A 1,132,429-nucleotide genomic window follows, 5' to 3' on the forward strand; every position below is an offset into this window, starting at 1 on the left:
TGTCTACTGACTTGACCTAAGCCAGAGTATAAAAATATAATGTTTGAGTTCTTTGTAGGTTCTGGATATTAGCCCTTTATCAGATGAGTAGATTGCAAAAATTTTCTCCCATTCTGTAGGTTGCCTGTTCACTCTGATGGTAGTTTCTTTTGCTGTGCAGAAGCTTTTTAGTTTAATTAGATCCCATTTGTCAATTTTGGCTTTTGCTGCCGTTGCTTTTGGTGTTTTAGACATGAAGTCTTTGCCCATGCCTATGTCCTGAATGGTACTACCTAGGTTTTCCTCTAGGGTTTTTATGGTATTAGGTCTAACATTTAAGTCTCTAATCCATCTTGAATTAATTTTCGTATAAGGAGTAAGGAAAGGATCCAGTTTCAGCTTTCTACTTATGGCTAGCCAATTTTCCCAGCACCATTTATTAAATAGGGAATCCTTTCCCCATTTCTTGTTTCTCTCAGGTTTGTCAAAGATCAGATGGCTGTAGATGTGTGGTATTATTTCTGAGGACTCTGTTCTGTTCCATTGGTCTATATCTCTGTTTTGGTACCAGTACCATGCTGTTTTGGTTACTGTAGCCTTGTAGTATAGTTTGAAGTCAGGTAGCGTGATGCCTCCCTGGGTATATACCCAAAGGATTATAAATCATGCTGCTATAAAGACACATGCACATGTATGTTTATTGTGGCACTATTCACAATAGCAAAGACTTGGAATCAACCCAAATGTCCATCAGTGACAGACTGGATTAAGAAAATGTGGCACATATACACTATGGAATACTATGCAGCACAAAAAAAGGATGAGTTTGTGTCCTTTGTAGGGACATGGATGCGGCTGGAGACCATCATTCTTAGCAAATTATCACAAGAACAGAAAACCAAACACTGCATGTTCTCACTCATAGGTGGGAACTGAACAATGAGATCACTTGGACTCGGGAAGGAGGACATCACACACCGGGGCCTATCATGGGGAGGGGGGAGGGGGGAGGGATTGCATTGGGAGTTATACCTGATGTAAATGACGAGTTTATGGGTGCTGATGAGTTGATGGATGCAGCACACCAACATGGCACAAGTATACATATGTAACAAACCTGCACGTTATGCACATGTACCCTAGAACTTAAAGTATAATAATAATAATAAATAAATAAATAAATTTTTAAAAAAAGATAATGTTTGTTCTCAAAATAATCTGTCCTCAATATCCCTCAATGGCCCCAGGACCCAATGAGGGGCCAATGATTAAATCTCCTCACAACCCAAAAAGAGAAGAATAGACTTTGCTTTGGGAAGAAAAACTTAAACAGCAAAGAAATGAAAGGTCTGATTAGTATATGGCAGCAGTAACCAGGGAAACACATGAGGAAATGGTTCTAACTGAAGGTTATAAAGCAGGAATGTAAGGCTGGATAAGTTTGTTATTACACAATGGAGGTATAGTGGAGTATGTTCTTATCCTAGGGTATTCACTGATGTGTCTTTTGGTTCTTCTATGACCATTGATAATTGTGAGTGAAATATTTCAACAGCCACAGCCCAACAAAGGCAAGACAAGGAAGGCCTCAAATACATTAAGAATCAAAGATGTGTCATCTCCTGACCTGCTTAAGGGCTAAGAGGGAGTGAGGGGAATCTAGGGAATTTGAGTGAAGAAGAATGATGAGAAATATCAATTCTGTACCACCTGCAATAGTTTGAACATGGCTTGGTTTCTAGTCTTTTTTATGTTTTTTAGGAAATTGCAACTAATTATCACCGTGAAGAATTTGATTTGCACCTCCTCTTCTAGTCAAGAATTGAATGCAAAGTGTTCTTATGTGAGATCTGAAGATCACTAAAGAGTGAGAGTGAAAATGAGCTTCTGCCTTCTGAATCTACCTGACTTCACCTGACCCTCAGGACTTGGGAGACTGCTTTTCTTCCTGGCCAGAGCGTCATTAGGAATGACTCATGAAATTACTTCAACCATAAAACTTAGGTCATTGCAACTGCTGTAATCACCACCACCATCCAAACGGGCCAAGTATCCCCCAACCAGCATACACACACATTTACACATATACTTGGAGGAGTCCACAGAACCAAACACTGACTGGACTGGACCACTGGAGCCCTCATTTCTTCCAAAACTGCCTAGAGACCCAGGGAATACAACTTGCAGGTATAGGACAGTTAACCAATGAGCTTGTCTTTTACTAGTAGGAAAAATGGACAAAAAAAGAACCAGTAATCACTAGCCTTCCTTCCCTACTTACTTTAGTATCCAATAGATCAATGCAAGCACAGGGACTTTTACAGTTTCTCTGGAAACAACTCATAATTTAAGCTATCAACTGCACTGCCTCTTGAAGCTGTGGCCTGAATGGTAGCAAACCGATTGGCATTTTCTCTCCTTCCATTATAGTCTCTCTGTTATCATTGACTTTTACTTCCAGGGATTGTTTTCTCATCTTCCCCTCTAAACCTTCAGATTAAAAGTTTTTGCCTCAGATGCTGTTTCCTTCTTTCCTTCCCTCCCTCCCTCCCTCCCCTCCCCACTCCCTCTCTCCCCTTTTCCCCTCCCTCTCCTCCTCCCTCCCTCCTTCCCTCCCCCTCCCTCCCTCCTTCCTTTCTTCCTGCTTGCTTTTGACAGCAGTGTCCAAAATTTATTCTACCAGAGATTTATTTATATTTTTGCAAACATGCAAACACTTCGCATTTACAGATCAGTTTCAACAGAAATGTATCTTGACAAAGTATGGAAAAATTAATTTGAGGGTTCAATTTCATATTTTCTATTTAAAATAAAGTTTATGTGAAGAAAGGAGCCACTGACTGAAACATTCTGGTCAAAACCTGTTGATAGACCTCTCTACTTTCTCTTCAGAATAAATAGCATCTATAGTGGATATTATTACTTGTAGAAAGAATAAACATATTTTAGAGTGAAAAAAAGATTCAGCTCACACAAAGAATGGGGAAAATATTGAGTTAAATAAAAAAAATTCTTTTTACAAGTGAAAGGAAAATGTTTTTTCTTCTGCCATCAATAAAACCACTATGGTGTTATATACGTTGTTTTACTGTGTGTTTTATTTGCCTGATGTTATCTTTCTTGTTCATCTGGTATTAACCCCATACTAATTGCCTTCTATAGCAGGGGTCCCCAACCTTTAGGCTGCAGACTGATAATGGTCTGTGGCTTGTTAGAAACCGGGCCACACAGCAGGAGATGAGGGGTGGGCAAGGGAGCATTACTGCCTGAGCTCCACCTCCTGTCAGATCAGCTATGGCATTAGATTCTCACAGAAGCATGAACCCTATTGTGAACTGCACATGCCTGGGATCTCGGTTGTGCACTCCTTATGAGCCAAAAAGTTTGGGAACCATGGACTGCTGCTCTGTATGATAGGAATTACAGCATACTGAAGCATCTCCCTGTAATTACAGAATAAACTGACTTATGTCATTTGCCACATTTATTTTTGTCTTTGATTTCTAATTTTTATTTTGAAACAAAAACATATGACAAAAAGCTCAACATCACTGGTCTGTAGAGAAATGCAAATCCAAACCCCAATGAGGTACCATCTAACACCAGTCAGAATGGCTGTTATATAAAAGTCAAAAAATAACAGATGCTGGAAAAGTTGTGGAGAAAAAAAGACCACTTACTCACTGTTAGTAGGAGTGTAAATTAATTCAGTCATTGTGGAAGACAGTGTCATGATTCCTCGAAGACCTAAAGATAGAAATACCATTTGACCCAGCAATCCTATTACTGGGTATATACCCAAAGGAATGTAAATCATAGTATCATAAAGTCACATGCACATGTACATTTACTGCATCACTATTCATGATAGCAAAGACATGGAATCAAACTAAATGATAGACTGGATAAAGAAAATAAAGACTGGATAAAGAAAATGTCCATACACACCATGGAATAATATGCAGCCATAAAAAAGAGCGAGATCGTGTCCTTCGCAGGCCATTACCCTTAGCAAACTAACAGGAACAGAAAACCAAATACTGCATATTCTCACTTATAAGTGAGAACTAAATCATGAGAACACATGGCCACATAGACGGGAACAACGCATACTGGGTCCTTTCCGAGGGTGGAGGGTGGGAGGAGTGAGAGGATCAGGAAACATAACTAATGGATACTAGGCTTAATACCTGGGTGATGAAATAATTTGTACAACAAAGTCCTATGACACAAATTTACCTATGTAACCCACACTTGTAACCCTGAACTTAAAATAAAATTAAAACAAAAAGAAAACTGGAATTGGAAAGAAAAGCAACAACAACAACAGCAACAACAAAAGCTTAGTGGTTTAAAAACGTGCTGACACAGTTCTTCACAATTCCAAAATAAATGATATTTCTTTAAAAATAGAAGTAATACTCTAGTGCTTTTAAAACGAATCCATTTAAAATCTGCTTAAACCCATTTCTTACTGCATTTTAAGCATTTTTGTGTGTGTGTGAAAAGAAATTAGTGAACACAATTCAGAATAATGACAGCCATATGAGATACAATTCACAATAACAATCAGATGTAGTTTTCTAGGGTCCAGGACAACACATTCACATCTTCCAATCTTGGACTGGCCAATATTCAATCAACGTCAAGCTGTCATTGGAAATATGTGATGCAGTTAGAACAACACAAATTCATTCATAATACCATTTTATTTATTTCTCAGTAGTCATCAGTTCTTGGCTTTAGTTACTGTATTTTAAGTTTTATTATATTAATGTATTTTCATTCTGTTTTCTGATAAGGTATATACCCTGATATAGTTGTCTATATAATTATAGACACAGAGTTGTATCATGCCTATATATTTATTGATATAGGATATATATGTTCTCTTACATGCACATTTTTCTTAATGATTTTTTTCAAAAAGTTTAAATTTTTTTTCTCTCATTAGAGTATAAGCGAGATATTAATCCATGTCAGTTTAATTTCAAGGAGGCTGGTTTTTAAGATAAAGATGAATTGGAGAATTATTAATTTTTTATAAAACTATAGAACTTGCAAAAGGCAAGATATTATTGTTTTCTGTGTATACACAGATGATCAAAGACTAATGAAAGACTTGTGAAATTTCATAGCTGAAAAGGACTTTAGATACCATTCTAATATAGATCATTTTATTTTATAGAAAAGATATTGAGGGTTAGAAATGTGAGTAGGAGTCAGGTTTAGATCCAGGGTTGCCAGTTCATTTTTCCTACTTATTGTTGTGTTCAAGCTCATATCCATACATTTTTATTGTCAAAAATTAAAAATCAGATGGGAAAGAGCAAGAGGCTTATTTCACAGAAATTGGGAAATTTGATTTGTTCTTGGTGGACAGCACGATTAGAGTAAGTTGAAGTAAATGACGTTTCTTTTGTGTCAGCATTTATTAGAAACATTTAAATAAAACGTGAGTTCAAGGGGAAAGATGGAACGGAGGAATTTTTGGAAGTGTGGAGGACTAAACAGTGCTTCTGACTGACACTCAAAATAGGCCTCACATCTATTCGGCACTAATGATTATTTGGTAACTGAGTAAAAACACTTTCAACCATTAGGTAACATCAGTATGTATCCGTTTATCAGGCAAGATTATTGCTCAATGCTAAAGCCAAGAAACTCTAGATTTTCGAAGTGTTTGGACTGTGTAAGGAACTTTTGAACAATACAATTTAAGCTATTTGTTCAAGTACCTTCTCTGATTTTTTTCCACAGCATTAGTTTCCAGAAGTAAGTTAAAGAGCAAGTGATAAGGTCAAAGCTGAGCAAAAAGCTTTGCAAGGTGTTTCATATGATTTTCATGAGCACAACCATGTAATTCCCTTGAGTGGGTGCTTTGCAAATTTCGGACACTTCTCTTAACTTTTTAAAGTTCCTTAATCAAACTGTGGCCATCTCTGTCTGGCATGGGCAAATTCATTTTCTCCTGGCCGTGAAGCTGAGGAAGCTTCTAACATTTTATCCTAATTTAAAACCCGTGCAGTATACACTGTGACTATTGCCCAGTTTGAGAGCTGGCTAAATGCAGAGTGGATAGTGACACACATGCTGAAAAATGTAGGCCAAGGAATAATCTTAACAATTGGCTCCTCACTGATTCCTCAGGGTCCAGAGCATACTCTTCCTGTGAGCTAAGCTATCCAAGCAGAACTTGTTATGAAATCTATCCATCCTACAAAATGGATGAATTGAAGTGATTACTTGAATTTGTTTAGAAAACACATTAAAACCGTTGCTTTGTGCTAGCTGGGTCAACAAAGCCACATAATACTGCCCTGGTTGTTCCTCTCTTTTCACCTGAGACTGTTCTCAATTTCCTCCCCAGCAAGAGAACTCTAATATGGCATCAATCCTTGAAATGACAGTTATTTATTCACTTTTTGGTACTAACCCTTTAGGAGAAAAGACTTTGTCTAGTCAGGCCATTTGCAGCTCTACAAAAATTTTTCTGTTGATGATAAAGTAACATTGTCTTCAATAAATGTCTAATGTCAGTACAATTTCAAACGACAGACTACTGACTCTAGTTTCACATAGAGCATTAGACAGTATCCATTGTTATCTAAGTCGTGGCAAAACTAATTTTGTTCCTCTCATTTATTTAAACGACCATGGTATCAAGCTGACCAAATGCATGCTTGTCTTTCAATTTTCACACAGAGCTACTGTTGTTAGTTACTGCATACTCAATAAACTGGCGCGGAGGGTGACTCTGCTTTTAAAAACCAGACTCACAGGATAGCCTGAAATCAAACATTATATGTTATTTTTTCCCAGAATGCCAGCACCCTGGGTGGGAAAATGTTTAAGTCACTGTATAAATTCAGAAGCTATAATTATTTCCTGATCAAGAGCAGAAAATGGGAACTGGATGTAGTATCTGTGTTCTTTTTGTTAGAGAGTAAATATTCACCAAATTTAAACCCCAAGAACATTTGTCAGCCTAGCAACTATCCTCAATTCCTGGGCACAAAGCCATAGGGAGGTTGATTGATCAAAAATAGGACCCACAATACTGATTGCTGAGAGATCTCGAAATAGAGATATGAAATGATAAAATCCTACTGTGTTCTGAGAAGGCTGATGAAAAATTCGCTGGCCTGAAACCTTATAAACACTGCATATTTTAGCATCACTATCCTTTGAATGCTTCAGAGGGAGCCTCTTTTCTGAACTGAATGCCTTTGAAAGAATTCCTTTAACTGAGAGCAGTTAAACCTACCAGGATTTTTAATGCCCAGAATAGCTACTGAAATGTCTGGCACTGGTAGGGAATTGGGGGATCAAATAACTTACATATTTCTTATAGAAAAGAAAATAAATAACACTTTAAATTTAAGTGGAATTTATTTGAACAGATAATACATTTAGACCTATATGTAAAGCAAAGTCTTAATCATTTCATGCAGAAGCATTAGCAATAAATGTCTTGACGAAAGACCATATCCTTTCCTTAGACCTTATAGTTTGATGTTCTTGCTGTTCGTGGTTTAGTTAGATATAAAAGAGCTAATAATATGGTAATGTGATATCCTGATCCCGCATTCCTAAAAATGAGGAGAATCCAGTATCATTTGAACATTTACATTAGTTTTAATATTTTCGAAAGAGAGGCAGGGATATCTAAATGTGGTTGATATGTAGGTTTGTGAGAAAAAAAAGATGTTCATATTGATTTTTAATAATAATTATCAATACTAAAATAATCATACTGAAGTAAATAATATATCTAATATATAAGTTGCCTCTTATATGCTATATCTAATATATAAGTTGCCTCTTATATGCTATAAGATAGGGATTATTATTTCCATTTTACAAACAAAGTTGAAGAAAGTGAGTCTGTGGCCCAAGGCCACATTGGTAGTTAAGTAGAGGAGGCGGAATTTGAACCAGTACATGTAAAGATTCCAGTACACTGAAAATCCTGCATTGCAAAATAAGCTCACTGATTTATTCTTCATTAGCAAAATGTAACATGAATCAGCCATTCCTGGTGGATACTCATATACACAAGCCCCTAGGTTCAACACCAATACCTCCCTACTGTTCTTTTGCTGAGGAATTGTTTGCATTCTGAGCTTTTTTTGTCTATTAAAGAAGTACATAACCTTGCACTAGTAATGTTCTCCATTTGCAGCCTATTAACTGTGAAAAAAATCTACTAATCACACTCTTTCACTGAAGATTCTTTTCATTTGTCCTCTCTCACATATTTCCTACTGCACAGAAATATTCAATACGTTTGTTTTTTGGCATTAAATTTTAATTTTTTACATTTCTGATTGTGACCTCTTTTCTACACACATCATTGTGTAACCCTTCGGATTCCTATTTTTTGTACCTTTATTTATCAGTTTCTAGTTGGCTGTGGTTCTAGATGGCCAACACATCTCCAAACATGTATTTCCTAGTTTGTCCTGGAGTGGTGTGACTTTGATGTTAGCTTCTGAACTTTTCCAGTCACTGGTATTTTCCAAAAATCTATGATGTTTACATAAATATCCTACCAGCTATCTCAAAAGCCAATTATCTTGAGTTTATTTCCATCCTACTTTCAGGTAAAGGAGGCAGGTTGTTTTATCCTTGTCGGCTTTTATATCTCCAGGTGCTTTGGAGAGATAGGAAGCACTAAAGAAGGTGAGATGCTAAATTCAACAAACTCAAAACCTGTGAATTTATCAAGAGACATGAAGCTTTCAAGATGTGATACAGATACTCTCAGAGAGGTTTCTTGGTAAACCAGTCTTTTATTTTTGTTGTTGTTGTTAGTTAGTATAGATGTTATTCCAAGCACCTTTTTTCTCCTTTCCCTTTTGGCTCTTGAGCTATACTGTGAAACAAACTGGATATCAAAAGATAAAAAATTAAATGTAAAAAAGAAAGAAAATTAACATATATTAGTTGCATGACTTATGGGAAGCATCTTAATTTGTGCCTTAGAAATGTTGCATTATCGGGTGGATCACCTAAGGTCAGGAGTTCGAGACCAGCCTGGCCAAAATGGTGAAACTCTATCTACACAAAAATACAAAAATTAGCTGGGCATGATGGCGGGTGCCTGTAATCCCAGCTACTCGGGAGGCTGAGGCAGGAGAATTGCTTGAACGTGGGAGGCGGAGGTTGCAGTGAGCCGAGATCGTGTCATTGCACTCCAGCCTGAGAGACAGAGAGAGACTCCATCTCAAAATAAATAAATAAATAAATAAATAAAATAAAAATAAATAAAACTACCTTGTTTAATTTAATATATATGACAACTTTGTGTGGTAAGTTTTATTTTTTCTAATTTTGCAAATAGGAAACTGGAGTAAAAAATATTTAAGTAACTTTCTCCATGATCACATGGGCAATAAGTGGCAGAACAAAATTTGAATCCAGGACTGAGTGACTTGAAGGTCTGTACTCTTTCACAGACCACACTTATTTTAAATAGGCGAGTGCATCTTTGTAAATGTCTAATTTAAATTTTTATTCCAGTCAGCCAAAGAAAAGAATGAAATCATGTCTTGTGTAGTAAGACAGATGGAACTGGAGGCCAGTTTCTCAAGTAAAATAACTCAGAAAGTCACATACTTCATGCTGTTACTTACAAATGGGAGTTAATAATGGGTACACATGGACACACAGAGTGGAATAAGAGACATTGGAGACTACAAAAGGTGGGAAGGGGGGATGTAAGGGAGGGTTGAAAAATCACCTGTTGGGTACAAAGTTCACTATTTAGGTGATGAGTACATGAAAAGCCCAGACTTCACTACTACACAATGGATATATGTAACAAATCTGCACTTCTGTTCACTAAATGTATAAAACTAAAAAAGAGGAAATGCTTATCTAAAAAAGTTGGATTCATGTTTCTGAATGTATGTTGCTTAACAATACAGTTCTTAAACTTTTTAACTTCATTTACCTAGTTGCAAAAGATAGCATACAAATAAGAAGTTGGGAAACTTAATCTAAATTGAACACAAACTTAAACTATCCTTAGGGACTCCCATAATAACTTTTAAATTCCTGCAAAATCAGCATTCTACTATGTATCTCTTTATTTTAATATAAAAACTATTTTTAAATTATATTAATAAAAAGCCACAAAACTAAATGTTCTAACTTGTCACTTTGATTAATGAGCATTATATTATTAGGTTGATTCTAAGGATTTTGTAAAACAGGCTGAATACTCACCATATCTATCTATCTATCTATCTATCTATCTATCTATCTATCTATCTATCTAGCAAGCAATCAATCACCTATCTATGCTGTGGTCTACAATGATCTACATAATTCTGACCCCAGGCTATCCCTCAGACCTAATTTTATCTAAATTTATCTGGACTTAGTCCAGCCACATTAACTTTCTTGCTGTTCTTCAAATATTCTAAGCAAAGTCCCACCTCAGCAACTTTGCATTTACCATGTTCTTTGCCAGATAGCTAACTCCCTATCTCCAAGACTAACTCCTTTTTTTCTGTCACATCTCACTTAGTCTTAAATGCTATCTTCTGTGGGAGGTCTGCCCTTGCCTTTTAAAATGGTATCCCCTCATTCACTATCCATCCTCTTTTTGAAAAAATGTCTGGTACTGATCAGTTTAAGAATTCATCAGTTTGCCCTCCTAGAATGCCAGCCAATGAGTTCAGAAACTTTTTTTCACTTTTTATATGATTCAGGGTTGTTAATTGCAGAAATACATAGTTATCACAGAAAGTAATAAATTTATTAAAAGCTGAAACTTTGCTTATGGACTCTCCAAAGGGCAAGATCATTAGACTTGGAGGCTAAGCCACCAGGAGCCTCCCCGTAGGGATGTTCTAATAAAGACCCCACCACTGTTGCCAGGGGAGTTAGATAACCACAGTTCATACACTGACCACTTGCTGCTTCGGGAACTCCAACTTCTCGGCTACTGGCAATGACTTGACAGCTAAAACATTTAGAAAAATGTCCCTTTCAGTGTTTTCTTCCTCTAGTTGTTCCTTCTGGACAGAAGTCTTGAGTGAGTGCCTCTGTTTAGCAAATTGTAAGTGACACACATGAGACCTAGATGAAGAGCATCTAGAAGAGCAAGTTGCAGACTTCTAATCTGAGAAGAGCAGCTCTGACCTAGGAAATCCATCTCCTAAATATAAGGAAGCTCTTCAGCACATGCTGCATAGTCAAAAAATGAAGGCAAATGTCCATGTCACCACTGCATTTTCAGCACCTGAAGCAGTGCCAGACACACTTTAAGCATTCTGTAATAGTTGCTAACTGAATGAATGAATATATCATATTCATGTTTCAGGTAATGTATTTTCTTCACTTTGTTGTCACAATATTTTGAGGGCTGAATTTACACAAATTTCTGGTTTCATACAGCAACAGCATTTTCCAGTATTTTGGAGCTCCAAAGTACCACCAAGAATGGAAAAGCAATATTTTCCAGATTTCTGTTGCTAAATGCTTATTTAGGTGCACTCTTTTGGTGAGTTCAGATGAACTACTTCTTATGATAGCTGAAGTGTTCCTTCATCTGCCAGTTGGATTCTTTCACCAGCTCAGGGAAACCTGAGTCAAAGGTCTTTTCAGTGTAGAAAAATGACTAGATTCCTGCAGTTTATTTTACATCAATATTCTGAGCAGGTCAACAGTTTCTTTTATAAATTCTTTGCTGACACATATGTTTTGATATTCATAATTTTCAGACATTGCAATGTTAATAGAGTACGTATACCATAAATTATATAAATTCTCAGCAGGGTCTAGGGAAGCGCCCTGTACTCAAACCAATAACTATCTCTGTAAGGAAACATATAACAATATATCATACTAAGTTTGATAAAGTAAGATAAAAATTACAAATAGCCACACATCTATTAATATCAGGTCTTGTTTCTAAATAAGTTATAAATCTGTTTTGGTTTTCAGAAGTTTTTGAACTCTGGAATTAATAATGAGATTATAAACCTATAATCTTATCAAACATCAATGAATGAAGACACTTGTTCATTGTTGCTGTGATCAAATTTCCTTATTAAACTTTATATTTATTTTTAAGGCTCTAATTTTGACATGGACATTACACATATTCACTTTGTTTTGCCTTTTGATTGAGAATGTTCAGCCCAGAAAATAAAAAATAAATCAATAAATTTGTATTTATTTTCTATACCGACTTACTTTTTTTTTTTTTTTTTTAAGAGAGTTTTGTTCTGTCCTGGCCTGGAGTGCAGTGGTGTGCACTGCAACCTCCACCTCCTGGGTTCAAGTGATTCTCCTGCCTCAGCCTCCTGAGTAGTTGGAATTACAGGTGTGAGCCACTAAGCCTGGCAAATTTTTGTGTTATTAGTAGAGAAAGCATTTCACCATGTTGGCCAGGCTGGTCTCAAACTCCTGACGTCAAGTGATCCACCCTCCTCGGCCTCCCAGAGTGCTGGGATTACAGGCGTGAGCCACCACACCCAGCCTATACTCACGTTCCTCTTCATAAATGTAAAACTCATGTCTTACTAAAGCTTCTAACTACATTCCACAATTTCCAGAATATTTCTCTTTTGCTTTACTAGCTCCTTATGAATGCCTAATTTACAACATCAGCACTTACACTTCTTCATATCTACTCAGATTCTTACATTGCTATAATCTATTATTTTAAGATATTTGAATTTTTGTTTTTCCAATAGTTACAAAAGTATACAGTTGACACATAATTTAAAGAGATTATTTTAAAAATAGCATTCCCCAAATAAAGTAATTTTTAAAGTGGAAGGATAAGCAGTAAACCATTCTTGTACCTGATCATTGCCCATCCAGCCAGAATCTACTCAAACAACAGTGATAATGTCCTGGACATATATTCACTAGGATAATATTATTTGACAAGAATTTCACATCACACATAGTTATCAATGAAAATTTTCTTTAAAATACATATGAATATCCAATTTTAACAGATAGAGATCGGAAACATCCCTGGACCTCATTACTCAAATCTTACTTTTTATTTACATCAAGTTTTGATAAAATGTGTTGAACAATATTCTCTCCTATTTTCTGATCTCTGTATAGTTCTGTATTCACATGATACCAACTTAATTACAATGGTAGACTTTGCATCTAATATTTTTAAACTATCAATAGTGAAACAGACATTATAATTTTTCCTACACTAAGTCCTAGCTTTCACACTGGGAAAAGCTAATTTAAATTAGGCTCCCAAGATAATGCTGATGGCTAAATGAGATTTCTAGCTTTACTTACACTTTTACTAATATTCATGCTTTATAATTAAAAATTAATAGCTTTTTCATAGATTTCAGAAATTTTGTAAGTGTTATTTTTAGAAGGAGATGGATTCATAGCGTTAAAAAAAGTTTTGCCAAAATTCTCAAATCACTATTCTTCAGGAATAATGCACTATTTGACAATAGTTATTGAAAAGTAGAGGGAAAGACATTAAGGGGAATTTTTCCTCAATTCTACTAACATGCTCTACAATGTTCATGAATTCAGATTATTCCAACTGCCTTAGTCTATTTAGCGTTTCTATAAAGGAATAACTGAGGTTGAGTAATTTATAAAGATAAGGAATTTACTAGGCCTACAGCTTTGCGGGCTGTACAAGAAGCATGGCACCAGCATCTGCTTCTGGTAAAGGCCGCAGGCTGCTTCCACTTGTGGTAGCAGGCAAGAGAGAGCTGGCATGTGCAGAGCTAAGTGATGAGAGAGGATGTAAGGAGCAGGGGGAGGTGGCAGATTCTTTTTCACAATCAACTTTCTTGGGAACTAATAAAAAGATAGCTCATTACTGCAAGGATGGCATCAAGCCATTCATGAGAGAATGGCTGTCCCCGTGACCCAAAACACCTCCCATTAGGTCCCACAAACTCCATGGTATCGCACTTACACAGGCCAAAATATCCTATCTCTAATACCATCCATTGTCCTGAACAAAAATATGTAAAAAGCATAGAAAGATACAAAACACACCAAAGGTTTTTGATGTCTTGATTAAAGGAGGCACCTCAACACTATTAATTCGAATTGTCCCTTTGTACCCGAGAAGTTTTTGCACTTCACTGCTGAGCAACACTGGAAACCTGAAGAGTGCTGAAACGCTCTGGCAGGCTGGACAAATGTGCCTTTCTTTTGTAAAGCGAGAGAAGAGTAATTTTGAAAAGAGAAAGGGGAATAGAAAATAAACAAGAGAGCTAGACTGTAGCTCTATCTTTAAGGAAGGAGTAAAAATGAAAATTAGAATCTGATGACTTATTATCTTAATATTTATGGCTGTGTTGTCCTTTGAAAACTTTTAGTGTAATCCATAGTATGTGTCCCCTATTTTAAGACTATCCTTCTTCTAACTCCATCTCTTCTCCCACCACACCGGAGTCTACTCTTAAGTGCCCTAATTTGAGAACCCTGGATTTATAGTTTTGGTATTCATGAAGTTTATTTTTGGACTATCTAGAAGGGTTTGTTAGATGTATGTCATTCATACACATGGGGTCACATTCTTCTTAAAATTTAAAATAAAATGAAATGAATCAAGACTCCAAATTGTGGGTTTATAAAACCCTGGTTCCTTCTTGGTCTCCCACTCCTATGTAGCTATTCTCTTGCCTGTCTTCAAAGGCAAATCAAATCCTGCAAGACTCCCTCTTCCCTTCTCAGACTGCTGCTGGCAACCTACCATGTTGTTGAAGCTTTTTTTCCCCCATGATACTACCAGGTTGTCCCAAGAAGCTAAAAATTCCCCAACATTAATCATTGTAACTCAACTATCTCTTTATCCTTCATTCTGGCTATGAGGATGGACATCTGTCACATGTGACATTCAAAAAGACCCTCTATAAATTTTCCTAAAGAAAAAGAGTTGTCTTTTGAAATGGAGTTCTTAAATAAACATATTCTCTAAACCTGATGCTCAAAAGTAGTCTTCACATTTTTTTCCTTTATGTCTCGAGTCGTCATGTTTTGTTTTATTAACTGAAATGATGCAGATCCTATTTTCCAGAGCATCTTCCTTTCTTGCTATATTTTAAATAATATAAATATCTTTTTATATGGATTATTTTTATAAATATTCTAAAAATTTAACCATACAAAAGCCCATATCAAAGGGCTTTATTTTTTCTCCTTGATGGATATTTTGATGTTCAGAACATTTAGTTTTATTTTCCATGGAAATTGTACACTGGCTAGTGAGTTTAATTGCATATCCTTTGGTCTCGAAGATTTTTTTCCCCCATTTTAAACAATTAAAAACTAAAATGATAGTTTAGTTACTTTTGTATACATTTAAAGACCCATTACAGGAAGTAAATATTGGAATATAATAATTATTTTAATTAGCTATAGAATGTAGAGGGTCTAAATCCAACTGTAATTAAAGTCTGGACATTTAATATGTTAATTATCATCTAATAGTGTTGCTTATTAACATGTTATTTTAAATACTTTTCTGGTTGCTCTCCTGGGATGCACTTTTCTAAAATAGTGTATTTCAACACTCCCTGCTTATTAGAGCAACTTAGGGGATAATTTTTTGAGCCCAACCCTCAGCGATTCTGAATTAGTTGGTGTTAGATAGGTCCTAGTGTTTGTTTTCTCATTTTTTGTTGTTTTGTTTTGTATCTAACATGCCATACAGTTGAAAAAAACTGTTGCAAAGTGAGATTAATGTTTCCATTTTACTTTCCAATGGGGTAACATCTAAATTCTTTACTTAATACTAGTGTAATAGTCCATTTTCCTGCTGCTGATAAAGATACCCAAGACTGGGCAATTTACAAAAGAGAGATGTTTAATTGAACTACAGATCCACATGGCTGGGGAAGCCTCACAATCGTGGCACGAAGGCAAGGAGAAGCAAGTCACATCTTATGTGGATGGCGGCAGGCAAAGAGAGAGCTTGTGCAAGGAAACTCCCATTTTAAAGCCATCAGATCTCATGAGACTCATTCACTATCAGCAGAACAGTGCGGGAAAGACGTGCCCCCATAATTCAATCACCTCCCACCAGGCCTTCTGACAACACGTGGAAATTGTGGAGATTACAATTCAAGATGAGATTTGAGTGTGGACACAGCCAAATGCTATCAGCTAGTTTCTAGGATAATAACAATCTCATCCTTCCTCATCCCGTCTTTAGTTCATGTTTCAATATGTGCACTTATCTGAATCTTACATAAAAATTGCTAAGTGGAAAATTTCAACTTGCTTCAAGGAAATATTAGATGCAGGCACATACTGATAAATTCCAAACTATGGAATATATAATATATATTGCCTCTGAATAATATCGAAGCATGGCATTTCTGTCTCTTTTAACAAAGAACAAATATTAGAAAGAAGAGAAAAAAAAAAAAATCCAGCGCCACTCTTACCCTAACATGATGTCGCTGAGAAGAAAGTTATATGTATGATTTTAAAAAAAATTGGTTAGTCATCTAAAATAGTGTTTTCTACTCATAAACAGTGAAGTAGAATTATAGCTCTGCCCAAATTTTTCGCAACGCCATGTCTTGTCATTTCATCTCTTACCAAACTCTAAATGTTAAATACCTTCCTTTTATTTCCAGAGGGGATTTTAACTCTAAGGTTTAAATCCATCCTAGTACTGAAAAGACATTGGATTGAACTTTTTGGGAGATAATCCCCTGTGTGAACCCTAACACCAAAAACCATGTGCCTTCTGTCAGCAATTTGTAAAGGAAGACTTCGAACTAAAATGCCATACAAGTTGCTGCAGGCTGTGAGGACATGATGGATGCATAGCCTTATCTCAGCTGGGTTTTCTCTGCCTATTGAAGGCAGATTATTGTTTCTAAAAGTATTGTGCATGGCAAGGACAGTTTGGAGGGGATAACAGTGAAATTATTGCGGAATTGGGCAATAGTATTAAAACTAGTCTATAGCAATATTTTTGTGATATATTTTCTTAAATATGAGCTAGAAATTATTATATCTAAATTTAAATGATGTTCTATCACACACATCTGGGAATTTGCATCTGTTATACAACTCTTTCGAGAATCATAGCTATTCATATAAGTTGTTCTAGTTAATTAATTTTAACTTCTGTAGAATTACTTATTCATTGATACAATGCGCATAAACTGATAGATGTGTATACATGGGAGTTTGTGATAGTATTTTTTTCTACGTTTGTGGATGTCTTATTTTTACATAATAAAGAGCTAAAAATAAAATGCAGTATATGCAATGTCCCAATAGATTATTTAAAAAAAAAGCATATCCTTTTGAAAATTAGAAATAATGAACAATTCCTGAAACCACACTAACCAAAATTGAATCAGGAGAAACAAAAAAACTAAATAGACCTAAAATTATTAAGAAAATTGAAACAGCAATTGATAATTCTTCTGTAGGGGAAAATTTCAGACTGAGATGTTTTTTAGAGTGAGTTCAATATATAGTAACATAATGTAATAAGTATGTCAAAATATACATAAGCTATTCCAGGAAAAAAAACCACAAAAACCCCTTCTAATTTATTTTATGGGATATTTTTATCTTTAACACTAAACCAAAGCCAAATGAGAAAAAGACTAATAAAGATTGTTTTTATGATACATATGTAATATATATGTAAGAATATATACAAAAATTATTTAAAAATTAACAAGCAATATACAAAAGTATACTACAATATTGTGACTTAAGTCTTATTCTAGCATTGTAATGCTGTCTACAGAACATAAAAATGTAATTCACAATAACAGTCAAAATAACACATTAATAAAGTTTTAAAATATTCTTTTAAATAAATAATTCAAATAAAAAATTTTAATCTGAAAAAGAATACCCCCAGAAAACCTCCTACAACAAATATAACTTCAGTGGTGATTTTGTAAATGCTATTTTAAAAATAAGGATAAAGATAAAACTGACTTATGGTTTTCATTCAACAAATTATTAGAGGTTATTCACCATCATTTAAGACAAAAGAATACACGAGAAGAGACAAAGTACATCTACTTTTGAAATAGAAAATAAAACTGTCATTTTTCAGTCTGTATTTTAAAAAGCTAATTTAACCTCTATATAAAAATTTAGGCCCCAGCATTTTGGGAGGCAGAGGCAGGCAGATCATCTGAGTTTGGGAGTTTGAGACCAGCCTGACCAACATGGAGAAACCCTGTCTCTACTAAAAACACAAAATTAGTTGGGCGTGGTGGCGCATGCCTGTAATTCCAGCTAATTGGGAGGCAGGAGAACCATTTGAACCTGGGAGTTGGAGGTTGCTGTCAGCAGAGATTGCACCATTTCACTCCAGCCTGAGCAAAAAGAGTGAAACTCCATCTCAAAAAAAAAAAAAAAAAAAAAAGTAATTAATTAAAAGTTATCATTTACAACAGCAACAAGTACAAAATGAACTTAAGAAACACACTAGCTAGCAAAATGTATGCAAGAATCATATATACAAAATTATAAATATTCTTAAAGGCAATTAAATAAGACCTACACAACTAAAGAGATAAACAATATTTGTAGAAAAGAAGTCTCAATGTAAAAACTTTTCAGTTTCTTCCAAATTGGTATGTTGATTTAACAACCCCCTAAATAGGGTATTTTTTATAGCTGTGAAAGTAAATTTGACCCAGTTCCAAGATACTCTCAGTGAAGACGACCAGGTGAATAGATTGAGATATAAAATATTGACAGATTGTAAAATAATAATTAAGACATTTTATATAGGAATGGCAAAACACATATAGACTATAAATTTAATGAGTTAACATATGTTAGCATTTATTGTATTCTAATTTTGTTTGAAGGTTTAGTGATACAGCAGCAATAGAGCAAATAAAACTGTTCTTATGGAGATGTGGTACAGCTGAGGGAAAATAAATCAATGAAATGAATAATTAAAACATATAATACATCTGTAGTGATAATTGCTACAGAGAAAAATTACCCAAGAAAGGTACATAGAAAGTTTATCTGTGATTGTGTGAAGGGTAGTGTGTAATTATAGGAAAATAAAGTCCTCATTGGGAAGGTGGCAGTGGAGTCAAAAGCTAATAGAAATGATAAATGCAAGAGACTCTGATGTATTAACAATGGGCATCAGTGGGGAAATGACTGAATATTTAATAAATGGTTCTGAGACAATTTGTTAACACTATAAAAGGTGACATTTGATTTTGATTTTATATAACACTTTTAAAAATCCGACTGAATCAAAGACTTAAATATGAATGACAAAACTCCAAAGTGTAAGGAAACAAATACAGAATATATATTTGAATATTAGAATAGAGCAAGATTTAGAAAATTAGAGCTACAAAATATCAGACTCTAAAACAAATCATTCACGATTTTGACTACATTAAAATGATTTGAAAATACTATAAACCACAAACTTGGAGAACATATTTTAAAATGTTTTTTATTGAAGGAGAATTAGTATTCAAAATACATAAAAATAACATACAAATTAATAAGAAATCAACATTAATAAGAAGCAATTTAATAAGAAAAGGACCTTGTTTTTGCCCACTAAAATGTTGTGAACCGAGAAGGGATGCAGACCGAAGCGTGCTTTACAAGAACATGCTGGCTGGTTGCTTTTTTGAGCACTGACTCCAGGAGAGTCAGAATGGCATCAGTTCAATTTCTTGGGAAATGTCTAACACTGGATATGCCAAGCAGAGTTAGGACAACGAAAAATGTCCCATTAGCCTTTGCTTTGAGAACGCCTTTTAAAAGAGACCTATCTTATTGAAAGAGGAAGACCAATCTGTGGGAATCACTTATTTCAGGTGCTATAACCAACAATAATGTCCTTCACTTGTTTCAAAAAGGTCCAGAGACTGCAGGTGAGACCCAGAATAGCAATGGATGTAATTAGGAAATAAACGGCACATATTCTAGAAAAGTATATGTTCAATTGGTTGTTGTGCTATCATATTATGCAAAAACCTTAACAACATAGGGCATGAACCCACAGTGAAGAGGACAGTATGTGTTCAGGACACCCATTTTGTTCCTACTAATGGGCGTACTGTAGGAGATAAAATAGTTACAATCAAGGATAAATGTGGTAATGTGATTCAACAGAGGCTATTTTACTGTGCTTAATGTATGCATTTGTTTCCTGATTTGTATACTAGCAAACCACATCAGAATGGAGTGCAGTAACATTTTCTCTTTAAAAACAAAACCTTTTGAATAAACGTGAAATCAGCATTTAGGTGAGAAACTACACTGTGAGGCTGATATTTTGCCCAGTCACTACTGCTGAATAGTGATGTTATAAGGCTTATTTTAAAAATAGCTCTGAGAAGCTTTCTATACAGCCTAATCTTGACAAATCACTGATGATTATGTTTCCCTGAAATTCCCTGATTGCTGTCTGAGCTTCCTTTCTTCAGCCATAGCCCATGCAACTTCTGCTATAGTTTAAGGCTCTATTCATTTCCATTGTCTTTATGATATTGTGTATTTACGTGAGTATGTGTGTGTGTGTTTGTGTGTGTGAGAGAGAAAGAGAAACTGTCATCTATTATACATGCTTTCTTTGTAAACACACAGTTTCTTTCTATTTAAAACATAATTCTTACTGGTTGAGACTTTATCTTCCTGCTTATTTTTTAAATAATAAGTATCCATATTTCCCCTTATAAGATTAGAATATCTCTCAATTTCTTTTCCATGAAAAGATATGAACTCAATCCCTATATAGTCCAAACAAAGGCAAAGGAAGCAGTGATGATACAAGTCAGGAAGGGAATTTTCTGTGAAGGATGAACTAAAAATGAGAATGAGAACCCTGTCTTACATCATGAAAGTGTTGTATATCTTGTTTTGGGTAGTGACCACATGACTGTATATGATTGTAAAACTCATTGGGATAAACAGTTAATACCTGAACATTCTGATGAAGGTAAATTCTACTTTAATAAACAATAAATGTTAGTTATTTCCCCCGATCATCCGTCTGCCTCTCAATCCCTGTCTATTTAGCTCACATAATCAGTTCTTCAGTGTCTCTGCTATTTTAAACACATCACTGGTCTCTATCTCCTTCAAATACACACTTAATAAGTGGCAGGTACAAAAAATAATAAGTGGAAAATTTAAAAGTTATTATCAGGTGCCATAGTTCTGCTAAAAAATCAAAGGTTAATATTGAATCTTCAAAAAAAATTTCTTAAAATGAATGCCATTGCATATGGAAATAAAAATCAGCAGAGGATAAATCATTTTGTATCAATTGCACGGGAATGTCTGAAGAATCACTTTTCTATCTACAAAAGGCTAAATTAACATTGCCAATCTCCATTAGAAATGCCTAATTTTGTTCGTGGCGAATGAGAGAGGAGGTCCTCAAGAAATTTCCTCAAATTCTATTTGTATCTATAGATCTGTTTTTTTTTTTCTGTGTACATATCTATATAAAAGATTTATAAATAATAATAGACACTTCAGAGTTTAAAAAAATATTAGGAATTAAATGTTATGGTATAAACATAGCAATGAGTGGCTGAGATAGACCAGAAGTCAAGGACCTTGGAGAAGAGGAGGATGAGGAACTGGAAGACCAAGTTGTTGAAAATATTTTCTAAAAATGTGGAAAAGATTTGGAGAAAAGGATACAAGTATCTTTGATGTTGGAGGGTTTGGGTTCTAAAGAGGTGGTTATTCTTTGGATCTCATGACACTTACAATTTTTCCAGATGAATAAATAAAACTATTCATAGCAATGTACGTCTGCTAGGAACAGCTAAATGTAACAAATCATCACATTATAATGAGTGACAGCTAAAGTCACCAAGGAATGAATTGTCAAAGTTTTGTAGGAAATTGTGCCAAAGTGGGTAGTCAGTGTGAGAGTTATAGAATGATGGAGACAAAATGAGATGAAAAGAAACGAGAAGCAAGATAGACATCTATCTTTGGACTCAGTGAGACAGAATATGTGAAAGATAAAACAGCATCCATGTGAAAATTTATTTTTTCTGTGGTTAGTGCCTCAGAAGAAAATCAGGTTACAGTTTTAAAAAGTTACAGTGAAAATCATTCAGAAAAAAAAAAATGTTAGAGAAACATAGCATTATGCCGATTATATCCTCTGAGCACTAAGGGCACAGTAGAAGCATTAGAAATTTCAGGAGAGGTATGGAATAAAAGCAGATAAGGTAATACTGGAGCCTTATTGGGATGATAATCTGGAAGGGAATGATATGGGAATTTGGGACGTTTTGTGGTGCCACGATATTTGTCAAAAAAAATTGTGGCGATAAGACTGAGTTTGGGAGAACGTTTGATACGGACAATGTTCTAAGAGGCAGGATATAAATAGATGATCAAGCGATCACAAAGATCAAATTATCAAATCAGACTCACATGAATAAGGTAAGGTACTAGTCAGAATTCTGATTTGCTACATAATTCAAGGATACATTCTATCAAGACACACAAGCAAAGCAAAGGGAGGTTTGAGACATCAAGGACAGCCTCCCAAATCTTTGTCATATTAGGCCTATACTGTGGGCCAAAATAATATATTTAGTGTCTTTTCAACTATGTGAGCTAACTCATGGAGTACGGAGTGTTTAAGTTAAAAGACATATTCATTTTATACTTAGATAGCTACACAGCTTATATGACATTGTATTAGTCCATTTTCATGCTGCTGACAAAAACGTACCCGAGACTGGCCAATTTACAAAAGAAAGAAGTTTATTGGAGTTATAGTTCCACATGGCTTTAAGGCCTCACAATCATGGTGAAAGGCAAGGAGAGCAAGTCACATCTTACATGGATGGCAGCAGGCAAAGAGACAGCTTGTACAGAGAAACTCCCAATTTAAAAATCAGCAGATCTTGTGAGACTCATTCACTATCACAAGAACAGTATGACAAACACCTGCACTCATGATTCAGTCATCTCCACTGGGTCCCTCCCACAACACATGGGGATTATGGGAGCTACAAGATGAGATTTGGGTGGGGACATAGAGTCAAACGAAATAATTCTGCCCAGCCTCTCCCAAATCTCATATCCTCACATTTCAAAACCAACTGTGTCTTCCCAACAGTCCCCCAAAGTATCAACTCATTTCAGCATTAATTCAAAAGTCCGCAGTCCAAAATCTCATTAGAGATAAGGTAATTCCCTTCCACCTATGAGCCTATAAAATAAAAAGCAAGTTAGTTACTTCCTAGATACAATGAGAGTACAGGCATTGGGTAAATACAGCCAGTCCAAGTGGGAGAAATTGGCCAAAACAAAGGGGCTACAAGCCCTGTGCAAGTCCATAACCCAGTGGGGCCGTCAAATCTTAAAGGTCCAAAATGATCTCCTTTGACGCCAGGTCTCATATCCAGGTCATGCTGATGCAAGAAGTGGGTTCCCATGGTCTTGAGCAGCTCTACCACTGTGACTTTGAAGGGTACAGCCTCCCTCCCAGCTAACTTCATGGGCTGGCATTGAGTGTCTGCAGCTTTTCCAGGCGCATGGTGTAAGCCATCAGTAGATCTACCATTCTGGGATCTGGAGAATGGTGGCCCTCTTCTCACAGCTTCACTAGGCAGTGCCCAATTAAGGACTCTGTGGTAGCTCCCACTTCACATTTCCCTTCTGCACCATGAGGAGCCTGCTTCTACAGCAAACTGCTGCCTAGGCATCCAGGTGTTTCCATACATCCTCTGAAATCTCGGCAGAGGTTCCACAGCCTGGACTTTATTGCCCATTTTGCTATCCACATTTTGGGCAAAACCATTCAACAATCTCTAGGGCGTTCCAATCTGTCCCACATTTTCTTATCTTCTTCTGAGACCTCCAAACTGTTCCAACCTCTGCTTGTTACTCAGTTCCAAAGTCGTTTCTATATTTTCAGGTATCTTATCAAAAGCACTCCACTTCCAGTACCAATGTACTGTATTAGTTCGTTTTCTCAATGCTGATAAAGACAAACCTGAGACTGGCCAATTTACAAAAGAAGGAGGCTTATTGGATTTACAGTTTCACATGGCTTGGGAGGCCTCAAAATTATAACAGAAGGCAAGAGGAGCAAGTTACATCTTACATGGATGGCAGCAGGAAAGACAGAGCTTGTACAGAGAAACTCCTGTTTTTAAAACCATCAGATCTCATGAGACCCATTCATTATCACCAGAACAGCACAGGAAAGATCCGACCCCATGATTCAATCATCTCCCACTGGGTCCCTCCCACAACACATGGGGATTATGGGAGCTACAAGATGAGATTTGGGTGGGGATACAGAGCCAAACTGTATCAGACGTTTTCCATGAAGTCATGCCTCCTGAATCCACAGGCTCTGTATTTGTTTACTATAAGTAATCTTAATCCAGGATTCTCTTAATAAAACCATTCCATAGATAAGGACTCTTCTCTTAGCAAACACAAATAATCTATATGTCAGGAAATCCAATTATCATCAAATTTATAAGGAAATTAGACTGAGTTTTCTACTTTTTTTTCTTTCCCAGAGAAATGAGAAAACAATTAATCATAGGCAGCAGCTTTAATGCTTTCCTCTACTTTCATTTTCTGGACACTTTTTAAAATTTCAACTTTCATGCCTGGTTATTATTTTGCAAACAAAGATCAATTACAAACAAATATGTGAGATTTTGTCTAATAATCACAATATAATTTCCAAATAATATCAACCCAAAATCATCATTTGGCAACTTCTGATTTTGAGATGCAAAGAATATAATATACTACCTGCCTATAATCAAGTTATCAATGAAATGATGATTTGCATTATAGTCTTTAGGAGGATAATCTAATTTTGCATCAACTCAATTTTAAGCTTTTTTATTTTTATTTTTTTTACAACCCCCTCCCACCATGTAGTGCTTTTGATAGTTTATTAAAAATAGCATTTAATGACAAGTGGTCACTGACTTATGAATTATGGAAGTACTAATAAAATTTTGAAGAATGACAGTGTTGTATTTTGTTGAATATACAGAATTGATGGAAGAAAGTTTTTCTACTAAATCAGTACTTTCAATATTTTACAAAATTGTTAAATGTGGTTGAAATATTGGAAAAATATCTAATTTTTGAGAATGCTTTTATATTCTGGTTATGGATTCTCTCTTTGATTGAATATATATGTGTGTGTGTGTGTGTGTGTGTGTATACGTATGCAAGTATGCTAGATTATAGCAAGTCCTATTAAAACTTGTATTTACCTTATCTTAGTTATTGTATTACCATAGGCATAGCTCAATAAGAAAAGACAATAAAACAAAGGTATTCAGTTATTTTAGTGATTTATACATTACAATATGATAAATACACACTTGAGTTGTACTTAATAGCATAAAAACATATCTTTACTCTGAAATATTAATTTTTTACACACGCATGCACTCATCAAAATATTTTCCTTAAAAAATATATTTTTATATATAACATTACCATAATTCTACTTTAAAAACAATGTCTTCATTTAAATTTCTTACATAAAAAGAATATCCACATAACATCAAGATATGACATAAAAATGTAGAACATCAAAGAATGAGTGAAGGGGTATAGAAATATTTTGAAGACTCCAAGTACGAAAAATCTGAGTTTTCATTTTGATTTTGACACTGGACAGTTGTTTTGTGACAATCAATTCCTACATCTTTTTGAGTCTTGGGGTTTTGTTGCTGTTGTTCTGCTTTATTTTGTTTTGCATTTTTATCTCTCGGTTGAGAGACTTGAACAAATTTGATATGATTGCCTCAAACACGAATATTCTATATTTTGTTAACCTGGGAAATACATCAGCTGATGCAAATGCACAAGTGGGGTTAGGAATATTGTAGTTACATAGCTACTGTCCTGTGGGGCCTTCGGACCAGTGCCTGAAATGGCCTTTTGTATTCTTAGTAATTTAGGTTTGTATTCTTTGGGTTAAAATAAAATAAAATGAGTGATTTCTGGATTCTCTTTTTGACTGAATGTGTATATGTGTGTATATATGTTTACAGATGTGCTATGTTATAGCACGTACAACTCAAGTTTGTATTTATCTTATTGTAGTGTACACATCACTAAAATAAATAGCATCATTTGTCTTATTGAACTATTCCTATGGTGATACAGTAGCTAAGATAAGGTAAATACAAGTTTTAAAAGCAACAAAATAAAATTAAGTGCTTTTACAATACAAATGTACCTGAGATTACTATGAGTTGTATGAGTCTCTTAGCTTTCTTCTTTAGAAAGATATTAACAGGAGAAGGGTAAAGAGACCCTAGAGTTTCTGGACACTTAAAGAACACATATGAAAAAGAGATGACTGTTAATCAGAGAGATGGAAAATAACTTTTTTCCCATTGGACACATTTCAGTAGGATTTCAGAGGGTGCTGATATTTAGTAAGACTTATCTATTGTCTGTGGCTGTAGGGCTGCTGCCCTTGACCCTCAATGACCCACAATTCAAACTGAGAAATTCTCTAGTTATTTGTAAGTAGCAATTTCACCTTAGAAGAAATATCTGACCTATGGATATTTAGAATTCCTTCCAACAATTAGGTGATTGTAATTCCTTTTGTTCAAACAAAATCCCATATGTGTCATCTACTCCAAGCCCAGATAATTGCTTATTCTCTCATTATACTCTAAAATGAAAACTACATTCAGCAGATAATACATTAGTGATATGATATCCTATACCCTGAAGAACTCCCTCAATGCGGAAGATTTCTGTTATCTTATGCAGAGCATGCTGCACCAGCGGAAATTTAACTTGCTCAGCCCTACTAATGATAGAATGTTAATGGGAGAAAAATGTTAAGTTTCTCATTGTCTTTGCATTCTGGCTAAAGGGTTGATGTACACTGCAGAGAGCTAATCAAATGAAAATAGAACAATAAAAGCAATATAAATTTTTGCAAAGTCCTATTGAGGTTTTTTGGTATTTACTTAGAATTCATAACAATGTAATTTAGAATAAAGCATATTTTTAAAATTGCTTTTCTGGAAACTTTTAGGAACTCATTTTCAGCCAGTTGAACTCTCTAGGCAAATGTTTCTTTGCAAGATAAGAGATCGTATAGAGGCCTGCAGTGTTCTAAAGATTATATATTTATGACATTGCCCAGAATGTTATATGTACTTCAAAAGTATTTTTGAGATAACCTTGTAAGATAGCTGAATATAGGAAGCCCTCTCATGACATCCTGCTGAAATACTTCCTGGGATGAGGAACTCATTACCTTGCAGCATATCCATTTTGTTTTTAGACGGAATTTAGCATTTTGAATTATAATTAGAATCATGGTTTTGTTTTGTTTTGTTTTGTTTTGTTTTGTTTTGTTTTGTTTTTTTGAAACGGAGTCTTGCTCTGTGCCCCAGGCTGGAGTGCAGTGGCGCGATCTCGGCTTGCTGCACGCTCTGCCCCCCCCCCCATTCCGGGTTCACACCATTCTCCTGCCTCAGCCTCCCGAGTAGCTGCGACTACAGGCGCCCGCCACCACACCCAGCTAATTTTCTTGTATTTTTTAGTAGAGACGGGGTTTCACCGTGTTAGCCAGGATGGTCTCGATCTCCTGACCTTGTGCTTCGCCCGCCTCGGCCTCCCAAAGTGCTGGGATTACAGGCTTGAATCACCGCGTCCGGCCTAGAATCATGTTTTTAACATAAAAACTAAGTTGTTTTTTAATTAATTTATTTTTTCTCATTTAAGTCCCAGTTTTTCCATGGTAATTATGGATTTTTTATACTACTTGACTCCATTGATTTTTTTTTTCCTCTTCTTGGATAAAGATCTCCATTTCTTTAATAAACAGGCTTTTCCGAACTTCACATTTTTTACTTGCCTTCCTCTGGACATAGGTATGTTGGCCAACAACTCTAGAAAACGTAGCCTCTAGAAATATAGGCTCTAGAAAATGTTTCAGAAGTGTTCAGCATTGTGTAGAGTGCAATAAAGTGTATCAAGTCAATTTGTTAGAAGACGTGTATTGATGGTTCTTATAAGATTACTGTGGAATGTTTACCAGGCTATTTCTGCTCCTCATTTCAACCTCTCATGCTTTTCTTTGATTTGCATTCCCGCTCCTCTCCAAGGACCTCTAAGAATGAACAGTCATTGAGATGGTGTATCTGATTTTCATGAGCAAGTGACACTCACTGGAACCCAGTGCTTAACTGCTATACTCCTATTGCAGTTAGTGCTTCAGACCCTACTTTTCTGCAGGAAGAACAAGGTGCTAACCCCAGAGAAAACTACCATAACTAAACTGGATACTTCTTTTCACCTGCTTTTTGAAGCTTCACCCCTGGGCTGTAGTGAAAAGATGTGTAGCCTGGGAATCTGAAACCTAGGGTGTTTGTTTGATGGTAACTGTACCTTCAGAAGCATAATGCTTTTTATACCATTTCAGCTCTTACTGGTTTCAGATAATCTTGTTTCTCCTTGTCACTCAAGCCTAGAGGTATGAAAACTTTTTACTGTTCCTAGTCTTGTACCTTGTCGGTCCTTTAACACCTTCCTGTACCTCTCTTCAGCAACTTACTTGTTTCCAGGCAGATCCTGATAGCCTCTATAAGCCACAGTTTTATCATGTATAAAATGGGATAACAATAATACTTACTTTATAGGATTGCCCCGAGGATTAGTAAAATCATAACATAAACTTTTGGCATAGAACCTGGCAAATGTGTAATAAATGTAAAATATTAGTATTATTATTATGGATCATTTATAGAGGAAATGATGTAATATTTTAGCAATGAAAAACTTTGTTGGATAATCTGCATGGTTCTTTTAGCACAACAATGTGTTTTATACCTCACCTCTGATTCTTGCCCAACAAAATATTTAACTCAACTCTCAATATCAAGGCCAAATACAATACTTAGTGATGAATGTTTGTTAATGCTAAAATTATAAATTTTGAGGAAAAAATATCATTTTATATTTTTAGAAAATTTAATATGAATAATTAGCCAGATTTATACTATTATTTCTTGGAAAAGCAGGTGTGTGAAGTCAGTAGATTTCTAAGCAGAAACCTTTCATGCCAGAAAGAAGTGTGATGGTATATTCAAAACACTAAAAGAGAAAGCCTCCAACCAAGAATATTATACCTGACAAAATTGTTCTTAAAAAATAATATAGGAGATATAAAAAATTTACCATAAAACAAAAGCTAAAGATGTTCATCAATACTAGACTTGTCCTATAAGGAATGTTAAAGGAAGTTATTTTCTGGTAATTTTCACAATATTGATTCTACCCCTCTATATTTGTGGCATCTGTGATTTCTTTCAGCAATGTTTCATAGGTTGCTTGTACAGATTTTTTACCTCCTTGGTTAAGTATGATTCTAAGTTCATTTATTTGTTTTTGCAGCCATTGTAAAACGGATAGATTTCTTGATTTGATACTCAGCTTGGCCATTGTTGGTATAAAGCAGTGCTACTTATGTGTGTATGTTGATTCTGTACCCTGAGACTTTACTGAATTTGTTTATCAGACCTAGGAGCTTTTCGGATAAATCTTTATAGAGTTTTCTAGGTATACAATGATATCACTGGTGAACAGAGACAGTTTCATTTCCTTTTTTCCAATGTGGATGCCCTTTATTTCTCTCTCTTGTCTGAATGCTCTGGCCAGGACTTCCAGTACTATGTTGAATAGAAGTGGTGAAAGTGGGCATCCTTGTCTTATTCCAGTTCTCAGGGGAAATGCTTTCAACTTTTCCCCATTTGGTATTATGTTGACTGTGGGTTTGTCATAGGTGGCTTTTATTACTTTGAAGACTGTCCCTTCTATTCCTACTTTGTTGAGGGTCTTTGTCATAAAAGGATGCTGGACTTTATCAAGTTATTTTTCTGCTTCTATTGAGATGTTTATGATTTTTGTTTATAATTGTTTATAATTTTGTTTATGTGGTATGTCACATAAACACAACTATTGACTTGTATGTGTTAAAACATCCCTGCATTCCTGGTATGAAACCCACTTAATAATGATGTATTATCCTTTTGCTATGCTGTTAGATTCAGTTAGCTAGTATTTTGTTGAGGATTTTTGCATTTATGTTCACCAGGGATATTGACAGCCTGCATAGCTAAAGCAATTCTAAGCAAAAAGAACAAATTTGAAGTCATCAAATTACCTGACTTCATACTACAAGGCTATAGTTACCAAAACAGCATGGTACTCAATAGAAATAGGCATGAAGGCCAATGGAACAGAACAGAGAATCAATAATTAAAAAAAAAATCCAAATACTTACAGCCCACTGATCTTTAACAAAGCCTACAAAAACATAAGTTGGGGAAAGGATATCCTATTCAACAAATGGGGCTGGGGAAACAGGCAAGCCACATATAGAAGAATGAAACTGGATTCTCATCTCTTCCCTTATACAAAAATCAACTAAAGCTGGATCAAAGACTCAAATCCAAGACACAAAGCCATAAATATTCTAAACGATAACATCAGAAAAAAACTCTTCTAGACATTGGCTTAGGCAAAGAATTCATGACCAATAACCCAAAAGCAAATGCAATAAAAACAAAAATAAATAAATGGGAACTAATTAAACTGGAGAGCTTCAGCGCAGCAAAAGAAATAATCAGCAGGGTAAACAGAAAACCTACAGAGTGGGAGAAAATATTCACAAACTGCATCTAACAAAGAACTAATATCCAGAATCCATAGGAAGTCAAACAGATCAGCAAGAAAAAAAACCAAATAATCCCATCAAAGAGTGGGCAAAGGACATGAACAGACAATTCTCTAAAGAGGATATACAATTGCCAAAAAACACATGAAAAAATGCCCAATATCACTAATTATCAGGGAAATGCAAATTAAAACCACAATGAGATACTTTACTCCTGCAAAAATGGCTGTAATTAAAAAGTTAAAAAATAATAGATGTTGGTGTGGATGTGGTGAAAAGGGAACACTTTTACACTGCTGGTGGGAATATAAACCACAACAACCACTATGGAAAACAGTATGGAGGTACCTTCTATAACTAACAGTAGAACTACCATTCAATCCAGCAATCCCACTGCTGGGTATCTTTCCTGTGATAAAAAAAATCATTATATGAAAAAGAAGCATGCACACACACGTTTATAGCAAAACGATTCACAGTCGGAAAAATATGGAACCAACCTAAGTGCCCATCAACTAACGAGTGGAATAAAATGTGAGATATATATATATATATATATATATGTTTATATATGTGTTTGTGTGTATATATATATGTGTGTGTGTATATATATACACACACACCCCATGGAGTACTACTTAACCATAGAAAGGAACAAAATAATGTTTTTTGCAGCAACCTGGATGGAGCCGGAGGACATTATTCTAAATGAAGTAACTGAGGAATGGAAAACCAAATATCATATGTTCTCACTTGTAAGAGGAAGCTAATCTATGAGGATACAAAGCCATAAGAATGATATAATGGACTTTGGTGACTTGGAGGGGAAGGGTGGGAGAGGGGTGAGGAATAAAAGACTATACATTGGGTACAGTGTACAATGCTCAGGTGATAGGTTGCACCAAAATCCCAGAAATTGCCACCAAAGAACTTATCTATGTAACCAAAAACCACCTGTACCCTAAAAACTATGGAAATGAAAAATTAAATTAAATTTAAAGAATTAAGCTTGTCAGTGGTAGGGAAAGTAATCTGAAATCAACAAATTTTCCACATAAACTATGGGAACAGAGGAAAGGAAAATAGATGTAAATCAAAAATTGAAGCAGCATCTCCCTGATGTGGTTTATCTGGCATAAAAATGAATTAAAATGACAGATAATGTTAACATTTAACTGCATTATTACTCTATTGCCCTGAGCTGCTCTATGTTGTTTTTAAGTAACGTGTACTTTTGGGAAGGTATTGTATCACAAAAACTCATTCCATGGACACATTGGCCATGAGGTTGTTGCAAGTATTTTAGGGAACACAGAGCATTTAGAGGAAGCCTGAGCCCTGAAGTATAAAGAATACAACTGGCTGGGCATGGTGGCTCAGGCCTGTAATCCCACGACTTTGGGAGTCTGAGGTGGGTGGATCATCTGACGTCAGGAGTTCGAGACCAGCCTGGCCAACATAGTGAAACCCTGTCTCTACTAAGAATACAAAAATTAGCCAGGTTTGGTGGCAAATGTTTGTAATCCCAGCTATTTGGGAGGCTAAGGCAGGAGACTTTCCTGAACCCCGAAGGCAGAGGTTGCAGTAGGCCAAGATCGCACCACTGCACTCCAGTCTAGGTGACAGAGCAAAACTCCGTCTCAATATACACATACATACATATACATATACACACACACACACACACATATACACATACATATATAATATGTATATATAATGTATAATATAATAAATAGTATTTATTATCATTAAATATATAATATATACATATATAATATATATATTTAATGATAATAAATACATACATATATACATACGTGTGTGTGTATGTGTGTGTGTGTATATATATATAAAAGAAAAAAGAATACAACGATCTTGAGAGTTCAAAGTACTCTGCTGCCAGGTCTATAAAGTGTTTCTACAAGATTCTTAAAAGGGATTGACATTTTGCTTAGCATGTGGTCTCTCTATGGTTCAAACTTTGGGAGAGAACATTTTATATATGAGAAGAATATCAAAATATCCCTTTCTTTGAGATAGTCCAATATATGATAATACTGAACTGTTCAGATACTTTAAGGTATACATACTTCTGTAGAAAGCTAACTTCAGAGTTTATCTCAAAAGCAAACTTCTGTATATCTTCAGGTTAAATTCTATTACTTTTGAGCAAAGGTTATTATGGAACTTATGGAGCAAGAGGGAAGTAAAGTATAATCACTAGAAAAAGTTGCCAAGTAAGAGTCAGTTTCTGAGCATGGACATCTATAACTTTTTAGGTCATACCATTAAAAGTACGAGCAAAGAAAATAACTCTCCCCTCTGTCAAGTAAATGCCAATTTTTAATTTGCAATATGTGATTATGATTTGAGGATAGTCAATGAAAAAAGACACACTAAAATGTTACACTTTTTTTTTTCATGTAAAAGAGATGAATTGTGACAGTGATAATAAATATTAGAATTTCTATGAAAAGAGCATGTGATAGACCCAGAATTTATGGCTAGGAAGCTGTACTCTGGCATACTCTGTCATTCAGTAAATTAATGCCATTATATTATTATAAGAGTGTGTATTGTCTGGAAATTGACAGCAATAAATGATTGTTTGATTTTGAAAAAGGTAAATTTGATCAAGCATCAAATTCTATGCTTATCAAATTTAATTATTTGAAATTACAATGTTTATTTCAGTTCAACAGACATTTACAAGGAGATTAATATATTCCAGGCATTGTGTAGATATTTTAAGCTTAAAATATTTTTGTTACAAAAGTGATATAGTAAATTCATCTTACCACATAGTGAACTCATGCTCAGATCTCCCTCACCTGCATGTAACCTGAAAAAGCACAGATAAACATTAAGCTAAGTGACACACAGGCAAGCTCCTGAAGAAGAAGAGGAATTCACAGTGGACTGAAGCTGTAAGGCATGCCTGACAAGTGATATTGCATGGGTAAGCCAAGTGCTTGCCATAGACAAGGCCATTTCAATAGGCTGCACAGTCCCACAGGGGAACACTGAGTAGTCCAGCCACTGCAGGTCACTCCACTATAGCCACAGAAGAAACAGATGCAGCTTCCATAAGACAGGCCAGATAGAGTTCATAGAAATTGAGAGAAAAAGCATCTGAGAAAGACCAATATGATAGAACCATAACAATAAGGAAATCTTACATAGAAAAGAAGTAGTTACTAATAAAACAGAAAAGCACTTTAAATTGATTATACGAAGCAATGAAAGGAATCAGCAGTGTTAAATAAAAACAAGATGCCATGAAACAAAAACTGAGGACAATAAAATAAAACAAATTAGAGATATAATAAATTAAGAATTTAATTGTTGAATGGAAAACAAAACAACTAGATGAAGAGCAGATTATATAGAATTAAAAAAATAAATTAGAGACCTAAAAGGTCAAACTAAGAAATATTTCCTGAATCAAGGGAAAACAAAATTAGAAATAATTTTTTGAAAGAGAAGAACATTATGGAGAAAAGTATAAGTAGTTATTTGAAAAGAATAACAACTTAGAAAATTTGCAATTTAATCAAAGAGAGAAATAAAAAGACACCAGGAGTGATTAAAAAGAAAAAGGTAATTAAATATTAGTTGAAAAAAGAACAAAAATTATAGAAGTGCAATACCAGTATATTTGTGCCAGTTACATTGAAAACCTAGATAAAGTGGACAAACTTCTAGGGATTTAATGCTAAAAATCATCAAAAACATTTAAAATATCATTCAAAGTTATATATTACTCAACATTCACACACACACACACAAATTATCAAAAGTTCAAATATCTTTGTAAACATTTTCAAGATGAGGGTAACTATTGTCCTATATGAATGTTAGAGCAAAAAATTAGATAGATGACTAACCAATTGATTTTACAGGGTATTTTTTTTTTTAAACCAAAGCCATGAGACCAAAAGAGACAAAAATTGAGCAAAAAAAAGTACGATTTTTTTTCAACTCTAAGAAAATAAACAAATTCAAGAAATAAAGTAATAAAATTCAACAAGATTACTAGATACATGATCAACAATAAAATTCCATTATTCTTCTATAGAAGAGCAACAACCAATTAAAACTTACAGTACAAAATTGTTACATGTCATAATAACAACAGAAACTAATGAGTTTAGGAATATCATGACAAAAAGTGGTACAAGGTTTTTCTGAAGACAATCTACAAAGATTTATAAAAACACAGAAAAACTTTGAACTCTACACCTATGCTATTGTGAGGATGAAAGATTCAGCTCTATATAGATACCGATTTCTTTTACGTCACACTATATGTCCACATTTCCAACATAATTTCTTTTTTTTTTTTTTTTTTTTTTTGGAGACAGAGTCTCCCTCTGTCACCCACGCTGGAGTGCAGTGGCTCGATCTCGGCTCACTGCAACCTCCGCCTCCCATGTTCAAGCAATTCTCCCGTCTCAGCTTCCCAGGTGGCTGGGATCACAAGCCTGTGTCAGTACACCTGGCTAATTTTTTGTATTTTTAGTAGAGGCAGGGTTTCACCATGTTGGCCAACCTAGTCTTGAACTCCTGACCTCAGGTGATCCGCCAGCCTCAGCCTCCGAAAGTGTTGAGATTACAGGCATGAGCCACCACTCCCGGCTATCCTAACATAATTTCTGTGATACTTCACAAGCTAATTGTAAACCTAATTGGAAGAATAATTATGTAAATACAATCAAGGCAATTATTTTAAAGCATGAGTTTGGGTTGACGTAAAATGGCACATCATATAAAAATGAAGTATAAAAATGAAGATATGAAACTTTATAGCCATAGAGTGTTAGAGAATAACTATAAGAATAAACTGCTGCCAAGATTGCTTTTGCTATCAAATATGGAGTGTATATTTCATGAATATTCATAAACAATCACTCATAGGTATATTTGTAATCTATATTCATATTAATATCTATGGCATCTCTATCATATACTCTGACAACTTGCCTTGTTTCACTTATTAAAAAATACTGCCCTCTCTGTTTTTCTGTACCCAGAGTTCTATTTCATTCTTTTTGATGACAGTGTAATATTTAATCTCATTATACAACTTTATAATAAATGATTTCATTACTTATGTTCAATTATGTTATTTCAGTGAAAGACCTTGTTCACAACCTTTCCATTCACATTAGGATATGAACGAGAAAATTCCCTGGAGTGGAACTTCTGGGTCAAAGTATATGCACATTAAAGTTATGACAGAGAGCATTACATTTTCTTTACAGAAGGTTATTTACAATCCTACTAGCAATATTTATAATGGTATCTATTTATCATCTGTCTTTTTTTTTTGTCTTCTGGCTATTCAATTATGATAAGAAAACTCTGTATTTTAATGTTAGGGTCACCTATATGTTTTGTTTAAAATATCTGCAATTTAATTCAAGAAGTGTATTAGGCATATGCCCTTTATTAAGCAGCAAAGTAGTTCCTACAAAAGGTTGTTAAATAGTGTCTACTTTTTCCACTTCTATGAAACTCTATCACACTTATGTGCTAAAGAGTCTTATAATTTTGGGTTATACCATAAACCTGACTTGTTTTCTAGTACCAAACATTTATATTGTCAAGTTTCATTTCATATATTTTAATAACAGATAGGGCTATAATAGCCTCTTTATTCCCACATTCATTACCAGATTTCTTTCAAAATACATTTTACGTGGATGTGTGTGTGTGTGTGTGTGTGTGACTGATTTTTTTTAAATTTTATTATTATTATTTTTTTTTACCTGAATTTTCGCTTTTGTCACCAGGCTGGAGTACAGTGGCAGATCTCAGCTCACTGCAGCCTCTGCCTCCCAGGTTCAAGCGATTCTCCTGTCTTAGCTTCCCAAGTAGCTGGGATTACAGGCGCCTGCCACCAAGCCTGGCTAAATTTTTGGATTTTCAGTAGAGACGGGGTTTCGCCGTGTTGGCCAGACTGGTCTCAACCTCAGGTCATCCACCCGCCTCGGTCTCCCAAAGTGCTGGGATTACAGGCGTGAGCCACCGCGCCCAGCCGTGACTGTTTTATAAATAATTGACATAATCATATTGCTCTTTCTGCGTAAAAAAAGCATGCCTCTCAATTTCCTCAAGATGTCTTTAGTGCACTTCAGTAGAGTTTTAAATTTTTCCTGCTATGGGCATTGAAATTTTTGTTCACTTTATCCTGAGGTATATGTTTAGCAATGCAAATGTCATAACTATGCATAATATTTTCTAAATTATTAAACTTTTCAGAAAGGAAACCTATGGATTTAAACATTAATTGTATAACCAGTTACATAACTGGATTCTCATTTAGTTTCTAATGGCTATTTGATGGTCTTGGATTCAATGTGTATAAAATCATATTTCTGACAAATAAAACTATGTTTAAATCTTATTTTCCAATATTTGTGCCTTTCATTTAATTCTATGTTGAAATTTATTTGGCCAGTACTTCTATAAAAATGTTAAATATTGTAAAGAAAGTAGGTACTTTTTTCTTATTGCTGAATTGATGGAAATATTCCAGTGTTTGACTATTAAAAAATAATGCTGGCTTTAGGAATAAATGTATAAACACAAACATACACACTAGTAAAGGAAGTATACACTGTTTATATTTCATGTGTTTGTTAATGAAGGAGGAGTGTTGAATTTATCCAAAAGAACAAACTGTTTAAAAGTACCAGGCAGAAACTATTGAATTATCTTTCAAAAACAGAAAGAGAGTGAGTTTGGCTGGAAGGCAGGACAAGTACAAGGCTAGTAAAAACTGAAAAAAGGAAGTCATACGCAAAATCTTTTAAAGGTTTATTAACTAGGGTTATGATTTTACCTGTTTTCAAGCATTTGGAGGGTTTCAAATACAAGAGTGATATAACCACTTAATATACAAAAAAAAAAAAAAAAAATTACTCTGCTTGCCATGAGAAAATGATAATGGTGGTGATGGGTTTATGTAAGAACAAAAGCAAGGAGACTGCTGACTGGTGACTCCAATAATGCAGGCAACATATGAATGGATTGGACTAGGTAGTAATAGTGGAGATGGATACATTGAATAGACTGGGTCATATTTTAATGGGAGAGCTTACTGAACTTGATGATGCAATCAATGTAGAAGGTGAGAAAAGTCAGTCAAGAAAACTTGGAATTTTGGCTAACACAATTGAGTGGATTTTGGTGCCTTTTACTGAGATGAGTAAAATGGTCGAAGTAACGGCTTTGAGATTTATGAATTTGAGATTTCTCATTTCCATCTTAATAAGACTAAGATGCCAAATAGACTGTCCCAGAACATGACAAGTAGAAGGTTGATATAGTTGTCTAGGCTATGAGAGGGTGATCAGAATGGGAAATAAGACTTTGGAAGATAATTGTTCATAAACAGAATTTCAAGCCATAAGATTGGGTAAAGCTGCCTAGAAATGCACATAAAAAAGAAAAAGAAATTCAGGGAAGATTCTTGAAACAGTAAAATTGTACAGGTTGATAAGAGGGAATAGGAAAGGAAACTGAAATGTAGCCAGTGATGGTAAGTAGGAGAATTATGACTGAAAAGAAATACATTTTCAAGAAAGAAAATTGAGAACTCGATTTCACTTCAGAACAGATAAACTTGTCCTGAACCATCACTTTTGCTGAGGAAACCGGGAAAGGCATACAAAAACAAAAGCAAACAAGGCATTGGAGAGCTCTTGAGACACTAGATCTAATGAGTTAAAGTTACGGAAAGAAAAAGCTGCAGAGAGGTAAGCTAGCATTCTGTGTGTTACCTTACCCTTCAGGGAATTTGTTGATTTTGGAATGGGTCATGAGTCAGAGGGACAAGGCTAAGAGAGAAAAAAGCCAGCAGAGCATGTGAACATCTCTTGAAACTGGTGAGATGAAAATTGGAGTTTGGAATTCCCAGTTTGCTGGAAGTTTGAGGGTGAATAGATTGGTGAGTAGAGATGAACAACAAATTGAACACTATTCTTGTATATCCCCCATCAGGACATTTAAAACATTCTGAAAATTTGCAGAAGAGGTGACTAACATGCTAAAAGCAGAAAGATATTGAAAAACAGAATACAGATTTTGGCAAGCTCACAGTGTTAAAATTTAAAATAATCTTGTCAATTTTTGCAAAAAAGCAAGCAGAGATATTGATAGGCATTGCATTGAATCTACAGATCAATTTGAGGAGTATTACCATCTTCTATTAAGACTTCTTGGCCGGGCATAGTGGCTCACGCCTGTAATCCAAATACTTTGGGAGGCTGAGGCGGGTGGATCACCTGAGGTCAGGAGTTCGAGAACAGCTTGGCCAACTTAGTGAAACCTTATTTCTACTAAAAATACAAAAATTAGCTGTGCGCGGTCATGGGTACCTGTAATCCCAGCTACTTGGGAGGCTGAGGCAGAACAATTGCATGAACCCAGGAGATGAAGGTTGCAGTGAGCTGCTGAGATCATGCCATTGTACTCTAGCCTGGACAACAAGAGTAAAAATTTGTCTCAAAAAATAAAAATAAAAGAGAAACGTATCTTTCTTATCTATAAGCATGGGATGTTTTTCCTTTTTTGATCTTATTAAGTTTTTTAAATAATGTAAAATTTTGGCATACAATTCTTTCACTTATGTTGATTTTATTTCTAAGTTTTTATTTTAGTTTTATTATAAATGAGGGTGTTTCTTTAATTTTGTTCTCAGATTTTTCACTGCTAGCATGTAGAAATACAATTGATTTTGGTCATCTTGTGTCATATAATCTTACTATCCTCCTTTATTAGGGGTAGTAGTAGTAGTGTGTGTGTGTGTGTGTATGTGTGTGTGTGTGTGATTTCTTAGAAGTTTCTTTATACCAAACGATGCCATCTGTCAATAAAAACAGTGCTATGGTTTGAATGTCCCCTCCAAGATTAATGATGAAATTTCATTGCCATTGAGATATTGACAGGTGGGTCCTTTAAGAAGGGATTAGATCATGAGGGCAGCCTTGATGAATGAATTAATGTCATTACTGTTATCAGGGAGGGGGTTAGTTATTACAAAAGTGAGTTCATAAGAAAAAGGATGAGTTTGGCCCTCTTTCTCTTTCTGTCTCATGCATTCAGTAGCTCTTCCAACTTCTGTCATGGGTATGACACAGCAATACGGCCCTCACTGGATGACAGATGCTGGTTCCGTGCCTCTGGACTTCCCAGCCTCCAAAATTGTGAGTCAGATACATTTCTTTTCTTTATAAATTTCTCAAACTCTCATGTTGTAGCAACACAAAGCAAACTAAGACAGATTGTTTTACTTCTTCTTTTCCAATGTGTATGCTTTTTATTTATTTTCTTGCTTAATATCTCTGGCTACAGTCACTTAGTGCAGTGCTGAATAGAAGCAGCCAGTATGGACATCCTTGTTTTGTTCTTGATTTTACAATAATATATACAATTTTCCCCATTAAGTATAATAATATTTGTGGGTTTTTTTTCATATGCCCTTTATCTGCTTCAGGAAGTTTCTTTCTATTCTTAAGTTGTTGAGTATTATCATCATGAAAGTATATCAGATTTTGTGAATACTTCTCCTATATCTACTATGATGATAATGTAATTTTTTGTCCTTTATTTTATTATCATGGTACATCACTTTCACTGATTTTCAGATATTAAACCAGTCTTATCTCACTTGGTCATGGTGTATAATTTCTTTTTGTATATTTCTGGGGTCAAGTTGTTATATTTTATTGATAATTTTTGCATCTATGTTCATAAGTCGTATTGGGCTATAGTTTTCCTTTCTAGTGGTACTTTTGCCTGACTTGAGAATCAGGTTAACACTAGCCTTATAGAATAAAGAGAAAGTTTTCCCTCTCTCCTGTTTTTTTGGAAGAGTTTGTGAAGTATAGGTATTAATTTTTTAAGTATTTGTAGATTATAGTAAAGCCTGAATTGTTGGGGGGGTGGGTGTATGTGTGTGTGTGAAGTTTTTAAATCCCAAGAGAACTATTGTACAGCAAGAATACTACAATTAATGATAGTACATTATATTCTTGAAAAATCTAAAAAGAATGTTGTGTGCAATTATCATAAAAATGATTACTATGTGAGGTAATATACTTGTTAATTAGCTAGGTTTAACCACTCCACAGTTATATATACTTTAAAAAAAACAGTTGTAAATAATTTAAAAACAATGTTATTTGCCAATTTAAAAATAAATAAATTTTAAAATAAATTACTAATTTACTATAATTACTAGTTATAGGTCTTTTCAGATTTTGTATTTCTTCTTGTATCAGTTTTGGTAGTTTGTGTCCTCCTAGGAATTTAACTATTTTATCTAAGTTATCAAATTTGTTGACTTACAGTATTATCTTATAATCCTTTTTGCTTCTTTAAATTAGGTCATGGTGTTGAAGATGTATAAATTTTGTTGAGACCCTGACAAGGAAGAGGATCCCACATACACTCCAGTTTTCAGTTGGAATTCTTAGTGAGTAAACAAGAGAATACTCAGGCTTACACAAATGCCAACTCACATTCAAGACAATTCAGTATGGTTGGATGTTAAAAATATTTGTCAGCATCCAAAGAGAAGATAGGATAAAGATAAATTTCACTTTATTAAAAATTTCTCTGGAAAGATAAATCATGCAAAGCATCTACACTTTTTAAGAGTTTTAAGAAATTGAAAAAAAATTACTAAGTCTAAGAAATATATCTGAAAGAAAAGCAGACAATAATAACAAACATATAAATAGCCCAGTTTTTGGTACTAATTTGTCTGGGATTTTAAAGTGAATATGATAAGATATTCAAGAAAATATGTGACATTTGAATAGTTTTACCACAGAGATAGAATCTATTTTAAAATTCCAATTCCAATTCTAGAACAGAAAAATCAAACAATGGATATTAAGATATCAACAACTTAATGTAAGTGTTTACCATGGCAAGACAAGAGTGTTAGAATTAATGAACTAGAAGACAGACCAGCAGAAAACATTCAGGCTGTAGCTTAAAGAATAAAACTATGGAAAATACTGATAAGAATAGAAATTCATATATATATATATGTGTGTATATATATATACACACACACACACACACACATATATAAAACATTCCAAAAGAGAAGAAAAGAGCAGAATAAGGAGAAGCAAGATTTTATGTAGTATTGACCAATCATTTTCAAAAATAATTAAAAGACATTGAGGCACATATTCAAGAAGTCTTATGAAATCCAAGCAGAATAAATTCAAAGTAAAAGATCTAGGCACACTACAGGAAAACAGCTAAAGCAGAAAACAGATAAAATCTTAGAAGTATTCAGAAGAAAACACACATACGCACACACACACAACATATCCCCCACTAACCACAAAGGAAAGATCGATAAGTTGGTTTACATTAAAACAAAAGTATTCATTAAAAGACAGCATTAAGGGAATGAAAATGGGAACCACTGAGTAGGAGAAAATAATTACAATTCATTTATTTCATAAAGGATTCACGTGCAGAATATGTAATTCCTGAAGTCTATAAGAAAAATTGAAACAGTCATATGATTAAAAGTGAACAAAAACTTGATAGGGACTTTAAAACAGAGGACGCTTAAGTGAACAGTAACAGTTTTTAAAAAGTACAAAACATAATTTGTCATCAGGAATTGCAAATTTAAACTACAATAAAATGACTGCATCAATCAATCAGTCAGTGACTAAAAACAGCCACTGATGTAGAAGATGTAGATCAAGCAGAACTCTCATACACTACCTGTGAATACTGTAAATTGACATAGCCGGTCTGAAAAACTGTTTGGCAGTATCTAATAAAGATTAACATATGCATATCATGTGACCTGACTTTCTACTCCTAGGCATATACCCAGTAGAAATGCACACATATTTGTACCAAAAGACAAGTACAAAAATGTGCACAGAAGATTCTTCTCACTAGCCACAAACTGTAAAGAGACCAAATAACCATCAACCAAAGAATATGCAAATTGTATTATACTCATATAAGGGAATACTATACAGTTCTATAAAATAATAAACCATTTCTACATGGGGGCCATGGGCAAATCTCATGAACCCAAACTTGAGGGAATTAATTGAAATACAACAGAGTTGTGTTATTTCATTTATATAAAGTTAAACATCATGCAAAATTTCAGCAGGAATTAGTGATTATGAGAGAGAGGTCCAGGATTAGGTTTCTGTGGTTCTGAAAATATTTTATATCTCAATATCTTGATCTATGTGATAATTATGTGGGTATGTTCAATTTGTAAAAATGTACGTTGCTCTGTATATATTTACAACATGGAGTTTTCTGCAGGTTTATATTTTATACTTTATTAAATGTTTTAATAACAGTTACAGAAGTTTCAACTATGTATTGCAAATATTGCTACTAGTCAAGCAACATAGCAACATTTAAATAGTGATTTACATTAGCATCAATTTTTGATATCATTGGGCCATTTGAAAGAAGTAGTGAGAATGGATACACTTTTGGAATAAACTGAGGACAGATGTGATTCTGAAATTAGGTAAAGCAATGTAACTGGATATGAAGGAAGTCAACTATAAATGGAATAGAAGCATCCACAGAGTGCATGGAATTATCAACTAAAGACAGTTAACTAAGGCTCAAGATATGGGGAAGGCATCCTTAAGGAGATGATGTATAACTTTAGCCTTGAAGATTAAGTAAGATTTAGGAAACAGAGGAAGTAAGAAGGTAGGATAGGCAAGGTGGGCATTTTGGGTTGCATGAGTAGAGGCAAGCAATTGTCTCTACTATAAACAGCTGGTATTGATACATTATTAAAAGTGAGAATTAAGTAAGCCACAAGCAATAGAGAATGTTAAAAGTAAGGTTTAGAAGGTTGGTCTTGTTCAGTTGATTGTTAAGAGCTACTAACTATTTATTAGTAGTGGAGAGTCACCATCAGATCTGCCTTTTAAATATACTCTGCAGAATTGAAGGGGAAGTCAGATAAAAATAAGATGTGGGGACCCACTATTACATTTTTTCCTTAAGTTTTACTGCAAGTAATATAGAGAAGTCATAAGAGATAAAAACAGCATCCAACTCTTGAATTAAAAAAAAAAAAGATGATCTTGCTGAGTGACTATGTGACTATTTTTTTTTTTTTTTCTGACATTTGCCAGAGGTTGCAGTTTTCACGGATATATCTAGTTTTCTATTTGTCCAGTGGCATGTATTTGCAAATTGTATGTGACCATCAGCATCTAACACATCAGGTACTGAATAATTATATTGTTGATTTGTTGTGGTTGCTGCACAGAATTGACAGTATGGCATGGATCCATGTAATTGTTATTTTTTTTTTCCTTTCCTCTGTGTGAAATTAATTGGACTATGTGGAAATTCAATTCTCAACTTGGTCTGAGAGAACCCTTTTTATCGTCTCTGCAGGAATCTCATTTTAAGCTTTTTAAACATACTTTCATGACCTTGATGTGATTATCATTATCCTAATCATTATTATTATCCCTTATTAAGTTTTTGGTATACAAGGGCATACCATCTCAAGACACAAAGTTTTTAAATAGCCTTTAGTATTTATTAACTGTAATAATTGCAGTAAATTCTGAATTATGAGGCTCTTCATATTGTCTGGGTTAAAATGCTTAGGTGCTTTGGTTAGTAGTTGTCTTCATTTATACAGAGATGTGCTGATAACCTTAAGCCACCAAAAAGCAACAACGAATAATACTAATAGCTAAGTTGAGAAATATGTATAATCTATCATGCTTAACAGGTCTTAAAGAATACATTTTCTTCAGCTTAAAACAGGTTTATAGTTTAAACAGCTAATATATTGTACAAATAAAAAAATAAAGCAATATCAGCAAGATCATACAGAAATTACATGTATATATAGATATACACACATATTTAAAATATCTTCTTTTTAGTCTTTCTGACCCAGGATCTCTCTTTTCAGTTCCAGACTGCATGTTGCCACAGACAGAATTTCTCTGAGGCCCAATTCTGGACCTGTGTTCTCCCATAACTGAAAAATTTCCAGTAGACCCATTTTGCCCACCAGAAATGCCTTGGCATTACAAGCCCTTTACTTGTATCAGTAAGGTGGTCACACAGTTACTCTCGGCCAAGAACTACTCTAGGGGCTGCAGATCTAGCAGTGAAAAAAAAAGGAGGTGAATGGAAAGAGTGTATATGTTATGGCATAGAAAGACAGCAACCATTAAGAAAAAAATACTGTTAGTCCTATGAAGCCTATAGGATAGGCTAATGTTTTATAATGACATAGGAAGTAATTTAAATAGATAGTCAAGGAAGTATCTCTGAGCAGAGAACATTTGAGTAGTATTTGAAACTGTAAAAAAAATCAGTCATGCAATAATGTAGATAAATATCATTTCAAAAAGAAGAAACAACAAAGACACTGATATGAGATGACTTTACTACATTTAAAAAAAAAAAAAAAGATTGTTCTCACCCATTCTCACCCAAACCTAGCTGTTCAGACATCAAGTCTTCTTTCATAGAATACCCCAACTTCCAACTGAAAGATATTTCTCACCCTTCTCTAAATGTGTGTGTGTGTGTGTGTGTGTGTTTCCTCTAAGGAGTTTGCTCATGAGCATCTTCCATTATGGTACAATAATGCCTGTCTCCCGCACTGGGAAGTTCTCTCTGTTTTTATAATTCAATGGAACCTGATATCAATCAGAAAAAAACATACAGTGCCTCTAGCAAGTGTTTGGACTGAATTCTGTGTCAGGATCCTCAGATTAGTGAGCTTGAATGAAAGTCCCTCCCACTCCAAAAGAAAATAGTGTAGCACTGAAGAAGTAATGAGAATGTGGACTCTTCCATGGTTCTTCCAATGTTAAGATTGTGCCCATGGCTCACTTGAGAGAGTCCACTAAGCAGAACAAGCAGGTGAAGGTTTGTCAAACCTGCATTCTGGAAGTAGGGGATGCAGCAGAGCAGAGCTAATCAGTGAGTATGATCGAAGTAAAAAATCTTCTCATTGCTATGATTTTCCAGAGCCTATGAATGGTAAGGATTGCATTTAAGGAAAGGTGGTATATCAAGATCCTTAATAGTCACATGCTGTTTATAATGTGTTGCTTCTTGTGTCTTTAAGTACATGTAACCTATTTCTGTCACTTTATTTTGGAATAAATAAAATAAGGTAATGTTAGATTGTAATTTTTCCCAGATGTGCTTGGAGGTCTTAACTGAAGAGAGTTCACCCAAAGTGTGACTCATGGCTCCATGGTAAGGGCAGTAAATGATCACAAGAGGTGGAGTGTTTCCTTTTCCTAAGCATGTGCCATTTTCTTACACCATTCATTTTTTTTATCTGATAAATAATGAGGGCTCCCTATGTGCTAAATCCTTTAGTATTTTCCAGAGATACAATGGTGAGCAAAACTGCTGTCTTTGTTTTATATGACAAAGATATTTAAGAATGTGATTTCATGTCTCATTAGAATTCTCTTTATTACCTGTTCATTCATTCATTTGGCAAAAAACAAAACAAAACAAAACAAAAAAACATAAATAGTTTGAGAAGGTCTGAATAATGAAAAAGGAAGAGCCAGAGTGAATGTAAACCTGCATTCAGATGCTGTGAAAAAAATCCTAGGGAGAGTTGCACTCTTGAAGAGTTGCAGATTGCTGGCTAACAGAGAAGCTGAGCTAATCTTTGACAACGCAATAAAATTTTGGGTCAGAAACAAGGACAGCTCTCCTGAACTATATTTTAGCTCAGGAAGGCCACAGAAGAAGAGAAATCTAATCACACATAAATACCCTAGAACCCTAGATTCTTAGGCGCTTTATTGACACTCCTATTGGATGTACATCTTAACACTCAGAGAAAATTTACTTAGGAAAAATGATTTTGTAATCAAAGAATGACACATTTGGGTAATTTGTTTAGTGTGCAGAAAGATAACTTCCAACAATGTTATGGAGCTTTGTGCTTTATTTCTAGGTTTCTGTCTTCATGAGTTAGTGTAATTCCACTGTCATTTTAAGTAGAGAAATATCCAAAAAACAAAACAAAACAAAACAAAAAACTACACAGCACTTGACCTGAAAAGCTAAGTCTCTTTATGACTAATCAGTTTATGATATTACCCTTTGTCAATACAATTGAGATACTTCATATGGCATGTATATTTCAATACTGTTTTCTATTAACTACCTCAGCTTGAGAATGCAGAGTATGTGTTGTTACAAATTATAATTTCTTGATCTTTATGTATAGAGATCTAAGTATAAGAAATCCTCATGGAAAACAATTCATATGGTTAGGGGACGGGTTGAACACTTGCTGAAGGCAAGAAGTAGAGGGAAGTGGGGGATAGTTGTGAGAAGGCTTGACTGCAGTTGCTGCAAGCCTGACCCTGGATGAGGGAAGGATTCGTCTGGGGATCGGTGAGTCTGGGGATGCCACAGGAGCTGTTGCATCTTTTATATGAGGACATTTCCTGTTTTTAGTGGCATCCCTGATTATTTGGGGCTCCTGAATGTTTCAGAGGGGTGTGATTCCTAGGGCTGCCCCCATTGCGATTCTGTCATTTCTCATTACATGTAAAGACAAAACATCAGCTCTTATTTTATGGTCTTCTAAGTCATATCATCCTGCGGTAAGCAGTTGTGGTTTTGATGGCAGAAGTTTCTCTTTCTTTGAAAAATGTTATTGGTATTTTAACTGGAATCAGGTAGTTGAGATATTGGCCTCCAACATTGCCTCATTTTCTGGGAGTACTTACTTCACTTGCACTTCAACATGTAACCCAAATGCTAACATGTGCTCCTGTTCTGCAACTAGTGGAGTTTGCATTTATTTCCAAATTTACTACAAGATTATCCAAATTCTTGCATAATTTATACATAGTTACCTGCTTTGCTGAAGTCTCTGATGGAAAATTTCAGATGCCTTACCACTCATAGACTTGCTATAGATAAGATAGTAATACTGATATCTTATGTTTGAATAGGATTTTATGATCTGCAAAGCTTTTCTGTATTATTTTTCATCAGATACATCAAAATCCAGAGAGAAGAAGATATTAGTGTACTCATTTTGCAGATAAGAAGCTAAAGCTCAGAAATGTTGTGTTCACAGTAACATAAATACTTAAAATTACTCAAAATGACTCTGAATTCTCACTATTTTCATGTGCTATACCTTCATCCTAATGTGGGCAGACCACATCAGATCCCTAATTACAATATAACAAGCTGTATACTTCTCCATTTGGAGATCAAAAGGAGGACATCTATGCCTACACCCCTCAAATACCCAGTTGCAACATGTCATGAGGAGTCCAGGATTTCACGGGTCCCCCTACTCCAACCGTACCCGACCCAGGCAGAAGGCCGAGGTGTGGCCAGCACACTGTTATCAGATTAGTCACAGGTAAATGCTGACACCTGGACCAGGAATTCTGCATTGTTGCCTCCAGCAAGCAGTTTAAATGCAAGTTTGGCAAGTCTTTTAAAATTCATTTTTAAAAATTAAATACTTATGGATCACCTACAAAGTCCCGGGAACTATGCTAGGTGCTACCGAGCTGTAAACAAGAGGATGTGGCCTCCATCCTGGAGGGGCCTACAGTTTAGGAAATGAGGCCAACATGTTAGCTTTGAAAATGGGTGCTAGCTTGGCATTACTCCAGTGAGGACAACAAGACAGTCAGAGGCACAAAGACAGCAAAAGTAAGAGCAAAGATTAATGAGAGTAATAAGCAGTTGAAATTTCATGCCATTGTATCTACAAATTTGCTGCTACAAGTATTGCTGCTGTGGCTAGATGCTGTTGAATTCCCAAAGCCTGTGTACTCTCTCTTCTTAAAGTTTAAAATGTGAGATTTTATTTTCATATTAAGAAATAAAGCTTAAGGAGGCCAATATGGCATACATTTCAGATTCCCAAGAAACCTGATATAACCTAACTTTAATTTCAGAGCTGAGGTTTTTTTTATGATAAAATTAGACTACCTAGAAAACAAATTCAGAATTGACTGAGTTCAAACAGGTAAAGTTCACAGCAACCTCCTCCTGATTGATGTTAAAGAAATGCCAATGGTTCAGGAAGAAGAAATAAAACTGAAAATGGAAATGCATTATTAGGTTTTTTAACAAGAGCCTGGTGGGACTTGCCACATTTAATTTTAAGTGACAAGTACTGAAGGACAGTTTTTCACCTAGAACCTTCTTCCTGACAGGCTCCATAGGGCAAAAGCAAAGATGCACGGGTCTCCTGCAGAGCAGTGCTTCATCAGCCTCATCTCCAGATCTCCACTTGCTCTTGACCCCATACTTCTCAGCATCTTTTTGGGCTTTGGGCCATGAAGGAATTTCAGTGCCTGGGTATTGAGTAGGGGAAGTATTCCCTTAGACACTAGGCAGAAGCATTGCAAGACAATATTTGAGCCAGAAGAGTACATTCCTTTGGAGCTCAGATACTTGCCTGTGGGTATCTTTAACTTAGAAAATTTTCCAAAAAGTCAGACCTATTGATTCTAAGACTCAGCGAGCTTAGAACTTTCCCCTATGAATGAAGAATTCAAAGCAAATTGGTGGAAAACACATCTCAAAATAGAAGTGTCATGATTTCTATTTCTTTGTATTTCAACTTTGTAATGTAGCAGTAATGTGGGAGTCAGGGGCAAAGGCGTCCAGGGTATCAGAGCTACTTCTCTAGGGCATCAAGGACTATAATAGGGCTTTATCATTGTTACTTTTTGGTTCATACAATGCAGTGTTTTTTATCACATTAAATTTTCAAAGTAAGAACCCACATCGATCATCTCTCTCTCTCTCTCTCTCATCATCTATCCATCTATTTGTCTATCTCTATGTTGATATGTCTTACATCAAGTTGGTGTAAGGAATGTATTCATTTCATTATGAAGAATATAATAGAAACTTCTGGCTGAACATGGAATCAGACAAACTTTGTCAAAAGATTCTGATTTTTTTTTTTTTTTTTGAAACGAAGTCTCACTCTGTCACCCAGGCTGGAGTGCAGTGGCACAAATCTTGGCTTACTGCAAACTTCACCTCCTGGGTGCAAGAAATCCTCCTTGCAATTCTTTCTCAGCCTCCTGAGCAGCTGGGATTACAGCATGAGCCACCACACCAGGCTAATTTTTGTATTTTTAGTAGAGATGGGGTTTCGCCATGTTGGCCAGGCTGGTCTTGAAGTCCTGACCTCAGGTGATCCGCCCCCTCATCCTCCCAAAGTGCTAGGATTACAGTCTCACTGTGCCCAGCCTCTCTCTGAAATTGTAAGTGTACTGAAATCTATAGGATTAAACAGGAGGAGCCAGCCTAAGACATACAGAAGAAAATAAGACCTCAGAGGTAAGCTTCACCATAAGGGAGGAAGAGTCTGGACTTGCGCTCAACATTCTATACCAGCCATGTGTTAGGCCAGAGGTAGTTTGGGCTCTACCTTGCAAGTACCCAGTGATGTCATCCTAGACGACATCTTGAGAAAACAGCTCTATGTGTGTGTGTGCGCACATGCATACTTGTGTACACCGGTACGTGTGTGGATGAAAGCTGTGATAGTTGGGGTTCAGGTAATTTTTGCTGTAGGATGTTCCTGCCTGAGTTTGACACTAGAGTTACTCACAGAGTCCTGGAAGAGTCCGCAGAGATGCACATCATCACCGTGGAGGCAGTAAGAGGGCACCGGGATTGCAGTGAAGCTATGCTATGCATGGGGCTTTGTGTTAACCTATAATGGTTTAATCAGTAACCCAGGATTCCAATTTGGTTATGGTGGCCCTGGAAGTAATCAAGAACAACAGACTAGGAGGTCACTGTTGCATCAACTGGCTTTGAAGAATATCTTTGAAATCCCCATCTCTCAGCAGATAGTTTTCAGTACAAAGGAGGAATGAAACTGATCTTTGTAAAGAACCTTGGGGAACCATGGGAGAATTTGCAAAGAGCAACTGCAGAGGGGAAAGAGTGTACCTCCCATTGACCTGGGAAATACTGTCATCTGATCATGTTGTGAATTTGTGCTGTGTTACAGATTGATATCTGAGGCTATGGCAGTTCCTCTATGCTATGGACTGAATGTTTGTGTGCCCCCACCCCCACATTCACATATTGAAGCCCTAATCACACATATGATAGTATTTGGAGAGGGGCCTTTGGGAGATGATTAGGGTTAAATGATGTCATGAGAGTGGGGCCCTCATGTAGCGTCTGTAAAAGAGAGACACCAGATAGTTTGTTCTCTCTCTATCTTTCTGTGGGGGTGTACAAAGAGGTCATTTGAGCAGTGAGATAGCAGTGCCTGCCTACAAGCCAAGAGAAGAGATCTCAGAATAAAACCTACTTTTCTGGAACTTTGATCTTGGAGTTCTCGGCCTCTAGAATGGTAAGAAATAAATTTCTGTTGTTTAAGCTACCTGGTGTATAGTATTTTGTTATAGCAGCGTGAACTGACTAAAACACTCTAGAAAAAAAAAAGGCAAATCTTTACCTTATTTAGGCAAATGGAATTAATAAAACTAACTGCAAAGCACTCTAAACTTAGCTCTGAGTTTCTCTCTTTGTTTCTCTAGACAGTGGCTGACTACCAACTGTCCTTTTCATAAATTATTATAACTTGTTACAAAATTATACCAAATTTGAATGTTTTGAAATGTTCATGAGAAAAGTTTAGTCTATGTATATTTGGAAGCATGGTAAATTGATTATTGTCACTGATTTATAATGTGTAATACCCTTTGCTGTAAATTTGTTTTGAAAATGACTTTATTATCATCACTGATTATCATTTTAAATAATTATTTACACTGTAAACACTAATGAGTAAAAATATAAAACTAAATGGTATTTTTATAGGTTTGGAGAAACTTTGGAATATATAAATGCTGATTTGTTTTTACAATCAGATCACAAGCAGCATCAGTGAATAAAACACAATATTAATGGGACCATTGCTTACACCCTGTTTTAACATTCTGCTCTGCTTTTCTGAGTCTATAATATTTCATGTAATTAGTCAATCATTTATCAGTCTTGGCAAAGATTAATAATAACTGGAGACTCTGCTTACTCTGGGAATTATTATTTATGTTCTGTATCTCTTAATAGCTAATTCTAAACAAAAAAAAAATTAAACGTTGCTGTTTTCTTTGGAATTTATTGTGATACATTCAACAGCGTAAGGGATGATCTGGGTATCATATGAGATAGATTAAAAGGCAGAGGGAGGGAACAAAGGGTAAATGCTAAACTGACACCTCAGTAGAGGGGGTAATGGAATTCTAGCATTGCAGAAAGGAGATAGTGTAGAAGAGACTCAAGCATCAGGTGGTTTCGTCGCCATTAAGTATTCTCTGTCTCTCTTTGAAGGGAGCATAATTGAAAGATGGGCCCAGCTGATGTGCTAGGAAATCCAGGGATATGTTTGATGAGAGGCCATGCCTCCCACCAGGTGCTCATAGCCAATGATTAAATACAACAGGGATTCTAGGCGAGGCCTTATTTTAGGAAATGTAAGATTCCAATAATGAATGGCTTTGGCTCAAGTGCTCCCCATTAGCTTTGCTGAAACAGTCTCAGAGTTGCACAACTTCTCCTACACAACTTTCCTTGCTTTTATCTATCTTTCACGGGAATTATACCTACATCTTTGACAATTCTCCTGATCCCTTCTAACTCCCTCCTGGTGATTTTTCCTGACAGATGTTTTCTCTAAGAAATCGTTTATACATCTAATTACCAATCTGGCATCTGCTTCTCAGGTGACAAGCACAGGTGGAAAGACAGAAATCAAGAAAATAATTTTTAATAATAAGATTTTATGATCCTTGCAGATATTAATAATTTGGATAGTAAGTTGCCCAATTAGAGATTTTCTGCAAAATAATAAAGGCGAAATCTCCAGGATATATCAGGATGCTGTTTTATATATTCATAGCAGTGTGCAGTATGAAGAAGCATGTGTGTTTAGGGCCTGGTTACTCAGGGCAGTTCAGGAAAGTAGGAGTTCTGTTCTTACCTTACGCTAAAGTCCATAGACTAAGCCAAAAGACAGGAAACAAATGAGTGAGTGAGTCTATCTAAGGTGGCAGTGAGGGGCATGGCCTTTTCCTTTTTGAAAAATCCAAACTACAGGTTTTTCCTTCCCATTTTTATTATCTTGGCTTATATTGCTTTTAATTGAAAGAAATGCTTTAAAATATGCTTTTAAATTGGTATGGTGCTTAATCAATCCATTAGCCAATACGACTACACCTCTATGTGTACCAAACACTTTTACAAAATGCTAACTACAACCTCCTAAGGTAGAAACTATGCTTATTACTGTCATTTAGATGAGGAAATGGAAGTTAACAAAGGTCTAGTAGTTTCCCAAGTATCCATAGCTGGTAAAAGATGGAGCTGGAATCTGAAATTAGACAGTATCAGTCTAAAGGTTTTGTTCTTTACTTAATAGGACTGCCTGTTAGGAGGCATACTTTCTAAGATATAAATGTGGAGGTCAAAAAAAATTAGAATTTTCAACTATCACCTCTTAATTTATTTTAGTCATATTGTGTATAAATCATCTGAGACACTCATTATTATTTATAGCTTCCTGTAGCACCTGTAGTCTCGTTGGTCCCTAGAGATACTGAAGGGACACTTTTGTGAGGACAAATGTCTACCTGGCTAGGTCACTCAGTCTTAAAATCAGTAAGGATTTGACCTGAATATATATCTTTTAACTTGAATATCAGCTATTAGCATAGTATGCTAACTTACGTGACCTTCAGCAGGTTTTTATTTTGTCCAAAGTCATTCTTTTAAAAATAATACCCAAATGAACCAGAATGAAGAGAAAGCAAAATTACATGTTTGTGAAAGTACTGGACTAAAAAGCCAGAAACAACATCAAAATAGTCTCTCCACTAATCTAAAACTTGCTTTAGTTCAAACTATTTTTTTTTTTAAAAAAAGAATCTCTATTTTTCTCCTACCTTTATGCCTGGTTGAAAACGAGCCTATATGAAAAACAAAACAAAACGAAATAAAAACCATAATCTGTGTGTGTGTGTTCACAGAATTCTAAATAAAAAAGTAAAATATATGCATAAAAACATGATAGAAACATTTTCGCATTAACTAAAATGTACCCAGACACTTAAAATGTACATACTTTCTTTGGGGGGAAATTTTAATATGAAAGTTCATTGCTTCTATTTCTTAATGGAAGTTAACAAATGTCAAGTAGTTTTCCAAGCATCCAAAAGCTCTAAATAATAATGAGTGTCTTAGATGATTTATACATTTTTGCCTTGATTTTTATTGTATTTTATACGCCTATTAATTTTTGTTTTATTGATCAAACTGTGGGAATGTCTACGTTTCATCAAAACAATGCACCACTTTCCTAGAAATCAGAGATGAAACCTAATTCTTACTGTTTCTCCCTCCTCTCTTGGTCTTCATTTTTACTCCACACTTGTAGTATTGGTTCCCAGGCATAACAGTTCTGAAATGATGATTCAGGGCAACATTCTGACTAGAGTATGCCTTCCCCCAGGATAGGTCACATACTGCAAAGGGTACAGTGTAGTTGTGATATTCTAAGTGATCATTTCAGTGATTTTTTTTTCTTTCCTTATTTCAAGAACAATAAAGTTTCTGTTGACAGGGAATTCAGGTGACGATATATGCTCATTTGTTAGGAACATAAAGCAAAAGAAAGCACTATAACCATAAGCAGTTTATCAATTATAAATATGTAATTTCTTAGGTCAATTGAACATCACCAAGCACCTAAAGGTAAGGACTTTTATAAAGCCTGTGCTTGTCTGTTTTGTAGACTTTTGAAGCAAATCTGCAAGATGAGGAATTATACAATGAAATAGGCTATCTCTCATTGAACTGGCAGGTGCGATATGGAAAATTCAGTAATGAGTGCAGTGTTTAAGAAACTGCTCTGCAACAGGACAGCGCTAGGTATTTATTATTTTACAATTTTCTAAAGTAATATTTTGAAACCAAAAGACAAGAAATGTCAGAAGAAAGAGGTGTGAGGGTCAGATGCTGAATAACTGACCTGCTATAAAATAGAGGCTTGGATCATGCTCTTAGACAGCACAACATTCCCTTAGAAAACCCTGGGATTCTGAAATTACACACTTGCATTTTGTCAGGACCAGCAAACATCATTTCCCCACCCTTTTTTATCACATGATATGGGCCAAGAGAAGGAGAAACAAAAGCAAGTGTTAAGGCTTGGGATAAGAAGCAGAAAAGATAAGAAAAAGGGCAAGCACAATCTTAAACATTTTGTTTTTCATTCACTCAGAAGAAGAAACAAGTATTTAAATTTGCCAGAATCAGAACTACAGTTTTGCTCTCCTTCATAAAATATGAGGCACCCTGTGCATATGACAGAGCATTTATGAATGAATCTAGGCTTGCTCTAGACAGAGCAATGAGAAATGGACATGATGGAACTTTTGCATTTACCCACTTTTCTTTGTGACCTGTGTCGTCAGGTTTCTGCCCACTCCCACCAGTGAAAAACTCTTTCTGTGAACAACAGTCAGTAGGAAAGTGTCTGATGAACTCATTCTTTCCAAGAAATTAATGACTGATAACATTTATCCCTGATATAATTTGCATTGTAATGGGGGGAAAAAGCCCAAAATGTCTATAGTGAATATGTATAATGAAAATTCAATGGTGAAATTTTAGGCATGAGACAGCTGTGAAAAAGAGAGACTTTTAGTTGTGATAGGCAAGTAGGGTATTTCACTGAAGGAAAGGGTGTTAATAAAATAATCAGCATTAAGCTGTTACGGACTACTTCCTGCAAGGACTTGATAGGGCTGCAAAGCATATGAAACATTAAGAACGAAATATTAAACTAGTAGTATTACATTTTCTCCTCTTCTTCCACAGACATGCTGTATTTCCCAGCCTCCTTTGCAGTTAGATGTGTCCATCTGACTGAGATCTAGTCAATGGAATGTGAGCTGAAATTACTTCTAGGCTTAAACCATATTAAATGTTTTATATTTTTTTCCCATTCCTCTCCTGCATGTCCTCTTACTCCCCACTTCCTTCCCCACCTCTGTTCAGTTGAATTAAAGATGACACTCAAGAAAGCAGTGGGAGGCAGAATTTGAAGAGTAAGAACTCCTGTCAGCCCGCTGGCTTCAAGAGCCTTGTGGATTTATTTACTCATTGAGTACTTCTATTACAAACACATTTTCATAAATTTTATTTTAAAATAGTCACTTACTGAGTTTGCACTATTATAATTTCTGGAATCTATTGGCTATGACAGATAGCTGAACATTCAGTACAATGAGTCAGTTAGCTTAGATTATATAGAAATCTAGAAGTAAACTTTCCATTCTTTTGGCAGCAAAAGATCAACCAAAACATTTTTAAGTGATTATACATGTAATAGTTCTTTCTAGAAAATGAGATTTTAGCCTTTGGTTAGAATAAGTGGGAAAGGCTATATATTACATTGCTAGGAGGAACACAGACCTTTTAAGCTTTTTTTTTTTTTTTTTAATATGTCAGAACTACCACTTAATAGATGTTTCCTTAAAACAGACAATTGGGAAAATAGCTATATAGAAACATTTTATAGAATGGTTTTAATGGTTAAATAAAAAGTACTAAGTAAAAAATGACCAATGCTTATTATATGGACATTATATTCATCAGTCATGAGAAAACCTGAACTTTTAATGATAATTATAATATCTAACACTTACACAGTGTTTATTATATATGGTTACTATTCTAAGCATTATTTAATTCTCATAACTCTATGAGATATTGCAATTTTTAACACCAACTACTGAGAGTTGTGATAAGCTTCAAAGGTTAAAGACACAATCCTTCACAAGATTACCTTCACTTCAGACACCAGCTGAAAGTTCAAGGGTCCATAGGCCATCTTCACTTCTGACCAACTGGCAACAAATCTGGGGATTCCTACTACCTCTTCAGGCTCAATTCACAACAAACAACTCACAGAACCCATGAAAGTACTATACAATTGATGATAATGTTAGTACAGCAAAAAGGATACAAATCAGAACCAGCTAAAAGAAGAGGTACATAGAACAACCTCTAAGTGGATTCAAAATGCAAAGCTTCCATTTTTCTCTTCCTGGAGTCATGACACAGAGTGTTAACAACCAAGGAAGCACACCAGAATGTTGTATGCATGGTTTATATCAGGGCTTCATTACATAGGCACAATTGATTAAATCCTTGCCCATGTCACTCAACCTCCATTTCTCCTCTCCCCTCCCTGGAGGTTGGGTTGATATCACCTGGCTCAAAGCCACAGCCTGCTAACCACATGATTTGTCTTTCTGGCATGGCCAGCTTCCATCCTGAGTCATCTCATTACTTTAAACTATCTAGGAGCAGATCATGAGTCACCTCATAAGGATAAACTATCAAGGCTAACCACAAATATCAAAGGTACATGTATCACTCAGGGAAGTCCTAGAATTTAGAGACTACATTCTAGGAACTCAGGATATAGGCCAGCCAAATTTCTTATTCCAAGGGTTTAGAGGCTACATTCCAGTCAAATTCCTTATTACACAGATTGTGCTATCATTATATATATCTTTAAATAAAGAAACTGAGGCTATGAGAGGTTAAGTGGTTTGCCGCAGGTCACACATCTAGAAGATGAAAGAGGCATTGAAACTGAGTAGTTCAGTTCTAAGGTCCATTATCTAAGTTACTACTAACACTCTTTACTTTTGCCATCAACCTAAATCTGGATGGCACAGTATTATAGTGAAGAAGTAAATTTCTTTATTCAATACCAGCTTACATTGGCAAATTCATTTGTATTCCTGGGACACACTTTAGAAAATTCATTATTTTTAAAATGAAAACACAATATTAGATTCAGTCATTCATTCAATATATCAAACAGAGTGTCTACAAGATTGTAGCTGCTGTTCTTGGCCCCAAATGATCTCTAAAGTCTCTCCTAATTGTAAGATTCTATGATTCTCTACTATATGCGAACAGCATTTTTATCATTATTGATATCTTTGAAAGAACTAGTTAGCATTTATTGTTAGTATAATTTTTTCTTTCTAAAGGAAATATGTGTAATACAATGATAAGAGACAAGATCCTACAGGAAGATATTTGATTCCTAGACAGGCAATTAGACATTCAGATGGGGTATAAAGTGTAGGTATGCAAGTTTAGGAATAAAACTGTGAAGTATAATGATTAAGGCTTATTTGTAGTCCATTAAAGAACAAGAGCTACAAACTCCCACACAAACAATCTTATTTTATGGTGATTCCCAAAGATATTGACAGATAATTCAAAAAGTAGAAACTATAACTATTTTTTAAATTTATAAAGGAAAAAAGAACATACGAAAGTCTTTTTTAATCTTCAATTGCTGTTTAATTATGGTATAATTATAGTATAGATAGAATAATAATAGTGATGATGATGAGGATAATAATAATAATAGACAGGAGAGGGAAGAGTTGAATGAATTACAGCACATTACTGTCATGGTTTTTGATATATTTATATTTTTGACCTTGATAAAACTCATTGGAAAGCAATTTGGTAATATCTACAAAACATTAATATGTGTGCTTTGATCTCCATTTCCAAGAACCAACCATATATCAGTAATGATAAGAAGAAAAAAAATACTACATCTGTAAAAATGTTCATTGAAGCATTCTATATATTTGAAAAAAGCTGGGGGAAAGTCTAAACAACAATAACATGGGGAATGGTTATGTAAATTACGGTATATTCACTCTATGCACTTTTCTTCCTAATTCAAAATGCTAATCAAGAAACAATGTAGCAAGAAGGAAAATGTTATAATGGTAAGTTAAAAAAAAAAGTAGGATGCAAAATCACAAGTACACTATTGTTCTAGAGCTTGACAATCCTGGCATAGCCAATTAATGTTTAACAATCTTGTGGTAGTAGATGAGACAAATAGATTGTGACCATTTCTCTTTAATCTGTTAGTAAACTATGATTGCTATGTTTTTCCTGTGATATATCTGTACGTCTTGACTGAGGAAACATGAATAACATTGAAAACTTTTGGATAAGCTCACTCCTCTATGAAAATATTTAAGCTCTTATCTCTCTGGAATCTTCATTAATGACATGCCCCTCAAATTGGCACATGAACTCATTTTCTCTTAATAGAACACTATCATATATCAAGTCTCAAGTTGACAAAGTAACTCTGTGGTCACAAACACTTTCAATTTATAAGAATTTGTCTCCTTGTCACAGCTGGTTACTAAATTCTAGTGCAACTACTACCTATGCAACCTTAGTAGGCAGAATAAAATTCGCACTGGTCAGGGTTCAGGATGCATTTGCTTCTTCATATTTGCCACAATGATTGTGAAAACTCAATTCCAATAGGATTGGCATGTGAGAAAAATTGATGAGGGCAGAATATCTAAGGAGCAGAAGGAGAACAGGTGTGCCCAAGAGGGTCAGTGTAATGCTTCAAGGACATGCCAGAAATCAGCCTGAAGCACTGAAACATCTATATAAGGGGTGACAACCAACCCCATGCTGCCGTCAAGAATAGGACAGCTCAATTTGAAATAAGAAACCAAGGCCAGGCAGTGCTGCAATTCAGAGTCTGGTTTTCCAAGGAGAAACACTGGATATCATCCTCAAAGATACATTTTTCTGTGTAAAAACAATCCAAAAAGCTTCATTTATTAGATAGCCTCATTAACTGCTAATTAATTTATTTATCATTTGAAAGGTAACTAGAAATCAAGAAGTAACATTTCTCATGTAGTTTCCATTTTCATATGGGATGATTTTACAGTTTTCATTCTGCTCCTAGACAGAAAAAAAAAATTGTGCTATTGTTTAAGTCAGTGGGTGGGGGGAGGGGAGAAATAACTAGGATAACAGAAAACAAAAAGCCCAGTAAATAATTATTGATTGTGTGACTGAAGAAAATGGCTTCACATCAAAGAGACATGAAACAGTCACACTTTAATAAATACAGCCACTAGTTAGACAATGGCAGCAAACCCTGGGGAGCCTATCCTCTTGATGAAAAGGAATATCCCTGTAAATTTTGCCAAAAGCTAAAGGTTTTCCTTACACCTAACTGCTTTCCTAAAACAGAGAACTCAGAAGACTACTACACCTGTCATTCTCTTAAATCAAGTTTATTTTTTCCTTTTTTGAACATGCATTAATTACTGATGACTACAATATTTCATTCATATCTTTGTAAATATGCCATCGTCTCTCCTACAAGCCTCAGTTGCATTTTAAATTATTCAACAGCAACACATTTTGAAGCAGTGCAATTACAGAATTCCAGGCTCAAAGTCAAAATAGGCTTAACATGGCCAACATTAGGGTAAATTTTATAAATATTCTCTACAGGCCATTCAAAATAGATGAATTTCTTTAAACTCACCATTCTTCTTTAGTGGAGCAACCAAATAAACATTCATCATTGCCCAGATAGCCATCACTATCTTATACCATTTCATGTAGAAGAATAAGCATAGATTTCATAATAAAACATTTTGGTACACAAAAAAAAAAAAAAAAAAAATATATAGGCTCTTCCATGATGTGTAGACTGCCATTAACTTCTTCAGCACTTACTATTTTTGATCACATATTTTGCTTATTTATTTTGTTCTTTTTCTTCCCCCTCCACTAAAATGGAAGGTAAGAGTAGAACTTTTAGATAGTTTATGTACTGCTATGTTTGTGCCTTGCATGTAGTAGCTACCTAATGTACATTAGTTAAATGGTTAAGGGATTCACTCTCCATAGAAAATCCAACTTGTCCTACCAATTGTAAATAGCAGTGGGAACATTACATATGGAGTAGATACATGTACCCAGACAATATTGATTATACTGCCTCTGACTATCGGGATTGAAGACAATCCCTCAACTGAAAGAGGTTATATGATACGTATTTGTGCTAATCAATGCAATAATTAAAATACATATTAATATTTTATGTATGCATGTACATTTTGCATCTTCAAGGAAATAATACATTATGTCCTAAGGATATTCTAAAAGTTAAAATAACAACTAAACAACACTTCAACAAATATTTTATCAATTTCAACAAGCTTTTTTTTTTTTTTTTTTTTTTACTTCTACTCTTTGGATGAAATTATAGGCTTTGATTCCCAAATTATAATCTGTTTAATAAATTGCATCAAACTTTGCACACTGACACTCGGTAAAAATCATTGCATCAAGTCAACCAATAAGCTGAAAGTCTTCTTCAATTCATTCATTTATTATTTTACTCCACAAATATTTACAGGGTGTCTTCTATGTTTCCAGTATAATTCTAGGAAATTGAAATATAGCATTGAACAAAAGAGGAAAAAAATTCTCCTCTCACAAATTCCCTCCTCACAAAATGTTTATTTCTAAGATGGACTTCAGAAATATATAATGCAAATGCAACTATAAATATTAGTGTGCATAATATAGTATACACTAATAGTAGATTATTAATTTTTTATAAAATAATTCAAGGTTAATTGTATAACCTTCTATATTTAAGTAGGTATCTTCTAGATTCAGTGGTTAAGTATGACCTCCCTGAGGAGTAGATATTTGAAAAACACTTGAGTGAAAGAGAAAAGGAATCATCAGAATACCTAGGAAAGAGCATTCTAATCAGAGAAAATGGCAAATGCAAAGGCTTTGTATGGCAGATGCTTGATTTGTTTGAGAAGCTGCAAAATCGGAGTGAGCAAGAAAGAATGAAGAAGATAAAGTTATAGAGATTGTCAGAAGCCAGATGAAACTGACTCCTAAAGGTTATTGAAAGAACATTGATTTTTGTTCTAAAAATAGCTGGAAACTATTTGAGATTTCTATATTTAGGATAGCACTCTGTCTCCTCTCTATAGATTAGTCTGCAAGTACATGAAATGCAGAAATGCCAGTTAGGAGTTTACTTCTGTATTCAGGTAAGAGAAGGTGACGGAATGTACTATGATGGTAGCAACAGAGATGAGAAGAGGTCTGTTTGGGGATATATTGTGAAGGTAGAACTCATAGAACATGATGGTTAATTGGTGATAAGAAAGGGAGATATGAGAAAGTAATCAAAGAGGATGCTCAATAATTTAGCTTGAGAAACTGGGGGACTGATAGAGCTCTTTATTGAGATACAGAGTACTGGGGAAGATGTGGATTTGTGGAAGCAAACCAAGACTTCCTTTTAGGACATTAACCTTCTGATGACTAACAGACATTCTATGCAAGTTTTGACTAAGCTGTTGAATACAGTGTAGAGTTCAAGGGAAAATCATACCTGAAGATATAAAGTTGAGAATTATCAGTGTGTAAATGGTTCTTAAATGCTTGATGCTGAATAAAATCATATAATGTGTACAACAGAAGTAAGAAAATTTCTAAGAGTAAAATCCTGGGTCACTCCATTTTGAGAGTCTGGTAGCATAAAGAAGCTCTGGAAGAAAAAAGGTCTGCAAAAAAGGAATCAGTCAGACTTGAGCAAAATCAAAGTACACAAAATACTAGCGTCAAATGAATAAATTGCTTCAAATTAGGAAGACTGATAAATTTTCTTGAGAATAAATAGTATATGATGGGGTCTGAAATGAACCTTTCTCATAAAAGTCCTGGTTGATTGCAATGATAAATGTATTCATTTCATGTTCTAAGTACTTTAAATGCAATGTATATGAACCCATTTCCTGAAACTGAACTATGCCAAACGTTCTGTTTAGCATATGAAGGCTTCAGTTCTGCAAACATTATTGACTTTGGATTGGAACAATGGAAGTTGATTGTCACTATGAAATTTGTATAATCCTAAAATTATTTGTATATCTATATTGATATTATAATTAGGCAAACTAAAAGAAATTTTAGCTTTACCTCAATGATATATGCTCCTTGTGCTAAATTGAGAATTGGTAGTCATCGTTATCACATACAGATAAGGACAAATGTCCAGAAGAAAAAATATTCAAGTTAACTAGATTCATCACATTTTCACGGATCATTTAATTTTATCTTTATTTTAGTCAACATTGAAAAATCTTTAATATGGTTTGGTTCTCTGTCCCCACCCAAATCTCATGTCAAATTGTAATACCTAGTGTTGGCTGAGGGACTTGGTAAGAGGTCATTGGATTATGGGGGCAGATTTCCCCCCTTTCTGTTCTCATGATAGTGAGTGGGTTCTCATGAGATCTGGTTGTTTAAAAGTGAGTAGCAGTTCTTTGCACACTGTCTCCCCTGCTACCATGTAAAGATGATCTTGCTTCCCCTTCACCCTTCTGCTACAATTATAAGTTTCCTGAGGCCTCTCGAGCCATGCCTGCTGTACAGCCTGTGGAACTGTGAGTCTATTAAACCTCTTTTATTTATAAATTACCTAGTATCAGGTAGTTTTTTAACAGCATGTGAGAAAGAACTAATACAAAAATTTTGTACCAGAGAAGTGGGGCATTGCTATAAAATACCAAAAATATGGAAGTGACTTTGGAATTGGGTAGTGGGCAGAGGTTGGAACAGTTTGGAGGGCTCAGAAAAAGACAGGAATATGAGGGAAAGTTTGGAATTTTCTAGAGACTTGTTGAGTGGTTTGACCAAAATGCAGATAGTCTGGAATGAGGTCTGGAATAAGGAGGTCTTAGATGGAGATTGTGAACTTATTGAGAACTGGAGTAAAGGTCACTTTGAGAGTAACAATTTAGGGTATCTGGCAGAAGAAATTTCTAAGCAACAAAATGTTCAAGATGTGGCCTGGCTGCTTCTAAAATTCTATGCTTATTTGCATAAGCAGAGAAATGACCTGAAATTGAAACTTACGTTTGAAACAGAAACAGAGCATAAATGTTTGGAAAATTTGCAGCCTGACCATGCAGTAAAAAAGAAAACTCATATACTGGGGAGAAATACTAGGCTGCATAAAATTGCATGAGTGAAGAAGAGCCTAATGTTAATAGTCAAGACAATGGGAAAAATGCCTCCAGGGCATTTCAGAGACCTTTGTGGCAGCCCCTGGAGACTTAGAAGGGAAAAAGTGGTTTCAAGGGGCAGGCCCAGGGCACCATTGCTCTGTGTAGCCTCAGGACATGGAACCTGGCATTCCAACCATTCCAGCTTCAGCTATGGCTAAAAGGGGTCAAGGTGCAGATTGGGCCATTGCTTCAGAGTGTGCAAGTCCCAAGCCTTGGTGACATCCACATGGCATTGGGGCTGCAGGTAGCTAGAAGGCAAATGTTGAGGTTTGGGATCCTCCACCTAGGTTTCAAAAGATGTATGGAAATGCCTGGATGTCCATGCAGAATTTTGCTGCAGGGATCGAGCCCTCATGGAGAACCACTACTAGGGCAGTGTGAAGGGGAAATGTGGGATTGGAGTTCCCACACAGAGTCACCATTAGGGTACTGCCTTATTAAGCTGTGAGAAGAGGGCCACCATCGTCCAGATCCCAGAAACGTAGATCCAACTACAGCTTGCACTGTGTACCTGGAAAAGCTGCAGGCACTCAATGCCAGCCTGTGAAAGCAACCACAGGGGCAGAGCTACCCACAGTCTCAGGAACCCACTCCTCATGTCAGTGTAGCCTGAATGTAAGACAAGGAGTCAAGGAAGATTATTTCAAAGCTTTAAGATTTAATGACTGCCCTGCTGAGTTTTGGATTTGAGTGGGGCCTGTAACCCCTTTGTATTGGCCAATTTCTCCCTTTTGGAATGAGGTTACTTACCCAATGCCTATACTTCCATTGTATAGTGGAAGTAACTAACTTGTTTTTGATTTTTCAGGCTCATAGGTGGGAGGGACTTGCCTTGTCTCTGATGAGACTTTCGACTGACTTTTGAGTTAATGCTGAAATGAGTTAAGACTTTGCAGGACTGTTGGGAAGGCAAGATTGTATTCTAAAATGTGAGAAATGTATGAGATTTGGAAGGGGCCAGGACAGAATGATATGGTTTGGATCTGTGATCTCACCCAAATCTCATGTGAGGTTGTAATTCCCAGTGTTGGGTGAGGGACCTGGTGAAAGGTGATTGAATCATGGGGGATGGATTTCCCCCTTGCTGTTCTCATCATGGTGTGTTATCATGAGTTCTGGTTAATTAAAAGTGTGTAGTACTTCCCATTTTGCTCTCTCTCCTTCCACCATGTGGCAGACATGCTTGCTTCCCCTTCACCCTTCCACCATGATTGTAATTTTCCTGAGGTTTCCCAAGCCATGCTTCCTGTACAGCCTGTGGAACTGTATATATCTGTAAGCATCTTTTCTTTGTAAATGACCTGGTCTCAGGTAGTTCTTTATAGCAGTGTGAAACAGAATAATACAATTTCCCAAAAAAATACTGGGGGAGTTAGGGGTTTAAAGAACAGAGAGTTACATCCCAGTTATTTCGTAATTGTCTATTTTTAGAATATATTTTCTTTACTCTCTTTAAGTCTTGGAAATATGGAAGAAATATTTTTGACCACAAACTATGAATAAAATATAACAAAAGACAAAAGCATCTGTTAAAATGTCCTGATAATGAATGAAGCAATTCCATGAAGAGATATCAGAGTTTGCTTCCTCTTCTGAACATGTCATGCTATATCCCAAATAACTGAAATCCTGTGTCTTTGAAATATCTCTCTGATAAACAATATAAAGAAAATGTTTAACTTGTAAGGTGTTTGACTGATGATTCTTTTTTTTTTTTTTTTTTTTTTTTTTTTGAGACGGAGTCTCGCTCTGTCGCCCAGGCTGGAGTGCAGTGGCGCTATCTCGGCTCACTGCAAGCTCCGCCTCCCGGGTTCACACCATTCTCCTGCCTCAGCCTCCTGAGTAGCTGGGACTACAGGCGCCCGCCACCGCGCCTGGCTAATTTTTTTTGTATTTTTAGTAGAGACGGGGTTTCACCATGGTCTCGATCTCCTGACCTTGTGATCCGCCCACCTCAGCCTCCCAAAGTGCTGGGATTACCGGCGTGAGCCACCGCGCCCGGCCTGACTGATGATTCTTTATAAAGAATAGTATTCTCTTGAGTGTGCCAGTCTGCTGAGTGGTTTTCATTTATTTATTTATTGCTAAGCACCTTCAGAAAGTTCTGCTAGACTTTCTCCCTAGAATTCAAACTATTAATAAATTGACATTTGGGAAATGACTCAAATCTACCAGTAAATGTAGTAAAAGAAAACAACTTCAAGAGTATGTGATGGGTTGGGCACAGTGGCTCACACCTGTAATCCCAGCACTGTTGGATGAAGAGCTCAGAGGGTAATTTAGGCCAGGAGTTTGCAGCCAGCCTGAGCAACACAGTGAGACCCCTGTCTCAACAAAAAATTTTAAAAAATTAGCCAGAGTGTGATGGCATGTGCCTGTAGGCCCAGTTACTCTGCAGAATGAGGCAAGAGGATTGCTTGAGCCCAGGAATTTGAGGCTGCAGTGAACTATGATGGTGCCACTGCACTCCAGCTTAGGTGATAGAGTGAGGTCCTGTCTCTTAAAAAAACAAACAAACAAAAAAGAGTATGTGACAGTCATTTTCTATTGGTACAAAATTTTTTTATGATGGACCAAGAAAATGACACAGAGAGTGAACAAAGGCAGAAGGCTCACACGTTATGAAGAGTAGGCTCTGAGTATAGAGACCATAGATTACCATTTGCTCCTGTGTCTCAGTGTAGTTATTAATACCATCTACTTTCATTTTCAGGAGAAACTTAATTTCCTCCTCAGGGGAATCCAGGAATATAGCTAGTGGGGAGGACATATACAGTATTTGGCTCATATTAGGTACTCAATAAATGGTGACAATTTGATTAAGAAAGGAGAGTTTCTATCATGACTCCACCAACAATGTAGGTAGGCACATGTGTGCATGTAGTTGTGTGTGGATGTGTACATATTGTGTGAAAAGATACTTTTTTATTACAAAGCAGAATTCTGATAAATGATCTAGCATAAAAGTAGGAATCTAGGCTGGAAGTGTAGGGAGGCAGGTAACTGGCATCTGAAACATTTATCTACTGAAAACTCAAATTCTACCACTAGTTTAGGGTGCATTGCAAAGTTCTGCTCCATTAAAATGCACAGGTAGTGACAGCTCATTCAATTAAAACACAAAAGTAAGAAGATTTAGCATTTGGTTAAAGCTTATTTGAAGGGTATAGGGAAGGATAAGGATAGATATAATTCAAGAACAAGAGAGTATCTAGTGCTTATTTCTAACAACGCCTGTTCTGATATTTTGCACAAATATCAGAGTAGCATCCAGCAGATGAGGGTTTATTAAACATGGGGTGCAATGATTAAGAAAGTAAAGATAAGTGTGAGTTGTATGAAATGTCATTTTTCCCACGACATTGGTCATGCTTGATTAAAGAGATTTCCTAGTGAGTTGAGTCCTATTGAGACTAACAGCTTATTGGGGTTTCTTTTAATTGAAGTATCTCTAGAGTTCACATGAAAGTTATAATAAATGTGTAGAATGCTACCATATTATATTGTACTACCAGTTAGAGAACACATTCCTGAGACTATTTATGAAGCTTTGTTAGAACATTGCAAAGCATTAGTTCACATTTTTAAAAGCAAATAAAAAGAAACAGATTTTATAGTATTTATATATATGATAGGTTTCAACCAAGAATACATCTATAGAATTTTTAAAGTTATATTTATTTTCAGTTTGAGGAAACAGCTTAGTTTAATAACACTAAAATTTTAAGAAATAGTCTAAGAAATCCCAGCCTTTAAATATATAATATAAATACATACAGTAATAAATAAAATGATAAATGCATTTTAATTCAGCAGTGTAAAATACAGAATATTTCCACACCATCTTGCATTTGATTTTGTTCTTATATTTTGGTATGCTTTTTGTTAGAAATACATGACTAACACTCCTATATCATTAAGCTTTTTATTGAAAAAAATATTATTGCATTGAACTACAGTCCAAGTAATTTATTGAATAACCTAAAAAAAGCTGCTTTGCATGTACAATAGTGCAATTTACTTAGCCACAGTATAGTTTAAAAAGACAATTTATACAGAAAATGCAACACAAAATTATTGGTTTACGTGTCATATTGCCAGAGGATCACCAAGTTTAATTACAAATTAAGTACTTTAAATAGAATTGAGTAAGATGGGAATTTGTTTTAAACAGCTACACAACTAATTTACATTGTCAACTATTTTATCTCACATATGGAAGGAACTAACAATTTTGCTTGGGGATAAGAAACTTCTTGAAGTTATTGTTTCAATATGTGAATATGTTTTTGAAAACACTATTTTCAACAAAGATCAAGATCTACAATTAAAGACTAAAGAGTATATTTAAAACACACACAGATTCACACTCACATGTGCACTCATACATATTTTAAGTTTTCCAATTTGCCTGATTTTAATGTTTCTCACAAGATATTCTTACTCTTGCTAATTAAGAAAAATGGGGGGTTGCAAAAAGAGGAAGTGACTTTGAGAAAAAATTTAAAAAGTGGATTGGGAGCTCTCCCTCCTATTTATAGCTCCACAGAATGAAAATGACCCTTTGGCTTATCTTTCTAATATTGGCTTATTCTAAACCTAACCCATTCAGCTGCTGCTTCCATTTTAATATAGCTTAATCCAAAAATACAACAATCACCTTCAATGTCTACCTAATAGAAGTGGATAATATTTTTGCTGGAATGAAATGATAACCTTGGAAAATCCTCTAGACCCAGGCTTATTGGCAGGAGAACTTGTATTTTAGTAGGAAATTCTCATCTTAGTGAAGTGGTTTCAGTCTGAAACACAAAGGGCAACTATCTGTTTTCCTGACTATTATTGTGTGGAACTAGTCACTCACATGCTTTTTAATAATGTTTCTATTTGCCAATGAGAGCACATTTTCCTTCAGAATTTCATCTAATTTAAAGAATCAAAACTAAACCTTTCATGAGCTTTGCTGGGCCAGAGATGAGCACTAGGTTCATTTTGCCCCTAACTATCTTATCTGCATACATTGATGTGTAAGATTTGAATCCTTTAAATTGTGTTTTTACAAAACTGGATCTGATATTTACATCTTTTTTTTTCAGAACGTTAATTATGTTTCTGAAAACTCAGAAACTCTGAAAATGTGGAGAACTTTTTAGGGATGATTAAGAAATGTGCTACTGATTTGAGATGAGCAGCAGTATTATTTCACCACTAAGGAGTTAACTATCCACATATCCTGGGGTGGAGGGGGGGATCTGGACGTTTCATTCATACACATGTAGAATACTTGAATACCAAGCGGTATCCTAAAGGGTAGAGCCATCTCCATATCTCCAATTATTGTTTCAAATCATTTGAAGTACATTTCAAATGATTTGAAATGCTTAAAAGTATGGTGGTAAAATTCAGAAAGCTGTGCTGCTGCCAGCATTTGGAGCTATGTAAGTAATAACTTCATGCATTAAGGAGATAGTCAGATTCAGCAATAGAATCCTGAGTAATTGTACTGGTTAAGTGTTTCATTTAACAGAAACATTTTACAGAATTAGTTTCTTTAGGTATATTTCCATTTAGAGATAACAGAGAGATTCCATTAAGTCCTGGCAGAAACTAAAGAAAAGGAGTCACTGTTTAAATCCATTTTTGGGAAGTGAAACAAATTTCAAGGGATTTTGTAAAGTGTCTACCTAAGCAAAAACTTTGGGAATTGGAGACTTTCTAAATCATTCTCTATATTCTAATCACTTCCAATATTTATAACGTCTTAAAGATAAACCTTAAGTTTACCTTTGCATTTTTATAGGCCCATTGTATTTTTTTCTTGCTGAATTTGGCAGGGAATTATTAAGAAGATGAACTTCCCCACATTTTCAGTTCTTCATACAAAGTATTTATTTTGTTTACCTCGAATCCAATGATACTATCTGATGCTAGACTGGTTCCTAATCTGTAAGAAAGACATATAGATAGATAAATGTGTGTTTGTGCATGCATGTCTGTAAAGATTTCACAGTCTTTCTTAAGCATTTAGAGTTTAAGACAGATTTTTTACAAAACTGCCTCCATGAGCCACTTGTGAAACAGTAATCCCATGGAGAGAATTAACCTGTAAATGTCAGGCAATAGTCATAAAATAAATTTAATGCTAAAAGTCACCTGTCAAATAATTATGTAAATGGAGGGAAACACTGCTAAAAATAAAATCCATCACAGTGACAATTTTTTTTATAATTGAACTATTTTAGGGTTCAATATATATTTTCAATTCTGTTTATTTTTTTTTCCCAGAGTGTGTTTATCTTAAGGTAAAATGGAAAATAAAACAGTGTTTCAGCCTATAGTTACTGATTTGGAAGGAAGTAAGCTGCATAATTGCATATTTCCTCATGTGATGCCACAACTTTTCCAATTTCTCACCTTGGAGTACAAATTATCTTTTATTTAAAGGGAGACGGTTGCTTTCCACATAGTCCAAATTAGTTTGTCCAGTGAACACTTCATCACTGTTAATACAAGATGGAATAGTCACTTCCATGCCATCCATTCATATCAATCTGTCTTTGTTAGTCAAAATTAAGTGCTCAGTAGAGGTGCTCAGGTCTAACCTTATGAGAGTTTAAATTGTCACCAAGGCAATTATAAAAATCAAACAGGCGGTCAGTGTCTTTTATAATAGGACTTCTAGTGAGTTCCCATGATTACTCTATCTTGGCTCTGCATCAGCTTTGTAATTTGCTTTAGGAAATAATTATCCACATTACTAAAAAAAAAAAAAAAAAAAAAGCCTGCTAGACCATTTGTCATCCATTTTATAAGAAATATTTCATTTGTCTCACTTCTTTTTGGATTTACTCAATGTTCATCAATGGTCTTTTATAATCATTTTTATGGAATTCCATGCAAGTATAGCTCCTTGCTATTTGATGGTTTCTCTTCATTTCTCCATTCATTTTAAATAAATTAGATTTTGTCACTGTTATATACCAGTCAGAACGCTCTTCTCACAAGTTTCTGGTGGTATCTTGGAAACTGTAGTTTTTCTTTCTGTTAAAACTTCAAATTTACTTTATCTCCTTTTATTATTTTTCTTCCCTCCACCCTTTCTTTCTCTTTCTCTCTCACCTGTCTCTCCTGAATCAATGATGTCCTTTCTTACTGTTTACCAGGTATTTAGTATTTAACCTTTCTACTTCATTTTCCTTATCTGTAATGAGGAATGATAATACTGATTTCAAAATACAGTTGTGAAAATTAAAGAAGATAATGCAAACAAGTGGTTAGGGTACCTCTACCTGAATCACAACAGGCCTTAAGTAAATATAGCTATCTTCCTTTTGAAGCCAAGGCTGAAGAAGGCATCCTCTAATCTTCTAGTGGCAGAGGAGTTTGCATCTTCGTATAGACAGCATTATATAAATGATTACCTCTATTTCTGTTAAGTTTGATTTTCTCTGAAACTCATGCTTAAGAACATAAAATAATAAACCTAACTGTAGGATTATGCACCAATATAGATGTATGAAATACAAATTTTGGGGGCCAAAAACCATTTTGAATGAATGTTTGAAATTATTTGCAAAATTACATGGATGGTGATTTTATTCCGCATCATTCATGTTTCATAAATATCTAGTACAAGTGAAGAAAGCACACCAGATATTTAATAAGATATCCTCCATAAACATGTAAAAACACTGACATTTTCAAACCTTTACCTCTATCCTTATACATGTATTGGTGGAATATAGTAAAATTTTTGAGTAGAAGAATAATAAACATTTTAGTTCCTGTAATATTTGACAGATTGACCAATATATTTAAAAGATTATTCTGAGCACAATTTATTTTTGAGTTTGCATCATCAAATACTAATGATAGCTTGTATATGTTTTTTATACAAAAGTTAAACATTCTTAGTTTTAGATTTTGCTGATTCTTACACTTACAAAATTACCTTGACATGGATTTGTGTGAAATGAAGATAGTTTATTTTTCACAGAAACTCAAAAGTATAATCTATAAAGATTGTTTTTCATTAAAGTGTAATTTTCAACCTAAATTAATCAGAAAATGTCTTGTTCTTATTTCCTATGAAAATACAGTATCAGACTACATTAATTTAAAACTTAGTCAATAGTTAACGATAGAAATTACTTTAAATAATTACTTCATTTCACTGACCTTTTATTATCTAACAAATAAGCCAAATCAACACTCATTCATTCGCGCAACAAATACTTAGAACACAGGGCGCCACATTTCATCTGATTTTTCTTTTTAATTTTAATGCTCTGCTTGAATGTTTTCTGTTGCATTTTATAACATGTGAGAACCCATCCAAAACAAATCTTTAACCCTTTCCCTCTTCCCTCTACACTTTCATAAAATTATTTAAATTTGCCTATTATTTTGGCAAGCTAAAAAATTATTAAAATGCTCTTTGTTTTAATATTAGCAATTCAGTTCATATTTATATATTGGTCACATTTTGAATTGACAGCAATATTTTAAATCTTACAATTGATAGACTTCTTTAAATATATTATTGTATAGGTAGTGACAATTAAAAAAATTATCCACAAGAGGGACTTTAACACTTATTAGTTCAAATGTGTGGACACATTTAAGGCCTCTTTCACTTCATTTAACTGTTGCATCTGGCTAGAGCAAGAATGATGGCAAAAATCTTGACCTTGGAATACTGGTTGGATTAAAGGATTCAAGTGGATGATAGAAGTTGTGGCTGGATTTAAGTGAGGGCCAAACAATGTAGGAATAAATGCTGTAGCAGGCAGGGGCTGAAGTGTTATGTGAGATGGGTGGAAGGGGGTAGCAGCTACTAAATGCAGGGGATGACCTGCTAAGAAAGTGGGGTGTGCAGGTATAATGGTTGGAGTCAGAGTCGAAAATGAAATAGGAGTGAAATGTGCCTGTGAAAGAGGATGTAGATGAGCAATAGGGAGGTGACTGTTATGAGAACTCAAGGAAGCAGAAACAGCAAAATGCTGCAGGAACGTGTGGTGGATGGTAGTGATAGAAGTGTGCTGGTGAACTGGGACTGTCTGTACGGTTGAAGCCGGAGAGAAGGCAGTAGGCCCTGCAGCAGGCAAAACTCGAAGATGCTTTGACAGGAGTTGCTTCTGCATATGCTGCTGGGCTTGTAGCTGCAGGATCTTATATTTATCTATTTCGTCAGGAGAAAATGTTATGGGTTGTTGAATTAAAGGGGGAGAGAGAGATTTATGACACACGTCTAATTCGTCTTTGACTTTGTCAGGCTTCTGCATAGTTCTGTCATAGTAAGAGTTTATATTTCCCTCTACATGATTTATATGCATGCTTGCATCCTGTAAGTCTAGATTTATTTGGTCTTCTTTGGTCTCTGTTGAATCAGTAACACCAGTATATCTATTAGATGGAAAAGCACCAGGGAATTCATTTGGTACTGGGTCACAGCTTTGAATAAAAGGTTGGATTTCACTAATTAAAGGTTTTGATTGTTCTTTTGTTGTTGGATTCATTTTTATGTTTAGTGACTGAGACTCTGTTACTAGGTGAATTATACCTTTAGAAAGATGGTTATCACAATCAGTGTCTGCTAAAATTGTAAAATTATTTGTCTGTGAGCTTTTGCTTTTGTCTTTCTCCGTAGTCCTTGGAATTGCACTGTCTTGATCATTTCTGCTCTCACTTGCATACTGTATTTTTTCAGACAAAGGCAATGCTTGTCTGTTACAGCCTGATGGTACAAGTTGAACGGTGCATGGGACTTGCGAAGGAGCCTCTAATTCATTTTTACAACTGTTTGAAGAGACCTCAACATTACTTGATTGTTCCTGACATTTCTTGGCTTGTACTCTTTCTAAAAGGCTTTTTGCCGTCAGAGGGCTCCTCTCTCCTTCTGTAATGTTCGATTCTGTAGTTTCTGAAGGGCCACTGGAACAGTTCTTTAGAAGGCAGCTGATGTTCCCGGAGTTATACTTCATGGGCCTGACTTTTCCCAGATCACAAATGTGAGGGCTGCCCAAAGACTCTTGATTTCTCTTGCCTTTATTCAAGTAATAAATTTTCTCCCTTGAGTAAGAGTCCAATCTATCGTGCTGAGTTCCCTGGCAATTAGGTGGTTTTTTACTGCTTCCAGTACAGGAAATCTGTGAGTTAGAATCACAACAGATGATTCTTGTAGATTTTAGCCCTGAAAATTGTTGTTGATTTTTGCCCAGTTTTTGTCTTTCTCTACAGTGACAATATCTACGTTTTGAGTACTTTTCATTTTTAAATGATTCCCACAATTTGCAGTTCCTCTCTTTCTGTGGTTCAGACTGCATTTGACTGCTCTTTGCTATTTCATCAGACAAGTAGAGGCAGTTGTGCTTCAGACATTTACGTTTGTGCCTTTCAACTGAGTGGTGTTCTCTTTTATAGAAGCAGAGAAAATTACCTCTGCTATTACCATTGAATCTATGACTTGAACAAGTACTTCTCAAGCTAGACATGCTGCTAGGGGATGTGTCCGAAGAGCAAGAATATCTACTCAGAGATGACTTTGGAGAGCATCTCTTGTATCTTCGGTTTCCACATCCAGAAACCTTGTTGGTCATGCTGATGTGGTTACTCTTTAAAATTACACTGAAGTCTTTCCCATGGTCACTGTTACCCCCTACTGTACAACAACTGGACTTGCAGTTGAATTGTCTTTCATCTTCAAATTCCAAATGAGGATTGCAGGGAATCAATTTATTCTTTTTAGTCCTAGAGATGTAGGAAGGACAAGATAGGTCCTCATCTGTATCATTTAGAACTACCTTTCTGCTGCCTTGCCAATGGGACCTTGAAGCTTCCTTAAGTTCGTTCTCACTATTATTCTTTCCAGCATAATCCTTTAGAGATGTATTGAGGTAAAGAGGCACTTCAGGATTTTTCATTTCCAAATCATTTGCACTAAAAGCATATTCACTCTTATTTGGCTCAGAATCACTGTAGTCCAAATTATATTTCCTCTGGAATTTTTCCCAATCCGGATTAGCTATCATCATCTTTGGTTTCAGATATTGATTATCTTCTTGGATCAATTTTTGTTGGTCTTCAATTACACCTGAGACTTGGCTCTCTCTTTTAGTCTTCACTTCCAAGGACTTCTTACACAATTCTGTTTTTAAGTCCTCTGGATTGTGGTCTTCCTTTGTGTTCCGAGAAAGCTTAAAATCAAAATATAGTGGGTTGCAGCCATAAGAGATACAGGGTTCTGTTTTTGTAAAGAGCAGAAGTTCCGTAGGCCATTGAAGAGTGGTGTGGCCATCCTTGCTTTGAACATGGAGAAAAGGTAGTGGTTTAGACGCCACATTATGGGTACATGCTTCTCTTACAAGTCTTTGAACATTTTTGCTAACTCTTTCTGTTTTATCTAAAGATTTTTCTCTGTTCTCTATTCTGGAATTTGGATTCAGATGCACTGTATTCTTTTGTTCACTTGGCTCTGCTGATGAAAACTCATCCAGGCATTCAAATATCCTGGCATCACTATGGTTGTAAATGTTTGGTCGGCTGAAGGAAGCATTTGCTTGGCATGGGTGATTCACACAGTTTTCTAAAGTGTTCTTCAATGTATTTCTAGTTTCTTTTTCTCTGCTGGAAGGAGTAAAATCTACATCTGAAAGATGAATGTTAGATTTAGAGAATGAAGCATGAATGCCAATTGAATCTTCTAGTGTCTCATCAATAGAGTTATTGTCTTGCAAAAGTTTAGAGTTTATGGAGATGGTATTGTGTAAAACACTTTCCAGATGGCTTGGTGAGATGTTTACCTCTTTTTCCTTGGTAAGGTGTGTATCTTTATTTGCAAACCTGTAGCACTTGCATTTATCTGCAATTTGTTTTGTTTTATAAATGGGTGACTTGTTACAATCGTGAGTTTCTTCTGTGTTCTCACTGAAAACTGATGCTGAAGATTCTAATTTTAGGTGCACTTTTTTGGAAAAAGAAAATGATACTCCTGTTCTGTGATTTGCATTGCTGAGATCTGAAGATGTTTGAGGTACCCGATTTCCAAACAAACAACGCCTGTCTGATTGTAATTGGTGTCGATTTGGCACGGTGGACCGCTGTTTATCGGAAATGATTCTGGGGAGATTTTTTCCTTTAAGGAGAAGAGCACTCTTCATGCATGATACCTTTCTGCCATTCTTAACAGGGAAAATTCCTTGCTGGAGTTGCTTTTCTATGGCTACCTTGGGGGCTTTGTATGCTGGTCCATTTCCAGAAACACTGTAAATACAATAATATTTAAATGATTAAGATACTAACTTTGGAATCATATTTACATATGAACATTTCATAGTGTTTCTAAGATGACTTATTTTACAATTTATGAGCTACATCTTCTAAAATACAACCTTTTGTTGTGCTTACATAGCTTAGCATAAATTTTACAGTGGCTATTTCTAAAATGAATTGTTTACATGTAGTATTTTGCAATTATCAAAAAGCAATAGCAAGTGAATATCTTATGCTAGTGCTTCTAAAGCATTTACATCACAATATATGTCCTACAGAATCTATCAATCTTAGGAATACAGATTTAACATTATTTCACTAATAGTTTTCCGATCAGTGCATTCACATTAAATAAGAAATTAAATAGAATTAAAAGTCACTTTAAAAATATAAAAATATTTTTTAAATTTGCTTTTATGTATTAGTTCTAACATTTTATAATGTTTAGTTCCTCGGTTTTAAAATTCCCTCATATTCACTTACCTTTGAAACACAGTGATAAGTTCTTTCTTTATGACTTGTCAGTAATTTGACTAATTATAATAAATGCATAATAAAATAAGAGATATGTACAATCTATCTAAATGTCTTCAATGATTTTGAAATCTTTTCCTTTGCTTCTTACTCACCAAAATATTTTTTCTACCATTTCTGTATTATATGTTTTATGTTTTGAAGGTCCTAAAAGGTTATTTGTTCTACTAAGCTTCATTAGCAATTCATACAGAAGACTGAAAATATCAACATATATGAGATAAAATTCTTTAGATTAAAATTATATGCCCTTTAACAGTCTATCTATATAACCTCTACTATAAAAAGGCTTCACTGGAAAGAAGACAACACAAATCACATCATTTTTATTATTGTTTGCTTTGAACTGGCATTATTTTCCTTTTTCTTGTTCCATATGCTTGGATGTGTTTGTTTGCTTATTTCTAATTTTGATTTTTATTTTACTTTCATCTAGTCATTTGTTGCTTGAATATAAAATTCTAAGCCAACTGATATCTCTTCCATATGTTGCTCAAATTCTAATGTAGAGTAGTGCTTTCTGAGTCCTTGTCTAACAAATTCCTGTTGGTTTCTTTTACCCATTCTTTGGCAAATCAGCATAGAATTCAAGAGTCACAAAGTACAAATTTCATGTACTTTGCTTCATTGTCTCTAGATGTATAATATTACAGACATACTGAATTAACCTCCCTTTATTTATCTTTGAGATGAATCTGCTTGTGTGCCTGTATGCTTTTCCCTTTGTATAAAGTGTAAAAATATACATACATATAATTTATTAGATTTGTTACATAAAGAGTATATATATTAATATGTATATATATGTATGTATAAAATTTTAACAGAACATAGTTACAGGTTGATTAATTTGGGTGAATTTTTACTAGTAGTTCTTGGGCACTTTGAATTTAACTTTCTTCAGTTCAGATACATTTTTTTTCCTCGATTTATCTGATTATTGCTTCCTTTGGAATTTATGTTTTAAAATCATTGGTTCTCCTGAATATATCCTTTAGGTATTGATATTTATCTCAGTACTTGACTCTGTCTTAAGTCTTTTTCTATAGTTCAGGGAGAATTTCTTTGATTTAATTTCTATTTTACTGACTCAATTTTTTTACAATATTCAATCTGTTTATAAATTATGACCATAAGGATTTTAACTTGCAAACAATAATTTTAGCCACTATTTAGTTTTTAATGATTTTAGAATGTCTCCTTTTCATGAATGTCATTTTAGAATGTCTCCTCTTCATGAATGGTTGTAATTTTAGAATTACAGAGTTCCTTTAAATCTTGTAAAAAACTAAATTTAGAAGTTTTTAAAAGCTGTATTCTCTTCCTTACAGTAACTCTTTCATAATGGAAATTTCTTATTCATCACATTAATCTCCTTTTTTTGAGTCATCTTTTTATGTTCATTAGGCATATTTAATAAAATGAATAGTGAGGAGCATTCTAAGATGGCATATAAGTTACTGAATGTTTCTTTCAAGCACAAAAGTAAATAAGGAGTGTAGAGACTTTATTACATTATTGGTCTTTGAAAGTGCCTCCAGCCTGTAGATAGAAGGAAGTGATCCAGAAACAGCTGCAGCATTCAACTTTGCCTTGGTACCAAAGAGATTATTTCCCATATTTGTAGCCACCATTTGGATTAAGTAGGAACTATACTTCTGGATTAAGTTAACCTTCTCCAGAAGCTTCAATCAATCTGACATTATCACCTGTATGAAACTCATACAGGTTGAAATTATTCCACAAGTCTAGTGTATGGATACTATTGTTTTTCCTTTCCCAATTCCATTATTATGCAGTGATTTTAGTATCTATTATATCATGTTATATGTATTATATATATCCTTTTCTTAATAATAATTTTGCTGATCATCCTGACACTATTTTATTCATTTTCTTGCTTTACGCTAATCTAAATGTTCTTTTCTGTACTGCTATTTTATTTTACCATTTAGCTCTCTAATGTGCAAGCTTCTTCCTTTTACATTACTTTAAATATTTTAAAATTTCTTTGCTCTTATTGTTTTTGTAATATACTGTTCTCTAGCTTCTTGTTCTTCATTCTAGTTCTCATTTTGCAATTTAAATTGCATTTATAATTATAGATTTTTCACAAGTTTTAACATTTTGTCCTTATTGTTAATCTTTGATACTTCTTACTTTTATTCTTTAAACTTTTTATCTTGTTGCTTTATAAACTTTAATTTGCTTTTTCTTAAATCAAAGTTATTCTTATTATTTTGGAAAACCCTGTTTTTATCTTTGTGGGGTTTTAAATTCTACTATTTTAATACAAGTCTATGTATTATAACATTATTATAGCTTTAACTTTTTCTAGGTTTATTCAGATATAACTGGAAAATAAAAATTTTATATATTCAAGGTACACAATGTGATCATTTGATGTAGGCATACAAATTAATTTGTACATCTATCATACACGTAGTTACCATTTTGTGTGAGATAAGGACACCAGATTCACTCTCTTGGCAAATTTCAAGTAAACAATATAGTATTATTAGCGAAGGTAATCATGCTCTACATTAGATCCTCAAAACTTATTCATCTTACATCTGAAAGTTTATAAACTTTGAACAATACCTTCAAATTTCTCCCACCAGCCATCCCCTGGAAACCACATTTGCATTCTCAATGAAGCTTCAATTTTTATAGTTTTCTCCACATTTAATGTTTCCCTCACTTCTTTGGAACTTTCTTTAGTTTTTAAAATATTTTCTTACTTATATTAAAATAATGGTTAATAAAATGTCTGTGGAATTTGGCTTTTAATTCTTATTGATTGATTATCCATTCAAATTGTTCTCCAAAAATTCTAATACTCTGCAGCTTAACGAATGCACAATTTTATTCTCTCCTGTTCAAAAAGCATCCTTTCCAAACAGAAAAACATATCAAAACAACATGATTTTTTAAAATGGTGTCATTTTTTGATGTTCCATTTTCCAGCTCTTATATGAAAAACTTCATAAATATAAGAGCTAGATAATGTGGAACATTAAGAAATGACACCATTTAAAGAATTCACAGTCTCAGAATCAGTGGCCCTAAAATTTTTCAATTTTGGAAAAATTTTAATATTAAGATGTACTTAAACTTATATATATAAGAAGTTCACATACAGAGAGTGACTATCCCCTCATCCCCATATAATAACTGATATTGCTGAGGAAACAGGTTGGCTGGAACTAGTTAAGAGACGGTCAAATTTGATGACCCTTTATAAGATCTATTACTATTTTTCTTGCCATCATTTTACGCACTACCAGTAAATTCACCTCTCTTCTCCCAAAGGGTCACGGAAGAATTTTGTTACCTGGATCATACTATTCAGAAACCCTCATTATGAGGAAAAAGGACAAAGAAAGATTGTCTGGGAGAAGAGTAATGCCAATGATTTTTTCTTTTTCTTTTATTTTTAACTTTCACTTGTCAATTCACCTACCAAAATAAAGTATTTGTTAAGTGACTTTCCTTCAGCCATGAGGCTATTTAAGCAGAGAGAGCAATTGGCTAGGAGGCAGGTGATGGGTAGTAGAAGATAAAAAAATATTTTCCTAGTTTCATGCTCTGTATCTAGAAAGCTGAACACTTGCCTTTTCGCTAGCAATATGAGCACATTGTGACCCAGAGAGCTTGCCTATTTTATCAAATCACCAAAAGGAGTGGTTAGGTTTGTGATTGTTTAGTGAATAAGGCTTACAGAGGGACAGCTGAAACTTAATAGAGTGGACCTTTTTATTTGGAAGAAACTTAATGGGTAGCTCTGGCAAACTTAGAACTTCTAAACAAACCATCATCATCATCACCATCATTATCATCATCACCATCACCATTACCACCGCCATCAGCAAGCCACCTCTGATTTTTTGTTATTTACGCCAGAGGAAAATATAGAATGGGTGAGTAGAAATGTAGAAGTGTGACAACTTTCATAATAACAAACAACCAAAATTATATTTATTAAGACTATTTAGATTTGCTGTTGTGGCCTTAAGGGACCTATCTAAAGATGTCTATTTATGGTCGAAATTGTACCATTTGTTACGATCTGATTTACTGTGTCTCATCATTAATCACTCCAGGAATTGACTCTTTCCCTAGATTGTTTCCTGCATGCTGCCCTAACAACAATAGAACTTTTCCTTCTAAGTCCTATTTTGGCAAGGACTGTCTGAGTTCTCAATGACAATATGTTTGAACAACATACTGTAAGTCCCTCATTGTGTTGACTGTAGAAAGCTCAGTAGCAAATGTATATGTTGCTTCTAGCATTGTATAAGACCCCAGACCATGTATTTTTATATTAACCTTACTTCTGACTACGTGTTGTATCTTTATTTTGTCTTCATACTAAATTTCTCATTTATTTTTAATATGATTTTTATGTATTTTCATAAATTAGATTATTTTAAGAGTTACAAATACATAAATACATGCAAGTTGAATATTAATTGTATTTTTACTCATAATTGGTCCTACAAAAATAAGTGTTTCCTTAAAATTACCTTTTAAGTCTAATATTTTGTGGTAACTAATTGAGCTACTCACTCCTGTTTATTACATATTACTTTCCATTTAAGCAACAGGGGTTTAAATTCTGGCACAGAGGCATAAATTTCACAATTCACTGGGTTGCTGTCAAACACATTAATTAGCTACATTAGTGTTTTACATTATGATTCATAGGCACACAAATCACAATCTGCAAATTTAATTGCATTCCAGGTAACAACTTTGAAACATCCAGTGGTTCCAAGCTTTTGTAAAACTGCTATTTTTCAGCTACAAACATGTATCAGTATAAAGCTTGTTATATTATAATTATCAATTTAAATGGCACTGTGTGGTAAACTTAACTGCATTAATTACATCTTGTTTGTCAGCCAGACAATGATCGTGTTATTTATACTCGACTCAGGTATGTATAGGGAAATGTTCAGAAGACGTATTTTCCACCCCCTAAGATGTATTGTTAATTATGGTTTTTAAAAGTATTATTATAAAATTTAGAACATATATTAAGAAGTGATATTAATCCATTTATTCAACTGGATAGAATAAATGCTAATGTATTTGAATTATTCTGGGATAATTTCATTATAGGGTACATTAAATTAACAATATTAGGAAAGAAAAATATCAAAGGCCAAAAGTAATTAATTTATGTATGTTTAACTATATTTGCCTTTCAGACATATCTGTTAGTTAGTTATTATTTGTTTACATTGTTACAGAAGATTTGCCTTTAAAATTTCCCAATAGATTTTGAAGAGAGTTTTGAACCATTCCAGACACCTTTAATTCTTACCATTCAGATTGCTGCCTTAACTCAGCCAGTTGATGGAGTCGTTTAAGTGCTTTTTCTTGTTTCTTCTCATCTTTCCATGACTTAGAAGCTACATTCCGAGCAAATTCCCTTTGCTTTAATTCTTTCAGTCTCTGTGGAAAAAGAAGAAAAACCAAAAAGGTACTATAAATAAATAATATATTCTTTTCCATCCACAAGGCTCCATATTATTCTTTATCCTAAGTGCGGAGGTGACTTTCTGGACAGAAAGAGTAAAAGTATCTTCTCCATTGTTGCTATTCTCTGCTCCAAGACACATTTAGCAGATAAATGTAGTTGTCAACCAGGTTATTTTTCCAAGCTTGTCACAGTCACTGCAAGAATGTGCTGCAAAGCTGGGCCCCAGGCCTTGCTGGTATCACTCTGGCTATGCAACTATAATAATCTGTGTGCCTATAAAAACACAAATGGGAAAAATATGCAATATATGAATGAGTATGAAGGGAGGCAGGTTATGAGATGCATGTTCCTCCACCCACCTGCCCCTCACTTGTAAAATTGATTCTATTAAATACACTGGGTGGGATGAGCTTGTTTCAGGAAAGAGCATCTGTTACTGTGAAAGATTTAGTTCAAAGCTCTAAATGTGATTTTGAATTCTTTTTTTTTGGATGGAGATATTTATCAAATACATATTTCTATATTGTATCCAGGAAGACAGAAAGAAAATGAGTCAGGGATACTCAGAATAGAGGCATGGCCCTGCTTAACTTAAATTCACCCACCACTTATTTTAATTAATATTTTCTCTAAAACAATTGACTTAGATGCAAGTAAGACCTCTTCTTTAGAATCCGCCAGTAAGCACAGCTAACGATATTGAATGAACTGAGAAACAGCCAAAATCAAATGAACCTCTTGAAGTTTAGGGCTTAATCCTGAATTGGAAGTGTATTTAAAGATTATCCTCTTAACTTATACCAAGTGATTTTAAACAGTCTAAAATATGTATCTGTTGAAATTATTTTCATTTCCCATATTAAGTATAGAGAAAACTACATAGTTATCATGTGAGGTAATAATACTGTAGCTGACTGTTACTCAGAGCAAGTGCCAAAACCTTTCATTAGCTTCATTCTTTAAAGGAAATATGCTCATGGTAGACAGTGGTCAGATAACTACATCTAAGCTAAGGATTTGAAGAAGAAGGCAGATCGGTCTTTCAAAGAGAGTATTCTGAGCACAAAGAACAAGAACCTCACAGAATTAGAAATAGCTACAGGGAGAACAGTGGACTCAACCTGAATTCAATTTTTGACAAATACTTCAAATCCTTCTAAAAATAGAAAATTTCAAGAAATATAATTATGCTCTATATGTTAGCAGAAAAAAGAAAAGGTCAATAGTTCTCTGGAAATTATAAAGAACAGATGATCTGAGCATTAAAGAGTGGATACCGTTGATCAGAAGACAGGAAGAAAGGCTTATGAAATCTTTATTGCTACGTACCCTGCTACTCACTTCCTCAGACCCTATGTACTTGAAAGCCTAGTTCTTAGAGTGAGCCCTTGTCTTACAAGCAAAGACCTTTTGGAAATTGTCCTACATGATTTAAGAACACACATAAACTATAGTTCAACTGTGTCAGAGAGAGAAAATTGCTATTTGGAAAAAAAAGAGAGAGGGTTTTTTAATACTCTGTTAGTACTGAATATAAATACTCCATATTATATTTATTTAATATTAGGTATTACCAGCACACAAAACTTGTATAATGCAGAGGAGGAAATTGATTCATTTACTCACAGCAATTGACACTTGACTCATTTTTGGAATCATGTTTGAAAATTTGGGGTACTTCTGTTTCTTTTATTAGCCTTCTAGATTCCAGAACTATACTTTTATTTTTGAGTTATAGAAATGATTGAGAATTCTGTATTGCTTATCTAACAATAAATATTATTAATTGCTACTATGTTAATCCTTATTCTTACTATGAAATGGAAAAATATACAAATCAACAAATCAATTTTTTCCCTTAAAGGAAGACAGACAAGTGGTTACACTTCTATAAGATAGAGTGGAGTTTCTTAACAAGGGTGCATACAATGTGCTTTGGAAATATACAGGAATAGTAGAAGATTAATTGTGTTTAGGAAGTTTGCAAAGTTAAAATGTTTTTAAGGAACACAGAAAACTGGAAGAAGAGATTTTGTTTAAAGACATCTAGTCACAAATTTGGTTTAGTCAGTTCTGAGTGCTCAAGTTTAAGCAGAGAAAAAAACACCAGATATCTGCCTCAAGTTTTCAGTGTACTGAACAATGCATCTGTGTGAGGAAACTGTTCCAGTTTAGGGGAAAAAAAATCATCTGAAAAAATGTAAGAAAAACAGTGTCTAGCATTCATATAAGGCCAGGAATAGTGGTTGTTTTCACTAACAAAACTGGAAAAAAAATAATAGGATGTTGAATAGATAATTCAGAAAAGTCATGCTTCAGTAGAGAATAATTAGTCATAGATTGAGCACTACTTTGGAGTTGCTTAAAAAAATCATAAAAGCAAGAAATAAAAGTATAAAACTGACTCCAAGTAACTTAACTGAATCATAGTACTAAACACTAGGATATGTATTGCAATACAAAAAAAAATGAGAAAAATTAATATCTTGCATCCAAACAAATATTATCAGGATATAATAGCAGTTGAAACTGGTCTGTAAGTTAAAGAAAAATATACTATAAACTCTACAGCAGCCATTAAAATGATAAAGTGTTTTAGCTAGGAGGACAACAAAGGAGATAAAAGAACATCATTAAATGGACTTAGTGCAAGAAAATGCAAAAAAAAAAAAAAAAAAAAAAAAAAAAAAAGGTAGACCGGACAATTATAAAATAAATAGCAAGATAATAAATCAAATCTAAACATAATAATAATATTAAATGTAAATGGTCTAAATACAATAATACTCTAAATACAGTTAGAGTATTATTTGGATAAAAATGTGAGTTCATCTCTGTTGACCACACAAACAAGCTTTTTTAAAAATGAGGACAAATGAGTTAAAAGAAAAGAATGTAAGAACATATATTATGTCAACACGAGGCAAAAGAAAGCTAGGGGGGCCATATCACTGTAAGACAGATTAAATCTCAGAGCAAAGATATTTTACCAGGAATAAGGAAGGTTTCTTCACAATGATAACAGAGCATTAAAATACACAAAGCAAAAATGGATACCTACCTCATGGAGGAAATAAATGGACAATTATTAAAGAATGTATCAATGCCTTGCTATTAAACATCAACAAAATACTAATTGCAAATCCAATACTTATGGAAAACGTTACACCAAAGTGATTGTATCTCTTATAAAAGACCCTTCCAAAAGTGTATTTGTCTGATGAAAAGAGGACTATCAATCACTGGACAAATGGGGAGGATTTCTAAGAATCCAGAGGCCAAAATTTGCCAGCCTCATGTTTTGGCTTAGCCCAAATTTCTATTTTTCTCCGCTTGTTCTGACAAGAACTCATTTATTTCAGCCATGGCACATACAATGATTGTCAGTAACCTTCCTCCATTTAAAGAGAACGTAATCCATTTGGGAAGAAAAATGTTCTTTGAGGGTGTGTAATTAATCAGCTCTTACTGAGAACAGACAGCACATGGCATACATATTTCAGAAAAAAAATGCTACTTTACACGTTTACAAATAATAATGGGAAAACAAATACGGTATTGTGCAAAGTAGGTGGTAAAGAGTGAATCCGCTTCATTACCGTACAGTCTAGGTAATAAAGAGGTAGCATAGGTAAGATTAGAACAATACCTTGCATTCTTATCCTTTAATGATATAGGTAGATGGCCATAAAGAAAACTAAGCAACACAATTATGATACAAGTGTGTTGTATTATTAAATACATTTTTGCATCTATTTAAAAGGATCACATTATTAATTTCCGTTTATGTAGTGAATAACTTCTATTTGTTTTATTGTGTTAAACTTCACATTCATAGGATGAATATTGCTTGTTTTTTATATTAACATTTTGAAATATTGATGGATTTGAGTTGCTAACTCAAATTCATTATGAACTTTGCATCTATGTTCATGTGTGATATTGGCCTGTATTATCTTTCAAAGTCCTTGTGTCATTCCAGTGTGGTTTTAGTCAATTCAGATTGCTATAACAGAATACCATAGACTGGGTGGCTTAGCTAACAAACATTGAATTCTAACAGTTCTGAAAGCTGGGAAGTTCAAGATCAAGGTGCCTACAGACAGATCCAGTGTCTAGTTATGAAATTCTTCCTGGTTTGTAGATGGCCATCTTCTTGTTATATCCTCACATGGCCTAGGCCAGAGAGAAGAGGCAAGCTCTCTTGTCTTATTTGTAAGGGCACTAATCCCACTCACGAAGGCTGCACCCTCATGTCCAGTCACCTCCCAAAGAGTCTACTTACTTCCTAATGCTATTATATTGGGGGTTGAGGGAACATAAACTTAAGTCTATAAGTACCATGGTAACAATGGCCTCATAAAATGAGTTGGAAAATGTTTTATCCTCTATTTTCTAAAAGACTGTGCATAAAATTAATATTACATATTCCTTAAATACTAGAGTCACCACTGAAGCCACGTTTTCCTGGAGTATTTTTTTCTGGTTGTTGTTGGAACTTGTTAAATCATGAATTCACTTTATGCAAGATATATAAGACAAAACAGAATTTTTATTCTTTTTTGAGTGAGTTTTGGTAATTTGTTTCTTTCAAGATTGTTTTACATTTTATTTAAATTAGCTTTTTTATTGTCAAAACATTGTTCCAAATATTTTCTTTTTATTCTTTTGATATTTGAAACATCTAATGCAATGTTACCTCATTTAAACCTGATATTGGCAATTTGTGTATTCTATATCATTCACCAGTCTTCCTAGTGATTATTGATTTTATTAATATTTTAAAGGAACCAGATATTATTTAGTAGTATGCTTTCAATAACATGTAAATATTCATACATTTTCTAGATATCTTATTGTTACCAATTTCTAATTTAATACTATTTTGGTCAGAGAATATATTCTGCATGATGTCAGGTCTTAGTTACATAAATGTTTTTAAGATAGTTGTAGAAATGTTTATAATGACTCAGCCTATGGTCTATCTTGACAAATATACCATGTGCACTTGAAAGCAGAAAATATTTATTATATTTGCTGTATTTCAAATTCTATAAATATCATTATGTCAAGTGGTGAACCGTTTTATCATGTATTACCTTATGGAAATTTTTGCCTACTTGTTTTATCAATTACTAGTGAAAAATAAAATTCTGCACTTATATCTTGTGATTGGTCCATAGTTCCCTTTGTTTCTGTCAGTCTTTACTATGTGTTTTTGGAAACTTTCTTGTCAGATGCATACATATTCAAGGATTTAGAATTGCTATATCTTGTTATACAGTTAACTTTTTAAAACTATGAAATATCCAACTTGTCATTTCAAAATACTCTTTCCTTTGAAATTCACTTTGTCTAATATTATTACTGTCGTATCTCTTTTCTTAGCATTGACATGGTATATCATTTTTTATTCATTTAATTTAAAATAGATTGTGTCTTTAAAGTGTATTTATTTTAAAAGCCATTTATTTGGATCTTGTGTTTTTATTCATTCAGGACTTTTTTCCTTTTAATTGAGCCATTTACTTTATTTACAGTTAATGTAATAATTTCAATATTTGTATTTGTGTATACCATCTGTATACTTAAAATACCATCTGTATATTTGGTGAATCAGCTCTTTTCTCTCTTTCCTATATGCTTTTGAGTGAATCAAACATTTGTGGAATTATATTTTATCTTTTCTATTGATTAGTTATGTCTACCTATGTTACTTTCATAGTTGCACTAGACATTAAAATATGCATCATAAAATTATTACAGTTTATGTTAAAATTCTATAATATGATCCACTTAAAATGATATTAATGTGTATTTTCAACTAATACTCTTCAATATGTCATGTTTTGGTGTCATATACTTCATTTCAGTATAATGGTAAACTATTTCTTATTATTTTACTTGATGCATTCAAAAATCATATGTTAATAATACTTTTAAAGGAACCTTTATATTTCCTAACATATTTACTCTGTCTTGTTTTATTTATACATTTCTGTATGACTTCTTCATCTTACCTACTTTTAAGGAAACATATTTTTTGGATATGTATTTCTAGTTTCTTTTTTAATTGAAGTACTTTAAAAAGATCATTTAGTTGCATGCTTTTTCTGAAATGTCTGCTATCTTCTTATTATTGTTCTCTTGTATGTAAAGTTTCTTTTTTATCCCCTTGGTTGGATTAAATATTTTCTCTTTATTTTTCATAAGTTGACTATGATGTACCTTGGCATGTTTTTCATTGTATCTGTCCTTTTAGGGATACTCTGAGCTTCTGGAATCTGTAGTTTTGTATCTTTTATTAATTTTAGCAAATCCTCAAATAGTATCTTTTCAGATTTTTTCTACCTCATGCTCTCTTATCCTCCTTGCACTCCAATAGTGTATATGCTAAATGAGTTTATATTGTGCTAAATATCACAAATGCTCCATTACAGTTTTTTTGCCACTGATTTTTTTTTTGTGCGTTTTTATTTAATTAAGTTATAAGCATGGATTCAAGTTCATTGATTATTTCCTCTTCTATATCCAATCAGCAATAAGACTATCAGAAAATTTTTTAATCTTTGATACCATGTTTTTAGTTTCTAGCATTTTTTATTCTTTTTTATTGTACTACTTTAAAACTTTTTCATTTTTAATGTATATCATTACTTTTTCCACTAAATCCTTTAACATATTATTATTTGTTAAAGTTTCTGATAATTCCAACATCTAGGCCATTGGTTTTTATTTATTCATTCATTTATTTATACTTTAAGTTCTGGGGTACATGTGCAGAATGTGTAGTTTTGTTACACAGATATACACATGCTATGGTAGTTTGCTGCACGCATCAACCCATCACCTACATTAGGTATTTCCCTAATGCTGTCCCTCCCCTAGACCCCCACCCCATTTCTGAATCTAGTTGTATTGAATATTATACCTCTTGATGATGAGTAATATTTTCTTGACTTATATGTGCCAAATAATTTTTAATCAAATTCTGAACATTGTTTGTAGATGAACAGTATAGATCACTGCATAAAATATTTATACCCAGAAACAGACATGCTTCTTTTTCTGTGAGCCCTCAAGTACGAGTGTTGGGCAAACCCAATCTCTACTTGAGCTGCATTTGGTCTTTGTTGCTTTATTTAAATTCAGTCTCCACAGCCTTCAAGTACATTATTTGCATATAGACACTATCTTATCATTAGTCCTGTACCCTAATACTTCGGCTGGCCCCGTGTGCCTGCACCACAGAAGGACTTTCTATCAGTATTCTTCTTCTATCTCAGAAGTACATTGCTAATACGTAGTACTTGCTAAAAGGCCTAGAGTGTGTGTTTGTGAGAAGTTTTGTTTCAATGAGCATGTTTTCACGCTTAAACAGGCTCTGTGCACCTGTGACGTGGGCACAGGAGTAGAGCTCTATCTTTCTCAGTGCTCTTGTCTACCAGTGGCAGACAGCTGCCTCTTGCTACTCTGTGAAGTTCCCTGTGTGGGAGGGGTTTTCAGTTTCCCATAGGTTTTTGGATAAGGGATTTTGAGTTTGTGGTTTTATAATGCCAATATTAATCATAAAACATTTATTATTGATAGTGAATAGTGTGACTATAACAGTATTTATGGTAAAGGAGAAGTTGTGTAACCCAAAATTCCCTTAATTTTTTACATTAATTAATTACTTATGTATTTTTGAGATGGAGTCTTGCTCTATCACCCAGGCTGGAATGCAGTGGCACCATCTCAGCTCACTAAAACCTCTGCCTCCGGGTTCAAGCAATTCTCCTGCCTCAGTCTCCCAGGTAGCTGGGATTACAGGTGCTCGCCACCATACCCAGTTAATTTTTGTATTTTCAGTAGACACAGGGTTTCACCATGTTGGCTACGCTGATCTCAAACTCCTGACCTCAGGTGATCTGCTCACCTTGACCTCTCAAAGTGCTGGGATTATAGGTGTGAGCCATCGCGCTTGGTCAAAATTGCCTTTATATTGACAAAACTGCCTTGTTTAACTTGTAATCATAAATACTATTCCATTAAAAAGGTACATCTTTTCTCCTTTTTGTCTTTTTGCTTGTGTGATCACTATTAGAAGTTAAAATGAGATAGCTCTTACATCATCAAAGGAAAAAAGCAAAAGAGAGAAAATCAACATGCCACAGTCCAGACAATTCCACATAGCACTGTTGCCCCAAGATTGTTTGCCTCCTCCTCTTTCCTTCCTATTAGCTCCCGCCACTCAAACTCCAAATTTCTTAGAATGTAGGTTCACCAAATGACAGAGCTTAGTTACAAGAGAAATAATTTATAATCAGTAGAAGTTAAGTTAAAAATACAAAACTGTGGAGAGAGCTGTCCTTCTCTTTTAATCACCATAAATGAGGTTTACTACTATTGAAGAGTGTTCTTTGACGACTGATCCCTGATCTAGGTCTTGGCTTTTTACATTGTTTCTGATTAAGATGTGATATAATTCTGTTGAATCTGCTACATAATACTTTTTGATGCTCTTCTCTTCAAATAGGTTATTTTCTTATTAGGAAAAAAATTTGTTGCATCCCTTGAATTAATGTTGAAGAAGTTTTGCATGCTCTAAAAGTTCATTTTATCTTTCCTTCACAATCTTGCTCTGGCTATACTGGTTGGCCAGAGCAGAGCAGCTGAGAGTTTCATGGGTGTACTGGTGATAATACGGGAGAATTGTGGCATATGGATCAGTACAGACTGGATGATACTTATGTACTTGAACTTTCCTGCCACCTCTTCAGCAGCTTTCTAATTATGTTGAGTGGTGACCTTGCAGAACTCTAAGTTCCTTTCCTCTAGTCTAGCCAGCTGCTCCTTTCAAAATGCGTCTTGTTTCTTTATCACTCCATCTGTCTTTTCCAGCTTCTTAGCCAGGTGCTTTGTCTTAGAATGTTCCTCCTTACTTGATATCCTCTCACATAGAATAGCTCTAGTTAACTGCTCATTGGGAGTAACCCTCATTTAGTCCAGTTCTTTGCTTCACATTTAGTCATATTGGGTGCAGGCTCATATACATTTACACCCCAGAGGAAATCACTCTCAACTTTTGTGCTCTTTTCCCAGAAGCATACACTTCTTCCTAGTCATTGCAGACTTTACACCATGAGCATGTTTTCCACCCCTCCACTTAGTAACAGATGACTTCTGCCTCACGGTCAATGTATAATCCAGATTATAGGCAGGAGATAACATTTGTCTTCTTCTCTGTACAAGTTCTGGAATGTAAATAGAATTCTTGTCCCTCCCATAGTGGCTACTGACCTCCTACCTCACTCTCAGGCAGAATCTAAATCACAAGAAGACTTCTTTTGGCTTTTTTGTTTCAGCCTTAGTCTTAGTCCCTGTGTACCCATGCCCTGGAGTTGGGCTTTCTCAATAGTCCTGACCTCTCTCCATTGTAGGTAAAATTTCTCTGTACTTGCTGCTAGGCTGAAAGTAAAGGGAGTGTTTGCTGGCCCCTCTTTAAGTGACAAAAGATCTTTGCCTTTAAACTCATGCAGAATCCAGAATATGGGAGGGTTTTCCTTGTTTTTCCTTTTTCAAACTTAGGCAAACTTCTCCTGTCAGCAGTACAAAGGGTCTTTTTCATGCCTCTGTGCTTCTCAGAATCTTCATGAGCTCTCTTTTAAGTAAAGACCACATAAAAGAGTGGGCTGTGTGGATGAATGCAGACTTGCTTGTGGAAGGATTTCTTCTCAACTAGTCCATGATGGGCCGTTCATTTCATTAGCTTACATTGCAACCTCAGCTTTCTGATGGTTTTTATAAAATTTAGGTTTTGTGGAACACCTAGTGTGTTCTTGTTGTGATGGGAGGTGATCTTTTGTTGTGATTTTCCATAACCTAAGTGGAAGACTCAGCTTACATATCTTAATTTTCCTTCCTTTTTCTGTGCTTGTGGCTTTTCCCTTCATTTTTGCAATCTCCCAAAAAAGTGTGCACTGGCTTGTGGTCCAAGGGTTGGGGACCCCAGGTATATATTATGATAAAAGGAACCCTTTTACATTGGTCCACAAAATTTATAGGTTGACATTTTCTGATTAGATTCTGTCAACACTATGACTTAAATGCCAGGATGATGAAGGTTAGAGATAGCAGTACATTTAGGGAAATTGAAAAGAGGAAAATTCTACTAGAATTTTATTAGGGTTTAAGTATGCTGCCTCATAATGTTAGGAAGAAGACAGTTTCATTTTTATATTTCCCTTCAACATGTTAATCTTGCTAACCCACATCCAGAACCACCTTTGTTACACAGAGATCCACTGATTAAGAACATCTTAATGGGCATGAAGACCAACAGAATTAATATTAAGTCACATGCTTAGTTTTGTTTGGAAAATATTTTAATATTTTTGGTGATACCTACACACATACACACACACACACACACAAACACACACACCCAATTGTACAGAGGTATTTCTTATTTTTGGTTCCACATAATTCCTACAATGCAGATAATAAATACAAGTTAGCCAGTTCTACTAGGAATTTTAGTGTTTTCACAAGACAAAGAAATTATCATTATATAGCACATATTTTTATCAATGATGATCAGGCCCCAGTTAATTTCCCAAATTGATAAAATTCTGCTATAGCAGGATCAATTGGTAAGTCTTCTGACTTTAGATAACTTGACATGATCATCTGTGTATGTGTGTTTGTGTGTGTGTGTATTTAGAGCCATGTGTCTATTCAGACACTTTTTTAGCAGTGACTCATTTAAAAGAATGATGAGACTGTTTTCACTATCAAGATGACAAAACCCCATCAGAGCTAAATTTTCTGTTAAAATCAATAAAATCAATGTATATAATATAAAAATCAATAATATATAATAAGCACAAAACTAAAACAATGCTATATTTAATTATTATCTTCTCTTCTTGGATGTACCAATATTTTAAAAAGAAAAGCTTACTAACTTCAGATTCCTAAACTGCTTAGCATCTATAATCAAATACAGAGGTATAATTCATACATAATCATTTATAAACTTTTTCAAAAATTACTAGAACAATAATCACTTGCTTACCTTGATATGGTTTGGATCTGTGTCAACCCAAATCTCATGTTGAACTATAATCCCCAGTGGTGGAGCTGGGGCCTGGTGTGAAGTGATTGCATTTTGGGGGCAGTTCCTCATGAATGGCTTAGAACCATCAACTTGGTGCCATCCTCATGATAGTGAGTGAGTTCTCATGAGACATGATTGTATAAAAGTATGTAGCACCTCCACCCATCTCCTTGCTTTCCGCTCTCACCATGTGACATGCCTGCTCCCCATTCACCTTCTACAATGATTGTAAGTTTCCTGAGGCTGCCCCAGAAGCCAAGCTGATGCCAGCATCAGTAGGAACTTGGTGAACAGGTTAGAGCAGTTAAGAGCTTGAAGTTTTCTGGAAGTGGAAGTGAGGAAGACAGAGAGCAGCAACTAACAATAGGGAGAATAAAACAAAGTATTTCCAGAGTTATTTGGACAGGAGACAAGACAGTATAAGTATTAAGAAAACCATCCCAAATCAGGTAGATCCGAGTTTATATTTTGTTTCTGTCACTTACTAACTTTGAGACTCTTGCAAAGTTACTCAATTTTCTCTAGATTTAGTTACATATTTGTAACTTAGCAAACTATCAGTATCTACCTTGTGGAATTATTGGGATTACTATTTAAGTGTGGAAAGGTAAATGGTTTAGCATAGCACCTGATATATAGCAAATGCTCAGTATGTATGAACTATAATCATGTTAAAATATAAGGAATGGTCAGATTTTATGGAACTTTGTGAAGCAGGATGTGCGAAGAATGCTCGATTCAACCAGCAGTGGGTTTCCATTGAGAGTATTTAATTCATGTTCTTATTGAAAGCAGACTGTTTGAGTGGCTTTCATCTGGACAGTATGACTGGTAGGTGTAGTTTTCTTTTGCAAAGGAGAAGTCAAAAAAAGGAAGCATGTTGGGCATACTTCTACCTTGTCACACTTTAGATTTGAGCCTAAGAATTTAAGGTTGTCAATTGTCTATCATCAATTTTATATAAGAAATGGTCTTTCTTGTCTTAAATAATTTATGTTTTTAATCCAAACATCTATAATTTCCATAAATTGAAGATTACATGTCACTATTTTTTTTTTTAATTTATTTATTATTATTAAACTTCAAGTTGTAGGGTACATGTGCACAACGTGCAGGTTTGCTACATATGTATACTTGTGCCATGTTGGTGTGCTGCACCCATCAACTCGTCATTTACATCAGGTATAACTCCCAATGCAATCCCTCCACCCTCCCCCCTCCCCATGATAGGCCCCGGTGTGTGATGTTCCCCTTCCCGAGTCCAAGTGATCTCATTGTTCAGTTCCCACCTACGAGTGAGAACATGCGGTGTTTGGTTTTCTGTTCTTGTGATAGTTTACTAAGAATGATGGTTTCCAGCTGCATCCATGTCCCTACAAAGGACACAAATTCATCCTTTTTTATGGCTGCATAGTATTCCATGGTGTATATGTGCCACATTTTCTTAATCCAATCTGTCACTGATGGACATTTGGGTTGATTCCAAGTCTTTGCTATTGTGAATAGTGCTGCAATAAACATACGTGTGCATGTGTCCTTATAGCAGCATAATTTATAATCCTTTGGGTATATACCCAGTAATGGGATGGCTGGGTCATATGGTACATCTAGTTCTAGATCCTTGAGGAATCGCCATACTGTTTTCCATAATGGTTGAACTAGTTTACAATCCCACCAACAGTGTAAAAGTGTTCCTATTTCTCCACATGTCACTATTGAGTAAAATTATAAACTATGAATTAAAATGTGATTTGTTGTCAGGATTTTCTTTGATAAATTTTATTTGAATTGTGCTGTTGGGTATTAATACCATACAAAATTGATATTAATCAGAGAAGAGGGAAAAACTGGATTTCTTATGTTTCCTAGAGGGAAGTAGGGAAAAACAGGTATGTAAAGTAAAAGACATGTCTAAACATCTAATTCACGTCCCTGGATATTTTAAAGGGACTTAAAGAGAAATGACAAAGCAGATAGGTTTCATAGTTCCAGAGAGTAGTTACCTTCCATAACCTCTACCCAGATGAAAAACAATGCAATAAAGGACAGTTGCAGAGGTCAAGGAAAAGAAAGGGAAGGTGGTCTTCACATAGCCTCTCCACTTTTCACAATGCATTTGATTTTCTCTCAGCAAGAGGTAAACTAAAACTTATAGAAACATATTTGTAAAAATACATTTATGAAGTATTTGCAATTTAATTTTCTTCTTGAGTTCATGTTAAAAGCACAAACTAAACAATCTTTATTTCCCTACCTGCCAGCAAGAATGCTTTGCATGTGTATTGCAAGCAGATTTCAGCTGTGAATATATAAGTGAAGAATCAAATTGATCAGGCCAGTAAGTCTCTATGTGTTAGGAATAGTAATATTCTCAATATCATTGCTTACCAGTCCAAACATGCATGTAAACATCTGCATATCCCAGTAACCACATTCTTTCAACTTCACTGAAGGAGAACGTGCATGTGAAGTGAATTCACTCAAGTGTGTCTACTTTTTTCTCTTTTAAATAGAATAACTCCTTCCATCTCTGCACTTTTCATCTATAGATCCCAGGATAATTTCCATGTGTTAATGTTTTTCTTTACTTCAGAGTAAAACCCCAAGGCAAAAGGTCAAAATTATTAACCTAATTTTAAAGATGAAGAAACAAACACATAGAAGTTTAAGTGACTTGATCCACACCAAATGAGAGACCAGAAAAAGGACTGGGACTTGAAAACAATATCTAATCTTCCTAAGAGTATGGAAAAATAAGCAGAGTTTATGCAGAATCCTGGATATTTATAACAGTGTCATTTTGTGTATTTAAAAGTCTAGCCTGTTCCAAAATACTGCTCATTGTTTGAAAATGTTTTTATCAAATGATTTGGAAGACATTTACAGATCACTGACAATAATCTAGAACAGAGTAAGTTGTAATTTGAATAATCCTACAATCAAAATAAAAGAATTAAATTCTATTAAAAAGTCTACTATTTCCCAGATGAATTTTCATGATTAAAATGGGACTTTCTTTATTTTCTGCTTCTTTTAATATAATCTTTTTTTTTTTTTCCTTTTCTTTTCTTGATAAGGTGTTGCTATGTTACCCAGGATGGCCTCAGGCAATCCTCCTTCTTCAGCCTTCCTAGTAGCTAGGACTACAGGCATGCATCACAGCACTTAGCTACATTCCATTATTTTTTATGTGTTCTGGTTGCAATACAAACACATAGTGAAATGGGCTAAAATATTTTTAAAAGATCTCCCATGTTAGACGTTACAGTTTGGGCTACTAACCGGGAAGAGTTTCCTGACATTGCTGGAATAAATGCATCCAAGCATACTTTCTCTGATGTGACCCTAGCTTTAAGGACCAATTGTGCCAGAAGCAAGCTAAAACAATGAGTGAGAAGAAATTACTCTGGGTGTGAACACCGTAATCCTCTTCCTTGGAAGTGTTGAGTTAAATTGGTTATAATAATTCCTGGAGGATTCTTTTGGCATGTGCTAGAATACGAATTGCTGAATGCTATGTTTAATTGCTGATGGTCAGCCATTTCTGCTTGGACAATCAGGACATAAAGATTTCTTGTCAGAGTTTAACTGGCTGAGCCCAGTGTTCTGGAGAGATACAGCCAGGCCTACAGATACTGCTGTTGGTTTACATGTTAGTTTGAGGATATTTCTAGATTTTAGGACAAGCTGAAAACGTGGTGTGTGAAAGAGAAAAAGTTATTTATAACTCAGGGTGGACTAGGGTCACCTCCCTGGCTGAGGGAGTGGCATATGGTAAAGTGTTGAAGGTATGTGCCCCAGGCAAGCCACACCATTTCTTTTCAAGGCCAAGGATCATCTGAGAAATTCTCAAATGGCGAATGGGTAGCTCTAGTGTCCCACTACATCTGAGACATTACCCGGATCCTCTCATATTTTAGCTATTATGGCCAAGATCCAAGTCAGCTATGGTACAAAGCATGACCTTTTATCTGGTTTTAATTACAAGGTTTATTTAATTTCTACCCATGGCATACCCAAAGTTAAACTTCGTAGTGCCGTTATAACCCATATTATGTCAGACATGAATATAACCAATACTATATCAACATAAATATCTCTATTGATTACTGTTCTAAAATGCATTCCTAAGAAGTGCCTTGGTGATGAGTAAGAGGATAACTGCTTTTCCAACTGAGTTAGTAGTAGTAGTCACAGGACTTTTAATTGCCATGTTTATAGCATGATAAGAACATACATGTGATAGTGCAATAATATTAATTCCCATGAAGTATTTACAGAGAGTATGTTCAGGTTTGGAAATATCCAGCATTTCTGTAATGAACAAATAAGAATTCAGTAATGAAAGATTATGTCTTGAGTAAATATTTGATTAGACTAATATTTACTAATCAGGCTTCAGAAGAAATAATTTGGCATTCCATCACAGTCTATACCATGGAGAATAAATTCAATGTGAGAAAGAAAGGAAAGATTCTAGAACAGAAAAATTCAGACACTTTCTCATGCAACAGCATTTCAAACTTATCACCATTTCTTTGAGATGAAGTGGAGTGTGTTTGAATATTACGTATATTCTCTAGAGTCTAGTATATAATCCACCTTATAAATTCCTGACAGTTAATATTTGAAAAGTATTAGTCATTTTAACAAAGTATTCAAATACATTTCTCAGATCTCTGACTATCAGATATACTTCCAAGCATTAGAATGTAGAGTTAAGAGAATCAGTAAGGATATTTTTCTGTGTGAGATTCATTTGTACCTCTATTGCTTCAAGTCATGTGTGGACAAGACCAAGGTCTTAAGGGAATCTTTATTTATTTATTTGTAAAGATCAGGAGGATTAATCATGCTTCTTGTAGGAAAGAAACGCATTTGTACTAGGCCCCAAAAATTAAAAAAAAAATCTTAAGAGAATCCTTTGGCAAACCTCTGCCCTCCCAGATTGTGTGGTTCCTGACATGAAGCCATCTTTATCTGGCAGGCTGTTATCTGCTCTGCCGCAATCTTTCCCTGCTGTGCAACTCCTTCATGGTCACATCCTCCCTGCTCAGTTCATAAAAAGAACTTGACCTACTGCACTCTGACCTAGCTATCTAGCTGTTTTCTTAAAAGCAATGTCTTGTATTTCAGTACCTTGTACAACCTAACATTATATTGATTTTTAAGAGCTTTTTCAATTTCTACTTCATCCTCCCACTCTTTTATACTCTAGTTTAGGGTCAGCGATGCCTGCTGCTGAGAATATTGCAGACAGAAGTATTTAGTTTGAACATACCTGCAAAGTAAGAGCACCTTTGCACAAGGAAAAGGTTTTTGAAATTTCCTTAATTTCCTACCTAAATGTTCTGAAATAGAACTCTCTTTGAAAAAATTACTATTAAAATAGAAGCAGGAAGAGAAACATGAAATTAGACTCTGCTGTAAAATTGAATTTTGTATCATGTTACTCTTACATAAAATAAAGACAGTATTTTAAATCTAAAGATAGTATTGAGTTGACCTCTACGTATCAGAATCTTGGCTTCAGTAGCTTAATTAAATCAGGTTTCTTTTACTCCTAACCAAGAATCTATATTCAATCACACCATGATACTTACACCTCCTCAAGGGAGTCCACAGCTCAGTCTCCCCCCAGTTATCAGTTTCCTCCAACTTAAACATGTGGCTTTATCCTCAAGGTCACAATATGCCTGAGAAATGTCAAGCATCAGAAGTGCATTCCATGAAGGCAAAAAGAAGGGCTCAGAGCAAAAGCTGACTCTTTTATTTTTTCTGCCTTAAAAACAACAGCTTTTGAAAGTCAACCTGAGTAGACTTCCACTCTTACACCATTTGTTAGAAGAACTTCACATGCTATTGACATTTAAGTAAGAAATGTGATACATCCAGGTTTCTAGCTAGCTACATGGCCATCCCTCAAAATAAATCTGGGTTTTCTCCGTGAGGAGAGAGAGTGGAATGGACATTGATTAAGTGACCAACAGCGTCTGCCCTACTAAAATTATTAAATGTTGCCAAAAGGAAGGGTTACAGTTAGTCAGTTAGTGTTCAACCAAGCGTTCTGCTTCTTTTTTTTTGAGATGGGGTCTCACTCTGTCGCCCAGGCTGGAGTGCAGTGGCACGATCTCGGTTCACTGCAAACTCTCCCTCCAGGGTTCAAGAGATTCTTCTGCCTCAGCCTCCAGAGCAGCTGGGACTACAGGTGTGCGCCACCACACCTGACTAATTTTTGTATTTTTAGTAGAAACGGGGTTTCACCATATTGGCCATGCTGGTCTCCACTCCTGACCTTGTGATCCTCCCAAAGTGCTGGGATTATGGGAATGAGTCACCACGCTCGGCCTCTGCATATTCCCTCTTTCAAATCTAAAACTCCTCTCCACATACTTTAAGTCATTGAGCTGCGAAATAAAATATAGAGAAGTTTCTAGATCATTTTACTCCACATCTTTAATTACAAATTATAGTTCTCACTATGCAACCATAAAAATAAATGAAATCATGTCCTTTGCGGCAACACGGATGCAGCTGGAGGCCCTCATCCTAAGTGAATTAACACAGAAACGAAAGCCAAATGCCACATGTTCTGTTCTCACTTATAAGCAGGAGCTAAACATTGGGTACGCATGGACACAGAGCTGGAACAATAGACACTGGGGATTTCAAAAGGGGGAAGGAAGGGAGAGGGGCAAGGGTTAAATAACTACCTATCAAGTACTATGTTCACTGCTAGGATGATGGGATCATTAGAAGCCCAAACCTCAGCATCAGGTAATATATTCATGTAGCAAACCTGCACATGTACCCCCTGATACTAAAAGTTAAATAAATAATAAAATTACTAATTCTCTCAAAAAAGTTTTGAGATTAGTTTCTTCTTAGGCATGTTGTGTTACAGGTATGAGTCAGCAAACTAAGACCCATGGGCCAAATCTGACCTTCAGCCTGCTTTTGTAAATAAATACAAAAACAGTCACTTCTACTGTTTTACCTAAGGCTGCTTTCAGACTGTATTGGCAGAGTTGATTCCTTGCCACAGGAACTGTATGAGCTGCAAAACCAAAAATATTTACTATCTGAGCCTTTCCAAGATGTTTGCCAACACTGGGTCGAGAAACACCCCTGTTCTTGTTAGTTCAGGATGAGGGAGGTGGTTAGTTCCACATTTGTATACCTCATGGGATAATTTTCCTGAGAGTGATATCCATGTGAATGGAAAAGTAGAAAAGCAGATGGTGGTGAAAGAAAGAGGTAATTATATTTGGAGAAAAATATCAGTATTATTTAACTGACAGTGATATATTTGAGTCTCTAGAATGCAGAAATACCAGTGCATATAGGGAATAACTTAGAATTCCTGTTAGGATGTTGACTTAGCCTTTATATTCCCAACTTCCTTCAGGAGTCTAACTGAATCAAATTTGACTTTGTTATCAAAACAAGCCCTGAATATTCTGACTGAATAGGATCTCACAAAACTATTATATGCACAACTAATTTTCAGAACTCAAAAGAATGAATCATCTCTTATTTCATGCATTTCAGCATTTCACTAGTATTGCTCACAGAAAACAGCATGAGGCAGTTGAGAGATTCATGGTCTTTTCTAATGCCTTGCTTATTTTTGCATGAAGGTACTACAGAGCAAAGAAATAAGGAAAATATAGTTTTGTCAAGAATGTTCAAATACTCCAAGAGTAAGGAGCATTTTATCTGAAAAATACTCAAAAGACTCACTTTTTTTCTTGCAAGTGAAACTGATCAGAAGTCTTTTAAAAATATTTTCATTGTGTTTTTGTTTTTCAAAAGTATAACTCTATTTATTAAGCACATTTGGAAAACTCATGTCATATGTCTCATTACTAATAGCAAGAACCTTGGAATCTAAGGTTTTAGTTGAGTATATACTGGAGGAAAAAATGTGATTAGGCAATGCTCTGCAAGCATCTTTTCCTTTAAATGAACTCTTGAGTTATCTATGTTCCTAAATTAACTGGGTTGTATCTTTAGAGTGTAATTTCTTTTTAAATTTCTCATTTTCTGAACTATAAAAACAAATGTTTCTATAAGTTTATATTAGTTATTTTCTCAATAATTAGTGCCTCATGTAAAGGCAAATAACTTGACTGGAAATGTATTGTTTTTAAAATTAAAATTATTTGAATAAAACTTTATCCACATATATAGCTATTATTGCTCAAAAATAAGATTTTATATACTGTTTCTTTTAGTCAATGCAAAAACCTCTTGAAAAGATACTCTAAATGAATGAATTGCTTAGAATAAAATATATAATTTAAGTGGCAATATATTTCATAAATACATGGAAAGTGCTGCATGGTTCTAATATTGGCCATTCTCAGATTTTCCAGTAAAGTATGACATTTAAACAGAATATAAACATGTGTGCATTTATGCAAATTTTGAATGTTTATACAAAACTTGGATAGTGTTTAATTGACTTAATAATTTCATGAATGCAATTAACCACTTTAAAATATTATTTTAAAAGGATATTTTGGATTATGTCTATACTTTTTCTAATACTCTATGCACGGTTCCTTGTGTGCTTTATATCTTCAAATATTTATTATGTAAAACTTTTAGTTTGAAATGCAGAAGCACTAAGAAAGTTTCCTTAGCTTATTTTGACTTTTAAAAATAAAATAATGTTACTCATAAAGAAATTTAATGTAAACACTAGCGACTTCATGTTTTTCTTTCATTAAACCAAGTCATTATGTTTTTATGCAACCTAGTAGCCTTCAGTGTATGAAGAAACAAGCACATTCATTTACTCCTGGGAGTGTAAATGGATGCATGCAGTCCTTTTAGAGAGTAATTTGGCAACAGCAATTACATTTCTATATGTATCATGATCCTGATTCTTCAATTCCACGTCTAAAATGCATCTCACATATCATTACACGTCTGAACATTGGCTGTTCCTTGTAATAGTGATGGGACGAAGTTTAGTGGGGAAATGTCTGTATAATTCCTAAATCTGTGTTCTAAACTGCTACTGAAGTTGCCTGTGATTGCTTCTTTTGGGGAATGATATATAAGTTATAACCATTTCTATAAACTGTATTTTCTTCATTCATTTTTATGTGTCTCTTCCCTACCCTCGGTCCTAAAATTAGCTTAAATTAAAAAAGAAAGTCAACTACATCACTTTTGCTATTTTTGTTGCCTTCAGACATATTTGATTGTAGAGCAGAAATCATCAAACTCAGTGCTAAAATATCAGTGGCCCCCAAAATTTTCCTTTTCAAGGCCAGACTCACATAATTTCACAGCTTTCAATACTTCCAGAAAAAATAAAATAAAAGACATGATCAGTTGAGATGAAAATGTTTTAAGCAACTAAAATTTAAAATTCAATATTATGTGTCAAAGCAAAAATAATGATTGCAGGTGTTGAGTTTTAATAAGAGCAGAGTGAGATAAAGGCACAGTAATGCGTGGAATCCTTGACTTTGTGAAAACATCATGGGCCTCTTTCTATTTCCTTCTTTATGAAATATTTGACCTACTTTCACATTCAAATCTCAGAAAACTATTATGAAGTCACAACGATAATGGGATAAGATATTTTGTTAATATGATTATGTAATCTGTAATTCAAGTAAAAATCATCTTCTTTGACCTCTGAATTGTTTGCTGATTGGATACAAATTATGCTTGGAGATGAAATTTGTTTGGATAAGTCAGCTATCTGGTGCTACTTAATGGTGCTCTTTATATATACTTATTTTGTTTAGTCTATTTTAAAACAAAATCCCTAAGTTGTATTAACTACACTAATTCAAAATTGGGACAATTATTACATCTATTAAAAATGATAATTTCAGAAAGCCATATACATTTTAATTTTCGTAAACAAAGCAATCTAACCTTTAGTAACTTTACACAATATCAGAATAAAAATGGCTACTGTGGAAAAACTACACATCTTTTTTCCATTCAATATAGATAGATGTAAAACTATGGATGAATAAATGTCATTGGATCTGCAAATTAATATGTGTATCAAAAAATATCCTCTTTCAAAAATTAATACCAGAAGTATAAGAAAAAAAAGAATTTACAAAATAATCTGCTGAAGATTGAGATTTTATCATCACAGGTTTTTATTTCCCTTGTGCATGTATAACATTTATGTTTATCACATTTATCATAATGATAAAAAATTGGAAACCATCCAGAATATTTCAACTATAGGAAATCCGTTATTCAAATTATAATGCAGTCGTTTAATAAAAGACATGCTGCAAACAACAACAACAACAAACTATGTTGAGGAAGAACACCGAATTACCTTGGAAATGGGCATCATGACAGAGATACTACTTACTCAAAATTACACCAGCGCCTTTTCGACTTCGTTAACACAATTTTTCTTTCAAACTATATGATGTAGTAATTTCTTGATCTCAGAAGTGCATGTGACCCTGATCTTGTCATGGTTATAATAAAATCCCACAATTTTGTCAAAAGAAAATCATTAATAGACTCTGTTTCCATGTTTAAATCAAGTTGACTGGTGGTCACTGTGTTCCTCCTTAACGTGTAACAAAATATTTCATAATAATAATGATATAAGAGCAAACATACAAAGCTAGGATGACTTCAAAGCGCCATGTACAAGGCATATTAAAAAGGCAAGTTCTTTATTCATATTAATCCCTTTAATTTTCACAAGAAAACTATGACATAAATGCTGTTATAAGTGGAGACACAGACACTTAGAGGCTAAACAGGCAGCCAGCCCATTCAGAGAGTGGCTCTAACCAGCTACGCTATGCTGTCTCTAATGCAAGTCTATCTTACATACCGAAGGAGAGAAAAATCTTTCTAGGTGAAAATATTTTATTCTTGTTTCAATTTCTAATTTTGTACTTCTTCTCAGAACTTTTTTTTTCTATTTTATAAACAGGAAAATGAGACCCAGGTAAGATTAAGACCATGTCTTTTGTCAAATGCTACTCTACAAATCAGTAGCCAGTGGGGACTTGGACTTAGATGAGAGGTCTGTGCTTTTAAAAGAAATCTATTAGCTGCTAAGTCTCTGGGGCTGACACTACATTGCCATGACATAGCTGAGTGCTTGAATTTGGCAGGTTCTCCTAAAATACAATCATTGTAATCTATTAAGAGATAAGTTTGAAGACAAACACTTTAACGACACTGAACTTCAATTCTGCTTTAGCTTTTTTAGCTAACAAAAATTTTCTTATGTCTAGACAGATAGACACACACACACACAGAGCCACACATCCTTTGCACTTCTATTTTACCATAGATACGATCCTTGTAATGTCAAAGACAAAATTGCACCAGATAAATTAAACAAGCAAGGAAAGCTTCATTCAAGACTATTGCAATAAAGGAGAGAGACTATTGAAATAGGGGAGAGGAATTGAACTCAACCCCATTGAACTCAGGCAAGTAATTTTTAAAGGCAGGAGTGAACTAATGGAAAAATACTGGAGGGTGTTTTGGGAGATGTCCATCAGTGAGATTAGGCCACCTGTGTTTGCCAACTGTCGCTTATTAAAGTTAGGTTCCTATGGTCCTACAGAGACTGGGACACAGTGATCCTATGTCCTTCCATGATTATATTTCAAAGGGGTGACTCCCAGGTCTTTGGGAAAGACATTTATGGATTATAAAATGTTTACATTTCAAAGAGGCAGATAAAGAATTTATAATTAAAAATTTTCATTAAAAAGTGCTCTAAAAAGGGAGGTCAAGTCAAGGTCCTATAGTCAGGAATAAACCTGTCTAAAGTTCACTTAAGCTGAGGGCAAATTAAGTCTGTCTTGGTTAGTAGAGCCTCGGAAAATATATGTGTACCAGCAGAAATAATTGAAAATGTTTCTTATCTCTGTTAGCAAAGATCCCTGTTAAAATATTGGAGTTTTCCCTTTCAATATTTATGCATCATTAATTTATAAATATAATTTTTGTCATAGATGAGGTTTTATAGTCTTTTTCATCTAATTCTTACTGAAGACAGGAAAAAAGTAAAATCAGACGAAAATCTGTCTGTGATGACTACTGTAATGAAATACCACCAATAGCCCACATGAATTGTAAGATTTTTATATGTCAGATATAATGCCAAACCTTTTGCTTAAATAGCTTGATTTATTTTTTCCCAAACTCTGTGAGTACTACTTGCATCTACATTCTGATGTTTAAGATAAGAAAATTGAGGCTAAGAGATGTCGGATAACTTGCTCAGAATTATAGAAGTAGCAATTAGTTTTACAGAATTTATTTGAGGTCCAAGCTGCCTGACTCCTGAGCCCTAGCTGGTAACCTCTGCAATCTATTGTATCTGATTAATTTTGTATGTGCCTTTTAACACATCATTACTCTCCCTTGGAATCATGACATTGTCATCTTTGCAGGACCAAGAACTTTAAATTATATTTCAAAATAGTTATATTTTCTATACTACATAAATTGAAGTTTCAAAAAATACAACTATGAAAGTTTTGAAATATCCATTTGACATTTAGAATGTGAAATTTAGAATGTCTTCATGCTAGCAATATACAAATATCTGCCTTCTCCTTGGTTAATAAGTGAAATGTCTGGAATACAACACAGCTTCAAAGAAGCTATTATTTACTAGAATAATATCTCAATCCAGAAACATCTTTACTTTTTCCAAATGCATGAGACACACTCATAAGTAAAGCCAACTTTGGTACTTACTATACTTTGGTTTACTGTAGTAATTCCCAGCCCAGGATCTCAGAGGAAATCTCAAGGATTTTTATAAAACACTACCAATGTTTTCAAAGAAATTAATTTAAATTAATTTTTAAATCAGCCCGATTTTGTGCCTGAATTGTATTGTGTTAAATCTTAGACTATGAGCAATGGTAAAACCAATTTATTGCTGTCAGGTTGTTACTGCTGCTCTGTGTTAGGCACTGACCTAGATGAATATGAAAAAGATATTCATGCAGCTATAGTGCTTGAAGGGAATGGAGATAGGCACGGGGCCTCACGTGGCCTCTTACAAAGATGGTTTAGTGTTAGTAGCAAATCTACTAAGACTGAAGATAATTTCATGGAAGACTATAGGCTATTTTACCAGAAGACCTAGCAGGAAGTGTAGCTAGATTGCAAAATAGACTGACAACAGGAACAAGGAAGCTATGAATTGAAATTATTTTATCTGTCAATAGAGGACTGCATGGTCTTCCATCTCTCCTTCTCTGTGATCAACTATATCATTCTTCCGTCTCTCTCTCTCTAGCATAACTTCCTCTATTTTAGAATGCATTATATCTGAACACGGCCATTCTCAAGCTCTAGCTTAACATTGCCCAAGAGGTTTCTGGGCTCTGATTTCTAAGTAATGGAGGAAAAGAATGTACCTGGAACAACTAACACCAAAGGTCCATCCATGTCCCCGATAGCTGTGACAGGGTTGGAGAGAGCTGAGGCTTAACTCTGATATAGAGTTCAGCGATATGAGGCTTAACTCTCATACAGGTGTAAGCAATGTGAAAGGAGGGCATAAATCAGTTATCTAAGAATTGGATATGGGCCAAAAAATATATATAGAGACAGCAAATTATTATATATTTGGTACACACACAATCTTATTGCACAGCAGAATGTGGTAAGAATGATGTAACAGATGTAGACAATTGGTTATGCTAATGAACATATAAGACCTTGTGCTTATGTATATATGTCTCATAATATATATAACAACAATGGGAATATATAACATCACATTCAAGTCGATAGTTCAAGCTGATGCCAGGAGTTTTTCATATAAAGTCATAGCATTTAAAGTGAACCTTAATAAAGATATTGATACCTGTCATTTGTTCAGTGCTTAATTTATGTTAAGCAATGTTATAAAATGTGTTGCAAGCAAGGTCTTATTTAATTTTTAGTGCAACATCGTAAAGTAGATACTCTTATCTTCCCCATCTCAGAGAAAGGGAAACGGGTCCTTAGGCTAAGAACTTGGTGGGGTCACACAGCTATTAAGTGACAGAGGCAGAATTCTCACCTATGTTTCTTTAACTGCAAAGCTAATTCTCTTAACTACTATGCATTACTCTCATTCCAAGTCCTGAGGGTGGCAGAATTTTGTTTTAGAGAGGATATTAATATATCCTGTGAAAGACTGCAAGAGTAAAGATAAAATAATGATAAAATTCTAGAGGATTCAAGGAACACTAAATAACTATTTTTAGCTGAAACATTGTGTTCATGAGGAAAAGAAAAGAGAAATCAAGCCTGAAAGACAAATCTAGTCCTGAATGTAGTGGGCTATAAAAACTATATTAAGCAGAAAAGAAAATTAATTGAAATAGTTCTTGAGGAAATTGTGATGGTGGTGCATAGGGTTCGCAGGGGTGAGTTTGGAAGAGAAAGTAATGAGTCACAAGGATCAGCGAGAAAGCTATTGCATTGTCCTGTCAAGATCAACTACTGCAGGCCACTTTATTTAGTTGACATAAATAATAAGCATCTTTCAGCCATCCATGAATAAACTTGTTTATCAAGGAGATCAGCTAAACTCTAAACAACAAGATGAAAAGCTGTCAAAATAAGTGTGTGGTAAGTTTAAGGTATCTATCAGAATTTTTTGTTGATGCATTGTTACTGTTGCAGAAAAAAAAAAAAAAAGAGAGAGAATAACAACAAACAAAACAAAACAAAACAAAAAACACTTGTAGAAAAATTCCAGTCTCTGAAATTCTCTACATAAATGTAAGAGAATTTTTATCAACTCCCTATTCCTCAGCAAGTTCTGTTTAGCTCATCCCCTAAGTTATATATTAGTAGCTTTTATCCCCTTCCAATGCTTATACCTACCCATGCCATCATTATTTTCCTCCTAGATGCCACATACAGTAACTTTCTAGCAGATCTCTCAGCTTCCAGTTTCACCCTCCTCCACTTCTATCCACTGTTTACAATACAAACAGAGCAATCACTTTTTTCAGATTAAACCTTTGGCCTGATTAAAGCTTATTTGTGGCTTAGAAATGATCTTAGACTAAAATCCAAGGTCTTTGGAATAGTCTGTGATATCACACATGATTTAGACACTTGGTATATACTTCTCCAGTTTCATCTTCTGTCATTCTCTCTTCTCTCTCTCTCCATTCCAATGTTCTCCAGCTATGCTGAATTTTTTCTATGACTCAAATAAGCCATAATCTTTCCCAGTTCAGGACTTCCGCCCTTTCTAGACTACTCTCATTTCTCCTTACATGGCTGTTTTCTCATCTTCAGAATCCAATATCATGCTGTCAGAGGCTTTCCTTCATCACTAATTAAAAATAGTTCTAACTTTTTCCTCTAGTCAGTAGTACATCACAGCAAGAGTAGTCATTAAGTGAAGTATAAAAGCTGCTGTAGAGTGTTCCAGGTTAAAATAAAACGGCATATACAAAGATTCACACAGAAGAGAAGGACACTTATAAGGCTAGTAAATAATTATAATTAGAGTATGGGTGCAAAACAGGGGAAGGTAAGAGATGAGACAGAAGAAGTAAGTTGAATTCTGAAAGGCTTTTAAGCCAACATAAAGAGGTTAGGCTTTATTTTGAGCTGTATAGTGGTATGAGAAGGAAGACAATGGGACGTCTCATGCAGCAGAGTAACATGGCCATAATTGTACTTCACAAAGATGAAAGATAGTAGCGTAGATAAAGTGGGCAAGACTGGAGGGAAAGAAATAATGAAGCAGGAGATGGTGATGTGCTGATCTAAAATGAGAGGCAACGTGGAGCTAGCTGGGGAATACTTAGGCAGCAGAATGAATTGTTGCGAAATTATCTATCAATTAGGGATCTATTTGCACTTTTGACACTTCTATTACCAAGACAAACCATTTATTTCAGTAAGATGTTTTCCTTTGGTTAAGGCAATTAGTGGTTTAATTAAACAAGTAGTTCTGTTTTTATAGAATAACAAGGTCCTAATATATGTATGTTAAATACTGTAAATAAACTGATATATTTTAAGAGCTAAATGGGAGAAAGCAGTTAACCCTCAGTCTCTTAGGACAAATAAAACAAAATATTATTTCAAAACTGGGAATTTTACAGCAGTGAGTCAGGACAGAGGTGTTTAATCCACAATGAAAACTAGATATTCCCTAAGTGAGTAAATTGCTGAAAAGCACTCTGAATAAGCCAGCTGAGTTTTTTTGCTGTTGTTTTGGATATTTTTTTTTTTGAACTTGTATTTGAAGATTTGAAACTGTGATACCTCACTTCAGAAATGCCTTTAGTTGGCATATATGAATAAAACTTAAATAGTAATCAGAAATCAGAATCCTAGAGAGGAGAAAAAAGCAAGTATTTTCATTATAAACATCAATAGAGTTTCAACTGTCAAGCAAATAAAAAATAAGAACCTTTATTTTAAATTGCAATCTAGTGACATATGTTTTTATGTGGAAAATAACATGTTACAGATAACTGATATTTGGGCTGTGTGACCCGATAATAGGACATAACGTAGAATTCCTAGAGTAATACATGAATAGTTGGTCAAATAGACCATCTTCCTTAAATATCAATTCTCTTAGTTAAGTTTGTGATTAAAAACTGAAAAGCAGACAATTTGCTCATAAAATCTTGGACAAGATTTAAAATGCTAGCAATCCATATAACTGGTAGTTCTTAAGCTTTGGAAAACAAAGAGGTGAAAAGAAGGACAGAATATTTATTATGAAAGTCAAGAAGTCTGACTGGAAATCTTAATAAGATATAGGTGTGGTATCTAAGAAAATGGGCCCTAAAGTTCTCCATGTCAAGTCCAAAATTCACTTAATTAGTCACTCTGAAATTATCCCAACCCTGAGACAAATCCATTTTCTAATTTTTTTTTCACATCGATTCATTTTGCCTATTCTTTAGAACTAGCAATTCTCACATATAGCTGGTGGGGATGTAATATGGACCAACCACTTTGAAAACAGTTTTGCCAGGTTTTTGTAAAACTGAATATATGTTTACCTTATGATATGGTGACTCCGTTTCTATTTACTCAATATATATATACGAAAATACATATGCACCAAATATAATAAAATTTGTACCAAAAGTTTCAAAGAAGCTTTTCTGTAACAGTCTAAACAGCTGTCAACACAGGAATAAATAATTTTTGCTATATACAGATAATTAAGAATTGCTTTGTAATACAAGGTGTGAACAACAGATACATGCAAAAACATAGATGTATTATTACATAGTCATTAGGCTGAGCTAAAAAAGCCAAACATAAAATAGCATGTACTATGTGATCCCACTTTTGAGGACAGCAGAGATGTCCTGTATATTAATAGTAGTGCTGATTATAGAAATAGAGGGAATATTACACACCAGGGCCTGTCGGGGGGTGGTGGCTAGGGGAGGGATAGCATTAGGAGAAATACCTAACGTAGATGACGGGTTGATGGGTGCGGCAAACCACCATGGCACGTGTATACCTATGTAGTAAACCCACACGTTCTGCACATGTACCCCAGAATTTAAAGTGTGTGTGTGTCTATATGTATCATAAATATATATATATGTATTTATAAATATATATATGTGAGATAGAGGCCTTTGTCAAAACTCTCTAAATATTTGTAGTTCATTGTTATGGAAATTCTACCTGAAAAAAAAAAAAAAACTGCACACATATGGGCATAGGTTAACAGTGTCGTACATTAGAGGAACTAAAAAAACTAAGTAAATATAATGCCTGATCCTATATTAGATCCTAGACCCAGGAAATAATACATCTAAAGAATATTACTGATACAACTTATGAAATTTGAATATGGGGTTTAAAAATAGTGCTATCTAAATGTCCTGACTCTGGAATTGTTCTGTGTTTATGTAAAATAATGTGCTTACTCTTCAAAAGTGCACTTGAAGTATTTAGGTTTAAAGGCGAATGAGGTCTCCAATATCCTCTCAAATGGTTAGAAAAAAAATTACATCCATATCTTCACAGAGAGAGAATAATACAGAATATAGATAAAATATAAATAACTGGTGAATCTAGGGATAGATGAGAGTTCTTTTTACTAGTCCTGTAAATCGGAAACTACATCAAAAGGAAAAGTACCCTATCCCCAAATAAAGTGAAAAATGCTCAGTTGAAAATGTCAAAGTTCTGCAGCATATTTAATTTGGGCCTAAACCCTTTCAGAAAATATATTACAATTTACCTATCATAGATAGAGCAACACTGGCTCCTGTGGACTTCGGGTGATAGAAGGCAGCATAATCTTATATTTTTCTCCAGAACTGATGTATGACTAAAATGAACACTTCATTTTTGGAGAATAGCTTTTAAGGATGATGCTCATTACTTAGCATAGTTAATGGTAAGCAATTCTTATCTATTTAGACAGCAAGACCAGTTGTCTCTGGCAATAACTTTCAGACCCAAAAGAGAAAACATTTCATCGACATACAAAAAAAAAACCCAAAAACACATATTTTTAATTTTGCTACTCTAGGACAGCATGTGTCCAATTAATTGGACTTAGTAGGAAGCCATTAAAAAGGAGCTGAAGAATGAGAATTAAAACATACTTTTAGTATATGCTACTTGAAATTGTGACCTGGTCAGGCAGAACACATCTACCTATACTGATTAAGATAGTTGTATATGATTTAGAATTCATGAAAACATCTATGTTAGGCTTATATTTCTTGACTCTTAGTTCAATTTTGTATACATAATTATTGGTTAATGCAAAGCAATAAAAACTACAAGTAGTCGTATTTGACTCAATTGATTTCTTAACAAAATGAGTATAAAAGAAGTCAATATTAAAATAGTTGAGATGAAAACCGTGCTCTTCTCATTTAAGGAATTGGGCTCAGAGACTCAGGCCAGCAGCTCATTAAGGATAAGGCTATCACAAAGTATTACTGAATTACCTATCAAGTTCTCTGTTTCACAGTTTAGGGAGAGGAAAGGTGGCTCTTTTAAAAAAATTAGTAGGCTACATGCTGAGACTCTTCACTAAAGAACTTACATGAATAGTTAATTGGAGTGTATAATTTGTCAATGACTGGGGTCCACTACACGCAACAATTCAAAAGTTTCTTCTGGTTTAGGACACTGAGATCTCCTATGTATTTTCCTGTTGTAGGAAAATGAGCTCTGAAAGGAATTATTAATGAGCCTTGTAGAAAGACCTGCAATTTATAAGAAAAAGATAGTCATCTTATTGTATAGAGCCAGGGAAAATGTGGCTCTCAAAAATAGAAAGAGTTCGGTCCTCCCAAAGACTGTCTAACGAGACATAACTTAAATAAGGATATCCATCATATATCCTAGTTTTTAGACCTAATAGCCAAGCAGAAAGCTTCATAACACCAAAAATTATATGAAAAGAAGGAGGACAAAAATTTTATTTTAGCATTATATATCTATAAATCTAGATAAATTAAGGATCATCATATCAACAGGTAGAGATTTTTTTCCTGCATAATCGAATTTTGCAATATTAACTGATTTATTTAACAAGGAAGCTTAGTGTTCTAAAAGAGCTCATTTTATTAATTAATTTATTTATTTATTTTTGTTTCAGTAACTTTTAGGTACAAGTGGTTTTGGTTACATGGATGAATTATATAGTGATGAATTCTGACACTTTAGTGTACCCATCACCCAAGTAGTGTACATTTTACCTAATGTGTAGTCTTTTTTATCCCTTCCCTCTCTCACCCTACCCCTTCTGAGTCTCTAGAGTACATTATACCACTCTGTGTCACTTTGAGTAATGAAAGCTTAGCTCCCACTTACAAGTGAGAATGTAGTTTGTGGTTTTCCACTCCTGTGTTACTTCACTTAGAATAATGTCCTCCAGCTCCATCCAAATGGCTGCAAAATACATTGTTTTGTTCCTTTTAATGGCTCAACAGTATTCCAAAGTGTATATATACCACATTTTCTTTATCTACTCATTAGTTAATGAACACTGAGGTTGACTTCACATTAAAAGAGCCTATTTTAATCTAAATAAGTCAAATATATTTTTAGGACCCTGAGATCGATTCAAATTTGCAGACTGTGTACATAATCTGTATTTTTCAATATGTGCCAAATCAAATAAAATGAGAACAAAGTACAATTTATAAAATATAAATTATTGACAACTGTGAAAAACAAACAAAAAAGAGTACCATTAACAGACTGATTATTTTGACTGTTTCAGGAATAAGAGACACTGATGGAAACAAAAAGAGATTTGGAGAAAAACCAGTCAGCATAAAATAGGAGTACAAAGCATTTGCAAGAAAAGATGGTCTTCATGCCGAGAAAAATTCCCAGGGAATATGCAAAGTCAGAGTCAAAAAGAAAGCTTTGAGGCAATCTGAAGAGTGAGTCAATGCAGAATTCCATTTTGAGCAACTGTACTACATAGCATCTTGTATTGAGCAGTGGGCAGCAGTGATGTTTTCTCCTACATCAAATATATGGTGCATGCACTGAGACCAGAGAGATGTAAAAATGGGCCCAGATAATTACTCACTCTCAGAAGAAGCAAGAAGCCCTCAACTTCAAAATAAATAAATAAATAAATAAAAACTATCAGAATCCCCAGATAATAATGCATTCAGGGTGCTCATATAATTACTAGAGGCAGGAAAGGTATATTGAACTACCATCCAAAGAACAGGCGGCAGGAATTCTCAAATACAAAATTTATATACTGGCAAGAACTGGCATGTAGTTGAGGAAAACTAGTATCATGAAAATCCTCACACAAAGAACATGAGGAAACAGAGTAAGTAAACGCATATTGTAATTAATGTCCTTAGATATATAAAAGTGAATCCCCATTAACTGGAAAAAACAAAATAAGCATTGAAAATTGTGTGTAAGGAAAAATTAGATAGAACTGAACGTCAGAATGAATGGAGCTAAAGATCAAAACTAGGAATTCTCCTAGAACTTAAAAAATTAGTATATACATTAATATATATGAAAAATAATATAAAGAATTAAGACATGAAACTAAGGCACTAAAATTTTAATATCAGTGAATTAAGAGTGATAAAAGGAAATAAGAGAGACAGGAAAATAATTATCAAAGAATTAACAGGAGAAAATTGATCAGAACAGAAGGGAAGCATTAAGAAGACCCAGCAAGTGTAGAGAAGTATTTTTCTTAAAATAAAAGTGACAAGAGAGAAAAGCAATTAGACATATTTTAAGTGAGATTTCAGAACATAGGTGAGAACAATTCTAAAATCTCTGAAAAAAAAAACACTGAACAAATAAATCCAACTGATCTCTTATCGAGCAAGAATTAGTGTCATTATACTTCTCACTATCGAAACTGGTTACTGGACTACAATGAAGCAGTATCATTCTGAGGGAAAATCATTTTGAATCTCAAATTTTTTACTTGGTTAAATTAGCATTTACATGTGAGGGTAAAATATAACTATTTACACAGACATTTGGCATTACAAAGTTTAAAATAAACTTATGGTTTCTACTTCAAATGCAGAAATCTGGTAAGGTCATTCTGCCCACCAACCATGAGAAAAGGCTAGAAAATCTACTGAATCGTAACTACTTTACTTGAATCCATCAAAGAGTTGCAGTGTCTAACCAATTAGACCAAAATCTAAGGAAAGAGAAGAGCCTCCCAAGAAGAGAAAGAAGTGAGTCTTAACTCACTTAAGGCAGACTACCAAATGATGACAGAGTTGCCATAGAAATGGGTAGGACAATTTCAGCTAAAAGAATGTTGCTACAAACTTTAAAAAACAAACAAACAAACAAAAACAGAAAACAATTTTAATTAAAATTAACTAATAGTGTGCAAATTTTAAAAAATGGAAATAATACTGTGTGTGATCTCAAAATAAGAAATGGAGATTGGAAAATGCAATTGAGTTTCTCATTTCTGCCTTTTTTTTTTTTTTTTTTTTTTGAAACATTGTCTTGCTCTGTCACCTAGGCTGTAGTTCGGTGGCCCAATCTCAGCTCACTGTAAGCTCCTCCTCCTGGGTTCACGCCATTCTCCTCGCCCGGCTAATTTTTTTTTGTATTTTTAATAGAGACGAGTTTTCACCGTATAGCCAGGATGGTCTCTATCTCCTTACCTGGTGATCCACTTGCCTAGGCCTCCCAAAGTGCTGGGATTACAGTCGTGAGCCACCAGAACCGGCCCATTTCTGCATTCTTACTGATAGAGGATATAAATACCTAGTAATTCCAGACATTGAAAGAAAACAGTTTATTCATTTATTTTAAAATTTACTTTTATTTAATTGGGACAAATAACAATTGTATAATTTTTGGAATATAATGTCATATTTTGATACATGTATATATGGTGGAATTATCAAATCAATCTAATGAACATATCCATCACCTCTAACACTCGTCTTCTTTGTGGTGAGAACATTTGACCATACTTACTAATAGCATATTATACATTTCAAAAAAGCTAAAAGAAAAGGGTATAATTAAACATGTTGGTTAAATACTGTAGGTAACTGTAGAATGAATAGAAAAAATGATACATGACTTTCAAATCATTAAAAAGATACACTTAAAAATTCAAAAAAAAGTTCAGAAGATAAAAAATGACCTCCAGAAAAATGTAGTAAATGTAAAGCATGAAACAATAGAGTAGAAATAACTACAGATTTATATAATCACAGGACTCATATTTTTAATTATAACTATGAAATATCCTTCCATTTATTTAAGTCTCTAAATTTTTCTCACTGTTTTATAGTTTTAAGTGTGGGGTTCTACATACCTTTGGTTAAATTTGCTTCTAAATGTAGGTTTTTTGATGCTATTTCAGATGTTACAAAAAAAAAATTCAGTTGTTTATTACTAATATATAAAAATACAATTAATTTTTAATATATTGACCTTTCATCCAATTATTTCATTACATTAAGATAATTTTAACAATTTGTAGAATGTAAATAACATTTACATTCAATGTTATTATTGGTAAGTAAGGATCTGCTATTGCCATTTTGTTATTTGTTTTCTGGTTGTTTTGTGTTCTCTTCATTCTTTACTTCTTTTTTGGTCTATTTTAAGTGAAGGTGATTTTTTCTCATGGTATGATTTAATATCTTGCTTTCTATTTTTTGTGTATTTGTTATATGTTTTTAGATTTGAAGTTACCATGAGGTTTGCAAATACTATATTATAAAATATTACTTTAAGCTGATAATTTAGCACTGCTTAAACAAACAAATGAACAAGCAAAGAGAAAACTAATAAAAATTCTGCACCTTAACTTTGTCCCCTGCTTTGTAATATTTTTTGTTTCTGTTTATATCTTATTCTACTGTCAATGTCTTGAAAAGTTGTTGTAGCTATTATTTTTGATTGGTTCAACTTTTTGTCTTTCTACTTAAGATGAGAGTAGTTTACACACCACAGTTGCAGTGTTATAATAGTGTTTTTCTGTGTACTTACTATTATCATTGAGTTTTATACCTTCACATGATTTCTTATTGCTCATTAACATCCATTTCTTTCAGATTGAAAAAAATTCCTTTATCATTTCTTGTAGGACAGACAGGTATGGTGTTGATAATATCCCTCAGCTTTTGTTTGTCTGGGAAAGTCCTTATTTCTCTTTCATTTTTGAAGAATTTTTTAACTAGGATTTTTTTACTCTTCTAGGATGAAAGTATTTTGGTTTTTTTCCAGCACTTTAAATATGTTATGCCTGTCTTTCTCGGCATGTAAGCTTTCCCTAACAAGTCTTCTGCCAATCATATTAGAACTCCATTGTATGTTACTTGTTTCTTTTCTCTTGCTGCTTTTGGGATCCTTTCCTTATCCTTGACCTTTGGGAGTTTGATTATTAAATGCCTCAAGATAGTCTTCTTTGGGTAAAACTTGTTTGGTATTGTATAACTTCCTTGTACTTGGATATTAGTATCTTTCTCTAGATTTAGGAAATTCTCTATTATTGCCCATTTGAATAAACTTTCTACCCTAATCCCTCTCTCTCTCTTTCCTCTTTAAGTCCAAGGACTTTTAGACTTGCCCCTCTGAGGCTATTTTCTAGATTTTGTGGGTGTGCTTCATCTTTTTTATTCTTTTTTCTTTTGTGTCCTCTGTGTATTTTTAAATAACCTGTCTTCAAACTCACTCTTTCTTCTGTTTGATCAATTCTGATATTAAAAGACTGATCTATTCTTCAGTATGTTAGTTGCAATTTTCAACTCAAGAATCTCTGCTTAATTATTTTTAATTATTTCAATCTCTTTGTTAAATTATCCTTATAGAATTCTGAATTCCTTCTCTGTGTTATAATGAATGTCTGACTTTCCTAAAAACAACTATTTTTAAATTCTCTGTCTGAAATGTCACATATCTCTGTTTTATTATGATTGGTTTCTGGTATCATATTTAATTTGTTTAGTGAGGTCACATTTTCCTAGATGGTGTTAGCACTTGTAGATATTTGTCAGTGTCTGGGCATTGAAGAGTTGGGTACTTATTGTATTCTTCACAGTCTGGACTTCTTCATACCTGACCTTTTTGGAAAGATTTTCCAGGTATTTGACAGGACTTGGGTGTTGTGACCTAAGCTGTATCTGTATTAGGTGGGATTCCAAGCCCAGTAACATTGTGGTTCTTGCAGACCTATAGAGGTACTGCCACAGTAGTCTTGGATAAAATCTAGAAAAATTCTCTGGATTACCAGTTAGAAACCCCTGATTTCTTCCATTATGTTCTCCCAAACAAATGGAGTCTCTCTGTGGTGAGCCACTTGTAGCTGGGTTGGAGTGACTGTAGTACCCCTGTGGCCCTGGGGCTGTACTAACTAGGTCATACTTGAAGCTAGCGCAGCACTGGGTCTTACCCAAGGCTCACTGTAACTACTACCCAACTATGGCCTATGTTCATTCAAGGCTCTCAGAAGTGATGCCATCCAGGAGCCAGGGACTGGTCAGAAACTTTAGAAAATTACCTGATGTTCTGTTGTACCATGGCTGAGCTGGCACTCAAACCACAAGACACAGTCCTTCCCCCTCTTACCTCTCCTTTCTATAGGCAAAGGAGTCTCTACTACCAAAGGTGTAATGACTACCACCACTACAAACCCACGGGGAGTACTGCCAGGCTACTGATGATGTTCAGTTAAGGCCAAAGGGCTCTTATAGTCAGCTTGTGGTGAATGCTGCCAGCCCTGGGACCCACCTTTCAGTGAAGTGGGCTCTTCTCTGGCTCTCGGAAGGCCCAGAAAATGCCATCAAAGAGTCAAAGCTTGTAATTGGGGACCCCAAGAGCCCACTTCGTGCTATACTTCCTTGTGGCTGGGATGGTACCTAAGGTGCAAGACAGTGTTCCCTTTGCTTTTCCCTCTGCTTTTCTCAAGCAGAAGTTCTCTTTCACTGTAGTCATCAGAGCTTGGAATGTGCTGGGTCTCACCTGAAGCGAGCACATCTCAGAGTCTCAACAAAGGTCTATGATACTAACTGGGTATTGCTGCTGGTTATTCCGTGCCCATGTGCTCTTTAGTTAGAAAGTGATGGATCCTCCTGAAACTGGTTCCTCTCTTTCAAGGCAGCAGATTTCCTTCTGGCCTAGGGGATGTCTAGAAATGTCATCATCTGGGAGTTAGGGACTGGAAGGGGGGCCTCACAATCCTGACTGATGTCCAGTCCTACTGTGGCTGAGTTGGTATCCAAGATACAAGATGAAATTCTCTCTACTCTTCTCTCTCCCTTCCTCAAGTGGAAGGAAGAAATCTTTCTTGGAGCCACAAGCTGTGTTTCCTGGGATTGGGAAAGGGGTTGTGCAAGTAATTTCTTAGCCACCTGTCTGGTATCTTAGTAGGTCACATGTCCCCCAAGTCCACTGGCTCTGAGCTCGGCTCAGCACTAGACCTTGCCTAAAAGTTGTAGTCCTTGTGGCCTAGACTGCCTTTTAAGTTTATTTAGTGACCCAGAGCACTTTAGCCCATGGTGACAAGGCTTGCAGCAACTCAAGTTCCCACCACTGAGACGAGTGATTCCCCTTCGGGTAAAGCTGGTCTAAATACTCCCTCTGTGAATAGGCACCAGCTGAGTTCAGTTGGGTTTTGCCTTCTGCTGTGACAGGGCAGCACTGAGTTTAATGCAATGTCTCTCTCTCTCAAGTACACAGATTCTCTCTGCACCACATGGCTGCTGCTAGGAGTGGGGAAGGGGTGGCATTAGAAATTTAAGACTTTTTCTATCCTCTTCAGTACCTTTTCTATCCTCTTCAGTACCTCTTTTCTATCCTCTTCAGTATCTTTTTCAGGGATATGAATTTAAAACCAGATACTGTGAGTGCTCACCTGATTTTTATTCTTAGGAAAGTTTCTTTGTGTGTGTGTGTGTGTAGACAGTTGTTAAAATTCATGTTCCTATGGGGCAGATGATCAACGGAAACTTCTATTTGGCCCTCTTGCTCCACTTCTCCTGCATTTATGTTTAATGTAATGATAATTGCAGTTGAGTTTATGGCTACTACTTTGCTAATATTTAAAATTTCTACTACCTGTTTTGTTTCTTCATTCTTTGTTTCTTACATTGCTGAAGATTAACCAAATCATTTTATCATTACATTTTACTTCCTCTATTTTCTTTTAATTTGTATCTTATTTCATTATTCTTTTGGTAATCACACTAGAGAGTAAAGTATTTTAACAATTAACTTATTATGGTTTACCATATGTTAGCATTTTTATCACTTCTAAAAGCAATACAAGAAACTTTTAATAACACTTGCTTTTCCATAATGAAACTGTATTTCTTCTCATTGACCTATTATTATCATACTTTACAGATGCAAAAATATATTTTATTGTTCATTCTTCAAAAGTCAATAATCTTTTATATTTACCAACATATTTATCCTTTCCGATGTTCTTTACTTTTTTCTACATGTTGATGAATCTACATGCCATAATTAACCTTTATTGTGAATCATTCCCTTTAGTATTTTTATGCACATGTGGGCTGGTGAAAATCCCTTCACTTTTATTTTTTTGTTTTCTTGAAATGTAAATATTTTTACAATATTTTTGAAGGATTCATCTGAGTGTCAAATTATAGTTGACAATTATTTGTTCTTTCAACATTTTAAAAATGTGTTTCCATTGTTTTATGTTTACTGCTAGAAAGTAAGCCAAAAGCTTTATTGTTGATTATTGCATCTTTAAAAGTAATCTGTCTTATCAAGTTTTCTCTTTTTCTTAGATCTTGTCAGCTCTGTTTGGTGCTTAGTTGTAGTTTTTGTTGTATTTATTGTTTTGATGGTTTACTTAGTTGCTTGAATCCATGAGATAATATATTTCATCAGATTTGAAAAATTATCAGCTACTATTTCTTCAGATTTTAATTCTGTCCCTTTCTCTCTCTTCTTTCCTTCTGGAACTCCAGTTATAGATCTGTTAGATCTTCTGACAGTGTCCTACCCACATTTTCATGTTCTTATCAATTATTTCTATTCTTTTCTCTTTGTGCATCACAATAAACATTTTCTGTTTAAATATAGTATTCTTACCTTCTGCTATGTAAATTACTACACTTTAATACATAGATTTTATTCATATTTCTCTTTGTTCAACTCATTAAACATAATTATTTTGAAGCCCTTACCTATTAACTGTAATATCTGGATCATCTTTGGTTGTGTTCTTTACATATCTAGTAATTTTGATGGTATGCTGAACATTATAATGATATATTGTACAGGCTCTGGATGTTTATCTTTTGCTGCAAAGTGGTATGTGTTTTGTTTTTCTGAAAATCTGTTAAATTATATGAAAGACTTTGATGCTGTTGAGACTTAGTTTTAGGCTTTGTTAGGGACAACTTATTTTAGCATTGTTCTTACTCCTAGATACTTGATCCTATTTCAATATTTTTTTTCTGAGTTTGCCCATAAATGCCTAGTGTTCACTGAGGTTTCTCCCTTTGGCTGGATCCACATGTTAGTGTCTCCTCAGCATTGTGTAACTTTTACTCATTTCTCAGCCTCCTAGTCTGACTGTTTTATCTACTATGGAGTCTCACTACATTTGTGAGCAGCTCAAAAGTTAGCCAAGGCCTGAGGGAAATATCTATCCTATCCAGTCTTCTAGAGTTTTCTTTAGGTACCCCCAACAAATAGTTTATCCTCTAACCATTAGTTTATTTAATAGTCCAGAAATTTACTATTTGTCTCTGACACCTAGCAAGATGGTTGCTGCTAGATTTAGCTTGACTTTTTGGCACCACAACCCTCAAAAAATGACTTCGGGGAGAAAATCTGAGAAAATTTGAGATTCATATTACTTACCTCCTTTCTCACCAAGACAATAGCCTTGAGTTATCTAATGTCTGAAAACACACATACATGTGTATGTGCACATGTGTGTATACATATGTATATATACAGTTGGCCATGGAACAATGCAGGGGTTAGCGGTACCAACTCCATGTGCACTAAAAAATCTGAGTATAACTTTTGATTCCCCAAAAACATAACTATTGATAGCCTACTCTTTACCAGAAGCCTTACAAATAATATAAACATTCATTAACACATATTTTGTTTGTCATATATAGTATGTATCATATTCTTAAAGCTGGAAAAATAAATTGTTATTAAGAAAATTATAAGAAAAATATGATATATTTACTATTCACCAAGCGGAAGTGGATCATCATAAAAATCTTCATACTCATTGTATCCATATTGAATAGACTGAGAAGGAGGAAAAGGAGGGGTTGGCACTGCTGTCTCAGGGTGGCAGAGGCAAAAGAAGTGGAGAAGGTGGAAGGGGAGGCAGAAGAGACCAGAACACCCAGTGTAAATTTATGGAAATACATGCATTTTTGTCTATATTTTGCTTTTTCATTTGCTTTAAGAAATGTTTTTATTTAGTATCAATATTCCCTCCATTTTCTTTAGTTTCAATGCTCATATGATAGAAGGGTCCATGTCACAAAATTGGTCTTAAATAATCAGAACCCTTCAGACAGAGTGTCTAATGTCATTTTTTTTTTCTGGCACTGCTTCTTCTATGTCTTCTTCCTCGTTGTCCAGCATTGGCTTGGAAACATTCATCTTCAGCCAGTTGTCTGTCTTCTGTTAACTCCTCTCGTAGGTATCTGTTAGCTATTGAATTTCCCCAGAATCGATATCTTGAAAACCCTCACCGACCCCCTATTTTGCCATATCCACAGTCTATTTTGTCATTTTCTTGACTGGCTCTGTCGTAAATCCTATGAAGTCATGCACAACATTTGGGCAGTTTTCTCCAGGAGTAATTAATTGTTTCAGGCTTGCTGGCTTTCATGACTTTTGCTATAACAATGATGGCATCTTCAGAGGTATAATTCTTTCAGACTTTCATGTTGTTCTCTCTTTCAGGGTTATGTTTCATACTATTGGCAGTCAGGTTTTCTTCTTCTTCTTCTTTTTCTTTTGAGACAGAGTCGCACTTTGTACTTTCCATAGAGGATTGTGTGTGATGAGCCTTAAAGTCCTAGTGATAAAGTACTAAAGTCCTGAGTTAGAGGCTACATAAGAGACATTGTGCTTGAGGACAAGCAGACCACCTCAAGACCTTAGTTGCTGAATTCATGGGATGCTGGGAAGCCTGGAGCATTTTTCAACATCAAAAGAACTTTAGAAATGTAGTCTCTTACTGGAAACACCTTCCTGACTTCAGGGAGAAAACACTGATTGAACCAATCCAGAAAAAGTGTTTATAAAGTGGAAGTGGATCATCATAAAAGTCTTCATCCTCACTGTGTCCATATTGAGTAGGCTGAGGAGAAGGAGGAAGAGGAGGGGTTGGTATTGCTGTCTCAGGGTAACAGAGGCAAACGAGGTGGAGGCTTTGTCCAGGCTTTCTTGTTGTACAAACAAAAACTGGCAGCTGGTGTCTATCTTTTCTTTCAAGACTTGAGGGTTAAAAGCATTGTAGATAAGTGAAGTCCTGATCACAAACCCAGCTGCATTTGCACAGAAATGTAAACTTATTCCTTCTAATCTTAAATTCCGGTGCTCATTTCTCTTTCTTACTAATAAGTATCATTTGTGGCTTTTCTTTTTCTATAATAGGGCACTTTTGACTGAATTAAAAATCTGTTCAGGCAGATATCCCTTCTCTTCAAAGATTTTATTTTCTTCTTTTATTTTTTGTGACGGGGTCTTGCTCTGTTGCCCAAGCTTGAGTGCAGTCAGTCACATGATCACAGCTCACTGCAGCCTCAACCTCCAGGACTCAAGCTATCCTCCTGCCTCAGCCTTCCAAATAGTTGGGACTACAGGACTGCACCATCATGCCTGGCTATTTTTTTTTAATTTAAATTTTAATTTTTTTATATTGTAGAGACAGAGTCTCACTATGTTACTCAGACTAACCTTGCTCTCCTGGGTTCAAGCAGTCCTCCTGCTTCCACCTCTAAAATTGCTGAGATTACAGGTATGAGCTGCCACCCCCTTCCCTCCAGTGATTTTCATAATGGCCCCCTCAGAACTCATCTGCTGCCACTAGGTTGCCAGAAGCTGTTTGTCTTGATATCTTGACTTTTTTTTTTAACCAAAAATGTTTCTAAAATTATCACACCATCCTTTGTTAGCATTAAATTAGCTAGCTTTAGATCCTTCACGTTAGTTTTGCTTGAAGTTGTCGTATAATAACTTCATTTTTTCTCCCAATCCTGTTAGAGTTTATAGATGTGTCTTTCTTATAGCAATCCTGCCCCCATATAAAAGTTGCACTTTCCAGAGGAGATAAAAATGGTAGTTCACGAAAACTGCAAGGTTTTTCCAGGGATAGCTGCAGTGATGGCTTTGTGAGTTTCCTTTTCTTTCTTTCTGTTTTTACAGCGGTCTTTATGCTGTATTCATTTATCTTGAAATAGTGGGCAACCACGCTGCAGACCTCAATCTACGGTACATGTCAAACAATTCAAATTTTTCCTATAATGTCATGACTTTTCCTTTGCAGAGCACTTCTAGCATCACTAGTGCTACCTCATATGGGTCCCATGGAGTTATTCAAGGTACAACACTGAACACAATAAAAAATATGTGAGAACCGAGAGGTATCATTTTTCACTGCAAGATGCAATTGGAGAGACGAACTTCCCACGTGAAGACGATCGGCATCACAAGGCATTTCTAAGGGGATACTCACAATATTTGTGCTCACTGCAATAGCAACAGGAAGTTGCTATAAAATTATTACAGCAATCTAGCATGTACTACAGTTACTTTTATTCAGTTATGATTTAATACTGCATCTTTGTGTTTGTTTACATTTACCTCAACTATGAATGGGGCTATGTATGCTCTGTGTGTGAACATTTTGATAAATTTTAACATTTTATAATAGATTTGTGTATATTTTATGGCAGTAAATGATAAAATAAACTAGTATCTCCTCGTATTTTATGCATTTATGACATATCTAAGTTTTTCTTAACCTTTTTGATATTTCTAAGTTACATAGTATGTCTGAGACTTAAAGATTTTTAAACTGTCAAAAGTCTCCAAAAAATGTTTTAATATATTTACTGAAAGAAATCTACATCTATGTGGCCCCATGGAATGCTAATTTATGCTATTTAGGGTCAACTGTATATGTATGTGTATATAGGATAATTTGTATAAATTCATAATATTAGGGGATTTTTAGTTAATAAAATTAAAAATATAAAAAAATAAAAACAATTAGAATTTCTGGTCTAGATGATATTATAAGCCGAGCTCATGACATAACACTCTGATTTAAACACATGGTGAAGCCAAGTACAATATGAATACAAATAACAACAAAAAGTGACATAGCAGTGATCAAATCAAATAAATAGCCCTGCAGATTATACAGACAGGTTCTTGCTGTGCCACCCAGGCTGAAGTGCAGTGGCTCAATTATAGTCCATAGGCTATAAATACATCAGAAACACAAAGCAAGGTACAGTGTTAATGGGCTCTAATACACATACACATATAGTTTATAGTTTTTTACTGCAAGCGTATGTGTGTTACCAAGTATTATGTGATAATTGGAACCACTTGATGCTGAACTGCTTTTTACAAAACTTTCATCTCTTTTTTTTCTAATGCTTCTCAATACCACATTTTAATTTATTAATACTTCCTTCGGTAGTGTCAATTTTAGAGATTCTTCTTGGATACTTAAATTTTCTTTTTATATAAAATTATTTAATTTTGTATGACAACATTTTTATTACTTTCAGAACCTTCTGTTGTTCATTTATCACATTTTTAAAGTATCCTGAACATATTTCAAATTTTTATCTTTTCAGAGTATGAATTCATTATGGAGACAATAAATTTTATTTAATTTCATGTTCTGATTGGTTTTGTAACTATATATCTTATTGTACTAATTTCCTATGGCTGATATAACATATCACTACAAACTTGGCAGCTTAAAACAACAGAAATTTATTCTTTCACAATTCTGGCAGCCAGGAGTATAAAATTAGTTTCACTAGGCTGAAATCAAGGTATTGGCAGGATCATGCTTCCTTCAGAGGGTTTAGGGGAGAATCTGAGTTTTGCCTCTTAGAGCTTCTGGTGGCTGCTGGCATTCCCTGGCTTGTGACTGCATCACTCCAGTGTCTGCCTCCATGATCACACCAGAAAAGAGGCTCTTCTGTGTATCATCAAATATCCCTCTGCCTCTTATTATAAGGACATATTTTACTTTATTTACAACCCCCCCGAATCCAGGTTAATGGTGTCATCTCAAGACACATATTTTGATCACACTAGCAAAGACCATTTTTCCAAATAAGAGAGTGTATACAAATTGCAGAGATTAGGACCTCCTGTTTGAGAGGAGAGGTGGTATTATTCAGCCCATCACATTTATTATTTGATTTCTTCCTTGTTTTGGCTTTTTATTTTGAGCTTCACATTGAGTGGAAAGTCTTTATTTTGCTGTTGTTGTTTTGTTATTTTTGTCAACTTTTTAAAAATAAGTTTTTAAATTACTTGTCCTTGGGGTCTCCGTCCAAATCATGTCTTAGGTAGTAATTAGCCTCTCTGTGTTATGATGATATTAGCAATATCACAGGCACATGTGCCATTTCATAGTCATGAATTAGGTAGCCTCCATAAGCAGGGAACTTGTTAAAAGCAGTAACCAGAGTTTGTGCTTTGCCACTGTTTGTTACATTGTTTTAGGCTCTCTTCTTTCCACTGTGGGAAAGCCTACCCCAGGGCCACACGTTAAGCAGAGACGTCTGGACTCTGTCTGAGTGGATTATATTTATTATCCTTTACTTTACAATTCTGGAAGTACTTTTGCTTGCTCTTGGATCCATAGTCCATTAACACTATACCTTACTTTGGGTTTCTTATCTGTTTATAGTGTATAGACTATGATCCAACCGCTACGCTTCAGTCTGGGAAATACAGAAAAACCTTGTCTATAAAGTCTACAGATATTTATTTCATTTTGATCCTCACTATGGCATTTTTTGTTGTTATCTATATTCACATTACACTTGACTTTGCCATATGCTTCAAGCAGAGAGTTTTGTAGTAATCTAGGCTTATAAACATCATTTAGAGCAGAAATTTTAGTTGTTTTTATTATTTTGCATTTTTAATTGTATTATCTAAAAAACTCCTAATATTATACATTTTTACAAATCATCCTAAATTATTCTACTTGAAATAAATTCATATTAATATCAAACATATAATTTCTTAGGTGTTCCACTGTAATATAGCACTAGTTAGGAACCTTTAAATGTTTTCATATCATTTGAGAAAATGCTGATGAAAATGCAGTTCTTCAAAATTTGTAAGACTCTCTCATAAAATAATTAATAGAGAGCTATTGATTTTTCTCCCCTGGGAGCCAAATAAAACATTATTCATTAATATTTTAAACCTTACTTTGATAATAAATTTATAACCATACCAACTTATCATCTATAGCAATCGTAATTATATACAGGTCTTGAAGAAGTATCCCTTAAAGAAACGCATTCTACAATATAAATTCATGAACAATAGGATATATGATACAACTAGCTTTTCAGAATACAATTATGCTGTTAAATTTTCAACATCAGTCATGAAGTGAGAGAATTGTGCAGATGGTCATGATATTTTTGAAATTTACTACAAAACACTGATGGTTGAACAAAGATTAGACATCATGTTACAGACATTAAAATATAAACATCTTAAAAAAAACTTCTTTAGATGTTTTTGATGGTAGATCTTAGCATCAGAAATGACTAATAAGCTAAATATACTCACAAATGTTTGTTTATTGATGCATTACCTGTGCATTTGAGGAATTTATCTTCTGTGTGTATGTAAAATTTTATATCTATATATAACATTTTATATTTATGTGCTTATATATTTTATATTTTTATATATTATATATTCATATATAATGAATATTTATATACATAATAAACTGAAAAAGTCTATTAAATTTGACAACAGACCAAAATTGCTTCAAATCATTCGAGTGTACATTTCTGTGTGCTAATGTTAGCAAATTCCAGATGTACACCTATAGCCCAAAAGACACAAACATATACACTAAAATACAGACATCATATTTTTCAGAAGGAGGGAAAAAACAACTTATGAACACTTCTTGGTGATGTACAGTATACTGCCTACATTGTTTAGTAGATTAAAATGATAAAAAGACTCCAGAATACCCCTAGAGTCATACTAAGTACAAATATATGATTACGTTTAAAATGATAGAGTTGACAAATATTTTAATGCTAGGAAGTTAACTTTAATGTTATTTAAAATATAGTCAAATATCCAGTTAAAGAGGTATTGTGATTATCAAATGTACTTTCAAAGAAAGTAAAACTCAATTATACTTACTGAATTTTTTATGATTTTATTTTGATTGTCACAGACATAGTTAAATGTTCCCTTTGAAACACACATAAAATAGCATTTTAAAATATATTTTCAATTTATCTCAGAAGTCCACTGTATTCCCCCAAATAAACACATATTATATTGTAAATTTGAAATTATTTGTGTTTGCATTTTAGTGAACCCCTTATAAAAACACAATATAGTCTCTGAGACTTTGTAATCTGAACCAGTGTAACACTCAACCTATATATACTACATGTGTGTATATCCAAGGGGTCTTTTAACTATATAACTGTACATGGAGTAATTTTTATTTAATTTTATTTTAAGTTCCAGGGTACATGTACAGGATGTGCAGGTTTGTTCCATAGGCAACCATGTGCCATGGTGGTTTGCTCCACCTATCAATCCATCACCTAAGTATTAAGACCAGCATGCATTACCTATTTTTCCTGATCCTCTCCCTCCCCTCACACCCTTGCCACAGGATACAGCACGTGTTATTCTCTCCCTGTGTTCATGTGTTCTCATTGTTCATCTCCCACTTATGCATGAAAACATATGGGGTTTGGTTTTCGGTTCCTGTGTTAGTTTGCTAAGGATAATGGCTTCCAGATCCATTCGTGTCTCTGCAGATAATATGCTCTCATTCTTTTTCATGGCTGCATTAGTACTCCATGGTGTATATGTACCACATTTTCTTTAGTCTATCACTGATGGGCATTTGGATTGATTCCATGTCTTTGCAAATCCAAGAGGTTTTGCACTTTATAATGCCTAGTAGGTGCAGGTAAAATTTCTAGGTGATGGGGATATATTCACGAATGGGACAAAGAATAAACTTTATCTTCATATAGCTCAGTTTCTTCTAGGGAGAAAATAAAAAGTTCATAAGTAAAATAGCATAACACAATAAAATATATTTAAAATAGTAGGAAATGAGAAACGTGAAATGGCAAAGAGATAGATTGCAAATATAATAGGTACAAAAGACTATATTAAGAAAGATGGAATTGGATCAGAGATCTGAAATAGAGAGGGGAATAAACTGTGTAGATATCTGTGGCCAGAATGTTCAAGCCAAAGAGAACTACAAGTGCAAGAGCCTGGAGGACAGAGTAGCTAGAAGGTTGATGTGTCTAGACAGCACTGGATTCAAAGAAAGCAGCAGGAAACACCACATCATTATCCATTTTGACTTCTACTTTGAGTGAGATGGAAAAGAACTGGAGGGTTTTGACCCAATCATAAGAATAAGTTGACTACTCTTTTGGGAATAGACTAAAAGTGGGACATACAAGGGCAGAAGCAGGTAGATTGGTTATAAAGCTATTATAGTATTTCTGGGTGTTAACCAGTTGACTGGAAATTGCTAAATTTTTAAAGTAGAGAAACATGTTTTCCTGATTTGATGTGTAATGAGAAAGAAAAAGAGAAGCTGGAGTTTTTGGCCAGAGAAGCTGGAAGGCTGAACTTTCCATTTCCTTGGAATGGAAAGACTTGAAGAAAAACAGGTTTTTGAGAATAAAGATCAAGAGTAAGGTATAGGCCGGGCGCGGGTGGCTCAAGCCTGTAATCCCAGCACTTTGGGAGGCCGAGGTGGGCGGATCACGAGGTCAGGATATCGAGACCATCCTGGCTAACACGGTGAAACCCCGTCTCTACTAAAAGTACAAAAAATTAGCCGGGCGTGGTGACGGGCGCCTGTAGTCCCAGCTACTGGGAGGCTGAGGCAGGAGAATGGTGTGAACCCAGGAGGCGGAGCTTGCAGTGAGCCAAGACCGCGCCACTGCACTCCAGCCCGGGTAACACAGCAAGACTCCATCTCAAAAAAAAAAAAAAAAAAAAAAAAAGAGTAAGGTGTAGATAATTTTCAGATGCCTATTAGACATCCAAATGTAGATGTAACTCTGTTCACTTACATAAAAGTCTGGAATCAGGAGACAAATTCATTTCAGAGCTACACATTTGAGAGTTTTCTACTCTCTGTCTCACTGAGACCAGAAGATATTACTAAGGATAAATAATGATAGAAGTGAGAGGACACCATGGCTTGAGCCCAAGAACACTTCCAATATTTGGAGGATGGGAGATGTGAAGGAATCCACAGTGAGATTGAAAAAGAGTGGCTAGCAACAATGGAGGAAAGTCAGGGTACAGTGACGTACTGGAAGGGAAACCTGAATAAGTAAATGAGAAGGGAAGAACTGCAAATGGAAGAGTTGATATAAGACTCTAGATGGATATCCAAACTTTTTCATAATAACTAGAGTGCAGTTAGAAGAGATAAGTACAAAAGTAAGCAGGACAGTTACATAGTGTTAGGAGTCTGAGGAACATCTCTTCTAAGGATCATTATGTATATTTTCTTGCTTAAATAGGAAAAATGTCACCAATTAAGAATGAAGCAGGGAGATAGTGTTGGAGGTTTTGGTAGAGATGAGAGGTTTTGGAATAGTCATCAGTCACAGGGGAAGAGTGCATCAAAAATGGATTTTTAGACCGGGTGTGGTGGCTCACACCTGTAATCCCAGCACTTTGGGAGACCAAGACGGGCAGATCACAAGGTCAGGAGATTGAGACTATCCTGGCTAACACGGTGAAACCCCGTCTCTACTAAAAATACAAAAAATTAGCCAGGCCTGGTAGCAGGTGCCTGTACTTCCAGCTACTCGGGAGGCTGAGGCCAGAGAATGGACTGAACCCAGGAGGCAGAGCTGGCAATAAGCCGAGATCACGGCACTGCACTCCAGCCTGGGTGACAGAGCCAGACTCCCTCTCAAAAAAAAAAAAAAAAAAAAAAAAAAAAGAATGGATTTTTAGTGTGTCTACTTTTCACGGCCAAGACGCAAATTTGAAAGACAGTTATCTGAGACAGAAAAAGCAGAATGTAGCTACTGACTTGAGAAAAAGAAAAAATATCTTATTGAGATTAATGTTTAACATTATTGATGCAGAAAAATAATGTTCCAAACATGTAAAGTCATTTTGAGAGGTGGCAACGTGCCAGCAGCCCTCACTCCATGCCTTCTCGGCCTCAGCCTCGGCGTCCACTCCGGCAGCACTTGAAGAGCCCTTCAGCCCACCATGGCGCTGTGGGAGCCCCTCTCTGGGCTGGCCAAGACCGGAGCCGCCTCCCTCTGCTTGCTGGCGCTCCCCGGGCCAGCGTGAGTTCCGGGGGGCATTGGCGTGGGCACAGGCTCGGCAGGCCCCACACTCAGAGCAGCCAGCCTGCGCTGCCAGCCCAGGGCAGTGAGGGGCTTAGCACCCGGGCCAGCAGCTGCGGAGGTTGCGGGGGTCTCCCGCTGTGCTGGAATTCTCACTGGGCCTCAGCTGCCTCCCCGAGGGCAGGGCTCAGGACCCGCAGTCCACCATGCCCAAGCACCCCCCACTCTGCCATGGGCTCTGATGTGGTCCAAGCCTCCCTGACTGGCACCACCCCCTGCTCTGTGAGGCCTGGTCCTATCCACCGCCCAAGGGCTGAGGGGTACAGGCCACGCTGGGGACTGGTGGGCAGCTCTGCCTGGAGCCCCCTTATGAGATCCACCTAGTGAGGCCAGCTGGGCTCCTGAGTCTGGTGGGGACTTAGGGAACTTTTATGTGGAGCTAGGGGATGGTAAATGCACCAATCAGCACTCTGTGTCTAGCTCAGGGTTTGTAAATACACCAATCAGCACTCTGTGTCTAGCTCAAGGTTTGTAAATACACCAATTGGTATGCTGTATCTAGCTAAACCTAGTGGGAACTTGGAGAACTTTTCTGTCTAGCGCTCTGCGTCTAGCTAAAGGATTGTAAATGCACCAATCAGCACCCTGTCAAAACGGACCAATGAGCTCTCTGTAAAATGGACCAATCAGCAGGATGTGGGTGGGGCCATATAAGTGAATAAAAGCAGGCTGCCCCAGGCAAGCCAGGTCACCTTCCAGACTGTGGAAGTCTTGTTGTTCTGCTCTTTGCAATAAATCTTGCTGCTGCTCACTCTTTGGGTCCACACTGCCTTTATGAGCTGTAACACTCACCATGAAGGTCTGCAGCTTCACTCCTGAAGCCAGCCAGATCACGAACCCACTGGGAGGAAGGAATGAACTCCAGACACAGGTATCTTTAAGAACTGTAACACTCAACACAAGGGTACGTGGCGTCATTCTTGAAGTAAGTGAGACCAAGAACCCACCAATTCCGTACACAATTTTTTTATTATTTAGAGAAATGTCAAAGCCTTGTTTTGGTTATTAGAAATGCTGATGGCCTAGGAAATGAGAATTAAACTGAGGTTTGGGAGCAAATTTAAATCTGCCGCTCAGAACATCTGCCATGCAGTGGCACATCAATAAAACATTAAGTATTTGAGCTCTTAATATGTGCTAGACATCAAGGTGATATTTATAAAACAAGATTCATAAATAGAAAATAGTATTCCAGAAATAATGATTTGAGTCCCGTTTGTTTCTTCAATTATATTATACTTTGCAAATGGAAAATATTAAACCGAGCATGTTGTTTGTGAGCTTCTAGCAGTAAATATTTGTAAGTTGGCGACAACTGAATAAAATTCTAATATTTAATTAGAACTTGACCACTTTAAATAATTTTAACTTGAAAATTAATTGTAACAAAATAAAACATTTAACCAACAACTTCACCTAGCCATTTGGTCTACCTTTCATCTATAACCTTTGAGACGTCATTAGAAATCCTGACAAGACCATTTTTTTTGAAAGAAAGCAAGCTTATTGTCTTCCTTTCATTTAGCTCGGCATGGTTTTCATTTTGATGATCCTATTGTCTAATGTTGCCACTTCGTAGTGAGTAGCATGAGGTCACTGCTTTAGTCTGTCTTTTGAAGTTAATGTTTTCTTTGAGGATCTGGTTTTAGTAAAATATCCTCAAAACTACTTTTGAAGGGTTGTGCATTGTTATGATGACATAGTGCTTAGGTTTGCTATAAAAATCGATTACATGTTTTTATAATTATCTATATGTGAGAAGTAGTCTTTTAATCAGTTAAAGCATTTTTTAAGATTACGAAAAACAACTGTTTATTTTTAAAACTGCAGCTACGTAGCATTTGAAAATCAATGTAATAGTATTTGTTTTTCCCTGCGTTACAAACACTGTCAGAAAACATGAGGGCAGTATAAAGGCAACATTTGTCCCAAAGCTGGGGAACAGGTAAACAGAGCTGGAGTTGGCCTTTCCAGTGTTCTAAGACAGTTAATTAAATGCTTGTTTTGTTTTCTTGATCTGATGGTGGGTGGTGTATACATTGTTTCTTTTAAGAAAACCTTCCACCTATACATCTATAAGAGGGAAAAAGATGAAGATTAAAGCATTTTTTCCCTTCTCCAACTCTCTGATACTTGCTGTGCTACAAATAAAGCTCAAAAGATCGTTTTTAAAAGTGACAGGAACATAAAGGGGTAGCTGCAAAACTTAGTTCTTTTGTGAAATGTACTCAAAGTCATATTTTGGGAATGTATCTGTTGTTTAGAACCCTGCATTTAACTTCAATTACCTTTGTTTTGTTTTGATTTTTCAAGAACAGCCTTCTAATGATTTTCCCACAGTATTTCTGGCTCCTGTTCTGTGTTTTATGGAACAATTTCACCACATCGGGCTAATGAAGACATACATTTTAATTAATCAATTTTCACAAAACCTTCTTGATTTTGCCTGTGAAGTACTCATGGCATAAATTATGTTTCCAGTTTAGAAAATGTAAAGCTAAAATAAATTAAGTGTGATCAAATTTATTCATACATGCAACACATATTTATTGACCATTTGCTATGTGCTAGGTGCTTTCTTGGCCCTATGGCTTAGAAGACTGAGATCAAATTCAATAAAAAAGGGTGCTCCTAGTGGAAAGAACTGTATGAGTGCAGATGCAGAAGCGTTAAGGAAATGATATGTTGGGAGAAAGGCAAATTTCTGAATGTGGTTGAAATATGGAATGTGGATTTGCAAGTCTATTGATAAAAAATGAGAATAATTTAAAATTTGATGCTATGAATTTTGAACCTTATGTTGTAAGCTAAAAAGACACAATGAAAGTTTTTAAAAAATCCTTAACTTCCTAAAAGACAAATTTTTTCGTGTAGAAAAATAAATCAAATAGCATTGTGCCTTGCTTCCTGGAATAGGAAAGAATGAAGACTGCAGACACATTAAAAAGCTGTAGGAATAGTTTAAGGAAGATCTCATCATGACATGTTTGCAATGTTGCTGGAAAGCAGAGTAGACTCTGAAGAAGTCTAACAGAAGTGGGATTTGTTGAGATGCTGAATGTACAGATGAGAAAGAGAAAAGCCAATACTGACTGACTTCCCTAGATACTTTAATTAAGAATTTGATAAAATCATTGAATATAATAAAAACATAGGAAGAGGAGGAATCTGGAAGTGATTATTAAAAATTGGATTTGTGATATATTGTAATTTGTGTGTGTCTTTGATAGGGAGTTGGAAATACCAGCTTGAATAATGCCAAAGACAATGTAATCAAGTACTGTGAAGAAAGAAAAGTAGTCATTACTTTTAGTAAAAATGATGTTTTTAATAAACATAGGAGAAAGATACTCATTCGACTTTTGGTCCAAAAGGTTCATCACAGCAACACGTATAGGAAGAGCAAAGTGAAATGTGGGCAGCCTTTAGGTTACCAAAGAGAGATTATTTCCAGAAAAGATATAATTATATAAAGAATAATATATTGAAGACAGTGAACTTCATTATCCTAAAGTGCAATCTGTATTTCCAGCTACTTATCACCAGGCATACACAAACCCCACAACATGTCATAAATCAGATTTTTAATAATCACTCCAAAATCTCTTCCTCTTTCTATGTTTCTATCCTACCCAATATACTTTCTATTTAGAAGACACCTATTGCTTGCCTATTCAGCATTTCTTCTTATTTAAATGAAAAAGCAAAAACATCCTTCTGTTGGAAAATGACTCCTTCCTTGCTACTGATTTGAGCAGTAGTTCAATAACTTAAGAACCATTAACTGACTGTGGACAACCAGAAGTCCTGTCTTCTGAAATGCCTGGCTTGTAGGATAAGGTCTGAAGATATCTATGGTCAGTCCAGGTCTCATGTATATCTAGACTGTATTTGGTGGAAGTAAGTTTGATCAACACATAGAGGGAATTAGAGTGAAGAGATGAAAGAAAAAAATGTTACCATCTGAGCCCATGGATGCAGTCATATTTAAAACTACCTATTTCTTTGGTCTTTTCAAATTTGTGAACCAATACATTTTCACACTTACAAATTTGATTTGTCACTTGCAACCACCAGAATCCTGATAACATAGGCTGATATCAAATAGCTACTGTAAAAGGTGTAGAATATACAAAACAGAAATTACAATGGATAGAGCAAGTTCACAAAGGAGAGAGGGAATCCAGTCCTAGCAGGTGAGAAATATGGCCTTGGAAAGAAGAAAGAAGCATTTCATATTCTGAGGGAATAGGATAAAAAGGTGAAACATAGAATCAATATCAACAAATGAAAAGGAAGGAATATAAGGACATAAAATGTGGTTTAAATCAAGGTCTGCAGAATGATAAAATAACCAGTTGTCCAAATCACTCCAAGCAGTCAGCTCCTCAACTCTCAGGGAAGTCCTTTTTCTAATAAATAATGTTTCCAATTTAGTAGCACAGAATTATTTAAATTGATTCACAAAATATTGGTACAACTTAGTGTATGCAGTTTTAGTTTAACTTCTTTCCATTGCCAACACACCCAAAGACACACACACACACACACACACACACACACACACACACACACACACACACACAAGTATTACTAAGCTTTTGGAGCCATTTTCTCACTTTTTTGATTTCCTGAAAAGGAGAAATAATTATTTTTATGGTATACCTGATAAAAACTTTACTTCTTACAATGCCAATATTTTTGGAACCAAATAAAGAAACAGAGAGAGAAAGCATATGTGAATAAAATGACCAATGAAGTACGAAGTCTGATTTCACAGAGTGAAATAGAGCATACCTTGATGTTAAATGGAAGATCAATGTTAGGATAACATATGTGAGAAGGTGATTCATGCAAGAGGAACTTTGGAATTACTTGAACTGTACTTGACACTTTGGTTTTTATATGAAAAACTGTATCTTAGAGGAAATCATATTATAGTTTATTAAATGTATATCCTTAAAACTGTAAATAATTATTGATAGGTGAGCCTCCTATTGTTCCTACCTAGATATATTTATTTATCGTCAATGCTGCTACTTGGAAATTTGAGTCCATATTACTTATAATATATATTACTGTCAGGCAGTACAGTCACTCAAAACTTTGAAATATAAATATGACCTTTATCATGAAGAACAGTTCTTTGTTCATAGCTGGCTGATGATGAGAAAAGAGAAAAAATAAGTAAACCTTGGTGCTAGACTGGTAATATCAGAAATAGCAACAGCAGGGGTGTTAGGGCAGCTATTCTGGTGGCTTGTTAAAGTCAAACAGGCAAGCTGCTCAGAAGAAGGATGGAAATGGCCCTGTTCTGGAGGTCAGTGAAAGTCCTGAATGATATCTTAAAAGTCTATTTGCAAACCTCAAATTCTCTGATAAATTATGGGAAGAAAAAAAAATCTAAGCCTAGGCAATAGTAGAATACTTTCATTAATTGTACTCATGGTTGTAGAGAATACTATCACTTCTTCAATTAGCTGAGGATGTCTGCCATGAAGTCGAGTGACCAGAGGTCTCTCCCTAAAAGAACTGCAATATGGAAACTTACTATCAAGCCCTAGTGAAAATTAATGTGGCTGCACCCACTCCAGGAATGATTTCTATCCCTGCCTGGGACTATTGCCAGGGGTCAAGAAACACACAGATGGTGGGTGACACTGCAGGCAGAAGATATATTACTGCTGTTACTACCATTCTTAATTAAAATAGAAAAACTGGATTTTCACAATATGTCTCTATTTTTTTTGAATAATTATTATTGTTTAAAACTGCATCATTTTATTTTCAGATTACCCTGTAAGGGAAGTGTTTAAAAATAAATTTAAATGGAATTTTTAAAATTCCACAATGCCAGAAAGAATGGGATTTTACTATCCTTTTGTATTACCGTAAATAAAAATTATTTAACTTGGCACAAATAGCCTTAACTAATTTGAGTCCAATCTAAATTTCTCTCATTAACTATACACTTCCCTCTTTGCAGATTAAATTATGGAGTTCTCATTAGTATCCCCTCAGTTCCACTTGACTCCTCTCTGACTTTGTTCTTCCTGCCTAAAGCATCCTTTTTGTGCTTATCTGTTTATTTACTAAAATATCCCAAATCAAGTATGCGCATGCGCACGCGCGCACAGACACACACACACACACACACACACACACTCTGACGTAACCTGTGACCTTCATAATCTAAGATTATGATAATACATTCAGAGCTAGATGCTTCACTTTTCTTTACCCTTGCCATTTCATCTATCTATCAACTGTGGAAGTCTTTCCTTTCACTCTAGAGGTGATCACACTATCTTTCTCAACTTTGTATTCTTGGCAGCCCCTACAAATCAATGGCACATGGTGATTGAGATAAAAACTATTTATCATTCTAGATCCAATTTTACATGGCATACAGCAGAATAAAATGATTGCTTAAATCAAGTACAAAAATATAAATGAGAGAACGCAAAAACGACTTCTCGATAATAACAATATTCTGTTTTCAGTTGTTTGAATGAAGAATCTGTTGAGTAAACAAGGTAATACAGAGTAACAAGTGTGAAGTCAGGATGAGAAGATGTCAAAAATAAAGATTAAAGTGTCCTTGGGACATCCTAATGGAGATGTGCAGGTGGCATTTGGATGTTCAATACTGAAGCCCAAAATGAGTTCTAAATTATGAGAATATATTTGAGACTCTCCAGTGTATCAAATAAAGATAAAATCATGAGTATGAATGCGCTCACCTTGAGATCATGCAATGTAGAAAGAAGTGAGGGACAAAGGCAGAACCTTGGATTATACTCCTGACATTTAAAAGACACTGGGGAGAGGAAGAAACCTATGTATGAGATTAGGAAGAAACAACCAATCAGACGATACAGAAGAAGAGGGTAAACAGAGATTGAAGGGTGGTGTGCAATGATGGGAGTCAAATATCAAAGTGAGGGCAGTTGAAATAAGCATAGAAAATATGTGCAGGCTTTGGCAATTTGAAGGACCTTAGGTACTGTTAGCTTTCAGTGGCATGTTAGGCTCAAGAGAAAGACTACATTAGTTTGAGATATGTGATACTGACAGGACGGTATGTGCTGGCTACTCTCCCTCAATGATTGGCTGTAAAATGAAGACAGAATGCAGAGCAGAAGTTGAAGGGTGATTTGTTAAACCTGCAGGAAATTTTTTATTTCAAAGAGGCTTGGCTATGTTTATATGTAAAAGGAAAATGTCTACTAGATTACAAAGAGGTTTGCCGGTAAAGCAGAGGCAGAAGTGGCAGAGGGTTCCTAACACAAACTTAACTTTGAACAGTAAGTGGGATGTGGAAGATAGATATAGATGTGGATAGAAACATGTTTGTAAGTGACAAAGAGGAAATTAAGGAAGTTTTCCTGTACTGTCTTAATATTTTCTGTGAAATGAGAGACAATACTTTCTGCTAAAATTGGGTATTAATAGAAGAAGATACCTTTATCAATTTCCTAGGACTTCATTTAAAAATTACCACAAACTTGGTTAATTGAAACAAGAGAAATTTATTATTTCACAGCCCAGCAACCAGAAGTCCAAAATCGAAATGTCAGCAGGGCTACACATCCTCTAAAAGCTTAAAGTTCAATCCTTCCCTGCCTCTTCTAGCTCCAGTGGTTAATGGAGTTCCTTGGCTTGTGGCCACATAACTCCCATCTCTGCCTCTATCTTTACATGATCTTCTGTTCCTTCTCCCTGTGTGTTTCCCGTAAGGACATTTATCACTAACTTTAGGGTCCACCCAGATAATTGAGGATGACCTGATTTCCAGTTTCTTAACTTAATGACACCTGCATAAGTCACCTTTAAAAAAAAAAAAAAAGGTCACATTTACAGGTTCATGCGGTTAGAACATATCTTTTTGAAGGTCACTATTGAATTCTATTTCAACACAGCAGATTTGAATACATTATGCAATTTTCTCCTCCTGCATCAAATTCATAGACATTATTTTGTCACACATAAAAATAAAAACATAGCTCCACTAAAAACAAAAAGTCACTCTAGATGCACTACAGACTCTGGAGAATCCCGAGAAACAAAAAGCAGGGGGAAAAAAAAAGCCATATGAAAGCACAACTTTAAAATAAAGCATTAACATTAATTGGTCTATGCTAGTAGGGCATGCAACTGGTGAATAAGAGGCTAAGAAGCAATGAGCAGAGTTATTAGTATGGTCTCACAGCTGGAGCAGTCAGGTAAGTTAACCTTGGCAAACAACAATGGAAAAGTCCCCAGGTAGGAATACTAGCTGAAGGAGATCAGGAAGATGGAGGCATAATGTGTCCTGAATGGGTCACAACATTTGGTTGCAATTGCCCATACTCAGAAAAACAGCTTCCAAGGGATGTCACTTTCTCACAGTCACAAACAAATCTAAGCCACATTTCAGCTCATAGCCATCTCCCTGAATGAAGAGAGGAGATAATCATACAGGACAGCTTAGCTACAGATTGCACAAGAAAGCAGCAAATATCAGAACCATGATAGAGACACTTACAGGTGTTGAAAGAGTTAGCAAAAAGTGTGTTTAATAACATGTCCAAAATATGTCCAAATATCTGGAGAGAGATTAGGAAGATATTATACCCATATAAGACTAAGCAATTGTACAATAAGAAATTATTAGAGATTTTTGAAATATAAAAATATAATGATTGAAACTGAAACAAAAATCTAAGCAAACCCTAATTATATAGACTAAAAAAGAAAGGTGGACACAGTTGTTGGGCATACAAATATTCTGGAGCACCAACCCTAGTAGCTCATAATGCAATTCCAAATGTTATACAGATAGAAAGTATGAAAGAGGAATGGAAAAAAAGATAAAAAGATTTACACCTCTATAGAAAAGTAATCATTATAATAAGAGCACACACTTACATAATACTTAAAATATATGGAGCACTATCTAAGGACTTTACATATATTCATTTACTTACTCATCACAGCAAGCCTTTGAGGAAGAGAAAGTAATTAACTTACCCATGGTCACATAGCTAATAATTAGAGAAGCCAGGAATTAGACCTGAACAATCAGGCTCAAGAGGGCATGCTCTTAACCATTAGGCTGAACTGCCAGAGCATGAAAATAATGAGCATGGGCCGGAGGCATAACTGAATAAATGATAGTAGAGAAACTCCCATGACTGAAGAAAGACATGAAACTTCCCTGAGAGAAAAAACTATCAAAAAATAAAACTTTGAGTTCCAGGCCAATCAATGAAGTTGAAAAAGGGGGAAATATGAGTGTTTTGGACTTTCACAAGGCATTTTCATTTCTTTAAAAGATTTTCTGAAACTCTCTCTTTAAAATTAGAGTTCATTAAGGTAGAGTATGTGAGTTCTAGAGTTGTATTTTCCAAAAATATTTCTATTAATCAACATTCAAACATAAATACAAGCATTATAGTAAACCCAGAAAGTGAGAGCAATTCTGATGAAAAGGGTGATTCAAATGACTAAGCTATAGAATAACACACCTCATGGAAAATAAAGTCAGGCACTACATAAGAATGTTTCACACATTCTTGATGCACACTGGATGTTGATGCACACTGGATGGACAACAGTGGTCCCATAATACTGTATTTTACTATACCTTTTCTATGTTTAGATATGTTTAGATAAACAACATTTAGATACATTTAGATACACAAATACTTACCATTGTGTTACAACTGCCTGCAATATTCAGTGCAGTAACATGTTGTATAGGTTTTTAGCCTAGGGATAATAGGCTATACCATATGGATTAGGTGTGTAGTAGGCTATCCCATCACGTTTTTTTACGTGCAGTTTTTGGTGTTCCCACAATGATGAAATTGCCTAACAACGCATTTCTCAGAGCATATGCATATCTTTAAAATGACGCATGACTGTATATGTACCATTGACCCTTGAACAACACGGATTTGGCTACACTTACACACAGCATTTTTTCAATAACTATATAAGAAAAATTTGGGGAGACTTTGGACAATTTAAAAAACTTGAAGACAAAGATATATAAAATATAGGTCAAAATATATCAAAAATAAAGAAAAATATATGTCATATTCCATAATATGTACTAGTTTGCTTTATCATTTACCACTAAAAATATCACAAATCTATTATGAAAAGTTAAAATGTATCAAAACTTATACATACCAATGGATTATTCATGGCTCTATTGCAGTTCAGAGAAATGCAAACAAATGTACAGATACAATATTAAATCATAACTGCATGAAATTAACTATAGTACTCTATTGCTGTAATAATTTTATACTCAACTGCTGCTGCTATTGCCTTTAGCTGAAGTGTTTTATCTGCTTAAAATGCCCTTGTAACAGTAATCATTTCAAGTGAGCAGTTCCTCTCTACAGTAAATTGCATATAGCAGTAAAAGGTAAACTATCATGGTTTTCTCATATTTTTATTGTACTTAGTGCAAATGCCATAAACCTTGAATAACAATATTGGACCCATATGAAGTGCCACTAGTGATGCTGGAAGTGTTCCCAAGAAGCAGAGAAAACTCATGACATTGCAAGAAAAAGTTGAATTGCTTGATACGATACATCTGCAGTTGCCTACTTTTTCAAGATAAATGAATCCAACATAAGAACCATGGTAAAGAAAGAATAAGAAATTCATGAAGTTATCATTGCAGTTATACCAGCAGACACAAAATCTTACTCTTTTTGTGAAATACTTGTTTTACCATTTACTGAAAGTACAGCTTTTATGCAGCTTCAGGATTGGCATACAAAAAGCATGTCTATAAATTCTAATGTGATTTGAGAAAAAATGAAGTCATTATCTGAAAACTTAAAAGGAAGGTGAAGGATATAAAGCAAAGGATGGTTTGATGATTATAGAGATAGCTTTAGTCTTTAAAAACTGTCAGGACAGCAGAGGAAACAACATCTGCAGACCAAGCAGCAGCAAAATTCCCAGACCCTATTAAGAAAATCATTGAGGGGAAAGTATATCTACCTAAATAGGTTTTTAATAAAGAAAAAAGTACTTTATTCAAAAGAAAAAAGTGCCACAAAGGACATTTATTAGTAAGGAAGAGAAGTGAGCATTAGTATTTAAGATAAAAAGGGCTAGGCTAACTTTACTGTTTCCTGCAAATGCACTTGGTTTATTATTAGGACTGCCCTTATCTATAAAGCTGCTAACCCCAGAATCATGAAAGAAAAAAAATAAGCAGCAGCTGCTAGTCTTCGTTGTAGCACAAGAAAGCCTGGACAATGAGAATTCTGGATTGATTTCACTGATACTTTGTCCATGAAGACACAAGTATCTTTCCAGTAAGGGGCTGCCTTTCTTTTTTCCTTCTCCCTTCCCTTCTCCCTTCCCTTCTCCCTTCCCTTCCCCCTTCCCTTCCCCCTTCCCTTCCCCCTTCCCTTCCCCCTTCCCTTCCCCCTTCCCTTCCCTTCGCTTCCCTCTTTTATTTTATTTTGACAGAGTTTCGCTCTGTCGCCCAGGTGAGAGTCCAGTGGTATGATCTCAGCTCACTACAACCTCCACCTCCTGGGATGCATTCAAGCAATTCTCCCGCCTCTGGCTTCCGAGTAGCTGGGATTAGAGGCACCTGCCACCATGCCTGGCTAATGTTTGTATTTTTAGTAGAGACAATGTTTCACCATGTTGACCAGGCTGGTCTTGAACTCCTGACTTCAGGTGATCCGCTTGCCTCGACCTCCCAAAGTGCTGGGATCCAATACAGGACTGCCTTTCTAAAATTCTTTTGATATTGGACACTGACCCTAGCACCCAGAACTTCATGAGCTCAACATTGAAGGCAATGACTTAGTCTGCTTGCTAAATCAGGGGGTCATTAGGACGCTTAAGGCTCATTACACATGGCATTCTATGGAAAGGATTGTCAATGCAATGGAAGAGAACCCTGATAGAGAATACATCATGAAAGTCTGGAAGGATTATACCATTGAAGATGCCATCATTGTTATAGAAAAAACTGTGAAAGTCATCAAGTCTGGAACAGTAAATTACTGCTGGAGAAAACTGTACACAGGTATTGTGAGTGACATCACAGGATTTACAACAGTCAATCAAGGAAATCATGAAAGATATAGTGGATGTGGCAAAAAAACAAAAACAAAACAAAATCAACCACAACAACAAAACAGTTGGGGTGCAAGGTTACAAGATATGGATCTTAGAAAAAGTAGAGCTAATAGACACCACACTAAAGAAATTAACAAAAGATAATGATGGAAATTAACCACAGCTAGATGATGAGGAAGAAAACATAAAATAAGCAGTGCCAGAAAACAAAACTGACATTAGACAATCTGGTAGAAGGGTTCTGATTATTCAAGACTACTTTTGACTTATCTTATGACATGAACCCTTCTATGATACGGGCAAATTGTGGAGAAAGGATTGATAACTGTAGAAACATTCTTTTTTAGAAATGAAAAAGCAAAAAAAAAAAAATCAGACAGAAATTACGATGTATTTTTGTAAACTTACAGTGAGTATGTTTGCCTCTCCTGTCTCCTCTTCCACCTCCTTCACTATTTCCACCTCTGGCACCCTGAGACAGAAAGATGAACCTCTCCTATTTCCTTCTCAGCCTACTCAATGTGAAGATGAGGAAGATGAAAACCTTTATGATGATCCAATTTTACTTAATAGTATATTAAGTAAATATTTATCAGTATATTTTTCTTTCCTATGATTTTAATAACAATATTGTCTCTCTAGCTTTATTATAAGAATACAGTACATAATACATATACAAAATACATGTTAACTGTTTATGTTATTGGTAAGGCTTGTGGTCAACAGCAGACTTTTAATGGCTAAGTTTTTGGGGAGTTAAAAGTTATACACAGATGTCTGACTGGGAGATGGGCTGGTTTCCCTAACCCCCATTTGTTCAAGGGCCAATTGTATATCTATCTATTGCTACCATCTTCACCTGTTTTTGATTCTACAATTACAGAGCATTGCAGCTTATGGAATAACCATTTACTCAACTTATATGGCTTTTCCTAAATTATTTTGTTATAATTCAACTATGTAACCAAAATTAAGCTGCCATACTATTGTTACACATAGTCACACTGACACAGCTAAATTTTCATTATGCATTAGACTAGCAGAGCAGGATTCTGAGCAATTAAGGGGGTGAAAAATATATACAGTTGCTCCTGGTATCTTCAGAGGATTAGTTCCAGGATCCCTGTGGTTACCAAAATCTGCAGATGCTCAATTTCCTTACATAAAATGGTGTAGTATTTTCAGATAGCCTATACACATCCTCTAGTATATTTTAAATCATCTCCAGATATTTATAATACCTAACAAAATGTAAAGTTTATATAAATAGTTATACTATATTTTATTTATATTATTTTTATTGTTGTATTGTTATTTTTATTGTATTTTTTTCCAAATATTTTCAGTCTTCAGTTTGTTGAATCCACAGATGTGGCACCCATGAATATGAAGGGCCAATCATATTTTGATGACATGTTATATAAGGTTGGCAAATTTGGATGGGGTGACTTTATGAGATATCAATATCTGTATAAAGCACCTGAAAACATGTAAAACTTCTCACTGGAAAAAAAAAAAACAGTGATTACAGGAACAGAAAACCAAATGTCACATGTTCTCACATATAAGTGGGAGCTAAACATAGAGTACATAGGAACACAAGAAGGGAATAACAGAAACCAGAGCCAACTTGATGGTGGAGAGTTGGAGGAAGGTGAGAATAAAACAACTACCTATTAGGTACTATGCTCATTACTTGAGTAATGAAATAATCTGCAAACCAAAGCCCCACAACATGCAATTTACCTCTGTAACAAACCTGCACATGTATCCCTTAACCTAAAATAAAAATTTTAAAAATATATACAATTATAAATATATGCCAATTATTCATTTAAAAGAGTGATTAAATACAAAGAGCAGTGACTCCTTTTATATGTAAAGGACATTACTATTAGCATAATTTCATGTGAACATTTATGTAATACAACATGATTTGGGCATTGGATGGACAATGCATGAAATTAGGACTCAGATATTAAAAAAGCATATTTTAAAAAATTCATGGAAGGATAATCTCTAATTTCCTTCAGAAATTGACTCCAGTATTTAGTCACTACAAAACTGAGGGACATTTCTCCTTCTACTGGAGATACTCCATCCTATAGCTCAGTATAATAAGTGTGTTTTTAATTAAACTCAATACAGATGATGAGAAGCAAACATCGCAAAATTTGATCTTTAATGAGCCATTTTACAGGGTAGTAACACACTAGGAGCAGCAGCAACTTGTCAAACTCAATCACCTGACTCACAATGGCATTTTAAGTTTCATATATATGTTCTCTTTTTTAAAAAAGTTTTAATTCTTATATCTATCATAAATGAAACATATTAAACATATGCAGTTTAGAGAATAATTGTAAACACACCTGAATAATCACCACCAGATGTTAGGAAAGTCACCAGCTGCTAGTGCCATAAAGGCCTCTGTTGTAGCCAGCTGCACCGTCCTCCTCCACAGGATATTATAATTCTGAAGAGTATGGAAATCACTCACTTAACTTTCATTATTAATTTTCCACCTTCGAGCAAGCCTACATGTGGTGTTTCACATGTTTTGGATATTTATGCAAATGAAATAATATCCTATGCATCCTTGTGGTGGCTTGTTTGCTGAGTATTATGTTTTTAAGCTTCATCTATTTGGATGTGTTAGTGATAGAATGTTTATTTTAAGTGCTTTATAGTATTTCAATGTATAACTAATCCACTTTTGGTTTTTTTTTGACAAAGTCTTGCTCTGTTGCCCAGGCTGGAGTACAGTGGTCCAAACACAACTCACTGCAGCCTCAATCTTCTGGGCTGAAGCAATCCTTCCATCTCAGCCTCCCATGTAGCTGGGACCACAAGCACATACCAGCATGCCCAACTTGTGTGTGTGTGTGTGTGTGTGTGTGTGTACACACACACACACACACACACACATATATATATATATATATATATATATAGCACCTTGCTGTTTTTCCCAGGCTGGTCTTGAATTCCTGGACTTAAGCAATCTTTTCACCTCAGCCTTCCAAAGTGGTGGGATTATAGGCTTGAGCCACTGTGCCCAGCAGCCAGACCCTTTTAATGACTTATTTGAATTGTTTCCAATTTTTTACTATTATAAACAGTTTTGATAAGAATGTAAATATGTAAACGTCTCTTGGTACAAATGTGAAAAAGTTACTATAGTCTATGTTCACGGTTTATGTATTTGCTTGGTCATAAAGTAGACCCATGCTAAATCATTTTCAGAAAAATAAAGTGTTTTTTTAATCATTAAACTCATCCCAGCATATTAGTATTGAACAAATACTAATGTGGTTTTAATAATTTTTGCAATCAGGTCTTTATGTTTTCGAATTGGGCTGTAGTTTTAATTTGAAGTTTGCTAATTACTATTAAGCTTAAGTATTAAAAAATTATGAGCAATTTATATTACCCCTCTACAAAATGCCTATTTTTATCTTTTACTAATTTTTATGAATCACTTTTTACCGATTTATAGTCTGAATACTAATTCTCTGACAGTGGTAAATACTAGAAACTTTTTTTTTTTTTTTTTACAGATTATTACTTATATTTCCCTTTCTGTAAAATTTTTGTTTTTTTTTTTTGTATCATTGAAATTATCTTTTTTTAGGCTATCTGCTTTTTATGATTTTATTAAAAATTATTTCCTCCACCACAATTATGAAGATATTTTCCTATACCCTTGCAGATAAATCTTTAATCCACATGATATTTATTTGTGTAAAGTATGATGTAGAAGTCCAATTTTATTTTATTGTTCAAATAGTAGATGGTCATGTTTTCCAGTATTATTAATGAAATGGGCTTTTTCCACACTAACCAGCAACACCCACTGGGCTGTAAATCTAGTTTGTATCCATGAATGGAGTAGGTTCGAGGCTTGCTGTTTTGTCCCTTTTTTTCACTTGTCTAGCTCTTTCTCACCACTACTCTGTTTTAATCACTATAATATGGTTTTGCTGTGTGTGCCCACCTAAATCTCACCTCAAATTGTAATCCCTATAATCCCCACGTGTCAAGGGCAGGACCAGGGAAGGTGACTGGATCGTGGGGGCAGTTTCTCCCATGCTATTCTCATGATAGCTAATTAGTCTTATGAAATCTGAGGGTTTTATAAGTGTCTGACATTTCCTCTTCTTGCACTCACTCTGTCCTGCCATCCCTGTGAAGAAGGTGCCTGCTTCTCCTCTTTCTTCCTCCATGATTGTAAGTTTCCTGAGGCCGCCCAACAATGCGTAACTGTGAGTCAATTAAATCTCTCTCCTTTATAAAGTAGCCAGTCTCAGTTATTTCTTCATAGTAGTGTAAGAACAGACTGATACACTGTAACACTTCAAATGAAAATTCCTCTCTTTATTTTTCTTCTTTAACAGTCCCGGTTGTGCATGGTGACTCATTCCTGTAATCCCAGCACTTTGGGAGGCCAAGGCAGGTGGATCACCTGAGGTCAGGAGTTCCAGACCAGCCTGGCCAACATGGTGAAACCCTGTCTCTACTAAAAATACAAAAATTAGTTGGACATGGTGGCATGCAATCCCAGCTATTTGGGAGGCTGAGGCAGAATTGCTTGAACCTGGGAGGCGGGGACTGCAGTGAGCCGAGATTGTACCACCACACTCCAGTCTGGGCAACAGAGTGAAATTCTGACTCAACAAATAAATAAATAAATAAACAAAAATGAAAAAAATAGTGTCTTGGCTGTTTTCAGACCTCCGTATGGAGTACATTTTCCACATTCCACAGGAAATCCTTTTGGGATTTTCATTTGAAGGAGTATTTTAAATTATGGGACTATCTATGCATTTGTATTACTGAAATTTTCTAAGAATATGTTGTGGGATTTTTTAAAATTTAGGTGTTAATATCCTTCAATAAAATTGTGTATAATCTTCTTTCTAAAGGATTTACTCATCTTACAGTAGTTTAATTATTATTAAAATAAAAAATATTTCATATTTTTGATGTTATTGTAATTTTCTTGTAATACAATTATATTCTGTAAGTGATTTTTTTACTGTTATCTAGAAATGCAGTTTTCTTCCGAATATTAATATTTATCCAGTAACATGACTAAATTATTAATTCTAATAATCAGTAAGTTTATGTTTTGTAGATATAGTGACACTATTGTTTCTTCCTTTCTGATTATTAAACATTTTAATCCTATCTCAGTGCATTAGCTAGGACCGTCAATTCAGTGTTAAATAGAAATTGTGATAGCAGAAGCTTTCCACTGACTTGTTCCTTGTTCACAATTTTAAAAGGAGGTTTCAGCATGTGCCATTAATAACATATTCATTCTTTTTTAGTAAAAATAATTTACTATGTAGGGGAGTTCCCTTCTTTTTAGTTTCTTCAGGGTTTTCATTCTCCATGGATATTGAATGTTAATTTTTCCCCTCCATCTAAAGTAGGAATAATGAGGTGAACCACATTCATCCATTTTCTAGTATAAATGGGGTTTGCATTCTTTGGAGAAATCCAGCTTATATTATACCTATATATTTTTATTTTTTTAATTGATGGATTCAGATGCAAGTAATGTATTTACTATTTTTGTATCTGTTAATGACTAGGTGGGCCTGTAATATACATTTTTTTTTATGTTTTATAATCTTTTTTTGTTGTCCTTCTTTTTTAAATGGTCTGGAGAATTTTGTGTAATATTAGAATTACCTGAAAATCTTACCTTGAAACCACCTGGAACTGGTGTTTACATAATGAGAGGATTTTAAAAGAAATTTCAGTTATTTTGATTCTGATTGAACCATTAAGGTTTGCTATTTCTTCTGGAATCAGTTTCAGTGAAATCAATTTTTATGAGAATGTATTCATGTATACATTTACATAAAGTTTTTCCTAATATTCTTTATTAGCTGCATAACATCAATAGCATCTCTACTTATACCTATATTGTCTTTCATATTTATGTACTTTTGGCTGATGCCTTTTTTTATTAATTTAACAAGACATGTTTTTAGTTTATACAAATTGCCTTCTTTTGACTCTGTTGATCCTCTCTGTTTCAATTATTATTAGTTTTTACATTTTACTTTTTTATGCTTAAATTACTGTCGTTTATAAAAATATTCAAATTTGAAGTTGAATACTTAGCTTATAACTTTTAGCATTATTTCTGTTCTAAAACAAGCTCTTAAAACTAGAATACCTATGAGTATTACCTTAGCTATATCCCAGAAGTTTTGAAAAGCAGCATTTTCATATTTATTTAATTATAGAGATTTTTTCTGTTCTTATGTTAAATTTTTATTTTTAATAATTTCAACTTTCATCTTAGATACAGTGGGTATATGTGCAGGTTTGTTACCTGGGAATATCTGACACCTGAGGTTTGAGATTTATAGATCCAGTCACCCAGTAACTGAGCATAGTATCCAGTAGTTTTTGAAACCTTGCCCGCCTCCTTCCCCAGTGTTTCCAGTGTCTGTGGTTGCCACTTTTACCTCCATGTGTAACTAGTATTTAGCTCCCAATTGTAAGTGAGAACACGAGGCTTCTGTGTTAATTCGTTTAGGATAATGGTCTCTAGCTGCATTCATGTTGCTGCAAAGAACAAGATTTCATTCTTTTTTATGGCTGCATAGTATTCTATGGTGTATATGTACCACATTATCTTTCCAATCCACCATTGATGGACACCTAGATTGATTTCATGTCTTCTCTATTGTGAATAGTGCTGTGGATGAACAAATGGGTGCAAGTGCCTATTTGGTAGAATGATTTCTTTTCTTTGGGACATAACACCCGCTAATGGAATTGCTGGGTCAAATAGTAGTCCTGTTTTAGGTTCTAGGGAAATCGCCAAACTTCTGTCCACAGTAGCTGAACTAATTTATGTTCCCTCCAACACTGTATATGCATTCCCTTTTTTCCACAGCCTCTCAAGCATCTATTTGTTTTGTTTTTTGTTTGTTTGTTTTTTACTTTTTAATAACTATTCTGACTGATGTGAGATGGTATCACATTGTGGTTTTGATTTTCATTTCTGTGATAATTTGTGAAGAACATTTTTTCATACGTTTGCTGGCTGCTTATAAATCTTATTTTGGGAATTGTCTGTTCATGTCTTTTGCACACTTTTTAAGGGGATTATTGGTTTATGCTGTTTTAAATATTTAAGTTTCTTATAGATTCTTGATACTAGACCTTTGGTGGATGCACAGTTTGAGAGTACTTTCTCTCATTAGGTATATTGTCTGTGTATTCTATTGATATGTTTTTGCTGTGCAGAAGCTCTTGAGCTAAATAGATCCCATTTGTCAAATGTTGTTTTCGTTGCAATTGATTTTAGGACTTTGTCATAGATTATTTCTGAAGGCCGGCATCCAGAATGCCATTTCTTAGGTTCTCTTTTAGGATTTTTATAATTTGAAGTCTTACATTTAAATCTTTAATACATCTTGACTTAATTTTTGTATGGTAAAAGGTAGGTGTCCAGTTTCATTCCTCTACATTTGCTGGCCACGTATCCCACCACCATTTATTGACTAGAGACTCCTTTCCCCATTGCTTGTTTTTGTTGACTTTGTCAAAGATCAGATGGACATAGCTGTGCAGTTTCATTTCTGGGTTCTCCATTGTGTTCCATTGGTCTGTTTTTGTACCAATACCATACTGTTTTGGCTACTGTAGCCTAATTGTATGGTTTGAAGACTATTTGGGCTTTTTATGGTTCCATATGAATTTTAGAATAGTTTTTTCTATCTCTGTGAAAAATAACATTCGTAGCTTGACAGAAATAGCATTGAATCTTTACATTGCTTTGGGCAGTTATTTTCTATTTGTTTGTATTACCTATTATTTCTTTCAGCAGTATTTTGTAGATGTCTTGTGTCTTTCACTTCCTTGGTTAGATGTATTCCTAGTTGTTTTTTATTTGTTTTTTGTTTTGTGAATATGGCAAATGAAATTGTGTTTTTGATTTGGGTCTCACCTTGAATTTATGTACATTCATTTTGTATCCTAAAACTTTGCTAATGTCATTTATGTGTTTCCAAGAACATTTTTGTAGTCTGTAGAGTTTTGTAAGTATAGAATCACATTATCAGCAAAAAGGGATGGTTTTACTTCTTTACCTCTTTGGATGCCTTTTATTTCTTTCTCTTTAGGACTTCTAGTACTATGTTGAATAAGAGTGGTGACAGTGGACATTCTTGCCTTGTTCCAGTTCTCAAGGGGGAATGCCTCTAGTTTTTGCCCATTCACTATGATGTTGGTGATAGCTCTTATTATTTTGAGGTACACTCTTTCGATGCCTAGTTTCTTGAATGTTTTTAACATGAAGAGATGTTAGATTTTATCAAAACCTTTTTCTCACATCTATTGAGATGAGCATTTTTTTTTTTTTTTTTTGGTTTTTCATTCTGTTTATGTGGTGAATCACATTTATTGATTTGCATACATTGAACCAGTTGTGAATCTTAGGAATGAAGCCTATTTGATCATGCTGAATTAACATTTTGATGTGCTGCCGGATTCACTTTGCTATTATTTTGTTGAAAATTTTTGTGTCTGTGTTCTTCAGGGATATTGGTCTGTAGTTTTCTTATCTTGTTGTGTCTTTGCCAAGTTTTGGTATCAGGGGGATGCTGGTTTTGTAGGATGAGTTGGGGAGGAGTCCCTCCTCCTTGATTTTCTGGAATAGTTTCAGTAAAATTAGTACCAGCTCTTATTTGTATGTCTGGTAGAATTCTGCTGCGAATCCATCTGGTCCAGGGCTTTTTTTAGTTGGTAGATTTTTTATTTTTATTTCTGATTCCATTTCAGAACATGATATTCATGTGTTAAGGGTTTCAATTTCTTCCTAATTCAATCTAGAGAGATTGTATGTCCAGGAATTTATTCATTTTCTCTAGATTTCCTAATTTGTGTGTATGGAGGTGTTCATAACAATATCTGAGGGTCTTTGGTATCTGTGGAATCAGCTGTAACATCACCTTTGTCATTTCTGATTGTGCTTATTTGGATCTTCTTTTTTTTTTTTTTTTTTTTTTTTTTTGAGACAAAATCTTGCTCTGTCGCCCAGGCTGGAGAGCAGTAGCGTGATCTCGGCTCACTACAACCTCCCCTCCTGGGTTCAAGCAGTTCTCTCCCTCAGCTTCCTGAGTAGCTGGGATTACAGGCGCCTGACACCACACCTGGCTAATTTTTTTGTATTTTTAGTAGAGATGGGGTTTAACCATCTTGGACAGGCTGATCTCGAACTCCTCACCTTGTGATTCACAAGCCTCAGCCTCCCAAAGTGCTGGGATTACTGATGTGAACCACCACACCTACCTTTGTTAGTCTAGCTAGCAGTCTATCAATCCTACTTATTCTTCAGAGATCCAACTTTTGGTTTCATAAACTATTTGGGTAGATTTTGGGGCCTCAATTTCATTTACTTCTGGTGTGATTTTAGTTATTTTTTTTTTCTCCAGCTACCTTAGTAGTTTGTTCTTGTTTTTTATTTCCTCTAGGTGTGATGTTTGATTGTTAATTTGAGGTATTTCTAACTCTTTGTGGTAGGCATTTAGCACTGTAAACTTTCCACTTAATGCTGCTTTTGCTGCATCCCAGAGATTTTAGTATACTGTATCTGTGTTTTCATTTATTTCAGATAATGTTTTTATTTCTGCCTTAGTTTTGTTATTTACCCAAAAGTCATTCAGTAGAAAGGTGTTTAATTTCCATGGAATTTTGTAGTTTTGAGAGATCTTCCTGGTATTGATTTCTGTTTTTATTCCCCTTTGGTTCAAGAGTATGTGTGGTATGAATCTGATTTTTTGAAAAATTTGTTGAGCCTGCTATATGGCTGAACATGTGGTCAACCTTGGTGTATGTTCTGTGTGTGGGTGAGAATAATGTATATTCTGTGGTTGATGGGTAGAGGGTTTTTTTGTACATATATATTAGGTCCAACTGGCCAATTGTTAAATTTAAACTAAGAATTTCTTTGTTAGTTCTCTGCCTAATGCTGTCAGTGGAGTGTTCAAGTCCTCCACTATTATTGTGTGGCTGTCTATATCTTTTCATAGGTCTAGAAGTACTTGTTTTATGAATCTGGGTGTTCCAATGTTAGGTGCGTATATATTTAGGATAGTTAACTCTTCTCATTGTATCAAACACTTTATTATTATGCAATGCCCTTCTTTGTGTGTGTGTGTGTTTTTTTTTTTACTGTTATTGGTTTAAAATCTGATTTATTTCATATAAGGATAGCTACCCTGCCTTTTTTTGTGTGTTCTGTTTTTATGATACTTCTTTTTCCAGTCCTTTACTTGGACAGTATAGGTGTTGCTACGGTGAGGTGGGTGTCTTGAAGACAGCAGATACATGGATCTTGTAGTGTGCTTTTTTTTTTTTCTAATTCAGCCTACCACTCTATGACTTTTAAGTGGGGCATTTAGCCTACATTCAAGATTAATATTGATATATGAGGTTTTGATCCTGCCGTGAGTTTTTAGCTGGTTGCTTTGTAGTTTCAATTGTGTGTTTGCTTTATAGGGGCTGTGGGCTATGTACTTAAGTGTATTTTGTGGTAGCAGGTATTATACTTTTGTTTCCCTATTTAGAACTCCCTTATGTATTACTTGTAAGAATAATCTAGTGATTATAAATTGCCTTACTTCTTGATTTTCTGAAAAAAAAATTATTTCTCCTTTGCTTGAGAGTTTAGTTTGGGAGAATATGAAATTCTTGGCTGGAATTTCATTCATTCTTTCTTTCTTTCTTTTTTCTTTTTTCTTTTTTTTTTTTTTTAAGAATGCTGAAAATAGGCCTCCAAACTCTCCTGGTTTGTAAGGTTTCTGCTGAGAACTCCCACTGTTAGCCTGATTGTGTTCCATTTGTACATGATCTGAACTTTTTCTCTAGCTACCTTTAAGATTTTTTCTTTAGCTTTCACCATGAACAGACTGGTGACTATATGCCTTGGTGTTGTTTGTTTTGTATAGTATCTCACGGATGTTCTCGAGAGATTTCTTGTATCTTGCTGTCTACTCTGTAGCAAGATTAGGAAAAATTCTCTTTAAGTATTCCCTTATATATGTTTTCTAGGTCACTTATCTTTTCTCTATCTCTTTCAGAAATGCCAGGAATTCATAGATTTGGTCACTTTACATCATCCCATATTTCTTAAAGACTTTGTTCATTGTTTTTAAAACTTTTTTTAAATTTATTTTTGTTTAACTGGCTTACTCCAAAAGACCAATCTGCAAGCTCTAAAATTCTTACTTTGTCTTGGTTCAGTCTGTTGATAAAGCTTTCTATTGTATTTTGAAATTCCTTTAAGTGAGTTTTTCAATTCCAGAAGATCTGATTAATTTCTCTTTAATAAGCTTATCTCTTCTTTCCTTTCCTGAATTGCATTTGAAATTCCTTTGTGTTACTTTTCAGCCTTGTCTTGGATCTTGTTGAGCTTCCTTGTAATTCACACTTTGAATTCTTTGTGTCATTTCTGAGTTTTCATTTTGGTTAGGGATGTGGCTGAAGATCTATTGTGATCCTTTGGTGTTGCTACATTCTGATATTTCATGGTGCCATAAATTTTGCACTGGTTCTTTGTCATCTGGAGACTAGCACTTCTAATTTTGGTAATTATAGTAGTGTGGGTAGAATATTTTTCTTTATTTCTCTGTAATATTATTTTTTTTTTATTTCCCTTTCCCTTTACCCATCCCTAGTTATGTGATTGTAGAGAATGTTGGGTAGGGTGTTTTGATTTTACTTCTATAGCCTTATGCGCTTCTGTCAGCAGTTGAATATTGAGCTGTGTGGTTGGATCTACCAGCCAATAGATGGTGCTTATAGTTAAGAGCTGGCTGTGACTAACAGCTCGGTATACACCTGATCCTTGTTTAATGGCAGAAGGTCTCTGTTGCCTCAGGCAATGTCCTGATTTGTGGAGTGCACAGTGGCCTGAACACCCTACTCATCCCTGGAGGGGTGGGGGTCCTGATGAGCAAGGCTAGACCGGGCAGGTCCACTTACTGTTCTCCTGATGTCAGGCATAAACACCAGTGTCAAAGGAGAATCCACTGGGCAGTCACCAAATGCCCAGAGGTGTGCCTAGGTGTGTGGAACTTGGAAATCTCCTCAGCCCTGAGTTCTCTGCATAGGTATGAGGGAAGCCTAAACTCCTAATCCAGGAAAGTGGGTACTCCAGATGTCTGGAGATATGTCTGGGCATGTAGTGAAGAGGAGCCCCCTGCACCAAGATGATCTCACAGGAGTGGTGGGGTAACTCAGGCTGCTGAAAAAGGCAATCAGGTGGTCTGAATTCCTGGAGATTTGTCTGGACATGAAGCAGAGATGGCATCCATGCATACAGATCTCTGCACAGGAAGGGAGGGGCAGCTCAGGTTGCCAATCTGGTCAAGTATATGCTTTTAATGTCTGGAGATATGCCTAAGTATGGAGTAGAGAGGGTACTATTTCACCACAATCTATGCCCAGGAAGGATGGGACAGTTCAGGCTGCTTATCCAAGTGAGTGGTTGCTCAGAATGTCTGGAGATCTGCCTGGGTGGGCAGCAGAGAGGACCCTACTGCATCATGATCTATTCCCAGGAAGAATGAAATGGCTCAGGCTGCTGAATCAAGTGAGCAGGGCTCGAATGCCTGGAGATCTCACTGGGCATGAAACACAGAGGAGCTCCCTATACCAGGATCTCTACCTAGGAAAGGTGGGGCAGGTCAGGCTGCTAATCCAGATGAGTAGCTGCTTCAAATACCTGGAAATCTGAGAGGGCCCTGCTGCACCATGATCTCCGGGAAGCGGCTGGGGCACTGAATAATGACAGGTCCAGGTTGACAAATTGCCCGTGGCTGCAAGTCTCATTGTCCAGGAGAAACTGCAGCTGTCATATATCTCCTCTTGTCCCACACTAGGGAGCACAATTCCAGCATCTACTGCTGAGACACTTTCTATTGTTCTGGTTGTGGAGGTTCCTACCCTGGTCCACAGCAGATACTTCTATCTCTGCCCCAAGACTAAAATGCCCATGTGGCCCCATTGCCAAGTCACCACAGAATGGCTAACTGTGTGCACCCAGATTATAATGACATCCTTCTCTCAGTCTCAGGTCTGGGAAAATGTCTGCAGCTTTTCCCACTGTTTTTTCCTCACAACACCTCCAAGCCTCTCCCCAAGTTAGCTCCATGGCTTGAGAGGAACAAAGGTCTCTCCCTCTCCCTGGGTTGCTTGGATCCTCAGTGGAAGGTTGAGTCACAGAAGGAGGCTGTCTGCCTTTCTCGCGTGCTAGGGTTTCACTCACTTTTATCAGCTGGATGCTGTCACAGGGGCTTTTTGCTCATGTTCTCCTTTCCAGGATTTAGGGTGTCCTTCATTATTCTGGTGGATTCCCATTTTCTTTCTTTAATCAATCCTTACAGAGTGAATCTTTATGCACTGTTGCTATTTCAAAGCAGCTGAAGCATGCTGAAAACCTCTAATTCACCATCTTGGAAAAATAAAATATCTTAATTTCCATCATTATTTTTGATATTTTCTTTGATTCATGAAATTTTAGATGTAATTTTTACAATTTTCAACTATGTAAAATTTCCTATGTAAAACTTACTGGTTTCTAATTTAATTTCATTGTGTTCAAATACTGGCCACTTGAAACTCTTCTGCTATTTAAACAGTTATAATTTTTAATTTTATTATTTTCCCTTAGCTATTTAAGAGTGGTATGTCTATTATCCCTTTTTCGTATTTTTCCAACAAAAGTCTCTGTGAGAAATTCTGTGAAATTTCTTCAAGTCTATTTTTTAGGCCACAGCTAATTATTCATTGAGGTTTCTTTCGAATTTTAATTTATATTTTTTAATCCTAGAAGTTTATTTGTATTTTCTAAATATTTCTGAGATTCTATTTACTTGCTTGTATTTTCAAGCTTTTCATTTATTAAAATCTCCTAGTCATAGTTCTGTTTATAATTTGGGGTGTAGTATTTTCAGTATGTTAACATCTTTGTGGGTATGATTTTGATATTTGTATTAATCTCACTTATTCATGGCACCTTATTCTTGCTGCACTTTTTGAATTTTGTCCATGAGATTTTTATTTTTCTCAGAACTTTACCGTATTATGTGATGTCATAGTTTAATTTGCCATTCCTCTAGGAAACATTTGACTCTTGCCAGTGTAAGTTGCCTGACACAGTTTTAAAATAAGTAAATTTAAGATTCTTCATATCATAAAGATTGTGAATTATACTAAAACTCTGCTGAGAACTTAATTCTCAGATTGATTGTTTTTTCACATTCCCTTAGCACCGTGGCTGATGGACAAAGTTCTTTGTAATGTTTTGGTCCACACTTTGTCATACCTTGGTTTTGCACCATCTCCTTCGAAGCTGAGGATGTAAACCTTATGTCCTGGGTTTATCTTCTTAGACTCTACATCTTGTGCATTCCCCAGTATTTATCTTTTGTCTCCAGGTGACATGAAGCTGTTTTTAAAAAGGTGAAGTCTTCTAGGATAATACAAAATTCTTTAAGTGATGACCATCTTCAATCTACTTTTCACTCAGAGTTATAGCTTTGTTCTTATTTTAGATTTTGCACACCTTTTATTTTTGTGCAATTTCAGCAATGGATTTTTATTCAGCATTATCATTAGAGGGTTATCTAGCAAAACATATCTGAAAAGGAAGTGTTTCTACAATTTTTCAAATATACTAATATTTTAAAACATACATAGTGTAATTTTAAAGTATACAATGTTTGCAAAGCATGAGGCAAAGTGCTTCACATGCAGTAAGTTTTGAAGCATTTCATCTGTATATAATCATCATAATTCAGAATGGTTCACATTGAATTCTTTGTCGTAAGCTGTATAGCAAATTCTGAGAGCTAACAAACGTTACTCCGGATTTCCCAACTGTTGAATACCACAATTTTACAATGTTGAAAACAGCATTATAAATGTGCAGACTTGGTGCTACATTTACATTATCTACATAATTAAAACAGTTTCGTTAAATAATATTGTCAGTTCTGATTTTTCTTCTCTAAACCACATTACACGAAAATGAAAACGAAGGAATTTTAAAGGGGTAATAAAAGAGAAGCTGTAATCTTTTTTCCTCTCATGTTATTATATAATGGATGTGTTAAAGCTAGTTAGAATGCAAACACTTTCCAATTTACATCTTACATATTTGGAAGTATAAAAGCTGCTCTGACATTTTATACTGAATAAATTTGCTTTTGAAGCATTGATCCTTGGTTTACATTTATAGTGTTTATTTACCACATGAACTTTTGACTGCTAAGTAAATACATATTCTATGTTCAATAGTGATAAGAAATTGAAGTTAATAAAACAAAGCAAAATATGACTTTCCCCCTTCTTTATCTTAACACAATGGATAAGATTGCTTTCCAAACTTCACTGGAAAATATCTCAGAAATAGTCCTTTGTTTATGTTTCCTTAAATGCCAAATAATCATATTACTAGGTTAATCATTTTTTAAAAAAATGTATACTACATTATTTCCTACTAGGTAGGGTTGCCAGATACAGGAGGCCCAGTCACATATGAATTTCAGATGAATAATGATTATTTTTGAGTATAAGTATATCCCATGCAATATTTTGAACATTCAATATTAAAAGCTCTTTGGTACTTCTCCTCAATTCAAATATAGCTGAGAATGCTGCATTCTGGTTTGCTAAAAATAGCAACCCTACCAATATGCCAACATACTATAATTTTATAATATATACACCTGGAGAGAAGCCCCATTATTTCTTTCGATTTTCTCTAAAGTGCTAGCAAATTATATCCCCGTGCTTTCTTAACTCTTTAGCTTGCCCCAAATGACTAATTTTCTTATTTGTAACTGCCTGATTTCATTTATGTTTTAGTTGCATGTTTATGTTTACCCATAAAGGCCATTTTTTTTGCAATATCAAGAGTAATGGTATGACTTCTTTTTAATTAATTAACAATTTTATAGAAGACCAGGTACTTATATAAGAAGATTAATGTTAAGTAGGGAAAATACTATCAGATTGTATTGTGTAAAATCTTCCAGTGCCAGCAGATAGGATTCTCAGGCATTCTTGTCAGCATCCATTAAAAAGAAAACAAGAATCTACTCCTATGTAACATTGTGATAGCCAAGTCTTCCAGTATATATGAAGATTTTATTTTTGGAATACTATTGTCATAATCTTAATAGCAAATATGTATGTAATTATATATATATATGCATATATATGACAGATTTTACCTATGATCTTTATTATTGCTACATAAGTGCCACAAAGATCAAGGATAATGGAAACTTTCCATATCATCTAAGAAATACAAGGAAGTAGAGCAGAAATACCCTTTACAAACATGGGTAATTTGAATTTCATAATCTTTATCTTTTCTCAACATTCAGTTCATACCTAAATATCAAAATCATATCAAAGCTTGCTTCTCAACATCTTCCAAGCAATTTATTTAAACATAGAAAGGTTTGTGAAGAAAGATAACATATCTTTCAAATTATTTCGTTTGTATAAAAATAGTTTGTCTTTTGGTTTCCACTTTTTGTCTGTTGCTTTCACTTGAGAACAAAATAAGGGTTTTTGTTTTTGTTCTGAGATGGAGCCTGGCTCTGTCACCCAGGCTGGAGTGCAGTGGCATGATCCCGGCTCACTGCAACCACTGCCTTCCGAGTTCAAGCAATTCTCTTCCTCAGCCTCCTGGGCTGCTGAAAAGGTAGTATAACATTTCAGTGGCTGCCTAGAAAGCCTTAGACGTATGTTAGCCAATCATGTGGCATCCCTGAGTGCCTGATTCAAAGCTACAGAATATTCTTGTTTGTTTTTTAAATTTTAATTCAGGGGCACATGTGCAGGGTTGTTATATAGCTGAATTCCTTTCATGACGGTTTGTTGTACAGATTATTTCATCACCCAGTGTAATGGTTGATACTGAGTATCAACTTGATTGGATTGAGGGATACAAAGTATTAATCCTGAGTGTGTCTGTGTGGGTGTTGCCCATAAGAGATCAACATTTGAGTCAGTGGGCTGGGGAAAGCAGATCCACCCTTAATTTGGTGGGCAAAATCTAATCAGCTTCTATCGAATATGAAGCAGGCAGAAAAATGTGAAAAGATGAGACATGCCTAGCCTCCCAGCCTACATCTTTCTCTCATGCTGGATGCTTTCTGCCCTCAAACATCGGACTCCAAACTCTTCAATTTCGGGACTTGGATTGGCTCTCCTTGCACCTCAGCTTGCAGATAGCCTGTTGCGGGACCTTGTGCTCATATAAGTTAACACTTAATAAACTCACTGGATGTATTAGTGTTCTCTTAGAGGGACAGAACTAATATATATACACATATAATATATATGTATAATTATACATTATATTATATATGTATGTGTATATATATTAGTTCTGTCCCTCTAAGAGAAGATATACATATATATATCTCCTATTAGTTCTCATTAGTTCTTCCAAAAATAAAAATTTTCATATATATTAGAAGAGTTGTCTGGCACAGCGTTATATGGGAGAAGATTCTTGTTTTCTTTTTAATGGATGTTGAGAAGACATATATATGTATACATATATATGTATATATACACATATATGTGTGTATATGCAAACATATATATGTGTATATATGTGTATATGTGTGTATGTGTATACATATATATGTGTATATGTGTGTATATGTGTGTATGTGTATATATATATGTGTATATGTGTGTGTGTATACACACACACACACACACACCCCCTATTAGTTCTGTCCCTCTAAGAGAACCATGACTAATACATCCAGGTATTAAGCCTAGTACACATTAGTTATTTTTCCTTATCCTCTCCCTCCTCCCACCCTGCATCCACTGAAAGGTTACAGTGGGTGTTGTTTCCCTCTGTGTCTATTTGTTCTCATTATTTAGCTCCCACTTATAAGTGAGAACATGGTATTTGATTTTCTGTTCCTGTGTTAGTTTGCTAAGAATAATGGCCTCCAGCTTCATCCATGTCCCTGCAAAGGAGATAATCTCATTCTTTTTTATAGCTGCATAGCATTCCATGGTGTATCTGTACAACACTTTCATTATCCAGTGTACTAGTGATGGGCATTTAGGTTAATTCCATTAGCTATCAATTTAAGTTAGTTTTTCTCATCTGGGACTTACAGGGACCAAAACTATCTGCAGTACTGTTAAGTGCATACTGAGTACATGTTGAAAGAAGTATTTATCAAATGAACAGCTGACTGGGTCACGGTTCTCAAACCAGCATAAAAGTAGAGATCAAGACCTGAGAGACAGATTGACATAGTGGATCTCACTGGCATATCAGATATTCTAGCTCCTTCTAGTCTGAAAGATATGATGCTGGCATCTGAATCTTATGGGGCTTTGTCAGTGAGAGCTGTATATGCAAGAACCTGAAAGCCCAAGGAGCAGGGTAAGCCTACTTTTTGTGTCTGAGTGAAAACCTCAGTGCTTAGGATAACTCTGATACCTGAATTAACCCCAATCTTAGTGGTTCACTGTAATGCAAAACAGTATTATAACAACATTTCTTCTAGTACCACTCCCCATCTAATATATACACAGATTTCAGCTATTAATGTTTTTGTTTCTACTCTTTGAGGATAACTAAAACATCAGTACACAAACAAAATGGAACAATATTCTCTGCCAGGCAGGATTATCATTCATTCTGTTTTCACTGTGAATGTCTGATTATGTGTTTCTATAATTTCTTTTATAATGAAATACAAAGGATTATTTTACAATAATCTGACCATCACTAACAACTATAAAATTAACTGTCCCTAGGATTTTTTTTTTCCAATTTAAAGGGGGTTGAATTGCTCATTTACATGTTGATTGTCATTCACTTTAAAAAGTGGCAAATGTAATTTCTCTGAAATCCATTTAATGACAAACTTATTTTATCTAACCATTAAATGTAAAGGGATCATTGCTTTGTTAAGATATTTTTTAGATACTAGTGCCTCAAGTAAACTCATTCTAAACATACTGTTTTACAATACTAAAACTACTAATTTATTCACTTTCCTTGTCATTAATAAGAAAACACTTTCCCTAGTGTGGCAGGTATAACATTTCTTAGTAAAGCCCAAGGGTGTTCGTAAATGTGTGTGTTTAAAATAAAGAACTATGTAAACTGACATTTAAGACTAGAATTTGTTGCCATAAGACAAAAGCAATCACCGGCTTGTGTTCAGTGGCATTTAATAATTTAAGTTTTTCTCCTACAGCACTGCTATACTATATAGTCATTTAATTGGTAAGTAAAACACATTATTCAACCTTTTATCAAACAAATATGCTTTGTATTCCAACATTTAGAAGACCAATACATTATAAATTTGGTGATAAATTATGACAAATATAACAAAATTAAATAAATGTAATTTTATATAATATGTGCTTTGGAAAGAGTATGCATTTTGATATCTAGTTTCTTTCCTTTTCTTAAGCAGAAATTGAGTCAAATCCAAATACTGTATTATTTTAAGTTATCTTTATTTTTTTCAGTGTATAACATGACCTTAAGGCTTCTTTGTATCTAAAGTAGAAAATATTCACAGATCAGCCATTAGCAAGTTAAATGTTGTCCACGCATTGGAAACAGAAGAATATGGTTTAATTACATGATAACATAAAAGTAGGGGTGGTAAATGAGACATAGGCAGTCAGCAGTGTCTATTTGAGGCAGTGGAATAATACTTATTCCATAACTATGTATTAGGTTGGTGAAAAATTACAATTTTTGCAATCAAAAGTAATTTTAAAATATAAGGGAAAAAAGCAAGGTAAAAAAGCAAAATCAATTGAGATGCACCAACTTATTCAATTAAAATTTAGATTCAATTAAAGCCACTTTAAGGCCTAACAATAGCTTCTTTCTTTCCAACAATATTGATAAATGTAATCCATTCATCTAACAGTTGAGTGTCAGTATGTGTAAACATTGTTCCAGGTGTTGAGTTGCAATAATAAGTAACCCAGTCTCACCAATTAAGGATCTTGCTAATGAGATAAGCAAGTTAACAGCTCAGTAGATTGTGCACTTTGATTGAAATAAATGTTAAAACTATGGCAACTTTTAGAGTAAAGGTAACTAAAAAGCTTTGGAGGGTGAGGTCAAGCTTTGTAGAAGACCTGTAAATGAAGTTTTGCAGGATGAGTAGGAAAAGCCTGGAGAAGAGAAGTTGGTGGAAAGTGTGAAAGATCATAGCATATTGTTCCTTTAGGGGAAAAAAAGAAAAAGAGAAAGATAGACTCTTCCAATAACCATTCACTGAACATTACTCTGTAGTGTTTGTAGTGATTAAAATAGGACTGCAAGAAAAAAGACTATTCTCACTGCATGAAAATGTGTGACTAGTGATGGAGTTGCGGGCATAAAAGACAGAAAAATGTGTGAACTCTTCATATGCAACCCTCAGATTTTATCACATTGTTGACCACTGACATGGCTCTGTCCATGTAGTAAAAAAATAGCTCATTCTATTGAGATATAGAGGGAGCAAAATTATATTTGGGAGAAAGTACTCAGAGGTTAAAGATAGCATTTCTTTTAACTATGTGAAATAGTATTAGAGTACCTATTATGAATCAGGTTCTGCACATTTATTTAATTCTGCCAAAACTGAAGTGTTTTCACTACTTTATAAATCAGAGAACTATAACTTCAAGAAAATTAGTGAGACAGACTCTGAAATAAAGATTTGAGGGAAAATAGTGTATTTCAGAGGGCCAGGAAACACTGGCAGAGAGTAGGGATAGTGGTTCAGAGAAGGAAAAAAGCGCCAATGAAGGGTGTGTTATGAAATCAGCTACCTCAGGTGAGTACTTGAAGCTTCATCTCATGGAAAAGTACTGGAAATTGGGATAAAACCTATGCTTCAGAATTCTCCCATTTATAAAGGGCATGGAATGTTTATATTCAGTAGGGTTATTTGTTAGGGATTTAGGGGAGTAAAGTTGTGTTAAGTCCAGCCTCATGTATCTTCTACATAAGAGCAGAATGGCCTTCAGTGATTTTAGGAAGTAAAACAACAGTTAAAAACAAAAATGCCTCAGACACAGAGACAGAGATGTAGGTACTGACAGCTGGGAGAAAGTTAGAGGACACTTGAAAGGCTTGAGTAATATGGACAGGGCAGTGCCAGCATCTGCTACAGACACTGTAGAGTTTGGAATAGCAATTAAAAGCTAAACAAAGAATAAAGCATGGCTAGAAATGGACTAAAGTGGGGTGAGCTTATTCTGTCTTTTAAACAATAAACCAAGCATACTTTGGAATAATGAAGGCCTATCTTCTGAAAACCAGTGGGTAAAGCAATTATAAAATAGAATGAAATAGGAAAATTTTAAGTACTCAGCAAGAAATTATTCTCTGCTCCCCACGGGTTGAGACTATGGTCTAGTATTTATACTCAGTGTAGAGAGCCAAGGAAGATGAATATAAAAATGGAAAAAAATGCAAGGTAAAAAAGAAAAATCAATTGAGATTCACTAAACATAAAATGAAGAATATAAGCAGAAAATATAGGAACGATGTCAATTATAAATCAAACAAGAGGTCAAGTAAGGAGAGAATTCAGTTCTAAATCATAAATAGTAGAGGTTATTTAGGGAGAGGTAAGATACATTGCCAACTATGTAATGATTTTTCACTTAAAATATATAAGAATTATGTTAGCAGCACAAAACACTCATTTTACAAAAAAAGAAGAAAAAAATCTATTAAATTCCATATATATAAAGAAAAATGACATAATATACAAAGTCCACATTGTTAAAATTGAGTAAAATTATAGGCAAAACTTCTATTCTTCATTCAGTGTATTTGTAGATATAAATAAACTAATCTACATATAGGAGCCCTCATAGATAAATGGGTCTATAGATGAGACCAAACACAGAATCAGTCATTCAAAAACAGTTGATTTATCCAAATATTTTTAAGTAGCTTAATTATATATTCAATTGATAAATTCTTTTCATGTTCAGAAGCACAGTAAACTGGCCAGTGATACACATTTAAGGTATTCTAAATAGCTGGATTTAGAAAAGTTGAAGGGCTGTGCTGTTCTGAGGACATATGAAAGGCTGAAAACCCCTGAGAAAAAGCTGAAGAAAAAACAAGAATAAAGATTTAAGAGCGTCATGTTCTTGAACTCTGGAGTACCAGGCCCTCTCTCAAGGCATATTGCCAATTCAAAGAGAGGGAGAAGAGTTCAGAAATGATGTGGTTGCCATCTCATTTCCTGATTTGCAGTTATGCATATGTGTCTGGCCTCTGCTGATCCACACACCTGTCCCATTCAATTTGAGCATCCTCAGATTTGATAGAGTCTGTCCTGTACAAACCAGTCCCCTATCATGCCTACAGCTTCAACTAAATTTTTGTACCCACCCTTATCAGCTTCCAGGCCTCTAAGGCTCCCTGAACTAGCATTACATTTAGACCCAAGTGAACCCAAATGACAATAGCTATTTTTAAAAACATAAAACTGCTCATTGTAGAAAAGTGATTAGATTTATGGTGTGTGGCACCAGAAGACAAAATCATAGATATTAAAAGTAGACATTGCAATAAGGTAGACTTGAAGCTCAATGGAAAAGATATTTTCCAACAACTGAAGCTTTAGTAATTGAAGATCCCCCTCGATAGTCTGGAAAGTCAGGTCTGCCACCTTGACCTAGCCTCAGTAACAACCAGGGCATCTTCAGTTCCCCAACAGCCCTAACTCCACTGGGTCCGATTTCTAACCTTTGATCAACATCACTAGTTCCTTTATGTGTGCTTCTGGCCTTCTGAGAACCACTGGAAAATGGCAGATATTGTATTAACTACTCAACACAAATCTAAACCAGCATGATACGTACAAGCTTTATTTGCCCCTTGGCAATGTTTTTGTTCAGTTTATAGAGATTCTCTAGTTGAGTGGTTTTGGGGATTTTTTAACTGCACCCCACAGAAAATATCCTTTTTATTTCATGACCCAGGATACACATACATATAAATTTAACTGCAACAAAATTTCACAAAATAAACTTGCTCTTACAAAATACAGTGAGATGTAATATTGTTTCTTTCAGTCTATTTTATTTTTGAACATTACTAGTTGCAACTCACTAAAATGATTCAATGACCCCATAATGAGTCATGACCTACTCATAGATCACAACCCTTAGTTTAGAAAACTACTAGTTTCGTGAATTTAGCGATGATGTTCATCAGATGATTCATAAAATCAACATCAGACATCAGTTTTCTCATTTTCCTCTCTCCATTTCGAAATATACATTCATATAAACATTCCCTCATTAAAGCCCTTGTTCTCAGAGTTCTGCCCCCTCCTCCTTTCTATGTCTGCTTTACTTATTCTTTGATCTAATTTCACTTTGCCTACTGAAAACCTCTTGCTCTATTATCCTCCCTCTCCTCACCTGCATTCATTCGTACATCTTGAATCTTTTTTCCCCTACTTGATTCTTCTCATCTGCAGATCTCTAGAACTTGTGAGGGGGCAATTATTTTCTTAACTTGTCATTTGTCAATTAACAGTTTCTTCTTTGTGAAACTTGGTCAATGACTTTTAAACTCTTTATTCTTTAAGTACTTTTGTGTTTATTATCTCTCTGTCTGGATTGTAAGTATCTTGAATAAAGCAATTGTATATGACAGATCTTTGGTGTGTAATTTTCCCATAGCATATAGAGAAGTGCTGGCAGCAATCATCTTGCACCGAATAGTTGGAATAGTTACAAAACTTCATGACAGGCAGTTCCTATGGTCCAGTTTCTCTGGAGCACACCCAGCTGTGAACCTAAGATTCACAGTTCTGACTCAGGTTTGGAAGCCATTGACTACCCCACTACAGCTTCTCTGAATTGTACTTATTCCTGCACCCTCTGCCTAGTGCTAACATACTATACAAATGAATTTGTTTAGAAAATCATGATGAGAAAAATAAAGTTATATTTGTACAGGAACTTATGAAGTACTTTAACATGCCTCATCTGAACTCATCATCATCATCATCATCACATCAACATTTTCAAGTGGATGGGACAGATCTATGAGCCTCAGATCACACCTAAGGAACTGAAGGGATTCAGTAAGGATGAACGATGTAACAGAAACCAGAAAACTAAAAAGTGATTGGACTAGGGCTCAAATATAACTCTTCTAACTGAAAACATGGCCTTTTCACTGTACCAGGCTATTTCCACAGTAATGAATCAATCGTGTTCTAATCAGCTAACTATATATATGTATTTTGAAAATTACAAGGCCTAAATAAACATCAAGCTGTAAATGTTATTGTTATTCATGTTTACATTGTACCTTATATTTTTAGAACTTCTAAGTTTCTTCACAATTTTGTTTCTTCTGGGTGAGATAGGTGTTATTATCATAATTTTCACATGAATATTAAAACTAAGAAACAATGTGACATTCTCAAATTCTAAGTGTTTATTAGTGGTGGAGTCATAACTTTAGACTTTGGGTTGCTATTCTGCCCACTTTTCCATACTACCTTCATGTAATTAGGAATGTATTAATCTTTCCTAATGTTTCACATGTAAAATCTGAAAAATAAATTTAAATTTTAAAATTATATTAATTAGAAAACAATCGTCTAGCCCTAAAAACGAGACTTCCAGATTCCAAAACTACTGGTCAGAATATTTTTATGGAAAAGCAAAAAGAATACAGTGAGACGAGCCATGTTCATTTCCTTATATAAAAGCACCATCTCTGAAATCTAAGAAAATGATTTCATACAACTTAAATTATGTATGCTTATCTACAATTTATTCTCTCAAACAGAAGTTTAAATCTCACTAAAACTTGAATTATGTATGCTAATCTACACTTTGTTCTCTTAAACATAAATATAATTTTAAATCTCACTATAGTTTGGGATTCTGAAATCTTTGTATTTTATCATGAATTTAATATGACTAATGTGAATTTCTAATTATACTAAATGACCAGGTGAATGTCACATGTGCATTAGATAAATTGGAAAGTTCTAATTTTAATTACCTTGAGAATTAATTCTTTTCTCTATACATGTATGAATGGAACTTTGCTGTCCATTAATGATTTGCACGTTGATCTTATTTTCTCTTTTTTTAATCGCCATGGGGAATTTTATAATTCTCATAACAGTTGATTCAATATATTAGATTTACATGTATATTTGTCTTACATGCTCTCCTCATCTCACCTCACCACTCTAGGAATCATTACACATGCTCAAGAGTCTACTGGTTTCCAAATGAAATCTGGATATCTGGTTACTGTGCATATGGAAGCTTCCTGGAGACTAGAGGCATATCTTACTTTGGTTTTCTCCACAAATCACTTTAGGCAGATCTTTGCAAATGGTAGGAGCTAAATAAATGTTGACTAAATTTAATCAAATATGGAGGCCAAGTAAGGATAAAAATTTACCTGCTGAGGTCATTCACAAATATTTTTACACCTACTTAGCATTATAACTTGATGTGTATTTGAGAAGCTACAAAAATTTGGGAATCAACTTTGAAAATAGATATATGGTTCCTCCCACAAAAAATACATAAAGAATATGGTCTTGATGGGTGGTTTTGATGTAAAATTAGTTTAACATTTTCTTTTTATCTTTTTATTTTAATGTTAATAGACTTTATTTTTTGATACACATTTATTTACTACCTATTTCTAAATATTTATTCTGAGTACAAAGGCATTGTGGGAAGCATTTAAATAAGACTATTTTATTTCAGTTTAGTCAATTGTTACATTCCTCAGAAAAAAACAGTTTGGGCCCAAATTAATATGGTCATCAGGTTTTGCCTGCAGAAAGCAAATATATTTCATCCTCAAACTGTTTTTTAAAAAAACTATCCTAAAGAATAAGTGATCATCACTGTTTTTATTATAGCCAATTAAGTTCCTTTTTTCAAATGTATATCTGGATCCAGAATGTTTTTGCAAAGGGCCGCTTTTATACTGCTCAAATTTAACACATATTAGTTGTTCAAAATTGAATCTCAAATGTATTTCAGTTTCCTTAATTATGTTTGAAACATATGGAATTATTTAAAGTGGAGGGTAACTCAGACTTTTGATGTGGATTTAGTCCATGTGTACCACCATTACTTTGTGGGAAAGTCTCTTTTCGTTTACTTCCATTTAGCTTTTGACTTTATGGAGAAGACTTGATAATAATCTAGTGTGTGAAAGTGCAATATACTCCTGCCTCTGTTAATAGCTAAAAGTTTTATAAGGTTCTTTAAGATTCAGATCATTTTATATTTCTCTGGACAAAATAAACAGAAATTTCTAGTTGAGTGAAGAAAGGTTTGATTATATTTTTACTTTTTGTTTTGTCATTTTATGATATTGGATAAAGTGGAAAACGGATGCTGTCATAGAGAATAAAAAGATAAGGATACAATTACATGCAGATTAAAAAATTAAAATTAAAAAATATATTTTTTTCCTATAGAAGTATTCATTGGATTAAGTACTGCATTGAGAGAGTTTATGACAGTATAGTAGTCCAAATTCTCCAGAGAGACAGAACCAATGTGAGAGAGGGTTAGGGAAATGAGCTCACAGAGTCAGGGAAATTTCATGAGAGGCCATATGCAAGGTAGAGAACCAGAGAGGCCAGTGGCATGGATCAGTCCAAGTCTGAAAGCTTTAGAACCAGGAAAGACAACAATGCATCGCCCAGTCTGAGGCTGAACACCCGAGAGACCCTAGGAGGCTGCAAATTCAAGTCACATAGTTCAAGAGCCAAAGAACCTGGAGTCTGATGTCCAAGGAAAGGAGGAGAAAGATGTTTCCTTATGGAATGGGGAGGGAGAGATGGGAGTGGGGAGAGAGGAGGAAACAGAAAGAGAAAGAGACAGAAACCCCTCGCTTTCATCTGCTTGTTTCTATTGGTCCTGCATGACACAACCATTTCCTCTGGAAACGCCCTCACAGACACACCCAAAAACAATGCTTCACCAGCCATCTCAGCATCCCTCTAGCCAGTCATACTGACACTTAATATTAACCATCACAGGTGGTATTTAATTTCATGGAAATCTTATATAGTAGGTATCATTTACTATTCAAAGAGGTTAAGTAGATTACATCTAGAGTTAGAATCTAGTTTGATATTAAGAGTGGGTAAAGACTCTGGGTATGGAGGAGTAGTCAATTTAATACACTTCCTCCCATTTGGCTAACTATTATGAAAGAAAAAGGAGTTGACCACAATAAAAAAAGAAAAGGGAATATCACAGAAGTATAATTCAAAAGAAACAGATCATTTAACAAATATACACTTCAACAATTAAATGCCATATATTTAATATTTCTATTTTTAAAAAAGCTCATTATATTAGCTAGGCTTATCTTGGACTATAAGTCAAAAAATTGAGTTAAAACTCCTAATGATTACTTACATGGCTTTTTGGCTAAGTTGAAGAATTAGCTCCCTTTTGCAAACAGGTATGACATTATGTCTAAAATTAATAGATTCACACTCCATTGAGGAAAATGCTGAGGCTTTTACTCTACGCACTGGAGTAGATACAAAACTACTACTTAAAAAACTGGCTGGGAGTGGTGGCCACACCTGTAATCCCAGCACTTTGGGAGGCAGAGGCAGCCGGGTCACTGGAAGTCAGCCCGGCCAACATGGGGAAACTCTGTCTCTACTAAAAATACAAAATTAGCTGTCATGGTGGCATAATCCCAGCTACTCAGGAGGCTGAGGCAGGAGAATCACTTGAACCCAGGAGGCAGAGGTTTCAGTGAGCCAAGATCGCGCCATTGCACTCCAGCCTGGGCAACAAGAGTGAAACCCCATCTCAAAGAAAAAAAACTTGGCTCTGTTTTTCAGTGTTCCTCTAGCCTACCCCTCAAACTGAAGCCCACCCCCACACTGAGGTAGGCTTATTTGGCCTCCATTTATTTCATAATATGACCAAACCATGTAAGTACACCTTTAAAATGCAAACAAAATGGCTATAATCAATACTTCTCAAGAAAATATCAAATTCATGATTGTAAAATATCAAAAGAGGATGTCATAAAAAATATACTATGTATTTTTCTGTTCAGAGTTACTTTCTGAGTAAGTCAGACAACCACATGTCTGTGTGCTCTGGCACAATTTTATTGGTTCCCGCAGAATTACTTTAAGAAACCCATTATTATATTAACAGTTACTCTAAGGGTTCAGGATTGTTTAAAAGCAAATAAACCTTTAAAAAGAATAAATTATACACAAAATAAAGATAAAGCATATTATACATTTCAGAAGAGAAATCAGAAATCAACTTCAAGTAGATTTTTAAAAAGTAGAAAATAAATGAAAACAAAGGTTTTGTTTGTAAAGATTACTAATGTCCATAAACCTTTAGCTAGATTTACTGAGAAAAATAGAGAAGACACATGTCACCAAAAGCAAATAATGTAGGGGATATTAGATAGTGTATATTAAAAGTATTATGAGAAAATATTGTATATAATTTTATGCCAACAACTTTGACAACATACATTAACTGGACAATACCTACAAGGCAAGAAGAAATAGAAAGGTCTCAATAAATTTTCATTAAGTAAAGAAATGAGTAACTAAAAGTGGCTTCACTGGTGAATTCTATTAAACATTTAAAGAATGAATAAGAACTCTACAGAAATTTAGGAATTGGGAGAGCAAGAAACATTTCCCGCTCATTTCTAATTCTAGTATTCAGATACCAGACCCCCCCCACACACACACATCTCAAGAAAGTGAACTATATTTCTCTCATGAACATAAACACAAATATCCTTAACAAATCGTCATCAATTTTAAATCCTATAAATTATAGAAAGATATTATACACTATGAGTGAGATTTACTCCAGAAATGCAAAGGTGAATTAATATCCAAAAAATCAATTAATATCTTATACCACATTAACACGATGAAGAGCAAGCACCACATATTCATCTCAGTAGATGCAAAAAATTAAAAAAAAAGGCATCTGGCAAAACAAAATCCCATTTATAATTTCAAAATAAATAAAACACCCTCTCAATAAACTAGGAGTAAAAAAATGCTTTCATTCTCATAAAGGATAGCTATTAAAAAACCTGTAACTAACATCGTACTCAATGCTAAAAGAATTATCTCTACCTAAGTTTCAGAACACAAAAATGACCATTTCTGCAACTTTTATTCAACAACACGTTGGAATTCTGTGCAAGAAATAACAACATAAATGCAGGCATATAGCTCAAAAAGAAAGAAGACTGGCTTTATTTGCAGATGACATGTTCTTATATACATAAAATCCTAAAAGTCAAACAAAAAAGATGCTAGAATTTACAACCAAGTTGAACAAAATTACAGGATTAATATAAAATAGTAATATTAATATAAAAACCCTATTGGATATTCACGTATTGGCAACAATCAGAAAGTCAAGTTAAAATTCCCTTTCAAACAGCATAAAAAGTCACTAAAATATGTAGCAATATATTTAACAAGAAAAAATGTGTAAAATAAAAGCTACACAAGATTTCTGCAATAAATTAAAGACAATTTAAGTAAATAGACATATATGTATAAATTGAGAGACTCAATATGATTAAGGATTAAAATTACATCAAATTAATCTAAATTTAGTGCAATTTCTATCAAAATCCAATAGGTTTGCTTTAGAAATTGCAAACAGAATCCAAAAGTTATATCAAAATTCAAATGACTTAGAATCGCTAAGACAATTGTTAAAAACAAGAGCAAATTTGGAGAACCCATACTATCAAATTCCAAAACTTGCTATAAAGTTACAGCAAATAAGATAGAGTGGTACTAGCATAAGCATAAACATATAAGTCAAAGTAATGAAATAGAGAATCTAGAAATAAACTTATACATTTATGAATAATAGTCTTCAAACAGTGCTTCCAAAGTAAATCCATGAGAAACAAATAGCATTTCCCTCAAATTATGTTGGAACAACTGGGTATCTAAATGAAAAAAATTGAACTTGGACTCTTGCCTCACGCCATGCACAAAAATTAATACTCAAAATTAGATCATAGACCTACATTTAGAAAACTAAAATTATACAATATTCAGAGAAATATAAAAACATTTTGCAATCTTGGGAGAAAATATTTATACATCTTGTATCTCATAAACGATTTGCATTCAAAATATATGAAGAACTTTAAAAATTCTTAAACAATAAGGCAAGCAACCATGTTAGAAAAATTAGCACAATTTGTGAATAGAAACTTCACCAAAGAAGATGTGTAAATATCAAATAAGCAAATGAAAATATGTTCCATATTATTAGTTTTTGGAGGAATCAGAATAAATAAATCACAGTGAGATACCACTACATACAAACTATAATGATTGAATAATGTACAATTAGGAAAAGTCCTGTAGCTTCTTCTAGAAAATCAGATGAATGTGGATGTCCAGGTGTTTCAGCACCATTTGTTCAACAGAATATCTTCTCCATTGAATTACCTTTACTTCTTTGTCAAAGAGTAGGAGTTGACTATATTAGTGCACGTCTATTTCTGGGATTTCTACTCTGCTCTGTTGATCTATTTATCTATTCTCTTGACAATACTATACTCTCTTATTTACTGTAGTTTTATAGTACATTTTGAAACTGGATCGTGTTAGCTCACCACCTTTGGTTTTCTCCTTTAATATTCAGATTATCTATTTCTTCTTGTATGAGTTTTGATAGATTGTGTCTTTCAAGAAATTGATATTTCATCAAAGTTATCATATTTGGGGGCATAGAGTCACTTATACTATTTATTATCCTAACTCTCTCTCTCTGTCTCTCTCTCTCTCCATCCCCCATGTCTATCTCTCTCCTTAGTTAACCTGATTAAACATACATCAACTATATCTTTTTAAGAGAGCCAGCTTTTAGTTTCATTGATTTTCTCAGTTCTTATTTTTAGTGTTATTGATTTCTGCTCTAATTTTTAATCTCTTCTGTTTACTTTGAATTTAATTGCTATTCTTTTTGCAGTTTTTTTGGTAAGAGCTTAGATTATCAATTTTTGATATTTCTTCTTTTTTCAATATGACATTCAACACTATAATTTTTTTCTAAACACTCTTTGCCACACTCCACAAATTTTACTAAGATATATTTTCATTTTCATTTGACTTGAAATATTTTTACTTTTTTGATAGTTATTTAATCCATGTGTTTTTAATATCCAAGGATTTTGAGAGTTTCCAACTATTTATTACAGGTGTCTAATTACATTGTGATTTGAGAGCATATTTTGTATGACTTTTTATTTAAACATTTTAAAGTGTATTTTTAAATCATAATTTAGCCTTCTTGGTGAATGGTTTATGTGAGTTGGAGAAGAATGTGTACTCTTATGCTGTTCTATGAAGTATCCTTTAGTATCAGTTAGATCCAATTGATCGATGGGACTGTTCAGTTCAACTATGTTCTTACTGATTTTATGCCTGCTAGATTTGTCAGTTACTGACAAAGAGGTATTGGTATCGCCAAGTAAAACAGTGGATTCATCTGTTTCTCTTTGTATTTCTATCAGGTTTTGCATCACATTATTTTGATGCTCTGTTGTTAGGTGAATACAAACACATGAAAGATTGTTATGTCTTCTTAGAGATATAATTCCTTTATCATTATGTAATGTTCCTCTTTATCTCTGAAAATTTTGCTTCTTCTCAACTCAGCTCTGCCTGAAATTAATGTTGCTCTTTCAGCTAGTATTCATGTTGTATGCTTCTCTATTACTTTTCTTTTAATCTGTCTTTATATTTGAAGTAGATTTCTTGTAGACATCTCAGAGTTGAGTCTTTTTTGTGAACTATGACACTCTTTGTCTTTTAATTGTGTATTCAGATTTTGAAAGGAAACAGATATAGATTGTAGAGGAAGATATTATCAAAGAAATAATATTAAAATACCACTTTTCTAAAACAAATGACATTTTCTCCCTACTGAGACATCTCATGGAATGCCCTGCACAGTAACTGGAAAGCCATCCAAAGGCAAGTCATTCTAGAATGTTAATGTGTTAGGGGTATTTGGAACACTAAATGGCCCTACTTCCCAAACTTGACATTTGGCATCCCCTCTGTGTGGAACACTCTCTCTCAGAGACATGGCTCTATGGGTTGCTCCCTCATGTCCTTTAGGCCCTTGTTCATAATTGCTATTTATAAGGTCTTTACTAAAACCCCTAATTAAAATGCTATTTACCCCACAGCATTCTCTGTACACTTCACTCCTTTATTTTTCTCCATAGCATATAGAACATATGATATATATTTTTCTTATTTTATATGTTCACTTTCTTTTTCACATATTCTCTATGATGTTAGCTCCATGAGGATGGAGATATTGTCTGGTTCACTCCATACTGAATCTCCAGCATTTGGAATGGTGCTGGGCATACAGAAAGCACTAGACCAATTTTTGTTGTGGGAAGAAATGATGAAAAGTTTAAAAGTTTCCTGAAAGAAACAATTAGGATACAAGATGGCATATAGCTTCTCAACAATAAAACTGAAAACTGCAACTCAGTTTGAAAATAAATCAACTGTGAGTGTAGATTAAACACATTTACTTTTACTGAAAGAAACGGATACCCAAATTTTATATCCTATGTATCCTTTGTTAGGAAGCCGTAGAGGATAGGTTCCACCAAAATAAGGAAATAAAGAAAACATAGAAAGCCATGGGATCATAGAAACAAGAAGTATATTCCAGGATAGAAGCAAAAGCATTTACAAAATGATGGTGAAAATAAGTCCTAGAATAATAGCTATGCAACTGACCTGATGGACAAATTGTCAGGATTGGAGCAGAAAGATAGAGGCCTTTACTATATATATGTAAGGGAAGAGGGAGAAAGGACTGATTGATTATCTAACTTACGTGATGATTTTAGTGAAACTTTGTTCTTATATATGGCATATAATTCAGGAAAGAATGAGTAAGAGGCAGTGATGCAATATTGATGAAATACCCCTAACACATTAACATTCTAGAATGACTTGCCTTTGGATGGCTTTCCAGTTAGTAAAGCAATTTCTAACTCCAGGAAAAAATACTTGCACAAGAAAGAAGATAGACTCATAAAGTCATCATAGTATGTTATGAAGCTCAGTTGGAAAAATATTTACAAGTCACAATAATGTAAATTCTGAGTATTTATTTAACACACAATAAAATATAGATCTCTATGGATTTGTGAGATAAAACATTAAGTGAAAATATATGAAGACAGAATACTATGTATAGCATAACCACATTTTATATTGTTACATCAAAGTTTGATTGGATAGTAAACATTTAGAGACTTACCTGAAAAGATGTGAACCAAATTATTACTAAATAATTTTAAATATTTTTCTACACTTCTATATTTCTTGATTTTTAATATAAATAATTATCCAATAACTTTTAATTAAATTTTACATAAAAATAGACCCAAAACATAAGTTTAATTCTAGCACATTACTCCAGTTTAAGTCCACCATAATTTAGTCACTCTCTCTTCATTGTATATTTAGATTGTTTCTAGTATTTTTCTAGTTTAAATACCCTCGTACATAAATATTTGAAATTCATCTGATTATTTTCCTAGGATACTAGCCAAATGGAACTGTAAATAGGAAAAATTGACATATAAGCCTTTTCATAATAATCAAAAGTGGAACGCTGAAGGATTAAGACAATTTACACTCTCATAAGCAATGTTTTCTCACACCTTGTCAACACTGGGTGGTATGATTCTTCTTTTAATGCTTGACAAATTTACCTTTTAAGATCTCCTCAAATTTGTATTAGTTGATTACTAGTTATGCAAAACATGTGTTCACATTTTGTAATCCATTGAAAAATTTAGAATCTATCCCTTTCTCTTCCCTTCATTATCATTGTTATAAAGACTCCTATTGTCTTTCTTGAACTCTTGAATGCCTATCTGATCACAGAGCCAAGCTCTCCTTCTTATGTACCAACATAAACTGCTCTTAGGATTATTTTTCTAAATCACAAATCTAGTCATATCATTTGCTTGCTTAAAAGTCCTTGAAGATTAGCAATTTTCCACAAAGTCAAGTCTGAACATATTAGGGTGGCGCACCTTTGTCAACATTAATATGGGATCAAATATTTTCTTAAATTATAAAAATGTGCTTTCATGACACCTTTTGTTCAATAATCACAAATAACTTGAGATTAGCCACCCCATATGTTTACCACAGTATTTACTCTGTTCACTTAAGTAATGAGTAGTCAATGATAGGTCAATATATTGACATAGGACAGAGTGAAATGGTCTACTCTAAAAACTAAGTTATTCAGCTACTTATTCATTAAAAAAAAATCGATTGAATGTTACTATGTGCCAGAAGTTTCTCTAAGTTCTAGAGACACAGTGGCTAATAGAACCATCCATGCCCTTCCCTTTATGAGGTTAATAGCTGGGAGTGGAGTATGATGACAAAATTAAAAAGTATTTTTTTTCTTTTTAAAGAGTGATAAGCAGTTTCCTGCTGGATTATCAACTCTTTAGAAAAAACAAATAAAACACAGAAAACCCTGACTTGTAGTGTTTGTAGTTATCTCATTGTGGCTGATTTCAATCTACCAGTGGGAACAACCGGCTCACAAAGTTCTCAAATATTGAACAGCTGGCTCTGAAGAGTCATTACAACGTACACCCCCACTGATAGTAGCAACAAGATATTAGAACTGGAAAACTGGTAACTGAATACTTAAGGTAAAAGAAAAGTGTCCTACTGAAGAGGTGACATTTAAGCTGAGACACAAATGAAGAGAATGAGAACATTGAAGGTCAGATAGAAGAATTTTCCAGACAGAAAAGTCAGCTATAGCCAGTGCCCTAAGGTAGAAGGAAATCACTTGATATATTTGGAAGTCAGAAGGAGCCAGAATGCAGAATTTTTAGTTTATTTTCAGTTAGGAGAAACTTGAGATCAAGAAGCCTCTTAGGTAAGATACAGATAGTAATTTGGGAGAGTTAAATATGAGCAGGAAGCTAAGATCACCTTTGGTTCTTTTGTCTCATACTTCTCTGCTAATAAAGGTTGAAACTACTGGGTGATTCCAGGATACACACACACACACGCACACACACACGCACACATGCACACACGCGCACACACACACACTTTACCAGAAATCTTGGTTTACAGAATGCAAAACGGAGCAGGAGATAGTATTATTTTATGCTACTGAAATATTCATTCAAAAAATACTGAAAGTATTCATTCCAGGCACTCCAGTCTTTATTTCTTCAATCTTGCTGACCCCACCAATCATCTACACTTTGACATTTTGTTACCACTTTTAGAGGACTAATAACTTACACATACTATATATCATCTGGGCAGTATTTGGGGAAAATATGAATCAAATTGCAGAAACAGAAAAGGTAATTAGATTAAATTCTTTTATCAATTTTGGGGTCTTTTCCTCTTAAAGTCAAGATGAAAATGGTAGCTCTGTTTTGATATGTTATCCAGAGTAAGTAGAGATGCAGTGAATCCGAAACAGTATTTTAAACAATGAATCCATTGGAGTTCAAATCCAGGGCTTGACGAGTGAACAGCTCCTTCTGTGTAAAAATAAATCCTATTGTGAAGCAAATAGAGATTAGAAGGATTAAGTGTCACATGTGGAGGGTTTCAAAGTGGATTCGTTTTTATTATTAAAGATATTTTTATGGGTTAATTGTACAGGGATCTGGCTCATTTGTTTTTTCAAAATTGAGATGAGTCAGAAAGTCCCTGGGGCTGGAGAGACTGCTGCTGCATGTGAGGATGTGTATTATTCATTCCAGTAATACATTTGCAGCTAACAATCTTGAGAAAGAGATTATGACTTGTAGGTAGTCTCAAAAGGAATTAGTTGTTATTGACATGTTACCTATATTAATAGTTACAATTCTGTCTTTATCTAAGTGATTATAATTTGTATACACATTCGAATTGCATTAGGAATAATACTCAACATTCACACCGAATTTTAAGTTCAAGGCAATAGCTAAGATATTGAGTTGTTTCAAAAAATGTGAGCTATATATAGAATGACTTGTCAAAGCTAGAAATTCGTTATTTTTCCTCATTGAAGAAATTTTAAAAATCAGGTTTGTTATTGATGAGCTGTCTTTCTCTACAAATAATACCTAAGAAAATATCTTAAATTTTTTTTTGAGACAGGTCTCACTCTGGATTGCCCATACTGGAGTGCCATGAGGCAAAAATAAATAAATAAATAAAATAAATAAATAAATAAATAAATAATCTTACTTTTTATTCAAATTATAGAAAAATATTTTTAAAGCTCCAATGGAATTTATTTAAATATATGTATCACATACTCTTTTACTTTATTTCTTGAAGTTGTGTGTTGACTTATTCATCTAGAATTACAATATAACCATGAAAAATATCATCTTTGTGATAAAATAAATACATGATGCTGACAGAAGACAATAACAAATGCTTCAGAAGTTACTTATTAAGTGGTGGGATCCTGAGTAATTATACATGAATGAAGGAAAAGCAGAGAAGAGTATTCAAAAATTATTTCATTATCAGATCTAAGATGTTCTATTGATGAGGAATAGAATGGATTTCATGAGAGTTTGGATTTACTTCTAAGTGTACCAAAAAAAGCATATTTTTGGAAGTTCAACAGAAAAAGCCAGTTAGTTCATCTGTACCTACATGGAAAATAAAATTATGGCAACTGTTCACATTACTCAGGCCAAAAAATAGCCAAATTTCCACCACCACCATTATAATCATCATCACAATCAAGAAGAGCTCTTAAAGAAGAACCAAATGGACAAATTTAGCTTTGAACTTTGAAAAAAAATATATACTTTTGCATGATTTACTTCAGTGCATAATTCCTTTTCCTTTATATAAAATTCAGTTTTATTTAAAAGAAAAATGTTGGCCGGGCGCAGTGGCTCAAGCCTGTAATCCCAGCACTTTGGGAGGCCGAGATGGGCGGATCACGAGGTCAGGAGATCGAGACCATCCTGGCTAACACGGTGAAACCCCGTCTCTATTGGAAAATACAGAAAACTAGCCGGGCGAGGTGGCGGGCGCCTGTAGTCCCAGCTACTTGGGAGGCTGAGGCAGGAGAATGGCGTAAACCCAGGAGGCAGAGCTTGCAGTGAGCTGAGATCCGGCCACTGCACTTCAGCCTGGGCGGCAGATAGAAACTCTGTCTCAAAAAGAAAAAAAAGAAAAAGAAAAAGAAAAGGAAAGAAAAGAAAAATGTTAAACTCAGCTTCATCCAAAATTGTGGTAATTTTCAAAATATTTTGGGCTAAAATAAATTTTTAAATGGAAGTATTTCAACATTATCCAAGAAAGCAATCTAACAAAGTTTATAGCAAATTTAATTATTCCAATGTTTTTTAAAGTGGGAAGCATGTACAAAAATTCTCCATAATATTAATAGATTTCAAGCAAAAGGTATTTTTAAAATGCTGTGTTAAATTAGTTTACCATGAAATCTCAGCGATTTTAGTATCCCATATAAGTTGTCAATCTCTGCATTAAATATGCAGAAGTATGTGCTGAAAAAGAGACACAAGACAAGAGGGCACTTCAGGAAGAGGGAAGATAATGATCCAAGATGAGCATGTGGGAAAGCATAAGACATGTTTAAAGAAACTCTAAGGAAATTCTGGATTTGCAGAAGATAAATCTGGAAATGGAGGCAAGAGCCAGATTGTGGATTCGAATAGCATGATAAGTAGTTCAGACCCTTTCAAAAATCAGTCATCAAGCACTAAATATTTCCTAGGAAAAGAGTGATCATATAAATGGGGTTGTATGAAAAGATTTATCTGGCCATAAGTGGATGGGTTTGTGTGGAGCAGGAAAAATACTGGAGGTGGGGGGTCCAGTTTGAAGACCTCAGCAATGATTTAGAAGTGAGATTAATTATGATGGTAGAAATGAGAATGAAAAATGAGGACAAGATGCACTGCAAAAAGAGAATGAGGTAAATAGGATGCAGTTTCAAAGATTTCTAAAGTGATCCCCAAGAGAGTGATGATGGCCTTAAGCAGCCATAGTGAATCATTTGTTCCTTCATAGATTACACTTTTTAACTGCCCCCATGCCTTGATAATAGGTTTTCTACCATATAGGACCTATTATTCTTGAGTACACAGTTAGCTTCTATTCAGTCTTTAAGAAATCCAGCTCATTTATCTTCTCTTCTTTCCGGAATCAGTTTTTTTGTGCTCTCTTTTAAGTGTCCTAGGTGTAAATTTTTTACAACACTTAAATTAATGTATCACAAGATCTATTGACTTGTCTTCTCTTCAATTAGATTACCAGCTCCCTGAAGGTGGAGACCAAATGTGTCGATTTTTCACAATGAACACAGTAGCACACAGTTCAAACCGAATCATTGTTTGATGAAGGAGAATAACCAGGAAAGTTAGAATGACAGAAAGTCAATAAACAAACAAATGAAACAAGCAAATAGATGAAAGACGGAAATGTGCATGTAGAATAGAATAGAATAGAATAGAATAGAATAGAATAGAATAGAAAGAATAGGATAGAATAGAATGATTGAGGAAGGTTGTTTATCAACATGTTAGATAGCTAATAGAAATAAGATTGAAGAAAGTGATAAAAAACGGAAATTGATTAGGCAGGATTCCAGAGTACAAGAGTTGCTGTGGCTTGCAGACCTGGTATGGGAGATTCACCCCACGTAGTTCAATACTTCCTACAGTTCTCAAAAGATGCCTCATGCTCTTCAATTTTCTTACCTTAGCTTCTTATATTTCCACTGACAAGAATGCCATCTCATCTTGATCGTCTATTTTAACATCTACTTATACATGTGTAAGACACAAATCAAATCCCACTATTGCATGAGACCTTTCCTGGTCTTTTATTTCTCTGAATCCCCGAATAATTTTTTCTTAATATTCAGCCTGAAGACCACCTGCATAAAATCCCACAGGGAGTGGTGCTTATAAGAAGTATCTCTTTACAGACATAATCTATCTAATTCAGTTAGAAGGGGTAAAATAATTTGAATCATCATTTTACAAATACAAATAAAGATATTTGAGCAAATGACCATTACAAAATCATTAATGAGAAAAAAGCCAGTGGAAACTTAATGACAAATGGATCAATAATCTGATAGTACCTCAACTCACTCATCAAACTTAAGGTTATAAAAAGAGAGACAGGCCGGGCGCGGTGGCTCAAGCCTGTAATCCTAGCACTTTGGGAGGCCGAGACGGGCAGATTACGAGGTCAGGAGATCAAGACCATCCTGGCTAACACGGTGAAACCCCGTCTCTACTAAAAAATACAAAAAACTAGCTGGGCGAGGTGGCGGACGCCTATAGTCCCAGCTACCTGGGAGGCTGAGGCAGGAGAATGGTGTAAACCTGGGAGCCAGAGCTTGCAGTGAGCTGAGATCCAGCCACTGCACTCCCGCCTGGGCGACAGAGAGAGACTCTGTCTCTGAAAAAAAAAAGAGAGCCAACCAGACATTATATGCCTCCTTATGGAAGGACACAAAATACCCTCTAATATATTCTTGCCACGAAAAAATATGTCTGAATTTGGTCAAATCCCTATCCATAAAAAACAGTCAAAAGGAAACCAAGGAAAATGTTGAAAGATAACAGTGGGTAGAATTTTGCATAATCCCAAATGTGGGAAAGGAACTGCAAAATGTACAATTTTAAAAGGGACAGAAAAACCTGTAGATTAAAATATATCAAAAGAGACTTCAAGACATGTCAACCAAAAGTGTGGATATTTAGGGATACTAATTTCAATGAATTCAAATTTACAAATCATTTATGAGACCATTAAGGTAACAAGAGCACTAACTGGCATTTAAAAATTTACTGTTGATTTTTAGGTTAGATAATAATCAAAACATCCATTTTAAAGCATCACCATATATCTTGAAATACTTTTAGATAAAATGATATATCATCTGGCACTTGCTTCAAAATAATGTAACAGTGGCGGAGGTATGGTGAGTGGTATAAATCAAGCAAGACTGATTATCATTGAAGTTGGGTGATAGCCATTAGTTCACATTTATATATGTTTTAAGTTTTTCATTTTTAATTCATTTTAAAATATAGATTGCTAGACCCTATCTCAGAATTATTGAACTAGAATATCTGAGGAAGATTCTGGGAATCTGAACAATTAACATATTCTGAAGTCATTGTTACACACACTAGGATTTGGGAATTACAATCCTAAAACAGTTTATCTCATTATCTAGCCCTTGTCAGAGAAATGAAGCCAACTATATACATATATCTTATTTTTAAGGATAAAGGCTGTGTCTTTGCCAGGCTTGCATTTCCCAAGGATATATATACACACACATATATGTGTATATATACACATACACATATATACATACATATATATGTGTATATATGCACATACATATATATTTAGTATACACTCAATAAAATGCTAGTGATGTCTGACAAAATATTTATTTTTGTTTAATCTGAGTAAATATTTAAGATAGAGTATACAAGACTTACCCACACATTCCCACATGCCAGGTACATTTAGCATCAGGAATGTGTACCTTATTACAGCTGTTAGCAATAATCTTTGGCCACATGAAATTTTTTTTCTCAGTTGGTGGTATTTAACATTCCTAAATTGCCAGTATCGCCATACCTCAATCAGCAAGGATAACATCTAACCAGAGGAGAAAAATAGCCTCTTTTTTCACATTTGGAGAGTAGGTAATATAAGCAGCCACATGTAGTATATCAACACTAATAATATAGATGCCCATATGATCTTTCAAGTAAATAAACTGAAATGTTTTCACCTGTGATTACCCCTAGGCTTTTCCCTTTTGGATTTTTTGTTTGCTTGTTTTCAGTGTTCCTTTTATTAAATAACAACTTTGACTTTCTTAAGAGAGTATGCTTAGGAAAATGTAATCTTTTATTGAGAATTGCTTTCCCAAAGACCTAATATTTCCTATAACTTAGAGTCCTTGAAAGATGTAGACTATAATCAATTCTGTAATAGATTCTGTCCTAGCACTAGTCCAGGATTCTAAACCTATCACTAACTAGTTAAGTAACTTTGAATAAGACATTATTACTTTTCCCGGGTCCTGGTTTCCCTATATACAGTTGACCCTTGAACAACATATAGGTTTGAATTGAATGGGTCCACTTATATGTGGATTTTCTTCGACCTCTGCCACCCCTGAGACAGCAAGACCAACTCCTTCTCCTTCTCTTCCTCCCAACCTACTCATAATGAAGACAATGAAGATGAAGACCTTTATGATGATCCACTTCCAGTTAATGAATAGTAACTATATTTTCCCTTCCTTACCTTATTTTCTTAATAACATTTTCTCTTCTCTGGCTTACTTTATTGTAAGAATACAATATATAATATATATAACATATATAAAACATGCATTAATGGATTGTTTATGGTACAGTAAAACTTCTTCTTGGTCAACAGTAGGCTGTTAGTAAAGTTCTGAGAGAATCAAAAGTTATATGCGGATTTTTAACTGCAAAAGTTACATGCGGATTTTTGACTGACATTCCTAACCACTGTGTTATTTAAGGGTTAACTGAATATAATTCTAAAATAAATATGTCAGTCTATTCTTAGATTATCTCTAAGTTTACCTCTAGTAGTATAGTACTTCTAGGAAAAAATGACTTTGGATAACATTTAAACACAAAACACAACCTTTCCAGGGGAAAAAAGGACATAAAATGTTCTCACCTCATAGTCTTATATGACAGTAAATAAGGTCAAATTCATACGGTTCTGTTCTGAAGGTACAAATACAGGAATATGAAGGACTTTTCCCATTTTGGCTTACCTGCTTATGAGCATGATCATAAGAATTAATATGATTGTCAAACTCCTGGTGTTTGTGATACTGCTTGTCACATAATTCACAGTAAAAGTTTGCCTTTACATCTTCCAGGCCCTTTGCTGTGGACTTCTCCTTTTCTGCAAAATCCTTTAAGAAAAAATACAAAAATGTTGGTTAGACTTCTCTCTAATAGCATAACCAGATCTCATATTAATCAAGGTGGTATTTAACTTAAAGAAATATGATGGAGCACATTATTTTCTGTGAATTCATGACACTGTGAAAGTAACTTTTAGTTTCGCATCATCCCTAACTTATCAACTGACATATCATGAGTTCTAAAGTAGCCCTGGCCTGAAGCCTGGTTGTTACTCATCCTTCTTGCCACCCGTTGCTAGGTTGTGATTGTGCCTATTACCAAGCACATCACTGGCCATTCTTCTTTATATCCTTCACTGGCTTCTGTTTTTCTGATATTATCCCTTAAATTTTAGTGTTTTATGCAATTCTATCTTCAGCCAAATGATGTATCCATTTCATATGCTCTTCCACGGGTGTCCCCATTCACACTATAGATAGAGCTTGATGTATCCACAATGTTCAACACTGCCTAAGCCTCCTCCGCAAGCATCAGTTCCTGCTACACATTACCAATGGATTTATGTCCATGTTCTTCAAAATATTCTCCTTAAAATTTTTAGTATGCTTCATTTAAAACAGTTTTGGATACATAATTCTCCTGCTTAAAATCCTCTTTAATTCTGTCTTTGATTATAGAATAATAGTGGCCAATGTTTACTGAGTATAAACTATGCACAAGGTATATGAATTATCTCATCATTCCTCAGAACAATTCTGAGTTAGGTTCTATTTTCATCTGCATTATAGATGCATCAACCAGTGCTTAGAGAGATTACACACTCATGGTCTCCAAGTTAACAAGTGGAGAAGGAATTTGAATTCAAACAACCTATGCCTGGCTCCTTTGTTAGTAAACAGCTGTGATTTGCTATATTCCTTTAATGCCAACCTTTTTAATATACTAGAAAAACTTCTTACCTTGCCTGTATCATATTTTGTCAAACCCTGCTTCTATATTTTCCTCTTTAATTCTATTACCAGATATGTCACACAGCATTAAATTATCTGTTTTCATGTCTATTTTTTCCACCAATTTTTTGAGGGAAGAAGCTATTTTATTCATTTTTGTTATACAATGCTAAACAACATGTTGTCTAGCCCGGAATATGTGCTACTTAATATGCATTATGTAAGTTAATGGATAATAATGGTTTATATATTTGTGCCTCATATCATTCTACAACTTTTGCTCTATTATCCCAATACCAAATAAAAGAGTGACTGGAACTTTGAGAATACCAAGTAAATATGTATATACACAGAACGAACAAACTAAAGAATGGATTTTATCCTTGTTTCTCCAAAACAACTATCCTTGATAGAAAGAAATCAGGTCATAAGTGTACATCATAGGCAAATAGCTGACCAGAAAAGAAAGTAAGCAGAAATAATTGTAGGCATATTTTCAGAGTAGGGTGAAGTAATGGGACAATTAATTTAGACATGTGGGTAACATCATGATTTAAGCCCAAATATAAGAGGGCAAAACACATGGCAAAAAGAAAGAAGGGCATGATACCATTAACTAACAGCACAACTAGACCAAGTATATGGATTGCTTATCTAAGAGAGTTAAAGTAAGAATTCGGTTACATTCTAGAATAATGGCTGATATAAAAAACTAGTGGACAGGCTGTAGCCAGTAATGAGAATGGAGACTCTGATTTCAAGGTCAAAATCCAGTTGCTGAAAGAACTAGGATAATTGCCAGCTGAGACAGTCACTATTGAGAAGTGAGAAAGGAGTACAGCATTGAAGTGGTGCTAAATCCCTTGATTTAGTAGACTTAGAATCAAAGGAAACCATTATTTCTGCACTCTTTCTCACTAAGTTATTTTTCTTTTTTTGAGGTGGAGTTTCACTCTGTCACACAGGCTGGAGTGCAATGGCGTGATCTTGGTTCACCTCAACCTCCTTCTCCTGGAGTTCAAGAGATTCTCCTGTCTCAGCCCCTCCAGCAGCTGGGATTACAGGCGTGTGCCACCGCGCCTAGCTACTTTCTTTGTATTTTTAGTAGAAATGGGGTTTCACCATGCTAGCCAGGCTGGTCTCGAACTCCTTACCTCAGGTGATCCACCTGCTGCAGCCTCCCAAAGTGCTGGGATTACAGGTGTGAGCCACTGTACCCGGCCAGCCGGCCTTCCTTCCTTCCTTCCTTCCTCCGTTCCTCCCTTCCTCTTTCTTTCCTTTCTTTCTTTCCTTTCTTTTTCGTGTCCTTTCTTAGTATAATCACAAGGACTGGATTGACACTAGGGATTAATGTGGTTTAATCATAGTTCTTCTTTTTTTGCTCTGTTGCCCAGGCTGGAGTGCAGTGGCATGATCTCAGCTCACTGCAAGCTCTGCCTCCTGGGTTCATGCTATTCTCCTGCCTCAGCCTCCCAAGTAGCTGGGACTACAGGGGTCCACCACCAGACCCAGCTCATTTTTTGCATTTTTAGTAGAGATGGGGTTTCACCATGTTAGCCAGGATGGTCTCGATCTCCTGACCTCGTGATCCGCCCGCCTATACCTCCCAAAGTGCTGGGATTACAGGCGTGAGCCACTGCTCCCGGCCTGATCATAGTTCTTCTTACTTCTTTATGACAACAGCCTTAGAAGACTGACCATGTTCTATACAATGGTCAACACTGCCTTAGTGCTCAAAAATACCTTAGCCTCATGAACTGGGGTAGGGGAACAACTGAAAATTCAGGAGAGATTTGAGGCTAAAAATGTATTTTTATATTCTTTCAGATTATGTAGAAGATTTTATGACAATAGTTCAATGGTCAAGAGTGAATGTTTACCTTCATCTAAACATTCTATATTTCTAAAATGTTCTTTAAGTATCATATTGATGATTTTTAATTCAAAATTTTATAATTTTAAGACAGCTTCACCAAAATTTAAGTTTTATACCATCTTTTTCTGAACACTTCTATTTTACAAGGTCGTTAGACTAAACTACACATCACATTTCTTGCTTCATTATTCTTGCCAGGAAATTATGCAGATATCCTTATCTTTCTTACCTCTAAGGTGCTAATGACAATCTCTGGGGCATATTCTGGCCTCCTTATTAAGAGAGAAAGAGTAAACCAGTGGAGTATAAATACTACCATAAAACATACAGACATAGACTGAATTATAAGGGTAGAAATCTCTATTATTTTTTAAAGAGGCAACTGATATTTAGTAATTTCATGTTTTGTATAAAGTCCAATGGCTAGGTAATGGTAAAGGGGGGCATGCTTTTCACTGTCTCATGCTGCCTCATCCATCCAACCATCTATCCACACATGTAACCATCCATTCATTCAACTGTTTATTAAGTATTCATACATTCAATGATCTCTTATTTAGCAACTTCTAAATGTCAATTTCTTACTGGGTCTTATACTCATTAATTTACAGTTTAATGGGAAAGAATTACTTTCCCATTAGAGGTAAAAACTGTGAGTTGCGATAGAGTGATAATCACAAGTTGCTATAGAGGGTTACCTAGATCAGACTACTTAAGAATAATTAGAAGTTAATGTCTCTCTCACATAGCATTATATACACATTATTAGCACACATTATTTCTTGGCTCTTTGTTGAATGACAGGATGCTTTTACTGAAAAAAAAAAAAAAAAAGGCCTGAAGTTAAATAAGATGACTTACTCTTTGAATAATTATACAATCTTTAAATATATTTAGAGATGGAGTGTAAGTATGAAAGAGTAAAAAATGATGACCTATTCTCAGTATCAATAAAGTTTTAAAATAAAGAATTATGGATACAAAATTTGATATATAATTCATTCATTCATTTGCCAGTTATTTAAATTTCCCTTCTTACAGTTTGCCTAGAGGAAGAGGTTTTGAAAGCTTATCTGACAGAAAAAAAATGTATAACATAAAAGAAACCTTCTTGTTAATCACTCTCAATGATTCATTAAAGGTTGAAAATAAATTACAAATTGAATATGACAATTATCTTAACAAGAGTCATTTTTAAAACATTCAGTAATGCCAAGGGGAATTTTTTGTTGTTGTTCACTATGAATTCTGTAATAATTACTTTTTATACTTAATGTTTTGGGTGCAAGGAGAGAATATGTACTTTTTCACACCAAAAAGTGTACGTTAATGCATAAAACAGGTATGTTTTTAAAGTGCCAAGTATTCTTACTAGAGTAATGCATTTAGAAGTATGAATGCTTGCTATCAAATTGTTATTATTATTGTAATTATTATGACACATTAACTCCTCATGAACTACACTGTAAACTAGAAATGTGCCACACACTTGACACTTGTTCACTCACTTAATCTTCATAATAACTCTATGAAGTATATTCTATTATTATCTCATTTAAAGATATGGAAAATAAGGCACAAACATGTTTAGAAATGCATTCACTGTATTAAAGCTCAGATCTGCCTGACTTCAGAGGCATGATTCAACATACTCAAGGCTGTTCCAATTACTTAGCATTTATCCAGATGCCACATAAGTCCAGGCTGTCTCTGCTAACTCATTTGTGGGTTCAGGATGATATGGAGCAGTTAACTCCCAGGAAGAGTGAGATAACTAATTGTAATTTTAAAAATGTGTAATGCTCTTGAAGCTGAGAGACGGGTACTAGGAAAATGCAAGGTAGTAGTCTTGTATCATTGGTTGTAAATATGTACTCTGACCATAAAAAAGAAAGGGAAGAAATCAATTGCTGTTCTTCATAGCTCCTTGTGGGTAATACCAGCACAGAGCTGTGAGAATTGAATTTGTAGTCTTTGCATGAAAGCCCACATTTGACCTTTCACTGTTATGCGTAAGAGATTGCTTTAAGAATTCTAATATTCTCTAATTCGTTCTATTAGCCCCAAATGAAATCCTGCTTCAAAGACAGTGAATTTCCCCTCCTCCAATCAAGTGGCTGCTGCTGAGTCAGCACTCTTTTGGCACCCATCATCTTCCTGCATCTCTGTAACAGCTTGGATAACAGAAAACTTGCTTAGAGGTTTCATTCACTTATTTATTCTATTTTTATAATAGGAAAAAAAATCTTAGTCTTTGAAACCTGACTAGCTTGAATGTCAGCCTCTATCTTACAGAAGTTCAAACTCTAAAGGTTTCAGTTATCTCAGAATAAATTAAGGGGGATAATAATAAGCAGCTTACAAGATTATTGTGAAGAAAAAATCTTTTTATGGAAGTACTAAGTACACCACATGGCAAATATAGGTGACGGGGCTCAGAATATGCCACCCCAAAATATGACTGTAGGAAACCTAAGTATGCCACTCTAGTACACCTCCTTAGCATAAGGATAATTTTGAACTAGTTATTTTGAGAAGTTATAGACACAGGAGAAGCTTTGAAAAGTTACCTATCCTTTTCTAAGATAAATTTACACCTATAAAAGAAAGCTTTACTTGTAAAGGTGTCTCCTAAGACACCTAAGACAACCTAAAAGAAGGCTAGCTCTAAATTACTAGAGACTTAATAAATGGAAAAGGCATGGACTTAAATCTGCATAACAAACCTTTTCCTGTTTTGTAGTAGCACTTTTCATGGGTCTTAACCTGACCTTTCACCTCGTACTTCTTTGTTTCAGAGAACGATGATATTCAAGTCTGAAGTCTAAGACAATTCTTTGAAATTTAGTCTAGAAATTTATTTATTTCTCCGGGTTATCTCCCATGTGCACAGGAGGTATACATGTTATCAAACTTCTGTTTCTTATCTTGTTAATTTGTGTTTTGTTACAGGGAGTCACAGCAAAATGCTTGAGAAGAAGAAAATTATTTTTCATCCCCTATATAGGTAATCAATGTTTGGATGTTCTGGGGTCTGTTTCTGTGTGTGTGTGTATCACTGAATGCATGTGACAGTATAAAATTATTTTCAACAAAATACCATTTCCCCCTGAGTCTACAAAGCAAATTCCTGATGGAAATTTGGGCAGGTAAGAGGAATTTTTTATCATCTTTAGCCCACTGTCTCATACAAAAGCTAGCAAATTTACAATGAGAATAAAATACCTAGGAATATAGCTAATGAGGGAAGTGAAGGACCTCTTCAAGGAGGACTACAAACCACTGGTCAGGTAAATCAGAGAGGACACAAACAAATGGAAAAACATTCCATGCTCATGGATAGGAAAAATCAATATCATGAAAATGGCCATACTGCTCAAAGTAATTTACAAATTCAGTGCTGTTCCCATTAAATTACCATTGACATCCTTCACAAAATTAGAAGAAACTATTGTAAACTTCATATAGATTCAAAAAAGAGCTTGCATAGCAATGACAATCCTAAGCTAAAAGAACAAAGTTGGAGTCATCATGCCACTGGACTTCAAAGTATACTACAAGGCTACAGTAACCAAAACAGTATGGTACTGGTACAAAAACAGGCACATAGACCAATGGAACAGATTAATCAGAAATAAGACCACAAATATACAACTATCTGATCTTTGATGAACCTGACAAAAACAAGTAATTGGGAAAGGATTGGGAGAACTGGCCAGTCATATGCAGAAAATTGAGACTGGAACCCTTCCTTTCATTTTATACAAAAATTAACTCAAGATGGATTAAAGATTTAAATATAAACCCCAAAACAACAAAAACCCTAGAAGAAAATCTAGGGAATAGCATTCAAGACACAGGCAGAGACAAAGATTTATTGATGAAATTGCCAAAAACAATTGCAAGAAAAGCAAAAATTGACAAATGGGATCTAATTAAAAAGCTTCTGCACAGGAAAAACAACAACAACAACAACAACAACAACAAAAACACTATTATCAGAGTGAACAGGCAGCCTAAAGAGTGGGAGAAAATTTTTGCAATCTATCCATCTGACAAAAGTCTAATATCCAGAATCTACAAATAACTTAAACAAATTTATAAGAAAAAAGCAAACAACCCTATTAAAAAGTGGGCAAAGGGCATGAACAGACACTTCTGAAAAGAAGACATTCATGCGGCCAATAAACATATAAATGAAAGCTCAACATCACTGATCATTAGAGAAATGCAAGTCAAAACTGCAATGAGATATCATCTCTTACCAGTCAGAATGGAGATGCTTAAAAAGTCAAGAAACAACAGTTGCTGGCAACGTTGCAGAGAAATAGGAATGCTTTTACACTGTTGGTGAGAATGTAAATTAGCAACCATTGTAGAAAACAGTGTAGTAATTTGTCAGAGATCTAGAACTAGAAATACCATTTGACCCAGCAATCCCATTACTGGGTATACACCCAAAGGAATATAAGTCATTCTGTTACGCAAAATACATGCATACATATGTTCATTGCAGCACTGTTCACAATCGCAAAGACATGGAATCAACTCAAATGCCCATCAGTGATAGACTGGATAAAGATATGTATACACCATGGAATACTATGCAGCCATAAAAAGGAATGAGATCATGTCCTCTGTAGGGATGTGGATGGAGCTGGAAGCCATTATCCTCAGCAAACTAATGTAGGAACAGAAAACCAAATGTCACATGTTCTTATAAGTGGGAGCTGAATGATGAGAACACATGGACACAGGGAGGAGAGCAACACAAACTGGGGCTTGTCTGGTGGTGGAGTTGAGAGAAGGAGTGCATTAGGATAAATAGACGATGTATGCTGGGCTTAATACCTAGGTGATGGGTTGATAGGTGCAGCAAACCACCATGGCACACGTTTACCTATGTAACAAACCTGCACATGTACCCAAGAATGTAAAATAAAAATAAAGCTAGAAAATTTAATTTTCTTTGCATAATTAGAGTTTTCAGGAGTTTTTAATCTCTTTTTTTTTACTTTCATGTATTTAAGAATTCCAAACATAGTCAAGAGAACATAATATGTAACCTGGATGCGAGATGGGAGCTCAAAGGATATCATTTTGAAGCTTTAAGATTTGACTGCCCCATTGGATTTTGGACTTGCATGGGGCCTAAACCCCCTTTGTTTTCTCCAATTTCTCCCACTTGGAGCGGATGTGTTTAACCATTGCCTGCACCCCCTTTGTATCTAGGAAGTAACTATGTTGCTTTTGATTTTATAGGATTATACGTGAAAGAGACTTGCCTTTTCTCAGATGAGACTTTGGACTTGAACTTTTGGGTTAATGCTGGAATGAGTTAAGACTTTGAGGGGCAGTAGAAGGCATGATTGGTTTTGAAATGTGAGGACATGAGATTTGGGAGGAACCAGGGGTAGAATGATATAGTTTGGCTATGTGTCCCCACCCAAATCTTACCTTGAATTATAATAATCCCCACATATCATCGGAGGGACCTGGTGGGAGGTGATTGAATCATGGAGGGTGGGTTTTTCCTGTGCTGTTCTCGTGATAGTGAATATGTCTTATGAGATCAGATGGTTTTATAAATGGGAGTTCTCCTGCACATGCCCTCTTGCCTGCTGCCATGTAAGACATGACCTTGCTCCTCATCCCCCTTTCATCATGATTCTGAGGCCTCCCCAGCCGTGTAGACTTGTGAGTCAATTAGGCCTATTTCCTTTATAAACTATTCAGCCTTGGGTATGTCTTTGCTAGCAGTGTAAGAACAGACTAATACACTAACTCACCACATGATACAAAATAATAATAAGAGAAACTATTTAGGATTGAGCAGAGTGTATAGGAACTATGTGTACTTGCTTTTTCTAATTAACAGACTTTATTTTTAGAACAATGTTCTAAAAATAAAAGTATTCAACAAAGTCACATTTTAATTGTCCTACCTTCATTGAACTCAGAAAACAATGCATGGTATAAGAATAATCAAATCCATGCCACATGATGCCTACAGCTGCACTGCAGGCATGCAGAATAACCCAAACATGAGAGTTACTTTGCATGAAGAGATTTTGAGACTCTCAGTTCCCCTCCATCATGTCCTATGAGACCAACCCTTTGCAACCCTCCAAAAAAAGCCTGTTGAGTGATCATGTTTACAATCATTAGGTCCACTGGAAATTCAAGGGTAAAATTTTTATGATTGGAAGAAAGTTTTTGGAATGTGTCTATTGTGTGGGTGTGTGAAACATGATGATAAGAAAATAGGTTTTCTTCCTCCAGACTGACAATGCTGTTCCATTTATAAAGGTAGTAATTACCACCTCATCAATTCAGCCCACAGGTAGGTATAACTGTAATGAATATAGACATATTGCTTTCATCTAAATTGAATACATTTAAACGAATATATCTATTGTGCATTAGACAGGAGGTACTTTCATTTAGCCATTACTCCTGATGTAACTATTTATTGTAAAAATGCAATTAATAGCGTCTGACATTTCATTTTCTAATATAAGAAAAATCAATGAAAAATGTCAGACAACTAAGTTTTCTGGAAAGTTACTAGTGACACCTGCTCAGTTACAAACCATTTTTCTTTTAATTTAAAATTTGTGAGAGCCATCTATGAAAGAAATGACCATTAAGCAATGCTGACCTAGCCATTGCTTCACCTTTCCTTGGGAATTGATTGCAAATATGTTCCCTTCAAATAGATTCAGTGAATTTCAAGTAAGTTTTCCTTCTCTGAACTTCTTATATTGTTCAGGTATTAATCTCTGCTGTGTTTATGTTCTACATGTGCTAAACAGAGGCCTGCAAACTCCTGAGATGATGTATTAAAATAGTATAAAGCCAATGGCTTTGCTTTTAAGAAAAAGCAAGTCAGATGAATTACAAAACACCAAGGACATTCTCTCTATTCTCGTGAACGTCTGCTATCATGTCTAATAATAAGCCTGCTGCTTGGTTTATTTGTTCTGTACCAGAGATGTCTAAAAAGTGATTGTGCTCACAAAGGCACACCATTATATCAAACTGGCTGCTCCAGGCTTCTATCTGTTGAAATTCTAGTGGGTAATTTAATTTCAAACTTAGAGAATACTAGAAATTGTGAAAGAAGTATGTTCACAGAAGCTCTGTGTCTTAAATCTTAAATACTCACTTTAAGCTGAGAAAATGTGTCAAAGTAAGAAAAAAGAAACATTAAAAAATGCTAGTTCACTTTGAGAGAAAGACATTCACAAGGGTCAAAAGAGTTGCTATAAACTACTTATGCTTGTCTATTAAATAATCATCGCATATAACTGTAAAACTTGGATAAGTGACTTGAGAAAACCTCAAAAAGAAGGTCTGTACATCAGCTCATGCACATACACCTGCTTTTATGAGAACTAACTAAAAATGTCTGTGAGCTGGAGTCAGATAGCCTAGTTAGCTGGAAATTGGGGCCAATGTTTATGTGTATCATAATGGCAGTGCTGATGATATAGCCCACCCAGGCTGTGGCAAAGAGCCTACAGTTGTCCAAGAGTGTCACAGCTGCTTCAGCAGTTGGAGAATCCATACTTACTGTTGTATGTCAACTCACTGGTGTCAACTCAGCAAGCCATACTGAGCTGGGCTCCAATCTATTCTGTATGTGCATTTGTGTGAGTATGTACATGTGTGTGTATGTGTGTGTGTGTGCTGTGTAGAAAACTAGTCTAAAAAGAGATGTATGGTAGCTGCAATAGAAGTTGTGGGCCTATTGTAAAAAAGTAAAATAGAAAAGTTAAAATAATCACACAGGTAATTGGAAGCAATCTCAACAATCTTTTAAGAAAATTAATCCAGGAAAAGTTCTTTGGCTTGTCAAAGGTTTATGCAGGATGATAAACAGCGGATCTGGAATGAGAATTCAAGTCCTGACTCCTGTCTTTGAGATCAATGGCAGAGCAATTAATTCAGGAGGCTCTATTTCCTCATATGGAAAATGAGGTTGGTCTAAGGAATAGAATTTTTGTGTCTCTAAAAATCAAGACATATACATGGATCTCTGGAATCTTTAAAATATAGATGTATAAATTTTTCTTTCTCAAACCATGTAATCAAAATCAGCGTCTATTTAACAACATATTTAGAAATAACATTCATATTCTTGGGATGCCATAGAGAAAAGTTTTCTGTTTCAAGCCATCTCCTAGAGAGGAAGACAGAATCATCCCCAGTAAAGACCTCCTCTTTCCTTTATCCCCCTACGCTTTAAAAAATGCATTTAGAGTTTTGCTAGTCCATAGATCACTAGTTGTAGCTAAAATAAATTCAGCACTGAACTTAGCCAGTTCTAAAAACTGGTTTTAGAAAGGAGGAAGCTACTTCTTTCCATGACACAGGAGAGATAACTAACATGAAAGGAAAACATCAAATCAAAAGATAAAGAATTCACACCTAAAATTATTTTTTAAATTGTCTTCACATTTCTATGGTGCTCTTGAAAGAGCTTGGTGTAGGGTAGGGATTTGGTTATGTTATGAATGTTTGGATGAGTTACTGTGCTATTTTACTGTGCATGATAGTAATACACAATCCCTGTTTTCAAGAAACTCACAGACCACCTGCAAGGATAGGATTAATTCATAAGATACAAAGGACAACATAAACGGGTACAAAATCATATGTTAGGTATTTAAAGTACTGTGTATATTTAGAGAAAGGAAATAGACATGCTGCTCTGCAACACAGGTACATACCTAAGCAGAATAAGCCTCATTAAGTTATAATTTTATAATGGGTCTAAATTAATAGGCTTGAATTTGACTCTTAGATATAAAAGAAATGAATGACATTTGATGAGCTTTTCAATTCTGGGGCTTAAGAAGGTGACCAAAGTATTCCTGAGAAATAATAAATCTACATTTGGTCATGAGAATGATACAGATTTTACTCCAGGTATTAATAAAGAGGAAGTCATACAAACTTTAGAGAGTATATTATTACTATCCCCCATTTTCTCTTCTGTTACAGCCGGTCACTATTTCTGACCAGTAGCTTAGGTAGTAATTATGATCCTTTTCATATTATTCCACTATGTGCTCCTTTTGATTATTTTCCTAGCACTTCTTTCTTCGACTTTCTGCTTCTTGTTTCAGAGCCTTTACACAAAGTCTGAACTTACATTGTGTGCTTTTTAAAAAAAAAATTGTATAGATGTAGGGGTACAAGTACAGTGATGTTACTTGGATTTATTGTGTAGTGGTGAAGTCTCGGCTTTTGGTGGACCAATCGCCCAAGTAGGGTACAATATATCCAATAGGTAGTATTTCATCCCTCACTCTCCTCCCAGTGGAGACAGTTTTGGAGTCTCCAGTGTCTGTTATTCCATTTTGTATGTCCTGAGTTCACTTTGAATTTGTCAAAGCACAAGTAAGTGATTTTACAAATTGATTTCTATAGAATGTTTTGCTTCTGTCCATTATGCTATAAGAAATTCTGATTCTGGAATTTGTCAGCTTACATGCTCTGTTACTACTCTAAGTTGGAATCTGTGTCCTCATTAGTGGTTATATTAAAAAGCAAATCTCTATTCTGTGAAACTGCAGTGATGGCAGGGAACATTTACACTCTTTTTAGTAGAATCTCTTCTGTGATATAAAATGAAAAAAAAAACTTTCATTGATAAGAAACAACTATAACTTAAAAATCTAAATAAATACCATGAAGCTTTCCAGAAGAGTGTCAGCAAAAGCTCAGGTAAGAGTCGGCCTCTTCATTAGTGCATGCCTGAATATCACTATGGTTTCACACTGGAATGCCCATATAGGGAGGAATGCCAAGTGACAGAAAAAAGGGGAAGTAAAACATATGTGAGAAGTGTGATGAAAACATGGAGATAGAAAACAGATGGCTCAGGTGGGCAAAAGAATCCAGATTTCCCTTGTGAAAGGGTAGAAAAGAAAATGAATGGAGGAAAGAATCACGGTTGTGGTGCTGTAAAGTAGAATTTAAAAATAATATGTTGGGGGAGACAGAAGAAAGAAACCATAAATGGTTTCCTTAGTCCTAGATAATACTTTAGCCAAAGGCTATTTGTGCGGGAGTAGGGAACATATCTCTTCTAAGATTGTTCATGATTTGAAATTTATTGGTAGAAACTTGAGAGTATAGGAAAGTCAACAATATTTACATCTATGGGAATCAATATTTTGTTGTATCAATCTTGACCTTGACATTCTCCGGGTCTGATCAAAATCATCAGTGCTCCTTGGTAAGAAGCTCGTTGTCATGAAATATTTTTCAGGAGTCTAAGTATTTGTAGTAAATTTAAGAGGAGATTTATGATCTCAGTTGGAGATTTTGCAAACCAGGACAGGAATCCTAAGGTTAGAAATATATTCACCAACTATGTATTAAACTCTTACTGTGTTAGGGGCTACAGGAATTGTATATGATTTGGAAGGTATTGCCCCTATACTAAAAGAATGTATAGTTAGCTCATAGAGATAAAACTTGAGAAAAGAAGGAAGCATGTTACATCTACTTAGGAGTAAAGAGCATTTGGGTTGTACAGAGATTGGGACAAAAATCTTTCAATCCTAACTCAACCACATGCAAACTCAGTGATATATATCAGTGCATCATTTAACCTCTGTAAAATGAGGATAACAATATCACTCTCACAGAATGGCTGTAATGATTAAATAAGTTCAGACATGAAAATCACAAAACACAGTTCTGAGCACCACACGAAGGTGAACAAATACATTTTAAAATATATATACATATATGTCTATTATAGATGTACTTATACCTATGCGTATATATAACATATACACATATTTTATAATATACATATATACCTATATATTATACACGTACAGATATATAATATACTAAATATATAATATATACATGTATTATATATATTCTCACATATACATATACACATATATGAATGTTTATATGTATGTGTATGTGTGTATATGTATATAAAATTCATAAATTCTGCATAAGTGACCAAAATAGAAAGATGCCAGTGAGAATAATGTCTAGGAAGATCTGAGTTTTGAAACTAGTTATTAAAAATGAAAGGGGCAGTACATCCTTGTGGTTAGGAGTATCGTTCTGGAGTCAGCCTGAGTTTAAATCAGATCTTCTGTTTCTCAGGGTGTGGGACACTCAGCAATTTGATCTTTTTTTGTCATCTGTTAATCAAATGTGTAAGTGTAACCTATCAGGCCATATATTGATTATAGAAACAATTCAAATAAATACTATAGTAAAAGCCTTATATTTCTACTGTGCTGTTGTTTATATTTTCTAAGTTTTGTTTTGGGTTATTTTGTCTTTTTCAGATTTCAACAGCAATATAAAAACATGACATTGATTTGGATGTGCTGTACTATGATAGTTAAAAAAAATTGGCAGGTTAGAGTAGAAGAGTCTGGTTTGGGAATGGAGTCTTGCAGGAGTTTTGAGGATTGCCCTGAAGAATGCTGACTCCAGAGGGAAAGGGAAAGCCTGGCCTCCCATAGCTGGCACCCAAACAACATAAGTAAATAAAGAATGGGCCCACAAAGCCTAATAAAAAGGATTTCTTCCCACAGGGAAGACATGTAGTTATCTGTACCCAACTGAGTGATATACTATGTGGATAACAAGTTTTTCTTCCAATGGGACCAGTCTTTGTTTTGCAAACTAAGAGGGGGAAGAAAAAATCCTGTGCAAGCAGAAGCCTTAGCTAGACACTTAATCATGGCCTTCTGGGGACACCAGTGCCCTTTATTGCTGACTTTTTTTTATTTCTAAACTCCCTATGGCTCTATATTCTGGATAAGTTACTTGTTAGAAATAATGTTCTTTCCATTAAACATACATTTTCCTTACTGAAAACGGGCTCTGCTTTCTACTACAGATAGTGAGCTAGCTTCCTGACCTGACCTTTTGCTACTATGTCTTTTGGATTTCTGCCTTTGGCTGGAGTACAGATGGACTAGGTTTTTTGTTTTTGTTTTTGTTTTTTGGGTTTTTTTTTTTGGCTTGTTTGTGTTTTTGATAGAAAGCTTTATATATTTTCTGTTATATTCTTATTACTTTTTTAAAAAGCAGTTATTTAGAATTTTATCAATTTATAACAGAGAAATCTACCCCAAAGATTAATAATAAATAATGTTTAATCACTCTGAAATGACATGTGTTAACTTTTATTGCATTTACAGTGAAAATATTCCTTGCATAATGACAGATAACCTCAAGGTCACATTATTTTTTTATTTCGCATAAAACACACTAGCTTATAGTATTTTTCACTAATTGCAATGTGATCTAATTAATTATGTAACGCTTTCATTAGAAGAAAACATGTAGTCTTAAAAATGCTATTAACATTGTAACGATATAAATACTCAGAGTGAGCACGAACATGCAAGGTGATCAGAAATTACCTTGGGCTTTATGCATTTACTACAAATAGTAAAATTAAAGGTATCAATTTTTAACATTTCTAACTAAAAAGAATGTCTAGATTCACACCAGTTATTTTGTCTATTTAACAATTAAAAGTTTAAAAAATCACATATGTCTCTATATGTGTGTGAGAGTAGCATTTCCATAAACGATCCCCATTTTAACCGACATGCCTTAAATCATCTCATTAGTCGATCAAGCTAGTATTGCAATAAAAATACTTATTTGCAAAGGTTTAGTAATCTGTTTGTTAATCATATTGTTCATTTAGTGAATATTTTCATGAAAACTTGGACATTCTAAGGTCAGTGTTCTACTCATCAATCTTTAATGGCCAGATCTGTATGTGGAAACATACTAATAAGATGTCATTATTTAAATAACTTTTAGTAATGTCTAAGCATCCAATTTTCTAATCAATTGAACAGTAATGTATTCACATAGAAATCAGATATTTCTTCAGTATTCAAAACTCAAGTGTACAAAAATGTCAACTATCTTCAACTAAAGATATTTTTAACTCTATATAATGAAACTAAATCTAAATCCACTAACCTGTGTGTAAACTATTGTAACAAGAAAAGGAAAAAACAAGAATCTAAGGGTGCTGTTAAGACAAAAATATAAATCCTAATGAGTAACCAAGTGACATAGATTGAATCAAGATCTAAGAATCCTGGCTTTCTCATAATTAAAATTTCAGAAACACTTCTCTCTTTATTTTCATGCAGCAGTTACAAAAAAGTAGATAATATGAAAACTCTTATATAAAAAATATTGTCATCAAATAGCCAATGGAAGAAAAGAGGAAGAAAAATGAAAGGATTTTTATGCAGACTACATTATTTAGTGGAAGACAATTTGCAAAAGGAAGCCATCAACAAATGGAGAGCTGGTAGTGTGACTTTTATTTTCACATATTTTGCATCTGCGTTTTGTTTCCTTCCTGTCAGATTTTTGTGGCAACCCGTATTGTCCCTGGAAAAACTTTTAAAACTGCTACAGTCAGGCACTGAGGTCTTTTTGTTCTGTTCTGTTTTGTTTTGTTTTAGGTGTTAGTAGTTGAAAGATATAAAGATAAATTTTTTTTCTTCAGCTTTTATTTGAAGTTCAGGGCTACCTGTGCAGGATGTGCAGGATTGTTACATAGGTAAATATGTGCCACAGTGGTTTGCTGCACAAATCATCCCATCGATGGCCTAGGTATTAAGATTGCTGGGTCAAATAGTATTTCTGCCACTAGGTCTTCGAGGAATCACCACACTGTCTCCCGTAATAGTAGAACTAATTTACACTCCCACCAACAGTGTAAAAGCATTCTTATTTTCCTCAAACTTTCCAGTGTCTATTGTTTTTGACTTTTTACTAGTAGCCATTCTGATTGGCATGAGATGCTCTCTCATTGTGGATTTGATTTGCATTTCTCTAATGATCGGTGATGTTGAGCTTTTTTCATATGTTTGTTGATCATATGTATGTCTTCTTTTGAGAAATACCTGTTCATGTCCTTTGCCCACTTTTTAATAGGGTTTTTTTTTTTTTTTTTCCTGTTATTTTGATTAAGTTCCTTGTAGATGCTGGATATTACCCTTTTTTGGATGGATAGATTGCAAAAATGTTCTCCCATTCTATAGGTTATCTGTTCACTCTGATGATAGTTTCTTTTGCTATACAGAAGCTCTTTAGTTTAATTAGATCCCATTTGTCAATTTTTGATTTTGTTGCAATTGCTTTTGGCATCTCTCTCATGAAATCTTTGCCTGTGCCTATGTCAGATGGTATTGCCTAGATTTTCTCCTAGGGTTTTTATAGTTTTGGGTTTTACATTTAAGTCTTTAATCCATCTTAATTTTTGTATAAGGTGTAAGGAGGGGGTCCAGGTACAATTTTCTGCATATGGCTAGCCAGCTCCCCCAGCACCATTTATCAAATAGCAGTCTTTTCCTTATTGCTTGTCTCTGTCAGGTTTGTCAAAGATCCGATGGTTGTAGGTGTATGGTCTTATTTCCAAATTCTCTATTCTGTTCCATTGGTCTACATGTTGTCAAAAATCAGATGGTTGTAGGTGTGTGGTCTTATTTCTGAATTTTCTATTCAGTTTCATTGGTCTATGGGTCTGTTTTAGTACCAGTATCATGCTCTTTTGGTTACTGTAGTCTTGAAGTATAGTTTGAAGTCAGGTAGTGTGGTGCCTCCAGCTTTGTTCTTTATGCTTAGGATTGTATTGGCTATTCAGGCTCTTTCTTTGGTTCCATATGAATTCTGAGATAGTTTTTTATAATTCAGTGAAGAATGTCCATGACAGTTTAATTGGAATAGCATGAAATCTATAAATTACTTTGGGCAGTATGGCCATTTTCACGATGTTGATTCTTCTTGTCCATGAGCATGGAATATTTTTCCATTTGCTTGTGTCCTCTCTGATTCCTTTGAGCAGTGGTTTATAGTTCTCTTTGAAGAGGTCCTTCACTTCTCTTGTAAACTATTTTTCTAGTTATTTTCTTTTTTAAAGCAATTGTGAATGGAATTCACAATTATTTCATAATTTGGCTCTCTGCTTGCCTACTGTAGGTGTACAGAAATGCTAGAAATTTTTGCATATTGATTTTACATCCTAAGATTTGCTGAAGTTTCTTATCAGCTTAAGAAGCTTTGAGGCTGAGATGATGGGGTTTTCTAGATATAGGATCATGTCATTTGCAAACAAAGATAGTTTGACTTCCTCTCTTCCTGTGTGGATGCCCTTTATTTCTTTCTCTTGCCTGGTTTCCCTGTCCAGGACTTCCAATACTATGCTGAATAGGAGTGGTGAAAGAGGGCATCTCTGTCTTGTGCCAGTTTTCAAGGTGAATGTTCCTAGCTTTTGCCCATTCAGTATTATATTGGCTGTGGGTTCGTCATATATGGCTCTTATTATTTTGAGGCATATTCCTTCAATACCTAGTTTATTGAGTTTTTAACATGAAGGGATGTTGAATTTTTTGAAGACCACTTCTGTGTCTGTTGAGATAATCATGTGGTTAGTTTGTGGTTTTGTTTATGTGATTAATCATGTTTATTGATTTATGAATGTTGAACTAACCTTGTATCCTGGGATAAAGCCTATTTGATCATGGTGGATAGGCTCTTTGATGTGCTGCTGGATTTGGTTTGCTAGTATTTTGTTGAGGATGTTTGCATTGATGTTCATCATGGACACTGGCTTGAAGTTTTCTTTTTTTGTTGTGTCCCTGCTAGGTATGGTGCCAGAATGATCATGGCCTCATAGAATGAATTGGGCAGGAGTCCTTCCTTCCCATTTTTCTGGAATAGTTTCAGTATAAATGGTAATGGTAATGTACATCTGGTAGTTTCAAAAACAATAAGTCCCTGCAGGTTACTTTGCATTTCATAAGACTTTATATAAACAGAATCATAGAATATGTACTATTTTTGTCTGACTTCACTTAGCATTTTTTTTTTTTTTAGTTTAATCCATTTTGTTATATCAGTTCTTCATTTCCATTGTTGGATGGCATTCTATCGTATGGATATACTACCATTTTTTATCCACTCCCCTGTGGATGAGTAATTAGCTTGTTTTCAGTGGTACTCTCAACTCAGGGAGGGGTGGAAGGGAAAGAAGGGGTATGGGGTAAAGCGGGTGAAAAGAGAGAAGAAAGGAATTTTTAAAAGGCATTAGATAACTCTCGAGGATGATACATTAAACTATCTTGATTTTAGTGATGCGCAGATGTATACATATGTCACAACTGGTTAAACTGTGCACTTTAAATATGTGTAGTGTGTTATATCTCCACAAACTGTTAACAGTTAATGATGAGTCTATTTTTCATCCTGCTAATAAGTACACTGAATCTCCCATTTTTAGAAAAGTTCTAGACAGATATTATCTTATACATAACAGGATCAATGTTTTCTTAGAGTTTATAATTATTTCTTATTTCATTCTAAAAATTAAAATTACATGCATAGTTTTTGTAAATTATATCTTTCTGTGAGCAAAGTATAATTTAACATGTAAAATATTCTTACAGGATGAACTGCTAAAACATCCAGTTTAGATTTCTCTCTCTGCCACCTGACTATCACACTTTGACATTTCTGCTTTCTACATAATGTCCTCAGGCAATTAATTTTCTCCTTTTTCATACAGGCTGTTTGTCCTGGTGGTATATTTTATTTTTACTTTATGGGAGTGGTAAAGAATGTTTAATTTCATGATTCAAATACCACTGAATGTCATTCAAATACTTTTTTAAAATATAGATTTCATGATTCATTACATAGATTAAAATATTGCTAAAGTTATAACAACTGCTTCAGTGGATAAAACAGTGAATCGATACCCTCTAGTCATAACCTTAAGAGTTGATGAGTTATTCAGAATTTAGTTGATAGCAAACGCAATAATTTGTGTGCTATTTCTTACACTCTATCAGGGTTTATGAGGCCTTAAAAGCATTCAGATGGCAATTTTGTGTTATTAGAGATAATTTCTTGTACCTTATGGCCACTTGTCAGTGGCTGCTGAGCTAATCAACAATCATATTAAAATTAATCACTTGTTTGCATATTTCATAGATTCATAATACTGGAAATTAAACATATTGACAAATATTTATTTTATAATGTAAAAATTTATGTTTCTTAAATATATGTGATAATTTTGTCTTTTATGTGAATACTTTGCATAGCTAATTTTTAATTTATGTTGTTCTTGAAGACTTGTTTCTATTTAGGTTGGCTACTTTTTTAGATTCCGTGTTTAGCAAACATTTATATTTCATAAATCAAATGGATAACTTTAAAAATTCATCCGTATGAAGAAAATGCAACACAGGCATAACTCGGAGATATCATAGGTTCAGTTGCAGATCACTGGAAATAAAGCAAACACTGCAATGGAGCAAGTTGCATTAATTTGTTGGTTTCCTGTGCATACAAAAGTTATATTTATGGTATCCTATAGTCTATTATGTGTGAAATAGCATTAGGTCCATAAAGCAAGGTACCAGGCATAATTTTAAAATACTTTATTGCTAAAAAATGCTAACAATCATCTGAGCCTTCAGTGAGTAAAAATCTTTTTCCTGAGGGAGGGTCTTCTTGCCTTGATGTTGATTTCTGCTGACTGATCAGGGTGGTGGTTGCCAAAGATTGGGGTATCTGTGGCAGTTTCTTAAAAGTAGATAACAATACAGTTGACCACTTTGATTTACTCTTCCTTTCATGAAAAGCTCCTCTGGAGCATGCAGTGCTGTTTGGTAGCAGTTTGCCTACAGTAGAACTTCTTTCAAATTTGGAGTGAATCCTCTCAAAACCTGCAGCTGCTTTATCAACTAAGTTTATGTAATATTCTAAATTCTTTGTTGTCATTTGAACAATGTTCACAGCATCTTCACCAGAAGTAGATTCATCTCAGGCATCTCAAGAAACCACTTTCTTTGCTCATCCAAAAGAAGCAACTCCTCATCTGTTAAAATTTTATTAAGAAATTATAATAATTCAGTAATGTCTTCAGGTCTCTCTCTCTCTTTTTTTTTTTTTTTTTTTTTTTTTTTTTTAGATGGAGTTTTTGCTCTTATTGCCCAGGCTGGAGTGAAATGGCACAATCTCGGCTCACTGCAGCCTCTGCTTCCTGGGTTCAAGTGATTCTCCTGCCTCAGCCTACTGAGCAGCTGGGAGTACAGGCATGTGCCACTATGCCCAGCTAATTTTTGTATTTTTAGTAGAGACAGGGTTTCATCATATTGACCAGGCTGGTCTGGAACTCCTGACCTCAGGTGATCCTCCCACCTCAGCCTTCCAAAGTGCTGGGATTACAGGCATGAGCCACTGTGCCCGGCTGTTTTCTTGCTATTAAAACCATATCTGCAGTGATTTCCTCCACTGAAGTCTTGAACCCCTCCAAGTTACTTATGAGGGCTAGAAATAACTTATTTAAACTTCTCTGTTAATATTGATATTTCAACCTCTTTCTATGAAACATGAATGTTCTTAATGGTATCTAGAATAATTAATTCTTTGGAGAAGGTGTTCAATTTACCTTTCCCAGATCCATCAAAGAAATCACTATCTATGGCATTATAAATTTATGAAAGGTATTTTATTAAATAACAGGACTTGATAGTTGAAATTACTGCTTGATTCATAGGCTACAGAGTGGATGCTGTGTTAGCAGGCACAAAAACAATAATTTTAAGAAAAAAAATTATCTGAGGAATTCCAACCACTTAATTATCAGTCCCAGAGAGAAATGGGAATGAGGCAGCAGTCAACAATCTGCTTCCCCGCTTGAAGCTGCTTGCAATATGCACTCTAAATTAACCTAAGAATGCCACATGCTGGACACTGTAGCCCATACACTCTAGTTCACAATGTATAGATAATCACTAATCATTGTCATTTCTGTAAACCGATTAGGATTCCTAAAAAATAACTTTGTAGCAGCCCGCTCCTTGTCTTTTTTGCCTCTAAAAACCTGCGTGTAACAAAAGCCAAATGGGGCTCATACCACAAGTTTCCTTGGGTTGAGGCTTCCGAGCAGCTGCCTCATCTTGGTTCAAGTAAATTACCTAAAATTATATTTTGTGCCTTGGCTTCTTCCTTTAGGTCAGTAGTCTCCTTATACATCTTCATCAGAGCTCTTGGGTGAATAGGTGCGTTGTCAATGGGCAGAAACACTTTTACATTAATCTTTTTTATTTCTGAGTAATAGGACTCAACAGTGGGCTTAAAGTATTCAGTAAGGCATGATGTAAAATGTTGTGCTGTCTTCCATGCTTTGTTGTTGCATTTATAGTTCACAGACAGAACAGATTTAGCATAATTATCAACAGTCTAGGATTTTCTGAATGGTGAGTGAATGCTGGCTTCAACTTAAAGTCACCAGCTACATTATTCCCTGTTAGGAATTCTTCTCATTAGCTATGAAAGTTGCACATAGTATCTTCTTCCAGTAGAAGCCTCTTTTATCTGCCACCGAAAACCTTTTACTTATCAATAATCTTAGCTAGATCTTCTGGATCACTTGCTGCAGTTTCTATATCATCACCTTATAACTTTAATGTTACAGAGATGGCTCCCTTCCTTAAACCTCATGAACTACCCGCTCCTAGCTTCAATCTTTTCTTCTACAGCTTCCTCACCTCCCCCAGCCTTCACAGAATTGAAGAGAGTGAAGGCCTTGCTCTGGGTTAGGCTTTCGCTTAAGGGAATGTGACTGGTTTGATCTCTTTAGTCCACTCAAACTTTCTCCATATTAGCAATAAGGCTGTTTTGCTTTCTCATCATTCATGCATTCACAGGAGTAGCACTGTTAATTTTCTTTAAAAACTTTTCCTTTGCATTCAGAACTTTGCTAACTGTTTGACTCAAGTGGGCAAGCTTTCAGCTTATCTCAGCTTTTGACATGCCTTCCTCACTAAACTTAATAGTTTCTAGCTTTTGGTTTAGAGTGAGAGAAGTCTGACTTTCCTATTACTTAAACACTTAGAGGTCATTACAGGATTAACAATTGACCTAATTTCAATATTATTGTGTCTCAGGGAATAGGGAGGGCCAAGGAGAAGGACAGAGATGGGGGAACTGCTGGTCAGTGAAGCAGTCAGAATATATACAACATTTATTGGTTAAGTTCACAGTTCTATATGAACATGGTTCTTGGTGCCTCCAAGCAATTAAAATATAAACATCAAAGATCACTGATCACGGCTCACCATAACAAATAGAATAATAATGAAAGAGTTTGAAATATTGTGAGAATTACCAAAGTGTGACACAGAGACAAGAAGTGAGCACAGGCTGTCGGGAGAATGGCACATGTAGACTTGTTTGATGCAGCATTGCCACAAACCTTCAATTTGAAAAAAAAAAAAAAAGAAAAGAAAAGAGAAAAAGAAATGCAATATTTGAGAAATACAATAAAATGAAACACAATCAAATGACTTTCCCAACCCACACAAGCAAATGCAGTGTAAGTCCTGTTTTCAAGTAGGAGATCAAGGAGACTTCTGGTCTATATCTGGCCTTACTACCAGCTAGAAGTGTATGATTTCCTTCATTCCCAATTTTCTTACCTCTAAAAGAGGGGTTTGGTTAATTGACAAGTTTCTTTTGAACTCTAACAGTGTCATTAATTTTTGTTACTTTGGAACAGGATCCTTACATGTCAAAGTTACAGTTTGAGGAGAAAAAGAACTCAGTTAATATTTTTGACAATAAAATATGAAAGTGACACAAGAATTCGAGGGAAAGGAATCTGAATATTCAGGCTCACTAGTTTCCACAACGATTTACTCAGCAGAAAAATGAATACTCACTTGCTTCTCCAAACTTTTGCCACTGCAGACAAAGCCCAAGGCACAAGAAGAGATTACAGTAAATTTTATGTCTCACATTAAAATCTTCCAAATATCTTCAATCTAATAATTTGTGCCAAAAGACATCTGATTTACAATTATAATTTCAATGTGTGAAAAGCACTTGTTTAGACTGTTTGATTTTATTTTGGTTTTCTGATGGTTTGTTTGTTTGGAGCTCCCTTAGTTTCTACTCATTCAAGGTAAGTGACTAAAATGTAATGATTTTACTGATGTACTTTCCCATTTGCAATCGACTGATGAGAAAGAATATGATCCATCAAAATTTGTACAAAAGAAAATATATTCTCTTTCATTTAAACGAGTTTCTATGTCAGAAACAAACAAACAAAAAAAAGATTTGGCAACTGAAAAAGTCAATTCCAGCCACTACAGGCTAAAGTTAATTCCCTGCCAACTGTTTTGCTTTCAAATGTAGAGCCCCACATAGCAACATTCCAAGTCTAGTGTTAAAGATTAAGCCAATCTCTAAAAAAGAAAAGGACTCTGATATTTGTGCTTTTGCAAATAAAATGCTGAGAGTAACTTTGGAATTACATTCTAAGACAGTCATCAAGGTTAATAGAATATATCAGATATTAATGGAAAGATTTAGATTAGAAAGGCAGGGGCTAGAAAAGTGGTTTGCCTGTGGAGGTCCCTGTGTTGATTGTTTCCTCGGGGAGATTACATTGCAAAGGGCTCTTATTATTTTCAAAGTAAGCAGAAGAAAAATGATTTTCTCAGTTCCCCAAAAATGTATTTATAAGCACAACACAACTACTAAATCATATTACTCCAGGCTCATGTAGGTGAACAAGTATTTTGTTTTCTTTTTCTAAACATCTTTTTTTTAAATCAAGAACAGATTACTATTGCAGAAAGAGTGAAAGTTATTTATTTCAAAACCAGGTGGCTGAAAGAGGGTTTAGCAGCAACTATTCCTCAGACATGAACAAAGTTCTTTGCCCTTTCATATACAAAAGAAGATTGGGAAAAAAAGTAACATTTAAAAGCAATGCAAATACATGGAAAAATAAAATCTGAAAGTATTCAAACTTAAGGGTTTAGTTTTGGTTACATGCATTTGGCCACATGACAGAAATTGCTTTATTTCTTTGTTTTCACCTTTTTTCTGCTAGTATGGGGCTAATTCTTATAAAATAGTATCATATAAATCTTACTATATCAAACAAGCAAAGACTTTCCCTATACAAAATAAAAAAGCTGTTCTATCTTCTTATTCACCCAAAGTCTAACTTTTAGGTAGGACAGAGTAAACATGCTTTTAAAAATGCATCCATTTTATTTTATTTTTTTAGATAGAATAGGAATTAGTCCTTTAGCTATACTGTGTATAACATTTCTAAGATAGTCTCATTTGTGGTAGGGATAATTTGTTTTATAAATACTTTTATTTTTTTATGCATAAATGGTGTTCTTATAATTTCTATTTACAAAATTATTTTATCACTATTTAAATTGGTAATATGTGCATATTCTTTCTGATTGTTAACTTTTCATATTTCTCTTTCCAAGAGTTAACTTTTCACTATATAAGTATCAACTTCAAATGGTCAGTTTTTCCTGCCAATATCTGTGTGCAGCCACAATAGATTTTAATCTAAGACCATATAGTCTACATGACTTCCACAGTTTTGAATGCACTAAGTCTTGTATAAGCACTAACTTTTTTAAATTGTGTCTTTTTTTTTTTTTTTTTTTTCCTTGAGACAGGGTCTCAGTCTGTTGCTGGAGTGGAGTCAGTAGTCTCAGGCTGGAGTGCAGTGGTGTGATCTCGGCTCACTGCAACCTCCGTCTCCAGGATTCAAGCAATTTTCGTGCTTCAGCTTCCCAAGTAGCTGGGATTACAGGCGTGAGCCACCATGTCTGGCTAATTTGTGTAATTTTAATAAGACAGGTTTTCACCATGTTGGCCAGGCTGTTCTCGAACTCCCAACCTCAGGTGATCCACTTGCCTCGAATTCCCAAAGTGCGGGATTACAGGCACAACCCACCATGCCTGACCAGATCCTCTCTTTTCAATATGTCCTTTTAGTAACTTATTTTGAGACTCGAAGAGGAACTTTCTCTCACCTTTACTATTTATTGGACTAACTATTTTATAAATGAGTAACTCTAAGGTACACAGAAAAGGTGCAGAATTACCATGGCACAGGAATGTTCTCTCTGTTCCCACTGTTTTATAGGAACAGTGAAACTGTATGGTCATTCCATGCTTTTCCTGCTTCTCTGGAAGAATGTTTACTTCAACAAATATTTTGTTTCTTCTATGTGTAAGACTTGTGTGTTAGGTACTATATCCAAACTACACTTTTCCTTCAAAGTCCAAATCAAGTTTATAGTTTCAGCCATATGTTTATTGGACTCTGTCCCAAACTCTCTTTCACTTTCTGAAACTGATCTGTTCACATATATAGTAAGCCATAATTACATTTGTGTACCATTTTCTAATTTCTTTCTTTAAATATGCTTTATTTTGCTCATTATTTTGTAAAATTGAGAAGACGCTGCTACTTCTTTTGTATCCCTACCACAAATGAGACTCAGAGTACATAATTCAATAATGGATACTTATCATTGATCAATACTTTTCAGCCTAAGTCGTTAGCTAAGTCACTGTTGACTTAAGACCTGTCTAAGCCCAGTCACTGTTGAATCCACATAAATACATTGAAAGTTTCTCCCAGATTTTCTGGAATAGTCAAATATCCTGTCTAGTTGCCCATAGGAAAATACGCATTTTTGTCAAAATGTACATTTCAATTAGGTTTGGCAAATATGTTAATTATAATATGGACATTAAATTGGTATCTAAGTTCATACATAACTTGTGAGTTGTCCCAAATATGGTTCTCTAGAGTAACTTGAGTCACTTTCGAAACATGATAAAGGGTTGATAGAACAACTTGCATAAAGATAACACAAACTCATAGCAACAACAGAAATCAACGATCAAATCCATTTCTGTAGTAAAGGGAGAGAATTATGAATATTCCTTAAATACCAGAGAAACATATACACTAAATTATTATTACTAAATAGAAAGCATGAAATTACATGAACACCAAACTGATAAAGAACAAGAGAAAGAACTGACATTTAAAGTTAACTTACACTATCATAAATACTATAGACTACATTGTTAACTATTTTTTCTTCTCCAAGAGAAGGCTGAGGGGAAATAAGCTGTGATCCTACACAAGCCATTTATTCTTTTTCTGACTGTTGCATAATCCATAAAATGACTCTAGAACCTGTATTCCATAAGTTGCTGGACTTGGTTTGCAGATTTCTGAATTATTCATCAGATGAAAATCTAGAAATGTATTTAAATTAGATCAGATCAGAGGATATTGCTTTGATTAAAATATGTGTGTGTCAGATTGCAGTCCTACCACTCCATAAGTTTGTCCAAAGAACTCCACATGTCTGCACACTGTCAATGCTCAAGTTGGCCATTTCTAAGGGCTCCTTACATCACAAACTAAATGATTCCATCATTCTATTCTGATTTATTTGGAGCCTGCCTCCATATGTCTAATCTTAGACCAGACCAGCCTTTGCATGTTGGAAAGCCAAGAAGCTGTTAGCCTGTTTATTGGTGTTTGCTTGGTTTCACAGTGACATCAGCTTATAAAAAGGCCAACTCTATAAAAGACTGAAATTAAGGACCCACAAAAAGAATTTCCAGCGCTTGTCATTTCTGCTGGATTCTGAATGACTCATGCCTCCCAACAAGATCCTGAATTTGGAAGCTGTATATTCAAATGCCAGAAGGATTTAGATGTGAATGTGCAGACAGATGCATAAATAAAATGACTGTCACTGACTTCTTATTTTTCTTCATAAAATAAGTGCTGTGATTCTGGCTAATCTTGTCACAGCCATTGTGCCATAAAAGAAGGTATTATTTGAAAATTAAAATCAATCAACTTCTTATACACATCTAAGAATTGCTCTACCTGAACTTGTGGATGTACTTAGGAATGCAGTATTTGAAACTAAGGGGAAAAATGTTTAGGTACATTGGAAAGAAATCTATAGCATTTCTCCCTTAGAGAAAGAAGAAATAATTTTTAAAAGAAAATGATTTTTGCAGACTTTTTAATACCAGTATTTATCCTTATTTTTCTCCTGCAGAGATGAACAGACCAAATTGGATTACTTTTTGGGGGTTTTTAGGATTTTTTTTTTTTTTTTTTTTTTTTTTTACCCTCTAGTTTATTTTATATATAATTACCATAAAACAAATATCATTTAGGTCACTTATGTAATGAACAACATACAAATGTTTAATTTCTCCAGGATCTGGCTTCAGTACACTTTTCAGTCTGTTCCTCAGGGTGCTCCTATATGTAGCTTATGCTACTGTCAAGGTTTATGACTCATTATTACTATTAATACCCATTATTTTTTTTTCTCCTCTGCACCTTGTTCTAACTCTTCTTCCAGGAATGCTATTCTCATATTGCCACATGTTTATATCTTAGTCAACATGAAAGGCTCAACTTGTTAGCCTTCTCTGGTCACTTTTGCCAAAACTAATTTTTACCAGACATGAACCCCCATTGTATTTTATTCTTTACATATAACCTATATCAATTTCTTAATTTCTTCCTTGCATTTATGCCTTGTCTTTAGTATAAATTTATTGAAAACATAGATAATGCATTCATTTCAGTATCTTGCTAGAATTTAACAAATTTTCTGGTGCAGAGTAGACATGCAATTTCAAAAATATTTTTGAAAAAATATCTTCCCCTAAGATATGGGCAAAGTAACTCTAGATGTAGCCAAAGTATGATCCTGTGCAGAAGCAGATGATTGGTGCTCAAATCAGAGTGTGTGAATCAGCAATGAAAATATTCCATTCAATTCTAATAATTTTCAGAGAATAATTTTCCATAACCATTGCACAACTCTATACTATGTACTGTTATAGTAATGGGGAGAAGAAACTCAGCTCTCTTTTTGAGTTCTCTGGAGTAATGGGCAAGTTTATTTTGTACAAAGTCATCAAGAAAAAGTGAACTTAATTTTTTTTCTTTTATGTAATTTCAAAATTGTGCTTCTGATAATTAATTATAAAACACATTCCCTCAAGAGTGATGGTCAACAGCAAGAGGGTAATATTAATAGGGTTTTTATTATTATTGGCTTATCAAGGACAGTAGCTACAACTGTGTTAGTCTTCCCTTACCATGTTTTGATATATATTGAACCAAATTTTTCTACTGTCACATATAATTTTATGAACAGTAAAATATGTGGTATTAGCAGAATTTGGATTGCTGAAAAAGTCAAATTTAAATTAGCTTAGTCTTTGGAATAAGTGCTTTAACATATCTCTAAGTGTCTTTTACATGGTATCTCAATTTTAGATGCATAAATTCTATCCATAATACTATGCTTCTTAAAAACAGAATGAATAAAAGTTAGTGATTTAGTATCTATGATTAGGTAGCACACCTCTTTGTAATAGCGCCTTAAAGAAAGGGTAATTTCCTATTTGATACTGTTTATGTTAAATGACATCTGCTCAATGTTAATTTGTTACAGTTCCCATTTCAATTAATAATCAATTCAGAAAGATTACAGGTTGAAATATTAAAGTATTCTATTGGTCTGGATCATAGAGAATAAACTGGCATATAAAAGATCTCTTAGGATGTTGCTCTTAGCACATACATTTTTTAAAGCGCATATTTTATTAAAACATAAGTTACACACAATAAGGGAACAAATCATAAGGTTAATGAATTTTCATGAAGTAAACACATCCTTATAGCCAGCAACCTGATCAATAAATAGAACTTTAGAGGAGTAGGCATAGGCATAACAAGATAGCTAAATAGAATCCATCAGTGATTTTTAACCCCTACAGGAATAGCAAATTGAGCAACTATCCTCACAAAAAAATAGCTTCATAAGACCCGAAAACCAGGCGAGCAATCACAGTACCTGGTTTAAACATCATATCAAGGAAAGAGCCACTGAAGAAAGACAGTCTTGAATTGTGGAGACCAACCTTTCCCCATCCCGCAGAAGTGTCTGCATAGCATGAAGAGAGAATCTGTGTGCTTGGGGAAGGGAGACTTTAGGGATCCTGGGACATTGCATTGGAACTCAGTGCTGCTCTAGTACAGCAGAAAGCAACACAAGGCATAATTTGGCCTGCACTCATGGTGGGAGAATTTAGACCAGCCGTAGCCAGAGAGGAATTGTCCATCCCAGAAGTCAGAACTTAAGTTATGGATAGCCCCGTCAACATGGGCTAAAGTGCGCTGGGGTCCTATGCAAATTTGAAAGACAGTCTAAGCCACAAGGAATGCAATTCCTAGGCAAGTCCTGGTGCCATGCTCGGCTTGGAGTTAGTGGACTTGGTGTACACACAACCTAGTGAGACACCAGCTTGGGGCAGCCAAGGGAGTGCTTATGTTACCCGTTCCCCAACCCTAGATAATGCAGCTCACAGTTTAGGAAGACACTCTTTCCTTCCACTTGAGGAAAGGATAGGGGAGAATAAGGAGGACATTACCTTTCAACTTGGATACCAGCTCAGCCACAGTAGAGTAGTGTACCAGGCAGAGTTTTAAGGCCCCCGTTTCAGACCAATATCCACAAAGGGAGCATTTAGGCCAGAACTAGCCAGAGTGGAGCTCCCCATCTGAATTGTCAGAACCTAAGTTCCAGTAAGCCTCATCACCACAGGATAAAGCACTCTGGTGTCCTAAATAAACACAAAAGGCATTCGAGACCACAAGGAATGCAATCCTGGGCAAGTCTTGGTGCTGTCCTGGGTTCACAGGGCACATGACCTAGTGAGAACCAGCCAGGGCAGCCAGGAAAGTGCTTGCACCACCCTTCCCCCGACCCCAGGCAGTGCAGCTAACATTTCCAGGAGAGACTATCTTCTTCCACTTGAGCAGAGGAAGGGGGAGAGTAAAGAAGTCTTTGTCATACAACTTGGATAACAGCTTAGCCACAGTAAAATAAAGGACCAAGCAGAGTCCTGAAGCCCCCATTCTAGGCCTTAGCTCTTGGACAACATTTCTAGACACACTTTGAGCCAGAAGGGAGCCCACTGCCTTGAAAGAAAGGACCCAGTTCTTTCTTGGGTCTTGAATATGCATCAGCAGGATTCAGGCATTACCCACCATTGGCCTGGGGTGGGCGTGAACATGGGGCAAGACTTACTTTACTTGATGAAAGGAAAGAGAAGAGTAAAAAGGACTTAGTCTTACAACTTGCGTATAAGCTCAGCCACAGTAAACTAAAGCACTAAGTAGATTCCTAATGTTCCTGACTTAGGCCCTAGCCACCAGACAGTATTTCAAGACCAACCCTGGGCCAGAAAGGAACCTGTTGCCCTGCTGGGAAAGACACAACGCTGGCTGGCTTTACCATCTGCTGACTAAAGAGCCCTCGGACCTTTAATAAATTTCAGTGGTCGCTAAGCAATAGTCAGCACAGGCTTTGGGTGAGACTCAGTACTGTGCTAATGTCAAGTCTGACCCAGCATGGTCTCAGTGTGGTGGACACAGGGATTCCTGTTTTACTCCTCCCCAAACTCCAGGCAGGACAGCATGGAGAAAGAAACTCAGTTAGTTTAGAGGAAAGTAAGGGAAGAGAACAAGAGACTCTGAAAGATAATCTGGGTAATTCTCCAGGATAGTAGCCAAGATGACCAGGGAAGTATCTCTACAAGTCAGTAAGAGTCACAGTGTTACTGGGCTTAGGCACCCTCTAATGCAGATACGGCTGCAGGGACCAAACTTAGATCACAACACTCAATTCCCTTTGAATACTTGGAAAGTCTTCTAAAGAAAGATGTGTACAACAAGCCCAGACTGTGATGACGACAACAAATACCCAAGTCGTCAATGCCCACCCATTGATGAACACCCATAAGCATCAAGATCATCCAGAAAATCACGACCTCACAAAACAAACCAAGTAAGGCACCAGTGACTGATCCTGGAGTGTCAGAAATATGTGACCTTTCAGACAGAGAAGTTAAAATAGCTGTTTTAAGAAAGTTAAACAAAATTCAAGATACCACCGATTAGGAATTAATTATATGAGATAAATTTAACAAAACGATTTAAATATTTTAAAAAATCAACCAAATTCTGAAGCTGAAAAATGTAATTGCTATACCGAAGAATGCATCAGAGTCTCTCAATAGCAGATTTTTTTTTTAACAGAAGAAAGCAGTAGTGATCTTAAAGACTGTCTGAAAATGTATACACAGTCAGAAGAGACAAACAAAGAATATAAAATAATTCAACATGCCTACGAGATGTAGGAAGTAGCCTCAAAAGGGCAAATCTAAGTTATTGACCTTAAAGCGTAAGTAGAGAGATTGGACTAGAAAGTTTATTCAAAGGGATAATAACAGAGAACTTCTCAAACCTAGAGAAAGATATCAGTATCCAAGTACAAGAAGGTTATAAAAATACCATGCAGATTTAACCCAAATAAAACTATCTCAAAACATTTAGTAATTAAGCTCCCAAAGGCAAAGGATAAAGAAAGAATTCTAAAAATGACAAGAGAAAAGAAACAAATACATACAAAGAAACTCCAAAATATCTGGCAGCAAACTTATCAATAGAAACCTTACAGATTTAGGAGAGAATCGCATGACATATTTTAAATGCTGACGGAAAAAATATTCTCTTTTAGAATCCATTGTTCCAGAAAAATATCCTTCAGACATGAAGGAGAGATAAAGACTTTCCCAGACAAACAAAAGGTGAAGGATTTTATAAACAGGAAACCTGTTTTGCAGGAAATGCTAAAGAGAGCTATTCAATATGAAAGAAACAGATGTTAATAAGCAATACGAAATTCTCTAAATGAAAAAGCTCACTGGGAATAGCAAGCACAAAGAAAAATACAAATATCATAACACTGTAATTGTTGTATCTAAACTTCTCATATAATGAGTAGGAAGACTTAAAGATGAAATGATTAAAAATGATAACTGACAACTTTTCAAGATATAAACAGTATAATAAGATGCAGAAAGAAACAAAAGTCAAAAAGTGGAAAGATGAATTTAAAGTGTAGAGTTTTTATTAGTTTTCACTTTGAATGTTTTATTGTTTGTTTTTGCAATCAGTGTTGCCATCAGTTTAAAATCATGGGTTATAAGAAGTAATTTGCAAGCTTCATGGTCCTCTCAAATTTTAAAAACTACAACAGATACACAGAAAATACAAATCAAGAAATTAAAATATAGCACCATAAAAATAACTTTCATAAGAAGGAAGGCAGGGAGGAAGGAAGAAAGGAAGGAAAGAAACCACAAAACCACCAGAAAAAAATTAAAAATGGAAGGAGTAAATCCTTGCTTATCAATAATAACCTCAACTGTAAATGGATGAAGCTATCCAATCAAAAGACATAGAGGATGTAAATGGATGAAATGCAACCCCAACATTCTGCTGCCTACAAGAAATATACTTCTCCTATAAAGACACACAAAGACTAAAAATGAAAGAATAGAAAAAGATATTTCATGCAAATAGAAGCCAAAAAGCAGGAGCAAATATACTTACAGCAAATAAAATAAATTTCAAGACAACAAACAAAAAAGGAGACAAAAACGTCATTAAATGTTGATAAAGAGGTCAATTCATCAAGAGGATATGGTACTTATAAATATAAAGCAAATATTACTAGGGCTAAAGAGAGAGACCTCAACACAATAATAACTGGATAATTCAACACCCCATTTTCATCATAGAACAGATCACCTAGACAGATAATCAACAAAAAACCTAAGACTTATTCTGCAGTATTGACCAAATGCACCTAATAGATGTCTATATAACATGTCGTTCAATGGCTGCAGAATACACATTCTCCTCAACACATGTATCATTCTTAAGGATATAACTTGTTTGGCCACAAAACAAGCATTAAAACATTCACAGAAATTGAAATCGCATCAAGTATCTACTCTAACCACAAGGGAGTAAAACTACAAATCACTAACAAGAGGAACTTCAGAAACTATACAAATGCATGATAAGTAAACAATATGCTTCTAAAAGACCAGTGAGCCAATGAAGAAATTAAGAAGAAATTTTTAAAAATGTCTTAAATGAAAATGAAAACACAACACACCAATACCTATGAGATACAGCTAAAGTAGTACTAAGAGGAAAGTTTATGTTATAGCTATAAGTGCTTATGTCAAAAAAGAAGATAAACTTCAAATAAACAACCTAATGATGCATCTTACAGAACTAAAAAAGCAAAAGCAAACTATTCCCAAAATTAGTAGAGAAAACATAAATCAGAGCAGAAATAAATTTGAGCAAAAAAATACAAAATATCAATGAAGTGAAAAGTTTCTTTTTGAAAAGATAAACAAAATAAGCAAAAGCTTAGCCAGACTAACAAAAAAGAGAGAAGACTCAAGTAAATAAAATCAGAGAGGAAAAAGGAGATATTACAACTAATGCCACAGAAATTCAAAGGATCATTACAAAATACTACGAGCAATTATATGCCAGTTAATTTGAAAACCTAGAAGAAATGGCAAAATTATACATATATACAACCTACCAAGATTGAATCATGAACAAATTCAAAACCTGAGAAGATTAATAACAAATAATGACATCGAGGCTGTAATAAAAAGTCTCCCACCAATAAAACCTTGGGATCAGATAACTTCACAGCTGAATTACACCAATTGTTTAGAGAACTAATACCAATCCTACTCTAACTATTCCAAAAAATAGAGAGAAATTAAATACTTCCAAACTCATTCAATGAGGCCAGTATTATGCTAATACCAAAACCAGGCAAAGAAACATGAAAAGAAAAAAAAGAAAGAAGGAAGGATGGATGGAAGGAAGGAAAGAAGGAAGGAAGGGAGGGAGGGAGGGAGGGAGGGAGGGAAAGAAAGAAAGAAAGAGAAAGAAAGAAAGAGAGAGAAAGAAAAGAAAAGAGAACCACAGGCCAATATTTCTGATAAACACTGATGCAAAAATCCTCAATAAAATGTTTTTAAAAAACAAATGGCGTAAACCCGGGAGGCGGAGCTTGCAGTGAGCTGAGATCCGGCCACTGCAGTCCAGCCCGGGATACAGAGCAAGACTCCGTCTCAAAAAAAAAAAAAAAAAAAACCAAATTCAACAACACATTAAAAAGATCATTCATCATAACCAAGCGAGATTTATCCCAATGATGCAAAGATGGTTTAACATATGCAAGTCAGTCAATGTGCTACATCCAATCAACAAAATGAAAAACACAATCATATGATCATTTCAATTGATACTGACAAGACATTTCATAAAATTCAACCTCCTTTCATGATGAAAAACAAATCCCTCAAAAAACTGGGTATGGAATGAACATACCTCCACACAATAAAAGCTGTATATGACAGACCCACAGCTGGTATCATGAATTGGGAAAAACTGAAAGCCTTTCTTCTAAGATCTGGAGCACAACAAGGAGGCTGACTTTCAGCACTGTTATTCGACATCATACTGGTAGTCCTAGCAGTTAGAATGAGAAAGAAATCAAGAGCCTCCAAACTTGATAGGAAGTCAAATTATCCTTGTTTTCAGATGACATGATCTTTTTTTTTTTTTTTTTGAGGCGGAGTCTCGCTCTGTCGCCCAGGCTGGAGTGCAGTGGCCAGATCTCAGCTCACTGCAAGCTCCGCCTCCTGGGTTCACGCCATTCTCCTGCCTCAAGACTCCCGAGTAGCTGGGACTACAGGCGCCCGCCACCTCGCCCGGCTAGATTTTTGTATTTTTTAGTAGAGACTGGGTTTCACCAGGTTAGCCAGGATGGTCTTGATCTCCTGACCTCGTGATCCACCCGTCTCGGCCTCCCAAAGTGCTGGGATTACAGGCTTGAGCCACCGCGCCCGGCCGACATGATCTTATATTTGTAAAAAATCTAAATACTCCACCAGAACCTATTAGAACTGATCAACAAATTCATTAAAGATGCTGGATACAAAGTCATTACAGAAAAATTGGTAGCATTTAAATGTGAACAATATGAAAAAGAAATCAAGATCCAATTTACAAAAGCTATAAATAAAATAAAATACCTAGGAATACATTTAACCAAATAAGTGAAAGATCGCTACAATAAAAATTACAAAATATTGATGAAAGATATTGAAAAGGACACAGAAAGTGAAAAGATATTCTATGCTCATGGATTGGAAGAGTTAATATTGTTAAAATGTGCATACTACCAAAAGCCATCTACACATTGAATGCATCCCTACCAAAATAACAATAAACCTCTTTGAAGAAATAAAAACAGTAATCCTAAAATGTATATGGAACCACAGAGCTAGAATAGCCAAAAGCTATCCTGAGCAAAAAGAACAAAATTGGAAGAATCACATTACTAGCTTCAAATTATCTTACTGAGATATAGTAACCAAAAGAGCATGGTACTGACATAATAACAGACATACAGACCAATGAAATGGAATGGAGCACCCAGAAAAAAAATATCCGTACATCTACAATGGACTCATTTTCGACAAATTTGTCAAGAACATACATTAGGGAAAGGACAGACTTCAATAAATGGTGCTGAGAAAATTGGATATCCATATGCAGAAGAATAAAACTAGGCCCCTATTGCTCATAATATGCAAAAATCAAAACAAAATGAATTAAAGACTTAAATTAAGACCTTCAACAATAAAAATATGAAAAGAAAACTTTGGGGAAACTCAGAAGGTCATTGGTCTGGGCAAAGATTTATTGAGTCATACCCCACATGCACAGGCAACCAAAGCAAACATGGATAAATAAGATCACATCAACTTAAAAAGCTTCTGCATGGCAAAGGGAAACAATCAACGAAGTGAAGAAACAATGCACAAAATGAGGGAAAATATCTGCAAACTATCCATCTGACAAGCATTTAACAACTAAAATATCTAAGGAGCTCAAACAACTCAAAAAGAAAAATAATAATTCAATTTAAAAATTGACAAACTATCTAAATAGACTTTTCTCAAAAGTAGACATAAACATGGCATACAGCTATATAAAAAGGCACTCAACATCCTTGAACATCATAGAAATGCAAATCAAAACTAAAATGAGTTATAATGTCACCCTAGTTATGTGGTTTTTATACAAAAGACAGGCAATAACAAATGTTGGCAAGGATATGGAAAAGGGAACTTTCATACCCTGTTGGTGGGTATGTAAATTAGTACAACTACTACAGAGAGTACTATGGAGGTTCTTCAAAAAAGCAAAAATACAACTACCATAAGATTCAGCAATGTAACTTTTAAGTGTATACCCAAAAGAAAGTAAATGAGTATACTGAAGAGATATCTACACTCTTCACAGTAGGTAAAATATGGAATTAACTTGTGTGTCCATCAACAGAGGGATAAGGAAAACGTGGTATATGCACAATGGAGTACTATTCAGTCATAAAAAGGAAAGGGATGAGATCCTGTTATTTGCAACAACATAGATGGAACTGTAGAATACATTAAGTGAAATAAATAAGACACATAAAAACAAATTTTGCATGTTCTCACTCATTTGTGGGAGCTAAAAATTAAAACAGTTGAACTCAGGGAGATGGAGAGTAGAAGGATGGTCACCAGAGGGTGAGAAGGGTAGTGGGTGGTGTTATGGGAGGAAGTGGGGATTGTTAGTGGGCAGAAAAGTATATAGTTAGATAGAATAAATAAGACCTAGTACTTGATAGTACAAAAAGTTGTATACAGTCAACATTGATCTCTTATGCATTTTAAAAGAACTAAAACAGTATAATCGGAGTGTCTGAAACACAAAGAAATGACAAATGCTTGAGGTGATGGATCCTCACTTACCCTGATGTAATTACTACACATTGAATGCCTGTAACAAAATATCTCACCTACCCCATAAATATATATACCTACTAAGTACCTGTAAAAATTAAAAATATAAATAAAAATATCATTTGAACATTAAAAAAAGAGAAATAGAACATTATTACAGTTCTGTAATATCCATCACGCTGTGTCACAGTCCCTTTGCATCGTAAGAATCACTACTCTAACTTTTCATCCCACTATAGGCCAATTTTGCTCGCGTGGATTAGATATGTAGCTAGATGATGGATGGATGGATGGATGGATGGATGGATGGATGGATGGATGGATGGATAAATGGATGGATGATAGATAGATAGATAACAGGCGGACTTATCAGCATATGTGTCTAGTTTCTTTTGCTCACATTTGTGGTTTTTCTGAGCCATTCATATTACTGCCTGCGATGATATTTTGTTCATTTCACTCTGATACAGTATTCTATTTCAGAAATATAGCACTATTTGTTTATCTATTTCATTCTTGAAGCACATTCAGGTTAATTCTAGTTTGAAACTAAATTGAACAAAGCTGCAGCAAATATTCTTTGTTTTCTAAAGTGGGATTGCTGAGTCACAAGGTATGCATAGGATCAGCTTTATTAAATATTTGATGTATAGATTTAGCATAGTTTCATACTTATGTGATATTCTAAAATTTAAAATAATGTAACTTATTTTAATTAGTCAAATATTAAAATTCAGGTAAATAAAAAAATGCTACCTCTATAATAATTAATAAATACAGGGAAGAGAGGAAATTACTGTGGAATGATGTGGGGTGGATTATAAAGTAAAATCTCATAATGTTGAATCTAGCTTTATAAGGAGAACCAGACACATGCTTCACACAGTCAGGGATTAACTTTTTGAGTCAAAGAGATATTACCATTAATTTTAGGTCCTTTGTTAAATAATGTGAAACAGAAAGGTTCAAAGGATTCATACCCCAGGAGGGCTCATGCAGCAGCCTCAATTTTTTTTTTTTTTTTTTTTTTTTTTTTTTTTTTTTTTTTTTTTTTTTTTTTTGTAATCACTGCCCTGAATTATCATCTCTTGAAGCCCTGGTTTTCTATGGTACCACTAGACATACTCCTTACCTTCTGTTGAATGCATTTTCACCAAGTACTGTGATAAAATTAGCTCTACTTATTAAAGCTTATTCCTTTTGAGGGCAGCTGAGAATGAAATATACACTACTAGTGCATCAAAATGTTTACTTAAATTTTTATTCTAGTCAAAGACCAATTTCAAAGCTAAGATCATGTTTTGTTACTTCAAAATGAGATGGAGAAAAGGAAGATTCAAATGATTTAAATTTCAAATTATAAGTGAGATACAATTCCCTGAGTTTTGCTTAACCATAATAAATTCTGGTTATTTATAAATACCTATATTTCAATTTTCAAGTTCTACAAGGGTATATTAAGAACATTAAATTTGTTACATTGCTATAAAACATGACACAAAGAAATTTTTAGTTTACTGTATTCAGGAAGGAGAAAAGGTGGCTGTAAAGTTAGTAAAACACTTGACAAGGCAAAAGAAAAGAATTTCATAGGAGGGAAATCAACAAGGAGTATGGTAGGTGACCTCCTATGTATAGATTGACTTCACTGACATAGCCACAATCACTCTCAACATGATTTTTGCTTAATTGAAGTGCATACCTGGGATATCTTGCTAAACATTTTGAAAGGTAGATTATACTAACTGCTATCATTTTCTCACTTCCCATTTACTCTTTTACTACTGCAAACTGGTGCCCTCTTCCATCTTTTGCTGGAACTATTCTCTTGAATGTTGTCAAAAAGTCATATTTTATAAATCAAATGACATATTCTAAATCCTCATCCAGATATTCTAGAATGTTCTCTCTTCAATTGGTCTCTGAGTGTCATAGTTACTAACTCACAACCTGTCATGCTTCCTTTCTTTGTCTGATTTTATTATATAGTGCCAAGAACTCAAAGTGCCCTTTCAGCTATAGGGTTTGATGAGACCATGACATCTTTTGCCAATCACCCCTTACTTTAGGTCAATTATACAACAAATCCATTTCTCTAAGTGTCAGGGACTGTCTTTCAAATAGATCCTTCTGTGATTTCAAAATCCTATTGTTTGGCATCTCAGAGTTCCCCCAAGTCTAAAATAACTCAATGATTAGTTAGAGAAAGCAACCATCTTTCAGGATTAAGATCTCAGATTTCAAAATAAGATGACCCAGGCTCAGATCGCGTTTGCCGACACTAGCTATTGGAATTTGAACAAATTAATCCCCCAAAGCCCTAATCTTTTAATCTATAATAATATGGAGCTGCCCACACATGGGGATCACACCTGTAATCCCAGCACTTTGGGAGGCCAAGGTGCGTGGATCACTTGAGGTCAGGAGTTCGAGACCAGCCTGGCCAACATGATGAAACCCAGTTTCTACTAAAAGTACAAAAGTTAGCCAGGTGTGGTGGCATGAGCCTGTAGTCCCAGCTACTCTGGAGGCTGAGGCAGAAGAAATGCTTGAACCCGGGAGGTGGAGTTTGCAGTGAGCTAAGATAGCGCCACTGCACTCCAGCCTGGGCAACAGAGCAATACTCTGTCTCAAAATAATAATAATAAGAAGAAGGAGCTATTATTTGTGCCTACTTCACTGAGTTACTACAAGGAACAAATAAAGTAATAGATGTAAATGCCCTAATGACTTGCATACTTTGAACCCCAAATAATTTATTACTGCTGTTGTTGCATTTTTAAACAGAAATTCACACCATAACCACATGTTATAAATTGACCAGAAACCACAGTTCAGTTCAGGCTAGAGGCAGACCAACCTTACAGGTCATTCATATAAACACTTTTCTTCCTGGTGCATTTTATTCCATAGTATTAATCCTACCAAGAATAAGCCCAGGATTTGATCATGCCAGATTTTTCTGGGTAAATAATGCAAGACCAGGAGATGTTTGTTTTTGGGCTGAGAGGTGAAAGATGAGGAAAAAAATGGTTGGTTTTTGAATGGGCAAAGTATTGTTGAAGCAGAGGAAACCCATCTGTGAACTGTGAAGGCAGAAGAACAGAGGTAACTTGGGAAAGCGCACTGGCAGAGTGCTGCTGGTGGCACCTGTAGGGGAGAAAGCGTTGAAGCAGAGCTGAGTGTTCTCTTTTCCTTCAAACAGTATAATGGGGATCATGTGACTTTTTCTTTACAAACCTACCACTACAGCAAGGACCTCAGGGAAAACCAAATAAACAAGCACATAAAAAGCAACAAGAAAACAAGAAAAAATTCAGCCTCAGTAAGAGGCTGTGTTACAAAGCTTGATTCTGCTGGAGACTCACGAGTCCTTCTACTGAAGGAGGTAGACTGTCCAACACTTCTCCCTACAATTCCCTCAACTTCAATATTCCCAGCTCACTCCAGATAAAAACTAAAAGAAAGAAACCTCTACTTTTCACATTTCATGGTCTTAATAACAATGATTTACCTATGCTCAGGGAGTTCTAGAAGTAGTTTGTCATCTGTGTTCACTATTGCAAAGGACAAGGCCGTAGTTTCTGCATCTACAGAGGCAATGGATTGACACTTTCATCGGTTCGGTAAATCCATTCGGGCCATGACATAAAACTTAAAGTATCACGGTGGCCTAAATGAGATAAAATGTCCATTTTTCCCTGTTTTGAAATGAAGAGTAAAATTTTGTATTTCTGGTCATACCTATTTCAACTTGAAATGTGTTTTCATACAAAATTTAATAAAGAAAATAAAGTGTTTCGTGACTTCATTTTAAAATCAGTAAATGCATGCCTTCTAAATGCATGCCTTCTAAACTATTCCACAGATCATCTCTCTCTGGGTTCTAAGTGTCCAAACAGAATGTTAAAGTATATTTGAAGTGTATTAAAAGTTGGTTACTTATTTTATCCAAGGCCTTTGGAATTTTTCAGTAAAAACTCTCTTAACTTATCCCTAAAGAACTGACTTGCAGGCTTACCAATAGCTTCTTATTTCTCTGTAAACCACAGTATCTAGAGCTTGGATAAGGTGAAGGGTATACCATCCTTGGGCACTTGAGAACTTGACTTCCCACCATCCAAGCCTGTATGCTTATAAGAATATATATTTCTTCCCCAACCTGTTTGTGGCAGTTATACTTGTTACTTCTAATTATATAATTTAATTGAATATTTCATTTATTGATAAAATATTTTTGAAATGAAAGAGCTATTTCTATGAAAACTAGGTTCAATGCTCTGGAAAGGCTCAGGAATAGATATTATTGAATTATGTATGAGAACAATGACCTTAGAATATTGAGGAAATAGTATAAATCTAGAAAGATTTTACATTCATATTGACAGACAGGACTAGCTGGATTTCCTAGGCCAATAAGAATTCCTAAGCCTAGCTGGGGAAGGTGACCACACCTACCTTTAAACACAGGACTTGTAACTCAGCTCACACCCGACCAATCAGGTAGTAAAAAGGGCTCACTGAAATACAAATTAGGCTAAAAGCAGGAGGTAAAGAAATAGTCAAATCATATATTGCCTAAGAGCACAGGTGGAGGGACAATGATTGGGATATAAATCCCAGGCATTTGAGCTGGGAGTGGCAAACCCTCTTGGGGGAAAAACCTTTTGGGTCCCCTATGAGAGTTCTTTTTTCACTCTATTAAATCTTGCAACTGCACACTCTTCTGGTACGTGTTTGTTCCGGCTCGAGCTGAGCTTTTGCTCACTGTCCACCACTGCTGTTCGCCACCATCACAGACCCGCCATTGACTTTCACCGCTCTGGATCTGGCAGGGTGTCGGCTGCACTCCTGATTTAGCCAGGCTCCCATTGCTGCTCCCAATCAGGCTAAAGGCTCGCCATTGTTCCTGCAAGGCTAAATGCCCGGGTTCATCCTCATTGAGCTGAACACTAGTCACTGGGTTCCACGGTTCTCTTCTGTGACCCGTGGCTTCTAATAGAGCTATAACACTCACTGCATGGCCCAAGGTTCCATTCCTTGGAATCTGTGAGGCCAGGAACCCCAGGTCAGAGAACAAAAGGCTTGCTGCCATCTTGAGAGCAGCCCACCCCCATCTTGGGAATTCTAAGAACAAAGACCCGCCTGTAAAAATATAGCTTCACAAGTATCAATTAAGTTCTCACTGTACTTTGAAGAACCCAAATTAGTAGTTGTTTTTGATGAATAAGGATATGTTTTATGCAAGAAAAGATAATGTGCAGCTCCACTTTGAGCATGAGCAGGCCCGTGCAAAAAAAAAAAAAAAAAAAAAAAAAATTCAGCTCTACTACAAGGGATTTAGGGATAGTCTAAGTTAAAATGACAAGCTCTGTGTGTATCATCTCACAATTTACAGCTTTAAGGGGTTACTTTTTATTAATCAACTGACCACAAGTTCCAATAGCATTTCCTAGAAAGGTTTTCTCTGCCCACGAGGACTTTTGAGGCACAGAGCAAGGAATATAAAATTTGCTCCTAAACACCTAAAATAAATAAAAATTAAGTATATTAATACAACTACAGCTGAATCATTTTACTTTTTCCCTCCTTCAGTTTAGCTCACAGATATGCTAAAATAATGCAGTGGAACAATTTGTATATATATCTATATATCTGCATATATTTATATACACATACACACACACTACACACATATATGCACAAACACACTAAAAGGACTTCATGTAGCTTTAAGTTATTTTAGTACCATTGATTTGTGTTTTCTTAACAGGAGTTACTACTGCAAAAGCTTATGATAATCAGTTTATAAATACTATAAAGGCTACAAAGAGAAAAATAGAAGAAAAATGCCCATTCTGAGAAAGAGTACTGGGATAGTTATTTTCTTTCCTCTGTGGATAAGGCTTTCTTTGCTAACAAGACAGTTAGTGTCCCTAATCATTTCACTGAATAGAAGCAAGCTTAAATAAACATTATTGGTACTCAAAGTCAAGTACAATGTACTATTTCTGTTTAAATAGACATTGTATGATATTGTTAAATCTTCATCTCTATGCTTTAATGATTATTTTGCTTTACTGTTATTGCTACAGAAGATCTTATTTTGTGGTTTCTTTAGTTTGTATTTAAGATACAATAAAAGATGAGGTTACTTATATAATAAGGAACTTTATGACAAGTTATATAACTTAGCAATCACCATTTGAACCTCTCATTGTTCTGTTTGAGATTCTAGCTTAGTTCAATAATAACTACCATAATTTGCAGTTTCACCTGAGCTGGAAAACGCAGAGTTCAAACTCTAAGGCATTTTTACTGCAATATTTTTCTTTTATTCTCCTCATAAAAGTCATTCTTTAATTCTATAAACTCTTTTCCCAATTGTTCACAATCCTTTAAAGGCATTATAGAAAGTACACCCTGCTTATACTCCAACTTCATTTTTGAAGAATTGGTTACTTTGTTCAAAATACAGTTGACTCTTGAACAACACAAGTTTGAACTGAGAGAGTTCCCTTATACATGGATTATTATTTATTTATTTATTTATTTATTTATTTATTTATTTTTAAGACAGTGTCTTGTTATTGTCGACCCAGGGTGGAATGCAATGGCACAATCTCGGCTCACTGCAACCTCCACCTCCTGGGTTCCAGCAATTCTCCTGCCTCAGCCTCCCAAGTAGCTAAGATTACAGGCACCTGCCACCACACCTGGCTAATTTATTTATTTTCTTTAAATTTTTAGTAGAGACGGGGTTTCACCATGTTGGCCAGGCTGGTCTCAAACTCCTGACCTCAGGTGATCCACCAGCCTCGGCCTCCCATACATGAATTATTTTCTAGAAATATACTGGAAAGTTTTTTGGAGATTTGTGGCAATTCAAAAAAACTAGCAGACAAATCACATAGTCTAAGAATATATAAAAAAAGGAAAAAGGTATGTCGTAAATGCATAAAATATATGCAAAAATTAGGCTATTTTATCATTTAAGATATACACAAATCTATTATAAAAAGTTAAAATTCATGAAAACTCATTCACACCAATACTGACCCTACATGGTACCATTCACAGCCCAGAGAAATATAACCAAATGTAAGGATGCAGTATTAAATCATAACTGGACAAAAAAGAACTGTGGTACATATATACTGCTGTAATAATTTCATAGCCCTCTCCCACTACTATTATGGTGGGCTCAAATATTACAAGAATCTGCTAATCATCTCCACTTGGGAAGTTCATCTCTCCAATAAATTGTGTCTAGAAGTAAAAAGTGACCTCTCCAGTTTTCACATACTTTTCGTCATGTTTAACGCAATACCGTAAACCTTAAATAACGCTGTGGGACTTACATAAAGCACCAATAGTGATGCTGGAAGTACTCTAAAAAATCAGAGAAAAGTCATGATATTACAAGAAAAAGTTGAATTGCTTGATATGTACCATGGATTGAAGTCTGCAGCTGTGGTTGCCTACTATTACAGACAGACAATTCATCTTGCAAACGGACGACACAAACTTAAGATGTTGATAAATATACTAGAGTACCATAAATTTATTTTCCTTATAATTTTCTTACTAACATTTTTTCTAGCTCACTTTATTGTAAGAATACAGTATTTGATACACATAACATATAAAATATGTGTTAATTGATTGTTAGTGGTAAAACTTCCTGTCAACAGCAGGTTATTAATAGTTACGTTTTAAAATTATACATGGATTTTCGATGGTGCAGGGATTTGGTGCCTCTAACTCCCACATTGTTCAAAGGTCATGTGTACAATTTGGTGATTAAGTTCTATATTTTCTTGAAGCAGAGGAATTCACTTTATGTTGGAATCCCAATGCACAAAAATGAATATTCAATAAAATAATTGCACACTAAGCAGTCTAACTTGAAGACATTGCATTCGTGGATGCCAGGGGATAGGATACCAATCTAGAAAGTCTTTTTCACAATTGTGGAAACTATGATGACATTCTGAAATCATTTTTTAACAGAAAAGAGCCGCCAGTAATATAAAACTTATATACAAAAAAATGTCATTTTCAAGGTATATATTAAAATGTGTTGTAACAACTTTCCCAAAACACATTCTGATAACAAACACGTGGTATGATATACAATAGGTCAGCAATGAGATACAGTGATTCTGTTTAGAAACTTTCATTTCTTTACTGAAAGTGTCTAACAGCATAACTGTATGCTTAGTTTGTTTTACTTCCTGGTTCCTAAGAAAAGTTGAACCAAGTTGAAATTTCCTTTTAATTCTGGTTCCGGGAGTCTAAACTAGATATAGTACTTCATAATCACATTCTTTAAACCAAATCTTCTGTTTGAAGTGCAAGAGTTCTTTACAGACTGTATATATAAAGACATTTAATTTTATGTACAGTGTGTTTATTAATTTTAGCATGACACGGGTTAGCACATATGTCTTCCCTTAAGTTACATGATAAAACTCCTGTCTTAAGGGATTCTGCCTTCCAAAAAATTAAAATATATACATTTTTTGACAAATGTGCCAAAAAAGCTTTCTCATTTGTTCTTGGTTCCTCCCATTCTGCTTTGCAATTTTCTTATGTTTTTCTTTTTTGTGAAATACAATTTTATCATTTTATTCTTCAATTCAATTTAACCTGCTTGCATGTATCACCTTCTGAAGTCATTCTTTGTGTACCCTCTATCTTTTGTATAAACCCCAGACATTTCACCATCTGTGTAGTCCATGTCTCATTAGCAGAACACTTGAAATTCAGAGATAGCTGAGTGGTAAATGTAATACCCCAATTATGCTTAAAATTTCATACTGTAAGAATGGCAGAAAAGCACTCCAAAGTCAAACTGATCTCTGTTTTTAGACATCTAGTTGTAGCATGAAGCAGCATAATCAGTTTAGAACACCAGTTTTGAATATGATAGACCAAGATTTGAATCCCGAAAGTTCTACCCAACAGCCTTGTGACAATGGGTAAGTTATTAACTCTTAATGCATCACATTTTCCTCATATTTTGAAGTAACACAGAAATACGTGCCTCATATGGCTGTTCTGAGGATTAAATAACACATATGTTATGTGACATATGTAAAATATATGGTATAGAGCAAGACAAATAAAAAACATCGAATACATTTGTGCTATTATTATTCTTAATCTCATTATTTAGCCTAGAGACAATGGTACTGATATCTAATAGTTTATAGATATTATTTTAATGCTTCAGACAGCAATACAATGTTATATTGTGCATCTAATACATCAGAATTATATGATTACAACATGAAAGAGAAGAAATTTTAGAAAATTCTTAATAAAAGTGGTAAAGATAAAGCTAAGTTTGATATACAGTAAACACATGGGAACATATTTTCAGTATTGTTTAAAGACATGGTGGAGAGTGTTACCAGTAAGTAACATCATCATCAAGAGTAACAAAACCACAGATTGTATACCTATTGTGTCTCTATGCCAACCACCAAAATAAGAGCTTCATGTAAACTCCTGAGTTCTTCTCCCTGTAAGCTGACCATTCTGTCTATGGCAACAGACACAGAGGTGTCTAGCATTTTGATTGCTTTACAAAATACCAATCAACCTAAGTTTATTTACCCACTTCCCCCCCAGTTTTCCATGATAGCTTCTTTCAAAGTAAAAAGAAACTGGGCACTTGTGAGAACACATGGGTCCTGATGTATAACTACACTTGGCTCAGTTTAGTGTTTTTCAAATTACTGTCCTGGAAACACAGTGTCACGTGATGGTAATAGTCAAGAAAGGGGTATTTTTAATCAGGTTTTTTTTACTATAGTAATTCTAGGAGTAATTTGCATGCTAATGAGGTTATTGTATAGTAGAATATGTAGTGTTATCAAAGCTCATTTTATAACAAAATGAGTATTTTGGGTGGTACATTTTAAAGCTCTTGAAGAATGCTTAAAAAAGCATTATTTGAGAGAGAGTAATTTAGGTGTAGAATAAAAAAATCCTTTCAAACTAACGAAATGTAAAAATGGTCATTCCCTTGCATAAAAATATCAGCTAATATTTGCCAACCTATCTAGTGGGAAGGAATGGAGGGACAAGAGGAAGAAGAAAGAAACAAAGGAAATATAATATGAATAAGGGAAGGAAATAAGAAGAAAGAAAGAGAAGAAGAAAATATATCTAATTGATTTAAAGGATTATGCCTGCATTTAGAATTATCATCTCTTTTCAATTGAAGATCTATGCAGAAAATGTTTATGAAACAGTTACAGGTTCAACACACTGCTCTACTATCCACTTCAACTTTAGTCACTGAAAATTCATAAATTATTAAAAATATTTTTTTGCTAAAAATGACCAACACTGTTTCCGTTATAACTGCTTTTGACTAGACTTATTACTGATAACCCACAAGTGATAGAAATCAAACAGATAAGCAAAGAAAAAAAGATAACACTAAATGAAATGGAAACATTAGAGTTAACTCTCTTTCCTATTTTTCATAAAACACATAATAAGCCATTGCATTTGGCTGATCCTTTAATAATTTCTCTGTCCTGAAGGCAAAAAATTGATAAATTAAGCCCTTTACTTCTCACCCCTGCCAAAAAGTCAAAAGAAAAAAGGAATAACAGAAACAAGATTTCACAATTCAAAAAGTGACATTCAACAAATGAAGCTTGTAAGTTAAAAAATACTGAGCTCCCATCTGTGACTTTAACTATGAAAGTTCAACCCAACAAATGCTTTTGCTGGTAGCTGTGGTTTCACTTTAGGAACAAAATTAAAGGTAGTAGTAAATGAAAAGTATTAGGATATTTTTCCCAAACAATTGGGAATTTTATTTCAGATCTACCTTACATTGCACTGAATCAACAAATGAACTGTATTTTTCTAGATTCTATTTTTAAGTCAAAAGCTATTTAGGAATTTGACTTTGGTTAGACAGATAAAATGCATTTGGAAAAACTACAGAGTAAGATGGCATCTTCATAGTCATTTTCAATCCCAATATTTGAAGTTTTGCATTTGTTTATGAGATGAAATCATGAGAAATCTTCAGAATTCATTGGGGAATTGGATGTTTTAAAAAAAGTAAAAGAAAGTGGGCTAGGGGATGTGTATCTATACTTGTTACAAAATGGTTACCAGTTGTAGCAAATTATATTCACATTCAATAAGACTTCCTCCCCGCCCCCGAATAGGAATGTTGTCCACATGCTACGGACTGAAATACACAGATACTAATTTGAAACTAGAGAATGAAGAACATTATTAGCTTTTTAAAGATTACATAGCATATGACAAATCCTAAATATGTTCCTCTTATTCATCACATTATCCATTCATTATCCGTGTAGATCATTATCAATATGCTGTTTATGATAAATTATATATAATAAATGTGCATAAAGTTTACTATCTCATATTGCTACAGAAATTACCCTTAAAAATCACTATGATATTGCATTTTCTAGATCAGAAAAAGTATTACAAATAACAAACATATGAGTGAATGTTTTGATAATATCTCTCCAAACTGGAATATATAATGTCAACTTTGAACCAGATATTATGATATTTTACCAATTATCCATAAAAAGCAAAAAATTATTTACAAAAACTTTCCTATTAAGGCCAGGTGTGGTGGTTCATGCCTTGTAATTCCAGAACTTTGGAAGGCTAAAGTGGGAGGATTGCCTGAGCCCAGGTCTTTGAGACCAGTCTGGGCAACATAGTGAAACTCCATATCTGTAAAAGAATATATATAAAATGAAACCAACAGAACATTACCTAGGTGACATGATCTCAATAGTCTACAGTATATATTCCACTTTCACCACTTCCAAGTTAAATGGTAGTAAAATCAGGAATGGTTTATATTATATAAGCCATTGTTTCATGTGGATTAGTTTATTCCAGTGGGGAAGTGGTTTTTGATATAAAACTGTAGACTATTGAGATCATGTCACCTAGGTAATGTTCTGTTGGCTTCATTTTCAAAGCTTAGCACCAACTCTACTATATATAGGTTCAAGAAGAGTGTAAACAGGACTTCTTCTAGATATATCCTCCTGGATTTTAAAGACTGCTTTACTTCAGAAATCATAATATGCTACTAATCAGAGCAAGCTTGCCCGATGTGCTTTCATAGGCTGTGGAGGTTTCTCTGAACAGTTGTAGGAGTCAGCAATCAGTTCTCAGATAGAGGTCTCTAGCCCTTCTTCTCTTGGTGAAGAGAATCCTAACCACAAGGCAATCTCTCTAGGAAAGGTGATTGGAGTCCCACACAAGGATATGGTGTCCTGGGAAAATGTTCAGCTCCAAGGGGCACAAGAGACTGGCAGGATCTGGAAATTGCAGTGTTTGGACACAGCACAAAATATTTGAATCCTAGTTTTAATTCTGCTTATTAGCTATGTGAATTTCAGCTTGTCAATTTCACTTCTTCCGCTTCTATTTAGTCAACTAGTAAATGGGAATAATGATGCAGAATATTGACAAAGACTAGATGATACGATGTTCTTAGCATGAAGAGGGGATTTAGTTCAGAAGCCAGATTAGTAGTTATAGATATAATGACTATTTTAGGAGACATTATATAAAAAAGCTAATAACAACCACAAAAATCCCAAATGATTATTATTTTAAACCTGTGATAAATGTCTTTGTTTTTCCTTATCAGTGTCTTACAGCTTTGGTCTGCTCATTCACATGAGATATGGTATAGCTTTCTTGAAATATTAGGTGTACTCTATTTTATGATCCTGTGTTATTTAGTGATGACTAATCAGTTTAAATGTTAATTTCTTTTAGTGACATTGGTGCTAAAGAACTAAATTAATCTTTTCATGGCTGGAACAATGTATTTAGTTAGGGTTACTTAGACAACTTGGAAGTATACATAAGGTTTTGAAACCACCACAGAACATCATTTTTAAGCATTCCCCAAGGTGTCATCACATACAGTTACTCATCACCACATCCCTGAGCATGTCAAATTTTGTTAGTGTGACACGATGGAATGTGACAGGAAAGACACTATTGAGCCTGATTTACTGCACACAGGCATGCATGTAGAATGTAAACAAAAATATCATGTGAAGCATGGTCTCAAAGTACAGTTGCCAAAATGATAGGTTTTCTTAGCCAAATTAAAATGGAATAATTAATTATCAATTAATAAGTTCCTCTGAAATATGTTTAACAATGGAATATTCTAAATGATATGGCTGATCATGGAATTACTATTGTTCAAATGTATCAAGATTGAGAGAGTGATGAGTAGATATAAATGCTACAACATGATTCCATCATACAAATGTTCTTATATCATCGCTCAGCTACAGATGTCTTTAACCACATATTAGTATGAGTGGACTTTTCTTTCCTTTGGGAGCTCAGAAAGTGTTCCAGCGGCCATGTACAAAGGATAGGTGTTTAAAGACTTTCCCAAATATTTTATATTCCCTAAATTGGTCTTCATTCTTTAACCTTCCCTAGACTAAAGCAGGATTGTAGACCACAGATGCAGAGTTATTCTACCCTTGATGTTTTCCTCTTGAATGATAATTGAGTAAGAGCTGTATATCTTATTTCAAGTTGGTGAGCAAAATTCTGTGCCTATAGTTACAGATTTAATGTGTTAAATATTGGAAGAAAGTGTTTATTGTTGGACTATCATCAGATGTTAACTCACGAAGTTAGTGAAAATGACTAAAGATTTGTTGTAATAGGAACCTCCATATGATACATGCCCACCCCGTTCCATGCTTTACCTTCACCATCTCTTTTAATTTAATTATCCCTACTCTCTTCTCTGTAGCATTTAATGTAATCACCATTTTACATGTGAAGTAACTGGGGCTCAGTCTGATTAGGTAATGTGTCCAAGATCATAGTATTAAAAAAAGTAAAGCCAAGTATGAATCCAGTTCTATTTCTAAAGCCCCTGCTCAATTCACTTTTACAGGGTCTGTCGGACACTACAGAGGTCTGTTAGCCAAGGGATCTCCAAATACCCTTGTCAAGTTTCAGTAGACACTAGCCCAACCTACCTCCAGATTTTGGTTGGAGAGTAGGGAAGAATGAGCTTGTAGATTTGAATGAAAAACTAAATAACTAATGAGTTCATCTTTTATTTTACAACTACTCATTAACATACATTTTTGTAAAAAGAATCATCCAGGAGATTGGGAATAGAGAGATGGCCTAGTAAATTCATACCTCTCAAGGTACTGGCAAACTTCTAGGACCTCATCTTCAGAATAATAACTCATAAATTTATAGCAGAATCTAGGCATGTGAAATTCTATTGTTTAAAATTCCTCAAGTTTTTCTGGGCATTACCAAGTTTGGGGACAATCTCTGTATTATATGATATGAGAAATATTTTCTCAAACTATTGATGAGGTTCACAATAGAGAGAGGTTCAATTTTTGTTAGGATCTTAATAAATGTGTCACAGAGATGGAACATTTTAACTGTCTTAAAATGACTATCAATGTGACAGGTAGAGAAAGGTATAAGTAAAGTCGCGAAAGGGAATTTTTAATAGAAAGATTGTGCAAAGCGTATGTTTATTGCAGCACTATTCACAATAGCAAAGACTTGGAATCAACCCAAATGTCCATCAGTGACAGATTGGATTAAGAAAATGTGGCACATATACACCATGGAATACTATGCAGCCATAAAAAAGGATGAGTTTGTGTCCTTTGTAGGGACATGGATGCAGCTGGAAACCATCATTCTTAGTAAACTATCACAAGAACAGAAAACCAAACACCGCATGTTCTCACTCGTAGGTGGGAACTGAACAATGAGATCACTTGGACTCGGGAAGGGGAACATCACACACCGGGGCCTATCATGGGGAGGGGGGAGGGGGGAGGGATTGCATTGGGAGTTATACCTGATGTAAATGACGAGTTGATGGGTGCAGCACACCAACATGGCACAAGTATACATATGTAGCAAACCTGCACGTTGTGCACATGTACCCTACAACTTGAAGTTTAATAATAATAAATAAATTTAAAAAAAAAAAAAAAAAAAAAGAAAGATTGTGCAAAGACATGGAGGATGAAAAGTTGGGCTGGAAAAGAGAAGCAAGAAGTGCAAGAGATGCCCTTAGGAAAATAGTTTGAGGTCATACACTAACTTACATATGTTAATGAGTGTAAATTATAATTCATCAAGAAAAAGTAGGTATTTAAGCAAGATGAAGATGATTTGTATTATATTCTATTAAGTTGGTGGCAGTTAAAAGAAAAACTAACGTAGGTAAAGGTGAAGCATATACATCAGTTAGAAAACAAGAGCAATAATAAAAGTCAGAGAAGGTAAGAGCAGGGATTGACATAATGGTCCTGAGACTGGAAAAGAGAAAATGATCTGAGAGGTATTTCAGAGATGAAGCTAGCAGGATGTGGTGAGGGAATGGGTGTGGAGGGCTAAGGGAGGAAGAGGACTAAAGAGCATTCTGAGAATTTTAGCAGGGAAGATTATTCGGAGGGCAGTGCCATTAATTTAAAGAGAATGCAGTCTGATGATTTGCATTAAGAAGATAAGAAAGTCAGTGACAAACCTTTTTCATTGAAGAACTTCAGAATATTTAGAAGATGTTTGAACCAGGGTCTGGAGCTGAAGAGAGTCTGAGGCCAGAGCCAAGAAAGTGATTCAAACCAGAATCGTGTTATGAGATTGTTGAGATGCATCCTTTTGTTAAGTCCCAGTTTAAGGTTAGGGTTAAGTTGGTTTCATTGCCATGAGAAAAACAGCACTTATGAGGCTTCTGGAAATTAACATACATATTCCAAAACACTAGAAGAATAGGCTATTAATTTACAATAATTGTATTTTATACTGTGAGTCATTAAATCAAGTATATTTGAGCAAGAAATTATTCGCTCAACTTACACTATTAACTTTCAGTATATTTTCCACTTTAGTTTCAATTACTTATTTTCAGACTTTTTTGAAAGCAATTTTTCAAATCAAAACTGCTTTCCTGACAGTTGTAGTACATTCTAGTACAGGTCACAGTCACACACCTGACCTGTCTTTTACCTTCTCTAAATAAGTGTACACAAACCAAGGAAAAGATGGAAAAACATTTGATCCAGACGCTAGAGAAAGATTTGGATGTGTTTGCCTCCCATGGAGTTAATTTATGAGTTTGTTTTCAAAGTGAGGGATACCTGGGCAGTTGATTGAAGTACATCACAGTTCAGTCTAAAAACCCTTGATGTTCATCTACACATTGTTTATTGCACATCACCTTGTAACTCGTTCATGTTGAAGAGTCAATGTCAATTTAATGGTGGATTTAGGATTAAACTTTTGTGATCCTAATATGATTATAGGGCTATGCTTATTTCACTATACACTGCCTTTCAAATACTGCTTTTGTACTTAAAGATATTTCTCTGTAATAACTCTATAATAAAATTCACTTTTGGACTGGCTTTCCAAAACTCAGAGAAAGATGATTGCTCAAGATAATTAGTCCACTGTGTTTAATGAATCCCTTTAAAATTGCAGTCACTAGACTGGAAACCTGATCACTTTTATAAAATCAAAGAATATGTTCATCAAAAGACTTTATCACTTTGATGAAAAAAATTAATGTGCCGTTATATTGGTAGATGACAATATATTCACCAAAGATGTGTCCTAGTACATGTTTTGCAACTTATAAAAAGAAAAATGACAGCTTACAACAATCAAAAGCTTTCTCTCTAATTGTGGATGAAAAGTGATAGTGGAGGAAGTTGAATCACTAATTAGTTTAGGAGACCTTGACATTTTCTTTTGTTAAATAGGATGTGTTAATTAATTTGTATTTCAGATAACATGATTTTGACTTAAAGTGACTTTACAGAATAAGAGAAATATTGAACCTAACTATGTCTAACCTAAATGTATCCCATATTCACAGGAAGCTACCCTAGGCATTTGTTTTAAGCAAACCGCATTTTACTGGTGTCTTAAATATAAACAGTATCACCAATAGAGAGCCTGTACCAAAAAAGGTTTTCTTACTATTTCTCCTGCATCTGTGCCAGTCTCGGGTAAATGAGGGTGATTTCAAGTGGCAGGTGTGTTGGAAAGGAAGAGATAAGCAAAAAGGGTAGACCCCACAACTCCTTCTTCCTTTTCTCTCCTCTCTTACTGGTTACCAAGTTCCGATAACCAGCAATTCTTAATGCAGCAATTAAATATTCAGTAATTGCCAACTTTGGAAAAGAAATGTAGGAAACACCTTGATAGGTGTTGGTCTTTGTATATCCAGGCACCAGCATTCACAATTCTGTCATTATCTTCCAAACATACAGACACTTCAAAATAAAATTTGTTTTTTAATTTTTATATTAGAGAAATGGTGCAAAAGCAACCATTTAATTAGAGAAACTAATAAAAATAACAAAAATTGCTCCATAGATAGTCAGTTTCTGCAAATATACAGATAGAAAAAATAAAGTTCCTGCTTTTCTGAGCACCTGCTATGTTCCTGGCATTTTCACATACTGATCTCATTTTATACTCCCAGCAATTTTCAGAGTTCTGTGTTATTCCCATTTTGTAGTTGTAAAGTGAATTATTAGGACTGCAATATTGATGCACACAAATGTTACAATGGAAGTAATACTGAAATAAAGCTGAGTAAATTCCTTCTGAGAAGGAAGTGGTTGGCCCGGTGCAGTGGCTCAGGCCTGTAATCCCAGCACTGTGGGAGGCCAAGGCGGGCGGTTCAACTGAGGTTGGGAGTTTGAGATCAGCGGGACCAACATGGAGAAACCCCATCTCTACTAAAAATACAGAAAAAATTGCTGGACATGATGGCTCATGGCTGTAATCCCAGCTACTTGAGAGCCTGAGGCAGGAGAATCACTTGAACCCAGGAGGTGGAGGTTGTGGTGAGCCGAGATTGTGCCATTGCACTCCAGCTTGGGCAACAAGAGTGAAACTCTGTCTCAAAAAGAAAGAGAGAGAGAAAGAAAGAAAGAAAGGGGAGAAAGAGAAGAAAGAAAGAAAGGGAGGGAAGGAGGGACAAAGGAAGAAAGGAAAGGAAAGGAAAGGAAAGGAAGGAAGGAAGGAAGGAAGGAAGGAAGGAAGGAAGGAAGGAAGGAAGGAAGGAAGGAAGGAAGAAAAGAAGGAAAGAAGGAAGGAAGGAAGGAGTGGTCAAGGAATTTTTTAGAAAAGGCAATATTTAAACAAAGTGCTGGGAAGAAAAAAAGCAAATGTTCCTATTGAGAGGAAGGCAGTCTAGAGAAAGATAATAGAATTGGCAATGATGTAAAGACACAACAATACAACAGAGTTTGTTACCTTCTGAAAACTGATAAGAATTCAGGGTGCTTGAAGTTCAAACCGCAAGGCGGGACAGAGTGAAAGGAAGGCACAGAGCCAGACAATGAAGGGCCCCCATTTGCCATGATACATACCTGATTCAGGAGAAAATGGACCAAAACAATGAAAGAGAACAAAATTACCAGTTTTGTATTTTAGAAGCCTTACTGACAGCAGAGTACAGGACAGATCTGAGGATATAAGACTTGAAGCTGGGCAACCAGGTAGGAGTCCATTACAATTATCCAGGTGAGAGATGGTGAGATATTGAGCAAAGAGAACAGCATGGGTTTTTAGGTGAAAGGTGAGATATTATGGATGAGAAATCATATCATTTACAAAATTAGAGGCTGTTCGAAGGTGGAACATTCAGCAAAGGGAAAAAAACTGGGCTAACTCCTTTTTTCTTGTTGGATGATCAAATGGGTCTGTTGGATTTATCCAGTGTGAAGTAACATGCAGCAGCTAGTCAGTGATATCAAACCAAAAACTGAGTAGCTATTGACAGTTATAAACCCCAGGAGAGAAATCTGAAATAATTTATCAACAAATAGGTAGTTTTTGAAAGCATAAGGGTAGAGCAGGTGACTCTAGAAGAAACATACAATAATAGGATATATGGATTTTAAAAATAGAATATTTTTTAATTTTTAATTTTTTTGTGTATATAGTTGGTATATATATTTATGGGGCATATTACATTTTTCATATAGGCATGTAATATGTAATAATCACATCATGGGAAATGGGTATCCATCCTCTCAAGCATTTATCCTTTGTGTTACAAAAAATCCAGTTATAGTATTGTAGTTATTTTTTAAATGTATATTTATTATTGGCTATATTTACTCTGACGTGCTATCAGTAGTAGGTCTTATTTATTCTCTCCTACTATTTGTTTGGTACCCATTAACCATCCCTAATTCCCTCCCAGGCCCTCATTACTCTTCCTAGCCTCTGGTCACCATCCTTTTACTCATCATGTCCATGAGGTCAATTGCTTTGATTTTTAGATCCTACAAATAAGTGAGAATATGTGATGTTTTTCTTTCTGTGGGTGGCTTATTTCACTTAACATAATGATCTCCAGTTCCATCCATGTTGTTGCAAATGACAGGATCTCATTGTTTTTTATGGCTGAATAGTACTCCATTGTGTGTAAGTACCACATTTTCTTTATCCATTCATCTGTTTATAGAGACAGGTTGCCTCCAAATGTTGGCTGTTGTAAACAGTGCTGCAACAAACATGGGAATACAGATATCTCTCTGATATACTGATACCCAGCAGAGGGATTGCTGGATCATATATAGCTCTCATTTTAGTATTTTGAGGAAAATCCAAACTGTCCTCTATAGTGGTTGTACTAATTCAAATTCTCACCAGTGGTGTATAAGTGTTCTCTTTTCTATGCATCTTTACTAGCATTTGTTATTGCCTGTGTTTTGGATATAAGTCATTTTAACTGGTGATAAGATATCTCACTGTAGTTTTAACTTGCATTTTTATTACAATCAATGATGTTAAGCACATTTTCATATGCCTGTTTGCCATTTGTATGTGTTCTTTTGAGAATATCCATTTAAATCTTCTGCCCATTTTTTGACTGGATTATTAGACTTTTTCCTATGGATTTGTTTGTGTGCCTTATATATTCTAAAGAGAATAATTTTTAAAAGGTGATGGGGAAGGCTGCAGCATATAAGCAAAGAAGCATCTGAGTAAATGGTCAAAATGGAAGAAAATGAGAGAAGATGTCTCAGCATCTATGAAGAACCTTTCACAGATAATGGAATAGGCTACTGTCTCAAGTGCTTGGAGAAATGAAATAATTTCAGTCAAAAGCTGAAAGGTGTATATACTTAATTCTTGCATTGATATAATTGAGGACTTTTAGTAGAACGGTCTCAGAAGAGAGATAACAAGTAGAAGCAAGCAAAGAACTAAAAAGCAAAATCTGATGTGAGAAAGTGATTCTACTCTTCTGTGAAACTGGTCCTAGGTCTGAATCTGGTTTTCATCATGACCACTTGTCTTATGATAGCTAGAAATGTTAAACTTTTCTTTGCTAGTATTGCTAGTAGTGAAAAATCTTATTATATCTCTAGAGACCAATAATCCAGCTTCAGAAATTCTTTTTTGATCTTGGGTAAGGTACAAAAGTAAACGTCTATTCAGAAAAAGAAAATAGAGCAAAAATTATCATCACCATCATCATCATCATTAGTAGTAGTAGTGTTAAAATAAAGTACTGGCATCAGAAAAAGAAGCAGATTCACCAGTCTTCGAGGATCTACAACTAGAAATACCATTCAACCCAGCCATCCCATTACTGGGCATATACCCAAAGGATTATAAATCATGCTGCTATAAAGACACATGCACACGTATGTTTATTGCGGCACTATTCACAATAGCAAAGACTTGGAACCAACCCAAATGTCTATCAATGATAGACTGGATTAAGAAAATTTGGCACATATACACCCTGGAATACTATGCAGCCATAAAAAAGGATGAGTTCATGTCCTCTGTAGGGACATGGATGAAGGTGGAAACCTTCATTCTCAGCAAAGAGAGAATTTTTTCTCAAATCGCAAAGACAGAAAACCAAACACCACATGTTCTCATTCATAGGTGGGAATTGAACAATGAGAACACTTGGACACAGGAAGGGGAACATCACACACCGGGGCCTGTCATGGGGTGAGAGGAGGGGAGAGGGATAGCATTAGGAGATATACCTAATGTAAATGACTAGTTAATGGGTGCAGCACACCAACATGGCACATGGATACATATGTAACAAACCTGCATGTTGTGAACATGTACCCTAGAACTTAAAGTATAACAATAATAAAAAAATAAAAAAATAAAAAAGAAAGGAGCAGAGAGAGAGGAAGATCTGAGAGCTAACTCAGAATCAACATCTTGCTATGGTAATTGATAACTTCTCCCTCTTTCCTTTTGGTGACCTCTGTTGGTTTCAAATCTGGAACTCAAGTCATTTTTCCTCATGATTCTTTTTTTACTCCTCCTCAGTGCCTCATTCTGCTAGAACTATGAGCCAGGTCATCTGGTCAGAGTTTTCCTTAGGTTTCAAACAAACAAATGATAAATGAACTCTTAGATCACACATTACTTTCGTGCTGATGGTGAAAAATAAAATATAGTATTTGCTTTTGAGTCTTAGTTTATAATAATAGTAAAGCAATTTATAATCTTTATTTACAAAGATTTATGACATTTTAAGTTTAATTTTTTTTTTCATACGCCTGTAGATGATACCCAAAATGTTTAAAGACTAAGGTGGTAGGGGCAAAGGCCAATCAGAACAGATGGCCATGGATCTCAAGCAGACCGTAGCCTTCAGCCCCTAAGGGTGCTTGTCATTGGAACATCAGCCCAGCATACACACACAAAGATATCAATTTGCAGTGAAAATAATTTAGGTTTAATTGTGGAAACAGAAAATATTGAGGCAAATTGACTCAATATTGATGTTAAAGGCAAGAAAACAGGTAACTATATATTTTTTTATAAAAGAATTACAGCTTTCTTTGCTGATAAAACTATGTATTATTATGACATAAATTTATGCACTAGAAAAGACTAAATAAAATTTTGAATCACCTAAAACTGAAACATAAAGGTCATAAAAATGTGTAAACATTATTTAGACACCTCTTTCTGCATATGTACAGATAGAATGAATAATGAATTGAAAAATGGGATACATTCATACACATTTTTTAATAAAAATATTTTAATTTTAATTGAATTTAATAGAAAAAAAAACTGAAGCTGAAAAATTTTCTAAACTTCAGACAACTGTTTTCTGAAAAAGACCTATTAGTTCCTAAAATATCTCTCCAAAGTAAGAAGAAAATTTTTGCAAAGCAAATTGGTAGTTTCAGGGAAACTAAATCATACTTGTACCCCATAAATGCATACAAATACAAAAAGAAGAAAAAACTATGCCGTAGTCTGAAACATTACTTGACTATTTGCTATGAAATATTTTTTAAAATTAGCTATCTTATCTCACTTAAAATAGATGGAAAAAATTCTAAACAAAATACAGTAAGCCAAATCCATGTAAATAGTACTGCATAACGTCCCAGTTGGGTTAATCCCAGGAACACCGGGGTAGTTTAACATTGATAGTTCTTCTAGTTCCATTCATATGTTGACAGATTAAAAAAAGAGAGAGGCGGGGCAAGGTGGCTCATGCCTGTAATCCCAGGACTTTGGGAGGCCGAGGCGAGCGGATCACAAGGTTGGGAGATCGAGACCATCCTGGCTAAAACAGTGAAACCCCGTCTCTACTAAAAATACAAAAAATTAGCCGGGCGTGGTGGTGGGCGCCTGTAGTCCCAGCTTCTTGGGAGGCTGAGGCAGGAGAATGGCGTGAACCTGGGAGGCGGAGCTTGCAGTGTGTGGAGATAGCGCCACTGCACTCCAGCCTGGGCGACAGACAGAGCGAGATACCGTCTCACAAAAAAAAAAAAAAAAAAAAAAAAAAAGAGAGAGAGAGAGAGAGAGAGAGAAGGCAGGAACAAAAGATAATAAAAATTGATTGATGCCAAAAAAGCCCAACATTCAATAACATTCCACACGCATACAAGACCAGAACAGGGAAACCAACAAACAAGCCCACTTAGGCATCTTATGTGACCCTTAGACAGTAGTTCCTGCCTAGGAGGTAGATCATAGCCTATGAGTGTGAGTGTATCCCCTCTTCCCCCAACCTCATACCATTGCCATGTTAAAGAGCCTAACAAAAGGTTCTTTAAATTTGGCCTATGGGGCTGTGCCACTCACTTTCAGGAAAATTACTTTTTTTCAGGAGATCTGAAGAAGTTTACTTAGATGCTTATTCTTGACCACATTTTGTTTTATATTCCTGAATATGTAGCAGTTTTACATTTCATAGTAAATTCATTTACCATTCTGTAGCAAGAAACACATTATGAATGATGACATTTAATGGCAATCATCATGGACAACAACCATGATCTCTCAATGAAACAAATTATTTTCTGTGAGTTCAATTCTATGTTGATGATTAAGTCGTGAAGTGATTACAGGTGTTTTCGATGTTTACCACTATTATTTCTAGATTGTATAATATGTCTCAAAATCATATGGGGATAGGCGGATGATGATGTTAATGCTATATTAGATTATTTTTAAGTGAATAAATAATAAATGGCATCATGAAGTTTATAATAAAATAAAAGCAATACAACTCCTTTTCAGACTTTACTAATAATGATAAATGTCCAATGGTCATTAAATACCACATTTTGTTTCCCTAAATTGCTAGAAGAGCATCAATTGTAGTATTCCAAATTTCAGATTCAGTGATGGCCAGATATATTTAATTGATTATGCTGCCTTTAAATTAAATTACTTTGAAAAATAGAGCAAAATAATTTTATTTTATAATCTAACCATTTGATTTCCAGATCTCTTACATCTAAACTTTCTTTCCTTTCTAAAGCACCTACTACATCATATGCAATAGCCACTATACTATTAATAGTTCTGATGTACAAAGTCAACTTTATTTTTAATAATATTTCCTTTGCTCTTTAGACTAATTACACGTTAAGCACGGGAGTCCAGTTCTTTTAAGCACAGTTTAAGTGCTTAAAACGTGCACTAATTACTGAAGTAGAAACTCACCAAATGATAATTAAAGGCCTCACAATATTTGTCTACCATGCGAAGAGCCTACCACGCTCTCTGGGAAGGACTGGCCTCTTAAAAAACCTCAGCCAAGCTCTTTGTCCTTCCTTCCCCTCCAGCGCCTCTCACTCTTCATTTTGACTTTTTTCAACATTTCTTATTTTGTCCGCTTATTTTGTCATTTCTCAACTGCATCTCTTCTACTTAGTAATGACCAAAAATGGAAATATAATTTTAAAATGAAAAGGATATTAGAGGGACATATATCCTCTCTATAAATCCTACATCTTTTAAATACACTTAAAACTTTCACACTTTCCAGATAAAATGGAATGCAGAGAGGGTTAAATGATCTACGTAAGTGCAGAAATTTAATTAATGCAAAAATGTGTCTGGAGGCCAGGATGACAAATTCCCAGCCCCATGTTTTTTCTAACAAGACAATGCTTTTCTCTCTAAGTGCACTCATTAGAATCTGAAAGACAAATAGTGTGTGTGCATATACATTTGTAGCTTCCTGGGCCTCAACAGAGCCTCAGGTTTTCTAGTGGAGCAACAATACACATTATAGTAGCTTCCCCTTACCCTAGGGGCATATATTCCAAGATCCCTAGTAAATAGCTAAAATCTCAGATGGTACCAAACTCTATATCTACTAGGTTTTTTCAATCTAGTAACCTAGATGGTTCCAAACTGACTCCGGGGCAGATAGCAAATACAACTGAATAGGCCAGATAACAGAATGATTCATGATTGAATGGGATCGAGTGGGACAGTGCAAGATTTCATCACACTCCTGAAAATGGTGTGGAATTTAAAACATGAACTGTTTATTTCTGATATATTCTGCTTAATATTTTTGGATCAAGGTTGACTGCAAGCAACTGAAACCATGGATAACGGGGGGCAGACTACCGCATTCAAAATTAACAATGATCATGGCACAGATATGGACCAATGAGGGTGGAATCAAGTCTGGTCCTAAAGGAGACCAGTAGTTGAGTTCAACTGTCCACAGTGAATATGTGAAAGAAGTACCTCCTGGGCAAATATCAGTAATGACTTCATGTAATTTTAGGAATGCCTGCACAAGCCTCTTGCTCCTGCCAATCTGGTATGCCAAAATGGGGATCACCACTTGCTTCATTTTGTCAGGAATGTGGGAAATTTTGGAAGGGTGAAATCTCACAGATTAAGTACTTACAATGAAAACAGAATTAAGAATTCTTTTTTACTGTATGTTAAGTAATGAAACTCTTATCTCAAGTTTTAGATAATGACTATTCTAACATTAAGATTTAAAAAGTGACTTGGTATTTTTGCAATAGAACAGTTGATGAAATATAACTGCCTGTGCATATTAATTCACTATATATCAATTAATTACTTTCAAAGAAGTAAAATAACTTTATTAGTATTATTAATTTATAACCAATTTTATATACACTATAAGGCTAGCAAACATAGGGTAACTATAATTAAGGGAATGACAGATTTGTGAGTTTCTTTATATAAGGTTTAAAAAACTGAAATTCTTGACCAAGGCTTTGTACCTTTATGTGGATTGGATTCTACTTACAAAGGCAAGACAAATAAGTTCATGAGTGGCAGCTCAAATTCTGTTATCTTGTGCTTGTTTTCCTAGGAAGCCCTTGAGAAACTGATTTAAAATACTGAATGGGAATTCAGTGAATAGACACTAAAAATTTACAATGGACAAATAAGATGTGACCCATCCCAGAGAACAAAATGAAAGGTTCATGCCATGGGGTCAGTGGAGACGATTTCAATTTCAGCTTGGTGGTAACCTTCTGATACCTTCTTCTATTGAGTGACAAGATAAGGAGCCAAAAGCAAAAAATCAGCCTAAGTCTGCAGGGCAGCAACTCAGAGTTCCCAAAGAAGCTCTGGGAGTAACTCTGAAAGAGACTCATAATTCTCATAGGCAGCTTTTGACCTGATTGTTTATGGCTAGCTTCTTTAAGCCAACAACAGAAAGAAAAGAAATACAAATTGAGACTTTTTTTAGAACAAGGATATTCATCAGAGAATGGAAAAGATTGAATGAATTCACATAAGGGACTATTCAGCAGATGTAGTCAGTAGAACATAATTTATTAGATTTTCTAGGTATTGTCTCTCTGACATGATGGTTTATGGAATGGGATTTTTAAAAATTCTATTCACAAACCTCTTAAGAGACTACATTTCAATAGCAGAAGTTTTCCTGGGTAAATCTGGGATATTTTGTCTTTAGAGATAATATTGATTTAATTTTCAAATTAGTTTTATTTTATTCAACTGACTACTTATATTAATATTTTTAAATACGTAACATTATTTTAGAATAACTTCAAGTAATACAAGCGACATTTTTCTGTGTTTCAAGCAGAGATAGTTTAACGTAAAATGCAAATAGAATGACATTGAATTTTCCAAGAGAATGAATACCTTGCCTATTTCTCTTTCCTTCCCTGCTCAGATACTCTTATTTGCTATCTGTATGCTACAAGTATCTGGAAGCCACAGTTATACCAAATACACTGCAAACACTTTCACTAGTAACTAATATGATTAAATAATAATCACTAATAATAGCTAATAATTTTGGAAGAGTACTATGTGTGAGGTGGTCTACTAAGTATTTTATAAGAAGTAACTTAACCATATATAACAATCCTAAGATATAGATATTATATACCTTGTGCAGATGAGAACATTTAAATTTAGAAAGTTTAATAGATTTGTCCCAGATTACAGGTATAAAAAATAGCAGAGCTGGCATATTGATCTATATCAAAATGACTCCTAAGCATAGCCTGTATGTAGGTGGTCCCTAACCTTTTTGGCACCAGGGATTGGTTTCATGAAAGACAATTTTTCCACAGACAGGGCATGGGATGATTTCGGGATGATTCAAATGCATTAAATGTCTTGTGCACTTTATTTCTACTATATATTTCATTGTAATATATAATGAAATGATTATACAACTCAGCATATTGTAGAATCAGTGGAAGCCCTGAGCTTGTTTTCCTGCAACTAGATGGTCCCATCAGGGGGAGATGGGAGACAGTGACAGATCATCAGACATTAGATTCTCATACGGAAAGCACAACCTAGGTTCCTTGCATGCACAGTTCACAATAGGGTTTGTTCTCCTATAAGAATCTAATGCTGCCGCTGATCTGACAGGTGGCAGAGCTCAGGTGGTAATGTGAGTCATGCAGAGTAGCTGTAAATAATGATGAAGATTTGCTCGCTCATGGCTCACCTCCTGCTGTATGGCCCGGTTCCTAACAGGCCACAGACTGGTAGCAGCCAAGGGCATGGGGAACACTGCTCTATGCTCTACATTTTTTCTTGCTCTGTGTATGTAAAATATGTAATAATTGCTAGTTTCTACATTCAGTAAATTAAAACAATGATATAATTCCACATGAAAACAATTTTGACACTTTGATCTGTAATATGAGATCACTTTTTATATTATGCTAATACTTGCTACTAGGAAAGTAAACACAATTTTAAGATGAGGAAAGAAATCTTTACCATCCTTTTAATTGCCAACAAAGCCAATAGGGACCTGGTCATTGCTCTCCAATATCTGCATTAGACATTCAGGTGAAAATTGTTCAACATTTTGAAACATACTCACAGTGTACTTGTAATATGACAGATACTTTTATGGACGGCTCATAGAATCACTTTGCGGTCATGTACTTTTTAAACATTAAATGTATATTAATGTTAATATATTAAACATTTAAAAAATGTGTGTATATATATATTTTGATAATTCTATTTTTTTGATACACAGCCTCACTCTGGGGTTTTTTGTTTGTTTTTTGAGACAGGGTCTCACTACACCAGACTACAGTACAGTGGCACAATCTTGGCTCCCTGCAACCTCCACTTCCCAGGCTTAAGTGATCATTCCCACCTTGACCTCCTGAGTAGCTGGAATGAACAGGTGCACACAATCACGCCCAGTTAATTTTTAATATTTTTGTGGATGCAGGGTTTTGCCATGTTGCCCAGGCTGGTCTTGAACTTCTGAGCTCAAGCAACCTACCCCGTCCCAGCCTCCCAAAGTACTGGGATTACAGGCATGAATCAACACACTTGGCCACATATCTTATTTATTTTTAATATCTTAATTTAATTTCCATAAAGTTCATTTTATCCTAATTCAACTGAGCCATATAATACAGTTCTATCTCATTTACAGTTATTCTGAATATTTTGATTTCCTTAGTTTTAGGAAAGCTGAAAGAACTTCTGAAATATTTCAAGGTTGATCATTTTGAGAGTTTTCTATTTATCTGAAAGATTTTAGGAAGAAAAATTGACTATTAATATCTGAATGACTTTATCTTATTTCCATAAGTCTATGCGACCTCTAACAGGGAAGCTACCTCCAGCTTGTCGATTATATCCATTGTTGATTTCCAATTTATTTCATTTAGATGGCTTATCATTTCAATGTATTCACTCTTGCAAATTCCTGATTGTCAATTTCTACAGCTATGTTCATTATCCCCACATTTAGATTAACGTCACATCCTAATAGGCTTATAAGTAATTCTGTAGTTTTATGGGTACACTACTACATCCTACAAAATGGGCTTAAGCCATAAGATCTTTTTTATGTCTCATTATTTATAAATGTTCATTGATTTTTTTCATCTTTACAATATATTTAAATCTACAAAAAAGTGGATCCCATCAATCTCTGACCACGTACTGTTGTTTGCAGATGTTTCATAGTAATAATGTTTTTAGGGGATAATGGAATAATGCTTTCCTGTTGGAGGATAATGAGTTTCAACATCATTTGGAAGCTCAATGATCTCTTTATTTGGAGACTGATTCAAAGCATGCTGAAGATCTCAGTTCATTTTGGTATCATGCCAGAAAGTTTTTGAGATTAGCTAATGCAGCATAGAATTGAGAAAATAAATAGAAAACCTCTCCAACTCTTGTGTCTTTAAAAGTTAAGAAACAGTTTTTTTTTTTTTTTTTAATTCCTTATCCTAAGCTTTATATAACTAACCAAAAATGAAAAAAGAGGATTTATCCTCTGGATTAGTACACTGATCCGGAATCAATTATAATGAATGTCTCTGAACTATTTAAGGAGGGAAAAGCATCATCCCTGCTCACTAACATGGAGCATAAGGTCTGGTCCACAGTGGGAAATAAGTATAGTTTGTGGAATTAATCAATGAATGTATTAAATTAATTATAAGTTGTTACTTCATGTAAGGTTACACTTAGTTTAGGTAGTACAAGCCATTTATTAAATAAAAATATGATGGTTGTAAATAACTGAATAATACCTGAATTAGAAAACCAAAGAATTGTTTGAGTCTGCTCTTGCCTAGCACAGTACTGGACACCTGGTAGATATTAAGTAAATTTTAAATGTATGAATGCATTAGGTCATTAAAGCAATCAAAACCTCATGTTTAAAATATCTCTATTTTAAGATAGTGTCTTCATTTGTGGAAAAGCCCCTTACTGTTTATATTATTGTCTTATCAAGAAATAGCTATAGTTCTACTCCTGAATCTTTAAATGTACCCATCTGTTATCTATGAATAACGGCTCCTTCTCTGCCTTTCAGTCGTCAGTTAATTGGCAATATTTTCTGAACTATTAAATACATAAGTATGTGTAATTTGGTTTGTTAAAATTATATTGGCATTTTAGATTTCCGAGTCTTATTTTTTGTAGTTTATATCATTTATTTTAGTTTTTTTAATTAAATGAAATTTTATTTGAGACAGAGTCTCCCTCTGTCACCTAGGCTGGAGTGCAATGACAGAAACATGGCTCACTGCAACCTCCACTTCCCAAGCTGAAGCAATCCTCCCACCTCAACCTCTCAAGTAGCTGGGACTACAGGAATACACCATCACACCTAGATAATTTTTATATTGTCTATAGAGATGGGGTTTCTCCATTTGGCCCAAGCTGGACTATAACTCCTGAGCTCCAACTCCTGGCCTTCTAACATGCTGGGATTACAGGCATGAGCCACTGCACCCAGCCTAAATTTTATTTTTAATTGACAAATAATAATTGTATATATTCATAGGATACAATGTGACATATTTATATATGTTTATAATGTTGGATGATTTAATTAAGCTAATTAACAAATTCATTAACTTATATACTTAATTTTTAGTGAAAACATTTAAAATCTATTATTTTAGCAATTTCGAAATCTACATTATCACTTTTTCTAGTCACCATGCTGCATAATAGATCACTAAATCTTACTTCCCCTGTCTGACTGAAACTTTATACCTTTTGATCAACATCTCCCTTTTCCCTGTCCATCACCCTTCCCCGCTTCTGATAACAATTTTCTAGTCTGCATTCCTATGACTTCTACTTTTTCTAATTCTCTATATAGCTGAGATCACTCAGTATTTGTCTTTCTATGCCTGGCTAATAGTCTTCTTAAAAAATGTTACTTCCAGTTGTGATTTCTTTTTTGAAAGAGCAGAATGAGATCAAATTCCATGCTAGATAATATTGACTTTCACCTACTCATTACTTTAAAATAAAATAATGCATATTAGTCCAGATCTTAAAGCTTACCACTATTTGTATGACTTTTTTCTGAAAAATAGAAATGACATGTATATGTTATAGGATCCACTGAAAATAAAGAAAAATATAAAGAGGGGATTAAGTTTATGTGACATATCTAAATCAAATTGAAATTGTTTTGTTTCTTTAAATGAATTCAAATGTATGTTCTCTGCTTTTGGAGAATTGTGGAGGTTTCATAAATACTGCATTATAAGATTTTACACAAATATCTACATTTTTTCATTCAGTAGTAGTAATTATGACTAGACACTTTTTAGAAAAGGAGATAGGTGTAATAAGATGTAGCTAATATTATTGGATAAAATATAGCTACTTGGTTTGACTTTTATACTAGCATTAATTTAAGCCTATTGCCACCAGCCCCAGTTAGAATAATGGGAAGAGAATGTGATACAAGGGGTCTTCAAAAAGTTCATGGAAAATGCATATTAGAAAAAACTATGCATACTTTAAACATTTTTATACCTAAATAAACTCATACTTACTTGTTATAGTATATCCGAACAGAATATAGTTTGAGACACTAAAAAGAATAAGACATCAACTTGAAGAGAGTTCCTGTCAGAACAAATTGAATTCTGCTAAAATTAAAGCAAGAACAAACATCGAATTTATGGTGAAGACTAGTGGAATAATGTGAAATCATTTATGTCTTTAAAAAGCTTTTGGGGAAAATGTTCTAAAGAAATAAGCACTTTACAAATGGGTAACTCATTTTAGAAAGGATAAGATGATGTTGAAGATGAATCCCACAGTGGCAGATCATCCACAACTATTTCTTTAAAAATATAATTTTGTTAGTGTTAGGTAGTTAGATAGATATTAGAAGCTGGGAGTGGGTAAGGAAAGAGAACAGAAAAGTTATCACCAAGACAGCCCATGGCTCACCTAAGTTCAGCCCCAGAACTTCCCTAACTCTATCCATCCTAAAGGATGGAGATTGTGATAAAATCTGTGGCCAACATATCCTGGAGAAGGAGAAACTAGGGCACAGGTGGAAATCCCCCAACCTAGATCTGTATCCTCAAGTTCGTCCCAAGCTCATTTTACCATCATTATAATAAAATTTACATGTGGCTTTACCATCCCCCACCCTCCAAGTTGGCTTTTCTTAACAAATTATATGTAAAAATATGCACACTTTAATTTTAGCTATATGTCCATAAACTGCCAATCAAATGACTTCATCTTATCACTCACACATAGCCCAAACCTCAACTCCTCCCCACAAAACCTCCATGAAAGTCCTCCAAGTTTTGTAAAGAGGGGCTGATTTCACTTCACAGAAATCAGTCTGCTCTCCCTCTGAGAGTATATTACAGTGCTGCAATAAACTCTGCTTTGAACTTGCATTTTGGTGTTAGTTTGCAATTCTTTGTTCACTATCACAAGAACTGAGATTGCTGGTTCAATGCTCCTGTTCTGTTGATGTTCTCAGTTGAAGAATACATCTCAACTCAGAATTCCTGGTAACATCAGTATTCTAACTGAAGAGGACTAATAATTAATAGCAGAAAAAAATAGCCAACATCATAGACATCTCAACACAATTCTGACTGAAAAATTAAAGGTGAACTAAATTTCCATTGAATGGGTGCCAGAATCATTGTGCCCAGGCAAGCTACAGGCAACAGTAGAGCTTTTAATGGAAATTTTAAACAAATGGGATCAACATCCTGAGAATTTACTCCAAGAATCACAACAGGAGATGAAACATAGTTTTACTGGTACAATCCTGAAGACAAAGCACAATCAAAGCAATGGATACAAAGCACTCCAGTTGAAGCAAAAACACATCTGCCAAGACCAAAGGTCATGGCAATGGTATTTGGAATGTTCAAGGCATTTTGATTGTTGACTTTCTAGATGGTCAAAGAACAATAACATCTGCTTATTGTAAGTGTGCTTTGAGAAATTTAGCCAAATCTTTAGCAAAAACAAACAACAACAAAAGAAAACCAAAAACCAAAAACCAAAAGAAACAATCAACAACAAAAAACAAACAAACAAAAAAGAAACCCTGAGGAAACCTTCATCAGAGAATCCTTACAATGCTCCGTCTCAGTCCTATCATCCAATAAGGGCAATTTTGCAAGAGTTTTGATGGGAAATCATTAGACATACAGTTTACAGTCCTGATTTGGCACCTTCTGGCTACTGCTTTGTTTCTTAATCTTAAAAAAATCTTTAACGAGCACTCGTTTTTCTTCCATCAATAATGTAAAAAAGATATCGTTGATGTGGTTACATTCTCAGGACCCTCAGTTCTTTAGGGATAGAATAAATGTCTGGTATCATTGTTTATAAAAGTATCTTGAATTTGATGAAGCTTATGTTGAGAAATGAAGTTTATTATTATTATTATTATTATTATTATTATTAGTTTTTATCTTTCCATTCCATTATTTCAGGAGCTTTTGGAAGTCCCCTCCTAGATATTGCTGTGGTCAAAATTTCTAGAAAAAAAATACTTGCAAATTTCCCATATATTGTTTTGGCACTTAAAATTCTTTACTTAAAAAGAGAAAAACAGACGATAAGTGTTATGTGGAAAAATTGGAACTCTTGGGCATTGCTGGTAGGAATATAAAGTGGTAAAGCTATGGCAAAAGACAATATGATGATTCCTCAAAAAAATTAAACATAGAATTACCATGTAATCCAGCAATACCACTTCTAGGCATATTCCCCAAATAATTCAAAGTAAGGACTTGAACAGATGCTTGAGCACTAATGTTTATAACAGCATTATATACAATAACCAAAAGGTGAGCATTACCCAAATATCCATTGATGAATAAAACAATAAAAAATGGAGTACACACACACATATATGAACATGCATACCACATTTTATTGTGCTTCACTTTACTATACTTCACAGAAGCTGTCTTTTTTAACAAATGCAAGGTCTGTGGCAATCCTGTGTTAACCAAGAGTATTAGCCCAATTACTCCAAAAGCATATGCTCACTTCTCTCTATGTCACATTTTGGTAACTCTTGTAATATTTAAGTGTTTTAATTATTATTATATTTGTTATGGTGATCTTTAATCAGTGATCTTTGATGTCACTATTGTAATTGTTTTGGGATGACATGAACCATACTCATATAAGATGGCAAACTTAATCCATAAGTCATGTGTGTTCTCACTGCTCCACCGACAGGCTGTTTCCTCATCTCCCCTCCTCTCCTTTGGACCTCCTATTCCTGGGGATATAACAATATTGAAATTAGGCCAATTAATAATCCTACAATGTCCTCTAAGGGTTCAAATGAAAAGCAGAGTTGCACTTCTCTCATTTGTAATCAAAAGCTAGAAATGATTAAGCTTATTGAAGAAGGCATATTGAAAGCTGACATAGGTTGAATGCTGGGTCTCTTTATCAAACACTTAGCCAAGGTGTTAGTGTAAAAAAAAAAAAATTATTGAAGAAAATTAAAAGTTCTCCTACAATGAACACGTGAATGACAAAAAAGCATAAAAAGCCTATTGCTGATAACAAGAAAGTTTTACATTGAAGATCAATCAGCCACAACATTCCCTTAAACAAAAGCCCAATCTAGAGCAAGGCCATGACTCGCTTCTATTCTATGAAGACTGAGAGAGAGAAGGAATCTGCAGAGGAAAAGTCAGCAGCTAGCAGAGGTTGGTTCATTAGAAACCATCTACATAACACAAAATTGCAAGGTGAAGTAGAAAGTGATAATGTAGAAGCACAGCAAGTAATCCAGGAGATCTAGTTAAGATCACTGATAGACTACATTAAACAACACATTTTCAATGTAGCATAAGGAACCTTCTATTGCCTTTTATTGGATAAAGATAAAAAGCCCTAGGACTTTCATAGTTAAGAGAGTAAAAGTCAAAATCTGGCTCTAAAGCTTTCAGTGACAGGCTGCCTCTCTTGTTAGAGGCTGAAGCACTTGGTAACCTTAAGTTGAAGCCAATGCACATTTCCCATTCTGAAAATCCTAGAGCCACGAAGAATTATGGTAAATCTGCTTTGCCTGTGCTCTGTGTATGGAAGAACAAATCCTGGAAGACAGCACAACTTTTTATAGCATGGTTTAATAAATTTTAAGTCCAGGATATTTTTTGTACTCAGAAAAAGAGATTTATTTCATACTATTTCTGCTCATTGGCAGCATATTTGGTTATCCTGGTTCTCTGGTAGATCTCTACAAGATTAATGCCATTTGATGCCCACTAACACAAACATTCATTCTGCAGCTCATGGATCAAAAAGTAATTTGAACTTTCAAGTCTTATTATTGAAGTAATACATTTTATAAGGTTAGAGTTGCTACAGATAGCCATTCTTCTGATGGATTTGAGCAAGGTAAATTGAATACCTGCCAGAAAAGATTCACCATTCTAGATGCTATCAAGAACGTGTGTGATTCATAAGAGAAGACCAAAATATCTACATTAATAGGAGTTTAGAATAAATTGATTCTAACCATCATGGATGACTTTGAGCAGTTCAAGCTTTCAGTAGAGGAAGTAACTGCAGATGTGGTGGACATAGCAAGAAAATTAGAACTAGAAGTGGAGCCTGAAGATATGACTGAATTGCTGCAATCACATGATAAAATTTGAATGGATGAGGAGTGTTTTTTTTATGGATGAGCAAAGAAAGTTGTTTTTTGTTTTTTGTTTTTTTGTTTTTTTTTTTTGTTTTTCTGACATATTATCTATTCCTGGTGAAGATGCTGTGAACATTGATGAAATGACAGCAGAGGATTTGGAATATTACCTCAATTTAGTTAATAAGGCAGTGGCAGGGTTTGAAAGGGTTCATTTCATTTTAAAGGTGTTCTGCTGTGGATGAAATGTTATCAAACAGCACTTCAGTTCCATGTGGCTGGGGAAGCCTCACAATCATGGTGGAAGATAAAGAACAGTAAGTTTTGTCTTACGTGAATGGCAGCAGGCAAAAAAAGAGAGCTTGTGCAGAGAAACTCTGCCTTATAAAGCCATCAGATCTCACGAGACTTATTCACTATCATAAGAACAGCATGGGAAAGACCTCCCCACACCATGATTCAATTACCTCCCAACAGGTACCTCCCACAACATGTGGGAATTCGAGATGAGATTTGGGTGGGGGCACAGCCAAACCATATCATTCCATCTCTAGCCCCTCCCAAATCTCAGGTGCTCACATTTCAAAACAAATCATGCCTTCCCAACAGTCCCCCAAAGATTTAACTCATTTCAGCATTAACTCAAAAGTCTACAGTACAAAATCTCATCTGAGAGACATGGCAAGTCCCTTCTGCTTATGAACCTGTAAATAAAAGGCAAGTAACTTACTTCCTAGATACAACAGCCACATCGTAAAGCTGCAAAAATGATATCCTTTGACTCTGTATCTCACATCCAGGTCATGCTGAGGCAAGAGGTCACATGGTGCAAGCTGTTGGTGAATCTACCATTCTGAGATCTGGAGGACAATAGCCCTCTTCTCACACCTCCACTACGCAGTGCCTCAGTAGAGACTCTGTGTGGGGGCTCTCATCCCACATTTCCCTTCTGCACTGCCCTAGCAGAGATTCTTCATGAAAGCCCTGCCCCTACAGTACACTTCTGCCTGGATGTCCGGGTATTTCCATACATCCTCTGAAATCTAAGCAGAAGTTCCGGAACCTCAAATTTTGACTTCTGTGTACCTGAAGGCTTGACACCACATAGAAGCTGCCAAGGCTGGAGATTGCACCCTCTGAAGCCATGGCCTGAGCTGTACCTTGGCCCCTTTTAGTCATGGCTGGGGTAGCCTGGACACAGGGCACCAAGTCCCTAGAATGAATACAGCATGGGGACTCATGGTCTGACCCATAAAACCATGTTTTTCTACTAGGTCTCCAGGTGTGTGATGAGGGTGGCTGCCCGGTCTGAAGACCTCTGACATGCCCCAGAGACATTTGCCCATTGCCTTGGTGATTAACGTTAGGTTCCTAATTATTTATGCACATTTCTGCAGCCAGTTTAAATTTCTCCCCAGAAAATGGGATTTTCTTTTCTCTCACATTGTCAGGCTCCAAATTTTCCACGCTTTTATGCTCTGTTACTCTTTTAAAACTTTTAAAACTGAATGCCTTTAACAGCACCCAAATCACCTCTTGAATGCTTTGTTCCTTAAAAATTTCTTCCATCAGATACCCTAAATCATCTCTCTAAATTTCAAAGTTCCACAGATCTTTAGGGCAGGGGCAAAATGCTGCCAGTCTCTTTGCTAAAACATAACAAGAGTGACCTTTAACTCCAGTTCTCAACAAGTTCCTCATCTCCATCTGAGACCACCTCAGTCTGGACCTTATTGTTCATATAACTATTAGAATTTTTGCCAAAGCCATTCCACAAGTCTCCAGGAAGTTCCAAAATTTCCCACATTTTTCTATCTTTTTCTGAGCCCTCCAAACTGTTCCAGCCCCCACCTATTACCCAGTTCCATAGTCTCTTCCATATTTTCATGTATCTTTTCAACAACACCCCATTCTACTGGTACCAATTTATTGTATTAGTCTGTTTTCATGCTGCAGATAAAGACATACCTGAGACTGGGTAATTTACAAAAGAAAGAGGTTTAATTGGACTTATAGTTTCATGTGCCTGGGGAAGCCTCATAATCACGGTAGAAGGAAAGGAAGAGCAAGTCACTTCTTACATGCATGGTAGCAGGCAAAAAAAAAAAAAAAGAGAGAGAGCTTTTGCAGGGAAACTCGGCCTTATAAAGCTATCATGTCTCATGAGACTTATTCACTATCAAGAGAACAGCACAGGAAAGCCCTCCCCCAATGATTCAATTACCTCCCACCCAGTGCCTCCTACAGCTTATGGGAATTCAAGATGAGATATTGGTGGGGACACAGCCAAATCATCACATACACACACACACACACACACACACACACACACACACACACAAATATATTATTCAGCCTTAAAAAGAAAAAAATTCTGATAGATCCTACAACAAAAATTCAAAAACCCTTGAAAACATTATTCTAAGTGAAATAAGCCAGATACAAAATGATTGTATGATTTGTAGAATTCCACTGAAGTGAAGCACCTACAATCATCAAATTACACAGAAAAAGTAGAACAGTGCTTATTAAAAGCTGGGGGAAAGGTGGCAGGGGGATTATTGTATTATGAATCCAGAGTTTCAGTTTAGAAAGATGGAAACTTTCTTGAGATAGATAGTAGTGATGAATGCACAAAAATATGAATGAACTTACTGCCATTGAATTGTACATTCAACAATTAAAGTAACAAATGTTATATTATATATATTTTATCACAGTAAATAAATTGAGACCCCCCCAAAACACACACACACACACAAAGAAATAGCATTCTTGTCTGAATATAGTGAATATGGTAAGTATTCTTTTAAATTGAATTAACTAGGCTGCACACAACACAAACAGGCAAGAGCTCTTCAACTAAAAGAGATACTAATGTCTGAGCTTGTTTTCAATAGGAAGCAAAGAAGAATATTTAAAATATTTGAAGTTACACTAAAAATCTTATAAATTCTAATAATCAACATTTTATCTACAGCTATATCATTATTTTTCAGGACATGAAGTTAGTTAGCAAGCTAAAAATAAATTCAAAGTTTATAAATTTAGAAATATTTTTGAAGGTTGAAAAATTCAAAAACACAAATTTTTGCTATTTCTCAGTTTTCTACTTTATCTGATCTATCAATAAAGAATATTAAGCCAAAAGAGAGCTTTATATTCTTTTAATCAGTCTCAAATGTGTTTAGAAATATAACAATATCTTATCTTCTCTCTTATAGAACATTCCTCTAAGCTAGTGAGAGGCCTATTCGTATTTCCTGTTATATAGAAATAGGTGGAATGATGCCAAAAGTAGATAAGAGATATGTAATACATTTTTATAACAAAAATATATTGAAAATCAAGTCTGACCATGAAAGCAAAATGAAAATTAGATAATAAAAAGCTTTCACCTTAATATCATCCTTGTGTATCAGATAGGGCACATGCTTTATGGGAAGAACAAGAAAGATATAAGAGTGTCTACACATCTAATGGCTTGTGTAGTTAAAATAATTTACAACCTAACAAAGACCTTTGTAATATGATACGAAATACCTACATAAGCTAAAACAAATGTTACTCAATTATAATGTTTTAAAGTAAAAAATTTGATAAATCACATGAAACCTTGATACAAACAGAAGAAAATCTGACTATCAGTAGATGTGAAGGAGGAGTCATGGAGCAGACTAAGTGGGTGATCATGCAGAGAAGACCGTTGCACAGATACTTCAAGCAACATTTGGGCTGTATGCAAGATCAGCAAATAATTAAGCAATTTCTTGGCTTCTATTAGGCTTTACGCTGTACAGAAATATGCAAATTAAAGCAGGCATAAGAGAATGCCCAACTTTCTCAGGTTTTACAAATCAGGAAAAGTACCTTGGTGATTAACATCTGTAGATTTCTATTGTAAGTCAGTCATGGAAAAGAAATGGTGATGAATGCTTGAGCTTGGTCTTGATTCACTTTGAAACAGTTCATTAAGTACCAAATACAACCAATATTTTCTAATCACTTTGTAGCTGAAAACTAGTGCCTATGTAGAACGATTTAACAAAACACTAATGCAGAATTTACAGTTCAGATACCTCTTTTTCCACCACTGAAATATTTATTGAAAGAAATAAGGTCAAGGTAATAAAACTGACTAAAAATAACAGGGGCATTACCTATCCTAATTATTAGCCAGAAATCAGCATTCATAAAGTAGTACATAGTAGCTCAAAAACATTTTCTCTTTGAAAGACAGTTAAGAAGAAAACAGGATGTTAGGTTATACATAAATTTGAGAGCAATAAAATATGGGTTATTGCATCTGGGAATAAAGATTAGTTAAGTTGTTCTACATAGAATTTACCCAAAAGGATCAACCAAGAAGACAAGCACTAGAATCCTCCAGAACTATGCTGCAACTTAAGTAATTTCTGAATCTATTCAACTGAGTCAAGGAAGGAAATTGGGGAAGCAGGAATGCTGTGGGAAAGGTGGGCAGAGAAGCAGCATCATCAAACCCTCCAGTTATGCATGAAGAGGTAGGTGCTTTAGGGAGTCACATGCCTAAAAGAGTTAGTAGACTCCATTACAATTTTTAGAAACTCTAAGGAAGTGACCTACCATTCTTCATTCATCGTTTCTGGGTGAAGAGATTATGCTCTGGTGGGGATGTTGACATGTTATTGATTACGGTTGGCCTCACTGAGATAGTGGAAAGCAGAAAAAAGCAGTTCCATTTCCACTGTTTTACACATTTACCTAGAAACCTCAAGTCTCCTAAATTTTTTCTTAAAAATTTCGTCTTACTTACAAACAACTTTCACCTAACAATGTGGTTGGTTACTCAGCAGATAAAGTCAGAAAAATACATTCTGTTCCTGGCTGTATTTATTAAGTTCAAACAAGTCTACGAAATGTTGCCAAAACATGTATTGAAACAGATTAACAGGGTATTTTTTGTTTGCTTATTTGTTTTTGTTGGGGACATTGTTCTTTTTTTTGTTTTTCTTAAATTGAGTGACTAATCTTACCAGACAATCAGCCATTCACTGAAACAATCCTCTCTGTGAAAAAGAATAATCCACTTTCATCCACTGAAAAGCCGTATAAATTCTCTATGACTTAGATCCTTAAACAAAAATTGGAGAAAATGCTTCCTGCATATTTCTCAGAGGTACTCAAAATAGTAATGAGATAGTGTCTTTAGAGCACTTGGAGTTCCCCAAGGAGAGACACAATGAGATACAATATAAACTGAAATTATCACTCCATTATGATTTATCTTTTCTATATATAAACAGTTTACTGTTAGCAGTATTTTCCTTGTAGAAACCTTTTATATTACGGAAGTGCATTAGCCATGACATTTTTTGCCTACTATTTGCTCGTAAAGGGTCTAAGGCTACAAAGCATAGAATTCTCAACTGTATTAGGAGCAATCATTGTCTTCCAGGACAACTTTGCTATTTCTTAAGTGATTTATGTATGGAAGGCAGCTCAGAGAATGTGAACATGAGCTCCCACCGGGCAAGTGAAATACAATACAAGGTAACAGAAAAGCTAATTACCAGTCTCATGAAGGCAATGGTAGATGAACTCAGCCAGCATTGTGAAAAGTATACGGGCTAACACCAGACTCCCTTAGCCCTGGCCTTATGTGAAAGGAACCTAGGTCTCTCTTGCAGTGTTGGTCTTCCAGATGCAACCATATCATTAGTCAGGTGGGCTCCAGAAACAAGAGTCATACTTAACCGAAGTCTCATCTTCAGGACCCAGAATAAAATAGTGTAAATTTTATTTGAAAATTAGTGTGAAAAATAGGGTGAAAAATTTGTGGTGAACAAATCTAGCGTCCTGGTTCTGCCTTTGCAGGTCTCAGCACTGCCAATAGACAAGAAGCTCATTTACCTCCCTTCCTAGAGTATTCCAACAGCCTCCAGCTGCCACCTGGCTTGTTTTCCAGAATATGAACTCTTTTCTGCTTCAATCCCATCCAGTAAATTTCGGTCTGAGATACACACCCCCTGCCTAAATCTCGGGTCCCTGGGAGATTTAGGTTAAGGTATTATAACTCAGCAGATAAAAACACTGGTGCATAGGCCAACAGATCTGAATAACTCTTTGGCTGTATTTTACCAGCAGTGGAATCCTTAAGAAAATTGCTTCTTGAAGTCTCAGCCCCTTCCTCTCTAAAGTGAGAGAAATGATGTTTCCCTCTCCAGACTGCGGTTGGGAATAATGAAGAAAATGTACACAAAGTATTGAGCTTAGGGTCTATTGCTCAGTCTGTAACAAGTGACATTTGCTATTGTTACATAATTTGGCTTCATTCTAGCCATGACAATCACATCTTCTACCATTGCAGAACAATAATGACAATATTGTTGAATGCTTTCTAGGTACTGAGTCCTAGCATAAGTTCATTACATGTATCAACTCATTAATTCTCAAAATGCTCACATAAAAATGGATATGATAGTTTATCTCCACTTTACTGACAATGGAAGTGTGGTACAGAATGATGACATAATACCTAAGGTCACAGCAGTAAGTAGTGGAGCTAGGACTCTCAAGTAAATCTGGCTCATGACTCTGTTTGTAGCCACTGTGCTATGCTGCTTCTCTAGTCCAATTTCTTTGTAATTTTTCTCCATTGGACCTGTGGGCTTTTCTTTCTTTTTTTGAAATTTCCTCACTTCCAATCTCCGGTTTTCTATAACTTACTCACTTTTCAAGGCACACTTCAAGATAGCGTCTTTTTTTGTTGTTGTTGTTGTTGTTGTTTTGGTTTTGTTTTGCTTTTTCAGAAAATTCGTCTGCAGTATTCCAGTTCTCATTATTTTTTCTGAACACCTGTAGACTTGTGTTCCATAATGTAGCACTTATTCATTGCATCAAACTGTGTGTGCATGTGTTCTCATTCCTGTTATTTTCTTTTCCCTAGGGGCCTTTCAGCACATTGAAAGCTAGGACTTCCTTATGCCTCCCATGAAGAGAGCAGTATTGGGTTTATTTCAATAAACTCTCAGTGAATAAGTGGAGATTCTTATATACATGTAATAATCACATATGTAATATCACCTTTCCTTTATGCAGTTTATATATGCTATTTCATTTGAATTTGCATTTAATTATTCATGTACAAAATTATCCAATTCGGTTTTAATGGGGTCTTAGCCTCAGATTCATGTTATCAGACTTGAATGGGAAACAGGTTGAGTACGTCTCCAGAACCCTCAAACTCAGACAAATCCTAAGTCTTCCTCAGGAAAATGAGGAGCTATGACAGGTAAAAACAATTTTTCTAATGTCTGGCCATAATATAGAATATTTAGTTATGTCTGTTTTTATTAAAGACATTTTGAGAACACAATTTCCTAAGGAGACAATTTTCTTAAGAGTCACGCATAAGTAGTTCTTACTATCAAGCAATTTCCTCTGACATTTTCCTTAAAATGTCCCATATTTTCCCCTTCATCAAATGAGTCCATGTTGCAACTTTTGGTATTGTACATTTCCTTCACCTATCTTCTATTTAGCCTTCAAATGTGGCTAGCCAGTTATGGGGTCTACCTGCCTTTCAACCAACATTGGCCCATGTTAGGCATAACTGGGTCTTTTCTTATTTAGTTTTAACAGTGCTGATGAATTGCCTATGAAGGCTGGCAATATTTTATTACTTCTCACTAATATCTTCTAAAATCAAAATAAGTTAATGTTTATATCACTTTGGCAGACTTTCTAGTTTTAAAATAAATTGTGCTAAATATAAATCCATGTTTACTTGGAGACTTCCCACAGTGTTGAAGATATTTTGATTATCTTTTAAATTAGAACAAAGCAGACTTTGATATTGGGCTTTCAAAAAACCTAATTCTCTATAAAAATGCTGCATAAAGTCAATTTGATTTTTATGTTCCCACAAATCAAAGATCTCAGATACATTAACTTCCCTTTATAAGGAGGGCAGACAAGATTCTGAAGAAGGGGAACTTAGGAAATGTGCTCCCCTGCTTCTATACAGAAAATAGAAATGAGTCAGATTAGAAGTAGATGATGTAACTTCTTCAAAAGTATAAGCTATATCCCAGTTTTACACAAAAGCTAATAAAAGAATTTCATCAACTTTGGTTGTTCAGTTCCTAAAATACAGGAAGATTGGGATAAGACTGCTTAGATGATTGTTTCTTTAGTAACAAGACATCCCCTAGATGCTTTGTAGGGATGATCTTCTCTATCTTGGTATAAAAATCACCTCATGTTTCTTAGTTATTCCTGTCATTCTGAAAAAGTATATTGTCATTTTGCTTTCTGGTTAAAATGAAAAGAAGGAATCAAATACATTCTTATTAAAAATGTTCAATGTATTCTTTAAACGTTCCCGTCTCCTCAGCATGGGCCAGTCCCAGTCTCGTAATGCTGTATTTGGAGATGTGTCTTCTCTCATAGTCATTTCACCCCCTTTATTCTTCATGATGCTATTTCTAACCCTCAGAGGTCAGAACAAGGAGAAATAGAAGATTCACAAAGTTGAGCAAAGTTTCATGGAGCTGGCTTGGTTGGCAGTTGCCTTATAGGCAGATGTGACAGATGCCCCATCTCTAGTTCCTTTTTGGGGTTCGTCTGGGGTTTCTAAGGAACATTTCCTCTAGGTCATCTTCCTTATTACCATTCCCTTACTATGGTCAATGTTTCCTTCAGAAAGCTGCTTTCTTCCACGTTGACTTCCTACTCCTTTCCTGGGTAACCTCTGTTTCAGCCATTCTCCAGGAGCAAGTCCCTTTTAGGAGGGCAAGTGGGCCACAGTCAGCTTCCAAACATAACTCTCTCATACAGCCTCTAGGATAAAGCGACCCGCAGCCACCTTTCAATTGGGATGCAGATCCTCCCTCTTCACTCTATGGTCAGGAAAACCACTCCAGTAGTCTTTTGTGTTTCAACTTCTCTTGGTGAAGACTGACACTAATCTCTGTATAACCCCCCAGCTGTTGGGAATATATATTCAGTTTCCAAGAGGTTCACTTTAAACTTCTTCCTTATTTAAGATGAAGGAGAAGTCTACACAGAATTTTACCATGAGAAATTAAAGGGAATATAATTATTCTCTGAATAATGAATTCCTCACTATTAGCCTTAAGAATCTTCTTACTCACCCAAATATATATTTTTGTCTTCATGGGCTAATGCCACCGGCACTAATTTTACAATCTCCCAGGATATAAAGCATGGATTGGTAGCTAAGAGCACATGCTCTGCAGCCCAGTGGCCTGTGTTTAAATCACAGCTTTCCCAGCAAACTGTTTAATGACCATGAGGAAGTTATTGAAACTCTCTGCCTAATATTCTAATCCATAATGGAAATAATAGTATTCTACCTCATCAAATCATTTGAGGGGTTAATACATTTAGAGGTCTTAGCAGAGTGCCTTGCATGTAATGAGCACTGAAAATGTTAGCTATTACTCATATAAGACTCTGACAACTGCTGTATTGTTCTCAATCTTGGAAGCCTTAGTCTAACTAGAAGGAGAGGAGCCCATTTTAATATCCTGTTATGTTAGGTTGTGCACATTTACTTGGGAAGTGCACATTTATTTTCATTTCTTGCTGGCTTCCCAAATGTTTTGTTGTACTTTGTGGTTTAAAGAAATGTAAATCAATGAGATTTCCTAAAACTGAGCATTAATTTTAATTGTGGACTTAATAGAAGCCATGCTGACAAGGGAAATATGATGATATATTATTCTCATCTAACAAAACAATAATATCACTTTATTGAATTACTTAAATGTTTTAATGTATTGAATATATAAGGTGGATCTCTTTCCATAATGATCCATGCATAGAGGAGGGAGCACTGAAGGTAAAAAAAAAAAGTTCTCAAATGATATCCTGAATTTATCTCAAGATTAATACTCAAGAATTATTCAACTTAGGGGTTATCAAACTTTAGCAGGTGTAAGAAATACCTAATTAGGGCAGAGCAAGATGGCCGAATAGGAACGGCTCCAGTCTCCAACTCCCAGCGCCAGAGACACAGAAGACAGGTGATTTCTGCATTTTCAACTGAGTACTGGGTTTATCTCACTAGGGAGTGCCTGACAATCAGTGCTGGTCAGCTGCTGCAGCCAGACCAGCCAGAGCTGAAGCAGGGCAAGGCATGGCCTCACCTGGGAAGCACAAGGGGGAAGGGAATCCCTTTTCCTAGCCAGGGGAACTGAGACACACAACACCTGGAAAATCGGGTAACTCCCACCCCAATACTGCGCTCTGCCAAGGATCTTAGCAAACGGGCACACCAGGAGACTATATCCCACACCTGGCCAGGAGGGTCCTACGCCCACGGAGCCTCCCTCATTGCTAGCACAGCAGTCTGCGATCTCACGGCAAGGCAGCAGCGAGGCTGGGGGAGGGGCACCCGCCATTGCTGAGGCTTAAGTAGATAAACAAAGTGGCTGGGAAGCTCGAACTGGGTGGAGCTCACAGCAGCTCAAGGAGTCCTGCCTGTCTCTGTAGACTCCACCTCTGGGGACAGGGCACAGCTAAACAACAACAACAACAACAAAAAGCAGCTGAAACCTCTGCAGACGCAAACGACTCTGACAGCTTTGAAGTGAGCAGTGGATCTCCCAACATGGAGGTTGAGATTTCAGAATGGACAGACTACCTACTCAAGTGGGTCCCTGACCCCTGAGTAGCCTAACTGGGAGACATCCCCCACTAGGGGCAGTCTGACACCCCACACCACACACGGTGGAGTACACCCCTGAAAGGAAGCTTCCATAGCAAGAATCAGACAGGTACACTCGCTGTTCAGCAATATTCTATCTTTTACAGCCTCTGCTGCTGATACTCAGGCAAACAGGGTCTGGAGTGGACCTCAAGCAATCTCCAACAGACCTACAGCTGAGGGTCCTGATGGTTAGAAGGAAAACTAACAAACAGGAAGGACACCCACACCAAAACTCCATCAGTACATCACCATCATCAAAGACCAGAGGCAGATAAAATCACAAAGATGAGGAAAAAGCAGGGCAGAAAAGCTGGAAATTCAAAAAATAAGAGTGCATCGCCCCCTGCAAAGAAACACAGCTCATCGCCAGCAACGGATCAAAGCTGGATGGAGAATGACTTTGATGAGATGAGAGAAGAAGGCTCCAGTCCATCAAACTTCTCAGAGCTAAAGGAGGAATTACGTACCCAGCACAAAGAAACTAAAAATCTTGAAAAAAAAGTGGAAGAATTGATAACTAGAATAATTAATGCAGAGAAGGCCATAAACGAATGGACAGAGATGAAAACCATGACACGAGAAATACGTGACAAATGCACAAGCTTCAGTAACCGACTCAATCAACTGGAAGAAACAGCATCAGCGATTGATGATCAAGTGAATGAAATGAAGTGAGAAGAGAAACCTAAAGAAAAAAGAAGAAAAAGAAATGAACAAAGCCTGCAAGAAGTATGGGATTATGTAAAAAGACAAAATCTATGTCTGATTGAGGTACTTGAAAGTGAGGGAAAAAATGGAACCAAGTTGGAAAACACTCTTCAGGATATCATCCAGGAGAACTTCCCCAACCTAGTAGTGCAGGCCAACATTCAAATTCAGGAAATACAGAGAACACCACAAAGATACTCCTCGAGAAGAGCAACTCTAAGACACATAATTGCCAGATTCACCAAAGTTGAAATGAAGGAAAAAATCTTAAGGGCAGCCAGAGAGAAAGGTCGGGTTACCCACAAAGGGAAGCCCATCAGACTAACAGCAGATCTCTTGGCAGAAACTCTACAAGCCAGAAGAGAGTGGGGGCCAATATTCAACATTCTTAAAGAAAAGAATTTTCAACCCAGAATTTCATATCCAGCCAAACTAAGTTTCATAAGTGAAGGAGAAATAAAATCCTTTACAGATAAGCATATGCTTAGACATTTTGTCACCACCAGGCCTGCCTTACAAGAGACCCTGAAGGAAGCACTAAACATGGAAAGGAATAACCGGTACCAGCCATTGCAAAAACATGCCAAAATGTAAAGACCATCGAGGCTAGGAAGAAATTGCATCAACTAACGAGCAAAATAACCAGTTAATATCATAATGGCAGGATCAAGTTCACACATAACAATCTTAACCTTAAATGTAAATGGACTAAATACTCCAATTAAAAGACACAGACTGGCAAACTAGATAAAGAGTCAAGACCCATCAGTTTGCTGTATTCAGGAGACCCATCTCACAGGCAGAGACATACATAGACTCAAAATAAAGGGATGGAGGAAGGTCTACCAAGCAAATGGAGAACAAAAAAAGCAGGGGTTGCAATACTAGTCTCTGATAAAACAGACTTTAAACCATCAAAGATCAAAAGAGACAAAGAAGGCCATTACATAATGGTAAAGGGATCAATTCAACAGGAAGAGCTAATTATCCTAAATATATATGCACCCAATACAGGAGCACCCAGATTCATAAAGCAAGTCCTTAAAGACTTACAAAGAGACTTAGACTCCCATACAATAATCATGGCAGACTTCAACACTCCACTGTCAACATTAGACAGATCAACGAGACAGAAAGTTAACAAGGATATCCAGGAATTGAACTCAGCTCTCTAGCAAGCAGACCTAATAGACATCTACAGAACTCTCCACCACAAATCAACAGAATATACATTCTACTCAGCACCACATCACACTTATTCCAAAGTTGACCATGTAATTGGAAGTAAAGCACTCCTCAGCAAATGTACAAGAAAAGAAATTATAACAAACTGTCTCTCAGACCACAGTGCAATCAAACTAGAACTCAGGACTAAGAAACTCAGTCAAAACCGCTCAACTATATGGAAACTGAATAACTGCTCTTAAATGACTACTGGGTACATAATGAAATGAAGGCAGAAATAAAGATGTTCTTTGAAACTAACGAGAACAAAGATACAACATACCAGAATCTCCGGGACACATTTAAAGCAGTGTGTAGAGGGAAATTTATAGCACTAAATGCACACAAGAGAAGGCTAGAAAGATCTAAAATTGACACTCTACTATCACAATTAAAAGAACTAGAGATGCAAGAGCAAACACATTCAAAAGCTAGCAGAAGGCAAGAAATAACTAAGATCAGAGCAGAACTGAAGGAGATAGAGATACAAAAAACTCTACAAAAAATCAATGAATCCAGGAGTTGGTTTTTTGAAAAGATCAACAAAATTGATAGACTGCTAGCAAGAGTAATAAACAAGAAAAGAGAGAAGAATCAAATAGACACAATAAAAAATGATAAAGGGGTTATCACCACTGACCCCACAGAAATACAAACTACCATCAGAGAATACTATAAACACCTCTACGCAAATAAACTAGAAAACCTAGAAGAAATGGATAATTTCCTGGACACTTACACTCTCCCAAGACTAAACCAGGAAGAAGCTGAATTCCTGAATAGACCAATAGCAGGCTCTGAAATTGAGGCAATAATTAATAGCCTACCAACGAAAAAAAGTCCAGGACCAGATGGATTCACAGCTGAATTCTACCAGAGGTACAAGGAGGAGCTGGTACCATTCCTCCTGAAGCTATTCCAATCAATAGAAAAAGAGGGAATCCTCCCTAACTCATTTTATAAGGCCAACATCATCCTAATACCAAAGCCTGGCAGAGACACAACAAAAAAAAGAGAATTTTAGACCAATATCCCTGATGAACATCGATGCAAAAATCCTCAATAAAATACTGGCAAACTGGATCCAGCAGCACATCAAAAAGCTTATCCACCATGATCAAGTAGGCTTCATCCCTGGGATGCAAGGCTGGTTCAACATACGTGAGTCAATAAATGTAATCCAGCATATAAACAGAACGAAAGACAAAAACCACATGATTATCTCAATAGATGCAGAAAAGGCCTTTGACAAAATTCAACAGCCCTTCATGCTAAAAATACTCAATAAATTCGGTATTGATGGAACATATCTCAAAATAATAAGAGCTATTTATGACAAACCAACAGGCAATATCATATTGAATGGGCAAAAACTGGAAAAATTCCCTTTGAAAACTGGCACAAGACAGGGATGCCCTCTCTCTCCACTCCTATTCAACATAGTGTTGGAAGTTCTGGCTAGGGCAATCAGGCAAGAGAAAGAAATCAAGGGGATTCAGTTAGGAAAAGAAAAAGTCAAATTGTTTCTGTTTGCAGATGACATGATTGTATATTTAGAAAACCCCATTGTCTCAGCCCAAAATCTCCTTAAGCTGATAAACAACTTCAGCAAAGTCTCAGGATACAAAATTAATGTGCAAAAATCACAAGCATTCTTATACACCAGTAACAGACAAACAGAGAGCCAAATCATGAATGAACTTCCATTCACAATTGCTTCAAAGAGAATAAAATACCTAGGAATCCAACTTACTAGGGATATAAAGGACGTCTTTAGGGAGAACTACAAACCACTGCTCAGTGAAATAAAAGAGGACACAAACAAATGGAAGAACATACCATGCTCATAGATAGGAAGAATCAATATCATGAAAATGGCCATACTGCCCAAGGTAATTTATAGATTCAATGCCATCCCCATCAAGCTACCAATGAGTTTCTTCACAGAATGGGAAAAAAACTGCTTTAAAGTTCATATGGAACCGAGAAAGAGCCTGCATTGCCAAGACAATCCTAAGTCAAAAGAACAAAGCTGGAGGCATCACGCTATCTGACTACAAACTATACTACAAGGCTACAGTAACCAAAACAGCATGGTACTGGTACCAAAACAGAGATATAGACCAATGGAACAGAACAGAGTCCTCAGAAATAATACCACACATCTACAGCCATCTGATCTTTGACAAACCTGAGAAAAACAAGAAATGGGGAAAGGATTCCCTATTTAATAAATAGTGCTGGGAAAATTGGCTAGCCATAAGTAGAAAGCTGAAACTGGATCCTTTCCTTACTCCGTATATGAAAATTAATTCAAGATGGATTAGAGACTTAAATGTTAGACCTAATACCATAAAAACCCTAGAAGAAAACCTAGGTAACACCATTCAGGACATAGGCATGGGCAAGGACTTCATGTCTAAAACACCAAAAGTAACGGCAACAAAAAATTGACAAATGGGATCTAATTAAACTAAAGAGCTTCTGCACAGCAAAAGAAACTGCCATCAGAGTGAACAGGCAACCTACAGAATGGGAGAAAATTTTTGCAATCTACTCATTTGACAAAGGGCTAATATCCAGAACCTACAAAGAACTCAAACAAATTTACAAGAAAAAAACAACCCCATTGAAAAGTGGGCAAAGGATATAAACAGACATTTCTCAAAAGAAGACATTCATACAGCCAACAGACACATGAAAAAATGCTCATCATCACTGGCCATCAGAGAAATGTAAATCAAAACCACAATGAGATACTATCTCACACCAGTTAGAATGGCAATCATTAAAAAGTCAGGAAACAACAGGTGCTGGAGAGGATGTGGAGAAATAGGAACACTTTTACACTGTTGGTGGGATTGTAAACTAGTTCAACCATTATGGAAAACAGTATGGCGATTCCTCAAGGATCTAGAACTAGATGTACCATATGACCCAGCCATCCCATTACTGGGCATATACCCAAAGGATTATCAATCATGCTGCTATAAAGACACATGCACATGTATGTTTATTGTGGCACTATTCACAATAGCAAAGACTTGGAATCAACCCAAATGTCCACCAGTGACAGACTGGATTAAGGAAATGTGGCACATATACACCATGGAATACTATGCAGCCATAAAAAAGGATGAGTTCATGTCCTTTGCAGGGACATGGATGAAGCTGGAAACCATCATTCTCAGCAAACTATCGCAAGAACAGAAAACCAAACACCGCATGTTCTCACTCATAGGTGGGAACTGAACAATGAGATCACTTGGACTCGGGAAGGGGAACATCACACACCGGGGCCTATCACGGGGAGGGGTGAGGGGGGAGGGATTGCATTGGGAGTTATACCTGATGTAAATGACGAGTTGATGGGTGCTGACGAGTTGATGAGTGCAGCACGCCAAATGACACAGGTATACATATGTAACAAACCTGCACGTTATCCACATATACCCTAGAACTTAAAGTATAATAAAAAAAAAGTAATAATAAAAAAATAAATAAAAAATAAAAAAATAAAAAAAGATAAACTATGAAATTCATAGATCAACCACATGTTTTATTCATATTACTTAGCATACTTCAGATGAAGTTTCAAAATTCTACATTTTTTATGTCTTGTTAAAAAACCATACTATCTTGAATAATAATGAAATAAAATAAATTGAATTAAAAAAAAAAAGAAAGAAATACCTAATTATTAAATACAGGCTCTAGGCCTATCCCTGGAAATAACAGGGATACAGAGGAAATAGGAATCTATTGTGGAGCAGTCACCACAATGAATTCTGCTGTAAGGAGGGCTAAGACCACACTCTCAGAAACACTCAACCAAATGTGAACGCAACTGCTTTCACCCTGGCATGAGGCACTTAGCCACAGACAGGATACAACTAGGGTCTCATTTTACGTGTATCAGGGTCTCTTTTACAGAGCTGGTTCTTACTCCCTTAGGGATTCCTGTCATTTTCAGAATAAAAAGAGTATTTAATTTTTAATCAAATGCAATAGTAGTGATTTAGTTACACAGAGAAGTAAAAAAAGAAACAGAGAAATGAGAAAATATGTTAAACTAGTTATGTGTTAATATCCGTGAGAAAAATATGAGTAAATTAACATGAAAAAGAGAACAAATAGAAATTAACATATTTCACACACAGCAAAAGAATGGCTGATAAACATAAAAAGATGTTCAACCTCATTATTAATAAAATAAATGCAGACTGAGCTAATAAGGTTTCACATTTTATGCATCTGACTGGGAAAGGAAAAAACATGCTTGTTAATACTTTCATGGTGATAAAAGGATGGGCTAAAGGCCATTCTCGTATACTTTTCAACTTCATGTATTTATTTTAAATTGACACATAAAATTGTATATAACTTATTGTGTACAATATTATGTTTTAAAGTATACATTGTGAAATGGTTAAATCTAGCTTTCACTGGCGAGAAATTGCTAGGATTTCTTAATGAAGATCTAGCAATATGTATACAATTTTATATGTGTCCAATTTTAATATTGCTTAACAACTACATGTCTCGGACTTTAACCCAAATAAATAATTGTCTAAAGTACAAAGATGTTAGTTTAACAATGTTCACCAATTAGGTTTTATACTAAAACAAATCAAAACATTCAAATGCCCAACAACAGGAATTTATTAAAAATTTCACTATTAGAATAGACTTGTATATACATAATAAATTCTATGCTGCATAATTATGATGTTCACAAAAATACCTACAAAAGTACTTCAGTGCCAAACAAGTTATAAAATATTATGCATAGTATTATTTGATTTTTCTAAAGTAAAACTGATCAAAAATGGTAGAAAAAAATCCTGAGGTTTTTAAATCAAAATAATAATTATATATACTTGCAGATAAAAATGGATTTTAAATAATGTTTCACTTTTTTATTGTCTGAATTTATCATCAGAAAGTATTAGGTTGGTGCAAAAGTAATTGCTGTTTTGCCATTACTTAATGGCAAACCTAATACCATCATGTTTATTTTGAAAAATATAAAATATATGAATTATATTTAAGACAGATTTATATGTGAATTGTGTGAACCTCAAAATATTTTATTCAGTAACATGACACTATGGCCTTCCTATGGGACTAAAAAGAACTATATGTTATCTGCGCTTACATTTTTCTTTTCTTAACTACTTCCTTAGAGATCCAGCTGTGGTAGAAACATCTAGGAATTTATATAAAAATCAAAATTGAGTGCAAAGACATACTCTGACCTGTACTTTTGAAAGTACTATATAACTTTTGCAAGAAAAAAACATTCTGATCATTGAGGCACTTTCAGTATCTTTTCTTTACTGCTTCAGAGATTTTTCACTTAAGATAACTCTACCTTGAACAACACAATAACGTTAAAAAAAAAAACTGTTTTGGGATTTGTCCTCTTCCAATGTTATAAGAAGAAAAATAGTTGAAAAACAGACCAAAAACAAACAAAAAGTACTCATTTCAATTCTTTTTGTATTCATATATTCTTAAAGAGCTGATTTCTGAATTTTTAGAAATATCTCGAACATCCGTATCAATATTTATTTTTCTCCTCTAGTGTTTTCCCAAAATGAATTATGTTTTAAAGTAAACATATTCTTTGACACAATCTCTATTTGAGCCAGCGGATGTTTTGTCTTTGGCTAATTTATAAGCTGTTCTGTTTTCCAGAAATGATCAAGTACAGTTGGGAGTCATGATCATTATCATTATTAAAGTTCTTTGTCTTTGTAGGCTGCTTTGCAATTTACAAAAGATTTTCACATACACTGCATTATTTTCATTTTTGTTTTCTGACATCTCTGTGAGGTAGACAGAGCAGGTATCATTTCCCTGTGAGAAATCTGAGTTGCAAAAGGTAAATCTATCTGTGTGAGATATATTTATCATGTTACTATCTCAGTACACTAATGATGCTTTTATGGCCTACAAATCTTCATGTGGATCACATAGTGTATGATTTAAAGAAGAAAAATAGCTTAGCTTCAGAAAAGGTTGATAAATAAAGAATCTCCTTACTCTGAATCTGCAGAAAGATGTGAATTAGTGGAGTCTCATGTGTTATGGGGGCCACACACACACACAAAAATACTGTAATGCAAAAATCTGCAGAAAGCAGAAGAAAATTTTCCAATAATGAGATGTAAAATTCTAGTACTTCTTTTTCAATAATTAATGATATTCTCCTGATGGATATTCTAAGTTTTTGACATGAAGAATTTCCAAAGTATATTATTTGTAAGACAGTAGAGATTATTAATAAAGCAGAAACTCAACAATCTCTGTAGGAATTACTTTGTCTATCAACTGGAGACTGATTTTAACCCAAAATATTGTTAGCTTCACTTCCCAGTAGTCTCAAGACTGTGTAATTCAATATTTCTCAAAGTATATCCCATGGCCATGGTTTACTCAGCTATCAAGAAGTTCCCCCTAAAGAGAGATTTGAGAAATACCTTTCTTCAAAAAATATATTGGGAAAAGCCAGTATATGGCACTGTTATCTTTGATATTCATAAGGAAAATTATTGTATTATAGACAAATACGTTAAAAAACCTGAAATGTCAAATTATTCAATTCCCTCCAAGAAATTCATTTTCTTAAAAACAAAATCTATTAACATTTCATGAAACCAGAATACTAATATGTTAGTCAAGTCATTTTTGGCCAGAAACTCAAACCAGTTGAATTGCCATGGACAATCTGAAGATATTGATTTATAATACATCACTGATGCATCTGTGATATATCTGATCATTAGAGGGAATCTTGGCACATGCAGAGTAATGTGCTTGCCATCATAATATAACTTCTTGAGTGCTCCACAGTTTTGAGCATGTAGCTGACATGCATTGAAATATATATCCAGCATAAAATGCATTTTATGTAATCATAAATACTATGTATTATTCATTTTTAATTATTTTAGATTATTGGAGTTTCAACATGGCCCTCTAAAATTTGCAGTTAGTTGCAGTCACTTGAACTAACAAAGCACAGACAGGCCACTGTTGTTGTTTACTCATTCTGTTCTGTACCAAACACACTACGATACTGAAGGAAAAAGTAGCACCCATTACACTGGAAATAATAAAATCTTACTTTTTAAGCATTCAAAGAACAATTTACTCAATTTTTAAATTTTATTTTTTAAGCCAAGAAAATTTAAACTGAAACCCATGGCCTGGTTTCTTCCTTTTTTAATGGAATGCTTATGAATGGACAATAGTAATCAATTATGGCTAAGACTGTTAGAATTTTTTTAATGAAAGCAAAAATTGGTAGAAATTGGTTTCTTTGAGATATAAGATTAAGAAAAATAATAAAAATAAGAAGTTTGAAAGCTAGTCCAGGTATAAATTATTTTGATCATTTTACATATATCTAACACATATAGATATATAGTATATACATATTCATATCAATATCTACATGATAGAGTATATTCGTGAAACCATTTCAGAAAATGGACTACTTCTGTTCACAATAATTCTACTAATATATCCTTAAGTTTCAAAAACTTTTTTATCTATTCTCCTTGGTGCTACTTACAGCTGTGACAGCCATCTCATCATCAAAATCAGGCTGTCAGACACCCCCTTAAGCCTAAGAGATTAAGAAAAAAAGCCAAGAAGTTTCCTGGAATCTGTCATAGTGACACACCAAAATTAAATACAGCTGGATAAAACTTAAAAAAAAAAAAAAAAAAAAAGTCTCCAAAGTCCTTTTCTTCAGGAGAGTGGCAGTCAATCACAATGCTAAACATTGGTATGGGAGCAATAAAAACATAACACTATCCAGCCAGTCCTGATATTTCCTGATGGTCAAAAAGAGAATGGACTCTTGAATGAGAACAAGTCCTTCTGAGCTGAGACTACTCCCAATATTTTCATCAAGGTCTTTAAAGTCATTAAGAACTGAAAAAAAATTCTGTTAGTCACCAACAAGATCCTTTACTGCATTTGGTCATAAATAAAACCACAAGTCTCTTTTGACCTTTACCTACAACCCTTCAATTCTTTCCAAATTTACCTGCAGACAACATTGTAAAAATCATAATCACCTATTTTTGAGACAGGGTGATAGTGCTTCTCTATTTTCTCTTCATCTAAGTTTTGACAAATTGCTTCTTCTGACTAAGCCTCAATGTTCTCAGTTATAAATGAAGGGAAACTGATTTCACAGGGTTGTTATGTGGATAAATATTACATACCTGAAGTGCTCAACACATTTACTGTCTTAGAGTAATTAATGTTATTTCAAGTCCACCCCTTGCCCCAGCAAAGCACTAGGAAAACAGCCTTTGTTTCTGCAGTTGTACATATGCTTTCACTCATGGATCATCAGTATGCTTTTTCCTAAACTTTTCTCCCTTGTATCCCCATCACCATTATTAACTCTTCCGTGTAGGATAGCGTAAATGCAAAGCTAGGCTGGGCATTATTATTTATTATTTCTGGAGCAGCCTAGATGACTGGCTTTGAATCTTTTTCAAGATAAGAACAGTGGGATTTATGATGTGCTGTTTAAAGTCCAGAACTCCCTAGCTATCTGTAGTACAAGTTTGTTTACCGATGCTTTGCATCCAGCATAACCTGTTACACAGTCCAGCCTGACCAGAAGTCAGAGGGAAATGACATATCCTCCTGGTAATTTCCACTCTGAGCTCACCTGGAGCCAAGAGTTACAGCGCAGTTCACGGTGATTCCTTCTGGAGGCAAAGTCTATCCATGTGTGACTAAGGACCTGGGAGGAGTTTGCACTTGGTTGTGTTTCAGACTTCCCATGCTTGCCTGTACACTCCTTCTCTTGCCACATCGTATATTTGGGTTAAAATGAAAGTCTAATATAAATATATTCCATGGAGTCTTATAAATCTTTACAAATATTCCAAATTTCCAGGCTACTTGGATACAATTCCAACTCAACCAATTACTATCTGTATCATCTTTGGCAACTTACTCATCCTCTCTGCCTCAGTTTCCTCACCTATAAAATGGTAATAACATCAATACTTATCTCATACACTGTTAAGTAAATTATATGATAAAATATATGAGAAGCATTTAGTGCTGGAAAATTATGAGTGCTAAATGAACAATAACTATCATTATCATCATAATTATTTTAAATATTTGTGTCTTGTTCCTAACAAATAAATGTTCCTCTTAAGGGCAGGTGAAATGTCTTAGTCATCTTGCTATCCTCAGTGTCTAGCACAATGCTTTGCATAAAGCAAACTCTTTATTATGCTTTTTACATGAAATGAATAGAGCCATGGACAATTTCAAGATATTGATTTAAAGTGCATCATTGATGCATCTGTAATACATCTGAGCATTGGAGGAGGTGCATCTTCACACATGCAGAATAATTTGCTTGCCATCATAGTATATCTTCTTGAGGACTCCATAGTCTTGAGGATAGCAGACATGCATGCTCTTTATTTTAATTGATTGTCCTCTTGCCCCCTACTTGAGATCACAACTAGGTTATTCAAAATAATATCAAAATTCCCTCTACAAATATTTGCTTAGTGATCTCTACATTAAAAAAAAAAAACAAAAAAAAAAAACTGAACTTGGTCCTGGGGCTCAGAATTACTTATGTATTCTAGGAGTTTACATTTTCCTGCCCATAAGAGACGATAAAATCCACCTTTCAAGTATACTGTGACAAGTTTTACAGACACCACGGGATCATGGTGTCAGGGTTCAGTCCACAGGGTTAGGTCAGGGATAAGGTACTGTAGAGACTGGGATGACAATAGCCAGGACAGATTTGGTAGAAGGCAAATTATAAGGGAACTGGGAATGACTGGGAGGCAAACAGAACCATAAAATTCAATTTAAGAGAACTAGGATATGAAATTGGTTCAAAGTTGACTAGAGAGAGAAAACAAAGCCATGGCAAAATAATGTGAATTTGTACGAAGGTAAGATACAGCTTGCTTCAATTCATGGTGAATTGGCAGTAAAGAGAGAAAAGATGGAGAATTATTGATGGCGTGTGTCCTTTGAGGAGGTAGAACAACTTGGCATCAAATCTACACCAATAATGTTCTGCATAAGGTCTGATTAGGTGGCAAGGCACCACTTGTCTACAAGAATGTGAAAGCCATAGAAGCATGGGTCACTGGAACAATGGCAACCTCAGGACAAGGTGGTGGGAATGGACGGCCCTCAATGAAAGGAATAAAGGTTGCATTGTCTGTAGAGAAATGTTATATAATAATACCTACTAAAAGTCAGTTTGATTTTTATCTTCTTCCACTGGTAATTCTCAACAATGTTAGTAATAAAGTATTTCTAATCAAGAAAATCTTTGATGATATAAATTCTAAATCAATGCATCCCAACAAACTTTCTGCAGTAATGGGAATGTTCTATATCTATGAGGTCCTATACAGTAGTTACTAGCCACATGAGCTATGTAGCATGTGAAACATGGCTAATGTGACTGAAGGATTCAAATTTTATTTTCTTTAAGTAAGTTTTAATATTCTCGATTTTCTTTAAGTATTGACAAATTTAAGTTTAATATAAGTAGCTACATGTGGCCAATGGCTGTCATATCAGACAGGACAGTTCTAAAAAACTGCTGTGGTTACTATTGTATTTTAACTATATAAATAAATAGTTTAATATATATATTACTTTACACATACTTTAACATATAACATAATTCATGTTTACATATACATTATAAATATATAGGCTCATACATTTTAAATTAGCATATTTTTATTAATCTTCTAATAAACACTGTATAGTACATGGAAGTTAATTCAAATAACTATTACTTATACAGCTGCTATCCAACACTCACAGACCCAGCTACACAAAAATTGTCTTTAGAGTAAGTTCATAATATTTTGTAACCATCATAGTTTTTGCTGTGCATTTTGTGTCTCTCTGGTACCACCTGGTTCTGCATTTAAATAATAAATTAAAAATAAACACTAATAACACAGCAATTATCAAAATAAAGGAAGGGTTTGATTTACTTTAATTCTATACCTCTGTGTAAATCTTTAGATTCTTTATTAATTAAAAGTATAGAAATTTTCAGAAACTAAAACTAGAAACAGAAATTTCAATATTTTCATCCATTACTATAATACTTAGTTTTTGAAAAAAAAATCTATTGTAAGTCCAATACATTAATGGAATTTAAAAGTATTAACATGTTATTTTCTTTTTTTATACGTTATCATTTATTTTAGGTATTTTTCTGGCAGATTATACATAAAAGTTCAATAATTTTTTAACTGTTTGTATTACTTTTATGGCCATTATCATTATTTTGTTCCATGGCTATTAATGAAAATAATTTTGTATTATAGAGAAAAAATGTTAAAAATGAGCTTTCAAATATGCTAGGCATTTCACCATGTCAGAGACATCTTAATAACTCACAGTCTTTACAGAATATGTTTATTCCCAGGTAAAATTGTAGGAAATACATTAGTCTTATACATAGTTCCAACCCAATAGAAAGTCAAAGAGGGTTTCATGACTCCTAAACAAAGAAGCAAATAGTTGATCTAGGCAGACAGCAATGAGCTCTCTACCAATGTGCCATAAAGCCTTGAGGAGCAGAAAGCCTGCTGGTGTGGGGTGTGATACAGGCAGGGAATCACTTGGTCTACCTCTCAGGCAGTTCCTTCACCTCTCTGGATTTCACTGATCATCCTTACAAAATGGAAATAGGAGCACATTTTATGATGACTAAGTCATTTAATATATGCAAAATGTCTTGGACAGTAGGTGTCACAGAAAAGGTGGCTATATTTTTGTTGGATAAAGCAATGTAGCTTCTCAACTATCTGTCTCAGCATGTTGGTCATTAACATATTTGAACATCTACCTCTACTGAAAAGCCCACTTTTAAATAATAATCATTACTGTTACTATTATTTTCTTTTGCAAACTATTTGAAGTGTAATTAAAAAGGAGTATATTCTGCCACACAAACAAAATGGAAATTAAAAACAATAAAGCTAAAAACCAATTCATTGGATGTAAAGTGCTGATGACTAACAGTAGATTTTTAGATTTTTAATATTTTAAAAATCTTAGGTAAGTGTGTTTTCTGTTTTGTTTATTTGTTTTGTTTTTCTTTGTCTGTGTTTTAGACGGAGTTCTTGCTCTGTTGTCCAGGCTGTAGTGCAGTGGCGCGATCTCAGCTCACTGCAACCTCTGCCTCCTACGTTCAAGCAAGCAATTCTCCTGCCTCGGCCTTCTGAGTAGCTGGGATTACAGGTGAGTGTGTAAACTTCATTTTAAATAGATAAAGGTGCACCTGACAGTATCATATTACAATGGCTGATTTTCTGTTTGTGAGATCTCTTCTGTGCTTTGTAAAGAGCATTAACTGAATTTTTCTAGTAACTTTATGTCTACTCCACTAAAAAAAGTTTAGATAAAAAAAGGTGCTACACAAGTCAAAGGAACTCAACTCACTTGGAAATAAACCTTGCTAGCCATATGAGCATGCTAGATAAACAAACAAACACTATAGAAACTCATTTAAAACATGTATGTTTAAAATTATGTATTTTTAATTGATTTTTATGTCTTAGTAACTTTCCATGCCAGGATTATCAAAGAAGGCTAGTTGGTTCTGCCTGAGTTACTAGCTTGCTTGACTGAAGTAACTGGGCACAGCCAGGTGCTGTTTTATGTTCCTCATTCTAATTTTGAATTCTCTTCATTTGAATTCCCCAGACCAGACACATGCTTTTGACTTATAGAAGGAAACAGTGAATTTAGTACAGAAAAGACATACAAAAGCATATCAGAGTCAGAAGTAAGAGTCCTTTGGGTGAGTAATTTTATAATTATTGATTTACTTTGACTATGAGGAAGAACGGAGCAAAGCAAAGCAAATTAATATTTCAATATCTCACACTTCATAGGGTTATTTTTTGCTGGAAAGGTAGTTTAGTGAAGAAAGTCTTCTTGAATTTTCTAAACTGACCAAATAGAGATAAGAGGGAATAACATTTTTATCTTGAAGCTGATATTTCCCTTCCCTTGGCTTCAAATTTTAATTTAATTTTTAAAAAATAATGACGGCTGTAACTGACCTTTTGAAATGTTCTGTTGTAACTTTTCTGTCATAAAACCTAAGCCAGGCATCAATAATTTTCAGTGTCCCTAGATAAGCCTGCCATGCAGCAAGGGCAGAAAACCACCATTAATGATACTAAAGATGACAGTGGCCATTTGAGATCAGGTAGGTCAAGGGGCTAGCCCAGTGCTTAAAACATAATAAGCACTCAAAATGTTATACCCCTTTAGTCTTTCATTAAACTCAGTCTGATGATGATGAATTAACTGATACAATTGTCTCGTAAGATAAAAAAAGTGTATATGAAAAAAATCTGACTTTGACCTAGAGATGACTGGAAATGCACAATAGAATTCTCTACAGTTGAACTTTCTTCAATGTCAGATTTCTCATCATCATCACCATCATCATCGCCATTATCACTGACCTCATCTTATCTCTGTCGTCCTCTTCCAGGAGGAAACTCTAAAGTAATGAATGGAGAACGTTGGTCAGAAGACTGAAGGGACAAATTTTGCAGTTCTTAATGAGAATTTGAAGTTTTACAACTCTCCCACGAAAAAAGTTAACCTTGCTCACATTTCAGATAACAACTGAAATAATTAAAAAGTAACAAATAGCTTGTTAGTGTGCTTTGGAATGAAATTTTCAAGGTAAGGCCAAAGGAACTTAATTTAATAACATTAAAAGTATGAGAGCCGGGGGCACTTCACATTACGGCCATTTTTTTTTCTTGTGAAAAACTCATTATACCACATTGTAAAACTCAGAACAGAACATTTTGTTTTTATTTAATCTACACTGGGCACCATTTTACTGTCTGTTGAATGACATTTTCCCTGTAGTTTCTGAAAGAAGATGGATTTTGAAAGAGGTGTAGGTATTCAACTTTTAATTTCTTATGTGTAAATAGAGGGTCTCGGAACTGTGGAGATTATCTCACGAATTGATAAAGTGGCTATATTACTTAAGGTAGTGCTGCATGGAGACAGAAAAGACATAGGCAGACCTGGTACCAAATTCTGACTTAGTACTCCAAGGAGGAGATATTTAACTACTCTGAGACTTAGTTACTTTAGGTTTAAAATGGGAATATGAATAATTATGTCATAAAACAATTGTAAGATTATGAGTTTGGCATGAGTTGGTATTCAAAAAGTTTGATCTTCAAAAAAAGTCAGAGTTAGTTTTCAGTTTGCATGTGAAAGAAGGTTCATCCAGTTTCCTTCTGGTCTAAGATTAGTTGTTCCTTGATTGTACTTTGCTGCTTTCAAATGTAGAAACCTTCTTACAGACACAAAATAATTCATACTATTGTATATCAGGTCTATAGAACTTTCAAAAGTCCGCTGACAAATGATACATTTTCCATCATTTTTTAACAGTAGTTGACAAAAAGACAAAGTATTCATGATCAGTCTTAAGAAAAGTTACCAAACTCAAACTGTAGAAACTCTTCTGGAATAGTTCTAAAGATTCAAAGTATGATTTTACATTTCTTTGCCAACTATGAAATAAAACAACACAATTGCAAGCCTTCAAAACTTATTTTTCAATAGTTACATAGGTAATGAGTATGATAATTTGAATAAAATTTTCTCACTGCCAAAAATAGCGTAAGTATAATACAATTACAATTTAGTCAACATAGCATCAACATTATGGCTAAAAAGCCATCACAATTTAAACCCATTCGGATGTCTCCCCATTGAGCAAATTGCTTGAAGTCATCCAACTGGGTATCATACTGGGTAATGGCTGTCTTTTGATTAGTGATTGGATATAGTCTTTCAAAAGAACAACCAGAGAGTTAATCAATTACAGTAAGTAAGCATAATAGCACAGAATGCAGGCTTTTAAAAGAATAATAGAAACTTAGAAGGAAAATTTTCTTATTGGGTAATACTGAATTTGAAAGAGACGTATGAGAATTATATTGGCCTAACTTAACCCAGTTGCTACTATAGTTTTCTCTATAAATGATGCATCGTACCTATATTAGATTCCTATGACTGCTGTAACAGTTTACCAAAACTTGGTGACTTCAAACAACAAAAATTTATTCTGTCATATGTCTGGAGGCCAAAAGTCTAAAACAGTATCACTTGGACAAAATCGAATTATCAACAGGACAATACTCCTTTTGGAAGCTCCAGTGGAGAATTTGTCACTTGCCTCTTCTAGCTTGTGATGGCTGCTAGAATTCCTCGGTTTATCATCTGGCACATCATCCAATTTTCAAAGTTAGTATCTTTAAACCTCTCTCAGTCCCATCTTCTCCTGTTGCCTTCTCTGTGTAGTCAAAACTGCCTCTTCCTCCCTCTTATAAATATACATGTGATTGCATTTAAGGTCACTCAGATAATCAGGATAACAACTCTGTCTCAAAATTCTTAATCATATCTGCAATATCTTTGCCATATAAGGTAACATTTACATGCTCTGGACAAGAGACTCTATATCTCTGGTGCCATTATTCAACTTACTATATAGCACTCTAGTGGAATCTAGGTAATTTAAAATTCTTGTAAAAAAGTATCTCCCGATAATTATGCCAAAATGTAGTTGCTAGAAGAAGGACAGATAAGGAAATATGCTGGTAAATAAAATAGAAATAAAGATTATGGGTGTATATCATTAACCTTTATGAAAATGGAGTATCTACACTACAAACCAGACTAATTGGTGAGAAAGGCTTTATAATTTTATAACTACAGCTTAATATTTGAACCTTTAAAATGGATTTTAGGTCCAATTGATTTCATTATATTTCAAAGCTATGCAAGAAGTAGTTGTAGGTTATTTACTTTCTCACAGGGTTCAGGAAGACTCAAAACATCCTGTCTGAGGTTCTAAGGGACAAATATAGAAATGGAGACCCACTCTTTCAAAGTCTTTTTATTTGGAGCAGGAAATGCAGAATACTATTATAATTGAACAACCTTGTATTTTGTGTTTTTAAGGAGTAATATGTGTTTTAATAGCCATACCTGTCATAAGTCATAAACAATTTGAACCATAGATATCACAAATGCCTTATTCAAGAATCACAGTCTTTACTTTCTGTCTCAATTTAAAATATAAAAACTGTGGCTTGGCACAGTGGCTCATGTCTGTAATCCCAGGACTCAGGGAGGCCTCGGTGGGCGGATTGCCTGAGTCCAGGAGTTCAAGACCAGCTTGGGGAACAGGGTGAAACACTGTTTTTGCTATTAAAAAAAAAAAAAAAAAATTACCCGGGTGTAGTGGCACACACCTGTAGTCCCAGATACTCAGGAGGCTGAGGTGGGAGAATCACCTGAGCCCGGGAGGTCAAAGCTGCAGTAAGCCAAGATCATGCCACTGCTCCAGTCTGGGCAACTAGAGTGAGACTCTTGTCAAAAATAAATAAATAAATAAATAAATAAATAAAAAATCCCCATTGACCTTTAAATACATGATTAATTAATGCTCACTAATAATGTTGACTTGACTTTAATGAGGCAAAATCTTGATTCTCCCTTCAGAAATTGAACATGTTTACAATAGGCTAAACACTACACAGAACTACCATTTCATACTAAAATTCATTGCACAACCTTTTAAGCTTTATTATTATTTAAATATACACAATTTCTTAATCATCTATAAGAGCAGTTTTCAAGGTGAAGTATACATGCAGAATTTCATAAGACTTTCCAAGAGGTACAGGATTGTGATATTTTTATAGAAATCAATGTTTACATCCTCAATTTCCATCCATTATCTTTCCTAAATGTATGTGCCTAAAAATACAGCTGGGCTCAATATGTCTTACTCTTCTCTACTGTATGACCCTGTCTCCTACTGTATACAATACTGGTCTAATCTCATCTATGTGTTATCTTAATAGGATGCATCTCTCTGGGGTGGGAAATCCTTCAGGACACCAAACAATGATCCAGTTCAAAATACAGTCTGTGTGAATCCTCCTGAGTATATGCTTGTTGTAGATGCTTTCCTTATTTTCCTGTTAAGGGTAAAGCTGTCATTAAAAATTAGGTCTTCTGCCTCATGTTTGGAATGTCTTGAATTCAAATATACTGTTGAGTGGATGACAGAGGTAATGGTTATTTTCATTTAAAACCCTCTTTCATTCAGGAATCTTGGCCAAGAATGCTCCTAGTGGAGAGTTCATTTCGCCAGTCATAAAATTGCTTGTCCTTGGTTCCCTCTTCTATCCCTCTATGCTCTATTATGCATTTTAAGGGAGTTAGGGCCCTGTTAACTATATTTTCCACATTCCTTGGCCCACTGACTTGTAGTTAAGTTTCTTCCATTAGAGGCAGTCACAGGAAAAAGGAAAGCAGGAAGATAGAGGAAAAAAAAAATACTTGGTTATGGTCTCTGTAAACATGTAAAGCTAAATGTTTAATAGTTTTTTTTTGTTTGTTTTTTGCAGTTCTAGCAGCTACAACACAGAACACTTATCTTAGCCTAACCACCAGTGCTCAGATCCTCTTGAAGTTCCAACACCTTCATGAATTTATCTTTCCTGGTTTCAGCACTGGCTCAACCCTCCATGATTCTAAGCATTGGTGACCCCATAGCCTACTATTCTTCCCTCAGCCTTAAGAATGACTATGCAGTTAAAATCTTGAATGTTTCTTTTTCCTCTATTCTGGTTTTTTTCAGGCCTTTTCACATCTGTGTAATCAATTACCTGCATTAAATTCTCTATGAGTGAATCCTGACTGACAAAGAGCAATGCAAAAAGAGCATCAAGAAGAAAGATTGAAACTAGCGGCACCAGGTATCATTCAAGGAGCAAATTCATATCTAAACTTAATGTCTTATTCATGCATCTATGTGAGATTTGTACAAAGTATATTGGGAGATTCAAATGTGTTGCAATGTCTGACATCTCTGCATTGTCATTATTCTCAGTAATGACAAAGAGCCGGTGAATTGCGTCATTGAACCATGGCTCAATTTCATTTGCATATTTTGCATGCTTTTAGGGAGAAGGAGTTGAAAATTTCCACACTTTATATCCAATATGTCAAAGCTAAATTTTGAAGTAAAACATATTGGAAGTAAGTTAAATATTTTCTTGAACATTTATTCAAGGTTGAGAGAGATTTTGATTAAAATTTATTAGTTAATCTACTTTTAATTAACTTTTACTAGTGTCCAATAATCAAATGATTAGTATCCAAACGATGACTAGATACTAATAATTTATATTCTTTATTTTTTTGGCTATGGTTTAAACATCAAGCTTGTTCGCTTGTTCTCATTCTTCAACCACTTCTGCTTACTTATTATTAATTGCTTGAGAGAAAAGTGTCTTGTCCAGTTTAAGCTTAATTCTTGCCCCCATCCCTGAAAGGAAATTATTTTTCATTACTTTGGGAAAATGTGTTCCCTGTTTTTTTTTTTTTGTTTTATTTGTTTTTTTTTTTTTTTTTTTTTTTTTTTTTTGGCTGGAGTGCAGTGGCACAATCTCGGCTGACTGCAACCTCCGCCTCCTTGGTTCAAGTAATTCCCGTGCCTCAGCCTCCTAAGTAGCTGGGATTACAGACACGCCACCATGTCCAGCTAATTTTTGTATTTTTAGTAGAGATGAGGTTTCGCTATGTTGGCCAGGATGGTCTCAATCTCCTGACCTCGTGATCCGCCCGCCTCGGCCTCCCAAAGTGCTGGGATTACAGGTGTGAGCCACAGCGCCTGGCTTGCTTTTTACCTTTCAATTTTGAACTAGTTATTTGCCCTCAATATATAAATAAACTCCAATTTGTCCCAGGTAAATAATGAGACTGATGGCAATGATGGTAATGATGAAAATGAGGGTGAGATGATTATAAAAGACCCTCCCTAGTCCTTTTATCATCCTCCTTTAATTATATTGCTTCCTCTCTCAAGTTAAGCATTTGTTTTATAAGAGCTATTCATAGTCATGACTCCATTATTTCATGTCCATGAAATTTGGTTTGCCCTTGCACTTTCACTCTTTATGCTATTTTTTTTCTTCTTTTATGACTTTGATTTTAGGCTCAGGGGTACGTGTGCAGGTTTATTACACGGGTAAATTGCATATCATTGAGGCTCGTTGTATGATGATCCCATCACCCAGATACAGTGAGCCAACTATCTTCATGCTATTTTAATTTGGCATACTGACAAGTTCCTTTTGGAATCATTTTCTCATGTAGCTTCCAAAACAACCTCACCTGCTGTGGATTGTTTTATTTCATTTCACCTCTGACATTTTCACTATAGTTCCTTCCAGGGCAACTTTTTCTATATAAAAATGTTAAATTTTTTTTTTTCCCAACAAATTGTCACATATTCTCTCCTACATCTATTTTCTCCATAGGCAATCAATTATATGTATGTTGAAAATTTTTAAATCTTTATGTCCAGGCCAGGCCCCTGTATTCCATATCTGATTATTCAATTGCACGGTGATTGTATCTATATGATTGCCCTGTGGCAATTCAAATTTTAAATATCTAATATATAATTTATCATCATCACTTCAAAATCTGTACCTCCCTTTATATCCAACTGAGGGTCAAGACCCACCTAGTTGTCCTAATTTGAGATGTAGAAGTAATCACTAATTCCTCTGTCTTCACTCTTCACTTAAAATAAGCACTATGCAGCCTCAATATTATGAAGATGTCAGTTCTTTCCAACTTCATCTATAGATTTAACACAATTCCAATCAAAATCCCAGCAAGTTACTCTGTGTTTATCGACAAACTGATTCTAGAGCTTGTATGAAAAGGTGAAAATCCCAAAATAGCAAACACAAAATTACATAAAAAGAAGAAAGTTGGAAGACTGATAAAACCCACTTTCAAGACTTACTATAAAGGTACAGTAATCAAGACAATGTGGTAATGGCAAAAGAACAGACGGATCAATTGAACAAAATAGAGAGCCCAGAAATAGACTCAAATAAATAGGGTCAACTTATTTTTGACAAAGGAGCAAAGGCTATTCAATGGAGAAAAGACAACCTTTTCAACAAATGGTACAGGAATAATTAGACATCCACATGTAAGAAAATGAACCTAGCCACTGACCTTTATGCCTTTCAGAAAAATTATCTCAAAATAAATCATACACCTAAATGTAATATCTAAGACTATGAAAATTTTATAAGATAGCTTAGGAGAAAATCTATGTGATCTTCAGTTTGGCAAAGAGTTTTTGTGTAGTCTGTGTATTGTAAAATATACATGACATAAAAGTTGCCATTTTAACCTTTTTTTTTTTTTTTTTTTTTGAGATAGAGTCTCACTCTGTCACCTAGACTAGAGCACAGTGGTGTGATCTCAGCTCACTGAAACCTGGGCCTCCCAGGTTCAAGTGATTCTCCTGCCTCAGCCTCCTGAATAGCTGGGACTACGGGCACACCCCACACCACCCTGCCTAATTTCCCAATTTTTGGTAGACATAGAGTTTCACCATGTTGGCCAGACTGGTGTCAAACTCCTGACTTCAAGTGATCTGCCCACCTTGACCTCCCAAAGTGCACCTAGCCCTATCTTAATTATTTTAAGAATACAGTTTGGTAGCATTAAATATATTCACATTTTTGTGTTGGCAATCAGTTTTTAGATGCAACACTAAAAGCACAATCCATGAAAGAAAAAATTAATAGGTTGGTTTTTATTAAAATGAAAAACTTCTACTCTGAGAAAGAAACTTAAAATTATGGAAAGATAAGCTACAGACTGAGAGAAAACATTTGCAAAACACATATGTGATAAGACTTTTATCTAAGCTATACAAACAATTCTTAAAATGCAACAATAAAAATACAACTAAAAAGTATGAAAAACTCTCAACAGACAACTCACTGAAGAAGACATTCATGTGGCAAATAAGCATATGAAAAGATACTCAATGTTATCTGTCATTACAGAGTTACAAATTAAAACAACAAGGCAATACCACACACCTACTAGAATGACTAGAATCCAGAACATTGACACCAAATGCTGGAGAGGTTGTGGAGCTACAAGAACTCTCAGTCGTTGCTGGTGGGAATGCAAATTGGTACCAGTCACTTTGGAAGACAGTTTGACAGTTTCTTACAAAGTGAAATAAAACCCTTAGCAAATGATTCAGCATTCATTCTTTGGTGTTTATCCAGGTGAATTTAAAAATACTTTTATACAAAAACCATTTTTTTGTATAAAAGTATTTTAATACTTTTTTTCCATACAAAAACCTTGACACAAATGTTTATAGCAGCTTTATTCATAATTGTCAAAACTTGGAAGCAACCAAGATACCCTTCAATGGTTGGAGATAAACTGTGGTGTATCCAGCCAATAGAATATTATTTAAAAATGACAAGAAATGAGCTACCAAGCCACAAAAAGACTTGGAGGAAACTTAGAATCATATTACTAAGTGAAAGAAGGCCATCTGTAAAGGCTGTATATTATATTGATTCCCACTATATGACAACCTTGAAAAAGAAAATCTATAGAAACAGTAAAAAGATCAGTGGTTGCCTGAGATTTGGGGTGGTGGTGATGGGAAGAGAGGAGAGATGAATGAAAAAATCGTAGTAGATATTTAGGGCAGGAAAACTATTCTGCACAGTACTGTGACTGTAATGGTGCACATATTATATTGTGTATTTTTCTGACTCTAAATCCCATAAAATTGAATAACACAGAGAGTAAAACATAATGTAAACCATTGACTGTAGTTAATAATGTATCAATTTTGGGTCATTAATTGTAACAAATGTACCACATTAATCCAATATGTTAATAATAGGAGAAACTCGGCCAGCATTTAAGAAAGCATATAGAACCCTCTACACTTTCTGTTCAATTTTTCTGTAAACGTAAAATTACTACGAAATATAAAGTATATTTATTTTTAAAGTCTTTGAGCTGTCACTTATATCTGTCTCCTTAACTCTGTTCATGCTGACATTCTCTTTGTCCAGAACCACATTATTCCTTTCCTACATTGCTGTGATAGCCATCTACCTAGTTAACTTGCCTTTGGTTCATTCAACTCAAACCCACATACCACATTGCTTCCAAAATGATGTTTTTAAATTGCAAATTTTACCATGGTACTTTGTGAGGACCTCCCATCAGCTCACTAGCTAACCTAGCTGGTTTTTCATGAATTTGCATTATTGAACTCCTGTAATTAATCTTCTGAATATACTATATTGCATGGCAGTTTTGTGCTATTTTATTTGCTTGGTACACCCCCTGGTGACTCACCTTTACCTATCACCCCACCTACCATTGAAAATTTTCTGAAACATTATCCTCTCCTGTCTGCACTCTCATTGTTTTCCTAAATTCTATTTTGGAATCACTGGTTTTCTCATGTGCTGCCACACCAAACTGGTGGCCTCTTCAAAGGCAAATGCTGTGTATTTTTGTCTTTTTTTTCCCCTTCAACTGCATATCCACCTTCATATTACTGGGATCGAGAACAGAGTTTGGTCCAAATAGTTATATAATGCACTAATTTCAACATATAAATAAGTTAAAGATGTATCAGGTGAGATGAATTATGCACTGTTAAGACACGTAAATTCACTGTAGGAGTAGAGTGACAAAATAAAATATTTCATCTGTCAGAAAAAAGCAAAACAAAAATTCAACTAAAAGCTAACAAAATAGAAGCTCAGAGGTGCTACTGATTTTTGAAAAAGAGAGCAGAATGATTTAAGCTATGCTTAAAGAAGATTAATTAGGCATTTTATTAAAGATGGAATGAAAGAACAATGTGATGAAGACTAATTTCCAGACTTCAGCAGTAAAGCAAAAATGTGGCAATGAGAGTCTGTGAAAGAGATGTTACCATGAAAATGAAATCAAAATGTGGAAAACTGATGAATTTCAATTATTCCTGGTAACTAGGTGCAAAGGGCTGTGTTATGGCCCAAATCTGCCTAGAAGATCAACAGCCAGCACTGGGACAATTGACAGTTTGCAGAAACCTTTGCAGAGAAAGCCATTCTCATTGGAATGACAGAGTAAATTTAAAATAAATTAACATCATGATACAAAATTTAATGTAAAGTTTGAACATTTTGGCTATTCTCATAACTCTTCAAGAGAACAAGTAGTTCTTTACTATCTCATGGTATTTTCATTATTATCTCAATATGCTGGTATAACAAATAGACAGTAAAATACATTGCAAGTGTTATGTTTCCATTTAAAATAGGTTGGTAAATTAAACATAACCATGTTGTCAAATCATTTGCCATGATCCAAGTATTTTCCTGGTAATCACACCTAATATGTGATTTATTCTAGGTCTATTAGATTTTAAAAATTTTTCTCCTTTATTGATGTTCTCTTACTAATTTTACCCAAACATGCTTTACTTCATGCCTATTAATAGATTATAACTATTAGTTACACTTTTTCCCCTCCAATACTAATGACACAGCTCTGCATGAAAGCCTGCACTTATTAAACACATCCGCAGTTTAAATGTAACAGAAATTCAGGAACTAATTTTCTTTTCTTCCTCTGGTGTTTTCAAGCAATGTATTTCTCCTTTTTAGCCTGAATTTTATATGGGTTAACCTTTCTAACTCTTGCCCTTTCGCTTACCACTTTTTTTGTGGGCACTCTTCTTGATCTTCAGTCATTTCTTCTCTACTTTTCTCACTTATTTCTTCTTTATTCCCTTGCAATTTGTCTTCTGCCAGGCCTTCTACAGAAATGTCTCTCTAAAAGGTCACCATTGACCTAGATCTTGCCACATCCAATAGGATCAATTTCCTTTGCCTTTTGTCGCGTCAGAGAGACATTAAAAGTGTCTGTCGCATTGCTACTGTATTTCCAAATAAGATCACCTTTCCAGAGATGACCTGTAAGACTGCTTAAAGAGAGTGAAATCATTCTAGAATAATCAAACTTTTCTAAAAGTGAGGCCCTTTTGAACTAAGATCTGAAAACTATTCTATAATATTAAAAGTAAGATACTTTTCCTTCCCTCCTCACGTATGTAGATGGCCAGTCATGATCGGTCTTTCATTAGAAGCCAGTGACTCCACAACTTCTTCCTCTCTCTGTAGCTGAGAATACCCAGAAGCAGCCGGCGTCAAGCCTGTGTTCTTCCCTCTGTGTACTTTCTGCCTGAGATAAAAGCCACCTATCATCACTCTCTAGCAGGTGGAAGAAAAGGAAACAAACAAACCAAAAACAGCTAATCATATAACTTCATAACTAATGTCCACAAATAGGTAAAAGGAGGAAGATCATCAAACTGTTCTAATCTTAAGTTGTGTCTGCCTACATTTCCTGTTTTTCATACAGTAAAACTGCACTCTATTACCAATGGGTTCAGGTGTTTCATGATTGCCTTCTCTTCCCTCTGTGGTTCAGCCCCTCTTTGACTTCCTGGCTGTGACAGTCTTAGGAGATTGAGACATTTCCTTCTCTAGCTTCAGGCTTGTGGCCCACAGTACAACTTTTTAATGCTCATCTCTTCATTGCAGTCTGGTGACCTTCTGGGAAGGACCCACTATTTCTCTCATCTCAATTCCCCAGCCCGCATAGAGCCCAAAGGAAATTCAGAGATTACCTCCCATGCCACTTAGTAATAGTGGAGAAGTTTTGGAAATTGTCTCTGGCTCTCTAAGCTTGTCCTTTTTGTACGGATTATGTCTGAGACATAGGATACAACTCCATTGTTCTATAAACACTTTCAAGGAAATTATAATTCTTTTCAAGCCACCCAGATTCATCAGGTAAAGGAACAGAATGCACATACTTAAACTGCTTCTCTCCAGTTCAAGGGTCAAATTTCTTGTTTGACAGGAAGAGAAATGCTGATTTTTCCTGTTCACTTGTATCCCCTAATGAGTTTATAATTTCTGCCTTTTAAACTTAGAATACTAAAAAGATGTGAAGTTATTATTCTCAGCTACGGATAATTCCTAAGGCACTAAGAGTACCTCTATAGATTTGCTAAGAAAGGAGGGGTGGTGGCTGAAATAGAAAAGCTGGAAAATACTCATCAATTTATATTTTACAGTCCACTCCATCATAGATATCTCAAACATATGGAAACTATTACTAATGTATCTAGCAGCAGTGACTACATAAATTCATGTAAAAGGATCACTAGATTTATAATTCATCAGTATATTCTCAAATCACACACATTAAAATAACTATCATCATGCATATCAAAAAGTTATTCTAAATATCAAAAGAATTATAAACTACTCTACTACTATAATCCAAAACTTTATTAATAAATTATAAATAAAAAGTGGTTTACTTATTAACTAATATGTAAAACTACCAGAGTAATTTCCAACTGGGATATGTTCTTGAAGAATTCATTCATTTTCTTCACTTCATTTTCCCTTTAATAACTGTATCTTTAACAACTGTAATTACATCTCCATATATGTTCATTATCTAAGTTCCAGTACTGTATTTACAACTTCTGTTAAATATTTCTGAGTCACATAGCTGTCAAATCCTTACAGCTCCAAAACCAAATTCATCATCTTGCTCCCTACAACAACCTGCTGTCCTCAGTTTATTCAATGATATAATCTATCTCCTTCTTGAAAACATGGGATATTCTCTATTCTCCCACTCCAGTTCTTCCTCCATATTAGTTTGGTCTTGTTTTCATATTCTAAAACATATCACTTACCCATCTCTTTACTCACAGATTTCTCTAACCATCCTCCCAGCCCAGTCTGTTTTAAACCTTAGTCCTACATTGCTACAGGATTTTTCTATGTTATCTTCCTACCTTCTAGTTCCTTTTGGTGGAATTAAGGGGCTTTCTTAAAGAATGGCTTTTTCTAATTGTATTTCTCTTCATTAGATTTTAATCGTATTATCAAATCTTCATTCAGAAGTGTAATAGATCAATACGGATCCATTTTTCTCATCTAACTCTCCAATTTCTCTCTACACAAGCCATCAATTTCGGGCTAGTTTCCAAAAGCATTCATTACTGTATCATCCAGTATAAAACACAGAGGATCTAGCACATAATACTAAAAGTCATTACTAATTCTGTAGTATAAACACTGGTGCCCAATCTTTTAAAGTATAAAAAAACTCCTTTAAATATGTAAAGTTTCACAGACAAGCTCAGGATAATGGCTATGCCTTTAGCACCTGTTGACTGGGAAAACAAAAACATATAACAGTAAGTGATATATCATAAATATTTGAAATTTTCTTTGAATTCATACATCTTACAAGTTTTTCTTGAGTATCCATAGAGGCTGGGCTCCACACTACACACTAGGTATAAAACAGGGAATAGTACTGACACCATTTCTGCCATTTGGAACTTACATTTTATTTGTAAATGCTTTTAAATAAATGTATGGATCTTCCAGAGAGCTGAACACATGGGTGTTCCTAGAGGGTTGTACTCAGGGAAGCATCGAAGCTCCATGACTCTTCTCGCAGACCACGCCCTATGCATCTCTTCATCTGTATCTTTTGTAATATCCTTTATAATGAAACAACAAATATAAGTGTTTCTCTGAGTTCTGTGAACCGCTACATCAAATTAATTGAACCTAATGAAGGGGTCATGGGAACCCCAACATGATGCTGGTTGATTAGAAGTTTCAGAGGCCTGGCTGGGCTTGCTACTGTTATCTGGGAATGTTGGAAGTATCCTTAGGGACCTGTGAGATCAGAAACTATTTCCGGGTTAGATAGTGACAAAACTGAATTGGGGAACACCTAAAACGTGTCTGCTGCTTGCTGTGTGAGACAAAAGCCCTGTACCTTTGGTTACATAAGTCTTCTGTGTTGATGATGGTTGTAGTTGTGTGAGAGTGGAGGAAAACACAGGTTGAGATAGTTTTCCCCTACCCAGTTGGTGTTAGTGAAGTTGGATTTGCTGGACTGACCCAGGCTCAAAGAAACATATGGGCTAGGAAAAGAATGCATATAAGGGTAGGGAATAAAAAACTTCAAACTCCTGGGTGGCCATGTGGTCATCCATGGTATGAAACGGCAACTGTGCTTTAGTTCGGTTACTAAAGGTAAAAGCTACCCAAGGAATTTAGAGATAAATCTGACTCCCAAGGAGTCCATTCATTGGATGCATAAGGAAATGCAAACTAATAAAAAAGTGAAATGTTTAATTCCTTGGTTATTGTTATCTATAACAGTTACAATGAAATTAAAAGAGAGTGCTGGGTCAAGCCTTGAGCGTGGATCATGCTCAGATATGAGTCTTTCCAAGCTAGCCTCAGAGAAACCCCCCCAAGGGCAGAATTAAACAGAGACAACAGAAACTACCTCTGAGACCTGTGGCTACCAAGAAGGCAGTAAATGTAGGGGAAGGGCAAAATCAAGTAACCATTGAAATCAGAAGGTATAGTTTAAGGGAAGTGTTCCATTCTTTAGATTGATATCATCAGCTTCCTGAGAAACCTTTACTAAAATGGATTGTGAGTAACTGATTTGGCAGCAGTGTCTTTGGTTTTTAACGCTGCAGAGTAGAAGAACATGTTTGCGTTGATGCAGGACACACAGCTCACTACTGAACAATCACAGATGGGTATTTGATTCCTGCAGAATCAAATAACAGTTCCAGAAGCATTGTCAAATTTGCGGCCTCAGATTTCCCTCATAGATCTTACAAATATTAAGGCTAATTAAAACAAAAAGATTGAAGGGTAGAGGGGAGAGTCAAAGGACTCATCCCAGGAAGGTGGAAAAAATTTAAAGGTTATTTAAAAATAAGTTAAATAAAGAAAACATTGAGAGAGGTGAAACTAAGAGGGAAAAAAAGGAGAGAGTCATGGGACTTGTCCCAGCAGAAAAATAAGGCAACATGACAACTGACACCAAAGAAATATGAAACATCATATGAACACCTCTATTCACACAAACTAGAAAACTTAGGGGAAATTGATACATTCCCGGAAACATACAAACTCCCAAGATTGAACCAGGTGGAAATATTAATAGAAACCCTGAACAAACCAATAATGAAAAAGAACATTGAATCAGTAGTAAAAAATATCTCCCAACAAAAAAAGTCCAGGACCAGATAGATTCACAGCTGAATTTTACTAGGTGTATGAAGAAGAGCTGGTGCTAATCTTACTCAAACTATTTCTGAGAAATTGAAGAGGAGAGAGATCCCTTCCTAACTCATTCTGTGAATCCAGTATAGCCCTAATAGTAAAATCAGGCAAGGACACAACAATAATAACAATGAAAGGCAACTACAGGCCAATAACCCTGATGAACATAGATGTAAAAATCTTCCACAAAATACTAGCAAACTGAGTCCAACAGTACATCAAAAAAGACAATTCACCATGATAAAGAGGTCTTTATTCTGGGGATTCAAGGATGGTTCAGCATATGCGAATCAATAAACATGGTCCACTATATAAACAATACTGAGAACAAAAACTATATGATTATCTCAATTAGATGCAGAAAAAGCATTCAATAAAACTAAACTTCCCTTCATGATTAAAACTTTCAACAAACTAGGTGTACATAAAACATACCTCAAAATAATAACAGCTATATATTTCAAACCCATAACCAACATCATACTGAATGAGGAGTAGTTGAAAGCATTTCCTCTAAGAATTAGAACAAGACAATTATGTTCACTGTCATTACTCCTATTTAACATAATAATGGGAGTCCTAGCCAGAACAATCAAGCAGGAGAAAGAAATAAAAGGAATCCAAATTGAAAAGAGGAAGTCAAGGTTCTCTATTCACTAATAACATAATCATATACCTAGAAAATCCTAAAGACTTCTTTAGAAGACTTGCAGACCTCAAGATACAAAAAGTCTCAAGATACAAAATCAACATAAAAAAATCAGTAGAACTTCTGTACACCAATAGCATTCAAGGTGAAAACCAAATCAAGAACTTGATCCCCTTTACAATAGACACACACACACACACACACACACACACACACACACACAAATACCTAGAAATACATTTAACCAAGGAAATGGAATATCTCTACAAGAAGAACTACAAATCACGGATGAAATAAATTATGAACGACACAAATAAATGGAAAAATACCCAATGTTCATTGATTGGAAGAATCAATATCATTAAAATAACCACATTACCCAAAGCAACCTCTAGATTCAATATAATTTCTGACAAATTACCAATTTTTTCTCAGAATTTGAAAAAAACAATTTTCAAGCTCATTGCAGAAAAAAAAAAAAGAACCAGGAAAAAAAAAATTAAGCCTGAATAACCAAAGTATTTCTAAGTTAAAAGAACAAATCTGGACACATTGCATTGCCTGATTTCAAATTATACTACAAGGTTATAATAACCAAACACCACAGTATTCGTACAAAATAGACACATAGATCAATGGAAGATAATAGAGAACCCAGAAATAAAGCCACTATCTATAACCAACTGATCTTTGATAATGTCAACAAAAATAAACAACTGGGAAAGGATACCCTATTCAATAAATGGTTCTGTGAAAACTGGCTAGCCATATGCAGAAGAATGAAGCTGCACACCTATCTCTTACCCACCATATACAAAAATTAATTCAAGATGGATTAAATACCTAAATGTAGGACCTGAAACTATAAAAAATTTTAGAAGAAAACCTAGGAAAATATTGTCTAGATATTGGCCTAAGCAAATAATTTATGATAAAGACTCCAAAAGCAAATCCAACTAAACCAAAAATAGACAAATTAAACCTAATTAAACTAAAAAGCTTCTGCACAGCAAATGAAATAACCAGCACAATAAACAGACAACCTACAGAATGGGAGAAGCTGTTTACAAATTATGCCTCTGACAAATGACTAATATGCACAGTCTACAAGGAACCCAAAACAACTAAAGATGCAAACAAACAACCCCATTCAAAACTGAGCAAAGGACATGAACAGACATTTCTCAAAAGAAGAAATACAAGCGACCAACAAACACATGAAAAACTGTTCAACATTACTAATCAGAGAAATCCAACAACTATATTGAGATATCATCTTATACCACCCATAATGGATTTTATTAAAATGTAAAAAAAAAAAACAGAAAAACAAACATTGGCACAGCTGTGAGGAAAAAGGAATGCTCACACACTGTTGGTGGGAATGCAATTTAATTCAACCTCTATGGAAAAAACAGTTTGGAAGTATCTCAAAGAACTGACAATAGAACTATTATTCTATCCAGCCATCCTTCTACTGAGTATCTACCCAAAGGAAAGGAAATCATGTAAAACTGACACCTGCATTCATATGTTTATCACAGCACCATTTACAATAGCAAAGTCATGGAACCAACCTGTGTCCCCAATGGTTGACTGGATTTAAAAAATGTGATGTATATATACCATGGAATACTATGCAGCTATAAAAAAGAAAGAGATCATGTCTTTTGCAGTAACATGAATGGAGCTGGAGGCCATTATCCTAAGTGAACTAACACAGAAGCAGAAAATAAAATATCGCATGTTCTCACGTATAAGTGGGAGCTAAACAAAGGGTACACATGTAGATAAAGAAGGAAGGAATAGACTCTGGAAACTCTAAAAGGAGGGAAAAAGGAAGGGGGATGAGGATTAAAAAATTACCTATTGTGTATAATATCCAACACTTAAAAATGTGTACACTAAAAGCCCAATCCCTACCATTAGCATGTAATATCCATGTATAAACAAGCACTTGTATCCCTGAATCTAAAACAAATAAATGAATACATAAATAAATTTGTAATATCATATATAAATTAAGTGTGAAAAGAAAGGTAGTTTTTACATTACCTTTACATCAGTTACTTATAATCAATTATTTCTGATTTTACATAATACAATTAGTAAAATTTTGTGTGCTTTTTAGGTTGTGAGAAATTGAAGTTTTCACACCTTTTATAAATATGAGTTAGACTTCTTTACAGTCTTAAAAGTGAAAAATAATTAAGATATTTTATTATCATAAGTAGATCCAATTTTATATTTTAAACAGGAGTAGCTGTTTATGTTCATCATTAAAACTACACTGTATATCAGATAATATTACTTTGAGAGTTTTATAAAAATAGCAATATTGTCATAAATGAACATATCTGATAAGTATACAAAATATTCATTTCTGACACTTCTGTTTGAATGCCAACCTTGCCAAATTGGTGATATGCACACCGTGAAAATAGCTCTAACCTAAACATGCCTGCTAGAGGAACTGTTTTATATGATGAATACAGATGATGGAGTTTTGCCATAGTGCCCATGAGTAAATGAAATGCTCTTGAATCAGACTGTGTACACTAAAACTGCTACATTAAGTGATTTCTTTCAAAATTGCATTGCTTTTTGTATTACGTTAATGAATTTCAGTTTGATGAAAATAGAATGTATTATTTCTTTTTTGTGGGTGGTTTGATATGAATCACATTTGGTTTTCCAATGGAACAGAGGTTAAATGTATACATACCTGTGTACGTATACCTACACACAGACACACACACACATAACCTTGAAACTTCCTTTATAATATAGTTTCCTTTAAAATTTTTAACATTTTTGAGTACATAGTAGGTATATGTATTTATGGAGCATGTGAGATATTTTGATACAGACATACAATGGAATGTTCCATTAATGAGTTTAAGTTTGAAGAAAAATGATTAAAATAGAACATATTCATGTCTCTTTATGGGTGACAACACGAACCACATTTATATTGTGAATGTGTTTGCCATTTGTGTGTGTTCTTTTGAAAAATAGTCTGTTTAGGTCTTTTACCCATTTTTAATCAGATTATTATATTTTTTCATATTGAGTTGTTTGAACTCCTTATATATTATTGTAATCAATCTCTTGTCAGAGAGATAGTTTGCAAATATTTTCTCCCATTCTATAGGTTGTGTCTTCACTTTGTTGATTGTTTCCTTTGCTGCACAGAAGACTTTTAACTTGATTTTATCCAATTTGTTCATTTTTGCTTTGGCTGCCTGTGCTTTTGGGGTAGTACTCAAGAAATCTTTGCCCAGATCAATGTCCTGGAGAGGTTCTCCAATGATTTACTGTAGTAGTTTCATAGTTGGATGGCTTCGATTTAAGTCTTCAATACATTTTGATTTTTATAAACAGTAAGTGATACGGGTCTAGTTTCATTCTTCTGCATAAGGATATCCAGTTTTCCCAGCACCATTTACTGAAGAGACTCTTTTCCCCAATGTCTGTTCTTGGCACTTTTGTAGAAAATGAGTTCACTGTATACGTATGAATTTATTTCTGGGTTCTCTATTCTGTTCCATTGGTCTACAAAATATGGTTTCTTGTCATTTTTCCCAAGGGAAAAACTGTCAATAAAATACATGTGTTTGAAACACTCATTTAATTAATCTGAGGTTTCTGAAACACACATTATTAACCTCTACCTAGGTTCTAGCCTTAGAGATTTACCTCTTCTTTCAGAAGAGCTATAGGACCCAATACCTAAAAAATTGAAGCCTCTCAAGATCAAGGAGGGTACCAGTCTGGGTATCAACATGAGGTCACTCTTGCAGTTACTTCAGTCCAGTCCTCCCTGTCACCCAGTATTGTCCTGAGCTGTTTCTGCATTACATCTCTAAGCCTGATCTTTGTCTTTATGACTTGCCTAATACTCCTAAAACTAAAGTTTTAGTTTTGCCTAATACTTCTAAAACTAAAGTTATTCTTACAAGTCTACCTGGATGAGATGATGGCTTACCTCAAAACCCCAACCCAACCCTTACTGAGAAATTTCCCCTATGTAGAGCTCTAAAAACCCCCAAATTATGGACATGACTTTTGAAATTTTGATCACAATGCCTATCAGTTGCAACATTTCCATTATGGTGGTTTGATATCCATGAAGTCCACCATCTACCTGAACGGCGAACTCCTCTTGTTTGTCACATCAGAATATTATATACCTTTCACTGAACTGGGCCTTTTCCCAGTCCCTAGAGGTGCATCTGTTTCTTAGTGGCTGCTGCTTCCCAGTGAGCAGGTGGATTTTAAGCCATGTACCCAAACTGTGAAACATGTGGATTTCTATTTTAACATTTTTGGGAAAATAATTTTTGCTCTACATTATTTTTCTTCCCTTTTTATTATATATTTGTATATAGCTGTCCTTAGATCATCCTTTCAAAGAAAGAGCTGTAGGTTTCAAGTTATGATACAGTAGTGAGTTGGAAGTTCCACAGGTTTTAGCTCTTGTAATCTCACCTTCTGGAGGTGTCCTCAAGGATGAAATCATCACAGCCAAAATTAGCCTAAATTTTTCTTAAACATATCATTCCCATGCCACCTTTAAGGTGTGTGTGTGTGTGTATGTGCGCGCGTGTGTATGTGTATATATATATAAAATATATATTCAAATAGGTACATATATAATATAAATATTCAAATGTGTATAATTGTACTGCACTGTTGAATTACACTTTTCATTCAAGATTTTGTTTCAGTTTGCTTGTTAAAACAACACAAGTTACTTTTCAGTAAGAAATTTTCATCTTACGACCAGGTATAAAATTTAGTGAAGTTTAGGCAGGTACTTGAGCTTATAAACAAATAAATGCATATTAAATTATTTATTTTGGCAGTTTATGGTTCAGAGTCATTAATTCATCTCCTTCATCCCCATTTAAAAAGCAATATGGAATGACAAGTTTTAGATAAGAGGCAAGTGTCATGTAGGAGGAACATGGAGTTTAAAGTTAGAACAAAATTTGAATCCAAAGTTATTTAAGAACTTTATAACCTTAGCATTGTTTTTTGTTTGTTTCTTTGTTTTTAGCTAGTCCTCATCTCAGTTTCTTCATTAATAAAAGTTGTTATGGGCCAGGCGCAATGGCTCACGCCTGTAATCCCGCCACTTTGGGAGGCTGAGGCGGGAGGATCACAAGGTCAGGAGTTCGAGATCAGCCTGACCAACATGGTGAAACCCTGTCTCTACTAAAAATACAAAAATTAACTGGGTGTGGTGGCACGCACCTGCAATTCCAGATACTCGGGAGACTGAGGCAGGAGAATTGCTTGAACCTGGGAGGTAGAGGTTGCAGTGAGCCAAGATCATACCACTGCACTCCAGCCTGGGCAACAGAGCAAGCCTCTGTCTCAAAAAAAAAAAAAAAAAAAAAAAAAAAAAAAAATTCTTATGATGCTTTTTGCCTTGCACTGAATTTGTAAGGATAACATGTAAGGATAATAACATTAAGAACATGGATTCTGAAGCAGAAACTGCCAGGGCTTGAATCCAGGCTCTTTTTCTTATTGTGTAGAGTCTTATACAACTTACTTAACTTCCTAGTCTCTCCACCTATAAAATAAAATTTTAATTGTTCCTACCTTAAATAAATTTTATAAATTATATGTAAAGTGCTTAGGTCTGTATCCAAGCTAGTGCACTATAAAAATTTGCTAAAATTATTATGTTATTATATAGCTTCTGAATATGTATTTTACCTGCTAAGTAAATGATGGCTAAGCCATATGATATAGTAAGCAGAACCTTATCAAAGTAGATAATTGTACTAAGACAAGCAGCTTACAGAAAAAAGTGGGTGATGCATTTGTAGTAAAATGAAATGAATTTCTGGAAAGAAGATTCATTATAAAATAAATCAGAGTTTGCATCTTTGTGGGCTTTCCAACTGAAGAAATGCTGTCACAAATTTAAGCAAATGAGAATATTTCTACAGTAACATAATCAGAGTCCTGTATTATAATTTTTTAATGTTTTGATAGGTATCCTATCACTTTTGATATTATATTTCTATTAATTTCTTGTTAGGTTTTATTTGAGTTGATAGTTTTTGTGATTTTTCCATAATAACTTTCAAACCATATAATGATCGAACTGCTGATTCATTATTCTATTTAACAGATAGTCTCCAGCTTGGTTCTTCACTCTTAAATTATTTAATATTTGCCTTCATTTAAAATGATTTGGTGCCTGTTGGCACTCTTACTCAAAACTTCTCCTTGAATCAGTTTTCATTACCTTCCATTATTTTCTCTGATTTCAATTCCAGCTTAATTCGCAGACTCAAAAATTTTATTTCAATGCCTTCATCCAACACATTTATGTATATTACAAACACGCACACTGCAGAAATTGATCTGTGAGCCACGTACAAGTAAATTCAGGATTCCGGTGAAATGAGCCAGCAAGAAAGAGTCCCAGAAACATAGTTCATTCTGAAGTAATCACAACAGTTCTCAAAGCACTTAAAAGTTAAGTGAGGGACAAGGATTGCAGAAATCGAGAGGAGGTGTGGTCTGTCCAGAGATGCAGCTGCACGTATCCTATTAATTTTAGCTGGGGGTTCAACATGAACCTGAATACAGGATTTAGCCCAAATCAATCTGTGAGGATTTCAGAAAGTTAGCCCTGCAACTGAAAATGACTTTCTGGATAAGCAGAGATTAAAGATCAGAAATAATAGGAATGAAACCTAGGGAGGGAATAATTCAACATTACAGGTGTGAGGATGATCTAAGGACAATGTCTACAGGGAAGGTCTATAGCTCACTGAAGTGCCAGTTTCATTGCATAATTTTAACCTTATTTTATTTTGTATAGACCTAGTTCCCTTAAAAGGGCCTGTCATTTGGCCACTTACAATAAAAATAAATAAACTTAGAAAAAACAACACATAATGAAAATTACTTTGATGAGGAGTGCAATAGAAAGCCTATGTTCAAAAATATCAATGAGCTAGACAATCTAATGATTTTAAAAACAAAGAAAAGATTATGACATCTGTTTTTGAAATTCCATGAATATCACTTTGAACTGGATTACCGTAAAATCAGGAACTGGGAAAAACATCCATCCAACTAATAACGTGGACAGCAATGACGGCAAATATATGGTCTCTCACACTACAATAAACAGATCACTTTTGAGTCAAAAGCAACCACTAACAACAACTAAACAAGGGTCTAAGCAAGGCCAGCAAAGAGGAGCATTTGATAAGAATCGTCAGTCACATCTGTCCCGGATCAACTCTTCCACCTGGTTCCCCTCCAGTCCTTGGGCAACTGTTTCCTTCATGATTATTATCTACCTATTTAACTTTCTCTCAGCTCATTCTTCCCTAGTGAAACTGAATTTCCACACTTACATTCTGATCCTACTTGTATTGTCAGAGCTGCCATGCATCATCGTAGTGTTCAGTTTTGAAAGTTACTTGCCTGGTCAAACCATAGATTGATCCATCTCTAATCTGCGGAGGTACTGATTTTTCTTTTCTTTCCTTTTTTTTTTTTTTTTTTTGAGACGGAGTCTCACTCTGTCGCCCAGTCTGGAGTGCAGTGGTGCAATCTTGGCTCACTGCAAGCTCTGCCTCCCAGGTTCATACCATTCTCCTGCCTCAGTCTCCCGAGCAGCTGGGACTAACAGGCGCCCACTATCATGCCTGTTTTTTTTTTTTTCTTTTTTTTTTTTACCTTTTTTAAATTTTTAGTAGAGACAGGTTTCACAGTGTTAGCCAGGATGGTCTCAATCTCCTGACCTCGTGATCCGCTGGCCTTGGCCTCCCAAAGGACTGGGATTACAGGAGTGAGTTGATTTTCAAACTCAGTTCTGTAGAGATGCACTGTTGATTAGTTCAATAGAGAAGTTCTAGGGGAGTGGCAAAGGTTTGACTAAAAATATTTTTGTATCTATCTTTAAAGAGTTTAAAAACTTAACAGGAAACAAATGTAAATGCAAATGTTTTATATCAAATTTTGACTTGTTGGGATTCTCATGTGTTAATTTTTGCAATTATCTGATAACTCAGTTTTATGCTAAACTAGTAACAGAGTTTTTCCACTGTTCCCATTGCATATATGTACACCTTCACAAATGTATTATTAAAAATACTGATGATTTACATTGACCTGTGTTATATTTTAGACTTATGCATGACTATATAATCACTAATCTAAATGCTGGACAAGGTTCAGATGTCTCTTTTCAACGCATGCTCTCATTTTGTTATAATTGTCCCTTGCACAGTTACACAAAATAGAACATTGTCTTAGTTCGTGTGCTACAACTGATTACCACAGACTGGGTAATTCATAAAAAATAATTTTTTATTTCTCACAGTTCTAGAGGCTGGGAAGTCTAAGGTCAAATCACTGGCAGGTTGTGTGTCTGGCCAGGGCTGTTCTCTGCTTCCAAGATGGCATTTTGTGACTGCCTCCTCCAGGAGGGAGAAATGCTGTGTCCTCACATGGTGGAATGGGCAGAAAGGGCAAGCCTCTTCATCAAACCCCTTTATAAGGGCATTTAATCTCATTAATGAGGGTGGAAGGTTCAGGATTCTCCCACCTCCCAAAAGCCACACTTCCTAGTACTATTTCATTGGGGATGAAGTTTCAACATGAATTTTGGAGGCAACAAAAACATTCAAACCATAGCAAAAACACTGTATCATGAGAACAGCACATTATGAGCGTTTTTATGCTCATATTATTGGGGGTAATATTTATATTTTAACTTTTGTACTTATTGAAAATAAATGAAGGTCATCATAGATATTGCTAGGGACTCAACTTTGAAACAAATATTATTTTCTGCTGTTCCCCTTCAAAGTTTCTCAATCAGTTTTAATTGAATCAATTACTGACATGGTAAGGCAACTATTCTTTTTAGGTCTATTTCCATATGTAATGACTTTTTATTATTATTATTATTACACTTTAAGTTCTAGGGTACATATGCATAACGTGCAGGTTTGTTACATATGTATACTTGTGCCATGTTGCTCTGCTGCACCCATCAACTCATCAGCACCTATCAACTCGTCATTTACATCAGGTATAACTCCCAATGCAGTCCCTCCCCCCTCCCCCCTCCCCATGATAGGCCCCGGTGTGTGATGTTCCCCTTCCCGAGTCCAAGTGATCTCATTGTTCAGTTCCCACCTATGAGTGAGAACATGCGGTGTTTGGTTTTCTGTTCTTGTGATAGTTTGCTAAGAATGATGATTTCCAGCTGCATCCTTGTCCCTACAAAGGACACAAACTCATCCTTTTTTATGGCTGCATAGTATTCCATGGTGTATATGTGCCACATTTTCTTAATCCAGTCTGTCACTGATGGACATTTGGGTTGATTGCAAGTCTTTGCTATTGTGAATAGTGCCGCAATAAACATACGTGTGCATGTGTCTTTATAGTAGCATGATTTATAATCCTTTGGGTATATACCCAGTAATGGGATGGCTGGGTCATATGGTACATCTAGTTCTAGATCCTTGAGGAATCGCCATACTGTTTTCCATAATGGTTGAACTAGTTTACAATCCCACCAACAGTGTAAAAGTGTTCCTATTTCTCCACATCCTCTTCAGCACCTGTTGTTTCCTGACTTTTTAATGATTACCATTCTAACTGGTGTGAGATGGTATCTCATTGTGGTTTTGATTTGCATTTCTCTGATGGCCAGTGATGATGAGCATTTTTTCATGTGTCTGTTGGCTGTATGAATATCTTCTTTTGAGAAATGTCTGTTCATTTCCTTTGCCCACTTTTTGATGGGGTTGTTTGTTTTTTTCTTGTAAATTTGTGGAAGTTCTGGCTAGGGCAATCAGGCAAGAGAAAGAAATCAAGGGGATTCAGTTAGGAAAAGAAGAAGTCAAATTGTCCCTGTTTGCAGATGACATGATTGTATATTTAGAAAACCCCATTGTCTCAGCCCAAAATCTCCTTAAGCTGATAAGCAACTTCAGCAAAGTCTCAGGATACAAAATTAATGTGCAAAAATCACAAGCATTCTTATACACCAGTAACAGACAAACAGAGAGCCAAATCATGAATGAACTTCCATTCACAATCGCTTCAAAGAGAATAAAATACCTAGGAATCCAACTTACAAGGGATGTAAAGGACCTCTTCAAGGAGAACTACAAACCACTGCTCAGTGAAATCAAAGAGGACACAAACAAATGGAAGAACATACCATGCTCATGGATAGGAAGAATCAATATCGTGAAAATGGCCATACTGACCAAGGTAATTGATAGATTCAATGCCATCCCCATCAAGCTACCAATGAGTTTCTTCACAGAATTGGAAAAAAACTGCTTTAAAGTTCATATGGAACCAAAAAAGACCCCGCATCTCCAAGACAATCCTAAGTCAAAAGAACAAAGCTGGAGACATCACGCTACCTGACTTCAAACTATACTACAAGGCTACAGTAACCAAAACAGCATGGTACTGGTACCAAAACAGAGATATAGACCAATGGAACAGAACAGAGTCCTCAGAAATAATACCACACATCTACAGCCATCTGATCTTTGACAAACCTGAGAGAAACAAGAAATGGGGAAAGGATTCCCTATTTAATAAATGGTGCTGGGAAAATTGGCTAGCCATAAGTAGAAAGCTGAAACTGGATCCTTTCCTTACTCCTTATACGAAAATTAATTCAAGATGGATTAGAGACTTAAATGTTAGACCTAATACCGTAAAAATCCTAGAGTAAAACCTAGGTAGTACCATTCAGGACATAGGCATGGGCAAAGACTTCATGTCTAAAACACCAAAAGCAACAGCAGCAAAAGCCAAAATTGACAAATGGGATCTCATTAAACTAAAGAGCTTCTGCACAGCAAAAGAAACTACCATCAGAGTGAACAGGCAACCTACAGAATGGGAGAAAATTTTTGCAATCTACTCATCTGACAAAGGGCTAATATCCAGAACCTACAAAGAACTCAAACAAATGTAATGACTTTTTAATGTGAATAGGTTTATCAATATTTGCATAAGCAAAATAAATAATTTAACTGAAAATTAATCATCATTTTTGTTTTGAAAAAGTCTGCAAACTGAAAAAAAAAATGTGTGAGTTACTCTTTGATTTTCATCAGAAATACATTGTAGCAAACGAGAAAAGTTTCCATCAATCAGGGTAGGAAAACTACTGCATCTCAGTGACTAATGTACTAAAATTCCAGGATTTTTTTTTTAAATAAGTGAATGTACCCATATCTTCTCTAAGATTTGTCTTGTGGACAGCAGTGGAGGCAATTTCATATGACTCGAAGAGGAAACAGCAGAGAATTCAATGTTTAGTAGGCATAAGAAAGGTGGACTTTCTCAGCATTTAGAAAACTTTAAAAAGGCAACTGGAGAGAGTTCCTGATATGGCACATTTTAAAGAAAGTAAATGTATGTGTGTGTGTGTGTGTACACACACACACACATACACAGAGGTTAAATAAACGTTTGAAAAAAAAGTCACAGTACTGATTCAGAAGAAGGGAGTGTGGGAGACAATGATTTATACAGGCATCCTGGCATTGGTTCAACAAAGTAAAATCTTTGTTACTTGAGATTTTTAGAACTTTTAGACTGAACATGTGACCTAAATGGCCTAGAATGATATCTGCAATTCAATAGCTTGCAATACATATTAGCCCTATCTTCATTTTTCTGTCCTCCCAAATGTTTGACAATACTACAAAGTGCTTGTAAGGTCTTTGACTAAAATCTGTTTATTTGTATATGGAATTATTGCCTAAAGATGTTTAACTAGCTAACCGTAGGTCACCTATCCTGGTGGGCTTCTGAGACCTGTGAGCTCAGAGTAAGTTGCCAACCAGTAGTGGAGGAAGCTATCCCACAACAAATTGAGTGGTTTCACAAAGTTCTAACTCACTTTCAAGCAAATTGAGGCCATTGGCTTGAATGCCTGAGCTAAAATATGTTTCAACATCTGAACTAGTAAATAACCGACCTTGGATAATTGGACCTTTCTACACCTGCTGAAGGGGGTCCTCTCCAGGAGACCTGCAAAACAATTTGGCAGTTCCTTCAGACACATGGACTTCAGTGCATAAAAGTTTGCAGATTGAATTCCCTCTCCTATTCCCAAGAAGGAACATTTTCTTGGCCAAAGACAGAGTCAAGTTTACCAATGTTAGTCTTTAAGATAAGTAAGTGGAAGATGATTAGAGCCAGTTTTCTCAGAGTTAGAGTGGCAGGATACAAATAAGTGAAAGGAGGTAGCTGTAACAATCTATGAAGTAATGGATTAGAAGTGGAAATAACAATATGAACTCATTTTTAGTTTCATATAAATACAAACGGTTACATATATAAAGATTTATGAATATATGTATATGTATGATTTAGTATATACATAAATATTCCCTTGCTTTTTCAGGAAAAAGGGCCTAGAAGCAATGATACCTCAGTAACAGTGAGTACAACTAGCACCCAGATCTTGGTTTCTAATACCACCCTCCAATAAAAGGAACCAGGACTCTTTAGAAATATATAAGATGAGCTGTACCATCTTGTGCTGTGAGCAAGTAAAGAACTGTTCAAAAATAATCAAAAATCACAATAATGGGAATATGTCAAAGGAGCTGAGGAGACAATTGCAAAAGCTTCCAAAAGCCAAAGTTGGTACAGTTTGAGCAAAAAAATAAATCAATGCACTTTGAGAGGCTGAGGCGGGTGGATCACAAGGTCAGGATTTCGAGACCATCCTGGCCAATATGGTGAAACCCTGTCTCTACTAAAAATACAAAAATTAGCTGGGCATGGTGGCACGTGCCTGTAGTCCCAGTTGCTCAGGAGGCTGAGGTAGGAGAATCACTTGAACTCGGGAGGCGGAGGTTGCAGTGAGCCGAGATCACGTCACTGCACTCCAGCCTGGGCAACAGAGTGAGATTCAGTCTCAAAAAAAAAAAAAAAAAAAAGGAAAAGAAAAGAAATTAATGTTAGAGTAAAATCCAAAGTATAACATAAGTGTCCATGATGCTATCATCTGAACGTGTGTTCCCCCAAAATTCATATGTTGAAATGTTAAGCCTAAAGTGATGGTATTAGAAGGGAGTGACTTTGGGAGGTGATTAGTAATAAGGTAGAGCCCTCATATGGGATTACTGCCCGTAGAAAGACCCCAGAGAAATCCTTTGTTTATTTCACCATGTGAGGACACAGCTAAAAGGCACCATCTAATAACCAGGAAGAGGGCCCTCATCAGACACCAAATGTTTTGGCCCCTTGATTTTACATTTCTCAGCCTCCAGAACAATGGGAAATAAATGTCTGTTGTTTACATGGCACTCAATCTATGGTGTTTTGTTATAACAACCTACACAAATTAAGACACATGAGATATATTTATTAACAGATGCAAATAAATGATTGAATAAATAAATGTAAAGAATAAACTCCTGTGCCTAATTCCCCTTAACTTATATAGTTATTGCCTTCTCAAGGAGGTAAAACAAGACTCTGAATAGGCACATGTTGATGGAGACAAAGAGAGAAGAAAATTTCTGAAACTCATGGTATCACTCATTCACCGAAACCCCAGGAGGGAAGCCCTCCGTAGGAAGTGCCATAGAAAGGCATTGAATCCTTGTAGGTGGTTGCAGTGAGAGGGAGAATGAGCCACACAAGGGAAAGTGGAAAGATAAAAGTATGTTTTATTTGTGCTCTTTGTGGGATGTATTGTCTATCCTTGAAAAACTTAAAATCCTCAGGAATCAAATGCTTGTTTATTTGCTTTTGATTATGACCAAGACCACCATATCATGCTTTCATTCCCTTTTGCACATACTTTTAGCTTTACTGAGGTTAGTTATCTACTTTCTACTTTTACTGAGAAAACTTGTTTAAATTCCAGTATTCATTCAAAGCTCTGAAAATACTCAACCCAAGAAATTGAGGCAAATGTGATAGAAAAATATTGTAAAATAATAAACTTTTTGCCACCTGTTACTACATATTTGTTTCTGTTGCTGACTTGGCTAGGTCTCACCATGTTTGAAAGGAAATTGCTTTTCTCTCCTTAAAATGATGTGTGATTTACATCTAATTTACATCTAAGTGACTTAATTTGAAAGACTTCACTTTTTTTTTTCCTAACTGGCTTTATTATCCTGAGATAATTAGCATCTCTAAACTCGTGAATTTTTAGATATGCTGTGGTTTGCTAAAGTCAATCTTTCATATTATTCAATGATAAAATCGATCATTAAATTTGATAATAAAAAATGAAGAAGAAAACAGGAAAGATAAATTTAGATGAAGCAATATGTAAGGACAGCTCGTCCACATACTCAATACTTATGTCCAAACTTTCCTCGAAATGTGTTATTTGTTGCCTGATTCTGATCACCTCTTTATTTTTAATTACATGTGCAATTTTCAGCATTTTTGCATTTGATATAGTCTGTATCAGTCTTTCTTAATAGCTTTTTAATATTTTCATTTCCTTTATACTCTCTGTGAGTATATGTATATTTTTACTTGCATACATGTGCCTATAAGCAGCCTACCAAAACAAATTAAAAATCCTTAAAGACCAGAATAGTATTTTTGTATTTTTTGAAGGGAATTGTTTTTTCAATAAAGTAGACAATTACTAATGCTGAATTTCCTACTTTTTCATCTTTATAGTCTAATAATCATCATGAGGCTATTGAATACCTAGAAGTAGTCAACGAACTAAAACTATACCTATACACAATATTTTGGGTTACATTTATTTTATCAAATACATGTTGATTGTTCTCCTTTGTGCCAAACATTATATTATTTATTTAGGAGATAAAGAGGAACTAACTAATCATGTCCTGAAAATACATCCCAAGTCTCTCTTATTCTCCCCTGATACATTTCATTTCTTCTTATATTTTTTTCTAGCATTTAAAAATATTTTCATATTTACTTAGGCCACAAAAAAATCACTGAACATCTACTGCATTCCAGGAACCTTCTATGAGGTAAAGATGTAGCCATAAACAAAACAGACAAAAATGGTATCCCAGTGAAGTTTTTATTCCCTTTGTATTTAAATATTGAGGATGTGATGAGAAATATTCAGTACATACAACATAAATGTTATCTATTATTAATTAATGCTGATGGGAAGAGAAAGCCCAATTGCAATTAGATGTTGGAAACTAAGAATATCCTTTGTGCTTATTTTCCTATTGTGTTTCACAGTTGTAATGGCCAGATCTATTTATTTTACTGTCTCTAAATGTAACAACTACTTTTAAAATTTGAGAAAAAAATCTTAGGCTATTTGTTTCTCTTTAAACAATCCAAATCCATAGCTCTTTGGGTTCTTCACCTTATATTTCAGTTAGCACAGCCTACAATCCATTCTAAGTCAATGCTGTGTAGCTGAGAATTATTGAGTATAATTTTCCATAAGAAACGATATGTTGAAAGTCTTTCAAAAGTAAAGTTAGCAGAAAATACAACACCTGTATTTTAAATATGTACTTGCCACCTGCACATTTTCAGGTAGTATCAAATTAAAATAACTTTGACTTAAAAATAAATTTAATTTCATTTTAATTATATTTGAATATTTCTATTTTAATATATTTAGATGGTTTTTTTGATGTTGTTTCTAGTTTTGTGATTGGTAAGTGTGTTTGGGTATATGTGTACATTTGTATTAGTATGTATGCATGCAAAAAATAAAAAAGGTTTTCCCTGCCTCTTATGAAGCATTTTAAAGTGGTTGAGTTAAATTGCCACTCATCTGCACTTTACAGAGGAGGCTATTAAGAAATTGTTAAGACATTATTTGCTGCCAAAGATATATGTGTGTGTGTGTGTGTGTGTGTGTGTGTGTGTGTGTATAAACATTATATACTTACACTGTGATTCTATAATACCTATTCAGAGAAATGGGAAAAACTTTTTTCCCAAAACATAGCTATCTGTATCTGAGCACAGCACATTTTTAGGTAACAAATACAACATAATGAAATATTATGTCTTGTTACATCAAGAGACTGGTAATTTTAACACTGAAGAATTCCTTGTTCAAGAATTAGCAATGAGCTGAGAAACAGAGTTAACCATATAAAAATCAATAAAAAGTAGTTATTAAGGAAAATTTTTGAAGGCAACCACATGTAATCTTCATAGAAATTAAACTACATTCAAGCTAGTATTCTATACTTTAGCTTTCCTTATACTTGCTAGAAAAAAAAAAAAAAAAAAAAGGAAAAAAGGCTTATATGATAACACTTTACCCAGGAGCACATGGAGAGAAATGAGAGCAAAGGGGAATGTGGCAAGGGAGGTGGAATAGCAAATATAAATAAGGAGAGCCTTGCTGGGCTGGCCATGGCTCTGTAGCAAGATGACTGTTCAGTCTCACCAGACATCTTTAGAGAGGCTTTATGTAGCTACTACAGCTTTGAAAAGTCTAGCTAGGGGAAGAAGAAGGAAGAAAACATCAACCACCTCCCATTTCACATTGTTCAATGTTTGCCTCCACAAGGTGTTAACTCCCAGCATGTCCATATTGTGCAGAGGTGGTCTGAGGCAACGAGGAGGCCCAGAGGTAGGGGACATGGAGCATGACAGGGTGTTTGTTCCCAAACAAGAGCAACATTAGAGGCAGTAGCTGTAACTCTTATGTAGGATGCAGGAGCAGTACAAGTTAGTACCAGGGATATTCCGGCTAGAGAGCAAGGCAAGGCAAGTGCAAGGATCTAGGATGATGAATAAACTGAATCCAGTCCTTATTACATGAGGCCTTTACTCATAGATCTGACTCACAATACATTGCTTTGCTCTTTTTGAAAATTAATTATAAATAATTTTCAAAAGTGAGCAAAAGCATGTCACAAATAAGCAATAGCTTGTGATAGATTTCAAGTGGCTACCACATTCCAGACTTTTTAAGGGTTCGAGATCTCATTCTCAGCTCCTATATCCACCTTGCCTTTGTTTTCTAGGTTTTCATAAATGGGAATTTATTTACCTGTCATTTCGCTTTTGGTGTTTATGAGGGTCTGTTCTTGCTTCTAGATATTTCCACCTTTCAGTTAGGCCTTATTTCTCATGGTTTAACAGTAATAATCATGAAACTATAAACTTAATAGAGAATCAGAACAGAACACTGAGAGGAACAATTATTGAGTCAGCCAGACTGGATTGGATTTGTGGTACTTCCTCTTAGAAACTGCGTGATCCTGGGCAAATTAATTTTCTTGTCTGTAAAATCAAATATGATCTCTTGAAGGGTTATGGTGGAAATGAAATAAATTAATATATATATTTATATACATATATATATACTTATATATATAAGCACATAATCACTACTATGATTTTGTTGAGAGATCTTTATTTCCAGAGATTTTCTAATTGAACATGGATATTTCCTCCATAACCTCTTGTAATTTAGCTTTGGTCAAGAAGAGAGGACTCTGCCCAGTACACAGTACATATATTTCTTATGGTAGGAAAGTAGAAGAAAGCAATGAAATATTTGGGAAAAGAAAGAAAGTAGAAAGTAGAATTACCAGTTTTATGTGTCACATAGAAGACAAACATAAATAAAATACTTGAGAGTCAATGTCTTCTACCAATGGGTTCCATATTTTAACAAAATTTTAGTTTAATGTGTAAAGTTCAACAGACACTAACATATAGAATCAAATATATGATTTTCTGGTGAATCTATGAATGAAAATAATTTAAATAGATATCAAAACTAGTTAAATTTGCAAAGCACTTGCATATTTGAATAACTGTAATATTTACTTAGTATATATTGATGTTGTATTTGTTTATGTGTTATTCATGTTAATATTTATGTATTCCTCTTCTACATAATTACTTAAATGATTTGAGGTCACTTCTGGGACTCTAAAGCATTATAATATCTCATAAGCACATTTAGTACTTAACATTTGGACCCTTTTCTTATAATCAGAAAATATAGGATAATTGAGGTTAGAGTCACACAACCATTTTGGTCAGCTACAATTTAAACAAGGGCAAATCAAGAATTGAAAATGATCACTGTTTGTCTTACTTATTTTCATACTTATGCTTTAAAACTCTTAGTTACATTACCAAAAATGAAATCCATTTAAGCTTCCAAACATACACCAATTTTGACTTGCCACTTCACTGGTACATCTTAAAAACGAATGACTGCACTGAGTCCTCTGAAAATTGTTCTTCCTTTCATTCTTTTTTAAATCTATGCTGTGAATACTAAAAAGAACAATTAGGCAGGGATTCAATTGTATACAATGACAAATTTTTATTTTAACTGTTTTGTCAAATTACTTACATACAAGCTTCTAGGAAGAATTAGCTTGTTATAAAAACCATGTACTAGATCTTGCTTTAGCAAACTTTGAAAAAGCATTCCATAAAATTTTGCATCCTGTAATTCCACCATCTGCTGCATGGTTCAGCATCATATAACCTTTGCCAGATATGATTGCTAAATGACTCAACTGTATTTGAAACCAAGGTAGGACAATTTATCCCAGTTTATTAAACATTAAAAAGGCCAGATATTCTATCTTATCTCTTTCCCACAAATGTTTGCATTTTTTAATTTTCAACAGTTGTTATTACATCAATAAATTATTTCCACTAACCAGACACTTTGACTGCATAATTCAGTTATTACAGTATACCTTATAAAGAGCTGTTTGGTAAATGCACTAGCTATAGAGGAGAGAGATATGATTAGAGATATGCATTTGTATGTAAATCATCATTTTCATATGTAGGGGAACATATGCAAGACCTAAGAATGCTCTATTATAGAATAAATGATGACTTAACATTATATTTCTGCCTCAGAAATGCATAATAAACCATTTTTACAAATTTGCTCTTCTGTTATCCCTAGATCCTAAAAGGTTTACAAATATTTTTGTCAGTACTTGAATCATCTCTTAGAAAACTGCAGTGAAAGCCTATTGCTTGTAAATTAAATAAATAAATAAATAAAATCACAGCAGGTAAGCAGAATAGAAAATGATAACAGACTCTTTCCTAACTACCTCACCAAGTATCTCATATTTAGTCAATAGATTAAGTCATGGAAGATTAAAGCAGAAACTTGCTCAGGGCATGTAGAAAATGCAAAGTACTTGGTTTGCAAAAATGTGAAGTGTAATAAAGAAAAAATGGTTGGAAAAGCAATCATGTTTTAAAAATTCTGGAAGAATCTAAGTATCACTCTATTATATTTTTGAGGGATTGCCATAGTTGGAAGATAGCCCATTAAATCTTATCAGAATAACCAACCAACAGGAGGGCAATCCAAATGATAAAGCCATTCTAATGAAATGCAACAAAGATGAAAAAGAATTAAAAGTGACAAGTAAAATCCATTAGAGAACAGCCTTTAACTACTGTAATCAGAAGACAATTACTTACCTTGTCAATTAACAGCTGTGTGCCTCCTTCGCACATAGACAAAAAATCCTGCAAAGTGTCACAGATACACTTGTAAAGCATCTGGAATGAGGTCATTTGAGTGGCATATAGAGTGTTCATGCATCCAAGTGAAATATCCAAACATCATTGAATTTACCAACCTCACAATTAACCATGGTTCCATGGATTAACACTCACTCTTGCAGAGTGAACATAGCAGATTTGGGGAGCAAGTAAAAGCCAAAAAGTAATTGTACTTCAATTCATCAACTCCAACAGCATTTTTCAACTACTGAAACAGGCTTACTTATGTAGGAAAAAGAGTTCTGCCCCAAACCATTCAGAAACTTTAACCAGGGATCCGAGAGAAACAACAAATTAGATTTCTTATTTGGAGTTCTATAAAACTAGGAAGGCAATCATTTCTTTTGACAATCTGTAATAAACCTTGAAGTGTGCAGATGAAAGGAAAGAAAGTAGAAATTCTCAAACATAGAAAACATGTCAATTTATGAATGTTCACCAACAAAGGCAGCTTCGATTTTTCAAAAGAGCTTTGATTTTGACGAGCATATTCTAAACTTACAGAATGAATGCTGAACAGGGTTACTTGATTTGGAAAGATTAACCTAAAGAAAGTTCAAGGAAAATGAAATTGTGTACAGAAAGAATCTGTCCCCTTGAAATAAAAAGAGCTTCAGGGCAATTTTTCAAAATCCATATTTGTCTTTTTCTTTCAGTAATATTTTTGTATAAATGATTATTTATAGAAATTGTCATGCTGCAGTTTTTCACCGTAGTATTTTTACTTATTATAAATCAGTAATCAATAACATTTTATTGAAGAAGTAAAAATCCAGTCTGAATAGAATAAAAATTTGAAAAATAGAAATCATATAAATAGTAATTATTTTAGAGAAATCATTTGTTTTAAAGAAGATGGTTTTATATCTATGTAGGTAGTTAAATATATGTGTGTGTGTATAACTGTTGTTATCTAAACATTTGAAGACATTAATAGACATTAAGAAATCAGTTTCTACAATGTGTCCTGCGTACCTGACCTTGTTGATACAAAAATCTAAGTCAGATCTGGAAGTATTAATATAATTGTTTAGAGTTCTAATACTAATGGAATAAGTTGATTTGCTGGTGTCATTGAAACTAATTTTCCATGCTTACCACTGTAAACACTTGCCACAGTGGGAAATATTATTAGCAGCCAATACCTGAAAAACCTGGTATAACCTGGTATCCAATGTGCCTGGGGTGAGAGCTATGATCTGTAGACTTCTGCTTAAACCTATAGCACGGTTTATACTGTATCATTTAACCTCTCTTTCAGTATCTTGACTTCACTATGGTTGGTCCTCCTAGGATTCGAGCTTTCTCTTGAAATTCAATCAGCTTGCTGATTCTAAGATTCTAATGATTCTAAGATTCTGCTTCCCACTCCCACTCCCTGAGACTGGCAACAGATTCTCACTGGCTGTGCAAATCTCCTGGAACCATACTCCTCACATAACTCAGGGCATTGCTACAGTTGAGAAAATCCATCTGCTGTGCTCTGCCTATAGATCAGGCTTCTTTGTGTGTCCACCCAGATTTTGATCACAGTGATTTAGATAGCTTAACAGCTCAGCAAGACTTGCCAGACCTACATCCTGTCTAGATATCTTTGTCCTATTCCATCTCTCCCTGGCTTCTGCCATTTCTTCGACTGTTCTGATGAGGGTTTGTAAATGAACCCAATGAAGAAACAATAATGTGGCTAAAATCACAGTGTTATGTTGACTCCAGGCCTCAGGCATCATTAAATGGGTCCTACTCATATCTGAAGTACATTTGGAGCCATTCGGTCATATATTCCAATCCTTTAGGATGCAACACAAAGACAAATAGAAGAAATAAGCTATTTTTCAGGTATAAACTTAATCCATAGGTTATAGCTTTTAATTTCTGAAAACAAAAATATCTTCAAAGTTTAACTGTCTCAAAATGTTTCACTTTTATTATTATACTTAAGTTATAGGAAATTTGGTTTTTATATTGGTTTCAGTTCTTTCCAAAATGTAATAGTTTTGGTACACTTGGAATATTGCTTGAGTATGAGTAAGTATTACTCAGACATATACAGTTAGGTACATCTTCAAATACATGTGTTTCTGAATATATATTAGAAGATTATTAGGAATGTACAATAATAATCAATGCCATTTATTCTTGTCTTAGTCATTTATTTATGTTCCTGCTGAGACACTAACATTATAGACATTCCCCCAAATGATGAGAAACCCAGAACCAAGAGAGTGCATTTGGAGAAAAAAAAAGGCAGTCAAGGAACAGAAATTATTAACAGATATGATTATAAACACGTATTATTTCTTATAGAGCTCATGATGTTTTAGAAAGTTCAAATAATTGCACATAGTCATTCCGAAAATCCTTGTAATATTATACTGTGTGTGTATGTGTGTGTAAAGATAGATTCCATAACAGTAAACTACATTTTCAGTTTCTAGGTTAATTAGCAGAATTTCATATTTTGTGGCAGTCAATCATAGTTTCCTCTTTAAAGTCTTCTTTGCTGTAAAGGGGATCTTTATTTCAAGAGGCACTTACAAAAGGCATTTACAAAATTTCAAAGGGCATTTCCAAAAATCAAATGCCCTTGGAAATCCTTTTCTCAAAATAATATTACATGAACAAAACACAGATTATTAAAATACTTTTTCTGTTAATAGTAAATATCAATCTTCAAAGTGCCTATAATATGTAATTATCTATATATCAAACATTAAAAGAATTTTCAACTACAAGTAATATAGTAGAAAAACAAAAATTATCTTTAGGTCATTCATTTCCTTTGCATCCCAGAAGAATTACCATTTTACACTTATTTAGATCACTATACATGTAGTAATCCCACACTGGGTATTCCCTGGGTACCATGCAATTGAGAGTTACACATGAGTTGGTGATTTATTTTGTGTTTAGCTACTTAGATCAGTCATAAAAGTTAGTTTAATAAGAAGGAGAATAATGGTAAGATTTTGAAATCAGGAATAAGTCCACTTCTACCTCATCTGCAACCTGGTGATAGATGGCATTTCAAAAGAAAAAGAGTTATTAGTTTTATTATTTTTACTATATGTGAGTCATGCAACAAACTGTGTAATATAATTTTCTACTCCTTAGTGTAATTTGTATTAAAGGTATTTTGTTTTGCTTTGAATTTTGCTTTGAATTTTGTTTTGCTTGAATTTTGAATTTTGCTTTGAATTCGAATCCAAAATTCAAATTTGATTGGAAAATAGAGAACATTACTATAATAGGTGCTTGTGGGAAAAAGTAATAATAAAAAACACTAATATATCAGATAAGAAATGCTTATAACCAAGTTTGCCTACTTTATAATTTTGATTTCTAAAAAGCCTAACCAGGAAATATATGTGGATAAAAATTATCTATTTTGCATTTGAACATCTATTTATATTCAAATTTTAATATAATTTAGGGTGACTGTTCAGCTGTCATTTGGCATTTGTTCCCTTTCATTAGTTTAATATTATAAGCTGGTATTTATCAATAATCTATAGGAAGCTTTTATCAATGTTCTTCACACAAAGTTGGGTAATATTTTGGTAGATAAGTGTTGTATAATTCTTAAACTATTGATATAACTTCAGTTGTAAAATTTATAAGCAGAAAAATAAACTGACATTTACTTCATATCCTATCAAAAATAACTATTAGAATGGGTGAATTTCCAGGAAACCTGGATAATTTAGGTAAATTTATGAAATTGAAAGGAAGTGAAGATGTTCCCTTGGATTTGAAGAAAGGAATAGTTTCAGAGAAGAAACTAAAGTATAGAAAGTTGAAACTAAGGTCATTTGCTTTTCATAGGTCATTGACAACATGATCTATAACACCCAAATACAACAAGATGAACAATTTGGTCAATAGACATGGAAAGGATAAAGAATGAGAGTAGTTAGATTTTAAAATAGTGAAGGGGTGTAAGAAAAGTCCAGTTTCCAAAGATGTCTATGTTAGAGATCATGTGAATCCCCAGCTATATCTCAGAATGGTCTTCATTTAATCTGCTTAAATTTTGATGACCTGTTTTTATCTCTTCCTCACTTTCTTCCATAAGTGATTGAGTTATATATACCATGTATTGTGCTTATTCTTAGTTCATAATGGGGATCTAAACCAGCCTTAGGGGAACTTATAGACCTAGAATGGATCGGAAGTAAGCAATATTGATCAAATAACAAAATAAATGTAAAGCTGTTACTCTAAAAAAGGCAAGTGCATCAAGTTATGAGAACACACAGTTGGAGGTGCGGGGTAGTATATCTAATTGGAGGGGTCCAAAGGTATTTCTGAAGAACACCTGACCCTGTTCAGTGCCTGCCCTGCCTAATATCTAATTAGACTCAGTTCTCCCTTCAATTCTAATTATTATTTTCTATATTCCTGGCACTGAATAAGTTTCAAATTTCTAGCCCTGAGCTGACTAGTGTCCCTGAAGAAGGCTGATTTTTTTTTTCTTTTTTTTTTTTTTTTTTTTTTTTTTTTTTTTTTTTTTTTTATCTCAATCATACGGAGCAACCTTGGGTCTATTAGATACAGGATAGTAAAGCCCAATTCATCTCTGTTGTTCCAACATCCCTCGGTTAACTCTTCTTTATCTCTGAAAGCCTAGCTTTGTAATAGTAACTGTAGATTCTCCTTATCAAATTGTATATATCAAGCAAAAATATTCAGAATGCATCAAACTTTTCACATTTCAGTGTGGAGAAAATTATCTATTCATTATCTGTTGATAGATTTCTGTAGATGGATTTTAGCACATATTTAGGATATAGACTTTTTTCCCTAAAAATGTAGGGATGTGTGGGAAATTCGTTATTATGACAAAAAAGCATCAAAATACTCTGCTTTAACTTGCTACAAAATGCACTTAAAATTTTTAGGAATAAGGCAGCTCGTCATGGGAGATGTCACCTCCTGTTCTTTGGGATTTCTAGATTGAGCATGCTGAGACAGAAATGAATAGTTCACTGTGTTCACTAGTGAAAGGGACTCTTCCTCAAGACGTGCAACCAAATGGAAAATGACTGGATGAGACGCCTTCCATCGATAAAAGGCTCAATTATGAAGAGTCACTTGAATCTTTATGGATCATAACCTTTACCAATCAAAATCATATAAATACAGAAGAAGAAATGTTTCTTGAACATAAAGAGCTAATTAGAGGTTCTCCTACACTCAGAAAGGAAGTATTACTTCCTAAAAGGTATGTTATAAAATGGCATGTTCTGTCTTTGGCACAGTCCAAAGATAACTAGTGCAAATAGCCCAAATAATAACTACCATTTATTTAATTTTTATAATATGTTTTCTACACAATCCACAAAGCAAATGAGCAAATGATATACTATTTTGTTTCAGGTGAAGAGACTGAAGCTACATGATTTTTCTCATTCTCTCAAAAACACAATAGTCTTCTTGCAAATCTAATTAACTTCAACAGGATTTGAATGAGATTTCTTCAAAATAGACCCAATGTTTGATTACCTGTCACCACCACCACTGCCCTGGTCCAAGCCACCATCTTTATCCTTGACTATTGCAATGCCTTTTAATCAGATTCCTTACTTTAGGACTATCCTACCTTCACTCTATTTTCATTCTGGTAGGTTGTGTAATTCTAAAAAAATAAAAATAAAAATGTAAGTTATCCTGTCACGCCAATACTCAAAGCCTTCATGGTTTCTCATAACAGCCAAGGCGCTCCATAAGCTAGTTCCCTGATGACTCTCTATTTTCATCTTTTTATCTCCTAATACTCTTCACAGTGTAATGGTCACACAGGCCTCTTGCTGCTCCCTGGATATACCAGTATTGATCTCATCTCAGAGTTGTTGGACATCTATTTCCTTTATTTGGAAAGCTTTTCCCCTGGATATCTGCAAGTCATGTTTACAAAAAACTCACCTCTGAGAAGGACCTTTCTTGCACACACTATCTAAAATATTAGTCCTCCTATATTAGTTCTTGTCTCCTATGTTGTTTTTGTTTTTTGACTTACACTTATTATCTAAATTTCATATATTTTTCACCCTTTTTAATGCCTGTCTGCCCCAACTGGAATGTGAGCCTCATAAAGGCAGATATTTATCAGTTTTATTCACTGAAGTATCTATATCACCCATAAGAGAATTTTGGAGAGAGTAAATGTTTAACATGTGTTCAGTAAATAAGTCAAGTTCCCAGATATTGAAAAATTTACCAAAGTGCTATATGGCTAAGAGTGAAGGACTCTGTATTCAAATCAGGCCTTTATTTAATGGTATTCTACTTATTAATTGGTGACACATGCCAAACTGTCTTATGTTTTACTTTTTACCTGCTAAACATAGAACTGCAAAGGGAATGTCAAAATAGAAAACATTTAGCCTAGAGGCTGTCCCTGGGTAGAAAAAAATATGACCAGGTAATATTTAATGCTTCAACTGCAGTTAGAATATCTAATAGCCATGTTCTAGAACTACTGCAAGAACCTCATTTTATCTTATCTCTCATTCACAAATGGTGATTCTATATTTTGTGGTCTCTATGAAATTTATTTTTTGCTAAATGGATACATATAATTTGACAAATCATTGGGAATTTGATATACTTAAAAGTAAAAGTGGCAGGTACATTTTGAGCCATTCAAAGCTGAAAGAGTTATGGATTTTAAAAATTAGAAGTATAAAAGCATGGGAGAAGAGTGACAAGAACTACAACTACTATATCAGAATTGCCATAATAAACAATTGGCCCCATACTCCATCTCCTTTAACCTCCTGAATGAATAAAGTGGGCCTTGCCATATCTTATAATATCATGGTCTGAATCCAGTGAAATTTTTTGAAAGTTTAAAATATTGTAAGGAGTCAATGGTGGAAGAAAGAAGAAGGGAGTATAGAAAGACCAATGACATTTCTCAGACTCCCTAATTCCTTCTTCTTAATTTGTCATTTTACTCCTTTTCAGAGGAGAAAATAATACTGGACATACTTTTGGAGGGAACTGAAAAATTTTAGTTAGAAAGAAAACATGTAAGAGAGGTAACAAACTGAAAAAAAAATCGTGTTAGACAAATTGCAATATTGTGGGTTTTTTAAAATATATATTGCCCTAACACCTCATTTTATCATTTTATTTATCTGATTGCAAAATATTTAGGTAATATTGCAGGGAAAGGAAAACCCTCCCCCTGGTAAAAGAATGGTAGGAAAACAAATACAACACATTTTCCTAGCCCAAATGAAGAAGAATTTTATTTTCTCAGCAATATATTAATTTCAAAGACTCTTGCATACTGGTCTTTAGAGGCTGCATCAAATTAGAAGCATGACCAACAATTTTCAAAATTGTTAATTGAGCATTTCTAGTAAGCACATGCTACACTAAAGGGAGATCAAGCTTAGGATTTGTTTTTTCTAGCGCAGAATGTACTGATTAAACTTGATTTCCCACAGTGCTCAAGTCATTGATGCAATAATATATTGTAAAGTACTGAGCAAGTCTGAAAAAGTTAGTCTTTACACTGAGATTCACCTTAATAATGCAAAATATTTAGACATGAAGGAATTCCAAATCGAGCTCACTATCCCATTACTAAGTTCATAAACATTTAATGTTAATTGATAAAATTATGTCTTCTTAACTCTCAATAGCCACAGAACATTTTAGAGTAATGCCTTTAGAGTATTGCTCTTATTAACCTTATGTATATATTACAGAAATATTTTAATACAAAGTGGTTCTAAGAAAACTTTCAACTAGTTAACCTGAATAAGAGTGAGTACAATAATTCAATTAGAGGTCATATGATTAAAACCCCTGTGGTTTTTTTGGAAATATTTTTAAGGCGAATAGTACTTTAGGTATTTATATTTATATTGACATATTTAAGTAGTTTTAATTGTTTATTCATCTAATTTCACTTGAATCCCACTGATTAGCTTAAGAAAGAGAGAAACTTGGAGAAGCTAATATAGTATTTTTTATTCAAAAATATAAAGTTAGGAAGAAGTAACATTTTAAATGTAATTGTAAAGACAGAATTTTTTTTAAGTATCTTCAAATCATATTTTCAAATTTAGTACTTTAAAAAAGTTATCTTTTGAACTTGAGCAGAACATAAAGTGTTACAGCACCAGGCACCACAAAGTTTATCTTCCTGTTTCTTTCAATTATTTCAGAAATCTTACTAAAGAATAAACCATCTCATTAAATTATCTTTCTCTAAACAATACCTAATCAAAACACAGGTTGCTCTAATTAAGATTGCAATTAAGGTTGTTAAAAAATGTGTAATTTTTGTAAGTGATTTTATGTCTTATAGCTATCAGAAACGTCTACATTTGAAAAAAGTCAACCTTCTTTCTTCACTTTCCTCATTTATTAACATATCATGACCCATTATTCAGCCAATCACCCTTCTGCCAAAATCTAGAATTCCTTACCTCTATGCTCTTACTCTTTCCCTCCACTTCTGAACTCCAGCTCTAGATGACCCCAAGAACCTGCTTTTCCTGTACCTTCCTTGTAGCAGTTAAGTTTATTGAAGAGCATTACACAACAGGATTGATTACTGACCATGATGACAGGGAAAGCAACATCAAGGGAACATTCCACATTGGCTGTGTAGATAGCTTTTCATCATCACATCACCATTTTAGATATCCTCCATTCTCCCTCAACTTCAGTCTCCACATATATGCTCTGACTCTGCAGATTATGTCACCTAATATTGAAGCCATTAGACAGGGCCATTCCCATTGGCATATGACACCATATACTTGCTATGTAGGTCACCCCTGTGTTCTTCTCCCCATTGCCCTGAGGCTTATTCTTCCAGCAGTGCTTTAATTGTCAATCCCTCCTATTCCCAGGGACCCTCTCAGCATCCTTCTATCTCCTATATGTCCACCCACTAATACTGAATTTTATCCACCGTTTCAGTTTGCATGTATGCTTAATTAAGCCTTTACTATTTTTTAACAATAGTTCTGGTATAACATCACTCTACTAGCTACAATATTTTATTTTATATAAAAATTTATCTTAATCTGTGAATAAAAATTTCTGTAAATGTCACAGTCATATTATCAGAGTTATTTGGATCTAACTGGTTGTATTACTTGACAATATTTTTCTTATGTACATAAGACAGGTTCTTTATAACTGACTGTATTAGTCTGTTTTCATGCTGCTGATAAAGGCATACCTGAGACTGAGAAGAAAAAGAGGTTTAATGGACTTACACTTCCACATGGCTGGGGAGGACTCAGAATCATGGCAGAAGGCAAGGAGGAGCAAGTCATGTCTTACATGGATGGAGTTAGGCAAAGAGAGAGCTTGTGTAGGGAAACTACCCTTTTTAAAAACATCAGATCTCATGAGACTCATTCACTCTCATGAGAACAGCACAGGAAAGATCTGCCTGCATAATTCAATCGCCTCACAGGAGGACTGTGGAAGTTACAATTCAAGATGAGATTTGGGTAGGGACACAGCCAAACCATATAATTCCACCCCTGGCCCCTCCCAAATCCCATGTCTTCACATTTCGAAACCAATCAGGCCTTTGCAACAGTTTCCCAAAGTCTTAACTCATTTCAGCATTAACTCAAAAGTCCACAATCCAACATCTCATCAGAGACAAGGTAAGGCCCCTCCACCTAGGAGCCTGTAAAATCAAAAGCAAGTTAGTTGCTTCCTAGATACAATGGGGATACAGGCACTGAGTAAATACAGGTGTTCCAAATGGAAGAAATTGGCCAAAACAAAAGGGCTACAGGTCCCATGCAAATCTTAAGTCTAGCAGGGCAGTCAATCTTAAAGCTACAAAATGATCTCCTTTGACATCAGGTCATGCTGATCCAAGAGGTGGATTCCCATAGTCTTGGACAGCTTTGCCCCTGTGGCTCTTAAGGGTACAGCCTCCCTCCTGGCTGCGTTCACAGACTGGTGTTGAGTATCTGTGGCTTTTCCAGGTACATGGTGCAAACCGTCAGTGTTATCTACCATTCTGGGGTCTGGAGGATTGTGGCCTTCTTCTCACACTCCACTAGACAGTGCCCCAGTAGGGACTCTGGGTGAGGGCTTTGATTCCACATTTCCCTTCCACACTGCCCTAGCAGAGGTTCTCTATGAGAGCTCCACCCCTGCAGCAAACTTCTGTCTGGTCATCCAGGCATTTCCACACATCCTCTGAAATCTAGGTGGAGGCTCCTGAAGCTCAATTCTTGACTTCTGTGTACCTGCAGGCTGAACACCACATGGAAGCTGCCAAGGCTTGAGGCCTGCACCCTATGAAGCCACAGCCTGAGCTGTACCTGGGCCCCTTTAAGTCATGGCTGGAGTGGCTTGCATGAAGGGCACCAAGTCCCTAGATGGCACACAGCACAGGGACCCAGGGCCTAGACTACAAAACCATTTTTTCCTCCTAGTTCTCTGGGTCTGTGATGGGAGGGGCTGCTGTAAAGACATCTGACATGCCCTGGAGACATTTTCCTCATTGTCTTGGGGATTAACATTTGGCTCCTCATTACTTATGCAAATTTCTGGAATTAGCTTGAATTTGTCCTTAGAAAATGGTATTTTCTTCTCTATTGCATTGTCAGGCTGCAAATTTTCTGAACTTTTAGGCTCTGCTTCCTTTATAAAACTGAATGCCTTTAACAGTACCCAAGTCACCTATTGAATGCTTTGCTGCTTAGAAATATTTTCTGCCAGATATCCTAAATTATCTTTCCCAAGTTCAAAGTTCACAAATATCTAGGGCAATGACAAAATGCTGCCAGTCTCTTTGCAAAAATGTAAGAAGAGTCACCTTTGCTTCAGTTCCCAAAAAGTTCCTCATCTCCATCTGAGACCACCTCAGCCTGGAAGTTATTGTTCATATCACTATCATCATTTTGATCGTTGAATGTCAAAGCCATTCAACAAGTCTCTGGGAAGTTTCAAACTTTTCCACATTTTCCTGTCTTCTTCTGTGCCCTCCAAACTGTCCCAACTTCTGCCTGTTACACAGTCCCAAAGTCACTTCCATATGTTCAGGTATCTTTTCAGCAGCATCCCACTCTACTGGCATCAATTTTACTGTATTAGTCCATTTTTGTGCTGCTGATAAAGACATACCAGAGACTGGGAAGAAAAAGAGGTTTAATGGACTTATAGTTCCACATGGCATGGGAGGCCTCACAATTATGGTGGAAGGCAAGGAGGAGCAATTCACATATTACGTGGATGAAGGCAGGCAAAGAGAGAGTTTGTGCAAGGAAACTCTTCTTTTTAAGAGCATCAGATCTCATGAGACTCATTCACTATCACAAGAACAGCACAGGAAAGACCTGCCCCTTAATTCAATCACCTCCCACTGGGTTCCTCTCATGACACATGGGAATTGTGGGAGCTACAATTCAAGATTAGATTTGGGTGGAGGCACAGCCAAACTATATTACTTATTTTTTCATTTGCCTGAAATATGTATTTATTTTCTCCTAGAAAGAGATGGAAGAATATTTTAATCCAACTCCTTTGACTTTACAAGAAATTCAACTCAAGTTGGCATAAAACAATTAGAATTTATTGGCTCACAGAAATGAACACTCTAGGAGGTAGTTTTTGCTTCAGGAATGGCTGTATCCAGACACTTAACAAATATCATTAATACTCTACCTTCCCCATTTCTCATCTTTACTTCCCTCAATATTCCTCCCACCCCACCCTCTATAAATTGGTACTTCCCTTGTGGTGGGCTTTGGCAGTCCTACAAATTGAAAAATTCTTTTAATACTATGACAAGCTCTGGGCTGATGCTAAATGCCTGCCTTGTATTATGTGATCATCTCAAAATCAGAGGAACTTCTGAGATTGATATCATTTTGAATATTACCTGAACCCCTGTTAACAAAGTTAAAAATTTAGAATAAAAAGAGGATTTTCTAATTACAATTAAATGACCCGAAATTAAACACAGATCAAAAGTATTTGAAGATCTACACAGATTATTTCACAGATGAGTTCTACATAATTTCTAAGAAAAAGTAATTCTGATGCTACAAATATCACATTTGATTATGAATCTAGTGACACCAATACCACAAAATTGAAGGTGGTATAAAACAAAATAATAGATGAATTTTACTTATGAATATAGAAAAAGTTCTTAAAAATAAGAATATATCAACATATCAAATGCAAAATTTCAAGAATGATCTGATATAGGAAATCTAGCAAAATAAATAGGATGATCAGATAATTATATATTCAATATAGATAATTATATATGTCAATATATTCAGAAAACCTGCCAGATAAAAATAAGCAGCCTTTTCTAATAAAAACTTTAAGTAGAATAAAAATAGAATAATTTCTTTCCACTGAAAATCTATCAGAGTGAGCATATTTTGTTCACTCAATGCACTTGAAAACCCTTCCCATGGTAGGACATGACTCACTTTCTAAATTAAATACAAGGTGAAAATTTATTTTCCAGTCTGTATTAATAAAAGGCTATTGTGGAGAATATAAGAAACAATTCCTACCAATTAATTAGAAACTCAATTGAATGGGTTCTTGGGTTGCTTATGCTGACTTCTAGTGCTCAATAAATTTATTTCAGGTAATGATAACTAATCTTTTAAAAATTTCCACGACATATTTTGACAGAAATTATTAGAAATATTTCTGAAATTTATTATTTTATCAGTTGTTAATAATGGGTCAATAGTCTTTATTTCAAACTAGATTCTCCATAATCTCTGATTGAGGGCTGGTAACTATGTCCTAATTGAATAGGCTCTTTGATACCCTGGCTTGAACTCATTTCAGAAACCTAATAGTTTATTGCCCAGGTGCATTTCTGAGCTCTGTTTCCTCTTTATGATATATAGTTTCAGAGAAGATAAAATAAAAAGAGCTCGCATTTGCAATTCCCAAGCAGTAGCCTTATTTCTTCATTGTGTTTCTTTAATTATCTAAATAGAGGTGAAATAAGAAAAGGGCAAAAATAACCTTTATAATTCTTCTTAAACAACATATTATTTTGTGTTGCCTTCCTGGTTATATTTACATAGTCTCATGTCACTCTCCTGAATTTCATCCTTTATTTGGAGGCCCCTTATTTATTTTGTATATAATATTTATTCATACTGTTATTTTTATATAACTTATTCATCTACTCCAAAAGAGAGTACATGATCTGGTCCCTCTGAGGCAGTAGCCCTAAATTTCAGGTAAAGCTCAGATTGGGTGAGATAGTGCAAGTCCATACTATATCAGATATCCAAATGTTTAAGAGTTATTCAAAGAATAGTTGAAATGTAGTTCAGAGTTCATTCTTTAATTTAAAAGGCATTTGTTGAGTAGTTATGCAATCTTATGGCAAGTAGAAACCACAAAAGGAAAATAAGGCATAGTAATTTCAAATAGTCTTGATTCCTAAAGTTTAAAGTGGCAGTGAGTCAAATCATTCTAACTATGAGAAAGAAATGTTACCAAGGCCTCAGAGAAAACTGGAATTGGGACTGTGAAAGACATGTGTTCTCCTTCTCTCATTTGTGTGGGCTTTTCTCCTTTGCCAAGTGATCTCATTCTCCCTATTGCAGATTGAATTATTCCAAAGGTAAGATCATGGAAACCATTTCTCTAAAGCCTCACATCTGTACCCACAGAAAAGAGCTAAAAGTCAGACCCTTTCTTTCAAGGTCAAAACTCTGAAGAATGGCCTCTGTCAGCCTAGCTTAGGTCAGCTTCTCTTTCCCATTTTCATCACCTGCAGCAAGGATTATGGTCTTTGACTCAGCTTGAGATAAGTCACCACTCTGAAAAATTGGCCAGAACAAGAAGGAGTTGTAAGAAAACTCATAGAAGTAACAGTAAGGATCTCACAATGAGGGTAGGAAAAGTAAGTATTTCTTAGTAGGATGCCATGCTACGTTTTTGGAAGACAAATTAAATGTGTGTGGGGGGGGGGGGGGAGCGGGTGTGTGTGTACATGTGTGTGCACAATATCTACTATATACTTGAAAAATCTCTACTTAAAAAAATTTCAAATATTTCTGCTCATAGAGAAGCATATTTCCTTTTGTTAAAATTGGCATTTTAAATTGGGATAATAGCAAAATTGAACTAAATTTGAGAACGAGAACATTGTATTGAATGAGTCAGAAAACAGGCTATAAGTTAGTGATGGAATTGGCCATTTACTGATTATTCCTGGATTTTTTGTTCTGTGGGCATTACTGCTTTCTGATATCACAGTTTCATTTATATTCTTTTATAACTATGCCTTTGAGTGAGTGCCGTTACCTCTCAATCACGTGAACTGACCCTGTAAAGACTTTCTTAATTAATTAAAAACACATTTTCTATACTTGAGTGAAATTTTTTAAAAATAAAAATAAACAAAAGCACGTTTAAGTCAGACACATACATTTTCAAATTAATATTTTTGTCAAAGCATTATTTAGGTACTGAAATTTCCTGATTGAGTTGGTCTTCACAATACAAACAGACAACCCTTGAATTGAATGGGTTCCACATGTATGGGTTGAAGCAACCTCAGATCAAAAACATTCAGAAAAAGGACAGCTGTGTCTATATTGAACATATACATAGTTTTTCTTGTCAATACTCCCTAAACAACACAGTATAACAAATATGTACATAGTATTAGTATGATAAGTAATTTAGGGATGATTTAAATTATACAAGAGGGTGTGCATAGGTTATATGCAAATATTACACCATTTTATATGAGAGACTTGAGCATCTATGAATTTTGGTATTCACAGGGGTCCTGTAACCAATCCCCCACTCCTCTATGGATACTGGGGGATGACTATATTTTGAAATCTTGATAACTAGGAATGGAGAAATAAAATTATAAGATAGTACATAGTTTTTCTCTTTCTCTACAAATGAAGACTTGAATGCCCATCAAGGGGCAGCGAGCTCCTTGAGTTCAAGAAAAAACGTCAATGGTCTACTGACCTTATAAAAGTTGCCACTGAGCCTGAGGTTAAATCTTACTAAATTCTTACTGTAGGCCAGGCACAGTGGTTTGAATTGTGACATGCTGCATCTCATTTTGTCTTTACAACAAACCAAGGACATAGATTCTATTATTACCATCAATTTACAGATGAAGAAACCATACCTCAGAGAACTTAACTTGCTCTCAGCTCACACAGCTAAGAAGTAACTGAGATGGTATCAGCAGACAGCAGCCTGATTCTAACATTCACCTCATCTTGCATAAACCCTCCAGTGTTATTACATCATTATGGGAGCCAGACCTGAAGCTGTTATCATGACCTGGGGGCATCTCAAGGTCTAGCCTGGACCCCCACTGTCACACCGCAGCTCATTCTGAGTGTGCTCCTTCACCTGGATCAATTTTCTGTTTCTCAGACTTGCTAAGCTTATTCTCAAGCTAGCGCTTTTTGCATTTGCTATTCTCTCAAAAACAAGAAATAATAATCTTGATATTTGGGACCATAGTACTTGAAATAATTTCTATTTGCCATCTACTCCTGCAAGTAAGGTTACCTTCTAATGTGCCTTGCCACTTTACTTCATAACACAGAACAGAGTCTAGAAAATCTTGTCTACTGATTTGTTTGCTGTTAATTGTCTGGATGTTTGAAAACACACTTTGGCAGTAGGTAACAAGAAACATATTAAATAAAACCTTTACACCCCTTAGACACAATAATTTTGCTTTTCCCTAGGGAAATAAACTCAATAATAAGGTACCACTTATCAAGCACTAAGTTTGTAGCAGGCATCTTGCTTTCATTCATATCTCATTTAACCTCACTCTAACTCTGCCAGCAGGTATTATTATCTTAATTTCAGATGATGATACTGAAACATTTTAAAAAGAAATAATCTTCCAAGGTCATTCAAATATTAAGTGGCTTAAAATTGAGTTTATTCAATTCTATAATCTAGGCTTTTAAGTACAGTGCTAAATACTGGGGAAAAATTCTACTGAAAAGATATATAGCAGACTATTTCCAAAAGTGTAAATATAGACCATAGTATATACAGTTCCAAACACAACACAATCACAGAATGGAACATTGTACAGTCATTAAGATAATGTTCATAAAATATCATAGAATAACATTCAAAATGCTTATTGTATGTCATACTTTTAAAAGTACAAAAATTTATATGTGATATAATTCCAAAACTGAAATAAACAGATTCTGCATTTAAAAAATTTAAAGAAATGAATCAAATAGTGATTGTATTTGGATGACTGAACTATGCATGATATTTCTTTTTTCTGGTTAAAAATTCCCTAATTATCCTTAATAAGCTCATTTAGTTCTGTAATGATGTGATTTTAATTTCACATACATAGTCTCATTTGAGACATTTAGACTTTAATGGTACATAAGTTTTCCCTCTGTGGGGAGGGACTTGCCCTTTAACACTTTGTGCTCCATCAAACTCCATTTAACTGAAGCTCTCTAGGTAAAGGTGCATAACAGATTTCTCTTGTCATCTTGGCCACAGTAATTATGGCAGGCAGGCCTTACAAGTTTTCTTCTTTCATAAAGCACAGTCACATTACGAATAAGTAAGTCAGTCCTGGAGAATCATCCTCTTTTGTCTCTTACCTATGGGGTACTGGGGTCACAACTGATTTTATTGACATAAAAGAGTACCTGCTCATGCTTTTTGTTGTCCAATCACAAGCCATGCTCAGTGATTCCTAGTCACCATTCCTGAGCACAGTACTGATATTTCAGAGGCACTGGCCCCTTCCCCTGGGGCACAAACTCATCTCAGTTCTAGCCTTGAAGACTGTTTCTAAACAGGCTTAGGGAGACCCATCTGTAGTCTTCTAAGTGTCTCTAGTGTCTGGTCCCTCACAGTCCAAATTTCCTAGTCTAGTCTAACAAAACATTGGCTCTTTTCTCAAGGACATATTCTGATAACTTTTGAATTAATCTATTCATATAGTGCTTAACAGAGTCTCATTCACTATGTAGATTTATAAAGGGCAAATTAAAAATTTTAAAACATTCCAGGTAGCCCTATTACACACCAGTACTATAGCATCTCCCGTTTATAATGTTACCTCTTGCTCTTCCAGTAGTTTGCTCTCTATTCCCAATATAGAATGCAGCCAATGCCTTGCATAAGAGAGCATTTTGAAAAATGTCAGGGTAGCTTTTTTCAACATCATGTGTTTCTTTTTAGTAATACATTAAACATTGTGATCACATTTACTCTCCTTACAGAAAAATCAGTGAATAAAAATATTTATAAATAGGTAATAACTTAATGCAGATGTTTGGTTTTAAGAGATGTTGTTTCTATTTCATAAAACATTCATATAATAAAACATCTTAAGAATATACTAAAAATGTTATCAGGCTTCAGTAATATATAAAATATTCTAGACATATGTACCCTTATTTTGGAAGGTAACAAAATGGGAATATATTGCTACAACTTTAAGAGGAAAAAGCTCACGGTATTTTTCTTATTTATCCAATTCCGTCTTAAAAACTTCTCAACACTAATTATAAAGACCACATGAACTCGCATAAATAAAAGCATCTAGTATGCTCTCTGGTTGAAAATAGTTGATATTTAACTCTTAACTACTAACAGTTGAGTGCACTGTCATCCACACTGGTTTAAGCATTTTTCATGGATTATCTTGTTTAAACTTTTAAAAAATCTTTTAACATAAACACTCTCTAAAAAAAGATAGCATAGTTTGGGTGTGGTGGCGGGCACCTGTAGTCCCAGCTACTCGGGAGACTGGGGCAGGAGAATGGCACGAACCCAGGAGGCGGAGCTTGCCGTGAGCCGAGATTGTGCCATTGCACTCTAATCTGGGTGACAGAGCGAGACTCTGTCTCAAAAAAAAAAATACCATAGTTTGGACATGTGCCTAAAGTCACACAGATAGAATATGATGAGGCCTGACTTTGAATTCAGGTTGTTTGATTTCACAGCCCCTGTGGCTAACTCCTGGTATTGACCTACTTCCCTTTGTAAAATTTTACCAGCTAAAATACACATGCAGCTAATAAGGTAATGAGTATGAATCCCAAGAGAACGGAAGTCTTCCAACTTTCAGTGTTCCAGGAAGAGACAACTTTGGCCAATAACACTAGGAGTGTTGCCACGGGTGTTTGCTGTGTCAGCTGGACTAGGCTAGGCTTATGAAAGGGAAGACAGCAACCATTTGGTAGCATGCATACACCTTCTGCCAGTTACTCAATCAGACACAAATTGAGATGCTGCCAAGAAATTTGTACATACATAATGAAAGTCTCTGTGTATCTGCCACTAAATGAAGGAGATTATCCTGGATGGGCTTAACTTAACCAAGTAAGCCCTACGAAGGCCCGGGCTCCTGCTGATGATAAAGATTCCAATCAACAACTTGGTCTATAATTGCTTCCCCTTTCCTGGATCTTCCCGTCGTAACTACCTGCCCTGTTCATTTCAGACTTGCTTAATCAGCAGCTGCACACAATTACATAAGCCAAGTCCTTATAATACATGTTTATTTATAGGTAGGTAGGTTGGAAGATAGATAGATTGATTGGTAGCTTATCAGCTTCTCTGATTGAACCCTGACTGATACAAGTGTAACCGGTGTTGGATCCCAATTTTGTGAGATGTGAAGCTTATACAGTTTGGTATACAAAAAATAGTTAGATATCTAGGTATTAAATATTTAGGATGATAAAATAACCATAAAATATATATATACACACACACACATAAAATATATATATATATGATATATATATACACCACAAACATCACATAAACTAGAATAAGAATACTCAGGAGGCTGAGGCAGGAGAATTGTTTGAACCCAGGAGGCGGAGGTTGCAGTGAGCTGAGATCATGCCATTGCACTCCAGCCTAGGCAACAAGAGCGAAACTCCATCTCAAAAAATCAAAACAAAACAAAACAAAACAAACAAGCAAAAGAATGTAATGTTCTTAATACGAACTGCCTGACATAGCTTAAAAACAACTTTTTCTCTACAATTTTTGGCTGCATACTCATTAATTGTTACCCCAGATGACAAATATTTGGTAATATCATTTTATATAAAGATAATTTTTTTAAAGAAAGTCCAGTCTGTCTTCTAGCATGTTTGATTAAAACTGGTTTTTAATTAAGGATAATTTTCGCCAGCCATCAATGAAAAACAAATTCTTCACTTACATTTTTAACCTGCTAATGGTTCTCATCATTTTCTACAGACTTGTTTTCAGGCTCCCAGGTATTTTGAGCACTGATTCCCCTCTACTGCCTATATACTTAAGAGTTCCAGGCACCATAGGACATGATTTTATTGCAGTTTGATCGTTGGTCCAGGACCTTTGGGGAACAATGTTGAATGAGTTAGCATAACAGGCAGTAGGACTACTCCTGGGAAGTCATTCCCACACCAGCTAGCCAGGAACACCTTAAAAATACACGCTATAACTGTGATCAGTATGTCCCATGAAACCAAACCAAATGTGTTCTCAAACCAAATTCCCCTTAGAACCCTGAATGCTAGAAACTATCCAACGCTACCAAACCTTAGGTAAAGTGTGACATCAGAAGTTATTAGAGATGGCCATTTTAACTGAGTGTGCATGCAATATTTTCCACAAATTGTACTTAAACATATGATTGTGTTGTGGTGGGCAGAATAATGGCTCCCCAAGATGTCTACTTTCTAATCCTCAAAATTTACCAGTCACTATCTACAACAGAAGACTGTAGATGTGATTAAATTAAGCATTTTGAAATGGAAAGATTATCCTGGGTTATCAGGAGATGGACATAATGAAGGGGTAAGTGTCTTTATAAAAGGAGGCAGGAGATCAGAAGGACAAAAGAGGATCTGAAGATAGAAGCAAAAGGTTGAGATGATGTGAAGAAGGAGCACAACCCAGGGAATGCAGGCAGCCAGCCTCTAGAAGCTGGAAAAAGCAAGGAAGCAAAAACCCCTCCCCAATCCCCCCAGAAGCCTTTAGAAGAAACATAGGCTTTTAACACTTTGGTTTTAGACTTCTGACCTCCAGATCTATAAGGGAATAAATTGGTGTTTTAACCCACTGTGTTTGTAGGAATTTGTTACAGCAGTAAGAAAAGACTAATTAATAAACGTGTATAAATTACTTGGCCCCTTTCAGTGTTTTAAGGGGGTCCCATACTGGTGAGGGGTCCTGAAGCCTAAGCTTTATTGCATCACCAGAACGCAAAAAGAAAAACAAACACATATGATGCATCCCTGTAGAAATCCTATGGGCTGAGAGAAAGAGTGAGGATTACTTTGGCCCAGCTGGTAACATGGGACTCCAATCAATACATTTGCTCCACTATGTGTAAGAAGAAAGCTCAATGCTGGCACCAGCAGGCTGCCTTCAGGGCTGAGAAGAAAGGCAGCCAGTGGCAATGCCACTGAATGATTTACTTCTAGCCCACAGTGCAGGCCTCATTCATCCAAACACATGCTCTGCACTTTACTTGCTTACATGACCTAGAGGGCAGCTGCTCTGGCAAGCTCCTATCAGAGGGTTCTTTCTCTTGACAGGCGGCTCATGGAAGTATTTCTTCTGACCACAAACAGTACCTTCCCTGAGAGAAATTCTAGTCATTTTTTTCCTCCACACTGTTTCCAGTGATATTTTAGTGGCTTTTGTGGCCTGGCACCCCAGGCAATTTTTCTTCTAGCCTTCTCCTTAATTCTGTTCTGGAGACAATCATGAAAATCTGTGCCCAGCCTGATTCTTGCCTTTCTGGATGACTCTTAAGTGAAGCTAGTGTGATGCAGAGAACAGGTAATCAGCATGAGTGTCCACCAGACAACTGAATTCTGCTTCTGGTACTTATGATGTGACCACTTTTCACTGAAGTTAAGAATATTTACCACCAACATTCAGGGAGGATGAGAGATAATTACAAAGGAGCCTCCAGTTTGCTATAGGCACCTGTTGGGTGGAGAACAGGAATTCTGTCAAACGTCTTAATGTGCGCATGACATGCCCCACCAGAAAGGAACCTTAGGGGTTAGAAATCTTAAAAAGGGGGAAAGGATCAGGATTTTTGTTTCATGATTATATGACCGGACTTTTATAAAGGAACAATCAATCCATCAACCAAGAAATAAACAGCAAGATGTGAGCTCTAATCAAAACCACATTTAAACTTTACTTAGTTCTCAACATTTCAGTTATGTGAGCTAATTATTACATAAGCCAATTTGAGTTGTTCTTAGGTTATTGCTCCTGAAACCTTAAGCGACTATGGTAGACATGGGTTATACCAGGCAGCTTCCTTGTCAAGGAAGAACTTGTTGCCCCAGCTTCAGGGAGGGCTGTGAGTGGATAGTCAGCTGTCCGCCCTCAAGGGATTGTTTGCAGGAAAGAGAACACCCTCACTCAAAGTTATATTCTTCTGGAGCAGACAATATCCAGTGGCTGGCTGAGGCACTCTTACAAAAGCCGTCATTTGGACCCAAGGTAGGACAACTCTGGATCACCATTAAAGGTCCAGAGCTCCACTGGGTCTGCCAATGCTGCAGTGCAGCTTGACCTCTCCCTCTGTCCAATACTGCTTCAGCTCCTCTAATAAATATTCTGAACACTAAACTTTGTCTCAGAGTCTGCTTCCTTGAGAACCCAACCTGTTGCACTGACACAACCACCTCTAAACTACCCAATCCATCTTAGTTGATAGTTTATTGAGAGTAACACACAATACTACTAATTTGAAAATATATTTTTTTCTGAGGGCACTTTGTCTGATTTCTCTACTGGCTGTAACCAACACCAAGGACAGTCCTAGGTATTCACCCATTCATTCAACCAATCGCGATTCAGTGTATTCTACTTGCCTGGGTACTTAGTACACATTTATTGAATGAATGAACAAATGAATGCATGATTGAATGAAATATTGGGGTCTTCCTCTACTGATGCAGACAATTTTAGTTAAATAATTTGAAAGTAAACAAAATATTTTCAACATTGTGATGATTTTCCTCTTTCTTCACATGAAGCTATTCTACATTCTCATTTCCTATAGATCATAAAACACAGGGGGTTCTATATTTGCTTCCCCCAGTTTCTCATCTTGATTACTACCAGTTTTTCTCTCTAGTAATTAACTGAATGGCATGAAGCTTCTTCCTATGAGTTCTGCATAGCATGATACCTAACAGGTATCTGTTGATTGGTGATTTGTTCTACTGACACCTCAGTCTGATTTACATTTGACCTAGGTTCCTAGGTTCCTATTTTCTTTTGCTTCCAATATGTATTCTAAAGATGAATATTTTTGAAACCATAGACTATGAGCCAATTGACTAAATAATTTATTCTCATAAATAAATAGCTATATGTTTCCAAGTCTGGCACAGCATCAGACAAGCAGTAGGTCCTCAAAATGCCCCAAATTTAACCACTTTTGTGATGATAAAGAAAAAAAAAAGTAGCTTAGTTTGACCAGTAATTTTGTGTTATTTCTTTCTAGCTGGGAGGTACAGTTCTACTATAGTTGAACAATTAATAACGATTGCTAATACTTACACTGTACTTACTTTCATGTCTGACATTGTACTAAGTACTGTAAATAGATTATCCTACATCTTACAATAATCATGAAATAAAATATTACTATTATGTCAAATTTTCAGGTGTATCTTAGAAGGTTAAAGTACCTATCCTAAGGTCAAAAGCTAGTAAGGGCAAAGTAAAATTTCAGAACAACTCTACCTTTAATCCGCTATTAAGCTTCTATTCATATTTCTTCTGATAATGTAAATTTATTATTTCATAAGTGAATCCTTACAATACCAGAAGGTAGGAAAAAAGCATAAAAATATAACTAAGTATTTAGGAATTACAAGTCACTTTGAGTTGATTAGACTCACTTTGATGAACCTCGAAAATAAAAACTTGAGCTGATTGTGTCCACTCAATAGGAAATAATGGGCAGGAGATGATGTGTTAGTCATCAGCAGTCAATTCCCTGACTTACCTCAGACTACTCCCTTTGCTAATTGAAAAGATATTAACTGAACACCTACTGTGTAGCAGGCTCTATTTTAAGTACCAGGAAACAAAAATAATATGGTATAGTCTTGCCTTCAAAGAGCTAATAGTCAAAATAAGAAAAAATATCAATATATAAACAAAAATAACAAAATAATATGACAAAAGCCATTTTGGAGACTGACTGCCAAGAAAACGCAGAGAGGAGTGCTAACTCCTTTTGAGGTGGAGGCTGGGTAGAAGTCAGGCCAATACTGCTTAGGGCAAGAGTTTTGGGAGTGGTAAAAATGGGGTTTGAGGGGAGGTAACAAGGTCCAGCTGGAGATGGGAGCAAAAGCAAGAGGCTGTGGAAGAAGTAATTACAGGGGTGACTATGAGTGCCTTGTACTCCATGTCTAGAAGTTCATATGTTCTGTAAAGAATGGAGATACACGGAATGATTTCTAAGTATGTGAGTGGCAGGATTGTATATTTCTGTTTACTATTTAAGAAAAACATCCCATTGACAGAGTAAAGGACAGCTGAGAAGGGCCTTCTTTCTGGAAGTAGTGGTCATCAGGAAGATACCATGCTGATGCCTCCTGGATATGGTATTGAGTCTGCCTCAAGCACTAGCAGCTGGGAAGACAAGGGCGATGTTATTGATGAGTATATGAAGAATAACCGGACCCCCTAGGAATTGGGAGTGATGAATGTTTGAAGGAAACCAAGATAACTGACTTGGGAAAGGGTATACATATAGTATACAGAAGAGGAGGAGATTGGGAGAGAGGTAGAGAGTAAGAAGACACATTTGAGAACATACTGAGTTTAATTGTTTGTGAGACATCCTGATGACAGAGATGTGCAATAGACAGTAAAATATGATATTAATAATGATAAATGTGATCATTTATATGGTGCTATTACCAGGCTCTGATATAAGCATTTTATATAGACTCTCTTAATTTTTATACAACTTTATGAAATAAAACTGAGTGAAGCACAAAGAGGTGAGTAACTCACACAAAGTTACACAGCTGGGTTATGACATGGTTAGAACTATGTTACTTCAAAATCCCTGCTCTTATCCACAATAGTGCTGCCTCTAGGAAATATATGTGGGTCCCAGGAGAGGGCATGGACTGTTTTGAATATATACATTTCAGAGTTATAAAGTGCATAGGTGGTAGATGAAATTTTGAACATAAGCTTAAATTCACACTTTCTAATGTGTCCTTTCCCTGATACAAATACACCACAAACACACACACACACACACACACACACACATTTTCATGGGGTTTGGGCCAGAGTCACAAATGATATAATTCCAAACACCATAATTCCAAATGCTAAAATCCCAAAAGATCAAAATTTCATAAATATAATTCTGGAAAAAAAAATTAAATTATTTGAAAGACACATATTTACATTTTTAAAGGGAGATATTTGAGAATCATATGCAAACACAACAGAACACTTTATAGGCTACATTAACCATAAAATAGGCAATAATAACATACATATTTTGCAAGCATAACCACTCTGGTATACTAACAACAGTTACAATGGTATAATAGTTATGAGCAGACAAACCACAGTGATAAAGAAAAAAGTAAAATAGTGAAATGTATAAATACATATCACTATGGTTGGTAATTGTGTGCACCCAGCTTTACAACTGTGGTCATCTGAAATATCAGGACAGACAACCAAAATCTTGATGACATTGACCAAAAACTGCATTGTGTCACCACTCCATATGTAGTTGCCAATAAAGCCAGGATATCGAGAAATGTTGTCTTTCACAAATGACGATGTACAAAAAGGACCTTTTCCTCTATTAAGTTTCAGTGTTTTTTATGTACATGCACAATGCTTACATACGAAGTCAATATTGTGTTAACGCAATTTTGTGGAGTCAATTTTGCAAAAATGTATAAGATAAATTAAAACTCTAAAAACCTTTGCACAATATATAGCTCAGTACTGGAAATGATGCAAAGATGAAATACATAGGACATCAAATTGGCACTATGTGTGGAGGAGTAGAATTAATGTATGATTAAACAATCTGGCAAGGGAGATTTCTTGTATTTTTCACCTGCATTTTGTCCTCTCCTGTTCTCTTTGAACGACTGCATATAGATCGGGAGAGTGGTTGTGATCTACAAATTTTGTAAGTATATGCTGTCCACTTGAAAGTCTGGTTATTGCTCTGCCATTGCAATTAAGTGATTTTCTGCTTTCACAGCACCAATAATAATTCACTTTTAAGCTTTTATCTTTCACCATTAATTAGACTCCTTCACTTATCACAGCCTTTTTGCAAGAGAACAATTTCACAGATCTCTTCCATTACATTGTAAGGAATACAGTAAGAAGAAATGATATTCAGATTTCCCAATACCAAATCTGAATTAGGGCTCTTCAGAGAGACAGAACCAATATGATACATATGTAGATATATGATAGTGGACTTGGTAGCAGAACTGACATTTGCAATTATGGTGGCTGAGAAGTCCCATAACAGGCTATCTGCAAGCTGGAGACCCTGGGATGCTGATAGTATCAGTCCAAGTCCCAAGGCCTCAGAACCAGGGAAGCCAATGGTGTAACTCTCAGTCAGAGGGCGCTGAAAGCCTGAGGACCCAGGTTACCCCTGGTGTAAGTCCTGGAGTCCAAAGGCTGGTGAGTCAGTCCAGAGCTCTAATTTCCAAGGCAGCAGAAGAAAGTCTCAAAGAGAGACCAATTCACCTTCTGTTTTCATTTTCTCCAGGCCCCAGCCAATTAGATGGTGCTCTCCAACATTGGGAGCATGTCCCATCTAGTTCGCTCAGCCTCACACACTAATCTCCTCTGGAAACACCCTCACAGACACACCCAAAATAATGCTTTACCGGGTTTTTAAGTATTCCTTAATCCTCTCAAGTTGACATCCAAAATTAAGTCCCACAAGTTTAGTACTTGTCAACTTGGTACCCATATATATGTCTTTAAACTATATTTTATTTCCAAATAAAAACAATAACAAAGTGATATGGCCTAGATATGTGCCCCTTCTAAATCTCATGTTGAAATGTGATCCTTGGTGAGATGGGGCCTAGTGGGAGGTACTAGATCATGGTGAATCCTCATGAATGGCTTATTGCAGTCTCCTTGGTGATGAAAGAGTTCTTGCTCTGGTTGTTTAAAAGTCTAAGATCTGGTTGTTTAAGAGTCTAAGATCTCCTCCTTTTCTCTTTCTGGCTTCCACTCTTGCCATGTGACACACCTACTATCCTTTTGCCTTCCACCATGATTGTAAGCTTCCTGAGGCCTTCACCAGAAGTGGAAGCCCATGCCACGCTTCCTTTACAGCCTGCACAATGTGAGCCAATTAAATCTCTTTTCTTCATATATCACCCAGCCTCAGGTATTTCTTTATTGCAATGAAACGACAGACTAATGCACAAAGTAATGATTTCACCTAATGTGATAAAACTAACATGAAGCAACTATCCTGCATACAACTGAAAATGCAATAATCCCAGAATAAACCCCAGAATTCGGGTTTCAGAATTGCAATATTTATATTTAGGATTTTGTTTTTTGGGATTATGATAGACATCAGGTTTCATGACTACAGTATCAATACACTAGAATGAGGCAAATTAATTTGACCAAAAGAGAATTATTTAGCCTGAAAGGAACCATTCCAGCTGGGCATGATGGCTCACACCTGTAATCCTAGCACTTTGGGAGGCCAAACTTGGAAGATCACTTGAGCTCAGGAGTTAGAGACCAGCCTGGGCAACATGGCGAAAGCCTGTCTCCACAAAAAATACAAAGATTAGCTGGATGTGGTGGCCCAGGCCTGCAGTCCTAGCTACTCTGGAGGCTGAGGTGGGAGGATCACCTGAGCCTGGGAGGTCAAGGTTGCAATGAGCTGAAATTGTACCACTGCACTCCAGATGGACAAGAGTGAAACCCTATCTAAAAACAAACAAACAAACAAAATCCTTCACTGCCACATTTCTGAGGGGTAAGTTTGACTTCTCCCAGTGGGAAGTGTCATCCTGTCTTTTTCCCTTCATGTACTACCAGAACCCCCATTCCTTATTTTGCATCATCAGGGTAAGCCTGGTAAAAGTTAAAACCTTAAGAAATGCTTGTTTCTAAATAAAAACAGAATGTTTATTTAGTAGGAATGTTATGCTACAGAGTACATAGTACATTATAGTTTAAATAATAATCAAAGGTGTGGAAAATAAAATCCATTGTTAATCTTTTTATAGTGATAATATCAATATAAAATTATGTTATACCATATAATATATTTCTCAAGCTTGTGCTAAATTTTCTGTTTTATGATCTTTAAACAATTAAGAAGCCATAAAGGTAGAAACCTGATGACAGTAATTATAAGGATGTAACTGAAATCATTAACTTTGACCATACCTAAGCAGTTTCAAAATATTCTCATATTTCAACACATTGTTTTATTTGCAGATCTTTAATATAAATGTAGCTTTTCTAATAAATATAGGGAAAACATCTTACTAACAGTCAATAAGGGCAAGTAAGCATCCAGAGGAGTGTAATCAAAGTTGATGAAACAGGCTGCTATGTTAAAGTTGTTTTGTATTATTAAACCACTGGCCTGAGAATTGGCCTCCCCCAAGCGACTCTGGAACATTTCTCTTTTTCTGAGACAGAATATTGATAAATGCCTCAGTTGTTCTCTTCACTTGCACACTTAATCTGTGTCATTTTCTAGATTAGTTTTTGTAATAATGTACTTCTCTGTCCACGCCTGCAATTCATAATGTTTGAAATTAGGATCCCTTGACCAAGCTCCTCAAAGGCAGATAATCAACTTCTTGATCTGGGGAGGAAATCAAGGAGGTTTAGACCAAAAATTTAATAGCACAGAATAAGAAATCACATCACATCACTTGCTTCTACTCTAACCCCACTCCACAGTGGCCTGCTTCCTTCATTGGCCCTTTGTCACTGGACTTCTTTCTGCCTCTACTCAGCCTCACCTCTCTTCATTCCTCACATCCCCTCTGAATACCCTAGTATTACACTGGACATCGATAAAGTCAGAAACAATGTAAATTCCACTTACACTTCTCTGTGCCCAACAGTGCACTTGGGATGTTATAGTTTTAATTAATTAATTAATTAATTTTTAAAAATAAATGAAAAGGGTTTTTCCTTTCTTTCTTAGTCCATCAAGGAACTGCAGCCCTCACTCCAAGCTCCAGTCATTGGATGGTCTGAGCAAACTGTTTTTGGCCTCCCTGACTCTTTAGTCTTGAAACCGTCCCCTCCCTAGGGTTGATAAGAATTGCATGCCACTTTCTGGACAGAAATATAGTTATAATTAAGCATTAATCTGGCTGCACTTTGACCCATTTTCTTGCTGCTGAAAGTCACGTTAGCATTGGTTACTGACCATTTGCATCCCTGTTGTTCCTACACACAGGATTTCTGACACTAGGGTCATAAGACTGTTTAAGAATTGATTTTCATCCCCATTGTTCCTATAGACAGGATCTCTGACTTTACAATCGTAAGGCTTTTGTTTAAGAATCTATCACTTAGGCCGGGCGCAGTGGCTCAAGCCTGTAATCCCAGCACTTTGGGAGGCCGAGACGGGCGGATCACGAGGTCAGGAGATCGAAACCATCCTTGCTAACCCGGTGAAACCCCGTCTCTACTAAAAAATACAAAAAAACTAGCCAGGCGAGGTGGCAGGCGCCTGTAGTCCCAGCTGCTCAGGAGGCTGAGGCAGGAGAATGGCGTGAACCCGGGAGGCGGAGCTTGCAGTGAGCTGAGATCGCGCCACTGCACTCCAGCCTGGGCGACAGAGCGAGACTCCGTCTCAAAAAAAAAAAAAAAAAAAAAAAAAGAATCTATCACTTAAGATGTTTTTCAGACTCCAAATTCCAGCAACAAGTTTGAGGACACCCTCAGGGAAATGGGACCAGCATAAAAATACAGCTTCTTCCTCTCCCTGTGCCATGACTTCTCCCTGCACTCTTTGACCAATCAATGATCTTCATGCTTTGGCCCACTCCAAAACCTTTAAAACCCTAATCCCAAATTCCCCCGGAAGATAGATTTGAGGTTTCTTCCCATCTCTTCATTCAGTGACACTATGACTAAACCTCTTGCTCTGTTGCAACCCACAGTCTTAGTGTATTGACTTGCTGTGTGCATCAGTCAATGAACCTATTCCCATTGCAGTGTTTCCTCCATTCCTATCTGCTTAGAGGTGTGGTGATTTCAGGAATTAGGCAAAACTGGTAAGATCCAACCTTGTTGTGACAGGTTATTAACCTTCAATCCCATTTATTTTCTGGAAAAGTATTATGTTGACTATTTGAAATTTGGTTGGTATTATGCTTTTCCTATGAAGTTTAGTCCTATTTCAGTGTCATATCAAAAATACTGAAAGAATAAGACATCTGGGACTGGAGGCAGGAGGGATTTTCTTTGCTGTATTCAATTTTAACAGGTTTTCCCCTGACCTTACATCTCCTTTCCTTGTTACATCATAAGCTGTAAGAAGATACCTACTGTCTATTTTCCTTAAACCCAGTTTTCAACTTGGTTCATTTTACTTCTAAACATACATAGCACCTCTCTACTTTTCTCCATATTTAATGTTATCAGTAATGATACTTCCCTCAGAGCTGAGCAACCAGGGTATATGCCCCCGGGCTTCCAGCTTTATTGGGCCAGTTTTGCCCACCTCTACATTTATCCTATGCTACAGGACAAGGAATCTTTGAGACCAAGTGTTTACATCCTTGAAAGTTCACAATCCCATTTATCCATCCCTTTTGTTGGAACTCAAAAAGCAATATCCCAAAGACTGGCACTCTGATATGCTGAGAGGCTTTTGAAGATGCCCCAGAATCAATGCTCCTCTAACTTTTGTCTTGTGTCCCCACTTCCAATTACAGGGAGAGAGTCTCTGTGGAATTTCCTTATCTGACCAAGAAAGCTTCTTTCCAAAAGAAATGCAATTGTCTTAAATCCTCACCCTAGTGATCTTATAAAATAACCAGAAAAACTCAACCACCTGAGAAGAGACTTGGAGTTATCACCACACCCAGACAGAGTTTTCATCTATTCTTCTAAGAACAGCACCAATAAATTACTTGAGGGAATGAATCTGCATAATTATACATTTGTTCCCGTGCAGCTCTACCCCTCACCTTTTTCTGATTATTTTTTGCAGCAAACCTCCAGAGCTCTAAGGGGAAGGTTTCCCTGGCCACTTTCCAAATGCAAAGGACCATGGAATTTCCTGCCTAAATGGCTACAATTTTCACTCACATGTGTGAGACTTTTCACTGGACAAAGGAAGGGGGTGGGCAGTCTTTCTCCTACTTTTTATCTGCTTAGAGGTGAAGTTGATAGCAGGAATTAGACAAAACTGGTAAGATCCAACCTTGTTGTGACGTGTTATTAACCTTCCATCCCATTTATTTCCCTCCATTTTTCTTCTTGTAGTAGGCCCACAAATATTACTGATGGACCTAATCACCCCAACCCCAGTGCTCATTCTTTTAACCTGTATCTAACCCTTTCTCCACATAGCATCCAAACTACAAATCAGATCTGAGTGTTATGCTATTATAACAGCCCGTTGGCTTCTCATTGAACTTACAGAGGTCTTCAAGGTTTAGAAGACCTGGACTTTCACTTTCTACCATTCTTGTCTTCACTTTCCAAGTTCCAGTCATATGATCCTCCTCTGTACTCAGTCTTTCCTCAAAAGGATTCTTCCCTCGGCTACAGATTTCCCCATAACTGAACTTTCTTGGTCGAGTCATCCCTCAAAATTTACCTTTTCAAGTAGGTCTTCCATGGCCAGTCAATCTACGTCAACACTTAACATCACCGAAACTCCATCTCTCTTTAATTCGTTACCCTGTTTATAATAGTAATTGTTACTATCTTAAATTTTGGCATTTGAATGTTTGCTTTATTTTAGTTGTCTTTCTTCCTGTGGTAGAAGATAATCACTACATGGTAGCAAAGTTCTTGGCCATTGTATTTACTGATAAGTATCAATGCCTTGAACAGGTCTTCAAGTAGACATTCAAAACATAGTTTTAAAGAAAGGGAGAAGAAAAGGAAGAAAATGAAGATGAGAGGGAGGAAGGAGAAAAAGTATCAGGTCCAGCAGGGTTGGTCTGTATTTACAGGGACTTAGAGATCCACATTTTGGAAATCACCTTACTACCTCCCCTTCCTCCTCTCCAAAAATAAAAGAATAAATGAATATGACTGCTCTAGCTGTAAATATGTCCATTGAAAGATTGGGACATCTGGAAAAAAAGAGTTCCTTTTTCCTAATGCTTTATGCCAGATAACAAACACGAAAAAAATCTTACTCAGTGCTTGACCATCCTTTACTACTTCTTGTTCATCTTTACTGCCTTACTAAGCCACAATCATTTCCTTAGAAGTGGTATGGTCTGAGCATCTCTCTGAAATGCTAATCTTTAAAAGAAAATTTATGGTGCCATCATTAATGTATGAAATAATGCAACAAATATTTATCCAATAGGCTATCCCAGGCACTGTTCTGATGTCTGTTTTTTTTCCTCTCCAGAAAGTGTTTTATTCTTATATAGTAAGAATATATAAGATTTCAAATAATATATAAACATATATTAACAATAATATATATTTATATTATATATAATAAACATAAATGAACATATAAGAATAAATTATTTATTCTTGTATAATAGGCATATATAAGGCAGCAATTAATTTCCTAAAACACAGGGCAAATGCCAGGGAAGAGAAGAACACAGCAGGAGAGAACCAGGCTAACTACTTATTAAAGCCTCTACCTATAAAATGAGTTATATCTCCCAGGAGATCAGGCTTAGAATTCTGCATGAAATTTGGTGAACAATTTTAAGACAAATAACCACATTTTAAGTGGCAGCATAGCTATAGTTGTGAAAATGTAATCGTGCAGGTTAAAAAGACATTAAGGCTATTTAGGAATACTGAAATTGAATACTGAGTGACAACACTTCAACATAGACAGAACCTATTACCTATATTCTCCCCATCTATGACAAGACAGGACCAACATTCAACATCCAATTATATCAGAGCTTCAATTTCTGCCTTCAATTTTCATATTACTCTCTTCAGTACAAAAAGATCAGTTCAGATAAGAAGCTTTAAGATTTGTTCTGAGTGCATAAGAGTGTACAATCAATTATATTCAACCGGAGAGAGAGAGAGAGAAAGAGAGCAAGAAATGCATGGAAGAAAAGTGATTGAAGGAAAAAACGAAGGAAGGAAGAAAAGAGAAGAGGAAGGAAATGAAAAGTGATAATCTGAAACAGTAAAAACTATGACTATAGCCAAAAATAATAAAAAAGTTATGATAGTGAAAAATAAATAGTAACATTTATGCAAAACTCTTCCTTGATCCCTACTGCAAAGTTCAGCTGCAAATTAGTTTACTTTTAATGTTAATATTATTCTCAATATTGACTTGAAGTTCAAAATGAATAGCTCAGGAAAAAATTCACACGAATCTACTTTATTATTCAGTGTAAATTGCCATTATGTATGATTTTCTGGATACCGGAGTCAAATGCAGAAATGAAAGCACCTGAGGTAAAAAGAAAGTGACAAGAAACACCACTGAATACAGCAACAAGACTCAAGTGTCTGTCAAATTAGAAATTATGACTAGGTGCTATAAATACAACAAGGAGGTAAAAGCAATAAAAGTGTAGTTTTGACTAAAATAATGTCACTTATTCATTCATTTGACAGACTAGCCTTCTGACAGCTTGATTATAGAAATCACAACCAGAACGTCTTTCACAAAATTCTGTAAGAAACATTCTATTTAATTTTATAAAAACAATGTACCATAAAACTATTATAATTATACTCAATTAAATTGTATGTATCAAGAGAAGTTTGTAATTCTTTTGGACTATGATTTAATGTTAAATAAGAAATCAATGACTTTGATAAGCGCAGTTGATCTTAATTAAGCTGGAGGAACATAGACAAGTCTTACACTAACAAGGTAACAGAAAAATGTGAAAGCCCAAATAACTCTTTCAAACTTGGATGACCAAAGGGTAATTAGCTTTCATACACTCTTAAACTGCAGTGCGAAGAAGTGAGTGTGGAAAATATCAGTTTTCTTAGAAAATCTGAATATCATTATTCCACATGCATGAAAAAGAATGAACTGGGCTAAATGTGAGTATGTTTTGTCGAGGCAATGCCTGGATAGGAAAGCCATAGTAAGATGGGTTGCTTGTGTATGAGGTTTGAGTTCTGTGCTTCCTGTCATTAACCAAGGACACAAAATCAGAAACTATACACAATTCAGTGTTTTTGTACCCATGAGGTTGCTTGTTTGGTGAAAATGACCCCAAAATAAGTAAAATAATAAATGCTTCTTTGATGTGTATTTTTAAATTGTAATGTTCAATGTAGGAATTTTAACTTAGCTTCAAAATCTATAATAATGAAAATTATTTATTATTTTAATTACTTATTGTTTTACAGTTATTTCAAATATGCAATTTAGCACCAGCAATCACTGAGCATAGTTTTAGTTATCCTGTAATTTACTAGCTATTTAGAAACATAGGAACGATAGAGAAAAATTATAAAACTGAATGTAAACAATTAAAAAAAATTAGCTGGGCATGGTGGCACACAGCTGTAGCCCCAGCTACTCAGGAGGCTGATGTGGCAGGATTGCTTGATCCCAGGAGCTAGAGGCTGCAGTGAGTCATAATCACTCCACTGCATTCCAGACTTGGTGACAGAGCGAGACCTTATCTCGATACAATACAATACAATACAATACAATACAATACAATACAATACAATACAATACAATACAATACAATACAATACAAGTTAATACCTGAAAAATAAAAGAGTTAGGAGAGAGATCTTTAACTGAAAGAAAATGCATAATCCATAAAAAAAAATAGACATATTTAACAACATAAAAAACCTTTAAGTTGGTAAAATGAAAGATATCTCAAAGTCCAAAGACAAACAAAATCACAGGGGGAAAGAACTAATGTATATATATTAATAGCTAACACTTCTTCCTCAAAACAGCCCAGTGAGGGAGGTCTTGGTATTCTTTCCATTTTATAAATGAAGAAACTGAAAACAGGGAAGACAGGATACCTCCCTAAAGACAGACTGGTAAGAGATGTGGAAGACAGGATTTGAAGGCAGGTAGTCTGGCACCAGTCTGTATTTGTAACCATGAATGTTTACTGAAAATTGTTAATATATTTGATAAAGGAAACTCATAAATTTATGAGATGAAATAAAACCCAAAAATTAAAAGATTAAAGGGAAAATGAGCAATTAATTGAAACATAATTAACAAAATAAAATTCAAACTAGAATCTTAGTATATGAAAAGATGTTCAATCTCACTAGTGGGCATGAAGGCCACATTTTTATTCTTATCAGATTGGCATATATTAAAATTGATATTTGCTGGACTCAGAAGCATGAATAGTAAAATAGTAAACTTCAGGCTTCTGAATCCAATAAAAATGAACAGGAACAATAAAATCCAGCACTTGATAGTATGTGGAGAAATTCATCCTCATATCCTTTTAATAATTCTGTATTAATGGTTGAAATTCTACATTTAAATCAGTTGGTAATAGTATCAAATTATTTTGGTCATTGAAAGTAAATAGTTCCTAAAAATTTACTTGTGAGAATATCAACTGATACAATTATTTGAAAAACAATTTGGTAATATCTATTTAAAAATGTATAGTACTAACTCTTCTAGAATTTTTTTTTCACTGAAGTAACTGTATACATGCACACACACCTACACACAGGTAAATATCTTTAGTGCAGCATTTCTTGTAGAAGAGATAAAATACAAAAATAATCTGAGGGTTTATAGATAAATGAATAGTTGAAAACATTGATACATCTATATTATGGAATATTGTCTGGTCGTTAAGAATGAGTAGGATCTGTATCTATTGTCCAGGAGTGATATCCATAATATATTTTATGTTAAAAAAAAGTCATAAAATGAAGTTTATTTTGTGCCTCCACCTTGATAAAACCTCAACAAAATGATAATGAGTTATATCCATTTGTATATGTATTTATGAACTTGGAAAATGACATGAAATAATATATGTATATAAAAAGTTGTTACGACAGAAAGGTAATTATTAAGAGGGACTGAGGTGGGAATTATTAGCTTTTTCTCTGTTCATCTTTATCATTTCACTTGTTATAACGAGCAGGTTTTGATATATGAAAACAAACTGTTTTTAAAACGCAGAAAGAGGAAGAAAATTTCCTAGCTATATCCTTGGAAGGTCTTTTAATAAATAAGACCTGGGTAGATGACGATATTTAATGCACTTTTAGAAGATGAGAATTGTATTCTCTATTAAAATTTAAACCATCTGAAGGAAGAATAAGGTATCACAAATGAGTCCTGATGGACAGGTGAATTAACAAAGTGACTGATCATCAGGGACATGAATCCAAGGATCATGCACTATGATACAAGGAATTAGTTGTAAAACCACTAACCATACAGCAAGCATTGGAATTTTGCCAATTCCCCATTTGAATTATATTTTTGATTGAAAACGGTACAACTTTATTACAGGAGGAATCATTTTAGACCACATGAATATTGATTTATTTTAAGACTCTGATCCCATGCTTTCTTAGGTGGCAATAACCTATAATCCCTTCATCTGAGAGCAGAAAGGAAATTACAGGAAGTTCGTGATGCTGCATTAATGGATAAAATTTTATATTGAAGTCACTTGGTAATAATATTAAAATCTTTTGTCATTGCCTTTAACATTTTTTTAAAACTTTATCTTCCGAAATATGATTTTAAATAGAAAGCATTCGTACTTTGGACCTAGAACAGCCACGTTGTGGTAAACTTCTCATAACTGGAAAAAAATTATTTTTTTTTCCATCTACTATAGACTAGTGGGAAATTTTTTATTTTTGTTTTGAGACAGAGTTTTACTCTGCTGTCCAGTCTGGAGTGCAGTGGCATGATCTCAGTTCACTGCAACCTCCACCTCCTGGGTTCAAGCAATTCTCCTGCCTCAACCTCTTGAGTAGCTGGGACTCCAGGCACATACCACCATGCATGGCTAATTTTTTTATTTTTAGTAGAGATGAAGTTTCGCCATGTTGGCCAGGCTGGTCTCGAACTTCTGACTTCAGATTATACACCCGCCTTGGCCTCCCAAAGTGCTGAGATTACAAGCCTGAGCCACTGTGCCTGGCCAGACTGTAGGAAATTATTAACTGTTCAAAGGAAGTTATACCCAGAGCAGTGTAGTTTCTGCAGTATTTTTTTTTTAATTTCTGTCACTTGAAACTTTATAGTAAAGAACAAATATATTCATCAGGGACTTTTCCAGTACTAGCTGAGTACTAAAGTTGTGGAAGTAAACCAGATGTGCTAATAAATGTTTAACAATAAGATTTTTGGGGAATAGAGAGGCAGAGGCATTTTCCAATTTGTGTGGTATAAGTATTCACACTATGACCAATTTCAAGCTACCAAGTATTCAAAAACCAGTTAGCAAGTTTTCTAAAATTTTAAGAGCCAGCTCTTGCAAACCCATGCAGGCCAACTCCAACACATTAGAGAAGCGAACCATAAGATCATCCCCACATCTCAATTGTGAATCGTGCTAATAAGAAACAAAGTGAAAATCTCCCTTTGGTGGAGCATTGGGCTGAGAAGATTCCATTCTTATCAGTCAGTGTCTCCCACATGGCCTGTCAATGAACTTGTACTAAAAAAGCTGATTCAACATTTTCATTGTACATATAGTAAGTCAAGGAATCTCAGCATGAAAGTAGATAATTATTAAGTGTTTACATAATATGATTGTTAATGATAGACAATAGCGACTTGGTACAATATAAAGCAAATGCGCTTGGGAGAACTGACTACAAATACTCTTGGCTATTTACAAGAAACTAAAATTGTGTTTCTACCTTGTCAGCAAATATTTTATAAGAAGTATGCCCCTGAAACAGAAGCAAAGGGCAAGATAATTTGTCATACAAATTCCATCTTTAAGACCCTACTTTGCCTTCTCTAAAAGCATCCTTTTTCTATCTTAAACTTGACCTTGATTTATTTCATAAAATTCATTTGAAGAGAAAAACCATTAGCCAATCCAAGTAAGGAAATAATTAAGAGCAGTACTTGAGGAATGACAAGACCTGTACTAAAACCAATTAATTGAAATGAGTTTTTTAAATCAAACAGTCTCTATAATCTTTCCATAATTTATTCTGTGTTTCAAGACCATCTTTCAAAATAGTAGCAGGGGTATTTCTAATAAAATTACCTAATTAAGGTAACTGAATTAATGGCTTATTTTTATTATTTTTAATGATAATATATTATCATTCATTGCAACATTCATAATATTGAGAAATAAAAATAAAATTCTAAGCATCCCAAGCAATGGAACAGACCATCTCTTGGCCAACAAAGAGACGATGCGGCTACAAAGAGACCATGAAAGCTGAATTACCTGTCATGACTAGATAGGAGGTTACAGACCCCTCATTATATCCCCTCCCAGGTGACTAACAGCTCTTAGGCTTTCTTCCCTGAAGGTTAAACAGAAATCAGTCCTTTTAAAAAGACTTCATTCCTTAGTTACTTCACTTAGAATAATAATCTCTTATCTTATTCAGGTTGCTGCAAATGCCATTAATTCATTTCTTTTTATGGCTGAGTAGTATTCCATTGTGTGTGTATATATACACACACACACACACATACACACATACACACATACACACAGACACATCATATGTTCTCACTAATAAGTGGGAGCTAAGCTATGAGGAAGCAAAGGCATAAGAATGACACAATGGACTTTGGGAACTCAGGGGGAAAGGATGAGAAGGGGGTAAGGGATGAAAGACTACAAATAGTGTGTGCAGTGTATACTTCTCAGGTGATGGGTGCATCAAAATCACCACTAAAGAACTTACTCATGTAAGCAAACACCACCTGTTCCCAAATAACCTATGGAAATTTAAAAAAAGAAGAGAAAAATAAAACAAGCCAAAAGGCTCTATATCCAAAGGGGGGGGGAAAAAAAAAAGACTTCACCACTGAGATCAACCAATCGCCTGATGCTGCCCCTCCTTTTTTTTGCCTAAGAGACCACTGATGACTGAGGGGTTCTAGACAGTCTAGAGAGAATGCACAGTGAGGGTTTTCATGCCTTCTGCTTCACTTTTCAACATCAGAGAGTGCCCTGAGTTCATGCTGTTGTCACCATTTTTTGAACATGGGTCCTGTGGAGAGGCATGAAGCTCAATTGCGCATATACTGTGCCTGTTTCTCCATTTGTGAACAATTACGACTCCTCCCATAGCTTATTGAATATTTATACTTGGCTACCTCATTCAGCATAAATTACTATCTTATTCTTTCCACCCTTGAAGTATCTGTTTCTGACTTCTGGCTGGAGGCTATGCTTCCCAGCCAGTCAGAATGACAACCCTGAAGGCTGCAATATTTTATGAGTAATAAAGCATTCCTTTCAAATTTCACCTTCAGCTGATAATATGTAACAAATGCCAATCATTATTTTTGGTATTTTAATATATATTATCCCTAATTTATATGGACAATCAACTAGGCAATTGTAAGTTTCCCTATAATCTGGTGAAAGAAATTTGAATTTGGATAAATTAATTAACATTCAAAATCACACAACTAGTAAATATTACTGCACCACTTCCTTAACTTTACAAAGTCCAACGCAGAGAATACTAAAATGAAGTTGTTTGCTGTTAATACAAAATCACCCATAGACGTTAATGCTTGTCTGCAGAAAAGAGTGATATGGTAAAGTGACATAATCTGTAACTTGCAGACAAACATGGGAATTTAATGCAATTTTAAAATGCTCAAAGGATAAATTCAGCTATTTATAAAAATTATCTACCCTAAAGAAGAGCCAAAAAATAGATTATTGCAAGCAAACGTCAAAATTTTAGTTATTTAAGTTATGCAGGTAAAGTTATAGAAAACTATTAAAATAAATGAGGAATGATTACAAGAAATAGATAATAATTGATCATAATAGCTGGACTGCACCAGTGATATAACTGATTATATTCTATTTATGGGTATACTTGCATCAGAATCACTCTCTATGGAGTCTAAAAAAAAAAAAAAGGGTAAGTAATAGGGGTATGTCCAACAATGTTTAGGGGACCAGAAACTATAGAGTAACTATCTCAAACTTTCCAGTTCCTTTTCTGGAATTGGATAAAAAGGAAAATCAAAATCAAAATTTTCCAGATCAGAAACATATCTTCTAAATCACTGACAATAACAATAACATTATGTTTTTAACAAACCTGAATGTTTTAAGGAGGTATAATTAGTTAGATAATTAACCATAATAATGTCCAACTAGCTAGACAGCATCTCAGACAACGAGAGAAGAGAGGCCTTTATTTAGTCCATCAAAACCCTATTGTTCAGACTTTAAGTTACAAACTTTTTGTTTATAATTTCTTTTATTTGTGACATTTTGAAATACAGAAAGAATAAACTTATCAAGAGACACAAATGGTCCCATGTCTTTGATCTTCTATTTCTCTTGTAATAAATATAGCAGCATTCTATTTTACACAGCTTTTTTCAGAGGTGTATTACTCTCTTTTCATGCTGCTATAAAGAACTGCCTGAGACTGGGTAATTTATAAAGGAAAGGGGATTAATTTACCCACAGTTCTGCATGGCTGGGGAGGCCTCAGGAAACTTACAATTATGGTGGAAGAGGAACAAAACATCCTTCTTCACATGATGGCAGGAAGGAGAAGGGCCAAGCAAAGAGGAAAAAGCCCCTTGTAAAATCAAATCTCATGAGAACTCACTCACTTATCATGGGAATAGCATGGGGATAACACTCTCCATGATTCAATTACCTCCTATGGGGTCCTTCCCATGAAATCTGGGGATTATGAGAACTACAATTCAAGATGAGATTTGGGTGGGGACACAGAGCCAAACTATATCATTCCACCCCTGGTTCCTCCAAAATCTCATGTCCTCACCTTTCAGAACATAATTGTGACCTTTCTAACAGTCCCACAATGTCTTAGCTAATTCCAGCATTAACCCAAAAGTCCAAGTCCAAAGTCTCATCTGAGACAAGGCAAGTCCCTTCCACCTAAGAGCCTATAAAATCAAAAGCAAATGAGTTACTTCCTAGATACAATGGGGGTACAGGGATTGGGTAAATACACCAGTTCCAAATGAGACAAATTGGCCAAAACAAAGGTGCTACAGGCTCAACGCAAGTCTGAAATCCAATAGGGCAATCATTAAATCTTAAAGTTCCAAAATGATCTCCTTTGACTCCATGTGTCACATCCAAGTCATGCTGATGCAAGAGGTGGGCTCCCACCACCTTCAGCAGCTCCACCCCTGTGACTTTGCAGGACATGGCCCACTTCCAGGCTGCATTCACAACTGACATTGAGTGTCTGTGGCTTTTCCAGGTACATGGTGCAAGCTGTCGATGGATCTACCATTCTGGGGTCTGGAGAATGGTGGTCCTCTTCTCACAGCTCCATTAAGCAGTGCCCAGTGGGGACCCTGTGTGGGATCTAACCCCACATTTCCCCTCCACACTGCCCTAGTAAAGGTTCTCTATGAGGGTTCCGTCCCTGCAGTAGACTTCTGCCTGGACATCCAGGCATTTCCACACATCCTCTGAAATCTAGGTGGAGGTTCCCAAACATCAATTCTTGTATTCTGTGCACCCACAGGTACCCAACACCTCCTGGAAGCTGCCAAGGCTTTGGGCTTGCACCCTCTGAAGCAATGGCCTGAGATGTACCTTTGTCCTTTTAGCCATGGCTGGAGCTGAATCAGCTAGGACACAGGACACCATGTCCCAAGGCTGCAGAGAGCAGGGGGCCCCTAGGTCCAGCACAGGAAACCATTTTTCCCTCATAGGTCACCCAGCCTGTGATAGACGGGGCTACTGTGAAGGTCTCTGACATGCCCTGGAAATATTTTCCCCATTGTCTTACTGATTAACATTTGGCAACTCGTTACTTATGCAAATTTCTGTAGCCTGCTTGAATTTCTCTCCAGAAAATGGGGTTTTCTTTTCCATCGCATTGTCAGGCTGTAAATTTTCCAAACTTTTATTGTCTGCTGCTGCTTGAACATTTCACCACTTAGAAATTTCTTCTGCCAGATGCCCTAAGTCATCTAACTGAAGTTCAAAGTTCCTCAGATCTCTAGGGAAGGAGCAAAATGCCTCTTTGCGTAGCAAAAGTCATTTTTACTCCAGTTTCCAAAAAGTTTCTCATCTCCATCTGAGACTACCTCAGCCTGGACTTCATTGTCCATATCACTATCAACATTTTGGTCAAAGTGATTCAGCAAGTCTCTAGGAAGTCCCAAACTTTCCCACATTTTCTTATCTTCTTCTGAGCTCCCCCCCCCAAACAGTTCCAACCTCTGCCTGTTACCCAGTTCCAAAGTTGCTTCTACATCTTTGGGTATCTTTACAGCAGCACCCCACTTTCTGTGATACCAATTTACTGTATTAGTCCATTCTCATGCTGCTTTAAGAAGAGTCCAAGACTGGGTAATTTATAAAGGAAAGAGGATTAATTGACTCACTGTTCCACTGGGCTGGGAAGGTCTCAGGAAACTTACAATCATGGCAAAAGGGGAAGCAAACACATCCTTCTTCACATGATGACAGGAAGAAGTGTCCAGCGAAGAGGGAAAAGCCCTTTATAAAACCATCAGATCTCATGAGAACTCACTATGAGGAAAACAGTAGCATGGGGGTAACCACCTCTATGGTTCAACTACCTTCCACTGGGTCCCTCCCAGGACATGTGGGGATTATGGGAACTACAATTCAAGATGTGATTTGGGTAGGGACATAAAGCCAATCCATATCCAGGGAGAAGGATTATAAATATGAATCCGTTTCTCCATTCAGAAATATGTCTGAATTGACTGGTAGAATCAACTTCTTTCATGTTCAAAGGTAAGGCTCAGTTCTTGGATATCATATCATCCATTCCAGCCATAAGAGACTTTCTTAGTAACCAGTTGGCATCACTAGATGATATAATTTGTTGTTCATTAGTGGATATCTAATATGACTATATATGTATATGGATATATATCCTTATATATATATCCATATCCATATAGATATAGGTAGATATATATATATTTAAGTTTTAAGTTCTGGGATACATGTGCAGGTTGTGTAGGTTTGTAACATTGGTAAAATATCCCATAGTGGTTTGCACACCTATTAACTCATCACCTAGGTATTAAGCTCAGCATACATCAGCTATTTATCTTCATGTTCTCCCTTTTCCACTCCCCAATGAACAGGCCCCAGTGTGTGTTCTCCTCTCTGTGTCCATGTGTTCTTATTGTTCAGCTCCCACTTATAAGTAAGAAGGTTCGGTGTCTGGTTTTCTCTTCCTGCATTAGTTTGCTGAGGATAATGGCTTCCATCTCCATCCATGTCCCTGCAAAGAACATGATCTCATTCCTTTTTTAAGGTTTCATAGTATTTCATGGTGTATATGTACTACATTTTATTTATCCATTCTATCACTGATGGGCATTTGGATTGATTCCATGTCTTTGCTATTGTGAATAGTGCTTCAGTGAACATACGCGTGCATGTTTCTTTATAATAGAATGACTTATATTCCTTTGGGTATATAACCAGTAATGGGATTGCTGGGTCAAATGATATTTCTGGCTCTAGGTCTTTGAGGAATTCCTACACTGTCTTCCACAATGGTTGAACTAATTTACATTCTCATCAACAGTGTAAAAAGCATTCCTATTTCTTCACACTCTCACCAGCAGCTATTGTTTCTTGACATTTTAATAATCAGAATCCTGACTGGCATGAGATTGTGTCTCAGTGGTTTTGAATTGTATTAATGGCAATATTGATAAGCAGTGGTCAATTTGCTGATAAAGTTTATATTAAATATTTGCTGTGAAAATTGCTCTTTCGATTTGATAGTCGTAGAGAATACATTTTTTTTTTTCCCGTTGAAAACGGTCTTAAAAATGTAACACAATATGTTGGGAAGAGTTATTATTCAAAAATATTTTTATTTGTTTTGAATTAGTATATTTTTAGTGAATTTTGGATCCAAATATAGTAATTCTTATTTATACTAATTTCTATAAAAAGATAATGTTCTTTATTAAAAACAAATTTAAGGAATTCTGTTAAAGTGACATTAAAGGAAGTTATTCCAAACTAACTAGAAAAACTCTTCTTTTTCACTTTAGACCTCTTTACCCTATTTCTGGTTTGATATCTCTTATTGGATGTTGCAAAGGTAAAATATACCTCCCAACTACACCTTACCCCCAATCTAATTTTCTTTCAAGATTCTCTATCTCAGTGAATAAAACCATCATCCATCTGTTTGTACAGATCACTACTTTCTTCTTGCTCATTCCTTCTTTAGTAAAAGTTCTGCCCATTTTAACTCGTAATTATATCAAATCTATCCACTCCTTCCATACCACCATCTTCTGTTGCTCTTACTACAGTAGCCAACTATCTGGTATTCTAGCAATTACCCTGCACTGTCACTCATACACATGCTTGATTCCATTCTGCTATCTTTTCAAAACATAAATATGATGATGCCATCTCTGTGCTTTTTCATAGTTTCCCATTACTCTTAAGACAATTATAAACTTTTAAAATGGCATCCAACAATCTACATAATACCGCTCCTAAAACCTTCTTCAGTTTCACACCCACCTCTTTTCAATGTATTTTACATGCCATTCTTCTCACTAGACTCTTTTGAGGCAACTGTATTTGTCATTTACCTCCTAGTAAACTTAATGTAATTGATGACACTCTAGAGAAGTCTCCTACATTTTCACTAGAAGCCAAATCCTTCTGTTTTAAAATTTCCTAGTGTCAAATCCTTCACCTTCTGAGCATGAACAGGACTTTAATTTTATATTTACTTACGTGAATATTTGATTTATGTCTGGGTCTCACAATAGACTGGAAGCTCAAGCTGTAAGAGACTTTGTTTTCTCATCATTATTTTCCCAGTACCTTGCAAAGTGCTAGTACAAAGCAGTCTCTCACCAAATATTTGTAGAATTATTTCTTTATTATATCCACAGTTGTATAACATGAATACTAGTAGATGGATATTTGCAAATTATGACTATTTTTCTATTGAAACTTTAATTAAGTAGGCTTTAAGTATATGTATATATCATACATACTTATCTCATAAAGGTTGCTCAGGTAAATTAATTATTTTTCAGAAACCACATAACCATGTCTTTAATTGAGGCAAAATGATGCTTAGACAAAAGTTCTAAGGAGCCAATCTTTAATAAACAAGTCATAGATTTGATAACAATGAGCTGTAACTATAACTTTTGATTTTTAATGAAAAAATGAGAAACAAATTACAACAGTCGAGATCTTTTAAGAGGCAAAGCAAAATTATTTTATAAAATTATTCATATTTTTCAAACCAGCACCAGAATTCCATCTCAGAAAAAAAAATAATGAAAAACCTGTTTACATTTATCACATAGTATAGAATAAATTGCAACATGTTGGCATCCCAATCAGACCTCAATCTTAATCATGCTCAGTCCCTTGAAATGAAAGGAACTGGAATTCAGGATTAAGACTTCTTAGACAAACTGTTTCATATTTACCCCCCTAATGTAAGTCAATACAAAAAAGTGTTTTTATTGCCAAATTTACTCATTTCTCTTTTTTTTTTTTTTGAGATGGAGTCTTGCTCTGTCGCCCAGACTGGAGTATAGTTGCACAAGCTCGGCTCACTGCAACCCTCACCTCCCGGGTACAAGCGATTCTCCTAACTCAGCCTCCCAAGTAGCTGGGATTACAGGTGCGCACCACCATGCCTGGCTAATTTTTGTACTTTTAGTAGAGTCAGGTCTTCACCATGTTAGCCAGGCTGGTCTCAATCTCCTGACCTCATGATCTACCTGACTCAGCTTCCCAAAGTGCTGGGAATACAGGTGTGAGCCATCATGCCTGGCCCAGATTTACTCATTTCTATTTAGAGTGATTTGAAATATTTTATTGATGTGTTTTCTTACAACAGATTTTTTTTTTCAGATCTCACATTCTTTCACATATTTCTCATCACAAATACAGAAACTTTTCTCTCTATACCAATGATTGCCTCAATTTCTTTCTTTCTGTTGCTATAATTATTAATGACCCTTTTTTCTGTTACTTCCATACTGCTCATGACACTTGGCTTCTGTGTCTCATACTTGTGCTGTTTTGTATCTTTTGAGTGACTTCATTTTTACCTGATTTTATTTCCTAAATTTTGAATTAAACATTCAATTACATTTCTAATTTACAAGCAAGCACTGCACTCTACATTGTCTACTCTGAGGGAACATACAAACATTAAGATAAACAAGAAAAGTCACTGTTCTTGAACTGTTCACAGCATAATTTCAGAAATAGATCCACCCATTGATATTAATATTATACGCCAGTCTAAAATACATGTCCTAATAAAGATGTAAATAGAATACTGTAGAAATGAATAGGTGGAAGTTGTGTTTATACCTACAACTCCCAAATTATGTGTTGAGGTGCTCCAAGATGCCACAGTAAACTCTCAGGTTATTCTGTTGTAGTTGAAATATTTGGAATGATACAGTAACATATGTTGGACAGCACATGTGAACTACCACTATTAAGTTGCATGGATCTAACAACTTAAGGTTAACATTGAATTATTTCTATGGCCTAGAGGAGCCGTGGGAAGGTTCCCTAATATCAACACCCAACAATAACATTACCAGAAATTAGAATCTTAAAACAATATCTCTCATGAATATAGATTTTTAAATCCTCAACATGTTAGCAAATCAAATCTGACAATGTATAAAAAGAATCATACACCACAATAAGGTAGGATATATCCCAGGTATGTAATCCTAGTTCAGCATTTGAAAATCAATTAATGGAATCCATCATATCAACAGAATAAATAAAAACCACATGACTATCTATAGATATAGAAAAGTGTTTAACAGAATCCAATACCTATTTATGATAATATCTCTTAGAAAACTACAATGTATTAGTTCATTTTCATGCTGATGATAAAGACATACCTGAAACTGGGAACAAAAAGGTTTAATTGGACTTACAGTTCCACATGGCTAGGGAGGCCTCAGAATCATGGCAGGAGGCAAAAGGCACTTCTTACATGGCGGCAGCAAGAGAAAAATGAAGAAGAGGCAAAAGTGGAAAACCCTGATAAACCCATCAGATCTCATGAGACTTATTCACTATCACAAGAATAGCACAAGAAGGCTGGCCTCCATGATTCAATTACCTCCCTCTGGGTCCCTTCTGCAATTGGGAATTCTGGGGGATACAATTCAAGGTGAGATTTTGAATGGGGCACAGCCAAATTATATCATACAAATAAAGAAAAACTTATTCAACTTGATAAAGAACATCTATAAACATCTACAGCTAATATCATATTTAATGGCAAGAAACATGAAACTTTTCCAGTAAGATCAGGAACAGGTAAGGATGTCCCTTCTTACCACTGCTTTTCAACAGTTTACTGGAAGTCTTAAGTACAAAAGAAAGAAAGGAAAGGAAGGGGAGGGAAGGGAGAAAGAGAAAGAGAAAGAGAGAGAAAGAAAGAAAATAAAGTGGAAGGAGAAAGAGAAAGAGAGAAAGAAAGGAAAAGAAAAGAAAGAAAAAGAAAAGAAAAGGTATACAGATTTGGGATGAATAAAAAGTTTCTTTGTTCAAAGATGACATGATCATCTCGGTAGAAAATCTGAAAGATTGACAAAAATATGCCAAGAACTAATAAGTGATTTTAGTAAGGTTGCATGAGTGAAGGTTAATATACAAAAGTCAGTTGCTTTCCTATATGCCAGCAATAGACAACTGTAATTCGAAATTTAAATGACAGCCATTTACATAAACACACACACAATATGAAATTCTTAGTGTATTAGGCTGTTGTTATATAGCTATTAAGAATATCTGAGAATAGGTAATTTAGAAAGAAAAGATGTTTAATTGGCTCACTGTGCTGTACAGGAAGCACAGCAGCATCTGCTTCTGGAGAGGCATCAGGAGGCTTAATATCATGGCAGAAGGTGAAGCAGGTGCAAATAAGCATCTCACATGGCAGGAGCAGAAGCAACAGAGAGAGCTTGGGGGCAAAGTGCCACACCCTTTTAAACAACCAGATCTTATATGAACTCAGAGCCAGAGCTCACTTATCACTAAGGGGATGGCCCAAGCCTTTCATGAGGGATCTGACCCCATGATACAACCACCTCCCACCAGGCCCCACCTCCAGCACTTAGGATTATATTTCAACAAGATTTGGGTAGGGACAAATACCCAAACTATACCACTTAGGTGTAAATCTAACAAAATACATAAGGTATATATGAGGAAAAATAGAAAAATTTGGTTAAAGATATCAAAGGAGAACCAAATAAATCAAGAGATATTCCATGTTCATGGACAGTAAGACTCAACATTGTGAAGACATCAGTTCTTCCCAACTTAATCTGGAGAGTCAATGTGATCTCAAAATTCCGGTAAGTTATAGTGTAGATATCATCCAATTGATTCTAAACTTTACAGAGAGAGCAAAAGACCCAGAATAGTAAATTCAATATTGAAGAACAAAGTTGGAGGACTGTACTACCTGACTTCAAACTTACTATAAAGCTACAGTAACCAAGGTGGTGGACATTAGTGAAAGAATAGACAAATAGATCAATTGAACAGAATAGAGAGCTCAGAAATAAACCTACATAAATATAGCCAGTTGATTGATTAGGAATGGCAACATAATGGAGCAAAAATAGTCATTTTAACAAATGGTGCTGGAACAACTGGATATCCACATACAAAATCTTAATCTAGTCCACTGACTATACACCTTTCACCAAAATCAACTCAGAATGAATAGACTTAAATATAAAATGGAAATCTAAAGAAAATCCTAGAAGATCCCATTGGAAAACCTTAAATGACTTTTGTATGGTGATGACTTTTAGATATAACACCAAAGTCATGATCTATGAAATAAGTAATTGATAACCCAGACTACACTCAAATTAAAAACTTCTGCTCTACATAATACAATGTCAAGAGAATGAGAAGACAAGCCACACACTGGGAGAAAATATTTGCAAAAGAAACATGTTTTAAGAATTGTTACTCAAAATAAATACAAAGAACTCTTAAAACCTAATAATAAGAAAACTAGCAAACTGATTTTTAAAAGAAGACAGCAGACTTTGACATCTCATTTAAGAAGTTATAAAAATATCAAGTAAGCATATGAAAAGATGTTTAACACCATATATCATTATGGGATTACAAATTAAAACAACGATGAGATACAACTGCACGCCAATTAAAATGGTCAAAATCTAGAACACAGACAAAACCAAATGCCAGTAAGGACGTAGACCAACAGGAACTCTCATTTATTGCCAACTGGAATGCAAAATGGTATAGCCACTTTAGAATACAGTGTGACCATTTCTTACAAAAGCAAACCAACTCTCACCATAGTATCCAGCATTCATACTTCTTGGTATTTACACAAATGAATGAAAATTTATGTCCATATAAAAACCTAAACACAAAAGTTTATAGCAGCTTTATTCATACCAACCAAAAACTTGGAATCCAGCAAGATTTCTTACAGTGAGTAAATACATAAACAAACTGGTACATCCAGACAATGGAATATCATTCAGTGCTAAAAAGAATATTATTAAGTGTTGAAAAGACATGGAGGAATCTTAAATGCATTTTACCAAATGAACGAAGCCAGTCTGAAATGGCGATCTACTGTATGATTCCAACTATATGACGGTCTGAAAAAGGCAAATCTATGAAGATAGGAAGATCAGCAGTTGCCAAGGGTTAGTGAGGAGACTGTGATGAATAGGCAGAACACAGAGGATTTTTAGAGCAGTGAAACTATTCTGTATACTACAGTGGTTGATACCAGCATATATTTGTCTAAATCCACAGAATGTACAAACCATGAGTGAACCCTAATGTAAGCTATAAACTTTCAGTTTTAGCTCAAAGTTTGGTCATCAATGTATGGTCATCAATCGAAACAAATGTACCACTATGGTGGGAGACATTGATACTGGGGGAGGTTGTGTCTGTGGCAGGGAGAGGGGGTATGTATGAACTCTAAATATTTTGCTCAATTTTGCTGTGAACCGAAAATAGCTCTAAAACAGATTTTATTAGTTTATAATAAAGCTACTGACGAGTGTAGGACCTGTGAACCAAAGAACTTTGGGAACCAATAGTTTACGCCATTTATTTCTTCCAGATCTTTATGAGAGATTTTAATTTTATTTAGTCCCTAGCCCCAAAATTTGTTAGTGGTTTTAAATTTTATTTGTAGGTCTTCTTTTTAAAATATATTTGGTTATATTTTCATACAAAATGAAGTAATGATGTTTTGTAAATAGCACCTCAATGACAGTTGGCTTATTATGGGAAGGAAGACTCCTGCTCTGGTGAAATACTTCAGAGCTTGTATCATTTGCTGCTAGACAAATTATCCATATTACTCAAATAGAATTTCCACTTCTGATCTTCATTCTTCTGAGCAGAAATCGATTAATTAAAAATCCATCGAAGTGCATACTGAGACATTGTTCCTAATATTTTGTCTAATGGGTTGATGAAATGTGATGACCGCCGACACAATAACACCCTCCAAAGTGAGCAGAACTAAAATTTCAGAATGTTTTGGAACTTTCACGAACTAACATACTGCTGTATAATCTGTTTTAAAAATATGATCAACCTATTACTATATTTTTAATATGATTCCTTAAGTTTATAACCCAAGTCATAAAATAGTTTTATCAAGACACTCATTTTAAGCTATGAAAAGTATTCTCTTTTCATCATTGATTTTCATATTTAGTAAATAAATATTTATTCATAGCAAACATCTCATTATCATTTGCAGCATACATTGTTCGTATCTGTTCGCAGGCTTTGTGAATCTTTTCAGGCAGAGAAATTTATGTTTTATTATGTATCCACCTGGACACTATCAAATTCACTAAATATTTAACAGGTTCAAAGGTTTTCTTTTTTTTCTAGACTGAGTTTTCACTGACACTTTTTTTGCATACCAAGAAGGTGTACAATACTTTAGAAATACGTAACTTTTTCCTTCCAAATATAATCATTAACTTTCTCTCATGTATTTTTAATGAAATATTAATTCCAATGTTTCCCTATAAATTATGCAGTGTTAAGGTTTTCATAGTAGTCTCTAGATGTTGTAAATCAAAATCACCTGAAAATCTTAAGAACATAGATCCTGGAATCTTGAAACTAACTTATTTGACCCTTATATAGGGGTAGGTTTGAGAAACCTGCATTTGTTGCAAGATTCAGTATAAAAATCCAGGCTTCCTAATTGCCAGTTAACTTCTTAGTCAATTAATGTGTTAAACCAGGTAATATCTAAAGTAGCCTCTGAAATACAATGTTGGATAAGATACTTATTTTGTCAGAATACAGGAATTTCAGAAGCAAATAAGTAAGTGATCATTAATGGGATAATTGATACAACACTGCCATGTAAAAAGAGTTACAAAATACACAAAGTAGAGCTCAAATAACTCTTAATGAAATGTACATGAGAACAGTTTAAAGTAATTTAAATAATCGATATTTCACCAAGCAGCAAAAGAGAGAAGGTCACTCCAGATGTGTAAAGATCTGGAAGCAAGGAGAGTATCATGCTCCAAATTGGAGAAGGGATTGCAGGGAGTCAGAAATAAAGGAAGGAGAACCAGAAAAGACAACAAAACCAGAAAGGACAAGATAAATTCAAGATCTGAATTTGGTTGGATATGTGAGAAGATAAAAATGAGAAAGACCTTCAGGATGTTCTAACTGAACAACTGGTTATAGAATGATACCACTATCTGACGTAGAAAAACGAAAAATAAGACACTATGTATGTGGAGAATTTGGAAGAGGTTGAGACAATGTGATTTTTCTAAATCTGAGGCACCTGTGAGAATATCCTGGCATATACAGGATACATCCTTTTCCTTTCAATAGCTTCACTGAGATAAAATCCACATCTTATACAATTCTTAAAATGAACAAATTGTTCTTAGTATGTTCACAAAGTTATAAAACCATAATCATAATAAATTTTAGAGTATTTCCATCACATAAAAAAGAAGCTCCATAACTATGAGTAGACATTCCCCATGGCTCTCCCCACAAATCTATGCTCTTCCCCTGCAACCACTCTCATGGCACCAACCAATCACTTATCTACTTTCTGTCTCTATATTATTAAATATTCCTCCTATTTAATTGTAATTATATATTCTTCTCCTCATCTCTTTATATCCCACCAATCTTACTCCAGCCCCTGGTAAATATCATTCTACTCTCTCCTTCTATAAGATGAACTATTTTAAATTCCACATATGAGTGAGATCATGCAGTATCTGTCTTTCTGTGTCTCGCTTATTTCGCTTGTGATAATATCATAATCCATGTTGTTACAAATAGTAGGATTTCATTTTCTATGGCTAAATAGTATTCTATTGTGTATATATACCTCACATTCTTCAGAATGTACTCTTCTGATGTTTTCTTTTCTATTAACTTACTTTAGCTCCTGATATCTCTTAACATATATTCACTGACGCTGGTCTTATTAAAGGAGGTCGTGACCCAGTTTGGAGGGAGGCTGATACTCTGAATTTTAACAACAATCTTTACTGTTCTTAAGTGTTTTGTGTTCAGTGAAAACCTTGCCTTTAGTCAGTTCAGTTCAGCAGACAATCATAATTGTTTTTAACTACAAACCACATAGTGCTTTTAAATATAAACTACAGTACATTTGTTAAAATGTGTTCCCATAAAGATTTATGGATTCAAAGTGTGCATTTGCAAAAGTTAATAGAGAAGTCCTTTGAATAGCTTTCAGTGGGCATCTTATCAACCATGACATTTTATGGCTGATGTTATATTATGTTTGGCAATGACATTGTTCCAGGAACTTTCGTAACTAAATTTACTCTATAACCTAGTCAGAAAATATTCCATTTTGTTATAACTCACAAAAATTACATGTTTGTAGTTAAAAGTAGAAATTAGTTTTATTTTGCAAAATTTGAGACAATGAAGGTTAATTATGTGCTGCAATATAAAAAACTATTGTGTTTAATTGTAAAAAATGCACATTGAATTAATTTCTGCTTCAGGTTGCAAATATTTGTGATTAAGTGATGTGACTGGGTCATGAATATCTTCAAACTGATCCTCATCTTAGGGCAAGAAATTCCATTTTTCCTTGTTTATCCTATTAGTATGCCACAAAGGACCCCAGCATTAATCAGTGGAAATGTCAGGCAACCACGAGTTGATTTAGAAGTCATTTTTTTTTAAGGAGCATCTCAAGTTTCTGCTTTCAGCATTGTGACTTTGATTTATTGTACAGCTGTCCTTGATTTCCATATTTGTTTTACACATACAATTCCTGCCCAAAAAAGTCAATAAAAATGCATATTTTATGAAATGGTATGTAGAAATGACTATGAGATTGTATTTTAAAACAGAATAGCTTATTTAAATTGTCCTGAGTACATAATATATGCATTATTTCATTACCTGTAGTCCAGATTTTAAAAACCTGCTCCTATCTCATATCCATAATATAACTACAGGATACTCAGATCTATGAAAAAAATGTTTTGAACTATTTTTGCCTAGGAAACAAGAGAGTATTAAACTCATTCAGAAACTCTAGATTTCAAAGTTGTGACTGATTCACTGGTAGAATCTTGGATAAGATGAAGAATTCAATGGATAAAACACATTCGTATCCAATCCTTCAGAGCAGGGCTAGCTCTGCATTAGTCCCAAATTATGATAGCTGAAATTAGGGCTTATTTTACAGTGAAAGCTTTTTACCCTAAGATCTATTCAGAGAGGTTACAACTTAACTATATAAGAAAAAAAGTTTAGATATCATTAGAAATTCAAACATTTAAATTTGGCTCAGTATCAGTAGTGAAAAAAAAATCTCAGATATGGTAAATATTTTAGGGCAAATCATTTTCAGTGTCTGAACTAATACTAAGTGTGTGTTCTACATATTATTCAAGTGAGATAACTTGAACCACTTTTCATATTCTCTTGGAAAAACCCTCATGAAACACCTCAAACTGGTTTCTTTCATCTCCCAAAGTTAGAAGACTTCAAATAGAAGTTTCAGAAATATTGTAACATTTCTGAATGCATTTTGAAACACTGTTACATTATTATCCCTCATATTGTTATTAGATGAAGTTTATCGACATTGAATAATTTGTTCAAAGTGCACAGCCAAGTAAATATTAAAGCTGAGACTCATGTCCATCTCCTTCTCTGTCTGGTTCCAGAGCTAGAATCTATTCTTTACCAATATGTGCTACTATTTATAGTTAAGCTGAAATACAAAAAGTATAGCACATTTCTCAGCCTTCACTGATCTAACACTTTGGCTCCTCTGGTAGAAATAGTTTATTTTAAAAATGACTTTGAATCCTTACTTTAAGTCATACATGATGATACTGGTGATGTCTGTAAGATGGTAGAATAAGACTTCACAGTGCTGATTCCCTTACAGAAACATTAATTTGAACAACTATATATGGATAAAATTACCTTCACAAAAGCTAAGAAATTTAGCTGAGAAATTATAGCAAGTGGTGGGGCACAGATATAAGAAAATACACATTGCAAAAAGTAGCAAGGACAGTTCACATTACTCATGAAACTCTTCCCACAAGCCTGGACAGTACAGTGTGAAAAGAGTTATCTTCTGCTTGAGGAAAGAAAAGGGAAGTGAATACCTGATGTTACCACAAACTTCAACACCAGCCCCATCCTAGTGAACCCCAGTGCCCCAGTGTTAGGCAAGGCCCCATGGTCCCAGAATCTAGGCTTAGATTGGTGCCAGGCCAGTCCTTAAAGCCAAGGCTCCAGACTCACTCATGTGAGCACAGGTTCCAAGGACACTCCCGTGCCAGGTCAGCCCTCATGGCCCCAGACTCCAGGCTGGCACTTGCAGACTTATCGGGAGAACCCGCTCCCGATATTTAATGTGGGTTCTTTTCTGTTTCCTAGGTGTCTCGGCTGGTTTGAGAAATAAAGGGAAAAAGCACGAGAGAGAAATTTAAAGCTGGGTGTCCGGGGGAGACATCACAGGTCGGCAGGATCTGTGATGTTCTCCAAGCCTAAAACGAGCAAGTTTTTATTAGCGATTTTCAAAAGGGGAGGGAGTGCACGAATAGGGTGTGGGTCACAGAGATCACATACTTCACAAGGTAATAAAATATCACAAAGCAAATGGAGGCAGGGCGAGATCACAGGACTGAGATCACAGGACCACCAGATGGGGCGAAATTAAAATTGCTAATGAAGTTTTGGGCACGCATTGTCATTGATAACATCTTATCAGGAAACAGGGTTTGAGAGCGGGGGCTTATTTCATCTCTTAGGCTTCCACTATAAAAGGTGGCAGGCCTTAAAGGGGCCATCTATAAGCCTACCTTCAGGGCACATTCTCTTTCTCAGGGATGTTCCTTGCTGAGAAAAAGAATTCAGAGATATTTCTCCTATTTGCTTTTGAAAAAGGAGAAATATAGCTCTGTTCCATCTGGCTCACTGGCGGCCAGTTCAAAGTTACCTCTCTTGTTCCCTAAACATCGCTGTTATCCTGTTCTTTTTTAAGATGCCCAGATTTCATATTGTTCAAACACACATGCTCTGCAAACAATTTGTGCAGCTGACACAATCATCACCGGGTCCTGAGGTTACATTCATCCTCCTCAGTTTATAAAGAAGATGACGGGATTAAGAGATTAAAGTCAAGACAGGCATAGGAAATCACAAGGATATTGATGGGGGAAGTGATAAGTGTCCATGAAATCTTCAAAATTTATGTTCAGAGATTGCAGTAAATACAGGCACAAGAAATTATAAAAGTTTTAATTTGGGAAACTAATAAATGTCCATGAAATCTTCACAATTTATGTTCTTCTGCCACGGCTTCAACCGGTCCCTCCGTTTGGGGTCCCTGACTTCCCGCAACACAGACTAAGGCCCCAGGCCAACTCCCACACACTCAAGTTTAAGACCTGTCCCAGCATCAGGCTGGCCACTGTGGATCCAGGAATAGAACTACCCTTGTGGTTCCCTGGCATCAGGCCTGCCCACAAAGATACAGGTAACAGGCCTACCAGGGCAGACCCAGACTCCAGGCCCACTCTAGTAAACTGCAGTATCAGGCTGACTTCTACAGACTCAGGACCAGGTCTGTTTCCTTGGATCCAGTTTCCAAGTACATCACAGAGTCAGGCCAAGCCCTTCCCAATCAGGCTTAAAACCTGAACTAGTGTGAGGTTAGTCCTCATGGACCCATGCTTCAGGCCAGTTCCTATAGACAAAGGTTCCAGGCCAGCCACCAAGGACTAAGGCTCCTCTAGACCCAGGGTTCAGGCCTACCCCAGGAGATCTTCACAAGACTGGCCCCACAGACCCAGAGTCCAGACACACCTTTATGGTCCCAACAACCAGACCTGCCCCAACTGACCTCAGCACAGGATGGTTCCCACAAACTCAGGACATCACCACAGACCCAGATAACAGTTTCACTTTGGCATCAGGCCAGCTTCCATAGACTCAGGCTCTAGGCCCTGTCCCAACACCAGGCTGGTACACACAGACCCCATCAGATAAGCTGCACATAATAACTGGAAAGGCTGACCGATGAAGGACATTCCCTGGTGAAGCCAGTTTATAAAGACTAGAAGAGGTATCTACTTCTTTAAAACCACAGACACCAATGCAAGTCCACAGGATTACAAATAATCAAAGAAACACAATACCATCAAAGGAATAAAAGAAATCACTATTAACTGGCCCTAAAGAAATGAAGATCTACAAACTGTCTGGCAAATAATTCAAAATTGTCTTAAAGAAGCTCAGTGAGGCCGGGCGCGGTGGCTCAAGCCTGTAATCCCGGCACTTTGGGAGGCCGAGACGGGCGGATCACAAGGTCAGGAGATCAAGACCATCCTGGCTATCACGGTGAAATCCCGTCTCTACTGAAAATACAAAAAATTAGCCGGGCGCGGTGGTGGGCGCCTGTAGTCCCAGCTACTCGGGAGGCTGAGGCAGGAGAATGGCGTGAACCCGGGAGGCGGAGCTTGCAGTGAGCTGAGATCCGGCCACTGCACTCCAGCCTGGGCGGCAGAGCGAGACTCCTTCTCAAAAAAAAAAAAAAAAGAAGCTCAGTGAGCTACAAGAGAACATAGACATACTACTAACCAAAAATAAGAAAACAATATATTAATCAAATGAGTTTTAAGAAAGGGATAGAATTCACAGAAAAGAACCAAACAAAAATTCGGGAGCTGAAAAACACAATAATTAAACTGAAAAATCCAACAGATAGCTCAGTCAAGTGGAAGCAAGACTCAATCAAGTACAAGTAAGAACTAGTGATTTCAAAGACAGGTCATTTGAAATTATCCAAAAGAATAAAAATAAATAAAGGATAAAAAGAGTAAATAAACAAAGGATAAAAAAGAGTAAAGAAAGTCTATGGGATTTATGAGATAAAAATAAATAAGAGATTTATGAGATAAAAAAGAAATAAAGGATAAAAAGGAGTAAAGTAAGCCTGTGGGATTTATGAGATATCATTAAATGAATCAATGCATGCATTATAGAACTCCTAGAATGAGCAGAGGAAAAGTATAAAAGTATATTTAAATAAATAATAACAGAAAAATCTCCAAATCCGGAGAGGAAAATGAATTTCCAGATCCATGATGATCAAAAACCCTGAAATGGATTAAACATAAACAGATCATCACCAAGACACATGGTAACAAAATTCTCAAAAGTCAAAGATAAAGAGAATTTTGAAAGCAGCATGAGAAAAGCAACTTATCACATATGAAAGAAACTCTATTAGAACTATCAGTGAATTTCTCAACAGTACCCATGCACTCCAGGGGAGTATGAGATGATAAATTCAGTATGCTACAATAAAAAAACTGGCAACCAAAAAAACTATACCCAGAAAAGCTGGAGGATATAGGATAAGAATGCTCTTTCCTTCTATTGCAATGCTGTACTGAAAATTCTAGATAGATCCTACAACAAAAAAAGACACTTAAATTGAAGAGAAAAAAATAAAATTTTTCTGTTTTTAGATGATTATAGAGAACATCTTAAAATTTCTGCCCAAAAAACCCTGTGAAAATAAATAAATTCAATTTGCAGAAGACAAAATCAACATATATGAATTAGTAGCATCTAATAGTAAACTAAAAAATTATGAAAACAATTTCACTTATAATAGCATAAAACAAAATGCTTAGAAATATATTTAATCAAGGAGGTGAAAGATCTGTACACTAAAAACTAAAACACAATAAGAGAAATTTAAAGAACACAAAATAATGGAAAGATAACCCATGTTAATTGATTAGAAGAATTAATACTGTAAAACGTTTATACTACACAAAGCAATCTACAGATACAATAAAATCCCTATTAAAATGGAAATGGCATTTTTCACAGAACCAGTAAGAAAATTCTTAAAAGTAGTATAAAACCACAAAAGACAGCAAACATCCAAACAAATCTTAAGAAAAAAGAGCACAGCTATAGATGTCATAGTACCTTATTTTAAAATACACTACAAAGGTACTGTAATCAAAATGTCATGATATTGGCAATTAAAAAAAAAATAGAAAATTGCCATACTGGCCAGTGAAACAGAATAAAGAGCTTAAAAATAAGTCATCACTTTTATGGTCAATTGGTCTTCAGTAAAAATGCCATAAATACAAGGTGGAGATTGGACAGTCTCATTAATAAATGGTACTGGGAAAACTGGATATCCACTTGCAGAAGAATTAAATTGTACCTTTGTATCACATTGCATGCAAAAATCAACTGAAAAAGGATTAAAAACTTAACAGGAAGACTTAAAACTTTAAATATTCTAGAAGATAACATAGGGGAAATGCTTCTTGACATTGGTCTGATTATTTGAATATAACCCCAAAGCAAAGACAATAAAAGCAAAACTAGATGAAATGGATTATATCAAACTAAATAACTTCCACACAGCAAAGGCAACAAATCAGTAGAGTGAAGAGACACCCTACAGAATGAGCAAAAATATTTGCAAACCATATATCTGATAAGGAGTTAATAACCAAAATACATATGGAACTCAAACAATCCAATAGCAAGAAAACAAATAACCCAATTAAAAACTGAGCAAAGGACCTGAATAAATGTTTCTCGAAAGAATACATACAGAACTGTAAAAACCCATTCTGCAGGTTTCCTGTTCACCCTGATGGTAGTTTCCTTTGCTGTGCAGAAGCTGTTTAGTTTAATTAGATCCCATTTGTCAATTCTGGCTTTTGTTGCCATTGCTTTAGTGTTTTAGTCATGAAGTCCTTGTCCATGCCTATGGCCTGAATGGTATTGCCTAGGTTTTCTTCTAGGGTTTTTATGGTTTTAGGGCTAACATTTAAGTCTTTAAACCATCTTAACTTAATTTTTGTATAAGGTGTAAGGAAGGGATCCAGTTTCAGCTTTCTACATATGGCTAGCCAGTTTTCCTAGGACCATTTATTAAATAGGGAATCCTTTCCTCCATTTCTTCTTTTTGTCGGGTTTGTCAAAGATTAGATGGTTGAAGATGTGTGGTATTATTTCTGAGGGTTCTATTCTGTTCCACTGGTCTATAGCTCTGTTTTTACAATCTACCCATCTGACAAAGGGCTAATATCCAGAATCTACAAAGAACTTAAACAAATTTTCAAGAAAAAATCAAACAAACCCATCAAAAAGTGGGCAAAGGATATGAACAGACACTTCTCAAAAGAAGATATTTATGCAGCCAACAGACACATGAAAAATTGCTCATCACCACTTGCCATCAGAGAAATGCAAATCAAAACCACAATGAGATACCATCTCACACCAGTTAGAATGGCGATCATTAAAAAGTCAGGAAACAACAGGTGGTGGAGAGGATGTGGAGAAATAGGAATGCTTTTACACTGTTGGTGGGACTGCAAACTAGTTCAACCATTGTGGAAGACAGTGTGGTGATTCCTCAAGGATCTAGAACTAGAAATAACATTTGACCCAGCCATCCCATTGCTGAGCATATACCCAAAGGATTCTAAATCATGCTGCTATAAAGACACATGCACACGTATGTTTATTGTGGCACTATTCACAATAGCAAAGACTTGGAATCAACCCAAATGTCCATCAATGATAGACTTGATTAAGAAAATGTGGCACATATACACCATGGAACACTATGCAGCCATAAAAAAGGATGAGTTCATGTCCTTTGTAGGGACATGGATGCAGCTGGAAACCATCATTCTGAGCAAACTATCACAAGGATAGAAAACCAAACACTACATGTTCTCACTCACAGGTGGGAACTGAACAATGAGAACACTTGGACACAGGGTGGGGAACATCATACACCGGGGCCTGTTGTAGGGTGGGGAAAGGGGAGAGGGATAGCGTTAGGAGATATACCTAATATAAATGATGAGTTAACGGGTGCAGCACACCAACATGGCACATGTATACATATGTAACAAACCTGCACATTGTGCACACGTACCCTAGAATTTAAGGTATAATAGAAAAAATAATTTTAAAAAGGAATACATACAGATGGCCAATAGATATGTAAAAAGATGCTTAACATCACTAATCATTAAGGAAATATGCATTAAAACTACAATGAGATATCACCTCACACAAGTTTTGATGTTTTTTATCAAAAGGACAAAAAATGTTGGCAAGGATGTGGAGAGAAGGGAACTCTCGTACACTGTTGGTAGAAATGTAAATTAGTATACACATTATGGAAAAGAGTATGGAGGTTTCTCACAAATTAAAACAATCCAGCAATCCCACTTCTGAGCATACATCTAAAATAAGCAAGTAAAATCAGTGTATCAAGGGGATACCTGCATCCCAGTGTTTAGTGCACCATTATTGACACTAGACAAGATATGGAATCAATGCAAGTGCATATCAGTGGATGAATGGATAAAGAAAATATGGCATGCGTGTGTGTGTACAGAATTTAATATTATTCAGCTTTGCAAAGGAAATTTCAGCCATTTGAGACAACATGAATGAACCTATAAGACATTATGCTAAGGGAAATAAGCCAGGCACAGTAAGACAATGTTGCATAATCTTATTCATGTGTGGTATCTAAACAAGTTGAACTTATAAAAGTTCATTTGCCATTTAGAATGGCAGATGCCAGGGGCTAGGGTATAGGGGGAGTGGGAAGAGTTGGTCAAAGGGTAGAAAGTTCCAGTTTGGTAGGATGAACAAGTTCTGGCGATCTAATATATAGCATGGTGACTATACTTAATAACGTATTATATACCTGAAATTTACAAAAAGAGTAGAACTTAAGTGTTCTTATCACACTCCAAAAATTGGTAACTATGTGAGGCAATGGATACATTAATTAGCTTCATTGTAGTAATCATTTCAAAATGTATGCATATGTCCATGCATTATGTTGTGCACTATAAACACATCCGATTTTTATTTGTCAATTATAGGTCAATAAGGCTGAGTAAAAATAAGTATATATGTATATAACTAATACTATAGATTAGATGCATCCTCAAATTTTAGGTTATGTTTAAATAATTGGTACATGTGTTAAATTGATTTGGTTTGATTACAACAAATACCACAATCAACAGCTTTTTCTAGTGTGATGATATATACTGGTAAAACACAACTAAAAGCAATAATTATGCTATTTAGTGGACATTCTTAAGCATGTTGGTGATCTGTACATTCTAAATGATTACTATATTTGATTTTCTATTGGTATTTTAAGGAACCAACTCATTCTGGCAGGTCAACCTGAATACATTTCTACTGAAATGCGAGCATTGTTCATAGGACTCACAGGAATTATTTTTTTTCTTTTTGGTTAGAATGATTTACTGGTAACATCTGCCCTTAAATTTTCTTTAGGTTAAAATTGTCTCATTCATGTATTGTGGCAAGTAATTAAAAAGATTTAAAGTTCATTTTGCCGGAAAACGTCAGCTATACCCAGAGGCATTTTGGAGACTCACTGATGTGAAATAGTAGATTAAACATCAGAGCAAGAACCAATTTTGATTTCCACATCTTCACAACAAAACGGCAATTCTGGCTCTTCATTGTCTGACAATTTAAGCATACAGATCTTACCACTGTCACCAAATAATATTGTTCCTTTATTAAAAAGAATTCAGCTTGGAAGGGAGTCCAAACAAACGCTGGCTACTTCAGACTCCTAGTGATTGGAAGGGACAGTATAATGTGTCCAACATCCAAGTTCCCCAAGTTTTACTACTGTATTAAATCAGATTACCAGGAAATGAGGTGTCCACACCATATTGTTTCAGCACTTTGTCATGAAAACTCTTTTCTAAGTTATACATTAAGACTAAGGTCTCAGTTTCTGTATAGAGTTGATAAAAGAAACAGTTTTGTAAAATACATTCACTTGTCTTTTTTAAAAACCACACTTAAATAAAAATCATATTAACCAATTTATCTTCCATTTTATTCTTATCATAAATGCTTTATTTAAATTTAGTTGCTGGGGTAGGAGAAGCAGGAAGAAGGAATCTCCTCATATAAATTACCATACTTTTATTTATCATAATACTAATATTAATAACATTATTAACTGCTAATATTTATTAATATTAAGCATTTTGTCTGTGCACATCAGTGTTCAGGGTCTTATGTGTAATAATACCTGAAATTATTACAATATCCTCATGATTAAGGTAATATTCTTTCCTCTTTTTATGGATAAGGTTTAGCCAAGGATAAAGTCAATAATTTGCAAATAACTAATAAGTGGATAATTCAGAATTTTCCCTCAGGCAGCTTAAGAACTATACATCCCTATACATGACCCATTTTGGTTTTGTTTCAAGGGAATTAAGAGTTAATACTGAATATTCAATTGCAGTGAGCATCGCAGGTAACACATACTGTGTTTTGTTCTATTGCTTTTACTTGGATATATATAAAATATATTAAATATTTATATATTATATATAATATATATTTATATTATATAACATATATTTATGTATATTTTATATATATGTGGAATGACTGCAAATATTCCAGTGTATTATTTTTCCCATACCCTGGAGGTCCAATGTACTAACAAAAATATGACATTTGAATGTTTTCACTGTTCTTAAATCAGTATATTCATAGATTTTGGAATCTGCCAACCCGTTTTTTGGCTCATTACATTTTTGAAATAGGATCATGCCATCTAAGCCATGTCTGAAAATCTAATTGATTGTTAATTGATCAATAAGTTACTCCATGATAAGAAACACTGATCAAAAGTTTGTCACTCTGTCACTTAAAGTCTTCACTGGAACATAAACTTTGCTTCCAGGCTTTAATTCTGAAGATTTATGTCTTACTCATTTTTTTCCATCATGCATGAAACATATACACATACTTTCCTCACTATCATCAGAATAAAAAGCCAACGCAGGTGATTTTTTTTAAGTACACCATTTTCTTATTCTAATAACACAATTGGATCCTGTGACAAAATATCAGAATTACATCCTGGGGAGGCTTTTGAACTATAATAAAATGAAATTAAACTCTTTTCATTGCTGGTGACAGAAGCTACCAAAAGAGGTTTTTAATGAATTGCCTGTGATTTTCCTACATACATAACATCCCCTATGAAGCAATAATTATAACAGTAATCATGTTTGTTCTTTCTTTTCGGCAGGTGGGTCTTTTCCAAATACTGTCTAATAAAAAATGTGATATATAGTTTAGAACACTTATTGAAAACTTTGGGTAAAATCCTGTCTTCTAAAATACTCCTTTCACCATCATATTTCTCCAAAATGCTCATTCACATGTAATTTCTTCCCCCAAAATGTAACTGTCTATGGTGATACGTGAATGTGCAATGTACAGTTGTAGAAATTCATATTGCAGTTTTCTCAATAGAACACTTAGAGTATAACAGACTATTATCTCAATGGTGATCATTAAAAATTCAGGAAACAACAGATGCTGGAGAGGCTGTAGAGAAATAGGAATGCTTTTACACTTTTGGTGGGAGTGTCAATTAGTTCAACCATTGTGGAAGACAGTGTGGCATTTCCTCAAGGATCTACAACCAAAAATACCATTTGACCCAGCGATCCCATTACTGGGTATATACCCAAAGGATTATAAATCATTCCACTATAAAGATAAATGCACACGTATGTTTACTACAGCACTGTTCACAATAGCAAAGACTTGGAACCAACCCAAATGACCATCAATGAAAGATTGGATAAAGAAAATGTGGCATATATACACCATGAAATACTATGCAACCATCAAAATGGATGAGTTCATGTCCTTTGCAGGGATAAGGATGAAGCTGGAAGCCATCATTCTCACCAAACTAACACAGAAACAGAAAACCAAACACCGCATGTTCTCACTCATAAGTCAGAGTTGAACAATGAGAACATATGGACAGAGGGAGGGGAATACCACACACCGGGGCCTGTCGGAGGGGGGAGGGGGCTAGGGGAGGGATAGGAGAAATTGCAAGTTGATAGGTGCAGCAAACCACCATGGCACATGTATACCTATGTAACAAGCCTGCACGTTCTGTACATGTATTCCAGAACTTAAAAGTATAACAAAAATAAATAAATAAATGTAAAACTACAAAAAAAAGTTTTCTGTCTAATTATATGGCAGTAACTTTGTTTCATTAACCTGTAATCTCCACCGTCCAGGACCTTATATATGCAGTAATCAATAAATGCTTATTGAGTGAATTAAACATCAAACAACTTTGAAATTATTCAGTTGGGATTCAATAACAAATAAATACAATAGATACAACTACAGCAAATGAATATGTAGGAAGAGATCAATTAGACCTAAAAAATTAACACATCATTATGTTTTCTTTGTGTTTAAAAAAGAACAATGAAACTTGTATTGTAAATGTTGATGCTACACTAATAATGTTACGAAAAATGATGTAATAAATGATAATTAGTTCTTTAATCAGATAATGATTAATCTTCTAAATAACATAACTGAAAAAAATGAAGATACAAAGCAGAAAGACAGACCTTTCACCTATTTATTAAAAAATTTTCAATATTTTCTTCTTTAAATTCTTAAATTTAACCCTAGTTAGTTTTTGGAACAATATTTCCTTTCATATTTATTTAATTATGACATATTTATTTAATTATGTCATTCATCAGGAAAGGCATTCTTTTCCTTTGTTGAAAATACACTTACACACTTTTTTTTTTTTTTAACAAATTCATGTTTTAAGTTTCACATTAAATGTGAAAGAAAATATATATATTTTTTATTAGCATAGAGGGTTCTGCTTGTACCCAGAGGGAATTTAAGTTAGTACATTCGTTATGGAAAACTGTGTGTAGGTTCCACAAAATACTAAAAATAGAATTACTATATGATCCAGCACTCTCACTTTTGAGTATTTATCCAAAAGATTTTAAACCAGTTTGTCAAGAGATGACTGCACTCCTATGTTTGTTGCAGCACTATTTACAATAACCAAGTTATGAAATCAACCTAAGTGTACATCAACAGATGAATGGCTAACCAATATGAAATATGTACACATTACTGAATACTATTCAGACTTTATAAAGAAATTCCTTCATTTGTGGCAAGGTGAGTTGGAGAACATTATGCTCAGTGAAATAAGTCAGGTACAGAAGGACAAATACCACATGATCTCATTTACATGTGGAACCTAAAACAATAGAACTCAAAGTAGCAGAGGGTAGAATGGTAGTTACCAGAGGTTGGGGAGTAGGAGTGGAAGTGGTTGGGTGGTGATGGAAAGATGATGGTCAAAGGATACAAAGCCTCAGTTAGACAGGAGGGATACGCTTTTTTTTCCCTTTAAGATTTATTGCACAAGAATTGACCATAGTCATAAATAATTTATTGTATATTTAAAAATAACCAGGAGAATAAATTTCAAATGTTTTTATCACAAAATATGATAAATATTTGAGGTAATGAATATGCTAATTAGAATCATTTAATTATTCCACATTATATTCATAAATTGTTAACATCACCTTGTATGCCATAAATATATGCAACCATATTTGTGTATTTATAATTAAAAAAATTTTTAAAATAAAGTAAAAGTTTCTTCATTCCCAGGTAGGTTGTGTTTGGAAACCTAACAATTTCCTATGTGCATACCTCCTACTCCCTGATGTCTCTCTTATTTTCAAACTGACTTTCATCCTCAAGGCTGATCAACTTGTGAAGCATCTGTGCCTTCACCAATGATGTGGGTATTTACATTGCTCTTAAACTCTAGCTTTATTTATATTTTCATGTTTCTCAATGTGACAGACTTTTAAATGTAAACACCCTTATTGAAGTAAAGATAATCTCATAATTTTGAAAATATTCTGAAATGAAGAAAAGAAAGCAGCTAAACCTGTACTATCTCACATAAAATTAAAGACTCATTAATCTTATATCTCATTTATTAGTTTCTGACACGTAACATTTACTTTAAAATGTAGTTGAATCTTTTCCAGAAACATTTAAATATATATTGAGTCTGAATTTTTCCCCCTTAACTCATTCTCTCCCCCACCCCATATCCTATGCCCCCAACACAAGAATGTATTATAAAGAATTTTGGGGGCATACATTTTCCACACCTAAAGCCACAAAAATTTGAAACCATTTCTGGTCTACTTTCAAATGCTCCTATCACTGTGACATAAAACTTGAGGGGAAAAAAACCAACTTTCTGATAATGTTGTAAAAGATTAATTGTATCATATTTAGTATCTTAGGATTTATTTCAACTCAAAATAAAATAGCTGTGTGATCTTGAGCTGATATATCATTTATTCACCAAAAAGGAAAGCTTGCAAATAAATGAGATCACACAGTATTTGCCTCCACGCCACTGAACAGGTTGTATCAAGAAAAAACAAACCTATTGCACAAATATTAAAAGCATTTGCCAATATGAAATAAAATCTAGCTACTCTAAACAATTCCATTTGCTTTATGAATCTCAGCCTCAGAACGGCATTGGTTTTTGAAAAGGTTGCCTATTACCTAAAGATGTAAATTCACCTTCAACAGCCTTTCTTATGGAGTAACTCACTAGTCTCTGGAATTGTACATTTGCATGAAATGATATAAATTAATTTGCAAAATAAGGCCATGCTACTATTTTAAGAGACTGTCTTAGTATAGACAAAGTCATAATACATGTTTGTAAAAAAGGGACTTGGGTATTAGTTATTCAAATCTTTCAATGTAAATTTGGGGAAAAAAAAAAAAACCCAGAAGCCTAAAGAAAATATTTGCCTTTTCCACATCCTGTAAATTTTAATGGCAGAAGAAGGAAAAAAAAATAGGATGTATATTTTTGCTTCGATTTACACTACTCCATTGAAAAAGTTTTTCATTATCTATATTATATCACTTAGAAATTAAGTTCAACACAATTTTATTTGTCTTCTACCCTGTGACAAGCTTTTTGGAGACTGAGAGAAAAATGTTGCCTGTTCTTAAATAGCTCGGGGTTTATTGAAGAAGGCAGTTGTACAAACAAATGATTATAAGAGTGTGCGAAGACTGCCATAATGAAATATTGTGCATGGTGACACACGGGCCATGTACAAAGGCTAACTGAGTCTGTGTGGGTATAGTCAGGGAAAGTTTTACAGGGAGGAAATGTCTGAGCAGGGTTTTTCCCCCCAATTTCTGATATATATATACACACACACACACACATATCAGATATAGATATATACACACACATATATATATACACATATATATATATACACACATACACACACAAATACACACATATATTATTATTATACTTTAAGTTCTAGGGTACATATGCACAACCTGCAGGTTTGTTACATAAGTATACATGTGCCATGTTGGTTTGCTGCACCCATCAACTCATCATTTACATTAGGTATTTCTTCTTATACTATCCCTCCCCCAACCTCCCAGTCCCCAAAAGGCCATAGTGTGTGATGCAGGGTTTTTAAGGGCAAACCAGCATTTGCTAAGTGATGAAGGCCAAAGGAAGGGCATTCCAAGAAAAGATCACAACATTTACAAAGGAACATCAGCGAGAAACTGAATAATACTTTTAGCAGCTACCACTATAGCTGGAGCATAATATTGGAGGGAGAAACCACACTTTAATAAAACTGGAGAGGGAGTCAAGGTCAGATCACAAATGACCCTTTATTATGTGCTAGGTGAACCCATAAGACAAAAGGGAGGAATTGAATAGAAATTATGTGGCTGATTTGGGTTTCAGAATATTTCTCACATATTGTGGAAAATAACTTAGGAAAAAGACAAGGGAAATGGAAAACACTGTTTTCTAAAATTTACTTGAGAGATGAGTCTGGACCAAAAAAAGTTAAGATATTTGACAGATTAGAATCATAAAACTCAAGATCAATGAGTGAGGGAGAAGCAGGTAACACACAGCAACAGAATGGAAAGTCATGAGGCTAACAGAAGTATTGATAAATCTAAATGTTTTCATCTTTTCTTTGTCATGATCAAGCATACATACTATTTAATAAATCAATATACTCTCTGACCTAGCAACATTATTTAGTATGGGAAGAAATTACTCACTATACTCAATCCCCTCTCTTCAACACCAATAGTCATGAATCCAAGGACATTTATTCTCCCCGGTCCTTGAAAACATGCTAAATAAAATTGAATATACAAATTTAAACTGCCTATGTACTGATGAGGTTTCAGATGAAACTAAACTATTTTGTCTGAGCTTCCTATTGGCCAGTGGCTTTTCAGACAGGCTGATCCTGCAATATGGCATCAGTCTGGGAGCCAGGACTTTCTTCAGCTCCTATGCTTTTTTCTGATATGATCACAGTGACTCATCTCATCAGAAGACTGTGTTGACTTCCTTCTGCACCTCCTTCACCCAAAGAATTTAATTAACTCTTTTATAACACAGTCATGACTAATGCTTGCAGCTGGTAACTTAAGCACAACCCTGATATATTTAGTTGTTTTCTTCCCAAAATAAGATTCTTTATATATCAGATTTTTACATCAAAATAGAGTCTTTTCTTTCTGTACTGAATTGCTGTTCTCATTAAGTAGACAAACATCAGAATATTACTAACATAGTACCACCTGAAATTCCTAAGCAGCAGCCCCCATTCCAGCTTCTAACACTCAATTACATTACTGGAAGGATAATCTAATTAAAATGAAAGTTACATTTTAGGAAGCAGAAACTTCACTGTTACTGAGGTGTTTTGTTTCATTATGTTAAGTCTGGTAATCAAAAGGTCAATCTGATGACCATGACAACGACAATAATGACCCCACTGATGAAGTTGGTGATGGTGATGAGAGTAATAACCAAACATCTACATCTTTAGTGTAAAATGTATGCAATCATCATTACTCTATGAGTTGAGTACAATTATACTGATTTTACAGATGAACAAATTGAGGCTTAATGAAATTAACTAGCTTGCTTAAGACTTCTCAACTAGAAACTTAGTGTGATTCCAAAGCCTGTGTGTATGTTTTCCTTTAATCCCATATTACATCTCAGGATATTCTTCTTCTGTTAATATTAGCTTTTCCAGGTCAGGCATGGTAGCTCACACCTGTAATCCCAGCACTTTGGGAGGCTGAGGTGGGTGGATCATTTGAGGTTAGGAGTTCGAAACCAGCCTGGTCAACATGGTGAAACGCTGTTTCTAGTAAAAGCATAAAAATTAGCCAGGTGTGGTGACGCATGTCTGTAATTCCAGCTACTTGAGAGGCTGAAGCAGGAGAATTGCTTGAGCCTGGGAGGCAGAGGTTACAGTGAGCGGAGATCATATCATTGTACTCCATCTTCAGTGACAGAGCAAGACTCTGCCTCAATACAAACAAAACAACAAACAAATATTAGCTTTTCCAAAAAACATTCAGTTATTATTCATTGTAATTCATTTGTTCAATAAGCACTTATGTGTGCTGGTTCTATGCAAAGCTCATACTAAGCTCTTGAAAATAAAAGGACAACTTTGCTAAGTAATTTGCAGGCTAGTAGGAGATCAATTCCTGTAAATAAGTAATGGACATAGAATTAAATATAATAATAACAATTGTTTGATAATAATAATTATCATGATTAATTTTAATTGAGTACTTAAATTGTCCCAGATACTACTTCAGGTTTTTTATATGTGTGAACTCATTTAATCCACAAAACAACCCTACGAAATAGGCATTGTTATTATTCATGTTTGACAAGGAAGCTGAATACAGAACATAAGCAGTTGACTAAAATCACTGTAAAAGGATCAGCACAAACAAAGCATAATTTTAATCATTTCAACAAACATTTATGGCACGCCTACTGTATGGCATGCCCTGCTTGATGATTAGAGAACTCACAGAGAATGAGGTACATGAGTTGATTCTTAACGGATTAAGTTTCTCTACATGAATGAACAGATGAAGTAGAAAATGGCATTCAAAAACCATAAAATGGCACTACAAATGCACAACCAACACAGTATATAATTGTCCACAGTAAGTAAGTGAACTATATCTTCATAGTTTCCAAACTCAACTGGCTTTTGAAGTTGCCCAGCAATCTTGTTTACCTTCCTAGAGCTTTCTCCTCAATGCCATTTTAATGTCTTCTATCATCATGAAAACTCCAAATGCACAACTTTCTTGCTCACTCTTTTCATATGACTGCTTTCTATTTCACAAGCTAATCAAGTTGCTGTTTGTAATTACCTCAAGTTCCCGCCAATATTGGATGAAGATTATTGTATAAAATGCTCACTTCAGGGTATTCCTTACTACTTACATTATGTTATATATTGACATTTAAAAAATATATCACTATCATAGCAAACCATTCTATAATTATGTACCACTCAAATGTTTCAAAGGTAACATGCTAGATAAACATGATGAGGTCAGGAATCATGGGTTGAGTAAATATGTAAAGAAAGCACTTTACTAGACAAGCAAGAACAAACAAATTCCAGGGGTAAAACGTTGAAGGATTCACAAACTGACATTCCAGTACAGACTTCTTTGTCTGCAAAAAAGGCAAACAAGGAGATGACCCAACTGCCTAATTTTACCCACTAGGAAAAGCAGAACACTGAGGGCATAAGCACTTGCACCAAGTAATATAAGGGCTCTCGGGCTGGAGAGTCATCTGACCAGTTCAGGGATGATACCAAAATTTGCATCTTCCCTGAACTGATCTCTAGATTTTAGGGCCTTGCCATTCAAAAAGTATTGTATTGTCTGAGAATAGCTTCTTTCATGACATTCTTCGTTTTCACATTGAAGGCTCACATATAACAGCGCAGACTCACTTTGGAGAGGTCCTCTCTTCCTACAGATAATGAAAGAGAGAGAGAGAGAAAGAGAGAAAGAGAGAGAGAGAGAGAAAATGAATGAGAATATTATTCTCTACTTTGGTCACTGAACTCTCATAAAAGGGTCTATAGATTTACTGAATAGATGTTGAAAGTATAAAATGTAATTAGTCTCATGTATGGTGGAAAGAAGGGCTGAGAAATCTAAGGTTATTGTTTTTCTCTTATAAATGCTAAACTAACAATCTCAACTGTATCTTTATTTTTTATTTGTTTTATTACAATGGAAGAAATCCTTTTATTTTAAGGTTAGTCCATCTACCATTGTGCAGAATCCTTTTCCTATTCAACATCCTCAGACAGCTAGCTTTAAGGACTCTTTTTTTTATTCCCTGTATCTTCCAGAGAAGATTCCCTCTCTCTCTCTCTCTATTTCTCTCTCTCTCTCCCTCTCTCTCTCTCTCTCTCTGACTCTTTTTCTGCAGCATTTAAACATGTTCAACTTTATCATTATCTTGCATGTAAAAAATTATTTGCTTTTTATACAATCAAAAGCATACTTTTCAGTCAGTGTTTTACTTTCTTTGATCTATTATTCTAAACTCTCTCTCTCACAGGTTTTTTAAAATTACTTTCTTCTTGCCTCACCTTTATTTCATTTGTCAACTCTTTTTTTTCTTATTGATGTTCCAAATACTGATATTTCTCAGGAATTTTATTCTAAGGCCAACTTTTCTTCTTACTCTAAATTATCCTTGGATATTGTTATCCACTTTCTTAGAATATCTTTATGTTAAAGATTTCTAAATATAAATCAGTGGTTCAGACTTATTTTACTAAGAGCCAGACCACCATATTCATCTCTTCACCAAAAGCTCCATTTGGATGTCCAACCAAATCTTAAAATCATCGTGTCTAAATCTGAACTTCTATCTTTCATTATAGACTTCTCATTTCTCCTGGGTTTGCTCTACTACTGTGTAATACCATCAGGAAACTCTTGCTAAGCCACAAACCAGGACAATATCCTCTCTATCTCATTCTCCTTTTTTTCCCACGATCATTTCAGTCTTTAGATTCTATCACTTGTGCCTCTGAAATGTTTACCAAATTTATCCTTTTCTCACCACACCCAGGGTTATATCCAGGTCAAGTCACCATTATCTCATAACCAAATTTGTGGAACAGTTTCCATTTTGTCTTCCTGCATCTAATGTGGCCTTTCTTCAATTTATTCTCTACAAGGAAATCAAATAAACCTGATAAAAATACAAATGTAATCATATTATACCACTTCACTGTGCTCTTCCCCCTCTGTGTACCCCTGTGCTTTAGCAAAACAAAGTGTCCCAGCTCCTTGTATATTCCATGCTGTTTCTGATACAAACATAATTACAAATATGTAAGCTATTCTCCCCTACAAGGGCAAACCTGTTCCATTCTCTTGACCTATCTAATTATTGAACATTACTCCTAAGCACATCATATCACTTGTTATGGTATATTACTATTGCCAATTTTGTTATATTCATGCCTAGAACGTTGTAGCTTCCTGAGGACATATTTCACTTATCTGCTGTTACATTACCAATGCTTAGCACAGCACTTGGCACATTACAGGGATTTAATGCATATTTGTTGAATGAATGGATCATGCATAAAGCTGATGTAATTAGAAGTAAACCATGTGATAAGGAGAAGGAAGTTGTGGTTTCACGGCCAAGGGGTAGACAGGGACCAGTTAATTAATAAATTTGCTAAGGAGTTTGAAACATCTCTTGCAGATTATAGGAAACTTTCGCAGTGAATTTATAATTAAGTCAGTGAATAATATAATGAATGAGCTTTGCCTTTTAAAATATCATACTTTCAGTAGAGTAAAAAATAGTTTGGACACTAGTTAATGACTACCATGATCCAAGAGCAAGAGGGCAAGAAACTGAATCAATGTGGAAACAAAAGGATTTAAATAGTGTGATGGATTCAAACAATACATGAGACATAATAACTGAATTTAGGGAACATTTTGATCTGAAGATGGAAGAAGAGAAGTCAAATTATTTATGGACTGTCAGCACTTTGTACTAACAATATGCCAATAGCTAAGAGTAGTATATAGAATGGACAATGTCAGATAACATGTAATACATCTGTTTTTTAAAAACAAGATTTTCTGGGAAGTTTATAATATCAGGAAGTTTGTTTTAAATAACAGTGACGAACATGCATAATTGCTTTTGAAGGATTATAAAATAAGGAAATTTCATTTTTTATAATAATATAATTTTTGGAGACATTGCCTTAATTACTTGGTAGACTCCAATCTCTTAAGATAGATAATAGCTTCATAAAAAATTAATAAGCTAATGACTCAAACTGTAATATGTTTAAGTTTGCATTTAGATTTTAACTAATTACAAACAACAAAACCTATGTCATTCAATAATTACAGTATTCACCCACTTAAATTCCACGTAAGAGCAAAAAGTCTGTCTGTTGCCATAATTGAGTTAATTTAAAACATCTCTGACTCTGAGTTCTGCTAATTCAAACTCAGTTTATGAGTACTTGAGAATCAATAAAATGCTTAAGACTAATCATTATATCACAAATTTAAATGTACAGTAAGCTTTGAAAAGAAAATTGGAAAGACTTTAGAAGAGGAGTGGAGTGGTACAAGTAAGTAAATCACACACTGGTCATGTGGGTTGTATCTACAGGTATGGGTGCATCTATAGGTATGGGTATAACTAGTCACTTAAAGCTTTCATCTGTCCCCATTCACTACTGGACAGAAATGGGGAACATTTTTGTTTGTTTTTTTTCATTTCTTATATTCTGAGATAATTGTGATTGAGGTAGGACAGTAGTATCAGAGATTACTCTCCATAAATTTTAACATGTGAGAATCTTCAATACCATTTTTTATAACCAGAAGAATGGGGAGTTGATGGCTCCATAGATTATGCAGGCCCATGGAATGTGATAACCAGGACTTCTAGACAACCTAAAGGATTGGACACTTAATTTCACATAATTTTTTTTTTTTTTTTTTTTTTTTTTAAGAATGATACTCTTCTCTGAGAGGACTTTGGAAACATTTGTAAAAAAAAAAAAAAAAAAAAAAAAAAAAAAGTAATATATTTCTCAGCAACTCTTAGTAAAGAGGTAGTTACAAAGCCTCCTAATGGATATACCACTAATGAACAGCCAAAAGTATACTAATATAATGATTGTCCAGACTTTGGAGTAGACAGAACGTTAGAAAAAGTCTCATTTTACCCCAGTGCCAATATGCCAAATATTATCATCTCCATGTGTCATGACATATAAAAGGAAGGGAAACACTAAGTTTGTGAGCTAAAATTATCAAGTGAGTAGGGAGAAGCTAAAGCCCCATAATAAGTTGACATGAGTTAAGCAATGAAATACACTTCTCTGTACCCTAAGTATTATTCTGAAAAATTAATAGCTATCCAATATTGCAAAGGAAAGTACAGAGTGGCCTCTATCAGAAGTAGAAGCCATGGATGCTTTTTCTTAATCACAAATAAGTGGTTATTCATAGTCTATGTTATATCTCATCTAGTCAGTGGGATATTATTAGACATGAGAGCTCTGCAAAATCACAGCTGTTTGACAGAGAGGTCCTCACTGTTTTAATGTAAAATATGAAGCATTAAGAAATATAGTCATGGAGTGTAGGATAACATATGTGGTGGTCAAAGTGCAGCTCTAGACACCTTCCACTTGGCAGGGTGCCGCCCACAATTTAGCAAACTAGGAATTCTCTGTCAGCTTGGTTTCATTGTAATTTATTATCAGTTTAAAACTTCCTATTCTGTGGGAAAACTGTGACATGAAAAATGAGGCAAGAGTGATGTTGTGCTGTAGCCAAAAACTCCCAGGCACAGGAGCTCAGGTCTGAAAGCAAGGAGCAGCTAAATAGGAATCAAGAACAGAGATGAAAGATAGTTAATGAAAAAGCATTGTACAGAACATATGCCTCTGCATGGATTTTCTGTGTTTCTCATGCAAATCTATATAAATGCTGAACCTTATGGTTAGGAACAAATGAATTTTTTCCTTATCTAGTGATATGGAGAGACTTTAAGACTTTCACAAGTCTACATACCCGATAAAAATATAAACTCTAGTAAAATGCTCAAATATTCTGGAATGGTTATTAGAGAGGAATTAATCAATTTAAGGACCAAAATACCATCTCCATAGTTTAGACAAACTTCATGTATCATCTTATTTTATTTCTGTACCACCAACAGAGCAAAGTATTTGTGGTATTTTCCACATAAGTAGGAGAATGTTCATCTGTGTCAAGTCATATGGGCCATCATATTCAGTAAATGAATTCATCTGTTGTCTCACCATGTTTTTACACTAGGAACTTAAATACATGTCTTTAGTTTCTTCAGTGGAGTGTTTGAACTAACAGCAAATTGAGTTCACTGGTGAAAAAGTCAGCACTATAGAGGAGAACTCATATGATACAGCTAACTGTTGGAAATTGCATTTATAAAATGAATATCTAAGGTGGCCACCACCCATCTATTCAAATATTAGAAATAGGATGGTAGAAGTAGAATATCACTAATAAATGAAGAAACAAATATTCCTATCAAATTCCTATACTACCTCATTTTGTTATATATGTTGGTATTTATGGATTTTGAAATCAGAAGTATGGGTCAGGCTAACTTTTCTAAATGTATTTAATGACAAAATTCTGTGAGAGTAATTTTTATGTGCATGTATATTTATCCATCTAGTTAATTTTTTATCCTAATGTGTAAGATTTTTCTTACGGATGAATATGGGTTAAGATGGATTACTTAAAATACTCGAGTTCCCATTTAATTTTCCCTTCTAGTTTCATTTCCTATCTAACCATTCCTTTCTTCTACTTATCTTTATGCCTTGCTTCACTCACATGTGATAGCTCATGTTCTCTTTCATCATGAGCAGAAGGTAGATGTCAACACAAGTTAAGTATTTCTGTGATATCTCGCTCTTATTTAAGAATTAGGAAAGTAACACGTAAGCCTCCTTTCATAGAATATCACTCCTGATGAAGAAACCTTCTTTCTAGGGAGTTAAAGAAAACACTCTCCCACAAACCTATGTGCCCTTTAGTAATCCTTCAGAGCAAAAGTACACTGAAATATGTAAATCGCATTTTCATAAACAATTTGAAATTTTAAGAAAAATATATAGTAATTGAAAGCAAAATGAAACAACAACAAAAACTAAGACATATCCAGATAATAAAAAAAAATCAGAATCATCTCCACCTTCATCAAGGTCCAATTGTTTGTTTACAGATTTTGCTAGGATTTCATAAAAACCATATAAAACATACCTATTTAAAAGTTCGTCATGTAAAGTCAGCAAGACGGCTGACTAGAGGCACATGACACTCATCCTCCCCACAAAAAAAGAAACAAAGCAAAGAACAACCAGGATTTAACTGGAGTATTGAAGAGAGAGAACTAGAAGGCGGCAGGGGAGATGAGAGGCCCCTGCTGTGCTCAGAAGTCCAGGAGGGCACTGTAGAGAGATTAATGAATCACCCTGCCTCTGCTATCCTGTCTCCCATGATTAGATCAACCTGAAGTCAAGAGAGACTTGCCCTTGTGGAAAAAAAGTAAGTGGAGAAACTCCACCAACTCCCACTGTCACCACAAACACTTGTAGTCCTTACAACAGGAGAATCCCACAGTCCTTGAAAGTCCGGAGCCCAGTTTAGCGAGCTGCCAGGAATTCACACAGCAGCATTACTACTGATTAGGAGAACAAGGTGTGCACTCCCCATTCCCTACTGACCCTTTGTGTCCCAAGCCACTGCAGCATGGTACAATCTTAAGACTGGAGCTACTTCTAGAGAGCAGTATGCTCTGGGAGCCAATAGCCACTTTACCTCCCCAGCACTGGGGCTCTATCTTCGTCCCAGGAAGCCCACATGGGTGGTGGCTGCATTGTCGTAACTCTGGCTGCTCGAAACCTAAGTCCAAGATTGACTGACTCTTGTCCTACACAGCAGGGAAACCAGTACCCACTGCAACTGCACCCAGGGCCTGAGAAACAACCTGACAGCCTACCTCCAGCAAACATGCCACCAGACTGGCCTAGCAGTGATGTACCTGTGCCCAAAATGTGACAAACAGTCTGGCATGCCCATCATCAGCAGACGCACTATCATGTTGGCTGAGTGGCCTTGTGCCCATATCTAGGGCTTGAGAAACAGCCCAGTAGACACACCCTTGGGACAACCAAGCAACAGTGGCTCTAGCCAGAGTAACCGCCCACAGCCCCAACCATAGTGAATCACACCCTCAATTGGCTGATGCATCAAGCTCATGTTTGTCCCCTTGGCCAGAGACATAGTCCTGTGAGTTCACCTCCAGCAAAGCCACAGCATTGCCACCATGTACTCAGCCCAGTCCACCGAGACATTTGAAAATATCACTAAAGTGGATTACTGCTGAAGAAAACACACAAAGACTGCACTACTGCATCTACCTAGAACCAAAGCCCATGCACTTCATTCCATTGATATTCTAAGGCCGTCTATAGAAATAAGTCTTTCTCTACGAACCCAACTCCATAAAACTGGAAAAGATGACTATTCTACCAAATGTGTAGATATCAACGTAGGAATGCATCAAATATGAAAAAGCAGGGAAACATTACATATCCAAAAGAACACAATAATTTTCTAGTAACAGACAATAATCATCAGGATATAGATGAAATGCCAGAAAAAATATCAAAATAATAATCTTAAGGAAAGTCAGTGTGATATAATATAGATAATTAAATGAAGGCAGGGAAACAATTCATGTTTTGAATGAGAAATTAAGCCAAGAAATAGATATCATAAAAATAACCCAAAACACTTATAGCTAAAGAATTCAATGAGTAAAAATAAAATATGCAACATAAAATAATAAAAAACAAAGAAAGCCTACAGGATTTATGGGACACCATTAACCAAACAAATACTCACATAATGGGAATTCCAAAACAAGAAAAGAAGTGAAAAGGTATAGAAAACTTATTAAATGAAACAATAGCTGAAGAATTCCAAAGTCTTGGGAAAGATGTATATCCATATCCAGAAAGCTCAAGGATTACCAAATAGATTTAACCTAAACAGACCCTCTCTGAGGCAGATTATAGTCTAATTGTCAGAAGTCAAAGATAAAGAAATAATTCTAAAAACAGGAAGATAAAAGCATCAAGTCACATATAAGAAAATCCCCATTATATTAACAGATTTCTCAGCAGAAATCTTACAGGTCAGGAGAGAATGGAATGATACATTCAAAATACTAAAACAAACAGACAAACAAAAAAATTGAAAGTGAAGAATACTACACCCAGGAAAGCTAAACTTTAGAAATGAAGAGTAAATTAATTATTTTCCTGACAAGGAAAAACTAAACGAATTTATCATCACTAGATTGGCCTTACAAGAAATGCTTAAGGGAGTCCTACATCTGGAAGCAAAAAGACAATAAATATCATCATGAAAACACATTAAATTATGAAACTCACTAATATTGCCTATGCACAAAAAAGAAAGAGAAAGGTTCTATCTTTATTACAGCAAGCCCACATGGGTGGCTGCATTGTCACAACTTACAACTACTAAAAACCATCAAACTTCAAAAATAAACAGAGAGAAAATATGAAGTGAAATAATAAGAAAAGAATAAAAAATAGTATGTGTTCACATATCGATAATATCCTTGGATATAAATTGATTATATTTCCACAATTAAAAATAACCACTGGCTGAATAAACATATAAGACACAATTATATGCTGTCTACATGAAACTCAACTCACCTGTATAGAAACCTATAAAGTGAAGTTATGGAAAAATATGTTTCACACAAATAGAAACCAAACAAGCGCAAATGTAGCTATACTAATATCAGATAAAACAGTCTAAGTCAAAAACTGTAAAAAGAAACAAAAAAGACATTGTATAATAAATAAGGAATCAATTCAGTAAGAGGATGTAACAATTATCTGTGTATCTAACATTGGAGGGTCCAGATTTATAAGGCAAATACTATTGGATCTAAAGAGATAGTTGTGCCACGATACAGTAATAGTTAGGAACTTCAACTCACCCACAACTCTCAGAATTGGATAGCTCATCTAGACAGAAAATCCACAAAGAAACATCAAAGTTACAGTGCACCATAGACCAGATGGACTTAATAGATATTTACAAAACATTTCAACTAACAGCTGCAGAAAACATTATTTTTATCAGTGTATGGAACATTATTCACTTTCGACCACAGAAACACAGATTAAAGGAACAGAATAAAGAACCCAGGAATTAATTCACATAGCTACAGCCAACTAACTTTTGACAAAGGTGTCAAGTATATCCACTGAGGAAAATACACCCTGTTAAGTGGTTCTGGGAAAACTTGGTATCTATATGTAGAAGAATGAAAGCAGATCTCCATTTCTTACTGTATTAAAAAGTCAACTCAAAATGGGTTAAAGATTTAAATGTAAGTCCTCATACTGTAAGATTACTAGGGGAAAACATAGAGGAAATGCTTCAAAACGTTGGTCTGGGAAAAGGTTTTATGAATAAGGTTTCAGAAGCACAGGTGATGAAAACAAAAACAAGTGTGATTATATCAAGTAACAAAGCTTCTGCACAGCAAAGGAAACAATTAACAGAGTGGAAAGCCAACCTATGAAATGGGAGAAAATGTTTACAAACTATTCCTCTGATGAACATTAACATCTAGGATATACAAGGATATCAAACATCTCAACAGCAAATAAACAATTTGATTTGAAAATTGGCAAATTATCTGAACATTTTCCAAAGACATACAAATGGTCAAGAAATATATATTTTAAAAGTTCAATCGCTAATCATCAGAGAAACGTAAATCAAAATCACAATGAGATATCATCTGACCACAGTTAGAATGGCTATTATCAAAAAGAAAAAAATAAATGTTTGTGAGGGTGCAGAGAGTAGGAAACTTTTATACACTATCAGTGGGAATGTAAACTATTATAGCCACTCTAAAGAACAGTATAGAGGATCCTAAAAAACTACAAATAGAACTACCATATGAAACAACAATTCCACTACTAAGTATTTATCCAAAGGAAGGCAATGAAAATATCAAAGACATATCTGCACCCCCATATTTATTGCAGCAGTATTCATAAAGCCAAGATACAGAGTCAACTCAAGTGCTTAACTCTTAAAAAGGAATTAAACCTGTCATTCACAGTGACATAAATGACCCTGAGATCATTAAATAAAATAACCTGGTAACAGAAAGTTAAACAGTGTATGTTCTCGTTCATATGTAGAACCTAAACGAGTTGATCGTACAGAAGTAAAGAGTAGAACACAGATTACTAAAGGCTGGGAAGGGTAGGAGAAAGGAGGGGAAAGGGAGAGATTTGTCAAAGGACACAAAATTACAGCTAGATAGGAGAAATACATTCTAATGTTCTAGAATGTAGACTAGAGTTATCAATTATATGTAATTTCAAATAGCTAAAGAGAGACTATTGAATGTTCCCAATACAAAGAAATGATAAATGTTTGAGATGCTATGAATATTAATTGACCGGTTTTAATCACTATAAATTGCATCTATCAAAACATCACTATGTGCCCCATAAATATTCACAATTATTATGTGTTAATTAAAAAAATAAAAATAAAGAATCTCAGATATTCCAACTTAAGTGCAGAAAGGAAGGTATGTTCTACATAAATGGATTCTCATTGTATATAGGATGTTACCTTTCCACCATTATGTCAAAAGTAGAGATCATGCTGGTAGATTCAATATCTCATTTTTAAGTAAAGCATATTCATTAACTAGATTTTTCATGGTATTAGCTTTCTAATTCTCATATGTTTCTTCTCTCTTAATTGCTCTCAGGAACGTGACTTATTTAAAATTACCTTTCTCTGATAAAATCTTACCACTTTCAGTACAAAATATTGAAATAACTTGATATGGTTTGCCTCTGTGTCCCCACCCAAATCTCACCTTGAATTGTAATAATTCCCATGTGTTAAGGGCAGGACCACGTGAAGGTAATTGGATCATGGGGGCGGTTTCCCCCATGCTGTCATCATGATAATGGGTGAGTCTCATGAGATCTGATGGTTTTATAAGTGTCTGGCATTTCCCCTGCTTGCATTCATTCTCTCTCCTGCCACCCTGTGAAGAGGTGCCTTCTGCCATGATTAAGTCTCCTGAGGGCTACCCAGCCATGTGAAACTGTGAGTCAATTAAACCTCTTTTCTTTATAAATTACCCAGTCTTGGCTATTTATTCATAGCAGCATGAGAACAGATTAATACAGAAAGTTGGTACTGGGCGTAGTGGGGCATTGGCTGTAAAAATACCCAAAAATGTGGAAGTGACTTCAGAACTGGGTAACAGGCAGAGGTTTGAACAGTTTAGATGGCTCAGAATAAGACAAGAAAATATGGGAAAGTTTGGAACTTCCTAGAGACTTGTTGAATGGCTTTGACCAAAATGCTGATAGTGATATGGACAATGAAGTCCAGGCTGAGGTGGTCTCGAGAAGAAGATGAGGAACTTCTCGGGAAGTGGAGCAAAGGTCACCCTTGTTACGCTTTAGTAAAAAGATTGATGCCATCTTGCCCCTGTACTAGAGATCTGTGGAACTTTGAACTTGAGTGAGATGGCTTGGAATGCTTAAAGGAAAGCAGAGCAAAAAAGTTCAGAAAATTTGTAGCCTAATGATGCAATAGAAAAGAAAAATCCATTTTCTGAGGAGAAATTCAAGCAGTCTGCAGAAATTTGCATGACTGACAAGGAGCCAAATGTTGATAACCAAGACAATGCGGAAAATGTCTCCATGACATGGCAGAAGTCTTCATGGCAGCCCCTCCCATCACAGACCCTGAGGATTAGGAGGAAAAAATGGTTTTGTGGCCAGGGCCCAGGGCCTTGCAGCTTTATGCAGTCTTAGGACTTGGTGTCCTGTGTCCCAGCCATGGCTGAAAGGGCCAAGGTACAGCTCAGGCCATTGTTTCAGAGAGTGCAAGCCCCAAACTTTGGTGGCTTATACATGGAATTGGAAGTGTGAGTGCACAGCAGTTAAGAATTGAGGTTTGGGAGCCACCGCCTAGCTTTCAGAGGATGTATGGAAATGCTTGGAAATTCAGTCAGAAGTTTGCTACAGGGGTAGAGCCCTCATGAAGAACCTCTTCTAGGGCCGTGCAGGGGAAAATTTGGGATTTGATACCCCCCGGTGTCCTCACTAGAGCACTACTTAGTGGAGCTGTGTGAAGAGGGCCACCACAATCCAGATCCCAAAACAACAGATCCACCAACAGCTTGCACTGTGCACCTGGCAAAGCCACAGACACTCAACGTCAGCTCATAAAAGCTCTGAGGGGCACTGCACTCTCAAAGCCATAGGGACAGGGCTCCCCAAGGCCATGGGACCCCACCTATTGCATCCGTGTGACCTGGATGAGAGACATGAAGTCAAAGGAGAACATTTTGGAACTTTAAGGTTTAATGACTGCCTGATTGGGTTGTAGACTTGCATGAATCCTGTAGCTCCTTTATTTTAGCCAACTTCTCCCATTTGGAACAGGTGTATTTGCCCAATGCCTGTATCTCTGTTGTATCTAGGAAGCAACTAACTTGCTTTTGATTTTACAGGCTCATAGGTGGAAGAGACTTCCCTTGTCTCAGATAAGACATTTAACTTGGACTTTTGGGTTAATGCTGGAATGAGTTAAGACTTTGGGGGACTGTTTGTAGGGCATGATTGTGTTTTGAAATGTGAGGACATGAGATATGGAAGGTGCCAGGGGCAGAATGATATGGTTTGGCTCTGTGTCCCTACCCAAACCGCATCTTGAATTGTAATAATTCCCATGTGTCAAGGGCAGGACCAGGTGGAGGTAATCTAGGTAAAAATATCCAACATGAGAGAAACCTGAACATGTTCAAAAGTAAAAAGGAAAATGTCATTGGAAAAGAAAAATGAAAATTACTTAAGACAGAGGGGCTAAACATGGGCTACATTCAAGGAGATGGGAGTGGATAGAGTGTAAGCATCTACTTGAAAGTGAAAGGAAAGCCTTTCCTCTTTGGTAGGATTCTATGAGCAATGCTATGAGTGAAAGATGGGAATAAAGGCGGGATATCATGCCAGCTGGTCTCAATATTTCTTCTTAAGTAGGGGTAAGGTATTCTCATAAGGGTGAGAATGTGGAGAGTGGGAGATATTGGAAGCTAATGAGAGAGAATCAGGTCTGCCACCAGCTGCATGAACTGTGCTGGAATCAGTGAGTGGTTGAGAGGCAGGTTTGGGGGAATGTTATGAGCATCGGGAAAGACTTGGTAAGAAATGTGTGGCAATAATATGCGTTTGTTAGATAGATATAGCTCTTTGTCTTTCTCAGAACTGATCTGAGACTTAGTAGCATGGGCAGATGTAGTATCTGTGGAGAGAGCAAGGCTCAACTGTGAAATTCTCAGTGAATGGCGAGCATACTGGGGATAGTCTGTTTCTTTTGGGTGCTCATAGATTAACTATATGATTCAGAGTAGGACTTCAAGAACCTGTTTGGTTTTTTGTGTAATTAAAAAATATATAGAAACTGTGATTTATTCTTTTTTTAACTTTAGAGACTCGTTGTCTGATGCAATATATTTGGATGTGTCAAAAAAAATGTCTAAGATTTGGAAATCAGCAAATGAAATTGCTGGGCATCATTTCAACAAGGTGTTAGAAGCTGTCTGATGGAATATCTGGGGATTATCTTATCCAGTAGGTATGAATAACTTTAACTGATTTTCTATTAACTAGGCTGATGTAAAAGAAGTTAACTTGCACAAAACTGATTGTCATGCAAATAATTATTGTTCATAGAAATGCAAATAAATTACATGATAAATTGAGATATAATTGGTTTTCCTTCTCTAGAAAAGTGACATTTTATTACTCTATAGGTTATTAACTAATTTTGCGTATATTACCAAACTTATTTCCACTTACTGGCAGCCTATATTCTTTAAATTTTTCCTTTGAGCTGGTCCTAAGATTTTACTGAATTTCTTATTAATTAATAAGTTAAATAAAAGATTTGACATACATTCATCCTACAGTTTCACGAGTCATGATTTTGCCTTTTGTTCCATGCTGTCAACATAAGACAGTGAATATTTGCTTCTATACAGCTGCTATTCATAAGTACTTCAAAGCTTTTTACCAATATATATGTAAATATATAATCATATATATAATTATAATATATAAATATATAATCATATATAATTATAATATATAAATATATAATCATATATAATTATAATAAATATATAATTATAATATATAAATATATATTATATATATATATTAAAATCATGGATAGCTTTAGATAACATGTTCAAAGTATGACTTCCTTTGAAGTGTTTCCTGAACCTGGAAAACCCAATCCTATACTCACTCTAACTTTTTGAGCTGGATTAAATAGAGACATAAACTAGTGTAACAAGAAGATATACTTTGTAAACATTTTGTAAAATGCCTCTTACATTTTGTAAAATGTAATTAAGAGATGGAGTCTCATTTAGCATAGGTAGTAAGACATGCCTCCTCATTCTTTATAAAATCTAATTTTAAAACATCATTCCTCATCCATTATATGCAACTTCTTTTGGCCAAAGTGCCAAGCTTTCAACTGCAGTGGAGGCTGAGAATGAATTAAAGGAAACTTAGGCATTGAAATCAGAAAGAGGGACCAGGTAAGACAGCTGCTGCATACAGTGCTGAAGGTCATGCCCCAGCCCAGAAGCACGCAGTTGGAGGATGAGAGAGGTAGACACGCACTTCATATGCTGGTCAAGCCACCTGCCCGGTGCAGTATTGACCCTGTCATGAAGAAGGAACACCTTTTGTCAGTCCACAAAGAAGTGCTCAATGTCCTGTGGTGATATTGTTAGCACCCTAAGAAAATAATAATGTGATCAGTTAAGAAAAAAAAAAAATTAATCTGCATTTGCGGAGGAGCTCAGGTGAGTTGAACAGTTTGGAGAAGCCTCTCCTGAAAATATGCCTCCTTGTGAAGTCTCTGTTAACAGTGTTTGCTGGTGAGAGAACTATTTATTAGAACTATGTCTTACCTCTTAAGTGAATATTTACCAACATCGAAAGTAGCTTTAAAAACTTTAATACGGCCATGGCATCTAACCACATCAATTGCGCTATACTTTATTAATATGATACATATAGTAACTATTATTTTAATTTTTGTTATATTTTTCAAAGTTTTACTCCATACAAGATTGAAAATCAGACAAACTTTTAAAACATAATCATTCTTCACAAGGCACGATACAAATGAGGTTTCAAGGCTGGTTTTTATAATGTCGCTGCATATTCTTCTGAATGCGTTTACAATTGTGAACAGATAAAACATGAGGTGTTTTAAAAATGAATTGATAAATTCTCCCATCTATGATAAGAGGCATGATATTGTTATTACCTTCCAAATACAAAGAATTAAGCAGAGGAAAAATATTGGTCTAAAAGATTTTTTTTAATGGAGGAAGAGAATTGAGATCTCTCTGGATTATAATCTGAGAGATTAGAAAAAGATTTTGTAGTGAAAATAAAAGCCATTATTTTACCTAGAAAAAAAAAATGTCCTTGCTTTGAGACCTTTTTAAATGTAAAGGTTTTGTTACCAAACTCCAGCACAGTCAGCTATACTGTTGCATGATATATAGGTTCTTATAAAAATTGTCTGTTTTCAAAAATCTAATCCCAAAAACCATTATTTTTGTGATTGAAAATAATTAACTGGAAATTGTTCATAGACATCCACCTTTTCCATCCAGCAAACAGAGTATCTAGTCCCATTTGCTCCTTTCTTCTGTAAATTAAAAACTAATTATGTCTTGTAGAGGACTGCCAGTTATGTTTACATAATAATCTGAGGTAGAAAAGGAGAAAAATTGCTCAGAGCTGGTGAAAGAATAAGTCTCTGAGGAGTGTGGAAGGTCTGCAATGTAATGAAAGAGGTGAGAAGGAAGGAGAATATTATTAGTATTGGGTTTGGAAACACTTCCACTTCTTGAGATGTGCAAGTAGACTGAGCTATTTGCTATAAATTTTTATTATCAGATTTTGTCATAACTCTGCTATCAGAGTCAATAAGTGGATCTAGGATTTGTAAGAGTAGTTTTCATGTAATGAAGGGAACATTCTACATGTGCAATAACTGAAAAATTTTACCTCAATATGAAATTTCAATAATGAAGAATTTTATTATCTTGAGTAATTTATGTTCCCTGAGAATAAATAATTGGCGCATCAAAATTATCAGCTATAACTTATATGTATTTCCATCTACATACATAGTAGTATTGAAAATGTTCTATAACCTTTGACTTTGACCTTGTGATTCTGCTTGCCAAAGACTTCATAACTATAGAAGGAAGAACAACAACAAAAAATCTGTGATGTTCTCTGTGACATACATTGCTGTGTAGCCTAAAAAGCCTCCAAGGCCTCTGACACTCAGGGCTTTGTACCCCATCAGTGGGAGTCTCTGTAAAGAAAACAATGCTCCCTACAAAATAAATAAAAATTTTTATATTCACTTTGAAATCTACAATCTCTCACAGAAGAAATGTTAAGCTTTGGAAGAATTTTGTGATGAGTTTTTATGAGTTTTATACTACTTTAGAATGCAGTCAAGCCAAAAGGATTAGTAAGAAAAGATGAAGCCAAGGATAGATACTGTTAAGAATGAAATGAAGGCCACTCAGAATGATACTTCAATAATCCAAGTATGAGTGGTGAAGGCCTAAACAATAATAGTGTTTGTGTGAATGAAACAGAAGAGGAACTTTTCAGAAATCTGATACACAAAATACAGCCAGGAATTAATGATTACACAGAGAAGGCTAGAAAAAAATGTCCAGAAATGCAAATATTATAGTCAGAAAAATGAAGATTGTGGGCCCACTGATACACATTTTTGTTTAAATCAGAAATCTCTTTTCATGAACTTCCTTGTTGATAATCCATACCTAAGTATCTAAAAGACGGACCCTGTAAAATTATGCAAAATTTTTTTTAATAGAGATGACTTATAATTTTGGTTCCAAGTTTTAAAAGAGCAAATAATAGAACCACTAAAAATATTCACCACTGCATAAAGAAGCAAAAATGGACGGAACAATAGTAGTAGTCATGGTTACCTGCATGCCATCACTACACTATGATTATACAATTCATTCCTATGAATAACACAATTATAGCCTAACATAATACAACATAATCTTTCAACCAGGATACAAAAAACCCCTAGAAACTATTTAAATCAACAATACCCACAGCTTCATAAAATAAAGTCACATTCCCTGTGTAAGTAATTCAACTGTTCTATATGCATCCTCTTAATTTTATGATCATACTTTATATGAATAATAACTAAATTATTCATGAGATTCCAAAGTTTATAAAGTATTTTCTGAAAAGATATAGCCAAAGTCAGATGGGAAACAAAAGAAACCACCCCTTCTTAAATAGGTCTGTCTTATAATAGTAGCTGTTTTAATTACGATGGCTAAGTATTATTTATAGATTGTTTAATTTTCATTAATTTGCTTTTTTCAATACATTTAAAAATCTCTAACCAGATATTACCAATGCCAAGTCCACCAATCCTTGCCCACCATAAAAATAAAATCTGACCTTTTTTTTTTTTTTTTTGCTTATTCAGTATCACATTTTCACATTATACTGCAAAACTTCTCTCTTCTTGTTACATACTTTTTAAAATTTAAATAAAAAATTATGCATGACAGTTTGTTTTAAGAATGCCTACACAAAACTACTCTTCCTGAAACTATGGCACTCACAAATAGGGTTAGATTTTACCACTTTTAAACATAATTGACATAAAGTAAGTAGTACCACAAAGGCATGGGTTTTCACCTGTATGATTGATGTTGTGGCTATGAAAAGAGAACACTATTTATAAGTCGAATAATTGAATTTAATCTGTGGGTCAGAGGTAGTCTAATGTAAGAGGCAGTATGAGGCACTCAGAAGAGCACTTGGCTTTGAATCTGAACATTTTGATTTCATTCTGATTCTGGCATCCATTTAGTAATAATTTCCAGCAAGTCACTTAACTTCTTTGAGCTTTAGTTTCTTCATCAATAAATTGAAAGAATTGATGCTAAATGACTCATTCTCATACTAAAATATTATGATTGAAAGTAATTCTATATTCTGGTTACATAGCTCTTCAGTTTCTAGGAACTGCAAGTAAAGGTTTGCCAATATCTCCTCTCTGTTGATGTGCCTCAGCATTTACAAACATTGGGCAAGTTCCAGATCATACATTACCCCACTGTGCATTCTGAACTTAGCAAAATAAAGGATACTCTTCCACAATATTTACACAACGTCCAGCAAAACAACTAAAGGTATTATTCTGACTTTTCACAGTCAAGGGTCTAGGCTAAAACTGCAGTGCCTTAGTCCCACATTGCACTATGGCACTTTCTCCTCTGGAGAACTATGTTACGTTGCTGCCTCCTAAAGAAGCTGATGAGCCTCTGAATAAATCACACAAAACCACACATGTACTATTATAGTCTCAGAAAACGTTCCCAGATATGAAATAATTACTATCACTCTGAAAATGAAACTGAAAGGGATCTAGTGGTACATTAGCTTACTGTAACCCTTGTCTCTGAAAATTGGTAAGGATTTTGAAAAAAAAAAAAAAGTATATAGCAGTGTGAAAACAAATGTAATTGGTAATCTTGTGCAATAACTGTGCCTTTAATCACCATTGAAGGCTCCTTCAGAATTATACTGAATTCACATTCAAGAATTGAGTTTACTTCTGTATCAGAATAGAATCAAACTGTACTGACATAGAAAGTAATTTGAACAGTTGATTCGTAACAGTTGTTGAATTCATTAATCCTCTAACTTTTTGTAATATTTTTCCCATTAACATATTTGGTTCACTTTCTTTCTTCTCATCCATTCATTTATTATTTAAACAGCCAGCTTGAAGATACTATTTAACGTGAAATAAGAAGGCTATAGATGATTTAAGTCCCTAAACACCATATGAGGGCTTTTAAATCTGTGAAATTTGTCAATTAGAGGTAAATAATATGATACTAGATAAAATGATTACATTTCACCCCCTTCTCTAGTAGTTATAAAAAAGGATGCTACCTTTCATAACATAACTTTTGTCATTTAGAGTGTATTTCCACGAAAATTGCTATCTATTTAATTGGCTTGTTATAAATAAATGAGACAATACACACTACATGTAAAGGGCTTAAAACAGGACCTAAACATAGTCAACATTCAATAATAAGAAAAGCAAGAAAAATGCAAACATGTTATTGTGGGAAAATATTTGAGGTTTAAAGGATTAGGTTTTGTATGTGAATTTCTCAAAAATTTTTAACTATTTTTCAATGTGATATCAATAAATCTACATTTTTTTTCTAGCTTAACTAAATTAAGCACTAAACGCAAACATTAGAGCCCTATCTATAAATTGTACTCACAAATCTTTCATCCAATAGTTACTTAAAAGTTATTTAGGTAGGGGGACACCAAGATGGCCGAACAGGAACAGCTCCAGCCTCCAGCTACCAGCATGAGTGACACAGAAGATGGCTGATTTCTGCATTTCCAACCGAGGTACCGGGTTCATCTCACTGGGTCGTGTCAGACACTCGGTGCAGGACAGTGGCTGCAGTCCATCGAGCAAGAGCCAGAGCAGGGCAAGGCATTGCCTCACCCAGAAGTGCAAGGGGGAAGGGAATTCCTTTTCCTAGCCAAGGGAAAACATGACACACAACACCTGGAAAATTGGGTCACTTCTACCCTAATACTGCCAAGGGTCTTAGCAAATGGCACACTAGGAGATTATATCTCGCACCTGGCTCAGAGGGTCCCAAGCCCACGAAGCCTCCCTCATTACTAGCACAGCAGTCTGAGATCAAACTGCAAGGCTGCAGTGAGGCTAGGGGAGGGCCGCCCAACACTGCTGAGGCTTAAGTAGGTAAACAAAGCAGTCAGGAAGTTGAACTGGGTGGAGCCCACCACAGCTCAAGGAGGCCTGCCCGCCTCTGTAGACTCCACCTCTGGGGACAGGGCATAGCTAAACAAAAAGCAGCAGAAACCTCTGCAGATGTAAATGTCCCTGTCTGACAGCTTTGAAGAGAGTAGTGATTCTCCCAGCACGGAGGTTGAGATCTGAGAATAGACAGACTGCCTGCTCAAGTGGGTCCCTGACCCCCGAGTAGCCTAACTGGGAGAGCCTAACTGGGAGTAGCCTAACTGGAGTGAACCTCAAGCAAACTCCAACAGACCTGCAGCTAAGGGTCCTGACTGTTAGAAGGAAAACTAACAAACAGAAAGGAATCTACACCAAAACATCACCTGTATGTTACCATCGTCAAAGACTAAAGGTAGATAAAACCAAAAATATGGGGAAAAAGCAGTGCAGAGAAGCTCAAAATTAAAAAAATCAGAGTGCCTCTCCCCCTCCAAAGGAATGCAGCTCCTCGTCAGCAACGGGAAAAAGCTGGACAGAGAATGACTTTGATGAGTTGAGAGAAGAAGGCTTCAGTCAAACTTCTCAGAGCTAAAGGAGGAACTACAAACCCAGTGCAAAGAAACTAAAAACCTTGAAAAAAGATTTGACAAATGCATAACTAGAATAACCAATGCAGAGAAGTCCATAAACAACCTAATAGAGATGAAAACCATGACACGAGAACTATGTGACAAATGCACAAGCATCAGTAACTGACTCAATCAACTGGAAGAAAAGGTATCAGAGATTGCAGATAAAATGAATGAAATGAAGCAAGAAGAGAAGTTTAGAGAAAAAAAGAGTAAAAAGAAATGAACACAGCCTCCAAGAAATATGGGATTATGTGAAAAGACCAAATCTACATCTGATTGGTGTACCTGAAAGTGATGGGGAGAAAGGAATCAAGTTGGTAAACACTCTGCAGGATATTATCCAGGAGAACTTCCCCAACCTAGCAAGACAGGCCAACATTCAAATTCAGGAAATACAGAGAATGCCACAGAGATACTCCTTGAGAAGAGCAACTCCAAGACACATAATTGTCAGATTCACCAAAGGTGAAATGAAGGAAAAAATGTTAAGGGCAGCCAGAAAGAAAGGTCGGGTTACACACAAAGGGAAGCCCATCAGACTAACAGCAGATCTCTCAGATGAAACTCTATAAGCCAGAAGAGAGTGGGGGCCAATATTCAACATTCTTAAAGAAAAGAATTTTTAACCCAGAATTTCATATCCAGCCAAACTAAGTTTCATAAGTGAAGGATAAATAAAATCCTTTACAGACAGGCAAATGCCGAGAGATCCTGTCACCACCAGGCCTGCCTTACAAGAGCTCCTGAAGGAAGTACTAAATATGGAAAGGAACAACCAGTACCAGCCATTGCAAAAGCATGCCAAAATGTAAAGACCATCAATGCTAGGAAGAAACTGCATCAACTAACGAGCAAAATAACCAGCTAACATCATAATGATGGGATCAAGTTCACACATAACAATATTAACCTTAAATGTAAATGGGTTAAATGCTCCAACTAAAAGACACAGACTGGCAAATTGGATAGAGTCAAGACCCATCACTTTGCTGTATTCAGGAGACCCATCTCACATGCAGAGACAAACATAGGATCAAAATAAAGGGATGGAGGAAGATCTACCAAGCAAATGGAAAGCAAAACAAGGCAGGGGTTGCAATCCTAGTCTCTGACAAAACAGACTTTAAACCAACAAAGATCAAAAGAGACAAAGAAGACCATTACATAATGGTAAAGGGATCTTTCAACAAGAAGAGCTAACTATCCTAAATATATATGCGCCCAAAACAGGAGCACCCAGATTCACAAAGCAAGTCCTTAGAGACTTACAAAGAGACTTAGACTCCCACACAATAATAATGGGAGACTTTAATACCCCAGTGTCAACATTGGACAGATCAACGAGACAGAAAGTTAACAAGGATATCCAGGAATTGAACTCAGCTCTGCAGCAAGCAGACCTAATAGACATCTGCAGAACTCTCCACCACAAATCAACAGAATATACATTCCTCTCAGCACCACATCACACTTATTCCAAAATTGACTACATAGTTAGAAGTAAAGCACTCCTCACCAAATGTAAAAAGAACAGAAATTATAACAAACTGTCTCTCAGACCACAGTGCAATGAAACTAGAACACAGGACTAAGAAACTCAATCAAAACCGCTCAACTACATGGAATCTGAACAACCTGCTCATGAATGACTACTGGGTACATTATGAAATGAAGGCAGAAATAAAGATGTTCTTTGAAACCAATGAGAACAAAGATACAACATACCAGAATCTCTGGGACACATTTAAAGCAGTGTGTAGAGGGAAATTTATAGCACTAAATGTCCACAAGAGAAAGCAGAAAAGATCTAAAATTGACACCCTAACATTGCAATTAAAAGAACTAGAGAAGCAAGAGAAAACACATTCAAGAGCTAGCAGAAGGCAAGAAATAACTAAGATCAGAGCAGAACTGAAGGAGATAGAGATACAAAAAACCCTCCCAAAAGTCATTGAATCCAGGAGCTGGTTTTTTGAAAAGATCAACAAAATTGATAGACCACTAGTAAGACTAATAAAGAAGAAAAGAGAGAAGAATCAAATAGATGCAATAAAAAATAATAAAGGGGATATCACCACCGACCCCACAGAAATACAAACTACCATCAGAGATTACTGTAAACACCTCTATGCAAATAAACTAGAAAACCTAGAAGAAATGGATACATTCCTGGACACATACACTTTCCCAAGACTAAACCAGAAAGAAGTTGAATCCCTGAATAGACCAATAGCAGGCTCTGAAATTGAGGCAATAATGAATAGCCTACCAATCAAAAAAGTCCAGGACCAGATGGATTCACAGCTGAATTCTACCAGAGGTACAAGGAGGAGATGGTACCATTCCTTCTGAAGTTATTCCAATCAATAGAAAAAGAGGGAATCCTCCCTAACTTATTTTATGAGGCCAACATCATCCTGATACCAAAGCCTGGCAGAGACACAACAACCAAAAAAAAGAATTTTAGACCAATATCCCTGATGAACATCAATGCAAAAATCCTCAATAAAATATTGACAAACTGAATCCAGCAGCACATCAAAAAGCTTACCCACCATGATCAAGTGGGCTTCATCCCTGGGATGCAAGGCTGGTTCAACCTATGCATATCAATAAACATAATACAGCATATAAACAGAAACAAAGACAAAAACCACATGATTATCTCAATAGATGCAGTAAAGGCCTTTGACAAAATTCAACAACCCTTCATGCTAAAAACTCTCAATAAATTCGGTATTGATGGAACGTACCTCAAAATAATAAGAGCTATTTATGACAAACCCACAGCCAATATCATACTGAATGGGCAAAAACTGGAAGCATTCCCTTTAAAAACTGGCACAAGACAGGGATGCCCTCTCTCACCACTCCTATTCAACATAATGTTGGAAGTTCTGGTCAGGGCAATCAAGCAATAGAAAGAAAGAAAGGGTATTCAGTTAGGAAATGAAGAAGTCAAATTGTCCCTGTTTGTAGATGACATGATTGTATATTTAGAAAACCCCATCATCTCAGCCCAAAACCTCCTCAAGCTGATAAGCAACTTCAGCAAAGTCTCAGGATACAAAGTCAATGTGCAAAAATCACAAGCATCCTTATACACCAGTAACAGACAAACAGAGAGCCAAATCATGAAGGAACTCCCATTCCCAATTGCTTCAAAGAGAATAAAATACCTAGGAATCCAACTTACAAGGGATGTGAAGGACATCTTCAAGGAGAACTACAAACCACTTCTCAATGAAATAAAAGAGGACACAAACAAAAGGAAGAACATTCCATGCTCATGGATAGGAAGAATCAATACTGTGAAAATGGTCATACTGCCCAAGGTAATTTATAGATTCAATGCCATCTCCATTAAGCTAGCAATGACTTTCTTCACAGAATTGGAAAAAATAACTTTAAAGTTCATATGGAACCAAAAAAGGGCCCACAACGTCAAGACAATCCTAAGTCAAAAGAACAAAGCTGGAGGCATCATGCTACCTGACTTCATACTATATTACAAGGCTACAATAAGCAAAACAGCATAATACTGGTACTAAAACAGAGATATAGACCAATGGAACAGAACAGAGCCCTCAGAAATAATACTATCATCACATCTACAACCATCTGATCTTTGACAAACCTGACAAAAACAAGAAACAGGGAAAGGATTTCCTATTTAATAAATGGTGCTGGGAAAATTGGCTAGCCATAAGTAGAAAGCTGAAACTGGATCCTCTCCTCACTCCTTATACAAAAATTAATTCAAGATGGATTAGAGACTTAAATGTTAGACCTAATACCATAAAAACCCCAGAAGAAAACCTAGGTAATACCATTCAGGACATAGGCATGGGCAAGGACTTCATGTCTAAAACACCAAAATCAATGGCAACAAAAGCCAAAATTGACAAATGGGATCTAATTAAACTAAAGAGCTTTGCACAGCAAAAGAAACTACCATCAGAGTGAACAGGCAATCTACAGAATGGGAGAAAAATTTTTCAATCTACTCATCTGACAAAGGGCTAATTTCCAGAACCTACAAAGAACTCAAACAAATTTACAAGAAAAAAATCCGCCGGGTGCAGTGGCTCACGCCTGTAATCCCAGCACTTTGGGAGGCCGAGGTGGGCGGATCACAAGGTCAGGAGATCGAGACCACGGTGAAACCCCGTCTCTACTAAAAATACAAAAAATTAGCCGGGCGCGGTAGTGGGCGCCTGTAGTCCCAGCTACTCAGGAGGCTGAGGCAGGAGAATGGGGTGAACCCGGGAGGCGAAGCTTGCAGTGAGCCAAGGTCGCGCCACTGCACTCCAGCCTGGGGGACACAGCGAGACTCCATCTCCAAAAAAAAAAAAAAAAATCAACCCCATCAAAAAGTGGGCAAAGGATATGAACAGACACTTCTCAAAGGAAGACATTTATGCAGCCAACAGACACATGAAAAAATGCTTATCATCACTAGCCATCAGAGAAATGCAAATCAAAACCACAATGTGACACCATCTCACACCAGTTAGAATGGCAGTCATTACAAAGTCAGGAAACAACAGGTGCTGGAGAGGATGTGGAGAAATAGGAATACTTTTACACTGTTGGTGGGACTGTAAACTACTTCAACCATTGTGGAAGACAGTGTGACAATTCCTCAAGGATCTAGAACTGGAAATACCATTTGACCCAGCCATTCCATTACTGGACATATACCCAAAGGATTATAGATCATGCTGTTATAAAGACACATGCACACGTATGTTTATTGTGGCACTATTCACAATAGCAAAGACTTGGAACCAACCCAAGTGTCCATCAATGACAGACTGGATTGAGAAAATGTGGCACATATACACCATGGAATACTATGCAGCCATAAAAAAGGATGAGTTCATGTCCTTTCTAGGGACATGGATGCAGCTGGAAACCATCATTCTCAGCAAACTATCACCAAGAACAGAAAACCAAACACCACATGTTCTCACTCATAGGTGGGAATTGTACAATGAGATCACTTGGAGACAGGAGGGGGAACATCACCCACCAGGGCCTGTTGTGGGGTCGGGGTAGTGGGGAGGGATAGCATTAGGAGATATACCTAATGTAAATGATGAGTTAATGGGTGCACCATACCAACATGGCACATGTATACATATGTAACAAACCTGCACGTTGTGCACATGTATCCTAGAACACAAAGTATAAAAATAAGTTCTTTAAATGTAAATATATTATTGTATTTGTACTTTTTTTTATTAGTTTAACAGTGTTTTAGTTTTTAATCTCAAAGTTAAAAGTATGTTATAATATTACTCACACATTTTATATATCTAAATATTATAATACATTACAAAAAAGTGGTTTTGATTAAATGAGTTGGGCATTTATGGTTCATTGTTTCAACATCTAAGGGTCATTTGCTTTTTATGTTTTAAAATATTTATTTTTTAATTAAAAAATTTTTAATTGACAAAATTGTTTGTATTCTGTATAACATGATGCTTTTAATGATATATTCATTGTGATAAGAAAAGGACAATAATAATACAAAATGTACTTTCAAAATGCCCAAAAAACCCTACAAATTTATTACATTACAAATATCTTCATCATGTACATGACAGGCATTCAATTCTCAATACTATAAGATTATCTGACATAACAGTGTATGAATATTTTTATTTAAATGAAAGTAACTATTTAGCCTAATCATCATGCAGTTTTCTAATGGTGAGTCTTGCTTTGAATTATCAAAACCTCATCTTCATGTTTTCTAACATAACTTGGTTGCAGAAGACCTCTGTGTCAATTTAGCCTTGGGCTTAGATCTTGTATTTTTATTGGTTGTTTTCAAAAGACTGCTGCTGGCTACCAAGCTATGTGACACAGGCTGACAGATATCTACACCTTGAACTCTCTGCCAATGCAAAATTTAATAGTATGATTGTGAAACTTGCTAATGTTCATACTAGAGAAGTTTTTTATTGTGTGTTTCTGTATTTTTTCCCAAGACTAATAAAATGTTTCGTTTCGCTCTAAAAAAAAAAAAAAAAAGAAAAAAGAAAAGAAAAAAAGAGTATCTTTTTTTTTTGAAAAAAGATGAAATGACTAAATATACTAACGTATGTGTTACTTCACAGTTATTTTTTCAGTAAGAATAAATATAGCTAATTAGCATGTGCATTATCTCCCATGGTTCCTTTCGTGGTGAGAACACTTTACATCCACTTTCTCGGCATTTTCTAGAATATAATATATTGTTAACTATAGTCACCATGTTGTACAATAGAGTTCTTAAACTTACTCCTGCTATCTGAAATTGTGTATCCTTTGACCAACATCACTCCAACCCCATCCCCACACCTGAATAATATATATATGTTATGTATTATGTTATATATAACTATATATTGTATATTATATTATATGATTATATAAAACTTGGACCTATATTTTGGATCACTATATATATTATATTATGTTATATATTATATTATATATGAATATATACTATGGCATATAATATATATCATATATGATATCATATATATATAAATATCATATATATGATGCCATTAAAAAGAATGAAATCCTGCCATTTGCAACAACATGAGTGAAATGTGAAGGCACTGTCCTAAGTGAAATAAGTCATACAAATAAAGACAAATACTGCATGATCTCAGTTAAATGTGGAATCTAAACACGTTATACTGATTGAAACAGACAGTAGAATGGTAGCTATCAGAGGCAGAGGGTAGGATAAAAAGGGAGATGGTCAAAGAGTATAAACTTTCAGTTGGAAGATAAATATGTTCAAGGGATCTAATATACAGCACAGTGAGGCAAAACATGTAAACTAATTTGATTAATTCACAAAATATATGTAGATCAAATCATCACTTTGTATGCCTTATAATTATTTGGTTTTATTTGACAACTACACCAAAATTTGGAAAACAGTTAAAATGAATAAATAGGTAAATACTTGCCCTACTGAAATAACCAAATTACTAGCACATTTCCTTTCACAATTCATTGCTTAATGATTTATTATTGCTGCAGATTATATGTGAATCAGTCATAATTATAAATTATTATCTTGCTTAAAGATAAATGGTACATCTTTCCTCAAATGAGACACCAATGGTACATGTTTCCTCAAATGAGACACCCTGATTTTTGTATTACATTCAGAAAAAATTATCTACTTTGTTTGTTTGTGCCATGCAGTATATTAAAATATTTTGTAGGATAGAACCATATCCCTATGCTTCTTTGATTCCTTATGAGACAACTGGATTGTATCACATAGTGTATGTCATGCCAAGAGTCAGCTAGAACTTTTTATCCTTTCTTGGTAAATAACATATTTATAATTTTTACTCAAGGAAATGATGAGAATATTGAATAAACAAAGGATCTCTCACTTATGCATTGAGTAAAAATTATCTTTTACTGTTACACATCACTAGGACATGAAATAAAGAATCTAGTTGTTAACAATTTTCAAAGGGACTGGGCTAGGTTGAATATTAATACGTGGCTAAAGAAAATATCTGGAAATAAATGTTTTATTTAGTAAGTGACTTGTAAAATACACACAGCCAAACTTTACTTCTGCTTATCCCTTTGTATTTTTTTGAATTGAATATTGAAAATTAAATAAACTTCTTTTAAAATGAAAAAATATTTTTACATACTGGCTCATTAATACTCTGTTCTCCATAAAATGTTATTTTAAATTTCAAATTGTTATTTATTTTTTATTTAAGAAAAAATTTAACTATATGAGGCATTAGGCAACAAAAATGCTGATTACAATTAATTTTTGTGTTCTGAACAAAAGATAGAATTCCTCATTGGCGGAAAAATAACAGAGTAGACTACAAAGTGTTTCATGAAAAGTTCCCTTTAAATATGAATTTGCCCTTGTACATACTTCTCTCTTTCAATAGTCCAGTGTATAAGTCCAGTTGAAAGAAATCAATTTAAATCTGTAAGAATTATATTATTCCTCTCAAGTTTTAACATCCTCACTAACTATACTAGTCTAGACTAAAACCAAAACAGCAATTTTATATAGTATTGACATGACATTTTAATACCAATATTATAAAATGTACTTTTTTTAGAACTTTGAGTTAAATTCTGCTGTATATATAAATATTTTCAGTAAGAAGTAGTCTAGTATGAGTCTCTGAAAATAATTTGACAGTCTCTAAAACATTACCTTTCAGCTCTGTTGCAAAACTGATCAGAATCTCGTGATTTCCTCATTTTACTCTAATAATGTTTTCAGCTCTTCCGCAGTAGGTTGAAGAAACTAAGAACATAAGAGCTAGTGAAGTAAATTTATGACTAAAATGCTAATAGGAAATGATTGTTTCAGAAGAAGAAAATATCTCACAAATTTTCACATTTTTCCCTTAATGGCCAAACACACTTAACAAAATCTTAGCAATCTTATTGTGAAAACTTTTTGCCCTATTTTACTGAGAAATATTTGCAGCTGGCAGTTAATGCAGGCTCATTTAGGAGGCCAAAGTACTTTGTGCATTAAGACTCTGCTCTGCACCCCTGCTTTTGGCCCAATTATCCCAGTGATCAGGTAAATTTGGAGATAGTATCATCTCCTCTGTTCTTGAACATCACTTAAGGATGATTTCTCACTTCCCTGCTCTCCCAATCCATAGAATCTTCTTTCATTTGCACATTTCCATCCACTGTCTTTCTGCTTTCTTCCAATGTCATTTATGCACATTCAGGACTGTCACCTGCATGCATGCTTTCGTTCTGTTTGACAAACCCCACTTCCCCACTTTATTCTAAACCCTCTCAGTTTAAGATATCTTCCCTTAAAGTGATGAGGGTTGTGGATAGGAAGTGAGTAGAGGCTAGCCAGGATTATATGGATGGGGAACATAATAAAAATAATACATGCTCAAAGAAGGAGGACCAGAGGAAAATGTAGTTCTAAAGAAAGACAGGCGACAGCAGGAAAGTGAGAAAGAAGAACATGAGTATACAAAGCAGGATAGAAACATAAGGTAACAGGCAGTGACTTCACACGGAGGGCATAGTGTTCTGTGCCAGATGAGGCCAAGGATGACAAAGGGGCAGACAGCCCTTTCTGGACGTGGTAGGCTAATAGGAGTGCTAAGATCTGTACGGGAACAACTGTCATACAAGGCAAAACATAAGAGAATCTCAAAACAGTAAAAAAGTTACTAGCATTCTGAAAAGGGATAGATCATAAGTATTTGAGAGGATTTCAATCAACTTAATGGCAAAATGGCATTTCAACTGGGTTCTGAAAGATGGGCCAAATTTTGAATGGCGCAATAGGAGAGGAAGGTGCCTTAGCAAAGAAAACTTCTGAATGAATAAATGACTGGATAAGCCAATCTGCGAACAATAGAAACAACTCAAAGCAAAAATTAATACCACAGATTAGTACCACAGATATACCCTATCACTTTTTCTGGGTAGATGATTCCTTCAGGTTTCCAGGTGGATGCCCCTGCCACAAAAATGACACTCCTGATGGCAATACAGATGTTGATGGCATACAAACGTTTTACTCAAGGAATCTAGAAATATATGCCACATGTAAACACTTCAATGTATCATTACAATTAGAAACAGAGCTTTAGTTAATATCCAATAGTGATTAAAATTTTTCAACTTCTGTAATAAGAATTCTGTTGTTCTATGGTAAAACAAAAAAGACAGTAGTTTAAATTAAACTCCATGTCTTCAGAAGAAATAGTTACAAATTTATATGAAGCCCTAAGTGAGGATAAGCTAAAAAAAATAAGACTTGTTAAGTTAGAATACTTTTGAAATTCAACCACATCCCTTATTGTCTAGATGTAATGATAACTACAAAATGAGGTGACCACTTTAAATAAATAAGTGACAACAAACTCTAAAAAAAAGATGTTAACTTAATGACTGATTAGATAATTCTCAAGGTGTCTCCCAAATCTGGAACTAGTGCTGGGTGAAACCACCACTTTATTAATAGTTTGGAACATTGGCCCTAATTCACACTTTTACCATTCCAAGTATGTATCAGTTAAACATATTGCCTTAAAAGCATTATGCAAATATTTCTAAGAAGTAATTCAATTTTTGCATGCTACAGCATGTCCAATTTACACACACATACACATACTCTCATACACACCATGCACACATACCTTTTACCATGTCCATCTGATGGAAGGAAATTCCAGATATGGACATCTTCCAACCAGAATGTCCTGTTACATAGGGCTTCACTCCTGGCTCAATTTCAACCATCTTTGTACTTTATACCTCACTAGGTCAAGTTTGTTCAGATTCCTTCTGAGGCTACTTTGCTGCTTTTAGTCAAGTACTTCTGATTCAGTGTTTTCTAAGTTATTCTCTTTTACAAATGTTTTAATTCATGTATAAGACAAAGCTCTATATAGCTTTAAAGTAAATAGCATGTGATAATCATTCTTTAGTACAGAGTTTAAACACTTGCCAATTTAAATTGTTCTGTTTAAACTGTATTATTTCAGAACCTTGCATTCAGAGTTATCATCCAAAACCACAAAGATTCAAGATTTAAGTACACATAGTAAAGACAAAGTTAACAGCTGAAAACCTCCTGAGAAAGATAGACAACCATAAATCTGTTCAATAAGATGTGTCAGAGGGATACTCCAACAGCACTGAATATAAGGAAGAATTGCAATCAAGAGCCAGCAAACAAGAACATAAGAGAAGAACAATGGAGTAGACTTGTAGAAATTAATGCAACGTTCTTCCAAAAGGATGAAACATTTAACTTTGTATGGTACAAGTTATTTTAGGCAGAAATATATAACATAGGGTGACTATTTCTATGCAGAAAATAGAGAAAGGAAGTGCAAGGTATTGTCTTTTAAAATGTCTACAATCTACAGTTAGAGAAATTTTCCTTTATCTCCTATTTTTAATATTATATTAGTATGGGACATTCATAACAAAATTAATGAATCAATATTGATATAGAAATTATCTACTAAAGTTCATACTTCGATCAGCTTTCCTTAGATTTAATTTAATTTCTGTTTTTGTTCCAGGATCCCATCTACAATGCCACACTATGTTTAGCTGTCATGGTTTCTTAGATCCTCTAAGGTCTGACAATTTCTCAGACTTTGCTTGTTCTTGATGAGTTTCACAGCTTTGAATATTGGTCAGGTATTTTGCAGAATGTCCTTCAATTCAGAATTGTCTCATGTTTTTCTCATGATTAAGCTAGGGTTATAAAGTTTGGGGAGGAGGACAACAAAGATAAAAATTCTCATCACAAATAACAAAGGCATACATTATAGATGTAATTTATCACTACTAATGCTCAACTTTCTCACTTTGATCGGGTGGTGTTTTTCAGGTTTCTCTACCGTGAAGTTACTCTTTCTCATATTTCCATATAGCACTCTTTCGAAGGAAGTCATGAAGCACATCTCCCACGTAGAGAGTGAGGAGTTATGGTCTATAACATAAGTCATAAAACCATACTCTAGCTAGGAATTGGTACCTTCAGTCCAACTGGAGGTGGGAATGCTTGGGATTTAGGGAAAGGATGGCCTTGGGGAAGAAATGTACAATGGCTGCCTTATTTGTACAAAAGCAATCTTGAGTCAGATGCATATTTTTCATGAAAGTGAAATAATACTATGCATCATTTTTGTTAGAATTTCTACACCTAAGGGATTCCTAGAGATGTCCTTGAAATATAATTTGATAAAATTAAAATCTTGTCAATTTGTAAGTATATCTATTATATGCTCTGCAAATAACATATATATTGTTTATGACAAGTTTCAGAGCTACTTACAAGTTTTTGGTTTTCTGATATAGATTCAACTTTCTACCCACTTACTCTCATCCTTGACCTATCTATTTTTCCATTTGCAAATCAAAGAGCCTTCCTCCTACAACACCTCTATCCCTCTTTCATCCAGTCTGCTCCTGCTTACCAGTGATGTGCACAGGGAGAACAGAGACATGGCAATAGATAGGCAGGTGATATGCAAGGACCTCTGAATATCTGAAGCTCTTAAAGGAGTAGTCATCCCTTATCCATTGTTTCTCCAGGAATTAAAAAAGAGCCAATGACATAACAACAAAATGAAACAATCTAGCCCAGACCATCTGATGTTTCTGATGTGTGTTGATGCAACTCCAGTTCCGGAAGCTGGTATATACTCTGGAATTAATTTTTATGGTTGATTTCTACTCTATGCAAAATGAACCCAGGGGAAATTCATGAAGAGGATAAGTTATTTTTATAAACTTCTCAGACATGACCCAATTCAATTAGTGAATAAGATAAAAATAAATAAATGTGATTAAAACAAGGCAAACACCAATATTGAGAAACTGTAGCATGAAATCTATGATGAACCAACAAAGTAGGGAAAAACTCTAAGCAGAATCATTATTCCTAAAAGATGGTGTTAAAGATAGGATAGCTTTTATGAAAGACTACTGAAGTGTAAACTTGAGTTGGATATAACCTGAATAAATATAATAGTATTATCTTTGTTGAAGCAACTAGTGACTTAAGTAGCCAAAGGCTACAATGAGAAAGTTAAAAATCACCAACCTAAATTTTCTCTAAGAATTCATCAGTTTTTGGCATTTGTTTTCTGGAATCAAATTGATTGTATCATGAAATAGTTGAAAAACACTGTCACTTGCGTGTTTCAAAGTGTCAAAGGTACATAAATAAATGCATATCCATCATCTTTGCATATTTAATGAGTACAAAAGAGCTTTTGCACAAATAAATGGGAAAACTATTTTATAAAAACATTGCCACTCAATTTTACATAAACACCCTGTGCCATATCATAGTTCAATGATTTCTAGAACTGAAAGCATGGCAGGAGGCAGTTGAATAAAAAAATTAACGTAGAAGAGTTAGCATAGGATGAAAGAATTAAATCACTCAGATATAAAGACATTAACTCAAGCACAGAGAAAATTAAGTGTAAGATAATATTTATGATAAAATTTATATAAGATGAAGAATCAATGAGGCAAAACTGATTTTATGAAGAGATTGTAATAACAGAAAAATACTTGTTACAATATTAAGTGAATACATCAGCCTATACGTATATGATCAAAACTGAAAAACCTGCTTCAAAAGTTTAGATTAAACACATCTAACATTATAGTGACAGTAAAAGATTTTGGGAGAGAGTCTGTATAATCAGTTGTTTCTTTCAAATTTTCTATTTTTTTTTTTTTCCTATTGTTCAGAACATACACAGATCAGTTTTATAATAAGAATAAATCAAATAAATATTTTTAATAAATATAGCAGAACCTTAATCTAATAATATCATTGCTTTTCTCAAAATCCTCTAGTGAGATCTTATATTTATGTCTATACAATACATAGATGTTTTGGCATGTATATGAATTTTCACATATTTTAAATAAACAAATGCTTAATTCTGGTTGCTTTGTTTGTTACCATTGCTTGGGAAGTTGGATAGTAAGCTTTGTAGAAAGTAATTGGAAGAGGAGAATTCTAGCATTTGTTTGGTGCAGATAAGAACTATTCCTCTTGGGTCATTGACTTTTTCTGTTTGTTAAATTATGCAAGCCAAGTAGTGAATAAACAAAGTACTTAATTCACTAGTTCTAAATTTACTTTTTTATTTCTCATAACTTTTTTGTCATCAAACATCAATGTAGTCTTATACTCACTTTGAAAAACATTAATCTGCTTCTCAAGGATTTGGTAAAATATCAACACAATCTGGCTCAAATTTTCTAGACTTCAACATTCTCAGAAGGTGGTCCAAGTGATCCTTGGAATAATGAATAAACAAATTACCCAAAATATAGCGCTATTTCTTTCCTACCTTCTTCCTAATGGATATAACAATATTTCAAAGAAAGAAAATCAATATATTTTCTATATTTTAAAAGCATTAGAATTATATGCCAGATTTCATAATGGATAAAGCATATATATAAATAATACCAAAAAAGTAAATATTTAAAAGCTCGTATTTTATAAGTAGTTTAGGCATTTTCTTATGTTGTGCTGCTTTCTTCTTTTAATAAAATATGTGATCTTTATAATATCACTCATAATTAAATAAAAATAAAAAATTCTTATTTTTAAAATAAAAGGTAAAAAAGTATAAATACAATTATATCACTAGAATAATCTCCTCACAAGTAACTGTGAACTCTGAGAAGGACTATTTTGATTATTATAAACAAAAGAGTTATAGACGTCCCAAGAGTTAGATTTCTGATTTAAAATAAGAAATTATTTTAGGCAGAATTCTAAAAGTGGTCCACCAAGATTCTGCATGCTAATATCTGGGACTGTGAATATAATGAGATACCATACCTTGATTTTATCACTTTATGTGACAAAAAGATTTTGTAGATGTACTTAAAGTTACTAATCAGCTGACTCTGAGTTAATGAAAAGGCAAATTATCCCATTGAGTGTAATCTAATCACATCAGCCATTTAAAAGTTATTTTCTCTTACATGAGCTTGAAAGTAGATTTTTTTTAAACCAGAGCCTCTAGGTAAGGCCAGCCCAGATGATATCTTATGACATCCTGAGCAGAAAACCCAGTTGAACCCACACTGATTTTTGGTCTATAGAACTATGAGATAATAACTGGGTGTTCTTGTATGCCACTAAATTTGTGACACAGTGATTTGTTAAGCAACCATAATCATGTAATCCAGATGGGTAACTTATTTCAACCTGCATGGAAATTTAAACAAGCACATGACCCTCTCTTTAGTCTAAGGTAGAAAGAAAGAAAGAAAGGTAGGAGAAATTGACAACTAATGTAAAGAGAAAAAGGAGAGTTAATATTTAATACTGGTATGCAAAATAGGACTTTAAAGCAACATAATCTGCCTTAAACCACACTTTTGGAAGAGGGAGAGATTGAGGGTTTTCTAAGATTCTTTAGCACCATTTAAGCCATCAATGGCTAATTCTCACATTAAACTTTTTCTCATCACTGTCATCCTCAGGTTTAATCTGTGACTGGACTCAGAATAAAGAAGGAGCTGATATGGAAGAAGTAAAAGAATAGCCAAGGGTTTATGATACCTGAGAATTGTGGAAGAGTACAGCAAAGGAGGGAAATAAATACAGAGAAAAAGAAACACCAATATTGTAATTTTTTGCATCATTTTAGAAAATTATCTCAAGGGATTCTGTGTGTTCAGCTCTATGTTTCAGGCCAGTGAATGAAAGACCTCATGGTAGTGGCCATATCATATGTAAGCCTCATAATGTGAAATGTTGAGGTAAAAGGCTCTGGCATGTAGCTTCATTGACCCACTTTGTTTTTTGTCTTGGGTTTGCACAGTAAAGAATTGAAGGGCAAGCTAGTGGCAGGGTAGAAGAAAACAGCTTTATTGAAGTGCCAGTGTTACTGCTCCGTGACTGCTCCTGCGGAGGAGGGCTACCCCATAGGCAGGGAGTAGCCCCTTGAGCCGTTCTTGATTCTCATATTGTAGGTTGGATTCCTTGATTCTATGAGAAACTGGTTGAAGAACACGGCTCAGAAGTTCAGCAGAGAAGCTGCTGGGGCAGAGCCAGGTACCTAAGCAGCAGGCTCATGGGAAGCATCCCCTCCAGAGCGTCACAGAGTCAAGCCCAGCGGGGCAGATACATCATCTGCTGAATCTGCTCCAGGAACCTCCCAGAGGATCTCTGAAGTCAGCAGCAGTGGTTGTGTACTACATAGGAACCACATCCAGAGGGGCTATGTTCACATTGTAGGCTTCTACCTTCATAATCACAATTTTCTGACAGAGGGAAATCAAGATCTTGAGGCAGAAATACTTTTTCAAACATACGTAAAGGCATCATGAGGACCAGCAGTGGCACTGGCTTCCGGGCTCTGACTAAAATCATGAGGAAAACCAAATCAGTGTTAAATAGCTTTAAAAAATTGTTTCCTCTGCACCTAAGAGTAGTAGAATGACTACATTTTCAACTCCAGTGTTTTTAAGCAGATTTTTTACTTTACCCAGTATAGTATTTCTTAATTTTCATATTCCTGGAAGATCAATGACTGGTGATACTGATGCAAAATAACTTTGTGATTTTCTGTATCTTTAATATTATTTGGGCTTGATCATTCCTACCTATGACCAAAGAACAATAGGTTAAAAAGGAAACAACACTAAAACAGCCAAAATATATTTATCACAGCCATTGCTTAGTTTAGGCAGTGGTATAATAGGGCTCAAAAATTAAGGACTGATACACCTAAAAAAACAATATGGATATTTGGATGGATATCGAAATGAGTACAAACACAGATATGTTATAAAACTCATACAGTAAAAGTGTTAATGGCAAAATATAGATAATAAGGAGTGCTCACTTTTACTAGAAAATTCTTCACCTTTACTCTATGCTTCAAAATATTTATATGAAACTGTTGAAAAAAATTAAGATAAAATATCTTTAGCAGTAATATCTGGGATACAATATGGTATAGTGGTGAAACTGTTTTGAACATTACATCAGAGGAACCTGATCTTCAGAAATTTATTTGATCTGAACCTCCATTTTTTTTCTCTGTAAAAATAATAATGCTTAACCCAAAGGGTTGGTGGAGGATTAAATGAGATAATATGCAAACGAGTTTAATAGTGATGGATATCTATTTATCTGTATATCCAGAGAGACAGAAAACATGTGTGTGTATCTGTGCAAGTGTTTCTAAAACTAAATTTGGAAAAGGACACAATCCACTTATTTTAAAAAATACCCAAAGACCTAATTAATAATAATTGTGTAACTAAAATTAAATCTCATGCTTCCCATGATATGCCCAATAAGTACATATATTTCTACAGTAGATATTCTTATAAGCATCAAGTTTTTATTACATTGAAAAATATTTTTATACATTTGTTACATGAATATCATCCTAATATTTTTAAATTACTAACAAGGTGGACAACTAAATAATATTAGTTATCATTGGCTAGAACCACAATAGATGATTTACATTCTTTTCATTTTTCTGAGTTTTCCAAATATGCTATTATAAACTTTGCTATCTTCATAATAAAAAATGATGGAAAGGATAAATAATAGGTAGGTAGATACATAAATAAATAGAAAGATGATATAACGCTTCCTCAGAGGGAAGATTAGGCAAGAGGAAAAAATGAGAAATAATTAGGAAAGGTCAATTTTAGGTTTCCTAGTGATTCATTTGGGCTTCTGATGAAAATATCCATGATGCCAGGTCATTAATTAGTAGATTTTTACAATGGTTCATGACAGTGCTACTTTGGTGTTTTTTCATAAAAGAGCAAAATTATAAGCTATCTCTGAATGTCATTAGGTATCATTGGGAAAATGGCCAATGGAAGCATCTGACTATGGTGACAGTCATATTCTAAAATCATCTGGGGAGAAGAGGAGTTGCATTACTTATCAATCTTTTGTAGAAACTCTAAGCCTCAGCATTCTGGGGCCCTCGGTTAGAGTGACCAGAAGTGCACCTCAGGCTATTCCTTGATAGAAACAGGAGTTTAGCTTTAGAAGAATGGTATAGTTGTTTTGTCTCTTTTGGACAGGCACTATGATGCAAAGATGCCAACATGGCTCAGTGTTTTGTTATCTTATAGGAATAAAGACTGAGGAATAGTCTCACCTAGTATGAACAAAACAAAATCTCCTTTGAAATTACTGATTGAAATGGTTGCCAACCCTGGAGATGATTTAAAACTCTGAGAATAATCTCAGCACTTTGCAAAGCCAAAGTGGGTGGATCACGAAGTCAGGAGATCAAGACCATCCTGGCCAACATGGTGAAACCCCGTCTCTACTACAAATACAAAGCTGGGCATGGTGGTGTGCGCCTGTAATCCCAGCTACTCAGGAGGCTGAGGCAGGAGAATCCCTTGAACCCAGGAGGTGTAGGTTGCAGTGAGCCAGGATCACAACACTGCACTCCAGCATGGTGACAGAGCAAGACTCCGTCTCAAATAATAATAAATAAAACCCTGGGAAATTTTAATTGAATCAGAATATCTGAGGGTGTGACTTCGGCATCAGTATTTTGCAAATCTTCCCCTGGATATTTTAAGATACATTTAAGATTGGAACTCACTGATTTAAAGGGAGGTCTAGTCATGTTTACATAGATAGCAAGTTATATAAATCCTTCTTGCATGAATTGGTTTTAAAATGTTCTTCTCTCGCTTCTCCAAGTTTCCTTTAGTCTTACTCATATGTTAACCTTCCTTCTTCCTATAGAGATACCCTTCTTCATTTTATGTCATTCCCCTCTTCTGCAGTTTTCAAAATCACATTTGCAGAGCGGTTTAATCAACCAGTCTCTAAACCTCACATTCTTCTGTTGTTGTTTTTCAAGAGTACTGGAAGTGGTAATGAAATAATTCTTTGTATTAGACATAATCCCTCTCAAAAGAGCAGTTTAGGACCATCTATGCTCCTTGTCTTATCTATGCTCCTTTTGTTTTTCTATGAAGCATTTGCTATAGTTGCTATTAACAACTGTTGATGCTGTATACATGCCAGTGAATGCATAATGCCCTTTGTCTTTTTCACAATGATGTATCAACTGATCAAGTGTCATCATAGGCAAAAGACAGCAGCACATCTCTCTCTTGCTGACAAACAAGTCAGATGATAACGCTGAGAAATCAAGTCTCCACATTTTCAAAAGAGAAAATAAAATTCTGATCTTCCCTTAGTGACATTTTATTTTTACTACATACTTCATTTATTTGTATCCGAATCCACACTTTCATGATACAGAGAGCTCCTTTACGCTTTTATTTTTCTTGGTGGTAAAATGTGCTTTACTGTTTTCTTACTCATTAGGCTACAAACAAATTTTGTTTAATAAACTAACAAGAACACGGATGGTACTGGAGGACATTATGTTAAATGAAATAAGCCAGGCATACAAGGACAAATATTGCATGTTCTCATTCTTAAATGGGAGCTAAAAAAGTGATTTTATAGATATAAAAAGTAAAATAACGGATACTAGAGGCTGGGAAGAAAAGGGTAGAGGAGGGGATTAACAAGGTTTGGTTAACAGGTACAAAAATACAGTTACAAGGAATAAGATCCAGCATTCAGTAGCACAATAAGGCAACTATTGTTAAGAATAATTTATTGTCTATTTCAAAGTAGCTAGAAGAGAAGATTTGGAATGTTCCCAACCCAAATAAATGATAAATGTTTCAGGTGATGGATATCCCAATTACCCAGGCTTATTTGTTACACATTGTATGCTTGTATCAAAATATAAAATGTATCTCAAATATGTGTATAATTATCTATGCCTAAAAATTAAAAACTAAAAAATAGAATGCCTATTTAACTAGCGTTTTTTGTTTTTTGGGTTTTTTTAAAAGTGTTTTTATCTTGCCCTGCCTATACTTCAAAGAAATTACAAAAGAAATTAAAGTACTTTAAGTTCTGGGGGAAAAGAAATATGTTCTCATAAAAAAATTTAAATATGAAAAGAGAGACTAACGATTCTTTACAAAGAAAGACTAAGGATTCCTTACAAAGCCAGACTTCAATGTTTATTATGTTCCTATGAGGGAGGATCCAGAAATGTGTTAGGTTTTTAACCCATGCTGAGACAAATGGACATAGTTATTTTCCTTCTGGTACTCGGAGCCCAGTTCAGGAGAGAAATCTTGGTCTTAACAATTTTCCTCACAATGGTGTAATAATATAAATTCTGTACAAATCAAACTCTACAGTATTCACTCAGAAATAGCTGAGGTCATGTGGATGTTGTGGTCAGGGTATGCTTGATTGTTTGATGAAGAGAGCTTAATAAGGAAGACAATTTCATGCAATTGTAATAATCAAGTAGTTGAGGGACAAGTAAGTAGCCATCCTTATGGGAAAGGTACAAAAAAAGTCAGACTATATTACATAGAGCTATTTGATAGAGAATTTTCAATAATAGGCTCCAAAGAAATAAATGACTCAAGTTATCTCAAATAATCACTGTTATTTCAAACACTGATTTACTTGGAAATGAGGTGCTGTTAAAACAAAACAAAACAAACCTTTATTTGGCGAGTAGTTTAGCTTTGTTCAACTTTGTTCAGCTCTGAGCCCACTCTTCTTTTGTAGGATGGAAGAGCCCTGGGATGGGGTCCCAAGGTCCAGGACTAGTTTTGGGGATAGGAAAGAAGATACACAAAGATCTAGAAATAGACCATGATGAGGAGAAACGCAGATTTAGATCTCTGGTGAATCAAAGATGAATGCTAGAGAATCTATATCAAGTAAAAGCTAAACTACGCACCAGGCCAAACAAAGGACAGCATTGCACGAGGTCAGGAACAGAGAGCAAAGCCTACTACAAGAGAAGGCAAGGTGAAAGAGTGCTGAAATCTGTCAATGCACTAGGATCCCTGCAGTTTATTTTCACCAGATCCAAGTGTATTAGGTAGAGTGGACGGTTTTTAATTTTTAGTTTTTAATTTTTAGACATAAAAACTGTATTAACTTCTGTGTTGGCAGGAGCATGAAGCACATTAGGAGGACATTCAGTTTTGCTTCTCTGGATAAAAAACTAAACGGCAAAAGCAGGGAAATACACAAGGTATTTTTTTATACTGTGGGATAGGAAATAAATTTCATAATTGTTCAAAGTAAGATGAGTCACAAATCATCAGTCATCACTAGCTCCATCTTGCTTTGAAGAGGTTGGAAGTATGAGAATAAATACAGTGAGGTATGAGAGGAAGTAAATTATGTTGGAAAACAATTATTGGGATAGAACTAGAGAAAAGCAGAAGAAATTTAGATAATTAGGCAGTCTGTCTTGGCTCTGTTGCTTTGAATATTATATTAATGTAGTTGGTGGCCATCAAAACCTCTATGTTTGCCAGAATTTGCAGATCTCCTGCTAGCATTTTATAAATGGAGGGTCTATCCAGGGAAATAATTAGTTGTAAATTATGTTTCCAGTTTTGTGCAAATATTTGAGGCATGTGATGAACCATTTTGAAAGACTATGAGAGTTTATTAGTTCCTATTAGAAGAAAGTATGTGCTTTCAATAATGATATTATCTACATCTGAATTTACTTCTGCTTCCATTCAGTTAATCTTGGCAAGTATATAATGACTTTACCAATGAGGAAGGATCAACAGGTGACCCATGGTGGTTATAGACCACTTTTCTCCTTTCAAAGAGTCTATGGTTATTCTGCCTATTAAAATCTTCCAGTATCTCTGACCCTTGCCCTATATACAAAGTATGTTGGTTCACATCTTTCCATTAAAGGAGAAGCTAATGTTTTAGAGCTTAAATTTTTGTGGCTTTTTCCTTTTTCTATAATGGCAGTCTTACTAAGCCAAAGATAAAAGGGTAAGTAGCTGAAATAGGTGAGCTGACTATGAAAGCACTCCTGCTGTGTGTAGTGAACAGAGGCCACACAAAGGAGAGAGAATCATGAGACTCCCCCATGGCCCTTCACATCCTTTACACTCTGACCTTGCATCTCAAACAAGCAGTTCTCTCCTAATAATCCACAGACAACTAACAAGTACAGTCCATGGAAAAATGAATGTGATAGGGTAGTGCCTTGAATTTTAAAGTAAAAATAAATTTGTTTTCAAAATTTGATTTTTATTCTGAGTTTATATCTTTTCTATACTTTAGTTTTAGAATTTCCTTTATAAAATGACAAAGATAATGGAATTTTTTTTTTTTTTTTTTTTTTTGGTTAAACAAACACAAATGTTTACTGGTCTCTTATGTTAATTTAAAAATCCAGTTTTCAATAGTTTTTTGGAAATTCATTCATCCAGTAATTCATATAGTTATTAAAAACTACTGTAGACTATAGGGTTTCTAAAATAGATACACTCAGACTTTCTAAAGAATAAGAAAATTTTACTATCATAAGACTTTAGATATTCCTCTTAAACAATCAAATTAAAACTATGAATGAAGGTAAAGAGTTTCTGTGAGTTATTTATTTATTTTTTTATTTGTTTCTTTTTAACTCACCCACTTCTAGTGTCAAGGGTTTCTCTGATTTAAAACTATTTTAGTGTAAGGTAAGTTCAAGGCAGACCATTTATCGCATGCCTACGTGTCTCTGGAGATTAAAAATATATACGAATTTTGTCCTCAAGATCACCATCAAATCAGGGATATTGACATACAATGGACAACTGCAATATGGTTTTCTAAGTGATTTAATTAGAAGTTTAAAAAGAAACAATCTAATATCTTAGTAAAGATACTGCCTACCTTGTTATAGAAAGTGTCAGAGAGAAAATATATTTGGCTTGAGTCAATTTGCTCTGGAGAGCTAACTTGGAATGTAGAAGTCAAGAAGTTTTGCATTGATATTCTCTATTGTGCTGCATTATTACTTATGTCTGGACCACTCATAAAGTCAGAGAAAAAAGGGCTACTGAGAAGTCTGGCACAAACAAAGGGGAAAGAGTCAAAGTTAGCATTCAGTTACACAGAGTGAATATACTTCTATTAAATAATTATATAAATATAATAATATAACACAGCTAGTACTGCCCCAGGTCTGAGAACAGTCTGAGTTGGCAACAGTCTAAGTAAACAACAAACAAAGAAACAAAAACATGCAAAAACACAATTATTTGATTACACCACCCTTAAAGATGATAACATTTGCAATCTAGGTAGGTTTCCCCATTAAGAACTGATTGTCTTGTTAAACACTAAGCTGCTGCTAGATATGTCTACTTTTATACCTCCCACAAAGGTGCACTTATACAAACTTAGGCAGACAGTTTTCAAAAAATTCACAAAATTAAGCATCCACATATCTCTGTGCTAGAGTGAAGGCTGCAATGGTTAACTGGAAAAGCACGGACTTGGAAGTCAGACAAATCTATATTTGCATCTTACTCGCTAGTTAGAGAAAGTTAGGTAAGTTATTTTCATTTAAGTTTCTCCTTTGGAAAAATGCAGATAATAATGTCTTCTTTATGGGATTTGATGAGGATTACTCAAGATATTTACATGTAACCTGGAATGTTAAAACTGGAATTTTCACTGAGGTGCCAAGGTTTGTCAGATATAGCCTATTCAAGTAAGACACAAGAGCAAATAATAAATTTTCAAGGTAAATGACCAAGAATCAGCGTTAGAAACACTTCAGGGACCCTGAGCCAAATGGAGATCAAGATTAACAGTGCCAATCAATAGAAATACAATGTGAACCATATATGTAACTTTATATTTTCCAGTAGTCACACTACAAATAAAAATTAAAAAGTAAAACTAATTTTAATATGTTTTATTTAACTCAACAATATTAAGATGCTAGCCTTTCAGCATATAATCAATAAAATACCATAAATGTGATATGTTGCCTTGTCATACTGTCTTTCTGAAATCTGATGTATATTTTATACTTATAGTACACCTCAATGCAAGGCACATTTCAAATAATTACAACATGTGACTAGTGGCTGCCATATTGGACAGTGTAGTATCTACACTTGGTGATTTCAAAGAGTGATTCCCAAATTAGCAGCATCAGCACGACTAGAAGTGCAAATTACCAGCCTCCATCCTAGATATACTGAATTGAAAACTCTGAAGACGGGGCCTAACATTATGTGTTTTAAAAAGCTGTCCAGATGATTATGATGTCCACTAAAATTTGGGAACCACTAGTCTATAACAGCATACTTCTCAAATTTTAATGGGCACAAATATCATTTGAGGATCTTGTTAAATGTAGAACCTGATTCAACAGGTCTCATGCTAGACCTGAGAGTCTTCATTGCTGGCAAGCTTCCAGGAATGTGAGGCTTTTGGTGTAGACCACAGTTGTAGTGCTGAGGGTCTGAGCAATGCTGCTCAATCCCAATGGCATTCCCAAGGTTGAAAATCACAGGCTTAGAATATGAGAGTGGAGTGAGAGAATTTTATGAGTAGTTTTGGAGTGAGAGCTGCTAGTCCCATATCCCCTCCCATAGCAAGATAGAATGTTATTTCTTCCACCTAAAGCTTAGTAAGAAGGACTTGATGGATATCACTAGAAGCTCTTGAGCTGTTTCTCTTGGAGTTTGGAGGACGTGGTGATCTGGAGTCAGATTCCCTCCCATGACATCTAGGTAGCAGGAGTGATGAAGGCGAGTCACTCTGGCAGAGGAGCCAAGGTGGGTTGTGCTGTTTCTGGGAATACATTCTGTCACAATGCGGGTGATATGGGTTGAATACTGTTCCCTAAATTCATAAATTGAAGTCCTAATCCTCAGTACCTCAGAATGAGAATTGTATTCGAACGTAGAGCCTTTAGAGGGGTGTAACTAAGGTAAAATAAGATCTCATGGGTGGGCTCTAATCTAATATGACTTGTGTCCTTATAAAAAGGAAAGATTAGGACACAGACAATACAGACCTGGGGACAACTATGTGAGGGCACAGTCAGAAGGCAGCCATCTGCATGCCAAAGAGAGAGGCCTCAATAAAAATAAAACTTCCAATGCCCTAATCACGGATTTCTAGTTTCAAGAAGCATTGAGAAAATAAATTTCTGTTGTTTAAGCCATTCAGTTTATGGTAGTTTGTTATGGCAGACTGAGAAAACAAATACAGTGAAAAATATTACAACTAAAGATGCCCGTGGGTCTCTTGTGGTCCAAAGGTGAACTGTGCAAGAAAGAAACTCAACCTTGGGCTATAAAGTGCTGACCAAGAGAACATCATTAAAGATGCAAGGCAACTTTACAGCCAGAGCCTGCATTCAATAGAGCATAGAAGACTGCTGGCTGCTATGGGTGGGCAGCCATGGAAAACACCAGCCTCGTATGGGAGTTGCAGCTGAAGGCCTCGCAAGGGAGCCCCCAAGTCCCAGATAGTACGCATGAGAGAAAGAATCAGTTTGAAAGAAGGCAGAGCACGACAGCCAAATATAACCATCTAGTGATCATCCTCCCCAGAATAAAAAACAAATTGAATAACTATCCACACAAGAAAGCACTTTGGGAGGCCGAGACGGGCGGATCACAAGGTCAGGAGATCGAGACCATCCTGGCTAACATGGTGAAACCCCGTCTCTACTAAAAAAATACAAAAACCTAGCCGGGCGAGGTGGCGGGCGTCTGTAGTCCCAGCTATGGGAGGCTGAGGCAGGAGAATGGCGTGAACCCGGAAGGCGGAGCTTGCAGTGAGCTGAGATCTGGCCACTGCACTCCAGTCTGGGCGACAAAGCGAGACTCTGTCTCAACAACAAAAAAAAAAGAAAGCTCCTTTATAAGAATCAAAAATGAAGTCAGCAGAGTACTTTTTAACATAATATCAAGGAAAGAGGCACTAAAGAGGGTATGAAAGACAGTCTTGCATTGTCTACACCATCTCCCCCCGATCCCCCAGAAGCAGCCTCTTGGCCCAGAGAGAGAATCTGTATATGTTTGGGGGAGGAGAGCACAGTGATCTTGGGACTTTGCATTAGAATTCAGTGCTGCCCAATCACAAGGAAAGCAACAGAGGGCAGAATTCAGGTGGTTTCCATGGAGGAAGCATTTAGACCAGCCTAGCCAGAGAGGAATCATCCACCCTAGCACTCAGGACCAAAATTTGGCTAGTCCCACCACTGTGGGCTAAAGTTCTCTGGCATTCTACTTTCAATATAGTCTAGGCCACTAGGTCTGCAGTCCTGGTGCTATGCTGGGTTCAGAGCCAGTGGACTCGGGGTGCATGCAACCCAGTGAGACATCAGCTAGGGCAGTCAAGGGAGTGCTGTGTTACCCTTTCCTCAACCCCAGGCAGTGTAGCTCACAGCTCAGGAAGAGACTCCCTCCTTCCACCTGAGGAGAGAAGAGGGGAGAGAAAGAAGACTTTGTCTTGGAACTTAGATAACAGCTCAACCACAGTAGAATAGGACATCAGGTAGAGTCCTAAGGCCCCCATTTTGGAGCCTAGCTCCCAGACATTTCTGGGCACACCATGGGCCAGAATGGAACATACTGCCTTGAAGGGAAGTACTCACTCCTGGCAGGATTTATCATCTTCTGACCAAGAGCCCCTGGGCCTTGAATAAGCATCAGTTGTAGGCAGGCAGTATGTGCTTGTGAACCTTGGGTAAGTCCCAGTGCCATGCTGGCTTCAGGTGTGACACAGCACATTCCTACTGTGGTGGCTATGAGAAGAGACTCTGTTTGAGGACAGGAGAGAGAAGAGTGAAAAGGACTTTGTCTTAGAGTTTGGGTGTCAGCTCAGTTGCAGAACAGAGTGCCAAGTAGATTCCTAAGTTTCCACACTCCAGGCCTTGGATTCCAGATGGCATTTACAAACCTGCCTTGGGCTTGGGGGAAGCTCACGGCTCTGAAGGGAAGGGCAATAGGCTGGCTGGAATAAACACCTGTCAACTGTGGAGCACTTGGGCCTTGAATGAACATCAGCAGTATCCAGGCAGTGGTCACTGTGGGCTTTAGGTGAAACCCAGGACTGAACTGTCTTCAGGTCTGACCTAGCACAGTCCCAATGGTGATGGCCATGGGGGTGCTTGTGTCACCCCTTCCCCAGCTTCATGCAGGTCAGCAAGAAGAGACAGACTCCGTTTGAATGAAAGTAAGCGAAGGAAACAAAAGTCTCTGCCTGGAAATCCAGGGAACTCTTCCTGATCTTATCCAAGACAACAAAGATGGTTAACTCTAAGAGTCTGCAAGAGTCACAACATGATTGGTCTTGGAATACCTCCTATTGCAGATATGACTGCAGTGACCAAAGATTTAGATCACAACAACCAATTCCCTTTCAATATTTGGAAAACCTTCCTAAGAAGAACAGGTATGAACCCGCTCAGACTGTGAAGACTGCGATGAACATCTAAATCTTCAATGCCCAGACACCAACAATCCACAAGTATCAAGAGCATCCAGGAACACATGAACTCAAAAAACAAACTAAATAAGGCACCAGTGACCAACCCATGACCAACAGAGATATGTGGCCTTTCAGACAGAGAATTCAAAATAGCTTTCCTGAAGAAGCTCAACAAAATTCAAGAAAATGCAGAGAAGGAATTCAAATGCTACCGGATAAATGTAACAAAGAGATTAAAATAATCTAAAAGAATCAAGCAGAAATTCTGAAGTTGAAAAATGCAACTTACATACCAAAGAATGCATAGGAATTTCTTAACAACACAAGTGATTAAGCAGATGAAAAAATTAGCGAGCTTAAAGACAGGGTATTTAAAAATACACAGTAAAAGGAGAAAGAAGAAAGAAAAAGAATAGAAAAGAATGAAGCACATCTAAAAGATCTATAAAATGCCCTCAAAAGGGCAAATTTAAGAGTTATTAACCTTAAAGAGGATGTAGAGAGAGAGATTGGGATAGAAAATTTTTATTCAAAACGATATTAACAGAGATCTTTCCAAACATAGAAAAACATATCAATATTCAAGTACAAGAAGGTTATAGAACACCAAGCGGATACAACTAAAGAATACTATCTGAAGATACTTAATAATCAAACTCTCAAAGTTCAAGAAGAAAGAAAGAATTCTAAAAACGGCAAAGAAAGAAAGAGAGAAAGAAAGAAAGAAAGAAAGAAAGAAAGAAAGAAAGAAAGAAAGAAAGAAAGAAAGAAAGAAAGAGAGAGAAAGAAAGAGAAAGAAAGAAAGAAAGAAAGAAAGAAAGAAAGAAAGAAAGAAAGAAAGAGAGAGAAAGAAAGAGAAAGAAAGAAAGAAAGAAAGAAAGAAAGAAAGAAAGAAAGAAAGAAAGAAAGAAAGAAAGAAAGAAAGAAAGAAGCAAATAACATAAAAAAGAGCCCCAATACATCTGTCAGCAGGCTGTTCTGTGGAAACCTTACAGGCCAGGAGAGAGTAGCATAACATGTTTAAAGTGCCAAAGTACGGAGAGGTGGGGAACCTTTATATATAGTATATCCAGTGAATTGTTCTTCAAACATGAAAGAGAAATAAAGACTTTCTGAGAAAATCAAAAGCTGAGGGATTTCACCATCACAGACATGTCCTACAAGAAACGCTAAAGAGAGTACTTCAATGAGAAGGAAAAGGGAATTAGTGAGCAAAAAGAAATCATCTGAGGTTACAAAACTTACTGATATTAAATACAAAGGAAAACATGGGTCTTTTGTACAACACTGTATTTGTGGTGTATAAATTATTCACATATTGAGTCGAAAGACTAAAAAATGAACTGATCAAAAATAATAACTACAATAACTTTTCAAGACATATATATTATAAATAGAATCAATAAATGTTTAAAAGCAGAAGATGAAATTAAAGTGTGCAGTTTTACTAGTTTTCTCTTGCATGTTTGGTTTTTTGTTTGTTTTTGCAATCAGTGTTGTCATTAGTATAAAATAATGGAATATAGGATGTTACTTGCAAGCCTCATTGTAACTTCAAATTTAAAATCCACTGGATACACAAACACATATATCAAGAAACTAAAAATACCACCATAGAAAATAATCTTCACAAGAAGAAAGATAGGGAGGGAGGGAGGGAGGGAGGGAGGGAGGGAGGGAGGGAGGGAAGGAGGGAATCACAAAACAACCAGAAAACAGATACAAAATGGCAGTAGTCTTTACTTAATATTGAATATAAATAGACTAAGTTTTCCAATTAAATGACACAGAGTAGATGCATAAATTAAAAAAAAAAAAAAACACACACACACAGCAAATGATCTGTTGCCTAGAATAAACACACTTCACCTAAAAAGACATATATAGACTGAAAATAAAGGGAAGGAAAAAGATATTCCATGTCAATGGAAACCAAAAAAAGAGCAGTAGTAGATATATTAGAAAAAAAAAAATAGATTTCAAGACAAAAACTGTAAGAAGAGATAAAGAAATAACAAAGGTGTCAATTCAGCAAGGGGATATAACAATTGCAAATGTATATTCACCCAAAACTGGAACACTCAGATAAATAAAGCAAATATTATTAGAGCTAAAGAGAGAGGTAAACCCCAGTACAATAATAGTTGAAGACCGACACCTCACTTTCAGCATTGGATAGATTTTCCAGGCAGAAAATCAACAAAGAAAACTCAGACCTAATGTTCACTATAGAAAAATAGACCTAATTTACACAACACTTAACCCAATGGCTACAGAATCCACATTAGTCTCTCCAGCACTAGAATCATTCTCAAAGACATGCCATACTTTAAGCCACACAAAAAAAAAAAAAAAAAAAAAAAAATGGGCTTTAACATTTAAAAATATTAAAATAATATCAAGTGTATTCTCTGGCCACAATGGAATAAAACTAGAAATCAATGACAAGAGAAACTTTGAAAATTACACAAAGACATGAAAATTAAACAATATGTTCCTGAATGACAACTAGGCCAATGAAGAAATAAGGAAGAAAGTTTTAAAATTTATTGAAACAAATGAAAATCAAAGCATAACACACAAAAAATTATGGAATACAGAGAAAGCAGTATTACGAGGAAAGTTTGCAGTAATAAGGGCAAACATAAAAAAAAGAAAAAACTTTAAATAAACAACCTAATGATGCATCTTAAAGAACTAGAAAAGCAGGAGCAAACCAAACCCAAAGTTAGTAGAAGAAAAAGAAAATAAAGATCAAATCAGAAATAAATGAAATTGAAATTTAAAAAAAAAAAAAAACAAAACAGAATAAAAAGTTAGTTTTTTGAAAAGAAAAACACAATTGCCAAAACTCCAGTGACTGATAAAAAAGGAGAGAAGACCCAAATGAAGAAAATCAGAGATAAAATAGAGACATTACTATGGATATTGCAAAAATTCAAAGGATCATTAGAGACTACCATGAGCAACTCTATGCTAATAAATTGAATAAGCTAGAAGAAACGGGTAAATTCCTAGACATACAACCTACTAAGAGTGAACCATGAAGAAATTCAAAACTTGAGCAGACCAATATCAAGTAATGAAATAGAGGCTGTAATAAAAAGTCTAACATCAAAGAAAAGCTCAGGATCTGATGACTTCATTATAAAATTTTATCAAACATTTAAAAAAGGACTAATACCGCTGGTACTCAAACTATTCCAAAAGAAAAAAAAAAATAGAGGATGAGAGAATATTTCCAAATTCATTCTACAAGGCCAGTATTACCCTGATACCAAAACGAGGCAGAGACAGAGATACATCAAAAAAAAAAAAATCTACGGGCCAATATCCCTGATCAACACTGATGCAAAAATCCTTTACAAAACACTAGCAAACCAAATTCAATAACACATTAAAAAGGTCCTTCATCAGGACCAAGTGAGAGCTATCTCAGTAATGTAAGAATGGTTCAACATACACAAATCAATCAATGTGATACATCGTATCAACAGAATGAAGTACAAAAACCATATGATCATTTCAATTGATGCTGAAAAACCATTAGACAAACTTCAACATCTCTTCATGATAAAAACCATCAAACCCTGCATATAGAAGGAACATACCACACACAATAAAAGCCATGTACCACAGACCCACAGGTAGTATCATAGTGAATGGGGAAAACCTGAAAGCCTTTCCTCTAAAATATGAAACCTGACACGTATGCCCATTTTTATCACTGTTATTTAACATAGTACTGGAAGCCCTAGTTAGAGCAATCAGATAAGAGAAAGAAATCAAGAGCATCCATACTGGAAAGGAAGAAGTCAAATTATCTATCCCTGTTTTCAGATGACATAATCTTATATTTGGAAAAATTGAAAGAGTTCACCAAAAAATATTAAAACTGATAAATTCAGTAGAGTTGCAGGATATAAGATCAACATACAAAAACCAGTAGCATTTCCATAGGCCAGCAACGAACAGTCTGAAAAAGAAATGTAAAAATAATCTCATTTACAATAAGTACAAATAAAATCAAGTATCTGGAAATTAACCAAAAAAAAAAAAAAAAAAAAGGATCTCTACAATGAAAATTTAAAACATTGATGCAAGAAATTGAAGAGGACACAAAAAATGGAAACATATTCCATGTTTACAAATGAGAATAAAAAATATTGTTAAAAATATCAATCCTAACCAAAGTGATCTACAAATTCAATTCAATCCCTATCAAAATACCATGGACATTCTTCACAGAAATAGAAAAAATAATCCTAAAATTTTTATAGGACTAACAAAACCAGAATATCGAAAGCCATTCTGAGCAATAAGAACAAAAATGGAGGAATTACATTACCTGACTTCAAAATATACTACAGAACTAATACCTGACTTCAAATTATACTATAGACCAATGGAACAGAATAGAGAACCCAGAAATAAACCCATACATCCACAGTAAACTCATTTGCAACAAAGGTACCAGGAACATACACTGGAGAAAGGAGAGTCTCTTCAATAAATGGCACTGGGAAAACTGGATATGCATATGCAGAAGAATGAACCCCTATCTCTCACTATATACAAAAATCAAGTCAAAATGCGTTAAAAACCTAAATCTGAGACCCCAAACTATTAAACTACTAAAAGGAAACATTGGGGGAAATTCTGCAGGACATTGGATTTGGTTGCATGCACTTTGGGGGTATTACTCAACCTTGTATGCAACCAAAGCAAAAATGGACAAGTGCAATCACATCAAATTAAAAAGCTTCTGCACAGCAAAGGAAACAATCAACAAAGTGAAGAGACAACTCACAGAATGGAAGAATAACTTGCAAACTATCCATCCAACAAAGGTTTAATAGCCAGAATATATAAGGAGTTCAAACAACTCAATGAGAAAACATTTCATAATCTGATTAAGAACAGTCAAAAGATCTGAACACAGATTTCTCAAAAGCAGACATACAAATGGCAAACAGGTATATCTCAGTGTCAAGGATCATGAGAGTTACGCAAATCAAAACAACAACGAGATACTATCTCATCCTTGTTAAAATGACATTTTTCTCCTAAAAGACAAGCAATAACAAATATTGCTGAGGATATGGGAAAAAGGGAACCCTAGTACACTGTTGGTGAAAATAACTTAGTATAATCACTATGAGGAACAGAATGAAGGTTCCTCAAAAAACTAAAAATAGAACTGCCATATGATCTAGCAATCCCACAGCTAGGAATATGCCCAAAAGAAAGGAAATCAGTATATTGAAGAGACATCTGCCCTCCCATGTTTACTGCAACACTATTCACAACAGCCAGAGTTTACAGGCAATCTAAGTTTCCATCAACAGACTGAATGGATAAGGAAAATGTGGTACATATGCCCAGTGGAGTACTATTCAGCTATAAAAAAAAATGCCATTCTGTCATCTGAAATAACAGGGATAGAACTGGAAGACATTATTTTAAGTGAAATAAGACAGGCATGGAAAGACAAACTTCACATATTCTCACTTATTTTGGGGAGCTAAAAATTAAAACAATAGAACTGCTGGAGGTAGAGAGTAGAGTGACGGTTACAAGAAGCTGGGAAAAGTCAGGGGGTGGAAATGGTTAATGGGCACAGAAATATTGTTAGAAAGAGAAAGATCTAGTACTTGCTAACACAACAGGGTGACTGCAGTCAACAGTAATTTATTATACATTTTGTAATAACAAAGTGTAAGTGGAATGTTTATAACAAAGCAATGGTAAATATTTTAGGTGATGGATACCCAATTTACCCTGATGCGATTGATTATTACATACTGTATGCCTGTATGAAAATATCTCATGTACCCTATAAATATGTACACCTACTATGTACCCATAAAAATTAAAAATAATTTAAAAATATTTTAAAGAATCAGCTTGAATTTTAATTTTTAAACATTTTGTTCATAGTATGATTTAACTTCAGATTTCAGACTATAACATGAGATAAACTATCAATATATTTTAAAATTATTTTTCTAATGTACAGATAAAATTATATATACTTATCATGTACCACATGATGCTTTGAAGTATATATACATTAGTGGAATGATTAAATCTAACTGATATGTGCTTTACCTCACATAATTATCATTTGTGTTGTAAGAATACTTTACATCCACTTTCTTAACATCTTTCCACAACACAATGTATTGTCAAGTGTAGTCAACATGCTGTCCAACTTGAGTGTTTTAAATATCTTCAAAGATTTTATATTTATATCTGATATATTTTCATATATATATATTTATATATTTGTGTTTACTGTTTTTTATATTTTCATGAGGCCCAGAGAGTTTCACTAAGAAACTGTCTTAAACACTTTTCTTCACTATCTGCAGTTGGCAGTCAGGAAGAAGATGACTTCTGTCACTTCAGGAATCCCTATATGCCACTTTGGGAATCTCTATATATCCCTTATAGGAGGAATGACTATGCAACCTTTATCATATAACTTTGGATTATTGTCAGAAATTAGACATTCAAACTTCAGAACTGTACTGTGTGACTTAAACGCAGGGCTTTGTACTTTCTATGGTAGTCCAGAAAAGTAATGAACATCTCAATATTTTATCATCAGAACAGGAAAAAGAGCCATAGGGAATTAAAAAAAAAAGGTTGTGTCAATGGGATGATGGCATCTTATGAATTGTTGTTCAACAAGATCATTTAATACATAAAGAGCTGTACACATTATATTCCTGTTTCTTTTCTTCCAATAAGCAAAATGCTAGACACAAAAAGAAACCACTGACTGTTAAGTTCAACAATGAACTTTATCGTGGTCTCATACATAGCGAATAAAATCCACCTTTTCTCCCAAGATCAAGAGAGTAGGTCACTGTAGCATGAAAGTGTATGCAAATAATTGACTTTGCAATCTCCTGCTAATGGCATATCTACGTCTTGTAACTGTGAGTCAACAGCCTTAAAAAAAAAAGGATTATACTTGGAAATGTTCTAGAAGAGAATATTGTTAGCTAGAAAATTAAAAAGCACAATTAAATATGTTTCTAGGTTTTATTCACACATGTTTGTCTTTGATCAAAACACATCATACTTCAGATTTAAAAAAAGAGAGAGAGATTTACAGAAAACATACCAGGATTGGCCTGTTTTCCCTTAATATTCTTCTTGTGGCTTTTAGTACCTATTATTCTACGTCTTACAAGCTCTGAAGTAAGCAACTTTGTGTTTTCTATGATAAACTAAACCTTATTCACAAGGATACAAGTTTTTCCCGCAGAGACAATAGCTTTATATCACTTAAGGTACGTAATGGATTACAATACGTAAGAAAAACCTTGCACACTATTTTAATGAATATGTAAAATTTGGCATCATGAAAAAAGAAAAAAAAAAAAAAACCTTGAGTGCTTGAGTGTGGAGAGTGGCAGAATTTTCTTAAAGAGAAGAACATTAAAATGCCAATAGTTATTTCAATATTCAGTCAATAACTTGCATTAGTAATCTCTTACTGCAGGATACCTATGTGTCATTCACTGTCTTTGGAAAATATGGATATTTACCTCTTAGAAATTATGAAATAAGAATAGTATCAGAGGGCAGAATCCCATACTAAGGCCTAGTTAATAAAGAAGTTTGTAGAAATTCAATCTGCAAGTCTAACTGTCACTCATAATGCTACATTTAATCCTGTATTTCTTCTGCTTTCCTTCTTTTCCCAAATACATCTTCTATTTTTGACTTAAAGGCAGGTATACTGCTAGTAAGAAGAATTATAGAACCCTTGGAGTTCTGACTTTTTTGTCAGACTCAGCAATCTTTAAATAGTGTAGAGATTATCACTCCCAACCATGTATTTTCTTAAATGACAGTGTTTCAAGGATGATCAGAATTTCAATCTGAAAGTATCCTCTTATATCAACACTTTCTTCCATTTCTCAAAAGAATGTTGTATTTTGTGATTAAATGTGTGTTTATGAAAAACTGATAATTAACAGGGGACATGTTTTCTATCACAATCCTACACTAAGCTTCATTAAGTACATAGGCTATGCTAGGTACACCTAGGACACATTATGTTGGAACCTGGCAGGGAAAAGGGCTGAATAAAATATAGCTTCCTAACCTTGGAAAGCTAGCCATTTAGGAAGACAGTCTGACATGTAAATACGTGATTTATAATAAAATAAATTGGGTATTACTACCAAGAGATAAATAATAGGCTACTTTAAGACAGATTAAAACAATAAAAACTGCCTGGAGAATTTGGAAACAGTTTAAAAGAGTAGACATTTTAAGCTGGTGAGAAATGAGACAGTATAACTAGATTGGAACACATTTGTGATGTACAAGTCATTGAAAAATGGAGATAAAATACACGATTAAAATTCCATTTTTAGTGAAGCTTTGAGCTCAATGTCATTTCTTAGTAAAATGCCAGACATGTAATAGCTTCTCAATAAAGACTTTACAACTAAATATTTCTGGAGCAACTGGGATAAGGAAATACAGTTTCCTTATCTTGTTTATATTTCTCAATATATCACCATGTCAAATTTGATCTCCTTTAGAAAAACCTGCAGCTCTAAATCTATAGCTCTGGTAAACTGGAAAAGGGGTAAAAGACAAACCAAATGACACAGTAAATGGAGTCCTACTTAATCTCTTCCACTCCAGGTCCCTAGAGTATCTCTTTCCTTCAATGAACACTGAGAATCTCCTCACAGAGTGAATGTACGTTCTGCTAGAAGGAAATTCTGGTGCAATGCATTTTCTGCTTAAAGAATAATAAAAGGATAATATTGTAAAAATTATGTATCTTCATGTGTGAGTGGAATATAGGTAGATGAGGCAGGCACAAATCAGAAAAATTATGCCACTAAAAAAAAATACAATTTTTATCTTATAGCATGTGGACCATTAGCTATGAAATTTATCTCCGTATCTCAACATTTTGCAGAACAGTAATTTCAGAAGTTAAAGACCACTGCTTTATTCTGCAGATAATTATTTTGGAGAATTGGAAGGGTGAATGGAACAAGTATGACTTCCATAGTACTCCTTACAAACTGTAGAAGAGTGACAGAATATATATATACACATATATATACACACACACACACACACAAACTGTAGAAGAATGACAGAATATATCTCAGAGTTTTGTACATGATAATATATATTTATACATTTCTTTGTCAAAAACTGTCTTATCAAGTTTTGTCTTCTTGTCACCTGGTAAAAGAAACATTTGATATGGTTGGATGAAGGAATAAATACCTACATGATGACTTATATAGTATGCAGCAATGACTTTTAAACCAATGCTACATGAAACTTCAGTCATTGACCAAAAGGTCAAAATATCAAGCTAAGTGAACACTCTAGTGCAGCATTTGGCAAATCTTTGCTGAAAGAGCTATAGAGTAAATAGTTTAGGCTTTTAAGGCCATCTGCTAGCTGTTGCAACTACTCAATTCTGCCATTGTTTGAAGTGTGAAAGCAACCTAGCAATAAATAAAGAAATAATAGGCAAGGCTGTGTTCCAATAGAACTTTACAGAAACAGGAAGTGGGCAAGACTTCTTCCATGGGCTATAGTTTCCCAACCCTGTACATTTTGTACAATTTTCTTAACGATATAGGTAAGAAATAAAATTTTAAAATATTTAATTTATATCAATAAAATCTGCTTTGATTTTGCAAAAGAAAAATTAATATCAGACCTGCAAAATTACAAAAGGAAATCTTAGAATATCTGGTTTACTTGTTATAAAATGTTTGGAAAATAAAGTTTTTCTTTTCCTGTGTCATTTGATCCAGAGGCATAGCTAAAATTAGTATACAACAGTGTAGGGGGTTGTGGGGCTGGGGGGGCATCAGAATAAATAGCTAATGCATGTGGGGCTTTAATATGTAGGTGATGGGTTGATGGGTGCAGCAAACCACCACGGCACATGTTTACCTATGTAACAAGCCTACACATCCTGCACATGTATCCCAGAACTTATAACAAAATAAAATAAAATAAAATAATTACATGATAATGTCACTTAAATGTCTACTAACATAGACATTGTACCATCACTGCTTTGGGGGAAAAAAGGTGGATGGAGAAGTAAAATGGAAGGAAAGGAAGGAGAAAATGGAAATGAAGGGAAAGAGAAAAGGAGCAAAGGAGGAAGAGACCAGTTGAGTGTTACCTCTTCAGGTTTTATAACTGTATTCAGATGTATTTGCCAGTCAAGATTCTCATTTTTGGAAATAATTCCATTATATGTTCTATTACAATACTAAGTTAAACAGTTTTTAAACCCCTGATATTTATGCAATTCATATAGAAGGTTGATATCTTGGCCGGGCGCGGTGGCTCAAGCCTGTAATCCCAGCACTTTGGGAGGCCGAGACGGGCGGATCACGAGGTCAGGAGATCGAGACCATCCTGACTAATGTGGTGAAACCCCGTCTCTACCAAAAAAACACAAAAAACTAGCCAGGCGAGGTGGCGGGCGCCTGTAGTCCCAGCTACTCGGGAGGCCGAGGCAGGAGAATGCCGTAAACCGGGGAGGCGGAGCTTGCAGTGAGCTGAGATCCGGCCACTGCACTCCAGCCTGGGCGACAGAGCGAGACTCCGTCTCAAAAAAAAAAAAAAAAAAAAAAAAAAGAAGGTTGATATCTTGTTTCAAATTGGAAGAAAATGACTACAGTGTGATATAAAACACAGCTTTAGAAAAAAATTCTCCTCTCTCTAAGCAATCATGTATATAGCAAATAATTTTAGTTAATAAATGCAAAGTGTTTCAGGTGCAAAGTACTGGCTGTGAAAATTTATTGGTTGTTTCAGCTGCAACAGAATAATTAGTCTGACTCACAGGCACCACAATTTAATGTTAGAAGTAAACAGTTTGTCCTTCTTTCTTCTTCCCTCTTGTTTTTCTAGAATTGAGTGGGGATGGAAGAAAAAATGTCATCACTCTAATAGTAATTGTTGCCTAATGGCCAGCATGCTGTCAAATTAGCCTAAGTGTCCATTTAAAAGCAAACTTTTATGTGGTTTGCTAAACTATTAAGGCTATTAGTTGTAACATGGAATTGATTTATTTTAGTCATTGCATTAACCTCATCTCGCATACTCATCAGTTTCTTATACAAGGCAAAGTAAATGCACCTTGATGTTTTATAAAACGGAATTGAACATCAAGTGGTTCACTTTTAAAAGCTATGCACTGCTATCACAAGAGGGTAAGACGGCCAGAATCTTTATTACTATTAACTAAAAGAAGCCTCAGTAATAGTCTTCAAGGAAAATGAATTTAATATCACTATATACTAAATGTAATCAGTAGCAAATATGCTTTATTTTGATGAAGTTACAGGATCTTTGATCTGTAAAACCAAGAGATAGACACTTTCTAACCTGGATAAAGGAAATTAGAGAAACATTAGCTGTTTTAACAAAAACCCAATTTTCAGTTGACAGTGAGAAAGTAATTATTTGATCGGATAAAGGGTTAATGTAAACACAGTGTATGTAAGACTGTAATTGTAAATACATAAAACGTGCATTTAATAATAAACATATATGTAGAAAAGATATGTGTCCAAGAAGAATTACATATATTCAAAAATAAATCTAACCTATGTAATATGGATTAAGGATGTACACAGTATATTGTGAACTACCTGAGGTAGCACGGTACTTCTTTTTATAACCCTTGATAAGGAGGCAGTTTAGTTATCAGTCCAGTCTTAACGCTGTAATTAAATATTTTAGTGTAATATTTCTCATTTGAAAAATGTCCTTACAATTTGAAAGCAATGTATGCACCTTATTCTTCCATAAATGCATCGACTTATTCATTCATTCATAATCTAGCTCATTTTATTCATTCTAGACAACCAGTTCCAGGCACTGTGTTCAAGGCACTCACCATATCAGTCTCAACACAATGTCGCAGGCAAAGAAAGACATGAAACAACAACAAGTTAAAACGTTTAAACCTAGGAATGTGGATGGATTCATCAGGATAGTAAGAGGGCAAAGTGTTAAGAATGCTATTTGGAAAGCATTCACATTTTCAGGAAGGAAAAAAGAATACAAATTAGTGATAAGAGCAAAAATGATACAATCAGAAAAAGATGATGAATCAGGGTTTCTGCATCAGGGAAGGTACAACATGTGCATGAATTTCTGTCCATCCAAACCTCCTTGCCACTTTGACAAAAGTTATTGCTTAAAAAAGGACAACAGTATTAGTACATTTCAACATAATATAAGGTCCCTAACAACTTAATACTGCCTTATTAAGTATCATTAACATGATAAATTTCTAACATCATTTTTTGTAATTATTTCTTGAAAAATTCAGTTAACTTTGACTAATTTTGTTATTAAATTTTTAAGAATACCTAGAAGACTCTCCTCATGAATTTTTTTGAAAGGTTAGAATATAGTCACACTATTATTTTTAAAATGTTTCCTTTTTTAAAAAAGTGTCCTGTGTTCCCAGGCAGTGTCCGGTTAAAGTATTAACCAGGCCAAAGACCCTGCTTAGCTTTCAAGACCAGATGAAGGTGTATTTGGGGTGGTATGGCTGTAGACTAAATATTTCCATTAACTCTAATGAAGTTACTGGTAGCAAAGGCCTACAGTACTCTGTCACACCCTTCTCTGGCTCCAGGAACACTTTTGGGTGAGGATGGTTGAAAAACAGTAAATTTTCTCATGTTAAAGTCCCTAATTATAATCTCATCTTTACACATGATTTTATTTATTTTTTATTTTTTTATTTTTGCTTTTTAAATTCTAGTCATCATTCATGACTTCCTACCCTGAAACACAAGAATGTATTCCTTTGTTATTCATCAGCTGCTCTCTGCTGCCTCCCCACGGTGTTTTACTACTGTTTTATTAGTAATACTATTGGTTACCTTTGCGATTTAAATCATATTCTTAAATTTCTGCTTATTTCATCAACCTTAGACATTAACAGGAAGTGGTCTTTCCCTTGTCCATTGGTATGGTTTGGCTCTGTGTCCCCACCCAAATCTCACATCAAAGTGTAATTCCCAGTATTGGGAGAAGGACCTGGTAGGACATGATTGGATCATGGGGGTGGATTTCTCCCTCGCTGTTCCTGTAATTGTGAGTGAGTTCTCACCAGATCTGGTTGTTTGAAAGTGTGTAGCACTTCCCCCTTTGCGCTCTCACTCCTGCCAGCATGTGAAGATGTTCTTGCTTCCCCTTCACCTTTCTGCAATGAAAGTCTCCTGAGGCTCCCCCAGCCATGCCAGCTGTACAGCCTGTGGAACTGAGAGTCAATTAAACCTCTTTTCTCCATAAATTACCCAGTCTTAGGTAGTTCTTCATAGCAATGTGCATCATCTCCTTAGTTCATCCAAAATCTATGGTCTTCATCTTTCCTTTTATACTATCGAAAACTAAAAGGTTTCTATTTAACTCTGTAATAAAATTAAAAGGACTCCAAAGTGACCATTTAAAAGCTTGGTGTTTACCAGAGTTTGGGGGTCACAATGGACTGGTGTATTATACTTGGGGAAAAAAAAGTCTAGAATTCTAGATCCTGTAGGTGTCAGACTTTCTCTGAAGTGCAACAAGCTGCAATGGAATCAGTACATCCATGGTAGAGCAAAGGGAGACCCAGACTCACTTGTAACATTACACTTGTCTCAAAATATTAGTAACTGAACTGAGAATTATTTTATCTCTCTCTGTGTATGTATTGTGTGTGTTTGTGTGTGGATATGTATGTGTGTGTCTAGATGACTTTTATTGTTTGAAAATGACTCTAAAAGTCATGGGAACTACCCTCAACTTCACACACAGCCAGGAAAAGACTAGCTCCTTTGTATGAATTTAGAAGGACAGGAAGGGAAATAAACAACTCATCTTCTCTTACTTATTCTACATATAGGTTACAACAATAATACATATGTTAGGGTGCAGTTATCTAATACAGAAAGGTTGAGCCATCACTCTTCTATATCAATAAATACTAACTGGAGGAAGAGCATTGAGAATTTTCAGGAGTTCTTTTAAAACTACAGGTCATACTTGGCATCAGTCCAAACATACCAAACCAATTTCAAGAAGTGAGGTCCAGGTTACTCTTGTGGTTTTGATGTACAGTTATAATTAGTTGCAATAGTTATAGATTAATGCTACAATCATCCATTTTGTCCATTATTAAATCTGCTCTTTCTACATCTCACCAAAAAGCCGATTTTATTGCACATATATTAATAATACTTAAAAAGTATATGCAACAAAATTACACATAACACTATATTGTTTAGGAAAGTATTATATCTGTACACACATATAATTCTAGTTATTATATGATAATATTAATAAGGAATTCCTTCAAAACATGCTAGAGAGATGTCGGCTATTGCATGGTTTAGTCAATGCAAAAATTATGAAAGCTTTTATCTTTTCTCTGGAACTGACTTATGAATTAGATATGTATTGGAATTTCACAATTCCCACTTAACAGACGATAACACAGATATTAAAAGAATTTTACTTAATTGAGGTGATTTAAACTTAGGGCTTTTTTCCCCCCCAAAATTGTTCCTCTTTTTTTTTTTTTTTTTTTTGAGACGGAGTCTCGCTGTGTCGCCCAGGCTGGAGTGCTGTGGCCGGATCTCAGCTCACTGCAAGCTCCGCCTCCCGGGTTTACGCCATTCTCCTGCCTCAGCCTCCCGAGTAGCTGGGACTACAGGCGCCCGCCACCTCGCCCGGCTAGTTTTTTGTATTTTTTAGTGGAGACGGGGTTTCACCGTGTTAGCCAGGATGGTCTCGATCTCCTGACCTCGTGATCCGCCCGTCTCGGCCTCCCAAAGTGCTGGGATTACAGGCTTGAGCCACCGCACCCGGCCAAAATTGTTCCTCTTAATCATCCATACTTACTACTTCATAGTTGTTTGTCATTCAGGATTATGCACTTTTAAAAGACATTTGAGAAAGGTGAAAGATTCTGACTAATTGTCATCTTAATCCTTGTTTGCTTTGTGTTGCTTAAAGATAAATTATATGCTATTAGATAGCCAAATAATCTTAACAAGTAGCAAATACTCTCAATTCACTGCAATAAGAAAAAGATATGGCAGTGATTCACAATGGCTTGTAAGGACAAACTTATGGAACTGTAAAGTGCTCTTAGAATTCAATTTACATGATTGGCATTTCTGTCAAATGCTCCACAATTCATACAGACAGAAACAGATGGGCCATCTGTTTTCAAGTTTCTCGTCTCTTCATAGCTCAGACATATTTGTGATAGCCAAACGTAAGTGGAAAAATGGTAATCCTCACATAAAGCTCCTCATCACTGATTGTCACTCTTTCAAGGTTAAACTTCCTTATGGGTGAAGATTCAACTCTCTAAGAGCAAATAATAGCTTCTAACCCTATATCTACTCTAGGAGTGGACTTACAAAGATCATGCAGGGCTATTTTTACATAACAGGGTTGAGAAATTCCATTGATTCCAGCTTCCAACGCAAATAGAGAAACAAGAGAGAGAATCTCTGTAACCTATTCTCTTTCCAAGTCCTCTGAACACATGATTTCACTCCATTATAATGCAGGAAACAAGTTATTTTTTAAGGAAACAAGGTACTAAGTCAAAGTGAAGTTTGTGAAGACACCATGATGGGGTAGAGGTAGAATGAAGATATTTCCAAGATTACCAAGAAAATTATCTTTATTAGTTTTGTTGTTTCTACCCTTTAAGAGTTCAAATGTTTTATTTCCTGGGTTATTAAAACAATATTCTATTCAAGTAGTGACACCTTATATGTTATAAATCCTCATAGCCTTTAAAATAAATTTTCTCCAACAGTAAAATTTTGCCCAACATTTCTCTCCAAACTACAATATATACTTAGGGAAATCATAGGGGTAGATTCTTTAAGAAGCTTTATATAATTGTTTCTGCTGTATGCAAGATTTCCTTGTAGCTGTGGAGCTCTGCTCTCTTCAAATTTCAGGTGAGTTTCTGAGAGCCTGTTTTGCTCCCACAGTAGTACAGAAAGCAAAGGTGAGTGCTTACAACACTGGTTATATGAATACCAGGCATGTGGTTTCACATGCGTTTTCTTCTTTTTGTTTTGTTGTAAAATATACACAACATCAACTTCACCATTTAACTGTTGTTAAGTTTACAATTCAGGGACACTGAATACATTCACATTGTTGCACAATCATCACCACTATTTATCTCCAGAAATTTTCAGCATTCCCAGTTGAAACTCCATAAGCATAAAACAATAACTCCTTACTATCTTTCCTCCTAACTCCTGGTAAACCACTATTCTACTTTCTGTTTTTATGAATGTGACTGTTCTAGATATCTCACTTAATGGAATCATATAATAGTACCCATTTTGTGTACAGTTTATTTCACTTGGCATAATGTTTTCCAGGTTCATCCATGTTGTATTATAGATCAGAATTTCTTTGTAAAATCAAAAAATATTTCATTGTATGTATATACCACATTTTGTTTATTCACTCATCTGTTGATAGACATTTGGATAATTTCCACCTTTTTTGGCAATTGTGAATAATACAGCTATGAAGATTGGTGTAAAAATATCTGTTCAAGTTCTTGCTTTCAATTATTTTGTGTGTATATATAGTAAAATGGAATTGTTGGATCATATGACAATTCTATGTTTGCTGAGGAACTGTCATACTTTTTATCCACAGCAGCTGCACCATTTTACATTCTCAGCAACAGTGCACAAGTGTTTCAATTTCTCCACATCCTTGCCAGCACTTCTTACATTCTGTTTTCCTGGGGATTGTTTAGCTTTTCTTTAGTAATAGCCATATTAATAGTTGTAAGGTGGTTTTGATTTGCATTTCCCTATTGATTAATGATGTTGATCATCTTTTCATGCATTTGTTGGCCATTTATCTTTTTTGGAGAAAAGTGTATTCAATTCTTTGTCATTTTTTAATTTACTTTTTTATTTGTTTGTTCATAATTTGTAGAAATCCTTGATATTTTGTTACTCTCTTGTCAGGTATATGATTTACAAATACTTTTTCTCATTCCATAGGTTGCCTTTTAACTCTCCTAACAAGATTCTTTGATATAAAAAAGTTTTAATTTTGATGAAATACAACTTATCATTCCTTTTTGTTGTCGTTGCCTTTGTCTTGGGAGTCATAGCCAAGAAATAACCCTTAAATCCAGTTATAAACATTTTGCCCCATGTTTTATTCTGTGGCTTTCATAGATTTTTACTCACATGTTTAGATTTTTCATTCATTTTGAGTCAATCTCTGTATATGATGTGTGTATAAGGTATAAGATAAAGAGTTCAACTTCATTTTTTTGCATGTAGATAGCCATTTTTTCCCAGCACCATCTGTTGAAAGTACTGCCTTTTCCTCATTGAAAACTTTTGGCACTTTTATCAAAAATCATTTGACCATATACATGAGGACTTATTTTCGTGCTCTTTGTTCTAGTCCATGGGTGTATATATCTGGCACGCCAGTACCACACTGTTTGAATTACTGTACCTTTGTAATATGCTTTTAAATTAGGAAGTATGAGTCTCCCAAACTTGTTTTTTTCAAGATTGTTTTGGCCATTCAGTACCCCTTTCAAAGTCCATATGAATTTTAGTATTATTTTTCTACTCCTGAATATACATCATTGGGATTTTGGTAGAAATTATACTGAAAGTGTAGATTACTTTGGGTAGTGCTAACATCTTCATAATATTAAATCTTCCAGTACATGAAAATGAAATGTCCTTCCCTCTTCCTTGCTTTTGAGACCATCTGAGATGGCAGTTTTCTAATTGAGCTGCATTCATGTAATTCAGAAGCTAAACATGTTAATTGTTTAGGGATTTTTCTGTGTTATGTTATGAAGATACACTATAAAAGTGGCTGTACATACTGGGTGCATGCCTTCATAATAGCACTGAACACATTTCTGTTACAGAAAAAAACTACTAAGCTAACGTTTAGATGAAATGCTTTCTCTCTTTTTAAGATCATAAATTTATAATTTTATATATATATATATATATATGTGAGTTTAAGAACATTTGGAAATTTTCTGTGAAAAGCAGACAATCCCACAAGGTCACTTTGTTAAGTGCACACATCCATAAATGAAATAAATTTTCAAAAACATGGTTTATATATTCTTAGACCCAACTTCTTAGGCATACTTCCTAAAGCAAGACATTCATGGAGAATGGTTCCTTCTAATTATCAATTAGCAGCCACCCATTAGAAATTATTCTTTCTGTGTTTTTTCAAAAATGACCTACAATGGACCAATACTGAGTTCAATGAGGAGCAAATTTAAATCAGACCACTGCCCATCATACTACTCCTTTTCAGAAATCTGAATAGCAATGCATGACTATTACACCAATACAACTACATACCGTCATCTGGCTGACTGCTTGCTATATAAACTGTAGAATTAGATGGTATCCTGAGTGGCGAGAAAAGCACTATGATGCTGGTGAAGAGAAACCACAATTTACCAGTACAAACAACGTTCTATACAAATTCTACAAGACAACTTCTGGTCCTTAAAGAAGTGAGTGCAGAGATAATCCATTTCAGGTCTATAAAAACCTCAGGACAATGAATTGTCACTACCAGTTTCTTCAATGCAATTAAATATACTGCAGTCAAATACCATTTTGACAATAAAACTAGACAGCTTTCACAAGGAAAAGCTCTTCCAGGCAGCAGAGTGTATTTTAATCAAATTCTACCCTAAAAGCTTGTGTACTACAGAGAAAATTCTAATGTAAAATGTAAAAGGGGCCTCTATTAAAAAAATTTACTGTTTGGTATTTCTTAAGTGACTATGAACTCCCCTTTTCATAGGAGATACGTCTCAGATAAGATTGATGAAATGTGGCAGGTCGGCATCAAGGCTTTGGGACCATTAATTTAAAATGCCTTTCCTTTTCATCCTCTGGTGTAAATTGCTGAGCAATCATCATTTTTCTTTACCTTTTGCTTTTGGTGATTTAGTTTGTGTCATGCCAGGATCAGAGTTTTCTGACATTAATCATGAACCACTGAGTTCTCCTTTTTTACCTCATGCCCACGAGGGCAAATTCTGTGAAGAGATATGGAAAAACTGAATCTCATGAGCTCTTCTTGAGGAATTTCATTTCAGCTAGGTACTTTACAAACCAGTGCTTGAATTTTTTCTTTTCAATTTAAAAGCTATTAAGAGGTCACTGCTGTATTTAGGGATATAAAAACTTCAAAAATAGTCATGAAGAAAAAAAAATACTGAAGATGTTTCCCTTGTGGATACCTCAAACTCAAGGGCAGGACAGTAATCAATCTTCATTTAGCATCTAAACATTCATAAATCACACAACCTATGAAGCTTAATTGGAGAACACCAGCCAACAACCACATTGAAGATTAGTGAACGATGGTTCCACCCAAACAAAGAAAACGTATGACGTCTTTAAAATAAGAAGACACTAAAAATTCTAACAGTAATTTAAAAATATATGGATAAAATATTTATACAATACACAACATACTTATTGTTTATTTAGAAATCTTTCCTTTAAACTGCAATAGATGTGTTCAATTTCATGTTAAAAGCTTTTTGGAATAGAATTGGGTGTTTTTTCATTATTTTATTATGCCTAAGAGCACTTGTGATAGAATCAGGGGTTTTGATTCACATTCAGTTCTTTAATGTGTAAACTATATTTCATACACTACAACTCTCTGAAGTTCCTACCCTTGCAGAGGTTTTCATCCTGAATAAATCTTAATTATCCAAGGTTATTTGTCAATGACAAAATCATTGGTGGATTCAGAAGGAAAAAGTATCAAACTTTTTGTTTGTTTCTGTTTAAACAGAAAAATGACAGCCAATTGAATATTTTCTTTTATTCATTAAATATTTGTTCCCAAAAAACAGCTACACCATGTCTGATGGAGATGGAAAGTCTACTCGGGCACACTAATTATACCGCATAAGTAATTTTTCAACAAAACAAATTTCACAAAGCTCGTGGAATTCAGTACTATATTTCAGAAAGGAGAAGAGTATCTTGACGTCATGGAAATAAACAGAAGAAACAATTAACTTAAAATAAAACACAAAGATAATATGTCAAATAAATGGATCTCTAAGAGAGTTAACAATACTCTATGTATATTTTTAACTTATCCCTCACCTAAGAGAGTACTTTGCCTCATTTCTTATCCCTCCTTACTTCTACATTTCTCCTTTGTACCTTCTCTTATTCCTCCCTCTCATGCCCGAATATCTCAGATAACGTTCTCTCCTAGAACCTTCTCTGAGCACCACCCCTATTCCCGCACACACACATTTTCCTTTCTGGGCCAGATAATACCACTGGTGCTCCACATTATTTTTGGTATAGCTCAAGTTAAACTACATCATAGTTCTGTGTTACCACTTCTCCAGCTGCCAACCAGTAGACTGTGAGCATTTTGATGATAGGGTGGGGTCTTGTTTCTGGTGCTATCTTTCAGAACCTAACATAGATCATAGCCCATCATCTTCACCTAGTTATTTTTAAAATATGTTTTGAAATACATTTTTTAAATAATTAATAAACTGTAAGAATGAATGTATAACAAAATTTATATAATAATTTGTACAACAGACACATTTGATTTTTAAAAAGGGAAGCAGTCTTTGTTAAAAAACATTTTAATGACTTTTTTGTCTTCTTCAGGGTAAATTATTAAAGGTCAAAATTTTCATTGCAGTGGACAGCACAAGCTAATTTTTGCATACAAGGAGTTGTCAAGAATATTTGTGCCAAACTTAGAAGGAAAATTTCACAGAGGGTCAGAAGATAACAATAAACTGGGGCCACAGAAGGAGCATGACCTGTAAGAGGTTTCCCCTGGCATGGGATGGAGGAATTTTTCAGTGGTAGCTAATATGCCATTTTAAGCTGCTGTCCATAGTGTACAGTGCTGTAAACCACTTCCATTGTTTCAAATAGTTAATATTTTGACTATACACAACTATCATGAATTTGTATCAGTAGAGGTGGGAGGAGATGAGAGCAGCTATCAGTATGCAAACATGTTATAAATCTATGAGGGAACACTTGCAGATGAGATTCAGTGTGGGGATGGAGAAATTGGCAGAAACCAGGTATCAGAGGAAGAGCTGAGAAGGAGAAATGACAGCTCTCAGATATTCTCAAGAAAGTAGAATAGAGGTTCCAGCCATATTATTTAAATATTGAAATAAAAATAAGAGTTTCCAGGAGGCTAAAAGGTTTCAGGACAGTAAGAATGCAGTTATGTGTATTAAAAACACATAAACATTTTTAGTCTAAGAAAGTTTTAATATCTTGGATCTAGTTAATAACCAGCAAAACATTCCCTCAAACAATCTGAACCACATATTTATTTAACTAATAGTTAAGCTTATGTGTAAAATGTAGTAACAAGGTAACATAACACACTTGAATAGTCCTCTTCACAAAGTTCATCTGTGAGGGTAAACTTGCCATAAACAGACAATGACAATACATAAAAATGTGTACTACATAACAAGAAAGATCCATAAATCTTACCAAATTGGAGGAGAACACTTCAGAGAGGATGGTCTTGGTGTACAAATGAAAAGTCAAAAGTCAGACAACCTCTAGAATGAGAGAGCTCACAAAGCAGCCAACAAAGCTGAATGCATCAGGCAGGTGAATGATACTCACTACCAAAGATAGTGAACTCTTTTCAATCACAGGTGAAACCTTGAAAGAATACCGTATCTCTATACAGGAACAAAGACTCCACTTTCAGAGATTTAGTTGGAATTATAATTCCTTAGTGGGAAGACAATATGAAAGAAAGAAAATGTCCACCTCTCCAGTTTTTAGATTAATGCAGATTGAAATGAGTGCTGTAGAATTCCTCCCAACATTATCATTAGTCTGTATTTGTCTTGAGCAAGTGAAGGGTAATGAATAATGTAAGCATCCTATATCATGAGAATCAGTATCTAAAATGCAAAAAGTTACTCTTCGATGTGACATTAAATCTGAAAGTCTCCAGAGGTAGATTAAAGGCCAAACTGTGTGACACTTCCTTCACTTTAAATTCAGAAATATTATAATCACACATATGGTGAGCCACAAGGTGGCCAGCCATTTTAAGAGTACTATACATAGTTAACAGTGACTAGAGACAACAGCATAAGGCAAATGCCAAGATACCAGCCAAATTTCATGGTGATATCTATGGATGGCTCTGTGTGACTCAGCCCAAGCTATTATTACTTGCCACAAGTCAAAATTAGTTACATAAATAAAATAAGATACATGAAAAGATTTTGGTTCTTTAGTAAAAGATATAACATGAGCATTGGAATTATTGTTGAATTGTGGATTTGTCTTATGCATGAGGAGCCTCCATTTTTACGAATAATTTTCAAGGTAGTGACCTTTTTGGATATATTTTATGTGTTTGTATCCATTGAATTTATAAAATAAAATTTTCATATGAGAGAAATAAAAACATACAAAGAAATTACTGTCATTATCAATTGAATTTCTAAGGAAAATTCTAGAACCAAGTAGGCTCCAATTGTTTAGCTCATGTTTTCCATGATAAGTATTCGCAGAAATGAATACTTTGTATTGAACACTTCCTTTTGCCGCTCACAAACCTAGAAAGCAATCACCTGATGTCAGATTCACTGCTGTGAGATGCAATCTGCCATTAACAAAATATGGTCTTCTGTTTTACTGTTTCATATTGAGCAAATCTATAACTACAGATATCACAGTACTCTGTGTATATATACACATTTATATTTGTGTACACACACACACATATGTACACACATTTACTTATGTATTTATATAAATCAAGAGACTAGCTAAGTATTTTAGAAGTAAATGATCAATTATCATCTCCTTTTATGTTTATTTTTGCTATTAAATATTTTTTTAAGACTAAGAAGAAAGTTAAGGGACGCGGAGAAGGAAGAACAATTAAACAACTCAATAAAACAACAGTTTAGAGTTGAATTTAATCATACATATTAAGAAAATTTTAGTTCAAAATAACACTTTTTTTTTCTCAAAAATCTCATCCACCTAAAAGTCAATTCCTCAATTGCGAGAATAAAATTTTTGAAAACTTTAGTTACAATTTTCTTTCATAATTAATGCAAGAATACCAGAAAATATTTTTATCTACTTATTATAGACCTTGAATATTTATTTGCTTAATTCATGCATTTGATAACCTCTGCATGAAAGAAACACACACACACACACACAGATTACTTTTCAGGTAATATTTATACAATGATACTCTATCAGTGTATAATTGTGCTTGAGGTTACCAACATGAATTCACTTTAGCCTCTTTATTCTACCTTGAAGTATGCACTGATGCTAGAAGTATTGTTCAAATAGAAAATCATAATGTGATAGTTGTCGATCCAAGGTTTCTTAAGTATCAAATTAGAAAGAAAGCAAGGTTTAAGACATCTCAATAAACACAAGCTGTGAGTATGTTCTCTTATTCTGGAAAAACTAAGATGTGGGGAACATAAAGCGCCAAAGGGGCCAGAAGTTTCTACTTTAAATGGGCTTCCTTTCATACACAGAAAATATTAATGTTGAGTCACAAAATGAGGAATGGTAGAGTGATGTGTTCAAAGTCTAATCATTGAGTTTTCATTCATTTGCAATTCAAAGTGTATCAAAAAATTTTTTTCATCAATAAGAGACAGATTGTCAGAACTCCTATTTTTAGGCAGTATTCATCTATAAGAAGAAAATAAGTTGCTCTAATTAATGCAGCATGAATAAGTCAAGGCAGAGTTTGCTCTATCTGAAATTGAAGCTTCATGCTACAAGAAAAGCATATGCAACAAAAGTAAAATAGTTGTTAGCATTTATACAGAATTTTAGAAAAACACAGAATGGCATGGAGTCTTACCAATATGATTTTCACAGCATGAGATAACATTTTATATTAACATGTTCATAATTAATTCCAGAAGGAAATATACTACATTTAATTTTTTTCTGTTTTCCTTGGTCCGTCATATTAAAAACCTATATCCAAGTTAGAAATAGTCCAGTTGAGGGCAATTTTCTCTATTTTCAGACTAATTTAGCTTAGAAAATTAAAAGTTTAGATGGCAGAAATTTCTCTAACACATAAGATATCATTTTCTTTCTTTCTTTCTTTCTTTTTTTTTTTCTTTTGAGATGGAGTCTCACTCTGTCACCAGGCTGGAGTGCAATGGCATAATCTTGGCTCACTGCAAGGTCTACCTCCCAGGTTCACACCATTCTTCTGCCTCAGCCTCCTGAGTAGCTGGGACTACAGGCACCTGCCACCACACCCGGCTAATTTTTTGTATTTTCAGTAGAGATGGGGTTTCACTGTGTTAGCCAGGATGGTCTTGATCTCCTGACCTTGTGATCCACCCGCCTCAGCCTCCCAAAGTGCTGGGATTACAGGTGTGAGCCACCACACCCAGCCAATTTTCTTTATTTTTAAATATAAAACTAAAATTTTGAAATATGGAAACAAAGAGTGCCATGAACATTATCATTGCTATGTTATTAATTTTAGTGTTATGAGCAAGGTGTTAATAGCAAAGCCAAAGACATAAACTAAGTTTTTGAAATGCTCTTTATTTATGTATGTGTGCAATTAACAATGACATAATTTGGTTGATGTAAAAGACACTTAAGACACTTAGATTGATTCCATATCTTGGCAATTGTTAATAGTGGTGCAATAAACATAAGGATGCATACACCCCTTCGATATACTGATTTTCTTTCCTTTGGATAAATACTTAATAGTGGGATTGCTGGATCATATGGTAGTTCCATTTTTAGTTTTTTGAGAAACTTCCATACTGTTTTCCATAATGACTGTACTAATTTACATTCTCACCAACAGGAAATAGGAGTTCTCTCTTCTCCACATCCTCACCAGCACTTGTTATTTTTTGTCTTTTGGATAATAGCCATTCTTACTGGAGTAAGAGGATAGCTTGTTGTGGTTTTTATTTGCATTTTCCTGATGATGTGTGATGTTGCTCATCTTTTACTCTACCTGTTTGCCATGTGTATGTCTTGAGAAATGTCTATTCAGATCCTTTGCCCACTTTTAAATTAATTTTTTTTTTTTGCCTTTGAGTTGAATTTCTTGTATATTCTGGATATTAGTCCCTTTTTGGATGAATAGTTTGCAAATATTTTCTCTCATTCAGCAGGTTGTCTTTTCACACTGTTGATTGTTTCCTTCACTGTGCAGAAGGCCTTTTAGTTTAATATAGTCTCATTTGTCTATTTTTGTTTATGCTGTCTGTGTTTCCCAGGTCTTAGTCACAAAATCTTGGCTTAAACCAATGTCCTGGACTGTTTCCCTAGTATTTTAACTAGATGATTCTGAATTCAGTTTTAAGTGTTAATAGTTTAATACCCAAAAATAGGATTTTTAGTAAAGATTTGGGTAGAATGTAAAATGATGAAAAAGAAAAAATTTAAAAGCTATAAATCATAATCAGTTGGGATTTGGATTACAGAAAAGTTAAGAATATGAGATTGAAATATACCCCAGGTTTATAAGACAAAGGTTTGCTTTGCCAGCTAGATAGAATTCTTAATATTCTTCACATTTGTTCTATAAATTTGAAGACTTCTGGATAATATTCAGTTCCAAAAAGACCTTAAAGCCTCTCATGGAGATAAAATAATACTTTTCTTAAGGAGAAATTTTAGCTACTCTTTATAGTGAAAAACAACATGCTTGTTTATATGGAATATCCTTTAAAAATTCATTTTGTTTTCTATTAAGGACTAAGAAATATGGGGCTCCTCATGGAAAATACATTGCATCAGGTTGCTATATAAATTCATTCAAAAAGTATTTACCACATAGTTATTTTAAAAAGAAAAAAAAAAAACTTTTTTTTCCTTTTTTTTTTTTTAATAGTGACAAGGTCTCACTATGTTGCCCGTGTTGGTTTCGAACTCCTGAGCTCAAGAGATCCTCCTGCCTCAGCTGCCCAAAAAGCTAGGATTATAAGCGTGAGCCACCACTGTCCAAAAATCTCCTTTCTAAGATGCATTCAAAATGACTTTGTTCTCTAATCTTCTCTTACTATACTTAATAATTCCTGTCAGACTCACATAATTCTAATCGTGGGGAAGTGTCTTCTAAAATATGCTAATTTTTCAAATTGTAAAGCCAAATAGTGAAAATAAGTGAATTACCCATGGTTAAGAATTTAAACTCCACCTTCCGCCCGTTAACTTTTCTTAAGAGCAAAGCTGAAATATTATCAGTGAAGAAAATAATTTTCGTAGGAAAGAAAACTAAAGATACCTTAACGGTGACCCCAAAACCACACATTTTAAATGTTGCTCCTATTTTACTTGGACATTTTAGGAGTACAATATGATTGATATTTTTGCAAGGCAGCAGGCGCATTAAATATCTGCTCATGCCAACAGGTGGGGAAAAAAAACAAAACATGTTTTAGAAAGAGTTTCTCTTATAGCATGTTAATTGATATCTTTGTGAGATAAAAGGTAACATTTAACTTTTAAGAAAAGTAATACTCATCCCTCAAAGTTAGCTTAAAGGATTCTATTCATTAAAACAATGAGCAATATGAATACAATCTCTTGCTGATGTGTTTCAAGCCTTATTTTTGGCTGATCCTCAATTTTTTTAAGAGTATCAGTAAACAGAAGGAAGAAGGAATGACATCTTGAAACAATTCACATTCCTATTTTGGCTAAAATGGCTATAGAGTGAGACAGCCAAATTAGTTTTCTCTGATTCTCACTTTGGAAAAAAATCAATCTTTATTCACTTTAACAATGCAGTTAAATTAAAAAAAAAAAAACTGAAAATTTAAACAATTGTATCCAAGAATTTCGAACTTTTCTGAAAATATCTATTTTTCCTTATAAGTATTTAAACCATAAGTATTTTATCAAACTTTCAAATGGTAGTATAGAAAATATTGAAAGAGGGGCATATATTTTAATATAGCAATTTCATTTCAACAAATATAGTCTATGGAAATAATCAGAGTTTTACTCAAATAGGTGCACAAAAATATCCACAGAGGTGACATTCATAATACAGAAAAACTGGAAGAAAATAAAATGATCAACAGTAAAACATTAGTGATTAAAAATATTTTATATCTGTATAATAGAATGCAATCATTAAAAATTATGTGTAGTATTAAGCATATATTTATATTATGAAGGCATGGAAATCCTTCTTATTTTCTCTGGGGAAGGTAGACAACCTTTTTGTTTTCAGAGACTAGGTCCTCTTTGTCTTGAGTGAATATAAAGAAGACTCTTAAGATTCTATGATCCGGAACTTATCTAATAATCACATTCATGCAAACAGATAACCAAGCTCTATTATCCAACATTCACTCAGTATTTACTTATTAGGCATTGCCTCTTTGCTAAAATTATCTAAACAATGAAGATACAAGGATGTACAAAATAAACAACCTCAATTCTAATATCACAAGATCAGAGGTTGAGGGAACGTGATATAAAATCAAGACAGACAATAGATACATAAATAAAAACCTCAAAGCAATTTTAAATAATGTATTCTATTTTTTTAATGGGGTAAATAAAAACCTCAAAGCAATTTTAAATAATGTATTCTATTTTTTAAATGGGGTCAAACAAAATGATAGGTGTTAATTTGAAGCTTATTTAGAGAGGGTGGTGAAGGAAGATCTATCTGAGAAAGTGACATTAGAGCTGGGGACTGGTAAAAGTCAGGGAAATGGACATCCCAGATTATGTTAATACAGCCTAAGATTGCTGAACAAGGAATGAGTTTAACATGTTCCAGAGCAAATCAGAAAGAAGGAATGTATGACTGTATCTGATTGAGCAAATTAGAGAAGGAAAGTTCATAAATTTGGAGTGGAATAGTGGAATCAAATCACATAGGGCCTTTAGGTCTCCATAAGGTTCAAGAGAACAACAAACATAAACGGAAGAAGAAATTAGGAGATGCTCTGAGTCTAGATGACCAGACAAATGATTCAATCCTAACACCAGGTAAGAGTTGGTCTATGGCGGTAGGAAGTGCCTGGACTTCCTACACCAATGCAGGTATTTTTATATAATAGGTTAACAGGATTCCTCCCATTGCCTGTACCCAGAAGTAACACTTGCAAATAAATCAGGTACCATGTGATCAGTATTCTTACTGTAGTTGCCACTCTTCTATGTATCCATTCATTGTGTGAGATGGACTCAGCCCAACAAAAATCGAGGAAAAGTGTGAGTGCTTTTATTCTTTAGAAACCCAACTTTTTTGCCAGTGTTCCCTAAGCTGGGAAAGACAAACAGATCAAAATATCAAAGGCATCTATGGGAATTATAGATTATAGTGTCTTTTGTTTGGAGTTTCTTGCTCTAGTACTTTCCAAGTTTTCTGGCATGAACTGTTTTATTTTGATCATTAAGAATAAAAACTGTTAAAAATCAATCAATAAAAGGAAAGTCTTTCCCCTTCTATAACCTGCATTAATATTAGATTTATAAAAACCTGATTACGTCATTATAATCAGCTACATCAAAGTACTAAAACATAAAAAGATATTTAACAGATAAGACAAAATTATCACAAATCAAATTTGCACATAAAAATGATTTTGTTATGAATCACATAATGTAGTATGAATTTCCTACTTATCCACCTTGGTCCCATGCATGGCTATTAATAAATTGCTTTCATTTTAAAAATAAAAATTCACACAGACACAAGTTTGAGGCCTTGTCAGTATTCTACTTTTCTAAAAATTTCAGACAGATGCAAAGAACAAGGAGAATGCATACATATTAATAATACTAATGACAATAATTCTTGCAATGTGAATATGGCACAAGCCCAGTCAAATCATACTGATATGTACAGCTCAGTCCACAAAGCCAATAGGACTTTACAAGACCCATCAATCTGAGAAGTGAGCTTTACCAAGTCTGCCAAAGAACAGCCACATTTCTCTCCCATGGAATCAGGGACTCCTCCAAATGACATTTCAGAGCTTGAAATGCCATTGCTTTGTAGCTAAATGAATATTCTCTTAAGCATTTCCTTTCCAATGTATGAATTTCCAGGAATAAGATACCACCCACTACCAGCTGGATACAGATATAAATAAAGAGAAATTCACCCTTGGATATGAAATCAATTTTTTTAGTGTTTATATATTTTAAACTTGAAATTTCATCATTTATTGAAAAAAAAAAAAACCTTATCCTTTTAGAAGCTATTCAGAAATATGTTAAAGAATGCAGGAGCTGCCTACATTTGCATTAATGGGTTTTGTTTTGTTTTAAAGTTTGAGTTCAGTGCATTTGGTGAGTGTCTGATGGTCATTTTGCTCATCTCCATAAACCAATCTCCTGTGTCTGTGTATATATAGTTTATAGAAATCTATATTTTTCTCAGAAACCTTTTGTAGTAAAGATGTTGAACTTCTTGAATGTAAAAGTAATTTTTGCAACAGAAAGTAAGTACATGTTAAAACTTTCAAGGTTTTTTTGGAGATATTATCAAAAAAAAAGATATTATTGCTCTCATTGCAGAATCAATGACAGAAAATAATAGACATTACATACGCGCACGCGTGTGTGTGTATGTGTACACAAAATATATTTTCCTTTGAAGAAGGAATGTAAAGTTAACAGGTACAATTCAAATTCAGTTTCTACTCCAAATCATATTTAGCATAATTATTGACTAATGGTTCTATATTAATACAAAATGTTGAAGCAAGGTCCACAAGTGCATACCTATCAAATTTTCTTTAATGTTTTATTTGGAAATGTTTTTAAGGAGACAGAGAAAGCATTAAATGTGGAATAGCAGTGACTAAGCACTAGCATAGAAAAGAAGCATCATCCTTCCGATGTATAGTCCCAGACAATTCAGACCCACTGAGGTTTTCTGCTATGCTAGAGTCCTCCAAATATTTCTTATTTGGAGAAATTGTACAAATTCCTGCAAAGTAGCAAAAATCAACTGGATGATTGGATGGGTGGCATTTAAAAGAACACCCATTGGATGGGTGGCATTTAAAAGAACACTGTTAATCTCATAAAACAACTCTGTCCTAATTGCTTAGTAATAGTTTCAGAGGTATGTTATGTAACAGTAACTAGAGTAAAGGCAGAGCCACACACACACACAAAATAGCTCACTTCTCTTTCTTCTTGAGGCTTTTAAGTTTCAATGGAAATTTTCCATATATCTGAGAAGCCTAAGCAATTCAAAAAGTATATATGGAGTATTTACTGCATGCGTAAGCCATATCTAGCACTTGCCTCTCATTTTACAGCTTAAAATATGATTTTATATACATAATCTAATTTGATCCTTATATCAAATGTAAGAATTCAAATATGGCTAGCAATTTCTTAAAATCTGCAAACGCATAAAGAGAAAAAACATATTTTCTATATGTATATAATATGATTCTCTTACTTCTTTGACTGAACTTCTGTTTGTGTATGAAGACTTACAAAATAGCACAAAGGCTTAAAAATAGAAAATGAGCATTAAGTCTTATATGTTCTACAGAGGTACAGTCTACATCAGCCACTGGGAGGAAATAAATAATATGTTTGTTTTCATGAATTCAAAATTTATGTGACTGTTATCTCTCAAGGCAAGAATGAGATAGTAAATAATTAGAAAATATGCTAAACTTCTAACTTAAAACAGACTCTAGTTAGCTATCTTATCGAATCATCTATTTTTGAAATGCCTTATTTAGAACTACTTAATGACAGAGAGTTTAGTTACATAAATAGACAATCTAATTAAATTAATTACAATGCAATTAAACTGATAAACAATTTAGACAGATAAATAGATAAAAATTAAACAAACAATTTGGAAATATTTCTACCACTGCAGATACAATGTAAATCTTTTTGTTGGAGAAAAAATATCCCTATTCACTTATGACATGATTGTCCAAGTAGAAAATCCTAAGGTACCTATCAGAGATTTACCAGGACTAACAGGAGAGTTTAGCAAGGTTGCAGGATATATGATTAATATACAAAACTAAATTGCATGTCTATATAAGTCATGCATTGTTTAATAACAAGGATACAGTCTGAGAAATGCATCGTTAGGCAAACCTGCCATTGTGTGAACGTGATAGTGTGTACTGACACAAATCTAGATGACATAACCTACTACACTCTACATGATATAGACTACTGCTCCTAGGCTACAAACCTGTACAGCATGTTACTGTACTGAATACTATAGGCAATTGTAGCATAATGGTAAATATTTATGTATCTAAACATAAGGAACAGTAAAAATACCACATCATAGTCTTACAGGACCATTTTCATATATGTGGTTGATGAAAACATCTTTATGTAGCACATGACTATATTAGAAACAACAATCAGAAAGTAAATTTTAAAGCACCATTTATAATAGTATCAAATATATAAGGTATTTTTAGATAAATTGGTCAATAAAGCTGCAATTTCCATATAATAAAAACTATAAAACCCTGCTAAAGGAAATAAAAATCCTAAGTAAATGGAAGATATGCCACATTCATGGATTAGAAAAGTTACTAATGTTATGTTGGTTCTTTGCCAAATTTTCAAGCCAATTCTAGAATGTAAATGAAATAGCAAAAAACTGGAATAATGTTTCTCAACCAGAGGACAGCTTTGTCTCCCAAGGGATTTTTGGCATTGTCTGGAGATATTTTTGGTGATCACAATTGGGAAAGATGCTATTAGTAATTAGTGAGTAGAGGCCAGGGATGCTGCTAAACATTTTAAAGCGTCCCAGGCAGCCCTCCCATAGCAAAGAATTATCAAGTGAAAATGGTCAATTGTCCTGAGGGTTGAGAAACCTTGGATAGAATTGCCAAAACAATTTTGAAAAAGAACAAGATTGGATGACTTACATTACATGATCATATTACCTGATTTCTGGTATTAGTGTAAAAGTAGTTGTAAAGATTAATAGAACAGAATGGAACAATCCAAAAATAAATCCAAATATGTATGACATTAATTTTCAAAAAAACACACCAAAGCTTTCTCAACTCATACTTCACATAATATACAAAAGTAATCACATACAAAATTAATTTTAAAAAATAATTCAAAATGGTCAGATATCAAAATGTAAAATCTAAATCTAAAACTCTAGAGAAGTTAAGAGAAAACTTCTGTGATCACGGACTAGAAAAATATTTCCTAAACAGGACTCAAAAAGCACAAACCTAAAATATAAATTGGTAAATAGGACTTCATCAGCATTATAAATAGCAACAACAACAAAAAACACCTCTCCTTTTTGTAAAGATAATGTCCCTTCCGTGGCTCCTAGTGTTCCTAGTTAACCAGCTTCCCTGGGGTGACTTCTCTTCTTCCATCCATTACACATGAAAGATGAGTCTTAGACACCATCTAATGCTCAAGAGGTCTATTTAGGGAGGGCTCTTATCAGATGGATAGCAGGAGCAGGCTGGTGGCATGGGCCAAGTACAGGCAGGGGGTCAGTCAGGGAGGATCTCTGTTTGGAGGCTATTTCCAGAGTTTGGGGATTCTTCTCTTCTTATATTGGCATTCAGTCTAGGTCAGTTACCAGGTATTTCTTCCATAAAGGAACTTTAAGCTATTCTTGTAAAAGTAAGCTTTGTTTTAAGGTTCATGGCCTTGGAGGTTGAGGCTATGGTGGCCCATGATTGTGCCACTGCACTCCAGCCTGGACAACAGAGACCCCATCTCAAAAAAAAAAAAAAAAAAAAAAAAAAGGACAAGTGGCTAGTACATGAAGGTTGTTTCCATGCAGAGGTGGCCTTGTCTCTAGGACAACTAGGGTTTTTTAGGACTCGTTATCACAGACATAACAGCATGTTTGCTATGAGAGTCTTAAAGTCTCATCCTGGTGGGGTCTCTGGGAAGTCCCCAGCTCTGGTTATCATGGAGATCTGGAAAGTCTCCTGGGTCCTTTTACCATCTACCATTAAGCAGCAGGTAGTATTGTTCGTGTAAGACACTTAATTAGATATTTTGTCTATCACTAATTTTATAACCATGAAATATCACTTATAGCTCACTACAGATATTCTTAATAAAATTAAAAAACAATTTACAAAGAGATAAAATGTGTGGAAACTTATGGTTGTTCCTCAGTATCCTTGAGAATTGGTTCCAAGATCCCTGCGGATACCAAAATCCACAGATGCTTACATTGCTTATGTGAAATGGCACAGTATAGATTGGGTACTCCTTATCTGAAATGCTTGGGACCAGAATTGTTTGGAATTTTTGATTTTGGATTTTTGAATATTTTCATATACAAATGAGATTTACTGGGGGTGGAACCCAAGTCTAAACACAAAATTCTTTTACTATTTTTTTCTTTTATATATATACTTTATGTTCTGGGATACATGTGCAAAACCTGCAGGTTTGTTACACAGGTATACACGTGCCGTGGTGGTTTGCTGCACCCATCAACCTGTCATCTACATTAGGTATGTCTCCTAATGCTATCCTTCCCTTCCCCTAGCTTCCCCCACCATCTGACAGGCCCTGGTGTTTGATGTTCCCCTCCCTGTGTCCATGTGTTCTCTTTGTTCAACTCCCACTTAGGAGTGAGAACATGCAATGTTTGGTTTTCTGTTCCTGTATTAGTCGGCTGAGAATCATGGTTTGTAGCTTCATCCATGTCCCTGCAAAAGACATGCATTCATCCTTTTTAATGGCTGTAGGGTATTCCATGCTGCACATATGCCACATAGTCTCTACCCAGTCTATCACTGATGATCATTTGGGTTGGTTCCAAGTCTTTGCTCTTGCGAACAGTGCTGCAGTAAACAAACGTGTGCATGTGTTTTTATTGTAGAATGATTTATAATCCTTTGGGTATATACCTAGTAATGGGATTGCTGGGTCAAATGGTATTTCTGCTTCTAGATCCTTGAGGAATTTCCACACTGTCTTCCACAATGGTTTAACTAATTTACACTCCCACCAAAATTGTAAAAGCATTCCTATTTCTCTATATCCTCTCCAGCATCTGTTGTTTCCTGAATTTTTAATGATCACCCTTCTAACTGGCATGAGATGGTATCTCATTGTGGTTTTGGTTTGCTTTTCTCTAATGACAAGTGATGATGAGCTTTTCTTTCATATGTTTGTTGGCCACATAAACATCTTCTTTTGAAAAGGGTCTGTTCATATCCTTTGCCCACTCTTTGACACCCTCCTAAGACTAAACCAGGAAGAATCAAATCCCTGAATAGACCAATAGCAAGTTCTGAAATTGAGGCAGTAATTAATAGCCTACCAATCAAAAAAAAGCCCAGGACCAGAAGGATTCACAGCTTAATTCTATCAGAGGTACAAAGAGGAAATTGTACAATACCTTCTGAAACTATTCCAAACAATAGAAAAAGAGGGACTCCTCCCTAACTCATTTTATGAGGCCATTATCATTCTGATACCAAAACCTGGCAGAGACACAACCAAGAAAAGAAAATTTCAGCCCAATATTCCTGATGAACATCAATGTGATAAACCTCAATAAAATACTGGCAAACAGAATCCATCAGCACTTCAAAAAGCTTATCCACCACGATCAGATTGGCTTAATCCCTGGGATGCAAGGCTGGTTCAATATACACAAATCAATAAACGTAGTCCATCACATAAACAGAACCAATGACAAAAACCACATAATTATCTCAATAGATGCAGAAAAGGCCTTTGATAAAATTCAACAACCTTCATGTTTAAAAACTCTCAATAAACTAGGTATCGATGAAATGTATCTCAAAATAATAGGAATTATTTATGACAAACCAACAGCCAATATCATACTGAATGGGCAAAAAATGGACATTCCCTTTGAAAACCAGCACAGGACAAGGATGCCCTCTTTCACCACTCCTATTCAACATAGCACTGGAAGTTCTGGCCAGGGAAATAAGGCAAGAGAAATAAATAAAGTGTATTCAAATAGGAAGAGAGGAAGTCAAATAGTCTCTGTTTGCAGATGACATGATTGTATATTTAGAAAACTGCATCATCTCAGCCCAAAGTCTCCTTAAGTGGATGATTAACTTCAGCAAAGTCTTAGGATACAAAATAAATGTGCAAAAATCACAAGCATTCCTATACACCAATAATAGACAAACAGAGAGCCAAATCATGAGCGAACTTCCATTCACAATTGCTACAAAGAGAATAAAAAACCTAGGAATACAACGTACAAGGGATGCGAAGGATCTCTTCAAGGAGAACTACAAACCACTGCTCAAGGAAATAAAAGAGGACACAAACAAATGGAAAAATATTCCATGCTCATGGACAGGAAAAATCGATATCGTGAAAATGGCCATACTGCCCAAATTTATAGATTTAACGCTACTCCCATCAAGCTACCATTGACTTTCTTCCCAGAATTAGAAAAAAACTACTTTAAATTTCATATGGAACCAAAAAAGAGGCTGTACATAGCCAAGGCAATCCTCAGCAAAAAGAACAAAGCTGGAGGAATCATGCTACCTGACTTCAAAGTATACTACAAGGCTACAGTAACCAAAACAGCATGGTACTGGTACCAAAACAGAGATATAAACCAATGGAACAAGAACAGAGTCCTGAGAAATAATGCCACACATCTACAACCAACCGATCTTTGACAAACCTGACAAAAACAAGCAATGGAGAAAGGATTCCCTACTTAAAAAATGGTGTTGGGAAAATGGGCTAGCCATATGCAGAAAACTGAAACTGGAGCCCCTCCTTACACCTTATACAAAAATTAACTCAAGACGGATTAAAGACTTAAATGTAATACCTAAAACCATAAAAACCCTAGAAGAAAACCTAGGCAATACCATTCAGGACATAGGCATAGGCAAAGACTTCATGACTAGGACACCAAAGCAATGGCAACAGAAGTCAAAATTGAGAAATGGGATCTAATTAAACTAAAGAGCTTCTGCAAAGCAAAAGAAACTATCATCAGAGTGAACATGAAACCTACAGAATGGGAGAAAAATTTTGCAATCTATCCATCTGACAAAGGGTTAATATCCAGAACCTACAAGGAACTGAAACAAATTTACAAGAAAAAAAAAAAAAAACCCATCTTTTATGTTTTATATATACGTTACACGCATAACCCAAAGGTAATTTTATACAATATATTTAAGACTTTTGTACATGAAACAAAGTTTTTATTAAGTACTAATTGTAGAATTTTTTACTTGAGTCATGTCAGCGCTCAAAAAGTTTCAGATTTTGGAGTATTTCCAATTTCCTATTTTTGAATTAAAATTAGGGATGCTCAACCTATATTTGCATACAACTAACACACATCCTTTTGTATATTTTAAACCACTCTAGGTTACTGTTGTTACCTAAAACTATGTAAATACTATGTAAATAGTTTTTATAATATTTTTGTATTTTTATCTTTGTTATTGTTGTATTGTTATTATTTAGTGTTTTTTTTTTTTTTCCTGAATATTTTCCATCTTCAGTTGGTTGAATCTCCAGATGCAGAACCCATGGCTACCTACACATGTGTATATAGAACTTGCATCCATAATGTAAATATTAATCTTGCAACTCAATAATTACAAAATTTAAAAATACAATAAGAATAGACAAAATATTTGAACACTTTATAAACAAAGATACAAAAGTGAAACAAATAAATTATACTCAATATCATTAGTTATTAGAAAATGCAAACAAAAATTGCACCGTGATACCTTTACATACTTTTTATGATGGCAAAAATTAATTTTTTAATGGCAATTCCAAGTCCTAACAACCATATGGAATAACCTGAACTCTCACAGACTACCGGTGGGAATGCAACATGATATAGCCGCTTTGAAAAACACTCTGAGATATCAGTACAATGTTAAACATTTACTCACCAAAATCCCATAAATATCTCCTGGATTTTTATTCAACATAAAGGAAAATATATTTCTACACACAAATTTATTTGTAAATATTTATAGTACTTTTATGCATAATGATCACAAACTGAAAATAACCTAAATGTCTAACAAACTATAAATGGATAAATTTTCATACATCCGCACATTGCAATACTATTCAGCTATAAAAAGGAACTGATACATACGATGAAATGAATATGAAAAGCATATGCTAAGTGATAGAAGACAAATACAGAACGGTACATAGCCGTTTAAATGTTCTTTTAAAAGAAAATGTGGCTCCCATTTATATAACATTCTAGAAAATTCAAAGTTATAGGTGCAGAAATCGGACCTGTGTTTTCCAGGAGCTAACTGTGGGGAGGAGACTGAAAAGACACAGTCACAAGGCAACTCTTTGGGGTAATGAGAATACTCCATATCTTCATTGTAGTGGTAGTCACATTGTTTATATTTATCAGAACACATTGAAATGTACTCTGTAAAGGATGTGTTTTACTTTGTATTATCTCAATGAACTAAACTAAGCAAGTAAACAAAAGGCTATACTTTTGTTTCTCTACAAAAGTGAAGACTCCAGGGCAGAGGAAGTTAAACTCTAAACTTTTTGTAACAAATTTAATTTACTGCTGTATGGCTTGAGATTTTACATAATTGGAAATTACGAAGAAAAATACTACAGAAATACTAAAGAAAGCGCTTGCTAACAGAGAGGTCCGAATAGAATCTATCATATAGAAAGGATATTGTGGTGTGTTTCCTCCAGTACCTATGCTGGTAATCATACTCCTGTAGTTTACACACCACTACTTTCAAGGCCTGGAGATGCACGAAAGGGAAGCTGCTGTGTAATAAGCTCCAGTGGAAACTGTTTCCAATTTCAATTATTAATACATAAAATAGAGAAATACCTTATCTGTAACAACAACAATTTACTAAGTCCTGATAAATTATTTTTGACTTCCTGTATTTATGAACGCTAAGCAGAGAGAAAGAAGCTTTTCCTCTTTTTAATTTGTTCTATTACAATTACTAGGGGTTTTCTGATTGTGGCTTGCAGCTTGCAAGCATAACAATGGTAGAATACATCAGCATGCATGACAAGTCACACCCATACATTTAAGTATGCAACTGTTTTTCTGCTCTTTGGGAAAGAATGCCATTAATAAACCTTATTGCATTTAAATGTTACACGACTGCAAATCAATATAGGTTAATATTGCTCCTATAAACGAGGTCTGCTATATTTAGGGCCATAAGCTACTCAGTGGTGAATATAAAAGAAGCAGTGATAAAATCACTTAAAGGAGAATGGAAATGTTTAAGAAATAAATGCCAAGAAGAACCAACACTCATAATATATATGGTCCCAAGACTAGAAAAGACTTTATATTTTCATTTGATGGTAACACTTGGTCTAACCAAGTGATTTTCCAAACTGACTCTGGTATAACATTACGAGACAAGGAAGAAAATAAAAATATTTTACCCCAAAACATGTTTCTTTGCCGTATTTTGAAATAGCTAAGCAAAGTTGTTCTTTGTGGGGAAAATCATGCATCTATAAAGAATCTCTATTAACATAGCTAGATCTTTTTCTTCCAGACCTTCCCAATCCTAAAGAAATTGAGATCTGAATAGGAAAAACTTGTCATATATTTTCTCTGAGGGCAACTATTATAAGACTTCAAAAGAACTTTGGTCTCCACAATCTTTTATCATAACCTGAACATTCTCTTTCTATCAATCCTAGATCTTTAGACAAACTCAACCAATTGTCAACCAGAAAGTTTAAATTCACCTATAGCCTGGAAAGCTCCCCCTCCCCGCTGCCAACCCTGCTTTGAATTGGCCCACCTTTCTGGACCAAACCAATATGTTTCTTAAGTGTATTTGATTGATGTCTCATGCTTCTCTAAAATGTATATAACCAAGCTGCACCCCAACCACCTTGAGCACATGTTCTCAGGACCTCCTGAGGGCTGTCACAGCCCATGGTCACTCATATTTGGATCGGAACAAATATCTTCCAATATTTTATACAGTTCAATTCTTTTTGTCGACATACGTTTCTCAATCTCTCTCTCTCAAAGATGTAAAGTTTTTTTCTTTGGTTTTAACATGTTGCAGTTAAACTTGGTTAGGGCTTTGGACTATCCTATTTGGGACTCACTGTGACCCTTCAATATTGAAGGTGCACACATACTGATTTTTCTTTTCTGAAAACATTGTTTGCCACTATGTCATTGACTTTTGCTCCTTATTGATTTTTTTTTCTTTTGGATATCTTACAAGAAATTAATTTATTTATTTATGAAACTTGCTTTTGTCCAGAGCTCAAATAGCAACAATTACCCCAACTCTATTTTTATATCATTTCTTGTCCTGTAGATTAACTGTTCTATAGTTAAGATAACTTCAAAACTTTCATTCACTTATAGTGAAGCTGGGGTTTTGATGCTTGTCAGTGATTCTCCCTCATACTGACTCAAACCCCTAGATTAACTAACTTCCCTGATACTTTGCAGGTCGATGGATAGATATTTCCTATTCGGAACAAAGAATAAGCTTAGGCTCTTTATTTGATGAGGAGGCCTAGATTCTAGTGCATTGTTTGAAATGAAATATTTCTTTATCTATAAATGGGCATTAGGGACTGTAGCCTACAGTCCTGTTGCACTTCAACAGGGTCTAATGCCAGAATGCCAGCAGACCATCAGAGATTTGGTCTTCCCCTGTCATTTTCTTTTTAATTATTTGTTTTTCACCCCTGGGAAATCTCTTTCTGTCAAATTCAGTTCAGTTCAGTTATGTGGAAAGCAATAACACTTTGTTTTTGCTATTCTCAGTTTTTTAAAAAGTATTTATGTGTTTGAGGCAGGAAGCAGGCCTATTTCCAACAGCCTAATCTGCTATTTTGCTAGAATTCTTCAATATATCGTTATATCCATGTCTTTAAATACATTGTTCTCATTACATCTATTTTATTTATTAATATTTTGTGGCTACATTTTTCAGTCTAGCTTAAATGTAATTGTTGAAGCTCAGAGAGCAACGCTCCATAGTATGGTGCCTTGGCATGCTGAGCACTTTTGAAGTCAAGGAAATTAAAAGGCCTTAGAAGCAACCTCAGCACCAAGAACTTTTTGACCTTCTCCTGTTTCTCCCCACCAAGCACAAGGTAGAACTCTATTTATGAAGTTCCCTTATTGGAAGCTCTTCCTGAAGGAACGCATTTTCCTTCTATTCTCTCCCTGAAATTTCATTATCTAACACAAGAAGGAAGATTGAAGAATGTAACCAACACCTGCACACACTTTGTCACAAGGCCTTGTCTCTTTCAGTGTCTCTCATGTTCCAAAGAGAATCATTTACAAGCTAATTTCTGTCTCCTTGGCCCATTGATTTCTCCTAAAGGTCATTTACTACCCCTCTCAATTGCCTACATCCCCCATTTCCCTCTCCCCTATGAAGAGGTTATTTAAGCTTCAGCTATCTGGCCCTTCAAGTCTTACATTTGCAGGAGTCCCATGTTTATATGGATACTAATAAATTCCTATGCCTTTTGCTCTGATCATCTGTCTATTGTCAGTTTAATTTGGCAGGATGACTCTATGACTCTGTTACTGAAACCTCAGAGGGAAAGTTCCTCTAAATAAACTTCCCTACATAAGAAAGATATCTTTAAATTAGGAATCATTAGCTATTTTCCAAGTTTTTATTCTGACATTAAAATGATAGTGTAATGCTGGGAACATCATTGCTTTTAACTTTTTTATTCTTAAAGTGCTTTCCAAGGCCATTTCCGCAATAGTATTCTAGGACCACAGGCATATGTTATTTTTATTTAAAAAAATAAAAGGGAGAAAGACAAAGGAAGGAAGAAGGGAGAAGGGGAAAGGGAAGGAAGGAAGAAAGAGAAGGAAGAGGGAGGGTGAGCAGGAGGAAGGAAAAAAGAAATAGAGGGAGGGAGAGAGAGAGAAAAAAAAAGAAAAAATAGGAAAATGGGAAGATGAAAGAAAGAAAAGGAAAGAGAAAGAAGGAAAGGAAGAGAAAAGAAAAAAGAAAGGAAAACAAGAAAAGAAGCAGAGAAAAGAAGAGAAGAGATTCTAAGGAGGTTCAGTCTTTTAACTGTCATAAGTAGTTGAATGAACTTCCGAATAGGCTAAAAAATTTTTTAAAATAATTTTGCTAAAAACTTATGACACCTACTAAGCAAATGAGGAGTTAGAATTAATACATATATTTAATTTTCTCCTTGATAGGATTTTAGACAGGCTACTCAAAATAAGGAATTTGAGAAACATCATGTGCAGGAAAGACTTTCTGATCCTCATGTGGAAGGTGCCCACCCTACACTTGAAAGTAAGCAGCCTTCCTTTTAACAAAAAATAATAATAAAAAATAAATAGAGATGAGGTCTCACCATGTTGCCCAGGCTGGTCTCAAACTCACACCCTCAAGGGATCCTCTTACCTCAGCCTCCCAAAGTGCTAAGATTACAGCTGCGAGCCACCATGACTGACCAGGAAAGGTGTATTCTTTCTTTCTTTCTTTCTTTAATTACTTTTACTTCAATGGTTTGAGTAGAGGTAGTTTCTGGTTACATGGATAAGTTCTTTAGTGGTGATTTCTGAGATTTTGGTGCACCTGTCACCTGAGCTGTATACATTGTATCCAATATCCCTACTTCACTCCCACCTTCCTCCCCAAGTCGCCAAAGTTCATTATATCATTCTTATGCCTTCACATCCTCATAGCTTAGCTTCCACTTATAAGTGAGAAGATATGTTTGTTTTTCCATTTCTGAGTTACTCCACCTAGAATAACGGCCTCCAATCCATCCAAGTTGCTGCAAAAGATATTATTTTCTTCCTTTTTATGACTGAATAGTATTCCATGGTATGTGTATGTGTGTGTATACATACACAGTTGTACATACACACACATATATACACACACACACACATATCTATATAAATATTTGTATTTATATATATATTTATAGACACATATTTACCTTTTCTTTACCTACTTTTTGTTTGATGGGCACTTAGCGTGGTTCCATATCTTTGCAATTATTAATTGTGCTGCTATAAACATGCATATGCATGTGTCTTTTCTTATAACATTGTCTTTTTCTCTGGGTAGATACCCCGTAGTGGGATTGCTGGATTGAATGGTAGTTCTACGTTTAGTCTTTAAGGAATTGCCATAGTGTTTTTCATAGTTTACGTTCCCATCAGGAATGTAAAGGTGTTCACTTTTCACCACATCCACACCAACATCTATTGGTTTTTTACTTTTTAATTATCATCACTTTTGCAGGAGTAAGGTGGTATCTCATTGTGGTTTTAATATGCACTTCGCTAATAATTGGTAATGTTTAGCATTTTTTTCATATGTTTGTTGGTTGTTAATCCTCTCTTGAGAATTGTCTATTCATGTCCTTTGCCTTCTGTTTGATGGGATTATGTTTTTCTTGCTGATTTGAGTTCCTTGTAGATTCTGGACATTATTCCTTTGTTGGATGCACAGTTTGTGAATGTTTTCTCCCACTATGTGAGTTGTCTGTTTACCCTGCTGATTATTACTTTTGCTGTGCAGAACTTTTTTCATTTTATTAAGTCCCATTTATTCATTTTTGTTTTTGTTGCATTTGCTTTTGGAGTCTTAGTCATGAATCGTTTGCCTAAGCCAAAGTCTAGAAGAGTTTCTCTGAAATTATCTTCTAGAATTTTTGATTTCAGGTCTTAAAGTCTTTGATCCACATTGAGCTGATTTTTGTACAAAGTGAGAGATGAGGAACCATTTTTATTTTTCTACATGTGGCTTGCCAGTTTTCCCAGTCCGATTTACTGAATACAGTGTCCTTTCCCCAATTTGTTTTTTGTATGCTTTGTTGAAGATCAGTTGGCTGTATTTGGCTTTATTTCTGGGTTCGCTATTCTGTTCTATTGGTTTACATGTCTATTTTTATACCAGTACCATGTCGTTTTGGTTAACTATAGCCATGTAGTATAGTTTGAAGTTGAGTAATGTGATGCCTCCAAATTTGTTTTTTCCTTAGTATTGCTTTGGCTATGTGGGCTCTTTTTTGGCTTAATACAAATTGTATGATTGCTTTTCTAGTTCTGGAAGAAAGACGATGGTATTATTGCATTTAATTTGTAGGTATTGATTTTGGCAATATGATCATTTTCACAATATTGATTCTACTCATCCACAAGAATGGGATGTGTTTTTGTTTGTGTCATCTATGATTTCTTTCAGCAGTGGTTTGTAGTTTTCATTGTAGAGATCTTTTACCTCCTTGGTTAAGTATATTCCTAAGTTTGTTTGTTTTTTCAGCTGTTGTAAAATGGATTGAGTTCCTGATTTGACATTCAGCTTGGTCATTGTTGGTGTAAAGCAGTGCTACTGATTCATGTACAATGACTTTGTATCTTGAGACTTTACTGAATTTATCAGATATAGGAGCTTTCTGGACGAATCTTTAGAGTTTTCTAGGTACACAATCATATCATTGGTGATCAGTGACAGTTTCACGTCCTCTTTCAAATTTGGATGCCCTTTATTTATTTCTCTTGTTTAATTGCTCTGCTTGTGAGTTCCAGTACTAGGTTGAATAGCAGTGGTGAAAGTGTGCATCCTTGTCTTATTCCAGTTCTCAGGGGAAATGCTTTCAACTTCTCCTGATTCAATATGATGTTAGTTTGTCATATATGGCTTTTATTACTTTGAGGTAAGTTTCCACTATGTCTATTTTGTTGAGTTTTTTTATTATAAAGGGATATTAAATTTTATCAAATGCTTTTTCTGCATTTATTGAGATAATCATGTGGTTTTTGTTTTTAATTCTCTTTATGTGACATATCACATTTATTGTCATGTGTATATTAAACCATCCCTGCATCCCTGGTATAAAACTCACTTGATCATGGTGTATTTTTTATATATATATATATATATATATATATATATATATATATTTTTTTTTTTTTTTTTTTTTTTTTGAGACGGAGTCTTGCTCTGTAGCCCGGGCTGGACTGCAGTGGCCAGATCTCAGCTCACTGCAAGCTCCGCCTCCCGGGTTTACGCCATTCTCCTGCCTCAGCCTCCGGAGTAGCTGGGACTACAGGCGCCCACCACCGCGCCCGGCTAGTTTTTTTGTATTTTTAGTAGAGACGGGGTTTCACCGTGTTAGCCAGGATGGTCTCGATCTCCTGACCTCGTGATCCGCCCGTCTCGGCCTCCCAAAGTGCTGGGATTACAGGCTTGAGCCACCGCGCCCGGCCGGTGTATTATATTTTTAATATGCTGTTGGATTGGGTTAGCTAATATTTTGTTGGGAATTTTTGCATCTATGTTCATTAGTGATATTGGTCTGTAAATTTTGTTGTTGTTGTTGTTGTTGTTGTTATATCCTTTCTTAGTTTTGGTATTAGGGTGATACTAGATTCATATAAAAATTTGGGAAGATTCCCTCTTGATCGTTTGGAATCATTTATCTTTTGGAATCATTTCAGTAAGAATGTTCCAATTCTTCTTTGAACGTCTGATATAATTCATCTGTGAATTCATCTAGTTCTGGACATTTTGTGGGCATTTTTAAATTATTATTACTGATTCAATCTTGCTGCATGTTATTGGTCTGCTTAGTGTCTCTATTTCTTCCTAATCTAGGAGGCTGTATATTTTCAGGAATTTACCCATCTCCTCTAGATTTTTTAGTTTGTGTGCATAAAGGTGTTCATAGTAGCCTTGAATGATCTTTGGAATTTCTATGGTGTTGGTTTTTAAATCTCTAGTTTCATTTTTAATTGAGCTCATTTGAATCATCTGTCTTCTTTTCTCGGTAAATCTCACTAATTAACCGAGAATCAGCTTTTTGTTTCATTTATCTTTTGTATTTTTTTGTTTCCATTTCATTCATTTTTGTTCTGATCTTTGTGATTTCTTTTCTTCAGCTGGGTTTGGATTTAGTTTGTTCTGTTTCTCTGGTTCCTTGAGGTGTGACATTAGGTCATCTAGTTGTACTCTTTCAGACTTTTTGATGTAGTCATTTAATGCTATGAACTAGGAAATGAGTATTCATATGTGCAATGACAGAGGGATGCTCAGAGGGGTCTGAATGAACAGACCTTGCCAAGTTTCACTCAGCTTAATACTCTTAGCTCATACCCATTTTGTCTGTGACTTTCCACTCTTTATCAAGCCTAGCAGAAAAGCACTCAAGTTTAATCATTTCTTCATTTCTTTATGAAGATTCCTGTATCATATTAACCTATATTAGAGGCATTTATACGCTTTTCTCTTGTTAATATGCCTTTTGTTACAGAGGCCTTTGCCAAGAACTTAGAAGGGCAGACAGAAAACATATTTTTCCTCTTCTATATACACTTCTGCTTCTGGGAAACACCAATAGTCCTAGCATTAAATTACACAGTCTAATTTTGTTTTTTTATTAACAAGTTTCAATTGATCAAGTGTGAACAGGTGTTTTGAAGTTGTTTTTTAAAAAAATATTGAATCACTTTTCTTATAATTTGCTCATTAATTCAACAGACATTTATTGATCATTTACTAGATTTCAGGCAAGGTGATAGGTTCAGGGAATACAATGATAAGCAAAATCTAACTGGACTCATTTTATGTAGCCTACAATCAAACAGAGGAGACAGATAATCATATGATAACACAAGTAAATATAAAACTGAAGTCAGAGCTATAAGATGTTTATGCCAGATTACACTGGGGAGATAGGTCCATTATCCCTTATCAGTTTTTCTTAATAAGGAAAATAAATATACATAGACAACTAATGTAGTATTTAAAGATTCATAAAACTTATTTCCATGATGGCAGATGCAGCCTTTCTTTGCATTCCACCTGTATCCTTATGTAAATAATGCTATAAACAACTTTTGCATTTTAGTTAAACTGACTGTCATGAACTCAGAAAACAATAACAACAATCCCAATTTTACAGACAGATGCATAAAACCTTTGCATTGAAACACTGAGCTTGCTTCAAATATAAATACCAATTATTTACTTATCTGAGTTATCATGCATGAATTAACTATAGGTTTGATTCTTTGGTATTTGTTCTTAAATTTAGATCATTTAGATTAAAATTAGAATTATTTGTGAATAGTTTTAAGCCTTATGGCAAAGAAGTATCTTTCTCAGGAAAGTTTATACTGTGTACGCAACTTTTGCAAGAACATCAATAAAACTGACTCACTGAGGCAAAACATGCACATCAAATTCCCCTGAGCCAGTGATAAAGAGACAGGTGTGCAGAAACTACTGAAGTCTAAATGTTATGGTTCAATTCTTAAGCTACTGACCAAAGAGAAGGCTAATATTATGGCTAGTGATGGCTGGGCTATAATATCTACTGATTACAGGAAGGACATTTCCTTGCAAGGGAAAAAATCATTTGATAGCTCTCATTATTTTAGCACTTGCAGTATTATCATAAGTGTATCTATAAAATAAAGGCACATATGTATGATTCTGCATGTTGGTAAGAGGAAGATTTTATAATTCTTAATTTCTTCGACAAATTTGATGAATGTCATAGAAAGTTTTCCTTTCCCTGGTGAACGCTGTCTTGAAGAACCCATGAAAAGTCAGCATTCTAGGCCATTAACTCTCCTTCTCTCTCTTATCAACTACCACAAAACATGATGTCTTAATTAACTCATGCATACACATTCAATAAGTCTCTTTAATGGTAATGAAAGTTCAATATATGAATCATAAACATAATTTGAGAGACATAATTTGAAGCACTTTTTAAATATGGTCTGGGACTTCTTTTGGCAACATAAGCCTAGAATTATATTCAGATATTTGTTCAACTAGAAAATATTGCTGATGCATATTTCTTGCCAGCTTTCTCTCTACTTTTAAGATGATGTAGTAGGTTGCCTTTTAAATTGTTGGAGGTTTAGCTGGTTGTTTGTGATGACACAGAAAACACTTTGCATTTCTCCTCAGTTAATGCAGATCACTGGCCAAATGTCAACATTCATTGCTATTATCTTTAATTTTTACAACTATATCCCAACAGATAATCAAATAAACCTTCGCTTTCTGCTGAGTTTTTAAAGGAGATTTTAAACCTGAGACATTTGTAACACAATATCAAAATAGAAACTAAAAAGTAAATAGGTAATATTGTAGGTGCCTATACCTATAATTCACCTCCTAGTGAATTCTGAAAACTAAACATTTGTTTAATGATCTCCTCAACAAATTGTCTAAAAAATAATTGAATACGTAAATCTAAGACTATGTGGACACTCCACAATTACACTGAGTAGAACCAAAACATATATTTTGGAACCACCTTTCTTTAAAAACAATCTAAATTTTTAAGATACATTTTTTTTTGAAAGCTGGAGAAAAAATGCCGAGTCATTAAAAACTTGAAGTGGTTGTAAAGACAAACATATTAACAAACAGTTTATGATATTTACAAATGAGTTGGATATTTTTATAAATTAAATATCTATGAAAAGACATCATAAAATTGTAGTATCTTAAAAGTATTTTTAAATCACCATTACACTAATGATAGTATGGCAATAGGATTTCTCAGATTATTTTCCAAACAGAGATTTTGTTGTTGTTGTTCAAAAACTAACAGTCTCTTGTCAGATAGAATCAGGAAATGTTTACAGCAAACCAATACTATCACTAGAGGAGACTGAAAGTTTTAAGAACATACAGAGAAAGTGACAGATTCCTTGAGCAAGTCTGGGATATCAAGTGTCCTTATACAAACTGTACAAGATGTGACATGGGGCTGACAAGAAATAAAATGTTTAATAATCCATGGCATTATTGGAAATCAGAAGTGATAACTGTATAAAAACTTGCTGATAACCTTTTATCTCAAAACTCCATTAATTAACAAATTGTTCTGGTAAGTGTATAAGTTTCAGGCATTTCTTAACCCATGAGCTATTTTTTTTTTTTTTTTTTTTTCAGAACCTTAGGGATATAGTAGAAAAGTAAGATTCACTAAGATTTTTTGACTGGACTCTGTTGCCTCTTACCCCAATTCAATACATGAGCACACTCACACCCATCCCCAGTCTCTCTCCCCATTTTTCATACTAATTAGGCGGCTTGGGAGTTAAATTTCTATTGAGGGCCACAGGAGATCTTCCAGCAAGAGATCTGTGTATGATAAAGAGATCTTATCTAGGAGCTCAATACTGTATTCAAGTTACTGTATTTCCTGAGACTAGAAGTCAGGAAATATTCTGAGGGTTGGTAATATTACAACTTGAATCAAAAGACAAACTTGGATCACTAAATTTTATTTTTCCTTTGGTTATATTCTTTATTTATTGAGCGACAATGACAAGGGCTCAATTGAATACACTGTCCAAAATAAGTGTCATATATGAGCCAACTAAAAAGAATTAGCTAGAAGATTTTGTAATGATTAGTCAATAATAATAACTAGGAAAACAATAATGGCAGTGATAACCTCAGAGCTGTAACCAAAAAGCAAGATACTTTACTGTTACAAGCAGTGTTTTCTTATTCATAATTGGACATTACAGAACGTTTTCCTCCTAAAGATTGCAGAATGATTTATGATTTAAGAATAATGCCAGGCATCATGCCAATTTTAATTTGAAGGGCAGAGGGAAGACAGAAAGAATACTTCAGAGATTACCTTGTTCTCTAAAGGCATTTCTGTCACTTTTGATTCTTTTTAAGGGAAACACCCCTGGATCTCTTCAGAAATCAAAACACAGACTAAAAATAGAACATTCTAAAAATGTGTGCCAGATGTATCATATCTAGGGCTTTTCTCACTCCAGGGTATTTGCCAACTCCCACTTGACACTTCCCAAATATTTTTAGCACTTCAAAGTCTCTTACTTATTGCTTGCACAGCTGGTAGCTAAAAATACTTAAACTGTATAATGCTACTTTGTAAGTCAGAGTTTGTTCTTCCAAGTGTCATTTATTCAGAATAAGTTTTCCTAATTAGAGCTCAGGTGGAAGCAAGAGAAACACATAGGGTCAAGGATACAAGCAGTTCTCTATACATGGCTCAGAGTGGAAGAGGGGAGGATAAGAGGTCCTGTTCTAAAGAGAAATAAAGTCAGGAGTGGATTATTTTAGGACAGACAATTGACTCTGTAAATCTAAAGGACAGTACCAAAAGTTAACAGTATTCTACAAGAAAGAGGAGGTTGATTTGACCAGCTTCTGGAAAACTGGTCAACAAAATGTTAAGTAGACCTGTCTGTAGCAGCCAGAGTAGACCAAGAAACTTGGAGATATACAAATGGGCAATGCCTCACTCTGATGAGGTTTGGTAGGAGATATTGGGGATAGAGTCATGGATAAACTGGGGTTCAGGGACAGAAAATGCAGGCTCCTAGAAGACTGGTCCACATATTAATTCAGTTATAAGAAGAATTAAGCATGTATGCCAAAAAACATAAATGCATGGTAATTTAAAGACAAGATAGGAATACAGTTTATATCATTGTAGGTGAGAAGATAATGAGGATATAATTGTGAAATAATTAAGGGTACAAAAGTTAGAGAAATAAGGGTGGCTGAAAGAGAAGTGTTGATCACTTAGGGAAGGGGCTAGAAACCAATTATTGGAAACTGTAACACCTAGATCAAAGAGAGAACAAGACAGAGAGACAGCAAGAGAGAAAGAAAAATTCTGCAGAATCAATGTCAATGAACTTGAGTCTTATGACAATACTTGTCTTAAGGACAGGGATAAGGCAATTTTCAGGCTGCCTATAAGATGAGTAATGTATGGGGTCTAGGATCCAAGCAGTTCTCTATACATGCTCAAATTACAACTCAGACTGAATGTGGTGTCTTAGGCCCTCAGTACGTGATGTTTTTCTTCATGTGTTTGAATGTATTAGATAAAAATGCCTCTCAGATCAAACTATAATATTGTTTGCTATTTCAAGTGTTAGTAATTTGTGCTTTTACTAGAATGAGATTGTTTTTCTCAGAAATGTATCTGATTATCTGAAACACTTTTGAAAAACATATTTATATGTCTAATTTAATCAAAGTAATTAACAGCATTGTATTCTAAAATGCCACTCTTACAATGATTGCTTTCAATAGGGCCTTTTTGAAAGTCTCCTCTGTGACTTACCATATGCAACTTATAGATGCTAAAAAACATGTCTGTTAATTTTGGCACTGCTTTCATAGTCAAGGCACACTTGGGAATACAGGAACATTTCCAATATCATGAAGGACACTTCTTTTTGCTAAGCCCCCAAATTGTATGCACTGCTACTCACTTTTTAATTCTTTTGAGGAGCCCTGCACTTGTGCAACAAACTACAGAACAGCTTCCCCAGCTCCCCACCACTTGGCAGACATCTAAGTGTGGTCTATAATTTATTTTAAAATGAGAAAAAACATTTAGCAAAAAATAAAAAGTCTACACAATTGCTAGTTACTGTTATCTTACATTGGTTGTAAGGGTAATTCTGAAGCAGGACTTAGGAAAATCACGTAGCAACTGGCATCATGTATGTTCCTTTTTTTTTTTTTTTTTTTTTTTTTTTTTTTGAGACGGAGTCTCGCTGTGTCACCCAGGCTGGAGTGCAGTGGCGCGATCTCGGCTCACTGCAAGCTCCGCCTCCCGGGTTTACGCCATTCTCCTGCCTCAGCCTCCGAGTAGCTGGGACTACAGGCGCCCGCCACCACGCCTGTCTAGTTTTTTTTTTTTTTTGTATTTTTAGTAGAGACAGGGTTTCACCATGTTAGCCAGGATGGTCTCGATCCCCTGACCTCGTGATCCACCCGCCTCGGCCTCCCAAAGTGCTGGGATTACAGGCTTGAGCCACCGCGCCCGGCCATGTATGTTTCAATGTTGCCTACGGGGAAAGATGGATTAGAAAATGCTAGCTAAGGCCGGGCGCGGTGGCTCAAGCCTGTAATCCCAGCACTTTGGGAGGCCGAGACGGGCGGATCACGAGGTCAGGAGATCGAGACCATCCTGGCGAACACGGTGAAACCCCGTCTCTACTAAAAATACAAAAAACTAGCCGGGCGAGGTGGCGGGCGCCTGTAGTCCCAGCTACTCCGGAGGCTGAGGCAGGAGAATGGCGTAAACCCGGGAGGCGGAGCTTGCAGTGAGCTGAGATCCGGCCACTGCACTCCAGCCTGGGCGACAAAGCCAGACTCCGTCTCAAAAAAAAAAAAAAAAAAAAAAAAAAAAAAAAAAAAAAAAAGAAAATGCTAGCTAAGAAAACTGGGACACGACTTTACTCCCCTTCCACTTCCATGTGGGGCTTTGCATATCATGTGGACAGTTTCTTTTAATTAATTAATTTATGTTTTTACTTACTTATTTTGAGATGGAGTCTCCCAGCCTGTCACCCAGGCTGGAGTGCCGTGGCATGTAACCTCCTCCGTCTCCCAGGTTCAGGTAATTCACCCACTTCAGCCTCCTGAGTAGCTGGGACTACAGGCATGCACCACTACGCCTGGCAATTTTTTTTTTTTTTTTTTTTTTTTTTTTTTTTTTTTGTATTTTTTATAGACAAGGGGTTTCTCCAAGTTGACCAAGCTGCTCTCGAACTCCTGACCTCAAGTGATCTGCCTGCCTCAGTCTCTCAAAGTGCTGGGATTACAGGCATGAACCACCACACCCAGCCTCCTTCCATTTTAAATAAAAGAATAGAACAGAATTAAATATGTCGGCCTAGGATTTCCCAGATCTTTGTGACTAAAATAACAGAAGAATTCTACCTTTTTCCATAAGCTGTGCCTGCATTAAAAAGGTTTATCAGATGCTTCAGCTTAACATCCAGAATGCAGTAAAATGAATTCTAAATTGTCACATATTTCCATAGTCACAGTATTTCCATTCTGCTGCCTTCCTTGATGACTTGGTCTAGAACAAGATTTCTGTTTTACATTTTTGACCTAGAAAATCCATTTCTTTCTGGTACCTGACTCCAGTATATGGGCAGGTCTCCCAACATCCTGCCTAGATTTTCTTCTCCAAGCCTTCTACTTTACTCTCCTGCATAGGAAGCATGTCACAATTCTGAAGATCACCTAGCATCATAACTTTGGCACTTTATCTAATTTTAGACTTCCCTACTTTCAGAGCTTCCTCTTCTGCCATGCTTTCCTTTGCCTGCTAGATCAGAATCTTTGCCATTGACACTGGACTGTCTTTAGCTAACCAGCACCTTGCTTTCTATTCTCCATGTTCAATGACACACCTGCTCCTACAAAGTTGGCTGCTGCAGACTTTTTTCTCTTTTCTATTACCATTGGCTTTTAAGATCCTAGCATTCATCATATTCAAGCTATCAACAAGTTTTTCTTCTCCCAAGGCCTCTCTCCATGGCTCGCAGATGCCCACTTTCTCTTGTCCTCACATGGTCTTTCCACTGCACACACGCATCTTTAGCGTCCCTTTCTGTAAACCCAAATTTTCTCTTTTCATAAGAACACTAGTCAGGTTAAATTAGAAACCACCCTAATGGCCTCATGTTAATGTAGTCACCTATTTAGAGATCTTATCTTCAAAAGCGTTACTTTTTGAGATACTGGGGTTAGGGCTGTGGCATATGAATTTTGGAGGAACAAGATTCTGTCTACAACAGGTAGTTGTAGACAGCAGTCGCCTCGGCAGTGGCACAGGGCCTGAGGTTGGGATGTGTAAGTGTCAGAGTAAGTGATGTGTAAATGGTGATGGCCTCAGAGGACAGTGACTGGGGTACTTATGCTCAGCTCTAAGATCTAATTATTGCTAAAAACTTTATGATGTGAGACTAAGGACTAGTAAATAATGAAGAGTCCACCGATAGGTATTTGAGGATACTGAGTAGCGCCTACATTACTACAAACAAAGATTTGGAAAGGGAAATGCCCTAACCAAATGTACAGGTATAATACAGTGCTAGGCCAGAAGTTTTAATATAAGTTATTTGAGAGATTCCAGTGATTTTTAGATTTTTAAAAATTGGGATACCATCAATAAAAACAAAAACCAAATTATTCATCAAATCTAAATATGAATTTACTGTATACTAGGCAGAGTTTTAAATGTTGGGTGTAGGGGTGCACAAAGTGAACAAAATAGACATTCCTGTTGTCATGGAGATTGTATAACAGAAGTGATAGCACACAGGAGATACATAATATACAGTAATGAGAAATACTACTTTTATGAGTAAAAATAACACCGAATGAGGAGAGAGAGTTACAACAGTGTTATTTTAGTCTTGAATGAAATGAGTGAGTCATGTAAACTTCTTGTGGAAGAGCTTTCTCAGGTTGAGGACTTAATACAAAGGCTTGTCTTGTTTGACAGTTAGTCAGGAAATTAGATTGGCTAGAAGTAAACACAGCGGGTATAGAGGTAAAGGTATGATGTAGGAGAGGTAGCTAGTCCCCTACCACAAACGCTTACAGGGAAAAATACTTGTCACATATTTGAGATACATGATTAATGTCTCATAAAAGAACATCTATACATTGATAAGAAAAGTACAAACTAAAGTATAAGAACAGGAAAATCAGACACAGGGAAACCTAATATGTCAAAGAAAGCAAAAACACATGCTCAAGGTATCATGCAGACAAAGAATTGCAAATATAGATAATAATTAGATATGATAGTTTTTTTAACCAATCAGGTTAGTCAAAAAGAAAAAGGAAAATAAAACAAAATCATTAACAGCATTTAGAATGACAAGAACATACATAAATTGTAAATCTCACATATGACTGGTGGGGATATATATTACTACAGCCATTTATGAAGGTAATACAGTAATATTTTAAAAAAATATATACATCCTCTGACCCAGAAACTCCATTATTGGAACTCTACCCTGGAGAAAAAGGTGTACCAGTTGGAGATGTGTTTATTGAAGTATATTTATAGCAGCAAAGTCAAAACAAATCTACAAACAACACAAATTGGTATCACTAGAATGATCACACAAATTATATTACATCCAATTTATGAAATCCTATGTGGCTGCTTAAAATAATGTTTTAATTATTTCTATTGACCTGGAGGGATATCATGGTATCTTAAAAACAGAAAGCAAACTGATCTACTATGAACTTATTTTTGTAAAATAAACTTAAAGACACTTCTATTTCATATATGTCTATACATATTTCTACATTTATTAGCATAGAATAAGGTGTAGTAAGATATATATCAAGTTGATAATATCTATTACCTCAGGAAAAATGAGAAAGATGACAGAATTAATCATTATTACTTTTAACTAAAAGAAAAACATATTTGAGAGACATTTGCACTAAATCATATCCTTTCAGAGATTTAAGAAGACAAACATTGTCAACCATATTTTTGTCTCTACAGCATCATATAACTAGGTTGAACATTTCAATGAATGGTCCATTTTGAACAAATTGAATCAGTTACTTTGTCTTTGATAAACACAGCCTTAATTATATAAAAGTTTTAATTGGATGACAAACTTTATAGACTTATTTTCCATTTATGTAGAGAACAAAAAATTAGAAGACAATTGTCCAGAAGTGACCTAAATTTAATTTTTAAGTGAAACTCATCCAGAAGCAGATTTTAACATGGAGAATGACTTAATGGCATCTTGGTCCACTGAGGAAAAATCATTATCAGAGAGTTCTATGGCAGAGACCCCAGAAGCAACACTACAGAGTAGCTCTTATGTACAATCAAGTTCAATAAGGAACACTCACTCTTATTCATTTCCCTTTATGCTGGGAGTTAGCTCATGTCACACACCATGTCATACCAGAAAGCCTGCAACCATCTTATCTTTGCTTCCAGGTGCCAGTAATGAAATCCTAATATGCTATACCTCATAATTAAATAAGAATAGAAAATGAGGAGAGACAGGAAAAATATGGAATATATAGGGTTTCTCTATGAGTTATTTTGTCTTCAATAATTACTTAATTAGTAGAATTGGATGTGGTTTAAAATTACACAGTTTTATTTCCCTGAATGATATGCAAATATATTTTTCCAATTTTAGAGATGTAAGAGGAATAACTTGAATCTGTCTGATTTATTAAAAGACTATATATTGAAATCATTATCCTCAAAAAATGAAGTCATAATTGAAAAAAAACAGCCTAAATGCAGCATCTGATGTTGGCCTTTTTAATTAATCATTACTATTATGAAAATCAAAATTACATAATAGATTGATTGCTGTCACTTTGGTAAATAGCACATCATACATTCCTTACAGACTATGTGATATATTTATCTGTGAGGCTAATTAGAAAAAGTATATTAGCTGTAATTAGCTTTTAGCTTCAATTAAAACAAGTGCCATTTTGTATAAGGGTTGACAAGAATTAGCTTTGGTACATAAATATGCTTTAATACATAAATGTCTATACATATGAATTATAGCAACAACTTTCTTGGAATTTCATTAAAATAATTTTAAGAATGCAACAGTTTAGTAAAAATTAATCTAATTCATAAAAAGTAAAAATTCAAATGTAAACTTTAGTTCAATATATGAGTTCTGGTGACCACATAATAAAGTTAAAGGGACAGAGGATGTCTCTTAGTTGAAATCTCATAAAAAGGCATATTTTAAAATTATTACATCAAATTCAGAAATATGACAGTTTCCAGCACAACTGTTGATAACTTCTTCCAGTGGTAAAAGCTAATAGTGATAAAATGCATAACAAATGCACATCTCATACTTTACTTTGGATATTAACTTTAACGAAATATAGACAGTAACAGAATGGGACTGACAGGTTGAGAAAATTCTGAACCTGAAAATTCTAAACGGAATCAAATTCTGTTGATCCTGAAGTTGTGCCATAATCTTCAGTCATTTCTTTCTCCCTACCGACTGTTCCCAAAAAGTGCCATCTAAGCATGTATTCTGAAATAAAGTTAGAAGAATCAATTTTAAATAAAATCTCTTTTCTTTTACAATATTTTACATTTTCAAACTTTAAATTCTTCTTTACTCAGTGAGGGACAGTTAGTTATATATCAGCAGAAATTAATCCCAATCAATTTTTTAAATGTTGATACAATTAAGATAGAGATTTATCTTCAAATTACATCCTGTCATCTTGCTATACCATGTTTATTCCTAAACATGTAATTTGTCCCTGGGAAAGAAAGATTTTAGAAGCTAGTCTATGACCTATTTTTCTACCTGTTATTGGGGACACTAATGAGAATGAAAGAAAGCAGGTTAACCTAGTCTCACCCTCTAGTAAACATGCTAGTAACCATTCTCATGGGAAACAAATGAATTAAGATTCCTAATGCATATAAATGTTTTATTAGGTGGTCTATGGTTTAGGATTTCTGGATTTCTTCTACGAAACAAATCTAGGGTCTATAAATTTGTGGAATATGGTTCCCTATAAATGTCACATAAGCTATATAATTATTTGTGCATACAATAGAAATGTTTTATAATTTAAAATATTCCCTTCTGGGTGAGGTAACGCACACACTTCTCAGAGGAACCTCTTCCACTACTCTGGGCCAAAAATGTGAATTTAATGAAAGAAGGACGGACCTTGGGAGCTCCCTTTGGAGTCCTGGGTCCTCCTATTCACCTGTGTCTCTCAAGCGCTTGTATCTTTGAAATTATTAGTAAAACTCGATACTTCACCAACCAGTCTTTTTGTCTTAACTCACTCCTCTCCCTCCACCAACTTTGCATTCTCCCAACTGTCTCTCCTGCTTTACCCATCTACCAGTCTCGCGTTCTACTTTTTCACAATTCCACCATCCTTCCACCTCACATTCACCCTTCTCTGAAATAGCATAATTTTAAGATTATTGAGCTAAAAAGAATCTTGGAAATCATCTAAATTAGCACATTCATTTTATCAGCAAGGACACTGATTTTTAGAAAAGTTGCATGAGCTACAATCATGATATCTAGTTCAGATCTTTTCCACGATATCACAACTCTTGCTATCCACACCACTGACAATAAATTGATAATTTATTCTTTGTTGACATGGGTTATCATGCAAATACTTACATAACTCATGACTTTACATTATAAAGTCTCTGCAGATAGGGATGATATATAATTTTTAATTATTTTAATTATATATTTATATCGAAATGCTGAATAAATATATGCATGGATGAATTAATAACTGTATCTATAAAATTAGTTTTTTACTAATGTTCTATATATTTAAAATAATCAAAATCTCCTAGTGATTTACTTCAAATTTCAATTTTCTAGTATTTTCCATTCCAACCTCTTTCTCGTATGTGCCACTCCCCTTCCGCTAAGTAGATTCAGATTCAGTAGATTGGTAATGAAGCCTGGAAATCTTTTTTTAATATAATATGGGATGATGAACCAGGATATGGTAATGATAAACTAGGTTTAAAAGCAAATGAATTAAATGGCTCAATAAGTTGCTTTCTAAATCTAAATTTGAAATTTGTTTAATATATTATGAAAGAAATTATTCACAAATATAAGGGTTTATTCTACTTTACATGTATTCGTACAATGCATTTTACCCATAAGGCTATCCAGGTAAATTAGCATAAAATCACCAAGTAAGTGTTAGTAGTAATGTTGCTAGCAGTAATATGGTTTCTAATGTGATTTCAGTTATACAAAATTAATACTGTACTATAAGCCAGGAGTTAATTTCCTTTGAATAACAATACAATTATATAGATGATAATCTCTAAATTATCAGGCTATTATGAAGGAGAGTTCTGATTTGTGATAATTCTTTAAAATAGTTCTACATTTTAAAGTTTTGTTTTGTTTTGCTTTTTTAACCTTGTGCATCAAATTCCAGGACGTGGGGTGGTTGTATTTTAGTCATGAGAAGTAATGCTATCCTTTACTATACTTGAATTGCATTTAGCCAAAGTTCCTCTTTCTGTATCTGTCAAGCCTCCCTCCTAATACGCAGGCTCAGAGCTCTTGGATGTTTTCTCTTTTGAACTGCTTTGAAGGATAGACCTTCACCTCTGGTGGCTTCTGTACTTGACACATGTCTGAGTACAAATTCAACTACTTTTCTTCTCTACTGAACTGTGTAATGATTAGGATATAAGAGGTCATGACTGACATTTAGAATCAGGCCTGTCTCAGAACTTATGCTGTTAATCAGAATTACTATAGTAGGGAAATCTGTTATTTTTGCAGTTTAAGTAATGCTATGATAGCAATGTGCCTGGATCATAGATTCTGAGTCAGCCTAAGACAGTCCTACGTGACCACAGGAAACACTGTACTAAAACCACTTTAATCAATTTGCAAATTAGGAATCACAGAAATGAAAATATACTTGTTAGCCAAAATAACAAGTCAAAACATATCTCATTCTCCTGACATGTATAGGCTTAAAATAATTCTATTCTTTGTTTTAATGGAGTGTGCTTCCTCTAGAAGAGACCAAATGGATGTCAAAATGTCTTGCTTTAAAAAGACTGTCCCTCTCAATGTATAGGCTCCTTTATCATCATGCCTTTATTTGAGAATACAACATCCTTTTCTGGTTAACAATCGAACCTAACTTCTATTTTCTCATGAATCATTAAAACTTCTTTTCTTATTTATTGCAATGAATGAATCAGTTTCATATTATCCATCAATTCAATCACAAATATCTTAAGATGTGTTATTTTCACTACACTTCTTTGTAAGGATGGCTTAAGGCATCATCAATGGTTTACATGAATAAGCTTCAGCTCGATCCAAGACACCCCAAGCAGATAAGAAAGGCATCTAGAAATATAGTTTATAATGATGTCTCCTTGGTTATATTTAAACATATAGCTTTAATGTGAAATGTAACATATCCACACATAATAAAATACATGATTGAGGTTTGAAAACTGAGTAGTATAAACACTCCTTCCACAGAAAAAAAAATTAAGTAACTTGATTTTCGTGCCCCAAGTAAAATGAAAATTGTCCATCATCCCTTTTTCTTGTCTGTTGCCGATGAAGGACACATATTTCTTTGATGTGTTTCAATTGCTCCTCACTCTGTATGTAAGAAATATACTCACAGAATTTATCACAAACATATGTGTATATATCCAAGCTCACAGGGAAATGCTAAGTCATTTTATTATAGAATCAGGAAGAATCTATCATCCCCCTCACCCCCCAACCCCACTCTTGGGCCTTGGATACTGATGCCAGGGAATATTTAACTGAAATAAAAATTCATCTTTGTTTTCCAATATGTGTAAAACAAGTCTAAGTTGCATTCTGAAAACTGCTATATAACAGTCTAAAATTGTACCATTATTTACATTACTTTTGGCTATGTAGAAACATGAGAGACAACATACAATTCATTTTCCATTACAACATTTTAAACCTTATGTACAATTTTATTGTGATATAAACATTTTCTACAAATGTTTAAAATTAAAGTTAAATTCAAGTGAAACAAGACGCTCTCAACAGATAGAGCAATAATTCATGCAAAAAAATCATAAAATTTAATGTAACAGATGTCCCTTGAACCAGCCGGCAATGCTCCTGAATTCTGACTTGACAGTAAGAGATCTAAAGTTCCCTAGTTATAACTGAACCAAAAAATTACAAATACAATAGCGTATATAATTCAAGTAGTGCCAATAATTCTAATACAATAGACATCTTTAACAGCACATGCCAACGGATTATGTTTATTTGAAAGTATTTATTGAACCATGAGTACTAGAACTAAGGCTCACTGCTCACTAACTGCTTATCTAGTCCTTTTGGTACCACACTGGCACTGCTGCTAAAGGATAAGCTTGCTGAGTTTCAGATTCTCTAAATGATAAGAAACTCCATTATCTTTCCATGAGAGATTATTCTCTTTTATTATTCAAGTTTCATTACCAAGTTAGTTTTTCCTGATAATAATGCCCACACATTTATTATGTTATTTTTATTATTTCTGGATAAATTTCAAATCATTAATTTCCTTCCTTAAATAGTGCTTTCCTCTCTTTCAGATATGGACTAATTTTTAACTATCTTATTCATTTCCTGATCTATCTATGTATTCTGTGTAATTCTCATCTTTAAATCTTTTCTGGATTTCCTTCAATTTGCTCACATTTTTCTTCTTCTACTAAAATAGAATGGAAACGTCAGGGTTTATTGTCACTAGAATAATGTGGCAATGAACAACCCATCCCTCTTTTGTGTATTGTGACATCAAAATTTAGTCCTTCACTCTTACATTTAGCCTGGCAATCTTGATGTAATTTGCAAAATTCCCAGAAAAATGTCTTGTAATCACTATTTTACTCAGAAAATAGTTGAATGTTATGAGGGCCATATAATGGATGCCTCTCTATTCTGAGAATAGCATCTCAGGCCCCTGATTCCAAAGACACACTTAAAAGAGTAAGTTGTCGAGTCACTCTTATTTCCACTTGAGTCAATAGTACACCATACCAAAACATTGTACATGACTACAGAAGGTTCATGACAGAAATGTTCAACTGTATTTTCTGTAGAATCACCATATTCTTCATTAGTTTCAACATGTACAACTGTAGCCTTGACAAAAATCTTAACATTTTAACATGTTCCAACCACAACAATGACACTATGGCATTCAACATGGTTCAGACCATTTGAACACTATTTTTATTTGTATTTATTTATTTTTTTTTTTTGGAGACGGAGTCTTACCCTGTCCCACAGGCTGGAGTGCAATGGTGCTATCTCGGCTCACTCCACCCTCCACCTCCCAGGTTCTAGCAATTCTCCTTCCTCAGTCTTCCAAGTAGCTAGGATTACAGGCATCTACCACCACTTAGGCTAATTTTTGTATTATTAGTAGACATGGGGCTTCACCATGTTGGTCAGGCTGATCTCGAACTCCTGACTTCAGGTGACCCACCCACCTTGGCCTCCCAGAATGCTGGGATTACAGGCGTGAGCCACTGCGCCCAGCCCAATATTAATTTTTTTGAAACACATTATATTCCAGTTAATTTTGAAGCTTCTAGACTTGCATATTTCAACACATCATCTTTCATTAAAAACACTAAAGTATTATTAACACTCTTATGTATATACATAACCTTAAGACAAATGATATTCCTCTCAAAACCAATTTTCTTAAATTTCAGGTAGATATTGGGGATTTACAGTACAATACGTCATTGAAAATATAGAGTATTACATTTCATAATATGACATCCTAAAGTGTTACTATAAGACTCTATATTTCAATGCCATATGACAGAAATAAAAGGCACAGAAAAGTTTCATATAATCTAACTTGTATATATTAAATAACTATTCCTCTATATTTCTAAATAGCAAAATGAAATAATCAGCAACTCATGATATTTCCATCTTATTTTATACAGTCTAAGTCCTAATTGTCATCAATCATTAATTTTTTAATCAATCTAAGGCTTCTAAGATGCATGGAATCTGCTAAACCATTCACTAGCAGTACAACAGAGTGTGCAGTTATGGTCAGTTGGAATCTCAGGCATTGCTTTCATTACCAATACCACTATGCCAATTTTAATATACAAGAATCTCAGAAAATACCTTATAATCATAATTTTATTTAAAAAATAATTTTGTGTTGGTGAGAGTTAATAGTCATTATCCATTCATATTTCCTAGGTGAGTTTACATAAATCTGAGCTCTCCATATATTCATCCAATATTCAATACATCCCAACTATAAAGAAGGTGGGATCTAGTTCTATTCATTAATTTTGAAAATAAATAATGGAAAATGTAAATTCAATAGCCTTTCATATTCTTTCTCCTGAAGTCAAAGGGCCTTTGAAAACAACAGTGCTCAAGAATTTCTCACAAGAGCTTTCATTTTAAGTGATCAATATTTTTGTTAAGCCCACAGATACATTTTGTTTTCTTTACAGGAAAAATTTAAGGTGATTTATAATCATAAATGTATTCACTCAAAACATATATTATGGGAGCCATTTGAATTATTTTCATTAATATGAATTAACTAAACCTTTTGTAGTGGGGAACAAATTCCTTCACAACATGTTTAAATATATGATTTTAAATATATCATAGATATTGTTACACTCTCCTTATTTTTATGATAAAACTATAATGTCAGCAAATATCTATTTAATTTTTAGTAATGAAACTTAACATTAAATAAATAACTTTATTGCCATTCTTCCAATTCTTCCCTGTTTCCAATACAACACAACACTTAAATTTTTCCTGGAATATGTTTTCAGGATCATGTGGCTAAGTTCTGTCTATTGAAAATAATTTAGTGTCTATTAAACCACACTTAGAGTACAACTTCTACAAAATATTTTACATACATAGTCATTATGAAGCAAAAAATCTGTTTTTGAAAATTATTCATTAATACATACCTAATATAATTTCTTTCATTAATTTTCATCTATTTATAAAAGTATAGGCCATCTCAATCATTAAGTTCATCTATTTAATTTGTTCATAATGTGAAACTTATTTTTAAGTTTCTAGTTAAGTTGGAATAGAATCTATTGGGAATATCTTGTGAGACCATTTTATGAGTTAACCCCCAGATACTTTTAATATGTCACTGATTCTGTTTGTGAAAATATATACCTTTGGAATTTAGAATTCACAAGCCAACATTATTAATCAGGAAAGGCAAAATCTATTGGCAGGCAGTGTACAGTATAAGTACATGTTATCTGAAAAATGTTTTGTCAGAACATTTTACTTTTAAAATAAAAATCAGTAATAGAAGAAACTCTCATTAAAGATAAGCAATTATTTTCTCTTAAAATTTGATTAATATCAAAATGGTGCTCAGTTACCTAAAAATATACATATAATATTTCTAACACAACTCCTGTCAGATTAATAAATAAAAACTACTCATTAAAAAAGGGTAGGAAGAGATAATGTGCTATATTCTACTTAAGTTTTTTAAAAATAGATTTAGTTAAATCTAAACAGCTCAGAAATAAGGTTCCAAATTAGAAACACCTTAAATTTTAACTTAAAGGATTTTTATTATAACAAGATAATACTTTGTTCAACTAAATCTTTAGATTCATATTTTCTTCTTAACTTAAATTGCTTAATAAACTCAACAAGACTTATAAACCAAAATAATAAATATCCTTTCTACATTAAAATGAAATCTGTCAACAATGTCCTTTGAAATAATTAGCTCCTACATTTAATTTTCAGAATGTACTGTTTCCATTTTTTTGTTTATCAATTATTGTCAGGAGTTTTTATATAACTTAATTGTAAAACATAATTATTGAAACATACACCGTAATAGTGAATTGTGCAAGGAAACCAAAATTGAACATTTTCTGGCCATTATTTGAGAGCAGGATGCTACCATTTACTATGTTGGTGGTTCAGCAGGCAGAGGAGTTGCAAAATATGTGAGGGAATGATCAAGCACTGCTGGCTAGAGTCAAAAAAATTGGTATTCCAGCTTAAGTGTTGCTCATTTGTCCTCAGGAAAGAAACCCTCTTCAGGTCACGTGTTTTTCACTTTGTAACTAGAGGGAGAGTATTAGCAGGAGCAATTGTGAAAGAAAAAACAAATGAAGGAGCAGGAGAGAGCATGCCAAACATGGACCCTATGGCAACTTAAAAAAAGTCCTATAAAATCCTCTCTGTAAGCCATTTTAGATTACCCTTTACTGGACTACATTCAAGACAAATTTTTGCATGAGAAGATTCATTTCCATTCCCAAACTTCTTTTTCCTTTGTCAGTGTTCATTACCTGATGTGCTGAGTTTGAAGACAAACTGATATAAGGGAATTTGCAAAGAGATAGATAAACAGAGCATATGTCCACAAACCCACCTATTCTCTAGCAGCCTGGTAGGCACATTCAATAGGAAGCAGAAGGACTTTCTCTCAGAACCCAGACTTCAACTACAATCAATGCTTTTGGTTCAGTTTCCATTTTTGGAAAAGTCTACAAGTTTCCCATGGCAACTTTGCTCAGTCAGCTCTATTTACAGCCTGCCACTTTAGCAATACTTATAATGTCATTGCCTCTTAGCAATCCTCAGGCATTCACAAAAGTAAAGTTGGGCTTCTTGGAAAACAGATTTTCTTTTGCTATTTTTTGCTAGAAATAATTACCATTTTGACAGGTATCTAAATTATTTCATCAGCAAATACACTTGTGTCATGTAGAGGAAAGGACAACATACTGTTTAAGAGTACATATTACGCTTAAAAATACACCAGATTCTGGTGAGACATGGTGGCTCATGCCTGTAATCCCAGCACTTTGGGAGGCCAAGGCAGGCAGGTGGATCACTTGAGGTCAGGAGTTCCAGACCAGACTGGCCAAGATGTTGAAACCCCGTCTCTACTAAAAATACAAAAAAAAGAGAAAAAAAAAAAAAATTAGCTGATCCTGGTAGCAGGGACCTGTAATCCCAGCTGCTCCAGAGGCTGAAGCGGAAGAATAGCTTGAACCCAGGAGGCAGAGGTTTCAGTGAGCCGAGATTGCACCATTGCACTCCAGCTTGGGCAACAAAAGCAAAACTCTGTCTCCCAAAAAAAGCGTCGGACTCTAACCTCCTTGTGAATATAAAAGATACTGCTCGTTGTGCTATCTCCAGAGAAACTTGCAGAAGCAATGAATTTGAATTTAAGTAACAAAGTTTGCTAAATACACTACATCTGATTTCTCCATTAAAAGAGATATAATATGCTTAACTATTTCAATGATTTCATTAGCACATTACATTCCAGTCTTAACTGGTAGGAATCACACAGCAAAGTGAAAGTTAAATAAATGAGAACATATGCCATCAAGACATTAAGGTAATCCCACTAGATATCACTCTTTGCCAGTCTGTGAACCCACTTCTTTTGTGTAAATAAAGGAGTAATGCTGGCTTTGTTGACCAGGAAGCTACCTATGTTGACATTTTGAAAAACCTTATCTAATGTTTTGATAACATCAAAAACAATCTAAATGCAAAAGGTTGCTTCTGAAAGAAAGCATCTTGTAAATACTACTCTTTCCTTTTCTAGTTTTCTTTAGTTGTTCCATCTAACACTCTTATTAGAATTTTTGATTTATTTAATCAGTCACAAATCAATATTAATGTACACAGCATTTGGAATCTGATTCAAATACAATTTGCTTTTTAAAAACAAAGTAAAAAAATCACACTGTAAATATATGGAAAAATATTAAAATTTTGGTTCTCAATATAATTACAAACATATTGAGAAGATAAGTTTTTATGTGAAAATTTGACTAACAAAAATGAAGAGCCGAATTAGTACATTTGTTTTAAAAACTCACAAAGCTTCATGGAAAACATAAACTTTGGAGATAAATAAGCTTTGGCCTTTATCTCACTCTATACACAAAAATTTACCTAAGATGAACATAGACAAAATGTGAAATTCAAAACCATATAGCTTTCAGAAAAATGAGTATTTGTGAACTTAGCGTCAGCAATGACACTAACTATACAAGAAAGAAATCAATAAATTGTACTTTATCTAAATTAAAAAATGTTGCTTACCAACAAACAATGTTATGAAACCTAAGAATTTAAGAAAATGAATAGGCAAACCATAGATTAGAAAAAATATATTTCCCATACCTATCCGATGAAAGATTATATCCAGATTATATAATAAACTCCTAGCAGTCAATAATCCAAAGATAAACAACCCAATTAAAAATAGACTAAAGCCTTGTAGAGAAACTTTACAGAAGACTACCATGAGTAAGAAAGACTAGCAACAACAAGTGTTGATGACTATATGGAGCAAAAAGGACTCTCACATATTTCTGATGAGAGTGTAAAATAGTACAGTTACTTTGGAGGACTGTTTTTGTGGTTGCTTATACAATTAACACGCATCAACCATTTTCTCATTGGAAACATTAGAAAGCATTACAAATGTGTGAAAGGAAAATGGAGAAGTAAATTACTGTATATTTATAGGATAAGATACTACTTGGAAATACACAGGAAAAAATTAAAAATATAAGCATGAACTTTAAAAACATGTCACTTAAAACATACTAGATATACACATATAACATATATATAATGCAATGCCATAAATATAAATAACCAGAAAAATTAATTTTATAACAATAAAATTCAGAAAAGGGACATCAGCTAGAAAAGGGCACAAAAGAACTTTCTGGGTGACGAAAATGTTTGAATCTTGATCTGGATGTAGTTATATGGCTGTGTATAATTTATAAAACTCATAGAACTGAACACTTAAGACCTTTGTTTGATTTTGTATGTAAAGTATTCCTCAATTAAAAAAACAACAGAACAAAAAGCTTGCCTCAACAGAATAAATGATTAATTGCTGAGTGATCCAGAAAGAGATATCACTCTGTGCTGGTGGTGTAGCCTTACAATATATTAGGTGAAAAAAAGTTTAAAAAAACATGTAAATTATATAAAAATAATGTGGGTGTAAACATAAATACATAAGAATGATATAAATATACATAAATTACATAAATAAGACATAATAACTACCTATATAATGATATATACATTTGTACTGGGCTTTAAAGGACAGAATTTGAATGGTAGACTGTAGGCAAAAATATTTCTTTCAAAAGGCAAGAGAAGAAAGAAACATTCATACACTACAAAGTTTTTCATGTCATTAAAAACGTATCCTTTTATTGTTTATTAAGGTAAAGTCCTACTTAGGGTATGATTCTGAACCTTTCTGCAAATGTCCTTTCACACTTATGCAAATTCCTGTATTTTAGGCTCTTGTGCCCACTTTAACCTCTCTGCCTTCAAATAAACTCTTATCCTAGCATTGTTTCACTGTTCCTTTCTTTAATACCAAATCATTCAAAAGCTTCTTCAAGACCTGAATAAAAACCACAAATCACATTCTCTAAGTTTTCTCTGATTATTTGACCACCCTCTTACTTCCTGATACAAATGCCAGTTAACCTATTGCCTCAATTCTAAAGTTACTTCAATGATACAATTATTTATCACTCTTAAATTTGCAACTTTTTAGCTCTTATGGCACCACCATACTCTGGCATGCAGAAAGCCTTGCTGGAAGAATATTGTGAGTTTTACAACTACTGATAACATTACTAGATGTAGAGACATGGCCCTCATTTTGCAGAACATCTTCCCTTACGATTCTTCAATCACACTTGCATTGGATCTAGTCTCCATAAATATTGAACAGAAGGGATGATTATACAACAGTCTGCTTAAGGTAGAGAGCAGATGAAACATTCTCTCACCTAACTGTGGAGAAGGATCATGCAAAGATTCACAGCTTGAGTGTCTTAAATGGTAAAATAGATCCGAGAACAGTTTATCTACATTGAATGAGCATCTAGTATTTACCAGCCACTGAATGGGCCCTCTAGAGAATTAATTTTTCATGTTTTTAAGACATTATAGGATTATTTGATGTTAAAATATTTATTAAAATAAATACGACAGTTCATAGAATTAAGCAAATCAATTTTTTCTAATCTAATAGACATTCAGTTACCTTTCTTAGAGAATTATTAGAAATATGGCATTCCAAAGAAGTTTCTGCTTCACCTTGAAGCAACTTAAATTGGGAGATCTTTGCTTCAGACTCCCTGAAATACTGAAGACATTATTCAGTTTATCAGTGCTGACTGAAATCACTCTCAGAAACAGAGGACATTATTAGTGACCTAGTTTTTGTTTGGTATTTTTTGTTTTTTAATTCACAATGGTGAGACAAAAACCTGACGTGCAGGTTAAGCTTGCTGTGTTCTAAGGTAGCCTAAGGCTGTCACCACAGTCTGTCTATCTATGTATTCACTCTTTGCCCTGGTTATGTTTTTAAATCTAATGACACTTGCAATGAGCAAAAGTGTTCCCCTTCTTCTAAAACATCTTCTCTAAAGTCAAACGGGGGTGGGGGTGTTTGAAAGTATTACTTTTTATAATAGTTATAAGGTATCTCATGATAATATGTACATGTTTTATATTCTAAGTTAGAAATAACCAAATATGCATTCAAACCATTGTCTATATTGACAACAAGTGCATTAAAGCTGCATTAAAGAGGTAATTATTTACCGAAAGACAGCTAATAATAGAAATACGAAATATGTGGATAAAACTAAATTTGCTGTGGACATAAAGGTAATTAGGACGCTTATGCAGTCTTGCAATATCAACAAGTCAGGAAGTAAATAGCAATCAAGACAAATTGATAGCTAAGGACATAAATTTTAAAAAAAAACCCAACAACCTGTAAATGAAATTCAAGTGAAGGAACTAACTAGGCTGCATAACAAACATCAATCAAACTAAATTGATTGCTAGGGAATAAAAGCATTAACAAGGCAATCAAGAAAACTCCAAGTCTGTGCAACATAAAATCTCCTGAATTAGAGAAAGTTGAACAAGCAAATTGGTGAACAACTTGAGTTAATAACAAAATATGAGCTAACTCCAGCATTTGAATATTTACTAGGAAATGAAGTCTGCTCTGCAATTTTAGGAGAAGAAAAACAATGAGGAAGATTTTTTTAAAATCACCTATTTAAAGACCTACCCTGCCATCTTCTGCCTTTTCAGCACTTACTGAAGCAAAATGAAACACACTCTAGTAATACAGCTCTTTCATCCATATGCATTTCCATCAGATTGAAAAATAATTAGCAATTGGAATATAGGCACCTACAAGTGTCAAAGAAACAGTATTCTTCACCTTTGTTAATCTTCTCATGTAGATGAGGAAAAGTAGTTTTTCATGAGATGAACATGTTTTAAATTATAATCATCTTCCTAACGAAAAGCAAAAACTACAACTGAAGAACATACAGGGAGAGAATTTGGTTTGGGGTTCTGTAACTCTTCTGACAATGCCTGTATTTAATATGCACCAATATCTGCCATAGGCTTACTCGTCAATTAGGTTGAATAGTAATTTCTTAAAAATAAAGATTGATTTTTTCCATCTATCTTCAGTAAGTAGTAAGCTTTTTCAGGTCAGGATACTTGCCATAAAAATACTTGAATCTCTCACATCTGCAGTGGTATATATCTCAATAAATACTCCAGATAGCAACATAATTTTATACTTTATCTTGAACAATATAATCATTTCTTAGAAAAAATAAATTGAATTGTTCAAAGAGAAGCAAACTTGCATCTAATCAAACTTCAAGAGTGGCCAGTAGAAGACATGACAGATTACTTATTTCAAAGCTGGCATTCTCATGACATTATGCTACCTTGAATGAATGATAAATAAATCTTTAAAAATAGTCAGGTGACACTTGCAATGAGCAAAAATGTTCCCCTTCTTCTAAAACATCTTCTCTAAAGTCAAATGGGGGTGGGGTTGTTTGAAAGTATTACTAAGTCAGCATTAAAAGAAAAAGTAGTTCATTATTTTCTTAAAAACAAAACAAAACAAAACACTGGGAAGATTCTCTCAAGTTCTTGATATTCTTTGAAAATGATGCATGAATATGTAAATGAAGGTAGAAGTATTTTTTGTCAGTTTGAAACCCATTCTCAACATTTATTCATAATAAAATATGTGCTTGCCTGAGTTTAATTTTATTGTTTTAGTCATCTGTGAAAGAAAAGGTATGATATGTGTTACTTTTTCAGATTATATATACAGGTGTTAATTATTTTTCTGGGAATAACTATCATTCATTAAAAAAAAGGACCAAACGAGTAGAAAAACAACCAGAGTATAACACATTTACACATTATGTTTCAGTTACGAAAAAAAATCTTTAAAGCTATGATCTGTATAATGTATCTTAAAGATCTCAGAATAATATCACCAATCAAGCATCAAATTCAAATGTTTATAGAGATCAAGAATATAAGTTTCCTACTAGATTGTAATTACTTTATCATCTGAGACTACATGTCTAATATATCGTTTTTACCTTCCCAATCCCTCAGAGTGCATTTGGTAAATGCTATTGATTAACGGACTAACTAAGGAATCTCAGAAAGAATGCTTGTTCCCAAGCTTCTGATAACAAAGTTGTTTGTGCATGTAGACCCAGCCAGTTTAGTCAAATAGTCAATACAGTTTTAAAAAATTAAAGTTAAACCTGCTCTTTTACTAAACAACCTGATTTTTCTAACTGAATGAATTAAGTCAGTTAGCATGGATTTATTTAGTAGGTAATTAAAATTAATCTTTTTAGTAAATACAAGAGTTTGGTAGAAGACAACTGGAAGTTAAAATTCAAACACATGGAATTTGGTTCCATATTTTGTAAAAATGTGCGATAGGTAATGGTTTAGAACATGATGAAGCCATGCTCCCTCATTTTAAGTGCTGCCTCTAAACTTACAAAGTTAAAGGCCCCAAACTTTGGGCTACTTTGTCAGTCTGTGCTTCAGTTTCATCATCTACAAAATGGTCATTGTAATAGTACCTCACTCCTAAAATTATCATAAGGGATTAAATTAGTTCATGGCACATAGCAATGTTATATAGCAATGTTAGCTTCTGTTGTTCTTCTTAGTAGTAGCAGTAGCAGTCATGTATTTAATTATATAAAAACTAAATGACTTTTTAAAATCACACATCTACAAAATCAAGTCTACATAACAATCAGCTAACGAGATGATGACATAATCAAAGTTACATATTAATATTAACCCTGAATTTAAATGGGCTAAACACACCAGTTTAAAAACATAGAGTGAAAAACTGGATAAAAAGACAAGACTCAACACTGTGCTATCTTTGAGGGACCTATCTCACATATAACAACACCCACAGGCTTCTCTAAACTATTATTATGTCTAAAACTGCATTAAAGAGGCAATTATTTTTAAAAAGACAGCTAATAGTAGAAATATGAAATATGTTGGTAAAACCAAATTTGTATTGGACATGAAGGTAAATATCTATCACGCAAATGGAAAACAAAAAAGAACAGGAGTCACTATTCTCATATTAGATAAAACAGACTGTAAATCAGTAACAAGAAAGACAAAGCCATTACATAATGATAAAGGGTACAATTCAACAAGAAGACTTAATTATCCTAAATATAAATGAACTCAACATTGGAGCACTCAGATTTATAAAATGAATTCTTCTTGACCTATGAAAAGACCTAAACAGCCACACAATAATAGTGGGAAACTTCAACACGCCATTAACAGCATTATATACATTGTTGAGGCAGAAAACTAGCAAAGAAACTCTGGACTTAAACTCCACACCTGACCAATTAGAACTACTAGACATCTACAGAACACTCCACCGAACAACCAGAATATACATTATTTTCATCTGCACATGGAACATATTCTAAGATTCACCACATGCTTCGTAATAAACCAAATCTCAATAAATTCAACACAATATAATTCGTACCGAGCACACTCTCTGACCATAGTACAGAAATAGAAACCATAATCAAGAGAATCTCCCCAAACCACATAAACATATGGAAATTAAACACCTTGCTCCTGAATAACTCCTGGGTGAACATTACAATTAAGGCAAAAATTTAAAAATGCTTTGAAATAAATGAAAATAGGAACACAACTTACCAAAATCTCTGGGCAGCGCTAAAAGGGAATTTTTAGTGCTAACTGCCTTCATCATGAAGTTAGAAAGATCTCAAATTAACGACTGAACTTTGCACCTAAAGGAACTAGAAAAATAGAACAAACCATTCCCAGGGCTAAGAAATAACTAAAAGTGGAGAATAACTGAACAAAATTGAGATGCAAAAATTCATACCAAAGATCAATGAAATCAAGAGTTAGTTCTTCAAAAGAATAGAAATGGTTGACAGACTGCGAACTAGACTAACAAAGAAAAAAAAGATACGAATAATCAGAAATGATTACAATCAGAAATGGAAAATATTACATTACGAGCTATTCTACATAAATACAAAAGATCTTCAGACTACTACAAACAATTCTATGTGCAACAAATCAGAAAATCTAGAGAAAATGGATAAATTCCTGGAAACACAAAATCTCCCAGATTTAATCAGGAAGAAATTGAAACCCTGAATAGACCAATATTGAATTCTGAAATTGAATCAGTAATTTTTTTAAAAAAACCTACAACAACAACAACAAAAAAAGCCTCAACCCAAATGGATTAATAGCTGAATTCTACCAGATGTACCAAGAGGAACTGGTACCAGTTCTACTGGAATTAACCCAAATTGTCAGGGAGAAGGAGCTTATCCCTAACTCATTCTATGAAGCCAGCATCAGCCAATACCGAAATCTGGCAGAGAGACACACCAGAAAATGAAAACTTTAGGCCAACATCCCTGATGAATGTAGATACAAAAATACCTACCAAAAAACTACCAAACTGTCGCTGGGTGTGGTAGCTCTTGCCTGTAATCCCAGAGCTCTGGGAGGTCAAGGCAGAGAGATCACCTGATGTCAGCAGTTCAAGGCTAGCCTGGCCAACATGGTGAAACCCTATCTCTACTAAAAATACAAAAAATTAGCCAGGCATGGTGGCAGATGCCTGTAATCCCAGACATTTGGGAGGCTGAGGTTGCAGTGAGCTGAGATCGTGTCACTGTGCTCCAGCCTGGGTGACAGAGTGAGACTCCATCTTAAAAAAAAAAAAAAAAAAAAAAAAAACCCTAGTATACTGTATTCAACAGCACAACAAAAAGTTAATTTGCCACAATCAAGTAGGCTTTATCTCTGAGATGCAAGGTTGGTTCTACATATGCAAATAAATAACTGTGATTCAGCACATATACAGAATTAAAAGCAAAAACCATATGACTATCTCAACAGACACAGAAAAAGCTTTTGATAAAATCCAACATCCCTTCATGATTTTATCAGGCTAGGTGTCAAAGGAACATGACTCAAAATAACAAGAGCCATCTATGACAAATCGACAGCCAACATCATACTAAAGGGGCAAAAGTTGGAAACATTTCCCTTGATAATTGGAACAAGACAAGAATGCCCATTCTCACCACTCCTATTCAACATAGGACTGCAAGTCCTTGCCAGAGCAATAAGTTAACAGAAAGAAATAAAAGGCATCAAATAGGAAAAGAAGACATCAAACTATCTCTTTTCACCAATAAAATAATTCTTTATATGGAAAACCCTAAAAACTCCCAAAAGACTCCTAGAACTGATAGGCACCTTCTGTAATGTTTCAGGATACAAAATCAATGTATAAAAATCAGTAGCATTTGTATACTAATAATATCCAGGTTGAGAGTTAAATTAAGAACACAATCCCATTTATAATAGCAAAAAGTAAAATAAAATACTTTAAAATGCGGCTAACCAGAGATGAAATTCTCTACAAGGGGAACTACAAAAGACTGCTGAAATAAATCAGAGATGACACAAATAAATAAAAAATATTCCATGCTCACGGACTGGAAGAATCAATATAATTAAAATTGCCATAATGCCCAAAGCAATTTACAGATTCAACTGCATTTCTATCAAGCTATTAATGTAATTTTTCACATAATTAGAAAAAAAATATTTTAAAATTCATGTGGAACCAAAAAGGGCCTGAATAGCCAAAGCAATCCTAAGCAAAAGTATTATAACAAAGCTGGAAGCATCACACCCTCCAACTTCAAACAATGCTATAAGGCTACAAGAACCAAAACAGCATGATACTGTTACAAAAATGAACATACAGACCAGTGGAACAGAATATAAAACTCAGAAATAAGTCCACACACCTACTACTATCTGATCTTTGACAAGGTTGACAAAAATTAGCAATGGGGAAAGGACTCCCTATTGAATAAATGGTGTTGGGATACCTGACTAGCCAAATGCAGAAGAATGAAACTGGAGCCCTATCTTCTACCATATACAAAAATTAAGTCAAGATAGATTAAAGATTTAAATGTAAGACCTCAAACTATAAGAATCCTAGAAGAAAAGCTAAGAAATACCCTTCTTGACATCAGCCATGGCAAAGAATTTTTGGCTAAGCTAAGCTCCAAAAGCAATTGCAACAAAACCAAATATTGACAAGAGGGACCTAGTTAAGCTCTTTTTCTGAGATTCTGTACAACAAAATAAACTATCAGCAGAGTAAACAGAAAACCTATAGAATGGCAGAAAATATTCACAAACTATGCATCAATAAGGTCTAATATCCAGAGTCTATAAGGAGCTTAAATCAACAACCAAAAGACCAAATAACTCATTACAAAAGGGCAAAGGGCATGGACAGATACTTCTCAAAAGAAGACACGCAAGTGGCCAACAAACATGAAAAAATTGTCAACATCACTAATCATCAGGGAAATGCAAATCAAAATAACAATGAGATACCATCCCACACTACTCAGAATGGTTATTCATAAAAAGCCGAAAAATAACACATGCTGGTGAGGCTATGGAGAAAAGGGAATTATTTCACATTGTTGATAGGAATGTAAAGTAGTTCAGCCACTGTGGAAAGCAGTTTTGGGGAGTTCTCAAATAACTTACAATAGAACTACCATTCAACCCAGCAATCCCAGTGCTGGGTATATAGCCAAAGGAAAATAAATTGTTACACCAAAAAGGTACATGCATGTGCATGTTCATCACAGTTCTATTCACAATAACAAAGATACAGAATCAAGCTAGGTGCCCATCAGTGGTGGACTGGATAAAGAAAACGTGGCACAGATACACTATGGAAGAATACTATACAGCCATTAAAAAGAATGAAACCATGTCCTTTGCAACAACATGGATGGAACTGGAGGCCCTAATCCTAAGAGAGTTAATGCAGGAACAGAAAAGCAACTACCACATTTTCTCGATTGTAAGTGGGAGCAACACTGAGCACATGTGGACATAAAGATAGAATCAATAAACACTGGAGACTATTAGAGCGGGGAGGAAGGGAGAAGGGTGATGGGTTGAAAAACTATTGGGTACTATGCTTATTACTTGTTTGACAGGATCCATACCTTAAACCTCAGCATCATACAATATATCCATGTAACAAACCTGCACACGTACTCCCATATCTAAAACAAAAGTTGAAATTAAAAAAAATTACAACATAAATAAAATCACAAACTGGCATTTTACATTTGAAACAGAAAATCTGCATAGTTTTATTTGTGCTGAAAAATAGCAAATGCCATCTTGAAATTTACTGCCTTTGTTTATTTTTACTGAATCTCATAAATACATACATATCCATATTTTAAAATAATGTAGGCACAGTTTTATGCATTTAAATAAACTTTCATTCATAACATAGTTTATTCAAATATATTTACTTTCAGAATTGATTATATTTAAAGTAGAAAGAGTTAGGAAATTACATTTTCTCTTATAAACATAGATTTTAAAATCTAAGCTCCTGAAAAAAAAATTAATCATTCTCTCTTTAATGGACTCAACACATTAACTTTTGCTCAAAATAAAAATGCCACTTTTTAATGTGGAAAGAAAAAGTGCTATATACTCACTGATGCTCACTTACTCCTGTTCCTATAAAGTGAGTTTTGGGCATCCAGAATCAGTAGCCTCTGTTTCCCCAAATAAATTACCAATTTTTCTTTTATTGTGCTTAAATAATTTCATTATAAAGTGAGCAAATGTACTAGAATGAGAAATGGAAGGGTATTAATCCAAATGCTTTGGGAAGTCTCTATAGAGGCGAGCTGCTGAAAAACAGACGTGCATAAGACAACTATGAAATGTTTGGGGAAATAATAAAAACTTAGAATAATATCTTGAAATTAATTTTACTAGTCATTTATCCCACTCGAAAAAATCAAAATGAAAACTTATATACAATGTATGAGGGATGTGGCTTAGCCAAGAAAGTCTTTGCGAGTCCCCCAAACTCAAGAGAAAGTGTATCGGGTTTAGAGCTAAATCAAAAGAATGATGAATGCAGTTATATCTATGCAATTATGACTAAAGTTAGAATATCTAAGTTTTGCTTATGTCATTTTTTTTAACGATCCCCTGCTTTGAGTGGCTTAGATGACTGTGTTCTAATCACATTTTATAAGAGGTTTCCTCTAGAATTACAATAAGGACGTAGGTTCAAAATAAGTTATTTTAGGTTTTAGTAATATACCAAGCCAGCATTAATTGGGATACATGGACAAAGCTTATCAAAATAAAACATATCTCTAAGTGCTTATTATAATTATTCCAATACTACTAAATATTACATGTGAATTCAAATTCTAACTCTTTTCAGCTTAACTGAGTATATATTGTGAGGTCAATTTATTCAAGTCCCCTAGCTTCTAGCTTCATTTTCTAAAAATTTGTCTTTGGATCAAATCTAACCAAAACCAGTACCCTTTTCTCTCTCTCTCTCTCTCTCTCTCTCTCTATCTCACTCTCTCTTTTTTTCTCTCTCTCTCTTTCACTCTCTCGCTCTCTTTCTTTTTCTCTCTCTCTCTCTCTCTCTAACATAACCACTTTAAGATCACATGAATATCTGGATGGGTGATGGTAGAGAAAAATAATTATCAAGAGAATTGCAAACACCTTCTCTAGTTAAGCCCAAACCATGTATAAGGATAATGGAATGCAAATAGTAAAGTTGTTCTTACTATTTTGAATGTGTAAGCTTGGTTTTTGCTGACAATGGACATTTCACGGAATAAGAAACAAACACTCATCCTAAGATGTGTTGAATTTCATAGAAACATAATTTAAAAGTCCTTGAAAATTGTAAGTAATTAAATGAGATGAGAAGATGAATTTTTAATATACTGAAAGGAAAATCATTATTTTAAAGCCTTCAGTTTAGATACTTACATTTCAGGCAAGTAGAGTTAATGTCCTACCTGTTCACTTTTATTTTAGATTGAAATGCTAACTTTGAAAGAATATTGAAAATGGAAAACTGTTAAGTTCTAATTCTAATGAATTATATGGAAAATAGCTCACTCACAACACTTTTTTCCTGTTGAAGAAAAAAGCCCATTTTCACTGGGTTTATATCTTTTATGTACCAAAATTAGTCTGGATAATGGCTGAAAAAGCCACTAATAACTTGAAAAAGCAAATTAAAATAGAGTATATAAATGTTATATTGAAAATAGGAGGTCACAACTTCTAGAAGCATTAATCATTAAATTACTTTTTGAGCATTCTGTATGTAGTATGGCTATTTGAAATACAATATTTTACCTTTGTTTGCCTTGAACATAAGCAAAAATCAGAGCAATTCTATAGAATGTTTTTTCACGGGTCAATTCAATAACACAACTAATCTTCTTTGCGTTGTAATTTATTTCCATTAACTTAATAGGAAAGAAAGAAAAATATGATGGCCATCTAAAGTACAAAAGACATTGCATAAATACTTTTTATATCATTCTATCATAGGAATTAGTTTATATTTTAAATATTTGTTCAAATATCTGTCTAAACCCACATGGTAGTATACTGCATGCTCCTCAATAATAAAATGATTTTTTTCTCTTTTCCCAAACACTGATCACAGTGCCTGATACACACTAGATGCTTGACCAATGCTTTTGGAATGACCAAATTTAATTGAAATTTATTGTTGAAAATTTAATAGCTCAAAATGGAAAAATATTGTCTATTTGAAATAGCCCTTAATCTCAAACTATTTCTTAAGTTTCTGGCTTATGTAAATCTTTGGATATATTTTGTCCTACATACTTTTTTAAAGCAAGTAAAATCTAATAGGAATGCAATATCCATAGTTTTATTCATTTCCATTTAAATATGTTTTTAAGGTCTCTGAATAGTTCATCATGTGTAACGATTGCCAATTTTTAAAAATCCTAGAATCAAATAAAGCAATCTAAAGAAAAACGTGCACTGAACTAAAGATAAGAGAAGTGATCAAGTTACTTGAATATTCATTATTGTTGTATCATATCATGGATCATTTTGCACATGGCTTTGAGTTACTAAACATATTGGTTTTAATATCAGTAAAGGCCTCTGTTTATATTGAACTCTTAAAAATTTTGTCCTACGTGTATAAGTTTTTACTTTCATGGTGGTTGGGTGAAAATAATATTTTTAGCATAGGGATAATCCTTAGGTATTTAAGGGAAGCATAAAAATATCCTAATTCTTTCACTTATTTTTTCACCAAATATTTATGGAATTTCTACTGCATGTCAAGCCTTTTCTAGATGATACAGCATTGAACAAAACAGAGCTTTCTTAATGTTTACATTGCAGTAAGAGCAGACAGGAAAGTATTAAATACTGTTGAAAACAACAGTATTAAATACTGTTAAATATGTAATAAATACTGTTAAAAAATGAAACAAAGGAGTTTTTTATTTTATTTTATGTTACTTGTTCAGCAAAGGCTTCACTGAGTTAAGACAGGAAAGAGATGAGAAATTTGGCTATGGAGATAGATGAGGGAAGTGATTTCAGAGAGATAAGAGAGTAGGAGGCAGAAGCGGACCTGGTTTGTTCTGAGAACTCTGGGGAAACCAGAATGGCAGAAGCAGAATGAAGGAAAGAGTTGAGATGGAAAATTACCTCAAAGAGACAACAGAGGTCAGACTAAGCAGGCCTGGCAAAATATTATAAGAATGTGCTCTTTTACTCCCAGAGAGCTAGGAAGCAACTGAGGAGAAGTGACATAACTGGACACATTTTTAAAGGATCACTCTGCTTCCCTATTAATAGACTATAGTAGGAAAGCTTCCCCATGAATAGACTATAGTAGGACAAACAGCAGAGAAAGAGAGTTCAAACACTGTAGCTGTTAGCACTTTGAATGGAATGTTTTTTCTTTATTTTATCACATGTAATTTTTTGTCATATACAATGTGCCTTGTCCTGTGAAATATTCCTATATCAAAATCCTTTGTGATGCAATATAATATTTGTACCCTTTGATTTTTAGGATTTAGATTATATATTTAACAGCATGGTGTATTTATTTTTATAGATTAATTGCACTCCATTAAATTGTCTCAAAGACATACTACCTGCAATACCCACCAATTTTCTCTATTCTGCATCCTTTTCTTCTCTTAATCATATCTTCTCCCAAAAGTACTCAACCTTCTTATGTTCTTGCTACTTTGCTTTAGAGCTTGGCTCTCACAAAGTTATTTGATACATTTCTTAAACCTGAAGAGTGAGTGCTGTGACTCAACAAACCTCTCTGAAGAACATTTCTTATTTTATTTAAATCAGAGACAAAGTCCATTTGTGACATAAGAAAAAGCATATGCAGTTTCAACAGGCAGAAGGGAATGGGCGTTTTGACTGAATGGAGGAAACATGAGGATATAGCCTTATGAAGGAATATATCTTTTTCTAAATCTTAAAAAAAAAAAATCTTTTTTCTTAGCAATCCCATACATCATTGTCTTCTCTGTGCACATATCCTCATAGTTACATGGTATTAAGTTGAACAGAAGGAAAATGGCTCTGTCCTTACAGTCAGGAGAATAGATGCTATGGTGTAACAGGCATTTTTCTTCTTTTTTTCTTTTTTTTCTTGAGTGTCTCACTCTGTCACCCAGACTGGAATGCGGTGGCATGATCTTGGCTCACTGCGACCTCTGCCTCCTGGGTTCAAGTGATTCTCCTGCTTCAGTCTCCTGAGTAGCTGGGATTACAGGTACGTGCCACCATGCCCGGCTAATTTTTGTATTTTTAGTAGAGACGGGGTTTCACCATGTTGGTCAGGCTGGTCTTGAACCCCTGACCTTGTGATCTGCCCTCCTTGGCCTCCCAAAGTGCTGGGATTACAGGTATAAGCCACCGCACCTGGCCGCATTTTTCAAGACATTATAAAATTATGTGATTGCCAAGTGGCATGTTTTCTGATAGTAAAGTTTACTCAATGCTTCAAAGCAATAACAAATCTGTACAGCTCAGAAGGGGAAGGGTTAAATTGTTAACTACTAATAACTAAGAGAAAATGTACTCTGTCTGCTCTTATTTAGTTTCAAATTTTAATAGCATTCTAACCTGCCTCCAAAAAAAAATGTTTTACAGGAATAAAAATAAGTCATTAGAAGCAAGCACCTGATTGAGTCAACTACAGAGGACCCATTTTATCAAAATAATATTTCATTAAGGCACTCCATTGTCCACATATACCTGAGTAGTTTCCATCATCAGATTATACAAGTGGTAACTTATGAGTCCATTCCAACATGTCAACAAAGGTCCAGTAAAACTCTCTGAAGAGAAGGAGAGACTCACGTTTCTGAGAGCCTGGCATGCCAGGTGATTTACATGTGCACAGAATCCCTGCATCAAAGCAACAAGCTGAATATTTTTAACCTCCCTTTACATATGAGATGACTGCAATTCAAATCTGATTAACACTTAAAGTTGCACAGCTATGTATTCAGCTCTCTCATTTAATGCCTGGACACTTTCCTCTGCACTTCAAGGAGAGTCAGTTTGCAGAAGAGCTTCTAGAATCCCATAGACAGTTCAAGTAGACTTTGTCCAAATACTCTGAATTTTTAGGTGAAATGTCCCTCTTTGTTTTCTGGCTTCTATCTCTCAGCTTCATTTTCTTTTTATCTTCCCCTAGTTCCCTCTACACTTCCCATGGCTTTTTCTTTTTCTTCCTTATACGAAGTTCTCTTTTCCTTTTTGCTTTCTCTTGAACCACTTTCTTCTGGCATCTTCTACAGGTAAGAGGGACTTTGAGTAAGATAATCTAGGTTTAAGTGTGTAAAGTGTGTGACTGCCTTTTAACTGTGTTAACGTGCTCAGCTAATGAGAGAAAACGTTACAAAGAGCCAGAGATACTAGTAAAAGCCCATAGGACCCAGAAGACTTTTTCTAATTTTTGTTCTTTCTATTCCCTCCACTTATTCATAATCTTTACCTTCTCTATCTTCTCCAGGAACTACTCTGCCTTAGAGATTTCTTTCATCTTTGTTTTTAAGAAAAATTTTTAAATTATTTATGACTAAGATACCTACTGATTCTTCAGGTTGATGTGCGTATTAGTCATAATTTACTAATTTCTAAATGTTGTAAAAGAGTCATTAGAAGTAAATGCCTATGAAAGGGGAAAAATTATTAAATTTCATTTGTTCATTTATTTATTTCATTTATTTATTTATTTATTTATTTATTTTTGGAACAGGGTCTCACCCTGTCACCCAGGATACAGTGCAGTGGTTCAGTCACAGTCACTGCAGCCCTAACCTCTCAGGCTCAAGTGATCATATCCCAGCATCTCAAGTAGCTGGGACTCATCAAATTTCTTGATGGTGAAGAATTTTTATCTGTTGACCAGCAAGTGAGCTCAGTTATTAGACTACATATGTGATAAATTTGACTATGTCTCTCTTACATAAAATCAAGTCGGAAAGATTGAAACATGTATTTACAATCAACCAAGTTTTACCACAATAAATGATTGAATAATAAAATTAATTTTGAGAATGAGTAACACAAGTATTAATTTTTTAATTGAATATATGGGCACTCACATAGTCTTAGCTGAAACACAGAAACATAATTAACAGAATATACAGGCCCAATATCATTTAATTATTTTTAATTTACTCGTCATTAAATGAACATATTATAAAAGGAAGAAACAATTGCATTCTAGTCAGTTTCTTAAACCACTGACTGGCAAGGTGCAATATTTTTCATTATAAAGTCTGTGCTGGTTTTTTTTAAACTACAGTCGATCACCTACTAGTTACAAAATCAATTTACTGGCTCATGACATGTATTTTAAATTATTTAAATGGCATATTTCTAGACGGTAGTTAAATAATTTTATATTAAGCTTGGCTTGATTTATTATATATATGTTAAATATTATTTGAAAGTTGTTTTAGATAGACCATATATTTTACATAGGTATATGTATAACTTGCAATATAAAATGTATTCTTACTGGGAACTTCAGATAAAATATTGAACAGTTCCATACATTATATACTAAATGTGTAATAAACTTTATATAATTTTTTATAGAATTATGTTCAATGATTCTTCATCACTTGTCACAAAATCACCAAATGATGGATAGTACTAAATTTTGATGTGAAAGAGTAAGGGAATTAAAAAAGGATTGAAATATGTTGTTAAGCTAATATGTGTAAGAATGTGAGTGATAGCAGGTTCTCTGTGGTCATGCATGTTAACTAGTACATTCTTTATGAGTTTTATTAGGGGAAATAAGTTGAACTAAACCAATAAAATGAGACATGCTTCAGAGGTTTGTGTTTGTAAGAAAGGGTGAGAGAGAGTGGAGTTTGGGAGGTGCTCTGGACAGGACAATATTTAGGATCCTATAGGGAAGGGCTGCATTGAGCCTTGAGTCTCTGCACTGCCTGGCCTATCATTTCTTCTGCAACATGGTACTGACCATCATAAACAAACCAGGTGCTCACAGATCCACATGGATTGCACTGTCCTACTTGTCCAGACTCCTGTGTCATGAAATCCCTGGGCTGAGAGAGAGTTCATTCTCTAGGTGGTTTCTGTCTGCTGGTTTGTGTTGCTAGTGACAATAGCCACAATCTGTCACTCTCCCTGCTTCCTGCTGCTCCCTGAGACCCATCCAGCCTTCCCAGAAGGTGTGATATGGAGAGATAAATACTTTTTTTCTATGTCAGATAAGCTTCTCCACGTCCCTCTTATAGTGCCACTAAGAGCACTGATTTTTGTCTACCTGTTCATCTCCAAGAATATTAATGTATTCTTGCATGTTTTGATTCAACAAACATTTTTGAAAGCCTAAAATGTCCAAGCCATGTAAAAAGTGCTAGGAAGAGAAAGATGCAGTCACAATTCTAACATGAAATGTTAACTATATGATAGTGATCTAACAACTCTACTTGGAACATTAAAAGATAACTTCACTGAAGTAAGGGGCATAGGGGGAAGGGCCAGGAGTTTAAAATATATGAGCAGAATTTGGACCAACGTGATCAGAAGAGGTAAGAAGCAGACGCACAGAAGATGCTCACACTATTGGTTCCATTCTCTATTTGAACTGACCAAACACCATCATGTTTGAACTGACTAAATACCATCATGCTTTTCACAGGTATGCTCTTTTTTTTTTGCTAGCCATTTACCTCAAATAAGGTTGACACATCCAAACTACATATTCCCCACATTCATATTTGCATTTTGATTTGATGTTCTGTTATCTGCATTTTTATTTGCCATGACTTGAGTTCAGATTTGATTATCCACCATTTGACTTATCCAGTCAGGTCTTTACTTCTGGTTTACTTCTCATCGTTGCCAGCCATTTGGCCACTTTTTCTTTTCTGTCTTTAAACACAAAGGTGAGCAAGAAAGTCTAGATAGAGAAACTGTAAAATGTTATTTCTAATTATATAATTTCCTATTTGTTCCTCAGTTAAAAATTCTAGTGGAGAAGGAATTACTACAAGCGTAAAGTTGAAATGGAGTTTGGTCTAATTTGAGTTTATCCCTTGAAAATAATTTGGTTTTTTTTTTGTTTTTTTGTTTTTTTTTGAGACAGAGTCTTCCTCTGTCGCCCAGGCTGGAGTGCAGTGATCTTGACTAAGTGCAAGCTCCGCCTCCTGGGTTCACGCCATTCTCCTTCCTCAGCCTCCAGAGTAGCTGGTACTACAGGCGCCCACCACCATGCTTGGCTAATTTTTTGTATTTTTAGTAGAGAAGGGGTTTCATCATGTTGGTCAGGCTGGTCTCGAACTCCTGACCTCGTGATCTGCCCACCTTGACCTCCCAAAGTGCTGGGATTACAGGCATGAGCCACTGTGCCCAGTCGAAAATAATTTCTTATCTGATTCCTGTGGGCAATGAAAATATTAATACATATATTTTTCTGTTGATTGCCTCAACTAAGCCTACTCAACATGACTTTAACAATCTTTCTTATTGAAGTCACTAATATTCAAATAGCTTATATTTTATAGGAAAACAAAATTTTCTGAGATCATTAGAGTTTATAATGAGATGTTAGTGTTTCATAAGACAGACAAAACTAAGTCAGTGCCATATTTACTCTGAAGATATGTTTACTTTGACTTATTGTCAGTGAATTAACTTGAATTAATTGCTTTCTCATTGAAGAATATAACAAGTTATTTTAAAATCTGTATATTTTTAATTGGGTGAATAAAAAACTCAGTAAGGAAGGCACCTTGGGTTATTTTCTATAAGACTTTTTATAGTATAGTAAGTCTACTCAGGATGCATCTTTGTTCATTCACAATCTTATTGCTGTATCATGTGAATTTACAAAATTTTAAATCTTTATACATAAAGTATGCCCGTCAATCTTGTTCTAAAATAAGTATTTTAAATACATATCTTTTTTGTAATATCAAAAGAAATTGTAACTCCCAACCTGCAATGTTAAACATAGCCTTAGAACATGTTTACTGTTTCATTGTACTATTCATAAAATTTGAATTTTTAGAAACACCCATTCACAATACCTTTTGTCAAGTAAAACTCAGTGTTTCATCCTGAATGCATTTTAATCTACATATGAAATCCACGTTAATTATATCTCATAAAATATGTAAACTAGCAATGTAGAAAGAAAGGACTTGCCTTCTTTTCCTTCTTAAAAGTAGATTTTTACTACTATATACATACTTTGGACAAAATAGATTTTATGTACATAGGAGGAGATATGGGTATCAAAGGATGGTGGTACTGGGAGCTAATAGTAGAAAGTTAGGTTGTAACCCCTTTCTAGAGGACCTTGTCTTGAATTGATTGAAATAAGTTGAAATTGATCTCAGAAGTAATGAGAAGTAAAAAAGGGCTTTTAAACAAAAAAGCAAATAATCCATTATGTTTGTTTTGAGAACTGTTAAAGTAGTGGGTAGACAAAAACAGGAGAGTCTGGAGGCAAGATGATTGGCTAGGAGCTGAGGCAATTCTTAAGTGAGAGGTGATGCAGGCTTGAATGAAGACTATGACAGTGAAGATAGAGATTAGAGCTGGATGATATAGTGACAAGGTGAAACAGAATGTCTAATAAGGCTCAGTTTTAGAAACCTTGTCACCTATTTATTGTCCATATTTGGAAATGCATGTAACCTTAGAGCAGCTTTTTCTTATGGAATTTTGTATAAGGTGACTAGGTAACCACTGTCCCTAGAAAGTTTTGATAGGATCATTTATTTGGTTTATTTTAGCTGCTCTTCTCGAATACCTCTTGGTGTGCATAAGAAGTACAAGAAAAAAATTGTTGAAGATATCATATATAAAGAAGGCAGAATTTCTCTGAATACAACCTCTTGAACATTTTAGGAATGAAGTGTTGATCTATTTTACACTGATCAAATATCAGAAGCTCTGGCACTGTGGACCAGAATGGAATCTAAAGAAAGGAAAGGGCTCTAAAATGGAACTCACCAAAAATTGGGGGTGGGGATGTGTACTTGCACTGTTTACTTAGACTGAGAACTGGAACTTAAGGGTTGGCTCTAGATGGCTCTAGAAGAGACAAGGGTTAAGACTGTGACCATTCAGGACCCAGCACACTGTCCTCTGTGTGCGGTTCTAGGAAACAATGGCTGATCATGATGATGTGAACCAGTGAAGCTATCACCCTGGAGCAGGAGCCCAGAGGCATGTGTGACCTGTGTTGGGACTAGACCAGCACTAGCATCACTGCAGAGCAAACAAGCACTTAGGCCTCTCTTCAGCACCAACATTGAGGGCAGTGAAGCATCTAGCTTTTGGAAGCAAAAGTAAATTGAATCCTCTTGAAGAAAATTACCTTCCACCATATCAAGGAGAAGGTAAGATCTGAAGACAGAGATGTTGGAAATACTGTTAATAACAGTGGAAGGGTCCTCTAGACTGTGGGAGAGAAAAGCAGGGGAGATGTGTGACCATATAAATGATACATGATAACTATATTTGGATTCCAAGTGAAGAATTTTACATGTGAACAATTAGATTTCCAGCGTGTATGTGCAGCAGAGGGGGGAGTCATGGATAACAAAGTAACTAGTAGGAGGTTGGAAAAGAAGATGAGATGCAGAGAATGTAAGATGATGCAGCCATAAGAATGGAGAAATAATATAGAAAGGAGGTAGGGTAGCTTGAGAGTTTGGATAATAAATTCAACTTTGGACATTTCTGATTTAAAAGACCTTCAGGCTATTTCAGTAGATATAAAGGTATGCTGCTAAATACTTAGATTATTTTGACAACAACTCAGGTTGAGTACTGTTATTTACCCATTTTGTTCATGAATCTGAGGCCAAAAAAAAAAAAAAAAAAAATGTACTATTCTTCCCCCAAGGTGTTAAATAACTTACCAGCAAGTGGTAAAGTAGGATTCCAATAGAGACAGCTTAACTCTAGGACCACTGCACTAATCTGGCAGTAATAGAGCTGAAAGGGTATAGGCTTCAGAGGAAGAGAGACTTTGATTTAAATCTCAGCTTTGTCACTCACCAGAGAAGAGAAGCTGAATACAAATATGTTCCTTAATTTAGCTGAGACTCTAATTCTTTATCTGTAAATTTAGGAATCCAAGTTCCAATCTATAGAGTTCTGGTGAGGTTTCATGACATAATGTATTAGTCTTCTATTGTAGTGTAACAAATTACCACAGTTAGTGGTATGAAACAGCACATATTTAGTCCCCTACATTTCTGGAATTCAGAAGTCCAAACTTAAGGTGTCAGCAAGACTGTGTTCCTTCTGGTGACTTTAGGAGAGAATTTGTTACCTTGTCTTTTCCAGTCTGTAGAAGCCACACACATGCCTGCATTTGAGCCCCTTCCATGGTCCTTAAGACGCATGACTTCAACCTCTGGTTCCACTGTGACATCTTTTGCTGACTCCCATTCCTTCTGCATCCCTCTTATAAGAACCCACATGATTATTTGGGCCTATTTAGATAACCCAGGATGATCTCCCCATTTTAAGATCCTTAACTTAATCCTCTCTGCAAAGTTCCTTATGCTACATAAGGTAACACATGCACAGGTTCTGGGGTTAATGCATAGATATCTTTAGTGGTGGCATTAGTCAGTCTATCACAGTTTATGTAAAGTAAGAGTAAAATATCAACAACAGGCAATAAGTTTATTGAACATCTCTCTTGACTATCAATTATCCATGCACAGCCTTTGAGAAGAATTGGAAAGCAGTCAACTTGTGATTAACTCATAATAGGCATGAATTATAGCTATTATTATCACTATGAGCATTATTCACTTTTATGAGAAAAATTAATATGCATAATTCTCGGAGCATACCCTTTCAAATGCCCTGCCAAATAAATTTCTCACTTCTGAAAGACAACCTATCTTTCCTCTTACAAAGGCACTGGGCACAACACATAATTGTAATGTCACATTCCATCTTCAATTCCCCATCAATTATAGCTCTAGCATTCCAATTATTTCTTTGGCCAAATGATTAAGCATTACCTCCCAGAGAAACCTCTCTGATAAACTTATCTCTTAGAATTTCTTCCATTTCTGTATCACGTATTCTTTAAGCAATTGTTACTTTATAAATAATTGGGATATCAACATACAAAATTATACATGAAGTATAGATGAATGTAAAAATAAAAAATAAAAATGTAAACATCACCCACTTTATGAAATATTGCTAACCTTTTTGAAGGCTCCATGTGCCTTATTCCTTTCCCTCCTCTGCCAAAAGTAATCAATATCCCGAATTTTAGTTTCATTATTTTTCTTATTTTCTATGCAAATGAGCTTTCCATTTTAGAATAGTTTACATTCGCAAAACAATTCCAGAGGCAGTACAGAGAGTTCCTTTGTACTTCTCACTCATTTTTCCATGTTCCTGGCATCTTATATTAGTATGATATATTTGACACAGCTAATGAATCCATCTTGACAAATTACTATGAACTAAACTCTATGCTTCCTTTGCATTTCTTCAGAAGTTTTTCACATGGTTACACTAGGGTAGTGAATTTTGGAGACATAAACCACAGATAATCATTCTCAGCACATCATATTAAAGGTACATGTTATCAACATGACTTATCACTAACCACCTGCCTAAGGTAGTGCTTGTCAGGTTTCTCTACCATACAATTACTATCTCTCCCCTAGCTCATTACTCTACTCTTTGAAATTAAATCACAATGTGTAGTCTGCACATAAGCAGTAAGGAGTTATAATCCAATGTCTTGATGGAACAGTGTCTACATAATTTATTTGGCGTTCTTGTGCATGAAAACTTGTCTATTTCCCCCATCTGTTTAATTATTAAATAATGTATTTATATAAGTACAAACTCATAGATATTTATTTTACACTTTTGGTTATAATCCAATATGGTTCATTCTGTTGCACAACTTGTTCCAGCTTTGACTACTGGGAGCTCTTTCGGTTGTCTTCTGTGTCCTTTTGACAAACCTTCACAGTTTTCTTTACCGAGCACATCCTTACTTTCTGGTATCACAAGACAAGACAGGACAGCCTCATCTTGTATACTCTGCCCTGGTCCCATAACAATGCATTTCTCGAAGGAGCACTGGTTTCTTTTATTGGAGAATGGTATTAGAAACCAGATCTTGGTGCTGGATGTGCTCATTGCTAATGAGGTATCATTGCTTCTAGGCCTTCTGAAGGGACAGCGCTAGGAAATACATGCATGAACACTAATTCACATGTATACCAGCACATATCTACAAATATTGCTAGTTATATCTGTCAGTATCTAATTAAGCTAAACATGAAGTCATACTGATGCATCCAACTCTAATCCAGTATGACAAGGTGTATTCTAGCCTTCCTCCTTGCTTATTTGTAACTCCCCACTTCAACAGTGAGAAGCTTGGCTTCTACCATCTGCCATCCATTTACTTATTTGTTCCATTTCCATGTATAAGTATAGTGATTTCATAATTGTTAAATTTCTAATGTGAGAACCAACTTTGTCAACTAGAACATAGTAGTTATATATACTTTATTTTGGCTTTACTCTCAACAATCTCTATTCATTTCCAAAATTACTTAGGTCAGTTTAAAAAGAAAAGCAAAACAAAATAAAAAATTTATACCACCTTCAGTGAGATTGTTGTATACATTTTAACAGATTTTTTGTCATTTGGCACTTTATTAGATGTACCCTGACTACTTAATTTTAATTGTATACCTTAAAGTTCACTGTTTGTGTTATACAGTTCTAGAAGTTTTTAAAAATGCATAGGGTCACGTATCCACCAGTTCAATAATATACAGGATAGTTTAACCTAAAATATCCACAGTGTTTCATATATTTATAACCATATATTTATATCCCCTCCCCAAACCTCTGATCTATTTTTATCTTCATAATTTTATCTTTTCTAGAATGTTATATTATCAAAACAATGCAGTATATATCCTATTTAGACTGGCTTCTTTCACATAGCAATATGCATTTAAGTTTCCTCCATGTCTTTTTGAGGCTTGATAGCTCATTTCTTTTTTATCATTGAATAGTATTTTGTTATATGGATTTACCAAAGTTTGTTTATCCATTTACGTAATGAAGGATATCTTGGTTGCCTCCATTCTTTGATAAATAAAATGTTATCTGATGTTTTTTCTTAGGATTTTCAAACTAAAATACGCCATTAATAGCATATGATTGTGCCAGGTGTGGTGGCTCACATCTGTAATCACAGCACTTTGGGAGTCTGAGGTGGGTAGATCACTTAAAGTCAGGAGTTTGAGACCAGCCTGACCAACATGGTGAAACCCCATTTCTAATAAAAATACAAAATTAGCTGGACATGGTGGTGCATGCCTGTAATCCCAGCTACTTGGAAGACTGAAGCAGGAGAATCACTTCAACAGCGGAGGTGGAGTTTGCAATGAGCTAAGATTATGCCTTTGCACTCCAGCCTGGACAACAAGAGTGAAATCCCATCTTTAAAAAAAATAAGGGGGGGGGGGATTGCTTAGTTTTTAAATTTAACTCACTGATGCCCACAACTGAGAAATTTACTGTAATGTTTAATCTAAAATTAACTATTTTCCAACACTTATAAAGAGTCTGTTTGGAGAATAGATTGGGTGGTTTTATTTATTTTAGAGACATGCTAATAATAAATATATCTAATTTTCCATGATGTTTGCTTATTTTAAAGAAAATCATCAGAATGCTTCATCCTTTTTCCACATTAAATTTGTAATAATGTCCCCAATGAATGTTAATTTCAAATTATCTGATGGACACTGAGAATAAAAGTTTAAAAGAGCCATGTAATTACTGTTTCCTCTGTTTTATAAAGTTATTGGAAGCTATTGTCTGTTATAACTTTCAAAATGTCGCTTCACATTATGACACACAGCTTTTCGAGCTAAATGCTGGGAAGTGTTGGTATCTGAGTATTTTTCCTTATTAAGTTTCCTTATGCCTATTACCTTTGGTAGCCACACTTTTAAGTCAAATCTATTAAGTTCAATACTGTATGTTAATAAGTATTATTTGCATAAGCTTTAGTATAATTTACTTTCTACTGTACAGTTTTTGATATTTTATCCATACTTTGATAATGCTATAATTTATATACCATATTTTTGAAAACTTAAAGGAGACAGGCAGGGTATGTATTTATTAAATATATATATCTCAATATTTTAAAAATAATTTTTAAAGAGTTTATATAAATAATGGGTTCATATTTCAAAAATAAAATTTTGAATGTGTATAATAAAGCAATATGGATGATAGATGTTCAAATGAGTATGTCCCAAAATGGTAGATGACATATTTTTGAAATACCTTTTTAAATTCTTGCTTGGGTGGTGAGAAAGCAACTATATTCCTTGGAGGTCAGAAACTATAATAAAATAGTAATCCATATGTACTTACCATATCAAATGCTGAAACTGGCATTTACCCTGGAGGTATCTTTTGATAGCTGTTGACTGACCTAGATTTGGGATATAATGACCAAAGTGCTTGAGGGATACGAAGCAAAACCTGGAACCTCAGCAAACAGGTTAAATTTAAAACCCACATTAAAACCCCATATAAGCCCCCACGAAAGGCAACACATTCTTCAAATAAACTAAGTTAAAAAAATTACTCTGATAGGAAGACAATGGGAGAATAATTAAAAAGTTTCCTCTAAGAACTTCTGACCATAATTCAACATTTAAACAAGTTTAGAGTTATAAGTAACAATACCAATATAGTTCAAAATGCCTGAACTGAAATCTGAAATTTCAAATCTGAAATTCTCTTTTAACTGATCCCAAATTAGTGTTCCCACTAATGTGTGTTTCCAGAAACAAAGTGACCCGGAGATGAAAGGTACAAAAGTTTAACAAAAACAAAAGAGAAAGAGAAAACATTTTGGAAGAAGATGAGAGGGAGAAGTTAATTCTGAAATACAATAATGGCTAGGATTTTTCCAGAAATGATTAATGATGTGAATTTGCCCTTTTAGGAATCTCAAAGATCACCAAGGATACTTTTTTTAAAAAAGTCTGCAATGAGGCAAATGGTAGTGAAACTGTAGAACTTACAAAAGGAGTAAAAGAGAAAAGATATTCTATACGAAAAACGAACAATTAAAATGACAATGACTTTTCAGGCTGGGCGCGGTGGCTCATGCCTGTAATCCCAGCACTTTGGGAGGCCAAGAAGGGTGGATCACGAGGTCAGGAAATCGAGACCATCCTGGTCAACACGGTGAAACCCCGATTCTACTAAAAAAAAAAAAAAATACAAAAAATTATCCGGGCGTGGTGGTGGGCGCCTGTAGTCCCATCTACTCTGGAGGCTGAGGCAGGAGAATGGGGTGAACCCAGGAGGTGGAGCTTGCAGTGAGCCGAGATCGCGCCACTGCACTCCAGACTGGGCAACAGAGCGAGACTGTCTCAACAACAACAAAAAAAACAGTGATTTTCCAACAATAATGGAAGCCAGAGACATAAGAGAGAAGGAAAAAACTTGTTTATAAAGCTAGAAAGATAATCCCCAAAAAAACGATTTTCTACAAGTTAGAGTGGAAATTAAGGTATCTACAGATAGACACAAACCCATCATAAATAAACCTAAAAAACTAATACCCCCTAAAGCACCACGTAACTTCTATACTTGAAGTATGAAGAAAAATATCTGAGAAGGAAGGTCTATGATGCTCGAAATAATAGAGATCATACAAATTAGAAAAAATATATAGATCTAAATAAACACTTACTGCATTAAACAACAACAATAACTAACCTGTAGCATCAAAATTAATATATTTAAAGATATTTCTGGACAGTAAAGGCATTTATGTAAACAGTAGGGTGGTTGGAAGTAATGCATGACAAGGATCTTTGGTTTAAAAGGAAGATGGTAAAAATATTGTATAACTTTAGGCTTTTGTATGTTAAATTTGCACGTGAGTACAACATCTGCAAGCTGGAGAACCAGGAAAGCTAATGGTGTAATGCAGTTCCAACTGTAAGGTCCTGAGAACCAGAGGATGGCACCAGTGTGCATCTCTAAACCTGAAAGCCTAGCACTCTGATGTCTTAGCACTCTGGTGTCCAACGGCAGGAGAAGACGGATGGCCAGCTCAAGAGGAGAGAAAGAAAATTGGCCCTACTTTTCTTGTCCAGATAGTTCTATTCAGATGCTCAATAAATGGATTAGATGATGCCTGCCAACATGAGCGAAGGCAAATCTTCTTAACTCAGTCTACTAATTCAAATGCTAATCTGTTCGAAAAACATCCTCACAGATATACCCAGAGATAATGTTCCACTGGCTATCTAGGCATCTTTTAGCTCAGTCACGTTGACACATAAAATTAACCATCTCATAAGTTAGATAAGAGCAAGGAGTAAGTTCCAGTCAGAAGATACCAGGAGGAACTTGGGATTCTTTACACTTTTCTGAAACATTAGAAAGATAATATAGGGATCCCCATTGAATATAGCTGTATTAGTCTGTTTTCATGCTGCTGATAAAGACGTAACCAAGACTGGGCATTTTACTAAAGACGGTTTTATTGGACTTACAGTTCCACATGACTGGGGAGGCCTCATAATCATGGCAGAAAGTGAGAAGGAGCAAGTCACACCTTACATGGACGGCAGCAGGCAAAAAGAGAGCTTGTCCAGGGCAATTCCAGTTTTTAAAAGCATCAAATCTCAGGAGACTCATTCACCATCACAAGAACAGCCTGGGAAAGACTCATTCCCATAATTCAATCATCTCCCACCGGGGCCCTCCCACAACATGTGGAAATTATGGGAACCTCAAGATGAGAGATTTGGGTGGGGAAACAGAGTCAGACCATATCAATAGTTCAAGCCAAAATTTGTTCAACTATCAAAGAAAAACAATTCCTGTTAACTCCTGAGTTTTCACAGGGAAGACAATAGCTAATACCCACAGTAACTTGCCAAATAGCTTAGAGTACCAAGTGTCTGTTAGCAGGTAGGGCCTCTGGGTAACATCAAAACCTACCTGCACCTACAAATATGCATTCTTTCAGAGCAGGAAATCTGTATAGGAAGAGTATCATCCTTAATCCATCTACCTTTACCACAAAACCTCCTAAATTTCAGATAAAATTTTGGAATAAATGTATAACTGCTCCTTTATTTGCATTAATGATCCTATAAATTGGTCCATTGTTTTGGACTAATTCATCTCCTAAATTCTTTTCATATCTTATGGTGAACTGTAAGATATATATTTGTGGTTAATGGAAAACTAACAAAATGCCTCAAATTCCTGAAAAGAACAGATAGATACAAAAGCATTAAATACAGACTTCCCATTTAAATATTTTCTGCAGTGATAAATTTCAGAGCAAAAGGTTAACTTGAAAAATTCGATAAGGAACATTTTATTTTCTTAATGATCTGAGTGCTAATATTAACTAATAATGCATTATTTTATTGCACATAATGTATGGTGATTTTCAATTTCATTATAATGTTTCATCAGGTGTAAACAGATGCATATAAGATGGCTTTTATATGTTACCGATTTCACAATGAAGATATTCTGTCTTTAATCTTAAGAAAGCTTATGAAAAGTAAAAACCTAATTTCCGAAAGATGGAGAAAGAAGATATAATTCCTAATAGACTTTTTATCAAAACATTTTTCATATCTAGTATATTGTAATTGTTCATAGTTGTTCTTTGTACATCTGCACATTTAATATGGTCCAACTTAGGAAAAATAGACTATTCAAGGGAAAAACATAAATTTTCTAATAGAAAATGATATACAGTTGTACTTAATTATCTGATATGGTCCTCTTATTAGCCAGATTTTAGCAATACTGTATTGTTTAGCCAAAATCAGATCAATACCTCACTGAAAAGGCAGCAGTCACAGAGAAAATCTGGTATTGTTTTATGAGAAAAGATAAATTAGCATAGTAAATACAAGTTAGTGATCTCATTTAGACAATTGGACTCTAAACCATAAACATTTCAATACTCAGGGAAAAACAAAAGACATTTTAATCCAAAATAAAAGTTCCTGCTCTCAGAAAGGTAGCAGATAACGTAATATGATGCCCAACTATTTTCACTTTGGTGATGGAATCTTTAGCACATAAACATAAACTGAATTTTACTCAAAAATAAGAATAATCCAATATGAGATGACTAGAAATCTAATGCTGCATTTCAAGTAGTGATACAAATTATATATGCATTAAAATGCTTCCTCTTTTGCATTGGTTGATGGCAGGATTTAGTGTAGTAATTTATTCAGGAGCACTTTAAGCTCAAAGTGGAAAAGCATTGAGAGAAAATTATTATTAGTAGCCTTCTAGAAAGGAAATATGTGCACCCTGATTCAATGGATGAAACTAATAAACATAATTGTAGACTGCCACTATGGTGACTTCCACTCAAAGACAACAGAATTCTGGTTAAAATTCATTTCATAATGAAATAAAAAATATCTATATAAGGATGCTCATTATACAAGCTTTTCTCACAACATTTAATTTTTTTAAGACAAAAGAGTATGAAAAAATGTTAAATTACAATGCAATTTACTAGGTAAATGATATTGAGCAAGTCAGTTACGATATATCAATCTCATTTCTCCATCTGTCATATAGTAGGTAATATAAATTGCCATTTCAAATATGAAATTTATATAATATGCCACACTTCTTGTTTAAAATATAATAGTTCCTCAACATACAAATAGGAAACCACTGGAGGAGAATCAAGGTCAAATAGGTATATACAGTGCCATAGATTTTTTTAAACATTAAGATAAAAAGCCAAAATTAGTTAGATAGAAGATTGATAGATACAGACGATAGATATAGATGATAAATAGATATATAGATATAAAGCAAAATAAATAAATATGTAAGAAGCAAAAGATAACCTACATAAGTCAGGCATGTAAAAATGAACAAGATACATGTACTCTTCATTTTAAAGTCTCCAATACATTCAGGAAATTAAATAATATCCTCTGTATTTAAAATACATATAATATAAATAATGGCTATTTATGTAAAGCCTATAAATTATTTTTGTATAATACTCTGCATTCATAACATTTATCAATATATTTACTTTGCTCTCATTTTTTAAACGAGGTAAAGAATATGGATAGTGTTCAGAAAAAAAAAAAAAGATAAAATCATTATAGAGATATAAAATAATACCCTAAGGGAAGAGTTGAGGTAGCTGGTATTATTTAGTTTGCGAAAAAGTGAGATTAGACATCCACCTTCATTAGGATCTCCATTAAACTAGATGATTTCTTGAGATTCAGTTTTCTTTTTCTGTAATCTAGAATGTGATTTCTGGAGATCCAGTTTTCTCCTGTAATCTATAATGCTATTGTCTTCTAAAATAAACATATAAAAAGATGCAGAAATAGATGTAGTTTGATAAGTGACATATAATTGATAACCAATACTAGCATTAAGTACATTGACTATTACTAAAACACACATACACACATTCAGTGTTTCTCAACTTATAGAGCCAGAAGCACACAAATCAGAATTGCCTCATGATTTTTAAAATATGGATTCATGTGTTTCTTCTAGACCTATCAAAATTTTTGGTGGCAGAATTTAATAATCTGTGGGTTTAATGAGCACATGACTTGATTTGTATGCATGCTGAAGTTGAGAACTGCTTACTTAGAGAACTACTTACTTGTTCCTATACATTTTGTTGACTTTCACCGCCACCATGGTGGTCAACTCCACTTAAGCTAGCCTGAAAGGGGAAAAGAGCTTGGACAAGTGTGTTGAGTAAGGTTTTATGAGTCAGGACTGATAATTGCCTTCCACTCACTTTTAGCTGTCTACAGCTCAGTTATATGGCCATGCCATATGTAACAGTGTCTTGTAAGTCTAGTCTAGTTGTATGCACAAAGAAGAAACAACAACCCTCTGCCTAATTTTAAACACATGGAAGACAAAGAAAAAAAAGATTATTTTTCAATGTTTGTGAAAGTGTGGTGCATGCATTCTCTGGAGTTCCCTGGATCCCAACCTGATGAGATCAAAATCTCTGGCAGTGGGGCCCGTAAATAATCATTTTAAACAATTTCCTTAAGAGATTCCTAGACATCTTGAAATTTGCCAATGATGGCTGGCAAATGCTTCTTTTGTGTAACAATTCTTTACCATGTTTAACCCAGAGGGAATTTTTTTTTAAAATTTTTTTCTTCTATTTTTGTATAAAGCATAGTCATTTAAAAGACTATTTAGAAGACATTTTTTAATTTCAATTTTTATTTTAGATTCAGGGGGTACATGTGCAGGTTTGTTACACGGGGATATTATGTGACACTGAGGTTTGAGATATGAATGATCCTGTGACCCAGCTGCCGAGCATAGTACTCAATATGTAGTTTTTCAACCCTTGTCCCCTTCCTCCTTCCCCACTGTAATAGTCCCCAGTATCTATCATTCCCACCTTTATGTCCATGTGTAATGCTAAATGTTTAGCTTTCACTTGTAAGCGAGAAAATGCAATATTTGTTTTTCCATTCCTGCATTAATTCACTTAGATTTATGATCTCCAGCTGCATTCATGTTGCCACAAATGACATGATCTCATTCTTTTTCATGATGCATATGTGCCACATTTTCTTTATCCAATCAACCACTGATGGGCACCTGGGTTTATTCCTTGTCTTTGTTATCGTGAATAGTGCTGCAATGAACATACAAATGCATGTGGTTTTTTGGTAGAACAATTTATTTTTCTTTGGGTATATACCCAGTAATGAAATTGCTGGGTCAAATGGAAGCTCTGTTTTAAGTTATTTGATAAATCTCCAAACTGCTTTCCACAGTGGCTAAACTAATTTACATTCCCACCATCCATGTATAAGCATTTCCTCTTCTCCACAGCCTCACCAACATCTGTAATTTTGTACTTTTTAATAATGGCCATTCTAACTGGTGTGAGATGGTGTTTCATTGTGGTTTTAATTTGTATTTCTCTGATGATTACTGATGTTGAGCATCTTTTAATATATTATTGGCCACTTGTATGTCTTCTTTTGAAAAGTGTCTGCTCATGTTCTTTAGGCATACATGTTTTAATGAAGAATTGCACCAGCGTTAATTCTAAAAATGAAGCCCTTCTGCATACAATCTTAAACACTAAGTGAGGCCAATGTGCTCAGAAGCTGGGGCTGAACACTGGAGCTTTGGTTGTGTTTTCTCCAACAGAGGCAATGGGGTGAAAGAGAACAGACTCAGAGCTTTGTTTTTGTTTTATTGAGACAAAAATAATAGCGTCTATATTAGCTATTTTTTCTACTGAAGAGCTCTTCTCAAACAAATGTTAATACTCTGCACTGAAGGATGATTATGTGAACCTTTATTTCTAAGATAAGATGCAACAGTTGTTCATTTACTTGGCCACTTGGGGTAAGCAGCTCAATGTTACTTACAGTTCCCAGAATATAAGTTGTACATAGTAATCTAGTATTCTCAGTGATCTCTTACCAACACCAACATCTTCCAAAAATAAGCTGAATAAATATATAATGGAAAATTGCAAATCTATTATGATGTTTTTAGAAAAAGAACAAGTTTACTAATTTTTTTTTTTGTCCTAATAAGAAGCACCCTACAATTGGATTCCCCAAACAATTGGATGGATTTATAAGGAAAGAATCTGTAGCCTAAGCCATTTTAAAATACGTTCACAATAATTAGTGAATATTCTGATACATGTTCAGATGTCTTAGACTCAATAACTTTATTTATGAAGCAGTAAAATAGTTAGAACACAAAGAGGGTTGATTATTCCATTCTTATACCATGAAATCTCTGCATTCTTATTTAAATAATTGGGATAAATTTAAATTCTAACAAATATTGATGAAGAATCTGCTGTGGGCTGGGCACCTAGAAGAAAAAATCTGCGGAAACACTGTTCTCATGGTCCTAACTCAGCAATATAATCTCATAGTATTTTTATGAGTGCGGACTGAAGTTCTTTTTCAGAGATCTAGGTTTCAATTATCGAAAAAATATTATTTGGATGGCAAAAGAAAGTTGTATCAAAATTAGTTTTATAAATATTCTTTCCAAATGCAATCCATTCATTTATTTTTATAAACATATAATCCAGTCAGAATCCTAAATCTTCTATCATAATTTTAAATATCTCCATAATAATTTAATAATGATGAAGATATATTCTTTCATTTATCTTTAAAACACTATTTGGGAAATGGAAAGATTAATATGCTCATTTTACTATGAGTTAGAGTTATGAGATGCCTTTTGTGCAATGGTTAGATAATAATATAAATCTTTAATTAAATAGTGTTTATTTGTTTCTATTAATCTATCTCGTTAAATGGCTTAATGTTTAAAGAATTTTCAATTAGAATAATGTTCACTAGTCATTAAATTAAGGTAACAGATGTTAGAACAGTACAAGTATTCATACATGGAAGGAAGACAAAAGAAGCAAAATTAATAATCACCATATTGAAAATGGAAAGTCATCAATTTTTAATCAACATCCTCAATTACATTTAAGAAAAATTTAATTTAAATTTTCTTCCTTGGTTTGTCTCGTTGTGTATAAATTGCTCCTGCCCAGTGTCTTTCCTTAGTTTACTGTATCACATTGGTAAATTCTACTGCACAATATTTTAAACTTTGAAACGACAAAACCAAAGGAAAATTAAATTAAAAATAAAATTAAAACAACAAAGCAAGTTTTATAAAGAGTTTAAAATATGTAATAACTTCAGTAATTTTTAAATTACAAGACATTGTTATGTACCAATAAGAAAATGACAATCCAACAGATATTAGACAAAAGATTATAACCGTGGTGTTTCTGGGAAAAAATAGAAACTAGATAATCCATATACAATAAACTATTTCTACTGTAATCTCTTTTCAACTTGTCATCTGCTTTGCCAAAACCAATGATCTCCATTTTGTTAAATCCAGTAAATATTTTTATGGCATTCTTCAAATTCTCAGCAAAAGCTGAAACTGATTATGAACTACAGATACTGTACAATTCAGATTACAAACTGTACAACTCAGCTTCTTTATATCAAATTTTCCCTTGACTCTGCTAGCAAAACACCATATTTTCTGAAGTTCCAAATTATCTTTCATACCAGTTGCTCTGGGAACAAATTCCATACAACTGTCACAGAACAACTTTTATTCGTTAAATACTCCTCTCCCCAGATAAGTGGATTTCTTTTTTCTTTTTTAAGATAGTCTCGCTGTGTAGCCCAGGCTAGAGGCTAGAGTGCAGTGGCACGATCTGGGCTCATTGCGATCTCCACCTCCTGGGCTCAAGCAATTCTCTTGCCTCAGCCTTCTGAGTAGCTGGGATTATAGGTGCCTGCCATCAAGCCTGGCTAATTTTTGTATTTTTTGTAGAAACTGGTTTTCACCATGTTTTCCAGGCTGGTCTCTAACTTCTAAGCCTCAGCCTCCCAAAGTGCTGATGCTACAGGCATGAGCCACCATGCCCGCCCTTAAGTGGCTTTTCATTCTACCTACACTTTAAACATAACTTGGGAAGCTTTAAAAATTGAATTTCCACAGGGTTGGGTCCAGAAAGATTATTAAACCTCTCCTAATATTCTTAATGTGAGTTGGAATTTACTGACCCTGGTAAACTCTTCTATGCGTGTGGCTTCAATTCCTGTGTGTACACTGACTCCCTTTAGATGTATATGTGTATATGCATACATACACACATATGATCTCCCGAACATATTCTCACATAAATTCCATAGTTCTTGAATAACTTCATACTTGTTTACATTATCTGTGCTTCCCAATAAGTGTTATAGACAATATTTTTCTAATTGCCCTCCATGAAATTTTGATAATATATCACATAAATGTTTATATACTATACGCCTTTCTATACTTTGTGCATAAAAAGTAAGATTTTTTTACTCCGCAGCAACCAATTTTTACCCCCTTTGGTTGCAATATCATCCTTGCTGAGGATGCATGGGTAAAACATATTATAGGCCCTTTAAATTGTACACATCGAGAACAGAAGTCATTAACTTTGCTCAAACAACGTCTCCTCCAAAGACGTTTATGTCAGTAATTGGCACTAACATTCAATCTACAAGGAAGGCTTCTTTGTAATCTCTTGCACCTTGAATCCTGTTTCAAACCACCTGGTCCTTTTTATACTATTTTCTGAGAATAATAATAATAATAATAATAACAACAACAACAATAATAATAATAAAAGATTTTACTAATTTATTTATATTGGATGTGTGTTTATTAAAGTAGCTTTTAGTATAAAAGTACATTATTATCCAAAATCGCCAATTTCTTCATGATTACTTCAAGTACTATTTTGTTTTCATTGTCAAAAATAGCATAGTATAGGTGATTAAAGAAGTGCAAAAGAAGTCTAGTTTTTATTTAACAAATAGGTTTGAATATATGCCAGACACTCTTCTAAGGATTTTACATATATTGACTCTTGATGCGTATACCATTCTCATCAGGCAGACACCCTTATTATATGCATTATACAGATGAGAATACTGAGCAACCTATCTTCTATAAAATTAAAATTGACATAGTAAGTTGCAAGACAAGACCTCAAATTATCGAATTTTTTAAAATGTGATATAAATAATAAATTCTAAAGGGAAATAGGGAAATCTTTGGTGTTATCTAATGGAAAAGGTGAGACCAGAGTCTGGTTTGAAATCTGAATTGAATTCTGACAGAAGGAACTGAAATCCTTCTGACCCAAAGTATGACCGAAACCCTTGTATGACCCAAAGTCATACAAAAAGTACCAGTGGGTTTATAGCCCATTTCGAATTACCACCACTGGAAGAATTTTAAGTTCAAATGAGATTAATGAGTTATCTTAAGTTAGAGGTAATATCTAAACTAATTATTTATTTCATTTAAAATGTACATATTGACTAATTTAACAATATACTTAATCCCAAAATTTTACTTGCAATGGCCAATGATTATTTAACCCCATCTCTTTTACAATAGTATTTTTCAATATTTTCTGTCATATTCTGTTGTTTCACCTTTAAAATAATGGGGAATATTCTCAAAAGCTCTATTTTTGTAAGGAAGAAGTATAAATTCCTTATGTATTGAAACGAGTAACATATTATCACACAACTTTTAATTCCAAAACAATAAGGTTTACAGAAATATTGGCTCTGTTATGAGTGAATGTAAAAGATATCTTATGAAAATAATAATAGCAATAACAGCAAACATTTATCTAATGTTTTTGATATGCCAAGAATTTTTCCCCTGCTATAAATTCAGTCTCGCTTTTAATCTCCTACTCATTCTATGAGGTAGACACTATTATTATGCTTATTTTATAAAGAATGTAACTGAGTGGGGAAGCTAAGTAACTAGGCCACAATCACACCATAATTAAGAGAGTAGACAGGATTTTATCTCAGATACTTCTAACTCCCAAAGAGATTTTAACTACTGGTTCACATTACCTTAATATCCATTTAACCCCTAAAATAAGAAGGACTGGAATTCAAATTATAATATCTTCAGATAGATATGTATTACAGATTTCATCTCTCTTAATATAAATTAATCAATTATTTAACAATTCATTGCTTCCAAATTGCTTCTTTCTAATCCTACATATACACACAAATTCATGACCTGGCTAATGTTGATCTCAGGGTTCTAACGCTGAGGAAGAGTGAGAAACGTTCTACTTTCTAGTTCTTATCAGTCAGTATCTACAAAGACTTGATTAGTCATTTTGCTTTTTAAAATTGTATTTTCCCTGGTAGCACACACCTGTAATGCAAGCTACTCAGAAGGTTGAGGCATGAGAATCGCTTGAACCTGGGAGGTGGAAGTTTCAGTGAGCCGAGATCGTGTCACTGCACTCCAGTCTGGGCAACAGAGGGAGACTCTGTCTCAAAAAAAAAAAAAAAAAAAAAAATTCTCTGTATAATTTCCTGTACTACCTCAGATGATGTTTTTAAGGTAAAGCTCACTGTGATATGTTTGTCTTTATTACTTATTTTTAATTCATATTTCTAAAATTTAACTTTAATCAACATACTTTTTAAGTGGTATATATTTTATTAACATTTCTAGGTCATTTATATTCTCTTATAATGATTTTATTAGAGCTAAAGAATACTATTGAAAACTCCTGGAAATCAACCTATGAGCTAGACACTGCTTTTAATTAAGAAGAAGATGAAAGCATAGCCCAGGTTTTCAAGGAGTTTATAGCTTTTTGCAGGACAATTGATTAAAATACATGAACTTAACAGCAAACAATGTAAGACAGAATTATTCTAAATGCAACTAGAGTAGAGAAGTGAGGGAGTGGGTGGATTAAAATAGACCTAGTGGTCAGAGAACTCATTGATAGATAAGGAAAAGTTTGGCCTGGGATCTCCAGAAGTGTCTAGGATTTTTGGTCACTGAATAAATGACAAACAGATATTTTGATCAAAGGGATAATTGTAAATAAAGGTATAGATGCTAGAATAAGCATTATAGTTTTATTTAAATTAAAGAGGCCTAGACTCATTAGACTCACAGGAGTGCATTCAGAAAGAACAGCGAAAATTAATTCAACTAACTTAAATCTATATTAGAGAATTCAGAAAGAGCAAGTTAGATCTAACGTGATAGGAAAGAGTCACTTAAGGAATTTGTTCAAGAGAGATCACTGATCTGACAGGTCTGCAAAGACTGGGTCAAGTCCAAGAGGTTGCTATGGCAAGCTAAAACTGATCTGTCTTGGTAGACTAGGAAAGAAGGAAAAGAAATAGACTTGAGAGAAAGAGGGGACATTATTTTATTAGACTAAATGCAAATCAATTCCTCCTAGAAGGGTGTGCAAGAAGCATGATAGAAATATCATGGATTCTTTATTTTATTTTTTCTTTTAGGGAGAGGGTCTTGCTCTGTCACTCAGGCTGGAGTGAAGTGGCACAATCATAGCTCACTGCAACCTCAATCCGCTAGGTTAAAGCCATTTTCCTGCCTTGGCCTCCCAAAGTGTTCAGATTACAGGCATGATCATGGATTTTAAAGCACCAGTTCAATTTTGCACAGGTCCATTATTTATCTGCATAATACTGAACTATGTTTAAACTCCCTGAATCCCACTTAAATGTGTTTACCTATTTTATAACATTTCAATAAATAAGATGATACACAAAATTTCCAGTTAAGTTCCCCTGAGACACTAAAGAAATAATGCATTTTTGTCTAAGTTTTAAAATTTCTTGTGTTTGAATACAAAACACAGTTCACCATGGAAATCTGTTATATACATTTGGAAAAACCATAAAATTTCCTGCATATTACCACTTTCACTTCAGTTTTCACGTTTTTTTTTTTTTTGTTTTTTTTTTGTTTTTTTTGAGACGGAGTTTTGCTCTTGTTGCCCAGGCTGGAGTGCAATGGTGCAATCTTGGCTCACCGCAACCTCTGCCTCCTGGGTTCAAGCAATTCTCCTGCCTCAGCCTCCCTAGTAGCTGGGATTATAGGTATGCACCACCACACCCAGCTAATTTTTGTATTTTTTCTATAGTAGAGATGGGGTTTCTCCATATTGGTCAGGCTGGTCTTGAACTCCCAACTTCAGGTGATCTGCCAGCCTCGGCCTCCCAAAGTGCTGGGATTACAGGCGTGAGCTACAGCAGCCAGCTCAGTTTTCACTTTTATCATTGTCTTCAACAATTGGGAAAATTCTACAATAGCATCATATTGTGTACTGAAGTTTAAATATATATTTTATGTTTGTGTTCTTTATAATATTTAGATTTTGCTCAGGTCCACTAAAGTATAGTGCAATTATTCTCTTATTAGCATATATTTTCAGCTATATAATTCATGCATTTTTTATTATCTTTCACTTGTTTTTAATAATTGAAAAATTTAAAAAGCACTTTTCCCCTACGTTTTCAGGTTTTTGTAGTGCGTTTTTTTTTTTTCCAGGGTAAATTGCACTTTTACTTTTGTATTATAATAATGATGTGTTCTCTCCTCTACCCCCTTAATTGTACTGAACTTAGGAGCCTCTATATGCTTGCACAGTCTTCAGTTCAGACTCCCTAAGAGTAGCTTATTAAAGTTCACAGAGATAGTTCAGATTGCCATACTTGATCTCATTTAATCACCTCACTAAGAATGAAAGATAGCATGTTTTGTTTTCCAAGTACCTTTACCTATCTGCAAGAGACAATTCAACATATCAATCATTTATTCCTAAATATTTCTCCAGTTTAATAAAAAATCAGTTTATGTTGTTCTCCCTTCCTTGCAGAATTCAGAATTATCAATCCTTTAATAGAAAAATGTTTTGAAATATAGAACTTAATATCAGAAACAAATGACATTAAATTATATCATTACTGAATCTTATTAACACAATATCTTTCCTTATGACAGACATATTCGATGTTAATATCTAATTGCTGTCATCAATAATATAGATATAAAAAGTGTTTCAAATAAATAGAATACAGGCCTAGAAATAATATCCTAGTTTAGAGCAAATGATTCACGAATATTTTGTTTATCTAGGCAATGCCTTTTTTTTGCAATGTGTAACTGTTTTGATCAGGGGTCATATAAATGACTTGAGCACTTGCATTCTTAACATATCAGGATTGACTCCCTTTGGTATCTTTTCTCACCGTTTTCTGTACCATAGGGCTAGAAAGCTAAAAATCTGCATTTTCAAGACTCCCTTGCAGCTACTCCTCTGAAAGTGACTTAGGTTCTGACTATCATTTATCATTAAAGAAAAATCATTTATTTGAAAGTGAATTGAGATTGAGAGGGAAGCCGTGGATTCTAGGAATTCAATGTCAGCTGATGCAGTTCCAACGAGATAGTGTGGCAGTTTCCTGATCTTGGAATTTCATGTAATAGTGTAGCAGTTTCCTGATCTTGGAATTTCATCTAAGACAACCAGGAAGTGGTTGTTTTCCAATCACCCACTTTTCTAATGGTGACAGTTGGCAGCATCCCCGGAGGGCCTGGTCTGTGGTAGAATTACAGAGGCCAACCCAGAGCCTGTCCTTCAGTACTTCCAAATATCTTATAATTCTATATTTCCCTATATTTAAGCCATTTCTTCTTAAAATTGCTAGGCTGGTTTTAGTGATTTATCTGTGGCTGATATCTGGCTGATACATTTTCCAAATACAAGGGAAGCCTAGGTAAGAAGCCTTGGCTGGCCCTACACTTGCTTGTCTTCCTTGGGAAGGCATGAGGAAATTTTCCCTTCCCCACTACACTGCTTCATTCTCAAGTCAGTAATACTTGCAAGTCTACCTTTGGATTAAACATGTAACTCCAGGGGTCCTTTATCTTTGAAACATACCCCCACACATATTCTCATACTCAAAAGTACATTTAAAGGAGGCTAAAACCTAACATTGCCACCATTAAAACTCAGAAATTGAACTTAAAGTACAATTTTTGATATATATTTGGTCAAAATGTATTTGTTTTAGCTTATGATTAGGTAATAAAATAATGAATATTGCTATTTATTTCCCCTATCTGATGGAGTGAGAGGGGATATTTTAAAAAGGAGATTTTCTAACACCTAAAGGAAGAGAAAGTAAGCAGGGGTGGGAAATGTTGAAAAGCGTCATGAAGATCAAAAGAGGGCTGACTAACTTCTTAATTTTGCCCAGAGAAAATACCATTTATTTTAAAAGTAACAGGTTATTGCTGAGAGTTGAAGGACTGATGGATGGGCCCCAAGGTAGGTACACCTGGTGGGTAATACAAAGGACTGGAAGAAAGACGAAAGGGAAGCAAAAATAAATGCCATGTTTTATAGTTGTGGCCTATACTAGCCCTATTCTTCAAAGAATTATGCTGAAAAGTTTTTAAAAATATTTGTAAGCCTTATATTAAAGAATTACTGTATTACTAAGATATCATATAAGATGAAAGCATGTGATTTATAAAAATATGTTGACTCTGTAGTGTGTGATGGGTTTAAACTTTTTTAAAAAACAGACTAAATATGTGGATATAAGAAAGCATCTTCAATAGGTGATTCTTCTCACTCCACTAAAAATAAAACAAACAGGCTGCACTTGTGATATACCTAGACTTGAATCATTAAAATGCGATTCCCTTCTCTTTTCTCCCACAAGGAACTGACACCTAAGAAAGCTTTTGAGTCTTTTTCAAACTAGCATTTCAAAGCTACTTTGCTGGCTGAAACCTGGGTTTGACTTAGCAGATTCAACTACTGAGTTCAAAGATAGCTGTAAATTTGACCCAATACGTTTTCCTGTCTTTAGAAATGTTGTAAAGCATCTGAGATTAATGGGAAACATGAATAAAAAGGTCTTGGGTCCTGAAAACATCAATAAAGGCAGCAAGCCAATTGAAGCTGGCAGTGGTTGCCCACAGTGTGAGTTAAAAAAATTGCCAAGAACATTAAGCTGATGGGTGGAATAGAGTTTGTTATGTGTGCATGGGAGTATGTGCCTGAATGCTTAAAATCACTTCTACAACCACTTTTGTGATTTGAAAAGAGGTAAAAATTATTTTCTCCTATTTGGAGAACTAAGGAATAATAGTTGAGGAAGAAGTAATGAGAAAACAATAATTATGTATTATACTCAAGTACCTTTACTCTGTCCTAACATCAGGTTACTGTTCTTTAGTAATGGATATACATAGCCCAGTTGGTTCATGAGCTGATCAATGAGCAGCGAGGAGGAATGGAGAAGGTAATTCTAGTTCCAACATCCAAATAAGGGATAGAAGGAAGGGGAAGGTAGATGCAGTCAGGCTATCAGTAAAGGGTAGTCATTTACCAAAGCTATGTATACCTTTGACACTGAAATATAGAGGACCTTGGCGTTCCAAAACATCTTGTCATGGCAGTATTTGTTTTAAAGAAAAGCATAATAGACACACACATACACACACACACACAGAATTATGAATATTGCCCATATATATATATATACACACACACAAAATAGGTGATTATGCTAACAGACATTATATATTAATATAACCAGCAGTTAATATTGAGGGGTCTAGTATCAGATGATCAATTTTCAGCCAGACTCTATCACTTGTCATGTGGTTTGGTACAAGTTACTTAATTTCTCTATATTTCAGTTTAATTAACTGTGCAGTAGCTATAATAATAGCAACTGTCTCATGTGGTTATTCTGAGCATTAAATGAGATACTATTTTCTAAGCATATAAAAGAACTCAGTAAAATGTGATTTTTTATTGTTCTTGTCATTACTAGCATTATATTAAACATATTGTTAGAATGTTGCATTATTGCAAGTAAGCAAGGTGTCAACTTGACCAGATTAGGGGATACCAAGAGAATTGGTACTACATGATTTCTAGATGTGTCATTGAGAGTGTTTCTCTAGGAGACTGGCATGTGAGTCTGTAGACTTAGTGAGGAAAATCCCCCCTTAATGTGGGCGTGCACCATTCAACTAGCGAAGGGTGCAGATGAACAAAGAGGCAGAGAAAAAGCAAATTCATTTCCTCTTTCTTGGATCTGGGACACCCTTTATCTCCTGCCCCTGGATATTAAAACTCCAGGTTCTCTGGTCTTTGCACTCTATGGCTTTCAGCCACAAACTGAGTTACACCACAGGCTTCCCTGTTTCGAAGGCTTTCAGCCTTGGACAGCAAGGCAACTGGCTTCCCTGGTTCTTCAGCTTGCAGACAGCCTATTGTCTATCATGAGACTTCTCAGTCCCCATAATACTGTAAGCCAATTTCCCTAAAAAAAAAAAAAAAAAAAAAAAAAATCGCCTCTCTCATATACATATCTCCTATTGGTCTGTCTCTCTGGAGAACCCTAATATAGCAAGTTTACTCCTAATGATTTCAAGATTTTTCCTTTACTTAGAGTCTTCTCCACCAGCTATTATTTTTCTCATATTTCTTATGTATTCATCGTTCCACTAATGAGGGTCTACTGTGTGCATATGACCACAAAGCAATGTGCACAATTCTGTTGTGCCCATCTTATAAGGCATTCTATAATGCTCCACTTTCACAGAAACACTTGGTGGACTCTTGTAAACTGAATGACCAGGCTTGACTATAATCAATTCTAGGGTCATTATCAGAAGCCAACCATTTTAGTACTAAGTCATAAAGTTAAGATTCATTTTTAAAGGAAATGCCAAGCTAAATATGGGTATGTCCATTATCTATCAATATTCAACAAATCACCCTAAACCTTGTGGATTAGAACAATTATCTATTACTTTTTTATGGTTCTGTAGGTTAGACTAGCTGAGCTGAGAGGTTGTTCTGCTCCAGGTGGCACTGGCTGGGATTACTCATTTGGGTGCATTTTACTTGACTGCAGACCTGGGCAGAAAAGTTCAAAAAGCTTCATGTCAGGTCACATGTCAGGGCTTTTTGTTTTGTTTTGTTTTTTATGTGACCTCTTTCTCTTCACACGACTAGGTTAGTCATGCTCACAATACTACATGGTGATATTAGGAAGATACACCACTTATATTTCAGCTGAGTGCCCCAAAACAAAAAGTGGAAGCTTTTCATCTCATTTCAGGCACTTCTTTTACACTCTGTTGAGCAAGGTAAGTTATAATCCCAGCCTGAATTCTGAATTTAAGGGGAAGGGAATAAACACAACCTCTTGATGAAAAAGAAACAAAGTCACAAAGGAAAGGAAATAATTGATCATGGCCATCTTGAAAGACTATCACGGATAATCATTGCTTTAACTTATTTTCATAATATTATTTTAAATATTATGTAAATTTAAATATTACAATTAAATCAAAAGTTTATTAATTATAAGGTGAAATTATATGTATTATTTTCTGGCCTTTTTGTCCAGGTTAAAATTAAATAAGATAAATGATCTCCTGGTCAGTCACCTATTCTGTTAGTCTTAACTAGTATAGTTTTGCTTAGACAACATTTATTTACTATTCATTGTGGACAAGACGTTGAACCAAAAATCAAAACATAAAGATGAATTTAAAACAGTGAGAGAATTCACTCTCACAATATTTTTGGAAGAATGTATAAAATATACCATATTAAACCAATGTAATAAGCATTATGATTCAGGGAAGGGCAGGATGCCATTTTAAGTAAGGAGGCACACGACATTCAGACTAAGCTGGGGAAAGGGTCAGCAAATGGCATAGACACCATTTTAAATGGTCTGAGTTACAAAGACGTAAAGAAGTAGAAAAGGTCACTCTAGGTGCAGATGGCAGCAAGATCAAAGAGACGGGAGCCATATAAGAGCACAGCAGATGTAAAACCCTAAAGGGGGCTGGCCCTCCATGGTGTGTCAAGGGTGAGGCATAGATAGATGGAACAAAAGTTTTGGTAGAAAGGAGAGAGAGAACTAAGTGGAAATTAAAAGGGAATTCGAGGTCACAGAAGTTTGTTTCTTGCTTTCATTTTATATATGTATTTATGTATGTATTTATTTAAATTTTTTGAAGAAACAGGGTCTTGCTGTCACCCAGGATGGAGTACAGTGGTGCAATCATAGCTCACTTCAGCTTTGACCTCCTGGGCTCAAGCATTTCTCCCACCTCAGCCTCAGGAGTAGCCGGGACCACAGGTGCACACCACCATGCCCAGCTAATTTTTTTTACTTTCTGTAGAGACAAGGCTTCCCTATGTTGCCCAGGCTGATCTAGAACTCCTAGGCCCAAATGATCCTCCTGCTTCAGCCTCCCAAAGTGCTGAGATAATGGGTGTAAGCCACTGTAACTGGCCTACTTTTTTTTTTTTTTTTTTTTTTTTTTTTTGAGATGAAGTTTCGCTCTTGTTGCCCAGGCTGGAGTGCAATGGTGTCATCTTGACTCACCATGACCTTTGCCTCCTGGGTTCAAGCGATTCTTCTGCCTCAGCCTCCCATGTAGCTGGGATTACAGGCATGCACCACCATGCCTGGCTAATTTTGTATTTTTAGTAGAGATGGGGTTTCTCTATGTTGGTCAAGATGGCCTCGAACTCCTGACCTCAGGTGATCCACCCACCTCAGCCTCCCAAAGTGCTGGGATTACAGGCACGAGCCACCGCGTCTGGCCAAGTTAAACATTTTTATGGGTGGAGAAGAAAGAGACTAGAAGAAAATCAAGTCTGCAGATTTTATTAGTCACTTCTCATGCACTTTCTCAGAGCAGCTCAAATTTGCCTGCTATCTCAGGTCCTTGGCCATTTGCTCCACCATAGCTGCCACTGCCACAACTGACCCTGTGGGCCCCTGTCGACCAACTGCCTGAGACCAACACTGAATCTCCAGTTCTTCCCATTGCTTTTGGTCTCAGATGAAGTACAGGCAAGAGATCTTACTTCTCCAGAGGATACCTGTGGGGCCAGTTGACCCAGGGGAGTTAACATCAATACATTGACAAATAATAGAAAACTAGAGGCAAGAGAAAGTCAGCAGATAAATTCCCTCTCCATCGTGCCTCTGATGAATACTCCTCTAGGGGTGGATTTTCCAAACAGCCTATCCCGAGACATCTCATATGGCCAAGCAACTAGTTGGTCTCTGAAAGCCAGCTGTGTAACACATTCTCATCCTCATCCTTCCTGGCATCACTTCCATTTGCCTGACCCTGAAATTGCACATCTCAATAACCACATTACCATTTAAGTTACCTTACCTCAGGTTCTGTTTTCCAAGAAACCTTGATCAAGACAAAAATGGAAGCCATAGCAGAGATAAGGTATATATACATTCATTGTCTCATTCATTGCAACAAAATTTGTATGCTTAAGAGCTTATTACACTAGGCATCTGAAACATGTAACTGAATCAGAAATAGCCCCTACTCTCACGACTGTGTTAGAAGTGAGAGGTATAAAAACAAACAAATATGAGAAAGAGTTCTACATGTTAAGAAAAAAATATGAAGGCAGTAGCATTGAATTACAAAAAGAAAGCAGTCATTTCTACCCAGGATGAATGCAGGTGTGTGTTTTTGTAGTGGGGATGGGCAGGGAGTAGGAGAGAAGACATCAAATTCTTCCCAAAAGAATTAACTGCTCAGCAGAGTTTTAAAGTGTGATTTTGTACAATAAACCTCAGAGATAAGGAGACAGAGCCCCATCCTACAGACACTTGCAGTCTAGTGGAGGAGACAGGCACGTGATGGCCAATTTTAATTAAATCTGTGACACTGGTCTTCCTCTTCCAATCGCCAAGCTTGTTTCTGCCTCCAGACAGACATTTTCACTGGTCTTTCCCTTTCCTTGAAAGTTCTGCTGCCTGATAGTCCTGTGATTGGCATTCTCTTAGCAATAAAATCACAGCTCAAATGCCACTTCCTCAGAAAGCCTTACTTGACATCCACTCTAAATAGCCCACTTGTCCCTCTCTACTTTGTGCCACTTTTTACCAAATCACCTTGTTTTATTTCATCTACAGAAACTACATGTGAAATTCAGTTTTTAAAGTATTATTCACTTCATTTTTTCCACCATTAAACTATAAACTCCGTAAAAGAAAAAACAAAACAAAACAGGGCTTGTCTTTTGTAACTCCGGTTAAATGTAACATGGACATAAGACCATGTAACGCCAGTGTCTGGAACATAGTAAATGTTCAATAAATACCTGTTGAATGAGTAAATATAATTATATTAAAAAGGCAAAACAGATTGATATTCAAGCTATGAATGGGCATGGCACACCAACAAAGACAACCAGCTTTTTCTGGAGGACAAGGGAAATGTTTGTAGAGGAAGGGTCATTTGTATGGACATCAGGAATAATAAGTATTAAGGAAGCCGAGGTAGGGTTCCGGGGGCAGGGGTATCAGAGCATTGTAGGGAGAGGGAACAGCATGTGAAAAGCTATGAGACACGAAGCCATAGGATGTATTTCAGGATTTGAAAACAGGCAAGTTTTGCTGTAGCAACATGAGCAAGGAGACAGTAGTACAAGATGAAGCTAGAAGGACAGGCATGGATTAGACCACTGCAGGGCCTTGTAGACATGTTATAGGCTTTTATCATCATGGCCACTAATAGATATTATGAGGGGAAGTGACATGATTAGGCTTATCATTCAAAAATTTTACTTTAGGGTGTGCTCAAGATGCCCGAATAGCAACAACTCCAGCCTCCAGCTCCGAGCATGAGCGACATAGAGGATGAGTGATTTCTGCATTTTCAACTGAGGTACCGGGTTCATCTCACTGGGGCATGTTGGCCAGTTGGCACTGGTCCATGGGTACAGCCCAACCAGCGAGAGCTGAAGCAGGGCAAGGCATCACCTCACCTGGGAAGCGCAAGGGGGAAGGGAATTCCTTTTCCTAGCCAAAGGACATTGAGACACACAACACCTGGAAAATCGGGTAACTCCCACCCTAATACTGTGATTTACCAAGGGTCTTAGCAAACTGCACACCAGGAGATTATATCCCACACCAGGCCTAGAGGGTCCTACGCCCGCAGAACCTCCCACATTGTTAGCACAGCAGTCTGAGATCTAATTGCAAGGTGGCAGCGAGGCTGGAGGAGGGGCGCCCGCCATTGCTGAGGCTTAAGTAGGTAAACAAAGCCACCAGGAAGCTCGAATTGGGTGGAGCCCACCACAGCTCAAGGAGGCCGGCCTGCCTCTGTAGACTCCACCTCTGGGGACAGGGCATAGCTAAACAAAAAGCAGCAGAAACCTCTGCAGATGTAAATGCCCCTGTCTGACAGCTTTGAAGAGAGCAGTGGATCTCCCAGCATGGAGGTTGAGATCTGAGAACGAACAATCTGATGCTCAAGTGGGTCCCTGACCCCTGAGTAGCCTAACTGGGAGACATCCCCCACTAGGTACAGACGGACACCTCACACCTCACATGGCGGCATACACCCCTGAGACGAAGCTTCCAGAACAAGAATCAGACAGCAACACTCACTGTTCAGCAATAGTCTATCTTCTGCAGCCTCTGCTGCTGATACCCAGGCAAACAGCGTCTGGAGTGGACCTCAAGCAATCTCCAACAGACCTACAGCTGAGGGTCCTGACTGTTAGAAGGAAAATTAACAAACAGAAAGGACACCCACACCAAAACCCCATCAGTATGTCACCATCATCAAAGACCAAAGGCAGACAAAATCACAAGATGGGGAAAGAGCAGTGCAGAAAAGCTTGAAATTCAAAAAATCAGACTGCATCTCCCCCTCCAAAGGAATGCTGCTCATCACCAGCAATGGAACAAAGCTGGACGGAGAATGACTTTGAGAAGTTGAGAGAAGAAGGCTTCAGTCAATCAAAGTTCTCAGAGCTAAAGGAGGAACTATGTAACTAGCACAAAGAAACTAAAAACCTTGAAAAAAGATTTGACGAATGCCTAATTAGAATAACCAATGTAGAGAAGTCCTTAAAAGAACTGACAGAGATGAAAACCACAACACAAGAACTACGTGACAAATGCACAAGCTTCAGTAACCGACTCGATCGACTGAAGAAAGAATGTCGGCGATTGAAGATCAAATGAATGAAATGAAGTGAGAAGTGTAGAGAAAAAAGAGTAAAAAGAAATGAACAAAGCCTCCAAGAAATATGGGATTATGTGAAAAGACCAAATCTATGTTTGACTGGTGTGCCTGAAAGTGACGGAGAAAATGGAATGAAGTTGGAAAACACTCTGCAGGATATCACCCAGGAGAACTTCCCCAACCTAGTAAAGCAGGCCAACATTCAAATTCAGGAAATACAGAGAATGCCACAAAGATACTCCTCGAGAAGAGCAACTCCAAGACACATAATTGTCAGATTCACCAAAGTTGAAATGAAGGAAAAAATGTCAAGGGCAGCCAGAGACAAAGGTCGGGTTGCACACAAAGGGAAACCCATCAGACTAACAGCAGATCTCTTGGCAGAAACTCTCCAAGCCAGAAGAGAGTGGGGGCCAATATTCAACATTGTTAAAGAAAATAATTTTCAACCCAGCATTTCATATCCAGCCAAACTAAGTTTCATAAGTGAAGGAGAAATAACATCCTTTACAGACAGGCAAAGGCTTAGAGATTTTGTCACCACCAGGACTGCCTTACAAGAAATCCTGAAGGAAGCACTAAACATGGAAAGGAACAACAGGTACCAGCCACTGCAAAAACACATCAAAATGTAAAGTCCATCAATGCTAGGAAGAAACTGAATCAACTAGCGAGCAAAATAACTAGCTAATATCATAATGACAGGATCAAGTTCACACATAACAATATTAATCTTAAATGTAAGTGGACTAAATGGTCCAATTAAAAGACACAGACTGGCAAATTGGATAAAGAGTCAAGACCCAAGAGTTTGCTGTATTCAGGACACCCATCTCACATGCAGAGAGACACATAGTCTCAAAATAAAGGGATGGAGGAAGATCTACCAAGCAAATGGAAGACAAAAAAAGGCAGGGGTTGCAATCCTAGTCTCTGATAAAACAGACTTTAAACCATCATGGATCAAAAGACACAAAGAAGGCCATTACATAATGGTAAAGGGATTAATTCATCAGGAAGAGCCAACTATCTTAAATATATATGCACCTAATACGGGAGCACCCAGATTCATAAAGAAAGTCTTCAGAGACTTACAAAGAGACTTAGACCCCCACACAATAATAATGGGAGACTTTAACGCCCCACTGTCAACATTAGACAGATCAATGAGACAGAAAGTTAACAAGGATATCCAGGAATTGAACTCATCTCTGCAGCAAGCGGACCTAACAGACATCTACAGAACTCTCCACCCCAAATCAACAGAATATACATTCTTCTCAGCACCACATTGCACTTATTCCAAAATTGACCACATAATTGGAAGTAAAGCACTCCTCAGCAAATGTAAAAGAACAGAAATTATAACAAACTGTCTCTCAGACCACAGTGCAATCAAACTAGAACTCAGGACTAAGAAACTCAATCAAAACCGCTCAACTACATGGAAACTGAACAACCTGCTCCTGAATGACTACTGGGTACATAACGAAATGAAGGCAGAAATAAAGATGTTCTTTGAAACCAATGAGAACAAAGATACAACATACCAGAATCTCTGGGACATATTTAAAGCAGTGTATGGAAGGAAATTTATAGCACTAAACGTCCACAAGAGAAAGCAGGAAAGATCTAAAATTGACACCCTAATGTCACAATTAAAAGAACTAGAAAAGCAAGAGCAAACACATTCAAAAGCTAGCAGAAGGCAAGAAATAACTAAGATCAGAGCATAACTGAAGGAGCTAGAGACACAAAAAACCCTCCAAAAAATCAATGAATCCAGGAGTTGGTTTTTTGAAAAGATCAACAAAATTGATACACCACTAGCAAGACTAGTAAGGAAGAAAAGAGAGAAGAATCAAACGGATGCAATAAAAAATGATAAAGGGGATATCACCACTGACCCCACAGAAATACAAACTACCATCAGAGAATACTATAAACACCTCTATGCAAATAAACTAGAAAACCTAGAAGAAATGGATAATTTTCTGGTCACTTACACTCTCCCAAGACTAAACCAGGAAGACGTTGAATCCCTGAATAGACCAATAGCAGGCTCTGAAATTGAGGCAATAATTAATAGCCTACCAACCAAAAAAAGTCCAGGACCAGATGGATTCACAGCCAAATTCTACCAGAGGGACAAGGAGGAGCTGGTACCATTCCTTCTGAAACTATTCCAATCAATAGAAAAAGAGGGAATCGTCCCTAACTCATTTTCGATGCCAACATCATCCTGATACCAAAGCCTGACAGAGATACAACAACAAAAAAGAGAATTTTAGACCAATATCCCCGATGAACATCAATGCAAAAATTCTCAATAAAATACTGGCAAACCGAATCCAGCAGCACATCAAAAAGCTTATCCACCATGATCAAGTGGGCTTCACCCCTGGGACGCAAGGCTGGTTCAACATATGCAAATCAATAAACGTAATCCAGCATATAAACAGAACCAAAGACAAAAACCACAGGATTGCCGGGCGCGGTGGCTCAAGCTTGTAATCCCAGCACTTTGGGAGGCCGAGACGGGTGGATCACGAGGTCAGGAGATCGAGACCATCCTGGCTAACACGGTGAAACCCCATCTCTACTAAAAAATACAAAAAACTAGCTGGGCGAGGTTGTGGGCACCTGTAGTCCCAGCTACTCCGGAGGCTGAGGCAGGAGAATGGCGTGAACCCCGGAGGCAGAGCTTGAAGTGAGCTGAGATCCGGTCACTGCACTCCAGCCTGGGTGACAGAGCAAGACTCTGTCTCAAAAAAAAAAAAAAAGAAAAAGAAGAAAAAAAAAAAAAAACCACAGGATTATCTCAATAGATGGAGAAAAGGCCTTTGACAAAATTCAACAGCCCTTCATGCTAAAAACTCTCAATAAATTTGGTATTGATGGAACGTACCTCAAAATAATAAGAGCTATTTATGACAAACCCACAGCCAATATCATACTGAATGTGCAAAAACTGGAAGCATTCCCTTTGAAAACTGGCACAAGACAGGGATGCCCTCTCTCACCACTCATATTCAACATAGTGTTGGAAGTTCTGGCTAGGGCAATCAGGCAAGAGAAAGAAATAAAGTGTATTCACGTAGGAAAAGAAGAAGTCAAATTGTCCCTGATTGCAGATGACATGATTGTATATTTAGAAAACCCCATTGTCTCAGCCCAAAATCTCCTTAAGCTGATAAGCAACTTCAGCAAAGTCTCAGGATACAAAATCAATATGTAAAAATCACAAGCATTCTTATACACCAGTAACAGACAAACAGAGAGCCAAATCATGAATGAACTCCCATTCACAATAGCTTCAAAGAGAATAAAATACCTAGGAATCCAACTTACAAGGGATGTAAAGGACCTCTTCAAGGAGAACTACAAACCACTGCTCAGTGAAATAAAAGAAGACACAAACAAATGGAAGAACATTCCATGCTCATGCATAGGAAGAATCAATATTGTGAAAATGGCCATACTACCCAAGGTAATTTATAGATTCAATGCCATCCCCATTAAACTGCCAATGACTTTCTTCACAGAATTGGATAAAACTGCTTTAAAGTTCATATGGAACCAAAAAAGACCCTGCATTGCCAAGACAATCCTAAGCCAAAAGAACAAAGCTGGAGGTATCATGCTACCTGACTTCAAACTATACTACAAGGCCACAGTAACCAAAATAGCATGGTACTGGTACCAAAACAGAGATATAGACCAATGGAACAGAACAGAGTCCTCAGAAATAATACCACACATCTACGGCCATCTGATCTTTGATAAACCTGACAAAAACAAGAAATGGGGAAAGGATTCCCTATTTAATAAATGGTGCTGGGAAAATTGGCTAGCCGTAAGTAGAAAGCTGAAACTGGATCCTCTCCTCACTCCTTATACAAAAATTAATTCAAGATGGATTAAAGACTTAAATGTTAGACCTAAAACCATAAAAACCCTAGAAGAAAACCTAGGTAATACCATTCAGGACATAGGCATGGGCAAGGACTTCATGTCTAAAACACCAAAAGCAATGGCAAGAAAAGCCAAAATTGACAAATGGGATCTCATTAAACTAAAGAGCTTCTGCACAGCAAAAGAAACTACCATCAGAGTGAACAGGCAACCTACAGAATGGGAGAAAATTTTTGCAATCCACTCATCTGACAAAGGGCTAATATCCAGAACCTACAAAGAACTCAATCAAATTTACAAGAAAAAAAACAAACAACCCCATCAAAAAGTGGGCAAAGGATATGAACAGACACTTCTCAAAAGAAGACATTCATACAGCCAACAGACATATGAAAAAATGCTCATCATCACTCACCATCAGAGAAATGCAAATCAAAACCACAATGAGATACCATCTCACACCAGTTAGAATGGCAATCATTAAAAAATCAGGAAACAACAGGTACTGGAGAGGATGTGGAGAAATAGGAACACTTTTTCACTGTTGGTGGGACTGTAAACTAGTTCAGCCATTGTGGAACACAGTGTGGCAATTCCTCAAGGATCTAGAACTAGAAATACCATTTGACCCAGCCATCCCATTACTGGGGATATACCCAAAGGATTATAAGTCATGCTGCTATAAAGACACATGCACACATATGTTTATTGTGGCACTATTCACAAGAGCTAAGACTTGGAATCAACCCAAATGTCCATCAGTGACAGACTGGATTAAGAAAATGTGACACATATATACCATGGAATACTATGCAACCATAAAAAAGGAAGAGTTCGTGTTCTTTGTAGGGACATGGATGCAGCTGGAAACCATCATTCTCAGCAAACTATCGCAAGAACAGAAAACCAAATACCGCATGTTCTCACTCATAGGTGGGAACTGAACCATGAGATCACCTGGACACATGAAGGGGAACATCACACACCGGGTCCTATTGTGGGGAAGGGGGGAGGGAGGAGGGATAGCATTAGGAGATATACTTAATGTAAATGACGAGTTAATGGGTGCAGCACACCAATATGGCACATGTATACATATGTAACAAACCTGCACATTGTGCACATGTACCCTAGAATTTAAAGTATAAAAAAAACACTTTTTTTACTTTAACTGCAGTGAGATGTGGGGTGATGAATAGAGACCACTGCACTGGTACAGGTGTGAAATGCTGGGTTCTCAGCATGAGACAGGAGTGGAAGCAAAGTGAAAAGCAGAGTGCAGGATAGTGAACAGTATAATCAGTGTGAAGCAGGAAAAGCTGAAAAAAATTACAGTGTAAACATCCATGAATCAAAGCAACAAAACCCGGGTTCATAGTTGGCACCTACCCAGTACAAGAGGGTGGGTTAGGCCAGTGGACATTTCCTGACTGGGAAATTACTCTCTTGTCTTAGTCAGTGCCATGCAAAAATTACATAGTGATCATGTATTTCACAAAAATAAAAGTATCATTACAAGTAATCTACAAAGGGGTGACTTTAGGACCAATGGAACAAATTTTCAACTAGAAAATTCTATTACTTTAAATTTTGGTGTATCTACAGTGTTAGCTACAGCTCATAACATTGTTTCCCATGTTCCTTGGGTTTAATTTTCCATTCTGTCTTCTTGTATACCTCCATCATTATTCCTAGGCTGGTCATTTACCTTGACATAAATACTCAGATGCTCTATAATCAGTGTAATTATTGTACTATTGGCTAAATGGTGAGCTTTTTAGGGTAGGGGCTATAGAATTTCATCTTTGCATTCCCAGTGCCAGACATGGTGCCTTGAAAGTATGAGGGGTTTTTCCCCCCAGATTTATGAAGCTCCAAGGGGACTGAGTAGGCCTGAATTAGATTTTAGATGATCAAAAAAAGGTTAAAATATGGGCTGCATAATTTTATACTACATGCTCTTTAGTCTACTTATTTGAAAGCACATAATTCAACCCAAAAGTTCTATTAAACTGAGTAAGTTATTTAGTAAAACATCCCATTTCTCAGCCATGCCAGATGGTAGTTTACTGTAGCAGTGATGTTGCTAGTGAGGCTGGCAGATGGGAGATGTTGAAGTGATTGTCAGTTGTCCTTAGCATTGGGTCCCCCCACACCCCAACACAGCATTCACTTCTCTTGCTTCTCCTCCATGCCACGTGGCTGCATCTCCTTCTTGTTCCCATAAATCTAATCTTACGCTACTGAACAATATGTAAGGGTTATTAATGATAGCTGCTGAAACACCCAGCATTTCTCCCTTCTCCAAAATGGTTAAAGTATATTCTACATATCTCCGATTCTTGTAAGAATAAGATATCTTTTATTTGATAGTACACTGAAAGTGTAAAGAATAAGTGCAGACCTATGATAGAAGAAATGTTATTACAGTGACACTGTACTGGAGACAGTGGGTATCAAAAGTTTTAGGAACCACAGTAGAAAATGTGACACATATCGCTAAGAGATCAATAAAATCCATACAAAAAAATGTGGTAGCTTCCCACTTCTGCTGAGGATAAAGTATGAAATCATAAGCACCCTATATTAAATGCCTTACTTTATCAGTTAGATATTAACTGGTATTTGTACTATTCCAGTTCCAGCCACTGGATCCTTCCAGAACATGTCTTAAGGTCTTTCCTCAGCAGCTCTGCTGGCAAGGTTGTTTCCTTCCTGTGCATTGCTGGCTAGTTTCAGAAGTCTCCTGGCTTCATCTTTTTCTTTAATTCCATGGAAATGTTAAGGGAGTTGGTGAAAACGTTTAATAATGTCTAGTACATGACTAGTGCTTAAAATGGTAGCCATTAATGTTATAAGCCCATTTTAAAAAATTACAATACTTCTCATTTATTACACTGGGATCCTCATAACGAAAAGGACCGCATCTCACTCATCTTTATGTTCTCTAGCACTTAAAAATATATCTGGAACACTCTAGTAGATTAATATGTATCTATTGAATGAAAAGAAACTGTAAATGAGGTAAAGATTAACAGTTTAAACCAAGGCAGTCAGTCAGCATCCTGGGCAGAAATTTAGCGTAATTGACTAGTGTGATTCTGTAATAGACTTTGCCAACTTTATTTCTTCCAGGAATAATAACTTACTTTGCCCATGGAAAGTACCATTCAAAACAACATTACTTAATCAATGTTCTGGTGCTATTTTATTAAATGGCATTTGAAGATACCAAATACAGACCAAAAGTTTTTCTGGAGGTACACTGTTTTAAACAAATTAATTATTCATATTCCTTTATATCTCACATTGGTTAATGCAGTGCCTAACATATTTCTTTTATTCATGTCTTTCTATTTGTATGTATCAAGTTCCTTCTTTTCTTCCTCTGCCTCATTTTCCTTTTGTTAGCATAATTCTTTACCAAAACAATCCAATTATCTCAGACACAGGACTGTAAATATGAAACTCAGATTCTCATAATACAATAATCCTGCTGATAAAGAATTCACATGAAGCTTAGGTAACTTTCTTTGATCCAATTAAAGAGATTATTTATTTGTGAATATGAAGAGTAAAAACCTTACTGAAGCCAGAAATTTCCAGGCATAATTTTGCTGCCCACCAGGGTATACATAAAAATATTCAAATAAATCCCATTTTAATTCACTTAATGTATCAAAAATAAATATATCACCTGTAACAATTTAAAGGAAGGATAAAATATACTCCAATGTCAAGCAAACAACTGAAAAATTAAAATACTAAATCTGCTAAATGACACATGTATAAACTATAAACATAAGTCTTTACCCATTTCTTATTTCTTCAAAGAAAAAGTTGTCAAATACACTATTGTCCTCTAGAATATTTTATGTTGTAATACTCTGAGTAAGAGCATTTTCTTTCTCTATCAGCTCAAATCTGGTGAGTTCTGATTTTCCAAATATTACAAAGCAGAGTTCTTAATTATATCTGAAGTCAGTGTAACCAGATTTTAAAAGAAAACAGACAGAAGTGAACATTATATTTTAGAAAGTTTAGATATAAAACATCAAATATTAACCTTACTTTTTCTATAATTTAAAAATATTTATAAAATATTGATGTTTCTCAATAGAGAAATTTATACAACTCCATAACTTTATTCTTTTTGAAGTACATTAGGAAATTTATAGTTTTTTAATGAATGTAATAAATTTCAGGAATTATCCTTTTGACTAAAAGCACATTTTTAAATTGTTTCTGAATACGCAAATATCCATTATATAATATTAGTGTAAACAATAGATATTGGTTTATATCTAAACAACACTATATTTCTGTATACATGCACATGGACACAGAGTCAAATGTTTTCCTTGAGGAAACATTGAGCTGCACATAATTGCTATGGGAAACATTTCTGTCCTAATGGGCCTGATTATTTATAAATTATCTTATTAATTGTCAGATTTAAGTTGTCAGATCAAAACTGGAAAACATTATGACTGTAAATTATGGTGCTAAGTGGTTACTCAAAACTAATGAAAGAGAGAATTAAAGAGAATAGTATATTCTTATTCCCCAAATAAAATTTTGCTAAATCATGATTCACGTAACTCACATAAATCAAGACCCACATAAAAGTAGACTGAATTAATTATTATTTTTAAATGTCTTATAAAATTACCATTTAGAGAAAAGCTCGTGCCCTTTTATTAAACTGGCTTATATCAGTTTTTCTAAAACAGATGAAAAAGTGGCCTAATCCAATTTTCCTGCTAAACTCATTGGTTGTATCTGATGAGTTGTCATTAAGTCATAAGTTTTTAAATAAATATAGACAAAACACTAAACCCAAATATTACCCATACAGAAACACCACACACACAGACACACACACGTGCACACACACCCACAGCTCCTAAAGTAAGCAAAAATTCCTCATTCTTATTAATTTGATTGGTGAGAAGTGTTGCCTGAAAAAAAACCAATAAAACCTATCTGCTCATTAGACAGAGGTCCAATAATATGCAAAATAAATACTTAAATGTCCATATTAATATTTAATGCGTTCATAATGGTGCTCATTTATATATCCATTCCTACACATTCAGGGAATGTTTATAAGCCTCCTCATTAATAATCTTCCATCTCAAGCTGTTTTATTTCCTAAAATTACTGTTGAAAATATGTCTACCTTATAGCTCTAGAAACAGAAAAACAAAAAGCCAGAAAATATTGGCATCATTAAGTTCACAGTTGTTGCCGCTGTGTTTTCTCAAATGCATAATGCTAACAGTTATTTTCAAAATCATTATTCTGGAAAATAACTATGTTTCTCCATGCTATAATGTCTCCAATAGTCTTTCAAGTGATATATTATTAATCTCAATATTAGTATAACTATAATTCATTATGGCCTTTCTGTTAATGATTTTTTTTTTTAATCATGTCTGTACTCGCCTCAAAGTACCCCAGTGTGTTCACTGTGCTCTGCCACTTCAGGGATCCTGCGGTAGCACATCATCTGGCAGTGTTTAGTAACTGGTTTTCTATTTTCATCAACTATAAAATATTCATCAAATTCTATTGCATGCCCCATTCTCTCTGTCCCTCTCTGATAATCACCAACTGTATAAAAAGTAATGGCTTTAATTTTAAACAAAAAATCATCACTCCATCTCTGTCTACCCTTTGACTTCAAGTAATATTCATGCTTATTTGCATGTTTTTTGTTGCTAAAGTTACTTTCTATCCTTCCAATAAGTGATAAAATTTATCAAATTTAACTCCTATTGCTACAAGAGGCTTTATGTTGGTGAAAGTACCTTGAAGAAAGGAAACTAAGAAAGTAATATCCATCAAGACAAAGTCAGAGGTTAGCCTAATTTGAGGAGAAGAAGTAGACTTTTTTGCTGTTTATGAATTAGTGAAATTAGAGGTCAAGAGAAATAGATAATTAGAGGTAAAGAAATGCAGGCCAGCTGCCGTGGCTCTCGCCTGTAATCCCAGCACTTTGGGAAGCTAAGGTGGGCGGATCACCTGAGGTCAGGAGTTCGAGACCAGCATGGCCAAAGTGGCAAAACCCTGTCTCTATCTCTACTAAAAATAGAAAACTTGGCTGGGCATGATGGCACAGGCCTGTAATTCCAACTACTCAGAAGGATGAGGCATGCAATTGCTTGAACCTGGGAGGTGGAGGCAGTGAGCCGAGACTGTGCCACTGCCCTCCAGCCTGGGCAACAGAGTGACACTCTGTTTGGAAAAAAAAGAAAGAAAAAAGAAAGAAAGAAATGCAGTACTTACTTAAGAGCATAGCTTCTGGAATAAAACTTCCTGGTTTGAATCTGGTTCCCCTCATTTTCTGTGTGTGTGAAAATAGCCAAATGATGACTTAAGCTTCTGTTTTGCACATATAAAATGAGGGTAAAATGGGAATTCATCATTGAGTTATTTAAGGTTTAAATATGATAACTTGTCAAATGTCTAACACATTTCCCTGGCTTATAGTAAAAATAAACAAATATTCGCTATTATTATGTTGAAAGACCCCTGAAATATGGAAACCACTACCAAGATATTAAAATGTTAATTCCTACATTTAGTTAAAAAATTAAAAATAGTTGAAAACAGCATTAAAAATATTATTAACTATGTACTTGAAATATTTTCCTTGTGGAATTTGTGGTTTTTAAACAATGTGCTAAATCTAATTGTAACAGCCTTCAAAACATTTTAATCTTATCCTTAGCACCAATAAAAACACATTGATTAAGTCCTGATGCATGTTTAAAGCTGTTAGAATTAAATAAGCACAATCTGTTTTCAAGAAGGTCACGCCATCTTAACAGCTATGGTTCTGTGCATACTCATCTTTATGAAAGTTATTATACATTGGTGAAATTTTTAGCCAAAATTTAAATTTAAAATTTGGAGAAACTTGGTACATTGATAGTTCAGTGAAAATATATATACATATTTATACAATATTTGGGGACTAACTTTCTATATTTGGGAGTTATATATAGCATTTTAATGGGATATAATGTCACATGTTTAAAGTTAAGCATTTTAGAGAGATATTGACTACAGAGCACAAAAAAATCTTTGAATAGAATGTGAAAAATCAATGTTAGCATCATCCAGCCATCTTTCAATGGCCACTTCTTTGAAACTGGCATCTCTACATTTCCCAGAATAAATTCACTTTACCAAGAACTCTTGGAGAGCAGTGCCAATTTTAGTTAAGATTTTATGGAGCCTTGACACCACATAACCCTCAACACAAAACTAAATAAATCCTTTACGTATCTCTTCTGCCAACTCCGTTAACTCTGCTTCCAGTTGTGTTCCTCCTTATTCATCCTTCAGCTGTTAGAAAATCTAACACTGCCTGAGGGCCACTACTTAAGCTTGTCCCAGAATACGTTTGTCTGACTGATGAAAGACTGATTTTAAATTCCAGAAGAAGGTAAAGCAGGTTATCTTTTCTCCAGATGATTGAATCTTTTAACAGAGACACCAGTTCACAGAATATGGATAAAAACACACATGCATAAATACCTACTTAATGTTGCCTTTCATCCCTCTTTAGTTTGAGCTAGAGAAGAGTACAGGGGTATAGCCTCTTATCACTCCAAGCAGGGTAGGGTCACACCTCTGGTACAGAAATGGGTTGGAGGAGAGGAAAACCATTGTTTGATGATTAGTCATGGGTCCTCAAAAAGCCATATCTTTTCTATTTCAGTAAGAAAAGAGAGCAGTTTTTACCAGTTTAGAGAAGAGGCAGTTTGGTATTGGGATAAAGTGCATAACCTTGGAGTCAGGCTGCCTGGCTTGAATTGAAACTTCATCATTTACTGGCTGCGTGAATTTGCAGTTACTTAAGTGCTTCAGGTTTCTCATCTGTAACAAAAAAATGTTAGCACCATCCTCAAAGGGATTATTTGATGTTTATATGAGGATTGATGTCTTGTACACTGCTTAAATCATAATGGAACAGAGTAAACACTCATTAAATGTTAGCCATTGTTATCAGATGTTTTCTTGGATTCCATCATGAAGAGGGCATAAGTCAGGTGTGTGTCTTAGAGAGTCAGCCAGTGGATCCTTTTCCTCATGGGGTCAGTCATTTTTAATCTGAGTCTTATTTGGAGTGGCCAGGTAACAAGGGTTGGGCAGCAGAATTACAATGTGATTGTTAGGTACTCATAAATCAGGCTATCTGAGCAATACAAAGGTATTCAGCCTTCTAGGGCCTTAATCAGTCTAGGTAGAAAAATCCCTGAAGCTGTCTTAAAACACCTGAGTAAAATATCCTCAAAAGCATACATAAGAAACTGTCTCTTGGTTGCTTCTTGGAAGGGAGGCTAAGTCTAAGAGAGAGAGGTGTGATATAACATTTTTATTGTATTCTCTGCTTTTAGAATTTGCTGCTTACCCAGAAAATAAATTAAAAATTTTAAAACATAGCTAAAAGTTGATCACATACTAACTTTTACATAGCTTAGTTGCCTAAATTGAAAGTGCTATACTGCAATTTGCTTATATCCATTGATTTTTATAGCTAAGGTCAAAGACTTTAACTCATCTCAGACCACTGGCTCTCCAACTATTCTGACTGTGACTCATAGTAAGAAATATATCTAACATTGCAACTAGAACATACATGCTAGTTGGAAGCCAGGGATCAAATACAACTTGACTGGTCCTCTGATAATACATCATGATGTATGTTCTTGGGGTGTCAGGCTTAAACTTTGCCTTGTATGCAAGGACAACCAGATGCTGAATTGTGTTTTTGACTTTTGCATTCCCTCTTTAAGACAAAATTTTAAAAACTTATCTTTTCATCTTGGGCTTCATTTCTTCCATAGTATCTACCATGAAAAAACTCCCTGCCCTCTTTTCACCACCACCATATGCCAATTAGATTTGAAGAAGCTATCACTGGAAAGCAAGAGATGTTCCTTTCTCAGAGCAGACATTTGCATCTCTGAAGTATTTCATATCACATGGTACTCAATGTTATACCACTTCACATGTAAGAACCAAGTATGCGTCCATTTCTCCCTTACCAAATTTTGTATCACTGTTTTCACATTTCAATTCTGCATATAAATTCCATGATGCATTATTATTGTTGTTGCTTTAAACAGTTGACAATAAAGAGTATTAAATAATAAGGAAAACTCTCTATATTTACTCATATAGTTACTGATCCATGCTGTTTCTTCCTGTAGAACCAGAATTCCATGTGGTAATGTTTTGCTTCTATTTAAGAATTCCTTCAACATTTCTTATAATGTAGGTCTGCTAGTATTATACTCATTTAGCCCTTGCTTGTCTGAATAAAAAAAATCTTTATTTCATCTCTGTTTTTAAATGGTATTTTTGGTAGGTTAAGAATTCTAGATTTTGGTTTCTTTTCTCCACTATTTTAAAGATGTTGCTCCACTGTCTTTTAGCTTGCATTGTTTCCAAAGAAATCTGCTGTCATTGGTGTCTTTGTTCCTCTCTTCCAAAATGTGTCTTTTTTCTTTTGGCTGCTTTTAAGATTTTATCACTTCTTTTATGCAATTTGATTGTAATGTGCTTTGGTGTGCTTTTTTATGTTTCTTATGTTTGTTGTTGAGGTTCTTAGATCTGCAGATGTATCGCTTGTATAAAATTTAGAAAATATTCAGCTATTATTTCTTGAGATATTTTTATGCCCTACCCCTTCTGCAGGCACTTCATTTATACATATTTAGGCTACCTGAAGTTGTTTCACAACTTACCAACAATCTACTTATTTTTCTTTTCCAGGCTTTTTGCTTTACGTTTCACATCAGATATTTTCTACTACTGTTTCCAAGTTCTCTAATATTTTCTTCTGCAATGTTTAATCTTCTGTTAATCTCAACCAGTGTATTTTTCATCTCAGACATTGAAACTTTTCATCTTTGGAAGCCTAATTTGAATCTTTTTCAAAATCTTTCATGACTATGTTTAACATGTTCAACCTTTCCTCTAGCTTTCTAAACATTTGGAATACAGTTACAGTAAATGTTTTAATACCATTTTACTATGTCATTTATGGATTAGTTTTGAATGATTTTTGTTCTTTTGTTGTTGTTGTTTTGCTTTTTTGTATGCTTGGTACTTCTTGTTTGAATGCCATTCATCGTAAATGTTTAAGTTATTGGGTAATAAATATTTTTTCTATAAATATTCTTGATCTTTGTTCTATAGTATGTTTAAATTTCTTAGAAATGGTTTGGTCTTTTTGGATCCTGCTATTAAGCTTCTTAGGCATTTTGTCTAGGGTAAATCTTACCCTACTGGGGCAAAGATTTCTGAGAACCGTCCCCTGTAAATTACAAGATTTTTCACTCTGGTTGATGGGAATAGTACTATTCCCAGATGTTTCCGCTAATCCTTTTGGGTGTTTTTTCCACAAGTCTTAGATGATTTTCACATATACATGCACTGATCAGAACTCCACTGAATAATCATGGGAGAGTGTATATAGATTTTTCAGGGTTTTGGCTGTGTCTTTCTCTCCTCTGATATTCTATTCTGCAAACTTTAGCCACCTTATATTCTCCGGATGACCAGTTTTATCTCCTTAACTCCAAAAAAGAGTCAGGCTCTACCTGAGTTCCCCCTCCCCCTGTTGTGCCTGGAAACTTTATCCAGGAAGTAAACTGAAGCACTCACATGACATAAGGCTCACCTTGTTTGTTTTTACCTCACAGGGACCTTTGGTCTCTTTGCCTGATGTAAAATGTCTTGAGAATTATTGTTTCCCATATTTTGATTTAAAAAACTTATTTCAAATAGGAAGATAAATCTAGCCTATTATCTGATACAGAATTTCTTCCTATTGTTTGAATCATTTAATCCATCCTAGGCTTGTGGAAAAAAATCTTTGCATTTATTTATACTCAGGTATTTTGCTGGTACATTTTTATTATATTTATAATGAAAGGCAGAAAGAGGTCAATTTTTTTTCTCTAGGCCTGAATACAAGGAGAACTTAACTCCATAAGTTTAAAATAATTTTGCCTTATTTTTAAATAAGGCAAGGATTTTAAAAAAATAACCTTGCAATTATTTTTTTAAATGTTCACGTATTAAAGTGAGGCTTGAATGGAAATGTCCTTCTATAAACACTGAAGACAAGTTAAATTTTAAGAAAATTTAGATTTAAATAATAAATTAATAAAATTAAAATTTTAATTTTAAGAAACAACTTTTAATTAGCTGGCCATGGTGGTGGGCACCTGTGATCCCAGTTACTTGGGAGTCTGAGGCATGAGAATCAATTGAACTCAGGAGGTGGAGGTTGCAGTGAGCCAAGATTGTGCCGCTGCACTCCAGCCTAGGCAACAGACTGAGACTCTGTCCCAAAAAAATAAAAATAAAACAATAACTTTTAATACAGTAGTTTATAAATTTACTAATCAGTTATTCATATGTTGTTACTCATTATTTATGATTAAAAATATAAAATGTTGGATTAAGCCCACTCTTCTCATTTTTCTTAAATTCCTTAAAAAATAAAAATAAATAAATATTTTATTTTGAATAGATAAGACCCTTTCCTTCTACTCAGTTTTGATCTGAACTTTATTAGAATACTCTGTTCAATTTGAATCATGGTAAATGAAGTGAGATATGGAAAAATAAAATTGGAGAGTACAAAGGCAAGAGCAAAATAAATCACCGCAGTGTTGGGAAATGTGCCCGATGAGAAAAGGCTAAAGGACTAAGTGTACATACCCAAGAAAATTGAAGGAAACTTAATAGCACGTTTCATGTATATAAAGGAATATTTTATGGGGAGCAGTGAGCAACTATTTTGTTTGTAAATTGAGGGCAAAACTTCAATAGTCTCCTAGCTGATCACCCTTTCACATGCCTCATTTTCTTCATGCTATGATCTATCTAACACAGGGCTGGAAAAACAGTATTACTCAAAGGCCATTTTCATCCATCTCTCTCCTGTTCAGGAACTTACAAGGACTTTTTCTAACCTACTGCATCAAATCTAAACTTCCAACAGCTAGTATCCAAATCTCTTTGTCAAGTAATGTTAAACTTTCCTGCCTCATGGCTCAGCACCTCCCATACTAGTTCCTCTATTTGTGTCACCATTTTTATGACATAATTATTGATCTTTCTTGTCCCTGAGACTTTTTCCCATTTTTTTACCAATCTATATGCCCTTCTTAATCCTTTCTCCTAATCAAGTCCATAATCTCTAAAATTAGACACTGACCTTTTATTTTCAAAAAAAAAAAAAAAAGAAAAAGAAAATGCATATTCATATGAAATATTTCAATCTAAATATACTTTACAATCATTTCGGATTTCACAGTTTCTTCAGGTTTTATATCTGCAAAAAGGTTTCTTCCCTGAGACTGATGGTGCAGTTTGCTCACTGCACAACTCCAGGAAAAACTAGGTGCATGGTAACCTCTGTGAGTGCACTCCTTAGCTGTGCTATTCACACCTATGCAGTTGTGCTTGGGCCTGCATCTTTCCTTTTATTTCTTCATCACTGATAATACTCACGCTACTCATTTGCTCCTGAAGCAGGTATTCAAAGCCATCCCAACTCCTCCTTCTGCCCCCATAATGTGGACACTCTCTGCCTGTTCAGCTTCATCTCTTTTGATCACCTAAGCTTTCATGCTCTAACCCAGCATTTCTCAACCTTGATATTATTGACATTTTGGCCTAGGTAATTATTTGCTGTGGAGGATGTCCTGTTTGTACTATAGAATGTTTTAGCAGCATCCCTGGTCTCTCCCTATTGGATGCTGTAGTACTCTTCCCCCGCTCCTTTTGTGAAAGCCAAAAATGTTTCTAGCCATTGCCAAATTTCCCTGTGGGGGCAACATCACTTCTAATTGGAAACTACTGCTCTAGCCATACCAAATTAGTAATAATTCCCCAAATGCTATATGCTGACTCACGTCCGTGCCTTTTTCAACATGGTTCCTCCTCCCTTTTATATTATTCCTATATAGGAAAGCTTAAAGAACTTGTATCCATATTTGAAAACAAACCAACTAAGAACCAAAGCAACTACTGAAAAACAACCACAACAAGAACAACCACAATAGTTTAGGTGTCACCACTTCAGGAAGCATAGCCAGGTCCTTAGACAGTTTCTTTTTCTCTTCTCCATGCTAAGTACGTTTAGATTTTGCATATTTCCCCACTGCTGCACTCATCACACTTTATCATAATTTATTTTATTAAAATCCACCTCACCTCATGTAATGCAAACATTGTGAAGATAACATGAGCCCCGACCATCCCTGAACCCCCACACCTAGATAACTTTAATGGAAGACAATATTTAATATTACCTATTCCACTGATTCTCCTGATCAAACCTGTGTAGACACTATTCCAAGTTTATTAAAAACATCCTTTTATTTTATATTTTAATAATTCAGAGGGTTTTAAAATTAAGCTTAAAAGTTAGTAGCTAAAGAAATGGTTTAAAAAATAAGCTTCTAAAGCTAAATATATATTTTTTAAAAGGAACCTCTTTTTCAAGGAAGAAATATTTTGATTTCTTAACAAGGCATTGGAAACACAGTTTTTCTTAAACAAATATTTTTTGATGGAATACTAACATAGTTGAGAACAAGGCTATGCTCACAGAATGAGACTGAATACTATCGGAGTGAAGAGAATTTTGCTGAAGAATTTTCTGTGCTTTGCTTTTTCACTTCATTGATATATAGTAATATTGTTTCTTATATTTTCTAAAAGATAGTTAATTCTGCTAAATTTAATACACTAATTTACACTGAGAGTATCTTCGAGTATTCCAGATACCATGTCAAATTAAGAACAGTTTGCCAAAAATCAAAGGATTGTTTTCCATTTCTTTGCTGCCATTTTCTATTTTCTTCTTAGTTTCTGGAACAATAATTACTGCATATCCTTAAATAATCGTTAGTGTGTGTGTATATACACATTTTTATATATATGTATGTGTATATAATTACTTATAAAATGTGTATATATATTTATGTGTATATATACACTCATATACATATACAATAACATATGTATATACACATATGGTAGTCTCACATATAGACATATATACACGTATATATACATATATATGGTAGTCTTATGTATAGACATATATCCCTTTTTGTTTTTCATCTTCCCTCTGAAAAGAATGTGATACCAAAAAGGAAATAGGCCTCCATTCTTCCTGTTCCTCCCTGGGCCTTAGGAAATAAGCATTGTGTGTGAGCAGTTGAGTTCCAATCCCAGGTTATTTTTCCCCAGTCGCATCTGACTGTGCCAGGCCTCAAGGCATCTAAAGTCAATGTGTGGATAAATGTCTACTTCCACACTCTGACTAGCACATCCTTGGTGGCACTGAGGAGATAACATATAACATTTGCCCTGAGGTGTTTCTTATCCCCCATTTTTCATTCTTCCTTTTTGTAGCGGCTCTATAAACTTCCAGAAAGCTAGAGATTATCTGGTTTCTCATTGGAATTGTTTTTTCATGAATATTCTTTTTTGGCAAATAGTTTTTTCTACTCAGCTCAATAAGCATATCTAGTACCTACCAGTGACTCTGTGGGTGGTTTTACAGATGCAAAATGTATTAGACTTGGCTCCAGTAAATCATATTGCAAATAACACTTATTTGAAAATGTAAAACAATAAGATATTTATTGGACATCAAGAGTTATGGCATTATTAAGTTAATGTCATAAGTAAATAAATTAAATTTTCAACTTAATGCAAAATGTTCTGCCAGTGTCAGCATATCTTTGACCACCAGTGCCTTTCTGCACTGCAAGCTGGTGATATTCCAAAGTCAGAGACTTAAATAAGATCTCAGACTTCTATGTTGATGACTTCTCTCTTTCTCCCCTTTTCTTTCCTTTCTTCTCTTTTCCAGTTTAACAGAAGGCTGACAATATTTTTTACCAATAAACAGATATTTATTGCTTATTATAACCTAAGAACTAACAGAGATGAAAAGGACATGCCACCCAACTTTGAGGGCCTCTCCCTTCAGGGAGGAAAATAATTATACCAGCAATCAATTGCAAACTGGAAAGTTCTTGTGATAAGACAGAAGGGAGGCTCAGGGAAGATTTTAGAAATGAGGTGACTTGTATTCTGCTTTTGAAGGATAATTAAGATTTTTTCAAAGGAAGTGAGATCCTATCTCAAAAAGAAAAAAGAAAACTTTCCTGGCAGAAAAAAAGGAAGAACTGTAGCAAGAGAAAAAAAAAAAAAAATCCTGAGCAAAAGTCAGCAGCTTGAAATAGCCAGTTCCATTTGAAAAATAATAGAAACATTGTACGGACCATGCCTGTGGGTTACACTAACAAAGCATACAAAGCACACATGGTTACCCATTGTCCCTCATCTGGAGAGGAGCTAGGTTCAGGATTTCCAGATTCTTCTCCAGGCACAATGCCATCTGGATAATTCAAAGGGTCCTACACCATGTACTAAGATCCAGGTGGACAAGAGGTGGCATATTTCGTATAGTGTGTGTTATTGTGTGTGTGTGCGCGTGTGCGCGCGCATATGTGTGTGCTTTTATTATTCTGTTTATACCTTTCTACCTTGTAAACCACATGTTACACAGAATCAGAAGTTCAACACATAATAGATGAAAATGGAACTGATCTGGCTAAGGCAAAAGCTATTGCTACATGCTTTTCCATTGAACCACCCCTTGCCTTACTAAAACGTCAATGTCTCCCTTTGTTAAGTTTTCCAGAAGCAAATCCTGCTCTTCATGGATTTGGAAAGGAGGAGGAAACTAAGTTATTTTAAAAATAAACTCACAGAAAAGGATTTCTATGATGGTTTTGCTTTAATGAGAGAACTTCCCGCTCTCAGATCCACAAACATTAAGAGCAGTTTCACATTTTACAGAGGTTTATTCAAGAGACAAAATGGTCTGCAACAATTAAGGATTATTTAACTCCCCATATATCCCATTATAAATCTCAAAATTATGTGTTAAACCAGGGGAAATATAAGAATATGGTATTGGTATTACAGAGATTGACATGAAACTAAAAATTTAAAATGTACAGCCTCCAATTGCATTTTTCACAGCAAGATTCAGATGGGGAAGGGAAAAGCACAAATCTACCATGAAGGAATCACGCTGCAGCCACCTGAATTCCCAGATCACTCTTAGAAAAAGGAATAATGGGACAAATGGACATTGTATGCATCAGATGCAATGCAATAGGTTTACAGAATCACTTATGAAGAATTATTTCCAAAATACTATAATATGAATTTAAACAAGCAGCTAAATCTAACTTCTTGTTTATCAATAATACAGGGAGTAGAGAAACAGATTGGATGATACTATGAAGCCAAAGAAGAAATAAGACAAATAGGTGGAACTTTCTCTTCAACAAGTCAATGTCACCAAAAAGAGGGTTGGGGGTGATGCAGAAACTAACGAGACCAGAGAAACATACCAGCTAAAACTAATGCCTTATTAATTGGATCTTGGTTTAAACAAATTAACTTTTTAAAAAGACATTCATGGTTAATTAGTGAAATTGAAAAATGCAAAGGATATTAGACAATATTAAGGAAATTTAGTAAACTTTTTTTGGTATAGTAATGATACTCTTTGGCATTATAACGGGAGAAATGTTAAGTTGATAAAAAAAATTTAGGTTTGAGGTATCATATCTGCAATTTATGTTAAAATAATTTAGCAAAAAGGTTATAGAAGCAAATTTGCAAAATATTAACATTTGTTAATTCTACATAAAGGGTTTATGGGAGTCATGTTAGAATCTATGTTTTCCACGTGTTTGAACATTTTTATATCAAAAAAATAAGATTTTTTAACCTTTATAAACAATTAGAAGTTTACCAGGTATTGTTAAAAGAGTTTATTTTATTTTTTTCTAGATCAATAGGGATCTTTTTGCATAAAATGTTTTTAACTTAAAATATTACAATTGCCATTGTGATTCAGAAGTAAGATATAATAAGTTTGACATTGTCTTCATTTGTTATTTTATTATTTATTGTTTTTTTTCTTTTGAGACAGAGTCTCGCTCTGTCACCTAGGCCGAAGTACAGTAACGCAATCTTGGTTCACTGCAACCTCCACCTCCTGGGTTCAAGTGATTCTCCTGCCTCAACCTCCCGAGTAGCTGGGACTACAGGCACCCGCCACCACGTCCAGCTAATTTTTTGTATTTTAACTAGAGATAGGGTTTGACTGTGTTAGCCAGGATGGGCTCCATCTCCTGACCTCGTGATCCGCCCACCTTCACCTCCCAAAGTGCTGGGATTACAGGCGTGAGCCACCACGCCCAGCCTTTGTTATTATTTATTCTACTCATTTAAAAAATTATTTATAGTGACATCCTAAAAAACATTCTCAGGAAATAAATTAATTTTTTATTTTGATGCCCGTAGATCTACTTAAGTTACCAAAATCATTTGAGTTTCAATTTCTTCACTATAAAATGAGAATATTAATAAATTCCTCATAATTACATGAGGAATAAATGAGCTAATAAGTAAATAGTGCTATCAACAATAACAAGTGAATAATGGAACTGTTGTAAATAGGGATACCATGAACACCAATAATACAATTTTAAATGTTCCCTTACTAGAACATTTTCCAATAGATACTTTCTATTACAAAGCATTCCTCAGCTTTTGTTTCTAACAGCAAACTTTATTGCATGTGTCAAATTATTTATTAAAAAGCAGAATAAAAATTCAATTTTTTCCTATATTTACGGATTATAGAAATTAATATGAACATATTTCAACTAGAGATGTATTTTCTGTACTGCAGAATCATGAATATTATTTCTATTAGTGAACAAGTAAAATAAAAATTATAAAATGCCCAAACAATTTGAGGACGAATCTTAAAAAAGTTATACTACATTTTAAGAGGGTACCAGGTGAGTTTCTTTAACAAGCTTGGGTCAGGTTATACCATTTGTGCAAAGGAGTACAATTATTTCTTAAATTTTTAGTTCTTTTGAAGCAGCAGAGCCCAGTAAATCTCTGAACTATTTCTTCTAAGGGAAATTGCACACTGTTGAAAAGTCTTAGTTTCCAGAAACATTCAATTTCAGAAACAGACTACCTAATTAAACAGATTATGTGCAGAGAGATCAGGTGGCAACCTTCCTTAATTGATTTTTAACAATTCTGTAGCTCTAGTGCTGCCATTTGTGGAGCTGCAATTAAAGGCACAGTGTTTCCACTTACACTCTTCATTTTCTGACCTGTTCCAAAATGTCTGCTGCAGGCTGAAACCCACAGTGCAAAGTTTTATTAATAATGGATTTGAGATATAACTGTGATATGATTTATGTTCCCCCAACAGAGTTGGCAGTGTTCCACTTCACGGGAGAGCTGGTTTCTGTAATCTCACTTCCCAACAAATGACAATGGCTGAAGTAGAATGAGTGGGAGCTAATCAAACGGAACCAACTTATTTGGCTGGTTCAATTTATTTGTAAAATTGATGAGGACATAACAAAATAATTAGTCTTGCTATTCACAGGTCATTAAGACAACCTTAGGGAAAATCGACAGAAAAATATACAAACTTTTATTTGATTTGCCCCATGCTAAAAATATAAAAATTGAGATGGATTTGGAATAGAATAAGACTATTTTACTTAAATATTTGTATTGAATCATTTAATGAAAAAGTATATATTGTTTAGTCCAATCAGAAAGCAGAGCATGGCTGAGATTATGACATATCTCAATCAATGAAATATCTGGACTAATAAAATAATCTTACATGTTAGCTAGACATGCCTAGTAGACAATTGATAAATTCTGTATTACATAAGTGTTTAATTACCTCTTTCTGAGAAATATAATACGTGCAAAATAACTGCAAAATTCTACTGAATATAATTTAGGCTGAGAAAATTCAGAAGTCAATACAGGATTTAGTGATGCTTATAATGTTTATTATGAATTCCTGGAGTTAACCAAACTGTGAGGTTTGAGAGCACAGTCCTCAACTGTCCTCACTTCTGACACCAACCAAAAGCTCAGGAGGGAGGGGTCCCCAAATCACCCTCAGGTTGAACAATTTTCTAGAAGAATTTACACAACTCTCTGAAAGCTTTTGTACTTATGGTTACTGATTACTACAGAGAAAGGACACAAACTGAAATCAGCCAAAGGACGAGCTACAAAGAGTCTAGGAAGGTTCCAAATAAAAATTTCCATTGTCTTCTCCCAGTGGAGTCTAGACACATTACCTTCCCAGAATTGATATATAACAATATGCACAGATTACCACTAAGAAAGCTCACCCAGTTTCTACATCCATAGTTTTTATTGTGGCTTTATTATGTGGGCTTTCTTAATAGATTGATTACCCATTGGTTGGACTCAGTCTCCACACCAACTGATACAACGTGACCAAAAGTCCTCACTCTAAGTCATATTGTTGGTCTTCCTGGCATGAATAGCTCCCAATCTAAGACTATGGGGTATGGCTGGCATCACTCTAAGATTCAGTGTAAATCCAGATCCAGATTCATCCTAAACAATGACATTCCTATTATGTATGATGTAAATAACCTCCCAAAAGCCTAGGACAAAGGCCAGATCTTTCTTTGGACAGGCGAAATTCTGTGCTACACAATGAATATTAACAATCATTTCATATCTAAGTGTGAAGTTAAAGAAGATAGAGTTAAATGTACTAGAATATCTTTATTTTTACCCATGTGATTATTTTAACTAGGACAGTATAATAATCTGCTATTAAATATTCTATTCCCTAGCAGTCAATGAGTATTTTAAGTACTCTGATACATAACCCTTCCAAATTTGGGACTTATGAAAGCATTATAATCTCAAGTCACTGTCAGTCAATTTTATAGTCAATTTTGTTTGTAGATCAATATGTACTTTGAGCTGTTTTCTCACTCATTAAGAACGCTTGTTCATCACACTTTATCCCACCTTCCCAAACACAAATACTACACTACTAATTATTGGTTTTCTGTATGTCCAATCTAGTGGCTTATTAGTTAATGTATTCAATTCAATCTCATCTCAGTTCAAAACTATCCCTGAAAAGTTAATGTGATAGAACATGAGTTAATAGTTAACGTCCTACAAATGAAGCTGAGTTAAATATTTTGAGAATCTTGTTTACTGAGTTGGCTGGTTTCAACACAACTACTAATATCCCCAATTTTAAGGAGATTTACTCAAAATAATACTTTTAATATTATCTATTGCTATTCTGAAGTAAATAAAATTCATGGCATTCTTATTTTACAGACAATTGTTGCATTAAAAAGGCTAGATATTGTTACTCTTCCAGAAGAAGTTCCATTTAGAACATATTTATCCAGATGGGAAATACTCATTAGCAGAGGACCTGGTAATAGGAAATAATAAGCTGCCAATCAAACAAATTGCCTTCTTGACGATGATCATTAGAAAGGAAATGCTTTAGATGAACAACTGATTGAAAGATGATGAGGTCAGGGCATAGTTTTGCCATGGACAGGGACAAAGAAAAATGCCTGTGTTTGTGGAAGGCTGCAGAACTCTGCCTCTGTGCCAGAACTTTGTTCTGGTCTGTGGGAACATTTTTCTCTAAAATGTGCCTTCTCAGTGGCTATACATTTGTATGGTACCTTTCTATAGCATTATCTAAAATTCTTTGGCATCTACCATGAAGGGGCTATCACAAGAACCAGAGCTTTTAGAAACCTGGAGAACAAATGGCTTCTTTACAAACTCTCTTCTAATGGAAAAGGGCTAGCACCCAAGGCGCCAAACTAAAAATAGTCCCCGTTAACAGGAGGTGAGATATTATATGTTGAATGCTCATTATATGCCACGTGCTACGTATAGACTGTTTGATTTAGTCCTCCTGAGTATCCTGTGAGGTAAAATTATTATGCCTATTTTTGTTTTTAGATGAAGAAATGAGTACATAAGGGTTGAAGAACCTGCTCTCAGTTAAACTGCTAACATGGCTAGTAAACTATTCAATCTTCACTTTATAGGATTCCAAAGACTGTGTTATTCCCCATACTCCTGTTTCAACTGTTGCAGAATCACAGGATCTAATATTGCAAATAAGTTTATAGATGGATCTAATTATTTCAATTTCAATCTAATTACTTCAATTTCTTGAAGCTAAGAAAGTCAAAGTCTTTAGCTTTCAAAAATGAGATGATCAACCTAGGCTTAAACCTCATATTTGCCACCTAATAGCTGTGCAACACTGAGCATATTTCTCTACTTTCTGGACAGCAGTATTCCTCCTAAGGAAACTAAGAGGTATACCTTATGTTATACCTAATGTAGGTATAACATAACCAATTTATGGGTTTTCTATTGACTAAATATAAAAAGGTATATAAAGCACTTAGCATGTGCCTAATATTAAGGTGTGGACAACTTAGCAGCTTCTCAAGGTGCCAAATATAAGGGACTCCACCATGAGAATTGATTAAGGTTAGATGCTAGGAACCCAGGTTTTTCTATAACTCTTTAAACAGCAGGTAGACATAAACTGGTCTCAATCCTACTGGAAAAGGAGTGAGGATAAGCTAAGCATACATTAACCTACTGGCTCAACTATTTTTATAAAGCTAACAAATTGAGAGTTGCAATTATGCCAACTATGTAGTTATCAGGCATTGAAGATGGAAACTGAAGTTAACTGTGATTGTATGTGGTCTAGTTACATGTAATTAATAACTGAAATTATGAATCAAAGGGTGCAAGTTCTCATTCTACTTAAAAGACTTTATTTATGGAGGTTACATTCATAACCCCCTAACACTACCTAGTTATTATAACAAGTATAGTTAGTATTTATTGGAAAGCTTACCATGCTAAGGGCAGGTTTCTGAGACTTTTATATTTATTAGTTCAAGGAACTTAAAAAAGTTCTTTACAAGGTAGGTTCTATTTCTCTCAGTTTTCAAGATTATGAAACAGAGGCACAAAGAGTTTGCAGGGTTTGACCATGGCCCTACAATGTCAAATCAAGAAAATCTGAGCCCCTGCTCTCACCACTATAATGTACTTTCTAAATTAGGAGAAAGTAAAAAATGTGTAATAAAAGATATTTAGTATTCTAAAATCTACTTAATAGTAAAGGTAGCAAATCTATTTTGAACTTAAAAAATAAGCAAACACTTTTTAATTATAGAAAACTACTTTCGAGCCCCTTCCAAATAAATACTTCAAATAATCTTCCAAATACTTCAACAAGGATATCCCATGTGTTCTACTCTAAAATACTGAAACCACTGTAACATGTAACAAAACACTTAGCCGAAAAATATAAAATGGTGTTTAAGAATACAAACTTGAAACACGGTCAACGTGTGTTTAAATTTTGACTTTTTTCACATTAGCTTATGATTTGGGAAAATTATATCCCATTTTTCATATCTATAAGGAGGCTATAATAGTATTTATCTTATTGTACTTTCCTTAAAAACAAATGGCTTGAGCATATTTTAACAGAGTTTTGATAGGACCAGGCATGTGATATATGCTTGAATAATGTTGGCTTTATCTGTATATGATATTACAGTGATGAAAGAAGCAATTTTAAAATATTTTTGTCTGTGAATTCCTTAATACCCTAAAGTTAATTGAAAACCCCAAAGATTGTTTTAAGTCAGTTATATATATCAATATTTTTCATAAAAGAAAAATTTGAAAAATTAGAATACTTATTAATTTAATTCAAAATAATACATGTATTATATTTTTAAATAAATAACACATTTTAGTAGAAAGTAAATAAAATTTCTCAAAAAAATTGGGGAGATTAGCGGTGCTATTTTACATTTTTGCACATCTCTTTAATGGATGGCCATCGAAAGTCAGCTAAATTCTCTTATATACTTCTGAGTACAATCTGTTGCAATATGTTATTTTGAAGTACTTGAAGAAAATTCAGTCTCACACAGACAGGCAGTTGGAAAAAGAGGAATATTTTAATAGAGTTTCCAGATAATTGTGAACATTCTTCCTTGATACTACACTAAAACTTGACAGTTGGTGGTTTATTAAAGCTTCATTACAATATGCAATCTGAAACCCAATCAATAAATATTATTATACCCTGTTACATTATACTCTGTTATATTAAATTGTATATTCCACTCTTTAAATGGTCTTTCATATTTGCATACTTTTCTACCATTGATCATTGAAAAATATGATTTCACTCAGTTATGCAGTTCTTCCAATATTAACACATTTTATTAAAAAATAAAAAATATGTTTGTTAATATCACCACATCCTTATCAGAAAAATCTAAGTATTGGGAATCTCTCAACTCACAGTGGATGCCATACAAGTTTTCCAAAATTTTGATTTCATTCGAAAGCATCAATTTTATCACTGGCAATCAATATTGATCACTCACTTTCTCTTGAAGTTACAGGATCACTTCTTTCATTTTAAAGTAAATGTATGCCATATAGCCAAGTATGAATAACCATAATTTGTCTGTCAGTTACTCCTTACAAAAAAAAAATATTGTGCACCATGAAGAAAGGGGATTGTTTAGCTCTCAACTCAAACAAGTGGACAAGTACATTTTAGGGCAACAATCTTATTTTGGTAGGCAGCAGAAAAACCTTATGAGTACTTCCTATTTTGTTACAATAATATTAAACATATATGTCCTTTCTTGCTTGTGGTAAAGAAGGACTAACAGAAAATAGTTTTGCCCTCCCTGAAACAAACAAAAGAAAAGCCAAAACCGATGAATCAAGGTTTTTCGAAACACTGCACATCAGCCAACAAAGAACAGAGTTCCTTGTCAGACAGGAAACAAATGAAGTGATCCCTACGTCGGCCCCCTGTTCACTCCTCTGAATAAGGCTGATGGACTTCCAAAGGTGAAGAGACTTGGAATCCAGGTGGCAAGTGTCTGCAGGACAGAATACTGGGAAAGAGAGAGTTGCATAGAAAGAGAAAGAGAGACAGCATGCTCCAGAAATCTGCACAGAGCTCCTCGAGCATTCAGTAGAATGTTGATCATCATTCATTTACTCATTTGTACATTTATACATTTTTATGTTTTTACAATTTGTTGATTGTTTCTAGTCTTATGACCTCTAAAGGGTGAGTGTTTGAAGTAGATATTTCATTTGGCAATTTCCTAGAATAATAATAATTTTACTTAATTTTAAAATAGAAAGAACTGTATCTGAATGTAAATGTCATTGTTGTTCTTGCTTGACTACCAAGTGATTTGTTGTGTAGTCCAGAGTGATTCAATTTGCTGCCCCATAGGACTTTTAAGTCCAAGAATTTCACATCTTTTCCAGAAAATATATGATCTCTACTTTTGAAATGATCAATACTACCTTATTATTCTTTTGTTGTGACCTAGTCACTTATTGTGATTCAAAACTTCTGTTAAATTTATCTGTAACTTCAATAGAATGGCAATTTATCTACTAGAAAATGAAGGTTCAAGTCTGCCCCAACAATTCTTCTTTTTGGAACCTGGCTAACCTATTATCTCGAAACGTAATGTTAACTAATTAATGTGTATGACCGCCAGAGGTGATCAAAGGATCACCTTGATCCCTTGTATATGCCTTGGCTATCCCTTTGATATAGTATCTTTCTAAGTGGCTATCATATACCAGGATTGCTTAGTAAGAAAATAGCTGTTACAACATCCTGCCATTGACAGAGTTCTTACTTTTACAGAGAATGTTGGGCTTACTCAAATTTAATCCTCTTTACTCTTTCCTATAGACTAGCTACACAAAGATACACACACAAATATACATGCACACAATCTGCATATGCAGAGTTTATATGAGCTCAAATATTTATATTGGCTTTTTCTTTGCTTTCATTTTGCTTATAACTAATAACTATATATATATATGTGAAACAATCTTAAACACTGAAAAAGGATATATGTATACGCATATATTGAATGCCTATACACACACATTCTACATAGTTGAAAGAATAAATAAAAAAACAAGTATCTACTATAGAAGTCACCCTCTCTTGGAATCATAACTACATCATAGCAAATTTTATTGTAAGTTTTCATTTAAATTACATTTTGAACTCATGGCTTTTTACAGATTCAAATTATTTTCATTTGAATTCAAGCTTATTCAAGCTTACATTTTTATCCATTGGCCAGTGATAGCCTCCTTCAGTGGGGTTCTTTGTCCATTCAGGAATAGATTTGATATATTTAAAAAGACTTTTTGCTTTTTGCAATAATAGAAAATTCTGTGCTCATTCTGAATGATCTCTCCTTCAACAACAGAAAGAGATCTCTAAAAATGCCTGGTTCCCCTTTTTTGACTGGGATTAAAATTCAACAGATCAACACAAGGGGGCAATCAGGAGTACTGGTGATGTGAAGATGTAGCTACTTCTGTTGCCAGCTTCAGAAGCTTTCAGCAACAGAGATAGAAAAGTGAGTTCATGATCTTGGGTTCATGCTAACTTCTAAAAATTAATGTAGTATGCTACTGTATCCTGATTTCCTTGCAGAATGTCATTTTATTATCACTAAAAAATGTTAACATTACCAATGTGTAAACTTCAATTTTAAAGTAATATAAAAATAGAATAAAACTCCAGTTGATTAAAACACAATGAGTACTACAGTTCCGTTCATAGGAGACCACTGAAAGTTCAGTGGTGTCTTTTCTATATGAGCATCATTTCCTTGTACAAAAGAAAGTGCTGCTGAAATCCAAAGAGAGCTGGTGCCTTTCACAGACGTCAAAATTCTGTCATATGTTGTTCTGGACATTTTTCAGGTAAGTATTTCATCATACTTTTATAAGAATATATTATTTTTATTTTTTCCCAAAAGCTACACTTCTAGTAACCAAAGTATAAAGAACAAGGAGACTGAATGAGGAAAAATAGTTTGACAAACAGAGCATTTGACATCGATATAGCATCGTTCAACTTAAGGTGATGTTTTGTTCAATCTACTTTATTGGGATATAATTTATATATAGTAAAATGTATACACAAAGTAAGTGTATAGTTCAATAAATTTTGGCAAATATAAAAACCCATAAAACTATCACCCCAATCAAGATAGTCTATAAATCATTATAAAGTAAATCTCAGAAGGGGTTCATAAGTTTCTTCAAGAATTTTCTATTACTTGAACTCCATTATCACGTGCATTTTCAATTCTGCACTCACAAGATTATTAGAATTACTTGTCTTTTAATCAATTGGAGATGACTAGTTTTTCTTGTATAGACTATATCGGAATTCTAAAGCATGAATTAATATGTGTGATCAGTTTATTGTCTGAATACATAATTCTAGGTTTTTAGCTACATTCCTGGTTATAATAGCTGTATAATAGTCACAATTCAAAAATAATTCACAATATAGCCTACATTCCTTCATGTCATTTGTATATTATTACATTTGGTTAAAATAATAGTTACCTATAAAGGCATTTTGTGTAAAATTGTTTTTAGAAAAAATAATTCCACATAGAAAGCCATTTACTCTCAAGGTAAGTTTAATTTCCAGAGTTCTAATTCTTTCTGATTATAACCTCCCATTTGAGCTTATAGTTCAAACACAAGCTAATCTGCTTGGAGTTCACTAGAATGTATTTAAATTCTAAATAGATGCTGAAAACTAGCTCCATTTCTGGATAAGAGCTTTCCCTGTAATTGTTTTTTCTTTTTTTAATTGTATTCTACCTGAAAAAAACCTGATCTCATTTTCTGAATAGTGTTTCTGATAAAAAGAAAATAAGCAATTTTGGCATAAGTATGAAAATGCACTGAGTTACATAAATCTACTGGAAATTTGGATCTAGCCTTGATCTTATCACTAAAGCCTTAAGAAAATCACCACAAGTCTCTGGTTCTCAATTTCCCCACCCTAGTGAAATAAATTCACAAAGACACAATCAAATTATTTGAGAAGCTGGGCTTTCTCACATGAGGTCAATAGAATTAAGGCTCTCCATTAAGTTAATAACAAAACAAACATTCAAGTATGATGACAACTGATGTTTTGCATTATATTATTAGCAGAAATAATGAATTGCTCTTCTAGAATCAGTCTTGTTCAAACTCGCAGACTCTAAATTTTCCTATCTTTTACTGGTCCTAAAATTTATTAAGGGCCAAGTCACTGAGTTTCTACCTTCTTCATCTTAATATTGTAATTCCCTAGCAACATGACAGATACATGTAATCACTTGACTTTTTCATAATAGCTGAAGAACTTCAGTTAACCCTCACTACTGCCTTACAAGACAGCAGCTTTCAACCCATTTTATGGATTAGAAAAGTAGAATCAGAAAAGTTAGGTAATTTCCTCAAATTTCCAGAGTAAATAACAGAGGTCAGATTGCATCTTCAAATCTTCTAAAGTTAGAAAGGGGAGATAACTAGTTAAAAAAACAACCTTTTTTTCCTATAATCCTTGGAACTGATTAATGTCAACAATACTTATTTTTTTAAAAAAAGCGTAAGATAAAATAGCGAAAAAAAGTAGAAACACTGAAAGAGGATATAAAATATTAAATTGCAAATTTGTATTATGCAAACATAAATTTGCAACAGGTTAAAAATAAAAGCATTCAATAAAACCAATCAGATTTTATCATGAAGATGATCATTCAAACTGCCCTGGCCTCACTGCATTAATGACATTGATGTATTTTCAAACTGATGGTCCAGCCTAAATTCCTCAGAGTTCATAGTGCAATAAATGGCTAGATCAGATATGGGGCAACTACGCTTTTTTCAATTTGGCTATCAAGCCTATTTCTAAGGACATTATTATGGGAGAAGGTTGATTTCTGTGCCAGTATTGCTTTGTTTTGCTTCTCCACAGGATGATAATGCAAGCAGTGAGCTAGGCTAGGTTCAGCCTATGGGAAATTTCAAACAGCAATGACTGAAGTCAGTAACACTTAAGATGCAACCAAACACATCTTTGACCAAACAATTTGATTCTGATTCAGGAAATGCCATCAAAAAAATCAAATCTATTTTATATCAAGAATCCTTCCCTAGATTTTTTTTTTTTTTTTTTTGCAGGACCGAGACTATTTGTATTCTAATTATAAACCCAGAGCAGAAAGGAAAAACAAACAAACAGAAAATAGCTCCCGCTTTTATCTCAGGTACAGAAGGAGACTGTGTTGTGCAGGTCTAAAATTCTCTGATTTCTCCATAGAACTTAAGAATGAGCCATGTGCATCTTCCAAATACAGATTAAAATCAATTTCAAATTACATTGAAATTAGCTTAGGTGGGAAAGTGTGCTGGTTGTCTGCACCTTTAAAAAATTCAGTATGTGTTTTAAGGTATACAAAATATAATGAATAATATTTGATATTCTAAGTTAGCAAATTATTACTAATGTGCTCACTGAAATAACTTTAAGCACAAGCAAATGATTATGATAATTGTTTGTATTTATGGCATAAGAGTACATTAGACAATTTTCACTGATTTTTTTCTGAGCAGGAATAGTACATGTTCCTGTCGAAATGCATCACCATTGGCTTCTACAGAATGTATATGCCACAATTGTTTAATTGGGGAAACACAGAGCTCCACCTAATATGCAAGTCAATAAATTCCACATATACTAATGGATAAAATAAAAATAAAGGAATTAGAAAAGGCTTTCCTTCAGGTGTATACATAATATGTGTGATTTTCAAGATTAAAATAAAAAAGATTAATATATTTATAAAAATATTTTCACATCTACAGAACAAAAAGCAGAAACAAAATTTTAAAAGGCAAAAAACGGAGAAAAATTGGCCATATATTTGACAAAACTTGTGAATATGTTTCATACATAAGCTCTTAGGCATCAGTAAGAAGCTATCATTTCAATTATAAATGGTCAAAGAGCATGGTCAGTCTGTCATAAAAATATCTAATTAATGTGATTAAGAAAAAATGGAATTCCTGTTAATCAGAGAGTTAGAGGCATCTTTCAAATAAGATAATTTTTAAAATAATCTCTACAGTTTTTGGTAAAGGTTCAAGAATTATCCATTTTCAAAGGGAGTTCAAATTAAAACATCTTCCAATTTTTTTTTTTTTTGGCAAAATGTGACAAAAGCTTTAAAAATGTGCCGTCTTTGACCAAACAGTCGTTAGTAAATTAACATAAAAGTAGTCATAACTCATTAGAGTGTTAATCAAATGCATCATTTATAAGGTGATATTTAGAAACAATCTAAATATTTAATAATCACACTGGTTTAAACAAATATGGCAGCGTTTTACCATAGAATACAATGCAGCCCTTTACAATATCATGTTTGTAGACCTATTAAGTCTTAGGATGTAAGAAGAAATTTCAAGAATAGGCAAATCCTTAGGAATAGAAAGTAGGTTGACCTTTACCTAAAGCTGGAAAATTTGGGAAGGAAATAGTGACTGCTAATGACTATAAGGTTTGTTTGTTTCCAGGAAAGAAGTTCCAAAATTAATTGTGGTGATGGTTGCACAACTCTGAATATACTGGAAGACATTCAAGTGTGTGCTATAGATGTGTGAAATATATGGTATGTGAACTATATTTTAACACAGCTTTTTTTTTCAAATAATTTTTTTAATCTAAAGACAACTGACAAACTAAAATATTTGCAACATATATCACAAATAAAGAGCTGATATTCCTAATGCTTAAAGAATTGTTAAAATTTGAGAAAAAGAATATGAAAGCCAGTTAGAAAAGTAGGCAAATACATGAACAAATAATTCACATAAAAGATATAAAAATTGTAATTAAACTTATGAAAAGATATTTAACTCATTCACCATAAAAGAAATGCAAATTAAAGCTATGTTGAAGATAAAATTTCAAAGAAATACACACACATATGCACCCACACAAAAGGGGCATATATAAAAACTTGTGAAATCTAAATAAGGGCTACAGTGTAGACCAATAATGTTTTACCAATGTCAGTTTCCTATTTCTGGTAACTGTATTCTGGTTATGTAAAATGTTATCATTGGAAGAAGCTGGGTACACTGAAAACATGCTATTTTTACAACATTTATATGAGTCTAAAATTATTTCAAAATAAAAGTTTAAAAAAGATGTAAGGGTGTCTTAGCATTTTGAGTATAAAAAGAAAGTTATAAAAATGCATGAATATAGGATCCCAATATGTTGAAAAACATGGCTTTCAAATGAAATAAAAGAAATAGAATGAAATGTTATCTTTATATGGTGGGTTTTAAAGTGATTTGTACTTGTGTGTATATGTGTAGCAGGTGGATGTTTCTGTTTTTTGCTAAATTTCTAACTTGTACATGTTAATAAGTTTTGAATTAACTTGAATAACTTCATTTTTGTTATGGATCTCTTTGTGCTCTGGTTAATTTGATCAGCATAAACACTTTAATTACATAATTTGAGTTCTTAAATGCCCTTTGGCAACACAAGCGCCAGTTTAATATTTTAGTAATCGAGTATGATTTGGTTTGTATGAAAGCCTTCAGCAGCATCTGCGCTATGTTCTCTTTGCCTCCTTTTCTCGTTTGAACACACTCCTTAAATCCTGCCAGGGCCACACCGTGGCAAAATATCAGTAGAAACACAAGAAATTGTAAAATCATAAACCAAGGGATAAAATAGCAGCTTAACTAGCTTTCTTCAAACAACTGAAATAAATGGTTTAGAAATGTATTTGAGATGTGAAAAATTTGATTCAAGGTAAATAAACATGACTATAATCAACATAATTGATGATACTATTATAAACATTAGTACAATAGCGAATAGTCAGAGTAAAATATTATAGCACAATTTATGATTAAAACAAATAATCTTCCTTTATTTTCATCTCATAGAAGATTTTATATGAAACAATAAATATTTTACTTTTTAGCATTTTAACAAATGAATGTTTCCAGGCTACACAAGGTCTTTGGAGAGCACATAAATACAAATCACATCAGTCACTAACAAAACACACTTCCAACTTCTCCTCTTTAATTTTTTATCTTAGAGTAAATTGTGGAAGAGTATCCAGCTTTATTATGAGAGACTTTCTACAATTTACTTAGAAAAAAAATTTAAAAATTTTTAATTTATTTACAAAGTTTAATGTCAAATTCTGGCTAAAATGATTTTTTTCACTTTCCCTTTAACAGGATCACATTGGTTTAATAGCTGCTCCTTCAACTGTCTTATTTGAGCTTTATGATTTATTAATCACCAGAAGGGATATCACACCAAGGAAGATTTCCTAAAATAATTGATATTTAATTATAGAACAAGCTCACATCTATGTGACTTTGGGAGAACTAATCCAGAACCATGACCTGGTCAATGTAGCCTTCACAGTGACATCATAGATCACTAAAAAAAATTAAAAATGTTCAGGTGCAGTGGCACACACCTGCAGTCCCAGCTAGTTTGAGCACAGGAGTTCAAGGCTACAGTGAGCTATGATGGCATCAGTGCACCCCAGCCTGGGTGACAGAGAGAGAGATCTTGTCTTAAAAACAGAAAAAAAGTATCTCAACAATAGACATGTGATAATAGATAAAGGATAATGGATGGGATAAGCCCCAACAAAGTAATTACTTCCTTCTCTTTCTCTTTCTCTTCCACATAACAGTTCAGTAGCTGGATAAACATAGAGCTTCTTTTTGTGTATTAGGAACACAGAGTTAAGGCACCCTACAACTACAGAAGATGCTATCTGTAAGGTGACCTAATTTTTTTTCTCTAAATTCTACTTTTAATGGCATCTTAGAAAATGTATTGACCAATAACAGACTAAAGAAAAACAGAGAGCTCTTCTGGTTTCAAGCAAATGTTAGAATGAACAACACACCTGCATCAAAACTGTCTCACTTTGTAAATCATATCACCACCTCAACAGATGCAAATTAGTATTTTTATTTTAAACTGTTACCCATTTTTCTATAATTTTATTACAGGAAAATCCTATTATTCAAGCTACCAATTATATAATTATAATTCATAAATAACTAACATTTCTTTAGTGCTTTATATGTGGCCAGGCACTCTTCCAAATGACTCAGGAAATGATGTTTAAATTGAAAATGGATGGATTAGAGTTGGTGGGCAGTTGGGTATGTGTTTGGCACTAGAGGCAGAGAGGAGGATCCTAGGCAGAGGAAACAACACTAGGGAAGACCCAGCGTTGCATGCACATGTCAAGGACTCTTCCACTTAAATTGAAGAAAAAAAACCGCACTGAATCATAGAAACCAGTAAGGGCCTGGGGTAGAGTTTGGGGTTGACTGAGAAGAGGCCGAAGGGAACTTTCTGGTGTGCTAGAAATGTCCTATACCCTAATTATATAAAGTTATAAATTTGTCAAAATGGCAAATTGTGCACTGAAAATGGTTGCATTTATTACACATTAATTACACCTCTATAAAGTTGATTTTTAAAACTAGAAAGCATTAGAATTCAAATGTCATTGACGACCTTGTAGGCCATAGTAAGCACTTTGGCATTTTCTACTAAGGAAGAAGCTATGAGAAGCTATGAAGGGAAGAAAAGGCATGATCACATTTGTGTTTCAGATGTTTATTGTGACAATAAGAAAAAAGAGCTTGGAAAAGTATATGTGATGAATAATTAGGAGGCAATTACAATCGTGTAGCAGAGAGAAAGAAAAAAGAAGATATTTGTCTCTGATACAAGAAAAGCCTCCAGTTTCATTCTTTTTCAGGTAGCTATCCATTAGCAGGTGAAATCAACAAGACTTATTAACTAGTTGGCAATAATCAGTGGAGAAAGAAAGGAGTTCAGAATGGTCCTACGCTTCTGGCAGGGTGTGTTGCAGCACTGCTAATGGAGATATGGCATGCTGCAGAGAGAACAACCTTATGTGATTTTGAGAGTGGAGGGAATATGAGAGTGGGCAATGGATAAATAACTTAGGTTGGGCCAAATTCAGTTTTAGGTCATGAGAAAGTGAAGTGAGATAGTAAAGCACAGATACAAAGCAAACTGTTAAAAGTGCACCTAAGGCCCACGTGAGTGGCAAAAACTAAAAACATAATCCAGAACCCAGACTGGAACACCATAAAGACAAACAGCACCATAAAAACAAACATTAACGTAAAAGTTTTCCTGAATATATTCCCAAGTTGTTTTTTAGTTTAATAAAACACATATATGTAAATACAAAAGACACATATATAGTTGCACAACTGAAGTACAAATATTTTAAGCTGAATGTTTTCCAAGATAGCATGGATCAAAATTTAAAATTGTGTAATACTTTTTCTTTATAATTATTATATTTTAATCTGTATCAAAATTTTTTAAAGTTCCCTAGTTAATAAGTTTATTTTTAAAAATGTGTATACTGTATCCTTTTCTTGGAAATTAACAGTAAATATCACACTAAAATAGTAAGGCTTCTAAAAGTTCTATAGTTAAAATATGACTTAATTTGTTTAAAATAGTGTTTCCCAAATTTATTTGAATACAATGCCCATTTTTGAGCAATAGGTTTTTGCAGACATAATGTTCACAAAATACAATCTGAAAAATATTTATCTACACAATTTTAAAAATTATTTTGTTGTGTTGCTTATTTCTCCACATGACATCTGGTAGGAATAATGGGGACAACTGTTTTATCTTGGAAACACATTCACTTTTATTATTTAATCCCAAAGTATTTCTTTCTGTTAGAAAATTATCCATATAAATCTTCTGATTAATGAATCAGGTTTATATATTTCCTTATTTTAGCATTGTTCTTGTCCTGGTAATACTAAATAAATTTTCCAGGATTGCTTCTGGCTCTGAAATTATGTAACCTATGCAAAATATATTCATCATTTTTCATTTAAAAATAATTCTCATTGCCAAAGTCTTTCTACACTGTGAACTTACAAATTAGTATGACTCTATTGAAAAGTAAAAGTACTGCTATAAAATAAAGATGCTTTGGAATTCACCCAACCCTAATAATATTCTGTAAAGCCACCATCCAACTAAGGCCCATGAGAAATATCTTAGCATAAATTGAATTTATATCTAAAAGCTCCAATTAGACCCCTGTTGAAGTCATTATCATTAGGTTTTCGATTGCGCCTAGCCACTAAAATAGTTGTTCTCACTGCATATAATAAATGACAAGCAACATTGAATCATAACATTTTCAAATTGGAAGGCACTTTAGAGATTAGCTATTTACTCTGCAGTTTACAGATGAGGAAAAGGAGTTGCAGGGAGGTTAAATGACTTGTTTAGAAGCAGTTTTCAAAACTAAAATTTGTTATGAGTAGGATATATTATGTGAGTTAAAAGGTTTTGAAATGTTATGGAATATTTTCTCTAATTAAATATATAATATCAGTTGTAGAACATTTTTAAAAAGTACTAAGACCACTGAATTTATTCATGATGGCTGAGATTACAATGGTTTTCAGACAATTCTGTATCATTTACTTCTAAGTATTTTCTTTTTCAACATAATTCATTTACTATTTCAAGTGCGTATATCATTAAACCTTTTAGTAATCTTGAATCATCTGTGTTATCAGAAATCTTCCTATGTTATTAAAAAGCAAACAGAGTTATTCACAGAAGATTTGCTGGTTTTGCAGTCAAAACTGACTTCAGAAAAAGGAAATGTACAAATAAAATAGGAACTATTTGTTCTATATTTCACCATCTCAGAGGAGGCAGGAATCACCCAAGCCAACGCTGATACAAAGAGGAAACTGAGTCACATGGGACTTGGTGGATATTGGATGAGACAGAGGAAGAGTCTAAGTGAGCAGCATCATCATACAAGTACAGATGGAACTGAGTGAAATTTTCCCAAATGATTTATAAATTTAAAAATTCAAAGTGCTGGGAAAGATGTGAGGAGTCATCCAGACTCAATCTCTTTTTTTAAAAGTGAGAAAAATGAGGACCAGCAAGGAAAAGTGACTTGGTCTTTGTATTAGTCAGGGATACAGTGATGCTGAAGGCCAGGCCTTCTGGATTCTGTTAGATTACTTTGACCTCTCTCTACTGTGGAGACCAGAGGACACAGGTATCTGCGGGAAATTGTACCTGTGAAGTCAGGGACAGAGTAGCAGGCCAGGGAGCATGCAGGCTGCAACCTGAGAGTGTTGCTGGTGTCTCAGAGTGTCTGGTTGGTATGTCTGCTTCTCCACACACTAGATGCTCAGAGACTAGTGGTCTATGGTCTTTGGACTCTGTAAATTAAAGTCATTTCTTTCTCTAGGAAAATCCTCATCGTTAGTCGATTTTTGGAGATGACTGAGAGTCCACAGTACATAAGCTGTGGAGTTACCACCACCAGTACCAGGACCTTTAGCTTTGCTGATAAAGTAGCTGATATTTTGAGCAATGTGACTCTGGAAAATGAGATAAATATATTCACTTATACACTATTACCATCTCTCAAAGGATCCCACTCAGCTCCTTCTGCACTCCCCAATCCACCCTTCCATCCAATTTTTTGAAACGGTGCTGCCTTTGAGTACAGAACCAGATGAGGACAAAAATGTACCAGAAAATTTCTAATATGTCATTACCTTTGTTTAGGCTTAGAAGTTTCTAAGGCCCTTTTCAAAGCCAGGATCATTTGGATTTTCCCTCAGTGATATAGCTATACATGATTAAGATTGCCTTCTCCATTAAGAACTTTCATAACTCATTAGCTATTTATTCTAAACTTCCTTCATAGACCTGTTTGATCATTATTGCTGATTTTAAGTCTTTGGATCATTTCATTTTGTTGGCCTACTCCACAATTCTAAAGGCTAAGGCAAGCTTAACTTTTATTCTGGGATAGGGTTCCAAGATCTGGAATGCATCAGATGCAATGTTGAAATCAAGGACAGAGTCAGAAAGTCAAAGATAACACAAAATGAGCTTTATTCACCATCACATTTATGGGAGATTGTGAAGAAATAGATGAAAGGGCCAGGAACAGGTAAAGAAGTGATGTTTAAACAACATTGATTTGAAGGTGCTAGATAAGGTAAAGTTCGTATATATGTTGATTTAGTAGCCCTAGGTATCAGTCCGTTCTCACAGTGCTACAAAGAAATACCTGAGACTGGGTAATTTATAAAAGGAAGAGGGTTTTTGTTTGTTTGTTTATTTTTTTTTTTTTTGCAGTACAAATTTTACAATTTATTATAAATGTAATGTACATTATAGAATGTAAACTTTGTAACAACCCTGTGAAAGTAAATAATTTAGGACACGTCTAATAAAATTTTACAAATGAGGAAACTGAGGCTCAGGGAGATTATTGAATTTGCCCAAAGTTTCAAGGCTAATAATTGGCAAAGGCAAAATTTAAGGCCAGGTCACTTAATCAAAATCAGTACTTTTCCACTTTTTACCACAACGACTTAGAGATTCTGTTATTTTCTTATGTATTCAAACACTCCTCTGTTGTTTGATGGTTAAATTTATTATTATTATTATTATACTTTAAGTTCTAGGGTACATGTGCATAACATGCAGGTTTGTTACATATGTATATTTGTGCCATGTTGGTGTGCTGCACCCATCAACTCGTCAGCACCCATCAACTCGTCATTTACATAAGGTATAACTCCCAATGCAGTCCCTCCCCACTTCCCCCTCCCCATGATAGGCCCCGGTGTGTGATGTTCCCCTAAAGGAAGAGGTTTAATTGACTCAAAGTTCTGCATGGTTGGGGAGGTCTCAGGAAACTTACAATCATGGTGGAAGGAAAAGCAAGCATGTCCTTCTTCACATGGAGGCGGCAAGGAGAAATGCAAAGGAAGTGGGGGAAATGCTCCTTATGTAACCATCAAATATCAGAAGAACAGCATGAGGCTAACTGTCCCCATGATTCAATTACTTCCATCTGTGTCCCTCCCAGGACATGTGGGGATTACGGGATTACAATTCAAGATGAGATTTGGGTGGGGAAACAAAGGCAAACCATATCACCCTCATATACCAAATGCTTAGCACTCCTATTTCTTTTGTCTTTTCAAATGCTTTCAGAAAAACTGGGATTGTAGAGAAGGCTGAACCAGACCAGTGTACTTTGACTTCTCTGCACTGTGGAGACCAGAGGACAGAGGCTATTGTACATATGAAGTCAGAGATAGAGTAGCAGGCCAGGGAGCATCTAGGCTGCAATCTGTGAGTTGCCATCTGCAGCTGTCCCATTTTCCTTTCTTTCTGGGCATTCAGGCTGCTGCTCATTCTTTCTGGGGTGGCCCCCATAGGACCTCTTGCATTCTGTGGCCTCTTCAGGTCTTATGCTTCCATCAGTGCTTCTTTTTTACTGACATTTTCTTCCTTTTCTTCTCATTGTTCTCTCAAGCCAGTGAGCAAACACCTTCCTTTTCCAGTGTCCAGCCATCAGTGAGTGTATCCCTAGACCCCAACAGCAGAAACTGTCCTTGTCCAACTAGTGCTTTACAGTTTGCCACATGCTCATGGTACCTGGAGACTGAGAAGGGTGGTAGCCAATTTTACTCAGCTCGTTGCACTGGAAACCACTGCCATTCCCCACTGAAATCTCATACCTGCTGCCTTTCTGCCCACCATCTGAGCCTGGCACCCCCTGTCAGACCCCTAACATTCTCCAGGTGACCTTTATCTATTAGAAAATCCTTTATCCCATCTTGAATTGTGGCATCAGTAAGGAGATAATTTGTCAAACATCTTTGTCAGTATAACACATCTGAATCTCAAGTACATGTAAGGTTCATATTCTTGCATTCTCAGGAAAAATCACTGTCCAGGATGTTTATACCTGTGCAACAGGCATCATGGAGATGGCTGAGCATTTTGGGTTTTGACTATTTTGCTCACTAGTGTATATATGCACTACGACTTCATTGAATGTATTTGTATATTTATATATTTATTGCGGTTTTTGTGTTTGTTTTTGCGACGGAGTCTCACCCTATTGCCTAGGCTGGAGTGCAGTGATGGTGATCTTGGCTCATTGCAACCTCTGCCTCCCAGGTTCAAGCGATTCTCCTGCCTCAGTCTCTCGAGTAGCTGGGACTACAGGCACCTGCCACCACGCCTAATTTTCGTATTTTTGTGTAGACAAGGGTTTTCACCATATTGGCCAGGCTGGTCTTCAACTCCTGACCTTGTGATCCACCTGCCTCAGCCTCCCAAAGTGCTGGGATTACAGGCATGAGCCACTGCACCCAGCCTATTTATTGCATTTTCCTAACTAGACTTACATAGAAAATTCTAACAATATATCTTGCCATCTCTTACACAATTTTTTCTACCAAGTAAATGCTTCATTAGAGGACTCTTGATTACTCAAAATAATGGACAAAACAAATGATGTGACTAAATCAAAGTGAGAAATAACTTAAATTGTGTTTGCTTATTTTATTCGTATTTACAAGTGGCCATGAACAAAGCTATTCTTGGAATCTATGCCACTACAAGATTGTGGTGCTGCTGTCAAGTCCTATTGAATTGTACCATTTTCCACCTCACTTCTCTGCAGCATTACATTTTCTTCTCTCTACACTATTGATCAAGAGAATCAATTTTACAACCATGAGGAAAACCATCAGACTAAATAGAACTTTGTCCATTTGTTCTTATGCTAAAGTTCACTATCTTTCTGCCCATACTTTCTCAGGCCGAAAGAAGTAATTTAACATTATAGGATAAAAGGTCTTCCCTTTCAGCACCAATTGGCCTGTGGGCTACATTTAGCGGTAACTATAAACAGTAATGACAATAATGTTAATAAACTTTAAGCAAAGAAAATGACTCGATAAACAAGAAACCAAGATTGGTTGTTTTTAAACTATCATGAGGTTAATCGAGGTTGAGTATCCATTCTTTTAGTTCCCATAAAAATAAAACTGGCTTTGGTTTTCACTTAAAAAAGTTCTTCATACAAACAAGGCTATTTCAGAAGTTTCAACTACCACTAATAAAAAGTATTTTCTGTATAGTTATATTGCCTTAAGAACTCTGATAAATAATTCATTGTGGTAAAAAGAAAATTGATAAATATAATTAGTTGGTCTTACAGTCCCACGATCCTTCTAAACAGTGTTGCAGCTTAATTTGTACAGGAGTCAGTGTCAGTTTATACTAGCACCATACTATAGAGAACATTTTGGATTTCCACCTTAAATTAATTATTGCATTACAATAAAAGAATAGAATGTTTCCAAAAGACAGTGGTGCTCCAGCATTCCTCAAACTTTTTGCTTCTATCTGAAGTAAAAAGTGTTTCAGACAGAGCATAAATAGCATAAATTGCAACAAACTGAAATCAGTACTAGAACAGTAATAAAAATGCTACATATATAAGATGAATTATGTTACATGAACTGAGTAACAACTGACTTTCCTCAACTAGCCAAAACAGATACTATAGTGGTTTCCTTTGATTTTTATAATTAGTTAGAGATGATATTTTGAAAGAAAAGAAGCCAACATTTTTCTAAAAGAATGTTTGACTCTGGTATTTCTCCTCTAGAAGTACCTGTGAGGAGATAGTTATAAGGTTTTAATTCTATAATTTCTGCAAGTTTACAATAACCTTGAATGTGGCCAAAGGATATTATTTAAAGATACTATATTCAATATCATATTCTTCTCCTTTCCATGGTGCTGCATATACAAGAAACACAATTTAAAATTTAAAGCATATCTGTGTTAGAAATATTGGGATTTTATGAACACCATTTGTAATTATTGGCAACACACAGAAAAACAATGGAAAATATCGAGTACAGTCACATATAGATTCGTCATATCTATCTGGTCATTTATTTAATTCTTTCATTTGAAGTAGGATTTAAGTAAATATAAACTGTATTTTGGAATTAATCTGAGCACTTAGCAATGCCCACTAGACTTGGATTTGATGGAGATTTGACTTGTTCCCTTGTGACCAGGGAATTACGGTATATAACAGGTTTTTTAATACACTCACATGGAAAAGGTGATTCTTGACATTTACACAATAGATATGTTTGTATATTATAAGTCATGCCCTAAACCACCTTCTGTAGGCCAAATTCAAAATTTTATTCCAGAATTGACTGAGAGTGATTAGAGATACACACAGACGTTTGAGCCAGGGAAGAAAAGTCAGCCCTCATGAGGTAGCTGTGACATTTTTAGGCTATTATTTGTAGCAGCACCAGCCAAGCCAAAAGCCAAACTGCTTTCTGGCGATTCTCACTGCAGTATATTCACAGGTTTTTCTCCCCTCCCTTCTCTCTTCCATGCTGAGGGGACCCATGCAGATTCCTAGGACTCTCAGACTCCTATCAGTTCACACATTGTCACCATCGCTGCCAGTATCCCCTTATCCAACTTAATTTCTTCCTTTCCAAATCCTTCCCTCCTCCTCAGTCCTCATTCAATGGCTGGCAGTGAGAACAGCAATAAGAAAAGGCAACTTGCAGTGCTCCTTTAGAAGACGGCTAGAGTTTCCCACAGGCGGCCACATACATAAGCCTGGGATATCCCACTCACTTTTCCCTTCACCATGCACCAGAACACTCCAGGCATCTAGTTCAAGTGATTTAACAACTGCAAGCCACGCAGCATTCAGATCAAGTCCTCATGGAAAGGATCAGACAGAAACAACGTTCCTGTGAGACAGGGAGGCTCATGACGTGACTTCTCTTTTTCTCAGGAGAGAATGGGCAGGCAATTGCCTCTCCTGCTGCCTGTGAAGGTCTGAGCCCACTCACTGGAACATCTGAACCCTAGGAAGCAAAGGCACTGCCAGCAGGGTGATGCTTAAGAAATGGTACTCATTGATTGCTTCCCAAAAGTGAAATATTATACCCATATCATAAAAAAGTCTATTGTATTTTTTAGACATTTGACTTTTCAAACGTATTTTTGTGGAATGTTTTTTTATCATGAAGTATGGGCTGGCTGTATCCTACAAAAGATGTAACAAGTTATGTATCTATATGTCCTCCTTAGAATTCTTAAATTGCTTTGTAATTTAAAACATTCTCACATTTCAGCAGGATTTGCTAAAAAAGAAGTGGCAAAAATATGTATCTTTATTTATTATCTTGTCCCTTGAGGGGACAGCATTTGAGTAGAGCTTTCACTACAACTTAAATGACATTAAGTTCAACCAATTGATTTAAAATATTTATAATGTGTTCAAAAGTTACATTTAAGAAGCTTCACAGGACAAACTATGCTTCCTGAGCAAAACTTTGAGCAGTTTTATGACCTTGCCAAAACATATAGGTCAGTTCCTTTGAGGAACCTTCAATAAATGCCAGGGTTTCAAGCAGTGGAATCATAATTTGTTTTAGTTTTCAGAACAATTTTGCTAAATTTTTTTGAAAAGAATGAAACTTTTAAATTTATATATATTTTTATAATGACTTTCTACCTAGAAACTCATGTTCTTCATATAATTATGGAGGGCAAAAAATTTTAATAGTTTTTTTCTGTCTTTGTGGATTTTTAAAACTTAAGATAAAAGTCTGTAGACAAAGCACTTTTATGTCCCTAGGACAAGTCAGTAAGGAGGAAACATTCAAGATGGGTATATATCTTCCAAGACAGCAGACAGAAAGAAGTTGGTGGGATCTATCATGAGGTGCCTGTCCCAAAATGCCTCAGGTACCCCCCTCTTCATTGGAACCAAAAATAAATCAAGGAGACATAGAAAATGTGGACATACTGGCCGGGCACTGTGGCTCACACGTGTAATTCCAGCACTTTGGGAGGTTGAGGCAGCCTGATCAGTTGAGGCCAGGAGTTTGAGTCCAGCCTCGCCAACTGGTGAAACCTCATCTCTACTAAAAATACAAGAAAAAAAAATAGCCAGGTGTGCAGGCATGCACCAGTGGTCCTAGCTACTCGAGAGGCTGAGGCAGAATTGCTTTAACCTGGGAGGTGGAGGTTGCAGTGCGCCATAGTTGCACCAATTGCATTCCAGCCTGGGTGACGGAAAGAGACTGTCTCAAAAAACAAAACAAAACAAAATGAAAATGTAGATATATTTTCACAGGGTATCACAATGGGCAGTGAAGAAAATACAGTCAATCACTCTACTATCTCCTACTGCTGTTTATTTAAATAACTTGTAATTATCTGAAAATTGACATTGAGAGCTATATGAGGAGCCTAAAATGTTCTAATTATATCAACCTCATTGGTTCTGACATACATCTAAAGAAAGGACGTAGTAGTACAACAAGAATCATGACCAGTAATTTCATCTAACATTGTGATAGGCATGACAGTTCATTGAGTGATTTTATGAGTACTTTAGTGTTGATACACAGATATGATTAGCACTCCTACTATACAGATAATGATATCAAAGCGCTCAGGCAACACATAGCCTTCTGACATTAATGAGTAACTAAGTGGCAGAGGAGAAAGTAACCAAGGGCTTCTGACTACAAGTCTAGGTTTATTTTTCCCATATCCTATGCTATGGGATTCCCTCATAATGAACTCAAATAATCAAATCTCCTGTTGGAATTTGCCAGTGCATGCGTTTTCTAAATTATTATCTCATAATTCCCCATGATACAAAATATTTGTTTATAGAAGAAAGAAAGAGAAGTAAAATTTGCTGATCACTCACTGAATTGTAGATGGGACATTTTTATGACTTTCATATGTATCATAACAGTATATTAAAATTGACTATCTTTAATATATATTTTTCTGAGAAAAAATGGACATAATTATTATTATCCCCTTTGCTTCTAAAATTTTTGGCTATATGTTATTTATTTAATTAGGATAATCCATAATTTGTCAGCAATAATTTTATGCCAACTCGAGATTTTTGGTGAAGAAAATCTAACCTACAGATTTTTTTTCAAGTACAAAGACATTTTTGTGACTACTAAGTTTAATAGATCATGAAGTTGATATAATGTTATGCTTCATGGACGTTTAATAAAACATTTATTCATTTATTATAGATTTTGCCTTTTTAAAAATAGGTTCCAGGGACAATTTATTTTCCTCATCTCAAACTTTTTTCTTTTACAGTCACTGAAAAACGTATATTCCCCTAGCACTCTGCTCCAGTGCCTGATAAATCAAGTGGCCTGTGCACAGTGCCAGGCCCTTTACAGACCTCATCTCACAAAATTATCTGTCCAGTAAAAAAGGAATGCTGGGCTACAGATTATAGGTTACAATAGCAACCCTCCACAAAAATCTATAAAGAGGAGAACAATATCCTAGGGAATTCCTATCACACCAGTAATTTCAGTGTTCCTCTATTTGAGTAACAGTTCAGTTCAGGGGAGGAAATTGTAAGATACAGGATAAATGGAAAAAATAGATTAAATCCTTTTCTCCTCTTTAAAAATGTTACTGGAAATCACAGTCAATTACGGATGTTGATACAAAATATACCATAATATTGGTTTATTAGTTGTGATGAATATATCATACCAATGGAAAATCTTAGGCATACTGGGTGCAGGGTATACCAGAACTCTCTAAACAACCTTTGCAAGCCTTCTGTAAAACTAAAGCTATTCTAGAATAAAATATTTATTTTTATAAATGCAATTAAATATTTAAAATAGAGTGCAAGTCACTAATAATCTTTTCTGTATCCTCTCCCTTTGCTTCCTTTCCCTTCATGGACAATTCCATCATAGAGCCATTAGGTGGGGCAGTGCTAACTGCCTGCAGAGAGAGCAGCCTTTCAAGGAATGGTGAAATTTAAGCAAGGTGAATGAAGTATCCACACAGGAAGAAGGCGCAGCAAAGGGGATTTGGAACCCAGTGTAATAGAAAGGGCATCTGCATGTGAGTGCAGCTTGGCATGGGGTAACAGAGCCTGAGCAGGGTGATAAGGGCATTCATGCAAGAGGAAAGCTCAATGGGGAGTGTTAAATTTGAAGTTGGGTGAGGAGGATATCGTGGCTAAAGAGGGAGGAATTGCCTGGTGTGAAATATTAGAGTCTGAGCAGGATAGCAAGAGCATTCACCAGCAAGAGGACTGGTACAGGGTTACAGAAACCAAGAAGGGTGGAAAGAGTGTCCACATTTTGAGAAAGAATGACCAAAATGAGATTTTGGAGCTTCATGATGGTAAAGAGGGCTATGTGAATGGGTGTCCTAGAGTGCCCTGACAGAGCATGAGCAGGTTAAAGATGGTGACCATGCAGTGGGAGAGGAAGTCAGCTTGGCATGGGAAGACAGACCCCCAAAAGAGCAGGGAAGTACACATATGCAAAAGAGGAAAGCTGAGTGCGGTGTGTGGGAACCTAAGCAGGCTGAGAAAGTGTTATCCAATGGGTGGGACTACACAGTGAAAGTGTCAGAAAGGTGTCAGAGCCTGAGAGGGTGAAGGAGGACATTGGCAAGGAGGGGCTACCTTGCATGCGATATCAGAGCATGACCAAGTGGGGAAAGGTGCCCACAAGGGGGAAGAAACAGCAACAATGTGAGATTGGTTACATACAAGGGACATTATATATAATTATATATTATATATTTTTTGGTTACATACAAAGGACACTATATATAATTATATATACATATATATGTTTATATATAATATATTCTAATAATATATAGAATATATAATATATTCTAATAACATACCTAACATATAGTTATATACATATCCTAATAACAACATAGCCTTACACTAATTTTAACATATTCTAATATGGAAAGAACTTACTTGAAAAACTGTACTAGATTTCTGGTATTAAACACAATAAATTGTATTCTATGCCTAGCTTTTGTCCAAGTTGTTTTTTGTTATACTGAGTTTCTACAGAATCATATGGATAGCATTGAAAGAGATTACAATTAAATAATAAAATAACATTTTTAAATGTTACATATAGAGAATATATAAAAATATAGAGATTTTATATATTTTATTATATAACATTTAAAATATTCTTTTATTCTAATTTATGTCATACATATATGTGAGAATATGTAAGAATATACATAATACATATATGTATGAACCCATATATACATATATGTAAGTATATATATATAGACATATATATATAAGAATATATACATATTATTTTTAAAACAAGAAATTTGCAGGACAAGATTAATCCCCAGAAATCATTCCATTAAAAGCTCAGGATGATAAACAGGGTACTATTCAAAATTTTTCTTATCTGTCTTCATTTATAAACTTGACATGCTTGTGTTTTTTCAACATGAAAGAAAACTAAGGGGAAACAAAAGTAAAAAATTCAAGTCTTTCTGTAGGAAATAAAGGAGAAGGAAGAAACTCTTACTGGATGTCAGAGTTTACATTAGGCACTTAATATTATCATATTTTGCTTTATACAACAACTTTAGGTAGGTATTGACGCCTATTCCTATTTTTTAAATTAGAAAATTATCTAACAGATTTCATTCATAGCTTAATGATCCAATTATAATAAAATATAGAGGCCAAATTTAAACCCTAAATTGTCTTTACATGAAATCCATGACTTTTCAAAGAATTAAGTTGCCTCAACTGAGTCTCATAATAATCTATGAGTAGAAAAAGTGCTGTCATCATTAACCTGTGTGTGTGTGTGTGTGTGAAGGGAGATAAGAGACAGTAACTGGTTCATATGGTTCTATGACTAGAAAGATTATACATCAAACCTCAGAATGGAAGTAAACTTGCTCTGTAATAGAGTCATGTAAGAATTAAATAACACATTACTACAAAGAGTCTACATTCTTTCATGCATTTATTGAGTCTGGTTAAATAATAGCCAGATGTACACGCTTTTAAAACTGTTCGATCTTTGGAAACATGTATAAAAGTATATATACTGTTCTTTTACCAGAAATATGAAAAGTCTTAATCACTTGACAAAATGTTTTCCAGATACAACATTTACTGACATGATAATTAGCCAATATCCAAGAGCAGAATATATAACATATTAGAGCCAGAAAATAAGTACTATAAATATCAATTCTGCATATATTTCTCTCAAATCAGAATTTTCACACTTCCAGAAATGTCTTATCTCTGTTTCTGCCTGAGTACTATTTAGCCTGATGGAGCATCATCTATGCATGTCAAGAATTCACTACAAAACCTAATGAGTACAAATTCACCATTTTTCTTTAGCATTTAAAAATCTAAGTAATTATGATAGACTCTTGCTAAGGGTCTTAGAGCAGTCAAGTGTATAACAACTATATAACTAATTTAGCATCTTTAATAGATAAAATACCCTGTACATAAGAAAATACATAAGTTTATGTGGATCTTGAGAATATCTCCAACTTACATTTTAAAAAGGATGGGTATGACTTTAAAAATTGTCCAAAGTTTTTAGTATTTAACACAATAAACTTCTTTCCTATGGCTAGACTTTATCCAAGATATATTTTGTTATGTTGAATTTCAACAGAATAATATGGATATCATATATTGGTAGAGAGAAAAGAGTTTATATAAAAAACATGAAGAAATTGATGCCATGGAAAAACAACTACAGTAAGAAACCTTAGTCTAGATAAGAAAATATAATAACACTTAAAAATATTTAGCAAACTGAATATAGAGAATTAAACATGTTTTTAAATTTTACATACGATTTATGGGAATTGTTTTTCAATTTTAAAATTAAAACATAATTGACATTACATGTAATTCATCATTTTTTAATTGTAGTAAAAAAACACCTAACATAAAATTTACCATTTTAATTATTTTTAAGTTTACAGTTCAATAGTGTGAAGTATATTCACATCTCCAGAACTTTTTGTGCAAAATAGAAATTTTATATCCATTAAACAACTCCCCATTTTCCCCTCTCCTTGATCCCTAGTAACCACTATTCTACTTTCCGTTTCTAGGAATTTGACTAATTTAGATACCTCATATATGTGGACTCAAACAGTATTTGGTTGTATGTGTGTGTGTGACTGGATTATTTCACTTGGCATAATGTCTTCAAGGTTCATTTGTGTTGTAGTGTGTGACAGGATTTCCTTCCTTTTTAAGGCTGAATAATATTCCATTGTGTATGTGTATATATCATATATACACACATACATATATATACATACACCATATTTTTTAATCCATTCATTCATCAATGTACAGTTGTGTTGCTTCCACTTCTTAGCTATTGTGAATAGTGCTGTTATAAACATGGGTGGGCAAATATTTCTTGGAGACCCTATTTTTGATTCTTTTGGACGCATATCTAGAAGTGGGATTGTTGATTCATCTGGTAAATCTATTTTTGTGCTTTGAGGAAACTCCACACAGTTTTCCATGGTGGTCGCACCATTTTACAATCCCACCAACAGTGTACAAGCATTCCAAAGTTTCCACATTCTTGTCAACACTTGTTATTTTCTTTTTTTTTTTTTAATAGTAGCCATTGTAATGGATGTTAAGTGCACACTTATTTTTTACATGGGTAATGGACACTATAATACCAGAAATATTAAAGACAAAATTAAATGCCTTTTGGACTCGATAAAGGTCAATTTCTTTTGGAATGGATGAAGGACAATCTTCCTTGAATTCATAGGGATGGATTATTGGCTGGTGCCTAAGTACTCAACTGTTATACCATGAAATCTATATTGGCTGTGTTAAGAAAGGCTGTACCACTCCTACATGATTTTAATTACTCTGGTAGAGGCTACTGTAACAACAGCAGTGATGAAAGAAGGGGAGATTTCCAGTGTATATGAGAATTTATCGACAAAAGATATTACATGGTATATGATCATCAAAAAGTTCTCAAATTGGTGTTTTTAAATTTTATTTTAAGTTCTGGGGTACATGTGCAGGATATGTAGGTTTGCTACAGAGGTAAATGTGTACCATGGTGGTTCGCTGCACCTATCAACCCATCACCTAAGTATTAAGCCCAGCATATGTTAGCTATTTTTTTCTGATGCTCTCCCTCCCCTGTCCCACAGGCCCCAATGTGTGTTATTCCCCTTCCTGTGTCTGCATGTTCTCATTGTTCAGCTCCTATTTATGAATGAGAACATACAGCACTTGGTTTTCTGTTCCTGTGTTAGTTTGCTGAGGATAATGGCTTCCAGATCCATCTATGCCCCTGCAACTGACATGATTTCATTCCTTTTTATAGCTGCATAGTACTCCATGGTGTATATTACCACCTTTTCTTTACCCAATCTATCATTGATGGGCATCTGAGTTGATTCCATATTTTTGATATTGTAAATGGTGCTGCAAAGAGCATATATGTTCATTCACCTTTATAACAGAATGGTTTATATTCCTTTGGGTGTATACACAGTAATGGGCTATATTCCTTTGGGTATATACACAGTAATGAGATTGCTGGGTCAAATGGTATTTATGGTTCTTGGTCTTTGAGGAATCGCCACACTGTCTTCCACAATAGTTGAACTAATTTACATGCCCACCAACAGTGTAAAAGTGTTCTTATCTCTCCGCACCATCTGTTGTTCCTTGACTTTTTAATAATCGCCATTCTAACTGGTGTGAGATTGTATCTCATCGTGGTTTTAATTTTCTCTAAAGATGAGTGATATTGAGCTTTTTTGCATATGTTTGTTGGCTGCAAACCAACAGCCATACAGTTGGTATTTCTGACGACCCCAATGCAACAGATTGATGTAATAACAGGATCTTTGCTAGGTTTGGTCAGAATTAACATAAGAGCACCTCACACCTTAAACTCAACTGTTTCTCATAACAAAACTAGCATCTATTTAGTTTGTTTTTTAATGAGTTTTTTAAAAATTATTCTGAGATGTGGCATTCTAATTTTGGTGGGTTTCTCAGTTTATCCTATCAAGGGTTTAACTAAGAAGCAACTCCTGGACATAAACTGGTTCATCTTTCTGTAGGATAACTTGAAAATATGTGTCAAACCCTTAAAAAATACAAAATCATTTTACCACATATTTTACATCTGAAATTACTTAAATTGTACAATGAATTAACTAAGATTCAAAGATGTTCATAGACTGTTGCTTATTTTAACAAAAAGTAGGCAATTTAAAATGCTGAAGATTGGAAGATTATTTAATAAAGTGCATTTGTACATTGGAATTTATGCAACCATTAAACATAAAGCTATTGCTTTATGGTTTAGGCTTTAACACTTTTTTAATGCTTCTTTTTTTTTTTTTTTTTTTAATGTGAGACAGGGTCTCACATTGCTTACTGAAACCGTAATCTCCCTGGACTCAGGTGATCCTCCCATCTCAGCCTCTCAAGTAGCTGCAACTACAGGTGTGCAGCACCACACCTTGATAACATTTTTGGGGGTTTTTTTAGAGATGAGGTTTTGCCATGTTGCCCAGGCTGGTCTCAAACTTCTGGGCTCAAACAATCCACATACCTTGGTCTCCTGAAGTGCTAGGATTACAGGCATCAGGCCCCGGGCTCAGCTCTTTTTTATGATTTTTATATACTTTTACATTGTCTTTAAATATATTTTAAAGTACTTTTAGTTCTTATTTTTATTTTACTAATAACAGGAATTCATAATATGTTACTAAGTGGTAAAAGCAAGGTAGAAAACCATAATTATAATACAAGGCAGAAAAAAAGCATGACTGTGTGAGTGAGTGTGTGCAACATTATCAGGGATACATGTTAACTAGAATTCATTATGTTTCAAACTAAACACATCTATACACAATTGCAATTACAGAGGAATATCACAGAATATGGATAGTGGTTAATTTATCTAGGTTATGAGATATAAGTGAACATCATCTTCTTGTTGCCTATGTTTGTTCTTTAAATTTTCTATAAGAAATGTATATTACCTGTGTCATATAAAACAATAAAGGAGTGGAAAGTTGGCATGAATACATGAGAGCAATTTCTCAGGTTGGTCCATAGCTACTTGGCCTTTGGTCTCAGAAAGGTCAGGATGGTTACTGATATTGAAGATGGCCACCTTCCACTGCTAAGAGAAGCAACTGTGCTGAAAGGCTGGGAACACTTGGGGCAGGAGGTAGTCACTCTTAACTAACTGTATGTGTTGACTTCTATCTCCTCACATTCTCATAAGGGAGAAGACAAATCAATACTGTCAATAAAAAGTGTTCCTGTGTCCTTGAGAGAAGCTTTTATGCATAAAAAATTTCATCGGTTCACTTTGGTTTTAAAGCTAAATATTAAATTTGTCAAATTAGTAAATTCAAAACCTGACTTACCCTTAAGTTTTTAAAATCAATTTGCAAATTATTAGTCTAACATATTTTAATAGTATGTTATAAGAGGATTTCAGTGGATCATTGGCCCAAGTTTTTAAAATGCTTCCTTTAAAGACAATTCCTTTAAAATTGCCTGGCTGACAAACCAAATAGCTCAGAAGGAAGGTAGATAGGTAGATAGGTTGGTAGACTTGTAGATTGGTAGGTAGGTAGGTAGATAGATGACAAACAATCATAGATTCTGTATACATACATAAAATCTCAAATGTTTCAATGCTATGTAAAACTTGGAAAGATTTCTATTTAAAATAGCAGATCTAAATCAATTACTCAGTTGTGCATTTTAAGATGGAATTAAGAAGCTAACCTGTTACTTAGTAAGGCAGATTCTCTTTCACATTAGAAATCCTTAAAACACCAAGTGTGTACACCATTTCTTAATACAAAAATATGTTGCCAAATTTAGTTAATTTAGGTATTTCTACTGTAAATTATAAATCTTCCAGGGTTAAAATAATTTTATCTAAGAAGGAAATAATGATATCACCACAAACAGTTTTGAGGTTACCTTCATAGCCAATTGAAGATCTATATTGATCTGGGATTTCAACCCAGTTGCTGACTGTATTTTGCCAGTGCAACTAAGGGTGACCTTGAGCCCTATGCATAGTCTATAAAAGGGATTTCATAACTTACCAATGGTTGAGTTCATAACTCTTATACGCCACATAGCCTTACCTAATTTTTAAGTTATTTAACTTTCCTCCTGCTATCAGTACCACTTAATTAAATCTAACACATTGAGTTACTGCTCCATTCCTTTCTGAAGTCTTTTCAGATGCTTTTCCAGGAGGACCAAAATTTCATTGTATTTTACATATTTTTCACAGCTTTTAATCACAATGTCTACTGACAAATATTTATATATTCACATATATTCTAGAGAAATAATGCGAGAGTTAGAAGATGGTTAAATCTCAGTACGCTGTTCAACTTAGAGGTGAGGATATCTCACTTCCTTCTTGCTACTCTACCCTCTATCCTAGACAAGATGACAATATAATACTTACTGACAATGCCTAGGAAAGGAGACCTACTTAAAAAAAAAAAAATATCCAGACTACTTTTCTACTTTTTTTTTTTTTTTTTTTTTTTTGAGATGAAATCTCACTCTTGCCCCCCAGACTGGAGTGCAATGGCGCAATCTCGGCTCACTGCAACCTCCATCTCCTGGGTTCAAGTGATTCTCCTGCCTCAGCCTCCTGAGTAGCTGGGATTACAGGTGCATGCCACCATGCCTGGCTAATTTCTAGTAGAGACGGGGTTTTATCATGTTGGCCAGATGGGTCTCGAACTCCTGACCTCAGGTGATCTGCCCTCCTCAGCCTCCCAAAGTGCTGGGATTACAGGCACAAGCCACTGTGCCTGGCCTGGTTTTCTTTTCAGAAGAGAGAAAGCAAGTACATATTGGAATGTAAGCCTGATTGCTGGGCCTTCAATGTGGTGTCATTTGAGGTTCACTGTACCAGAGGCACCATGCTGCTCTTCACCATATGGCTCACACTAACAGCAACCAGATAGTTCACAGCTTAGTGAAGCCTTTTCCACCTCGGTTGTAGGAACTCTTTTGACCAGAGAATTTAATAGTGAAGAGGAAAAACTGCTGCCTTATATTTAGAACACCTTGTTTATACTTTCCTGAGGTCAGAAAGGTAAAATAGACTTGATTATGCACCAGACTTTACTTTAAATACAATTATTTACTGATTCTCAATCCCAAAATCACGTTGAAAATCTATAAAGCTGTCTATAATTTTAGAGAAGAGTTAGAGCTTGAGACCTTTTGAATTGTATAGCTCTCACCAACATAGGAGTGCTCTAGTTTTATCTATGCCATGAATAAAAAGACACTGGCACCCAGCACCAGGATTATCATCCACTTACTCAGAAAAAATAAAAAGATTAATTTAAGATAAATAGATGCAGGCTTCAGACACACTGATTGTATTTCCCAGATATTGCTGCAGCAACATTCTCTCCTCTTAGAGGTTATAAAGTATTCAGAGCGATCATTCTTTTCTACTCACGTAACACAAAACATTGAAGATTTAATCTAGCTCTTCTCTATAGTGTGGTTGAATTTTATTTGACTTTGCCATCACCCTACCCATACAAAATTCTCTTTAATTTTATTTTTTATAACATAAACTTATTTTTGTTCCTTTTATTGTTCACCTTTATATTTTATTGTGGAAAAAAATGCTTAACTATAAAATAGTAAAATTATGGCAATTAAAACAAATTTGAAAGTCAAATGGAAAACAGCAATTACAGCCTGAAACTGTTTTAAAAGTTTGCAGAGCATGGCTATGCTTTAGTTTTCCCTTAAAATATTTCATTTTTTCTAAAGATTGGCTTTCTGAAATATAGGTTAAAAGTATAAAGTCATCTTCAGTCAAAAAAGATATAGAATTTTTATTTTTTAAGTCACAAAGAAAACAGTTTTTTGAAGGCAGAGAAGATATACATTAGGCCAGAGACCTGCACTTGAATTCCAATATAATAACATGACCATGAAGAATTTTCCTCTTTTTAAGAGGCATAGGTCTTGGAGAATGACCTTATAAAAAATGTAAAAGTAGCCTGGTTCTCAAATAGATCACTGGAGGCAAATTTCTAACAACAAAGATGAGTCACTGAACACAAGTCACACCATTGGCCTTAACCTCTAGAAACTTATTAAATATCACCTCCCTGAACCTTGTGAGACTGAGATCCAAAATCGGCCTTCAGTTTGGTCAAGAGTCAAAGCTTAAAAGTATACTTTCTTTCTACTATGATAATGGCTTATTACTGAAAAGTTTTAAGAACTTTTCTAACAGCACACACACATACACACATACACACACACATACACAGACTCAAATGAGATAGGCATTAAATATGGGTCCATGGTAGATAGATGCATTATTTTGAGAAGTAGATGAGAGATTTAACACATATAACAATGACTAGGCCAGGCTATTCTCTACCTTATATTAAGGTAGAGAAAACACCAGATATGAAAGTTAACTTACACTTGCAACTCTGTTAATGATTAAAACAAAGTTACTCTTCCCAGGGAACCAAACCAAAAAAGTGTGTTCTCTCTTAAATCCAAACTATCCTTAATGAAAATGATAATTAGGAGCAAATATAATCACAGCAACTGCAATCTATACTCAAGTTCTATGGCTAAAAGAGTTGACAATTTTAAGAATTGGATAATTCAAATAATTTTAATATTTGACTCTGAAACTAACCAGATTATTTTGAGAACTTTGCCTTCATAGTTATGCTTGTATTCACCTTGTATGATTAATGTTTCGATTTTTCTGAGTATACCACAACTGAACAGTGGAAGAGATATAGCCAATTTAAAATTTAAAAAGTTTAAATAGAAAATACATAGAAATAATGATTTCTACCAGCTAAATCAATGAGTTAGAAATAAGGTCCTCATAGTTAGGTCTGCCACTATCTTACAAAATGTGTCACTGAAAACCTCCTGAGTTAGGGGGAAAAAAACCAAAATACAAAGCTATTATCTATATTTCAGCACACAAGGCACACAGAGACCAGAACAGCTTTGCCTAGGAACTCTTGGAACACATACCACTATTGAAATGGTTTCCATGAGGCCAACAGTGGCACATATATAGTCAAGAGGTACTTGTCATTGAGACAAAGAACTATAATGACAGGTGAGACATAGATCAGAGAGGCATTCATGATGATGATGGAGGACAGGTGCCTATACTTCCCATACCACTGCATTCTTACTCTAGACCCCTAGGAATGTGCTGTCCCTAATGAAGCAGGCACCATCAACACGATACTCTACTTCATCACGCTATTAAATTTTCACAAAATAGTCTTCACAAAAAAAGTGACCGTACATTATGTTCACATATATTAAAACAGTGATACATAAGTCTCTCAATTGTCTACAACTGCTAATGTTAGTAGGTACAGTTTCCAAGAAAATGTGAAGGTATCTTGAGTTAAAATAGGCAAAGGGGCTTTAAATTTAGTGGATGCTGGGAAAGTTCCAGGATAATAAAGGCTTGTTGGATAAATTAAAGGCAATCTGCTTAGGCATCTAGGACATACTCAATATTTAAAAATATTTTATTATGTTGTTTTTACTGTACTGCTGCTCTAGTTACATAGAATAAAAACAATATGTTATTTAGACTTGGATTAATATTACTGTTACTTTAAAAAGAAATACATTTTAAAGTTCTAAATTCTAGCCTAGACCCTCATTGAATATTTGGAATACAATGATGTTTTAGTAGGGCATACCTGACTATAAAATTTCTGTCTTCCCAAAGCTAGTCACCATTAAATGTGTAACTCATCATATAACTTTATTGCTTAAAATATTTAATGGTTCTCAATATTAAGTGTCATAAAATTCAGGTTCCTACAACTTCTTTCAGAATAGCTCTAGCACCACTTTACTGAAACTTTTATAATATATTAAAAAATACTCTAGTGTGAACTATTATCTCACTGTTTTAGTATTTCATGTATACATGTTTTTTGGCAACTTTACAAGTAAGCAACTTGAAGTCAGTAATATTGATCTCTTTTTGTCATGGTTTTCTTAATTTCAAACGGAGTATGTTATGTCAGTGGTACCAAGTTCCCCTCCAGCTCTAAACTTCTACTAGTCAAATATTCTCCATTCCATGTGACAACTGTTCAAAGCTAAACCAAAAGGAAGCATTAAAATAGATATTAGCTTATTGATATCACATTTTAGCATAATAGGTTATATGGGCCTGAGTAATGAAATTGTGAAGCTATTACTCCAATCATAATAAAATTTGTATGTGTAAAGCAACTTTGCTATTACACAAAGATTTTAAGTCATAAAAAACTAAATTCAAATGTGTTGTGTTTAAGTCACCCTATCATAATGTGCACTGTGTGTTAGTTAAGTCATAAAGCTTTAGCGTTCTGTCTTACAAAGAAGCTGAAAAAAAAACCGATTAAAAGAAGGTAAAAGAAACGTAACTGAGAGTTTAGTGTTATCTGTAGTCTCCAAATCTCTGTATAGAAGTTGACAATCTTAAAACATTTTCGAAGCATACCATACAACATTCCATTTTCAGATTCCACCTTCCTGGTTGAACACAATGATAGAAAAGACAAAAAGAAACCCAGCATGCTAGTTTTTAATAGGTAAAAACCTAGGAGTACTATACTACTATTAATCTACTATCTTCCTCCTCTACAGTTTACTATCAGAGTGCTTTCATTCTTCTTACTGACAAATGTGGAGGAGTGGTCTACCCTCTGACCATTTATTCTCCTTTGATCCACTCAATGCTTGCAACCTGGCTTCCCTCAGCTATTTTACCAGATCTACTTTTTTCTTTAAACACCTAGGAAATGTAATTCCCAATATTAAATGGTCACCCCAGTCCTTAAGCTTTTTTATCTTTGTTTAGAATTTTACTTCAACCACCAACTTTCAAACCTTTCTCCTGCAGGGACCTTCATAAGCCTGTGTTTTCTTAATTCTCTACCTATTTCTGATTTGTTGTTGCCTCTTTCACTGCCTCTTATTTGCCTGCTCCCTAAAACTGTATGTTCCACAATGTGCTTCTCCACCTTCTTCTTTCCTTTCACTATCTCATGACTTCATTGTTTCCCATGGTTTCAGTTCTACCCTCAATGCAGACAACTATCAAATTTGGAAGTCCAGTCTTCCTCCAATCTTCAGGTTCATAGTTACATTTATACCTGGATATTTCCATGGCCATTCCACTTCAAGATAATCTATACAAACTATTTTTCTTCCCAAATCTGGGCATCCTCCTGTATCTTCCATCTTTATTTAAAGAAAAAATATTAATCTTCCCAGTGACTGATATTCAAACCTGAAGTATCATCTCTAAATCCTTGCATTCCTAACCTCCCATATCCAGTGGATCAAGTCTTGTCTACCTTGGTGACGGCTCACACATTTTCAGTCTTAGCAACTGCCTTAGTTCAGACTCTATCCAACTGGAGCAAATTCTTTAAAGACTCACCTTTTACTCGGTAGTATGCAAGGTGTCTGGGCTAAAATTCCTGGACTGTGTCTTAGTAACTGCCCTATCTTACACCCTTGTATTTTCCTATCTTGACTCTTAGTAGGTCAAGATTTCTCTGAGTGAAGTTTGTCTTTGTTAAATTTGGTTCATGATCCATCATTTTACAAGCTTTACTCAATAGCAGGCTTTTAGGCTAGACAATCCTAGACTTACAAACAAAGCAACACATGTATCATCATTCACCAAACCAAAAGGATAGCCTTATTTTTTAATGTTATTTTTTTCTGAACATAATAACATAGACACACTTGAAAAATTTGGAAAATACAAAACAAATATCAGTCCCAAATTCTACCAATTAAAACATGGCTAGATTTCTCTCTTTTCTTGTTTCTATGCTTTTTAAAAATAAGGTTGGGAATCCAATTTAAACTTAAAATGGTTTTCAGAAAACCATTTTAAAATTATGCACAGTTGCAGCCTGGAAAACTTAAGGTGGTGCCTTATCATATCAATGTTAGGAGCTTTATTTAGTGCATTTAATGTAATTGGCAATTGCAAAATCCACTTTGCCTGCATATGTGAAAAATATAGATGGTTATCTTGTTGGCCCTATGAAATTCTGCCCTTAATATTCAGTATATGCTCCACTTTCATTAATTTCTTCTGTCACAATGTTCTGCCTTAGCACTCAGTTGCATTCTTTTCCTTTTTTTCCCTGTTCATTATGGTTTAAATCTGAGGACCATATGAGGGTAGAAAATATTATCTTTTAAAAAATTACCAAAAATTACAAAGGCAAACCATTTTCTTAAAGTTGAAGGACAAATGTCAAAATGTTATTTTCGCTTATAGTCTTCTCCCAACCCACTAAAGAGAGTTTGGTTAGATCTCAGAGAAAATTACATTCCAGAGTAGTTTTGTTGCTTTTTTTTTTTTTTTTTTTTTTTTAATCTTGTCCCAGAGATAGAGGGCCACTTTACTACAATCAGTAAGTGTGGTATAGAATTTCATGCAAATGAAGTGTGCCAGCAGTGTGACAATTTTAACATATTTTAACAAAAACAAACAAAAATGAATGCATAAACTTGCTGCTGCTTAGACCACTGTAGCTTCTAGTACCCAGTTTCTTTTACTGATTTAAAAACAAAAAAAGTTGTGCCTGAACAAAGATATTATTAGCTCACTTTCGCACTGTTAATAAAGGTACTACCTGAGACTGGGCAATTTATAAACAAAAGAGGTTTAATTGACTCACAGTTCCGCATGACTGAGGAGGCCTCAGGAAATTTACAGTCATGGCAGAAGGTGAAGGGGAACAAGGAGCTTCTTCATAGGAGGCAGGAGGGAGAGAGCACAGCAGATACCGCCATTTTTAAAGCCATCAGATTTCCTGAGAACTCCTGCGCTATCACGACAGCAGCAGGAGGGAAACTGCCTCATGATCCAATCACCTCCCACCAGATCCCTCCCTCAACACATGGAGATTACAATTCGAGATGAGATTTGGGTGGGGCCACACAGCCAAACCATATCAGATCCCAATTTTATTTTTAAATATCTATAAATTTTTTATATTATGCTATTCGTTTCAGTGAATAACTTTTTTCTTCCCTTGAAATAGTCTTCAAAATTAATTTCAAGGGCATCATAGTAGTTCATTAATACATATATTTGTTTTTTTAACGTTTTTTCTATAAAAACTATATATTTCAAATGTTTGTCAGTAATTTTATTTCTTTTTTTAATGTTTTTCTTCACTTAGCCTCAACTTGAAACTCATAATTTTATTTACTTACCATGGGATCTAGAAGAGGCATTACTTAGTCAAAGAGTAGATTTTTAAGCTTATGATTTACATTTGCAAATTGGTTTTCAGCAAAGTTGAAACAATTTACTGTTAAGCCGGCAGAAGGTAAGAGGGCTCACTTGCCAACTGCAGAGTTCCTAAAAGGGCTCTGGGTGCCTCTAGTATTTCCCGTCTCCAATTCCTCTGCACTTCACGACAACTTCCTAAACACAGTTATGATTATGGGCACTCAAGAAATTATCGTGATTCTCTACTATCCACAGAGTAAAATTCAAACTTCTGAGCGTGGCATCCAAATCCTCCACAAACTAGTTCCAACTTACTTTTTTGTTTCCCCCTCTCCTCCCCACGACTCACCCTCTAGCAGTTCCACTCCTGGATACATTTAGAATCACCTGGAGAGGTTTTAACAAAGATACACACCAGGGTTCCATTCCAGACTAATTAAGTAAGACTGGGAACTGGCTTTTTGAGTGCTGGGTGGGTGCACCAAAATCTTGCAAATCACCACTAAAGAACTTACTCATGTAACCAAACACCACCTGTTCCCCAAACACCTATGAACATAAAATTAAATAAACAAAAAAATCTCCATTAGATTATTCTAATAGACAGTCATGGTTGGAATCACTGTGAGTTAGCCTCTTCTTTCTTAAAGTGAGGTATGTAGAGAGAGTGGGAGATTACTGGTCAAAAATGCAAATTTTGGGGTCTCACTTTAAGCCTACTAATTAGACATTTTAGGCCTAGAGACCAGGAATCTTCAGTTTAACAAAATTTGCAGATTCTGTGGTTTGAGGGCTAGAGCTTTAGCCGGAACACATTGTTTCCATTTTCTTAATGATGTGCCACACTTCCTATCTTTAACATATGCCCTCTGTTCTTTGTGCTTTAAACACACACACACACGTCATATCTATTTTTTAATCCCAGCTTAAATGCTCATTCTTCCAGCCAGGTTTAAATGTTGCATTTTGTACTTTCATTGTTTATATCTTTGCACTCTTGTATACGCCCATCCAGCCCTGAACTAACATAGTCGTGGGGATCTTAAGATCCACTAACAGGCCGGGTGCGGTGGCTCAAGCCTGTAATCCCAGCACTTTGGGAGGCCGAGACGGGCGGATCACGAGGTCAGGAGATCGAGACCATCCTGGCTAACACGGTGAAACCCCGTCTCTACTAAAAATACAAAAAACTAGCCGGGCGAGGTGGCGGGCGCCTGTAGTCCCAGCTACTCCGGAGGCTGAGGCAGGAGAATGGCATAAACCCGGGAGGCGGAGCTTGCAGTGAGCTGAGATCCGGCCACTGCACTCCAGCCCGGGCTACAGAGCAAGACTCCGTCTCAAAAAAAAAAAAAAAAAAAAAAATCCACTAACAGAATTAAATTTTTCATGTGCAGATAGAATATCTGATTCACAAGAATATTTCCATAGAGTCTGGCACATTTGTCTACAAATAGCAGATAGATGAAAACTATGTTAAATGTTGTAATCAAATAACTAAATGTTCCTAGCCTGCGCTCTCCTTGATAAGTAATTACCAAACACTGTTCCATAATACTATTGAAGAGAGTCAATGAAAGAGAAAGTAATCTAGTTTGGGTTTTTGTTTTTCTTTTTCTTTTTTTTCTTGGAGGGGGAGTATCTTTTTCAATAAATATTCAAATACCTAGTGATTTGATAACTAAGCTCACTCAGATTTGCTTTGCTAAATCAAGTATATTTTTTGTCTACTCAATAGCTTATTATATGTGATCTTAGTGAAAGGCTCTACCCAAGTTGTAAGCCATTTATTTAGATGATTAGTTCTCTTTGGCTGATCATTTTGATACAAGACATAAAGTGAAAGGAAATGATTTAGTGTTTTGTTTTGGTAGGACCCAAGCACAGGTGAGAGTTTAAAGTCTGGTATTCCAGATGGAAATCAGCTTTAGTAAATGCACAATCTCACATTTTAAAGGAATGAATGTGAGACCAATTCATGAAGCTGTCCCTCAATCCTGTTTCTCTGAAGGCCATGCTCAAATGAGAACTCTTTCACTAAGGTTTCTAAGAAAATCCTTTCTAAATCGGTGTTTCTAAAGCACTAAATATCATTTGCATGGTATTTATTGTTTTTCCCCGTTCTGTCTCAAGAACATCTCAGATTCATGTACATTTCGTCACCTGTACCTGACTCTAAGCTCCTGAAATTAGGGAGTAGGTATTTTTCAGACTTACATTTCTTATAGTGCCTAATGATATTGCCTGGCACACCAAAGACATCAATAAATCTGAGACAAATGAGTAGATAATAACAGTAGATAAATGCTGCTGAAACCTAGCTATAATATAGAAGTTTTTCTTTAAATTTACTTTATCCAAACCATAAGCTATCTTTTGGCCTGGATATCATCTCATCTCATAGACAAGGGGAAGAATTACACTATGGTCATGGATAGAAATAGGAGATAATTTACCTCCTCTTTACCCAGGTAGACAGAATATGGAGGCTGCTGAGAGAAGATTTTAATTGTGTGCAAAATACGTAACTACTCTACATTTTAGTTTACCCCTCTATAAATTGTAGAAAAGTTTCTGTCTATCATATAGGGTTACTGTTAAAAGTAGCCTAGTTACTGTATGTAAAAGTATCTAGTGCATGGCACATGGTGAATAATAAATGGTATTTAGTTGTTTTAATCCTTTCTATCTGGCTTACAAAAACAAAAGGACATGATAAGTTTGTTTATTCAGAAGCATTTGGTTCTGAAAAATGAAACCAGGGCATAAAGTATATCAGTAATAGTAAGGTGTACTGTTTGACACGAGTTACAAGTACATGCTATGTATTAATGTGAGATAAGTTGAATTAAAAAGGTAGATAAGTAGAATAATTGAAAGAAGACTTGGCATCCTAAGCTTCTATTAAGGTTCTGTGACTTATCAGTTGTTTGAACTTGAATTTGGATAGCTATTCTAAACGGATCATTCTGGGTAGAAAAACGTAAATGCTTCTTTATCCAGATACATAGACAGATAGAAGAGTTCTCTTCAGTCGCCATCTAAGGGTAAATAACTTGCCCTTAATAGATGGCACATAAGGATTGTGGCACCTGGGCACTTAAATGCTGAATGTCCATTGAGCAGAGAGTATACAATTCTAATTACATATGACAATGACCCAAAAACTGTTTGAATTGCATGTTGCTTCTATTTCTATCTAGTCAGAACTTACCCTTGACAGTTCAGAGTGTGACTGATGAATGATAAGGAAATAAGTTGCCTTTAAACTTTTCAGATAGCCATGTGACAATGAAGCTCAAAGTTTGAGGAAGCAACCCAACAGAAAAAAAAAAGAAAAAAAAAAAGCATTGAAAATGGAAAATTACTTCGGGAAAATTGAATACAGATGTCAAACTATCCATGGAAATTACAAACTATTGCTTCTGAATGTATTAGTTTGAACCACACAACATTGTCTCTACTTGCCTTTTTTGACTTACAGAAATGATAGTTCATACGTTTTTCAAGATAACAACAATTAGGCTTTGTTAAGATATATTATCACTCTTTTGAAGAAAGGATAGCTTAGTTGATTTTCTATAGAGTTGGGGGAGAATAATAGAAGAATGAAATATCATTCTTCTATTAGGTTTATATTGGAGGAATCTAGATATATGAAATAAAAGGAAAACAAAAAGCACACATGGTAAGAAAAAGTTACCACTAAGCTTCTTTTGATAGGAGCAAAAAGTGGAAAGACACATGTGATTATCAGAGAGATATTGTGTTGGAAGTATTGACCAGAGTGGGGAGCTATGATTTAGAAGAAGGGGGAAGTCATCAAGGTTGTGATACCCATGGAAATAGAAATCTTAAAAAAGAGATTTGGAGAAAGCAGTGCACAATAACTAGATCTGGAGGAGAGTGAGCAAAGCCAGAAGATAAAGCAAGCAGAACTATGAAATAGTTTTTATTATTGATTCTGAGATTCAGGGAATCCAAGAAGATAGTGGGAATCTGACCAAGTGAGTTAACAATCTTGTTCAAAACTCTATAGTACATCACTCTCATTTGCTGTGGCAATTCTTTATATTTTGAGAACATAATTATAATAAAAATATGTAAATGAAGTCAACAGAAAGTTGAGGTGGAACAGTACATCCTGGGGTTAGCCTTATATTGAGGGGTAGTTCTTGACCATGTTTGGGAATAAATTGGTCTGTCAGTAAGGAAAACAGTTTCATGAAGAGGAAGAATCTTACCAGTGTATAAAAGACTAGTTTGAGTTTGTGCACTGAAAAGGGGCTCCTGGGTGGCAGTGTCTCATAAATTCTCCTACTGACTTTCATCAGTAGCTGTGTTAGGTAACAAATCACACTGTTGCATGTCCCCATGTTCTCTCTGGCTTAATCCATCAATGGGAATTGGAAATAACTACCGGAAGTCCCTCTGGACGTGGCGAAGGCAGAAGCTTTGCCTCCCAGGATTCTATGGAGGGGAAATAAGCAGGGAGGACTTTGTAAAATCAGAATCTTTTTAACCTTATAAAGTAGATGTGTCAAAGGGCTTACGGTTTCACACTCTTAGCTGAATTTTTGGGGTGGAGAAATCTAGAAATACTGTGGATAGAGACCCTTATTATAATCCAAATAAAGAAGTAGGACTGTGAAAGAGGTAGTGTAAATCAAGAACCCTTAAGGCATATTAAAGTGAGTAAAAAGACTTAGTAACAGAATAGAGTTGGAGTATATAACTTAGAGGAAACATGAAAAAATAACACCAAGGATTTTGGCCCGGGAACTGAGAGGAAAAAAAGTGTTAATTTAGACACAAGTTGGGTATTTGTAAAGGAAAACATGTTCAATGAGGAAAATAATTGTTTAAATGTTTTCGTTTTAAATTTGAAAAGACAGAGTTACATCCAAGGAGAGAAGAGTTGTGAATAAGTGACTGGAGATAATAATTTGAGAATTTTCTGTGCGAAAATCATCTACAATGGGATCTCGGTTTCTTCTTCTTTCTCAACCCCAATCAACGAGTTGTGTCTACCTTGAGCCTCAGATTGTAAAAGATTTTTAGTCCACAGCTAAGCTCCACAGGAAAGTCCCATGATCACTTTCCAATTTCAATCGTGCAATCTAGTGGCAAGAATGACTTTAAGGACCACTTACCTGCCCTCACAAAAGAGACATATAGATGGTACTGAGCTAACTGGGCAAAGAAGTAGAGCAGGACATCCATCCACATCATGAGTGCAGAGCCTCAGTATTTTCCAGAGTTGGGTGTGGGAAGGTATTACGGGGTGAGGCCACATATAGAGATTTAGAAAGAAATCCAAGAAAGTGCAATATCATAGAAACCAGGAGAGGAGAGAAGGCCATAATGAAGGCTCTGGTCAACATGGACACATTCTTCCAGCAAAGCTGTAAGAACAATGAGAGTGAGATAATAACTAGACTGGGCAATGACATGGTTTGGCACCATGGTTTACATCTTGGGAAACATTGTATTGCTTCAGGGAGTGACAAAGTGAATCACAATGAGGAAGAATAGTCCATTTTTATGTATTACACCATTAAATAATTATTAACTCACCTCTCTACCTTCATTTACTTAGATAATTTATCATTGTATTTTCATTAAAATCAGATCATTAGTTTGGATAATACAGACCTCAGGGAAAAAATTACTCTTAGGTTTGTTAAAAATTGAATAAACGTGTTTTCTAAACTTGTTTTAAAATTATTGTTTAGAACTCATGTGGATGCAATTTTAAGAGATGCATCTCTTAAGACACAATTTTAATAGGTGCATCTTTTAAGACATAATGTTAAGAGGTGCAGCTCTTAAATTCACATTAAGTTAAGTAAGCCAAATCTTACTATAGAAGTTTCTCATCACATATTCACCATTACATAGATTCAGATATGTGTTCTTAAAGTCTTTAGTTAGTGTCTAAGTAGAACAGAGGAGTTCTACAACCATACTTTTTATTTATCAAAAAGAAAAAAAGAAAGGAAAAAGATGTCCAGATTCTCACCATCTGTCTGACTTACAAATGCACCTGACTAAAAATAAACCATTCAGGAATAAGCCATTCACACTTCCTCTGCAGTGACTTTGAAGTGTTTGTCAAGATACCCGTATTAAATTAAGAAACTTGGCGCTCTGGTCCTTTAATGGTGCTGACATTCTGACTCACATATGCCCGAGGGAAGGCAGAACACAGGACAGCTGAGAACACCAGAGAACTGGCAGTTGGGAGCCTGATGGAGGACAAGCAGGGCCTGGAGGACAGGTACGTGACAGAAGCACAGGAAAAAAAAGAAAAATGGTAAGTTGACCTGGAAAAAAATTTGAGGAGATTTGTAGGCAGAGTAAGTTAAAGTAGCAGAATACTTTCATGTAGCCCTTAACAACAACAACAACAAGAAAATAATAATAATAAAGTGGGGGGGAAAGAATCATTTCTGAGATTTGTCGATAGGAGGAAAAACAAAGAACCAAAACTTTTCCCTTGAAATGTTTACTGTTATTAATCAAGGAACATTATTAACTATTAGGGTCCTGACTAAAGGTTACATAGCTAATTAGGACTTAGAAAGCCTTAGATTTTTTAAAAAGAGTTATAGACCAGTTAGATTTATAAAAGAAATTGGAAGAATTACCATAAAAATATCATTTTTTAAAGTTTATCTTATAAAGGACAATCTGTAATCAGCATTACATGACATTTACAAAGTTTTTTCCTAGGATATGATTTAGCTCTTTCATTGTAAACTTTAAAAAAAAAAAACTCTATAGTTTGAGTATTGTTTTAACATTATCTTTCATTTCAAAGATATTGTTTCCTGATAAAACCAGTAAAAGATTGGGATTTTGCTATTTAGTAACATTTGACAAACTGTGATTTACTCTTTTTTTTTTTTTTTTTTTTTGGTCAGAAGAAATGAAAACAAGAATTCATCACTACAGAGGCACCCTGACAGTGTAAATATCATGAAAAGCTAAAAACTAGAATCATCTGGTAAAATAAATAAGACTCATCATGTCCTTTTCGGTCCGTAACCAGAAGGGCAGCAAAAGGCCTTTGCCACTGGGGCCTCATCTTTTGCTCCAAGTCCCACGTAGCAATTACCTGCACTTTCAAGAGGAGAAACAACGACTACACCTAAAGAAATTCCTTCTTCATAGGATGTTTCTAGTGGCCAAGATACAAGCAAAGGTAGAAAGAAAAGATGTTGCTGACTACTATGAACAAGTGTTTCAGTCAGTTTTGAAACATCACCTGGGAGAAACAGTGACAGGATTGCTGCTCATCTATCCTACTTCCATTCTGCATATCCTCGAGTCCTCCAGCGACACTCTCTACCAAGTGCTTTTAGATTATACTGGCCATGACAAAGATGAAACAGAATTTTTTATTCAACAAATGAAAATTATAGTCATTTCTCATAACATTCCAATGAGGCTTTTTATGCAATGGCATGTTTCAGTGATAAAAGTGCCAGTTATGTATCTCGATGATGTGACACAATCACAGTCCCTAAAAGAGGTCATCACAGATTTTCTCACACAAACTCATAAACTGTCAGTCTATCTTTGCAAGACTATGAAAGTAGGCACTAAAGGACCAGGTGATAACTTACACCAAGTTGCACCTGACCTACTCCTCCCAGAACAAATCATAAAGTACTTGTGCAAATCCGAAGAATTAATGGACCCAGCAACATTTATAAACATGTATAATAGACCCATACACATCATTCTGGATTCTGAGGTGGTATGGCCTGCTCCTTCACATTTCTAGGATTGAGAGGGATAATGTGCTCATGTCTCTTAAGGAATTTGTGCTACTTAAATAAAGAAGAAAACATTCTTAAAGTTACTTGTCCCTTTTAAAAGAAAAGAAACAGAACATCGCAATATACACGGAGGTAATATATTAATCTTCACAGAGTATGTTGAGCTAAACTTTAAAATGTATCTATTTGTTGTGATATTAGAGTTCAATACATTATTTTACTAGATAGATGGGTTTAATAAGTTTATCGTAAGTTCTCAAATATTAACATCATTTTCATGAATTGACACTTTTCAAAAAAAATAAAATGGATGAAAAAAGACAAATGGAATTCAGATTATCACCCAATCCCTCAACAGTTAATGAATAGTCATGACTACACACCAGAAGTACAGTGTTCTGAGGGTATAAAATAGAGAAGAAAAATCCCACCCTTGAGTTGCTTGCAACCTAAGGTTAGAGGCAGGTACATGTAGAAGTAGTTATGATATGGTATGTAATGTAATATAATATATCATTATAGTAGCAGTATATAGGAAGGGCTTTGAGAACACAAGTGAAGGAATAATCACTGTAAAATTCCTGCATTCAGAAAACAAAATCTAATTATCAAAAATATTTCCAAAGCCCACATATTCTGGCCTATACAATCAAGAGCATTGAGACCATTATAAAGCTACAGAAAACAATAGCTATTTGGCATGAGAAGAAAATACATTTTCAAATGGCATTGTGCTACTCCATGCAAAACATCATTTATTGAACATCCCTCTATGTTACAAACATTTGCCAGGCGCTAAGGGATATGGCAGGGTACACAGAAAACGTTATCTGCCCACTATTAAAACTTACTTCTAAATGATTTTATGTAAAATAGATAATCTGGTTATTTTCTCAATTTGCTTTCTAGAAAGTAACTAATTATATATGATTTCTATATGACCAATTTCAAGTTGATCCCTTCTTTTATCCAGATGAATACTTTTTGCATTGTTTAAAAGTTTTTAGCTTGTTTAAACAACTAATTGACATCAATATTTTGAATACTGCAATGATATATGTCCCAAATTACCTTAATATCTTATGAAACAGACTTTGGAGTTAATGGAGAAAATACTTATATCATAGTTTTAATTTTTTTATTTATTTAATTTTTTAACTTATTTGGGGGCCAAACCAATCTCACTGTGCACTTCAAATTTTTTATTTACAGAAAATTTTGTTCTGCATATGAAAATACTGATCAAATTTTATGTTACAAACAAAATGTATATAATAAACAAAAATGAGATGCATCATTGTTACATAACAGAATCAAATTTTAGGAAAGACCATTCTATTTTCCAAATTTTGTAATACATCATTAATTAGAATGGTGTTTTTCACTTTTAATTGAACTTGAAGTTTCTTTCAAGTTAGTAATAGAAAAAAAATGTTTTAGACAAAATGAGAATTCTTCTAGCTAAGAAAGAGTATACAACTTTCAAAATTTATATCAATTTAGAAAAAAACACCTAATATTAATCAGCAATATGCTGTCTATTCTTTAAACTGTGAAAAAGACACAGGGGCCCATCAGTAGTAAATGATCAGTGACAAACTGACTGGAAACGTAAGTAAATATTTTCCCAGCCAAAAAAGGAATAGAGAAAACGTTTAACAAAGATATACTCCTTGGTCCAGTGTTAGAATGAATGTGAAAGTGGTTTGCTAGAGAAGACTAGCATATATAAGAGAATAATGGATAATAAATGTTTATTGGATCAGACAGAATTTCTTTAGCAGGGTGAATTTTGTTTGGGAATAGTATTTTCTAAAGTTAGCTAGTGAATAGAAGTTTGGGTTTTGGATAAAAAATTGTATGTTTATAAATAAGAAATTATGGCATATTGTATTTTCCAGAAATGGTTACTGCAATATATCCAATCCCACACACCTTTCTTACAACATGAGCTTGATATTTCTCCCATTGTGTAGTGGCTTCTAACTCTCTCCCCTTGAACGCAGGCAAACCTCCTCTCTGACTGCCTCAACCACTAAAATACAAAAGAAATGATTCCGTGTGATCTCGAAGGCTAGGTCATAAAAATGTTGTGCGCTTTGCCTTGCTCACTTGAATGCTAGCTCCTGGAATTCAAACACTATGCTGTGAGAAATCCAGCAATTTCAGACAACATCCCGAGCTGAGGTCGCAGCCAACAGCCCCTATCATCCACTAGACATGTGACCCCAGATCCCAGGCCTCCAGTAAACCTGGGAAGCCAGCTCAGCTGACATTGTGTGGCGAAGACATGAGCTGTTTCCACTGAGTCCTGCCCAAATTGGAGTTCCGTGAACATTAGTGATTATTGTTTATTTAACCACTAAGGTTTGGGTGAATGATTATGCAGCACTGTGGAAAAATAATACATATGTAATGGGGAAAATAATATATATGTATATAAGCTCTTTGTATCATTTATTATTCATTAATTTATGTACAAAAATTTATTGGATAGCTACTGGTAAAAATGTACTAGTCGGCCAATCACTGTGCTAGTCACTGGATGTACAAGTAGCAATAAGATGTATATTCACCACACTGCCTGGCATAGATTTTTTTATGGGTCTATAATACTTTTTGGTGTGAGAAATACTGATAGAAACCTAATTCACTAAGCCAAAAAGAGAATTATTAACAATCTTAATCATTTTTGGAAGAAGTTATAGAGTATCTGTCAACGATAAAATTGCTGATTTACTTAGTATATCATAATTTTAAAGAATTCATGAAGGCTCAACTATGAACATAACTGGAAAATAAACACATTGTGACTAGAAATAATTTCAGTTACTTATTTATTTGTTCATTTTTGTGAATACATCAGAATGAATTTTTTCAAATAAATTTACCCCGTATAGGAGTCACTTCTGGAAGATTTATATTTGTCCAGGTAACACTACCATTGCTGAAAACATTTTGTGACTCAATGGCAGTTGAATAAAGGAGGTTTATAAATCAAAGGGAGATTGAATATTTTAATTATACCTAATTTTTGATCTCCAAGTTATCATTACACTCCAACTTAATTAGTAACTTTAAGATTTGATCTCCATATAGAATTTTTTTTAATCTATACTCACTCTCAAAGACAGGTCTGCTGTCACTAAACATATTAAAAAGAGAGTGACAATGCTTCTAAGGAGAAGCACAAATTGTTTTCAGTAACAAATGAGTTATTGAGATACTTATATAGGTTACTAATATAATGTCTTTAAATTGGACTCATTTAGCTGTGTATGTTTCGGTATATTTGATAAAATCCAGAAATCTTATCTTCATACCTTGCAAATTTAGCTTAATGAAATCTAAAAATGTGAACTTTTAAGCCTTAGTATGACTCATAAGTTAATTCTTAATGAAAATAATAATACAATGAAGATACATGCATGCTTATGTTCATCACATCCCTGTTTACAATAGCAAAGACATGGAATCAACTCAAATGCCCATCAATCATAGACTGGATAAAGAAAATGTTATATATGTGTGCGTGTGTGTGTATATATATGTATATGTGTGTGTGTATATACATGTATGTGTGTGTATATGTGTGTGTGTGTATATATATTAAATTGATAAAAATTGATAAAATTTCTGGATTTTATCAAATATATATATACACACACACACACCATAGAATACTATGAATATATACTATACATAAAAAGGAACAAGATCATGTCCTTTGCAAGGACATGGATGGAACAGAGGGCCATTATCCTTAGCAAACTAATGCAGGAGCAGAAAACCAAATACTTCATGTTCTCACTTATAAGTGGGAGCTGAATATTGAGAACACATAGACGCAGGGAGAGAAACACACACTGCAGCCTGTCAGGGGTACGAGTGGAAGGAGAGCATCAGGGTAAATAGCTAATGCACATGGGGCTTGATACCTAAGGGATGGGAAGACAGGTGCAGCAAACCACCATGGCATACATTTACCTATGTAACAAATCTGCACATCCTGCACATGTATCTGGAACTTAAAATAAAATCAAATGAAATTTTTTAAAAATAAAGAAAGCTATAATTGCCTTAAAATAAAATTTTAAATAAAATAAAAGTACTTAATTTAACCCAAACAGAAAAATTAATATTTAACAGTGTGAACATATAATATTTAATATTCATGTAACAACAAACATATAAGATATACTCATATAAAGCCAATGATCATATTACATTCAAGTGGTGTGGCTAGCACCATTCTAATTCTTTTCTTTTTATATGAATACTTGGCAACAGACTGCCCTGTTGATGATCCTATCCTTGTTTCAGAGTTGACATTCAAGAAGGTAATAGATTTCTTGCAGAATAACTTAAACAACATTATTTGAAAGGAAAAACTCTTCCAGGGTGAATTCTAACATTCTACTATCATCACTTTAATAAAAAAGGCATCTGGATACCTTCATGGAGCATCATTGCTTAATACAAATATAATTTGACATCCGGTGACTGTATCATAACTCTACAAACACAAAATCACATTTCAATTAAGTTAAACCTATCACTAGCAGTTGAATGTCCCAATTTCCACAAGGAAGTGAAAATGAAGCAGCCTATCACCAACCTCACATAGCCAAGTACTTTCAAATCATTTCATATTGTATTAAATAATTTAATGCAGAATTAAAGTTCTCCCCCTTGTGGTCAGTTACTTAAATTTCCTGATTGTGGACAGGATGTATGTAGTAAACACAGTGCACAGATTTTAAGAACATACAGAGAGAACCCAAGAAGTACCTTTCAAATATCTGTTTGACTCCTCTTATTCCACAGGTAAAGATTCTGAGACCTAAACACATAAAGGTGTTTTGCCAATGGTAAAAGGAAGTATAACAGTATACTGGTATAACTGTAACAGCAGCAAAGTAAAAACAAGTTAACTATATTCTCCCATTTAGGGTCTTGTGATCATTAACTTCACTATGTTAATTATGCCAACATTTATTCCTCTACAAGTAAGAAACTTTAAGCAAATTATGCCTGTCTACTCACTTTTTCTCATTAGTTTAGAATTTTTAATTGGTATGGGCAGTTTACAGTACCTGAGAAAAATTTTATATTGGCTGGCTTCATGTTGAGTTACTATATAAAAAATCTAGTTCTTATTACTGTTATCTGTGTTTTCTTATTTATTTGAGAGACTAAGTTCGATACATTTTATTTTAGTTATTTGTTTTGTTGTTAATTTCTAACAATGGTTGTACTTTGGATTTATTAAAATGCTTTTGCTAGTATGTTTCCATATAGACAGAAACTTAAAAGAGATTTTCCATATAATTTAGACAAATATATTTTATGTAAGCATAAGTAGCTATAAATTTCAAATGAAAAAGAAACCATTTTTAACTGAATGTGAATATTTATAGAATTAGTTCACCTATATTTTCAGTTGAAAACATTACCGTTTATCCTTAAAGAGGATATGAAGAGAATAATAGTGTTGTCAAGGCATTCTTCTCTTTCCCTGATCACTCTAGTTGCATGCTTCTCTAATTCATTCTAATTAATGCCATGACCTCAAGTCTCATCTAAGAGATAATGACTTCAAATACATATTTATATCTTCACTAATTCATTTAACAAATATGTATTGTACAACTATGTTGTCTGCATTGCTGCCTACACCCTGAAGATACAATGGTAGAAAAGACAAGGCCAGTGTTTCCAGTGAGCATATACTCTGGAAGAGGAAAAAAAAACAAACAAATAGAGAAAATGATTTCAGATGATTTCATGTGCTCTAAAAAAGTCATAATATTGACAGTGACTAATGGATCTGGTTTACATTTGGTGGTCAGTGAAGCCTTCTCAAACTGAGATCTGAATGAAAAGAGGTGGGATGATAATGGTCAGAACATTCCATATGACAGAAAAAGTGCAAAGGCACTGGGGGAGGAGCAAGCTTAGTGTGTTGAAGGACAGAAAGAATACCAAAGAGACCAAAGTACTGAAGCAAGAGGGGAGTGAGGTTGGTGAGAGTGGCCAGAGATACACTATGTAGGGACTTGTGGGCATAATTAGGGGGTCTGGATTTAATTCTACGTGTTTTCTTCACTACTACACCAAATTCCACCTGGCCTCCAGGCCTCATGCAGGGCCTTCTCAAGAAGTCCCACTGGAACTCCACAGGCATCTGCATCTCCACATGCACTAGATGAATGCATCATTCCCTGCTGCCACTATTCCTTCAACCTACCCCTCCCACCCCCTCCTTGTTGCTATAAAACGAACCACTCTCCAAACAGCTGCTAAGTCAGAAATTCAAAAATTATCCTAGATTCCTTTTTTTCTTTGTATGACTGACAGCCAATCAATTCAATCCTCATTTATTTTCCAGGGTATTCCCATTGTCTGATCTTGTTTCTGTGCCCTGCTTAGGCATTTTCCTGCCTCCAATTTCTTCTTCCTACTCTCTCGTCTCAGTTATATCATGTTTCTCTCAAACATAAAGACACTATAGCATAATGTTTAATCAAGAGAGCCATTCTGGTGTCAAATTGCTGAATCGAAACCGGTTCTACAACTTTGTAGAAGTGTAATTTGGTTCTTTACCTTTCTGTACCCATTTCCTCATCTGCACAATGAGAGTGATAACAGGATCTATATTTTACGATTAAGTAAATTAATAGTAATTTTCTATGTAATAAAATTCATAATATTTTAAAGTAATATTATCATCTTTTAAGTAATATTCTCAGATTCATCTTTCACATATGTATGTAAACTCCTAGTAATAAGGCCTTTAAACTCAATGGGAAGGAACGTCTTTAAAGAAGTGTGCATAAACACTTATTCACAGAGTTCACTATTTGGTTAACAGTTAAATTCACAGTAATTTGAGTATAGTCAGCACTCAATAAATGTTATTCCCCTGATCAAAATTCTTCAATGGATTCCATTTCTCCTTCAGGATAAAAAGCAAAATTATATAATAAATAATCTGCAAAGTCTTGATTCTCTGATCCATGCTTACTTTGCTACCCAGACTCACCTTATGGTTTTCTCTTGTCTCTTTCTCCTTTCTCATTCTCTTTTCTCACACTTTGTTCTCTAACATTTCCCTAATTTTTCCATGCTCTTTGCCTTTGTCACCCTTCCTCACTTCTCCTAGCAAAATTCTGCTCCTCAATCAAATTATGTCCTCTGTGAAGACTGGCAAATTCAAGGAACTTTCTTCTGTCCTCACTCAACCACATTCTAGCAACTCTGCTGCCATGTTTGTGTGCACACTCCTCTTCCTGCCAGCAACTTGTAAACAATTGCCATGGCCTCTTTTTCATTTATATCTTTAGTGCTTCATCACAAAAAGGAATCATTTAAAATATCTGTAAAAAATATTCCATAAGGTTAATTTTACTGTTATCAAAAGTGTTATGCAATCTCATAAACAGGCCGTTATCAATATTTTCATTATTGAAATGGAAATCAAACAATTTTTGTTGGAATTATCAAACAAAAATTGCTCCTTCCTGATTGGATATCACCATATTGATATCTTCAGATGAGGTATAGGTCATATAAGTTATATTAAATCTTATTCTTTGTTGAAATAGCTAGGTACTAACAGTATTTTCTGATATAGGTGAGCAACTCCTAGGAAAGAAAACAGAATAAAAGCAGTTTGATAAATTAAAATAAAGGAGGAATTACCCCAAAGATTATTCTTAGCCTGAAATCTCCGATATCTCCCCTTAATCTTATATCTGCATTTAGTAAAGAGAAGAAAAATCAGCAGTGCTTATTGAGCTTAATTTCTTCCCTTAATCAAATAAAAGTCATTCAAACATTAATCCAAGAATTATTTATTGATTGCCCGTTATATGCACAGTCATATCCTAGGGACTATGGAAGACACAAGCACATAAAGGGCTCTCTATAGCCCTCCCCAAATTCACTAGTATAGCATCTACTCTATTTGCAATTAAAATTTAGGTGCCAAGGTGTCCTTTAGTATTACATTGAAATAGCTTGTGCACTATTTCTCTCAATTGATACTGGGAGTACCTGACAAATATTACATTTTATTTTCTCTCTGCATTTAGTAATTCAGCAAAGATGAACTGAAAAATGGTGTCAGGCATTTTGCCAAGCATCAGCAGGGGTACAATCATAAGCAAAATAAGCATAATTTCTACCTTAGAGAGTATGCAGGATCTTTCTCCCTTCACCCCAGAAGTTAAAAAATTATAATAATTGTTGTCATCCTGGAGGTCCAAGTTACAGTGGTTTCCGAACTTCACCTAATTTAGAGGATCAGGGGATGCCTCTAAGGGAACAAACATACAGAGATTTCTGAAAGTTAAATAGAAGTAAGCCAATTAAAAGTCAAGGAGTAGGAGGGGAGTGTTCCCGGCAGAGGAGACTGTATGTACATATCTACATATGTATGTATTCTAGCAGAGGGATATTCTAAAATCTGAAGGCAAGAAGATCCGTACCGTGTTGGGAGAACTGAAAGAATTTCTACAAGGCAGAACCTCAAGTACAAAGGGAAGTCATGAGAGATGAGGCTGGAGAGCAAGGTATGGGGTCAGATTATGCAGACATTTAAAGTGGAATAAAGAAGCATCATGACATTATCTTAATAGAAATGGAAAGCAGCTTTATTTTTCTCAGAGACATGCTATGGTTAGATATGCATTATTAAAGGACCACTTTGAATTGTGGGAAACAGATCGGATGAGAACCAGGTAATGAGACTGTATAGATACACCTTAAGGAAAGAGGTTATTACAACAATCCAGGAAAGAGATAATAGAAATCTGTACAAAGACAGACTTCTATAGTGTCCTTTAATGAATAGAAAGAGCTGGAAAGAATCAAGAGATGTGTCCAATATCTTGGTATTTGTCTGAAAATAAAGAGTGTGAAGAAGAGGAAAGAGTCTAGGATGAAGTACCAGGCAGGTGAAGATGCCATTCCCTAAGATCAAGAATACTGGAGGAGCAACAGTTTGGGTTTCACAGGGAGTGAGATGAGGTTCGTTTTGAGCATGGCGAATTTGAGGTGTCTGAGAATAACCAACGTTATACCACCCAATGCAGAGTTTGATATATTTCCTCAAAGCTCATAGGTAGATCTGACAAGAACATGAAGATTTGGAAATCAATTTCTGGATAATGTCTGAGACTTCAGGAATGGTGCTATCTGTCACCAACACAAATATATAGAATAAGCAGAGAAGAAAGCCTCATTCTAAATCCTGAGAAATGCTTATGAAAAAAAAAAAAGAGCGACCTGCAAAGAAATGTAAGATAACATAATTTAAATTGCCCAGAAGCAGAAAAAGAAAAGCAGAGAAAGAAAAGAACATTCCCTAAAGAGGAGAATACTCAACAACATCAATTTCTGTCTCAAAGTCAAGTGAGAAAGAAATGTAAAAGTAAGTTTAATAACAAGAAGATCATTGGGGACTTGGAGAGGGTGACCTATGCAATGCAGTAGAGGCAGAAGCAGGATTTGGTAGGTTGAGGAGCCAGAGTCTGGTGAGGAAACAAGTATAGACAGTATTTCCCAAAGCTTGGCCATTGGCAGTGAATGTGAGGAGTGTATTTAAAAATATAAAGGTCACTTTTTGGATTCTAAAGTTTTTAGTAAAAGGAAGATCATCTCTTTATTCTGGTTTCCAGTGAGGTTGGTTCTGCCTTTTCATGTGAGATTCAATGTCCAATTGTGGCCCCAGGGGAAAAGGGCTCTATCCAGTTTTGAATGGCAGTGTATAATAATCTCAGACTTTAAAGGTCCTGAGTGACGATGTGCACAGCTCAGGAAGAGCATGTTGTCTTCTTAATAAACATTTGCTTAGATAAATAATTGCACTCATCTCTAGAAGAAATCTAGCTGTGCAGAAAGTGAGTTGAGAATATGTGTGAGCTCTAATGTTACAGCTCAAGCCTTGGGTTAATACACTGCTATTTCCATGGTCAAACTTTTACAGTTAATTGAAGATTGTCTCCTGTGTTCTATATACTTTATGGATCAACCACATTGTATTTATAAATTTTGCTCTGAAATTTGGCCCTTATCCAGGTCACTTCCTTTTTTGCCCAGTTAGGGCATGCTAGCAAATTACAAATTATAATCAAATCTCAATTTTCCAAGCTAATGACTTTAGAGAGCAATAATGCATGATGCAAAATGATGGTGAATTCATGAACCATTTATCTCTGTAATGTATACTCATTAATGTATATTCATGAAACTTGTAATGTATATTCACTAAATGTATATTCATTAAACTTGACTATGAATACGTCTTATATGACATGCATAACAAAATGATAAAGCATTTCAACCAAAATGACCCAAGGGGCCTTGGAAATTTTTCCGACTTCTCTGTTCCCATATCCCACTACCTTCTACCATTCATGTCACGTTTTATGTTGCAGTAACTTCTTAGAAAAAACTAACATATCATGTTTTTTAGGATGGAAGAGGCAAGAAAGTTCAATCTACTCTTTTACCATTCCTGTATTATTGTAACGATTCTCTGCAGCTATGTTTCTCTTTCCCTGTTTATCTAAATTATCTAAACATTTTTATTCACAAAAGTGAAGACAGTAGCATAACAAACCTATTTACCCATCGCTCACCTTCTACAATGATCAGCATCTCTTTTCAAAATGTACTATTTTTAAAGAAATATAACTATCATACCTCTAAGATATTATGTATGAAAACATCACACTAAGGGAATTTTTAATACTGTCTATTCCAGCCCAGTGTCTCAATGAGGAAAATGAAGCAAGTAGAGATGTGCCCAAAGTCACAGCACTAATCAATAGGAGTGTGGAAGCTAGATGAAGTCCCCATCTTTCTCATTCTCCCCTTGAAATCAGGACTACAATTCTATGGCCTTATTTTGGGTATAGAATTTTTCCCAAAATCCACATATTACTGTTACTTTCTACAGTCTCACAAAGCACAAACAACATGCAAAAACTTAAAGTATTTATAAGTCTGGCACTTTAGCCACATGCCTATTGGATTGACTTATTGGGGTGAGGGAGCTGAATGATAGACTGTAAGAGATAAAGTTTGAATATTTTTTAACCAGGATGATTTTTATGAAGGTACTCAATATTATCTTTTAATGAGATGATTTCCACAGTTTCTATATTCCTTTTACCACATAAAGGGAAGGTAATTATCAGTTTGACATTTGCACGTTTGGCCTTTTTGTGAAAGTGCCAGTGTTTCTGTAACTGAAAAAATATTTAGAGATCTCATATAACATTGAAATAAGTATAATGTTTCCCCCAAGAGTCCTCTTGTACACAAATGCTTATTTGTGCGGTAATTCTTAGGAAGACTACTCACCCATGCCTGCTGCTAAAGATATTTACGCAGAGGACTGTACCATATCAGAGGAGCTGGAAAACCACAGCTAAGCAAGTTCTACTCACAGAAGCACTGTTTCTTTTTTCTCACATGACCTTGTTCTTCCTGCTAATACTAGCCAAGTGATGGTTGCATAAACATAAGTAATTACTTTACAAATGACAATAAGGCAATGTTTTCCCACTGTGTGTTTCTAGAAGCATCAGAATATCTCTTTGATGAAGAAGACTCCTAGTTGATTAATGGAAATAAAATGCCTGTGTAAATAAAATTACATACATTTGCATATTTGAAATATAGCGAGATGGAGATATTAGTGTGTATAAATACATGTGCATGTATGTACATATATGTGTATATATAACTATATTGAACTAAAGAAACCAATTAAAATTCATAAAATGGCTCCTAATCAAGTGGAAGAACCAGGGATTTAGCTATCAGTGTTTAACAGTGCCACACAAGAAAGGCTTTGCGTAAATAATGCAGATTATATCTATTAATATTAATGCCCCTCCTCTGATCTCCTTCTGATAGAGCTGCCCATGAATTTTTCTCAGAGCATCTCTTTCCATAGCTCCCTGAGTGAGATACAGATGTGTGACCCTGTCACCCTCTCCTCCCCAACCCAATCTCTTTTTCTCCCCTTTCTTGCCCTATTACACAACACACACACACACACACACACACACACACACAAGCTGGAAGAGTTACTACTTACAAATGGGTGTAGAAAGCCCATTTGTAAGGCAGCAAATTATGAAACTAACATAAGAAGCAGAGATGAGATATTTGGAAATAGACTGTAAACAATGAGTCACCTAAGCTCCCAATTTTCTTTCCCACCTTGGCCAGGGCCTGGAGACGTTTTCTACCCCTGAGTCTTCTCAATCAATTAATTCTTTTTTGCTTTAGTCAGGTAAAGTGTTGTGGGGTTATTTGTCTCTTGAAGTCAATAAGAGTAACCTGAGGATTTTTTCAAAGCAACCTACTCACACATAGCAGAAAGAATCCCAGGTTTCACATTTGAGGATCTGTGTTCAAATCTCAGATTTTCCACTCGCTGTGACTTTGAGTAGTTTGTTTAGCCTCTGGGTTTCAGCGTTTTGCAAACTGAATGAGCACACAAATATTAAATACAATAAATGACATAAGAAAATAATCAGCAACTCCATAAATGTTTGTTGAATTAAGTTGTGTTTGGCATATAGTCTGTTGGCTGACACGTTCCATAATGCAGTTATGATGATCAGCTTTGTGACAAGGACATAAAAGGGTTTGAATTCTGACCAGTATCCCTGGGTGACCTCAAGAATGTTAGTCCAATTAGTTAAGCTGCTGATATATAATGTCTCTGCAACAAGGAGTCAGTAGGCTGAAGATACTCTAGAATATGTCTTAGCAAGACAAAGCCCAGGGTAAGTCCTTAAGCAGGCTTCTGCTGCTGCTCTTAATATCCTCGGGAAGGATATGAGCTACACTTCCAGAAACGCTTGAATGGCAATTCAGATAACCAGACCCTGATCATTTAATTAACTTCTATTAGTATGCATTATGGAAACCCTACTTATATTCTTCAATAATAATGTGAATATCAGAAAATTACCCCACTATTTCAATTAAATGGCTTAATATACATATGAAGGATTTTTTATTGTTATTTTAAAGAACTCAAATTCTAAGATTAAAATAGACTTGTGTCGGTTTTACAGGGTTTTGTTTCCATTACATGTTTCTAACAAGAAATTGGTTGCTTAACTATATATGCCTAGAAGAATGAGATGATAATACTACTGTGCCTTATTGCCTAATGTATAAATTAGTTTTAATATTCATACCTATGAACAGAATTAGTATATTATAAAATAAGTAAAAGTGCATGATAAGGGAATCAAAATACACATTTTTATTTCTTCCTATGAAGAAAGATAACTAAGAGCTTTCAAATTATATCATTATTTGCAGTTTATGTGAGATAAAAGTGTTGAAAAGTATTTGCTTCACTTTTGAAGTGTTACACACTTTTGATGTCTTTGGGTTCTCAGAAAGTGTCTTTATAGTTTTTTGTAATTGCCAATTAGAGTCTTTACCATTAGGCCACATACAGTGGTTTATGCCTGTAATCCTAGCATTCTGGGAGGCCGAAGTGGGCGGATCGCTTGAGCCCAGGTGTCCGAGACCAGTCTGGGCAATATGGTGAAACCCTTTGTCTACAAAAAAATCAAAAAATTAGCCAGGCATAGTGGTGCACCTGTAGTCCCAGCTACTCAGGAGGCTCGGGTGGAAGGATCACCTGAGTCCTGGGAAGTCAAGGCTGCAATGAGCCATGATCGTGCCACTGCACTCCGTCCTGAGTGACAGAGTGAGATCCTCTCTCAAAAAAAAAAAAAAAAAAAAAAAAGACAAACAAGTCTTTACCATTAATTTCTTACTAAAAAATAGGGTCTGAACATCAGTTAATTACACGTACATATTAACTGCTGAAGATATGAATACGTCTCTAATTTTTAGTTTTTTGAGGAACCTCCAAACTGTTCTTTTTAGAGAATGTACTAATTTACATTCCTACCAACAGTGTACAAGGGATCCCTTTTCTCCACATCCTCACCAGCATTTTGTATTCCCTGTCTTTTGGATATAAGTCATTTTAGCTGGGGTGAGATGACATCTCATTGTAGTTTTGATTTGCATTTCTCTGATGATCAATGACGTTGCACACGTTTTCATATAACGTTTATCTTTTAATTTTGTTGATTATGTATATACCCAAATTTTACTTTTACTTAATATTTACATTTTAACTCACTCTAATCAACCGAGATTGAATGAATGAATGACCAGTTCGACAGTTTATTGAGTATCTTCTAAACCCATAGACCCTGCAGCACCTTAGGGCTATCAAATACTTGGATAAAGAAGACACTGATCCTGTTGCTGGGGGAATCAAAGAAAGGAGAACAGATATGTGAACCAAAAATTTAAATGCCATTATTCTGTAATAAAAGAATGTGAAAATTTTCATGGTGGCACAGAGAGGGAATAATAGTCAATTTTCAGAGAAGTAGTTTCACATTTGAGCTTTGTAATTTGAAAGCCCTGGAATGAATCCCCAGCACTCTGCCATGTAATGTCGTAAAATGTAAAGTTAAAGTTCGAGTGTTTCATCTTATCTACCAAATGAAAGATAACAGTGTCTCCAGCTTAAGGTTGTGTTAAGGATTAAATATGACAACATGTGAAAGGCTGACTTTAGCACCGTATGTCTGGCATATAGTGAGTGCTTCCTGCATGTTACTCTGATTGTGAACTGGGCACTAGGGACACATTTAGTCACCAGGGAAGCTTCACAGAGAATATTCACAGGAGTTACTAATGGAAAAAGGAGAGAACAGACAGTGAGCCAGCCATAAAAGCTTCCTCATCCTCTGGCCTCAATGTTATAAATCCCGGGATTATTCATGAGTTGATATTGGTTCAATAATTTCATAATGTTAATGGGCACAAAAAATCCATGGAATACTTGTTTAAAATGCATAGCCCAGGCCCCATTCTGGACCCATTCAGATTCATTAAGTCTAGTGTGAGGGCCTAAAATCTTCAACTTAACCCAGTTTAAACAACAATTGATGGAGATGAGCCCTAAAGCCATTCTAGCTTGATTTTATTGAAATTAAATTGCCATACTTGACATGTCATTTAGTAGTCTTTTTTATCATCTATATATCTCAGAATCAGGGAGAAGTGACACACATACACAAAAAGTACTTACTTTGATTACTTTTAAATAACACAAGTTGTCCTCTCTCTAGAATATTCAGAAATTTTAAAACCCCGATTTTTGAAAATGGAACCAGGGAGCCATGAGCAGAAAGATCAGAAATGGACATTTACCCCATATTTATTTGTTTAATGTGCACTTTCCATGCTAGACTGCACATTCCACTGGAGCAGACAATATGGGTACCTTATGCACATCAGCTGCTCCACCAGCCAGCACAATGCGAGGCACCATTAATCAAGAAGTACTTTCAGGGTAATGCCTGCATTCCTTGGCAGGATATAGGAGTGGTAAGAGAAGTGCAGGGCAGGGGTAGATCGGAGATATATTTAGGAATGAAAGTTAGCAGTTTTCCCAATCTAATGAGCGACTACAGAAAAATATTCTCAAGCTTCAAGCCTTGGCTGCTAGATGAAGACAGTGTCCCCAACCAAGGGGGAAGCAGGAAGAGTAATTTTGTTTTAAAGATTATGTGTTTGAGATTTCTAAGGAAAGCGATAGCCAGTGAATAACTACAGATGCATATGAGTCTAAAATTCTGAGATATAGTAAGCAGAATAATGCTCTTCATAGATGTCCATGATCTGAACCTGTGAGTGGTCAAAAGGGACATTATAGATGTGATTAAAACTAAAGACCTTAAAATGGGAAGAGTATCCTGGGTTATTCCAGTGGACCCAATCTAATCATGAGTTCTTTAAAGCAAAGAGTTTTTTCCACTGCAGAGAATCATAAAGATGGCAGCATGAGAGGAAGTTGCTAGCTTGAAAATGGAGATAAGTTGCAATGAGCCTAAGAATGTGGGGAACTTCTATCTAGAGCTGGAAAAAAACATTAAAATGGATTCTCTTTTGAGACAATACCTCTAGAAAGCAGGGCAGCTTTACGTATAACTTGATTTTAGCCTAGTGACACTGACCCACAGAAGAGCAAAATAATACATTTATGTAATTGTTTTCACTAAATTTGTGATAGTTCATTACAGTAGCAGTAGGAAACTAATACATGAAGTGTGAGTTAAACATAAATATTTGTACCCATTCTTCAGATTTCTTTATAACAGATATATATATACATATATATTCAGAAAATAATATATATACATATATATTCAGGAAATAATTCAGATATATATACATATATATTCAGAAAATAATATATATACATATATATAACAGATATATATACATATATATTCAGAAAATAATTCCTTCATTAGTTAATGCCACTTCCTCTCAGTTTCTGCAATCTTTTTTTTTTTTTTTTTTTTTTTTTTTTTAGATGGAGTCTCACTCTGTCACACATGCTGGAGTGCAGTGGCGTGATCTCGGCTCACTGCAACCTCTGCTCACAGGTCTCAAGCTATTCTTGTCCCTCAGCCTCCAGAGTAGCTGGGATTACAAGCACATGCCACCACACCTGGCTAATTTTTATAATTTAATAGAGGTGGGGTTTCATCATGTTGGCCAGGCCAGGCTGATCTCGAACTCCTGACCTTAAGTGATCCACCCACCTTGGCCTCCCAAAGTGCTGGGATTACAGGCGTGAGCCGCCGCCCCCAGCCAGTTTCTGCAATCTTATATTAAATGGTCTAAATACAGTGCTGGGTATTTGTCTGATAGCATTCAACTCTATTCTCACTCTTTCTACTTTACTCTGGGACTGCATGCCTATAAACAGCTGGCTTGAAGCCAGTAAAGTACCTATCCCAGATCTCCTTGCCAGCTGGTTTCTGGTCGGGTCTTGCAAAGAAAGGACTAGTGGGAGAGTTGAATTTAGGAGAAGGAAAGAAACCATGATTAATTTTCTTCTGCTTCTGTGTCCAACTGCCTTAGCATCTTAGCGCTCATGAGTTTTGGTGGTGGCAGAAGCAGCACCAGGCCAGTGGTTGCCTCTCTACAATATCAGCATCATTATGGCAGGAGCCAGTGGTTGTAGGCACCAGTCGCTCACCTTGTCAGTGAGTCCAGTAGCACCAGCAGGACTGTGAGCTCATGGATGCCTGCAAAGCAGAGGTCAGGTGGTTTCAGTAGCAGCTGCAGCAAGCCCAGGGTACATGCTTGTAAGGTCCACATAATACTGCTTACACCACTTTCCCCTTTTCCCTTCCAGCTCTAGGGGCAATAGTGACTTCCTGCAGTTACTAATCCTGGGTAATAACAACTAAATCCTTTCTCTCTCTCAGGCTTTTTAACACATCGGTAAACAATTCCTTGGTATTGGATTCCCTCTGTTTGAAAAGCTAAGACTTATTTCTGACATCCTGACTAGACACTGATACACATGTTTTTGCACTAATATTTCCTTATTTTAACTTAGGAAGTGAACAGGGTGGGGGTGGGGGTTTATGAGTACTAATTGGGATTCATCAGAATTTCCAAAGATGTAAAACATTTAAACAGTAATGAGGTTGGATGCTTACCAGCACAGAGACAGTAGTTTTAGATTAAATATCTAGCCTTATAGAAAAGTGGTAAAAAAAAAAAAAAAAAAAAAAAAAAAAAATCCTTCCACATGGCAGCAAGTTCATGAAAACAACTGGTCTATTTAACTCAATTTGCTCTGACAAAAAAAAAAAACAAAAACAAAAAAAACCACAAGAAATAGAAAAGCCACTGCAAATGTATCATTATCTTGAATTAAAGCAGTACCAGGAAAGTAGGGCACACTGGACATTTTTGTATTATGAGAGTTGTGAAAACACTGGGCTGCTATTTGCAACAGTTGTGCTCAACATAATGCTAACTGGCCCTCATGCCTGAACTTCTTTTCCCAAGAAAAACCAACTACAGTATAATGCAATCTGATAGGGCCATCCAGAAGAGCAACAATGTCAACAATTTGATACAAAAATGTTAAGTTCCCCGTCACTACTGAGAACATTTTAAGGGGTCATGGAAACCTGCTTTTGACAGAACAAGCCAACTGTGATCAAAGTAATCATCAGTTCCTTTCATTGTACACTTACTATGTGCAAGACCCTGTGTTAAGCCTTTAACATTAATTAGCTCATTCACTGCCTGCAAAGGCCCTATAAGACAAGTAACACCACAAGTGAACAACCTGAGCCTCATAATGGTAAAGTAGTCACACAGCTGGTCAGAGCTAGAATGGAAGGTCAAACCAGCTCAGTCCAACTCTAAAATCAATACAGATAAGCACTTCTCTATACTTAGTATGAAAAGGGAAAATTTCCGTGTTCCCACCTTAAAATTGGAGGGACAACATGCAGAAATGCATGAATGAAGGCAACTTACATACATAAACTATACCACAAAGCCCTACACATATCACAATTTTTATTTTCAAATTTTAAATAAATATAGAAAGATACAACCTTTGTTACCAAGCAACACTGGAAAGGACTCATCTTTTAGTGACCATACATGCTTTTCAGGAATGAGGAGAGTCGCCTCGTCTGTTGACTCTTATAAGGAGAGAAGAACTGAAAATTAACTTTATAGAGCTACTCGCAGGAACGGATCCTGAATTTACTGCGCATGTAACTAAATTAATGATGATTCAACTTTGGAAATCCTATTTTCTTGTTTGTAAATTATTTCTGATTTTCGTTTGAAACAATAACAACAACAACAACAACAAAAGTCATGGTTACCTATCTCATTTGGCAAAACTGAGAAGAAGTAAGTAGAAAAGCTTCTGTCGGGACTATGGAATGGTCATGTTTAGTTCTGTAGTTGGATTAAAGGCCATATGTCTATCTACTTGAGGTGATTTTCTTATTTCCTTGTTACATGGCTTACAGGGTCCTGCATGGTTGGTCCTCACCTATCAGCCTTTGCTTTCTTGTTGCCCCTCAGCCTCTGAGTCAACCTCTAAAGAGCCATTCCTTGGGTCTGACTCAGAAGTCTAGGCCCAGATAGCTCCTCCTCATTCTTCATGTCTCAGATTAGGCATCATTTACTCTGGAAAGTCTTACCCAACTCTAGGACTAGGTAGGGTCACCCTGTTATAGTCCCTCTTTAGCATCAGTTACTTATCTTCACAAGAATTTTAAATTCTTATACATTTTTATATAAGGTATTAGGAAATAAAAATCTGTTCGTTGCCTATCTTCCTTAGTCTCCACTAACATAGACAGCATCACCAGCACCTGTAACAGTACCCAGTATACAGTAAGGACCCCAAAATGTTTGCGAAAACTTACTATCTGAATTCCACCAGCTTCAAGTCATAGCCATAATCCCCCTGAGAGATTTTCACTTGGAACCTTGGTGACAGGGTCTTCCACACAGAGCAGCACAGAGCTCTTCCACCCAGTGCCCTTTCCTTTAAGTCCTCATTTCTCTATTAGGAGCTTCCTTTTTGTGGTCTCCACAATTTAGAGGGCCCTAAACCTATCCCATCAAAGCAGAACCTTACAGCAACACTCATCTTCAGCTCTCATTATTCCCTTCAGTGATCTCCTGCTTTTTCTTTCAGAGACCCAACACCTGAGGTATTAGGTTAAGAGAATTGTTTCCAGATCCTTTATTCACATTGAAGAATAAATACTTAGTAGGATGAATAGATATCTCTAATGTATATTTGCATTTAGCAGCATCTAAATTGAAATGTCTGCCATCGACCACTAGGAACAGAGAATTCTCCATGGTGTAGAAACAGAACCTTCACTATGGATAGGGGCCAACTGTGCCTCTCTTACACACAGATACCCAAGGAAAAAGAGGTACTCAGGCCCTCACACTAGACCAGGTCCAATCTAGTGCTCTAATGCTTTCTTTCCTCTCAGTCTTACATCTAGAACATTCCCTCAGCCACTTGCTGCTCACACTTTTGGTACTGGCCCATAGGCTGCACCCCACAACCAAACTAAGAGGATTAACAGGAGCCCTTCAATTGCTGTAATCCCCTTGGTCACTTGGAGGTAGCTGAAGTTTCAAAATTAGAAAAAAAAAAAAACCTTAAAAACAAAAGAGCAAAATTGAAAAGTCTCTAGATAAAAATTTAGAATTGTATAGATCTGAATTAATTCTAAACTCTGACCTAAGTGCTTTGTGCATGAGTCAACTGACCCATGACAACAGAGGTAACTATCTCAGTCCATCCATTTCAGATGCCCCTTACCTCACTTTTTTCTTTTTTCTGTTTTACCCAAAGGAGTTTGGTCACTGATACAGTTTGGATATTTGTCTCCACCCAAATCTCATGTTGATTGTAATCTGTAATGTTGAAAGTGGGGTCCGGTGAGAGGTGATCGGATCACAGGGGCGGATCCATCATGGCTTTGTGCTGTCTTCATGATATGAGTTCTCAGGCCATCTGGTCATTTAAAAGAGAGTGGCATCCCCTCACCCCCTTCTCTTGCTCCTGCTCTGGCCATGTGACATGCGGGCTCCCACTTTACCTCCCACCATGATTGTAAGCTTCCTAAAACCTCCCCAGAAGCCAAGCAGATGCCAGCACCATGCTACCTGTAAAGCCTGCAGAACCATGAGCCAATTAAATCTGTTTTCTTTATACATAACCCAGTCTCAGGTATTTCTTCATAGCAATACAAGAACGACCTAATAACAGTCATTTATCAAAGCGGTGTTATTTCCCAGGATTATTTGGTTTATGCGAAACATATCTTCTCTTCCCACAATGTGATTTATCATTCAGTTTTGCTACATGGCCAGCAAGTGTCTGACAGACAATATACTCTTAAAAAACACTTGTTGAATATATGATTGATTTACTGACTGACAGAATGAATGAATGAATGAATGAATGACTTTGACTCCCCAGTTTAAATATTTTTGTTTTTAATTCTAGAACTATTTGGCTTATTCCAGATGACCCTTCCTTATCCAGGTTTCTGCCATACATACTACTAATTCCTGCTTTGCTCTTTAAAATGGTTCTCCCCTCCTCCTTGAGCACTTAGCTCAGGGGAAAATTTCTTGTGCTTTCTTGAATGTAGCCACTCAGGAGTTCCTGAGGGCTGAGCTCCCAAAGTCACTTTAACATTTTTCATAAATACTGCAAACAGAATGAAACTAATACATAATCAACGTTTAGAGATGGAATTAATTGTCAGTGTATCAGATAGCTAATTTAATTACTCCAGGTAAGACGTATGAATTTTAAACATGTTTTAGAAACAGCAGCTGCTTCCGTTTCATGGTCCATCTAAGTGTTATTCAAATCAAAGTGTTCAGGGCTTATGCCAAAAGCACCTTTCCTGCCCAGACACAGAGGAAAAGGAAGAAACTTTCACCATTCAAGACCTTTCTCCCACCTTTAAATAAAGTAGTTCTGCTTATGTCTATTTTGCCTGGCTCCTAGAATTTCCTTTGAACAAAGGATATCATAGCTTTAAAAATAAAACAACCACTACCTGAAATATACTGGTCAAGTATTAGTGAGTTGTTTCCAAAAAGGGGAGTAAGAAATTTTGAGTTTGCAGTTCCTTTCTTGCCTCATCAAACACAGCACTCATCAAGATCAGAAATGAAATCATAGGGCTAACCTAATATTTGTGACTTAATGAAGAATTTAGAACTTCATGTACCCAAAGTTGTCATACAATGAGATCACATGTCATATCCCAGTTACTACGTATTTGGTTTACTTCTAAGACCTTCAGACTTAGGAATGCTTATATACTATATAAATCCACCCAAGGCCACTCTTTATGAATATTTTAGGCCAATTATAATTTCTCTTTAACTGTGCTTTCTCACCTTCTGTATTCCCTGTGGAAGACTGGTTTGCTTTATCACTCCAGGGGTGGAATGCATCCTGATGATCATAGAGATTTAAACAGAGTGATATACAAAAACGAAAACAACAAAGCCACAGTAAAGTGACCTGCTATTGGAAGAAACACATAAAGAAGATTTATTGTTTTTTAGTACTTTTCCTTTAAAACACAATTTCACAAATCTTCTTTCAATGATGATAGGAAAGCAAATCATTAGTGGTGGTCACCAAGGATTCTTCCAGGGATATTATACACACTTCCTAAATGTATAGTATGTAGCACATGAATATTGAAAGAAGAACATTAAATGTGGTTTAAAATACATGATCAATTCTTTAAATCTATTTAAATTCATTTAAGTCAGCATTGTTTTGGCTTTATCTACAATCTTCTTGGCAATAACCCCGTTTCCATAGTGACAAAAATTTGTATTTTATCTTCATGCATGCTTGTGGAAGTACAACAACTTTTGTAATAAAGTTTACATATTATTTGCACATAAATTTCATTTTTTGTGAGAAGTCCAAGCTACAGGTTTCTTTCCTTTAATCATTTATTGCTGTCTTGCCATTACATACATAATTCACATGTCCTCTCAAATAATGACAACTCAACAAAGGGCCATTCGTAACCACTTGCAAAAGAGTTCTAAATCTACATGATGATCAGATCTTTGAATATCGACATGTGATATTAAGGTAAAGATAATGAAATACTTCACAGATGTCACCCTTCATATAATATATGTGTTTTATTGGCATAAATCCATTCATTTTGCCTAATCAGTATTCTGTTATTTATTTGTTTCAAATGGTTAGTAAGTTTGCTTTGGCCAAAGTGAAACAGAAAAGTGAAGCAACAGAGACGTTGCCCAGTAACCTATCCACACCAAGAAATGAGGGCTTTATTTCAATAGTTTGCTCTCAGTTGAGCTGCAAATATGTGTGTTATTTACTAAAATTCCTTTTAATATTAATTTTTAAAATGAAGCTTCCAGGGCCTGTACTGTTCTCTGTCTACATTCGTGGCATCAAAAAGCTATACACATATGATTAGTGATAATTTATATATTATTTTATTCTTGAATACAAAAGTTAAAAATAACTTTCCATTTATATGCCACTATGTCCAGAATAGAATTTTTTGTTTTATGAAATTATAGCTATTACTTCATTTCATACATCACATTTTATTTAAAACTAATGCTTTTTTTCCCCTAGGAATTCACAAATCTGTAAGCGGAAGAGTAAAAAACCAAAAGAGAAAGCCTTAAAATATCCCTTTAAAATGATTCAATTTTTCTGTTTACTCTCTGGATACAGGATGTAGATGGTATGAAAGGGAAACATCTGGGTAAAGTAGGCAACATTTAAAAATGTGAACAGTGTTTTTCCTTAATATATGATAGTGTTGTACTGCGTTTACCACCTTATCAAGAATATAAGAATCATCTGTATATTTCAAACCTGCACTACATTAAAATGTGTAGTAAAGCATTTTGAGTTGCATAAATTTCAATTTATAAGGAAATAATGCAAGTGATATACATTGCATAGGATGTTCTTTGTTCTCACAAATGTTTCAGTCCTTTTTATGTCTTAACAATGAAATTTACCAGCTGTCTCTGAATATTTAAAGGAATATTATGTTGAACAGAGAGCTTTTCTTGTTTCCCTACACTCTCGCTTCAAAAAGGCACACTGAAGTCCAGTGAGTAAAAGAAAGAAAGAGGAAAGGACATTTGGGCAGAGATAGGAGACTGGCATTAATTCATTCACCTCACAGGAGAAGAAATCACCTTGATAAGCAGGGAGCTCCCACACCATTGGAAATATTCACCCATGTTAAGGTTGAGTGTGGTTGAATTAACAGACTTACTGGCTTAATGCAACATTAATTTATCATCTTATAGTCCTCTATGTCAGAAGCTCCACTGGACACAAATCAACATGCTAGTAAGGCTGTGATTTTATTTGAGCCCCTATGGGAGAATCCATTTACTCGCCCTTTCCAGATTCAAGAAGTCACTTGCACTGCTTGTGGCTTCTTCTTCTAACTTCAGACCCAGAAGCATAGCATCCTCAAAGCTCTCTCTCTGACATTCATGCCTGCCTCTTATGCCCCTTGTGATTATGCTGGACCCCACTGTGTGGTCCAGGATAATCATCTCATCCTCTTTAATTCAATCATAACTGGAAAGTCACTTTTGTCATGTAAGATATTGGATTTGTAAGTGTTGGGTATTCTAATATAAACATATTTGGGGATATCATTAATCTGACTACCATAGTGATATATTTAAAATATAGATCGGTAGGCAAACCTAGATTGCTAAGGGTCTTTCCAATGTTTATACTCTATAAACAAGGCAAATAAATTACCTATCTATTAATAACTGATAAAAAGTTTATTTGGATTAAGAAACTGACCATACCAAAAAAAACAGTTTCTCTTCACTCCTAAGAGTATCACTATCTTTCTGTATGTCCACCCTAGTTGACTAAATATTTTAGATAAAATTTATTATTTAGAAGACGACTAGCTTCTGTTACAGACTGTGGTCCCATCCTAACTGGTCCGAGAAGGGACAAGTGCTAACAAAACCTTGCTGAAAAGTATGTGACTGATAAATTCAGGCAATTGGAGATTCTTAACAATTATGCAACAATCACCCTGTGGCTTTTCCAGGATGTTGCTATCTCAAAGGCTACAGTGGTCGTTGGTCAAGGAATTATTGTCTCTCTTTCAAAAAAAAGAAAAAGATTAAAAGACACTATTTTTCCTTCTTCTCATGTACCTCTTATTCCTAAATAGGAAAGAAATGATCAAGTTCCTAACTTGTAATTCATTTCTCAGAAGCTATTAAATATGCCACCAATGAAAAAATATGGCTTAACTAGCTCATGTATGAATTACATCAATTTATATATACCAGTCTTCAGTTTCTTGTGGCCTTCAGCAAAAGATGTTCTGAAATGCTACATAGAATAAAGCACTCTGCAAATTGAATTGATAGGAGACACTAAATTATACTTAAAGCAATTGACCAAATGATCTTGCTAGATCTTAAAGTGATAAACATTGCCATGAAAACAGAGACCACTTAATCCATCAGTAGAACAGTTTGCATTCTAAAAATTTCTAACTGGGGGAAAAAATCTCTATGGAAAAATCTTCTTTGTGGACCTACCACCAGGACAAAAGGGAACATATTTATACTAATTAAATTTCCATTGAAATGTATTTATTTTCTATTGAAATCATTAAATTAACTAAGACAAGGAAAATTATCCCAATTGGAGTTTGATACAACTTGTTGGAAGTTTTCGCCCACTACAACATCAGGTGTATATATGCATGCACACATATCAACACCCACAATCTGAGTAATAATCATTGTTAATGTTTACTGAACACTCAATGAATGTCAAGCGCTAGGCTCAAAACACCATACTAGGAACCATTGTTCCCCACTGTGAAGAAGTTAAAACTGAAGTTAAGAGAAGTTATAAAGTTACTAGTCAATGGTAAAACTAGAATTTGAAAATAGGCAGTTTAACTCTAGGGCCTTCACTTTTGATCCTCATGTGATATTGTCCCCCTATCAGTGGCCGAAAGTAATAATCAAAGAGTGAAATACATTTAGGTATAATTTATCATAGAAACTGAACACATAAAAGACAGTATTTGTAAGTTTTGTTTGTTTGTTTTCTGAGAAAGAGTCTCACTCTGTCGTCCAGGCTGGAGTGCAGTGGCGTGATCTCGGCTCACTGCAACCTCTGCCTCCCAGGTTCAAGCGATTCTCCGGCCTCAGCCTCCTGAGTTGCTGGAATTACAGGCTCATGCCACTATGCCCAGCTAACTTTTTGTATTTTTAGTAGAGATGGGTTTCACCATCTTGCCCAGGTTGATCTCAAACTCCTGAGCTCAGGCAATTCACCCACCTGGGCCTACCAAAGTGCTAGGATTAAAGGCGTGAGCCACTGCGCCCGGCCCAATATTTGTAAGTTAATGTTCTTAATCCCTAAATATATACTTAAGATTTCCTTAAATTTCACTAATTTCCAAATAAATATATAGCTAAACTGTAGAACTAGCCCCAATTTTCTGGAGGCTTCTTGCGATGACATTGCATAAGAGGCAGTCACAGCAATTCATTACGTTTAAGTGGCTTTTAAATCATAAGATAAACATTAATGTCAATGACTAAATGGAAATTTCCAATATTCCTCATACCAGCTACACTGTTGTCAAATATATCAGTGGCAATGTCCTGAATGATGAAGAATCTAATAATACATTGTTCATCATTCATTTTTATTCACACATCCGTTCATTCAAACAGATATTTATTGAGTAAAATAAAGTAGAAGCTTTGCAGACATGAGGATGACAGCAGACTTACCCCAAGGAGTTCAATGAAGGTGATGGAAATTGATGGAGTTAATGGCAGGCTATAAGAGATGCACCTGACCTGTGAAAGGAAACTCAGGACTAAACTCCTTAGTTAAGACTATAAGAATATACAAGATATGGCCCCACAAATGAAGGATAAAAAAAATTGGGGGGCAGAGGGAACAGCCTGTGCAATGGCAGAAAGGTCTGCAAATATGTCATAGTCAAGAACTCTTCAGTATAAGTGGACAATAGTAGAATCATGTGGAATAATAAACAGTGAAAGCTGAAAATGTAGGTGCAGGCTGAATCATGCACCTACACTTAAAATATTATTCAAGTTTTTAAAAAATGTGAATGCAACTAATGTGGCCACCTCCATGCCTCTTCGTTTCATATCAGATGAAGCAAATGAATAGGACAAGTCTAATTTAAGGCATGCCTCTATCCTCTCTGTCATTTAAAAAAGAGGCCCCATGGCCATTTTTGTTTAGAATATGGCATTTATTTCATTCACAAAAAGAAAATGCATATAGCCTTTGCTTGCCAAGGAAGACGTTAGAGAGTATAATTATTCACAGCAAAATAAAGAACTGGAAGGGACATATGTGAGTGGAAAGAGGGGAAGCTGACTGTATTTGTCTGGTGCTGAGGAGTACACAGGACATTGTGAAGTGCTGAGTAATAGCTGTGGGAAGAAGGGCAGGGGAAGAACACTGGTAGGTGGGTTCTGAATGGAGATATGGGGAAAGCTGTAAATTCTGAACTAGAGATGAAAGTTATGTGCGCATGGTGAACAGGGGAGAAACTTGTAAGGTTGGGTGAAAGAGCGCTCAGAATAGCGTAGTTCTTACCATTTGCGAGGGCTAGCATCTCTGGAGTTAGAAGTATATGCCAACATTTATGTGTGAACCAAAAAAAGATATTGAAAAACTTGATAATTATGTGAATGAAATGAATAAGGATTGATGGCAGAAGAATAGAGAGGAAGAAGATTTTTTAAGAAAAGAAAAAACTGGCAATATCCGTTTCAAAATAAGCTATATTCTGCCTCTTACACCCACACAAAAGTGAAATAAAATTTGCCAAAAGGAAATTGCCAATTGTCAAAGAAAAAAAGAAAACTGGCAGTCTTAATTATACTTGCTAGAAATGAACAAACTGAATAATCTCTATGAATCATTCTCATTGCTGTCCAGTGCAAAATCCTGAGTAGCATCCTTACTTTGGATATTCAATATTTTCTTATTGATTTACAACCCAACTTGTTTTCGCAACAGATCTAAGTCATCTGAAAGAAACTTTATACATTAAAACAGCAAAATATAAATGTAAACATAATGAGAGCCATTGTAAATAAAATAAGAGCTGGACTAGGAACAGGAGATGAGCAGAGATGGGTATATCATGTTGCTTATAAGGCCAACATCAATCCCTATCCCTTTGCTAAGTCACAGATGTGTCTCTTCCTCCCAGCCAAAAAAGAAAAGAAAATGACTCAACAGTATGGTTATCCTTTTCTGTGAAAAGAAAAATATATTATCAGTTCTTCAGAAGTATCAGTTTATAATTTAGATATCAAATTTGAATGAAATAAGAGATTAGTCGAATACATGTTATCTGAGTGCTATCTCAGGAAAATTAATATCTTTAGCGAGCATTTTAAAAAGCAAATCAAAACCCCCTTTTCTGTATTATTTATTTATTTTTGAGACAAGGTTACCCTTTTTTGCCTAGGGGCTGGAGTGAAGTGGCCTCATTATGGTTCACTGCAGCCTTCAGCTCCTAGGCTCAAGCGAGCCTCCTTCTTCAACCTTCCAAGTGGCTATGACCATAGGCATGAGCTGCCACGCCCAGCTAATTTTTGTTGTTGTTGTTGTTAGAAATGGGGTCTTGCTTTGTTGCCCAAGCTGGTCTAGAATACCTGGCTTCAAACTCTGGCTTCAAGGGATCCTCACACCTCTGCCTCCCAAAGTGCTGGGATTACAGGTCCTTCTCCAATTTTTTTTTTTTTTAATACTTTTATCAGTGACAGACTGGATTAAGAAAATGTGGCACATATACACCATGGAATACTATGCAGCCATAAAAAAGGATGAGTTTGTGTCGTTTGTAGGGACATGGATGCAGCTGGAAACCATCATTCTCAGCAAACTATCGCAAGAACAGAAATCCTTCTCCAATTTAAACACCATATATTATTTTGTATTTTTTGTCTTCAATAAGTTTAGACTGTCTTAGCTACAACTGAAAATGCTGTCCAATGTAGGAAGCAATTTATTGTTCCAGAATTTCCTTCCAAGTTTAGTAAGTACTTCCAAATCAAGAGACTACATAACTTGGGAATTGGTATATCGCTATTATCACTGTAACTATACTTTTTCTTGAAAACATATCAAATATTTAATTTCTCTCTTCAGATCTTATTCTCTAAGTAAACCTGATTTGTAAAATCAATCTACAAAAGGCTTTTTCAGCTGTCATTTTATAAGAGTTACTTGAATTTTTATGAAAAACTACATTTGTTACATTCCAAAGGCATTTTCAAGCAAAGCAGCATTTTTATTTCAATTTTCATTCAGATTATTTCTACAAAATATGTTCAGATATACCAAAGAATTATGAAAATGTGTATTTTGAAAAAATCAACTTCACGCTGAAAGGCACTTGATAGTTATTTGAAATATATATCATTCTTCTTGCTCTTTGCTTCCAACACAGCCTAAAACCCACTGGCATTTCAAGCTCTGTTATTACTAACACATAAAAATATGTATTTTAGTGCATATGTGTTATACAGAAAAATTTCACAGTTACAACTAACATAATGTTTTCTTTTAAGCCACAAATAGTTAAGTTCTATGTTAAATGCCATGCACATTTAGCCTACCCATGATACCAACATATTTCATTTTTATTTTAGTTCCAAATTATGGAGCAGAAACTAAAATAGAGTTTATTTTAATCATATATCTAAAAGAAACTAATCAAGGTATATAAACCCTCAAATTTTAATTATGAAATAAATGTAGTATAATCTAATATAAGCCACAAATTATAGCACTCAAATACCTATTTGAGTCTTCTTACTATGGAAACTTTCTGAAGTCAAATAAACACAAATTTGTTTAGGTTCTGGAAAGTACCAACTAGCATAAGTGCTAACTACAAAGTTTTTGAAATCAGTTAGGGGAAAGAAGAAATGATTGTAAAGGCAATGAGAAGAAAGGAGGTTGCTTTATATGCTACTTGACATATAAAGAGAACATGTATTATAAGAATTGTAATGAAGTCGTCTTTATTGAAAACATCTGAAAGTTTCAACATCAAAGGCAGTATTATGTATTCATGAATTCAAGAAGAGGATGCAGGTGACTTCTCTACAGGAGGGCATATCTTCATAATTATATTTGGCACTTGAAAAGTACATCACTTTGAGAACAATTTTGAACGTCTTTAATGTGTATTTATTAAGCATAATGAAAATATACACAATCAGATATTATAGGCATTTAAAAAAAAGGACAAGGGCTTAACTGCACTCATTTCCTTATTTAAGAAGTTCTCTGGATGGACGCACCTTCAAGGTAGTTCATCTCTTCTAGAACTTCTTTCATTTATAGATATATACATTTGTAATTTATCAAGGGAATTATGTAGAAGATTTTTGGTCCATTTAAAATGCTTGTTTATTTATATTCCACATCCTTCTAGTCTCTATGGTGCTCCCAGGAATAAGCACTTCTTAAGAAATGTAAACTTACCTAAACTTCAAAAGAGTAATAATAAGCTAAATATGTACCACAGATAAAATATATATCTACCATTATTATTAACATGTAATCAATAGGTATCCCAAATGATAGTCTCACTATTAACCACACGACATTCAAATATAAACTTGAGATGCTATTTTAGATTACATAACTAAAAATCAAGTCAAATATATCTTTCTTGTTACATAGAAGATATTTGTTTTATTGAATTCAAACATGGTGATAGAACTTAGAAGTTCATGAACACTGAATTCATCTATAGACTGTGTTCTTCATGAATAGTTTAATTATTGATTCAGTTATTAAATTTAATTATTAAATTGAGCAGCCACCTCTTCAGAGCAGACCATGTGGACTGGCTTGCTGGGTCCCCTAAGTGCTCCCAATTATTAAAACAAAGTTTTACCATTAATATCTTTGAAGGTAGAAGACTGTATAATATATAAATGACTTATTTGACTTGAGCACAGATAGCAATGTGTATCTATCTATGTATAATGTGTGTATGTGTATCTTACAATGATTTTTAGAGTCATCATGCAGTCATATTATTTTAGAGGTTAGGTAGAATAGGGGATAAGCATCATAAGTTGTGGTAGAATTTAGAAAATGCACAATTTCTGAAAATAGAGACTTTTATCATTAAGCACCATAAAATCCTCTCTCATTTTTCTTTTCTTTTACTTTCTTTAATATATCCCTGGATTTAAAGTAGTATAAACTATCTCCACTCAATTATTCGCATTTTAATTAGGTTTAAAGAGCAGTATGCTATTTTTTTCACACACAGTCTCTAAAAAGAGGAGAGATGCAATAGATAAAATACATTACCATGTTTTCGCTTTGAAGATAGAAGCTGAATTTCACTCTGGGATTTTCAGTTTACTGATCTGTGAAAACTGTTTGGGGGTAAAACGCTTTATTTCTCAAATAACTCATTTAGAATTTTTTACAACAATTCCATGTAATGATTCAACATGTTTTCTAAATGAAATCCTTTGAAGTAAATATATTCTTTTTTACTTTCAGCTTAATATCATATATTCAGATTTTACAGACATGCGATTTGAACATAAATGTACACAACTACTTTACCTATATAATTGAAGAATTATGTCTATAGGCAAGTGAAATGTTTTATCCATAATATCCAGGTATATTTATACCAGAACTACAAAAGAAGAAATCCTTATTATGTCAAAAAGGGATTGTAGCTTTCTCCTTTCTGTAGCAGAGGTAGAAAGTAGTCTTAACCAATAATTTTTGTATTGAATACTAAGACCATGTTCTACATGTAAACAGTTCTAATAAAACAGAAAAATGTGGAACAAAATTAATAGGAGAGACACTTGGATTAAAAGGGCAAGGACCAAATTTAAAGTATTGGAAAGCTTAGTGAAAGTTAGTTAAGTCAACTAAGAATATCTCTATACTAAATAAACTGAGTTCCAGTGAGTGGAAATAATTAAAGTCATTGATGTAGAGGTCAATTTTAGGTCATTCCTGGCACTAAATTTGAAAAAAAAAAAAAGTCAGAGTAGCTATGTTTTTTAAAAATAGATGAATATATTTTATGGATCTCTGAGTTTAACATTTATACTAAAGGAAAAAAATCAATAAGTTATGTCAACCTGAAAATAACTGGGGAATGTGTACTGCTGAGTAAAAAAAAAAAGATCTATAATCACAGTTTACAGTTTCATACTTTGCAACTAATTAATAAAGAAGGCAAATATACATTTGTCTAGATTAGGAAAGTTTTCAAATGTGTAAAGGTCTAAGGTCCAGAAGGTAGTGATCCATTTCAACTTAGGGAGAAAGGTTAAGTGTTATGTAATGGGAAGAGGACCTCAACTTGTTGGAAGACTCATCTCGACTACCTGCTAATGACAGAGAATGAATAAACACAATTTTCACATAGTGCCCAGCTCACATGAAAAACTATTCAAATATTGAAAAAGCCATGCAAATTCCATAATAAAATGTAAAAGAAGACCAAGTAAATCAAATAGTGTTGAGAAAGTACATACATCATTTAATTTAGATATTTTTTGATGATTCATATGTAATTTAAGTACATTCAAATGTGTAAATTAATATTGGAGAGAACCTTCCAGTGAGTCAAAGTGTAGGTCCTAGATAGCAAAGTTAATTAATTTGTACTTTAGTAAAAACCAGCCCAGCAGTGAATAAAAATAGTGTTCTGTGGGTGGGGAGTACCTGATGAACCCTGGTCAACCAGCACAGCCGTGTGGTCAGTGGGCTGTCTTCTCCCATCTACATTCACACATCTAGTCTCTATAGCATCAGTCAGGCTCTTGGGAGATGACTGACCAAAGTGGGAGAGAAAGGACACTTTTTGACCGTGTAACAGAAATTCCTCTGCAAGCCCTGCAGATTTGGGAAGATGAACACCATAGTCTAACCAACTTGAAAAGAACTAAACCGTGTAAGATTATGAAGCAATTCTCCCTTTATACTGAGAAGTCTTGAGGCACAAACAGTACAATGCACTATCCAATTTAGTTTTCCATAACCAAAAGGAGGGCAAGAAAGACAGGCACAGAGATTACAAAAGCATTGAAAAATAATACCTGTGAGAAAGGCGGAACACTGTAGGTTTTCTAGATAAAATGGACCTAAAGAAGAATTTAAAGGATTTAAGTTTGCTGTAAGACAGATTCTCCTGGCACTGTGCGTTGTTAAACATTAAAGTGGTTTGCTGAGACTGCAGGAACTCCAATTCTGAGAATCTTTAGAAATGGGAAAGATTCAGACCTGCTACTTAGAGGGACTGAATGTGGGCTTTATTCAACTAGAACTCTGCAAGTGCCTGCTAACCCTGTGAGTTTAATTGTTAAGTACTCATATAAACAGTATTTTCCATCTAACAGTTCTGACTCAGTACTGTATACAGTTGTTGGAGGGAACAGTTGCAACAATCCACTTTTTGTAGTACATAAAAGCATGTGAAGGAATAATTTGTCATGAGGAATCCTAGTGATACCTCTAGGCACTTGTACTTTCTGATTTTAGATTTCTCATGTAAATTACATCTAGTATTTATTAATAATCAAATGTTTTTATAATATGTTGCAGTTTTGAATAATTCATGCTAATGAAGCGTTAAGCCATGATGGAAAATATCAACCACACAAAAATTAAAATTGGGCAATTTCAGTTTTCCCTCTTGATATACAGACTTAAATACTGTTTTTTATATTAAACCTCAAAAATTGGTCTTTAAGTTTGCATACTTAGTCACTAGTAGTCCAAAAATTATATATATATATACATACACACACACACACACACACACATTCACACATATATTCTTGAAACACATTTGGAGCCTTAAAACATTAGTTTATAATATGTACCAAGAAATGAATTAATAATGGATTTAACTCATATAATCTGGATGAAATTATTTTATAAAAAGAATATGAATAAACTGAATAGTAACTAAATTGAATAGATTACTAAGTTAAAAAGCAATCACTCTAATTGCATATTAATATATTTGTATATTATACAATAAACTATCCAACTCAGATTTCCATAAAGAATTCTTTTACTTCCCCTTAAAGAATGTGCATAGTTGAGCATTAGATACAATCAAGTTTTCACTACCTATACCTTTCCTTTTGCCAGTGATTTGAGGCAAAATCTTTGAGTTTTTCTCATAAAGTAACAGTAGCATTATTAAACTAATCTCAACTGATGACTTCACAAAGCACATTATAACGTGCCAGTCAAACTTTCTACACTGCCCAAATCAGCAGATGCATAAGTTGACATAGCACAGAGGAGCTACCTTCAGAGCCCTGCAGTTAACTGCATTCAGTAAATATTTACATCCGTAGCACTATAGATCCTACTGACTGGATTGAAAATACACATGTAAATACACACCCCTCTCTGTGTCACAGTCTGTCAATAAATCGTATAAATGCACACGATGTACCTCCATACCTATGGATAAGGTTTACGTTTTAGATGTCCACCACCTACTCATTGTATCAGGATACTATCTCTCAATATCTTTTCGTTTGTATTGAGTTGGAACGTTTGTGTGTGTACGTGTGTGCGCGCGCACATTACCGGAGAGGGAGATCCGTTCTTGCAGAGGGGTCCCCTGAAGACTCCTTTAATGCCCCGGTAGTGCCCATTGCTGAGATGTCTCGAACTGATGACCAGGTAACAAGCCATGTGGGTCCGGGCGGAGGCGCAGAGTCTCAACTCCTCACTAGGCAACCAGCCGTGGAAAGCGGGCGGGTTTCTTAGCGGCAACAACGACTGCCACCTCCCGAGAAGAAGCGGCCAGCAGGACGCAGCGGGAGGCGGCGGCAGCGCGTCCCTGCTCCGCGCCCCGTGCGGGGCTCCTGCTGCCAACAGCTGCAGCTCTGACACAGGCGGTGGCGGCGACAGCACAGAGCACGGAGGGGACCCGGCGAGCCAGTCCACATGCTGCTCTGACGAGGTGGCTGCTCAACCGCGGGCCAGCGATATATTTATTTAAGGACAACTTCCAGGGTCCGCCAGGGAATCAGGAATTCCCCCGCCCCTTTCCTCCCGCCCCCTGCCTTCGCACCCGGCGCCTGCCCCGGGGATGCTCAGGCGCGGGCCCCCATCGTCCGGCCGGGGGTGTCCTGGACTGCGGGCTGCAGTGCCGGGATCCAGCAGCGGCCGCCGCTGCCCGTGCTGGGAGAGTGGCTGGGAGTCCTTGGGAGCGCCAAAGCGCTGCCCCCGCTGCAGTCGGGAGAGGGCGGAGGAGGCGACGGGCGGGCCGGGGTGAGGACAGGGAGTTGGGGACGCAGCGACCTGTGCTTGAGGAAGGCAGTTAGCGCTGCGGCTGGGAGCTGTGGGCTCGGGGTTGCCCAGGAGGCTCAGGTGTGCTGTGGGGCGAGGCCAAGAGGTGACAGCTGCCGTGGCGGCCGCGGGGGGCTCTCGGGGCTGCGGGACCCGCCTCTACCACCTCCCGGCCTCAGCCGCCCAGCCCCCCCACCCGGTTCCTCTGCCCTATCTCTGAGCCAACTTTCTGCTGTGTTTGGGAGTCACCTGGGAGGACTGGGGAGGCGGTGGTGGAGGAGATGGGCAGGAGGAGAGCGTTTTCTTTACTCTTTCGTTGCCTGCTGGCCTTCAGCATTTCTTCAGCGCTCTGGCTGACGACGGCGTTGGCAGAAGCAACAGCTCCCCAGCCGGCTGCAGAATGAGCTGTGCAGCCACAAATAGGGCAGACGATTAGATGTGCCATGGTAGGGAACGCACGGACGAGGAAAGTTTTGGGCAGAAAACTTATATTAAGGTATAGAAAAGAGACATGCATGCGTATATGTGCATATACATGCACGTACCCAGAGTTATGAAGATTCACTTACAAGCCTTTCTGTATCTTTAACGAGGCACATGTTTTTGGTCTGTATAAGACCTCTGTGCTTTCAAAACCCCCAACAATCACACCCCTCAGAAGTGGTTTTTAACGGACGTGATTTCGTTTACCGTAATTTAAGCCACCAGGGAGCGAGCTGCGCTGAGAATTAAAAGACCTGTGCAGAAATGTGCTCTGAAAGAAGATAGCCCTCCCAGAGCCTGGAGACACCCTGCACTGTCCTCTACCCCACGGTTGCTTAATGGGGTTCTGCAATCCATCTCTGCCTCCCCTCGCCTTGTCTGTGCCTGGGAGAAGGAAAAGGTTCACCTCCTCTCACTCAGTCTGTTGCTTCAGTGCTGGAATTGAAAGGTTACCGCTCTGAGTATTCTCCCCAGTATTCTCCTCTCCTGTCTCCCACAATGCCCCATCGCATCCCGGTTGAGATTGAGGACCTCTCACAAAAGCAGAAACAGGTTAAAAGAAAAAAAAAAAAAAAAAAAAACTGTTAATTTAATTTTTCCTATTCAGGCAACTCATAAAATTCTTAAGCAAAAAGGAACAAAAAAGAATCTAATTACAACTTTTGTAGCTACCCAATAAAAGCTTGACTTTTTGCTTACATCATTACGACTTAATATCCTTAATATTTTATTTAAAAAATACATAGAAGTACATCTACTTTTAGATAGATTTTAAAGGTTTTAGATAATTTTTTAAAGTGTTTGCAAAGCTTCTGAATATATAAGGTAAAAATGCCAGTTCCTTGCAAACCTTCAGAATAAAAATTTGTGAAACTGGGATAGTGCAATGTAAATATTGTAGGAATTATTTATTTTAAATAAATTGTTGGTTTATTTTGAAATAAAAATAAATTTATAGAGAAGTGGCAGTAGATGCAACAGATCCATCTTCTCCTTTCTATTGATATATTTAACATCACATTAATGGCGTGTTTAACAACATAGTGTTTATTCAACTTACAGCTGTAAGGTGTTTCCTGAAGCTGAGAAGAAGTAATATTACTCATGTATAGACATTAGATATATTTTATAGCAAGAAAATAATGTATTTGAAAATAGTAAACTTCAAAAATTGGTGAAATCTTGACCAAAAAATGAATAAAGTGGAATTTTTTTTTTTTTTTTTTTTTGAGACGGAGTCTCACTCTGTCGCCCAGGCTGGAGTGTAGTGGCCGGATCTCAGCTCACTGCAAGCTCTTCCTCCCGGGTTCATGCCATTCTCCTGCCTCAACCTCCCAAGTAGCTGGGACTACAGGCGCCCGCCACCTCGCCTGGCTAGTTTTATTTTTTTGTATTTTTTAGTAGAGATGGGGTTTCTCTGGGTTAGCCAGGATGGTCTCGATCTCCTGACCTCGTGATCCGCCCATCTCGGCCTCCCAAAGTGCTGGGATTACAGGCTTGAGCCACCGCGCCCGGCCTAAAGTGGAAATTTTAAAGAAGATAGTGTGGCTCAGTTGATAGCTACTATTTAACTCTGGATAAATAAATGTCGGTAGCAAACAACATTGAGGGCCAAGGCATAAGCGACTTAAAATGGATTAGAAAGATGAATGATGTCACTTCTGTAAATAATAGCCCAAGGGTGCTATGTCTTCTTCATTGAGCAAACATACTTCCTAATACTGCTTAATTATTTTTATGAATCAGCCATAACTTTATAAAATGAAAGGATGGATAAGAGTAATCAAAATATAAAATTCAAACACACTGTTCTGTTTTCTATCTTGTTCAAAGTATTTGTTAGCTATCCTGACAGTCTTGTTCATCAGACTATTATCCTGCGTCTATTTGAGTTTTTCCCAGAGGAAACAAAATAATCTACTTTTTATAGTAATGTTTCAGAGACTACTGCAATTTTGCTGAATTTCTTAAAAATTTTTAAATTTTGAAGAACTTTTCCTTTAGAAATGGATAATACAGAATTTGTTCATTTGCCATATTTTAAACATTAGGTTGTCCTTTTCTTTCTAATTTTTTGCCATTCATCTCAAAATATTGAGGCAAAAAATTGGCACATTTGTCGCATTTATCTAGTTTTAAGAATAATTCTAAAAACAAACAGAAAGTGAAAGCAACTCCCTTCTTTTCCTTGCCAGATTGTAACTGATATCTATCAGTGTGCTGTCATCGTATTTCACAGCTCCCCATTTTGCTAGCATATATTTTAGATGTGGCTCACCAAATGTAAATAAAAGATGTGTATATTTATTTACATAGTTGCTAAAGATATCAAGTTATTCAGTTGTATTAACTTGTCTTTCTACTAAAAGAGATACTTTCTTTCCAACTCCAGCAGTTAAAAATTTTCAGTGAAAAGTGAAAGAAAATTGGAAATATGTCCATACTAAATTGGTTTTAGATATAAGTAAAATTCTATTACAGCAAACATTATGAAAAGCAACTAGGATGTGCAATTTCACAAAGTCCATTTATTTAAAATAATATTTTATCTGATGAGTTCTCATTCCACGGAAGAGGATGTGAATGGCAAAGGGCATGGACTTCAGCCTGTAACCAAGTTGATATTTCCATGTATTTCCAGATTTGTAGTTGTGTCATAGATGATTGACACAGTGAGAAGTCCTCTCTTCCATTACCTTTATCAACATATCTTAAGTATACCCACACCTCTATATCCCCTGACTCCACCTTAGTCCAAACCAGTATTATCTCCTGCTTGGGCCATTGTAATGTCTTCCTAACCAATCTTCCTGCCTCCACTGTTGCCTCCAAACACAATTTATGCTTTATATCCAAAGGCCATAATGATATTTATTTTAATATATTATATCCTAGTACATCCCTATTTAGCCATCTAATGATTTCATATCACACTAAAATCCAAACTATGCTCTGTTTTAAAAGTCCTGTTTGATCAGGTCCCTGCCTGCCTCCTTCTTCTGCCTTGCCCTGGGAACTCCCTCTGCTCCTCACAGTGTTCCTCAGGCACATGCAGTTTTCCACTGCAGAGTCTCTTTTCCAGCTCTTCTTTTTACTTGAAATCCTCCCATCTGCACGTCACAAGGGAAACATCTTCTTGTCCTTCAGGTCAGATGTAAAGGTTGTCTCTTCAGAGAGGCCCTTCCTTCTGACCATTGAAGCTAATGGAGCTACTTAGAACCTGGAACTTTTTATTGTTGTTGTGAAATAAATTAATAGACTTTATTTTTTAGAGTAGTTTTAGGTTTGCGGAAAATTTGAACAGAAAGTACAGAGAGATCCTATATATCCCCTTACTGCCCCAGCACACAGGTTTTTTCTGTTATTAACATCTTGCATTTATGTAGTACATTGTTACAATTGAAGACCCAATGTTGATATAATATTATGAACTAAACTTCATGGTTTACATTAGGGTTCACTCTTCGTATTGTAGAGTCTACAGGTTTTGACAAATATATAACAACATGTATTAACCATTACAACATCATACAGAATAGTTTCACAGCACTAATATTCCCTGTGCTCCATCTGTTCATCTTTCCTTGTCTCCCTCTGAATCCTTAGCAATCACTGATCTTTTCACTCTTTCCTTAATTTTACCTGCTCAAGAATGTTGTGTAGGTGGAATCATACAATAGGTAGCTCTGTCAGACTGCCCGCTTTCATTCAGCAACAGACATTGAAGCTTCTTCCATATCTTTTTAGTGGCTTGATATCGCCTTAATTTTTGTTAATGAATAATATTCCACTATGTGAGGGGTTGAATTCTGCACCCCCCATGTAAAATGGCAAAGTCCTAATCATCTGTGGATGTTACCTTATTTGGAAATATAGTTTTTACAAATGATCAAGTTGAAGTGATGTTATTGGGGTAGACCCTAATCCAATATGACTCTTGTCTTTATACAAAAAAAAAAAAAAAAAAAAAAAAAAGGTTTGGGAAGGATTTGAATGCAGAGACAGAGGCACAAGGAGAATGTCATGTAAAGATTGTAATCATGAAGATTGTACTCATTATGCCATGAGCCAGTGCCATGAACCAAAGAATGCCAGAAGATTGCTAGCAAACCATCAGATGTTAGGAAAGAGACAAGGAACAAATTATCGTTCAGAAGAACCAACCCTGCCAATACCTTGATTTCAGACTTCTAGCCTCCAGAATTGTGTTACAATTAATTTCTGTTGTTTAAAGCACCCAATTTGTGATACTTTGTTACAGCATCCCTAAGAAATGCACCACAGTTTATCTGTTTACCTACTGATTAATATTTTGGTCACTTTGAAGTTAGGGCAATTATGAATAAAGCTGCTATAAACATTCATATGCTAGTTTTTGTGTGGACATAAGTTTTCAACTTATTTGGCTAAATACTAAGAAATATAGTATCTTAGTTATGCTGAATCTTAGGCTTAGTTTTGTAAAATATTGACAAATTGTCTCCCAATGTGGCTGTGCCATATTTCAATCCCACCAATAGTGGATGAGAGTTCCTTTTGCTCCGTGTGCTCATCAACATTTATTGTTGTCAATGTTTTGGATTTTGACAATTTAAATGGATATGTAATAGCATTGCACTGTCGTTTTAATTCACAATTTCCTAATGACTTATGATGTTGAACATCTCTTAATATGCTTACTTCTCATCTATATATCTTTTTTGCTCAGTTATCCGTTAACGTCATTTGCCCATTTTTAGTTAAGTTGTTTGTTTCACTGTTGTTAACTTTTAAGAGTTCTTATATTTTAGATAGCAATCCTTTACCAGATATGTTTTACAATTATTTTCTCCAAGTCCATGGTTGATCTTTTCATTCTTTCAACTGTGTCTTTTGCAGAGCAGATATTTTTAATTTGAGTTCAACTTACCAATTTTTTCTTTCCTGAATCATGTTTTCAGTGCTCTATTTAAAAAGTCATTACCAAACCCAAGGACAACTATATTTTTCTCTATATTTTCTTCTAGGGTCTTATGATTCTGCCGTTAAAAGTAAAGGGCAAAGTCTATTACCCTTTTGAGTTAAATGTTATAAATGTGAAAACCTGTGTCTAGATTCTTTTTCATTTTTTTTTTCATGTTGATCCAGTACCATTTGTTGAAAAGACTATACTTTCTCCATTAAACTGCCTTTCCTCTTTTGTCCAAGATCAACTGACTGCATTTGTGTAAGCTATTTCTGGGCTCTATTCAATTCAATTGATCTATTTATCTATTCTTTTACAAATATCATATTGTCTTGATTACTATAAAAATTTGTTTAGCAGCTTAAACTATTGTATATTTTAATATTTTGCTTGTATATTTATGTATTGATTTATTATTTTTGAATTACAAGTCTATGAAAGCAGAGAACTTCTCTAATATGTCCACTTCTATGGTTCTAACACCCAAAGCAATACAGGGATATGTATGTGTGTATGAACACATATATATATGTGTGTACATATACATATATGACAAATTCTGAAATTTGGGTTATGATATTTTTGCCTTTTTACATCTGCATCCTATGAAACATCTAATCAAATTCCACTAATTCTACTATTTAAACTCTATTAAAGCTAATTCCACTATTATTAAATTATCATTTTCTCTATTTAAAGTCTCAACTTCTCCCAGATATGATGCTTTATATCTTGCCACTTGAAAAATGAAGGATTGTAGAAACTATGCATTCAATTACATTAAAGTTTTTATTACCTGGTAGTCAGAGATTTGGCATTCTTAAGTATGTATTATCCAAAAGGGACCTTCATTGTCCCTTAAACTATTGAACCTGTCAGGCAAAAAACTCTGGTAGGTAAAGCTCATAAATTTAAAAAAGGGAGACCTTAGAGCAGGCTCTCAAACTAGGCACCAACAGAACTGCGCTGGTATCATGAACCTGTGAAGTAGGTTGGTGTAGGAAGCAACATAGTAGATGCCATAGTAGGCATAGTAGGCATAGTAGGCATCTCATGTGAGCAGCTACCATGCAGCCTAATGTATATGAGATCTCAAGCAAAATGTTGCAGGATCCTCCTACCACTTTAAGAGAAATTAGAAATCCAGATTTTTCTATAAATCCTCCTAATATTTAAATACTGGTAACTAACAGAGTATCTTTTTATTAACACTGTGGTTTTTCTTTTGATCACAAATGAAATCTTGAATGTAAATGTAAAGAACTCCTACAAATCAATAATAAAGAAAAACATTAAAAAAGAAGAGAACTTCAAAGGCACTTCACAAAAGAGGATATTGAAACACCAAATATGAAGCATAAGAAAAGATGTTCAATATATTTTTTCAACAGAGAAATGCAAATTTAAAAAGCAATGACAAATCTCTACCGACCGTTCAGAATGATTAAAATTAAAAAGACCAAAGTACAAAATGATGACCAGAATCTGGAATTATCTCACATTGCTGGTGGGAGTTTAAATTGGAAAAAAAATGCTATATGATAGATCTCTTGAAGTTAGTCCTCCTATCTAAAACTGTATCCTTTGACCAACATCTCACCAACTGCCCGCAACCACCACCACTCCAGCTTCTGGTCACTACTATTCTACTCTGTACTTTTATGAGATCAACATTTTTAGAGTCCACATGCAAGTGACATCATGTAGTATTTGTCCGTCTGTGCCTGACTTATTTCCCTTAATATAATGTCTTCCAGATTTATCCATCTTGTCACAAATGACAGAATTTCCTTCTTTATTATGGCTGAATAATATTCCACTGTGTATGTATACCACATTTTCTTTATCCATTCATCCATAGACAGACATTTAAGTTGATTCAATTTCTTGGCTATTGTGAATAATGCAATAAAATGTGAGTGCAGTTATCTACATACTGATTGTATTGCTTTTGGATGTATATACCCAAGACTGGGATTGCTGCATCATATGTTAGCTCTATTTTTAATTATTTGAGGAGTCTCCACACTGTTTTCTATAGTGGCTGTACAAATTTCCATTCCTGCCAACAGGGTACCTTTTGTTCACATCCTCCCCAACACTTATTATCTTATGCTTTTTTTGTTAATAGTAATTCTAATAGATGTAGGTGATATCTCATGGTGGTTTTAATTTGCATTTCCCTGATGATTAGTAATATAAAGCCTTTTTTAAATCTACCTGTTGGTTATTTGTATGTCTTCTTTTGAGAAATGTCTATTCAAATACTTTGCCAATTTTTAATCAATTTATTCGGGATTTTTTTTTTTTTTTTTTTTTTTTGCCATTAAGTTGGATTCCTTATATATTTTGGATATTAAGTTCTTATCAGACATATGGTTTGCAAATATTTTCTCTCATTCCATAGGTTGTCTTTTTACTTTCTCATTGTTTCCTTTGTTGTTCAGAAGCATTTTAGTTTAACGTAATCCCATTTGCCCATTTACTTGCTGCCTGTGCTTTGGGGGTTAGAGCCACAAAAATCATTACCTAGATAAGTGCCATAGAGCTTTCCCTTATGTTTTCTTCTGGCAGTTTTATATCATAGTTTTGGGTCTTACATTTACTAATCTGATTTTTTTTATATAATATGACACAGGGTCTAATTTCAAATTTTAGTATTGATAAATGCTGAGAATGGGTTTTAAAAACTCTTACTACTAAAATGATAACTGAGATAATGTATATATTAATTAGCTCATTTTAGCATTCCATAATGCATTTCTATTTCAAAATATTATGTTGTATACAATAAATATATACAATTTTGTCAATTTAAATAAAATAAAATTAAGAATAAAATGTTAAAAATAAAATGAAATCTTCCTAGTCCTCTTTTCTCAATAAATTAATTGTTGTCATAGAAAAAATACATAAGTTGGAAAAACTCATTTGAGAAACTGCTTGGCAATATCTAGTAAAGCTAAACTTATATTATCTATTTCTTGACCAGCAATCTTTTTCCTGGATAAACAGTAAACATAAATGAGTGTTTACAACCACCAAAGGCACACATAAGAATATTTACGGCTGCTTTATTCCTAATAGCCAAAATTTGGAACAACACAAGTGTCCATGATCAAGAGAGAGGAAAAATAAAACATAATACATCCATCAGGGGAATATTACACAACAATATAAAATAAAACTTGCTTGCAATGTTCATCTCTTAACACATATTAATATCACGGATGTAAACTACAAACTGCTATTTCATTTATATACAATTCAAGAACAGACAAAAATAATTTATGGTGATGCAAGTTGTGATAGCTGTTATTTCTTGGGTGGGGTATATTGACTATGAAGAGATGGGGTATACTGACTAGGAAGATACATAAGAGAGTGTTCTTGAGTGTTGTCAATGCTCTATATGTTTATCTTGGGGGATGTGTGTGTGCGTAAAAACTCTTTGAGTGGTACACTGAAAATTCAATGTGATACCAAGATACATCCAACAGAATGGCTACAATCAAAGAGACTAACAGTACCAAGTGTTGGCAAAGATGAGAAATAATTTAAATTTTCATATAGCATGTACTGAGATTAGTGCAAGTATTCCAGAAAACTGTTGACAACATCTCCTAGAGCTGAGTACTCACATACCCTATGATCCAGCAATTCTATACCATGTATGCATGCAGGTGATCACCAAAATATACATAAAAGAATGTTTACTGAAGAAGTATTCATAGAAACCTCAAAATGGAAACAACCCAAATGTTGCTCAACCATAGCATGGATAGAAACTGTGATATATTCATATGGTAAAATATTAGATAACAATAAAAGCAAGTAACTGCTACACAAAAGAAAATTAATGTCAAGTTGAACAAAACAAACCAGGCACAAAGAAGTGCATGATGTATGAGGCCATTAATATAAATTTCAAAAATGTAAAAACTAATCTATGGTGTTAGGAGTCAGGTTAGTGATTTCCTTTAGTGGCAAGTAAAGGAAGGGGAATAAAAGTGGAGTCTGAGGGCAAATATTATTCATAATATGATTTACTATTTCTTTAACATATGTTACAAATCAGTTTTTAAAGTATATTTTAAAAATTAACCTAATTTTAAAGATAAAATAACTAGGGCCTAGGGAACCTTAACAATATGCTTCGAGTCATTCAAGTTGAGAATACAGTTCATCTCCCACTATCTGATTCTCTGATGTTTGTTTGGTTTTATTTCCTCATGACCAATCCAAGTTTATGTATTTATTTATGCCATCTCTTGCCACAAGCAAAAGGATGGAAGATCAGTACAGATAATCTTTAACTTATAATGGGGTTATGGCCTGAGAAACCCATCCTAAATTGAAAATATTGTAAGTCAAAAATTCATGTAACACACCCAACTTACCAGACATTATAGCCTAGTCTGGCCTACCTTAAATGTGCTCGGAACACTTGCATTAGCCTAGAGTTGGGCAAAATCATCTAACATGATGCCTATTTTATAATAAAGTGTTGGCTATATCATGTAATTTATTGAATACTGTTCTGAAAACAAACAAAAAACAGAATAAGTGTACAAGTGCTCAAAGCGCAGTTTCTACTTCATAGTATCACTTTCATATTATTATACATTTGAAAGTAAAAAGACTTTAAGTCAAACCATCCTAAGTGGGGGACCACCTGTATACTGGTCATCACTTGATACAAGTAAAGAAAATGGGCACAAGGTCTCATACACTTTTCTAGCCAATATAGAAAGCAGTGGTCTAAATCAGTGCTATCCCCTTTACAGCCAATCAGAAGCAGATTCATATAAGGGTTATGGAAGAGAATTTGGTTACAGTCTCACCAGGGAAAGAGCCTAGATCTGATGCAGAGATAGGGTAGGTGATGTTCCTGGATCTCACCCAGGAACTACTTCAGGAAAGTATTCAGCATGCTCACTTTCCCCCAGGAAAGTGCAATAAATAGGTGAGGCTCTTCCACATGAGCTGAGCCCTCTTCCCTAGGGTACCACTGCACATAGATCTCCCAGCTGTAGCTGGGACAAAGCCAGCAAGCCAGAAACCCAGGACCCAACCACTGCCATTCTTGACCAGGACTACAGAGCACTGGAAACCAAAACAGTTCAGTGTTTTAAAAGTTTTGTCAGATGTATCTACAAAAGAGACTACAATACATTGTGTTTCTGTCCTTCATTAAAATAATCATGACAGTATAACTATGAAAAGCTATGAAATTTTTTAAATAAATTCATTGAACAAAATACTTTTTGAGAAAGTCTTCAGAAACTACATATTTTAAACTAGATTTTGTTTTTCCCTAACAACTCTAAATTCTTTCACTCTACGCTGCCTTATTGGCTTACTGATTGCACTCTTTCTTCATGTTGACCATTTTTCAATTTTTATAGATCTGTTCTGTTTTACCCTAATATTTAACTGAAGAGAAGTTTAAAACTTTGAAATAAGAAAAAGCAATGTTTTGCAATTGCCTAATGTCTAACTCAGTTTAGGTTCCAAATAGAACGAAGGAAGGAAGGAAGGAAGGAAGGAAGGAAGGAAGGAAGGAAGGAAGGAAGGAAGGAAGGAAGGAAGGGAGAGAAAGAAAGAAGGGATAGAGGGAGGCACCGAGAAAAAGAGAAGGCATTTTTTAGCAGCAATTTAAAAATCCTTAAGGTAGTGATATGTCCTCCTGAAATGAACCCAACAGGGTTAAAAAGTGGAGTGAGAGTGACTGTAGAGTCCTGGGGTCCCTCAGCAAAAGGTGCAATGTTTTTAGTACTGCCTCTTAGCAAATCAAGTAACAAAGATGGGAATGATGATTCAATCAAACTCAAGAAAAGAATTTAGGATGAGGTTTTCTCAGACTTAGTTTCAATTACTTATTTTGCAAAAGCGTATCAGTTAAGTCAGACAGTAAAGTTGTACGGTGATAGCTGAGAACGCACGGCAAATGATAAGAAGCAAAACTGATTTCATGAGTTTATATGCCTTGAAATTTAAAAAGAAAAGATTCAGTTCAATGATTTGGATTCATTAAGCCTCATCATTGAGAAGCCATTGATCTTGACTGATGTTGCTCTGAGTCATCAAGAGAAAGACACTGCCTTTCCACAATAATTCATGGATTCACAACCAACCAAATAAGACCTATCTATACATCTCCAATAGTAGAGCACCCAATCCCATTCCACATGCCTCCCTCTCCTCAAAGAAGAGTTCCATAAGCACAGGAGGTAGAGAAAGACTTCAGATGACAGAATGATAAAGAAAAACAGGAGTCCCTGCTGCTTACACAGCACTTATGTGTTCTCATTTCACCATCTGCAAAGTTATGATGCCAGCTTGACAAAACCATGGAGAGAGAAGAGGGCCCAGCTCCTAGAAAATGCCAAGCAACGTGGTCACCACTGTGTCTGCAGGCTCAGAGAATCCCAGTGAAGTCTGGAAGGATGGCGGTGTCATTCACTGTGGCTTGGACCCTCTTCTGTTTTTCTAGACCCTTCCCATGTCATATGCAAAGGAAGGAACCATTCAATTAAAGATGAAGTGTATTTTCCAAATTTGCCATTTCTGATTTCCAGATGCCACACTTATTTTAAAATACAACCTAATTGAATATATTTTTCACATTTAAAATAAATCTCAGTACACTGGGGCTATTATACAATCTGTTCTTATTACCTTAAAGATAATACAAGACATAAAGGTTTTTAAGATGAGCAGACAGAAAATTTTCTTTTTTGTCTTTCTCTCAATTCTACACACTACTTTGGAGAAAAAGAAAATATACTTACCTTCATCAATCTTAACATCCTCTTGAGGAAAAATCACAAGTATAGATGTTTTTTATTAAATTAGAGACATGTGAACCAAAGGTAATGCATAATTCTGGGTTGGATCTTAGATTTATTTTAATCAACAAAAAATATTTGGGGACAATTGGAGAAATCTGAATCGAAATAATATTAGATAGATATATTTTATCAATTTTAAATATTTTGGATGGCACTGAGGTCATGCAGGAAATTTTTCTTAGGAGATGCAAGCTGAAATATTTTGGAGCGAAATGTCAAAATACTTGTAATTTCTTTTCAAATGTATCAGAAGAAAAATGTGTCTATGTGTGTGAGAGACAGAGCAAGAGAGAATATATACAGAGACAAAGGAAATGGTATAAATGTTAATAATCACTGAATCCAGGTAAAGAGGATAAAAGTACTTACTATGTTATATATTTTTTTGTCAGTGGAAGGACATATGAGGCCACATAATGCAGCTTACAGTTGCAACAGCATTTACAACATTATCTTATTAATACATTTTCTAAGAGGAAGAAAAGTGCAAGAGTTACAGCCTAAAACCAAAAGTCATGTGATCAGAAAAATAAAACAATTCACACATGCCAGTATTCCCCAAAATGATTTCTCTTCTTGAACTTTAAGGACAAGAAAGTATATATATATAAAAAAGAAGAAAATGCTCCAAATATCAGAGGACTGTAGTCTTTTGGTTAAAGGGAATTATAACACAAGGGGGTCTTGGAAATAGTATTTGGTTACAGAAAGGACAAGCTATATAATTTTAGGAGCCCAGTGCAAAATGAAAAGGAGGGAGTTTTTGTTCAAATATTGAGAATTTCAAGAAAGCAATAGTAGAACATTAAAGTGTGTGTCCCGTCAGAGTGTGGATTCCTGTGCAACTACATTGGTGGCATGCCCATAAAGCCCACCCTTATTACAAGTAAAAATACTGAATATGCCACAGTTCTTTTCTTATAATTATAAAAAATCCATAGCCACTCAACCAAAATACAGGCTGTATTAAACCACTGTACCTGTGTCAAGAACCAAAGTTGAAATAAATGAGCTTTATAATACATTCATTCCAAATATAAGTTCTATAATTTTAGCAATATTATTTTGAGTTAATAGCATTTATTATACTATCTTTTGTATTCTAAATATAAACTCATATATTAACTATTCATATCACATGACCATGACCCAAGGCTTTTATATTTTATATTATATGGGACACTTATAAAAATATTTGTGCTGTCAGCCACATAAAACATTATGTGTGAGTTGTAAAATGGATTTCATTTTCTCAAAAGGATTCACCCTTTCAAAGTAAAGAAACTGAGATTGTAATCTAGCAATTTAATACAACATAACATGAATTTCTACTATGTTTAGTTTCATATCCTCAATTACTTATAGATGAACTGGTTTGTAATGCTTGCATTTGTCTTGTCAAATTGTCCTGAACTGGTAATTTGCCTCGTGACCTTGTGCAGTTTCTAGAAAGAAGTGGAACGTTAAGCTTTTGTCCTAGAAAACGCAAGCCTGGGGTAAACAAATCAAACTAATAAACACTGGCTAATAAGTTTATCTTATTACTAATTTACATAGTTGTTTTATGTCACAAAATCGCAATGAATCATTTTTTAATGTTGAAATGCTTACCCTGTGAAGTGTTATTTTATGAGGATAATTTTTCATCTCCTTCTACCTGGTAAAACTATTTCCTTAGTTATCATTAATCATGCTTCATGCAAATCAACTGCACAGGCAAATCGCCAACACAAAAACATCCTAATGAAAATATGAAAATTTAAATCTTTTTTTTTTTTGCAAAATTATTTCATTATGAATTAGATCATATTGGTTATAAGTCACAATATCTAATTAACTTCCAGATATAAATGTAGTTCCATGCCTTCAAAACAAAGCTGCATTTCCTGACTTCTTGCAATATAGAACATTTCCCTTTAACTCCTGAGCTTTGTAAGATATTTTATCTAGTGTTCTAGGTTGCTAGACTCCCATGTTAAAAGAATGGCAGAATATAAAACCCATACAATTTTCAGGGATGATATGCTGAACATCTGGTGATATTTCAAGTAAGTCAAAATTCCTACAAAATACCTGCATATTTGAATTTAAAAACAAAAAATAGCCCCTAATATAGTACAGTAATATTAATTTTCATTTTATCTTAACCAATAAATAATCACATATTTCTTAGTTCCTATTTAAAAATAACTGTTTTAGTATGAAAATACTCCTTGAATATTTTCTGATTCTTCTATAATGCAAATATTGACTATTGATTAATATTTTTAAAGGTACTCTGACATAAGTTGCTCTGTGGGATTGGCACACTACCTATTAAAATAGTCGTTAATTATTTTCTTGCCAATTCACAAAACTTTTTTAAAATGCAAAAAAAGATTATTTTTTAAATGTTTAATAGCATAACTGTGAGGTGGGGCTGCCAACGCTGCCAGATATCAAGTCACATTTTAAAACAGTGATAATCAAAACAGCATGCTATTAGAACAAAAATAAGTGTGACGATAAATAGAACATAGTGAAAATGCCTGAACAAAACTCTATAACAAAATTTTTTAGACATAGGCAACATAAAGTAGCAGAGAAGGACTACTAATAAACAAAGATTATTAATTAGCAATCTGTGAAAATTGACCTTATGTCAATCTAAATTCCTTACAGACTACTAAATTCAGTAAAAACAAATCATAGGAAATTTAAGTAGATATAGATCACTAGAAGGATGATCCATCTGCAATAAAAACACAATTTATTCAAATTAAGCCCCCCCAAAATAAGTAGACATAAATAAATTACATTAAATGAATTTAAAGCTATTTAGGAACTTATGTTAACTTTAATTTTGAGACAGAAGCAATGCAATTAAACTAATCTTATGGTAGAATTCTATTACTTTCATACTGAAAATACTGATGTTAACATCAAAATACAACAATGATAATGAACTTGGGGTAAAACCGGTTTACTACTATACTCTGATGAAACTGTCTTCATATAACCCTTATAAAAGGCAAACTGCAATCTGTATGAAGACTAGATTTATTTCCACAATTTCTCTGAATACCCACATTTTGGGGAAATTTATGTAAGAAAACAACTTAGCTGCAGATAAATCAATATGTATAAACAAAACAATAAAAAATTAGAAATATATATAAGGTTTAATGATGGAAGAATGCTTAAATTAATAATTTTGCATTCATTATAGCGTTAACATTATTTGCATCCATTATAGCCTCAACAATCTCACTTAACACTTTTTAGGAAAATTGGCAACATGATAAAATAAGAGAATCTCTAGAAAGTGTTGTCAGACTTTCTCTAATATATATTAAAATTGATAACATTTGATTCTAGGATTGTCATTATAATCAGTAGGGATTATATATATATATAAAGCAATAGGGATTATCACCAGTGCTTAGGCTTCGAGAAATGTCGTTTAACAATATGTTTCAAAACTTATAAAAACAAGTGTATTCATTCATAGAAAAAGTTGCAGTACTTTTTAAAAGACCACAAAATATGTAATAATTCAAAAACAATAGAAGTTTATTTTTTAGTCAACTAGTTTCTGAGATGGGGTTATAACCAAAACTATAAATAAATGTAGATACAACTACAGATATAGATTCATACAAACATGAAGATATAATTAAATTAAAAAATACAGACGCTGGGTGCAGTGGCTCATGCCTGTAATCCCAGCACTTTGGGAGGCCAAGACAGGCGGATCACAAGGTCAGGAGATTGAGACCATCCTGGCCAACATGGTGAAATCCCGTCTCTGCTAAAAATACAAAAAAAAGCTGGGTGTGGTGGCGTGCACCTGTAATACCAGCTACTCAAGAGGCTGAGGCAGGAGAATCACTTGAACCAGGGAGGCGGAGCTTGCAGCGAGCTGAGATTGCACCACTGTACTCCAGGCTGGCCACAGAGCGACAATCCGTCTCCAAAAAACAAACAAACAAACAAACAAAACAGATGTATCTGTCTCCAGATTGGTTTTCTTTTTTTAAAGAATTTCAGGTGATTCATTTTTCTTTTAGTTTATTTGTATTTTCTACAATGACTAATACTTTATTAAATCATTAAGATTAAAAAATTAAAAAGTGGTAAATTAAAACATCCATGAAACATTGAAAAAACGTATTTAATATGCTAAGATTAAACACAATCTGCAGTTGTAAGTACACCATGATTAGAAGTATGTATTTATACATTCACATGTATATATACACACATATACACAAAGATTATAAAGGCATTTGTATAAATATGTAGTTGTGTTAAGTTTTTGATATTACAATTATTTTTCCATATTTTAAAATGTTAGGTCATTTTAACAATTTTTAAAGAGAAATCTTTTAATGAGAAGAAAAGCATTCTTTTGAATCTAATTTGCTCTAAGAACTGGGCTACAGAATTATTCTGAGGGACAGAAATACTGTTTTTATTTTTAATTTAAATAATAAAAATTATTTGATTGACTGTCTCTGTTAAAGCTGAGAAAACTGGAGTCTGTTTAGATAGACTATGTAGTGCGTTTAATGATGGCTCCCCAGAAGATATGCCTAAATCCTAATTCCCAGAACTCGTGAATGTGACCTTACTTGGATAAGGGGTCTTTGTAGATGTAATTAAATTAGGGGTCTTGGCATGAATCATCCTGAATTACCTGAGTGGGCCCTGAATGCAACGAAGTGTCCTTGGAAAAGAAGGAAGATATGCGGAAGAAGAGCCACATAAACACGGAAGCAGAAATCAGTGAGGCAGCCACAAGCCAAGGAGAATCAAAGAACGCCTGGAGCCACAAGAAGCCGGAGGGAGGCAGAAAAATGAATCTGCTTTAGAGGCTCTGAAAAGAGCATCGTCTTGCTGACACCTTGATTTCAAATTTCTAGCCTCCAAAACTGAGAAAAATAAATTTCTGTTGCTTTAAACCACCCAGTTTGTAGTAAGTTGTTAGGGAAGCCATGGTAAACTAACACAGAATGGTTATACAAAATGAAATAAATTATTCTCCATAATGAAGTATTAAGAATATAAAATATTTTCCTGGTGATTCAAGAGCATGCTTTGGGGTCCCTGAATGGGGAGGAGAGGTGTGGGAAACAGTCACTATGAAAAACATAATCTAGCACAAACTGGCAAGCAGGATTAAGGAGAGTCTGACCAAGAAGCTCTAAACTAAATAACTTAGTTTTACTTGTACATTTTCTCTGCTGTGCTGTTCTGAGCTTACTCTCCATTTTTTATCCCCCATTCTTCAGTAAAAGTTTATTCTTAAAAGAACAGTGCTTTAGAGATTGAATAACCAGCATCTGTGTTTCACACCAGGGATGAGAGGAGAAAGCAATGTCGAGAAGGCTAGAAACAGAGAAGGAGAGCAGAACTCAGCGGCACCATGAAAATAGCAATGAGCAGTGAGCGGAAGCAAACCTATTAAGAGATTTGGACGAGGCAGGGGATGGGGCTTCAACAAATGCATTTGGATAATTAGGGAAAGTGAGACTCCAAAGACTACTGAACTTGGCCACACATAAGCAATAGAGGTTTGGATTGAATTACAGGAGAGGTCAATTTTAGCCAAAGTCAAATTTTAAGTTCCTTTTAAAATCAGCTATGTAGGGCCGCATCTCTGACCTTTTGTTTTCTCTTCTTCCTCCATCTCTTCCGTGTCATGATATGGATTTTTCTTACCAGACTGTAGGATAGGAATAGCCAAGTTAAATTAAGTAGAGTCAACACCAAGAACTTGCTACCCCACCCCAGGGTTGTTAATGTGAACAAACTATTAAAACAGAGATCATGAGGACTCAAAGTGAGAAGAAATAATTAACACAACAATCTTTAAAACATCAAAGAGGTTTGTCTTTTTCTGTCTGGCTAATTTCACTTAACATAATGACCTCCAGTTTCATCCATGTTTTTACGAACGACTGAAGGATAGTTACCACAGGCAGGAAAGGGCAGTGGAGGGCTGAGGGGGAAGTGGGGAAGGTTAACGGGTACAAAAAAATAGAATGAATGAATAAGGCCTAGTATTTGATAGCACAACAGGATGACTAGAGTCAATAATAATTTAATTGTGCATTTAAAAATACATAAAAGTATAATTATATTGTTTGTGCATTTAAAAATATATGAGTATAATTACATTGTTTGTGCATTTTAAAATATATAAAAGAGTATAATTATATTGTTTGTAACGCAAAGGATAAATGCTTTAGGAGATGAATACGCCCATTTACCCTGATGTGATTATTACTCATGGCATGCCTGTATCAAAACATCTCATGTACCCTGTAAATATGTACATGTACTATGTACCCACAAAAATTAAAACTAAAATATTATAAAATTTAAAAATATTAACAAGGGTGAACAAAAGGAGAGTGGTGCAAGCGGGAAAAGAAGACAAGCCGGTGAAAAATGGTCAGAGGGGTGAAAAGATAGGAAGATAAAAGAATAAAATAGTAATGCATATGTTTCAATCAAATAAATAATGAGGTAAGAAAAAGATGAAAGAAATAGGGAAAGAATTTAGCAGGAAAGGGAAGTAGAAAAAGCTTTGAATGCAGAACACAGTATCACCATAACAAATCAGATTATATTAAACCTGAGTGCTTTTAGAGCATATATAAAATCATTTCAACTTTCTGGCTTTAATGAGAGGTGTAATCAATTTAAATTTTAATTTAAATGACACTTTCCAAAGATCGTAAAAGTTTAGAGTCAACAAAGATTTATGACACTCTGGGAGAAGTTAGAAATTTGGAAATGCATTAATTCTGTTATGATATTTGGAGTTGTTACAAAACCAGTTGTTTGGTAAATAACTCCATGACCTAAAAGAGCTCATTTAGTTTTCAAAGTGAATATTCACTCTAAGGGAGCATCTTTCATAAAAGGAGGCTCCAGTTCAGGTTTTGGGAAGAAAGGTTAATGATGAAACAGCACTTTAGTGCTTCTATTTTGAATAAATTATTAGCTTTTTCCAGTTCCAGCATTAATTTTGTTATTTATGTGAATTAATATAATCTCTGAAGAAAAACTAATGTTATTAATTTGAAAAATGTGGCTTTGGAAAACTTATAGTCATCCATTTTAGTTTTATAGGAAAGAGTTCTTAAAAAGATGAAATGTGAAGGTGATGAATATGTAATAATGTTTTCATACACTTGCCAATTTAATGTGTTTGCATAAATATTTAATACATCAATCTTTTCAAGAAGAACATGTTCTGCATTTCAATGTGTCTTTTCTTTTTCATTAGATTGGCCTATTTCCAAAGTCCCCAGAGAAAATTGTATTATTTGGTGGACATTTCCAAAACAGTAATCGAACCTCCTTATTTTCTGAGTGCATAAGAAAATGTAATTTTTATTTGGACTCCACGCAGTCTCATTATTATACATATGTGTACATGATTTGTAAGAGTAAAATCTGCTTTAGTTGATTTGGCATAATATAAAATTATGGAAAACATAATTTGAATCAAATATTAAGAGTGAAGCAAGTGTGTTGAAAGTATTTTAAATTTCAAAGTAGAAATGTTTGTGGCTAATTCCTGACATCACAACTTTGTCCAGATTTGAGGTACTTGCATAAAATATGTAAACTTTTATCTTGAAATTTAGTTTAACTCTATTAAATTGTTCTCATTTTAAGGTTCTGTTCAGCTAAACACAATTCTTTATTAAACTGCTCTCCCTAAATCTCATTCAAATTTAATTACTTTTCCAATATGTCTTCTCAAGTCATAAATATGCCTGGCTACTCCATACATACAATAACACCTAGAATCTGTTAGTTTATTTCTTTTTCTTTCTTTTTTTGGAGGGGGCGGTGGGGACAGAGTCTTGTTTTGTCTCCCACACTGGCACACGGTGATGTGATCTTAGCTTACTGCAGTCTCAAACTCCTGGGCTCAAGCAATCCTCCCACCCCAGCTTTCTGAGTATCTGGGACTACAGGTGTGCACCAACAGACTCAGCTAATTTTTAAGATTTTTGTAAAGAAAAGTCTTGCTGTGTTTCTCAGACTGGTACCAAACTTGTGGCCTCAAGCGATCCTCCTGTCTGGGCTTTCCAAAGTTTCTTTCTTTACGCGTGCTCTTTGAAGTGATATTTTAAGTATATGTGCTTGCTGCATTAGAAAAACCATCTAATTTGCCTCTGATGTTACTATTCTTGTCTCATTTTTCTTCCATTCATCTTTTACTGGTGCATGTATTTTGAAATAATATTCAAAATTTTTATAAAACAAAACTGCTGACCAGGAATCAACTGCAGACGATCTGCCTAGGACTTACCAAGCTTTTGAGACAATACTTTCAACTTTCAACTTTCCTGCAAGTCCTCAAGGTCTAGCAAGACATAGTCGACCTTCCCAGGACTCTGCACAAGCAGGTTAGCATGACTTTTCACCAGCAGGGAAATCACAAGTACACAATGGCTAATTCCCTCTAAGAGTGGCAGAGAATACGTGCTATCTCTTTAGACAGACAAATGATTGGGCGTTGAAGACTTGATAAACACTCAGGCTGTCATTTTCTTCAGAATCCCCTAGCAAAAGTTTTAAGTTAGTAGTTGTAAAATTTGAAGACATGAGCACTATAGGTGTAGAACATAAGGTCCTCTGGGGAGGAAGATTTTTGTCTAGTTTACTGTTCCTTTGTGGTTAGATAAAGTGTCCTGCTGCATGCTAAGTGTTCGATAGTTAATTGTAAAATAAATGAATCAGAGGAGGACAATAATTTTAAAAGGAAAAAAAAAGTGACCAGTTTGCTAATGTTCCATTTACATGATCGAATAATGAAATGAATTGTTCAACGGGTGAAGCACATCAGGATTGGACAGGCCTAACCCCAGAGCACATTTGGCAAAATTATGGGGACTCGCTCTTCTCTGAGAATATGCTACTAAACGTCAATCTCCTATTAACTTATACTCTGACAGCCTTGGTTTTCTATCACAGTAGTCAACGAACATTTCAATGTGAAATTAGAAGAAAACATAAAATATGGAGTTTTCTCAAAAAAATTAGTAGAATTGCCACTACCATATGATCTAGCAATTCCACTTCTGAATATCCATCCAAAAGAATTGAAATCATGATCTTAAAGAGACATCTGCAGCCCCATCAATATTCATAACAGCCAAGATGTAGAAACCACCCAAATGTCTATAAACAGATGAATGGATAATTGTATTCTCAACTTTTGTTTTAGATTCAGGGATACATGTGCAGGCTTGTTATGTAGGTATATTGTGTGATGCTGAGGGTTGGGGTACAAATGATCCATCACTCAGGTAGTGAGCATAGTACTCAACCCCTCCCTCCCTCCCAATTCTAGAAGCCCCCAGTGTCTATTGTTGCCATATTTATATATGTAAGTACTCAATGTTTAGCTCCCACTTATAAGTGAAAAGATCCAGTATTTGTTTTTCTACTCCTGTGTTAATTTGCTTAGGATAATGACCTCCAGCTACATCTATGTTGCTGCGAAGGACATAATTTTGTTCTTTTTTATGGCTACTTAGTAATTCATGGTGTATATGTACCACCTTTTCTTCATTCAGTCCACCAACAATGGGCACCTAGGTTGATTCCGTGTCTTTACTATTGTGAAAGATGCGTGATGAACATATGAGTGCACATGTCATTTTAGTAGAATAATTTATTTTCTTTTGGATATATATCCAGTAACGGGATTGCTGGGTCAGAGAGTAATTCTGTTGTAAGTTCTTTGAGAAGTCTCCAAATTGCCTTCTACAGTGGTAGAACTAATTTACATTCCCACCAACAGTGTATAAGCATTCCCTTTTCTCCTCAGCCTGGCCAGCACCTGTTTTTTTTTTTTTTTTTTTTTTTTTTTTTTTGACTTTTTGATACTAGTCATTCTGACTGGTGTGAGATGTTATCTCACTGTGATTTTGAAATACATTTCTCTGATGATTACTGATGTTGGGCTGTTTTATATGTTTATTGACTACTTGCCAGTCTTCTTTTGAGAAGTGTTTGTTCATGTCTATTGCCCAATTTTTAATGGGATTATTTGTTTTTTGCTTGTTCAATTGCTTAAGTTCTTTACGGACTCTGGATATTGGTCCTTTGTTGGATGTATAGTTTGTGAATATTTTCTCTCAGTCTGTAGGGTATATTTTTACTCTGTTAATAGTTTCTTTGGCTATGTTGAAGCTCTTGAGTTTAATTAGGTTTTATTTGTCAGTTTTAATTTTTATTACAATTGCTTTTGAGGACTTAGTCATAAATTATTTCCCAAGACCGATGCCCAGAATGATGTTTACTAGGTGTTCTTCTAGGATTCTTGTAGTTTCAGGTCTTACATTTACATCTTTAATCCTTCTTAAGTTAATGTTTGTATATGGTGAAAGGCAATGATCCAGTTTTGTTCTTTTGCATAAGGTATTTATTGCAACTACTGAATTCGGTTGCAGGATGAAAGCAGCCCTAGACAATGCAAAAAAGAATGAGTGCAGCTGCATTTTAATAAAAAAAACAAGCAGCTGTCCGGAATGGGGCCATGGGTTACTATTTGCCAAATCCTATATCATAACACATAAAAATTCAATATATAACAGTATTTTCTATTATAATATCACATTTGAAACACATGGGGCCATCCCTAATTTACTACTTGTTCACATTCTCTCTCCCTTCTCCTTTTCCCTCCTCTCCCAATCTCTCTCTCCCACCCTCTGTTCCAATCTCATCTCTCTCTCTCTCCCCAACGCTCACTCTATTTCCAAGTGCTATGGGAACAACCTACCCCAGTGGGGAGAAGTATTTTGTAACCAACATTGTTTAAATTGCCAGCTTACCATCATAATAAAAAGCAGACTGACCTTTAGTTGGTTTTATTATACGTTGAAATTCTGTATCACTTTTCTTGCCCATATCGCCTGAATCCAAGGCAGAGACTGCTCCCACCATTGACCCACTGTTCTTTACCACTGTCCTTTTGTTTCTTAAACAGAAAATATAACTGCATATGTTGTATTATTTTTTTAAAATAATAAATATTTTAAAACTATTATGTAGAGGTTGTTGGACACATGCTAATTTATTTAATGAATCCTATTAATGAACATTTGTACTATTTCCAATGTCCTTCACTAAATATACATGAACACTCATTTTTGCACATTTGTGAAAGTGTTTAGTTTGTATAAATTCCTAGAACTGAATCAATGACACACTTAAAATTGTAATAAATATTGCCACATTGCTTTTCGAAAATTCTATCGATTTAAACTCTACCTGGGACTGAATGATAGTCTTTTCTCTATACTCTCTTCAACAAAAAATACAACGATGTTCTTAATTTTTGCCAAACCATTAACCCCACAATGGTAACATTTCATTCAAATAACACTTCTTTTCATAAATTATCAACCATTTCTATTTTTTTTCCTTTGAAAATTCTCTTCATTATATAATGGTACGTGATTTGGGTTCAGGTGCAGTGAATATCCACAAAGGCAGACTTCCAAACACATAACATTTACTATATTCAGATAGAGTCTTTGAAAATTGCACACCTTGTTAAGTTGGATGAGTCTTGTGTGAGATTATTTAGTTTCTTTAGTGGAATACGTTCAGATATTTCTGTCCACACAAAAATCTCTCACATGATCATCAGTAATTTATTTGTGCTTTCATCAATAAGAAATAATTATAAATATTTATGTTTGATGTGTAGTGCCAATCATTTCATTTTGAGTATGATATTTTCTGAAGACATACCTAGTCCCCAGGAAACTATATTTCTCTTATCTAGGAGTAAAAATGGGGTAGATTCATCCACAATAACCCATAGTATTAAATAATAAAATTAACAACTTCTAATCTAACTTCATATTTACATCATTTAGCCTACATATTTCACTTCTCTGTTTTCCTCACATACCTTTATTCCATCCATCAAAATGGATTTTGAATTCATCATAGAATATTGCATATTATTACTGATTTCTATGAAAAACTTGAAATATATGAGATATTTTTTCACAAAAAAATGTGTTTTGTTTGAGATGACAATGTTAGGCAATATAATTACGTTGAGACCACTTTGGATATTAACTTTTATAGGGAAAATATTTAAGATGTTTAAGTTTTAAAGTATTATCTAAACAAGATATGCACACCCAGCCTTCCTATTTTTTGACAGGGGTACAGACAGCCCTTACCCTCCTTTCTTTCCATGGACTCTCCCCCTTAGTCTCTAACCATGACTGAGCCCTCTCTCCTCAAAGTGCAAAACTTTATTTCTCTCTGTATTTCCTTCCAATTCCAGATTAAGAAATCAGAGTCTAATAGTAATTATTCTCCTAATTACTATACCTAAAAGGACAATATTTAACTCTAGAATGTGTTTCTCTGGCTGTATTATACCACAGGGCAAAATTTCTATACACAAATACTATACTCTGTATTCTCCCATGTTGGAATGAATGAACTGTTAATTCTCCTATCTAAACTCAGGTGTTCCTGAGTTTACTGGATATCATGCACTATTCACTGGATATCATCCACTTACTGTCTACTCAGAGACATAACTCCTGCATTTTTCCCCTTTCTTTCTCTCTTCCTTCATTATCTGCAACACTGATATTCCTTAGGACTCTTTTCCTGTACTGGTCTCCTCTTTATCTATGTTCACTCCCTAAGAGATCTCATGTAAACTCATAACTACAAATACGGTCAATCTCCTGAAAAATTGCTAACTTTCATCTCCAAGCCAAACCTGACTTCTGAACTCTAAATTGATACATTCAAATTGTTTTCTTAACATCTGAAGCCAGGCAACTTAGTTGCCTCTTTAACATGTTTAAAACTGACTCTTGATCTCTTCCATATCTTTCCCTCTCATAGTCCTATATATCAGTAAATGGCAATTCCATTTTTTTCCTAATTTCTGAGATCAAAACATTTATAGGCATAACTTAATTCTTGCTTTTCCTCATAACTATATACAACTAACTATAAACACTCTCAACTTTTTCTTCAAATATCCAGAATCTAATAGTTCAAGATAATCTAATTCTAACTACCCCTATATCTATTACTCTAGTCTAAGCTACGGTCATGATCCACTTCAACTATCTGGGCTGCTTCTCTTACCTTTGTTTCAATGTAGTATGATACAGTAATGATAGTTTTCTTTTTCAACCAAAATACAGATTATGTCATGTTTGCTTTAAAACCATCAATGGCTTTCTAGCTTCCTCTGAGTGAAAACCAAAGTCCAAGACCCTACATGATCTAGACAAATAAGATCTCTCTCCGATCCTATCTCTTACCACTCCCTCCTTGTTCACTTCCAGCCACACTGACAATTTGCTGTTGCTCAGGACACATCTAGCCATCTCTCCTCTCAGGAGTCTGTATTCCCTTTGCCTCTCCTTTCTGTATAGATAATTTTCCTGGCACCTCCGCTTTCTTCAATTTTTCTGTCATGCAGCCACGATATAAAATAGAATATCAGCATTAATATTAATTCTATTAATAAAAATGTTAATATGAATGCAATAGAATATTAATAAAGAGTAGGACATCCATAATACCAAATGCATGTATGGGTAGCTAGATAAATATAGCTTCAATGTATAACTGAAATCTAGTAGATTACAAAACAGAATTAATATCTTCCAAGTAACTGTGAAAGATAAATACTAATAGCTAACATTTAATAACTGTTATTCTTTTGGACTGTATTGTGTGTATCTTGTGCACATTAATTCATTTAACCATCAAAACAGCCCTAGGGAGCAGGTAATACTATTCTCATTTTACAGATGCGTCACTGAGGCAAGAGAGGTTAAACAACTTGCCCCATTTCACATAAGTAGTAAGAGCTATGATTCAAATCTAAATAATGACTCTAAAAGTATGCCCTTGATCATCATACTCTTGGCCACTGTTCAAACTATCTTTATAATATAAAGGTTTTTAATAAAGTAAAATTTCTTTAGAAACAAATTAAGAGGCCCAAATACCTTGTAAAGCAAGATTACAAAAGTAAAGACAACTGTGGTAGGCATAATTCTAAGATGTCCCTATTATTCTCGCCTTTCACTGTGCAGCTCTGTATAAATCCCTCCATTGAGGGTGGGCAGGCTTTGTGAATGTGATGGAATAGTCTCTCCCATGAGTAGGGTATGAAAACTGGCACATCTGACCTTAATAAGGGCAGATTATCCTCAGTGGGCTTAACCTAGGTAGGTGAGCTCTGTTCGTAAAGAAGAGTTTCAAATTTGAGAACGGGTATTTGATATGCAGGAAGTTCCCCATTGCTGTCTTTGAAGAGGAAGAGGGCCATGTGGCAAGGGACCTAGAGGGCCCTTGAAGAGATGAGAGTGACACCTTGGCAGATACCCATTAAGGAACTGAACTCTGCCGACAACGCAAATGAATTTGGAGGAGCACCCTGATCTTCAAATGAAAACACAGCCAGCTCGACAGTGAACAGAGAATTCAGTCACTCCATTCCTGACCTTATAACTGCATAATACTGAGATCATAAATTGGTATTATTTTAAGCCATTATGTGTGCAGTAATTTGTTACTCAGTGATTGAAAACTAGTACAACAGGAATCTGTTATATCAATGTATATGATTCATTTAAATTTATTTAAAAATTGATTTTCTGATTTGGTTTAAAGATTAAAGGAATAGGAGGAGGAGGTGGAGCAAGATGTCTAGATTGAAGATTCCACCAATCATTCTCCCCACAGGAACAACGAATTGAAGAACTACCTACAGAAAAAAATCACCTTTATGAGAATCAAAAATCAGGTGATTAATCACAGTAGCTGGTTTTAACTTTGTTATCACCAAAAGAAGCACTGAGGAAGACAGGAAAGACAGTCTTGAATTGCTGATGCTACCCCCTCTCCATTCCCTGGCAGCAGCCTTGTGGTGTAGAGAGAGAATCTGTGCACTTAGGGGAGGAAGTGTAGTGATTACGGGATTTTGCCTTGGAACTTAGTGCTGCCCTATCAGGGTGGAAAGCAACACCAGACAGAACTCAGTTGGTGCCCACAGAGGGAGCATTTAGAACAGCCTAGCCTGAGAGGAATCACCCCTCTCATCAATAGGAACCTCACTTCTAGCAAGCCTTGCCACCACAGGGAAAGTGCTCTTGAGTCCCAAATAAACTTGAGAGGCAGTCTAGGCCACAAAGACTGCAATTCCTGGGAAAGTCCTGGTACTGTGCTGGACTTGGAGCCCGTGGACTTGGGGGACCCTGTGAAACACCAACTGGGGTGGCCAAAGAAGTGCTTGCATCACCCTTCCCCTAACCCCAGGGAAGTAGCTCACAGCTCTGAGAGAGACTCCTTTCCTCTGCTTGAGGAAAGGAGAGGGGACAGGAAAGGGGACTTTGTCTTGCAACTTGGATACGAGCTCAGCCACAGTAGAAGACGGTGCCAGGCAGAATTTTGAGGCTCCCATTCCAGGCCCTTGTTCCTGGACAACATTTCTAGAAACACCCTGGATCAGAAGGGAACCCTCTGCCTTGAAGAAAGGATCCAGTCTTGGCAGGATTAATCACCTGATGACTGAAGAGCCCTTCGACTCTAAGTAATCAGCAGTTGTAGTCAGGCAATACTCACCACGGGCCTTGAGTGAGACTTGGAGATGTGCTAGCTTCAGATATGACTCAGTACAATCCTAGCTGCAGTGAATATGTGGAGAGACTCCTTCTGCTTGAGAAAAAACAGAGGGAAGAGTAAAGGACACTTTGCACCCAGTGCAGCCACAGTGGTATAAGGCATCAAACAGGTTCTTTGGGTCCCCATTTCCAGGTCTTGGCTCTTACATTGCATTTTTGGACCTGCCCTGGGTCAGAAGGGAGCCCACTTCCCTGAAGGGAGAGTCCCAGGCAGAGAAGACTTCACTAAAAGCTGACCGAAGAGTGAACATCAGTGATAGCTGGGCAGTTCTTGTCACAGGCCTTGGGTGATGGCGGCCATGGGGAGAGATTCCTATGTTTGTGGAAACGGGAGGGAAGAGTCAGAAGAACTTTATCTTGAGGTTTTTATGCCAGCTGAGCCACAGTAGATTAGAGCAGCAGGTAGATCCCTAAGGTTTCCAACCTCAGGCACTAGCTCCAAGATGGCATCTCTAGACCTGTGCAGGGCTGGTGGAACTCTCTGCCCTGAAAGGAAGGACATAAACCTGGCTGGGCTTCACCACCTGTTGATTGTAGAGACCCAGTACCTTGAGTGAACATAAGTGGTCACCAGGCAGTGATTACTGCAGGCCTTGGATAAGACCCAGTGCTGTATTGGCTTCAGGCCTGACCCAGCACACTCCCAGTGGTGGTGGCCACAGGTGTGCTTGTGTCACCCTCCCATAGCTCCAGGCAGCTCAGCACAGAGAGAGACTCCATTTGTTTGTGAGAAAGTAAGAAAATAAAGCAATACTCTCTGCCTGGTAATCCAGAGAATTCTTACACATCTTATCCAAAACAACCAAGGTGGTACCTCTATGAGTCTATAAGAACCACTGCGTTACTGGGCTTAGGGTGCTCCCTCATGCAAATATGGATGCAATGACAAAAAACTTAGGTCACAACACCCAGGTTTCTTGAAATACCTGGAAAGTCTTGACATGAAGGATGGTTACAAACAAACCCAGACTGCAAAGGCTACAGTAAATACTTAACTCTTCGATGCCACCCAGACACTAATGAATATCCAAAAGAAAAATATGGCCTTACCAAGGGAACTAAATAAGGCACCAGGAACCACCTGGAGAAACAGAGATTTGTGACTTTTCAGACAGAGAATTCAAAATAGCTGTTTTAAGGAAACTCAAAGAAGTTCAAGATAACACACAGAAGGCATTCAGATTGGTATTAGATAAATTGAACAAAAAGATTGAAATAATTTAGAAGAATCAAGCAGAAATTCTGAAGTTGAAAAGTGCAATTGACATATTGAGGAATGCATCAGAATCTCTTAACAGCAGAATTAAAAAAGCAGAATAAAGAATCAGTGACCTTGAAGACAGGTTATTTGAAAATATACATTCAGAAGACACAAAAGAAAAAAAGGATAAAAAGAGTGAAGCATAAATACGAGATTTATTAGTCTTAAAGAGCAGACAGAGAGAGAGAAAGAGAAATTTTATTCAAAGGGACAACAAGAAAACTTCCCAAATCCAGAGAAAGATATAACATTCAAGTACAAGAAGGTTATAGAACAACAAGCAGATTTAAACTAAAGAAGACTATGTCAAGACATTTAATAATCAAACTCCCAAGGATAAATAAAGGATCCTAAAAGCAGTAAGAAAAAAGAAACAAATAACATACAATGGTGCTCTAATATGGCTGGCAGCAGGCTTTTCAGTAGAAACCTTACAGACTAGAAGAGAAAGAGGCGTGGCATATTTAAAGCACTGAAGAATAAAAATTGTTATCCTAGAATAGCATGTCCAGCAAAAATATCCTTGAAATGTGAAAGAAAAATAAGGTATTTTCCAAACAAAAGCGAGGGCCATTATCAACACCATACCTGTCCTACAAGAAATGCAAAAGGGAGTTCTTCAATCTGAAATAAAAAGATGTTAATGAACAATAAGGAACCATCTGAACATATAAAACTCACTAGTAATAGTAAGTACACAGAAAAACAGAATATTATAACACAGTAATTGTAGTGTGTAAACTATATCTTGAGTAAAAATACTGAAATATGAACCTATCAAAAAACTACAGCAATTCTTCAACACATAGTATAATAAAATATAAATGTAAACAATAAACAAGTTTTTTAAAAAGCAGCGGGACCAAGTTAAAGTGTAAAGTTTTTATTAGTTGTATCATTGCTTGTTTTTTAGTTTGTTTATTTGTTCATGCAATCATTTGTTGTCATCAGTATAAAATAATGGCTTATATTATTTGCAAACCTCATGGTAACTTCAAATAAAAAATCAGACAACAGATGTAAAAACAAAAGTAAAAGGCAAAAAATTAAAACATACAACCAGAGAAGATCACCTTTACTAAAAGAAAGACAGGAAGGAATCAGAGAAGGAAAAGCAGACCACAGAGCAACCAAAAAACAAATAACAAAATGGCAAGAATAAGTCCTTACTTATCAATAACAATACTGAATGTAAATGGACTAAACTCTCCAATCAAAAGTCATAGAATGAATGAAGGGATACAAACACAAGACCCAACAATTTGTTGCCTAAAAGAAATACACTTTACCTATAAAGACATATGAAGACTGAAAATAATGGAATGGAAAAAGATATTTCATGCCAAAGGAAACCAAAAAAAAGAGCAGTAGTAGCTATACTTACATCAGACAAAATAGATTTAAAACACTGTAAGAAGAGACAAGGAAAGACATTATATAATGATAAAGGAATCAATTCAGCAAGAGAATATAGCATTTGTAAATATACATATGCACCCAACACTAGAACACCCAGATATATAAAGCAAATATTGTTAGAGCTAAACAGGGACATAGATCCCAATACGATAATAGCTGGAAACTTCAACACCAGATTTTCAGCATTAGACAGACCATTCAGACAGAGAATAAACAAGGAAACAGCAGACTTAGTCTGCACTATAGACCAAATGGACCTAATAGATACTTACAGAACATTTCATCAAGGCCTGCAGAGCACACATGCTTTCCTCAGTACATGGATCATTCTCAAGGATAGACCATATGTTAGGCCACAAAGTAAGTCTCAAAAATTCAAAAAAGAAAATGAAATTACATCCAATATCTTCTCTGACTGCAATGGAATAAAACCTGAAAACAATAACAAAAGGATTTTGGAAATTATAAAAACAAATGGAAGTTAAACAATATGCTCCTGAGTGACCAGTGGGTCAATGAAGAAATTAAGAAGGAAATTGAAAATTTTCTTAAAACCAACGATATTGGAAACACAACATACCAAAACCTATGAGATACAGCAAAAGCAGTAGTAAGAGGAAAGTTTATAGCTACAAATGCCTGCATGAGAAAAGAAAAATAACTTCGAATAAACAACCTAACCATGCACCTTAAAGAACTACAAAAGCAAAAGCAATCCAAACCAAAAATTAGTAGAATAAATAATAAAAACCAAAAAAAAAATGAATTTGAAATGAAGAAAACAATACAAAAGATTGATGAAACAAAATTGTTTTGAAAAAATAAAACTGACAAACTTTTCAGCAGACTAAAAAAAAGAAGATTAAAATAAATACAATCAGAGACGAAAAAGGAGATATTATAACACAACTGATACTGCAGAAACTCAAAGTATCATTAGAGGCTTCTATGAGCAACTATATTGCAATCAATTTGAAAACCTAGAAGAAATGGATAATTTTCTAGACATAAACAATGTAGAAAGATTGAACCACAAAGAAATCCAAAACCTGAACGAACCAATAACAGGATCAAACCTATACTAAAAAATCCCACAGGAAAGAAAAGCCCAGGACTCGATGGCTTCACTGACAAATTTTACCAAGCATTTATAAAAGACAGGGGGAGGGAATACTTCAAAACTCACTTAATGAGTCCAGTATTACCCTGATATCAAAACCAAAGGAAGAACATTGAACGAAAAACTACTTCTAGATGAATATTGGCACAAAAATCCTCAACAAAATATTTCCAAACCAAATTAAAAAATGCATTAAAAAGATCATTCACCATGACCAAGTGGGATTTATACTAGGATGCAAAGATGGCTTAACATATGTAAATCAATCAATGTGATATATCATATCAACAGAATGAAGGACAAAAACCATATGATCATTTCAATTGATGCTGAAAAATCATTGGATAAAATCCAATATCCTTCTAGGATAAAAACCTTAAAAAATTGGCTATAGAAGAAACATACCCTAACACAATAAAATCCATATACAACAGACCCATGGCTAGTATCATTCTGAATAGGGAAAAACTGAAAGACTCTCCTCTAAGATCTGGAATATGACAATAATGCCCACTTTCACCACTGTTATTCAACATAGTTCTCGAAGTCCTAGCTAGAGCAACCAGACAAGAGAAAGAAATAGAGTATCCAAATTGAAAAGGAAGACATAAAATTATCCTTGTTTGCAGACGATATAGTCTTATATTTGGAAAAACCTAAACTCTTCACCAAAAAACTATGAGAACTAATAAACTAATTCAGTAAAATTGCAGGATACACAATCAACGTACACAAATCATCAGCATGTCTGTAGCCAACAACAATCTGAAAAAGAAATCAAGAAATTAATCCCATTTACAATTGCTACAAATAAAATAAAATAGCTGGAAATTAACTAAAGAAGTGAAAAATATCTACAATGAAAACTATAAAACATTGATAAAAGAAATTGAACAGGACACCATGTACATGGATTAAAATAATCAATATTGTCAAAATGCCCATACTATCCAAAGCAATCTACGAATTCAATGCAATCCCTACTAAAATATCAATTACCTTGTTCACAGAATACAAAAAATATTCCTAAAATTTATGTGGACCCACAAAAGACTCAGAATAGTCAAAGCTACCTTGAGTAAAAGCAAAGCAAAACAAAAAACAAAACTGGAGGAATCACAATACCTGACCTCAAATTATTCTATATAGCTATAGTAACCAAAACAGCATGGTATTAACACGAAAACAGCGTGGTATTATCCAACAGAATGGTTAATGTTCACGATAGATGTATGGATTTGTTTTGGGGTTCTCTTTTCTGTTCCAATTATCTTTTATTTTATTTTTGAATTTGCTTTGCAAATACTTTGTTGAGGATTTTTATGCCAACATTCATCTAGCAGTTTTCTGTTCCAGTGGAACAAGAAAGAGAACCCAGAAACAAATCCATCATCTACAGTTAACTCATTTTTGACAAAGGTGCCAAGAACATACACTGGGGAAATTACAGTCTCTTCAATAAATGGTGCTGGGAAAACTGGATATCCATATGCAGAAGAATGAAACCAGACCCCTGTCTCTCAACATACACACAAATCAAATCAAAATGGATTAAAGACCTAAATATAAGACCTCAAGCTATGAAACTACTAAAACAAAACATTAAGGAACCTCTCCATTATATGGGACTGGGCAAAGATTTGTTGAGTAATACCCCATGGGTACAGGCAACCAAAGCAAAAATTGACAAATAGGATCACATCAATTTGAAAAGCTTCTGCACTGCAAAGGAAACAGTCAGCAAAGTGATGTGACAACCCACAGAGTGGGAGAAAATATTTGCAAACTCTCCATCTGACAACAGATTAATAACCAGAATATAAGAGCTCAAACAACCTTACAGGAAAACGATCTAAATATCTGATTAAAAAGGCACAAAATATTTGAATAGATATTTCTTTAAAAATGATATAAAAATGCCAAACAGCCATAGGAAAATGTGCTCTGCATCACTGATCACTAGAAAATGCAAATTAAAACTACAATAAGATACCATCTCACGCCAATTAAAATGCCTTATATCAAAAAGCAAGCAGTAAAAATCGCTGGAGAGCATGTGGAGAAAAGTGAACCCTTGTACACTGTTGGTTCAAACGTTGGAATGTAAATTAGTACAACCACTATGGAGAACAGTTTGGAGGATGCTCAAAAAAATTAAAATAGAGCTACCACATAATCCAGACATCTCACTGCTAGGTATATCCCCAAAGAAAGGACATCAGTATATTGAAGAGATAGCTCCACTCTCATGTTTACTGCAACATTATTCATAATAGTGAAGATTTCAAAGTAACCTAAGTGTCCATCAACAGATGAATGAATAAAGAAAACGTGGTACATATATACAATGAAGTCATCAAAAAGAATGAGTTTCTATCATTTACAAAAACATGGATGGGATTGGAGGTCATTATATTAAGTGTAATAAGCCAGGCACAGAAGGACAAACATAGAATGTTATCACTTATTTGTGGAAGCTAAAAATTAAAACAATTTAATTCATGGTAACAGAGAACAGAATGATAGTTACCTAAGGCTGGGAAGGGTAATGGTGGAGAGGGAAATGGGGATGGTCAATAGGCACAAAAATACAGCTAGATAGAATGAATAATATTTGGCATTTGATAACACAACAGAGTCACTACAGTCAACAATAATTTATTGTACATTTTCAAATAACTAAAAGAATATGATTGGATTGTTTGTAACACAAAGAAAGATTAAATGCCTGAGGCAATGGATACCCCATATACCCTGATATGATTGTTACGCATTGAATGCCTGTATCAAAATATCTCATGTATTCCATAAATATGTACACTCACAAATATATATATCTCTACTATATACCAACAAAAATTAAAAATTTAAAAAAATTAAAAATATATTCTGCCTAGAAGAGATATATGTAAAACAAAATTCTGCATGAATGTTAAAAATATAATAATATATAAGTTTGCCAAATAAAAACCAGCATAAATGGTAGAAGTATCAACATTAACTGAGTGGACAGAAAAATTGCAGAGGCAACAAGGCAACAAGGATTGTTTCTATTGACCAAAAGGTTATAACCAAAAGTTATTTCTATTGACCATATAACTATGTGATGGTTAATTTCATGGGTCAACTTGACTGGGGTAAGAAATTCCCATAAAGCTCTGGGTGAACATTATTTCTGGGTGTGTCTGTGAGGGTGTTCCCATAGGGGATTAGTATTTGAACTAGTAGGATGAGTAAAGAAGATCACACTAGCCCATGTGAGCAGGCATCATTCAATTTATTAAGGGCCTGTATATAACAAAAAGGCAGAAAGACTGCAAATTTGATCACTCTGCCTGATCTAAGACATCTCTTTTCTCTTGCACTTGGACTTCAGTTCTCCTGGTTCTCAGAGTTTTGGACTCAGACCAGCTCTAACACCATCACCAGCCTCAACCGCATTCCCCTCAGACCAAATTACTCCCTCTGCTTTCTCTGCTTTCCTGGTTCTCCAGCCTGCAGACAGCAGATTGTGGGACTTCTATAACAATATGACACAACCCTGGTAATAAATCTGCTCTTATATATCTCTCTGTATATCCCATTGGTGCTGTTTTTCTGGAGAACCTCAGCTAACACAAATTTTAACAGCCATTCATTGCTATGACATAAATAATATGTGTATATACTTTCTAAAAAATAAATGATGAAGAGCATCAAATCATTGTGATATTTAGATTCAATTGTACGTTTTTAAGTGAGTGATCTGGAGATAAATTTTTAAATGCCAATATTTGCAATCTATCAAAAGCACATTATCTTTAATAACTTATTTGTGATGAAAAAAATTTGGGTTTCAACTTAAACATGCATGGGGGAGCATAATTTTCATAATTCATTCAGTGTATACATATGATCAAAGAAGTATGAAGAAGTTACCATAAACCAGAGGGCTTTGCATTTTGGCATTGCTGGCATCTAATAATTTGTCTACTGTTTCTTAACCATCAGCTTATATCATCAGCTATAAAATGGAACAAACACCCCCTTCAACATTGTTGGGAATAAATAAAATAATATCTATAACTTACTGGCCCAGTACTTGGTGCCAGCATCTTCATATTTTCTACTACAGCCAGCATAGTACCTAACCTCTGGTACTAGTCAGTAAATTTGTTGATTTGATTTCAAATAATCTGATTTACCCATGATAATGCCTGTTGAAAAAAAAATGTCTTAGGTTGACAAAGACAGTTCTGCTCTCTGACCAATATCTGAAGACATGAATGTTATTAAAATAGACTCATTTTCTTTTTTAAACTAGTTTATATCCCACCTAGATTAATTCATTAATTACACAGAAAATCTCTGAACTTCACATATATTATCCATGTCATAAAACATGCTTGTCATCAAAAATAATAAGTCATTTTATAAGAAAGAACATGGGGTGTTTTCTTCAGGAATATTAGGCTGACCTTATAAAATGGCACATGAATACACTTATTTCTTGGAATTAGCATATTCTATTATGGTTAGTGAATATTTCAATCCAGAATTTTTTTGAGCCTAATGCGGAAGTCAAAAATGATTATGTCTTTGTGTTTGGCAGTGAGGTTAGCCTTTGCCTGAGACTGATGATTGTCATGTGTCAGTAATCTTTAAATAAATACGAGTAAAGAAAGAGATTGCAAATTTATCAGAAATATGAACAAACTTTAGGTTACAGAGTATCAGCAGGTCCTTAAAACTGATGAACCGTCAGTGAGAGGCGAACCATGCTTCTCTGAATTTTATCTCTCAAATTAGAAATGAGAATAAAGAAACAAATAATCCACAGAAGTGAATAGGGGGCAAATCTATGGTCCAAAGGATTAAGATGTAAACAATGGCATACCTATCTAATAACGGTTTTGATCATAACTATCAACTATAATTTATTAGCCTCTGTAAATTAGGGTGCTCTGTAAATTAATCCATCTAAAATAACCTCCAGGAAATGCTTCATAGATAAGTTTTCTGATTCATCATGACAGCTGAATGTCCTGTGCCTATTCTTGACTTTCATAGAGAGAATTTTTAAATCTTTCTGGTTGGATGGTCTCTTGGCAAATAGGAAGAAGGAATTCAATATGTACAATTTTGGCTTAAACAGACAAAAGAAAAACTGCTCCTAAATCTGCCTTATGCAAATAAACCTTTTTAAAAACTACTTCACCATCCTTTTAAAGTTTTCTTTTAAATGTAGACAAGGAAAATTGGGCTAGAACTGTGAGGTTAAATATTTGAAAGTATATATATATATATATATATATATATATATATTCTATATATTTATAATAAACCTATCTAATTGTGACTCAGTCTTAGGAAAATTAAAACATGGTTATATATTTTTATTTAATCATCTTTATTCACATATCTTTAATACTCCTTATCTTTAGAATCTTTTTTAGAAATGATTTTGCAAAAGCAATCATTAAAGACAAAGCACTGGCAATGGCGAGAGTCAAGTGAGTCATTCAGTACTAGTAAAATGTTTTATTCCCAAAGATTCTACAACATTCATTTTTCATGAAAAGATATAAAATATATGTTAGCATATAAATTCAGCCTTCTTTTATGCACACTGTGTGTTCTAATTATAACAATCTAATTGATAAACAATACATGCTGTGGTTCTGACAGTGGGATTGTGATGAAACACAGAGTACAAATTTTAATTACATACAGTTCTAATACAGTGAGCACTGCAGCATTTCTGTCATCTTTGAAATGGTAACAGAAAGAAAAAAAATTTTTTGAAATATGAGCATGAAGGTAATGAGATCAATAAATGTCAGCTAGAAAAAGTAATCACAACTCCTGAGACTCACTGACCTTTCTACAAATTCCAGAAGTAATAGAGTAGCTGGGGATGAGGAATTCTTTAACAATGAGAATCTGGTACAATTATGAGAAGAAAGGGAAGCCGAGATTGCTCTATGACATCAAAAACACTGCCTATACAGGTAATTCTGACACAATAATTCATTCCCTTGATTCTTCTTCTATGATCACCACCAACATAGATCACAAACCTTTGGTCTTCACAGAAACAAAATTCCCATTGGAGCTTTTGAATACTGAAAAAGCTGCTTTATAAACTTTAAGTTTGCTTCATAATGTTTAGCATCCTAATGGAGTGTGATAATACAGTTGGTTAATTTAAATGTCCAAAATGAAAAAATACTCTATTTTACTACTTGTGAAATCACTCTATCAGTATTTGAGTATAATTTACAAAAATTCAATTTTGGAAAGTGTCTAAAGGAATCTTTGGAAAGATTTAACTGTCATGAAATAGTTCGTATTTGAATATAAAATGAAATTATGATATTCTGAAACTCTAAGTTATGATATTAAAATATTTTTAAAGCCCACAACAGTTTAGACAATAATGCAAAATAAGGCTTCCAGTAAGGCTAAGATTCTACAGGGCCAAAAGAGACTAGAATGGGGTGCATTTTCAGTTTTTATGCCTTTTTCCCTATGGGCAAACTGAAGTTGGAACCATAAAATTTGCTAACATTTCGACGGAAAAATCCAGTTTTTCTATCCTAGAAAATCAGAGAAAAGTTCAAGTAAATTATAAATATTCACAAATAAGGGAGGAATCAGGGAAATGAAAAGTCCCAGATTTGAGCCCCAAATTCTCTTCAGAAACCCTTTCCATGTATTTGCCCCCTGAAACTACAAATGCACTAGGCAAACTCAGAGCAGTACAGGTTAAAGATGAAGAAACTGAACCAAGATCTAAGCTGCCAGTTAAGAGTCAGAGTTCACAATTTGACTCCAACCAATTAATAACATAGTAAAACAAACAATTAACATACTTCAGAGAAATACAGCAAAATTCAGTCTCTATAGCATTCAAAATGCCCTGACACAATTCTAAATTACTTGACACATGAAGAACCAGAAATGTCTAGCCCAAATCTAGAGAAAATACAATCAACTGACATATCAAAAGAAAAACCAAGTAGTAAAATTATCACAAATGGATTTTAAAAGAATTATCATAATTATTCTCAATAAAAATAGCAACACAATGAGAAATTGTTTCAAAAAGAAAATCTTGGAGACAAATTAAAATGTGATTTTTAAACCCCAAATGCAAATTTTAGAACTGAAAAGGACAATATCTGAGATTTCTTAAATTGAATTTACTTAAAAAGAGAATGGAGATGACAGAAAAATAAATGAACCTTAAAATGGATCAATACAAGTTACCTACTACCGAGACAGAACAAAAAAAGATACATGAAAGGTGAATAGTAACTCAGGGAACTTTTGGACAAAAGCAAAAGTGCTAATGTAAATAATTGCAGTTCCAGAAGAAGTAATTTTTTAAAGCACAAAAATATTTGAACAAATAGTGACTAAAACTTTCCCATATTTGGCAAAAATAAATGTGCATATTCAAGAAGCTCAGTGAACCCCAAGCAGAATAAATATGAAGAGAACAATTGCTAAACACATCATAGTCAAATTTCTGAGTGATAAAATCATGAAAGCAGTCAGAGAAAAATGAAAAGGGAACAACTTGAATGGTCAATAACTCTTCATCAGAAATGGCTAAGTCCAAAAAAATAGTGGAAAAGTATTATTTGAAGTACTGACACTAAAAAAAAATCAATAAAAAATTTTATACTCAGTGAAAATATTCTCTAACAGTAAAAGTAAAAATATTTTATTCTAAAAGTAAAACTAAGATAATTCATTGTCAACAGAAATTCACTACTGTAACAAATGGTGTGGAAAGCAGTTTGGAAATTTCTCAAAGAACTTAAAACAGAACTACCAATTGACCCAGCAATCCCATTACTGGGTATTTAAAAAGTAAATCATTCTACCCAAAGACAATAGATACTCATATGTTTATCGCAGCATCATTCACAATAGCAAAGACATGGAAGCAACCTAGGTGCCCATCAACAGGCCATTGGATTTTAAATATGTGGTACATAGAACACTAAGAAATACTATACACCCATAACAAGGAATAAAATCATGTCCTTTGCAGCAACATGGATGCAGCTGGAGGTTATTATCCTAGGTAAATTATTGGAGAAACAAACAAACAAATAAAAAACAAATATTGCATGTTCTCACTTATAAGTGGTAGCTAACCATTGGGTACACATGAATATAAAGATGAGAACAATAGACACCGAGGACTACGAGAGGAGGGGAAGGGCCAGAAAACTACCTATTGGGTATTATGCTCACTACCTGGGTGAACGGATCATTCATTTCCCAAATCTCAGAATCACATACTAAACCCACGTAACAAACCTGTACGTGTACCACCTGAATCTAAAATAAAAGTTGAAATTATTTTTTAAAGTCTTGAATTAGATTACAAAGTAAATGCAGATGTATGTTGTTTATAGAAAAACTATACACTTAAAACCAATGGCCCAGAAACAATAAAAATAAGAAATATGAATGGGGAAAAATAAAAATAAATGATAAAGGGGGTTCCACAGGCTGAAGATATACCATATAAAAACCTAGATCTTTAGGAAGAAATCAATAGCCTTAAAAATGTTTTTATAAAAGTGGGGAGCCAAATATAAAAAGCTACATTTCCTTTTAATTTCTTTAAAATCCATAGGACCTTTTAAAGAAAATATTGTAGCATCATCCCGTGGGGTTGTAAAATGTATGTAAATGTAATAAATATGACAGCCTAGCACAGAGAATTACAGGAAGAAGAATGAGATCTATATAGTTGCAATTTTATTGCCCATTACATTAAGTGACAAATACTTATGGTATTTTGTAGGTACTTATGGTAATTTGTAGAAAAAGCACAAAAAAAAAAAAAGAGTGCAAGAGATATAGCTAAAAAGTCAATAGTTACATTAAAATCATATGCAAAAATTACTAAAGTAATCCAAGAGATGGCAGGAAAAAAACAAAGGAACAGAAACAGATGGGACAAACAGAACCAAATAAAAAACTGGTACAGAAGCCCAAAGTCAATCCTTTCAGCGATAATTAATTGTTAATAAACTAAATATGCCAATATTAAGAAAGATATTATCAAAAATTGGTTTAAAAAAGAGCAAAACCCAAGTATATATTAGCTAGAAGAGACATATTTGAATATGAAAATACAACTAGGCTGAAGGTAAATAAATTGTAAAAGATAATACAAACAGTAAGGGTAAGAAAGCTTGTGTGGTTATACAGATATCAGAAAAAAAGTAGACTACAAGCTAGAGTATTACTAGCAATAAAGTGGCACATTTCATAACAATGGTCAGGTCAATTCATTTGATTATTATATCTGAAGATATAATAATCATAAATATGTATGTGCCTAGTAACAGAGCTTCAAAATACATGAAGTCAAAAGAATAGACAAAACTCAAGGGAGAAATATATAATTCCACAACCATAGTAATTTTACCACCCCTCTCTCAGCAACTGATATTATAATAAAACTAAATTCATAGTCTGAAAAACACTATCAACTACTTTAACATAATTTTTATGTATAGGTTACAACACCTAACTTACCCTGCAAAGTTTACATTCTTTATAAGTGCACATAAGAATATTCATTGAGATGAGCCCTATTCTTTGCCATTTTAAAAGGTCTCAAATTTTGCAAAATGATTGTATTAGTCTGTTCTCACACTGCTAATAAAGGCATACCCAAAACTAGGTAATTTGTAAAGGAAAGAGGTTTCACTGACTCACATTTTCACATTGCTGGGGAGGCCTCACATTCGTGGTGGAAGGCAAAAGAGGAGCAGAGTCACATCTTACATGGCAGCAGACAAGAGACCATGTGCAAGGAAACTTCCCTTTATAAAATCATCAGATCTGGTGAGACTTATTCACCATCACAAGAACAGCATGGGAAAGACCCACCCCCATGACTCAATTACCTCCCACTTGGTCCCTCCCATGACATTTGAGAATTATGGGAGCTACAATTCAAGATGAGATTTGGATGGGGACACAGCCAAACCATATCAATGATGAATCATTGAAGTGGCAGTCAGAACACATGAATGCAGCCATTTACCAGCTGAATGACCTTGGGAAGTTCCATTATCTCTCAGGGAAGTAGTTTATTAATCTTAACAGATAACATTACTATCTATCAGCCATGTTTGTTCTGAGGACTGGAAGATAATAAAGGTTGGAAGACCCAGAATAGTGTTTAGTACACAAATGGAATTTAAGAAATGTTTATTACATTTTTTGGGCCAGAATTTTTACTATTCTTACCACTGCCTAAACCCAGGTGAGAAATGAACACTTGATAAACAGTAAGTAGTATGATAAGCAGAAAATATTGGTCATCTTTAATATTATTATTTAGGAAGCAATATGGCCCTTTGCATCTATTCCTCAGCTAAAATTCCAACTCAAAATGGATTCTTTCCAAGAAAAGGTCTTCCTTGTCACGTCTGTGTATCAAAAGCCAACACAAAAGCATGCATTCAAGATCAAATGAAGGCTGCAGAGCCTGACAGACAGAAGTCAGTGCTGGGATTAATAGACAAACCAGGAAGCCAGCATTTTGCAGAGTATATTAGCAAGAAGCAAAATCACTGCAGAACTTACCTAAGCTACGGTATTAGACTCAACTTTGAGTACTTGTTGATGTAAAGATTGAAAATTTGGGGCAACTAATAATATAAATAATGACTATCCCAGCATCAAAATGTAGTACATAAAAAACGACATGGGATATACATAAGTGGAAATGAAGAGAACAGAATAATGCAAGATGTGCCATCTAAATACAAAATGCGTTTACTGCCCTGGGAGTACCATATTTGAAAGATAAGAAGATAACTAGGTAGTGATGTCAGAAATCATTCCATTATATTCATAGATTTTATATGTTTACATATGTATCAATGAATACTAAAAAAATTTATAGTTTTATTCCTAAATACATGCTTATTCCCAATTACTATTTTTATTCTGCTATTAAATCCCCAAGATAGAAAATCCAGCCTACTATAGATATAGCTGGATATTTGGCTCTGGCAAAAATCTAAATCCTTAAAATAGTAGATAGCTGTCTGATACTCAGAGTGGTCAGGAACAGAATAGAGCATCTTCACAACGTTTCTTTCTGGGGGTGCTACATATGTCAACTGCATTTTCTAAAAAGGATATTGCTAACACAAGGCTGTATGTTCCTATTCCAGAGTCATGTCTGATATTTCCTACTTGAGTTGAATTATGAAAATTTAGCATTAAGGACAAGACACTAAGGCTTACAAATAAACCAAAATTTCCTCATGTTTCCAGAAACTTAAAACTTTTATAAAGCAATATTTATTTTGCTATATAAAAGATAATTACCTGACATACATGCAACCTCTGAAAGACCTCAAGAAAGAAACACACGCATCAAACTGTCACACTTCGATTTCTTGATAGGTCAAATTTCATTCCCAATGTTTTGCAAAATGGTGAGCATATTACAACCTGCTATATAAGTATAAAATAATATTAGCTTCAGTAATAATTCAGGCTCTAACCTATGACTTTGCAGGAAATCAAGCCGTGACAACTTTTTCATGAATTAGAGTTACTCATTCATTTAGAAAATTATGATTCCACCATGAATAATTTTACTATACATATATATTATTATTTAATTCTTAATATACATATAGGCCACCATGATTGTACATATACACCATAGAATATTACACAGCCATAAAAGGATATCATATTCTTTGCAGCAAAATGGATGAAGCTGGAGGCTATTGTCCTAAGTGAATTAATTCAGAAACAGAAACTCAAATATCTCATGTTCTCACTTATAAGTATGAGCTAAACATTGAGCACTCATGGACATAACATAGGAACAATAGACACTGCAGACTATGGCGGGGGGGCTTTGTTGGGGGGATGGCATTGAAAAGCTCCCTATTGGGTACTATGCTTACTACCTGGGTGGCAGAATCCATATAGCAAACTTCAGCATCACACAATATACCCATGTAACAAACCTACACAGGTATCCCACTATATCTAAAATAAAATATGGAATTAAAAAAATACAAAAAAGTCTTAGAAATATTAATGGAAGGCAAAAGGACCATAATGTGTTGCTACTTACCTGCCGACTGGTACATCAAAGAGGATGGTCCTAAATGTGGTAAATGTGAGAAAACTTGTATTTCTGCTTGAGGTTAAAAGTCCACAAAAGAATCACTTGATCTGATTGACATAGCTGCTAAAAGTGTCCTATATGTGGCACCTATAGACCACACTGACAAGGGGAAAGCATAGACAGGGAAGTTATGTTTGAGTGTAAATATCAGGCAGCTTGAAGGGCAGAGTCAGCACGTTCTTAATAAGGGACTCCACAGGTAAAAGTAACATTCACTAAGTGGAGAGCTGGATTATAGGTCACTCACTGAGCATTTTAGACAGACCTGCAGGAAGTACCATTAGTAGGGATATTTCTGTATACAAGAGCAAAGTGTATGCATAGATAAAATACTATGGAGTTTTATAATTGCCATTTACGATTTGGTGGAAGAAAATGAAGAAGGGTTAAATGACTTGTCCAATTTCACACAGCAAGGCAGTTATAAAGCTAAAACCGTAACCCATGGTAGAGAAAATTTCCAGCTTTCAAATACCTGAAATATATCTGATGTTGTATATAATAGTTGTCTCATGCTGAGCTGCCATTTTATTCTTATTGTGTCACAGGAAAAAAAAAATACACCAAATGCATTATAGCCTTAGGATTTCCTTAAGAGTATAACCACTGAAAATATATATTTCAGCAATAAAGAAAGCATTTTTCTCCCATGTTCCCACTGCCTTTGTTTTGAAAAAAAGTCATACATTTGTATCATCAATGAGTCCTTAAATGAAGAAAAACGCACACATTTTTCTCACATGCTTTAGTTCAAGTGGCATTAGGTATATAATTACTCAAAAATACAGTTTTTATACATTCTCCGGTAAGTGCTCTCTTAATAGTTGCTTGACAAAAGGCTTAATATAGCATTTTATATTTCACAAATGAAAGAAATGGTTTTGTTTTTAGAAAGTTAACCAATAGTCTTTTGCCTATAAAAAAAATTGTCAAACCACTTAGATTTATAACTGGATTATACTATTCTAACCCTCTAAATTGACTTTTTTTAATGTTGCTTTAATTCACTACATTTTTAAAACAAGGTAGCCAAAAGAGATCTAATTAGAAAACATAAGGAAAAGGCCAGGCGCAGTGGCTCATGCCTGTAATCTCAGCACTTTGGGAGGCCAAGGCAGGCAAAGGTCAGGAGTTCGAGACCAGCCCAGCTAACATGGTGAAATCCCATCTCTCCTAAAAATACAAAAAAAAAAAAAAAAAAAAAAAGCTGGGCATGGTGGCGTGCACCTGTAGTCCCAGCTACTTGTGGGGCTAAGAAGAGAATCTCTTGAACCTAGGAGGAGGAGGTTGCAGTGAGCCAACTGCACCACTGCACTCCAGCTTGGCCAACAGAGCAAGACTATGTTTCAGGGGGAAAAAAAAAAAAAAAAAGGAAAAATAACTTTATTATATTATAGTAGTGGCATTGTCTTAAATTATTATATTATTTTAAGCATAAAATCAGGAGTATATCCCCATTACCTCCATCTACCAACCACAAATATTTATGATTGCTATCCTTTAATGCAGTATTTGGTACAGCATCCCATTATGGCATTTTCTCTTTTAATTAGTATCTTGATGAAAATTATTTGCAATTTTTTATCCTCTCTATTGTAGTGAATGACAATATCTTATTGACAGGCAAAATGGAAATGCACTGACTCTTTTCAAAGAAAAATCATTTTCATCAAAGTATATAATAAAACCATGCATTGTTGTATTTATGAGTATCCACTTAAAACATATTTTAAATTACCACCAATTATTCATTATATACAGATATTTATGATTTCCATCTTGAATATGTAACATAGATCCTCAAAAATTTGGTCATTGACTTGATCTCTCTAAAATCATGCTTAGATCATAAGAAATAATTGGCCAGGTATAATGTCTCAGGCTGGTAATCCCAGCATTTTAGGAGGCCAAGGCAAGATAATCACTGGAGGCCAGCAGTTCTAGACCAACCTGGATGAGATAGTGAGATCCAGTCTCTCAAAAAAATTTTACATTAATTGGGTGTGGTAATGCAAGCCCATAGTTCTAGCCACTCAGGAAGCTGAGGTGGGGAGATCCCTTGAGCCCAGGATTTTCAAGAGCTATGATTATACTGCTGCACTTCAGCCTGGGCAACAGAGTGAGACCCTGTCTTTAATAATAATAATAATAATAATTGATGAGTAGTTACTTATGCACATATTATAAATAGCTGATAGAAATATGCTCAACATTTACAAACCATTAGTAGTAAACTTTGATATACTAAGAAGTCAAAGTGTGACAGGTTGATGCACATTGCTGTTTCTTGGATCTTTGGGCAGACATTTATTCATTATAGCTAAGTAAATGCTATTTATGACTGATCCATGTAGTATACTATATATACTTTTCCTTTCCTACACAAAATATTATTCTATTGGTTTAATTTTTATGTAATTATTATTCTGCATCCCTAAAAAATATCCCAGTTGTATAAATATTTATTCAATATTCAATATATCCCAACACATCAGAAATCCTAACAATTCCATCTTCACAGAGACATCTCTTCCAGACACCTCTTACTTGCTTAGCCTGGTCAAGCTGCATTCTATATCTTCCTCATATTCTCCTTTGCCATCATCCTAGGAATTCTCTTTATCTTTCCGTTGTACTAGATCTTCCAGTTCCTGGATCCCATATATTCTCTTTTATTGGTTTACTCTGTTTTGGAGGAGCATATGCTTCAGTAGTTTCCTAGAAAAGGATGCATGTGAGGTTTTTTCCACATCTTGTGTGTCTGAAAATGTTTATTTTTATGTTTACATTTGATTGATAGTATAGAATTCTAGATTGGAAATTATTTTCACTGCGCATTTTCAGAACAGCCTTCTAGCTTTCAGTACTGCTAAAAAGTCTATTCTAATTCTTGATCTTTTAAAGCAAATTTTTTCTCTTTCTCTCTCTCTGGAAACTTGTGCAGTCTCCTCGGGGCTCAGGTATTCCTGCTTTGGCCTTATCTTTTATCAATGGTCTCTAGCTCATGATCTGCCCATATTGCCCTGCTCAAATTGTGTACTTAAGGGAGAAGTCAAAGGAGTTCATTCGTACCTTAAATATCACATTTTAAGAAAAGCAGTGATCTCAGAAGCAGTATTTCCTGATCAGAGATCTAATAAGTTTGTACCAGTTCTCCTAACTATTAAAACCAGGTCATATTCTTTCTTGGTCTACCTCTTACTAGGCTGTTACCTCCAGAGTAGGGACTTCATTTTCATTGGCTCATTTAAGATCCAATCAGGGAGTAGAGGTCTATTTGTTTGTGGCTGAACATTTCATTACGCCTGAAGATATTAAGCTTAATAATATGGGAAACTAATATTTTATTTAGATGGCCAGGTCATGGTGAAAAATAAAAACTTATCTTCTAGTCATTATAATCACCATATTCTGATGATGACTTCCAGTGCCACTTTTCCCAAAGAGAAATATTTTTAAAATACTTTTTAAAGAAAACTCAGAGTAAAATTATAAAAGAAGACCACATAGATCTTTTATGCTAGATATTTGTTTATACCATCCTTTCCACAATTTTATCTCCAAAATTATGGATTTTATACAGCTTTCAGAAGCTATGACAATTCAATCAATGCTCAGGATAATGCATTAGAAGATAAGCTAGAGATCTCTTTGAGATTCAGTATACTTTATTAGCTTGATTACAATTTTCCTTTGAAAAATTTCAGATGAGGTTTGCAACGCATCTTAGAACTTTTAATCCATTGTTGTCTCTATTATCTATCACAATTTGAAGATATTAAACCATTTTATCTTCTGTATATATTATCATGATGCCTCTTGGGGCAAAACAGTAAACTTCACTCTTCATGTTTTTAGCAGATTTTTCTTGGTACTTGATTTTCGTATGCTTCATGGACATCTTTATGTTCATGAAGCAACATTAAGGAAATCGCTTTTAGAAACTTTTTTAGTTATCCAAAGAAGAGCATCTTAAAAAAAAAAAAGAACAAGTACTGTGTAGTTGGCACTATAGTAGTCATCTTCATTTGTCTACCTCATAATATTTAATTCTTACTTGACTATTGCATAGTAAATATTCATACCCACATTTAAAAATGTTTTAAAAATTTAAGCTCAGAGGGAGTAATTTGCCTCACCTTCCAAAGTTATAAGTGGCAACATCAAAATTTGCATACCAGTTTTCTTCTAACTAAAAAAACCTTACATTTTTCCAATTTTGATGTGTAGGTTTAAATAGAAAATGATGATGTTTGCTTGTCTGCCAGGAACAAAACATTCAAGAGTTTAAAATATTTTTCCTCTAAGGAGAAAAAAGGTATAAGCTTTAAAAAGATTGCTTTTAAAAACTTCACAATTATTAACATTTAGAAAAGTCTTTAACATATTAAATGGCCAGATATATCAATTTTATGACAGACAGCATTTCTTCTTCAGCTTCTGCTTCTGAAACTGGCAGACCAGGTAATTCAAGTAAGACCCGGGCTGAAGGTCTAGACTGGAAAAAAGCATCTGTCTCTATACATTCTAACGAAATGAAAGAATAGACATAACCATCAGGAATATACTTGTGGAGTGTCACTAGTTCCCTACCTGCTCATTCTGTCTGTCTGATGTCAGTACTGAAATAAAAACAACTCTGGGTTTTTTTTTAAAGCAACTCAAGATTAAATAAAGGGAATTAGGTGATTATAAAATCAATGGAAGTGATGAAGCAGCAGGATCTACAACTGGCTTTCAGAAATGATTTCCAGAGCAGTACAGAACTGATCCACAAGAGCAATTGCTACTTCTGTAACAAGCAGAACTATGGAAACTATTGAGCTCATGAACTCACAGATCAAAAAACAGAACTCATAAAGAGTACCTGCCTACACTCTGACAAACAGAAAGCTGGAGATTGGAGATTGGAACATTCCTGCAGAGATACATCTCTAACACCTTTATTGCCAGCAGAAAAAGAGCCATAAGACAGTAGGAAGATGTTTTTTTCTCTCTCCTTCTTTACAAATCTGATACAATTGTATGTAACACACAGAACCTACTTTACTCCCAAAATCATGTCTGCTGTGGAGTCTAGGGAATACGTAGTTGCTAGATTTTCCGCCAGTACATAAATAAATAAGTAAATAAATAAATAAGACTTACTAGAAAGAAGTGAATCCTGATGCCGAGAGCAATTAGACTACATCCACCAAACTCTCCCACTAAGGAATAAAAAATCATGTGAGGGCACTCCCAGGCCTCATTCCATAGAAAGCTCCTAGTCAGAATACCAATTAAGGCAGGGACCTGAAAGAAAACACACTGATTTACACAATAGCAAAGAACACCCCAAAGCACCTACTCACCCCTTCACCTAATCATCTTTAAGGACAACCAAGGATCATTAGGTATAAGAGAAGAATCAAATCGTGAAAGAGAATAATGACCAAAACAAGAAAATAGAAAATTTAACATCAGAGAAAAACAGATCACTCAGGAAGCAGAAGAGAAACCTCTGATATGATCAGAGAGATCAAATAAAGCTAGGATTCTTGACAAAAGTATCAACTAGGGAATGTCGAAGCATTCTTAGGGATTTATAATATTATTGCTAGAATGAAAAAGCAATAATATATTTTACAGTGTAGGAAAGAAAGTGTGGGCAGAAAATGTGAATGAAAAGAGGCAGATAAAAGAACATTCCAGGAGATACAGCCTCAGAATAGCAGGAGTTCCAGAAGAAAAGGAGCATCCTCAAATGCAGCAGACCTGGAGAGTATCTAATCCAGACAAAGGCAGGAAATAGAAGACCTCCAGGGGGAGAAAATTCTGGGACAAAGGGAACTTTACATGCCAGCATTATGATGCAAAGGGTACAAAGATGCTAGAAACGTTCCTCCTAGGAGCAACCCAAGTATGGTGACATTGTTCCTATAGAAAAAAAATCTAATTCTAGCACATTCTTTGACAATGAAAAAACAGGATAAATACTGTTCACTTGCTCTTTACTTTAAGAGTCAACCTAAAATCATCTAGTTTTTAAATATTGGTTCAAATGTATAAAACATTACCTATGCCAAATAAAACAAAACTACAGGGTAAGTCCAGGCCACAGTCCTCAGCTGACAACGCAGCAGATGCTATTTAGCTGTAAGAACCTCTGAGATGGTAGTCTTAAACCAGTGGTTTCCAAAGTTTCATTTATTTGAACCGTTTGTAGCCATTAGCACATTTGATCCTCAGACGCAAGGAAGGAAAAGCATGGTTGTGGTTTCAGAAATAGAATATAAATGTCAACAAATTTAATAATATAAAAGTAAAGCTATAGAAGATAGATGCTGGGAAGCAGAAAACAGGAAAAGGTAAAGAAAAGTCATGGGAGTCTTTATCGTATGAGTCAGGAGGTGAGTGATGGATGCTGTTAGCAGTTGAGGGCACATACAATTTTTAAAAAATGGTGTAAACATAGCATTCAAATTAGAGAAGAGATCAATAGACAAATTAAAAATAATAATTAAGCTATAAATATTTGAGAGCAGGGGTAAGAAAAGTTAGCCAAATCCTCATCTTTCACTGAAGAAGTCAATAAATGTTTATTAAATACCTTCTCTGTGCCTGGCAGTATTCAAGCGCTGAGGATGCAATAATGCAGATAAAAGAAGGGAAGAACTGATGCTTAAAATGTATCTCATTGTTGTTCACCATATTAGCCGATTTTCACACTGCTGATAAAGCCATACCTGAGACTGGGCAATTTACAAAGGAAAGAGGTTTAATAGAGAACTCACAGAATTCCACATGGCTGGGGAAGCCTCACGATCATGGCAGAAGACAAGCAAGAGCAAGTCACATCTTACATGAATGATGGCAGGCAAAGAGAGAGCTTGTGGGGGGAAACTCTGCTTTATAAAGCCATCAGATCTCATGAGACCCGTTCACTATCATGAGACCAACATGAGAAAGACCCACCCTCATGATTTAATAATCTCCCACAGGGTCCCTACCACAACACATTGGAATTATGGGAGCTATGAGATGAGATTTGGATGGGGACACAGAACCAAACCATATCATTCACCCTCTCTTTCCTAGACTGTTTTATGATTTTGATTTTCTGGTAAACTTTCATTCCTCCAACAAAAACCCATGCTTATAAGCATGGAACATGATCATGACTGAAGAAATACTGAAGAAATAGAGATAAGATATGTAATCTAGTACTTAAGGACTAACCATTAGAAAATATCAAAACAGAAACCATAGAATAAGATTAGCTATGTGTAGCAGCACTGGTAATACAGAAGGATGGAGAAGGAGACTATTCCTTTTTCTGAAATGTTCTTTCTGTTATCTGATAGGCGAGTATGGTAGGAATGGATGTGTGGCCCCTTCAGTGACAAACTTGTTGCCCTGGCTGCTGGAAGTGCTGTTGTCAGACTGCCTTTGACTGTCAGTCCCTTTGGGAATTGTTTCAGATGCAGAAAGCCATTTCTCTCAAAGTAAAGCAGTTTTCCAGGCAGCTCACATTTAATGAACAACCGATGCTGAAGATGGGCTTGGCCATCTCAACCCAACTTGGAACAGATGACTCTTAAGGGCCATTCTAGCTCCTGAGCACTCCTTGGGGTCAGCAGACACTGTCATTGGACCTGTGTCATAGCCTGACTTCTCCATTTCTGCTTTCTTCCATTCCTTTTCAAAGGTTTGATCCCACAATTTTTCCCTCATTAAATTGTTAATTCCACAATTTCTCAGTAATCCCACAATTTTCTCACTACCAATAAATACTGCTTACAAGTATTACATTAATATAAGTTTAAATGCTAGAACAGTGTCAGTGATGATTTATTCCATGTTATGCAGAAAATAGGAATAATTAGTAAAACAAAGAATTTATGTGGCAATAAAATTCACTTTCACTTTTTATTAATATAAGTTCCTCTTTATTTAATTCCACTTTGTTGTTTTCTTAAATTTGTATTTTTGCCAAGGATGGATAGCTTTCTACTCAATATCTAGCCTTTAACATAAAATTTTATGTTGCTTTTGCATATACACAAAATATTGCTACCTGTTTATTGCTGTGTTTCCTTTCTAATGTACACACACTTCAATCTCATCATTGCTCATACCATGGCAAGATAGTGTCACTGACCAGCCAAAAAACCACCTTTTTATTGATTTCTATGCATGTATGTTACTTTCTCACCAAATGATACTGAATTCTATTTACCTATCTTATTAAAAAGATAATGATTTCTGGCATGCAAATATCATAATAAATAATGATGATTTTATTGGTGTAAAAAATGCTAAAATTCCCTTAATTTTTAATGTTAATGTATGTCAACAGAGATAATTGCTTTATTTTATTATCTAGGTAACAGCTTAATAACTTTTATTTTTATAAATGCTGTCAGTAAATGCAATAATTTCTGTGACTTTATTCTTCAAAGGTCTTGCTTAAAATATTTAAGGTCTACGCCTCTAAAGCAGAGTCTAACTCCATTATTTATATATCTGTGATTCTTAAATATTTTGTATAAGGCAAATGGTCAATAAATTGTTAAAGAATGTGTGAATGAATAAATGAATGAATGAGCTTGCTTTATATAATATTTTATTCAGAAATCTTTATTCACTTAATATTGTATACTGACTTCTTTATATTTTTCCAGTCATGTTCTAAGTTCTGTATATATCAGTTTCCTTATGGCCTCCTGAACACTCCAAGTCTCCACTTTCCATTTATTAAATTCATAAGCATTTATTAAATACCTACTTTGTGCCAAGCAGCATGCCAGATGCTGAGGGTATAGTAATGTACATGAAGTGAGAGAACAGATGCTTTAAATGCATTCTATTGTTTTTCACATTCTCCTCTCTGCTTGGGATGCTTTATTATGTTCATTTTCTGGCAAACTTCTATTTCTCCAAAATAAAGCCATATGTAAGAAGGGCACAGAGTCAGACTGCCAGTGTTCAAATCCTGGCTCCACAGTTACTAGTTATATAACTCTGGGCAAGTTTCTTAGCCTGTGAATTTTCCATTTTGTCATATTTAGAATGGTATCTACCTCATACAGTTCATGTCAGAATTAAGCAATCAAAATGTATGTAAAAGTCTCAGCTTAATGCCCGGTACATACTTGTTTAATAATCGTTAGCTATTATTCCAGCATTGCTACACCCTGCTGTTAGAAAAACAGTTAAATCCTGACAACAAATTCCAAGATATAACAGCTACCACCAAAATAGAGTGACTTTAGTATATTAAAAAAGCTCTTTTATTCACTATTTTTAATAGAAAACTTAAAGGTTCTATTAAAAATAAAATATTGTCCATGTTGATGCATGTTGCAGAATTTCCTTCTTTTGTAAAGGTTAAATAATATTCTATAGTATGTATAAATTATGTTTTCTTTATACATTTTCCTGTCAATAAACATTTAGTTTATTTCCTTAAGGACATTATGCTAAGTGAAGTAAGACAGTCACAGAAAGACAAATACTGCATGATCCCACTTATATGAGGTATCTAAAATGCTTAAGTTGTTAGAATTTAAGTATTCCACTCTTTAGAATTAGAAAGACTAATTCCACTCTTTAGAATTAGAGTGAAATGTTGGTTACTGGGGGCTGGAAGGAGGGGAAAATGAGGACTTACTCATTAATGGGCATAAAGTTTCAGTCAAGAAAGATAAATAAGAAGTGAAGCAAGATGGCAGAATAGAAGACACTACCGATCATTCCCCCAGCAAGGACACCAAGTTAACAAATATCTACACAGAAAACAACACCTTCATAAGAACCAAAAACTAGGTGAGCATTCATAGTACCTGGTTTTAACTTTATATTCACTGAAAGAGGCACTGGGAGAGACAGAAAAACAGTCCTGAATAGCCATTGCCACCCCACCCCTACCCTGGCAGTAGTGGCTTGGTGCAGAGGGCATTTCTGGGTGCTCAGGGAGGGAGAGCACAGCAATTGTAAGGCATTGAACTCAGTGCTGTCCTGTTAAAGCAGAAAGAAAAACCAAACCAAATTAGCTAATGTCCACTCACAGAAGGAGCAAAAGACAGCCCTAGCCAGAGGGGAATCAAGGATCCCAGTGGTCAAAACTTGAGTGCTTGCAAACCTCACCACCATGGGCTACAGTACTCTGAATCTCCAAGTAAATTGAAAAGGTAGTCTAGGTCATAAGGACTGCAACTCTTAGGCCAGTCTTGGTCTTGAACTAGTCCCATTGACATTAGACTGAGTGGGCAGACAACATACTGAGACACAAGCTTCGGCAGCCAAGGAAGTGCCGGCATCACCCCTCCTCTAACCTCAGGCAGCACATTCCACAGCTCCAAAAGAGATCCCTTCCTTCTGCATGAAAAGAGGAGAGGGGAGAGTTGGGAGGACTTTGTCTTGCATGTTGGATATCAGCTCAGTCACAGCAGGATAGGGTCAGAGTCGTGAGGCCCCCATTCCAGAACCTAGCTCCAGACATTTCTAGACACACCCTGGCCAGAAGGGAACCCACCGCCTTGAAGGAAAGGACCCAGTCCTGAGAGCATTCATCACCTGCTAACTAAAGAGCCATTGCGCCCTAAATAACAAGCCTTGATACCCAGGTGCTATATCAAGGGCCTGGGGTGAGCCTCTGGGACTTGCTGGCTTCAGGTGAGACTCAGCACATTACCAGCTCTTGTGGTTATGGGGCAAAAGTCCTTGTGCTTGAGATAAGGAGAGGAAAAAGTAGAGACTTTGTCTTGTTCCATAGGTAACAGCATGACCACAGTGGGGCAGAGCACGAAGCAGTCTCTTGGGGTCCTCAACTCTAGGACTTGATTTTTGGATGGCATTTCTGTACCAGCCCTGGGCCAGAGGGGAGTCCACTGCCCTAAAAGGTGAGTCCCAGGCCAGAAAGAATTCACCACAAGCTAACTTAAGAGCCCACGGGCCTTAAGGAAACATTGACTGGTGATCTGGCAGTATTCGTCATGGTCTGGGGTGGTGGTAGCTACAGGATGAGGCTCTCTGCCTTTGGAAATGGAAGACAAGAGTGGGAAGGACTGCATCTTGTGGTTTAAGTGCCAGCTCAGCCCAATACAATAGAACACCAGGTAGATTTCTAACATTCTTGACTCTAGTCCTTGACTCCTGGACGGCACCTCTGGACCCAGCTGAAGCCTGGGGCACCATACCATCCTGAAAGGAAGGACACAGACAGGGCTGGCTTTGCCACCTGCTGGTTGTAGAGCCCCAGGGCCTTGAGTGAACATAAGCAGTAGCCAGGAGTGGTTACAGCAGGCCTTGTGTGAGACCCAGTGCTATGCTGGCTTCAGGTCTGACCCAGTGCAGTCATAGTGGTAGTGGCCACAAGGGTGCTTGTGTCACTCCATCCCCAGCTTTAGGTGGCTCAGAACCAAGAGAGAGATTCTGTTTGGGAAAAAGGAAGGGAGGAGAACAAGAACCTCTGCTTGATAATCCAGAGAATTATCCCAGATCTTGTCAAAAATTATCAAGGCAGTACCTCTACAAGTCTGCAAGAACCACAGTGTGTTACTGGGCTTTTTGTGCCCCCTAAAGTAGAGACTGCTTAGATTACAACACCCAAGTTCTTTCAAATATCTGGAAAATCTTCCCAAGAAGGACAGCTACAAATAAGCCCAGACAGTGAAGACTATAATAAATACCTAGCTCTTCATTGCCCAGACAATGAAGAACATCTGCTAGCATAAATACCATACAGGAAAGCATGACCTCACCAGATGAACTAAATAAGGCACTAGGAACCAACTCTGAAGAAACAGAAATATGAAACCTTTCAGACAGAGAATTCAAAATAGTTATTCTAAGGAAACACAAAGAAATTCAAGATAATACAGAGATAGAATTTAGAATCCTATCAGATAAATCTAATGAAGAGATTGAAATAATTTTTTTTTAAATTAAACTGAAATTCTGGAGCTGAAAAAAATGCAATTGACATACTAAACAGTTCATCGGCATCCTTTAATAGTGGAATTGGTCAAGCAGAAGAAAGAATTAGTGGTTGAAGACAATTAGAGGTTGAAGACAGGCTATTTGAAAATACACAGAGGAAACAAAAGAACAAAGAATAAAATAAAATGAAGCACAGCTATAGAATATAGAAAATAGGCACCAAAGGGCAAATCTGAGTTGCTGGCCTTAAAGAGGAAAAAGAGAAAGAGATAAAGGTAGAAAGTTTATTCAAAAAGATATAACAGATAACTTCCCAAACCTAGAGAAAGATATCAATATCCAAGCACATGAAGGTTATAGAACACCAAGCAGATTTAACCCAAAGACTACCTCAAGGCATTTAATAATCAACCTCCCAAAGGTCAAGGATAAAGACAGGATCCTAAAAGCAACAAAAGAAAAAAAGCAAATAACATACAACGGAGCTCCAATACATCTGGCAGCAGGCTTTTCCGTGGAAACCTTAAAAGCTAAAAGAGAGTGGCATGGCATATTTAAAGGGCTTAAGGAAAAAAAATCCATGCTAGAATGGTATATCTGATGAAAATATCCTTCAAACATGAAGGAGAAATAGACTTTCCAAGAAAACAAAAACTGAGGGTTTTCATCAATACCAGACCTATCCTACAAGAAATATTAAAGATAAAACTTCAATTAGAAAGAAAAGGACCAGCACTTTGGGAGGCCGAGACGGTGGATCACGAGGTCAGGAGATCGAGACCATCCTGGCTAACACGGTGACATCCCGTCTCTACTAAAAAATACAAAAAACTAGCCAGGCGAGGTGGCGGGAGCCTGTAGTCCCAGCTACTGGGGAGGCTGAGGTGGGAGAATGGCGTAAACCCGGGAGGCAGAGCTTGCAGTGAGCTGAGATCCGGCCACTGCACTCCAGCCTGGGCAACAGAGCGAGACTCCGTCTCAAAAAAAAAAGAAAAAAAGAAAAGGACATTAATGAGCAATACATAATCATCTGAAGGTACAAAACAGGCAATAAATAATCACCTAAAAGTAGAAAAATCACTGGTAATAGTACACAGAGAAACATGTAACATTATAACACATAACTGTGGTGTGTAAACTACTCTTATCCTAAGTAGAAAGACTAAACAATGAACCAACGAAAAATAATAACTACAACAGCTTTTTAAGACAGTCAGTACAATACGATATAAATAGAAACAACAGAAAGTTAAAAAGTGGGGAGATGAAGTTAAGACATAGTGCTTTTATTAGTTTTCTTTTTGCTTGTTTCTTTGTTTATGCAAATAATGTTAAGTTCTTATCAGTTTAAATAATGGGTTACAAAATGGGATTTGCAAGCCTTGTAGTACCATCAAACCAGAAAACATCCAATGGCTACACGAAAAAATATAAAGCAAGAAACTAAATTATATCACCTGAGAAAATCACCTTCACTAGAGGAAAACAGGAAGGAAAGAAAGAAGGAAGAGAAGACCACAAAACAACCAGAAAACAAATCACAAAATGGCAGAAGTCGTTACTTATCAATAATAACATTGAATGTAAATGAACTGAACTCTCCAATCAAAAGACATTGAGTGGCTAAATGGATAAAAAAACAAGACTCAATGATCCCTTGCCTACAATAAGCACACTTCACTTATAAAGGCATACAGACTGAAAATAAAGAGAAGGAAAAAGTTATCCTATGCCAATGGAAGCCACAAAAGAGCAGGAGTAGCTGTACTTAGACAAAATAAATTTCAAGACAAAAATTATAAGAAGAGACAAGGAAAGTCACTATATAGTGATAAAAGGGTGAATTCGGAAAGAGGTTATAACAATTTTGAACATATATGCACCCAACTCTGGAGCACCCAGATATATAAAGGAAGTATTATTAGAGCTAAAGAGAGAGATAGACCATAACACAATAATAACTGGTGACTTCAACACACCCCACTTTCAGCATTGGCCAGAAAATCAAAAAAAAAAAAAAAAAAAAAGAATAGTCAAACTAAATCTGCACTATAGATTAAATGGATCTGATAGATATTTACAGAACATTTCATCCAAGAGCTGCAGAAATTCACGTTCCTTTCCTACATACATGAATCATTCTTAAGTATAGACCCTATGTTAGGTCACAAAACAAGTCTTAAAAAATTCATAAAAGTTGAAATAATATCAAGCATCTTCTCTGACCATAGTACAATAAAACTAGATAACAAGAGGAATTTTCGAAACTACCCAAATACATGGAAATTAAATGATACGTTACTGAATGACCAGTGGGTCAATGAAGAAATTAAGAAGAAACTTTAAAAATTTCTTGAAACAAATGGTAATGGAGACACAACATACCAAAACCTATGGAATATGGCAAAGGCAGTACTAAGAGGGAAGTTTATAGCTATAAGTGCCTACATCACAAAAGAGAAACTTCAAATAGACAACCTAATGATGCATCTTAAAGAACTAAAAATGCAAGAATGAATGAAACCAAAAATTAGTAGAAGAAAATAAATAATAAAGAACAGAGCAGAAATACAAAAATAAAAATGTAAAAATACAAAAGATCAATGAAATAAAAAGTTGTTTTTTGAAAAGTTAAACAAAATTGACAAACCTTCAGCTAGACTAAGAAAAAAGAAAGAAAATTTACATAAAGAAAATCAGAAATTATAAAGGAGATATTATAACTGATATCACAGAAAGTCACAGCATCATTAGTGGCTACTGTAAGCAACTATATGATAATAAATTGGAAAATCTAGATGAAATGGACAAATTCCTACATACAGACAACCTACTAAGATTGAAACAGGAAGAAATCCAAAATCTGAACAGACCAATAACAAGTAACGAGAACAAACCCATAATAAAAAGTCTCCTAGTAAAGAAAACTCTGGAACCCAATGGTTTCACTATTGAATTCTACCAGCTATTTAAAGAATTAATACCAATCCTACTAAAACTATCCCAAAGAATGGAGGAGGAGGGAATATATCTAAACTAAATTTATAAGGCCAGTATTATCCTAAAGACCCATCAAGAAAAAGAAAACTACAGGCCAATATCGTCGATAAGCATTGATGCAAAAATTCTCAACAGAATACTAGCAAACCAAATTTAACAACACATTAGAAAGATCATTCATCATGACCAAGTGGGATTTATCCCAGGGATTCAAGGATGGTTTAGCATATCCAAATCAATCAGGGTGATGATATCAACAGAATGAAGGATAATTTGACAAAATTCAACATCCCTTCAGGATAAAAATCCTAAAGAAAGCTGGGGATGGAAGGAACATATATGACATATATGGTAGAAGCCACATATGACAGATCCACATGGGCATCTTTGTCTTGTTCCAGATCTTAGTATCCTAGCCCTATGAAAGCCATTCCTTTATGATATGGAACAAGATGAAAATGCCCATTGTCACCACTGTTATTAAACATAGTAACTGAGGCTCTAGCTAGAGCAACCAGGAAAGAGAAAGATATAAAGGGCATCAAAATTAGAAAGGAAGATGTCAAATTATTCTTGTTTGCGATGATATGATTTTATATTTGGAAAAAATTAAACACTCCACCAAAAAGCTATTAGAACTGATAAATTCTGTAAAGTTGCAGGATACAAAATTAACATACAAAAATCAATAGCATTTCTATATACCAACAGTGCACAATACAAATTTAAAAAGTAACCCCATTAAGATATTCACACATAAAATTAAATACCTAGCAATTAAACAAAGAAGTAAAAGTTCTCTACAATGAAAATGATAAAATATTTATGCAGAAAATTGAAAAGACACCAAAAAATGGATGTTCCATGTTTATGTATTAGAAGAATCAATATTGTTAAAACGTCCATACTACAAAAAGAAATCTACAGATTGAATGCAATTCCCATCAAAATACCAATGACATGCTTCAAAGAAATAGAAAAAAAAATTCTAAAATTTATATGTATCCACAGAAGTCCCAGAATAAACAAAGCTATCCTAAGCAAAAAGAACAAAACTGGAGGAATCAGATTAACTGATTTTGAATTATTCTACAGCATGGTACCGGGATAAAAAGAGACACATAAACCAATGGAACAGAATGGAGAACCTAGAAACAAATCCACACACATACACTGAATTAATTTTTGACAAAAGTGCCAAGAACAAGATTGAAAAGACAATCTCTTCAATAAATGGGGCTGGGAAAATTGGATATTCATATGCAGAAGAATAAAGCCAGACCCCTATCTCTTGCCATACACAAAAATCAAATCAAAATGAATTAAAGAAGTAAATCTAAGGACTCAAGCCACGTAACTACTAAAAGAAAACACTGGGGAAAATCTCCAGGACATTGATCTGAGCAAAAATTTCTTGAGCAATATTCTACAAGTATAGACAACCAAAGCAAAAATGGACAAATGCGGCCCAGTGGGGTGGCTCATGCCTGTAATCCCAGCACTTTGGGAGGCCGAGGTGGGGTTTTTACCTGAGGTCAAAAGTTCAAGACCAGCCTGGCCAACATGGCAAAACCCAGTCTCTACTAAAAATACAAAAAAAAATAAATAAATAACTGGACTGGATGTGGTGGCATGTGCCTGTAATCCCAGCTACTTGGGAGGCTGAAACAGGAGAATCTCTTGAATCTGGGAGGCAGAGGTTGCAGTGAGCCAAGATGGTGTCATTGCACTCCAGCCTGGCCCACAGATTGAGGCTCTGTCTCAAAAAAAAAAAAAAAAAAAAAAGAAGGAAAAAAAGAAAAGGACAAATGGGAAAATGGGATGACATCAATTTGAAAAGCAAAGGAAACAACAAAGTGAAGATACAACCTACAGAATGGGAGAAAATATTTGCATACCACCAATATGACAAGGGATTAATAACCAGAATATATAAAGAGCTCGAACAACTCTACAGGAAAAAAACTAATAATCCAATTTTAAAATGGATAATAGACATTTCTCAAAAGAAGACATAAAATGGCAAACAGGGATAAGATAACATGCTCAAGATCATTGATCATCGGCAAAATGCAAATCGAAACTACAATGAGATATCCTCTCACCCCAGTTAAAATGTCTTAAATCTAAAAGACAGGCAATAACAAATGCTGGCAAGGATTTGGAGAAAAGATAACCCTCATACACTGTTGGTGGGAATGTAAATTAGTATATCCACTATGGACAACAGTTTGGAGGTTCCTCAAAAAAAAAAAAAAAAACACCTAAAAATTAAGCTACCTTATGATCCAGCAATCCCACTGCAAGGGACATACCCGAAAGAAAGGAAATAACTATATCAAAACAATAACTGCACTTTTATGTTTGTTGCAGCACTGTTTACAATAGCCAAGATTTGGAAGCAACATAAGTGTCCATCGACAGATTAATGGATAAGGAAAAAGTAGTACGTATACACAAGGGAGCACCTGTGTATACAAAATGACATCCAGTCATTTGCAACAACTTTGATGGAACTGTAAGCCAGGCACAGAAAGACAAACATGTTCTTACTTATTTGTAGAATCTAAAAATCAAAATAATTGAACTCGTGGATGTTAAGAGTAGAAGGATAGTTATCAGAGGCTGTGAAAGGTAGTGGGAGAGTTGGGGGGAGGTAGAGATGGTTAACGGGTACAAAAATAAAAAGAATAAGACCTACTATTTGATAGCACAGCAGGGTGACTATAGTCAATAATAACTTAATTGTATATTTAAAAGTGACTTAAAGAGTGTAATTAGATTGTTCATAATTCAAAGAACAAATATTTGAGGGGATAGATTCCCCCTACCCCAAAGTGATATCTTGGATAATTTTCTGTTTATTCTATATGTAGTAGATGCAGAATATGTTTTTTTCTTGGTCTTCCTTTATTCCTAGGAAGGAATTATTTTCAGCTCTCAATGGACTGCTTCTTACAGTTTACTGGAAATTTATTTCCATGCTGATTATACATTGCTATGGTTTGCATGTTTGTCCCCTCCAAAACTCATGTTGAAATTTAATTTCCTTTGTAAAAGTATTAAGAGGTAGGACCGTTAGGAGGTGATTAGGCCATAAGAACTCCACCCTTATGAGTGGGATTTGTGCATTTTAAAAGGGCAGGTTCAGTCCCCTCTTGCTATCTCTGTTGTCCTGTTGTTTGCTGCCCTGGAATGATGCAGAAGAAGGCCTTTGCCAGATGCTGGTACCTTTGTATTGGGACTTCCCAGCCTTCAGAACTGTAAGCCAATCAATTTCATTCATTATAAATTTTTTAAAAGATTAATAAGCTCTATAGAACTGCTGTACAACATTGTACCTATAGTCAACAGTAATGTATTGTACACTTAAAAATTTGTTAAGATTGTTTATCTCATGTTTTGTTCTTACCATAATAAAAAAATAAAATATTATCTAGTATATGCAATAAAATAGAGAATTGTCAATCGGTCTAGTCTGCCACCTAATCCAGCAATCACTCCAAGGTTTTGGAAGGAATGGGAAAAATAGTAAAATTTGGAAAGGAGCAAAGGAAGAGAGCCTAAATTTTTCTAGGTTTCAGGAAGCAAATGTTTCAAAGCAGCCCCCTATTGCTTTTCTGGTTCTTTCAGCAGTCCTGTGAAGTAAGTAAAGCTTCCATGATTGCCCTTATTATGACTCTGAATATTCAAACTGAAAACATTACATTGCTCCTTTTATTACAGAATAGGACCAGTACTATAAACCAGATTATATGGCCTCTTGCCAAATGTTCTTTCTACTATCCAAACTTCTCACATATGGGTATGGAATTTTAGATCAAAACTTCACAAAGTTTTTTTCCTATGAATGCAGTTATGTTTTTAATGTTATGATTTATTTTCCTTTGGGTAAATACCCAGTAGTAGGATTGCTGGACCAAATTGTGGTTCCATTTTCAGTTATTTGAGAAATCTCTACACTGATTTTCATAGAGATTATACTAAAATTATTGCAACACTATTCACAATAGCAAACAAATGGAATCAATCTAAATGTCCATCAATAGATGATCAGGTGTGTGTGTGCATATATATATACACACACACACATACACACACACACACACATATATATATATCAGGCATATATATATCAAGTGTGTGTGTATACACACACACACACACACAATGGAATACCATTCAGCCATGGAAAAGAATGAAATGAAATCGTATATTTTGCAGAAACATGGATGGAATTAGAGGCCATTATCTTAAGTGAAAACTCAGAAGCAGAAAGGCAAATACCATGTTCTCACTTATAAGGGATAATTTATAAGTAGGAGCTAAATGATGTGTATCCATGGACATAGGGTGTAGAATAATAGACTTTGAAGACTTGGAATGGTGAGAGGTTGGGAGGTGGGTGAAGGATGAGAAATGACTTAATGGGTACAATATACATTATTGTGTGATGGTTATACTAAAAGTCTAAAACTTCATCACTATGCAATATATCAGCATAACAAGCTACACTTGTGCCCCTTAAATTTATACAAATGGAGGAAAAAAGTTATCTCCTGAGTCAAGTTTAAATGAGCTAAATGATTATTCTGATATCATATATTTGAATGCATGGATGGTGCTACCTCTCTATCAAGATAGCACAGAGTCCACAGGAAGTATGATGTGGGCAGATGCATTGTCAAGAAGATAGTGGATTTCTACCCTTTCTAGCTTCCTCTCCCAATTCAATCAAGTAATCACTCAGCAGTATGTATCAAGGACCAATCATGTTCTCAGGTTGTGGGTAAATTAAGATACTAAGCCTGATCTTGTGTAATCTGAAATGGAATTGAATGACAATGTTCCACCTATGAAACAACAATGAATAATGGTTCTTATGCATTTGTGTCTTGACTGCAAGTATCATGTGTCATAATATCTAACTTCCAGAGTTGTTGTGAGGATTAGTTGAGATATCATATGAAAATCACTAGCTCATCATTTAGCGCATAACAGGGGCTCAAAAAATAGTAAACTAGTGGCATGGGTAATAGCCAGTAAGAGCAATATCTGTGGTAGTGGAGGACAGCTAAAATTTGAATAATTTGAACTTTATGGGTTCAAAGCAGAATGACATGTTCATGGGAATATTAGTTTGCATTAGTTTCATATCTGTTTTCAGAGGTAGAGTCAGAATCAGATTATTATTATTATTCTTTTGCCTAAACAATGAGCCTCATGTATTAGTTTTCTAGGGTTGCCAAAACAAAATGCCACAGACTGGGTGGTTCAAACAACATACGTTTATTTTCTCATAGTTCTAGAGGTTAAAAATTTGAGATCAAGGGATTAGCAGGTTTCATTTCTTCTCAGGACCCTCTCACTGGCTTGCAGATGACTGACTCCCTTCTCACTAAATATTCACTTGGTCGTCTCTCTGTGAGTGTATGTCTGCTATTTCTCTTTATGCACAAATTTTCTCTTCTCATAAGGGCACCTCTATCATATTAAATGACAGTCCACCCTAGACCTCATCTTAATCTTAAACACCTCCTAAAAGACTTTATATCCAAATATGACTATACTCTATATTTCTAGGGGTAAGGACTTCAATATAAATTTGGTAGGGACAAGTCAGCCAATAACACCTTTTCTGGAGACATAGATGCACAGAGATTGGTTAAGTATAATAAGCTTTAGTAATGCTTAGTTCAAGGACTCCAGTGGAAAAGAAGGGAAAGGATCGTTATTCAAATGAGAGAGATAAGAGAACAATCTCTGATCATTGCAGAATAACCTGGCACATGTCAAAAATACAGAGGGGTGGACTGATCTGTGGACTTAGTTTGATTTCACTCGGGAAAGAAGGATGGAATCTCCTTCAGTGGGTCTCAGAAGGTGTAACTGCAGGACACAGAATGAGCACATGCTTTAATATCTCGAAGTCTGGAGAGTGGTCATTGGAACAAGCCAGTCTGCAGCTTATAGGCCAGCTTTGTGGAACACTGATTTCTTCCCAGAGCAGTTGGGAAACAGAGAAGAGGGGGCCTAATAAATTTTCTGGTGTCCATGCACTCAGGGTCTATGAATACCCGGGCAAAATAAAAATGTCAATACCTTTAAAATGTGCTTACATTCCTAAGAGTTCATATTTATGTAAGTGCCATATGAAATGTGACTATCAAGTACTATTTTCTGGAGCAATCTTAGGCATCTGTAAAAGGTGTGTTGCTCCGCAGAAGCTATCATATGTAATGGTTAAAACACTGGATACGAAGTCATTGGCTTGTACCCGGTACTGACAGTTACCAGCTTGGTGAATGGGCAAGTTCGTTGATACCTGCATCTCAACACACTCATGTTTAAAGTGAGATAATACTATTCTTACAGCATTGGATATATTTGAGGATTACTTGAGTTAAGATATATAAAGTGCTAAGAATATTGTATTATTACCAAGAAATTCTGAGTGAATCACACAACTTCATAGAAAGAAGCAAAGTTCCAAAATGTTCCTTGCCAGATTTAAAAATGAAAATACAGACTTCCCAGTTAAATGTTATTAACAAACAATTTTAGTATAAATATGTCCCAAACATTTTATAAACACTTTTATACTAAAAATTTGTTTGTTGTTTATCTTGAAATTCAAACTAACTGGGCATTCTGTATTTTATTTGGCAACTGTAAAAAAAAAAAAAAAAAAAAAAAAACAAACAAAAAAATTTTCAATGATATTGAAAGAGAATATCAGAGAGCAGTACCTTAAATGTCATCAGTGTTTAATAAATATATATCTAATACTATAATAACTGAATGAGTTGGTAGACTCAAGGGCTATAATGTGGAGAGCCTTTATTGAAATGTAAGCGGTCAAATTGACTTGAGGCATTAGGATAAATGGGAGCTACTTAAGATTTGAGTAGAAAAATGAATTACTAAGTCTCATGAAAATGGCAACTGAGTTTCTGTTCTGTACCAGAATTTATGGCATATAGAAGATATTTGACAAAAGTTTGATGTATGAAAAAATAGTGAATGATTAAACAAATGACTAAACAATGAACAAATATGTATGTAAATGGATCAACTATTTAAGAATGGTAAATTATAAAGGATGGGATAAATGAAAAGAATCATAGGTTCAGAGAAATAAGTTAAGAATGGCTTATGGTAATCCTATTAGAGGGAATGAGAAACAACCTAGAATAAATGAAGTTGAAATGGAGAGGACAGAGAAAATCCTAAAAGCATATCAAGACAAAAGTCATATGATAGGAAGACTGTGCACAAACTAATATTACTATCTTTCAGCTGTGAATACTCCTCCTTAGAAATAGCTAGGTTTGGTCACCTCAGACTTTCTACAAAATATAGTCTGGAGGGAAACACTTCAAGGAAATCCATCAAGGCTTTCCATGTCAAGGAATCTGGGTAGACTGTAATACCACCAAAAGAGGAAAGAGGAGGAGGAAAATGAGGAGTTAAAAGAAAAGTTTCTACTTTTTTTTTTTTTTTTGTAAGCACAAAAGAAGATAGCTTACTCATATTCTAAAGTAAACATTTATTAAACAATGAAGAGTCACATTGTCCCCAAGAGTATTTCTAAAAGTAAAAGATAGGATATGTATGCAAGTATTAGAAAGTCTCAATATAAAAAGTTTCATCTAAGATTGTTGCAGTATCTTGAGCTCTACACACAACAGAACACTTTAAAACACTCTTTCCTCTTGAATATAATACAAACTAACAATATAATTCAGCCTATTCAAAGCAGCAAATCACAAAAGACCTTATCTTCCAACAGGTTCACATGTAGTGCTTAGTATTATTGCTCTACCATTGCAATTGCTGATGCATGAACCAACAAAGGAATAAAAAAAAATGAAATAAAGTCATAAGATTTATTTATATAAATGAAATATGCCTCTCATAAGTACATAGAGGTGTTGAATTTTTCAAATTAGTCAGACATATGTGTAACTTTTCCTTAAATTTTATAACCATGGATAATCTACAGTAGGAATAATTTTTATTTCTATTAAAAATAAGTATTATCATTAACATAATTGAATCTTTTAGAACTCGTGAAGTAATTGCAGTCATTTATCTTTAAAACATTTGATAGTTTTGGCATATCATAAAACAATTTTGTAGGCATTGTTCTATAATTTTCAAATTCATTTATTTCAAAAGAAATATAATCATGTTTTATGATATAATTAACCTTAGTTCAAATTTTTGAACTCTTATTGATCTCATTAACACATTTTTATCCCTATAATTCAAAGGGGATCAAAGTCTTTTCCAAAAATCTCCAAAACAGTCATGGAGTTGAACTTTGAAATTTTCTTTATGGAAGTTCTAAAAGGAAAACAGTTTGCCTAATACCACACATTTAGTTGGATGGTATAAAGCAATGATGTTCACAACCCCAAAATGATCAGGCCTTGCATTCACTTTTACATTCTCCTCATGGCTTCGCTAAAAAATATTGTTCTTTCATTGCCTCATAATTAGAAATCCAGTCTCATATTTTCCGGATAGTCTATAATCCAACACTTGAAGAGTGTCATTGCAATATGGTTAGAACAGAATTAGAGGGGAGTGCCAAATGCAGATACCAAAAAGAAAGTACCAATTCTCCCTCAAAAGTCACACCAAATTAAAAGTTTCTATTAAGGGTATGAAAGTTTGAAGTTGAAGCTCAGCCTATATTCTATGATACAATTGAATATTGGATACTAATATCAGCCTACTAACTTTAGCAATATTCAAAATTAACAGCTAAGAATCAAAATAATACAAATAATTATTTTCAGATCCTTACTCTTGTTATGCTCTTAACACTTAATTGGTATTCACCAGATGTTTAGTTCCCCTAAAAATGATAGATAATGTTGTTACAAATGATTCATAAGGTAATAATGGCAATAAGCCAAACTTGATTTATTCATGCAATATTCATGGAACTATATAATTCAGTATGTCAGCAATTATATTAATATCATATCAATTAATATACTTGCATTGTATTAACTATGGGACATATGTTTCTAAAATGGCTTCAAGAAGATTTTTACATAAGAAATATCGAGGGGCGGAGCAAGATGGCCGAATAGGAACAGCTCCAGTCTCCAACTCCCAGCGCGAGCAACACAGAAGACCGGTGATTTCTGCATTTTCAACTGAGGTACTGGGTTCATCTCACTGGGGAGTGCCAGATGATCAGTGCTGGTCAGCTGCTGCAGCCCGACCAGCGAGAGCTGAAGCAGGGCGAGGCATTGCCTCACCTGGGAAGCGCAAGGGGGAAGGGAATCCCTTTTCCTAGCCAGGGGAACTGAGACACACAACACCTGGGAAATCGGGTAAATCCCACCCCAATACTGTGCTTTAAGCAAACAGGCACACCAGGAGATCATATCCCACACCTGGCCGGGAGGGTCCCACACCCACGGAGCCTCCCTCATTGCTAGCACAGCAGTCTGTGATCTACCGGCAAGGCAGCAGTGAGGCTGGGGGAGGGGCGCCCGCCATTGCTGAGGCTTAAGTAGGTAAACAAAGCTGCTGGGAAGCTCGAACTGGGTGGAGCTCACAGCAGCTCAAGGAAACCTGCCTGTCTCTGTAGACTCCACCTCTGGGAACAGGGCACAGTAAACAATAACAAACGCAGCAGAAAGCTCTGTAGACGCAAACGACTCTGTCTGACAGCTTTGAAGAGAGCAGTGGATCTCCCAACACGGAGGTTGAGATCTGAGAAGGGACAGACTCCCTGCTCAAGTGGGTCCCTGACCCCTGAGTAGCCTAACTGGGAGACATCCCCCACTAGGGGCAGTCTGACACCCCGCACCTCACAGGGTGGAGTACACCCCTGAGAGGAAGCTTCCAAAGCAAGAATCAGACAGGTACACTCGCTGTTCAGAAATATTCTATCTTCTGCAGCCTCTGCTGCTGATACCCAGGCAAACAGGGTCTGGAGTGGACCTCAAGCAATCTCCAACAGACCTACAGCTGAGGGTCCTGACTGTTAGAAGGAAAACTATCAAACAGGAAGGACATCTACACCAAAACCCCATCAGTACATCACCATCGTCAAAGACCAGAGGCAGATAAAGCCACAAAGATGGGGAAAAAGCAGGGCAGAAAAGCTGGAAATTCAAAAAATAAGAGCGCATCTCCCCCGGCAAAGGAGCGCAGCTCATCGCCAGCAACGGATCAAAGCTGGACGGAGAATGACTTCGACGAGATGAGAGAAGAAGGCTTCAGTCCATCAAATTTCTCAGAGCTAAAGGAGGAATTACGTACCCAGCGCAAAGAAACTAAAAATCTTGAAAAAAAAAGTGGAAGAATTGATGGCTAGAGTAATTAATGCAGAGAAGGTCATAAACGAAATGAAAGAGACGAAAACCATGACACGAGAAATACGTGACAAATGCACAAGCTTCAGTAACCGACTCGATCAACTGGAAGAAAGAATGTCAGCGATTGAGGATCAAATGAATGAAATGAAGCAAGAAGAGAAACCAAAAGAAAAAAGAAGAAAAAGAAATGAACAAAGCCTGCAAGAAGTATGGGATTATGTAAAAAGACCAAATCTACGTCTGATTGGGGTGCCTGAAAGTGAGGGGGAAAATGGAACCAAGTTGGAAAACACTCTTCAGGATATCATCCAGGAGAACTTCCCCAACCTAGTAGGGCAGGCCAACATTCAAATCCAGGAAATACAGAGAACGCCACAAAGATACTCCTCGAGAAGAGCAACTCCAAGACACATAATTGCCAGATTCACCAAAGTTGAAATGAAGGAAAAAATCTTAAGGGCAGCCAGAGAGAAAGGTCGGGTTACCCACAAAGGGAAGCCCATCAGACTAACAGCAGATCTCTCGGCAGAAACTCTCCAAGCCAGAAGAGAGTGGGGGCCAATATTCAACATTCTTAAAGAAAAGAATTTTAAACCCAGAATTTTATATCCAGCCAAACTAAGTTTCATAAGTGAAGGAGAAATAAAATCCATTACAGATAAGCAAATGCTTAGAGATTTTGTCACCACTAGCCCTGCCTTACAAGAGACCCTGAAGGAAGCACTAAACATGGAAAGGAACAACTGGTACCAGCCATTGCAAAAACATGCCAAAATGTAAAGACCATCAAGGCTTGGAAGAAACTGCATCAACTAACGAGCAAAATAACCAGTTAATATCATAATGGCAGGATCAAGTTCACACATAACAATCTTAACCTTAAATGTAAATGGACTAAATGCTCCAATTAAAAGACACAGACTGGCAAACTGGATAAAGAGTCAAGACCCATCAGTCTGCTGTATTCAGGAGACCCATCTCACACGCAGAGACATACATAGGCTCAAAATAAAGGGATGGAGGAAGATTTACCAAGCAAATGGAGAACAAAAAAAAGCGGGAGTTGCAATACTAGTCTCTGATAAAACAGACTTTAAACCATCAAAGATCAAAAGAGACAAAGAAGGCCATTACATAATGGTAAAGGGATCAATTCAACAGGAAGAGCTAACTATCCTAAATATATATGCACCCAATACAGGAGCACCCAGATTCATAAAGCAAGTCCTTAGAGACTTACAAAGAGACTTAGACTCCCATCCAATAATAATGGGAGACTTCAACACTCCACTGTCAACATTAGACAGATCAACGAGACAGAAAGTTAACAAGGATATCCAGGAATTGAACTCATCTCTGCAGCAAGCAGACCTAATAGACATCTATAGAACTCTCCACCCCAAATCAACAGAATATACATTCTTCTCAGCACCACATCGTACTTACTCCAAAATTGACCACGTAATTGGAAGTAAAGCACTCCTCAGCAAATGTACACAAACAGAAATTATAACAAACTGTCTTTCAGACCACAGTGCAATCAAACTAGAACTCAGGACTAAGAAACTCAATCAAAACCACTCAACTACATGGAAACTGAACAACCTGCTCCTGAATGACTACTGGGTACATAACGAAATGAAGGCAGAAATAAAGATGTTCTTTGAAACCAATGAGAACAAAGATACAACATACCAGAATCTCTGGGACACATTTAAAGCAGTGTGTAGAGGGAAATTTATAGCACTAAATGCACACAAGAGAAAGCAGGAAAGATCTAAAATTGACACTCTAACATCGCAATTAAAAGAACTAGAGAAGCAAGAGCAAACACATTCAAAAGCTAGCAGAAGGCAAGAAATAACTAAGATCAGAGCAGAACTGAAGGAGATAGAGACACAAAAAACCCTCCAAAAAATCAATGAATCCAGGAGTTGGTTTTTTGAAAAGATCAACAAAATTGACAGACCACTAGCGAGACTAATAAAGAACAAAAGAGAGAAGAATCAAATCGACGCAATTAAAAATGATAAAGGAGATATCACCACCGACCCCACAGAAATACAAACTACCATCAGAGAATACTATAAACACCTCTACGCAAATAAACTTGAAAATCTAGAAGAAATGGATAATTTCCTGGACACTTACACTCTTCCAAGACTAAACCAGGAAGAAGTTGAATCCCTGAATAGACCAATAGCAGGCTCTGAAATTGAGGCAATAATTAATAGCCTACCAAACAAAAAAAGTCCAGGACCAGATGGATTCACAGCTGAATTCTACCAGAGGTACAAGGAGGAGTTGGTACCATTCCTTCTGAAACTATTCCAATCAATAGAAAAAGAGGGAATCCTCCCTAACTCATTTTATGAGGCCAACATCATCCTGATACCAAAGCCTGGCAGAGACACAACAAAAAAAGAGAATTTTAGACCAATATCCCTGATGAACATCGATGCAAAAATCCTCAATAAAATACTGGCAAACCGGATTCAGCAACACATCAAAAAGCTTATCCACTATGATCAAGTGGGCTTCATCCTGGGATGCAAGGCTGGTTCAACATTTGCAAATCAATAAACATAATCCAGCATATAAACAGAACCAAAGACAAGAACCACATCATTATCTCAATAGATGCAGAAAAGGCTTTTGACAAAATTCAACAGCCCTTCATGCTAAAAACGCTCAATAAATTCGGTATTGATGGAACGTACCTCAAAATCATAAGAGCTATTTATGACAAACCCACAGCCAATATCATACTGAATGGGCAAAAACTGGAAAAATTCCCTTTGAAAACTGGCACAAGACAGGGATGCTCTCTCTCACCACTCCTATTCAACATAGTGTTGGAAGTTCTGGCTAGGGCAATCAGGCAAGAGAAAGAAATCAAGGGGATTCAGTTAGGAAAAGAAGAAGTCAAATTGTCCCTGTTTGCAGATGACATGATTGTATATTTAGAAAACCCCATTGTCTCAGCCCAAAATCTCCTTAAGCTGATAAGCAACTTCAGCAAAGTCTCAAGATACAAAATTAATGTGCAAAAATCACAAGCATTCTTATACACCAGTAACAGACAAACAGAGCCAAATCATGAATGAACTTCCATTCACAATTGCTTCAAAGAGAATAAAATACCTAGGAATCCAACTTACAAGGGATGTAAAGGACCTCTTCAAGGAGAACTACAAACCACTGCTCAGTGAAATCAAAGAGGACACAAACAAATGGAAGAACATACCATGCTCATGGATAGGAAGAATCAATATCATGAAAATGGCCATACTGCCCAAGGTAATTTATAGATTCAATGCCATCCCCATCAAGCTACCAATGAGCTTCTTCACAGAATTGGAAAAAACTGCTTTAAAGTTCATATGGAACCAAAAAAGAGCCCGCATCTCCAAGACAATCCTAAGTCAAAAGAACAAAGCTGGAGGCATCACGCTACCTGACTTCAAACTATACTACAAGGCTACAGTAACCAAAACAGCATGGTACTGGTACCAAAACAGAGATATAGACCAATGGAACAGAACAGAGTCCTCAGAAATAATACCACACATCTACAGCCATCTGATCTTTGACAAACCTGAGAGAAACAAGAAATGGGGAAAGGATTCCCTATTTAATAAATGGTGCTGGGAAAATTGGCTAGCCATAAGCAGAAAGCTGAAACTGGATCCTTTCCTTACTCCTTATACGAAAATTAATTCAAGATGGATTAGAGACTTAAATGTTAGACCTAATACCATAAAAATCCTAGAGTAAAACCTAGGTAGTACCATTCAGGACATAGGCATGGGCAAAGACTTCATGTCTAAAACACCAAAAGCAACGGCAGCAAAAGCCAAAATTGACAAATGGGATCTCATTAAACTAAAGAGCTTCTGCACAGCAAAAGAAACTACCATCAGAGTGAACAGGCAACCTACAGAATGGGAGAAAATTTTTGCAATCTACTCATCTGACAAAGGGCTATTATCCAGAACCTACAAAGAACTCAAACAAATTTACAAGAAAAAAACAAACAACCCCATCAAAAAGTGGGCAAAGGATAAGAACAGACATTTCTCAAAAGAAGACATTCATACAGCCAACAGACACATGAAAAAATGCTCATCATCACTGGCCATCAGAGAAATGCAAATCAAAACCACAATGAGATACCATCTCACACCAGTTAGAATGGCGATCATTAAAAAGTCAGGAAACAACAGGTGCTGGAGAGGATGTGGAGAAATAGGAACACTTTTACACTGTTGGTGGGATTGTAAACTAGTTCAACCATTATGGAAAACAGTATGGCGATTCCTCAAGGATCTAGAACTAGAAGTACCATATGACCCAGCCATCCCATCACTGGGTATATACCCAAAGGATTATAAATTATGCTGCTATAAAGACACATGCACACGTATGTTTATTGCAGCACTATTCACAATAGCAAAGACTTGGAATCAACCCAAATGTCCATCAGTGACAGATTGGATTAACAAAATGTGGCACATATACACCATGGAATACTATGCAGCCATAAAAAAGGATGAGTTTGTGTCCTTTGTAGGGACATGGATGCAACTGGAAACCATCATTCTTAACAAACTATCACAAGAACAGAAAACCAAACACCGCATGTTCTCACTGATATGTGGGAACTGAACAATGAGATCACTTGGACTCGGGAAGGGGAACATCACACACCGGGGCCTATCATGGGGAGGGGGGAGGGGGGAGGGATTGCACTGGGAGTTATACCTGATCTAAATGACGAGTTGATGGGTGCAGCACACCAACATGGCACAAGTATACATATGTAACAAACCTGCACGTTATGCACATGTACCCTACAACTTAAAGTATATTAATAATAAATAAATTTTAAAAAAATAATAAAAAAATAAAAAAATAAAAAAATAAAAGTTTATAAATGACAAAAAAAAAAAGAAATATCATTAAAAGTACATGCATGATGGTGGTCATAGATACCATTCTATGAGTGCAGATGCTATGTACTTACTTCTATGAGGTGTAGCTCTTAGCCTGTGATAAAGTAAGAATTTGTTACCTAAATTAACATGTCTTCCCAAATTAAACAACTTACCTTCCAATAGAAAGATCAAGTTCCTATGAAGTTAAGGACAAACATGCTAGGCCATGGGAAAAATGAATAAATAAATGAGACATCTTCATCTGGAAAAAAAAAAAAAAATATATATATATATATATATATATATATATATATATATATATATAAAAAATATTCAATACTATCTTAAATCAGAATCATAAACCTGGCTTCAAGTCAGTATAAAATCTATCAGGGAAAGTACCTAATATCTAAATAAGAATAATCCAAAATACAATATAATTAAATACAATAAAAGAGTACCAGACTATGAGATTATATTTCAAAGAAGGAAGAGAAGGTATCCAGCTGAATAATCTGGCATAATCCATTGAAGAGAAAGTATTTGAGTTGCATGTTGAAGTATCTGGTAGAATTAGGACCCATGGAACTGAGAAGGATATTCTGGATTGAGGAAATATCATAAACAAAGTTGGAGTGAAAATTCCTGAAACATATAAAATGTCCAGAAAATAGTCCCACTGGTCAAACACGCTGTATATGAAGGGCAGCCCTGAGTGATAATATTGAGAGGATGGTGAGAGCATGTGGGGAAATAAAACTTCCCTAGATTTCTCCTGTAAAAATTTTGAGCCACCTGAGACACATAAATGTATACAACATAAAAATAATGTTTGCTTTCCTTTCCCCTAGAAACATTTAACTAGTCACATATTATGAGGATTAGATCTGCAGTCATTTGTGGAGTTAATGATGCTGATCTAAGAGTATGATAAAACTTCTCTTCTTTCTCCTAGAGGAACTATTTGTTACAGCCTAGATTAGGCCCTTAGGTTAAGCAACCAAGATGTCAAGAAGACTGTCTTACTAGGAATTTACATTTCAAAAAAGATGAAGCCCAAACCTTGGCGATATGTTTAGGTCATAAAAGCCATAGACACTAGGGCTTACTTTTTCCTTGGAAAGGTGTATTTACATATCAAAAAGAATGAGTGCAGTCCAGGATCCTATCTATCCCTTCTTTCAGAAGGGAAGAGATGATAAATCCATTGTTGTTTCTGTTATCATCTCTCCTCTACCAATGAAACTTAATCACTTGCCTTGAAAGTTTTCATTAGAGCTCATCATGTTGCCTATAGGTCTGGGTGTTACAGACCAATGCAGCAATGTTACTGTTGATGTGGTTGTGAGCATCAATACAGAATACTTTTCCCTACCCAAATGCCTGATGTTTCTGCAGTATTCAGATAGATAAGTAGGTACAGACATACATGAATGAGATGGGTAACATCTCAGAAACCTCAAGGTTCATGAGAAAACAGAGTCATATCATAAAGAACTTTAATTGTCAGTGTCTAGTTTTCATTTTAAAGTGTTTCCTTTTGAGCGGTGTCAATAACTTCCAAAAGCTTCTCCAGATTTCTCAGTGCTCCTGTAAAAAACAAAGTGGTACATTATCCCCACAGACATTACAACTGCTTCCAGAGAAACAGCTTGGTAAAATAACAACTCTATAAAATGTTGCTGCAGCTCACAACGGAGAAAGTAGCAGGTGAGCAAAATCACAACAAAGGTTGAAACCTGGGACAGTTTGGTTCAACAAAACTCAATTCTATGAGATTAACCTCCATTTCGGAATTGGAGCATACTAAAGAAATATACAGTTGCGTGTCACTTAACAACATGTATAGGTTCCGAGAAATGCATCCTTAAGCAATTTCATTATTACACAGGTATCTAGAGTGTACTTCTCAAAACCTAGATGGTATAGCCTACTACATACCTTGGATATATGCTATAGCCTATTGCTCCTAGGCTAAAACCTGTACAGCATATCATTCTAGTGAATACTATAGGCAATTAAAACACAATGGTAAGTATTTGTGCATCTAAACATATCTAAACATGGAAAATGTATAGTAAAAATACAATATAATCTTATGGGACCACTGTCAGATATGCAGTCTGTCGTTGATTAAAACGTTGCTGTATGGTGCATAACTGTATATATCAAGACTGCTGCCTTCAGAGAACTTTTCTGGTAAAACAAGACAAATACACATTTTAATTAGATTAGTGCTGAGATTTTTTGTTCAGATAATAGTTGTTAGAGATGGTTAGGAAGGAAAAACTCAATGTGGTTAGGATACTATGTTTCTGAAGGAAAGATGAGTGTTCACAGAGACTCTTTTCCTTTCTCACTTTGTAATGAGTAATTTTGTTATTTTGTAATCTTCCAAATGGAACTGATCATTCTATACCTAGTTACCCACCACCCTCATCACTCTCTCAAAGTCTCTAATGTCAAAGATCACAAGGATATGAAAGGCTGGGTTAACTAGATTTAAAAATCATTTAGAAGAGCATTCAGAATTTTCTTGCTTTTTTTCATATCATGTTCTTGCACTACTGGACTTTGGATTAAGATAAGCTTGAGTTTGTCTTGGAAAGCTTACCTAACCTCTTTGAGACACAATGTTCTCTTCTGTGAAATAATAAGATGAAATTAGATGGCAGGTTTAAAATGTCCATCAAAACATCTGACTCTTAGATGCTCAATATTGTTCTCTGCCCTATTCAAGCCACTTCTCCCATATACCCTGGTCATAGAAGTGTCTTTGAAGTAAAATCAGAGATGTGGGACAATACAGATGTCATTGTGTTGGGAAGAGGTGGATAGTTAGCAGTATGTAAGGACATAAAATTGCTTGGGATTTTCAACTTCAGGCACAGACATAGGAAAAAAATATTGAGAGGGTTTCCTAAGGTATGGCAAGCTAACAAGCCGGGGAACTGATAAATTGTTCCTCCTCAATGAAGTAATACCAATGCTAAATATACAAGTGTGGATAGACAGGGATCTAATTGAATTCCTTAAAATATGTAAACCAGCAGAAATGTATTCAGTTATAGGAAAAGTATCACCACCTCATAGGCTAATCAAAAATGTTTCTAGGTTAAGGGACAAAAACATTTATAATAATTCCAAGGTCTCTTAGATATATTTTTGAAAAATATAATAACGTAATTGGCTCTAATTTTCAATAAACAGCATTTTTTATTTTACAGGGAGAAAGAACAAAGATTAGAAATTAACTAGATACTGAAAAGTGAAAAATGCCCCTAGTTGAACAACAGAACTGAACCTGAAAACATTCTGGAAACTCAGGGTAGTCTGATTCACAATGAAATGATTGCACATGGGTTAATAAGCCATATTAATATCTGCAAATTAATAAAGATAATATTCCTTTGTATTTTCAGGGTGTGAAATTACTGTCATCATTTGATGAAGAAGAAGTTTTAACTACTAAGTTTTAACTACTCTGTTTTCACGCTGCTGCCTGGTTGCAAATCTGGAATGACATAAGGCACCAGCTTTCTTTACAAACCTTAAAGCTTGGAGGAGGTACAAATCAAATTTGGTCTGAATATTGTAGTTTTGTTCTTCAAGAGGTACTATTTATGTTTAAGAGTTCTTCTTTGTTTTATAGAGATCTCCTCGGTTAATCCTTTAGTGACACTGATTTGATGCCAAGTTATTGTTTTCCAAGTAGGAAATATTTAAACTTCTTATCTGATTGGTTTTACCTGTTGAGGACAGGTGTTTTGTGCCTCATAATTTTCCCCTCCATACTGATTTATACTTCAATAATTTTCAAAATTCTTGGTGAATTTCCCTTTGAAGGTTTCAAGTCCCCTTAGTCCCCAGAATAAATTTATTAATTTATTAATGTTTCCCAAATAGAGGAAAAAAACCCTATTGGGAATATTGTGTTAATTATTTTTCTCAAGTACATCCACCAATACTGGTGCATACACTTCTCAGGAAATTGAATTTTCCATTAGTTCAATATGCTTGGAATGTTTGAATTAAAAAGAATTTTTAAAAAATGGTCCCAGGCTTCTTTTAAATGATGTTATTAAAAATATAAAGTTCATATTCTAATAGATTACTCAAGAAGGTTACTGCATACAGATTTACCTAAGTTCTTGTTTGTTATTATCAGTTTTCCTGTAGTCTTGCTTGGTTCTGGAGGGACAGTTTGACTGAGTATCAAATACACAATTTACACTATTTTTTCTCATTGAGCATTTTTTTTAAAGTCCTGCTTTAAAATTTGATTATCAAAAGACTGATGTCAGTCCAATATATCTGTCGTTGAAAGTTATATATTTATTTAGGTCATGAGGTTATGAGAATTTTTCTTTTAACTCTGAAACCTAATGGTTATTAAAATATGTCTTAAAGTTTATTAGTCTGGGTAAATGATAAACTAAATTTTCTCATAAATGGTATTTTCCCAAGTACCCAGTGAAGTCTTCCAATTTTTAGTTTCAAACTTTTTATTAAATGTCTGGGAAGTTTTCTGTGATTATAATTTCAAATATTATTTTCCAATGTTTTTGTTAATACTTATTTTCTAATGTCTAATGTCCTAAAGTTTTGCTTTTCATTCTTTGTTTTGTTCAGGGATTGCAATTATACACGTATTATTCCTTCTCTTTCTATCTTTGTATCATATTCACTGCTTTACTCATTTTTATTCTCAAATATTTTTCTGTTTTTCTTCAATGCTCCTTATTTAATTGTTTTAAATCAGTTCTCTCGTGGACATCTTAAAATCCATTCTTCATTGCTATGCTAATTCTGTCTTTTAATTCCATTTCTTTTTTGAGTTCAATCAACTTTCTTTTAATTTTTATTGCTTTTGTCCATTTCTAGTCTTAGATTTTTAATTTCTGATTCAGATTATTTTTTCAATTCTTCATTTATTTTTGAGACTATCTCATTCCATTTATAGTGTTGACTTGGAGTTTTCTTCTGCTTCATGGTTGTTAGTCTGATGGAAAATTTCCTCAGTTAATATGTGTTGGATTTTGTTTTCAGATTTCTTTCAAAAGCTCATTTTGAATCTGTTAATCTTCTCTTATCTATTTTTTTATGTATGGTATTACAGTGTTTACAAGATTTTTAATGTAATGAACTCCTGTCTCACAGTATTTCAAAACTCAAAAACTTTAATGGTTTTGTTTGTTTGCTTTTATGATAGGCAATGGGTTTGTGAATTATCTAGTTTTGTGTTCCCCTTTTGTCTTGCAGGATTCAAAAATGTCCTCTTTCATTTAATTCACTATCCCATTGGCCAGAGGCACCTCCTTTATGGTTTATTCCGCCTCCAAAGAAATTATATGTTTTAAATTCTCCTTCTTTAAATTGTGAAACTCTTTAATATCTTTTTGGTAGCCCATGCTCTGTCTTACCTGGACATTATTTTAGTATTTTTAGACAAGAATGGACTTCATTTTTCTGGCAGAGATTTTAGACCTTATACCTCATTGTTTATTTCTTTATCTCTTTCCTGTAGTTTTTCTAGGTCTGTGTTTTCTTTCCAGAAATGTCTTGCAGTGGGATTGGAGTTGGACAACTGTATAAGAGACCACACACTAAAACATCTTACAGTTATTGAGAATGTAGGCATTCTCTGTAGGCAAATTAGGCCCTAGAAGCAGTTTTTTTTCCATAACTTAATTTGTTCCTCTTATTTTCTATATTATTAATATATAGAAAACGTTGGAATGAAATACTGAAAGACAAGAATATAGGCAAAAGTGACCATTGTCTTTGTGCATACTTATAATTTTTAACCTAGCAATATATTTATATTTAAAACATGGCTTTTAGGCCACGTGCAGTGGCACTCACCTGTAATCTCAGCACTCTAGGAAGTGGAGGCCAGCAGACCACTTGAGGTTAGGAGTTTGAGATCAGCCTGGCCAACATGGTGAAACCCCATCTCTACTAAAAATACAAAAATTAGCTGGGCATGGTGGTGGGTGCCTATAATCCCAGTTACTCAAGAGGCTGAGGCAGGAGAATCACTTGAACTGGGAGGCAGAAGTCACTGTGAACCGAGATAGCATCACTGCACTCCAGTCTGGGTGACAGAGAGAGACTTCATCTCAAAAAAAAATAAATAAAATAAAATGTGTTTTGTGTTGATCATACCTTGTAGCATTGGTCCATTGGCAAAGAGAGACTTCATCTCAAAAACAAAAAATAAAATAAAATGTGTTTTTTGTAGACAGACTATAGTTAGGTTTTGCTTTTTTAACACATTATGACAATCTCTGTATTTTTATTGATTTTTATGTCATTTATATTGAATATAATTATTAACATGGCAGGGTTAAAATCTATTATATTGTTTGTTGTTCTATACTTGTATATTCTTTTTTCACTTTTTTCTTTTTGCTGCCTGCTGTTGTGTTAATTAAATGTTTGTTATGATGCCATTTAATTTTTACTTCTGTCTTATTAATAATACTTCATTGTTAAAACAGTTGCATTAAGGTTTACAATTTATATCTCGGTTTTATCACAATCTATCTTTTAACATGAATGATGTTAGAACTTGACAACTGTATCCTTTCAATTCTTGCCTCAAATTCATTGTACTATTATTACGCATTTTATTTTACCTATAAATATCACAATACACGATTATTATTGTTGCTTTAAATACTTATTTATAGTTTAGATACTGAAAATTAGGGAAAATGTTTATATTCATTTTTACCATTTCTAGAGCTCTTTATTTTTGTGGGTAAATTCAAGTTTGTTTCTGATCTCATAATCCTTTTGCCTGAAAAACTTGCTTGATCATACCTTGTAGCATTGGCCCATTGGCAATAAATGCACTTACCTGTTGGTTTTTTTCTGAAAAACAAATCTTCATTTAGACTTTACTCTTGAAAGACATTTTCACTGTGAATAGATTTCTCGGTTTACTTTTTTTTTCTTTTTTTTTTGATACTTTAAAGATGTCACTTCATTGCTTTTCTGAATTGTGCAGTTTTTGACAATAACTCTGCTACAATTCTTATCTTTCATTCTTTCTGTGTAGTGTTTCTTTTTCCCTAGCTGCCTTTAGCAATTCTGCTTTACCTTTGCTTTTCAGCTGTTATAAATCAGGCATTGTGAAAAATTACAAAGTACTCTTTGCAGATAAGTTTCTACATAATATTTACCCTAAAATATGTGTATTAGAAATATCTTAATTTCTAGTAAGTATATTAAGTCTCTGAGAATAAAATTGATTACTTTAATTTAAAAATAATGTGAAGATTTTCATAGCTATGGTAGCATTTTACTTGATAATATTAAGAATGAAGGATCCCTTGAGAGTTTAAGATATTTTTTAAATTTTTTTCTGCTCAAAGATACAATCTAATAACAGATTGCACCCTAAACTAAAACACTGTAGTTATAAGGAATGATTTTGGATATTCTAGAAGGGCATGTATGTGAAAGAGATTTAAAAAAACTAAATCATGAATCAATAAAAATACAATTTTCACTAGAAAGTATTCATTTTATTATCACATATGACTACTCTTTGTACAATGATTTATAACATGCTAGAAAAACAATACTTGTATCATTTGTATCATTACCTCTAACCTCATATTTCAGAGCTGTAAATAGTGTAGGTGTGATTTCAGGATCTTACAATATCCTGATATCTAGGTTTTTGTTTTTTGTTTTTTGTTTTTTTTGTTATTAACTTCCCTAACACAACTGAATCTACATGAAGTGGGAACAAAGTTTTCCTTTCCACAAAGAGGTAAAAATAATTTTTAAGTCCTAAATTTTAAGAGAGGAAACACAATTGAATATCCATTCTAATATATGTTCTTGCAAAATTTGTTGACAAACTGAGGGTTTATGTTGTGATTTCTTTTCAAATTAAGAATACAATGTAGTACTAGGCACCTGAAACTACGATAGGGAAATAAAGATCAGAATAGGTTACAAACAAATAATTAGTAGAAAGTCAGGGAGGACCCTCAGAAAAGCTGAACTACAAAGAATTTTGCTTGGCATTAGTTTTGGCTTTTGGTATCACTAAAAAAGACTTTGGAAATTAGAGATGTATTTATTTCACTAATAGCCTCAAATCCAATTTTATATATGAAAATAAAGTGTTTTTCTACATTTAACTGAGGAAAACCATATGCCTTCTAAACTACAATTTTATAAAAGGTTATATGTATTTACTAGAGCTACCGTAACAAAAATACTACAATCTGAGTGGTTTATATAACAGAAATGCATTATTTTACAGTTCTGAGGACTAGAAGTGTGAGATCAAGAAATCAGAAGGATTGGTTCCTTCTGAGGGCTTCTGGTGGTAGGCTGGCAATCTTTAGCATCCCCAATCTCTGTCTATCTTCACATGGCACTTTCTCTATGTGCTTGTCTGTGTCCAAATTGTCCCCTTTTTTTGTAAGAATAGTGGTCGTATTGAATTAGAAGCACATCTCACTAGTATACCCTTATCCAAAGTTAACTAATTACATCTTCAAAAACCCTATTTCCAAATAAGGTTAGATTCAGAGATATTGGGGTTAGAGCTGAAACATATGAACCTATGACAAAACTGTTTCCATTTCACATTTAGAACAGTTTTGTTGAAGTTTTACCAAATATATTACTTGCAGGATGATTGCTAACTGACGGATGTTAATTTGTTTTTACATCCATCAGTTAGCAGTTTTAGTTCTTTATTAACAAGAAATTAAACTTGGGAGTACATTCTATTATTTTTTAGCTTGAAAACATTTAAATTCTAAAATTAAGGGATCAACTTGATTCATAAACCTTATAATAATACGTTAATTTGCGCTCATGATTTTGGAAATACGGAGATAAGGTTTAAGGTTTAGCTTTACTTAGAATATATTCTCATCAAAGACATACATAACGCCCAACCAGGCATCCTAAATTAAAAATAAGTATTAAGTACATATAACTAAGTTTTAATTGTAATATAAATATCACTTGACCATAAATATCAAATAAACCATAGTACATGGAATTAAATTGAATTAATATTAAATTTTGATAAATTGTTATTTGAATGAATACAATTAAATAATATATACTATAAATCAATATTATTGAGACATTTTTATTATATTCTACATTGACTATAATTATCTAGAAAGGGGACCTGAAAATCCATAGGATTAGCTGGGCTTTCGCCAAATAATGGGTGAATAATGTACATAGAAATGTCCAAATTGCATTCTCATGTCAAGGAAGAGTGAAGTTGTATCATGTAAAGGTCTGTTCTGTCTTGATACTCTGTAATATATATTTATCCAGGCCACTGTTTCTTATGTAGGTAAAAAGTCAGGATGCAAATTATTCACCTTACGTTCTCCTATCTCAAAAGTGACATGTGTGGAAGGGTTAGTTATAAAGTGTCTCCCCTCTAAAAGTGGTTGGTTATATACATGGGAATAGCAAAAGCCAAAAAGGATATGATGGAGTCCCTTGGCCATCTGTCCATTTACATTATAATAGAATGCCACTGCTTTTTATCTGTGTTTGAGACAAGTTTCAAACTTGTACAGACAGAAAGTGTGGCCTCTTAGCAACCCTGCTTACTCAATTGTAGATGTAACATGCTGTGCTTGCCTCGTATTCCCTTTTAGTCTCACTGAGCCCCCAGACATTGTTTCTCCACTGGAATTCTGTACTTACCAGGCATAGTAAATACTACATGTAAATTAAGACACAAGGAATACTGAACATGCTATAATTCTTGTATTTCCTTTGCTTATACATATGCTCTATTGTTCCATAATTCTTCTTGTAAAAATCATAAGTTCATACATCAGTGTCATGTGGAAAATTTTGAAAATTAAAATTCCACTATGAAGAATAGCTTGGAGGATTTTCAGAAAACTAAAAATAAGGATACTATAGGATCCAGCAATCCCATTGCTAGGTATACACCCCCCAAAAAAGGAAGTCAGGGTATCAAACAGATATCTGCACTCCCATGTTCACTACAGCACTATTCACAATACCCAAGATTTGGAAGCAACCTAAGTGTCCATTAAAAGAAGAATGGATAAAGAAAATGTGGTACATATATACAACAGAGTACTATTCAGTCATAAAAAAGAATGAGATCCTGTCATTAGCAACAACATGGATGGAACTGGAGGTCATTATGTTAAGTGAAATAAGCCAGGTGCAGAAAGACAAATTTCACATGTTCTAACTTATTTGTGGGAACTAAAAATTAAAACAGTTGAACTCACAGAGATAAGGAGTAGAAATGATGGTCACCAAAAGCTTGGAAGGATAGTAGAGAATAGGAGAGAAGTGGGGATGGTTAGTAGATACAAAAAATAGTTACAAAGAATGAATAAAATCTAGTATTTGATAGCACAACAGGGTGACTACAGTCGATAATAATTTAATTGAACATTTTAAAATAACTAAAAGAGTGTAATTGGATTGTTTGTAATGCAAAGGCTAAAGGCTTAACGTGATGGATACCCCATTTACCCTGATGTGATTATTACACATCGTATGCTTGTATCAAAATTTCCTGTATATCAATTCATATACCTATTATCTACCTACAAAATTAAAAATTAAAAAAAAATAAAAGAAAAAATAGAAGTTAAAAATTTTTAAAGTAACAAATTGAAAGATAAATTAAGAATTTCAAGATGGCAATAGTAAAGAATTAAGCCAAGCCAAGCATGGGGCCTTTCTGACTGTGGAGCTCTGTGCAGCTTCTTAGGTCATGTGCCTATGAAGTCATCTCTACTCCCAAGTCAGTTGTCCCTTCAGCCTTATGACATACCTTCAAGGAATACATGATGCCATCCCTTCTACCAGGGAAGTGCTCCTGTCACTTCTCACACAAAACTTTGATAGATTGTTATTTGAATGAATACTAATTAAATAATACATACTATAAATCAATATTATTGAGACATTTTTATTATATTCTACATTGCCTATAAGTATCTAGAAAGGGAACCTGAAATCAATAGGATTAGCTGGGCTTTCACCAAATAATGGGTGAATAATGTACATAGAAATGTCCAAATTTCATTCTCATGTCAAGGAAGAGTGAAGTTGTATCATATAAAGGTCTGTTCCGTCTTGATACTCTGTAATATATATTTATCCAGGCCACTGTGTGAGGGAATTTTCTGTGAGAAGCTGCAGTTTAAGGAATTTCACATTGTTGCTGGCATACTCGGGCTGTGACTTACCAAGTGCACGCGTGATTCTTACCATGTGTACACACAACTGCTTCCCACTGCTGCTTAGACCTATCTTCACCCCACATGTCTGCCAGAGGCCCAGGACTGTGAGCTTTTACTGAGGAGCTATAGAAGTGTGATGTCACCAGAATCTTGCATTTTCTTTGCTTTTCTACCAAAAGCTTGTTCCATTTGGTCTTGCAAGCACAACTGCTTTCAAGCCGACTTACAAGTTTGCTCACATGCAAGGGAACATTAAATCAAAGAATGCATATTGCTCATTTGTTTCATGAAAGTACCCATTTGCTGTTCCTTCATAGTTTGTATTGGAAAAAACGATTTAAAAAATTCATCCATCCTTCTCTAAAAGTAAGGTGAGTGAGAAGGAGCAGTGGTGTTTTGATAGCTTTTCAACAACTGTCTCTCAGGGAAATGGGAGCCCTGCTTTGTTGTGTTTCCAGTGTCTGTGGTATAAAACTCCCACCATAACCAATTTCAAGCCACCAAATGATGTTAAATAGGTCACAAAATTTCGGAAGACGTAACAGTGGAGATGTTTTAAAAATTCTGTGTTGGAAAATATTTCACTTTGTTTGCAAATATTCATTAGTGATTTTTACCAAAATCACACAATTACTGGGATAAGTAACTTCACCTTTTTGTCCTTTTTCTTTCATTCTACAGAGCATTCCTGGAGAAACAAGAAACTAACGTGACCATTACTAGCTTTTCTAATTTCAACTGGACCTTCCTTTCCCTGCTATGCAGTCTAATTTTACTCATCTCTAATGATTCTTTTTAGTTCATTCAGCAAATTCCAAAGTGTTTCTAATCAAGTCAAGCCTTCAGCCCCACATTTAATACCACTGGTTTTGGATGGTAACTTCACCTCTATTTAAAAAGAGAGGTGAGGGCCAGGCGCAGTGGCTCATGCCTGTCATCCCAGCACTTTGGGAGGTCAAGGTGGGCAGATCACAAGGTCAGGAGATCGAGACCATCCTGGCTAACATGGTGAAATCCCGTCTCTACTAAAAATAACAACAACAACAACAAATTAGCTGGGCATGGTGGTGGACTCTTATAGTCCCAGCTACTCAGGAGGCTGAGGCAGGAGAATCGCTTGAACCCGGGAGTTGCATTGCATTGAGCCATTGCAGTGAGCCGAGATGGCACCACTGCACTCCAGCCTGGGTGACAGTGCGAGATTGTTTCAAAAAAAAAAAAAAAAAAAAGAGAGAGAGAGAGAGAGAGAGAGAGATGACATACATTATCATTTCTGACATCAGTTAAACTTTATATGACTCTATTTTTTCTATCTTTCTTTCTGTAAATAACAGAAATATGGACGTGACTGCCTGATTACTTGTGCTGTTAATCCCTACCAATTATTTGTGTTCCAGTTACATCATTCTCCTTTCTTATTTCTGTCTCCTCTACTGGAACTTTTCACTCAACCAACCACATATGCACAGACTTCCCACGTTTAAAAAACCACCTTACAACCAGTGCCCAGATTTTGGTTTATAATACAATTCTACATTTAAAAGAACCAGAGCTTCTTGGTTGATTTAGGAATGAACAGGGAAAATACAAGATGAGTCTGGCGTATCTTGAAGTATCAGAAATTTAAAAGCACTAAAAAAAAAATCTCATAAAGCAATCTCAGAAGGACACAGACACCAACCTGAAAGAGCTCCTAATGTCCAAAGCTGGAAAATAAAATAAATAATGTAGTGTTAGAGTATTAAAACAAATATGCATCCGTCTGTATTGATTGATTAAATAAAGAGAGAAAAGAGACAAAGTTTCCTTATAAGAGGATTCCAAATCACACACACACAAACACACACACACACATATACACACACATGAATAGATAGATAGATAGATAGATAGATAGATAGATAGATAGATAGATACTCTTCTCTTCAAAGGTGAAGCTTAAGTCCCCCATCCCCACTCCCATTAAGTGTGGCAGATTTAGTAATTGACTTCAAAGAAAAGAATCAGGAAAGGAAAAAACAGTAACTTTACAGTGAAAAAGCCTGGAAAACACTACCTTAGCCAAGTGACCGAAGTTAACATGACCAATGATGTCATGTGGATTCTATGTACCCCCTGGTATAAAGTGATGAAAAATGCACATCATCTCTGTAGTATTCTTTCCAAAAACTCATGACCTGATCTAATCACGAGGAATATGTCAGATAAACCCAAACTGAAGCAAAAATACATGACCGGCAATCCTCAAAAGTAAAAAGGTCAGTACATACAAGGTAAGGTTGAAAAACTGTCACACATCAGAAGCGACTACGGAGATGTGTTGACTAAATGGAATGTGACAGCCCAGATTGGCTCCCGGAAGAGAAAAAGAACGTTCATAGAAAAAACAGTAAAATCCAAATAAAGTGCTTCCTGCCTTCAAAAGAAAGAAATTCATGTCTTCTGTCTAAGGGTTGACAGGGTCTAGCACACTGTTTCTCCCCGCTCCAACATTTGCCCAGCCATACTGTGAGAGAGGTAGATGGAAAGAAAGAAGGAGGATGGAGGAAGGGGGTGCACCAGCACAGAGGTGATTCACTCAAGGAGGGAAGGCGGACAGTGATCCCTCATGGTCCCAGAAATAAAGACCCCTCTTATTTTGGGGGGATACTACACCTTTGGGGTTACTGAATAGGTATGTGGTGTAAGTTAGAGATGAAACTGGGGAGACAAATGGCCCAGCACAGTCCAAAACCAGAATCCAAGTGCAGTGCTGCTTGTCCACAGAAGTGTTTGCCTGATGGTTAATACTGAGTGTCAACGACTGGATTGAAGGATACAAAGTATTGATCCTGGGTGTGTCTGTGAGGGTGTTGCCAAAGGAGATTAACATTTGAGTCAGTGGGCTAGGGAAGGCAGATCCACCCCTAATCTGGCAGGATCAATCTAATCAGCTGCCAGCAAATATAAAGCAGGCAGAAAATGTAAAAAGGAGAGACAGGCCTAGCTACCCAGCCTACATCTTTCTCCTGTGCTGGATGCTTCCTTCCTTCGAACATCAGACTCCAAGTTTTTCAGTTTTGGGACTTGGACTGGCTCTCTTTGTTCCTCAGCTTGCAGAAAGCCTATTATGGGACCTTGTGATTGTGTAAGTTAATAATAAATTCTCAACCTTTTTTTTTTTTTGAGGGGGAGTCTCACTCTGTCACCCAGGCTGGAGTGCAATGGTGCAATCTTGGCTCACTGCAACCTCCACCTCCCGGATTCAAGCGATTCACCTGCCTCAGCCTCCTGAGTAGCTGGGATTATAGGTGCGCTCCATCACGCCCTGCTCATTTTTGTATGTTTGTTTGTTTGTTTTTTTTAGTAGAGAGGGGGTTTCACCATGTTTGCCAGGCTGGTTTCGAACTCCTGACCTCGTGATCTGCCCACCTCAGCCTTCCAAAGTGCTGGATTACAGGGGTGAGGCACCGCGCCCAGCTCTTTTCTTTTTCTTTTTCTTTTGGAGACTGAATTTCACTCTAGTTGCCCAAGCTGGGGTGCAATGGCACCATCTCAGCTCACCACAACCTCTGCCTCCTGGGTTCAAGCCATTTTCAGCCTCCCAAGTAGCTGGGATTACAGGCATGCGCCACCATGCCTGAATAATTTTGTATTTTTAATAGAGACGGGGTTTCTCCATGTTGGTCAGGCTGGTCTCGAACTCCCAACCTCAGGTGATCTGCCCGCCTTGGCCTCCCAAAATGCTGGGATTATAGGTGTGACCACCATGCCCAGCCAAACTCCCCTTTATATATATATATATTTATATATATGTATTTATATATGTGTATTTATATATATTTTTATATATAGATTTATATATTTATATATAGATTTATAGATTTTTATATATATATATGTATATGGGGGGGGAGAGAGAGAGAGAGAGTTCTGTCCCTCTAAGAGAACCCTGATTAATATAGCTTGTCACATGTTTCATCCTCTGCATCACCTTATCAATCTGGGAAGTTAGGAAAGAGCCGACACATTTAGAAATTGAGCATGTGACTGTTGAGTATGTAACTGACATGGAATTGAGCATGTAATCTATCTGTTCTCCCCATTTGTCTAATGCAAGGATTGATAGTGGGGTGGGGGTGGAGGTGGGCTCCTGGTTCTCATGCCCTGGCCACACAGCCTGAAGTCCAACACCAGACTACATCAGTGCTTCAGGCCCCAGAATTCATCAGTAGACTTATTTGGGGCCTAAAACTGCAGTTCCTGCACACCCATTGCTACCTTCTTAAAATGACAGTCTAAACTGAAGGGGGCTATAGGATTTTCCACCAAACTGTGAACTCCTGGAAGGCAAAGGCCCACAGTCCAGTGTACCACGGTCACTGTGAGGGATCTGTTGAGTGAGGGGAGGTTCTGGACATCCCATTGCCAATGCCACAAGAAGGTATGAGAACAGAGCTGCCTGGCAGCGGGAGTGGGCAGTAGTCTTCTGTTGGCTTGCTCTTCCATGACCTTTGTGAATTTTAACAGCCACTTGAACCCTCCTATTCACTGCCCAAGCCTCTTCTGGATTGTCTCTGGCCTAGGCAGCTGACCTGAGAAAGACCCTTGCAGGCTCTTCCCCACCTGGGACTGGGGTTCAATTCTGGCTCCCACACTCTTGATGTAGGTACCTAGGCAACCTTTCTTCTCTCACGGATCCTGGTTTCTTAACTACAAAGTGGTCTGTGAGTGCCCAGTCCAGTCAGGGAGCAATAAAATAAAGAAATACATAAAAAGAGAAAAACATAAAGATAAAAACAATAGAAAAAAGCCAACTCTGCTGTTAATGTAGGGAAGATAGAACAAACAGAACTACAAAAGCAAATGACAAGCTGGAAAAAAAAAATTAGAACATTTACAATGGCAGACAAATTAGTAAGTTCATATAATGATTGTTAAACGAAAGTCCTGAGAAGCAATTGTTTTAGTCTGAGCTCCTGAACTGGACCCCAGAAGACCAAACCAAATTGATATGGAGTCACTCAAGCTAAATGCCACATAATCAAACTGGAAAAGTGGATAAACCCCCAAAATACCAATTTTTCTTTGAAAACAGGATATTCCAGTCTACATGAGTCAGCATAATGTGGAAGATTCCTCTGCTTTAGCTGTTACAAAAAACTAATCTGAAGTAACCTGATCTGACGAAAACAAGTCAGCTTTTTATTTTTTTTTTTGGAGAAGGCATCTTGCTCTGTCGCCCAAGCTGGACTGCAGTGGCGCCATCTGGGCTCACAGCAACCTCTGCCTCCCAGATTCAAGCAATTCTCTGCCTCAGTCTCCCAAGTACCTGGGACTACAGGCACATGCCGCCACGCCCGGCTAATTTTTTGTATTTTAGTAGAGATGGGGTTTCACTGTGTTGCCCAGGCTGGTCTCGAACTCCTGAGCTGAGGCAATCACCCACCTCAGCCTCCCAAAGTGCTAGGATTACAGGTGTGAGCCACCACACCAGGCCAGCTTTTTTTTATGTTGCTCTCCTCCTCTGTTCCCACCTTACAAAACCCACTGTTCTGCCATTGCCCAGTGGGAACTCTCATTCTATTTTGTAGAATGGACCTGCACCAATTCGTGAATTTCAAATAAAAGTCAGCTAAATTTGTTGAAAAATAAACCAAAATATTATTAAATTATGCAGAGTTAATAATCGATCACTAAAGGGAACTTTCCAAAACGTTAGCCTTCAAAATCTCCAAAATAGTCAATCAAATATCTTTATTACAGAAAAAATAGCATTTATGCAAGAAGCAAGAGATTTTGTATGGGTAATAAGTTCAGATGTAATGCAACAAATTTTGGAAATTTATATTACTCATTGTTATTTAGCATTCCCCATCTTTGAAATGGCAAACTTCATGTTAATATCAAAATATATTAACAGCTTCGTAGACCATTTTCATCTATTTTCCACAAAAGCTATTGAGATAAATGTAATACACAAAGAAATACTATTCAAGGTTAAGGAGAAAAAATATGGGACAAGGATAAAATCTTTGTGTCACCAAGTTATATGGCTGATAGCAGCTAGAAAACTACTGTGTAGACCTTCTCATACTGGTATCTCAGAAATCTTTTGTGTATGACTAACTGCCTTGATAAACTGCAATTACATTTATAGCAAAAGGTCCTAGAGAGGAAAGGTATTGACCCAGAGAAAATGAAAAAATCCCAAGGCATTCTTTGAAGGCCATTTGTGGCCAAACTTAAATAATTACAGTGTGAGCCCAGCTCCTTTAACCATATAGCTCTTGAATTCATTTGTGAAGCAAGAAGTGCATAATGTAGGCTAATACCTTTTTAGTAAGAGTATAGCAAACAATGCAGTAATAGTAAAATCAAACTGTAATACAGAAATATTACACTACTGCAAATTGCAAGGTCAGCTAGATAATGCTAAAGAGCTACTTTTCTTTTGTGATAATGGAGTTTATTGGTAGTCATTTAAACATTTAAATTAATGTTTATTTTTATCAAAGTTATGCAGGCACATAGTCTCCAGAGTCAAATAGATATGTAAGGCTTATCATAAGAAAACATTTTCTGAATTACTTCATCTCTGTTTCTCAATCTTGAAACAACCAAATTCAATCATTTTGGGTGATACTTCAGTATATAATTCTGATAACCTTTTACATATCTATATGTATTTATTGTAACAGTAAACATTAGTTTTCTGCATCAGAGGCAAACCTATTATTTACTTACAGAATATCTTGCTTTCTTTCTTCACACCCCATTATTCACACACTAGTTGAAAAGAAGATGGAAAATGTCACTTGCACATCCAGGAGATCTATATTACAGTAGAGGACCCCTGAAATTATGAAAATGGGCTATTATATAGGAGCTGTCATGTTCATTCCTCCTCTTCTCCAGAAAGAGAGAGAGCACAAGAGCATGCCTTTCTGGCAGGTTCAGGAAAAGATCTCTACTCTCAAATGTAAGCGTTAGGCGCTGGGGGAGACAAGAAAGGTTTTGTTACCCTGTTACCCTTTGAGTGGGAGCAGATGGCTTCACAATGAAGCAGACAAGTGGTTAGGGTGTAAAGAGCAAATGGAGAGGGCAGGGGAAAAAAAGTCATTATCTTTATCGCATGTCAATTTCCATTGTTCAGAAAGCCTTGACCATGCGGAAACATGAAAATATTCCTGATGTATTCAACATTTCTAAATTATAAATTTATTTTGTCACTTCTTAACTTTAAATTTTTTAGTCATTATCTATTGACACCTCACTCTTTCACCCTCCATCCCTAATTGCATACTCAATGCATCATAATTTTTTAGCTCAGTATTCAAAATTTATATCATTATTTCCTTGTAAATGATATTCACTAATGAGGCATATAAGAAACTATGACAATATTTTATTATTGCTTAACAAATTTTTTCCTCAGAATTAATAATTTTCTTTTTTACTTATTACTTCGTATTCTATTTACTTATCACTAATTCATGGCCACACTTTCCCCTCAGTTGTGTGTAACTTCACTCACTATGTTAAAAAGTCAAGGTAGTTCATCCATTTCAATCTGAAGTACTCTTTTGAAGAATTATGACTCGCTTCTGTCACAGATGGCAGCTTGGTGGGCCTGAATCTATGGGCCTATAGCAGCCACCCTTGCTGTCTCACCTCATATTCTCTCACATCTCTGATTTCAGCTGTCGCTGGGGTAGAATGTGCCCTGAGATCTCAGACTAACGCCATCATCCCACCTCAAGTTCTCTTGGTAGAGCTTTCTACTCTCTGCCTCAACTACTCCTGAATGAGGCCCAGAAGTAAGGAAGAGCTAACAATTCAGTATTAATGTTGAACAATGGGGAAGGTAACCACTGGATTAATATTTCAGCCTCCTCTCTTACAAGGTAACAATTCTTGGGGTCATTACAGATGCTTCTCACAGAGGTCCTCTGTAATTGAACCACAGTAGCTTACAATGTGAGACCAGTAGATGTATTCTTTTTCATTTTTTTTTTTTTATTTATTTCAATAGGTTTTTGGGGAACAGGTGGTGTTTGGTTACCTGAATAAGTTATTTAGTGATGATTTCTGAGATTTTGGTGCACCCATCACCCGAGCAGTGTACACTGTGCCCAATGTCTAGTCTTTTAACCCACAACCCCTACCCACTCTTTCCCCCGAGTTCCCAAAGTCCATTGTATCATTTTTATGCCTTTGTGTCCTCATAGCATACTTCTCACTTATGAGTGACAACATACAATGTTTGGTTTTCCATTCCTGAGTTACTTCACTTGAAGTAATGGTCTCCAATTCCATCCAGGTTGATGTGAATGACGTTATTTTGTTCCTTTTTATGGCTGAGCAGTATTCCATGGTAAATATGTATATATATGTACCACATTTTCTTTACCCACTTGTTGATTGATGAGCATTTGGGCTGGTTCCATATTTTTGCAATTGCAAATTGTGTTGCTATAAACATGCATGAGCGGGGTTGTTTTTTTTTTTTTTTTCATATAATGACTTATTTTCCTCTGGCTAGATATTCAGGAGTGGGATTGCTGGATCAAATGGTTGAACTACTTTTAGCTCTTTAAAGAATCTCCACACTGTTTTCTATGGTGGTATATTCCCACCATTAGTGTAAAAGTGTTCCCTTTTCACACCTGTAATCCCAGCACTTTGGGAGGCCAAGGCGGGTGGATCACGAGGTCAGGGCACCGAGACCATCCTGGCCAACATGGTGAAACCCTCTCTCTACAAAAAATACAAAAAATAGCTCGGTGTGGTGGCGCATGCCTGTAGTCCCAGCTACTCAGGAGGCTGAGGCAGGAGAATCGCTTGAACCAGGGAGAAGAAGGTTGCAGTGAGCTGAGATCGCACCACTGCACTCCAGCCTAGCAGCAGAGCGAGACTGTCTCAAAGAAAAAAAAAAAAAAAAAAGTATTCCCTTTTCATCACATCCATGCCAACATCTATTTTTTTTTTTTAATTATGGCCATTCTCACAGGAATGAGGGGGTATTGCATTGTAGTTTTGATTTGCATTTCCCTAATAATTAGTGATGTTGAGCATTTTTTCATGTTTTTTGGCCACTTGTATATCTTTTTTTGAGGATGGTCTAGTCGTGTCCTCAGCCCACTTTTTGATGAGATTGTTTATTTTGTTCTTCCTGATTTGTTTGAGTTCCTTGTAGATTCTGAGTATTAGTCCTTTGTTGGATGCATAGATTGCAAAGATTTTCTCCCACTCTGAGGAATGTCTGTTTACTCTGCTAATTATTTCTTTTGCTGTGCAAAAGCATTTCAGTTTAATTAAGTCCTATCTATTTATCTTAAGGTATTTGTTGCATTTGCTTTTGGGTTCTTGATCGTGAAGTCTTTGCCTAAGCTAATGTCTAAAAGGTTTTTACCAATGTTATCTTCTAGAATTTTTATGGTTTCTGGACTTAGACTTAAGTCTTTGATCCACCTTAAGTTGGTTTTCATATAGGATGAGAGATGAAGATCCAGTTTCATTCTTCTACATGTGACTTGCCAATTATCCCAGAACCATTTGTTGAATAGGGTGTCTTTTCCCCAGTTTATGTTTTTGTATGTTTTGTCAAAGATCAGTTGACTATATTTGGCTTTATTTCTGGATTCTGGATTCTGTTCCATTGGTTTATATGCCTATTTTTATACCAGTACCATGCTGTTTTGGTGACTATGCTTTATAGTATATTTTGAAGTCAGGTGATGTAATGCCTCCATATTTTTAGTTGTTGTTTGCTTTTTTTTTTTTTTTTTTAATTTTGCTTAGTCTTGCTTTGGCAATGTAGGCTCTTTTTTGGTTCCATAGAAATTTTAGGATCGTTTTCTTCTAGTTCTGTGAAGAATGATGTTGGTGTTTTGATGGGAATTGCATTGAATTCGTAGATTGCTTTTGGCAGTATGATAATTTTCACAATATTGATTCTACCCATCCATGAGCATAGGATGTGTTTCCATTTGTTTGTGTCATTTATGATTTCTTTCAGCAGTGTTTTGTATTTTATTTTGGAGATGTCTTTCACCTCCTTGGTTAAGTATATTTCTAAGTATTTTATTTTTATTTTCATTTTTTTGCAGCTATTGTAAAAAGGGTTGGGTTCTTGATTTGATTCTCAGCTTGGTCGCTGTTGGCTTATAGCAGAGCTACTGATTTGTATACATTAATTTCGTATCCTGAAACTTTGCTTAATTAATTAACAGCTCTAGGAGCTTTTTGGTTGAGTCTTTAGGGTTTTCTAGGTATACAGTCATGTCATCAGCAAATGGCAACACTTTGACTTCCTCATTACCAATTTGAATGGCCTTCATTTCTTTCTCTTGTCTGATTGCTCTGGCTAGGACTTCTAATACTACGTTGAATAGAAGTGGTGAAAGTGGGCATTCTTGTCATGTTCCAGTTTTCAGGGAAAATGCTTTCAACTTTTCCGCATTCAGTATAATGTTGGCTGTGGGATTGTCATGGATGGCTTTTATTACCTTAAGTTATATGCCTTCTATGCTGATTTTGCTGAGGGTTTTAATCACAAAGGGATGAGGATTTTGTCAAAGGCTTTTTTCTGTGTCTATTGAGATGATTATGTGATTTTTGTTTTTAATGCTGTTTATATGGTGTATCATATTTATTGACTTGCTAATGTTAAACCATCCCTGCATCCCTGGTATGAAACCCACTTGATCTTGGTGGATTATCTTTTTGATATGCTGTTGGATTCGGTCAGTTAGTATTTTATTGAGGATTTTCGCATCTATGTTCATCAGGGATATTGGTGTGTAGTTGTTTCTTTTTGTTGTTGTTGTTGTTGTTGGCTTTTTTTGTTATGTCCTTTCCTGGTTTTGCTATTAGGGTGATACTGGCTTCATAGAATGATTTAGGGAGAATTCCCTCTTTCTCTATCTTTTGAAATAGCATCAATAGTATTGGTACCAATTCTTTTTGAATGTGTGATAGATGTCAGCTGTGAATCCTTCTGGTCCTGAATTTTTTGTTGTTGGTAACTTCCTAATTACCATCTCAATCTTGCTGCTTGTTATTGGTCTGTTTGGAGTTTCTGTTTCCTGCTGGTTCAATCTAGGAAGGTTGTATATTTCCAGAAACTTATCCACCCTCTCTTGGTTTTCTAGGTTATGTGCATAAAGGTGTTCATAGTAGCCTTGAATTATCTTTTGTAATTCTGTGGTATGGGTTGTAATATCTTGCATTTCATTTATAATTGAGCTTATTTGAATCTTCTGTCTTCTTGGTTAATCTTGCTAATGGGCTAACAATTTTATCTTTTCAAAGAACAAGCTTATCGTTTCATTTATCTTTTGAATTTTTTTGTTTCAACTTCATTTAGTTCTGCTCTGATCTTGGTTATTTCTTCTCTTCTGCTGGGTTTGGATTTGGTTTGTTCTTATTTCTCTAGTTCCTTCAGGTGTGACTTGAGATTGTCTGTTTGTGCTCTTTCAGACTTTTTGATGTATTTAAGGCTATGAACTTTCCTCTTGACACTGCTTTTGCTGTATCCCAGAAGTTTTGATAAGTTGTGGCACCATTATTTTTCAATTCAAAGAAGTTTTTAATTTCCATCTTGATTTCATTGTTGACCCCACAATCATTCAGAAGCAGATTATTTAATTTCCATGTATTTATATGATTTTGATGGTTCCTTTTGGAGTTGATTTCCAACTTTATTCCACTCTAGTCTGAGAGGGTACTTGATATAATTTTGATATTCTTAAATTTGTTGAGATTTGTTTTGTGGTCTATCATATGGTCTGTCTTGGAGAATGTTCCATATGCTGATGAATAGAGTGTATATTCTGCAGTTGTTGAGTAGAATGTTCTGTAAATATCTGTTAAGTCCATTTATTCTAGGGTATAGTTTGTTTCTTTGTTGACTTTCTGTCTTGTTTCTTTGTTGCCTTTCTGTCTTGATGACTGTCTAGTGCTGTCTGCAGAGTATTGAAGTTCCCCACTATTATTGTGTTGGCATCTATCTTATTTCTTAGGTCTAGTAGTAATTGTTGTATAAATTTGGGAACTCCAGTGTTAGATGCATATATAATTAGGATGATGACATTTTCCTGTTAGACTAGTCTGTTTATCTTTATATAATGTCCTTCTTTGACTTTTTAAACTGCTGTTGCTTTAAAGTTTGTTTTTTCTGATATAAGACTAGCTACTCCTGCTCACTTTGGCTGCCCATTTGCATGGGATACCTTTTTCCACCCCTTTACCTTAAGTTTATGTGAGTCCTTATGTGTCAGGTGAGTCTTTTGAAGACATCAGATACTTGGTTGATGAGTTCTTAATCATTCTCTCATTCTTTATCTTTCAAGTGGAGCATTTAGTCCATTTACATTCAATGTCAATATTGATATGTGAAGTACTATTCTGTTCATTGTGCTATTTGTTGCCTGAATACCTTTTTTTCCATTGTATTTTTGTTTTATAGGTCCTATAAAATATATGCTTTAAAGAGATTCTATTTTGGTGTATTTTGAGGATTTGTTTCAAGATTTAGAGCTCCTTTTAGCGGTTCTTATAGTGCTGGCTTGGTAGTGGCAAATTCAGCATTTGTTTGTCATAAAAAGACTGTATCTTTCCTTCATTTATGAAACTTAGTTTCACTGGATAAAAATTCTTGACTGATAATTGTTTGAAGAAGGCTGAAGATCAGACCCCAATCCCTCTAGCTTGTAGCGTTTCTGCTGATAAATCTGCTGTTAATCAGATAGGTTTTCCTTTATAGCTTGCCTGATGCTTCTGCCTCACAGCTCTTAAGATTCTTTCCTTCTTCTTGACTTTAGATAACCTGATGACTATGTGCCTAGGCAATCATCTTTTTGCAATGTATTTCCTAGGTGTTCTTTGAGCTTCTCGTGTTTGAATGTCTAGATCTTTAGCAAAGCCAAAGAAGTTTCCTTGATTATTCCCTCAAGTATATTTTCCAAACTTTTAGATTTCTCTTCTTCCTCAGGAACACCAATTATTCTTAGGTTTGATCATTTAACATAATCACAAACTTCTTGGAGTCTTTGTTCATGTTTTTAAAGTTCTTTTCTCTTTGTCTTCGATGGATTGGGTTAATTCAAAAGCCTTATCTTCAAGCTCTGAAGTGATTTCTTCTACTTGTTTGATTCTATTGCTGAGACTTTCCAGGGCATTTTTAATTTCTCTAAGTGTATCCTTGATTTCCAAAAGTTTTTTTTTTTTTTTTAATTTATGCTATTTCACTAGAGATTTTTCCATTCACATCCTGTATCATGTTTTTGATTTCTTTAAGTTGCACTTCACCTCTCTCTGGTGCCTCCTTAATTGGCTTAATAATCAACCTTCTGAATTCTTTTTCTAGAAATTCAGAAATTTCTTCTTGGTTGGATTCATTGTTGGTGAGCTACTGTGATCTTCTGGGGGCTTTAAAGAGCATCGTTTTGTCATATTACCAGAATTGTTTTTCTGGTTTCTTCTCATTTGAGTAGACTATGTCAAAGGAAGATCTGAGACTTAAGGCTGCTGCCCAGATTCTTTGTCCCACAGGGGTTCTCCCTTGACATGGTGCTCTTCCCTTTCCCCTAGGAATGGGGCTTCCTGAGAGCCAAAATGCAGTGATTGTTATTTCTCTTCTTGATCTAGCCACCCAGCGGAGCTACCAGGCTCCAGGCTGGTACTGGGGAATGTCCGCAAAGAGTTCTGTTATGTGATCCATCTTCAGATCTCTCAGCCATGGATACCAGCACCTACTCAGCTGGAGGTACAAGGGAGTGAAGTGGACTCTATGAAGATCCTTGGTTGTGTTTTTGTTAAGTGCTCTGGTTTTGTGTTGGTTGGCCTCCATCTAGGAGGTGGCACTTTCAAGAGCACATCATTTGTGATTATACAGGGAGGATAGAAATCTGCCCAACAATGCCTTTGGATAAGTATTCAGGTTTCTCAGGTGGTGGGCAGGGTCATAGTGCTCCTAAGAGATGATGACCTTTGTCCTCAGCTACCAGAGTGGGTAGAGAAAGACCATCAGGTGGAGGCAGGGTTAGTTGTTTCTGAGCTCAGACTCTCCTTGGGTGAGGCTGGCTGTGGCTGCTTTGGGGGTCCAGCATGTGGTTCCCAGGCCAATGGAGTTACCAGAAGGATTATGGCCATCCCTGCTGCATCACACAGATTGCCAGGGAAGTGAGAGAAAGTGGCAGCCACAGGCCTCACTCTGCTCCCACGCAACCTGCAGTCCAAAAGGCCACTCTCACTCTCACTGTGTCTCTGCAACAGCACTGAGTTTATTTCCAGGCAGCCAGTGAGCAGAGCTGAGAACTCACCCCAGGCTACAAGCCTCCCAGGTGAGAAAGCGGGTGGCCTCACAGTTCCTTGGCTGTCCCATGGAGCCTGCAGCAGCAATCCACCTCCTTCAAAGGGTCTGAGGATTGTCTCAGCTATCCTGGTATGTTTCTGCAGTAGTTATTGGAGAATAAGTTCACAGTGTGGGTCTCCACACACTGTTGTGTCACTCCAAGTGAGAACTACAAGTTAGTGCTGTCTCATATCTGCCATTTTCAATAATGTCTTCCCCCAGTAAAGTATTCTTATATTGACTTTTCCTCTTTCTTTTTCTCACTCACCCTTTCCTTCATTACTGCCTGCTGGGATTATCTCCCACATAAACCATACCCAAGTCCTTTTTGCAGGCTCTGCTTTGAGGGAAACTAATCTGAGATTTGCCTTCACCATCATCCAGGAAACTTTCTCCCCTTTTCCCTTGGGTTGAGTCCCAAGTTTATGAATCACTTGTCCTTCTCTTTCTTGGTTTTACTTTCTCTTTTTTATGGAGCACATCCTTCAGGAGTGTCCTGAGTCACTATTTTCCTTAAAATTTTGAGACCATTCTCCAGTATATTCTAGCTTCTAATAATGTTTCTAAGACATACCATGCCATTCTAATATGAGATACTTTGTATCACACTGATTTTTGTTTCAGAATCTTCTCATTTTCTTCAATGTTCTGAAATATATCGGTGATGTGCTTGGTCAGTTATTTTCATCCACTTAGGAAATTGATAGAAAATTCTGGAATCTCATATCCCTGTTCTAGAACATTTACTCAAATCAATTTTTTTAATGATTTCTTTTCCTCCATTTACTTTTCTTTCTTTCTAGAACTCCTATATTTTAGATGTAGGACTTCCTGGAATAGCCTTCTAATTTCTCTATGTTTTCTCTTCTATTTCTCTTCTCTGTTTTAGAAATTGTTTTACTGTCTGGAAGATTTCTTCCATTTTTATCTTGCAATTCTTTTGTTGAGGTTTTTAGTTTTTTATTACATATTTTAAATTTCCAAGAGCTCTTTCTGATCTTTGAATAATTCTTTCTTTTAAACATCAGGGTGTTATTCACAGACTTTCTAGATAATGTACAATTACATATAATTCATGGGTTATGTATATAATAGTAATTGAGGGAGTTTTTTTTTACCTCCATAAGTTTACTTCCTTAGAGCTGTTGTTATTGTTGATTTAACTTTGAAGTACTAGAAAACATACTGCGGTCTTTCTTTTTATTGACCATGGAATTTTCCGTGTGGTAACTCATTTTGGTCAGTTTGCAGGGACACTTTCCCTCTGTCTGTTCAGTCTGCAGAGAATAGTCAGCCATCTCTGCCTGGGAGGTATAAGCCTGGCTGCCAGTGCTAGAGACTGGAGTAGAGAAAGAAAACTAGAGATCTCATTTGAATTATGCAGAAATCCTCAGTACCTCAGTTTTACCATTTAAGAAACGTAAAACCACTCTTTTTTGCTAGTATAAGAGAAGAGTAGTGACCAAGTTAGGTGGAATGGGAGAAGGGAGCTTGGGTATGGAATTGTTTCTTAAAGAGTGTTTCAATCAATCATTTTGATTTTAGCCCCTCCTTCATCTCTATTATCAGAGGTAACAAGTGCCACCAAAACCTCTGGTAAGCCTTTGGGAAATTTTTTTTTGCAAATCAGGTGTCTTCTCCAGAGCTGGCTTAAAATCCAGCTTTCTTCAGTCTGCTGAAGCACTTGTCCACCTGTTTTCCAGCTAACAAGATTTTTTTACATCCCGCTTCTCTGCTCCCAACTCTTTGTCCTTGTGCCATACACCTTTTTTAAAAATCCCATTTCTATCATTTTAGTGGTATTTCGGCAGAATGTGATATAAATTTGTGTGCTCAATGTCAGAGTTTTCACTGGATATATTGTATGTTCTCCAAGTTAATAAAATATTCTTATGTTATTTGGCAGAAACATTTATTCTCTTCTGTTTATTTTCTTAGACAGTGCTTATCATAAAATAACTTTACCCAGTTTTGAGGATTCATGGTCATTTGACTTATTAATTACAGTATTTTGGTACAGTAGATGATATCCTCAAGATTTTATTTTTTTAAATGTGAGGCTAGTTATCTTTAAATAACCCTCAATTTCTATCTTTTCTTAAATGTAATACTTGTATTCTATAATTCTTCAGTTTATTTTTAATAAACTTCTATATCCCATTGTTGACAGATGAATTAGTGGTTTCTATTCTACTTTATTTCACAAATAATTTTGAAGACTAAGGTGGCTTTATTTTAGAAAGTAAGAAAATAAGAAAGCTTTTTGATAGCTATTTCTTTGGAGGCCCATAGCCCTCAATTTTTTCTCTCTTACTTATGGGTTGAGAACTATTTTAATATGATTGATATTATAAAAATAAAATATTTGAATTAATGTAACTTAACAAAAATAAAGACGATATGGTAGCAATAGTAATTTATAAAACTTATTGAGAACCCACTAAGTGTCAAGCACTGTTTTACATGTCTTGTATGTATGGCTTATTACAACCCTATAAAATAGTTAAAATAATTATTTGTACTATTGTGTAATAAAAAATGAGAGCACTAGAGGAATGATGTTGTCTGTTCCTAGAATATGAATCTGGTATTTTACTTCCAGTTCAAATGACTCCAAAGTCTCTGTTTTCTCATTACCATGATATACTGACTCTGCAAAGTATTGCAGTAGATGTCATGAATGGACAATGTATTTAATAAATTCACTTTTATGTAGTTTATAAAGTTTGGTTCTTAATTATTTAGGTTGCAGGCTAAGATTAAATCAGTGTCAGGAAGTTCAATAAAAATAGACATTGAGGTCACAAGTATGAATGCATATGTAGTGGCTGCCAGTACTCAATCTTGTAAGTCACAAGCCTGCTCCCAAGCATAACATGGAATTTGATATAAAATGTTTGACATCTTCTGTGATACTTCTTAAATCTAATCAAATTAATATGTGTTTATTAGCAAGTCTTGGTATACTAAACTATGCATAGTAACTGTGAAAAATTGGGGATAAAATGAAAACAAGATACATATCTTACTTATCCCCAGGACGTACTGTTTATTTGGAAATATAAAACACATATGAAAATTCTAAGAACTTTACAATTTGTTTTTAAAAGGTTTGAAATGAACATAATGCAGCATTACTTCAAAGGAGAGAGCTTCATAGGGGATAGCTTGAGATGACTGGTGGTTTGCAGCAGGTGATTCTCTAATACAGTCTGAAAGGTTATGCAGCTCTCAGATTGGCAAAAAGGAATTTCTAATTTGTTCATCAAGTGAAGATATCAGTAGATAAGAAATGAGAATCATGCAGATAATTGCAATAACAGAGAGGAAAGGAAACAGCAAGAAGTTCTCTAGCTAGAGCAGAGAAGTATGAGCAATGTAGTCACAGAAGAGAGGCAAGGTTTGTAGCAAAATATCTTACCCAGGGATACATTCCATAAACACTGGTCAGAATGGAAGGCACCCAACAAACAGTATGAGGAAACTGAGCAGTGTCCTTTGGCTAAAGGGGGCTATCTTATATTCTTTCTAGGATGAATGACAATGAATCCTGAGGGTTAGGAAGACTAATCAGTAAGTAAGGTGTTAGGAAGAAGGAAAAGGAGCCTGGCAGCTGATGAGATATCAATCAGAAGAAAGTCACAGAAATCTGTGTTTGAGGTTCTGATGACCTGGATATAAGAATGGAGGAATAGAGAATTGGGGGGGATCTACCTATTTAAAAAGAAATATTTAGAAGTTCTCCTGGTTGTTTTTTTTTTTTTTTTTTAAGTAAAAAGACACCTCAGGTTTCAAAATAAAGTCACCAGAAATATTTATGAAGTCCCCAGCACTCAGAATTTATAACACTTAGCCATCACCATTGAATGGGCTCTATGCCTCTCTGAAATGATTTATTATTTTGATTTTGACTGAGCTTGTGATTCTGGGACTTTTGCCAAAAGATCTAGAGACCAATTTAATAAGTATATGTTGGTTAGTGTATGTAATTTAAGAAAATAAATTGAAAAACTAAACAATATAGAATGAAAGTAACCTTATTAATCACAGTAATACATTTAATTTAGGTAATTTGAGTCTACTCTGGAAAAGAGAGTAAACTGTCATAATGAATTATATACAAAACCCAAAAATTATTCACTTAATTAATCACTCGGGTAAGTAAATAACATATTCATTCAAAAAATTTTATGTTGAGTACCTATTACATGTAAGGAACTGTACCAGCTGCTAGAGGTAGAAATGATAGTAGGACAATATCTTTCCTTAAGACATGTACAGATTGGTCAAAATAATCACTCAGGACATCAGAGAATCGCAGAGGTGTGTCCCCATACATGCTGCCTCCAACACCATAGAGAGGAATAGGACTCTTATGTGGGAGAGCAAGAAGAGGTATTGTATCATTTAAGTGAAGTTAACTTGCTTTTTTCCTCTTAGAGTCATTTTTGACTTCTTTTTTCTCTCATATCCAACATTCAATCCATCAGCAAATTCTGCTAGGTCTACCTTCACAATCTATCCCAAATCACACTTTCCCTTGCTATGAACCCGGGTCACATTCCAATTACCTCACATGTGAAATCACTGCAATAGTCTCCTCACTGGTTGCCTTGCTTCCATCCTTGCCTTCCAGATCTCTTCTCCATCCAACATCCAGAATGAGTTTTTGTAATTAAGTCAGATCACATCACTTCTCTTGTCAAAGCATACACTCCTTTAGAGAGCAAAGCAAAGTACTCATAATGACCTATAGATCCCTGCATAGACTGCATTTGTCTGCCATCTCTTTCCATTCCCCTTGCAACTTCGTTTGTGCCATATGGCCACCTTGCTGTTTCCCAGCAAATCAAGCATATGCTCACCCCAGGGATCCATTCCTCTTGTCTCTGTGAGGAATGTTTTTCCTTAGATTTCTTCTCTTACTTCTTTCTGTCTACATAGATATCACTTTATGTAAATGTCTTTTTCCAACTATCCTACAGAAAATAGCATCACCCATCAATTTTGAGTCACCTGTTTTATTCTTGTTTATCACATATTTGTTTATTGTTTGTCTCTCCATGCTGGAATAAAAATGCCTCAAGAAGAGAAACTCAGTATATTTTTGTTCCTTGCAGTACTTTTAGAAGAATGTTTGGTCCATATGGAATGTCCACAGTCAGTATTTGTTGAATTAGTGAGTCAAATGTAACTGACATGAGCTTAAGGTTTTTGTTATTTTCATCCTACCTAAATGGGCATTTAAACAAATGATAACTATTAAAGAGATAGCCCCCCTTTACACCCAGTAAGTCTTTTGCCTATAATCCTTCTAAATGTTTAAGAAGCCCATGTATTACTACTTTTTATTTTAACATTTAAATAGAATTTCACAGAGATTTTGAACAAAAAAGGTTATGTTAGTCATGCTAGGAAAATTCTAAAACATGGAAAGGTGTGCTTTAAAAAATCGCTTAGAAATTTTTACCCTGTTATCCATGACTAACTTTATATAGATATCATGTTGTATGTAAAATTGTGTGCTCTGATTTTCAATACTTAATATTTAGGTTTTTGTCGTGTTCTGTAATTAAAGTTCTGTGGGACTGTAATGTATGTGTGTCTATGTTTGTAGGTAAATTGTTTTTCAGACATTGTGTATCAAAATATGCTTTGATGAGCACATGTGATGTCTCTCTCACTTCACTCTTGCTAAGAGTTTAGGAGCAGGTAGTAGAGAGGTTGAGAGCTCAAAAGCAGAAGAGAGACTGTCCAAGTTCTGGTACCAGTTTCACCACTTGTTACCTTTGCGATCCTGGAAAATATTCAATCTCTTAGTGCCTCACTTTTTCTATCTGTAAACAGGTAATAATACTGATACCAGTCTCATAGGTTTATTAAGAAAATTAAATTGAATATATGCAAAGTGCTTAGAACAGTTTCTAGCAAATATTGAGCACTTATAAATGTTAGATGTTAACATGAAGAAAGTAAAATTCAATATCTTGCATGAACATTTCAAATATTTACCAATATGAGTAAAAAAGTGATAATATTCAATTATTTCTTTTATTATAAATGAAATTAAATAATTTTCCATTTCTTGATCATTTCAATTTCTTCTTTTGTAGTTAGTCTTCTTAAGTCCTTTGCTTATTTCTTATTCATTTATGAAGACTATTGATATATTAACTCTTTACATATATAAAAACTATTTCTCTAACTTAATACATAATTTAATATTACTTATTATTTTTGTATTTTACAGAAATTCTTAAATTTACATTGTAATACCTATCAGTTTATGGTTAAATTTTTTCCATTACTTTCTGCTTCTAAATTTTTTCCAGCATTTAATAATTTAAAATTTTACAGTTAGCTCTTTAATTTATCTGGAAATTATTTGAGTATGTGGTATGATGTGAGATTTTACTTTGAATTTTCCTGGAACCAATATTCTCAATATCATGTATTTAAAAATTCATTCATTTCCACTGTTACATTACTTCCCTTATATTAAGTTTTAATGTATGATATGTATATATATGCACACACATATTTATACATGAATATATACATCATATAAAATTAAATTCTATATCTTAAATATTATTTTAATTTCATAGCAATATTGTGGAATAAAATAAATAGATAAATTTGAGTTGAATTGACAGTAAACATAAAAATTGCATTAGTATGGTTTTCTGTTGTCTGTCCAATTGAGACTAAATATTTCCTTCACAGGGAACTCTTAGTATAAAATTCCAATTAAAGCTGGAAAGCCATGTGTGAGAACCTCCTACAGTGTTTGCTGCATGTGGATGATCTGTGCAATGCTAACAGCTTCATACACTGAGTGTGCTTGTGCATGAACCTGTTACTAACAAGCCCACTCAAATAATCTGGCTAATGTATAGCACAATAAATAGAACAATTAGAAATATCACAATGTCAGACAAAGCATTCGTGAGATTCTAATCTTTGTTTCTAGCCATTTAAGCTCGTTTACCTGCTGCTGTTTTAAAAGCCCATATTCTCATTAACACTGAAAAGGACAGAGGTTTTCAAGAGTTATGTAGACCTGCTGCTCACCACTGGCCTTCATATTTTAATGAACTTGACATTTTTAAACTAAATAAATTTCAAGTACTATATCTTTAGCTTATCGCAAAATGAGCATGGAAATCTTGTTTCAAGTCTTTCAGTTATTAAAGATAGATGGATAGATAAACACATACATACATGCATGCCTACATGGAATGGTGGTCCATTGCTGCCTAGAGCTTTGGGACTGGATGACTGCAGGTATATTAGAGGCTCCTCCCCTAGGGAGAAGCACAACCTCCTTCTGGGCAGCCAAGAAGAGAAATGCCAGGGCTGAGGCAAAGATTGCTTTTGGAACATCATAGAGTCCTTGGTGAATTTAGCAAAAAAAGTTAACGGCCCTTTCATCCACATCACATTGCCATTTTTGATTCATTTTTTGCTAATTCTTCCTACTCAAAGCTGCTGTAAGAAGATAAGCCAACCTCCTACATGAGTTTTCAAGGCATGTAAAAGCCAATCCTAAATCACAAAATTCTGGCTTTCATTTTGTAGTGAAAGGTGCTGTGTTTTCAGTAGATTTATGGATGCCAGTAGATATTATTGGTCCTTTTTTTCTGGTTTTACTTGTTTTTCTGTAAATATTTGTGGTAGATTTTCCAAAGAATTTTGTAGCAATAAAGGACTTATTTTGTTAAAAACTTGCTTACTCTTTGCTCATTTGTGTAATTCAACATAATATTACCTGATAACAAGAATAGACTCTAATTAGGGAAGAAAGTAGAGAACCTGTTTTAGAAGGTAAATATATACTGTATAAACTGATGCTAATATACAACTTGTAAATCAGGAATACACAGTTTCAAGGGTCAACTTGAAGAGCTCCTTACAAAATGCAGAGACTTTACTACATTATATTCAAACAGTCCAGAGTAAGCTATAACAGAAAACTAGACCATTGGTAGATGTGTCCATTAATGGCTAGGAGAAAAATATTTAAGTCATTCAAAGTTGTAATTTTCAAGACTCCTGAACCTGTGCTCTTTCAAGGTACAGCCCACCAAAGATACAAAGTGAGAATATAGTTAAGGCTTTGAGTGAACTTCAGATAAGGCCTTTATGAGGGAGACATTTCCAAAGGCTAAATCAATCAAGTATTTTATTTTCCCAGGAGAAATGTAGTTCAATTGTTAACCATGTCAAACCTATAATTGGTCTTCAAGCCTCCATCTACTAAATTATTTCAGACCAAGGAACATTCCACATTTAAATACCTCTCATCAGAGTACCTTGTCATCTCTTACATTCTCCAATGTATCATCAAAGCTTTCTAGGATTCTAAATATGGTTGCTTGTTTCAATGAGAGGCTAATCATCAGAATAACTTTTTTTTTTTTTTTTTTTTTTAATGTGGGAAGAATCATCCACAGAGTTCTTTACTACATCAGGAATTCAAGTGGAAAGAGGGAAATAGGAAATCGGACCTTCCAATAGAACCTTCTCAGTTAACCTCATCAGTGCAGCTGTGGTTCAGAAAAGGGACAGGATACACAGTGCCACACACTATGAACAATGCACAGGGTTAGCTCTCATAAGGTTGACTAGCAATGCAAGACCGCAACACAAGGATCCTCTAGTCCTTCATTGCTACTCCATGGAGAGAAGTGCTTTTGCTGCAGAGCTTGACCTGCTGGTGGAGGGAATGCGGTCCTATGCCATCTGACATGTTTATGAGCTAGCTAAAGAGTGGAAAGGGGACACCCAGCTTTCTACATTACAAAAGATCTTCTGCTCCAGGAAACAGTTTCAGTGTTACTCAGTATCTCATGACGTCAACACTGCTGACTTCAGCCAGCTTTTCTTTCCTTCCTAGTCTTCACTATCAATCCACCAAAATTAAAATGTGGGAAGGGAGACACATGGGCTCTGAGACCAAAGATGAGTGTTTCTTCAGGAACACAAACCCATATTTTTCCCACCCCAGATTTAATAAATAATTTTTTTTTAAACCCACCATACTCTGACTTCTCTGTTTTAACACTTTTGAGCTGCTTCGCTGACCCCTGAAAAAAGGTATTTCTTGATGTTGGTCTCTCTGGCAGAAAGACGTTTTTCAGAATGCCAAAAGGTTATGAACTTTTGTGTCTGTCCAACATTCTATAAAAAATGAAGACCACTGTTTTCTTCCCTTGATAGTTCATACCACAGCAGTCTTTCACAGAAAGTTTTTTCTTCATGGCACACTGAGAAAATCATGATACCTATACTACATAATGGACAAGTTGGGATGAGTTTTGAAATAGAGAGAATTTGGTGTAAAAATTAATTACATGTTCTAACAAAAATAAATTATTAATAATTAATGGGCACATTTACTTGTGTATATAACATAAATAACCTTTATAATTTATATAACTTATAAATAACTTATAAAACTTCCAAAGGAAATCTTAAAACAAATTTAATGAGAAACTTGAGTTTGTTTTCATGATGATACTTTTTTCAACATTTATGATGTCTATACACAGTTTCTGATCAAGATATCTTAATAACAATATCTTCAAATTCTTGGTACTTACCATGATAAGAAATATTTTTCCACACGTGATAGAAAATTACAGAATTTTTTTGTTTTATTTAGCTGTGAATGAACACTTATTTTTCTCCATTAACATGATTTTAGTTAGTTTCATCTCTTATAATTGTACTTTAGTGTTTGATTATTCTTCAATATTAAATAAATAGTTCTTCCTTGTCTTTCACTGATGTATACAATATTGTAAAATTGTGTGATAATTCAAATGTATTTATATTCCTTTAGAAGTTTTTCACATTAAATAGTTTAAGAGACTTCCAGTTTCAGTTCTGAGATGTAAACAGATTAAAAGTCATCACTCCCAACCTTAACAAGAAAAACCTGGACAAACTTAAAATCAGTGACTGTTTTTGGATCCATCATAGAACTATACATCACTAGACAAACCAAAATCCCCAAATATGAAGAGACATGTGTACCTAAATACACACAGGCTAGACCTGCTTAACTGGAACCAAAGCCCCTAATGCCATATGCTGATAATTTTGAGGAATTGCTGGAGGAAGACTAATCCTAGTTTGTGGAATATGGCAACAAAATGAAATAAAAGTTACACAGTTTGGAAATGAAGTAACAAAAACCATCTTTATTTAAAGATGGCATAATTTTCAACGTAACAATTTCCAAAGAATCTACAACATCCTCCTATAAGTAATATGCAAGAAATAGCAAACTCACAGGATACAAGGTCAACATACAGAAGTCAATTGCTTAACTTTACACTGGCATTGGACAATTGGCATATGGAATTTAAAAAGCAATATCATTTACAACAGCATCCCAAAAATGAAGTACTTTGGTATAAAGACCATATATTCTGTGCTTATGGGTTAGAAGACTCAAAATTATTAAGCTATCAGTTTTTCCTAACTTGACCTGTAGATTCAGCTCAATCCTAATTAAAATTCTGGTAGGTTATTCTGTAGATATTGACAAACTGATTTAAAATTTATACAAAAAAGCAAAGGATCTAAAGTGGCCAACAGAATAGTGAAGAACAAAGTTGAAGAACTTATACCACCTAATTTCAATACTTATTACAAAGCTACAGTAATCAAGACAGCATGTTATTGGAGAAAGAACAGACACGAAAATCAGTGGGACAGAAGAGAAGGTCTAGACATAAAATCACATACATACATAAACTGATTTTGACAAAGGTGCAAAGGCAATTCAATGGAAAAAGGATAGTCTTTTCAAGAAATGGTGTTGGAAACCTTAGACATTCATATGTAAAAATGAAACAAGAAATGAAAAAAGAAACTTAGCCACAGACCTTACACAAAAATATTTGCAAAATATATGTGATAAAGGACTTTTATACAAAATATATAAATATTTAAAACTCAACAATAAGAAAAAAACAATTAAAAGTAGGCAAGAGTTTGAATAGACACCTCATCAAAGAAAATCTACAAATGGCAAATATGCAAATGGGATGATATTCAACCTTATTTTTTATTAGAGAAATGTAAAATAAAACAATGAGATATCACTACACAAGTACTAGAATAGCTACAGTCTAAAAATTGACAATAGCAATTGCTGGAGGAGATATAGAACAAGAACTCTCAGCCATTATTGGTGGAAACGTAAATGATATGACCACATTGGAAGACCATTTACCAGTTTCTTACAAAAGCAAACATATTCACCATACAATCCAGCAATCATGTTCCTCACTATTTACCTAACTGATCTGAAAACACTTCCACTTAAAAATCTGCACTCCAGGTTAATAGCAGCTTTCATTCACAATCGCCAAAAATGATGAGCAGCTAAAATATTATTTAATAGGCAAATGGATAAACAAAGTACAGTATATCTATATAATGGAATATTATTTAGTAACTCAAAATAATCTATCAAGCCATGTGAATAACAAGGCTGAATCTTAAATTTATACTTCTAATGAAAGAAGTCAGTCTGAAAAGGCTAGATACTATGCAATTATATTTATATGATATCCTTTTAAAAAGCAAAATAAAAGAGATAGTAAACAGATCAGTGGTTGCAAGAGTTTGGAGGGAGGGGAGGGCTAAATAGGTAGAGTACAAGGAATTTTATAGGGTGCTGAAAGTCTTCTGTGTGGTGCTGTAATAGTAGATATGTGACATTATACATTTGTCAAAATCATAGAATTTCACAGCACAAAGAGTGGACCCTAATAGATGCAAATGTTAAAAATCTTTTAGGGGACTGGACATGATGGCTTGTGCCTGTACTTCCAGCACTTTGAGAGACCAATCCCTTGACACCAAGGTCTGACACTAGCCTGGGTATATAGTAAGACCTCTTCTCTTAAAAAAAAAAAAAAAAAAAAAAAAACTAAATTAAATTAAATTAGCTAGGTGTGGTGACATGTGCCTATAGTTCTAGCTACTTGGGAGGCTGATGCAGGACTGCTGGAGCCCAGGAGTTCAAGGCTACATAACATGGGCTATGATTGTGCTATGATTGTGCTACTGCACTCCACCCTGGGCAACAGAGCAAACCTTGTCTCTAAAAAAATAAATAAATAAAAAATAAAAGTAAATCATTTAGGAGGTTGAAGGATCCTAAGCCAAAATACAGATAGGGACAAAATAACATAACTGAATCACAAGTATATGAACCAATCTCACAGAAGCAGCTTGGCGAAAAGGAGGCTCACCTAAGTAATTTTGGAAGTGAGCAGAAATTGTAAGACTTAAAAGGTACAGTACATAAACACTATACTACAGATGATAACATTGTTTCCCTCCACAGGGGTACAGTTCAACTTTCTGCAACCATTATAAATCTGTACTGCACTTGAACAGTAAAGTCCATGGCTGGCAGATGGTGGGAAACCGGGTGTCTTAATGTTGGAGTGGAAGCAAGGGGAGAAGACTAAAATCATCCATGGAGTAATATAATAGAGCTAGAGACATCAGTACAAACTCGTATTTTCCTTAATATAGGTACAGATAGAAATAGTTATACATAAATACATGGGTTAATATACATATATATATTTACATATATATATATTTCCTTGCTCTGTCAATTGACAGGTCTTAGAAATAAGGACATCCCAGTGGCAGCCAGCACACTAGTGCTCAGACCTGGGTTTCTAATGCCGTTCTCCAATAAAGTGAACCAGGGTTTCTTTTTTTTTTTTTTCTTTTTTTTTTTTAATTTATTTATTATTATTAAACTTTAAGTTGTAGGGTACATGTGCACAACGTGCAGGTTTGCTACATATGTGTACTTGTGCCATGTTGGTGTGCTGCACCCATCAACTCGTCATTTACATCAGGTATAACTCCCAATGCAATCCCTCCCCCCTCCCCCCTCCCCATGATAGGCCCCGGTGTGTGATGTTCCCCTTCCCGAGTCCAAGTGATCTCATTGTTCAGCTCCCACCTATGAGTGAGAACATGCGGTGTTTGGTTTTCTGTTCTTGTGATAGTTTGCTAAGAATGATGGTTTCCAGCTGCATCCATGTCCCTACAAAGGACACAAACTCATCCTTTTTTATGGCTGCATAGTATTCCATGGTGTATATGTGCCACATTTTCTTAATCCAATCTGTCACTGATGGACATCTGGGTTGATTCCAAGTCTTTGCTATTGTGAATAGTGCTGCAATAAACATACGTGTGCATGTGTCTTTATAGCAGCATAATTTATAATCCTTTGGGTATATACCCAGTAATGGGATGGTTGGGTCATATGGTACATCTAGTTCTAGATCCTTGAGGAATCGCCATACAGTTTTCCATAATGGTTGAACTAGTTTACAATCCCACCAACAGTGTAAAAGTGTTCCTATTTCTCCACATCCTCTCCAGCACCTGTTGTTTCCTGACTTTTGAGTGAGCAGAAATTGTAAGACTTAAAAGGTACAGTACATAAACACTATACTACAGATGATAACATTGTTTCCCTCCACAGGGGTACAGTTCAACTTTCTGCAACCATTATAAATCTGTACTGCACTTGAACAGTAAAGTCCATGGCTAGCAGATGGTGGGAAACCAGGTGTCTTAATGTTGGAGTGGAAGCAAGGGGAGAAGACTAAAATCATCCATGGAGTAATATAATAGAGCTAGAGACATCAGTACAAACTCGTATTTTGCTTAATATAGGTACAGATAGAAATAGTTATACATAAATACATGGGTTAATATACATATATATATTTACATATATATATATTTCCTTGCTCTGTCAATTGACAGGTCTTAGAAATAAGGACATTCCAGTAGCAGCCAGCACACCAGTGCTCAGACCTGGGTTTCTAATGCCGTTCTCCAATAAAGTGAACCAGGGTTTCTTAGAGCAATAGCTGATTCTAGGATTGGGGCAGGAAATTTAAAACATCAGCCTAGAAGATACTGTAATGCCAGAAAGTAAGAAGGTGTATGAATGGTGGGAGGACAGAGGAAGGGATGTAAGAAGAGAGAGAAGAAAGGAGAAAATACAATAGAGTATGTTAATGATACATAAGAGCCAAGTGAAAGAGCTTTCCATAGCCAAGATGGATCCATTTGAGCTACCCATAAAGTATTATGGATACTTACTCAAAATGTAAAATAAGTAACCCGAATCCATACTAATAAGAAAATGATTGAATAATTAAAGGGAATAGTTCATGCAGATAAATTTAAATAATTTATGTATATACTTTGCCTTTATGGAGGTCAACCATAACCCCCTACTTTTAAGCATGGACTACATATAGTGACTTTCTTATGTAATTCTTTAAATTTACAAACTCTTGACAAATTTCTTTCTTTTTACTATCATCATGCTTCAGTATAAAACAGTGGAATATTGTGTTCTGCTCCCATCGCTTTAAATAAAACTAAAAATAGAATTGGAGTGTAGAGGCTTGAATTTTACTAGAGGTATCATTTTGACAACATTATTATTATGGATTCCAGAATTCCAGGCAAATCTTTACATATAAAAGAGTCTCTGTGAATAGAAAAATGTACTCTTCAATTTTAGAGTTTTCAAATTGAACTTAATGTGTAAAGCTTTCACACCTGCCTATCATTGCTGCTGCACCATCAGTATACAAAGCTATGCATTCTCAGTACTACCTTTTTATTTTTTACAAAGGGATCATCTACCATGTAAACATGTCATCTCCAAAAGTTGTTTTATTGTTTCTTTCAAATCACAGAATCATTTCTCATTATATCTCTTCAGCAATTCTATAGTTTCTTTTTTTACATTTTATGTTTTAAAAAGAGAAGAGGTCTCACTATGTTGCTCAGGCTGGTCTCAAACTCCTGGGCTCAAGCAATCTGCCCACCTCAGCCTTGCAAAGAGCTCAGATTATGGGCATGAGCCACTGTGCCCGGCCTCTTCAGCAATTCTGCATGAGAGGTAAGAAGAGTTAATTGTTTCTATAGCTGATCCCCTGCAAGTGGTCTTTCTGAGAAGGTATGGACTGCTTACAGGGCAGAACCAACTGAAAACCCAAATTGCTCCACGGAAAAGAGACACAACCAAGTACTAAAGATATTTAAATCTGTGAGGATGCTGTGGTAGTGGTGGATCAGGGTTGGAAGGCAGTGGCTTTTTTTGTCATGTGTCTATAATGGCAAGGCGTGGGCCCCAATTCTTCATCACAGAAGAGGGCCTTGTGTTCTCCTAGCCAAAGAATGAGCAGATCAGTACTGACGGCCTAAGTTCTGTTACATTATACAGCTGTGACTACATTATTTGGTCTACAATTCAAATCATGCCATGGTGCGTTTTCAGTCAGAGGCCTTCTCTGGCTGAACATCTAGCCTTGTTCGATTCCTGTGGGATTTTCAGAGTGCCACAAATATACTAGTCCTCTTATTTCAGTAACTTTCTCATTATAAACATTTGCTGTGCTTATACAACAAGTTTGCTGTGTTTATACAACAGGTTTGCTGTGTGTGCTGTTAGGTTTTTGTTTTTGTTTGTTTGTTTGTTTGTTTGTTTGAGGCTGGGAGCGGGGGATTTTTTCTTTTTTGTAGAGACAGGGTCTGACTCTATCACCCAGGCTGGAGTGAAGGAGTACAGTAACCCAATCATACTTCATGGTAACCTTAAATTCCTGAGCTCAAGTAATCCTTCCAGCACCTCTGCCTCCAGAATTGCTAGGACTACAGACACAGGCCTCTATGCCTGGCTGTTTTTGTTTGTTTGTTTTTAGAGACAGAGTCTCACTATGTTGCCCACTCTGAACTCCTGGCCTCAAGCAATCCTCACAACTAGGCCTCCCAAAATGCTGGGATTCCAGACATGGGCCACTGTGCCTGACCTAGGTCATGTGTTCATTTTTTCTCATTTATTTTATAGTTAGGTACAGAAAGCCAGACATATGGTCTCAAAATCTACTCTAAGCTTCAGGAAAAGAACCAAGGAACTAGAGATCAATAGCATATCCAGGGAAGTTTAAAAAGTCATCTTCTAGGGGCAGTGTAGTCAATCAATGTTAAGCATTTAAATTATAGTTTACTAATTTGATACATACCTCTTGTGATGACTCTACCATGAACCAAAGATCAAAGATAACATTCTTTTATTATTAGTAATAGTCTTACAGGGAATTTACTGGAAGGGAACAGACGTCATTGGAGGGATTAGAGTTATACTTTGATAATCCTAATTGGAGAAATCATGCCTTTTTTATTCCACCTTTAACCTTGTGCTGAAACTGTGCAGTCTAGTTCAAGGCAGGATAGTATTGCTAGGGTGCTACATGCCTCATGTAAATGGAATTGTACTTGGAAAAGAGAAAAGACCTAAATCTCACGGCCTGTGTGGCAACCCCACCCCCTAAAAATAAATAACCCCTAAGGATACAAGGTAATTTGACAAAGTTCTTAGATAGACTTTTAAAGAAATCTCCTTCTTATAAGGCTGTATAATTATAATTTTTAGATGAAAAAGCCAAATATGATGACACTGATGATGTTTCCATCTTTATTTTCTGTTAAAAGTTTTTTTTTTTTAATACTGGGAGGTGGGAATGGGGATTTCTTGCAGTTGACAAAAGACTGCTTAATACATGTGATACAGAGCATACGTATAAGGAGTCAGCTCAGATCTTTCCAGAAAAGGAGATAAAAAGGATGTCAAAACTGTAGCTTCTCCTTGTGAGAGATTTAGATCATAAACTGATTTATGCAACAGGGTATCCCTTGACGGGTCACTAGCCAAGAGCCTCTGATACACAGAAAGGTTACCTATCCAGCTGTCGATACAGCCCAACACAGTTTAAGCATCGGAGATACTATTCTGTCAAACATTGGAATATCTAGATATCATCCAAACAAACAAGAAGACATTATTTTTGATGAGGAAATCAAGTGTTTTAGTTCTAGTGTGAGATATATTGTTATGTTTCTCATCAGCCACAGAATGCAATGCACAGGAAAAAACTTACTCCAAAATCCTAGGAGTCCGTACTCTTGTTCTCTCTTTGCCATGAAGCAGAGGTTCTATGTAGCATCTCTTTCTATCCTTTAGGTACAATTGGATCTACTGGGTCAAGAAAGTTTGTCCTGAAAACCTTGACCTATTGCAGATCCTTCACTTGTTCTGATGCCCCTTTAAAACACTAATTATTGTAATTTTTTTATGTGGAGCAGTACAAAATACAGCAACCTCTTTCTCACATAAAAAAGTTACCCTGACATTTCTGAGACCATGCAATGTTTGGAAATATCATCATGTAACTACCCCTAAAATTGTACCCTCTATCCTCTGGCTTAGATGTTCCTTGATGAGACGTTTAGATACTTGCTCATTACTGGTCACCAAATCTAATTAGCATAATGTTATACATGCAATGGACCACAGTGAGGTTCTATAGGTTGGTCACAGTTCCCATAGAGTGTTATGTTTATATTATGGCCAAGACCAGGAGCTTTCTTATCCTGGAGTTGAGAAAATGAAAGCATAAAATTAATCCTATTAGTCAAAGCGAAGTACCTCTGATTGTCTTTGCTGATATAAAACAGGAAATTTTTGCTAAGACAATAGTTCCATAAAGTTTCTAGAAGCTGTGTCGATTTGATACAAGAAAGATACCGTAACAGACTACAGTTATAATTGTATTCACCACTGGATTAATAATACACAGGCATTCTACAGGGCCTATCTGGCTTTTTTACCAATCAAAGAGGAGAGCTAAACACGCATGTTTTAGAAATCACCATCTCTGTATCTTACAAGTATTAAGCCCATTATTCCCTAACATCAGGGAACTCAATCCACAGTAGCATCTTCCACTATCATCATATCTAAAAGAGGCTGCTTTTACTAGCAAGGAAAGTTCACAGAGATTTGGTGTTCAAAATGATTAGCTTCATATTTTCATCCCTCTTTTTGCCCAGTGTTGCATTTATATTAGTATAATAGACTTGGAGAGTTTGCATATTTAACAGTTTTTGCAACTTATCAACCCAGACAATCAGGCTTTTGCACTTGATTCTTAACCATGTCTTCCCTATTGCTACACAAGTCTAGGGAATTTCTTTAAGGCTTCTCAAAAGATTTTATGATTATCTATAATGTCTTGAGTTGGTAGTTGAAAGACTTTACATTATGTTTTTCTTTGTGTATGCTGTCTAGGAAAATCAGAAGTAGGCATTCCCAGGACACAAGAAACAGCTTGCAGTCTATCAGCACACCATCATCTCACACTCCGACCAATGAAAACGAGTGTCATTGCATGCCAAAGATGACCTGTCTCCCTTCTCCTGTGGTGAAGAGGAATCCAGTTGCCTTCATTAAACAAAGGAATCCCATTTTGTGCACCTGTTTCCTCAGCCTACCCTTAATATCAATGGGGCAAGACAAGGTGGAGGTTTGAAGATTATTACAGAGCCTGTTGAGAGCTGGAGATTGAAGGGAAGCTTTGCAATACATGCTGTGTAGCCACTTACAGAACTGCACAAGGCAGGAAAGAGCAGAGGGGATGAATACCACAGTCTTTCTCTCTCTCTCTTTCTGTTGTCCTTTCTGTGCCTATGACTGGCTGAAATCAAGCAGAAGGCGAAGAGTTTCTAGGGGTCAGATTCCCAGGACACAGAGAGGATCAGACAATGGATGGAGGGTACAAAGTGAAAAAAAAGTACAATAACTAAAGTCATAATTTCTCACATAGGTGAAAACTGTTTGTTTTACCAGTTTCTATGGTAATTCTCAACTATATTTACAAATGAAAAAAGGCAAAGAAAATTTTCAAATGAGCCTTTCAAAACCACTGCTATAATATAAGCTTTGATAACATGACAGGAAGAAATATTATTGAAGCAAAGAAGATGTCTGTAACAGCTTGATAAGGATATCAGTAAGTATCAATAGGTAATATTAAACAAAAGATGGTTTAAAAATAAAAGTATATACACCTGACCTGAAACGTGTAACTGATAAAGCTTACGAAGATGGGGACAATAGGAGTTATGTAGTGCTGGTATTTCCCACTGCCTTCTGGGATACTGAAGAGAGACCCAGCAGAGCCCTCAGAGACAGGGAACAAGTCCATAAGTTGTGTAGCTTATAGATTGTAAAATGGGGAACGACTATCTCACCTGCCACATAATCAGCAGCGCAATTACGAATATATTGCGTATTACAAATGGAGCCTCCAACTCTGCTCTGCCATCTCAACATTCATAGTTAGGGACACAAAGCCACTCCCCTTATGTGATCAATATCTGGGATCTAGGCATTACAGTTGTAGCACTATGACACAGAAAATCACTGCCTTCCAGCCCCCATCTACCACCACCATCTCAGCATTTTCACAGGTTGGTTTCCATCTGAGTAAAAAAATAGATTATTCTCCCATTGGTCCCGTATGGTATATTTGATGATTGGGTGCAAAAATTTTACCATTGTCCACTGGGCTTTTCAACATAAGTAGATGTTATGCATGCCAACTGTAACAAATAGGGAGGAAGGTAAAGAGACTAATATGATGGTAAGGTTTTAAATCCTGGCTGCAGTGTTGGTTACACAAATCTATATATGTGTTAAAATTCAGAGAGCTTCACACCAAAAAGACAAATTTGACAGTATAATTTTAAATAATAAAATTTACAAAAATATTTCTAAAAATGAAATCAGAGAGTCCATGATCTGGCCTAGTGTAGTCTTCTGGACAAGTAAATTTCCAGTATGCCTTTCCCCTACTGATGCCTTTTTAGAAATTGGCTCACATTTCTGCTTTACATCACTGATGCTTCTGTGTTTGTAAGTGAATGAATTAGTCTATCCTGGAGCCACTTGGAGTCTGGGACCTCTTATTTATTAGATAAATTCTGCTAATTGCCAAAAAAAGAAGAACCAAATGGAAATTCTGAAATCCATTTGTGTGTGCATGTGTGTGTGAGTTCATAAAATAGCAACCCAAAACATGAAATATAAAGTGGATATAATCATAAAGAGAAAATTAATGAGAAAATAGTAATTGTCTCAATTAGAGTTCTCCCTGAAGACCCTGAACCAAGAGTTGGGTCTATTGGAATCCTCAAGGGAAGAAAGCTAAACAAATGAAACATTTTATATGAAATTCTAGACTCAGCCTGATACAGGCTCTGAAAATAACTCAGGAAGCAGTTAGCAGTAAAGCATTCAGAAAGTGGGGGATGGTGCCCATAGCTGGTTAAAAGGATTTGGTTTAAAGGTCATCAACCATTAAATCAACCATTAAATCATTAAATAATAATACTGTTAAATTCAGCCTGAATTCAGGTGAGGGAGATAAAATGATGAAAAATATGAACCAGTTTATTAAAAACTTGAAGGATAGAAAGATCATCTAATAAAAGTTTTAGAAGAAAAGAATAAGAAAAATGATGGTGCAGCAAAATTTGAAAAATTGATGCCTGAAAATTTCCAGGACTAACAAAGTAACGATTCCTCAGATGGAAAGTGAAAACAGAGTGTTAGAAAGGATGGACAATAATAAAAACAAACAGAAATATGCCATGCTAAAATTTCAGTATATCAGAGATAAAAAATTACCTTTAAAATAACATAAAATATGGGCCAGATTAACTACAAAGGAGCAATCACTAGAATGACATGAGCTAAAATAGATGGGAGAACACAATGAGATATTTTCAAAGTGCTGAGAGAAAAGGATTCCAACCTAGAGTTCCATATCTAACTAAGCTACTTTAAAGAGAAATGGTGAAATAAAGACATTTCTAGATGCTCAAATGTTAAGAAGAGTTCAGGAATTACAGAGGTTTGCTCAAAGAGATACAAAAGAAAGAATTTAAGTCAGAAGAAAAGAGGTCCTAAAAGCCAAGAATGAAATACAAAAAAAGATAAATATATTATTTGTTGGGATATTTAATTAACATCTGATTATGTTATGCTAAGGAAAGTTTAGAACTAATGTTTTATTTTTTTATTTTTTCTTTTATTATTATTATTATACTTTAAGTTCTAGGGTACATGTGCATAACGTGCAGGTTTGTTACATATGTATACTTGTGCCATGTTGGTGTGCTGCACCCATCAACTTTATTTATTTATTTTTTTTTTTGAGACGGAGTCTTGCTCTGTCACCCGGGCTGGAGTGCAGTGGCCGAATGTCAGCTCACTGCAAGCTCTGCCTCCCGGGTTTACGCCATTCTCTTGCCTCAGCCTCCCGAGTAGCTGGGACTACAGGCGCCCGCCACCTCGCCCGGCTAATTTTTTGTATTTTTAGTAGAGACGGGGTTTCACCGTGTTAGCCAGGATGGTCTCGATCTCCTGACCTTGTGATCCGCCCATCTCGGCCTCCCAAAGTGCTGGGATTACAGGCTTGAGCCACCGCGCCCGGCCCACCCATCAACTTTAAAACAAATGATAAAGAAAATGGAAAGGTTTGGTGAAAAGTTTAAGTATGCCTAAATTCTTATCTTTCTGGAGAGATTAATAATGATATTGTAGACAAATCTTATGTAGACTTGAAGAGAAAATATAATTTTTATTTTTTAATTTCATTTTTAATTTTTGTGGGTACATCATAGGTATATATGTTTATGGATTACATGAGATATTTTGATATAGACGTGGAATGTGTAATAATCACACCAGGGTAAATGGGGTATTCATCAACTCAAGAATTTATATTTTGTGTTACAAACAATTCAATTATACCCTTTTATTGTTGTTATAATGCACAATTAAATTATATTTTACTACAGTCACCCTGTTGTGCTAGATATAGGGGTTCTTATTCATTCTTTCTATTTGTTTGTAACCATTAACCATCTCCACTTGCCACCCATTAACCATCCCCACTTGCTTCTGACTCCTCCATTACTGGTAACCATTGTTCTACTCTCTATCGTCATGAGTTCGGTCGTCTTAATTTTTCGCTCTCACAAATAAGTGAGAATATGCAAATTTTGTCTTTCTTTGCCTGGTTTATTTCAATTAACGCAGTGATCTCTACTTCCATTCATGTTGTTGAAATGATTGGATCTCATTCTTTTTTAATTGCCGAAAAGTAGTACTTCATTATGAATATATACAATTTTATTGATCTATTCGTCTGTTGATGAACACTTAGGTTGCTTCCAAAGCATGGCTATTGTGAATAATGCTGCAATAAACATGAAAGTGCATATATATCTTTGATATACTGATTTCCTTTATTTTGGGCACATATCTAGGAGTGGGATTGCTAGATCCTATAGTAGCTCTATTATTAGTTTTTTGGAGAATCCTCCAAACTCTTCTCCATAATGGTCGTATTAATTTACATTCTCATCAACAGTGTGGAAGGGTTCCCTTTCCTCCACATCCTCACTAGCATTTGTTGTTGCCTGACATTTGGATGAAAGCTATTTTAACTAGGGTGAGATGACATTTCATTGTAGTTTTGATTCGTATTTCTCTGATGATCAGTGATGTTGAGCACTTTTCTTAGGCCTGTTTGCCATTTGTATGTCATCTTTTGAGAAATGGCTATTCAGACACTTTGCTCATGCTTTAATTGGATTATTAGATTTTCTCCTATAGAGTTTTTTTTTTTTTTTTTTTTTTTTTAGCTACTTGTATAGTCTGGTTAGTAATTCCTTGTAAGACAAGTAATTTGCAAATATTTTCTCCCATTCTTTGGATTGTCTCTTCACTTTGTTGTTTCTTTCCTTGCTATACAGAAGCTCTTTAACTTGAAGTGACCCCATTTGTCAATTTTTCCTTTGGCTGCCTGTGCTTATGGGGTATTAACCAAAAACTCTTTGCCCAGACCAATGTCCTGAAGAGTTTGCCCAGTGTTTTCTTGTAGTAGCTTCATAGTTTGAGGTGTTAGATTTAAGGCTTTAATCAATTTTGATTTGATTTTTGTATATTGCAAGAGATACATTGTGGACATTCATTCTTTTCCATATGAATATCCAGGTTTTACAGCACCATTTATTAGACTGTTCTTTCTCCCAAAGTATGTTCTTGGCACCTTTGTCAAAAATGAGTTCACTGAAAATGTATGGATTTACCTGTACGTTCTCTATTCTGTTCCACTGATCTGTGTCTGTTTTTAATGCCAATACTGTTTTGGTTACTGCAGCTCTGTAGTATAATTTAAAGTCAGAAATGTGATTCCTCTAGTTTTGTCCCTTTTGATCAGGATAGCTTTGGGTATTCTGGATCTTTTGTGGTTCCATATAAATTTTAGGACTTCTTTTTTTTCTATTTTTGTGAAGAATGTCATTGGTATTTTGATGGAGATTGTATGAAATCTATAGATTGATTTAGGTAGTATGGATGCTTTAACAATATTGATTCTTCCCACCCATGAACATGAAATATGTTTCCATTTCTTTCATCAATTTTTTATAGTTTTTATTGTAGAGATCTTTCACTTCTTTGGTTAAATTTAATTCTAGATATTTTATTTTACATGTAGCTATTGTAAATGAAATTACTTTCTTGATTTCTTTTTCAGATTGTTTACTGTTGCTGATAGAAATGCTACTGATTTTTGTAAGTTGATTTTGTATCCTGAAAATTTATTGATTTACTGAATTTATTTATCAGTTCAAATAGTTTTTTTGGTGGAGTCTTTAAGTTCTTTAAAATATAAGACCATATTATTTGCAAACAAAGACAATTTGATTTCTTTCTTTCCAATTTGGATGCCTTTTATTTTTTTCTCTTGTCTGATTGCTCTAGCTAGGACTTCCAGTACTATGTTGAATAACAATTTGAAATTGGACATCTATGTCATGTTCCTGATCTTAGAGGAAAGGCTTTCAGTTTTTCCCCATTCAGTGTGATACTAGTTGTGGCTCTGTTGTATATGGATTTTATTATGTTGAGGTCTGTTCCTTCTATAGACAGTTTTATAAGAGGTTTTTATTATGAAGGGATATTAAATTTTATGAAATGCTTTTTGGCATCAATTGAAATAATCATATGATTTTTCCTTCATTCTGTTGATATAACATATCACACTGTTTCATTTGTATATGTCAAACCATCTTTGCATCCCTATAATAAATTCTACTTGGTCATAATGACTGATCTCTTTAATGTGTTGTTGAGTTTGGTTTGCTAATATTTTGTTAAGGATTTTTACATCAGTATTCATCAGCGATATGGCCTGTAGTTTTTCATTTTTAAAATGTACCTTTCTCTGGTTTTAGTATCAGGATAATACTGGCTTTGAAGAATTAGTTTGGAAGTATTCCCTGCTCCTTTATTTTTAAGAAGAATTTGAGTAGGATTGATACTAGTTCTTCTTTAAAAGTTTGGTAGAATTCAGCAGTGAAGCCGTTAGGTGCTGAGTGTTTCTTGCTCTGGGAGACTTTTTATATTATAGTTTCAATCTCATTGTTATTGGTCTGCTTAGGTTTTGGATTTCCTCATAATTCAATCTTGGTAGATTGTGTGTGTCAAGAAATTATCCTTTTTTTCCCTAGATTTTTCAATTTATTGGCATATAGTAGCCACTAAGGATCCTTTAAATTTCTGTGGTATTGGTTGTAATGTCTCAGTTTTTATCTCTGATTTTATTTATTTGAGTTTTCCACTTTTTTCTTAGTCTGCCTAAGGTTTTGTCAGCTTTGCTACTCTTTCCAAAAAAACAACTTTTTGTTTCATTGATATTTTGTACTGTTTTATTCACTTCAAATTTATTTATTTCTGCTTTAATCATTATTATTTCTCTTCTCCTACTAGTTTTGGGTTTGGTTTCATCTTGCTTTTTTAGTTCTTTAAGATGTGTCATTATGTTGTTTATCTAAAGTTGTTCTTGTTTTTTGATGTAGGCACTTACAGCTATAAATTTCCCACTTAGTACTGCTTTTCCTATATCCCATAGAGTTTACTATATTGTCTTTTCATTATTAGTTGCTTGGAGAAATTTTTTTATTTCATTCTAACTTTCTTTATTGACCCATTGTTCATTCAGCAGCATATTGTTTAATTTCCATTTGTTTGTATAGTTTCCAAAATTCCTCTTGTTATTGGTTTCTAGTTTTATTCCATCATGGTCAGAGAAGATGCTTGATATTATTTAAACTTTTTTGAATTTTTTAAGATTTGTTTTGCGACCAAACATATGGTCTATCCTTGATAATGACCCATGTACTGAGGAAAAGAATGAGTATTCTGCAGCTGTTGGGTGAAATACTCTATAAATATCTACTAAGTCCACTTGGTCTACAGTGCAGATTAAGTCTGATGTTTCCTTTTTTGATTTTCTGCCTGGAAGATCTGTCAAATGCTGAAAGTGGCATGTTGAAGTTATCAACTATTTTTGTATTGGAATCTATCTCTCTCTTTAGCTCTAATAATATTTTCTTTGTGTACCTAGGTGTTCAAGTGTTAGATGTATATATTTAAAATTATTATATCTGCTGCTGAGTTGAAACTTTTATCATTATATAATGACCTTCTCTGTCTCTTCTTATAGTTTCTTTCTTGAAATATGTTTTCTCTGATAAAAGTACAACTACTCCTGCTGTTTTGTGGGTTTTGTTTGCATGGAATATCTTTTCTCATGCCTTTATTTTCAGTCTATGTGTGTCTTTATAGGTGAAGCATGTTTCTTGTAGGCAATAGATCACTGGGTGTTGTTTCCTAATTCATTCATCCACTCCATGTATTTTTTAAACTGAGGATTAAAGAAATGCAAAGGTAACTCCTAAAAAAATTCAGTCCATTTCATCAAATCAATGCAGGAAATTAAAAGTTAGATTAGGACATGATCACTAATCTAACACGAGTTAGAAAAGAAGTTCAAAGCATGTTAAGAAAGAGCATAAAAAATAAGGAAAAAATGGAGGAAATAAGTACACATGTACAAGTAATAAAGATAATATAAGTGAACTAAGATGAGCCATGGAAGGATAAATTTAATCAGAGTAAAAAAAATAATTAGCTATTGAATTAATTACATCTTTTTTTCTGACATCTCTGCTGGTATGACATAGAGACATGGCATGCCACTTACATTATGTTAGCTAGGAGGGAAGGCTATCTACTATATATGTCAGGGCCACTATAGTTCAATGTAAATAACATAAATATATATTACAGTGTTTTAGTTTAGGTTTATCTAGAGTAACATTTTTGAGAAATGAAAGAACTGATATCAAAGGTCTATTATCCCCTCTCCAGTTAGCAGTAGCTAAAACAATTCATATTTAAATTTAAATTGTATAAATGGCATTTGCTATATATATGTATACACACATGCACATATATATACACAGATATATATATATAAATTTGAGTGTCACACTAATTGTATTGCTAATATTATCAAATAATTTTTCTGGATACAGTTACAGTGTTGTTTGCTTTGGTTTTGTTTTAAAAAAAAAAAAAACTTTTACGCATGCTTCATCTTTCATACCTACTGCTATTTAGTCCTGTGGCTGATTGTCTGTGTTTTAATGTTTATACACATATACACATTAGCCTCTTTTTCTCATTAAATGTTATATTCCTTGGAGTCTAAAAACATATATATTTTTATTCCTACTGCAGAGCTTTGTTCATAATGGATGGCCTTTTTGTTTTTCTACAGGGGAATAACAACAACAATGCCAGTGCTGGTGGCAGGGTGTCCACCAGAAAGCCTCATGCTCTGTAAAACCTGTTCTATTTCTATAAGCAGGCACCACCATCAGAATGATTTACTTACGTTGACTCTACGTGGGATTACACCCATGGGAATGAATATACATAAAAATCCTAAATAATGGCAGTAAATTTGCCTAGCAATTATGCATGTGGGTCGTGTAATGTTTTGGCCTACCTTAAATTCATCATCGTCAGTTTGGATACTTTTTCACAATAATTTACTTAGAAAAAAAATTCAGATTTTCACATCCTCAGATAATATAATTCATGTCAAGAGAAGGATTACTAATTCCCTCAATGATTCATTTCATACTCAACTTCATTGAATGCAGGAGTCTAGAAAAAGGTATTATTTTGCAATAAATGTCAAAAACATGTTTTGTATAAATAGTTCAACATATAGTACTGACAAAATTTAGTTAAAGATCATTTATACCCTTCCGTGGCCAAAGTCTTCTATGGGTTTCCTCAATTTGCTTTTGTTTATAAAATAGACTCAATTTGCTTTACCACATGAAGCACAAATTTAAAACAATGTTACATAAATCTCTGTCAGTGAAGATGAAAGTAATCCTTGATTTATGAATACCACTACCAGCCTATGAGCTTTATGTTGCCAGCTTTGAAAACTGAGTTAGACAACATAATGCTGATTTTCAACCTCACTTGCTAGTAAAGGCAGGATTTCTAATAAAATAAGAATATATAAGCCATTATTAAATGTCCCTAAAGATCTTATATGTACGCTGATATGATTCTAAACTTCTGTTTGTCCAAATAGGATTGTTTGAATAGAGCACTGAAGATAAGGCATTTAAGTTGTGTTTATAGTTGTCTGTCATAATAACTCCACTTGGTACATTTCACACAATGTTCACATCTGCTGCATAATGTAAGGAGTTGTATAAGATTATTTAAACCTTGTTTGAGAAAATGCATATTACCAAGAGTAAATTCGGTAATTTTGGATGATTGTTTCAACACTATGCACCAGTCACAAACAAGCCCAGTGTGAAATGTAATGAAATTAGACTTTATACTATACATTAAATTACTAATTGGCCAGTCTCTAGCTATTTCAAAAACTTCCACTTTAAAAATAGATACTAGTATGTGACCTATAAAATTCTTCCTTCTCTTTATTTAACAACACGCTTGAGTACTTATAAGTACAAGGCATTGTGCTAAGTGTTTACCTGTATTTGATTCTGTATTTACCTGCATTTGATTCTCACAACTCTATAAGGTTGTTGTTCTGTTATTAGTTCCTTTTTACAGAGGAGAAAACCAAGTTACCAGAAAGACAAATCATTTAAGGACACACAGCTAGTAAATTTTGGATTACATTTTACTTTAATTAGTAGACTTCAGTTTTTTTAATTACGCTGATTTGATTATTATGCCACGCATACATGATTGAAGCATCACACTGTACGCCGTAAATATGTACAATTATGCATCACTCAAAAACAAAATAAAAATTTAAAACTAAAATACTTTAGTTTTTAGAGCAGTTTAAAGTTTACAGAAAATTGAACAGAAAGTGCAGAAAATGACATTATACCCTCTTGTTACATCTCCTTTCTCCCCTGTACATAGCTTTGCCTGTTATTACAATCTTACAATAGTATGGCACCTTTGTTACAGTTGATGATACATGACTATTAACTAAAATGCATAGTTTACCTTAGGGTTTACTTTTTGAGTTGTACAGTTACCTGGGATTTAATACATGCATAATATCATGAATCTGCTATTAAAGTATTACACAGAATAGTTTCACTGTCTTAAAAATGACCTGTGCTTCACATGTTCATCCTTCATGCCAAATCCCTAGAAACTGGTGATCATTTTACTGTCTCTATAGTTTTGCTTTTTTCAGAATATAATATAGTTGGAATCGTACAGTATTTAGTCTTTTCAGACTGGCTTCTCTCACTAAGTAATATTCATTTAAGGTGCTTCCACATCTTTTCATGGCTGGATATCTCTTTTTTAAAAATCATTGAATAATATTCCATTGCACTGTTCTATTACCAATTAAAGGGCATCTTGCTTGTTTCCAAGTTGTGGCAATTATGAATAAAGCTGCTAAGATACGTATCCCGGAGTTCTGTATTAGTTTTCTATGGCTGTCATAACAAAATATTACAAACGGAGAGGCTTAAAGCAATAGAAATTTATTGTGTCAAGTTGTAGAGGGTAGGAGTCTGAAATCAAGATGTCAGCAGCATGGGTTTCCTCTTATGGCCATAATCATGCTTATCTAATAGTGTTTAGAGAATCATCAGCAATCTTTAGTGTTCCTTGGCTTGTAGATGCTAATCTCTGCCTTCATTTTACATGGAGTTCTCCCCTGTGTCATCACATAGTCTTTCCCTTTTGCATGTCTGTGTCTGTGTACAAATTTTCCATCTTTATAAGGACATTAGTTATGTTGGATTAGGGCTGAACCAAATGACCTCATTTTAGCTTGGTAACCTCAGTAAAGATCTTATTTCTAAACAAGGTCATATTCTAAGGTACTTACCACTTCAACATACCATTCTGGGGAGACACAAATTAACTCGCAACAAATGCAATAGCCAGACCGTGTGGTAAGACAATGCTTAACTTCGTTTTGATGGGAAAAGAAATCTGCCAGATTGTCTTTCTTTTTTTTATTATTATTTATTTTTTATTATTATTACACTTTAAGTTCTAGGGTACATGTGCATAACCTGCAGGTTTGTTACATATGTATACTTGTGCCATGTTGCTGTGCTGCACCCATCAACTCGTCAGCACCCGTCAACTCGTCATTTACATCAGGTATAACTCCCAATGCAATCCCTCCCCCCTCCCCATGATAGGCCCCGGTGTGTGATGTTCCCCTTCCCGAGTCCAAGTGATCTCATTGTTCAGTTTCCACCTATGAGTGAGAACATGCGGTGTTTGGTTTTCTGTTCTTGTGATAGTTTGCTAAGAATGATGGTTTCCAGCTGCATCCATGTCCCTACAAAGGACAAAAACTCATCCTTTTTTATGGCTGCATAGTATTCCATGGTGTATATGTGCCACATTTTCTTAATCCAGTCTGTCACTGATGGACATTTGGGTTGATTCCAAGTCTTTGCTATTGTGAATAGTGCCGCAATAAACATACGTCTGCATGTGTCTTTATAGCAGTTTGATTTATAATCCTTTGGGTATATACCCAGTAATGGGATGGTTGGGTCATATGGTACATCTAGTTCTAGATCCTTGAGGAATCGCCATACTGTTTTCCATAATGGTTGAACTAGTTTACAATCCCACCAACAGTGTAAAAATGTTCCTATTTTTCCACATCCTCTCCAGCACCTGTTGTTTCCTGACTTTTTAATGATTGCTATTCTAACTGGTGTGAGATGGTATCTCATTGTGGTTTTGATTTGCATTTCTCTGATGGCCAGTGATGATGAGCATTTTTTCATGTGTCTGTTGGCTGTATGAATGTCCTCTTTTGAGAAATGTCTGTTCATATCCTTTGCCCACTTTTTGATGGGGTTGTTTGTTTTTTTCTTGTAAATTTGTTTGAGTTCTTTGTAGGTTCTGGATATTAGCCCTTTGTCAGATGAGTAGATTGCAAAAATTTTCTCCCATTCTGTAGGTTGCCTGCTCACTCTGATGGTAGTTTCTTTTGCTGTGCAGAAGCTCTTTAGTTAAATTAGATCCCATTTGTCAATTTTGGCTTTTGCTGCCATTGCTCTTGGTGTTTTAGACATGAAGTCTTTGCCCATGCCTATGTCCTGAATGGTACTACCTAGGTTTTCCTCTAGGGTTTTTATGGTATTAGGTCTAACATTTAAGTCTCTAATCCATCTTGAATTAATTTTCATATAAGGAGTAAGGAAAGGATCCAGTTTCAGCTTTCTACTTATGGCTAGCCAATTTTCCCAGCACCATTTATTAAATAGGGAATCCTTTCCCCATTTCTTGTTTCTCTCAGGTTTGTCAAATATCAGATGGTTGTAGATGTGTGGTATTATTTCTGAGGACTCTGTTCTGTTCCATTGGTCTATATCTCTGTTTTGGTACCAGTACCATGCTGTTTTGGTTACTGTAGCCTTGTAGTATAGTTTGAAGTCAGGTAGCGTGATGCCTCCAGCTCTGTTCTTTTGACTTAGGATTATCTTGGAGATGCGGGCTCTTTTTTGGTTCCATATGAACTTTAAAGCAGTTTTTTCCAATTCTGTGAAGAAACTCATTGGTAGCTTGATGGGGATGGCATTGAATCTATAAATAACCTTGGGCAGTATGGCCATTTTCACGATATTGATTCTTCCTATCCATGAGCATGGTATGTTCTTCCATTTGTTTGTGTCCTCTTTTATTTCACTGAGCAGTGGTTCGTAGTTCTCCTTGAAGAGGTCCTTTACATCCCTTGTAAGTTGGATTCCTAGGTATTTTATTCTCTTTGAAGCAATTGTGAATGGAAGTTCATTCATGATTTGGCTCTGTTTGTCTGTTACTGGTGTATAAGAATGCTTGTGATTTTTGCACATTAATTTTGTATCCTGAGACTTTGCTGAATTTTCTTATCAGCTTAAGGAGATTTTGGGCTGAGACAATGGGGTTTTCTAAATATACAATCATGTCATCTGCAAACAGGGACAATTTGACTTCTTCTTTTCCTAACTGAATCCCCTTGATTTCTTTCTCTTGCCTGATTGCCCTAGCCAGAACTTCCAACACTATGTTGAATAGGAGTGGTGAGAGAGGGCATCCCTGTCTTGTGCCAGTTTTCAAAGGGAATTTTTCCAGTTTTTGCCCATTCAGCAGCAGAAACCTCTGCAGACGCAAACGACTCTGTCTGACAGCTTTGAAGACAGCAGTGGATCTCCCAACACGGAGGTTGAGATCTGAGAAGAGACAGACTGCCTGCTCAAGTGGGTCCCTGACCCCTGAGTAGCCTAACTGGGAGACACCCCCGACTAGGAGCAGTCTGACACCCTACACCTCACTGGGTGGATACGCCCCTGAGACGAAGCTTCCAAAGTAAGAATCAGACAGGTACACTTGCTGTTCAGCAATATTCTATCTTCTGCAGCCTCTGTTGCTGACACCCAGGCAAACAGGGTCTGGAGTGGACCTCAAGCAATCTCCAACAGACCTACAGCTGAGGGTCCTAACTGTTAGAAGGAAAACTATCAAACAGGAAGGACACCTACACCAAAACCCCATCAGTTCGTCACCATCATCAAAGACCAGAGGCAGATAAAACCACAAAGATGGGGAAAAAGCAGGGCAGAAAAGCTGAAAATTCAAAAAATAAGAGTGCATCTCCCCCTGCAAAGGAGCGCAGCTCATGGCCAGCAATGGATCAAAGCTAGACGGAGAATGACTTTGACGAGATGAGAGAAGAAGGCTTCAGTCCGTCAAATTTCTCAGAGCTAAAGGAGGAATTACGTACCCAGCGCAAAGAAACTAAAAAGTTTGAAAAAAGAGTGGAAGAATTGACAGCTAGAATAATTAATGCAGAGAAAGTCATAAATGAAATGACAGAGATGAAAACCATGACACGAGAAATACGTGACAAATGCACAAGCTTCAGTAACCGACTCGATCAACTGGAAGAAAGAGTATCAGCGATTAAGGATCAAATGAATGAAATGAAGCGAGAAGAGAAACCAAAAGAAAAAAGAAGAAAAAGAAATGAACAAAGCCTGCAAGAAGTATGGGATTATGTAAAAAGACCAAATCTACGTCTGATTGGGGTGCCTGAAAGTGAGGGGGAAAATGGAACCAAGTTGGAAAACACTATTCAGGATATCATCCAGGAGAACTTCCCCAACCTAGTAGGGCAGGCCAACATTCAAATCCAGGATATACAGAGAACGCCACAAAGATACTCCTTGAGAAGAGCAACTCCAAAACACATAATTGCCAGATTCACCAAAGTTGAAATGAAGGAAAAAATCTTAAGGGCAGCCAGAGAGAAAGGTCAGGTTACCCACAAAGGGAAGCCCATCAGACTAACAGCAGATCTCTCGGCAGAAACTCTCCAAGCCAGAAGAGAGTGGGGGCCAATATTCAACATTCTTAAAGAAAAGAATTTTAAACCCAGAATTTCATATCCAGCCAAACTAAGTTTCATAAGTGAAGGAGAAATAAAATCCTTTACAGATAAGCAAATGCTTAGAGATTTTGTCACCACTAGGCCTGCCTTAAAAGAGACCCTGAAGGAAGCACTAAACATGGAAAGGAATAACTGGTACCAGCCATTGCAAAACCATGCCAAAAGGTAAAGACCATTGAGGCTAGGAAGAAACTGCATCAACTAACGAGCAAAATAACCAGTTAATATCATAATGGCAGGATCAAGTTCACCCATAACAATATTAACCTTAAATGTAAATGGACTAAATGCTCCAATTAAAAGACACAGACTGGCAAACTGGATAAAGAGTCAAAACCCATCAGTCTCCTGTATTCAGGAGACCCATCTCACATGCAGAGACATACATAGGCTCAAAATAAAGGGATGGAGGAAGATCTACCAAGCAAATGGAGAACAAAAAAAAGCAGGGGTTGCAATACTAGTCTCTGATAAAACAGACTTTAAACCATCAAAGATCAAAAGAGACAAAGAAGGCCATTACATAATGGTAAAGGGATCAATTCAACAGGAAGAGCTAACTATCCTAAATATATATGCACCCAATACAGGAGCACCCAGATTCATAAAGCAAGTCCTTAGAGACTTAGAAAGAGACTTAGACTCCCATACAATAATAATGGGAGACTTCAACACTCCACTGTCAACATTAGACAGATCAACGAGACAGAAAGTTAACAAGGATATCCAGGAATTGAACTCAGCTCTTCAGCAAGCAGACCTAATAGACATCTATAGAACTCTCCACCCCAAATCAACAGAATATACATTCTTCTCAGCACCACATCGCACTTATTCCAAAATTGACCACATAATTGGAAGTAAAGCACTCCTCAGCAAATGTACAAGAACAGAAATTATAACAAACTGTCTCTCAGACCACAGTGCAATCAAACTAGAACTCAGGACTAAGAAACTCAATCAAAACCGCTCAACTACATGGAAACTGAACAACCTGCTCCTGAATTATTACTGGGTACATAACAAAATGAAGGCAGAAATAAAGATGTTCTTTGAAACCAATGAGAACAAAGATACAACATACCAGAATCTCTGGGACACATTTAAAGCAGTGTGTAGAGGGAAATTTATAGCACTAAATGCCCACAAGAGAAAGCAGGAAAGATCTAAAATTGACACTCTAACATCACAATTAAAAGAACTAGAGAAGCAAGAGCAAACACATTCAAAAGCTAGCAGAAGGCAAGAAATAACTAAGATCAGAGCAGAACTGAGGGAGATAGAGACACAAAAAACCCTCCAAAAAATCAATGAATCCAGGAGTTGGTTTTTTGAAAAGATTAACAAAATTGACAGACCGCTAGCAAGACTAATAAAGAAGAAAAGAGAGAAGAATCAAATAGACGCAATAAAAAATGACAAAGGGGATATCACCACCGACCCCACAGAAATACAAACTACCATCAGAGAATACTATAAACACCTCTATGCAAATAAACTAGAAAATCTAGAAGAAATGGATAATTTCCTGGACACTTACACTCTTCCAAGACTAAACCAGGAAGAAGTTGAATCCCTGAATAGATCAATATTGTTGAGTTTTAAGCATTCTTTGTCTATTTTGGATGAGTCCTTTATCAGATATTTGTTTTACAAAAGTTTTTCTCCAAGCCTTTATTTTAATTTTCTCAACAGTATATTTTGCAGATCAGAAGCCTTTAATTTTAATGAAGCCCAACTTATTATTTTTGTATTTTTTGGATTATGTTTTTTGTTTGTATCTAAAAAGTCATCACTAAACACAAGATCACCTAGATTTTATTCCACATTATCTTTAGCAGCTTTATAGTTTATTTTACATTTAGATCTATGATCTGTTATTAGCTAATTTTTGCCAAAAATATAAGGTTTGAGTCTATGTTCAGTTTTTGTGTGTGAATAGACAACCACTTTTTTTAAAAAAAGACTACAATTTTTGCATGAAATTTTGTTTGCTCCTTTGTCAAAGATCAGTTGACCTCATTTGTATTAACTGGGTCTATATCTAGTTTCTCTATTCTGTGCTATTCATCTATTTGTCTATTTCACCAATATCACATTGTCTCTATTACTTACTATACCATTATAGTAAGTCTTGAAGTCAGGTAGAATCAATCCGCCAATTATTTTTCTTTGTTATTGTTTTGGTTATACCTTGTCTTTTGCATTTCTATTTCAACTTTCAAATCAGTTTGTCAATATCCACAAAATAATTTTTCCAAGATTTTGATTGGGATTGCATTGAATCTGTAGATTAAGGTACGAAGAACTGACATCTTAACAATATTGAATCTTTCTACACATTAACAGGGAATGTTTCATTTATTTAAATTGTCTGATTTTTTAATCAGAGTTTTATAATTTTTCTCATATAGTTTTATATGTTTTTAATAAATTTATATCTAAGTATTTCATTTTTGGACAAATATTTTGTGTTGTTTTTAATTTTCATATAAATGAATTTGTGTTTTGTACTTCAGATGCAGTTGTTCACTGCTGGTATATAGGAAAGCAACTGACTTTTGTATGTTAACAAAAGGAGATTTAATTGGACTTAACAGTTCCACTTTGCTGGGAAGGCCTCAGAATCATGGCAAGAGGTGAAAGGTACTTCTTACATGGTGGCGGCAAGAGAAAATGAGAGATAAGCAAAGCAGAAACCTCTGATAAACCCATGAGATCTTGTGAGACTTATTCACTATCACAAGAATAACATGGGAAAGACCGGCTCCCGTGATTCAATTACCTCCCCCCGGGTCCATCCCACTACACGTGGGAATTCGGGGAGATACAGTTCAAGTTGAGATTTGGTGGGGACACAACTAACCCATACCACCTTGTATCCTGCAAATCTGCTATAATCACTTATAAGTTCTAAGGCTTGTTTGTTGATTCTTTGGAATTTTCTATATAAATAATGATATCTGTGAACAGAGAAAATATTATTTTTTCCTTCCCAATTTGTGCACTTTTTACTTCCTTTTTTCTCTGTTTTCTTTTTGTTGTTTTATTGCATTAGCTGGGACTTCCAGTATAATATGGAATATGAGTAGTGAGAGGAGCTACTCTTGCTTTACTCCTAATCTTAGAGAGAAAGCTTCTAGTTTGTCACTGTTAAGTGTGATGCTAGCCATAGTTTTTTTTGTAAATGTTCTTTAGCAAATTGAAGAAGTCTGCCAATACTTCTAGTTTGTAGAGAGTTTTAACCATAAATGAGTGTTCAATTTTTTCAAATACTTTTTCTACATCTATTGTTATGATTATGTGATTTTTCTTCTTTAACCTGTTAATGTGATGAATTACATTAATTAATTTTCAAATGTCGAACCAGTCTTGCATCCCTAGGATAATTCCCACTTGGTCATAGTGTACAATTACTTTTATTTTATCTGCTAATATTTTGCTGAGGATAGTTGCATCTGTATTCATGGGATACTGGTCTGTAGCTTTCCTCTTTTACAATGTCATTGTCTGGTTTTGGCGCTGGAGTGCATCTGAAACCACAGTCTGATTCCAGAGCCTATAGTCCTAACTACTATATTCTACTGTCATACTGCTTTGAGTTTTAATACTTGAGTTTTTATCATGAACTAGGCACTGCTTGAGGTTTTCACATATCTCATTGCATTTTTCTGGATCATATAGTAGTAGAAAAGATAATCCTGGCAGAAGTAAACAAATGTGCCTCATTTCTAAAATGGGTGTAATAATAGTGTCTTCTCCATGAGATTTTTGTGAGGAATAAACTAGGCAGTGAATGACAAATACCCAACAGGGCTTAAACACTTTACAAACACATAATGTGTTATTAAGTCAAATCACAATTGAATTATTTTATTCATGCTTCAAACTAATATATATATATAAATACTATTATATATATATTATGTATAATATTAACTACTTATTAGCATAGTATTTGCCACATAGTTAATATTTAACAAATCTTGTTGAATTGAATGCATAAATATTTTAGAAAATATTTCTAGATTTTTCTTTTCTGTTTTTAAAGCAAAATTAAGATTAGAAACTTCATATTTACTATTACCAGTGGTGATAGCTAAAGGAGAAATATAAAATATTTAGAATTTTAGTAATAGAAAAATTGTAGCAAAGATCACATTTTTATGATGCAAAATATATACATAAATTTAAACTCTCACTATAAATATAACACATCTTTTTAAAAATGAGCATAAATACTCTATAAGATGCTTCACTTCATTACATTAAATAGAGAATGACTTTTTAGGTTAATTATAATGATATTGTAACAGAGCATGTGAATCTTTCATCAATATGTATTTTTAGTAATTTATTCATCTGAAAATGTCATGGACAAAAAGACTGATGCTTCCAAAGCAATCACTTTGTAATACATTTTCTCAGGTACCACCATCCATGAGCACTGAGATTAAAAATACGGCCCTGCTCATGAGGGCATGGTAGAGGAAACATATAGACCCAATCACAGTTCTTAGCAGAGGTAGAAAGGATCATGCCTCTATTCTTGCTGAAATTTCAATGTGAAGCATAAGTACTTATTTTAGGATCAAGAAAACCTTTGTAATCATGAACCTACCTCTGACCTCCTAATCTGCTCTTCATTAGAGGAAAAGGATGAGATGTTCCAAAGCAGGGATTAATTAACGGTGTTCAGCCTCTACATTTTTATTGTACAATTCATGAACTAATAATGTTTTTAACATTTGTAAAGATTGTGAAAAAGAAAAGGGGGAGTATGAGACACAGATCATGGCCCACTAAGCCTAAAATACTTACTATTGGCTTCTTTACCTAATACATATTATACAGTGAAGAAAATGTTCTGTATCTCTGCAGTCCAATATGGTAGTCATAAAACAAACGTAGCATCGAGTAGTTGAAATGTGACTAGTGCAACTGAGGAAATACATTTTAGCTGCATTTAATTTTAATTAATTCAAATTTAAATAGCCACATGAGTCTGGTGGCTAACAAATTGGACAGCACAGCTTTAGAGCACCATCTCTCCTGTTCCAAAAGTTCTGAACCATCAAAAATCGAAAATAGTAGATGAGATAGAGGTCACTATAACTTGATGTGTCCTTAGATACTCAGTTCATCCAATGCCTCCAAAAACATATTCCTTTTCTGCCATTTCTTATCTTCTTTGATTCCATTTCTCTCATTTCTTTCAAATGTATCTTCAGACACCTTACTATGCCATTTACCTTGTGTTTTAACTGAAATGCAGAACAGAATGGCAAGCTAAGATCCTGCTTCAGGGTCCTTTTGCAAGACCAAGTCAAAACTCTAAATCATTGCCGTCAAAGGAGTGTGGCAAATGGATTATGTTCATACTTGATTGAAGGATATGGATATTTCTCTGATGGATTATAAATTGAGCACTATGTACACAGCAATTTCTGTTGGAAATTCTGAGTTCCAAACAGTTGACTTAAAAAACTGGCCACACACTTTCTGATAAGTTAGGAATCATTTGTGTATAGTTTACAATAAGCAATTACTTATAAGTTGAGGTTTCTACTATTTTTTTTTTTCTCACTAAACTTTGTTTTAATGGATCTCAAAATTATGTGACAGATTTTTGGTCAAGTTGTTTCCATTAAAAAGTACTGATTTTAGTGAAACCCCGTCTCTACTGAAAATACAAAAAAATTAGGCAGGCGTGGTAGGTAGCGGGCGCCTGTAGTCGCAGCCACTTGGGAGGCTGAGGTAGGAGAATGGTGTGAACCCAGAAGGCAGAGCTTGCAGTGAACCGAGATCGCGCCACTTCACTCCAGCTTGGGTGACAGAGCGAGACTCTGTCTCAAAAAAAAAAAAAAAAAAAAAAAAATGTACTGATTTTAGGCTGGACGAGGCAGCTCACACCTGTAATCCCGGTACTTTGGGAGACTGAGGTTGGTGGATCACATGAGGTCAGCAGTTGGAGACTAGCCTGGCCAACATGGAGAAACCCCGTCTATACTAAAAATACAAAAAAAAAAAAAAATTAGCTGGGTACAGTGGCCAGCGCCTATAGTCCCAGGTACTAGGGAGGCTGAGGCAGGAGAATCACTTGAACCCAGGAGGCGGAGGTTGCAGTGAGCCGAGGTCACGCCACTGCACTCCAGCCTGGGCAACAGAGTGAGATTCTGTCTCAAAAAAAAAAAAAAAAAAAAAAAAAAAAAGTAGTACAGATTTTAAAAACTAATAACTTAAAACTGCCACTTACAAAAAAAAAAAAAAGTGGTCCGCAAAACATTCATCTCTCCTTCTGAAGGTTTTATGGGGCATTGTTATCCTTAACCAGTCTTTTACAATTAAACTTAAATGGCCAATTGAAACAAACAGTTCTGAGATCATTCTTCTACCACTGATTAAGACTGGGGTGGCAGGTATTAGAGATAATATTCATTTAGCCTTCTGAACTTTCTGGGCAGACTTGGTGACCTTGCCAGCTCCAGCAGCCTTCTTGTCTACTGCTTTGATGACACCCATGGCAACTCTCCGTCTCATATCACGAACAGCAAAGCAACCCAAAGGAGGATAGTCTGAGAAGCTCTCGACACACTTTGGCTTGCCAAGAACCATATCAACTGATGGCAACATCACCAGACTTCAAGAATTTAGGACCATCTTTCAGCTTCTGACCAGAATGGCGATCAATCTTTTCCTTCAGCTCGGCAAATTTGCATGCAATGTGAGCTGTGTGGCAATCCAGTACAGGGGAATGGCCAGCACTGATTTAGACTGGATGCTTCAGGATAATCACCTGAGCAGTGAAGTCAGTTGTTTCTGTTGGTGAATCATTTTTGTTGTCACCAGCAACAATGCCACAATGAACATTTTTGACAGATACATTCTTGACATTGAAGGCCACATTGTTCTGAGGAAGAGAGTCACTCAAAACTTCATGGTGTATTTCAACAGACTTTACTTCAGTTGTAACATTGACTGGAACAAAAGTGATCACCATAACAGGTTTGAGAACACCAGTCTCCACTCCATCAATGGACAGAGTAGCAATACCACCAATTTTGTAGACATCCTGGAGAGGCAGGGGCAAGGGCTTGTCACTTGGACAAGCTGGTGGTAGGATGCAGTCCAGAGCCTCAAGCAGTTTGGTTCCACTGGCATTGCCATCTTTCTGAGTGACTTTCCATCCCTTGAACCTAGGCATGCTAGCACTTGGCTCCAGTATGTTGTCACCATTCCAACCAGAAACTGGCACAAATGCTACTGTGTCAGGGCTGTAGTTAATTTTCTTAAGGTAAGTGCTGACTTCCTTAATTATTTCTTCCTATTTCTTCTGGTTGTAGGGTCGTTCAAAGGGATCCCTTTTGCTAACATCAACAATTAGTTGTTTCCCACCCAGTGTGTAAGCCAGAAAAGCATGCCCATGGGTCCACCCATTCTTGGAGGTTCCAGCTTCAAATTCAGCAACACCAGCAGCAACAATCAGGACAGCATGGTCAGCCTGAGATGTCCCTATAATCATGTTTTTGATAAAGTGTCTGTGTCCTGGGGAATCAATGGTAGTCACATAGTACTTGCTGGTCTCAAATTTTGGCAGGGAGATATCAATGGTTATACCACGTTCACGTTCAGCTTTCAGTTTATCCAAGACCCAGGCATACTTGAATGAGCCCGTTCCCATCTCAGCAGTCTCCTTCTCAAATTTTTCAATGGTTCTTTTGTCGATGCCACTTCATTTGTGGATCAGATGGCCAGTAGTGGTGGACTTGCCCCATCTACGTGTCCCATGACAACAATGCTGATATGAGTGTGTTCCTCTCCCATTTGGCTCTTGGGTTACTTTTCACAACACTTGTTTTCTGGTGGCAAACCCACTGGGGGGAAAAAAAAAACTCTACTATTTTTATAGAACACTTTTCGTTTCCTTGCTAATTCTACGGGAAAATATATTATACCAGCCTATTGTAAATATCAAAGAGGACTCTTTCAAAAAATGCAAATGCACTCTGTTTCAGTAGGTCTCAGATGAAACCAAAAACCTTTCTTTTTGACAAGTACACTTAAGCTAAGCTGATGTCGGCAGAGGAGATTGACAGCCCAACCATTTAGTAACACAGTATTAACAGATCTAGAGAAAGATTTGTTGAAAAGTAAGTCAGAATCACTGACTAAATAAATTTTAGGACAATCAGTTTTCTATATTATGACACCTTATGCTTTCATGGTTTGTACATTCTGTTTCTCGCGTCTTATATTCCTAGAAAATGACTACTTTTCATTTTTGTCATCTTCTTTCAGAAAGAACCAAATGTCCCTTCTTCTGTGAGACCTTCCTTGAATTCCCAAGAAAAATTTGGCTTTCTTTTTTAAATATTCTGAATTACACTTTGTATGTAAACTCTATTAGAGTATATCACATTGTGTTAAATTTATTTCACATTAAGAGGAGGAGCCATGTCTTATCATGTATGTAATTTCATACCTAAAATATTTTATAGTGCATAATTAATGCTCTATAAATGTTTGATAAACAGAAAAGGAGAAAAAAAATCAGAGCTGATTATACTTAACTGACATTTTAGTTAAATATGATAAGTATTTACAATCTTTGCCAGTTCTTAAATTACAATTTTACTCATACAATTTAAGGTATCAGATTTTAATCTTAAAAAGTCCTCAAGGCAAAATAAAAACATTAATTTAAAAATTGCTTTAGAGTTAACTTTATGTCATCTTTCATTCCAAGTATGTAGACTAGGAATTACAATTTTAAGCCAAGAAAACACATAAATAAAGAGATGCTATTTGTAATGAACTAGAAAAATGCATTCCCTCTCTAATATAGGAGCTTCATGAGAGCAGGGACCTTTTATATTTCCAATTCCTACATCAGTGCCTGGCATATAATTAGTTTCCAACAAACATTTACTCACTCATTGAAAAGATGGATACATAAATAGGTATATGAATGCCATGTGTGGCAGGGGGCTCAACGCAGTTGGAGTTTCAATTTTTCAAGAAATATCAGACATCTGGATATTTAAATAATTTTTAAATGTTAATACATTTTAAAATTCAGAAAAAGAACAAAGAAAAACAAAAATACGCAGAACAAACAAAGCTTATTAAATGCAGCCTATGGGTCATGAGTTTACAATATTTAATAAAAACAAGTAGCAGGAACAAATATTTGTTCAGTACTACAAATCACAAAATATATTTAGTTAGGTTATGTGGTAATTCTTTACAACTTCACATATGATACAAATACTCTGCATGTGGAATCAACTAGTGCTTTGGTAGCTGTTTGCCCTTGACAATCTCTTCTTTTCTGAGATGAATTTATTCTGTCAGAGTGACACTTTTGAAATCAATCACATTTTCCTCAACCTGACAGATTAAAAAGTTTGCCAGAAAAGAATTGAAACACAATACTACATTTAAAACATTTTCCAAAGCTACATTTTTTTTTCAATAGTTTATTGCATTAACTACAAGCTTCAGGGCAAGAGTCTTGTGTAATCCATGTGCATTATGGTTCCAGTTTGCTGATTCCCAAATCAATTAATTCAAGAAGTGAAATATAGTTTTGGTGCCAAAGTAATTGCTTCTCCTGGAGTTTCTTGTGAACTGTAAGTCTATCTTCAATGCATTTCTTTGTTAAGCAAAATATAAAATGGGTAATGGATAAATGTTGAGAATATCATCCAATCATTTTTTAAGTAGTTGTCAAACGCTCTCTTTAGAAAGCTTCTCAAGGGGAAATTCTTATGTCTAGAGTAAGTGATACAAAGCATCATAAAAATATGCCAAATGATTATTATCTGCCAAAAATGACTAGTAAAGGAAATGGAAATTCTACTCTTGAAAAAATGAAAAGAACAAAAAAGACCCATTCCTTTACAACCTTTGGAAGGAGTCTTTATGCAATAAAATTGTATGGGAAAATGAAGTTTGTGCTCACGTGAATGTTTGGAAACTCCAGGGTCCTTTTCATTAGAAAGACAATGTACCGGACAATTGACTGAATTTTTTAACCTTTTCAGAATATTTTACTATAATTAATATTCAGCCAAATTATCAAACAAAAAAGAGTGTATTAAAAATTCAACACAACACCCTTAGATAGGATTTTAAAATACTAACTACCGCCAAATTATTGGGAGAAACTTTGTATATACAAACCAGTGATAATTTCAGCCATGAAAATTTTCTTCAGGAAGCTAAGGGCCTTCAAAATTTCTATTGCTTTACATTACCTACTAATTATGACTTTTTTCAACTGCACGTTAATTTGGGCAAATAGAGAGCTAGAAGACTTTTGTTTTTGTTTTGCATATGTTTAGGATAAATACATTCAAGGCATAATACTTCATTTAATATTCTAACTAAATCTATGAAATAAAAACATGGAAATTCAGATGAATTATAACTAGCATTCAAGTAATAATAATTGAATAAGAAAGTGGTAATAACTTTGACTGGAGAGATGGCAAATCTAATTACTGCGAAGTTAAAATGAGGGCCTTCGAGGTCAATAATTCTGTTTTTTCAACCGATTTACTGATTCTTTTGATTATGTCTTATATGAAGTTTCAGTTCGAATACTCCGATTAACAGAGTTCTCTACCTCCCAACCCAATCAATTCTACCTTTGGAACATACTAAATTAGAAAAGTCTTTTTAACAAAGATATATATCTACCCGTAATTTCGCCTTATTTTTCCCACCCTAAATTCTAGGTTAATTCCATTATACTCCAGTGGTAATTTACAGAATTAACTGAAAGCCTGATGTCAGATGCTATAGATGTCCACTGTACATCATAACAGTCCACGATGGGCTACAAGGATTCGAAATACAAATATGGCCCATTTTGTGTCACATTAACAAAGATTATGAAAACACGCGCAATGAAAAAGTTTTCCGTGTTTTTCTCACACATTTCTGTGGGTGGGCGGTGAGAATCAATGAGAGGTCTGACTTAGGGGTGAGAATCAATGAAAGGTCTGACTCACATGTACATGGACACAATACACTTTCACCTTATGAATGGGGTTCATGGTGATTTCTTAAATGCATCTAACGAGTACATCATCATAATCATAATAAACTCTGGTAAGATTAAACACTGGGATAACTTCTGCATCCCGACCATTTGCCATTATTATAGGGTTCTCATCAGTGTTCACAACTGAACCTCTGTTAATACTTGTGATCAAGATGGGCTTCAAGTTACTTCCAGCTTGATTAAGCTTTAGATAGGCTCTTTCTTGACTCTAGCTAGGCCCCTAGACCTTCCTTTTCTTAGAGCATTTACTTCAGAAAACTTTAATTGTAAATCCTTTATCTGCCCTTTTGAGAGTAAATCTTTCTAAAAGCCTCTTACCAGTTTCACAACTCAGGATTGTCTTTCTCAAAGATCCAGGAGCCATCCCTTTGATATGTAATTATCAAGGAAGATAAAGTGTTACCTCTGGGTCTCTGTAAGAACACAGGAGCCTAACTTCCTGAGTGGGTGGCTTGCTCCAAATTATAAAACTACCTCCAGTCACAAAAATAAAAGAAACTTTACTTGTCCTTAGGGTAAAGCCAATCAGCCAATACAAATGGCCTGTGTTTTCCCTCTTACTCCAGCGCTTAAAACTTTCTCACCCCTTGTTTCAGCAAAGGTGAGTTCACATTGTATTAGGTCTTGCTCCCCTATTGTAATGGCCTTGAATAAAGTCTTCCCTACTTATTTAGCTGTGTCCAGTGCAATGTTTGCATTGACACACACACAGAATACTTCTTCAGATTTGCAGTCATGCTTTCTAGGACAGAAAAAAGCACTCCTTCAGATTTGCAATCAGGAAAAAGCCGACTAGATAGAACAGCATTTGATAAAGATATAAACAGAAGCTACTCTTTGAGTAAAGGCTGCTATCAGTCACATAAATTAGCATGAAACTTGAAATTCTTAATTTACAAAAGGTCTACATATAATTAGTCATGGACAAGGAAAAATTTTAAGAAAATTTGTAACACTGCCCTGTAGAACTAGTACTATCTTTTCTAGACTGCCAAAACTCACTCATCACAGGGCTAATAACTGGAGCTTCTGCCAACATTAAAAAATGCTAAAGAAAATGTTGTCATCTAGTCAAAGAGGGAAAGGTGTTGGGTTGTAGGCTTTTTCAGTTTTTGTGAGACTAAATATCCTGCTAAACTAAAATGAACATATCCAGATTTTAAAATTCTATATTTTTATTTTAATAAATTTAAACATGAAGGAAGTCACTAGGTTATTGTACTCTACTTTTAGCATTCTTACATGATATTTAATAATAAACACGTAATCTGACATATATGCTGCTCTATGCAAGTCTAGGATGTAGCTGTAACTATTTGTATATCATGCTGCCTTTCCATTACTGTAATTTTATGTGGTCCTGCAAATAAATGTGCTCATGTATCGCATGCCTGATCAGTTTTAACTCAGCTGAAATATATTTCAAGCTATTTTAAAATTGTGTTTTAAAGCATGTATACTTTTTTAAAAAGTGTTATGCTATACCATACAATCTCATTACTGTCTTGGCAGTTTGACCACTTGAAAACCATCTAACTTTTCCTCTTTTTTTTTATGTTTAATTGGTAGGGAGAGCCATAGTTTATAGTTAAGATTGTGTGTGATTAATATCCATCATTACTAGATGTGACTGAAATTTTTAAAATCAATAATCCTTTTATTTGCAGTAGACCTCTTTGCCTTAATTGCTGATTTAGTAGTTAATTGAGAAAATCTTTATTAATGATCTCATGTAGCTCTAAGGAACGTTGAATGAATGAGATTCTTCTCCAGAAATAATTTTCCCAACTACCTATGTCAGATCTGAGGAAAGATGTGTAGAATGGGTGATGAAATCCACTGGTTCAATGGTTTCCCTCAGCCACACAATCACACATAACATACACATTTTAAGAAATGTATTAGGAATTCTTGATCCTAATGACAATTCTGAGCAATAGGACTCTCAAAAATTGGGAAAAAACCTAAACAATAATTTTTCCTATAACTTTTTTTCAGGGGAACATATAGAACATCTTTTGATATAGGGTATGTCTGTTTCTACTTTCTAAATCTAGCTGTCTTTTGCTTGACTTCTTGCTTCTCTGCCTTTCACTTCTTACTTGCCACTGAGATAACTGTTATTAGGGAGAGATTGTTAATGGTTGCAATGGCATAAATCCTCCAGAATTAAACATCTGATCTCGTATGTGTTAGTCTCCATTTTGCTAATTTATGAATCATTGCCCTTCATGGTATTTACAGAAAGATTTCTCGTTTTAAATATGTGTTTCAAAATAGAAACTTGGTTAACTTCATGAGAAAATCTCTCTTCATAGAGAAATAGGAAGGAAAATAACACTCACTGTAGCCCCAAAGGTGCCAAATATTGTACTAGGTACTCAAAGTATAATGTTTACTATAATTCTGACAACTACTATGAGATGTGCTTATTATTATTATTTCCACATTATATATGAAGAAATTAGGCTCAAATGTGTTAGGTAACTTGCTCAGAGACAAACTTCTAGCTAACAAATACTGAAACAAGGATTTGAAACTTGATTTGAATCCATACTTTTAGTCCCCCAACAACATAATGCACCTATGGGAAAATCTATCTGAAATAAAAACATTAGGGTTGGAATATGTGTTTTGAATTCAGTATGTTTGGATGCAAATTGAAATGTGTTCAGGTCAAATTCTTGAAATGTGCTGAATCATGTATACCAATGTTTCACTACCTGTGCAATTGCGTCCTGGGTTATAACCACAAAATTCACCCAGAACCATGGAATATTTTAAAGTTTTAAGGGAAACACAATGATACTTAACATCTATAAGATACTGCAAACTACTAGGTTGAAGTAGTTCAGTTTTAACAATGGATTATACTACATTCCTTTCAATGGCATATCTTTGCAAAGTTTTGTTTTCAGAGATTACTACAATGATAAGCAAGTAAGCAGTAAAAAAAACACAATGTGGAACAGATAAAATGGGTGTCCTGGCTGTGTCTAGTCTGGATCTAATATCTGAGAAGCTGTGCAGCATTCATTAGATATATGCATATCACTAGTAGGTAATTGTTCTTATCTAAAAATTAAATATCATATTATTTTTATAACATGTGTGTTTTTTTCCTTAAACATCTAACAAATTGTTAGGACATATGCATTTATAAAGTTATTTAAACTTCATTGCTTAATAAATGAAACTCTAAAGTATTCCTTTCAGTCTTATAACATTGTGAAAACATGACTAAGGCCCAATGAAATGAAAAGCTTGGGAATCTCTGGAAACACTGAGCTTCCTCTTCCTCTGCAATATAGTTATTGAAACTTGTACATGTAAGTTAATCACGTGAGCAAACTAGAAATAAATAAAGATTTGTCTAATTATGCTTCAATCTGTTATACTTTAGAATTAGGATCAAGGCAATCTTAGAGAAGATTGAATTTTAAAGAAAGATTTATTTCAAAACATCTCTCAACACAAGTATATGATCAGCCATTTTGAGGCTGTGAACTTTCCTTCTGAGCTGGGCACTGCCCCCAGGGCTGCAGATTGTTAAAGGAAACAGAAGAATGAACTCTACATTTCAGTTCTTTATTTTGCTTATTGTGGAAACCTCACAATTAGTCATGCTGTTCTCAGAATGAATAGAATTCAGAGAAATCCTGTTCCATATCATTGTTTTGTGAGGATTTTTTTTTTAATTTTTTATTTCCATAGGTTTCTGGGAAACGGGAGGTATTTGGTCCCATGAGTAAGTGGTGATTTGTGAGATCCTGGTGCACCTATCACCCAAGAAGTATACACTGAACCCAATTTGTAGTCTTTTATCCCCACCCACTTCCCACTCTTCCCCACTGAGTCCCCAAAGTCCATTGTGCCATTCTTATGCCTTTGCATCCTCATAGCTTAGCTCCCACTTACGAGTGAGAACATACTATGTTTTGTTTTTCATTCCTGAGTTATTTCACTTAAGATAATAGTCTCCAATCCCATGCAGGTTGCTGTGAATACAATTCATTCCTTTTTATGGCTGAGTAATATTCCATCATATATTTTATATGTGGTGTGTATATATATATATATATATATATATATACACACCACAGCTTCTTTATCCACTCATTGATTGATGGGCATTCAGGTTGGTTCCACATTTTTGCAATTGTGAATTACGACCACTATGGAAAACATTGTGGAGACATCTTGAGGAACTAAACGTAGAACAACTGTTTGATCCAGCAATCCACTACTGGGTATCTACCCAGAGAAAAACACATCATTATACAAAAAAGGTACTTGTTTATAGAGACCAAGACTTTAAGTCAATTTGTAAAGAATGTGCTGTGTATTTACGCTGTTTGCCTGAAGGAGAAGTTTGAGCACTGCACAGCAATTAAACAATGAGTCAAGACAGGCTGTCATCAGGAAACCATGTCAAATGTCTAAGGAGGGCTATCAGGAGATAGGAAAGAGATAAGGGCAGTATAAGCTGAAGGCATCCAGAAAGAGTAAAGACAAGATGCACTGGGGTTCTTATAGGAAACTTGCCTAACACACCAGCATTTCTCATTCAAAAGGATATGCTTACTCTGCTTCTGGGAAGTAGGAGAAAAAGACTCTGCTTCCCATTGCTTTCATAAGGGGTAAACAATGACCTCCTTCAGGTACAAATTGATGACCCTCTTCAGCCTCCACTTTCTGTGCTGAATGTACCAAGGTTTACAGCCAGCCAAAAAGTAAGAGGTGGACATGCTCCTTGATGGGTGGTTTCAGGCAACAGCCTGCAGCACCAAGTCTTCTGAAAAACCTCCCAGGTCTGAAAAGGACTATGAGAAGAGTGGAAAAAAAAAAAATAAATAAATAAATAAAGTGTGTTGAGGCTGCTTCTAGCCAGATCCTATTCAGAGTTCCATAGCTGAGCTTCCCTTTGGACTGTGTTTAGAGTTCCTAAACAAAATAGATGGGAGATATGTCCCACTGAGGAGCAAAACAGACAAAGCTATTACCCCTCTAAGTAAGCACAGCACTGAGCCAGGAACAAAAATTGGCCCAGTGTATGGGAACATGGGCCTGCCAGGCCTGTCTAGAATCTACTCCCAGGCAGTGGCAGTAAGGAACATGCTGGGAAATGTTATGCTACCCACCCCCGCAACCAGGCTTTCCACTCAAAGGTTAAGGAACCACCCTCATTTCCTTGAATTCGCCACTGTGAATTGTTAAATGTGAGTCTAACCAAATCCTTTTGAGGTTACTTATATTTTTACAGAGGCCTGGGATTTGGCAGTCTATAGACACTACTTCCTGGATTGTAATGGGATTTTAGACTGACAATCCTATACCACAAATATATATCAGTTATTGATAGCCGACAAAGGGAACCATGCCTTACTTTAGTCTTTCCTAAGTATGGATTGTTGGCCATCTATAAAAGAATCCCTCAGATTCTTGTTAAAAAATACTGGTTCACAGGTCACATATCAGACCAATAAAATCAGAAATGTGTTAGGGTGGACATTGGGATTCTGCATTTTTAACAAAACTGCCAAGTAATTTGCATTTTCATTAATATTTAAAACATGGGCAGTTGGCTTAACAGTCAATCAACTTTGCAAAAAAGTCAATCATACCCACATCCATCAATTATTGTTAAAACGACGTGAACCAAAGTCAATGCGAGTCCCAAAATACATGTCTAACAAACATTACCAAACATTGCCAAACACTAATGTTTATTACTCCCTTTGGAGCCCATCTCCCACTGCAGAAATGATCAATAATTAATATTCATACTCTTATGTAAAGAATTATGAACTTTGCCTTCTATTTCATTTTACCCTAAATATTTCCTGTAAATGAGGAAACTACAATCTCAGATGACTTCCTCAGTGCTTTACTATCTGTCCAGTCAGGGTTCATAGTGATCCTCTTTGGGTTCTGTGATCTCCATGCCTCAATTTCCTCATCTGAATATGGGAAAAATAATAGAATCTCCCTGAAATAGTGACTGTGAAGAGTAAATGAGCTAAGATAAATATTTAGACCAGTATTTGGTGCAGAGTCAATACTGTTTAAGTATTCAACAAACAGAATTGCATGATACTCTCTGAACAAATCTCACATTTTTGGATGCCTGTGATTTTTCTTAAGATTCTCCTACACTTAAATTCTCTTTCTAAGCTTATCATTAGCCAAAATCTTTGCAAATTCTATCAGACTATCAAAATCTTCTCTATAAATTTTTTCTTTTTGCCTCTTGTGGAAATTTATTTATATCTTCCATTTTATTGATCATTTTCCACCTGATATGGCTATCTGCTCATTTTCTTCCCAGCCTTAATCACAGTTTGTAAGCAAATATTTCTTTGTTGGCTAAACTATTTAGACTCTATTATTAAAATTCTAGAAACCCATGTGTGTATTTGGTCACCCCTCACACATAGATTAGAATGTCTAGCATATCATTGATTCAAAATAACAATTACATAATTAACAAAATGAATGAATGAATGAATCTCAAATACAGATTTTCTTTCCGTCTAACATATACTACAGATTCTTTCACTTGTAGATTTCCCCCAATGTGTTCCAGTATTATGTATCTTTAATATTGTCCATTTTGTTTACAAAATTATATGAAGAGAATGTTAGATTAAAACATGGTTCCAATTTGTTAAATTATATAAAAATAGATAATAGGGAAACAAGACGTATGCCTATTTGCTTTATTTATTTTACAATTGAATAAATAGTGAATTAAAATCACTAAATCTAGCTCACATTGACAGCTTATGTTGAAATATTTATATATAACATTATCAGACATCTTTGAAGAATCTTTTTTTATTTATTATTATTATACTTTAAGTTGTAGGGTACATGTGCACAACGTGCAGGTTTGTTACATATGTATACTTGTGCCATGTTGGTGTGCTGCACCCATCAACTCGTCATTTACATAAGGTATAACTCCCAATGCAATCCCTCCCCCCTCCCCCCTCCCCATGATAGGCCCCGGTGTGTGATGTTCCCCTTCCCGAGTCCAGGTGATCTCATTGTTCAGCTCCCACCTATGAGTGAGAACATGCGGTGTTTGGTTTTCTGTTCTTGTGATAGTTTGCTAAGAATGATGGTTTCCAGCTGCATCCATGTCCGTACAAAGGACACAAACTCATCCTTTTTTATGGCTGCATAGTATTCCACGGTGTATATGTGCCACATTTTCTTAATCCAATCTGTCACTGATGGACATCTGGGTTGATTCCAAGTCTTTGCTATTGTGAATAGTGCTGCAATAAACATACGTGTGCATGTGTCTTTATAGCACCATAATTTATAATCCTTTGGGTATATACCCAGTGATGGGATGGCTGGGTCATATGGTACATCTAGTTCTAGATCCTTGAGGAATCGCCATACTGTTTTCCATAATGGTTGAACTAGTTTACAATCCCACCAACAGTGTAAAAGTGTTCCTATTTTTCCACACCCTCTCCAGCACCTGTTGTTTCCTGACTTTTTTAATGATCGCCATTCTAACTGGTGTGAGATGGTATCTCATTGTGGTTTTGATTTGCATTTCTCTGATGGCCAGTGATGATGAGCATTTTTTCATGTGTCTGTTGGCTGTATGAATGTCTTCTTTTGAGAAATGTCTGTTCATATCCTTTGCCCACTTTTTGATGGGGTTGTTTGTTTTTTCTTGTAAATTTGTTTGAGTTCTTTGTAGGTTCTGGATATTAGCCCTTTGTCAGATGAGTAGATTGCAAAAATTTTCTCCCATTCTGTAGGTTGCCTGTTCACTCTGATGGTAGTTTCTTTTGCTGTGCAGAAGCTCTTTAGTTTAATGAGATCCCATTTGTCAATTTTGGCTTTTGCTGCCGTTGCTTTTGGTGTTTTAGACATGAAGTCTTTGCCCATGCCTATGTCCTGAATGGTACTACCTAGGTTTTCCTCTAGGATTTTTATGGTATTAGGCCTAACATTTAAGTCTCTAATCCATCTTGAATTAATTTTCGTATAAGGAGTAAGGAAAGGATCCAGTTTCAGCTTTCTACTTATGGCTAGCCAATTTTCCCAGCACCATTTATTAAATAGGGAATCCTTTCCCCATTTCTTGTTTCTCTCAGGTTTGTCAAAGATCAGATGGCTGTAGATGTGTGGTATTATTTCTGAGGACTCTGTTCTGTTCCATTGGTCTATATCTCTGTTTTGGTACCAGTACCATGCTGTTTTGGTTACTGTAGCCTTGTAGTATAGTTTGAAGTCAGGTAGCGTGATGCCTCCAGCTCTGTTCTTTTGACTTAGGATTATCTTGGAGATGCGGGCTCTTTTTTGGTTCCATATGAACTTTAAAGCAGTTTTTTCCAATTCTGTGAAGAAACTCATTGGTAGCTTGATGGGGATGGCATGGATAATTTCCTGGACACTTACACTCTTCCAAGACTAAACCAGGAAGAAGTTGAATCCCTGAATAGACCAATAGCAGGCTCTGAAATTGAGGCAATAATTAATAGCCTACCAAACAAAAAAAGTCCAGGACCAGATGGATTCACAGCTGAATTCTACCAGAGGTACAAGGAGGAGTTGGTACCATTCCTTCTGAAACTATTCCAATCAATAGAAAAAGAGGGAATCCTCCCTAACTCATTTTATGAGGCCAACATCATCCTGATACCAAAGCCTGGCAGAGACACAACAAAAAAAGAGAATTTTAGACCAATATCCCTGATGAACATCGATGCAAAAATCCTCAATAAAATACTGGCAAACCGGATTCAGCAACACATCAAAAAGCTTATCCACCATGATCAAGTGGGCTTCATCCCGGGGATGCAAGGCTGGTTCAACATTCGCAAATCAATAAACATAATCCAGCATATAAACAGAACCAAAGACAAGAACCACATCATTATCTCAATAGATGCAGAAAAGGCTTTCGACAAAATTCAACAGCCCTTCATGCTAAAAACTCACAATAAATTCGGTATTGATGGAACGTACCTCAAAATAATAAGAGCTATTTATGACAAACCCACAGCCAATATCATACTGAATGGGCAAAAACTGGAAAAATTCCCTTTGAAAACTGGCACAAGACAGGGATGCCCTCTCTCACCACTCCTATTCAACATAGTGTTGGAAGTTCTGGCTAGGGCAATCAGGCAAGAGAAAGAAATCAAGGGGATTCAGTTAGGAAAAGAAGAAGTCAAATTGTCCCTCTTTGCAGATGATATGATTGTATATTTAGAAAACCCCATTGTCTCAGCCCAAAATCTCCTTAAGCTGATAAGCAACTTCAGCAAAGTCTCAGGATACAAAATTAATGTGCAAAAATCACAAGCATTCTTATACACCAGTAACAGACAAACAGAGAGCCAAATCATGAATGAACTTCCATTCACAATTGCTTCAAAGAGAATAAAATACCTAGGAATCCAACGTACAAGGGATGTAAAGGACCTCTTCAAGGAGAACTACAAACCACTGCTCAGTGAAATAAAAGAGGACACAAACAAATGGAAGAACATACCATGCTCATGGATAGGAAGAATCAATATCGTGAAAATGGCCATACTGCCCAAGGTAATTGATAGATTCAATGAAGAATCTTTAAGAAAATGTGAATTGCTGTAGAATCTCAGCTTAAAAATATTGTACTTCTTTTGACTATAGCCCCTATATGTTTTTTTCCATGATACAAATGTGCTAGCATATTATTGGATATTTTTTCAAGTTTTCAGAGGAAACACAATGGGTTGGCCATGCAATGCAAACAATAAGTTGGGTGTAAATATATGACATTAGATAATAAGAAAACTAAAAACAAGAAAATTAAACAATATATTGTTTAGGGATACTTGAGTATGTAATGAAATTGTAGCAGTTCCTCAAATAACATTGTTTTGTTCAACGTCAGTTAGTTTTAAACTTGATGAGAAAAGAATTCCACTCTTGGCAGGGCACCATGAGGAGTTTGCAAGTTTTCTCCAAGTCTGTGTAGGTTTTCTTGTGTACTCCAGGTTCTTCCCACATCCCAATGATGTGCACAGTTAGATGACTTGGCATGTCCAAATTGTCCCAATATGAATGAGTAGGGGTATGTGTGTGTACATGTGCACCCTGCAATGGAATGGTGTCCCATCCAGGGTTGCTTTCCGTCCTGTGCCCTGACCTTATGGGATAGGCTCTGACCATCCTTGACCCTGAACTAGAATAAGATGATTGGGAAATGAATGAATAAATTAATAAAAATTATTATAAAATAAAAATCTGCAAGATATACAATAAAATACAAATGCATGACAACAAATGATTGGTACAAAAGTGTTCAGTGAGCCTCCCATATTCATTATTGTATCTGTTTGAACTACGTGGTTGTAGGAGGCACTCCTTAAAATTTTTCTTTGCAAACACTTATTTCTTGATTTAACCCACCATCACTATGACCATAATCACTCACTCATCCACCCAAAATTGGGTGAATGATTATCTTACTTCTTATTAATCTTTCTTAAATGTATGTAGAGCTCACATTCATTTATTTCAATGTTTGATATTAGAAGTGTTTGGGGTCTTTAATAGGAAGTTTGATGATGTTTTTGTGAATAGAAATATGTCGTGGAACTCGACTTGTTTAGGTAAATTAACCCATAAAATTGGTTTCATTATACATCATTTTGTTTAAAGTTGTAGTTTCAGAGAACCTACCCCAACAAAGTTAAGTGAGGATTTATTGTATTAGAAACATTCAAGGGAGGATAAACGGAAAATTCAGTACAGAGATTGCTCTGGGGGAGTAGCAGAGCAATGGGATGTGAGGGACACAGGACAAGAATAAAGTTATTGGTAACCCTGAGTTCTTAGTTGTGTGATGGGTTAAGAGATGGCTTAATATTTTCTATTTTTAAAACACAAAAATAAAGAGTATTATTACTCAAAATGTTAAATATTTAATAGATAAATTGAAAACAATTGAGTAACATTGAAAAAGTGAAGAAAAGAAAGATGATGTAAAAGAAAAATAAGAATTGAATTAAAGCCACGCAAAGCAAAAAAAAAAGAATTTTCCAAACTCTGTAGAATAAAATTGGCATCTGAACAAGCCAGAAACCCAGGATTGCTTACATTTTATTCATGTGTGTGATCACTCTCTATTATGGGAAGTGATTATGAGTTTTCCATTCATTAGTGTAAAACACAATTTTCTTTTAAAATAAATATATTTACCTAAAAACTTTAAACCCCGGGTATTTTTTAAAACTGTTAATTGTATGAACCTTAAAAATTTTTTTAAATGAAGAACCATTATATCAACAAAAATTTTTCAGGAGCCAGACTCTTGCAGACTCTTGACAGTAAGAGTATACATAAATATTTGTGATGGAGTCTCTCTCTGTTGCCCAGGCTGGAGTGCAGTGGCCCGCCCAATCTCGGCTCCCGGCAACCTCTGCCTTCCAGACTCAAGCGATTCTCATGCCTCAGCCACTGGAATAGCTGGGAATACAGGCGCACACCACTACGCCAGGTTAATTTTTGTATTTTCAGTAGAGATGGGGTTTCACCATGTTGGCCAGGCTGGTCTCAGACCCCTGATCTCAAGTGATCTGCCCGCCTTGGTCTTTCAAAGTGTTAGGATTACAGGCGTGAGCCCCCGTGCCCGGCCAGTAAGACTACTTTTAATACTAGGTAAAATCGGTTTTGTTTTAAAAGAAACCGGTGGAATTCTGTGGCATTTAAGAAATGGATACTTTTCTCTTAATATTTGCCCTTATTCCAAATTCATAGATTTCCCTCTAATATGTAGCTGAACCACGGTGTCCCAGAACAGAAGCCACATTTCTCAGCATTCCTTGTAGCAATATGGAAGTAGACTAAGAGTCCTGGCAATGGAATGTAAACAGAAAAAAGTATAAAATTTCTAGAATATGCCCTTTCAACTGGCTGGAATGAGGATACAATATTAGAACTGAAACATTCATTTCCTGCCATGTGTTCATATTGGGAACCCTGGTCTTCACAGTGGGAAAAGAGAAAAGTAATGTGGCTTTCCAACACGTGTAGCATCATAGCATCCTTCAACTAACTTATTCCATACTCTTGATAAAGAAATAGTCATGAAGTCTTTGCCCATGCCTATGTCCTGAATGGTATTGCCTAGGTTTTTTTGTAGGGTTTTTATGGTTTTAGGTCTTATGTTTAAGTCTTTAATCCATCTTGAGGTAATTTTTGTATAAGGTACAAGGAAGGGGCCCAGTTTCAGTTTTCTGCATATGGCTAGCCATTTTTCCAACACCATTTATCATTCTCAGCACACTAACACAAAAACAGAAAACTAAACACTGCATGTTCTCATTCATAAGTAGGAGCTGAACAATGAGAACACATGGACCCAAGGAGGGGAACATCACACACTGGGGCCTGTTGGGGATAGCATCAGGAGAAATGCCTAATGTAGATGACGGGTTGGTGGGTGCGGCAAACCACCATGGCACGTGTATACCTATGTAACAAACCTGCATGTTCTGCACATTAATCTCAGATTTTTAAGTATAATAATAAAATATTTAAATTTTAAAAAAAGAAATAGACATCATCCTTATTAAAACCATTGTTGTATGGGTTTTTTTGTTAGCTGTAGTCAAATGTAATCCAATTAATACACATATACAAGCAATCAGATTGCTTTATCCATTTTCTTCCTCTTTCTTTTTTTGGACAACTCTGTAAATCTAAGAGCAAAAGTGATAAATAGTCCCTTAAATTCATACCCATGATCCAGTTATTATTTGACTTCTAAAAATACAATTATTTTAGATTTTGTTTAAATTTGGAAATATATTATCAATTATTTGAATTAAAATGAGATAATTATGTTATGCTAAATATGGATTAGAACTATTTTGGCCTACTTCAGTTGCATCTAGCAATTTTAAGAGAATGTTGACTACTAGTGTTCTAAGCTGGACCAACCATATTATTTTGTTGTTCATATAATTTCAACTTTTATTTTAGATTCAGCGTATATATTTGCAGGCTTGTTACCTGGGCATATTGAGTGCTGCTCAGGTTTCGGATATGACTGCTCTCATCACCCAAGTAGTGAGCATAGTACCTAACAATTATAGTTTTTCAACTGTTACCCTCCTTCCTTCCTATCACCTCTGATAGTCCCCAGTGTCTGTTTTTGCCGTTTTTATGTCCATGAGTATCCAATGTTTAGCTCCCACTTATAATAAGTGAGAACATGAGGTATTTGGTTTTCTGTTCCTGTGCTAATTTGCTTAGAATAATGGCTTCCAGCTGCATCCATGTTGCTGCAAAGGATATGATTTCATTCTTTTTCGTGGCTGTGTGGTATTCCATGGTATATATGTACCACATTTTCTTTATTCAATTTGCCACTGATGGGCGCCTAGGTTGATTCCACATCTTTACTATTGTGAATAGTACTGTGATGAATATTTTAGTACATGTGCCTTTTTGGTAGAAGAATTTATTTTCCATTGGGTATATGCCCAGTAATGTGATTGTTGGGTGAAATGATAGTTGTGCTGTAGATTCTTGGAAAAATCTCCAAACAGTTTTCCACAGTGGCTGCACTAACTAACATTCCCACCAACAGTGTATCATGTTTCCTTTTCTCTTCAGTCTCACAAGCATCTGTTATTTTTTGACTTTTTAGTGATAGCCATTCTGACTTGTATGAGACTGTATCTCACCGTGGTTTTGACTTACATTTCTTCAATGATTAGTGATGTTGAACATTTTTCATATGCTTCTTGGCCACTTGTCTGTCTTTTGAAAAGTATCTGTTCATGTCTTTTGCCTAATTTTTAATGCAGTTATTTGCTTTTTGCTTCTTGAATTAAGTTCCTTTTAGATTCTCTATAGTCGACCTTCATCACATGCCTAGTTTACAAATACTTTCTCCCATTACATAGGTTGTCTGTTTCCTCTGTTGATTGCTTTGTTGTGCAGAGGCTGTTGAGTTTATGAAGTCCCACTTGTCAAGTTTTTTTGTTGTTGTTGCAATTGCTTTTGAGGGCTTAATCATAAATTATTTCCCAAGACTGATATCCAGAATAGTATTTCATAGCTTTTCTTCTAGGATTCTTATAATTTGAGATCTTACATTTAAATATTTAATCCATCTTCAGTTAAATTTTGTATATAGTGAGAGATAGTGGTTCAGTTTAATTCTTCTGCATATGGCTAGCCAGCTATCCTAACATCACTTATTCAATAGGGAGTCCTTTCTCCATTGCTTGTTTTTGTCAACTTTGTTGAAGATCAGATGACTAGCTGTGTGGCTTTATTTCTGGATTCTCTATTCTGTTCCATTTGTCTATGTGTCTTTGTTTTTGTACCAGTACCATGCTGTTTTGGTTATGTGTTATAGCATAGTTTGAAGTCAGATAATGTGATGCTCCCATCTTTGTTCCTTTTGTTAGGAAAGCTCTAGCTGTTCAGGCTCTTTTTTGGTTCCATATGAATTTAGAATAGTTTTTCTATTTCTGTGAAAGATAACATTGCTGGGCTTGATAGGAATAGCATTGAGACTGTAGATTGCTTTGAGCAGTATGGCCATTTTAATGATATTGATTCTTTCAACCCATGAGCATGGAATGCTTTTCCATTTGTTTGTGTCATCTGTGATTTCTTTAAACAGTGATTTGTAGTTCTCCTTGTAAAGATCTTTCATCTCCTTGGTTAGATGTACTCCTAGGTATTTTATTTTTTCTGCAACTATTGTAAATGGGATTGCATTCTTGATTTGGCTCTCAGCTTGAATATTATTGGTGTATAGAAATGTTACTGATAGTTTTACACTAATTTTGTATCCTGAAACTTTACTGGACTTGTTTATTAGTTCCAAGAGCCTTTTGGTGGAGTCTTTAGGGTTTTCTAGGTATCAAATCATATTGTCAGTGTAGAGAGATAGTTTGCCTTCTTTCCTATTGCATGCCTTATATTTCTTCCTCTTGCCTGATTGCCCTGGCAAGGACTTCTAGTACTATGTTGAATAGAAGTTGTGAGAGAAGGCATCCTGTCTTGCTCTGGTTCTTGAGGAGAATACTTCCAGCTTTTGCCCATTAACTCTGATGTTGTCAATCATATTTTTCTCCCAGGAACTATAAAGTTGAGCAGAGTCACACAACCTTCGTGCGATAGTTAGTTTTATGTGTCAACTTGACTGGGTCACGTGATGCCCAAATATTTTTTAGACATCATTTTTAGGTATGTCTGGATGAGATTAATATTTAAATGGGTAGACTGAGTAAAGCAGATCACCCTCCCCAATGTAGTGGGCCTCATGTTTGGAAGACCTAAATAGAATAGAATAGAAGGCTGAGTAAGAAATAATCTCCTGCTGCCTGACTGTCGTCAAATTGAGACATTGGTCTCCTCTTGCCTTCAGACTCAGACTTCATTTGTAACAATACTATTGACTCTCCTGAGTCTGGACTTCTCAGTCTCTATAGTGATGTGAGACAACTCCTTACAATAAATCTCTCTCTCTCTCCCCCCCTTTCTCTCTTTCTTTCTCTCTCTCTCTCTGCACACACACACACACACACACACACACGAGCTGAGTTATGCCAGGAGGTGGAGATTGCAGTGAGCTGAGATCACACCATGGCACTCTAGCCTGGGCAACAGAGCGAGACTCCATCTCAAAAAAGAAAAAAAAGAGTTTAACAAATGTATTCTGTGGGAATTAATTGGTCATATGGAATTTACAGTGAAAGTATAATATATTCTATTATTTTGTAAATTGAGAGCTAAATATATTTTACATCAATAAAAATTTTGTATGTTTGGAAGACTTTATTTGTTTTTATTATTTGTTTTAATTGACAAATATTGTATCTATTTATGGTATATAACATGATGCTTTGCAGCATGTGTACATTTTAGAATGATTAAATCAAGTTTAATTAACATATATATTACTTCACATACTTATCATTTATTTGTAGTGAAAACACTTAAAATCTACTCTTTTAGCAATGTTAAAGTATAAAAAACTTATTATTGATTATATACATCAGTAAAATTTATAGTAAACTTATGTATATATACACGCTTACTTTTTTGAGATATTTTTTTAAACACTTACCAGCATACTAATGCCTATATCAGCTAGTTAGCATTTGACATTCTGTGAATGAACAAGTGCTGAATTAGTTCAGTTACAGTAAATCTTAAGACTTTTATTCAATGATTAAAGCGGAAATTTCTCTCTCTCTCTCTCTCTGTCTCTCTCTCTCTGTCTCTCTCTGAATAAGGAAGAATGTAGCTTTAGGAGCTTATGAATGTTATCCTATGACATGACAAAATAAGTCAACTTTAGAATGAGACATGATACACGAAGGAGATATAGAAAGAGGCAAATTTCTTGGAGAAAGTTTTGAAGCGCTAGATAAAACCAATGCTAATGTACTGCTATAGCATTCACATTAACCAATAAATTTTCTTATTGTCTAAGTTGTATTTTCTGCTCTTCCTGAGACTTGGTTGTCCAGCTATTTGATTGTAAACTATACCATTTTTCCTTCCAAAAAACACTCTATTTTTTAAATCATGTGAATCAAAGTTTCTGAATCAGTCCTTTAGAAGAGTTGGCGAGATAGAGATCAGGAGAAAAACAGTTCTGGCATAGCATTCTTGCAGAAGTTATAATTTATTATAAAAAAAATACAGAAGATTTATTATCAAGAGGGAATACTAGGAAATACAAAGGTAGAAGATTTGGGATGAGTGATACTTTTCAAGACTCTCCAGTTTGTCAAGGATAATATTCTCAGAATGGTGGAGAAGATATTCTACTTATGCCTCAGATTCTCAAAGGTCACAGGAAGCCACAAGAAGGGACTTACAGGCTTCTAACACTATCAATTTATGGCCCTGAAATTACATTAAAATGACCTTTTGTGATGCTAAAATTATTTAGCAACCCACCTCACCTGGATCTAATGCCTAAGCTCTATGTATACTTTTGCATTATGCCTCCAATGCCGTGTTGCTATATTGTCAACAGGTTGTAAAAGAATGAAAATACATATTATTGGGTCCACATTAGATGCAACATAACCATGTAATGATGGTCAATCTATAGAAACTTAGGATCAGAAGGCACTACCACAGTTGTGTCTATCGTTTGCAACCATAACACCTAAACAAACACAGAAGTAGATACTAGGAGCACGGCAATGGCCACAGATCCTCAGAGAAAGTTAATTTTCTGGAATTTTTCTTAGGTTGGTGTGAAGCAAAAAGCATTGAGATACCCTCTCATTTTTCCAGGATGGGAAAATACCAGCCCATGGTACAATGCAGCAAATTAGCCAATCAATTTATTGACTGTGGTTACCAGAGAAATACCAATGGATGAAGAATTTCTCAGCCACAGTAGTATCTTTGCTACATCCAATGGCATCAAGTAATTTAAAGTGAAAGCATGCTAAAAGCAAGTTTTAAAAATCTTACCTCAAGGCTCAAATTGATACTTGGGTACTGTATGTTAACCATGCTAAAAACAAACAAACAAATCTCCTATCTCTTATAGTCATAGAGCCAAAGCTGTTAAAAGTCAAATGCAGATATTGATTCCATCAGTGGCTTAACTACAATATCAATTATATTCACGACTCATTATTTTATATGAAAGATATGATACCAATAGGAAATTAGAAACATTCTGGTAATTGAAATAAAGATAAAGGAGCATTCACATGATTTAGAGAATCCCAACCCTTCAAACTGCTCTGAAATGTTCCCCCTATGCCTTTCTTGCTATACAAATCTAATAATCTGCACAATCCTGCCACTTATATTCCCACAATTTCCCCAAATGGTGAAATGCAAAATTAGAGTAGAGAGTAAGAGTTACACTCTGAAGAAGTTTCATGGATTTAAATTTCCTTACTTCTAAAAATGAAAGTTTTAGATGGGTATTTTAAGAATACCCAGTCATAAAGAACAGAGTATGATTTGGGATCAGGGTTAATTCTTTGCTACAAGTGAATACACGGAGATTTGGAATTCAATAGGTTTTAGACAGTTAACCATGATGAGTGTAGCAATTTCTTGGGTTAGTTGAAGCAAAACTATATCAAAAGGTGACCCAAGACAGATAATATTAAAAAATCAGAAAGTCATTAATCTGATGTAAAAGAAAGAATTTGAAAACTACGGGAGAAAATAATATTAGACTGGATTTATTCCATACTTTTCACCCATCCATTTCCTCCATATTTTTATTACCAGGGTTCAGACAACTCTTCATTCTACTTTTCAGTTAGGAGTAGACATGATGTAAGTCCTAGTTTCTTTGAAAGATGCATTACTAGGGTGATAATTCAGATGAGTAAGCCTGGGCTAAAAATGTGATCCACCTTTTTGCTAGGGATGGAGTAAATTCAGTGTGGCTAAGATTATGTTGACTATCATCCTCCAGAAACATTACACAGATCTTATGACCTCCCTCTTCCAGATCACTCTGTTCAAATTCAAATCCCAGTGACAGCAGATCTGATTATTCATACATGGCTCTCGTGTCTACCCTAGAATTAATCAGCTATGGCAAGAAGAAAGAGCTATATCATAGTCACTGAGGCATCACTTTGAACATGAAGGGTCACCCTACTTTGTCCATTATATTATTTTCCTTCCATTCTAGATGAGCCAATTCCATATTATTTTTTACTTGGCTTCTCAACACACGTACATTCGCATACACATATGTGTGCACACACACACAAACACACACATACACACACACACAACCCACTAAAGATAGACTGGAACAATTTTCACAGTACTATATATACTTTTAGTGTGATTATGACGGCATTTCCTTAATTAATTTATTCTATGTCAAAAATTAACTCATTCTACTTCAAAAATGCCACAAGTATGTGCCAAGATCTAACTATCCCTTGGCACATACTCTTCCTCTCTATAAGCACACACAATTTCTGGTTTATACCCCCCAACTAACCATAATTATTTGGCCTTTGGAAATATTCAAATAATATTCACTTTACCTTCCCAATATAATAGTTTATATTAAAAAAAATAAAGGGAGACAGTATAGCGATTTGCTATTTGCCGAGGATATTCATTCATAGTGTTGTGCTTGGCAAATTGTTAATAATACCATTCTGGGAAGGGAAGGTCATGATTTGTAGCATTTGCTGATTTCTATAATCAGTTAAACTATGTCCAACTTCAAACTACCAATGTAAATTCACTAAACCATGGAGTTGGAAAGGGATGCCCACAATCGGCTCCATGAGTAGATATAAGCTGGCTCCAGCACACCTATGTAGTTGTATTAATCAGGAACTCTAGAAACTGGAGTCCCATGTCCTGTTGATTCTGTCCTTAGGCTTACTTAGCTCATTTTCATGTATCCACTCCTGCCCACAAAAGCTCTTCTTCTTACTGGTAGAATTCAGTGATCTTCTGTGACACCAGGAGTAAGTGCAAGTATAGAGTCAGGATTCAATAGTCTTCCCAAAGTTTTTGTATTTCTTTCTTTAGATATATAATAAATTAGCTTATTGAAGACAGACTGGAACAAGTTTCACAGTATTATACATATTTTTAGTGTTATTATAACTGCATTTTCTTAAGCTTCCTTTTTCAAAAAGGAGAGCTACTCATTTCAGAAAATTGGTAATAAAATAGGAGTCTCTGGCTGTGTCTCAGGTCTCTTAATCATATCGAAAATTTGTTAGCAGTTTTCCTGCAAATCAAGTAGGAGCTTAATAATAGTCCATTTTATTCCCTTCAAACACATAATTACTGACCGAAACAGACGATGCTCTACCCTGTTCATACTGCACTGACCCTACTCACCTGCCATTAAGTAACCTCACGCTTATTTTGCTTCTACATACGATCAATATAATGTAAGCTCCACAAAGACAGAGATGTTGTATGTTTTCTTCCAAGAACAGTTTCTGGCATCTAAAGGAAGGAGAGAAGAGAGAAAGGAAAAAAAGAAAGAGACAATGCTGAATAATTGATCAAACATGACAGAATCTCAGAGCTTGAAAGTGCCTGGTGTTAATTCATCCAGCAGCCTCATTTACAGATTAGGAAATGGAAGGCTGGTGAAATCAAAATACTTTTCCATGGGTAGTTCATTTGTAAACTCCAAGTCAGAACTTAGGTTATGTAAAGAACACAAATATTCTGATCCCCAGGAAAATATTTCAGTGATACTTAACATGGAGGTAATGAGAAAATCTGAAACAGGCCTGTTGAACCAGAAATTGCTCTGCCCCCAAATTTTCCCCACCCACACACACCTTTTTTGGCCTTCTATACACACAAATATAGAAGAATGATTAAAGAAGAGGTGGTGGGAAGAACTTTTAAAAACATGCTAGAAAATAAAATTATTTAGCTCTTTCTGTATAGGAAAAAAAATTCTGGGTTTATTTTGTTTTCAATTCAGCAAACATCCATTGATAACCTATGTGCAGTTCTCTGAGCCTAAAGCTGTGATATATATAAAGTGTGGTAAGACATTGGTCCTGCCCTCCAGGAACTCATAACCTATTTAGGAAGATAGATGAGTACATAAGTAACGATCATAAAAAGGCAGTCTGCTTTTAGGAAAAGGTGTGAAATTGAGACAGAGAGTGGGAAATTGCCATGAGGGGTACAAAGATAAAACAAGATGGAGCAGGAGATAATCGATTTTTTTTCTTATGCACCACAGTTGTGTAAAAAAAATCATTGCTTCTAATTAGAGTAGAGAAAATGCACCAAAACTCTTGAATTCTTGCTTTCTCCTTTATGAATCCTGGCCTTCTGAGTGAATCCTACCATGATGAAGTGGACAATGGAGTTTCTTTAACCAAAGACAGATGACCTCCCTCCATATAACCGCTAGCACATTCTGTGAGGAAAGAGCATTCCTAACTGCCTGTGTTCTTTTGATATTTCACTATCTGGAGGGTCACAAACTATTCATAGAAGCAGGTAGATTCTACATGTTTGTCTGAAAGACAAAGTTCATTCTTTTCTTTCATTTCTCCTAAGTAATCTGACATTTTTATACCTCATAAATGGAAAAATAAAAGAATCATCTGATTCTATTCAGCAAGATTGTTCTTTGGAACACTGAACCTCTACTAAAATTTCACTAATATATTAAAACATGGGATTTTGTTCAAATATTTTGATCTCTGAATGTACAAATCTTGCCTTATCAAAAGGCTAAATTAAAGAAAAACAGAAAGTAAATCACTTTGATTGAATGTCAGAAAAGATCCAATTCTCTCATCTCATCTGATGATGAAATAAATAATTATAAGTTATAATATCCAATTAAGCTTTCTTAGAATTTTAGGAAGCTTCTGTTCTGGGCCATAGTTCTGTAATGATACCCAGTAAATGAAGCTTTTGCTTTCCATAGTTAAAAGCTGCTTTTTTCTTAGAGAAGAAAAAAGAGCCAATCAAATTTGAATTTTTCTGGAACAACTAGGTGATTTAGGAAAAGGCCAGTGCATATCATTCATAGCACTTGAAGAAATTATGTTATTTCAGAAATTCTTTCAATATAACCTTACAGGCACAAGCACCTAAAAATTCTAAACAACAACAAAAACCTGAATAAAAATAGTGACTGAATATGCCAAGTGAAGGATGGGTGAGTTATGGCTGACAAAGTTGACACCATAGAAGGAGTTAGATTACTTGCATAACAATTCACTCAATGGTTCTGTGATCCAGGTAATCTAATTTATCATTCATAGAATGATGATGAAGAGAGAGAGAGAGAATTACTAACCAAGAACATACCTTGCAAGGGACTGGGTAAGCTAAAAATCTCTTATTTTAATATAATCTAGTAAAGAAGATATGTCAAAAAGATATTAACAAAGAAGGAGCTTTGTGGGCTGATGTGTTCAGACAAAACTTAGCAGAAAACAAAAGACTGAGCTAATCCTTAAAGGTTCAGTAGGCTATACAAAACCAGGGAAGCAAAGGGAAAGGATGATATTACAGCTTGGAGAAAAATCTATCACACTGATATGGTTTGGGTCTGTGCCCTCACCCAAATCTCATGTTGAAATGTAATCCCCAATGCTGTAAGTGGGGCCTGGTGGGAGGTGATTGGCTCATGGGGTGATTTCTAATGGTTTAGCACCGTCCCCCTAGTGCTGCTCTCATGATACAGTTTTCGGGAGATCTGTCTTTCCTTTTTTTAAGTGTGCAGCACCTCCCCCACCCCTTCCTCCTGCTTTGGCCATGTAAGATGTGCCTGCTCCCCCTTCACCTTCCCTCATGATTGTAAGTTTCATGAGACCTCACCAGTCATGCCTCCTGTACAGTCTGCAGAACCGTAAGTCATTAAACCTATTTTCTTTATAATTACCCAGTCTCAGGTATTTTTTTTAACAGCAGTGTAAGAACGGACTAATACACACATGTGCATGAATTTGGAAGCAGATTCAAGTGTCTGTGCTAACGCCTACAAGATAGAGAAACCTAGTTACTTAACTGAAATGTAAAATAATAAAAGCTAATAAATGCTAAGTGCTAATTACCTGCCAATGATTGTTTAAAATATTTTTACACGTGTGAATTCATATTATCTTCACAAAACCTGTGAAAATATTAGTCTAATTATCTCTTTTGCAGATCCTGGAATTAAGACGTAGAGATGCTAAGAAATTTGCCCAAATTCACACAGCTAGTAAGTGATGCAGCAGTGATTCAAACACAGGTACTCAATAATGTAAGCTATTATTTATATTTAAAATACATTAAAATAATAAACTGAACAGCTTTATAAAACACTGGATGAAAGAACTTTCCAAATAGAACAAACTTTGCAAACTCATCACACTTTTTTTCTTTTCTTTTTCTTTTTTTTTTTTTTTTTTTTTTTTTGAGATGGAGTCTCATTCTGTCGCCCAGTCTGGAATGCAGTGGCGTAATCTCGGCTCCCTGCAGCTTCCACCTCCAGGTTCAACCGATTCTCCTGCCTCAGCCTTCCAAGTAGCTGGGATCACAAGTACGCACCACCATGCCCAGTTAATTTTTTGTATTTTTAGTAGAGATGGGGTTTCACCATGTTGTTCAGTCTGGTCTTGAACTCCTGACCTCAAGTGATCCACCTGGCTTGGCCTCCCAAAGTTCTGGAATTACAGGCGTGAGCCACTGCACCTCGCCTCATCACATTTTTATTGCAGTTTTTTCCCAATTTCTTGGCTCGGATTAGTGTATTATATATCTCTTATATAATGACTATTCAAAGGCAGAGCAGGTTACACAGAAATGGAAAGCAGGCTAAAATATTTGTTAGCCAGTAGTATTGTTCTACTCAAAGTTACTAGATACAGTAAATTAAGCTAGGGCAATATTGCACTTCTGTGTTGAAAGGATAAAAGATGTGAATAATTTCATGAATCATTTATCAAGTGCAATTGAATAAATTACTAAGAATTCAACTAAACTATAGGCCAGCATATGTTAGGGAAAAATTAACAAATGCTTAAGAAAGAAAGCATTTAATATTATGTGTATATATTTGTGGTGCATGTATGTGTATAAATTCACAACAATCTATATGCACATTATGGAATGTTTGCAAATTTTGATATTTTAAATATTTATAGCATACACTGTTTTGTGTATTTGCATTTGAAGTGTGATATTGTTATTTTCAACAAGATGAATAAAAAAAAAACAATGTTTTCTTTTTTTTCTTTTTTTTTCCAAGACAGAGTCTCACGCTATCACCCAGGCTAGAGTGCAGTGTGGTCTCCACTCACTGCAAGCTCTGCCTCCTGGGTTCATGCCATTCTCCTGCCTCAGCTTCCCTAGTAGCTTGGGACTACAGGCGCCCGCAACCACGTGCGGCTAACTTTTTGTATTTTTAGTAAAGACGGGGTTTCACCGTGTTAGCCAGGATGGTCTCAATCTCCTGACCTCATGATCCACCCGTCTCAGCCTCCCAAAGTGCTGGGATTACAGGTGTGAGCCACCGTGCCTGGCCAAGAATGTTTTCTTAATCATTTCTGAACAAGGGTTCCAAAAGTAACAGTCTGCTCTTTTAATTTTCAGGTTTTATTACTTACAAAGATAAAATTAGCTTAGGATACTTTTTCATATTTAAGGCAAAGTGTAATTTCCTAGAAATGTCGATCATTTTACTATAGAAAATAGATTATATCTTTAATCATGGTAGTCTAAATAGGATTTCAGTGTCTCCCTATAACTTTCAGGATAAAATTTAGAATCTTCGTCTATAACAAGACCCCTCCAGGATCTGATCCTGGGACTATCTGTCTCAGTGTCAGCTCCACCACTCTTCCACAGTCACTTATTAGAGTTCCTGCTTTGATGTAAAATTTATAGTTCCAAGTGTCATATTCATTAACTAGGGCCCTGGCACATGCTGTTATGTCATCTTTGAAAAGTCCATTCTTTCTTTCTTTTTAATCTACCTAAACCATACTCATTCCCTTACCAGTGTTACCTTTGTCCAGAAGACTTTCCTCATCAACCAAGTATAATTCATCTACGGTTCTCAGAGATCTGTATATCATGGCACTTATACAGTGTTGTGCCACAGTAGTTGATTATTTTTCTTTGTAGAACTAAGCTATCTAAGGGCAAATATCATGTTTTATTTGACTTTGCCCTATAGGGCACTTGGTTGTTGCAGAATGACTTATGGCCAATTTCAATAATTCATTGCCTGGTTTAGTACTTCACAGTCAATCTATGAGGTCCAAGTTAAGGCATGTTTTCACAGTAGATGTCCATTTACTTGGTATGTGTATAAAAAGGAAAAGAAATTGTACCACAGCAATTTCTCAATCTTTGCTCCCTCAGCATAACTCCCTTTCACCTTCTGTCATTCCCTGGTCCCAGGTTAGAAGATGCTAATGAGTCTGAGAACACTCTCTGTGGGAACGATGTGACTTAGAGTAGATGTGATGCCAATTGTGTATGCTTGGTGCAAGGACCCACTTTTCTAAACCAAAGAGAGAATATATGGCTAACATTTAAACAAAGCAAGAATTAGGGCTGCCTACCCCTGTGCAGCTGAAAATCTATGTATAACTTTTGACTCCCTGTAAACTTAGACACTAATAGCCTACCATTGACTCAAAGCCTGATTGATAACATAAGCAGTCATTTAAAACACATTGTGTATGTTATATATATTACATTCTGTATTCTTTTTTTTTTTCATGTTTTTAATACATATTTTATTCAATATTCTCAGTATAAGAAGTGTATTCTATTGGTTTTTTTTGTTTTTTTTTTTAATTTTTTTATTATTATTAAACTTCAAGTTGTAGGGTACATGTGCACAACGTGCAGGTTTGCTACATATGTATACTTGTGCTTCTGTATTCTTACAATAAAGTAAGCTAGAGAAAAGAAAATGTTTGGAAAATCATAAGGGGCGCTGGCATGCAAGGACTGACAGACGAGCAGAGTGCACTGGCCAGGGGGGAGGAGGTGGTGTTGGGTCCTGTTGGTGGAGAATTGTACAGAATAGCTGCAACAATGGGGAGGTGGCTGTGGTGTGTGGTTGCAGGAGCCCGTGAGAATGGAGGGGCTTCTGCCAGGCAGACCTCAGGTATCCGGCAGGGCAGCACAGGTGTGTGGGCTGGGTTGGCTTCTGGTGCCACTGCACCTGCGGGTTTCCTGGAGTCAACTGCAGCCATGGTCTTTAGAGGGGTGCTCCCATGTATGCTGCAGTACACTGCAGGGAGCACTCAGAATGCCAATGGCTTTGCTACCTGCTTGTGTCTAGTGCCACTAGTGGCCAATGTTTTATGGATACTCTTCTGGTTCAGAGGTCATTTTGACTCACCTCTCCTGTGGCAGAGCATAATCATGATCTTGACCATGTTGCTAATGTTGAAACTCAGCACTGAAATCCGCGTGGCACATGAGCTAAACAAAACTCACTCCTTTGCAGACTTCTGGCCCCACCACTTATAGCACTGGAGCCAGAAGTTTAGGGGACTATAGGCAGTGTGCCTTGGCCTTCATGGCATGGCAGGGTGTGTCAGGTACCTGTCCATGACTTGGCCCTGTTTGTGGAGACTCTGGGTTTCCTGGTGGCACTGACGGAGGCCCTCCTGGGCATGAGGCAGCCCTACTGCAACCACCATCGCCAGCCCACAGGGACAGGAGCCTCAGGATGGCGCTCCTGCAGAAAAGTGGAATGGCCTTCCAGATGGCCTGCTGCCTGCCATGTTCCCTGCAGCTCTGCATCTGCTGGGCATGGCCATGCTGGGCAGGCATTCTTTTCACACCACCTGCCACATCAGATTCCGGTGCCCCATGAGGCACACCCACTAGTGCCAAGGCACTGAGGCAGCCAGGGAGGACGAGGACCTGTGACCACCAGAGGCCCGGAGAGTCTCTTGTACTCCCCCCATGGGGGTGGGCAGGCACTGTGGCGCACTGCAGAGGGATGGGCCAGTGTGGGGAGATGGTGTCAGGGGTCAGGTTCTCTACTTGCCTCTGCTGGAGCTCTCAGAGGCATGCTGGGGCAGGGCCTGACACCAGACATCTTGAGCTCAGCACCTCAAAGACCGCCAGAGGGATTTGACACCCAAGGGCTGGCTTTCAGGTGTTTTTAAGGTGATGGAAAAAGCAGGTGTCTTCCCACTCTCACAAATCACCTGGCCTGAACCTGAGATGCATTCATAAACACCCCAGAAGGCAAACAAACTTCAGGCCTCTGGGGAACACCAGGTCCTCAGGACCCTTCTCCGATCATGACCAAATCTGGGCCCCAGACTCCTGGATCTGCCTCAGCCTGCAAGCTAGCCTCGCCCGTGGTGGCCCACAGGGCCCGCATGCTGGGATGAGCAGGACCCATCTGCCACGGGGTACGGAGGGCTCCAGGCTGGAAGTGGGACCGGGAAGCAAGAAAGAGCAGTGTCAGGAAGACCCAGCAAGTCCCGTGGGCGGAGCCTTCAGACTCAGCACAACCCTGACCCAATGCTCTAATTTGACTGGGTGGCCTCTACTGCCCAGCTTGGTCATCACAGACATCAGAGCTGGGATTTTCTCTGCCCCGGCACATGTGGAAAGGAGGTGGTGAGGATGCCCTGGTACCTGTGCTCTCGACTTTCTGGCTGGAGTTGGCATTTCGAGGGCTCTCAGAGAGGCTGCCTCCTGAGACTTGCCCCCGTCACATTGATGCCCAAGCGCCACACCCAGCACTGGGTCGCAGAAGCCTTGTTGCTATGATGGTATCTTCTGGGAGGGGCTGGTATAGACACTCCCAGGGGTCAGTGTCAAGACCGTATCTGAGCCTGGCTAGGCACTGGCCAAGGTAAGCTCAAGGGTGTTTGAGTCAGAGCCACCAGCTCTCTTCCAGTCCTAGGGGACATGTGCAATGCCAGGGACCCTCAAACAGACAAGGAGGTCCTCTTGGGCAGTGGGGAAGGCCGCAGAGACCAGGGAAGGTTGTGTGGACACAGCCTGGGCCCCCTTGTGGGGACTCCCTTTTTTCTGGGTTTGTACACACTAGCTGGACACAGCTTTGATGTCCATCTTCAAGGACAAGAGACAGCCTTGGGTAGGAGAGAGGATGCCCAGGGCAGGCACCCTACAATGTGCAGGGTCTTAGCCCCTGTCCCACACTCTGCTGCTGCTGCTCTGGGCTCTCAGGCCTGCACAACCTTTAGAGCTGTGAGCAGTGGCCTAGCCACAGGTGCCCCAGTCATTGTGCTCTGTCCACTGCCAACTGGGCATGTTGGGTCCCACAGTTCTGAGTCTGTTGCAGCTGTTATTCTGACACTTTTCACCCCATATTCTGCTCCCCCTTAACAGGAGGTCATACCGTGCTTAGCAGCCCTATGCTGACCCATCAGCCCCTAGGCCCCAGAGTTCTACTTGCTTCAGAGTGGCTCCCCCAAACAGTGTCTTCCCTCCTGCTGGCCAAAGGAGCCACTTTTCATGCAGATGTTGACGTTCTCAGCACTAAAGTTCTATGACTTCAGTGTTTGTTGTTTACTGTGGCTGTTGGGAAAATCTTCAAAGCTGTTTCCTTCCCTGAGTTTTCCTCAGAGAAATTCTTGAGTATTTGAGTGAGGATCTTACTCAGCTCTTTGGCCTATACGATGCTTTGAAAATTTTTATATTTTTTAAATGAAGTGAGATACCTGTAGTGGTCATTTCCTCCAAGGCAAAATGTCACCAATTGCAGGAATGGTGACTGGTGAATGCATGTATCCCCATGTGGTGACTTTGAATCAGTAAGAAAAGATAAAGTACCATAAGGAAGTGAAAATATATTTACTGTTCGTTAACTGGAAGTATATCATCATAAAGTCTTCATCCTCATCATTTTCATTTTGAGTAGGTCAAGGAGGGAGAGGAAGAGGAGGGGTTCATCTTGCTGTCTCAGGGGTGGCAGAGATGGAAAAAAAATGCACATATAAGTTAACTCTTGCAGCACAAATTCATGTTGTTAAAGGGTAAATTGTAGATATTTTATGAGATATCACTGTAATGGAATAAATGTAATGCTAAAGGCAGACAACTTTTATAACAATCCCTCAGAACTCTTGTACAGTCATGCACTGTATAGGGATGTTTCAGTCAACAACAGACCACATATATAACAGTGGTTCCGGGAGATTATAATGGAGCTGAAAAGTTCCTATTGCCTAGTGATATCATGGACATCATAAAGTCCTAGCACAATGCATTACTCATGTGTTTGTGGGGATGCTGGCATAAACAAACCTACTGCACTGCCAGTCAAAGAAAAGTAACACACATATAATTATGTACAGTACATAATGCTCAATAATAAATTACTATGTTACTGGTTTATGCATTTATTATGTTGTATTTTTATCTGATTTCAGAATGTACTCATTTTACTTATTTAAAAAGTATTAACTGTAAAACAGTCTCAGGAAGGTCCTTCTATTCCAAAAGAAGGCATTGTTATGATAGGAGATGACAGCTCCATGCTTGTTATTTCTCCCAAAGACCATCCATTGACACAGGATGTAAAGGTGGAAGACAGTGAAATTGATGATAGGTAGGCCTGGGCTAATGTGTGTGTTTACATCTTAATTTTAACAAAAAAAGTTTTAAAAGTAAAAAAAAGGTTAGATAAAAATTTTACAAGTAGAAAAAAGCTTATAGAATAAGGATCAAAGAAAGAAAACACTTTCGTAGAGCTGTACAATATGTTTAATATGTTATTATGAAAGAGTCAAAATTTAAAAAGATAAAAATTTCTAAAGTCAAGAAGTTACAGTAAGCCAAGATTAATTTATTATTGAAGAAAGCAAAATAATTTTTGCAAATTTAGTGTAGCCTAAGTGTACAGTGTTTATCAAGTCTACAGTAGTATACAGCAATGCTCTAGGCCCTCATTCAGTTACCACTCACTTACTGACTCACCCAGAGCAATTTCCAGTCCCATAAGCTCCTGGTAAGTGCCCTATATAGGTATGCCATTTTTTTAACCCTTTATAATGGTGTGTTTTTGTTTTTTGTGTATTTTTTTTGCTGGAGTGTGGTGGCGTGATCTCGGCTCACTGCAAGTTCTGCCTCCTGGACTCACACCATTCTCTTGCCTCAATCTCCCAAGTAGCTAGGACTACAGGTGCCTGCCACTACGTCTGTCTAATTTTTTTGTATTTTTAGTGGAGACAGGGTTTTACCATGTTAGCCAAGATAGTCTTGATCTTCTGACCTCATGATCCACCTGCCTTGGCCTCCCAAACTGCTGAGATTACAGGGGTGAGCCACCGTGCTCGGTCTATAATGGTATTTTTATTGTACCTATTCTATGTTTAGATACCTTTACATATATAAATACTTGCCATTGTGTTACAGTTGTCCACAGTATTCAGTAGAGTAACCTTCTGTGCTGGTTCGTAGCCTAGGAGCAACAAGGTATACCATCTAGCCTGGATGTGTAGTAGGCTGTACCATAATGTTCACACAATGACAAAATAGCCTAACAGTGCATTTTTCAGAATGTATCCCTGTCATTAAGCAAGACATGACTGTACCTCAAAATATAGTTGGTTTCTCAACCAGTGTCGCAATCCAGGATTGTTATCTCAGAAGTGGCAGTTGAAAAGGTTATTGGTTTTTGACGTATTTCCTCCTAAGACCTGTTGGTTCAACAACTTTATCAATGACTTCAACAGACAGATTTAATAAATGAGAACACTCTTCCAACCAGGATCTTTTGAACTAGTATAAAATTATCTTTAGTTCCTAAACACATTTTGAGTCAAAACATGCTTGCAATTTAAATATTAATATGATTTATTCTATCTTTTCCAAGACAGATAAAATTTCAAAAAGAGATTCCTTATAAGGATTATTATCAACTTTTCTTTCTAACCCCCAAACTCAGATAATCACAAGTAGAATATAAAATAACATTATTTTCTCTACGTATATTAGACATTGTTATTTTTGTAGATAACTTCTTCACCTGTGAGAGACCTTCTGAAAAATAATATCAGTTTGGCATCTTTGTGGTTGTTGATTTGGTGTCTAATACCACACCATCAGAAAATAATTGTTAAAACAAGTCTTACTTAAAAACACCCCAGCTCCCTGTCAGTAAAGTTGATATCATTAGTATTAAATAAAGCCCCCAAAACAGAGCAAGTGTAATTGCTTAAAAGTTAGAGATAAACTCAATACTTATTTCTTGAATAAAACCTAACTCAACTTACCAGATAGATTATAAATGAATTGCACTATAATTCCAAATCCAATATACCTCATCTTATATATTAGCTTTTAAAATTTTTGTGATTAAACCATACTTTTTAAAAGAAAATAAGGGAAGACTTGTTTAAATAATTTTTAATGACCACTTTTGTAAAGCAAATAACTACTCCCTAATTTGTTTCCTTTACATACTTTTTATCGTCAATTCTTACATTTATGATTATCCACCCTCTCCATTCACTACTAGGAGATAAGTAAACCTTCAGTCAAAACAATTTCTGTTTGTCTTGTACAATTAGGTCAAGGATGGAAAAGGTCATAAAGCTTTGAGAGATGGCAAAGAAAATTTATGTTAACATGAGCATTACTCTTTTTAGCACTTCAGGACACAGGAAGGGAATATATGATATTTGGGTTGTGGATCAGGTTTTTTTTTTTTTTTTTTTCGTTTGAATAGGTCAACATGCATTCTTGAAAGAGTTATAACTTCTGGGATTTGAATGGCTCTCAAATGCCAGGATATTTTCATCTGTTTCAAACTTTATATATATATTATAATACTTTTTCTTTTACACGATTTTTACAAGATAAAATTCTGTTATATGGTCAATCATTTTAAATTTCAGTCAGTATTATTCAGTCTTAGATTGTCACATGAAATTTAGACTAAGGTTAATTCTTGCTTATCAAAAATTTGTTTTTCAGGAATGCCAAAGGGCATATATAATGCTTTAAGCAGTTTACTTTCAAAATAAGAGAAGGAAGCACCACACTAATTATACAAAAGCCAAAAAGTCACATTGGTCAAGAGTGAATATTAATAGTGGCTACATTAGGGACATAAAGCTATGGATGATATTTATTTTTTCCACTTTCTGATTTCTCTAATTTTTACCAACAAAAGCAGAAAAACATGTGTTTGAAGCAATAATCTCTTGCATGTAGATGGCAAAAAGCAAATATACAATCAGTGTATAACATTTATAAGCAACATGATAGAGATATTTGGAAGTTGCAATAAGAATATTGGCACAGGTCATGATCATGATTTCTACTGTCACTATATACATGAAAACACTAGAAACCATGTGGTAGATACTTGTACTAAGAAACCATCTCATGGTAGAAAACAGCAATAAAAAAGGAGAATATTCAAATGAGAAGTGTCCATTGGAAATGCATAAAGATGATAATTTTGTGGCTAAAATACCATGTCTCAACAGTTAGAGATTCGTTGGATTTGTTACTGCTACTCTATTCATTTTTATTAATATGGTCTATAAACAGTTCATACAACAATCATGATAATAATTAAAAAGAGTGCAAATTACCAATTCCTCACACTCTGGTTTCTGTGGTTTTACATAAGTGTAAATAGCTAAAGATTTTTAAAGATAGTACTAACAATGAAAAGTATTATTTTTAAGGGAAGTCCATGAGTCTTGTTTCTTGAACAGAAAAATTCAAATTGTTGCTTTTCAACCATGAGATCAGAAGAAAATGTTAAGCAGAAAAATTATTTTAAATTACTAACTTTGGAGAGAACATAAAGAACCCACAAGGCTATAATGAATAAGTTTTCAAAAGAGAAGAGCAAGATGATAACAATTGTCCAAGACAGAAATTAAATATTTTGTTTAGAAAAGAAAAAGGATAAAGTATCCTCACATTGTTTATGCGTATATAATGAAATGCCATGATGGAATTTATTTTGCTCAACATTTTTCAAATGAAATGGAAAATAATGGCATTGGTTAGTGTTGCAACAAATACAGATTTTCAAGGGGACTGAGTTGTGGTTCTATTCCACAAAAATGTATGTCAAACTAGTGCTGTCAAAGCTATTTTGTCACCTTTTACATTCAAAATTAAACTCTTCAGGCACAACTAAACCCAACTGGCACACATAGAAAATGATTGATTCTAGCTTCAGTTGATTTTTGAATATATAGAGGGATGAAACCATGTGAGGAAACAACATATAGTGTGTTGCCAGATAGACATAATAAAGCTAATTATCACCTTCCAATAAAAATGAGTAGCACCTGGAAACTTCATATGTTGACTCATTAAATAACATGTATGGCAACCACAATCAGATATTTTATATCTTCAGATACCACTTAGAATTATGTAGACTTAAATTAACAAAACTCAATAGGATCCTTGTAGGTTTCATTCACGTTGTCAGAAATTTATTAGAAAATAAACGAAGTGTGATAATAGTTTTAATGTGAATTTGACAGGTATCAAAGAGAAAAGCAATATCATTAAATAAAGGAATTAAACATTTAAATTATAGAATAATTCATTTTAGAGCTCAAGGAAACTTTAGAAATCACTGGCGCTTATCTTCCTATTTTCCCATTGAGAAAACTAAGGCCCACAGAGGTGAATTTACTTTGTCTAAGTCATATAATACATTTAGATCATCTAGCTACTGTATACCAAGTCAGTAATAATAATAAATAAAATGTGTATTAGTCCATTTTCACACTGCTATAAAACACTGCCAAAGACAGGGTAATTTATAAAGAAAAGAGGTTTAAGTGACTCACAATTCCTCATGACTGGGGAGGCCTCAGGAAACTTATGATCATGGCAGAAGGGGAAGCAGGTACAAATTACATGGCGATAAGCAAGACAGAGTGTGAGTGTGAAGGAGGAATCATCGAACACTTATAAAACCATCAAATCTCATGAGAACTTACTCACTATCATGAGAATACCATGGGGGAAACTGCCCCCACGATCCAATCACTGCCCACCAGGTCCCTTCCTTGACACACGGGGATTACAATTCAAGATGAGATTTCATTGGGGACACAGAGCCAAACCATATCACCAACCATTGAGAGAGTCCCTTCAGATATATCACACTTGTTAAAGTTTACTATACTGAGCACTTTACATGCATTGGCTCATTTAGTTTTCCAAGAAGCTCTACAAGTTATGCATTATTATCTCCATTTAATGGGTGAGAAAATGGAGGGTCAAGCTATAAATAATTTTCTCTACAGTAATGGTGGAGATAAGATTTGATCCCATGTCTGACTGAAAATTTCAGTCTTTCCACAACACCGTACTGACTGCTATAGAAGCTTACATTCTCTTTTTTGAAATTGAAGTCACATTTATAAGCACCTAGTTGCTGGCGGCAACCCCATACCACACAGATAATGATTATAAAATTTAGGGTGTGCTAACAGTAAATCTTAAATGAAAGAACTTTCATTAACATGACCCTAAAACAAGGAAAATTCACATGACTCCAAAACAGGACACTTCTAATCTGAGTGCAGGCTTCTTCGTGTTAGATCCTTCTCCCTTTTATTAGGAGGACTGAAGAGAATGTGTTGTAGGGGGTGTATCCACTGTTTTAAAATATTAGTTCCCACCAACAGGCACAACTACCACAGAAGGCCTTGACTTGGTCCAAATTCAGATTGCTTTTGTGGGGTCAGCAACCTCTCAGGAATCCACATACATTGATTTGTGTAAGAGGAAAAGGAGCCAGTGAGGAAGATTTATGCATGGATTCTGTGGCCGTAAAAGAGAGACACCGGAAAATGAAGATCCTTCACAGCTCAGGCCCCATGGGGTGAGCCCAAAGCCTCCTGAGGAAAAGGTGTTTCTAAATTAGTTCTAATGCAGTGACACCCCACCTACAAGAAACACAGCATGATTTTTGCCCCTCGTGGGTCTCCAGGTCAGGAATTGCAGGAGACAGTAACTGGACAGGGTGGCAATCGGCCATCAGAGCAACAGCAAAGCTTGAAGAACTTCAGCAGGCTGAGATTTATTCACAGGCATATGTAAGACATCTCAGCAACATCCAGAAATACAAAGGTGAACTTTTCAGAGGACTGAAGTCTGTTGTGAAAAGGTAAAAGAAACAATGCTCAGTGAAATGTGAGCATAAATGCTAAAATAAACTTATTTATATCCACAGGCTGCTGAGGGAATCAAATTACTTTATAGGATTCTGATCTGCCAAGTAATACTACAAAATATAGGTTTTATGGCCAGAGATTATTAAAGCTGAAATGGTGTTTATGTGTTATCTAGCCCTACTCCTTTTTATTTCAGATGAAGAAGTTGAGGTTTAGAGATACCATTTCCTGCTCAAGGTTATACAACTAGACAGTGATAGGCCCAGAGCTTGTAATCACTCCTATCTCCTGAAACATGCTACAGCTTTTTCTCACTGCTGGTCTGTTTCACTATTTAAAATAGCTTTGCATTTAGCATTCTAGGGGTTCTTTAAATTTCTGAGAAGTGAGAATTTTTTTTAATATAACGTGGGCTTTGCAGTTTTAGAAATACTAGTTATTGTAAATACCAAATGTTTTCCTGAACTAGCTCTTTGTAAAAGCTTTGATATAAAAAGTTCTTTCCAAAATGACTCATTTGTAATGCCAAAAAGGGCACCTGAGGATAATTTATCTGTTCTATGTCATTCATCTAATACCCGTATATTTTAAGTGCTGATATGGAGTTTTGATTACAAAACAAAAATGTTGAAATAGAATGCATCATTGACCCAAAAATATGTCCAGTTAAATCTGGCTGCTGCCTCTGGTCTTTTTTATTCTTTTAGAATGAAATAGTTTAAAGTTATAAGGAAGAATGTACACACTGACTGGGAAGTTAATGATAATTTTAACTTGTGTCATATGCTAATGTATACTTAAATATTGAATTGAGAAGGAAATGGTCAGAGTCTACCATGCAGAAGCTCATACTTCTATATTGTATAATTAGTGTAAACCATCTTCCTTGTGAACATCAGAATAACAGTAAGAGTTTTGAGTTCTAATTTTAGCTCTCTTTCTAATTGCTTTGTTTTCCTGTGTGATTTAATTGCTGTCCTCACTCTTCGGTTTTCAGAATAGTATGTAGCATTCCTAATCCTGCAAAATACAGTGCCATAGATATTGGTATTGATTCACAAAGACAATAAATGAGTTACTGATGTCCAATATAATATGAGCTGATATTGTTTCATACAGATTATGAGTTGTTTTCGGTAACCAGGGGATAGTGGCTGTAGTTTTCCTACGATATACATTTCCCATGTAGTTCAAAACAATAAAATATGTGAAAACTTGCTTTATATTTTAAATTTCCATAGATATATATGGTATTATTATTATTATTAGATTAGGAGCTACTGAGTAAATGTTCCCATATAACAGATAGGGCTACTGTGCTTGCAATTCTATCAGTGTGCTGATGGCTTACAGTTGAATAGCAGTACTCAGAGGTTGAGTTAGAAAGACCAATTATTTCTATTTCACATTCAAAGTATAAGTGCTCCTTGATTTACAATGGGGTTTCGTCCCAATAAGTCCATTGTAAATAAAAAATATCGTAAGTTGAAAATGCACTTTATCCTGGCAACAGGGCAAACCATCTTCTATTTAGGATGGTTTGACTTACTAGTTTTTTCAGTTTTATGGGTGTGAATGCAATAACATTCAGTAGAAACAATAACCCCATTATAAGTTCTAAGGAGGTCCTTGACTTTTGATGGAGTTACATTCCAATAAACCCACTGCAAAGTTAAAAAATCCTAAGTCAAAGCACGGTAAGTCAGAGACCATCTGTACTCTACGGGTTGCTGATAACTTGGCTACATTTTATCTTGGCTGAGAGACACTATTCTATTCTCCTCATCAAATCAACTCTGTGGTTACTTTTTCCTCTGTTAATCCAAATCCTAAAATTCTGTGTCAGATTTGACTTTCAAAAGCCCTGTTTAGGGTAAATAATTGATTATTTTATCCCAAGACTACTTAAGAACCGAAGCAAAGACAAAGGAAAGCTTCTCTGAAATCAGTGTCCTACCTTTCTACTTACCAAGAGAACAACACCACAAAACAAAATAGAGGGATATAAGGAGGGAGAGGAAACCAGCAGACAGATGATCTTTAAATTTTACTCATTGTCTTGAAGGAGAGATACCCACATTCCATCTCCCACCATACACACACACGTACACACGCACACACACACACACATCCTACAATATGGAAAGTCCAAACAAATGTCTCCCCAGGGTGCCTAGAGAAGTGACTAGAGAAGTTAAGAACTCGCTTCACAGAATGCTAAGCTGGCTGTAGTCTGTATCTCTGTTTTATTTTGAAGTTGCTCTTTCCTCAACTGGACATCAACTAATGCGTAAAGTAACAATCATCAATGTCATTCTATAGACAAACAATGTGACTTATTCATCTATCTATGGGGATGTCCCACCCATTTTCTCAGTCTTCTAAATCTTCTCCATCTTGACAGATGGTTTTTATTATGTACTAAAAGTAATTTTCTATCTGTCAGTATGTCAGTACCTTATTCATGCTTAACATTTTTAGCCGACCCCTGCTCTGTCATCATTTGGGAAGTTTAGAAGTCAACATATACAAATCACCCTCTATTCTGCATATATGTTTTACTTACGTTTTCTACAAGTATCAGCTTGTTTGTTATCTTTAGTACAGCCCCAATGAGCCAGCCTAATTGCCTGAATTAATTCTTCTTCTTCAACTATTTTTAATGAAACCTTGCTGATTACAATCTTCAAAAAAGCAAATGAGAGATGAGAAATATACACCATGTAGGAAGTGCATGTAGGAAGTGGCAAAAATTAAATTCTCTAAAACGGATAATATAACACTAATAGAGCTAAGGAACAGCTTGAATTCACTCATCTGAACTCTCATAACTCTTTTTATCTGCCACTCTTCTGTTATCTACTGTGTTCTTTAAGCTTCAGTTGCTTGTATGCTCACTTTGTCTCATTTATCAGCCTCATGGGCAGTGGATACACTTTTATCATCCTAGGTGAGCCCACATAGCACCAGAAAAGCATCATATATTGTAATTATCTGATAATTAGGAATCTAACCTTTTGCACTTAGAGAGCATGGATAAACAGTTCCTTATGTTGGACTTATAAGATTTCATATAAAGTTGTCTAGTGAGCTCTTTATTAAACAAAAAATAAAATGCTCCTTATTAAATAAAATAAATTAAAACAAAAAAACTCAGCCAAGCCATTATGTTTCCATTTTGAAATGACTACTTTATAAATTGCCTCCTGTGAGGTTTGGTGAACGATACCTCAGTGCCATGAATTAATTTGCATTCAACAAGTGAACAATTTTACCCCCTTCCAATTCATACTATCAGCAGCAATACAATATCCAAGGGGGGAAGAGCATAAAACACGTTTGGATGTTGTAATGAATTTGATTACAACAACAAATTAAGCCTATTTTCATTTTGATATTATAAAAAAAGCAGCAGGAGGTTCGACTAGATAACTTGCTTTTATTTTATTAAATTCCTTATGTTACAGTCAGCTGGATTGAGTGCTCCCTGGGAGTGAATTAAGAACATTTGAGCCTTGCCTTTACATTCAAAACAGTGTGGCTTCAAGTCAGGCTTTTACAATCCACCTTACTTGGTTTGCCAGAGGGAGATTAAGGAGAGCTTCCTAGTTCCTTGGCTGTTTATTGCCTTCTTTATGCGGAGACTTTTCCTCCTACCTTCAGGCTGTAAAATATCATGCTGTGCCATTAGCCAAATGGAATACTGAAGCAAATACGATGATTGTCCACATCTCTGACCACTTTTAGAGGGAGCTAAAGCCCCGTATCTTTTTGGTCAACAGGCATTCAAGGCTGTTTTGCTCCACCTCAACAACGCTAATTAGTTAAATGTTTCTTAGTGGCCTAAAAGAGTTAGTAATTTTGGTTATAAAAGCAAAAGACACTCTAAATTACTAGAATCCTTATTCATAATGGTAGGCTAGTACATAAAGGAAAAAAGCACCTAAATAAACCTGAGTCAACTTAAATTATCCTAAATAATTCATACTGCTACCATCAAACACATCCCCATCCTCAACCAAGTCTAATGAAAGCTCGAATGTGTGGCTTTCCAATGGCCCTGCCACTTTCCCTTCTCAACCTCCTGTTTTCCTTACATTGAGGTGTTCAAACCTATTTTTTGTAGTTGGCTCATCACATTTTATTTCATAACAGTTGGCACATTCTGCCTGACTGCAGCCATGTTATGAAGTCAGTCACACATTATCCTATCATCAGTTGCTGGGAATGTGAATCTCTTTGTCTATTGCTAAGGATTTGATTTCTTCTAGTATGGTTTGCTTTCCTGCAGCAACTACAGAACAGTATTCATTGCACCTGAGAAGGAAAAACAGAGGCAGGGCCACCTGCCAACCCAAAAAGAACACTGGTGGGTCTAAAGGGGCAGTCTTCTTTTCCAAGACAGTAACAGCATTTTCCTCAATGGTTTCCACTCAATGCATGCCTTCTGGATTTTTCACAGGGCCAAATTCTGCACTGAAGAAAAACACTTAGTCCTGATCAAGAACAATCAGTTTTAAAACTCACTGGTTAAATTGATTGTAGAGGAAAGGTCCCTGGTACCTAGTAAGATAGGCCATAAATGTTTATTGAAGTAAGCACAGAAAAAGCAATACCACCTTATTGTAGTATATTCTACATGTTTGAAGGTGGGAAGAGTTCTACTAGAAAAATGAGACTGTTGACTTTGATACCCAAAAAAAAATGATTATGCATTGATGGGACACTTTGGGTATATTATAAATTGTGCTGTGTAGGAATATTGACTGACATCATACATTTTCGCATTACACAATAAAGTAGAATGTTTTCTATAATTGCTAATCACTCCTTTTCATATCCCTTCCACTTTCTTGTTCTTCTTTCTCTATGATAACCACTTGACAGAATGTGGGTTAGGGCTAAATCCAACTGTCTGGCTAATCCACACCTGCATCTGAGCATCAGAGAATGGCAGAAGGAAAGCACTCAACCCTCCTGACTGAGTTTATCTAATATTTTTAAGCATAAGTCAATTCTCAGCATGTCTCAAGTAATTTGGTTCTCCCACAAGCCAAGATGTTATTTCAGAACTTCTCTCAATTCAAACTGCCAATATCCACACCCCCTCCTCCCTCTCACTTAAAGATAATCTTCTCACAGCCTAATCTGCCTGCTGGCCTCTCTGCATGTATATGTAAACATTCTCCTTTCTCTCCCATTCTAATAAAATACACTGTCCCTTATCCTGTGTAAATCCAAATACTCTCCTTATACCCTGGCTCCTTTCCTTGTTCATTCAAGGACTTTGCTCCTGCATCTAAGACCTTCACCCAGTTACATCTTTCTGTCTCTCTCCTCTTACTCCCTCCCCACCCTTGTCTCCATTTCTATATTACTCAATCCCATGGCTTAAGTATATGTGTTCAATGAAAACTCAATATTTGTATACTAAGCAATGATTTATCTCCTGAACCATAGATTTCAGTAAATAACAGTTGCATTAGTTGCACATATTCTATATATAATAGCCAACTCATATGTATTATAACTAAAATTAATTATTTATTCTCTTCTCAGACATCCTCCTCATAACTATGCTCCTTCTCAAGAAATGGTACTATCATCATTCCTATGGCTCACATCAAAAAACTTAGAGTCATTCTTCAAAAAAAAAAATAGATTCAGGGGATACATATGCAGGTTTGTTACATGGATATACTGTGTAGGGGTGAGGTATGGGCTTTTGGTGTACCCATCACTTAATTAGTAAACCATGTACCCAATAGATAATTTTTCAATCCTTACTCTGCTTCTGCCCTCCCCTTTGGAGTCTCCAGTGTCTGTCATTCCCCTCTGTATGTACAGGTGTACCCATTTTTCATTTCCCACTTACAAATGAGTATTTGATTTCTGTTTCTGAGTTATCTCACGTAAAATAATGGCTTTCAGCTCCATCTGTGTTGCTGTAAAATACATGATTTCATTCTTTTTCATGACTCAGTAGTATTACATAATGTATATATATCATCTTTTCTTTATCCAATCATCCATTGATGGACACTTAGGTTGATTCCGTGACTTTACTTTTGAGAATAGTGCTGTGATAAACATACAATGCAGGTGTAATTTTGGTATAAAGATTTCTTTTCCTTTGGGTATATACTCAGAAGTGGGGTTGCTGGGTCAAATGGCAGTTTTAGGTTTAATTTGAGAAATTTTTGTACTCTTTTCAAAGAGGTTGCACTAATTTACACTGTCACTAACAGTGTATAAGCATTCCCTTTTCTTCAAATTCTCATCAGCATTGGTTGTTTTTTTGACTTTTTAATAAAAGCCATTCTGATTGGTTTGAGATGGCATCTCATTGTGATTTAAATGTACATTTCTCCTATGATTACTGATGTTGAACATTTTGCCATATGTTTTTGGGCTTCTTGTATGTCTTATTTTGAGAAGTGTTTGTTCATGTTATTTGCCCACTTTTTAATGGGGTTATTTGCAGTTGTTTTTGTTGCTGTTGTTTGAGTTCCCTACAGATTCTGCATATTAGTCCTTTGTCAGATAACATACTTTGCAAATATCTTCTTCCATTCTGTAGATTGTCTGTTTACTGTGTTGATAAGTTTCTTTTGTTGTGCAAAAGGTTTTTAGCTTAATTAAGTGCCATTTGTCTATTTTTGTTTTTGTTGCATTTGCTTTTGAGGTCTTAGTCATAAATTCTTTGCATAGGTCAATGTTCAGAAGAGGTTTTTCTAGAATTTCTTCCAGAATTTGTATAGTTTCAGGTCTTACATTTAAACCTTTAATTCATCTTAGTTAATTCTGTATATGGTGAGAGATAGAGGTCCAGTTTCATTCTTCTGCATATGGCTATCCAATTTTTCCAGCACCATTTATTGAATAGGTTGTCCTTTCTCCAGAATATATTTTTGCCAACTTTGTTAAATATCACTTGGTTGTAGGTATGTGGATTTATTTCTAGGGTATATATTTTATTCCATTGACCTATGTGTCTACTTTTGTACCAGTACCATGCTATTTTGGTGATTATAGCCTTGTAGTATAATTTGAAGTCAGGAAATGTGACACCTGCAGCTTTGTTATTTTTGCTTAAGGTTTCCTTGGCTATTCAGGCTCTGTTTTGATTTCATATGAATTTCGGGATTGCTTTTGTCTAACTCTGTGAAAAATTATTAGTAATTTAGTAGGAATTGCATTGAATCTGTATATTACTATGGGCAGTATTGTCATTTTAACAATATTGATTCTTCCAATTCATGAGCATGAGATTTTTTTTCATTTACGTCCTCTATGACTTCTTTATTATTGTTTTGTAGTTCTACTCATAGAGATCTTTCACCTCCTTGGTTAAATGTATTCCTAGGTATTTTATTATTTTGTGTAGCTATTGTAAATGGTACTGAGTTCTTGGTTTAGTTCACAGCTTTCACCTTATTGGTGTACAGAAATGCTACTGATTTTTGTACCTTGACTTTGTATCCTAAAACTTTACTAAAGTCATTTCTCAAATCTGGGTGTCCTCTGACAGAGTCTTTAAAATTTTCTAGGTATAAGATTATCTTATTAGTGAACAGAAATAATTTTACTTCCTCTTTCTTAGTGTGGATGCCTTTTTTTTTTCCATTGCTCTGGCTAGGACTTCTAGTACTATATTGAATAGAAATGGTGAAAGTGTCATCCTTGTCTTATTCTGGTTAGGAGAAAAATTTTCTGCTTTTCCCCATTTAATATGATTCTGGCTGTGGGTTTGTCATATATTCCTTTTATTATTTTCAGATATATTCCTTTGATGCTTACTTTGTTGAAGGTTTTTATCATGAAAGGATGTTGAATTTTCTCAAATGTTTTTCTTGCATCTCTTGAGATGATCACATGGTTTTTGTTTTAATTCTATTTATGTAGTGAATCACATTTATTGATTTGTGTATGCTGAACTATCATTGCATCACTAGTATAAGACCCACCTGATCATGGTGAATTAGCTATTTCACATGCTGTTGGATTTGGTTTGCTAATATTTGGTTGAGGATTTTTGTGTCTATGTTTATCAGATATGTTGGCCTGTAATTTTCTTTTTTGTTGTCTCCTTGATTGATTTTAATATCAGGGTAATACTGGTTTCATAGAATAAGGAAGGAATCCCTCTTCCTCAATTTTCTGGAACAACTCCAGCAAAATTGGCACCAGTCCTTGTACCTCTGGTAAAATGTGGCTGTGAATCCATTTAGCCCTGGGCTTTTTTTAATTGAGAGATTATTATTACTGATTCAATGTCATTACTCATTATTGGTCTGTTAAGAATTTCCTCATGGCTTAATCTTTGGAGGTAGAATGTTTCCAGGAATTCATCCTTTTTTTCTAGCTTTTCTAGTTTCTGCACATAGAGATGCTCATAGTAGTCTGTGATAATCTTTTGTATTTCTGTGGTATCAGTGGTTATCTCACCTTTATTATTTCTTACTGTGCTTATTTAAATCTTCCTTTTTTTTCTTGGTAATCTAACTAGAGGTCTACAAATTTTACTTATCTTTTGAAAGAACAAACTTTTGTGTCATTGATCCTTTGTATCATTTTTTATTCTCAATATAATTTTGCTCTGTCCTAACCTTTGTTATTTTTTTTCTTGTGCTAGCTTTCTGTTTGGTGTATTCTTGTTTTTCTTGTTCATTGAGGTGTAGCATTAGGTTGTTAATTTGAGATCTTTCTCATGTAGGCATTTAATGCTATAAACTTTTCTCTTAGCACTGCTTTTGCTGTATCCCAGAAGTTTTGGTATGTTGTCTCCCTATATTCATTTGTTTCATTTTGTTTTAATCTCTGCCTTAATTTCATCATTTACCTAAAGATCATTCAAGAGCAGGTTGTTTAGTTTCTATGTATTTGTATAGTTTTGAGAGTTCCTCTTAGTATTAATTTTTAATTTTATTCTATTGTAGTCTAAGAAGATATGCAATATGACTTTGATTTTTTTAATGTATTAAGATGCTTTATGGTCAAGTGTATGGTCTATTTTGGAGAATGTTTCATGAGTAGATTAGAAAATGTATATTCTGCAATTGTTGGGTAAAATGATCTGTAATAGTCTGTTAGGTTTATTTCGTCTAGAGTGCAATTTCAGTCAGAGTTTCTTTGTCAATTTTCTCTCTCGGTGATTTATCTAATGCTGCCAGTGGAGTGTTGAAGTCCACCACTATTATTGTATTGCTTTCTATCTCTTTCTGTGATATTGTAGTATTTGTTTTATGAGTCTTGGTATTCTGGTGTTGGGTGTGTATATATTCAGGATTGTTATATATGATCTTGTTGACTAGAATTCTTTATCATATAATGACCTTGTCTTTTTTTCATTGTTTTTTATTTAAAATCTGTTTTTATCTGATATTAGGATAGCTATTCCTGCTCATTTTTCATTTCCATTTCTATGGTATACCTTTTTTCATACCTATATTCTGAGTCTGTGGATGTCTTTACCTGTTAGATGGATTTACTGTAGGCAGTGTGGGGTTGGAAATTGTTTTTTTTTTTTAATCCGATTTGCAATTCTTTGTCTTTTAAGTGGAGTGTTTAGACCATTTACATTGAAGGTTAATATTGATATATGAGGTTTTGTTCCTGTCATAATATGAATTGTTACCTACTTGTTTTGTACTCTTAATTTTGTAATTGCTTTATGGCATCTGTGAACCTTGGTCTTTCATGTACTTTTATGATTGCTAGTATCATTTTTTCATTTTCATGTTAAAACTCCTTTGAGCATTTCTTGTAGGATCAGTCTAGTGGTGATGAATTTCCTCAGTGTTTGCTTGCAGGGAAAGAGTTCATTTCTCCATCATTTATAAAGCTTGTTTAGCAGAATATAAAATTCATGGCTGACATATTTTTTCTTTAAGAAAGATGAAAATGGACCCCCACTATCTTTCAGTTTATAAGGTTTCTGCTGAGATGTCTACTGTTAATCTGATAGGATTTCCTTTATAAGTAATTAAATGTGTCTCTCTTGCTGCTTTTATGATTTTTATTTTCACATTGACTTTGGATAGTCTCATGACTATATGCTTTGATAAGGTTCATCTCTCAGAGTACCTCCCAGGCATTTTCTGAGCTTCATGTATCTGAATGTCCAATTCTTTAGCTAGACCAGGGAAGCTTTCCTGAATTATTCTGTCAAATATGTTTTCCAAGCTTTTTACTTTTTCTTCTTCTCCCTCAGAATATCTATAATTCATAGGTTTGTTTGCTTTACATATGCCCTATTTCCTGGATCCTTTGTTTAGTTTTAAATTATTTTTTCTTTATTGTCATCTGACTGAGTTAATTAAAAGTACCAGTCTTCAAGCTCTGAAATTTTTTTCTGCTCAGTCTAGCATCTGTCAACTATATTTTGCAATTCCTTCAATAGTTTATTTCCAGAAGATTTAAGTGTATCCCTTTAGTAAATGTTTCATTTATATTCTGAATTATTTTTCTTATTTGTGTTAGTTTTCAACTTTCTCTTGGATCTCATTGAGATTCATTACAATTCATATTTTGAATTATCTGTCATTTCAAAATTTTCATTTTGGTTAGTATCAATTGCTAGTGAGCAAATGCGATCCTTTGGGGGTATCAAAACACTCTATTTTTTTCTAATGCTGGAATTCTTGCACTGATTCCTACTCATCTGAATAAGCTGTTACTTCTTATTTTTTATTTTACTTTCATTTCGATGGGGTTCTCTTCTCCCTCTTGAGGTTGTGACTATAATGTATGTTGTGTATGATTGTTTTGCTTTGATTACAGATTCTTTCAGGGGGCCAAGGCTCTGTATAAGTTCTTTGGTTACAGATAGCTTTTGTGTAGTGGCTTTCTCAAATGTTAATTGTAGTAGCAGTGTATTTGGAATATGAGCAGATTCATTCTCTTCTTCAGGTCTGGGAGTATGGAGGTGTCAGGAAGCTTATCTTCCTCCTTAGTCCTATGCCCTCTGTCAGCAGGTTTTTTATTTGGTGGTGTGGTTTGATCTCCAATCTAGTAGGTGATGTTTATAAGTAAAAGCCACCTTGTCCTCAGCTACCCCAAAGAGGAGCAGAAGCACCTGTCTTGATGGGCATTACAAGGGGGAACTCATAGTTAGATGAGTGGAGGTCTCCACAGAGAGTGGGAAGGCGGCTGCAGCAGCCCCATATCCTTGGCAGGTAAGAAAGTGATCTGTTTCTCATCATATCCCTCTTTCAGGGTTCATGACTTTCAGTTCAGATAGACATTGTCCTTTATCTCCAGACCACAATGCAACTGAAGTCCCTGGAAAATGCCTGTCCTACAGCTACAGCTGAAATGGCTTCAGGGCAGAATCCCTTCTCTCTCACCCAAAACAGACAGCTCTGTGGCTGGCCCACACTCCACTACAGGAACACTGCTGCCCCATGTAGGGAGGGAGAGATGGGCCCCAAGCTTCATGGAAGCTCAGGCTGGTTCTACATTTACAGAGCAAGAGAATCTCCAAACCTGAGATGTGTGTATTATATTCTGTTAATTTACCTTCAAAAGTCATCAAAGGGAAGGATTTCTTTTAGAAAACCAGCCAGATCAGAGATAGTAGGAGATTTCTAGGTTGATTCTAAAACTACCATCAAGTTTGGGGCACCATTCATAAATATTAAGACATAGATAACTCAAGCAAAAGCATGAAAACTTCAAATAAAATCAAAGGCCCTGCTAGAATGTAGTTTTACCACAGAACTACTGAACAGCCTGGAGTCATAAAGAGAAGCACCAGGGAACTGATTAACTAGGACTGTAGTGACAGTAGGCTACAATATACGTTTGTCTTCAAAGGCAAAGCATTTGATGGCCCTGTATGATATACTGCAATGTCTTACACCTCATGGACACCAATTTAAATCCAAGCAGGGTCAGCTGTCAGAGCAGAAGTCATTTGTGCCCAATAGTGTTTTATTAGCCAATGTGAAATGTTTCAAAATTCTGAACCTAGTTCTTAAGGGATGTGACTACATCATGAAGAATACTACCCCACTTGCTCTCAATTTGCACAACCAATGATGAACCATGTCCATGTAACACAAGAGAACACATTAACAAATAATGAGTAGCACAGTAGTTCAATTTTATAATAGCAGCAACAAGACACCTTGTATTTATGTAGCACTTTACATTTTATGATGCATTTTCATGGTAATTTTTTGTTTCTTATAACAACTATGAAATTAACTGGTTTATAAGGTATTATTGCTTTTATTTTTTACAGAGGTGGAAAATTGAAGTTCAGTTTTGCTAAGTAACTTATACCTTGTACTTTTCACCTAAAATAAAAAACTAATCATGATCAGAATAGAAGTAGGGCTCCAACTCAGTCCTTGTGATTCCAAGATTACTGTTCTTCCTCTAGTAGCATACTGTCTCTTTATAAGGGTATTTGTAACAACTCAGTTTTTTTTAGAAAGAAGTAATTTTCTCAATTGAACAATTTAGAAAATAAACAGCTGTCCAGATATATTTTTCCTAGTATAGAAACATTATGTTCTTTCACAGTATAGAAATTACGTGCTACTTTTAGAATAACTAGTTGAGCTCATTATGATTATTCGCAGTAATAAATTTCCATGTGTTCTTTCTTAAAGAACTAATTAAAGAATTAAAGTTAATAATAATAAAACTAATACACAACAGCAAACATTTACTAATTGACATGTTTTCAATTGTGTATTTTTAAGTTTATTTTTGAAATTCATAGCAACTTAACAAAGTAGACATTACAACTTATTTTTCAGACAGAAACTCAGGCATAAAAAGGTTAAGTAACTTGAACAAGCCCAGAGAAAAAGTGACAGAGGCTGGGATACAATTCCTATTAGTCTGGTTTCAGAGTTTGTATTCTTAATCATTACAGTTTCACCAAGATAAGCAGTACATGGCAGAATCATAGAGAAACCTTCTCTGGATTGTACAAGGAAAACCATACTGTAAAAACTTGCATTACTTTTTGAGGATTCATATGTTCAAGAGAAAATATAGAACATTATTTTCTCAAATACTAGGAAAATTATCAAATGGTATATATTTCACAAATACAATTAATATTATATACTAACACAAGTGTGATATCAGTTTAACAGCATTCACTGAGTTACTACTGAGTGCAAAATACTATGAACTCCATGGTCTTAGCACTATGAGGAACACAGGATTCTAAAAATTGAATCATTCCATTTTTAGAATGTCTTATTCATTCTAAAAAATGAATAAGACACACTTTCAGTCTTGGAGAGCCCTCGGAGGAATCACTGTAAAATGCAAACCCTAACAAAATACAAGATGAAATACAAGTTGTGGTAGCCATGGTTCTTAAACTTTAGTGGGCATTAGAATCACTTGAAGGACTTGCTAACAGATTAGTGGACTCCGTCCCCTGAGTTTCTGACTTAGGGGACTGTGGGGTGGGCAAGCGGTTGTTTGAAAATTTGCATTTCTAGCAAGTTTTCAAGTGATGCTGATGCTGCTGATCCAGGAACCAGACTTTGTGAACCACTGAGATAGACGTTCAACAGAATTTTAAGGGAACATAGAGGAAGGTATAATAAGCCTTCTAAAGCAGAACACTTTATGCTGGACTCAGCCTCTGAACTGTGCTTTGACAAAGGAGCAGCATTTCAGAAACTGAAAGATAATGTGCTTCAGGCTCAAGAAGAAACATAATCCTCCAGACTCTTCCTTCTGTCATCCTAGTGATTTGGTGGCCTTGCTCTACTCTTACAGAATGAAATAAAAATTATGAAACTCTTTCTCCTTGCCTCACAACCCGGTATACATAGATGTTTTCTTTGGTTCAACCAGGGTCCTGACATTTCAGTAAGAAATGAAAGAGAAGTTTTACCACATTTCAAGCTTTATTAAAATCTTTCTTTATTCTGTTTCAAGTCATTTCAATTTCCCCAAAAACTACATTTTAAAAAAAAATTGGTCCTAACTAGACTCACACATTTTAGGGAAGATTAAGAATGAATGAATTGTCAGTCAAGTTTCTTTCATAGATTAGTTTTATTGATTGTAATGGGTGAAATAGTCACAACTTTCCCAGTAAATATTCTTTCCACCCTTATCATGGGAGAAGGAAAAATAAATGGAAACAATTCTAAAAGTATTTTATCTGTGTGCTAGAGCTGGAGAATAATCAAAGAAGTAATGCACTGACTCATGAGGATAATTTTATTCCCAGTTCCTCTATCATTTTACTACATCTTCCTAAATAACTAATTTAAATTCTCACTGCTATAATTTTTGTATTTGTAAAAGGGGGATGATATTCGCCATGAGGCTTAGTTAATACTTGGAAATTCTCCTGAAATCACCGAGAAAGGAGAGGAATAAAATACTAATACTCTACATTGAACTTTGGAACTTACACTATAAAACAAGAAGTATCTACATTCCTTCAGCAACAAACCAATTGAAAAGACATTTTTCTACTACTAAGCTGCTCATTGTCATGACAAATGTGTATTAGACGCCAATATTGTCAAGTACTTTACAGTAATTTCTTCTAATGGATTTTATTCCATTTCTCACATGGATGAAATAACTAAAGGGCAGATAATTCAAATGCTAACTGACAGTCTAAACTTTTTCTATAAAGGGCCAGATAGTAAATATTTTAGACTTTGGAGGCCATATGTGATCATATGACACATGATCATGAGTATAAGACATGTTTAAAACTGGAATAAATAATTGCCACCAGTCATTATCATTTTTAATTTAATTTTCTCTTTATTAGCAGCAGTACACATTTCTTCTGTCATTTCATTTTATTACTTATTCAAAATTGGTTAGTAATAAATATTTAGGTAGAATTCACAGTTCTTCCTTGCTTTCTTTTAAAAAGTGGGCAAATTTTTGAAATAGTACTGCTGTTTTTCAATTCCATTTGGCTTCCCCCAAATAGGTTATATCAGCCTAGTTGATTTCAGTACCCAAAACACAAGCCATTTTGTTTCATTCACATTTTCTATTTTATTTTGCCTAATGCTTCATTACTTGTATTTCCTTATGTGCCTTTAGAGAAAATGTTATTTCTTTAGTTGCGCGATTGGAAACCTATTTTTAAAGAGCTGTGTGTCAGCCATTTTGATTGTTCTGCATTTTATTCCCCTTCTCATTTGTTTAAAAAAGGAGACAATACATAAGCCACCATCTCCCTCCTGAGTGTAATTGTAGAAGCCTGTTGTGGTCTCACTAACACTTTTCATTTTGTTTCCTTATTACAATGAGAGTTTACCTTCCTGCTTACTTTTCTGTTTGCATCTCATTTGGGAATTCTTGTCTGAGGTGCTTTAGATAAAAATCTCTAATTAGACTTCTTTTTAAAATGATATAAAGTAGAAATAGAGAATTTGACAAATTAAGTTACAAGAGTTTACAAAATGGTAAGTAGCTTAAAGATTTTTGCTTCCTTCTGATTATAATAAAGATTTTGAAGATTAAGAACTCCTTCCCATTTAACTGAGACAGCTTCTCCCTAAACATCCTCATAAATCTATATGTATCAATAAAATATTTGTAGTTACTTTAAAGTAATACAGAAGTAATTATATTTACTATTATGTTATGGAAAACGGGAAAAGGCACCTTATTTTAATATTTGACTAAAATTTCACAATGTAATGTATTTAAAAGCTTTTCCCCCCCCCCCCCCCCAGGTTTTTCTCTCCCTGCAGTGTGCACTTCAGAGATAAACCTGTCAGTTCTGACAAATGGAAGTCTCTCATGTTTTCCTCAGGTTTATGCCGTAATTGGAAATCAATCAATTGTAGAAATGTCTTCACAGCACTTGATTTAGCCTTATGTCCTATGATTTAAAGAGTTATGAAACTTTGGCTTTTTTATGTTAGTGGTCAGAAAATTCAAAGCTAAGTTTTTTTATGTTTTGTCATTTTGCCTAATTTGTTCCACTCTAGGTTTTCTGAGATTAAGAAGTATGTCATTACTGCCTCCTCTAATTTCTGGCCTTATATCCTTGTAAGTCAGTTATAATTGTTTGTTCCAATTTTGTGCAAACAATTGTTTGCACAATTTTTGCACAATTGCTTGCACAACTGCATAATTGTTCGCACAACTGTTCCAATTTTGTGCAAATTGGCTAATTTGTACAAAAAGTAAAATCATCCGAAATATCGAGGGTTCAGAGAATAAAGCTTGGTGGGAGGCAGGAACCAAGGCAACTCTACAGCCTTGAAAATAGGAATCACAACAATAATCTAGGAACAAGGACAGTTTGGTCGGAGGGGAATGAAATTACAAAAACTTGGGTCACATGACTGACTTGTGGTTACAGGAACCTGATTTAATTTCTCTAGTGTGGATATAATGGGGAATAGATAATTCCAGGAACTGAAACAGGGATGCCATTAGAAAGTTAAGATGAGAAAATAAAGTCTAGGCAAACTCAATAGTATTTATGACATATTGTTTTATAGTTTTGTTGGGGAAAGCAGTTGTATATATGGATGTTATTATAAGTAATTCTACATTGCTTTTATAAGTGGATACAAAGTTATTAATAAATGATTAGAGGAAGAATTATTAATGAATAAAAAGTTTTTAAACTGAATATCTCTGTGTTCAATTAATTATGCTACAATCCAGAATGGATTAGAAGGGATCTAAAAGTATACAATGTAGTTCTGTCCACAAACAGCTTAATAATTATATGTAAAAAAGATAAGCATACATAAAATAACTAGTGATTAATATCATAGGAAATTAAGTATTAATTTTTTATCTAAGAAGTACTTAGTACAGAGACTAACAGAATAGCCTCTAGAATTAGACTGCCTTGGTTCCAATCCCAGCAACACTACTTAAAGTAACTTGGTGAAGTTACTTAACATTTGCCATTTACAAAATCAAAATATTAATTTCTACATCACAAGGTTATTTTGATAAGTAAATACAGATAAAGCATTTATGATTCTATTTGACATGCAATGAGTGCTATATAAGTATTAGCTAATATTATGTATAGAAAAAGAAAAAGACATTATAAAACCACTTTATACATTAAAGTGTATTTATTCATTCAAATATATTTGGTATTAACTACCTACATGACAAATATTACAGATATCAGACACAAAGAGTGATGATTCACAATTGCACTCAGATGCCATGTAAAATACAAAGTAGGATAAGAAAACATAGACTGATACTATGAAATTCCAACAGTAGAAATTATTTATAACAAGCATTTTTATGAAAGATTTGGTTAGGAAGCGCTCTTTGAGCTTGGTGTTGCAATATATTGCCATGTGGAAATGGTAGAAAATATTTCAAGTGTAGGGAACAATATAAAAGCATACAGACACACAAAAGGGTAGAACTTAATAATACAATGAACATAATGTAGTTTTATTGGCAGAAATATAAGGCTTAGAAAGGGAAATAATGAAAAAGAAGTTTGGAAAAACATGCCAGAGCTACAATATGGAGAATTCTGCTTTATCACATCAGATTATTGAATCAGACCTAACTATAAGCTTAAAAATCACACAAAGAAGTCTCAAGGCTTATAAAAATGAGAAGAGTATGTGTCAAGGGAGAGAGTGCATAGAGCCCAACTTCCACCTCAGTTAAAGTAGTTGTTCTTATGTCCACACTTTTGTATGGAAGTTCACTTACAAAATGCATATAAGTAGTTACAGAAAAAATATATTATTAGAAGTTCTTGTGCTGATTTTTGCTTCTGGAAAAGATGGAGTAACAGAGCCTAGATATAACCTCTTGCCTGAAACAAAGAATTGGACAAAATACAGGGAACAATAGTTGTAAATATTTGGGACATCAGGCAACATAGAACAGTAGCCACAAAGAGATAGAAAATAAACAAGATGACCCCAAGGATGGTAACTTTACTGTTTGGAGAGAGATTTCCAGCCATAGTGCAAGGGAGGGGAACCCAGGTACCAGCAATGTCTCTGAGTTGAAGAGATAGAGTTAGGAGTCCAGGAAGGTCAAGGTGGCTAGAGTTCCCAGGGCTGAGCACTGGAGAAAAAAGAGATTCATTGAAAGAGGGAGAGAGAATATACGCATGCTTCAGAGATCTGCAGGAGTTGCTATTGCATTGTAAGCTAAGTAGTAATGAGCACAATTGTGTAAAAAAATTATTTAGGCCTGGAAAAAGAGCCATTTGAAAGGAATAAATGGAAAAATAACCACAACTCAAACAAGGTCAAGAAGAGTTTCTGCTTATAGCAATCATACTAGAAATCTCAATAATTCATAGAACATCAGAGAGAATTGTAGAAGAGACTTGTATCACAGATTGAGCAAGATTAGTGCTAAACAATGCTATAGCCCCAAAAAGAAGCATAAAGCCCAAATTCAAAAGGATCAAACTTCAAGTAACGTAACTGAATTCTAGAACAGAGCTCAAGAATATCTATGGGAACACAAAATATCCATCACTGTAAAAGGTAAAATATCCAATGTCTGAGATCCAACAAAAAAAAATATAAGGCATGCAAAGAAGGAGGAAAATATGACGTTTATATATGTAGCCAAAAATTCTACAGATGATAGAATTAGTAGAAATAGGTAAGTAAACATTCTATATATTCACAAAGGTTAAACAAATATTGAGCAAGTTAAGTAAAGACTTAACATTTTTCTTAAATTTAACCTGTATTTTAAGTTCAGGGATACATGTGCAGGTTTGTCATATAGGTAAACTTATGTCATTGGGGTTTGTTGTACGGATTATTTTATCACCCAGGTATTAAGCCTAGTACTTATTAGTTATTTTTCCTGATGCTCCCTCTCCTTCTACCTTCTACCCTCCAACAAGCCCCGTGTGTGTTGTTCCCTTTATGCTTCCATATGTTCTCATCACTTAGCCTCCACTTATAAGTGAGAATATGTAGTATTTGGTTTTCTGTTCCTGCGTTAATTTGCTAAGGATAATGGCCTCCAGCTCCATCCATGTTCCTGAAAGGACATGATCTTGTTCTTTTTTATGGCTGCATAGTATTCCATGGTGTATAGGTACCATGTTTTCTTTATCCAGTCTATCATTGTTGGGCATCGACATTGATTCCATGTCTTTGCTATTGTGAATAGTGCTTCAATGAAGATATGTGTGCATGTGCCTTTACACAGAATAATTTATATTCCTTTGGGTATATACCCAGTAATGGGATTGCTGGGTCAGATGGTATTTCTGTTTTTAGGTCTTTGAGGAATTGCCACACTTTCTTCCACAATGGTTGAAGTAATTTACACTCGTATCAACAGTTTATGTGTTCCTTTTTCTTCACAACCTCTCCAGCATCTGTTACTTTTTGACTTTTTGATAATAGCCATTGTGACTGGTGTGAGATGGTATCTCACTGTGGTTTTGATATACGTTTCTCTAATGATCAGTGATGTTGAGCTTTTATATATATATATATGTCCACATGTGTGTCTTCATTTGAAAAGTGTCTGTTCATGTTGTTTGCCCACTTTTTAATGGAGTTGGTTTTTGTCTTGTAAATTTAAGTTCCTTATAGATGTTGGATATTAGATCTTTGTCAGAAGTATAGTTTGCGAAAATATTCTCCCATTTTGTAGGTTGTCTGTACACTCTGTTGATAGTTTCCTTTGCTGTGCAGAAGCTCTTTAGTTTAATTAGATCCCATTTGTTAATTTTTGCTTTGGTTGCAATTGTTTTAGGCATCTTTGTCATGAAATCTTTGCCTATGCCTATATCCAGAATGGTATTGTCTAGGTTGTCTTCTAGAGTTTTTATAGTTTTGGGTTTTACATTTAGAGATGTAACAGTTTTTCAAAATGACATTTAATCATTTTCTTTAAATAACCAAAATCAAATGTCTAGAGATAAAAAACTAAAATGTCTGTTATGAAATACATAATGGATGAGATTAAAAGAAGATAAACATTGAAGAAGAAAATATTAATGAACATAAAAAGATAACATTAAAAATAATCCACAATGAAACAGAAGGAAAAGACTAAAAATATAACAACAGAGTATGAATGAGTTTTCAGACAACTTCAGAATTCTAATGTCCACATGTCTGAATGAAATATATGAAGGAGGATAAAGCAGGGAAAATTATTCAAGTTTTTAAAATAAATCATGTCTGATAATTTTCCAAATGCGGTAAAAAATATAAACTCACAGTTTCAAGAAGCTCAATGAGTACAAAAGACAAATAAATAAATACATAAATAAATAAAATTGTGTAAAGTCATAGAAAATTAAATTGCTGAAGGCTAGTGATAAAGAAAAATTCTAAAAGAAGCTGGTGGTGTGTTGGGAAAGGGAAGTAGTGGGGGCAGGGGTGAGACACATTATCTAACAGAAATAAAGATAAAAATAAAAATAGATTTTCTGTTGGAAATAAGACTAGCAAAAGGACAATGAAATAATACCTTTACTTTACTAAATGTAATTTTTTTAACAAAATACAAAAACTTTAAAAACTTATTATAGAAGACCAACAATACAAGAAATCTAAAGGGAACATTTTAGGTGGAACTAAAATGATACCAGATAGAAATCTGGATTTACACAAAATGATGAACAACATCAGAAAAGGTTAACTTCAGGGTAAATATAAAATATATCATTTCTTATTATTTAAGTATATAAAAGATTGACTATTCAAAGCAAAACACCAAATATTAAGACTAGATAGTAGAAATCTAAACAATTAATGGGTCAAAATAAATAGAAGTGAAATTTGAAAAAGTAGCTAAATAAAAATCAAAACACAAATACCGTGATTGTGGGATGCAATAAATTTTAAATCTATAGATATAGATAAATACATTTATAGCACTAAGTTTTTATTTTGGAAAACAAAATTAGTAAAAAAAGAAAAAAATGAAACCTAAAATGATTAGAAAAACATAGACATGACACAAATTACAAATATCTGGAATGAGAGACATGACATAACTGTCTCAATATGCAATTTCACATATATTAAAAGGTCAATAAGGGAATAATTGTGAATAACTTTATGTCAATTTAGACAAGTTAGATGAAATAGAAAAACTCATTTAAGGACACAAACTATAAAAGATCACAAAAGACGAAATAGATAACATGAGTACTTAATACCTATTATTGAATTTGTAGTGTAAAACTTTCCTACACAGAAGACTCCAGATCTATTTAGCTTTATGGAGAATTCTAATTTGTGAATGGAATAATATCTATTGTACAAAAACTCTTCCATAAATTTGAAGAGAAAAGAATATTTCCAAACTTTCTATAAGGACAGTATTCCTCTGATACCAAAACCAAACACATTATTTTAAAAACTGTGTAAAAAATTATATTGAATCTACAAAAATTAAGCTCCTAGAACTAATAAGTCAGCTGAAAAAATTGTAAGATATAAGATCATAAACACAAATCAATTGTATTTCTATACATTATCAAGGAACAGTAAGCAATTATTTTTAAAATTTACAATAATATAATAAATATGAAATACTTAGGAATAAATCTGACAACATATGTGCCGAAAATGTGTACTGAATTCTTGAGAGAAATCAAAGATGATGTGAATAAGTGGAGAGCTACACTGTGTTAATGGTACAAAGGCACAATAGTAATGAGATGTCAACTCATCAAAATGGATCTACAGAGTCATCATAATCTCAATCAAAGTAGAAACTGACATACCGGCATTAAAATTCACATGTAAATACAAAAGGTCTAGGAAAGCCAATACTCCTTTGACAGAAAAGTAACAAATCTATAGAATTTATATTCCTTGACTTCAATAAATATCATAAAACTATAGTAATCAAGAGAGTGTCATATTGTAGTAAGACATACTAATAGATCAGTGGAACAAAGAGTTCAGAAATAGACCCATACTTAAGTTTAGGAAAAAAATACAACAGCAATTCAGTAGAGAAAGGACAATCTCTTACACAAATACTGATTTTTTCAATGCTGTTTTCAGTGGACAATTGATAATCTCTTAAACAACTGACTATCCATATAAATAAGAAGAATAACAACTTCCCTGTTTATCTAATTGCATTTTTTAAAAACTAACTCATGGGTTGTAAGAATAAATGCAAAACTTAAAACAATAATATCAGCAAGATAATGGAATAGGAAGCCCCTGACTGTCTGTCTCTCCCCACAGAGACACTGATTCAACAGCACATGGACCAATTCCTTTTATGGTAAATCCAGAAATCAGGTAAGAGACTTTTGCAACCCAGATGATGGGAAAATAGCTGCATTCATGTCAACAGAAAATGTTTGTACTCACTTACCGTAGCCCCTCCTGCAAGTCAGCTCAGCACAATTAGGAAAAAAACTCCCAGGTCCAATCTTCTCCCTGGGGGAACAGAATGGGAGAGAAGACTGAAATATATGTGCAATGACCAGACCTTCCAGGGGGCTGCTAAGGGACTGGTTTCTGTCTTGCCTGAATCTGAGCACTAAGAAAGGTGCAGGTAGGAAGCTGCTGAGACAAAAGGAAATGGTTTGGATAGGCAGGCACTCACTTGTAGCCGTCACTCCTGACAATTCAGCATGAAACAAGTGGGAGAAACCCCCAAATTCTGACTTCTCCCTGAGGAGGGAAATAGTTGGAACATGCATCCAATGTTCTGGCTTTTTGGGGGAGCTGCTGTTCAAGGGCCTAGTTTTGTCTCACCTATCTTAAAGCACTGATAGGACCTGACATACTCTAGAAGGACAGGGGTCTGAGAATAGAAGAGATTTGAGTGGCTTCTGGTAGTCCAAGAAAACCTGTAGTAAAGTACTAGAGATAAACACCAGAGAAAGGAAGAAATTACATGCTTTATTAAAAACAAAACAAATCAAAACAAAGGAAATAGTAGATCCCTCTAATTGGGAATTACATGTCCAAGTCCAGAGAGTTGCATCCACAGAAAAGCGCAGAGCAGCTCCAGAATCTGAAGCTAGGCAAATTAGTGAAAGTATTTTTCTGTATGAAGTCAGTCCATAGAGAATGGAAATGGTGTTTTTTTTTTTTAAATGGGTGGATCCAACACAAAATTATGAGGCACATGTAGAAAGAGATGGTAGAATTGAAGAAACAAATTTCCAGAAAATGGCTTTATAGAAACAGAGGTCTATTAACTACCTGACAAAAAATTCAAACTAATCATTATAAACCATAAATGACCCAAAGAAAATTATGTGTAAACAAAATGAGAATATCAACAAAGAGATTTTAAAAATTTAAAAGAGCCAAATGAAATTTTTTTTAAGCTGAAGAATACAATAACTAAATTGTTCAATTCACTGGAAAGGTTTCAACAGCTGACTTGATCAAGTAGAAGAATCAGAGAACTTTAAGAAGTTTAAGAAATTGATAATTTCTTCTGAAATTATTCATTCAGAGGGGCAAAATAAAAGAGTGAAGAAAGCCTCAAGAACTTAAGAGACACAATCAAATAAACCAGCATACATTTGGAGTATATTAGAATTCCAGAAGGAGAAGAATAAGAAAGAGAAAAAGTTCAGAAAGCTTATTTGTAGAAATAATGACTGAAAATGTCTCAATTCTGGGTAAGAAAATTAACCCAGATTCAAGAAGTCCAACAAATTCCAACTATGATAAATAGAAGTCATCACTGAGAAACAATAAAATTGTCAGATGTCAAAAACAAAAAGAGTTTTGAATACAACAAGAGCAAAGTGATTCATCCATATCATGGATCCCCCATAACACTATCAGTGGATTTCTCAGCAGAAATCTTACAGAACAGAAGAGAGATGATGTAGTCAAAATTCTGGAAGAAAAAAGTTCAGCCATGAATACTATATCTACCAAAACTGTCCTTCAAAAATGAAAGAGAGATAAAAAGACTTTTCAGACAAACAAAAGCTAAGAGAGTTTATTACTACTAGACCTGCGTTATGAGAAATGCTAAAGGGAGTCCTTCAAGTTGAAATGAAAGTATGCTAGACAGAAACACAAAGGCATACGAAAATATAAAGTTCACTTATAAAGTTGTGTGTATAATATATATGCACACACATGTACACACATATAGAAACACATACAAATATAAACAAATGCAAAATACTGTAATACTATCTATACTAGTGGTTCATAAATCACTTTTAATTATGATATAAAAGTTAAAAGACAAGAGTATAAAAAACTATAACTATAAATATATATTAATGGACACATGTTACAGGAAGTCAGGGACCCTGAACAGAGGGACTAGCTGGAGCCGAGGCAGAAGAACATAAAGTGTGAAGATTTCATGGACATTTATCAGTTCCCCAATCAATACTCTTATAATTTCTTATGCCTGTCTTTACTTTAATCTCTTAATCACGTTATCTTTGTAAGCTGAAAATGTACATCACCTTAGGACCACTATTGTATAAATGGATTGTAAGACATGTGTGTTTGAATAATATGAAATCAGTGCACCCTGAAAAAGAACAGAATAATAGCGATTTTCAGGGAACAAGGGAAGATAACCATAAGGTCTGACTGCCAGCAGGGTCGGGCAGAATAGAGCCATATTTTTCTTCTAGCAGAAAGCCTATAGACAGATATGTGAGTAGGAGAAATATCGCTCAATTCTTTTCCAAGCAAGGAACAACCCTGGAGAAGGAATGCATTCCTGGGGATAGGTCTATAGACGGCCACTCTGAGAGTGTCTGTCTTATGCGGTTGAGATAAGGACTGAAATATGCCCTGGTCTCCTGCAGTTCCCTCAGGCTTACTAGAATTGTGAAATTCCAGCCTGGTAAATTCTAGTCAGACCGGTTGTCTGCTCTTGAACCTGGTTTCCTGCTAAGATGTTTATCAAGACAATGCGTGCACAGCTGGACATAGACCCTCATCAGTAATTCTAATTTTGCCTATGCCTTGTGATATTTATAGCCCTTTGAAGCACGTGATCCTTGTGACCTACTCCCTGTTCATACACCCCTCCCCTTTTAAAATCCCGAATAAAAACTTGCTGGTTTTGCAGCTCAGGGTCATCATGATGGTCCTATCAATACATGATGACACCCCCAGAGGCCCAGCAGTAAAATTTCTCTCTTTGTACTCTTTCTCTTTATTTCTCAGACCAGCCAACACTTAGGGAAAATAGAAAGAACCTACACTGAAATATTGGGGGCTGGCTCCCCCAATAGACACACAATGTAAATATACATAATTTGTGATACCAATATATCAGGTGTGGTGGGACGAGTAAAAGAGTTAATTTTATATACAATTAAAGTTACATTTTTATCATCTTTTAATAGATTATTATACCTTTTATATGTGTTATATAAATTCCATGGTAACCACAAATCAAATACCTATAGAAGATACAGAGAAGAAAATTCAAAAGGAATCAAAATATGTCACTATGAAAAAAATTGATGGAAAACAAAGAAAAACAGAAACAGGAAATGAAAGGCCAAAAAGTTACAAGACAATTAACAAAATGAATAAAAAGAGGAAAGAAAGAGAAAGAAAATTAAACTAAAATACTAAAGTGTGGACAGCATATAGTTAAATCGTTTTTCACTTTTGGTAGTGGTTTCATCCATTCAGCCACTTTACGTCTTTTATATGGTACTTTAATTCAGTCACATTTAAAGCTATTACTGGCCAGGTGTGGTGGCTCACACTTGTCATCCCAGCACTTTGGGAGGCCAAAGCGAGTGGATCACACAGTCAAGAGTTCAAAAAACAGCCTGGCCAACACAGTGAAACCCCATCTCTACTAAAAATACAAAAATTAGTTGGGCATGGTGGCAGGAGCCTGTAATCGCAGCTACTCAGGAGGCTGAAGCAGGAGAATCACTTGAATGCGGGAGGCAGAGGTTGCAGTGAGCCAAGATCACACCACTGCATTCCAGCCTGGGTGACAGAGTTAGACTCCGTCTCAAAAATAAAATAAAATAAAATAAAATAAAATAAAATAAAATAAAATAAAAATAAAGTAATTACTGATAGGGAAGGATTTACTATTTCCATTTTGTTAGTTGTTTCCTGTCTGTCTTATAGCTTTATTATGTCTTGTCCCTCTTTCCTTCTCTTCCTTTCTTTTTCCATGTTTCATTGCTTTTATTTTTATTTACTTATTTATTTTTGGTAGTGACATGTTTTGATTCTTTTCTCAAAATTGTCATGTCTTCCAGGTAAATTGACCCTTTTATTGATTATAAAATGTCTTTCCTTATTTCTTGTGACAATTTTTGACATATACTCTATTTTGTCTAATATAAGTATGGCCGTCTCTGCTCTCTTGGTCACTATTTGTGTGGACTATCTTTTATGTCCTTTCACATGTTCTTAAATCTAAATTAACTTTTGGTAGAGGCCACAGAAGTCCATGATGAAATGCATTATAATCAAATTGTCAAACTGAAGAGAGAAATAGATAGCAATAGAACAATGGTAAAATATTTCAAAATCCCACTTTTAATAATGGATAGAACATCCAGACAGAAGATGAATAAGTAAATAGAGGACTTGAACAACATTATAGACCAAATAGAACTAAAAGGCATATACAGAACATCCAACCAATAAAAGTAGAATATACATTTTTCTCAAGTGCACACTAAACATTCTTCAATAATAGATTACATGTTCAGCCACTAAATAAGTTTTAATAGACTTAAGAACACTGTAATATTCATATTTTTTGTGACTATAATGAAATGAAACTAGAAATCAATAGCAGTTGGAAAACTGTAAAATTCAAAAAATGTGGAAACAACATATTCTTGAACAACAAATATTCAAACAAGATATCAAAGGGGAAATGAGAAAATAATTTGAGACAAATAAAAATGAAATACAGCATTCCTAAACTTGTAAGATGCAGCAAAAGCAGCTCTAAGAAGGAAACTTATAGAAATAAGCATTCATTAAGAAAGAAGAAGAATCTCAAATACATACCTAGCTCTATACCTCAAGGAACTAGAAAAAGAAGAATAAACTAAGCCCAAAGTTAGCAGAAGCAAGGAAATAATCAATATTAGAGCAGAAATAAACTAAATAGAGAATAGAGAAAACGTCAGAAAAAAAACTAATAAAACTAAGAGCTGGGTTTTTAAAACACATCAACAATACTTACATAACCTGAGCTAGATCAACTCTAGCTAAGAAAAGACAGAAGACTCAAATTAATATAATCAGAAATGAAAGGGAAGACATTACCACTGATGCCACAAAAATGAAAAGAATTTTAAGAGACTACTTTGAACAAGTATATACAAATTGGATAACCTAGAGAAAGATAAATTCCTAGATACATTCAGTCATTCAGACTCAACCATGAAGAAATAGAAAATATGAACAAACCAATAATGAGTTAAGGAGATTGAATTAGTAAAACCTCCCAATAAAAAAAAAAAATTCAGGACTAAATAAATGGCTTAACTGGGTAATTCTACCAAACACTTAAATAAGAATTAATGCCAGTCATTCTGAATTTTTTCCAAAAAAACAAAATGTAAAGGAGACACTACTTTTAACACCATTTTATACATGGGACAAGAAAAGAAACTGCAGGCTGATATCCCTGATTAATATAGATGCAAAAATCCTCAACAAAGTATTAGCAAACCGAATTCAACAGCATATTGAAAGGATTATACACCATGACCAAGTTAGATTTATCAAAAGGATGCAAGGATAGTTCAGCATATGAAAATCGATCAAGTACTATATCACATTAACAGAATAAAGGTTAAAAAAACAAGTGCTTTTTTAGCCATGTGCATCTCAATAGATGCAGAAAAAGTATGTGACAAAATTCAACACCCTTTCATTTTAAAGCATTCAACAAACTAGGTATTGAAGAAAAATACATCAGTAGAATAAAGTCTATATATGAAAAGCTCACAGCTAACATTATACTCAATGGTGAAAAACTGAAAGCATTTCCACTAAAATGAGAACTCAGGCAAGCATGCTTACTCTCACCATTTTTATTCAACATAATGCTGGAAGTCCTAGTTGGAGGATTTAGTCAAGAGAAAGAAATAAAAGGCATCAAAATAGGAAGAAATAAGTAAAATTACCTCTGTTCATAGAGGACATGCTCTCATTTGCAGAAAATCCTGAAGACTTCACTAAAATACTAAAGTAGCAGAACACGAAATGATTTACTAAAAGTAGCAGAACACGAAATGATTTGATTTACTAAAATGATTTACTAAAGTAGCGGAACACGAAATCAACATACAGAATTCATTGTATTTCTATGCACTAAGAACAGATAATCTAAAGGGAAAGTTATAAAAACAAAGCCAATTACAATAGCATCAAAAAGAATAAAATACTTAGGAATAAACTTAACTAAGGAGATAAAAGACATACACTAAAAACTAGAAATTATTTCTGAAAGATGAAGAAGACACAAATAAATGGAAAGGTACCCAATGTTCATGAATTAGAAGACTTAATATTGTGTAACTGCCCATAATATCCAGAGTAATCTACAGTCTCAATGCAATCTCTATCAAAATCCCAATAACTTTTTCTTCAGAAACAGAAAAAACAATCTTAAAATTTAGATGTAACCACAAAGGACCTCAAGTAACCAAAACAATGCTGAGGAAAAAATACAAAGATGGAGGCATCATACTTCATGACTTCAAAACATAATGCAAACCTACTACAGTAATCAAAATAGTATAGTACTGGTATAAAACTGGACACATAGACCAATGGAACAGAATAGAGTTCAGAAATAAATTCATGCATATAGGGTCTACTATTTTTGACAAGGATGCCAAGAACATACAGTGGGGGAAGGATGATCTCTTTAACAAATTGTGGTGGACAAATGGGATATCCACATGCAAATAATTAAATTGGACCTTTATATCACACCAGGTACATAATTCAAAATAGCTAAAAGATTTAAATATAAGATGTGAAACTCTAAAATTCCTTGAAGAAATCATAGGAGGAAGCTTTATAACATTGATCTTGGCAATAATTTCCTGGCTATGACACCAAAAGCACAGGCAAAAAATACAAAAATAGCCAACTAGGACTATATAAATTTAAAAGCTTCTATATAGCAAAGGAAATAGCAGAGCAAAAAGGCAACCTACAAAACTAGAAAAAATGTTTCCAAATCATATATCTGATACGTGATTAATATGCAAAGTACACCAGCAACTCCTACAGCTCAATAGCAAAAAACTCCAAATAACCCAATTAAAAAATGAGTAAGGAACTTGAACAGACATTTCTCCAAAGAAGACACTAAAATGGCCAGTGGGTATATGAGAAGATTCTTACTTCTAATCATCAGGGAAATGTAATTCAAAACCACTATGAGATATGAAATCAAACATGTTAGGATGGCTATGATCAAAAGCAAAAGCAAAACAAGAAACAAGTGGTGTAAATGTGGAGAAATTGAAACTATTTTACACAGTTGATGGAAAAATAAAATGGTTCAGCCACTGTGGAAAACAGTATGTATGTTCCTCAAAAAAATTATATATATTATGTTATATACATATAAGTACAATGTATGTGACTTATCAATTCAACTCCTGAGTATTTCTCCAAAAGAATTTGAAACAGAATCTTGGAGAGATATTTGCACTTCCATGTTCATTGCAGCATTAGTCACAATAGCCAAGAGGTGAAAACAACCTCCATGTCCATTGAAGAATACAGAAAATGTAGTATATGCATACAATGAAATATTGCTTAGCCTTATAAAAGAAGGAAAACCTGTCAAATGGCAACAACATGGATTAAACTTGAAGATATGCTAAGTGAAACAAGCCAGTCACAGAAGGACAAATTATACTGCATAATTCTACTCATATGAGGTATCTAAAGTAGTCAAACTCATAGGAGTAGAACTGAGGTTTCCAGGCTGAGAAAGGATGGGGAGTTGATGTTCAATAGGCATAGAGTTTTACCCACTCAAAATAGTTCTAGAGAACTGTTGTACCACAGTACACATATAGTCAACACTGTACTGTACACTTAAAAACGCGTTAATAGGGTAGATCACATGTTGTATCTTTTTATTACAATAAAAAACTGAAAAATGCAAAACTTCTACAGAAAAACACATTACAATTTTTTTTGATTTAGAGATAGAAAAATATTAACAGATACATATACACCACCAAAAGCATGATCCATCAAATAAAAACTTGCCACTCAAACTTCATCAAAATTATGTATTTCTGCTCTTTGAAAAATGCTGCCAAGGATATTAAAAGACCAGTCACAAACTGGAAGGAAATATTTACAAAGCATACATCTAATAAAAGATATATATCCTAAATATATAAAGAATAATAAAAATTTACAAAAAACGGGGAAAAGATTTGAATAGACAGTCCACCAGACAAGATATTGAGATGGTAAATAAGGACACGAATGTATACTCAGTGGAATTAGTCAACCTCAAACTCCTGGGCTCAAGAAATCCTCTTGCCTTAGCCTCTCAAGTAGCTAGGACTATATGCACGCATCACTGCACCCAGCTGATTTTTTATTTTTTATTTTTTGTAGTAACAGGGTCTCACTATATTGCCCAAGCTGGTCTCGAACTTCTGGCCTCAAGTGATCCTCCCACCTCAGCCTCCCAAAGTGCTAGGATTGTAGAAGTGAGTCACTGTGCCCAGACAGAATTTTTTAAATTAAAAATTCTCACCATGCATCTACTTCCTCTGGGAAAGGCTCTATACTAGTCAGTAAGGTATGGGGGATTTGACTGCCATTTACATTTACAAGGAAAAAAGACAGAATCAAATGATTGTCCTTCAGAGCTAGTAGTGAATTATGTGTCTGGTGTTGGTGTGCAAGGTTTCCAGATTTGGCTTTTAACTTGTGTGCATGTAATTATATAATCATTAGGGTGTTGTAACTGTACCAATCACTGTGCTAACAGGTATTGTCCAAGAGGCCACCATCTATCTTGAGCAAACGCCTTTGTTTCTCTGTAGTCAGCCTGGCCTCAGGACAATAAAATTACATATAAATGCAACCCTGAGTTTTATTTCTCCCCACAGGTTCTAAATAATTTGGCTGTAATTCTTTGGGGATGACGTTCATGAAAAACCCTATAATCTTTGGTATTGTATTTCTCAGCTGCAGGTACTTCCAAAGCTGTGATTTATCTAAATTGTATTTTTGTCAAAGGGTTATAAAGTGGATAATGTGAAAAGTCTGTTAGAATATTGTTAGCAAATTTATAAAATTACTTTCTGTATCCAGTTAGGACAAGTAATTTTTTTATTCATTGTTTTCATGGCAAGCTTAAGTATCATTAAGGACTTCAAGGGAATAAAAGTTAAACATCCAAACTAGAGATTCTTTGTCTAAAAGTGTGTCTGTTAGGACAAAGTTATCATTTACAGGGCTTGGAGGTAGTATTTAGATGAGTGAACAATCTAAGCCTAAAGCTACAGAACTGCACGCAGATATTTTCAAAATCCTTTCTCTTGCCTACTTTATGCTGTTCCCTCAAATCCAGTAGTGAATTATTGGTCCTGGTGTCATATGCACCCCACTGGGGCACATTCTCACTGCTATTTGATCTAAGGTCATAGTCCATATATTAGCATTAACTCCTAAAAGAAGTTTGTCTTGTACAAAGTGACACTCCTTAGCATTGTTATTCCATCCTATGGCCAGCAAGGAGCTGGTGGTACTAAGTACTGAAAGGGGTCTGCTGTCTTCTCATCTTGTGGACATGAAATCTACAGCATTTACATTGCTAGACCTCCATGAAATTTTGGAATCCCATCTTATCACTTGATGTTATGTCGAATGGTGCCTCTGAAATGTTTTAGATTCTCAGTTCTGTAATCTCTAATCTTATTTACTTTATTAATAATTATTTAATTAAAAGGTTTAGGCCTAAACCTTTTAATTAAATTAAAAGGTTAAACCTTTTAATTTAATTAATTATTTAATTAAAAGGTTAAACCTTTTAATTTAATTAATTATTTAATTAAAAGGTTTAGGCCTAAACCTTTTAATTAAATTCATCCAGGAAATTACTGTGAACCCAGAAGAAATGGAAAAGGCCTGTGAGTCAGAAATAGCCAACATAAAGCCCAGAGGTAAAGTTGCTGGGACTGGTAGCCAGATCATTTGTGTGCAGTGCAAAGCAGCGATTTTTAGTAGCAGTTAGAAAATAAAGGGCAAATAGCAAAATGAGAATGCAGAAAAGCTACCAAAACCAGAATAATATATTGCATATTTTCTCACTTAATTTAGTTGCTGGGTTACAAATCTGAATAAGAAAAACAATGAAAAACTGATAAATTGTCACAGATCAGAGGAAAGTAGAGAAAAATAACAACTAAATGCAGTGTGGTATTCTGGATTGGATTCTGTAACAGGAGGACTGCCATGCAGTATCCTGGATTGGATTCTAGAACAGGAAGACATTAACGGATAAACTGTTGCAATCTGGAAAAAAAAAATGGAGTTTAGTTCATGGTAATGTATCAATGTTAATATTAGTTTCTTAGTTTTGACAAATATATCAGTAATATAAGATAATCACATTAAGGAAACTAACATTGGGTGGAGATTTTACAGGAATTCTTTGTACTATCTTTGCAACTTTTTTTGTAACTCAAACATTGGTGCACAAAACTGAACAAAGCTTAAAACTAGCTCAGTCTGGGAGTTTAATGAAGAATACCTGACATCAATACTGAAAGATATGTAGGATTGTTCAGGAAAAGGAAAGACTGACCAGAATTATGGGCAGAAGGAAGTGCAGGAGGCATGTGGGGAACCGAGGTGATTTGGAAGGCTAGAGATGGGAACAGATCAGGCCATGTAAGGCTTGTGTGCCTCAGTAGGAAGCTAGACCTCCACCTGGGGGAGAGGAGACATAAAATGATCAGACCTGAAGGAGCCTATGGGATATATATTTTGGAGGCAGACCTGAAGATAGGGAGACAAATTAGGAATCTCATGATAGTCTGAATTAGGCAGAAACAATAGCTAAAGAGGAGAGTATAAATTTGAAAAATACATAGGAAGTAAAATAAGCAGCTTTTAGTGATTTGACTAGAGGTTATTTAGTGGAAAGGGAAATTACTTTAAAAATGTTTTGAGAATACAACTGTGCTATCGCATGATACAATAATTAATTTTCAAACACAAATTACCTACCTTGTGAAGAAAAGTTGAAGTTATGCTTAGTATATTCTACTGAAGATATACAAACACTTATAGTCAACAAGACATAATAAATTCATATTTTTAAACCCTGTGTTTGAAATACATAATGGTAATAGATAAAGCACAAAAAAAGAAAACTAAAAGCACATAGCTGATTCGAAAATAAGCTAAGCATCTCTGTGAACCCAAAACATCTCTGTGAACAAAAACCCAAAGTAGTAAGCAATGGTGAAGTCACAGCGGCTTGCAGGGAGCTCTGGCCCCCGCCACACAGAAACACAGCCTTACCATTTTAAATACTATCAGAAAACAGGACCACCAACCACCATTATAGAGTCTAACTCTGGACTGGCAGTCCTGAAGCCCAAATAGGGTGAAATCAAAGTCAAAAGATAGGGAAAACAAAGGGGAGAAACAAAAATCCTCTAAGCAAAAATAAATCTGCAAAGGAAAATACATTTTATAAAGTTAGTGAAAAGAAAGAAAGCCAAACAAATTAACTATCAGAATATTGATTCATTCTAGATAAATTAATTTATAGTCCCACCATTAAAATACCTATTCTGGCCGGGCGCGGTGGCTCAAGCCTGTAATCCCAGCACTTTGAGAGGCCAAGACGGGCGGATCACGAGGTCAGGAGATGGAGACCATCCTGGCTAACACGGTGAAACCCCGTCTCTACTAAAAAAATATATAAAAAACTAGCCGGGTGTGGTGGCGGGCGCCTGTAGTCCCAGCTGCTCGGGAGGCTGAGGCAGGAGAATGGCGTGAACCCGGGAGGCGGAGCTCGCAGTGAGCTGAGATCCGGCCACTGCACTCCAGCCTGGGCACAGAGCGAGACTCCGTCTCAAAAAAAAAAAAAAAAAAAAAAAAAAGAAATATATATACATATATATATACACACATATATACATATATATATACATATAAATATATATACATATATATATTTCTTTTTTTTTCTAGAACACTAAAAGAGGGACAAAAATTAACATAATTTTTTAATTGAAAAAGAGAACAAAATCAAGGAGAAATGAAGCAAGAACTCTAGCTATAGAAAGAAATTTAAAAGATTAGAAAAATATAACCGACTTTAAACATATTAGCACTAAGTATGAAAATAGTTTTCCTAATGCCAATATTTAATTAAATTTACTGAATTCTTAAAAAGTCAATTTATGAATCATAGCATTATTCTTATACTCATGGTTTTTCAATGAGTTTACTTCCTTACTAATTATATCCTTGTTGAGAGTGTGTGGCTCTACGTTCTATCAGCCTTTGCATACCTGATAATGTCTACATTTTGCCCTCATCTGGAAATATATTTTAGCTTAACAAAAACTGTAAATTGACAAATATATTCCCTCTAAACTTGGAATATTTAACTTTATTGTTTTCAGTTTTAGTATAACTGCTAAAAGACCTACTGTCCGAAAGTATAAATTTAAGTACTCATTTGCAAAAACTAAAAAATACTATACATAAATAAAATAGAAGAAAAACATGAACAAATATAAAAATCATATTAATGATAAAGGAATAATATTAACAAGGTGGTTTCTTAGAGAAACTTTTAAGAAGTAATAAATCTCTACAAGTATTGATAAAGCAAAAAGGCACAATAAGCAGTATCAGAAGGGACAATAGGGATACATTATAGAATGAGAAATCAATGTTTAAACAATGAATTGTCATGAAATGAAAAACATGAAATAAGTTCTGGAAAAAATAAATTACAAAACCTGATTCAAGAAGAAATAAAACAGTTAAATTTAAGACTAAATAAACAAAACACCATTGAAAAATAATAATTTCTACCTCTAAAACACATTATATCTATATACTATTATAGACTAATTTTACTAAAACTTGTGAACTATTCTATTATAACCATAATTACAAAATTTGAAAATCTGTGATTTTTTTAAGTTCTAGCCAGTGTAGTAAAATTTTTTAAAAATGAAACTATAAAAATTGAAAAGAAATAATCAAAATTGCCCTTTTCCACATGAGATATAATTGTCTGAATAGAAAATTCAAGATTACCCATGGAAAAATTATTAGAACTAATAACAGAGCTCAACAAGTTTACCGTATGTATACATAAATAACATAAAAATCAATAGCATGCCTATACATCAGAGATATACAAATAGATAAGCATAATGGAGAGAGTGATTCCATTTATAATAGCAACAAATTTATATAGCACTTAGGAATGAATTTTACAAATATTGCACAAGAGTTTTATAAAGAAATTGTGAAACATAATTAGAGGATGTAAAAGGTTTAAGTAAATGTAGCATATTTGTGGATGGAAAGACTGGCTATCAAAAATGCCGGTATTCATAAATAAATCACCAAAATCAATACAATAACAATAAAATCCCAACAAAAGTGTACGTGGAATTTGACAGTCTGATCCTGAAATTTAAATGAAAACTAAAGGTACCAAGATTAATCAGACAATTTTGAAGAAAAAATAGGATAATGTAGCTACTTTTCTACTTGATATCAAGAATCACTATAATGTCCGAGTCATTAAAACAACATGTTATCGGCTCATGAATGGAAAAAAAAAGTAATAAAATGAGAATAGAGACTGTAGACTTACATATATATGGAAACAGATATACATAGTAGTTTTGACATAAATCTGTGGGAAAGACTGAAACATGCAAGAAATTCATCTGGAAGAATTATTTATCCACATAGAAAAAATACTAGATTTCTACCTCATGCTATACAAAAATAAATCAGTGGTTTAAGGGAAAAGTCAACCAAAAACAATGAAGAAGAAAAAATATAGATAAATTGATGAATTGTTTTTATTCTAATGAAGAAAATAATTTCTTTATCAAGATAGACAAAGTATAAGACTAAGAGTAAAAATATATATATTTAAATACTATATTAATATGAAAATACTCTTTACAAAAAAGAGCAAAGTTAAAGGAAATATTTGCAATAATCATAAATTGCAAAGGATTCAAATCCAGAATACCTAAAGACATTTTATGAGCCTATTTTTAAAAGATGATCAATCCAACAAAGGCGTGGATAAAGGATCTCAATGGGCAATTCACAGAACAGAACTCAAATGTCCAACAAAATCATGAAATGATACATTACTCACTAATCAGGAAATTACAAATTAATAAGATTTCACACATATGTTGTCAAAATCTTTAGATCTTGGCAAAGCTGTCTAACAAAAGGAATGTTTATACACTACCAGTGGGATTGTAAATCAGAACAACCATTTTGAAAAGCAATGTGATGATATGCAGGAAACTTGAAGATGTGCATAGCCTAAAACTCAGAAAATTCCACTCCTAGATATATGGTCTAGAAAAAATTCTGCACATGAGCACAGAAAAATATACATAAGATGATTTGCTATAGATATACTTTCTCTAAAAAAAGAAAACCATCTATGTATCAACCAACTATGCATCTAGCAAAGAGGGAAATGAATTATAAAATTAACATTTACTTCACAATTAGCAGCATGAAGAGATCTCAAAAAAACATAGGAATAAGGTAGAAAGAGACTTACAATATACTATTTTTAGAACAATAATTTTCAGTACAATTCTATATATTCTTTCTATATAAATATTTATGACAGAAGAGTATAAAAGCATGTGAGAGAATGATAAGCACCAGCCTCAGGATGATGATCATATGATTATATCTGGGGAGGGAGGAGTGAATAAAAACATATGGGTACACTGAAGAGTTTAATGTTATTTTTAAACTGGACAAATGTAGTAAATAACACAAGTTGTTAAACTTGAATGATATATACAAGTGCTTTTAAACATACTATCTAGAACTTTCTGTGGGTATAATTATCTTGTAGTTTTTTTATATTTTAAAAATATAAGAACTATATAAATAAAAACTATATTTACTTGTATAAAAACTGTAAAATTATAAATTTTATAAACATTTCAAGAAGATGAATTAAAATGATAAAATGTTCTAATGTATAAATTCCAGTAACAGTTTAAAGCTGCCCTCATGCACAATATGTTTTCCTACCCCCAAACTTGGCAGGACTATCTACAATCAAACACACCATAGGGACTGGGCTTTTAAAAAGCAGTTCACACTGTAACACCAATGTCCTGGTATGGAAACTTAAGCCTGCCTCATTCCATACTTATCTTAGGTTCAGCACTGCCCCCATTACACATCCCTCCATTCTTTCACAACTTGCTTCGAGGAGTGATAATTTATGTGCATGCTCGATTCCATGATTTTAAGGTCAAGAATTGGATCTTGATCATCTTTGCATTCCCACCGCATCATATGTAATTGAGTGTAATTCACAACTTAGTAAGGCAATAAGGCCATCACAATTTGCCTCCAATCTAACTTTACAACTGCTTCCTTCCATATTCTTTACATATTCTTCACTCTAATAATACTGAGATTAACATTGTTACAGAACCTGGAATAACCCTAGTACTGGACACATCCTTGTGAAATGAATGTATTATACCCAGTATTGGGATAAATGGGAAAACATAACCCATGATGCTTGCTAAGACACATTCCACTCCCATGTAGACGGTACTAATCAATCCAAGTTCAATAAATAAATCACTTGAGTGGTGAAGGTAGATGACATTCATGTCTTCTGACTACCAACTATACACCTGGGATTATTATAAGTACCTTATAAAGATTAAATCATGTTTTCCTCATAACATAAAATCATAATATGCTATACATCTGTTCTATTTATAATAGATGCCACAAAAGCAATTTTCTCCACTGGTATGTAAGCTTCATGAAGATAGAAAACTACCTTTCTTGATCCTTTCTTCATGCCAGGGCCTATCAAAATATCTGGCATGCAGTAGCATACATATGTGTGCATGTTGAATACACACACACACAAAGACAAATTGCAAGTTTTGAGCGTTTTTCAAGGAACTGAAGTGACTGATATTAAAAAAAAGTTCCCGGGAATGTTGATTAGGTGGAGCACAGAGGATGTTTTAGGGCAGTGAAGCCATTCTTTTTAATACTGTAATGGTGAATACATGGCAATAAGCAAAACCCATAGAGCTCTACAGAATGAAAAGTAAACTATAATGTAAGCAGTTTTTAAAACAATCATTCAGGAAGTTGGCAGATGTCAGAATGAAATGCAGAATATGGCAAAAACATCAAAATTTATTACAAATGTGTGAATCCCCACTGAAGGGAGTGAGAGAGTGAGATGTTGATCTAAGTAACTTTGGAAATGAGTGGGTTGTTTAAGACTAGAGGCAAAATGAAATGTTCATAAGCACTGTATATACTCTACTGGATAACGGGTTTCTTTTGCCCAAGGGTATGGGTTAACAATTATTGAACCACTATTCATGCATACTGGAATGGAAAAATTAATTTATGAATGGTGAATGGTGAAAGTTAGATTTCTTATGATTGGAGTAGAAGGTTACAGATAAGCAAGAAAGGAGGCTAAAATGATCAATGTGGTACTAGATTTGAGTTGGAGATATCAGTACAAACTCATGCTTAATTAATATAGCTACAGATGGTTAAACATAGAAAACATTATAGATATGGGCATATACATGGGTTAGTACATACACATACATCTCCTTGTTCTATTCTTTAAGAGGGTTCAGAAGCAATGACACACAGAAAGCAAGGAACACACCTAGTGTCCAGATACTGCTAATTGCTTTTATACAATAAAAGGAACCAGGGCTCCTTGGAGACATTGTTAATTCTAAGACTATGGTTAAAAAAAAAAAAAAAAATTCAAGATGAGCCCAAAGCCAGAAAAATAAGAAAGTACTCACACACAAAAATGATAGTGGTAAGCCAAAGATACAAAAACCAACTGAAAATCTCCCAATGACAAAACCTGGAACAATTTGAGCAATAAAATAATTATAATCCAAAATATAAACAATACCATTAGTCCATATTGATATAACAAATAGTTGAACAAATAAATAAATGAAGGTGTACAGACAAATTTCTCATGCAGAAGTATTCCAAATAATGTTTGTAGATACTCTGCTTTCAAGGAAAGGGAGCATAACTCCCCACTGCTTTTAGTGTGGGCTGCATGCACTGGCTTTCTTCCAAAACATATAATATGAAAAGGAATAAATTAAAAAGTAACTTTGTAGTGTAGATACCTAACAAACACAATCTCAGCCGGATAATCAAGGTCAATGTCAACAGAGATAAGTCATGTAGATGGAATGTACCCTTGATATGATGTGATGAGAATGGCCCCTGATCTTTGTGGTCTTCCTCACTAAGAACTCATAATTCCAGTCTAATAATGAGATAAATATCAAACAAATCCAAATTGAGAAACATTTGACAAAATAACTGGCCAGTCCAGTATTCCTCAAAACTGTCAAGATGATAAAAAACAAAGAATGTCTAAGAAATTGTCACAACATAGAAGCTTCATGAAGCTGTGACAACTAAATGTACCACAGTACCCTGGGTGGGATCCTGAACAGAAAAATCATATTAGAGGAAAAATGTAGAAAAATGTGAATGAAGTACGAACTTTAGATGCAAATAATATACCAATATTGGCTCATTAATTGTAACAAGCCTAATATACAAATGTATGATGTTAATAATAGAGGAAAGCAGGTGTGGGGTCTACAGGAGCTCTCTGTACTATCTTCATGATAATTCTGTGAACTTAAAACTCTTCTAAAATTAAAAGCTTTTTTTTCTTTTTTAAGAAAAGGAGATTGGAAGATAGGTTTCAGAGAAAATAGTTGCATGCAAAATCAGGATATGGGAGCCAAAACCACAATACATTATTATTATTAAAAACAAGAAATTAACAGGCAAGTTTCAAATTCAACTTTTATTTTAGGTTTACGGAGTACATGTGCAGGTGTGTTTCATGAGTAAATTACATGTTCCTGAGGTTCAGTGTATGAATGATCCTGTCATCTAGGTAGTGAGCATAGTAACCGACAGGTAGGTTTTCTACCCTTGCCCCACCTCCAACCCCACTAGTTGTCCCAAGTTTCTCTGTTCTACCTTTATGTCTGTGTATGATCTTATCTGCTTATTTCTTTTGGAAATTGATCATTTCCATATCTGATTATTCCCTTGGGACATAATCAGTACCAGAATCTTTAATTGATAATAATTAACTGACTTCAGTAAGTTCCCTAAACTCACTGTCTCCTATTCCTTTTCTATAAAATAAGTATAATAGCACTGCAGACTAAAGAATGTTGTCCTAAATTAAATGAGATGGTACATTTAGTGCACTCCCATGATGCCTGGCACATAGTAAGCCCTCAATAATTTATTAGTATTCCCCAAAGCACCAATGATAAAAATTGTGATGATTGTTGTTATTCAGGAGTGAGCATTTTGGAGATAATATACATTCTGTGGTAAACTATTTCCCCTCTTCACTATCTCACAATCTTCTATGAAATCCTACCTGTTGCTATTTTGTTTCGGAGACCCAAGGGCCTCTGAATTTTTCTCTTTTTTTTTTAGTGTTACTTCCCAAAGCACATTCATTTTTTCCTCCTTTATTCCTTTATTTTCCCAATATTAAGATCATTTTGATTACTCTATTTTTATAAATGGTGTCACCAATATTCCAGGCTTGAAAACTCAAACTAATCTTTTAATCTTCTATCTTCTTACTCCATCCTATTAGCCATCATCCCCCACCAAAAATTTTATCTCTTTAAATCTCTCTCACATCTGTCCTTTTCCTTTCAATTTTATCACAAGCTTTAGGTTTTTAAAACTCATTCCTTGCTAGCTGTTATTCTATCCTCTGACTTTCTTGTTTTCCATGTCTCCTCATACTGGACTCTTTCCCCTTCACACAACAATATGTCATATTTTATTGAATCAGCTGGATTCAGTAGGAGAAAAGCAGAAAACAGCTTTATTCTTTCCTCCATTCAACTTCAAACAAGCTCATGAACTAATTCCTTGGCTACATCTGCCACAAGTTTCAGGCAGTTCCTCTCAATTTTCTAGGCCCTTTTGATCACAAACAGTCTCAATATGGTCCACCACAATTTATATACCTTCATTTTCCTTGTTCTATTCCCATGCCCCAGACAGGGAACTCATAAAGCTTGTGCCTGCAATGAGGGTGAGAGCTTTTTTGCTCCTCTATTCCTCATTCAACTTTTTCCCCGGTCCTGGCTATTCTGACTGACACCTTGAGGGACAGTACTGGGAGAAAAGGTAATTAGAGATAAGCAAAGCGTGTCACAGGGCTGATAGAAGAGTCCCTATTTCTGGATGCAATGAATGCACAAGTACTCTTTTGTTTCAACTCACTTCTCCTTTGAAAAGCACTTTTGTGTTCTGTTGTTTTGTTTTTTAGATTTTCTCTACTAGGACCTTCGATTGCAGTTCCCAGGACACATTCCATGCAATTCCCTCATGGAAGGCGACAGATAACACACAGGTACCTTTTTGCAGAAAAATCCTCTCTCTCTGGTCTCTTCCACTCCACACATTTAAAAGGTGGAAGTGGGAGCTCACAAATGCTAGCAGCAGTAGGTTTCCAGTCTGCCGGCATGCTCAGTGCAGGGAGCCCTGCAGGATCCAAAGCAGGTGTTTGACCCCTATCAAGTCATTCTCAATTTGCACTGAAATGAAAGTTTAAAAAAGTTTCATTTTTACAGTCTTTTAAGACTAGCTTTGTCAACTCATACTTTTATTTTTAAAAAATTATCAATACTCATAAAGCCCGTGGCTATTTTTTAAATCCGAGATTATTAATTGAAAGCCCTCTCTTATTTTTCCTGATCAGTCATTCTCGTCTATTTCCTCTACTTAGCTAATCCAAAAATTATTTGCTCCTCTAAATGTAATGATTGCTTTCTAAATTTTTATTTTATTTCATCACCATCCTCCACCCTACTCTCTACCCTGTCAGGGTTCCTTGTTGTAGACAATTGAAACTGAATGCAGTTAATTCACACAGAAAAAGAATGAATTCGAAGGATATTGGAGAGTTTACAGAATCAACTAGAAAGCTGGAGAACTGTATTTGGAAGGAAATTAAAAAAGGAAGAAAGCTCAGATCCTTTTCTAACCATGATCTGTTGAAGAGGCCCCCAACTTCATCAAGCACTCATCATTATACCACTGGGCTTTCAACTGCTCTTCAGCTACAGCAAACAATCTCCCTGGCCCGTCTGTTGGCTTTGCTTCCACAAGATTTAATGTCACAGGCAGAGACATGCTCACAACTCAAAAACCATGAGGCAAGGGAAAGTGACTTAGCATCAGATGTAAGTCAAATTTGACATGGTCTTTGGGCTACACTGAGGTGGACATTTTAGTTCAGCCACCCCTCAACTGCTGAGGCCTCTGTTGCCTCCCATGGAAACCTGGGCCCCCTTTGAAGCTTTTTCCCTTTGTCTCATATTCATGCCCACCAATAAGAATGCTAATACACCAACTGCCGGACTTAACAGATTCAAGAACAAAGAAAAGACAGTACAGAAATGAGGCATCACAGAATAGAAGTCAATGTGGAGCTGAGGAAAGCTAAGAAGGAGAAATGTAAGCTTATTTCCTGATGATGCTACTTCTCCACTGCACAAGAACTGCAACAACCAGCATAATGTAAATTTATCTGTTGATGACACTGTCCAAGGTATAAATAACAACAATGTGGGAAAGTCAGCTGTAAGCTACTCAAGCTGCCAGGAAACTACCTTCTAGAGAAAACCAGTCCCCCATAGACAATATAATCCAGGCTGGGTTGATTCCAACATGTCTGTCCTTCTTGGGAAGAATGGATTGCAGTCCCATTCAGTTTGAATCTGCTTGGGTACTCACCAACATCGCTTCTGGGGCATCAGAACAGACCAAGGCTGTGGTAGACGGAGGTGCCATCCCAGCATTCATTTCTCTGTTGGCATTTCCCCACATTCACATCAGTGAACAAGCTATATGGGCTCTAGGAAACATTGCAGGTGATGGTTCCATTTTCTGAGACTTGGTTATGTCTGTTGGCTGTTGGCTCTTCTTGCAGTTCCTGATACGTCATCTTTAGCATGTGGTTACTTACATAATCTTACTTGGACATTTTCAAACCTTTGCCACAACAAGAATACTCACACCCCCTTTAGATTCTGTTGAGCAAATTCTTCCTACCTTAGTTTGATTCCTGTGTCACGATGATCCAGAAATATTAGCAGATATCTGCTGGGTTATTCCCTACCTTTCTGATGGTCCAAATAAATGAATTCATATGGTCATGAAAACAGGAGTTTTGTCCCAACTGGTGAAGTCTCTAGGAGCTTCTGAATTGCCATTTGTGACTCCAGCACTAAGAGCCATTGGTAATATTGTCACTGGTAAAGATGAACAGACTCAGGTTGTGATCAATGCAGGAGCACTCACCATCTTTCCCAGGCTGCTAATCAACTCCAAAACTAACAGTCAAACATCACAGCTGGCCACCAGGACCAGATACAGCAAGTTGTATCATGGATTAGTTTCATTCTTCGTCAATGTACTCTCTAAGGCAGATTTTAAGACAAAAAAAGGAATCTGCAGGGTCTGTGACCAACTATTCCAGCGGTGGAACAGTTGAACAGATCGTATACCTCATTCATTGCGGCACAATAAAACCACTGATGAAACTCTTAACAGCAAGAGATAGCAAGATTATTCTGGTTATCCTGGATGCCATTTCAAATATCTTTCAGGCTGCTGAGAAACTAGGTGAAACCGAGAAACCTAGTATGAGTAAAGAATGTGGAGGCTTGGAAAAAATTGAAGCTCCACAAAACCATGAAAATGAGTCTGTGTGTAAGGCTTTGTTAAGCTTAATTTGAGAAGTATTTCCTGGTAGAGGAAGAGGAAGATCAGTTGTTGGACCAGAAACTACCTCTGAGGGCTGTACCTTCCAAGTTCAGGAGGGGACTCCTGGGACCTTTAACATTTAGATCATGTAACTGAGGCATAAAGTTGTGTACTATGTTTGCTATAGTTTAAAGTTGTGCATTATGTTTGCTATAAAGTTGTGCACTATGTTTGCTATAGTTTGAAGTTGTATACTATGTTTGCTACAGTTTAAAGTTGTCCACTATGTTTGCTATAGTTTAAAGTTGTGCACTATGTTTGCTATAGTTTAAAGTTGTGCACTGTGTTTGCTATAGTTTAAAGTTGTGCACTATGTTTGCTATAGTTTAAAGTCGTGTACTATGTTTGGAATAGCTTGTTTTACTGTTTCTCTACTAAGAACTCTTTTTAAATAGGGTTTGTTATTATACCACTTTTTATGCTGAAACTATACTTGAACAGTTCCAAATTGTACATACTGTATGAAGCTTGTATTCTGAATGGTTTTCTTATTTCTATATAGAATTTCATATCTCACAGTGTCCTATAAAGATTAAAGTCCTCCCTTTACTTCAAAAAAAAGAAAGAAGTCAAATTTATTATGTTTTGTACGTAATAAGACTGTTTACAAAAAAAATCCTAAGAGAATATATTAAAAATGATTAGACTTCATGGAAAATATCTGCAAAATGATTGGGAACAAGACTTTTATGCAAAAAGTCAGTGTCTTCCACATACAAAAACAAAGAGAAAATACGAGAAATTAATCATTTAAACAACAAGGACAAACATACTGAAATACCTAAATTAAAGTTAAATACAGACCGGTATAAAAAAACTACAACTAAATTCAGATATGTAACCAAATAATTTAATAAATTAAGACACTCAATATTCTTTAATGGAAGGCCTATTTTAAAGGAGCTCTTTTTTTTTTTTTACCTCACTTATAATCCTGGGTGGATTTGGATGAATGTTTGTAATCACGTGCCTTACTAAATACTGGGAATTCAGTATGTCAATTAAATTTTGTTAATTTGATTGAGTCTACTCATGTTTTGGAGCGGGGTAGTATTTAGTGGTTCTGTGTGTGTCTGTGTGTGTGCTCTGAAAATGGTTTGAAGTCAGTTTTATAGAGATATAGATTAGCTTATACAGAGTCTATATAGAGATATATTGAATTTTAGATACTTACTATACTTAACTCTAAACATAAAATAATCAGAAAAAATACCTAAACTCATAGTAATACCTAAGCTCATGGCATCCATATTTGTACCCAAATATGTGTTCATATTTTAAATCTGAACTAGCACTAAAAATTATGTTAAATTAGCCTAATTCCAACCTGTTCTTATTAAATATATCTTATTCATTGATGCACTCCATTATATTTCTGTCTAATTCAGAAACTAGATTGTCAGATTATGTTTACTTTTTTGTATCATTTTGTTCTGCTATTAGAGGTTGGGCAGATGATAAAATAGGTTAAGATGGCCCAATCTCAACTGGAAGAACCTCATGGCTAATAATCAGCTTATACCCCTAACACAATGCCATAATTGATCAAGATTTGAGGAGGGTAGAGAATTAAGGCATAAATTTAAAAAGTTGAGAACAATTAAGGAACTTTTGTCAAACTGCTGGCAAACAAGGGGTATTCAGTGGATGCCCAGATTATTTTTTACTTACTTTTCATTTCCAGAATTATTTGCTGCTAATTCTAATCAGAAATAGCCGTCGCTAAAGAATATCAGACTGCCAAAATCCCCATATAACCATATGAAACTTTCAGATCCTGCCTGATATCACTATTACTGTCCTAAAATGCTTTCGCTACATCTCCAAATCCTCACATATTGTCTGCTTGCTCTAGAGCCATCTTGACCCTAAATAACCCCACACTGCGTGCAACCCATTGTGCCCCAATCCCTGTGTTCTCTCAAGAATATGTCGATGTGCCTTAATTATTCATTTCATCCTGGCAAAGTGAGGGGTGGGTTTGCTTATGAAAACAAAACAAAGAACAACAATGAAAAAAGTCTGGAGTATGTTTTAGTTAGAAAGTTCCCCTTTAGATACAGGTACAGTCAAATGTATCCATTGGTTACTTATATCCTTTTTGGTGATCTCTACTGACTGAAAAGATATTCTTGGTTCACTGAGAATGTTTAAGTTCCCGTAGTCAAATTGCCTTCATTCCCAGTGTTACATGGCAGCCTCATAAGTAGTTCCTGGTGTGGAAGGGATGTTTCCCAACACACTCATTCAGGAGGATAAGACATCCATTCATTCATGCAACAAATATTTATTGAACGAGTACTGTGTGCCAAACACTGGGTATTTGGTGGTGAGTTAAAAAGGACAAAACTCCATGTTTTCATAGATTTTTACACCCTGGTAGGGGGAAACAGATAATAAACAAAATAAATCGATAAGCCACTTTCTGGATCTATGTCAGACTATTTCAGCGACATTGTTCCTTGAGGACACAAAGATTACAGTGTCCACTGACTTCTGGCTGGTCAAGATCTTATTCCTAGGAATCTTCTCTACTACTTTTCCTTCTTGCTGGGTATAGCTGCTCCAGGGTTTTCTTTGCTACTACACACAATTCCAGAAATGTCTACAATTTAATGAGTTTCTGCTAAAAACAGTCCTACCCCCAGCAAGGGTCATTAAACACACAAGAGGTACAATGATTGGAAAAGAAACACTGTTCATTTTATTTCAAGAAGAAGTAAGGTGAGAATGTATAATATTTACGAAATGTTTATGATGTCATCCAAAACTATCATAAACTATAATAAATACAGCAGCTGTTTCTTCCACCATTTCACTGCTCAACTGTTTTAACGGGCAATTCAGGTTTTAATATTTTCACTCTTTACCTTTTTATGATGCCAGTTGGCCTAGTGATACACTAATCAATCTTCATGAAAAATCTCATTACATAGCCAGTTAAATACAATAAATCATATGTTCAAGATGTAAAAAGATAACACACATTACTGAAACAACTTTATCAGAAATGAAAGATGAAACTTTATTGGGCACTGTGAATCTGGCGGGTGTGAAGACTCTAAGCTCTGAGCTCAAAAGCTAAATTTTTAATTTGGCTCTTTTTGAAGTGATGGAGTTTCTGTCTGTTTTAACACTTCTGGTGTGAAGATAAGTTTTGCAGAATGAGAGATAAGTTAGCATGCTTTCAAAGTATTTGTACTTTGTCTTTTTGATAAGTGTCTTTTGAGAACAATAAAGAGATTTATTTCTGTCAAGTACTAGTGAAAATATTATGAGTGTTCTCAACTGCTTTGGTATGTTATCAAAAGCATGGTGTATATGTCGCAGTTGAAGTCTGAAAGATGGGATACTAAAGTTTGGCAAGCAACAGAGAGAGTAGAGCAGGGAGGGGAGAAGAAGAGAGGTAATAAATCTTCCATTTGTCTTTTTCTAATGGACTATATATTAAGAAAAATCAAACTAAGCATATCTGTAAGAGAATGTCAATTAACAAATTCATTGATTATGGTACTTTTTATAGTTCTCTGAACGGCAACCTCTTTTTAGAATATAATTCTGTATCATAATCAGAGAGTTTGCTAATAGACATTCTCTTACAGATATGGTTAGTTTGCTTTACTGAAAATGCTGACTTTTTATAAAATGTAAATTTACCCTTATAGCTAAATTAAACACTTACTGACTTATAATAGAGAAACTGGTAATGACCATTTGCCTATTTAGGAGTTGAAAATAGAAGGTTACATGTCATTCAAAACAAAAGATTTGTTCATATTTGTTTCTCTCTCTTTTTCTTGAGTATTAACCTTCAAAACACAATGACACTTTATCTAAGTCAGCACTCTCCACACTGTTTTCCATGACTGCTTGCTCTTGGCCTACGTAAGTAGAAGAACTGAGTGGATGGGTTTCTAACTCTTTAGAGCTATTTAACAGAGCAATTTAATACCTGTTTAATAAAAAATAGGACCTATTAAACTTTATGAATTTCATTTTTTCTAGTTATTTATTCTCACTGTAATTTACAAATGTATTTGTCTGCAACATAAGGAAGTTTTTCTTTTTTTAAAATGCTCCTTCACCAAAGATAGAAAACAAAATAAAAGACAGTAGGTATGGGGAAATGGAGGTTCACCTTGTTTTCTTTTACTTATAAATGAAAAGTTTTTACAAAAATTCTACCATAGAGGTTAAGACAATTCCTTAGAGGATCTTTTCTTCCTTTTATTTCCTTTTCTTTCCCCTTTTGCTTTCAAGTGTAAGTAATTTGCTCTAGCATTGATTTCATTGGGTCAAATACATGGCTTCCAAGGTCTTCTGCGAAGCAATTTTTTTCTACTTTACTTCATTTGTTCATTATTTCAACAACTTTCCTTTAAACTTTTGTCATATGCACATATTTAACAGCATATTTAATGCATATTTTAACCTTAACTAGAGCCGATTTCATATCCTTGGTAATACAGTAGTAATTGGTTGCTTATCTCTCTTTTTCATTCCCGCCATAGATTTATCCATTCTCAATGAGTGTCGGTTGCAGAACGTAGCCTTTGTCAAGCTTTCTTTTCATAGGCTTTCAGTGGTTTAGAATTAGAAATAATGGAAAAATTCTTGCAATCACAAAACTATACTGTCCCTCTGCTATCACATCAACTTAATGACAGAAGCAAATAGTTATGTATGTTTAGGTTTCTCTACTTCTTCACTCTGTGCATTGCCACAGCTGTCTATGGATGATAAGGATATGCAAAAATACACAAGGAGCAAAGAAAAAGAATAAGTAAGGAAAGCTCTCTATTTTCAATCCCATGAAATAATCAAGTTCTTAATCTTAAGAACAAATTCCTGTTGTAGTGTTGACAACTGGAAGTTAGATTTCTAACAAACTAGAAAAATACCCTCAAACAACAGCTTCTGACATACGGAAACTTAGTTAAAAATCTGATTATAGCTTTTTTTCTACTGTGTTTAAAACTGTTATAGGTTAGTGTATTAGTCTATTTTCATACTGCTGATAAAGCCATATCCGAGACTGGGAAGAAAAAGAGGTTTAATTGGACTTACAGTTCCACATGGCTGGGGAGGCCTCAGGAACATAGTGGGAGGCAAAAGGCACTTCTTATATGGTGGCAGCAAGAGAAATAAGAGAGAAGCAAAAGCAGAAACCCCTGATAAACCCATCAGATCTCATGAGACTTACTCACTATCACAAGAATAGCATGGCAAAGACGGGCTCCCATGATTCAATTACCTCCCCCAGGGTCCTTCCCACAACACGTAGTAATTCTGGGAGATAAAATTCAAGTCGAGATTTGGGTGAGGACACAGCCAAACCATATCATTCCACCCCTGCCCCTCCAAATCTCATTTTAAAACCAATCATGAATTCCCCACAGTCCCCCAAAGTCTTAACTCTTTCAGCATTAACCCAAAAGTCCACAATCCACAGTTTTATCTGAGACAAGGCAAGTCCCTTCCTCCTATGAGCCTGTAAAATTGAAAGCAAGCTGGTTACTTCCTAGATACAATAGGGATACAGGTATTGGGTAAATACAGCCATTCCAAATGGGAGAAATTGGCCAAAACAAAGGGGTTACAGGGTCCACGCCAGGTCGAAATCCAGTGAGGCAGTCAAATTTTAAAGCTCCAAAATTATCTCCTTTGACTCCAGGTCTCACATCTAGGCCACGCTGTTATAAAAGGTGGATTCCCACCATCTTGGGCAGCTCTGCCCCTGTGGCTTTGTAGGGTACAGCCTCCCTCCGGGCTGCTTTCACGGGCTGGTATTGAGTGTCTGTGGCTTTTCCAGGCATATGGTGCAAGCTACCAGTGGATCTACCATTCTGGGTTCTGGAGGATGGTGGCCCTCTTCTCACAGCTCCACCAGGCAGTCCCCGAGTAGGGACTCTGTGTGGGGGCTCCAACCCCATATTTCCCTTCTGCACTACCCTAGCAGAAGTTCTCTATGAGGGCCCTGCCCCTGCAGCAAACTTTTGTCTTGGAATCCAGGCATTTCCATACATCTTCTGAAATCTAGGCAGAGGTTCCCAAACCTCAATCCTTGACTTCTGTATACCTGTAGGCTCAATATTGCATGGAAGCTGCCAAGGCGTGGGGCTTCCACCTTCTGAAGCCACAGCCTGAGCTGTACATTGGCCCCTTTCAGCCATGACTGAAGTGGCTGTGGCACAGGGCACAAGGTTCCTAGACTGTGCACAGCACAGGGACCCAGGGCCCTGCCCACGAAACCACATTTTTCTCCTAGGCCTCTGGGTCTGTGATGGGAGGGGCTTCTGTGAAGGTCTCTGATATGGCCTGGAGATATTTTCCCCCATGGTCTTGGGATGTAACATTAGGCTCCTTGCAACTTATGCAAATTTCTGTTGCCAGCTTGAATTTCTTCTCAAAAAATGGTTTTTTCTTTTCTACAGAATCATCAGGCTGAAAATTTTCTGAAATTTTATGCTGTTTCCCTTTTAAAACTGAATGCTTTTAACAGCACCAAAGTCACCTTTTGAATGCTTTGCTGCTTAGAAATTTCTTCCACCAGATACCTTAAATCATCTCTCTCAAGTTCAAATTTCCATAAATCTCTAGGACAGGGGCAAAATGCCACCAGTCTCATTGCTTAAACATAACAACATAACAAGAGTCATCTTTGCTCCAACTCCCAATAAGTTCCTTATCTTCATCTGAGACCACCTCAGCCTGGACCTTATTGTTCATCTCACTATTAGCATTTATTTCAAAGCCATTCAGCAAGTCTCTGGGAGGTTCCAAACTTTTCCACATTTTCCTGTCTTCTTCTGAGGCCTCCAAACTGTTCCAATTTCTGCCTGTTACTCAGTTCTAAAGTCACTTCTACATTTCGGGGTATCTTTTCAGCAATCCTCCACTCTACTGGTACCAATTTACTATATTACTTTGTTTTCATGCTCCCTAAAGACACACCCAAGGCTAGGAAGAAGAAGAGGTTTAATAGGATTTACACTTCCACATAGCTGAGGATGCCTCAAAATCATGGTGGGAGGTAAAAGATACTTCTTATATGGTGGCAGCAAGAGAAAATGAGAGAGAAGCAAACACAGTAACCCCTGATAAACCCATCAGATCTTGCGAGACTTATTCACTATCATGAGACTAGCATGGGAAAGATTGGTTCCCATGCTTCAATTACCTCCACTTGGATCCCTCTCACAACACATAATTCTGGGAGATACAATTTAAGTTGAGATTTGAGTGGGGACACAGCCAAACCATATCAGTTAACTTTACCCTTGAGCAGAGAAAGAAACTGTCTCTGAGATATAAATTAAAGAGGCTCCTAAAAGGCAATTCTTGAAATGTATTCAAAAGCCAGGATAAATTGATAGAGGTGAAGATAGATGAAAAGATGTGTGATTAAGCAAATATAGCAAATATTAATCGTAGAATTTAGGTAGTGGGACTATGGGTGTTCACCATACAATCTTTTCAACTTTTTTGCATGTCTGAAACTTTTTCATGATAAATGATTTGGTAGGAAAAAGGCAATTTTTCCCCCCTGGGCCCAAAAGCATCTCTGTGGGCCCAAATGTGTCTCCCCAAAGTTCTGTCAAGCCCTCTGAAATGCCCCATTAAATACTATAAAGTCTTGTTAGATTATTTCACAGTATCTTTCTTTTGAAATGCTAACTCAGACAGGATATAAAAAAATATTGTTAGAAGAAAACTTATGATTAATCAATTATATAGATGATATTGGTATTATTTCATTTAATTCTTCAGAGAACTTTTTAAAATTATGCATACTTTTTGGTGTCAAGATCACATTTTTAGTAACAGTAGCTCCTTGGGTCCTATAATTTAACAGAAATCACAACACCATAGGCTTTACTAATGTGTTAATGACTTTGGGGCAATGGGAGCAAAGAAATGAAAAGAAAGCTCCCAAGTAAACATTCTGAATAATTATTTAAGAAAGATAATAATACCTTCCTCATTTTTCCATCATAATCCAATTATTTACCTTGTTAGAGAATACCTTAGGAGACCCTGTCCTGTGTTCTGGTGAGCTTCAGCATTTTAGTTTTTGTTTGTTTGTTTTTGTTTTGTTAGAGACAGAGCCTCACTCTGTTGTCCAGGCTGGAGTGCAGTGGTGCAATCTCAGCTCACTGCAATCTCCATCTCCCCGGTTCAAGCAATTCTTCTGTCTTAGCCTCTCAAGTGGCTGGGTCTACAGGAGCACGCCACCAAGTCTGGTTAATGCTTGCATTTTCAGTAAAGACAGGGTTTCATCATGTGGCCAGGCTGGTTTCAAACTCCTGACCTCAAGCAATTCACCTGCCTCAGCCTCCCAAAGTGCTGGGATTACAGGCATGAGGCACTGTGCCTGGCATCTCAGCATTTTGAAACATTTGACTCAATATCTTGGTACTGGGCAATCATAGTAAAGCCAAATATAAATTCTTTTTTTTTTTTTTTTTTTTTTTGAGATGGAGTCTTGCTCTGTCGCCCAGGCTGGAGTGCAGTGGTGCGATCTTGACTCACTGCAAACTCCACCTCCCGGGTTCATGCCATTCTCCTGTCTCAGCCTCCCAAGTAGCTGGAACTACAGGTGCCCACCACCATGCCTGGCTAATTTTTTTGTATTTTTAGTAGAGATGGGGTTTCACAATGTTAGCCAGGATGGTTTCGATCTCCTGACCTCATGATCCGCCTGCCTTGGCCTCCCGTAAAGCCAAACATTAATTCTTAAAATGAAAGAATTACAAACATACAGTCTTTCCTCTATATCTCAAATCATGGAGGACTACAAGTGACTTCAAGTAAAGGAGCAAAAGGAAAAGAAGGATCATTGTTGTGTGACAAAATAACACTTTGGCTTGGGAGATAAAATGCCATATCTTTGGCTTAACCTTGTATAACTGGGGTAGAGAATAGATTCTGAAGTCCACAGCTCTTTGAGTTGGGTATCTAGCAGAGCTCATCCCATTCTAACTGAACATACTCCTTTAAGCTCCTCAATAGATAGCATTATCCAGAAATGTATATAAAAATAAGGAATAGAGTGGTTATGTAACTTGTCCAAAGCTACACAGCTAGAAAGTGGGGGAATGAAGCTCAAACATAGAACTGTTTGACATTAAAAATGTTCTTGTACTCTGCACCAAGTTATGATTTAAACTTAATGTAAGCATTGAGGAGAACAGTAGCTTTCACCTGAGAAGGGAATAATACTGGTGTGCACAACAGTACCTAGAGATAGCATCAAGACACCCCATGGTTAGAGTATCAAGAGAGCCTGAAGCACAATAAAAGATAAAGCATCAGAAGCAGTGAAAAGTACATAGAAAGGAAAATGGGAAGGCATCAACAGTAACTTCACCTTTTCCCATTTTGTTAACTCTATGCGTTATTTCAGTGATGTCCATAACAATACCATATAGTGTAGTTTTCCCAGGATAGTTTATACCTATTGTCCTCCATAATTATTAGCAAAATTTTTTTGTTTAGATTATAATTTATATGTCCACTCTATTTAGACTGGAAAGATGTGTATTAGCAAATTATTCATTAGAGAAAAAAATGTATCTTATGAGAAGGATCCCTTTTAAGTTGGGTGTAATCATAATTAAATGGTAACCAAAAATATTTTGTGCAGCTATCATTTAAGTAACTCTGTAACTCATTGGCTTCTACTTTTTGGTAAATCAATCCAACTAGGATGACCGTTTTATGAAGAATCCTTGAGGTCATAGAAATATTGTTATTCTCATTTCAGAAAGTGGTCTCTCTGGTCTGGGCATATTGCCCACATTCACAGGTAATTAATTGTTCTCCATCTATCACATTTACATGATTATTTATATGGCAATTCTATGTTCAGTATAAATTTTCACTTGTACTTTCAAATACGAAATAAAGCCTGTTTAGAGAACGGAAACTACCAACTCTGACTCTTAAATTATAGTCCCCAACTTACCTTGTATTTATATCTTAATTTATATATGTGGTAAAATAAATGGTGACAATGTTTTTTAAATGAAATAGGCTAAAATATATTTAACTGCCTGCAAAAGCTAGATAAAATTTCTAAGTTTGTTTAAATGTTATATAGGTATGGTTTATAATAAGTCATACTTTGTCAAACTGCTACACAAAAATATGTTATCTACATCATGCCAAAGGAGCCTTTGGGCAGAGTTCAAAGTAAATTCTGATTGTGCATGTCAAGTCATTGATAAACCTGAGAGGAAATTGGAAAATATAGGTGCATATCTCCCTAAGAGATCTCTGCAAGAACTGGAGTGTCTCAGTTAATCAGATCACTAATTAACTATACCACCTTGGACACATCATCTCACTTCATTATGGCTGTTCATTCATTTACAGAATCAAGGTTTGTAGTTTAAGGCTTTTCTAGCTGTAAAATTCTAGAAAAAAATAACATTTTGACCACAGTTTGAAAAAAAATTCACTATTCTATGTTAAGCTTTTTGAATCCTGAATAAGAGAAATCAGTATGACTGTAGGATATACTGAATGGTTAGTGTGCATCAAACACTGTGCCAGGCACTCTCTTTATGTTGTAGTCTTTGATACTTAAATAATCCTGTGAAGGGCTGAGGAGGGATGCTATACCTGAGAACAAGACACTGATACAGGAGTTAAGAAGAAATCACTTAGGCAGGTAGTAATGGTATGGGAGTCTTCAGTAAGGCTTTCTTTTTAATGAAAAGCAGCCCCAAACCATTTTCTAACAAAGAGCAGCCTGTAAAGTCCAGATGAAGACATAGACAAGCAAGCTGAGAGCTTGCACGGGTGAATGCTGGCAGGAACTAGGGACTAGACATGTTCAAGGTGGCAGCTCCATCTTCCCTCTCTGCCAGCCGTATGTACAGTAAGGAGCAGACAAGATGGTGCTGGCCAAGGGGAAACTTTATTTCCATAATAGGATTAGGGTGGAGAGACCAGCCTTTCCCACACACTGTGTAAACGTCATACCTGATCAAACCAATCCATGAGCCCTACATAAATCAGATACCACCTCCTCAAGCTGGACTATAAAATCTGGCACATGTGCCATCAGCTGGTCTTTTCCACTTTTCAACGCAAAGAACCCTCTCTCTATATAGAGCTGTTTTTCTTTCTCTTTTCTTCTGCCTATTAAACCTCCACTCCTAAACTCCTCATGTGTGTTCATATCCTAAATTTTCCTGAGGAGAGACAACGAACCCTGGGTGTCTACCCCAGAAAATGTAGCTGCTTCATATGGGGGACCTCATCTAGGATACCAAAGTACAACATTCATTGAAACAGTGAGTAGAAGAGTAGACTCCAACTTTGTCCTCTCTTTTCAGGGCTGTCAGCCTCTTTTTTAGAAGCAAATCAAATCAATAATGGGCATTCGTTAGCCAGTTAAAAACACAGTTAACTTGTCTGTCATTCTTAAAGACTTGCATGTGAGGCTTGCTGGGGAGAACATAGAGAATCCTCCAGTACCCACGAGTTCCTGGGCGTATTGGCCATGTTTGAACCAGCTTCCTTTCATGGAGGACATAGCTGTTGCAGGGGGCTGGAAGAGGTTTTGAAGTGACTGAAGATTTCTGGCTGGGGCTATTCCCCAGTGTTATCCAAAGACTTCTGGACTGACCCTAGTCTCCGATCACCCAATGGGGTGTCAGCAACAAGATCTCCAACTTTCCTATCATAATTTCCTCCTTTCCTATCTGCAACCACCATATCTCCTATACTCTCTGTGTATGCAATGTGTGGGGTTTTACAGTTCAGGGAAGTAATCTTGTTTGGCAAGATCAGGGAATGTCGTAGTAACCAGGGATATAACTCAAAGGGTGTCTTTGTGATTTTCTAGGAAGAGAGGGTCCCCCTTCCCACAGTGAGTGTCACTCTCTGCCCTTGGTCTGGAGAGCACATGGCATTTCAAGGTCAACAGCACTACCTAGTGGAATAGGGATCCTCTCCATAAGGCACATTGTAGGTCCTTTACCAAAACACTCTAGCTTCCCTATTCTCCTCGTTTTCGTACTTCTCTACTAGAAATCAGACTTCATGTTGCTTCTGTAAACAGGAAAATTCTGCCTTCAACAACTAGGAGTAAAATATCCTCTGAAGCCAAATTTTAGTCTCGATACTGTCCCCTCACCAGGAAAATAGTCATTTAGTCCCTATGTTCGTTTAAGGCGCCTATTCTGCCTCCAATTAGAATAGTACTTAATTAGTAACGGAATTTAATTAGTAAGAGGAATAAAATCACATGGATAACTGTGACTAATCCCAATCTCTTAGTTCCTCTGCTTCCATAGCTGGAGGTCATGCCTGCAACCATGGGCAGCACATTCAACAATGTACCAGAACCCAGGAACCATGGAGAAAAAATAGCATGGGGGACACCCCCACTGTCTTCCGATTCACCCTGGGTCACAGTGAAAGGAAGGAGACTAAAGGGATGCCTTTTTCTCACTTCTCTTTCTGAATGGGTAACAGACCATCTTCAGCTTGCACCCCTCTGGAGTGCATTCTGAAACACAAGGACTCTTTGACCCTGAGTCTTTGAACAAAAAGTAGTTCATTTTCTTTTGCACAAGGGCATGGCCTTCTTATGCTCTTGAACCAGCCTGGCCTTTGGAAGGGAGCCTTAATTTTAATATTATCCAACAATTAGATCTTTTCTGCAGACAGGAGGAAAATGGTCAAAGGTAACTTATGCACAGGCTTTCTTTACCCTGCAAGACAACCCAGACCTTTGCAAGCACTGCACAATCAACCCAGCCCTTTTAGCAATCATATCTGACGGACCAAATTGAATGATTCCTCAAGACTAGACAAGCAACTTCTGGGGAAACCATCTGAGGCAGCTATTGGGTAACCCAGCCCTTCCACTTCCCCTTATCTTGGGCCACTTCCAACCATACCACCAGCTCTTCTACCTCCACCATCTCCAAAATTTCCCACCCCCCACCTTCTCTCTTACCCCTACATGAAATGCACAATGGAGGTGATGTCACTAGGGTTGAAGTTCCCTTCTCATTTCAGGACCTTGGGCAAGTTAAGGGAGACTTAGACTAATTTCCTGATGACCCTAATAAATATGTAGAAGCCTTCCAAAATTTAATTCAGGTATTTGACCTCTCATGGAGGGATGTTATGCTGCTCCTGAGCCAAACCCTAACCACAACTGAGAAGCAGGCAGCTCTGAAGGCAACAGAGAAATTCAGAGATGAGCAATATGTCTCCTATAGTAGGTCTGAAAGGAAAAGAAAAAATAGGGAAGGGAAACACCATTCCAATAGAAGCAGTTCCTCTTGACAATCCTAATTGGAATCCCACTGGTGCTACAGATGAATGGAAAAGAAAACATTTTTTAATGTACATATAGGAGGGCCTATAAAGAACTAGGGCCAAACCCCTTAAATACTCTAAACTGTCCACAAGAAGAGAATCCTGCAGCCTTCATGGAATGACTGAGAGAGGCGCTAGTAAAGCACACAACCCTATTCCCTGAGTCAGTGGAGGGACAACTCATCCTAAAATACAATTTTATTACACAGGCAGCTCCCGATATTAAAAGGAAACTGCAGAAGCAGGGTACAGGACCAGATAGTACCTTAGAGAACCCTCTGAAGGTGATCACCTCAGTCTTTTATAATAGGAACCAGGAGGAGAACCAGGAGAAAGAGAGGAAGAAAAGGGAAGAACAGAGGCTCTAGTAGCTGCTTTGAAGCCTGGCAAAGTCCAGGATCCCAAGGTACATCCACTATTTGCTATGAGTGTGGCAAGTCAGGGCACTTTAAGAAGGAGTGCCCAGGCAGCAAGAAGAAACCACCATGACCCTGTTCAGCATGTGGCAGGGACCACGGGAATTCAGACTGCCCTTGAAGATGAAGGTCACTGGGTTCAGAACCAGTCTCACAGATGGCCCAACAAAACTGAGGACTCCCAGGGTTCAAACCTCTGGCTTCAGTGGCTCAAACTGCCATTACAGCACTGGAGCCTGAGATGATTCTAGAAATTGAAGGAATGAAGGTAGATCTCCTTCTGGACACTGGAGTCAACCTCTCTCCTTTCCTCTCTAATCCAGGCCTCCCCTCTCTTTATAACACAACCATCAGGGACTTCTAAAAAAAAACTCTAATTTGATATTTTTCTCAACTCCTTAGTTGCAGATGGGGAAACCTAATGTTTACACACGCCTTTTCAATCATGCCAGAAAGCCCCACTCATTTATTAGGTAGAGATGTTTTAGCTTGCATGGGGGCCAGCATCCTTTTGGCCCCAGGACAATCACTTTGTCTCCCACTGGTAGAAGCTAATATCAATCCATAAGTGTGGGTAACCCAAGGGAAAATCGGTCAAGCTTTAACCACTAGCCCAGTTCAGATATATCTTAAGGATCCCACTTCTTTTCCTAACCAGGAGCAATATTCCCTAAACCCAGAGGCTAGGAAAGGGCTAGAAGCTATTATTAATAACCTGAAGATGCAGGGTCACCTCAAACACCTGTAACAGCCCCTGCAACAACCTAATATTAGGAGTGCAAAAACCCAATGGGGAATGAAGAGTAGTTCAGGACCTCTACCTCTTTAATGAGGTCAAATTCCCAATCCATCCAGTAGTACCTAATCTCTATACCTTGCTGACCCAAATACCTGAGGGAACTAAATGGTTTACAGTCCTAGATTTAAAGAATGCCTTCTTCTTTATACCATTACATCCTTACTCTCAATACCTGTTTGCCTTCAAAGAGCCTTCTGCCTAAACCATCCAGTTAACATGGATGTTGCTGCCTTGGGGATTTTGAGATATCCCTCATTTGTTTGGACAGGCATTATCGAAAGACCTCACTGAGTTTTCCCATCTTCAGGTCAAGATTTTGCAGTACGTGCATGATATACTGCTCTGAACCTCAACTGAGGAAGCTTCTCAGCAAGGCACTGAAGCTCTTTTTAATTTGTTAGCTGATAGAGGATATAAGGTTTCAAAATCTAAGGCCCAGCTTTGCAAAACCTCAGTGAAGTATCTGGGTTTAGTGCTGTCCAAAGGGACTGAAGCATTAGGGGAAGAAAGGATTAAGTCCATTTCCTCCTTCCCCCTCCCCAAACCCTCAGGCAACTAAGAGGATTTTTGGGCATTACAGAATTTTGCAGGCTGAGTACAGTGAGATAGCTCATTCTCTGTGTCACATCATAAGAGAAACTCTATCAGCTTAAAACTCATCTAACCTCCTAACCTGGGAACCTGAAGCTCAAAAGGCCTTTAACCAGCTACTGCAGGCCCTACTTAAGGCACCAGTTCTCAGCCTTCCCATAGGGAGGGCCTCCAATCTATATGTATCAGAAAGGAAGGAGACGGCCCTGGGAGTCTTAACACAGGCCTGAGAACAAACTCAAGAGTCAGTGGGTTATTCAAGTAAGGAACTTGATTTGGTGGCTAAAGGATGGCCACCATGCCTCTGAGCCATTGCCCCAGTGGCCCTACTGGTCCCAGAAACCTCCAAATTAAACTTGGGAATGACTTGACTGCTTACACCCCACATAATATGGTGGGTTTACTGTCCTCTAAGGGAAGCCTTTAGTTAACAGACAGCAGTTTCCTTAAATATCAAGCTCTACTGTTAGAAGCTTCCACCATCCAGTTAAAAACTTTCTCTCACTTAAACCCAGACACTTTCCTCCCTGAGGGAGCTGGGAAACCTAAATGTGACTGTGAACAAGTTGTGGTACAGACCTATGCAGCCAGGGAAGATCTCAGGGAAACTCCCTAGAAAATCCAGATTGGACCCTCTTCATGGGTGAAAGCTCCTTTGTAGAGCAAGGAATCCATAAGGCCAGATATGCAGTAGCCACTCTGAATGATGTTATTGAAAGTACGTCTGTCTCTCCAGGCACAAGTGCTCAACTAACTGAACTGATAGCTCTTACAAGAGCACTTGAGTTAAGCAAGGAAAAGGTAGCTAACATTTACACTGACTCAAGTATGCTTTCCTAGTTCTCCATGTTCATGCTACCATTTGGAAGGAAAGGTACTTTCTTACCACCAATGGATCTTCTATTGAATACCATCAGGAAATTAACAAGTTATTACCATCAGTTTTCCCTCCACGAGAGGTAGCAGTGATGCATTGTAAGGGACATCAGAAGGGTGTAGATGAAATAGCCTAAGGAAACCAGCTAGTTGATCAGGCAGCCAAGTCAGCAGCAAAGAAGTCTCATGACATTAACACACTTCAAGCCCCTCTACTCTGGCATGGCTCCATAAGAGAAATCCAGCCTCAGTATTCCCCTGTAGAAATAGAATGGACACTTCTCGAGGGTACACCGTCCAGCCCTCAGAATGGCTGCAGTCAGATGATGGCAAGGTCCACTTGCCAGCCTCCAGTTTTAAATTCCTTCACCAAGCTTTTCACCTGAGAAAGGGTAAAACATATCAATGTGCCCAAAGATTGTTTTCAGGAGAGAACTTATTAAGAACAGTAAAACAGGTTGTTAATGCTTGTGAAGTCTGTCTTAAAAGTAATCACGTGAACAGACAGTCCCTTCCTCCTCAAATCCAAAGGATGGGATGCTCTCCAGGGGAGGACTCATAGACTTCACCGACATGCCAAAATGAAGGACATCCAATACCTCCTGGTATGGTTATATACATTCACTAACTGGGTAGAAGCATTTCCATGGCATACAGAAAAGGCCTCTGAGGTAGTAAAGATGTTAGTTAGTGAAATTATTCCCTGTGTTGGTCTACTTAAGTGCCTCCAAAGTGAAATGGCCCCTCATTTGAGGCAGCCATCACATAGGGAGCCTCAAAGGCACTAGGTATACAATATCATCTCCATTGAGTTTGGAGACCCCAGTCCTCAGGAAAACTGCAGAAGACAAATGATATCATCAAAAGACACCTCAGGAAACCATCCCAAGAAACTCACCTTCCTTGGGTTACTCTTCTTCCTATGGCTTTACTTCAGGTAAGAAACACCACTTCAAAGTTAGGTCTAACCCCTTTTGAGATGCTGTATAGATGGCCTTTTCTCACCAATGATTTCTTATTAGACCAAGATACCTCTGAATTGGTCAAGCATGTAACCTCTCTGGCTTGTTTTCAACAGGAAATAACTCAAGTAGCAGAAACCCAACCCAAAGAAGTAGCACCACCTTTATTTAGCCCAGGATATTTAGTATTGGTAAAGTCTCTACCTTCTCTCTCTCCTTCTCTAAGCCCAAGCAGGGAACGGCCTTACACCATTCTCCTTTCAATGCCCTCGGCAGTAAAAGTTACAAGTACTGATTTCTGGATACATCACACCCAAGTTAAAGCCTGGAAAGCTGAGAGAGCAATCCCTGGCAGCCCAGAGGAATGTCTTGGATACCAATGTGAGGAAATAAGAGACCTTAGGCTGAAAATCAAAAGAGATAAGTAAATGAGCAAGGGCTCCTCATCCTACTCAGTTTCACCTCTACCATTCAGTCATCCAGTCTTTGTACAACTGTTTAGCTCCATTATTAAGCCCCCTCTTGCTCATGTGTTTTATATTAATGTTTGGACCTTGTCTACTCAATACTATAACTCGAATTGTTTCCTCTCACCTAGAAGCAATCAACTCCAAATGGTGCTACAGACTTAACTACACATGACACGCCTTTCTTCCAAGGACACTTAGATCAACCCCAAGAGGACCTCTAGTTGCTGTTCCCCACACAACACCCCTTTTCAGGAGGAAGCAGCCAGAAAGAGTTGTCACCCAATACCCTCTAACAGCAGTTAGGGTTACCACTCCTGAGGAGGGGAATGATATCGAAGTTGATATGGTTTGGCTGTATCCACACCCAAATCTCATCTTGAATTCCCACCTGTTGTGGTAGGCACCCAGTGGGAGGTAACTGAATCATGGGGGCAGGTCTTTCCCATGCTGTTCTCGTGATAATGAATATGTCTAATGAGATCTGATGGTTATAAAAAGGGAGTTTACCTGCACAAGAGCTCCTGTCTTTGCCTGCCGCCATCCACTTAAGATGTGACTTGCTCCTCCTTGCTTTCTGCCATGATTGTGAGGCATCCCCAGCCACATGAAACTGTAATTCTAATTAAACCTCTTTCTTTTGTGAATTGCCCAGTCTCGGGTATGTCTTTATCAATAGTGTGAAAACAGACTAACACAGGAGTTAAGAAGAAATCACTTAGGCAGATAGTAAGGGTATGGGAGTCCTCAGTAAGGCTTTTATTTTTAATGGGAAGCAGCCTCAAATCATTTTCTAACAAAGAGCAGCCTGTAACTTCTAGCTGCAGACATAGACAAGCAAGATAGGAGCTTGCACGGGTGAATGCTGACAGGAACTAGGGACTAGACATGTTCAAGATGGTGGCTTCATCTTCCCTTCTCTGCCAGTCACATGTACAGTAAGAAGCAGACAAGATGGAACTGGCCAAGGGGGAAGTTCATTTGCATAATAAGATTAGGGTGGAGAGACCAGCCTTCCCCATACACTATGTAAATGTCATACTTGATTAAGCCAATCTGTGAGCCCTGCATAAATCAGACACTACCTCCTCAAACCAGACTGTAAAATCCAGCACATCTGCCACCATCCAGTCTTTTTCACTCAGAAGGCCCCTCTCTCTAGAGAGAGAACTGTTTTTCTTTTGCTTTTCTTCTGCCTATTAAACCTCTGCTCCTAAGCTCCTCATGAGTGTTTGTGTCCTAAATTTTCCTGGCACAAGATGACAAACCCTGGGTATATGCCCTAAAAAAGTAGCCACTTCAATACTGAAGAGGAAATAGACCAGAAAATTGCCCAAGACTATATAGTTAGTAAATGGAAGTGCTACTACTGCAGGAACATACCAGGAAAGCCAAGAGAATTAACAAACCTTTTGAAGGAGGTGGATTGCTGCTGCAGGCTCCATCAAACAGCCAAGGAACTGTAAGTCTGCCTGCTTTCTCCACAAGGAGGCTTGTGGTCTAGGGCAAGTTCTCAGATGGGGTTATTGCCTGAGTCTGCCTGGAAATAGACTCAGTGCTATTGTGGGAGCACGTTGGGAGTGAGACCAGCCTTTAGGACTGCAGGCTACATGGGAGGGGGTGAGGCCAAAGCCTGCTGGTTTTTCTCCACTTCCTTGGCAACCTGTATTACTCACCAGAGGCAGCCAAAATCCCCCTGGCAATATAAATCTATTGGAATGGGAACCACATGGCCAACTCCCACAGTAGCTACAGCAAGCCCCGCCCAAGGAGAGGCTGAGCTCAGACATGCCTATCCTTGCCCTCACCAGGTGGTCTTTCTCTACCTGCCATGGTAGCTGCAGACAAAGGTCATAATCTCTTGAGAGCTCTATGACCCTGCCCACTGCCAGAGAAAACTGAATACTTAACCAGGTGTCCATAGGGGAAGGCGAATCCTCCCTTAGGACCACAGCTGATGCTCTCTTGAAAGCATGACCTCCTGGCTGTAGGCCAACTAATGGAAAACCAGCACACTTAACAAAAACACAAACAAGTACCCTCACAGAGTCCACTTCACTCCCATGCTACTTCCACCAGAGTAGGTACTGGTATCCATGGCTGCAAGGCCTGAAGATGGATCACATCATGGAACTCCTTGCAGACACCCTCAAGTACTAGCCCAGAGCCCGGTAGCTTCACTGGGTAGCTAGATCAAGAAGAGCAAAAACAATTACTACAGTTTGGCTCTCAGAAAGCCCCATTCCTAGAGGAAGGGGAGAACACTACATCAAAAGAGCACCCTGTTGTGGGACAAAAGAATCTGAACAGCAGTCTTTGAATCCCAGATCTTCCCTCTGACATTGTCTACCCAAATGAGACGGAACTAGAACAACAGTTCTAGTACTATGACAAAACAATGTTCTTTAACACTCCCAAAAGATCATACCAGCTAACTAGCAATGGATCCAAACCAAGAAGAAATCTCTGAATTGCCAAACAAAAGAATTTAGGAGGTTGATTAATAAGCTATCAAGGAGGCACCAGAGAAAGGTGAAGTCAAACTTAAAGAAGTCAAAAACATGATACAGGATATGAAAGAAAAATTCTTCAGTGAAATAGATAGCATAAATTTAAAAAATCACAACTTCTGGAAATCAAGAATACACTTATAGAAGTGCAAAATGCACTGGAAAATCTCAGCAACAGAATTGAACAAGCAGAAGAAAGAACTTCAGAACTCGAAGACAAGGTTTTCAAATTAACCCAATCCATTAAAAGACAGAAAAAAAATTTTTTAAATGAAGAAAGCCTTGAAGAAGTTTAGGACTATGGTAAGCACCCAAACCTAAGAATCATCGGTGTTCCTGAGAAAGAAGAGAAATCTCAAAGTTTGGAAGACATATTTGGGGGAATAATCAAGGAAAACTTCCCTGGCCTTGCTGGAGATCTAGACATCTAAATAGTAGAAGTTTAAGAACACCTGTGAAATTTGTCACAAAAACATAATTGACTAGGCACATAATCGTCAAGTTATCTAAAGTCAAAACAAGGAAAATGATCTTAAGAGCTGTGAGGCAAAAACATCAGGTAACCTATAAAGGAAAATCTATCTGATTAACTATAAATTTCTCAGCAGAAACCCTACAAGCTAGAAGAGATTGGGGTCCTATTTTTAGCCTCCGTAAACAAAACAATTATCAGCCAAGAATTATGTATCCAGCAAAACTAAGCTTCACAAATGAAGGAAAGATACAGTCTTTTCCAGACAAAGAAATGCTGAGAGAATTTTCCACTACCAAGCTAGCACTACAAGAACTGCTAAAAGCAGCTCTAAATCTTTAAACAAATCCATGAAATACACCAAAACAGAACATCCTTAAAGCATAAATATCACAGGATCTATATAACAACAACAACAACAACAACAAAACAAACAAGGTATTCAGGCAACAAATAGTACAATGAATAGAATAACGCCTCAGATATTCATACTAACATTGAATACAAATGGCCTAAATGCTCCACTTGAAAGATACAGAAGTGCAGAAAGGATAAAAACTTACCAAATTTCTGCTGTCTTTGGAATACTCACCTAACACCTAAGGACTCACATAAACTTAAGGTAAAGAATTAGAAAAAGATATTCCATGCAAATGGACACCAAAAGTGTTCAGCAGTACTTATTCTCAGAGAAAAACAAACTTTAAAGCAACAGCAGTTTAAAAAGACGTAGAGCAACAAGGAATATTATATAATATTAAAAGAACTAGTCCAACAGGAAAATATCACAATTCTAAATATATATGCCTGTAATACTGAGGCTCCCAAATTTATAAAACAATCACTACTAGATCTAAGAAATGAGATCCACAGCAACATAATAAGAGTGATGGACTTTAATACTCCACTGACAGCACTAGACCAGTCATCAAGAAAGAAAGTCAACAAAGAAACAATGGACTTAAACTATATGCTACAACAAATGGATTTAACAGATATTTACAGAACATTCTACCCAACAACTACAGAATATACATTCTATTCAGCAGCACATGGAACATTCTCCAAGATAAACCATATAATAGTCTATCCCCAATCAAGTCTCAGTAAATTTAAGAATATCAAATTATATCAAGTACTCTCTCTGATTGCAGAGGAATAAAATTGGAAATCAACTCCAAAAGGAGCTCTTGAAACCATGCAAATAAATAGAAATAAAATAACCTGCTTCTGAATTATCATTGGGTCAACAATAAAATCCAGATGAAAATAAAAAAATTATTTGAACTGAATAATAGTGTCACAACCTATCAAAACCTCTGGGATACAGCAAAAGTGGTACTAAGAGGAAAGTTCCTAGTGTTAAATGCCTACATCAAAAAGTCTGAAAGAGCACAAATACACAATCTATGGTCACATCTCATTAAACTGGAGAAACAACAATCCAAACCCAAACCCAGCAGAAAAAAATAAATAATGAAAAACATAGCAGAACTAAATGAAATTGAAATAAAAAAAATACAAAAGATAAATGAAACAAAAAGCTGGTTCTTTGAAAAGATAAATAAAATTTATAGACCATTAGTGAGATTAACCAAGAAAGGAAGAGAGAAGATCCAAATAAGCTCCATTAGAAACAAAACAAGAGATATTACAACTGATACCACAGAAATACATACGATCAATCAAGGCTACTATGGACACCTTGATGGACATAAACTAGAAAACCTAGAGGAGATGGATAAATTCCTGGAAATATACAATCCTGCTACATTAAACCAGGAAAATATGGAATCTCTGAACATACCAATAACAAGCAGTGAGATTGAAAGGGTGATTTTAAAAATTACCAGCAAAATACAAGTCCAGGATCAGCCAGATTCACAGCTGAATTCTATCAGACATTTAAGGAAGAATTGGTACCATTCCTATTGACATTATTCCACAAGGCAGAGAAAGAGGAAATACTCCCTAAATAATTCTATGAAGCCATTCTATGTAAACTCTATGAAGAGAGAGAAAGTTTTTTTGGTCTACCTATACGTTGTTAGTTTCTGGCATTGAAAATGGCATTCAGAACATTTGTTAACTTAATATTGGCTATTATTGTGGCTATTAATATTGTGTTTCCTGAACTATGAATTACTAGGTTAATATCAACTGTTATGATCAGTAATAACAAATATATTATTTATCTATTGCTGCATAACAAACTACCCCAAAACTTAGTGGGATCAAACAGCAATTATTCAGTATTTCAGAGTTTCTATGGGTCAGAAACTTGGGCAGAGCTCAGCTGAATGCCTCCACCTCGAGTTCTCTCACAAGCTGCAATGAAGATGTTACCCAGGGCTGCAGTCTCATCTGAAAGCTCGAATGAGGAGGATCTACTTCCAAGATCAATTTTTTTGGTTTCTGGCAAGATTCAGTTCCTCATGAATTCTATGAATAAAGACCTTCTTTCCTCACTGGTTGTTAAGTAGAGGCCTTTTTCAGTTTTTTGACACACAGGCCTCTCCATAAGGCAGCTCAAAACATGGTAACTGGCTTCTACCAGAGAGAGTAAGAGAGCAAGAGAGATGAATATAGATCGGTGTTGGCCCATAACCAAATCTCACAGTGACGTTTTTGGTGAATTTTGCTCGTATTTGAGTAGGACTATTTTAGGGAGTCTATTTTAGGGAGTTTTTGTGAAGATAATATATTTGTGATTCTATCTGTTAGAAATAAGTTACTAGGTCCAACTTTCACCCAAAGGTAGGGTTTTACACAAGGGCATGAATACCAGGAGGCAGGAATTATTGGAAGCCATCTTAGAGCTGCTTACCATAGCAATTTTGATGACTGTTCACATGCCTAATACTATGAAAACAATTACTTTATCAGTACTACTTTGGATACAATAAACATTCATTCATGTGTGTAACAAAGTTAAATATAATACACAGAACAGAATTAAACACTATTTCATGGCACAGGTCATCCACTGTCCCACTTGAATCTACCAGGAAAAAATCTATAATATTCCCTCTTACACAAAAACAGTATTGCAAATGTGGATTGAGATGTGGGTAAAAAAAATTGGTTTGCTGGATTTTTAATTAAAATATGTTATGAATTAATAGTCTGAGAACATTTCTTACCATTTGTTCTACTGGGTTAATATCTAACATCTCAATCTACACTATACAAATGTGTGATACACCCTTATGTGCTGACTGATCATCATCAGGTATTCTGCACTTTTACAATGTTGCCTGACACAACGTATTTTTGCAAAGTAAATGAAACAGCCTAAGTCAAAGGTTTGGAGAAGGGCAGAGTTAGGAATGAACTCAAATCACAATTCTCACTTCCTTCTGTGGTTATTTGTCATAACATAGTGAAGAGGATGATTAATGAATTTTGAGCTCAGCTATGAAAATTGACAAAGTATGGATAGAAAAATATCTGAGCAGAGGAAAGAGTATGTGTGTGGGGTGCAGGCCCTCAAGAGAAAGGGTAACCTCAGGCTCAAAGACATGTCAATAGGGCCAGTAAGCTTAGGTCACTTAGAATAAAAAAAGTGGAATGACAAGTGCCTATGAAGACAGTAAGAACCAGAGCAGGCAAGGTCTTGCAGGCAGGTTAAGGATTTGAGAGTTTTTCTCAATAGCATCAGGAAAAGGTGTCAGCAAGGAACTGATATTATCAGATTAGGGTTTTACAAAGATGGCTGTGCTGTAACATTGAGAATAGACAGGAAGGGGGTTGGGTCAATAAGAGGCAAATGGTCAAGAGACTTTTTTTTCCTGACCATTAGACAGATCCCATTCAATGGATACCTAGGAGATAAAATTGACTAAATATGGGGGGTATGAGTTGGGGGGAAATGGAGGTATTATGAATGGCCTCCATTTATCTTAGTAGATTACTTAATATAGGAAACTAGCAATGAGGAATAAGTTACAAAACTTGTAAATTTGAAGGATTTCTAAGAAATCTGGGTGGAGATAAAAGTTAGAGTCTTAAATATAGGTCTATGCTCAGAAAAGAATTTCACAGAAGAGCTATAATTTGAGTCATAGCACTTATTTAATTTTAACTACCCAAGAGAACAAAATCAGCTAGGAAAAAGTATACAGTGAAAAGAGAAGGCCCAGGATGGAGCTTGAGTTTCTCCAACCTATAATTGATAAATAGAGGAGGAATAACTGGCAAAGTAGGATAGGAGAAGATGGATAATCCAAGTCATAGGATGTCCCAGACACCAAAGGAAGACTGTGTTTCAGAAGGAAGGTGTAATTGATAGTGTTGAATGCAGCTCCTACTGCCGTTCTCTCCAGTAAGAATAATAGTACATCTTTTTTTGCATTTAGGTATGAATATATGTATGTATGTGTGCATTTATTGTACTCTTTGTACCAATATTTATTGAATGTCTACTTTGTCAGTCACTGGAGAAAGAACAGTGAGTAAAACAGACATTGTGATAGAACTTACATGGTCTTTGCTCCAGAAATAAATTAAGAATCTCATGTAATCCCAGTAACCCTAGAGAGGTAAGTAATATTTCCTATAATTAATGATGCAAAAAGACTTTTCTCCTGTATCTCTTAGAGCTAACTATTTCCACTGGCTTTGTGTACAGAAGGAATAAATGCCTCTAAGCTCACAGTCAAGAATATAAAAATATCAAGTTTTCTAATTTAGGAAACAGTTTGACTGAAATACGAGTCCCTGAAGGTACTAGGAAATGATGTTCAGGCAAGCATCTGAAGAAAGGAAGAGCTAGACATCCCACACAAGACAGAAAGGATAGGAAGATTCCCATTGATGCATACCAATGTGGGAACAGAAAGTCCTCTGTATCCTCAAACTCTTTTCTGAACATTCCCTTTACCTTTTGCTCTTCTATCTGACAATGCTGCTTTCCTTTCCTAGGTTTTCTATTCTACTCATGGGCCTTCAAGAGGAGTGTCTATCCTTTCTGTACCTTATTTCTACTTTAAGAACATTCCTATCTTCTGTTTGAATTTGTCTTTAGACTCTACCTCCTACTATCCCATTTTGCTACAATCTTCTCCAGAACTCCTGGGAGCACATGCCCTCATTTTTTGAATAATTTAGCTTGTGACCCGTTCACTTCATCCAATATTACTCATGTCATAATGACTGGTAACTTCAGTATTCGTGAAGTGTTTTCTTCTAATATCCCAGCCTTTCATTTTTTAAAACTTCCACTCCTCCAATAAATCTGTCTTCCATTATTTTGTGGCAGCTGTTGTTAATTTTTTTTTACATGTTCATAACAATGATCATTCCCTAAGTCTCCTAATCTTAATTTCAATCCTTTCTCTTTCCAACTGTCCCCTAGCTTTCTGGGTGACCCCTTCCTTACTACAACTCTAATAATTTTTCAACACCTTGAGACTCCACAATACATTGATCCTACCACCATTTCATTGTCATATACTCTTTTGTCTTCTCACATCCTTCCTTGCCAAATTTAAATCTCATTATCTCTCATTATAACAATTTCCCTGTAGCACTCTGAACTTAATTACCCCATCTCTCTTCTTCAAACTTGCCTGAATAACTCCCCACTTGGTTAAATCCAACTCTCCATTTACATTCTCTCTGCTTCTATAGCTCTGGATGTAGCTAGAAAATGAAACCATACAGTCATGTGTATTAGTCCATTTTCATGCTGCTGATAAAGACATACCTGAGACTGGGCAATTTACAAAAGAAAGAGGTTTATTGGACTTACAGTTCCACATGACTGGGGAGGTCTCACAATCATGGCTGAATGCAAGGAGGACCAAGTCACATCTTATGTGGATGGCACCAGGCAAAGAGAGAGAGAACTTGTGCAGAGAAACTTCCATTTTAAAAACCATCAGATCTCGTGAGACCCATTCACGATCGCAAGACCAGCACAGGAAAGATCTGCCCCCATGATTCAATCATCTCCCACTGGGTTCCTCCCACAGCAGGTGAGAATTATGGGAGGTACAAGACGAGATTTGGGTGGGGACACAGAGCCAAACCATATCACCATGCAAAACTATTAAGGGTAACTTAAGAGCAATTGGGTCCTCTGTGCTCCAAAAATATGATCACATCTACCTGATCCACTCATTCTTCCACTCTTCTACACAAATATTTCAAACTTTTTATTTTTTCTCAAAAGTTCAATAACCCTTCCCCTACCCTCACTATAATCTGATTCCTTGCTGTTTACTTTTCCAAGAAAATAAAAGCAATCAGAAGATAGCTTTCAAAAGTTTAGCTATTAAATTCTGTATCTTTATTCTGTACACAATATTCTACACCACACAATATTCTGTACCTTTATTTTTTACCTTTTTTTCCTATTACTCTGAATCTACAGTTTTATCTAAGCCCAATCCCTCCATTTAAGCACTGTATCTCAACTGATCCCACTCACTCACAGAAGCTGGTTCATCAGAATCTTCCCTCTTCCACATCAATAATTTTTCTTTCTATTGGAACAACCTCATCAGTATACAAACATGTCATTATTTATTCCTTCTTAAAAACTCTCTTGACCCTATTCCTTCCTCTATTTACCACCCCTTTACCCTGTTCCCCTTTATAGCAAAACCTAAAAAGACTTACCTACACCTGCTCTCTGTGATTCATGGTCTCCTTTTTTCTCTTGATGGAATACCATTTGACTTTTACCTCTATTCTCCACCAAAATTTATTTCATTAAGGTCAGCAATAACTTCTATGTTTCTAAATTCAATGGTCAAGTGTCAGTCTTCTTTCTAGTTTTCTAGTTGGTCCCTAAGTTATATTTGACACAATTGATCCTTCCCTTTCAGTTGAAAATTGGCTCCCTGAAGGCTTCCTTCACTTGGCTTCCAGGACATTCCATTCTCCTGGTTTTCCTTCCACTTCCCAATCTTCTTTTGCCAGTTTTCTTTCATCTGTGCAACCCTAGTGTTTCTTCATCTTGCCTATAACTTAGAACTACTTTGGGGGCATTTATTTATTTATTTATTTATTTAGAGAGGGAGTCTAGCTTTGTCACTCAGGTTGGAGTACAGTGGTGTGATCTTGGCTCACGGCAATCTCCGCCTCCTGTGTTCAAGCAATTCTCCTGCCTCAACCTCTCTAGTACCTGAGATTTCAGGCACCCACCACCTGGCTAATTTTTTGTATTTTTGGTAGAGATGGAGCTTCACCATGTTGGCTAGGCTGGTCTCAAACTCCTCACCTCAGGTGATCTGCCCACCTTGGCTTCCCAAAGTGCTGGGATTACACATATGAGCCACTGTGCTCGGCCAAGTACTTTGGGAGGCCGAGGCAGGCAGAACACGAGGTCAGGAGATCGAAACCATCCTGGGTAACACGGTGAAACCCCATCTCTACTAAAAACACAAAAAATCAGCTGGGCGTGGTGGTGGGTGCCTGTAGTCCCAGCTACTTGGGAGGCTAAGGCAGGAGAATTGCTTGAACCCAGGAGGTGGAGGCTGCAGTGAGCAGAACTCCTGCCACTGCACTCTAGCCTGGGTAACAGAGAGAGATTTCATCTCAAAAAACAAACAAACAACAACAACAACAAATTCAAATACTCAGTCTGTACCCCAGACTGCACAATTAAATCCAATGAGTGGGATGCCAGCATCAGTATTTTTTAAGGGTCTTCAGTAATTTCTGATGTACATCTTAAGTTGAGAAATGCTACCTGAAATTTTGTAGTATACCAGGGCACACTTAGGCCTTCTCTTTACCAATGATGATGCCTTTAGTGATCTCAAAGTTTTACTGCTTTGAATATTTCCTGTGTCCTCAAGACTATTAATCTATATCTGCAACCTAGATTTCTCCCCTGAAATCCATATTCTTATACCCAACTAAAAACTCAATCAGATACTATCTCAGATTCAGTGTTATAAAACTGAACTATTGACCTTATCCCAAATTTGTTCCTCCATTCTGTGCCCTGACAGTAATTGGCAACTCCATTCTTCAAAAACTCAGAATATAAAAAGTACATCTCACATGTCATCTATCAGAAAATCATGTTGATTCTCTTTTTAAAATATATCCAGAACTCCACCTCTTTCTGTCACCTCCACTACTACCACCCATGTCCACACCACTATGACAACCCACCTGAAATATAGCAAAGGCTCCTAAATCTCTACCCACCATCCTCAACCTGCTTTCTTTTTTGCCCCTTACAATATATAACCCACACAGTGTCCAGGGCAATCCTTTCAAAATATTTTAGGCTATTTCACTTATGAGAGCAATGGTTTTCCCTCTTGCTTAAGAAGTCAAAAAGTCATTATGGTGACCTATCAGGCTCTACGATATCTACTTTTCCCAGCTACAATCTCACTAACTTCATTTTCTGTTGTACTCTCCAGCCACACCTGCCAACTTGACATTCATCAAATACACCAGGCTTACTCCCACTTCAAGGCCTTTGGACTCTATGGTTTTACAACCTGAAACTTCATCCTCTAGATTCCCTACATGCAGTTCCTAATTGCCTTCTACTCTTTGCCCAAAGGTCACCTTGTCAGTAAAATCTTCCTAGACTCTACTTAAAATTGCAGTCACCCTGTATACACGTCATGTTTTCTTTTCTTAGTTTTTCTTAATAGCCCTCATAACTATTTATTCACACACATGTACAGACAAACATTTAAAATATACATTTGTTAATGTTATTGTCTGTTTCTGTCCTTCCAATGATTTTAATTTTCTTGAGCTACTAAGGGTTGTTTTCTGTTGCTTTCTATCAAAGAAACTTAGAGAATGTGTGGCCTTAGATGCTGTGGATCTAATTCTCATGGATGTACTAAGTTCATCTGTCACAGACTGTATTGCTAGAATCACCCATGGAGTCAAACATTAAAATAAATCTGTATAAATGTTTGATTATGGCTAGCTTCCCATTCCTGTCCTGTGAAATACATGTTTTGGCACAGTAAAGAAAAATAACATCCACACACTTTATTACTAACTACTATTGGAGTTTTTTTAATTTGTCAGTAACATCATTTTTCAACCTGGCATGGTGGCACTCCCAGTAACCAAGCCATCTCCTAAATATGCACTTTACTTTTTTAGGTTCTAATATTCATAAATTACTTAAATTTCTACCAAGTTGTCATCTAAGCACCAAAATATGTGTTTTTGGTTCATTTGAATGAAAATATCTTTTTCCATAGGTTAATGTTTAATAAGGACTTCCTTTTTCTAAAAGCAAACTTTGTTTTAAAAAGTTGTTACTTGGGTTGATTCCAATGTCCATCAGTGACAGACTGGATTAAGAAAATGTGGCACATATACACCATGGAATACTATGCAGCCATAAAAAAGGATGAGTTTGTGTCCTTTGTAGGGACATGGATGCAGCTGGAAACCATCATTCTTAGCAAACTATCACAAGAACAGAAAACCAAACACCGCATGTTCTCACTCATAGTTGGGAACTGAACAATGAGATCACTTGGACTTGGGAAGGGGAACATCACACACCGGGGCCTATCATGGGGAGGGGGGAGGGGGGAGGGATTGCACTGGGAGTTATACCTGATGTCAATGACGAGTTGATGGGTGCTGACAAGTTGATGGCTGCAGCACACCAACATGGCACAAGTATACATATGTAACAAACCTGCACGTTATGCACATGTACCCTAGAACTCAAAGTATAATAATAAAAATAAATAAATAAATAAATAAATAAAATAAAAATAAAAAGTTGTTACTAAAAATCTATTTTAACACATAATTAAACCATCATGTTGTGGTTTACATTGATAGGTTAGAGAAGATTATTCCAAGATAAATGATTCTAAATTAAGCAAATGGACAGAATATTTGTATCTTTGCCTTAAGTCTGAGACAAAGAGCAATCATTTCTAATATGATAATGGCTACAATTTAGGTAGTATTTAATAAACCAGGACTGTCACATATGTTTACTCATATACCCCACACAATATTCTTTGAGATGGGTCTAATTGTCCCACATTATAATCACAAAAGGAATGAGCTTTGCGAAGATCACACAGCTGATAGGATACCAAAATTCCAACTCATTTTCTTTTAAAAAATAATTGCCCTTAGGTACTTCATTATGTTGATTTCATTGTCAAAATACGATAAACAATTCAAAAGCAGCTAAGAACAGATTTCACTTACTCAAAGTAAACTGTGTGACTGTGCTGTTATTAAAAATATTTGGATCAAAAAGAATCCTCCTAATTAAAATATTTTCGGGGATCTGCAAAATTGAGGCTGCCATGATCCAATGATCCAATGAAATCAGCCCTGGACTTGGGCAGCATTCAAATCAGCTACTTTGATATTTTGCAAAAGGCAGAGGCTCTTCATTTGTAAAAATAGTGTCCTCACCATGACACTGTCAGACATTGGATATGATTTTTCACAGACAGAATTCTATCAAGATTCCCTTCTGACTATACTTTCCTCTCCTATTTCTGTCCAATTGTAACACTTATGAAGCCAGAGATAGTTGCAGTAGCATCAAAGTATTAGACTTTGCGAAGTGCATTTGAAGTGGGTGATATGGTTTTGCTGTGTCCCCACCCAAATCTCAACTTGAATTGTATCTCCCAGAATTTTCACGTGTTGTGGGAGGGACCCAGGGGGAGGTAATTGAATCATGGGGGCCAGTCTTTCCTGTGCTATTTTTGTGCTAGTGAATAACTATCATGAGATCTGATGAGTTTATCAGGGGTTTCTGCTTTCGCTGCTTCCTCATTTTTCTCTTGCCACCACCATGTAAAATGTGTCTTCCGCCTCCTGCCGTGATTCTGAGGCCTCCACAGCCATTTGGAACTGTAAGTCCAATTAAACCTCTTTTTCTTCCCAATCTCAGGTATGTCTTTATCAGCAGCATGAAAATGAACTATTACAGTAAATTGGTACCAGTAGAGTGGGGCATTGCTGAAAAGATACCTGAAAATGTGGAAGCGACTTTGGAACTGGGTAACAGGCAGAGGCTGGGACAGTTTGGAGGATTCAGAAGAAGACAGGAAAATGTGGGAAAGTTTGGAACCTCCCAGAGACTTGTTGAATGACTTTGACAAAAATGCTGATAGTGATATGAACAATAAGGTCCAGGCTGAGGTGGTCTCAGATGGAGATGAAGAACTTATTGGAAACTGGAGCAAAGTTGATTCTTGTTACGTTTTAACAAAGAGACTGGCAGCATTTTGCCCCTGCCCTAGAGATCTGTGAAACTTTGAACTTGAGAGAGATGATTTAGAGTATCTGGCGGAAGAAATTTCTAAGCAGCAAAGCATTCAAAAGGTGCCTTGGGTGCTGTTGAAAGCATTCCATTTTAAAAGGGAAACAGCTTAAAAGTTCAGAACATTTTCAGCCTGATGATGCAGTAGAAAAGAAAAACCCATTTTTGAGGAGAAATTCAAGTTGGCAGCAGAAATTTGAATAAGTAACCAGGAGCCTAATGTCAAATCCCAAGACCATGCGGAAAATGTCTCCAGCCCGTATCAGAGACGTGCACAAAAGCCCCTCCCATCACAGACCCAGAGGCCCAGGAGGAAAAAGTGATTTTGTGGGCCGCGTCTAGGGTCCCTGTGCTGTGACAGCCTAGGGACTTGGTGCCCTATGTCTCAGTCACTCCAGCCATAGCTGAAAGGGGCCAGCGTACAGCTCCGGCTGTGGCTTCAGAGGATGGAAATCCCAAGCCTTGGTAGCTTCCACGTGGTGTTCAGCCTGCAGGTACACAGAAGTCAAGATTTGAGGTTTGGGAACCTTTGCCTAGATTTCAGAAAATATATGGAAATGCCTGGATTCCCAGATAAAAGTTTGCTGCAGGGGCAGGGCCCTCATGGAGAACCTCTGTTAAGGCAGTGCAGAAGGGAAATGTGGAGTCAAACCCCCAATACAGAGTCCCTACTGGGGCACTGCCTAGTGGAGCTGTGAGAAGAGGGCCACCGTCTTCCAGACCCCAGAATGGTAGATCCACTGGCAGCTCACACCGTATGCCTGGAAAAGCCACAGATACTCAACACCAGCCTGTGAAAGCAGCCAGGAGGGAGGCTGTGCCCTGCAAAGCCACAGGGGTAGAGCTGCCCAAGATCATGGGAACCCACCTCTTGCATCACCATGTCCTGGATCTGACACCTGGAGTCAAAGGAGATAATTTTGGAACTTTAAAATTTGACTGCCCCATGGGACTTGGGACTTGCACGAGCCCTGTAACTTTTTTTTTTTTTTGGCCAATTTCTCCCATTTGGAATGGCTGTATTTACCCAATACCTGTACTCACATTGTATCTAGGAAGTAACTAGCTTGCTTTTGATTTTACAGACTCATAGGTAGAAGGAACTTGCCTTGTCTCAGATGAGTCTTTGGATTGTGGACTTTTCAGTTAATACTGAAATAAGACTTTGGGGGACTGTTGGGAAGGCATAATTGGTTTTGAAATGTGAGGACATGAGATTTGGAGGAGCCAGGGGTGGAATGATATGGTTTGACTGTGTCCCCACCCAAATCTCAACTTAAACTGTATCTCCCAGAATTACCATGTGTTGTGGGAGGTACCCAGGAGCAGGTAATTGAATCATGGGGACCGGTCTTGCCCATGCTATTCTTGTGATAGTGAATACGTTTCAGGAGATCTGATGGGTTTATTGGGGGTTTCTGCTTTTGCTTCTTCCTCTTTTTTCTCTTGCTGTCACCATGTAAGAAGTGTCATTCACCTCTCACCATTATTTTGTGGCCTCCCCAGTCATGTGGAACTGTAAGTCCAATTAAAACTTTTTTCTTCCCAGTCTCTGGTATGTCTTTATAAGCAGCATGAAAACAAACTAATACAGTGGGACTAATTGCTTCCCATTGTGTATTTTATCAAGAGAAATAGAATAAGGCAGATGGGCATTTTGTTTGGCACTCCATAGCTCTCACTAACAGCAAGAATTTACACCTGCAAAGAAGTGCTCCTTCTAATGGATTTCTACCAACCATAGAGCCTAGCGTATGATTGTCATTGAGCTCTAGGAGGCTTTATCACAAAGAATGCTGAGGCCTCATAAGAGGAAGCCAAGCTCAAAGCAGAAAGAACAGACCCAGTCAATGAGTGAGCCTCCCTTACACTGGCCAGGAATGCAATGTTCTGATAGTGTCAAAAAATAATAATATTTTCTATATCTCCTACCAGATTTATGAGTGCAAGTTGAACTGCTCTAGGAAGTTTTAGCTGGCCTTCCCTCATGGTTTCCATCGAATCAGGTCCCCCTCCCATTATAGAAATTATCATACTCTAATAACAATAATAATAATAACATTGAGTATTCATTATGTACCAGATACTTCACTACATGGATTATCTCATTAAAAGGTCACAAGAGAGCTCTGAGATAAATATGGATAGTAACACATTTTACAGATAAGGTTACCAAATGAGCTTGTCTCAATTTACATAGCAAGAAAGTATTAGAGCCAGAATTTAAACTGTGGCTATCTGACTCCAGAGTCAAGCAATATACTATATTATATATTGTACTGTATAGTATAGTATATAGTACAGTATACTATAGTATATTGTGTGTACTATTGTATAGTACACTACATAGCACAATATGCTATAGTATAGTATATTCATTTATCTGACTCAACATTATATTCATAGTAGCTGGCAAAGAGCCTAGTAGGAATTCAGTAAAGACCAACTGAATACATTAATGGCAGAGATAGTATCTAGACCACAAAATTATTTATCAGATATGTTTGTCTATCAAAAAAACTTAAATGTAAAGTGTCAAAGTCAAAACTTTGCTGCTTTAAATAATTTTAGTCCACTAAAGAGCAATGAGAAAGAAACTAAACATATGGTAACATAATATATCCAAGGACTACCTCTAAACCAGGCATCAGCAATGTTTTTCGATAAAGGACCAGATAGTAAATATTTTAGTCTTTGCAAGCCATGCAGGTCTCTGTTACAACCACTCAATTCTGACACAGACAATACATAAATGAGTGAGTGTGGTGTGTCACAATAAAACTTTACTTGTGTACTCTAAAATTTGAATTTCCTATAATTTTCACTGGTCGTGAAATGTGGTTTCACTTCTGATTTTTTCAAGCATTTAGGAATGTAACAATCATTCTTAGCTTGTGGGCTGGATACACTGAGACCAGGCAGGCAGCAGTCTAGAGCTGGCACAAAGGCAGTTGTTTGCTGCCTCCTATGCTAAACTACTCTTGCAGTCTCCTTATGCATAGTGAGATTTCGAAAGAGAGAGGAGAAGTGATTCCAAAACTGAAGGAGATTCACTCAAATGTGCTGTGTTTTGTTCCAGTTGTTATGGTTGCTGTTTGGGGGAAATCACATGTAGGAAGTAGAGCCATTTAAAGATCAGAGTTGTGGCAGATGAACAAGGCAAAGATCAGTGAAGTAGTGCAAATGGGAGGAAGAAGTGCTATACAGTTAACCAGCAAGAATTATGTCATTTATAAGATAATGAGGGAGACAGGGGACACTTATTTTAAGCACCAGACATGTTCAGAAACAGATAGGTCAGAAAGATAACATCAGTCACCTAAGGCATAATTACATCTCCTTCAGCTACCATCTCGATTAAATGATTCTTTTTAAATGAGCTGATTCAAATGCTTCATGTTCAATAGTTAAAATGTACCTAAAACAGTTAAAAGGTATATAAGAAGAGAGAATACAGATCTGGATGTTCTATTTTTCTATTTACAACAGAAGACTGAAGGAGCCTCCATTTCTAGCAAACCAGGCTTTCCTTTCAAAAGAATTTCTGCACCCAGACTCCTGACTATTGCCAGAGAAAACCACACAATTGTGCAGGTGGGACTGACGCAAAACCTTTTATCGCTTGATGGCTAGATCCTTCTGCATGTCCTCAAAAGCCACACAGAGTTCTTCACCCTTCTCAAGGGCTACTCCAGCCCCTCCCTCTCTCCAGCTTTCCTTTCTGCCAATGACCTTGTTTCTGTTTCACAGAGAAATTGAAGCTGTCAGGAAGAACAGTCTTCAACTTCTGCCCTCTGAGTGACAAACATCAGGATCTTGTTTCCCTCCTTCTCTCAAGTCTCAGAAGATGAAATAGCCCTTTGTCTCATTTCAAGCCAGTCTCTCCTCCTGTGACCTTTATTCCAACTACCGTCTCCTGCTTCAAAGGGAGTAAGAACTTTATTCATCTATCATTATCCTCTCTCTTCTGGATTTTCAAATCTCTCTTTCCCTGCTCCTTCTCCACAGCCTGTGAATACACTCAGCTCTATCCTGGGTTAAAAACAAATACACAATCTCCCGTCCCCTCCAACCTGGTGTCATCCACCAGCTACCTGCCACCTTCTCTCTCAGCCTTCACATCAAGTCTCTCAAACATCGACATTCTCGTTCCCACATCTCCATCTCCCACTCATTGTCATGGGCCCCCATGGTACACCACGGCACAGAAACATCTTGGGCAATATCCTTGCATCCTTTGCATTAAATGTGTAATTTTATTGTATTAATATAAAATTGTAAACATAAATATCCTTTATTCCTCAATGGTTTAGTTATACTATTTTTAATTCTCATTAAATAAGTTCAAACTAAAATTTAAATTTTGATATGACCTTCTTTTAAAATCTCTGACAAAATGTCATGCAATGAGAATGCAACATGTAAATTTATATATGTTTAAGTCAATTTGGGATTTAAATTGACCAAAATTTGGATCACACTAGTTTCACCATGAGATAATCAATCACTCATAATTCCAGTGCTTAAAACACACAGAAACAAAAAAATAATAAAAATTTATTTTCTCTTTTTAAACAATTTCTGTTTTGTCTGTTTTTAAAGTAAAAATTGAAATTCAGTAGAACTGTAGGAAATAAGATTTTTTCATACTTTCATTTCTCACAGTTATTATAATTGCCACTAATTCTGCTAGAACTTTACCCATATACAACATATATATGTAGGTATGTCTGTGTGTAACCTAGTTACAAATCATAACTAATTTTTTTCAGTTCACCTTCTACCTGGCACCTTCTTAACATTTGATGAAACTGTTTCTTATTTCTCTCTTGAAACTCCCATTTCTCTTGTTTAATTACAGGGATTTTAAAAAGTTATCTTAAAGTCCTCCTTTACTATCTTTAGTACTACATTTCCTTCAGTACTATACTTCAAATGATGAATAAAATCTGCAAATGTTACAATCTGCTTCTTCTCTTACACATTATACTCTAAAAGGTTAGTTTAGGCAGTCATTACAGCTCAGCTGGACGGCTACATTAGACTTCTAACCAGTAGTCCAGCCTTTATTCTCGTCCCTCTTTAATATATATTTCATACTGCAACTAGTATAATTGTTTTTCCAATAAAATATAGTCATGGCACTCCTGAAGCTGAAGTCCTCCAATGACTTTCTTGTGCCCACAGGATGAAGTTCGTACTAAACTGTAGGACTCTACGTGATTTGGCCCCTGCCTAACTTGTCATTCTTACCTTTCACCAAGCCACCCTTTCATATCCTCGATGCAGCAATTTTAAACTATGTATAGTTTCAGACAGAACTTGCTCCTTCTACCTGGATTTCCACCATCATATCCTCTCCTTCCTGTCTCTAGAGTATGTTTAATAAGCATCTTATCTTTCAACACTCAGTTTAAATATTACCATTTTTTACATGTTCCTGCCTTCAAGGATTTTTATTTTTTAATTCCTTTTATTGCAATAGGTTTTTGGGAACAAGTGGTGTTTGGTTACATAAATAAGTTCTTTAGTAGTGACTTCTGAGATTTTGGTGCACTCATCTCGTGAGCAGCATACACCGTACCCACGGTGTAGCCTTTCATCCCTCACCCCCTCCCAGCCTTTCCCCCGAGTCCCCAAAGTCCATTGTATCATTCTCACAAGCATTACCATTTAGATGAAAACTTTCTTTTACCCTAAATCATCAGGTAAAATTCACCATTCCAGTTTTGCAGTTTCATGTATTTTATTTTTATTTTCATACCTATCTACACTTAATGAACTATAAGCTATTTGAAAGAAGAGATTGAGACTGAGCTGTTGCTATAACCCCAGGAAAGATTTTTATGGAATACTCTGTCTATTCATCTTTCTCATAAAATCCACCACTTACTGAGCATCTACTATGAGTTAGATATTATTCTAGATGTTGTATATGTGTGATATCATCTAATATACACAATAATTTTATCCCAACTTTATGGAATTAAAAACTGAAACACTTAGATAGTTTAAGTAACTGATTCAAAGGTATACTGCTAGTAAATATAGAGCCACAATTCCAATTTAAGTATCACAGTTTCTCCCACAAGGTAGCTCTGATTTAGCATTTAATATTGTTATTATTTATTCTACCCTATGTGAAATAACTGATTTATATACCATTGTCAATAAAAGAAAATGGATCCAACTATCTTTTTTCAGCTTGACATATTATTCAATATTACAATCTTCTTTTTTTTTTTTTTTCCACCAGATCTGCCTACATGAAAACCAGAAGAGAACAGTACCTCTTTTACCAATCAATGTTTTAGGTTATTTTATCAAGTTTAGAAGAAAATATGAAGCCAGCGAATTCTAGGAGAATTTGCAGACCAATGAGCTCCTCTAAATGCATCCTGCCTTTTCTTGAGAGCAATTTTATAGAAGTGAAGGAAATGCTCCTTCATGCTGGTCCATTAATTATGCGCTTCTCCCGTCTACCAAGCAGAACCATGTAGATTTACTAAGTTGTGTGTTACCCTGGCTGTTTCACTAAAATGTCATATCATTATAAAGTAATTTGCGATGTTCTAGCTATAACTCTAATGTTCTACATATGTCCTAGCTTAGTCCTAATTTGTTAGCTACTTTTTTTATCAGAAAAATAGCTGTAAGTTCCCAGTAAATGGAGTATTTGTGTTCAGTTTATGTCATAATTTTGAACTCTGGAAAAAAGTAAATTGAAGCCACAGAAATATCTCCTTATAATTTTCTTGGTGATTAATTAATGTTTACCAAGTATAATTTCTCTAAAATTATATACTAACTCATCACACCTTTTACTCTAGTTAAATCATTTATATCAATGTCTATACCTCTGAATTTCCATCTTGAATCTTAATACTACAGTGTAGACATTAAATGTATTTATATTTGTGGGGCCAAGAGAATGAGAAAGTATTTACATTTGCAAACTGGAATTGCACATAACATTGTTTACCTGCAATAATGGACAATAATAACAGTGTGCCAAGAGAACACCAACTATGAACTAAGCAGGAAATATATCCTGTGATTTGAACACTAAAATAATCCATTTTATTTATAAATATGTAGTAATTTTCTTTAAAAGACAAAATTGAAAGGAAATTAGCAACAGTTCTTTTATTCATAAGAGAGATGTTAAATACGTTATCTATAAATAAAAATTTAAGGCAATAATGGAAACAGCAGTATAAAGAGGAAAAATACTGCCACCAGCACAGTGGATCTAGTGAAGGCTTGTGAAGCAATAGTTTTTTTACATGCAACTTTACCTCTTTGCCTCAGGAATAACCATCCTATTCTAGAGAGGTAATAAATTTTTCCAGAATAATCTGATCATCATTGTTGATTTAAAGGAATCATTAAAAATGGCCTATTCTTTAAAATGTGCTTCAACAATTGCTGAATAATCCCTTCTGTATGTTTGACTTGTTACGAAGTATTACATATAGAGCAATAACTATTTATTGAAAGCCTACTATATATCTAGAATTTATAAACCAATGCTTCTGTACACTTTCAATTACTTTATGTTAGTTCTAATTTTCTTTGATGTTGACTAAACATCATCTCAATAGAACCCAACATAGTCAAATACCCTTGCAGTTAAAACATCAAAGTAAAAATATCCTGCTTTGGTTAACCCCTGTGCAAGGGGCTAAGCTCATTATATATTATAAATCTTGCTATCCCAGAGCTCACAGTGTTGCTGGGAGGGAAGAGGCCAGGGATTATGGTAGCTGGCCATCACATATAGCCAGAAGCAATCCTACATGTTGCTCAGGTACTCGACTCATTAAACACCTTCAACTTGACTTGAATGAGAAATTCTAAGCTCTTATAAAATTAATTAAAAATAAAACAATTTTCAAAGCCAAGACTATCGTCTGGACTGCTCTTTTTATAGTAGTCTATTTCACGAGTTCCATTATGCCTCTATCATCAAGTAACTTGTTTATAAACCCAGAGTTTTGGAGAAACTTTCTTAATGCAAGGTACAAATTCTTCTTTTTAGAGATCTATCTTTAAAAAAGTGTTTTACATCCCTAAATATATTCTTAAACCCTAAATCCATCACCTAATATCTATAAAATTCATAATTCTTAACACAGCTTTAAAAAGCAATGGGTAAAGTACATTTATTCTGTTCCAGGAAGTGTGCTATGAATTTTATCTCTAATTGCATATTTTGAACACTATAAGAACCACATTAAATTGATTACACTATTAAAATAATACTGCAAAATTACAACCCCAGCCTTACAGATGAAGAAACTGAACCAAAAGGCACAGAGATTATGTAAACTTAAAATTTGGTCTAAGCAATCTTGCTTCACAGCCCATACTGTTAATAAATATATTATTTCCTCCTAAGAGTTGAATAAGGTATAGAGTGAAGTAGTTTTATAATACACGATACATAGATAGATAGATGATTGATGGATAGATAGATAGCCTTATAATCCTTTAAATTTACTTAGATATTTCTATCATACATGAGCTTGACTGAGTTGCCATGACCTCCTAGAAAATACTAGGTCCATGCTATCCATTTTATCATATACTTCAGAAACTATTGAACATTGGCTTTCTCCTTACCAAAGATTTTATGTTCTGAGTATTATCTACCTGGCCAAAATTAATACTGCAAATGGAAACGTTAATAACTCTTTTAATTTCATTTATATTTATTACCTAGTATTACCTAATGTAAATTCTGCATTCCAAATATTCATTCTAGAAAAGCTCCTTTTGTTGTATCGAGGACTGAACTTTATTGAAACAGAAATAAAAGAACTTACTCACTCTACATTAGTGGATAGATAATAATTATAACCAATTTTAGAAGTCAACTAAAAACTACTAAAAATTAGCAGTAAATAAGAGTTTTAGCTGCCTCCTGCCATGACCCAAGCTTATTTAAAGATCAAGCATATGGGGAAATATTTTCCTATCAGTTTTGTTTCTTAAAACCCTGTTTCAAAAATCTGATGCCTTTGCTAAAACTAACTTTAGTCCTCCTAAAACCTTACAGCCATCTTCTAAAACCACGGTTCTCAAAGTGTGGTCTTGGGATTCTCAGGACCCTGTCTAGGGGTCTAGGAAGTTAAAACTACTTTCAAAATAATAGTAAAACATCATTTGTATTTTTTACTCACCCTTCCTTAAATGTACATTAAGTTTCATAGAGACTACATAATGTATGAGATCATAACAGAGTGCAGAAGGTAATGTGAGAATTCAGTTGTCTTTTATCAGCCAGATATTAAAGAAAATTTCAAAAATGTTTTTAAAAAGCCCTCATACTCACTAATTGTTTTATTATCACCATAGTTATTTTTAATAAAAACATATTATTTATGTTAACAGGTATGGGCTTATTGCTGTTTTTAGATTAATAAACATATACATGTATATTCAATTTTCCCAGCTTCAATTACCATAATAAAGATACATATCATATACATAAACACAAGCTCTTTTAAGAGTATAAAGGGGTTGGCCGGGCGCCGTGACTCACGCCTGTAATCCCAGCACTTTGGGAGGCCGAGGCGGGCGGATCACAAGGTCAGAAAATTGAGACCATCCTGGCTAATACAGTGAAATCCCATCTCTACTAAAAATACAAAAAAATTAGCTGGGCGTGGTGGCGGGCGCCTGTAGTCCCAGCTACTCGGGAGGCTGAGGCAGGAGAATGGTGTGAACCCGGGAGGCGGAGCTTGCAGTGAGCCAAGATTGCACCACTGCACTCCAGCCTGGGTGACAGAGCGAGACTCCGTCTCAAAAGAAAAGAAAAAAAGGAGTATAAAGGGGTCCTGAGAACGAAATGTTTGAGAACTACTGATGTAAAATATCCATAACCTGTTTTCTCTAGCTCCTTCTAGTCTTTGTGCTTAGCTTATTAACCATTATCATCCTTGGTATGTTGTTCCACTTCAGGTTTTCTGTTACTTGACAAAGTCTAAGATATTGCAGTGTCTTCTGATTCTTACTTGTGAACAGACAAATTAGTCTCAGTCAACAATTCCACCCTAGGAAATGATATATCAGATGGTGCTATTACACAACAGACTTCACAGAATCTGTTCTGAAAAAATGTCATCATGAAAGTCTAGGAGCTTTATTGTTAAAGAAAGAACTTCTTGGTATATGAGAATTTTCATGTTGTTACTGTGTAAGATGATGAGTTTTCTTAAAATTATTTAGACACTTGGCAAATCAGACTCAATACTGGGCCTTCTGCAATTCCAATAAAAAATAAAGACTGGCCGGCCCATCTAAGTGCCCAACTTGGAGTCTGGCCTGAATGAGTCAAACAGAAAGAAGTATTCCTTCACCTCTCAACAGCTGTTAACATTCTTTCCTTACTACTCCTTTCTGAAACATTCTCTTGCTTTATAATTGACCCACCACACCCTACTAAGTCAACTGTAATCTCTAATTACAACCTGTCCACTCTTTGAACAAAGGTCTTCCACTCATTTCTCCTCAGTCCTTTTCACTACTTTTCCCACGCTGGTGTACATATATCAGCTACGTACAAATGACTCCCAAACCACCAGTCAAGCTTTGACTTAGCTTATCCATGCAAGACCACAACTGTTGAATCACCCCAGATAAGTATATTGCTAGCTCCTCTCCTAACATACACAACCAAAATCATTACTTTCACCACAAACAGCAAAACTTAAACTGTTTCTCTTACTCTATTCACTGGTTCTCAACTGTGTGTGATTTTGCCCCCAGGGGACATTTGGCAATTTCTAGACACTTTTTTGTTTTGTTTTGTTTTCACAACCAGGAAATGGGGTTTCTACTGGCATCCAATGGATGGAGGCCACTGATGCTGCGAATAACCTACAATGTACAGGACAGACTCCCACAACGAAGAATTATCTGACTCACAATGTTAACAGTGCTGAACACATTTCTCTATTCCCATCACTTCCTCATCTCCCCTCCAGCCAGGAAAATGATTCGCATCTCTGGCATGGATGTTGACACCAGGATCCCATATAAGCTGGATTTGAAAGTAAAGTGGCTGGAGGTTTTGGATCAACAGAAACCTGAATACAGTAGAACAACCTCCAAGAAGAAGGTGGGCTTGGGAATCAAATGGGCAATGATTGAAACCAATGTTAAATTTGGAAGTTTCAACAGAAATATCAAAATATTAAAAATTCTGCATTGGAAACAGGGTGTTAAACCATATAAAAATTTTAATGAATTTGGTTAATGACTGATCCCATGATTCTCTCAAATGTCTCAGCCTTTTTGAAGTTTAAAAATCGTCATGAGAGCAAAAGTAGAAACTATCTTTGCATGGAAAAAAAATGTCTTTGTGGATTACTGCTTCCATCCTCAAGCCCTACCTCTTGAAGAACAAAAGATAGTTGACAGCTGTTTGTGCCTCATCGCAAACTGGTGAGAGGGAGTTTATAGGGATTGCCTAGAGTTTGATGAGTCTTATGTATTATGGAGACATAGCAGCCTATTGCTTGACTCATACACAGAAAATCTAGGGATTGGGATGGTCTGGCCAGCAGCTTTAGGAGCATGTTGCCGCTGATATATTATCTACTAATCTGTGGATTTATTGTCTGAGTCAAGAATGTGTTTATGCTTCCCATGGACCAGATGAGGGTCAGCCAGCATGTGAGTTGTATTAGAGCCTCCCCTATACGGACTGCCTGTGCTGAGGCCTCAGCAGACAAGAGTTCAGGTGAACCAAATAATTGCTCAGAGCTACAGAGGAAGTAAGTGACCAGAGGAAATAGGGAAAATTTTATCTGTATCAAGGGAACTCAAGGGAACTACAGATGAGATGATACACAAGGGTTTCCAATGACTCCACCAAAGTGCCCACTAAAGAATTAGCTTTTATCATCAGTCAGGCTCCAAGGGAGTAAAGTCATGTTAAAATGAGAACAAAGATAACTTTTCCATCTGCCTTCTCTCTCCTCTCTTCCCATTAGTCTAACAAATTGAAGGAAGAGAAGAAATGCTAGGAGTTGAGCTTCTAGCACCCATTGCAGAGCAGACCCCAGCTTGGGAAGGGGGGGGTGGGAGAATGGTTTTATACTTTAAATGATGTTCTAAGTTTTGTATTTGACTACACATTCTTACCTAATTGAGACAAGTCATTTAAAGTGGTTATAACTCTTTCTCTTACTTGAGCATGAATGGAAGAGTTATGGAGCTTGCTCAAGTCTGCATCCAGTGGTAGGGAAAGTACTACTCCTACTGATCAGTATTAAAAGATCACTGGGACACGGTTCTTTCATAAGGCTGCTTCTATGATTATAGACTCTATATATACATCAATGCCCAAAGCATGGGCAGTGAGGCAAAATCTGTATGCCCAACAATATGAATGAATTTAGGAAGGAAAAACTAAAGAAGAGACCAGGGACATTGCCTGAATTTGGTGGAGTCATTGCATGACCCCTTAGTGGGAGGGGAGTAAATGCTGAGAAAATGTGAGTATCACCCAAGTAAAAAACTCCTGCCTCTCCTTTGCTATCCATATGTAGGCAGTTGTCAAGTCCAGTTGAGTTCACTTCCACAATATTCTGTATCAGTCCCTCTCCATTCTCTCTGCCCTCCTGTTTTCTTTCTCACATTCTTATTTCTGGATCTCCTAGCTTGAATTTGTTCCACAAGATCTAACTGTCACTCTATCAGTCTATCAATCACTCTTCACTCAGTTTCAAGAGCTATATATATTCTTAAAGTAAAAGTTTGCACATATCATTCCCTAGCTGGGCAACCTTTTAGGGCATCTATTTTAAGGGATAAAATCTAAACACTTCAGCATGGCATTCAGGGCTCTTCATGGTCTAGTCACTCACACACACACACACACACACACACACACAAACACACACTCAGACAAAATGTTTCTGTCATGCTAGACTGCTTGACATTGCCCAAATAGGCCATATATTTTCTTATCACTATGATTTTTCTCATATTTTGACTCTAATCTGAAATATTTTTTCCTCTGCCCCACCTTGCATATACCTCCCCTTCTCCTGCTTTTGAAACCCTACTCATTGTTCTAGGCCCAGCTTATATTAGAGTTCTGTGAAACATTATCTGGTCCCCAAGTCCGAATATTATTCCTTCTCTTTCCTCAGGTATTTCTTTTATTGCACTTATTTCCACCACTTATTCTACTCTGACTTATAATATAGATCATTTTTGTTTGTATATCTCCTCCACTAGTTAGTAAATCTTTTGATGCCTTACCTATAATAGACAGTCAATAGATGTTTGTTGAACTAAATTAAATGCTACTAACCAGCCTTGAGAGGTGGGAGAAAGAGGCCTTGGAAGCTGGCACAGGGATGTCGAAGAGTTTGAAGGCACTGCTGGGCCTCTCAGTGGTGATGCTGACAGCAGCCACGGTGGCCAGCATGCATCTGGAGCAATGGCAGGACCAGCAGAGGCTTCATGATGGAGTTATCAGAGACACTGAGAGACAAAATTAAAAAAAAGTAAACATTCGTCTTTTGGGAGAACAGATTATTTTAACTGAGCAACTTGAAGCAGAAAGACAGAAGATGTTATTGGCAAAGGATTTCAAAAAACTTAACTTGAAATGAATGTGAAATATCAATGGGAGAGATGACATTGTGTGTGTGTGTGTGTGTCTGTGCCTGTTGATGGAGAATAGCTTAGTGGTATCTTAATCTTTTTTGAGTCACTATCTTTTTAAACTTGATCAAATAAAGGACAGTGGATCAGATATTGTAAATTACTGCTTTCAAAGTTCCTTATGTTTGAATAAAGAAGTATGGGTGTACAGTCTCCTGATGAGTTTCTGTCTGTGTGATCCTGGTAAAAGTCCTGTTAAGTTCACGGTCCAGAGCTTAGGATTGTGACTGAAAAGCGCTGCTAAACCTGTGAGAAGGAAGGAAGAGATAGTTACATCCACCTGAGTAGTTCGATCAGTCAACACAGTGATGGAGCCACAATAATATCTACCTCAGAAGGGCTGGATGAAAGTGAAGTGGAGAGAGAGACTCCCCTGATTGTCAAATTAGAGGATCAGACATCAGTAGATTTATGTCATGACTAGAGCAGGGATTCCCTAACACCAACGAAGATGTGTTGTGGATGAAGAAGCAGCTGTCCTGCTTCTGTGACAAGTTCCAAAAATGGATACCAACAGACAGCTGAGGGGACAGTTCAGTTATGTTAAGGGTGATAATTTTTTTTAGATTTGCTTTTTCTGATTGCTCAGCATATGGCAAGGAACAGTATAAAAGGCTGAGGCTGACATGGCAGGAAAGTCATCATGTTGGCAATGTACAATTTGTCTCTGGAAGGATGTGGACATCAGGGTTATTTCAGGTAGAACAAAGATATCTGTACTTTTATTGGGAAACATTGGACTTTTTTACTCGGGAAAAATAAAAGTACTTCAAACCGGTGGAGCACAGTAGCAGGTTGCCTCAGTGTGAGATGTCTCATATACTTCTGTTCAGGTGCTCAGGAATTTGGATAACCAGGATGGTGGAAGCTTGTTCATAACAAACCCTCAACATTGAAACCTAAGGAAAAAAGTTGTCTGCCCCAAGTTTGAAGTAAAAGCAGCCTCAAAACCAACTTTAGATCCCATCATTACTGTTCAGGGACTTAGAGAACAGGCAAGTTAGAATCCTGTGGAATCTGCCATGGAATTAAAAGAGAAAAGGTCTTGAGCTCAGGAAGCAAAAGACATTAGAAGAGCCCAGAAGGAAGTGGCTGACTTTCTTGACAGAAGTATGTCTTCTATCCCTGTAAAATCCAAAGCCAAGGCCACAAGTCATATGTGATTCTTAAGAAAGAAGAGATTGACTTTTCATCTTTGAGCTCCCCTGACCATACCATGTTGACAAGCCCACCTACTTCTCCTCTGGATTTCTCTGCGCCCCGCCACCCTCACCCACCAGACAGCTGCCTCTCATTCGGTAATGCCTGGTTTTCTTTTAGAAGCAGATCTGATTCCGGATGTAATGCCCCCACAAGCTTTGTTCCATGATGATGATGAGATGGAAGGCAATGGAGCCATAGACCCAGGGATGGAGTATGTCTACAACATTGACACATTGCTTAGGTGAGCAGTTAAAAAAAAAAAAAAAAAAAGAGAGCAAGGATGTTCTTTTAAAGCAACTGAAACTTGGAGGTAATTTGTTAGTACAGTATCACTTACCCTATTTAACTGATACAGGTAGGCAAAATTTAATCAATAACACATTTAATTGATAAAAAACTGAATCTCAGGGAAACTAAGGGACATTTTCAACATGGCATTTATTAGTCAGTTACTAGAAGGGTAGTAGGATTCATCACCAGATTTTCTGACTGTCAGTGTAAGACATTTTTCATCAACTTTAAAGGGGAAAAAAACCTTTAAAATGTATGTATTTAAATTTTACATTGAACACAATTGTATACATATACATATGATGTATATACCTGCATATAATTGAAACAGCCTTTACAAAAATTATGGCAGTGAGAAAAATCTGACATAGAAAAACAATGACAGTGAAAAAAATGTGACCTAACTGGCTCCATCTTGCTTCTAGCCTTCAAGTTGCCCTTGTTCATTCCTTGGTGCAGGCCAAGGTAACTATAGGAGGAATTTATTTTATAGTTTAACCTTCAAGCAAAGGTGATAACAGCCCCTTCCCAAAACTATCCTCTTTTTGCTTGGTGACCAAAACCACATTTGTAAAACTAACAAATTAGCCACAGGATTAGAATTATGATCAGGAGTTACATAGCCAGAGGTTACAAGATTCATACCCTTTCCAATTTTTTCTATAGATAACATTACTGTAAAATCTACAATTGGTGTTCAAGGTGGTTTTTAGACTTTGCATTCTGATGGATGAGGTGGAACCATCCAGATAAGTAACTCATACCAACAAACTGGCTCAACTGATCATGTGGTCCCACCTAGGAACTGACTCAGTGCAAGAAGCAGCTTTGACCTCCTATAATTTCATCCTCAACCCAATCAATCAGCATTCCCCATTCCCTAGTGCCCACCAAATTATCCTTGAAAGATCCTAGCCTCTGAATTTTGGGGGAGACTAATTTAAGTAATAATAACTCTAGTCCTTCCGCTTGGCTGGCCCGGCAATTAATAAACTCTTTCTCTACTACAATACCATTGTCTCAGAGAATTGGCTTTTTATCTGTGCAGCAAGCAAGAAGAATCTGCTGGGTGATTAGACATACACACATATATAATTTTAGAATAGATACAAGATAAAATGGAAGTAATAGAAATGATAAATTTCAATATAATTACATTGAAATATTGTTTCATTTTGGTCTTCCTTAGTGAAAATTTTTACATTTATTTTTAAACCTAAATAATTTATAGTTTTACATAATAAAATGTCTAAAATTTTATAATTGTTTGTACATTATTACTTATCTTGAGCCCTTAAAATTATCTCTTCATAATGAATTAATGACATCTTCAGCAACCTGGATGACCCTGGAGTCTACTATTTTAAGCGAAGTAACTCAGGAATGGAAAACCAAACAATGTGTGTTCTCACTCATAAGTGGGAGCTAGGCTATGAGGATGCAAAGGCACAAGAATGAAACAATGGACTTGGGGGACTCAAAGGGAAAGGGTAGGAAGAAGGTGAGGGATAAAAGGTCACAAACTGGGGGCAGTGTATACTGTTCAGGTGATGGTGCACCAAAATCTCACAAATCACCTCTAAAGAATTGACTCATGTAACCAAACACCACTTGTTCTCCAATAACCTATGGAAATAAATTTTTTAAAGTATCTCCTTGTTTAGAAAATATATATAGACTTTGTTTGTATATAGATTTTGTTCTTGACAGCAGTACGTCTTCTATCACTGTAAAATTCATAAGCCAAGGCTGCAAGACAGATGTGATTCTGGCTTGCAGTCTTGGATGATGAATTTTACAGGCATAGAAAAGAAATGAACTTAGAAATGAGATGTTTGGAAATGAACTTGGAACTTGGAAAGGAAGTATTTGGAAAAGTACTTGATTTCTAGTTAAGCCATTTTCAGGTACTTTACAGTACTTAGATATCATATATTTGTGTTAAAGTTGTATGTATTTTAGAAGTATTACCAAAATAACAAGAGATGTGCTATATATTTAAAATTATTAAACTCAATGCTATGTGTACTATGAACTAAAATAGACTGTTTTGGGTTTTTTTCTATAACCTTAAAGTTTACATTTTTCTTGTTGAAATTTGAGATGGTTTTTCTCCCCCTTATTATGACAAATAATATATAAACAAGTGAATATTTTTCTTGAGCAATAAAAAGTATTTTCAAAAACATTAATTAAGTATTATTTGTATTGTGCTGTGTAGGCTACCATGAATGTCCTTCCCTTTTCTACCATCAATTTTCATTTTCAGGGAATGGAAAACATTCCCTCCAGCTTTAATCTTATTCTTCAAGGACAATGTACAAAGAGACGAGGAACAATGTAAATTGTTGAGAAGGCATTTAAATTCAAAAGTATTTCCATACCCCAAAGTTAAAACCCTGGGTAGTTTTCATAATTATTATGTTTCAATGCAGAATTTAACCACTATTGATCTAGAGTTAATTGCTAAAGTACTTTACCTCGATGATTTTGAGAGGAAAACAATCTTCAAAACAGTATTTATCGAATAAGCAATTTAAATGCCCTACTACAATTATTATCCCCATAAATACCAGTATCAGAATATTAGAAAACTTTAGGCCGGGCGCGGTGGCTCAAGCCTGTAATCCCAGCACTTTGGGAGGCCGAGACGGGCGGATCACGAGGTCAGGAGATCGAGACCATCCTGGCTAACACAGTGAAACCCCGTCTCTACTAAAAACACAAAAAACTAGCCGGGCGAGGTGGCGGGCGCCTGTAGTCCCCGCTACTCGGGAGGCTGAGGCAGGAGAATGGCGTAAACCCGGGAGGCGGAGCTTGCAGTGAGCTGAGACCCGGCCACTGCACTCCAGCCCGGGCGACAGAGCAAGACTCCGTCTCAAAAAAAAAAAAAAAAAAGAAAGAAAACTTTAAATGGGATGGTATGCTGAATTAGTTGAGAATCTTCCATTGAAAGCAACAGAAAACAACCCTTACTAACTTATGAAAAGCTAATCCACTGGAAACTGAGTATTTCACAGCACCAAAAGAGAAGTTAAGGTCTTTGGAAAGACAGGAACAGGCAATTCTGAGGCTGTTAAAATCAGTAACAAAAGGACAGTCATTTCATTATCAATAAATTGATTCCAAATGTTTCTGTTCTTGTGACAAGGTCCAAATTCCCACAACCAGTAACAAAAGGACAGTCTTTTCATTATCAATAAATTCATTCCAAATGTTTCTGTTCTTGTGACAAGGTCCAAATTCCCACAGGAAAGCATGTGATTGTTTTAGCCTCTGTGACACAACAAACCCTGGCAAGAGGAGATGTGGGTCCTTCACTGACTGTCCCTCCAAGGCCAAGCAGGATGAGGAAGGGATCCTTTCCCAGGGAACACTTTGGTGTGGCCTTAGCAAAATAAAAGAATAGATGCTGAGCACTCAAAAATCAGATGTCTGGCTGCTTCAGGGTCCAAATCTGTATGATAAACTCTGTTGGGGGGGGCATTGTTATGCTCCTATCTTAATTCTTCTGAAATACCAATGAAATTTTGATAAACAAAACAGGATAACAGGCAGAGCTGAGATGCAGAGATGGATTTTTTAATGCCCCATCCCCCGTTCTCAAGATTTCACATTTAGGATTTCATGAAAACTAATGAAAGGGGATAAGATGAATATTGAGTTCTCCTTTTCACTGGATCAGTTTATCTGTACATTCTGGGATCTTAGCTGTTGAAGCACCTTAGCTAAGTGCCAAGGAAAGTGAGTTTAGCAAATTATGTAGCTATATTGCATCCAATCCTCTGTGGACTTATTCTAGTTCACTGTTACATATGCTCATGCCAAGCTCTCTTCATCCCTACATCAGCCTCAGCAAGGTGAAAGTATTACTTCGCTAGGGCTGTCATAACAAAATAGCAAAAACTGTGTTATTTAGATAACAGAAATTTATTGTCTCATAGTTCTGGAGGCTAGAAGTTCTCAAGATGTTGGCAGGGCCACGCTTCTTCTGGATGTATTAGGGAAGGATCTGTCCCAAATTTCTCTCTTAGCTTCTTCTAGTTCCTTGGCTTATGGCAGCATAATTCCAATATTTACATGGTTTTCTCTTTGTGTATGTGTCTGTGTTGAAATTTCCCCTTTTGTATGGTTCATCATGGTGAACATATTGGAACAGGAGGCCCACCATACTTTAGTATGACTTCACCCTAACAAATTATATTTGCAATGATCCTATTTCTAAATAAGACACATTCTGAGGTACTTGGGAGTTAGGACTTTACTATATGAATGGTCTCATGATGGACTAGTAGTTATAATGGTTTTTGTTACCCAGTTTCTAGCAGCTAACCACTTATCTCCTATTTCTGACAGCAAATATCTGTAGCTTTCTGTATCTCATATTTTTCTAGGCATAAGTTTGAAATAACTAAATAGAATTTTATCCTTCCTACAATTCCCATGTTGTACCACAACTACTCTCACACAATACTTTGCTAGTGTACCTGTACTGGCACGCTTAAATGCATTAGTTAAATGCAGGGAGAAGGGTTAGAACTGAATTCAGGGAAAAGCAGCCACATGGTTCTGTGAGGCTGACAAAGATCTGACTGCTTGCATTGGAAAAATGTCTAGTTTCCGAGAGCCACGCTACTACACAAGCTTCAGTTGCTCCCTATTCTCCTCAAGTGTGAAAATTGCAGACCATCTCTGCCACTATTGAGAAATGCCCTATTTCCCTCATCATAGTCAATTCTGTCACAAATTTTATGATTTCTCAGGGATGTTCAGAGAGATAACTTCCTGCCACATCTCCAAAAATGTAAGAGTTGTTACTCTAGAAAGGAGCAGGTTAATATTTAAGCATGTCATGAATAGATACATAAAAAATGAACATGATATTTGTACTGTATTTATATTGACTTCATTGTAGAGAAACTTTATCAAAAGTCCATACATTGCTGTTCAATCAGTCTACATGGCTCTTCATATAATCTCTTAGTAACATTTGATCCTTTAATCTCCTCTCAGAATGGTATCTCTAATTATGTTGTTTAATTTACTCTGGCTGATCCAGAAATAATTTTGGTTACTAAACATATTGGGAGAAAAAAATTCTGTTTCTGTTTTAATGTGTTGAATATCTTCTAGTAGAACTTTTCCCTCCAATTTTTAAACTCAGTCTTATAAAAGCACTCTTGAATTCCTTTGTGTATAATCAATATTGTGTTCAAAATTTATATGACCTCTTCCAGAATTAGAAGAAAAAGGAGAAACACAATGGAGGAAATATTCTACTAATAATGAAACCCCTGCGAAACAATTTCACTAAAATTCAGCTTACTTGAAAAGATCCCTGCTTTGGCTTGCATTTGAATTTGAAATCAGGAACACTGTCTGATTAATTTTAAAATAGAACTTCAGGATAAATTGTAATATTCAATAAGTTTTCAAGATGAAAAGCCTCCACCAAATTATTTTAAAATGCAGAAGTATGTGAAAAAGTATACATTCTATATACTTTAATATAGGTATACTTTTATACCTGTATACAGGGCCATTCATAGGGGAGTAATTTCAAGTCATCTTTGCCACATACAAATTGAAATATTGGGTTCAAATAAAATTGGGAGCCATTTTATTCAGAAGCATTAAGAGTTAAATCACATAAATAATATGTGTGTGAATTGGTTAATCATGTTTATTATTTTTGTGAGGTCAAAAAGAGGTAAAAGATATAGTGAATTCTGCCTTTATTTTGTTTTTTAAAGTGTTTTGAATAATTTTCCTTAGCTATTCCTTACCATCTAATTGTGTTGAGTTTAAATTCCTTTAACTTTAGCTTTTCTTAAATAAGTTGAGCAATATAATCACAAAGTAGCTTAAGAATAGCTCTAGGGCTGGGCACGGTGGCTCACGCCTGTAATCCCAGCACTTTGGGAGGCCGAGGAGGGCGGATCACAAGTTCAGGAGATAGAGACCATCCTGGCGAACACAGTGAAACCCCATCTCTACTAAAAATACAAAAAATTAGCTGGGCGAGGTGGCGGGCGCCTGTAGTCCCAGCTACTCGGGAGGCTGAGGCAGGAGAATGGCGTCAACCCGGGGGGCGGAGCTTGCAGTGAGCCAGATTGCACCACTGCACTCCAGCCTGGGCGACTGAGCGACACTCCATTGCAAAAAAAAAAAAAAAAAAAAAAAAAAAAAGAAGAGTAGCTCTAATTTGTCCCTCCAGCTCCACTCTCTATTCTTTTTCTCTTTGCTCTGTGAAAGCTGGGTGTAGGAGAGAAGTCACCTGTATCAACTGCATTAATATTTTCCAGTGGATCTGAACAACATTGAATACCATGAAGAGATATGGGGAAGTAGTAGAATATGGTAGCAGTACTTACTCTGTTCATTCCTTAATGGAGGGTTGCTAGGGGCCACCTGTGTCTATCCAGCTCCAGTTTCTTCAGTAAATATTTTACAAAATAATGTTTATATATGATATTTCAAATGCTAAAGTTAGGATGAGAATTTCAATTTAATAAATTTTTTAATTTAAATATAGATATTTTTATTTTCTTGGAACACTTGTAAATATGTGTCAATAATTTGAGATTGCATCATTGGACTCCAGCCTGGGTTACAGAGCGAGATTCTGTCTCAAAAAAAAAAAAAAAAAAAAAAAAGAAAGAAAATGGGGGTGGGTTGGGAGAGGGAGTAAGACAACTGAATAGAACACTGCCCCTGTCATCTCCTCTAGGGACACCAAATTAAACAACTATCCACATAAGAAAGCATCTTCATAGGAACTAAAAAATCAAGTGAGTAATCACAGTACCTGATTTTAACCTAGGAACAAGGAAAGAGGCACTGGAGAAGGTAGGAAAGACAGTCTTGCATTGCCTTCATCACCCCTCCCCCAACCTCAATCAGCAAAGCATGGAGAGAAAATCTGTGTATTGGGAGCAAAGAGAACAAAATGAATATGGGACTCTGCATTGAAACTCAGTGCTGCCCTGAGGGAAAAAACTACAGGCCAATATCTCTGATCAACATTGAGGCCAAGTATCTCTGATGAACATTGAAGCAAAAATCTGCAACAAAATAGTAGTAAACTAAACACATTGAAAAGGTCATTCATCACAGTCAAGTGGGATTCATCTCAGGCATGCAATCATGGTTCAACATATTCAAATCAATAAACGTGATATATCATGTCAACAGCGTGAAAGACAACCATATGATCATTTCAATAGATGCTGAAAAAGCATTTGGTAAATTTCATCATTCTTCATAACAAAAACTTTCAAAAAGTTTATAAAGGAACATGCTTCAATATGATAAAAGGCATACATGACAAACTCACAGATAGTATCATATACTGAAAAGGGGAAAACTAAAAGCTGTTCTTCTAAGATTTGGAATAAGACAAGGCTTTTGCCACTTTTGTTCAATATAGTACTAGAAGTCCTAGCAAGAGCAATTAGACAAGAGAAAGGAATAAGGGACATCCAAATTGGAAAGGAAGAAGTCAAATTATCCTGTTTGCAGATGACATGGTCTTATATTTAGTAAAACCTAAAGATTTCACCAAAGAAAAATATTAGAACTTATAAATTCAGTAAAGTTGCAGGACACAAAATCAACATGCAAAAGATCAATAACATTTCTATATGTCAATAATGAACAATCTGAAAAACAAACAAAGAAAGTAATTCTATTTACATTAGTGACACTAAAATGAAATGCTTAGGATTAAACTTAACCAAAGACATAAAAGGTCTACATAATGAAAACCACAAAACGCTGATGAAATTGAAAAGGACTCAAAAAAAGGAATGATATTCATGTTCATGGATCGAAAGTATCAGTATTGTTAAAATGTATATACTAACCAAAGCTATGTGAGATTTGCATATTCAATGCAATCTCTATCAAAATACCACTGACATTCTTCACATAATTAGAAAAATTAATTCTAAAATTAATATGGAACCACAAAAGATCCAGATTAGCCAAAGCTATCTGGGGCAAAAACAACAAAGCTGGAAGCATTCCATTATCTGACTTTTAAATTACACTACAGAGCTATAGTAATAAAAATAACATGGCACTGTCATAGGAAAAAAAAATACATAGACTAATGGAACAGAATAGAGAACCCAGAAATAAATCCATGCATTTACAGTCAGCTCATTTTTAACAAAGGCACTAAGAATATACACTGGAGAAAAGACAGTGTCTTAAATAAACAGTGCTGTGAAAACCAGATATTCATATGCAGAAGAATGAAACTAGACCCCTTTCTCTCATCATATAGAAAAGCTGAATCAAAATGGATTAAAGACTTAAACCTAAGACCTCAAACTATTGCAAGAAAACACTGGAGAAACACTCCAGGATATTGGCCTTGGCAAAGATTTCTTGAGTACTTGCACAGGGAACCAAAGCAAAAATGGACAAATGGAACCACATCAAGTTAAAAAGCTTCTGCACAGCAAAGGAAAAAATCAAAAAAGTGACCAGACCATCTGTTAAAAGGTAGAAAATATTTGCAAATATTCATTTGACAAGGGATTGATAATTATAATATATGAGGAATCCAAACAAATCAATAGGAAAGAAAAACAAATAATCCTGTTTAAAAATGGGCAAAAGATCTGAATAGACATTTTTCAAAAGAAGACACGCAAATGGCAAACAGGCATATGAAAAATTCTCAACATCACTAATCATCAGGGAAATGCAAACCAAAACTACAACAAGATATCATCTCACCTCAATTAAAATGGCTTTTATCCAAAAGGCAGGCAATAATTAATGCTGCCAAGAATGTGGAGAAAAGGGAACCCTTGTGGGAATATAAATTAATATAGTCACTGTGATGGACAGTATGAAGGTTCCTCAAAAAACTAAAAATAGAATTACCATATGATCCAGAAATCTCACTGCTGGGTATATATTCAAAAGAAAGGGAATCAGTATGTCAAAGAGATATCTGCAGTCCTATGTTTATTGCAGCACTGTTCACAATAGCCAAAATATGGAATCAGGTTAAGTGTCCATAAATGGATGAATGAATACAGAAATATAGCACATATACACAATGGAATATTATTTACATATAAAAAATGAAATCCTATCATTTGCAATGAGGATGGAACTGAAGGACATTAAGTGAAATAAGCCAGGCACAGAAAGACAAATATCACATTTTCTCACTCATACATGTGACTACAAAGAAAACTGAACTCATAGAGAGTAGAAGAATGGTTACCAGAGGTCGGGAAGTGTAGTGGAGAGGGGGGTATAAAGAGGTAATGTTTAATGGATACAAAAATGCAGTTAGATAGAAGGAATACACTCTAATATTTGCCAGTACAATAGGGCACCTATAGTTAACAAGAATTTATTTTACATGTCAAAATAACTAAAAGGGTGGAACTGGGATGTTCCTAACACATAGAAATGATAAATGCTTGAGGTGATGGATATGTCAATTACCTTGTTTTGATCATCACACATTGTTTACTTGTATCAAAATATCACATGTGGCCGGGCACAGTGGCTCACACCTGTAACCATAGGACTTTGGGAGGTGGGCAGATTACCTGAGGTCAGGAGTTCAAGACCAGCCTGGCCAACATGGTGAAACCCTGTCTTTACTACAAAATACAAAAAAAATTAGCCAAGTACACTGGTGTGCACGTATAATTTCAGCTACTCGGGAGGCTGAGGCAGGAGAATCACTTGAACCCAGGAGGCGGAGGTTGCAGTAAGCTGAGATTGTGACACTGCACTCTAGCCTGGGCTACAGGGTGAGATTTCATCTCAAACAAACAAACAAAAAAATCACATGTACTTCATATATGTGTGTGTGTGTGTGTGTGTATATATATATATATGCACACAAGTATTATGTATCAGAACAGTTTAAAATCTTTAAATGAAAAATAATAGTAAAAAGTAAATCTAAAGGGAAAAATACTGAAAAACTGAATCCTAGGGCTGATAGTAGAATAAATCAGGAAGAAATTGATTTATACAATATAATTTTAAAATATCTCTGATTATAGAGGCAAAAATGGCCAAAAATAGGAGGAATGGTTGAAAAATCTGTTAAAGAACCATTTGAACTTCCAGATCCCATTTCCCCACTCCATGCAGCCAGTGACTGTCCTTCCTCAGCTCTGACAAAAGTAATAGGGGTTAGTGCAAATGAGTCTCATTTAAAAGTTTATAGCACTTTATAGTAAACACAGGAATTAAAGGAAGATTAATATCCTGAATATTTACACTGAACTAACTTCTTAGATTTAGAAGAATCCTTCAGAAATGTGTTTAAAATAATACCTGGAGAATTCAAAAGTCTCCAGAGAAAAGACTCAAAGACACAGATGTTAGGAATTTCTTAAGCAAATAACAACTAGAATCACTCTACAAGGAATTCCACAATTACCAAATCCCATCTATTAGAACACATTATCTGATATTGATGAAATTCTCTAATATGGAAAATAAGGATCAAAACAAGCTGCAGAAATAAGCAACATGGAGATAACAAAGACTGTGCAGGGACGTAAATGTCGAAAAACCTAACTTAGTAGTATCTTTAGATGGGTAAGAAAAGATCTTGCATCCATGAACAATAACAAAATGCTATGAAAAATAAGTGTTCTGCACACAAAAATATGAAGACTTGTCCATTTAAAATATTATAGCAGAAAAAATTGATCAAAAAAAGACCAAAGCATATTTATAACACTAGGAACAAAGGTAAAATAGTACAAGCTTGTAGAAGGAGAAAAAGGTGCTTAAAAAGTCTCAAAAATTATATGTCATAAGACTTCTCAACAACTCTGGATACTTATATATAAAAGACCAAGGCTTTTAACAGCATGAAAGAAAATGTTGTCCAGCCTAGAATTCTATATCCAGCCAAATTATTAATCAAATATGAGGGTAAACTAATGTCATTTTCAGGCCTGATAGATCTCTAAACTTCAACTGTGCCCTCTTACAGAGGGGTAGCCAATCTAGGCAGAAGCAAGTCAGAAGGCTTTGATAAAGACTTCTTCAGCAGATGATGTTGGTAAAATGCTTGAGGGGAATATATATCATCTTGAAAAGAGATTTAGAAATCTAACAGGGAATGAGAGATAAAATTACTGATAAATATATTTTTCAAAAATAAAGGATACAGCACAGTCACTAATATCACAGAATAAGCGAGGTTGTATTAGCGATACATATATTTTAAAACTAAACAGAAACAATATAATTATTAACTCCAATTCAGCAAGCAAGAAAGAATAATTATAGTTTGCTACATGGCTCCATTATAAATAATTTGCATTACTTAAGAAAGTTCATATGAATATTGATATAGTCAAAATGACAATAGAAATGTATTTGGGAAACTGGAGCTATGGAAATTGTGTTTCCCAGTAGTCAGGAGAGGAGGATTTGGTAAAATATAGCTAAGTCTTTATTAGAAAGTCAATAGATAATGCCTGAAGTTTTTAAAAACAATAAAATATCAATAAAGCTATGTTAGAGCTAGAGAAGTCGATACCAAAAGAATCAATCAAATAAATTATAATTGTATTAACTGATTTATTATTTCCAGTTTGAAATATTTAACTAGTTCCTGCTTCAGTTTGCGCTCTACTCAACCACTTTTACTAATTTCAGAACAAGCAGTGGTTAATTCAGCCCATATGTTTCAATCCAAATTTTTATGGGCATAGATCCTTAATGAGAGTTATTCAACAAAAATTGAATTTGTTTATTCATTAACATGTTTGCATGATGAAAATACATCTTTTCAACCTAAATTATTGTGAATTGTAAGCAAATGTGAAAAATCCAGATGAGATTTCTATTCTTTCTCAAGTTATCTGCCATCTGACTTCTCAGTTAGTATAATGCTATCTGGGAGCTGGCCTCATCAATACATTTTTCAAAATTTCCTAAATCATGAGAAATATTTATATCTGTCTATCTTTTAAATGTTAATGGTTAGGGTTTCATGTCATTCATATATATATACATATATATATATATATTATATGTATCACTGAAAGTTCTATCATCCTTCATATGAGTTACTTTCAATATCAGAACAAGAAAAGGATTGTTTCTAATTCCCATACTAATAAGGTATTATGTCATCTATGAAGGGTTTTAACCAATAGTTAAAAGAAGAGAGGTTTCTTAAGAGGAGAAATGTTTCAGCTGAGCACAGTTATTCAACCCCTGTCATCAACCACAAGTGTTACAGTGCCAGACTTCATGAGCACAAGATGAACAGCCTGGAATAAGCAATGCATAAGAACTTTCCCAGATGTATAGTCAACGCACTTTCTGCCTGCTCACAATTTTACATACCTTTCAGTTACTCTGAGTTCTAGATATAAAATGCCGTAGTCAGGGATATCACATGGATTTATGGCCTCTTCTGGCGTGCTGGGAAACTCCTGCCCTGGGCGAGGATTATAATCATTCATATATGTATGGTTTCTTTTTTTCTCTGTGGTAGATGTAACATTGATGTCTTATTTCAGGAAGTCACTTCAAAATAATTCAAGTCAAAGTTATATGTGAGAAATCCACTTAACTATTTCCTAGCCCAAGTACAAAAATTAAACTAAATAAAATGGAGACTATGAGATTGGTTTGTAGCAGGTAGCAATGCCTTTACTGAAGCAGCTACTTTGTAGTTCCCTGTAGGCAATGACCACAGGACACTTTCGCACAGAGTAATGCACTTTAGCCTCTGTGATGACATAGAGGCGGATGAAGGGGAGCAGGCTTATGGGTAGACTTAGAATTTGCCACGCTGTAAGATCAAACCAAATCCAAACATTCTGGATTTTGTAACACTCCCCTAAAAATCTCAGGGCCACATTGATGGCACTCACACATTTATAATGCAGTGCTCCTGCAAGAAGAGAACAACACTGTATCATCTGGTCTATTATGATCCATTCCAGTTCCTCAACTGATGTGTTAATAGCATTAACAGGTACAATTTATCGAGCGCCTACAAGATGGCAGACTCTGATCCAGACACTTCAACTACATTATCTCAAGGCATCATCACAATTCTTGAGGTAGGTACTGAGATGCCCACTCTACAAATAAGAAAACTAAATTTATAGAGGTTAAGTGCCTTGCTTGTTTAAGTGTCATGGCCATGATTAGAAATCACTTTGTTATATTGCCTACTCCTCACAAGACAGTGATTCCATCTTCTAAGGAATAAAATGATAAATAACATGGAGGTTTTGTGTTGAGAGGTCATGTGTGCTCAGATCATGTCCTTAGAAAACCATCTCTAGGAGATCTTCTCACCTTAAATATCACCTCTCTTTCACCTCACTACCCCAAGAGCATAGGATATGGCAAAGGAAGGGGAAAATAAGGTTGGTAGATACCAGGGATGGAGGAGAAGGGGATGAGGAGGCAGGACTTTGGTTTTATTTAAACATGTATAAATATAACAAAAATGTGAGACAAATATGGAAAATATCAACAAATTATAATTCTAGTTAGCCAGTATATTGGTTTGTTATATAATCTTTATACTTATCTCTATGTTTGAAAACTTTTATATTTAATTAAAGAAATTTTATTTAAAATTAAAAAGTAGGTCTAGGGAAAATCAGGACATAAATATTAACATCACACTACTGTTTTAGAGTTTGCTCTGAAAGTGATAGTCAGTTATTGAAGTTTCTGACAAGTGAAACGACAGTCTTGAGACCGTGATACCTATCATAGCTGAGTGAAGAATGGATTGAAAAGGGAAGAGATGGATGAAGGTCAGGTGAATAAGTAAAAGGCCACCTCCATAATTACGGAGGAGGGTAACTAGATCTGCACCCTGTTAAGGGCAGAGGAAGTTGAGGATGGGATGAAAGTGAGCGATTTCTGGTGGCAGGTTCCATGGAACTTGGTGGCTGACAGACTATCAAGGATAGGGGTAGTGATAAGAATCAAATATAACTCCAAGCTTTCTGGGATAGTCAGTTAAACTGAAACAAAAGCCATGAAGAAAGCGGTGCAGGTTTGGAAGGAAAAGTTATTAGTTCAGCTTGGGGCCCCCATTCAGATATGTTGATAGGATATCAAAGTGAGATATCCACAGGTAATACAAACAGGAGCCTAGAGCGCCAGAGAAAGATGAGGGCTAAAGGCAGACAAACAAGGGTCTTCTGTGGATGTCATCATCAAGGCCATGTAACTCAATAGGACTGACCAAAAAAGGAGCAGAATGAAAGTAGAAAGGTATACAGACAATGGGGGGAACGTTTTAGACTCCAAAATATAATACAGCTAAGAAATATGGGCCTTGTGTAAACACATCCTCAGCAAGGAAATTCTCAGGATCTAGAATACCTCCTGAGGGCATCCTGGTAGAAGAGAATTAACATTATACCTATTATGTTCCAGAAACTACTGTATTAATGTAATATTACTTTTTTTCCCCTCACAATAGCTCTCCAAGGTGATATAATGATGTCTGTTTTATAAAAAAGGAAACTGAAACTCAGAGAGAGAAAGCAATTTGCCCAAGTTCACACAGCAAGTGCCAGACCTAGGATTCAAATCCACATTTGAATAACTTCAAAGCAGATAATCTTTTGTTTATGCATTCTACAATGATCCATCTGGGGAGCAATGCACATGTTTCTAATGGGTCCTATCTGTCAGAAGTACATGAAGTAATTCAAGTATGCTGAACTCCTTACAGCATAGTTGAGAGTATTTTATCATTACTCCAAATAACCATTTGTTTGAACTTAAATTGAGCCTGTTTATGACTTAATTACTTTGTATGTTTGAAATTTTTTTTCTGGGGAAGAGGAGAATAGTTGCAAAGAATTTATGCATTTGGGCCCAGATACTAATTTTTTCTAACAAAGCAATAACATGAATACATTTGTTTCTAATCAGTTTTCCTTCCATGCTAAAGTAAAGTGTTTAGTCAAAGAAATAAAGTATCAGCAAACTCGGGAAGCCCTGTCTCAGCACCAGCTTTGTGCCTGCCAGGTGTGCATAACTAAGAAATGAGTAAGAAATGGAAAACTAATCAGGAGGAGTTAGTGGATGAACCCTGGTGTAGCCTGATCTTTAGCAGGCGCTAGTGAGGTTACTATCCACTTTAACACCCCCTAAACACTCTCTCTGCAATCCTTAGCACAAACGGAGAAGGTAAGAAATATGCTTTAGAAATAGTAGTATCCTATAGACAAATCCTGTCTCTCACAAACAGGACCCATGAGTGTCTGGGTTTTAAGCCTACCATTCCCATTTATAATTCACATTTTGACCCATTTCAAATGGAATATAATCATACAGGAGGAAAAAACTGAGGGGGTAAACAAAAACAAAAACAAAACAAAACAGAAACCAATATTACTGTTCCCACTCTACCAATGAGCAAGATTCACTATGAATTAGGATTTCTGAAAGATTAAAATAATTAACAAAATGAGTTAAGTTCCAAATCTGTGCTTAATTCATGCTTCTGCTCAAGAGATGGGATAATATTGACCAAGTCTACACTCTCCATGTTAGCACTCATGACACACAGTAACATTTTTTTAACCCAAAATGTAAAAGTTTACACAAAAAGATATCCTTTTAAAATCTGTCACACTCTTTGTAAATGGTTCCTTCATATTGTAATGTCATAAATAGCCTGACATATTGTGTCACTTAAAACGTTCAAAATCCCAGAACCCTTAACTAACCACATAGAGAATAAATTTTGCATAGGAAAGCAGAAAATGTCTTGTAACTTGGTCATTGACCTTGAAGGATAAAAATTTTTAGAAAACTAAAGCTAGTAGATTGTCACAAACATATATTCGTTTACTACCATTCTGGGTAAGCCGCGTTAGATAGTACCACACAAAATATTTAAAAGACATAGGATTTGGCACAAGACTGTAAGATCTAGCTGTTGCCAGCCCAATGTTAGTAAAGTGTACAAATCATTCCAGACAGACTAAAGAACTATGCAAATGTTAAGTCACTTTTTTCTCTCCTCTGGTGTGAAAGTGATAAACAGACTGAAAACCAACCTTGTGTTGATTCCTTGCTTTAATGCACTGACTTGTTAATCTAATAGCTTAGTTTTATGGGCCAGCTATTTCAAATCAAGAGTCTCACTCCACAAACCCATATTTTACAATATCAACTGTGTACCAGATATAAATAAGAATGTTAAGCACATGAATCAATGAGACACATGAATAAACATGTCCATGTGGCAGTAGAGTACTGTTAAAAGAAAAAGAAATAGTAGTTGAAGAAAAAAAAATAAGTCTGCTTAGAGGAATTTATATTCAATCTTTCTATTTAATGGCTTTGAAAATTGAGAGCAGAGAAGTACAGTACATTAGTAAAAGAGTAGTAATTCCTGTGTGATATTTTGCATAAAGTGTGTATATTCATTGTGGTTTCTTTAAATCTCTCATTCCTGTAAGTGCTACCCCAATCAAAAAAAAAAAAATACTGATATAATTAAGATGCTTTGCGGAGTTTATTTTAATCTTTTGGCTTTGCAAGAAGAAGTAGCTTTTGTAAACTACATGTTCTGCAGCCAGTTCTGTGCATACACATCCAGGAGTATATGCTTCAAATGTTGAAAACAAAAACGTTTTGACTTGCTAGTGCCTTAGAAAGACATCAGAATTTGAATGTGGGTTGAAATTCAGCAACTTCATAGTGGTTTAATTTTCTGGACATAGTTCACGTCCATGACCAAGGAACAATTTTGTGGAATGAATGATCCATACGCATTTCCCAGATTTGGCCCATTTGGAGCAGAAGCATATTTGTACTGCCAAGAGTGTCTTGGAAATCATTAATACAGCTCAAAAATATGGATGGTCTTGCATGCTGCTTATCTGGTTTAATCTCAAACTATCCCAACTTATGAATGAAGGGGAAAAATCAGACTCATTAATTTTATTGCTATGTTTCATCAGCTCTAAGACATTTTTTACATATTTAACCCCTTTGAAATTGTGATGCATCTTTAATCTATAGCATCTTGGAATTAATTAGAAGAATTTTTTCTTAATGGCATAAAAATAAATGTGTATGCTACTATTAATGGCATTTTAGAATACATGAAATATGGTATGGTTAAGTCTCACAATTTTAGTAGAATGAATATCGCTTCACTAGTAAAAGCAAAAGATCTGAATTGTAGCATTTTAAAAATACAGTTTTAGTACTTTTACTTACTATAATAGCAATTTGCAATTTAAAAAGCTTAAAAGAATTTTAAAGTATAAGTTTGCTAGAGGGATTATATTGAAGTAATAACAGTAAATATGACAAGTGCTTCATATTTACCAAGGTCTATGTTATAAACTTTCTATATTCATTTTTTATTTAACCCTCTTAGCAACCCTATCTGTCAAGAATTTGAAGGGGGAAAAATCCTTTCCATGCCTAAGTTATGAAACAATTGAGGAAAAAAACAAATGATAAGATAGATGAAAGATCCAAATACTACCTTTATTACTGATACAGCTGATGTGTGAAAACATGGCCTATCTGTAGATAGCAGTGCTAATACAGAAAGCAGCAAGGTTGGAAAATAATCTAACACATATGAAGCAGTAATATTATTACCACTATAAAGAAGAAAACTGAGATGTAGTGAGGTCCAACTGTCAGGTATGAAGAGTAGTAGAATATGCCACAACAAAATATGCCACATTGGCATCAGGATTATTTTGAGCTGAAGACAATTGAGAAGAAGCAAATATGAGAAAATCTCTCTGCCTTTCCTCCTATTTGCCTAAAAGCAAGGCATAAATTTACAAAGATATCACTCCTACTCTCTCTACCAGAAAGGACAGCTTGATCACCAAAGACAACTTTAGACCCTTAACAGCCTGGAGAAGGCAGCAGAGGATTCTACATAATCAGCTTTATTAATTAGCCTCAGAAGATTCTACATAACAAGATTTATTAACTAGCTTTTATATACCATTAGTTTCCCCATGTTGCCATCCCACAAGTTGTCATGCCTAGAGACTCAAGGTTGCTGTTTTTTGTCTTGTCACTTCTCTAAAAGTTTATTGTTCATTTTTAAAGATGCCATATAAGCTGGAGTTCTAAGCAATCTTTTTGAGAATTGCTCGTTCCCGAGGCATTTTCCATGTACGTATGAAATATACATGTTAATAAACCTCAGTTTGTTAATCTATCTTTTGTTCCAGGGGCTCAAGCTGAAAACTAGGAAAGGTGAATATTATTTTTTCCTCCTCTACCAATTATTAGAATACAAAAACAAGGCTGACTTTTCTAAAATTGTATAAACAGTCTATCCAGTTGTTAAGTGTTCTTATTTTTTCATGAACACAATCAAGATAGATTTCATGCCCTTCTCGTGTAATCCCTATGAAATGAACACTGGACAAGTTGCTTACCCTCTCTGTGCCTCAGTATTCTGATCTATGAAATGGAGAATAGTAATAGTTCTCACCTTAAAAGGATGTCACAAAAAAGATAACTGATGCAAGTAACACGCCTAGTGAAGAATCTGGCAGCAGTAAGTACTCAATATATGCTCACTGCTAAAAGGTTGAACCATAGGTATTTACCATTTTCAAGTTGAAAATAGGCAAATGTGGGCAAGGTCAAGCCACTATTATCTGAAAGAATCATGTGTGGCTATTATTTTAGGGTTAAACATGGACTCACTGTGATTGCTTTAACGAAAAAATGTTAGAGCCATGATAAAATGCTTCAGTTATCTAAATAGAAACTGGCAAAGCCAGGGTTCAAAGATAACGAAAAGCAAGTTTCTCCGGTGTGATACAATCTTGTTCAAAAACCTCACCAAAGCCTATGTTACAACCTTTCTATACCCATTTTTTTTTTTTTAATTAATCCTCTTAGCAACCCTATCTGTCAAGAATTAGAAGGGGGAAAAGTCTTTTCCATGCCTAAGTTATGAAACAATTGAGAAACAAAACAAATGATAAGATAGACGAAAGATCCAAATGCTACCTTTATTACTGATAGAGCTGATATGTGGTGTTAATGATGGTGGTGTTCTGATTAGCTGGGTTTCTCTTCTAATGTTTCTATGAATAAATTGGACAGGTATGAAAATTAAGTAAAGATAGTACATTATCTTTTTGAAATGCTTAACAACTCTGAGGAACCTCTCTGGCTCCTTTTAACTTTAATATGCTTGTCAACAAAATTACTGAACATGCAATGAAGCCATAGACCATAATGTAGTATAACCCCTAATAATGTAATTAGCACACTAATGAGTATGTAAACCTTTCTGTTGGAAAGTTTTTAATGCTCCTGAGTTTAGGGAAGAAAATAAAATGTTATTATTTTATATTTCTTATCTTTATCAAATTTGTTGAAGGTAGATGAAATAAAAACACATAAAAATGCGTGGAATGTACTTAAAGCCCACCGCACCTCGATTGCCCTTTTCCAAACAGAGTGCTCGATTTTGTTAATTTACTAATACCCAGTTTCATATTCCAATTGTTTAAATTTCTTTTTAATGTTAGAGGCTGGAAACAACTATCTTGTGACTTAGGTGAGCATTTACATCTTTGAAAGCATTTTAAAGAAAAGTGATGTTAATCCCATTTTTCTAGTCACAACATTTCTTTATCTAGTTTTGTTGTTTTGATTAATTCCTTCAATTAATGAAACCAATGTAACCATTTTATTAAATTGTTGGTGTGAGTGAAGTTCATTATAAATTCTGAGATACACAATAAATTTTTTAAATCTCTTATTCCTTTGTGAACACTAAATTCAGTACTTAATGGAAGAGGAGTTTATTTTAGGTCTACTCCTGATAATTCTAGTTCTTGTAAGCCATATTTAGGCCTTTGAGAGTAAGCTCTTAATGAAAATATCACATTAATATTCCCCCTTTTTATTCTCTTAGCTGTATACACATTTCTTACCTTCTTTTCTGATATTTATCACAACTCATTATGGCAAAGTTTAAAAAGTAGAGATCTTTGAATATTTATTTTCCCCATAGAAATGAGCATAGCTGCAACATATTTTATATGTTCAATGCATAGTTGGTAAATGAATTCACCTCTGACAAGATCCCACACAGCTGAAATCTCTTGGAGAATTTCATGCTATTTGAGCTCTGAGTTTACAAGGTGACTTGGGGGTTGGTGTCCTGGAGGAAGTAATCTTTCAGTGGTATTTTTTATATATGGGAAGGAAATAGAAAGCCAGATACATGGGAAATGAGGGAGGAAACCATTTAACTAAAGTAAGGAGAATGACAATGTAGCCATGAAAAAATTAAAAATTACATTGTTATGAGGTGACTGGACAAAAGTGTTAAAACAAGGAAACATTTAATGGAGGAAATAAGAGGCTATGGAATATAATAAGACTTGATCAGACAAACTTACCAGATATCCAGGATACTTAATACTTAGCATTCTCTACACCCTTTCAGCAGCAGCATTGATACACTGAACGGATGTTAGGCTAATTGGAGTAAACACCCATTCATTTTATTTGAGTAACATGGCTTTGATGACATTGTAAGATTTATGGGTGCTGCCATCTGGAGTTTACCATGGTTCTTTTGTATATTTCTAATAATAGGTATGTTTATCTGCTGAACTCACTCACAAATTTACTGATTTGGAGCTGTTTACAGGGCAATCTTTAAGATAGTATTGTCGGTCTATATATTGAACTGACAAATTAGTTTTGTACATGTGGCTTTTCTGTGCAGATACAAAAAATGTAAACCAGATTCTTTGGAACAATTCCAGGTCTCAAGGCACTTACTAAAAGATTAAGGTTGTAGCCTAAAACTCTTGAAGCTCTAGTTTGAAGCACAGCTTTTGTTATAAAGTATGTGCATAGCCAAAGCACTTTCTATGATCAACTATATAGAGTATCTAAATACTATTTCTAATGCTACCTAGAGTATCTAAATATCTATTTCTTTAAAGAAGTTACATGTAAAGACACGTTTAATAAATCTTCATAATCATGTAGATTTATAGGTCTGAGAGATGTTTGGTAGAAAGGTTCTTTATTTTAGGAAGAATAGCATTGAAATATTTCAGAAAAAAAAATGTTTTTAGTGAGCATTTATTTCTCCCAGTTGTATAACTCAAAATAACACATGGAAAGTAGTGAGAAGCATTGCTTACGTAATGAATTAAACCAAAGAACTTCAGAAGCCAGCTGAACTTTGAACTTCCGCTCATGTTAATGCTTTTGGCTTTGAGGACAGCTCATGCTTATATGCCAATTTTATTTCTTAAATTTAATTAGGAAGTCCATGTCTCTAAATGCATATAGTAACTAAACCTGACAGAAGGGTTGTTTAATTATTTTATAAAAATTTAAATGTAGTAATCCAACACAATATGAGACTAAAACAGTAGAATTTTGAACGTAACTGAGATAATAACCTCAAATGCCAATACTTTAGCATTATTTTATTTTTGTCAATTACAATAGCAGGGGTACGGTTACTGCCTAAAGAGATGTTCAAGGGTGGCAGAGGAAATATAGATCTGCAGAAGCTGCATCATTGTTGAGCATTGATTCCTGCCTTTGTTCTTAGTTTGCTGTACAAGCCTGGCCAAATTATTTCAGTCATTTTTACTATGGTTCTTTCTCCACCAAATAGAGAATTGGAAGTTACCCTGTGAACTAGTACTATGTGGTCAGTAAATCAAAGAATTTTTACTAAGATACGGAATTTTAACCCTAGATAATACAGTGACCCTGTCTCTGTGTATGGAGATTTTGCTTTAGAATAGGGAAAAGCGATTAACTTTCACAGGACAGATGGCATTAGATTACAAATAACACCAGCATCCTCTAAATAATGCAAGGAGGTTAAATCAAAGGACAGCACTATTTTAACCCCAATATCTTTTCTTCTTTTTCTTTTCTTTTTTTTTTTTTGAGACTGAGTATCGCTCTTTCGCCAGTCTGGAGTGCAGTGGTGTGATCTCGGCTCACTGCAACCTCCGCCTCCCAGGTTCAAGCGATTCTCCTGCCTCAGCATCCTGAGTAGCTGGGACTACAGGTAAGTGCCACCACACCCAGCTAATTTTTGTATTTTTTAGTAGAGACGAGGTTTCACCATGTTATCTTTAAAAGTCCTTGGAAATCAAATGACCAGAAAAAAAATTCCTAACACTTTTATTTCTATATTTTAAGAAACCTCTAAATAATCAAAAAAGAGTTTACTCAGCTTGGTATTATTTATTTGGAAAGATTATGTAGTTTGTCTTCTGACTGACCCTGGTTCTCCTGCCTCCAGGTGCCATTTCTCAGCATAGGTGAGTTCAGCCATAAGATGCAATCTTCAGATGGGCCTTTCTGGAGCCTCACCCAAATATGCATGCTGTCACAACTCCTTCCCCAAAGCCATATTGAGAACCCACCATTCGCTAGGCTCTAGAAATACCAAAGTGAATAAGGAGCTCACATTTTAATCCTTTCCCATGTGTGTTATTTGAGAAAACATTTGTTCTCCTAAGTGAAAAGAAAAGACTCTAGCCCAACAGTTGAGTGCAGGAGGACATGGAATCCTCTGATACAGCTGAATCAAAGTAGGCTCACAAATTACTGCCCTTATAAAAAGAGTCCCTCTGGGCTAGGACCTGCAATGGGATTATACAAAAACTTGGAGCTCTCTATGGCTACCTTACAGTGAAGGTTCCTATTACATTTTAGGATCATTTTTGAATAAGTATCTGCTGAGCCTATAGACACCAGATTCCTTATATATTCGTTTGATAAATATCAATGGAGCAGGGACTATGCGCAAAGCAGAGCACATATGCTGGGTTTGGGAGCAGGGAATGTAGTAATGAATAAAAATTAGGGTCCCTAATCACAAGGAAATTACATTAAAAGGAGGAGAAACAGATAAAAAATTATGTAACACACATTATTCGTTATGGATTACAGGGGAGAAAGTAAATGTATTTTGGGGGAGATTTATTTGTGGGGTAGATTTATGAAAGCATTGGCATTGAACTGAGTATAGAGAAATGAGACTTTTGTTTAGCAAATAAAGAAGAAGGAAATTCCAGGCAGAGAGAATGTCATAATTATATTCATGGAGCTATGGAGGTGAGACAGCACCAGATATTTTCAGAAAATACCAAATACTGTATTTCATTCCAGATGGTCAGATGGTGAGGAGGAAGGAGAAGAAGGAGGAGAATAAGGAGGAGGAGGAAGAGGAGGAGGAGGAGGAGGAGGAAAGAGGGAGGAGGGAGAAGAAGAAGGAGAAAAAGAAGAACAAGGAGGAGGGGGAGGAGGACAGAAAGTAGAAGAAGGAGGAGGAGGAGGGGGAAATAATGCTGGGAATGCAGTTTGTAAGCAAAGCAGGAAGATCTTTGAATGTCATGCTTAGGGATATGTATGCACTATATAGGCAATGAGGAATCAAAAGTACAGAACTAATCTTTTTGCTAGGAGCATTCAGTCCCACTTCTCATGGTAGAGCTTTGAAAACTAAAACAAGAGAAATGTAGTGATTTCTGTGATGCCACACAAATGATTAATAGTTTAATGACTGAATATTTGCCAGTAGGGGCTGTAATTATTTGGATTCTGTTTCCTGAATGCTAATTTTGAAATGTGTTATAGAATTAAGTAACAAAGGAAGAGATCGAGAATGAGAGAAACCTGTTAGAAAAGATCTATCAAAGGTCAAATAAGATATCATAATGATAAACTGATTTCCCATGGAAATGAAAAGATTATAGATGATGATGATGTATAAACTAATATACATGGTGATTAGTATAATAGGCACTATTTTAAATACTTTACGTATGTCAATGCATTTAGTCATCACAACAACCCTATGTGTAGATGCTATTATGTTTCACTTACAAAAGAGAAAATATAACCTTAGAAAGAGAAAGTGATAACTAAGACCACAGAATTTCATTGTAGGAGCCAGGATTCAAACCCTAGCCTTCTAGTCAAAGTCTAATTTCCTAACTGATAAATGTGAGAAACCTCATAAAGTGAAGTCTACAGGTAGAAATAGGTACTTTGAAGATTCAAAGCAATGTCAACAGGTTCAAACTGGGAAAATGGCAGTTTTTTAGGTGAAAATAGGATGACCTCAAAGGAGTATTGGAGGCACGTTAGGTTTTAGATACTGATGTGATATCAAGGAGGTAAGGGAGAAATTAAATAAAAGTGTAACATTTGAGAGAGAGATTTTTAATTTAGAATAGATGACAGAGATAAACACTGGAAAATAACCTTACAGAGGCGAGAGTCCAACTCATGGGCATGACTGAAAGCCTTAAGGAAAAAGACCTGAAAAGGACTTATCAATAAGAAGCCAACACATAAGGAGTTCATGATAGTCTAAGAGCCTTTCAGAGAACAGTGAGGGGAACCAAGAAAGTGTAGTGTCATGGAATGCAGGAGAAAAGCACGTCTTGTGATGAGCAAAGACCCATCAAAGAAGAGGAGAATGAGAAAGGGTGGTGTCATGGGCAGCTGGGAGTCACTGGTAATCTCTGATAGGGCTGGTACAGGACAGCTATGGGGGAATAAGTCAGATTAGAAGCCATTAAGAAGAAATGGATAGGCCATGGTGTTGGATACCCTGCTGATAAAAGGAAGAAGAAGAGTCTGCTAACTAGAAAGTAGTGGAGAATCCCATGAGGTTTTTTGAATTTGCCGAAAGTTGATTATATCTGCAGACAAAAAAAAAAAAAAAAAAAGATGTAATTTTTAATATCAGCATTAATATCATTTCTAAAAAAAAGGTACCCAAGTTACTGAATAAGTTCAGAGAAGGCCTAACATATCTAGGAATAAAGTGATTCAACAAAGCAACCAGTGAAAACAATAATGATATTAACGCACAGCTGAAATGTAAGGTCTCTAAAGCAATTTTAATTCTGAATTAATCAGTATTGTTTCTGCACATAAATATGATATCAAGGATAGGGGACATAGAGGCTAATGGTTTTTTAAAAATATAATAAAACATAAAAATATTTAAGAGCAAAATGAAAATGGTGAATCATTCTCTTGTCTTCACCAACACCACCACAATCACCACCAACAGAATTTGGGTCATTCTTTCCTCTCTGCCTTCATCATTCTTGTATTACTGCAGTTGTCTTTAGTTCTACTACTACTAGATTCCACTTTGAGCAAAAGTGTCTTTCGCATTCGCAGTCAGACCCTGAGGAAACATTTACTGAGTTGAACTCTTCTGACTATTACAGATTTGAAAAGACCAGCTTGAGCTGGAAAACATGAAAACCACAATTTCACTTTTCTGAGGGCTTTGACTCCATCAAATGTAGTATATACAGTTTAAAAGTATGAGCTATGATCTCTGACAGACTTGGGCTCAAATTTCCCCTCTCTTTTGCCCACATATGTGACCTTAGAAAAAGGTTGTGTCATATCCTCTACATTTCTTCTAGGCATCATCTGATCATGTTTTCTTCTTCTAACTTCCTCTTTCTTTTTATTCCTTCCCTTCTCCTCCTCTTCTTTCTCCTCCTCCTTTCTTCCCTGCTCTCCTCTCTTCTTTTCTCTCTCTCCTTCTTACCGTTTTTTTTTTTTTTTTTTTTTTTTGAGATGGAGTCTGGCTCAGTTGCCCAGGCTGGAGTGCAGTGGCGCAATCTCCCGGCTCACTGCAAGCTCCGCCTCCCGGGTTCACGCCATTCTCCTGCCTCAGTCTCCCGAGTAGCTGGGACTACAGACGCCTGCCACCATGCCCGGCTAAATTGTTTTGTATTTTCAGTGTTTCACCGTGTTAGCCAGGATGGTCTCGACCTCCTGACCTCGCGATCCGCCCGCCTCAGCCTCCCAAAGAGCTGGGATTACAGGCGTGAGCCACCGCACCCGGCCCTCTCACTTTTATCTTTTAAGGAGAATGAGTATCATCAAATTTCGTTAAAGAAATAAAAGGGAAGGCATTTTTCGCTAGAACTTCCATAAAAGAATACCAAAGACTGGGTGGTTTGAACAATAGAAACTTCTATTATTATTATTATTATTAAAGTTCTGAAAGAAGTAAAAAATCAAGGTATCAGCAGGTTTTATTTCTTTTGAGGCCTCGGAAAGCTTGCAGATGACCATCTGGCTGTCCTCACAGCAATGTGACCTTTCCTCTGTGCAAGCATACCTGACAGCTCTTCCTCCTCTTATAAGAGCACCAGTCACATTAAATTAAGGCCTATAACCTATTTAACCTCATTTAACCTGAATTACCTCTTCAGAAATCCTATTTCTAAATACAGTCACATTTTAGGAAGTAAACTTCAACATCGGAACTTTGGAGGGATGGGGGGCACAGCTCAGTTTTTACAGGAAGAATAAGTCATCCTTTTCATTCATTGTGCATATACATTACTTTAAATTAGGATGGAAGAATGCCACTTTTTAAAAATAACATTGAATATTATAATAGATTATTTGTTTCCCTGTAGTGAGTCATTGTTTATAAGAAAATATATAAAGAGATGAAATATAATTTCTTTATGTTATAAAGAAGTATCCATTTTTATAATGTGTTTTAACTTAAGCTGGCATTTACTTGGAAGAAGCATAATGGCATTAGCACATTCAGAACATATTAAAGATATTGAGATGAATTCCTACGTTCATATATAGACATTGGTATTTCACTTGTACTTTGTTGAGAAGTGAAAACTAAATGCCAATGTAGGCATTGCTTAACTATAAAACATTGAAAAGGGATTCTTTTCTAATGTACAACAATTGGCAAAGTGTAAACACAGAATGTTGATGTTTTTCATGTTTTTTCTTAAAATGCTGACTCAAGTTCAGCGCCAGAAACAGAGTGCCAGGCCAGCAACTTCGACAAGCTCAGCTGAAGGGAAGCCTGCCTTCCAAAACGGGAAGAGCAAGGTACCCAGAAAAATACCTCATGCCCGAAACACATAAACATGTTTAAGTACTCGATTTTTTCTTGATACACAATAGCTTGGTTGCAAATCTAGAGAAATTATTTTAATAAATAAATTTGCTTCTGTGAATTTTACAAATGTGCTTTGTATTTATTAAACACCAGGCATTAAATCAGTATGAAATTTCCTTCTACTCCATACTGGGAAAATCAGTCTTCAATCCAACATTTAGATTCTTCCATTATTTAATGTAAATTAAGATTTTAATACACAGTATGTTTTGAATTATATTTTGATTCCCTTAAATATCATATACTGAAGAACATCTAAAAAAAACACTGAGATGTCCTAAAGGATGAGGTAAAATCATAGAATATGTAACTCTTGGCTGCTTATTAGTGTCAGAGCCAATTTGGCACACAACAAATGTAAAAAAGTAAATGTAAAGATCATATCATTTGATGGTAGATTTAAAAATATTGAATACCCACCAAGAATCTTTTTGAAAAAGGATAAAGATTTAAATTTTATCTATTTTCTCTATACATAAAATTATTCTACATTTAAATTGAAGAAAGTTAAGAATAACATCAAATGACATAAGACAAAATTCAGCTTGGAATTAACTCAACAGTTTTATGCAATAAAACCCACTCCTGTTAATTTAACTTTACAGTTAGAAAATTCGATCAAGTTATATATCCCCCAAATAATAATTAAATATTGAGAGTTCAATTAACAAAATAAATTATTTAGTAGAATGGTCCTCTCATGACCACATTATCTTATTTCTCCACTTTCTTTCACTAGTGCATTGAAGCTTTTCAAAGTAAATGAACTCTCTAACTGAATAGTAGGAGAAATTATCGTTACTGACAGGTAGTAATCAACCAAAATGGGATTGCCAGGGTAAAAAGTTTATCTGCCTCATCACATTCTTGATGTAGGCATGCAGTTTTGCAGTTTGTCTCATTGACCCAGCTATTGAACCAATAAAAAAGTGGAGGAGAGGAGTGGAAGGGAAGAGGGGAAGAGAAGCAAAAGGAAGAGAAAGGGAGAAAAAGCAAGTCCAAGGAACCCCAAATATACAGAGCAAAAAGAAATGTAGAAAGGGACTAAGTCATCTGTGGACCTTGCCTTGCACATTCTCCAGGCTTGCTGGATGCTTAATATTTATAGAACTAACATAAGGTACTCATGTGTACATGCTGTCATAAGGCAAAACTGAGGCTCCCTGGAAACAATCTTTAATCAGCAATTATGCTCAGGAATGTAAAGAGGATAGCATGTTAAAGCAACCTAGCTAATAATACGCACTCACTCAATGATTTATAATAGACCAGTTACAAACACCAATTCAATTTATTTAAGTGTCTGTGTGCATCCTCAGGGAAAGGAAGACTTACAAACTTTGGTTAGCTGATAAATGATGTGTACTTACTTAGAAGGTTGTGTTAAGTTGTGCATTATTATTTCCCCAGATATTCCAACAGGAGCAACCTCAGCAAGTAGAATGCTTGGAAAGTGCTTTCCTGTCATCTTCGGTATCTGAATTCAGGATAGCTTGGTACCCTACCAAGAATGGTAAAGCAGACTAGACTATATAGGAATTACTATACTAGGGTTCCTGGCATACTCAATATAGAAATGCAGATAGTTCTCGGTTCCAAATAAATTCTTCCTGAATATTTACTTGTCTATATTTATATATGTGTGTGTATATATATACACACATATATCTGTATCAGACATTTAAATGAACTTATGTTTTGTTCATTCAATAAGGATCTATTAAACATTTCTAGGTGTCAGAGAATGTACTAGTTGCTATGAATAAATTAATAAAACATAATTCCTGTCTTCAGAGAAGATGAAAGAGAAAGGAAATATAATTTATTGTGCACTTGTTATGGACCTAATATAAGTGATCCTAAAACTGCTGTGCAGTTGGTACTATTTTCCCCCATTTTACTGATAAAGAAACTATGGCTTTAAAGAAAACTAAATGACTGTTTATTGTCAATTACCCAGTTATAAGTAGCGAAGTCAGTATTTAAACCAAGATCTGTCAGACTGCAAAGTCCAATCTCTCTTCCCTGTTCTGCCATTAGTTTAAGTAGGGACGGTGATCAAATAAATACTTTAATAAGATATTTAATGTGACATAAATAAAATGTGTACAATGTAAAGTAATGACAACAAAGAGTAGTAAAAATTCTACCTTGGGTAAAATAAAGAAGAAAAGTTCTGAGAAGCCTTCTTCAAAAATATAAAGCATGAGCAGTGTGTTTAAGAATAATCGGCAGTTCTCTAGTGAGCCGTGTAGCACATGGAGCCATGTCCCTATTAAACCCTTTACAGTCCCTAAAATACACTTTATTTTCACCTTCTTTTCTCTTTGTCCAACGTGATGTATTTTTCCGGAAACATTTTGTCCTCTTTGTCTGCCTTGCAAATTCCCAGAATTAAATCTAATGGACTTAGAGATGTCGGAATTTATAGATATTTCCCAATAATTTATTCATTCAGAAAATATTTATGATTCCCTACTTACATACAAGATACTGAATGTTCAGGCAAAAACCAAATAGATATTGGCCTGCTTAAAATCTGGTTGGGGATACAGAAAACTAAAATTATGATTGCAACACAGTATGTGCCACAATAAAGGGAATCACAAGTGGTATAGGGGAACAGTGGAAGGCACTGAAGGAAGCTTCGCAAAGGAGACCCTGCTCTGTGTCTTAAGTGCTGAATGTTTGTTGATATGTACAGAAAATAATTAAAATTAAAAAAAGAACTTCTTAGTGTGTTTTGTATTGTTGAACAATATCATTAAAATCTTTGCAACACTGCAGTTGATTGCTAATTGTGTAATAAACAAAATAGCTGATTAAATGCATAAGGCCAGCAAAGTGACACAGAAATAACAGTTCTGTAGTGTAATTCATGTCTTCCATATGCACCAATGAGAAGAAATTTGACAGTGATGTGCTCATTAGTGGAAAGATCATTCTCAACCTAAGACACATGGGACTTAATTTATTAACAATATTGATCTCCTGATATAATCTGCAAATGAAGGGAAATTTAGTTGATTGGCATCAAAGAGGAGAAATAATCATGACTACATTGACAATTTGAATGATAACTCTATTTTGACCTAAAATTTAAGCCTATGTGAGGAACTTTTCTAGAACCGCTTAGCCCAAGAGAGTATTTACTCCAGATTCTGCGGTCCTCTCTCTCAATACATATACATATCTTTCTTTCTTCATATTTACTGAATCATTATAATTAATAAAGTACCAGATATTGCACTATCTGAAGGCTGGATCTGAGCTTACAATATCATTGATTTCTTTACTTTCCAATTTTCTCCACCTGAGATAGCATTTACTTTCTAACTAAATAATTTTCTTCAGTATACAGTGTACATATTTTTAGAAGTACTAAAGGTTCCTTTTTTTATTTTTAATTAATAGACTATCCTTTAGCACGTTTAGGTTTCCAGTAAAATTGAGTGGATAGTATATCACCCTCCTCCTCAAGGTTTTTCTATTATAAAGATCTTGCATTAGTGTGGTAAAACCCGTATAGTATATAGCCCTAGTGTAAACTATAAAATTTTGTTAATAATACTGTATTGATATTGGTTCATCAATTCTAACAGATGTACCACACTAATAAAAGTTCCTTTTAATAGTTCCCTTAATAAGTTCCTACTTATTATTAAATTATAATAAGTAATATTTGGAGAGCATTAACTTGTTATAGGACTTCTACTTGTATTAATTTTTAATCCATACAACCCTATTACATAGGTACTCTTATTATCCCCATTCTAAAAGTAAGAGCCTGAGCTACAGAGTAGCTAAATAACTTTCCAAAGTCACACCACATTTCAAAAAGAAATTGGATATCATGCCCACTGTCTTTCAGAACATGAAGTTTACTGAAGGGATGTAGAGGAAACTTGTCCTTTTTAAGGTGTTAAACAATAATCTTGTTTTTAAAAAATAGATATGGATAATACATCAAGAAAAATGTTAAACAGTATTCTGAAAAGATAGACAATTCATATCCCATTGGCAATAATTTCCTCTGAATTTATCTTATTATCACAATTTAATTTTAAGAATTTTAATTTTTAATGTTGTATAGTCTCAAATACCTTTGCCTTTTGCATCTGAATTATAAGGACTAGCCTGTAACTTATCTAACTTTGTAGCTAAGCATATCCTAGCTTTGAAGCATTTTACCTTTGTATTTAGGTTTTCAATTATGATGATCTTAATTCCATCTTTTAGTTTCTTTACTGGCAATAAATACTGTCCTATTTTTCAAGTCAAGTACTTTTCTAAATAAGTGTACAAATTTACCTGCAAAAACTCCTGTGTGTTATAAGGAGTGTGTGTTATAACATGCCATGATATTATAAGTGATATTCTCCATTTCATAATAAAATTTCCACTGTATTCATGTCTATACTAGCAAAACAAAATATAGATATAAACTAGTTCTAAAATTCAAAAGGGGGACAAATAGCGTGTAAGAGCTAGAAAGACCTAAAGGTAATACTTGAATTAAAATGCACATTTCGCTTTAAATATCTGGAAAATACATTCAAATCTTTGTTTTCTTTGCTGGTGTACACCTACCCCTATCTTTAGGAGACTTTTACATGATTTTTTCATTAAGCACTAATAATAATATTCTCATTATTTATGTTTATTTTTCAGATGTTTAAGACATAAAAGATAGAAATGTAAAGCCTCCATTTTAGGAGTATGGAAGATAAAACTAGCTAACTCCTCATTAAATAAGAAGTTTATTTTACACTGTTATATTTTAATAACAGGACACCTGTTTGTTTACAGAAAAAATGTTCCATTATCAGCTAAGCATCAAGCAACCAGTATAGAATTTAAAACCTGGAAGAATTTCCACCAAAAAACTGAAGCCAAATAAAATGTTGGCTTATTTTTCCCTCTAATTTTAGCACTGAAGTATATTATATGCCCCTCTCAACATCTTCTACATGAGAGCAAAGGCACACATTTCTACTCATGTTTTCCAGAAATGCAAACTAAGACATGTTACTTGGCAGCTTCCTGGAAAGATGAAAGAGACTTTGCAGCCCAAGCTGTGCGCCTGGCCAGATTCCAGGTGAGAGGTTTCTTCCTGAGATGAGGCTGAATCAGCTAAGAATAGCCTAAAAGCAGTAAAAGTGAATGGCAATTAAGCAAAATGTAGAAAAACGACAGAAGATTAAGGGACCACAAAATATTTGATCTCTAATTTTATACCAAAGGCTTGTTAATTATGAAAATCTGATCCTTTAATTGTGTTTGTTGTATTTATGCTCAGAAATGGTCTAAAGGAATGAGAAATGTGTGTTACATAGTGAAACTCAATAAGCAATACATTTCTTTAAAATCCATTTCTTTCAAAATGCAGCAACATTCATTCTAAGAAGCAAAACCAGTTTACAAGAATAGGCCTGTGACGCCAGCAAAGAGCTTGTCTTCATTTGCTAAAATAGCTGTTAAAAAATCATTAACATGTGTATTAGTCAAAGTTGTCTAGAGAAACATAACCAGTAAGATATATATGTAGAAAGAAATTTATTATAAGGAATTGGCTCGCATGATTGTGGAAACTGACAAGTCTCAAGATCTGCACTCATCAAGCTGGAGACTCATAAGAGCCAATGATGTAGTTCCAGTCCGGGTCCAACACCCTGAGAACCAGGAGAGCAGATGGTACAGCTCCAGTCTGAAGGCCCACAAGCTTGACACCTAGGAATTGCTCATGTTTCCATTTGAATACAAAGACAGGAGAAATCTAATGTACCAGCTCAAGGCAGTCAAGAAGGAGGAAATTTTCTCTGACTTGCAGGAAGGTCAGCCTTTTTGTTCTATTCAGGCCTTCAGTGGATTGAGTGAGTTCCTCCCACATGACAGGGGGCAACCTGCTTTACTCAGTCTACCAATTCAAATGTTACTCTAATCCAGAAACATGCTCACAGACCTACCCAGAATAATGTCTGACCAAATGTCACTCAAAGATGTATTTTTCTAAATATTTTGAACAGCTTGTTTAAAATATGCCAAAAAAATCATGTTCAGTTTACAAATCTGTAATTGTTAGGGTTTGGGCAACATGACTATCCAATAACAAATAAAAGAAAAAGATATAAATTTGGATTTGAATAAGAAGGCAGTCCAATACCCAAAGAAATAATGTACAGAAGTTAATAACAGTCCCTCGATGTCCATCCTTTGCTTCACTCTCAGAGTATTAAGAATCTACTGTTTGCCTCAGCATTTGACTGTGCGGAATAAAGACAAAATTACTCCTCATCACTTACAGCAATAGTAAACCTTTGACAAAGGTCTGCCATGGAGATACAAGAGGAAGTAGACTGTGTAATTTCTAGATTACATCCTTAACAGGAGATGCTTGTTCTTTTTCCATCCACCACTTGAAACATAATCATGGTAGTAAACCATATTGGACAGTGCAGATAATGGCAGCATCCTAGCAGACCATGAAGATGGAAGGCACATGGCTCTCTGAAAGATTGACTGGTGCAGAGAAATCATAAAGCTGTGAGAGAAACACCTCCTTACACACTGTTACCTGTTTGAGAAAATGAACTTCTCTCAGTTTAACCACTGTTTTTGAGTTTCTTTTATGTTTAGCTGAACTTATATTTTAACCAGCACAGTAATTTTACTTTTGACTTATTTTCTTAACTAGTCAAGACTTTAATCAATGTCATGGGTACTTATGGGAAAGCATGTGTATGAATTTCATCAGTTCTGGATGTTGCAATGGAAAACAAAGCACCATTGAAAGCACCTAGGTATTCTTCTATTGTTTTCTCACATTAGTGAAGTCAAATCATTTTGGGAGTTTTTTTTTTTTTTCATTCTTTCTAATTATTATGTATTGCTGTGGAATATGAACACAAATTTAGCAATCTCACTAAGTCTTACCTTCTTTAAGCAGTTAGTCATTCCCTTTTTTGTTACTATTATTGCTACTATTAACACATAAAGTTATTATTAAATTTAAAATGTTACAACAATGTACTTTCAACTGTTATCATCATCATTTAACAGACTTTCTTTTGAACTGAGACCAAAAGATGCTAAATAATGTGTAAGCTTGTTCATTAGAAAGTTTCAAATGCAGTTAAGACACAGACTCTTAGATCCTCACTCCTGAATCCTGGGTTTTCTTGTTCCAAACAACTCCTTTAAAGACTCCTTTTAAAATGTTTAAGCAATTTTTGTAAGCCTTAAGTCTTAGGAATTATCTCCCTATTACCAGTCATTGATGGCTATGCCTTCTATATTTATTGAATAGGATTTTTACTTTGTTTATCAGGATGCTCACTACTCATGTATATCCTATATAGTTAAATGATTTAAATATTTTCTGTCATTGACTTCTTATCCCTAGAATTTTCTAAGATTAAAATTAATGAAAGATATCACAAAGGAAATTCTATATATATAATTATCTACATTGAAAGTATACATTTTCTTTTATTAGCAATATGTAAAAGACAAGCAAAAAGTAATAAAGAAAAAATTCAATATTTGCATTCAAAATGTTTGCATTAAAATGTCACGAAATGTAATGATACTCATAATAGATAGATAGCTCATATAAATCAATTTTAAAAAACAAAGACCCAGAGGATAAGTGGGCAAAAGAATGAACAGATGTCTTTAAAACAGGACATCAGCTTGTGAAAAAAATATTTACTCAACATAGTAGGAACTTCTGGTTCCTGCCCATATGGCAACTTAACATGGGGCTTCTGGCTTTCTCTGTAAAATTAAACCTGGAATAACTATAGAAGTGGGAAGGAAAATATATCACAGAAACAAATTTTCCATTGGAATGCTAAAGCTGATTTAAATGACATGTTGAGGGAAGGCCTTTGCCTGAAGCTTGGGACAGAGAACAGCTAGAGTAGCAGTGACAGGATCTGTTAGAGTAAAGCTTTGTAAATACTCCTCTGGCATCCGCTCTGTGTGTGGGACAATCATTTCCTAGGCCTTCACCATAAAAACCAGTGCCAACCATTCATATTGCCAGTGCAGATGTTCCAAGGCATTATCAGGAGACTGCCAAAGCCCTGCTGAGATGTGTGGTCTATATAAACAAGTCCCCATGAAACAGCTGCCCCCAGACATTCATGTTTACCCACCCTGCAATCCAATTGTCCAGAACTAGTGAATTACAACCTAGAGAAACAGAGTCCTAATGCTGTTTCTCTCTAAGCCTTTACGGGAGGCAGAACAGAGATGATATATGCAGTGCCTTGGAGGGAAATGAGGGTAATCAAGATGTGTTTGTCTCCTCCACCCTTCTTAAATTAAACAGATTAGCAGGCTGGGTGCGGTGGCTCACGCCTGTAATCCCAGCACTTTGAGAGGCCAAGGCGGGCAGATCTCGAGGTCAACAGAGGCCATCCCGGCCAACATGGTGAAACCCCGTCTCCACTAAAAATACAAAAAATTAGCCGGCCATGGTGGTGCGCGCCTGTAGTCCCAGCTACTCAGGAGGCTGAGGCAGGGGAATTGCTTGAACCTGGAAGGCTGAGGTTTCAGTGAGCCATGGGTACGCCACTGCACTCTGGCCTGGTGACAGAGCAAGACTCTGTCTCAAAAACAAACAAACAAAAACAGATTAGCAAACACTGGAAGTTGACCTTCAACCTGCCCTCATCTCACATTACTAAACAAAGGAGCTCCTGTGCGAAGTGATAATGAGTTCACAGGTCAAAATAAGATGTATAAGTATCTCCATGAGAATTCTTAAAACAACTGGATAAAATATGTTTTCTTAGTGCATTCAGGTTGCTACAACAAAATATTATAGATTGGGTGGCTTATAAACAACAGGAATTTATTTATCATAGTTCTGGAGTCTGGAAAGTTCAAGATCAAGGTAACAGCAGATTCAGTGTCCAATGAGGGCCGACTTCCTCATAGACAGCCTTCTTCCCACTCTCATCTTACCAGGTGGAAGGGATGAGGCATATTTTTTAGGCCTCTTTTATAAGGGCACTAATCTCATTCATGATGACTTCACCCCCATGACCTAATCATCTCCCAAAGGCCACACCCACCAATGCCATCACCTTGAGAGTGAGGATTTCAACATATAAATGTGGGAGGGACATAAACATTTAGACACTCATTCACACTCAGAATTCAAAATAAACATTTACAAAGGTCTATGTGGGAATATGTACGAGGGTATCCTTCACACCATTTATTTATGATTGGTGGAAAATGGAAGGCACCCTGAAAATCTATCATAGGCAAAAAAACAATGGCCAAAATATGGCACAGCCTTGAGAATTTAGACCATAGCATATGCCAACTGAATTTATCTGAAAAATTAAATCTTAAAATAAGCCTTAAAATGTAATAGGGAGCTAAAGAAAAAGTCACCTAAATTTCAATAGAAGACTTCAGATTGAAAAGGCTCATAGGGTGATTGCTATGTTTTTAAAGCTAAGATCAAAGAGCAAGAAAACACAACAGATAAATAACTCTCAAATTGATTGTGATTGACCTGGAGAATAATTGGAAAAGTAATAATGATCTTTCAAAAAACCCCAATAGATAAAACATACAACAGAGATGAACAGGCAATTAAAAATGCACACATGTACACACAAAGCTAGTGAGCATATTATAAGATCATTGATATTTCAAAAATGCAAACTAAATCATTGAGACAATACATGTTGCAGCATGGAAAATTAGAACACCAAGTGTTGATGAGAATAGGTGACATAGAAAGACTATTGCACTGCCTACAGATAGAAATCTTACGGCACTATTTAGTCAAATTATTACTTACACATGCTCAGAATTCCAAATAAATATTTACAGAGGTCTATATGGGAATAGGTAGACAACATTTATTTATGAATGGTAGAAAATGGAAGGCACCCTGGAAATCCATCACAGGAAAAAATGGCCAAAATATGGCACAGCATGGAGAAGAGCAAAGGATTTGCTATACAAATAACATGGACAGATGTTATAGCAACATTTAGTGGGGAAAAAATGGGAAATAGAATGAGATACATAACAATATTATTAACATAAATTATAATAAATGTTCATAAAATAATACACATTTTAGAAAACATTTCAGTCAGAAGCTATCCATGATACATAATAAAAAGGCTACATTTGACAGTAAGAAAATGGGAGTGAAGTATGAAAATACATGGAAATAGATACACTGGTAGATAGAGATATATGATGGATGGATGGATGGATATATAAAGACAGGTAACATAGATAGATGAATGTTGGGTAGATGGATGGATAAATAGCAGAGTCTTTCATGCATACATAATAAGAGTGTTTCATGATCCAAGACGTAAAATTAACTCACAAACTTGCTTTTGCATTTCAAAAGGAAAATGTTCACTTTCACTAATAAGAAAGGCAAAGTAAAATAAGATTTCATTTTCTTCTTCTGCTTTTTAATTTGTTAAGGATAATAGCAATTTGACAGGAGAATAGAACAACTTTACTTACAAATACTCCTGGTAAAAGCATAAATTGGTGTAACCTTTTTAAAAAGATGACAATATGAAACAACAGCATTAGAAATGATTATGCTCTATGATATGGTAATTCATAAAATCTATCCTACAAATCATCAAAAATTAAGAAACCTTTAGACACAAAGATGCTATTCCTGAAATATTTATATAATTGAAAACTTTAGAGTAATCTAAATATATAACAAAGTTTTAAAGTTTGGTATGATTTTCCCCTAAATGGTATGATGGCAGTAAGGAGAAATGGCTGCTTCCACTTCTAGATAAGAAATACAAAAGAATAGGAATATTTTTCTTTGTGTCAGAAAGCAAAACATACATCCAATATAAGTGGCATCATGTCAACAGGACACAGAAACCAACCTAAAGGGACTCCCACTGAACAAAGATGGGCAATTGAATAATCAAAACACTCTAGTATAAAAACTCATTCATTGATAATGAAATTAGAAAAGCAAAACACCTCTTTGGCCGCCATTAGAGATTGCTCAGGCACCAACTCATCATCATAAAAAGTCACAAATAAAGGGAAAGACTCAGACCTCACTCATCTGCACAAACTATCTTTGGGGGTGACTAAATTGTCAATAAGGGAAAGTTCTTTGGGGATAATAGATGCAGCAGGGGGATAAAAATTAGGAAATTAGCATTTTCAACCCCTAATGAAGTCATAGATCTAGTCAACATTCATCAATAGATGTTAAAATCATGAAAGAATGAGGGGGGCTGTATGGAGCTGACAACATCTGATCTATCTTAAGATCACTAAATGTAGGTAACCAGACAGTATGGGCCTTTTTGTGCAATATAAGAAGTAACCAGCACAAACTACAACATTCTTGACAAAAGGAAATGGAAATTGACCCCAACCCAGGCTCTAGATATAACTAAATGTGTACAGAAATTATAGGGGGGACAGGAAGAAATGTAACAAACTGTGAAGAATCGATTAGCCAAATTAAGAATGTGGGACACACTAGAGGACAAACAGGACAAATAACAAGGTTCCTTTTCAAGTAAATGACATAAGAAGTGGGGGCTGGGAGCTTGTTGGAAACTAACTAAGGTTTAACAACTATGGCAACCAAATGCAGCATTTGGCTTCTATTTAAACAAGTTAACTATAAAAAAAGATATTTACAAGGCCGGGTGCAGTGGCTCACGTCTATAATCCTAGCACTTTGGGAGGCCAAGGTGGGTGGATCACCTGAACCTGGGAGGCGGAGGTTGTAGTGAGCTGAGATCACGCCACTGCACTCCAACCTTAGTGACAGAGCCAGACTTTGTCTCAAAAAAAAAAAAAAAAAAAAGATATTTATGGAGACTATGGGGATATTTAAATATATACTAAGTATTGGATGAATTCAGAAATTAACTTTTTAAGATGTGCTAATGGCATTTCAGCTATACAAAAGAAAAAGTTTTATCAGGTGTACATTTGGAAGTATTTATAAGTAAAATGATTTCTGATATTTAACATATCCCAGATTTAAAACAAAATACTTGACTTCTTAAGAATATATGTATGTATGTACATATGTGTGCGTGTATATATATATATATCACTGGGATCAATGAAACAAGACTGGTTAAATGTACCTAAATACAGAAATTTGTTGATGAATACATGGGAATTTGTTATATCATTTTCTCTATTTCTATACGTGTTTGATAATGTCCTTTAAATATAAAAAATAATAAAATTTAAAAGTGATGCATTGATAGTCTCATATACTATCCAAAATCACATTTTATCAACTTTCTAATAATATCATGAAATGTGTTTTTTTGGTATGGCAAAAAAAAAAGGGGGGGTGAGGGAGTCAGAAAACAAAATATTAGTATATTCTCATGTGTATAACAAATTTACATTAGAATAAAAGGCTTAAAAATAAATCTGGAAAATATTCTTCCTTTAGATTAGTTGGATAATTTGTAATGTTTTACTTACTACATATGCAGGACAGTTCTTCAGGTAGGCTTGGGCTGACCCAGTTTTTCTCCCTTTCTTGCTTATAGCTCTCAAGAATAACTGTAGTATGTGCTGGGAATGCAATATCCTCAGAGAGGGAGAAGCTGCCTGAAACAGTTCAAGCCTTGTTCCTACCCTTCCAACAACATCCTGAGTTGGAAAGGAACTGCTCAGGATAGCCTGGGCTTTGCTTCTCTCTTTCCTGGATGCAGGATGTCTGTCAAAGCTTTGCCCAATGAATCACATGGTTCCTGAGGTAGGTAACCCACAGCAGGCTCACTTTCGGGGTCCCTCAGCTGTGCTGCAAGTGGAGCATACACGCTCAAGGCTTCATCCACCATGGGCAGGTTTTTTGAGCACTGGGACACCAGCTCCCAATGGCTCCTATACTTCTTTCGTCCTTTGCTGCCTATCTGTAAGTAACAAGCCAGCTTCATGTAACTTGTTGCATACGAGTGTGTTCAGTCTCAGCCACCTCGAACAACTTGGTAACCAGAGCACAGTGAACCTGTTCTACACTATACTTTTCTGTAGTTTCCAAATTTAGAAATTTCTTTTATCATCAAAAACATACTTTTAAGAATACATCCTTTCCTTTTTTTTTTTTTTTTTTTTTTTTTTTTTGTCATTTGGTTGGATGAAGATTGCCTAATCAGGATTTTATTTTTAGAATTTCCTATACTTTAAGGGTCATATACATTCATGTGTCACTTAAGGACAGAGATGCTTTTTGAGAAATCCATCCTTTGGCAATTTTGTCATTGTGTAAACATCAGAGAGTGTACACAAACATAGACGGTATAGCCTACTACACACCTACGCTTGATGGTATAACCTATTCCTATACAGCAGGTTATGGTACTGAGTACTATAGAAATTCATAACACAAGCCTTTTCTGCATCTATTGAGATAATCATGTGGTTCTTGTCTTTGGTTCTGTTTATATGCTGGATTATGTTTATTGATTTGCGAATGTTGAACCAGCCTTGCATCCCAGGGATGAAGCCCACTTGATCATGGTGGATAAGCTTGTTGATGTGCTGTTGAATCCGGTTTGCCAGTATTTTATTGAGGATTTTTGCATCGATGTTCATCAGGTATATTGGTCTAAAATTCTCTTTTTTTGTTGTGTCTCTGCCAGGCTTTGGTATCAGGATGATGTTGGCCTCATAAAATGAGTTAGGGAGGATTCCCTCTTTTTCTATTGATTGGAATAGTTTCAGAAGGAATGGTACCAGCTCCTCCTTGTACCTCTGGTAGAATTCAGCTGTGAATCCATCTGGTCCTGGACTTTTTTTGGTTGGTAGGCTATTAATTATTGCCTCAATTTCAGAGCCTACTATTGGTCTATTCAGGGATTCAACTTCTTCCTGGTTTAGTCTTGGAAGAGTGTAAGTGTCCAGGAAATTATCCATTTCTTCTAGATTTTCTAGTTTATTTGCGTAGAGGTGTTTATAGTATTCTCTGATGGTAGTTTGTATTTCTGTGGGGTCGGTGGTGATATCCCCTTTATCATTTTTTATTGCATCTATTTGATTCTTCTCTCTTTTCTTCTTTATTAGTCTTGCTAGCAGTCTGTCAATTTTGTTGATCTTTTCAAAAAACCAACTCCTGGATTCATTGATTTTTTGGAGGTTTTTTGTGTCTCTATCTACTCCAGTTCTGCTCTGATCTTAGTTATTTCTTGCCTTCTGCTAGCTTTTGAATGCGTTTGCTCTTGCTTCTCTAGTTCTTTTAATTGTGATGTTAGAGTGTCAATTTTAGATCTTTCCTGCTTTCTTTTGTGGGCATTTAGTGCGATAAATTTCCCTCTACACACTGCTTTAAATGTGTCCCAGAGATTCTGGTATGTTGTATCTTTGTTCTCATTGGTTTCAAAGAACATCTTTAGTTCTGCCTTCATTTCGTTATGTACCCAGTAGTCTTTCAGGAGCAGGTTGTTCAGTTTCCATGTAGTTGAGCGGGTTTTATTGAGTTTCTTAGTCCTGAGTTCTAGTTTGATTGCACTGTGGTCTGGGAGACAGTTTGTTACAATTTCTGTTCTAGTACATTTACTGAGGAGTGCTTTACTTCCAATTATGTGGTCAATTTTGGAATAAGTGCGATGTGGTGCTGAGAAGAATGTATATTCTGTTGACAGCCCTTCATGCTAAAAACGCTCAATAAATTCGGTATTGATGGAACGTACCTCAAAATAATAAGAGCTATTTATGACAAACCCACAGCCAATATCATACTGAATGGGCAAAAACTGGAAAAATTCCCTTTGAAAACTGGCACAAGACAGGGATGCCCTCTCTCACCACTCCTATTCAACATAGTGTTGGAAGTTCTGGCTAGGGCAATCAGGCAAGAGAAAGAAATCAAGGGGATTCAGTTAGGAAAAGAAGAAGTCAAATTGTCCCTCTTTGCAGATGACATGATTGTATATTTAGAAAACCCCATTGTCTCAGCCCAAAATCTCCTTAAGCTGATAAGCAACTTCAGCAAAGTCTCAGGATACAAAATTAATGTGCAAAAATCACAAGCATTCTTATACACCAGTAACAGACAAACAGAGAGCCAAATCAGGAATGAACTTCCATTCACAATTGCTTCAAAGAGAATAAAATACCTAGGAATCCAACTTACAAGGGATGTAAAGGACCTCTTCAAGGAGAACTACAAACCACTGCTCAGTGAAATAAAAGAGGACACAAACAAATGGAAGAACATACCATGCTCATGGATAGGAAGAATCAATATCGTGAAAATGGCCATACTGCCCAAGGTTATGTATAGATTCAATGCCATCCCCATCAAGCTACCAACGAGTTTCTTCACAAAATTGGAAAAAACTGCTTTAAAGTTCATATGGAACCAAAAAAGAGCCCGCATCTCCAAGACAATCCTAAGTCAAAAGAACAAAGCTGGAGGCATCACGCTACCTGACTTCAAACTCTACTACAAGGCTACAGTAACCAAAACAGCATGGTACTGGTACCAAAACAGAGATATAGACCAATGGAACAGAACAGAGTCCTCAGAAATAATACCACACATCTACAGCCATCTGATCTTTGACAAACCTGAGAGAAACAAGAAATGGGGAAAGGATTCCCTATTTAATAAATGGTGCTGGGAAAATTGGCTAGCCATAAGTAGAAAGCTGAAACTGGATCCTTTCCTTACTCCTTATACGAAAATTAATTCAAGATGGATTAGAGACTTAAATGTTAGGCCTAATACCACAAAACCCCTAGAGGAAAACCTAGGTAGTACCATTCAGGACATAGGCCTGGGCAAAGACTTCATGTCTAAAACACCAAAAGCAATGGCAGCAAAAGCCAAAATCGACAAATGGGATCTCATTAAACTAAAGAGCTTCTGCACAGCAAAAGAAACTACCATCAGAGTGAACAGGCAACCTACAGAATGGGAGAAAATTTTTGCAATCTACTCATCTGACAAAGGGCTAATATCCAGAACCTACAAAGAACTCAAACAAATTTACAAGAAAAAAACAAACCACCCCATTAAAAAGTGGGCAAAGGATATGAACAGACATTTCTCAAAAGAAGACATTCATACAGCCAACAGACACATGAAAAAATGCTCATCATCACTGGCCATCAGAGAAATGCAAATCAAAACCACAATGAGATACCATCTCACACCAGTTAGAATGGCGATCATTAAAAAAGTCAGGAAAAAACAGATGCTGGAGAGGATGTGGAGAAATAGGAACACTTTTACACTGTTGGTGGCATTGTAAACTAGTTCAACCATTATGGAAAACAGTATGGCGATTCCTCAAGGATCTAGAACTAGATGTACCATATGACCCAGCCATCCCATTACTGGGTATATACCCAAAGGATTATAAATCATGCTGCTATAAAGACACATGCACACGTATGTTCATTGCGGCACTATTCACAATAGCAAAGACTTGGAATCAACCCAAATGTCCATCAGTGACAGATTGGATTAAGAAAATGTGGCACATATACACCATGGAATACTATGCAGCCATAAAAAAGGATGAGTTTGTGTCCTTTGTAGGGACATGGATGCAGCTGGAAACCATCATTCTCAGCAAACTATCACAAGAACAGAAAACCAAACACCACATGTTCTCACTCATAGGTGGGAACTGAACAATGAGATCACTTGGACTCGGGAAGGGGAACATCACACACCAGGGCCTATCATGGGGAGGGGGGAAGGGGGAGGGATTGCATTGGGAGTTATACCTGATGTAAATGACGAGTTGATGGGTGCTGACGAGTTGATGGGTGCAGCACAGCAACATGGCACAAGTATACATATGTAACAAACCTGCACGTTATGCACATGTACCCTAGAACTTAAAGTATAATAAAAAAAATAAATTAAAAAAAAAAGAAATTCATAACACAAAGGTAAGTATTTGTGTATCTAAACATAACTGAATAGAAAAGATACAGTGAAGTACAGTATTGTAATCTTATGGAACCACCATTGTATATGTGTTCTGTCATTAACCAAAATGTCATTATGCAGAGCATGACTGTACTGTTCAAACAATCCTCATCATGACAACGTATCTATGTTTCTCAAGATTTTCTAAAGTCTCAGCTTTAAGTCAAAACATCTTTACAAATCCTGTATTAAATGCACTGATCTTCAAAATTGACTACTCATTTCCTCCACAGACATCTACCACTTTGCATAGCAAGCAGTTTCCCACAGTAACTGACTGACTGAGCTGCAGCATCACAATGTCTACACACTAGTACCTGAGATACCAAAATTACAGTAATTTGGTTTTGGTCAGAAGTCATCTACTGAGTCCCAGCTATATAATTAATATACACTAATGATTAAAATGTTATGTGAAAATTAGCAGGGCATGGTGGCTCACACCTGTAATCCCAGCACTTTGGGAGGCCAAGGCGGGTGGATAACTTGAGGTCAGGAGTTTGAGACCCGCCTGGCTGACATGGTGAAACCCCATCTCTACTAAAAGCACAAAGCCAGGTGTGGTGGCACATGCCTGTAATCCCAGCTACTGGGGAGTCTGAGGCATGAGAATTATTTGAATCCAGAAGACAGAGGTTGCAGTGTGCCAAGATCATGCCACTACACTCCAGGCTGGGTGATAGAGTAAGACTCTGTCTCAAAAAAATAAAAAATAAAAATAAATAACATGTGATGTAAAAATAATAAACACGGTATCTGATAGAAGTCTATTCCTAATCAACTCTTCTTCATCAATAAATTATGTAAATTTGAATTTAAAACACATCTCAGGAATGATTGTACCAATTTATTTATTCCTTCCTGCAAAGTTGAAATTGCTAAATAATGTATCCCAAGGTAAGACTCTCCTTAACTTGTGGTCTCTCTACTCTTTGAAGAATAGCAATAAAACCCATCTTTTTTTTTTTTCTTCCTGAACTAAAAATCCCACATGCTATGTCAAGTGTGGTGCCATGAATTCTCCTGAATGGAGCAAATCAGGAAATATTATGAGAAAGTCTTTTAGACTTCATCACCCTACTGTAAGGTACCATTATTTCTCACAGGCACAATTTAAAATAGTCTCCTAACCCATCATCTGGTATTTATTCTTGCCTAATCCACTCTCCAGGGTAAAGACACAGGGTCATATACATTCATTGGTCACTGAAGGACAGAGATTTTTTTGAGAAAAGTATGTCATGACAAGGAGTTTTTGAAAAGTACAATCATGCTCTGCACAATGACATTTTTGTTAATGACAGAACACACATACAATGGTGGTTCCATAAGATTATAATACTGTACTTCACTGTATCTTTTCTATTCAGTTATGTTTAGATACATAAACATTTACCATTGTGTTATGAATTTCTATAGTACCCAGTACCATAACCTGCTGTACAGGAATAGGTTATACCATCAAGCATAGGTGTGTAGTAGGCTATACCGTCTATGTTTGTGTACACTCTATGATGTTTACACAATGACAAAATTGCCAAAGGATGTATTTCTCAAAAAGTATCTCTGTCCTTAAGTGACACATGAATGTGTATGACCCTTAAAGTATAGGAAATTCTAAAAATAAAATCCTGATTAGGCAATCTTCATCCAACCAAATGAGAAAAAAAGAGGAAAGGATGTATTCTTAAAAGTATTTTTTTTATTATTATTATACTTTAAGTTCTAGGGTACATGTGCATAATGTGCAGGTTTGTTATATATGTATACTTGTGCCATGTTGGTGTGCTGCACCCATCAACTCGTCAGCACCCATCAACTCATCATTTACATCTGATGATAGAAGAAATTTCTAAATAAAAAGTAACTCTTACCATGTAACCCTCCTTAAACTCCATTTGCATCCTCCTGCATTTAGGATAAAGCCCAGTGTCCAAGTATGACCTATCAGGCCATGCTGGACCTGGGTCTGATTGCCTATTTCTCAGTCTGATTTCTTGTCTCTTGCTTTTGCACTGTATACTGTCTGATGGTTTTAGCTTTTCCCAAATGCCAAATGCCATTCCCTAGGTTTGGAAAACTATTCCCTATGCCTTCATCTCTAACAGTTCATCATCTGCCTAACTTACATTTCAGGTTTAAGATTAAATATAACTTCTTCAGAGGCCTCAGGAAAGTTCTCCACCGTCCTCCTTGTTTCTTGTTGTGTGGTCTCATACCTGCATATTTCTCTTCATAAGTGGATTTTTAAATGATGCTTAAGTAAAGGGTGAATACATCTTCAGTTCTGTTCTCTCCTGTACACTATAAATGTAAATTCCTAAACTTGTTTAATTCTAGATCCTCAGTGTCCAGCACAGTTTCTAATGATGGTCAATCAAAATGCTTCTTCTATCCTTGCTTATTTTCCTCCAAAGTAAATTTCTTTGTGGATGAAATATGTAATCTTTGTGGTAGGAATAACTATGAAGGCACTCAAAGGTAAGTTTATTAGGGAGAGATCTCAGGCAAAGACATTAAGAGGGTAGATGTCACCTGGTAAGATATCATGTGCTATACCTTTTTCCCTACACTTAGATGCTGCTGAGTGAAATTTTGCAAACTCACACTTTCACAGTGTCTCCGCAGACTCATGCCTATGTGTATGTGTGTCCCCTTCTGCCCTCCTTTATCGTCAAAGGAAACCCTCAGCTAGCCAGAGAATTCTTCTCACACACAATCATTTTAATGACTCCATATCCAGTTCAGACATGTTTTAGAAACATTGTTGGAGAGTAGGTTGTAGTGTGTATGTGAAAATGTATAGCAGGAAATAATTTATATTAGTCAAAACATACATGTTATATCTGTAATATGAATTTACCATTCAAAACTGCCTAACACTAGAAAGAAAGGCATTAGGTAAGATGTGAAGTGTAAGTTGATGACTATGATGAACATTTTATTTAATAATAAGTTTTTAAAAAAGAGCTTTAGAGAGAAGGAGAGAGAGAGGTGCCCAGAATACTGAGAAAATAATAAGATGGGCCCTTAAGTCAGAGAGTGGAGAAAGAAACAGGATTCTTGATCTGGGATTGCTTTGAACAGCTGGGTCTAAAAATCCTATGCCCCTGGGTTTTGTTTCATATGTCAAATGATGCACTGTGCGGGGTATGAAAACCGTTAGCAAGCCAACACAAAAGGAAATCCCTTTGTGAGACATTTTTACCTTGAAAAATTGCCTCTTCACCTCTTAGAATTGTTCTATAATTTTTGTAGCTTCTCGATTCTTTGAGCCAAGGATTTAAGCATGCACACACATACACACACACACAAACACATATCTTGCCCTCTCCTCATCTCCATTTTAACTGTCTTTCTCTATGAAAAGAAGAAGGAGAGTATGGAATATTGCAGGGTTTAAGAATGTTTTAAAGAAGGCTTAATCTTAATTCTTAAGTAGTACAGGGTCAAAGTATCTTTCACACAAAGAATTGTTTGTTCTAATCGGGATAATGGACTTTGAAGCTCAAATCCAGCTCAGGGAGACATAGAATATCTTTAAGGCAAAAAAGATCACATAACCTTACATATAAGTAGGTAGCTTGATATAGTTTGGAATGTTTGGTTTTGTTCGCTTTTGCCCGCAGTTTAGTTTTGTTTGGTGTAACATTGTGTAATGTAGTTTGGTTTGTTTTTAATAAGAGAAGTTTTATACTTTATCTTGGGAATGGTCAATTAAGAAGTTAATATATTTGTGCACATTTAAAGTGAACACATCCTCTGTTCTGAATTGGGGCATGTTTGAAGGATACTACTACCATAGCTCTTATACTCAGAAATTGTTGATAAGGCAAAATAAGGCCAATGTGTGGTACCCAAGGATCTTTTAGAATAGAGAGTATTTAGATCCTAATGCCTACTCACTAAAACTTGAAACCAGGGAAAATTGTTAGAGTATATTAGATAACCCTGACCACAGTCTGGTAGCAGATTATGGTTATGAGAACCCTAAAAAATCAACCCATTTCAGCTGGTGATATTAATTTCATATGGAGTTCAGAGGAAGAATTGTTTTCTGAAGAATGTATGTCCAATCCTGGAAGACCATCAGGGCCCAGCCTGCCTGGTGGAGTGATTGAGGACAATGAGGAACAATTGCTGGGAAAAAAGGGTAAACTACAGAGGTGGGGTCCTGGGAGGCCTAGTATACAGATGCTTTGGCAGCACTTAGCACTTGGTGGTGTTGAGGTAGGAGTCGAGGAGTGAATTTCAAGTTTCCCCCATGGAAGAAGAAGCACATTTGCCTGCAGAATTGAGCCTAGGCTCCAGTGGAGAAGTGACCTTAGGACTGTACAGACTAAGTGTATGATTTGTCTGTTCTCACACTGCTATGAAGAAATACCCAAGACTGAACAATTTTTAAAGAAAAGAGATTTAATTGACTCACAGTTCCGCATGGCTGGGGAGGCCTCAGGAAACTTACAATCATGGTGGAAGGCACCTCTTCACAGGGTGTCAGGAGAGAGAATGAGTGCCAAGCAAAGGCAGAAGCCCCTTATAAAACCATCAAATCTCATGAGAACTCAGTCACTATCATGAGAACAGCATGGGGGAACCACCTCATGATTCAATAATCTCCACCTGGTCCTGCCCTTGACACGAGGGGATTATAACAATTCGAGGTGAGATCTGGGTGGGGACACAAAGCCAAATCACATCACTAAGCATCAACAGTGACACCAGGATTGATTTCCTAGGTCCTTAGATAGTTTCACAAAGGAGAGTGTGCTCACGATGGAAATGCTGGGCCTCCTGGTCAGTATGAAGGTGGAGTTCAAAGGAACTATTTATAACTATAAAAGAAATAACTGAATTTGTACTATAACTTTGAGAAGCAAACCATGTTTTTCATAAATATAATCTAGACTATTAAGGAGTCTTCAAGATTATTCCTGGGACATTACTGAGTCTCTCTTTCATGGTAAAAATGGCTTTGAAAACCATTGGGACATGAACTCTATATGTAATAGCATAATTTATGGGATGATACATAATATGGTTTGGATTTGTATCCCTGCCCAAATTTCACGTCAAATTGTAATCCACAGAGTTGGAGAAGGGGCCTGGCAGGAGGTGATGGTATCATGAGGGTGAATTTCCCTCTTGCTGTTCTTGTGATAGTGAGTGAGTTCTCATGAGACCTGGTTGTTTAAAAGTGTGTAGCACCTCCCCCATCTCTTTTCCTCCTCCTGCCATGTAAGAAGTGCCTTGCTTCCCCTTCACCTTCTGCCATGACTGTATGTTTCCTGAAGCTTCCCCAGCCATGCTTCCTGTGCAGCTCACAGAACCATGAGTCAATTAAACCTATTTTCTTTATAAATTCCCCAAACCCAGGTAGTTCATTATAGCAATGTGAGAACAGACTAATACAACATACCCGTGAATTCAAATGAGTTGGTATTGGTAAAGACTTGGCATTCACCAGACACACAGTAAGTCCTGTAAAACTATTTGCTATTAGATGCTACATTTATTTTCTCATACCATCATGGGTTGAAAACTGTCCACAATGCTCAATTAAGTCACTGATGTGTTTTAAAATAGAAAGACATAAAACAAAATAGAGTCATAGAAATCCATCAGTTGTGCTCTGCTTTGCATGTACTGGAGCATATCTTTATCATTAACATGGCTGTAATTGAGTGTGCCATGTAATCTGATAAATCAGTACCACTCAATAAAGTTCCATTCCATTATTTCTTAACAGGCACTGAAATAAACACAAAATATTTCCAAATGATTACCTAGGCTACTTATGTTTTTTAAATACACTAAAAATCTGTATGAGGAGTGAGAAACTAGTTCCTCCGAAATTTTAATTAACTTACACCAGAAAAGTAAAATAATCTCTGGACTATTGTACATTATGAACTTTCTATGAGTATTCTAAATGGATGCAATAACTCTGGTACTAGATGAAAGGTTTCATCATTTGTTGAAGTCCTAAAATGCTATACACAGATTTTGTTTTTAAGTATATTTCCATTCACAGAAGATAATTATTTTTTAACATTTTCTGAATGCCTGATAATCCATGGTTCTAAATAAGGACTGGTCAAGTTATTTTTTTTAATGTGACTTCAGTCTAAGAAAATTAAATATTCCTGGGATATTAAAAATTCCTGTAGCTACACACACAGGAAGAAATATTCAGGAATCAATTTAAAATATTTCTATTTTCATTAATTTTTTATTATCATAGATTGTATTCTATATGAATTTGTGAAGATGTTTCTACAAGTTAACTCCACACTATGTTAAATGGATGATACTGAAATAATAATTGATAAAATATATGTGAGGATAAAGACAATTTTCCATTAACATAAATTTATCTTCCTCCACAGAAAATATGAATTCCTACCAAGGAGAATAATGTCACCACAACACAAAACATAATTGTTACTTTTCTATAAATTGAGGTGCAGTAGGTGCTCCCTTTCCTGCATAAACTTCTATAGAGTTCCTTAAAGGGTTTCTTGCCTATATTTATGTTTGTTTTCAAACCTCATGGCAACACAGGTGAAATTTCTAAAATGATAATCTGATAATGTCTCTTCCCTGCTTCTAATACTTCACTAGATTCCAATGCCCTAGAGAACAAATTCCAAATTTTTTAGCATCACAGGAAAAGCCCATCATGATATAGATGGATGGACTAACTTTCCAATCTTATCTCCTGCTATGCCTTTCTCACACTTTACACTCCAGCAATTCTGAACAGCTTACAACGTCTCAAGCACACCATACTGTTTACATGTCAATGCCATTGGGCGTCTCCCGTTATTTGCACATGATGTTGCCTGTACTGGAATGCCCACCTTCTCGTGCTCATGCCTCAAACTACCTACATTTCTTGCAAGTGGAGCCTGTGTCTGATTGATATGTATCCCAGGACCTAGCACAGGGACACACAGATGGTGCTCCATCAATATTTGCTTGATTGACTAGATTCAAGGGGACCTTCAAAGTATTTTCTTGCTTTTGTTTCTTTCAAAGTTAAAATATAAACCCTGAGATCTCTGCAGGCCCTGTTGTTCTGTATGAAAAGGGCTTTATCAATACTGAGGCATTTAAGAAAGAAGCTCTTTCCGAAAATATTAAACCATCTTCATTTGTTTGAATTTCCAGAAACCCGCAGTAGTAAGCAAACCTAACAGCAGTGCTTAAGCAAATGCACAACCTATTTCCATTTCTGAACTTTCATAATTTCTAAGGGCAGATGCAAGAAGAAAAAGAAAAATGCCTCTTCAGATAAAGGTTGTGAGCATGCTTTAAATCACTTAGAAACTCTGCTCTATGGGGCAAAAAAACCATATTGAAACAAAATATTTTTACCAAAAATGGAAATTCTAAGACATTATACCCTTCAAAATGACAATATAATGATAAATTATGACCCACTAATCTCGGAGGAGCAACATTATGTCTGAAGAAATACAGATCAAATCGATGCTAAGTAGTGAGCCTTTTTCATGGAAAATTAACAAGGTAATCACCCAGGCTCCTGGGAGCTGGATCATTTGCTCTGTGATGGAGTTCCAGTCCTGAAGAACAGCACTGCATAATCTTTGACTGTCCCAGGGCCACCACAGGTTGATTTATCATGAAGTAAAAAGTGCCAGGTACAGTGGCTCATGCCTGTGGTCCCAGCACTTTAGGAGGCCGAAGCAGGAGAGTTGCTTGAGGCCAGGAGTTCAAGACCAGTTTGGACAACGTAGTAAGACCCCGTCTCTACAAAAAATAAATATAAACTAGCCTGGTGCAGTAGTACACACCTGTAGCCTCAGCAACTCTGGAGGCTGAGGTGGGAGGATCACTTGAGCCCAAGAGGTTAAGCCTGCAGTGAGTTAAGATTGCACCATTGTACTCCAGCCTGGGCAATAGAGTGAGACCCTGTCTCCCCACCCCCCCAACAATAGTAATGATGGGGTCATCAATAATCATAAAGTATGTGTTTTTTGACCTCTCTCTATGTATATATACACTCTGAAGATTGCAGGAATCCTTGTATCCAAGTGATATAAAACCTAATCCTTGCCTTCAATGAGTTTATAGTCTGGAAAGGGAAATGAGGCTTAAGCAGAGAAAGCATAAATGACACAAAAATGATGCGATTTTCAAACAAATGCAAGGCAAAAAATAAGATTGTTTCTGACTTATTCATGTAACTGATATTGATTGAATTTTATTAAATACCTAACACTTTACCTCAAAGTGATACAGATAATAGAAACAATGAGAATGCAAAGAAAGGCGATCTGTACAGGCTAGACTGTTGTCAGAAAATGTCAGGGAAAGACTTGTCCTAAATATTCAGATTTCAATAATCTATAGATTTGTGGAGAAGAGGAGGAATGGCCCAGAGGTGGGAAAACAGGTGTGAATCAAAACATATTATGAAGTTACATTTCTCATTTTTATTCGAATTCCAAAATGACTTGTGGTTTGATGTGTTTTAAGCCCTGGCTTTGGGCCTATATGTACAACAGCACTCTCCTTGCCTCCATGCTTAAGACTAATTCCTTGAGATTACTGTCTTCTCTCTGTGATTCTACTCACTCTCTTGACTCTTAAACAAGTAACAGGAAAGGGATGGATGAAACCTGTCCTGAATAAGAGAAAATACAGGCTATAAAATGGTTTGTCCTCAGAGCACGTGAAGATAGAGGGACAAACAAAGAATCTGGTTTGAATGTTTACTTGCTAAAAAGTTTTAAATTCCCCATGGCCAGTTGGCTCATATAATAAACATATTCAACACTTCAATAAATAGCATATATTTCTACTTGCTTCTTAGTGACTGCTTTCATTGGACTTACTCAAAGCTCTTCAAAGACCCTGAGCTGGAGTTTTTCACAGTTCTAAGTCACTACCTGGAGGTAATTGAGCAGTTAAAGAGGTGCATTAATTCTTTCTGGCCACAAGTGGCCCATTTGCTGAATATATAGTGAAAAACGAAGAGGGAAACAGTATTCCCCTGAGCTCCAGAGATGGGTGCGAGCCTTTCCCTAGGCTTGTCTGGAGCATCGTGCTCTCTGCAACATGATAACTAGCACAGAGGGAGTAGAATTTTGATTTTAATTTTACTGAACCCAAGCAGAATGTTCATCAATGACACTCCTATTATGAATTGAATTATTTCTTCACAATGTAAATATTATATAAAAGGAAGTTCCAGCTATGGCTATAACTTTAGCCACCAATCAAAAATAACAAAAATGGTGAATCAACACGACTCCATTGATAAATTGTACCCAAAGTTTAGAGATAACAGTTTTTCTACTAATTGTTTTGTTCCTACCCTTCGATTTTATTTCTCCTTACTTAGATATGAGGCAGTTCGCAAAGATGATTACTTACTCCAGAGATATCCTACAGATATTTCCAGTGTTTGAGCCTTACTCAATTCTGATCTTGAAGGTACCTTGGGGGTATCATTTAACTTTGATAAAACAAATCCAGGCAGGTATCCACTGAGACAATAAAAAAAAAGTAAGATTCTTTCCTCCAGCTGGATTTGTGCATAACTCCTGCTAAAGTCAGGGCAGATTTGCATCATGAGGAAGAGAAGCAACTCCTTCAACCAGCTTCTGGGGCAGAAGAAGCATTAAAGTTGTAGTTCATTTTAGCCCTCTACTCTTGTCACGTCTGTTTTACAATCCCTATTAGGAAAGAACTGTTAAGAATTTTTTCAGCTATATGGTCCAAATATTTATAAGCATTAACGAAACTGCTTAACTAGGAACAATAAGGAAAGAAAGTGAAGGAAATGATGATTTTGCGTCTACGTTTTGCAGTTTGCAATTCCATAAGATTTGATTATCAAAAATCATTTTAAGTTTTTTAGAATTAAGTTGTCCCATTTTTGGAAAATGTAATCTTATCAAAATAATTAGTGACAAGAGTCATTATTTTCTATAAAGGTGTTTAAATGCATCTGCAAATTTTAGGCTTATTGAGTGTATCAGTTCAGGTGAAATGAAGAAAACATTATTCAATCCAAGTATGTCAATAAAGGAAACAATATGGGTAACTATTTAAAGACCTATTGGAAGAACTGAATACAAATAAGGTTAAAGCAAACAGAAAATAAACACAGCAGGATGTTGCCACCATTTTTAGGGCAGGTGAACAAATGGAGCAGATGATGTTATCAAAGGCAAAGAATAGAGGTTCCACATATGAGCTGGAACCAGGGATTAGGGACTACGGTGACTGGGGCTTTATGACTGAATCTAGAACCACAGAGGAGATATAGCCACTGTCTTAAACACCGCTGGAAGCACCATCAGCTTCTCACCAGCTTCCGCTTGCCAGTATTCTGGCAGTGTCTCCCATTGGCCGAACTATACAGTAAGCCAGTGGGAAACGAGCCTGGGAAATCACAGGGATGGGGAGGAAAGGGGGACTAGATCTGAAAGTAAAGGGGCAAATGTCTACACAGCTTATCATGTTTGCTCTTCAGCATCAATCTCTATGATCTACTATATTTAAGTCTCATACAGCAAAAACTGCTTGTATCTGTCTAACAGGATGGAACCATCCTTCATACAAACTAAGCCAGATACCCTCACCCTCACCTCCAAACAGGGAGAAGATGCCCCATTAATGTTAATTTCTCATCTAGCTCAGTCAAAATCCTACCAGAGTATTCTGTAACCTAAAAACTAAATTGTAGGCTGGGTGCAGTGGCTCACACTTATAACCCCAGCATTTTGGGAGGCCGGGGTGGGCAGATCACTTGAGGTCAGGAGTTTGAGAACAGCCTGGCCAACATGATGAAACCCTGTCTCTACTTAAAAAAATAAATAAATAAAAATTAAAAAAAAAAAAAACGAAATTAAAGATAACAATCCTTTTGTGAAATAGTAGTAGAAGAAGGGATGGAGGAAAGAAAAATGAATGGTTAACATTATTAACATTCTTCAGCCAAAGACCATCAGGTGAATAAGATGAACAAGTCAGGCTTGTACTGTTGCAGAAGGGGAGGACACATACCACAGAGAACGCTTATCTGGGTGTCTCAGTAAGAGGGTGTTAGAAAGAACCTATTCTAGGAGAGGGTCTGGGCTTCAGTTGGGTGATTTGGATAGGACATGACAAAACAGGAATTCATGAGAAATGAAATCCTGTCAGAAAGCAGGGGTAATTCTAAGACTGAGTATTTTAGTAAATCTTGTCTGTACAGAGAGCAGAGTAGAATGAGGACAAATCTGTAATTAAAGCAGCAGTCACTCATACTGTCTGGGAGGGGGAGATATTCAGTAGTTTGTGGCTTAATCAGTTACCCTGCTTTTGTCCCACTTTAACATGGCCTCAGAGTGACCTTGTCTGATGGTGATGTTTCATGAGTTCATTCATGTCCAGCAGGAGAATAACATGGCCCAGTGGTGAGTATTAAACCAGTTACCAGACGTCAGGGGTTGTTTTTATTCTTTCTCAATATATACAAACTTTATATTCATAATATATACCTAAAATAACATATCTTTTCTGCTCTATCTTCTAGTAACTGATTATGATGACAGTTACCACTTAAACACTTTCTTTTCCCACCTTCCATTTCATATCTGTAGCCAGCACCTTGACAGTAGAGATTCTCTACCTGGTGGAGTGACACACATTCTTCTTTAAAGAGGCCAAGCCTCTACTAGTCCAGCCTTTATTGGATTGTTCCAGTCTCCCATTGACATTGGCTGTTCCATATAGAAGTACTAAGTGAATCCTCTGGGTCCCAGACATCTTCAGATGCAAGAGCAATCCAACTTTTCCTTGTCAACTGGAATCAGTTTTCCCAGCCAGTTTAGCAACCTCGTATCTGTCAGTTCAGCGGAATAAGAAGCCCAAAATAGCCAGGTGGTAATCTCAATTCCAATTCAATCCAATAATTTATCTTTATGCCACTCTACATCCTAACCCCAAATGAAGCATTCTTCTCTAATAACAAAGACATTTCAAATATCTAAAACAAAGTGTGTAGGAATTAGGGCAAAAAGTCACCAGGGAGAGAAGTTGTGGGAAAGGGAAAGGTCATCAAATATAATAGGGGAACTGCTCCTACTACTACCTCTATCCCTTGGATTTAGCTATGGGGGAAAGAGAACTATATACTTGTTGCTTATTCAAAGCATATACAGTATGCTGTAATACAGCATCACCAACTTATTGTCCTCAAGTGTGAATAATATTGAGTTTTTAGCAGGCCATTCCCCATGCCTATGAGGCCAACTTTTTCTGGGTGATAAGGTATACGTATGACTAGTAGATTCTGTGGCCTATGGGCTCACTTCTACTGTGAAATGATTTCCTTTGTCAGAAATACTATTGTGTGAGATAACTTTATGTTGAATGAAGTCATTCCAGGAGTCCATCGATTGTGCATTGTCAGAAACATTTTTCAGAGGGAAGCTGGGTGAAGGGTATGCAGAACTCCGGATTCTTTTTTGCAGATTTTTGTAAGTTTAAAATTATTTCAAAATTAAGTTTAAAAAAGGGAAAAGTCATACAGGATAAAAGAATTTGCTTCTGATGACAAGAAGATTCAAGAAGAAAGTTAGGATGTAATGTTTAACACAGACAGTGAGAAACTTATTAATCAAAATCATATATCTTCTTTATGTTCAAAATAAGCGATTATTAAATATACTGATGCATCATAGCATTTTAACTTACTTGAAATTGGCTTGAGTGAGAGTTGTTGGTCTTTTGCTTCATCGGCCTATTCAAAATATGTTTTAATTTTTTTCTTTCATTTCCATGACAACAAAGTATTTTCACCTTTTCTGTAGATATTGTTCTATCTTTAGGTTTTTCTTAAATATTTGAGGTTTTTAGGGGGGAAAGGGGTGTATTTTCCAAAAAGAGTTTAAAATGTAAATACCAACACAAACACACTTATTATTAATAAATAGTAATGTTTGAATTCTTCAGTTTTGGAATTTCAACTAACAGCTTGTCTAGTTGTTCTCTGGTTTGGTGGCCTGCCCTATTGCTTCAGCTTGCAACTTGAATCTGTTTAACCTATTGAGAAAGTGCTTAGTAGATAAATCAGTGGGTGGTGCCTATGATAAGGGTTGTGTTTTTATTTCCATACACAAACACCATCTCTTTGGCAGGAGGAAGAACAATTTTTATTGTTCACTTATAAAACAAATTGTCCTTGGACATCTGAGTTAACTGATGTACCATACTTCTGATTTATTCTAATCACATCTTAGCAACCTCAATTAACCGGTAGTTGGAACAGCCAGGCAACTGACCTACTCCTTAATCTGACATTAGCAGAGGTAAGAATATAATTGTGAGACTCAAACAGTCATGTCCTCGACATCACTTTTCCCTTAAAAAAAAAAAAAAAAAGCCGCACTCAACTTATGTTACTTGGGGTTTCTTGGTATTAAACTCTTAAATAACAGAAGGACAAATGGTGTGAGATGAGGAAGGTAGGAGGGGAAAGAAAAGATGATTGAACGATGGCAAGCCTGCCAAGCAGTGCTAAATGCATTGAGAGTTTACACTTGAACTTGAGGCCCTGATGAACAAGAAAAGGGCACCAGGTAGGAAACTGGTTTCAACAAATTGGCATTTTCAAAAGTTATCTGAATTACAAACTTCTTTTTCAATGTGCAAATATGCCTGAGAAAGTGGAGTCTGTCATTCACAACTTGCTGAGAGTTATTCTGATCAGCTAATCAGAGGGCAGCTGGAGCGGACTAGGTTTTGAAGAGGTGGAGGTGGACAGTGCCTAGAATAGATTTTGTCTAGAGCTCTGTTGTCTGCTGTGTCACTCCTAAAAATTGTCCCGTCATCTTCAGCAAATGTCCTAAGTTGCATATATCTTAGTGTTTAAGGCCAGTATGCACAATTTTGCCCCAGGATACGGTCCTAAAACAATTATGTAGGTTCCATTTTTAATTAATTGATTGTGAGATTAGAATAATTGGAAGGTGATTCAGTAAAAAATTCTCATGAGTGAGAGACTCTTTACATATAACACGGCCCAAAACAATACCTAATCTAACCTGCTCACACCACCTCTTTGAAAGAGTAAACCTTTCCCTGATCAAAAGTTACTAAATACACTACTGGCAAGAGAGAAAGAGCATTGTATTTTTAAAAACAAAATTAACAAAAAAAAAAAAAAAAAAAAAAAAAAAAAGCCAAGGCTTATCTGTTACTTAAATTGTCTTTTCCATCATTCCTCTGCTAAACATAAGAATGTGTAACTTACATTTTTAAATATTTCTTATTTACTTCCTATACATCATTTCCTGGAAAAAAAAAAAGTCTCTGTGATGTCTTTATATGCGGCTCCAGTTTTGAATTGATGATTTGTGCATCCAGATTATGCTCAGCAGAGCATGAATCATATAGATCCCATTATGTGATTATGCAAATGCACACTAAATATATAATTACAAGCATATATGGGCAGTGAAATTTAATTAATTATTATGACTTAGCTTACTTTCTGAGTGTAGTTTTATTAACTAACAGTCCACAGATGTGTTTCCTCTCTTGATTCATTTACATTTTAATACCATGTAGAAATGATAAATTATTGTAACAGCAGATGATAAAGACAGATGGAATAAACATAATTGAACCCAACTTGATTTACGTAGGTTTAAATTGAACAGTTTGCGCATTTAAGCCACTTTTAAATGCTTTATCCTTGTATTGTGGATATTTAGAAAGAACTAAACACACACACACACACACACACACACACACACACACACACACACAGACATTCAAACCAGCCAAGGGCATTTAGAAGTGCATATTTAAAGATTATTAAATAGCTCTGCAAACTGGTGAGTGATCAGTCATTATATTTTTTAAAGTGATCAAAAAAGTCAGACATAGTAACCTGGATATTATAAAAATTATCAGTAAACACTAATGCTAAGTGAAGTGAATATTTGAGAAATTACCAGATATAATTGAAAATCTCAGCCACTTATAGATTACATTGTTCCCTGGAGGGCTGCATTCCAAGCTTAAATAATTGATGATCTTTCCAAAGAAGAAAACTAAAACTATTAGAATCATTTCAGGTCATCCAAAAAGAATATTTGTGTGTGTATGCACATATGAATCACCAATTCTTTTAACTGATGTATATTTGAATTTATGTACATATGACTATTACTCCCATTTGTTTGTAATTCCTTCAGATGAAATTGCAATTACATTAGAAAATCAATATTTGGGGCATCAAATTTCTCTGGTACCCAAAAAGTGAAAGAATTTGCTCTAGTTTGTCAAAAATGATTACGGAAATAGGATAGGACATCAACTGGTTACCATAAAATTATTGCTCAGTGGTCTGTGGGAAGCCTTTCTTCCCACTCTTTAGCTCATATGGTATTCCTGGAAGAATCCTCCTTTAGCAGAAAGTAAAATATTATAAATGGGTGGATTTCAAGCTGCCTTTGCTCTTCTTGGACAGATATTTTAGTCATAATTCATTTATCAAGGGGTATCTTCAACCCTAATGCTTCTAGTTTTATGTAAATCATGCTAAAAGAACAAACCAAAATTGTGAAAAGGAAGAGTGCGTTTTCTAAAATCAAGTTATTTTTATACTCAAGCCAACTTTTAAAAAAGATTAAAATATATTTCTACTGATGACTTCATTTTGCCACATGGCAAAAAATAATTTTTCAGCCCTAGCTTGCCTTTGGGAATCAGAGATACATGAGAACTAGGCTTACCCCTTGAGATTGAAAAGATCAAGTTTATCTGATGGGAGGTCAGCAAAGCTGACCAATATTACAATGCCAGAAGTGGGCCTTTGAAGCTATACCATCTAGGGAAGAGGGGACTGGCTAGAGACCAGTCAGTTGCAAAGAATTAAGATACACTTCATAGAAGAAGCAGAAATGAAGTAAGATTCAACCACTTACTGTCAATAGAGGGAAGCTTTTTGTTTGTTTTATTTGAAAACTTCCAAGAAATTTTAAAGCAAAGCAGGTACAGTGAAAGTATTCCTACTAGAGAAAGAATGATAATATTTATGCAATTAAATCATTTTATACCCTTGGCCATAGTCATCATTTGTGCTTGAAGTAACTATAGTGGTTTATTTTTTATTTCTAATTGTATCTCTGAAATAAAAGGATATAATGGAGATGGAAAATGAATGCCACACCTCTCCCCATACCCACACCCCAAGTATGTGTCACTGCCCTGGTAACACTTGTCCTCACCACTTTTATGTTCTTCTTAGTGTAATTGAGAAACTGCTATTACGGTTAAAAGTAAAACAGAATGGTTGTGATGAATCAGATATAAAAACCAGCTAAAACCTCATGACACACTTAAAACCTGGTCATTCTTATGCTTTAGATTCAACCAAAGTTCTTGGCAAATATATATTTGCTGTTATTTCTTTCCTTAAGTAACCATAAGAAAGTCTTTTTTGTTTAGTTTGTTAAGATCTTCTATGTATTAGAAGAATTATCTATATTATATACTACTAAGCCACTGTTACCAGTAGCAATACAAATTTTTCATAAGTAAATATTTTATAAGAGCAAATTTATACTGTGTAAAGTTTATTTCTAATAATATTGATGCCCATAATGAACTAAACCTATTTGTACTAAAAGTGTTTTCATTTGCTGTGCTTATGCAAATTCATAACTGCACAATCCTCGTTAATATTCTTACTACTACATCGTGTGAAATGCATTTGATGGTGATCTCACATAAACTTTGTGCCAGTGCTCAAAATCTGGGCAGAGACCTCATGCAAATGGCCTGTATGATGGATTGATGCATTGCACAGGTTCATCAGCATAATGTTCTGTCTACATTTTGTCAATTGTGCCTGCATTTGCAGCAGCAATTGTCATTTCCACTTTTCTATCATAAGTAAATGTGTTCAAAATGGTTTTCATGTTTTCCATGGAAAAGACTACTTTGCTACTTCCTGTTCACAGATATATTTCCACACATTTCTAGCAAAGCAAACGTGTCATATTAATGGAATCCTGTTTTTGCCTTCATTCATTGAAACTTAAAACCCTACTGTTGTAGCACCTTCACAAATTGTGACTCAAAACCTTAGGTGCTGTGCCAGGCTCCAGCAGTCAAGCAACTAGACTGCAGATTACATTGAACATACAGCTTCTTTGGGGCTCTGTAGATTTAATAGCTTGGTTAATTTGTTTTGATTTGTTTTGTTCTTGTCCTACTAAGTTCTTACAAGTTTTCTTTATTTCTGTTCAGAGCAAATTGCTTATATGTCAGATATCTTAGCTCTACATATTCTGTGATGCGAAATGCTAGTATTTCTTGGTAATCAAACCCTTTAATTTATCAGCATTTTGAGATTTTTTAAAAAATCCCTATAGAAGACCAAAAGAGATCCAACCCACCCATGGTCAGCAGGTTATGGACAGCCATGTGCCCTTGCTGGGCTTATTATGAGGCCTTTGATCCCAAATTATTTTGTCTGTGATACCTTGAGGGAAACTTGAGACATAATTCTATAAACCTGTTTTCTATTTCAATTAGATGCAGGTCCATTTGGCTAATTCCTAACCTTCAACTCAACCATATGGAAACTGTTCTGACTCTTCAAACTCAGTGATGTAATTTTGTTTATTATGTGCTAATGTTAGTACCTTCTTGGGTCTGTGTTAAGTGTTTAGCATGCCTTATTTCATAATCTAACTGACCATTAGCTATCTCCAGAATTTACCTCTTGGTGTCCTCCTGCTACATTATGCTTTAGATCCCTCTGACCACCTTTCCTTCTTCTAACAAAGGAGCTAACTTCTGAGGTAGTGCCCTTACTGTCACTGTTCCTGGAAATCTCTGCTCCAAAATCTTCCAACTTGTACCTTCCTATCATTTAAATCTCTGATGAAATGTCACCTGTCAGTGAGATCTTGTTTTATCTCTCATTCTAAATTACTATCCCCACCCCACATGCCCATCACACAAACAAACAAGGACATTTCCAAAAAGAAACTATTGGTATGGGGTTTCCAGTAAGAATGATTGGAAGCTTAAACTGGCAAACATAGCATCAATTTGTTAGGCCAAGACTCTGAACATAAATATAAGGTTAAAATCTTTTATTTTCCACAATATGGTCTTGAAGTATCTTCTGTAACAGAATAATAATCATTTGCATGATGAGGGCATTCAATTTCATTTTAATTCTTCACAAAACAGCATTGTATATAAGAATTTTCATGAGATGAAGAATAAATCAGAAACAATTTGTGAAGGCACTTAGCACTGTGCCTAAAATATAGTAGATGCTCAGCAATGCTTCTTGGCTGGGCACGGTGGCTTACACCTGTAATTTCATCACTTTGGGAGGCTGAGGCGGGCGGATTACTTGAAGCCAGGAGTTCCAGACCAGCCTGACCAACATGGCAAAACCACATCTCTACTAAACTTACAAAAATTAGCTGATTTTGGTGGCACATGCCTCTAATCTCAGCTACTCAGGAGACTGAGGCAAGAAAATTGCTGGAACCCAAGAGGCAGAGGTTACTATCTGGCCCTTTACAGGAAAACTTTGCTGACCCCCTTGCTATAGAGGTAGGTACTAAGGTCTCCATAGCTGCCCTGACACTTTCCCAGATTCTGAGAATTAATGAGTAGACCAGATAATCCTTACATTGAAGTGTTAATAACTTGTCCAATATACAGAATGGCTTTTCACTTCTGTGCTGAAGACTGTAAAGGAGAAAAACCACTGTTAGAAATTTTTGGTGGAGGACGGGAGACATTACAAGGAAAAGCATCTTCTTCCCCAGTACAAACTGCCAGATGCTAGAGCATCATACTTTACCATGCTTACCCCAATGTATACCCAGGCCTGCCGCTGCCAAAAAAAGAGTGGTAATAAAACAGAAGCCCTAGCATTTCTCTAGCCTAAACAGGGAACTCCTTGATATTCTCTGTGAGAGATCCACTAAATTCTCTGTAAGTGAGCCCAGCACCAACTCTCCCTGCAGCTGCACAGCCAGACATCTGGGCCAGAACTGATGGCATAATTAGGTCTCAAACCAGGTGTAAGAGCAATCAGAGTGGAAAATATATGACCGCATCCTTGCTGAACCTTGTGCTCCTCCCTACACCAAAAAGAGGCATGCTGATTGTATGTGTTTCTCGAAAAGATTTCATTACATAAGGGTAATTGTCACAAGTCAAAGAATGTACAGGGTCACCCACACTGTAGGAGTTACATTTTACTGGAACTTGCCATAAATTGACAGAGGAAGAGATCCCAGGCAGAAGGATAAAAGAGATCAAAATAGAGTTCCTCAAATGAGGACAGAGAGGAATGTACCTAGGGGCTTAGAAGGGAGGCTGTGCTTCTCAGAGATTCTGGGTCACTTGCTATGACACGTAGTTCAATGTTCAGGATTCTCATATAGAAGACTCCAGAGATTCTTCTCTCTAGTAATAGCCTGACAAATCACATTTCATTTTCTCAAGGAGGGGTCAGGTAATCACTTTGCCTCTAGCTCTAATATAATTGCACGGACAGGTCGGGGGTAGCACTAGCGTGACATCAGATGGCCTTACCCTGAATCTCATCTTCACCACCTATTAGCTGCCTCATTTTTCTGCACTGTAAAAAAGTGGTACCTATTTATACTATTGTTTATTAATAATGAAGATAATTCAAGTAAAAGTGTTTACCACTGAGATAGGCAAGATTAACCAGTATGAAAGCCACTCTAGAAGACATTGCTAATGGTCTGGCTAATGACCATCCCTCCCCATACTTTATTTGAAAACAGATGCCTAAGAATGCTCAGAGTCAGTAAACAGTTCCAAGCAAAACAGCATGATCTGTTTAGACCAATTCTGACGACTCTATTCGCCACTTTCCCAAACTCCCTTGCAGTTGGGGCTTGCAGGTGCCCCATTTCTATCCAATGAGATCTTTAGCAGAAAGTTCTTGGTTATGAGGGGAGGGAGGGAGGTAGGAAGGGTAGTTCTGGGTAAGCTTTTGTTTTCCCAGGCAGAAGGAAACAGACAAAGAGGTAACAAACATGAGGAAAAGGCCACAAGAATCTCAGAGTCAAAGTGCTGACACCCCTGAGCCACTGAACAAATACTCTAGATTCCCTAGGTTGTGAGAAAAGTAAAACTCTATCTGTTGTGCATTATCTTCCTTTCAGCCATTTTTAAAAATGGATTAGACCAAATACAAATATCAAATTGTACTGATGAAAAATTATTTTTAATTTTCCTAGAAATTTGCTAGTCATCACTATGGGAATGGGAAAATAAAAAAAGTGAAAGTGTCCACTAGTTTCCTCACCTCAACGTACACCCAAGCAAGTGTGTGTTTAGGATCCCCTTCTCTCCTGCCCTGCTAGAAACTTACAACGCCATGAGAGGGAGTCCTGGCTGCCACAGGGAGCACATTTTCCCTTAAGGCTACAGGGATACAGACACAGGACAATAAAAAGTAGCTAACACTTTTTGAGTGCTTACTGTATGCCAGAGACTGTTCTAAAAGTATTACAAAATTGACCCATTTAATACAATCTTCTATCCACTGATATGGGTACTATTATGAACTCCATTTTACAAAACTGTGTTTAGAAACTGAAAAGCCACAGAAAAGTTAAGTTACTTGCCTAAGCTCACACAGCTAGAAAGTGCCTAGGATTCAAACTCAAGCACTGAGTCTATGAATTTAAGCACTACACATTAGTTCCTCTCCCTCTAAGAAGAATGGCAACAGGCCCAAGTTCCGCAAGATAAGGAGTTAAAATTGACCTGGAACATTGATCTGGCAAACCTTTTGAAAATCCCAATCTCAAATTTTGCCAAGTCATCTGTTTCTCTAGCTCTTAGAAGTATCCACCATGTGAGGAAATAGGTCAGTTGATTTAGAAAGATAAACAATCTAAATGCCTACAAACAAATAGAGGGTAGATGTTTAACTTTAAAAAGAATGATAAAGAGACCCATTCAAGGGGAGAGAATGTATGGAGAGATAAAGATATAAAAGTAGCAGTCCAGAATTTAGAAGTTTTGGAACATTTATTCCTGTCAGTACCAGCTCTCTTGGCTGTCAGGATATGTGTTTACTGTCATATTTTCCTCCAAATATTGAGTTAAAATGTGCCCACAACAAGCATTCTAGCACCCAACCAGGGAAGCTACCCATCTATTTACTTAAGCAAAGTCTAGAAATAGCCTAGAATTACAGCAATCTTAAGTTCATCTGATCTTACATAAACCTATTATTGGCCGGGTGCTGTGGCTCACACCTGCAATCCCAGCACTTTGGGAGCCCAAGGGCTGTGGGTAGGGGGCAGATCACTTGAGGCCAGGAGTTCAAGACCAGCCTGGCCAACATGGTGAAACCCCATCTCTACCAAAAATACAAAAATTAGGCAGGCGTGGTGACACGCGCCTGTAGTCCCAGCTACTTGGGAGGCTGAGGCGGGAGAATCATTTGAACCCAGGAGGGGGAGGTTGCAGTGAGCTGAGATCGTGCCACTGCACTCCAGTCTGGGTAACAGATTGAGACTGTCTAAAAAAAGAAAAAACTTATTGGGGGACAAACATACATTAGTGTGAGCTAAGTTGTCCTGTTTGGGGTGAATAACAGGGTTAAATAAGACAATTTTAAAATTCCCTTTTCATATAGTACCTGAAGTAAATTATGTAAAATTTCATTGTAAGAGAAATAAATGGCTTAAGTAATCAGTAAAAGTACCTTTTGTTTTTATTGGCCCTTGGTAACCATTGCAGTATTTCTAATGGAGATCAAATTCATGTTTGTTTGCATGCTCATCTGTTCAAGATATAAACTATTGAGTTCTTGCAATGTGACAGACACTGTGTAAAATCATTAACAAAGAAAGAGATGTGCCTCATATTCCTTCTGTTTCTTCCTAGAGCCCTTAGGAGTAGAAAATAACTTGTATGCTGGTACATTAATGTGTCTTCTATTTGCCTGTACCCATGAAACAGAACCATGAATTCTCTCATAATCATAATAGCGGCAGAGTTAACTCTTCCAGAGAGGGTCTGTTTGAAAAGTAATTAGCATTTGAATTGAGAAATGATTGATGACTTGAAGACAATAAAGTGTTTATTTATTTATTTTTTTATTTTTTTGGTTTTAAGGAGAGGAGAGTTTAATAGGCAAGAAGGAAGGCAGAAGACAGAAGGAAGGAGCTTCCCTGTACAGAGAGGGAGAGGGGCTCCAGAGCCAAAAGAGGAAGTCCTCACCTGCCACAAATACCAGCTAGGTATATATGCAGAGGCTGGAGGAGGCAATGTCTGATTTGCATAGGGCTCAGGGGATTGGTTTGATCAGGCATGTCATTGACATAGCCACAAAAAAGCTGGTTCTCCTACTCTAGCCTTTTAATATGCAAATGTAGGGCGCCCTGGATGTTCTACACACATGGAGATATGTGTGGAGATATGTGGAGAGTCAGGTAGGCAACCTTTGATATGCAAATGCAGGCCGTTAGAAACTGGGTCCACCCAACACAGCGATTCCCATGGCCTTCATGCCCTTGCCTGACAATGAAGTGTTTAATGCAAGGACTCCAAAAAGAGAAGATTGACTTTTGAAATCATTTGATAAACGCCTGGAGGATTCACCTAACTGATTTCATTCTTTCTTGCTTTAAAACACATATTCCTATCCAAGGCGATTCCCTCTCCAAGGGGACATACAGTGCCCCTCTCAGGAAAGTAGCAACTTGGAATATAATCTGGCATGCCTAAGGTCTTTGAGGAACAGGGATGCTTATTTCCTCTGCCTTCCTTGGCTGCCTACATGGATACCTAAGTATCTTCCCTTCAGGATAGATTGTCCTCTGATGTACATGCTGAAGAGTCATCTTTCTTGATGTAGGCCAGAGGCATTGATGTGCAGCAGGTTTCTTTAGTCATCAACTATGACCTTCCAACCAACAGGGAAAACTATGTCCACAGAACTGGTTGAAGTGGATGGTTTGGCCATAAGGGTGTGGCTATCAACATGGTGACAGAAGATAAGAGGACCCTTTGAGACACAGAGACCTTCTACAACACCTCCATTGAGGAAATTCCCCTTAATGTTGTTGACTTCATCTGAGGGGCTGTCCTGCTACCTAGCCCCAGCCAGCGTTCAATGTTGGGGGGCTGAGGAGCAGCAGGAGGCATGAGGGAAGGGAGCCAAGGGATGGACATCTTGTCATTTTTTCTTTGAATAAATGTCACTTTTTGAAGCAAAAGAAGGAACCATGAACATTATAGATACCCTTTTCTTTGGGGTAGGCCCCAGGCGCTGGCTTTTCTCCCAATAAAACCCTAACCCATTTCCCTAACCTTGTAACCTCCAGATCCCAGAGGCTCTCTTCACCCCAGCTGAGCTCCTTTGAAAGTGATTCAAGGGACTATGTAACTCAGCCTCATTTGCTGTACCAAATCTAGAGGGAGAACCCCTAAAACCCCAGAGTGAGTTTCCCTAGAGGATTGTCCCCAGGTAGGGGGAAGCTGGGGAGAGAAAATAGTAGCCATTTTTTACATTGTTTTGTATAGTATCTATTGATTCAGGAAACAAACAAAAAATTCTGAATAAAATGACTTGGAAGCTGAAAAAAAAAAGAAAAAAAAGAAAACCACCTATTCCTTCTTTTATTCCCTAGGATCCTCAGAACTGTCTACTGCCTTCAAGGACACACACGCACATACACATACATACACACACACACATACACACACACACACACACAAGGACTATCAGACTATCATCAACCACCCTAATCCTGTTCCCAAAAAACACAAATTTAGAGTATTAAAAATTGTTTTCTCTCCACACACACACCAAAAACAAGTCCACTGGATTAATGTCATCACTAAATTACCTGTTCATTGGGTGATAACTGTTCTGGAGAAAATTGTCTGCATGTATTTTATTCATCACCTTTAAGGAACCCAGCAGCCTACTGAATTTCAGCTCCTTTTTAAGGAAGCAAAACAGGTTCTGTCATCCAAAGCCTAAGAGTCCACATTAGGGTTATATTTTTTATTTCAATGTTTATTGTAGATACAGGGAGTATACTGCAGATTTGTTACATGGGAACATTTTGTAATGCTGAGGTTTGGAGTATGAATCCTGTAACACAGGTAGTGAGCATAGTATCCAATAGGTAGTTTTTTAACCCACCTCCTCTAGACTCTCTAGTAGTCCACAGTGTCTATGGTTCACCAGGGTTATTTTCTAAGGTGAAAAAAAACCATAACGCCTACTATTAAAAAAACAAATTTATGTCAATAAATCAGGTAAGAACAGACCAATTAAATTCAGATCCCTGTTGTTTATCGACATCAAGAAAAGAAAAAGAGTCTAGGATCATGAAGAGCATAATTACCTCTTAATTCTGGAAGAATGACACTGAACGAGACGTGAAGAGACTATGTGACAAGTTGGAACACAGCTTTATCTCCAGTTTGGGGATGTTTCCTTCATTGCAGCCTTGTGACTATTACTTTATCTAGAGCCTTATAAGCAGGCATTATTTCCTGACAGCATAACGTAAAGTATTTTTCATACTGACTCAGTGGAAGTCTCCAAATCTCACGGAAATGAAGGGGCGATTTAGAAAGAAAACTACAGGTGGTAACATGGTTCACCTCCCCTCCGGATTCAAACCCATTACTTTGTGTTCAGGTTTTCAAGCCCTTGGCAGAGCCGTTTGCCAGAAACCCTCAACAGAGCAGAAGAGAAGCAAAACTGTCAGCTGCAATAGCAGGCCACAGCAGATGAATAACATATTTCCAGATTAATTGAGTAAGAACATTTGGCCGTGTGTGTCAGATTTATTTTATTGTATGATTTGCAGGCAAATAATGAAGACTGAGTTCTTAATTATAAGATTTGCATTCCTTCACTCTATTGTAAAAACTCATACAAGAGCTGTCTTTTCCTACATTGATATAAGAGTTTAAATACATGGTGGAAAAAAAGATGGGCTGGCAAACCACAGGCTTTCCTATCTAGTATTTTTAAGGATTCAGTTCCTCCTCAAGTTACTAAAAGCCATCAATGACAAATTTCATTTCCTGGCCTCACAATTCTAGATCTTCCATTTTCTGTTCTACAGACGGGCAAGAAAACGTGGTGTACTTTTTCATATACGAAGAAATCCATGTCATCATGGCTTAAGATATGCCCTGTGAGCCATTTCACAGTGCAGATTTTAGTTTGAGCTGATTTAGTAAGTGTAACTGATTTAGTATAAATCAGTATACTGATTTAGTATAAACCAAGTATAACTGATTTAGTATAAATCAGTATACTGATTTAGTATAAACCAAGTATAACTGATTTAGTAAATGTGAGATTTGAGGGCAGACTACAAACTGCAGCCCCAAATTACAGGACTGTAAATGACACTAATGGGTTCAAAGCTAGAAAGAACTCAGGCTGCTAACTTCAAAAGCCCTTTGATGCAACATGCTGAGCAGTTGCATAAACTTCCAACTACCAGCTCTGACTTTTTGCAGGACAAGCTACAGTTTTATATAAAGTCATGGGATAGACTAATTGTGATAGGCCAAAGCATAGGGTTGACTACTGCCAATCTCTTACAACAACACAACAGAAGAGAACACAGGTTGTTCCTAGCAAGGGGACTTCTTTGGGCCAGAGGATTGGAGAGAGGCCCTTACCCAAGAGTGTTCTTGTGGATAGAAGTTGGAGTTTGTAAATAGGCTCCATTTCAAACTTCAGCCACTGCTCAAAGAAAAAGGTTGAGTAGAAAGTAAGAATTCGTATTTTTTAAAGTGACTGAAAGAGAAGATTTAAACATCGGTTTCAGTGGTTTTCAAACATACATGCTTCAGAATCACGTGGAGTAATCATCAAAACACAAATGCTGGAGCCCACTCTGATTAAGAGGCCCAAGTTGAGACCCAACACTGCACATGTCTAAGTTCCAGGAGACACTGATGCTGCTGGTCTGGGCATCACACTCTGAGAGCCATTCATCTACACCAGGGTTTCTCCTTTTCAATATGACTGACATTTTGGGACAGATAATTCCTTGTTGTGGGGGACTGTCCTGCGCATTGTTGGATGTTTAACAGCACCTGTGGCCTCTGTGCATTGGAGGCCAGAAGGAACACAGCCCCACATATGACAACTAAATATCATGCCTCTGCAGAAAACGCAACTCCCCTCCACTCCCAAATGTTCTGCAGGGAGAATATTGCCCACTGAGAACCACTGATCTAGACAGATAATAAAAGAATATCATTTTATTGCTGAATTCAACTTTTTCTAATTTTTAAAAAGTGAAGAGGTTTGCCTTTGTCTTATTTTAATGTTTTTTGAAAATCTATTTAGTATTTGGTAACTGTAAATATTCCTCTTTTGTTTAAAGGTCAGATAGAAATATGGGGCAAATTCTTCAGACTAAGAAAATAAGATTCATGTCTCAGTTCTGATTTATTAGGCAACAAGGACATAAAGCAACTTTTGGCTAGCCATTCTATGACATTTGATCTTCCCTAAATATCAGATATTTGTGATTGAGATGTGTTCTCTAAAGCACTTTCAGATTCAAACATTTTACTCACCTTCCTAGAATAATCAATGCAGAGTAGATTCCAGAGTCACCTTAAACAAAGAAAATAATGCTTAACATAACCATGACCAAAAAAAAGAAGGAATTAACATACTCTGGGTAAAAAAATCCCAGAGTGAAAAAATAATTAACATAGACAGGTGAAACACCTCAGGAAGGAGGTGATGCCCTGACACTAAAATCAAATAATAGGTAACAGTTCATACACCAATATTTTATTCAAAAAATAAATCAAGTGTGAGCACATACCTTTGGGACAGAGACACTACTGAACACGTTAAAAAAGAAACCCCAACCAACTGCCTCAGGAAATGCAAAGTGTAAATATTTCTCCTTTAAAGTTCATGTGAATGCTGTTAATTTAATATGAAATTTAACATTAAAGATTTAAAAGATTCATGTTTTTAAAAAGGGGCACAGAAAATCATTCTAGCAGTCCATAGGCCAATAGCAGGCAAGATCTTCCATTAATCTCTCTATTCTTTCCAGCACAAATTTCTGTTTCTGTTTGTTAGAAAGAACTAACGAGGGTTTTTATTACTGGAGGGATTTAACATACAAATTATGGTAAAAAGTAGCAGGAACTCCATTTCTAGTTCAATATCTTCCCAAGCATTACTTTTTTTTTTTTTTCTTTACCGCAGAGCACTCCTATTCTGTAGATTTGCTATATTTTCCAGTATTTGTTCAGTCTGTTTAGTGTAAATCAATGTGTGCAAGCCACACATGGAAAATCCCTGTAACATTAAAAAGCAAATATAATCAAGCCAAGGTTTCAACACATGCCCTAAAGCCTTAAGATGTGCCCCTAAACTAGTTTTGTGACCTTTTATAGAGGAGAATTTTGGAGCAAGATTTACTTTTGTTTCCTACATATACAGATTGGCCACAAGGCCCAAAAAGAATGTTACAGTAGAGCAATGAGGACTATGCAGAGAAATGTGTCAGACTTTTGAGAAAGAATAAGAGGACAGTGAATCAATGGACCTAAATGAGACTTGGACTTAGACACCAGCCCTGCCCCACCATCCCCCAGATCACACTCCAATGATACAGGATTGAAAGTCAAAACTTACTCACATTTATGGCTCAAAATAATTGTTATCGGCCAGGTGTGGTGGCTCATGCCTGTAATCCCAGCACTTTGGGAGGCTGAGGCGGGCAGATCACGAGGTCAGGAGATTGAGACCATCCTGGCTAACACTGTGAAACCCCGTCACTACTAAAAATACAAAAATTAACAGGGCAAGTTGGTGGCAGCCTGTAGTCCCACCTACTCCGGAGGCTGAGGCAGGAGAATGGTGTGAACCTGGGAGGCAGAGCTTGCACTGAGCTGAGATGGTGACATTGCACTCCAGCCTGGGCAACAGAGTGAGACTCTGTCTCAAAAAAAAAAAAAAATAGATAAATAAATAAAATCAGGCCTCTGTGTTAGTATGCACCTCTTCAAACTGCAAAAGGACATTTTATACATGCTACGCAATTGAATTATTTTTAAACATCTCACTTCATTTCAAAAACATCAAGAATCCTAACAGTTTTTTTTTTATCAGACATACCTGGAATTGAGGGGATCCTAGCAGCTGCCAGGTCCCTATACTTTTTCACAGGAAGAATAGACTATCTGCTGGACACAGTGGTTCATGCCTGTAATCCCAGCACTTTGGGAGACTGAGGCAGGTGGATCACTTGAGGTCAGGAGTTCCAGACCAGCCTGGCCAACATGGTGAAACCCCATCTCTACTAAAAATACAAAAATTAGTCAGGTGTGGTGGTGGGTGCATGTAATCGCAGCTACTCCGCAGGCTGAGGCAGGAGATTGCTTGAGCCCAGAAGACCGAGGTTGCAGTGAGTGGAGATCATGCCGCCATACTCCAGCCTGGGTGACAAAGAAAGACCCCGGCTCCAAAAAACAAAAACAAACAAACAGACTATCTATTTGCAACACTACTGTGTAAGTTTCCTCACACCTACCAATTCTCCAACTGTCTAGAAACTAACTGGATGTCCTACAATTCAATTCAATCTTGATACTAGCTACCTGGAGCTAGTGTGAGACTACACAGGTTTAAGGGCTTAGCCCAACAAGAGTGCCCCCACTTCAGATGCTAGTCACAATATCGGGTCCCCAGGTTTCCACACTTCCATACTTCCATCTGACTTGGCTACACATTGGAGATTCCCATGAACCACCCACTTGGGGCTCAGAGTTTTTGCTCAAACAGCTCACAGAACTCAGAAAAATTATTTACTTACTATTAGCAGTTTCTTAATAAAAGATACAACTCAGGAACAGCGAAATGAATAAGGTGCAGAGGACAATGTTTGGGAGTGGAAGGCAAGGTGGTGCAGAGCTTCCATGCCCTCTCCTAGAATGCCACCACCCTCCCAGAACCTCCATGTGTTCACCAATCTAGAAGCTCTCTGGACTCCACTGTTTAGTAGTTTTCATGGAGGTTTCATTACGTAGGCATGATTGATTACATCATTCACCACTGGTGACTGAACTCAATCTGTGGTTGCTCTCCTTACCCCAGAGGTCAGGAGGTCGTGCTAGAAGTTCCAACCATCTAGTTACATGGTCTTTCTGGTGACTAGCTCCTATCCTGGTCACCAGAAAGAAACTATCTAGAGACCCCAGCCACCAGTCATCTCATCAACCCACAAAAGATACTCCAGTTGTGTGCCATGAACGAGGGACAAAGACCAAATACATATTTTGCATTGTATCACAACTACTTACTAGAGGGTAATGTGAGAACTATAGAATTTACCTCCAAATTACATATGCACCATATCCAACAAGTCCCATGTTCAGAATATTGTTTTAATACATTTTTGTTTTTGAGTCTCTTCCATGGAATGAAACTCTGTGGACTGTTAGTAGATATTAAGTTAAAAAAGTAAAACAAAATAAAGTTCCATTTTCAAATGGGATTAATCTCTGGAATAAACTAATTAAAAAATATTTACTGTACAAGTGCTCAGACTTTTAATATCTTACTGTCTCTAAGACCCTTTGAAATAAATGTACATATATGATACATATATATATGTATAATGTAAAATTTACCAAAATCATAAGACTCCATTTGTAACCAACGACGTATCTTGAGAGAGTAGACATCAGTAGAACACAGCTTGGGAAATACTGAAGGGCATGCCTTTCATTGCATTTTATATTTTAATACCATAGTTACTTTTAGGACTAAGAATTATGATAGTGCATGTAGCAGTCAGTAATATTACCCATAACCCTCTTCTCTTTTCCACATGGAATTTAATCTCTGGACTTATTCTGATATTCCTGGGTGTACAAGATTAGTGCTGAAGAAAGTGGGAATTTTGTCTGTGTAAGGTTTTCTGGATTGGACCCAGGGGTTTTTAACTGCTTTAGTCAATTACTTGTTCCTTAAAGCCTGGGGTATCACACCCAAATTGTTTAATTGAGTTGAAAAAGTTTATTTACAGTATTTTCCACATAACTGACTTTTTCAGCCAACTGATTTGCATAGAGTACAACATTGCTAATTTATACTAATGACTAAGAGAACACTGGAGATTACAAATTTAAGAATTAGCAAGTACTATAAGTGAAAGCATGCAATTAAAAGCAATTAGAGCTGTCTCACCACAAAAGGGACTTGATTAGTCCATGCTTATTATTTATGGTAGTGATTTATAATATGCTATCTTTATTTTGTGATGAAACGTCCATAATGTGACATTTTATTATCATCCTGCAAGAAAGATGGACAAAGCTGTCAGAGAGTTGGTAAAGCTTGTCAGCTTTTCTGATGGATCCCTTTGTTCGCTCAGCGCTTACTGTACTCTGCTCCTGCTCTGTGCAAAGTACCATCTTCAAGCACAATTTTAATGACTATTTTCTAATACTATAAGACTAATAGATTTCACTGGCACCTGGAAAACACTGAAAATAGTAAGAAAAAGACAGAAAAAAATACATCAATAAAATACATCTAGAGATGACGACTGCTAAGATTTTCTGTGCTTACTTCCAATATTTTCTTATACATATATGTAAAGAAAATGTGATGAATGTAAATATGTTTGCATAATTAAGATTTTTTATTTTCAATTTTGTATTATGATTTTTCACTTAGCTGTTGATGAAAGCATACCAAATTATATCCATAATTATTACTGCCTATTTAAAGCATATCATAATTTTCAGTATTTATGTCCAGTTAATACTCAGAAATCAGCAGTTTAGTTGCTATTACATGTTTTAAATAAATCAAAGTCAATAGTCTAAACTGGTTTTGCACCATTAGAGGTGGTTATTTGTATATTTTTCTGAATAGCTGAAAATAACTCATTTTGGAAGATGAGACAAACTCAATTTAAACCTGGTATTAGTCATACTTGCTATTGGAGTGTTACCTTCCGGTACAGGCAGCAGCAACTTCAGGCAAACAGGAACAAGTACTAGCTTAATCTATATTTATCCTTATAATGAAATGCAGCTTCCTCAGTCATTGAGTTGCATTACAATTTCCATAATCAATTTCAGCCCACTTCAATTTTGAGGAACTTCAATTAGAAGTTCCAGGAAAAATAATTTTTATTTTCATTGTCACTATTTCTGTTTCATAGGTGAAGCAATTGTAGCACTAAATGGGTAGATGATTTTTATAGGGCTTTGGAGAAATCTAATTTCTTAGCATTCCTAAGGGTTTTTTAATGCTAGATCTCCTACACACTCCCTCAAATGAAGACAAAAGCTGTGCCTTAAGGAAACAGATGTGGTACAGTCATTCTCAACTGAAGCTATGGCTACCACATGAGAATAATTGGCATTAATTAATGCATCTAACAGCTTTAAGCTGACTATGCATTTGCACAACTCCCCTAAAAGCTTCCTGACAGGATCCTCTGAAGTGTAGTAACAGTCTCTTAGAAGTCCCTCAGAAGCCCTTTAGCAGTCTTAATAGAAATATTTTGCCCAGTACTAGGAAGGCGTATAACGTTTAAGCCAGCTCTTTAGTAGTTCTGGAATCCACAAGTCTCATTTCTTCTAAGGTCAGTTCTACAAAACACCTAATGCCTACTCACAGCAGATTCTCAATAAGTATTCATAATCACATATTCTTAGTAGAAATTTAAATAGCTACTGCGTTATATTCATCTCCAGAATTGATGATTCATGATCCTTTTAATGATATTCCCTGGAAAGTTCCTATCGTCTTATAACATCCATTGCAAATCTGAAGCATTCAGAGTTTGTAAAAAAGAAGCTAGAAGCCCTTTGTTCCATTTCTTCCAGTTTACAAATTAATCTTTTTATTGTACAATCATGCATTGAGGCAAGTTAAATTTCTTTGTGATACCCAGGGAATGATATAATATAAGTTAATGCAGATGATTCTTGCCTAGGAAAAAAAAACAAACAAACAACACCCTTAGTGGTCCTGCTCTGTTCCTGCCCTGGGCTAGGAACTTTACACAGAGTATGTCACTTGAGCCTCACAATGGCTTACAGTTGAAGGAAAGAGAAGCCTGGAGAATTCCAAGATCTGACCTGATCCTACATCTTCCTGACTTCAAGTTTGTGTTGTTTCCACCTCAACATGAATTATTTAACAATCATTGCATCCTCCAATAGATTTCCAGTGCCCCAGTATATGCTATGTGGTCATTAGTTCCAAGCTGGCCACAGAGGAGACCCAGCTGGTTCTCTTGCCCTCTACTAAGTATATTCTAGAACTCATGTCACTTTAGAAAACCATAACGTCTACAAAAAGTCTGGAGCTTTGCTCCTCTATTTATTCATGTATCAGGTAAGATACTAAAGACATGGGTTATGTCACCAACATGGCACAAGTATGCATATGTAACAAACCTGCACGTTATGCACATGTACCCTAGAACTTAAAGTATAAAAAAAAAAAAAAAAAAAAAAGACATGGGTTAAAGGATACAAATAGACACTTTTCAAAAGAAGACATCTATGCAGCCAACAGACATGTGAAAAAATGCTAATCATCACTGATCATCAGAAAAATGCAAATCAAAACCACAATGAGATACCATCTCACACCAGTTAGAATGGCGATCATTAAAAAGTCAGGAAACAACAGATGCTGCAGAGGATGTGGAGAAATAGGAACACTTTTACATTGTTGGTGGGACTGTAAATTAGTTCAGCCATTGTGGAAGACAGTGTGGTGATTCTTCAAGGATCTAGAACTAGAATTACCATTGACCCAGCAATCCCATTACTGGGTATATACGCAAAGGATTATAAATCATGCTGCTATAAAGACACACACACACGTATGTTTATTGCGGCACTATTCACAATAACAAAGACTTGGAACCAACCCAAATGTCCATCAATAACAGACTGGATTAAGAAAATGTGGCATATATACACCATGGAATACTACACAGCCACAAAAAAGGATGAGTTCATGTCCTTTGCAGGGCCATAGATGAAGCTGGAAACCATCATTCTAAGCAAACTATCACAAGGACAGAAAACCAAACACCACATGTTCTCACTCATAGGTGGGAATCGAACAATGAGATCACTTGGACACAGGGTGGGGAACATCACACACTGGGGCCTGTTGGGGATGGGGACCTGGGGAAGGGATAGCATTAGGAGAAATACCTAATGTAAATGATGAGTTGATGAGTGCAACAAACCAACAAGGCACATGTATACCTATGTATCAAACCTGCACATTGTGCACATGTACCCTAGAACTTAAAGTATAATTTTAAAAAATAAAATTAAAAAAAAAACATGGGTTACTTTTATAAAATCTTAGGAAAAGAGAATTTTGGAGTCCTCTAAATAAAATCTGAGCCTGAGAAGTTGGAAAGATGGATTTGCTATCACCTACAAAGTGGGGAGCAGAGCTTATAAAGAGGGGATCAGGAGTTCTGTTTTAGATGTATTAAATTTGAAATGTCTATTAGAAATCTAAGTAGAAAATAATTAAGCAGTCAAAAGTATCACTTTCAAATTAATAAGAGAGGTCTGATAGGGTGATGTAAATATGGGAGTCCTTGGTTGGCTTGTTCATTGAAACCACAAGATTGCATGAGATGGAGTGAATGCAGATCAAGAAGGCATCCAAGGACTGATGGGAATACCACGTTAAGAGGTCTGAAAATAAGGAGGGATCAGCAAAGGCACCTGAGAAAGAATAACTAGTGATATAAAAGAAAAGCAGAGAATATAGTGTCCTGGAAGCCAAGGGTAGAAGTTTACTAAGAAGAAGGGAGAGATCAATGTGTCAACTGCTGCAGAATTATGTAAGATGTGAAATGAGAATTCACCACTGAATTTAGCAACAAGGAAGACACTGGTGACACAGACATGAGAAGTCTGAGTATAATAGTGGGGATAAAAGTCACACATTTGAATGCTGACAAGAATGACCCAGTAGACCAGTTAAAACCAACCAACCAACCAACAAAAACCCTAATAATGTCAGAAAGTAGAATTGCTAAATGAGTCACCTTGAGAAAGTGAAAGAGGATGGGACTTGGTGGCTCAGATAGGGGTATAGATTACCTGTGGTCACAGGTAAGGAGGAAGAGTATGTTGGTATAGCTGCTGGAAGGCTTTGAACGTAGATATCATGAGAGGCTATGGAAACCCTCTTCCAATGTTTCAATTTCCCCTGTGAAAATGGAGGTAGGGAAGAATGTGTTGAAGATTAGGGAGGAGCAAAGAGTGAAGTAGTTATCAAGTAGAGCAGAATGGTGAATGAATTGTCAAGGTTTGTCAATTCATGGCAAACATGAATAAGGTATGATTATCAGTGGAGCATTTAGAGCCCAACTGAGGTTCAAGGTCATAAATTCAAAGAAAGACTAGTCAGTGTGATTATTTTTCTTAAGCCACATGGGTACTGGCCTGGAGAAGTTAGTTGTACTTAACCTGATTTGTGGTTTGGGAAAAAGAGTATGACGAAGGGCAAAGGAGAGGCTACAGCTTCTGGCCATGGAGGTTAAGCTGGGCATGGGGACAGTAAAAATGGCAGATCACTGGCTGATTAATTCCTCCTCTTTAACAGATTCTGAGTAGGAGTCCCAAGGTGGTGTCTGTTACATTCTTGAATAGTGGCAGGTGACTCTGTACATTCAGGCCCCTAACCCAAAACAATGAAGGCTTGGACAGAGTCAGCAAGAGCCAAATGAGTAGATTTTTTAGTCTCTGCCTGTGATTCATTGGGTGAATTTACTCAAATCACATTGTTCCTATGTACCTTTTTTTTCTCTCATCCACAATTTAGAGAAAATATCTTCCTCATGTGCTTCTGAAAGGTTAATAAAAACATGGGTAAAAAAAATCCTTGAGAAAGGATTTTGCATTATACTAAAGATGCATTATACTAAATTTTATTTAAAATGCTTTTATATTAGCATTGTTTGCCGAAGTGTGTTTCCCTCATAGTTTATACCAAAATACATTTATCTTTCTTACCTGGATAAATGAATCTTATTCTTAACATCAATTGTTTCCATTGCCCTTCTTTTAAATTTCTTTCATTTTTGCCACTTTAACATCTTGCTGATGTTAGTTGAGATGCCAAAACTGAATTTAGTATAGATATACAAGTTTCCTGACAGATTTATTTTATTAAAAAAAAAACAAGAGAATAGGGACTAGTGTTTTTGAGACTCTACTATGTGGCAGATGCTACATATTTAATATTTGATTTAATCTTCAAAACAATGCTATGAGTTTATTATTATTATCAGCCTCATTTTACAATGATAAAACTAAGTTTAGAGAGATTATGTAATTTGTCCCAGTACACATAGATTGTAACTGGTAAGCTTAGATTTGAACACAGTTGTGCATGATTCCAAATTACATGCTCTTAGATGTCATTCCACTATATTTCAATAAAACGGATTAAAACCAATGTTGTCTCATTTTTAAAAACATGTTCCCAAAATGTAGACATTGGGAAATCTGAAGAAACTCTACTACAGCCCTCAGGGAAGCTTAAATTCTTATATTCTTTATATTCCCACACAGCATGAATTCTGATACCATCTTTCCCACCTCACCTGTATCACCCATGTCCCTACCACAGGAGAAATGGAGAAAAGGGAAATACTCACAGAAAAGAAATTCAAAACATTTCTCACTATAGGTGACATGGGAAGCTACAGGATTATTTGGTGGTGAGCTGCACTCGGGAAAGTCAATGCAGAGTTTGGTAAAGCTATTCTCGCCAGCAGTTGGCACTGAGTGCTTAGGGAAGGTCTGTTAACTGACTGAAGGGACCCGTCACATTGGCGAAAAAGGGGAGGGGAAACACGGGTTCAACCTGTGTGAGTGAGCCGGAATGCTTCCAGGAACTGAATTCTACTGTGGTTTTGTTTCCATTGGTGTTTCTAAAGGGTGCTTTATGTCTTTTCATTTAAGGGTTCTGTATGAAAAAAAACCTCATAAATAAGAGAAGGGGGCAATGTCACCTTCAGAGCAAGCAAGTTTCCCAGATACCTGCAGCCAAATTGTGAAGTGTTTTTAGTTGCTAGAAGCCTAGAATTAAGGCTTGTGGTGGGGAGCTAGCCAAATATAGTATTTCACAGTAATATTTTAACAGTGCAACTATTTCTTGAAAATCAGAACTCTTTTCCTGAAGCAAAGAACCTCCCATAGTGAAAACATGCATATATCTGTAAATTCCTAAACATTTTGCCCTGGAAATAATATCATTATGTATTTATAACAAAGTGCATTAAAAACAGATTCTATTTGAATGAAGCAGAAGCCCTGACATAGAAGAGAACCACGGCTTTTTGAATTCCTTTTATCAGGAATCAAAGCAACAGAAAAATTGAAAGAATTCAGATTGTCAGGTTGCCACAGTTACAATGATTTTATAGAACTAGAGTTACCTTAGGAAAAGTAGTATGGTAAAATGATTATTTTACTATAGTCCCTATCTATGCTAAGAGAATATATTTTCTTTCTTGATAATTTTTTTATTATACTTTAAATTCGGTTACACGTGCAGAACGTGCAGTTTTGTTACATAGATATACACATGCCACGGTGGTTTGCTGCACCCATCAATCCATCACCTACATTAGGCATTTCTCCTAACATTATCCATCCCCTAACCCCCTACCCCGACAGGCCCTGGTGTGTGATGCTTCCCTCCCTGTGTCCATGTGTTCTCACTGTTCAGCTCCCACTTATGAGTGAGAACATGTGGTGTTTGGTTTTCTGATCTTGTGATAGTTTGCTGAGAATGACTGTTTCCAGATTCATCCATGTCCCTGAAGGGGACATGAACTCATCGTTTTTTATGGCTGCATAGTATTCCATGGAGTATATGTGTCACATTTTCTTAATCCAGTTGGGTTGGTTCCAAGTCTTTGCTATTGTGAATAGTGCCGCAATAAACATATGTGTGCATGTGTCTTTATAGTAGCATGATTTATAACCCTTTGGTATATACCTAGTAATGGGATTGCTGGGTCAAATGGTATTTCTAGTTCTAGATGCTAGAAATACCTAGCAAATTAGCCCACAGCTCTTCAAAAGATAGAGCAGATGGGGCAAGTGAGTGTTTAAAGTCCCTTCCTGCTTAACTGCTCCTACTCGTGGATAATTATCTGCCATCCCACAGCCCAGCCACAGTATCTATCTCTTCTGAAATAACATGTGGACACACCGTGTCAGCAAACTCACACCCTGTAATGTTCTCATCAACCAAGTAGGCCATTTTACTCAATCAGCGGTGGAAGAGAGAGAACCCTGGTTTAAGCCCAACCACATCCTTCTAATTATCAAACTTTGAGGAAACCTCTAGTGAAAAATAAATGTTCTCGGTTCAAAACTACTATCTCCTCATTCTTACTGACTGCAAGGGTGCTTCTCTCAGAATTTGTGCTCTAAGCAGAGAAGCATCTTTTCAGCACATCCTTGAATTAAATCAGCACATCAGTGCAAGCAGCCCAGGGAGCCATGAGCTACCACTTTGCCATCCTCATCACATTTTCCCCCAAATACATCCCCAGTGAGGCTCCAGAGCCCCCACAAAATTGTTTTTGCAGTCAGTGTACAGTGCAAATTGGAATTCCTATCATTAAAAAGGAAGACATTCATTTATTAACAGTTTCTCTGCATCTGAGGCCCCATTCCATGGGAGATGTCTCTTATCTTAAGGGAAAATAGTGTTAACTTAGAAACACCAAAGACAGTTTTCTGAGTCCAGTGGCAAATCTCAGTTTACACTATATCTAGCCACAGACTTGGCTCATTTGCTCTAGGCAAAGCATTCTGGAGGCAGGAGTAACTTACTTGTTCCTTTCCGTACCATAACAATCTGGTGTATGGTTTATTCCTAAGGTTTATAGCCAAATGTATAGTTGAGCATGGTAAGGAATGATGAGGTCTGAAATTGTAGCAAAAACCCAGCCTCCTCTCATTATGCCAGTCACTCATGAGTTGGTTTCCAGTGGTGCTTTGTTGACTGGTGTGTGATACTGTTTATTTTCTAAAAAGGCATAGTACAGTTGTTTTTTACCTAGTGAAAAGATGGTGTAAAGCTATCTTGTATCATTGTCAAGAGACTTAAATAATTTAAGAGACTTTTATTCATAATCAAACAGCAGTTCATATAAAAGATGGAAGCATTCTACCAAAGGCTATAAAGGCTGGGGAAAAAATGGTATTTCCAAAGGCTTGGATGACTTTGAGTATGAATACCCACTAGAGGGAAAGTAGGAAAGTACTAAGATTACAGTAGGGTAGGGAAAGAAGAGAAAGAACATTCAAGAAAGTCAACTGTTGGATGAAATCCAAACCTTTAATCCCTGAACTCAAAGAGAAAAAAAAAAACTTTAACATCACTCGGCAATAACTACTCCAGCCAACATGGATGTGACACTCATGGACTTTGAATAAAATCCAATTGTCTGCTGGGAAGATTGGATAATAGCAAAGAAATACTCTGAAGGAAATGGGCAGCTGGAATAGGATAGTGATTCTCTAGAACTAAAGAAAAACTTCCCTGACTTCCTAAAAAGAAAAATATAGCACACAATAAGCACACAATGGATGTACAGCTAGAGAAAGGGGGTATACAAAAAGCTCGGAACTGCGTGTCAGATTATTTTACCAGTATTTTGTGGCTTTCTTGTAGCTCACTGTTCTCAGGGCAGCAAACGCAGGGCAAGGCATTTTACAGATAGATGATAATGGCTTTCAGTGTTTCTCAAATTGGCTCAAAGCCCATACTGTGTAAATTGCTAAAAGCCCATATGTAATTCTGAACCTCTTGCAGGCTGAGACTCTGTGTGCTGGTAATAATTACATAGACTGGGATAATTAACTTCTGACATGAAAAGGGATGAAGGTGAGAGACGAAAATGCAGACCATAACAACTTTTACTTAAAGCAAGGGCACAAATTGACAAAAACCCTGGGACATTCACTTGGAAAAATTTAGTCTATGTCTCTAATGATTTCCTATAAGAATAAGAAGAAATTTCTCACTGCTCACATGATTATTCTTTTCTGATATTTATGGGTTTTACAGCCTTATCCATTTTAATTTACATATACTTCATGCATTCTTGAGTAAATTGGTGCAGCATAAAGGAGGACAATATGACAATATTTATCAAAATTTTAGTGAATACACTATTTGACTCAGCAAATTCACTGTCACTCATTTGAAATGACTCATGGAAAAGTCATGTTTAATAGCAAGAATGAGAAAACAATACAAACAGTCTAGCCCTGTCAATATTAAGATTCCTAAGAGAAGACATAGGCCCAAGGCGCACAGCGCATTCAGCGCGTGAACACTCCCACAGGAAAAGAATTGACCTCGGCCTGCAATAAGCAAAGCAGCTGAAACTGAGTCCCTGCATAACACATGTGAGTATTGAAGAGCTGTCACTTCCACAAAAAAAAGAATTAGAAAAGCCTGGGGAAAGGCCGAGAAAGTTTGCCATCTGTCCGAGGCTCTCAGCGGGGATAAAAATAACTCACGAGACATCAAATCTAGGGCACTCAGGGTCTCAATCTACACTAATCACAGGGTAAGGGTCCTAAAGAGAAGAAATTAAGATAGATCTATTTATAACCGTTAAAAACAGTAAGGCTCTCACAGAAGTATCCTCGAACTTCTCTAGAAATATTTTCACAATTAGGGATTCAAGGAACTCCTATGGGGGAAAAGTAGCCCAGTTCAAACTAAAAATGTTAAATTACTCGAGAAAAGGATGTGTCATGAAGGACAGAATATTTCAAAAACAGACCCAAATCCCTATAAGACAAATCTTTTAGCATAATTAAAGAGCTAAAAGAATAAATAGAAACTATAATGAAAGACCAGAAGAACCCTGTGATGAAAGCTCTGGCTGAGCTTTAATAACTAAATAAATTTCTGCAAATGTAAAAATGCAGTTATGATTTGAAATGTAATAGATAATAATAATCTTCATAACAGATTGGAAAATATACATTTTTCTAAGTAAAAATAACAACCAGGTATAAAACAGAATGGAATAAGAAATCCAATATGTAGGCTGGGCATGGTGGCTCACATCTGTAATCCCAGCACTTTGAGAAACAGAGGCCAGTGGATCTCCTGAGGTTAGAAGTTCGAAACCAGCCTAGCCAACATAGTGAAACCCCACCTCTACTAAAGATATGAAATTAGCCTAGCATGGTGGTGAACACCTGTAACCCCAGCTACTTGGAAGGCTGAGGCAGGAGAATCGCCTGAACCTGGGAAGTGGAGGTTGCAGTGAGCCAAGACCACACCATTGCACAGCCTGGGCAAGAAGAGCGAAACTCCATAAAAGAGAAGAGAAGAGAAGGGGAAGGGGAAGGGGAAGGGGAATCTAATATGTAATAACATTGAAAAACACAAAATAACTAAGATAACAGTACAAGAAATACACAAGACCATTATGAAAAAAACTTCTAAACACTACTAAAAGACACAAAAGAAGATATGAACAAATGGAAAGATATGCCATGTTCTTGAGGAGAAAGACTCAATGCCATTATCTTAATTCTCCTTGAGCTGATTTATAAATTTGCACAACCTGAAACATCAACCTTTTTAACCAGATGAGTTGATCATAAAGTTCATATAAAAATAATCACATAGGATCATCAACACACAGACATTAAAAGAATGAAATTATGTCTTTTGTAGAAACATGAATGGAGTCATTGTCCTAAGTGAACTAACACAGAACTAGAAAATCAAATACCACATGTTCTCATTTATAAGTGGGAACTAAACAATGGGTACATGTGGACATACAGAGGAAAGTATTAGACACTCAGGGCTCCAAGTGGGGAGGGTGAGAAGGAAATGAGGGCTGAAACATTATCTACTGGGTACAATGTTCACTATTCAGGTGGTAGTGAATAGTGTCTCACTAAAGCCCATACTTAATCACTATGCAATATATCCATTTTATAAAACTGCACTGGTACCCTCTAAATCCATAAAAATTAAAAAATTAAAAAGAATAGGAAAACACTGAACAAAAATCAAAAGAGAGATTACTACTACCAGATATTAAAACAATTTATTGTATATTAATAATCATATCGGTGTTTTAATGGGACATGAACAGACCAGTTATGTAGAAAAGAAAATCCAGAAATTGACCCAGATCCTCATAATTCACAATATGATATAATAAAGACAGAGTTTCACACCGGGGGGGGAAGTAGACTAATCAAGAGGTGAAATCATGTTAGGACAATGTAATGGCCATGGGATTCTTACTTATTGCATGTCTGTATCAGAATATCTCATGTACCCTATAAATATATATGCCATGTAGCCACAAAAATTAAGAATAAAAATTTTTTTTAAATAATTTTCAATTGATATCAGAGACAAAGAATAACCTATTTAATACAAAGCTTTTATGGTAAGGAAAATAACAACTCAATATAATGGTCAATAGATATGAACAGAGTTCACATTAATACAATAGCTCTCAAACACATGAAAAGATGCTCAGTTCACTTAAAGTAAAAGAAAATTAAGACAGAAATACGCTGAGAAAATTTTTCCATCTATTGGATTGACCAGATTTCAAAAGTTTGATCACACCATGGTTAATTGGCTAGGAAAACAGATAGTCCATGCATTCTCTTTTGTTGTATTTTAAATTTACGTATAATTCATGCATTCTTGAGTAAATTGGTGCAACATCAGAGGAGGACAATATGACAATATTTATCAAAATTTTAGTGAATACACTATTTGACTCAGCAAATTCACTGTCACTCATTTGAAATGACTCATGGAAAAGTCATGTTTAATAGCAAGAGCAAGAAAACAATACAAATATCCATCAATAGGGGCTAGTTAAGTAAATTACAACACATGTGCAACAGAATACTGTGCACCAGAAAAAAATAAGCAAAGGAAATTTCCATGTACTACTATAGATACATCCCCAAGCTATATGGTAATGTGAAAAAATCAAGGTACAGATAGTGAATAAATATGCCACCTTTGGAGTATCAAGGGTAAGAGAAGATAAAAATCTACTGAAATATTCATATTTGCCTGCACATACATAAACAAACTCTGGAAATAGACAAAATAACTAAAAAGCAGTAGTTAACTCTGAGGGGAGATGTCAAAGATAGAAGAGTGAATTTTCACCATATACTTCCTGATTTTTTAACAATATGCATGTATTACTGTATTCAAAAAATTAGATTTAAAAATATATTTAAAATGCTCAAATTCAATTATAATAATGAAAATTAAAATTCAAACAGTACCACCTACACCTATCAAATTAGGAATTATTGTTCATGACAAATTTCCAATTTGGCAATGGTCTAGCAGAAAAGAGCACGCTGATACATAGCTGGCAATGGTATAAACTGATACCCTCTTTCTTTGAAGCAATTTTGGCAAGACTTTGAATGCTTATATCCTCCAACTCATCAATTAGAATTCTGGAAATGTATTCTAAGGAAAAAATATGCATATTAATTAAGAATTACAAGAATGTAAGGGGGGAATGGAAATTGGGGAGGTGAGGCTCCAAATGACACTTCAATTTTATCTATAACGTATTCTTAAAAATAAAAGAAATATGATATAAATATAGCAACAAGGCAATGCTTAAATCCAGGTGGTAAGTATCTGAGTATTTGTTATGTTATTCTCCCTACTTTGCTGTATGTTTTGATTTCATTTTTAATTTATTGCACAAAATTACCCACGTAAGTGAACAACATAGCTTTTTTAGTGTATATATTTAAAAAATTTGCTCCAGCATGGAAAGAACTGTATTACGTACATGTTTTACACATTTTTAAATATTGTGTGAATACCTTTTACATATTAGGTACAACACTTAAGACATTAAAGTGTTGACTTCAAGCGAAGAGGAATTAAATAACTTGAAATTTATGGAGAAGATTAGAGATGACTTCATGCCATTGATCTCAGACACTGGTGAACATTATCACCAGGAATGTTTCTATGAATTCCAAGGTCCAATTTCAGATCTGTAAAGTGTGATTATTCAGAAGGAAGGCTAGGCAAGTATATCAAATTTAGCAAACCCTATTCTGAAGTCTGGGGCTCATGGTCTAAGGTATAGAGCAGTGCTTCTGCAAGTATGGAAAAGCCACCTGCTCCAGTGCTTGAGAACATTACAGATTCCTTGGTCCTACCCAAGATCTTTCTAATCTGCAGTTCTGCAGCTGGTGCCCTAGGAATCTGCATCCTAACAAGAACCTCAGGTTATTCTAATGCAAGGCTTTAGAAGCACTGATGTAGATCATTGATTTTTTTTCTTTCTCACATAGAAAGAACTGTGCTCAAGATACAGCTGGAGGGATGCAAGCTAAGTATAAGGCAAGAACCAATTAAACGCCAAAAGGTGTTTCTAAAGGAGGTTATAAAATCTACTGTTCTGGAAATGCTAAAAAAAATATACTTTTGCCTGGTAGCAGAAGGCTAAACTAATGACCCCTGAAAAGCTTTCATAGCCTTATAGTTTTAGATATAATTAAATGCCCAAAGGTAAAAGAGAATAAGAAATTGAATGGGTTTTGGATGATGAGTTAATAATACAATAATGGGCTAGGCAGGGACAATGCTGGTGCACCTTTGAAGCTGTACAATGAGATTTCAAAAACTTTAGGACTGAAGAAGTATGTAAGAGTAAAAATTATGGTGTCCTAAACTTCTTTAATGACCTCACTGAATAGTAGGTGAGCAGAACATGTGCTTTGCTTTATTTCAGCTACACAAGTTGCCCTGGCCGTTTTTAGCTTGCCTTCCCCTAAGCATTACCTGTGGTTCCAAGTAAACAGAGAATATACATCTGAATCTAATACATATACACATGCTTCAGCACTTTCTCATAAATACAATTTCTAGCCAAATAAAAATGACCTGAAATTGAAAGAAGAAAAACGTTAATTTTTTTTAAGCTTAGAGCCCATTTTTTTGCAGTCCTATTCTGGCTATGTTAACAAGGTTATCTATTTTAAGCAACCCCTCGGACCCTTTTGAAACTCCACAGCATCGCATGTGTGCAGGGTATACACATACACTCACACCAAGAAGTCTGTTTTTTGAAAAAGAAAATAAATTTACATTGGGTGTATCTCCTAATGTTATCCCTCCCCCCTCCCCCCTCCCCCCTCCCCCCTCCCCCCACTCCATGACAGGCCCCGGTGTGTGATGTTCCCCACCCTGTGTCCAAGTGTTCTCATTGTTCAATTCCCACCTACGAGTAAGAACATGCAGTGTTTGGTTTTCTGTCTTTGCCACAGTTTGCTCAGAATGCATGGCTCATGTATACATATGTAACAAACCTGCACGTTGTGCACATGTACCCTAGAACTTAAAGTATAACAAAAAATAAAAATAAAAAAGAATAAATAATAATAATAAAAAGAAAATAAATTGCACTGAACTGAAATAACTACATATGCCTTCCAATCTAACTACTCATAGTTTCAGAGACTACAGACAAGAGTACATTTTGTCATAAAAGGAGAGAGGACTGGACTTAGAATAGAAGCTCCAGGTTTAAACTCAGATTCTAACCTTCTAACCCTTACTAGATGTATCATTTATATTGTGTGTGTGCGTGTGTGTGTGTGTGTGTGTGTATAGGAGTTTCCAAATGCAGTCAATACAAGATTATTTTCAAGAATAAGTAAATGGAGTAAAGATAATATACGAGCAGGAAATAAAATAAAATCATTGTAAGATCAGTACTCAAATAGTGAGCAATCACCTTAATACTTTATTGTAGGCCACAAATGCGGCTCTGAGCTTTCTAAAAGGCCCGTTAAAAAGCATGGTCTATTACATGATTGACACGGTACATAAGACTAAAACAAAGTTTTTCATGAGAAGTGCAACTATTACTGGTATTGAGTTTAGGGAGAAATTTTTTCTATCAAGTTTCTATAATGAGCATTAATGCAGTGAACAATGTACTCTAAACAGCCTTAGAATAAATGTAAGAATTTGTTTCTTATCATGTACTTCACACACCTCAGTGTAAGTCAAAGTACAATGTTCCAAAAGTACAATGCCATAAAACCAGCTCTACAGAACAGATTAAGTGATGCCTTAGGTACACAGTCCTTTGATGGAGGCTTAAAGTATCCAGAGTGGAAGTCACAAATGGGCAGAAAATAGATCCATAGATGTATTTTCATTGGTTCATGAGCTTTGGGGGGTTTTCCCACATTTAAACTGGGAAATTTCAAATAAGATTCAATAGCGGGGTTTGTTTTTATTTAGTAGCTCTAGTCCCACATGAAGCAATGATTGGAAACTAAAGATCAGCCATTGTCCCCTGTCTTCCCACTGCAGTCATCAACTCTGCCTGTTTGGCCCCTGTACTCACATGAGTTTGAAACTCTTGACCTGGAGGAAGGGGCAGAGTATGTTTACTCAACACAGTACAGCATCAGTATTTCTCTCACCAAACTTTGACTCAGTATTGAACAGCAGCAAAATTCACTGTGTGGCCTTAAGCAAGAGATTTCATCATTGTTCAGACTCCATTTCCCCATCTTGGAGTTATTGCGAGGATTAAATGAGATGTTTTCAAAAGCACTTGACTGCTAATTACTATTCCAATGAACCATATTATTACCAGGAATTATCCACAATACTAGTTTACTTCATCTTAATTAGAATGGACTCAATAATATTTTCCTTACCATGTTACTTCTGGCTTTTTCATAAACTTCTAGAAATTCTGTTGCCTATTAGAATGGACATCTCTTGTATTACACCTCAAATTCTCTTAGTCCCACCTGTTACTCCAGCCACCGCTGAATGACAAGTTCAATGGAGGTTTAACCTGCATAATGTAGGTGCTACTGTACAGCCTTTGCCTGGGGGTCTACAGAACACACCTCTTGCTCCCTGTCCCAGGGATCCTCTGACATGCAGCATAATATGCCATTAGAAACCAGCTTGGCACTCATCATGTACATCCCAGAAGTTTAATGTCCTTGGAACCATCCTCAACAAGTGAGCGAATGAGGATTGATGGTTAAATATTCCCCACTACCCTTTGTGCTGTGGATGGACAGTTCTAAAACAGGTTTTATAAAACTCCTCGGAAAGTCCCAGCAATAATCAAGTGCCAGTCACCCATGTCAGTGGCCACCTCAGTTACACATTATCCTTTTGTCTTTCCCTTCTTCCCTGGTTCAATTACCCTGTACCTCACACTAGCTCTCTAAAATCACTTCAAGAAAACCCCTTGTGTATAAACTTGTGTCTCCAGCTTTGCTTTCAGAGAAGTTCAGGTGTAGATACTATCCAAAATATGCTCTCAGATAGAAATCATCCTCTACAGGACCAATCAAAAACTGAAAAGATAATCCACAGAATGAGTGAAAATTCTTGCAAATAATATACCTGATAAAAGATTTGTAAGACATGCAAATGGCCAATAGCACATGAAAAGCTGTTCAATATCATTAGTCACTATGAAAGTGTAAATCAAAACTACAATGAGATGGTTATACTAAAAAAAAAAAAATTCTTAGTCACAAGAATGGTTATAATTAAAAAATCAAATAACAACAAGTGTTGACAAGGATATAGAAAAATTGGAACCTTCATATACTGTTCATGGGAATGTAAAATAGTACAGCCACTTTGGAAGACACTCTGGCAGTTCCTCAAAATTTAAAAATGCAGTTACCGTGTGATCCAACAATTCTACTCCTAGGTATGTACTCAAGAGAAACAAAAACATACGTCCACAGAAAAACTTGTAGACAAGTGTTCATAACAACATTATTCATAATAGTCAAAAAGTGGAAACAACCCAAATGTCCATCAACTGATGAATAAATAAAATACGGTATATACATACAATGGAACATTATTCAGCAAAAAATAATAATAAATAAGAAATACTGACACATGCTACAACCTGGATGATCCTTGAAACATTATGCTAAGTCGAAGGAACCAGCCACAAAGGACCATAAACTGCCTCACTTATATGAAATGTCCAGAATAAGCAAATATATACACAGAAAAATTAGTCGTTGCCTAGCTCTGGTGGGCATGAGGGACTGGGAGGTTCAGCTAAGGGACATAGGGTTTCTTTTGGGGATAATAAAAGTATTGTAAATTTGATTTGTGGTATTGAATTCACAACTCCATAAATATACTAAAAGCCATTCAACTGTATACTTTAAATGGGTGAATTGTATTGTTATATAAATTATACATCAATAAACCTATTGAAAATAGAAATAATCATATTTTTTAGCGTATAACAGCCTATAAATTGTGGTTGCTGATCTTTATTACAAAACACCACTGGATTCTCCATTTGCCCATTTCTTCAATTGCAGGGAAATTTTCAACTGGTTCAAAGAGCAGTGTCCACAGCAAAGAACATTTCTGCCACATTGTTTAGCTCTACCTTTCTGGCTTTCTCGAAATCTTATGGCAGTTCTGTCAGGACATCTGTAGTTTGACCACAAACTCAACATGATTGTAATGGTCATTTATAATAAATATAATAAGGACAGTCACATTTTGTCACCCAGATCCCGCCATGCCCACTTCCACTGTGACCATCCTTCCCTCCCACATAGCCATGATTAAATTCATCTTCACATCCTCACTCTTACACAACAACCACGTGATTAAATTCAGGCTTAGAATACCTTGAGGTTATCGTGACTGAGGACTGAAACTTTGGAAGTGAGTGGTAAGGTAGCCTCACACACAAACTTTGACTCATGAAACATGAAGCAAGATGGGCATCTCCATTTAGTCAACATCAAAAACAACATACGAAGAATGGAAAGGTTGATGAAAACTTCATTCGTATTTGCTTCACTGTGAATCACTCTGAACACCCTATGCCTTGGATTCTACTTTATATCTCATTCTCAGGGAAAAAGAAAGAATGAGTGTTCATGCCTTTCTGGAAAATGATATTTTACTGTGTTTCAGCATAACTATAGCCATTTCTGACATTTATGCTAGTCCAGTCCAAATCTTCTGAAGTTCCATTCATGAGTATTCTTAGCCTTATACTGTAAGAAATTTATACCAAGAAGTTATTGTCATGGTAACAGAAGTAGAAGATGTATTGCCTACAATCTTAGCTCTTGGTTAAAAGAGCAGCTGTATTTTTCAGAAAGAGTTTAAGAATGGCATTAGAGTTAAATTTCTCAATTTTAACTTTAGAAAATATTGTCCAGACAAACAGTGAATCACATAGAGCCAGTGAGTTGAAATAAGCTGACTTAACTGCCTAATGTCAGTATTGTGAGTAATGGAAGCCTGATGCAAGAGAGATGGTTCAAGAATTAAGATAAGTTTCACTGGATGGTACCAGTTATTGCTACTATTATTCCTAGTTTCTGTATTTTCTTCCCTCCTGGACCTTAGGCCAGACCTGCTGGGAAACTGGAAGAGTGGAGAAACAAAACATGCTTATCATAATCTCTTTTCAAGCTGTGCATGGAGTTATTGCAGTTTTAGTTCAGAAATGGGCTGACTTTAACTACAGGGAAGAGGCCTATCCCTCACTTCCTCCTTTCAATTTCCAGACAAGGAGGGCTTAGAAATAGAGATTTAGCTTTTCACCTTCTTCAAATTAAAAAAAAATTAATTTACCCCATCAGAAAAAGAAACTTTACCCCACTTATATATTATACATATTTATTATTGTGTGCATATTATATACACTATAAACAGACACAGAAATAGAAATTATAAATGAAAAGATTAAGATGGAATAAGCAACATTTTAAGCAGATTATTGTGTCTATTAGCAGTAGCAGAGCTGTTTTTCTTACACTGAAAATAATAATATTTTGTGAGATAAAACCAGGGCAGTGTAATCACCTCATAACAGCAAAAAAGAAAACTCGTACTTAGAATAGTGTCTATTCTGCCACTTTCTTGCTGTTCATTTGTGTTAGGATAACCGTGCATCTACAGTATCTTTCCTAGAATATTTTATAGTCATTTAGTCACATTGTAAAGGTCAGTTTAGTTAAATTTAGAAAATGTGATCTGTAACTTTTCTTAACCAGCAGAAGTAACATGCTAAATATTGCAATATGCTAAAAATAGACTGAGAATCTAGTCTGTGACCACTGAATCTTCCATTTTTAGACTTCCCTTAGGATATACAATTGTTCCACATACAGAGTCAAGGTGCCACAGTCAATCTGTTAATTGAATGCGAGTAAATCTTAATTTTTTTTCTTATTAGATTATTATTAGACTTTTTAAAAAGGAAATGTTCTAATATTTCCTCTTATTTTCCCTTGGATCATCTTGTATACACGTTAGTATATACTGATCTCATTTTAGAGAATTCTGCTTTAGAAGTCAGTCTAGTAAAAAGCTCTTTGATTATTTCAAATCCTTGTCATTAAAAATGGATTTTGCTGCATGCTACAAAAAGCCCAAAGAGTTAAGGAAGATAGAAGCTTATTTCCTTTTCACATAAACAAAGTTTGAATATAAGCAACCAAGAGCTCCCTTGGCACAGGGTCCTTTTGTCTTGTTTCTCTAACGTCACTGCTGTACATGCTCCCCAGTCATGGTCTAAGACGGATCCTGGAGCCCCAGACATCATGTCTGTATTCCATTCCACAATAAAGAGAAATGCACAAAGGACACTGGTCATGAGTTTTGTACAACAGTTTGATAACATCCCACTGGTGAGAAATTACTGGAAAGACCACACCTAACTGTGAAGAATAGTCAGAGTCCTATTATGAAAGAGGACAGTGAAGGATCTCAGACACAATGCATAAAGATGTATAAATATATATACAAAGGAATAAAGCAGCATTAACCTCTTACTCTACCACTATGGTCCATCTGAAAAAAACAAACAAACAAACTTGGTCTGCAATGACGATCTAGTCAAAATGATCCATAGACCAGTTATATTCTCCAGAAGACCAGTGCTTCTCGAACACATAATATAACAATACATTTAGAAGTGATCAAATTCCACAAAATATATTCATATTTCTGATTACAGTGTACTTTAACAACTACAGGATTTTATGATAACAGACAACTTTTTTCCCCCATAAGCAACTTTATCTGCCTTCTAAGGAGAATACAGAGCTTTGCTTTGATGAGCGCCTTTCTGAGTTTGTGTACACAATGTTACAGGTGGCAGTCAGATCAGAACTGAATTGATCTGCATAATAGAAGGCAAAAGGTATGAGTTGAAGGAGGGCAGGGAGCAGAATACAGTAAGAAAGAAGATGGGGCATGAAAGCAGATTATTAACAGGAAAAGGAAAGATTCCATGGCAGAACTACTGAGATTTTATTTAAAACAGATTTTTTAACTGTTTCTTGTAGGGCGTAAGATATAAATACATTCCCTCCTCTTCCTTCCTTCAATAAAACCTATTGTGTTCATTCATGCATTTCTTGCAACTACTTCTTGGTAAGAAACTTGAATTCTGAATTCTGCCTTCAGTTGACTTTGGTCTCTATTAGAACAGATTCATGGACCCAGGAATTAGAGGACAAGGAAGTGCAAGTATCAGAATGACAATAATAATGGGCAAATAGAGATCAGGGCATTTTCGGTAATGTCAAATTTATATATGATTAGATAAAACTGATAAAATATTTTCTTGCCCTCCATATTTCCTCTAATAGAATTGGAATTTAAATATAGATCCATTTATATACCTTCATACATTTTAAAATGCCTTTCAAATTTAAATTGAATATTTTGCTTGAGGTTAGAGAGATTCACCACTGTAAAATCTTCAGAGTTCGTTTAAGTAAATACACTGTAGTTTAAGGGATTGAATAAGAAACTTCCTATAAATAGGATCTGACTGAACAAAGCAGAAGCAGGAGAAAATGGGTAGAGAAAATGATGCTTATTCAGAATGAAGGGGCGCAGCAGCAGGCTTACTGCAGGGACTGAGCCAGGCAGCTCTACACCACTAAACTAAAGGTTGGAAGAACCCGCTGATCTGTATAGAATCAGGCTGGATCTTGGTCAGGAGAGAGGTCACTTCTAAGAGAGCTGAAATAAAAGGTCAGCACAGACAGACTCAGGCACAGTGGCCATGTAGACAGTACTGATTGAATAACGCAACTTCTATCCAGAGCACACTTATCCCATCCACAGAATGGGCCAATGGTGACCACATGGCCAGTGACAAATTAATTACATATATGCAGAAGTTGCAGGTGGGACTTTTGGGAAAGCTTTCTCAAAGGGAGAGAAGCAAGTGACCCCCACTTTGCCTTTCCCCTTCTCCCTAGAAAGAAAAAGCTACAGTCATCATTTTACAATCACAAGACTGAAAAGCACACTTTAAAGATGGAAAATGGAGAACACAAAAAGAGTCTGGGCCTGGGCCACTGAGGAAAACTTTGAGCAGCTGCACTAGCCCTGGACTATGAACCTTCAGACATGCTAAGTGAAAGGAAGGAAGGAAGGAAGGAAGGAAGGAAGGAAGGAAGGAAGGAAGGAAGGAAGGGAGGAGGGAGGGAGGGAGGGAGGGAGGGAGGGAGGGAGGGAGGGAGGGAGGGAAGGAAGGAAGGAAGGAAGGAAGGAAGGAAGGAAGGAAGGAAGGAAGGAAGGAAGGAGAGGGAGAGGAACTCTTACTTGTTTAAACTACTGCTGCTTTGGTTTTCCATTACTAAGAGCTGAATCAATCAATAACTGATTAGGATAGAATTTGGTTCCTGAAAGCAGGACACTGCAAGTAACAGAACCTAAAACATGAAGTTGCGTGAAAGGAGGAGCTACAACCAACTGTTGGAGACCCAGACATTCCATGCTGCAATATGGAAGACTTTGCTATGTGGCAGCAGAACACTTGATCAAAGTGTGGCTTGACCATTCCAGATCACAGACTGGGAGTTCAACACAGGATGTAGTTTTTAAATTGTTGAGACATTTCAGAATGTGGGAATATGATGGTTAATTCTTGCAATTTTCAACCAAGTTCAACAACCCAAAAAAGGATAAATTCAGACTAGAGTGAGCCAGTCTGCTTGCAGAGACGGAAAGTAATACAGCATTACTGAGATACATTCCACTTTCAGCAAGCAATCTAGATTGACTGCAAGTTCCCAATTAGGATGCTTGCAGGGTGAAAAAGCCAATTGCTTCTGTATCCCATATTGAAACTCTTACAAGTTGTGAAGTGGCAGCCTTGACAGAAAATGAGGTTGGTGACCCTGGACTTACTTAAGCACTTTCCATTAAAAGTTCTCTGGCAGAAAAAGAACTTGGCCTATAGTAGGGAAGGTCGCACTGCCCAAGAGGATATTTCAAATTCCTGCAAAGTAGCAGACTTTAAGCTGATGAGAATGTTCAAAACAGAAGCCAAACATGAACAATTCTCAGGCTTCAAACTTAGGCAAATTTGTTGGAGCTCCTTGCACTTAAATCTATTGGACACAACTAGACTATAAACCTGCTACGTTTCTGAGGGAACCAAAGTGAAAAACAAAACAAAACAAACAAACAAACAAACAAACAAAAAACCAAGCCTGACTGGCAATGGGCAGTAAGTAATCCTAAGACAACCAGTCATCAGAGCCATAGTGAGAGCAGCATACTATAAACAGAGAAATACTCAGAGAACCAAAAAAAAAAAAAAAAAAAGAGAGAGAGAGAAAGAGAAATAGATCTTTAAATTACAAATCTAACAACATATTTTTAATTCATTAGAAGATCACAATTGGAAGATAAATTTGAGGAAATCAACCAAAAGAGATTAAAAATAAAAAAGAAGGAAAATAAACCTGAAAAAAGACACGGACTAATAAACAAACTAGGGAAAAAGATAAAATGAGAAAGCCCAGAGAATCCAACAGTCAGATAACAGCAGAATCAAAAAGAAAGCACTGAGGAGGGAGAAGAGTAGGAAATAAATTGTTTTTAAAAGTTTATGTGTCCAAATTAAACTGACCCATCAAGTTCTCAACACTAGATGTTATAAGTGGATCTCCAATAAGACATATTACTGCAAAATTTCAAAATAGTGGAAACAAACAGGAGATCCCACAAGTGTCCAGAGGGGGAAAAAAAAAAAAAAAGCAGATCACAGTCAAATAATTAGGAGAAAGAATAGCTTCAGATTAGAAACTGGAAGCAATTCTTCAAAACTCTGGTGAAGTTATTTCTGGCCCAGAATTCTTTATCTAGCCAATGATCCAGCCATTGTGTGAAGGTGGAAATAAAGACATTATCAGACCTGTAAAATCTAAAATTTTAACCTCATGCCCCCTCACTCTGGAAAATACAAAGGATGCACTGCATCAGAAATGAGGGAGTAAACAAATAATGAGAGATCTGAGATATAGGAAATAAGAAATACAACACAATAATGAGAGATTTGAGGTATAGGAAATAACAAATAATGAGGGATTTGAGTTATAGGAAATAAAAAATACAACACAAAAGAAAAGTGAAAGAAATCATACGGATGAGAATATAAGGAGATGCTGAGACACCATCTGTGCTACCAGTCCATATTGGGGTAGGTTATAACTTTCCAGGAAAGACTTTTTCAGGAAGATTAATTTGGTAGAATATCTAATATAAATGAGAATAAAACCTTGGAAATACAATTTGGGGTTGTTATTAATTAATAACTATTAAAACAAATTAAATATGGTCTGAGAAGGACTTCGTACTTCTACATTTGAGTCCTTATATGATGATGAGCTGTAACTTAGCTTAATAGACAAAACTGAAAACCTAACTTAATAGTATGCACCGGTAACAACAGCTGAGTGTTGGCCAATTCCAGCGGCCATACTTCAACCACTCATTGACTTCTGAAAGTTCAAACTGTGTTCAAATAAGGCAAATGCTGAGCTGTAACCAATCTTGCTGTTTCTGTACCTCACTTCTGATTCCTGTATGTAACTTTACCTTTTTGTCTATAAATTTGTTCTGACCATGAAGCACCCTGGGAGTCTCTGAGAATCTGCCATGACTCTGGGGGCTGCCTGATTCTCAAATTGTTCATAGCTCATAACATTACAAACCAAGCAAATAGACAAGAGGAAAAGGCTATTTTTAAAGAGATGTTTAATCCAGGCGAAATAAAAAATGTTGTGCAAAAAAGGAAAGAAATCATACTTTAACATGGCTCTTCTCCACAAATGTATATCTATAAGAAACAATTGAATCTTAATTTAACCAAAATAAAACTGTAGCTATATTATGAGAATGGAAAGATGAGAAATCATATGCTGGCGGGGAGGGAATAATGAGAAAAAGAGCTGAATCTTCATATTCCATAGTAGAAAATCAATTGAATCACATGTTTTAGAAATGTAGAGATAAGTACAAGAAAAATCAACTCAAAGTATTAAAAGTGGTTGCCTCTAGGGAAAAGGAAATGGAGGTCAGGAGGAATGGGCACTACTGTCTTTATTAACAAACTTTATAGTTAGTGACTCCCTAAATTATGTGTAGTGTAACTTGAGTTAAAAATAAATACACAGATACTCAATAATACAAACATTCTAATGGAAAAATAGGCAAAATGCATTGAGACATTTCAACACATAAATAACAAACACATTAAATGTTCTCAGTCACACTAGCAACTAAAGAAATGCTACAAGATATTTTTCAACTATTATTATTATTATTAGGAAAGACCAATATTAACAATGATAACCTGTTTGGGTAAGATATATAGAAACACTATTACACTACTAACATAAGTAGAAACTGATATAACTCTCAGTAATGTTCTTTAGAGTAATTTCAAAAGTCTTAAAATGTTTACATCCTTTGACCTTGTAATTCCAGGCACTGGAATTTATTCTAAAGAAGTAATCAGAAATGTGCCAAAGATTTATGTACAAGGATGTTTTTCATCAATTTGTTCATAATAACGAAAAACTGAAAACAACTGTTATATCCAACAATAGCAGAATGTACATATACAATATAAAATGCAATATTTTGCTTTTGTTAAAAGTGATGATATAGATCATGTTGTAGACCATATAGGCCTAGAGAAATGAAAACAGGTATTTTAGGTGAAAAAAAGTAGATTACAGAATAATATACCTAATAAGTTATTTTTGTTAAAATAACTGTGCCTTATTGCATAAGAAAAATCAAAAGATATGCAACAAAATTCTTTGTCTCTCTATATATGGTATTTAGATTTTTTCTAATTAATACACGTATTAATAAAACACCAAGAAGAGCAGTCAATGTAGAGTATGCCCTACTTATAAATGTTGACAATGATTAGTTATAATCATTATCTGTAATTTCTAATTTTTCTACAACTACTTTTTACTTAGGCATTTTAAACTCTAAATGAAAATTAAAAGAATACATTATGGGTCTCAGTAAGGGCCTAACTCCCACTTCAAAACTTTTGTGATACCCAGGCAGAACACAGATAGTCCTTATATGCATGAAAACCATGAGAGTCCTCAGAATAAAGGATGAATTTCACTTTGAGAACTATGAGTCTTTTGAGAATGGAGACAAAGACTGCCCCCAATGATTGCACTGGGAAAAACAAATGGAGAAAGAAAAGTTGAAGAGGTAAGAAAATAGGTACCTCTAGTAGTCAGACCCCTAGTAGGAAACAAAATGGCACTGTCTGATGGAGGAATTAAGCATAATTTATTAAAGGAACTGTTTACAAAACTGTGAGCAAGGCTCAGGGGAACCAACAAGGGAAGGTGCAGTGTTCACAGCCAGAAAGAGCAGAGTGCTTCTACTGTACTTCAGCCAGAAGGGACAATGAGAGGGACGAATTACTTCTCCCCTGAGAAAATGGCTGTCTGTAGAGGGTCCATGTGACAAACTGTGGCTTTGGTTAGAGGGATGTAACCATCCCACAGCAACTTAGCAATACAGCCAGTACACTACATACTTCTGCTTCACTGTCCTTTTATTCTTGATCTTCTGATAGAGTCTCCCATTGCCCAAACTTAATTAGCAGCCAGGGGACAAGGAAACTCATGTTGCTCAGAGTCCCAGTGCAAAGAATAGCATTAAAAAGAATATAGAGTGCTTCTGGAGGAGCAAATGTGAAGTATTCAACCAAGTATCCCATTCTGGGGCATGCGTTGCATTAGAGAAGAATGTACTTGTCCGTCCCTCACCAGTGCTTTTACTTGCCACTCTAATCCTGTAGCAAGGATTATCAGATACTACATAAAAGAAATATTCTGTCACATGCTTAGGGTTTCTTACATGTCTGACCTTACTGGCATCCTAATAGTTACCCCTTTTGTTTTCCCATCTTGATGGTTAAAGACCATTGATATCATTTCAACGTCTTCAACTTGATATAAGACCCAGTTTCTTCTGGTCTTCTCCAGTTCTTGCCTAGCTACACCACCATCTCATCTTTTCATAGATGATATTGCTCCTGGCTCAGTGGAAACCTTTTACAGGTAAATGGCAAAGGGCCACTCCTACACTTGTGCATGGAATGAGAACACGCTCCACCCTGTTGAATCAGCCAATATGAGGTAACTACCTCAACAAACACCAAAATCTTAGTGAGTTTAAACAACAAAGTTTATTTCTTGTTCACGCTATTATAGGTAAGCCAGGGACCTCAACTCAATATTACCACTTAGGAACCCAGCTAACAGAAGACTCTTTTTCAACACATACTTTCCATAATCTCAGAGGCATAGGGAAAACATGGTGAAATATGAAATGGCTCTAAAAGCTTCTTCCTGGAAGTGGCACACATCAATCATCTCAGCTCACATTTTATTGTCCAAAGGAAATCTCATGGCCAAGGCTGAGTTCAAATAGATTGGGAAAAACAATTTGACCAATAAACCTGGAATTAGAGAAATTTCATTTTTGAGCATCCCTAATGACTAACATGTATGTTCCAAGATATTTGTTCCACATTCTTCTTAGGAGACCATAACACTGGAAAAATAAATAAAACTATACTATGAGATCAAAAAATTGTCCTTAAAGTAGCAAAGGTTATCACAACTTATTATAGATACCAGCAAACTTTTGAAACTACTGTACCAAGCTGAGAGATTTGTTAGAGGCTGTATAGGGTCAAAAGGCCTTCACAAAATAGTTTCTGCTTTAAGATTTTTCTTGAATTGAATAAATATTAACACTATCAGTCACCCTACAAAGCAGCAAATCATGGGCAGAAAATGTGACCTTAGAGGTTAGGCCTTACAATAGAAACAGAAGGTGTCACATTACTCTTTCTGACTTGATAGGGTGTAGAAAATACGGACATGTAACAATGGGACTCTCTTACTTTCTCTGGGTCTCAGCTGAAATGTCATGTGGTCAGAGACACCTAACCTGCACACTTTATACAGAATAGCATCGCCCACCCATCTCTTGATTCTGCTTACTGTTTTATCTTCATAGCACTTATCACCATCTGAAATGTCCTACATTTATTTATATCTGCCTACCTACTAGAATTTAAACTTTAAAAGGAAGATTTTTGATATATCCCCATTGATTAGAAGAGTGCCTAGCATGTAGTAGGAACTTTGCAAACATTTGTGAACAAATGAATGTCTGCATGAGAGCTCTCCCAGGTGTCTGAAGGAAAGGCTAGACTCCTCCTCTGAGAGAGATTCAGCAAGGCCCTGGTGGGAGTCGGAAAGAAGGACTCTATCGTGGGAGGAAGCACATGTGATGGGCCTGGAGCTTCCATACTGCATCCATACTGCAAGTCCTATTCCCATAAGAATTTCTGTAATATACGTCCCTTTTGATAACTCTATGCCTTCACCATGGAGGGCCTTGCTAAATGTTTTCTCCTGGTCTCTAGTATTACACTTCATTCATTTAATGTAGAATAAAGAGAACATTATATATATATTATATAATATAAAATTAAATATATATATATGTATATAATTTTCTTCTTCTCCTACTCCATAGGAAGTGGGTCTGAACTGGAGTTGGGTCTATGGGCACTGGTTCTCTTAGCACCATGCTCATTCTCCAATAACCTTCCTAAAACTTGCTCATCCTTCCAGTCTCAGATGAGTCATCAACTCAAGAAGCATTGCCTGACCTCTAAACTAGGACAAGTACCACTACTAATGCCTTCTTAGTACCCTTTAAATTTCCTCCATCGCATGTGTTATGCTGTGAGCTCCAAGTATTCAGGAACCTGCCTATCTAGTTTCTGCTGCATGTCCACTGCCTAACATGGTATCTGGCATGTGCTGTCAATATATGCTAAATGAAAAGTTAATGTTGTGAATGAATGAATGAATGAATGAAATGCAATTACAGCAATTGAAAACAATCCATAATCACATCGGGTATTGTCTACATACTGAACAAATAGTTTCTTTACAGGTATGTACTACTGCTTCTCAAATGTGTGGAGATGCTTCTGACATTCATGAAATACAAATTTATTTAAAAGAGTTATTGAAATTGTGTATTTACTGAGTTAGTGAATACTAAAAATACTACTATTATCATGTAGAAATTCCAGTAATGCTTTGAGTTTTTTAGAAATATTCTTATCCTTGAAGAAGCTGGAAAATTAGTGAGCTAGAAAAAGGTGATGAAATTAAATTCACATACAAAGAAGTGTGATATAGGCTGTAAATATACTGGCTTCACTATGGTAGGCATGTGGAGTATACAGAAAATTAATTCAGTCATGATTTTGATGAACTCAACATAAATAAAAAAGCAGATTCATGTTAATTCCTCCCACTAACTATAGATTTTCACTTCCTTTCGATGGGAGTCTCTCAGATGCATCACAATTATATATTGACTCCCAATACAGGTGACAATCTCCTCACCTGCAGCACAGAAACACAAACCACAGCAGCAGACTCTCAGGTGATCTCACATGCATTGTCACCAAACACAAACTCCTAAAACGTTTACTCTATAAAGCAAGAGGATCCGGCCAGATGATCTTTTTTTTTTTTTTTTTTTATTATTATTATACTTTAAGTTCTAGGGTACATGTGCATAATGTGCAGGTTTGTTACATATGTATACTTGTGCCATGTTGCTGTGCTGCACCCATCAACTCGTCAGCACCCATCAACTCGTCATTTACATCAGGTATAACTCCCAATGCAATCCCTCCCCCCTCCCCCCTACCCCCTCCCCATGATAGGCCCCAGTGTGTGATGTTCCCCTTCCCGAGTCCAAGTGATCTCATTGTTCAGTTCCCACCTATGAGTGAGAACATGCGGTGTTTGGTTTTCTGTTCTTGTGATAGTTTGCTAAGAATGATGGTTTCCAGCTGCATCCATGTCCCTACAAAGGACACAAACTCATCCTTTTTTATGGCTGCATAGTATTCCATGGTGTATATGTGCCACATTTTCTTAATCCAGTCTGTCACTGATGGACATTTGGGTTGATTCCAAGTCTTTGCTATTGTGAATAGTGCCGCAATAAACATACATGTGCATGTGTCTTTATAGCAGCATGATTTATAATCCTTTGGGTATATACCCAGTAATGGGATGGCTGGGTCATATGGTACATCTAGTTCTAGATCCTTGAGGAATCGCCATACTGTTTCCCATCAAAAAGTGGGCAAAGGATATGAACAGATATTTCTCAAAAGAAGACATTCATACAGCCAACAGACACATGAAAAAATGCTCATCATCACTGGCCATCAGAGAAATGCAAATCAAAACCACAATGAGATACCATCTCACACCAGTTAGAATGGCGATCATTAAAAAGTCAGGAAACAACAGGTGCTGGAGAGGATGTGGAGAAATAGGAACACTTTTACACTGTTGGTGGGATTGTAAACTAGTTCCGGCCAGATGATCTTTAATATTTTCCCTTACGCTCTTAAATTTCATAACTTTCTAAGAGACCTAGTTGGGAGGTTAATTTCAACTTTGCTCGGAGGAGTATACTAATTAAATCAACTAGAATATAGTCAATCTAAAATTACTGTAAAGCCTATGGAAACAATCAGGTAGATTATATTCATGACCACTTGTTCTTGCTTTCATAATAAGACAGCATAGTCATTTTCTCAGAGAGGTGAGGATATTTCTGCTTCATCAAGGTCCTAACAAATTTTATAACTTCAGGGGGCTGTTGGAGTGAAGCAATTACGAGCACAAGTTTGGAATCATGCAGACCAAGACTGAACCCTACTTCTCTGTCACTTATGAGCAATTGGTTATTAGACAAATCACTCAAGCACTCTCGGACTATTTTCTTCACTACAAAATGTAGGTAACAATTCATACTTGACGGGATATAGCACAGTGCCTGGCACTTGGAAAACACTGAATAAATGACACCTTCTTACACACTTTTGACCCCATCTTGAACAGACATAATTAAAACAGGTTACTGGGTCAAGCTCTTTATTTCTGAGCTACACAACAGGTCTGCCACTTTGGGGCCTTGAAATGAGCAATGATTGTTTTAACCTTCTCATGAATTATAAATAAATGATTAGTGCTGGGCCCAAATCTTGTTAATGACAGGACCCTTGTCTGGACACTTGGATAAAAGGCACACTTTGTGCTTGGCAGCAGTCATCCCCCGACATGTACATCTGGTGGTCAGAATGAAGAATCCTTTCCTGAGAGTCTTCCCCAGTAGTCTGATTTCTTATCATTAAGAAAGGGAGGAAAAATCCTTCAGAAGTTTTTATATAGAAGCCTAATATTGTAATGTGTGAACTTATCCAAGAGGCAATTACTATGTTCACATTTTAATTTTAGCAGGATATATTTAAAGCCACATATACAAAGGTATGACACAGATTGCAAGTGCACTTCATCTCTACTGAGTACAAGTATGGAGTTTAGAGCAAATTAATTCAGTCATAATTTTCATAACTTAATGTAAATGGAGACACAGGCAGATGTAGAATTCATTTAAATGCTTGTATTTTGATATCTTAACAAAGTGGAGGTTTATTTACTGAATTTCTGGCTCTCTCTTTCTCACACAAACACTTCAAGGATTTTCTATAATAGCCAATAAGTCTATATGTACCAGGGGGTTGAAAGTTAAAATACTCTAAGAGACAATTGTACATCCCAGGGATGTTTCTGCAGTTGCTCTATCAAGATCCAAAAATTTGAAGCCACCACTGGAGGCCCAAAATTACATAAAGGAATCAACTAAGTGAAATCCTTTTTACAGAAGGCTCTGACTGGACTACGCTCATGGGAACATCAATGAATTCTAACCCTAAGGCTAGAAATGGAAAATAATGGAGCAATTTTTCCCTAGAGGAGAAAGCTTTTGATCCCACCACCTGTAAAATGCTTTTGCCTCTGTTCTTTGCAGATTCTGATTTATCCAAGCTCCAAAAGGCCTGACTCTCACAAGAGATGAGGTAGCCAGGTTCATCAAATACATGATGTTCCTCTTTCCTGTGCTACCTGCACTCCAATGGGCTTCCTTTAATGGGTGAAAGTACTTAGGTGAGTTAAGAATAGATCCTAAGTTTATTTTGAACCCAGAAGTTCTTAATTTGCTCTCTTTCTAACACATATAATCTCTCTGCCACTGCATTTTCTTGGAGTTTGCTAACAATTCATACTCATTTAATCAGTTTCTAACTGTATCCCACTGGGATTTTGAGCAAGAAAATATGGAGTGTGTGTGGGGGGGTATTAATTAAACATATTCTAAAGGAATATTTTAGAGTTGCACGTGCAAAATTTTCATTCTGAAAGGATTCCTACTTTTGGAGAAATTATGTACAGAGAATATAGATTGCTAAAGGCAGTTAGTAAATAATGAAGGAGAAGGTGAGGAAAATGAGAGAATTCAAAGGTCAGGAAGTTAGCAAGTTAAACTTGCTATATTTTACCATAAAGAGAAGCTGGTCATTTTATGAGAATAAGACCATGTCAACATCAGCTGAGCAAATGGGATTTGTAACAGAAACTATTGGGAAGAAAAGGCAACACTACTGGACTAAAAGAGTATTTCAGAAAGAAATAAAACATTTTTCCAGTTATCTGATTTGTTTGATAGATGTGGTTTTTCATCAAATCCATCTCACTGGTTATAATATAGTCATATATTTAATTAAAATATTAAATATAAAATATCCCTAAACATACTAGCTAGATAAAAAGTGAGAAACTCTTTTTAGCATTGATTTCAGTGAGTGGGCGCATATTAGAAAGGTTGTTCCATTTTAAGCATTAATGAAAGAGTACCATGTTTTACAAGGCTCCTACTCCATTTTTGTCTGTTCTAAATGCAATATTCATGACCCATGTGATGTACTAGTTGGCCGTATTGTCGATTGATAGGTGCATAATGTGCCATATAAATATATATAAGACATATTCAATTACAGTGAGTTATTTCTTATACACTGTCTGCAATTTATGTTACCTAATTGCTCCATTTAAAAACATAGCTTGCCAGGTGCGGTGGGTGGCTCATGCCTGTAATCCCAGCACTTTGGGAGGCTGAGGCGGGTGGATTATCTAAGGTCAGGAGTTTGAGAACAGCCTGGCCAACATGGTGAAACCCTGGCTCTACTAAATATACAAAAAATTAGCTGGACATGGTGGCAGGAGCCTGTAATCCCAGCTCCTTGGGTTACTGTGGCAGGAGAATTGCTTGACCCCTGGAGGTGGAGGTTGCAGTGAGCTGAGATCACACCACTGCACTCCAGCCTGAGCGACAGGGCGAGACTCCAAAAAAAGCTGTATTTCCATGTATGTGTGGTTCTCATCACAAAATTCCAAAATAAGATACTGGGTACCTACTGGGCACAACACTAGTGGAAATACACCTAATGTCTATTTCTCTATCAAAAGGGAAAATATATGCATACAAAATTGGTAAAATGTATGCATATAAAATTGGTATAATAAATCTATGGATCAGAAACTCCACAATGGCTGATCAGTTTAAATTGAACAAGGAACTGATCACGCATAGAACAACTGGACCCTATACTCATACTATTATGTGTACACATAGAACCAAAACTTTCCACCAAGGTCACTGACCAGAGGCTGCTACATGGACTCACTATCAGAACAAAACTCCACAGAACCAACAGAATATAATTCACAAATTTTCTACTCATATATTGTGAATTCAATAGTGACCTTACTATTAAATACATGGATATAGTTGAAGGTAATTAAAGAATTGCAGTTACTACTGCTTTCCTTCATTATGTTGTCAATATAACTAACATCATTTAAACATAGACTTGTACTTACTGACAAATTTTAGTGATAAATCATGAAATAAGTATTCAGACTTTACATACTTCATGGCAATGAACATCAGAATAGCTTTGATTGGCCACCTTTTGAAACCTCCAATCTTCAGCTTCCTTGAAAAATTAAGAAAACCTCTTATGTAAGTAGAGTATGAATATGGTGAGGGAATAGACTCACCTAATTGTCATTTATTCTCCCAGGCAACTAATTCATTCAGATAAAAAATAACCTACTGTCATGGTAGCATACCTCTATGACAAAAGTTCAGGAATCCAAAACATAATACTAGCCTCTTTATTCTTGCTTTCTACTCTTATCTAGTCTAGTCTTACACATAGTTTAGGCTCCCCTAACCTCTCTACATTGCCATAACCTCCACCACTGCCCACCCTCATACATGACTTTACTGTTTCCCATAATATGAATTACACTGATGGTTTCTTTTATGTTATATGTAAGCATTTGTTCATTTGTAGTTCTCACCATTTGTTCATTCATTCAACATATATGTATTTCGTGAGCTGCATCTTTTTTCAATAAGAACACACATGTAAACAAGAATCAAAAAGGCAAGCTATAAGAAGTGTTGGTGGGGATGTGGAGAAAGGGAAACCACTGTACACTGTTGGTGGGAATGTAAATTAGTATAGCCATTATGGAAAGAAGTATGGACTTTCCTCAAAAAAAAAATAAAAATAGAAATACCATATGATCTAGTAATCCCACTTTTGGGTCTATATTCAAAGTAAATGAACTCAGTATGTTGAAGAGATATCTGCACTCTTACATTTACTGCAGCTTTACTCACAATTGCCAAGATATGGAAACAACCTAAGTGTCTGTGGATAGATGAGTGGATAGATGAATGGATTAAAAAAAATGTGTCATATACACAATGGAATATTATTCAACCACGAAAAAGAAGGAAATTCTGTCACTTGTGACAACATGGATAAACTAGGAGGACATTATGCTAAGTGAAACAAGCCAGACACAGAAAGACAAATGGATAATCTCACTTATATGAGGAATCCAAGAAAGTTGAACTCATAGAAGCAGAGGATAGAGCAGTAGTTGCCAGATGCTGAGACATGGAGAAATGGGGAAATGTTGATCAAAGGATACAAACTTTCTGTTATAAAATTAATAAATTCTGGGAATCTGATAAACAGCATGGTAACTATACTTAGTAATAATTCTATATTGTTTACTTGAAATTTACTAAAAGTAAATCTTAAATGTCCTCACTCACCACACGCACACGTGCGCACATACACACACACACACACACGGTGATGGATATGTTGTATAATTTTATCACAGTAATTATTACATAATGTATGTCTGTATCAAATCGAGTATGTATATGAAAACGTGGTACACCTTGAATATGTACCATTTTTGTCAATTATACCTCAATAAAGCTTGGAGGAAGGAGAAAGAAACTTTTGACCTGCTCTAATGCACTAAAAAATGCCACCATTCTGCGAGATATTATGGCAGTGGGGCTGAGAGAGGAAAGGGGGAACAGAAGAAGTGATTAATAGAGCATGAGTCCCAGCCCCCAATCTACAGTGCTGAGAAGAAATCAGAGAGTAGTAGAATGTATGAAAGAATCATCACTGCTGTTGGCTGGCTCCATCGTTTTTATCCATTGAGTTTCCAGGACAGATCTCTAGTGTCCATGAGAAATGGCCCTTAGCAGCATCCTTACCCACAGCCATTTAGAATTATGCTAGCACTGGATTTCCTATTAAAGGGAAACACAAAATAGGCATCTCCTATTTTCTATTTTACCTTTAAATTGTGGTCCCAAAATGAACTGTGTCTTCAACTTCTTTGGTAACTTTCCAAGCAACTGTATTCAGTTCTCTAGGCAAAAGGGAATATGATAAATTTAACTAATCATCTTTTTCTTGGACTTAGTTGAGAAAAGGCTTGAACTAATTACATTTATTTCAAGATCCTGGAGTTCTACTTGAAACAAAAATGTTTACTGAGTGACTGGATTTGGGTCATTTTTCTTGGTGGGTCACATTTTATGCCTTGTGATTGCTTGAATTCAGCTGACAGTTTTATATATAACAGGAGATACATCCTATGGACCTCTTTGGTTTTGGAATGATCTATATTAACCTGCTATTAAGAGAATACTGGTACTGACAGAAATGAATAGCTTGAGAGTCACAATTTCTTCTCTTATAATAAACATTAGAAGTTGAGACATACGAAAAAACATTTGGAAATGTGTTATATATACCCATCTTTCCTGCAGGCAAAATGACTAAAAGTACCTTTAAAATGTCATGAGTGGGCCACAATTTACATTTCCAAAAATCATGGATGTTTTCAAGCCTATGATAAACTTTATTTGGGCACTTAAAAAACAGCCCTCTGTTCAGACTTTATCAACATTCCAAACTTGAATTTACATGCAGAAAGTTTCCTAATTTGGGAGCATTTTTTGAACCTATTGTTGCTGTCTTTAATCATGTATAAGCTGTAGGGAGAATGAAAGAATAGGAATGGATATTTCTAGTTACCTAATGTTTTGCGTTTTTATACCAATAACTTATAATATGAGGAAATAGTATTTCCTGACATAAAATATTTGGACTTTCACACAACATAATTTAGCTAGATCATCCATGCCAAAAGTGACACAAAACATCTTTTACTTTTCTTTCTTAGGTTAGTTTTATCAAGGTATAATTTACATACAATAAAATGCATCTATATTATATGTACAAGTTCTATGAGTTTTGACAAACGTGTACAGCCATGTGAACAACTAATCAGCCCTACAACCCAGATATAGAGCATTTCCATCCCACCAAAAGCTCATTCATACTCTCTTGCAATCAGTCTCCCAATCCCCAGCCCCAGGCTACCACAAATCCACTCTTGCTATAGATTGGTTTTATCTCTTCTATAATTTCATATAAATAGAGTCAAACAGCATGTACCGTGTATGTCTGGTTACTTTTACTCAACATAATATTAAGATTCATCCATGTTATTGTACGTAATGGTGGTTTATTCCTTTCCATTGGTGAGTGGCATACTATTATATGATACAACACAATTTGTTTATCCATTCATCTGTCAATAGGCATTTGGGTTGTTAAAAGATATTTTTTAGTGGCACACTGTTATTGCTATTAGCACAGCTGTGTGTGCACGTACATGTGTGTATGTTGTATTGCAGTGTGGTGTGTGTTTGTGGAGAGTTGTGGGGTGTGTAAAATGTGGTGTGTTTGGTCATATATATGCTGGAGGTAGAGTGAAAGAAGAAGGGATATTTCTAGTTACTCTAACTTTGGAGATTCTCCCTAAAAGTAAGCTTTTTGGGAAACTCTCCAACCTTTGATTTGCTTAAATAAACTCAGAAATCTTTTTCATTTTAAAACTTTTACTAACACTGGTTCAGGAGAGCAGCAACACATGGCTGTAGACCAGTCTCAAAGCTTAATATGCACCATGCTCTAACATGGTGATGCCTGGATGATCACCCCTGACTCCCTTCTAAGATGGTCACTGGAGGGCATGACTAATGAGTCAAAGACCACCAGAGCTTCTTCCCTGCCTCTAACTGGTCTTTCATGAAGGCTATTTGAAAGGGAAAAAGGATAGTTTTCCATAAAGGAATCTCGCCAAGGACCTGAAGATGTTAACAAGGTGGTCTGCTGACTCTGGTGAAATTTTGTTTTTTTCTGAGACTCTTTAAAGTGACTGTTCACAAATGTATTGGGCCTCTGTACTAGTTTCCTAGAGCTGCCATAACAAATTATCACAAACTGGGTGGCTTAAAACAATAGATAGTATTTGTTTTCTACATTAGATAGTATTTATGTATTAGTTCTACAGGACAGAAGTCTAAAATCAAGGTGTTGGCAGGGATGCACTCTCTAGAGGGAGTTCCATTCCTTGCCTCCTTTGACCTGTGGCAGCTGTCCTTAGCTGTGGCTGCAGCCTCCCTGCTCCAAATTATCTTCTCCTCTATGTGTCTCCTCCTCTATGTGTCTGTGTCATCTCCCTTTGCTCCTCTAAGGACATATATGGTGGCATTTAGGGCCCACCCAGAAAATCCATAGTTGTCTCCTCATCTCAAGATTTTAAACTTAATGACACCTACAAAGACCCTTTTTCCAAACAAAACAAAATCCAAAGTTCCAGGGATCAGGACTTGATAACTTTGGGTGAGCATTATTCAACCTGCCACAGTCTCATCCATTCTCTTCTGTCTTGCCCAAGTCTTTGGTCTACCTGAGGCTCAGTGTTCTCATGTACAAAATATAGACAGTATCATATAGTTCTTTATCCATCAATCAGTTAGATTCCAAGTTTACCTGTTTGTAGTTCAAAGTGACAAAGAAAGGATTAATCTTGCAGGCATCAATGCATTTCTACGACATGAGAGCATGAGTTTATTCCTTTAAAGTTTTAAATTCAGCTATTTTCTTCTTTGTGGTCATATGTCTCTGTTTATTAATTCATTTATTAAATATTTATTCGCCACTCTTTCCCTGGAACACTTTGAGATACTAAACAAAGCCCCTGTCCTTATGGAGTTAATATTCTGAAGAAGAAGACAATCTCTAAGTAAATGTGCTATCAGGCAGTAGAGAAGGATAGGGAAGGAAGAAAAGCCAATAAAAGGGTTTATTATTGAACTAAGTGCTATAGTACCAGGGGCTCGATTTGACCAGGACTCATAGGAATGATTTAAGAATTGTTTACTGGGCCGGGTGTGGTGGCTCATACCTATAATCCCAGCACTTTGGGAAACCGAGGTGGGCAGATCACGACGTTAGGAGTTCAAGCCCAGGCTGGCCAACATGGTGAAACCTCGTCTCTACCAAAAATACAAAAATTAGCCAGGCGTGGTGGCAGGAGCCCGTAATCCCAGCTGTTAAAGAGGCTGAGGCAGCAGAATTGCTTGAACCCAGGAGGCAGAGGTTGCAGTGAGCCAAGATTGCACCACTGCACTCCAGCGTGGGTGACAGAGCATGGCTCCATCTAGGAAAAATAATAAAAAAAGAATTGTCTATTAAAAGGACAAGAAGATTTATCCATGGGCTCCTCCCATCATCAGTTGAGGGTTGCCTTCAATACATTAACTTCCCTGCACCCAAGAGGGCTGCACTTGAATGTGGTCTGGGTGAGTTCCTATCAGTCCAGAGAAGGCCCTGAAGCAGAATACAATGCACTCTTGAGGGGTAACACTGGTATGTGATAGAAGTCTGTGTCTGCACAGAACTGTACACTATGGCTGCAGCTAACATCAGAAGCATGCCACGGGGACGTGATGGGGGCACCACCATGCTATAAACACCATACCAACATTTGCCACATTCTGCGTTTGCACTTACTGTACACAACACAGTTAATAAAACAGTATGTGCTGCATAAAGGACCTTTCAGTCAACAATGACCAGCATATATGATGGTGGTCTCACAAGATTATAATGGAGCTGAAAAATTCCTGTCACCTAGTGACATTGTATCCATTATAACATTACAGTATTCTTGGTGACACTGGTGTAAAGAAGCCCATTGTGTTGCCAGTCATATAAAATTATACCACATACAATTACATAGAGTACATAATACTTCATAATAATAAACAACTGTGTTACTGGTTTATGTATTTACTATACTTGTTATTATTAGAAAGTATACTACTTTTACATATATACATACATATATGTATACATAAACACATGTATATATACATATATGTATGTGTATATACATATATAGTGTATATACATACATGTATATATACATCTATACATATATACACATGTGTATATATACATGTATGTATATATACACAGGTATATATACATACATATATGTACACATACATGCATATGTGTATATGCATGCATGTGTGTATATGTATGTGTGTATGCATATATGTATATACACATGTATGCACATATGTATATACATGTATGCACATATATGTGTGTATGCACATGTATGTATATGTATGCGTGCATGTATGTGTGTGTGTAGATATATTTAAAATGAAATCTCGCTCTGTCACCCAGGCTGGAGTGCAGTGGTACAATCTTGGCTCACTGCAACCTCCATCTCCTGGGTTCAAGCAATTCTTCTACCTCAGCCTCCTGAGTAGCTGGGATTACAGGTACCTGCCACCACACCCAGCTAATTTGCATTTTTAGTAGAGACAGGGTTTCACCAAGTTAGCCAGGCTGGTCTCAAACTCCTGACCTCAGGGGATCTGCTGGCCTTGGCTTCCCAAAGTGCTGAGATTACAGACATGAGCCACTGCACCTAGCCTACTTACATTTTTAAAAAGTTAACTGTAGAACAGCCTCAGTCAGGTCCTTCAGGAGGTGTTACAGAAAAAGACGTTTTTATCATAGGAGATAACAGCTTCATGCCTGTTGTTGTCCCTAAAGTTCCTGCAGTGGGACAAGACGTAGAGGTAGAAGACAGTGATAGCAATGATCCTGACCTTGGGTAGACCTAGGTTAATGCGTATTTTTGTGTCTTAATTTTTAACAAAAGTAATTAAAGAAAAATTTAGGAAAAAGGCTTACAGCATAAGGATATTTTAAAAGATAATATTTTTGTACAGCTGTACAATGTGTTTGTGTTTTAAGTTATATTATTACAAAACAGTCAAAAAGTTGGAAATTTAAAAGTGTATAAACTAGAAAAGTTACAGTAAAGTAAGGTTAATTTATTATTAATTAAAGAAAATATTTTTATAAATGTAGTATAGCCTAAGTGTACAGCATTTATAAAATCTTCAGTAGTGTACAGTAATGTCCTAGGCCTTCACATTCACTCACCACTCAGTCACTGACTCACTCAGAGAAACTTCAAGTACTGCAAGCTCCATTCATGGTAAGTGCCCTACACAGGCACACTAGCTTTTATTTTCTATGCCATATTTTAACTGTACATTTTCTATGTGGAGATACACAAATACCATTGTATTACAACTGCCTGCAGTATTCAGTACAGTAGCATGATGCACAAGTTTGTAGCCTAGGAGCAACAGACTGTACTCTGTAGCCTATGTGTGTGGTAAGCTATACCATCTAGGTTTGTGTAAGTACCCTCTGTGATGTTCACACGATGATGAAATGGACTAAGGGAGGTATTTCTCAGAATGAATAACCATCATTAAGTGAAGCATGACTGTACTTGTGAAATACTTAAAACTAACACAAATGCTATGTATACGATTGATTATCAGCAAACTGCAGAGGCCCAGAGCAGCTACCAACCATGTACAACCACTATCACCGTCTGTTGGTGGCAAACAGAATTGATAGATTTTTATTCTGCAGAGGAACTGTATGGATTAGGAAATATTTGTAATCTGAATATACTGAAGCAAAGAAATGTCTGTAATTCTTACTTCACCGAGTTTCTGTGAGGAGTAAATGCTATAATTCACGGGAAAGCACTTTTTCTATTATAAAACAATACATAAATGTTAGTTTACGGATTGATGGGAGAGATTTAATCCTCATCTCTGATGCCAGATTAAGTCTTAGTGCATTGTAGCCAGATACCTAGTAGGTAATCTAAAGTTTACGGAATGTTGTTTTTATTTTTTGACTTCTGCTGAAACAGCCTTTCCAGGTTTTCACCTGCTAAGATTCAAAGTCCAGTTCAACTGTCACCCAAGAATAGAAATCATATTTTTTCCACACATGTTCTTTGCATTGGCACTAAGAGACCACTTACCACAAGAATTTTGGCTAATCGTAAACAATTCTCTGGCCTCACTCAATAGTGAACCTCTTGAAAACAAGAACTATACCTGATTCCTCTTTGCCTAGCACGTAGCATTGTATTTGGTGTATAGTAGGCATTCGATAAATGTTTGTTGAAATTGTTGAATTAATTTGCTATCAAATAACAACAGCCTCCTTCCTCCTTAGCTGTGTCTCACAGCAAGCAGCCGGGCCCAGCAGGGTGGAAGAGATGAAGGGAATTCATCTAAAATCAATTTATTTGGGGAGAAAATGTACTGTAGTCAATGAAATGATTCAATTTCATCTTTTTGTACATAGCTTTAGAGCTGTACATGATCATAATTTCATGTCAACTATCAAGTCCCTTAAGTCATGTGGTGATATATTACTTTTTCATATTAATATATAGTATAACACTGCACAAACAATATCAACAATTCCACAGGAACTAAATCCTGGCATAGAAAGTGACAGTACTAGCGGTTCACCGGGTAATGGCTAGGTTTTGTGCAGTTTGGAAGAAAAAGAAAAAACTGCTACAGATTTATAGATACTTACAAAAGGCATATGTTCATAAAATTATCAATTTTAAGAAAAAGAAAGACATCTCTTCCAGGAGAAAAACATCTGACTCATTTTGAAATCAGTAGGCTCCATTCCAATTAAACAGATTGCATACCAGAAGACAGCTCAAGATTATTGTGAGGACTTCATGAGGCCCTTTCCTTTCTTTTCCGAAACTAATGAGAAATATTCAGGATATGTGAAGCCACGAATCAGAAAAATATGCTAACCTGGCTGGGTGATAACTCCCCTGAACTGGAGAAAGGCTTTATTGAAATGAAGCATCCAAACGGACTGGAACAATGCCTCAGTGTGGTTAGTTCAATAGAGCCATGCTTTCTTACCAGGAGATGAAAACAACTGCCAAGTAGGATTCAGAAAACCAAAAAAAAAAAAAAAAAGGCTTTTTCTCCCTTGAAGTTCAGCAGTGGTTCGCTCTGCACAGATATCTGGGGTTGGACACTAGTTTGTTTACAATACCATTTTAATACAAGCAATATGAATGCTTAAAGAGTCACCCCACCCAAGACAAACCAGCTGGTCTTCTAGTCACTGCTCTCCACTTCTGTGCCTTTCTCAGCCACTTAGAGTCTGAGGTCCTCTGCTAAGGAGAGGGCACATGCAAAGCCCCTCTGCACTTTGCTCACCACACTCTATCTCCCAAACCCTTCTACAAAATGTGCTAGCCTTGTTCACACCACAGCCCCTCAAACCCACAGCTCTCGACCTGCACATACTATTTTCAAGCTGCTGTCTGGGCTAATATGCCACTGCCTCCAAGGTAACATTTCTTCTGAATAGAGGTTTTTCTGGTGACCATTCTCAGAAGCATTCTAATGGTGAAGACTGCCAACTCCATGGCAAGCCAGTGAGGAAGATACTGTCTGACAGTCCTTTTAGCACCTCCCAGGTCACACCACAAGCAGCTTATCCCTCCTCCTCTCCCAGGGGAAGCCTTCTTTGTTGACCAAGAGAATGATAAAGGTTCTCGGGTCTTGATGACCTTCCAAAGGCACTTTGGGTAGCTGCTCAAACAGGAATCCCCAACTCCTGGTCCCCAAGAGTCTCTTTATCACTTTTATCCCACAGTCCTTGTAAATCATTCATGAGAAAACAGTGAAGCAGCTCCTGAAAACCTGGAAATAAGGTTGCAGTCAAGAGTTAGCCAGTAAAATTCACGCAATAATTTTGTTTGGGATTTTGGTTGTTTGCTTTCCACAAAATGGCATGAAATTATTTGGGGACAAAGGATTATACTTCCCTGTTTTCCCAGAAGAATAAAGGAATTTATTTTCTCGCAAATGGAACTATGTGGAAAGTTACCCCATGTTGAAAACTAATAGAATTGGGAGAGAGTATCTTTTTTTCTGTCCTTGCAATTCCTTTAGGAGTTGTACCTCACTCACAGCCCTGATCTGTTCTCTACAGCCATCTATTTATCATTGATCTTCTTTCTCTCCAACTGCCTCTGCTTTCTTCATGTCATCCTTTAAAATTCCTGGAAAATGTTGGACAGGAAACAGAGTTCTGGGATTAAGAAGAACAACCATGGTTTTTTATAGAATATTTGCTCAGGCTTAGGATCTCTTCCACAAAAGACTCTGTCTGTCCTTTGCCAGTGGTTAGAAAAATTCTAAGGAGAATATCCACAAATGTGTAACTGAAGAGTCTTAAAATACCCCAGACTCAACACAGAGAAATAATTATCCTCCAAAGGAAAAGACTATGTAATTGAAGTCTACTAAACTGAAATTAACCGATTGCATTCTAACATCTCAGGAGAAATACTATGAATAGAAGGCAGAATTAACATAAACATGAAAGGAGAAAATGAAACCTAAGTAATTCCTGAGACCTTAATGTGGTACTGTTTACCCAGCACTTTCCAGGTGAGACTTGCTCTGCATGTGACCCAAAGGAGCAAAGGAGCATATATAGTTACGTGGGTAGTGGAAATGAACTCATCAAACCTCAATTTTGAATGGCCTGAAATACTCTCTTCCTCTCTGAATTCATGATCCCAAGCATTTTTTGATATACTTGAAATTGCTAGGTCCCTCAATACCAGGAAAATCGATGTTGTGGATAAGGGCCCCAGCATTCCATCATTGGAAAAAGTTATCACCCCCTTGGGTACTAACAAATTACTCATAAGTATTATACATCTTTTCATACATGTTTGATTGGTTTACATCTATTACTATGATACTCTGGGTCCACCTAGTTCAAAGCTGAAGACGATACCTTTGTAACTTCCTCAACAAACAACAAGGGTTAACATATAACATGTCCTTACCACATACCAGACATTTTCTAAGCAATTTATACGCATTAATATATTTTAGCCTCACAATAATCCTACATGGTAGGAGTAGAAATTACTTTTATCCCCATTTTACAGATGAGGAAAATGGGGAAATTGCTTATGACTATAAAGATGGTAGGTGGCAGAGTCTGTGCCCTTAAGCCCTACACAATGATGCCTTTTAAAGTGGCATGTGCCCTGGAGAGCATGAATTAATTTGCTAGGGCTGCTATTACAAAATATCATAGATCGGGTGGCTTAAACAACAGATATGTATAGTTCTGGGGATTGGAAAATCCAAAATCAAGGTGCCAACTTATGAGCTTCCTGGTGAGGCCCTCTTCTTCACTTGCAAATGGCCACCTTCTCACTCTGTCCTCTCATGGCAGGACATGTCTCATGGCATGTCTCACATGGCAGACAGAGAGCTCTCTTTCTTCCTCCTCTTATAAAGCCACTAATGCCATCAAAAAGGCCCTACCCTCCAAGACCTCATCTAACCCTAATTACCTCCCAAAGTTCCCGTCTCCACATGCCTTCACACTAAGGGTCAGGACTTCAATACATTAATTGGATGGATGTGGGGGTGGGGACACAATTAAGTCCACAGGAAGAAATGTGGAAACTCCCATGTGATCATAATAGTCATTCAGCACAAACTATTAAACAGGTGTCTATGCTCTAATCAGCACTGCATGCATGAGTTCATCTCCAGGCCTGATTATTCTTGTCATGCAAAAAGCACCTCTCTAGGCTTTTACAATGTTAGGAAAATCCTGTAAGTAGTCACCTGAACAAAGGTATTACTGAGTGAATTGAGTGAAAGTCTGCCTGTACCAAACAGCTTCCCGCAGGTGACAGTTATGGCTTCCAGGGTGAAATCCATCAACCAAACTCTTCAACCCCCTTGTGTATTAATAATTAAACACATTTTCTTATCTATAAGTACAAACAGGACATACAAAGTCCTGATGGCAACTTCCAGCTTCTGTTCAATAAGGAATTAAGGAGGCCTCTCAGTCACAGGCATCACGAAAATACTGTATTCTCTGCTCAGTTCTATAGTCCTCTTCTTTCAGGTCTGGTGGTCATGTGTACCCTATGTAAGTCCTATTTTGATATTTCTAGCATACTGCACAAAATGTTTCATTGTCACTCATGCACTGCTTACAGTAAAATCGTTAAGCACCAGGTATTAACCTATGATTTTTAACTTTGTTTTCCTCCATCATGTTCTGTGAGACGCTGACTTCGTCCTCTACTTGCTAAAGGAAAAGTCTGAATGAGTCCGTGAACTTCTTTTCTCCAAGTAGCCTCAACACGTTGGGTCTTTGTTCTCTCTGCTATGATCAACATCAGGATTCTTCATATTTTGACAATATCATAGTATTTTTACTCTTTTTGCTAGAAATGTTACTTCCTGTTTAGCATTAAAACTGAAAATACCTTCTTCCACATGAAAAAGCCCCTGAATCTTTGCAAGTGACATCATTAGCCAACCCTCTGCCTGTAACACCCACCACCATCCCACATCCTGCCATTAGGGGCAATATGGCTTAATAAATTTCATTACTATATGTGTTAATATAAGTTTTATAAATAAGTTTTCTGTATCTCAAAGAAAATGTGTTAGACTGATTAATAACTTCATTCCTAGTATTGTGAAGTTACTTATGTATGTGTTCTCACAATGGCACATTGTTTTCAGACTTAGTTGAGCAACTTACTTTTGTTTTTTATATGTTTTAATTCACTATTTTTTAATTTTTCTAGACAGGGCTTTTGATTTCCACATTTCACTTTTCAGTGGTTATCTCTCTTAAGTTTCTTCCTGCTTTAGAGTGTAATATTTTGCTACTTCCTCAGGATTCAGCCACAGCACAGACCTGACCTGCCCATCTTTCATGTCTTCCATTCTGAAGCAACTGATATTTCTTAAACTCATCAATTGCATCAATACCCTATTTCTCAAATACATATCTGCAATGTAGTTATATGTAAAGTCTATTTTGTCACTGCCACGATTTGGTCACTTTGCAACTGATTTAGACCTAAACAGTGTCATTCATTTTGCAGAAGCATGGGGCTGTGCCAGTTTTTTGAAACAAAAACAACACTGCTTACTGGTTAAAAAAAAATAATAGATTATAAAATATTGTTTCCTTTTTCTTGACTCTAATAATGCTTTTTTAAACAACTGAAAATCAACTATCATAATATTTAGCTATGTATTTTCTTAATTAAATGTGTTCATCCTTTTTGGTTTGAGTAATTGATGAGCAACTTTATTCCAAATTTCCAGTTTTCACAATATCTGCTCCCATAATCGTACATCACTATGTTCACTCTAATGACTGACTTTATTAATAAAATACAATATCACCTAGACCTTGGTTTCCAAATATCTTTCCCCACTAAAAGGAAGCAGGGGTCCCCGGAGAAATGGTTAAATCCTAGGACTGGAACATGGAAGGTATTAAATGAATCAGAAACACCTTCATGTTCCAGAATAAAAATAAGTGCTAAAAATCATAAGAGAATAACAAGAAGATATAGCAGCCAACTTGAAGGGACTCTCACTGGTCAAATCTAGAATAATTTTATTATCAAAATAAATACAGAGTGATACAGTATAACTCATTGAGTTGAATAAAAATGCCTGGATCTTTATTGATAATAAATAGCCAAATAAATGGGAAAGTAACAAACTCTTTCTTACAGTAGAATGTCAACTAATTAATAAAGAAAGGAAAGCCAAGTTAGAAAAATCACTATTTTACAACCATCCTTGTAAAAACTGACTTAGGCAAGAATCATCAGTGGGCACTAATTCTAGTGGTGAAAACTTTCAAAAGAACAAAAATTTCAAAGTATCTTCCCACAAATTACTTCTTAGTCCCAAAACAAAATATGGGAATAACAGTACAGTGGGAAGACTGGCAACAACTTAACCAAGAGATCAAAATTAATGTCACCAATAAAATGTACTTCTGGATAGGAGAAAAAAATTACAGCTCATATGAAGTATTCTACCAAAAATATACAGCCTGAATGTAATCATAAAGAAATATCAGAGACACCCAAGTAGAAAGACATTCTGTAAAATAACTGTCCTGTGTTCTTCAAAAAAATGTCAGTGATGTGAAAGACAAAGAAAGGCTGAGGAACTGTTCCAGTTTAAAGAAGACTGAAGACATATGGATCTAAACACAGCATACAATCCTGGACTGTATCCTGTGCTAGGGGAAAAAAAAAAAAAAAAAAAAAAAAAAAAAAAAAAAAAAAAAAAAAAAACCTATAGAGGAATATGTACAGTCAGTATTCTCCAGAGAAGAACCAATATTCAATCCTTTATAATAAATCTGCTCCTGTGTAGAAATAATGGAGGCTGGCAAGTCCCAAGATGTGCAGAGTGAGTCACCAAGCTGCAGAACTAGGAGAGCCAATAGTGTAGCTCTAGTCTGAAGGCAGCAGACTCAAGATCCAGGAAGACCCAACGTTTCAGTTCTAATCTAAAGGCAGGAAAACGTCAATATTCCATTTCAGAGACCATCAGGCTCAATGAATTATCTCTTACCTGGGAGAGAGGGTTAGCAGCCTTTTTTATCTATTCAGGCCTTCAATTGATTGGATGGTGTCACCCACATTATAAAAGGCAATCTGCTGTACTAAATCTCCTGATTTAAATGTTAATCACATCCCAAAACACTCTAATAGAAATACCCAGAATGGTTGAACAAATATCTGGGCACCCCCTGGCCCAGTCAAGTTGACACATAAATTAAACATCACAGACACTTATTGGGTCAGTTGACCAAATTAGAATTTGGTTTGTAGATTAAGGTACTGTATATTGATACAATACTTTTTGCCATAATAAGAAACAATAAAGTCTACTAATTTAAAAACTATGTTTGTTAAGTTTCCTGAATTTGTTCATAGTAATTTGGCTATGTAAAAGAATATTCTAATTCTTAGGAAATATACACTGAATAATCATTAGGTAAAGAGGCATATTGTATGCAACCTACTTTCAAACATTTCAGAAAAAAAATCAAGATACATAAAGAGAAGAAATGATAAAGCAAATGTGACAAAACCCTAAAAATGGATGAATGTAGGTAGCAGGTATACTTAAGTTCTTGCAACTTTTCTGTAAGAGATATATAATTTTAAACAAAAAAATTATGAGAGAGACCCAGGCTTGCTAGACCAGACTTGCTAAACCAGAAATCCTAGAAGTTATAATCTGACCCAGGTTGAGGTCTGGATTTAGGATTTTTCAAAGCTCTCAGGTGACTCAAAAGTACAGTCAGACTTCATAACTATACGACTAATGGTACCTAATCTCACAATACGTTACACTGAATTCAAACCCTACATCTCTCCCCTAAATTTTTAAACTAAAGTTCAATTTAATCATAATTATAACTAGTAAGTACTCAATGACATACTAATAAATCAAATATTAGTAAAGGCATTTCTGGGGTTTATTTTGCATATGAAATGCAGGGTCTATGCCCACTTAGGATCTGTGTGTCTTCTCTCATGTCACCTATGGAGTCACCACATACAAGCCAAGCACTGAAGCCATATGCTCTGAGTGGACTAACTTTCATTCTCCAAATCACCCTTGCTTAAGGCTTTGTGAATAACATGAGCTCTTCTTTCTAAGCATGACAGTTAATCCTGAAACAACCAGCTACAGACAACCTAGTGAATAATGAACTTGAGCAGGTCAGTAGAAGACCACATGATTTACATTCATTAAATCTAATGAAAATCACAAGCAGGAACTAAAAGCTGGTGACTTTTATAATCAACAATTATTGGACTATACTACAAACTACTTCTAATGACTCCTTTAAAAACTTCTCTCTCTCAATTGTTAACTCTCTCTACTCCACACCCTAGACCAGAATTTAGTGTTGGATTTTGTATTCTGCCTGGAAGGATATTTTATTATTCTGGAATAGGGACTCAGGATCATGACATTTACCTCCATTGTAAAATGTAAACAGTCTCAGCAGAGATTTGTGACTTTATCTGATCCACTGGAGATGCTGTGTCCTCCTATATCCCTTTATTCTTTTCACAAATATTTGTTGGACACGTACTCTCTTATAAGTACATTATAGGTTATATTTGTGATCTAAGAACCACAATATTAGGAAAGTACACAGATAAAAAAGCTCAATCTCCATGCTGAAGATATCTGCCAGAAATCTTACACTACTTTTCAGCCAGTGCTCCAAAGTAAGGTTCTGATTTAATCTTTAACCCAACTTCATAATCAATCCTCCAGTGAAGTTTTTTTGACTAGATAAAATTAATAGCAGCTTCAATTCCAAGGTCTTTAATGAATGTTGTAACATTTATAAACTCAAATGGTGCATCCCAGCAAAAAAACTTGAGTGACACCATAGATCAATTTCTAATCCAGCATTCAATGATAGTAGTTCTACATCCTTTAAATATATAGGGGGTTGTATAGGCAACACACTATAGGACTCATAAAAGAAAAGGAAGCAGTCAACGAAGATGACCAAGTCTTTGGATTATATCAAAAGCGGTGATTATAATTTGCTACATGTTGCACTACACATTGTTTCCTATTGGCAGTATGAACTGTCACACCTCTATGCCTTGGCAGGTTGTATGCCTCAAGAATTGGAATCCCCTTTCCTCTTTCTCTGCCTGCAGAAAAATCTATCTCAACTAAGTGAAACTTCTGTCTTTAATGTTTACTTGTCTAGTAAATCACCTTACGCTTAGCATGTTTGTTTTTGTTTTATTTTTAGAAGTCTGTGTCATCCATATATTCTTAATTCCTTTAAGACTGGACTGAGCCATATTCACTTTTATAGCCCCAAGTACTTAACAATGTGCTTGGTAAAGTGTAGGACCCCAATAAACGTTTGCTAAATTTGAAATAAATACTATCATTCTGAACTACTATGAAAATGATTTTTCAGTTCATTGAGCAGTTGCTGTTAGAGAAGAAAAACATTTTTAAAAATTGTCTGCCCTTACGTTTTGAACAAAAAAAAAAAGAAGAAAAAGAAAAAGAGAAAAAAGATATTATAGTAAATATTGCTTCTGTTCAACCCAACTATAAGACATAGGGTCTATACACAACCCACTGCCTTTAGAGATTGCTTAAGGACTTATACAAGTTTTTTTCCCAATCAGATGTAGCATATAGTTAGCTTTAAATGATAGTCACATCGCGGTCTGAGGCAAGATACAGCATTTAATAACACATGTACTGTAGCAGGCTGCATTTCTTCAGCTTAAGGCTGCAGATTTAAATAAAGAAAAACAGTTCCATGTTCCCTCTGGGAATTCAAACCAAGTCAAAATTATTAACTTTCTGGTCCTGGAATGTTTATCAATGTACTGCTTCCCTTCAGTCAACAATGAGTATTTAGCCAGTCCCATAAAACTGACAATCCCAGTCAATCCTGAGAGCTCTGTCAATAGTCAGAATGGTCAAACATGAACTTATCCTCTGCTTTTGGGGCTTCTTAAAAACGATTTGTAATTCTAGTTTGCATACCTTCTGTCACTTTAGCCAAAGCTAAAAGTGTTGAGTCAAACTACCTCTATGAATATTCTTTATTCCAAAAAGGATTGGATCTAAGCATTCATTTTTAGTTTTTCCTATTCAAGGTCATCCCCATAACCAATCCAATAGTCTGCATCATTTGGAAGCTCACATAGTTACACAGGAAAGCATTTTCATCTATTTCTAAGGATTCTGCTTTCAATGCCAGGTGAGGGTATCATGCCCCCTTAAGAAACTAAAGTGCAGTTTCTACAATGTTAACTAGTTATTCACATTTATACAATGAAAATAATTCAAACAGACTTTCAAAGATCTACCATTATTCAATAAGATAAAACAAATACTTTTAGTTATTCATAAATTTACTTGGTGTCATTATAATTTGGTACAAAACTGAATCTATTTTGTAATTTAAATTTTTTGAAACCTGAAGAATATGAGAAGTATGGTCAATAAGTGGCTTAAATGCCAATGCTTAAGATGAAATAAAACATTATAGGAAGAACATCCTATTCGTTATCAATTTCATGCTAAACAATGTATGTCACAAATGAGAATTCATTACTGCATTGCAACTGAAGCCAACATTGAATTTCTTTCTTCTGTTCAATTATTTTAATTATCTAAATGGACTGTCATTCTTTTTTCCATGCATTCCACTTCTGCAAATCAATATCAGACCATGGTGAAAAAAAGACTTAGAATGAGAGATTGAAATTTATATTCTTCACATATATTTTTGTGGTCTTCCAGATACTCTGACCTCAACTAGTAATTCAGATCACACAACAAAATTCAGTAATAAGAAAATTGTATTTTATCCAAATAATTCATATACATATTTTCACTTCAAGTGTGAAATTAGAAAATGACCATTGCAGAATTTATTTCAATTAGAAAGTGGTTAAAGGGAGAGAGGAGAATAAAACTAGCTAGAAATTTATGTAATTTTAACTAAGGGTCACTATCAATTAATCAGAAGTTGAATTCTAGGAGAAAATATTCCAGTCCCAGAGGATCCATCTTAGTTCCTCATACGTTTGAAACATTTGGCTAGGCAGTATTTAATCACGCATGATAACAGTAATAACTAGAAACTCTAAATGTGATATGGTTTGGATGTGTCCCTGCCCAAATCTCATCTTCAATTGTAGTTCCCATAATTCATAATTCCCTTGTGTAGTGGGGACACAGCAGGAGGTAATTCAATCATGGAGGTGGTTACCCTTGCGCTGTTCTTGTGGCAGTGAATTCTCATGAGATCTGATGGTTTTATAAGGGGCTTCTTCCTTTTTTGCTTCACACTTCTTTTTCCTTCCACTACATGAAGAAGGACATGTTTGCTTCACCTTCCACCATGATTGTAAATTTCCTAAGACCGCTCCAGCCATGCTGAAGTACGAGTCAATTAAACCTCTTTCCTTTATAAATTACCCAGTCTCAGGTATGTCTTTATTAGCAGTGTGAGAAAGGACTACTACAAAATGCTTCACAACAACCAAAAAAGATAGGTACTATCATTACTCTTACCTTATATGTTAGAGAAACTGAAGTTTGGTGAGGCTAAATAAACTGTAAGTGAACTGAGATTCAAGGTCCAGGCATCTTACTTCAGTGCCTCCACTCCTTACCAGTCCTGTAAGTCCCTCCCAAAGAGCACATGCTCTTAGATCCAGTCCCCATCTATTGCCAAAGTCCCAGAGAGGACAAAGGTAGGAACTAAAAGAGCATGCTCAATAGAAAGAGAGGAGAAAGTCATCTATTTCATTTGGTGCTAACAATTCTAGTCTTAGATGATATGAACCAAGAATAATTAATTATTTACATTTGTTTTCTACCCAATTCTAAAACTTGGTGTCTCTGAGTTTTTTTGAAACCCAGTATTTTATGTAGTTTTACGGATTGTGAAAAAGGAGCCCCTTTCACTTCTAAGAAATATATTTTTCCAAAAAGCTTTGATTTATTGATCCAAATCTGCAGGTTGGCAATATGACAAGAACTTACCTTTCATGGGGGAATTCAAACTATCAAACTGCTGCCAAAAAGAAGAGATTTTTTAAGTGATAAATAAGGATAGTAGAAGGAGGGAGGGAATTTCCAGAGTTTTCAGGGCAGGGATGAGAAAGAAGAAATAGATTTATGCTAATTAAGTTTATGAATGAAGAGATCTGAAGGGGTGTATTGGAATCTAGCAGCACCTATCATTGTTATTCTGCCACAGTTATGGTATGAGATGTGTGAAAAAGTACAGTGGGACAGAGGAAATAAATGGACCTGCTACTCATAAAGCTGTGTGAAGCATTTAATTCAATCCACTGCTGAAATTGACTATGTCTCTTTGAATAGACAAAAGGGTAGAATAGATGGTATTTTTAAAACAGGAAAGAGAAAAACTGTCAGATCATTTCCTGACTTCACTGCTGCTGCTTGTTGCTAAATTAACAGAACATTTTATACATGAACAAATTATCAAATCTTTAAATACAATTAAAGCACATTTTAAAATAGTTCTAATTATATTTTCTTTTGACAAAGTAATTATACTTCAAGAAACTGTGATCAGAACAATTTTTCACTGCCAATTCTGAGAACAGAAGGTGGAAAAGGTGCTTTTAGATTATCTTACAAAAAGCTAAAATTTGTATAACCTTATTTCCTATCCTTATAAAAGAAGCTTAAAAATAGACTAACAAACACAAAGTTTAATCTCCTTTCAAGTCACTCACTGATTTGTAATTTAATGTTATTTAGGACACCAGTGGTCACATACTGGAGCTTGATTTTCCTTCCACGGACTTGTTTTCTTCATATTTAAAATCACAGGGTTGCCCTGGAAGCCTTTTTGTTATTAGTCCAAAACAAATGAATTGAACCTGAGGCCTCTTTTCCTCAAGAGGAAGCAATAGAATGCCCTCGGCTGGTATTTTCAACTTCAGATTCTCCTACAATGTATCTTCCTAGGAATCTGTAACTATTTCCTTTCTTCAGAGGTCTCCAGCCCCTTCTACTTCCTCTTCCCCCTAACTTATGTGTTAATGAATAAATATTTCTCTGTTCACCTGAATGGGATTCATTTTGCCTTTCTCTGCCCTGAAATTGCTCTCTCAGGATTCTACCTGACTTGCCTGCAAAATCCTTCCTACAAAGGTTCAGGGGTAGCCTACGTCTATGAGCCCTAATATTCCTCAACTTTACCCTTTCGTTTGTAGTTTGTCTTCCCCCATGAGGAAAAAAAAGTTCACAAAATGCAAATGCACAATGAATAAACCAAAGAGTGCAGATGTACTAGCAAATTTGTTGGTACAGATTTTTTCTTTCTATAGTTAGGGAAATTGTCAATTTAATTCCCCAAGAGCTTTGCAGTGAATATTAAGAATAATCCGTATCTTCTGAATTAGGGAGGGCACTGTGGAGAAGGATGAAAGGAGCAAGTACCACATTGATGGCAAGAAGAAGGGAAGTCAGTGAAAAGAAATAGTCTCTGCCCCCAGAAGACTTGCAATCTGGAAGAGTATATTTATATGCATGGAAAACTTTGAGAAGGATAGAAGAAAGCATATAAACTGCCAACTTATGCAATACTTTGGCTTTTTTGGGTGGGTCTAGACATTTTAATAAGCCTTACTAAACTATCAGATGCTTCAGGGTGTAGAGTGTTCTCTGATAAAGATAGGAAGAACCGAGAATGACACAACCCTGAAAGTGGAAATAGAGGAGGAGTGATGTACGGAGTTCAGTTCCAAGAATTTTATCCCCAGCTGAGAACAAATCATTGGCTAGCATACCAATGACTTACAAGTAACACAGAGATATCTGATTACATTGTTTCCATTCCATTTCTATACTGTTGAAGATCATAAATGACAGTGCATTTTTATATATGGGCTAAGAATAAAATATCTTAGGGTTGAAATATGGAAAGCTTACAGCAGGCAATGAACTTTACCTTCTTATCTGACTCCTCCTAATCTTGGGAAATGAGCCCATTTTACTTTTAAAGACCTAGCGGTATCATTATCTTTTTCCTCTTTCTTTAAGTATCTACTGGTATTTTGCACATCAGAAAACAACTATAGTATTCTCATTTTATGGAACTGGTAACTCAATATTTTGGTCCGTCCTATCCTGACAAGTCATATACTTTAAAAAGTAATACTAAAACTTGAATTACATACTTGTTTTTCTCCTCTTCTGACATTTGTATATAATTTGTATCCATGATGAACTACAAGGAAGTTCTATTATTCATTTTTTAAAAGCCTAGAAGAGAAGAACCTCGCTTAAACTTATTGATATTCATTCTTCAATGAAAAACACAGCCCTAAAACTCTCCTTGATTTATTACATTATTTTATTATGTTCTGTGAGTTGGTCCTTTATGCAATAGTTAAATGACTAGGCCATATAATTTCTCTCCTTGATAGCTAAGACTAGAAAAAACAATCTCCTTTCAGTGAGAATCATGAATATTGGGTGTGTCAAGAGGACCGTTGTGGTTTCTTGGTTAGATTACAGTATTATTTTCTACACATTCTGGAAATTCTAGCACAAGCCCTGATACAATAAACATTTTTTGCCTTTCTTTTACCTCCACCCAAAAAAGTTAGTGACAAGTCTAAGGAGATTAATTATGTAATCAAGAAGAATTCAGTGAGGCAGTATCTCAAGATACCTAAACACTCATAAGGTCATACGTTAGCCCTAAGGAAGCATCATAGAATCAGTTAAAGTCTCTAGGGTACTCCACAGCAAATGGAAACATCAGTGTACTAACTAAAGGTCATACTAGACCTTTGGACAAACCTATACATTTATCATCTTTTCTAATCCAGTTCCTAATATGTGTTTAACAGTGAGTACAATGCCTGACACAGCTTCACTGCTTAGAGTTCTTTATTCCCTGGAAGTCTCCCTGAAGAAGCCTTGCCAGGCACAGATAACCTGTGCTCCTCTTGACCTTTCTCTTACTTCGAATTCCTACCACACTTAAGAATTCTTCCCATTCTTGACTATCAGGTATTTGCCTTGGAATCTTTCTCAAATTATTCCATGGATTTCTGTCTTGTGTTCCTCAACTTGACTGTCACAGAGAGAAAGATACCACATATTTTGTCTTTCTCACAAATCCTAGCAGAATATGGGCCCAGTAGTCATCACTAAATAAATACATCTGAAATAATGAAAGAGTAAACAGAGCAAAGGAACCGATTCATTACTTTACAACCCCCATTGTTCTAGTAACATTGTATTAGTCAGGATTCCCTTAGGGAGACAAAACTAACAGGAGATATATATATATATATATATATATATATATATATTTGAGAGTAAATCATTGGCACTCTCTCTATATATATGTGTGTGTGTGTGTGTGTGTGTGTGTGTGTGTGTATACACACACCAAGCTGAGGAGCAAGGAGAGCCCGTCTGAGTCCCAAAACCGGAGAACTTAAAGTCCGATGTTCGAAGCCAAGAAGCATCCAGCACGGAAGAAAGATGTAGGCTGGGAGGCTAGCCACGTCTTGCACTTTTCATAATTTTCTGCCTACTTTACATTTGCTTGAAGCTGATTAGATTGTGCCCACCAGATTAAGGGTGGATCTGCCTTCTTCAGTACACTGACTCAAATGTTAACCTCTTTTGGCAACACCCTCACAAACACGCCCAAGATTAATACTTTGTATCCCTCAATCCAATCAAGTTGATACTCAGTTTTTAACCATCACAAGTCCACCCCTCGTCAACTTGAACCCGTACATATCCCCTGAGATCATACATAATCTTCAAATACAGATAATAATGAGGTCATAATTACACCTAACATAATACAACTATCCTTTGTACAACTGGAAATGCACCAATCCCCAGCCCAAATACTATTTTAAAAAGTTACCAATAATTAAACACTGATATGAAGTCAATAAATCTTATGTCACGTGATAAAGGAAAAGGAAATAAAATGAAGATATTTCCTTAGTACAAGTGTATACATGCACAAACATTTTTAACAAAAGAGGGAGGAAATACTCATGACAGTTACTGTCCTCATTTCTGTAGCTGGTCACCTGGTCACATCTGGTATTGATGACTACCTTCTTCTACTACCCATTCTGTATTCCCTTTACCTCCAGAAAGCACCTCAGCAGGTTGTGTTTTATTGTTGTTGCTGTTGTTGTTGTTGTTGTTTTTTAACCTGGTGGAGTGACCCAAATCTTCATTCCTGAACGGTCTGAACCATTCATAGTCCTGCCTAGATTGAGCTGTTGTAGTTTTCCATTAACCTTGATCACAGGGCATGGTAATACTAAGAGATGTCCTAATGGATCTCATGTATTCCATGTGTACTCTTCCTTTGATAACCTGGCTCAATAACTCCAGCCAACCTTGTAAATCCCTTCTTAGACTGTTGACTTAAAGGGAGAAGGAGCCCAAAGTGTCCAGGTGGCGATCTTAACTTCCAGTTTAATGGTATCATTGTTGTGTCTCCTGGTGGCAGTGTTCCTCCTTCTGGAACTAAGACCTCTAGGACAGCAGAACATAATGTCATGGCAACAGGGAGCAAATATTTCACTAGTGGATCACTACGGGTGATGGTAAATGGTGCCACTTCCATTTCCACCCCTTGATTCATGGACTGGTGAATCCTGGCTATGGGAGAAACAGTACCATATATCAGATGCTGATTCAGAACATACATGGCCTTCTGGAGAACTTTGCCCCAGCCCTGCAAAGTATTGTCGCCTAGTTGGAGTTGTAATTATGACTTCAAAAGACCATTCCACCATTCTATTGATCTAGTTGCTTCAGGATGATGGGGAACATGGTAAGACCAGTGAATTCCATGAGCAAGAACCCACTGCTGCACTTTTCTTTTCTTTTCTTTTCTTTTTTTTTTTTTTTTTTTTTTGGAGACAGAGTCTCGCTCTGCTGCCAGACTGGAGTGACGTGGCACAATCTCAGCTAACTGCAACCTCCCACTCCTGGTTCAAGCGATTCTCCTGCCTCAGCCTCTCATGTAGCTGGGATTACAGGCATGCGCCACCAGGCCCAGCTAATTTTTGTATTTTTAGTAGAGACGGGGTTGCACCATGTTGGCCAGCATGGTCTCGCTCTCCTGACCTCGTGATCCTGCCGCCTCAGCCTCCCAAAGTGCTAGGATTACAGGCGTGAGCCACCGCACCCAGCCTTTAGCTGTAAAGTGAGTGCCTTGGTCAGAGGCAATGCTGTGTGGAATACTATGATGGTGGATAAGGCATTCCGTGAGTCCAGGATGGTAGTCTTGGCAGAAACGTTGCATGCAGGATAGGCAAACCCATATCCAGAGTAAGTGTCTATTCCAGTGAGGAGAAGCCTCTGCCCTTTCCATAATGGAAGAGGTCTAATATAATCAACTTGCCACCAGGTAGCTGGCTGATCACCCCAAGAAATGGTGCTATATCGAGGGCTCAGTGTTGGTCTCTACTACTGGCAAATTGGGCACTCAGCAGTAGCTGTAGCCAGGTCAGCCTTGGTGAGTGGAAATCCATGTTGCTGAGCCCATGAGTAACCTCCATCCCTGCCACCATGGCCACTTTATTCATGGGCCCATTGGGCGATGACAGGGGTGGCTGGGTAAAGAGGTTGAGTGATGTCCATAGAAAGGGTCATCCTATCCACTTGATTATTAAACCCCTCTTCTGAGGTCACCCGTTGGTGAGCACTCACATGGGACACAAATATCTTCAGTTTTTCACCACTCAGACAGGTCCATCCACATATCCCTTCTCCAAATTTCTTTGTCACCAATTTTCCATGCTTTTTCCCCTGACCATCCAACCCATTGGCTACAGCGCAGGAATCAGTATATAATCACACATCTGGCCATTTCTCCTTCCATGCAAAGTGCACAACCAGGTGCACTGCTTGAAGTTCTGCCCATTGGGAAGATATCCCTTCACTGCTGTTCTTCAGGGATGTCCTAGAAAGGGGTTGTGGTGCTGTAGCTCTCCACTTTCGGGTGGTGCCTGCATATTGTGCAGAACCATTTGTGAACCATGCCCTATTCTTCCTCTGTCAACTGATCATAGGGAATTCCCCATAAGGCCATTGGTGCAGGCTGGGAGAGAGAAGGCAGGGTGGCAGGAATGGAGACCATGGGCATTTGAGCCACTTTCTCATGTAACTTACTTGTGCCTTCAGGAGCTGCTCGAGCCAGATCACATGTCTACCACTTCCACTTGATGATGGAATGCTGCTGTGCATGACTCACTTTATGGCTAGATGGGTCAGAAAGCACCCAGTTCATGATAGGTAGTTCAGGTAGCATGGTGACTTGATGACCCACAGTCAAACGTTCAGTTTCCACCAAAGCCTAGTAACAGGCCAACAGCTGTCTCTCAAAAGGAGAGTAGTTATCTGAAGAAGATGGTAGGGCCTTGCTCCAAAATCCTAGAGGCCTCTGCTGTGATTCACCTAAGAGAGCCTGCCAAATGCTCCAAACAGCATCCCTATCTGCCACTGACATCTCAAGCACCATTGGATCTGCTGGGTCCTACAGCCCAAGTGGCAGAACAGCTTGCACAGCAACCTGGACCTGTTGCACCTGTTGCCTTCTCCTGTTCTGGACCCCGCTCAAAACTGGCAGCCTTTCAGGTCACTCAATAAATGGGCCAGAGTAATATACCCAAATGATGAATGTGTTGCCTCCAAAATTCAAATAGGCCCACTAGGCATTGTGCCTCTTTTTTGGCTGTAGGAAGGGCCAAATGCAGCAACTTATCCTTTACCTTAGAAGGAATATCTCAACAGGCCCCACACCACTGGACCCCTAGAAATTTTACTGAGGTAGAAAGTCCCTGAATTTTAGTCAGATTTATTTCCCATCCTCTGGCACACAAATGTCTCACCAATACGTCCACTGTGTTTGCTACTTCTTACTCACTGGATCCAATCAGCATAATGTTGTCAATGTAACGGACCAGTGGGATATCTTGCAGAAGTGAAAAGTGATTAAGGTCTCTCCGAATAAAACTGTGACACAAAGCCAGAGTTAATATACCCCTGAGGTAGAGAGTAAAGGTATATTGTTGGCCTTTCCAGCTGAAGATAAATTGTTTCTGGTGGGTCTTATGGACAGGAATGGAGAAAAAGGCATATGCCAAGTCAGTGACTGCATACCAGGTACCAGGAGATGTGTTAATTTGCTCAAGCAGTGAAACTATATCTGGTACAGCAGCTCCAATTGGAGTCACTAGTTGGTTAAGCTTACAATAATCCACTGTCATTCTGCACAGGCCAAATGGGATAGTTCAATGGGGATGTGATGGGTTTCACCACCCCTGCATCTTTCAAGTCCTTGATGGTGCCACTAATCTCCGCAATCTCTCCAGGGATGTTATATTGTTTTTGAGTTACTATTTGTCTAGGTAGAGGCACCTCTAAAGGCTTCCATTTGGCCTTTCCCACCATAATAGCCCTCACCATACCAGTCAGGGAGCCAAAGCGGGGGTTCTGTCAGCTGCTAAGTATGTCTATGCCAATTACGCGTTCTGGCAATGGGGAAATGACCCACTGGACCCACTGTAAGTCAGATCTGAACTCAAACTCCATTAATTACCTCACCTACATAAGCCCCTACTTTAACTGGAGGGCCACGATGATGTTTTGGATCCCCTGGAATCAATGTCAGCAGAGCCAGTGTCCAGTAGTCTCTGAAATATCTGATCATTTCCCTTTCCTCAATGCACAGTTACCATGGTAAAAGGCTGGAGGTCCCCTTGAGGAAGTATAGGAGAAAGATTCACTGTAAAAATTGTCAGTAATGTAGTGGGGTCCTTCCTCAAGGGGACCCACCCTCCCTTTTATTTAAGGGGTTCTGGGTCTGTAAACTGGCTCAAGTCTGGAAGTTGATTGAGGGGCCATGATTTTCTGTTTTTATAATTCAAATTAGTCTTTTGTCCATTCAACCTAGAAGTTTTCTGTTTGTATAATTTAAGTAGAAATGCAGTAGGCTTCCTATCAATTTCACTTCTAGGAACACCATGATTCATTAGCCAATGCCAGAGCTCTACATGAGTCAGACTATTCTGATTGCTGCTTTACCTCTGCTGTCCATTATGGTAGCTACATCCACCTTGCCTTTGACAGTTGAGTGCTGCCACTTGGCCCCTGCCACATCAGGATCCAATGATTCCCACTGTATTTCAATTTTGTAGTTGAGTGACTGTGGTTCCCACTGTTAGATCTGACATACAGAGAAAAGGAATTACAGGGCTCTTCAAAGATGCAGATGCTGCCCTCACGAATCTATTTTGCAAGCCATTGGTCGAGGGTATGTATTCCGGACAATCTCAGCTGGGATGAGTAGGTATAAAGTGAGTAATCCACTCCACCATCCCAATCTCCTTAAGCCTTTGGATCCTTTCCTCTACATTAAACCAAGGGAGATCAGGCATTTGTAGCTCCCTCATAATGGGCCATATTTTAATCCATATTTCTGCTAACCAAGCAAATAAATTATTAGAACCTTTTTTAACTCCCTGAGCTGCAACATTAAATGCAGAGTCCCTACTTGGTGGGTCCAAATCAATAAAATCAGCCTGATCCAACTCAGTGACCAAGCTGAGAACCAAATCAAGAACTCAACTCCTTTTACAATCACTGCAAAAAAATAAAATACTTAGGAATATACCTAACCAAGGAGGTGAAGCAGCTCTATAAAGAAAATTACAAAACACTGCTGAAAGAAATCATAGACAACACAAACAAATGGAAACACATCCCATGCTCATGGATAGGTAGAATTAATATTGTGAAAATGATCATACTGCCAAAAGCAATTTACAAATTAGATGCAATTCCCATCAAAAAATGCCATCATCATTCTTCACAGAACTAAAAAAAAAATCCTAAAATGCATATGGAACCAAAAAGGAACCCACATAGCCAAAGCAAGACTAAGCAAAAAGAACAAATCTGGAGGCACCACATTACCTGACTTCAAACTATACTATAAGGCCATAAAATCGTCAAAACAGCATGATACTGGTATAAAAATAGGCATATAGACCAATGGAACAAAATAGAAAACCCAGAAATAAAGCTGAATACTTACAGCCAATTGATTTTCAACAAAGCAAACACAAACCTAAAGTGGGGAAATGACACCCTTTTCAACAAATGGTGCTGGGATAATTGGCAAGTCATATGTAGAAGAATGAAACTGGATCCCCATCTATCACCTTAAAGAAAAATCAACTCAAGATTGATCAAAGACTTAAATCTAAGACCTGAAACCATAAAAATTCTAGAAGATGACACCAGAAAAACTCTTCTAGATATTGGCTTAGGCAAAGACTTCATGACCAAGAACCCAAAAGTAAATGTAACAAAAACAAAGATAAATAGATGGGACTTACTTAAACTAAAAAGTTTCTGCACAGCAAAAGAAATAATCAGCAGAGCAAACAGACAACCCATAGATTGGGAAAAAATTGTCTCAAGTTATACTTCCAAGAATGGACTAATATCCAGAATCTACAAAGAACTCAAATCAGCAAGAAAAAAAAAATTCATCAAAAAGTGGGCTAAGCACATGAATAGACAATTCTCAAAAGAAGATATACAAATGGCCAACAAACATGAAAAAATGTTCGACATCAGTAATTACCAGGGAAATGCAAAGCAAAACCACAATGCAATACCACCTTACTCCTGCAAGAATGGCCCTAACCAAAAAATAATAGATGTTGGCATGGATGTGGTGAAATAGGAACACTTTCACACTGTTGGTGGGAATGTAAACTAGTACAACCACTATGGAAAACAGTGTGGATATTCCTTAAAGAACTAAAAGTAGATCTACCATTCGATCCAGCAATCCCACTACTGGGTATCCACCCAGAGGAAAAGAAGTCAATATAGGATAAAGATACTTACACACACATGTTTATAGCAGCACAATTCACAATTGCAAGAATATAGAACCAGCCTAAATGCCCATCAATCAATGACTGGACAAAGAAAATGTGATATATATATTACGTAATATTACTCAGCCATAAAAAGGAATAAAATAATAGCATTTGCAGCAACCTGGATGGAATCGGAGGCCATTATTCTAAGTGAAGTAACTGAGGAATGAAAAACCAAACATCTTATGTTCTCACTCATAAGTGGGAGCTAAGCTATGAGAATGTAAAGGCATAAGAATGATACACTGGACTTTGGGGACTCGGGAGAAAGGGTGGGAGGGGGTGAGGGATAAAAGATGACATATTAGGTACAATGTGCACTGCTCAGGTGGTGGGTCCACCAAAATCTCAGAAATCACTACTAAGGAACTTATTCATGGGCCAGGCACAGTGGTTCATGCCTGTAATCCCAGCACTTTGGGAGGCCAAGGCGGGTGGATTACTTGAGGTCAGGAGTTTCAGACCAGTCTGGCTACCATGGCAACACCCTGTCACTACTAAAAATACAAAACCTAGCTGGGTGTGGTGGTGCAGGCCTGTAGTCCCAGCTACTCAGGAGGCTGAGGCATGAGAATTGCTTTACCTGGGAGGCAGATCACCAACATCGCTCCACTGCACTCCAGCAGGGGCTACAGAGTGAGACTCTGTTTCAAAAAAAAAAAAAAAAAAAAAAAAGGAACTTATTCATGTAACCAAACACCACCTGTCCCCCAAAAACCTATTGAAATTTTTTAAAAGTTAAATATAGATTTACGGAGCATGACAACGCATAATTAACTTTTCCTTTACTCTCTCTTTTCACATGTAAAATGCAGATGTACTGAAGCTAATGAGAACCTCACTGCCTAAATTCCCTTCTTTTTTCCCCTCCTGCTTGCTCCTTTCCCTTTACATATTGCAGTTCCCAAAATCCCCTTTGGAAAAAGCATAGGTCACAGGTGCTCCTGTGATTTGTGTTTTTTCCCAAGCATGTCCTCAACCTCGGCTGAAGAAAGGTCTAATCAATTAAGACCTGCCTCAGTCACTTTCCGGTTTACAGAATTTATATACTTATGAAGTTCCCTATTGAAGGAAGATAGACCTTTGACTTTGTCTTGGATTAACCAATGATCAAATAACAGTAATTTCATTAAGTTCTAAGAATTTATTTTTAAAGATTGTATCAGTTTCAGAACCATCACATCAACACATCAACTGTGGGAGTGTGTGTCTGTGTCTGTGTCTGTGAATGTGTTTGGGCCCTGGAGAGAGAGAGATTGGGTGAGGAAATCTACAAGTTGGCAGAAAGAGAAACTCTTGAAGGAGAAAAGAAATAACTCAAATGCCATTTCGCAGGTTTCCAAAATTAAAAAAAAAAAAAGAACTTCTGTTATGGGCCAAGTTTTGTTGTTGTTGCTTATTTTTGTGTGGTGTTTTGCAACCCTCACCCTCCAGAGAATTTCCATATTCAATCTTTTCCCTTAGAATACAAATCAAAACCTACCAGAGGAGAGTTCCTGAGAGAGGAAGCCAAAGGGCCCATGACTCTGATACGGAAGACTCCTGGGAAAGCCTTCAAAGCTCTAGGAAGGAGAAGCGCTGACTCAATCAAAGCCAGCCAGGGTAGATCTGATTTACAAGCTGAGCTGTCTCAGCTGAACCAACAATCTAAAGTTGCTTGGTGGTTATGTTAGTGCTGCAGCTGTGACGTTGTTAACAAATCAGGATACGTGCTTAAGTTACTATAAGACCAAGAGGTTTTTTTTAATTCAAAATATCTCTGTAAGTTCCTGAAGAAGTCTATTCAATGATGATTTGATAAAGATCACTTTTGCTTTGAGGTTTTTTCTTAAGTAAATAAAAATGTGTTTAATGTAGCTTTGTTTCCTAAAGCACTTTTAATTTTCTTATTATGCTCTTTTTCTTCTAGCTATGTTTGCTGAAAAATCAGTGTTATATATTCATGGATAAGCAAAAATGCTATCTGTGCTCATGGAGATTTTTTATCATTTAAGCCAACTTTATTATGATTGCTTTAATGTTTTTAAATTCATTCTATTTCCTATTCCAAGAAGGGTATTTATTAGAATTGTCAAACTTTATTCTTCTACTATGTCTGATTACTGTCTATTTAAAACTCAAAATACAATTCTAAGAAACTAGAGAAAAAAGAGAAATTCCTATTTAACAAAAGGGAAAATAATTTACCAATTATTCAAATAAAACAAAAAAGATGAATAAATTGATGATTTTTGAAGAAATGTACACTTTACTTGCAGCTAAACAATTGCTAATCAAAATAATTTTCAGGTACCATGACATAGTTTTTAAACTAGAAAAAAATGGAAATAAAATTTTATGACCAATGCTGGTAAAGTCGGAGGGAATGAGAATGGTTGAGTGTTTTGTAAATTGTTCACTCTCTGGAGAGCAATCTGGCCCGTGTGACAAGACCTACAAGATTAAGGGCGAAAATTTTTTTTTGTTTTTCAGTAATCACCATCACATGCCCAGCAGTGAACATGATTTCTGACATAAATTAGGAAACAAATAATATTTGATAAAAGAATAAATGAATAAAATGGTTCATGCCCACTGACTTGTTAATTTCACTTTGAGGAAAATTAACAAAAATTAACCCCCAAATTAAGACTTTTCACCACTATTCATAGGAGGAAAAAAATTGGACACATTCACATGTTTGATAATAGAGGAATACTTGAGCTTGATTAAATGCTTCACGTAGCATGGCATATAAACCATGCTTACACAACATAATGTGTGTGAGTTAATATTAAGTATCTTGCAGGGCACAGTGGCCCATGCCTGTAATCTCAGCACCTTGGAAGGCTGAGACAGGAGGATCGCTTGAGGCCAGGAGTTCTATACCAGCCTGGACAACATAGCAAGACCTCATCCCTGCAAAAAAATAAAACAAATAAACAAAGTTTAACCGGGTGTGGTAGCACACACCTGTCATCCCAGCTACCCAGGATGCTGAGGCAGGAGGATCACTTGAGCCCAAGAGTACAGCATAGAAACATTCAAATACAAAATAGAAAACTCCTGATCATTGAGGACAACATGCAAGGAAGAAGTGAGGCATCTGCATGACTCATATTACCCTGTAGGTTATAAAGATTTCTTACCTTTGATTACCTACCTCTGTATATAAAGCAATCTTAGAGAATTGAAGAGAAAATTTACAACTGAAAAACTAAAATTGAACTGCTTATAAGCTATCATCCATAATCAGCTCATTATTTAATATCTCTTTTAAGACAACTCAGTTTTTAGTCTGTGTAAAGCCATGTCTTAGGTGCTGCAAGCAAAGCACTTATGGGGAAGTCACAATAAGGCTGCAAATACTTATTTCTCAAAGTTAACAGTGCCATATATAAAGGGAATGCTAATTTTTTTTAATCAATTGATGTGTTGAATTATAATAATGGAGCTGGAGGCCAATTTTCAATTGATTTGATGTTAAAATCCTTGATATTTAAATACATTTAGATAGAATTTTTGTTATTTTTGGCTTTAAGAAAATAAAAATGTCTGAGTCTAACAATAATATAATACTAAATGTTACCATAATAGTTAGGTCTCTCATGGTTATTCTGCATATTTGAGTTCAGTCGTTCAAAAATTTTTTAAAAAGAATAGATGTAAATATTTTCATATATTACATGTAGAATTATTAACAATGTAAACATTTCTTTACATTTGATAGTTAATAACCTGTCAAAATTCCATAATAATATGCTAAATAATATTTTTCTAAGTTACTTCAAGTGCCCACACAACAATTTCTAAGCTCGTTAAGGCAATTAAAATATTTTACTCTACCTCCTCAGTAAGTTAATATAGAAAACTTAATGAAGAATGAAAGTCTTCCATTTATCTTTGCTAAACTATAGCAGGTCTTAGGAATCATTAGAAATCACAAGTGCTACTCCTTTACATTTTAGGTAAATTGTCCCTTACAAACACACAAATAACAGGTTTAAGGAAAAGGAAAAAGAAAAGAAAAGGCATTTATAAAATTCAACTCCAAGGCCTTCAATATTCCGGAATTTTATTCATGTTATGTGCTTCAGAGGGAAGGTAATTTATTCCCATCTTGAGTAGATCCAGAAAAAAAGAGAAATTTCTGCTATTTTAGTGCATGACTCCTATTTGAGAAAAAATGACTATTTACTCCAAAATCACCCCAAATCTTAAAATTTATCAGGCTAGAAAAAACATGCTAAAAGTCAGAAGTGGGAGGAATTGAATCAGTCAGTACTCAACTGCGAATAACAGAAACCTTTCTAGCACCACTTTATCTAGGAATGGATTTAGTGCTAGGAGTTAGGTTTTTAAAAAATTGTTGGAAGGGCCTGAGGAGCAGGAATGACTTCCAAAACACAGCCACAGAATTGCCCTGCTAAGGAACATCTTACCACTGCTGTAACCAAGAAGTTGTGCCAAGGATCACACCACAACAGCCATAACCCAGGGACAGAAAGCTGCCACCAGGACCACAGCCTTCTGAGCCCACCCCACCTGATAGGTCTGGTCCAGCAAATGGATGTTATAGGTACAAATTTAAGTTTCCTGCAGGTGCTCCTGATTGGCAGACACTAAACCACATGGGAATCTCCAGGTGCAAGGTTTTCTGGGAAATGAAATGTTTAGCCTTCCAGCCTCTGTAGTACAGGAAGGCACTCTACAGAGAAACTGGAATAGATGCTGGCAGTCAAACCACCATTTCTGCCACAAGTGGGCAGTTCCATCATTATGCTTAAGTCTTGAACATTCAGTTAGTCTTTCTTCAATGTTTAACAAATTTATAATAAAATATCATACCAGGGAATGCTGAGAGAATATTATTCTCAAAATCAGTTGGATATATTTGAGAATAATATTCTCTCAATATTTCCCAGGATATATATATATTAGTATATACATATGTCTATATATAAGTTTATAAAGTATATATAAATAACAAAAATTCTATCTAAATATATTATATATTACATTATATATACATAATATTATATAGCCACATATACATATGTACATATATATATAATCCAAACTTAGTTGTAGTCTTATGTTCCCTACAACAAACAGGTTTTTTCTGTTTTTTAAATAAGATTAAGAAAAATAGGGGGGTTGCTTCCAAGATGGCCAAATAGGGACAGCTCCAGTCTGCAGCTCCCAGCAAGATCCACGCAGAAAACAGGTGATTTCTGCATTTCCAACTGAGGTACCTGGTTCATCTCATTGGGACTGGTTGAACAGTGGGTGCAGCCCATGGAGGGCGAACCAAAGCAGGGTGGGCTGTTGTCTCATCCAGGAAGCGCAAGAGGTCAGGAGATTTCCCTTTCCTAGCAAATGGAAGCCGTGACAGACTGTACCTAGAAAAATGGTACACTCATGACAAAATACTGTACTTTTCCCACAGTCTTAGCAACTGGCAGACCAGGAGATACCCTCCCATGCCAGGCTCGGCAGATCCCACGCCCAAGGAGCCTTTCTCCTAGCGCAGCAGTGTGAGATCAACCCAGGACCCTGGCAGGGGGAGGGGCATCTGCCATTGCTGAGGCTTGAGTAGATCACAGTGTAAACAAAGAGGCCAGGAAGCATGAACTGGCAGAGCCCACCATAGCTCAGCAAGGCCTACTGCCTCTGTAGATTCCACCTCTCTGGGCAGGGCATAGTAGAACAAAAGGCAACAGATAGCTTTGGCAGACTTAAACGTTCCTGTCTAACAGCTCTGAAGAGAGCAGTGGTTCTCTCAGCAAGGTGTTTGAGTTCTGAGAATGGACAGACTGCCTCCTCAAGTGGGTCCCTTACCCCCATGTAGCCTGACTGGGAGAAACCTCCCAGTAGGGGCCAACAGACACCTCAAACAGGTGGGTGTTCCTCTGGGATAAAGCCTCCAGAGGAAGGATCAGGCAGCAATATTTGCTGTTCTGCAGCCTCCCCTGGTGATACCCAGACAAACAGAGTCTGGAGTGGACCTCCAGCAAACTCCAATAGACCTGTAGCTGAGGGATCTGACTGTTAGAAGGAAAACTAACAGACAGAAAGGAATAGCATCAACATCAACAAAAAGGACATCCACACCAAAACCCCATCTATAGGTCACCAACATCAAAGACCAAAGATAGATAAAACCACAAAGATGGGGCAGGTGCAGAGGCTCACGCCTGTAATCCCAGCACTTTGGGAGGCTGAGGCTGGTGGATCACGAGGTCAGGAGATCGAGATCATCCTGGTTAACACGGTGAAACCCTGTCTCCACTAAAAATACAAAAAATTAGCCATGCGTAGTGCCAGGTGCCTGTAGTCCCAGCTACTTGGGAGGCTGAGGCAGGAGAATGGTGTGAACCCGGGAAGTCGAGCTTGCAGTGAGCTCAGATCACACCACTGCACTCCATCCTGGGTGACAGAGCGAGACTCTGTCTCAAAAAAAAAAAAAAAAAAAGAAAGAAAGAAAGAAAGAAACTAAATAAAATAAAATAAAATAAAGAAAAACCCATGATCGCAGCCCAAAATCTCCTTAAGCTGATAAGCAACTACAGCAAAGTCTCAGGATACAAAATCAATGTGTAAAAATCACAAGCATTCCTATACACCAATAATAGACAGAGAGCCAAATTATGAGTGAACTACCATTCACAATTACTACAAAGAGTATAAAATACCTAGGAATACAACTTACAAGGGATGTGAAGGACCTCTTCAAGGAGAACTACAAACCACTGCTCAATGAAATAAAAGAGGACGCAAATGGAAGAACATTCCATCCTCATGGATAGGAAGAATCAATATCGTGAAAATGGCCATATTGCCCAAGGTAATTTATAGATTCAATGCCATCCCCATCAAGCTACCAATGACTATCTTCACAGAATTGGAAAAAACTACTTTAAAGTTCATATGGAACCAAAAAAGAGCCTGCATAGCCAAGACAATCCTAAGCAAAAAGAACAAAGCTGGAGGCATCACGCTACCTGACTACAAACTGTACTATCAGGCTACAGTAACCAAACAGCATGGTACTGGTACCAAAACAGATATGTAGACCCAGGGAACAAAACAGAGCCCTCAGAAATAACACCACACATCTACAACCATCTGATCTTTGACAGACCTGACAAAAACAAGAAATGGGGAAAGGATTCAACTATTTAATAAACGGTGCTGGGAAAACTGGCTAGCCATATGTAGAAAGCTGAAACTGGATCCCGTCCTTACGCCTTACACAAAAATTAATTCAAAGTGGATTAAAGACTTAAATGTAAGACCTAACACCATAAAAAAACCTAGAAGAAAACCTAGGCAATACCATTCAGGATATAGGCACGTGCAAAGACTTCATGACTAAAACCCAAAAAGCAATGGCAACAAAAGCCAAAATTTACAAATGGGATCTAATTAAACTAAAGAGCTTCTGCACAGCAAAGGAAACTATCATTAGAGTGAACAGGCAACCTTCAGAATGGGAGAAAAATCATTGCAATCTACCCATCTGACAAAGAGCTATTATCCAGAATCTGCAAAGAAGTTAAACAAATTTACAAGAAAAAACAAACAACCCCATTAAAAAGTGGGCAAAGGATATGAACAGATACTTCTCAAAAGAAGACATTTATGCAGCCAACAGACATGTGAAAACAATGCTCATCATCACTGGTCATCAGAGAAATGCAAATCAAAACCACAATGAGATGCCGTCCCATACCAGTTAGAATGGCGATCACTAAAAAGTCAGGAAACAACAGATGTTGGAGAGGATTTGGAGAAATAGGAACGTTTTTACACTATTGGTGGGAGTGTAAATTAGTTCCATTATGGAAGACAGTGTGGCCATTCCTCAAGGATCTAGAACTAGAAATACCATTTGACCCAGTGAAGCTATTACTGGGTATATATCCAAAGGATTATAAACCATGCTACTATAAAGACACATGCACATGTATGTTTATTGTGGCACTATCACAATAGCAAAGACTTGGAACCAGCCCAAATGTCCATCAGTGATAGACTGGATTAAGAAAATGTAGCACATATACACCATGGAAAACTATGCAGCCATAAAAAAGGATGCGCTCATGTCCTTTGCAGGGACATGGATGAAGCTGGAAACCATCACTCTGAGCAAACTATCACAAGGACAGAAAACCAAATACCACATGTTCTCACTCATAGGCGGAGTTGAACAACAAGAACACATAGACACAAGGTGAGGAACATCATACACTGGGGCCTGTCGCGGGGTGAGTGGCTGGGGGAGGGATAGCATTAGAAGAAATACCTAATGTAGATGATGAGTTGATGGGTGCAGCAAACCAACATGGCACATATATACCTATGTAACAAACCTGCACGTTGTGCGCAGGTACCCTAGAACTTAAAAGTATAATTTAAAAAAAAAAAAGAGAGAGAATTGAAGAGTGGATAAAGAAACGTTATAATATGTATACATATATAAACCATAACAAAGATGTATATAAAATGAAAAAAACAGAACTTCTGAGCAGGAAAAGATCATCAACTCCACTTCCTTAGCTTGAAGCTAAATATAGTAGAGTGGCTGCAAGCTTGGGCGTTAGGTAGAAACTCAGTCCCATCACATATTAGCTTTGTGACCATGAGAAAGTTATTTCATCTCTTTTAGACTAAGACTCACTTCCTAGTCTGATTTTAAAAGGGGAGATATAGTGATACCATATTGTAGGTCTTTTATGATTGAAGGTTAAATAAGATGATAATATATTCTATGTCTACCATTTATTTAATTATAGGATATACATTTATGATTTCTGGAATCTGGAATAATTTTTTATTTTAACACTTTAAAAAAAGTGAATGCATTCATGCAGAAGAATAACTGTCACTGCCAGGCACTTACAGTATCTGTTGATCCAACTGTCACTTCAATTGAGGTGTTCATTTGTTTGTTTGTTGGGTTTATTTGTTGTACCGTTGCATTTTTTTCCGAAGATTGCATCTCGTGTACTTCCTAAAAATGATTTCAAAAATATCACAGCACTATAAAGCTTGAGGGAAAAAAAAGTGATTGTGTAAAAGTTATTTTAAAGCTAGGAGTTGTTGGTATGTCTACTTTATATGTGGTGAAAGCCTGTCACAAAGCATTGAACATCTATTTAAGCAAAAGCTTCCATCTGACTTTCAAGGGATGTTTACTGTCCAAGAAGACATAGTTCCATTAAGGAAAAAATGAAACCACAAGTTAACTAAATGGCAGTGGCAAGAAAGCCCAAGTGCTTTTTGATATGCCTTATTGCAATAGTAGAGGTGCTTTAAAAGTCATAATCCCAAAAACTGATATCACAGAGTTGTGGCTTTTTGGAGAGGAATTACTTTTGACTAGTTGTAGTCATGCCCAATACTCCAGTACTGGTCAAAAGTAATTCCCCCCCCCCCCCCCAAAAAAAATCTTTAGGTCATTGATTGTTTGCGTGACCTAGATATAAACTCTGGATGTAATGCACTGAAGGAAAAAAAAAAAAAATAGGTCTATTGTTGTAGCATTTCTTTCTTTCTTTTTCTTCCTTTTTTCCTTGTTATTCCAAAAGTTGCTATTATGTTAATGGTAAATAACTGGCTATTTGGCAGTCATGGCGTGGGAGATAAGCAGTTGCTGGTGATCAATCCACTCCAACATTCCTATTTTCCCAAGTCTTTGGACTCTTTTCTTTACATTTTGGCAAGGAATTTTGGCCATCAGCTTCATTCAATGTAGGCCATATAGGTTTCAATTGGCCAACCAGCAGACAGGTTAGACCACTCCCAGCTGCTCAAGACAGTACACTTAATTCATAGAAATAAATTCAGCTCTATTTAAATTGTGTTTCCCCTTCCCCTCCCCAGTCTAGGCACTCAGAATTCATATTTACGTATATTCTCAAGTCTTATAAATTTGTAAAATTCATAAATGCAGATCAGCATCATCCCATCTGTTGAGGGCCTGAACAGAACAAAAAGGCAGAGGAAAAGAAAAAATATTGGTTCTGTTTCTCTGGAACACTCTGACTAATATAAATGGCTTTCTCTGTTTCCTTATAATAATGGTGGTTATCAAGGAAATAATTAGAAGTCAAGACCCAAAGAAGCTGAATGATCTGACCCAGATGACACAGAGAGTTAATGGTAAACCCAAGCACGGTAGAGCTGGTACCTCGGGGTGCTGTCATTGCCCAGGCCCAGTGACAGAGGTGATTCTCCCAGCCAACTGTGAGGTAGACTGACCTCTCGTCTCCAACCGGAAAATGTTCATTATACTTCTCCAACTTTTATTTTTTTTGCTAAATCTTTTCACTCTCAAGGCTATTTCAATGTCAATTTATGACTGATTCAATGCAATTTATTTTTATTTTTTTAAATACCTTGAGCACTCCATGTAAGTTAGAAACTGTGCTAGGCATAGGTAGCAAACAGGACAGACAAATTACTACTAACAAACAAGATTCCATCACATTACAAATTTTTTCTAGACTTCAAACCCCTCCAGGTTTATTACATTGTTTTTTAGCAGCAGGTTTTTTTTTAAGTTTATAAGGAAAAAAACAAAAATTATGGTTTAGCCCTATATATAATTTTCATTTTTCCACCCCTTTGTATTTACTTACTAGTTGCTTACAGATCAGAAAAAAATCATGCATCTTGGTTTACATTAAAAGGGACAATTTAGTGAATAAATATTTATTAAAATCCCCCCAAATTTCAAATACAATTGATTCTTGTTATTCATGATAGTTATGTTCTATAAAGACACTGCAAATACTGAATTTGCAAATGCTGAACCATTACTCTTAGAAGAAATAGCTTCAATTCCTGCAAGCCTCTGGTCACAACATTTTTGTCAACCACTCAAAACATAACGTTGTTTTATGTGTGTTTCAGTTTAAGGACACCTTTTAAAATACACATTGTTGACTTATTAACATAGAAATGAAATCGGTCAACATGTCCGAACAAAGCTGATCTAACATGTATTTCCTCTGTAAGACACATCACAGCCTTCTTGCACTTAGGAACACTAGATGGCACTCCAGTTGTCTATGCTTGGGGATCATTCTAAATCACCAAGGAAAAGCAAAAGAAAAACTGCAAAAAACATGACACTAAATACACCAAGTAAAAACACATGTTTATAGTAGGAAAGCTGAATCAAGAAGGCAGAGCATCACTTGTTTAGCCTCAGCTGGGAACATGTGAATGGGCCAACCAAAATTTTCACCATTCTGTACATGTCTATGAATGACTGCAAAAGTACCACAAGTATTGATTGGAGGTGGTGGGGGGAGGGGGTACAAATAAATTTTAGCAAGTAGGAAAATTATCAAAAATTGAATCCATAAATATTGAAGGTCAGCTGTACCTGTCCTAGAAGAATGGAAAGTGGAAGCTCATCCTGATTTTTAATAAGTTCTTATAACACAAACATATAGTTGATAAATGCTTAAGAATTAATCAAGAACACTTGCTGATGGGGCATTAAAATGACAACAAAATGCACAGCTAAGAAAATGTAAGCTCATTCCTTCTTATGAATGGTCTAGCACACAATCGCAATCATAAATATCTGTTGAATGAATGGAATTGGGGACACTGCTCCTCTTGCCCCTTTGCTGTAGAATATGAAGTTCATTATAAGGCTGGTGAACTTGGAATGTACAACAAAAACTCATTATTTGCAACTTCCACCAGATTTGGAATTCATAAAATCAAGAAAAATCATCTGGATGAATTTTACATTTAGACTCAATTAGAAAGCAGTTTACAAAATATCTTTAGTTGTAAAGGGAAAATCTTCAAAGCCATCTAGTAAATAGGAGAAACAAGTTTTCAAAAATATTTAGATGTGACAGTTAATATATTTAAAATGCTTATTCAATTAATCCGGACCTCGTTTCAAAAGAACAACTTTTTCTAAATTTTTGTTAATCTAGTTCTTTTTCTGTATGAGCTTTGAAAAAACAAGATATCATTTTTTAAAAAGTCATAATGAAAACTTTCTGCTAATTCAGATTTATTCATTAGCCCTTGCACTAAAAAATAAAGGCATTTTCCTTATAATCTGTGTGCTCTGACATTTGATGATTCTATTGTTTTTCTAGATCAGTGAGGTCAGTTTTACATTGACTACACATACCTACAATCAGTCTTCATCGTCTGCACAATGATCGCTTTCTCTTTGTCTTTAGCCCCTGTTTGGGGTGGATTTTAGAGATATTTTCTCCTACTCCTTTTCTTCCTCATTTTCTTCCTCCCTTTTCTCTTCCTTCTTTCTAAATTTGACATTAGGTCTAAAAGTACATATCCATTTTATTGCTAGTTTTAAAATAAGAATCTACAAGTTTTGAATTCAATACTTGAATTGATATTGTAATACCAATAGTTATGGGATTAATTCATATTAATTAAAACCACTTTCTTTCGATAGACACATACCTCATATGTCATCACAACAATCCACAAAGGGAGGTGGTATTCTTATCTCCTCACTCTAAAGGTGAGAAATATGAGATTGGCATAGAAAGGTTAAAAACTTTGTTCTAGGCTTTCCACCTAGGAAATAGAAGAACTGTCATAGGTTACAACAATCATTAATTTAACCATTAAACCATTCAGCCTCTGACAGATACAGGACATGGGCATTAAAGGAATGCCTGACCCCAGTGCTTCATTAACATTCCTCCTACTAAGGAGATCATCATGATTTTATCTCCTCTTAACGTATTACTTACAAGGTTGCTTAAGTCCTTTAAAATATTAAATATTTAATTAGTCCTATTACAGCATCTCCCTGAGGCAAATAGTTAGACTGTATAATTGTTATGTTGGTTAAAAAGAAGAGCAAAAGGAAGCTTGAGCATAAATTAACAATAATAAAACAGATCATTACATTTCATGCCTGGAGATTAACATGGATAACTCCCTTCAAGTAAAGTTGTAAGGAGATTATTAAAATCAGTCTTTACAGATGACCTTAGTCATTACACTTTAACTGGGTGTCCACACAGCCAAAATGACCAGTCGATCCATTAAATATAAGGTTACCATTCTCATCCATTATTTCTGAAAGTGTCCACAAAGACTCCTGTATATAAGTCACCTGGAAGTTTTGTTTAAATAGAGATTTTAGTATTTACATGAATTATTTTCTGCTTTTAGCAAGCATTGCCAAGTGATTTTGGGGCAAAAGATCAACCAAATTTTTAAGGCTTTGTTCTTATTCATAATGAATATATATAAAACATTATTTCTGCTGAAATAATAGTTCAGAGTTTATTCCCTGACCATCTGCAAACACACTGAGAGTTGAGACCATGCTTTAATCAGTAATTATTCCACTGTCTGGGAAAGAAACAAACAACACTGGGCCTCAAAATCATTTAATGCCGAATGACCTTGTAGCTATAATCTTTAATCATCTTTAGCAATGCTAGGAAAGATACTTGAGATTTATGTTTTTTTAGAGAGCTTAAGACTAACTCATGTGCTCTCAAAAACCCGTCTCCTCCATTATCTAATCAGAAGAGGTTTGCAATAGTGAGAGTTCCACTAAGAAGAGAAAAATGCTTTTCACAGTGGGATGTCAACATTCCTGCCAACATCCCTAATATTCCAAGCCTATTTGAACCAATGGCAGAACATTTTATTACTTTAACACTCATCTGAAAATTCAAACTTACCGAGATCTAGCACTAGCCAAAAAAGCCCACTTCAAGTATATCTAATGCAAGAGGGAGACTCAGTCTAAGCAAAATATTAAATTACACATATAGACAAGACTCTCAAACTCTTCTCATTGTATTTGGTTTTTGAGCATCAAAAAATAATATACCCCATCAAATTATTTTCATTCCACCCAAAACCATTACATAAAATCTAAATTCAGTTATGACCTTAACATGTACTGAAGACTGGCATGAGAAAGGTACATTTTTGTAATGCTTTTCATTTTCTTTGCAAAAAAGCACTATATTATGTTATGCTACCTTATGAACTTTTAGAAAAAGAGACTTCTAATATACTTCTGTTAGTATTCAGTCACAGGAACATGTGTTTCTCTCCAGATGAACGTGAATGATTCTATTCATCCCACTTCGAGAACTCGGCAGCCTCTTACATTTTCCTTTTGACTTCACAGCCTAGAAGATGAAAATTAAATTCGGTTTTCAACTGCAGCAACTAATTTATTTCATATGCATGATGTAAGTATGTTTCACCTTCTTAAACTTGTTTCTGTAATTTTTCTTTTTATCTTGTCTGTTTTAACTGAGCTTTATCACTGGAAGTCACTTACAATGTTTTGAAAGAGTAGACAAGGAGAAAGTCATAGATTTTTTTTAAGAATTAAGCAAGCAAAGGTAAATTTGGAGGAAAATGTGACAAGAAGATTACTCAGGTACACAGAGAGTTCAAACAGTTAGGACAGAATCAATTTTTCTTGTTTTATAACCACAAGGCTATTTAAACTGACAATAATACCACCAAAACAGATCACTAAGAAATGTCACAGAAGACAGCATCCGACATGACTCTTGTTAGACTAGCTCAAAGCCAGTGTGAAAGCAGAACACCTGAAGGATAATGAAATACAGTCTAGCTTGTAATTAAGTAAAAATCATAAAGGCCCAGCAACCAAAAAGCCTCTCAAATGGAATTTTTTCAGTACCTTGTATTTAACTGCCTGAAACTATTTTTTAAGAAACATACTTCCATTCTGAAACTCTAATGTGCATATAGAACCATACTTGCAGTCTTAAACTTTAATGTGCACATAAGTCACCTGGGGATCTCCTTAAAATGCAGATTCAATTTGGATCCCATTGTACTGGGGCTTGGGATTCTGCATTTTAGGTGACATGAGGCAGTTAGTTCAGGATAGCGCTGCGGAGTGGTACCTTCAGAGCTAGACATGACTGAATCAAATCCCAGCTTTACTACTTAAAAGCTGTAGGTCATTGGCCAAGTCCCTTAACATCTCAGACCTTCAGTTACCTTGTGGAGGGCCAGGTCTCACTAACAACTGTTTCAGTGCTGACTGAGTGGTGAAGTTAAATATTAAAAGCCAGTGCTCTTATACAAAGGCTGAGATGTAACAAAAGCCCATCAGGAGTTTTGCCTAGGCCTTTCCTGTGCCTTATATCATGACAAAATAACAAAGGAATTCTTAACAGGACCCATTTAGGATTAAACAAGTTTTATTGGGGGTCTGAAGAAACTCCCCAGGCCTCACAAACAGGTTTATTGGGGGTCTGAAGGAACTCCTCTAACCTCCATGATTTAGCAGGAGACAAGATAAGGGTAATCACCCCAGCACCTCCACACATTTAGATTAAGTAAATTTACTGAGCCTCCAGAGGAAGGTACCTCTTCAGGAATCAGACCTTAGTTATAGATTAAAAGAAGTTAATCACTTACATATTTAGATGAATGCACAATTACACATAGACATATAGCTTAGAAGGTATATAAGCTCTGGAAAACTTTGTAATTTTGAGTTGGTCTGGTGATAATTTCCAGGCCTTCTCCCTGTAACCAATGACAGAAATAAAAACTCTCTTCCTCCCCAGTTCATCTGCATCTCGTTATTGGGCCACAAGAAATAGCAGCCCAACTCTCAGTTTGGTCCAGGAATAACCTCATCATGTGCATGGCAATGACAGTCTCTACCTTGCACAGTCTTTGGAAGGACTTAAAAACCTCCCAAGACCATGATAAGAGGATGGTCAGATAATGCCCTACATAAATATTCTTTGTTTTCGCTATCTTTTTTGTAACAGAATATTGCGTTCAGATTTGGAATGTTATAATTTGGATGTAAGTAGAAAAATAAGCAAAATGAAAACCCAAATTCTATGAAATGAATTTTAATGTTAAAGTCTAATGTGGATATTTTTGTTTGTGCACATGTATGCATGTGTAAGTGAAGCTACACTTAAAAGTTTCACACCATTTGTACTGATTACTACATAACCAAAATCTGGGATATTTTCTCTCATTTTTATCTAATAACCAAGAATCTTTATGTAAGGTAAAATGATCAAGGCCTGGAGAATAAATGAGAAGAAAAGGGGTTCACATGTGAAAGAAAAGACAGGCAGCAAAGGTAAGAAATTAAACAGTGTTTTCAAACTTCTGGTTACTTTGCATGGCTGTTGAATCTAAATTCTCATCTTTACAGTTTTTTTTTAAAAAAAGAGTAGTGGAAAACTAGCATAAAATGGGGCTTGTCACCTCAAATTCTTTGTAGGATCAGGGAATGTGTAAACATTATATAAATAAATAAAATTTCTAAAATTCCACAAAACCACATTAATAGTTTAGGCAACTTAATTAAGAAATTTGTGACTGGGCGCGGTGGCTCACGCCTGTAATCCCAGAACTTTGGGAGGCCAAGGCGGGTGGATCACGAGATCAGGAGATCAAGACCATCCTGGCTAACATGGTGAAACCCCATCTCAACTAAAAAAAAAAAAAAAAAAAAAAAAAAAAAAAAAAAAAAAATTAGTTGGGCGTGGTGGCGGGCGCCTGTAGTCTTAGCTACTCAGGAGGCTGAGGCAGGAGAATGGCGTGAACCCGGGAGGCGGAGCTTGCAGTGAGCTGAGATTGTGCCACTGCACTCCAGCCTGGGCGACAGAGCGAGACTCCGTCTCAAGAAAAAACAAAAAAAAAGAAAGAAAGAAATTTATTAGTAAAAACCAGAAAGCTGTTATGAAAAAAGCTTTCTCACAGAACTCATGACAAATTTTTACTGGCTTTTCAATTGATTTTTGACATCAGGTTATATTCAGGGTCTAGGAAAACCTTTTTTTCTGTTTTAAAAACATCAAGCCTTAGCCTAAAGTATAAAGAAACCTTGGAGAGTTCATTCTAGTAAGCAGAAATGGTGGTATTTTGCTATACCTAAACTATGATGAAATCTCTGAAACTGCATAGCCAGAAGCAAAACCCTCGGGAGACTAATAACACTTTAACATTTCCAGTGCACATGTGAATGTTAATTCCACTCTCTGAAGAATATCAATAAAATGGCATTCATTAAGATTAAAGCCAAACTACTATAGAATGGGTAATTTATATGTATGCTTCCTATAAAATGCAAATATTACCAAAGAATGGGTCTCCACTGAGTTCTCTCTATACCTATTCCTTTGCAAAGTTAAATCACACTGGTGAAGCTCTTTCACAAAGGCAATATAAAATTCTTAAGTAGCAGGCACTTGCCGCTCTGGTGCCAAGGTAGCCCCTTAGGTTGTTGACAATTACCTATACCCCTGATGAATGCCCACTCTTATAGCAAGCACAAGGCCCTGGTAATAGAGGCAGACAGGAGATGTTTTAGAATTTCAGAGCCTGGAAAAATGGAAGCGGCTTCTGCAAAACGAAACTTCTGATTGGGGTTGTCTTGCCCTTGGATCAAATATCTTACCTGTTAAGTCCCTTGAAGAATGTGATTTGCAATGGCTTTTTTCCATGATTTGAAAAAAAAAGTGTTACATAAAACCCAGAAAATGATAGAACTGTATTTTTCCCACTGTTTTTTAAAGTGATATTTGTAACAGGTTTTCTGATAAACTATTGTATAAGAAAAATAATGATTTTTTCCTCTATACTCTCACAATACTTTTGGCACCAAATATGTGAGGGTTTTTTCCATATCAAGCAATTCTCTAACTATCCAAACATCAACTGGGTGTCCTGCAATTCAATTCAGTTCTGACACTATCTACTTGGAGTTAGCATCAAATCCCACATTAAAGGCTCAGTTCCACAAGACTGCCTCCCACTTCGGACACCAATTGCAAGTTCAGGTGTCTAGCACTTCTGACCAACCAGCTATAAATCAGGGGTTCCCATGACCACCCTCCTCAGGTTTGATCATTTGTTAGGAATTACAGAATTCAGAGAAACACTTGTTTATGTTTACTTGTGAGACAGACAGGTGGGAAGGGCTTCCTGGAAAAACTCCAACTGGCCTTAAACTGGGCTGGAACCACAGAAGTTAGCGCCCTTTTCATAGGGGAGGAGCCTGGCCCCTCCTCTTCCTGTGTGGAATCTGAGATTCAATCTGTGAGGCGGGAAACCCACGGGCAGGAAGCACACTCCCTCACTTCGCTAAGAGTCTGTTTCCCCTTTTTGCCCAATAAATCCCATTTTCCTCACTCTTCAAGTCATCTGCGAGCCTACATTTTTACGGCTGTGTGATAAGGACCACCATCTTTAGGTGAACTAAGGAAAAGCCCTGCAACATTTGTTCATTATATAATAAAGGATATGATAAAGGGTACAAACTGCCACATGAATAGTTACATAGGATGAGTTACTACTGCAGGAGTTTCTGTCCCCATGGAGTTGGGGTGCATCCACCTCCCAGCACATGAATGTGTTAATTACCCCAGAGGCTCTCCAAACCTTGTCTTTAAGGGATTGTTATGGAGGCTTCAACACATCTATCATTAACTCAATCTCCAGCCCCCATATCCTTTCTGGAGAATGTGAAAGTGGGGCTGAAAGTTCCAAGCTTCTAATCATAGCTTGGTCTTTCTGGTGACCAACCCCAAAGCTATCTAGGAACCCAACAAGAGTCACGTCACTAAACAAAAGACACTTCTATCACCCAGAAAATTCCACAGGATTTAGGAATTCTGAATCAGGAACTGTGGTCTAAGACCAAATATTAGAACAAAAGATGCTCTTAACACTCCTGTCTCTTAGGAAATTACAAGGGTTTCATGAACTCTGTGCCAGGAAATGGGGACAAAGACAAAATTTAAATTTCTTATGTCACAATATTGCAACTACAGTATTCAAGTTTTACACAGGAGGAAACTGAGGCACAAGGTAGCTGAAGAGCCTCCAGGAGACCTCACAATGCAATTTTATTACAGTCTGACTGCTGAGACACTTCTCTCAAACACTACACTCTACTGCCTCGCATTCACTATAGTATTCCTCAGTGTCTGTCACATATCAGTGCTCAATAAATATAAGTGAAATGAATGAGATATTTCATAACCCCTGTAGCCATCATCTACTAGAAGTAAGGTCTTTGAAGGGAGAAACTGTCTTATTCATTTTGTCCTAATCCCCAGTACCTAGCATAATGCCATAGGGTGGATGCTCAAAAGTTGTTTGACAGATGAAAAATGAAAACATGTGTAAATACAGACTCAGATAGCTATAGCTAATATAAACCAGAAATGGACAAATCACATGATAAAACAGGGAAGAGCGGGTATAGTTCTCCATCTTCTTGCAAGTCCATGTAGTGGTCTAGAATAATGAACACAATGATCAATTGTATTATTTAGTTTCTCTTATCAAGCTGTTAGTAGGATACAGAATAGAATTGTGAATTCTTTTTGGCAAAATTCTCCCATTTTTATGATGTATATAATAATGAGTCCCAGAAGAAGAGCTATATTAAAAAACAAAATGAAGACAAGAAAATAACCATATCAAAGTTGAATAAAAACTTAGGTACACAAGCAGTGCTTCTCAACACTGTCCAGTAAAGTAGTTTGGTAGCAGAGGAAAGTAAAAATACTTTCCCCTGGAGCATAAAGCAGCCTGCCACAGCACAAAATTTCATTGAGGTCTCTTTTTTAATCTTAAAAATTCATCTTCATTTTTATGCTGAGGTATCTCAATTTTCGATTTACCACAAAAGTAATGTTTGAATACTTACCGTTATGTAAATTGAAAAGACCACCATCTTTTCCTTTAGCATTCAGTACTGTGGAATATGTTAGCCTATTTGAGAAATCAGGGACCGTAGCATCTGGCAAAGACATTCACTTAGCAGCCTAAACATTTAGAAGCACATTACAAATTCATTAAGTGAGATATAGAGAACCCAAATAAGCATAATGATAGTAGGTTAATTTGGCAAGAGAAATAGTATCTGTGCATTCAGCAAATATACTTCCTTAATAACTGTACTGAACAACCATATATAAAGGTAAGCAAATGCTAAAGCTAACTATGATAGCTATTACTCAGGCTCAGAAATATTTGTTTCTCCTATGCAACATGAGTAGATTAAACTTCCCTGGATCCCTGAATCTAGCCATGGTATGTGATTTGTGAGGTGAATAGAATGTTACTGGAAGTCACCTGTGTCAATTCCACATGAAAGCATTAGAGTTAACATGCAATTTCCCATGTTCTCTTTTCCCCATCACACTGACTAATAAGGCCATCTGTTCCAAAAAGTGCAGTTCCAGGATGATGCTACCTTCCCCAGCTGGATTGCTGAGTTGCCACACAGAGGCAGTTGTATGGGAGAGTTACTCTGAAGAAGAAATAAACTTTTGCTATGTTAAAGCCACTGAGATGTTGTTACTGCAGCAGAACCTAACCTATCCTGTCTAACACCATCCCAGTTGTTAAACTCAAATAGACCAAGCTACATAAACGTTAGATATCCCTATCTTATTTGTGCTTTATTAGTCCAGAGCTACAAGCAACAATCTATAGACAATATGGTTATTTGTACTCTGTCCAACAGTTTGGCTAAATTTATTCACGAACTGTTCTTTAAAAAAATAAATCTGCCAAAGTGGTTATTTGGCAGTATGTAAACAGTCAATTGGTGCTTTTCTTTTAAAACCACTTTCACTGGTTGTAAAGAGAAAAACCTGTAGCAGACTATAAAGTTCTCTACTGACATAAATAATATTGGTGAATATGCTACTCTAAATACTAAAACTATCGGCCAATTATATCATGAAGCAAATACAAACCACCAAAAATTTCACAATAAATTATTTTAATTATTAACTTTTAATTATCAATTAACTTGTAAAATTCTGATGTCATATTATCTAACATCTCAACCAATTTTGGAAGTTAAACAAACTTTTTTTTTAACTGGGCTCTATCCATCTCTGCCAGGGTTTCTTAACCTTTGCACTATTAACATTTCAGACTCAATGGTTTTCATTGTGGTAAGGGACTGTCCTGTGCATCCCTGCCCTCTGTACACTAGATGTCAGTAGCACTTTTGCAATTGTGACAATCAAAAATATCTCCAAACATTGACAAATGTCTAGTGGGGAGGGAGGAGGTATCACAAAATTACCCCCAATTGAAAACTACTAACCTATTCCAGAGGTCCACAAAAAATAAAACATGAATTTCATCTGACAGCTCTATTGCTGCCTTACTGAAGTGATTTACAATAGTACATAAAAGTGATATAACAGGAATTTACTTTCATTATTGCACAAAGAAAACACGATAAGTATCAAAACTTAGATAATGAAAATTTGCAAAACTAACAAAATAATTACTAGAAATCCCATCTTGATTAGCATGTTTACAGGCATGTCTTTCTGGATTCGTTCATTCAACAGCCAGTTATTGAATAACTACTTCATGCTGGGCACTGTATACATACCAGAGATAGAATGTTAAGCCAGACAGACAAGATTCCAGCCTTCCCGGAGCTTACAGCCTCATGGGAGAAACAGATTCAGAGCCTTAAATATCAATTGCAAATGAAGATGTGTCATAAAGAAAAGTGCAAGTGCCTATGATGCTATAGCACTGGGACTGGTTTAAGTGTGGCATCTTTGAAGAACTGTTGCCTTAATTGAATAGAAAGCTATGTCTAACTAGTTGGCACTCAAGTAGTACTTACTAACCACCAGGGATTTTTCTCACATTCTATTTTTTAAAACTCATTTAATCTTCTCAACAACTGTATGAGATAACTATAATTATTACTAAAATAATTTAGTAATTATTACTAAAATAAAATAACTGAAAATGAGTACAGAGAGACCAGGTACCTTTTTCTAGAACACAAAGCTAGTGTGTGGAAGAGGCAAAATTTGAACTGGTTCATGTTCCTAAGGACTAAACCGTCAGCCTTCCACCCCCAAAGTGAGTCAAGCCCAGCAGAAGGAGGCAGTATTGTCCTGTCCTGTTCACTTTGTCCACAGTCTGGCAGAGACTGTTTCTGTTTCCCTGGCAAGGAGAAGTGACCTTCCAGTCACCGAAGAGAGAGTACTGAAATCCACCTCATTATGTATTTATGGTAGTTTCCTAGTTAAATGCAGCCTCTTTAAATTCTTTCTTGGGAGGAGATGAGGTATGCATTATTTATAAATTATTTAATTATGGTGGGAATTAAGCAACAGAACACTCTAACACTACAATTGAAAAGAGAGGTAAAAGGTTCCAAAAGGCTGAATTCACAACAGCAAATTGTTCAAATACATATTTTTGATTAGTCAGGAGGTTTGACAGAATTTCCAGGCTAACAAGTTAATATGCTCTCATTTGAAATGAATACTTTCATTTAGCATCTATATGTTGTACGTGTGTGTTTGCAATAAGCTGAAGTGAAATCTTCTCGCTAAAATTATTTCTAATATCCTAAATTATCTAAGTCACACACTAGCTATGGTGATGATGATTAATCATGTAAGTCTTATACATTATATAAGTATGATAAAAAGGATTTCAATACTTCTGAATATGTTTTTTTTATTGCTGTTCTTTTTTTTTGAGGTACTGTTGGTTTGATTTTTACATGACCATATTACATAGAAATTCTAAATGTTTCTAAAGGGAATAATGAAGTGACTTTTGATTTTTAACTCGTTTCCTATAAGGATTATGGCTCTTTTCAGAATTTATGATGTATATAATTATCTCAGTTGGTTAGAATGGCTTTGCTCCACACGTCACTTTGCCCTGTGGACATAGCTGCTTTGGGTCCCTCAGCATAATTTATTATCAAAGTTTTTAAAAGACTCAAAGACATTAGGGACTAATACTTTTTTCTTTTTATGTGATGCACCTTTCAGATAGCAAAATCACTGGGAGTGGAGTGGGGTGCTCTGATTAATTCCATATTCTAGATAATTGACAATTATTTAGGAAACCTTAGCATCTCATTTCTACGGTTGAAAATATTTGCAACATGTATCTGTAGATGTTCGTGTTTTTGTAAGTAATACTTAAATATCTGTGTGTGATGGTTAATTTTAAACGTATGTGTCAACTTGACTGGGCCACAGGATGCCAGATATCTGATTAAATATTATCTCTGGATGTATCTGTGAAGGTATTTCAGAAAGATTCGCATTTGGATGGGTGGACTAAGTAAAGCAGGTGACCCTACCTAATGTGGGAGGACTTCATCCCATCCGTCCAGGTGTTGAGTAGAACAAAAAGGAGGAGAAAGGTTGGATTTGCTCTCTCTCTGCCTAGTTTTTGAGCTGGGACATTAATCTTTTCCCGCTGTCACACTCTTGGTTCTCAGACCTTGAGACTGGGAACATCTACACCATTGGTTCTCTGGCTCTCAGGTCTTTGAATTACATCCCAGGTTTTCCTGGGTCTCCAGTTTGTAGACAGCAGATCTGGAACTACTTGACCTCCATAATTCACAAGAACCAATACCCTATAATAAATGTCTTTATATATGGGGTGCCTGTGTGTGTGTGTGTGTAAAGGTTCTGGAGAATGGCGATTAATATACCATGTGGGGATGGATGATGTCTCCATGATGTGGGGACAAAGGGTCATAGCATGGAAATTTAAGATAATTTTACAGTATTGCAAATGGGAGTGTCAAAATAGCACAAGATTGAGTTGAATGTGTACTCACCTCAGGATATTCAGTGACAATTGCTTTAAAAAATACTAATGTCAATTTATTCTATTATCACTTGCCTCATTATCAAAAAGTGAACCTTAAAAGAAAATGCGCTTGATTCTGTTAAACTGTTATTGCATGATGAACAACTGGGAGGCACAAAAAGAATTTGTTTGATAATTTAATTCCCATGATAGTTTTTTTTTTATTTCCCCCAACCAGAAAAAAAAAAAAAAAAAAATCTTTATTTTCTATTACTATTGTTATAATTATCAGCTGTTTTGAAAATCGCACAATAATCTCTACTATAATTCTAACATTGTCTAAGTGTATTATTGGTTATTTATCAGCCAATTAAGAAGAAGCAATACATTAGATTAAAAAGTGGTGTATGTGTGTGTGCTTGTATTTTTAAACCACCTCACTTGTGCTACTTAAACCTAAGTCTTTCTGAAATTTTTGACGGGATTCTCTTTTGCCTTTATCCTTCTAAGTGTTATTTTTCTTTTTAAAGAAAAGGTATTAAGTAATTTTCCTGTAACTAACAAAAGATGTTAGTTCCCTTTTTCCTATTGTTTTGTAACCATTTCCTACCTACACATTACAGAAGTGACTTTCCAACTCAAAGGGCATTGTCATGTTTATAATTACCCCCTTAATTCATAAAATAGGATGTGGACATTATATATCCTTCAGCCCAGTGGTTCTTAAAGTCTTGCCCCAGACCCCCAGCATCAGCACCACCTAAGAACTTGTTAAAGTACACATTTTCAGGTCCCATACCATCCTGCTAATTCAGAAACTCTGGGGATGGAGCCCAGCAATGTGCTACACTGAGTCCTCCAGGTGATTCTGATGCACCCTCAATTTTGAGAACCTCTGCTTTAGACTGAAGAATATTTTGAAAGTAAGGGGACTTACCCAAAGTTTTTCTTATGTTAAGAGCTACCTTAAGACAGGTGCTCCCCACTTTCAATGTCCAGTTTCTACAGACGAACTCTCTGCTTTCTACTTTTTGAAATACCAGCATTGACCTCCCATCAATAAAATGGTCAGTGATTCCATTTAGTTTTAGAATAAAACATTAGAAATTCATTCTAATTTCATACAGAAGGGATACCTAGATATTATGTGAGTACCTGCTCTTATGGTGTGAATGTTCCCCAATAACCCTGGGATAACTTGTTCATTCCTCTCACAGGTATATTCCCTGCAACTAATTCACTGTGGATGCCTCTGCTAGAACCACCAGAAGGGTAGTGTTTCTGCCATACCTCAACCTGAGTTTCCTGGTTTGATCAGATTATTTTTAAATACTGCAAACTCATACATGAATTTTTCTCAAAAAGAAATACTAACATTTTACATTGCTTTATGCAAATAATATTATTATTACTTGAAAAAGACAACTGATTTTTCTAACAAAATTAAGAAAGAGCCTAATGCTTTTTTGTATAAAAAGAGCTGGAAATTGAGTCAGAAAAGAATTTCTGAAGATTGCCATTTCAATAAATGTCAAATACTCAGAGTTATAAGCCAGCCAGCTAACTGGTTTCCTTTCTTAACTGTTCTCCTCTTGCTCGCTAGTTGGAGAGACAGCGGAGGTGGGGAGAAGATGAACAGACGGGATTCCAGGACTACTGAAAAGGAAGGGCATGAAATTAGGTGGATTTGGGAACTAGAAGGAGATTTGTTAATGGTGTAGGGTTCATTATAAGACCAGAAGTAGGCAGGGACTTATCATGAAGGGCAAAGTGAGGATTAGTTCCTAACAGTGGTCAAAAGCCATTAAAAGATTGTAAGTCTGTGAAATGATCACTCCAGCATTATAGAATGATCACTTTACCAACAAGTGATAGAAGGATGGATTCTAGAGAGAAAAAGCTGAAAAACAACCGCCACAAGGAGAAAGGTGATAAGGACCAAAACTAAATAGTGCCAGCGGAAACAGAAGGAAATGGATTAAATAGCTACATAGGAGGTAGAATAAACAGATCTTCCATTCTACTATAGAACTCTACTTAAGAAATAACAACCATGTGCCTTACAGCCTGCTGTCAAGGGTCTCTGCACTAAAAAATTAAAAATGCTTAAATTTTTAATTAAATCACTCCTGAACCACACACACACACAGACACACACACACACACACATAAATGTGTGCTTAGGAGGAAAGGGTACACCAACCCACTGTCAAACACAACCAGACTGTGAAACCTAGTTTATACTCAACTAAAAAACATCACTCTTCACACAAATGCATGTGCGCGCACACACACACACACACACACATATACACATATACACCCATCATTAGAATGTGGCCTTAAAATTGAGTCTGTGCACACTGTGGTTTTGTCATTCTCTCTCATCCCCCAACCCCTACTTCCAACCTGGTAAATTCTATAGGTGATCTACTAGAATTGCTTTCTAAATTGCCCATGCCACAACAGCAAGCATAGATTTTCCAATCCCTTCCAATTTAACTTGAAAAATTCCATTATTACTTCAAGGCAAAGAACCTTCAGTGGACACTTTGTTTTTTCAATCCCTTTGGCTCTTAGTTGTCTCCACCTAAGGTTATGTCCTCCATCTTTCCAACTTTTTCATGTCTGTATTCTTCATCTAGCCGTTTGGAGGTTCCCTTGGTGAGGATGGGACCGTTTCTCTCTATTTGTATTACTATTCTACACTCCAATTTCTGAGTACCATTTGGGCAGCTCTGATGATTGGTTTCTAAGACATGGTTACCATGGTAACACCATTAGGTAGTATTATTTTTAAAACAGCAACAAATTAAAAGCCTTCTGTAAGTGAAACTGAAAAAAATAGGCAGAGTCCAGTCAAGAACCCAGTTTCTTTGCTGAGTAATTCTCCTCTCCTAAGGACACAATATATTTTAAAAAGCAGGCATTTTCCAGGAGAACATTTCACTGGTTTATTTACTTACTTCATTATGTATTTTTTTAGCAGGACAGGTTTCTGAATTTTTCTGTCACTAGACTTCGGTGTGGAAGGAATTGTGTCTGCTCCCCATAATGTTGTTGCTTATCTCTCTGAGCATTCCATTGAGGTCAGCATTGAATTTTGCAGTCCTCAAATCTCTCAGAGAAATTTGTTGAGATTTTCACTATTTTACCTACTCTCTCAGGACCTTATGTACAGGTATCCCACTGTAGTAAAAATAATGAAACTTATCAGTCCCCTGGTCCCTAATACTAATAGCCAGGCTTATGCAAAACTAATTTCTTAAGTTGAAATTATTTTATTGTATGAGTTATAGTATTACATAATGTAATATTTCTCTGTCTTGTTTCAATAAAAAAATTGTTGTTCCTACTCTTGGCAATTAAAAAAGTTTTATATTAAATTATGGAATTTTCATGGCCTCCAATTTCCTGCTTGCCAATGTTACAGAAAGCCCTATTTAAAATATAAATAAATAAGAGAGTGTTGCATTTTGTACAAGCAGATATTCAGTAATCATCTGAACCTGTTTTCCTTTTAACGTATATGTCTTTTAAATGCACATGTAATGGATAGCTCCTGCATTTTCATAACTTCTAGATTCCGAAGTTCTAAGCGGCAATCAAGGCTGCAGGAACTGACCTACTGTAATTTTACTACCATGGCAAAATCAGCCCCCTTATCTTAAGCCACACATTTTCAAACTCAGTCTCAGCAGTATACTCTTTTTATGACTCCAGTTTATGCAACTTTTCCTTAGGACCTTATCTCATCCATATATCTGAGATTCCTAAATTCAACAAGCTATCAAGTAACAGCACTGTTTTCTTTTTCATCAGTAAAGTATGAGTATAGAACAGACCATGAGGTATAAATTGGGGTCACAGAGATATGCCAGTCATGTATCCTCTATGACCTCCATTCAGAAGTTGTGAAAATGTGGAAGCAGACACTTGTACATTTAGAGATACGTACATTTAAAACGAAAAGGAAAAAGAAGAGTTCAAATCATTGCCGAACTAGGGTTCTTTGTGAATGAAGGGCAAGCGACCCTAATGAATGCCACAGACCAGGAGCTCACGTTTCACTGCAGAAATTAACAATGAGCCGTTTCTAAACAGGACCTCCAAAGGGAATGATTCAAAAGAAGAAAACAAGACTGTATGCATTCTTTTACTCCTGCCAGAAACCCTGAGTCTTATAAATACACCTAGGCCTCCAACGAGAACGCAGCTGAGATTCTCCCACTTAGAGAAAAATCAAACATGGCCATGTGGAAGGGATGAGAGAGAGCCTCCTAATCAGGAATCATAGCATTAGACAGAACTATTCAGGGGTAGAGACAAAGACTATTTTTCAAAAATGTCTTCCTTTGAGTAATTGTGTATTATCTCTGTTGTTATGTTGCCTGGAGCTATAAAACTAATGCATACCAACAAAAATCCTACCTATATTGTGAGACTTTTGCATTTCTATCTTTATCCTTCACTAAACATTCAGCAGCAAGTGTCTGTCTGCGTAGAACACTGGGAATATGAGCAGAAGCCCATGACGCATGGTCTGGGAAACAGAATCGTACAGAAAATTTCATTTAGTCCTTAATGCCAGATAGTTCCCCACTTCCCACATGAAGAACTCTCTGCTAAAATGTGGTTCGTGGGATACCATGGAGGGTTTCAAGGTAAAGGAGTTACTTATCAACAGACAAGAATCCATTCAACTCAATAATGTGAGAGCCTGGCTATTTGCAAGAGCAAGTAACTCAATGTGTCATAATTTCCAAGGAGCTTATAAAATTCAATTCCATCTTTTGTCAAAGTGTAGTTATTAATGCTTGTCACCTAGATGGCCTACAGATGTGTCGTAAAGATAAAATAGTCACTGCATTTAATTTACATCTTTCTCTAAAAACAAGAACTCCTTCTGAAATTAACAGAGAATATAGCTTACTGAAAAAGAGTACACTTTTTCAGATACAGATAAATGTTAATCACATTAGCAAACCAAAGGAATTTTTATCTATTTAAGTTAAAATATCTGCCTTGGCCTCAATTTCATAGCACACATAGATATATAATTGGTTGGAATTTTTGATAGAGTAATTCAAATAACTGCTTCAGTTACCTATCTTTTATTGTTCATTTGCCCTAAAGGCTGGGAAGAACTTTTAAAATAATACGACTACCTTTTAATTATTCATGGAAAAAATGTTAACAATGTGACAATCTGTTTCACTTTCAGACTTTTCCTGCCATGATTAGATAAATTAACAGAATCATTTGCCCACTACTCTTCTCCTGTATTTGTATTTGTGTTCTTTTGCTTGTCATTTTAAACCAAAATATTTTATCACCCACTCCTACCTGATGAAATCAGTAGAGTTTGCCTTGCAAATTTAGAAATTTGTATTTCTCTAAGAAATTACATTATCAAATTCCAGCATGAATTGGGAAGTATCTTAATGCTTGTCATCTAGATGGCCTACACATACATTTTATCCTACAGGATAAAAAGGTACTGAATTTAATTTATATCTTTCTCTGAAAACAAGAGAGATCCTTCTGAAATTAACAGATATTATAGTTGAGTTGGTTTTCAGTTGGATGAGTGGATTACTGTGTATAAAGTTTTGAATTCCCACACATTTTGATAAAGTCACTGATAACCAAATAAACTTAATAAACTTCTAAATACACATTAAGATGCTAGAAAAAATACCTGTGGATTATCCATGCAAGTACTACTTTTTCTCAGGGAAGACAATATACAAAATTGATTTAACTATGTATGGATTGAGTACATACTGTGCATGAAAGTCTAATACACTAAATGCTAAAACTTGTTTCCCATTTGAAATCTTTCTGGAAGAAGTAAATCATTGACTTACTCTGCACAAATAGAAAATTGAGTAGTCTAAATACTTATATAAGTCCCATGACCTTTCTTTAACTAGAAGACTTTAAATTCATGAAATGATCCCACCTTATTCAAGTATTGTGATACTTTTGATAAATTGTGTTGTCATATTGCAATCAAAGGTTTGTAATCAACAATTTTTGACTCTTAAAAAATGAAGATTTTTATTCCATATTTGTAGTATTAGGTATATGTGTTTGCATCTGAGAACAAAAACTGAGCCAAATAAATAAATTTCCAGAATTGACAAATTAAATGATACATCTGTCCAGACATGGAAACAAATTGTTGAAAACAGTGTTATTTACAACAAAACCACATGCCTCATTTTGCAATGTCTGTGCTTGAGGAAGAAAGAAAAAAATAGATATATTAATTATATATAATGAATGACCTGACATTTTCTGGGTGTTATGATGAAGATGAAGTTTTGAAAGGTTTTCCTGGAGGGTTGCTTCATACTTCAGATGAATGTGTATTTCTTCATGTTTTAGAATTTTTTTAACTTTTAATAAAAATGACAGAAATACATTATAAATTTTGGCACATATGAATACACATACATGCACATACATACATATAAAATGTGTATTCCTAACATGTATTCCTACATACGTGTGTGTGTGTGTGTATGCATTTGTGTTGCTTTCAACATCCGAAAAGTCAACTTCTGGATTTCTGCAACCAAAAACAGATATTCTCCATTTATTCATGTATACCTATGGTAACATAATGATTCTGTTTCTCCTTATATTCTAGATAGTAACTTGTGTCTTGTCAGTGTTTGATATTTCATTCAGAAAAACATGAATAACACATTGCAATAATGTTAATGTGTGTGTACAGTAAAATTTTGACTACCTATGAGAAGGTGGTTGGAAAACCAATAACCTCACATTTGAAAATGGCATTATCCTAAAAGCCCGCTTCCAAACATTTTATCAATATTGACCTTTATTTTAAGATGCTTTGGGAATAGCAGCATTAAAAGACAATTACACCTATTTGTACATCTGCTATTTTAAAGGCTGTAAATTCAAACTACTCCAAAGCTTTTTCAATAATCATACATATCGGGTATGTATACAATAAACCAGGTAATCTAAAATCCTTAAATCCTAAGCAATTTCCTTCTTCCTCCTTCTAGTTAAATAGAGAAATGAAAATGCTATCTCCTTCCTTGCGGTCTTGTCGCACATTTCGGTAAACACTTTATAACTATAGTGATGGGTGTTACAGACAGAGACACAGCAATTGACAAAGACAAAGTAATCATTCTGAGTGATCATGGATACTACAGATTGCTCCCAACATCCTGAAAGTAATTCACTAATAAAGTAGATTATAATATATAAGACCCAACTCCCCCCGACTTTTTTGTTTGTTTGTTTTTTTGGCTGAAGTGGTGGTTCTGTTTGTTATATGTAGTGCTAAAATAATTTTGACATAAACTATGAGGTTGAGATTTCTTCCTTTTTCTTCCCTTAACTCAGCAGACCACCTGCACAATTAATTTATCACCAATCACCACAGCTCTCAAAGAGAATAGATCCAGGAAAACTGTAGGCCAATCATATACCAAGTGTGCAGGTGGTATAGTAACTTCTCTCTTTTGGCCCATCTCTCTCTCATTAATGTCTGAGAGCAGGAATCATGTCTTTCTTTGTTTCATATCTGTAGTATCCAGCAGGGCAGCTGGCACCGAACTGGCATAAAATAACTGCAATTTCAATGAATGAATTTAAGTCGCTATTTATAGTAATATCTATTGAAGTCTACGTAATATCTCAAGTCTTCAAAACCTAAGGAAACAGATATAGTTTCCATTATGTGTAACTTGCCCAGGTGCCCTGAGAAGGCCTCATTGAGCTGGGCAAGAATCAGAACTTCTGGCTCTCAGGAAGGGATCCCCAGTTCAGGTCCACAAGACACTGATCCTTTCACCAAGATGGGGAGAGGGTTAGAGGGCAGAAGCCAGTCAGCAGTGTGGCTAATTAGGGAAAAGGAGTCAGGCTGGCAGGACCAAGGGGAAGCAAAAAGAAAAAGCAGATAAACTATAAATCTGCCTTTCTTCATGGTTCAGGACACCTGGCCCTACTGCACAAATAACTCAAAATCTACCTGTGCCCAACTTACCACGAGACCCTCAGCTGATAGAAAAATGCAAGTTAGCTCACCGCAGCCTTAACATTATCAGTACCGCACATAGCCCTCTCCAGCACCAGCACCATCCTATAAATCCCCAGCAAGTTTTTGTCTCCTCGCAGTCAGCTCCTCTCTTGTTGACTGTATCCTTAAAATGTATTTTCGTATTTTCTCTAATAAATCTGCCTTTCTTTACCTACAATTGTCTTGGTAAATTCCTTTACCGCCCACACCACCGGTCTTAACTAGTTACTACCCACAGCTATTGTACAGTGCAGAGAGAAACAGGACACTCCGCCAAGTACAGCTGGCCCAGGAGAGGCTCTTGATCTGAAAAGTCCCACACCTACCCCACGACGTGCCTATAACTATGTCACTTGGAGACTGAGCAGAGAAGAAAGTCCAGGTTTTTGTTTCTTCATTCCCCTGGGCACAGGGAACAGGGTCTAAGTTATATATTGATTTTTAGATCTGCTGCCCTTTCTGGGTAAGAATCAGAAGTGTATATGTTTTTGCTATTCTTTTTCAGGTAAAAAGGTGAGTACCTAGGAAAAATACATAAAGCTGTACTTCATTTGTCTTCTAACATCACTATCCCTGTGTCTCCCAGTTAGTTTATGAGTGAAAGTTCATCGAGAATGAAAAAATTAACCCAAAATGTAAAAAGATGAAGATAGTGGGATTTAAAAAAAAAATTCACCTCTCAACATTTACTGCAATCATACTGGTTTAACATGTCATATTGTTCCCAAAAGGCCTGCATTTACCTAACTAAAACCCACTTCCTTTCGATTTGTTACAAACAAAATACTCACAATATCACTTTCTGTGACATCTCTATGATTCCTTTGGTAGGCACATGTTTAGGTCACCAATTTTAACCAGAATCTGGTAGCATAAGGATCTGTCCCAAGCATCAGAAAAAAACACATCTTTCATCTTCTCTTTGAAAATCAACTATTGACAAGATTGTTTATGATTTTAAAAGCACTAGAATCTACTGAGAAGCTGTGCCACAGGAGCGTGCATAAATGACACTCCTGAGCTCCCTGCCTGTCAGAACTTAGTAATCTCCTCCTCCTGCCCTATCACTCCCATGCATTTTGTCAGAAAGAGACAGAGAATTAGGTACAGTCTCTCATTTAAACAGCAAGGTATAAAAAGCTCTTAGGACGCCAGGAATGGTGGCTCATGCCTGTAATCCCAGCACTTTGGGATGCCAAAGTAGGAGGATTGCTTGAGGCCAGGAGTTTGAGACCAGGCTGGTCAACATATGGAGACCTTGTCTCTAAAATAAATAAATAATAATTTAAAAATAAATAAATAAATAAATAAATATATTTTTAAAAAATTAGCCAGGCATTGTGGTACCACCTGTGGTCTCAGCCACTTGGGCAGTTGAGGCAGGAGAATCACTGCAGGCTGCAGTGAGCTATGATCACACTACTGCACCCCAAGCCTGTGCAACATAGTGAGACCTTGTCTCGAGAAAATAAAAAGCTCTTAGGATGCCTGCTGACTCCCTCGGATTCTAGTGATGTCTCACATTCCCACAACCTATGTTGTTCAACCTGAATAAGCCAACCTAATTTGTAGTTCCTCATCAGGCTCAAAATCTGCCATTTAGGGGCACTTATGAGCTCTGTGCCAAATGCTTCACCTCAACCTGATTTTCTAATCTTTGCAACCACTTAATGAGGTAGGCGCTGTGGTGATCTCCAGACCACACAAACCCAGACTCAGAGAGTGTATGCATCTTGCCCAAGGACACACGGGAAGCGGGAGAGCTGGGATTCAAACCCAGAACGTTCTGAGCTCTCATCTGGACTGCAACCACTCAGATCTCAGGCTGCTCCCTAACGCTCTCTCCACCCCCAAATAAAATGATTGCTTCTAAAACACTGAATGGCCAATCTCACAAGAATGCTTTTCTTTTTAAAAATTGATTTCCTGTATTACACGCTACTAGGTGGTCTCTTATATTTAAGCAATTATGTGGTTTTTTTTAAAGGGTACACACTGGATTAAAAATATGAGTTAGGCATTTATGTTGAGAGCATAATTAATAACTTTAGTTAATTGGTATTGCAACGCTGACTGCTCTGTCTGAGGGCTATTAAATCACCAGGGGTCTGAACGGCATCCTTGGGCAGCCTGCGCCCCTCCCCGCAGCGTTCCTCCGCCATCTAGAGGCGCGGCTCTGAAGCGAAGCGTTCGGCGCTGAGCTCTGAAATGCATCCCGGAGCCACTAACCAGTTCTGAGGTTTTCAGTCTTCTTTTCTCTTCCCTTAAAAACAAAGTTGCTTTCTTCGTAAATCTTCGAACAATACTAACAAAGACCAATTGTATTAAATAAAATATGATGTTGGCATTTTTATGGTAATGAGTTTGAGAATGGCAATCATGAGAAAAAATAGCTCATTAAAGACCTCTATTGTTGGCATTTTAGGAATACAAGCGTGCTGTCTATACACAGCGATCAATCACCAGATTATGAGAGCAGCGATTCATCTCTCCTTGAATTTGTCCAATATTTGAATAGTCATCATATAAGTTGCTAGATGCTCTCAAACAACAATAAGAAATAAATATTACTCAAATACCAGTAAGAAATAAAGTAAAACAGCAAGATCTAATTTCCTAATCTTTGCCTTATACAAAAATAGCAGAGGAAAAATTACTAGTGGCATGTCATGTTATCTGATTGCTCATCATAATAACAATGATAAGACAACTAATGTTTATTGAGTTTCTACTGTGTTTCTATAATCTTACATATTCATATATTATTTCTAATCACACAACAGTTTGAAAATTATTAAAATAATTATGTGAGAAATAAACTGAGGCTCGGACAAATGTTAAAATGGTAAATTGTAAGCAGTAACTGATGAAGCTGGCATTTAAAACAAAAATTTCAAATATCCGTTCTCTTTTCACTACCTCATGTTAGTTTGAAAATAATGAAGAGCTACTTATTTATCCAACGTGGCAAGTAGTAAGTTAATATTCATGTGAATATTTTGCATTAGAGATAATCAATGAAATTGTTTAAATTGTTTAAAATCTGTTTGAAAGTCATTGAGGCCAGGTGCAGTGACTCATGCCTGTAATCCCAGCGTTTTGAGAGACCAAGGCAGGCGGATTACTTGAGGTCAGGAGTTAGAGACCAGCCTGGCCAACATGGTGAAACCCCCTCTCTACTAAAAATGTGAAGAATTGGCCAGGCGCAGTGACTCAACGCCTGTAATCCCAGTACTTTGGAATGCCAAGTCGGGTGGATTGCCTGAGATCAGGAGTTCAAGACTAGCCTGGGCAATGCCGTGAAATCCCGTCTCAACTAAAAAAACACAAAAAATTAGCCGGGCGTGGCGGCGTGTACCTGTAATCCCAGCTTCTCAGGAGGCTGAGGCAGGAGAATTGCTAGAAGCCAGGAGGCAGAAGTTGCAGTGAGCAGAGATGGAGCCACTGCACTCCAGCCTGGGTGACAGAGTGAGACCCCATCTCAAAAAAAAAAAAGGGAAAGAATTAGCTGGGCGTGGTGATGCCCGCCTGTAATTCCATCTACTCCAGAGACTGAGACAGGAGAATCACTCGAGCCCCAAAAGGCAGAGGTTGCAGTGAGCCGAGATGGCACCTCTGCCCTCCAGCCTGGGCAACAGAGCAAGACTCCGTCAAAAAAAAAATAAAAAAAGAAAGAAAGAAGAAAAAAATAGAAAAGAAAGAGAGTTATTGAAAGAGGATACATTTTAAAACTGACTTTAGAATTTGACCTACTGCTATGACAGATGAAGTTATTCAACCTGAAGAATACCCCAGGGTGAAGATAATAGAGAAGGATGATAAAAGAAGGATATGGACAAAGCAGTGGTGAGGATGACTTGATAACATCATTTTCTAGGAGATTCTTAAGCATATTTCAAAAAAATTCACCACCTCCAAGTTCATAGGCAGGTAACCTGGTTCTAGATAAAGAGTTAAACCTGCATGCCAGTGGTCATGACCCTTCTTGAAGGAACTAGATGGTGCTAAACAATATAGGCCAGTATTGTAATGTCTTCTTCTAACACATTCTCTAGTTATTTTTGGCTTCTCCAAAATCTGTCTATTGTTCAAGCTTTCTACTGAGGTTTATATTTGGTGACATTTTATTCACTTAGATATATTTGGACAGAAATATGTCATAAATGTTGAATATTTAATGTCCTGGAAGATTTTAATGCAAATGCTTACAAATAATTATAATATATTCCTGTAGAAAATATATATACTGCTACCTCAAGATAGAAAAAGGAATGATTATGAATACTTGGTGGGGTAGGCACAAAAGAGAGAAGGCACAGTTGCCTGCCACATGTAAGTGTGGATTCTTGGGTATTTTTTTAATTGTAAAAGTAGCATATGGGCATTGTGTTCTTAGAATGTTAAAACTAGATGGGATGTAAATATCATCTATTCTAGTCAACATATTTTTCACAGATGAGAAAGCTGAGGCCCATAGAGATGCGAGGATTTGCCCAATACTCACAGCAAGATAATGACAGATCCAAGAATAGAACCACGTGTCCCAATTGCCAGTCTTGATCTTTAGGTTGCACAATATGTGCTATACATGCATATGTCTTCCTACTCACACACACTATAGGTAAATCTGATGAATACCCAAATATGTGTCTTTGCTGGCTGTAGCAGAAATAGTAGGTGCCTAGAGCAGTGCCTGGCACATAGTCGGCACTCAGTGAATATTGCCTAAATGTTGAATGTCTACATGAACACATTCACTGGTTGGCATCTACTGTAGCCATTACTGTAGAAGAGAAGGCAGTGAAGAGAATGATACTCAGGGGACAATTTTTGGCATAAATATCTTCCATCTTTTGTCTTTCATGTGATGGAAATTGAGGGACAATTTCAGGTGTGCCATATGGAAAAGCATTATCCTTTAGTCATAATTCCAAAGAACTTAACACAGGAAAGAGAAAACATTTGGCACCATAAATAAAGACAAATGATGTAATAAGACAGGTAGTCTTCGAATACATAAACTATCAAAATACAAATTAGTAGTTTATAAAATTTAGTCATGTGATAGGTAAATATTAGGCTCACTCTAAGAGAAATATAATAACGTAGGTTAAGCACATTCTCTGAGCTGTGTTAACCTCGACATCTAGATAATCAGTAGTAGCTAGAGGGTCTAGAGGGTCTTATGTGGGATCTTACCTTCTGAACAGCCCCCATATAATTTCATACTGTCTAAAATTATGAATGTTCAAGGAGCACATCTAACAGGAATTCAAAAGGCCCATTCAAAATTCAACCATAAATCTCAACCTGATCCATAAAAAGAGAAATGTGAATTAAAACCATATCATTTTTACCCATTACATTGTGAGAATTTAAAATTGTGATAACACTCTGTTGTCCAGGCTGTGGGGAAATAGGCACTCTTATATGTTGCTGCTCAGATTACACATATGGAGTGTAATTTTTCGATATCTATCAAAATGACAACTGCATCTACCCCTTGACCCTACAATTTCACTTCTGTGAGTTTATCCTACATACATACTTGTACTCACGTTAAAAAAAAATGGTTAAATGTTTCTCATTGCTGTTTATGATAGCGAAAAAGTGGAAACAACCCAAATGTTCATCTATAAAGGAATGGTTAAATAAATTATTGTACATTCATATAATTGAATGTCTATAAAAAAGAATAAGCAAGCTTCCTGTGCGCTACTCTGGAAAGATCCTCCAAGAAAAATTGCTAAGTGAAGAAAAGCCGTGTGCTGTACATGATGTACAACACATTCTTCCCTTTTGTATAAGAAAGAGAAGAAAACAATATATCATATTTTTTTGTATATATGTTTTTTTTAATTCTGGAAGAGCACATAAAAAACTGACAACAGTGATTAACTGTGGCTGGAGGAGGATAGGAAATGGGCAGATGCAGGACAAGAACGGGATGCGGGATTTTTCATTATGTACCTTTTATTTCCTTTGAATTTTGAAAAATTTGCACTCTCTTCAACTTTAAAGGGGGAGAGAGGTGTGATAACATACTAATAGGGATTTTGCCAGGGTGCTCTGAGTTAACATGGGGCAGTTCCACACAAAGTCCTGGGCAGGCAAGTGGCTGCAAGAGTGAATGGGTGTCCTGGAGGCCAGAGCAACACAAAGAGAGGAGAGGCAGTAGCTATCCGAGTCAGACTGCTGCATTCACAGCTGAACCCGAGATTGACAGGAGAGAGGAAGATGACTGGAAATGGTAATTTTTGGATCCTCTGACTTCTAAAATGCATTTTGATATAGAATCTGGTTCTGGCTGAATTAAAACTCAACAGATCTTGAAAATATTTTTGCTCTTAATGGACTGCATACCTGCCGTAGGCAGATGACATGGGGGGGAGATGCTTGTAAATAGACATAAGAACTAAGGCAAATGGGTGTCTTCCCAAAAGCCGATGCACACATACTTTCATATATGCATAAAAGTTATAAATCCTAAGGCTAATATATTGTGAATTCACTTTTATTTAACTCTAGAGAAATAGAAATAGAAATAACCTTACCAAAAACAAAAAATGAAAAATAAAACAGGATACATGATGATTTGTTGACAGGAGCAAATTAACAATAATGATACTCTCAATCCTACACTTGGATACTCTAAATAAGAAAATATGTGGACAAAAGGATGAATACATGATTCTCCACTGCAGCATTATTGTGCAGAAGCATAATTTTACTCCCAAGCTCTTTGGCATAAATATTTAGGTACACCTAGAGATTTCTCAAAGCTATTGACAACCTGTTTCTCTCTAAGTCTAAATGTTATTTTCTTATTTGAGATGAAGTCAATATGAGAATTACTCAGTTTTTACTTTCGTTACTTGAAAGATAATTTTAAAGATATGCCGTTGAATTCTGTCAGCCTGAAAACAGAAAGGCTTTATAATCCCTATTCCTCTAAATGTGTCTGAATCATAGGCCTAGAAAGTTTGCAAGAAGACATTTTTTCTGGCCTCTATCTATCAGAGAGATGTATAGACATGTAATATAGTCCTATTTGGGGGGAAATTTTTCCAGGAAAGAGATTTTTCCTACATTTTCCATAGGTGAATTCTACCTTTAAATTTTAATAATGAATTAAACTGTGAAACCCAGGAAACCTAGTCATGCACTGGTTCTCCACCAAGGACAATCTTGTCCCTCCCTGCACACCTGGATGTGTGACAATGTCTGGGGATATTTTTGGTTATCACAGCTGGTGAAGTAGGGAGGTTGGTAGTGCTATAGGCAGCTCATGGACAGAGGCCAAGGATGCTTCTGAACATCCCACAGAGCACAGCACAGCACCAACAACAGAGAATTATCCAGCCCAAAATGTCAATAATGCCGAAGTTGAGAAGCTTGATCCTGCGTTATGAGATAGATAATTATATTTACATTTCTCAGATTACATTTGGATCTCTGGCTAGAGCACACACATAAAGGATGCTTCTGTTATCATGTCCATTGCTAAGGTTAACTATTGTTTATATACTTCAGAAAGTGAAAATGAGATTGCATTTTTTTAATGTGCTTGACATAATGTGGTTTGCATTTTACACTAGAAAGCACTTTCATTTGTTTACAATTCTGACTTAAAGGATAATAATAGTCTTGGGAACAAAAAGGGAAAATAAAACATGTTCAAAATTCACTAATTATTAATTAGTGAAATTATTAAGATTCATGAATTCTTTTCTCTGCTACAAACTACAACCAGAATTGTCTTTAGCTGTGACATGTATATCAGTATTGCTTTACAATTTGATGTATTATGCCAGATCACATCCAAAACATTAGCCAGGTCTATACATCCAAAGCATAATTAAATGAGTCAGTCATTTACATCCACTGTGGCTCGCAGAATGATAAGAATCGCAGGCCTAGTTGACATATTTTCATACCATGGTTGCAGCCAAGCAGTGAAACTGTTGTTAAACAAACTAACCAAATCTTTTGGACTCCAATCTCTCCACAATTACATAGGTAGAAATTTTAGATTCATTTTAACCATCGTCAAAATGTTACAACTCATTTTCAGATAATTTCTCTTACTAAAAAGCCTTGACTTTTTAATCTAGATCAAGTGGAGATAAAAAGTAAACAAACCAGTGACATGAGAATCCATTGACCTCTATTGCAGTGTACACTGGGGAATCTGGAATTTACTAAATGAATCCAGATTGGGGAAATAAATATGGGAAAACCTAGAACTTTAGACCCAATGTTTATGGAGCAATACCTTTGATCAAATAGTACACTCTAGTAACAACATTTGATTATTTTCCAGAAAGAAGAGGAAGTAAAAATTCTATCTCAACATGCAATTTTCTAGCAAGGTAACTATATGAGGAGTAAAAACAGGCTTTCTCAGTAATGTGGAGACAGCCTATTTCAACTTAAATTTAAGTGTGCTGCTGAGTTTGCATTAAGTTTCATGAATATGAATCATTTACAAAGTGATTTAAAATATTTCTGTGATCATGTGTGGGTTCAAAACAACTTTGTATCATTTGGATTTTGTGTGTCATATAAAATACCTTCATGCCATTGGAAAAAGAAGCCTCACATACAGAGACAGTCATTTCAAATTGGTAGAGACAACATAGACTCATTATTTTCTATTATTTCTTCAACTTTTAAAAATTGGTCCTGAGGGCCAGGCACAGTGGCTTATGCCTGTAATCCCAGCACTTTGGGAGGCTGAGGTGGGCGGATCACTAGAGGTCAGGAGTTCAAGACCAACCTGGCCAACATGGTGAAACCCATCTCTACTAAAAATACAAAAATTAGCCAAGTGTGGTGATAGGTGCCTATAGTCACAGCTACTCAGGAGGCTGAGGCACCAGAATCGCTTGAGTGAGACTCCACCTCAAAAAAAAAACATGATCCTGAGAATCAAAGCACATAAAGTTCAAAATCTAACTGGACATCTATGCTGTAAGTCAACTGACAATTTAAGCATCGAACTAGACTCACAAAGCCTCCAAGCTCTGCTGGTGTGGCAGGGTTTTTGAAATGTCCCCCTCCCTCCAGTATGTAGAGTTCTGTCACCGTCACCAACTGGTCTTTTTTTTTTTTTTTTTTTTTTTTTTTTTACTGAAAGACAACATTTCTTTAATTTCCTTCCCCTACAGCACAGGCCTCATAAATTGCAGCTCAGAATATGTGAGCTGAATTTTTTAAGCTCTCAAAGAGTGAAGCGGAAGGGTCCTAACATCAATTAAAGAAACTTGGAAACAGCAGGATGCCCTGTGCCTTTTAGGGATTGGCTGACAGAGATTTTCCAGGATCCTGGGTAAATTTTCCGTCACCTTTACAAGATTGATGAAACCATACTCATTTGTTATTGACGGAAAGAAGCAATTTTGAAGAACACTTATACCGACTCACTTTTTTCCTGCAACTTATAATTTACAAATATCTTTCATTCAATTCTCCTAACAACTATATAAATTAAACATTATTTGTCATTACCAAAATTAGTATTATCAATGTTATTTCTGTTGCTGCAAGGGGGGTCTAGCAAATTGACCAAAATAAGGACTTAATTTCAAAAGATCTGGAACTGTACTTTCTATGTTTTTTTTTTTCCATATGAATTCAAGCAAACTGCTTTCACCTCTTTGAGGATCTGCCTCCTTATCCATAAAGTTGGCCTAAAACAGACATGCCACAGAGTTACAGGGAGAACTAAACAATATACCATAAGTGAAAGTGTCCTCAGCAGTGCTCACAACACTGTTTATGTAATCCTGTTTTTGAAATGAGGTTAGTTGTTTTGGTTTGACCCATAGTTTTTGAATGAGGACATGATGACTCACAGAAAGGATTTGCCTAAGGTCTCACAGGTTAGTATGGTACAGCAGAATGGAAGCTAACTTTTTGGAATAGGTGTTATATGGAGACCAACAAGACCCTTCCTATCCTTACCCTGCCCATCATGAGCAAAGCACTCATTCTTTCAGCTGCTGGTGGGATGGGTGACAGACAGCTCACAGATGCATCCCTCTCTGGGCATTGCCTTAGGCCTGAGGGAACTGCATCCCCCAGAGTTGTGCACCCTTCCCAGGGTTGGGTGGTATCCCCCAACTAGTCAGTCACTGTAAGATATAGAGCCCTGCCTCCTTGCCTTACATAATAGTGAAAGGACTTCCTAGTTCCAGAGATCCCTATAGGATCAGCTGAAGCATCTGTTGTAGTTGCATCAAAGTTCAGCTTCTCCTTCTGCCCAGTCTTGCTTCCCTTACCCCTTGTAGGTGCCGATCCCCAGAGCACTCCCCAGTAAACCTCCTGCTCACCAATCTCCATCTCAGGGTTTCCCAGGAACCATACTTAAGATAGTCTCCTGACTCTAAATTCCATGTTCTTGGCACGACAGTACATGTGAAAGCAGGGAAACATTTCTTCAGAATAAAACTATATCTGCCTACCGACTTATCAACCAATCTCTTAAGAATATATAACAACCTGCCATTTTAGATCATTGCAGGACAGCTTCAGGATCATGAAGGATCACAGAACGCAAAGCAAAATTAAACACAAAAATATGTTCTGCTGTTTATTTTGTGGGAGAAAATATAAAATGACATAAAACTGCCCCTTGCTATCAAGGAGAGGGCAATCAAAATGCCTAGGATATCAACTCTCTATAGAGAAAGAGAGCAGAGAGACAAGGCAGCTGCATAGACACCACTGCATTAGGGGTCTTAACTCTATCAAAGCGTACACACAAAAATATTAGTTACTGGCCACAGAGTAGTCATGAGCCATCCCTAGAAGGTTGTCTGTACATGATGTGTCTTGCTGTCAGGAACCACACCTCACCCACAGAGGTCTTCTCAGAGCAGTTGTGTTTCTACTATCATTGCCCTCTTAAGGATGTTTGGGTTAAACTGAGCCAATCACATTCTCTCTCTCAACTATTTGGACTTTTCAATCAAAAGACCTAGAGACTGCTGGTCTCAATAATGTGAAACTGCAGAAAAGGGACCACAGTTGGCTGCTACTGCAGCCCCAGAGCAGCCCTGCTTCCCAAGACCTACATGTACCTCTTCCTTGGATTCTGAAAGACATACAATTTTCCAAGGAGCTTGGTAAAGCAATCTGAGTTGAGATTCTGTGACTTGAAGTCCAAAGAAACTTAACTACTCCAAGTTCTCTGTGAAGTTTTGTTTAAAGCCCCAGAAATCTTAATTATGCCTTTGACAGAGAGAGAATGTCTACCTACATAAACTGTCTCCCACATGCTAATATTGAAAAAAGCAAAAGAAAGCTTGAAAAACTGTCACCTGTCTTAATGCTGTAGGATAAGACAACAAAGGCAGAAATAGAAAAAAATCTACAATAGCAACAAAAGGTTCTTAATAGGTCATGTCATTTCTTTCTCAAAAGCCTCCAATAGCTTCACATCACACTTTAAATATATTCTAGTCTTTACATTGGCAGAACCCTATATTACTTACCTTAGCTAACTCTTGGTCATCTCTGACCTCATCTCCTTGTACTCTCCTCTTCATTTACTCCATCCAGACACACTGGTCTCTTTATTCTTCTCAAGCACACACCCACCTCAGGGCCTTTGCACTTACCATTTCTTGATCCAGACATCAGTATGTCCTACAGATATCTACATGGCTTATTCTCTCTTGTCCTTCAGGTCTCTCTGCTCAAATGCCATCTTCTCAGAAAGGCCTTTCCTGACCTGTCATCTAGAAAACTAGGCCTGCTCACTCTCTCTCTCTCACTCTCTCTCTCTTTATTCTTATATTCTTCTTAGTTTTTCTTCATAGCACTTGACGCTACCTAACATTACACATTATAACATGCATTATAATGAAAACTTGCATACTTGCTAATTATCCATTCCTACTATATTGTAATCTCCATTATGTTCTTGTATTGGTATACTTTTGTTCATTGTAAAGTGACTGGCACATAGAAAGTTCTCAGATGATATGTATTAATTAGATGAATAAACATATGATTAAAATCTAAGCCCCTAGATATTTCATTTGGAGGGAGAGTATCAGGAGTGTGTGCTGAGGATTGTGGATGACTTTCTTTCACCCCTCATGTCCCTCAAGTTGAACAATAACAGCAGGCATAGCCCCCAGGAGAAGAGTTCTGGTAGGCTAAAGCCCACAAAGGGAGCAGTTCTTCCTTCTGATGTCATTTTAGCACACGTGTGCCAGAGGACCACGTAGTGAGCACCTTGAGCCTTTAACAACAGGGAGAGTCTCTGTGAAATAGAGAGTCAGGTGGTTTTAAAGGCTACAACCAGACTAACGAGTACTGGCAAGGTCAGTCTCAGGCTGGGGTGCGGGAGGGAGATGAGACTCGGGAAGGAGGGAAAGATGGCAGGCTGGCTAGCTCTATTGAAGCATCTGCCCTGAAAATGCAAGCTTTCTCCTACAGGTCTTTTTTCTCTTGTTAAATGTGTTCAATTGGTTTTCCAATAACTTTACTTATATTAACCAAGCACATTCCCTTCTAGTTTTAATATTTGGCCCCCCAAAACAGTGTATCTTCAAATTTGTCTTATTCAATAGTCTCACTCCACCTGCAAAATAGTTTCCATTAGGTTCAAAGGAGAAATCAAGCTCTCATATGTTAAATTTTATGTCCCACAAAATGAATTTTCTTTGACAGTTTTCTAACCTTCTTTAAAGCCATTTGTTTGCAGGAGACTAGGCCGAAGCAGTAGTACAACTATCATCCTGACTTACACAGCAATGGTGAATTGAATTGCGATATTATCTCTAAACAAATATGTCTGGGTACAACACATTCTAAGGCATTCATGCCACATAATGCCAGGTACTTTTGCTGCCACTCTTACTAAACCCACTGATACAAGAGGGGGAAAAGGTAAGGTTACAAGAGGCTTGGAAGAGAAAGTGTTCCTGAGAAGTGGATTCATACCACTGCTAAATTCCAGCTGTCTTTTACAAAATACAATGTGTGACAACAAATAGATGGATTTTATGTGTTCTTACGTATTTTCTCAGAAAGATAGATGGTAGATAGATAGATCGATCCTCATTTTACTTAGTAGTTTGGGATCATACTAGTTAGCAGTGGAATATAAAATTCGTGTTGCCAAGAGCAACAAAAAATATAAAAATATACACTCAGAGAATGAAAATAAGTATAATCTCTTCAAGAGAAAAATGCATCAAAAGTCTCAAAAATGTAGTACTTTTTGATGTAGCAATTTTATTTATGGGAATTTAAGACAATAATAATAGATGAGCAGAAAGATTTCATTACAAGGATGTCAGCATTATTTGTAATCATCATCATGAAAATTTGGAAATGACATAAATGTCTAGTAATAGGGGTTGAGTAAAACAAGTCAGGAATGTCCATGCAGGGAGATACAATGAAGCCTTTAACATTATGTTAAAATATTTAGAGGTATGAAAAGTAATTACAGTCCAGTTTTAAGTTTAAAATGTATTCTATCTTTTAAATATGGTATAATGCCAATTAAGTTTAAAATAAATGTGCATTTTTACTTTAAAATTTTGGAAGGAAATTCAGTTATTATTTAGTTATTAAGCTGCCCTTAAGTATTTGAAATACATATAATTTTTACTATTTTATTTTATTTTATTTTATTTTTATTTATTTATTTATTCATTTTTTGAGACGGAGTCTGGCTCTGTCACCCAGGCTGGAGTGCAGTGGCTGGATCTCGGCTCACTGCAAGCTCTGCTTCCCGGGTTCACGCCATTCTCCTGCCTCAGCCTCCCGAGTAGCTGGGACTACAGGCGCCCGCCACCGCGCCCAGCTAGTTTTTCGCATTTTTTCGTAGAGATGGGGTTTCACCGTGTTAGCCAGGTTGGTCTCGATCTCCTGACCTCGTGATCCGCCCATCTCGGCCTCCCAAAGTGCTAGGATTACAGGCTTGAGTACTATTTTATTGCCATTATACCATTACTCCAGAATCAGCTATAATGAATGCATATTGCCTTTTAATAAAAATGCTATATATTTTGAAACTATATGCCAAATAAAATGCATTTTGGGTGCCCCAGAAGATTGAAAAGAAAAGCAGCTATTCATTGCAATGACAGAGAATAATTTGTGTGATACTTCTTAGAGATATAGTCCTATCTTGCCACCTTGAAATGATAATAAATAACAACCACTCTTACAATGAAGCAGTGTCAGAGGGCTACAATGGGAAGCCAAAGAATTATTAATAGTCCCAAAGTCATACGTCAAGTAAATGCAGAAGTTCTCTAGAGAAAGATGCTGGTAGAATAAATAATCAAGAACAGGAGACTGTACCTCTGGTAAATAGCGCTCTTTGTGAAGTGGCATAAACAGAACAGGTTTTAGAAGCATTGATCATTTTAATCCCTACACTAATTTTTGATGTATGGTAATAAATATTTTAAGAGTTACATTATTAGGTTCATATAATCACCACATAGTTTGTGAAAAAATATTTGGAAAAATTTGATTCACATAACCACATTCAAAATTATTTTGCTTGTATTAAAGGATTTATAAAATCAATGTATCTGCAAGTTAATGAATATATCTATCCTATAAGTGTATCTTCCTTTCTTTTCTCACTATCCCAAGCTCTCCTGCTCCCCAATACACACACACACACACACACACACACACATCCTATTGCCATGATATCAAAACCAACTGGTATTTCTTTGCAACTTTACCTGGTAAATTTTCTGCTTTCTGCAATCTAGTTACAATAACTCTGTTTACTGTTTTTGCTACCTAGAAAAAATCCAAAGGAAATTGTGTTTCTTTGATTCATAAAACTACTGCTAAGCTTATAAATTTCTCTTTTTCATTCAAATCACACTGAACATAAATTGGTTAAAGAAGGGAATCATAGTGAAGCTTCATGGAAACAGCCACCTTTTCCTCATTCATTGCAAATAGGAATGTGATCAAATCTGCACTTCCATTTAAGCCTAGGAAGACAAATTTTCCCAGATCTAATGGTTTATAAAGGATTTTTACTATCTTGCTGAAGAACAAAAGGCATACATTACACTCTGATTTAGAGGAATAAGAGAGTATGACATTCTAGGAGAGAACATTCCAACCTGAGAGCTCGTCAAAGCTGACCACTGCAGAGTTGTTCAAAGAGGAAACCTGTTTTTTCTCTATTTCTTGTTCAGTGTCTCTTTACAGCTCACAATTTCTATAGAGAATTCTTAAGGAAAAAGACTTCAGTGTGTATAAAAAATAATTAAAGACTATGTTAGCTTGGGTCCCCCAAGAAACAGATCATGAGGCAAGGATTTAAGTGAACATTTATTTGGGAGGTTCAGGAAACTCCAGTAGCAGAGTAGGAAAGAGATACAGGGGAAGGAAGGCAACCAATGGGGAGTAAGCTGGCAAGCAAATGTGTTGGTTAGTTTCTGCTGCATAACAAACCGCTCCATCACTTACTGACTTTAAAAACAAGTATAGTCTCTCTCACTTCTGTGAGTCATCCAGGTGGTTCTTCCTACCTGGACTATCTCAGCTGATATCTACATTCAGCTGGACACTCTACCAGGTCTACTTGTCTTCAATGGCCAGGCACATGTCTAATGACTGGTCTAGGTGGCTTTAGTTGGAATAGCTGGTCTCTCAGTCTCCATCTGTCATCCTCCAGCAGGCTAGCTTGGACTCCTTTAGGGGACAGTCTCAGGTTCCAGAAAACAAGCCCCAACATGCAAGCACTTTTCAAGCCTCTGATTGGGTCATGTTTGCTAGTCTACCAATGCACAAAGCAAGTCCATCTAGATTCAAGGTTGAGGAAATGGACTCTATGTTTTGATGGGGCATCTGCAATATCACATGACAGGCAGGAGAATTTGTGGTTAGTTTATAATTCACCACAACCACCTGCCATACTGGGTTATTGGAATTTAATCTGGCAGGGAAATCATAAATTATGTTTCAGATTTAATCCATCTAATCCTAGGAATGAGGAAACTGAGGTATTTATATATGAGTCTTATTAGTCATTGAAGGACTGTTTCAAGATTGTTAACACATGAGCAATTCTGGCCAACTGCACAGGAGCAGCCAGAGTGGTTCAGGAACAGACCTCAGGCACACTGATGCAGACATTGGCAGTTGGAAGTCTTCTGGAGCAACAAGAAATAATAAGTCCTGAGGATAATAATGAGGCCTTGTTTGTAAATGATACAATGTTTACCATACAGAATAATTCAACCTTCTAAGGCAGATGGCTTCAAATAGTTCGTGTTTAATTCTAACTCTACTTTGTTTGGTTTTTTAAGTCTTAAGACAGTAAAATGCCAGAAAAGTGGCATGCAATACCCTTACCTGTTGTCTTTCTTTTTTTTTTTTTTTTTTTTTTTTTTTGAGATGGAGTCTCGCTCCGTCGCCCAGGCTACCTGTTTTCTGGTTGAAAGAATGGCATAGTCACTCTCTGGACCCCATTATGCAGATACTTGCCAATAGATAATATCTAAGTGAGACTTCAAACTAAAAGTTAGTTTGTTTAATAAACACTATTCAATGTTAATGGATACTGTTTCTCTTCACATCTAGGAAAATGAACTATAAGCTAGCTTAACTTTAGAGTGTGGTAACACTGCATCTTTTTACCACACTGATGATTAAGGAACAAGGCAAATATTTTCTAAAATGGAATTATCAGAAAAGAACAGTGACAACACTATTTCAATCACTTGAACCAGATGTTACCAAAGACTCAAGTCTACAGTGTGATATTATAAATGTAAAATTTTTTTGTTTACAAAATACTTCTGTCTAGTATAGTGAAAGGTGGTATAGTGTAGTGGTCAAGGTCATGCTTGGAAGCCTGATGCTTGGGTTGGAATCCCAACTGGCCGCTTACCACTTACGTCAACCTGGACAATTTACTTAAGCTCTCAAGGCCTCCATTTTTCCATCTGTAAAATGGGGATGATAATGTTTCCTATCCCAAAGAATTGTAGTAAGGATCAATACATATAATACTCTTAGAACAATACTGGGCAATATGGTAAATACTAGCTATTTTTAGTAGTGAATTACCATTCCCACACACTGGCTTATGCTCTATTATTAGCTTGAGTTAACAAGAATTATTTGTAACCAGAAGTATGCTGAGAAAAAGTATACAGACATGCTTTAATTACACCCAGATGTTAGTTAATACCTTGGGGAAATTAGACTGTGAAAAAATTAGAAGCAAGTGGTTCCTGACCTCAGTGGATTTAAAGTTTTTTCTCAGTGACTCTTGGTAAAAAATAAATGTTCCATTGCACACAAACACCCACTTACAAAACCCATGTCCACACTCACACATACATACAACTAAGAAAGTTTCATGAAGCAATACTCATGATATTTTCTACTCTCTTCTATTTCAGTTTGTTAAAATGTTTTCAGTAATCTATTACTAATTTCACCATCATGACCTACAATTTTGAAAATGCTATATAACCAATTCTTACAATGAGACAATTACTCAAGGGAAAATATCTGCTCTTCTCATTTCCAGCCAATCTTAAGCTCAGTTCTGCCCTGTAGTACTAGCATCAAACTGAGACTCTGGAGTCTCGAGTGTTGATTTTTCTAGTCGGAAACCTCTGTGTGGCCATGGTGTCTTTGCCCAAGTTCTTGTCCTGCGTCCAGGAAGAATGAAGAACACAGACAAGTGAAGGGTGAAGAACAAGTTTTATTTAGTGTTAGAACAGCTCAGAGGAATGGGTAGCTCCTCTCTGTAGGCAGGTTGTCCGGTAGAGTGTTCAGCTCTCTGCAGAGAGGCAGCCCTGGAGGGTAACTTCTCTCTGCAGGCAGGTCACCTCTGCTAGTCCTCCCATCCTCTCCAGCTATCAACAGAGAAGGCACTCCTCTCTGCACCTGGTCATCCTGTCCCGTCCTTTCTCTGCCCTCTTCATCCTCTGACCATCCTCTGCTTTGCTCTGGCTGAGCCTAGCACTTTTATGGGCCTCAGAGGGGAGGAAGTGCTCGGATTGGTCCAGGAGCGGCCACGGGTGGGCCCAGAGGAGGCACCAGGAGTCCTCACACTAGTCCGCAGGACTGGCAACCTGGCTCCCAGCCTTCAAGCCCTCACTATCCTGAAGGTGGGGCCTTACTGGGGACTTGCCCTGTTCCAGCCAGGAATCAACCTGTCTCCTGCTGTCATTTCATGGCCCCTGACATTGGCCCCCACTCCCGCTCCAAGATCGGAGCAGGCGCCTGGAGAGTGGAGAGAGGTCAGGCAGTGGGAGCAGACACCCCCAAGCTTGCAAGAAGTTGGGGGCCCTTCCTGGGGTCCCCAAGGGTGCAGGCTGCAGGACGCAGCTGCACCCAGGAGCTCCTGCACAGCCAACTTGGAAGGGGCAGGGCTCCCGAGCTTGTCCCAGGCTCCTGCCTGCTTCCTGGAGTGGGAGGCCCAGCTCTGCAGCCACGGGTGGGGCGGCTGCAGCTGCACCAGGGAAAGCAGATCCTGCCTGTTCCCAGCTCCCACAAGAGCACAGGGAGGCTCTATCCTCAGCTGCAGTCCCTCCTGGGTGGTGCTACTGCTTACTCCCTAGAGCAGGAGGCCTGGGTCTGCAGCTGCAGTTTCGGTGGCTGCAGAAGCATGGGGAGCTCCCATCCCAATTCAGAAGGGGCAGGACTCTCACTGGCTCCATGGAGTGTGTAGCCCCATTCAAGATTCCCTGCTGCAGCCCATGGGCATGATGGCAGCAGCCACTGCCAACAAAACTCTGGCTTGGTATGAAGGGAAACAGAGACTCTTCCAGACCTTCTTGCATGTTTCCAACTTCATTAGACTACCCTGATCTCTAATCCTGATGTCAACTATTCACTGTTCTCAGGCCTTCTCTAACCATGCAGAACATGGGAAAGTAAAGGCCTCTCTATGACCTAAAGTTCTTCTGCCTATTATGGACATGGGAGACATGAGGTTATAGCAAGAAGGAGTCATTAAACCTCTGGGAGCTAAGAGGAACCGAGCCCCAGAACAGAAATAATAACCCCTGCCCTTTTATCCAATTTGTGGCCAAAGCAACACACAGCACAGCATCTGATTTAATCGTCGACAATTAAACATATACCAAGGTTTTAGGCATTGACATTTTGTACAGACATCAGATGCCAGACCAGATTAAGTGTATTCGTATATAAACGTACTTATACCATGAAATCACTTGAAATATGGTGAACTTGCCTGTTCCTCTTTTTCTAATCATGCCAAATGTATGCCTCTAAGTTCTACCTTTAGTCACGATTCCCATTTCTTATATTCCTTAAGGTAGCTCTACTCTTTGATTTTCATAATTGTTGGGTTGGATTAGAGACAGAGGACTCTCACCTCAAAAAACAATATTAAATAAGAGTTCTGGAGATGGATGGCGGTGAAGTTTGTACAACGTGTATGTACTTAGTGCCATTCATCTGTACACTTACAATTAAAATGGTAAATTTAACGTGTACGTACTTAGTGCCATTCATCTGTACACTTACAAACAGTCAAAATGGTAAATTTTGCGATGTGTATTTTGCCACAATTTAAAAATAAATTTTAAAAAGGTATTAAATCGAAGTTCTTTTGAATTCATACCCTTCTCATTCTTCATCTGAACTTTTGGTTCATAAGCAGGTATCATATTTTATAGTTTGTTAGTCAAGTAAAATTTAGTTAGTTATTTAGATCTTTGAATCTGTTATTCATCACCACTTCCTGATTTGTGTGGTCATAGGGAATAAACAGAGAAAACAGAAATACCCTCTCAATCTCTTACTCGATGAAAGTTTCCATACGCCCCATCACCTTACCACTGGTAAAGTTCTCCATAATGAACTTGTATCCATAAACAGACTGATATTTTTACTAATTCCAGAATTGATGTATTAAATTTTGTGGCTTAAACCTACCAATCTACTCAAATTGTGCAGTTAAAAGTAATTTTAAAATATCTTTTAGGGGAACAGCAGATACTGGAGCCTACTAGAGGGTGGAGGGTGGAAGGAAGTAGAGGATCAGAAAAAAATATACCTGTTGGGTTCTATGCTTAGTATTAATACCTGGGTGGTAAAATAATCCGTACATCAAACCCCCAGACACAAGTTTACCTATATAACAAACCTGAACATGTACCCCGAACCTAAAATAAAAGTTAGAAGAAACAATATATCCCTTTAAACAACTAGATAAATACATTATGCCAGAAAATATGAAAATGAAAGATTTGCTCATCAATTTCTGCTTGGATATTCTGAAAAAACTAAAGAAAACAAGGACATTCAATTTGGGTGCCTCTGTTAAATGAGGCATAGTTTGTAAGCAGGGCCTTGAAGAAATCCAGGAGAGCAGTTCATTTAAAATGTGTCTCACATTGACCTTGTGAGCCATTCCTTCAGCATCTTTAATAAAAGAACACTGTAAATAAGTATGCTCCCTTACCCTTGAGTTTTGATGGCCTTAGAATCCACTCAAGCTTCACCTTTGAGGCTAATGTGTCATCAGAATCCATTTCCAGTCATGTGTGGATAGTTTTGTTGCAGCTTCCAATTACCATAGTATATATGCTTCTCTCTCATGTTCATCTTATTCCCCAAAGCACTCTACTTACTAAGCACAAAGTTACTTCATGTAAGATTTACTTTAAATTTTTTTTAACTTTAGGCTTTTTTCCCAGTGCTTGAATAATGCATTTAGCATATCAGTCTTAATTCCAGACTTGAAATCTACCTCATTCAAACATAATTGCATGATAGCCACCCTTGTATTCTACCTCAGCCCTCTTGACTTCCCAAATAATTGATTATATAGGAAACACAGTATTACTTAAGGGATGAGGAAGCACACTTAAAATTTAGGCTAACTATGTGAATACCTGTTTTTGTAATGAACTAACCTGGTTAAGCTAAAGGCATTAAAGAGGGCATATTTTGGCACTGTCCTAGTACCAAAATGAACTTCTAGACAAAAATGGCAAAAAAAAAAAAAAAAAAGTTTCTATTCAAGAATTTTGTAGTTCTGGTCTATGGTATACAATGACAGTATTACAAGTAGTTAAAGAGAGATAGTCAAATATACCTAGAATTTCAAGGACGAAGCAATGCAAACAGCCCTGGCTACATCATATTTTATGTAACTAGCGATGATCAAATTACAATCAACACTAAGAAGCTAAAATTTTGCCAAAAGAGATTTTAGAATTAACATAATAATCAAAAGATGAAGAAGATTTATAGGTGAATACCTTGAAGTGTAAACCTTTTTATAAATAAGAGAATCTCAACTTTGGAACCCTGGATTCTTTCTTTTCATCTAGCTTTAGTTGGTTTAGTTAAGGAAGTATAGCTTATCCAAAAAGTTAGTGGCATTTTATTTGCTTTAAGTAAAGAATTATGAAATAGCCAACAAGGGTAAAAGATATCAAATGCATTTCATCTCTTGGCCAATTCATATTCCTTTAATTTTTGGATACTCCTCCTGAAACCTTTTAGGCCCACATCCAGGAATCCTTTCCAAATGACTCCTACATATAAAATTCTTATTATTACTATACTCTGCTTAATCTAGTAACTTCTAAGAACGATTGCTTTTTCAACTTCCAATTCTGACACTGATTATCACTAACACCTCCTCCCGCTCAATTTAAGAGGAAGAAATGGAACAGGATTAGAAAAGTAAGAAGAGGAAGGGAAAGGTAAAAACATGAGAGGAAACTAATGGAAGGAAAATATAAGTAAAGTCATTCTTAAAATGAGGCAAAATACCTGATTCCATTCTTTTTTTCCCTCCCCCCCGCCAATTTACTAAATTCAGTAGCCATGTACTGAAAAATTCTCTAATAATAATTGCCAACATCTACTGGGAACCTTACAAATATTATCTCATTTAGTACGACTCTGTGAGATATTAATATTCCATTTTACAGTCAAAGAAACTGAGGCACAGAGAAGCTAAGTAACTTACCCCAGTCACACAGCTAGTAAGTAGCAGATCCAGAATTCAACCCAACTAATGTAGTTCTGGAGCCCATATTTTTACCCACTGTTATGTTGGTTTTCTACATAAGAGGACATAGTAATCATACCGCTGGAGGTTCCATTACAATACCATGCACTCATGGGAAGGGAGCACCTAGGGACTCATTCCTTAAATAAGCACTTATGATGAACAGTCTCAATGCCATGCCCTACTTGTCACCACTGGAAAGGACCACAAAAATGAATAAATCATGGTCCAAGGCTTAGACAAATTCACAGTCTGGTGGAGAACATGTTATTACAACACAGTTAAAACAGTCCTTGTAAAGCTGTGTCTAAAGTGCCATTGAGGATATGATGGGAGAGGGTGCTGACTAGCTTCTTGCAGAATGTCAGGAAGATGTCATACACAAGGTGATAAATGATCGAAGTGTTCTAAAGAACAAGTAGGAGTCTTCAGAAAATAGGAAAGGCAAAAGGATTAGGGAGGCATCCATGTTTTAGATGCTAATAATGAAGATTTATTTGTTAATAATTTTTTGTTTTTATAGTTATACACAAGGCTTTATGCTGGGTACATGGAAGATTTAAAAATAAATAAAGTATAATCTCTTCTTTCTATAAATTTATAATCTATGAGGGCTATAGCACACCAATGAATATTACAAGGCTCTATGTTTTTGTTAAAGTGATTTAATAATTCTAGGGGGAAATCTTTTAGATGGTTTAAGAGTTTCTTAGTGTGAATCCAAAGAATTCTGGGATACTGATGCTTATTCTGTTTCTACAGATCTGAGTTCAAGAATGTGGTTGGATCAGCTGAATTAGTCTCAAGAGTCTCAGAGTAATGAATGAACGTACTGCCACCATTGCATTGTTTCATCAAATAATGCTGAGGTTGAAGAGGTATACCTGGACCAAGTGAAGAAGTACCAAGCACATATCCAGACTAGACAATGTATAAGACTTCTCTAGCCTTATACATAAGCATTGGGCATGGAAGGGACAAGTTACTCTTGCAAAAGGACTTGTAATCTGCGCTCACAATTGTGTAACCCCTGGCTAGATAAAGTCACAGGAAGTTTGAATCTTTGTCTCAGATGATGCTGCTGATCTTGCTATCATTTATCAAAACAGTGTTTGCTACTGCATTATTACTATAAGTAAAATGCATTTTATGTACTCAAAGGGTATTTATGTCTTGTCTTTCTGTCGATCCAACCCTGCTAATGACATTTTTTTAGTATGACAGTTGGACAAGGAGTTTAACAAATTACATAGGAGTTCAGAAACAGAGGCTACTGCAGACTAAATAATCAGAGAGTTCTTGAAGGAAGTAACATTGGAGTTATGATTGACTGACTCTATCATCAATCAAGATTTCAGTCTGACTCATCCCCTTTCTGATTGGTACATTCACTTATTAGATAAATTAATATATTCAAATATAATAGAGGTCAGTCTTCCTGGCCTAGAAGACTTCCTGCCCTTCACAAGGACTAATTTTACAATTTATCTATAAAGAGAAAATTCTTAATTTCTTCCTTCCCATGTTCTTAGAGGTATCATACCAGACTGACCAAGTATGTCAATAATAACAATAAACATCTGTTGCATAGTTCTTTTCCATTTATATGGTATATTTTCATAATATAATCTCAATTGATTCCTCCAGTAATCACGTGAGGTATTAGTCAAGTTTAGTGACTTGCCTCAAGCCACATAGCTAGTAAATAGGGGCGTCAGTTTTTCTCTGTTTTCCCACCATGAAGCCTGTATTCATCTGTTCTCACATTGCTATAAAGAAATACCTGAAACTGGGTAATTTATAAAGAAAAGAGGTTTAATTGGCTCATAGTTCTGTAGGCTGTACAGGATGCATACATTGAAGGACCCTCAAGGAGGGTCCACGTTTAAGAATAAATAGATGTGGGAAATACAACTAAAATCCCACCGGAAAAGCAGAGGAGATCAGCTCAGCACATGCTGGTGATGTTAAGGAGTAATACAGATGTTAAGGAGTTATACAGAGAGTGCTTTTTTAAGTGGTCACTGTTTTAAGCACCTCAGAGAGGTCGGAAAATTAAGAGTGTGAGAATAGCCACCAAAATTCACAATTGAAAAATGACTGAGCATTTTCAGTAGCTTGATGAGAGAGAATATCAGATTAGAAAGGAGAAGTCTTTCAAGTAAATTAGGAGAAGAAAAGCAGAAAAAAGAGGACTGACCATGAGCCTTTTTGTTTTTTTCTTTTTCCTTTCTTGGATATTGAAGATCTGATTATGGCAATAGGGGGTTTCAGGAGAAAGGACCAGTGAACCCAGAGTTTGAAAATGCTTAAAAGAGAGTAAAATTGGTAGAAACAGGATTCTGAAAGGGGATCTGAGGAGGAAAGTGATCCTAAGGAGAAAAATCTGATTTGGAGAAGAACATAGTTGACAGCATGATGTCTTCCAGCCTCTCTGTAAAGTTACAAAAGGGGTCTATTGAGAAGGCTGATAGTGTTAGCTTGTAAACCAACAGTCCACAGCACAGGCCTAGCAGATAGTCAGCACTTAACAAATGTTGTTGAATGAATATGATTCTGCTACTCAAACATTCATGTGTAAATATGTACATAGATTTTGTTACTGGTAGTTTTTAAAAACTAGTTCAGAAAAGAAAGAGCATTCTGTAGCCGTTAGCCCTAAAGAGAGTCAAAAATAATAAGCTCTGCTTGCCTTGAACATCAGAGGAGTGCAATTACATGATATATCAGAGTTAATCCGGCCACACCCATACACTTAGAAAACCATCAGCAGAATCATTTGCCATTGTGAAAAGCACAGTAATACAAATACAGAGTATTTTCATTTCCATAAAGGAAATTCCATGACACTCTTTCTACATGACCTTCCTTCCTCTATTGCCTCTCTTGTCTTATAAAATGACTTTGTGCCTTCCAGCACTAACATTCTGAGGGTAGCATGCTTCTTTTCATTTCCAGTGACAAATCAAACAAGGTAGGTCAATATATGAGAAAGGCAGAGTAAAGATTTTCACACATGCAAAACCAAAAATTGAGAGCTGCCAATGATTGATGATTATAACCTAGTGCACCCTTTGGCAGAAAACCTAATAAGTTTTGTTCAATGTGATAGCAAAAGAGTTGTTACATATAATACAAATAAAATGTGAAGTTTTGTTGTATAATAATATACAACTTCTTTGTTAATATATTAAATAACTCCCATAATTTCAGTACGGTAATTACCATGTACAATATTTCAAGACAACTATCCCATGTGAGGAAATTTTAAAAATCAGTAGAGGTTTCTATTGTAACAGAGTCACAGGTATATACTAATACAATGTAGTACTCCATGGCTCTGTGGTTTAGAGTCTACATTTATAGTTGGAAGAAATTCTCATTTTCAGTTTGAGCTTAATAAATATTCCCCTCCCCCCACATCTGAATACACAGACTCCAGATTAAGAACTCTTGGTTGCACCTTTTAGAAAAACTACAACGATAATTACTGTTCACCAACTGTGATTACTGACTAAATGAACACAAACTTTCACTTTCTAGAACTATTAAGACCACTGAGAATTCAGAGTGCGCAGAAATACAACTGTGGCTGCAGCTGACAAGGGGAAGATTAAAGTCCACGAATGTGAAGAATCTCTGATACACTCTGAGAAGTAACATCCAATAAATTCACCACCAAACTGGCTCCCAGAAGGGCCCTGGAGAAGAATGGGTATAGGGGAGTCCCTTCAGTTATCCCAGCACAACATGGTTTTCTCTCTGTGTCCTGAAAACCCGTAAGTACAAATGGCAATCTCAGGTCTCTAAGATCCTATTGCTAAGCATGCTTTCTCTCTGCACAATTTTCATTAAAACTTCTCTAGAAGGCTCCAGATTTCCAAAACTAAAAAAAATTTAGTTTTACCAAAATCCTAAGTTGGCCATTGTTTATTAAAATACTACTAAACATATGATAACAATAGGAATTTTATAGTAAGTGTATATGTAAAGCACGCATGGAGTATTTAAAAAGCAAAACCACAGAAGTGCAGATTAGTCTTTAGTTAGTTAGTTGGTACTGAGTTGCCTTTACTATAAAGGGTGGGAGAAATAATCCTTAACACAGATAAAGTGTACATTTTGTCATATGCGTCCGTGTGAAAAGAGTCCACCAAACAGGCTTTGTGTGAGCAACAAGGCTGTTTATTTCACCTGGGTGAGGGCGGGCTGAGTCTGAAAAAGGAGTGAGCAATGGGTGGTGGGATTATCATTAGTTCTTATAGGTTTGGGATAGGCGTACAAAGTACATTCTCAAGGGTGGGGAGAATATTACAAAGTACCTTCTAAAGGGTGGGGGGGCAGGGCAGAATATATCGTATCAGTTAGGGTGGGGCAGGAACAAATCACAGTGGTAGAATGTCATCAGTTAAGGCTATTTTCACTTCTTTTGTGGATCTTCAGTTGCTTCAGGCTATCTGGATGTATATGTGCAGGTTACAGGGGATATGATGGCTTAGCTTGGGCTCAGAGGCCTGACGTATTTGATGATATACGACAGAAAATAACTTTAGAGGATGCAATGGTCAGTAATAGGAGAGCATCTTTATGGCATTACTCAAGCCGGAACTTGTTATTTTCTCACTTATAACCAGGCATATTCACTTCTTAAAGCCACTGTAACAAATTACCACAAAATTGGTGGCTTAAAACAACAAAAATGTATTATCTTACAGTGTTAGAGGCCAGAAGTCCAAAATCAAGATGTCTGCAGCATTGGTTCCCTCTGGAAGCTTGGAGGGGCAATCTCTCCCATGTCTCACTCCTACCTTCCAGTGTCTGCCAGCAACCCTTGACATTCTTTGCCTTGGGGCTGCAAAAATCTAACCTCTGACTCTATCTTCATATGGCCTTTTCTCTATGTCTCTGTATCTCAAATTTCCCTCTCCTTCCTCTTATAAGGACACCAGTTATTGGATTTAGGGCCACTTTAAATACAGAATTATCTCATCTCAAGATCCTTAACTAGTAACATCTGCAAAGACCCTGTTTCCAAATCAGGTCACATTCACAGGTCCGAAGGGTTAGTGCTTAGACATTTCTTTTTGAGGGACACAATTTAACCTACTATACCAAAGATTCCTAAAATCCCACATATTCTAGCTACAGAAACTTTACTAAAAGATGATCCAACATAAAGCACAAAGCACTTATTTTTTCTTACAGCCAGTGTAAAAGGAAAATAAATCTTGGGACCCCAAACTCATTAACCCAAAGGGAAAAGTCAAGCTGGGAACTGGGTCACACAAATCTGCCTACCTTTTCTGGTTCCCAATTAAGATGGCTACAAGATGAAACACTACACACCTCCCTCATATTTTCCCCACAAGGAAATTCCTGATGAGCTCCAAGATGTTTACCCTAAAGCATTTGTATTAAAATTCACCAAGGCAACGTAAACTGATAGCTTATCTTTACAGATGCATTTACCCCTCTGCTCACTTGGCACAAATGGATATTTGATTGTTTCCCAGCTCCATTTCTGTTTGTTATCTTATGTAAAAATGCAGATTCCCTGAACCCTGTCCTATCTATGTTACCTTACGTAAAAATGCAGATTCACTGAGCCAGACAAAGCCAAGAATGACTATTTTCTCCTACTCATCTCCTACATGAAAAAATGTGTACTTCTTGGCTAGGCACAGTGGCTCATGCCTGTAATCTCAGCACTTTAGGAGACCAAGGTGGGCAGATCACATGAGACAAGGAGTTCGAGACCAGCCTGGCCAACATGGCAAAACCCTGTCTCTACTGAAAATACAAAAATTAGCCGGGCATGGTGGTGCACGTCTGTCATCCCAGCTACTTAGCAAGCTAAGGCATGAGAATCGCTTGAACCCAGAAGGTGGAGGTTTCAGTAAGCCAAGATCACACCACTGCACTCTAGGCTGGGCGACAGAGTAAGACTCTGTCTCAAAGAAAAGAAAAAAGAAAATTGTGTACTTCTCAATATCCCTCCCTTACCTCTTTAAATTTGGAGCCCGCAAAATCATCTTCAGAGAAAGGCATAGACCTGTCTCCCGGGCGTGTCCTTAACTTTGGTAAATAAATCTCCTAAAATGATTAAGACTTGTCTCGTTATTTTTCTCAATTGACAACACTATTAGTAGATAATGCTATTTTTTAAAACTGCACATAATTACTGACATTTGCAGATCTGTACAAAAATCATAGGGAATATATGTAGCTACAGAATAAAAATGGAGTTGGTATAATCTGTAGCTAAGACAGAAAGTTAAAATATTTTAGGGGTGTAACTCTGAGAAATTAGAAACACAAACCAGGAATTCCTAGCAATTACCTCTGAAATTAGATGTGTCTAGACCAGCACGGAAGGGTGTGGGCCACTATAGGGTATAAAAACAAAATAAACCACAGACGTCCCCTTAGTCACAACTGCCTAAAGGTGTTCCCAATTCTCTAGTGAAATAGGCTAACCCACACTGGAGATATTACTGAAGGGTTTAAAATATGTTGCCTATATTTATGCTTAAATTAACTCTTTGTGTTTTAAATAATTTATAGTTCATCTACTGGCATGTAGCCACTTCTTCTAAATTAATGTTTTTATGTTTACAATTAAAGTAAAATAATTGGAGAAAAGATTTAATGTAACACAAAGGAAAAAATGGTATCTGAACTAGGAATAGCCACTAATACTTGCAGTCATATTCTTCAGAAAGGGCAGACCACATGATGCCCAAATAGAGATACTCATTTTTTGATCCAACACTTTTCACATATCTTAAGATTTTTAAATCTAGGGGCCAATGTATGATGATGTGGCCTTTATCCACATATCCAACTTCATAAATATTTCCATGTCTTCAAAATAGAAAGCATATTGTCATCTAAAAATCAAAAGTATGCATGCAAAGGTGTAAATATTTTATCAACCTATCTGTTCATTGTATTTAGTGATATTATGCAGTTCTTTATAGATGTATAGTCCTTCTTAGACTTACTATTATACATAGAAGAATACTATGTCTTTATAGGAAGGATTCCGTTTTATTCTTCTTAGGTAGCTCTCACAATGCCTAGAACAGTTCTTGGTAAATCCGCAATCAATGGTAGTCCCCATATTTCCTAATACTTTCTATAAATAGTTGTTCCTTCTTGTGGAAAGTACCACTTACACATGTGAGGCTGCTGAAGGAATTCATGTAAGATAAACCTAACTCAATATTTTTCACATTGAAGCAACTATGAAATCTCAGTGAGGGGAGCAACTAATTGTAATGTGCCCCAGTTTCCCCGTTTGTAAAATACAATTTATAATCATATCTGCTTCACAAGGCTGTTGCTTAAATAAGTTAATATTTATAAAGTGTTCAGAAGAGTGTCTGGCATATAGGAAGTTTATATAAGCACTTTTATTAGTAGTAGTACTGGTATTATAATTATTCACTACCCTTATAGAAATAGGTTTGTCTGAAGGAGTAAATACAATAATACATATTCTATTCAGCATTGTTGGGGAACAAAATCTTCCAAATTATTTTATTTATTTTTTAGACAGAGTCTTACCCTGTTGCCCAGGCTGGAGTGCAGTGGCACGATCTCTGCTCACAGCAACATCTGCCTCCCAGGTTCAAGCAATTCTGCCTCAGTCTCCCTGGCAGCTGGGACTATAGGCGCCCACCACCATGCTGGGTTAATTTTTGTATTTTCAGTAGGGACGGGGTTCCATGTTGGCCAGGCTGATCTTGAACTCCTGACCTCAAGTAATCAGCCCACTTCAGCCTCCAAAAGTGCTGGGATTACATGTGTGAGGCACCATGTCCAGCCTAAATCGTCCAAATCATTGACATTACTACCTTTAAATAGTCAATCCATCGGTCTAACAGTATTTATTAAATATCTATTATTGTATGCCGGGCATGTTCTACAATAATAAAGAAGAGACAGTCCCTACTGTCAAGAAGTTTATACTCCAGTGAAAAATGAAACAAAACAAAACATGAACACATTGATAAAAAATAAGATACTTCTATAATATGAAAAAAAATAAAATTGTGTAATGTGACATACGAGGCCTGTTTGAAAAATGGTGGATGAAAGAGCTAATTTGAACTAAGAAGACCCATAAAGACCACTAGGAGGGAAGTTTAGCTGAGACCAGAATAATGAGGTAGCCACTAGCAGATCTGAGCAAAGAGCTTTCCAAGCAGAAGCAATAGCAACTGCAACAGGCAAACATCCTGTGATAGAATGTTCAAGGTTGGTGCATTAAGTCACCGTGGCACACCGTTGGATATGGCCCAGTGGAAAGGAACGAACTGACAACTGAAAAAGGAGGAGTGAATTATTGTTGTTGTTGTTGTTGTTGTTGTTGTTGTTTAGACAGTCTCCCTCTGTCACCCAGGCTGGAGCACAGTGGCACAATCTCCACTCGCTGCAGCCTCCGCCTCCCAGGTTCAAGCAATTCTACTGCCTCAGCCTCCCAAGTAGCTGGTTTCACAGGCGTATGCCACCACGCCCGGCTAATTTTTGTATTTTTAGTGGAGATGAGGTTTCACCATGTTGGCCAGGTTGCTCTAGAAATCCTAACCTCAAGTGACCCGCCCACCTCTGCGTCCCAAAGTGCTAGGATCACAAGCATGAGCCACTGCATCTGGTCTGGAGGAGTGAATTCTTTATGATGGTATGGGGTGGGAATCCAAAGCACATCAGGAGGGAATTGCCTTAGAGCAACGAGAGTTGGAAGAGTATGTGGGCATGAATATAGTGAGCTAGTAGAACTAGAGGTGGGAAAATGAGATTATGGTGGGATCATAACCTGTGAGTGAGTGAGTGAGGAAAGGAACGAGAAGAAGTTTAAGAAATCATTCTAGAGAGTTAGAAATGGAATATGCTCCACAGGTATAGTAGGATGCCACTAAGTGTAATATGCCCTGACATTTGTGGTCACGGTTTTGAAATAACTAAAGCTAGCAATAATTATTTTATTTTCTCCAGTAACATTTAGCTGCTTGGGTGAAGATGCAAAGTAGGCAGTCACTTCAATATAACTGTGTTGAAATTTTGCCAGGCGAGGAAGTGGCAAAGAGATGGCCAAGGTAATCAAGAAGCATCTGTAAGAAAATCGTCATAACAGTATGTGAAATCATAGCTGGTAAGAAAGAAGTGAAAGATAGAGAATGTGATGAATATGATGAGTATAAAAAATAAATAACAAAGTCAGGGGATTAGAAGACTTTGGTAACTTGCAAGAGTGGGATAAGCAGGGTAAGTGAGCTGGATGGATAAGAGAGAATGATCAGAAAATAAGACATTTGAAATGAAAGTGGGGCAGCTGTTAGTAAGGAAAAGGTGGATGCTGTGACCATATGAATAGCATCTAAGTGAGAAGGAAGGTGGATAAAAAAGATCCATATCAAAAACTGACATTGGATTTTTTATTACTTTACAATCATTTGAGATGGAAATGCTATTAAGATTATTTTTACGCCATTTCTTTTTTTTCCTTTTCTTTTTTTTTTTTTTTTTTTTTTTTGAGATGGAGTCTTGCTGTCTCCCAGGCTGCACTGCAGTGGTGCGATCTTGGCTCACTGCAAGATCCGCCTCCCGGGTTCACACCATTCTCCTGCCTCAGCCTCTTGAGTAGCTGGGACTACAGCTGCCCACCACCATGTCCGGCTAATTTTTTGTACTTTTAATAGAGATGGGGTTTCACCGTGTTAGCCAGGATAGTCTTGATCTCCTGACATCGTGATCCGCCCACCTCGGCCTCCCAAAGTGCTGGGATTACAGGCGTGAGCCACCGCGCTCGGCCTTACACCATTTTTTATATTATTGATGTAGACTAAACAATTCTGTTTTTTCCTGGTCATAAAAGATGATCAATATAAAAATTAATTGTGGTATGATATGTATGATAATTTCCTAAGTATTTCCTGATTGTTTTGCTTGTACAGTAAGTTATCCTAGACAATTGTGTTTGGAGTCCTTAAGTCTGCTTTTTAGAATTTTCCTGTCTTTTTCCTCTGTTCTGTTCAGGCACAGGAGGCTGAAAACTAGACTTCTAGTTTCTAGAATTAACTAAAGCATTTCTTAGTGAGAGCCTTGAGGGCATACCTAGATTGAAGTCCATGAACTCGATTGAATCTGTTTGGATTTCTCATGTCCTTTCCTTGTCTTCCTTCCCTCCAGACAAGTGAAGCTTTACTCTTTGAGGAGGAAAAGGGGGCACCAAGGCTGACAGAAGTCAACCACTGACAATAATAATCCTTTATTTCTAGCCAATGGATTTTGACAAGATTTGACAAATCTCTGTATTTAAATTTCTAGTGTTCAATTAAGATACTTCTCTTGCCTATGAACAATCTTCTTGTGGGATAGTCATAAAGTTATGAATGGCCCAGAATTTAATTTCAATGTTAAAGTAGTTCTGATTTGGAGTTTTAATTAATTCGCATTTGAATAACATAAAAGTTTGTAACCTACCTCCCCCTGCTTCTAAAGATTCTTTCCTGTGTGGCCTTTCTCATGTGTAAAATCTATGATATAATCACTGCTATACAAAATGCAAGAAAGCACAAATTAAGACTATTCCCAAATAGCCAATAGCCCAACCAAAGCAGATATCTAAAGACGACTGGTAGAATAAGCCATTTGTTTTGTTTTTCTTCACTTCCTTTTTTTACTGCTAAAAATGTTTTTTTTTACTTACACCAATTGATAGTACATGTCCACATCCTCTTTCCTGTAGTCATTACACACGCAAAATGAGATGACAGCTCTGAGGCATCAAAACTCTTTCAGCGGCTGCTGTACAGTTCTCTAATGTGAAGAGGGAAGTCTCCACTTCCTTCTATATAATGAATGCTGCACATTCTTCCACAGACTGTTTATAACAGCTGACTCCTGGGACCTAGTAAGCAATATCTCACTACAGAGATCCTTTCCAAAAAAAAAAGGGCTTAGGAACTCTATTATATTTTCACAGAATGCTGTTACAGACATAGGAGATATGGAGTTGGGAAAGAAGTAATTAAATGAAAATGTTATAGATTAAAAAGGAGTCTGAAGAAAAAAAGCAGAACCCTGGGAATAGCAAGAGATAAAGTAGCTGGAGGCATCTGGCCTTTTCTGAATAAATTTAAGCACAAACTGGCAATCAGTAGAGGCAGTTACTTGAGCATTCTGCTCTAGCTAGGGAAGCACTGATTTAACCTTGCCAATACATTTTTGACATGAATGGTTTCAAAGATCTTATATTTCTGCATACTTCTTTTATAGGTTTCTAACAGCCCATCATTTTCCCTTCAAACCATTCATTCACTCATTCAACATATTTATTGAGACCCTACTATGTGCTGGTCACCATTATAAGTGGTACATATACAGTAGGGTGAAAATTACGCCAAAATATCTTTGTCCTCATGGCTCTTGAGTTCCAGAGGAAAGAAAAACACTAAATGTAATAAACAAACAAAGGACAGTATGTCAGAAAGTAATGAGTGCCACGGAAATAATGGAGAGCAGAGTAAAGGAGCAAGTGAAGGAGGTGGGCATGGATGCGTGCGGTTTGACATAGGACTGCCTTGACCGCTCTATTGTGAATGATATCTAAGTTACAGTATTAAGTGAACAGAACAGAAGGAAGGTGTACAAGAATGTGACTAGTAGGCTTCCACTTCTATGTTTGTTGTTGTTGTTGTTTTTGAGACAGGGTCTTGCTCTGTCACCCAGGCTTGAGTGCAGTGGCACGAATACAGCTCACTGCAGCCTCGACCTCCCAGCTTCAAGCGATCCTCCCACCTCATCCTCCTGAATAACTGGGACTACAGGCATGTGCCATCACACCTGGCTAGTTTTTGTGCTTTTTGTGCTAGTTTTGTGCACAGGCTGGTCTCGAACTCCTGGGCTAAAGCAATTTGCTCACCTTGGCCTCCCAGATGGCTGGGATTACAGACATGAGCCACCATGCCTGGCCACCATTTGTAATTTTTAAGAACAAATATATATGCTTTTATATGCATAGTCTGTCTATGAAAGGGGCCCAATAAATCATCAACATGGTTGCCTCCAGACAGGAGAGCTCAATGTCTGCAGAAAACAGCTTTTCAACATACCCCTTTTATATCTTGAATTTTGCATCAATTCTTTACATATTTTAATTATTTAAACTAAAGTGTTATGTAATATAAAATAATCTATAGTAACTAAATCAATTGTTTAGCAAACATTCTATGACCGTAAATCATCTATCTGTATTTGGTACTACAGAATCATCTATAGTTAATACTATCAGCATAAAAATAATGTATATAATTATCTTTAAAGAAACCCCAAGAAAGAAAATAACTTTTAGCAAGTAATTGATCTCTACAGTTAGAAAATGAAGAAAAAAACAGCCTCATATTTTCAGTATTCTTGTCCTTTGCTTTTCCTCCTATGATTGCTTTGATACCATTTTCCCTGCTAATTCTATTTGAAAGTGAACAGGACTACATTCACTCTAATTTTTTTAAATTTATTTTTGTCTCCTCTTTAGCATGTGAAAAATCTAAGTAACCTTCCTTTACTGGCACTAGGCACAAATTGCCTGGACTGGAATTGCCGTTGCCAATAATACTTCCAGTACTAACAGTAACTACCACTCAACTGTTGAATTATAGCTCTGCTAGCAGCTAGATATATCATAGTGTGTACCAGCAGGCTGGGGTGAAAGGAGATGACATATCTTCAGTTTTTGAATTACAGAAAGAACATCTCTGTTAATGCCAGTTGCATTTATCAAAAAATTAACTCAAATATTTCTCCATCTCTTCAAACTATTTTGCATATCTTGTTCTTTGGTAACATCGTACTTAAGTGACCTCTTCTGAGGTCAGCAGGTGTGGTCTTGGGCCGCCTCCAGATTCCTACTGGTGATAGTCAGTCCATAGCCCTACTAGTGCCTTAGAAGCCTCCAAAATTAACACAGACCTTGTAACCCAGGGAGTCAGAGACCCAGATTAAGAGGAAAGGGTTTCCTTGCCTATTTTCAATTCCCAGAAGTAGCAGCAGCTGTCTGTCACTTCTAGGCTTTGTCAGTGATGTTTTAAAATATTATTATTCACTTAATCCACATACTCAACTCTTCCTCTTCAACCTTCTCTTGAACCTAAAGTCAAGTTCTTTAGGTCTTATTTTTAAGTTCTTTATTGTCATTCCTGATATTATCCCTAGTTCAGACTCCAATACTGTCTGTGTCTGACGTATTTTCCCATCAGTACTTTTTTTGGGTACAGGTGGGTAGTAAAATATTGTTTGGTTTTGCTTCCTGGTCTGTGTTGGCAGGAGTCCTAGAAATTGGTTAAAACCAGGTCAGTGACCTGGTTTCTTCACTATACCTTTTGCAGTTTCAGGAAAATGGAGGAGAAGGATTCTATCTGTCCACCCCCACTAGAATAGGAAAGAAGTAGAAAAAAATTTCCTGAGACAGGAAAATGAATTTCTGAATATCCCAGGAATTCGCTGAAAAACTTCAGTCACAGAAATTGATTATTTATCCAAGTCCCAAAACTACTACAAGAAAACTCAGAAAAGTTTTTGTTTTGCTTTGCTTTTTTAACAACAAATGCCTTCCTCATTCTGACCGCACGTTGTGATGAAGTCACCTCAGTAGGCATTACAATCACAGAAGTCTGACTGAGCAGGTGCCTTTCTCCTCCTACCCAACCCCGTTTTATACAAATAACAGACATTCAGTTATTGACTAACGTCACTAAAAAGCCCAGAGTATACAGCTTTCTTCAGATACAGCACTCTAACAATTGCAGAAATCTGTCTCTTCTCATCTCTTTGCTCTCTTTTCTCCTGAAGGGGCCTCTTTCTCATGCTGACTTTCTCCTCACAGTGACCCAGGCTTGCTTTCTAGCAGTTCCACAACCCTTTGTAAAGAGTGTGCTGCTTCCCAGGTTGTTCCAGGAAAGATTCCTATTGGCCCAACTCAGGTCATATGCCATCACTGAACCAATCACTGTGGACAAGGCTTTATGCTTTGAATGACCAGGCCGAAGTCAGGTGCCTGATCCTGGAACCCCAGTAGTGCTGTCTGTTCAACTTGAACCACGTGAATCAAGATTGTGCAAGGGCATTTATCAAAGGAAAATGAAGATATAATTAGCAAAGATAAGTGGATGCTGCAGGACCAGGACTAGAGCAGGCAAGTGAGGCAACAAAGGAGCAACATTTAAGAAGCCATTTATTTTCAGGTTCATGCAGACTGGGTTTTGAGAGTGAGCACCTCCACAAATTTTGTTCCCTAGCCTCCTCACTCACTTCACTTAGTCCTGGTCCTGGATGCTAGGTAAGCAAAAGACAAAATATTCCTTACACCAATACTCAAATATATCTCCCAGAGTGCCTGAAATCTCTGCCATAGAGATTCATTTTTGGGGGTTAGACAGAGACATCTCTAGGAATCTTTCAAAAAAAAATTTTTTTTCAAAAACAGCTAGAGGGCAAATCTTTAAGTCAATAAGAGATTCGCATATACATGCTAATTATAGACCATCAAGTCAATCACCTCCTGGTCCGGCACCTGTTGAAAGCTCCCTCCCACCCCATAAGAAGGTGTGGAACACTGTAAGGAGAGGCCTTGGGGAAGAGGGATAAATGCTCAAGACACAAAATAGTGCAGAGGGGAGCACTAGTTTTCTCCTTTACTGGGGAGAAAGGAGAAAAGGAGAAAAATGACATTGAAAGGGAGATACAAAAATGTTAAAGGTAACGTTTATTCAATCACTTAATAACATTTAATGAACACTGGCTCTAGGCCTACTTCATCAGTTTGCCTAAATTCTGCCATTTGCGGCCTTTGACATAGTAGGAGGAGGAGAGAGGAAATAACAGGAAAGACTCAGGGGCACAGTAAATGTGGAAATCCCTAAGTAAGAACCTTTGGTGGTGCACAACATCTGGGAAGGTTTATCTGGAGCTCTGAGTATAAAACTACAGGAAGAAGGATGAATCCTGCCAACAGGAAATCCTTGGGTACTCAGGTTGCTGGCATCTTTGGGAAACTTAATTTTCCCCTATGGCAAGGGTTTACAGAAAGACTAGGAGAGTTATGAATTGTGTGTCCCTCCTAGGCCCAAGGGGAAAATCAATCTTTAAACCACAAGATAAATATGTCAAGTGTCTCTTAAGTTTTGCACTAATAAAGGCATTTTTTTCCATCCTTCATATCCCAGTAATTTAATCTTCCTTTTCTAGGACTCCAGTTGCCTTTGGCAAAGAAAAGAACTTACATAACTGAAATATATCTGCCTCTCATAAAAATCACATTTCAAAATTTTTTATCCACCTAATAATAATAAGTTTATAAAATAATGATTCCGTTATTACTTGGAGGATGCATTTGAGAATATGGTTGCCCATTATGTCAACTCATAGTGGATCCAAACACCAGCTAGAAACCAGAGTGACCTGGTCCACAGACCCCAGCTTCTGCTTCTAAATGGCATGCATCGATGTAGGTACTCTCTTAACCAGATGTCAGTAAACCTTGGAATTTTATAACTCACTCCTCTGTTTATCCAGCAGTCTTCTGCATATAAAATAGCTTCCACAGGATATGTCTACATGGAGAGAATGTGACGGCCATAATGTCTGGTGCCCTTAGCAACTGTATTTTACAGTAACTATTTGCTTTATATTCCATTAACAACTAACAAGTCACCATTTTGGTTGTTTCAGGCTCAGTGTGCTTATCAAGCTTCTGTGCCCATCAAGGCTTAAAACTAAATGGTAAACAAGGGTCAAGTCTCCAAAACTGTGTTGATCATCTATGAAGACTCTTAGGGACACGCAGCAGAACTTCTTCCATGGGTGCACACCCCTCTCTTGCCTATTAGTCTGCAAACTGGGAAATCAGATGCTATAAAATCAATGAATATTTTAAGTTCTTCCCCAGCCAAAGAATACTATCGGATGAACTTTTTGCAAAATATAATAATTGGCAGTAGATTTATTAATTAATGAGTGCAATAAATATTAAGTACCAATTATACTCATGCACCACCTAACAATGTTTTGGTCAATGATGCACCGCATAGATAATAACGGTCTCATAAAATTATAATGGAGCTGAAAAATTCCTCTTGCCTAGGGACACTGTAGCTGTTGTAACATCACAGAGCAATACACTACTCGCATTTGTGGTGATGCTGGTGTAAAGAAACCTACTACACTGCCAGTCATATAGAAGAATAGCACATACAATTATGTACAGAATATAATACTTGATAATGAAAATAAATGGCTATGTTACTAGCTTATGTACTTATTATATGTACTTTTAAAATTATTTTTGAGTGTACTCCTTCTACTTGTATTTTTTAAAAAGTTAACTGTAAAACAGCCTCAGGAAGGTCTTTCAGCAGGTATTCCAGAAAAGGCATTGCTATCACAGAAGACAGCTCCATGCATGTTACTGCCCCTGAGGACACTTCAGTAACAAAAGACATACAGGTGGAAGACAGTGATATCGCATATCTTGATTCTGTGTAGGTCTATGCTACTATGTATGTCTGTGTCTTCATTTTTAGCAAAAAAATTAAAACTTTTAAAAACAGAATAAAGCTTATAGAATAAGGATATAAAGACAAAAACTATTTTGTACACATTATACAATATGTGTTTTAAGCTGTGTTATTATAAAACAGTTAAAAAGTTTTTTAAAACTTAAAAGTTTAAAAAGTAAAAATTTTACAGTAAGCTAAGGGTAATTTACTATTGAAGAAAAAAAAATTTCTTATAGCATAGCCTAAATGTAGTGTTTATAGAGTCTACAGTAGTGTGTAGTAATATCCTAGGCCTTCACACTCACTCACTCACTCACCCAGAGCACCTTCCAGTCCTGCAGGCTCCATTCATGGTAAGTGTTCCATACAGGTATACCATTTTTTATCTTTTATACCACATTTTACTATACCATTTCTATGCTTAGATACACAAATACTTACCATTGTGTCACAACTGACTACAGTGTTCAGAACAGTAGCACACTGCACAGGTTTGTAGACTAGGAGCAATCGGCTATATACAATCTAGCCTAGGCGTGTAGTAGGTGATACCATCTAGGTTTGTGCAAGTGTACTCTACGATGTTCACACAATGACGAAATTGCTTGATGAGACATTCCTCAGAATATATTTCATAAATTGCTTAATGAGGCATTCCTCAGAATAAATTCCCATTGTTAAGTAATGCATTTTGCTAGGTGTTGTGAAGAATTCCAGACTGAAAAGACTGGGGTGTCATTCCTCAAAGACTGCAGTCCAGGACAAGAGACACACACATGATAATAACTCTTTTGAAAGACAATAATTACTGTGCTAAAAGTATAAACTACTGTATAGAGAAAGAAAATATTAATTGCAACCAATGGCTCAGAAAAGACTTCTTGAAAGACATGGGGTCTGACCGACCCCACAAGAAGCTATGAGGAGAGCTGCAATCCAGACAAAGGGAAAGTTGACTTAACAACCCCCTTCCATGGGAGGAACAGGCCTCCCATGTGACTGGGCCTCTGGAGCTTGACAAGCGTATACTGTGGAATGTAAGACCTATGGCTGGGTGGAGATCATTGGGAAGACTCTGGGATTTAGATTACAGAGTTTGGGAGTGTGGGGATGCTTTGCCCCATAGGTTATCAGGATTATTTCAATCTTAAACAACCATGGCTGTGGTTTTTGACCTACTATATAGAAAGACACACAAATCCACTTGCATACATATCATAAGGTATCCCTATCCCTCTTTCATTTGCTTTATTTCTTTAATCTACCTAAATTAAGACCTGAAAACTCAAGATCTTCCAAGTCATGAGCCCCGTAAGAACCCATGGCTTCCAGGCAGAGGGGAAAGATACCACCT

The 1,132,429-nt window shown here is 35.6% G+C and overlaps 2 protein-coding genes, 1 non-coding gene and 4 pseudogenes across 3 annotated transcripts; 5 read left to right on the forward strand and 2 right to left on the reverse strand.

The window, feature by feature from the left end:
* Positions 1-70,528: 70,528 nt before the first annotated feature.
* Positions 70,529-654,949, reverse strand: ZNF804B (zinc finger protein 804B). The gene is made up of 4 exons (XM_007982259.3): positions 654,559-654,949; positions 185,336-185,479; positions 81,845-81,975; positions 70,529-75,972 (listed from the first exon to the last, which is right to left on the reverse strand). The coding sequence occupies exons 1-4, from the start codon at positions 654,664-654,666 to the stop codon at positions 72,309-72,311; spliced, it is 4,047 nt and encodes a 1,348-aa protein (XP_007980450.3). The 5' UTR covers positions 654,667-654,949; the 3' UTR covers positions 70,529-72,308.
* On the forward strand, positions 619,427-620,906 carry TEX47 (testis expressed 47). The gene has a single exon (XM_073008658.1). It carries the CDS (start codon positions 619,646-619,648, stop codon positions 620,405-620,407), a length of 762 nt encoding a protein of 253 aa, XP_072864759.1. The 5' UTR covers positions 619,427-619,645; the 3' UTR covers positions 620,408-620,906.
* Positions 654,950-794,195: 139,246 nt separating the features above from the next.
* Positions 794,196-795,620, reverse strand: LOC103226595 (elongation factor 1-alpha 1 pseudogene; annotated as a pseudogene).
* An 80,459-nt stretch (positions 795,621-876,079) lies between these two features.
* Positions 876,080-877,608, forward strand: LOC119626158 (importin subunit alpha-1 pseudogene; annotated as a pseudogene).
* Positions 877,609-922,586: 44,978 nt separating this feature from the next.
* Positions 922,587-922,893, forward strand: LOC103226597 (protein PET117 homolog, mitochondrial pseudogene; annotated as a pseudogene).
* Positions 922,894-923,035: 142 nt separating this feature from the next.
* LOC103227386 (cysteine-rich protein 2-binding protein pseudogene) lies at positions 923,036-924,344 on the forward strand (annotated as a pseudogene).
* A 66,696-nt stretch (positions 924,345-991,040) lies between these two features.
* On the forward strand, positions 991,041-991,180 carry LOC119626337 (small nucleolar RNA SNORA67). Its single transcript, XR_005242515.1, has one exon. It is a non-coding gene; the product is annotated as a small nucleolar RNA SNORA67 (small nucleolar RNA).
* The last annotated feature ends 141,249 nt before the right edge of the window (positions 991,181-1,132,429 follow it).

This window comes from Chlorocebus sabaeus, chromosome 21 (genome assembly GCF_047675955.1).
Source record: "Chlorocebus sabaeus isolate Y175 chromosome 21, mChlSab1.0.hap1, whole genome shotgun sequence".
In the NCBI taxonomy this organism is placed as follows: domain Eukaryota; kingdom Metazoa; phylum Chordata; class Mammalia; order Primates; family Cercopithecidae; genus Chlorocebus; species Chlorocebus sabaeus.

Excerpts from the sequence above, each read along its gene's own strand:
- TEX47 (XM_073008658.1), top strand. The coding sequence starts at position 619,646 with ATGTCCTTTTCGGTCCGTAACCAGAAGGGCAGCAAAAGGCCTTTGCCA.
- ZNF804B (XM_007982259.3), bottom strand. The coding sequence starts at position 654,666 with ATGGCTTGTTACCTGGTCATCAGTTCGAGACATCTCAGCAATGGGCAC. Across the intron at positions 81,976-185,335 it reads ATGATCATGCTCATAAGCAG|AGACTGAAAGAATTAAAGCA; the intron begins GTAAGCCAAAAT and ends CTTTTTCCACAG. Across the intron at positions 75,973-81,844 it reads TTAAGGCAGCAATCTGAATG|TGTTTCTGGAAATGGACCAG; the intron begins GTAAGAATTAAA and ends TTGTATTTACAG.